Source organism: Ostrinia nubilalis, chromosome 2 (genome assembly GCF_963855985.1).
Source record: "Ostrinia nubilalis chromosome 2, ilOstNubi1.1, whole genome shotgun sequence".
NCBI classification, from domain to species: Eukaryota; Metazoa; Arthropoda; class Insecta; order Lepidoptera; family Crambidae; genus Ostrinia; species Ostrinia nubilalis.
The window spans coordinates 14247186-15255427 of record NC_087089.1 but is presented as its reverse complement, the minus strand read 5'-3'; the positions used below and the strand labels follow the sequence as shown (position 1 = coordinate 15255427).

Below are 1008242 nucleotides of genomic sequence, written 5' to 3'. Positions count from 1 at the left end.
AGAATACGTCCGCCTTAGCATTTGTTACTATGGCACCAAAGCTGTAGCACCACTATGCGTCGAGTATTTGAGATCTAAAATTCATCGACGATTCATACATTTTTTGTTCAAAATCAAAAGTGTCGGCCAATAAAAAAAAGTGCTGTCTTCTGACAGAATACGTCCGCCTTAGCATTTGTTACTATGACACCAAAGCTGTAGCACCACTGTGCGTCGAGTATTTGAGATCTAAAATTCATCGACGATTCATACATTTTTTGTTCAAAATCAAAAGTGTCGGCCAATAAAAAAAAAAGTGTGTATTCTGACAGAATAAGTCCGCCTTAGCATTTGTTACTATGACACCAAAGCTGTAGCACCACTGTGCGTCGTAGTATTTGAGATCAAAGTCAGTCGTTTCATATATTTTTAGAACTCAAATACTACGATGCACAGTGGTGCTACAGCTTTGGTGCCATAGTAATAAATGCTAAGGCGGACGTATTCTATCAGAATACAGCACTTTTATTTTTTGGCCGGCACTTTTGATTTTGGACCAAAATGGATGATGTCCTTTTGATTTGACAAATTTAAAAACGATAGTATAAATTTAGAATAAAAGAATTATGTGAAATTGACGATATTACTTACCTGAAATATTCATGAGAAATAATGTTAGTCTGTTTAGCTAGGTACGCACCTTCGTATAAAATTTTGATTTGTTAATTCTAACAATATGTGAAAATATTTATATAACCATCAGAAATGTGGAGCGGCCTTAACCCCTTCCCCCCCCCCCTCCCCTTCGTACCCATAAAATTTTGATTTTTAATTTCTAACGATATATGAAAATATTTATACAAGTCATTAGAAATGTGGGGGGGGGGGACTAACCCCCTTCCCCCTAATCCCCCCACCCCTGGAACTGCTTCAAGTGAGAGTAGCCCCCCCCCCCCCCTGAAAATAACCCCATATACGCGAATGAGTCATAATAATAAAAAGTAATTATTTAATTAATTACTTAGGTAGGTAAGTATTAAAAACTAAAAAATATGTCGATTTCTTTGATGTTATGTGTCATACAAGTACCTAACACTATACATTTATATATCACGAACTTGGGAAAAAGTAACAATAATACGGTTCCTTGTTTCGTGATACTGATTATTCTAAATTACCCAAGTAAAATTCATGGATTATTGTCAAATTGTGTCAATTAACTACTATCTATCCCATATAAAATACAAATAAACCAAGATAAATAAAACAAATCGAATTAAAACCAAAATTACGCTGGTAGTACTTATGCTAATTTATCTTAAAATTGGTCATTTATGTGAACTTCAAACTCGTGTCATATAAATTCTAGTGAACGAAACATATACCGAATTGAGATCATGAGAAACATAAATAAATGTATTATTTGTTTCATAACTTACATTTCAATTATCATAAATAATTATTTAAAAACCAAGCATCAAAATATTATCCATAATATCCTTGATTCGGTAGTATCACGAAACAGGGGACATCCGAAAAATAATATGTACGCTATTTCGTGAGTCAATTAATCGCAATTTTAAAGGAATTCTACGTTTTCATATAACTTTTTTCTAAGCCAAATCAATTGTCAAGGAACACATGAAACCACTATTACAAGTTTTATTCTAATGGGCGTTCCTTCGCCTTTCTATAAGCTTAAGAAGTTGGAGCGCTAACCTTACGGTGAGAGCAACATATGCACGCCGCACGGCTGTTTTTGGCTCTCTGAGAGTTTGAAGCTTCGTATTGCTCTCATTTTTGGCGCCACAATGTTGGTACTTGGTTTTTTAGATAGCTTAATTAATAGAGTTTTTGTAGTTATAAAGAATTTTTATAAATAATATTCCATTTGCTTATTATTTGAGCTAGAAAAAAAACTTACGAACTTACGTACTATCACGAACTAGTAGCCGTTTACCTTAAGTAGGGTAAGTGCGCTAGTTTTCGTCCAATTATCGGAGTTGCCAACTTTGTGATGCGAAATTAATATCTTAAAATACCCTTACTCATATGTATCATATGTCATTTTAGTCCTTATATAGTCTACTTTACGTTAATATTATATGACAATAAGTAAATACCACGGGTGTTTTTATAAAAAATATTTTATGCAAAAGAGGCGATTTCACTAGTTTTCGTCCAAAAAAATCAGTTTTCGTCCTAGTGTACGCTAGTTTTCGACCACTGTGTAGAAAAAAGGGTGCAGTTGAATTATTAACTTATAACCAATTCTACAATACAGTAACTATGGATTGTGGTATATCATTTGAAAGGTAATTTTGTTAGCTTTCAAATGATATCAAAAAGATTTAAATAAGTTTCTTACCTAAATTTAGGAAAATATTTCAATAGGTCGAAGGACAAATGGACGAAAACTAATCTACATGAATAGCTAATTTTGGTTTTCGTCCACCCCAGTGCTTGCTCATGACGTCATGGACGAAAACACAACAAAGTTTAAAGCTGTTTTTTGTTTTCGTCCACATCTTTTTAACGGTTTTTATGGGTTTATCACTGTTAAAAAGTGGACGTAAACTAAAATGTTTAATGTAATAGCAATAAAGATCATATTGGAAGAAAAAACATTGTATTTTGTAGGTCCATTGAAGTAAAATGATTATTAAAAATATTAACTAGGTGTCAGGGTTTCCGTCCACGTGGACGAAAACCAAAATCTTGCAAAATTGTTATGCTAGTATTAGTCCACTTAATTATCTAAGATTTCTATACAAAAACTTTAATAAACCCTTAAAATAGTGTTTATTATGCTAATAATTAGACATACGTGCCAAAAACATTACGTAAAGTAGCTAAAACAGTAATTAAACATACCATGAAAGTTCCCTACCGGCACGTCTTTTTTCTAACCTGACGACGTTTTCCATTCACCTGTGTGCAGCAGCAACTTCCGTAGATTTTTTTGGAGTTATTACTTGTCAAATTACATTTTCATGCAGGCAGAACTGTTACTTAGATATTATAGATTGTAACAAGTCCAAACTTGCACGGAAAGTTAGGTTTGTATTCTAATTTTCCGTATTTGTTTGTGGCAAGTCGGTCAAATGGACGAAAACAGGAGCTGGACGGAAAACCGGCGCAATTACCCTACTCGCTTTGTTTATAATCCCAAAAGGTAATACTTTTAATGGTAAACTGCCTCGAGGGCAAAATTAATACCGCTGTTTTATTTCCGCGCGATATTAATAAACTAATGGACGTTCCACCGCAAATTTTCCGGGAGGTGTTTGTTATCAATTATATCCGATTCCTTACAAGTGACGGTAATTCTAATTACTTTGCAACTGGTCAGTGTATACTTGTCTACCCAACTCTACCCAAGGAAGGAGCGACTTATGTCCAACTAAATGAAATTGTACTTATTTATTTTCTATTGTGAATGAAAACCAAAAAATGTTCTTTATTTTTACTTCTCTACATTTTTTTATTGGGCACGAAATAATACTTGCTTACTAAGTACCTACTTGTAAACTTTATGGTATTGTAGGAAAAGTAAAAACTAAGCAACTGCTATATCGACTTCTTCTGTTATTGTAATTTAATCACATTGGAATGGTTGAATGGATTTGGATTAAAGGGTCGCATTTAGCTAGATGCTTAATTACCTACTAGTGTCTATACTTTTTGTTTCTGCAAGGAAATACCTGAACAGGTCGACAAATGACAGGTAGGTAATATTAATTTGTTTGATATCCATAGTAGCACGTTTTTGAGAAAAACGATACGTAGAGTTACCTACATGCTACCTATTAATAACATCTCCTACCAGCCTACTTATACGGTGTACAAAAATCTAACGGCGACAATAAACTGCCAGCCGTAATTTATCCGGCCAAAAATAATCCGGTTATTTCTCCGAAAGTTTTCCGGCTCGTAAAAGTGACAAGTACCGGGCCAACTTGGGCTCTATAAATATTGGACGGCAGCCAAGTCCTAACAATAAGGTAAGTTATTAAATTGAATTAAGTAAGAGTAATACCAACCATCCTCCACTTCTAATTGAGTGAAAGAATGTGCTATCAGCTATTGATAATATTTCGCTTCAGTTAACCTCTTGAAATACAAACATCGTTTCTTCATTTTCTGCCTCTGAGCATTATGTAGGTACTCAATTTATATTGTGTGAAAATAATTGCCTAACGAGAAATGACGTTACAATCAAGTTACAATTACTAATGAAACGTTAATGATTTTTAAGTTAGCTTTGTATTAATATTATCTATGCTTTTATGCGTTAAATTGCATAAAGAATTGAAAAACTTCTGATGAATAAAATTGGCCGTTGGGTTTTCTCGAATTGCGACCACAGGCCGGAAGACGGAATAGGGAAGACGTAGCGTGGGCAGGCAGGGAGGTGGACCGACGATCTGGTGAAGGTTGCGGGAAGAACCAGGATGCGGGCAGCGCAAGATCGGTCGTTATGGAAATCCTTGGGGGAGGCCTTTGTCCAACAGTGGACGTCATGAACGAATAAAATTGTCTTTTTAATCAAACAATATTTTAATGGATCAAACATGTCAAGTTTCAATACATAAAACACCTCAGTACATAACTCAGTGACGGTTGAACGCTGACCGAGGGTGGGTGTTCACGCGCGTGTGCTAAACACGGATTAAAAACTTTTCGATTTCGCGCGGAGTTTTGTGAATACTTGAAGAAGCCAGGATTATCATTAGTCAGCGTGTGGGTGAGTGGTACTTTAATCTTTATATTGTCGGTCAGCATTTTTGCGGGTTGATTGTGGGATTAGCGCGCATTTTGTTTATCTTCCACGATATCCAATACGGTGTGTCGCAATACTTGTTAGTTCCTTCAAAGGTAATGACTTTTTAAGGAATACCTAGGTACTAGTAGAATTAGCTAGTAATTATGTAGTTTATATATAATTATATTTCGTAGGCAATATACAATAAATGGTAAACCGTGGAGTTTATTCAATTGTTTAACTAATCACTGTAAGTATATAACAGAAATGGTAAGTAACGGAAAGGTAACTGGTAATGGAAAGGTAACTGCCTTTTTCATCAAAACAATAGAATCATCTGGTTCTTAGGTAGGTACAATTACTTGATTATGGTGGCAGTGAATGTGTCATTAGTTGAAACTGTAAACATCTCCGATTGCAACTGCGAGGCGCCTTCGTTGTTTATTTTCCGAGACCACACCGTGACGGCCACAAAATCACGTTTTTGATGATAGCAGTTTTGGACATACAAAAATTGCGGATGTAGACAATAAAATTAAAGACGTAGCAGTTACTTTAACTAGGTACCTTTTTTACTACTTTTTTGCAATACATGTATAAATATTTGTTTACATGAATAGCATGGAGTTGCAAGCAAATGTAAGTAATGCTAGTTAAGGCAGTTCTCCGTGGGTCTTATCATCAATGCTTTGAAAAAATGTGGCCGCTTGCAGATGTGGTTGTTAGATGTAACTATTTTCTTGATAATGTCGTACGACTTTGTCTGATAGTTTACTTATTATACCCACACTGGGATGGGAGAGCTGGTGCATTTCTTGGCCAAAGCATTTTCAGCGTGATATTGCAGTCAGCATTTTGTACACCATATCGTATTTTTGACAGCGATTTAGGACATACTTTTATTGTAGTATAATTACTTAAATCTACATTATTAAGGCTATATTCAGTAAACTGTACATTTGCACATGCATTTCAGTGGTGAAAATTGTCTTTTGTGGTGTAACCTATGGGATATAGTACTAGTACCTGCCGCTTGTTTAAGCAAGTTTGCCATAGCATGCGTCGTGTGGGCGCGCTCTAAAGCCAACGGCTATCCCTGCATGATTGACAGGGCATAAGTAGTTTATGGTGTCCAGAAATAGAGACTCACGTAGGTGCAGACACTGTGCAAGGATATTCAGAAGGGCTGATCCGCTGTAGTCTTAAATTACTACTAAAAACTTCTTAAATTAAAGCTAGGACTCTTTCGGCGCTTGGTACCTAAAGTTCAATTTAAATTAGATTTGGGCGAGAAAGATACATTTCCTCTAATACTAGAACTTTCATATCGGGACAGTATTGACAGGATAATTATACAAGGATTTAGATTTTTTGCTAGCAGTGGTTTAAAAACCACCCCATAAGGTTACGAAATTGTCCAGAAAATACCTTCCAATTCTGACCCTTGAATAAGAAAAAATCATACCAACCGATTTAAGAACCTCCTCCTTTTGTTCAAGTCGGTTAAAAAGGAAAATTAAACACTTTTTTAGTTTACCAGGAAAAAAAGTTTCTACTATCTTCATTTATATTATGGTAATACGTGTTACGCGTATCAGAGCGAGCTTTCAAAACATAGTCGCATTATCTTGTGATAAAGCTCGCACTGATAAAAACATGTAGACTAAGAGCTAGTGAACGCCAGACCTACGCCATTTTATAAAAAATATTATACATAAAAATCAGATCTTATGGTATAACGTAAGTCTAACTTTTACGGTGGCTTTTTCTGTATATTCAATAGACTGTAATTCTACTAACGGTATACGTAGAAGTATTTTCCCCAACAGCCAGCCAGTTTTGACAGTTCCAACTCCTTGCCAGACAGTTTTTTTGGGTAGCTCCCAAAGCCACGATGACCCAAACTTCATAATTCACCAACACTTCTTTACATTTACACCATATTACACCATATTAAATATTTTTAACCCCTAATTGCTGTTGCTTTAGTCTCTAACGCATGATGTTTTCACCTATAATTAAGTTTGCATTTAACAAGTGTCAATTAACTTTTGTGAAGCCTCAATGTAACCTTGTTGGTGATCAAATAAATAAATAAATAAACATTAATTATATCCTATATTGGGAGCATACGCAGACAAACTTTCAGCTTTTATAAAATGACGTAAGTAGGTCTGGCGTTCACTAGCTCTTAGTCTAATGCATTATGTTGATACTTTTATTCATAGCTTCGAAGTTCGAATATCCGATGTTTTCACAAACACTGCGTTGTAGATTGTTTCCTTGTTAGGTACTCGTACCAATTGCGTTTCAGAATATCAACACTTTCAAACGAAAATATCTTCCAGAAACGGAGGATTTATAGTTTTTTCCCCGGAAAAATAACCGGTTCTAAAAGGTAATAAAAGTAATGGAATGTAGCCATAGGTTAAAGTCTGTGCTGTGATTACATAAAGCTTTCGTTTCACAAAACAATTAATTTAATTACTTAAGTGTAGACAATCGAATGAATTAAGGGCATTAATCAATTTAAACCCATAATACTTGCGTATCTTTAATTATCACAGATGAGTTTATCTCGGTATCCTTCCGTTTGGCCAAATTACTTTTCGCCAAATTTCACTTCGCAAACAACTTATCGCCAAAGTTTCATTTCCCAAATGAACTGTGGCGACACCGACGATACGCCACTACAAACTGTGTACCAACAGATGGCGCTGTCACTACTACACTATGGCATACTCCGTCGCTCATACAAACCTGCATCGCGGTGACGGAGTTTTATATCCTGCCAAGTATATATAGACAAACCAAGATGGTGTAAATTGGACCTTGGTCCCCGAGCATAACACCCGCTCGGAAGGAAGCACTTACATCTAGCATCCTTATTGTGGTTGAGCATCATATCCCACATTGGTGACCCCGACGTGATGTGAGACGCAACCTCCATCACCACCATCTTCGGCATCAGCCTCCGCCATCCTCACCATCTCCGCCACTCCGTCATCAGCTCCAGTCTTCAACAAGCCAGCATCCAGCCTTCAGGGACACCATCGCAGATCGCAACCGACCTTCCTGGTTCCTCGGCAGCAAGCAACCGTCACTTCACTGATCACGGGTACAGCTCTGGCCCAGCTCCACGCCCGACCATCGAAGACGCCTCCGCTCACTATCCCGACTCACCGTGGATAGAGCACCGCAACCTGCTCGTCTCGACTCACCGCAGACTTGAGCACACTGGCACTTGTAAGCTCATCACGCACAGACTGCTGAGCTCATCCTGACGTCATCCACCTCCGGTTCTTCCGGGGGGAGTGGTGTGGCGACACCGACGATACGCCACTACAAACTGTGTACCAACAGATGACGCTGTCACTACTACACTATGGCATACTCCGTCGCTCATACAAACCTGCATCGCGGTGACGGAGTTTTATATCCTGCCAAGTATATATAGACAAACCAAGATGGTGTAAATTGGACCTTGGTCCCCGAGCATAACACCCGCTCGGAAGGAAGCACTAACATCTAGCATCCTTATTGTGGTTGAGCATCATATCCCACAGAACTTTTAGCAACTGTACTTTTCGCAACTAATTCATTTGGTCAAATTATCATTTGGCCAAATTTTACTTGGCCAATGTTTATATAGCAAATGTTTTATTTTGCCAAATATTATATCCCAAATAATTTGTTTGGTCAAATTGACTCTTCACATACTTACCCACCGTTACCCACAAATCAAACCATAAGGCAGATGATCATGGTTTTCACAAGAATTTTATGTAAAACAAAGAGATTGCAGAAAATAGTATGGTTGCAGAAAGTAGGTATTGCATAAAATAGTAGGTTAGGTTAGGTTAGAACAGTGACCCTTAACGCGCGAAGGCGAGCGAAGCGTGCCGCGGCAGCGGCCGCCGAGCGCTAGAATCACCTCTATTGTTAATGAATCATTTGGAAATTTCGATAAAAACAATGAAATATGAAAATTAATTTAGAAAAAAATTTATATTAACTACCCACTAAACAAAATAATAACCACAAGTTAATTTGTATTCCATTCTATGCACCAATCAAATTATTTTTTAAATAATGTATCGTGAAATATTTTTGCCAAATGAAACGTTTGCCAAAACATACTTTGCCAAACAATAATTTGCTAAACAATAATATGCCAAAAACGGCATTTGCGAATTAAAAGTTTGCTATAAGTTGTTTTGCCAAATGAGAATTTGCTAAATGAAAATTTGCGAAACGTTGTTTGCGATGTGATAATTTGGGAAACGTTTTTTGGCCAAACATTAGTAATCCGTTTATCTCACTATGCTTTAAAAGCCTTTTGTGTCCAACACCTTACATAGCGATTTTATTACGTAACCTTAATAAATTCTTTTCATACGACACCGGCCATAAAAGCCGAAAGTTATTGTTGGGTCACTGTGGCTTAGGAGCGGGAATAATTGACATTGATGCACCAATAGAAGTACACCAAGTAACAACAATTAAGTACACAGACAGAATATTAGTAATTTGTTATGTCACCGTAATATTGTGAATTCCGTCAGATTATAATCTGACGTAGTTAGATTACAATCTAACCTAACCTAACCCACTGTTAGTTTACAATCTCACGCGTTATATTATAAACTGACGGAGTTCACAATTACAATACAATCACAAATAGTGGGCGCAGAGACGATGGCCGTTGGGGCAGAAAAGTTCTCGAGTGGCGACCACGAGCCGGAAGACGGAGCGTGGTCAGGCCTCCCACTAGGTGGACCGACGATCTGGTAAAGGTCGCGGGAAGAATCCGGATGCAGGCAGCGCAGGGCCCTTCATTATGGAAAGCCTTGGGAGAGGCCTTTGTCTAGCAGTGGACGTTATTTGGCTGAAACGAACGAATGATTGCACAAATACTACTCGTATAGTCCCGTTAGCTCCTCTTAATAAGTATAAAATATTCTTGTTACGAGTGGACTCACCACAATCGAACGGCAGCGAGGCTCGAATCAAACCCGCGTTCGTCGGATGAGTTGGCCAGTTGGACTCCTTCACCGATCGGCTATCGTGGCTTAGTTAAAAGTTACCAGCCTTAAAAGATATCTTACTATCAAAGTATAATATTTACTGGACAATAGTGTGAAGAAAACAATAATAGGTCAACTTAATACCATTGTTTACGAGATCAGACGACACTTCCACTGAAACTATTTTTAGCCATATTATTTATAAAAGAATATAGAAACTAGGTCATGTTATTAAGTAAGTAGCTCCATGGGTGACCTATATTAGAATAAATACTAGTACTAAGTACATATATGCCATAAATAAAACACTATTTGACTTTCTCTACATTTTGGGGATCTTTCTCTACGAGCAGTAGGTATATCTATGTGTAGGGATTTCGGTATTTCGCCACTATTTTCTATTTACCAGAGTAATTTGAAGCGACAGCAGGGAATAGATCAAAGTGAACAAATTGCCCTAGAAACAAGGGTGAAATATTCCACAAGATTTGAATTATTGGATCACAGAAAATCTAGGGCAAATTATCCCTTTTTTCCGAAAAATTTAGGTGCCTACCTCTATCATACTAACAATATTAACTGGCCTGTATTATCTAGTTTTCGATCTTTTCTTACATAAAACTGACACTTCTATTTTATTCGAGAACCTACTTAGTGCCTATGTAGCAATTAGAGGTGGCAGGCAGGTGAGGAAAATAATTAAGTATCGCCAGCCAAGCGTAATTTGGATCAAGAGCTTGAGATTACATGGGCTAAGTACACATTATTTTACTTGTCAAGTTATCAAAAACAAAGGTCTCAAACGCCTACATGGAATATGTTTATCAATTACTAATGTCATATTAGTAATTAATAAACAGATTCCTAAGTAGATGCAAGATTCAGGGTTCAGATTGCTCAGAAACTAGTATGAAAAAGTTCTACCATTAATTTATTGTAGGTATGTTTATGTTTATTTTATTTCGACTCTCGCTGGTTCATCCAGCAACTGTCGATAGTTCAATACCATGTCTTGAGGTCGTCAGTCAGTTCTTTGAGCAGGAAATATCCTACACTAGGTTACCTGAGTCAAGGACGTGCGAGGCTTTTATCTTACACTATTGTACAAAAACTGAGTATGAGTCGGTAGGTATCTAATCTGTTCTCTTGCTGTTTACCTATAGGAAGGATCGTAAAACTAAGCCGTTAAAAACAAACATGTAAAAGTTACCAAAACCTGAGTAAATAGATAAAAATGTGACCTTACTCTAGTTACCTACTCTACCTTTGTAGTTACTGTAGCTATTCAAGGATTACCGAGCTTCAAAGGAGCGACGGTGAAATAGGCAGGCTTACTAAATTAATCACCTCTAAATTAATTCAATTGTTTGTGGCCAGACTCCGAATGAATTTCAACGAAGTGAAATAGGTTTTCTGTATTGAAACGTCGGCCTCCATTCTGACGTTTCGCATTTCCGAAGTTTCAACTTTCAATGCGTTATTGACAAGACCTAGGTCATGTTTCCGCTGTTAATCTAAAGCCGATGCAGTAGGTATCAAAATAATTGGAAATTAAATTCTAATGGCATTGGCAAAACAAAAGAGTCGATATTTTAAAATATCGTAAAAGAAATTGCGTAAAATCTTACAATACAAATCACACGTTCGATCTCAATAAATACATACCTTCCGCCTTTTTACGATTTAGACGTTGACCCTTTAGGTATGCACATTCACTGTCATAAACATGGACCGTGGTTAAAGGTAACCCTTTGTATTTATTCATTTATTAACTCTTCTTCTTTGTGTTTAGATAGGTATAAACTTTGAGCAACCTTATAAAAACAGTAATCTCAAACGTTCATAAATCTCGTAGATTTCATTTGCAAGTTTCTTTTCGTCCTCGGAGAAAAAACATCTTGACATTTTCACAAGTATCCCCGCGTTGGAAACAATAAATGACTGGGGGCCTATTCTACACTCCGAGACGATTTCGATACGGTGTTTAGCTATAACTTTCTCTATCACTTATACTGAAATGTTGGTCAAAGTGAGAGAGATAGCTAGAGACAAAATACTATCTTTTTTCTGTAGAATAGAGCCGTTGAATCTCTTTCGAAATTGCGGCCGGTTTTAGACACAATACTAATTTCGTAAGATTTCATTCGAAGTCGAGGCTTTTTGCGTAAGAATGGTTTTCAAAAATTCATTACTTACTGCTTGGAAAATTGATTTTGCAGACTGGACTGATTGTAGGATTAAAAGTTTATTTGAAGTGTGATGGAAGAAAATTCTGCGTTCTTTCAAATTGTGTTTGAAATTATGACCATATTATTTGCTTCCATAATTTCATGCTTTTAGAATTCAATAAAATGTCCAGTCTCATAGTTTCGTCACAACTTTACACGTATTGGAAAGACATAAAGCGTCGGGGAAGAGAAATGTCGTGTAAAAATTAGAACTTGTTCCACAAGTTGCTGAAACTTGTCTGGCCTTGGGTCTGGGCGGACAAATTACTATTGATTACGGATGTTGTATAGATTTAGTATCTAATTCCAATGCGAATTCGGGTTGACTGAGCAATAAATACACGTGTAGGCACGTATGGGAAGCTCCTCTGCTTGATGGACCGATGACCTCGAAGAAACTGGCAGAGGCTGTATTAAAGGAAGGCTCTGGAAGGTTTACGTCCAGCAGTGAATTATTTAGCATTGGCGGATGTGGCTTTTACTATGAGTAGGTAAAACATCTAGACATCTAGAGGCACAGTGTAAAATGTCCAAGGATATTTATTATTTTTATTTTTATTTATGTTTGTAACTAGTACTAATTAACTTAATATGCCGTCATCTCCATAAAGGTAAGTGCATAAATGAGTGCACTGTAAAGTACAACAAAATTATGAATTGAAATATTCAAATTAGTTGCTAGACTTGTAAGTTTATACCTAAATTTCACAGCAGAATTCACAAAAAGGTTCAGCCACAGGGGAACATTAAGTTTGAAACTGAGTTTTCTCGTGTAAGAAAGTTTATTTAATTTATGTTCAGTCGTTCGCAACGCACTGTTTTTATGGTTTCAATGATTATTTCGCCCCTGAGGGCTGCTGTTACAAAGCAGTCTGAAAAGGTTACAATTATTTGTAAATGTTGTAGAGCTGACTGCATATCAGACTTTACTTACTACATTTACTTGTAACATCGGACTTATTAGTGTTTTACAACTCAGTTTACTTTTATTTCCTTGTAATATTTAGGTATATGCTATTTGTGTCTTTTTTTTCTGTATACCTTCTTTGTCCTTAACTAAGTGATGTTCATCGTAATAAATGTTTCTTTCTTTCTTTCTTTTATTTCGATGTGACTTAGGCTTATTATTAGGTGTTGAAAAAAGTGTATTTACTAATACTTTTTTATATTTGTAACGTAGCGGAAACCTATGCTCTATAAGAGTGCCTGTCTACCCTTGTTTCATAGTGTCAGTTTTCTGAACACGGCAGTCTTGGCTTTGATTTCTTTCAAAGCCAAAACTGCCGTGTTTAGAAAACTAATTTAATGGTTCAGACATACTTTACTTTGCACTGAATATGTAGAGTCTGTCAGTCTGTTATTATGTTATGAATTTACATACTATTTTTGTTTTACTAATCTTGCATGATTTTTAGAAAAAAAAAAGGTTTAAGTAGGAATGTAGTTTGTGCTTGCTTTGTTTAATACGATACCTGGAGTTCCGATCTTTCTTGTGAAGTTCCGGATACAATGTACCAAGTTAACTGCCAGAACTGCGTTCAGTATGAACGCTAATTGATGTAATTAATTGATTAAATCGATCCTAACGAATTTCCGAGAGAAACAATGGAAAAGTGGCGATGTCCTTTAACCGCCACGAAACTAATTAAGTACAGTGCAGAAACTCTCGTGGTTCAGTTACAAGAGCCTTAAGTATTTTAGGGCCACCCATTACGTCAGGGCCGGATTTAGAAGTCTGGAGGCTCTACTGAAAAAAAGAACATTATGTTTGGAAAATAATTTGGGGCCAGGGAGTCTTTGGGGCCCCAAATCATTTTCCAGTCGAGTATTCCAATAAATAAGAATAAGAATAAGGAGGAATAAGAATAAAGAAAGCGTAAAAATATCAAAGGAGTAGTTAACTAGTGTTTACTAATCTGAATTTGATTTGTTTTACCCCGGGGCTTTGTCCTCCCCTAAATCCAGCCCTGTTTACGTTGAAACTCGTAGACAGGCTCAAACAACCCTTAAGTTTAAGGTGTTTTAATTACGAGTGTTGATTGATACGAAAACTTTGTTTTGTACAAAAAAGGTTACAAGCTTTGCAAGGTTTTATGTTTAACCGATAAACATCTCTGTGAAAGAAACTTCATACAAAGCATTTTCATTTTTTCTTGTGCCAGCAAGAAAGTCTATAAAATAGTATGGTAGTTAATATCAAATTGACGAGCTTTCTTTACCCACCTCATACTTAGATGTGCATAGGTGCTTTTTCTTCACTGTCTAGCGATATACAAACAGCTATTAATATATTTTATATATGTAGTTTTCGTATCCACAAACGATGCTTGTTTAAGTGACGCAGCAAACGTACAGCGTTGAATAGAGCTCTGTGATTGGTTCGTGTGTCACCCTGTGCGTCCACGCGCACTGTGAGACCAGATAGAAACGTTTGTGAATACGGGCGTGAGTCGTGCTCTCTTTTGTAAAAACTCAAACATCTAGACGTTCAAAATTAGTAGGTAAGTAAGTGAAATGTAAACAATGCCGCAGCGAGTCGTAGAGTTCATCGCTCAATCAATTGAATTTCCCTCGGGGCTGTTTACTACAAAGCGGGGAACTATTTGGGTTATCCTAATTGTGTGGTCAGTTAGAAATACGACTTAATACGTTTGTTTCATTGTAGTTTTAAAACTTTATCACTTCCTAATTTTAGAGGAGAATTTTATTATACCTAAAGAAGAGTAATCCTTATTTATCTTTTGCTACAATTTGCTACGTATAAATCATAATACATTCATGATCATCGTCAGGTCATAGTGTCTCTATTTAATTCTGTCTAATTTACCAGCAAATGAAGGATTTGCAGCGTGGAACGTCCACCCACAAGGTGGACCGACGACATCATAAAGGTAACAGGAAGGCGGTGGACGCAGGCCGCTACCAAACGGGCAACATGGAAAGCATTGGGGGAGGCCTATGTTCAGCAGTGGACGTCCTATGGCTGAGATGATGATGATGATGATGAAGGATTTGGCACCATCATATCATAAATAGGTACCTACTATCAAACTTTGAAATGGGATCAATACGAATAAATATTCAAAAACATTTTTGCAAATCATGCATAAATAATATTCTGTAGTATTCGTAATACCTCAGTATTTTCCTCTCTTTGAGTCCCAGAAGTTGAGTTTTGCTTGACTTACAAAGTCAAGCAAAATTTCTCACCTTCGTTCGTTCCATTAATACATGTCAGCTTAGTAGGTATTTTGAAATACTCTACCTTTTAGTACGTGTTTTATGTAAATCGTTCGAAAAAACTACATAGTCACTGTAGCTTTAGGTTTGGCTTCGTAGCGATATTGACAAATGATAAGCTTTTTGCTGGGATCTTGAAAAATGTATCTACTTAATACATCAGAAAATACCTTTATCAATTTCGATTTTAGACTTTGCATAAAGTGTCCTTTCATACCACCAGGCGAGATACAGACCAAGAGCTTCCTCGTTTTGTACTTAGAAAAAAAAACCATCAAATATTCAATTTTGTTAGCATAAAGTTTGGTATACAAGTACTCGTAGTAGAGTAAAGGTAAACAGGTGAAATGTGAAACTGGTAGACACCTGTTTCCTTATTCTATGTGCAAATCGGATCAGCATACACATAGGTACATTCACAGTTTCGTGAGAAGGATAATCTTTATCAAAAATAAAAGAGTACTAAAGTTGCATATTACTTTTTAATTTTTTCACGAACGATAAATAAGTACCTGTTTACTGCATTCTCGTACATCGTTGGCAGGTCACACCACATACCACAAAGCTTTCAAACGAACTTCATTTTCATAAAATAAGTAAACCTCAAAAAGCCTGGCACCAACGCGCTAGAGCTCCGGAAAAGTAATTTGCTCCCTTATAACTCTTTTGAAACCAGTAAATAAACCTACACGACAGGTCAGCACTAATTGGTGTTGTCGTTATTGATCGCTGGTTGTCAAAGTTTTGGTACCAAGTTCACACAAAATAATAATCGAAAAAGAAAACGAAAGAGTCAAGAGTTTTCTCTTGATTCTTGAAAAAATGTTGGCTTGAAAAAATTTTGTTGTAAAGACAGGTTAGTATTCGGAAAACTATAATTTTATTTACCCAATGTTCTAGTTTTAATGTTTCGTTTGTATTAGTCTACTCGTGATTTATCGTTTTACCTACATAAATTAATGCTAATAAGAGAGTCTGTTGGCATACCTAATTAAATCATTGAAGATTGAATTACGTGAAATTGGCAGAAGACTTTTTATTAATTCTGAAATTCTCATTGGTCATTTATGGTGGACAAGATGACCTCATGAAGGTTGCAGGTAACAGTAATTATGGCACTGAGCTAGGTGCAGGCCGCTGCCAACCAACCAATCTGGAAATCATTCGGGGAGGATTATGATCAGCAGTGGATGTCCTGTGGCTGAAATGATGATGATGATCAAATAAAAAAACAGTAAATTGGACTTTTTGATAAGCGCCGACTAGAAGGGAGAAAATCCTACTAATATTATAAATGCGAAAGTTTGGTTGTCTGGATGGATGTTTGTTACTCTTTCACGCAAAAACTACTGAACGGATTTTGATGAAACTTCACAGTATTATTCTTTATAACCCAGAATAACATATAGGCTATAATTTATGACGATCTGTGACAAACTAAATTTCACGTGGGTGAAGCCGCGGGCAAAAGCTAGTTGTATTATATTTGCAGTTTGAGGACCAGTAATATAGATGCACCGCGGTCGGTCTCCATTAGGGAGTCCATTTGCCTTTAATTACTTGATGTGGACGTTGCAATGCCTCCGGTAGGGACGGGACTAAATGAATTCCAAGTTTGTCGCGAAGTCTGTTGTTTTTACTGGAATCATTGGAATGAGCTCAACTGCTGTTGGTCTCCAAGAGCTTGCTGTTAGAAACCTATTGAAATACTGGATTGGATTGGGAATTTATTTCATAGAACATTTACCCATATTTACTGAGGCTCTGCTCTAGTTACGTCCATTTGGCTGTCTGTATAACTATCAGAGGGTAAAAGGGTTGTATCTTTGAAGTTGTAATAGGTTGATGTATGACATAACGTGTTTGCCTGCCCCCCTAGACAAAACGCACTTTTTGATCGAATCGAAAATCGAATCCGTCAAAACTCCATGCAAAAAGGGGCTTTTCGACCACTTTTCGACTGGTTTGCGATTATAATTTGCACTTTGTCTAGACCCACTGCTAATATGAAATATTGTAACTCAAATATAATAAGTTATAACCCTCTCCGACTAACAGTCTTTTTTCCGATATCAGATTTTTTTTATAACAAAATGCTCAATATTCTCATCAATCATCATCAGAAGTTTCCATCTGATGAGATACAGCCCAATGGCTTATCCGTTGTGGTTTCCAAAAATAATGTATTAATAAATAGCCTTCCACAAAATTCTAAGTAAATTGATGTCGACTGTACCAAGATAAGACTACCTTAAACCCCTGCCGACTGACTTCGGCACACCTTAATGAACTCTGTAGTTCTTACGTCTATAGACTCAGGATTACGGCAGCCCTGCCAATACCCCTCAGGTAGATGCAATATCCCTGCCTGAACCGTAAATATCAACTAATTTAGTCGACACGAGCGTACATAAGTAATAGGCGACACCAGCGATACCCTCAATTATGGGATCAGAGGGCAGGGTGTGGTTTTAGAGGGTATGCCGCTTGGGTTATGGGACTTACTTGTAGAGGTCTGGCTGATGTTATTGTTACTGTTGTGTACTATATTTAGTACAGGATCTTAGAAAGCATCATAGAAGAGAAGTGAAATCTGTGAGATTTTTTTTATGTGACAGTAGGCAGACGAGCAGACGGATCACCTGATGATAAGTGATTACCGTCGTCCATAGACAACCGCAGTCCCAGGGGCGTTACAGGTGCGTTGCCGGCCTTTAAGGTGAAGATACGCTCTCTTCTTGAAATCTTGCAGGTCGTATCGGTCCGTAAACACTGTAAACGACAGTCCATTCCACAGTTTGGTTGTAAGTACGTGTTAGGAAGTTTCTAGAGAAACGTACTGTTGTGGACTGCCAACCATCTAGATGATGGGGATGGAAGTGCTGTCGGGTAGATCGATGGCGAAAAGTGGTGGCAGGAATAAGTCCGGCTTACTTGGCAGAAAGCTCTAATAACCCTTCATTTAGATCACACTTCAAGTCTATGCTCCACCAGTAACTGCAGTACACCGTATCCAAGATACCCAGGCCGAGTTTTAATAACTCGCTCTAAAGTCTGACCAGGATAATAAACTTAACGCTCTATAAAAAGAACAAACAAGTTCTGCCAAACTCCCTAAGTGTGGTTTTATATGACCATAACCGAGATGTCTAATCGCCGGGACATCGATTACGTCGTGTAAACAGCTTGTATCGCGTCTGCACAAACAGGACGGTCCATGCTCCCGTCTCGGGATGATGGGAGACTTAGCTAATTTGTTTTTACTGGGGATAGTAAACGGCGATGGTGTCAGTGTTGTGTGCATCGGTAGGTATTGGAAATAATTGTGGGAGGCCTTTGTCCAGCAGTGGACGTCATCTGGCTGAAAAGAACGAACTTTTTTAAGAAAAGTGACAGCTCATGTAATAGGCAACGTAATGCCAATTTGAGAGGACACTAAACGAAAGCGAGCTAGTTTTCTTCATCATCATCATCATTTCAGCGACAGGACGTCCATTAAATTGGGAAAATTGCCACCCAATGATTTCCTCCTGATTGACCGGTTGGTAGTGGCTTGCTTCCAGCGCCTTCCTGCTACCTTTATGAGGTCGTCTGCCCTCCTTGTAAGTGGACAGACAGCTTTTCAGGCATCATTCAAAATCCTCGTTTTTAAAGTTACTTCAAGGAATTATTTGTGAATAAAATCCGATATCCTCACGTGTGGTCCATCATAAAAGCGGTTACAGAGCAGTTACAGCTCCACGCTGCGGTAATTGTTAATATACTGCGGTTTACAGCCGGCGATGCGGCTTGACTTCAAACCGGCCGATTATTGCTCGTAATTTGCGTGTGGTGCGTTGAGGAATTGTGTAATCTAGGCACATTTGTGGCATAGTCACTTGATAGCGAATAGTTTAATTTGTTTGTGCCATCAATATTTAGGTATGGCATACCGTGTGGTTGTGTTATGGCCTACACAAAAAGTGCGAACTAGGTACTAACTAGGTACCTACTGGCCGCCAAAAGTTCATACCATACTTTAAATTGCATGCAATTATTTATAGAACTTGGAATTATTCGTTTGCCTCCTGTCACATAAAAAAAAATGAGAAAAAAAAAATCAATGATCACAATATGATATTCTGATGAAATAGCATTTCTGAGAACTTTATTTTGAAAATTGCAAAAGCGTGGAACTAAATTTTGAAGGCTAGTGTGTGACGCGCCCCGCGACGCATCGACAGCCCTAGCACCGAACACGGAGATTTTGACAACCCTACGGCTGCGCGGCCGCACGCCGCACGGACCGAGCTAATATATGAGACGGCGGCGACCGCGGGCGCCTAGCATTCGCTCGGGAGCCATTGTAACAGCCAGACGTTCGCGCGCGCGTCTATCATTCCCTCGGCTGCATTGCAAAGAGTCCCTAGCGAATACCTATCCACATTGTTCCCTACTAACCCTAACTGTTCGACTCTGGCTTGATCCGATACCTCGTCATTAATCCGCGGCTTGCCATAAAGCGTCGTGTCGAGACGTTCTATCGTTGATAGCCAACCGGTTCTTGTCCTTACCGAGTAGTGCATGAGATACTCATCCCGAACCTGCGGTAGCAATCCTGCTGCCACCCTTCCTGAACTTCGCACCCCCTCGCCCCGTAGGTCCAACGCCTTTCCCCAGTGGTCGCGCTCACTATTGAGGCTTCGGTCTCTGGCTCGAGCTAATCGGACCACATCCTACCCCCCTAGTTATAAGTATCCAGACTAACACTCGATAAACCTCGCACAGGGCGCCGCCCCTCTCGCGGATACGAAAGCTAGCTTTCAGGACGCGAACCGGGCGCGTCGTCATTCCTCTCGTTGTAATTAGTAAATTGTGATATAACTTGTAAAGTACTTGTAAACTTGCTCATTATTAAATAATAGTAATTTAGAGTCAGTGAAACTAGAATAAGTAAACTATTGTGGAACTTGAATTATAAGTGCCATTGTGTTATTGATTGTGCGTTTCCTTGGTCGAATATCCCTGTAGGCATCCTGGATAGGTACACATCCCTCATCGCAGAAGGCGAACTGGGACTTAGTACTAAACAGCGGGGTGTCAGACTGAGCTAGCTAAGACGCCCCGTTGCAATGGCGCCCAACTGAATAACCCACGGAACCTACAGGGATCACCAGATCGCTAGAGAAGCGAAAGACCAAAAGGAAAGCAAAACTTCGCACCAAATTGATAATCACACATGTCAGAACCAACATCTTGGATATACAAACTCAAGAAGACAGAACTTGAGAACGAGTGCAAAAGAAGAAACATAAAAACGGAGAACAGAACCGTACAAGAACTGAGACAGAACCTCACAGAAGTACTTAGAACCAAGCAGTCCCGTCAACCCGTCCAGTCCGCCAGTAAATCCTCCGAAGAACAGTCTAACAGTGAGTCAGAAACCGATTTTGAAGACACAGAGATGCAGCAAGATCCAAACATGTCGTACACCGTAGATCAGACTGAAAGCATAACGGCCAGATGGAACCTAAGTTTTGACACATACAACGACCCAGTGGAGTTCCTAGAGCAACTGGACGAACTCATGTCATCGGGCGAGGTCAAACCAGATAAAGTGCTCAAAGTGCTCCCCAGATTCCTGAAAGGAAAGGCCGTACTGTGGTATAGAAATAACAAAAACTCGTTCACTACATGGAACGAATTCATAGAACTCTTCACGTTGACATTTGTGAGCCGTGACAGTGACCTGTTAGCTAAAATAGTGAATTATAGGCAACATCACCGCCAAAAATTCACAGACTACCTCATTGAAATTCAAACACTCATGCGCAGATACGCAAAAATGTCAAAAGAGGAAGAAATAACTAGAATCTACGAAAACATGAACGCAAAATACAAGTACTATATCAAGAAATCAGAAGCAGACTCGGTAAGCAAATTAATACAACTGGCAAACGACTATGAAAATGTCACAACAGAACGTCAAACTAGCTTCACAGAACGAGAACCACGAAATAACTACCACGAAACAAGCACAAATCAAGGACAAAAGGAGACGGCATCATACATACACAATTACAACACAAATACTTGCTGCTGGAGCTGTGGAAAACACGGACACTCGATGAAAGATTGCAGAAGTAAGAAAATACTATTTTGTAACGGTTGTGGCAAGATCGGCAAAATGAGTAAACAGTGTTGTAAGAAAACAAGTGAGTACACACAGTCCATGACAATAAACACAAGTCCGCAACTCAAAGATAACCGTCCATTCGTAGATGTATCGATACTAGGCGAAAAATATCAAGCACTCGTAGACACCGGCGCCACAAGATCATACATAAACGACGAAGTGTACGATAAGTTCATAAACCAAAACTTAAAACCAAGAACAGTAAGCATAACAGCTAGCATGACAGATGGGCACACAACTCGAATTAAAGAAGCACTAGACTTGCAAATTAATATAAAAGGAAAAACAATTAACCACCAAGTGTTATATCATCCACAAATCACGAGCATACTGATTGGCATGGACATATTGAATAAAATAGGAGCCAAAATAAAATGGCCCAAAGATAGCACCAAGCAAGGGGAACAAGTGGGAACAACGTCAAGAAAAAACACAGAAGCCAACATCGTACCTACATACGAAATGGCCGAAACACCGACAAGTAAGAAAAAACACAAGATCAAACTCGCACACGAAAAACCAATCAAGAAAAAAGACTATTCACGGAACCCTAAAAATCAAGAAGTAATAAATAAACACGTAACACGCTTAACACAAGAAATAAAAAAAGACTGGATCCAAAAGAAAATTCATGAACTACAGAAAAACGGAAACAAAGATTATAAAATGTCAAACAGCAAATTATACAAGAAAATAATAAATCACGCATACGGACCGAGAGCAGAAACATCACCAGACTGGAAATTATGCATAAACAATAATGAAAAAGACCAGATCCTGAAAGAAAACCACGATACATCAACCGCAGGCCATCTAGGAACAGCAAAAACACTGAACAAAATATCACAGAGATATTATTGGCCCGGTATGTACAGAGATGTGTCAACGTACGTCAAGAACTGCAAAACCTGCCAAGTTAACAACGCACGCAAACCTTGGAGCGCAGCGTCTACAGACCCAAGTAGATCACTACCCAGATCATCAAACCGGTCCCCAGACTGGACCGAAATCCACGATGTCGACACCGTCGACTACCCACAAGACCTGGACTGGCGCGAGTCCGGCCCTGGAGAGGAGCCGACCCGAGCTGAGGACCAGACCAGGAGGCGGCCGGGGAGAAAGAAGAGGCGCGGCCAAATCCAGAACCAGCTGAACAAGGCCAGTAACGTTAATTACTCGTAGCTCAACTTTATACCTAAGTTAGGTTTCTAATAGATAGATACAAAGCATAGTACCTAATTGTCTAGTCAGTTCTCGTTCAAATAACTTTCTCAGTATTTAAAAACAAGTCAATAATGTAAAAATATTAATTAACATTACATAGCAACCCTGTATAATCTAGATCATTCAGTTCTTGAATTTAATCCCGTTAAATATCATATATCAATAACCTATAAGTATTAATTAACATTACATAGCAACCCTGTATAATCTAGATCATTCAGTTCTTGAATTTAATCTCGTGAAATATCACATATCAATAACCTATAAGTATTAATTATCATTAGATAGTAGCCCTGTATGATTTAAATCATTCAATTGTTCTATTTAATCTCGTTAAATAACTATTGACGCAAATCGCATTGTTATTTACTCGTAACTCGCAGCCTAAACTCACATAAATAACAAACCGGTTTGTTACGCGCCAATAGTACTACCAGCTTCTCGATACAAACATTGTAAGAACGATTCACCGAGCGAACTCATTTGCATATTATCAGTGAAACGCATTTTTTCTATACGCCACGGGCGATCAACAGCACTCGCTTACTAGATGACTCATAACTAGATTTTACCTGCCTAATGTTTGCGCGCCGCGCCAGGCTGCATTCCATTTACGTTAAGATATAATATTATTGTAATTAAAACTTAACCCCTTAACTACCATTGTCTTGTATAACTTTTAATAATTGTAGAAATTATTAACATTAATCAGATGCCTATTCTGAATATGCTAATTTAAATAATTAAACTAGTAAACTAGAAATAATAATAACAAGTGCAATGCATTCTATTATTGTATTAAATAAATATTTTAAGTAATAATTGAATACTCGTAATAACAAAGTAAACAATAGACTCGTTTAATTAGTTCATTGGTTAATTGTAAACAAAAGGTCAAAGGTATCTTAATAACATTGTTTCAAAACTAAGTTAACTAAAATTAGCGTTTGATTAGTTCATTGCAAACAAAAAAAAAAAAAATTACAGGTATCTTAATAACATTGTTTCAAAACTAAGTTAATTAAAATTAGCGTTTAATTAGTTCATTGTAAGCAAAATAAAATTAAAGGTATCTTAATAACATTGTTTCAAAACTAAGTTAGCTAAAATTAGCGTTTAATTAGTTCATTGTAAGCAAAAAAAAAAAATTAAGGGTATCTTAATAACATTGTTTCAAGACCAAGTTAGCTAATATTGTTATAAGTAAATAATTAATGTCCCGTCATGTTTTAAATAAAGAGTTATTATTGGGCTAGTGATCAAGCACAAGTTCAGTCATGTTTTATATTTTAATTTTTACTCGTTATGAAGTTACCCAAAAATAACTTATTATTAACATGAATTTTAGTTGTTCTCGAAGAACCTTTATGTACCAGACTTGTGATTTTTCCAGGTAAAAATCTCCAAAACAAGGGAGGATGTGACGCGCCCCGCGACGCATCGACAGCCCTAGCACCGAACACGGAGATTTTGACAACCCTACGGCTGCGCGGCCGCACGCCGCACGGACCGAGCTAATATATGAGACGGCGGCGACCGCGGGCGCCTAGCATTCGCTCGGGAGCCATTGTAACAGCCAGACGTTCGCGCGCGCGTCTATCATTCCCTCGGCTGCATTGCAAAGAGTCCCTAGCGAATAGCTATCCACATTGTTCCCTACTAACCCTAACTGTTCGACTCTGGCTTGATCCGATACCTCGTCATTAATCCGCGGCTTGCCATAAAGCGTCGTGTCGAGACGTTCTATCGTTGATAGCCAACCGGTTCTTGTCCTTACCGAGTAGTGCATGAGATACTCATCCCGAACCTGCGGTAGCAATCCTGCTGCCACCCTTCCTGAACTTCGCACCCCCTCGCCCCGTAGGTCCAACGCCTTTCCCCAGTGGTCGCGCTCACTATTGAGGCTTCGGTCTCTGGCTCGAGCTAATCGGACCACATCCTACCCCCCTAGTTATAAGTATCCAGACTAACACTCGATAAACCTCGCACAGGGCGCCGCCCCTCTCGCGGATACGAAAGCTAGCTTTCAGGACGCGAACCGGGCGCGTCGTCATTCCTCTCGTTGTAATTAGTAAATTGTGATATAACTTGTAAAGTACTTGTAAACTTGCTCATTATTAAATAATAGTAATTTAGAGTCAGTGAAACTAGAATAAGTAAACTATTGTGGAACTTGAATTATAAGTGCCATTGTGTTATTGATTGTGCGTTTCCTTGGTCGAATATCCCTGTAGGCATCCTGGATAGGTACACATCCCTCATCGCAGAAGGCGAACTGGGACTTAGTACTAAACAGCGGGGTGTCAGACTGAGCTAGCTAAGACGCCCCGTTGCAAGTGTACTAACAAACCAATATCAGAGATATTTGTTGAGCTGTAAACTTTTAGTGTAGCCAAGAGAGCACTGGAAGATCAGTAGTAGAACAGCACTCGAACTACCAATCAAGCGGTCAAAGTATTTGATACTATAATGACGCCAAAAAGGGAGGTGTCACACAATCAGAGCTTACATTGGTACTAGTAGCTCGTACCATCGCCATTCAAAGTCTAATCTACTCATTATTTGTAATGTGTCGACCGTTAACCCCTCGATCACATGTCCCGGGTTGGTATCGTAATCCTGAGCCAGCCGGTGGACAGGAAAATTGCTTCATATATGGTTCATAGGTTAACGGACGCGTTCGTCTTGATTAACCCCAAATAGGGCTGGCACGGCTATTGTTTAACACTGGATTAACAAGAATCTACCCTTTTAATTCTTCCTTTATATGATAGCTTCAGTAAGCATTTTAATTTTGATTGACGATTAGAGTTAAAGTTTATAGTAATAGTAAATCTACTAAACTACTGACGTACCTACTTTTTTATAAAAATATTGAAGCACTGCGTCGTAGTAAAGTCACTCCTTTTCCAAGGTAACTTAATGTACACACGACAGCACATCAGGCTACCCATTTTTGTTGCAAACTTGCCCCTATTACAACAGCACAAGAACCCGCAGTGGTGACCTTGACGTGCCGTCGTACAATTTTTTTCATGATTTCAAGGATATTAAAAACTTAACTACGAGTAATTCATTTTTAAGAAACATAATTAATTTATAGTATGTATATTTTTATTTTGAAAGAACTGGCGTGACAAAATTAAACCAAAAACATATCAAATATGAGAGAAACGCTACCTCTTTCATGAAAATAATTTAATTTATAAAGTAGATAAGCTAGGATTCAGTAGCAGCCCTACCGAGAGAGATATACAAGGACAATATTTCATGCGGCGGTCGACATGGGGTCGTGTGAACTCGGAAATATTTTAACTTGAGCTTTTTTGCAAGCTTTGATAATAAATCTATGACCAAATGTGTCAGTAGTTCTTGTATCATTTTATTTATATCCCTTTAGGTTACTGAAACTGACACTGTAGCTTACTGTTTTTTCTCGTATTACAGACGGTGTCATGCGTATGTAGAGGCATACAGCAGCATTCGTTGTTTGCATACAACTGAAAGTCGCATAAAATGATTGTACCAAACTAATTCGATGAACTGTGCTTACTTACATCTGGTATTTGGTATAGTGCGAACTACATAACCAGGTGTGACAGTGCTTGATCGGCTGAACATATAATACAGGGTGGAATTATGCAATGCCAAGTGAAGAGTAAGAGTGAAGGGAAAGTACTCATAATACTGTAGATAGAAAATTTTACTCAAAGAAAACATTCTTTTATTAATGAAAAGAAAAATCTCCATTCAAAGATTTCCGAACCAAAAATCAACCAACCAACTAAAATAAAATCTGATAAGTTATTACACCCTGTACCTACCGTTTCAGCTTGATTCAAACCGGTTAAATACTAAAATACAATGACCATTAATCAATATCTACTGCCTACACTTTACGCACATTATCTCCAGCGGTCTCCAGTGACAAGTTAGGACGATTTATTTGTATTACAGAGGACTAATTCAGAGGAAATAAATCTCTCGCGCTTGTCACGTCGAGGACATTGACTGTCACACGGTTTCGCCTGTTGTGAGTGAAATACAGTGCCGTAACTAGCCTTTTATGCGCCCAGTGCGAGCTTTCAAAACTGCGCCCTTGAAAAATGCTCACAATTTCACTGAAATATAATGCGTGGGCTTAAGAGTGTCAAGTATTTTTTAAATCTTCATATTTTATCTATGGACGTCTGCACTTTCCGGTACGTGGCATTCACTCTAGAACCTTGCTGTCCCAACCTCGTGAACCTTGCCCACCCACAAGGTGGACCGACGACCTCTTGTCTAGCAAGAATTCGCTGGATAATATGGAAATCATTGGCAGAGGCCTGTATACAGCAGTGATGAGCAGTGAACGACGTCATAATATGGCTGTAATGATGGTTCGTTCGTTTCAGCCGAAAGACGTCCATTGCTGGACAAAGGGCTCTTCCAAGGATTTCCACGAAGACCGATCCTGTAATGATGGTGATGATGATTAATATATATAACTAAAAAGCATTAAGTTGTATTCAATAATATCACCTCTGTCCTATAAGTAAAATTGTGAAAACAGACACCAACTCGGATTTATTGCAGTTAGTATAGTTCTAGTCAACTACATAGTATGTATCTATTACGGTTAATGTGATAAATTGAAAATTATGAATAATCGCCGGTTATTATGAATAATTACCGACAGGCAAGGTAAAAGTGATAAATTAATCACATTTATCAGTGATTACTTCATAATGTATCCTTAGTACTAACGAATATCATAAAAGAGAACACCGGCTCGTGTACAGCGCTCATGTACAGCCTCACACTTTAAACGTTTTGATATCATATATTAATATAATTTGAGAAAATGAGTTTGGACTGTTTCTCGCGTAACATTACCATAATGCCTATAACATATTGTTTTGATTTAAAGTGAAAAATAGGTTAAGGTGCGGCGGGGGTGGCCCTTGGGCCACCCCTAAGCCGCCTATTTAATTTTATACACACATAAATGATCTTATATTAATCACATTTACCAAATCATGTAGTAATTATTCATAATAACCGGCGATTATTCATAATTTTCACATTTATCACTTTCACCGTAACATATATCTACATGTATAGTTCAGGTTCAGACAATGCTTTTAGCTAGAATTTTTCAAATATCTAGACGGTATGCGATGTTGATGCTCTCTCGAACAATTGTAATAAGAATCGACTGTCAGTCTGGAAGTGTGCGTTCGTTTTCAGTTGAGTACAGACTGTTGAAATAATGAATAGTTACTGCTTTCTTCAAGATGCTTCTTGTTTGGCTTATTTATTTTGTTTTGCTTTTTTGTTCTATAAAAGTTTAATTCTCACTTTTTGAGCTCAATTAATGGGGTATTTTGCCTAATATTCACAATATTGCTTGTAATAATACGTAACACCAGTTTTGATTTTTATTTATAAATTAAGATGGTGCAACTCAGCCTTAGAACTATAAATAAAAAAAGTATTTTAAATCATGAATATTAGGCTAAATGCCCCGTTATTTGAAGTCTCCCTTCTGCCAAACGAATCTATGACAAAGACGGGCTGTCGATACCTAATCGATGATGTGTCGCGCTCTGCAAACTAATACACGTTAGTGGACTGTCCCTTCACCTTTTATATGATTAAAGGTCGTCTTTCTGCAAGGTTATCGCAAAAGTACTATCTATCTTAGTAGGTACGAAACAAAAATATTTCATAGGGTATGGTTTAAGTAAGTTGGTCTCTGTACCCATAGATAAATAAGGTTATCTATGCCATAGCTCAGTAGTTAGAACAGTCAGTCATCCAGGGATCAAGCCCAACCTAAGGGAGCGTGGAATTTGAGATAGAAAAAAATAATTTACAAATTCAAATTCTTTATTGAGTACATAATATGTTAAGGTAGCCTCTGGAAATTTATATAGAAAGAAAGAAATGCAAATTAGTATTTGTATGTAGTTAGGTCCTTTTGAGAATGAAAGAAAAATGTTTTACCTATTCAGTGACTCAAAATACAATAATAGTAACAAAACTAAAAGAACTAGGTAGTTTTATTTTAATTTTAGTAGGTACTACTACTCGCAAGTGTCTCAAGTCAAAAGTATTTGACCAGTGTGTGTTGCCAGTGATGGTGTATGGCTCTGAGACGTGGTCGCTTACTATGGGCCTCATAAGAAGGCTCAAGGTCACCCAAAGAGCGATGGAGCGTGCTATGCTCGGAGTTTCCCTGCGTGATCGAATCAGAAATGAGGAGATCCGTAGTAGAACCAGAGTGACTGACATAGCCCGCAGAATCGCTAAAATCAAGTGGCAGTGGGCGGGGCACATAGCTCGAAGAGCTGATGGCCGCTGGGGCAGGAAGGTTCTTGAGTGGCGACCACGAGCTGGAAGACGTAGCGTGGGCAGGCCTCCCACTAGGTGGACCGACGATCTGGTGAAGGTCGCGGGAAGTACCTGGATGCAAGCGGCGCAGGACCGGTCTTTGTGGAAATCCTTGGGGGAGGCCTTTGTCCAGCAGTGGACGTCTTTCGGCTGAAACAAACGAACGAACGAACTACTACTATAAGTGGCATCTGTCTCTACACATCTACAACTTTTATTTTTCAAACTAAATAATTCCATATTACATCCTGCATGCACTGGTGTCAGAATTTATGAGCTTCTAACATGACGCAGGGTTTTACGATGTCCGCTTCCTGACTTTCTTACATAAAATATGGTTGAAAGCGGTCCATTCAATTGCAAATGTGACGTCACGATAATATCTATCCCTTTCTTCGTCCACTCGATTTAACTTTATTGAATTTTCCAGGCAATAGAATGGCGGAAATTATTAAACTCTGGCTGTAAAAGCGCACTAGGTATTTCAGATTTAAAATCGACAAGAATATTATAGATATTGCATAATTAAATTCCTACAAAGATTAAAAATTTATATGCATAGTTAAAAACTAATTAGGTACAATTAGTCAAAGTCAAAGTCAAAATTTCTAAGTCAAAATTTCTTTATTTGTTTGGACTAATAAATAGTTCTTACAAATCGTCATTTTGCTCTTAAGGAGCCTCTACATGTCTCATAATCTTTTTACCCTACCAGCGCTTCGAGACCAACATTTGGCAAGTGCTGAGAAGAAGCGCCGCAACAAACTCAGTCACCACTGTCTGCCGGTTAATATAAATAAATAGAAATAGTAGTAGTAGGTACATTCGATTCAGGAGCAGTTCACTGAATTTACCATGCATTCTTGTATGGTGTATCTTATAAGAATGGGTATACAAGATTGCGTGGTATATTAAACAAGGTAGTGACGTGCTAATATCTAGACTTACATATTAAGATACTAGTAGAAATGACTCGCATACATAAATTTGAATAACTTGGATTGACCAGTCCCCGAAAGCAGCGCCTGTTCACAGACATGACGAGTGAACCAGCCATCGCTTCACTCGACCATATTAGAGGGAATGTAACGACCCGCCTCACTACGCCACCACCCCAGAGACATTTTAGTGAGAATGACAATTCCAAGTTATCTCTTTAAAATAAAAAACTAATAATAAAGCTAAGTAACAGTCCAGATTGAGAAGCATGACACTATAACATTTGAGAAATTATTATGAGTTTATACATTACTTTTCATTTTAATTCTTTTTAGTGCGAGCATGAGAGGACCATAATCCTACTCCCAGGATGACTTATCATTAAGAAAATCTCGAGTTGTATAATAGGCTTTTTTAAGCATGTGATCTTTAACTATATCTTTAAATTTATTATACGGTAGCTCTTTATATTTATCAGGGACTTTGTTATAAAAATGGATACCTTGTCCCATAAAAGAGGCAAACACTTTATTAAGTCTAAAAGCGGGTATAGCCAATTTATTTTTATTTCTAGTGTTAATTTGGTGAATATCACTTTTCTTTTTGAATTCAGTAATATTTTTTTGAATAAATAGAATACAGTTTAAGATGTATTGTGAAGCGGCCGTGAGAATGCCAATTTCTTTAAATAATTCTCTAAGGGATGCTCTTGCTTTCATTTTATACAAGTATCTTATCGCACGTTTTTGCAAAATAAATATTGTTTCAAAATCTGCAGCTTTGCCCCATAGCATGATTCCATATGACATTAGGCTATGAAAGTAGCTAAAGTAGACTAAGCGAGCTGTTGAAACATCGGTTAATGACCGTATCCTTTTTATTGCAAAAGCCGCTGAGCTGAGCTTTCCCGCCAGAGTTTCTATATGGGGGCCCCACTGGAGTTTTGAATCCAGGGTAATTCCCAGAAATACAGTAGAGTCTACCAGATCGATTGCATTATTATTAAGTTCTATTTGAGTACTAACTGTTTTTACGTTAGGCAAAGAGAATTTTATACATTTTGTTTTCTTTGCATTGAGTTGTAAATTATTTGTAGTGAACCAACTTAAAACTCTTGTTAGTGCATTATTTACATCGTCAAAGTTATTTTTACTTCTGTCGATATTAAAAATCAAAGATGTGTCATCAGCAAATAACACGATTTCGCAAGAGTCCTTAACAAAATATGGTAGATCATTAATGTATATAAGAAACAAGAATGGACCCAGAATGGACCCCTGCGGAACTCCCATTTTCACAGGTGACCCAGAAGACAAAACACCATTTATGTCAACTTTTTGAACTCTAAAGTTTAAATAGGATTGTATTAAATCCAAAGCCGAGTCCTTTACCCCATAATAGTGCAGTTTGCGAATTAGCGTTTGATGTTCTACGCAGTCAAAAGCTTTTGAGAGATCACAGAAGACCCCTAGTGCATTTTGAGAATTCTCCCAAGCCTCGAAGATATGTTTAAGTAGTGCAACCCCAGCATCGGTGGTGGAACGACCCTTGGTGAAACCATATTGTTCACTATGAAATAGTTTATTAGAGCCAAAGTGAATCATAAGTTGCTCCTGTATGATTTTTTCAAAAATCTTGCTCAGAGCGGGCAAGATAGAAATGGGTCTATAATTGCCAGGGTCGGTTTTGCTACCAGACTTAAATAATGGCATTAGTCTACTATGTTTCATGAGGTCGGGGAAGATTCCCTTCTCTATGCAATTATTGAATATTATCGCTAACTGTGGGGAAATTATATCAATAATGTGTTTGACTATCTTGACAGAGATGCCCCAGATATCAGTTGTACTCTTTACGTTTAAAAGATTAAAAGTTTTAGTGATATCTAATGGAGTAATATGTTTAAAAGAGAAGTGCGAGTCACAGGGTGTCACGTGGGTTTTCAATATTTCTTCGGCCTCGGAGGGAGATGACTTTAAGTTGGCAGTTGTTGCTGAAGCTATATTACCAAAAAATTTGTCAAAAGCTTCCGCTACATCTTTATCTGCAGAAATCAAATTATCGTGAACTTTGAGAGAAAAGTCATTATCTTTTGGTTTTAGTTTACCAGTCTCTCGGTTGATAACATTCCAAGTTTCTTTTATTTTATTACTGGCGTTCCCTATCTTGTCCCGAATATAAAAAGACTTGGCCATGAAGCAAACTTTCTTAAAAATTTTTGAATACTTTTTTACATGCTCAAGAAAAGATATACTATTATTATACTTTTTCATGCCATAAAGTTCATATAACGTATTTCGACTTTTGTATATTCCCTTGGTAGCCCAGTCACTAAACTTTGATTTGGTATTTGGTTTTAATGGCTTTACCGTAAAAACTTTGTCATGTTCGGTTTTAATACATTCGAAAAGGTTATTGTAAAGAGCATCTGGGTCTCCCTGCACATACGGGACTAAATGCAATTTATTTTCAAGATTATTTTTAAAACGTTCTAGACGACTAATGGTTACAGGTCTACATACGGCATTTTTTTTACTTTTATTATTCAAATTATTACAAATAAATTCTATTTTAATACCACAGTGATCTGACGTAAGATTGTGTATGACAGCTTTATTGTCAGGGACACAGCTAGAGAAAATATTATCTAGACAAGTAGCTGTGGTTTCCGTAATTCTAGTTGGTTCCTTAAATTGACTAAACAAGTTAAATGACTGAAAAAGGGAAAGTAGTCTTACAGAATATGATGATGAGCTATCTAGTAAATTGACGTTAAAATCTCCACAAACTAAGACCTTTTTGTTGCTGTTACAAGTTTTATTAAGAGCATCCTCAATAGCCGCTTCAAAAATACCAAAGTCCCCAGAAGGGGGTCTATACACACATACAATGATGTATCTCTCAAGCTCGACACAGGAAATTTCGACAACACGCTCAACTGATAGCCCTACTACATCTTTGCGTTCTTTATATTTAATATTATTATTCACAAATATTAAGGAGCCTCCGTGAATGGCAGACTTCCTGAAAAACGCGCTACTTAGCTGATAATTATCTATATGAAAAGAGCTTTCATATTTCTTTAGCCAGTGTTCGGTAATACACATTACATTAATATCAAAACTTTTTAAGAATAGCTCTATTTCTAAGACTTTGCTGGCCAAGCCTTGAATATTTTGATGAACAATCTTGAATGTTCCGGGCTTGGCCTTTGTCGAGTGCCTCAGTTTAAACAACTAGTAGTAGGTACAGTCATAATATTGTTACTATTTACATACTGAGATATCAAATTATTAGTACCCTGACTATGATCAGTTTTTTGAGTATAATTACATTTAATATTGTATGCAAACAATGAGGCTAATTTATTCTTAAATTTTGTAGAGAGATACATTGTATCTACAGTCAACTTAAAGCTAGAAATAAATTTATTTACGTCAAAAAGTAAAAGTGCGTCGCTATGACGATAAGTCAAGTTATACATAAGTATATTTAAATCAAATATGTTCTTGTTTATCTTATTTAGATTATACCCTGAATTTACATAGGGTAAAGTACACAAAATTATCTTAAATTTTAACCTATTTTGCAAATTTAATAGTTGGTCAATATTTTGAATTATACTCTTTTTATCTACAGAGTAACTATTACCATACATTATAATTACATTGGAGTTCTCATCTAATTCTTGGTTTTTACCAATTTCGTGAATTATCTCTGTCAGAAACCTGCCTGGATAGCAATAATTCAAGACCTGTGTATTCAAGTGCTCCCTGAGCATAGAACCTAACCCCTGACCAAGCTGATCAGAATAAATAAAGGTTTTGCCTCCATTACCGGTATCACTAATTTTTTTAAACAAGGCAGTTTCATTAGTTTGGGATTCAATGTCCTGCGCCAGCTCAGTTTGAATAGACTTTGGTATTATAGTGGGCTGAAGGCCATTAATACAGTTACAGGACTGTTTTTTTGATAAGGACTCAAAACGCTCAGTGTTGTAATTGCATAGGTCAACAAGTTTGGAAGTGGCCAGTACATGTTCATTGATTTGTTTCTGTGCAATTTCATATCGAGATTTGAACTGTTTAAGATAAAGTTCCAAGTCATCTATTTTCTCATGTAAGATTAAAGTATTATCATCGTACAACTTTTTGTTTTGTTCTATTTTTAAGTTGTATGATTTAAGCTTTTCTTTTAAAAGATTTTTTTCTTTCATTAGAATTGACTGTTTAGGTAAACTACGTTGAAATTTAATTAATTTTTTGCATTTTTTGATAAATTTCTTGATTTTAATATATTTTTTAAGTTTATTATTACTATTAAATTGATATTTATTTACTGCTGGACCGGAACAGGACACATCACAGGTCAAGTCTATTATGGGTATAGTTGGATTCTTCGATTCATGATCATTGTTCATCAATTCATTATACAGGCTAACGGTTGAGTTGAATTCTTGAGCCTGTTTTTCTTCCTCCATAGATTTTATGGTTTTATGTGACTCACATAGGCTCTTTTCGAGATCATGGATGCGATCCAAAGCCTGCTCATGAGTGTTGTTGCATTCACTGAAGGAATTCACCGTTTGTTGCAATTTCAAACATTGTTCCGCGAGGTCCAGATATTTGCCATGAAGCTCGGCAAGCTCATTCTTCAGTTGTGAGTTCCTGTTTACAACTTTTTGAATCTCCTGTTCACTGTCTTCACGTTCCCGGAGAAGCTGGTCGCTGACCTCTCGTGAAGCTTTGAGGTCCAGGAGAGCCTGCCTCAACTTAACTTCCATGTCCTTCATGGTGGCCTTACGGGTCAACATCCTTGAAGCTTGTTGCAGTGAAGTTTACCAATGGAAATAGGATTTTGTGTAGCGATCCCGATCGAAGAACCGAGAAAAAAAAAATACAAAAAAAAGGGTTTTAGTGATCTTAGCAATAACAGTAGGTGATAGACTATTAGGGATCTGTATTTGAATACTATCTTATTATCATTTAAAAGTCTTATTACAGAAAATAACCAATTTATAAAGTTAAGCTAAATTGTGTGGGTAGGATTTTTTGTCAAGGTTAAATAACTCTTCTACTTATATCCACTAAAATAAAATATATTTTACACGAATTGTGTTATTTTACAGATTAAAGTTTAAAACTGAGTAATTAAAAGGCAAAATATGAATATTTACATGAAAACATAACCTCAACGTTGGGAATTGTAATGTTTTATTTTTAGTGTATAATGCAAAATACATGTAATTTACCTATAGATATTAGTTAATTAATGAATAAAAACAATACTCCCCTGTTAATTTGTTCCGTAAATTTGAATTTATGAAGATTTTTCGTTGACAGCTGACGAAATTTTGTCTTCACTTTTTTGTCTTAAATATTAAATATTTTCGTCGGATAACACTCGTATACATTATTTATACGATAAACAATTGATTTCAGTATATTTTATCACAATATTACACGAAATTATAGTAAATTAACATTAAAAATTTGACCCCGTTAAAATTACGCGTCTGACAGCTAGGGATGCCAGCGCAAAAAATTATTATATTTTATTCTAATCCTATACGTACGTAGGTATATTTTGTTCGATAAAAGCTAATTCTGCTGCTGAAATTTGTATAGGTGATTATAAATAAGTAATTTCGCAATGGTCCCTGAGGGTTAATAACAGTGGTTGTGGTAAATTTATTGTCAACATAATTATTATTATTATGTTATCGCAAAGATTATTGAAAATGTTCGCTAATGTAAAACTTTTAGAAAAAGATAGTGAATCGATGACGAAGTCCAATCTAACTATTTGAAATGTTATTGTCTAGGTTTTCATTTTACTTCATGTAAATTATTTAGTTTTTGGTATTCTGCCTTTTACACAGTCCTACTCAAAGCAAGTACGTACAAGTGGTAGGTAAATGAAGCCTTTACAGATAAATTGGAAATGCAAAAGTGTGATGAATTTTCCGAGTCCGCGCTGGATTGATACTTTTGATACAGATTTAACTGAGAAAACATTAATAAACATAACAGAACAGAGGATTCCTGTACCGTTATTGTTCACTAAAATTCAGTTCGTACATTATTCATTTTCTTTCATTCAAAATTAAGATTGAATTAAGCAATTTTTATTAAGTTAGTAACATTAATGTTATGGATGTGAAGATAAGAATGATTGTTTATGTTTTGTTTAGGTGTAAACAGTTATTTATGAATAACGATTTAAGTTTCAAAGACTGTGAAACTTGTCTAACAATTTGTAAGTTCAAAGAGAAATAGTTAAACTTTCCCATTTTGTTAAAAGAAGCTTAAAAGTAATGTAGAGAAGATTTTTTTATCTTATGCCGTGGATGAGGCTCTGTAAAAATATTTTCTTAGTTTTATATTCTAAAGCTTTAATTATATTATAGATAGCGCGTCCTAGCTACGACCCTGTGAGAGCGTTCTACTCATTGTCGAAACCTGTATTACCATGTGACAAGCAAATCCTACTAATATTATAAATGCGAAAGTTTGTATGGATGTCTCGATATTTGTTCCTCTTTCACGCAAAACGTACTGAACGGGTTTTAATGAAGCTTTACAGTATTATTGTTTATAACCCAGAATAACATATAGGCTATAATTTATGACGATCTGTGGAAAACTGAATTTCACGCGGGTGAAGCCGCGGGCAACAGCTAGTAATTAAATAAATAAATAAGCTCCCGCCCAGGGCCCAAATGGCAAGTTTCAGATAATATGTGTGCACTGCAGACTCTTAAGTTGTGAAAACTTTTTTTTAGTTTAGGTATCTAATTGGGCCCCAGCGCGCCCGTAGCTCGCCTTAGCTCGCCTTAGCTACGGCCCTGGGAGAGCATTCAGCTCATTGTCGGAATATAGTTCCCGCACAGGGCCCAAAGCGCAAGTTTCAGATAATAATATGTGTGAACTGCAGTGTGTGAAAACTTTTTTTAAGTTTAGGTATCTCATCGGGCCCCAGCGCACCCGTAGCTCGCCCTAGTTTAGGCCCTGCGAGGGGCGTTCAGCTCATTGTCAGAATATAAATTCCCGTACAGGGCCCAAAGCGCAAGTTTCGGATAATTATGTGTGCACTGTGGACTCTTGAAAACTTTTATGAAATCTAATCGAGCATTCGAGCCCCATCGCGCCCGCAGCTCGCCCTAGCTACCGCCCTGTGCGAGCATTCAGCTCATTGTCGGAATATAAATTCCCGTCCAGGGCCCAAAGCGCAAGTTTCAGATAATTATGTGTGCACTGCGGACTCTTAATTGCCGTGCGTCCGTTAATATAAAAGTTAATTGCTTTCGTGTTGACATTTTTTGTTTGGATAGCTGTTTGTGGGAGATTATTTTTCTCACCTCTTGATCTGACCTGTCTGACCACGATATTGCAAGATAATAATTAAATAAATTAGGGGGATATGTATCGGGTAATTACGAGTATTACCTATATCAGTCTAGCAGGGTCTGTGATAGAGATTGATAGAGTTCTCGCACAAGCTAGCTAATGTTACTAAGGGCAACTAAAATAAGTCTCAAGAAATATTTTCTCGGGAAAATTATACTCAGAGGAAATGTTGAAATATCGCATGTTACTTTAGTTAGGTACTAACAACATTGCGTAATAAAAAAATTAGGTATAATATTTTTTTTATTCATGCTCTAATAATAAGCCTAGGCGAAGACCACCGAGTCGGCATGGTTTAGTCCGGCAGTTAATCAGTATGGGCATGCATGGAAGCCGATTGATCCTTCATACAAATTAGAATCGGGCCCAACTATCATCCGACTAAAAATCGGTGGTCTGCGCCTAGGCTTAGGTTTTCCGATTTTTATTGCGATTACGTTACTTCCACATCACCTCTCCGTTCAGCTTCGGTTCGATTGGTTATTCAAACATCTTCTTTCCGCTGGAAATCGGGCTTAAAGATCTCTTGCCAACAATGGAATGTTTTCAATTAGGGCACAGGTGAGGGCTCCAAAACTGGAACATAAATAGGCAGTTTGAAGCAATTTTATCTTCACTTGTTTCCAAGCCGTAAGACGAGCAGTACATATTACTACATCTTTATTGTTGGTGCGTTATAAATAAACTTTATGGGCGTGTTTGCTGTCTTCTACGTACTGCCGTTACATTCCATCATCGCGATTCTCGGCTTTCCACGAATAATAAAGGCGGCTACAGTTACGATCATTTATCTTATTCTTATTACTCATCATCATTTCAGCCATAGTATGTCCATTGCTGAACATAGGCATCCCCCAATGATTTCCATAATGGCCGATTGGTAGCGGCCTGCATCCAGCGCCTTCCTGCTACCTTTATGAGGTAGTCGGTCCACCTTTTGCGTGGGCGTCCTACGCTGCGCTTTCCGGTACGTGGCCTCCACTCCAGAACCTTGCTGCCCCATCGGCCGTCAGTTCTGCGTACTATGCGCCCTGCCCATTGCCACTTCATCTTGCTAATCTGTCGGGCTATTTACTCACTTACTAGTTATTTAAATCACAGTCTATTTATAAGATTGGGGCGTTTAACACATACAAATTTACCTGAACCTTAATTTATGTATGGACGACGGACTACGGCACTTAGAGCTAAATACGCTGACAAGTTTACTTATGGTAATAATAGGCATTCTAATTAAAACAAATATTGACTGCCGACTAAGGTATCAAAAAGGTAATTTAAGACTGAAACCATAAAGAAATGTGTGATAAAATACTTTGGAGCTCATAAGAATTGGATATTTTTGTACAGTCAACAGTAAGTACTTTAGACTACATTTATGTTACAAAATCGCATCTGAAAAACTACATGCGATATGAATTTAGCAGCCCGTGTAATCTTTATTACTTTTGAAAGAATGTATAGTACCTATGTTATGTACAAGTTTAATAAATGAAATCAGCATCCAGCTGTATCAATTGTTACTCTTTCAACGTTTCAACTTAGTAACTCGATTTAGGTGTTTAGGAAATTCATCTTATCTAGCATAATCTTCACATCGGAATTTCCTAGCACATCTTTACAGCGCTGTAGCGGTCGGGTGCGCGAGCGCTGGAAGTTTTGAATAGTTCTGTGTGCCTACCATGAGTTTACGTTAGGTGTGCTCGCTAGCGACTGCGTAAAAAAATGACATTTAAATGTATGACATATTGTGCAGCGCCCCTAGTGGCTACTTTCAAGAAATAAAATCTTCATAGAATTTTTTGACGTATTCGCTAGCGAGCTCACCTAACGTAAACTCATGGTAGGCACACTGATTTAATAACCGTCTGCTGCGTCGGAGCTACAATCGCGTTTTGGGGCTTTTACATTGCACGACTTATTTGCCTTGTAAAAAAAAGATGTTTTGTCAAAATTTTATAGTAAGTATTTATGTGTAGTGAAAAGAGAATAATTAATGAATATCATTAATCATTGAGCATAGATGTAAGGCACACTGTATCTAGATTTACTTCCAAGGATTTAATAGTATAGGTATTTACCGTCGCGTACGGAGAATTTATGTTAGATGGAACGAAACTGACTTTACATCCAAAAAATAAAGTCAAGTAAGTAAGTAGGATTCATTGAGAGACCGAATATGTCAATCAACACGTGCGGTTAGAAGTATTTGGGAGAAACGGGTGAATTCTCCCGCTATTGCCTGTCTTGACTTACTTGACTTATGATCCTATGTCCCCTAGATGGGGCAGAGGGCGTCCACAACAGTCCTCCATCGCGTTCGGTCTTGAGCTATGTGTTTGATCTCGCTCCAAGTCTTGCCGATCTTCTTCGCCTCGTCTGCCACAGTGCGCCGCCAAGTTTGCTTGGGGCGAATTAATATTTGCCTGTCTGGCAACATTAATTTTAACAAGATGCCTGAAAATGATACCACTGTTGGAAAATATATCCCCCAATAAATATGACCCGCAATCATTGCGTCTAAAATCCGCTTATTCGCTGCACATAACTCAAAGTTTATTACTCGGTTAGTAGTTCCGCGCCACGGTCGCATTTCGGGTTTTACTTACGCTGAATGGATTTTAGAAATACGCTACGAATAATTTCACGCATAAAACAACATACAGTATGACGTCATTGTTCTTTACGGCTTTTTAATCCTCACAGTTCCGTGAACGTTTGTTTTGTTGCCACAAAACTTTTTATTTCCTCACGGGTTGTATTTAAATGCGGTGTCTCTTTACTTTGCATTGTTTATTACCTACGATTTCGTTGTAAAGTAAAACCTAGAGTTAAAACAAATGACGAGGAAATGACTGGTGGATTTTTTTTGTGTTAGGTGGCAGACGAGCAGTGTACAGCCACAACATCAGTGGAGTCACAAGTGCGCTGCCAACCTTTCAGCTTCCATTCCCTCCGATTGGGTCTCCGGTACCCTCACTCACTCGGCGAAACACAGCGCTAGCGCTGGTTTACTCCAGATTTCTGTGATTTATGGGGATTTATTATGCATTCCCGCGGTAGGGGAAGACCGCCTAAACGGTGGATAGACGACATCCAGCAGCAGGCTGGAGTGAACTGGAAGCGTGTGGCCAGGGACAGAAGTCGGTGGAGGGTTGAAGAGGAGGCCTATGTTCGAAGGCGAACCCCCTAAAGGCTGTTATAGATAGATATATTATGCATTTAATATTCCGAACAAACATTAGGACCACAAATTAATAGCGTGGGCATGCAGGCCTCTTACTAGGTGTTCGCGGGAAGAATCTGGATGCGGGCAGCGCAGGACCGGTTGTTGTGGAAATCCTTGTGTGACCTTTGTCCAGCAGTGGACGTCATTTGGCTGAAAACTGGAACTAACACCCTCTTTTATCTTTTAGATTTTGCAATAAAAATCTTAATGTGAATCTGAAGTGCTATTAGAACAAATACCTACCTATTCCACAGTTACATTTACGATTTACAGACAACAATAAATTGAAAGCACACTGCTTGCTCACATTACTAGTAAGTGAGGATGCATCGTCAGGCGCCGAACGTACACGACCAGAGTATCAATTTACGTTGTTTATTTACGTCTAGCGATTGTTAGCTGAGACATGATTGTAGAGATCGTTCAGCATCCTCATAAGAGAGGAATAAGCAGTAGGCATTCATATAAGATCTTTGCTCTTATCGGTGAAGCAATTTGTACTCAACTCAGCATAATACTACAACTCTGTACGCTCTGATATTTACTTTTTCTTTAAATTGATGTACGACGTAGGTACGTCCTGATATTTACTTTTTCTGCCACTCGGCATGGGGCACACTGAAAACTAGCGTTGTGGTCTTCCCCACCATGGGCAACGAATGAGTGGTGTCCCATTGCGATGGGCATCGCTGTTGCGAAAGGGTAGCACTGCTCAGTTCACTTTTTATTTCCTTGTTTTATGTGGTATTTCTGTATTTTTTCCGTATACCTTCTTTGTCCTTAACTAAATGATGTTAATCGTAATAAATCTTTTTTCTTCCTAAATTATTTTTTTATCTATAATCATTGAGTTATAATGTACTTAATATTACTTCAATGTCTATAATATGGAAGTTCTTGGCCTGCATGTCACCTGATGGAAAGTGAAAGAAAGCTAATATCCTCATCCCAGAGATGCCATCGTATAGGAATTTGAAGGAAACCTTCTGTAACCGCCTGCATTGTTCTTTAGTGGTTTAACATTTGAAGGCCAATGACCCGGCAAGATTTCTTATGTATCTCTAATACCACTGTCTGATGGCATCATTTGTACTCACTACCTATTTATCTTGTGTTATGTTTGCCTGCCAACATTTATTTTATTTTTCCTATTTGGAAAACCAGAAACTGTTACAATAAGACATGATATATGATCAGAGTTTATCTAGAATAATATACAGGAACCTAGTTATGAAATTAACAACGTTCTAGATCTAGTCTTTAAGAACCTAGCAATTTTATGATTTTTCTTTGCGTGGCTTAAAACATAGTAGCATAATGGCCTCATGTATAATGTCGACACCACAGCCAGTTTCCTATAAAACTGGCCCCATTGGGCAAGCATGCTATCGAGCTCGCACTTCACGGTTAAACAACACGGTGCTTGGAACGTCAATATAATAAAAGCGATCTATAAGTGCTCACACGATCACTATGTCCATAGACCAAACATCTAAATCGGATCATCCGTTATTGATTCCTCATACAAACTTCGAACCCCCTTAACTGATTTCTGAGATAAAACTTAAATTATCTTACGACCTTTCCCGGGACTCAAACTATCTCTATACCAAATTTCTAAATCGGTTCAGCGGTTTAAGCGTGAAGAGGTAACAAACAGACACATTTCTGCATATAAAAGTATAAATTAGCATGCAAGTATATGCATTGGCCCCATTGCAACAAAAGGCAAGGCAAGCGGCTCGATAGCGCGGCCCGCTCTCGAACACGTCGCACTTCACGGGTAAACAACACGATGCTCGCCACGTCGGTAAAAGGAATTGATGTAGCTCTGACGACTACTATATCAATAGCAAATGTCATCTAAATCGGTTCAGCTGTTATTGATTTCCCATACAAACTTCCAACCCACCCCCTTTCACCCCCTTAAATGCTGATTTTTGGGATAAAAATTACCTTATATCCTCAAACTATCTCTATATCTTCATCATTTCATCATTTCAGCCATAGGACGTCCACTGCTGAACATAGGCCTCCCCCAATGCTTTCCATGTTGATCGATTGGTAGCGGCCTGCGTTCAGCGCTTCCCTGCTACCTTTACGATGTCGTCGGTCCACCTTGTAGGTGGACGTCCCACGCTGCGTTTTCCGGTACGCGGCCTCCATTCCAGAACCTTTCTGCCCCATCGGCCGTCAGTTCTGCGTACTATGTGCCCTGCCCATTGCCACTTCAGCTTGCTAATCCGTCGGGCTATGTCAGCGACTTTGGTTCGTTTACGGATCTCCTCATTTCTGATTCGATCTCGCAAAGAAACACCAAGCATAGCCCTCTCCATAGCACGCTGTGCAACTTTGAGCTTCTGTATAAGGCCTATAGTGAGAGGCCACGTTTCCGAGCCATAAGTTATCACTGGTAACACACATTGGTTATACACTCTAGTCTTCAGGCATTGAGGTAATTTGGACGAAAAGATGTTGCGTAGTTTCCCGAACGCTGCCCAGCCGAGTTGGATTCGACGACTGACCTCCTTCTCGAAATTGGACCTACCTAGCTGAATCGTTTGTCCGAGGTAGACATACTTGTCGACAATCTCGAGAATTGAGCTCCCAACTGAAACTGGGTAGGGCGTAACATGGACATTCGACATAAGCTTCGTTTTGTCCATGTTCATCCTCAGGCCTACCTGTTGGGAAACTCGATTAAGGTCTTCGAGCATTGTGCCAAGATCTTCTAACGATTCTGCCATGACCACAATATCGTCGGCAAACCGAAGGTGAGTGATGTACTCGCCATTAATGTTTATGCCGAATCCTTTCCATTCCAGGAGTTTGAAAGCGTCTTCCAATGCAGCGGTGAACAGTTTCGGAGATATAACATCTCCCTGCCTAACGCCTCGCTGCAGTGGAATCGCCCTCGTGCTCTGCTCCTGTACTCGGACCGACATGGTGGCGTTTTTGTACAAGCACTTCAGCACCTCGATATACCGATAGTCAATACGGCACCGCTGGAGAGATTGTAACACTGCCCAAGTCTCAATCGAATCGAAGGCCTTCTCATAGTCCACGAACGCCAAGCATAGTGGCAAGTTATACTCCTCAGTCTTCTGTATAACCTGCCGCAGCGTATGGATGTGGTCTATGGTACTATAACCTTTTCGGAATCCGGCTTGTTCGGGAGGCTGGAAGTCATCGAACCTACGCGCGAGACGGTTCGTGATGACTCTCGAAAACAGTTTGTAGACATGACTCAGAAGCGAGATGGGTCTGTAATTCTTCAGCAAGGTCTTATCACCTTTCTTGAAGAAGAGCACCACCACGCTTCTGTTCCATGCCTCTGGCGTAGTTCCCTGGAGTAGGACGGAGTTAAAGAGTCTCTGAAGGGCTTTCAGTATCGGTGTTCCACCCGCATTCAGAAGCTCCGATGTTATTCCGTCATCACCCGGTGCCTTGTTGTTCTTTAGCTGTTTGAGAGCCATCCTAATCTCGTATAGGCTGATGTCCGGGATATCTTCGGTATAGTGTCGAGTTAGCTTAGCTCTTGGATCTGAAGTTGAGCTATCAACGGGTTTGGTGACCGAGGTATATAGCTGTCCATAAAAGCTCTCGATCTCACCTAGAACCTCGGCTTTTGTTGACGTTACACTACCGTCCGCCGTCGTTAGCTTCGTCAGCTGGCTTTGCCCAATAGAGTTGTCTCTTGCGAACACTTTGGAGCCTTGGTTCCGCTCTATCGCCTCTTTAATACTGTTAGTATTAAAGTTGTGAATATCATGTCGCAAGGACTTCCTTATCTGTCTATTGAGCTGCCTATATGCCGTAGCGTCAACGGAGGACTGCAGCGTCATTGCACGTCGTTCTGCCATGAGGTTGATGGTGTGGTCGGTGAGCTTTTGCGGCTTGTCTTTACGACGAGGTCTAAAGAATTTAAGCCCAGCCGCCTGGACAGTTTCTACGAACCCGTTATTGATCTCATCCACTGACTCGCAGTTTTCCAGGCATGCAAAGCGATTTGTCAACTCGAGCTGAAAGCTCTCGGGGCAGTGGATATGGGAATTGTAGGGTCGGAGCGTAGACTTCATCAGACGGGACCTTTCTAGCTTGACGTTAATATTTAGTATGCCTCTGACCATTCGGTGATCACTACCGGTTTTCACCCTGTTGATCACGGAGACATCACTAAATATTCGTCGCTTTGTGGTCATGATGAAGTCAATCTCATTTTTCGTAGAACCATCGGGACTCATCCATGTCCACTTCCTATGAGGCGGCTTCTGGAAGAAGGAGTTCATCGCAAAGAGGTCTTCCTTCTCCAGAAATTCGGCCAGCCTCTGCCCCCTGGGGTTCCGTTGCCCACATCCAAATTGCCCCACTCTCAGCTCATCATCACTTCGCATGCCCAGCTTCGCGTTGAAGTCCCCCATAACAACATTGAAGTAAGTTTTAGTAGTATGTATGGCTCTACTTATGTCCTCATACATAGCCTCTACTTCCTCATCTGGGTGTGTAGAGGTCGGTGCGTATACCTGAATTACCTTCAGCAAGTATCTTTTGGATACTCTGAGTATCAGGTAAGCAACCCTGCTCGACACACTTCCGATGGTGATGATGTTGTTAATGAGGGACTTGTGGACGAGAAACCCGACACCACCTTGGGACAGTTGTTCGCCCTCCCGGTAGTAGAGTAGGTTGCCGGATTTTAGAGTGATCGTGTCCTCGCCCTCTCGTCGGACTTCCGATAGTCCCATTATACTCCATCGCAACCTACTCAGTTCGTCTTCCAACTCTGTGATCCTTTCGTCAGTCCTCAATGTGCGTATATTATGCGTTACCAGGGCCAGTCGTCGTTGGTGTGGGTAGCCAGTCCGCCTCCGGAGATTCTTAGCACCCCCCGCCCCGCTGCTATCCTGACCGCTACCGTAGCCAGGAACTGCGGGGCTACCGGAGACTGAGGGCCTGGTCGCTGTTGTGTTCATCATTGGGGGGATCATTGCCGATACTCGCCACGCTTGGCAGGCGGGTTGGCGAGCGCAGTTTTTTATAAATTTCGCACGCAGACGCTGCTGCCCATCTCGTGCTACAGGATTTATCTATATCTTATCTACCAAATTTTATCTAAATCAGTTCAGTGGTTTAAGCGTGAAGAGGTAACAGACAGACACATTTTCGCATATACAAGTATATTAGCATGTAAGTATGCATTGGCCCCATTGCAACAAAGGCAAGGCAAGCGGCTCGATAGCGCGGCCCGCTCTCGAACACGTCGCACTTCACGGATAAACAACACGATGCTTGCCACGTCGGTAAAAGGGATTGATGTAGCTCTGACGACTACTATATCAATAGCAAATGTCATCTAAATCGGTTCAGCCGTTATTGATTACTCATACAAACTTCCAACCCACCCCCTTTCACCCCCTTAAATGCTGATTTCTGCCTTAATAAATAAAATTTACCTTATATCCTTTTCCGGGACTCAAACTATCTCTATACCTTATCTACCAAATTTTATCTAAATCAGTTCAGTGGTTTAAGCGTGAAGAGGTAACAAACAGACACATTTCTGCATATAAAAGTATAAATTAGCATGCGACTATGCATTGGCCCCATTGCAACAAAGGCAAGGCAAGCGGCTCGATAGCGCGGCCCGCTCTCGAACACGTCGCACTTCACGAGTAAACAACACGATGCTTGCCACGTCGGTAAAAGGGATCGATGTAGCTCTGACGACAACTATATCCATAGCAAATGTCATCTAAATCGGTTCAGCCGTTATTGATTACTCATGCAAACTTGCACCCCGCTTTTTACCACCTTAAAGGCTGATTTCTGGGATAATTTCCACATATACAAGCATGCAAGTATGCATTGGCCCCATTGCAACAAAGGCAAGGCAAGCGGCTCGATAGCGCGGCCCGCTCTCGAACACGTCGCACTTCACGGGTAAACAACACGATGCTTGCCACGTCGGTAAAAGGGATCGATGTAGCTCTGACGACTACTATATCCATAGCAAATGTCATCTAAATCGGTTCAGCCGTTATTGATTACTCATGCAAACTTCCAACCCACCCCCTTTCACCCCCTTAAATGCTGATTTTTGGGATAAAAATTACCTTATATCCTTTTCCGGGACTCAAACTATCTCTATACCTTATCTACCAAATTTTATCTAAATCAGTTCAGTGGTTTAAGCGTGAAGAGGTAACAAACAGACACATTTCTGCATATAAAAGTATAAATTAGCATGCGACTATGCATTGGCCCCATTGCAACAAAGGCAAGCGGCTCGATAGCGCGGCCCGCTCTCGACACGTCGCACTTCACGGGTAAACAACACGATGCTTGCCACGTCGGTAAAAGGAATTGATGTAGCTCTGACGACTACTATATCCATAGCAAATGTCATCTAAATCGGTTCAGCCGTTATTGATTACTCATGCAAACTTTCACCCCGCTTTTCACCACCTTAAAGGCTGATTTCTGGGATAATTTCCACATATACAAGCATGCAAGTATGCATTGGCCCCATTGCAACAAAGGCAAGCGGCTCGATAGCGCGGCCCGCTCTCGAGCACGTCTCACTTCACGGGTAAACAACACGATGCTCGCCACGTCGTACGTCGGTAAAAGGGATCGTTGTTTGCTCACACGATCATATGGATTTGGTTGAATATAGGCAATGATTATCGAGTGATGTTGGGGTGGGGGACTTATTGCGCAGGTTTTGAGATAGCGATAAAATGGGAGAGCAGAAAGATTATTGCAACGATTAAGAACTCGATTCAATCTCAAGCATACATTATGAACCTTTGATATAGTTTTGAACTCAATAAGAGTTGTTCGGTAACCTAACTTTATTGGTTACTCGATCTATACCTCGTGAGTTTGGTTGAACCTAAACTTCCATAATAAACTCAAAAATCATACTAACTAATACGCCGAGCTAAGAAAGAATCAAATTATGTTCATTTTATCTTTTTGCAGCCGTTCTCGGCAATTAGAATTAAACTTTCATTTTAGCCTAAACGGAACAAAATTGCTGTTTCTCTCAAAAAGAAAAATACTTGATTGAGTGTAATTAAAAACCGGCAGACGGTCTCGACCTCAGATCATTATGATCTGAGGTCTCGACTGTGAAAAAGTTAAACCAGTTTCTTAGATGTAATTTGATGTACCTACTTTTTAGTACCATTTTCTTGACACTGTACGTACACCTAATACATTATCATCACGGGCCCCTTGGAGATATGTGTGTACTACGATATAAAAATAGCTTAAACAAATCGACCTCGAGGGTTTATGTTTCATAACTTTAATGTATTCAATAAAAGTAGCAGACTAAGCCCACAGGCAACATTCAATTTACGATTACTTTATACATTAACTCAATAATATTATGTCATCATTCTTCAGTATAAAGTCAACAAACAAACTGGAAAAAGAAGTGTAGTTATTGGAACTTAAAAGCTCTCTACGACGTTTCGTAGTCATGCTACGAAACAAAAACGTAGCATGTAACGATGATGTAGCATGATTGTAGTAAGTATGTAGCAAAGTGTAGTTTCCATCGATTTTAATTACGCGGTTAAGTTTTTTAATGCACTGAAACCACAACTGATACTGTGATACATTTTTCGTCATTTATGTACTACGAGTAGCTGTGCCCGCGACTTCGTGTAAATAGTTTGAATAATATTTCACGTTTTTGCAACATTTTTGTTTACTGCTCCGCCCTTATTGGCTGTAGGGTGATGTTATATTGACTCACTCATCACGAAATCTCAAAAACTAAAAGTGTTAAGAGTCTCAAATTTTGCATGGGGGTTTCTTTTAGAACGTAGGTGCTCACTAAGACGGGATTTTGCAAAACTCCACCTCTAAGGGGGTAAAGGGGGGGGGGGGGGGGGTCTTTGTGGACATCCTTGGGGGAGGCCTTTGTCCAGCAGTGGATATCTTTCGGCTGAAACGAACGAACGAAGGGGTTAAAGCGGGATCCACGCGTTCGAAGTCGCGGGCGGCCGCTAGTTGCATATAGTCTTCCTCAATAAATATGCTATCCAACACAAACATATTTTTTCAAATCGAAACAGTAGTTCCTGAGATTAGCGCGTTTAAGAAAACAAACAAACTCTTCAGCTTTATGATATTAGGTAGTAGATTACTCGGTAAAATCTAAATTGCTGGTTTCCATTCAAGGACTTAGCAAGCGGTAATCGAGTCTACTATGCTAAGCGACTATGCTCGTGCAGTATCCCAAGTTGTAGTCAAGTTATACAAGTTATATAGCTAAACTTGTAGCTAATAATATTAGCCATCGCCCTTGCCCTAAGTGGTTCACAGTCGATCCGTTAGCTCCTCCGTAGAGTGTAGGTACTTGTCGCGAGAAGCTTTAAGCTCGATTCATACATATCAGTGAAGTCACAGTTCAGGCTCAGTACCGGCACAGTGCGAAATATTCTTTCATACAGTTTCTATGAACGCATCCGCACTTGTCAGTGTCAGTGACGACACAGTGCTCTCAGTGTCAGTGCCGACACCGGCAATCACGGACGTATTCGTTGACGACGATATTTTTTGTCGGATCACGGACGCCGCCGCGGCATCAAAAACAAAATAACTTACTACATAGTTTCTGAACAAGAATATTGAAACGGCTCTCTGACATTTTAGAATATTCAAAATATTTCACTGACGCATCAGTGCTACACTGATAGAACTGAGCGGACACTGTGACGGAACTGATATGTGTGAATCGAGCTTTAGCCGTGACCGAAGGTTCCGAAGAAGGTTCAATTTGTAGTGTGTTATTATAAAGGAGTGAGAGATAATGCAATAGAATTAGGCTGGGTTGCACCATCTTACTATAACTTTGACAAACGTCAAAAATCTGTCAAACTCCATACAAAATGCACCGGTTATCGTCATAGTTACCGTTAAAGTTAGGTGGTGCAACTCAACCTATCAGTAACTTTAGTAAATTGTAATATTGAGTGACTACTAATTTCTGTTTTCAATACGATATCTTTGAGAGTCAAAGATCAAAGTCATTGCTACTTCTCGTAGTAAATACAGTTAATAGTAAATACTATCTACTATATTGTATTTTATTCATACGGATAATGGGTCATTGACATAATACAACAATATTGTGAAGTTCTGTCGATTTTGCTATCTAAGCTATAAATACAGTTATAAGTCATATTATTTACCAAATTCTATTGAGTCATAGCAACTAAAAAAACTAAATATAATATTATTACTTGGCATACATTCAAGAGACAGTAAACAATAGCAGGCCTGGCTCACTCCGCGCGGTACATCCGATAATTACCTACAGCGAAGCGCCCCGCCGGCGGGTATTATATCAGTCGAGTGTCACGCGCACGCCCGTCGGGACTTGATGTTTTGCCTTTAATAAATAATTTCTTTTGAATACAATTTATGATGTTTTAAGAATTTTATCGTTAAAATATTAACTATTACCTTTCCGTGTAGGTAAATGAAACGGAAGAGTAACATCGATACACCAAATTACGACAAGCTAGTTCTTTTACCATAATGCATAGGTACCCCAACAATATTCAGTAAAAAATAAATTGTTGCCAAAGTACAGCGAGTAACATTAGATAAAGTTTGTGCAAAGCCAAATACAAATATGATTTTCGGGTGATGCCTCTCGTTCTAGGATGTAGCCGTTTCGTGTTTGCGTAGTAAGTAGGTAGGTATGATGACGTCATTCTTTCTTCTGTGATAGTAGGTATGTTTAATTTATTTGTCTTATGTTAAAATAGGTATGAATGAAGACATTGTATTAAAATAAGTACTTTTTTATCCTAAGTAGGTATATTTAAAATGTTATTTTTACAAAGGTAAAATAACACTAATACTTACCTACATACGTACCTCATTACAAATACCTAAGTAGATTAATTCTATTTTTTCACTAGACAGCATAGCAACCCTAGCAGCGTAAGAAGAGTTCAGAGGCACGCGATAGAAAGAGACAAAACTTGTAGGTGAATAAAATTGTAGGTACGTAGTGCTGTGCGAGCTGAATTCCACTGTATCGCGTCGTAGCAAGACTCGCATTTATTTAAATCGTCTTGCGGAGTAATCCTTCTGTACCTGTACTATTACTTATTCTGTGACAATAGTTTCTAATGTAAATAAGGAATGTGCCAAGAGGGTCACCCTGCCAGTACATCGTGACAGTCGAAATTACATTTGCGCCCCGAAAATGCACACAATGTTTAGAGGTCGAGCCCCTATATCCATACTATACTAACGCCCGTATTCACAAACGATGCTTGCTTAAGTAAAGCAACAAATCGGACGCACAGCGTTCAATTGAGCTCTGTGATTGGTTCGTGTGTCACCCTGTGCGTCCACGCGCACTGTGAGACCTCATAGTAATTTTTGTGAATACGGGCGTAAGTACTTTATGTCTAACTCTTAACTCAGTCAATGCTTGAGGTATGGGAGCGGCACGGGAGGGGTAATATTGACATATTATGACGTGACAGATCATCAGGCAAATATGAAGAATGTCTGAAGTCTCGCTGACGTTTGACGTTTCAAAAACACCCTCCCGTGCCGCTTCCATGCCTCAGTGTGCTTACCAAGAGTTTACGTTAGGTGAGCTCGCTACTCGCTAGCGACTGCGTAAAAAAATGACATTGAATGTATGACATATTGTGCAGCGCCCCTAGCGGCTACTTTCAAGAAATAAAATCTTCATAGATTTTTTGACGTACTCGCTAGCGAGCACACCTAACGTAAACTCATGGTAAGCACACAGGCATATAGGTACTGACTGAGTTTTAGCGCGCGTGTTTACTAAATGTGAAAGAGGAACATCCCTCGTTGGTTCCTCCAGTCTCTAGCTTCTATCTTATAGATTTTATGTTTTTTTTATTTCTACGTACTCGTAGATGAATCTATAGTTTCATAAAAAAGTAAAATGCAAAAACATTTGGCCTTAGTTCTTCCCAACCCGTCTGACTAGCACAAGGAAGTTTAAGCTAAATCCTCCCATTTGTCTCTGGTAAATTAGAGAGAGAGAATAGTGCTCTCAATGGAGACTAACGCTGAGTACCTCCTAACTTTGACCGTAACTATAACGATAATCGGTGCTTTTTGTATGAAGTTTGACAGAATTTTAAGTTTGTCAAAGTTAATGTAAGATGGTGCAACCCAGCTAATGGTGGCAACTAATAAGTGATTTGATAATGACGATGATGAGGCCTTTGTAGTTCAATATAAAATGTTTTATAGTCAAGTAAAGCTAGTAAAATATCCACTTAGGTTCTCAGTTGACGTGTGCAGTGTACACACGACAGTACATCAGGCTACCCATTTTTGTTGCAAACTCGCCCGTATTACAACTGCACAAGGACCCACAGTGTTTATCTTGACGTGGCGTCGTCTGTACACTCGCAAGCCCCGAGCCCATTTCGGCTCTTCGGTGACCGTAAACTTGAACGTGGCGCTGAGCATACATCGGCTAGGGTTGCCACTTCCAAAAATATGTAAAACACAGTAAAATTAAAAATATATTTATTTGGAACTAAAACGCACAAAGCGAACTTAAGCAGTTCAGTCTGTAATCTGCAAGTCACCTTTTAGGAGGTATCCATTTCATTAGTACTAAGATAATTTTCACGCCCGTATTCACAAACGATACTTGCTTAAGTGAAGCTACAAATCAAATGCACAGGGTTGAATAGAGCTCTGTGATTGCTTCATGTCAACCTGTGCGTCCACGCGCACTGTGAGACCTTCTAGTAATGTTTGTGAATACGGCCTTAGTGTGTCTTCTTAACCTATGTTTAGTATGATAAGGTACAAATATCCAATATTCAGAGAAAACCTTTACAAAATAACTGGTAAATAATAACTAAGTTAACAAATAATATAAGATTAACAAGTCTAATAAACATTGACCTTTAAAACTTTTTAAATAGCGCTTTCTCCTGAACTATAAATTTGAGTAAACATTATTTAAAGCTTTACTCGTAAACTTTGTGGCAGCCCTACGCCAACTCTCGTGACCGTTACGTCGTTGTTGGTATAGCCAAGTGGCTGCTGCAGTCCAATACAACCTGCGACTACATTGCAGCTTCACACGAAAATTGTCTTTCGGGTGCAAACAACCCTTTGGGCAGACAATCGACATTTTAAAAAGGGTAGTATTTAAACGAGTGACTGTAAATTTATGTTGTAAGTGTCAAAAATAATTAATGTGGGCTAAAAAATTACTAAGTGAGCGACTGAGTGCGAGTGACGAAAAATCAAAAGAAAAGCAACTTACAAAAAAAAAATTGAGTTCCTTAAAATACAAAATGAGAAGCTTCATAATATTTGAGCGACCTAATATTTGATAGAATGTCAACGTTAGGTCCTGCATTTTTTTCAATATTTGGCAAGTGCTTTTTTTATACTGAGCGGTATTTTTAACTTTAATGAAGTGTTTCGAATGCAAAAACTATTTTGAAAAATACTATTATGAGCAGCGTATTATGAGCCCACATTTAAATAAAAAATGATCTTATGAAATAAAATATATTTGACGGAACACTATTCTAGTAGCGAAAAAATAAATCATTAAAATTTAAGGGTAGGTAATCAAATGAAACAATGTATTACGAAAAATGAAATAAATTTGTATTTTCTCAAATCGAATCAACAAAAAAAAAACAAAATATAATAAGTCGCTTCTGTCAACCCAAAAAAAAGTAATCTTATTAATAAGGTTCATTGATTGGTACCTATGAGGATTGAGGAGCTCTACCTACTCATCGTCACTGTATGATCAGTGCTGGCTTGGACTTAGCGGGCCGGCCTCGTTTTATTTTTTGTCCAATAGGTATCAGTTTTGCTTCCAGTGGCGGTGTTGTTAGTTTGAATTATAAAACAAAACGTGTTTGCATACATATTTTGTTAAAAATTCGGGACAGTCGCCCCGCCCCCATTCGAATTCGCGCGCTGTAACAATCTGTAGTAGAACAAAGCGTATCAAAATAAAAAACATGAGACCTCAAATATAATATCAGTAACCAATAATCATTAATAAAGCAGCTCACAAAACTTTGCTTAGAATTAACTTTTTTGTAGTTCGTTCAGTAAAACCTCAATTAGAAAAATCTAATGTATCTTCATATTAAAGTTGCCCTTTCTGTATTTCTAGTCGCTCACTTAGTAATTTAGTCGCCCGGATAGTATTTTTATGTCTGAAATGTAATAATCAAAACCCACATTTTGTAAGCTCGTTCTGGATTTTATTATTGATCAATATTCGTGGTTAGTTTGGTAAATTTTTCGCTTACTCAAATTCATACCGCTCAAGGTATTAAAACAGTATGCCATCATCAGTCGCAAAGTTTTTTTTTAGTCGCTCGTTTTATAATTCCCCTTTTAAAAAGCTAACATATACAGGGTGGAAACGATAAATGATCTCACTCGATTATTTCTAAACTACACAAGATATCGAAAAACCGGTTACTGATTCTAAAAGTGCTTCACGAGCTCTTTCAAACGGTACTAATAATAATAGATTACAGAATAAACTGGAACTATACGAAAATTCAATGTTTCCAGCGTTTGATAGATCTCATGAAGCACTTTCAGGATCAGTAACTAGTTTTTTTATATCTTGTATAGTTAGAAATAATCGAGTGAGATCACTTATCGTTTCCACCCTGTATTCCTCAAATCTATAAATCACCTATTTTATAATCACTTGACGAATCGCACACCCAATTAGAAAACCCAAATAATAAGTAGGTATTTGTTACGAAAGCAAATAGCCATTTCTAAATTACAAATTCCATTAAAAACACTTTTAACTACTTTTAAGCTTTTCATAAATATATTTTAGCTTACAAGTACCTACTTGTTTTTAACACATAGGTACAATTGCAATGACAAAATCAAATGCTAGTGAAAGAGCTAGAGTTAACAATGGGGATCTAGTTATACTCTACTCTCGTAGATTAGACCGGTTATTTATTGGTGGTGTAGTTAGACTAGTTTTTCAAAGATAATACTGATCCAACCAATATTTTTGTATACTAATCAATTGGATAAATACAATTGACAATCATAAACTAAGGCTGGGTTGCACTATCTTACTTTAACTTTGACAAACGTCAAAAATATGTCAAACTCCATACAATCTCCAAAAAATCACGAAAACACACAAAAGTTAAGGTTATAATAAGTTGGTGCAACTTAGCCTTAGACCTTATCAAACATATGTAGTTGTGAGGTACCAATGTCGACGAAATATGCAGTAAGGAATAAACTACACGTTTTAGTACTGGGATATGGAGTAATCTCCGGTGGACAGATGTTTTTATGTAGGCTATTTTGCCCATTTTACAGTAGTGGACCGTGGAGCGGATATTAAGTCGTATACTTTGAACAAAACGTTCGGACTCATAATAAATTCAGATCCGTGTCTGAATTTAAAGGTCTTAAAAATATTATTTATGTATTTTATTGTTTTTAATATCCCAAAGGCATTACGGAGTTTAGGAAAAAGAGTTTAGTAGAGTCATTTGCCTGTGGCAAATTAGAGAGAGTCATGATCCTGCTGTGTTTTTTAAAACTGCTTAATTATGTACAGCAATTAGTGATACTCTTAGGCTGGGTTGCACTATCTTAATTTAACTTTGACAAAAGTCAAAAATTTGTCAAACTGTACAAAAAACACCGGTTGTTGTTATATTGTTAGACCGACGATCCGGTGAAGGTCGCGGGAGGTGCCTGGATGCGAGCGGCGCAGGATCGGTCTTCGTGGAAATCCTTGGGGGAGGCCTTTGTCCAGCAGTGGACGTCTTTCGGCTGAAACGACGACGACGACGACGATTATTATATTTACGGTCAAAGTTAGGTAGTGCAACTCAGCTTTAGTGACCTTAGTTACAAAATATTTAAAGTTAATATCGTATGGTTTATGTGACGTCATCATGCTATAGATACTTCCAATAAGCCCTAACCACTTGCCCTTGTAATAAGCCCCAGACATAGACAATGAGTTCCAATAGTGGGTACTATTATACTATGTTGCGTGGGTACGCAACATAGTATAATATTTTATTTTATTTTAACAGACAACTTCGTCCATAGAAGCTTCGATTTTCTCCTGATGGGAACATGTAAGACAAAAATAAAATTTCCAATAATACAGACCTTCTAGAGCAGATGCATCGAAAACTATACAAGATATAGAAAAACTTGACTATCTTGCCTGTAGAAAATTTAATAAGCTTTTTTTGGTTTATATTAGTGATGTCACTAGGACGCATAGTTTCCGAGGATTAAGCGAAAAACCGAAAAATGGTACACTCAAACCCCCCTCTCCCCGCCGGCTCAAGGGCTAATTAGTCTAAATAAAGTCCCGAAGTCAAAAATTGTGTTCCACGGATTTCTATCTACATCGTCGTTAAAGCATTCATTGACTGGACTATGTATTAAGGTCCAAAAACAATGAACATTTTTACCAATTTCAGGGTTAAAATTATCAGGGAAAGATACCTTTTGGTCTAACTTGTCTGTATGAAATAAGAGCACTTAGCCCAATTAATAGGGAAAAGCAGCTCTACCCTCTGGTTAATAAATGATTAGGGACCTAACCCTAACGCTTCCATCCTTTCAGGAAACCTTGCCCGGTAAATAATGGCGCCGGAGACGAAACAGACGACCGACCTTAGTACGTACCTTATTGAATTAAACTTTAACGATTTCAATGTAATCAATCTATTTCTTCGAATTGAAACTAGGAATTATTTATTGCTTTACCACATTAGAGTATCCATTGGGTCTTTTAATAATACTGTTACACAGCGATTTACCTAAGAGCAATGGAAACCTATGATGTTGATGCCAACTATATTGATTTAACAAACAGGTGTCGATTTTAAAAATTATTAAGTTTGAAAATTGCCACGAAAGTCGCCAAAGAATGCCTTGTTCGAAGAAGCACCCATATAGTTATTTTTTATTTGCATTGTATTAAAATGTAGAGACAGAAACTTTATCAAACTGTGAAAAAATCGCCAACAATCCAAACAACCCGGAGCTAAAACAAAACCGGAATAGTTATTGTCAACTTTTCCTATCAGGAACAGGCCGTTTGCAGTCGAGCTCCCGCGGGATAAGCGATTTAATACCAACTTTGTTTAATGGACAAATAGGAAAGCTTTGCATTTCATTGTTCAACTGCCACTTTATGTTCACATAATTGTGATAATAGTTTAATAGATCTGTTCATCTGTTTGCATTCTAGTTGTTTACTTTTAACTTATTATTTCTGTGAGACATTGCTTCCCAATGAACCTACTTAAGACTCAAGATTCAAGACCTATAATAGACTGTACCGGTACAACGATCCCAAGACAGTTATGTAAACAGTCCATTGATATCCAATTTTATTTATAAATCGAATCCAATTTCTGATAATCATTAATTTCTGAAGATCATTTCTTTATTAGTATCTAAATTAACGAGTCTTCCGGTGACTTGACTCACTTTTAGCTTGGTCCACGGACCAAGTCGTTGGAATTTTTTAAATATTTTTTCATTCGGCTTCTAGTCCACCGTCACTGTGCATAAAACATCTATCCCACTTTAATTGTAATTTCTTGCGTACACTCACCACTGAGCGAGCAAGACGATATAGAAGCTGTTCACTAAACTGAATCAATAGCTCCAAATAGCTTGTTTTCTTCCTGTACTATGGGATGTTTACGGCTCTTATACAAAAGTGAAAAGTTCGAGGTTCTATTCATTGTTCGGAAGTTGACTGCTGTTCAATAGGGGCCACTAGTGTCATACTGGAGAGATGCAAAGAAGGCTCACTCGTCTGTGTTGTTTTATTAAAAATCTTGCAAATTAAATTTTTAAAGTCCTAAATAACAGCCTATAGGTGAAGACCACACGGGAAAAACAAAGAATGTCAAAAAACAACAATTAAGAGAAAAACAGTTTTAAAGGTAGTTTGAAAATCTATATTTCTTTCATTTTAGACTCTTTTATGTGAGATATTGAAACAACTTATACTGTGTTAACATATGCTTTGCCTGTACTTCTAAAACTCGATTTGTTTAAATAAGTTTTAAGTTATGGTCCATAATATAACCGTTTCTTGCCATGGACAAACAAACACAAATTGAACTATTACAGTTGACCACGACGATTTTACCCAATTCTGATTTTTGAAATAGAATGTTTCTCTAAAAAGCTAACAGATGGCATTAAAAAGTAAGTTTCACAAAAAACATGACATTCATTGTTTTTCCCGTGTGGTCTTCAGGTATTTACAGAAAATTAGAGAGCATGGATTCTACTTCTTTTCGTGTCGACTACAAACCTACACAGTGTCAGCCCAAAACTCCGCCACAAGAGTGGCGTTGGTGGCGCTGTCAGCGGGCAATCAGGGCACGACATCATGTGCTTCATCGACTGGGGAACAAAAACAGAACATGGATGGATGATTGTAACGTTTAAACAGTAGACTTATTCAACTACTGATATTTTGAAATGTAGAGATTTTGATTTGTTGAGATATCGGACGTTGCATTGGTGTTAGTATTTTATTTTTGATATGTTGAACAAGAATGCAGTTAAGCTTACTGAACTTACTTCTATTAAGCTAGATCCACGGCGTGCTAGTTCAATTGTCTGGTATCTAGAAATGGGGGCAATCTTTGGGGACGCTTCATATTTTCGTATTAGTCGTACTAGTGCAATGGGTATTGCTTCGATAGCTTTTACAATTCGACTCCATTTGGGACATCTGATAAGATTAATCCTTTTGTTTTCTCCTTTCTATGACTAAAGAAGTTAAGTGTAGACCGTATTATCTACAGTTACACATAAAAGTATGTAATACAATTTCACAGGATGCTACAATATTCAATTTGTTGTTCCATTGTAGTTCCATTATATCTATGTTGTCCTTACTCTGCTTTCTGAATGATTCCATCATCACTATCAACATTTCAGCCAAAGGACATCCACTGCTGAACATAGGCCTCTGTCAATGATTTTCAGATGGGCCGGTTACGCGGTTGGCAGCAGCCTGCATCTATCGCCTTCCTGCAACTTTTAAGAATGATTTCGTATGCATTACCTATATGATATTAATAGGTTCTGTAAACCGGTTGGTGTTAAAAACATTACATTGCAGAGATGCAGTTTGCTTATCTGTATAAATTGTACGAGTTCACGCAAAAAAGCAGCAAAGAGCTAGTAAGTATGTTAAACAAAGAAGCGGTTTGTCAATCGGCAATAAAAACAAAAGGAATTCTCCAGCCACCAACTCGTTCCAATCCCGGAGGAGCGTGAAAATCCCGGATTCCAGGAATCGTCGCCGAATTCAATTAGTAAAGGGTCCTGCGTGGGAAAAGGGTTTTTATAATATTCACTGTTTTAAACAAAAAGCCAGGATGTATCCAAAAAGATAGCCCATGTTTTAATCAATTTCGTTTGGTATCTTACGATGTTTCAATAAAATAATCGTTTTGTATTTAAATAAATAAAAATCTCCAATGAAACGTATATTCTAAGGTTCTAGTAAACTGAAATAAAGAAAATGTTTCTAGGTTTATTCACGTCTTTTAGTCTTTATATTTTTACAAGCTCTTAATTAACTAGTTGTTTTAACTTTTTCCATTTTCTACCATCGAGACTGAAATAACTTTTTAACAAGTAAGTATCTTCTTACTCTTTCTTCGTTTCAGCCGAATGCTGAAAATCGTATGTAGGCACATAACTGTCTTGCTATGCAATTATAACGCTGTAGTTTAGTAGTTTTAGCAGGGGGGTTTGGGGGTGGTCAGTTCGACTAACTTACGTGCGAAAATAAATATGATTTAATGCCGTTTTTGGGAGGGCACTCTATCCTAGTCCGTTTCAGCTGCCTTTGTAGGTTCATAAAGTCAGATGTCCATGGTCAGGTTCAGATCATTGTATGATGTAGTTATAATACAGCATAATATGTACAGTAAACGGTACCTTAAATATGGTTAGGTTTGAATAAAGTTTCGGACTGAAATTTTACCCTATTTATTTCGACTTGTTTCCAAAATAAAGTCATTTTCTGTTTATCAAAAGTTGTGCAATATATCATCTAACGCACAGTAAGCTACCAAGGCGTAATCGCTCTCAACACGAGCTCCTAAGTCAAAGGATCAAGAAGGTAAGTCGGACTATGTCTTAAGTTATTGTACTACGACACCCCGTCTTGCCAGCAGCCTCTCCAAAGTATAGTAAACCTTAGCAATATGCAATAGAATTGATAATACCTAGCTCGGAATTGTTTGTAAAAGTAGAATTGAGACAGCTGTCGTGGCAGGCTGTTATGAACTCTGCGGTGGTGGTAGTAAAGTGGAAAATTGCTTTGGATTGTTTGTGAAAGTGGGAGGAAGAAGGGCTATTGTAGAAGTAAGCCGGCTTATAAGGGGTTAGGCGTTTGCGCATCGTTTTGAAAAGCATTTTGTGTTCTTCACTTGAAGTAGTTATTCTAGAAAACCAATCTTAACTTTAGATTTTTATTTTACATAGCTTTAGGGGTGGTTTTCCAACTGCCAGCATCGTTGCGAACGTAATGTAAATATCCTCGCCCCATTTTGCTGGAGGGCACCGCTAACTGTTGCCAAAATACAGTCTGCTTGCAAAAGCCGTTTTCAGTGCATTTTTTGTGCCGAATAAAACGTTTTATTCTGCTGCAATATATCTACCTACCTAATTAAAATATTGAAGTTACCTTTACCTGTTTAAACTTATTTATACCTAAATGAATTTGAAGGAAACTTTAACAACAGTTTATGCCGTTTTGGGTTAATAAAATGTCGATTAGATTAAACAGTTGATTTAATAAACACAACTTAAATGTAAAATACTCTTGACAAAGATCCAATAAACTTTTGAGATATGCAGAAATTAATTTCACTGATCTTGAAATGGGAAAACCCGGCCTGATGTCGAATTTCACTTCAATCTTAACTTATTTGAATGTTTGGAATAACTTTAATCAATTTTGTAATAGGTTGCATGTTCGGTGAAAAGTTTGTTACAAACTTACAATATAAAACACTGTAACAACTTATCTTTTTTACCTACTGCATCTTTTTTTGTTTATAACAGCTTTATTTAATTAAATACTTTACTTATTTTTTTATTAATAGGCCATTCAACTTGAGCTTTTATTATTCTAATAAATAAATAATTTATAAAAGTAATTTTGGACTACAGACGTAAGTTTTTCCGTCAGAGGAAAACGCAAATAATGATTGTGTTTTACTTGATTATCATCTACTATTACACAAACAAACAAGTGATAAAAAAGCTTTTGTACTGATAAGGTGATAACGCGCACTTTATCTAACATATCCTAGGTACCTACATAAATGTAAATATAGGTACTTATCTTGCAAGTTTTATTTCCCTAAAACGAGTGAATTGTCTGTTTCATAACATTGTTATACTGTCTGTCCGGTTAAAATAAATAGAAGTAAATACCGGAAATCGCAGCTTATGATGTCCACCCACAAGGTAGACTGACGACCTTAAAATGGTAGCAGGAAGGCGCTGCATGCAGGCCGCTACCAACCAGTCATTAAGCATGGAGAATTGGAGATCATTGGGGGAGGCCTATGTTCAGCAGTGGACTTCCTATGCTGAAATTATGACGATGATGAACTTAGGTACGGCAGTACTGAGGCTACATTATTGATTCATGAGAAGGTCTGTAAGACAAAAAGATTTTTTTTGTGGATTGAAGTTGACTTGTATCTGGGAGCACAGGAGTGTCTCCGCCAAGAAGTGCCAGGCGACGCGCAAGAGCAAATATCCGTATCACATAATTTATTTAAAGTAGGTACATAGTGAGTGTAGAGTTATGCCCATTTTCACCATCTTAACCATAACAGGAATTTTGTGTTCATAGGGGTCACTTAAAAATTAGGTATTGATGGTGAAAACGGGCAATGACGCTTAACTGTGTACATAAGATCTGAAATCTTTTTCACAATGCGAGCCATTGTGTTCTCGTCTTGGCAACATTTACATGAAATACTCGTATTTTTGGTGGGATCTGTCATTCGGGTACTTTCGTCAACTCAACACTCGTATTTCTCTTCGAGGTCGAACATTCGCATACGTCACTGCGCTCGATTAGCATCGCACCGCCTTCGTTAGAAAATTGAAGGATTTCAATAAGAATTTCAAATGTGTTGCCTTGATCTGCTTCTATTGACGCAACGTTTCTGATGTTTGTTTATAAATGTTGATCAAAATTTCCATTTAGGTTGCAGATGAGTGATGGGTGATAAATAATATGAAGTGACTTACTTGGTGTGACCCGTTGCGGGCATCAGCCGTCATCATAATCAGAATAGATAATTGAGAGCCTTCAATAATTGTATATAACTTCATTACAGCAACACAGAATGTCACAGGCAAGCTTTATTCTATTCCAAAACGTTCACATCTTTATCAAACACCTAAAAAGTTTGTGGTAGTTTCGGATAAAGGCGGCGATAGTTTCGGTAATATGTATTTATTACATATCTGGTATTCCCTAGCACCATCTAATGTCTCTGCCTATTTTACCTTTATCATAGGTGTCGTCATAGTACATAAAGTGGCTATGTGGGTCGCGTAGCATCTTGCTATTTGAGTTTTGCATTTTTAAAATTCTAATATCCGTAACCGAATTTATCCGAAACTTTCGGATAATCCGAAATGATTTCATATCCGTAACCGTAACCGTAACCGAAACCATATTATATTATTTTAATATCCGTAACCGTATCCATAACCGAAACTTCATATCATTAACATACCTGCCCAACCCTGGACTTTTGGCCTCTGTAAATATTTTAAAGTTTTTTTAGCGCTTAATGAAAAAAGTTTGCTCACCCCTGCTGTAATAAGACTTGCACTTTTTTACGACTTCAAGTTTCTTTAGGCAGCTTGTGTAGCACCGTCATTGTGAGGCTCACAGACGGGTGATATAAAAGCTTTGCTTGATAACGATAAGGGCGAACACGCGAGATAGTGCTAAATGCCAATCAATACAAACCAACACTGTATGACTAACGTTTGTAGTTGTTTACTCATAGTAGTAATCTATACTTATAATAAATCTGTAGAGAGGTCAATTCTGTACATGAAATATATTTTCAAAATAACTATCAGGGGGTGATTAGTGATTGATACTGATGCCAAAAATGCAATCAGTAAAATTTTTGTCTGTCTGTCTGTCTGTCTGTCTGTCTGTCTGTCTGTCTGTCTGTCTGTCTGTCTGTCTGTCTGTCTGTCTGTATGTTCCTTATAGAAACAAAAACTACTCGACGGATTTTAACGAAACTTGGTACAATTATTCTTCATACTCCTGGGCAGGTTATAGGATACTTAGGAATTCCCGCGGGAACGGGCATTAGCGGGAAAATCCTTTTGTATGAAAAATCTAAACCGCTTAAGTTAGACGCTTAAAATTTGGCATGCAGGTACCTTAGTAAACTTAAAGCTTAGTTATAACAGGATATTGCAAAATTCCTACGAGAACGGGAATTAGCGAGAAAAAACATTTCTATGAAAAAATCTAAGCCACGGAAATTTGGCATGCAGGTACCTTAGTAAACTTAAAGCTTAGTTACAACAGGATATTGCAAAATTCCCACGGGAACTGGAATTAGCGGGAAATTCCTTTTGTATGACTGACTCACTGACATACCCACGCACAGCCTAAAAGGCTAAACGTAGGCACTTGAAATTTATAAGGGACGTAGCTTAGGTAACGTAGAGGTGCACTAAGAAAGGAATTCCCGAAATTCCCACAGGAACAAGAATTACCGGGAAAATCCTTTTGTATGAAAAATCTAAACCGCTTAAGTTAGACGCTTGAAATTTGTCATGCAGGTCTTTTAGTAAACTTAAAGCTTAGTTACAACAGGATATTGCGAAATTCCAACGGGAACGGGAGTTAGCGGGAAAAAACATTTGTATGAAAAAATCTAAACCGCGTAAGATAGATGAAGGGGGTAAAACGGGATCCACGCGTACGAAGTCGCGGGCGGCCGCTAGTTACTTGAATATTTATGAGCTATTGGTCTAGCTATAATAGGTAAAACTGTACGTGTTTGAACTGTTAACTGCAATTGTTAGTTTTGGGTTCTGGTCCCACCCGTTACGTACCATGAGATCTACTCTTAGGCTGAGTTGCACCATCTTAGTTTAACTTTAACAAACATCAAATTCCACACAAAAGGCACCGGCTATGGTTATAGTTACGGTTAAAGTTAGGTGGTGCAACTCAGCCTTAGTAGCGTTTTAGTCTTTTTATTTAGTTTAGGGTAAATAAATATTGTAATCTTAGAGGCATATTATGTTATAGAGTCGCACCCCAGGTTATACATAGGTATTTGTTGCTAATACGCATTTATTACCATACTATCTTTCCGCCCGCGGCTACGCCCACGTGGAATTTTTCGGTTTTTTAAATAACCTATGACACTCAGCAATAATGTGGCTTTCTATTGGTGAAAGAGTTTTAAAATCGCTTCCGTAGATCCCGAAATTACCCCTTACAATTTAACAAATATACAAACACACAAACTTTATAATATTAATCGAGCTTTATATAATATAGAAATATAGATGTACCTATAAGATTTTATAGTGTTCACCTTGATGCCGTAGTAGTACGTATTAGGACTTAATAGCGTCACTGGTCAAGGGAATCCCCGACCTGTTGTGCCTAAATTAACGAGTAAGAGTAATTTAACTTAAAAATGTTCTCTGTGAAACAAAATTATTATGTTTTCCTCTTTCATTCCGATAAGTCATTAAATTATTACACTTCCTACCTACTAGAAAAAAAGCATAAGCATATTTCACATAATAATTATACATTTATGTTGTACCTACCAATGTAATGCAAAAGTGCAACAGCCAACGACAAAATTGCTGGACATACCTAAGTAAATAGATCTATAAATAACCCGTGACATGTCAAATCTGTATATTCTTAGTTTTATTCGTTCATTATCCTCAATGGTTTAAGGAAATAATGACTAATAATAGTCAATACTATGTTATGCCACAAAACTGGTACAGTGAAGTCTGAGTAGGCTTGGTCCAAACTGATGATGACTATATTGACTTACCCGCGGGTTTTCTCGCAGGTCTGTACGGTTAGTACGAAAAACTTTCGAGTTTGAATCGTTTGCGTATTCGAATCGCCATCAAAAGATTTAGTACGAAAACTACAACAGCGCTCTTGAGAACGTGTCGTAAAGTGAACTTAGTATGAGATGTGGTTGCACGAAACTTATTTTGAGAATGAAAATAGTCACGTTATCGTTTAATTCGAAGATTGAGTATCGAATTTTATCGAATACGCAAACGATTCGAAGACGAAAGTTGTTCATGCTAGATGTACTGTACGGTTAGTACGAAAAACTTTCGAGTTTGAATCGTTTGCGTATTCGAATCGCCATCAAAAGATTTAGTACGAAAACTACAACAGCGCTCTTGAGAACGTGTCGTAAAGTGATCTTAGCATGAGAAATGGTTGCACGAAACTTTAATTGTCACGTTACCGTTTAATTCGAAGGTTGAGTATCGAATTTTGTCGAATACGCAAACGATTCGAAGACGATAGTTGTTCATGCTAGAGGTACTGTCACAGAAAGTCTTTAAATGTAGAGCATCTAGCTAGAGTCTAGACTCTAGCGTAAGCTTGTGTTTAAAAACACGGTTGTCTAAGTACTTCCTGGTACATAATTTCTTACTGAAATCATTATTAATTTTATCAATAACAATAACAATTGCAAATCGTTTCTAAAATAGCTCTTAAGAGTCCCAGTAGGTACACTTCAATCCCATTTTTACTGGGGGAGAATAAGGTAATGTGAAGAAGTAGCGCAAAAACCTTTATTGTCACAATTGTAGGGCTTTTTTCGAATGTTTCGAATTTATATTAATGCAAGTATAAAACATTAAGCTTACTGCTACTACACACGAGTGTACAATGTGTATAGAATAGGAAAACAGACTGGCATTACTGGCCGCGAACTTTAGTCAACTGTTATCGGCCGAGGCGGTCGCACGTACGACTCGCTCCGCCGAAGCTCCTTTGCAAAACTTTCCGTAGTTTGCATTAAAATCTTAAAAGCATTTTGAAGGTTAAACTCTGTGCTGAAGTTGGTGAATGAGTTCGTAATTGAATTGAGTTGAGTTTAGTTTGTGTGAGATCTGTGTTAGTGCGTTATTTTTGAGTTTATTGGACGCATTAATGACGAATTAATTGGTAAGTTATTTTTTATATTTAATTTAATTTTCTTATACAGTTAAGCGGAAATAGCACAAAGCTCGATGGTGAATACAATTTATACAATGCCTAAATAATTTGTACAATAATAATAAGATCTCAGTACAGAATTTTCTTTCATGTTAACTTAGCTTTTCAGTAAAGTATTAGGACATAATATTCTTTTGTCTGATTGATACTATTAGGTACTAGTTTAAAAATGTTATTATGCTCGTGCTTTGTCCTCGAGATTAGAAATAAGAACTATGTAGTATCACGTACGGTGATGCCAGTTTACGCACTGTTAGTTGAGGATTTTTTTTTTTTTTTTTTTTTGTGGGTATCTCAGTTTACATCCCATTTGACATTGGTATCCGTCGTCAGTCACGATTCAGTGCTCTGCCAGTTCGCACTTCTTCTACTTAAATACGTACCCAGTGTTAAAAATAGTGTTTTTGTGTCGTCAAAATGCCGAACGAAAAACGTCAAATGAGGATAAGGAACATTTGCTGAAGAAAATAAATAAATTGGAGCAGAAGATATTGGGTGCTGAACGTCGTTCAAGCGGTTCAACAGAAGATCATCGTTACACATTACCATAATGCGAACAACCATCCCGGGTTGTCTCTTTATGCCAGTTGTGTTTTTTGTCTGAGGGTTTGCGGTTTAACGTTTGAGTTCTACTCCTACCCCTAATTCAGACAATTGGAAAAATCGCAAGTTCATCGCCTTCAACCAAAAGAAGAAGAAGAAGAACATCATCATTACACATTACCATAATGCGAACAACCATCCCGGGTTGTCTCTTTATGCCAGTTGTGTTTTTTGTCTGAGGGTTTGCGGTTTAACGTTTGAGTTCTACTCCTACCCCTAATTCAGACAATTGGAAAAATCGCAAGTTCATCGCCTTCAACCAAAAGAAGAAGAAGAAGAACATCATCATTACACAATCATACTACCATAGTGCGGGCAACCATCCCGGGTTGTCTCCTTATGCCAGTTGTGTTTTTTGTCTGAGGGTTTGCGGTTTAACGTTTGAGTTCTACTCCTACCTCTAATTCAGACAATTAGAAAAAACGCAAGTTCATCGCCTTCAACCAAACGAAGAAGAAAACAGATGCAGTAAGTTCTATCCATTATTACACATACTACCATGGTGCGGGCAACCATACCGGGTTGTCTCCTTATGCTAGTTGTGTTTTTTGTCTGAGGGTTTGCGGTTTAACGTTCGAGTTCTACTCCTACCTCTAATTCAGACGAATACAGTAAATTCTATTTACTTAATACAATATTGTCATTACACATACTACCATATTGCGGGCAACCATACCAGGTTGTCACGTTATGCTAATTGTGGTTTTTGTCTGACGATTTGCGTTTTTAACGTTTTTACCTACCTCTAATTCAGACGAATACAGTAAATTCTATTTACTTAATACAATATTATCATTACACATACTACCATATTGCGGGCAACCATACCAGGTTGTCACGTTATGCTAGTTGTGGTTTTTTGTCTGACGATTTGCGTTAATTCAGACGAATACAGTAATTTCTATTTACTTAATACAATATTATCATTACACATACTACCATATTGCGGGCAACCGTACACGGGTTGTCACGTTATTTAATTTGTGTGGTTATTTTTGTCTGACAGTTTGCGATATTAATATATACTTGCCTCCAAATCAGACGTTCGTAATGTAATGATTTATCTATATCTAAGGGTTTGCGGCACTAAAAACTTTGCATTAATAACCTACTTCTAAATCAGATGTTCGAAGTTAATTATTTTTTAAAATAATAATTACCCATACTACCATACTGCGGAGCTGTGTGATTTTTATAATATGATGGTTTGCGGTATTATCAACAATACCTACCCTCTAAATCAGAAGCAGAATCCTAAAAATATTACGATACTTACGGTATTGCGGGCAACTACAACGGGTTTTAATTTTACTGTCTTACCTACTTACTTCTTCAAGTCAAGTAAGCTCAAGTCTAAGTTTTTCGGTGATAACAATTTGGCGATAATATTTAATTTTAAATTGATATAAACGTTAATATTACTAGGCATGCAGAAAATTCGTGTTAAGTTGTTACCTACCCGCTACATATTTTAGCAGGCAGTCAAAAGGGCTGTTCCATACTTGTAAAAGTACATTATCACATTAAAAAAAAAAAAAAAAAAAAAAAAAAATGCAATAATGCATACCTACTTGTTTAGAAATTGGGAGTTGTCTTAATAACACATGATTTGATGGGTTCATATCCACACTACGGGGCGGTGATATGATACACGCCAAATCGTTAGCAGGTGAAAAACCATTAGTAGCTATCGAAACATTGGACTCAGAACCCTTAGCCTCGAACCCTGCCGCCGCCGATGCTGCTGCTCTCGTTGCCATCTGCGCCGCTTCCGCTGCTGCTGAAACTAGAAATCAATTAGATTCGACACCTGCAACGCTGTTGGTCTGAAACAGCTGCGCCCCTTCATGATGAGATTGTAATATTGGTGATGATCCTGTGTAGGACAAGCCTCAACACAATTACCTTAATATGAATTTCTTATCGATGCCAATCGCATTTTTTCGACTGTCTACTAAGAATTCCTTATCAGAAAAAACGTAATTCTACTTAGACTCATTAAAGATAAGATCAATTATTACCTACTTTGGGGCCAGCTGGCGCTGTGTGAAATTGTTCAAAGAATTATCTATTCTCTAAAGACTTATCTATTTATTTATTTATTACAAACACCGAAGATTGACTCCATGTCTTTTGATAAAAACTTTCCAAAACACTAAAAACTGCCTAGCGAACTTCAAAGTTTGGGGCTGATCTGAAATTGAATCCCAAAATCAAATCAGCAGCCACCAAAAAAGTCCTTTCTTATACGAATTTAACCTTGAAGGGACTTCCCCGAAAGGCAGACAACCGATGAAAACAGAGGACTTGACCTCCTGACTTTCAAAACAGTCATCACGTGTCATGCTCGTGAGCGCACCAGCCGCATCCAGCTCAGAACCGCAACAGTTGAATCTCGTAAAATATGTCGGTTGGCTTTTAAATTTTTACCATCAGTGGTCACTAGTAATAAGTGACTCTGTTGTACTAGGATAGAGTTATGTGATTTCAATCTCACAACCAATAATAAATGTCAGTATAAATCACATAATACATGATTATATTCGGACATAGAAAAATTGCAATTATATCAGGCTATTCATAAACTTATATTAAGTGTCATGAAATATAGTACTCCGATGCCTCAACTACGGGATGGGGGGGCGGCGTGTTACGGGGAAACTTCTGGGGACCCATGGTCCAACATCTATTTTATTTTATTAATATTATCTAATATTAAAAACATAATATAAGAATTAATCTGCAAAGATTCCAAACATTGACCTTTCTTGGCCTTAAAGTATTTACTAAGGATCTTCAAAATTCTCAGTTTCTCAGAATGAAATTCAGTTTTGTACACCGCATAGGTGGCGTGCAGTTTCCCCCCACTTAACACAAATAAAAATAACTATGGCAATGATGCGAAACTAGAAAAATCATTATAATCATCAATACACAATGATGTGTCCTATCTAATGATCTATCTTATCTAGATAATAGCATGGTAGATACCGAATCTTGAAGAGTCCATTCAATATTAGTATGGACTCGACATTACCAAATTCACCATTTTATCATTTTTACATTTGGAGAACGTGGCATCGTTAATTTTGCTAAATTCGTTATCGTTATATACCCCAAATTAGATAGGTACCCCGATGCATACGCAATTAAAAATTTTAAGACAACAAGGTCAAGCTTATTTCTGCGGTTTCCTTCCTTTTTTGTATTACACATACATTGCGAAAAATCACATGTGATCAAGCGACGGGTATACTAGCAGTACCCTTATAACGTAGTCAAGCTTTGTTTCTTTAATTGAATAAAAATAAAAACGCTACACGTGTCTAAATGTCTCATATAAAACGAAGATTACATCTTCATCTATCTATGGATATTATATCTTCATCATTGTCTGATGATAAAGCAGTACAAAACAATTTCCTTAAACAATTTCAAGGAAATTGTTTTACTTTTGCCATAACTATCATTCATTGAGGTATTAGATTCCACTATTTTAATAAAAAATTGTGAATTTCGATAGCTGTAATAAGCTTGTCTTTTAATTTGGCTGTCATATTGGAAACATAATCAGATATTATGGTTTCCGAAAAATTTAAAATATTTAGAAATTAGCCTTTTTTTGCTGTCATTAGTTAGTGTAATTATTACACACATTGTTCAAACCTTCCTTAGAAGCATTCAAATATTATGCATACAAATATTCAATCTAATCACGACATCGCGCCCAAGTGCACAACAATCAATCTTGGTATTGTCTTGACAATTTATGTCATGTACAAGCATTTTGTGCAAAGTGTTGCTTACGAAATTTTTTACCGCTCTAACAAAGAGCACTTAGTTTAGTCACAAGTTTAGTTCAATTAACATTGCAGGCTTGTGATATTGACACCTTGATATTCACCACTTACAGCACGAGGCATGCTGCCTCGTCTAGAGCATATACATTAGGAATTAATCTTGATTATCAGAATTACCCCCGGTTGGAGCGTTATTTCAAATAGGTACTTTGGGCAAATTCTTTAACAGAATGCCTATTGCGTCCAGAAATAACAATCAACATTTAATTGACAGAAGAACCTAATACTGACAATTGATTTGGGAAACAATAATTAACTTTCCCACTTACATTATGGCTAATATAACAGCTAATTATAGTTGCCTTTAATTACTTACCCTTAATTATCAATTATACGAAAGTATTCACTCGGGTAACTATGACAGTTATGTCACTCCTAATAGTAATTATAAAACAAGCATTGTATTCTTACCAATGATTTATTATTTTTGCAAAGTAATAAACAGCTTTGTTTTTATTATCATTTCACATCAGTTCTCTCAAAATCTACATAGTTCTTATTTCTAATCTCGAGGACAAAGCACGAGCATAATTAATGATTAAACGAACTTAAAAAGTGAAGTTCTATCATAATTATGCGAGGGCTTTGTCCGAAGAGATTAGAAACCCTCCCACCCGTCTTTAACAATCATATATGTAGGTATATTATTAAAAACACAAACCCCCATATTAGTGAAATGATAAAAAATACAAATTACTACTCCAAACTAACTGACGACGGATACCAATGTCAAATGGGATGTAAACTGAGATACCCACAAAAAAAAAAAAAAAAAAAAAATCCTCAACTAACAGTGCGTAAACTGGCATCACCGTACGTGATACTACATAGTTCTTATTTCTAATCTCTTCGGACAAAGCCCTCGCATAATTATGATAGAACTTCACTTTTTAAGTTCGTTTAATCATTAATTATACTGTAATAACGGCTGAGCCAATTACTATAATTATTACCGAGTAGGTAGGTAATAATAAACCACTAACAAATAATATAGTGTACTCGTAGGTTATTAAAATACTATTAAATTATTGTAAAGTTGTTAGGAATATTCACAGATTAATTATAAAATATTACGATAAAACGTTATAATATTTTTTTAAATATAACTTAGTCAAAAATCAAAAAATCAAAAATCAAAAATGTTTTATTCGTTAACAAACCAACTTTTACAAAAATTGTGGTGACATACCTAGTAAGTAAAAGTATACCTGTATCAGGTAGTCACCGCCCATTCAGACAGTGCTAGTTTTGGGTAAGTTTAACAAACAAAAAAAAAACAAAATGGTTATTAATTAGATTACAAACTTGAAGTAGAAGGTAAAGAAAAAATATAAGGTGAATTAGAAAATATGGTGTTTGTAAGTGTGTGTGTGTGTGTGTGTATGCGTGTGTGTGTATGTGTGTGTGTGTGTGTTATGTTGTATTATGTTAAGTTATGATAGAGAGTGATTTTACGTTTTTATATGCCTTTTTTAACTTTCAGGTATTTTGATAAATTTTATATATTATTTTTTAAAAGTGTTTCGGTATCCAAATAGCTAAGCGATTTTAACCAGAGTGTAAGTTTCTCTTTACAAGAGTGAGATGTAAGCGGATAAATGCTCAGTATTTTGTTAATTTTATTATACAAGAAACCAGCTTGTCTAGTGAATTGCCTGCTAGCAAAGGCTGTTTTGGAAGGAATAGTAGGAGCAGCTTTGTCCTTTCTTCTTTTGTTATTAATTTTAGGGTCATAATAAATACTTTTATGTATTTTCAATATGGCAGCTAATATATATAGTTTTCTTATAGAAAGGAGATCTCCGTGTTTATAAAGTTCTTCAGTAGAGTGTCTGAAAGGCAGAGAGTACATTACTTTAAGTAACCGTCTTTGCGTTCTTTCTACCTCCAGAAGTTTCGTTTTAGTTGAGCCCCCCCAAACTGAGATTCCATAGCAAAAAACTGATTGAGCTAGAGCTATATAGATTTTATTTATGAGGTCCTTAGTTGTGACATGCCTAAGCTTTTTAAAAATCCATGTAAGTTTTCTTATTCGATTCATTAGCATGTCCAAATGTGAATGCCAAGATAGATGAGAATCTATAATAACGCCTAGATATCGAGTAGTTGAAACTCTCTCAATACAAAGACATGTACATGTGTTTTGTTGGGAACTGTCACAAATATGTAGTTTGATTTGAAAGTTTTCTTCCGGTTGTGTGCGTTTATTAGGTGTGAAGCAAATAAAATTACTTTTTTTAATGTTTAGTGTGAGTAGGTTTGAGTTTAACCATTTTTTTATAGTTGTAAGTCCTTCAACTACTGTCCCTTGCACATCGTCCCATGATTTTCCAGTAAAGATAATGGCTGTATCATCAGCATAAGAAATTATTTTTGCATTTGGGATTTTCATGTTACATAGTTCATTGATGTACAGTAAAAATAGGGTTGGCCCTAGGACGCTTCCCTGTGGGACACCAAAAGACGAGATTTCAACCAAGTCACTCACGTTATCTGCTATCTTAACTTGTTGTTTTCTGTCTTGAAGGTAACTAGTCAAAAGGGCCAAGGGGACACCTCTAATACCATATTTTTCAAGCCGGAGCACAAGGGTGGAGACCGAGATTGTGTCAAAGGCTTTTTTTAGATCTAAAAATACTCCAAGACATTTATTACCTTTGTCTACATGTTCGACTATTGATGACGTTAAAGTTAGAATAGCTTCTTCAGTTGATAGTTTCTGTCTAAATCCAAATTGCGAGGGGGACAATATGTTAAAATTATTTAAAAAATTTACTAGTCTACTATTAATAAGTTTTTCCAATATTTTTGAAATTGAAGTTAAGACCGAAATGGGGCGATAGTTGCTGACGCAGCCTTTGTCACCACCCTTGTGCACAGGTGTTACAATTGCTCGTTTAAGCGATGTAGGAAATATGCCAAGTCTAAAGCAAGTATTAGCTAAATGACAAATGATTGGGATTATTAAATTTTGAGATAGTTTCAAAAACTTTGTTGTAATGCCGTCCCACCCCGGAGCGCTATCGGATTTAAGATTCATAAGCACTCTATATATTTCTTCATTGTCAGTATCTATCAGTACAAAGGATGTGCTTTGGGTTTCTGAAAAATCGTTATTTAATCGGGGGGAAGTGTTCGTTACAGTATCTTTTACAGAAAGTGATCGCCGGTGACGACAGTCAACCTCCGCAAAAGACACTGCTGGGTGTTCTTTACTTAATTCATTTGCAAGGTTACTTCCAACCTCTGCAAAGTAGGAATTGACTTCATTTAGCGATTCCAGAATGGTAGGTTTTATGTTAAGTAAATCTGAGTTGCAGGTTTTTTTAGGTTTAAAGGTAGCAATATTGTTGATGGTGTTCCATAATTCTTTTGGATTATTTTTTGATTTGATTAGTTCCTCTCTCTCATAAGTACGCTTTAACTTTTTAATCAGATTATTTATATAGTTTCTGTATCTCCTGTAGCTTATTCTTAATATCTCATTTTCGGGATTCTCACGCAAAGTTTTTTGCATTCTGTTTCTGTTCTTTATACACCTTAGAATGCCATTTGTGATCCAAGGTTTGCAGATTCTCTTACTCCTACTTATCTTAATAGTGTTTGTGTTTGTGTCTATAGATTCTTTTATTACATTAATTAATTTATCGACTATGTTGTTAGGATCTGTGAGTAGCATTATCGATTGTATATCTTTTTCCTCTAATGTTTGTATAGCTCCACTATAATTTACTACTGTTTTAGTTTTTTTATAATTATTTATTATGTTTTTGATGTTTTTAAGATTCATAAGTATTAGATAGTGATCAGTAACGGTTGTTTCAAGAACAGAAATAAAAGCATCTTTTTTTTTAGCCTCAAGTTTCAGCATAAAGTGGTCTAAGCAGCTGGATTCCCGTGTGGGTAGGGAATGTCCAGTTGAGATACCATGAAAGGATAGCATATCAAGGTAATTGAGTCTATTTTTACGATCTTGAGATTTTTCCTGTGAATCTGGTGTAAGGTTTATGTTAATATCTCCAGTTATTATGATATTTTTGTGATTAGTCAACGTGTTTAGATATTCATTTAGCGAGTTAATAAAGATTTCTGCATTTGCATTAGATGGGGAACGATATATGCATATAACTGCTATGTCATTTAGTATAATCTGTAAACATGAAGCATGTTGGAGAATGATTTCTTTTGCTTGTACATTATGATGATTTTTTATGTACACAACAACTCCGTCGGCTTGGTTTATGTGGTTACTTGTAGTGAACGATTTATAGTTTGCGATATTCGGTACAGATTTGTTAGGATTTAGTCTACATTCCGTTAGAACTTGTATGTCGATATCAAAGTCAAGCTGTGTCAGTGATATTTGTAGGTCATCTAAGTTATTGTAAACACTTCTAATATTTTGTGTTATGATTGTTAGGTCAGAATTCTTTTTTGTCATATATTTAGATATATCGTTTATGTCACATTTGACAGTTTTTGCCGTTTCAATCTGGTCTATTTCATGCAAGTTTACGAGTGTACTATTCATTTAGGTTTAGAATGTTAAGATCAGTCGTATCGTATAAGGTATCTACTTAGGTAACTCTATTAGTTTATTTATATTTTATCAGTCTACTATCGACGATTTGTAATATCCTGTTAGCTGTTTAAAACGGGTTTGAAAAGAGGTAATTATTGAATAAGGTTATAAAAATAATATTTAATGAAACATTTAGGTATTTTCGGAGTACCTAAACATGCTAGTTGGTCTCGAAAGATTATTATACGACTCTCAAAAAAGCGCGTTTAAAAAGATCTAAACAATGAAGAATAGTTTTAGCTTGGTTTTATACATGTACCTACCTACGTTTGTTCGTTTAATTTCCGTGGGCTACAACTGTCGCAATCCTGTTGTAGTTATTTAATAAGTTAGTTTTTTTATACAGCAAAAGGCAGACATTTGTTCACAATCACACCAGTGTGCCTACCATGAGTTTACGTTAGGTGTGCTCGCTAGCGACTGCGTAAAAAAATTACATTTAAATGTATGACATATTGTGCAGCGCCCCTAGTGGCTACTTTCAAGAAATAAAATCTTCATAGAATTTTTTGACGTATTCGCTAGCGAGCTCACCTAACGTAAACTCATGGTAGGCACACTGATGTTAAGTGAGATGCAGTTTACCTACCCAACAAATGCCTTTCACACTTAATGTTCACTCTCGCCTTGAAGAGACCTGGATTATAGTGTTCGGAAACAGGACCAGACCGTGAGTTTAGGGGGCCTTGGGCTAATACTACTTAGAGGGGCCCACCTATTTACTTAAGGTACAGAAAAAATAAGACAGTAAAATATATTTTTTACTTGACTTAGCTAGGTCCCTTGAATCCACGAGGCCCTGGGCAGAAACCCAAAAAGCTATATGGTAGATCCGGCCCTGTTCGAGAAAGATATCAGGAGGCAGCGAATTCCTGTTCCTAGCTAGACCCAGACATTTGATAGTATTCAGCCCTTATTAGTCGCCCGTCTGTCCATCTTCCGCTTAGAACTAAAGGCGTTAATTTTAAGCTCTGAACTTTCTATTTACTCTTGATTAATTTCGTTGCGGGTCTTTGAGGCTGACAGGAAAATCTATCCCGGGATTACTCGTTGTGTACTTACTTTCAGAGTTCTGTTGTTGGCGAAGCGACAAGGTTCTGGATAAAGTAGAATGAGTTGCATTGTGGAACTCTTGTTATCTTAACTATCTTTACCCATCTACTTAATACCAGCTGCCGAACGTTAAGTAATCGTTCGTTCGTTCGTTTCAGCCGAATGACGTCCACTGCTGGATAAAGGCCTCCTCCAAGGTTTTCCACAATGAACGGTCCTGCGCTGCCCGCATCCAGGCTCTTCCCGCGATCTTCACCAGATCGTCGGTCCACCTAGTAGGAGACCTGCCCACGTTAAGTAATATGAAAAAGTAAATAATGTATCTGGCGCACTTTAATATCCTTTTCGTTCAGCCTTTTCTGAATAAAAAGGATACTGAAGGAAGAGATGGGTAACAGTTGACTTAATTTTTTTAAAAGTAAGACCTCATTTTCACTGTATAAAGTTTCATCAAAATCCGTTCAGTAGTTTTTGCGTGAAAGAATAACAAACATCCATCCAGACATCCAAACTTTCGCATTTATAATACTAGTAGGATTGTTTTAATAATGAGTACAATAACATATGCTGTATCAATTGTTTCTCCATTTAAATTTATAAACGTACATGTCAATATTGTCCCATCCAAATTAGATTATAACAAATTGGGCGGGTGACGGAGCCCTCATTTGGATGGGCCAGCACGAGTTCGGACAAAACTTATAATTTCGTTACGGTAACCTAATCTCCGTAACTTTACGCCAAAAAGGATAACTCAATACTTATTATCTACATACCCTGAAAAGAACAAGCTGATAAAAATAATTTGCTGCTTATTAAGCTTTTACTTCTAGTGCTTATTAAAAATATATTGCGAACTGGGTGTTCATTAAAGTCGTTTAGAATTAGATACCTCCTTTTAAATTCTTTACATGCTGTATATTATTTGATCGAACCGAATAGCTGACAGTTTTTTAAAGTAGTGTGCAAACTGCAAATCATAGAAGTAAACACTATGCGCAGTTGCGTCAGTTATCCAAGCGAAACTAAACTGAGGGCTGAGTGTGAGTTTACAACAAACGTCCTCACCAGTGAGCGCGTAAAAAATGACATTAAATGTAGGTATGATGGATTGTACAGCGCCTCTAGCGGAAACGTTTAAGAACCAAATTTTCATACATTTTATTAAAGCGTTCACTAGTGAGGACGTTTGATATAAACTCACACTCAACCCACTGACTAGCTAGGTCTGCAACCTGTATTAGTGGTAACTTCGTATAAATTATTAGTTTACTGAAACGTCTATTTTTCCACCGCCTTAGTTTCTCTACTTGACCTGTGAGAGAATGCCACCTGGCATTAAGTCCGCCACTGTACTACACTGTACTACTGTATTAGGTATGTGCAAAAAGTATAAATAAATAAATAAAAATATCAATGAGTCAATCTTCTTCTTTTCCCATTATTTAGGGTCGGCTTTCCTTGTTCTGAGGCGACAGGACAGTCTGTCCTGGGTTGTCAAGTGGGTTGAGTCAAACAAAAAAAGTATAATAATAGCTACTAGCTACTACTTACCATTGATGGGTAATCTTGCCAACACACACAAAGCAACAGCGAAACATCTGCTGGCGCCACATATTTTGATAGATTATGAGGCGTGAGAAACAAACACTGGCCTATTTTTATCTTAAAGGATGTAAGCCTACGTCCTGATTTCATAACCCATATCTTTTTGCTAATAATGTAGAGATGGCCGAGCACCATGACACGTGTAGAAAATAATTTTATTTTGTGGTAGAGACTTTAGGTAGAGGCGGATACAAAATTAGGATCTACGATAATGTCGCAAAATATTTAAACCCAACCTAAATAACAAAAATAAAAAATTATTAATAAAGGTCGAGTGTTACAAATCTTTTACTCGTCTTTATAAATTACCATAACACTACTAATGCTTTGGGACAACTCGTATGTTATGAGAACAAACTTTTAGAATGTTATGAAATTGATGGGAGCTGAGCAGTTATAACATTATATTTTTATCTCTAGATTTGACTTATTCACACAACTTCTTCACTCATTCTGTTGAAAGAATTATGACATAAAACATCACTTTACATACCTACTGCGTTAACAATATTGTTATACTCTATTACCTGCTCTACTTCCAAAGTTTTTTAGTAAACAACGTTATTAATAGCAGTATTTTGTTATAATGTACTGCGAGTAGGCATGTTTGTGATGTTTGTATAATAACGCGAACGTAAACACTTTTAAGTGTACACAATATGTATCAACCTGGATTTATGTTGTTAATACGAGAATTTTATTAGCATATCACATTATTCTTCTGGATAAAAAACAGAAAGATGCGTTGTTTTGTTTTTGACGAGTAAACACGTCGAGTCGTGTACGTGGATAAAATGCCCTAAGAAAGTTGTCCCGAACCCTTATTTGAGAAATTAATGACAATAAGATGGTATTTTTACTTCAATTCCTTGCTAGATGTATTCTAGATGATGAATCATTTTGTAGAAAACTTTTACTACTGATTTCTTTTCGAATAAATTAGTCAAATTGGTCAAGTAAGTATTATGGTAAATTAATAGATTCTGTAGCGTGGATTTACCTGTTACGTATTTTGTTTACAATACTTACTATTTTCATGAAATATTTTTACCATTAGGGCCTACCTTCCCAAAGTACTTCGTATAAACAGCTATCTGACATCAAGTCTGTCCTGCCGTTTCAAAGAGGTATATTTGCTGGACCAAACATTCATATCTTTTTCCTAAACAAATGGCCACCAACTTCTGTAGCACTTTTTATATGCCAGCTATAAAATCTTTCAGGAAAACATCTCGAACTGGTTCATGCAAAGCATACTAACAAACCATTACCCGCTTTTCCAAACTTGGCTATTCCCTCGTTTTATGTACCTACTCTTTCCTTTACCCTTATTGTGCTATCTAGGATTTTACTTTCAACTTACCCAAATGGGCCGTATCATTTTTATTTTCATAAACCTGGTGTGTACTTTAATAAGATCCCCGTTTTGGGAAAGGTTCCGTTTCATAGGACAATTGAATATAGATCGGAGGTTATCGAGAACACAATATGCCAATATGCATTCGGATGCTGGCCTGAGCTGTTTTTGATTGGGGTATCGATATCGATAGTAATCGAAGAATAGTAAAAATAATATGAAATTGGTGAAGTAAATTCAAGCCCACGATCAATATCCTAGACCTAACATTTTTTTTGTTTATTTTATTGCGCACACGCACACATGATTGACATGATTGCACATAGCTTAGGTTTATACATTATTTATTTTTCTTTTTTATTTTCTAAAAAATCGTAAAAGACATTCATAAGTTAGCTATTTTATTCGCTAAGTTGCTACAAAAAATTGTAATTCAAAAGATATGTCTCAAGTAAAATGTAAATTGGAATGTATTTTAATTCCAGCTCATTGGTATGTTTATTCTGTTTCGTAAAAAGATCGTAGAAAAAAGTACTACGAACCCACGAGAACCGTCAACTGTCGTAGCAGTGCTCACGAGTTCAACGGATAAGAAGTCAATGACCACTACAATTTTCTATAATTTTGCTACGAACATTTAAAAATAACTTCGTTTGCGTGAAATGCAAAAGCTTTCATTTTGTAATTTATTCATAAAATATTTGAAAACTTATTGTAAAGAAAACTTTTAACATGAAAATGTTGAACATACATACGAGTATATGTATAAACTGAAAAGGGCTTTTATGTACAGTAATGTATGTTCGATTTCTACGAAACGAAACAATTAGTACCGAGTGAGTGACGGATGTATACTTTCTGAAAGTGTTGATCGTGATGGATTAATGAGTGAATGAGACAAAATACTGTAAAAGTTAGGAAAATAAACTGACTCAATGTATCCTGCATTTCATTGCTTGAGGAAGCCTCAACCCCAGTTCTTTGGATAAGGTTCGTTCGTTTAGTCAAATGACGTCCACTGTTGGACAAAGGCCTGTTCCAGGGATTTCCATAACGACTGGCCCTGCGCTGCCCGCATCCAGGTTCTTCCAGCGACCTTCACCAGATCGTCGGTCCACCTAGTGAGGGGCCTGCCTATTCGTACTAGTGGTTCGTGGTTGTCACTCGAGAGAACTTTTCTGCTCCAACGGCCATCAGCTCTACGAGCTATGTGCCCCGCCCACTGCCACTTTATTTTAGCATTGGATAAGGTAAAAGTACCTGTTAATGTTCTTTGAATCCAATACGGTCGGCCTAATTTTTTAAATATTCCACACATAGAGGTAAAGTGACTGAATGTCCCTGAAAATGCAAACACACGATGAAACAAACGGTTGAAATCGAATCGGCTTAATGGATCGTCGCTTTAGATTCGATTTAGATTTTACCACGTCAATCTTCATTCTGTTGACAGAACAATTTCAAATGCGGCTTTGTATGCGGACTGACGCTATCAAATATTGTTCAGCTATGCAAAATACTCATGGACCAACTGTACTAGAGAGGAAAAATTGTATACTTACGCTCTACGAACGCCTTGATGGCACGATGCCACGCAAACATCTTTAAGGCTGAGTTGCACCACCTAACTTTGTCCGTAACTTTAACGACAACCGGCGTTTTTTGTATGGAGTTTGACAGATTGTTGACGTTTGTCAAAGTTAAAGCAAGATGGTGCACCCCAGCCTTAGTTAAAGATTTCGTGACATGTACACTCCAAACTCGCTCCATACCTCATAAATAAATAAATAAATAAATATCCTTGGACATTTTACACTGCGCCGCTAGCCCCAAACTAAGCAAAGCTTGTACTATGGGTACTAGACAACGGATATAAACATACTTAAATACTTTTTTTTTTTTTTTTGTAAATACATACATATTATACATAGAAAACACCCAGTCTAATACAAAGAAATATGTTCATGCACACAAATGTTTGTACTGTGCGGGAATCGAACCCGCAACCTCCGGAATAGTAGTCCGATTCGAACCACTACACCAAACGGCCGACAAAGAAAGAAAATATATCTTTAGGCTTCAGATTTCACCCCACAAACGCCCCACGATATAATGTTTAAGCTTCAGCTTTCCCTATGAACGCCCCAATGCTACGGGAAAGAAAATGTATTATGCTTCAGATTTCAGCGGGAGTTACCCTGTTATTAATGATCTTTATTCTCAAAGAGTTCTGTGGTTTTATTCAAAGATAAATTGAAGTCAACTGGCAAACTTCGGCGAATATTTTGCTCACGAATATTCAATAAAACTCAACTTCTGTATGGGTTTGTGAACTCAGTGTGGTGTGACCGAAACATTCTGTCCCCGGGCGAGTTGTTAACGAGTTTCTCGTAAACCGGAGTTTTCATTAATTTGTAGTCCTTAACTTATTTATAGAAACAATTTCATTTATTTAAACAATAATTATAACAATTTTAAGTTACTCTTCTTAAATTCGTCGAATTCTTTACGTATAATGTTTCTGATTAAATACTTTGTAAAAACATAATAAATTACGGATGCATCAGACAGTCAAATGTTCGTAAACAGTTACCGCTACAGTCTACATAAACATACCTACTAAATTAACTACTCGTGGCTTTTTGTCCCGTGTATTTACTTATTATGTGAATAACTATGTCGATCTACATAGAATAATATATATAGTGTATACCTACATCTCAAAGTTGTAAGGTTTAGTCTAAAAAGTTTAGATGGCAACAATGCCCTTGGTTTAGGTATTTGTTAAACAAAAAACATTCTTTCGCAATTTGAATAAGAATCTAAAGGCCGTGAAATTAGATTAGTTGTTGATAAATATTCATAAAAGTTAATCTAAGGGATAGATTATGCAAACAAGATTTTTTGTTCCAGATGTGGGAGTTAGCCATGACTTTGGAACTCCAAGGATTATTAACTTAAGGTGAGTTAAAACTACTAAGGATTGTAATCTGTCCAGGCCAAAATGTATCAACTTCATCATCATCATCATCTCAGCCTCATCATTCCATAGGACGTCCACTGCTGAACATAGGCCTCCCCCAATGCTTTCCATGTTACCCGGTTGGTAGCGGCCTGCGTCCAGCGCTTTCCTGCTACTTTTATGATGTATCAACTTACGGTTTAGAAAAGACTGTTAAATACTTATACGTTGAAAGATTTGTACGGTCCAAACCTCAAAAAGCATTGATGAATAAATAAAACTTTATTATTGCACAAAATTTGTGTACTAAAAGTGACATTTTAGCTTTTTACGAGTAGAATAATGACCACCACCACTCTACTCTGTTTTAAATTCTACTCGTGGATGTTGTGTAAGAGGCGATTCGTCGTTTCAGCCGAAAGACGTCCACTGCTGGACAAAGTCCTCCCCCAAGGATTTCCACAAAAAAAGGCGATTAATAGAGCATAAAAGTACCTCTTCAACCGCTGACCAGCGCGAGGGTATAGGTAAACTAAATCCACAATTTATCTGGTAAATTAGAGAGAGTCGTTCTACAGTAAAAAACTACTACGTCTAAATGACCTAATGATGATGTATGAAACTTGAAAACGTGTGAAAAATCGACTTTGAGGCAAACTCAACTACAGTTAATGAACAATCAATTGGCACATACACGTATGTCGGCCAGCAACACGCGCAGCCTTCGTTGTGGCGATAATTAAAACAAATAGAAGGCGTAGGCGGATCTCTAACGACGCTCAATTACGCGCGGCGGGCGGCACACAGAGCAGGGACAACAGACAGCCCAATTGGTATCTTTTATGTTGAAATATTTTTGGGGAAAAATGTTTTAATGAATGAATATGACTAAGTAATTAAGACATTATCGCAGATAATTTGAATTCAGAATTTGCTCTATCAATTATGGGCAAAAGCAGTGAGATTTAATTTGGGTTCAGATTGAGTCAGAAAAGTAGTAAAAGCCTTTCAAATCTAACATACAGGAAGATGAGTCCGAAACTTTAAACCATAGACTCATTCACTCACTCGAAGTGATTTGGTTGTAAAGTCAATCAGTCTAATAGAGAAGGTATTTAACTGTGGGCTGATTTTTTAATTGTCAGATATCTTTTATCTGAAGAATAAACTTGTCATTTTGACATATTTCCCATACTGAAACTGTCAATGTGTCTACTTATTCTTCAGTTAAAGTTATAGGACGATTGAAAAATTAGCCCTGTGTGATTTAAAAATTAATGATTAGGTAGCTATTTTAAAAATAAACACACGTGTCGTTGTACACCGTATTAATTACATTTACTGATGTATCTGAGCTGTGGTTGCATGTCCATCGAAAATTAGCGGGGCGTCTGTATGGTCCGTTGTGTTCTCTACGAAGTGCTATGTTTACAAACCGTAAGGGTTAAATTTATTAGCCTTGATTAATAATAATTAGGACTGATGATGACGGGGTGTTCCGCTCACAATTTATTTAAAGTGATTGTTGCTGAATTATTTGTTATTGTTCCTTGGAAAAATAATACAGAATTTTATTTAGGTTATACTCGCCCTAATTGAAGCGAACAGCCTGTATAAGTTACTAGCTCTTTTTTGCGAACAAAAGAATATTGCTTTTTTAGGGAATGATAGTTGTTTTTAAAACATTACTAATCTACTTTCTTGAGAAGGTTGTTTTTAATGGTTAAATGATATTTGTTTTTGTTTATTCTAATGATGATTTGCGCGTTCAAATATTAATGATAGGCCAAATTAACAGCCTTTACGTTGACGACATAATTAATAGAAAAGTCACATGACTTTGCGCTTAGCCGTCCTATTTGCCAACAATAGAGATTGATAAGAGCGATAAGCGAACAAAGCGAGTGTCGTTTGTCTTTGGGGTAGGTTTAACAGGCAGTTAATCTTCATTGGGTGGTCAGCGATCACTCACTGTCCCCATAATCGTCTGTTAGTGATCACGCGATTGCGACTTCTGCGTGTGTTTCTTCTTCTCACCTTAGTAAACTGTTAAGTATCACCCACACCAATGCGTGCAGATCGCCATCGACGGCGCGATTACGGCGCGATCATAGGCTAATGGCAATGACAGGTCGCGCGGACTGTCATGGGTCGCGCGACCTGTCATTGGCCTATGATCGCGCCGGCGATGGCGATCTGCACGCGTTGGTGTGGTTGAAGCTTTAGCACAAGGTTTAGACTAGCAATAAAGCTTGCAGAAGTCAGCAGCTTGCAGAGCTGTTTACCACTGTATAAATAGCTGTGGCAAGCCAACTTCTGCAGGATTTACACAGTGGTGACAGCTTGCGGATATCAACTCCTTTAAATTTTATTGCTGGTCTAAACCTCGCTTTAGCACTTAGCCCCTCGTAAAGCCGTGAACTGTCTTTAATGTACCTTGGAAGCGGCTTGCATCGAGCATTTTTGTTTTATTGAAGCGCACCATTGCAAATCTTGTAGGCGGACGTCCCACCCTTTGACATCTCTTTTTTAAAGATATATTTATACTTGTAAGTCATCTATCATTTGCTTTGTGGGAGTAAAATTAATATTAAGCCTCGAACTCCTCCTTTTTCTTCTGATTAATGTCGTTACAGGTCTCGTTTCAGCCAAATCACGTCCACTACTGGACAAAGGCCTCCCCCAAGGATTTCCATAATGACCGGTCCTACGCTAATCTAAGTTAATTGTATTTACTTGGTATATCGCGAAAATCGAGACCAAGTAACTGAAACTGCTAACTGTAGGCTTTACAGGTATTTCGTTTCTTGCGTTAAATTTAAATTTTCTAAGCAGATAAAAACATAATTCGCACGGCTCTGAACACGACAAGCTAAGTAAAGAATGCTGTAGGGTCCTGAAAATTTAATTACTTTCCGATTTCTTGCCTATAAAGTAGCTGCCACACTGTAAGTTTCCGACAGTCTGTGACATTATTCCTGAAGTTCTAAGTGATTAGTTTCCTAGATTCATTAAAAGCCAGGCCCTTTGACTTTTAATGAACTAGGCAAACCAAGGCAAACAATAAAGTAACTGTTTTGATTTCTGTTCCTATCGAATTGAATGATCAACCAAAGGAAACAATAAGGTAATTGTTTTGATTTCTGTTTCTATCGATATCGATCGTTGGAGTCACAATTAAAAGTCTTCTGTTAGTTAGAATTCTGTGGGCTAATTCAAATGCATTTGTCGAGAGTAGAAATCGTCTGTCAAATAATTTTCTAGTAATCAATTTTGAACTGATTGTCAAGGTAATACAGTTGAAAATTGAATATCAAAGCCAGACTACGCCTAATGTCAGATCAGCCGATGGTAGATGCCAAATTTCCAATATCGCGTACGAAGACGGAGAACTTTGTCAATATAGTGGTACATAAGGGTCATAATTAGTGGATGCCGACGATTTTCGCGCTGTCATCTCAACGACTGCCCACCCTTGTCGTTAGAGCAATCGACTGGATAGAAAATGGTGATTGATAAACTAGGTGCAAATAAACATATTTTATAAACACAGAATGCTTTTTGCTTAAATTTGAACATCATCATCAACAGCCCTTTACAGTCCACTGCTGGACTATGAGCCTCCTCCACTATAGTGGAGGGTTTTGCCATAATCTCCACGCTAGGCAGGCGGGTTGGAGATCGCAGTTTAAAAGATTGATGTTTTTTAGAGAGCGCTGCTGCCCATTCTCTGTTTGATGTGTAGTCCCTAAGTCGCCTCTTACGACACCCGCGGGAAGAGTAGGGGTTGGTGACAAATGTATTCTACTCTGCCGTCACCACACGGCAAATTTGAACATAAATTTACCATAATATAACTTATTACACTTATGTCTGGATTTGTAAGCAGAAATATGGATAGGTACCTACTGGATGGAGTGGATGACATAGTGGATGGAGTGTTTTGTAAAACTGCAAAAAAACTTTACCACTAGCTGCTACTAACTGTAACTTACACAAACTTCTGCCGTTCACCGCTAGGGGCGCTGTGCAATCTGCCATACATTTTGTACGCACTTGGTAAGGTTAAACTTATGGTAGAGCTACAGAACTTTCATATAATAAATTATCATGCGCAAAAATTAGTCTGTTTGGGCCCGCCATACACGGACAGTTCGAGCAATTAGCCAGTGGTCAACATAAAGGCACGGACCGCTTTTGCAGCCAGTCAACAGCTTGAATCTACCATTGATAGGTAACTGCTGGAGTAGTTGGTAGTGAAACTGCTCAACAGGTCACAATTTCATTTTCATTCAAATCAGTAGCAACATTGATTTTGAGGAAGAGGAACCACTGCTACTTTGTAATATTTGCTCGAGCAGTCAGTATAAAATATACCTGGCAACTGAAATTTCACCGTGCCGAAGTAGTCACAACTGCTCGAGCAGTACCGTGTATGTGTGTATGTAGAAATCAGTTGCAGCTAGAAGCTGTCGTAATTGTGTAAGAGTGCCTAAAATGATTTGTGTCTTAGTTTTACTGCTATAAATTTATACTACCCATACCAATATTATAAATGCAAAAGGAATCTGTCTGTCTTGCTTTCAACCGATTTTGATGAAATTTGGCATAGAGATAGTTTAACTCCCGGGAAAGGACATAGATAGTTTTTATCCCGGTTTTTGAAACAGGGACGCGCACGGTAATGTATTTCGGTGACAGACAAAATTCCACGCGGGCGAAGCCGCGGGCGGAAAGCTAGTATAAGTATTATAACCCATGCTTAGAAAGGCACGATAAATGTTGGTCTGGGCTAATATCTCTTTTCGTCATTTTCAAAGGCTTTACAACAGTTTTTAACTGTATTATCACATTGTAACACCTATATTACTATTATGGAAGCAATAAACGTATTGAGTATTGAGTATTTGATAAAATCTAACATTAAGATTGACCCCTACCCTCGCACACCCACATCTCTCCACCTAGATTAAATTATTGTCATTATTTACTGTGTTCATTTGATTTGGTGCATAATCTGAAAACCATTTAAAGATTTAACCATTTACAATGAAAATAATTAGCTCGAATTCGTATAGTTTTTTTTATTTGTCATTTTTGACAATTATTAGTGTAATGTTTTAAATAAGACCGAAAATGATACGATTTTCTTTATGGTTTTTGTATTAGTTTGTTTTTAAAATTCACTTTATAGTAAATTACAGATAAATCCAGATTTAATCACAGTGTTATTTATTAAACTAGCTGTGCCCGCGACTTCGTCCGCGTGGAATAATGACTTTGGGTAGGCACTTTTAATAATTTAGTCTAATTATTTTACAAATATCTTTTGCCCGCGACTTCGTCCGTGGAGAAGTCGAAAACGTTCTCATACGATTATTTTTAAATGTTTTAACGTTATTATCTAAATGTTTAAATACTTTTAAAATATAAAAATCAGGTTAAATAAACATGAAAATATTTTTTTCTTATATTTTATGAATATGCAGCTCGGCCTTTGATCCGGTGAAAGTTACTCGGTGGTATTATTTTTTTACAACGAAATCGAAAACTACACCTACCGCAGTATTATTGGTAAACTTTTTTTTTATATTTTCCTACGGGTGCTAGAATCACCAAGCTTCCAGCATGCCACTGGCCGTGGGAGAAGGAGCTTTTCCTCAAGACTACTCCCACTACCTCAAGGGCCTCCGCCAAAACTCTCGCGCGAAAATGAGTTTATGTATACAGCGCAAGCAGGTGCCCGCGGCATGACTTTCATGCATTACTATGCATTGTTGGGCGAGCGCACGCAGCGGGCACCCACTCCGAGGGTAAGTGGAGGCCCCTAGAGTATGGTAGTCGTTAACATGACGTCATGATTGTAAAAAAATGCACTAATGAGTAATTAATATCAACTTTGAAGCAAATCACCACTAAAATAACTTTCTACCCCTTTTTAACATAGTTAGGGGGTGCATTTCACTAAAATACGAAACACGTCTTCCATTAATTCTGTTATAGAATGCTTATGCAAAATTTTAAGTAGATTGGACGAAGGAATCTCGTTATTTCATACAAACTTTGCCCCTCCTTTTTACCTCCTTAGGGGTAGAATTTTGGAAAATCCTTTCTTATCAGATGCTTACGTCATACAAAGAACACACCGTCCAAGTTTCAGGTCTTTACGATCAGCGGTTTAGGCTGTGCATTGATCCATCAGTAGCGCGCGTAGTACCTACTTGATCATTATTTTGCTGCGATGTGATTTTAAAACTGGGATATCTCCTAAGATATTTATTGAAATCGAATGGTGTAAAGGGCAAGAATGTTTAAAATTAAATACTTGTGGTGAATAATTTATTTATTTGGATAAGGATTAATATCATGTTTATAAAAACACCTTCGCAAATAATGCATTATTTTAAAACAGATTTTTTTTGCATAAAAATGGTTACTATGAGCCAACCTTAAAAGATAGACATATGCTACCGCGGACTTTTTTAAAGAGCTTTTAAAGGGGAACAATCCTGTCATACATGATTTTTGCGAAACTTTAACCGTTTACGCAGCATCAGCTCTCAAAAGGTAAAAATTCATTGATTTGAAATATTCTTGATTGGTGCTCCGCTCCTATTGGTCTTAGCGTGATGATAAATAGCCTAAAGCCTTCAGGAACTAACGGGCTATCCAACACAAAAATAATTTTTCAAATCGGTCCAGTAGTTCCTGAGATTAGCGCGTTCAACCAAACAAACAAACAAACTCTTCAGCTTTATAATATTAGTATAGATATACCTATATTAGGGTGTCCCTTATATGGCCGAAAAAATTTTTTTTTTAGATATTGAAATGCATACCCCCTATTTCTTTTCGTACTACTCAGACATACTTAAATACAAAATTGCATCTTCCTACGTCAACATTAACCCGTGCCGACCGAGCTCTGAAGATTTTGAAAAATGCTGGTTTTACTCCTTTTATTAAGTAGCTAAATCAATTAAAATATTTAATTTTTATAAAATATTTATAAAAAGAAGATAACATTACAGATCAGACAATATATTTTACTTTTGAGGGACCCTTTTTTACATTCTGAATACAGATTTCCATGCTGAATATTGGCCTGATTTTTGCTACAACGTGCGTAGCAAAAAAAGCTTTTTGCAGTGATCAAACCATGAAAATCTTGCATAAGCTTTATAGCTCTTTCAGCTGTATCATTAACTACCCTAAAGAAAGCACTTTTTTGCCTTTAAATAGGCAACATCTTTTTCTCATATAGAAATGTGTCTCAGGGGGAAATTATTATCAATTTTCAATCGAGAAAGTAAATGTATACTCTTGACAGACACAAAACCACTCAATGGTTTTCCAGCAACAATAAATAAGGCAGTATTATTATCAATTCATTAAAAACAGGTTAAAAATTAGTACAAAGTCCTATTTACCATAGAAATAATCATACCTTCTTCAGATGGAATGTATCTCTTCCCAGAATCATACATACTCTCTCTTTGTACTTTTACTACAATATTGACGGTGTTTGTTCATTACCTTCATCATCAAAGAGTGATAAAACGGCAATTTCTTCTGATATGAAGTACCAAAGATGTTGACTGAACTTGCTCAGGGCTGCTTAGGAAATCAATTTGTCAACACTCTCATATACCTCTTGGAAAGTGGATGTCAAGAGTTCCTTAAGGCTTTCCTCAGAGCTGGTAAGCTGGTCGTGATGTCCTTGCATTTGTATAGAATCTTGCGTAGTAAGAGATGACAATAAACCTCCGAAACATATTTGCTCTATTTTTTATTGATTTATTTATTTAATTTTCTTTGTCTTGCACTTTATGCTTTCTTAACTAACTTTTTGTCTACACCTTAACACACTGGACGCCTTGGTTTTATTTGTTTTGGTTAAAATATTTTATTTGTTTGTAAATCTTCCTCACCGCGGCGCTTATAAATCTTGAATTTTTAAAATATTTTTTCTTGGAACTCCCTCCAAGCATGGTGAAGTTTTTACACAGTTAGGCTCTAGTAGGATTTATAGCTTTTCCCAAAATATAATACACTCCCGAATGATGAGATTAGAGCTTTCAATAACATTTAATTAACTTCGCAAAATATGTTAAAAAATACTGCAAAAACTTGACGATTAACGGTAACTTTGTGCCTATTATTTGATAAATTTATGTCCCCGACTAAGAAAATACTTTTTTTATTGCTTCTTAATTCCACAGCCATCTTCTAAATGTCAAAAAATAGGTGTTAATCACGAGATTAATTGAGAACAAATGACAAATACCGCGAATACGCACCGCTACTGCCGCGCAACATGTTCCGATGCAAGTCGGCTCGGGTTATCGTACTCCAAATAAAGTAAAAATTTATTTCCAAGTGTTTTAGAGGCAAACAAACAAAACTAAGACCTATGCGTTACAAATTTAAAACTTTGAAAAATAAGGGACACCCTAACCTATATATAAAAATATCTTCATTAAAGTAAATATATTATGTAATTTTAACAGAGGGACTTATACACCGTGTTACTTTGCATTCTTGCCATATTCACAGAGATAAAAGTAGGGAACAATACCTATTATTTAAGATAAACAAGAGACTCCCATAAAGAAAGTACACAAGTATACAAGAGTTTTTAGTAAATTTGGTTTTGCAGTACAAATTGGAATAAACCAATTTTGTCTTGCACGTTCTGCAGGCGCAAGTGGAATAAACCTAGTGGGCGTGGCCTAGTTCTTATTAATCTGTGATGTTTTATGGCTCTGGGTACAAGCCTTTTTATCTAGTCATAATAATTATTTTAAAATACTCTTCAGTTGATTTTAGATTTTCATTTCTACTTTACGGGCTTAGGACCGTCAAAAATACGTAATAATTATTAGGCTTTTAATTAATTTATAACATTGTTCCCTATTTTTACAAATTAATAAATTAAGTATGAAATGAAATCACCTTATTCACAATTAATTATTAATTTATAAGTTCCTACTTACAAAGTTTACGTACTGCGAGCGAAGCAAGTGTTCAAAGTGTCCTCCGTTCTGATGAAGGCAGACTGTGCCTTCCTGGCGAAGCGTAGGTATTTCGCTTTAGTTTCCGCAACACCATGGACCTATAAAAAAAGGCGGACGGAACTCGCGCTACAACAAAACTGTGACGCAAAATTTTGGCGTTTGTCTATTGTGTGAGTGAATTTAGGGATGCCATGTTAGCCAAAACATTTTACCCATTTATTTTAAGAAAAACATAGATCGGCAGATGTTACTTGGAAATGTAGACAGAATTATTCCGTGCCATTTTAAAAGGATGAAAGGTGAATGCGTTGAGGTAGGCGCGAAATTTTCAATGTTCAAATTTTCTTACATTGTTTGCAAGTCAGTGTGTCAGGGTATGTAGTTATGTACATAATGTTGATCAAAAATGATTCACGCAGTTACAAATTACGAATCTTGTGTACATTATAATCATAATCTTATGCATCATCAATATATTATTATTATCTCTGATAGATTTTTTTTAACATACAACCTGACACTGACTTGAAATCAATGTAAGAAAATTTGAATTTTGCAGTTCCACATTTTTGGGAAGGATCAAATTTGCCTATGAAAATATATCCCATTAAAACACAATTATTATGATAAATTATTTTATTTCCATAGTATGCGTAATAAATAACTAAAAAGTCCTAAAATTATTATTAATTTCCCATATTTCGGGTAATTTTCCCACGTAAATAACTGAGAACACTGGTCTTTGACGTATTATTTTTTCGAGTGAATGACGTTTGATTTCAATTAATTTCAATATTTTAATGTCGGGAAATAAGTGATTGGATTATTATTTTGCCTGTGAAATGTGATTCCTTAATTTTTGTTTGTTCGAACAGAACGGTTTTTACACAATTTCATCACACAAGACATGTCGTATTCGTGTTGTTTTTTCGCTGCTTAAATGTGTCAACTGTGTGAAGTTTGCACTCGAAGTGGTGTAACAGGGTGTGAATGTGTGCGTGCCGGCCTGTACGTACAGGCAAGCTGGTGTATCCTAATGTCACAGTATTTTGTTGATGAGAATCCGTCCGACTTTTTTTATAGGTCCATGCGCAACACATAAACGTTTTGTCTCACAGTTTCGCTGAAACAATACTTTCTCGTAACACGTTTACACTATTTATCTCTTCTGCGCCTTTCTGCGCATACCAAGTCACTCAAAAATAATAGTCCATGGGTGTTAGGTCCGAGGATCGTGGTGGCCAAGCTACTGGACCCCCTCGTCCAATCCACTGTTCACCAAACGTATTATTCGCGCACTTGACGTCCTTATTGTGGAGGAGCACCATCCTGCTGGTAGTAGAGCATTTGGTGTAACGCTAAGGGTACGTCATCAAGCATTTCGTCTAAGACGTCTTGCAGACACTCCAAGCACCATTTTGATGAAATTATTCATTGTTTGAATACACTTCAGTCATTTTTGTATTATTTATAACTGTTTATAACGTGATTTGTGATTGATGGATTTCTCAGTTTTTACAAGTGTCAAAAAGACATTTTAAAGACAATAGATTGCAATAGATATTTAAAAATACAATAAAAAGTAAAAAAAGTCACCATCGCCATCGCTAACAAGTGATGTGCATGCGTTACGATAATTAGTGATGTGTTTAACAGATTGTCGATAAAATAAAATACTCAAAATTAAAAATCAAAATTTTCGGGCATTATTTTTTAACGGATTTGTGTTCAGTATCAGTAATATAGTTACCTCTGTAAATATGGCAAGAATGCAAAGTAACACCCTGTATTAGGCTGTCTTTACATAACTATAGTCTTTTTCACGTAAGATGATCCGTATGACACTTCAAGGTTATCCATATTACGCATACTACATATGCAGAATATTTTTGAAAAAATATTTGTATTTTATCAGCAATAATAAAAAAAAAAATTAACTACTTGTCTTGAAATATATAGTAAAATCTGAGTCTATTGATTATATTTTAATTAAATACGATGTAAAAATTTTTTTTATTTAATGTACGCAATGTGTGAAACGGAATAGATTTAGTGCTGGGGTATTTCTTGTATAATAAAATCGATTATTTCCGTGGTTCATTAATCGATTGCAGTGAATACTTAGTTATTAAAAACATCACAAAAATCAACTATATTTTTCGATTATTGACTTTAATAAACGCATTGAAAATAAATTAATAGTTTTTAATTTAAAGAAACAGAACCAGTACTTTTTAGGAATCGTTTTTTTTTTAACACGAACCATGAAATTTGAATATTATCAATAAAAAATTGTTACAATAATATTTGTAATTAAAAAAAACAGGTTTTTTGTTAAATAACACCTATACAAAATATTTCTCTAAAAGTAGGTTTTACTAACTCTTCAAAAAAAATCGATAGATAAATCGCTATGGTTTAGTAATGTGACATCTCTAAATCTTTCAAACTCGAAACGTCATACGGATCATCTTAGGTGAAAAAGACTATAAATTATTATTTTATAGCTCTAATGTAAACTTTCATCAATCATTCCTCCCTCCAATCCAATGACATATAAAAACATCTTAAAGATGACCTAAACTCAATGCCTAAACTGAACTGTCCCACCAAACTCATTGATAAGGGGGCGCTACCGTCGTTCAACTATATAGTTTCCAACATGGCAAAAATCGGAACCAGCGATCCGGTATTGACGGTGGCGCCCCGCTGCCAATGTCAAGGTTTTATTTCTATCATATTTTTTTTACCACCAAAACTGTCAGATGCTATTTTTCAAATAGCCCTATCCTACTATTTGATACAAAATCTAACGAAATGAATACTTTACATTTCTTGTGGGCTGCCCACAGGGAAGAATTGCGGAGAAGGCGGAAAATGCGAGAATTAGCCAGAATATATGAAGAAAATTTTGAAGACATGCCAGAGCTTCTGTTCAGGCAACGTTACAGGCATAACAAAGGCCAATTTCAGGAGCTTTGTCATATATTGAAACAGGAAACCTCTTTGCGGGGAAATACAATAATTTCTCTGGAATCCAAGGTTTAATATCTTACATAATATTATTTAAATGCGAAAGTGTGTGTGAATGTATGTTTATGCGAGTATAAAGATAAAGATACATTTATTTGTTCAAACATGTGTAGGTACCTACATAAGGTGTTAAGTCAGCATTTAAAATGGTATCAACATGTCTTACCTTTGCGGTGTACAAATTAAAATTAAATTAAAAGAGTATTATGAATGTTACTCTTTCACGCAAAAACTACTGAAGGGATTTTGTTGAAACTTTATAGTATTATTGTATAAACGTCATAATAACATCCTACTAATATTATAAATGCGAAAGTTTGGATGTCTGGATGTCCGTATGGATGTTTGAGTTTGTTACTCTTTCACGCAAAAACTACTGAACGGATTTTAATGAAACCATACAGTATTATTTTTTATAACACAGAATAACATTATAGGCTATAGGGGTAAAACAGGATCCACGCATACAAAGTCGCGGGCGGCCGCTAGTGCCCAATATATTGTTTGGATAAATTATCTATCAAATTATTATCTTCTTAGTTTCTTCTCCCTTTTCTTTATTTTAAGAAATGCTGTCAAAATATCTGATTACTTAACTAAAACTTGTAATATTGTTTAAGATGAGCTGCCTGCAGGATCTGTTGCAACAGCCACTTTTCTGGAGCATTTTAACAATTTATTTGATTTACTTAATGCGCATGCATTCACCAGACTGGCAAGAAGGGAAGCAATCAGTGTGTATAATATTAATTAAAAGATTTTGTTTAATAGAGAACAGAAGGTTCTCCACTGAATCTGCCTAGTAAAGGCTGCCAAAAAAAAATAAAAATATTAAAAAAATCATACCTCCTTGTTTTATTGAAGCAGCTCTATAATGTACATTTGTTTAGTTTTGAGCAAGTTAGAGCAGTTAAGCCATAAAATTTGTTTCTTCATAACTTCTTGCTTTAAATTAAATGAATGAATGAATAAATAAAACTTGAATAATTGTGAAAGAACTGCGCTGCCCAGACAGTAGATTTATTAAATTAGTTATAGCTTTCGATGTTTAGGTTTCACAAATTGAATACCTTACTATGAAGTTTTCACAGTTATATCCTAAATCCTCTCAAAATTTGGTTGTGTTGGATGAGTTTTTTGAAAAGATCACTCTGTCCAGGGATATCCGTAACCGAAACTTTCGGTTATCCGAAACCGTAACCGATTTAAAAGTTTCGGATGTAGGCAGTTTTAATTGTTTTTGTATAGCATTATATGTAAAGGCAAAACAGTCTGATTTACCTTTATAATGCCATCTAGTATAAATTTATATTATTTATTCGATGTAAAGTGTGCGGCCATGAATGAACCGAAAAAAATATCCGTAACCGAAACCGGTATAATATTATTCCTATATCCGTAACCGTATCCATAACCGAAACTACATAATATCCATAACAGCCCTAAGTAACTCAGTCCACACGCACATGGCTCAAGGGTATAGGTATTTACAGCTTAATTACTATCCATTCGCTTTAAGTTTGCCGCTGGCGATATGACGTCACTCGAAGGGAAACGTCTATAACTATAACAAACTATATTTAGAATGTTTTTTATTTATTAATATTGATAAGAATTGTGTATTTGCATAAAATAAGACACATTAATTGCGTTTAATCACTAACCGATTGCCTTGAATCGCGGTTGGGGGAGGTGACGCGCGTTTAGTTATGGAGTAGTGTCGATGGGAATGAAGATGTATGGTCCTTATAAATAACCCATTACCCAGGACACTACTGGCTTGGTAGTGTAGAAGGGAAAAAATATTCCCCACGACACTACTGGTAGTGTGGTTTGTTGGTGCGGTCGGTCAGAAGGGCGGCAAACTTAGCGCGAACGGGTAGTATGTGAGCCATTCCACACGTGTACATAGGTACGAGTAGTACCTATGGCATGCTATGCTAATAATAATTATTATTGTCTTTGCAACACGTCTAGCATAAATATGTAGGGTATACCTACTAGGTAAAAATAGGTGATTGTATTGTAGGGCTTTTGTTCACACGGAAAAAATGACAAAGTTTTTAGTTAGGTACTTATCAAATAGGTAGTAGTAACATATATGTAGAAAACAGGAACTTAGATGCCAACGAAAGAAAATAGGCTATCAAATGTTGTTTTGGGGACTTACCTTTATAAAAATATCACATTTAAAAATTCATACCATTTGTTGTTATTTAAAAAACAATGTCAATTTTGACGATTAACTGAAAGTCTATTATCTATGAATATAGTAGCGATATATGGTATCCAGCGGCAATGGCAGTGCAAAATTTTGACAATGACTGTAGTTATCATACTTCGAGTTTGTCCATGGAGACGGCAAAAGTCCTTTAGTTGGCCATAAAGTAAACTTAACGAAAAATGTTACTTAATTGATACCGAGGCGCAACCTGGAAGCATTGCTAAGTGTGCTCCTCGTTACTGGTTCATCGTTCGTCATCGTCATTGTTCGTAAAAACCGGGTCGCGGCAGGCAAATAATAAAATTAGTCTTATGTCTTCTCCCTTATTAACTTCGATGGATAAATAGCTAAACCTCCTTGCGCGTAACTGACGTTTGTTGGAAAACCGATTTTTTCAGGCCATCGGATTTTAATTTCAAAAGTCATTGACCAATCCCAGTTCATATAATAACTATTATGACGTTTTCTATTGGCCAAAAGATTTAACTCTCTAAAAATCCGCGTGCAACCATATCCTGCTTAAATATTGTGCACTTTATTGAGCACAGATTAAACAAGCTAAATGACAAATAGAATAGATTGAAATGACAGATTGCACTTGAATTACCCTACTGATTAGTTGTAGTAGTGGTACCTTTATTTAAGAGCTTCAAGTGTCAGAAAAGAATACCCCTCTCGTGCTAGCATTATGAACTCCTCATTTCCACCTTGTAATTGAAATCAAACAATCAAGATTGTTTGCAAATCAACTTTCCTAAAACTTCCAATTCCCTGATGCCTAAATTATTAACGTCAACCCGATCAAACTTGTTTTGAAATTAATATTTATTTTGTATCGAAGTATTAGGTGCTGTCTTAGATATTTCACTTGAAAAGCTTCAGATAGAAAAAGAAGGTATCAATAAAGAGGTGATAGCAGCTCAATGGTTAAAGCAGTCATCTGGAAAGATTATAGGTTCATGTCCCAAAACTAGCAGTCGTTTTCTTAATAATAATCAAGATAGAAATCTTTTAATTAAAAGAAACCCCAATAGAAGCCCTGTTAAAAAGGTAAAAGCTACTGAATAAAACATTTTTGTATTTGTATTGTATTTTGTAGATAATTGATGTTTTTCTATACACGTTTAATTTTCAAAATCGTTGATTAGGTACTTCTAAGGCTGGGTTGCACCATGTTACTTTAACTTTGACAAACGTCAAAAATCTGTCAAACTCCATACAAAATACACCGGTTATCGTTATAGTTACGGTCAAAGTTAGGTGGTGCAACTGAGCCTAAGATTGCGTAAGCATTCCCAATCATTGTAAGACAGTTAATTTTAAAATAGTGCAAACGGAATTACCTACCTACAATCCTACATAGCAGTGTATTTGAACAGTTCTTGTTTGTTGTTCATTTCCAGAGTTTATTTTTCTAGAACAAATTGCATTAGCTCTAACGTTAGCCGATGGGCGGTCTTCGGAGTGTCGATTTCAACATCTTCTCTTGTATTGAAACTGCAGGACGTCTGCATCATAGTGCAGTAAGAACAGTCAATTCCATCCAATCCATTTGCTAAAGAGAACTATGCTTAAACTGCCAAAAATCTACTGAAAACTATTGAAAATCCCAGAACCAATCGAATTTCAGGACATTAAGGCTGAGTTGCACCATCTTATTTTAACTTTGACAAACGTCAAAAATCTGTCAAACTCCATACAAAAAACACCGGTTATCGTTATAGTTAATTCTAAGTTAGGTGGTGCAATTCAATATTTTATGAAGAAGAATAATAATATAGTCCTTTCTAATAAAAAATATATTCATAATACAAATTCTTGAATTTTTATTCATTATTTCGTTCGCTGCCAAAACTCACTGGCCAGGCAAAAAGGTAAGCATTGTATTCATCGACAATATCTAATCCCATCAAACGATTTGCCAGCTTTGAAATATTAGAATTCACGTAAATATCTCAAATCACAAATATCTTTTCAACTCCGGAGTGGTTGGACCTGAATGCTAACGTACCTATGCCTCCATTCAAAAGATTGCACCTGTATAAGATTTCTTACGCATGACTTGTTCAATACAAATATAAAACGGACCTTGTAAATGCTTCGCTGAATTTCATTGATCATTTTATTTGAAAAGAATTTCACTTTCATTTTTCAGTTGTTAACTGCTACAGGTGGGAGTTGAACCTACGACCTTTCGCTTGTTGAGCTTTGCTTTTCGAGCCTTGGCATCTAATAACATTAGCTATAATAAAAATATGAGACAGTATTCACAGTATCGACATTATACGCTTTCACCATTATACTACGCATAACTACGCATAATGCTTTACGATAGCATCTAACAAACCGTAAAAACTGAAAATATCATTAAAAGTAACGAGTTTGGTATAACACATATTTCAGAATATTATAATTCACTCTAACCTCTTGAGAGACTAAATTACATTACACAAGTATCTAAATTACTTTCAATTGATGTAGTTGACCGATCTCATTGAACTCGTACAGTGATTTAATTTAGAGATAAAAAAATAGGCGTTTAATACAATTAAGTTCAATTTATATAGCCTTCAGATTGAGGTGACCGCGATTGATTTTGTACAGCTGGGTAGAGATGTGTGATTTTGCTTTTAAATTAGGGCTTTAAAACTCTACTAAACATTAAACTTTATGCAGGGACTTCTGATACTCTACTATTTTCATTTTACTGTGGTCCTTGGTCATAGTTTATATTCATTGGGATGAAGAGTCAATCAGCTTTAATCTCCAATTTCTACAGTTGGCCAGTCTTAAATTCATTCCACATATTTTTTTGTATAGCGCGCACTATTAGTTTGGAAAATCTTGATAAGGGCTTAAGAAAAGTTTTAACAATTCAACAGAGAATGTGACAGCCTTAATTTTAGATTCTGACTAAGGCTAGGTGCAGACCACCGACTTTTAGTTGGCCGATATTTAGTTGGGTCGAGTTGTTAATCAATATGGAGATATTATGAAAGTGCGCACATGACCCCGATTAATTCTTTATACAAATTAGAATCGGGCCCAACTATCGGCCGACTAAAAGTCGGTGGTCTGCGCCCTAGCACGGTAATACTATCTATACAGTATTCCAACTCGGCCATATTTTTGAAATAAATGTCAACAGTCGCGCGGTACGTCACAGTATGACAACATGTGGTAGGGCTGCCCACCTACAGTACCCAGTTTAATTACATCTGCCTACTTAGAATTTCTATCTAGTTTTGTGATTGTATTTTTTTATTTAGTTAGACAAACAAAATACTTTATGAATGGAATAGGTTAAAAATGTGAGTCGTTTTGTGATTAGTAGATTTAATTTAGTAAAAGCTACTTAAGTAATTTCGAAACTTTAATAATCATAATGATCTGTTACTTTAATTTCGGGCGGGCGAAGTCGTGGGCAAAAGCTGGTTTGATACAATATAATTTTCATTTCAAATCAAACTGACTGAAAATGTAAATTTGACTAGTTTTTGACCAATTTGACCGTAAATGACGGTCAGTCAAATTCAATTAGTTTTGTCATTTTTAACACTTGGCCACCGACGTCCATTCGGCACATTCGCGACACCCCCGACTTTTGCATACCGAGCGCATACCGAGATTTGAATTTCGAAATAAAGTTCTCGTTTCGTCTGTTTATATGAAGTTACAATACTGTATGATATTATTACCGTGGCCCTAGGCTTAAGCTTCTAATTCATCAAAAAGATCGGCCTTGAAAGATCAATAACTAAACACAATATGATAACGATGCACATGAATTTATGCGACACCAATTTTCAGCTGTCCACTAGTGCATTCTGTTTGTTTGACCATCGCTTTAGTCCAGAATCCTTTCATGTGACGTCATAAACCATATCACTTGTCTAAAATCCTGTGACGTCATCTGGTCGGCGGGATCGTGAAACAGTTATGTGGCAGCGATGAGGTGTTGATTACACATAATTACTCAACGCCGGCGTCTAGACGGCTCAATTACAGTTGTATCTCATAGGCCATTATGAATACCAAAAACGAACACTAACCAAATTACACAGACATAAATAGCGTAATTCAGTAAATCTATACACATTGGTAGATAAGGATACTTACTACCTACCTTGGAAAACGAAATTATCTAGAAAGAGTAGGAGAAATCTAGTAGTCTTACTAATATTATAAATGCGAAAGTTTGTGTGGATGTCTGGATGTCTGATTGTTAGTTACTCTTTTACGCAAAAACTACTGAACAGATTTTGTTGAAACTTTACAGTATTATTGTTTATTATTACAATAAGGCTGGGTTGCATCATCTTACTTTAACTTTGACAAACGTCAAAAATCTGTCAAACTCCATACAAAACACACTGGTTATCGTCACTTTAACAGTAAAGTATCGTGGTGTAACTCAGCCTAAGTGTTTGTACCTAGTTAACTTCTGTTAACCCCGGGGTGTCTCGGGGTGAAGCCCGCGTTGATTTCGGTCTACAACAAAAAGAGTTAGTCCCACGATCATTTAAACACTTGTTTCTTATAAAAAGCATTAAATGATGATGAAATGGGTTTCCCATTAAATTTTAGCTACTAAAAGTCAAAATCAAAAGTCTGAATTGTCCTTCTCCTAGGTATAATTATTAGCTATATTAGTTGGTTGAGCTAGTACAGGGTTTTCCAATAAGAGGTGTTATTTTGATATTCAAAGAAAAATTCAATTTTGAAATATAAATGATCGGATGCTTATTTCATTATAAAGAGAAAGGTATTATACCGTTAATAGTGAAAAATAACATCAGGCACCACTTACTACCACTTACACTATAATCCAGGCGATTTCAAGGCGAGAGTGAATAGGCACTTACAGGGCAGATATGTACCTACCATCCTAGACTGCATCTCACTTAACACCAGGTGAGATTGTGGTCAAATAGCTGCCTTGTCTAGCATAAAAAAAAACACGTTTATACGAAATTTTTCCATAACCAAATCGTTAGCACCTAAGTGGGTGCTCCATCTTATAATTATCAAAATTAAATTCAAACGAACTCACAACACCTGCGTATTTGAAAATAGACAAATTATTTTACAATTACTAAATTTAGTTCGGGTGTAGGACACTCGTGAAGTCATTTGACAAAGCTTCAATTACCAACTCGAGACTGATTTGGCACGGCCCGGAATAATTTCATTTTAAATTGTTTCGCAAAAAAACTTTGCGACTCTACAATCTGATTATCTGGCATTGAATAAATATGAATATTTAAGTAATTTTATTTAATAATTGACAAGTATTTTATTACTAGTGGACGCCCGCGTTTTCGTTTGAAGGTCAAACCCCTAATGTAATTTTAATGTTTAGTAAAATTTGCATTTTTTTACTAAGCAAGTACTTAACCATCCAGCTAACCTCGGAAGCTTTTAGACTTATTTTCGTGGGATTCTGTATAAAGAGTTTAAAGAGTTTGTGATACGATATCTACGCGGGAGAAGCCGCAGGCAGAAATTAGTTTTATGCTAATAAAACATTTGGTGAATGAGATTCTTTCCCTATTACTTTTCAATACCTACTAGCCAATATGATATGTTTCCTGAAGTGGTGGTAGAGCCAAGCTATATTTTAGGACGTGTATTAATTACATTTGGACTATAAATAGGCACTCTGAAAGGACTAAGTTACGAACTTATAAAGAATTTGTAGTCAAATATAAAGACGCAATATTTTGAAAAAATCCATATTAATAGGTTTATTTGAACCAGTGCACGTGTGGAAGAGATGGCTTTATGATGATCCTCTCGATTATTAAATATGTATAATGTACTGCCAAACTTTTGGGTTCTAGGATCGAAGACGAAGTTATTAGTTTCAGCATTGTTATGTTAACTGCCATTTAAATAGCTAAATTGGCCTCATCAAACAATCAAAGTTGTTATTTATGGTGAATCGTGAGTAAGCGAACAGAATACATATTAAGTAGATAAAGCACTTCGAATAATACTTTTGAGATGCCTACATGAGAGTCTAGTAATTTACAAGCTTTTATTTAAGAAATGTATGTTTAATATTAAAGTATGTAGGTACCTGTTAGGGCAAAATCTTAATTATCATCGGATGAAAATTCAATTTAATAATGCCATGGAGCTGGTCTGATGATGGGGCCAGAAGGAGGCCGTGGGAAAAACGTTATTTTATTTTCCAGTTGAGTTTGCGAGTTCAAATCCCCTGAAAGACAAAAAGTGATATTATTATGAGCTTAATATCTATATGGACAAATAGAGTAAAATGTAGTTTATTTATGTGTCTATTTTACATCTAGTCATACATCATAGTTATCTCTGATTAATTTGGGGTCGGTAATTGGTGATTATGGGAGCGGAAAATATTTAATAATATAGTTACTCGTGTTAATTAACTAATAAGTTCCCTCATTAATTTTCTGTTTCTTACTTTTCAATGATCGAGTTAGAGCCAGTCGAGCTAAAACCATTATCGTGAGCGTTGACTGTCCATCGTATCGAGTTAAACTTCTTGCATTTTATCGATTACTAACTTACCTACATCAGCCGATAAACTTATTTGAAGTTAAATCCTTGGGAAAGCAAATAAATGAATTTTGATTTGATTTGATTTGATTTGATTTGAAGAGGTGCAATTTAACAGGCACAGAGCACAACGTGTCAATGGAGTCAATGGACGCAATTTACAAACACTCTTAGATAGACCATTGCTGCATACAATAACAATAATGTTTTCCGTTTTTGCCCCTATAAGCTGTAGGGTGATGTTATATAGAGCCTAAAGCCTTTATCGATAAATATAGGCTCCAATTTCTGCGATCTGTGGCTCCAACACAGGAAAAAAATTTCAAATCGGATTAGTAGTTCCTGAGATTAGCGCGTTCAAACATACAAATAAACTCTTCAGCTTTATTAGGCGTAGGTATTCCAATACGGGTCTTTTGCCGACGGGTACTACTTTAAATAAGCTACTGGAAACAAAGATCACGTTCGTCGAATTCAAAGAAGTTCCAAGATACAATCAATAATTCTCAAAACTCGAAATACGTTAAAGTTAAGTTATATGTGTAACAAAATATCCGTATTTCAAACGTTTTTTGTTTAATGGGTTTTCTTTATGTACTGTCGTTTATCTTGGCGCCATTTCAAAGTAGGAAGACAAGTCACTCGTTATGCCCCTACACTCATGCGACAATTATAATAACAACATTGGGGTGGGTGAATATCCCAAGCACGTTTTTTACGTGGCGGAGCTGAGAATCGATGGGAGAAATGTAACTAGAGCGATGATTTTTTTACTGTATATAGTTTAAACAGCGTTTTACACGATAGCAAAGTCTTCAGGTCAATAGGTAGTTATTTTATGTACTAAAAAAATTTTCAAAGACCCAAAATCTAATAGCGGTGGCGTGTCCTAACACTATTTCTACTCATAAATTGTGTTATTCCTTCTTTCTCGGGGATTCTAGTAATTTAAGAATAGTATAGCCATAAAATACATTAAATAAGACTTCCAAATGATATGAAAGAAATGTGATATTTCATAATTTAAGTGTTTTAAATAGCCTTTCAAAACTGTCCCACGAAAAAAAGCAATTACAGTGGCTCAATTTCGACACTCTCTTACATCTCCAAAGAAGCTTTGAGAGACGTAGAGTTCTTCTTCCCTGCATCACACAGCTGTGTCCTCCTGATCGAGCTATAAAGACTTGCGACTTGTGGTATTGTTTTTCCAGCAGACCCGTAAATATTTGTATCAGCGGCACAGGAATACAAAATTTTTCAATTTCGCTGACAAGTGTATGAGTGAAAGCTACTTACTTAGATGCTAAACGATTCTTTAACATGATTAAAGTTTGGTGTTTTGTTGTATCTGCATACAGAAATTATTGATCAGAATTATAGTTTTCTTTATAATTTGAATTTTGTTACAGTTTTTTAATTCCGGTGGCGCAATTTCGGTGGCTCCGGTGGCGAATCTATTGCCAGGATTGGTCTTATTGGCTCTGGAGCATTGTACCTAGGTCTACTAAGGTCTCAGTCATAACTACAATATCGTCAGTTAATCGAAATTGTGTGATGTACTCGCTATATCTTGATACTGAGCTCGGTCTAGCTCAGAAGCTTGAAAACCTCTAAGTGGGAGGTAGTGAAGACTTTAAGAGATTATGGTGTCTCCAACTCTGAACCCTCGCAGCAATCAGATAAGTTTCGAGTTCTGATCTTGGGGGAGGGCTGATATGATGAAGTTTTCATACAAATACTTCAGAAGTTGCATGTTCGTTCGTTCGTTTCAGCCAAATGACGTCCACTGCTGGACAAAGGCCTCCCCCAAGGTTTTCCATAATTAACGATCCTGCGCTGCCCGCATCCAGGCTCTTCCCGCGACCTTTACCAGATCGTCGGTCCACCTAGTAGGAGGCCTGCCCACGCTACGTCTTCCAGCCCATGGTCGCCACACGAGAATTTTCCTGCCCTAACGGCCATCGTCTCTACGAGCTATGTGCCCCGCCCACTGACACTTGATTTTAGCAATTCTGCGAGCTATGTCGGTTACTTTGGTTCTCCTCATTTTTGATTCGATCACGCAGGGAAACTCCAAGCATAGCCCGCTCCATCGCCCTTTGGGTGACCGTGAGCCTCCTTATGAGGCCCATAGTAAGCGACCACTGATTTCATAAGCTCAGTTGTGATTTCATTATCTCCTGGTTCATACCTTGTTGTTTTTAATAGGGCATTCTAATCTCGCTCAAGCTAAAGTCTAGGATATCTTCGCTAAAGTGTCGGGATAATCTCGATCTTCAGCCTAATTACTAGTAGTGCTTCTTAATCTCTCCTAGCAGCTTAGGCATTTACCAAAATGGTTCTGCTATCCTCGTTATTCATGTTGGTATATTCAATTTGGTCCTCGCAAATACATACTTTCGATTTATTACAAAAAATCATCTCTATAATACACTTTGTACATTGATACTAAGCAGAATTTTAAAAACAGATGAGAATAGTTCTGAAACAGCTAAAATTTCCCTAGTCTCGTAGGTAGCAATCTATTCTGCCACTCGAGCTGAAAATTCGTGGGATTTTGAAGCTGGATTGGCACTGGTCGTGGCTTAGACTTTATCAGTCGACATCTTTTGAGCATCTTTTATTCGGCATTCTTCTATTTCGGTGATCACTTCTTATTCCTCGGTCCCTCACTGATGAGGATCGCGACCGCAGATAGTGTTCCTCCATAGACTGCGGTCATAAGCTGTGTGGTGATCGGAGAATGCACATGTGATTAAATTGCCTGTTCGTCTAAAAATGATTACTACATTTTGATTTTTGCAGTACTATTAGGGTGCAGCTCAGTACGTTTTTACAGTTCAGGCATCTTTTGCTAGGCCTTCTCTCTCCATGAGGCTGGCTGGATTTAGTCCTCCGTTTCTTAATTGTACTACTTTCATTTAGCTCACAAATATGTAATGTGTTAGTTCAGTAGCTGGTATGGATCTAGAAATATCTTCATACTTAATCTCCAGTTCGCATGGTCTTTAGCGAATAATTAGTTGCGTAATTCTGAGTGTAGGATAAGTATGATACCATCATGAAAACTTGGCTAGCCTGGACCAACATTTTTACTTATGGAATATAAACCTAACACCAACCTGGGGCAGTTGGTCGCCCTCCCGGGACTAGAGTTGGTTTCTGGGTTTGAGGGTAATGTATGATGTCTTTGTGATGAGTCTAGAATAACGGGGCTGTTGGCGGCTAGAGCCAGAAAGTTTTGGCTTTGTTCTCTATGGAGGGAGTTTGCCGTTATCACCATGCTTAGCAGGCTGGTTGGTAGTTCCAGTATGGTGGTATAATACCTGGAAAGATGCTGCAGCCCACCCTCCAGTATTTTGATTGCTTAGTCGGCTCTTACGACTCACATGGGAAGATCTGATGCTTTTTTAGGGTCACAACACAGGCCTGAATATTGTTTTTAATTATAAACATCTTTACTGGATAATAACACTTAATTGATTTACAAATAAATAAGTAATTTGAGACAATCATCCATAAAATTCCGAATTCCGCTGTATAAATAAATTTCGGTGGATTGGTTCTTAATTCCAGTGGCTCAAATACAATTTCGGTGGCTCTTGATAATTTCAAATTAACATATCTCGAGAAGTATTAATAATATTTTGATCTCTACCATATCATTGAATAATACAAGTTATTTACTATTACTTCTGCCACAAAAAAGTTTTGGAAAGTGGAAATTAAAATTCGCCACCGGGATTAGGCAAAAAACGAGTTTGTTGATATTCACCCGGGTACGATAAAAGCAAACAGTCAACAAAAACTTTTCAATAACTATCATTCGTCTATTTTGTTTCAGTGAAGCACTCTCAACTTTTGTATTTCTCCAACACCATTAGGAATGAAAGCTCTTCGGGGTTCAGTGAGCCGTTATTGAAAAAAAAAACTAGTGTTTTATCTTAACAATAAGTTTTACTTGCAGTGACAGTAAGGATAAAGACTTGCTATTTCTTTTATCTGCCACCAGCGATTCAGATTCAGCGTCTTTTTTGCTAGCGATCAAATACTCTACAAAGTTACATAAAAAGCAGGTCGTTTTAAGGAAGCTTTCAATACAATCAGTCGTTGAATCGCAATAGAATTGATAAATTATGAGCTATTCAATCGATTTCCAAAACGCGATAGATATAGACTCAGATCATAGAAGGGAATAGATGTGAAACGGGGGCGTGGCGCGTGTCTCCGCGATATGCCCAGAAACGAACATCGCCCGCGACGCCAGGTTAGTCGCGATTCAGTCGTACTGAGGAAATGTTCTCCGATATTGTTGGATAATGCGTCGTAACGTGCAATAACATAAGTGAAACGAAGAACTACAGGATCAATGAAGTCATTTACCACATGTAAGTATTGCAAATCCATTGGTATTTTGCTTATAAATAAAAAAAACTAAACATTTTTACGAACGAATTCAGTGCCGTGACATTTACTGCGATATCGAAATTAGTGGTGATAAAAATTCAAACACGTTGTACATTGACGATTTAGTTAGCAACCACTTTATGTCATGCGTAACTACTGCGCAATGTATTTTATTTCTTCCGATATCCACTGACGCGTGAAAATACACAGTACGGCCGCATGTGCCGGTCGTAACATAGTGCAGGGCTCGTGTTCTAATACGGTTTCCTATTATCGATAAATAGAAGTAAATTATTATTTTCTATTTTCTAATTTTGAATGAAAAAATCATGAGTTGCTTGCGATTTTTAAGTTTTTACAAAAACAATAACAATAGTAGAAGGGATTAGTAACTGTCAACTATGTAATTACTATAAGAGCTAGTTGAAAGCCTAATATAGGCATTATTTTTGATAAACATAGGCGGTACGAATTTCGCCATAACTAAAAAGTTAATGCGCGATAGTAGTTAATAATAATTACAGTGATCCTGTTATTATTATTAAAGTAAATAATAACATATTACCAATATTGTAAATACTGGTAAAAATCGCAAGTACCTACTTAACCCATGACTTTTCATACAAACTTTGTCAGTCTATAACTTCTATACTCCATCGATAACGACATTGAGCTTTGGTTGGGGTAAATTAATATAAGGTAACTTCATTTAGTCCCAATAATTAATTCTGAGTTTTTCGTCCATACAAAATGGAACTGACTCCTTTATGCAAAAATCGTTAAAGAACATAATAATAACGTATAATAATAAAAAGGTTTTCATACAAGCATTTTTTAAACCAATTTCGAGCCTTGCCCCCAGGATTTAAAGTATCGATATCTTATCGACTCCATTTTATCTTTCTTCTCTCTAATTGCTTTTTTCAAAGTGTGCGTCACGTCACGCGGCCATTGATTGGCCATAAGGCACGCCTTCTGGCCAATCACAGCACTTTTAAGCCGGTTGCACATGTTGTCGTAGACTCTCAGTCGCTTTGTTTTTACACAGTTGAATGTGTGTGTGGGAGCTGTGGTGGGGGAAATGTGGGGACACTGGTTCTCGTTGTAGTTACGCGCGACTTCATATCTATTCTCTTTCTATGATCTGAGGATATAGATCATTACACTACAATAATGACGCTCGGATTGCTCAGATCAAACTCCCCGCATCCCGCGCTTCCCTCGACCAAAAAGTGGTGGGGCGCATCTTCGTGGATGACGATCTATAACAATGACGAGTCGTAATTTTAATCGCGGTAACTTAAAGTAACATCTACTATACCTGATCTGAAGCTATACCCTACTTACTATTAAAATAGACTTCAAATATCTACAAAGAAAATAAGGAACTGTACACACCACGCTTTTTTAAACGTGCCGTTACGCGTTTGCTATGCTGGTAAATTATATTGATTTGATGCTCAATGCATGTTATTTTGAAAGGGAAAACATCGCGCTTAAAAAAATCGCTGTGCATGAGCGCTAAGGTTAAATATAATTGAGACCGATATACTCGTATTTCTTCTCGTATTGTTTCGTAGTATCAGCTTAAATTGTGAATGTGTTTGTAAATATCTAAAGGTAAAAAATAATTGACACCTTTGTTTGCTTTCTTTGTAACAGTGATGTTTCCCATTACTTTTTATTTACATTTACAAAGAATTTTAACATCGAAGAGACTACATACGAAGATTGTAGATGACATAGGAAAAATATAACATTTACAGGAGATAGGTACTGCCGTGCTGGCGTTGTCAGAAGTAACTCCATTTTTTGACAAAACTATAATGAGTTCTATTTCAGTGCCTCTACCATGAGTTTACCTACCGAGTATCTCGCTATCGAGGGCGTAAAAAAATGTATGGCAAATTGTACAGCGCCTCTAGCGGTTAGTAGCTGAACCACAGCAAAACTAAAAACACTACCATGAGTTCATCTCAAATCGTTAGGTAAAAAACCTATCTAATTGAATACGATAGCGACTAAAGTTTTTATTAAGTTTCATACAAATTACTTACCATGAGTTGCAATTTTCAAAGATGTCATCGAAAAATACCTTAGCTGTCACAGTAACGTAACTCACTGGCTTATTGACATGTGAAAAGCAAAATAAAATTGTGGTTTTAGGTCATTTTAGGTGTTTTCTTTATTAAATTATGTCGGAAAGAAGTTTATTACGATGGAACATGTTATCAGCATGTGGGCAGACCTCCCACTAGGTGGACCGACGATCTGGTGAAGGTCGCGGGAAGAACCTGGATGCGGGCACATTGTGGAGATCCTTGGGGGAGGGAGAGGATGCTGTTTCCCAGAGATATGCGAGGGAATTGTGTCGTGCGAAGATGTCTAGCTGTGCTGTGAAAATGTGTGCGGGTTTCCACCAAAGCTGTGCGAGGAAAATGTATCGTACGAGGATGTGTAGCAGAGATTTGAAAATGCTCATTAGTGTTGTACAGCCTGAGCCTTTTCTACCAGAGATGTGCTGACCGAGGCGAGGTAAATGAAGCGATTCTATTGGTTCTTTACAAACACATCCTTCGCTACGCATCCTCGCACATCTCTGGTGAAAACGCAGCCTTACGAGATCATGATAGAAAGCTAATCCGACAATGAATATGTATTTTCATAAGTTGAAATTTACTTTTGTTTTTAATCAGTCTGTGTATTATGTATTAGGTTTTGTGAAATAAATAGTCAATAAAAACTAATCATTTTATTTTCAACTAGCTTTTGCCCGCGGCTTCGTCCGCGTGAAATTTAGTTTGTCACAGATCGTCATAATTATAGCCTATAATGTTAATCTGGGTTATAAACAATAATACTGTAGTTTCATCAAAATCCGTTCAGTACTTTTTGCGTGAAAGAGTAACAAACATCTAGACATAATGACATCCAAACTTTCGTATTTTTAATATTTAGTAGGATATTAGTAGGATATGTATTTACTTAATTATTATTACTGACGAGATTGCTACCATGTATGTTTAGTGACCATGAAAGATTAAAACAATATAATGTATTTAATTAATTATAATATCTTTTACAATAATAAGGTAGGTATATCCATCCAGTTACCCTAGGTCTTTATTATGGATTTAATTTACAAGTAGTTATTTACAAGCACTCTGCTCTAAATCCTTTGGCTTCAGGGAAGAACCTGGACCGCCACCAGTCCAGTGTTCCCTTGGCAGCTCTGTGTATGCGAGTTGCCTTCTTCTTGCTGTTTAAAGTCACTCCACACCTTAACAAATAAACATTACAAATAATAATGACGAAATAAGATAAAAGCAATCAAAATGAATAAAGTAGTAGGTATTTATACACACTTTTCTCAATTTCTCAGTAGTTTTCGTGTCGCCGGTGGCATCAGCATTTCACGTTCGCGTGTCCGTTAGTTCCACCCACCGTTGACTAGGTATTGTTGGCTCTTTCTTGGGGTCCTTCAGTGGGCATACTCAGATCGCCATATCTATAGAAAAACAACTTTATTGTATCTAGAAAATATAAATCTAGCACTCATATTACTGAATTTTAGCTAGGCACGTGGAAGTTATGCTGGAAAGGTTGTATTTCTCCAAAAAAACCAGCTCAAAATTATTCGTTTAATATCGAAATTCCTCCACCACTTAGTATGTTTATTTATACTTAACTTACCTTTCCATAAATTCTACAATCGGTTTAAACGGATAGGCGCAGGTTCTCATTTTCCTATCGTGGTTAAAATCCAATTTTTTGTGGAAAATTATTCATCAATAATCCTTCAACAAAACATGTTTTGTTATCTGTTGTCATGACAACAGCCGCGTCAAAGTCGTAATGACAAGAAATAAACAATACAAATTTAAAATCATCATGTTAATTCAGCTTTAAGCACTGTTCTAGGACACTTAAATTTTGCAGTGTTATTTTTGACATTTTTGTTATTTCCTACTCTATCTTTTTTATATAGTTAGAAAGGAGCGGCATTCGTTCTTTCATTCATACATTCATAGAGTGTGAAGTTGGATACGTTAACATGTTCACCAACATGACATCACAAAACCATCGAATTATCGCTGGCGAGTAAAGTATACGGTAATTGAACTCATGGTATGATTTTAATGCAAACTTCATCGATCCACGTTTAAACTCTATCGACTGTAGTATACGAATACAAGTTTTCGATGGCAACTCATGGTAGAGGCACAGATGAGTTGACAGGAGTTTTTTAACAGCAAAATATTGGAGTTGGAGATATCAGCAGTATAAAACCTTAACTTTTATAACAGAATCTTTTTATGCTTTCAATTTTGATGTCGGTAGAAAAACCGACCGAAATTCATATAAAAAACTCATTAGGCAAGGCAAAATCTTGTAAAAATTGAATTTTCTTCAAACAACAACTTCAAAAGTAAGCACCTGGGAAGATTTTTTCTTGTGGCCCGTATTACCTACCAGTAATTGTGTACTCTAAAAGCATTTGATAAAACTTGGGGCTATTTTCTGTATCGTAAACCCTGTTAATAAACTCTTTTTATACTCACTTATGAAAGCCTTGGTACATTAAATTAAAAATTCAGAGCAACAATTGCGAGGCTTCTACTGAGTTGTAAGAATATTGAACGGAGAACCGGATAGCTTGTTTTAATTGCATATTCTCTTAGTAAAACTTAATTGTACTATCCTTGAGTGCCTTTAGATTTTTTTTTTTTTTTTTTTGAAGGGACGCGCGCTGGTAGCTTGAAGAGCTTTTCCAACTTCACCGGGCAGAGTGGCGAGTACAGAAGGTACTCTAGCCGTTTGGCGATCGTCGGTGCGCGTGCCGACGAGGTCCGCGTCGGTCGCAGACCGACGTTCGCGATCGGGCCGTATCGAGCGCATAAGGCGCCCGATCAGTGGCGAACCCAACTAGAGGGTTGCCCACCGCGGTGTTGGACCAAAGTCCAGCCTACGGCGGGCTCACTCTAGTGGGCCCGATCGAGGGGGCCTTTAGATTCTGTTCCTTGTTCTCACTTATGGCTGAGAGCTGTGCTGAGAGCTAGAAACAAAAAGTGACACGAAAGTGATTTTTATTGTACCTATTCTCAAACGCCGCCGCGGCTTGGTCCGTATATGTAGAGTCTTGACTATGGCTCACGCTTTTACCTTTTTCCTAAATAAATAAATAAAGTCTGTGTGTATACTCTGTACCATAATGGCACCGACACCGGTCAGATTTTTGGATCTCTCTTTGGATGAAAAGTTCTTGTTACTATGAAGTTTGCATTTCCCAGGATGGGTTCGCATTTCAAAAGCAAATTCCATTTCTCTGGAACACGTAATTCATGACGTTAATATTCCTTGCACTGGTACAGCTCATTATTACTTCACTTTGCGACGAGGATCCTGCCGGAGCGTTTGTTGAACGAGTACATTTTGTTCTATGAATATTTCATACTGAATGAAACTATGAATAACTAGCTAGCTTAACAATCATATTTTTCAGTCAATATACACTCGCAAAAGTCTCGTATACATTCTAACTATATCTTTTAGTACCGATTGATGTCACGCAACTTTTGCTGCCGGGAAATTCGCCCTTTTCAGGTATTTGGAGATTTGAGAAACAAATATTTTTCCAATAACAATGGTCTACTCACACTTCTAGTCAGCAATTAACTTAGATCACAAGAACATTTGTGTAATGATACCTCCACAATACAGTTGAATACAGAAGGTTTGTATTTAAGCCGGTTCAGTCAGGCTCCTTGGATGACGGGAGTTAGGCATAGGCATTAGGTAGTAACTTAGTTGAAGATAGCGGATGCGACATTGCAGTTACTCATGATGATGCAGATGATTTCATAGAATGTGATATGAGTTACACGTGTATTTTTTATGCTCATGGAACAATGAAATATAAAGTCATAGCATTTTTTTAATCCATCGTTACCTGTCCGGTACAGGCTACAGAGTCTAGTTAAATAAAACTGGACTGAGTTTACTATGTTCCCATCACTTGTGGTACGTCCCAGGAAGACATACATACGTAAGTGCCGTTTATTTGCCTAATAAAGAACTTTATTGTTTCTGTAACTACGCAATTAGAGCTCGTAAAAATAATTACCAATACATTCCGTCCAATGTCGACGTGTGGATGTGGAGCGATACAATTTTGTATGCTAACACGAATGCTTAGTTGAATACTTTATCAGTTATTTTCTTATTTCAATAGTTGTGTGAATCTTTTTTGTCGGCACCGAACCGTTTTATTCGTGGAAATGTAGTTACCTATCTTTGTGAGAAGTTATAGTTCAAGTCCTTAGACAGATTCGGCATACACAATAATAATAAGTTACTTATGTACTGAAGTAGAAAGCAAAACTTTTATATTATTTCATGTTTGTGATGTTGTTCAACTTTGTTTTGTCGTTATTTGAGATATAAACAATTATGTTTGAGCGAGAACTAGTTTGTTATTCATAGCATATTAAGTATGTTCTCACATTTTTGTAAATTCTTTCTCTTTCAAAGATCTTTATTCTTGAACATTGTTAGACACAGCAAATACTGCGTAAAAAGATCTTTTATAGCAAATATTTAAAAATATGTACTTACAACTCTGAGATTAATAATCTCAAGTTCGTTTCTAATTATAAGAACTATACAACTTACCCTAATATAATAATTTAAATTAATTTATACATCGTAAAATCTAAATCAACCATAAAGTGCCCTATAAAATTATGTTTTCAAAAATTAAACAGTCAATAAGTGTGTTTCTTAGGACACCTTCATTTACATCCGCCAACATGCGAAATGTTAACGTGATTGAGGTTTTCCGCCATTCCTAATTTTCGTTTACAGGAGTCGCGAGCGGGGTTACGCCGCGAATTCGTAATAGCCCAATTTGGCGACTCGTCTCACATGTTAATTCGAATTCGAATATTCGACTTCCGCGGAAATGGTTTAAAAATATAATTCCAAAAAATATTCAATTTTCTTAAAATTGGAATAATAAGATATTTACTGGAATTCGTTTATTGTATTTCAAACAACATTTGAAATAATATACTTTACGAGTAATAACATTTGGATAACATAAGGTCCGGTTTCCACCAAGGCGGAGCGGAGCGGAGAAATGTTTTGAATAACCAATCAGATTTCATTCTGTCAGTAAAATTTCACACTTATTTTAATGACATCTGATTGGTTGTTCATAGCATTTCTCCGCTTGTCTCCATTTCGCTTCGCCTTGGTGGAAACTGGACCAAAATATATCGTAAATAGACCTAGATTTAACCCTTAACTGGTATCGTGGGGGCCGCGCGGCCCCCACGCATGACGTTTTCTTTGAGTTCTAAGAAGCTACGCATCGTGGGCAGCCAAAATTTTTGGTATTCTCATATCGGCGCTACTCGCGTCTGGTGCAGGCGTTTCAGCACTATATCATTCACCAGGACGAAGATATGCACGTGTTGGGGTCCGCGCGGCCCCCACAATACCAGTTACGTTAGTTTTTTTTTATGGCAATTTTTATTTGATTTTTGTTTTTTTGCAGTATTGATGGTTTATAAGTGATAAAACAATAGAAGATACCTAAAACGAAGTTTTTGATTCCAAATTAGTGATTAGTATTATGTCAGAAGAAGGATATAGTGATAATAAAATTATAGGCCACTGTGAAGACCCAATAACCAATATTCGGTCGATAATGAGTATATTGAATCTGATTTTCAAGTTTTTTCTTCGGAGAGTGAAAATGAAGATGTTGTAGGACCTAGTCAATCCAGCTACTATGAAAATATAAATACAAGTGGTCTGAAAATCCACCAGGCCTGCTAATGTTTGTCAACATAATATTTGTTTTTATTTTTATAAAATGCTTATTATTTTTATTAAACATTACATTAAAACGTTATTTATTATTAAGTTCACATTATTATGGATTAATTAAAATAACAATAATTTTGGTTATAACTTTCTAAACGATAGGTTTCATAGATATTTGTAACGTTAAAAAAATATTACGTAAAAAGTAGTTACTATTATGTAATGTCTTGAAGTATATAAGTAAGAAGATTTAATACAATAAAAACTAAATGATTACATAGAACAAGCCTGATATATATCATTTATGAGCATTTATTCAAGTATATAGGTAAAACATGCTTGCTAGAAGCAAACATAGTATGGGGGCCGCGCGGCCCCCACGATACCAGTTACGTATGTCCAATTTACGATACCAGTTAAGGGTTAAAGTTTTTTAAAGAAATGTTAATCAATTTCATATACATCCTACTAATATTAATTAAGACAACACTTAGTTCTAAGCACTTTTAGTTATAGTAATTCCATGTATGCGTGTTTGTCTTGTTGGTTTTCCTAATAAATAAAATAAAAATAAATAAAAATATTAAAAATGCGAAAGTTTGTGTGAATGTCTGGATGTTTGTTACTCTTTCACACAAAAACTGCTTAACGGGTTTTGTTGAAACTTTACAGTATTATTGTTTATAACCCAGACGATTAACGGTGCAGTCCTGTTGTCCCCCCTGCTTGGCCCCCCTAGGGGAGCCAACAGGATTTCGAAATCCTGTTGTCCCCCCTGGCTAGGGGAGACAACAGGACTAGATTTTTAATCAATGATTTGAGGACTGTAGTCCCCCCTGGCAAAAATTATTTCAGAGCTATAAAAGACAATGTCGGAAATTGGCGTCTTTTTTTTTTCGCGCGGCCATCGACCATACCTTCTTTTTTGATTACAAAATAGTGTAATAAACCAAACTTACTATGACACGTATACCTCTAAACTCAGTCTGAACTGAGTTACGAGCATTAGAAGTTTGATGATTTAACATACTAGATTTGCTTTTTGCGCGCAAGTTTTGTAAGAAATTGTATGGATGTTTGATACTCTTTCATGTAAAAACTACTAAACGGATTTTTACTTACACTTGATAAACTTGACAGTAGATAATATTTTTTATACATGAGAATAGCATAATAGAGGTATTTAGCTTTTGCCTACGGCTTTGCCCGCGTAAAATTTTGTCTGTCACAGAAAAAAATATAGAGCGCAACACTGTTTCGAAAACCGGGATAAAAACTGTCCAACGACTTTTCCCTGGACTCAAAACTATCTAAATATCAAAATCGGTTCAATTGTTTTAAGCGTGAATTCGTAACAAACAGACAGATAAAGTTACTTTCGCATTTATAATATTATTTAGTAGGGATAATTCATAACGATCTGTTAAAAGCAAGTAAAGCAGATTTTGAAATAGTCTGAAATAGTACCGGTACCAAGAACTTATATTTTTTTCGTTATCCAAATGTTAATTATTATTTAACATACGTTTAGGTATTCAGTTTGGCAATTTGGCATTAATTACGAGTAAATGTTATGAAAATTTTTAAATAATTTTTGCCTGGGGGGACAACAGTCCTCAAATCATTGATTAAAAATCTAGTCCTGTTGTCTCCCCTAGCCAGGGGGGACAACAGGATTTCGAAATCCTGTTGGCTCCCCTAGGGGGGCCAAGCAGGGGGGACAACAGGACTGCACCAAGATTAACATTTAATATGTATAGGCTATAATTTATGACAATCTGTGAAAAAAATAATTACACGCGGGTGAAGCCGCGGGCAAAAGCTAGTTATGAAATAAAATACGATTAGGTAAAGCTGGACATTCACGAGCAGTGGAACTGACGTAGACTATATCCAAAATCTGATCGTTAAGTTAAAATTAATTGTACTCTGACAGTTTTTTTGATGTGCGTCAGTTCAACTGATCATAATAACAATTCAATTAAAAGTATGTCCCGTGCATTAGCCACGTGTAAGTGGACGTTTCCAATAACATTCCAAGACATTGATGACGCCAACTAGTGACGTGATGCCTTACAATATCGATAAATTTTAGTCAGAAATATCTACAAGGGGTAAAAGCCAATGCGATGCTGCGTTACCAGAGGTAGTGCTACTCGTATAGAGATAATAAAATATAGATGAACGTAAATATAAATTAACGCTTATTACTTATGTAAACTTTTCTCTGGTGGATGAAACCGTTCTCTATTTAAATGTAGCTGATATTCGGCAGTCGAAGATAGAACCTCTTCCTTTTTTTGAAGCTTGTTAAAAATATTCCCAAAATTGTATTGATTTCAGCACAGATTATTTTCAGTTCTCTGAAAGTCACTGTAAATTACAATCACTATGAACTATTCCGTCATAACTTACAGCAGCTTAATTCTCGTCTAAATAACAAATCTATTTACTTACATCGATTCCGGATCTCTATCGTAATTCAATCGCACATCACTAAAAGCTCTACAAAGAGCTTTCACGATGTTCTAATTGAACTTGCTTGAAAGCTAAAAAGTGGGGGCGATAAGATAAAAGAACTAACGTGATATAATGTCTTCCTTTCACCTCGCCCTGGCATGTGGAGGAATGTTTATAAAAGCTATTAGGAATGAAGAGCCTTTTGTTGTCTTTGTGATAACGTACCTACGTACTAGACTAGCTTTATCTCTGAATTTATACTTTAACCGACTTCAAAAAAAGGAGAATTTTCTCAATTCCAGTGTATGTTTTTTTGTATGTATGTTACCGTAGAACTCTGTCAATTATGAACCGATTTCCGAATTTTTTTTTGTTCGTTACGGTATACTCCCGAGGTGGTCCATTGTCACCAAGTCATGGTAGCGTCTTTCCGTTCTATACATGGCCAGAACGCACCCATAGGAAACTGCTCGTGTATATTTTGGAGTGTCTCTTTGTAAGTCGGTCACTACAAACTATACACGAATTTTGCGTACTGATCGTGTATAGTTTGTATCGTGGATGGATTCCGTCTTCGCTCCAAACTATCCTACTACACCACTTACAGTTGACTAGAGTGTGTTTAGTTTATTTGATTTAATAAAATATGGAATTATATTTAAAATTATTACATTTATTAGATATTATGCTCGTGCTTTGTCCTCGAGATTAGAAATAAGAACTACCTATGTAGATCACGTACGGTGATGCCATTTTTAAATTCATTAATTATTACATAAAATATTATTATTTTACTGAATCTACATATTATTATAATAAATCTAGATTTATAACACTAATGTAAGTGGTTTCTGAAATTAAATTGATTAGGTAGATTTCAAATTAAATACCAATTATTTATTAGTGAGAGTGAATGAAGAAAGTTAAACGTGCATTATTAACTAAAATTGTCGACCGTTCAGTGTAGTGGTTCGAAACTGATAACTGTTCCGGAGGTAGCGGGTTCGATTCCCGCACAGTACAAACATTAATTTATGTGCATGAACATATTTTGATATTTGTTTGTATTGGACTGGGTGTCTTCTATGTATAATAAGTATGTATTATTAGAGGCCGGAAGATCTATTCTCATAAATAAAACACTGGATACTTAACTTTCACAGTATATTGCCTTATTTTAGATACAATTCATCACTTAGCACAAAAGCGCGCGGAGTCGTCTCCGCGCGCCCCTCTATTCTGACGTTTGATTCTTGCGTGACATTGACGTATTGTCAATGTCACTATGACAGCATCTCATTGGCCACAACGATACCGTTATTTTAACGTTTTAGATTTTTCATAATTAACAGTATTTACAAAAAAAGTATTTAAGTATGTTTATATCCGTTATCTAGTACCCATAGTACAAGCTTTGCTTAGTTTGGGACTAGAAGCGCAGTGTAAAATGTCCAGGGATATTTATTTTTATTTTTATTGTAATTTTATCTCAAGAACAAAAATCATTTTGACATACATAATTCTTAATTTAAGAGTTATTCAGCCCCAAAACAAATATCTTTTCTATGGCAGAATATGAAACACCAAAAAGCTCTTTATCAAAACAATGGCACGTGTCGAAATTGATTCAATGTTTAAAGTAGACACGCAGTTATGAATTAATATGTAATAGAAAGAGAGGTAAATAAGTCAAAATGACGAGCATGCAACTAAGTACTCGCGTATACATTGTAATCGCGAACTTATTACAATACATACATGATTAGTCCGTATGCGTACTGACGATGTATATTTTGGAGTAAGATAATTGACCTAAGTCACTACAAAGTATACGCGAGCAGTACGCAGCGTATGCGTACTGGTCGTGTATAGTTTGGAGGTGCTTAGTAAAAAAAGTCACATCCAAACTATACTCGATTAGTTTCACACCCTTGCGTTCTGGCTATGTATAGAATGGAAAGACGCGTCATGGTAACCTATAGACACGTATAATATGTTAAATTAAACACAACATAACTGTTAAATTAAATTCTGAATGATGGTGGTGGATGAATTAACGTCTGTCACACAGTTTAAATGTAACTAGTAAGTATAGACGTTAATGGTCACTATCTTAATACAGCTCCTTTTGTAAAATGTAACGAGCCATTCAGATTGACCATAAGCATTGTTTAAGACACAATAAAGTTATTTAAAGTTAAAGTTAATTTAAAGTATATCGTTTTTCATATTTTTTTAAGTACCTATTTGCCCCCGGAAATTATCTTCTCATGTTGATGAGCTGATGATAGAAGGTTAACTCCTTAATGCTTAGGAGTTGGAGGATAATTCTTTATTAAATATAAAATTATTTATAGATACGTATAGTTTCTAAAGTTATTCAAGTGTTTGCATCAGGTAGTCATCATCTCACCATGATGAACCGGCACGCTTAGTATTAAAATGTATTCACGTTGTAAAATTAGGTAACATTCAATATCAGCACAATTATTTTTAGATATCTTTAACGGAATAATCTACTTGTTTAATAATACACACGTCATAGTTTATAATTAAAATCCCTGAGGTTATTAAATATGAAGCCTTTTCAATTATTATCGGCAAACATTAAAATAATTTTACATTTAAGAATAACGCGTAAATATTAACTATTAATTGTCTCGAGCTCTGAATTTATTTTACATACATTTGGAGTTTAAGTGCCTAACTTTGTTCATCAAAACCGTAGGTAGATGAATTTTCTGTTTTACTAAAAGCGGACCAAATGATTTCCCTCGTGGTTACTTAGTACATAGTTAAGTAGAATAAATCTGAATAGTTTGTACACAATTGAGAGAGGTACAGTAGCATGTCTTTAATCCAGCACCTCAGAACACTCTTTTTGTGAATCTAATATTAAGTCTTGACATAGCAGTGCCAGTGGGAGCATAATATTTTAACCTTGAATAATGAATAATATGATTATAACCTTGAATAATGGATAATACTGGGCTATTGAATCGAATGAGCCAAATAAAAGTGGTTTTGAAGTTAAAAATAAAGAATCACAAAATAATTAAAACAAAAAAAAAAAGAAATTTAGAAGACCCTACATTTAAATTTCTAGATAAGGAAAGAAATGAAAAATTGGTAATTTATTTATTTAGTCAACATCCTTTTATGTTAGCGCTACTTATACAGTTTTAAATATTAAAATGGTGGAAGTCCAAACAAATGTAGTCATTTGCTATCATAAAAGAAGTTACGTTAAGTAGTAGCCAAGATATGTAAATACTTGTAAAGCTAATGCGTTTATGTTCTTTGTGGTTCAATGAAAAATTCTTTCTTTGTAGGTCTCTACTTATTCTACAGAAAAACGCTATATCTCGAAATATGGGAAATGGTTAAAACATGCTATGTGTGTTATAAGATTTTAAACTTTCGCGTTCCATTTCAACTAAAATAGTAAGTCTGCTTGTGACCACGGCTGCAGCATAGCAGCCGAAACGTCAAGCCGTGAGTACATAATGTAACTCATTAATAAACGTCGCGTTAAGACCCGTGTCTTACTATTTTAGTTGCTATGTGTGGTCGTGGGTTTTATATTTTAACGACAATTCAGGGAAACAGTTTTGAAAAATCATAAAACATATTAGGTACCTACTTATACATTCGGCTAAACGAACGAACGGACGAACGAACTTATACATTAATGGAACTTAGATTTTAGGTTCCCTTATCCATTCTCACTGAACAGTTGAGTTGGCATTACATTCATTTTGAAGATTAATATAGGACAGTAATATAAAGGTATCTCTTAAAATCTCTTTGTTATGAATACGTAAAAAATCTTTTAAAATGTCGTAGTTTTTCAAAATCACATTATCTTTTCAGGTCGAGGCATCGCCCGTGAGCATGCCGTCTCCGGACAACCGCAAACAAGGTAATTACAAAAGACTTTCAACTTTACGGTGATTAAATTAAAATTCGTTTTGTCAGTTAATAAGCCAGTTTCCTGCCTCCTGCCCTTCCCGCTTATTAATTCCGCTAATAACTGGAACGGGAGGGTCCCCGGCTTTAGCTGAGTAAATTGCCTCTTTATCCAGCTAAAAAAGGCTTAAAAATAAAAGTGTTGCGGAAAAATTACAAAAATTGTTTACTGACCTCAATTTTGATGATTATAACCTTGTAATTATATTTCAGTAAAAATATAAATACGAAAGTCTATTTATTATAATAGTATGTTCGTTCATCCGTTACTATTCCCCTTAGCCCAAACTATGCCTGGGGCAGAGGCCTTCTGATTTTTAATTCTGTTTGTTCTTTGTGTATTATTGTATTAACAGTAAATATTGTTCAAGAGTCGGGCTCTTGAAAAAATATGTATCTATTAGGTAGGTACATAGTCTTAAGAATTTGTCACAGTGGATGCGATCTACGCACGTCGCACGTGTATGATAACTTTGACCTGACCGCAGACCGCATTCAGTGTGGCATGTCCTTAATTGATTTCAAAATGTCCTTACCACAATTTATTTACAGATGTTCGTTAACAAAGTCCTAAGTGAACTGATTCCGCGTGGTTAGCTCTGAAAGTTAAAAAACAATATCCATAATCCACGAACCTCTGGGTAATGGCCGAAGTTGAAATTTATGCTGTCCAACAACTAAGAAACAATTTATATTTAAGTAACTGTGAACTGGCAGTCTGTGAACCTTCTCGTTATAAACGTTGTCCTACAAGAAACTTAGTACTTATTCACTTCTTCGTTGACATAGTTCTTGTATCGGTTGTCCAACAATTAAGTACTTATAGCCTTTCATCCCTAAATAATCTTTGTCACAGACTTTTTCTTGTGTTAAATATCCTTTTAATAACTTACCAAAATTAATGAAAGTGGCTCAATGGATTAGGCGTCAAAACATACAGAGAACTATTTACAGTGACATAGGTTTTATTGTTTACTAATGCTGAGTTGCACCACCCAATTTTAACCGTAACTATAACGATAACCGCTGCTTTTTGTATGGAGTTTGACAGATTTTTGACGTTTGTCAAAGTTAAAGTAAGATGGTGCAGCAACCCAGCCTTAGTATTTATATACTGGGTATTCTGAAGCGCAATAGTAAAATCCCTATTTGTTAAAAAACGGTATCCATTACTGTAATTAATTTTCAAATGTCCACGTTACGGATTTCCATAAAATTCAGAGAAACCCGTTCCGTGCGGTGAGTTAGGAGTTAAGCCGTTCGCGCTGTTATTTTAAAACAATCTCCATAATCCGCAAAGTGATGAACAAACTTTCAAATTATGCTGTCCAACAACCTGGCTGATGAAAGAAACAATTTACATTCACTTACGAACTAGCAGACTCTGAATTTACTCGGCGAAACTTGGCGGGAAAAGAAAAACTTACCTTTATCTTTGTTGGATCAGATTAAGACTATTATTATATTTAACTGAATAACTACTAATGACAGTAATTTTAATAGATAGGTAGCTTTCTTACTCTCTCGTAGTTCGGTATTAAGAAGAAGTAATTTCAATGTGTTACTTAGTCCGAGGAAAATTGACGAAGAGAAAAGTTGGATAAACCTGAAAGAATGTAAAATCCCATAGACCATTAAAATATAATTCGCTTACTTATTCCTACACACTACCTGACCCGGCGAATTTCGTACCGAGTGCATCAGGTAATGTAGGATTCTAATGGTGAAAGAATTTTTCAAATCTTCTTCTTTTTGTGTCGACAACAAACCTACACAGTGTCAGCCCAAAACTCCGCCACAAGAGTGGCGTTGTCAGTAGCACTCATCAAATCCTCCTGAGTGCAGTTGCTTGGGCACTCAGGGCATGACAAATTATTCAAATTATTCCAGTAGTTTAGCTTATTCAATACAATCAAATTGTAGTAACTACACTAATGAGGAATTATTTGATTGTAGTAGGCTACTACACTTTCGTAGATTTAGTTCGTTCGTTTCAGTCGAATGACGTCCACTGTTGGACATTGGATAATAATAGTATTTTTTAAATATTTTTACCTGCTTGTATCTCGTAGGCGTATACCAACATAAATGTTTGCAGGGGCAATCTCTGGAATTATAAAACGTGTCCGGTGCTAAGTAATATGTGACGTTAAGAAAGCCACATAATTCCCGCGAGGCACGACACAGCCTACTTTTATACCGGGAATTTATGTGCACGGAATTCCCGTAGGATGCAAGGAAGGTGTTGTATCAAAGGAAAATGTAATATAAAACTGTGCCAAGCCAAGGCCAAGTGCGAGTGGGACTCGCGCACTTTTGGTTCTGAATCTCACTTGTTTATTTGACCAAGCCCCGCAATTATGTTACCTACTGTTTGAAATACTATCCAACACAAATGTTTCAAGACTTGGATTAATGGATAGAGTAGTTGGTTGACAATACAATAATTTATTGAATCTGTTGACACAAATAACCGATTGCCTAAGATGGATATTGATCGCATGCCTGTTTTCACCATCAATCCCTAATTTTTAAGTGACCCCTATGGTAACACTCAGCTGCTAAAAGCGCGCCAAAACGTATAAGTCAAACCTGAAAAAGCATGCTACAGGATAACAGGAATTTTGTTTTCAAAGGGGTCACTTAAAAATTAGGGATTGATGGTGAAAACGGGCATTAGACACTCAAAGCACCTCAAAGGTTGCTTGCTCTCCTTTTTGTTTGTAGCTGGGTAAACATTTTCAACTTCACAAGACTGAGCAAATTCAATAGCAACTTCGATCTATCCTTTTCATAATCTCGATAAAAATCCCTAAAGTTATAAAGTTATCGAGAAGTCAACAACTCGATCCGGACCGTGGCCTTTACTTTAACTTTGCACTCGAATCGAGATCTTATTGTAGGACTGTCAAAACTTTATGAACTACCCTACGGCCACGGGTTTGCTGGTTCATTCTACTCCTTACAATAATGTAACGACACTCGCACCATTTTTAAGTGCCTAAGACAGATTAGTTATAAAAAATACAAGGCGTTTGACATACTGTTAAATTTTTCGTCTTGTAACGGTTCCTGTAAAAACCACAATCAAATCCAAAACATGAAGCATAATGTTTGCTAATGATTTATTTATGTGAAAAGTTCAACTAATTAAACACATAGTAATAATTTATGAGTGTTGTTTAATGTAGCATTATTTTTTGCATTCTCCTTGAATTTTTGACGCCTAGATAGTTAAAAGAGATAAAACTCTAAGCTCTATTACGTGCAGTTTCTCATAAATAAGTGCAGCAAAAACTGTGCAGTAATTTATGTTTGGCTTGGTACGGTCGAGTGGTTGCCGTTACTTAGATAATATTAACTTATTGAATTTATTTGTATTGGTACGGTAAACTTTTTTATCGGCTTCAACACCTGCCAGTGTTCATACCATTCTACTAATTGATAGTTAAGAATTACTAGTTAATTAATTACTATGACCGTAACGTTCTACGTGTTTAAATATATGACTCTTGGACTGTCAGAATCGGCAAATAAAACGATTTGTGTTGCTCTAAATGTTATCAAAGATTTATATTTTTAGTTCTAAGTTAGTCTCAAGTTAACAAATGCGCGCTGTTGCAAGCTCGCTGATACTTAAATAGGTTTTCAAAAATCGATGTCACAATTACTCTTCTCTGTACAACTCACTTCGGTCTCCTCTAGCGACGAAGAAGAAAAAAGAGATGTGGTTTAACTTAAATACTTAATAGAACAATAGGTGCTGTGAAGTCAAAAGTCTGCTCTATAATGATATCAATTAATCGAACGAAGCAAATGGACCATTCAGCGTGCGCACGGCGGCTTAACGAGGTTGTTCACTATCCGTAAACACGCAGTCATATAAAAAGAAAACATATTATTATTTTACGATTTAAGCCTGTTAGTTTTATAATAAAAGGTAAACATTAGAGAAAGTAAGAAGCGCTTGCTGTGTGGCGAGTCTCTTATATTGAACTTACTTATTCTAAAAACAAATACAATTGCAAGAAGTTTAGACATCTTATATCTAAAATTCTAAATGTGTTTTTGTGAGGCTAAAATTAGGACCTTTATGGACTCTTAGAGATAAGAGTTCTCTACAATTTTAAACTTTTCAGACCGTGAACGTGTTAGAATTTTTTTAGCATGGTCATCTCAGATCGTAAAGACTGAAAGTTTTAAGGTTAACCTTAACTAAGGGTTAACCCTTGAAATTTTATGAAAGTCTACACCGTAAAAGATTCTGTCCTTCACGATTGTTAGGTATAATACTATAAATAGTAAGTTATTTCCCTTTTGTTTATTGAAGAATTTTAATTTGTTACGAATTTACGAGTAACATTCCAAAGTTTTCACGTGTGACGTCACTCAATAATATATCAGGTAACGACGAGAGCGTTTCTTCGTGATTAACGAAATGAACGGAGCGAATAAACGTTTGAAGTGTGTGAATTATTTAATTGAATTAATGAACCTTTTGAGGCAGGCAGACCTTTGAAACGCGTTGCTAACCTACTTTTAATGGCTTAGTTTCTGTATATGGTGTATTTTGCTTGTTAGGGGCACAGAAAATCCTAGAAGCTTGCATTTTCTTCGTTTTTACTCGTATTTCACTGAAGAAAATATCTATACTTATTACATAGAATATTTTACTTGTGTTTTGTATTGTTAACCAAATAAGCTTTTTATTTCTCACATAAGAGATATAGACATCTTAAGTAGGTACTCGATGTAGCACGAAAGCATTCGTGATAGTTTTAATTTTCATTCCCAATGAAATAAAGCCAGTGAATGGTTTGTAAGCGGCTGAACAAGCGCCTTGATTGGTTACGATGAGACGAACTGACTAACGTTAGGCTGGCCCCACACTTTGGCCCCAACGTTGGTCCCGATGCCAGTGGTCTAATGCCAGCGCCACACACATTGACTATACATGTATTGGCTCCAAATGTGTAAATTAGTCTTTGGACATAAAAGCACACTTCTCAACCCGGAAAGGGATCAACACCGTACACGTATCGCCTTTCGTCGCGAAGCGAGGCGTTTACGTTAAATGTGTGGATAAGTGAATGTTTCAGTACGAAGTTTCATACAAAGAATACTGTCCGAAGTTACTTACGGTCCCTTTCCGAGTTGATAAGTGTGTTTCGTCCTTAAAACGTAGGGCCAAGACTCTACATTGGTGTATTGGATCCTAGACTATAATATACACAATGTGTGACGCCGGCATAACGTGTGGATCTTTCGTCGCCTATACTATTTTCTAAATCCACACGTTGAAAAAGTGGCGTTGGGGACTTGAGACCAACATTGGGGCCAATATGTGTAGCCAGCCTTAGCATGGTTATAGTATTGTATAGTAACCAGTAACCATGACAAATCGTTCGGATAGTAGATTCATTAACCGGGCTGATTGGATTTTCGTTTGGCAACAAATTATTCTGTTGAGTTATTTTAAAAGCTATTTGTCAGATCAGATACTGCACATCATACTACAACTTTTTTGGAAAATTACTAATTTATTTGGACAAATAACAAGACAAACGCGTACACAAGGAAACAACAAATTGTAATATTATTCTAATTGTAATATTTATCTGACATCTTAAGGTTAAATTAACGCCCGAGTTGGTAAAACGTAATTAAAAATTCGTATTTTTTCATAAAAGGCTCAATGGGGTGCGAAAGGAATTCAGGATTTGTTTCCAAGTTAAAATTTGGATGCCCTTTGAATTGATACAAAACGGACATATCCGTACCACAGATGGATTTAAAAGTATTTGGATATAAATCGCTCTGATATTGATCGCTCTGTCTATATTTAGCATTAATTATTTGTTTTACGTTACACAAAAAACAACCGGTGAAAACAGGATTAAGGAAAAAGTTGAAATTAGCTTTTTCCCTCATTTCAATTATTAGTTGAAACTTAGGTACCTATAACACTAGAATGTTCATATTTTACCAACAAACGGATGTAAAATCTGCTATTGTAGCAACCGAAAATCCATTATGAAACCATACATGATTTTACAGCTTTTACAACATTGTAAATCGAGTTGTCGGACATCAATCAACCTATAAAAGCGTAATGTTTCACGCGGTTTACGCGAAAACAGACAAACACCATAAATATCTGGTGGCCAATATTATTTTTTGTGCAGTCGAATCGGTTTATGGCGACTAAATCGTTGTATAACCGCGGTAATGCCGATGAATTGTTGCAAAATAAGTGTTTTTACAGCCATTCCTGTTTTTATGTTCGGTTTTATTAGTCTTTGGAAACAAACAACCAAGTTGTTTTAGGGTTTTGTAGATGTACACAGAAGAAGAGTCGCCGTGACACGCTGGGTTGCCGGAATATAGCATATACTACATATAATAATAGGTCTATTTAATAATTATTACCACTTAATGAGGTACTATCAGTAACGTAGAATAGAACATTGAATTTGAACATAATATACGAGTAAATTGTACAAATATGCTAAAAAGAATACTTGCATAAGGTGATAGATAGGGAGGTAGTACATATTTTAAGGTATAGTTCCTTAATGAGGGTTTTCGCAATTGAAAAATCCGCCAGATGGCGGGACGTGGATGTGGGGTCTGACTGCTGCGTGATTGGTGGATTTTGACATATCTGTCAATGTCATGTCAAAAATAACCAATCATGCAGCATTTGGACCTCGCGTCTACGTATTGCCATCTGGGGGATTTTTCAATCGCGAAAACCCTCATTAGTGGCTATGTCTTTTAATTAGTGAGTTCTCTGTTATCAGTTCCTAGTTTGTTGTTCCTTCCTTGTTTGTTACCTTTTCATAAGGAAAAAAATATTCTTTTTGTTACATAGAGACAGCTATCGACGGGAAAGTTCAGGCTGTAATCCTGTCCAATATTAACAACTGCTATAGGTATAGTTTGTTTAATAAAATATAATAACAAACAATATTGACGCATTTTGAATTGACGCAAAATAACGCATCGAGTATAACGTTTTCCTCATATCAAAGTATGCAAGTGCCTAATGCTTCAACCACACCAACGCGTGCAGATCGCCATCGCCGGCGCGATCATAGGGAAATGACAGGTCGCGTGAACTGTCATGGGTCGCGCGACCTGTCATTCGCCTTTGATCGCGCCGGCGGCGATGGCGATTTGCACGCATTGGTGTGGTTGAAGCTTAAGCCCTAATAAATAACAATTATTTTTTTAAGTACCATGAGCACAACAGTACCGCTCGAACACTCGTTGTCGGAACACGTACACCGGCTCAACAGTCACCCCAGTAGTTGTCAACCTTTTTTGTTAACTTTGTGCTCTCGTTTCACTCTAAAATCAACCATGAAGTGCGCGATGTGCAACTCGAGTTTCAATGATGGAGCGCAGTGTGGATCATGCAAGAGGCACCTGGATTTCACCTGTGCCAACATTTCGGAAACAGCCTATCGCAAATTGCGGTCTGACAGACGAGCGGCCTGGAAATGTCCCGCCTGCAGGAATCCCTCACCCAGCCCTTCACCGGCTCCCTCACCTGAATCGGCATCGCTGGAAGTCATTCTGAATGAGATCCGGGGCATAAGGTTGCAGCTCTCTTCGCTTCCTACTCTCCTCGAAGATGTCAAGACAATAAAAACCGAGATTGCAGATCTCAGAGCATCCTGTGAATTCAATAGCGCGAAACTGGATGATTTCTCTGCCCGACTGACCAGTGTGGAATCGAGGCTTCCTGAAGTAGTAAACATACGGGAAACTGTCACGACGACCCAAGAAGTCTTAAACCAGGTCAAGAATGATTCCTCAGCGCGAGAGCAGTGGGCCCGCCTCAATAACATCGAGATTAAAGGAGTTCCACAAAGGAAGGGAGAAAACCTGTTTTCTGTTGTGGAATCCATCAGCAAGGTCATCAATTACGCTGTCCCGAAGTCGCAAATAAATTATGTGTCACGGATCCCCATACATGACTCGAAAGATAGGTCAATAATTGTGTGTTTTATCAATCGATACATAAAGGAAGAATTCGTGGCTGCAGCACGAGCCCTGAAGACAATATCTGTGGAGGATCTAGGCTTCGCCGGCACTGGACGTGTTTTTATCAATGACCATCTAACCCCAGATTACAAAAAACTCCTGACTAAAACGAAGTCTGTACTCAAGGCTAAAGACTACCGTTATATCTGGGTCAAGTATGGAAAGATTCACGTAAGAAAGAACGACATGTCAAACGTTAAGATTATTAACACCGAAAATGATTTAAACAAACTTTCTTAATCTACTTCATACATAGTTTAACTTACTTAACTGTTTGGACTGTTGAATTAATTATCATTTTTACTGTACAATTTTTAATATTTAACGACACAATATTCTTTAGCTTGTCTCAAAATCTAATTAATTTAAAGTCAGACACAATTGTTAATAGGTTTGCAACCTCTGCTTTGCCCAGTGGCCGCAGTCGTACCCGAACACCTCTCTTTTGTTATCTAGTCTACACCAATTCAACTTTACGCAACGGGTTGTTTCTGCTTAGACTGCGTGTCGCCATGCCTATACTTCTCTCGCTCACGCCCACTGTCTATAGATCATGTTGTCGCTTTCCGTTCCGTCGCACTGTCACATTTTTTGCTACAACACTGCGCCTAATTTGCATATCGCTTCTACCTGCGTACGCCGTCGTTCTCATTACTACTCCGGATCGCTTGCGCTCGCGCGTCTGCCGGGTTAGAAATATTCGCTCGCCATTGAGCTGTGTTTTATTCATTGTGGTCTTAGATTATATTAATCTAATGTTGTGGTGCTATGTTTCTATATGGCTACTATGCAATTGCTATCAATCGGCATTCTGTAATGAATAACAGTGCTAATTTAAATAGGGAACGTCAACTATCACTTTACTATCAGAATGTGCGCGGACTAAGATCTAAAACTATATCTTTTTCTCGTAACCTACTTTTACAATCGTATGACGTAGTCGTTCTTACTGAGACCTGGTTAGTGCATAGTGTATCTGACACGGAGTTATTCGATAGTAGGTATGTGGTCTGGAGGCGGGACCGGGACTATGCCCTTACGGGACAGGGTCGCGGCGGTGGTGTGTTGGTGGCAACGCGTAAAGAGTTATCTGTTGTTACACAACAGCAATTCCAGTCCTCCGCTGAGGATTTGTGGATAACATTAACGGTTAAATGTAAAAATACCAAAAAAGTTAATAGAATTCACCTATGTGTATTATATTTGTGTAATCAAAACCGTGGCAACACCTTCTCTCTGCAACTATCTAATTTTTTAACTAAATTAAGTGACATTATTTTAGCTCACCCGTTCGACACTTTTCTTATTATTGGTGATTTTAATCTTAGTGGTATAGCTTGGCTCCCCGATGCCATGGGTTCTTTTTCCCCTAACAACTACCGTACTCCGGATGAACAACTATTAATCGACGAACTCAATACGTGTCACCTCCGACAATATAATGGTATTATTAATTCGTACGGAAGAATTCTAGACTTAGTATTGTCGAATGAAGAAGTAATAGTTAGTGAATGTGACGACCCCTTGGTACCTATAGATCCCCACCACAGCGCCTTGACGGTTTCTTTATGTTTTTCAGCCTATGACCCTCTTAAGACATCGCCATCAATACGCTACAGGTATGATAAAGCTGATTATGATTCCATGAATGAGGAGATATCTGGCATTGATTGGTCTGGTAAGTTTCTGGATGTGTCGCTTGAGAGTGCAGTTAGTTCTTTTTACTCGATTCTAAATGCCCTACGGGATAAATATATCCCTCACAAGTTGGTCTATAGCAACTCAAACCCTAAATGGTACTCCCCATCACTAATTAAAGCCATTAAAGAAAAGCGCAAGTATCAACATAAATACAAAATTTATAAAAACAGATGCGACCTTGAATCCTATAAAGTATTATGTAAAAGAGTAAAAACCATCGAATCGCTTTGTTATAATAATTACATTTCATCTGTAGAAGATTCTATTAGAACCAATCCCAAACATTTTTGGTCTTACATTAAGTCGCGCCGCAACTGTAACTCCATGCCCAGCAGCATGAAGTATGAGGATGCCATGGTCGACACAGGTGAAAATATCTGTAATGCATTCTCGGATTATTTCAAATCTACTTTTTTAGACCCCAACATTCCTTTGTCACCGCTAGACCAACATGTAATGTCCCCAAATGACCTATCTGGCGGTAGTGCGTGCGATGTCTCCTCAATAGAGATCGACCAAACCGTAGTTCGGAAGCTACTCTCAAAACTGGATCCCTCCAAATCGGCTGGCCCTGATCTTCTGTCCGCACCGATCTTAATTAACTGTGCCGAGGCATTATCTTTACCAATTTGTCTCCTCTTTCAAAAATCTCTCCTCGAGTGCTCAGTGCCTGGGATTTGGAAATCAGCTTTCATCACACCAGTTCATAAAAAGGGGTCCAAGGTTGACGTCTTAAATTACAGGCCGATCTCTAAACTCTGTATAATTTCAAAGGTATTTGAAAAAATAGTGTACGACCAAATCTATGCTTCACTTAAGACCGCATTTAGTGATTATCAACACGGCTTTCTGAGGGGACGATCGACAGTATCGAATTTGGTCGTTCTTAATGACTATATTACCGAGGCAATGGACAACGGGAAACAGATCGATGTCATATATACAGATTACAGCAAATGTTTTGATCGTATAAACCACGGTATCCTTTTATCGAAATTACAAAAAATCGGCATTAGAGGTGATTTACTCAGGTGGTTAACCTCATATATCTCAAATCGTACTCAGGCTGTGGTAGTCAGCAACTATATGTCCAGTTGGGTGCCCATACCCAGTGGTGTGCCCCAAGGATCGCTACTGGGCCCTTTATTATTTTTAATCTTCGTAAATGACATAAACTCGTGCCTCCACTCATCTCGTCTTCTTTGCTTCGCTGACGATATGAAAATTTTTACTACAATTTCGTCAAAAGAAGATGCTGATGCTCTCCAGGCCGATCTGTTGCGCTTGGAATATTACTGCTTTTGCAACCAACTTGATCTTAATCCCTCTAAATGTTTTGCGGTCACTTTTTCCCGTAAACAAGCCATTCATTTGTCCACATATACACTCAAAGGGACTTCACTTGAACGCAAAACCAGTATTAAAGATCTCGGTGTAACGCATGACATGAAGCTATTATTTGACTCTCATATCGATAATATCGCAACCAAAGCCTGTCAGGCCCTCGGATTTGTGATGCGTAGCTCTGTTGGCTTTACTAAGGCTAAAACACTGAAGATTTTGTACTGCACCTTTGTCCGTAGCCACTTAGAATATGCGTCACAGGTTTGGAACCCTAGATATCAGGTGTACATATCTCGACTGGAGAGTATTCAGAGGAAGTTTGTGAAATTTCTCTGCTTTCGCATGAAAGAATCTTATAATTCCTCAGAATACCTACCCCTCTGCAGAAAACACCACCTTCTTCCTTTGGAACTGAGGCGCGAGATAGCGGACGTCACATATTTGCAAAAGATTGCCACAGGTGTAATTGACTGCCCACACCTACTAGCCAAAATATCTCTGAGGGCGCCTCTAAGGCCCATGAGATTTAATCCACTTATTTTTCTTCCGAAGGCGACCACTAACTATAGACAGAATAGCTTTATATGGCGTGCTGGCGACAGATTTAACAGACTGAGTAAGGAACTAGATATTGATTTATTCTATACTAGCATACCAGCGCTTAGGCGGCTGCTGAGCGAGCGTTTTTTCAAGCCTATCATGTAAGTTTTTTTTTTATCATGTTGTTTATTATAAATATGAGGTAACGGGAACTCTAATATGGTAAAATTGCTATCTCTTTGTTACAACATTGGGTGTATCGTGTATCGTATAAATTTTATCTGTTTTTATAATTTCTTTAAATATCCACCACAATTCTATCTGTGGGGACCTATAAGTGGTTATCAATTGTTATTAACTGTAAAATAATCAATTATGTAAACCCTGGTCTTCCTAATATAAATAAATAAATAAAAATAAATAAACAACGTTTGTACCTATACCTGTATCTACTGTACCTACCTATATGTACCTAAATTCGATTGAGCTTTGTGCATTATTTTTTTTTTATTTATTTTATTTATTTTTCATTATTGAGCAATTACATATTTGATCCAAATAGCGTCCTAAATCCTCTTTAATTTAATTAAGGGTATAATTAGGTTACGGGCGCCATCTCGAATTCCGAGTATAAAGTAGCGCAGGATTCTAGGTTAAAAACTGAATCCTGAGTGCAGCGAGGGAATTATCTTAATGGAAAATACTCTACTTTTCACCACCCCTGCAAAACGTTAAAATAAATTTTAATGTTTGATAAATGTTGCTTTTAACAATTTCAAATAACAGTTTGCTGTTGGACATACAGGGTGTCCCAGAATGGGTGAATCAAACTGCTAGGGGAGGTAGCTCTACTAATGTACTATCACTAAAAAATATAAATATAAAGCCTAAAGCTTACTTAAGCACAACCGCAGTACACAAACAGAACAAACGGTGTTTAGCTGTGGTTATGGAGGCTACCTAAATAGTAACTATTAGGTAAACTGTGCCTAAATGTTAGTTCAGATGTGGTGAAGTTCACCGCAATGCCCTAATCGATTGTGACCGTACCAGTGAATGCCGGTGCGATTTCGGAAACCAATATTTATGTGCCACTTGCTACAGGGTGGCCCAGAAGAAAGTTCACTTTTGAAAATTCAAGGAAACGAAAACTGTACATTTTTATAGAACTTTTACTATTGCAATTTAAAGGAAATTTAATGCAATTTATTTTTAAATTTAACTTTATTTAATTACTTCGCCCAGGAGATAATTCCTTGACGCTTACAACATTCGATCAACATACATCAAAATCTTGAAATGCGTTCGTTAGAATAAAATTAAAATTCATAAAATTCATTTATTTTTGCAAATAGGCTTTAAAAAAGCGCTTTTACACGTCCCAATATTAACCCTACCACTGCTTCGGGACAATAAATGGGCCAGTGCTGAGAAGAAGCAGCGCAAGAAACTCAGTCACTATTGTCAGCCTCCTTTTCAAGGTTTTACAGTCTTTAAAATATACAAATTATAGTCATAAGTATTAATGCGAGCTAGGTAGTCAAACATTCCAAACATTTTTATCCTTTATATAATCATCAACTTTATAGTAGCCCTTTTTCATTAAGGTGCTTTTGATATGTGCTTTAAATTTATGAATGGGCAATTCTACAACAGTTTGTGGTAATTTATTGAAAAGTTTAATACATTTCCCCATAAATGAATTACCAATCTTGTGCAGTCTGAAATTTGGAACGGCAAGTTTATTTTTGTTTCTTGTATTGAACTTGTGTAAATCACTCTTTCTAGTAAATTGCTCTATATTTTTGCGAACATATAAAAGGTTTTCATAAATGAACTGTGAAGCTACTGTCAGTATATTAATCTCCTTAAAGAATTCTCTCAAGGAAAATCGGGGTCCAAGGTTATAAATGGCCCGCACTGCTCTCTTCTGCAGAACGAACACAGTTTCAATGTCCGCAGCTGAGCCCCACAACAATATGCCGTATGACATTATACTATGAAAATAGCTAAAATAAACTAGCCTTGCCGTTTCAATGTCAGTTAATTGCCTTATCTTTCTCACTGCAAAAGCAGCTGAACTGAGCCTTGCTGACAAGGTTTCAATATGAGGACCCCACTGAAGTTTAGAGTCTAAAGTGATTCCCAAGAATGTTGTGGAACTTATGCTATTTAATGGTTCATTCTTCACCATCAATTGTGTGGGAACCTGCCTCACATTAGGTAAGGTAAATTTAATGCACTTAGTTTTGTTTGCATTTAACAATAAGTTATTAACAGTAAACCAATGCAAAACCTGTGAGAGTGTGTCATTTATATCATCAAGGTTTACTTTACCTCTATCAACTTTGAAAATGAGAGATGTGTCATCAGCAAATAACACAATATCACATAGATCTTTTACAAAGTAGGGAAGGTCATTAATATAAATAAGAAATAGCAAAGGTCCCAATATCGATCCCTGCGGCACACCCATGGTAAGAGGTGCTCCAGAAGACTCAGTTCCATTAATACAAACTTTTTGCTTTCTGCCTGTGAGATACGAGTTCAACAGATCAAGTGCCTCATCCGAAACACCATAATGTCGCAATTTTTTTAGTAAGGTTTGGTGGTCTACACAATCAAACGCTTTTGAAAGGTCACAAAAAATACCAACAGCGTCTTTTTTACTCTCCCAAGCATCAAAGACGTGTTTCAGTAGTGCTACTCCAGCGTCAGTAGTACTTCTACCTTTGGTAAAACCAAATTGTTTATTGTGAAGTAATTTGTTGAAAATAAAATGAGAAAGAAGTTGATGAAATATAATTTTCTCAAAAATTTTGCTAAGTACTGGTAAAATAGAAATCGGCCGAAAATTAGAGGGGTCACATTTATCACCAGCCTTAAACAATGGGATTATTTTACTTAATTTCATTAAACTAGGAAAGCAACCTTGATCAATGCATGTGTTAAAAATGAATGCAAGGTGAGGAGCTATGGTGTCAATAATTGTCCCAATAATACTGACAGAGATTCCCCAAAGGTCCTCGGTTTTTTTCATATTCAATTCTCTGAAGGTTTTAATTACTGTATTACAATCTATATGCCTGAACTGGAGTAAAGACTGGCACTCGGTGACATTAGATTTTAAGAGAGACTCTGCAAGAATTGGCGATGAATTCAATGCTTTAGTTGTTTCGGACGCAATGTTTGAGAAGAATGTCTCAAATGTGGTTGCAACATCTGTATCTGAATTACCTCGAAACCTATTTTCAATATTTTTCCGAATGCTCAGCTTCAGTTGCTGCATGGTTGTTGGTTTATAAAAGTACACTCTATTCTTAATGTAACACCACAAAAAGAATTTTCTGGAATGAGATCAGGGCTTCCTGGGGGCCAGGAGATGTCACCCCTGCCTAAAATTATTTTTTTGTGGGAACATGTCTCTTACCATCTAAATGCTCTCATTTGAAGTGTGACACGTAGCCCCATCTTGATGAAACCAAGTGCTCCGGTCATAGCCTTGCGAATCTTGCAGCTTTGAAATCGAAAAGCCTTTCAGCCTACCAGTATAGCGCTCTCAAAAATTAATCATCCTTTCAATGCAACAAACCAATTAAGCAGGGGTGAAATCTCACTGCCTCTAAGAAGCGCTAATCTCATTCCAGCAGACTTCTTTTTGTGGGGTTACCTTATGAGCAGAGTATACTCTAATAATCCAAAAACTCTGCAGCATTCATCCATCCTGAATCCATTTCGAGGCAACTCTAACGAAAGTTTTCCAAAATTTTGATGTATGTTGACCGAATGTTGTAAACGTCAAGGGAATCACATGTACGATAAAATGTATGAAAGAAAGTAAATTTTAAAATAAATTGCACAAAATTTCCTTTAAATTGCAATAGTTAAAGTTCTACAAAAATGAACAGTTTTCGTTTCCTTGAATTTTCAAAAGTGAACTTTCTTCTGGGCCACCCTGTACAAAGAAATGTGATGTCGTAAAAATCAATATCGCGATCTTCGAGAGACATTACCATATGTGTGCACAGCATATGTTTTGATATAATTTGAAAGAAGCGGAATTTTCCCTTTGTCGGGGAAAACATATTTATGAAAAATCGTCAATGCATTGTATTTCTAGGCGATATCATATTGCCTTTTCGAATTAGGAAATTACGGTTAAATTTAACCGTATGTTTAAACATACTGTGGGGAAAACTGAAGTTTCGTCATCAAAATTGTCTGGATACATATTTTGAAAAGGCATAATAAATGCTGGACTGTAAAGACTAAAGTGAAAGTAATGCTGCTTTTCTCTACTAAACAAAATGAATTTTAAAACCTACTATCTGGGTACTACACACATTTCAGCTTTTAGTGTAAAGTTTGAGTGTAAACACGTGTTTGCATTCAAAGTTTCATCTACATTTCATCGTTGCGTCGCGTCGACTGCGTTTCAAAGAAGTACCAAGTTAATATTAAACCGAAAGTTGTAAAATTGTAGTTTAGCGTACAATGGAGGGTGTAGAAGTGTTTATCTTTACCATTGAAGCGGGTGATAAACCTAGTTAGACTATTTCATGTATTTCAGGCTACTCGAAAAATAACATGTCATAATTACTTTGTTGGAAATCCATCGCTAACATAAGAACGGCGCGATTTTACCCCAAGAATCCATCGTATCTAAACTCTACCAATAAAGCCTATTAATGCATCGAACATTTATGTAATATCATGGTTCCATGGATTGTAGACTAAGGCCCAGAACAGACGGTAAAACGCAACTGCAACGAAACTGCAACTTTGTGATGATTCTGATGAATGAAACTGAAACTGACAGTTTCAAACTGGTCGCGTCATGTGTGGTCTCTCAACGGACGCTATGGCAGAAACTTAGATGCAACTCAAAAGTAACTAGCAGTTGCAGTTTCGTTGCAGTTGCGTTTCACCGTCTTTTCTGGGCCTAAGGGCCACATCCTAATAAAAAAACATATCGCAAAATATATTGAATACTTTTTATTATAAGACGCGCGGTCTCTATATGTTATATGTTGCCAGCACATCAAATGATCCAATTGCCATAGTTGTCCTAGTTTTCGTAGCACGATATAATATAACACCATGTCACTCGTTACACCTCAACTTGAAAGCCCGATAAATCCACGCTGTTATTTCGTCCATTCTGACGTATCATTGTCCGCCAACATATTTCATATGGAATGCATTAACCGTAATGAATGGACAGGACACGCTGAAACTGACTCTGAGCGACAATGCCTTTTAGCCTGTCACGATTAATTCTGAGGATACGCTTTTTGGCACATGTTTCATTATGACTATGACTCTACATAGTACTCGTATAGGTATCACAGTTAAAACCCGTTTTAACTAGGTTTTCACTAAATACCTCTGGAACAACTAGTTTTAACAAGGGAAAACGCGTTGTTTCAAAATGATTCAGATAAAATTGTTTCAACTAACTGTGACATAGGTATCTTTAATTCCAAACTAGGTTTAACCCGCGTGAATAGAGGTAAAAACTAGCATATGTTTTTCCTGGGTCCCAAACTATGTTTGCAAAATCGATCAGAGGCTTCAGCGTGAAAAGGTATCAGCAGACAAACAGTGTTACTTTAGAATTTAGCCTAGTAGTAATAGTGACTGAGTTTCTTGTGCTGCTTCTTCTCAGCACTGGCCCATTTATTGTCCCGAAGCAGTGGTAGGGTTAATACTGGGACGTGTAAAAGTGCTTTTTAAAAGTCTACCTATTTGCAGAAACAAATGAGTTTTATGAGTTTTTTTATGTTTGAATAAATGAATAGTTAGTTTTTCATCTTTTAATTTTAAGTTTAGCTAAGCTGAAGAAGCTTGCTTTCCGTTTATGTTATCTGTTTATTGAAATAATACGAGTCGTATGGAAGTTTGTTCATTGCAGACCTTTTCTATCAAGCACCATTGTGTTACAACTCTCAAAGTAACTCACTGTTGTAATAGATCGACTCTACGAAAACTTTTCTCGGAAATCTCAAGGAATTTCCGCATCAAAGGGTAAAAGGGAAGTGCCACAGCAATAAGGAAATTGCGTGGCAAATAATTCTGAAAAGTAATTTGTGTGCACAATTCACTTAAGAGCACAAAGTATTTACAGGAAGTTCACTTTACTTTGGTAACTAGATTACATGCTGTCATTGGTGATGACTCATAAGGTATGATTTCGAAGCCGACTGCACGCAGCAGTAGTGAACGTGTCGTCGTAACACTAATGGTTTCTATGTATTTTATGAAGAGCATTGGTTGCTAGCGACACGTCATCTGAAAGTATTTCATGGAAAGTGACGTGTGGCGGCGACATGTCGTCTGCTGCTACTGCGTGCAGTTAGCTACGAAATCATACATCACATAATAATAATAATAATAAATCATTTATTTGCCAGAATACGGTTACAAATGGTTTTAAAAAGAGAAGTTTCCAACATATTCTATCGTACATACGATGTGCAAATATTACAAAAAATACGGTTATGTTTTTAATATTAAAAAGTAGTATCATTATTAATTGAATGTCATGCAAATGTCAGAAAATGATTATGAATTATTGAAATAGCACAAACATATTATTACATTAGATTCATACAATGTCAATGATACACAATGTCATATTTTAAGAAATTTTTAGATGTCAAGTACAAAATGTCAAAAAGATTTTTCTGTCAGGAATTCATTGACTGTGTAATACATCTTTTGTTTTAAGAATTCTAATAAATTATTTCTAAATTTAGTAAATGTCAATGTTTTAATATCTTCGGGTAATTTATTAAATATTTTTATTGCCATACAATACACATTCCTTGAGTAGAGGGTCAATCTTTGTGGAGGAATTCTCAAATTTTCAGTTTTCCTGCCTCTGTACCTATCAAAGTCTTTGTTTTTATCGAAGAGATGAATGTATCTTTTAACAAAAATCGAAATTTCCAATATATATAGGCAGGGAAGTGGCAAAATGTTTAGAGCCTTGAATAGAGGTTTACAACTATCCAAATAATGTACCCCACAGATTGATCGAATACATTTCTTTTGCACTTTAAAAGCTCTTGGCATATCCACAGAGTTTCCCCATAATATGAGACCATATCGTAGCACAGATCCCACATATCCATGATAAGCCATGACTGCTGCATCTTTAGATGCTACTTGTCTAACTCTGCGGAGGGCGTAAACAAATCTGTCAATTTTGCTAACTATATAGTCAATATGGTCTTTCCAATTACAAAATTGATCTATTTTTAATCCTAAAAACTTTGTCGAATTTATATGTTCTATTTTACGATTGTCACAATATATGTCAAGTAGTTTTATGTCATTGTTGAATTTTGCTTCAAATTTAATATATTTGGTTTTATTAACATTAAGATTCAAATTATTACATTCAAGCCATTTTATTATTTTACATAATTCAGTACTTGCAATACGATCTAACTCTTCTTTATTTTTACATTTAACGGTAAGAGTGGTATCGTCGGCAAAAAGTAAACATCGTTGGTTAGTGACATTTGGCAAGTCATTAATGTACAAAAGAAATAACAACGGTCCTAATACGCTACCCTGGGGAACACCGCATCTATTATAGCAGTATGAAGATGAGTATGTTTTCTTAACATTCTCAGATATTCTTGTGATTTCTACGCACTGTTGACGGTCCGTTAGATAGCTTTCTATCCAGGATAGAGCGTTTCCCCTTATACCATATCTATCCAGTTTGTTAAGTAGCAGCTTATGAGAGACAAAATCAAAAGCTTTGCTCATGTCTAAAAATATGGCTAATGTGTGCATTGCGTCATTTAGATTTTGTGTTACTTCCCTTATCAAATGAAAACAAGCAAGCGTCGTTGAGCTATTCTTACGGAACCCAAACTGTTCATCCTTTAATAGCTTTTCAGATGAAATGAATGTTGTTATCTTATTATGCATAACCTTTTCAAATATTTTAGACAATATAGGTATCAAGGTAATGGGTCGGTAATTACCTAGCTCATCATCAGCACCATTCTTGTAAAGGGGTTTCACAATGGATCGTTTTAGTTCTACCGGAAACCGACCCTGTTCGAGAGAAAGATTTACTAAATAGGCTAAGGGGATCGATACAAATTCAGCACATTTTTTTATGATTTCTGTGTTGATGTTGTCGTAACCTGCAGAATTAGTGTTTCTTAGACCTTTTATTATCTTAAATATATCATTTTCATTAACAGGAGTTAAAAATATGGTATTAGGGTGAAATGGTATATTGTTTAATGCTTGTTTGAGTTGCGTTTCCCTGTCATTTTTATTATTTTTCGTCAATTCTATATAATATTTATTAAATTCGTCACATATATCTTTAGGATTGTCAATTAATTTATTATTGTCAAGTTTTTTTTTTTTTTTTTTTTTTTTTTTTTTTATGCATAACAAGGCAGGTATTTGACCACAATCGCACCTGATGTTAAGTGGGATGATGGGATAATTTATATTTTGAATGTCTTTTCTAAAGTCTGTATTTTGTGTGTATTTTTTTAGGACATCCCATGATGTTTTGCAAACGTTTTTTGAATTAGCAATATAATGTGTATTTGTATTTTTTTGTGCTTGATGTATACATTTTTTTAGTATTCTAGTGTAGTTTAAGTATCTTTTTTTTGTTATATTTTTATTTCCTTTGGATAATCGATATTTGAGGTATAGCTGTCTTTTATGAATACAGCAACGCTTCAAACCTTTAGTAAGCCAATTATTTTTCAAAGGTTTATTTTTTACCTTTACTTTTATGATTGGAAAGCATAGATTAAAAAATAGGATGATGATATCATGGAAGTACTTAAATGCTTTGTTAATATCACTTTCCTGAATAACTTCCATAAATGATAGTGCAGATATACAGTCGATAAATTTTTTTACGTTCTCCTTGCACATATCACGCCTATATTCAAACCAAAACTTTATCTTTTTTTTATATTTAGGGTCTGTGTCAAGTTCAAAGGTTATACTTTGCCCCGTTTCATGATCCGACAAACATAAACAATGTATTTTTGAGGTCACGTTAACATTTAAATTACTTGTGATCAGGTCTAAGCAAGCGTTTTTACGGGTAGGAGAATTAATATGATTATTTATATTATAATTACTCAACAGACTTTTTAAATCTTTGCTGTGTTTATTATTTTGCAACATATCTACATTCCAATCTCCGCAAAGTATTATTTTCTTATTGCGTTTTTTTGATAACATGCTAAGAAGAGCCTGAAGCTGTTGGAAAAAGATATCTAATTTAGAATTTGGAGTTCTGTATATGCAGACAATTATAAGATTATATTGTATAATCTCTACTGCACAACATTCAAATGTGTATGGTAATGCCTGAGTTATGTCTAAGGTCTTGTACTCTAAATTATTTTTTACTAAAATACAAGTGCCACCACGTCGTTCCCCTCTGCAAAAAGAAGCGACCATTTTAAAGTTACTAATGTTGAGATTTTTCTCAGAGCCTTTTTTGATAAATGTCTCTGAAAGGCAAATAAAATCAACACCATTCAGTTCATTGTTTAGTTCATCCAATGTTACCATAAATAGGTCTTGTTTGCTAAGGATGCTGGCTATATTTTGGTGAAATAGTGTTAGTTTTGTCACCGGAACGAAAAAACTCAATGTCATTATTTTGGTTATTCTTTTTCACTATTTTAGGAAAATAATTTGTTATCAATGTTTGTGTCTTATTAATATTATCTCTCATAGTCATATCATTAGGAATATTTAATTTTGTGTGTGTAATGTTATTTTGGTATAGTCGATTTTTTACTTTCTGCGGTGCGAGATACTCATGTTTATAATGTAAATAGTCTATTTCAATATTTAATTTGAAGCATAATTCCTGTAAATACATCTTATTATTTTTAGTATCTATAAATTTACATTTTTCATAATTCCTTACTAATAATTTAATATTATAGTTCAATAAGCCTATGTTAAGATGTGTACTATTTAATACATTTACTATAAACACATTAAAGTTTCTTAGTTTATACAACGCTGCCCCTAATTCCGAGAGAAGGATGTAGGGATTTTTATCGTTTGAACCTATTGCTAAGATCACAACATCGTCTTTTCTAAGAGTTTCTTGAATGCTGTCACATGAATTCAGAACCTGGGTCGACGTTGCTCCTGTCTTCATCATGGTAGTGATTGTGTAAGGATCGTTTACTACATGATTGCGACTGCATATGCATAAATTAATCACATAAATTATGAACGTTTACTAAATTTACACTATATCGTTCGTTTCAGCCGAAAGACGTCCACTGCTGGGCTGGACAAAGGCCTCCCCCAAGGATTTCCACAGACCAGTCCTGCGCCGCTCGCACTGTATATGATGTGCATTATGTAAACGAGATGACGGCATTTAATGTAGATGATTTGTTTCAGGCCGCAACTGGCTGGAGACGATGGTGGAACTGCCGTCGGGAATCGGCGAAGAAGATGTCACCACTGAACACGTGAGTCTTTAACAACAGTCAAAAGTTATACAACTGTCACGTCATAAGCTATTGTAACCACGATTCTAAAATAAACTAAGATCTACCTAGGTATACGTAAAAAGTATAAAACTTTAAATCCTGATATAATCTACACGAAAATTTAGGCATGAAATGTAAAGCAAAATGTGGGTGGAATTGATTCCGTATTATATGCCTTAGGGTGGATTCGACCCAACAAGAGTAAATATTCATCTCAGAATAAATCGTCAGTTTTGACATATTTCCCATACTGAAACTTTCAATGTGCCAGTTATACCAGGAGTTATTCTCGGATAAAAATTTGGTTGAATCGGGCCTTAAAATGTCAGCTTTCTGCAATTGAAATAAAACGAAACAAGTTTACTCTCTTCTATAAGCTTTGCCTCAAGCTTTACGTGGACCTTCACTTTCCAATACAAATCAGGCTATCTGCGACATTCGTTAACACAATGGCGGATACACGTGTACTTACATTGTATAGTACATTGTCCACCCCGAGCGTAACTAAACAAACCAAACTTGTCCTCGCTTGGATGGGCCAACTCAAACATTGTAATACAACAGCCAGCCCACAGAATAACTCACCTGAATACCTGAATATTCGTAGAAACTGGCTTCAAAGACAAAAGCTCAATACTTAGGTAGGTACTCGTATTCTAAACTTTGCGCTTTACTATTGAGTAGGTAACTCTGTAATTCATGTTCAATATTTATCTTCATACCTAAGGTAAGTACAATAATAACATAGCGTTTATGAATCGCTCGAGTCATCTTTCACGTCTTTACGAAAAAAGACAAAAAACACACCCAAAAGTTATTTCGTAAGATACCTACTTATACGAATCGTCGTATCTTGCAACGATAATATTAAAATACTAGCTTTCCACCAGCGGCTTCGCCCGCGTGGAATTTTGTCTGTCACAGAAAAACAACTTTATCGCGCGCGTACCTGTTTCAAAAAACCGGGATAAAAACTATCCTATGTCCTTTCCCGGGACTCAAACTGTCTCTATGCCAAATTTCATCAAAATCGGTTCAGTGGTGGCGTGAAAGCGAGACAGACAGAGTTACTTTCGCATTTATAATATTAGTCCTATAGATTTTTTGTTTCCACAAACAGAAAATGATGATTTTATTTATTCTAAAACGAGTAAAACTTACTCATAAGTTAAGAATATTCAAGTATTTCAAGGAAGGATAAAGGTAATCGCAGTGAGCTATCAATAAGCAAACATCTACATTGTAGATTTGACTTCAGAAGTAAAACCTACATTTATACCTAGCCATGACGTGGTGGCTGGTGAAATGACTAGCATCGTTTCTCATGAAAATGAGTTAACTGTAGTTTTTGTCCTGGGTTATCAAAGAGGAAGGGAGGTTTGTAGGCGCGAGTTACAATTGACCTGCAATTGTTTGCTCGGTCGAAGGGTACGAGACGGTGAGTACCTATTGGGCCCCAGGATTTTACTCTTTTTACTTTTTCCTATTGACTTCGGGGAACTGACTTTTTCCCCTGATTGCACCGCCATGATATTTATTACTCTGGCCTTTGCAAACATGTTCTGCAAATCTTGCTCTTTGAACCGTACCCGAATATAATTGCTTTGGGGCTGTCCATCCCGTTCATTCAAAGGGAATTCTGGGATAAGTAACCACAACAAATTAGATCCGACTGAAATATGAAAATCGCGTTATGGAGTAGTCCCGCTATTAAAAACCATTTTTTTTTCGCGAATTTGCGTTTGGGGATATGTTTGTACAAAGCTATACTTAAATAAACATTGGCTTCTTTTTGTGTAGGTAGGTACTCTATCTTCTAGTGTGGTCGACAATATTAATTATGATTGCCACGAGGTTAACCTTAGATTGAATTTATGAATACAATAAGTAGGTATCTTAAAATTTTTCCTATCTCATCCCATAAACGTTAAGATACGAGTATATTCAACTTATGAAAAGTAATAAAAAACCTTTTACTTTAGTACCATTTTAGGGATTCCACTACGGCATTTACTTTGTTCAAACCTAAGTTGATTTATCCACATGGTCGATAAAATTATTATGCTCTTACAATAATGGTTCAATTTGCATTAGATATGGATTCAGAGAATAACAGTAATACCACAGAATAATAATAAGTACTACGTACAGAAGTTTTACTTCGCGAAGGTATTTAAAAAAATGTATGCTCAATGTCATTAACAATATGGTGTAATTTAGCCTGTCTCAAGAGTCAAGCACCATTTTGTTGACAAACGTCAGTAATCGGCACTGCGCCGAAGCTATAGGGCTGACTTCGGTAAAATGATGTGACGTGAGGTGCCAAACTGCGGAAAATGGCGGAGGAAATACATGATTTAGCATGAATTATCATGAATAATATTAACTACTTATTTATCTCTCAGTGTCTTGAGGCAACTTAAAAAAGTACATTCTGTGTTTTTATTATTATTTAGGCAGTTAAATATGCACAGTATTTATTACACCATTTTCTTTATTTTCTTCCATCGTACACAAGAATACGCGTGCGTGAGTCAATGTTCGCTCGTATGTGAGGCCTTGTCGAATAGTATCCTGTAGGTGGGCCATCGTGCGTGTTTTGTTTTCGATGTAAACTCGCGGAGATGAACAGGCCTGGTAATACCCACATTATTATTCTATGGTAAAACTAAAATAGATCATGTGTTGAACGTAAGCGCAATTTTATTGAAGTGGGGCCATAGTAGCTGGTTAGAGCGGTTTCTAAGTGGCTGTTATACAGCGCTAGTTGATAATGGTGTTCCCATATTAGCTTCTATCAACATTATGGCCGTAATGCATTAACAATATTGTGTCAATTCCTATTTATAGTTCAGTTCAGTTCAGTGTTTGCGCGTGTAATAAGTATAACTCCAGAACATTGTTTCAGTAGGTTTTTTTCATGGAATTTCATACTCGATAATGTATTGTGTAAATGTAAAAATTCGATAGAAAATTAATCTGAAATAAAAATATAGCTTTGTTATTGAGAAAAACATTAATATAGCCAGAAAATCTTCAGAAACCCTTTCCATATTAAAAAGAACGGACTGTCCCGGGTTTCGTTGCAAAATTAAAAGTTCATAGCCGCAAAAGTATGCAAAAAATGCCATTCATGTTTATAGGGCGAACTAGGTCGTAGTCAGCAAAAAGGGAACATCATAAAAAGGCACCGTTTATCACGATGTTTCACATCTGGGGTTTTATTCGCTTTGTCTTTGGTTACGGTCTTTCGGGTGACCAGCATAATAATATTAATTTAGAACGTTGGACACATAGGTACTTGTAATTTTCGAATAGAGTGGTCGACTATAAAATACTTCTTGACATTCTAATTCCTAGATATAAAAAAACAATAACAATCATAATACTCGTATAGTATAAACTGACCACTAATTGTCATTAAATGCCAGAATTAAGTGTAGGCTTTTAAAAATTAGCCATTATAGTAATGCTCTATTAATTAATGAAATGATAAGCAAATAATCTTACACTATTATATTTGCATCTTAGGCTGGGTTGCACCATCTTACTTTAACTTTGACAAACGTCAAAAATCTGTCAAACTTTATACAAAAAAAACACCGTTATCTTCAAAGTTAGGTGTTCCTCCTCAGCCTTAGACCATACAAATACCAACTTACGAGTAGTTACATACGATTTCTGAAATTCCCGATTTTCCGGGAAATATCAGAAATATGGTAACCCTGGCCCTGGGCCACTTGAGCATGATTTAGCTCAAGAGATAGCTAACGCCAGTCTATTGTTCTTCCGTGATGCCTACTTTAACATTTCAGCCCTTTTCTTACAGCCTTGCTTACTACTCATAAACCAGATAAGTAGTGGGCAGTTAAAAGTGTAGCTTTTTGATAAGCATGACTTTTGCGATAAAACTTTAGAAATGGATGACATTATCCACTTACTTACTGCGGAAAAGCGGTGTAGTATTTTTATTTATTTATTTTATTTGGTGCACAAAACAGGGATACAACCATAACATACAAAGCTTTTAAAGCAGGCTATACAGTAAAACTTGTTGCAGCTCCAATAAAAAGTGCACACAACATACAATACTATTCGAGTTAACAATAATTATAATTATACATAATACATAAATTATAAATAGAAAAATAATTATTTAATGTTAATTAATAATGGAAACAAGTTATTAATAAATATAATGAATTTTAAATCAATAATTCTCTAAGAAATAAAGATGAGAGAGGAATTATTTAAGTAACAATTCATTAACAGCTTTTTTGAATTTGTTTAGGGTAAGGCTGTAGATGTCAGGCACCTCCTCTATATCGGGTGTGAGCTTGTTAAAGTCTCGGCAGATTCTATGCATGGCGCTGTGAGAGGACGCGTTACTGGTACATAGTAGCACTTCGAATGTTCGGGGGACTCTAAGGGAACGTTTTGGTATCTTAATTTGGACTCGAGACAAGGTCGCTGTAGAAACCGACCCATTGAGGATCTTGAATAAGCAGAATATTCCATGAGCTTTGCGACGCGTCTCGAGGTTGACCAGTTTAAAATGATCCAGTCGATCGCTATAGGTAAGTAGTTTGCCCTTATATCCATGTCTGTACGTTAATACCCTGAGAAAACGCCTCTGTATTGCCTCTATCCTATCAATGTGCGTTTGGTATTGAGGTGACCAGATAATGGACGCATACTCAAGGCGACTCAGTAACAGAGAACGAAACAAGCAGACCGCGCTTTTGTGCGACTTGAATTCCCTAGACATGCGACATATGAAACCCAGTAGTTGATTGCACTTTCTGCATAACGCATCATAATGGTCCCTGAAGCTCAGTTCCGAGTCGAAGATAACGCCGAGGTCCCGGACCGATTGCTTCCGCTCTAGAGGGACGCCCTTGACACTATACTGGAAAATCAGAGGACTTTTAGTGCGCGTGAAGGTCAGCACCGAACACTTCCCGACATTCAGTGACATACCGTTTTGACCGCACCATTCCTGTAATATGTCCAGGTCCAGTTGTAAGATCTAGCAATCTTGTAAAGTGGATACCTGTGCATAAATCTTTAAGTCATCAGCGTAAAGCAACTTGAGATTTTTAAGTCTCGGAACCAAGTCATTGATGTACAAGATGAAAAATAAAGGACCCAAGTGTGATCCTTGTGGAACCCCAGACGTAATCGGGACCGGTTGCGAGTGGTAACCCTTTAAAGCAACAAGTTGGCTACGGTTTGATAAGTAGGACCTTAACCAGCGGAGAAGACAACCATGTATGCCCATGAATTCCAGCTTGTGAAATAGCACCCTGTGGCTGACTCTATCGAACGCCTTTTGAAAATCTGTGTATATTGCGTCCACCTGACCCCGGCCACTCAGAACGTTACATATAAAGTCATTGTATTCCAGGAGATTACTCATTGTTGACTTGCCTCTAACAAAGCCGTGCTGCTGCTGGTGAATGTGAGGACTGAGATGATGGTATAAGTGATCGTAAATTAATGATTCGAAAATTTTTGCAAAACATGAGAGGATGCTAATCGGTCTATAGTTAGCGCAGTCACTCAGGTCACCAGACTTGTGAATGGGAACGATGTGGGCCGTTTTCCATTTATCAGGGAAAATGCCGGAATTAAGCGATTTAGTATACAATATGTGAAGCGGCTCAGAGAGAGCACTGGCGCATGACCTTATAAAGCATGAGGGAATGCCGTCCGGGCCCGCTCCCTTATTGACATCGAGACCCAGAAGTTTTCTATGTACATCCTCCACCGAAACAGGAGCACTTGGGAGAGAGTAGGAAACCATGTGACCGTCAGGGCACCAAGAATCAACATCGTTGCTAGGCTGCAGCACAGACGAAAAGTATTGGGAGAAAAGCTCTGCCACCTCCACGCCACCGCGGGCGGTCACGTTATTAAAATGCATTTCATCAGGCATAGATGGATTACCTCTTTTGCTTTTAACAAATGAAAAAAATAATTTTGTGGAGTCAGCAAGAGACTTTATTTTATTTTATTTTATTTTGTTTGGAAAACATACAGTGAAACAATAATAGATTAACCACTGCTTAAGAAACTATACACCATTTACATGTTTTCGCATATGTGTAGCAATACAATTATACAACAAAAGCCAATTCGCTTACATGAGAGAGTTATTTTTAAATTAAGATCTATACCTACATTAAACAGCTGATGAACCGTCGAACCAAGATTTAGCCAATGTGTCCCTAAAGAGATTTGGTTTCGAGTTAAACAAATCGAGTTCAGGAATGGTAACCAATTTGTTTACTTCACATGCCGATCGCAAAAAGAATGAATTCTGTCTGTAGTTGGTACTGCAGCGGGGGATATTTAAATAAATAGGCAGCCTAACAGTTCTATTTGGAACTTTGAGACAGATTTTCGAGAGCAGTTCTGGAGAATCAATATAATTCTGTGCGATTTTTACTAAAAATATGATATCCGCAATTGCTCTTCTGTGTTTAAGGGGTAAAATATGGAATCTACGACATCTGGTCTCATAGTCAGAATCACGAATCCCACACTTGTACTGCAAGAACCTCATAAACCTACGTTGAACGGATTCCAGTCTGTCAGAGTGGACCTTATAACGAGGGTTCCAGACCTGAGAACAATACTCGAGGGTACTTCGCACCAAGGAACAGAATAGAATTTTGGGTACTTTGATATCATTGAATTGTGAACACGTTCTCATAATAAAACCCATTGCTCTCCTAGCTCTTTTAGCAATATTGTCCACGTGTTTCTCATACGTCAATTTAGTATCATGTATGATACCTAGGTCTCGTATCTCCACCACTTCCTTCAGTTCCTGTCCCCTAAGATAGTATGTGTTGCACAGTGGCTTCCTTTTACGTGTGAAACATATAAAATTACATTTTGCAACGTTTAAATCCAACCTATTCAAGGAGCAATATTGCTCAAACCTATCCAGATCCTCCTGAAGAAAACGAGAGTCATCATAAGAGCAAATATTTAAGAAGAAGCAAGTACACACATCGTTTATGAAGATATTAAAGAGCAAGGGTCCCAATAAGGAACCTTGAGGGACGCCTGAGGGAATATTGGTCCAGCAAGAAGAGAAGCCATTCACCACTACAGCCTGAGATCGATTTTCAATGTATGAGGTAAACCATCTAAACAGGTTACCATGAACTCCTGCAAGGAGAAGTTTTCGCAATAGCAACACATGATCAATCCGATCGAAAGCTTTACTGTAATCAGTGAAAATGGCGTCCACTTGTCCTCCAGAGTCCATGCAAGAAGTGGTAAAGTCCGTGAACAGTAACAGATTTGAGGCTGTTGACCTCTTTTTTAAGAATCCGTGTTGCTCTGGGATAAACTTCGATGACAGAGCCCCATAAACTTCAGCATACACTATTCTTTCAAAGATTTTTGCAAATATGCAAAGTTTTGATATAGGCCTATAATTCCCTATCTCACTCTTACAGCCACTTTTGTGCACGGGTGTGATGAATGCAGATTTCCAAATTACAGGCACGATTCCTTCCGAAATTGATCGCCTGAATAAAATAGTAAGTGGTAGGGTTAAGTATTTTGCACATTTAAGAATGAACAATGGCACGATTTTATCTGGCCCAGCACCTTTACTTAAGTCTACTGATTTAAGTAGTTTGAAAACTTTATCGGAATCAATCTCAATGTCACTAATAGTGTTTGAATCATTCCCATTTAGAACTCCGGAAAAAACATTACAAGTGTTACTTAAAGGTGAAGAGAGAAATGTAGAATGAAAGTAGGAGGCAAAAAGATTACAGATTTCTTCACCCGTATTTGCGGATTGGTCCTTGTAATGTAAAGTTGAAGGAATAATATTTGAACCACTTTTATTAGATCTAACAAACGACCAAAACATTTTAGGTTGCTCAATTATAGCATTTTCAGTACGCTTAATGTAATCATCATAGCATTTCTGTTCTACTCGCTTAGCCCTTTCACGCAGAATACAAAATGTGGTATAATCATGACTGTTGTTATATATTTTATATTTATTAAAGAATTTGTATTTTTCCTTAAGAATTTTCTTCAATGGAGCATTAAACCAGGGTGGGTATGAAGAGTAATTCGTAATTGACTTATATGGGATATATTTATCTATAATATCGTACAAATGCTGATAAAACACACTGGTTGCGTCTGCCAATGAATTATTATTTAAGCAAACTTCCCAGTTTATATCATTCAATGATGTCATTATTGGTTCGTAGTCTGCCTTTTCATAATAGTATTTAAGTCTAGGGTTAATTTTCAAAGGGGTAGTTTGGGCAAAATTTAAGGCAATGTTTACTGACTTATGATGGGCGTCCTCCGCTACTAGGGGGTCGTCACATGATATGACAGTCACTTTATTATTGCATAGCACGTAATCAAGTATTCGATTGTTTACATTTTTATTATAATTAAATTGATTTAAATTACACTCAGCAAGAGTATCAAAGAAGTGGGTTTGTGACTCACCTGTTATGCCTAACGGCTGCAGAAAATTAGGACCATCATGCTAATCGACATTGCTCAAGTTAAAATCCCCCATTAATAAGAATAAATCTTGCGGACAAGAATTAACAATCAGTGACAGATTATCTGCAAAGTTCTGTAATTGTGAGTTAAAGGAATTGCCCAAGTTCTCCCTGCAGAGGTACAAAGTGCAAACATGTAATTTCATCCTATCTAGGTTACGGTTCTTATTATTCAATGATATGGTCACCCATAAATCCTCAGCAGAGGAGCGCCATTCAGGTCGTTCAACAGCTGCTAGGTCACGCCGAACGGCTAAAAGTACCCCACCCCCGTATCTTTCTCCTGTTTTCGAGTAATTCCTGTCCCGTCGCCAGACTACGTACCTATCGTCGAATAACTCGCTAGTATTCAGTCCCTCTAAGAGCCAAGTTTCCGTTAGCGAAATAATATCATAACATGAAAGAAGTACACAGGCGTTGCAGGTAAACATTGTACGAATGTTTGAGAAACACTGGAATTAGTGTACGACCGAGTAAGCGTGCTCTCACGATTGCTGCCGAACGGCTACTGTATGATGATCTTGATGACTTTTCAACATTTTGTACAAAAGACATGTAACAGACTTTAATCAGCCTCTTAGACCTCTGCCTTAGGAGCCTAAACTCATCATAAGCCCTCGGATTGGATGTCTTTTTAAACTTCTTGTGAGCTTGTTTCTTTTCCTCAATGCAAGCTATGAGAGGTTTGGAGAACCAGCTTGGATATCTGGCAGAACCGATTCGTTTCAGTGGGGTGTTATTGTCAATTATATCATTTAAGTTTTTGTAGAAGTTATCAACATCCACATTAACGTCAGCACTATTCAATATATTAGCCCAGTTGACACTATTGAGTTGTTCTGTGCACGCGATTGTGTTCGATTTGCGAAAATTACGGATTTTAATGTTGCTACATGGTAAATTTTTTAATGAGGAAAATAATTCAGTACTGATCTCCACAGCAGGGTGATGACGGTCAGGGGTGGAAAGAGGAGAGCATTCAGACAGTTCCAAAGCGCACAAGTCAGTCATGCACAGGTCCAAAATTCTATAGTATGCATGTATGAACTAAATACAGCTTAACCATTCAACTTTTGTTCCTTATGGTAACCATATACCGTTGCGAGTACATGGTTACCATGCGGAACTACATACAATTTGATAGTACATACATAATAGTAACTAACGTCATTTCACAAGCGTATGTTTACAAACGCCCGTTCACTCGAGTAGGTAGGTACGTTCTAATGAAAAAGATCTGAAGTATATCTATATATATGAAAATGAAACCCGTTTTCCGTTGTCACGACATAACATGAAAACGGCTTGACCGATTTGGCTGATTTTTTTTTGTAGTTTTCTAATACTCTGTACAAGGTTTTTACGGAAAAAAATATAAAGAAAATCTCTACGCTAAGGCGGTACGAAGTTCGCCGGGTCAGCTAGTAATTTATAAAACCCAATAACAATCTATTGCACAATGTCTCTATTACTCTAGTAGTTTCTATTACTTCAATAAATACATATATTTGCCAGTCACGTGACACACACGCATAAACACACTCACTTACTCGTAACTTTGCCTTTCCAAGATCTTAACTCGATCAAAGACAATCCGCCGACTTATTGACCATTCTGCCCCTTGTGGTTGGAATCGCTGAAGCACGCAAATTCGAATGGGCCATACATAATAAACACAAATATAGTCAGTAGGATTACGACGATATTGTGCTAAGCCTAGGCGCAGACCACCGACTTTTAGTTGACCAATAGTTGGGTCGGGCTAGTAATCAGTATGGAGCTGTATGAAAGTGCGCACATTACAACGGGTTGCTATCGGCGGATTCTTTATACAAATTAGAATCGGGCCCAACTATCGGTCGACTAAAAGTAGAATAAAGGAAACTCTTCTAGAGGGAAGTATGACATAGGCTTCCGCTGTACGTGTATAAATAGAAAAAAATCTAGTTTTTATTGAAATAATATAATATGTAACTGAACAATAATGTTTTTTCTACGACTCCATTCTATCATAAATATGTAATTCAGTTGAATTAAAAGTAACTTATTAATATATGATTGTGATGACGCAACTGTCTTATATCTCCACTATTCTACACAGGTACGAATACTCGATTGTTCAAAACGAGTATCGATCTGTTATTATTTCTGTGATTTACTTGGAGAAGGATGTTTACGAAAACACCCACATGGACCGTCTGAGGGTTAAGGTCACGGTAAAAATAGAAACGTGCTCAGCCAACTACTTCAAATTGTTATTTTCTAAGGATTAAGGATGCTAATTAGAGGGAACGTTGTACTAAATCCTCTGTAATCCTTGTTTCTGAAAAATATTTCATGGAAGAATCATGAAAAATACAGGTAGTATTAAAGTGCTACCAATTAGGAAGATAAAAGAAAAAACATTAAGCTATCTAAAACAATAGAAAAACATCTTCATAGATTTTACATTCATTGTGGAAAACCTTGGGGGAGGCCTTTGTCCAGCAGTGGACGTCATTTGGCTGAAAAGAAGAAGAAGAAGAAGATTTTACATAATATTTTTTATAAACAGCACTTATTTATACAACAGCGCATATACCTATCTGAGATTTAAATTGTTACACCTACATTTTTGTGACATCTAAAATCAAGTAAGAATAAGTTTAATTACATAAATACATGTGTGTGCTGGCATCGCAGGAACGGTCGTGTGAAAATCCTTGGGGGATGCCTTTGTCCAGCAGTTGGTAAACGTCATTATTAAGATTTTAAACTTTCGCGTTCCATTTCAACTAAAATAGTAAGACACGGGTCTTAACGCAGCCGTGTCTGCTTGTGACCACGGCTGCAGCATCGCAGCCGAAACGTCAAGCCGTGAGTACATAATGTAACTCATTAATAAACGTCGCGTTAAGACCCGTGTCTTACTTTTTTAGTTATAACTATTATTTTTAATGCATTTATCTATGTCACATCACTGAATCTGACACTACTTCCGTATTTAAACTAGAGTAAACTAATACCATTTAAAATGCATTGTGTGCCCGCTTCCTAACGTACGAGTGTCAATAAATAATCCACACCTGTACCACTTCAGAAAGGTCTGCAAAATTGCCTTCGTGCGCATAAAACTGAAGAGCTCTTCAATCACCTCGCAGTTTGCAGCTGAATTATGTAGAAACATCAAGCTTAGCTTGTGTACCTTATGGAGTTGGATTAGGAGCTAATTGAGAACAGAAATGTATAGTTTGATGTGCTATAGAACTGAGAATAGGACACAGTTCCTGGCTCGGGTTACACATGTGGCTAATCAGAGGCGCGTGAAACTAGACGCTAGAGCCGTAATTATAGACCAGGCTTAGCTTTTTCATTAACGCTTTTTCTTTGTTATTGTGTTTCGTGATAATTATTATGTAGTCATTGTTTCTACTTCAGGCTTTAAAATGTAAACTAAATCATTTATTTTGAGTAGGTATTGCTCAAAATTTTAATTTTCATGACAGACGAAAATAGCGCTGTCTCTTGGTGATGAACTACGACGGCAGTTGGCAGCTTTTTTTCGGACGAACATTGCTGATAGCTTAAAGCAGTCATAATGATCAATTTCGGATTCCTTAGTAACTATAAAAATGGAAAATCAACTCTACTTACATACCGCCATATACACAGATAAATACAAAGCAAAAATCAAGCTTCGCTTAATGAGCTCATAATATACAAGAGTGTATCAAATTGGCTGTACGCATTTTCTGGAACTTTATTCAGGGTACGCTTGCTAAAAGGTTTTATAAACCTCTTACCCGGCTAGGAAAGTGGATTTATTTACCAGATATGAATGTAGAGAGGCACGCACGATAAGGGGCAAAACTGCGGAGGTTTGGGGCAGATGTAGGTAATGCCTCGATTTGTTGTAGGGGAATGTAGTTGACTATTTATCATACACACTGTTTACATTTAACATGTGTTTTTTATTATCTTCTGTGTCATGTAAACTCTTGCGAAGGTTTTATAATAGTAGTGAGTACCTACATCACAAAGTTTAACTTTTTCTTTTAATCTCAAACAAAACGTAAATTTCCTTACATGAGCTACGTAGGAAATACGAAACCGTCCCAAAATAAATTGGTTCATTTACTTCAGTGGGTATCCAATTCAGCAAACAGACGCAAATGAGATGTTAAGCTGAAGGTGCAAATTAACTTTGTATGAAAATTCACCAAAACTGCTTGTGTGTGAATTCGTGGTTACAAACGAAGTAAACAAAGTCAAACACATACATTATTCCAAACAAATCTATCTCACTGATCGTTTATAGATCAAATCTATCTAATATATTTAGTGAAATATTTATCTAAAGTGTTCATGTAGTTAAGTGTTTTTATCTATTGTTTGTGACATTTTATTCACCAAACAAGCCTAATTCACTTTCCCAATGTCTGTTTTTATGTAACTTTCCTATTAAGGATTGATTGTTTTTCCGTGGTTGTGACTGACAAACTTTTATTTGTTTGCTTTACGTGTCTTGTGTGAGAACTAAATCTTTTCGAAGTAGGTACATAAAATAGAAGCTGGCGCGGGAGGTCCGGATGCACACTGGATGCGAGCGGCGCAGGACCGGTCTTTGTGGAAATCCTTGGGGGAGGCTTTTGTCCAGCAGTAGACGTCTTTCGGCTGAAACAAACGAAAGGAGAAGCTAAGTAATAGCAGTCTTAAATAAGAAAACAGAGACATCAGAGTTTAAACAGGCATACATACTTTTGAACTTAGATTAATAAAACCTAGATGGATAGTCTTCATACAAACGCTTCGTCAAGAGTGAGGCAAAAATCTTATGTCATTAGTGTCAATTTTGTTGGGGAGTGTAGACAGTGAAGGCGATTTTCCCGAAAGTAGGGAAATTTTTAATACGTTTTTAATTATTTTATAATTAACAAAAACAAAACGCATCATGTACTTACTTATTTATTGAATTCAAAGTACCTACCTAATAACAATAAGATAAATCGACTTAAATGTCTCGATTTCATAAAAAAGGAAGTGTATTTGTACGGCGAACAATTGGGAAATAAATTTTCTTGTTACTGGTATCATTCCCGTATTTAATTTTTGAAAGCCAAATTCGAGCAAAATACGCGTCGAATTGTAGTACTTACTTATGAAATGTAACACTGGTTACTTTCTTTCGTTTTTCTGTTGTATTTTAGACACCCTTTCACATCACAAACCGTTTTAATTAATTCAAATTCGTCGGACGTGTTTACCAATTTTTCACTTTGACAGTTCATGTGACGTTTACGGGTAAGCCGTGCCGGCTCCCTAAAAACTGCCTCACCTTTCGTGCACTGACTATCTATCTAGGTTTTATTAATCTAAGCTTTTGAATAAGCTGACAAGTTACTGTTGGAAAATTCGAATGCCAGTAAACATAAAAATAAAGAAGCATAAAATAGCTTTTCGACACGGATAAATTAGATAAAACATAATTACAACATACAGTATGTTTTACCAACAATATTGGTGTTATTTGAAAGCCCAATAAATATCCTTAAAGAAAAACACATTTAATTTCTTAATAAACGATTAACATAAACGCGATCCATAAAACGAGTTTAAGAGTAAAAACTGTAACCCATCTACAGAAAAAAATCGTTTATTTCGACTTATTCGGCTGTTACCCTGGCCATAATTTATTTATTTATTTGAACAACAACAAGGTTACATTGAGGCTTCACAAAAGTAACTATAAAAAATGACACTTAATAACGAATTTTTGTCTAAAGTCCTAAATGGTAATATTAACTGTCCAGATCTTCTATCCAAATTTAAATTCAGAGTTCCCACAAGGTATCCCAGAAATCCCATCAATTTTCTATATCCTCCTTTCCGTAAGACGGTACTGGGCTTTAACTCACCAGTCCCGAGGCTCTGTAAGCTTAATAACAATATTAATGGGGATATAGATATTTTTTGCACCTCTTTGAACAGGCTTAAATACCAACTTCATCATCTAAATTAATGTTGATGAGCCTCACTTTTTTAATATTATATATATATTTATTATATACACCTTTAAAAGTGTACCGTGTCAATCTTTCATGCATGCAGTGTTTACCGTACTATTATTGTGCACTTAGTTCTAAGTTATTGTTATCTAATTTTTTGTAAGCATTGGTGTAACAATTATTGGTAAACCAAATAAATAAAATAAAAATAAAATAAAATAAATAAATAATAACGAATTGATTGATAGTAATACCTTATTACTTGAAATCGGATGAATATTTGGTCGCTATAGAGCAATATACGTAAATATAAAAACATACATAATAACATACTACTAAACTCATAACCTTTCCATTTGGCTTCGCCGTAGTCGGATAAAAAGAATATCAATTTTCCATTTGATTGTAACGGGACCTTTTTAGAACAATGTCTGCATACCGATGACCTATTTTGCGTACTTACTCATTTTTTGTGCCTAAACTCGGTCATTACTCATGGACGAGCGGACCGTATAGTTCCCTTTCAAGTCCGCCCATTTCCACTCTCTTGCCCACTATTTGCCCGGTGAGTTGGCAAATAAGTCACCCTGTATAAGCTTTACTTATTTACAATGACATCTACCAGCTATACGAAGAATTTGAAACGTCTTACATTCAGCCGTATTCACAAACGATGCTTGCTTAATTGAAGCAGCAAATCGAACGCACAGCGTTGAATAGAGCTCTGTTATTGGTTCATGCGTGACCCTGTGCGTCCACGAGCACTGTAAGACCTCATAGTAATGTTTGTGAATACGGGCGTTAGCATTTATAGTGTGCTCTACATTTGAGAACGTCTGAGAATTTTACATCGACATTCTTATCACTGTTTGATAAACTAAATTCGACATAGCAATACTTAGGCCTCTAATAGATTCTTTGTAAGGATCTTTGACAGCAAAGAAGTACCCTTGTCTTCAATTTCTAACTTCAAACTCAATAGACATAATATCGCTGGCTAATTTTAGAAATTCCTACGCTTAGACCTATTTTCTTTACATTGTTCACATCATCAAAGTGATCTCGACTGTTACCTACTTTCTTTAAACTTTTTTAAGTTAGTTTCAGTAGAATTACTACTACATTATAGTTACTACAAATACAATCAGTAATGCCAGGTAGACAATGCTTTTATACGTATGAATGCAAATATTGTAGTGTAATCAGAAAGTATGTTATAAAATACAAAGGGTAAGACTATGTTCAATCATAGTCTCTTCGAATACAGTCGACAGCACATCAAATTTTGGTTGCAAAATAGCATCTCTTACAGCCGAATAAGGTAATATGTTTACCTTGACATGCCCTTACGTATATCGGTTCTGGGCAAGATTAAGTCCCTGATAAGATTTATATCCGCCATTGTGGGTTCTGTCCTCTCGGCACCACGAAAATAGCCATGATTTTTCTCAAAGAGGAAAGATGATTTGGACGACTTATGAAATCTGACACCGAAGCTTCTTTTCATTGTGTGATCTGTAGCAACTGAGGTAAGTAGGCTCAATCGGACACTAACGACTTAAAGTGTGTATAAGTACTTACTACTGAATTATCTTTTAGTTTGGACAGTCAGGTGCAGTTTTAACCAAACTAAGAACACTTACAAATAATGTTTTTTCAATATGAAACAACTTAAGAATGGAAATGGGCCAAAGTCTTACAGCTTAAAAGAATCCCGCTCTTTAACCACTTTTTAAAATAGAAATTCTTATACTTTTTTCTCGAAGACTCATAAAATTTTCAATATAAACGGCGCTTGAAAAAAATCCCAGTAGTCAGAATATCTTTCTCCCAAAAATCACAGATCCAACATAATGATATTCCCAAACCCCGCAATATGTAAAACCAAAGGAAACGCGTCGATCAATTTGCATTGTCAAAGCTCTCGTTTAAGCTCCGGCCGCAATAACGAAGGGCCGGCCTCTCGAGGGAAAGCTTCGTCAAAGCGCTTGATAAACTTGCTGGAGTTTTCTAGACTCATTTGCGTGGATTTATTTACTGATATGTACCGACATCAAAGAGTCAAGTGAAAAAATATCTAGTAGCTCTAATACAAAAAAAAATGCTACATTTTTGTTTGATAGTGATGACAATATGTAGATCAGACATTTTAGTATTGGTTGGCAGGCATGTTCGTTTATTTTAACCAAATGCCGTCCTCTCCTAGACAAAGACCTCGCCCACGGGTTTCCACAATCGTGAATTTATTATTTTCCATGGTACAAACTGCTCGACATGGTTGTATTTCCACTGTCGTTCGCACCTACTTCTGTCCTGCGTAGTCAAGATCTACATCTTGACCGTCAATAAATTCTAGTAGTGCCCAGGTAAAGTTAGTCCCGGGAAAAGTTATGAGCTGTTATTGGATCCAACACAAAATCAGGAAGAAAATAAGAAGTGAAAGTTATGCATCGACTTTCCCTCTATGCCAAAAAAACGGCAATGGCAAAGATAGATAGATCTTTGAGAAACTTATGCACCACTGTCCAAAGATATTTTTACTGTCAGGATCTACCTGCCATCTACCAATTAGCATTAATAACAGAATCTGCATTAATTTAGCAATAGCTTTGGAGCGAAGTTGATTTAAAAAATGCAAGGAAGGAAGGTTTATGAGTCAGACTTGCATAAAAAAGACAGCCTGGTCAACATAACATGACCTAATGTATGCACATGTCCAAGGGTGAGTAATAGCATCTTTATAAAGCAAACCCATTTCTGCAGTATATGCGGCTAATTAGAGAGACCTCAAAGCACACAGACTTATTTCTATACAGACGCGCCCCGTCATCAATCAATGAATGTACACAACCCACTTTTTAATCGACTACCCCGATGGGGGGTTATTTCTGCGGTACAAATAGAGGTAGCTTTATCCGTATCTTTATAAGGGGCGCCATGCGACTCAAGCAATGTAAATAAAATATGGTAAATTTTTTCTCTTATTCATTCTATCTGCCTTTTCAATTTCATAGGCTCTTTTCTCAGGAACTGGCTTAAATAATTGATTTTCTATAGAAAAATATACTTTCCTGAACCGAAGAAAGAATACTCGTGCTTACACAGAACATATTAATATTTACCTACATTAGAATATAAGTATTATCAGGCCTGTTCATCTCCGCGAGTTTACATCGAAAACAAAACACGCACGATGGCCCACCTACAGGATACTATTCGACAAGGCCTCACATACGAGCGAACATTGACTCACGCACGCGTATTCTTATGTATGATGGAAGAAAATAAAGAAAATGGTGTACTAAATACTGTGCAGTATTTAACTGCCTAAATAATAATAAAAACACAGAATGTACTTTTATAAGTTGCCTCAAGACACTGAGAGGTAAATAAGTAGTTAATATTATTCATGATAACTCATGCTAAATCAGGCTAAATCATGTATTTCCTCCGCCATTTTCCGCAGTTTGGCACCTCACGTCACATCATTTTACCGAAGTCAGCCCTATAGCTTCGGCGCAGTGCCGATCACTGACGTTTGTCAACAAAATGGTGCTTGACTCTTTAGACAGGCTAAATTACACCATATTGTTAATGACATTGAGCATACATCTTTTTAAAGACCTTCGAGAAGTAAAACTTCTGTACGTAGTACTTATTATTATTCTGTGGTATTATCTTCATTCATGGGACAGTTTGGAAAAAAGTTTTTACACTTTCGTAATCGAGTAAATCTCATCCGTTCATAAAACCGTAGGTATAAATAGTATCCAAACCCTATTTCCTTTGTCACGAAAAGTAGTTATTTTTAAGCGAGTAAAGTCGTAAGATAAACCTCAATACATTTAAGCCTCTATTATTTACATAAGCTCCGCTCAGTTCGGAGCGAAAAATAAACCCGAAACAAGTATTGAATGGTTTGTTCCCGTCTTTATAAAAGCTCCCACAAAAGACAAAAACGGGAATCGAACAGATATTTGACGAGGGCTTTTGTTCTGGTATAACGGGAATTCCCCGAATACCCGCTTATTCTCAACCTGAGATCGGATTGTTCTATTAGAAGAAAGCCGAATGATTTGATTGGAATCCCTTAATAAAGGTCAATCTTTATTGGCGCTTATAGAGTTGCGGTTAGACAGAGATTCCAGTGCAATGAGTATTACTATTGTATTTTACAAGTAAAGTTGACTAAATACCTACTATCTACGGCAATAAAAACACACAATGGTAATAATAAAATATTTTATCTGCGTCCATGGACACTCGCAAAATCCGAACGAAAATGTCCATCCATACATTCGGTCATATAAATACTGCGGAAAGCCGGAAAATAACTTTATCTACGGCGCCAGTTCCCGCGCGATCCATAGTGTTTTCGGGAATAGTCAACATTATTTGTCATTACGGATAACCCACTAACTTGTTTGTTTTGTATAAATTACGTCAAACCACATCCATATTTTGATGATGAAGGGGAAAGTAATCGAGTTATTGACATGTGGCACACGTATCAACGTGAATCAGAGAACTGAATAATGATTACACTTTATACATAAAGTGTGAATCAGAGAATTAATGAATATTATTTACCTATCGGTAGAGTTCGCCGTGTAGTGTGATTTCTTGTCATCATTCTGATTTAAGTGTTTAAACTTTAAATGTTTAAGTTTAAGTCTAGTATTTCCAGTTTCTTATCACTAGTCTAAATATATATGTACAACAAAGGTGACTGACTGACTGACATAGTGATCTATCAACGCACAGTCCAAACCACTGGACGGATCGGGCTCAAACATGCAGGTAGATGTTATAATGTAGGCATCCGCTAAGAAAGGATTTTACGAAACTCCACCCCTAAGGGGATAAAACGGGACGCACGCGTACGAAGTCGCGATATGATAAAATAACGTTAAAATTTAAAGAATAACAGAACAAAAGCGAATGCTATTCCAAGATTCTGCGTTCCATTTAAGATTAACCTAGATTTCATGAATCTGCTCCAATTGGTATTGTAGCCTAGCTTCATTCTTTCCAAGCCTTCGGCCAGTTTGTGTTATTGACGTTTGTCATCTGCCCGTGACGTGAATGGCGGTTAATTGTGCTAGGCCGGGGAATTTAATGTTCTGTGATAATGTGCAATAACCGAAAAATTATGGCCTATACAATCAATCAGCTCGTTAATTATCTGTTTATTATTGTAGGTAATAAGTAGGTAATTATTACCTACATTAATATACATATAGATCTAGGATGGATACCTACCTAAGAAGTACTTAAATAGAGAGATAAGTAGGTACCTACTTTCATTACTAGCATTACCCTTTCCCTACGGGCTCTTGGAAACCAAAGTGCGCCTCTCATACGCTGTAAAAACTCCAACTCCACTTTGCTCCACTTTACATCAAGATATTTTAAAAAGTATGAGACTTATGGTGTTTTAGTATTGGCTTTGCCAAAACAACAATAGACGCCACCTGAATAATTAACCCTAGATAACTAAACTATTTGTTGATACATGTATAATAACTAAACTTAACTGTTACTTTGTAATGCGTTCTAAAAATTATAATTATAAATAATTAAGTTATGTTATACAGTACTTATTATTATTCTGTGGTTATACTTTGAAAATGTGTAAAACATTATTCGAATTTTGTAAGTACCTAATAAAATTAATTAACAATTAGCAAAATGTCCTGGCATTTTGCTAATTGTTCTTTTAGTCATTAAGCCAGTAACGTGTTTCTTAGGTATAGAAGACATCACATTAAGGTAAACACCTCCTTTAAAGGTTGCACCTTGTGTAGTGGCAATAGATGCGACTTTGCAACAAAAATGTAGTCTGATATGCTGTCGACTGTACCCACCTCGCGTAAAACGTAAACATACTATAATTTAAGTTACTAATCCAACTGCTTAATTGGCGTGATTAGGAGACGGCATGGTAGGGGGTAGGGCGTCCAAAATTTTGCAATATTTCAGGATGTACGTCAAAATGATATAAATTAATTCGGATCAGGGTTAATATTCATAGAACTTACTTAAATAATAATCAATAACATTATGTCTATGATATCTGCAAGACTTTCATAGACAATACATTGATGGTGCTTATTTTCATCTTCTTTTGCGAGATATTAAAGGAAGGTAGGACTTCGACCATTATTTTTTGTGATATTCTTGCTATTAGTTTAATGCTTTCAATCCAAAAGCTGCAAAAGATCCAAAATGCTAAATAAAGCTTTTGTTTTGAAAGCTCACTTGTTTTGTGGACACCCTGGTTGAATAGGATTCGTTTTCGAGATCACTGAGAGACGCCATAATCTTCGTGCCAAATCCTTCGTTTAGGCAGAATATACATGTATATAAATGTACAGCTGAATTCTGTGTAAAGGGTCTTATTACTTGCGATTACATTAGTGTTGTACAAAATTTTGTGCTGAAACGTATTAAATAAGTTTTTAAATACATTTTTCAAACCATTCAAAGTTAATCATAGACTCTTTCATATCAATCCCAAATTAAATAGTCTCTAAATGTTATATGACAATTTTTTTTAATCGAAAACCACCCCACTCAAAGGTTATACTCGTAGTAGGTAGATAGATACATTATGGTCCTTGTTACAAAATAGTGCTAAAAAAACATACACTCGAATTGAGAACCTTCTCCTTTTTTAAGGCGGTTAAAAACTCAATTCTATCTCAGTAATATTCTATCATAATCATAATCATTTATTCATTCATAAACATGGGTATTACAGGATGTCACATCTCATGATATGGGTTATAATTAATAACTAAAAGCCTCAATCTATACACAAGATTGAACCGAGTTTCGAGCTTCGTTCTGTAATACGGCCCTAAAAGGATTCCAATCCAATACGTTTATCACGTGCGTCATAACGTGTTTGGATATGCAACTATCCAAACAGTAGGCTGATAATGAACTTTATGTAAATCCCAGTAGGCCCCCGCGATGTTACGGTGTGTTCGCACTGAGAATATTTAACTATTCGCGAGTGTTGACACACGAACAATAGATCCCTAAATGGCACTGAGTCGATATCGTGAGCATTTTGTTTCCAAGATTTTATAAGACAGAATTATGCGACTGCATCGAATCGTGCGTGATATTCCACGTTTTTAGGAGCATCGCCCATCCCAGGATTCTTTTTGGATTCCACAAGGAATCAATCAGTAATGCTTCTTCTACTGTCAGTAAAAATAGTAGATGTATGCTTTATTAATGCCCAAAAAGTTACAGAGCTTTATAAAAGTTAAGTTACTGATAAGGAAGTGAATAAATATTACCAGTTCTTTATTTAAAATTTTACACAAACTCGAGTTCTGAATATTGTACATAAACATTGAAAGTGGGAGACAGTTCCACAACTTGCACGAAAAACTTTGTTGTAAAGATAAATGCCAAAAGCGATGAAGAGGCTTATTCAAGCGTGTGATTTAAACACTCCAAGTCTCGGGGTAGTGCGACACTTTGATATGGGATGGGTTCTCTATTTTCGATCGTTTGTCATGATTTAACGCGGTTGTAGAAAAAATATAAAAAGACAGCTCAAGCGAAAAAAGCCAAATTATGTACGAGTACATAAAGACGTCCATAGAAAACTCGGCAAACTTAAAAAGATCATGCCATTCCTTACAAATCAATAGAGCTTAAAATGCTCTAGAATAATGTCGGAGTGAACAAAGCCTAACAATGTTCAAGCTAAATTAGTTGCCGACCAGGTTTAGTTCAAGCCAATTTATATTAGTTCCATGCCTCTAATTAACTAAATTTTGTGAAAGTGCAATGTCATTTAAATTCAAATTCGTGCTCAATGGACGAGTCCCCAACGGGTTTACATGACTATGACCTAAAAACCGACAAATGTTTGTTTTTTATTAATTAAACTTATAGGAAAAAAACACAAGTCAACTACGTTTTAAACTTTTCTTCTACGAGAACTACGACTCGTAGCGAGCGTAGACTCGACTCGTAGTCTGTATCAAAGTCTCTTCGTAGTATGGAGCGATTCGTAGCCGTTACGAATAATTTAACCATTCCGTCTCTTCTTCGAGAAAACAAGATTATCATGTTTTATTATAATATTTTATTAATTAAAATGTTCATTAAAATTCTGTAATTATATTTTTTTATTCTTCTAAGTAATCCTATTTTTTTTTCGTACTGAAATTTTTAATCACAGCATATTATATCAATAATAATATCAAGTAATTCTATTTTTTTTTAATTCACTTTATTGCTTGGGAAGCACATTTAATACGAAACAATGTAAAAATTGTCATCATATATTTGAGTTTCGAATAAATACCCACAGTTTCAATAATGGAAAGTCTTGTCTTTTCCTCGACCCACACACCGAATCTTTTATTAAAGCTAAGGAGGCGGAAAATGCGAGGCTCCGCCGGCGGCGGTTCGGAGGATCGGCACTTCGGCAGGCTCCAACGACCACCTTTAGGGACCGTTTACGGAATCGGTTCTGTCGGTTAGGATGGGTTTACACCGAGTACTTATTGACGACTACGTGCCTAGATTAATAAAGTCTAGTCTAGACGGATAGTAAGCGCAACAAAGTGAGGCACTTCAAACTAGATCACTGGCTTCGCTTTTCCCACAAGTTTTCACAGTAAACAAAGTCAAACATTAGTGAACACGTACGTAGATGACTTTTAATGTAATGATTTTTGCCTCACTTTAGTTAAGACGAAGCGCTTATATGACGACTATTCGTCTAGTAGAGGTAAGACTACATAAAAGTAATAAAATAACTACTATGTATTTACTACTTGACGGGCTGTCCTAACTAAGACTTCGTTTAAGGAACTAAAAAGTAAGTTCATAAAACGTTGTAATAATTTACGTGCGTATTATGTTTAGGTCTTTTTAAATTATTTTAGGTAACCGACACCAATTGAATTCTTAACAGTTGGGCATTAAGTTAGAAGGCTTTGGGCAGTTGACACCAATCAATTGACGTGCAACAAAACGCATTTTGCTAATAAGGAGGCAAACAATTATAAAGGTTTAGGAATGTATAATATTTTTTCCGCCTCTACATAAAATCAAAAATCTCAGCCATAGGACGTCCACTGCTGAACCCTCCCCTCCCCCAATGCTTTCCATGTTGCCCGGTTGGTAGCGGCCTGCGTCCAGCGCCTTCCTGCTACCTTTATGTATGTTTGTAACTACGATATTAAGTAATAGGTACGTAGTCGTGCATTTGTTCATTATCGACTGAGTTGTGTAGTCACACCCTTATGTGTATCTCTGGTCAGTAAGGTTTGTTTGTTTAGCGAGATTCCTCCCGATGTCCTTTTTTGTCTGGCCGATAGCAAATAAAAGTTTTCGTGCCGTTTTCCTTAATTAAGCTTTATTGTAGCTTAACTTGTGCAGTAACTAAATGGCTTGCTCTGATACTTGGGGGACCTTTTGTTTTTGTACAGTGGACGGCACATCAAACTATTTTTGTTCTCTCTCTTATTACAACTTCATAAGATGGCAAAGTATTTAGCTATTATCTGAGTAATGCAGAGTAAAATAGGAATTACTATTTTTGGAAATAAATAATATGAACATAATTACCTATTTGTAAGTAAGTATCAAAGTTTTTGTCTTTTGTGTAGACTTGAATAGTATGTTATTAAAATACTAGAGACCCGCCCCTGTTTCGCACAGGTGCAATGTATTATACTTACTTAAATACCTTCCTCTTGAATCACTCTATCTATTTAAAAAAGCCGCATCAAAATCCGGTGCGTAGTTTTAAGGATTTAAGCATACTCGTACACAGGGACAGACAGCGGAAAGAAACTTTGTTATAAACTATGTAATGATGTAATTGGTTCTTTTATGCGACAGGAGGCAAACGAGCAGACGGATCACATTCATTCATAACATTTGCAATAAGGTTTACGGGTAATTTATACATCTAAATGCTCGGAAAGTGATAAAATATGTTACCTGTTTGATATACTCGTACTTTAACAAATACTTTCTCAAAAGCGTGATCTTTGGAACACATCAATCACGTCTCAGACAAGCATTACATGTCTCACCTCCATCTAGTACCTACGTACGGGCTTTCAGGTGTGACATGTATGTTTAGTAAGGTTCTTAGTTTTATTTTGAGCAAGAATCTCGACAAGAGTAAGTAGAGCTTGAAGCGAAATTCATCCAAAGTGGTTCGTTCGGTACAATCATATAAAAGACTGACATTAAAGTACTTGACCTTCACTGGTCGGGTTTTATTTGCTGTCAAGATGTAGATCCTCGCTACACAGGAGTTGCAGTGGTGGGAAGAGTCCCGTGACATTAAAGATACAAAATTACTTTTCCATTTACAATATTAGTAAAGAAATGCGGAATCATTGTAGTTAATTCAAACATAGATTATTCATGTTATCCTAACGTATTTAACTAGTAAAAGATAACCATAATTGACTGTGGTACATAATTTGTAGCGAGATGTCACCACTTGATGGTGCTCGTGATTTTCCGAGTAAATAAATGAGACACGGCAAAGGTTTATCAAGCTGGATCAGACAGAACATGTGGGCAGGACCGCAATCAGGTGTTATCTAATGGAGGGCTAATATTGAAATGCTAATTCGCAGTCGAGTAAGACTTACCTATATTTACACCCTATGGCTTGTTCTGCATACAGTTAATGGGTTAATATAATACGAGAACTTTGCGGTTGGCCATTTTGAAATTAAATATAGTTTTTATAAGCTTTTGACGCCAATCATATGAGGTGGTTCAGCTTCTTTTTTCATTTAAAACAATATAGGTACAGACTTTAAACAGTGTTGTATCTTATGTGTAAAGTTGGACAACACTTAGGCTGGGTTGCACCATCTTACTTTAACTTTGACAAACGTCAAAAATCTGTCAAAAACAAACACCCGTTATCGTTAAAGTTATGGTCAATTTTAGGTTGTGCAGCCCTCACTGCACTGCACTCAGCCTTAAGTGTTCAATATTACAGGCATTTGGTTATGCCTGTAATATTGAACACGTAACTATGAATACCGATTTTTGCCAGATGACGTTTCAAAATCGTTGCACTATAGCTGTCTGATCCACTAACGGATGTACCGATATTGGTTATTTATTATGATGCTATTAAATAAACCTGACAATGTACATGTGTTGCCAGTCCGTCCCTGTACTCAGATACGAGGCGATAACGCGGTGACATCGCTCTAATGCGTTTACACAGATAGCGATGCGATTATCAAACCCGTGGGCGTCGCCAGAGACCATCGTCTGAACAATACAGGGTATCCCAAAAAGTCGTGTCAAGCCGAAGCATCCATACTAGGGCTATCCAAATCACCCCCATGTATGTTCCACGATTTTTGATAATTTTCGAGTTATGATTGTTTTAAATTTCTGTGCTTAGGCACTTTTTTGGTCACTGTGGCGCGAATAGTCAAGTTACATGCCTGATTTTTTTATTATTATTAGATGAATACTAGGCCTAGCTGATTCAGATGTATTTATATCCATAACACTAATGTAAACTAAAATCCTGTATGTTGTAAATAAAAATCATAACTCGAAAATTACCAAAGTCACGGTGATTTGAGTAGCCCTAGTGATGCTCTACCTCTGGGCTTCGGTTTGACACTACTTTTTGGGACATCCTGTATATCAATTAACTATACCCTCTGTATTCCTGCACATAATACGATGTATGTGATTTATTACCAGGCCAACATAAAAAGGAAATAAAACTTATTATGACAGCTACGGGTACAGCTACGAGGGTCGTAGCCCACGCAATGTCTACGAAACTACGAGCTACGAGGGCTACAACTCAACGTCTACGAAACTACGAGAAAGCGTCGTAGCACACATGTAACTTAAATTAAAATTCACTTTCTTCTGTTTTAAATAATAAAAGTTACTTTTATTTCATTACAAAATCAGTAATTAGGTAATGAGGATCTTCCATAGGCATTTATGGGTGGAATTGGTACATATTTGGTGCATTATCCGTTATCCTAAACAGACTGGATTAAAAAAATAAGATTAAACACTATTGTTGTACTCTGACCGATTTAAATGTACACAATATCAGGGTATCATAGAGCTAATCTCATGATGAATGAAGTTTACTGGCCAGAAAAAAAAAGTTTGTTTTAAAAAACATATTTTGACGTCACTTGTTTGTCAACAGACGCGGGGGTGCGGCGAGGGCACGCGGGAGGGGGAGGGGGAGGAGGCGCGCCCCCCCGACGGAGAGCGGCTCCCTGGGGACGGAGCCAGCTGCTCAGCGCCCGACGACCAGGTAATCAGAGGGCCTAGTGCAGGGTGTGGAAACTTCCATACAACGGTCATCGAAGTGAAACTTGCTTCCAAACAGCGACATCGGTGAATAAATTCAAATACTTTTTAACTACCCTAAAACGCTCTAGATGTCGCTGCTCCTGTTTCCTTCATATTTTCATTTTTTTTCTTAATTAAAATATATTTGAGAATATTGTTAATTACAATGTGAAAACTTTTTTTAAATGAAATTAATTTGTTTTAATTTAAAACTGAACGGTGACATTTTTTGTTATAATTTACATAATAGAGTAGTAGAAATTACTATTTAACATATGGCAACTTTGTTTTTCCTCCAAAATGGCCGGTGTTGTTTTTGTTATGTTAAATGCATTATTGTTTTCTTAGGCATCATTTAAGTGTTCTGTGGCCCTATTAAAGTATTGAAGAGTCGTCGAGTTAAATTCAAGTTCATTCCTTCGTACCTGCTGCTGTTCTGGTTCATCGGAGTTTTGTTCGTTCCTTCGTGAATCGCGAAGAAACTTTCTGTTATGTTCACAAGTGATCTGAGTTTTCTCAATGTGCAAATGCTTTTTTAGTGTTGTTGAAAATTTTGCGAAAAGACGCTTTTGGTGTATAATATTATGTGTGTTCATAAATAAAGTAAAATTATTAAATTCAAAAGTTTTTGTTTACTTATTTGCATTTCCATGTGCAATGTAGAATTTTTCAAATCCATTGTTTTGAAAATTATACAATACGTACACCATAAAGATAAATATTTTTAAAATAATGGATTTGAAAAAATTCTACATTGTACATCATAAAAACAATAATTCTTTGAAGGTTATGAGGGCCTATGTGTGCGTGAACTGTGTGTATGTGTGCGTGGACTTTATGTATGTATGTGTGCGTGTACTATGTATGATGTGAGCGTTAAGTACAGGGCATTTAACACCAGGCTGTCAATTAGTAGGTTCAAAAATTTGACAGAGAGGGTTCTCTATTTCCTATGTATTACTTTTCTCTATGGCCTAGTGTGAGTTTTATCAAACGCGCTCACACTGAAAAAAATGTTTGGTTATACTGCTTACACAACAAAAGTGACCACCGAACTAAGTGTTAACTATAACCAAACTAAGTCTAGCTCACTACAGAATTATTTGTTTAATTTACACAACATTTTGTTCCTCATAACCAAAGTGTTCGGTGGTCACATTATTGTTGTGTAAGCAGTAACCAAACATTTTTTTCGGTGCACTAGTGAGCGCGTCAAAAAATGACATTAAATGTATGACGGTTTGTACAGCGCCCTTGGCAGGAAAGGTTCAAAAACTACAATTTTCATACATTTTTTAAACGCGCTCACTAGTTTGATATAAACTCACACTCAGCCCATAGATCCAAACTTAACTGTTATTTAACGGATTAGATGTGAATAAAAGTTGACGCGTCTCCAAACACAGGTGGTATAGGTATACTTGATAATGACGGTAGATAATAGTGGAGATCCGAGGACCACTGCTGGTTTAAATCCCGCCGCTGCTGGGCTATTGTAGGATGAGACGTCGCGTTTTTCCACATAGAGAAAATACACACGATTAATGTCACCTACGAGTGTAAATTAACATTCTTTTTATAAGTCCTGGCCAAATAATTCTTGAAGTAAAATCAAACAAAAATTACATATAGTAAGTAAAAGAAAATTGTCGCGAGTATCTCTACATTATGTACTTTTTATATTATTACAAAATATTTTCCACATTTTCTTCTGAACTTTGAATAAGAGTAAGTATTATATTCATAATGGATGTTCTTCTTTTCCAGCACCGCATTAGCGACGATGATTCGTCGAACGGGATACGCACATTTGGTACAGATAAAGATCCAGGTAATGTACATGCTTATTTCCCATCCTATTCCATCACTTACAGTACTAGAAATGCTAGCTCAAAACATGAGCAAGCAATCTCTTCTCAGAAATAAACATAGGAAATAAATAGGGCCGTAGTAGTAACAAATGACCAAAAGTATTTAAAGATAATTTATTCCTGGCAGCAATAATAAAAAAACATGCGAGAACTTTTTGTTGGTATGTAACTGGCCACATCACTTTGTTTTTTTTACACACAAATTATTACCGAGAGTCATTTGTTTCTCTAATCTGTGTAACAAACGAATCTCGCGGGAAATAAAAAAGACGTCATAAATTTTCTTTCGTTCTTAATTACTTTTTTTGCTAATTAATTTTCCAACAAAATAGCCGTACAGTGGTATAAAGTAATATTATGATTTAAAAAGCAAATTATAGAAAAGAAAAGATTAGAAACGAGTTGGGTTTTTAAAAAGGGAATTTTTTGCTATGATAATAACATTGTGATATTGTTTTTAGTATCAACAGAAGGCATCCTACGGACGGGGCGATACTACAAAGGAATATATTGGCCTTCTCTCACAAATAGTTTTAAGGTAAGAAATCTTTGCGTAAGGAAAAGATATCCAGATAATCGTATATTTTTTTAGCAAATATCCACTGGCGTAGGTAATTTATTCAGATTGTAGGTTTGCCGTCTACTCCTCCTTATACACAAAGCATCTGTAGAGAATTTGTACTATATTTTCGATCATACCTAATTGAGCAACTTAAGCAGCTCCTTTTTATGATGAGACTAGCTGTGCCCCGCGGTGTTACCCGCGGTAAAACGTAGCCGTTGTGTTAATCCAGGGTGTCAGCTAACTCCATACCAAATTTTATTAAAATCGCTCCAGCCATTTAGACGTGAAGAAGTAACAAACATACACACTCGCAAACTTTCATCTTTATAATATTAGTGTGATTATTACATTAAGTAAAAAAGTAATCAATTTTCAGGACGAAGCAGTGGAGTCATCATACCAAAGGTATTCCAGACGCCAAAGACAGAAGTCCCTCATCATGGTCAACGTGGTGGACCTAGCTCTCAAAGTATGTATGTATAAACATTAACCATAAAGTTATGTACGATTTGTGTACATTTAATTACGGGGGTGCTTTTGTTTCAGATATCTCTCTCTATAATTTACACGTTAAGCAATAGAGGAAACGGTAAGTTTAGTCAATGTCTGTTATTATTTCACCTTCATTTGTCTTTTGATAAAATAATATAGAAATAGGTTTTAGACGTTACTTAAGGAATATTGGTCCTTAACGAAGCTAAACATAATAAAATATTTCATACCTTTCATTTTCTCTAACTCTGAACAGCATTTGCGTCTCATGATTACATCAAATTAATTTTACTATTTCTTACTAACCTGAGAACACCTTCACATAATGTAAACTTAAGAGTTCCCGCAGACTTTTTGTCTCCAGATAGTTTGATCAGACCGACTTGGTATCGGCCGATTCCTCATACAAATTAGAAGCCGACCAAACTATAGGCCATTTTCACCATCAATCCCTAATTTTTAAGTGACCCCTATGGTAACATATAACAGGAATTTTGTTTTCATAGGGGTCACTTAACAATTAGGGGTTGATGGTGAAAACGGGCATAAAAATCTGTAATCTGCGGGGAGTCTTAGCAATAAAGAATATTCATATTAGAGTAATATTCCAGCAGCAGAATCTATAGTAGACGCATACCGGATAGCATGGACGGTGGCGTTCTCGTGGCTGAACGTGGGCGTCTGCCTGCTGGGCTGGTGGCGTTGTTTCGCCAACAACTACCTGCACTGGGCCGCCGCCGCCACCTGGATCCTCCTCATCGCACAAGGTGAGAGGGCCTGCAATGGTCGCTTGGTCCAATGAGAGTTTACTGGACTGTCACTGGACTGGTAAAGCTACTTTACAGCTACTTATTGATCTGAAAATTATAAATATTTTCCTAAAAATTGAATTCAATTTTCAATTGATAAGAACCAAAAACGGGGGCCGAAGAATTTTCTTCTGTGGAAACTGCAGTACTGTTAGGTACCTCTTTAATAGAAGAGAGGATATTACCTACCGGTCACCACCACCCATCGAAATTATAGCAGTTATACGTCATCTAGAATGTCATACATACTCACTCTTCCCCGATTTTCCAATGTTCCCTTGGTATTTCCAGGCCTGGGCGGGCAGGGCATCGGCTTTGACGCGCCCGAGAGTCAAGTATGGTACATGCTGTTCATCGTGTTCGTGCCGTACGCGATGCTGCCTCTGTCTCTTGGATGGTGCATCGTCATCGGGGTCCTGTCTTCAGTGGCTCACGTACTGGCCACCGCCGTGGAGATAAAGGAGATTATGGATAAAAATACTTTGGCGGTACGTTCCTGATGATAATATTAAATCTTACGTAAAAGACTCACAAACACACTCTTTAAGATGGATGACAGTTTGATTGACAGTCCTATAGTATTTTGGGGTTTTAGGTACCTTTTCCAGCTTTTTCTTCTATATACTCGTATATCTTAAAGTTTACTTAAATCTTTGTTTGTCACATTTCGAACTCCTCCTATATTCTTCTGATTAATTTCGTTTTTTTTTTTCGTATTATCCGTCAAGTAGATCTTAGCTACGTATGTAGCTTCTGTAAGTTGCAGAGCGGTGGGAACGAGAGGTATGATTAAACTCTTTTTCTAAAGTTTTATGGTTTTCTGATTTTTATCAGGCACATTCCTGCGGCATGAGACTGCTTGTCAGCAATGCACTGTTATACAGTGCTGTTAACTTTGCTGGCATGTACGCTAAGTACCTCGCCGATTGGGGCCAGAGGAAAGCATTTCTGGAAACCCACCGATCCATGGTCACCAGACAAAGAACGAAGAGGGAAAGTGACCGACAGTGGAAGCTATTCCAAAGTGGTAAGCAAAACTTCAATGAAAAACAAGTTCCAAAATAAGTAATTCCTCAATCATTAAAGTTTCTTATTCGCTTATGGAACTTTCCCATTTGCAGTGATACCAGACTTTCTGGCTCGGGAAATATACAATCACGTTTCTCGAGTGAGGGGTGAATTTCAAGAGCAGCAGTTCAACAATTTATACATACAGAGGCATCAGGACGTCTCCATTCTTTACGCCGATATCAAAGGATTTACTGGTAGGACTCTAAACAAGTCATTTTTAATCATAATTCACTATAATATACCCTATATTGTATCTAATTCAATGTTTTTGAAACTCCTTTATTGGTTTCAGAATTATCAAGCAAATGCAGTGCTCAAGAATTAGTGAAATTGTTAAACGAGCTTTTCGCTCGTTTTGATCGATTGGCGTCGGTAAGTATAACTTTTGAGCATGTTAATAATCTATAACTTGGTGTCTAATCATGAGAGAAGAATGAACTAAAACGCGTTTGATTGTATTTTTCACACCGTTTTGTAGGAAAACAACTGTCTGAGGATCAAATTGCTGGGCGACTGCTACTTCTGCGTAAGCGGTCTTCCGGAGACACGCGAGGACCATGCACACTGCTGCGTCAACATGGGTCTGCACATGATCCGCGCCATACGCGACGTGCGGTACAACGCACAGGTAAGAAAGACCCTCTTCCCCCTGGAAATGGTTTATCCATGAATACCAGGATATGATTTGCATCTCCCTCCCTAGCTTAGAAGGTGGCTACGCTTATAGTGGCGTATAAGTTGTTAGGCTACTACTGATTCTGAGTGAGCGGGTTCATTTATTGTTATGTGTACTTACTGCTACAGGTCTAGAGCATAACTGAGCTAGTGCCTGAGGTATGAGAGCGGCACGAAAGGGGTGCCATATGATGTAACAGAGCAAACAATCTGAAGCACATCTGAATTCTTGCTGCTTTTTTTATCCACAACGAGGAAGCTCTTGGCCTGTACCTCACCTGATGGTAAGTGACGATCAGACCGAAGGTGGAAGCGAGCTTCACCCGGAACCTCAACCACGGAGGAACTGGCTATCTTACCTCTAACTGCCGGAACACAATAATGCTGTTAACATTGTTGTTATGGCGACAGACTTAGGTAAGATGGTGGTAGCTAGCCAGGCGGCCTAAGCCCTACCACCAACCAAACCGAACAGAAAAATCTGCCCCCACTGGGAATCGAACCCGGGACATCTGCGTCTGAAGCAGGTGGTCTTACCACTAGACCACAGAGGCGGTTTTAGACGGAGCTTTAGACGTCACAAACACCCTCCGATGCCACTCCCATACCTCAGGCACTGACTAATGCGCTACACCTGTAGTGTACTTATAGCACGTGTAACCGCTGCACCTGCTATCTGTTTCAAGCTACAGCTGCCATTTTGCTGACTTCTTGCTACCTTAATATCTTCTTTGTAGGTGGACCTGGACATGCGGATAGGTATCCACAGCGGGACCGTGTTATGCGGCGTGCTGGGCCTGCTGAAGTGGCAGTTCGATCTATGGTCGCATGACGTCACCGTCGCTAACCACATGGAGAGTGGAGGACTGCCTGGGTATGTATTGTAACACTCCTTTAGCCTGTATTTCATAATTCAATATTTAAAATCCTAAATCCTTGTTAATGGTCAACTGACGAAGCAAATCATGACGTCATAGTTTCATGTTGATAAACTAGCGTCTTTCTAACGACGTCGTCTCACCCGCATCTCTGCAGCGTTGATGTGACGCACCAACTCTTCCTTTGGCAGCTTTTGGCAATCGCTCTGCATTGGCTTTGCGGCACGAAACGGTCGAAGCGGCGCGGGTTCTGGCAAGACGACAACGCTTGAAAGACGCTATACAGGGTGGAAACGATAAGTGATCTCACTCCATTATTTCTAAACTATGCAAGATATCAAAAAAACTAATTACTGATCCTGAAAGTGCTTCACGAGCTCTATCAAACGGTACCAATAATAGGTTACAAAATAAACTGGATCTATCCGAAAATTCAATGTTTCCAGCTTCCATACTAAATTTAAGCCAACCACCAAACACAGTATAAAGTGTATTTTTTTCGATATCTTGTATAAGTAGTTTAGAAATAATCGAGTGAGATCACTTAACGTTTCCACCCTGTGTATAGTGTCTCTAATGCGAAATTGCATTTTGACAGCTTATCACAATTCTGTTTATTGTAAGTTACGTATTCTTCTTTCACCCAGTCGAGTCCACATATCGTCGGCGACACTGGAATGCCTGAACGGAGCCTTCGAGGTGGAGCCAGGCGACGGCGGCTCGCGGGACCCCTACCTCAAAGAGCACGACTTCACCACCTACCTCATCAAGAGCTCGGAGCAGCCGCGACGGACCAGGAACAGGTCGAAAGCTGGGTGAGTCTATTCATAGTGCATAACCAGAACCTTCTTGAATATTCCAAAAAGATTGTCCTGTCCTTGTTAGTCAAAAAGGTTTTTTAATCTAGAAAATAAAGCACTAAACTACTTCCCTTCCTCCAGACAGCGTAGTCTGAGTGAGCTTACGACTTACACAACATCATACGCATAGAGAGTATTGGGAGGACTGCCGAATCGAAGTTAAATAAGTCAATTTCACTCTAGGCACCGCGCTAGATGCGTTAGTAAGCAATATGCGTAATCAGCTCGAAAATCCTTCGTATCTAATGGACAAAAAGAAATAAAATTTAATTTCATATCGTGTCCCAGGAGCCAACAAAGTCAGCAACTGTGTGAGCCCTCGCGGCGCCCTAGCAGCGGCATAGACGACGAGATGACCACCGACTGGACGCCAGAGATGCCTTTCCAAAACGTAAGCCATTTTTCATTTCCCCATATGGCTCTAGATTTCTTTTATTTATTTTAAAATCTGCATAACTTTCAATAGGCAAAAAATAATGCCGCGGTCAAGTCTAACATTGTTTCTGTTGGAAAACTTTAACTATACCATAATGCATTATTTATTTTGTAAACCCCAAAGTACTACACAACGACAGCCGCGGGGGTAGTCCGCTGTAGAAAGCGGCGCGATAGCGACGAGCTCAGCCAGGATAAAGACAACGGAGACGTGCCCTCTCTTTCTGATGCTGAGGTGAGTCTGCTCATCTTTTTGTTGTAGATCTTGTACCAAGTTCATCATTGGGCCGTTTAGCCTCCACTATAGCACTCTACACCTCCTTCCTAATTTGCCAGAAGCAGAAAACTTGGCCACACCGGATTCCCTTTTAATTTGTCATATTTCAACCAATTTACACCTTCCACCGGTAGTGATTCAAGAATCACTACTTATTTAGATAAGTAGTGCTAGTGTAGATGATGTTGCGTAGATCTGCGATCAATTCGTATATGCTGGAGGCGGTATTTTCTCCAGTTGATATCCATCCTTAATGTTCTCTTAACCGTCACTAAAGCCCGGTCTGTGAGCACATAGAATTTTGTCCAATGACCCCAAGCTACCCATCCTTATCGCTCGCGCGTAATTATATTGCTGTCGCGACTGTGCGACGGGCGCCCGCAGTGAGTGTGCGAGCGCGACAGCAACATAATTACGCGCGAGCGATAAGGATGGGTAGCTTGGGGTCATTGGACAAAATTCTACGTGCTCGCAGACCAGACTATAGCAATGTTTCTTGACATCTGTGTCCAGGAGGACGACATAATAAACCACTCGATCGAGGTGAGCAGCAACCGGCGCATGCGCGTGGCGAACATGCAGGCGTGGACATTACACTTCAGGCGCGCGGAGCTGGAGCAAAGGTTCGCGAGACTCGACGAGCGCACCTTCAAGTCCAACGTCATGTGCTGCCTCGTTCTGTGGCTGTTCATCGTCGCCGTGCAGTGCGTCATGCACTTCAAGTTAGTGCTGCTTACATTTGAAATCCTCGTTAAAATAGCTTTGTGATTAAAATAATTTTGTATGGAAATCTAAATTAAAAACACAAAAAATTTAATAAATTTGCTAAATGAAATCGTAGGGGTCTCAAAATGGTACTGGCGTGTCGGCAAAAATTTGGCGCTCAAAATGATGTACCTATAACCACAGAATAATAATAAGTACTACGTTACTATAACCACAGAATAATAATAAGTTGCTATAACCTAGGTGCGCTATTATTTTCTAGAAAATTGAGTTTGCAATATACATTAGGTGTCCACTTGTCCAGCTTTGTGAGCAAATCAGTTGTTGAATCGACGGTTTAAGTCAACCACTTATTGCATTTTTATAGAACAAACTTATCCTTATCCTAGAATCCATTAGGATTTGGGATTATAACAAGCTCACAGGTCACAAAAACTAATTCATAATAAAGTGGTTCTCCACAATCCATGAAATGGAACATAGTCACTTACTCTCATATCTCCCAATTAACTATCTAAAACTTTATCAAGATCTACAGGACTACTCTGAAACGCTTTTTACGTAGTTTCAGGGCTATCTATCACCGTCATTCATGCTGATATCTCACTTTGCTTGAGAGGGACGACAACATTTGAAACTTCTGATATCGTTTTTCGGAATAACCTTGCCAGTAAAACTAGCCCTAAAGGAGTGTTTTATCCGTCCAGCTGCATGGAGATCGTGATAATCCTGGCGGCGATGACGATTCCACTGAGCGCTGCGTTCGTATCAGTGATGGCAGAAGAGTTCCCAGGCGCCTGCCCACGCCTGGCGAGCGTATCGGCCGCACTCGGCGGCTCCCGCCTGCGCCGCGACATACACATCTGCCTGTTTGTCACCATCATGTCCATCTCCAGGTGATCAAAAATATAAAAAAAATCAAAATTATTTATTCAGTTTAGACCCTGAGTTTAGACCACAAGTGGCACTTATGAACGTCAAATATAAAAAAGAAAAGGTAGCCCTTATGGGGCACTTTACATGTCTCCTTGTCTTTTGGGCCCTACCAGCGCTTCGAGACAAACATATGGCAAGTGCTGAGAAGAAACGCCGGAACAAACTCATTCACCACTAATTACCAGGAATTATCTAACGGTAAGAATAACCAAAATGAGTCCTGTAGTCCTGGCGCGATGATGATACCACTGAGCGCTGCGTTCGTATCAGTAATGGCGGAAGAGTTCCCGGGCGCCTGCCCGCGCCTGGCGAGCGTTTCCTACGGCATATCGAATGACAAATGATCGAAAATCAAAATATCGAACATGTTTCATCGAACGATCAGAATATCGAACGATCAAAATATCGAAAGTCGATCTTATGCTGCATAGTATAATAGGAAGATGGAGGTAAGGGTTCCTTGTTGACTATGGTACCCTATAGTGGAGTATAAAAAATATGTGTATATTAATGATGTTTTATTTACAATAATCATGTGAAATTTAATTAAAACCTCTATATTGGTTTTCGATATTTTGATCGTTCGATCATTTATTTTGTAAATTCGATATTTTGAACGTTCGATATTTTGAACGTTCGATATTTTGATCATTCGTTCTATATTCTGAACGTTCGATGAAACGTGTTCGATATTTTGATTTTCGATCATTTGTCATTCGATATGGCGTAGGTAACCCGTCGGCCGCGCTCGGGGGCTCCCGCATGCGCCGCGACATACACATCTGCCTGTTCGCCACCATCATGTCCATCTCCAGGTGAGTCTAGTGCCCACACCAGGATATCTAGGTGAGTCCTACAGGACCACAGTCCTGGCGCCATGATGCGGCGATGATCAACAGCTGTACCCAAAGATGGCGACTTCTCTCTGTATTCAGCAACAACAATTTATCAATGGCGCATGCAAGATGGTGATTCTCTCTGTATCCAGCAACTAAGTATAACTGGTATGACCTACCATTTAGTTTCTCAATTAACTCAATAAATACATTTTTTGTCATCATCATCCACTATTGTTGACTGGGATAGAACTGATAGCAGAAATACAATTTCATTCAACACCTTAAGACTTCTTTGCCATTCTAAAGCCTGGTCCGTGAGCACTAGCTTGGGGTCATTGGACGGGATTCTACGTGCTCGCGGACCAGGCTTTAGTAAAACATGACAGTTGCTTTAAATACAACTTTCGACTTTATTTCCAGCACAGTAAAGCTCTACGTGTGCCCCTCATCGTTCCCGCAAAGCGTGAATTACACGAATGGAATCCTCAACGAGTCCAATGCGACGACTCCAACCCTCTTATCTGAATACCGCGAGGTGCCGGGTGAATGCTACAGACCCGAATACGTGGTGTTCACGTGGATTCTCTGCCTCGTGGCTCTGACGTCAATCCTCAAGCTTTACTACCTCATCAAGACCTGTCTGGCCATCGTCAACGTGGCCATGTACTCCGGCCTCCTGCTGTACTATTACGACGTGTATTACATCAGCAGCGAAAACACTGCCACGTAAGTCTTGACAAACAAATAGGGGATCAGGCAATATTAAATTCCTTTGATTTGAAATACAATCTTTCGCTCAGTTGACTTTGCAAAACGAAACCTGGGTCAGAAATAGTGTTTTTACTTTATCGCTCTCTGCTAAATTGCACAATCACCAATCGGTCATAAATGGTGCTACCGGAAGTCGGAACACAGAAAGTAAATTGCACCACACCCACCTTTTATATTTTTGTTCATCATTTGGTTGTATTGTTTTTAAGTCACTATTTTATCATTCTTTGTTTTTAAATCTTTGTTCTCCATTTTGTTCCTTGTTTTGTTTTGTGATTTGTGTCTGTCTAATAAATGTTTTTCTTTCTCTCTTTCTTTCCCATGTACTCTGTGGGCTCCGGCTGCATTACACCGACGTATTTATATCAGCGGAATAGTTTATATCAAAGCGTAAGTAATATACCTACTGCTGCAACAGTCACTTTTAGAAACAGCTGTTGAATCACCATCCATTAGCCATGAAAATTATTTCAGTCTGGTGATGGGCAATCATTATTGCATCACAAGTAGATTTTGTGAAAACAATCACTTCATGTGAAATAAGATGGTTGACACTGGTCGCATGAAAAGATTAGCAGGAGCCTACCATCATTATCCTTTATACTTCCTAGAACTCAGTTTATTATGATAGTATTGTAGCACGTACATAATTTTCACTAGCTTTAGAGTAAACGCAATACTAGGCACTAGTCCTTTTGGTAGAGGTTTCAGTCTTTGGAAGAAAAAGCTTTGATTTATGAACGCAACTTATTCCAGGCCGCTCAAATTCTACGTGCAAATGCTGATCCTAATGGTGATGTTCCTGGTGATGGTGGTGTACCACGCGCGGCTGATCGAGGTGACGTCACGGCTGGACTTCCTGTGGAAGCTGCAGGCCGAGACCGACCTGGACGAGATGGAGGACACGCAGAAGACCAACAAGCATCTGCTGAAGCATATCCTTCCAGATCACGTGGTCAACCACTTTCTGAGCAAGGAGTCTGCGCCAGATGTAAGTGGTTCCATCAATTTTGGTGACTATCCTTCTTAGTTTTGACGGTGTAGGGCAATTTTATTTCTATTTGGCCAGAAAAGATCTCAAACTTATGACTCTCGTGAGCTAAAGTTTTTTAAATCATTGTTAAACATGTTAGAAGCGATGCTAACTAATAAACTTGAACTTCAACCATTTTAATTGTAGATTCTCGTAAAAATAGTTTACGGTTCATTGCCATGTAGTTCCCGTGGATGCTGTAAACGGGGACAAATATCCAGGCGCCAACCCGTTTGGCCAGCGTGCGGCGTGAGGAGTGTAAAACAAATTTCCTATTTGTAGTGGAAACAGTAGTAATGCGAAGGCAAATATTTTTGCAGAAAGAGTCGTGTTCTTGCAGGAAGTGTAGTTTCGGTAAAAAGAGTCGTGTTCCTGCAATTTAGACTAAATAAATGATGATGAAACAGCCCATAATGTAGCCTCATTTCTTAGGAGCTGTATTCGCAGTGGCGCGACGAGGTGGGCGTGATGTTCGCGGGAATCCCGAACTTCCACGAGTTCTACTCCGAGCAGAAGGCCGTGGACTGCATGCGGCTGCTCAACGAGATCATTTGTAATGTACCAATCGCAACTCTTCTATTACTACACTCTTTACATTATTTTCGTCTTCTACAGCCAAATCAACGTAGGCTATACAGTTCAGCGGGGTTATTCCGAAAAATGTTGTCAGAAGTTTCGAATCTTGCCATCCCTTTCACGCAAAGCAAGGTGCAAACATGAGCGACCGTGACAGATAGACCCAAAACTACGTAAACAGCGTTTCGGAGTAGCCCTGCTCTTGCAAACTAGTACCTATTAGAAGTAGGTATGTAAGATGCCATTTTCATCTTGATATGCCGTCGTCTGAACTTTACTGTATTTCTCTTGAAATAGGTACAGTCGATGAGTCGACAGCACATCAACCTATACATTTTTTGTTGCAAAATAGCCTGTAATACAACGAGATAAGACACCGCTGGGTGTAGGTTGATGTGCTGTCGTCCGTACATTTGAAGGCATTCTTTTCCGGACATAAATTTTCCTTTGGATCATTAATTTGCATCATTTGTTTTGAAATAGTTCGCTCATTACTTATTCAGTAAATATTTTGTTCAGTTGATTTCGACAAGTTGCTAATGCAGCCGAGGTTCAAGAGCATAGAGAAGATCAAAACCATTGGAGCCACGTATATGGCAGCTTCAGGATTGAATCCTAATCATAAGGTAAATATCACAAAATCTTCATAATCCTATCCAAAAACGGTTAAGGCAGAAAATACGAAGCGCTCCACATCATTTTTTAAAATTCAGATACGGTTGAACAGATAAAATTACAATAAACTAAATAAAGAATATGTAAACCGTGACGTGCTCATAGGCACAACAAGCGTCTGCTTACTTCGCAAGGGGCGTTATAAGTTGGTCTTGGCTTTTACGCTTGTACTTTCTTGACTACTTAGTAGGCCTTAGGGCGTGGTGTAGTATGCCTGAGTCATCCCACAGTTGGGATGAACCCACAAAAACCCAACCAATGAAAGTCAAGTTTGTCCCGGGGGAAAGTTAAACTGTCATTGGACCCGCAACGAAATTAATCAGAAGAACATACGAGGAGTTCGAAATTAAGGTTCGACTTCCCTCCATTGCAAAGCGGATGACAGGTGACAAACAAAGGTTTGCTACAGTGGGACGTACACTTTCTTTGCTTCTAGAGCGGCGACGACGACAGCGAGCACCTGTGCGCGCTGGTGGACTACGCGTTCGCGATCCGCGAGGCGCTCGAGGACATCAACAAGCACAGCTTCAACAAGTTCCGGCTGCGAGTAGGTCAGTATCCAACTTGATTTTACAATAGTCGCATATAATTTTTCAAGTTTAGTATGTAAGCCTGCTCCAAAATTGTTTACGTCATATGACATCACAATAATGGCATACTGTACAATACAAATGTACTGATCAATAAATCAGAAGATTGTCGCACCTGTTTGTCGGAAAATTAAGGCAATCCTTCCTTTCCACTAGAAAGTGCGTCAAAAGACTTTTGCAGCCTAGCGGCGGTCGACATAAGTCGATAAGTAGGTACATCTATGTCTCACAAAGAGTAGATTCTCGCGCGTGTATAATCACTTGGTAAACCATTGGACTTTTCCTACTTGTTTCTGATGACATTCCGAATAGAGCCATTTGTTTATCATTACCACGCGACTGTATCGGGGTACTTCTCATTTACACTCAAATTTGATGGTCACACAATAAAAGTTCATAAACGGTATAAGTTAGAACAATAACTTTGAAATCAGATGATAAAATATCTATTTAGCTACATACAAAATTAATTTTATCGTAATAGAAGCAAAAATAATACGAAAAAATCACATGAAACGATAAAAAACGGGGTCATTTTTCGCATTCTCATCGTATCACACCTTCGGTTGCAATGAAACATTTGGTTACTGCATCCACAATTTTCATTCAATACTAGCTGACCCGGCGAACTTTGTTCCGCCTTAATGGCAATAAATAAGCAGACTTTTTTTTTTAATTTCGAACGGGATAAAAAGTATCCTATGTCCTTCTCCTGGCTCTAAACTACCTCCCTGACAATTTTCAGCTAAATCGGTTCAGCCGTTCTTGAGTTATAAGTGGAGTAACTAACACGACTTTCTTTTATATATATAGATGTGTGTAGCATATATAGCCCGACCAGGAACATAAAAACCCTCGCCATGTTGCGGAAAACTAATGGTACTAATTTCTTTTAATGGCAACAGTATAGATGAACTACACTGAACTGTCCTTTATTTGACACTGACAGGGGGGCCATTGTCAATAGCGGATCGCTAGTTCCGACTTTTGCCACGGTGGAAACCATAAAGTTGCACGAAGATGGTGGCGCCCTTCTGTCAATGTCGTCGGTGGGACATTTCAGTGTAGTTCATCTATAACTGAAAACTTCATTGACATGTCACCTTGCATGTCAGTCTATTGCTGTCAAAGTGTAAACAATCTTTATTTTAAATGTAAGTATATAACTGATTTTTTGAATTAAATTGCTAAAATCTTTTTATAGTCGTGAAAGAAAAGTGGTTCACAATGTGTTAAAATATTTGTCGAAGAGAAATACTAAGGGTTCGGACAATATTTTCATTGAATAATGTTTCCGACAAAGGATGTCAAATTGACTGACATGTATCGTATAGTACAGTCCACTATGAAAATTAGCTGTGGTTTGATTCAACTACCTATTTTAAAAAATTTTGTCACTTTCTTAATGTTGAATTTTATGGAATTGGGAAAGAAGTACCGAGTTTGAAGCGTTCATGAGCAGTTCTGAATTTGATTATTGATGAATATCTAATAAAATAAATCCTACTTGCTCGATTGGTGGTTTCATTTAATTTATTTAAACCAGGTTACCCATAATAATATGTTTTCGTTAATTTATGAAAATATCAAATTAACCCGTAATCCTGAATCCTGATACATAAAGTTAGCCTATTAATTTAACACAGGTACGACTGTACTCAGTGTTGCACTACTTATCAAATGCAATTGACGCGCCTCTATGCCAGGGTTTTTATGTTCCTGGTCAGGCTATACTAAAATCATCGTAATTAAATATACTTTCCACACAATAGTCAAAAAAATATCTTCTTATAATTATTTTGAATTGAGAAAGCGAAATACGTTGGTCACACGATTTTAGGTACCTAAAATTTTGAGTAATAATACAAGATTGCCGTTAAACCGAACACCAGAAACCAATCACAGTGTTCTATTCGGTTAACGTCAGTCGCGCTTCGACCATTGGGGAGGTGAGGTAGGTCGATCGTCGTTCCGCGAAAAAAATACGTAACTTTTTGTGTTTGGTCCAAAATCAAAAGTGCCGGCCAAAAAACAAAAGTGCTGTACCTATTCTGATAGAAAACGTCCGCCTTAGCATTTATTACTATGGTACCAAAGCTGTAGCACCACTGTGCATCGTAGTATTTGAGTTCTAAAAATATATGAAACGACTGACTTTCATCTCAAATACTACGACGCACAGTGGTGCTACAGCTTTGGTGTCATAGTAACAAATGCTAAGGCGGACGTATTCTGTCAGAATACAGCACTTTTATTTTTATTGGCCGACATTTTTGATTTTGAACAAAAAATGTATGAATCGTCGATGAATTTTAGATCTCAAATACTCGACGCACAGTGGTGCTACAGCTTTGGTGCCATAGTAACAAATGCTAAGGCGGACGTATTCTGTCAGAATACAGCACTTTATTTTTTATTGGCCGACACTTTTGATTTTGAACAAAAAATGTATGAATAGTCGATGACTTTTAGATCTCAAATACTCGACGCACAGTGGAGTTACGGCTTTGGTGCCATAGTAACAAATGCTAAGGCAGACGTATTCTGTCAGAATACAGCACTTTTTTTTGTTGGCCGGCACTTTTGATTTTGGACCAAAAATATATGAAACGTGGATGATGTCCTTTAAGGATAATTCATAAAAAACTAAAATTTTCGTCACCTTCGTGGCATCACCTTCGTGGTGTTTTATACACGAAGGTGCAAGAAATCACTTCTTGCTTTGGTTTATTTTAAAATATAGTGACTGGTGTTTATGTTTTTACAATATTTTAATAACTAATAAATTATACGTGGTAAGTAAAGATCAGTACATCAATAAATAAATAAGGGCCTCGTATTTTTGTTGTATGTCTGTATGTGACTGTGTATCTGTTTGTAAAATAAAGGACAGTGCCAATCCATGTATGGAAGTTGGACCAAGTGCTGCCCAGAATGAAACCATAGTGCATTTTGTTTCTCAGACCAATACTAATGTGTAAACCGACGCGCACTGAAATCTATCCCTGGAGTTAAGAGAAAAACAGAGTTTTGTTTTGAATTATTTACATACAAAATATCATCGATGTATACGTACTACGCATAAGATTTCGCGATTTTGGCATTAAATAACACTCGATATGTTGAACTTAACCATACTGCATACGTACACCTTACTTTAGTGCGACTTAGACATTCTTTATAAGTTTTAGCTTACAATAACTTCAATAATCGATTGTAATACACCAATAAATTGATTTTTCGCAAGGATAGAGAACTAAACTTCTTGCTTCATTTTGGAAATAATGATTTCTGTCAACTAACCAAACTACTGCAACAGCGCTAGATTGCTTATAAATAATGTCTAAGTCGCACTAAAGTAAAGTGTACGGATGCATTACGGTTAAGTTCAACATATCGAGTGTTATTTAATGCCAAAATCGCGAAATCTTATGCGTAGGACGTATACATCGATGATATTTTGTATTTAAATAATTCAAAACATAACTCTTTTTTTCTCTTAACTCCATGGATAGATTTCAGTGCACTTCGGTTTACACATTAGTATTGGCCTGAGGAACAAAATGCACTATGGATTGATTCTGGGCAGCACTTGGTCCAGACCCTGGCACCATCCTTTAATCTGAAGTTTGAGTTAAAAGTTGTAAAACAAAAATACGAGGCCTAAATAAAAAATATATTTTTGTTGAGGGACTGATAATCAGTTAGAGTTCTTTTTTATTGAGGTACTGATAATCCGTTTTTTGCTTCTTTAGCATTTCAGAATGCCACCAGTGTCACCCTTAAAACCAATTGCGTAGAATCTTGTAACTTCCCAAGTAGCATTTTACTCCATTTAAGAGTTCACTAGTAGAGATGAGACGTATTTACTAGAACAGATCCACACACTAGGTATTTTACAGTACTAAGTGGCACCTATTCCAATTTTTAAAATACTTGATCCACCTAGTATTTTTTAAATTACACGATTTCCGACCCTACCATCAAAGTAATAGAGGTTATTATTGCATAATCCGTAGTCGTCCACCTAGTATTTTTTAAATTACACGATTTCCGACCCTACCATCAAAGTAATAGAGGTTATTATTGCATAATCCGTAGTCGTGTATTACGCGCACCGCGTATTTCTCGCTAAGCTTATGTGCGAACGTAGAGATTCACTCCGTCTCTGTCTGACAAACAAATTTGAGCGCAGGCAGGTGTGAGATAGGAATAGCCTGTTGAAGTATGAAGGGAGGATATCAATAAATCAACAGCCAGCAAAAACATTATTATTCAATTTCAAATTGCATTATTAATACTACGGTTGTATCTTTTCAAAGAAAATTGTATTTTAAAGTCATAATACGTGGATTAGTCCGCACTAGTCGCGTCAAGTATGGTAAATTACTACGTACTAGGTGGAATAGGTATTTGGATCAAGTATTAATAAATACTTGGAATAGGTGCACCTAGTATCAAATTTACCTAGTATAACCCATCTCTATTCACTAGTCGTTCACATGTACTCCACAAGCTGTGTATGTCAGCTGTATACGAGCTGTATAGCTTGCTATAATGCTTTTATAGAACCAGTTTGGGCACAAATTAGACAGCCTTAAGTTCACTATGGCTGTACATTAGCAGTATAATAGCATTATAATAGCAGTTTAAGTAGTAACATCGGACTTAAGGCTGACTTACGGCACTATATGGGACGCAGTGTGAACCATACAACGTACGTGAGTGTAATAAAGAGTAACAAGTGGCTAAATGCACAGCTTTCAAAGTTATAAAGTCCGACAAAAGTACTCCAATGCTACCTAAAGTTCACGTGTGTCTTAAATTATTTCCACATTTTAATATTAGTTTGGTATTTGTACGTGAGTGCCAAGAGGGAAACAACTCGGGCGGATAATCATTTATGCAAATAATAACACGGGTTTTAAATATGTACTTAATAATGTTAATGCCATTGGGAATGCAACTTTATCGTGAAATGTATACATATTTACAGCTAAAATATTTACGCGCCTCTGTAAAAACGCGATATTCATTTTAAAATATTTAAAACTCGCTGAGAGTAAATCTACAATTTTCAGTTTTTGATATTGGATTGGCATTATAATTATATTACGGTAATTAATTATAACATGAAACCAAAACTCAATCGCTCTATCTGCGAATTTTGTGATAAATCTGCATTAATTTTGGAGATTTATTTGGTAAATATTTTAGGTTATGTAGAACAAAATGGTGGAAATGAAATACGGCTATGTGAACTGTTAAAACTCCAATTTAATGCGGTGAGCGTATATTAGGTTCACATGTGTTCTGTTAGAATGCTGTTATCTATATGAAGTTCCACATTTGTACCACTACAGCGCTAATGTCTATAAATTTATTCTAATGTGAACTTATGTACAGCTTTAAGATGTACCTAGTTCAGGTCAATTGTGTATCTTTAATTCTTTCAAATACTGAAATTTTAGAGATCCGCAATAAAAATTATTAATGTCCGTTAAATCGCCTAGCCCAGGTACTAATAGTCAAGTATGAATACCTAAAGCATCAGACGGTAGTGTTCCCGGTTTAAATTCGTTTATTATGCTTGACAATTTATTCAAAGCGGAATGAGGAATACGATTTTCAATAGCCCATGTTCTTATTTTTTTGCGAAAGGTTAAATAATTGTCCAAATCAAAATGGTATTCACTATCACTAGAACTGCAATCATCTCACTCTGATATCTGTATATTTTGAAGGGAAATTTCAGGTTCAGGCATAATATTTTCCTCTGCATCATGTACAGAACCACCATGAACAACTAAAAACAGGCTTGGGGAAATGTGTAATAGAATATCACATTCATGTTCAGCTTAAAGCAAATAAGAGTAGTACTTGTGGACAAATAAACTGCTATTGATGTTAATGGACAACACATAATATAGTCCTTTTAACAGCCTACAGTGTACATGCGAACCATTGAAACACTTTTGTACAGATAGTAAAAAAAGGTTATTTTAATTATCACAAACAAGTCCTACTACAGCTACTAGCTGTATAACAGTCTAAAACAAGTAAACATAACAGCCTTTGGCTTTATAAATGACCACGTGTGTTCTATTAAAATGCTAGCTCTATAACATCGTACAAGTAGGCCGTTAAACAGCGGTTGCCGTATCTCTACCCTCCTATAATGCTCTTAGTCAGATGGCTGACTAAAGGATAGTTGTTAGAGTATTATAACACCAACAATCGTATAAAAGTATAACTCTACACTAGTCTACACTCCTATAAGTCCCTTAGACAGGTATAGGTGTAATTAATTGCAATAATACAGCATAAACATCACGAGTGAACTGTACTAATGCTTTAAGTACACATTGGAACTAAATGTGAACTCTTAAATGGAGTAAAATGCTACTTGGGTTAGTAGGTGACGTAATCGGTAAAATTTTATCTTGTATGTAGGTACCTATTTATATTATGTTATTGCTATTTATCTACGAAAATAAGACAAAATATATGTTTTATAAACACTTAAGAGTCATTTACAGTTGTAAAGTTTGAAAAAATTATTACTGTGAAGTACAGAATCACTTTCGTGGCATCAAAAAATTCAAAACGTTAAAGCTTCCAAACGAGACTCACTATTTGGCTGATTTACTGAGAATACAATCTTCACATCAAGCGCTACAATTTTTGTTTACAAAAAGTTGAAATAAGTAAGAAATAAAATTCGCCACGAAGGTGACGATGAGAACCGTGGCGATGAGAAATACCCATCAACTCAAGGCAGGATTCACATTGACCGGCGCGAGTCAGCGCTCAGCGCAGCGTCCGTTCGGCCAAAAATGCGGTGGAATGCGTGCGTCTGCGCGCATATCCGCTGGATACGCTCGGAGACGACCGGCTTCTGACGCATGCTTGCGCATCCGTCCGGATTGAAATGTCAGTTAATCAGTTGTAAGCAATGAGGGCTATCGTTTTAGCGCTCACCAGTTAGCGCCACTGTAGAGTAAGGTCCTGTCACTTGCTAGTACCGAAGACAGTGGCACCAACTTGTGAGCGCTAAAGTGGTAGGAGGACTATCGCATTTGCACTCATCAAGATGGCGCCACTGTAGAGTAAGGTCCTGTCAATCGCCAGGGGTGCCAACTGTTAAGTATAAAAACGATAGCCCTCATTGGCGTATCTCGATCAGGCATAAGCTGCGGGCCGCTGGTGGGCGGCGTGATCGGCGCGCGCAAGCCGGTGTACGACATCTGGGGCAACACCGTCAACGAGGCCTCGCGCATGGAGAGCACCGGCCTCATGGACCGCATCCAGGTCACCAAGTACACCAAGCAGGTAACTGCACTTAATTACTTTAGTTATCATCCTTATCGATTTCCCGCCTTTTGTATTTATCTGTGCACTAATATTACTATTTATGTATTATCTAGACAATTTTATGCAGCTTACTATTTTATTTATTTTACCAATGGTCCGTGACCCTCACTCGGCATGGGGCACACTGAAAATCAGCGCCGTGGCCTTCGTCACCGTGGGCCACGGCATATTATTATGCTGAGTGGGGTCCCGTTGCAGTGGGCATCTTGTTGGTGAATGAGTGGCACTGCTCAGTTTACTCTTGTTTTTATTTTTTCTTCTTCCATTATTATGTGCCACTGTCATGTCTATGTAATTGCCTGTATTTGTGTGATGTCCATTGTAATAAATGTTCGTTCGTTCGTTTCAGCCAAATGACGTCCACTGGCACAAAGGCCTCCTCCAATAAATGTATCTTTCTTTAATTAATAGACCGCATTTTTGAACCCATCGCCCCACTGAAAACCAGGGTCTGCTACGATAGTGACCCTTTTGCCACACTTTTTCCTTTATGTCCTCATTTTTTATTCTTCTTTTTTGTTACCGTATCACTGACCTGTCAATTGTTAATGGAAGTGACGCCACCCAGGTAGCACTAGAAGTTGTAAGTAGGTGTATCACATGTTTCATCTCAATCATTGGGGAAGGTCTATATTTTGAGTACAGTGGAAGTCCCATGGCTGAAATGATGATGACGATGACACTATATGGTGGCGTCACTCTTAGCCGCCAGGGAGTGACCGCACCTTATTCGCCAGTGGTGCCAACTACGGTTATTATTAACCAGTGTTTTTATTCCAGCTGCTAGAAGTCCGCGGCTTCGAGCTAGAAAGCCGCGGCGGGGTAGAAGTGAAAGGCAAAGGCCGCATGCACACGTGGTGGGTAGTCCGAGGCCGCGCAGGCCGCCGCCCCGCCGCCGCGTCAGCCCCGCCGCGCTCGCTCGCCGCCATCGTGTATACTATGCTACAAGCGCGCAAGAGAATATACACACACCCGCTGGACGCAGCCGCTGCCACTACTACATGTAAGTAGACAACTACCTGTCCCTAGCGTCCCTAGGCCGCATGCACACGTGGTGGGTAGTGCGAGGCCGCGCGAGCCGCCGCCCCGCCGCCGCGTCAGCCCCGCCGCGCTCCCTCGCCGCCATCGTGTATACTATGCTACAAGCGCGCAAGAGAATATACACGCACCCGCTGGACGCTGCCGCTGCTACTACTACTTGTAAGTGGATCACGACATAGAACTGTCCATAGCGTCAACAAAGCGTCCATTCTGCAACTGGTGTACTGACGCGTAGGTAGGTAGTACGAGGCTGCCGCGTCAGCCCCGCCGCGCTCGCTCGCCGCCATCGTGTATACTATGCTGCAAGCGCGCAAGAGAATATACACGCACCCGCTGGACGCTGCCGCTGCAACTACTACTTGTGAGTGTCTACTAGGTGTCCAACTACAGACATAGAACCTTCCCTAGCGTTCATAAAGCTTCTTCTCATTCGACTCCTGCGTCTGGTGTGCTGACGTATAAGGGCCACCGCCGCGCTTGCTCGCCGCCATCATCTACAGTGTAGTGGTGTAGACTCTACACCATGCTGCAGGCGCGCAAGAGGATATACACGCACCCGCTGGACGCAGCCGCTGCTACTACTACTTGTAAGTGGATCATTGCTCAACTACAACAGATATAGCACTGTCTCTAGCGTCCCTAGGCCGCATGCACACGTGGTGGGTAGTACGGGGCCGCGTCAGCCTCCGCGCTCGCTCGCCGCCATCGTCTACACCATGCTGCAGGCGCGCAAGAGGATATGCACGCACCCGCTGGACGCTGCCGCTGCTACTACTACTTGTAAGTACCGCCGCGCTCTCTCCCTTTCATCGTCTATCTATATTATGCTACAGGCTCGCAAGAGGATATACACGCACCCGCTGGATGCAGTAGCTGCAACGACTATGTATTTGTAAGTGGACAGCCACAGACAACTTTCCCTAGCGTCGACAAAGTTTCTATTCCTCTCATTCGCCTACTGCATCTGGTATACTGACATAGATTGGAGAGTGGTACGAGAGCCACTGAGAGAGAGTGCTATGGAGAGGGCTATGCTTGGTGTTTCTTTGCGAGATCGAATCAGAAATGAGGAGATCCGTAAACGAACCAAAGTCGCTGACATAGCCCGACGTATTAGCAAGCTGAAGTGGCAATGGGCAGGGCACATAGTACGCAGAACTGACGGCCGATGGGGCAGAAAGGTTCTGGAATGGAGGCCGCGTACCGGAAAACGCAGCGTGGGACGTCCACCTACAAGGTGGACCGACGACATCGTAAAGGTAGCAGGGAAGCGCTGGACGCAGGCCGCTACCAATCGATCAACATGGAAAGCATTGGGGGAGGCCTATGTTCAGCAGTGGACGTCCTGTGGCTGAAATGATGATGATGATGATGACGAGAGCCACCGCCAACATCTACCTACAACATGCTACAGATGCGCAAGCGCATCACTCACCTTCCCATGCAGATAAATGTTCCTCTGTGTGTAACTATGTAGTTACCACATTATTCTAAACTTTATACCCTACTTTTGGGCTGAACCACCACCTGACTTTAACCGTAACTAAAACATGACCGGTGTCTTTTGTATGGAGTTTGACGTTTGTAGCATAAAATCATAAAGGAAGCAGGAAAGCGCTGGACGCAGGGTAACATGGAAAGCATTGGGGGAGGCCTATGTTCAGCAGTGGACGTCCTATGGCTGAGATGATGATGATGACTTACTTGACTTATGGTCCTATGTCCCCTAGATGGGGCAGAGGGCGTCCACAACAGTCCTCCATCTCGTTCGGTCTTGAGCTTCTCGCTTGATCTCGCTCCATGATGATGATGACGTTTGTTAAAGTTGAAGTAAGATGGTGCAAACCAGCCGGTCCAAAAAACATTGCAAATGAACGTGCCTGTATTCTCCCAGCAACGAGCCGCGCGGGCAGCGTGCGCGCCGCCGGCTCCACGCGCAGCGCGCCGCGACACCGCTCCGAGCTGCGCCGCGCGCGCACGAGGCACGGGCCGCACACTGGGTGAGTCTTGCTGGAGTCACTTGGTTTAATATTAATTCTTCTTAAGACAAAATACAAAAGTTAAATTCAAGAGGACAGACTTTAGAACTAGGTTATTGTCATTTTCTGTGCGATATCTAGTAACTTTTAAATCAACGAACGTAAAAAATTTCATTATGAATAATTATTAAGAAATGAAACGTAAATATCCACTCGAATGAAATATGAATTATTCTGGTGTTGAAAACCAACAATGCTTGTCCACGTCTCGAATATGTAAATAATATAACGTTTTACCCCATATATCGCTACATATCTTTTGGCCCTTCGAGCCGGATAACAAAATATTTTAATACATTTGTATTTTAACATCTATCTCATATCAGAGGTAACAAATTTGTGTTCTAAATTCGTTAAAACATCTTTGGGCATCATGAACAAATTAAGAAGATATGTGCTTACCATAAGTTTAACGTTAAGTAGATGTATTGTGCTCGTTAGCGAGTGCGTCAAAAAATCTATTAAGATTTTAGTTCTTGAAAGTAGCCGCTAGGGGTGCTGTTAATGTAATTTTTTTACGCAGTCGCTAGCGAGCACACCTAATTGAAACTCATGGTAAACACAGTCACTGATGTCTTCTTAATTTGTTCATAAAACTGACTTCCAAAGGAGTTGATTTAACGAATTTAGAACACAAATTCGTTGCCTCTGATAGCATGTACAACATAATGAATGTATAAAACATTGGATTATCAGGCTCGAATGACCAAACCTCGAGGAATGAATGAGACTAATGAATCTAGTGGTTACTTACCTTTCATCACCGTCCATAACGCCCCCTGTTGCGTGCCTTCTTGGCTGGTAGCCTCAATATGGTCTCGGTTAAGAGGGCGCGCAATCCGCAATCCTCATCGTACCTAAAATGGTTCCCGCTGAAAACCAGCTTCTCGGCATGGCTTGCTATGTCGCGAATGTAGCTGAGCGGACGCCACTTCAGCATACTTTATACACTCGGCATCAAATAAATCGTACCTCCCGCGACAAGCACTTATCAAACGTATGCATCCCCACTTCCCACCAACATTGGTGCCACTTGAAAGCCTAGTTCTAAACTTCATTTCATTAAAGGGAAGGTTTTACCCCAAAAATGTGTCTTTACAAGGATCCAGAGTCACTTCTTCAAAAAATAGGTAGTTACGCTATAGCCATTTTTTATGACTATAAAACTGTTAAGTTGGGATTAATCGCTATCCATCTGTTAAAGAGGACACGTGAGATCTTTTTTTGGTTTTATAACCATAAAAATTGGTCTAATTGATCCCAGAGGTGAGCTCAAAGTGAGGTCTATTTTCAAGTCACATTTATGGTATATGTTAATCATTTATTTAGAAATGAAATGTATTTTTCTTTAAGGATATTTATTGGGCTTTCAAATGACACCAATATTGTTGGGGTACCATGATTGTGTCAGAAAAAAATCTTTAAAGTTCGCGTCGCGGAAGGTGCGGTATATTTGATGTTGAGTGTAGTTTAATGTCATGTACTGTATTTATATTTTATTTTTTTCTATGCTGAATAAGGTGTTCTTATTCTTTCGTTCCCCCAGCGACATCGAGCTGGGCATCCGTCCTCACGCCAGCAGCATGGTGGTGCGGCGGCCGGACATGGCGCCGCCGCTCGTCAGCAGCATCTCGGCGCCGCACACGCCCACCGCGCCGCACGCGCCCGCCCTGCCCGGCCTGCCCGCCGCGCAGCCGCCCAAGCTGGGGCTAGGTAACGCATACTAGTTCTTCTAGATACACACTGGAACTGCAAGGAAGGAGCACTATCAGCTACAAGCGCCTGGCGCCCGAGCTGGGGCTAGGTAACGTAATAGTTCTTCTAGCTACACACTGGAACTGCAAGGAAGGAGCACTATCAGCTACAGCTACTTCATCTAGCTACACAGTTTTTCTAGCTACACAGAGTTGTTCTAGCTACACAGAGTTGTTCTAGCTACACAGAGTTGTTCTAGCTACACAGAGTTGTTCTAGCTACACAGAATTGTTCTAGCTACACAGAGTTGTTCTAGCTACACAGAGTTGTTCTAGCTACACAGAGTTGTTCTAGCTACACAGAGTTGTTCTAGCTACACAGAGTTGTTCTAGCTACACAAAGAGTAGTTCTAACTACACAAAGAGTAGTTGTTCTAGCTACACAAAGAGTAGTTCTAACTACACAAAGAGTAGTTCTACTAGCTACACACAGTGGAACTGAAAGAAAGGAGCATCGGCACATGGTGCCGCCTCTCGTCTACAAATACGCGCTAAAATCGCCTGACCTGATGACCTAAGTTGGGGCTAGGACCTACGCTATAACTTGCGCGGGTGACGATACAGACGGAGACATTTCCGAGACCCTAACACATACTTCTTATAGCCACTCACAGTGGAGCTATATTATGGAAAGAGCTTCATCACCATAAAGTGCCGCTCGTCAGCAGCATCTCGGCGCCGCACACGCCCACCGCGCCGCACGCGCCCGCCCTGCCCGGCCTGCCCGCCGCCCAGCCGCCCAAGCTGGGGCTAGGTAACGTATTGTAGTTCTTCTAGCTATACAGAGTTGTTTTAGCTACATAGAATTGTTCTAGCTACCCACAGAGTACTTCATCCTAGCTACACACAGAGTAGTTCTTCTAGCTGCATATAGATAAGACCTAGGCTAAGCTTGCATGTGCCCTTTTTAGAGCTATAAACACATACCTCTTCTATATTGTGGAAAGAGCTTCATCACCATACACTGCCCCTCATCTGCAAATACCCGCGCCGCTCGCGCCTGCCCTGCCCGCCCTGCCCGCCGCGCAGCCGCCCAAGCTCGGGCTAGGTAAGACCTAAGCTAAGCTTGCGCGTGCCTTTTTTAGAGCTATAAACACATACCTCTTCTATATTGTGGAAAGAGCTTCATCACCATACACTGCCCCTCATCTGCAAATACCCGCGCCGCTCGCGCCTGCCCTGCCCGCCCTGCCCGCCGCGCAGCCGCCCAAGCTGGGGCTAGGTAAGGACCTACGCTCATCAAAAGCATGCGCTGCTATCTATAGTTTCTGCAGATATACTTAGACACGCGTGCTCGAGTTTTAAGCGGAGGCCCTAACACATACTTCTCCTAGCTACTCACCGTGGAACTATATGGAAGAACCTTATCACCATACAGTGTCTCTCGTCTTCAAATACGCGCTATGCACCTGCCCTGCTACTCTGCACGCAACCGCCCACGTTGGGGCTAGGTAACACATAATACCTCTTCTAGCTACTAACCGTGGAATTATATGATCCATCGCCATAATAGTGCCTCTCGGCTTCAAATACGCGCTACATGCACCTGCCCTACTACTATGCGCGCAACCGTCCAAGCTGGGGCAAGAACCTCCGCTATAACTTGCGCGGATGACGGAGGCATACGCTGCTAATTTTTCGATGCACACGGAGAAATTTGCGAGACCCTAACACATACTCTTCTAGCTACTCACAGTGGAACTATATTATGGAAAGAGCTACATCGCCATACAGTGCCCCTCGTCTTCAAATATACGCGCCGCACGCGCCCTCCCTGCCCGGCCTGCCCGCCGCGCAGCCGCCCAAGCTGGGGCTAGGTAAGGCCTAGGCTAAGCTTGCTCGTGCACACGTGCGAGCTCAAAACACATACCTCTTCTAGCTACTCACAGTGGAGCTATATTATGGAAAGAGCTTCATCGCCATAAAGTGCCGCTCGTCAGCAGCATCTCGGCGCCGCACACGCCCACCGCGCCGCACGCGCCCGCGTTACCCGCCCTGCCCGGCCTGCCCGCCGCGCAGCCGCCCAAGCTGGGGCTAGGTAACGTACTGTAGTTCTTCTAGCTACACAGAGTTATTCTAGCTAAAGCCTGGTCCGCGAGCGACAAGGATGGGCAGCTTGGGGTCATTGGACGGGATTCTACGTGCTCACGGACCAGGCTTTACACTGAGTTGTTCTAGCTACACAGAGTTGTTCTAGCTACACAGAGTTGTTCTAGCTACACAGAGTTGTTCTAGATACACACAGAGTAGTTCTAACTACACAAAGAGTAGTTCTAACTACACAAAGAGTAGTTCTACTAGCTACACACAGTGGAACTGAAAGAAAGGAGAATCGGCACATGGTGCCGCCTCTCGTCTACAAATACGAGCTAAAAGCGCCTGACCTGATGACCTAAGTTGGGGCTAGGACCTACGCTATAACTTGCGAGGGTGACGATACAGACGGAGACATTTCCGAGACCCTAACACATACTTCTTATAGCCACTGACAGTGGAACTATATTGTGGAAAGAACTTCATCGCCATACAGTGCCCCTAGTCTGCAAATACACGCGCCGCACGCGCCCGCGCTGCCCGGCCTGCCCGCCGCGCAGCCGTCCAAGCTGGGGCTAGCTAACACCTACTTTTTTTTTTTTTTTTTTTTTCGTCGGGAAATGCTTTGCGCATACCCACTGGTCTATGGGGACAGCCAGTGGGTTATGTGGGACTCTCCCCACCTACCCACTAAAGGCGGGACCTACCCACTAAAACCCGACGGTTTCCACCAGAGCCCAAAGAAACGGAGCCGCGAGTTATTGTCCTGGTTGGACATTCGTCCGCAGCTCCGCCTCAGGCTAGAGGCTCGCTCGGGCTAGGTAAGACCTAGGCTAAGCATGCGCGTGCATTATTTCGAGCTATAAACACATGCCTCTTCTATATTATGGAAAGAGCTTCATCGCCATACAGTGCCCCTCGTCTTCAAATAGCCGCGCTGCCCGGCCTGCCCGCCGCGCAGCCGCCCAAGCTGGGGCTAGGTAACGCATTGTAGTTGTTCTAGCTACACAGAGTAGTTTTAGCTACATAGAAATTGTTCTAGTCTGGTTCGTGAGCACGTAGAATTTTGTCCAATGACCCCTAGCTACCCATCCTTATCCCTCGTACGTGCTCGCGGACCACACTATACTTAGCTACACACTGGAACTGCAAGGAAGGAGCACTATCAGCTACAAGCGCCTGGCGCCCAAGCTGGGGCTAGGTAACACAGTAGTTCTTCTACACAGAGTTGTTCTAGCTACACACAGAGTAGTTCTTTTAACTACACAAAGAGTAGTTGTTCTAGCTGCACATACAATAGTTCTTCTAGCTACACGTAGTGGAACTGCAAGAAAGGAGCATCGGCACATGGTGCCGCCTCTCGTCTACAAATACGCGCTAAAAGCGCCTGACCTGATGACCTAAGTTGGGGCTAGGACCTACGCTATAACTTGCGCGGGTGACGATACAGACGGAGACATTTCCGAGACCATAACACATACTTCTTATAGCCACTCACAGTGGAGCTATATTATGGAAAGAACTTCATCGCCATAAAGTGCCGCTCGTCAGCAGCATCTCAGCGCTGCCCACGCCCACCGCGCCGCACGCGCCCGCCCGGTCCGCTCGGGCTAGGTAACATGCCATTTTAAGCTAGCGGCTGCCCGCGACTTCGTACGCGTGGATCCCGTTTTACCCCCGTAGTTACGAGTTAAATTTTGCAAAATCCCGTCTTAGTGAACACCTACGTTCTAAAAGGAACGTCCATGCTAGAGACTCCTAGCACTTGTAGTTTCTGAGATTTCATAATGAGTGAGTCAGTCAATAGCGTGGCTCTATTGAGCGCCTATTGCGGCTTTTTTTTCGTCGTGAAATGCATGAAATTGCATACCATTAACAATGGTTCACTTTGACATTAACTTTATTACTTGAACAGAGCCTTAATAATTTCATTGTCTACAGGTGCTAGACTCAAAGCGGCCAGCTTTTCCTACCGCACGCGGCCGCGAGACAAGTCTCCGAAGATTCGCGAACAGTACTCCAAAGAGGGCTCCGTGAACTCCGTCGCTAACGGAGCGCCGGGCTCGTTCCGCTTCCGCTCCGTCACCACCGCGTCCTTCTTCCGCAGCCGGAACAAGGACAAGCGGAGCAAGGAACAGCTGGACGACGAACACAAGGAAAACGGGGACGCTGTCACCACGAGGATGTGAACTGTTTTAATTAAAGACGAAAATATCTTAACAGATATGACATAATTCTTCTATGTACACCGATTAATATTAATGTTGCAGAGTATGGAACGTTCCCAAAGATAAACCTTATATTTTTTATTTGAGAATATTTATATAAGATTTGTGTTTGCACAAAATAATTTTAGTTTTCGAAATGTATTTAGAATTAAGCACAAAATATGCATTTAATATATGTAGATAAAAGTACAATTGTATGTACCATGTTGTAAATAAATTGTAAAATCTATGTCGGTAATATAATTACGTACTCGATATTAAGTTGTATGTACTATTTTATTAAAGGGGATGCAAAGGAAAACGCTAACTAAACTCTTCTAAAAGAAGACGCTATTGTAAATATTTTAAGCATTTTTGGCTTTTGTCTATTTTTATAACATTTCGTCGACGTTATGTTCGACGCTGTTTATATTATATTGCTTTATGCTTATCTACTGTTAGAGCTTAATGTGTTACGGTCAGAACTTGTGAACCCTTAGATGTTGGGGACCAAAAAGAGATGATGAATTATGTTAGCGGCCTGTGGCCGACACTCGAGAGTATAAAGGTAAGATTTGGCCAGTTCTGATAGCTATAGATTTCAAATATGCAAACCATTCTTGTAGTAGCCAATCGCCAAGGATTGATGCAACTTATTACTATACACACGTCACAATGTAATGACGCATGGTGTATAACACAGATCCAAATCTATGATTGGTGTAACTTCAGACGTTGTCATGCTTCTTTTGACCGCCAATGTAGCAAAATATTTCCGTTGGGCGCCGCAACGCATCGTGTGCAATTACCTTATCTTTGTATAACACATAAATCGCACAAAGGTTCTACAGAAACTCGAATACACAAAGAACAATGTACAGAATGAATAAGAGCTGTGGATATGAGTATGAAAGATATAATTGTAAGTAGTATTTAGCCAAAATCAGTAAGCGATGCCAAAGATAAAATGATCTCAAGCATATTTTATCAGTGCGTGTATAATACGCTGTATTTACATTGCATATTGTACATAGTATTATTTTCAGATCTGGAAAGTTTATGTGAACATGTAATAGTTGTTTTAATTATATCATCCGTTGTAGCGATAAGTAAAATCTATACATTAATGTTACCAAAGCCAAATTATTTTATAGGTATTAAACTAAAGATTTCTTCAAACTGACGTTTATGAAATAAAACATGGAATTCGAACGCAGCATTTTATTCGTTTCATTCATCCAATCGTTTTATAAACACTGTTGGAATACAAATATGAAACTTACGGGTATAATTATAAATAATTCGTAATATAAAACTAATTAATATAGCTTTGGAAATACGTCACATCCTTGATTGATAAAATTAATAAATCGCTATCACTTGTTGAGATGAACAACATACACTAGTCTAATGTGGATCTAGCTGGAAACATATATCACATGATAATAATATTATTACAGTTGCAAATATTTGGCCCGCGAATCTAACCGCACCGAGACGGAGAATATAATTTATAAAAATATTACCACTCATCTACTAAGGTACATATGTATACTATTAAGCATCACATATTTTAATGTATTATTTTATAGAGATTGCTATTTCCCAAGCGCTACACAATTCCAAAGACGTTTTAGAAACAAATGCTACGATTAAAATCCCCAAATTGGCTCCAGTATTTAAATACATTTATTATTGCTTACTCTATCAATTCATCATAGTCTTTTAAATAAACTTAAAGTAGGTGTCGGGTAAAATATACCCACACTCATTCTTCCGTCATCAAAAATATCAAAAACATTGGCACGTGTCATGTGACCTTATTGCCGTTAAATATCACAAATTATGCTGCTAATATCATAAAATGAACTCAAAAATACTTCAAACGCACGATGTATATCGATGTAATGGATTTTTTCCAATAGTCCTTTTTATCTCAACAGTTCCGGAATATTAAAATGTATGAACAAGAATATGACATGACAGCATTGGGCATTGCTATACTCTCTCAACTCAATTTATTTTTATACCTTTTCGTCTGTGTTCATTACACACTTTTCTTAACACGAAATTGTACTGTTTTTATAATACCTTTACTACCCCTAAAATACTCATTTGTAGCACTGCCAAGTTCATTTGGTGGGCGATTTATGTACCAACTGACATATATTTTTTTTATTGCAATATAGTCAACAAGATAAAACCCGAATGAAAAAATATAAACTCCTACAGCTGCTACACGAAGACAAATTCCTTTAAATGGAACACATACACTTAGACCTAATGTGTGACATCACGTTTTAGTAAATTCATCTAAATAAGGTACTAGCTGGAATCAAACTAGTGCTCATATACGAACATAAATAAATATAAATACAACAAAGTAATATCTGGACTAAATAATGCTATAAAGGCACTTTCATGTGAATATATTAATTCAATACATCAAGATTTTATTCAAGAATTTCGTAAAATCTATAAAAGGGGGCAAGATTTATATGCATAATATTGATCTAATAAAATATTTTGATAGACATTTTAATATCGCTATGGCACCAATATTTTGTATTGTCTTTGTATATTAATAATTTATTGGCGAACATTAAAAATAATTAGAATGTGACAAAACATTTACATTGAATAATACTATTTTACGATATTAAAACTAATTGTGATCCGATTGCACCATCGATGTTTGCAAGACTTCCACCCATCTGCGGAAACAAATTGTAACTTTTGGTTTATTCGTATAAATAAATACCAAACACCATCAAGTAATAGTAAAATAATGTTAATAAGTGTAATGATTGTCTCCTAAACGCGATTTGATATTGAATTAGATATATAATTATTGAATTAGAGCTGAAAAGACGACCCCTAAGAAGTTTGTTACCTATTGTATGATAACGTTACGATGTAGAAGACAACTCACAAGCGACCGCCTTAGATTGACATCATCAAAGGGATATTTCTTAGCACTGTGACATAGTAATTGTATAAATTAATTACCTGTTGTACGTGAACATACTGTCAGCCCTGAAGAAATACACGTGGTTCTTGAACTGCAGCTTGAACACGAAGTCTTTGTCGATGCCGTCGCCTGCGCTCGGTGCGCTCACGCCGTAACTGCGTAAAAATATGCTTTATTAGTAAGTAGGAATATTACTGGAAGATCCTTCGGATAGATTAATATATAAGTAAGCATATTATAATGTTACATCAATAAATTACAGATACATTAAGCGAGATCGCGAGCGAGATTAGCGATTGCAGGAATTGTTTGGAGCTTTTATGTGCAATAGACCAAACAGCGTTAAAAATCTATTTCAGTGTAGTATGTACATAAGTCAACCTAAAAGTTGTTATGAGAAAACGCTACATAACCCATAACTCCAAAGACATCATTTCTTAAAAAAAGCGTAATTCTATTTTTGAACTCGAATTAGTTTTGACCGTTTAAGCGTTTTGACGACTCAAAAAACAATTTTTCTTTCTTTCTTTCAAAAAACACCGTTTTCCAGGTGAGCACTGCCTAATTTCTTATGTTCCGATATTTTTCAGACACTGTAATGCTTCAACCACACCAACGCGTGCAGATCGTCATCGCCGGCGCGATTATGGCCAATGAAAGGTGGCGCGATTATGGCCAATGAAAGGTCACGCGACAGTTATGTCATTAGGTCGCGCGAGACCAGACCAATGACAGACGCGACCTATCACATTGCACAACAAAATTGCAACTTTTGGCTGATGATTGACTTTCATTACATGATGTTTACTAATTTGACGTCGCTGATTCTTAATCTGCCGTCCATTTTTTCGTAGCAGCTCTTGTTTACGTGTTATAGCTTTCACTCAAAAATTGCTAAATTTCAGTCTTAATTCGCCGACAGTTAAAAAAATACTATGTTTTCTTTGTATAATTTAATATGGTAGCATTAAGAAGTGTTAGTGTGAATGATCTAAATCAATTTTGTTTCATTTGCGAAGAGGATATTATGTTGAAATAATCCGTTTAAATGTGACAAAGTTCGTAAAATTGGCTTAAAAAAATTAGTTTGGGGACCCAGTGGAAATGAAAGATAAGCCTTGAATTCCGCAAAAGGCGTGGAAAAGATGCGTTGAGTTTTTACGTTTGTGAACAAATAAGAATATGTACGAATCCGCTATGATCGAAAAGGAACCCTTGAACCATCGCGAGAAATGGTATTTACCAAAAAAAATAACTAAATGGTAATTCCTTGCATACGTTTGGCATGTAGACGTCTTTTCAACCCTAAGAAGTCACCTGAACATCATGCTGATACTTCACAGGAAGATTTTGAGGCGAAAGCTGGCAGTGTGGTAGAGACTTTGAATGTGACCCGAAAATTTCAAAACCATGTAGCCAAGATGGTTTAAACGATCGTTTCAGAGATCTAGGATCTTCAAGTCTTCAGAAAAAACATGGAATGAGTTATTTTGGCATATTAATTTTTTTTTTTTTGGAAAATCCGAAAAAATCTTACTATTCGTACACATCTAACAACGTATGAGTCTCTTACAAACATGTTTTTTTGGTTGGATGTAATATAAACATCAAATTACACTCTCTTCGCAATCACCTGAACAATTTTCTCACAACTCTTAAGGATCTAAGTGAAGAACGTGGCGAGCAAATCCACCAGGGCCTTCGTACAAAAGAGGGACGCTATCAGGGCCACTGGAATGCACACATGATGGCTGACTGCTGTTGAAGCATTCAGAAGAGCTGTCTGCTTTCAGCTAGGAAGTCAAACAAAAGAAAGTTTTTTCAACTTAACAACTTCATAAAATAGGATCATCTCTAAAAAAAGAGTGTTTTATTACAAAAAGGCCCAAGTGTCATATTTTTTTAACCAGAGCTGATACAGACATTTCAATCACAGATTTGAAATCGTCATTAAAATTTAGACTAATATCATGTAATATAACCCAATCATCAGAAATGCTGTTGTGCAGTGTCATAGGCCTTTGATTGTGCCGGCGATGGCGATCTGCACGCGTTGGTGTGGTTGTAGCTTTATAGGCAAATCAACCACTTACCCCAGCAGCGGCAGCGAGGCGAGCGGCGCGTCGTCGAGCCAGGCCTTGTAGAAGAACAGCGTGAACTGCGCGAACACCACCCACAGCTTCTGCCAGCCCGGGGACTTCTTGAACTTGCGCAGCAGGTAGCCCGACAGCTGCGTCTGCGCAGGGAGGGAATATAAGTATAGTTGTTGCAATTCACGAAGGCGAGTGAGCTTTACATGTGTGGTGGCACGCTACTGTTTGTTTTTCAACAGTTTTGACAGACATTACACTATCGTTATGTGCATTTACTATCGGCAAGTGTTAACTGCCCATTGCCGGTCATGTCGTCTTGTTCTATCGCAAATAATCACCATTTGATGAGAGCGAGAGCAAAAATGGAAATGGATAGTTAACACTGTGTCCGTGTGTACGTACACGTACGTACACACACAAGTAAAGCTCACTCGCCTTCGTGAGTTGCAAGAACTACATAATAGACAACAGTGCACTGAGCACGAACAATTAAAAATGTATGGTACGGTAATCGTTTATTTTGTAATACGATTACAAGTCATTCGTTCTCAGTGCACTTTACTTCGTCTGTATATTTATTTCTGTTAAAATCATGTCCTACGTCTAGTTTATTGCTGAACATAGACCTCACGCACAGAATGCCACCGGGTATTTAAATTTATGTGAACTCACCCGCATAGCAAGATGTAGTTGATCCCGCGCAAGCGACGTAGCGCGATGCCAGCAAACGTGCGCCAGGCCGCCGCCCGCGCCGCCTGCGCTCGACGATTCCTCCGCTGCAATGAACACGTAAATAATAGCAGAGTAAATACAAATGAGTAGGTCATCTTCATAGAAACGCCCGAGCGCGGTTTGTATGTGAGCGCGCCAATACGTATGCGGCGCGCACGCACACACTGACAAAATTTAGCGTTGATTAGCGGTGAGTTGCCCCGAATTTTGTCAGTGTGTGCGTGCGCGCCGCATACGTATTGGCGCGCTCACATACAAACCGCGCTCGGGCGTTTCTATGAAGATGACCTTCTCATTTGTATTTACTCTGATAATAGTATCAAAGAGGTAGTACAGTGGCCCACAGTTTCAGCTACCCATTTCCGTTTTTCTCTCGCTCTTACCAAATGGAAATTCTTTGCTTTAGAACGAGACGACCAAAAATGGGTAGATAGAACTGTGGCCTATAGTGCATTTTTAATAATAAATGATGTCGTTTGATCTATAAAAGCTATGAAGTTGATTGATGGTATCAAATTTCTAAGTCATTAATTTAGTGCATAGGATACCATAGACGTCCATAAAGCCATAAAGCTGCTCTAGGTCCTCAGCAATGTTTCTTAATTGCCAAAAACACGTTACCAGCTACTATCTTATTATTGTAACCAATTAACGATTATGTATCCAACTTTTTATTAGTAAATTATTAATATTGAATAACAACAATATCCTTGTCTACACTTACCCATATCGTGTTCATAAGGCGTCAATTCCGTGTCTATTTCTGTAGGATTCTCATGCGCATTTGTTATAGTTTCATCGAACGCCCGCGTCCACCCAGCGTACTCTTGGTCATTACTCGTACTAATCAATAGTTGAACATCTTCCCCTGAAAGTAACAAACCAACCACTAAATATATTTCAAAATAACCTACAGATTTCATATTTTAGTAAAGTTTCAGATACGTTTACGATACGATTACGATTTTTGGCTTGCGCGTGCTCATTCTCTACTTAAGCATTTAATATGAAAAGTTAATACCTAAGTATCAAATAAGCACGCTCAAGCAAGCTAAAATCAATTCAGAAACCGGGCCTTAAAGGCTAAATTACAAACATTAAATGTGCCCATACCTTCAAGCACGAAGGAATGCGGCAAGTCGGCGTGTTTGAGCACTAGCATATGAAGCGGAATGGCCGAGTGCGCTCGAAAATGGCCGCCGCCCGCCCGGGACGCCACTACTAAGATATCACTGAACTGAAACAAAACATTATCTTGCTAATCTGTTCTTTAATACCTTGAAAAATAAAGCTACTTTTGCTCGAGCAGCATCGAGCTTTAATACTGATGTAGTTCTTATTCATCATTAAACATTATCTTGCCAATGTGTTCTTTAATGACTTGAAAAATAAAGCTATTTTTGCTCGAGCAGCATCGAGCTTTAATACTGATGTAGTTCTAATCATCAGCCATAAAATCAATTGTATAGTTTGGGCCAACAAGAAACATAAAATACACTTCCATACGTGAGTAATAAACAATGTGAATAACTATGACTATGGTTAAGTAACTTACCAAAAATAACATTCTTTGCTGCAGTCCCCGTGTGGAATGTTTGTACACGCAGCCTAATCTGACGAATTCTCTATCAGCTACTAGCAGTTTATCGTAACCTGCAAAACAAAATCAAAAATCTATGTAAGTATTGATTATGAAAAATCAAAATCCAAGTGGACAGAATTATGTAATTATATTCCATGCACTTTGTTAGTATGCAGGATATTCAGAAAGTAAAATGGACGGGTGGGATGGAAGCGTGGGACGTCCACCCATAAGGTGGATAAAGGTAGCAGGAAGGCGCTGGACGCAGGCCACTACCAATCGGACAACATGGAAAGCATTGGGGGAGGCCTATGTTCAGCAGTGGACATCCTATGGCTGAGATGATGATGATAATGAGATGAAAATGGACGGTGGTATGATGAACTGCCACAATCGGCGTCAGTAGAGCAAGCTTATGCAGTACATGTCAACTGCTTTAGCACAAGTCTAATAATTACATATATCAATTGAGTGGCGATATCGATTGCAATATTTAGCGGTAAGTAGCGATAACGCGAGCTAAAGATACCAACTGCCGTTTTCAGTGGTCAGTTGCGAGTAATACAAGCCTAAGGAACATGTCCAAGAGTCAGTAGCGTCGAGCCGTACCTACTATGTCGCGCTGCAGCTGGCAGAGTGCGGCGTGGTTCTCGGCGTGACGTAGCTGCGAGCGCGCCGCCGCCCCCGCGCGTTTGGCTAAATCCAACGCCTGCGCCGCCGCCGCCGTTCCCACGGCTGCGTACAGTTCTGCAAACAAAAAGGCTCGTAATACGATTTACTGCTTAGATTAATAAAACTCACACAAACACAAGCCAATATTTGAAGCAACTGTCAACTGCTTCATTCGATTCATTCATTCGCTATTTCGCACTCAGTGATGGCCTCGACTGTAAACACTTGAATGAAGGGCAGAGGCGACTGAACTTTTATAAGCCGACTGCTTCCCCCTTGAGACGGTGAGACTGAGGGCTATCGCGTTTGCCCTAACCAGTTGGCGTCACTGTAGAGTAAGGTGATGCCACGTGACTTAAAAATTGGCGCCAACTGGTAAGATTTGAAGCGGTAGGAGGACTATCGCATTTACCATTTACTCTCACCAAACCGTCGCCACTATAGAGTAAGGTCCTGTCACTCGCCTGCGACTTATCACCCCGAAAACGGATCGTAACTGTATTAACTCGAGGCGGTCAGTGTTCTTTGTATGAAATTCCGTACTGTTGATTCCGTACCGTAATTCTGTACTACTTATCCGCACCCTGTTGGTAAAACAATCAATAAAATAGAGTAAACGCCTCGCCTCGGTTTACTGTGCGGCAAAAGGCAACGGTGTTGATCCCTTTCCGGGTTGATAAGTGTGCTATGACGGTGATACCGTGATATTAGTGTGATATTAAGACCACACGTACCCGCAGCGGGCCTGCCGGGCGGCGGCGTTCACTCGCCGCACGCTCTCCACGAGACCCACTAGTGTCCCGACGCGTTCCGTGTACTGCGTGTAGCTGTACGTAGTACTTATACAGGGTGGAATTTTGTAATGCCACCTGGAGGGAAAGTACTCTTAATATTGTAGATAGAAAAATTATCTCAAAGAAAAAATTCCTTTGTTTTTGACAAGAAATAGAACTGCATTCAAAGATTTCCAAAAATTTGCTTGCTACATCCGGGAATCGAACCAACTAAAATCTGTTAAAAATTACACCCTGTATTTTTATTGCATTGGTTGTTAGGGTTAAGTATAAGGATGAAATCTCTCTAACAAACTTGATAAATCAAATGAAAGGAAAACCATGAAATCTTAAATTATCTTAATTATTTACAGAAAATTGTATGGTATCGTAGTGAATTTTCGATTTTTTTTTGAAAATCTATGAATGCAGTTCTCTTTCTTTTCAAAAATAAAGGAATGTTTTCTTTCAGTAAAATTTTCTATCTATAGTATTAAAAGTACTTTCCCTCCAGGTGGCATTACAAAATTCCACCCTGTATATTCTGTGGTAAGAGTTAAGACCGCACGTACCGGCGGCGACGGTGTACAGACGCAGCGCGCGGTGCGGCGGCCGCAGCAGCAGGCAGGCGAGCGGCAGCGGCGACTGCGCCTCGAACGCCGCGCACTCCTGAAGGGCGGCGGCGTCCACTCGCCGCACGCTCGCCACGAGACCCACTAGTGTGCCGACTCGTTCCGTGTACTGCGTGTAGCTGTACGTAGTACTTACTAGCGGCCGCCCGCGACTTCGTACGCGTAGATCCCGTTTTACCCCCTTCATCTATCTTACGCGGTTTAGATTTTTTCATACAAATTTTTTTTCCCGCTAACTCCCGTTCCAGTGGGAATTTTGCAATATCCTGTTGTAACTAAGCTTTAAGTTTACTAAGGTACCTGCATGCCAAATTTCAAGCGTCTATCTTACGCGGTTTAGATTTTTTCATACAAATGTTTTTTCCCGCTAACTCCCGTTCCAGTGGGAATTTTACAATACCCTGTTGTAACTAAGCTTTAAGTTTACTAAGGTACCTGCATGCCAAATTTCAAGCGTCTAACTTAAGCGGTTTAGATTTTTTCATAGAAATGTTTTTTCCCGCTAACTCCCGTTCCAGTGGGAATTTCGGGAATTCCTTTCTTAGTGCACCTACGGTACGGTACCTAAGCTACGTCCCTTCCAAATTTCAAGTGCCTACGTTTAGCCGTTTAGGCTGTGCGTTGATATGTCAGTCAGTCAGTCAGTTTCCTTTTATATATTTAGAAAAAGATTAGATTATTATTCTGTGGTAAGAGTTAAGACCGCACGTACCGGCGGCGACGGTGTACAGACGCAGCGCGCGGTGCGGCGGCCGCAGCAGCAGGCAGGCGAGCGGCAGCGGCGACTGCGCCTCGAACGCCGCGCACTCCTGCCGGGCGGCGGCGTCCACTCGTCGCACGCTCTCCACCAGACCCACTAATGTGCCGACGCGTTCCGTGTACTGCGTATAGGCCTGGAAGGGAATGAGGGCTATCGTTTTAGCGCTCACCAGTTAGCGCCACTGTAGAGTAAGGTCCTGTCACTTGCTAGTAGCGAAGACAGTGGCACCAACTGGTGAGCGCTAAACTGGTAGGAGGACTATCGCATTTGCACTCATCAAGATGGCGCCACTGTAGAGTAAGGTATGTCAATCGCCAGGGGTGCCAACTGTTAAGTATAAAAACGATAGCCCTCATTAAAATGAATAAAGTCGCTGTACACGCTAAGAAATGTCGACGGGCCTACGCAAAAATTCGTGTCGTTTCTACACACGAACCGTGCACATTGCTCCGGCGCTGACCAAGAAATAATTCTTGTCTGCACGAGATACGGCACGTGGCGGACACTGCGTGACAAATTTTCGTAGCTAGGTCCCACAAAATTCCTGTCTTGTCTGCGGCAGACACGGTGAAATTTCTTAGCGTGTTTTTTTTTTTTTTTTTTATCCACAACGAGGAAGCTCTTGGCCTGTATCTCACCTGATGGCAAGTGATGATCAGGCCGAAGGTGGAAGCGAGTGTACAAGAAACCTAAAGGTCATTTACATCATAAAAAATCTTAGGGCCTCCGCTAAAACTTGCTCGGGCGGTCGCACGCAGTTCTGTGCCGATTTAGCATGAGCAGAACACGCAGCGGGCACCCGTTCCGTACACCCGTTAGTATTAGCGGAGGCATTTAATAATCCATCCTGTCACTACTCTATGAAATTATACTGTGACTGATTTTAAAAGGTATACTTACGTCATACGTATTCGAAAGGTATTCTAGTAGTAATTCATCAATTTTTCTGTATTCCGGTTCCTCGTTATCTGTGAACAAAATTGTTATTTCGTTTAAATCGATCACACACATCCGCGTTACTAATGTAGGGACGTAAATGCAGAGATGTGTATTGAAATAGTTTCAACGTCACGGTTTCGAAACACGAAAAAATAATGCTACTGCGATATACAAATGTACAGTCACCGTCAGATTGATCGAAGCGTCTAAGATAACCAAAATGATCTGATTTTCAATATTTCATATACATGTAACCAGTCAAAGTAAGCATATTGTTTGAGGCACCCAAAGTAGTCAATTTACGTTAGCAACACTGCTCTCAATTTTATATGAGCTGTCAGGATGTTCAAAAATATGTACAAGTACGAGAATTTTTCCTGTAAAAATCATGTTTGAAAAGGAGTTTTCTGCACTGTAGGAGTTATCTGTATGCCTAGGGTTTTGTTAAAAATAACTAAATAAACAGCATACCCAGATCATCGTGCGGCGGCGCGTGCGCGGCGGCGAGCGTGCGGTCCAGCCGCGCCAGCAGCGCGCCGCACGCCAGCGCGAGCGGCTCGAGTGCTAAAGCCCGGTCCGTGAGCACGTAGAATTTTGTCCAATGACCCCTAGCTACCCATCCTTATCGCTCGCGCGTAACTATGTTGCTATCGCGCTCGCACACTCACCGCGGGTGCCAGTCGCACAGTCGCGACAGCAATATAATTACGCGCGAGCGATAAGGATGGGTAGCTTGGGGTCATTGGACAAAATTCTACGTGCTCACGGACCAGACTATAGGCACGCGCGCGCTAAGGCGTACGAAGTCGCGGGCGGCCGCTAGTAACTAAATAAACAGCGTACCCAGGTCGTCGTGCGGCGGCGCGTGCGCGGCGGCGAGCGTGCGGTCCAGCCGCGCCAGCAGCGCGCCGCACGCCAGTGCTAGAGGCTCGAGCGCTAGGCACGCGCGTGCTAAGGCACCCGCCGCTTCCGCGCTCGCGCTCCCGCGGGCCGCTAAAGATGATACGCGACGCGACCACGACTGCAAGCAAAGGTAGAGGTATTAAGATATCAGTGGGCTGAGTGTGAGTTTACATCAAAATTAAAAAATGTATGAAAATTTTAGTTTTTGAACGTTTCCCGCTAGGGGCGCTGTACAATCCGTCATAAATTCAATGTCATTTTTTGAGTGAGCCACATTTGATGTAAACTCACACTAGGCCCTCAGTACACAATCCAATCCTTTGGCCGTTTTGGCAGGGAAACCAGATTATTGTTTGCATATTTTTCTTTTAGTCATCCTTTACGATAACCACGGAAGAAGTTGAGATGGCCCTACTCTACCGGAACTACACAACCTAACACAATGTTTGAATCACTGCGCTGCAATTGTGACGTCACCAGTCTGGAACTCACCACAGTGACAAGCTCCAGATCCCGCTTGTAGGTGCGCTCGGTCATGAGCAGCTCTTTAGCTATGAAGTACGTCAAATCGGCGCCCCGACGCTTCGCCGCGTCTATCGTCCCGTCACGCACCGCCGCCGTCAGGTTTGATGATATGCTGACAAATAGAAAAAAGTTATAGAAAAATTATTGAAATTATTAAATAGCAACCAATGCACTTGACATTTTAACATATTTTACACATAAAGTAGGGATGTTATGGATTTGTAGTTTAGATTATGAATACGGTTACGGATATAGGAATAATATTATACCAGTTTTGGTTACGGTTACGGACATTTTTTTATTTCGGATATCCGAAAGTTTCGGTTACGGTTACGGATATATGTGCTTTAAAATGCAATTTGCAATAGTTGTCGAACACGGTTCATTCATGGCCGCACACTTTACATCGAATAAAAAGTAATAAAAAAATAAAAATGTATACTAGATGGCATTATAATGATTGGTAAATCAGGCCTTTACATAATAATGCTATACAAAAAACAATTTAAACTGCCTACATCCGAAACTATCCGAAACTTTTGCGCGAAGGGATAAACGGTTACGGATATCCATAAGTCATAACATCCCTGATACAAAGTGTCAATCTTTTAAGAAATTCTTACCTATTGTTGTTGTTATTCCGCCTTTGTAATGTGTCACCGGCGTCGCTTTCACCTCCGCTTAAAACGTCCATGCTGTATGTTGATTCTGAGACTATGTTTACTGAAACAATTCAAAATAAACTTTTTTTCATGATGGCATCATAAGCAATTAACAACAGACGCGGAAGTTTTCTTAACAAAAGAAACATTCAGCGAACAACCGCGGTGCTGAATTGTCACAGTGTTTGAAATCGAATCGCTTGGGAGTTGTAGACCTCGTCAGGAGATAAGAAGAAGGCCACCCATTAAAATCCACCAATCTGTCTTCAAAACTCACCATTGACATTCCCGTTGATGACGTCCGAGCTGGCCTTGTCCACTGCATCATGGCCGTTGGTCAAGGCACCCGTTGTGTTGGACTTGGCCACCAGAGGCGTAGACGCGCACAGCGGCGCCTCGGTTCTCTCAGCCGGCGTCGGCGACATACACAGGCTCGCTGATGATATCGTGTTCTCTTCTGTTTCGTCCGGAGATATCTCGTCTGTGATAGAAAAATACACTTTAATATTGAGATCGATCAACAAAAAATATAGGAAATATAAATTGACATATACTACTGGGTGTGGTGATTTAGATACCTGCAATTAGTTGGTGGTTATGCACATAAAAAAACACTTTTACTATGGGAATAAAACTTTATATGCAATTTTTCTACGTGCCAAATTGGCGCTCTACCTCAACGGTAATGTAAAGGATTTAATTATTTTTACAAATTAGATACTGCATCTTTGATAAAGTTGCAGGTAGCTAAATCTCCAACCCATCTATGACTACAGAAATATAAGGATACAACGTGAAATAATTATCATCTATGAAAAAAGGGAATAAATAAGAAAAAACAATAAGAAAGGAAAGCGAGGCCTGAAAAGAAAACTAAAATAATTAAAAACCTGAAAAAAATCTTAAAATCATGCATAAAATATTATTGGTAACAACAAATCAGTGCATTAATAAAAAATACAGAAATCAGAATAAGCATGCATTGTGTTGTGTTGTGCTACATACAACTTACATATTATTCCTTGCAGCTTTATAATTTGAATAATTAATTGGGTCGAAATTAAAGAACAAAAATGTAAAATATTGCATTAAAACATCTCGATATCAGTTTACTTTTATTTATTCATTTAACTATTCCCGACCGCGGGGGCCGGCGTCGTGTATTGCAGGGATACCGTACACTTACACATATAAATTCAAAAAAGGAAGTAACATTTCAACACTTGAAACAATATCCAAATACGTGATATACAATACAAATTAAAACAATGAATGAAATCGTAACGTTACAGTCTATTCGGATTGTACAATCTCAATCGAAAAGTCGAAGTTCTTATACACTATGATTCTTTAAACCGATTGTTATTGCGCTAACTAGGGAGGTCGCGACCTCTTATAGCTAATAGTCTAAAATTGCTTCGTGCACACGCGTTCACATTTAGCTTATTTTCATTAATTGAACACTGCACTCAGTGGCAGACAGACACAACTAGTCGCCACCGACGTGCATAAGAAAACCGACTACTATTCGAGACAACAAAAAATATATCTGCAATTTTAGGAAAGGCTGCGTTTAGGATCACAATTTCGATGATTTGGCACAAATTGGTTTGGTATCGAACGCAGCCTTAAAACTTATAAAACAACATTGCAAGTTCAATCATGATGATTCGATGCTCATACGAATAAATGTCTTTGATTAAACGTCAGCTTGGTCACATTGTGAATATTATGAGCGAAATACAACTTTAGATCATCACGATTAAATTTCGAGTTTTTATACATGAGAAGATTTAAAATTACTAACGAATCCAACAAGAGTTAAAATCTGCAATAATAATTTAGAATACTGCCCTTAACGATAATTAATAGTAGCTTCACTTTTATAGATCAAAATCCGATAGTGAATTGATTGTAATTGTAACAGAAGGATGTTCCCTGTCTTACTATCAATCGTAAAGGCAGATTAAAAAGACAAGCTTAATAATACTTAACATTTGTACAATTGACATTTTAATAACAAAATTAAAATAAAATATATTTTATTTAGTGCACGTTCCAACTATCTAGGTATTTGACTAGACACATTTCTTATTAAACATTAAAATAATTCAACGGGAAGACGAGGTTGAAATCGAGCAGCATACGCTGACGTTAAGCACTCAAAGGGATAAATTCTTTCAATAAACTTCAAACACAGTTTTCAATAAAATAATTTTAAATTAGCTACTACATAATAATCAATATAAAACAACACTTTGTCGGTAATGGTGACTAACAAATTATAACATTTTTCATCTTTAATTTATAACTAACCCTGTATAAGATGAAAAGAATACTCCGTTTTTAAACTATACCGACACTGTATTCGTCTAAATTGTCTACAGCCAATTGAATAAATTGATCATTTACGATTCTAAATCAACTAGATATTACATTCACATATCTGATTTATGCTATTTTACTACAATACTCATGTTTAAGTCACGTCTATCAATTCAACACCCAATTCGAACTAGTACCGAAAATTGCTAGTATTTTATGTCGAAATTAATGCCTTGGTAATTGGAATAGAAATAAAACATTTGGATATTGAAATTGGCAAATTATTGTAGCAAAAATAATGACGGGTCACCTTATGGACCATCCTGTATACATTATTTTATGAGTTCGCTGAAATAAATGAAAATTGATGTCGCGACAAGCTTTTATCTGCGAAATAATAAATCAGGGGCGATTAACTAATATTTTATACATTTACATATTGCTGATTTATTGTGAATTAGGAGCAGCAAGTTTAGATTACTTATCGATATACTAACATTACCCATTGATTTACTTCTTAAGTCCGAACTAAGAGGTGGATTATATTATTAGGTATATGACTAACTAGAATATTTTAGGAAACAGTTTTAGAAACCGAATTACATAGCTACAATGGCAGTTTCATCGCAAGGTCTATCTAGGTTTGTATACTTAATGATTTAGGGTGAGGATAAGAAGCAATTGGAGAGGATCTCGGTCGTGTAGAGCTTTGGCACTATAACGCGTTGGGAACATTACTTATGTTTTTGAGAAGCAGCGGGGTTACTCCGAAAAACGTTATCAGAAGTTTCGAATGTTGCCATCCCTCTCACGCAAAGCGAGATGCCAGTGTGAGCGACGGTGTCAGATAGACCCGAAACTACATAAACAGCGTTTCGTAGTAGCCCTGCAGGCATCAACAATAGCATGCTTTGGTGGTTGCATTGCCATAACCATAATTTATTCAAAAAGTGGCCTGAAATAACTAGTAAATCAGAAGCCATGTAAAGTAAAACAGCATACATCAATAGTAATTTGACTAGTGTCACCCTTCTAAATAAAAACCGAAGTTTTGTAGTTACTTGTTTCCAAACTGATGTCACATCTATTTGCTTAAACAAATAAGCTTCTAAGCTAGAATTTCGTCTAATTTTTCGTTACTTTTAAGCCAAATTTAACCAATCGATGCTTCGCTCAAAGTACGCAACATTTTGCTTATCAATAAAACAAACTATTTGATAAATCCATCATCCGCACACTCGCTCAGTTTAACAAATCTAAAAAGGCAAGTAATATTGTGTAATTTATTCCATTATAAATAAAGAAGCTTAAATTAAGAGATCAAGAAACGGCAAACAATCCACACCCAATCGTTAATTTCGATGACTGGCAATTTACACTACGCACTCGCACAACATGAAATGTTCATAGTTCCGATTACCATTACCTTATTGTAAGACAAAAATCTGTTAAAAACCCTTTAAAAAATATCATAATAATAAAGGTGGAAAAAATTGAGCATATTTGGCACGATTGCAGATCCCATTATGTTTTCGTTAGTCTAATTGATGATTAAATTAATTTCCAAGCGGTATAATCGTAAGGGAATGTGTTATTGCAAGTCTAGCGACCTTTTCTAAAGTATTCCAATTTATACATAGTTGTTTTCATATTGTTTCATCTTTTCCTTAAATATTGTTACCCTCCGATGTTCTAACAAAAATATTTAAGAATTTTGTGCGTCTTAAAATAACTGACCTGCCATTACTAAAATCGGATTTCTGATTCGAGACAGTAATTTCTAACTAGAATCACAGATCAATTTTTGCATGTAGAGCAACAAGGGTGCTTTTGACACTGTCGATATGGTCGAAAAAATATTTATTTAACCTGTTTAGTAATAGTGGCATATTCCACTTTATGCGAATAAGTTTATTACTGACTCGAATTTAGAAAGTCGACTAAAGCAATAAATCAATAATACTCATTGATAAGACTTTGATCTAGGATCCCACCACACAAATTAACTCACAGCCGTATACATAATATATTTATGTTAATATAAATTCAACTAACATAATTTATTTTTTATAATAAATGCATAATTATTTTGCATACCTTTCAGCTTAGCCGCAAGGTAAAAAACGAAGATGAATAACATTTTAATAGAGACAATTCAAATCGTATTATAATATTATATTAATATGACCAGAAGTTCGTGAATAAGATGCTAATATTAAGATATTTCAATCAGTACACATAACTACACCTAAATACTTAATAAGCTAAAAGTAGGTAGGTATAAGTTCGCATTATACACGATTAGTCAAAGGGTTGCTCTATCGGGATTGGCACTAAATATTTTTTTTATTAATTTTCATCTAAATATTCAAAATGACAATGTAAATATTTAATGGGTACCCTAATAATATCAATGTAACAATTAAACGCGTTAGTTAGAATTCAAAATCGAAACGCATAAGTGGGACGCTTGCACACATACGATCATCCAAGACGAGGGTGACATCGACAAACTAATCGATCAAGCTAAGATTGCTTCAGTGCGTTTATTCGTGCTCGTCGTCGGAGCAGAGCGGCGGCGGCAGCGTTGACACGTCGAACTTCTGCTCCGGGCTATCGCTGGAAGCTTGCGAGTCTACGTAGTGGCTAGAGTAAAACCTCTCAACATTGTTCAAACTGAAACGTTGGTCCAGGTCTCGGGTGTAGTGCTCCTCGTCGCCCTCGCGGCGCTCCAGCTCGTGCTCGTACTGCGGGTAGCACTCCTGCGTCTGGAACATGTCCACCTCCTCGTAGTGCTCCGGGTACGGGCTGCCGCGGTACTCCTCGTACTCGTCTTTGTCGTGCGGCAACTCCGAGTCAGAATACGCTACAGACTCTCCACGCTCGAAGAGATAGCTGCCAGATTTAGACATTTTCGGAGCTCTTTTTATCGTATCGATCGGGTAAGCGTAATCGTCAGAATCGTCCCGGTCGCTTTGTTCATCGTAGTAAACACGGGGTTGATGCTGACCCGAAGGTTCGCCCAACTCTTCAGGTTGACGGTAGCCGGTAGACTTGGTCCTCTTCAGGGATGACTGACGGCTGCTTTTATTCGAATAAGAAACTCTGGGCGGGCTATCCTCCGGTACGTAAGGCGGTTCCTGGGAATCGAGGTAAGGATGACGCAGGCGACCCAATCTGTCAAATCGCGGGAAACCCATTTCATCCTCATCAGCCGAAGAACCGAAACCTTGGAACTGAACTGGCGTTATACTGATAGGAAACTGTTGAGCCTCATAGTTGGCACTTTTGTATTTTGCGTATTCGGCTTGGCCCTCATCTTCAGAATAACTAACACATTCTTGTACATCATAGTTCTTGGAATCTTTTGAAACTTCTGAGGAACCAGATTCCACTTCTGGCACATAGCTATCAGAACACTCGGAACTCTCCATACGCCGTAGCGTATCTTCGACAGCCAAATACTGTCCACCGTGGAATTTGTCACTTTCCGAAGAACATTGACTTTTAGTCGAATCTTCCTCCAACACATCTTGTATTTTCTCCTGTCTCTTCCTGGCACTCGTAACCTGCTTCTTGCGTCGGAACGTTCTCATTCTTTCTCTGGGATCTCTTATGACATCTAAAGAGCTATCAGTATCGTTGCCACTCGGAGGGCTTTTTAGGGAAATATTTCTGACCAAAAGCGATTTCTTGACTGGTGTTTTCAGAGGCTGTATTGGAGGTGACTCAGAGCTTAAGCTACTAGAATAATAAGGCGAACAGCGGGAAAGAGGTGTCTTTCCAGATCTTTCGCCAGACTTTTTCTCTTGTACTTCCCTGTGAATAGAAGGCAACTCTGGTACTGATATCATTGGCAACTCAGACGATGCTAGGTAATGTTCATGGAAAGACCAACTCTTCGGCTTACTGCGATATTGTGCCGAGGTCTTATATTCCTTTATTTGGTTTTTCGATAAAGTTTTATCGTCATAGCTAGCATGTTTGGCTAAGGGCTTATAGTCGGACCTCATGAAGTGATTGCCATCTTCTCGTATTATATTCGAAAATTCCTGACTTTGATACCGCTCACTGTGCTTTTCTTCCTGGCTGTAAAGTTGAGATGGCATGTCGATGTCGAGCTCAGGTTGAGGAGCTACTACGTAAGGTTTGAAACCACTATCCTCACTTTGACAACGTACTGTTGGTTTCATATATCTGTGGCCCTGTTCTTCGTAGCTCATACTTTTCGGTGGTGCTTTCTGATAACGATCTCCATTTTGGCCTGTTTGGAAACCCTTGAGCCTTTGGTCAAAGCGAAGCACACCGTTTGTATGTTTCTGTAAACTACTCAGTGAGCTTGAACTTGATTTATCAGACTTATCACTGTAACTAATTGAAGAAGATTTTTCAGTCTTACCAGTGTATGAAGCAGTAAGTCTAAGAACTGGTTCCTTCGTTTCAAACATTTCTTTCGTAGGCGATGGCTCTTTAATTACTGGGATTTCTTCGTCGACTGGTTCCTCAATATTTGGTACGACTTCAGATATAATAGTATGGTCAGATTTAGTGTTATCATTTTCATGCTGATCTTCACGAGCTGTCGCGACAAGTGTATGACTGGTGCTAGCTGACCAATCTGATATGGATTGAGCCAGTGTTAGAGTGCTGTCACTCTTGGTCCCTGAACTACTGTCTATCCCTTTTCTTGATATAGTTGTTTCCGAGCTACACAATTTATCATACTTTATGTTTTCAGAGCTTTTATCTAAACTGCTGCTTTTGGAACTCATTTCACCTTGAGAACTGATTTTCGGCTTTTGTTCAGATTTTTTGCTCGCACGAGAAGATGTGTACACTTTACCAGAAACATTTTCAGATTTCTCACTTTTAGGAACGGATACAGCTGAAATACTCTCTGAAGCTGAAAGATTCGCGTATTGGCGAACAGTGTTAGTTCCAGTGGACCACTCTGATATGCTTAGACATATAGAAGTATCTTCTGAATGGGAGCTATGAGTGCATTTCTTTGGAGGCAAACCTATTTTTACAGTCCCATCTAAATCAGTACCAAACGAACTGGTTTCTTCCTCCGAATGACTACTATGACTACATCTTTTACAGGTGCCAGCGCTACCAGTACTAAGTTTAGTCACGGCCCGTACTGTGTCGTCGGCATTCGTTTGCGATTGTGATAGCAAATCATCAATAGATGTATCAGAATTATTTGAGCCGTATGAGTACTTTTGAGTACCAAGTTGTGAGAAGCCTTTATCAAAATCGGGCGATAGCGACTTACTGTCGCCTCCGAAAACGTCATCAGCATATAAATGATCGTCTTCGAAAATAGGACTATGATTTGTGGGAGACTTTTGTGGTTGATTTATGATAACTTTATCTTCCAAGTTACTCTTTATGGCGAACGATTTATGCTCGGAACGCGTGCAACAAGCCCCCATATCTCCCATAAGACAAGTTGCTTTGCTGATGGTTCCACTCAAGCAAGACTTATCATAATTTGGCACTACCCCTTTATGACACGCCGATTCATCATGCTTGTCTAAAGGTTCCACCATGTAACTGGACTGGTCGTAAGGTATGACTTTAATATTTTTCGGTGAAGATAAATCACTGTGTTCGGTTGACTTTTCAGATTTTGATTCCGGAATATCTTTTTCTAAATCATCATCGTTATTCAAAGTATCACTATCATCATCAGATCCTATATGACCCTTGGAGCTTTCAGACTGTAATATGACCTTGGTAGCCTGCTCTGGTTCATTACTCATGTAATAAATATGTACTTTTTCAATAATAGGTGTATCCAATAAGTTCGGCGGCAGAGGTGGCCAATGCTCACTGCCGGAGTCACGCCTGCCATCACTACCGTGCTTGATAGCAACCTGTGGAGGCAACTCAGGGAGAGGCCAATCTTCTGAATCTTGACTCTCACTTGCAGATGACTGCTTAGTTGGCGGTTTATGAGAAGTTTTTGACTCTTTTTTGGGCTCCAAAGAGTCTTTATTTACGTCTTTCTTGGTTTCAGCGTACATCTCACTTATTTTCGTTTGATCTATTGGAATGTCAGGCATTTCTGCTGATGTTCTTCTATCAGTATCCGAGATATACGCAACATTAGCATTGCTTGGAGGATCAGAACTCAAACTAGCTTGATGGTCGCTAGAATTCAGCGATTCCTCGTTTATACTTTCAGACCGAGAGCAAGCTTTCGTCGAATCTTCATCCGCACTAGTTTTTTCAGACGCAGTACTACGCTCAGAAATTCTGGATAACGTGCGACCAAAGTTTTGGCCATACCCAATAACTACATCAGATGATGTAGAAGAAGTAGCAGGATACAAGAAATTCACTGGAAAATCATTAAGATCGTCAGTAAAATCAGCTTCTGTAGAATCTTTAGAAGTATTGGACGATAGAGGCGGATTTTTCGAAAATGTTTGGAAGTCATCAAGTAACCTCTGATCGAATACTTCTTTGTTTAGAGCCATGCTTTCATAACCTTCGTGGTCTTGCGGTATCCATGCTTCTTCTATACTTGTACTATTCTCACTTCCCGAAGCACCAAAGAATGGCCGCCATGTTGGTTTCAATTCTTCACCACGACGATAAGCCTCGCCCAGTGAACCAGATGTAGATTCTGTAGTTTCAAACGATCCTCGTGATTCCACGCTGAGAGAGCCCCTTGAATCCATACTAGATTTAGAAGAACTTTTTTGATCGTCAAGTCGTCTTCTTCTTGAAGACGAGTCATCAACGCTAAGCGATCCTTTCGATGGAGTTGTCGTTGTTGTCGTATCCATACTGGATTTGGATGAACTTTTTTGATCAGTATCTTTAAGGGATCTTTTCTTCATCAATTCGCGTTCAAATGACGAAGTTATGACATTGCCATCATCATCAAAGTCGATAGTCGTGTTTTGATCTTCTTGTGATATTGTGATGGCAATTTTAGTTTTCTTTACTGTCTTTTGCAACTCTTTTTTCAAGTCCGATGTTTTAGAAGCAGCCGACTGACTTGACTCAGATTCCTCAATTACACACTTTCCTATTTTATCCAATCCACTTTTTCTCGGTCGAGATAATCGTTCGACAGTTTTATCGATGCTCTCAGAACTAGAATCTGAATCAGTTGGTGCCTTTTGTGAATCAACCTGCCCTTGTTTTTCCAAGGTAGGAGTCGGCGACTTTCTTGCGCCATATTTAGATGGGCTTCGAGGACTTTCAATACGTGTAAGTTCTGGTATTGGTGATGGTGATTTTGAATTTGATTTGGAATGATCACTGGATAACGTATGTTGCGACAATAAGTGTTCTTCGCCGTATTCCATGGCTTGCTTCAATTCTTCCAAGCATTCCCTGTCTTTCTTATTTAATTTTTCTATATCTTGTGATATCCCCAACGGTCTAGCAATAGAACAGCTCACACTGGATTCATCATCAATGGAGCTTCCTTTAATATTGGCGCTGGAAGGACTCACGTCTTTCTCAATACTGGTCCAAGAAGTAGACTCCGAGCTTCTTGAGCGTTCAGCGCTTAGTTTTAATAACTCATTGCGCCTTAATTTAGCTGTAAGTAGAGCTTTCTGATCCGGTTTTTGCTCAGTGGGAGACTTATCGCTACCAGAACTACCAGTATGTTCACCAGATTCAGATTTATTAGTTGATTTTGAAGTGCTCGAATCTATAAACGGTATATTCTCAATAGTAGGGCTGTTTTCTTGCGGCGGAGTGACAATAATTTTATTTTTATTTTTCCATTTGAGAGTCAGGTCTGTAGTTTTTGACGGATCTCTGTATACTTTACCTTCACGGTCGGTTTCACTTTCAGAAAACACTTGTGACATCGATTCTTGTTTCAAGAACTCCACTAAGCTTGCGGAAGATTCATCAAACGTGCCTTGGGTATCAAGAGCTTTTCGGCCTTTGCCGGTTTTGTTACTAGTGTCAGACAAAGCCAAATCAGTTTCAGCAGTATACTCCTCATAATCTACCCAGGACCCAGTGTCGTCACTGCGGCCGCGCGATAACTTAGTTTTCTTATCCTTTTTCGATCCCTGATCTTGATCAGACGAACTATCAGCGTCGATATAAGGTAAAGATATACCTAACATATTGCTTTCGTCAGACATTTTGAGTTCGCTTACCTCAGTCAACGATTCCTCTTCACTGGTCAAACGAGCGACTTCTGGTTTTCTTTCTGACTTGACCAGTTCATGAACATCCTGATTACTTCTACTTTCCTGCAATTCTCTCTGCTTATTGTAAATATCCATTTTACGGCGTTCTATAATAACGGTCTGTGTATCATTTTCAATAACAGTATTTTGCGAATTAGTCATCCATTCCATAGACGAATCATCTTCTGTTCTTTCTTTGTAGCTATGAGACGGAGAAACATCTTTAGTTTCTTGCTCGATTGCCTTTTCTTTTTCAACTTCTTCTTGTACTACAGGATGAACATCAACTTTAACAGTTTCCTGTTTGAAATGCTTGTCTGAACCTTCTACCAAAGCCGATGTAGGCGTAACATAATTTCTATCCAAACTTTTCGACTTTGTTTTTGAATCGAGATGTATTTCAGCCTTTCTGTCTAAGCTCTTAGACTTGGCACTCGGGGACATTTTCTGATAAACAACTTTACCCTCAATTTGTTGCTTTATTTCTTGCTTTTTAGATAAAGTTTTCGGTGATTTTTGCAAGGCAGCTAGATCATCAAACTTATCTTCTAGAGATTGGCTTGTTTTATCATCCATACTCTTATTTATTTTGTTATTAGTTTTAGATGTCTTTTGATCTTCAAAGCTTCTGCTGATCTTGCCAGTTAATTTATTGTCGAGCTTTTTAGGTGATTTTGCAATAAAAACGTGGTCTTCAGCCTTGCTATTAATTTTTGTTTCAATTATTATTTTGTCCCCTTCGGTCTTGACCAGAATTTTGTCTTCTGGTGGTGGGAATGGCGGCATAGTATCTTTAACTGGACTTATAAGTGTTTTCGTCTGTTTTAAAGCCGCTTCAAAGAGCATTTGCTGCTTCTCCTTTCGTTTGGCAATTTCAGTGTCACTGTCTTCTTGAGATTTAGTTCTTTCTTTGCTACCTCCTCGTTTTATGTCCATTTTTTCTAACGACTTCGATTTCTCTCTGGAAACTTTCTTTGAGATTTGTTCCAGCTCTTGACTCTTGGCACGCGCAATATCAAGAGGAGGCACAGTCAAAAAGTCAGGTCGTTCTTTGAGTGATGAAGGCAAAGATTTTTGCGTTTGTAAAGCTTTAACTTTCGTGGCATTAGTATCTAGTGAACCTCCCTTATTTAATTTGCTTGTGCCTTTAGATTTCTCATCTGGTTTAGGCTTGAGAGTAAGTTTCTTCTTTTCTTTACGCTTAATTCTCTCAATATCGGGCACTATCTGATCTTCACTAAGGTCTGATAATTTCCTAATACTTCCTCTAGGTGAGTTCAAAGAAGACGTTGGAGATCTTGAAGGCGATTTAGATATCGGTGATCTCGATAAAGGCGATTTACTCATTGGCGATCGAGACGGTGACTTGGCTTGAGATGCCAATTTAGTGAGATCATATCTACGTTTGAAAGACCTCGGCCGTCGCTGAGCTACTAAATCTTCTAACAGTTGCAACTCTTCCTGATCTATAACAACAGATTTCATTTCTTCAGCTTGCTCTGCTTGCTGAGACTCTTCTTCAACTTCTTCAATCTTTTCAATTGTATCTTTTTTCACAGTTGGAATTTTGTTTTTGTCGTCGATCAGAGGTTTTTCTTCCAGTATTTCACCTTCTTCGTTTATATCTTCAACGGTATCATCTTTAGAAGAAAACGCGTTCATAGGCGGGAGCCTGTGTAATTGAATGACAGGCGTGTCCAAGCTTTTAGCTCTGCGACTAGCTGTTGGAGAATTCTGAGTTGCTTTTTGTCTTTGCAAAGAAAATACTGAGCCCTCTGATAAGTTCAACCGAGCATGTGCGAAAAGAATAGGTGTTCCGCCAGGTTTACGTAGCATCGGCGAAATCAATTCATCGCGTAAACTCTTTTTGATATCAAGCTTATCTTTCTTGTCATCTTTTGAAGCTTCGCTCTTCTCTTCCGATTGTGTACGTATCCCAGTAACTTTCTGAATTTCCATGTCAGCTAAATGTTCATCATCTGATTTGAGAAATTCAGTACTCTCTAATATTGGAGAGGGGATGTTATCGTTATACTCCCATGTAGAACTCTCTTTACTGACTTGTTTAATTTCTGGAACATTTTTAATTGCAACATCATCTTCGGAGCTCGGAATTGAAATTGAACGTTCAGATATACGTCGCAACTCGGTCGCATTCCCACTGACACTGTCAAGTATCTGAGGATTATATTTAGCTTCAAGTTCTACTAATTTACGACACTGAGGCGGTGACCCTTCTATCTCAGTCGAACTCATAGTTTGACCACGATGCCATGCTCCCGATGTAATTTTATCATACTCATGCTGAAGTATAGGTTCTAACTCTTTTCGAGATTGCGGGGGTGAAAACTCCAATTTTGGAGCAGCTTCAGTTGTACCGAAAACATCATCTGAATCCACACTCTCATCGTCAGATGAAAAAGACGTAATTCGAATCTTATTACTATTCTTCGTTTTTATTTTACCACCGGTCCCCTTTTTCCCAGTACCTCGACCTTTTGGACCTCTCTTTGGAGGCAGTTTTTCAGATTTTAATTTGATATCAGCGCGAAGTTTTTCCGCAGCTGTCATTGACTTTTGTTCTTTACCTATTGGCGGTTGTTGCACGTTACGACCGTTAATAGTGAACTTAATATCATGTGGATACTGAGGTTCCTGTCTGATGCTGTCAGTTTTGGAGCTCGTAGCCGAGTCGCTTTCTATCTGGCTGAGTTTAGAATTCAGAGTTTCAAGCAAAACCGGATCAAGATTTTTAGTGATATCCCGCTTAGGACTCGGCATGTGTTGCATCTGTCCACTCTTATCGACTTCTAATGTAATCGGATCCACCTTAGACAAGTCTATATTTTGCGTGAACAGGAAGTCACGACTCTCAACTTCCAAGAATTTGGAACTATGTTCAACTTGAATACTGTTTCTTGGTGATTTCGGCGATTTGGGCGACTTTGGCGATTTCGGGGATTTGGGCGACTTTGGTGATTTTGGAGATTTAGGCGACTTCGGTGACTTTGGAGACCGTGGTGACTTCGGATGATCGTGATACTTGCACCTAGGGTGCGCGCTGACAATGTGGCGGCCATTCTGAGGCGGAAGCATTATAATATCAGGTGGCTGTCTCTTGTCGTCGTTTGGAGACGGGGCCGTTCCATTCATAACGTGCCTTTTATGCAACACGTATGGTATGTCATAACCGTCATCGACAACCTTTTTGTTATCTTTGAATCCAGCTTTGAACGCGTCGAATTCTTTAAAGTAATTCTTTGGTAAATCGAAAGGTGGACGCACATGATCTGGGAGCCTTGAAGGCAACTCAAAGTGAGACCGTTTAGTTGCGATCGGTGGAGCGCTAGGAATCTGACGGAATATGTAGTCTTCGTCACTTGATTCTGCTGGAGTTAAATCGATTGACTTTTGATGCATCAAGACGTGTCTACGTGAATTGACACTACTGAAGCGCGGCCGATTGGCAAGACTATTCGGATCACTTTTAGTCCTTTCCACAGTAGGGTGGGTGTATGGAACAGCGGTGTCCGCCAAACGGCTACTGGAGCTAGTATCCAGAATAAGCTTCGGATTATATTCATCAAAGTGTGTTTTTGCCATCAATTCCTCTTTCAAGCTTTCTTTCCGCACCATGTGAGTGTGGACTTTCCCTCGCATATTTTTATCAAACTCTGACTGCAGTATCGGTGGAGTACCGGACTGTAAGGCGGCTTTATTTACTTTGTTTTTCGTGTACTCGATACTGTCCATGGCGGGTAGAACACGCACGTTCACGTCAGATTCATTAGAAGATTCCTTTACGAGGTGAGAATTTGGAGCATTCTCTTTGCTCGTCGAACGTGTGAGAGATTCTATCTTTTCTTTGTCGAAACTGAACACAGTGTCAGAAGAGCGACGTCTTTGATAGCTATGCATTTTTGCCGCTCTACTACTTTCGATTTCTGTATCGAGGCCAGCTATTTTCTCGGGCCATATGTGTGTAGTTTGTGGATGCATTTCCTCCTCCTCAGTAGATATTTCATCTACTTTCTTAGGAGGACTTATGTCTGAATAGTGAGCGTACGAGTCCAATTCCACATTTTGCAAACTAGCAGAATGCATCGGACTCGGTTCCTTGTGCTTGGTGTTGCTGGGAAACGTCGAGTACGGAGTAGGTATGTGATAGTAATTAGGCGAGTTAATGAGATTAGCTATCAAATCCTCGTGCGACTTATCAAATAAGGTCCTAACATTTTCACCGTACTCGGGTTTCTCCATGCCTATGAACGTAGACTGCGTGTCATAGAAATCTTTAGCAGAATCGGGACTAGAAGACGGCGATATCGGCTCGAACGGATCGATGTACGCGTTCTGGACACTCGTAATGCTACGCCGACGCAGCCCTATCTCGTCGGGTTCGTATAAATTCTTTTTACAATCGTAGTAATCCGATTTCGAGTCTTGACTCGACGTCCTCGAGCCGGAGCGGTCGGAGCTCTTACTTTTGAGCGTTTCGCGAGATTTCTTACTGTCCGTATGGTAAACGCTGTCGCGAGATTTCTTGCTGGATTCCGCGCTGCTCTTCGATAACTTCGAATCGTAAATTTCGCTCCTCGACTCCTGGCTGGACGTCCGCGAGCCGAGCGCTCGCTTGATCTCCTTGTAGAAGCTGCCGTCGGAGCGGACCGAGAGCTTCTCGCGCGGCAACACGCGCGGGTCGTCGATGAGGAACGGGTCGAGCGGCAGGTCGTCGTCGCTCCGGTACTTACCCACGCCGGCGTCCAGCTCGGGCTCGCGGTCGTCGCACTCGGACAGGTGCGACAGCGAGCGGTCGTCGTCGGACGGCAGGTCGTTGCCCGAGTCCAGCGAGCACGAGCGCGTGCGCAGCGCGTCGGAGCGCGGCCGCACGCGCGCGTAGCGGCGGTGCTCGGACTCGTCGTCGGAGCGCTCGATGACCTCGTAGCTGTCGTGCGAGACGTCGTCCTGCGAGCCGGCGCGCGGGAAGGCGGGCTGCTCGGGCCGCGGCTCGCCGCCGGCGCCGGGGAACGAGGACGAGTAGGCGCGGCCGATGAGCTCGCGCTGCGAGTCGAGCGAGCCGCGGCCGAAGGCGAAGGCGAGCAGGCGCGCGTCGTCGTAGCGCGTGACGGGCGAGTCGACGCGGCGCGTGGCGTGGTAGGAGTCGAGCGAGGCGAGCGCGCTGCGCGCGTGCGAGCGCTTGGCGCGGCCGGCGTCGTCGAAGCTGAAGTCGCGCAGGTTGCGGCAGGAGGCGCTGCGGCGGCGCGGCGGCGGGCCCGCGGAGCCGTCCTCGGCGGCGAGCGAGCCGCCGGAGCGCGAGGAGCGCGCGGAGGGGCAGGCGGAGTACATGTTGGTCTGCGAGAGCTCGTACTCGAGGCGCTCGGAGGACTCGCGGAAGCTGGAGCGCTGCTTGGGCAGCACGAAGTCGGGGTAGGCGCTAGAGGGCGCGGCGGGCGCGGCAGGGCGCGTGGCAGCGGGCGCGGCAGGGCGCGCGCGGCAGGGAGAGGCTGTGGGGCTCTGACCTGGGGGCGGGCGGGGGCGCGGGGCACGCGGCGGCGGAGTGGGCGCGCGCGCGCGGCCACTCGCGACCGAACTCCGCAGGTTCCATGTATTCTCCGGAGAACCCTGGAATCGTTGTGATTGCTATAGTAACGTTCTTTATTCTTCACAAAAATCGACCCTCCCGCGACAAGCACTTTCAAACGTATGCATCCCCACTTCCCACCAATATTGGCACCATTTAAAAGCCTACTTCTAAACTTCATTTCATTAAAGGAAATGTTTTTATCTCAAAAATGTGTCTGTAGAAGAATCCAGAGTCACTTCTTCAAAAAATAGGTAGTTACGCTTGAACCAACTTGTATGGCTATAAAACTGTTAAGTTGGGATTAATCGCTATTCAACTGTTAAAGAGGACATGTGAGATCATTATTTGGTTTTAGAACCATAAAAATTGGTCTAATTGATCCCAGAGATGGATGAGCCCAAAGTGAGGTCTTTTTTCAAGTCACATTTATTGTATATCGCGTTTATGTTAATCGTTTATTAAGAAATTAAATGTGTTTTTCTTAAAGGATATTTATTGGGCTTTCAAATAACACCAATATTGTTGGGGCACCATGATTGCGTCAGAAGAAACGAGTTTTCCTGTAAAACGTAGGTGGGCCGATTTTTGTGATGACCAGTATAGTTCATCAAAACTATCGCCCGATTGCGCATTATTCGAGATACCAGATTAATGAGGTGCACATTTGAGTAATGAGATAACAAAAGGTAAGCTCACCGATGGTGTCGTCATCTGATGAGGCGGAGGCGAATCCGCCGTAGGACGATGGTTGACCTCGACACGGGTCACCAGCTCGGGAGCACCCTGCGGAAGGTCACGCGTCTGTCACTGCGGCGGTTGCCATGGCAACACAGAGGGCGGTGCGCGTCACGTGCGGTGATGTGCTCGTACGACATTTATCAGAGGTGCTAATGACGATGTTCATTTGTTATTGCTTTATGTACACGACTAATGTAACAATGTACGATCGACTTTAGATTGTTATGAAAATCGAATCTTACATTACACTCGAACACACTTGATGAAGGAGCACCTTTACACCTAGCGTGAAACTACGAAAATAAGACTACCCAAAATAATGAGCGCTTAATTGGCACTAAATAATTATAACTATTTTAAATGCGCGGCAAAACCAACACCAACCAATAGGATAGAACTCTTGTCTCTATGTCTACGATATGAATCGTCATTGGCACCTCAATAGATAGAAAAAATAAGTAATGTATTAGAAAATTCAATGTGGCATTTTCATCACTTGTGGAATAAAATTTTAGAAAAGTGTTTCCATGGACGTGATCGTTAATGGCCCCATGAACCGTGTTTCACCCGAAAAATGTTGCACAATCAAATATTTTGAAGTAGTTACCAATACCTGTTGACAATATTTTGGTATCATCAGTAATCAAATATATTTTCTAAGCTCAGTGTGTCCTTACAAAAAATGAAAGAAAATATGCTACGCCAACGAGCAACTAATTTCTATCGGTCTCATGAATAGATTCTTTTTTTTTTTCATAATTAATCTTTTCAATCAATATTTGCTCGTCAGGTAGCGGAACCATCACCTTTAAATTGGTCTATGACAAACTTTCGACACTATTTTCTGTAAGGACATACGTTACACTTTTGATTGGGCAACATTAAATAAGGGAAAGATTGTTAGGACAGAAATGAGCACCGATGGAGTTTAGAGACGAGAGAAAAAAGACAATATATTCGGCGGCCTTACGATTTGGCTGCAGTACAGCTTTGACAGCTGAAAGAAACAAATAAAAACAGATGCTATTGTCAAGTGCTTGGAAATAAATTGCTAAGCTTTGGCTAGAGTGAAGCTATCATTATGTAGGTCTACATAGTGTAAGCTCTCTACATACAATTGATCAGACTAAAGATATATATAGGTATAGTCTGTTTCCGTATTTTTCTTGTATCAGAAGTTATTTTTAGGTGGTATTTAATATCATACTCATACAGACATAAAAATATGCTAATTTTGAGAATACATATTTTCACATTACTAACATTAAATAAGATGTAGCTAGATCAAACTAATATTACACAGTAAATAAGTTATCACAGACATCTTACTAATAGATTTTGCACTAGTCCGCTATCGACCGTTAGGTGATCGCGTTAAAAATAAGCATACACATACCTTGTCCCTCGTGGTGGCATAGGCGGTAGCTGCGAGAGGCGGGCGAGTCGCGCCCTCCGAGGTGCGTCGCTGGGCCGCCCTCTCCGCCGCCGCGCGCGCTTCCTCCGCGCTGTATCCCTTCATCATCAGAGAGGCCTCCAGGTAGTGAGGCTGCTTGTCCCACTCCAGGGAAATCGCTGGACAAACGATTTTAAGTTACCATTTTGAAGCGTAGGGTCGCCGCCAATCAGTTGACAGATTAGATTCGGACCGAATAGATTCTGAGTCTCTGCAGACTACAGTCTTTTAACTGCTGATAGTTTGGTCGGCTTCTAATTTGTATGTGGAGAACCGGCCAAAATCAGTGTTGATGTGCGTAACTCGCGTACATACTTTTACAAGACAAAAATCCTCCTAAGCTTTTGTTACAAAAATCAAGATTCAATTGGGATCTGATAAGCACGGCGGCGTGGCGCAATTCGTTCCATTCTTACTTTTCCGAGCAGATGCAAGTGGGGCCACTTACATTTGGTCCCATTTACAAATGTTTACAGACGGATAACACCTACAAAAGAGTTCGACTTTGCAGGTCGAAAATGTAACAACTAATGTATCCTAGTCTTTTTATGGGACGAACTGCGTCAAACCCCACAGCACAAGCTAGCCAGCGGTACGTACCGTCGGAGCCCGGCGGCAGCGGCAGCAGCGGGTGCGCCGACACGCTGGTGTTCAGCGGCGGCGGCGCCACGGACGCGCGCGAGCCGCCCGCCGAGCGCGACGCGCGGAACGACCCCGCCCTGCCGACATCGGGCAGAGGATGGTGACACCAGCTTTTGGTTAGCCTAACCGTGAGCAAGCCCGACTATACTAACTCCCGGACGGGTTTATGCGCAACGTTTTAGACGCCCGATCGGATTTCTAGCACAAGTCAAACTCATTCATTATGGTTAGACTTTATGAGTATGACCATTGGCCCTTTTATGCATGTTTGGCCGGGTCTGACGCAGAATATGCACTTCGCAAAATGCGCATTTTTCTATATTATTATAATACATACTCTACAGCCTCTAAATTATTAAGAAAAGTGCGCATTTAGCGATATGCACACACATGAGTTGGACTTTTGCTAGTAATCCGTCCGATCGCGTGAACCTTTCCTTTGCATCCCACTTGTGACGTCCACAAATCCAATCTAAAAACGATTCTTGTTTTAACTGTTATACACGAACTTCGGTACAGGCCAACTTACATTATGAATTCAATGGATGATAAATAAGTATGTAGGATGCATTGAAAAAGTCACAACAGTATAAAGTTGACGTCTATCTGTAAATGCCTCTCCCTGAGGCGCTATTCAAAACGCCGAGTGTAAATCCGTTTTACGTTATTGTTTTAAATATGACGAATTTATTTATTCACGTATTTATAAGAGCGAAAGGTTTCGCGATACCTTTATGATATTTAAATTGCGCATGAAATTAGAGTGCCTTCCGGTGAAAAGGAAATATACAATACAATATTAATTTACACTCAGCATTCAAAAGAGCGCTCTGACATTTGATACCCCAAGAAGAAAATGTTTCGGGCCTGCGCACTAACTTAAATAAGTTGTGATGTTTGACCAGACATTGCTCGGGCCTGCACTCCGTTCGATACTTTTTGAACTAATACAAAAAGACAAGATCCTGCGCTTCGACCAATTTCATTTTCTGCTATTGTAACGCGAAGCAGCGTTTTTACTGTCTAATGGATGTGCTTGTGCTATCCCTTAGAGATCAAAATAAAGTTTTACATACTTTGGTGGGTTATCAGAAAGAAAACCAACCGGGCCTGCGCTATTCAATTTCATTTCCCAATAATCATAAGGTCTTGGGCCATAGTGTTACATCATTTTTCATCGATATCTTTCAAATCATTCAAAAGTCTATGGTGTTCGTGGCCTATAAAAAACCACCAGCTATACCACGAGTAACTGGCGTAGTTATTGTCTGATAACATAATCAAACGAAGGTAACACGTCGACTGTGACATTGAGTCGTCGCAATAAAACCCAAAATAAAAAATAAATTACTACATTTCGAATAATAAACTTCGTCACGTTTACATAACGTTCACGTTACATACACGCAACTTTAACTTCTGAAATAAACAAAATCGAGCCCACATCGTGTGCACATTTTTACAAATTGAGGGTAGACAAAAATCTAATGGGGCATTCAGACAACTCGACACAATGTGCAGTGCAGGAAGGGTTACATTTATTTTACAAAAAAAACTTTTTTATTAAAATATCACCGGAGTCTATACACACATAGGTGGTTTCAAAAGTGCTTGTGAATCTATAAAAAAGTGACGGAGAGCTATGTGAAACTCGTTGCTTCGACAAGCGCGATGCAATCGCTAGATAGGTAGAAGTTAATGTCGGTAACGGATAACAGTGGAGCGCAGACCCAGAGTTAAAAAAATCCCTAAAATTGACCGAGCACACCATCCTCCGACCGATTGTCACAGCCGCCGCCACGACCGTGGTAACTTGGAAGAAGCGAAGTCTCAACGGATACAGCGCATGCTCGAGAATGCTAGTCACCATCGATATACAAACTATTCGAAGCCTCACTAACCAGTTGAGATTAGTCGTTTTTAGGGACTTTTTACGTTACATCATGCAAGAGTTGGCCGGCGTCGCGTAACGGTTACTCCCACACAAACGCCCACGAGACAAAACCAAAAGCTAGCGTCCCCAGCCCATGCTAACCACTCACCATACTTTTACAAATATCCTATGTTTCGCAAAATATAAATATCCCTTCACTGACTTAGGACTACGTGTGTTCACGATAACTTGCGGACAATAGATGTGTGGACAGATCAGGATATTTCTTGTCTGTTTAAATAAAATAATTTTCTAAAAAAACTGAATGTTTGTGTTAATATTCGAACAGATTTTTTTTCATGTCTAATAACTCAACGTTTTCGGAGCAAAATTTTGACAGGTATCATCATTGCAGTTTAGCGAAAAACTGCTAGGGTGCCTTTGACGGCTCCAATCGGTTAGACTGGGTAATTCTGTCTTTCTTAACAGCGTACTTATTACATACACATTTAAAGCATCAGACTTGATTACCCAGTGGTCTACATTCCTATATCACATTTATGTCACATTTCAGCTACACAGAGGTCTACAATACGTCTACAAGCGACTATCTACACTATGATAATGAGGGCTATATCGCTACGTAAGCTGTCGGTCATGCAACGTGGGGCTATGCGTGAGGCATGCGTGACGTACCTTTGGAATGTTTGTCGTTTCACGTAGTTGTCTCGCACGAACTCTACGATTTGTTTCTGCGTTTTGCCGCTATACCTGTACAATATACAAAGAGTTAAACAAATTACTAAAATGACAAAAGGTGGTTCATACTGTAAACTGGAATGTATTGGAAGCAAAAAATAACCGTTTTGCCAAAATAAGAATAAGTAAGAATTTTTGGGGATGGTATAAAGAAAAGGGAAAGACATAAGATCCCAATGAGTCGAGATGCACTACGCTTAGGCGATGCCCTTTAGTATAGGATAAGATTCAAAGGCCATAATGTAGAACAATTTTTTTCACTACGTCGTCTGACGCTGTCAAACAGTTCTCCAAATAAAAAATAAATAAATTTAGGTTGTTGTGCACTGCATACCTAAATGAGGATCCCCTAGATATGACCCTGGTTTTATGCCTCGGCAGGCGGGGCACGCTGGTACACCGGAAGAAGCCGTGGTTCTCGACGCATTTCTTCCAGAAGTTTTTGCATTCGTTGCGACCTTCGAAGAAGAATTCCACCACGTCTCTGTATGCTCCCTAGAAAATCAGATAAAAGAAGTGAATTTTCAAATCTACCTATTGGAGTTCTTTTCATATAAATAATTTTGGTCCAGGGTCGAAAGTTAAAATGAAATTCTAATCTCCGATGGATTAGAACAATACATTACCTACTCACTTCGAGGTAGCCTGCGAGAAAGTTAGCCGAAGTTCGAAGCGCATATCTATAAATCCCCAATACGTGTAAACTACACTATGGTTTCTAAAGTACGGCCAACGAGAAGCGATACTAAATGTAAACAAACCCAATGTCATTGTCATTTGGAACAGTAGGGGTGGGTTGCACCGCTTATCTTTAACGGTAACTATGACGATAACCGGTGCTTTTTGTATGGAATTTGACAGATTTTTGACGTTTGTCAAAGTTAAAGTTAGATGGTGCAACCCAGCCTAAGGGTTTGACTTTGACATATTTTGGCGGGAGAACGAGACATTACGACAAAATACACAAGATGGTAAGAGACAGAATAGATTGTCAATTCAAAAGTCGAATCGACCTTTTGTATCGCTTCTCGTTGGCCATACTTTACACGATCGTATTTGGTCAAGGTTGATCAACATAGCGAGTAGTGTATCTGAGCTAATGGTTCAAAATCTATTGCGAAAATTTGACGTTAATGTTTTCCAATTCCTATGAGAATGCGCATTAGTCATGTACATATTTCTACTCACATATCCCTCCGGATGCAGCTTGATGAGGAACTTTTTCCTCTTGAAGGATATCTTCCTGATCTTGGCCCAGCTGAAGGTGTTGATTTTCGTGAAGTTCTGGAACACCACGATGCCCATATGCGCGACCGCCAGGTTTAAGGGCACGTTGTCGTGGTCTTTGGCCGGGTGCATTTTGATGCCTGCATAAGTAAATATCAGAATGATATACAAACATTAAAAACAATAAAAATTAGTAGTGACTCGCTGGTAGCTCGCACTTATTGCATATATTGTAAATGGTATTTCCTGTATGAAATAAAAGACTGATAAAAGTGACCGAGTTTCTACTACACTTTTTCTGAGCAATAGCTGATATATTGTCCCGAAGTGATGTAGTAAGCTATTTTTGGGATATTCCCTAAAAAGGGTCACCAGTTCTCCAACGCGCAGAAACTCTTCCGCATTTAAACAGGTTGACAAATTAAAAGGTTTGGTACTACTGTATTTTGCTTATTTACGAGCATAATGCATATTGTTTACATACCATATAACTCGCATCTTCGTGCTGTCTCCAATAAATTCAAGTCCGCTTCCGCTGGACTTTGACCCCTGTACAGCAAATAAAAAACACATAAGTCAATGACTGAGAGTAGTAACTACAAAGTCGCTAAAACCAACTGCAACTACCCAGCAAAATTTAAAACTTTAATTACTGATTAAAAAAACGTGCCATGATAATAATTATTTTATTACTCACGTGTGTTTCTTGTGGTTCTCCATTATCCGGCGCTCGGACTCCGAGTCCTGCCCGGGGAAGAACTTGTACCCGCTCAGGTACGTGTGGTCCGGGTAGTCCTCAGGGACGAAGTCGCCGCACTCCGCTGCCGGATAATTGTTATTTTGAATCTTATTTTATCTCACTAAAGTTCAAAATATGGCGGCATCAATTTTGCCACACACTTTACCTGTCAATCTTTACAACTGGCGCTGACCACCGACTTTTAGTTGGCCGATAGTTGGGCCCGATTTTAATTTGTATGAAGAATCGGCCGATACCAAATCGGTGTAATGTGCGCACTTTTATACATCTCCATACTGCCCAACAGCCCGATCCAACTATCGGCCAAGTAAAAATCAGTGGTCAGCGGCCTAGGCTTCATAAAGATTGACAGGTAAAGTGGAAACTACGCGGCAAATAGTAGACACATTTTTTTTCTCTTTAAAATTGAATCAAAATCAAATCAAAATCAAAAATATTTATTCAGTTTAGACCACAAGTGGCACTTATGAACGTCAAAATATAGTAAACACTCAGAATACAGAACAAACCAGAAGGAGTGTTCGATAACATTTCTACGCGGCAACTTGTGTCCAAAATACTTCCCCTCCCGCGCCCCTCTACCCCCTTTAGTGTTACTAGCGCCGTGTGACACCCCCATTTTTGGGGTAAAATTATGTAATTTTTTAAAGAGATGTTAAACAAGTAAAAAATAAGTGAGTGAAATAAGTACACACGGCCACAGTGTTAACTATCCATTTCCGTTTTTGCTCTCGCTCTTATCAAATGGTGATTCTTTGCGATAGAACGAGACGACATGACTGGCCATAGGCATAGATAGTACCTACCTACCTATGAATTTAATTTTTACTCCGAAGTAACTAAGTGTAGATGATTATTTATTTCTATTAAATAGTGTAATATACTATATGTAGGTATAATATGTTATTTAAAAGTCAATTACAAAAGTCGAATATAAATTTTAGAATGCCAAGTAAAACAAAAAAGAAACTTAAGGTTCTTTATTATGTAAACATATCGACAACAAAACATTTGTTTACGGCGCAGTAGTGCTTTTAGTTTAACTTTTCTTGGAGTCAATAACAGAATCCAAATCAAAAACATCACCAATACTTGAATTTGATTGCGAGGCAACTCTGGCTGTGTATCCTGAAAGAAAATCAGAGTAAGTATGTAAGCAATAATTAATTACTTAAAATTATTATTAAATATACAAATATTGCTGCTGCTGATCTGTTGATACCAATGCCTTACTTTTGAATAAATGGGAAAGTATGAAATTCACGATAGTAATTTATTATCTCCTCATTATTAGGGAGTAATATTATAAATGAATTCAATATATTAAAATCAAATCAAAATCAAAAATATTTATTCAGTTTAGACCACAAGTGGCACTTATAATTTAATTAATCAGGTTGTCATGTCATGGATGAAATTACACTAAAAACTAATTAAAACAAAAAGGATGGGGAAAATATTCCATTATTCTGTGGTAACGCTAACAAAATTAACGCGTGAATTTTTTATAGACAAATGTAATTCAATATAAAAAAGTAGGGTAAAATATTCCGTTGACCTGTGGCAACACTTACAAAATACAACCGTGTTTTTTTTTGAAAATTATTATTTAATTATAATGAATTGGAAATGTGCTACTTACGGATAAAACATGATCCCATGCACTTTCTTCGTAATTCCAGTAGCATTCTTACATGTTGGAACGGCACAAGACGGCATAATTTAATTATAAAGTGTCAATCTGACGGATATGTAAACAATGCGCGCGCCGGCCATTGACTAATTGCTCTAAAGTCAAATTAGTGCGATTTGGAGTAATTTATATGAATACACATTTACGCCCGTTGACGGTTTCTGGTTTGTTCCGTATTCTGAGAGTAAACAATAAAAAAGAAAAGTAGCCCTTATGGGGCACTTTACATGTCTCCTAATCTTTTGGGCCCTACCAGCGCTTCGAGACAAGTGCTGAGAAGAAACGCCGGAACAAACTCAGTCACCACTAATTGCCAGGAATTGGAATAAATGTTTCATTGGTTTCGAACCTTAAGTTACCTCGCTAAACTTTAAAATAGGACACCACCAGGCAAGGTTTAGTGATAAAGATTGATGGGTAAAGTTTTGCTTCCTTCCAAAAGTTGCTGTGCCCTAAGTGGGTCCATTTTTATAACTGCCCGAATTGTAAGACCTAATGTGAATGCGTTAACTAGGTAAAGCAATTGAGTATTGAGTCATGTTAAAATCTTTTTTTTCTCCCTTTGTAACTACAACGGGGAAATGTTAGCCGGGGTCAACTTGTATCAGCTCAGGTAGGTGTGGTCCGGATAGTCCTCCGGGACGAAGTCACCGCACTCCGTTATTTCAATACGGATTACAAAGTGATAGGAGGTTGATGGGTAAAGTGGAAACAAATAAATAATAATAATAATAAATAGTATTTATTTTCTCATCACAAACATTACAATGACACAAGTTATTAAGCACATTACAATTCAAAAACAAAGTTGTTTGTGTGAGACTGATGCCTGTGATAGGTATTTGCATACCTGTAGATATTTTTAAAACTCCCAGTTGTTTCAAGGTGTTTGAATCTAATTCTACATGGCAATATTAATTTGAACTAAATATATTGTTAAACATATCCGAAACAAGTGTCTCAACAAATCGGATTTACTTCTTGTATAAAAGATTTTTCTTTCTAGTTAGCTATTTATTCCAAAGCGTGTATAAAGTAGCCTGTTTGAGATTCAAAATAAGATCATGTTTACTTTTTTAACTATGTGTCACCAAATAGTGACGCGGTGGTGCGTAGTGAAATCACTACATCTAATATCTTATAAGGGCAAACAACAGAAACAATATCCCAGCCTAACACCCCAAAACAATCGCTCACAAGCCAGTTATGCGAGCACTTACAGGGGAGTCCGCTGGGACCCCACTCCGTTATGAATGGTCCGTTAGATATTTACGAGCGCCTGCAGTGATCCAGTTAATAAAGTTTGCCTAGAAATGTCAAGGTGTGACGTGATGCAATATTGCTAGTTCTAGATCTTCAAAGGCTGGAATAGGCACTCAGGTAACATAAGACTACATCTATTCTTAACATTAGCTGGCTATAGTGGAATACAAAGGGTTTCATAAGAGTTTTAACGTGGACTTGACTCACTTCGAACTTCGAAAGATCAATACTTTAAACATACTTTATACGGTCATATGCTATGTAAAAATATGATCTGATGATTGGAGTCTCAAGGATAAAGCTATTTTGACGAATGCATTTACGAAAATAATAATAAAGTTTGGATTCTATATGGGAGAAATGACGTGACAAAAACTTTGTGAGGCATACATAATCTACTCAAACTATCTAAACATTTGTTTTATTACTTTTAGGACCAACAAATCCATTTTCTTTCTTCAAAAATACAAATTCAAAATCCTATTAATAACACAGACGTGTCGTTAAAACCCTTTGTTAGGTGTCACGTTTCGAAATTGCATGTCGTCTGAGCGTGGCTGTTTATTCAATTCGCTTGATACGCTGAATTACCGGCACATAATACATCTCCACGTATTAGGGTTGCTACACATATAAGCGGGCAGACATAGTTGGTTTGGTAGTATTTGTTGAACAATATAAAGTCGACCAGGATAAATTAATACACTTGTTCGGACACATTGGCTAGTGTATTTGTGAAGATTTCTGCTGTGAGTTTCACCCGGAAGCCATTTCCACAGAGGTATTGGCTATCTTGTTTGTAATTCCTAAAATAAATAAATAAACTGCCGAAACACAACAATGCTCTTAACATTGTTGCTATGGCGACAGATTTCAATAAGTTGGTGGTAAAGCCTGGTCCGTGAGCACGTAGAATTTTGTCCAATGACAAAATTCTACGTGCTCACGGACCAGGCTTTAGCTAACTAGGCGGACTAACAAAGCTCTACCAACAATCAGAGCAGAAAATTTTGCCTCCACTGGAAATCAAAAACAGGATCTGACATTAGACTACAGTGGTGATTGCGACACTTGTCCGGATACATTGGCTATTGTAAATGTGCGGCAAAGCCCGACTACATTATATTCAATTTTAACACCCAGCTGTGCCCATTAATGCCGGCCCGCTTATGTGTGTAGCAACCCTTACGACTTGGTAGCGTTGTCACGTGGACGTCATTTGTTTTCTTCAATGGGATAGCTTCATGTCTGCGGTTAGCAAGATTATTTATTTGTCTCGTTTTTTTGGCTACGCTTTTGCGAATATATTCAAGGCTAAAATAAATTTAACAATGACATTGAAGCAGAAAAAAATAAACGTTTCAGTAAAAAACAGTTTCATTACACATTGTCCAAAATAACACATTTCTTGACGATTATAGATGTTCCATAATAAAGGAAACAAACAATCTTAGCGTAAGCTGTATGACAAGTTAAACATTTACATTTCTTTCTTGTCATCTGAACGATAACAGGTTGATGACATGACATTGTTTGCAGTTAAAACATACGACCGCCGAGAACCTCCTCCATTTTTAAAGTCGGCTAAATATAAACTCACCCTGCACGATATAGCTGGCCATGAGCGCGGCGGTATTCTCGTTGCACTGGATGCAGCCTTGCGCGAGATCACGCTTCACCTGCGCGGGAAATAGAGTAAGATTATTGATTTATACACACATTTAGTTCAATTTGAGGGAATTTAATACGTATTTTGATGATTATTCACCCTTAGGCAAAACAACAGTTGAAATTAAAAAGAAGAAAAAATTTGTTAACCGGTGCAAGGCTCATAAATGGTCTAAGTTCACGGTCAAAATGTTAGGACGCTAAAGCTAAGCATATTTAGGGCGTGCAGGTCAACAAGCGCGGTCCACACAGCTTATGACCGCAGTCTGTGGAGGAACACTATTATGTGGTCGCGATCCTCATCAATGAGGGACCGAGGAAGAAGAAGGTAAGGCTACAAGTGCCCCTAAAGGACTTACTGCTTACTAATCATCATCGCGTCATGAAGTTTCCGCTGTAGGAACACGAATCTCCAGTTTATCAGAAGCTAATAGACGTTTTGATTTTTTACCTATACTCCTGTCTCCACGGTCTGGCTGGGTCGGTGGGCTGAATGTGAGTTTATATCAAACGCGCTCATTAGTGAGCGCGTTTAAAAAATGTATGAAAATTTTACTTTTTGAAAGTTTCCCGCTAGGGGCGCTGTACAATCCGTCATACATTTAATGTCATTTTTTGACGCGCTCACTAAAAAAAACTCGCACTAAGCCCTCGGGTGTGTAGAACTTGACGCAGAAGCGGAGCGTCGGCTCCAGCATCGTCAGCCCAGCTGAGGCACATGCTCCTCACTCCAGCCAGTACTGAACACAATATCAGAGAGTGACCGGCTCACCCGCAGGCAGAACAGGTAGCGCGTGAACTCCTCCAGGCTCCAGCATCGTCAGTCCAGCTGCGGCATATGGCTCCTCACCAGCTAGTACTGAACACAATGTCAGCGAGAGTGACTCATCTCACCTGCAGGCAGAACAGGTAGCGCGTGAACTCCTCCAGGCTCCAGCGTCGTCAGCCCAGCTGCGGCACATCGGCTCCTCACCAGCCAGTACAAAACACAATGATAGCGAGTGACTCGGCTCACCTGCAGGCAGAACAGGTAGCGCGTGAACTCCTCCAGGCTCCAGCACCGTCAGCCCTAGCTGCGGCACATTGGCTCCTCACTCCAGCTAGTACTGAACACGATGTCAGCGAGAGTGACTCATCTCACCTGCAGGCAGAACAGGTAGCGCGTGAACTCCTCCAGGCTCCAGCACCGTCAGCCCAGCTGCGGCACATCGGCTCCTCACCAGCCAGTACTGAACACAATGTCAGCGAGAGTGACCGGCTCACCTGCAGGCAGAACAGGTAGCGCGTGAACTCCTCCAGGCTCCAGCGTCGTCAGCCCAGCTGCGGCACATCGGCTCCTCACCAGCCAGTACAAAACACAATGATAGCGAGTGACTCGGCTCACCTGCAGGCAGAACAGGTAGCGCGTGAACTCCTCCAGGCTCCAGCACCGTCAGCCCTAGCTGCGGCACATTGGCTCCTCACTCCAGCTAGTACTGAACACGATGTCAGCGAGAGTGACTCATCTCACCTGCAGGCAGAACAGGTAGCGCGTGAACTCCTCCAGGCTCCAGAACCGTCAGCCCTAGCTGCGGCGCATCGGCTCCTCAACAACTAGTACTGAACACGATGTCAGCGAGAGTGACCGGCTCACCTGCAGGCAGAACAGGTAGCGCGTGAACTCCTCCAGGCTCCAGCGTCGTCAGTCCCAGCTGTGGCACATCTCTCCTCACTCCAGCCAGTACTGAACACAATGTCAGCGAGAGTGACTCATCTCACCTGCAGGCAGAACAGGTAGCGCGTGAACTCCTCCAGGCTCCAGCTTCGTCAGTCCAGCTGCGGCATATAGCTCCTCACGTGCAGCCAGTACTGAACACAATGTCAGCGAGAGAGACCGGCTCACCTGCAGGCAGAACAGGTAGCGCGTGAACTCCTCCAGGCTCCAACATCGTCAGTCCAGCTGCGGCACATGGCTCCTCCCGTCCAGCCAGTACTGAACACAATGTCAGCGAGAGTGACCGGCTCACCTGCAGGCAGAACAGGTAGCGCGTGAACTCCTCCAGGCTCCAGCATCGTCAGCCCTAGCTGCGGCGCATCGGCTCCTCAACAACTAGTACTGAACACTATGTCAGCGAGAGTGACTCATCTCACCTGCAGGCAGAACAGGTAGCGCGTGAACTCCTCTTCCAGGCGCGCAGGGTCGGGCGTGTAGAACTTGACGCAGAAGCGGAGCGTCGGCTCCAGCATCGTCAGCCCCAGCTGCCGGCACATCGGCTTCTCCACGTCTAGCCAGTACTGCGAATGTTTCACAATGAGAATAACTTGGCAAATAATCTCAATCAGAATGAGACTCCACAAAGAACGCTTTAACCCTTAAGTATAAGTAATAAAGAATTTTTTAAAATACATATTTAGTGACAACATGAAAGCTCACAGAGGTCTATGAGGCAAGCAATTAAGCATACGGAATCACATCGTTCACTGGGTAACTCTCACTCACCCTGGTGTTGTTGGTGTCCTGGTACTCCAGGCCGAAGTAGTCCGCCTCGAGCAGGTGCAACTGTCGACAGACCTGCTCGAACAGCACTCGCCCCAGCGCTTTCGACTGCAACAATGAAATAATGGCCCGTGAATCAATTGCCATACCTCACTGACATGACAATGGCAAGTGTCGAGTTACTGACACGACGGGATTACGGGTAAGGAAAATGATAGGATGGTGGGTATAAGAACTAAACAACAGCATGCACTCTAGCACCTTCGATTGCAACAATTGCACAATGGCACATGAGCGACAAGTGTCACGTCTTCCATCCGTTATAAAATATTGGGATTGGGACCGAAAAATCGTTATTTAATTTTAAGAAAGCCGTTAATGTACCGGCACACCTGCTCCAACAGCACGCGCCCCAGCGCCTTGGACTGCAATAATGCACGACAATAGCACGTGTGTCAAGTGCCATACCTCGCAACTGACATGACAACGGCATGTAAGCGACAAATTTCGAGCTACTGACACATCAATGGCCGCGCTAAGGGTGTAACAATGCGGGTTATAGCTTCTTGTTTTACAGTTGTTTGACTTAACGGGTAGAAAATGTTAGGATGATGGGTATGGAGACTCAAGAACAACTCGCGGCTAAGCACCTTCGACTGCAACAATGCATGACAATGGCACATGAACGACAAGTGGCCATTCGGCTGACATGACAATAGCCGCGTCGAGTGTGTAACGATACAGGTTAGAGCTCTCGATTTTGTTCTACGGCTTGTTAGACTTAACAGGTTAGGATGGGCATTGGGGCTGAAAAAGTTTAGTTACTACCTTAGTTAATGGTCATTTCCCATGTAAATGAATTCAATGATATTGCTGTGACATGTAAGACATAAAGACATTTGAGGAGTTGAACAACGAAATGTAGACAAAACAGTCATTTGTACTTTGAATTGGACTTCTTATGAAAGACTTCTTTGAGGAAAGATGATTGAATAGAAGGTGATATTGAAATTGAGGAAGTATATTATTGTTTATTCGTTTACATCACCATTGCAACCTACAAACAAGGTTACAAGATGAATCAACTGATTTATGAAGCTTGCAAAAGAATTTAGTCCCGATGGCCAATAAAAATATTAGATTGTTTGGAATTTCGAAGCATTAGTGGCCTTCAAATTCCAATATGTACTAGGTATGTGCAAGTGGCCCAATTAGACCGATAAAAGTATCTCATTTTCCGAGCCGAGCTCAACTGTAACATTGCATTAAACGAACATTATTTTAACCGGTCACGAAACATCGTTTATTTATCGTCGAAGTATCGAAAACCGTTTGTAATTAACAAGAAAGAGCGCTTCGAAACGGTACAACAAATTAGGCGAGCTCTGTAAAGATGAAATGGACTTACAGTGAGCCTGTAAGAGAAACATAGAATAATAATATTTCGATGTGCGTAGTTTCTATGACGTTTTTTAGACACAGAAGGACTGGGAGCTCTAAGGGAGGAAAAGGAGATAGACTCCTTCAGTGCTAGCCTTTACATCGTATACGGTTAAGTAATTTCTACCGACCATCTCAGTAAGTCATCATCATCACCACCGTTTTCATCATCATTTTTTAGCATAAACTTTTGAATGATGAAACTCTCCGCTAATGCAAACCAATCTTTTTACCAAACAACTCAAACTAATAGACATAATTTCTTATAGTAATATGGTAGAGCAGGCTGTCTCAAATTCCAAGTAATAACGATCGACAGCAATGTAGAACTATTGTATGTAGAAATAGGCCATTGTGTTTCTACTTGCTGCCAATTATGTGTTTATTAACGTACCTTGAAAAATGTAACACTTAAACGTAGAATTAAACTAATTTAATACCAATCAAGCTGTCTTGGTTAAATATACAACACATTAAAAATGTGTGCCAAGAACACATAAAAGGGAATGAAAGAAGAAAAAACTAGATGTAAAAATCTAGTGTTTTACAGAAAGTACATTTTCGCTGGAAAATGTATAACGTTTTGAGGATTCAACCATCACCTTCTAATGATTGTTTTACGAGTATGTTTTCCGTACGATTAAAAATTAAATGCGAAGAAAATATATAATATGAAGTAATAAAACAAGTTAACTAATACTTAGCAACGTTCGTACCAGTATGTAATTGCATGCCGTAATTTAAACTTCTCGTTGGATACTGTGAGAACATAAGGTGCCATTATATGTAACATTTTGTCCCTTCAGGGCTCGGGTTGATGGGGACTTTTAATTGCATAATTCACGGCTAGTTAACTAAACTCATTACTTTCGTCGGGTTAAAATAACATCACGGTGAACAAGCTAGAATTTATCGGTGTAAAGCAAACGTTGCTGTGGTTGGGAGTAGATGGGTGACCATCACGACTTTATAAGTCAGAAATATATGTCATCTTATGCTTCGGAAAACATGAAAGAAGTATATTGACATTAAAATGCATTTTTTATTTAGAAAGAGATAGTGTAGTTTTTTGTTATTCAGTTTCACGTAAGAATTACCGCATTTTGTCATTTTTTTTTATGTGACAGAAGGCAAACGAGAAGACGGATCACCTGATGGTAAGTGAATACCGTCGCCCATAGACACCCGCAGACACAGGGGCTCGTAACGAAATTAAAGTGATATGAAACATACAGAATGGCAGAAACAAATACAAAATGATCAACCCAATCACAACTAACGTTTCAATTTGCTTCCCTATTTAGCGTATCCATTTTTCCGCAACAAAACTCGGAATATTGCCCACTCTTTTGTTTTTACGTTGCGCTGAACGAATGCACCGCGATGAGCGAGCCGTTATAAATGGACCACAATACAATTTACTTGTTGAAAGCAATTACGTTTGCATGTGACTGTGAGGCGTCCGTAGCTCAGTGTAAACAAAAAACGAGAGTTCACAACACAAAGAGTTTCCATCGAAGGTCCGTGATGTCACTGCAATGTGATATTGACTTCTTTTAAATTAGTTTTGTGCTCTAAGCGCTCCTACACAACAATGTGATGTTTTGTATGTAAGTTGCAAGCTGGCGGTACATCAAGCGTATACTTTAGTGACGCGTGAACAGTAGCACTAACGCTAAAACGAAGGATCTATGAAAAACAAAGCTTTCTCACTGGAGATTGGACTGGATACATTCGAAAATCATTTGATAAAACTTGTCACCCAATTCAAGGTTAGAAAACTGGCTATCAAACACAGGGTTCACATCAAAAAGGTATTGAAAAAATTTGCCAAATCCAGTTTCGAACGATGCAATCATAGTTCATCCTCCACCAGACAGAAGAAGCGTCAGGGTCTCCTGCCTTTGTCACAGCAAGGTAAACGAAATAAAGCCTTAACTGTGATGTCATTAAAAATTAAAACACTTGGCAACACTGTCTATTATGTAAACGCACGCGCGAACCCGAGCCTGCATCAGGGCACTGACTCCGCAAATAGGTCAACCACGTAATATCCTTTAAATTGAGCCAAAAACTTTCAACCGCCAGAAACTGAGCTCATTTTATTGAGTTCGCTATTATTTTTATGAAAATGTGATTTATATTTTGCGGTATGAATATATTGGACTGCAAAATTGAAAATAGTTTAATGATAAATGGTTCAGTGTATTACCAAAGTTACTTCAAACTACCGGAAGATAAAAATATTAATGCATCCGGCCAGTAAAAATAATGGTTATAGTTATGTTTGTATTTTAGTTTAAATGTGTTTTCTTTTTTCATGAGGTTACAATGCTGAGTACAGTCGAAATCTCAGAAGCACGAATTCAGGTTTTTTTTTCGGACAATCCAATTGATTCTCAAGCCCAAGTTCTAATCAAACCGTGGAGAGAGAACTCAATTTACCTCTGTCTGTCACTGTCTTCGAACTCTATGATATCATCATAATATAAGTACATGTAAATAAATCGGTAAATCTAAAACCTGAATTAATAGAGAATAACTGCAGGTCTAACAATCCGCACGGAGGGGAGCTCGGTCCATTATGAGGATCACTTCAATCGTAACACGTCCGTAATCCCTGCTTCATGCATGTACCGAAGCACATCAAGCTACATTGTTGCATCTTATGTAGTTGTGCTACGGGCTATTTTGCAACAAAAATGTATAGCTTGATCTGCTGCCGTCCGTACATGTATCGGAATGATAGAATGTTGGAATCGTCGGAATACTCCACTGGCCCGGATAATTGGAACAGGCTTCATATGCAGCGAGCATTTTGATCCGGTCTGGTAATAAATGGAATCTGTGTAAGACCTAAGTTTACAGCCATATTCCTGTGTAAAGCGAATCAATGTTATGTAGTTTGATTTGGGCCCAATGAAGTCATTTTAGACTCAAACTTAATTCGGAACCAAACAAAAATGTAGGAAGCACAACAGCAGAATCTTGCTAAAACTTATTTGGATTGCATTGGATCAACAGGAAGGTTCCGATTATCATCCTTATTAATAGATAATCATAATGCATGCCCAAATCAGGTCATCAAGTGCAACCGATCGTGTGGCCATCATTAGTGTCCATGATTGGTCACTCGGCCCACAGATTTGAGAACGTGGGCTGAATTTATAGAGCGCGTTGATTACCGTAGACAACCGACCTATTTAGGAAGATTTAGGTGGGTCAGTACACAATACATATAAATGTATATTTATACTATATGACGCAAACTAAGAGAAGACCCCTCTTCCATTCGCTATTTATCTTTTTTATGTGTACGTCCTTATCAGATCAATGTGTGCTTTGTATAGATACGTCAAACTGTCGGCGGTCAGTGTGTGTGTAATGCTGCAAGGAAAAAATCTTTCACGTTTTTTCGCCTACTTATCTCGCTGTTATAAATCTATATATATAAAAGAAAGTCGTGTTAGTTACTTCGCTTATAACTCAAGAACGGCTGAACCGATTTAGCTGAAAATTGTAAGGGAGGTAGTTTAGAGCCAGGAGAAGGACATAGAATACTTTTTATCCCGTTCGAAATTAAAAAAAGTCTGCTTATTTATTGCCATTAGGCGGAACAAAGTTCGCCGGGTCAGCTAGTATTATGATAAAACTCTATTATATTTTTTCATATCGACGGTTTTCTGAGATCTTCTCAAAAACATTAGTTTAATCTAATCGTCAATAAAGACCATGGTTTTTCCCAAACCACAAGGATGTTATCTCAGGTCAAGTATGCAAAGTGGAAATGTTTTCTCAGAGATAAAGAAGTTTAACGTGATTAACCGTAAAAATAGGTTTTGTGGTTAAGTATTTGAGTTTGTGAAGTGTTTTCGGCGATGATGATTATTATGATCGGTAAACACCATCAACCACGGTTATCACATAAATAGTTTGCATTATAGTTTTCCAACACAGCAACACATCAAGGGACTTTTCTCCAATAAGTCAAGGCACTTTTCAAGGTTTTCAAATGACACATAGTTTTACTTGCTGGTATATTTTAAGGCTTGGTATTTCTGCTAAAGTAGGTATTTCGCGCTGTCAAAATCTGCGCGCGCAATACTTCGCCGAAGACAGCGCGCCAAAGAGCTCTCGCGGCTACACAGTATAGAAATACGCAGTTTAGAAATACGCAGTTGGTTAGGTTAGGTTGACTTCCTTCCGTTCAAGCGTCACACTCACAGCACTTTCTAATACAAATCATATCCAAGTGATACAAATTAAAACAACTCAAAATTTTTGGGAATATATTTTAGAATCGAATAAATATAGAATATAACTGCCACAGTAAACACGGTTCAAAGAGGCGTGGCGTCACCCGACCTTCCGGAAGTTCCGCGCCGGCTAAAAGAATTTCAAGATTACGTCACCCGACCTATCGGTAGATCCTCGGGAGCTTGAGCGATTGGAAAAACATTTTATGATCAGTTACTCGTAGTAGCGATTATTTAGAGCTTGGATAATAAATTATAGTTGTTGCAATTCACAAAGCTTTGCATGTGGTTAATTACATTAATCAGTACACGCATAAATTTTGTTCAGTCTTTTTGTTTATTAATAAATAAAAATATCATAGTAAAATTGCATACATATTTGTTTGTATTGGTCTGGGTGTTCTTTCCATAATTTATGTATAACGTATGTACGGGGCTCTGTATCGAAAATCACTATGAGCAATAAGCATCACACACGGTTACCTGGAGTGCATTACCGCAGCAAAAAGCTTGCCATCTTAAATGAACGGTATAATATCGAGGTTTCGTCAGTACAGTTGCGAACAAAGGTGTTTGTGTAGTGTAGTTGAGTTGAGAGGTCAGATTATTGAAGTAATAAAACGAACATTTTATTTTTTAAATACATTTTAAAAATAATTTACATTACAGGTAACAATGAGAGGATGACATTGCAAGGTGGTGCCAGTCAAGTCTTCAATCCGTTGATATATGCTGAATCTGCCATGTTTTTGGCTAGAAGATTCCTCTATCTTGCAGCTTAGACCTTTAGCTACAGACCTTAGACAGTATTTTTGTGAAAATTCTTACGCATGGTGGAGGAAGGGACGCTCTAGAGACTCAAGTCTACAAGGAGTCATATGAACTCCAGTTTTAAATCCGTTGACATCTGCTGCATCTGCCATCTTTTTGGTTAGAAGATTCTTCCATCTTGCAGCGTAGACCTTTAGCTACAGACCTTAGACAGTATTTTTGTCAAAATTCTTACGCATGATGGAGGAAGGGACGCTCTAGACACTCAAGTCTACAAGGAGTCACATGAACTCCAGTTTTAAATCCGTTGACATCTGCTGCATCTGCCATCTTTTTGGCTAGAAGATTCTTCTATCTTGCAGCTTAGACCTTTAGCTACAGACCTTAGACAGTATTTTTGTGAAAATTCTTACGCATGGTGGAGGAAGGGACGCTCTAGAGACTCAAGTCTACAAGGAGTCATATGAACTCCAGTTTTAAATCCGTTGACATCTGCTGCATCTGCCATCTTTTTGGCTAGAAGATTCTTCTATCTTACAGCTTAGACTTTTAGCTACAGACCTTAGACAGTATTTTTTATTATTTACCAGCTGACCCGGCGAACTTTGTTCCGCCTTAATGGCAATAAATAAGCAGACTTTTTTTATTTCGAACGGGATAAAAAGTATCCTATGTCCTTCTCCTGGCTCTAAACTACCTCTCTGACAATTTTCAGCTAAATCGGTTCAGCCGTTCTTGAGTTATAAGTGGAGTAACTAACACGACTTTCTTTTATATACAGGGTGTTAGGTAAATGGGTATATGAGCCGACACTAGCCCATGTTAACATGGTCATATAAATGGTATGGTGAAGTCAGAAAATTTATATCATCATTTTAATTATTTTAATTTTCATACAAATCTGAATTTATAAAATTTATTTTGTATGAAAATTAAAATAAAATAAAATGATGATATACAATTTCTGACTTCACCATACCATTTATATGACCATGTTAACATGGGCTAGTGTCGGCTCATATACCCATTTACCTAACACCCTGTATATAGATTTGTGTCAGTGTGCTCTTCTAAAGAGTGTAAGACGATTGTATGTTCGTTCGTTCGTTTTCAGCCAAATGACGTCCACTGCTGGACAAAGGACGATTGTATGTAGGTACTATTAAAATGTAATTTTAACTCATTGGTTTTGTCTCATATTTGAGGAATGTACTATGTATCATGAGTAGAGTCTTCGTTTAAAATGATGCGAACGATTTAAATTTCAATAGGTAGACAAAATTGATAATTTTTAATTTTTAAAAATTTAAGCTTTCTCCAGTAACACTGATATTATTATACTGTGACTCATCAAAGTCATCATTGTCAAAAATATTGACAAATCGCGAACTGTCACGTCCAAAAAACTGACACGCGTCCGTCCTCCGTAAGCGCCACCGCGCGACTGATTGAGATTGTCCAAGCCGTCATGGACGATTTTTCCACATTTTTTAACATAGTAACTAAATAAGACGCAATATAAAAATTTCATCCGTTAAAAGCCCTCAAGTTATTTCTGAACTTTAGTTTAGTAAAAGATTTAGAATCTCAAATCGCTTATTTTAAAAATAAAACCATAAATAGAAAACGAATAGAGGTAACTTTGGGAATTTATTCTATCGAGTCAACTTCATCAAATCGTGTTTCCATCCGTTAATAGCCCTAGAAAATATCCTCAACTATGCCCAATAAAAATCTTAGCCTTTAATTTTACTGTTTAGTACCTCAAAAATGAAAAATGAAAACCTCATTTTCGCCATTTTCTCTGCTACCCGGCCTTAAGGTGTGAGCCCCTTATGATTAATCAACTGTTAAAATTCCAATGAAGTCTGGAATTTGGGTCATAACTTTTTACTCTTTTTCGTACAAAAACATTATCACAAGTAAAATAAACACAATTTCATTATGGTCGCCGTCTCATCAAATTGATAGGAACACCGTGTAAAATTTCAATTTTATAATAATATCGGGTTTAGCGGACTTTCTACCCTTAAGTGGTCGTATAATAAACCACCTGACCTTGTATTGTTTTCCGATGTTATGCAAAGCTTTTCATTTTGTTTACCTCATCTGGCGAATCGATCTAACGCTGCGTACTCATTTTTGAATGGTTTGCAAACACTGACAGAGCTAATAAATAAAAACGATGATTACGTTGCGTAAATCAGCAGTTGAATTTGATGTTCGGGGCATATCTCTTTGCTCTATAATCAAGATTCATTCATATTAGTCATCGGGACATTTGACGACACTTGACGACACTATCAGCTGAAGCTTTCGAGGAGATCGCATCAGGCTCCCATTGATTTTACGTCAAAATTATCGGATTTCAATTTATCAAATCTATGTTCGTACTTACTGGCGAATTTGGAACATTTGGATCAACTTCCATAAAGCCGTATAGTGATTACGAAGAAGTCAAATGCTCATCATCACGAGATGGTTCATGATTATGCATAATACATTCCCCTAAGGTCCTTTATACACCTGTAGGGATACAGGTGTTTAATGCCACGCTGTTATAAAAACCTGTGTTCTTGAAGTAAGTAAACAATTAGGGCACGGTTTTATTTTAGCTTACAGCTATTTACGGTCGTTCTCAAGGTGACCTGCGACTGCGAGGTGGATATCGGAAAACTGAGTATAGATTTTATTAAGTGGAAGTTGCTGCTGGAGTATTTATGGCACACTGCAGGTCTGAATGCACTGCATTAGAGCCATTTCAGTTATTTCAAGAGTCTGCCCAATAAAACTTCAACTTTTAAGTTAAGTCTCCAATCTAAAAATCATAGGCATTGTCTTTTTAAAGAAAACCCCCTCGTGCTAAAGCTAAATATGCTTATATTACGAGTGGGTTCACCAATACTCCAGCGAAGGCGGGGATCGAACCCTCGATTCTGTGAGTCCAACACCGACACCATTAGAATATCGTCGCTTCAAACTGTTAACCAAATCAATACCCCCAATAGTAATACGAGTACACCCTATTTACCATGACTTTAATTCTCTATTGAAGACACAAGTTCGAGACATTCCTAGCTTATCTCACACGTAGCCCAAAAGAGAACACCCCCCATTTTATGACAAGGGCAATAAAGATAAACTTTTATTACGTACTAGATAACCTCATCGAATAGTACACCGAGTGTGTATCGCTAGGCCGACGAAGTTGCGGGCATAAATCAGGGAATTAACATTAGGAGCTCGACTCGCAATGGTATTAGGGATGCTAGTTCGGTCTGGGCGATATAATGGCATTGCTGGACGATCAGTAGTGATAATTTGTTGGTTATTCAGTACTGAATAGAACCGCAATTGCTTTTATAGCGGTTTATTTCTTGAAGGCTTCTTTTAGCTAAACTGGAGCGTATATTAAAATACGTTAGTAGTACTCAATTCCTAATTAGCCGACAATATTTCCTAGAATCTTATGAAGTTATGATGCACATTCCTCTAACATAAAAATAGTCGTACAATAGTGTAGTTCTACACAATCTTTTGTAAATCAGCAGATTCACAATATCAACATCTGTTGTAACGACTCACCCGCTTTTTGGATGTCTGAGCTGATGTGATACGTAATATTCTGTGATTCTATTTACCAAGAACTCTACTTAGCACGTCAATATTGGCAACCCTACGGTACTGTAGCGACAAATTGACCGGTGGGGGGACAGCAAAGAACAACAGCATCGTTGGGGCAATCAAAACTGACCGGCTAAGGCTTTTTACAAACCCTGGCGACGCGCCAGCGATAAGGCCGCCTGCACAAGTCGCTTATCTACACGATCAGGCGACAGATAAGACGAGGGTGAACTTAGAAGCCCCTCGGGATGTTTTGTCAGTGGGATTTTTAATCTGCGAGAATTTCTTGGGAGTAAAAGTATTTCTCACAAATTGAACAACATACCTAAGTGGAGTGGAATTATTGGATGAATGGAATTCAAAATGAAGGTAACTTGAAAAGTTGTTGTTAGTCAAAAATTAAACTTTTAACATCGATCTCGAGACTGAAATAATGGTAGAACATAGCTGCAAAGTAAATTCAAGTTATTGGTTAATTATGTGTTACAAGTGGATTCCCCACAATAGTCCAGCGGCACTGCGGGGAATATGCGCAAGTACATGTGAAGATGCGTCATAAAAATATGATGATAATAACTTAGCCATAGCGCTTCTTCGTTAGAAACGATCTTACTTGGTTGGTCTACATCCGGTTAGAAGAACCGAATAATGTCCCTTGACGTTTCGCATCTTAGAAACAATCAATAAGCACAACAACACAGTGAGGCACTGACCGGGCGAGGCTTCTGAGGTCTGGCGCGACGCCAGGCACGCTCGGTAAGGGCGAATGCATAACTCGGGTTATCTCTAAGAGACAGATCGCTGGGGTGTAGCGAAACAGCGGACATTAACGAAGAAAAATACCGACCACGTAATAAGATTCAGTCTAAAATAGTAAGGAGCGTTTGTAGCTAAAAGTCAAATTAAAGGATATTTTGCATTGCATATTACTAATTGTCCCGTTAGCCCCTCGTGTTAACTAAATACACTAGGTGTTACGTGTGATTTCACCCAGGCCCCTCTTTCCCACTGGGCACTTTTGGGCACGTGCCCAGGCCCCCCCCCCCCCCATCTGCTAATAAGACCTTTTTCCAGATGATGAGGGCCCCCCTTAATCCTTAAATGCCCAGGGCCCCTAGTAGATTAAAAACGGCCCTGAGTTCACCACAATAGTCCAGCCGGAGGGATTTAAATCAACGTACCTTGGATCTCAAGTGGGCCAGTCTGATACCTCCACCGTTGAGCTATCGATATAAAATCGCCTCAATAATGAACTGTATTCAATTGTGATGTAAACGGCTAATTTCCAAGCCGAATCCAATTAGATTGAACTCGCTATGGCTATACGTAATACAGTACTCCTCCGCATTCCAGAGACACCCCAGATTGTTTAAATTGTTCCAGTTTCCGGGTGCTCCTTATCTTCCTTTAATATGTTTTCTTGCGATCGCTGTTTGGCCAGCATACCGCATTTATTTGGACTACGATTGAATAAACTGGGCGTGGGCTGAGATTGGTATCTTTTATGGTGTTCGTTTAATGTATACCGGTAATCGCTAGCGTTAATAACTTGAGAAAACTTGGACTACGATAATGAAAAGATAATAGCAATACAATCACAACTAGAATATGTGGATCAGTGTTAATTTCACAAATAATTGTTACAGCAAACTTTTTCCGAGAACATTTACGAGGTGGACCGACGACATCGCAAAGGTAGCAGGAAGGCGCTGGACGCAGGCCGCTACCAACCGGGCAACATGGAATGGATTGGGGGAGGCCTATGTTCAGCATTGGACGTCCTATCGCTGAGATGATGAAACTTTTTCCCTTTTCCTTTTTTTTCCCCTATATAAAACGCCATAAGTAAGCAACTTATTACATAGGTATAAAAATCGCAAAAATGCGGTAATTTGGTTCATGTCGCCCTCAATGATCGAAGGCCGTGACGCAGCATGAGTTGCTAATCTGCTCAAGAAAACGTGTATTGCATGCTTCGTAAATATTTCAGAGATTTACACGTTACTCGCACAACATACGATACGAGCAACAGTAAATCGCGTGAAACAATCGTAAACAAGTATCGTAAAGATTATGCTAACTAAACTAGTTCTAAAACTATCTGCCTTTATTTATGTTGAGGCATTGAAAAGAGACACTGAATTTCAAATTCAATTCAACCTTTACCTTTTCAAGTTATTTCAATGAAAAGTATTTTCACAAAAGACTGTTAAAGAAAAAACACTTTTAGGTATAGGCTATTTATTTCAGCAATTATATTCAATTGAAAGTTTTGATTAATGAGACTAGATATTGCCATTTTCCACCAAGTATATTATTATTCTATGCTTACACTTGACTTTATAATGGCTACTAAATTGCATATTGATACAGTTGTTATTAATCTGGAACTTGCCCGGAAAATATGATAATCTTGCAGGTGCTGCCGTGTTTGCGTGCGACACAGGATAAATTACAAACTGACTCAAAGGCAAACATGGAGGACATGCTTCATGAATTCTTTGGTAGATTACATGTTAAAAGCTGCTTTAATAACAATCAACATCGCCGACATTTTATCGAAAGCGTAGAGAATTCAGCTGATGTTGGGCTAATCTAAAGCTTTGAGGCAGCGTGAGTTGCAAAGCTGAACCTAAAACGTTACAGGGCTAGTTAATTCATAATTAACTTTTTAAAAAAATAAAACCGACTTCAAATGCGTGAACACAAAAAGAAACTAAAAATTAAAAATATTGCGTATAAAAAAGTTCATCCCCAATTTTCCACCCTTGGGGGTGAAATATTTTCTTCAAATTCGCATGAAACCACCCTTTTGATAATACCTATTCAACAAAAAAATTATCGTTCAAATTGATTTATTATCGGCGGAGATATTGCGTATAAAAAAATTCATCCCCAATTTCCCACCCTTGGGGGTTGTTTTTTCTATTATTAAATTTAAATGGGACCACCCTTGAGGTATTACCTATACGCCGAAAAAAGATTTTTTCAAATCGGATCATAATTGGCGGAGTTATCGCGTAACAAACATAGAAAAAAAAAAAAAACATACGGGTCGAATTGAGAACCTCCTCCTTTTTTGAAGTCGGTTGAAAATTGAATTGTCCAGTTAGCTAAAATACTTTTTCAGACAGTTCATAACCTCGCTAATCGCAGGAGTTGCTAATGCAATGACTGACATTTTCAGAAAAAAGTTCTTAGTTTATTCTTGCATATTATTATCATTTTACTGCAAACCACTTTTTTTAAGGCGCGTTTGATAACAGATTAAAAAGTCATATTATTATGAAAAAAGACTTAAAATGTCTTCAAGCTAATCTGTTCCAACCTACACATGTAGGTACGGTATGGACGTAAATTATGCAACGATATTAAATGGTTCCAGTCGAAAGCCAAATTAATGATCCCTGGGATTTGGAAGGCCTTAGGCTACGTAACGACAGAATATCAGGCTATAAATACACTGAAGAATTCCAGAATCAGAACACAAGACTCAGAAACAACGAGGACTAAATTCTGTTTTCGTAGTAATGCCTTCTAAGGACAAAGTAAATTCTTTACATTGTGGCTAAACAAAACGTGAATAGCTGAATACATAAACCGACATTCAGACTTCGCTGAAAAGCGCAGGTCTTTTGGTCTTTAAGTTAAAGTTAACATAAACTTGATGCTAAGCTAACTATCTAGAGTAAACTAAGAAACTTAAGCTTATTTCAAAAAGACATTAGTCAACCTGTGACTCGGCTGTCCGTTTATCTTATCACAGAGTAAACTTTAACTTGCACGGTATTTTTTAGAAAAGTGAACAAAGGCGTACATTCCGTAATGCCTACGATAAGGCGCGTGGATTGGAAGTATTGTAACTAATGAACAGCCTATCCGAAAGCCCTCTAGTGCTCTAAAGCTCCGTAACGGATAGAGGAGTCTCTACATACTGGAACCTTTTTTCGGAGGAAATGATGATAGAATTTTGGGTACTCAGAAGTTCAACTCAATTTACCTCGTATGTGAAGGATGGATTAACACACTCTGGTACCCCTAAAACTACCTACCTAATAAGGCTAAAATAAAATATTATATTTTACAGAATGTGTTGTTTTGATCACACGGATGTGGAACCCATTCATGTCGTAATGAAGAGGACACAAAAAGATAGCTGAACAAAACTCGCAATATTCTGTGCAACTGTAACAAAGTATGCCATTTCGCAATTTGGTAGCCCTTTTTATCAGCTCAGCATTCAGCATTCACATCCGATCCGCAACTGAAACGGTATACGTAACTGAAACGCTGAAACGTGCACGGTAGAATGCACAGATTCTACAACTGTCCATAGCAGAATGCACTCGATTAGAATGCTCGTTGCAAGAATAGATTTTGTGTTGAGATTGAGGTTTGGTATGCTTTTAAAATTACAAGTTCTGAAACTATTTTAATAAAAAACGCTGCTCTATCTTTGATTCAGCTAGTTCAAGAACACTGAAGATGTAAGTTTTTTTTTTAGTCTACAAGTTCGACAAATTAAACTAGTCTTACTGGAGTTACAGAAAGCTTAATAGTCCAGTCAAATTAGACATGAACCCTGCAATAATTCGCATACAGCTGAAAATTGGTACGAATGTTCGGAGCACCATTATGAATTAACTGTGAAAAGTCCCCATCGATCCGACGTGTGCTAAAAAAAAAATTCAAGGTCAAACTTAAAAAATACGGGTTTTTGAGATTTTCAGCCAAACGGTAAGTTTTATCACAAAAATATGTATGACAAGGTTTAAGGCCATACAATTATCTATCAAAATTGTCTATACACTTTCTCCTAAGAGTCAGCGTTTCTGAGATTCGATGATCCGAAGAGTCAAAAAAGTGTTTTCTTCATAACGGTCTTACACATAAATCCAATGTGATATCGCCTCGTGCCACGACTCAGCATTGTATCATGATGTGTTGTCGACGTCGAATATAAAATAATTAACCTCAATGTCATTTGTCATCTTTAATTGTCGAAAAATGTTTGCAACTTAGACGAAGGACTGCACCGTGAGTTTCTAAGATACGAAGTTTTCGTGTCTATTATGTTTAAGAGCTCTTATATGCACACGTCACTACTCTACTTGTAACTCTATGGTCACTCTTTTAGCCCGGTCAAGTCAGAAAATCCAGGTTATAATAATTCGCATAGAGCTGAAAATTTGTGTGATTGTTGAGAACACCATCCTTAATGAAATGTCAAAAGTCCCCAGCGATCCGTCATTTGAAAAAAAAAATTACGAAGTCCAAGTTTTTTGCATTTTTCCGCCAAACAGTAAACTTATCATAAGAAATGATAAGAAATAGTAGTAGATCATAAAATTATCTATTAAAATTGTCTTTGCCCTTTTTTCCTAAGAGTCACCGTTTATGTGGTAACGATGCAAAAAGTTGGAGAATTCGCATTCTGTTAACTACTCCAAAAGTCCACAACTTCAACTCTATTAAAATAGTTTTGAATTGAACAGGATAACAAATACATCTTAAAAAAGGCCTACTGGGGAAACCTGGTAAAAAAAATTCGCCAAATAACCCTCATAGGTGTTGTGGAAACATGGGCATATAACGAGAACATCAAAACTAACTTTTTGAATCGTTCTACCTCATAATCGGTGACTCTTAGGAAAAAGGGGTCAAAACAATTTTAATAGATAATTTTATGATCTACCATTATTTCTTATCTATTTTTATGATAAATTTACTACTTGGCCAAAAAATGCAAAAAACTTGGGACTTCGAAAACTTTTTTTTTAAATGACGGATCGTCGGGGACTTTTGACATTTCATTTAGGATGGTGTTTTTAACATTCACACAAATTTTCAGCTCTATGTGAATTATTATAACCTGGACTGTCTAACTTGGTCGGGCTAAAAGAATGACCATAGAGTTACAAGTAGAGTAGTGACGTGTGCATATAAGAGCTCTTAAACATAATAGACACGAAAACTTCGTATCTTAGAAACTCACGGTGCAGTCCTTCGTCAAAGTTGCACCCATTTTTCGATAATTAAAGATGACAGACGACATTGAGGTTGATTATTTTATATTCGACGTCGACAACACATCATGATACAATGCTGAGTCGTGGCACGAGGCGATATCACATTGGATTTATGTGTAAGACCGTTATGAAGAAAACACTTTTTTGACTCTTCTGATCATCGAATCTCAGAAACGCTGACTCTTAGGAGAAAGTATATAGACAATTTTGATAGATAATTGTATGGTCTTAAACCTTGTCATACATATTTTTGTGATAAAACTTACCGTTTGGCTGAAAATCTCAAAAACCCGTATTTTTTAACTTTGACCTTGAATTTTTTTTTTAGCACACGTCGGATCGATGGGGACTTTTCACAGTTAATTCATAATGGTGCTCCGAACATTCGTACCAATTTTCAGCTGTATGCGAATTATTGCAGGGTTCATGTCTAATTTGACTGGACTATAAGTTCAGTCTTGAATTGACTTAATAACGCAGATCCTAGTATAACTTATTGACAAATGAGAAATGGCTGACATACTAAGTTGCAAGCAATGAACCAGTTACTATTCATATCTCATAATTTATTTATTTATGTATACAGACGAATTCAGCACTTACATATTTTATCATCTAGACGACATGCAAATACGTCCTCAAGGCTGCTAGCAGTTCATTTAGAATTAATATCGGGTCAGTATTTTACTGATATTTATGACTGAGCTTAGAATTCTCGCCAGAAAGAAATAATGATGTCATGTCATAAGCGCAATTAGTTAACAATATAATTAGATAATAGCAATCATGTTGGCCTGTTGCCACAACAAATGCACATCGTTGCAAAAATAACACGTGACAGTCATTCATAACGGTCTGAACTTTAGAATTAGATTACGAATCAAAATATCCCTGAAGAAAATCATTACATCTACCATTACCATCATCATGGAGTAATTTACTGGCGAAGGTCGCCGTAAGAGTTTGGATGCGGGCAGCGCAGGACCGTTCATAGTGGAAAACCTTGGAGGAGGCCTTTGTCCAGCAGTGGACGTCATTCGGCTGAAACGAACGAGCACAACCCTATCTAATTTACCAGAGCAAAACTAAAGATTAATTATTTAAAGAAAGAAAAGTTAAAGAAATAAACCGTCACCAATTACCCCTGAAATGGTAATGTGGAAAAAATTCAGAGTGCCACAATCACAGAACTATTTGGCACTGTCCAAAAGGATTCCGGTGTCTGTAACAGATTGCACGGAACTGCACCGTTCTTATGCAACTGTTCGGGCGGAATATATTGCACTTGCTACTGAAACTTTTTACTTGGGAAACTGAAAAACCGGCAAATGCAAGTTCCGAGTTAAATTTAAGTTTTCATAACTATTCATTTTACCCATTAACAGTGGAAACTAACGAGTAGAACACGAAATCAACTTATGATCGTCATTATTTATAGTTCCTCACTTATATGTATTTTCAATTAAAGTGCTATTTGCTGCCGAATCCTAGGTATTTGATAAGTTGCAAACAGTCGTTATTTACGTTTGAAATCGATTTCAATTTCTCTATTTATCTCTATCACTTAGTACTAAAATCGTGAGAGTAAAAGAGAGCGTTCTGAAAATTGAAATCGCATTTCCTTACTCTACAGAGCCACGATCACAATAATCACGACTCACTATACTCACGGCTATAGCGAGAGGTCTCATTCACTTTTGATGATTCAAGAGACGTTCAAGAACCCCTTAGTATTTGTGACTTGGTTGTCTTCTGTAGTGTTACGGTGCCGCGGTGTTTCATTTTATTTATTCTGTAGCGTTGTAGCTCATGCTACAATTAATCGACGACACTTCAGTGCATGGTATAGAGATATAATATAGACTTACGAGCTTTTTCTAGTGGCTTTGTCCGTTTGAAATACAGTTTGCCACAGAAAAACACTTATTTGACAGTTAAGGTGATAATTTGGCGAATAGTCAATAATCATCATCATCTCAGCCATAGGACGTCCACTGCTGAACATAGGCCTCCCCCAATGCTTTCCATGTTGCCCGGTTGGAATACTCAATATTATGGTTGTAAATAAATTACGTTATTCTAATGAAATCCTTTCAGTACGTTTTGCGTGAAAATGTAAAAAAATATTTATAATACGAGTTTTTACTCGAAGATTTTACTTTTGCGAATCACAAACAATGCTCCGATTTGTTCTAACTTCTAACGCCACCAAAGTTCCTGTAACCTTGTAATTATAGCTTCAAGTGGGAAGGCAGAGGTAAACGTGGGTGTATGATTTATCACGCGTCTCCCAAGGGACAAGGTCTAAGATGGATGCGGTGGGCGTGGACCAACTACATGGCAACAAAAACATTCGGGGAAATATGGCACCCGGACTATGAGAATAACGCCCGATGCTTGCTATGTGAAGCAGAAAATCGAACGCACAGCGTTGAATAGAGCTCTGTGATTGGTTCGTATGTCAGCCTGTGCTTCCACGCGCACTGTGAGACCTAATAGCAGGCCTGTTCATTTCCGCGAGTTTACATCGAAAACAAAACACGCACGATGGCCCACCTACAGGATACTATTCGACAAGGCCTCACATACCAGCGAACATTGACTCTCGCACGCGTATTTTTGTGTATGATGGAAGAAAATAAAGAAAATGGTGTACTAAATACTGTGCAGTAGGTATTTAATTTTTAAGTTGCCTCAAGACACTAAGAGGTAAATAAGTAGTTAATATTATTCATGATAATTCATGCTAAATCCTAAATCATGTATTTCCTCCGCCATTTTCCGCAGTTAGGCACCTCACGTCACATCACTTTACCGAAGTCAGCCCTATAGCTTCGGCGCAGTGCCGATCACTGACGTCTGTCAACAAAATGGTGCTTGACTCTTGAGACAGGCTAAATTACACCATATTAATAATGACATTGAGCATACATTTTTTTAAATACCTTCGCGAAGTAAAACTTCTGTACGTAGTACTTATTATTATTCTGTGCTAATAGTAATGTTTGTGAATACGGGTGTAAGGCCCAGGTATTTTACAACATTTCTTATTTCATTCTACGCGATTAGAGGACCAGATTATATGTAGATACTGTCTAGACTTTTATCAGTTCTCATTTACTGTACCACACTATCTCAGTGAATAAATAATCTTGGAATCTCTTTTTTTTTACAAGTGGTTTTCTAGATGCTGAGTGCAAGACAATACAATCAGTGAGCCAACGTGATGTCATTTGAAATCCATCGCTATAGGTCATCGCTAAAGGCTTTTAAAGGATCTTCCTTACTTTACGGGGACGTAAAATCTGAGTTATATTAGAATATCTAATTTTTGTATTTGTAAATTATTTATTTTAAGATCCTTCACTTGAATTTATGTAATTTACATAATAATATTTTTTTAAAGTTATCAGAGCCATATTCTTGCCGTACTAAGGTTGCGTGAAAAGACACGCTAATACATACAATACGCGTAAATAATCAGGTATTTCTGCACATAAAAATAACTCTTGTCATACTATGATTTAAATTAGGGCATGTAATATCGGAAGGTTTTCAATTCCGATATTAGATCTCAATATCGGAATTCCGATATTAATATCGGAATTGAGTTTATGTGTTATAAATTTTAAATATTTGGTTATATTCGTATAATTTCTCGATTGTATACAGTAAAATAATGATTTTAATCAAAATCTTTAATTTAGTACAAAATAACACTTCTTAAAATTATAATATTGAAGTATTTAAAACTATTTTGTATGTTATGGGTAACCATTGCATTTTGGTAACTGATAAAATGGGCCAATTATGGAAATGGACTAGCAAAAAATTTAAGTGTTTTTGTAAAACAGGTATCAAACAAACTTTTACTCCTTCAACCAATACTGGCGGAACTATTTGTAGAGTCATTCAAGTCACATGTTACAAAAATTTTAGACAGTGGTATAAAATTTGAATATGCTTGTAATTTGTTCCTTTTTGATTACCGATGTACAACTCACAAAACCACGCGGTGTCATCATCGTCATCATTTCAACCCTATGACGTCCACTGCTGAACATAGGCCTCCCCCAATAATTTCCACAATGGCTGGTTGGTGGCGGCCTGCATCCAGCGCTTTCCTGCTACCTTTATGAGGTCGTCGGTCCACCTTGTGGATGGCAGCCTTATGCTGCGCTTTCCGATACGTGGCCTCCACTCCAGAACCTTGTTGCCCCATCGGCCGTCAGTTTTGCGTACTAGGGCGGAATCGCTGGAAGAACTCGGCACAATGCTCGAAGACCTAATCGAGTTTCCCAACAGGTAGGCCTTGGACATGGACAAAACGAAGCTTATGACTATGTTCCGCCCTACCCATTTTCGGTTGGGAGCCTGATTTTCGAGATTGTTGACAAGTATGTCAACCTCGGATAAACGATTCAGCTAAGTAGATTCAATTTCGAGAAAGCGGTAAATCGTCAAATCCTACTCGGCTGGGCCGCGTTCGGGAAACTACACAACATCTTTTCGTCCAAAATACCTCAGTGCTTAAAGACGAAAGTCCTCAAACAATGTGTGTTACCAGTGATAATATACGGCTCGGAAACGTGGCCTCTCAAAGTTGCACAGCGTGCTATGAAGAGGGCTGTGCTTGGTGTTTCTTTACGAGTTCGAATCAGAAATGAGAAGCCCTGTTTACGAACTAAAGTCGCTGACATAGCCCGACGGACTAGCAAGCTGAAGTGGCAATGGGCAGGGCACATAGTACGCAGAACTGACGGGCCATAGTCCAATTTTATTAATGTTTGGAAGGGAGTTGAAATGTCGTTTTTCATTGCTAAGACCAAGTACGGCAAGTGCTAAAATTGTTTTAGAACATGTTATGGTTAATAATTATTTGCAGTGGGACAAAAAGTCATATTGAAAGACATGAGAAAATCATTGGTCTTTGCCAATCATGTACTTTGAGCTTTGTAGCAGGTTATGGCGCTTTTAAACGCTTTGTTTAAAGTCTCAATTAAAACCTTTATCTGATTCCGATATTACGATATTGGGTCGCTCAATATCGGAATTGTAATATCGGATCTCGTCTTCCGAGATTCCGATATTACGAGATTCCGAGATTCCGATATTCATGCCCTAATTTAAATCCTTAGAAATATTAATATTTAAAAGAGCATTTAAAAGAAGACACCATTTTTCATCATAATATTTTCCTGATTAAGTAGGTAATCTAAACATGACTAATATAGCGTACTCTACACTAAAACAAACATACCATAAGAAAGACATTTTTCCTTACATTTCACTCTACAAGCAACTCAAATAAAGGAACAAATTGCCTCTCACAAGTTTTAAAAACCATCAAGCCAGTCAATAGTCACCGACAAGTAAACTAATGGAACTTAAGTGGCGACTAATATCTTGGGCATGTCGCTCGTGCTAGAACAACTTGTAATTAGTTCGGCCAATTAGTGACTTGCGAGTTTCAGACAATCTCAAGACGATGACTGATAGTTACAATCTGAGTAAAATCAATATTCGTGGATTAATCAACACGTAAACAGATTGTATATCCGAGATTCTGGCAGAATATTAAGGCCCGATTCGACCAAACTTTAATCCGAGAATAACTCCTGGTATAACTGGCACATTGACTGTTTCAGATATGGGAAATATGTCAAAACTGACTATTTATTCTGAGATTAATATTTACACTTGTTGGGTCGAATCCACCCGAAATAATGGATTCTATATTATTCAGATGATAACTGTTTCAACTTTTTTAAGGATAGGCGAATACTTGAATAAATTAGTATTCGACTAAAAAGGTCTACCTATAATCAAAATCACCGTAATAATAATTTAGAGTTCCCAAGAGTTGGTTTAACTAGGTTTAGCAGTATTAGTACTACAGTATTAGTACTACAGTATTACTATTCTATTAAATCAGTGTAAATATCCAATGTTTACATGTGATATGTTTCAGTTTAACCAGGCCTGTTCATCTCCGCGAGTTTACATCAAAAACAAAACACGCACGATGGCCCACCTACAGGATACTATTCAACAAGGCCTCACATACGAGCGAACATTGACTCACGCACGCGTATTCTTGTGTATGATGGAAGAAAATAAAGAAAATGGTGTACTAAATACTGTGCAGTATTTAACTGCCTAAATAAAAACACAGAATGTACTTTTTTAAGTTGCCTCAAGACACTGAGAGGTAAATAAGTAGTTAATATTATTCATGATAATTCATGCTAAATCATGTATTTCCTCCGCCATTTTCCGCAGTTTGGCACCTCACGTCACATCATTTTACCGAAGTCAGCCCTAGAGCTTCGGCGCAGTGCCGATCACTGACGTTTGTCAACAAAATGGTGCTTGACTCTTGAGACAGGCTAAATTACACCATATTGTTAATGACATAGAGCATACATTTTTTTAAATACCTTCGCGAAGTAAAACTTCTGTACGTAGTACTTATTATTATTCTGTGGTTTAACCATAACTTAACCAAGATTTCAAACATAACAAATTAATTCACAGAGTTAAATCAACATTCAGATTGGTTGGCTATCCAACTTCGTTTGCTTGGTGATAAGATATCACAGTGGAGTTAAATATAGCAGGTTCTCACGGTATCCCTTAAAATACGGCAAATCGAAGGTCGAAGCTAAATATAGATGCTATTGAAAATACAGAACATATCCGAATAGAGCACTATTGACTGATAATTTATTTACCGCCTGACTTGGAAGCACAACTAAGCTCAGTTTCGAAGCGATGTTGGTTATTTACAGTACACTTAGAGGTTAGCCTAGTTGGTCACGTCAATAAGGAAATGCAGGCGTTTAGTTCGAGTCGTAAATACTTACTTTTATTGCAAAATCGCATATAAATAAGATACCAGTGTTTATAGCTTAACGCCTAGATGTCTGTGCTTTAAACTCTTTAAGTAACGCACCAAGACAGTCGATCGTTGGTGCCTGAAAGCCAGAGGTAAAGATGGTGGTAAACACTGTGGCATTTTATGCCGTAGTTATGAGTTTGTTTTCCCAACAAAAATAGTTGGATTTTTGTTGATTTTTTCACATTAGTGCGTGAGAGAGTGAATGATGGAATTTCGCATGTTCCTTGCACATGTCTCCAACTTAAGCTTACATTGAAACGCTTCATTAGTTTAATTAGTATATTCCAAATTTATGTCAGGGAAAACCCCTACCGATTTCACTTACATCATGCCGATAATGTAATTCCAAATTATCCATTACGTGCTAATGTATTGTTTTGTAAGTAAATAGTCAACTAATTCGACTGGTTAGCGAAGCTTTGAGCCGAGTGCGAATACTAATAGGGTGAAACTTTGCAAGAAACTAGGTACACAATAAAGTTAAAGGTAAATTAGCCAAGAAGTTCTAATTGAACTTGGCAGTAACTGTATAGTGCGTTATATCTAAACTAATATTAAAAAGAGGTTAGATTTATGATTGTTGTTTGTTTGTATTGAGTAAGCTCCGAAATAACTAGACCGATTTGAAAAAATCTTTCACCATTAGAATCCTAGGTGAGAGGTCACTTTATGGGCCGTAATATCCCAGACCTGGCCATAAACAAAATAAGAAAAAGAATCCTAATAGTTTGTTCATTAAAATCACTATACGTATAGTAGCATGTGAGAAAGCTGCGTGTATTTCTGTGGGTATATCCAGCCAGTTTCAATGTGTGCCCGAAATAACAAATTCATTAGACAAGGCAGTTCTTTACTTAGGCACTAAATTGTGTGTGACCGGAATTGTTATATTCCACACACGATAGTGAAAGAAAAAGTAAAAAACCTCACAAAAAATTGATTAGTTAAGGACTACCATGCTTCTTTGAGAGAAAAGGTAAAGAAAGATCTTTACTACCAACTAAAGGGGCAGGTCCCTCACTAGGTGGACTGACGATCTCGTGAAGGTCGCGGGAAGTACCTGGATGCGGGCAACGCAGGACAGGTCGTTATGGAAGGTTTACATCCAGCAGTGGACTTCATTTGGCTGAAACGAACACTACTTAACTAAAAACTCGTCCTTTTTAATCAGGGGTTAAACACCAAATTAAAACAAATAAGACAAGAGTTTAGCACTAAATAACGGTAAACTAAACAGTGCGATGGCATGTAACGTAGCCTTTAGCATTCGGCACTCGTCTGAAATGGACTCGAGCAGCTTAGCATTCCATCGGGCTGCCTGCACCGCATATTTCGGCACAACCAATGTTTTCGTGAAACTATTCGCGAATAAACATGTTTTACATGATAAATATGCAGGTATTATGTAATAGTCACAATATAGCACCTATTACAAGACATTATATGCCACAAGTTACCTTTATGTGCCATTGTCTTAATTCAATCAAGACATTCGTCGAGACTTTTATTTTGTATGCACGTCATTCAAGAAACTCACTCGGCGTTATTTATTTTGGATATTCAAAAACTTTAAAATTATTTAAAAGTAGAGTAAAGGTGGTACTTGTTTTGCTGAAGTAACGTAAATAAATCCTAATATTCTAAAATACTATTCTGTTATGTACACAAAGCAAAGTTTTGAGGATTTTAGAATAATAAGTGAGCAGTCTTACAGGCACGGAAAATTACAACTTTGAGGTTCAATAAATTTTACAGTTACGGGCCGGCTGAAATAGAAGGTACCTGAAAATTCTGAAATGGTTCCGAAACACCTGGCGCACCACTTTTGTGACCAAACTTGGCTTAACTCACTGCCATTCAATCTAGATTCGTCAACAGTCATAAACAGGCGATATACCTAGATGACGTAATGGCACCTAATAAAAGACCAAAACAATAAAATAAGGCACGTCACAGGACGTTCCAACATTATAGCGCTTACGTCATATGTATGTACATATGACGTGAATAATGTTATTCACCGTAGTATGAATCCCAAGCCCATAAAGGACAAATAACCAACAACAGGTGAGAGACATTGTCACCATCGCCGTTATACAGCTCTATTAACCTTTGTATCGCTCTCGGTTAGATTCTAAACTCGGAGGTGAGATCATGATGCTTATTGCTTAGATTTTGAGTACACTGAGAGCATTTTCAACATAGTAAACAAAACGATTCGCGAGATTGTAAACCGCTGTTTTAATATTGCTTGTGGTCTTCGTTACATTTTATAATTTAGAAACTTATCAGATAAGGTTCTGGAGAGCCTTAAACTTTTCTTAAATATGTAAAGTGTTAAATAACGCTGCTTAGCGAATCCCGGAATGTGACAAATACTCAAAATATGTAAAATTATAAAAATCGCGTTCACATGATGTATTGAAAAAAAGCCCACATCCAGTAGATAACCAATGCTCTACAACTCTACTATAACGCGGCGATAGGTACCCGTTCTATTTGGCGAAACCTTAAACTAAAGCGCACATACCTGTATCTGGAACATGGATATGGAGTCATCCAGCATTTGCACCCTGACGGCGAGCATCTTGCCGCCCTTTTTTGGCGTCGCCGGCGGCGTGCGTGACCCGCCGCCGGCGCCATCCACGCCGGCCGGCGTGCTGGCGGAATGATGCATCCGACCTGAAAATGAACCTAGTTATTCATCTGGTAATGGTTTTTTTAAAGAATAGTCCAGTAGGTCTAGGATGCGCGCCGCGATAAGCGTTTATCACGCCATTTTATCGATTTTACGCGATAAGATAATTTGTCGTCTAAAATCATCGATAAGATTTTATCACGGCGCGCATTTTAGCCCGGCTGGTAACCTCTTGTAGTAAGCTAAATATGCTTGTGTTACGATTGGGTTCATCACAATAGTCCAGCGGCGTAGCGGGGATCGAACCCGCTTTCCTCGGATCCGAGACACTGACACCATTGGGGTATTGTCGTTTTAAATATTGTCATTAATTATATCATGTCATAATGATACTTTTATAAACTAGTCTCCGAAACATCAACAGGCTATTAAGAGCTGTACAATAACAGGATGAAGAAGGCGATATCTCCAGCGTAGTTACTGATAGCAATATCAAATGAAGTCGACACAAAACCTACTGTTATTTAGGTGGTCAGATTTCGATGTAATGAAACAACTGATTATCTTATTATCACACAATTAACCTAGCAAGATTATGTAAATGTAAATGCATGTTGGATTCATTAGTGACCTGTATTTATGGTAATTTAAGTGGTAATGGTAACTGGGGTTCAGCAAAGTGCACTGTAGTGCGTTAATGTCACTGAGAACTCAATGATATCAGCAGATAACCAAGTGATTGGAATGATGTAATTAGGTATAGTCAACAGCAAAAGTTGATAGAGCTAGATTTTGGCAAACCAAATAATCTGACTTTTAAAAATGGGAAGTAGCTGCTATAAATGGCACTATCTACTTGAATAGCCAGCATTATTACATTTAGATACAAATTTATAAAATACAAAATCTGCTTCTGGTTTAGGCATGAGTATGCGCATTCAAATTGGTTGATTTCCATATTGAACCAATCACAGAAAATAACTTATAATTTAATTAATAAATCCATGGATACTTGTCATAATAAGGAATTGACACTACAGTTTTAAAGCTAAAAATTTAATATTTAATTTAAATGTATTTCCTCAACTGCAGATAATAAAGTAAAATAAAAATTAATTTTGATATCAAAGTAGGCAGGTGGGTCATTCCATCGTTTCGGGTGTTACGTTCGTACACACATATTCAACAATTTCATGTATTTTGAAATAGTATTTTAATAATGTTAGTGCCTTAATCTGTCCGTTTTTAGTTGTTTTATTTAAATAATAAAGTTTGTACAGCTTAGAATGTAGGATAACGAAAATATGAGTCGAAAAGTGTGCGTTTCGGGCGTTACGAGATTTTGCCTCTATGTTCCGACTGTTGCTGCATTTACTCGAGATTTAGCGAATTTTCTTAAGGAATCATACCTAAAACTTACAGGACTTCTAAAGTATGAAATTTAAAAACCATGTAACATACAATCACTGTTAAATAAAACGTTTTACTATTTTTTTATAAATTTTTTCTTTGTTTCGGGTGTTACAATGGTTTTGTTTCGGGTATTACGAGTACGAAAATTCAACGCGTTTTATCGATAAAATCGGTGTTTTATTAGTATCTAGGTACTACAAAATAAAAAGTACAACAAATAAACACAATTAGAGCGAATTCTGGTTTGAAATTACAAAGCAGCTTTTTTTAAAAAATATACAAAGTTCAAGTTTAATTTTTCCTCAGAATATAGCTTTTTCCATTGTTTTTGGCTTGAAATAGCATTACTTTAATTTCTAATTACGATATTTATTGGAAATGTCAAACATCGACACTTTTTAGCAATACCATAATTTTAGTGTAAAGTCGACATTTCAAAAAAGTCTTAAATTGAGAAATATGACTCTTTTTCCGATTCCAGCGCTAGTGGGAGGTCAAAGGACCCTCACAGTAATACTTTTTCACTTCTCCAAGCAATATACACACAATATCGACACATAAATAAAAATGTAATACCCGAAACGTTTCGGGTGTTACAGTTTTTAATAGAGATGAAACGGATATCCGGTAACTATCCGGTAGGCCGGATATCCGGCCTGAATTTACTATTCGGCCGGATACCGGATAGTAACTCACTATCCGGCCGGATACCGGATATTAAAAAACTACGACAATTTCCTATTAAGAAAATTAAATACATTAATCTTTGAGGTAAACATCAATAAAAGGCTTATAATATGAAAATGAAAAAACATTTATTTAGTATCTTTTAAGTTAACATATGGTTGCAAGTGGCTGGGGTCTCCTTTTAAGTATAATACCTGTGTTAGGAGGCCCCGCTCTTTCATAAAGTTACAAATATACATAACTAGCTTTCCGCCCGCGGCTTCGCCCGCGTGGAATTTTGTCTGTCACAGAAAAACTTTATCGCGCGCGTCCCTGTTTCAAAAACCGGGATAAAAACTATCCTATGTTCTTTCCCGGGACTCAAACTATCTCTATGCCAAATTTCATCAAAATCGGTTGCGAGGTTTAAGCGGGAAAGCGTAACAGACAGACAGACAGACAGACAGACAGACAGAGTTACTTTCGCATTTATAATATTAGTTGGGATTAAGTTAAACAAGCCACAAAAACTCACAAGTACGTATTAGGTACTAGTACTAGAATAACGCTAGATATCATTAAAGTTTTGGTTACATTCAATAGTTTTATAATGACGGCTTTTATTTAAAGTCCAAAAAGTTACAAAAAGCCATATTAAGGCCTTTAAAAAAACTAATTTCTTTTTCTGGGCTATTCACTCTAATGACGAATCTATAATAAAAGAAAGTCGTGTTAGTTACTCCACTTATAACTCAAGAACGGCTGAACCGATTTAGCTGAAAATTGTCAGGGAGGTAGTTTAGAGCCAGGAGAAGGACATAGGATACTCTTTATCCCGTTCGAAATTAAAAAAAAAGTCTGCTTATTTATTGCCATTAAGGCGGAACAAAGTTCGCCGGGTCAGCTAGTAGTAAATATCTGTTAAGTCGAAATATTGCCAATTAAAATAGGCGATCTTTTTTTCACTGATGGTCTGATGTCATGATGCAGTTCAGTCAGATTATGCAGCAAGTTAACTAATTTAATTTTCGCTATTCAATTACACACTCACGATGGCAACCGAAATCGCCTGAATTGATCTGCCCCCTAGACTTGTGGCAAAATCTGACATTCTATTCGGACTGATTCGATTTTCGAAAAGTGTGACTAGTCTAGTCTACTAATAGACCCACTGATCGCGTTAGAAGCACATGTGCGGCGCTAAACTCGTCACGACATGCAACGAGACAATGGGCCAACTATCCGGCCGCCGGATATCCGGCTATCCGGCCTAGCAGCTGGCCGGATATCCGGTATCCGGTATCCGGCCAAACAACTATCCGTTTCATCTCTAGTTTTTAATCATGAAAGAAACATACTAAATTAGTATCATGCTCAGATATTAGTTAGTATTTGAAATCATTACTACCATGACCTTACTTTTACCAAATATTGTTAACCTAATCCATGTGCAAGGTACAATAAATAATAAAACAAATACCTGTTTTTCTGTTTCGGGTGTTACATCGCCGAAGTAACAAGAAAATACACTTAAAACTTGATGATTATCAATTTTTTTGGGACTATGACGTTATCTACCAATACTATGATAAATACCCTCAAATCATATAGTGGCAAAACGTTTCACAGATTGATAGTTTTTTTTAAATCGTATTACTAATAATTAATTAGAGAGAAAATGATCAGTCAGACAATTGACTTAAGTATAGACTTTGAAGACTAATAACTTAAAAATCACTTGTTTCTTTCAGATTTTTTTTGTTGCACATTATAATTTGGAATGTATACTTTCAAAATTCATCAGATTTAATGCGAAAAGAACATATTTAGTTTTTCACCCTCGGTAACATTTGTCATGGAATGACCCAGGTCAAATGTGTAATATTTTGTAATTAAATTGTATTAAAAATTTCCTGAACACAATCAATTTCATTGTAATGAAGTGAGTCAAAATGTATGGACCATCATCCTTACATGAATCACCGATAATGTATGGAATAAAAAAACATGTTTCTTTTTCAAAAATTAAATTATAGCATGATTAAGTTACAAAAAACAATGTATTTTCTAGCTTATAGGTACAGCTACATAATGGTTTAGCTTGAGTATAGTGAGCATGTAGCTTGCTTTATTAGCTAAAATAGGTAATAGGCATAGTATAGAAAAAGTAGTTTTAACACACCTTGGTTTGTCATCTCAATATTAAGTGTATCAATGTTCAGTTTGAAGAGTTACTGTTATTGTGTGTTCCATCCTTGAAGAATAATAACAACATTACTTTTCCATTGATATTGTTATATTTGTTGTTATAATGTTAAAAGGAATAGCTGTGTAGCCTCTCTGTAGTTACAGAAAAAAAAACATAATAGAAAAAAATAAAGGCAAAATAAATAAAATAATTAGGTAGGTACTTAATAAATTAATTTTAATATTGTTTTAAAAAAATACCATGGTTAATTTTGTTATTGGAATAAAAAACAAACTTACCAGGCAGGGTGTGATAGCCAATAGTGGACAGATGTCCGGTGGAGTTACAGCTACCGGGCGGAAGGTCAGATTCCATCATACTGACGTTTTCTCGCACTGTTTTATTTGTAAACTCTTGACGGCACTTCTTGATTGCATTGTTCTAACTATGTTAGGCATTTATTGCTATTTTCTCTTCTAATTGTTAACAATTTATTGCCTGTGAGAGAATAATGTATTGTGTTATGTATAATTGTAGGATCTAATTTAAATGCTCTCATATTACTTTTAATCATAAAATATTTAAATAAAAAATCTATTTGAGCTCTATTTGTAGGAAATCATATTTTCAATCATGATAAATTAATTCATTCTGTTTTAAATGCATTGATAACTAAATGTAAGTAATATTAGCTCATCTATATATATAAAAGAAAGTCGTGTTAGTTACTCCACTTATAACTCAAGAACGGCTGAACCGATTAAGCTGAAAATTGTCAGGGAGGTAGTTTAGAGCCAGGAGAAGGACATAGGATACTTTTTATCCCGTTCGAAATAAAAAAAAAGTCTGCTTATTTATTGCCATTAAGGCGGAACAAAGTTCGCCAGGTCAGCTAGTATTCAATAATATTCATAGAATAAAAGCAGACAAAAATCCCTGAACTGCTCAAAACATAAATAAGGATTCTAAAATCCATATCAGAAGATGATCAGAAGATCTGATGGTCATAGACCTCCATAATACCTTTATCAGACATGAATAAAATCCACACACAACCACTTCCCCACCTCACCCAGCCACTGGCACTAAACAAACAAGTTCATTTCCAACTTATCACTCACAGCACAATTCAAATTTAATTTTCACCAAATTTCAAAATTTGCAACCAGAACCGGCGGCGCCCTACTTTACACCCTTAGACATAAATAGTTAGCTTCAATGCATTAACCAGAAAATAGGTCAACGGAGGTGTGCCCGGTCGCTATGACAGAGACAGACGCACTGCCTAGCGCCTTCGCCGGTCGCGGCGCATCAGAATCTAATAAGACCCTTGCAAATTTAATTACTACGGCTACACCTGGCAGCACAACTACACACACAACCATTAATTCTCAGCGTACATCCACAATAAACATTACAACATCGCTATAAGTCGCATCTTACTTTCTAACAAACTGATGGAGAGAAACGACGCATCGGAGTTTTATTCCTATCTCTCGTCAGTCACAACAGGCACATTCATTGATTTAAAAGCTCACGTGACACCAACTAGTTAACACTCATTTATATTTGTATAGATTACTGTTGTATTGTGTTAATTACCACTTAAAGTCCATTATTTATGTTATTCACGACTGAAACACAGTAAATACACTTTACACACCCAAAAATGTCTGTCCGCCATATTTATTTACCTATTTCAGTCTTGCCAATACTGAAAATTTAAACGTCACTTCAAAAAACCGGTATTGTTTGAAAAAAATACAAGCTAAAATTCAGCTAAAATAAATAAAAACCAGTTTCATACCACATAACTAAGCTTAAAAATGTAAGAAAATGTGACGAAATAATTTTTAAAATAAAAGCTCCCGTAATAAGGGTTTAAAAATTATTAAAAAAATACATTGTTTAATTGAGCTATCATATTAACACCGGTTTTTTACCACTAGTGCCATGACAGCTAGTGGTTTATAGCTCAAAAAATGTCTATGATACCTTCCCTCCCCCTCCCCTGCTTTGCTGTCAAACAGAGGAGAACTTTACGTTGCTTTGTGTTTTTTTCGTGTTTATAAACTTTTCCGTTTATTTTTATTGCATGAATTAATTATTTTAGAGATCTTCTATAGAATTGTATAATGCCTAAACATTGTGTGTTAGTGACCAAGTTTGCAGCGTAAAAATGGAAACTACCCCGCTTATCACAAGGCCTAAGAAGAAATCCTTATGGTCAAGGTACGGATGATCAATACGTATCAGATGAATGTTTTCCTTTGTTTAATTAATAATTGCTAAGATAAATATATTTTCTTTATAGGTTATTGTTCTCAAGATTCCGGACTAAAGAGTTGAGCTCTAGAATTATTTATTTAGGACAGATTCCTGAAGAAGAGTATCCTCCCAACTATGTCTGTAATCAAGTGAGTATTTATGACCTCAATTGAAACTGATTGCGATCTAATTTGATGTCAGATTTATGCTAATACACTCTTCATGCCATTCTTACAATAATCAGTTGTATATTTTAAGACTGACCTAATTATTGAGAATAAAAATTAACAGATTAAATTATATTGTTTTAGAAATACAACATCATCACATTTCTGCCTCTGGTGCTGTACGAACAGTTCAAATTCTTCCTCAACATGTATTTCCTGGTGATGGCAGTGAGCCAGTTTATTCCCAGCATCCGTATTGGGTATTTGTACACATATTGGGGTCCGCTGTGTTTTGTACTGGCTGTTACACTGTTTAGGGAGGCTGTTGATGACTTTAGAAGATTTAGGTAAGCATTAGTTTAGTTAATATTGATATGTAAAAGCCATGGAAGAAGTTGGAGGAGGCCTTTGCCAGAAGGTAGACTGAAATAAGAGACATTCTGTAAAAGTTTTTATGTGTGGTTTTTCTGTCAGTGTTATTACTTTATCTTTAGAAAGTGATAACTGTAAAATGTTTATATTTTCAGAAATAAAAAAGCTTTATCATTATTAATTTATTATCAAAAGTAACTTTTTGTAATGTAAAAAAATATGTATATTGAATTAAATTGCTACTTAGTCACTATGAGATAAGAAACAATAACGTTATAATATAGGTGCTAACTTATAAGCAATTTCAGGCATCCATCATGTGATGGATGATTCAATGTCCATTATAGTAATAATGTTGCTTTAAAATGAATGCTTATTTTTCTGTATTGTTAAGAAATTATAATAAGCTCTTTGCATGTTACAAAGATAATTTTTAAAATGCCATATTTTATTTAAGGAGGGACAGAGAAGTCAACAGACAACGTTATGAACGAATAGTACTAGACTCACCTGTAGACGGATACAGGCCATTCATCACAGAACAGGTGTCTGCATCGGCCCTCCGTGTTGGAGATATAGTAATGCTTCACAAGGGTCAACGTGTGCCAGCAGACATGATTCTATTACGAACCAATGAAACTATGGGCACAGTATTCATACGCACAGACCAACTTGATGGAGAAATTGATTGGAAATTGAGGTAGGTTGAAGCTAAAATATACAACAAAAACAGGTTTAGAAGCCAGCACACTAAAACAAAGCCTAAAAAAGAAAAGTATTTAGTGATACTTATTGCATATTAATGATAATAATGAATGTGAGGTTTTTCCTGTAAATAAAATCAGGGACGACGTCAGAATTGCAATATGTTTTTAATTAAAAGTTATATACTGTGTTTACATAGGAGATACTTGTAACAACAAAACTATAAGGAAACTAGTTGTTATCAGTTTGCTATTTTGTATCAACATTAGTCATACTACTAGCTCCAGTAATACAGTCAAATATAAACATATTGATATGAGGATTCATGTGAATGAATTTTATCTGGGAAAATAGCTGTAATTATATCTTAATTATATGTTGTTTATTATTAATTGTCCGTTTACTATTTGATTTGATAATAAATTGTCACGGTCACTGGCCTAGGTGATGACCTAAAATTACCTGCATCTTTAAAATGAAGTTTTGGTGTATTGCAGTCCACAAATTTTAAATTGACCTTTTAATAAATGTACCAACTTGTTTAATATGACTTTGACCTTCAATTCAAGTGCTTCTCATTAAAGTCAGCCAGTTGTTTTACCTGTCCCAAAAACTGTAAACTTTTTAATTAAATAACACACTTTTATATGTTTATGAATTAATAATAAATAAACATTTTACACATTTATACCATTTGTGTACTTCATTCAATATTACTTTTATAACAAATATAATTACATATATCAATTAAATTCCAGAATCCCCTTGCCTTCAACACAAAAGCTACCCACCGATGCTCACCTACTCGACATCAACGCTAAGATATTCGTCGAGAAGCCGGAGAAAGACATACATTCGTTTATCGGGACTTGCACAAGACTGGATGAGGAGGAAATGGACTCGCTAGATATTGAGAACACTCTGTGGAGTGGCAGTGTGGTGGCATCTGGACAGGCTACTGGACTGATCATATACACAGGTACATCGTTCGTTTCAGCCCAAAGACGTCCACTGCTAAAGCCTGGTCCGTGAGCACGTAGAATCCCGTCCAATGACCCCAAGCTACCCATCCTTATCGCTCGCGCGTAATTATATTGCTGTCGCGACTGTGCGACGCGCGCCCGCAGTGAGTGTGCGAGCGCGACAGCAACATAATTACGTGCGAGCGACAAGGATGGGCAGCTTGGGGTCATTGGATTGGACCAGGCTTTAGACAAAGGCCTCCCCAAGGATTTCCACAACGACCGGTCCTGCGCCGCCCGCATCCAGACACCTCCCGCGACCTCCACCAGATTGTCGGTCCACCTAGTGAAGGATCTGCCTACACTGTCTTCCGGCCCGTTGTACACAGGTACATATACACAACGAAAGGAATATTAACTGGTATGTGCACAAGGTTTTACAGTATTGACTGGTATGTGCACAACTGCACATTATGGAGCAAGAGCAAGTCACATATTCGAATTATGTTAATAGTATGAGAAGCACTTGAAACTTATTTTTCCTTTATGAGTATTTCGTGAATAGACAGACACTACCTGTAGGCCTAAGATGCGCGCCGCGATAAGCGGTTATCACGCCATTTTATCGATTTTGGCCATACATTTTGACGTTGATAAAAGTTATCACGGCGCGTTTCTTAGGCCTACTGGTAATAAAAAAAGACATACTGGTACAAGCACTGATTTTTTCCAAACACGAAAACTAGCCCACCTGAATTCTTATTCCGTATTTTGGTACTAACTGTAATTTAGCACAGTATTATTATATTTATTTATTTATTTATATAATTAATATGAGTATTTCGTGAGTAGAGAGATATTACAAGGTACAACGAAAACTAGCCCAGCTAAATTTAATAAATTATTTAGTACAATATTATTATTATTACCTCACAGGCAGCGAGACCCGCAGCGTGATGAACAACGCAGCGCCCAGATCTAAAGTGGGAAGACTGGACCTGCAAGTGAACAACTTGACCAAAGTGCTGTTTGTGGCCACAGTCATGATCTCAGTCCTCCTGATCGTGCTGAAAGGCTTCAACGGGCCCTGGTTTGGGTTCTTATTCCGATTCGTGCTACTGTTTTCGTATATCATTCCTATCAGGTAAGATGTTCTAAGCGCGAGTACTGCATCCGATCTGAATCTGAGAAGTGTCAGTTTGAAGTAGTAGTATTTGTTAAAGAGTTCACAAAGGACAATGACCAAAAATGTATGGAGTCTGGTCCAAATGTCCACCACTAACGAGACCTATGTAGTAAAATAGTCTACTAAATACTGATTCATTATAACCAAACCGGATTCAAAAATAAGCTGTCAGTAAAAAGTTATGACTGAATAAAAAGTCATGTTTTTTACCTTTTCATCTGAAATATGTTCTTGATATCATTCTATCCATCGCACATTTTGGATTAATCTATGCATGTTATGTCATATCGCTTAGTGCGCCATGTTAGATTCTCGCTAAAAGAAAAAAAATAAACTCAGAAGAAAGACAACAATATTAGGAATTATGGTCGGGTGGTCGCTGCTCCCCCATATTGGTTATAGGGTGATGTTATACAGGGTGTTACTTTGCATTCTTGCCATATTTACAGAGGTTACTATATTACTGATACTGAACACAAATCCGTAAAAAAATAATGCCCGAAATTTTTTTTTTTAATCTTGAGTATTTTATTTTATCGACAATCTGTTAAACACACCACTAATTATCGTAACGCATGCACATCACTTGTTGGCGATGGCGATGGAGACTTTTTTACTTTTTATTGTATTTTTAAATATCTATTGCAATCTATTGTCTTTAAAATGTCTTTTTGACACTTGTAAAAAACTGAGAAATCCATCAAACACAAATCACGTTATAAATAATACAAAAATGTCTGAAGTGTATTCAAACAACGAATAATTTAATCAAAATGGTGCTTGGAGTGTCTGCAAGACGTCTTAGACGAAATGCTTGATGACGTACCCTTAGTGTTACACCAAATGCTCTACTACCAGCAGGATGGTGCTCCCCCACAATAAGGACATCAAGTGCGCGAATAATACGTTTGGTGAACAGTGGATTGGACGAGGGGCTTTCCAGTAGCTTGGCCACCGCGATCCTCGGACCTGACACCAATGGATTTTTGGAGTGACTTGAAACGACTGGTATGCGCAGAAGAGATAAACAGTGTAAACGCGTTACATGAAAGGATTGTTTTAGTTAAACTGTGCTACAAAACGTTTATGTGTTGCGAAAACTAAAGCGAAAAACCTACGCTTCGCCGTGCTAGACTGTGCCTTCATCAGAACGGAGGACACTTTGAACACTTACTTCGCAGTACGTAAACTTTGTAAGTAGGAACTTATGAATAAATAATTAATTGTGAATAAGGTGATTTCATTTCATACTTAATTTATTAATTTGTAAAAATAGGATACAATGTTGTAAATTAATTGAAACCCTATTAATTATTACGTATTTTTGACGGTCCTAAGCCCGTAAAGTAGAAAGGAAAATCTGAAATCAACTAAAGAGTATTTTAAAATAGTTATTATGACTGGATAAAACGGCTGGTACCCAAAGCCATAAAATTAAGAACTAGGCCACGCCCACTAGGTTTATTCCACTTGCACCTGTAGAACGTGCGAGACAAAATTGGATTATTCCAATTTGTACTGAAAAACCAAATTTACTAAAATCTTAGTGTACTTCCTTTATGGGAGTCTCTTGTTTATCTTAAATAATAGGTATTGTTACCTACTTTTATCTCTGTGAATATGGCAAGAATGCAAAGTAACACGGTGTATAATCTAAAACCATCCTTGATAAATGGGCTACTCGTAACAAAAATAATTTTTCAAATCGGACCAGTAGTTCCTGAGATTAGCGCGTAAACTACTACAATTATTCATACAGTCATAACTTTTTACTGACAGCTTATTTTTTTTTCGTCCCATACTGAAAGTTAATCTCTATTTAATGGACTATAAGCCAATATAGGTCTCATTAGTGGTGGACATTTGGACCACTTTTGGTCATTGTCCTTTGGGTCAAATGCAGTAATCAGCCAAAATCTTTTATCTGATTTGCACACACAAATATTTTTCATCTCCCATCAGTATCATTCTAGATCTAGACAGTGAACAGTTCTAGGTTCGATATTTTGGCCATTTCAGTCATGAACTACCTATCGTATAACATCTTTTACTATTATCTTCTTTCTCAATATCTATATCGCAGTAAGATAGACAAAGCCGTAATATATGTAGTTATATCCCTAGGGATATCTATCTTACTGCGACATCTACATTATATACTCGTTCATAAACTCTGAATTATGACAGAGTAAAAAAAATCAAATCTCACTTTATTACAGCTTACGAGTAAACCTGGATATGGGCAAGGCGTTCTACTCGTGGACAATCCAGCGCGACAAGCAGATAGAAGGCACGGTCATGAGGTCCACCACCATACCTGAAGAACTCGGCAGGATACAGTACCTCCTAGCAGACAAGACTGGAACCCTCACGAAGAATGAGATGGTCTTCCAGAAACTACATTTAGGAAACGCGCTGTTTGATAAAAATAACTTTCATGAGGTAAGAATTAATTTCAAGTGGCAGTGGGCGGGGCACATAGCTCGCAGCTGATGACAGTTGGGCAGAAAAGTTCTCGAGTGGCGATCACGAGTCAGAAGACGTAGTGTGGGCAGGCCTCCCACTAGGTGGACCGACGATCTAGTGAAGGTCACGGGAGGTGCCTGGATGCGGGTGGAGCAGGACCGGTCTTTGTGGGCCTTTGTCCAGCTGTGGACATCATTCGGCTGAAACGAACGAAGAATTGATTGTTTGCAGATGTGAATTTGTGGAATTGTCGACTGTAATTTCTTTTTTTTAGCAACGAAAGAATGAACGAAATTTTTATGAACGAAAACACTTCATACCAGGAGTCCATGTAAACTGGTTTCAAAGTAGCGTTTTGTTAAAACTGTGTTGTGTCACTTCATTTATTCTGTTACTTAGAGGTAGGTTTACACTTTTGTACAATAATTATAGGTTTACTTCCTTTTTAGGTGGAAGCTCTCCTAACCCAATACATAACCAACGAAGAGCCCTCCTTACCAACGTCGCCCACAGGCGAAGGGGGCGAAGTCCTAGCGCCTACGCCGCGACAAGTGTGGCAGTGTGTGATCGCGTTAGCACTATGCCATAACGTTACACCTGTGTATGAGGTGGAAGAGAGACAAGTCGATGATTCGCAGTCGGGTGAGTGGATGTTATTAAAGGAGAGATTTTTATGGAGTTGAACTCTAATTGATTTATTTGAACAACTGAAATTATAAGCATATTTTTTTAATTCTCTGTATCTGTTATTTTTAGTGTTACTTTTGGGAATTCGTCTTTTTGATTAGCTCGTCTCATCATAAAATGCTTATTACACCAATATTTGCCTCTGTCGAGTTTCGTATCCCTAAGGCTGGTTTTAGAATCGTGCTGATGCACGCTGACCGTCGGCGCTGAGAGCCGAAATGTATTAAGGCTGGTTTTAGAATCACGCTGACCGTCAGCGCTGACAGCCAAAATGTATGAAGCGTCGGCGCCGAGCGATCAGCGTCACACAGCAACGTTCCCTTCAATTACATACATTTTGATTTGTCAGCGCCGACGATAAGCGAGCGGTCAGCGCGATTCTATAACCCGCCTTAGGAGCCCTGACGAACGCTGACCGTCGGCGCTGAGAGCCAAAATGTATTAAGTGTCAGCACCTATGATCAGCCAATCAGCGCGATTCTAAAACCCGCCTGTCTATTCTGTCAGACATGGCAAGCTCTGTGGTGTCGGAGAGCTGTGGCGGCGCGGTGCCGCAGCAGCAGCTGTGCGACTACCAGGCCGCCAGCCCCGACGAGGTGGCGCTCGTCAAGTGGACTGACATGGTGAGTGCTCGGCGTCGCCCTGTGCGCCCGGCCCTTGCACAGTGCCTGTGTCGCGGCAGCAGCTGTGCGACTACCAGGCCGCCAGCCCCGACGAGGTGGCGCTCGTCAAGTGGACTGACATGGTGAGTGCTCGGCGTCGCCCTGTGCGCCCGGCCCTTGCACAGTGCCTGTGTCGCGGCAGCAGCTGTGCGACTACCAGGCCGCCAGCCCCGACGAGGTGGCGCTCGTCAAGTGGACTGACATGGTGAGTGCTCGGCGTCGCCCTGTGCGCCCGGCCCTTGCACAGTGCCTGTGTCGCGGCAGCAGCTGTGCGACTACCAGGCCGCCAGCCCCGACGAGGTGGCGCTCGTCAAGTGGACTGACATGGTGAGTGCTCGGCGTCGCCCTGTGCGCCCGGCCCTTGCACAGTGCCTGTGTCGCGGCAACAGCTGTGCGACTACCAGGCCGCCAGCCCCGACGAGGTGGCGCTCGTCAAGTGGACTGACATGGTGAGTGCTCGGCGTCGCCCTGTGCGCCCGGCCCTTGCACAGTGCCTGTGTCGCGGCAGCAGCTGTGCGACTACCAGGCCGCCAGCCCCGACGAGGTGGCGCTCGTCAAGTGGACTGACATGGTGAGTGCTCGGCGTCGCCCTGTGCGCCCGGCCCTTGCACAGTGCCTGTGTCGCGGCAGCAGCTGTGCGACTACCAGGCCGCCAGCCCCGACGAGGTGGCGCTCGTCAAGTGGACTGACATGGTGAGTGCTCGGCGTCGCCCTGTGCGCCCGGCCCTTGCACAGTGCCTGTGTCGCGGCAGCAGCTGTGCGACTACCAGGCCGCCAGCCCCGACGAGGTGGCGCTCGTCAAGTGGACTGACATGGTGAGTGCTCGGCGTCGCCCTGTGCGCCCGGCCCTTGCACAGTGCCTGTGTCGCGGCAGCAGCTGTGCGACTACCAGGCCGCCAGCCCCGACGAGGTGGCGCTCGTCAAGTGGACTGACATGGTGAGTGCTCGGCGTCGCCCTGTGCGCCCGGCCCTTGCACAGTGCCTGTGTCGCGGCAGCAGCTGTGCGACTACCAGGCCGCCAGCCCCGACGAGGTGGCGCTCGTCAAGTGGACTGACATGGTGAGTGCTCGGCGTCGCCCTGTGCGCCCGGCCCTTGCACAGTGCCTGTGTCGCGGCAGCAGCTGTGCGACTACCAGGCCGCCAGCCCCGACGAGGTGGCGCTCGTCAAGTGGACTGACATGGTGAGTGCTCGGCGTCGCCCTGTGCGCCCGGCCCTTGCACAGTGCCTGTGTCGCGGCAGCAGCTGTGCGACTACCAGGCCGCCAGCCCCGACGAGGTGGCGCTCGTCAAGTGGACTGACATGGTGAGTGCTCTGCGTCGCCCTGTGCGCCCGGCCCTTGCACAGTGCCTGTGTCGCGGCAGCAGCTGTGCGACTACCAGGCCGCCAGCCCCGACGAGGTGGCGCTCGTCAAGTGGACTGACATGGTGAGTGCTCGGCGTCGCCCTGTGCGCCCGGCCCTTGCACAGTGCCTGTGTCGCGGCAGCAGCTGTGCGACTACCAGGCCGCCAGCCCCGACGAGGTGGCGCTCGTCAAGTGGACTGACATGGTGAGTGCTCGGCGTCGCCCTGTGCGCCCGGCCCTTGCACAGTGCCTGTGTCGCGGCAGCAGCTGTGCGACTACCAGGCCGCCAGCCCCGACGAGGTGGCGCTCGTCAAGTAGACTGACATGGTGAGTGCTCGGCGTCGCCCTGTGCGCCCGGCCCTTGCACAGTGCCTGTGTCGCGGCAGCAGCTGTGCGACTACCAGGCCGCCAGCCCCGACGAGGTGGCGCTCGTCAAGTGGACTGACATGGTGAGTGCTCGGCGTCGCCCTGTGCGCCCGGCCCTTGCACAGTGCCTGTGTCGCGGCAGCAGCTGTGCGACTACCAGGCCGCCAGCCCCGACGAGGTGGCGCTCGTCAAGTGGACTGACATGGTGAGTGCTCGGCGTCGCCCTGTGCGCCCGGCCCTTGCACAGTGCCTGTGTCGCGGCAGCAGCTGTGCGACTACCAGGCCGCCAGCCCCGACGAGGTGGCGCTCGTCAAGTGGACTGACATGGTGAGTGCTCGGCGTCGCCCTGTGCGCCCGGCCCTTGCACAGTGCCTGTGTCGCGGCAGCAGCTGTGCGACTACCAGGCCGCCAGCCCCGACGAGGTGGCGCTCGTCAAGTGGACTGACATGGTGAGTGCTCGGCGTCGCCCTGTGCGCCCGGCCCTTGCACAGTGCCTGTGTCGCGGCAGCAGCTGTGCGACTACCAGGCCGCCAGCCCCGACGAGGTGGCGCTCGTCAAGTGGACTGACATGGTGAGTGCTCGGCGTCGCCCTGTGCGCCCGGCCCTTGCACAGTGCCTGTGTCGCGGCAGCAGCTGTGCGACTACCAGGCCGCCAGCCCCGACGAGGTGGCGCTCGTCAAGTGGACTGACATGGTGAGTGCTCGGCGTCGCCCTGTGCGCCCGGCCCTTGCACAGTGCCTGTGTCGCGGCAGCAGCTGTGCGACTACCAGGCCGCCAGCCCCGACGAGGTGGCGCTCGTCAAGTGGACTGACATGGTGAGTGCTCGGCGTCGCCCTGTGCGCCCGGCCCTTGCACAGTGCCTGTGTCGCGGCAGCAGCTGTGCGACTACCAGGCCGCCAGCCCCGACGAGGTGGCGCTCGTCAAGTGGACTGACATGGTGAGTGCTCGGCGTCGCCCTGTGCGCCCGGCCCTTGCACAGTGCCTGTGTCGCGGCAGCAGCTGTGCGACTACCAGGCCGCCAGCCCCGACGAGGTGGCGCTCGTCAAGTGGACTGACATGGTGAGTGCTCGGCGTCGCCCTGTGCGCCCGGCCCTTGCACAGTGCCTGTGTCGCGGCAGCAGCTGTGCGACTACCAGGCCGCCAGCCCCGACGAGGTGGCGCTCGTCAAGTGGACTGACATGGTGAGTGCTCGGCGTCGCCCTGTGCGCCCGGCCCTTGCACAGTGCCTGTGTCGCGGCAGCAGCTGTGCGACTACCAGGCCGCCAGCCCCGACGAGGTGGCGCTCGTCAAGTGGACTGACATGGTGAGTGCTCGGCGTCGCCCTGTGCGCCCGGCCCTTGCACAGTGCCTGTGTCGCGGCAGCAGCTGTGCGACTACCAGGCCGCCAGCCCCGACGAGGTGGCGCTCGTCAAGTGGACTGACATGGTGAGTGCTCGGCGTCGCCCTGTGCGCCCGGCCCTTGCACAGTGCCTGTGTCGCGGCAGCAGCTGTGCGACTACCAGGCCGCCAGCCCCGACGAGGTGGCGCTCGTCAAGTGGACTGACATGGTGAGTGCTCTGCGTCGCCCTGTGCGCCCGGCCCTTGCACAGTGCCTGTGTCGCGGCAGCAGCTGTGCGACTACCAGGCCGCCAGCCACGACGAGATATTCCTCCTGCATTAGAAAGAAACTATATGACTTGATGATAAGTGCAATAATAAAAGTCCACTTTTGCATGTCGTGCCAGGCTGTGATTAAGGTAGCACCTAGTCCTAAGAAAAAATATGTATTTAAACCCCTCTACTTATACATGTGTCTGTCTTGTTGGTTGTCCTAAATAAATAAATAATATTTAGGGCCCCAAAATCAATACTATCCGTGTTACAGATGGGCGTGTCTCTATACCGGAGGGACCTCCACAACATTTCACTGAAACTCCGTGCGGCTAACGAGATCATGCAGTTCAGCATCCTGCAGATATTCCCCTTCACCAGTGAAAGCAAGATGATGGGCATTATCGTGCAAGTAAGTGGCTTGTTAAAAAGTTGTATAAAGCCTAGTCCGTGAGCACGTAGAATCCCGTCCAATGACCCCAAGCTGCCCATCCTTGTCGCTCGCACGTAATTATGTTGCTGTTGCGCTCGCACACTCACTGCGGGCGCGCGTCGCACAGTCGCGACAGCAATATAATTACGCGCGAACGACAAGGATGGGTAGCTTGGGGTCATTGGACGGGATTCTACGTGCTCACGGACCAGGCTTTAGTATTGTTCGTTTCAGCCAAATGACGTCCACAGCTGGACAAAGGCCTCCCCCAAGGATTTCCATAACGACCAGTCCTGCGCCGCCCGCATCCAGGCACCTCTCGGTCTACCTAGTGAGGGGCCTGCCCACACTACATCTTCTGGCCCGTGGTCGCCACTCGAGAACTTTTCTCCCCAGCGGTCATCAACTCTACGAGCTACGAATAACGGCTGGAAAGTCTATTAGTGAATCTTTTTGATGATTTAAACAAATAAACAACCTTTTTGCAGTCTATAAATTGTAATTTTATTGTACTAGGACGAGAACACGGACGTAATCACATACTACGTGAAGGGCGCGGACGTGGCGCTGGCGCGTCTACTGGCGCCGGCGTGGCTGGGCGCCGAGTGCCGGCGGCTGGCGGCCGAGGGGCTGCGCACGCTCGTGGTCGCCAAGAAGACGCTCACCAGGAACGAGTACCTGGAGTTTGAGGTGCGCTGCTTGTGACATGTCACGTGACACGTGGCAAGTGTAGGCCGGGCGTGGCGTGGCGCGTCTACTGGCGCCGGCGTGGCTGGGCGCCGAGTGCCGGCGGCTGGCGGCCGAGGGGCTGCGCACGCTCGTGGTCGCCAAGAAGACGCTCACCAGGAACGAGTACCTGGAGTTTGAGGTGCGCTGCTTGTGACATGTCACGTGACACGTGGCAAGTGTAGGCCGGGCGTGGCGTGGCGCGTCTACTGGCGCCGGCGTGGCTGGGCGCCGAGTGCCGGCGGCTGGCGGCCGAGGGGCTGCGCACGCTCGTGGTCGCCAAGAAGACGCTCACCAGGAACGAGTACCTGGAGTTTGAGGTGCGCTGCTTGTGACATGTCACGTGACACGTGGCAAGTGTAGGCCGGGCGTGGCGTGGCGCGTCTACTGGCGCCGGCGTGGCTGGGCGCCGAGTGCCGGCGGCTGGCGGCCGAGGGGCTGCGCACGCTCGTGGTCGCCAAGAAGACGCTCACCAGGAACGAGTACCTGGAGTTTGAGGTGCGCTGCTTGTGACATGTCACGTGACACGTGGCAAGTGTAGGCCGGGCGTGGCGTGGCGCGTCTACTGGCGCCGGCGTGGCTGGGCGCCGAGTGCCGGCGGCTGGCGGCCGAGGGGCTGCGCACGCTCGTGGTCGCCAAGAAGACGCTCACCAGGAACGAGTACCTGGAGTTTGAGGTGCGCTGCTTGTGACATGTCACGTGACACGTGGCAAGTGTAGGCCGGGCGTGGCGTGGCGCGTCTACTGGCGCTGGCGTGGCTGGGCGCCGAGTGCCGGCGGCTGGCGGCCGAGGGGCTGCGCACGCTCGTGGTCGCCAAGAAGACGCTCACCAGGAACGAGTACCTGGAGTTTGAGGTGCGCTGCTTGTGACATGTCACGTGACACGTGGCAAGTGTAGGCCGGGCGTGGCGTGGCGCGTCTACTGGCGCCGGCGTGGCTGGGCGCCGAGTGCCGGCGGCTGGCGGCCGAGGGGCTGCGCACGCTCGTGGTCGCCAAGAAGACGCTCACCAGGAACGAGTACCTGGAGTTTGAGGTGCGCTGCTTGTGACATGTCACGTGACACGTGGCAAGTGTAGGCCGGGCGTGGCGTGGCGCGTCTACTGGCGCCGGCGTGGCTGGGCGCCGAGTGCCGGCGGCTGGCGGCCGAGGGGCTGCGCACGCTCGTGGTCGCCAAGAAGACGCTCACCAGGAACGAGTACCTGGAGTTTGAGGTGCGCTGCTTGTGACATGTCACGTGACACGTGGCAAGTGTAGGCCGGGCGTGGCGTGGCGCGTCTACTGGCGCCGGCGTGGCTGGGCGCCGAGTGCCGGCGGCTGGCGGCCGAGGGGCTGCGCACGCTCGTGGTCGCCAAGAAGACGCTCACCAGGAACGAGTACCTGGAGTTCGAGGTGCGCTCCCTGTCACGTGACACGTGGCAAGTGTAGGCCGGGCGTGGCGTGGCGCGTCTACTGGCGCCGGCGTGGCTGGGCGCCGAGTGCCGGCGGCTGGCGGCCGAGGGGCTGCGCACGCTCGTGGTCGCCAAGAAGACGCTCACCAGGAACGAGTACCTGGAGTTTGAGGTGCGCTCCCTGTCAAGTGACACGTGGCAAGTGTAGGCCGGGCGTGGCGCCGAGTGCCGGCGGCAAGTTGATGCGGTCTTCTTACCGAGTCGACAACAAACCTACACAGTGTCAGCCCAAAACTCCGCTACAAGAGTGGCGTTGTTAGCAGCATTCATTAAATCCTCTTGCATGCACTCAGGGTACATTGATTCAGTAAAAGAAATTCATCACTACCAATAAATATTTATTTATTTATTAGGTACACTAACAAAGTCACGATACAAACAGTTCATACCTTAATTATCCTTATTTTATCGCAGAGCGAGTACAAAGAAGCCCGACTCAGCGTTCAGAACCGCAGCGAGCGCACCGCCGCAGCTCTTAGCAAGCTGCACTGTGGCCTGACGCTGCTGGGGCTGACCGGCGTGGAGGACCGGCTGGCCGACCACGTGCCGCGCTCGCTCGCCATGCTGCGGACCGCGGGCATCAAGGTATGACGTCACCGCAGCAGCAAGCTGACTGCGGCCTGACGCTGCTGGGGCTGACCGGCGTGGAGGACCGGCTGGCCGACCACGTGCCGCGCTCGCTCGCCATGCTGCGGACCGCGGGCATCAAGGTATGACGTCACCGCAGCAGCAAGCTGACCTGCGGCCTGACGCTGCTGGGGCTGACCGGCGTGGAGGACCGGCTGGCCGACCACGTGCCGCGCTCGCTCGCCATGCTGCGGACCGCGGGCATCAAGGTATGACGTCACCGCAGCAGCAAGCTGACCTGCGGCCTGACGCTGCTGGGGCTGACCGGCGTGGAGGACCGGCTGGCCGACCACGTGCCGCGCTCGCTCGCCATGCTGCGGACCGCGGGCATCAAGGTATGACGTCACCGCAGCAGCAAGCTGACTGCGGCCTGACGCTGCTGGGGCTGACCGGCGTGGAGGACCGGCTGGCCGACCACGTGCCGCGCTCGCTCGCCATGCTGCGGACCGCGGGCATCAAGGTATGACGTCACCGCAGCAGCAAGCTGACTGCGGCCTGACGCTGCTGGGGCTGACCGGCGTGGAGGACCGGCTGGCCGACCACGTGCCGCGCTCGCTCGCCATGCTGCGGACCGCGGGCATCAAGGTATGACGTCACCGCAGCAGCAAGCTGACTGCGGCCTGACGCTGCTGGGGCTGACCGGCGTGGAGGACCGGCTGGCCGACCACGTGCCGCGCTCGCTCGCCATGCTGCGGACCGCGGGCATCAAGGTATGACGTCACCGCAGCAGCAAGCTGACCTGCGGCCTGACGCTGCTGGGGCTGACCGGCGTGGAGGACCGGCTGGCCGACCACGTGCCGCGCTCGCTCGCCATGCTGCGGACCGCGGGCATCAAGGTATGACGTCATCGCAGGTTGCTGCGTCACAGCATAGCCAATCAAGAGACACTAAGGGACGATACCCAATGGCGCGCGTTTGAGCACACTTACACGGCCGTAAAGAAAATAGTATTTTATTAACAGTTCTTAGGGTGGGTTGCACCATCTAACTTTAACTGTGACAAACGTCAAAAATCTGTCAAACTCCATACAAAATACACCGGTTATCGTAATAGTTACCGTTAAACTTAGGTGGTGCAACTCAGCCTTAGAGTCGTAATTGCTTACAACTGATTAACTGACATTACAATCCGGGCGGATGCGCGAGCATGCGTCGGAAGCCGGTCGGCTCCGAGCGTATTCCAGCGGATACACGCGCAGACGCTCGCTTTCCACCGCAATTTTGGCCGAACGGACGCTACGGTGCGCGCGGACTCGCGCCGCACGGTGGGCTGATATTAGAGCTTTATAGACTTAGCGTCGCTCAAAAATCAAGTGCCGAATTTTGAAAAAATAAATATGCCAATGTGTTCCTTTACCAAAAAGGAATATTTTATGTTATGTAACGTTTCTTGATAAAGTTATTATTTAATAAGTTATTGACAATTTCCTTTTTTTTTGTATGGAGCTCAACATTTATTTTTATTTTATTCGTTATTCTTAAGCTTTCTTAAGAAATTGACTTTTGTATTATGTAATGCAACATATAAGCTATGTTATCACCAAGTGTCGCATTTCGGAAATCTTCGGAACATTGTCATTTTGGACTTTAAAATAAAAAAAATTAAATAACTGCCAAATTTTGTAAATATAACTACGCCAATGTGTTCCTTTGCCAAAAAGAAATATTTTATGTTATGTAACTTTTCTTGATAAAGTTATTATTTGATAAGTTATTGACAATCATTACTTTTTTTTGTATGGAGCTCAACATTTATTTTTATTTTATTCGTTATTCTTAAGCTTTCTTAAGAAATTGCTTTTTGTATTATGTAATGCATCATATAAGCTATATTATCACCAAGGGACGAATCCCGGAAACCCTCGGAACATTGTCATTTTCGACTTTAAAATAAAAAAAAAAAAAAAGAAAACTGCAATGTTATGTACTTTCTTCCGTACTACCCTAACGAGGTGAAGAACTAAGCACGTTTTTTTATAGTGGTGTTTCCAGGAGGCTTAATCCACTTGTAAGATTATTAAAATATGTTTTATGGAAATTAAGCCAGTGTGAAGTTAAGTTTATTGGTTATTCAGAGTCAGTTTCTGAACCGTGAAATAGGCTAATGTCTACAAAAGTAAAGCTTTCTTTCAGTATCAGTATCAGCCTCATCATCAAATCGATCATTTATTAATTAACTTTTTGCTGCTGTTGATAAAACTTTGTGTTTTCTATGAAGTTTATATTATTATCTATATCTGAGAATCAGATTTTAAAAATAAATTTTGTAAAATATCTTCATTATAGCCTGACCAGGAACATAAAAACCCTCGCCATGTTGCGGAAAACTAATGGTACTAATTTCTTTTAATGGCAACAGTAACTGAAAACTTCATTGTCATGTCACCTTGCATGTCAGTCTATTGCTGTCAAAGTGTAAACAAACTTTATTTTAAATGTGCGCAATTGATTTTGTGAATTAAATTGCTAAAATCTTTTCATAGTCGTGAAAGAAAAGTGGTTCACAATGTGTTAAAGTATTTGTCGAAGAGAAATACTAAGGGTTCGGACAATATTTTCATTGAATAATTTTTCCGACAAGGGTGTCAAATTGACTGACATGTTTATCGTATAGTACAGTCCACTATGAAAATTAGCTGTGGTTTGTTTCAACTACCTATTTTAAAGTTTTTTGTCACTTTCTAAGTGTTGAATTTTATAGAATTGGGAAAGAAGTACCGAGTTTGAAGCGTTCATGAGCAGACATTGCAGTTGAATATTCAAGTTCTGAATTTGATTATTGATGAATAATAAAATAAATCCTACTAGCTCGATTTATGTTTTCATTTAATTTATTTAAACCAGGTTACCTATAATAATATTTTTTGTTAATTCATGAAAATATCAAATTAGCCCGTAATCCTGAATCCTGATACATAAAGTCAGCCTATTAATTTAACACAGGTACGACTGTACTCAGTGTTGCACTATCAAATGCAATTGACGCGCCTCTATGCCAGGCCCTATTTTGTTAACAATGAAAAAAACTTAATGGAAGCGGAAATTGAAAATTTAATAGATCGTAATAAAATTCTGGAAGCAAAACAATCTCGTAATAATTGATTCTCACTTGATAGATAGAAAAATAATATCGTTGATAAATGGCAGCTCTGCACAAGCAGCGATGTGATATTTGTAAAGCCATATCAACAGAAATGAATAATTTAGACGTAATTGCCATCAAGAAAGGTTTTCAACACCACCAAAAAATCCACTATAAATGATCAGTTTCATGTCTAGGCTGATACTGAGAAAGAAAGCTTTACTTTTGTAGATTCAGAAAGTGGCTCTTGAGTCTAACCAATAAACTTAACTTCAAACTGGCTTAATTTCCATAAAACAAATATTATATTATAGTAACCTTAGTAATCATGTGGATTAGGCCTCCTGGGAACACCACTATAAAAAACGTGCTTAGTTCTTCACCTCGTTAGGGTAGTACGGATGAAAGTACATAACATTGCAGTTTTCTTATTCTTTTTTTTTTATTTTAAAGTCGAAAATGACAATGTTCCGAGGGTTTCTGGGATTCGTCCCTTGGTGATAATATAGCTTATATGATGCATTACATAATACAAAAAGCAATTTCTTAAGAAAGCTTAAGAATAACGAATAAAATAAAAATAAATGTTGAGCTCCATACAAAAAAAAAGTAATTATTGTCAATAACTTATTAAATAATAACTTTATCAAGAAAAGTTACATAACATAAAATATTTCTTTTTGGCAAAGGAACACATTGGCGTAGTTATATTTACAAAATTTGGCAGTTGTTTAATTTTTTTATTTTTTTTATTTTAAAGTCCAAAATGACAATGTTCCGAAGATTTCCGAAATGCGACACTTGGTGATAACATAGCTTATATGTTGCATTACATAATACAAAAGTCAATTTCTTAAGAAAGCTTAAGAATAACGAATAAAATAAAAATAAATGTTGAGCTCCATACAAAAAAAAAGGAAATTGTCAATAACTTATTAAATAATAACTTTATCAAGAAACGTTACATAACATAAAATATTCCTTTTTGGTAAAGGAACACATTGGCATATTTATTTTTTCAAAATTCGACACTTGATTTTTGAGCGACGCTAAGTCTATGAAGCTCTAATATCAGCCCACCGTGCGCCGGTCAATTTGAATCCTGTGTAACAGAGTATCTCAGGCTTTAACTGTTCTATACCCATCTCACATTCCTATCACTGTAACCACTTAAGCTGACCAAATCCCACCACCACCCATGGCCATACCAACCTCGCGGTTATTGTGGCCGAATCTTGAGAGATGCGCGCGGAATTGCGGCTGCCTACGGCAGATTTCACTCCACCGCGCGCAATTCTTGACTCTCTACAAGTTCTTTAATCTTTGTCCATTTGTCCCTTGCCACTCTCCCCCTTCTGGGGCATGGACTCTACTAGCACGTTGGCACCATCCGGTGCCTGGCCGCTAGGCGTCTGTCCGTTCCGCCTCCTGTGCCACGCGTGCGCGAAACATCGCAGCCGCGCGAAGTTCGCCTCCGAGCTGACAAGATCGGGGTACCACGCAGGACCGTAACCCTCCGAGAGCGCTATCCCACTCAGCATCTCCCACCGCAGGTCTTCATACAGAGGACAGTACCACAGAACGTGGTGTCTGTCCTCCTCACTCTCGCCGCACTCACACATACTCCCCTCTCGCAGCTTCATGTCGCTCAGCCTTTTATTGAAGCACCCGTGTCCAGTGAGTATCTGCGAGGTCACATAGTCCGGTTGGACCCAGCGCATGCTGAGCCTACCAGCCACCTCCGGGAAGAACTGATAGAGCTCACGACCTTTGGTCTCCTGCTCCCAACGCTGCTGCCAAAATACGATCACCGAATCCCGTATATCGCGTTTTCGACTGCTCATCTCGTCCAGGGTCGCGAGCTGGCGCGTCCTCAGTACAGCCGTCCGTCCAGCATACTCCACCTCGAAGTCGGCGGGCAACACTCCGGCCAAGACCGGGAGCGCGGCCGTGCTGACAGACCGGTAGGCCTTCGTCAGCAGCACGAGTGCCGGCCTCTGCCCCCTCAGGACAATCCCGCCCACCGACTGGACTTTGACCCGCTCAAACCAACACGCCGCAGCATACACAAGCGTGGCAACGAACGTTCCCTGGTAGAGAATGCGCAGACCGGGGTATCGAATGCCCCAGGAGGACGCAGACACACGCGAAACCTTCCCGAAGCATCGCGCTCTACAATGTCCTGTGCATGCTGCGTGAACAAAAGACCCGAATCGATCACCACGCCGAGCACTGTTCCTGAGCTCACTTGTCGGATCGAGGCGCCATCAAGTTTGATGATTGGGGGCCTCTGGAATTTCCCCCTGATTGTCATCATGGACGACTTGGCAGGAGAGAATCCCAGTCGGTTCCGGGCTCCCCAATCAGACGCGATGTTAAGGGCCTCTGTGGCCTTCGACTCGATGCTGGCTCTCGATTGCGCCTCAATCAAAATGGTGACGTCATCGGCGTACGCCACCATGCTCACCCCCTCCGGCATCGGCGATCTCAACAGGTCGTCCAACAGAACGTTCCACAACGTTGGTCCAAGCACAGAACCCTGCGGACACCCCATGGTGGAAACTTTCCACAACTCCCGGCTGCCGACGGTTAAGCCAACCCGGCGTCCGGAGAAGTATCCCGCCAACATCCGATAGACATTGGGCGGGCATCCCCCTCTTTTCGCCTTCAGCATCACCATCGGCCACCAGGCGTTGTCGAACGCACCCGAGATGTCAAGAAACACAGCTTGGACGTACTTCGCTGTGGACGCCCTGGCGTGAACTTAAGCTGACCAATAAAATCTAACCAGTGAAGTCTTAATTTATTCGTTCTTTCGTTTATACGATTATCCCCCAAGGATTTCCAACAACCGATCCTGCGCCGCCCGCATCTAAGTCTTAGTTAGTCCCAAAGAAAAAGGGACATACTAAATCCTACATTTCTGTTCCAGATATGGATGCTAACAGGCGACAAACTGGAGACAGCGCTATGCATCGCACGTTCACTCCACCTGGGCGGCGGGACCAACTGGTTTACAGCCAACACTTGCACCTCGCGGCGTGATGCGTATGCCTTACTGCAGGCTCTCACGCAGCATACCGACGATATGGATCTGATCATAGAGGGGGAGACGCTGGAGGTAAGAGGGAGACAGCGCTATATCGCGCTCGCTTTACCTTAGCTAGGGGTTCAACTAGTTCTTGCAGGCCCTCACGCGCACAGAAATGATGTAGACCTGATTATAGAGAGGGAGACGCTGGAGGTAAGAGGGAAAGAGACAGCGCTATATCGCGCGCTCTCTCCTCTTGGGCAGCGGGAGCAACTGGTTCACAGACGATATGGACCTCATCATAGAAGGGGATACGCTGGAGGTATGAGGGAGACAGCGCTATATCGCGCGCTCGCTCCACCTTAGCGAGGGGTTCCACTAGTTCTCTCAGGCGTTTACGCAGCACATAGATGATATGGACCTGATCATGGAAAGGAGACGCTGGAGGTAAGAGGGGGAGGAAGACAGCGCTATATCACGCGCTCGCTCCACCTTTGCAACGGAACAAACTGGCTCTCGGCCAACACCTGCAAAAAATATTGACGAGGCGAGCCGTTCCATTCGCGGTCAAGTGTGGGCGTACCACAAGCCTATAACAATCACTCTAATTTGTGTGATGCAAATCCCTTTTAATTCGTCAAAAAAGCTACAATAGACGGTGGCATAGTCGGGCACGAGCCAAGCGCGCGTTCGAGACTCGGTAAGTCGATTCACACTACACGAATTATGGCTCCGCTTGTTCTCGGCTCGTCTAATGTAGCGTCCTTTTAAAAATCTTTTTGAAAAAGTTACGATTTATATTTATTTTCTAACAGGAATGCCTCCGCTCATACGAAGAAGAGTTCGTAGAAGTGCTACAGCGATGCAGCGGCGTAGTCGTAGCGCGATGCTCGCCCACACAGAAGGCGCGCGTAGCACGGCTGCTACGAGCGCGGGGGCTGGTCGTAGCAGCAGTTGGAGACGGAGGAAATGACGTCGCTATGATACAGGAGGCCGATATGGGTGAGTACTGCGGCTGTTGGCTCTTATTATGACGCGTACTGAAGTGACAATCGTAGTAAGTAATATAGCAGTGCTACAACAGCGGCGTAGTCGTAGCACGGCTGCTACGAGCGCGGAGGCTGGTCGTAGCAGCAGTTGGAGACGGAGGAAATGACGTCGCTATGATACAGGAGGCCGATATGGGTGAGTACTGCGGCTGTTGGCTCTTATTAAGGGTAGCTTTGGGTCATTGGAAGAAATTCTATTTGCTCAGCGACCGGACTTTAGAAGTGGCAATCGGTAGTAATGTCGTAGCACTGCTACGAGCGCGGGGGCTGGTCGTAGCAGCAGTTGGAGACGGAGGAAATGACGTCGCTATGATACAGGAGGCCGATATGGGTGAGTACTGCAGCTTTTGGCTCTTATTATGACGCGTGCTGAAGTGACAATCGTAGTAAGTAATATAGCAGTGCTACAACAGCGGCGTAGTCGTAGCACGGCTGCTACGAGCGCGGGGGCTGGTCGTAGCGGCGGTGGGGGACGGGGGCAATGACGTCGCTATGATACAGGAGGCCGATATGGGTGAGTACTGCAGCTGTTGACTCTTATTAAGGGTAGCTTGGGGTCATTGGACGAAATTCTATTTGCTCAGCTACCGGACTTTAGAAGTGGAAATCGGTAGTAATGTCGTAGCACTGCTACAACGTTGTAAAAGCGTGCCGTAGTCGTAGCTCGTAGCACGGCTGCTACGAGTGCGGGGGCTGGTCGTAGCGGCGGTGGGGGACGGGGACAATGACGTCGCTATGATACAGGAGGCCGATATGGGTGAGTACTGCGGCTGTTGGCTCTTATTAAGGGTAGCTTGGGGTCATTGGACGAAATTCTATTTGCTCAGAGACCGGACTTTAGAAGTGGCAATCGGTAGTAATGTCGTAGAACTGCTACAACGTTGTAGAAGCGTGCCGTAGTCGTAGCGCGATGCTCGCCGACACAGAAGGCGCGCGTAGCACGGCTGCTACGAGCGCGGGGGCTGGTCGTAGCAGCAGTTGGAGACGGAGGAAATGACGTCGCTATGATACAGGAGGCTGATATGGGTGAGTACTGCAGCTGTTGGCTCTTATTATGACGCGTACTGAAGTGACAATCGTAGTAAGTAATATAGCAGTGCTACAACAGCGGCGTAGTCGTAGCACGGCTGCTACGAGCGCGGAGGCTGGTCGTAGCAGCGGTGGGGGACGGGGGCAATGACGTCGCTATGATACAGGAGGCCGATATGGGTGAGTACTGCAGCTGTTGGCTCTTGTTAAGGGTAGCTTGGGGTCATTGGACGAAATTATATTTGCTCAGCGACCGGACTTTAGAAGTGGCAATCGGTAGTAATGTGGTAGCACTGCTACAACGTTGTAGAAGCGTGCCGTAGTCGTAGCTCGTAGCACGGCTGCTACAAGCGCGGGGGGGCTAGTCGTAGCAGCAGTTGGAGACGGAGGAAATGACGTCGCTATGATACAGGAGGCCGATATGGGTGAGTACTGCAGCTGTTGGCTCTTATTATGACGCGTACTGAACTGTTGGCTCTTATTATGACGCGTACTGAAGTGACCATCGTAGTAATTAGCAGTGCTACAGCGTTGTTGCGGTGTAATCGTAACGTGGTGGTCCGACATAGAATGAAAGTCGTATTAATATCGTAGTAGTGCTACAGGGTGTAGCGGCGTGGTCGTAACGTGGGCGTGGTGCAGCGGAGATTGTCGTGTATATGCGTCATATGTGCCTGAACGTACAGTGCGTCCAAAACAAAAAGCGTCACCTACGTCGATGGACGGTTTTGCATCCAAGGATTCGGGAGAGCTACGTGCTTACGGCTTTTCATCTTAGGTTAAGAACTCATGGCGCGATTTTCACCCTCGTCCACGGCGGTTGCTGGCCCCCAGCTTCTGTAGAATGCAGATACCTATGTAAAAACTAATGCAACTCATGACGCGGTTTGCGCCCGCAGCGTGCGCGGTTGTATGCGGGTCCCGCGGCACCGGCGGGCGACTAGTAGAATTGCGCGAGCCGCGGTAACCGCAGCCTCGGCGGGCGACCATTTTGTACCAGTGACTTAGCGAGACGCGATTTTTACCCGCGCCCGCGGCAGTTGCGGGCCCGCAGCCGCCGCGGGCGCGGGTGAAAACGCGCCGTGAGTTCTTAGCCTTAGATTTATGAATGTTTAGTGTGTTGTACTAAGTAGTTGTAGGTAGATGTTAAGTAAAACTCGGATGCCGTAATAAGACTGAGATATTTATTTCCAAAACCAGGGTTCTTATATTAACCAAAATGTATGTCAATTAGTGGGTCGTCAAAATAAACCTGCGAACTGTTACAGATAGCCCTCGCACCCTATATTGCTTACTTGACATTCCGCCTTTTGCCGACTCATCCTTTTCCATCCATAGCCTGCGATACCTTGCATTTCCAAGTCAGTCTCATTCCACCATCCGAACTAGACGGCTGTCTTATCCTATTAATCTCGTGTTCTTTTTTAAAAACCCAAATCCTCTGAGGCTCATAACATTTGGTGGCAGCGCAAAGGGATTCAAAAAGAGTCCCCGGTCAACGTCTACAGTTCAGTTTCAAAACCAAGTTAAATCTATAAATCCAGTCTCGACGCGTGTGTGTGTGCCGTGTTGTGTGTAAGCGCCGACTCCACTGTGTGGACCTCCAATAATCCAATACCACACCGAGTTCCGGCCCGGCCCAAGTCTTCCAACGTTCCTGAGTTCCTGAGAGGCCCACTGCTGCGTGAATCATCCACAGCCGGTCTCCACCGAGAACAGCCGTTTGCCCACTGTTGCGCACAATTTCGTGCTGCGACCGGCAAACGAGCATCCAGTGACGCAACGGAGCGAGGCTTATCAACAAGCATACATTTCGCCGAGAGCAGCGCGACTTCCAGCTTCCAGTTCCGAGAATGATCGTCCTTATCGCGCTATCCGCATTCCAGTGAGTAACTTGGTCATTGCTCGTCCGATTTTAGCTATCGTAATTTTTAATCTTTTTGTGTGTTATTCTAAATCCAATTGTTGTTCTATTTTTGTTGTTGAATTAATTCATAATATTGTACCAAAATGGCAGAGAGATCCAATAGCCCAAAATTCGAGAGACCCGAAGTGGTTCTAACAGACGTAGATGACGAAGGCCAGGACCAGCATTTACCCCCTCCTGGACCTTCTACTAGATCCCAGAGTAAGAGAAAAACAGCAGTAGTAGTCAAATCAGAAATTGAATTATCCACCTTACTCAAATTCATTAAACCCTACGACGGTTGCCGCGAGCAACTAAATTCATTCCTTGTAAATTGCAATAACGCATACGAACTAGCATCAGAATCCCAAAGGGACATACTTTTTAAATATATTCTATGCCAGCTGCAGGGCAAGGCCGAAACGGCTTGCTCTATCAAAGAGTTCGCCAACTGGCATCAACTAAAAGATTTCCTCAAAACCCAGTTCAGTGAGAGGAAACACTACGCGCACCTCCTCACTGACCTGCAAGATTGCAAACAAAACCCGACTGAACCTGTTAGCCAGTACGCTCTAAAAATTGAGACCTGTTTGTCCCAATTATTAACAGAAATTTCGATCTCACACGGACACAAAAGCCGAGAGATGATTGGGAGAACCGCGGCAATGGAGGAACTTGCCCTCCACCATTTTCAAATGGGCCTATTGCCCCGGTTGTCCACATTCGTTAGGTGCAAATCGCCTCGATCCCTAAACGAAGCGATCAACATTGCTATATCCGAAGAAAGAATCCAACAGGCGCTATCCAGGCCAAATCCAAATCAATTTAACCGTAACCGCAACCAAAGCTTTTCTAACCAATCGAATCAAAGATCAAATTTCGGCCCCAGCCGGCCTAACAACAATTCTAATTCCAACAACAATTCCAATTCCAACAACAATTCCAATTCCAACAACAATTCCAATTCCAACAATTATTCCAATTCCAACAACAATTCTTCCCGTCCGTTCTGCAGATATTGTAAAAACGCAGGACACACCCTGGAGCAATGTCGAAAAAGGGAATTTAATAATAACCGTTTCCGTAACTTTGATCGAAACCAGCCCGGACCATCCCATCGAGTTCACTTCGTGTCCGATGAATCATCGGAACCCATCGATGACGAATATCCGTCCGAATCAACCGACGGGTATGATACCGTCGACAATCACTCAAAAAACGAGTAACCGTCTCGTCCCGGTGTCGTGCGGGACCTCACAATTGTGAAATCGACACCCAAAAATGTACTAAATCCTCTGTATCCGTGCAGCAACCTATCAAGGTTGACCTGCCAAAACCTGCTAAATCCTCTGTATCCGTGCAGCAGCCTATCAAGGTTGACCTGCCAAAACGTGCCAAATCCTCTGTATCCGTGCAGCAGCCTATCAAGGTTGACCTGCCAAAACGTGCTAAATCCTCTGTATCCGTGCAGCAGCCTATCAAGGTTGACCTGCCAAAACGTGCTAAATCCTCTGTATCCGTGCAGCAGCCTATCAAGGTTGACCTGCCAAAACGTGCTAAATCCTCTGTATCCGTGCAGCAGCCTAACAAGGTTGACCTGCCAAAATGTGCTAAATCCTCTGTATCCGTGCAGCAGCCTATCAAGGTTGACCTGCCAAATCCTGCTAAATCGAATATATTCGAAATCATCAACAATCCTGCAAAGACATTACTACCCCATGTCCTAGTAAAGTCCTCTGTATCCGACATCCCATTATCATTACTAGTCGACTCAGGATCCTCAGTAAGTCTGCTGAAACATTCATGTATCCAAAAACATCCTAAACTCACCAAAGAAACCATCCAATTGAAAGGAATTGACCCTGCTGAAGAAACAATCCACACCAGAGGTCACTTCCAATTGAAATTACAATTTCCCAAATTAAATGTATCACATTCATTCCATGTCATAGACGCAATACATTTACCCTACGATGGAATAATCGGTTCTGACATGCTCAATGCTCATAGTTGCAGCATCAATTATAACAAAAACCTCCTACACCTCAATAAAACGTCCATTAAATTACATTTCCATGATCCTGCCTACATTATACCTCCCAGAACCGAAACCATCATTGAATGTTCAGTATCGAATCCTGAAATAAAACAAGGATTAATCCTCGACCAAAAAGTTTCCAATAACCTATTAGTTGCAAATTGCCTAGTAGTTGTCAAAAATAATAACAGAATAAATCTATCCGTGATAAATACGTCAGAAAACCCTATTACCTTAAAATCCGATTTGAATCTCAAACTCAGTCCTTTAGATTGCGAATCCGAATTCACAAACCAACCTCCTGCCTTAATAAACCACGTAAATGTTGCGACAGATTGTCATAAACGTACCGAAGAAGTCCTCAAACAACTACGTGTTTCTCATCTCAACCATGAAGAAAGAGAGTCATTCTTTCAACTATGCTCCGAGTTTTCCGACATTTTCCACCTTCCCGGAGAAAATCTAACTTACACCAACGCCCTGAAACACGAAATCAAAACCACTACAGATATTCCTATACACGTCAAATCCTATCGATTTCCCGAAATCCACAAAGCCGAAGTACGTAAACAAATTGACAAAATGTTGGAACAAAACATCATAGAACCCTCTGATTCCCCATGGTCGTCACCCATTTGGGTCGTTCCCAAGAAGCTAGACGCTTCCAACACGCAAAAATGGCGCGTGGTAATTGACTACCGAAAGTTGAATGACATCACTATCGGAGACACTTACCCTATCCCTCAGATTACCGAGATATTGGATCAACTCGGTAGTAGTTCCTACTTCTCTACCTTGGACCTGGCATCTGGGTTCCATCAAATCCAGCTGAATGAAGCTGATAAACCCAAAACAGCCTTCACAGTCCCTGAAGGGCATTTCCAATTCACTCGCATGCCGTTTGGGCTCAAAAATGCTCCTTCAACGTTCCAGAGACTCATGAACTCTGCCTTGTCAGGCCTCCAGGGCATCCGATGCTTTGTCTACTTGGACGATGTCGTCTCATATGGACATGACCTGAATTCCTGTATCAGCAATTTAAGAACCATTTTCCAGAGAATCCGCGAGTTCAACTTAAAACTACAACCCGACAAATGTGAGTTCCTAAGACGTGAAGTTTGTTACTTAGGCCACATCATCACCGAACAAGGTGTCAAGCCAAACCCTGAAAAGGTCAAAGCTGTAACTGCATTTCCAACTCCTGAAACCCCAAAAGACATCAAATCGTTCCTCGGTCTTGTATCATACTACCGACGTTTTATCCCCGACTTTTCTAAAACTGCCAAGGCCCTTACTAGTCTGCTGAAAAAAGATACACCCTTCGTATGGGAGAATCAACAGCAACTAGCTTTCGATACCCTGAAACATAAACTAACAACTGCTCCACTCCTTGTATATCCAGATTTTTCAAAGCCATTCATACTTACCTGCGACGCGTCCAACCACGCTGTTGGTGCCGTCCTATCCCAGGGTCCTGTTGGCAAAGACCAACCAGTCGCTTTTGCATCACGAACCCTCAACAAAAGCGAATGTAATTACAGCACTACTGAAAAAGAGTTGCTATCCATAATATACGGTTGCAAAACGTTTCGTCCCTACCTCTATGGACGCAAATTCCTCATCATCACCGACCATCGACCCCTAAAATGGCTATTCAACCACAAAGATCCTAGCAGCAAACTCCAAAGATGGAGATTAAAACTGGAAGAGTATGACTATGAGATAACTTACCGTAAGGGCAAATTAAACTCCGCCGCTGACGCGCTCTCCAGATATCCTGTAAATCCTGTAATTCCTACTAATCCTGTGGACCAAACGAACAACCCTGACTCTCCTAATCCGTCGCCAGGACAAAATCCAGTAAATCCTCCTGCTGCAGACGATGAACTCCCTTTCAGCCCATTAACCCTCGAAGACCTAAGTGTTCAACTCCCCGCTCTTTCCGAAGAAGGCGACAGCATGCCCTGTATCGACCTCTTGGAAGGAGACAGTGAAATCGACCTCCAATATAGCCCTATCAACGACTTACCTGCGATGCAGCCTTCTGCTCCAAGCCCTGAAAATAAAAATCACTTACAAAATCCAGCGCAACCCCCCAGTCCTATTCCTGAAACGCAATCGAATTTACCAGTTCCAAACTTACCCGATCTAGAAGATCCTCCAACACCTGGAAACCTACCTTCTCCCAGTTCCCCTTGCCACGATGCTCCTTCTCCGTCAGCTGAAACCTTACCTGTGTCCGACGAAACCTATAGTAAATTCCTGAAGTCACCTGCGAAGTCACACGATACCCAAATCACCGAACATAATGAAACCCTCTTAAAGGGAACCCAAAAGTTGATCATTGTACCTACCTCAATAGACATGGATGACTCCATGCCCTATGTCCAAGAAATTATTGATAATTGTCCAGAACCCGAACGCAGTGAATTCCTGAAATTAGAAAGATCCTTAAACACATTCTTACCTCTTACAATCGAGAACAAAACTTACCTGTTCCTATTCACGAAAGTCCATCACTTTGATGATTACTCCTACTCCGATATTTTTAAATCCCTGCAATATGCACGTGACCAAATAATGATATCATACCCCACAATAAACGAAATAAGTACATCTGATTTTAAAAATCCGTTTGACAGGCATTCCTTTGTAAAAATATACAATATGTTCAGTTATTTATTCAATGGAACAAATATCCGAGTCCATATTTACCATGATTCCATTATATATCCATCGCTGAGTGAAATTCCCAAAATCCTTAAAGAAAACCACGACATTCCCATCGCCGGACATTTAGGTGCTATTAGAATGTTAAACCGAATAAAAGAAAGATTCTATTGGAAAAATATGCGTAGCGACATAGAAAACTACATTAAAAAGTGCACATCTTGCCAAACAAACAAAGCCCTACGAAAAACTAACAGAGCGCCCATGATAATAACATCCACTTCAACTTCCCCATTCGAGAGATTATCCATTGATATAGTAGGACCCCTACCAGAATCCGGCGCAGCCAAACTTAGATACATCCTGACTATGCAAGATGACCTTACCAAATTCTCAATAGCTTACCCAATTCGTAGTAATACTGCTGAGGAGTCATGTGAATGCCTCCTACATTTTATTTCATTATTTGGAATTCCAAAATATATACTTACCGATCAAGGCACCAACTTCACCGCCGAAGTATTCAAGAAAACTTGCGATTTCCTAAAAACAAAACAGCTGTGGTCCGCTCCCTATCATCCTCAAACGCAAGGTGCCTTAGAGAGATCGCATTCAACCTTAAAAGAATATCTAAAGTCGTATGTCAACGACAAACAAGATAATTGGCCCCGATATGTCTATACAGCAATGCTCGCATATAACACAGCCGTACATTCGACAACACATTATTCACCATTCGAATTATTGTTTGGATATAAATCTCGTATACCGGATTCAGTATACGATGACAGCTCTAACACCACGTATCCAGAATACGTTAAAATGCTTCAACATCGGTTAAAATACACCCGAGATAAAGCCATAGAGTTCATTAACAGATCAAAAAACATTTCGAAAACTTATTATGATTCCCGTACTCGCCCAGTACAATACAAAGTAGGCCAGTACGTCATGTTAAAAAATCATTTGAGAATGCGTAAGGCATTGTCCCCTGTATGGAAAGGCCCATACAAAGTTGTCAAGGTACATGGCAACCATACCTTATCGCTATCGATAAACAGACGCCACGTAAGACATCATTTCGACGAAGTCAAACCTGTCGAAAACCAAGACAACTAAATATTACTTAATTGTCTCTTTTTTTTATACTGATTTTAATTTACATTATTTTAAACCTAGGTTATTTTATTTTACAGGTAAGATTAGGTATACACTCTATACATTATATACACACCATACTTTATATACACACTATACATTATATACACGTTATACATTATATACATTAGTAGCAATAGAAGTTTAAATAAAAAATCAAACAGAATGTCTCTTTTTATTACAGCATATTGGCCCAAGGTCACCCGGAGTTCGTCCAAGAAATCGACTCCAGTTCTGGCATATACTTTGATCCAATTGGTGAACTCAAAATTCGCGTAAGCCATTTAGACGTAATAACGCCTATCGATATATCATATATCGAACCGCATATCAAAAACATTAACTCTATATTGGGTACACTTCGACTTATTTGTACTCAAGTTAAATTAGAAACCAATCATAGTTTAGAATGTCATAATATTTTATAGCCTGACCAGGAACATAAAAACCCTGGCATAGAGGCGCTTCAATTGCATTTGATAGTGCAACACTGAGTACAGTCGTACATGTGTTAAATTAATAGGCTAAATTTATGTATCAGGATTCAGGATTACGGGCTAATTTGATATTTTCATAAATGAACGAAAAATATTATTAAAGGTAACCTGGTTTAAACAAATTAAATGAAACCATCAATCGAGCTAGTAGGATTTATTTTATTATTCATCAATAAACAAATTCAAAATTTGAATATTCAACTGCAATGTCTGCTCATGAACGCTTCAAACTCGGTACTTCTTTCCCAATTCCATAAAATTCAAAACTTAGAAAGTGACAAAAAACTTTAAAATAGGTAGTTGAAACAGACTACAGCTAATTTTCATAGTGGACTGTACTATACGATAAACATGTCAGTCAATTTGACAACCTTTGTCGGAAACATTATTCAATGAAAATATTGTCCGAACCCTTAGTATTTCTCTTCGACAAATACATTAACACATCGTGAACCACTTTTCTTTCACGACTATAAAAATATTTTAGCAATTTAATTCACAAAATCAATTGCACACATTTAAAATAAAGTTTGTTTACACTTTGACAACAATAGACTGACATGCAAGGTGACATGTCAATGAAGTTTTCAGTTACTGTTGCCATTAAAAGAAATTAGTACCATTAGTTTTCCGCAACATGGCGAGGGTTTTTATGTTCCTGGTCAGGCTATAGAACCATTAACAGTTAGATATCACGATTTAGTTTCTGAATACTCTGCTATTTCTCACCTAGTGGAAAAAAGGTTTAAGAGAGGGGCATGGATAGGTGGTATTGGCTCTCTCGCCAAAATAGGCTAGTTGCCACTATTTTTATTATTTGATAAAACGGTTCATTACGATTATATTACACCATAAAAAAAATATGAATTTTTTTCGAAGTACCTATCCTAATATATTTTAAATTTTAAATTATATTTTATCTATACAGCCATAAACGCCGTCCGCCATGATGGTCTATTAATTATCTGTGCCGTGACGTCACTATTCTTGTAAACAATACGCGTGAATAACATAACCTTTTTATCGGAATTTAAAACCATGGCTTCGAAAGGATTACATGATAAATATAGTAATTACCACTATTGTATCGTGCGGGAATGTCAGAATACATCAATAAAGAACCTAGAGAAGTTGTGGATTAAAGTACCCAGTGATGAGAATATGCGGAACTCCTGGTTACAACTAGCTAAAAGAGATCCCGTAACTCTGTCCAGTTGAACTGCAGTGTATTTCTGTGAAGATCACTTTAATGTACGTACAATAAACTAACAGCAGATTATTTTTTCAATTTTCACTTTAAACGTTCAGGTGAGGTTATAAAATATACTAAGTCAGTCAATTTTAATTGCATGTTGATCATCATTTAAATGATTTATTCATGTAATTTGTTCGTTTCAGAATTGCCTAAGGATGCTGTACCATTCTTCTGTTGAGGATAAGATTTGTGACAAAATAATGCAAGCAGAACAATGTAATCCTCACTTCAGAGATAAGGCAGTGCAAGCTGAGCCAGAACATGCATCATGCCAAGTAGTTTCAAATTATGATCACAAGGTCACTCAAGTATCAATAATGAAACACTATAGAAGTAAGAAGGTGCAATTTAGTGCAACTCTGAAAGATGTCATATCTTCACCAATAAAGTCTACGTCCCACCAATCAACTACAACATCTCCCAAGAAATCTACATTTAGAAGTAAATTGTCAACAAGAAGATTAGTTTTTTCAAGTGAGGAAAAATATGACAGTGATTATCATACACACCTTCTTCAGGATAGCAAATTTACAAGACTCTCATTCAATAAATTAAATGATACATACATAAAGTATTTTATTTTTATATCAGTCTATTGTACAAAATAGCTTTGTTTTATGGGTTATACTCGTATATTCATAAATTATTAAAGGGGTAAGTATTCAAAAATTAGTCTCCCCACTACGTTGTAAGAGGAACTGCTGTGCAAAATTTCAAGTTTCTTACCCTTTTATACATAAGGCAAGAGGTTATATGTTTGATAGCATTGATATTATGTCAGTCAGTCAGGTAGCTTCTTCTTTTATACTACTGGTTTTCCCATGATTTAAGTTTATTCATCTCATACTCTCTGTTTATTCAGATACAAACATCTTTCTTTATAATAATTTACACTATTAGGTAAACATTAGATATGGAAACAGATTGATAGAAAAGAAAAAAAAATGTTAATATCTTACTATTCAGAGCTTAGGCAATGTGAATTAAATGTGTTTTTGAACAGAACAAGTTAATGAGTATCTTTGTATACTAGACTTACAAATGGGTAAAAATAATAAAGCTAATACTAAGAGTTAAATGATTTATTATTGAGTTACACTTTCAAATAGTTTAGGACAAATCGTCTTTTGGCCTAGTTTCATTGCAGCCGTCAACACAGACCTTGCACCAAAAATCTTTGCAACCAAAGAACCATCATGCGTTCTGCACCGACTAACTTTTTACCTCTTCATAATCTCCAACATGCTTGATAAACTGACATGATTTAATTTTTCGGTTTTTGCATTCAATTACAAATTCCTCCATAACACTGGTATCTGGTTCCGGAACCTGATGTTTTGTGCTGCCGACTTTTGAACGATTGGATTTTTTTCAGTAGCATTCTACTGATGTGCAAGATGTCTCTTCACTGCGACGATGCAACTACATTAAAAATGCAACAGCATGTTTGCAGCCCCCTGCTGCAGCTGGACAATCTTGACAAACAACATAATCTCTTCTTCTTCATCAATGACTGCTGAAACTGATACTGCTTAGAGTGCACCTTATGTTCAGGACACATTTTACATTTCACATTGTAGATTTTACTTTCCTTTTTAAGTTGAACATAACCAATTGCATCATCACCATAATATGATTCTCCTGCAGACCTGAAAAATAATATAATAGTTTAGCAATAAGTAGTTGGTCAGAGGTTAGAATACACTTATTAGTACTTATTTCCTTATTTTCAGTTAATGATGTGGTCTAAATTAAAAAAAAAGGTTGTAAATGAACTGTACTTACTTAGTTAACTTAACATTCCTTAGCTTAGCTGAGCAGAAATCAGGATTTAAAGCAAACAATTTTGCAACCATCAATGTGTCGATTTTGAGCAGATTTGTGCTTTCTGCTTTCACAAACTCAGGATCCATGATAATTTTCAATAAATGCGAACTGTACAATATTTTTATGTGAAAACAAGGCGTTTATATGAAAGACCACGAATAACCTGAAACTAGTGTTTGACGTTTTGTTGTTTACAATATTGGTGACGTAGAAACATGGCGGACGGTGTTTTCAGTCAAGAGAAAAAAAGTAAAAAATTAACGGGTTTCAGTTGAATTTTTACAGCAATCCCTTATTTATATTTATTGAAGTTTATATATTTCGGACCCTTGTACAGAATAATATTTGAATTAAAAGTTATTATGATAAATGGTGACATGAGGCAACTAGCCTATTGTATTCGGTACTTTGAGCGAAGATGACGGTATCAAGTACGATAGCGCCATCCAAAATGTACACAATAACGAGAAAAGATTGGCATCGTTAATTAAAGAAAATATCTTAGTCACCTCTTCAGTTTTATCTCAATTTAATAAAACATTACATTCAATAAAACAGAACGAGGCCAACCTTAACCAAGCTATTGACAATTTCTCTTTAAAACTGAAAAATATTACTTTAATTTCTAACGAATTAACTATCAAAGCAAATATTAATTCAATCTTAAATAGTCTAGAAGCTTCATTGTTAACGTTATCGTTTCGACTGGAAGACATAACAAACGCGATCATGATTAGTAATCAAAACATTCTGCACCCGGCCATATTACCTCCCGCGCAGCTTTATGATGAAATTGTCAGTAACTACCGATACTTACCTGTAGATTATAAATTACCTGTAGATTTAGCATTAAATAACATTCACCTATTATTGAATGTCTCTAGTATAGTATGTTATAGTTTAAGCAACAAGATTGTGTTTGTATTAAGAATACCATTAGTTTCTCCGAGAGAATTTAACTTGTACCATAGTATAGCATTGCCTACACCACACGATAAGTTAAAACATAATTCTTTTACTTATATAATACCTAGCAACAGATACGTAGCAATGACCAAGGACAGATCGGAATATTGTAACCTTGACTCACTGAAGGAATGCATAGCGATAAGCCCGAGCGACTACATCTGCGACGTCATGACTGTGTTCCCCGTTAGTGCGAATCCAAGTTGTGAAAGTGAATTAATGATCAGTGTAATAAAAACTATACCAGTGCAGTGTCAAACCGATTTCGTCCACGGAAACATAGATTTATGGACACCACTTTACAATAATAATTGGATATATGTACAATCCCAAATTACCAAATTATATATAGAATGCCCAAATCAGAAAATCCTAGAAATAAGTATCATTGGCACAGGAATACTTACAATACCAAACAATTGTATAGCCTACTGTAAAAGTACGAAATTAATACCTAAATTTAATAATGTAAAAATCAACACTACTGTAATTCAACCAGATTTTAATATTATAAATCAATCTTGTTGTACCCTAGATAAGTTTATAAATGTAATCAGTAATGATGAAGTCCCCTTGAAATTACAAAATATTGATTTAGATGTTTTTACTTTGGAAACGAAATCAAAATTAAGGTCGATATCTGACCAAACTGATAAAATTTTAAATCAACATCCCCTTATTAAATACGAAACTCATTACTCGATTACACTCATAATCGTTATATGTATAATTTTAATATTTTGCATTTTAAAAATGTTTTTATGCATTAAATCGCGCAGCCGTCTAACTTACCTTTTCCCGAGATCCTCTCGCGCCAATCCTGAAAACTTACCTGTAGAACCAGCTCCAGCTCCTCCAACTCCCGAACCAGCCATTCCCTTGAAGATCTTTAAACTTCATCCTGATGCAGAAGAAATCCCATCTCCTAGTATACGCAGAAATGTGTAAAACCTAAATTCTTACCTTTTCCGTTTTTTCCTAAACATCGCTCATTTCACCCCGATGTTTAGTCTACCCCCGGGAGGTGTTACAGATAGCCCTCGCACCCTATATTGCTTACTTGACATTCCGCCTTTTGCCGACTCATCCTTTTCCATCCATAGCCTGCGATACCTCGCATTTCCAAGTCAGTCTCATTCCACCATCCGAACTAGACGGCTGTCTTATCCTATTAATCTCGTGTTCTTTTTTAAAAACCCAAATCCTCTGAGGCTCATAACAGAACGCATCGCATAGCTCGCTAGTGTAGGTAGGCCGCTGCAGCTGAAATCTACGCCACATAAATACGGCGCGTGCCCGTTGTCTCCAGTGGGTAGACACTTCTCATTCAAAAACTAGTCTCTATATGTAGCAATTGATATACAACCTTATCCCTTAAGCAATAAAGTGCATTTTGGATTGATTTCACTACAGCAGGGGAACCCGCGGATCAATACCACCATACTAAAAATAATTGTTAGTGTCCTTATGTTGGTAGTATTGTTAGTTTGACAAATGAAAAAAAATGTCTGTCAATTGAGTTTGAGTTTTTAACCGGCGAATTGATTCGTGTGAAGTTATTTTCTCAGATTTGGTGCAATATTACTGTAAATAAACTTTTCTGTCGTTTACGTTGAGTTGATTAAGTTCCTCCGTATCGGGCGTGATAAAGTTTGCTGTTCAGTGTTATGTTTTTTGTGAGATAGAGACTCTTTTAAATAAGCTGTGTTTCAACTTCTACAGAAGTTTAAACTCTTATTTACTTTTCTGTTTAATGGGTATGTTATCTACTTACTTGAAATATTAGATCTATTACAAATCTATTATTCATTAAAAACAACCCTATGTGATGAAAATGTAAATGTACTTTCAAAACTGGTAAATGCATGAACCAGGGCATTGACACTGGTTGGAGAGAAATTATAGGCTTTGTTTAATTAATACCTATTTCATTTTAGGCTTCTACTGATAATGGAGAGTAGAAACAACAAGAAGTGCGTTATTTGTAATAAGAGGCGAAGTCGTGGTGGATCACCCTTACTTTTGAGTAGGTTTCCTCTGGATTCTGACCGGTAAGTTTCTAATAACACTCATTTATTACAAGATAATTTTACTGATTGTGTAAACTTAAAGGCTGGGATTAATATTTTTAATCATACAGTAAATAACCATAACCAATTTTTAATTTCAGTATTTTGTTTCGTACTCTGTAAATGAATTGCATAACAATACTAAAAGAAATTAGTTGATGAATAAATTTCAGTTTGTTATTCTTTTTCTTTTCTAATAGGTATTTCTTATTTCAGTTGTCGAATGTGGGTTAAAAATGCTGGCATAGAAGACTTAGCATATGTACCTATTGAAAAGTTACACCAACTGAAGTTTGTTTGTGGTGGGCACTTCACTCCTGAATCCTTCAATGCCAAAGGAACTCGGCTGAAGAACTCAGCTATTCCAACACTGGAATTGAGCAATCCCATCTTGCCAGATGAAGTTTTGACAGAGTTTCCTCTTCATGTAAAAGACTCCAATAAAGAAAACCTCAAGACAGGTATGATGATGACTTCAATTATTTTTTTTAAATTTAATTTACTATCAATTTTTCTGAATTATTTAGATGTCTTAATTAATTTTCTTTGGTTTCCAAAACAAACCAACCGAATGCAATTTAACAAGGTTCTTTCTTTGTAACCACAAACATGTGTTGTATGCTTATCAATAAATAATATATAATTTCAATTATTAATTATATCTATACTTTGTTACAGTTCTTTATGATCATTCATATTGCATTCCAAAGAAGTCAAATCCAGTTGAACGAGGTATGTTTATCTAAAATTATACTAATAATATAAAAAGGAAATATTTAATTGTTTGTTTGTATTTGATCGGCTCCGTAACTCGAAGCCAAGATAGCCTAAAGTGCGGGTTAGAACCCCACAGCTTGAATATTGTAGTAAACCCACTCGTAACACAATTTAGCTTAGAATGTGTGTTGAGTTAGAGGGACTTTAGTAATTTGTGTAATACAAATTCTTCAAAAAAAGTACCGGACCAATTTGAAAAATTTTAGGCAATCTACATTAATTAGCCAGGTCAGCTAGTTTAATAATATTTATAAGCTAGTAATTTTTAATGTGAGCAAGACATGTACTAGACTGATTGTACCCTAAAGTTGGGTAAGAACATGACATTTTATTACCCAATTCACATTTCATTATCTGCTTTCAGTTCCCCTTACAACTACAACCAAACAACTAAATTCAACATGTTTGGGAGCTGTGGATATACCAGATTCTGGTATTTCTGCGAAAACAACTTTTGAACCTCTTCCTTCTACTTCCAATGCACCAGAACACATGACCTATAAACCCATTACTCATGGTAAGTGTACAAACTAATTATTTACCTTCTAAAATATGCCTTCCCTCAAACTAAAGAATGCCACCCTGGATGCGTTCTGCAGTCTGCAGTCAGGTCAAAATGAACTTATATGTACAACATTCTAGGTTTCTGAACATTTTATATTAATGCTATTTGACCGTGCGGATACGAACAAAGAACGCAAAGCACACGTGACTGATTGCCTTATCACGACCACTTACAGATTGTCTTGACATACCCGCAGACCGCATCCAGAATGCAGAACATTAAAACCTCTAAATGCCTTTAATTTAATATTATGTCATTGTTATTGAAGGTGGGCCCACGCTTCATATTTTATGAGAAGAGCTATCATTATCCTGTCTTTGCATTTTTTTAAAACTTGATAATGATTGATTGATTTGGAAATAATATGTTTCATAAAACAACAAAATAAATTTTAAACTAATTTGCATATTTATAATATTTCAGATGATAAAAACATTTGCCATCAAGATGCACAGGCAGAAATATTAGTCCACAGTTATAAAAGACCTAAGAAAAACATTGAAATGAAAGGTAAGATAAAACATCCTAATTTAAAAAACTAAGTAAAATTGCTGATTAATTAACCAATATTCAATTCAATTTGCTTTAATGTTGTTTTTTTTACTAATGGAAATGTTTTTATTACAGACACTTCATCAACATTTACAATTAAAGAGAAGAGGCTTTGGCGACAGTTACAAAATGCAAAAAAAACAATAAGGAATATAGCGAAGTCAAGAGTGAATTTAGACAAGTTAGATTCGGAAGTGCTGACATCGTTAGTAAAGGATGTAGTGCAGAATAACAAAAAAAAGTCACAAGGAAAAAGGTGGACTTTAGCCAACAAAATATATGCTTTGGCTATATTTAAACGGTCCCCTAAAGCATACCGCTATATGCAAAAGCTGTTTACGCTACCAAGCACTAAAACGCTCCAAAGGATTTTAAAAAATATACCAATGGAGCCTGGTATAAATAAAAATATAATTGATATGTTAGAGGCAAAAGCATCAAGTATGCCAAAGGAAAATAAATATTGCTCGTTAATATTTGACGAGATGGCGTTAAAGAAACGGATAATTTATAACGAAATTGCTGATAAAGTGGATGGCTACGTGGATTATGGAGAGGGCGAGAACATGGGACGAGAAAAGAAAATTGCAGACCATGCGTTAGTGTTTATGATACAGGGTGCTAAACATAAATACAAACAATATATTGCGCACTATTTTGTGGAAGGCACAATATCAACAGCAAAACTGGCAAAAATTATATCGGACATCATCAAAAAATTAAAAGAAATCGGATTTATGGTTCTAACAACAGTTTGTGATCAGGGATCTACAAATATAGGAGCTCTTAACATGTTAAAAAGAAACTGTGGACAAGGCATAGATAGCAACTTTTTCTCTGTAAATAATGACAAAATTTTTATAATCTATGACATCCCTCACTTGTTCAAATCATTACGAAACAATTTCTTTAAAAGTGGAAATATGTCTTTCGATGGAAAAATTGCACAATGGAGGCATTTGGTAGTTGCAGAAGAACACAACAGAAATTTTTTAAATTTTAAAAAACTGAATAGTACCATTGTAAATCCAACATTCAAAACTAAGATGAGGGTGAAGTATGCTGCGCATGCTCTGAGTAATACCGTGGCAGCTATTTTAAAAATGATGGCATGGAAAGAAGTTTCTGATTGCAATGATACAGCATTTGTGATTGAACAGTTAGATAAACTATTTGATTGTACAAATGGTCCATCATCTTTAAATGACGTAAAGAAAGGGATCCGGGAAAATGTTTCCACATCAAGTAATCACATTGAGTCTTGGACCTTTTATACTGATAAGTTAAAAACCATAAAATTTATAACAGCAGAAAACACGATACTAAAAAATGTTAAATGCGTAAAGGGATATCAAATATCTATCAAATCCTTAAACGATATTTGGGAAAAGTTAAAGAATGAAGGGTTTAAATATATGAACCTTAGACAGTTTAACCAAGACTCTCTGGAAAACTTATTTGGAATCATTAGGCAACACAGTGTAACCAATAGAAATCCCACTATCACGCACTTTACTGCAGCGCTTAAAACAAGCATGGTTACTGGGCTGAAAGTGCCTCATAGCAGAAGTGCTAATTGTGAAGCAGACAACAATAAACATATGCTGGAATATAAAGACATTTTAAAAACTAATTTAAAAACAACAGAAATAAAAATTAATGTTCAAGATTCCACAGACACTGAATTTTATCCTGTGTTGTCTATCCCGGACCCTGAAAACTTAGAACAGCCCATTGAAAATTTGTGTAGCCTTGAAAACCAACCAGTAGTATATGTAAGCGGGTATTTAGCTGCCAAACTATTACAGAACAGTTCTTGTTTAATTTGTGAAGAGTGTTTGAGCGTGAAAACTCCTGTTGACAATGATTTGTATGCATATATATCTCTTCGCGAATGGTGGCATGATAAAAAAAGTCTCGTTTATCCAACAATTCAATTATGTACCACCGTAAATGAAGCTAAACAATTTTATCATGACCATATTGCCGACCAGATATATATGGAAAATGTTGGAAAATTCATTTTCTTAATGTTGAGTACAAATTGTAATTTTAGTTGGTTTAAATGTCAACAACATAATAAAGAAATTTATGATAAGATGTTTAAAATATTAAGTTACCTTTTTCTAAGAAAAAGTTGTAAAATCATTAATGACAGCTTCATAAAAAGTGAAAACAATTTTGCTGACAAAAGTAAAAAAGCACAGCAACAAAGCATTGAAAAGTAATCTTGAGGCTGAGGTTCGATCAGCTGATAAGAAAATTAAAGATGTTTATAAATAAAAATCCTATTTTTTCTTAGAAAAAGTTGTGAAAATAAAAGTTTACAAAATTATCATTTCTGTACTTTGTTATAATTTTCAATAATTCCTCATGCCTACAACTGCTATGTCATGTTCAATACTTATTGTAATATACCTATTTTATTTCGAAATAAATAATTTACGTTACAAAACTTCGTTTTACTTACACATAGTATAAAATAAAAATAGTAATCATTAAAATATTGAAGGTTCCTATACTAGATATCGATATGCAATTACAACCCTAGCAAAGTATCGATAATCGATAAGTTATTACGAACGTCACTAATACTGTCAGAAAATAAGGCATTATGTTGGTAGCTCCGCCTGTAGTTTGTGCGGTTGGTAAAGATTTGCGGGTCGTTCTCTAAAATGCATATGTGTGCGTGAGCTCAAAAAATATCTATGGAGTGCCGTCTCTTACTCTTTTATGCTCTTTGGTTGTCTCGCTCAGTGCACGGCGAGGACTCGTACGGGATGGTCACGCCGCTGCTCTTGCGCATGTGACGTCACCCATCGCCGGCGCACGTAAATACCGCGCGCAGCCGCCGTTCGCGCCAGTCAGTCTCAGGCGCGCGGCGCGTGCGGTCAAGCGGTGGAGCAATATTGATGATGCGATGACGTATGAGCTAGGTGGCTACAAATGTATGGCTCATTGCCGTATTGTTTTGTTTCCCCCAGGCGTGGGCATCGAAGGCGCAGAAGGTCGCGCGGCGTCGTTAGCAGGCGACGTGAGCGTGCGCGCGCTGTCGTGCCTGGCGCGCCTGCTGCTGGTGCACGGCCGGCGCGCCGCCATGCGCTCCGCCGCGCTGTGCCTGTTCATCGTGCACCGCGGGCTCATAGTGTCCACCATGCAGGTACCAGCCAGCTCGCTGTAGTGACGCACAGTGAGGTAGCGCGTGTCGTGGTGGTGGGTGACGTTATCTGGCCAGCCTGTGCCTGTTCATGCAACTATGACAAGGCTTTTGGGTCACTATTAAGACTCCCTGTCCATTAATCGGAACGACAGCAGAGCGAGTCGAGCGAGTAATTGTGTCCATTGAGGCAGCATTAGCTCACCACCGGAATAAGCATCTCGCCATAGTAAGGCTGCCTGTGTACAAGTAGCTAAGCAAACTAGCTTTAGAAACTTTAAAGGCCAATGTATAATTAATTTGTTTTAAGCTACATGATGTTTTATAAATAAAATTACATTACAAAATACCTCTGATTCTAATTTAGATTATTTTCTTCTGCAGGCTGTGTTCTCTGTAGTGTTCTACTTCTCGTCCGTGTCGCTGTATCCCGGCTTCCTCATGGTGGGCTACGGGACCGTCTATACTTTGTTACCAGTATTCTCGTTGGTAAGTTTAACACATTTGTTTTTTTTATTGTTAGTCTATTACATAAACTAAAACTACTCTAAAGAAGTTTGCCCAAAAAATAACATTTTGACCTCTTAACTAAGCACATTCCAAGCACGTAATTAACAAAAATAACATTTTTATGTCGAGATTGAGATTTTAACATGCCCTTTTATTTATTGGCAGTAACTATTAAGATTTTAGGGAAAAGTCAGATCAGTTCTAAGATGTCGATATTATTTCAGGTATTAGACAAGGACATACCAAGTTCCACAGCGCTACAGCACCCGCAACTGTACAAACAACTGACCAAAGGAAGGCAGCTATCGTACAAGACTTTTTACATATGGACTGGCATCTCTATTTATCAAGGTATGTTTGAATTTAAACAAAAACATCGTCTGTTCTTCTGTATCTTTGACTTTTTAACAGACTTCAAAAAAGCAAGACAGTTGGTTGTATGTTTTACTGCACCAGTGCTGAATTGAAACACATAATGAGGGCTATCGTATATGGCGCCACTGTAAAGTAAGGTCTTGTCACTCGCTAGTGGCAAGACTACCAGGATGGCGCCACTGTAGAATAAGATCCTGTCAGTCTGTCAGTCGCCAGTGGTGCCAACTGTTAAGTATAAAAACGGCAGAGTGGAAAATGTAGTATCGGCAGGCCTCACACTAGCTAGCTGGACAATCTGGTGAGGGTCGCGGGAAGCACTTGACGCAGGACCGGTTGTTGTTCTTTGGGGAAGGCCTTTGTCCATTTACATAAATCATTTGGCTGAAACGAAGCCCTCATTTCCATGTATTTGTTGTACAGGCGGAGTGATAATGTACGGCGCGCTGGTGTTGTTCGAGGACCAGCTGATCCACATCGTAGAGATCAGCTACACGGCGCTGATACTGACGGAGCTGATCATGGTGGCGCTGACCGTCAACACGTGGCACCGCCTCATGGTGGCGGCCGAGGCGGTCAGCTTGCTGATGTACACCGCCACTCTGCTCATATTCACTTCGTACTTCGGTGAGTACACTTCCATACTGATACTGACGGAGCTGATCATGGTGGCGCTGACCGTCAGCACGTGGCACCGCCTCATGGTGGCGGCCGAGGCGGTCAGCTTGCTGATGTATACCGCCACTCTGCTCATATTCACTTCGTACTTCGGTGAGTACACTTCCAAACTGATACAGCACACGGCGCTGATACTGACGGAGCTGATCATGGTGGCGCTGACCGTCAGCACGTGGCACCGCCTCATGGTGGCGGCCGAGGCGGTCAGCTTGCTGATGTATACCGCCACTCTGCTCATATTCACTTCGTACTTCGGTGAGTACACTTCCATACTGATACTGACGGAGCTGATCATGGTGGCGCTGACCGTCAGCACGTGGCACCGCCTCATGGTGGCGGCCGAGGCGGTCAGCTTGCTGATGTACACCGCCACTCTGCTCATATTCACTTCGTACTTCGGTGAGTACTTCCAAACTGATACAGCACACGGCGCTGATACTGACGGAGCTGATCATGGTGGCGCTGACCGTCAACACGTGGCACCGCCTCATGGTGGCGGCCGAGGCGGTCAGCTTGCTGATGTATACCGCCACTCTGCTCATATTCACTTCGTACTTCGGTGAGTCCACAAACAAACCCGGCCGAGTTAACTGGCCACCTGTAGCCTTATGCACGTAACAAAACTTCAACGACAACAAAACACTGATTTGCGATCCTATCGAGTAATCATTCTATCAAAAGGACCCTTGTTAATACGGATATAGAACTGTTTTTCAATGGGATGGCTTCTGAACGTCAGCGGATCTTGACTGTCAAAATACGTGAATTAGGCCACTGGCTGCCATGACGTCACATCGACGCTCTGGTACGAACGGGACAAACGCGGGAAGGTGTGCGGGTGAGAGGGAGGGAGAGGCGCATTCCAGGTTATACTTCCATACTGATACAGCGCGGGCTTCGATTTGTCACAGAAATTCATTTCACAATTCACATTAAAAAAACCCTATGTAGTCCGGTCGCCGAGCACGTAGAATTTCGTCCAATGACCCCAAGCTACCCATTCTTATCGCTTGCGCGTAATTATATTGCTGTTGCGCTCGCACACTCGCTGTAGCCGCCCGTCGTTGCGTTGCGACAGCAATATAATTACGCGCAAGCGATAAGGATGGGTAGCTTGGGGTCTTTGGACGAAATTCTACGTGCTCGGCGACCAGACTTTAGCAAAAACTATTCATGCCTCTAAGTCCCACCCCCACCACTACTCTCGCTTCCCCCACTCTCCACTACTTTCTAAAAAGGATTTTTTACCTGCATCCTTATAATAACGGCGATTATGAAAGCATGAGCCCCTGGTATGAAACATTGACCAAGAAACTTTTTTTGCAGACGCTGACTTCATAAGACACTGGGACTTCTGGTGGAAGGTGACCACTATAACCCTCGTCTCCTGCCTGCCGCTATACATCGTCAAGCACATGCACAGAAAGTGGAGCGCTCGCCAGTACAAGAACATACTGAAATGATCTTCAATATCAACGCATTTAGGTTCATTACACAATGTGGTACAAAAGGCCACTAACAAAAGTGAAACAAAAATGAACCATACAGACTGGTCCACTATATCCATTTTCCAATGTGATACATACGCTCCCAGCTAGCGACGGATATAAGGTAGGCAATTAAGTTTAGTCAATAAAATAGTAATGTGTATCTTGAATGCTGAAAATTAATTATAGCACACAAGTGGTCTTTAAATCAATGCAATAAAGCTTAAAATGTAGCTCAACATTTTCGAATAAAAGTGTGTCGTGTCACAATTGCTACGTCCATAGACAACGTTGATATGAAGTCCCTAACTGTCAAAGCCAAGATTCCAGTTTTAAATCCTCTTTATTCCTTTGAAACAAGGAAAATACGGATGTGTCGGAAAAATCCTGAATATCAACTCGATCGACACCTCTTATTGACGTCAATTGGTGGTGTATTTTTACCACTACAGTACACTACACACAGTGGGATAGTCTATCTATCTATTTACTATGTCTCCAGTTCATACATATGACTGCGATTATTTTATTGTATTGTTATGGCACGAATCCCACAACTTTAAAAGCACCACCAATTTAAAAAATATTATAAAATTATGTTTGACGGTCTACCAGTATGTAACTATTGATCTCGATGCGACCAAGATATAACATCGGTGATCATGAAGAATAATATGTACCTATTGATGTGTTCACTTTTTATGAATTGCGTGGCAGCAAAGACTATGAGTTTGACTAATTAAAAAGAACTCCAATTTAATTATAAAGCATAATTATGTACTAATATCTTAATCTTTTATAGTATTACAAAACTCTTCAATTTATTGCATGTTGCACTTTGGATAGAGCTACTATTAATAATAAACTTTACATTCCCCTAAATATCAACTACGTAATAATATATTTAAACATCTCTTCTTTATTATTTTTAAATTAATCAATAGCACAGATAACATAATGTTAATTTATTTTGCAAATAATTTATTTTTGTTAAAACAGACATCACGTACAAATTAATAATGTTATTAATATTATAACTACGTTAAATATTTATTTGGAGAGTTTTTTGTAATCATGTTAAGTGCACTTTACCTCGAAACGTATTTTGTATATTTAAAAGTATTTAGAGTATGTATACTTATCGTATTTAGGGTTTATTATGACATCACACAAAACGTCTATATTTGTGTATATTTTTGCTTTTTCAATCAAAGGTTAAGATATTTTAGTTAGCGTCATCTTTTTTTCCTTGTGACTAAGTTTTTGGACCATTAGATAGTTTTAACTGGAGAAGAAAGGTTTGTTTTCTGGTAACATGTCAAAAGTTAGTTGCACGGTAATATTTCTCTGGTAACCAAAATATGTTGGTCAAACAAAACTGAGCCAGAAAGTGTCCGTGAAGATGATCATAGTATTAATTTATATTTCAAGTACCTTTCTATTAGGTTGTTTTAGATGGCCGTCATAACGTTCAGTTCGGATCGTTAAGTATGAAGTTGAGGGTATACCCAGATTGCTACTGTAACTCATATTTGTATGAGTCCGAAGGATGGCATAAATATGCACCAGCCTTAGACTAAGGCACCAGCCATATCTTTCATTTCATCAAATTGAACTTCTATAAAGTCGGCTTTATTTTTTCTACTCATTTTTTTAGTTAATTCCTTTATGTCCCTATTCTGTATACTGATATATTACTGTGATTTTCAGATTGATTATTAGATATAGTAGATTATGTATATTTATAATTATACCGCACATAGGTTAATAAGTTTACTCGTTTAGTTTTACATTTAAATGATGTACAAAATGTGTTAAGTATGTGATATGTATTTATTGAAAGTATATTGTATTTAAAGGCGTTAAAATTTTCTGACGTAATGTCCAATGTAAAGTAACTAGAAATAAGGTATTATAGATAAATAAATGTTGATCCTATAATATTTTTTGTTTCTCTTTACGTAATGAAATGTTCCCTGATAATATAACTTCGAAGTTTTAATCTAACCAATAGAAAATCAATGAAACTTGAAAATAATCCATACATACAAGTATAATCCTTAAAAGTTTTAAACAGCTCTTAAATAACAATAATATCTTACATAACAAAACGCTAAACGAAATCCTTAGTAAAATTTAAGAAACCCTTACCTTCGCGATGGCGGTGTCGTGAACGAATTGAGATCGAATTCAGTCCCAGTTGTGGATCTTGTGTTACTGTGGACCATATGTTTCGACACCACTCGGCGCGCCCATGCGATGTCGCGAGACTCTCGTGTCTTCCTACTCTTCGTTTTAGAGCTATCAGAAGTTGCAGTGTGGTCCTCCGAAGAAGAACTACCAGATCCTGACCACGCGGACTCGCTCACTTGTTGCTCCTGGCAGTAAGTCACCTCCGAATGTGTAGCTGTACTCGTAGAGTACATCGGCACAGATCTCTTCCCAAGCTGTGGTTTCTCCAACCGCAACTGTGCGATAGGCGTGTGCAACTCCGGTGGACTCTTCGAACGCTTCGACTGCGCTAAATTGATCACATTGTCCGCCTCCTCGCTCTCCTCCTGCTTAGATAAATATGGCGACTCAGATTCTGTATCTTCATTGCCACTTATGATCACCTCCATTAGCTTCTCCGCGTTCTCGTTCAAGTCGTACACTCTCTGAGTCTTCATAGATGCAGACGATGACTTGGTCTTGGCACTGGATAGTTTGAGACGATTCTTATCACTAAACTTTGAAGTGTCATGAGCTGGGAGCATGGCTGGGAAGTTGGAGTCGACGTTTGCGTAAGCAACTTCTTTCGTAAAAAAGCTTTTAGATCGTCCTGTACAGTGACAGCCCTTTGCGTCTCCAAACATGTAGTTGTAACAGATTTGCAACAAGCAAATAGCTATAGCGGCTAGGACAACCATCCCCACGTATAGTTTTGGAGTCCAATCCGCGTTTATGTAGACGTACGATTGAGTGAGCGCTTGCCAGGGATGCCATTTTGAAACTCCTGCGTCTTGGTACTCGAAAAGATTACGACGCGACAATCCCTTCCCGTAGCTTTGAACTGCTGCTGCTATTCTGAGGATCCCACCGTAAGCACCGTAAAGCTTATCGTCTACAAGATGTGGAGCGACATCTCTCTTCATCCAATGCCAGAGTTCATTATTGAAATTGACAAAATCTGAATGCCGACAGTTCTCTGGAGAACTCCTTAGGATGCATCTTGAAGCGGTAGTATAATACTTGAGGAGAATATTTTCAGAATTCGCTGAAGCTAAACTAACTAGTCCACCCACTTTGAAGGGTAAGGCAACTGCTGAAGGTTCGTAAATGTCGTCCAGCTTAGGTGCTGGTAAATGTATACACGCACTGGAGTCTCGTTTTGTGACTAAACATGAACACGGGTCGAAAAGACGCCCTGAACCTATCAGTACCTTAACTACGGTGAGATTTGACCACTGCGGGACTTTATCGGGCTCTTTCCATCCTAGTCCTTTGGTGTTCAGAAACGTTTTTATATTTTCTAAGAAGTCATGCAGTTCTCGTGCACTTCGGTAAGGAACATAACCAGCGTAGTATGCAAATCTGACTGTGGGAAGCATTTGACTATTTAGATATCCTCCAATAGCATCGGCGAGAGCTTCTTTCAGTAGTACAGACGTGTGATGGTCGTGGATCATTTCTGTAGCTCGGAGTGCTCCCCGATAATACCTGAGTGTGTCTTTAATGTATCTAGCATTGATTTTATCTGGAGTCACTGGTGGCGGCATAACTTGCTGAAACATTTTCCGAGCCCGAAGTTTAGCCACATCATCTTCATGCCAACAATCAGCTCTCGTTCGTCTGTTGAAAAATAATGTGGTACCCACATTGGTACTTGTAGCGTATGGTTTTAGAAGTACTAGTAAAACTAAAATACATAACATCGAATTTCTATTCAATTGCCTTTAAAATTAAAGCGAAAATTTAATCTAAATCCACAATCTGATTGACAAACAAACAGTCAATATTTTTGACTTTTGCACTGAAACCTACATTTAAAATAAATTTTGCGTGTATTGAAACGTTGTGCGCTATATGTCATTGTCATTAATGTCAATTGCTGAGTGATGTGAAATTGAGAATCAGTCGATGAACAACTCTATATCCCAGCAATCGATTTAGTTTGATGCAGTTTAAAATTTTTAAAAAGTGATTTCAATATTCAATTGGATATCCAACTAGATATTTACGCCTTAAGTATCTTGCTTGGCCTTGTTTGATGAGTATTTCTAATATCGATGATGAAGTATCGACAGTACTTTTCATCTGACTGACTTACTATTATGCTTTGGCATATTATGGTGAACAAAGGAATTGTATGCTGCTTTTACACTATGCGTAAATTAGCCGAGTCAAGTCAAAAAAACAGAGGAGTGGGGATGAAATTCATTCATAATTCATCCCCACTCCACTGTTTTTTTGACTTGACTTGGCTAATTTCCGCGCAGTGTAAACGCAGCAGTAGGTTATGATTCAAGATCAAGTGTTACAACTTCATGTATGATGCAATTATGAGTAATGGTAGGTACAACCATAGAATAATAATAAGTACTACGTACAGAAGTTTTACTTCGCGAAGGTATTTAAAATAATGTATGCTCAATGTCATTAACAATATGGTGTAATTTAGCCTGTCTCAAGAGTCAAGCACCATTTTGTTGACAAACGTCAGTGATCGGCACTGCGCCGAAGCTATAGGGCTGACTTCGGTAAAATGATGTGACGTGAGGTGCCAAACTGCGGAAAATGGCGGAGGAAATATGATTTAGCATGAATTATCATGAATAATATTAACTACTTATTTACCTCTCAGTGTCTTGAGGCAACTTAAAAAAGTACATTCTGTGTTTTTATTATTATTTAGGCAGTTAAATACTGCACAGTATTTAGTACACCATTTTCTTTATTTTCTTCCATCATACACAAGAATACGCGTGCGTGAGTCAATGTTCGCTCGTATGTGAGGCCTTGTCGAATAGTATCCTGTAGGTGGGCCATCGTGCGTGTTTTGTTTTTGATGTAAACTCGCGGAGATGAACAGGCCTGGTACAACTTATGCAACATCACTGAACGAAGCTTTGCTTTGCTTCAATTTCCATAATATCGATATTGAATTACCAGCATCACTTCAACTGTCACTGTCAAATAAAAAATTGTGCGAATTTTCTTCTGCGTTTCTTGCTGTGATTTGGCGGTTAAGTTTTCTTGATTAATTTGGTGATAAAAGAGCATTGGTATTAAAGATATTGATTGTGATTATGTTGTTTTAACTGTATATTTACTAAATAAATAAAAATGTCTCGGGTAAGTGTTAGACGTGTACTCACAATAACAATCGTTTATCAACTGATTTTACTATGTTCGCGTTCATTTTATCAAAGGGTAGTAGACTATCTTGAAAGGTTTATCTTAATCTTATCAGAAGTATTAAAGACAACCACATTCAATTAATTACAAAAACATGGCATTTCAGTGTCTGCATTTCAATGCAATAGATAAAATGCATAGGTGGAAACAAAAGGCTTGTTTTGTGTTTATAGTTTTCATTCTAGAATTTATATCAAATACACAAGTCCTTTCATGATTTGTTAGTTATAATTTTGTTTTATAATTACAAGTTAATAATTTCAGGATATAAGATCATTTTTCCAACCAAAAAAGGCTCCAAAAGCAAAGGTAGAAGAGCTTGATGATGATGTTATTCCAGAATCTCCTGAGGTTCAAATTAAAAATAAGGTATGTTGTGTTTATTTTTTGTGGTGCTAAGTAATAGCTATCATGCTCTACCTGGTTTAATTTAGTCAAATATGAATAAAAACATTCAAGTATATAGCCGAGTTTTAGGCAAAACCTATTATTATTTCAAAGTGTCATCTAGTTGGCTTTACATCACCACTAGATAAAAAAAAATACTGAGTTACTAAGAAAAAATAAATAGTCAGTTTAGCCTCTACACCGGCAATATTGTGTATTTAATTGAGACTGATTAGAAAATATCTATTTTATAAATTAATTTAATTTGTGAATAGACAAAACCTCATTAATTGGGCACATCAATATTCAAAATATCATTTAATTTAACCATACATTGTTTAAATAGGCATTCTTAAATATTACAGAAAAAAGAATCACGTAAAAAGAGAGTCCTGAGTGATTCTGAAGAAGAAATATTTGATTCAAAGAAGAAGAAACCAATTAACGACCCTAAAAAGAAAAGTCCATCCAAAACTAAAACAAAAAGTCCAAAGAAACCAGTTTTAAAAGAAGTCAAAGCTGTGGATATCTTTGGTAGTGCACGCATTAAAAGAACAGAACCAATTGTCAAGAAATCTGAAAAGAAAGAGAAGAAGAATACAGAAACAGGTATACATTCAGATGACGACTTTGATAAGAGTCTTCTGGAACTAGATGAAATTGAAGAGTCAGCGTTCAAACTAGAAGAACCAACAACGAGCAAAGCACCTGATGAACACAAAAAACATGATCAAAAGATTGAAAAATCTCCACTTAAAATTAAGGAAAAACAACTTGATAAAACTGAAATCAAAAAAGAAAAATCTCCATTCAAAATCAAAGACAAACAATCTGAGAAAACTGAAGTCAAAAAGGAAAAATCGCCATTTAAAATTAATGATAACGATATCCAAAATAAAAATGGATCTAAAAAATTTAAAACTGAACCAAAATCTAATATATCAAAAATGAACGACAAGAAAAGAAAGTTTGCAGAATTCCTTGAAAATGAAATTGAAAATAATCATGATTCTGGAAAATCTGATGAGGATGCAGCAGTCAAGAAAAAGAAACTGAATGATAGCGTCACAGATGATAAGAGAAATGACAGAAAGGAGGGTAAAGCGAAAAAAGAAGACAGTAATGATTTACATGATAATGATGCCACTATCATTGAAGATGAAATTAATGAAAGCAGACATGAAAGTACTAAGAAGAAACAGTTTAATAAATCACTTAATGAATCAGGTAAGTAAAAATAAGTTTTATTTTGTTTAGAGTTAAGTTTGCCTTAGTTTAAAAAAAATCTGTTTATTGTAAATAAAGATCAGTGAAATAGATTTAAAAAAAAAAACAGGTTTTATTCAATTAAATATTTTGTAGAATAACATTCATAAATTTTATCTTTTACTATTTACATTGTCACAGTATCTTCTAATAAAAGTTACATTACATCTCAATAAAATTATTGCAACACATGTTTTTTTCAGTGCTAACTGATGAAGAAAGGCATGAAAGAAAAATTCACTCAGCACAATTATACCAAAAGTATTTGAACAGATCAGGGCCCAAGCATTTGGGAGCCAAGGAAATCCCAGAGGTAAATTAATAACCATGAAAAACACTTCTTTGGCCACTTTATCAAGCAAAAAGGGCTCCAATACCGTTGGCATAAGAACTTAGAACACATTATTTATTAAATAGTTATGGTGACTATAAAAATAGTGTTAAAACCAATATAACTCGCCTTTTTGTACGGAACATTGTTGTGTATGTGTCGCAGTCAGATTGTATAATCCGTCGTTTTACATTACAGCTAGGCATTTTGCATTACGGCTCTGTTTTGTAATACGGCGGCTTAACGTTTAGCCGGATTGAATACGGCTGAATGAAAATCCGCCGGAATGTATTCGGCGCTAAACGTTCTTCAATACGGCTAGCCGTAATGTAAAACAGCGTGTCATTACCCGCCGCTTTGACAGTTTTTAGTTCCTATTTTCAATACCGTGGCGCTGCCGGACAAAGTGGCTATGTATTCTGGTGTTCGGCGGAATCCTACACAATATTTTTAATGTAAAAATATGAAATCATGGCCTTGGCCGGTGAAGATAATTTTATCTTAAAGAAAAATAACCCAGAAAAATTGACTAAGACTTTATTGTTTTGAGTTACCTGTCCCCTGTGATCATTTTTAATGTCTAAAAAAGACTAAAGCCAAATATCTAATTAATTCTTAAAATGTTTAGAAAAGTTTAATTGTTATGAGTTACTTTTTTTTAGATGGCTATCCCTTGTGATTTATAAATAAGTAAAAAAAAATACTGAAGCCAAGTATATTATTAGGTATACAGTAACGAAGATAATAATTCTTAAAATCTGTCTTATTAAAATTTATTTTCATTAAAGATTGTTTTATTTTGTAAGTATGGTCACCCTACAATCTAAATAGTAGTACGATGCGGCTAAACGTGGGCCGCCGTATTGAAGAACGTATCGCAATGACAATCCGCCTAAACGTTGAACCGCCGTATTACAAAACAGAGCTGTAATGTAAAATGCCTAGTGGTAAAGTAAAACGGCGGATTTTACAATCCGACTGCGACATATGCAATAAAGTCTTTAAATAAATAAATAACTGTTAAATTGTGTGTTGTTCTTGTTGAAATGATTTCAGGGCGCTCCAGACTGTTTGAAAAATTGCGCGTTTTTGTTAACTGGAGTTCTGGACTCCTTTGAAAGGGAAGAAGTAACTGAGGCTATTGCCAAATACGGCGGATGCATCAAAAGCGGTATCAGCAAGAAGGTATGTTGTAAAAAGTTGCCATATTATTTATACAAAAAAAAATAATATTAAACTCAGTCTGGTGTATGAAGTTGTATGAACATTATGCTAATTATTGTTATACTCGGCGCAAACACTCGTGACAGGCGGTGTAATAATAAAACAGTGCATATCACGTTTTCTTTCGCACTTGTTAGGATATTTATATGTACATACCTGATTTATGTTAATATTCCATGGTAAATATGTATAATCGGTACACTATTTAACTTGTTAAACACTACACACACAAAACATTGCACAGCCGCCATATTAACTGACAGATTAAAATTCAGATTTATATAATTCGTAAATTAGAATTAATTGTAAGGTTTATGGTTTTTTAATAATTCAGAATTTAATTAAGATCACCGATTCTAAATATGAAAGATAATATTACCCTATTTTTAATATATTGTAAAATGAGAAACTCCAACTTCCGCTTCCGAATAAAAATAGTTATAAAATCCTGTGCTGTGATTGGTCGACTGTTCTGATTGGTCGTTTTAAGCCGACCAATCGGAGTTGAGTAAAAAGAGGGAGAATTTGGTTATAAATAGATGGAATTTCTCATTGAGAGGCAGTCTGGACGGATCTTTGAGGTGATGCTGACCAAAGTTAAGTATACATTGTTTATTGGTACTATTATTATGCTTGTTGTGTAGTTGTATTGTATTATTGTGATATTGTATTAACACCTGGCTATGTGGCTGCGCCAGGCCTATTATATTGACACCTGGCCAATTGATGGTGACATGCCACGGGGTCGGGTCGGTAGTTTGATGACCAGTATAAAGAAGGACAATGCTTATAGTTGCCGGTTGTGTTATGGTACAAAACCTAAGTCGTAACCTAACCTAAACCTAAGACTTAACGTAACCTAACTTAGAACTTGTGTTCTGTGTGTTTGATTATAAATACTGGTTATACAGAATACCGCCAAAATGTTAATAATAAATAAGACTTAATTACTGCTAGATTACTCATTTTTATATAAGTTATAAATTGTTGTAACTGGTTGGAAAAGAGGCTGACAAAGGTGACTGAGTTTCTTCCGCCACTTCTTCTCAGCACCAGCCCATGTTGTCCCGAAGTGGTGGTAGGGCAAGCTATATTTGGGACGTGTATAAGTGTCCTGGAAAAGGGCTTTATACTGAATAAACCATTTGAATTTATAATTGGATTTTTAATTTGGAACTTGCTTATTTATTAAACTACAGTATTATAGTCCTATATATTTCCACGGTATAATACGATATGATAGGAATATAACGTAAAGTATTTTATGCTAGATTTTGCTTATTATTATTCTTCTTTTTGTGGTAACTTTATTAATTAAAGAATCTGGTTTAATACATTAATATTTCCTAATTTACAAATGACTAATGCCCAAAAATCTAACATCAGAAGTGGGATTCGAGCACTTTTGCTAATACGTCCTTATCTAAGTTTCAGAATGGAACCTGCTCTCTGGCTCAGACCTGAAAACCGTATGGGATGCTGCTTTCTCGAACCGAAGACCTGATGAAGACGTGGTGCTGCCAGGCTTCGAGCCAGCGGCCGGCGGCAGCGGTGCAGAAGGGTGGTGCAAATACTTCGAAGAAAGATCGAAGGAGTTTTGATGGAGCAGCTTGGTGACGTCGCAAAGGCCGGTAAGGCCCTTAGGGGCTTTGCTTTAGTATTTATTAAGTTGTGAAATTGTAACACCCATCTGAACTGATATCGCTGTCTGTGCTCTAGTATAATATCAAATCTAAGAAACATCCCTCAGAGCAAAATTGTACTAGTAGTAAATAGTCCTAGTATGACAGTGTTATTTAACTTATGGTCGAAAATAGGGGGACTTTGTCAGATTGAAAAAAATAAAACAAAGCATGAAATTTATTCCAATAATCAAAATACATTGTGTAGGAAAATATCAAAAATAGTTTTCATATTAAAAAATCGCATAGTTAGATACCAAATACAACTAAAATTTATCAGATTTAAACTACAATATTATATTTGAAAATATGTCGGGTCAAATTGACGAGTAAAATAGAATCAATTTCAAAAACAATTTAAAAAAATCGTATATATTCACTAAGTTTTTTTTTCTTATCTTCTTTATCTCACCGCCCGGATGATTTAACACCGTGTCTAGTTATTTCCTTCTTTTGGATGTATTATATTCGATAAGTCTTCTTCTAGTCTCGTGGCATTTTTCTGTATTCTGCTGCTTTACCTCTTCATGCCATTCAGACTCGTATAATCCATTGTAGGCTATGGACATATCCTAATCTTGATTGATGGTTTTTCTAAATTTAGTTTACTTACACTATTAAAAACACTTGGTTCATAACATGATTACTACCGGTACATCCATCCAGTGAAATTTAATATTTATGCTGTCTCTGATATGCTCGACGCATAATAAATTGTAATTGAATGTCAGATTGGCCGAACGTATTATGAAAAATTTAACAATGAAGTTAATACACTACTATTCCAAGATTAACGGGTATTTTTTAAAAATCTCGTTTGCTAAAAATCAGTGGAGCAAATAAATCATGTAATAGTATACAATCACTGTTGAATGATGTAGCTACTTAATAATTATATACCTTGATTAATTAGAAACCGATAGCAATATAAACAAATAGATACTTTTACATACAATTACACCATAAACACTTGTGTTCTCCTAATATTACACATTATATTTTCACAAGTCCTCGACTCTAGCTTTAATTAAACAACATTTTCTTTAGACGAGAATAAATATTTATAATGTGCAAACGGTCAATACAATTTCTGAAAAAAAAAAGTGATAGATTTTTTATCTATTTTTCAAGGCGTTGGTTTAACAATGAAAGAAAGGTATGTTATTAATAATTATCTAGTTAAATTACCTCGGCGATCTATAGGTGCCTAGATATTACATTAATTTCATTTTACGAGATGATTCGTCACTATTACATTTCTATCTGGTGTTTACATGTTTTTAAAAAGGACAACTGACTAAAACAGAATCGATTAATCATACATAGTAAATTATTTTACACGATTAGAAAAAGCAGAACCCTTGTTACACTGTCAATAAATTACTTAAAACATTTTAAATATAACTACTTTGGTGTCGATTATCGACTAAATACAAAACAATTGTGTAAAAAAATATATATTTATTTGTCGGCGTTTCGTATTAAGTTAAAGTTTGTTCTTCTTCATTCATCTTTCTCTTGTTAGTAGTTAGAATAGAAATGAACAAACGTTATTATTAAAACAGGAAATAAAATATTCACATTAAAATCAGGCTACTTGGTATAACATTGTTTACATAACTTTATTGTTTAATAACATAACTAAACCTCACTTTTTCTAAACTTTGCTAAACTCCGTATAATTTTGAGTAAGGATCTAGTTACTTTAAGACATTATTCGATACCATTTTTGTCTCTTTAGAAAGGGGCCCAATATTATATGAAATGGTTTAAGTTTCTTTTACACGGCTTTCGAGACCTAATAATATTCTAACATTACAAGAAGGTGATTTAGTATATCTACGTGTCCCAAGACCATTGGTTAAAAAAGTTTTAGGTATCTTCAATTCAAAGGACCTTATTTCATTTGTAATTTGAGAAATAATATTGTATATTGTGGTCCCTGTTTACGGACAATTGTTTTGCTCTGAGAGGAATAAAAATTAGCATTGATTTATAGTTGCTTAAGAAAATTATCGGTATTGGCCCAAGGAAATGATTGATAGAGATAAGATGTCAGATCTGACCGAGAGATTGAGGTATTTTATGATTAACTACTTTGTAATCATTTTGTGTAACAAAACGAATGTACGATAGAAACTTAACCAATCGTTAGTTGGTCCTAAAATGTTTGTCATTTAGTAGTTTGTCGTTTCTTTTTCTTTAAAATGATACCCATTACACAAATCGTATAAATAAAACTATTTATATATCTGCTGGTTTATCGTGTATTGGTGCCAATAAGTGATCATGGGCAGCAGATGATTGCGAGGGTTGGTACTGATTCGCGATGGGGTAGGAGGTTTTGTTAAAAACCTGGACTTGAGGAGACTTGAACTGTGACTTTTGTGACAAAGACTTTCCTGAACAAAGGTTTGTAGCGATCCTACCTACCGGACTTCAGGAGCCTTCTGCCTCTGGACGGTTATTTTATCACTCCTCGTTGGAGTCGCTGGTCAGCTAGATCGTCGCGGCAGGGGCGTGCCGAGGTTGACGCGGTGGATAAATTAACCAAATGTTAGGTCAGACTTACGACTAGACTGTAATGTTTAAGACTGGTTGAGGCCAGGTAAGACTGGTTGAGGCCAGGTAAGACTGGTTGAGGCCAGGTAAGACTGGTTGAGGCCAGGTAAGACTGGTTGAGGCCAGGTAAGACTGGTTGAGGCCAGGTAAGACTGGTTGAGGCCAGGTAAGACTGGTTGAGGCCAGGTAAGACTGGTTGAGGCCAGGTAAGACTGGTTGAGGCCAGGTAAGACTGGTTGAGGCCAGGTAAGACTGGTTGAGGCCAGGTAAGACTGGTTGAGGCCAGGTAAGACTGGTTGAGGCCAGGTAAGACTGGTTGAGGCCAGGTAAGACTGGTTGAGGCCAGGTGAATTTATTATATTTATATTGTTGAAGGAGAGATTTATTTATTAATGAAATTTTGGCAAGGGAAAGATAACATTGAAGTTTGAAAACGACAAGCTGCTAGAATTTAATCTTTAGTACTTCGAGAGCGAAGTACTTGTCAGTATGGCCGTGTTAGGATATTTATATGTACATACCTGATTTATGTTAATATTCCATGGTAAATATGTATAATCGGTACACTATTTAACTTGTTAAACACTACACACACAAAACATTGCACAGCCGCCATATTAACTGACAGATTAAAATTCAGATTTATATAATTCGTAAATTAGAATTAATTGTAAGGTTTATGGTTTTTTAATAATTCAGAATTTAATTAAGATCACCGATTCTAAATATGAAAGATAATATTACCCTATTTTTAATATATTGTAAAATGAGAAACTCCAACTTCCGCTTCCGAATAAAAATAGTTATAAAATCCTGTGCTGTGATTGGTCGACTGTTCTGATTGGTCGTTTTAAGCCGACCAATCGGAGTTGAGTAAAAAGAGGGAGAATTTGGTTATAAATAGATGGAATTTCTCATTGAGAGGCAGTCTGGACGGATCTTTGAGGTGATGCTGACCAAAGTTAAGTATACATTGTTTATTGGTACTATTATTATGCTTGTTGTGTAGTTGTATTGTATTATTGTGATATTGTATTAACACCTGGCTATGTGGCTGCGCCAGGCCTATTATATTGACACCTGGCCAATTGATGGTGACATGCCACGGGGTCGGGTCGGTAGTTTGATGACCAGTATAAAGAAGGACAATGCTTATAGTTGCCGGTTGTGTTATGGTACAAAACCTAAGTCGTAACCTAACCTAAACCTAAGACTTAACGTAACCTAACTTAGAACTTGTGTTCTGTGTGTTTGATTATAAATACTGGTTATACAGAATACCGCCAAAATGTTAATAATAAATAAGACTTAATTACTGCTAGATTACTCATTTTTATATAAGTTATAAATTGTTGTAACTGGTTGGAAAAGAGGCTGACAAAGGTGACTGAGTTTCTTCCGCCACTTCTTCTCAGCACCAGCCCATGTTGTCCCGAAGTGGTGGTAGGGCAAGCTATATTTGGGACGTGTATAAGTGTCCTGGAAAAGGGCTTTATACTGAATAAACCATTTGAATTTATAATTGGATTTTTAATTTGGAACTTGCTTATTTATTAAACTACAGTATTATAGTCCTATATATTTCCACGGTATAATACGATATGATAGGAATATAACGTAAAGTATTTTATGCTAGATTTTGCTTATTATTATTCTTCTTTTTGTGGTAACTTTATTAATTAAAGAATCTGGTTTAATACATTAATATTTCCTAATTTACAAATGACTAATGCCCAAAAATCTAACACACTCACACTAGTTATAGGTGACGTCACACAGAGGCAGGACGTCACAAACGTAATAATTAATCAAATATTATTGAGTGTGCATCTCTGTTTCAAAAATTACTTATGGCATACCCGCATGCCACGAGTCTGGGCCGGGTATAGTATAGTTATCCATGCAATCAAAGTTAGGCGTAGACGCTCATCACAATGATGATAATAATATATTAAACTGTAAATAAAGTTTTTTTTTGTAGGTAACTCATGTGTTAGCTGGCGAAGAGGCAGGTCCCGCGAAAATGGCAAAAGCACAAGAATTAGGAATCAAAATAATCAACGAAGATGAATTTATACAAATGATCAAGGACTCTACAAACAAGCAATCAAAAGAAAAAGACACAAAAAAGGAAAAGAGCCCTAGTAGAAAATCAAGTAAGGATAAAAAAGAATCAAAAGAAATCAATGGTGTTAACAAGAAGATGAATGACACAAATAAAACTAAAATATCGCATCGAAAAGATGAAGACAAGTTGAAACATGAAAAAACAAATGGTTCGGAAAGCAAAGAAAATAAATCTAAAACTCCAAAGAAAGTTGAAACGGAAATAAAAAAAGAAATTGAAGTTAAAAAAGAGAAGAAAATAGAATTAGATAAACCTAAAACAACTGATTTAGCAAGTGGTCAGTTATTATCCCATCTCTAATCTTTCTTTAATTTATTTTATTTCATTTTCTTTTTCAATTATGTCTTACATGTTTCCAGCCGGAAAATCAGATTCTTCTAAGAGTGTGACAAGTTCAATTGACATGATGTGGGTAGACAAATACAAGCCACAAAACTTGAAGCAAATCATCGGACAACACGGGGATGCGAGCAACGTCAAGAAGTAAGTACTTACCCACACATAAGCACAAATCGCAGAATTGCTAAAATCAAGTAGCAGTGGGCGGGGCACATAGCTCGTAGAGACGATGGCCGTTGGGGCAGAAAAGTTCTCGAGTGGCGACCACGGGCTGGAAGACGTAGCGTGCAGGGCAGGCCTCCTACTAGGTGGACCGACGATCTGGTAAAGGTCGCGGGAAGAGCCTGGATGCGGGCAGCGCAGGACAGTGCATTGTGGAAAACCTTGGAGGAGGCCTTTGTCCAGCAATGGACGTCATTTGGCTGAAGCAACAAGCACAATAAAACATGCAACATAAGAGCTAAAATGAAAAGAAATATACACGTCATTATTTATATTTCTTGACGGATTCATTAAAATAATGAGACCTATCGTTTTCGGACTAACCAGTTGGCGCCACTGTAGAGTAAGTTCCTGACACTCGCTAGTGGCGCCAACTGGTGACCGCTGAAGCGGTAGGAGGACTATAGGATTTGCCAGGATGACGCGACTGTGGAGTAAGGTTCTGTTACTTGCCAATAGTGCCAACTATTGAGCACAAAACAATAACCATCATTCCTTAAAAATACAGCCTGTATTTAAATCATGGTAATTTTTTAGAGTTATCTAGCCAAATGGCAAAAAAACGGAACCCTTAAGCTAAGAACTCACGGCGCGATTTTCACCCGCCGCGCCCGCGGCGGTTGTGGAATTGCGGTTTTATTTCAAAACTCACTGGAGCGGTTATTTGCGCGGTTATTCTAAGAACTCGCGGCGCAATTTTAAATCGCGTTTTTAAACTATCTGTAATTTAATTATTTTTTTCTTCCTAGGTTAACAAATTGGCTGACGAAGTGGTATATGAATCGCAAAGCCAAGCTGCCTAAGCCTAGCCCGTGGGCCAAAAACGACGACGGAGGGTACTTCAAAGCAGCATTGCTGTCGGGACCTCCTGGTGTTGGTGAGAAGTTTCTTTGGCGTAATTTAAACGCAAGCTATATTCTGAACCTAATGTTAACTAAATTATAGTAAGATCCATGCATGATCGATTGGTTAAAGAATGATTCTAAATCGCCTATTCGATGGTCGTTAGTATTTAACTTATTACATACTTTCCATTGACCAAACTGAACGAGGACTAATGACCTTGCGACGACAGTGTGACATCTCGAACTATAGTATAATTCGAGATGAATGTATTGGCGGTAATGGATATGTAAACCTGTTGGCACCACTAGCGAGTGACAAGACTAATCGCCTGCAGCGCTAACTGACCGCGAATACATTAGATTGCGGCTGCGCCCTCATTGGTGCAATAATGTAAGCTTGGCATACTGTTATACATTATTTGTATTTTAGTCGGCCGTTTGGTGTAGTGGTTCAGAACGGACTACTATGCCGAGAGGTCCCGGGTTCGATTCCCGGCCGGGCAGAAATTGAAATGATGAATTTTAATTTCTGTGACGGGTCTGGGTGTTACTATATGTATAATATGTATGTATTTAAAAAAAAAAAAAAGTATACAAGTAGTATATCCGTTAAGCTAGCACCCATAACACAAGCATATTAATTGCTTACTTTGGGGCTAGATGGCGCTGTGTGAGATTGTCCAAAGATATTTATTTATTTATATTTGAAATGTTGTTTCCAGGCAAAACCACGACCGTGGCGCTAGTGTGCAAAGAGCTGGGATTCGATGTGGTGGAATTCAACGCATCAGATACAAGGAGCAAGACGCTCATCAAGGAACAGATCACTGAGCTTTTGAATACCACCTCACTGTCAGGATACAGCAAAGGTAAAACATGGTTACCTAGTTAGTAACAGAATTGATGTACTTTGAACCTTATTTATAGGTATTTAGATCGAAAATCAATTAACAAAATTAATAACATTATTAGTTACCATAGCCACCGCAGTTTGCACCCTACTGAAGTGTATTAAGCTATAGTCTAGTCTGTGAGCACGTAGAATTTTGTCCAATGACCCCAAGCTACCCATCCTTATCGCTCGCGCGTAATTATGTTGCTATCGCGCTCGCGCACTCACTGCGGGCGCTCGTCGCACAGTCGCGACAGCAATATAATTACGCACGAGCGATAAGGATGGGTAGCTTGGGGTCATTGGACAAAATTCTACGTGCTCACTCTCACAGACCGGGCTTTAGAAAACTAGTGAACATTTTGGTTTTTGTTTCTTACAGGTGATACTGGCAAGCAGGCGGTCACGAAAAAGCATGTCTTGGTAATGGACGAAGTTGATGGCATGGCGGGGAATGAGGATAGAGGTGAGTTTTGAAAGAAAGTCTGTTTATTACGTTTATACCTCTAGATTAGTAATTGTTAACGCAGAATCCGTTTTGATACATCAAGGTATAGCAACAGGTTTGATCTGAAAGAAGGTTTACACTGGGCCTACCCACTATGATAACACCCGACTGTGTCCTTTGGGGCTCTATAAAACGGACCCGCGAGTTAGGTATTGTCCTATTGAACATACGTTCGTGACTCACCTGTTTATTATCTTAGATTAACTTCCCTCAAGTCCCAAACTCATTCTGCAATGACAACTCGTTTTTCTCTTAACAGGAGGCCTCCAAGAGCTGATAGGCTTGATAAAAGCGACGTCGGTGCCTATAATATGCATGTGCAACGACCGCAACAGCCAGAAGATGCGCTCTCTGGTCAACTACTGCTACGACCTGCGCTTCACCAGGCCTCGGGTCGACCAGATAAAGGTAAACAAGAGGAGAAATTAGATTTCAGGATCATTTCATCTCTTATCTACTAAAGTCCGGTAGCCGAGCACATAGAATTTCGTACAATGAAAGCTACCCCAAGCTCGCACACTCACTGCGGCCGCCCGTCGCACAGTCGCGACAGCAATATAATTACGTGGGAACGATAAGGATGGGTAGATTGGGGTCATCGGACGAAATTCTACGTGCTCGGCGACCGAACTTTAAGAACAGGCAGGAAAGTTCTTGAGTGGCGACCACGAGCCGGAAGACGTAGCGTGGGCAGGCCTCCCAGGTGGACCGACGACCTGGTGAAGGTCGCGGGAGGTGCCTGGATGCGAGCGGCGCAGGACCGGTCTTTGTGGAAATACTTGGGGGAGGCCTTTGTCCAGCAGTGGACGTCTTTCGGCTGAATAAAGGGAAATGGACTGAGGATGTAATAGAGGGGTTAGTCCCAACGGCCCCGGTGGATCTGCCCCGTCAACGGGGCGGATGGGAAAAAGTGTTTCAACGACCCCGGTAGTCATAGTCTTAGCGTTCAACGGGGTGGATGGAACACATCAAGTGTCAACCACCCCGGTATATCGTTTAACGGGGCGGATGGATCAAATCAAGTTTCAACCACCCCGGTATTTCACTAAACGTGAAGGATGACACAGATCTAAAAGGTTCCACCTCGGTATTACATACCGAAAATAAAACCTGTTAATAAAATAAAACTAATGTAAATAATAATCAGTTTTATTTAACAGTCACCGTTTAAAAAATCTTCAGCATAAAAGTAAGTTTGATTGTCACAAAATATTATGGTCATAAACCTATAGATTACGTTTAGAATCACAGATGCGCAATTGCATTAATCAGTCAATATTAATAACACTCTAATAGTCTAATTTGATAAAAAGTAACTCTAAAACTCCTCACTAACAAAATATAATAACAAGGAAATCTAAAATTGTTACAAAATATTATTATTATTTAAGAATCACAGATACGTAGTTACATTAATCAGGTGTTGATTAACAATAGAACTTAAACTACTACTTAAATAAATCATTAATAAAGCTTAATAAAACTATTAAAAAAAGCAACCGAATATCATAGAGTTGTTAAACATACTGCTCAGCGACGCCTCCTATTATGAAGAGATTTCATAATAAGTAGAAAATCTGTCAGCATCTCAGCAGTGTGATCTTTACTTTGGGACGACTTTATTATAGAAAAAACAAAGGAATTTTTGAATGGCCAAATGGGGTGCCCTCTCAGACGCATAACATTTTTCATCATAATTTAGTTTGGCATAACAGTATTTGCATACAGTTTTTTCGCATAAACTTTGATATGCATAGTTTTCTAAATGCATAATTGTTTCTTAGGCATAATAATAACTTTCTCTAATTTTCAATACCATAATTTAAATAATCATAAATGTAAAAAACATAATTTTTATATTCCTAAAGTTTATTTTTAATAAAATACGATAAACATAATGTAATTATTTATAACATTTAAATTCATAAATATTGTCTATAAGAGCAACCAACATGTGATGTTGCGAACGATCTTCCTTCCACCTTTACACTCTTTCGGCTTTCGTAATTTGTAAAAACTAATTTCTCTGTGTTATTGTCATTTTTGTTCTTAATTTTTGACCTGTCTCTTAGAAAACTTAAGCTCGTGAAAATACATTCTGTTTGATCTCGAATCCCTCTTTATACAGTGTGAGTCACGTTAAAGTGTACATATGAAAATAGATGAAATCGTATTATAGTAGTAATAGTTTCATCTACATATTTTCATATGCGTCGCTGGGCAGTATGTTTAACAACTCTATGATATTCGGTTGCTTTTTTTAATAGTTTTATTAAGCTTTATTAATGATTTATTTAAGTAGTAGTTTAAGTTCTATTGTTAATCAACACCTGATTAATGTAACTACGTATCTGTGATTCTTAAATAATAATTATATTTTGTAACAATTTTAGATTTCCTTGTTATTATATTTTGTTAGTAAGGAGTTTTAGAGTTACTTTTTATCAAATTAGACTATTAGAGTGTTATTAATATTGACTGATTAATGCAATTGCGCATCTGTGATTCTAAACGTAATCTATAGGTTTATGACCATAATATTTTGTGACAATCAAACTTACTTTTATGCTGAAGATTTTTTAAACGGTGACTGTTAAATAAAACTGATTATTATTTACATTATTTATTTTATTTTATTAACAGGTTTTATTTTCGGTATGTAATACCGAGGTGGAACCTTTTAGATCTGTGTCATCCTTCACGTTTAGTGAAATACCGGGGTGGTTGAAACTTGATTTGATCCATCCGCCCCGTTAAACGATATACCGGGGTGGTTGACACTTGATGTGTTCCATCCACCCCGTTGAACGCTAAGACTATGACTACCGGGGTCGTTGAAACACTTTTTCCCATCCGCCCCGTTGACGGGGCAGATCCACCGGGGCCGTTGGGACTAACCCTAATAGAGTGGTATCCGAGGAACGAAAAGACAACGAGGAGATCAAATCAAAAGATGAAAGAGGGAGGACGATTTACCAAAAGAATGGAGAAGGTCATCCACAACTCGGAAGCTTTCTGATGAAAGGAAAGTGATGATCCGATCCAAAGTGGAAGTGAGCTTCATCACCCAGAATCCTCAACCAAGAGGAACTGGCTATTTTACCTGCAACTGCCGGAACAACAACACTGTTATAATTTTTATTTCTCTTTAAGGTTCTTTTTTCAAACAATGCATTCACTTTATCGTCTACTTTTCCAGTCAGCAATGATGTCGATCTGCTTCAAAGAGGGTCTCAAGATTCCTCCGGACGCGCTGTCCCAGCTCATAGTAGCCGCCAACCAGGATGTCCGGCAGACGCTGCACCTGCTGTCCATGTGGGCGGCCGACCCGGACGCCGACCCGGACAAGCTTAGGAAGGACGCCACTAGCGTCCGGAAAGATGTCAAGCTGGTGAGTTGCGTTATTATACTCTTTATTGTCTGATAGTGGCCGCCAACCAGGACGTCCGGCAGACGCTGCATCAGCTGTCCGGCTGACCCGGACAAGCTCAGGAACGACGCCACTAGTGTCCGGAAATATGTTAAGCTGGTGAGTTGCGTTGTTACACATTGCAGCATTTCTCTGATAGTAGCCGCCTACTAGGACGTCCGGCAGACGCTGCACCTGCTGTCCGGTCGACCCGGACAAGCTCAGGAAGGACGCCACTAGCGTCCGGAAAGATGTTAAGTTGGTGAGTTGCGTAGTTATACTTTATACTGCTGCTAGGTGATAGGTGGACTGAGGATTTGGTGAAGGTCACGGGAGGTGAGGTTGTGGAAATCCTTGGACCTTGGCCAGCTGTGGACGTCATTTGGCTGTAACCGGAACCAGTTAAATTGGTGAGCGTTTGTTTTCATCATTTAGTCTTCATTGCAGGTACACAACCCTCTAATTTATCAGTGGCAAAAGAGAAAATTTGGCGTAATTAATATCTATAATATTATACTTGAAACTTTTAGGGTCCCTGGGAGGCGATCCGCAAGGTGTTTTCGGCGGAAGACCACAAGACGATGAGCATCAACGACAAAAGCGACCTATTCTTCTACGACTACAGCCTTGCGCCGCTGTTTGTCTACGAGAACTATCTGCAGGTCGCGCCGCATTGTCCGAAGTAAGTACATACAATGACATGACGGAATATTATTTTTCATTCACATTTCAGGTGTACCAAAATATTATGATTGTCTCCAAATCTGTGTGAAGCAAAATCAGTGTACCTACTAGACTCCGCGCAAACTACAGACTTTATGTTGACCGATGGTTTTATTGAACTGTTAAGACTCTCCGTAATTTGACAAAACTGGCACAGGCTTCTTTAAGCTTAAAAGGAGGCATTGATCTCTATTAATTTTAAGGAAACCTTTGGTAATGAAATAAAGATTTTTTTTTCGGCCGACAGTTTTATCGGCTTTTAATGTGTATGAGGCCAAATCCTTGTAATGTATGTGCGTAACAGGCTATACGATCGGTTAACAAAAAAATAAAATCTGTACTCTGTGGGGAGTCTTACTCACGCCGCGGCTAACTGACGGAATGAGTAAGAAAGACAATTTGCAAGAAGAGTTACAAAACACAAGAATGGACTTCACCATACCATTGTGGCGAAGTCCATTCTTTTGTTTTCTTATTAATTGGATGAACTCCATAGGAATGAGGTATTAGACCGCGTAAGCAGAGCGGCGGACAGCATCAGTCTAGGCGACCTAGTAGACGCCAGGATACGGCGCAGCCAGGCCTGGGGACTTCTACCTATGCAAGTGAGTACAGTACACTTTTTGGGGAGCCCTACTCGAACAAAAATTTTCGCTTTAAAATGTAATATTTCGCAAACGGACCTAAAATAGTCTTAGAAACCCTTAAATAATTTGAAAGGACTTATTCAACGATACGCCACACGATGGGGAAGACGATGAAAAAAATTCATCCCCACTTTACGTGTATAATGGAGCTAAAAAAATATTTTTCCAAATATTGTTTGTCCACTTTGTTTACATACTTCCACAAAATTATATCTTTTGCTTTTTTGTTTTAATCTAAGTGATTCCTACTTCCGCAGGCAATGTACAGCTCAGTGATACCTGGTCACTGCCTGTCGGGCCACGTGGCCGGCCAGATACAGTTCCCGGGCTGGCTGGGCAAGAACTCGCGCGCGAACAAGATGCAGCGCCTCTGCCAGGAGATACACGCGCACACTAGGCTCAGGTATACGGTTCGTTCGTTCATTTCAGCCGAAAAACGTCCACTGCTGGACAAAGGCCTCCCCCAAGGATTTCCACAAAGACCGGTCCTGCGCCGCTCGCATCCAGGCGCCTCCCGCGACCTGACATAGCCCGCAGAATCGCTAAAATCAAGTGGCAGTGGGCAGGGCACATAGCGCGTAGAGCTGACGGCCGCTGGGGCAGGAAAGTTCTTGAGAGGCGACCAGGTATACGGTATGTCACACTATTTGATAGCCATTAGGTGTAGTTCCGGATAGTCCAGAGGTCGGTTGGATACTCGCACAATACTAACATTTGTATGCATAACCTGTCTTGTATTTGGTCTGGGTGTTTTTACACCACAATTTCAGCGGCGACGGGGTTCGAACCCACATTCGGGAAGTACGGAATATTCAGTTTTAATTGTTTATGTATACCGAAACTTTAATTACTCACTCATGTGATTGTGTGAGAGTTGAGATTACGTCATTTCCTGTTCATACGTTGATTAAATAATTCTGAATTACTTCTAAAGATGAGTCTAGCTATAGCATTTACTTGGTTACTCCGAAAAACGTTATCCTAACTTTCGAATGTTGATATCCCTCTTACGCAAAGCCAGATGCGAGCATGAGAGACGGTAACAGATATACCCGAAACTACGTAAACGGTGTTTCGGCCGTTCACGAACCGAACTTCGTACATTTTACCTATAAAATATGTGTAAAATGCTATCTACACTAATATAATATTATAAAGAGGAAAACTTTGTTTGTTTGTTTGGTTGTAATGAATAGGCTCAAAAACTACTGGACCGTTTTTAAAAATTCTTTCACCATTCGAAAGTTACATTGTCCACGAGTAACATAGGCTAAATTTTATTTTGGAAAAAAATAGGTTTCCGTATAATATGTAGATAATGTAGTCCACGCGCGCAAAGCCGCGGGCGGAAAGTTTATACTTAGGTTAATATTTTTCTCTCATTTCCACAGCACTTCTGGCTCGAAGTCCTCAATCTTCCTGGACTACAGCTCGCACTTACGCGACGCGATCGTGAGCCCGCTCATCAAGGACCGCTCGGAGGGCATCGGCGAAGCCCTGGGCGTTCTGGAGGCCTATCACCTGCTCCGGGACGACCTGGACTCCTTGACGGAACTGTCGCTGTGGCCGGGACAGAGGAACCCTATGGTGTTGGTTGATTCTAAGGTGAGAATCCGTCTACTTTGTAACATTATCATTTGAATTTTGTATTTCGTCGGGGATAGTGCAAATCCACGGAAATAGCATATCATCACAATAAATCTATGTATGGCTTTATGAGTGTACTAGACACTCATAAAGCCGATTTTTTTTATAGGGATGAGATAGATGCAGTCTCTTTAGCTTATTTAAAATCTGTTGAAATATAAAACAGGTCCATAAATGAAGTTTTAACCTTGTCCTGTAAAATTAGGTGTAGTGCAAATACGCGGTATTATCTAATACTAGTTTCGCGAAATGAGGGCTATCGTTTTTATACTTAACAGTTGGCACCCCTGGCGATTGACAGGACCTTACTCTACAGTGGCGCCATCTTGATGAGTGCAAATGCGATAGTCCTCCTACTACTTTAGCACTCACCAGTTGGTGCCACTGTCTTCGCTACTAGCAAGTGACAGGACCTTACTCTACAGTGGCGCAAACTGGTGAGCGCTAAAACGATAGCCCTCATTGCACTATCCCTGACGATTTCATTTATTTCTCATTGGAGTGGTTTGCAATAAAGATTATCTAGCGAGACAAAAATTGATGCTGTTCATGAAAAAAAAAATACTTTGACCTAAAGGGTTATGCCCACTTAGTATGGGACCTTTGGCCTGAGGTGGACAGACATTACAGCATGTAATTTGTTATTTATTAAATAGTCTATACCAGTAAGAAACAGAATATAAATATCATTTTGTATCCAAGTCCTTAAAAAAATTTTTTTTTGCTTAAGACTAGAAAGGTTAGAAGCAAAATAAAACACCATTTTTTTATTATTATTATTATTTTAATCTGACTCATGGGTCAATAAAATATTGTCTAGGAAGTAGGCAGGTGGAAATACATGTTCCTGATACCTTACCCAGCTCAAAAACCACAAAATTGTCATAACATGAGCACTATAAGGGCCAATATAAGGGTAAATGAATCCTCGTCCCATCATGTGTTTGTTGGGGCTCCACAGCATGTGTAGCAGCTCGATCAGCTCACTGCCATCAGGGATAACATATTTGGTCAGATCCCCGCAGCTGAAACAAAGAAATTAATTATGGTATCATTCAAAATTCATTCTTTAAGATATTGAGATGTGATGTCAATTTTTATCTATCAGTAAGAAGTATTTGTATAGAAAAAAATATACACTTTGTTCAAATATATCAAGCCAATGTCTTTAATAAAATATAATGAAAATAATTATAAAAAAACTTACTTGACGAGGTGAAATCTGTTCCATTATTACATTATTTTCGAATATGTGATTCTCTTTCCGTGTTAATATGCAGTCTATGGAACGTATTTGTAACAAAGATAATTCACGTTAACTGTGACCAGTGCTAGTGGTTGCTTCTTCATTTGAAATATTATTTGTCCTTGATTGGTGCAGAGCCACACCGTGGCCACGGTCCAACATTTTTTTTTTTTTTTTTTTTTGCGCTCATCTGCAATCAGTCCCAAACTATAAGCAGATTTGTTCCATGCAGTTTTAACATGTTGAAGGAGCTCCCCAGCAGGATACTCCTCATTCACCATCTGTCACCAAGTATATCGTGGCGCTTCAGTCGTTTAGTGTACCTGATGGTTGCCAACGCAGTAGCCAACTGATTTGGGTGATTTTCCAGTCGCGTTTTATATTTATTCCCTGTCAGCTTTAGCTCCTCCCTAACAGTTCTCATGCTCAGAGCTTCGTGGATTTCATTGTTGGTAATGAACCATGGTGCATTTGAGATGGTTCTTAGGATGCCATTCTGCAGTCTCTGTACTATGTTTATGTTAGAGTCACTAGCACTTCCCCACAGCTGTGCGCCGTACATCCATATTGGTTTCAGGGTCACTTTGTATATCAACAGTTTGTTGTCGATCGACAGTTTGGAGTTACGTGCCATTAGCCAGTAGATATTCCTAAACCGCATATTCAGCTCGTCTCTTTTTGTTTTGATGTGTTTTTTCCAGGTCAGCCTTTTGTCCAGATGCATACCGAGGTATCGAACAGATTCACTCTGTGGCAATACATTGCCTCCCATTTTCACTGGAGCGCAGCTTCCCCTCCTTAATGTCAACGTGACATGCACGGATTTAGTTGTGCTGGCTTTTATTCTCCATTTCTGGATCCATTCGTCGACTTTGTCAAGGCTATTTTGCAAGACGGCGGATGCTGCAATTGGATCCTTGCTGCTTGCTAGGATTGCAGTGTCATCAGCAAATGTAGCCGTTGTTACATCTTGTGTTTCTGGGAGGTCAGCAGTGTAGATAGTATATAATACGGGGCCAAGCACAGATCCTTGTGGAACTCCCGCCATTATATCTTTTATAACAGACAGTTCTCCGTCCTCTCTCACCTGGAAAATTCTGTTTGTGAGGTATGACTCCATCAATAGGTAAAAACTATGCGGTAGGTATGTTTTTATTTTGTAGAGGAGGCCTCTATGCCACACTTTATCAAAGGCTGCCTGGATATCCAAGAATACAGCGGAGCAGTATTCCTTTTTTTCGAAGGACTGTCTTATTCTATCACACACCCGATGCACCTGTTCTACCGTAGAGTGCTGCTGTCTAAAACCAAACTGGTGTTGAGGTATTGTTAGGTTTTCATTGAGTATGGGTGATATTCTGCTCAAGAGGATCCTCTCAAACACTTTAGACAGCACAGGCAAGAGGCTTATGGGTCTGTACGACGAGGGGTCCTCCGGGGGCTTTCCCGCTTTGTGTATCATTGTTACTATTGATACCTTCCATAATCTGGGAAAATATTGTACTCGAAGCATACCGTTAAAGAGAACGACCAGGAAAACCAGTGCCTTCCTGGGGAGTTGCATGATAATTTCTTTTGTAATGAGATCGAATCCAGGGGCCTTTCTGTTTTGTAATCTGTATACGGTTCTCTTCAGTTCCCCAACTGTGACCGGTCTTGGTGGAATGGACAGTTGCAGGTCCTGCTGCAGTGTACATTCGACCTCATTTTCAAACTCCACGTTGCTGCCTTCATTAGGTGTAAAAATGGTGGATAGGTGTTTTGCAAAAACGTTGGCTTTTTCTTTACTTGTCCTAGTCCAACCAACCTGTGCCCTTAGGGGGCATTTATATTGCTGTGGCCTATTCAACTCCTTTGTAAACTTCCAGAGAGAGTACTCTGTGGATTTTGTGGCAGTTAAATTTTCCAGTTTGTCCCTCAGTGTGGCTTCATTTATGATATCTATTGAGTTTTTCAACTCTCTAATGGCTTTGTTGACTGCAGTCTTGTCACTTTTATGCCCAGTTTGGTGCCATATCCTACGTAGTTTTCTCTTCTCTAGTATTTGGCGTTTGATCTCGAGAGGTAAGTTCCCACCCACTTTGCAATTTGATTCTTTTTTTAGGGGAGTGTTGATCCAGCAAGCCCTTTGTATTAGATTAGTAATATATTGGGTTGCGTCATCTATCTCGTCTGGTGTTTTCAGGGATACTTTTATCTCGATGCATTTGTCAATGTATTCTCTGAAGCCTTCCCAATCAGTGAGGTTGTTGCACAAGGTTTCAGATTTCTCATGGCTAATGATAGTCGTACTAATAGTAAGAAGAACAGGAGTGTGGTCGGAGCTACCGTCTAAGCTGGATTCCGCCTTCATGTAATTTGCCGAAAGTCCCTTTGTCACGAAGAAGTCCAACAAATCTGGTTTTTTATTTGGATCTGAGGGCCAATACGTTGGTTCTCCTGATGACATGCAGTTGAGGTTGTTTACGTCGAGGCTTAGTTTTAGTTGCCTGCCTCTAGTTGTTGTTAGCCTAGATCCCCAGTATGTATTTTTGGCGTTCCAGTCACCACCAGCCACATATCTTCCCCCCAATGTTGAGAAGTATTCCGTGAAGTTTGTTGCACTTATTGTATGTCTGGGCGGACAGTATACCGCCGACAGATTAAGCTGTCCACTGCCGCTTTCCACCGCAATAGTCGTAGCCTGAATGTGATTCGTTTTAAATTCTGGAAGCACTTGGTGCTTGATGGAATTTCTTATTACAATGGCTGTTCCTGCATGGCTCGTTCCATCAGGGTGGTAAGTAATGTAAATTTTGCATCCTTTGATGTTGATTTTGCTTTTATCTGTACAGTGTGCCTCAGAAATCAGGACAACATCAAGTTGGTTGTTGTATATGAGGAGTTCCAATTCGGACTTGTTTGGGGCAAGGCCATTGATGTTCCAGGTGCCCACTCTCAGGGCATTCACTTTGATAGCTTTTCGACAAGGGTGACTATGAGACTCATAAGAGTACTCATTTGTTGTAGGATCATATCGAATTTTTCCGACTGTTTGATGAGTAGTTCTTCTATTTTGTTGCTAGTGTTATGTGTAGTTGTCGATTCAATATTTTTTTTCAATATGTCTGAGTAGAGCTGTCGTTCTTGTGTTTCTGTGGGTTGTGGTGGAGTATTTGTCGGAGTAGTTTTACTTGGCACCTCTCGTGTCTTGCCCTTGAGCATTGGGTTTCTTGCCATTCTTCTCTCTAAGATTTCTTTGTAGACTTCGCAACCCTTATAATTGGCCGGGTGTGCTCCTTGACATAGTGCACATATTGCTGGTGTGTTACGGTCTTTCTTTGGGCAATCTGCGGTTTTGTGTCCTTGGGCACATTTTACACATCGGTACGGTCTCATGCAGTAGTTTTTAGAATGTCCGTACTGCTGGCACCTTTGACATTGTGGCAATGTTGTTTTCTTTTTTGGATCTTCGATTATTATCGACTGGTGATGAATATATTTAATATTTTTCACTGCTGCGTTGTTAGCTCCTGGTTCGATGTTAACAAAGAATGTAGAGGTTGGTTTTTTCTCTGGTCCAAATTTTGAGTTAATAATTTCTCCATATACTTTGTTCCCAGTGTTTTCAATTGCTTCTACGATTGCATCATGTGGACTAAATATCCTCAAAAAGACCGAGAGCAGATGCGTGGGAAACATCTGCCGCTACTTTCCCACTCTCTTTACATGAAGTTATGGAAAATAAAGATTACGATTTGTCATGCGATCCGGCCAACCCCCGGCGCCATGAGGTACCCGGGCCTCACGGTGTGAAATCTGTTACCGAAGACTGTGTAGGAGTGGGTAACCAGGCCCCTGCACCAGTGAATACTACTGGAAAACGATTTGTTCAGCAGGTATTCCATCCTAATCTGCTTACAAGGACTAGAAGCTCATCGCTAGGAAGTATTTCCCAGTCAGAAGCGGCTACTACAACACCACCGTCACAAAACTTGGACGCGCCAGCACCAAAACCACCAGACTGGCAAAGAGTCCCTGAAAGCAAAGGCTATAAGCGTAAACGGCAGAAACTCCAGTCCCCTTCGCCAGAAAAAATCACCACAAGCAATAGTTTTAGCGGATTACCTCTCGACCCCAAGGAAGCTGCCAAAAAGCCAACAGAAAAAAAACCTAGCAAGCCACCACCCATTATATTATACGGCATTGATGACGTTAATAAGCTTGTAGAACTGCTACAGTCCACAGCGGACAAGAATAGCTACACAATAAAAATTGTCAACAGAAACCAACTTAGAATAACCTGTACGGACACAGCAATATACAAAAATGTCATCACTTTAGTCCGAAACAAAGGCCTCATAGGACATACCTTTAACTTAAAAGACCAACGCTGCTACAGAATAGTCATAAAAAATCTCCACCATACGGTCCAACATGAGTGACAACATACACTGCTGTTATCAATCTAAAAAAAAGTTTTATTAGGATTATGGTAATCTACGGTAAAGGTAGTTGATCAAATACATTGTAAAAGGTATTCAACAAGTCCACACGCTCATTCAATAACTTACCAGCTGAGGAGTCATCCACTGACATTATAACCAACTGAACTTAATAAGCTCTAGGCTATGTCGCCTCCTCTGCATCATGTCAGCTATACAATTGATACATATCTTAGGTTCCTCATGAGATTGAGGAATTGCTGGTTGCATTATCCAAAATCGGGCTGGGGTTAACATTGGGGCTCGGGTCGGAGTCCATACGTAAGCCGTGGTCGGCGTTTAAGCAAGGTTCGATGTCCGAAAGTGAGCCATTGGTCATTGGTTGAGTGAGATTCGTAGTTCGAGAGTATGCCAGGGTCATTGGGAAGGGAAGCATCGAGGACCATGGTCAAAAAAATAAAGTCGTCAAAAGAGAAACTTATACAACACTCTTCTGCTTTTATTTTGGCAAAGACTTGGTTTTGAGAACAAAACAACACTCACGATAAAAAATACAAAACAAAGCGAATGACAGTTATCAGCTGTGACAATATTTTCAGTGTTGCCATGCTAATAATGTGGTGATGAATAAAAATAATCGATATAAAAATCGATTGTATTTTTTGATGACTCGAAATAAGGTGTATAATAAGGTGTGTGTTAAAAAGGTTTCATTTAGTTATTTAAATATTTTTGGTAGTGTTATTGGAATATTAAAAAGGTTTCATAAATGTCATTTTAACGAATACGTATTTAAAAAAATCCTAATTGTCATAGTCGAAAAACAATCGATATGAATCGATTCTTACCGATAAGATTCATTTTGGCAACACTGAATTGAGTGTTAAAGACAGGAAGTTGTAATTATCACATAAAGTACTATTTAAATTGGATTTTTATAAAGGCAAATTGATACAAAGTTACACTAAGTGAATACTTAAAAAATTAATTAAAAATTTTTGGAAAATTCATATTTTCATTAGCAGCTTGTCCACGCCAGGCCAGAAATGAACATTGTCCTTTGACACTATTATTCTGTATCAGTTTACAATAATACCAAAATATTTTTCCTTCAGGTAAAAGCAGCGATGACGCGAACCTACAACAAGTCAGCCACAGCGCTACCGTACGCGCCGGGAACCATCAAAAAGGGCCGCGGGCGAGACGATAACGACAACGAAGACGAAGTCGACGACGACGCCGCGCAGGACGAAGAGGAGGACAGCGATCCGGAGAATGATGCGCTTATCAAGGTTGGTTACTTTTCGGGATAGGTTCTATTGGTATAGTCTGGTCTGCGAGCACGTAGAATTTTGTCCAATGACCCCAAGCTACCCATCCTTATCGCTCGCGCGTAATTATATTGCTGTCGCGACTGTGCGACGGGCATCCGCAGTGAGTGTGCGAGCGCGACAGCAACATAATTACGCGCGAGCGATAAGGATGGGTAGCTTGGGGACATTGGACAAAATTCTACGTGCTAACAGACCACACTATAGTCAGACTTTGGATGCAAAATGAGTTGCAAGTGTGGGCAGGCCTGTTCATCTCCGCGAGTTTACATCGAAAACAAAACACGCACGATTGCCCCCTACAAGAGTACTATTCGACAAGGCCTCACAGACGAGCGAACATTGACTCACGCACGCGTATTCTTGTGTATGATGGAAAAAAATAAAGAAAATGGTGTACTAAATACTGTGCAGTATTTAACTGCCTAAATAATAATAAAAACACAATGTACTTTTTTAAGTTGCCTCAAGACACTGAGAGGTAAATAAGTAGTTAATATTATTCCCATTATCAGTCAGTCAATGATACTATTTGCTGGACACAAGTGACTAAGGCTGAGTTGCACCACCAAACTTTGACTGTAACTATAACAATAATCGGTGATTTTTGTATGGAGTTTGACAGATTTTTGAGGTTTATTACAGTCAAAGTAAGATGGTGCAACCCAGCCTAAGTTATGGTTATCTAACTTTGTCCTCTGATTGGTTTCCTTTTGGTATAGTCAAGTTTGTTTACGAGAGATTTTAACACTCATTAAATTAACGATTTGCATATTTTATGTAACATGGTTTTTGACAATATGAATGCGTTTTTTTTACAGAAAAAGAAGGCAAAAGAGGACAAACCTGCAAGTAAAGATAAACCGAGTTCAAGCAAAGAAAAACCAAGTACTAGCAAATCTAAAGCGAGTTCAAGTAAAGAGAAGAAAAAGAAATAACAATCCATTTTTGTTGAAATTATGTTGGAAGTTACTTTAAGTTTTTACAATAAAATTATTATTTTTTCCAAACCTGTGTTTGCTTTCTTCCTTTCCTCTTAAACCTATGATTATTTCATTCAGTACTAAAAACTAAGATCAGTGAAACTGGAATTTATCATGTAAAATAATGCTTAAGTGGTTGTTTCTTCGGCCAGGTGTTAGGTACATGGATTTTTAGTATCATTTTATCACGTGACACGAAGTTTAAGTTATATGGAGCTTGTATAGTTATTTAAAAGCTACAAACAGACTGTTTTTAGAACAATAAATATGGAAATTATTAATTATGAGCGTTTTAAGTATAAATAAAACTTCATAATCTGTAAGATGTGCAGTTTATTGACTTGATGGTTTCCCACTGACATGTAAAAAGACCTGGGTTAGGTAAATGTAAGGGTGAAATAAAAAACGCCTGTAATAACGACAACACCGAGCTGTATTACATAATTCACACTACCAGTAACTAGTTTGCCAAAATTGTTATTTTAGTCCTTTTTGATTAACTTCACTCTGGGGTCATCCGGCCTCATCACGACGTAGGTCATCTTGTACCTTCTGTTGTCCCCATCGCTCTTGATATAATTGTAGCAGCCTATTGTTGCCATACCGATCCCAACAAGAGCTAGACCAGTGCTGGCCAAGACTTCGGGGATTTCATTATATCCTTGCTTGAGAAGCTGGCCCAAGGTTTTTCTGGACGCTAATGCAGCCATTTATTATATGTAAATCTTCTCAGATGGCTAGAATTTTAATTTTCGCCTAAAAATTTAACAGCGCTTCGAGTGGGTCGATTTTTTGACAAATGACAGAAGTGTACGTCAAACGAAATAATGTCTTTTTATTTTTTCTAGGCAAGAACATACATTATTATACAGGTTGTAATTTAAAATCGAATAGTATTCGTTATTTTATCGTTATTGAAAGTTATAAATCTTAGGTTAACCCTAAAACTGAACTGCTAAAACTCAGGATGTTGCGCTAGCAAAATGTACAAAAAAATAATGTGTCTTATACCTAATCTTAAACTCGAAAATATAACATTTTTGCATGGTAACTTTTTCGAGGGACTTGTTAATTAATTTTTAATCATCAAATCGTCACTGTCATTGTCACAGCACAGAGCACGTGTCAGTGTTTGGGAGGTATTAAAAGTTTACGATTGTCATCATTTGAATTTGTTTATTTCTTGATATTTCCAATTATGGTGGCCGAACCTAAAGTTATTGGCCATCCACTGCCTTTCCCCAACACATGGGTTGGAACATTTAAGAAAGCTTGTTGGTGTATTCCGGAAATAATGGGTGCATCTGCTTTAGCTCTTGTTGGCATGGCCATGGCCACTGTGGGAGTTATGAATTACATAAAAGCTGATGGAGATAATAGAGAGTACAAGTGGACATACACAATAGTTCGTGCTGAAGATCCAAGAGCGTGTCGATTGAAAAATCCTGTTTACACGCAATACAAATGTTGAAATGCCAGTGATGACGTTGTTGAAATTATGTTTATTGTTATTGTTTTAGTAAAATTCTGAGACTATGATAAAACAATCATTTATTTTCAAAATACTCCCATAAGTATGCCGGATCTCGAGTGCGTTTTGCCCTACATGATCAACAAAAACACATTCAACGAAACTGCCTACAAAAAATGTTGAATGTTTACATGGTTTTGTTTATTGTGTAGGGCAAAACACTCGCTGGGTGTGCGAGGCACGCGGGGAGAAGGCAGAAGACAATAGCGGAGAACGGGGCTGCGCTCTCAGCCGCCCCTACAGAACAAAATTATGCCCTGCCGCCCCACCCAAGCTCACCAGACACGTCTCTTCTCCTCTCCGCTCAATCCATATTCAACCAAGCTGAGCGGAGAGGAGATGTGGAAATAACGAAATCTGATTGGTCGTTGAAAACACATTTCTCTTGTCTCCGATCCGATCCTCTCCACACTGATGGAAAAATGGGTCTTATCTTCTTCTATAATAGGCTAGTTGCCTCATGTCACCATTTATCATAATAACTTTTAATTCAAATATTATTCTGTACAAGGGTCCGAAATATATAAACTTCAATAAATATAAATAAGGGATTGCTGTAAAAATTCAACTGAAACCCGTTAATTTTTTACTTTTTTTTCTCTTGACTGAAAACACCGTCCGCCATGTTTCTACGTCACCAATATTGTAAACAACAAAACGTCAAACACTAGTTTCAGGTTATTCGTGGTCTTTCATATAAACGCCTTGTTTTCACATAAAAATATTGTACAGTTCGCATTTATTGAAAATTATCATGGATCCTGAGTTTGTGAAAGCAGAAAGCACAAATCTGCTCAAAATCGACACATTGATGGTTGCAAAATTGTTTGCTTTAAATCCTGATTTCTGCTCAGCTAAGCTAAGGAATGTTAAGTTAACTAAGTAAGTACAGTTCATTTACAACCTTTTTTTTTAATTTAGACCACATCATTAACTGAAAATAAGGAAATAAGTACTAATAAGTGTATTCTAACCTCTGACCAACTACTTATTGCTAAACTATTATATTATTTTTCAGGTCTGCAGGAGAATCATATTATGGTGATGATGCAATTGGTTATGTTCAACTTAAAAGGGAAAGTAAAATCTACAATGTGAAATGTAAAATGTGTCCTGAACATAAGGTGCACTCTAAGCAGTATCAGTTTCAGCAGTCATTGATGAAGAAGAAGAGATTATGTTGTTTGTCAAGATTGTCCAGCTGCAGCAGGGGGCTGCAAACATGCTGTTGCATTTTTAATGTAGTTGCATCGTCGCAGTGAAGAGACATCTTGCACATCAGTAGAATGCTACTGAAAAAAATCCAATCATTCAAAAGTCGGCAGCACAAAACATCAGGTTCCGGAACCAGATACCAGTGTTATGGAGGAATTTGTAATTGAATGCAAAAACCGAAAAATTAAATCATGTCAGTTTATCAAGCATGTTGGAGATTATGAAGAGGTAAAAAGTTAGTCGGTGCAGAACGCATGATGGTTCTTTGGTTGCAAAGATTTTTGGTGCAAGGTCTGTGTTGACGGCTGCAATGAAACTAGGCCAAAAGACGATTTGTCCTAAACTATTTGAAAGTGTAACTCAATAATAAATCATTTAACTCTTAGTATTAGCTTTATTATTTTTACCCATTTGTAAGTCTAGTATTAAGACAAAAATACTCATTAACTTGTTCTGTTCAAAAACACATTTAATTCACATTGCCTAAGCTCTGAATAGTAAGATATTAACATTTTTTTTTTCTTTTCTATCAATCTGTTTCCATATCTAATGTTTACCTAATAGTGTAAATTATTATAAAGAAAGATGTTTGTATCTGAATAAACAGAGAGTATGAGATGAATAAACTTAAATCATGGGAAAACCAGTAGTATAAAAGAAGAAGCTACCTGACTGACTGACATAATATCAATGCTATCAAACATATAACCTCTTGCCTTATGTATAAAAGGGTAAGAAACTTGAAATTTTGCACAGCAGTTCCTCTTACAACGTAGTGGGGAGACTAATTTTTGAATACTTACCCCTTTAATAATTTATGAATATACGAGTATAACCCATAAAACAAAGCTATTTTGTACAATAGACTGATATAAAAATAAAATACTTTATGTATGTATCATTTAATTTATTGAATGAGAGTCTTGTAAATTTGCTATCCTGAAGAAGGTGTGTATGATAATCACTGTCATATTTTTCCTCACTTGAAAAAACTAATCTTCTTGTTGACAATTTACTTCTAAATGTAGATTTCTTGGGAGATGTTGTAGTTGATTGGTGGGACGTAGACTTTATTGGTGAAGATATGACATCTTTCAGAGTTGCACTAAATTGCACCTTCTTACTTCTATAGTGTTTCATTATTGATACTTGAGTGACCTTGTGATCATAATTTGAAACTACTTGGCATGATGCATGTTCTGGCTCAGCTTGCACTGCCTTATCTCTGAAGTGAGGATTACATTGTTCTGCTTGCATTATTTTGTCACAAATCTTATCCTCAACAGAAGAATGGTACAGCATCCTCCTTAGGCAATTCTGAAACGAACAAATTACATGAATAAATCATTTAAATGATGATCAACATGCAATTAAAATTGACTGACTTAGTATATTTTATAACCTCACCTGAACGTTTAAAGTGAAAATTGAAAAAATAATCTGCTGTTAGTTTATTGTAAGTACATTAAAGTGATCTTCACAGAAATACACTGCAGTTCAACTGGACAGAGTTACGGGATCTCTTTTAGCTAGTTGTAACCAGGAGTTCCGCATATTCTCATCACTGGGTACTTTAATCCACAACTTCTCTAGGTTCTTTATTGATGTATTCTGACATTCCCGCACGATACAATAGTGGTAATTACTATATTTATCATGTAATCCTTTCGAAGCCATGGTTTTAAATTCCGATAAAAAGGTTATGTTATTCACGCGTATTGTTTACAAGAATAGTGACGTCACGGCACAGATAATTAATAGACCATCATGGCGGACGGCGTTTATGGCTGTATAGATAAAATATAATTTAAAATTTAAAATATATTAGGATAGGTACTTCGAAAAAAATTCATATTTTTTTTATGGTGTAATATAATCGTAATGAACCGTTTTATCAAATAATAAAAATAGTGGCAACTAGCCTATTGGTAGCTGCCTTGTTGTTGTACACAAACCTAAAGAGGATTTAGGACGCTATTTGGATCAAATATGTAATTGCTCAATAATGAATAATAAATAAATAAATAAATAAATAAAAATATATTCATTACTACTTTTGAATCTTCAATACACTTGGTGAGTATTTTTGTGGTTGGTATTTTTTCTAGGCGACTCCTAAACATTTGCGCAATAAAAAGGGCGTAAGAATTTTTGTACATGACTGTACTTTATGTCAACAGAGCTAAGCTGTCAATGTGACATCTGACATGTGACATTTTTGAAGTTTGTGACATTGAATAACACACGAAAGGTCAATGAAATAAACTCCGAGTTTTAGTAGAAATCATTAACATTTTACAGCGAAATTAACATAACTGATTGCATTTCGCAGTTGCGCTTTGTTCAGGGTAGTCGTGTGTTCAGTAAATTATAAAGATGGGTTCCCGTTTTCAAGTGGTTGAACAAGGCCCGCCGATTGAAGTTTTTCAGCTAAATAAACTTTTTGTAGAGGATACCTACCAGAATAAAGTTAATCTAGGTGTTGGGGGTAAGTTTCTGAAACTTTAAAATTTGTTTACTTTACGAGATATTATAAATATAGGTAATCATAACCTATAATTACATATTCCTGTTATGTAACTTGTTTACAGACAACAACAAATTTGAAGGGCATTACGTACGTTTTTAACTAAATAGTACAATATAATTACATTATAAAAATACTTACAGTTCTAGGTTATCAATAATAATAAAAATTTTCAGGAATGACGAAATATCAAAAATAATTAATATGCCACTCATTCATTACTTTTAAAAGTTACTTTTTGGGCTAGTTTACTTTTTGTCCATTTAATTTGGTGCAGGTAAAGCAGATACCAGAAAAACTAAGAAAATTAAGCATTATTTATTAGTATTTTTAGGGTTCATATTCAATTTAACAAAACTTTGCTATATTATTTACTTATTTTTTAACATTATTACAATATTTGTCACTTCAGTAGAACATTTCAATTAAGATGTAAACACAAAAAAGTGTTTCATGCTTATGTAACTTTGTTATTGTATTTAAATGTATGTAAATGAAGTCTGTCTCTTATTTATTTGTGTAATTTACTTGTACAAATAAAATATAATGAAAATTCGAAAAGTATGTTTGTAAGAATAAGCATACATTTAAAAAACCACAAATATCTTTTTTTTATGCTAATTTATGCTAAACAAGGCAGGTATTTGACTGCAATCGCATCTGTAAACTAATATCACAAACTTAGAAAAAGCATAGTTAATCTGGGTCCCTATCTCCAACCCACTCAATTGATTTAGATGATGATGCTAATCTTCTTTATATTTCCCAGCATACAGAGATGAAAATGGCAAGCCCTGGGTGCTTCCCGTTGTCCGGAAGATGGAGAAACAAATGGCTGCTGACGACACCCTCCTCCACGAGTACTTGCCAGTACTTGGTATGTACAAGTTTCGAATTGTTTTAATAATAATTAGGAAATAATGTAAATCTAAAATTTTTTGTTTTTTACTTTCATAGAATTGGGCAACAAAACATATTTTTCTGTACATGCTACACTGTTTTGAAAATAGACTCAATTTAAAATCATACTTTCCATCAGCATAGTAATACAGTGAAGCAGACATATTTAACTTATTTAACGGTCTACATATGTATCATAAACACTAGCATGCAAAGCCAGTGCTCTAGTTAATAAAATTTTATAAGAACAAGCAATAAAAATTGCCTTCTCTGTGGTACACCGTAACATCTAATAAGAATAACAATGGCCTTTCTATTTCAATGCACTTATTTTACATAGCTAATGCAGCTGCATCTGATAAATATTGTTTCAATTAACTTTTAACGAATGTAGTTAAATGCACGCGTTTTCGATTATATTCACAATTAGTCCAGTCATTTAAGCTTAAATTAGGTAAGAATCTCGGAATTAGAGATACCCAGCTGTAAGTCTGTAAATACTTGTATATTGACACCCTAAAAGTTGTCTCAAAACCTACATATGGTAGGGTGTAAGCAACTATTAAATTTTAAGGTCAAAGGTCACAAAAATCGGTTTTTTGCGCTTTTTTTGGAAATATCTCATTTCCTATGGGTTTTTTGCTATTTGTATTTATTATCAATATTGTAGAATACTAAATTCTCTACAAATTTTGTTTAAAAAATTTTTTTATACGGTGAACCGTTTTCGAGATAGAGGGCGGAGAGCGCGCGGTCACTGCATCACTTCAGGTCAACTTAAGCGGTTTAGATTTTTCATACAAAAGGATTTTCCCGCTAATTCCCGTGGGAATTTCGGTAATTACTTGTTGTAAATAAGCTTTAAGTTTACTAAGGTACCTACATGCCAAATTTCAAGCGTCTAACTTCCGTTAAGCGTTTAGATTTTTCATACAAAAGGATTTTCCCGCTAATTCCTGTTCCCGTGGGAATTCCTAAGTAAACTATAACCTGCCCAGGTGTATGAAGAATAATTGTACCAAGTTTCGTTAAAATCCGTCGAGTAGTTTTTGTTTCTATAAGGAACATACAGACGGACAGACAGACAGACAAAAATTTTACTGATTGCATTTTTGGCATCAGTATCGATCACTAATCACCCCCTGATAGTTATTTTGAAAATATATTTCATGTATAGAATTCTGTCCGTCTGTATGTTCCTTATAGAAACAAAAACTACTCGACAGATTTTAACGAAACTTGGTACAATTATTCTTCATACACCTGGGCAGGTTATAGTATACTTAGGAATTCCCACGGGAACAGGAATTAGCGGGAAAATCCTTTTGTATGAAAAATCTAAACGCTTAACGGAAGTTAGACGCTTGAAATTTGGCATGTAGGTACCTTAGTAAACTCAAAGCTTAGTTACAACAAGGAATTCCCGAAATTCCCACAGGAATTAGCGGGAAAATCCTTTTGTATGAAAAATCTAAACCGCTTAAGTAGACCTGAAGTGATGCAGTGACCGCGCGCTCTCCGCCCTCTATCTCGAAAACGGTTCACCGTATAAAAAAAGTTTTTAAACAAAATTTGTAGAGAATTTAGTATTCTACAATATTGATAATAAATACAAATAGCAAAAAACCCACAGGAAATGTGATATTTCTAAAAAAAGCGCAAAAAACCGATTTTTGTGACCGTTGACCTTGAAATTTAATAGTTGCTTACACCCTACCATATGTAGGTTTTGAGACAACTTTTAGGGTGTCAATATACACGTATTTACAGACTTACAGCTGGGTATCTCGAATTCCGAGGTGAACTTACTATAATGACTGGACTAAATGTTATTGTGATGGCCTTCACTAATAATTAAATAATTAAAACTATTTTATGACAACACGACCCTATTCAGTATTACTATCTACTCGTACTACCTTGTAATACTACCTTGCACGTTTGCAAATAAAAAAGATTTGATTTTTTGATGTCTAATTTGCGTCTTCGACAAAATCGGCGTACTAAAAGAGAGGCAATCGTGTTGCGATCGCCACTTATTTGAATCCGAAGTTGATTCTTATTGTTCGCGAATCCGTTAGGAACAGATAGGTATTTGGTGCGAATTACCTGCAAAATAACGAAACCGTCGCATGCGACACAATAGCGAGAGGAATATAACAGCGGAGTAAAATTAACACAGTTCCATCTCTACGAGTCTATGTTAATTGATGATTAGCTACTTTGTTTGTTACCTTACCTTGGCCGTAATAAAAAACATGTCTCTATGGTCCAATGGTTAAAGATTCAAGGGCTCGACAGTCTTAAATTGGGTTCTCAGTGCATCATTGTAATACGCCACACTTCGGTATCAATACAGCAGTGTGACAACATGCTAACAATGCTAAGTCCTAACCATAATTTTTTGGACACCCTGTATGTATGGTATGACACATTGTGCGTACACTACATTTAAAGTTTTTTGCGAGTCTTAATTACTCAAATACGTAACTAGCTAATTGCGCAAATAAATTAGGAAATGCCGTAGCCATTTTACTACAAAATGGCACTATGCCACATCCTACTTTGCGAATGCGAAATTTAAACTGCTTAATATGGTCCCGTAAATAATTAAAAAACCGATCCGTATGATATCAATCAGTGCTTCGAATATTTAAGTCGTCTGTAAAAGAATCTGATGTAAAAGATACTATATTACTAGCCAACTTGATCAAAAGAAAAAATGTCTGTCTGTTTTCCTCGATCTGAAAAAGGCCTTTGATACAGTGTCTATCCCCATCCTTGTACACAAGTTGGAATGCGTGGGAATAAGGGGAACTGCACTCGCCCTTTGTGAAAGTTACTTGTCAGATAGGAAACAAAAAGTAAAACTGCCTGGTTACACTAGTGGAGGTGCGGAGGTGACGTGTGGCGTGCCACAGGGCAGCGTTCTAGGACCAACTCTTTTTCTCATCTATATAAACGACCTATGTAGCATGAAATTAACTAATGCCAAAGTCCTGTCGTACGCTGATGACACTGCAGTAGTCTTTGCTGGTGAATCTTGGGAAGCAGTAAAAAACAGTGCTGAGGCTGGATTGGCTCGTGTGGCTCGGTGGCTGAAACAGAACCTCCTTACGCTAAACACATCTAAAACTAAATATATCTGTTATAGCATTTACAGCAATACCCAGCCTCAGCCTGATTTTAGCTTAAGAATCCATGAGTGTATTGTAGACCCTAATGGAAGCAAATGTAACTGTCCGTTTATTAACTGTCTGGTTTGTAAACAATACTACTGTGGAGTTTCAGTGGAATCCGTTCGGTGGTTTTTGCGTGGAGGAGTAAAGAACACCCAGACATCAAAACTTTCGCCTTTATAATATTAGTATGATATTGATTGGTATTTCCCCTAGTCGTTTTTTAAACATTTTTACTGATAGCGGATGGTGGGAGGGTTCATTTCGTTTTCGTGCGCTTCGCGGATTCCCTAGCAAGAGCTGAAAATCAGTGTTCTGCCCTTTTCAGGGCAGTGTTTACATTGAGCTCTTTGCTTTTTGCATCGCTGCGACACACATCATGCAGGAAGTATTCTTCCACTTGTTACTGCTTTTGTTTGTTTTATGCATGCTTATATAACTAGTATTCTACTGTATTCTATTCTTTTCTTATTATTGTTATGCTGCAACTTTACTCTTTATGTGTGTTAAGTGTATGCAAATAAATGATTTATCTATCTATCTATCTATCTATCTTATTGAAAAAGTGGCTGAAGCAAAATATTTGGGTGTAATTATGGACCAAAGACTATCATGGTACTCACATATAGAACACATCATCTCTAGAACTAGGAAACTAGTATGGATCTTTAAAACCCTCAGACATGTGATGCCAGGTAATAGTGAAAAGAACTCGCCTAATTTTCTTCTCAACCGAATATACACAGCTCTTGCACAGTCCGTTTTAACCTACTGCATTCCTGTATGGGGTGGTGCCGCAAAAACCCAATTTATTAACCTTGAGAGGGCGCAGCGTACTCTTATTAAAGTCATGTACTTTAGGAAGAGACGCTTCCCCACCGATATGTTATATAACACCAGTGGGTTGCTCTCGGTAAGGAAATTATATATAGTCTATATTACCCTCAAAACACACAAATCCATATATTACGACCCTCGTATACTAGAAAAAAGACGCACATGCAGGGTTGCCAAACCAGTCATCACTAAAACTACATTTGCCAGTAGACAAATTGAATCACGTTCCACCTACATCTACAATAGTATAAATAAAAACTTATCTATATATAGCAAAACTCATCATGAGTGTAAGAAACTTTTATATATTTGGAATTTTGGATACAAAATAAGTCATATGAAGAAATCGAACATTTGCTGGATCGAATCTCATGATTTGTAAAATAGTATTGTTTAGTGTTTTTTAATCAACGCAGATAAACACACACACACACACACACACACACACACACACACACACACACACACACACACACACACACACACATACACACACACACACATTCACATTCTCTTGCACAATAACACTTAATATTGAACAGAACTATGTAATTAATTATAAGGTTTAATAATTGTATACATCTATTGAAGAGCGGACCCTCCAAACACAGGCATTTTTTGCTTAAATGGAGGCTCCAATCTACTTATAAACTAAAGAAACCTTGTAAACGAAATAAAATTATTTTATTTTATTTTTTTATTTTTAAAGAGCATGACTGTCTTGTTCTGAATCTGATATTATAGCTAATCGTATCTTTAAAAAAAACATTTTCATGATCTACTGATAACTGATTTTAGGTGCTTGACTTTGTGATTACGTAGGTAGGTAACTAAACTTGTCTCAAGTTCAAATGGTTGAAAAAATATTATAAAGTATGAGTAAAAAGAATAAATATTTACAAAAAATGAACAAAGTACAAGGTTCACAAGGTTAGCAATTATCAAATATTAAACAGACTTTCATTGGTGATCAATACTTCTACAACATCAGACTACTAATTTAGGTTGCAAAATACAACAACGATATCTAAGATTCATGGGACTATTCCGACCTCTCTTTCCCACAGCTGCAACTCCTGTATAGCCAGGATCTACAGCTTGACCGCCAATAAAAACCCAACCAAAGAAGGTCAAGTTTGTCCCGAGGGCAACTTAAACTGTCATTGGACCCACAACGAAATTAATCAGAAGAACTTATGAGGAGTTCGAAGAATATAAGATCTGTCTGTACAAATTACATAATAATAAAAGTTTACGTCAACTGATCAACTCTACTAGTTAGTGCATTAATATATTATAGCAACAAAATGATAAGGCTTAAGCCTTGTTCAAAGATAATTATTGTTTGTCCGACGTAAACTATTTGATGATAGTGATAAGAATGATAACGCATACAGTATCTAATCGGCACATCAAGTTTACTGGCATGTTACTTGATTGTAATCGGTGCGATTTTTGAATAAAATTGAGTATGATGTGCTTGCGTATGTATGATTATATTGGTTATTAGATTGTACCATAGATTTTTTAAAGTCTATCCTTCAAAGCACCCGACACAACGCAAATATTATGATGACTGCGGCTTCTCTCTCATATTTTTATTGTTATGAGAATTGTACCGCATTATAAATGGATTTATAATGCTGTACAAATTATTCTACCTACATACATAATTATTTATGTCTTTACCTGCTGAGAACGAGACATAATAGGTATAGAACATTCTATTGTTTGGGAATCGCTAAAATAACTACATGAGATGCCACAGTGTTTAGATTTATCCATTGTCATCTTACTAAGGAATTAATACCACTGGTTCCCTTAGATCAGTGTTTTTCAACCTTTTTCATGACACGCCCCCCCTAGTATGTAAAAATATTTGGCGACCCCCCCGTCCACAACCCTGACCTTTTGCTTTTTTTCCATGCATTTTATAATGTTACAAAGATGTTGTAGGGACCGAATACTTCAATCCATACAACATTAACGCATTTGCATAAATTAGATTTCGGACAAATCTATCTTCAAACTTTATTGTTTATTTTATTGAGGTAGTTTTTCGACCTCTCGCGACCCCCCCATAGAGGTTTCACGAGCCCCCAGGGGGTCGCGACCCACAGGTTGAAAAACACTGCCTTATATGAAATATATCGTACACTTTGATGTGTATTTTCGAATTATTTCTAGTACTAGTTTTGTTAAACAATTTGTTTATTTGCAATGAAATAATTTATTTGATGTAAAAGTTATTTAAATTGATGATAACCCTCCTTTTGCTTTGCCGTAGTCGGGTAAAAATAAATTGATGTGCGATAAGTTATTGATGTGCATATCCCAAATTGTATAATGGTTTCTATACTTTTCTATTAAATTTTGAAACTTCGCCCAATTCTATTACACAGTAAGATAATGTTTTAGGCCCAATTTTAATTTATTGTTTTATCACTGTGGTTTCCTTACCACTGATAAAACAATAAATAATAATAATTAAACTTCGCAGGGAACAAGTGGTTTTGTTTATCTAATGTAAAAAAGTGACGTTGCCTTTACTTGCGTAAATATCTAGCCGCAAGTGATAACCTATTTTAATAAATTGTAATTACCTACGTAATGATTGAAGTAGACATAGCAATGAGAAAGAACACTAACAAAAACAGATGATAACACATGCTCATAACAAATTATAATTATGTATGACCACTGTAAGAGCAATATTTCGTAATCGTAATAGCTTAGCATCAGGGATACGTATCAATGAATCAAGAAAATCTGATACTACACCTGATGGAAAATCAACAAAATATTATAGCTTTTCAATGTTTTATAAAGAAGCTGTCGTTAGAAGTGTCTATTTTTTTTTAATAATAGAAACAAGGTCACGAAATTACGTCTTGCATTGGCAGCAGTGGTCTTGCATTGGCTGAAACGATCACTGTAATCGTAATAAAAACTTTATGAACTAAATCTGCCGCCCCTTAAAATTTGCCGCCCTAGTCTTCAGCCTACTCAGCCTGCTGGTAAATCCGCCACTATATTTGCGCTGACTGAACGACGAAAGGTCGAAATACTTATGTTAATGTTTTCTTTCGTTGTTACAGGATTGGAACAGTTCTCAGCGTCATCAGTGTCCATGCTGTTAGGAGAAGACAGCCCGGCCATCGCCGCTGGTCGCGTAAGTTCTTTATAACCTAAATAATATTCCATCAAAAATAATGTAAAACGATGCCAAGAAGACATCATAATGACTCGTATTGTAAACATTTATCAGACAGATCACATGTAGAGCCAAGCTTCTAATTCTACAAGTCAAAATTGTCATGACACAGACGTTTTACTTACCCTTTTCATTCCAAAAAAACTTTCCCATGTCCTTCTCTAAAGTGCACATTATTTTACTTTAATTGTACTATAATGTGGATTTTTTGTAGGCTTTCGGTGTTCAAACACTATCCGGCACGGGCAGTTTGCGCGTCGGCGCAGAACTATTGAACAAGCACCTCAAGTACACCACCTTCTATTACTCAAGTCCTACGTGGGGTATGTACAAAAATAATTCCAACTAAATAAAGATAAAGTTTCTGTTAGTTATCTGAGATACAAAACTATGTAATCGTGCGTCCCCATCAGCACACTATCTATACCTTATGAACTAGTAGACTTGGAAGTTTTAACGTCTTTCGTCTAGGAAATTCCAGCCAGGCGAGATGTCAATCCAAAAAGATGTTCCTATAGTGTCGTCTGAAGTTCCTTCTCTATCAGCAAGTGGTTATACAGACCCAACCTAAGTATGTTACGTACTTTTCTACTTCTAAAAGCCATTTTTCTCCCCAGAGAACCACCACCTCGTATTCATCAACTCCGGCTTCACGCAGCCTCGTACCTACCGTTACTGGGACGACAAGACCCGCTCGTTGGACTTCGACGGTCTCATCGAGGACCTGAAAAACGCGCCAGAGAACAGCGTCATTATACTACACGCGTGCGCGCATAATCCCACTGGCATGGACCCCACGCAGGAGCAGTGGGAGAAGATCGCTGACGTCATGGAGGTGAGTCAACTGTTACAGAGTACTGGTGACGTCACAACGTCATCATACTACACGCGTGCGCGCACAATCCCACTGGCATGGACCCCACGCAGGAGCAGTGGGAGAAGATCGCTGACGTCATGGAGGTGAGTCAACTGTTACAGAGTACTGGTGACGTCACAACGTCATCATACTACACGCGTGCGCGCACAATCCCACTGGAATGGACCCCACGCAGGAGCAGTGGGAGAAGATCGCTGACGTCATGGAGGTGAGTCAACTGTTACAGAGTACTGGTGACGTCACAACGTCATCATACTACACGCGTGCGCGCACAATCCCACTGGAATGGACCCCACGCAGGAGCAGTGGGAGAAGATCGCTGACGTCATGGAGGTGAGTCAACTGTTACAAAGTACTGGTGACGTCACAGCGTCATCATACTACACGCGTGCGCACACAATCCCACTGGAATGGACCCCACGCAGGAGCAGTGGGAGAAGATCGCTGACGTCATGGAAGTGAGTCAGCTTTTACAGAGTACTGGTGACGTCACAGCGTCATCATACTACACGCGTGCGCGCACAACCCGACCGGAATGGACCCCACGCAGGAGCAGTGGGAGAAGATCGCTGACGTCATGGAGGTGAGTCAACTGTCACCGAGTACTGGTGACGTCACAGCGTCATCATACTACCGGAATGGACCCCACGCAGGAGCAGTGGGAGAAGATCGCTGACGTCATGGAGGTGAGTAGACGTAGCCCTAATAAAAGGATCCTGCCCGGCCCGCCCGAGCAGGTTACGGTCTGCTAAGAGTACCGAGAGCGGCCCTCATTAGAATGGCCTACGCCCCGCCAGCCCCCCCCCCCCGTGAGGGTTTTAAAAAGGTGCCCCCTGCATCATGGCACAGACAAATGCCTCGACGGCCCCCGACCGGTTATGGTTGCCCGACAGGCCCGCCGAGTTGACGTCGAGTTTCTATTTGCGCTGATAAACCGGCACTCTTCATGACTAGCGTTCCCCTATCCTCAACCCGGAGACGCATCCGAGGCAGACCCAAAACTGCACACAGAATCATAATTTGACCGTTACCTTCTTATTCATTACCTCTGCAATCACTGAGTCATAGACCTCTTTGTCTCACACCACTGTTGTACACTGAGATAACTTGTTAACCTGTTTTGTTACAAATAAATACTTTCTATTTTATCCCCAGGAGCGCAAGTTGTTCCCGTTCTTCGACAGCGCGTACCAGGGCTTCGCGTCAGGCGACCTCGACAAGGACGCGTGGGCCGTGCGCTACTTCGTCAAGCGAGGCTTCGAGCTCATCTGCGCGCAGTCCTACGCGAAGAACTTTGGGCTCTACAGTGAGTGAATAGGGCCTATATCCCCTTGAACGTATGTCTCTAGGTGGGAGACCTCAAGGACGCGTGGGCCGTGCGCTACTTCGTCAAGCGAGGCTTCGAGCTCATCTGCGCGCAGTCCTACGCGAAGAACTTTGGGCTCTACAGTGAGTGAATAGGGCCTATATCCCCTTGAACGTATGTCTCTAGGTGGGAGACCTCAAGGACGCGTGGGCCGTGCGCTACTTCGTCAAGCGAGGCTTCGAGCTCATCTGCGCGCAGTCCTACGCGAAGAACTTTGGGCTCTACAGTGAGTGAATAGGGCCTATATCCCCTTAAACGTATGTCTCTAGGTGGGAGACCTCAAGGACGCGTGGGCCGTGCGCTACTTCGTCAAGCAAGGCTTCGAGCTCATCTGCGCGCAGTCCTACGCGAAGAACTTCGGGCTCTACAGTGAGTGAATAGGGCCTATATCCCCTTGAACGTATGTCTCTAGGTGGGAGACCTCAAGGACGCGTGGGCCGTGCGCTACTTCGTCAAGCGAGGCTTCGAGCTCATCTGCGCGCAGTCCTACGCGAAGAACTTTGGGCTCTACAGTGAGTGAATAGGGCCTATATCCCCTTGAACGTATGTCTCTAGGTGGGAGACCTCAAGGACGCGTGGGCCGTGCGCTACTTCGTCAAGCGAGGCTTCGAGCTCATCTGCGCGCAGTCCTACGCGAAGAACTTCGGGCTCTACAGTCAGTAGATAAAGGTCTATTTAATTTTAATGTGTGCTGGAGGCGAAATGAAGAATGCGTGACCCGATTGTGCGCTACTTTGTAACGCGATATTTCGAGCTCAAATAAGTCTATTTTCAACTTCGACTCAGTGTGTCAGAAGGCAATAGAGATAATTATGCTCTCTCTGTGCACTACGTGCCGGACCCAAGCACTAATATGCACAATATTGTAGAATTAAGTGAACCTGTTTTAAAATAACCAACCCAACTCTTCCCATGAATGTTGTAATAGGCGACTAACAGAGAAATATACGAATATCAGGCCTCGAACGTGCTAGGAGCATAGGAGCTCCCCTAGTTCATTCATTCAACTAGGTAGTGTGTTATTTCAGAGCTACCTGTCGTTGTTGATTAGCCCATAAGAGGCGTACGGGGAGCTTATACTTTTTATAGTTCTTTCTCTCAACCAACCTGAAGATCAGATTTACCGCCTCTATGGTCTAGTGGTAAGACCACCTGCTTCAGTCGCAGAGGTCCCGGGTTCGATTCCCAGTGGGGGCAGATTTTTCTGTTCGGTTTGGTTGGTTAGGGCTTGTTCTAAGTCCGCCTGGCTAGCTACCACCATCTTACCTAAGTCTGTCGCCATAACAACAATGTTAACAGCATTGTTGTGTTCCGACAGTAAGGCCTCAGCCTCGAACTTAGCGGGCAGCGGGGCGGGAGCGGCGGCGGCGCGGGAGCGGGGCGGGCAACGCAGACCCGTTCTCGAAACAAGCGGGCAGCTCGCGCGGCGCTTTAGCGGCGAAGTGTTGTGTTCGGGGTTGTGTTGTCGAGATATTTGTTTTTATTCGCAAACGAAATGTCTGAACAACGGCGACAATTTTATTTCGATTCAAATTTATTCCTAACGCTCGGGCAAAAGAAGGAGTGCGCTGCCCGCTCGTTGCCCGCTCCCTCGCCGCTGCCCGCCTGTTGCCCGCTCCGGCGCCGCTGCCGCGCCGCTGTTTTCGAGAACCGGTCTATTTGATTTTACGCATAAGATCCTGCCGCTCCCGCCCCGCCGCCGCTCCCGCGCCGCTGCCCGCTAAGTTCGAGGCTGAGGCCTTAGAGGTAAGATAGCCAGTTCCTCCGTGGTTGAGGATTCCGGGTGAAGCTCGCTTCCACCTTCGGCCTGATCGTCCCTTACCATCAGGTGAGATACAGGCCAAGAGCTTCTTCGTTGTGAATAAAAAAAAAGAAGACTGCGGGAATTCTCAACAAGCTATATTTCTTCGCAGACGAGCGAGTGGGCAACTTGACGCTGGTGGTGTCGGACGCGTCGCTGGTTCCCGCCATCAAGTCGCAGCTGACGTGGGTGGTGCGCGGCATGTACTCCAACCCGCCGGCGCACGGCGCTCGCGTCGTCGCCAACGTGCTGGCCAACAAGCAGCTGTTCGGCGAGTGGTTAGTTCATAGACTAGTGTTCTTCTTTCAAATTTGAATCTTAAATTCGTTTTATAGGTCTCAGGAATTAAAAAAGGCGCGTTCTAACCCGCCTGCGCACGCGCACGTTGCGAGCTTCGTGTCGAAAACGTGCTGGCCATCTAGCAACTTTCGACGTTCTTTTTTCAAACTTCAATTTGAATCGCCGGCTAATGTTCTCCAACCCGCACGGCGCGCGCGTCCTCGCCAACGTGCTGGCCAACAAGCAGCTGTTCGATGAATGGTCAGTTCTTGTTCTTTTTTCAAATTTGAATTTCGTTCTAGGTCTTGAGAATAAAAAAAAAGCGCGAGCTTCGTGTCGAAAACGTGCTGGCCATAAAGCAACTGTTCGAATTGTTAGTTCTTTTTTCAAATTTGAATTGCGTTCTAAACTGGAGGGCTACTCCGAAATGTTGTTTACGTAGTTTCGGGTCCATCTGTCACTATCGCTCACGCTGGCATCTCACTGCGTGACAAGGATGGTAATATTCGAAACTTGGGGTTACGTTTTTCGGAGTAACCCCGCTAATCTTAGGTGGCTCCACACGTTGGCTCCAACGTGGTCCCAAAGCTACTCGTCTAGAAAATAGTATTGGCACCAATGTTGGGATACCTTCACGTTGACAAGACTGGTTTAACAGCCAACTTGTGGACGCCTCAAGTAATTAACCGACTAACGTTGGTACGAGCTCGTCCCTTGTTCCCGCCATCAAGTCGCAGCTGACGTGGGTGGTGCGCGGCATGTACTCCAACCCGCCGGCGCACGGCGCGCGCGTCGTCGCCAACGTGCTGGCCAACAAGCAGCTGTTCGACGAGTGGTTAGTTCAGAGACTAGTGTTCTTCTTTCAAATTTGAATTTTAAATTCGGTTTATAGGTCACATGAATTAAAAAAGGCGCGTTCTAACCCGCCTGCGCACGCGCGTTGCAAGCTTCGTGTCGAAAACGTGATGGCCATCTAGCAACTTTCGACGTTCTTTTTTCAAACTTCAATTTGAATCGCCGGCTAATGTACTCCAACCCGTCGGCGCACGGCGCGCGCGTCGTCGCCAACGTGCTGGCCAACAAGCAGCTGTTCGATGAGTGGTCGATGCATGTTCTTTTTTCAAAATTCAATTTCGTTCTAGGTCTTAAGAATTAAAAAAAAGCGCGAGCTTCGTGTCAAAAACGTGCTGGCCATCAAGCAACTGTTCGACGAGTGGTTAGTTCTTTTTTCAAATTTGAATTGCGTTCTAAACTGGAGGGCTGAAAAAAGCGCGGGAAACGTCAAGCTAGGCGGTTGTCTCAATTTTTGCTTTTGCGATTTTTATAAATTATCTAGTAAATAGAGATCAGTTAAGTAGTGGAGTGTAGTATATTTATGTTTATCTTTCTATTTATTTATTAGTTAGTGATTTTGGCAGTGCTCTGGTAAGTTTTTACCTTTTTCTCTGGTTACATGAACGACCCAGACGAACCTGGGGGCTCCGTCCCCCAGGTTTCGTACAATGTCACTATAGCTAATAATTATTCAGCATTAGATACTGAAAGTTCATGCACGGATGGCTCCGAACATTCTCAAAATAGGTAAATCCAAACGTTTAAAACGGGCCTCTGCACCTAAGTATTGTAAACACTGTAATAAAAAGAGGAGACGTCATCATAAAAGCTCTACAGTTCCTTCGCTTGATGCATGTGAATGTCACTCGGAATCTCATTCCGACACGCTAATTCAGCCAAAACAACAACCAAACAATTTCAATGATACTACTGCTAAAAACTCTGTGCCAGTGTCAATCTCACCAAACTCACTTGATGTTGAGTTTGAGAACAATAATTTGAATTCTCAGCGTCTACCAATTGGTAGGAATCTTTACCAGGCATCTGATGTTTCTCCATATGTCATACACATACAAAAAGAACAGACAACTTCCAATCAAAATACTTCAATTCACCCGGTTTCTCTTGGTTTGTTTTTGAAAAAGCATGGTTTTAAAAACATAATAAATGGCAGTTTAAAACGTATAGGCAGAAATCGTGCAGCTATTTCCTTTTCTAATTATGAGGATGCCAATACATTCATAAGTAGCACTGTCCTGACCAATAATCACTACAAAGCGTTTATTCCAACATCCAATGTTACTCGCATGGGAGTAGTGAGGGGCATTCCAACCAGCTGGACTGATGAGGAAGTCATACAGAATATTACAGTACCTATAGGTTGTGGCAACATTCTTAAAGTAAGGAGATTGAAAAGGAAAACTATTGGAAAAGACACAGTTGAATACATACCTATAGAGACTGTAGTTCTCACATTTGATGGACAAGTACTTCCAAAGAGAGTATTTATGTGTTACAATTCTCTGCCCGTGGACTTATACATTTTCCCCACTATACAATGTTACAAATGCTGCAAATATGGTCACATTAAATCACAGTGTAGATCTCTTCCCAAATGTTTTAAATGTGGTCATGACCACTCGGGAGACAGCTGTTCAGTTGATGAAGAGTTTGTTAAATGTTGTCTGTGTACAGGGTCTCACTTTGCAACTAGTAAAAAATGTCCTGAGTTTTTCCGCCAAAAGCAAATTAAAGAGACAATGGCTAAGAATTGTATTTCTTATTCTGAGGCTTTAAAATTACACCCTCCTCTTGGCAAGTCTTATGCTGATGCTTTGACAACAGTAGCCCCAGTTAACACAAATAGACCAGTTTTGAAAAATTCATCTGATAGTATACCCGGCAGGAGTTCATATAAAAAAACAGTATTTCTTAAGCCTAGATCCCCACCAGTAATTAGTCCTGGATATGATAAGGCCTCTCATGATGCTCTTACTAAAGACTTCAACATAAACTTTCCTTCATCTGGCACTGCTTATAAAGATTCAAGTAAAGACTCTTTACTGTCTGATATTATGTCTGTTAAAGAACTTATTATTACACTTATTAATTCATTGTCTCATTATAATTCAAACTTCACACCGCCCAACGTTGCCTCATCCCAAAACCCTGTAAGTGACAAAAATAATTATTCATTTGATAGTAATTTTATAAATAATAATGAATTCGGTGGTAATTCAATGGAATTGCCGCAGTATTTACAGTAAGAAATCTGATTTGTTCCATTTGATAAATAAATATGACCCGTTAGCCATTTCTCTTCAAGAGACTTGGCTTAAATCTAGTAGTAGTTTTAAGGTGGCAGGCTATGCCTGCATTAGAGAGGACCGTCTAGATGGATATGGCGGTGTTGCACTGCTGGTCAAGCATTCTTGGCCTTTTATACACATTCCTATTCCTGTTCATAACGATGATTATTCCATTATAGCAATCTCTGTAAATGGTATTTGTTTTGTTTCCATTTATATTCCACATCCATCCTCTATCATTTATGATGAAATTTTACTTAATATTTTACCATCTCTTCCAAAACCAATTTTAATAATGGGAGATTTTAACGCCCAGCATGCTTCTTGGGGTAGTTCTTCCTCTAATTATTATGGTTCAAGAATCTTAGATTTCTTAGACATGAATAACTTATGCTTATTGAACTCTGGGGAACCTACACGTCGCACTGCTAGTTCTGAAGGATTCAGCGCTCCTGATCTATCCATATGTTCTCCTTCCTTAGCGTCATCTTTAACCTGGCACGCTCTTAGCTCTTCATATGGCAGTGATCATTATCCTTTATTTATTACTTTACCATTTTCTGACAAATCAATCCCAATCCGCCCCCCTCGATTGAAGTACCAATTGATTAATGCTGATTGGAAACTTTTTAAAGAAAAAGTGGAGGAAAGATTAGAGTCACTCCCTTCCTTGCAATTAGACAATCATAGCAATTGTGCTGATACTCTCACTCAAGTTTTAATTGACGTGGCGGACAATATTTTTCCCGTTAAAAAAAATCGTAGTAGATATATTCCTCCACCCCCATGGTGGGATGAAGAGTGCGCTGAAGCCATTAAAAAAAGAAAATTAGCTGAACGTGCGTACAGAGCATTTTCCTCTTCCGAAAACCTTGAAATTTTGTCCCAACTTATAAACAGCACCCGTAAGTTGTTTAAACAAAAAAAATGGGAAGGATGGAAATCATTCTGCACTTCGATATCACCAGACATTTCCCCATCTGAGGTATGGAAAAATATACGGAGATTTAGATCTTGTTTCCGAGAGAGTACTCCCTCGTTCATAGATAAATCAATTGCTGATAGCTTTCTAGATAAATTAGCGCCTCCTTCTGTGCCTCCTATAGATATAGTACATCATGATATAAACTATCCTATTTGTACTGAAAACCTGACAGATTTAAATGCTCCATTTACTTTTTCTGAATTAAAAGGCATTTTGTCGTACGTGAAAGACTCGGCTCCTGGTATTGATGGTATTCCTTATTCTTTTTTCATTAATTTAAGCGATTCTTGCCTTTCATATTTTCTATCAATAATTAATTCCATCATGATTAACGGGAATATACCTTCGTCATGGAAATCTCAAGAGGTAATACCAATCCTCAAACCGAACTCTCCTGTAGGTAACTCCTCTTCGTATCGGCCTATTGCTTTATCATCTGTTCTTCTCAAAATTGCAGAGCATTTAGTAAAAAATAGATTAGAATGGTATTTAGAAAGCAAAGGTGTATTAGCTTCCAGTCAATTTGGTTTTAGAAAAGGGAAGAGTACTATGGATAGTTTAGGAATTTTTACTACAGATATTCGCTTAGCCTTTACTAATAATCAATGTCTCCTCGCTGCCTTTCTTGATATCACAGCCGCTTACGATGGTGTTAATTTATCTATTCTTAAAAATAAACTTTTAAAGCTACAAGTACCGATTACCCTAATCAATTTCATTATTAGTATGTTATCAGAAAGATCTATTCACGTTACTACTCAAGATTCAACAGTCCTGACCCGAGTTCTTTGGAGAGGATTACCTCAGGGGTCTGTTTTAAGCCCATTGTTGTATAATGTATATACGTACGACCTTGAATCTGTTTTTATTAATAAAATTAATATTCTACAGTATGCTGATGACCTTCTTTTGTATGTTTCCGGTTATTCAGTAAGCGAATTATGTCATTGCTTAACGGCAGCTCTAAGTTCCCTTAAAATCTGGTTAGATAATAACTGTCTATCATTATCTGTCCCCAAAAGTTCTGTGGTTCTTTTTAGTAGAATGCGGATGCCACCTCCTGTTTTTGTCTACTATGATAATATCACTATCCAGGCTTGTAAGGAAGCAAAGTTTTTAGGAATAATTTTAGATGACAAACTATCAGGGGTTCCTCATTGTTATTATGTCACGGCCAAATGTGAGCGTTTATTGAATATTTTGCGCTGCCTCTCAGGGGTCTGGTGGGGTGCTCACCCTTCCTCGCTAAAACTTCTCTATAACGCTATAATACGTAGTGTTCTTGATTATGGAGCTTACTTCTTAGAACCTTGCAATCTAGTTGGTCTGAAAAAAATGGACAGCATCCAATCAAAGGCTCTCCGTATTATTTCTGGTACAATGAAATCTAGCCCCATTAATACTTTACAGGTTGAATGCACTGATCCCCCTCTTAGATTACGCCGTCAATTCTTATCGGACAAATTTTTATTTAGAGTTTTACAATATTCAAATCACCCTCTATTTTTAAAATTACAACTTTTATCTGATTCTATTGGAACATCTCCTTACTGGGCTCATAAAAATCTTCCCTGTTTAGTTTTAAGTTACCGTAAATTTATATCTTTTCAAGCTCCGACTCACAGAACTCCAAAATTTCCCATATTTTCTGCTAATTTTGAGTCTTTAGTTCTTTCCCCTGAAATAATATATGATTTAGATATCCCTAAAAATTCTCTTGACGCTAAATATAAATTTAACTTAATTATTGAAGATAATTGGGCCGATTGGCATCATATATATAGCGATGCATCCAAACACTCCAACGATGGTGTGGTCGGAGTAGGGCTTTTCCATCATCAGTATGGTATTCATGAAAAGGTCAGATTACCTCCTGAAACATCAGTTTTTACCGGGGAGTGCTGTGGAATTTATAAAGCCATAGAATATGTCCAAATTATGAAACTGAAAAAAACAGTAATTTTTGTAGATTCTAAAAGCGCTTTACAAGCCTTAGGAAAATTTCCCTTTAAATGCAATAGTCAATACCCAATTGTAATCCAATGCAGAGAGTTGCTTCATAGATGTTCTATTTTGGGGTACAAAATAATCTTCGCCTGGATTCCGAGTCATAGCCACATTTACGGTAATGAAAAGGCTGATAAATTTGCCAATGAAGCTGTTGTGAATGGTGATATGATTAGTTATAAAAATTACTGCCATGACCTTTTGTCCCTCCCTAAGTCCTACTTGCGTGAATCATGGGAATTGGATTGGGCGCACAGCAGTGCAACCAAAGGAAAATGGTACAAGCTCATTCAACCTACCATTCCCATAAAACCATGGTTTTTTAAAATGAAACTGGGAAAGATTTCTACCTCTAATATTATCCGTATGAGAATTGGCCATGCTTGTATACCTACGCATCTTTTTAGACTTAAAATTGTGAATTCTGATTTGTGTGAGTGTGGTACTGGCACAGGTGACTTAAATCATCTGTTTTTCACTTGTCCATTACATGACCGATCCTCTTTCATCGAATCCCTTAAATCTTTAAAAGTACCATTTCCTACTTCCATAGCCTGCCTCCTAAATATGCATGATAATATTGATATTTATAATACCCTTTCCGTATATATGAATAATAATAACATTAAAATTTAATTTTTATGTACAGTCACGGAATGAAAAGGTTCGTCAGTTTTCAAATTGATTCCTTCAACGAATCGCGAGCACATATTACCTTTTGAAACTATGTTACAGAATAACCTCGAGTTAGAGAAAATAATCTTTAACTGTTCGTCAGTAAAGTTCAAAATTATTCAGATCAAAGTTGTTTGACGATTTATCTTGTCAAGAAGATTATTATGATTGATAAACTAAAACCTTCTTGTTGGTTCAACCTGCCATTATTATTTCTTTTAAATAAAAAAAACTATTGTCAATTGGTCAATGTCATCATTGCATTGCACTGATGAGATAGAAAAATAAACAAGCAAAACCTTATTCGTTAGCAAACGTCATATTTATTTAAATGTTAGCAGCACTGTTTCTTGTACTGTTATGTTGGCAGGTTTGACTCTTACAGTACCTAGTGCAAGCGAAAACCGACACTAAGGTGACGAACCTTTTCATTCCGCGACTGTACATATCCTGATTATAATATTTTGTTCTCTCCTTTACTTTCCTGATCCTTTGCACCTTTTTTTTCCGTTTTCCTTTTTTTACTTTCCTATACGTTTCCCTACCTTTACCTTACCTCGTCGTGGCTGACGCACAAGCCGTGCATGCCATAATAGAAAAAAAAAAAAAAAAAAAAACTGGAGGGCTACTCCGAAATGTTGTTTACGTAGTTTCGAGTCCATCTGTCACTATCGCTCACGCTGGCATCTCGCTTTGCGTGACAGGGATGGTAATATTGGAAACTACGGATAACGTTTTCCGGAGTAACCCCGCTAATCTTAGGTGGCTCCACATGTTGGTCCCAAAGCCACTCGTCTAAAGCCTGGTCCGTGAGCACGTAGAATTTTGTCCAATGACTCCAAGTTACCCATCCTTATCGCTCGCGCGTAATTATGTTGCTGTCGCGCTCGCACACTCACTGCGGGTGCCAGTCGCACAGTCGCGACAGCAATATAATTACGCGCGAGCGATAAGGATGGGTAGCTTGGTGTCATTCGACAAAATTCTACGTGCTCACGGACCAGGCTTTAGAAAATAGTATTGGCACCAATGTTGGGATACCTTCACGTTGACAAGACTGGTTTAACAGCCAACTTGTGGACGCCTCAAGTAATTAACCGACTAACGTTGGTACGAGCTCGTCCCTTGTTCCCGCCATCAAGTCGCAGCTGACGTGGGTGGTGCGCGGCATGTACTCCAACCCGCCGGCGCACGGCGCGCGCGTCGTCGCCAACGTGCTGGCCAACAAGCAGCTGTTCGATGAGTGGTCAGTTCGTGTTCTTTTTTCAAATTTCAATTTCGTTCTAGGTCTTAAGAATAAAAAAGAACGTGCTGGCCATCAAGCAACTGTTCGACGAGTGGTTAGTTCTTTTTTCAAATTTGAATTGCGTTCTAAACTGGAGGGCTACTCTGATATGTTGTTTACGTAGTTTCGGGTCCATCTGTCACTATCGCTCACGCTGGCATCTCGCTTTGCGTGACAGGGATGGTAATATTCGAAACTTCGGGTAACGTTTTTCAAAGTAACCCCGCTAATGTTAAGTCGGCTCCACACGTTGGCCCCAACGTTGGTCCCAACGCCACTCGACTAGAAAATAGTATTGGCAGCAAAGTTGGGATACCTTCACGTTGACAAGACTGGTTTAATAGCCAACTTGTGGATGCCCTACGTAATTAACCGACTAACGTTGGTACGAGCTGGTGCGGACGCGTCCCTTGTTCCCGCCATCAAGTCGCAGCTGACGTGGGTGGTGCGCGGCATGTACTCCAACCCGCCGGCGCACGGCGCGCGCGTCGTCGCCAACGTGCTGGCCAACAAGCAGCTGTTCGATGAATGGTCAGTTCATAGACTAGTGTTCTTCTTTCAAATTTGAATTTTAAATTCGGTTTATAGGTCACATGAATTAAAAAAGGCGCGTTCTAACCCGCCTGCGCACGCGCACGTTGCGAGCTTCGTGTCGAAAACGTGCTGGCCATCTAGCAACTTTCGACGTTCTTTTTTCAAACTTCAATTTGAATCGCCGGCTAATGTACTCCAACCCGCCGGCGCACGGCGCGCGCGTCGTCGCCAACGTGCTGGCCAACAAGCAGCTGTTCGATGAATGGTTAGTTCTTATTCTTTTTTCAAATTTGAATTTCGTTCTAGGTCTTAAGAATTTAAAAAAAAGCGCGAGCTTCGTGTCAAAAACGTGCTGGCCATCAAGCAACTGTTCGACGAGTGGTTAGTTCTTTTTTCAAATGGCAATGCCAGATTTTGTATGGAAGGTGGCGTCTTTTTTTTTTCGCGCGGCCATCGACCAAACTTTGTTTTTTGATTACAAAATAGTGTAATAAACCAAACTTACTATGACATGTATACCTCTAAACTCAGTCTGAACTGAGTTAAGAGCATTAGAAGTTTGATGATTTACATACTAGATTCGCTTTTTGCGCGCAAGTTTTGTAAGAAATTGCAACAAAATATTGCGCTATTTTTTATTGCGCTGATTCTGCTCCACACTGATGTCTGGAGCCTTTAATGGATGGTATTGTTTGTTTACACATACAATGTCACTATTTTGTTGCAATTTCTTACAAAACTTGCTCGCAAAAAGCAAATCTAGTATGTAAATCATCAAACTTCTAACGCTCGTAACTCAGTTCAGACTGAGTTTAGAGGTATACATGTCATAGTAAGTTTGGTTTATTACACTATTTTGTAATCAAAAAACAAGGTTTGGTCGATGGCCGCGCGAAAAAAAAAAAGACGCCAATTTCCGGCATTGTCTTTTGAATTGCGTTCTAAACTGGAGGGCTACTCCGATATGTTGTTTACGTAGTTTCGGGTTTATCTGTCACTATCGCTCACGCTGGCATCTCGCTTTGCATGACAGGGATGGTAATATTGGAAACTACGGATAACGTTTTTCAGAGTAACCCCGCTGATCTTAGGTCAGCTCCACACGTTGACTCCGACGTTTTTCCAACGCCACTCGTCTAGAAAATAGTATTGGCACCAATGTTGGGATACCTTCACGTTGACAAGACTGGTTTAATAGCCAACTTGTGGATGCCCTCACGTAATGAACCGACTAACGTTGGTACGAGCTCGTTCGGACGCGTCCCTTGTTCCCGCCATCAAGTCGCAGCTGACGTGGGTGGTGCGCGGCATGTACTCCAACCCGCCGGCGCACGGCGCGCGCGTCGTCGCCAACGTGCTGGCCAACAAGCAGCTGTTCGATGAATGGTCAGTTCATGTTCTTTTTTCAAATTTCAATTTCGTTCTAGGTCTTAAGAATAAAAAAAAGCGCGAGCTTCGTGTCAAAAACGTGCTGGCCATCAAGCAGCTCGTCGGCGAGTGGTCAGTGCCATAGACTAGCTAGACTAATGCGTATTCTTTTTTCGAATTTGAATTTTGTTCTAGGTCTTAAGAATTTTAAAAAAAAGCGCGAGCTTCGTGTCAAAAACGTGCTGGCCATCAAGCAACTGTTCTACGAGTGGTTAGTTCTTTTTTCAAATTTGAATTGCGTTCTAAACTGGAGGGCTACTCCGAAATGTTGTTTACGTAGTTTCGGGTCCATTTGTCACTGTCGCTCACGCTGGCATCTCGCTTTGCGTGACAGGGATGGTAATATTCGAAACTTGGGGTAACGTTTTTCGGAGTAACCCCGCTATTCTTAGGTGGCTCCACACGTTGGCTCCAACGTTGTTCCATCGCCACTCGACTAGAAAATAGTGTTGGCACCAATGTTGGGATACCTTCACGTTGACAAGACTGGTTTAATAGCCAACTCGTGGACGCCTCACGTAGTTAACCGACTAACGTTGGTACGAGCTCGTGCGGACGCGTCGCTGGTTCCCGCCATCAAGTCGCAGCTGACGTGGGTGGTGCGCGGCATGTACTCCAACCCGCCGGCGCACGGCGCGCGCGTCGTCGCCAACGTGCTGGCCAACAAGCAGCTGTTTGACGAGTGGTTAGTTCTTTTTTCAAAATTAAGGTCGTAAGAATAAAAAAAGCGCGGGATTGGTGTCGAGAACGTGCTGGCCATCAAGCAGCTCGTCGACGAGTGGTCAGTGCCATAGACTAGCTAGACTAAAGCGTATTCTTTTTTCGAATTTTTTGATATTTATAAATAAATATTATGATTCTTATTATTGTCGTTATAAAAATCCTTCAAGTTCTTTTTCCAGCAGTGGACGTCATTTAGCTGAATCGAACGATATATGATAATACTTTTTTTATTTACAGGAGGGACCATATCAAGGTGATGTCTTCGAGAGTCATCCAGATGAGAGAAGCTTTGAGGGCCGAGCTGATCAAGTAAGTTTTCAAACAATCAATTCATGACTGTTTACTTTCAGACCTGATTTCAATTCTAAAAAATACTAAAATAGATTTATTAATTCATCTATTTTTATCGCTATTTTTATTCTTTCTCTAAATACACCCGTATATCCGACGGGTAAAGGATTATATTTGCATAACCATTCGTTTCACACTCAACTCCTTTCACAGACTAGGCACGCCCGGCAACTGGGACCACATAGTAAAGCAGATCGGCCTATTCTCCTACACCGGCCTGACCCCTCGTCAAGTCGAGCACCTAATCCAGGAGTACCACATCTACCTGCTCCGCTCAGGCCGCATCAACATCTGTGGCCTGAATCCGGGCAACGTGGTCTATATGGCCAAGGCGGTCCACGACGCCGTCACCAAGTTCCCGGCTGAACAGTAAAGTTATTTTTGGTTATGAACTCTGCCAGCAGAGTTGGTGGTGTGGCTTATCTGGTTCGGGTGATGGAATGATGGACCAATGATTCAATATTTAATGTCATTACAATTATAGGGCGCGCAGCAAGAGTTGAGACGATCAATAATAATTATCAACACAAGCAAAGATTAGTATGTGTATACGCTTGTCGCGATGACGTCTTGTGTATTCTGACTAATTATGTGTTCTGAATCCAAATACATATTACATCAGTGTATTCTTTGTGAGTACGTGTTCGCCTCAACTTTCGTTACGCAACCTATAAAATTTACGGTCATTTTACACCTTGTTATAAATGGCATGACATTATTTAAATTCCGTACAGTTAAGACAACGTAAATCTCTTGAGATTTTGTAGCTTTTACATGCCCCTGAGAGTAATGATTTATGAAAATAGACTTAAACTCGTTGGTCAGAGAATTGACTATCTCTGTAGCATTTACATTTGCTTATAAGTTTAGCCGTTACTCGGACCAGATAAGTGTGTTTCGTTACCAGATGTTGACATGGTGTGGAATGCGGGTTTGTCTGTATTGATTTGCAGACTTCGTACACATTTCGCCGCGTACCAATATTAATATCGTTTTAATTTTCTTATACGTTCAACGCTTTTCAATATCTTATGTATTTCGCGCTAGGATTTATACATTAATTTGTGATTATTTTATGAACAACTTCTTGAAACTACCCTTCTGGCATAGAAGCTTGCTCGATATGTTTTTTATTGTAGCAGACAATACTTTAATGGCATAGAAAACCCATGGAATAGAACACCAGCTTGCAAAGAGCTTAAATTTGTATAGTACGTAAATTATTGCGAGGTTATACAATAATATAGCTCAATTTACTCGTATCTATGATAAAAATCCATTGTTTTACGTAAATTACATTACGTAAGCACTCAGTTAATTATAATTGGTAGGACTCATGCACACGTGGAAAATATATGTCATTTTGAATAGCTATAAAGTAAAATTAAATAATCTTTACTAATATGTTGAATTGTTGAAGTATTGAATCAAAATTGAGATTATCATCATGTATTATTTTAAAAATATACTAATAATTACGTCAAAAATATACTCAAAATCGTACTAAAATTCATTAATCAAAATTATATTGTTATTGCTCATTAATAATAATAAAATCATGGTCTAGTGTTATAAATGTTTTTTAACACAATAATGAGAATCAGGTTTTTGTGTACATAGAATTATATTTTATACTTTATTTGATTTAGGCTATGAAGTTTGTTTTGAATATCACAAATATTTTGCAATATACTTTGTTTTAAATTGTTATCCGATCATATAGTTTATTTATTTTATAATACGCTCGTATAACGTGTCTAGCATTTGATAAGGGCTTACACTGGGTACCCACTTGTGTGTGGGAATATATTCCATTTTAACCGCACACTTTCCAAAGAATGTGGGTAAATAATCTTAACTCATTTATTATTGGTGGGTTCACATTTAACCATTGTTGCCCTGATAATTTTAATGTTTATAGCTACGTAGCAGTTTGCTTTTACTTCTCACATAGCCAGAACAAAACAGTATTAAACGCTTTTAGTGTCACTGCTCGTGGTCGGTTAATGTTAACTACAGCTTTGTTCATTTTGTTACATGTAGACATGTAAGTTATGTTTCAAATACATACAATCTCACTGTTACGAAGTTGTTTTATTGTAGAATTAGTTATCAAAAGAATAAGTAGACACTAAACTCATGTACTCAACTTTTATTTTAGGAAAAGGAAAAAATAAAAAGATAACAAAAGCTATAGTTTTAACTACAATACAATTTTATCTCTTTCTTTAAAGCGGAATTATAATTCGCCGGAAAGTGATAAAAACGTTCCTTTTTTATGTTTACAAGAATAAGGCTTGTTTCACACGTACCACATAGTGACATGACCGAACGTCTTCACGTTCGGTCATGTCACGAGTCATGTCATGTCATGTCACAGCGACACCTATTCACGCGTAACCACAGCTTGACCACTTTTTACAAAGACTTTTTATCACGACTGCACCGTCACACATGTTCGGTCATATCACACATGTGGTCTACAGTGACGGCAAAATGTGGTACGTGTGAAACAAGCCAAAATTTTTGGTGAAGGCTTGACTGTTGGTATTGAGGTGAAAGTTTAGAGTGCTCTCTGAAGCAGTTTATTGTTCTTTTTCAGCGACAGTCGAGCCAAATTATAGAGGACCAGCCATAGATAAGCTATTTCTAACCAGATTGGTCTTTGGATGGCCCAGGAATATCACAATTTTGGTACGATGTCGTATTTTCTTTGGTGATGGGATGCATGTCAAATAACAATGCAAGTACCTAATTAATATGGAAAATGTATAGTAAAATATCGAATTTGTTTCCTCAGAAAATGTGTTGAGTAAAAATCAAAACAAGTATTTTGTAAACAGGGTAATATATTTTATAAATACAAAATTATATTCTATGCTTCCATAGCGTTATCGTTTGATTCCACCGTTATAGATACCAGCGGCCGCGGCCCGAAGCGATTTGAAACTGTAAAAGAAAATTAATCATTACTTATCTAATTGAAATGTAATTATAATGATTTATATATTTAATTATCGTAAGACTTATTAATGAGGTCATTCTTGCATTTATCTATCAAGAGATCATATCACATTGAATGATTTGATTATTTATTTATAGATGTCTTTAATGATATGGTTCGTTTTGGTACGATTTTCAATCGCGCATGGCTAATCCGCCATATTGGATCGTACGTTTAAATGCCTTGCACGATGAGACCCCTTTTTCTCGCGGTCCCATAGATTATTGTGTTCCATTAATGGGACATCGAGGGAGACTTTCCTGATCCCAGATCGGACCACAGTAGATCGTCTGGTGTAAACCCAGTTATTAGTTATTCTGTGGTGTGTACCTGTGTCGCTGGCCAGCAGGTCGACGACCTCTATGAAGCACTCCTTATTGTCTCCGCCCACTGCCAGAGAGAAGGGCGCGTCAGCCTAGGGCACTTGTACGCACGCACCGTTGCGATATAGCGTCGATCCGCGACCGTGTAGTTATTCTGTGGTAGTGTGTACCGTCGAATCCAACTCGGCTGGGCAGCGTTCGGGAAACTACGCAACATCTTTTCGTCCAAAATACCCCAGTGCCTGAAGACGAAAGTCTACAACCAATGTGTGTTACCTGTGATGACTTATGGCTCGGAAACGTGGCCCCTCACTATAGGCCTTATACAGAAGCTCAAAGTTGCACAGCGTGCTATGGAGAGGGCTATGCTCGGTGTTTCTTTACGAGATCGAATCAGAAATGAGGAGATCCGTAAACGAACTAAAGTCGCTGACATAGCCCGACGGATCAGCAAGCTGAAGTGGTAGCGGGCTGGGCACATAGTACGCAGAACTGACGGCCGATGGGGCAGCAAGGTTCTGGAATGGAGGCCACGTACCGGAAAACGCAGCGTGGGACGTCCACCCACAAGGTGGACCGATGACCTGATAAAGGTAGCGGGAAGGCGCTGGATGCAGGCCGCTACCAACCGTGCGATGTGGAAGTCATTGGGGGAGGCCTATGTTCAGCAGTGGACGTCCTGTGGCTGAAATGATGATGATGATGATGAGTGTGTACCTGTCTCGTAGTGTCGATTTGCGCCTGATCATTAGTTACTCTATGGTAGTACCTGTTTCGTTGGCCAGCAGATCCTCCACCTCTATGAAACACTCCTTGTTGCCACCCTACGAGAGAGAAGGGCACGTCGGGACGCTTGCACGCAGGCGCCGTTGCGATATAGCGCCGATCTGCGCCTGGGCATTTGTTTCCCGTAAGTATAGTTACTGTGGTAGTGTATGTACCTGTGTCGCTGGCCAACAAGTCGACGACCTCTATGAAGCACTCCTTATTGTCCCCGCCCACTGCTAGAGAAGGGCGCGTCAACCAAGGCCACTTGTACGCACGCGCCGTTGCGATATAGGCTGGTTTTAGTGTCACGCGGACCGTCCGGTGCGGACCCGCTCCGCACGGCCAATCTGTATGAACTTCTAGGGAGCGTTTTAGAGTAATGCGGTCCGGAGAAACCGCTCCGCTCCCTAGCAGTTCATACAGACTGGCCGTGCGGAGCGTGTTTTGTCCGGTCCCGGACTGCTGATACTAATAAAGTCCCATTAGTACGGTCATGACGTCTAACCGAACTATTGAGACTTTATCTGTAGTTCTGTTAGTGGTGGAAGAAACCATAGAAATAATATTTTTCGCTAGGAGAAACAGCTTTTACTTTAGTTACAAATTCTTTTTTTCTTATTAAAAGAACAAATTTCGTTTCCTAATACTTTTTGTGTTATTTTTGTTTTTAACATCCTTAACCGAACTACTGATACTAATAAAGTCTCATTAGTTCGGTTAGACGTCATAATCGTAATAATTAAATTGAGACTTTATTAGTATCAGTAGTCCGGGACCGGACAAAACAACCGTACTACTGAGACTAGAGGTCTGCGCCTGGACATTTGTTTCCCGTAAGTGACGTAAGTATAGTTACTCTATGGTATGTACCTGTGTCGCTGGCCAGCAGGTCGACGACCTCTATGAAGCACTCCTTATTGTCTCCGCCCACTGCGAGAGAGAAGGGCGCGTCGGGGCACGCGGCCGCACAAAGCGCCTGCCCCACGCGGCCCGATCGCTCGCTCACTTGCACGCATGCGCCACTGCAATACAATACGAGAGCACATGTTGAAATAGTTGGTACTTGATTGGTTTTCGACCTTATAATCTCTACTTATTATAAAACAAAGTCCTGTCTGTCTGACGCTATGTATGCTTAGATCTTTAAAATTACGCAATTTTGATGCGGTTTTTTTAATAGATAGAGTGATTCAGGAGGAAGTTTTTTAAGTATAATACATTGTGCCTGTGCGAAGCAGGGGCGGGTCGCTAGTAAGTAAATAAGACACAAGTTATGGTGGCTACATATGATACAGATTTGTTTCTCTACTTTGGGACATGCACTAATGTCGTGCAAGCTAATTTAAAAAAAGATCACGCGATGTACTGCCTGGGCGGTGTAAATTCGTAGTGTGGAATGTGGATAAAGTAAATAAAAGCTTACCTTGTTATGTCCCATGATTTCATTTTTCCATCTGTACTGACAGTGACCATCAAGCCGGGAACTTTGTCGCTTAGTATTAGACCTAGAATTAAAAAAATACGGGAATGAAAATACTATTATTTGCGGTTCATTTTGAGTAATCAGAGGTTTGAGTCGATTCCTGGGTGGAACACATAATGTGAAAGAATTTAAGTAGGTGTTTGTGTCTTTGAGTAGGACAAAGACATGTTCGTATTACCTGTGGTATTACATCGATTTTGAATAAGGTCTAGTGTTATAAGATACGAACCTGTGATTTCTTTTTCGTGTGCGTCTATGGTCCATAGAGGCTCATCCTGTCTACAATCCACGTACGCTACTTTTCCTTGGTTGTTGCTCATCTGTAAGAAGAAAAAAAAAACGTTTAAATTGAGATAATACTATCCTATTAGAGCTCCCATGGAGCTTGTTTTTGACGTCACTCGCTTTAGCCTCTACATAAATGATTGATATTTAATTTTATCAACAGCTTTGTGAGGATTTAAATTTGGGGCCGGGTTGACGGGCAGAAGGGTTTTCATAATCATAATATTTTTTTCGTGTCCTAAGCTTAATCACGTGTTTAATATCCGTGAATATTGATAATAATAGTTTGATCGTGTAGAAAACAGTTAAGACTACAAGTATAGCGCTTAACTAGTCTGTACCTGAGGCATGGGGGCGGCACGGGAGGGGTGACATTGACATGACAGCATAAAAATCGGAAGGATTTGACGTTTTAAACGTCGAAAGTCTGTGACGACCAACGTCACGTTTGGCCTGACTGAGTTAAGCGCTAGACCTATAGTTTTCACGCTCACGGCGAAGCAGAAGGGGTGCTCGATCTCTGGCAGTCGGTGACGCGCGGTGTAATAGGGGGGCAAGTCAGTTTTTTTCACTTAGTTCCTTCAGCTGTCCCCATGAAAAGAACCAAACAAAAAACACTCAATCTGCACTCACGGCGAAGCAGAAGGGGTTCTGCGTGTCCCACACGGCGCGCTCGATCTCCGGCGGCAGCTGCCAGGCGCGGCGCGCGTCCGGCGTCCGGCAGTCGGTGACGCGCGCGCGCCCGTCGCACGCGCCCGTCAACAACGTCTGCGCTTCTAGAGCCTGGTCTGTGAGCACGTAGAATTTTGCGTCGCGACTGTGCGACGGGCGCTCGCAGTGAGTGTGCGAGCGCGACAGCAACATAATTACGCGAGAGCGATAAGGATGGGTAGCTTGGGGTCATTGGACAAAATTCTACGTGCTCACAGACCAGACTATAGAGGGTGGAACGACACCGATCGCACCTGTGTACTTATGTGACGCGCCGCGACCGCAGTTGTCAATATACTGTCGAACGTTGAACCCGAGTTTCGTTGATATACCTCAGTTTATGCCTTTGCCTTTTTCAAAAAGGAAAGAATCAAACAAAAAAAAACAGTCTGTACTTACGGCGAGGCAAAAGGTGTTCCGCGTGTCCCAGATCGCATTCATCTTCGAGGATAGTTGACAATAGGTCGATATTATATAGTAAGAGAAAAGCAAAGCTATAGGTCTAACGATTAAGGCCGCTTGTAAACGCTAAGAAAAGTCGCCGGGCCTGCGCAAGAATTCGTGTCGGTTCTAAACACGAACCGTGTATATTGCTCCGGAGCTGACCAAGAAATGATTATTGTCTGCGCTAGATACAACACGCGGCGGACGCGCACTGTATCAAAAATTTTTGCAGCTAGGTCCGACGAGATTCTTGTCTTGTCTACGGCAGACACGGTGAAATTTCTTAACGTGTACAAGCTACCTTAAGCGCAATAGTTTCTGTACTCACGGCGAAGCAGAAGGGGTTCTGCGTGTCTCACACAGCGCGCTCAATCTCTGGCAGTCGGTGACGCGCGGTGTAATAGGGGGGCAAGCCAGATTTTTTCACTTAGTTCCTTCAGCTGTCCCCATGGGAAGAACCAACCAAAAACACTCAATCTGCACTCACGGCGAAGCAGAATGGGTTCTGCGTGTCCCACACGGCGCGCTCGATCTCCGGCGGCAGCTGCCAGGCGCGGCGCGCGTCCGGCGTCCGGCAGTCGGTGACGCGCGCGCGCCCGTCGCACGCGCCCGTCAACAACGTCTGCGCTTCTAGAGGGTGGAACGACACCGATCGCACCTGTGTACTTATGTGACGCGCCGCGACCGTAGTTTTCAATATACTGTCGAACGTTGAACCGGTGTTTCGTTGATATACCTTAGTTTATGCCTTTGCCTTTTTCAAAAAGGAAAGAACCAAACAAAAAAAAAATCTGTACTCACGGCGAGGCAAACGGTGTTCTGCGTGTCACAGAGCGCGCGCATCACCAGTAGTTGACTATAGGTTGATATTATAAAGTCGGAGAAAAGTAAAGCTAGTTTCTATACTCACGGCGAAGCAGAATAGGTACTGTGTCCCAAACCATGCGCTTTATCTTCAATCGCTCATACGTGACCACCCCCCGTCTGACTACAATATACTCACGGCGAAGCAGAAGGGGTTCAGTATGGCGAAAGCCTTTGCCCTTTTCAAAAAGGAAAGAACCAAACAAAACAGTCTGTACTCACGGCGAAGCAGAAAGGGTTCTGCGTGTCCCACACGGCGCGCTCGATCTCCGGCGGCAGCTGCCAGGCGCGGCGCGCGTCCGGCGTCCGGCAGTCGGTGACGCGCGCGCGCCCGTCGCACGCGCCCGTCAACAACGTCTGCGCTTCTAGAGGGTGGTCTGTGAGCACGTAGAATTTTGCGTCGCGACTGTGCGACGGGCGCTCGCAGTGAGTGTGCGAGCGCGACAGCAACATAATTACGCGAGAGCGATAAGGATGGGTAGCTTGGGGTCATTGGACAAAATTCTACGTGCTCACAGACCAGACTATAGAGGGTGGAACGACACCGATTGCACCTGTGTACTTATGTGACGCGCCGCGACCGCAGTTGTCAATATACTGGCGTTGAACCCGAGTTTCGTTGATATACCTTAGTTTATGCTTCGTCTTTTTCAAAAAGGAAAGAACCAAACAAAAAAAAGCAATCTATACTCACGGTGAAGCAGAAAGGTTTATGTGTGTCCCAGACTGCGCGCATCTCCAGTAGTTGACTATTTTAAAGTCGGAGAAAAGCATAGCTATAGGTGTAGCGCTTAACTGGAGTCAATACCTGAGGTTATGGAAGCGACGGGAGAGGTGGCACATTATGATATGACAGAGCATAAAAATCTGAAGGATTTGACGCGCGCGGTGTAATAGGCGGGGCAAGTCAGATTTTTTCACTTACTTCCTTCAAAGCGAGATCCTTCAGCTGTCCCTATGGAAAGAACCAAACAAAATGTACTCACGGCGAAGCAGAAGGGGTTCTGCGTGTCCCACACGGCGCGCTCGATCTCCGGCGGCAGCTGCCAGGCGCGGCGCGCGTCCGGCGTCCGGCAGTCGGTGACGCGCGCGCGCCCGTCGCACGCGCCCGTCAACAACGTCTGCGCTTCTAGAGGGTGGAACGACACCGATCGCACCTGTGTACTTATGTGACGCGCCGCGACCGCCCAGTGGTCAATATACTGTCGAACGTTGAACCTGAATTTCGTTGATATACCTTAGTTTATGCCTTTGCCTTTTTCAAAAAGGAAAGAACCAAACAAAAAAAATACAGTCTGTACTCACGGCGAGGCAAAAGGTGTTCCGCGTGTCCCAGATCGCATTCATCTTCGAGGATAGTTGACAATAGGTCGATATTATATAGTAAGAGAAAAGCAAAGCTATCTATAGGTCTAACGATTAAGGCCGCTTGTAAACGCTAAAAACAGTCGCCGGGCCTACGCAAGAATTCGTGTCGGTTCTAAACACGAACCGTGTACATTGCTCCGGAGCTGACCATGAAATGATTATTGTCTGCGCTAGATACAACACGCGGTGGACGCGCACTGTGTCACAAATTTTTGTAGCTAGGTAGGTCCGACGAGATTCTTGTCTTGTCTACGGCAGACACGGTGAAATTTCTTAACGTGTACAAGCGACCTTAAGCGCTGGACCTATAGTATCTACACTCACGGCGAAGCAGAAGGGGTTCTGCGTGTCTCACACCGCGCGCTCGATCTCCGGCAGTCTGTGACGCGCGGTGTAATAGGGGGGCAAGTCAGTTTTTTTCACTTAGTTCCTTCAGCTGTCCCCATGGAAAGAACCAAACAAAAAACACTCAATCTATACTCACGGCGAAGCAGAATGGGTTCTGCGTGTCCCACACGGCGCGCTCGATCTCCGGCGGCAGCTGCCAGGCGCGGCGCGCGTCCGGCGTCCGGCAGTCGGTGACGCGCGCGCGCCCGTCGCACGCGCCCGTCAACAACGTCTGCGCTTCTAGAGGGTGGAACGACACCGATCGCACCTGTGTACTTATGTGGGTTTCTGGAGTGGAGGCCGCGTACCGGAAAACGCAACGTGGTACGTCCACCCACGAGGTGGACCGACGACATCATAAAAGTAGTAGGAAGGCCCTGGACGCAGGCCGCTACCAATCGGGCAACATGGAAAGTATTAGGGGAGGCCTATGTTCAGCAGTGGACGTCCTATGGCTGAGATGATGATGATGACTTATGTGCTGCGCGGGCGACAAGACGCGACCGCAGTTGTCAATATACTGTCGAACGTTGAACCGGTGTTTCGTTGATATACCTTAGTTTATGCTTTGTGTTTTTCAAAAAGGAAAGAACCAAACAAAAAAAAACAATCTGTACTCACGGTGAAGCAGAAAGTTTTATGTGTGTCCCAGACTGCGCGCATCTCCAGTAGTTGACTATTTTAAAGTCGGAGAAAAGCATAGCTATAGGTGTAGCGCTTAACTGGAGTCAATACCTGAGGTTATGGAAGCGACGGGAGAGGTGGCACATTATGATATGACAGAGCATAAAAATCTGAAGGATTTGACGCGCGGTGTAATAGGGGGGGCAAGTCAGATTTTTTCACTTACTTCCTTCAAAGCGAGATCCTTCAGCTGTCCCCATGGAAAGAACCAAACAAAATGTACTCACGGCGAAGCAGAAGGGGTTCTGCGTGTCCCACACGGCGCGCTCGATCTCCGGCGGCAGCTGCCAGGCGCGGCGCGCGTCCGGCGTCCGGCAGTCGGTGACGCGCGCGCGCCCGTCGCACGCGCCCGTCAACAACGTCTGCGCTTCTAGAGGGTGGAACGACACCGATCGCACCTGTGTACTTATGTGACGCGCCGCGACCGTAGTTTTCAATATACTGTCGAACGTTGAACCGGTGTTTCGTTGATATACCTTAGTTTATGCCTTTGCCTTTTTCAAAAAGGAAAGAACCAAACAAAACAGTCTGTACTCACGGCGAAGGCGTAGTTGATATTAAAATTAAAGCTAGTTTCTATACTCACGGCGAAGCAGAATAGGTTCTGTGTCCCAAACCATGCGCTTTATCTTCAATCGCTCATACGTGACCACCCCCCGTCTGACTACAATATACTCACGGCGAAGCAGAAGGGGTTCAGTATGGCGAATGCCTTTGCCCTTTTCAAAAAGGAAAGAACCAAACAAAAAACAGTCTATACTCACGGCAAAGCAGAAGAGGTTCTGCGTGTCTCACACGGTCACACCGCGCGCTCAATCTCTGGCAGTCGGTGACGCGCAGTGTAATAGGGGGACAGGTCAGATTTTTTCACTTAGTTCCTTCAGCTGTCCCCATGGAAAGAACAAAAAACACTCAATCTGCACTCACGGCGAAGCAGAAGGGGTTCTGCGTGTCCCACACGGCGCGCTCGATCTCCGGCGGCAGCTGCCAGGCGCGGCGCGCGTCCGGCGTCCGGCAGTCGGTGACGCGCGCGCGCCCGTCGCACGCGCCCGTCAACAACGTCTGCGCTTCTAGAGGGTGGAACGACACCGATCGCACCTGTGTACTTATGTGACGCGCCGCGACCGCCCAGTTGTCAATATACTGTCAAACGTTGAACCGGTGTTTCGTTGATATACCTTAGTTTACGCCTTTGCCTTTTTCAAAAAGGAAAGAACCAAACAAAAAAAAAGCAATCTGTACTCACGGTGAAGCAGAAAGGTTTATGTGTGTCCCAGACTGCGCGCATCTCCAGTAGTTGACTATTTTAAAGTCGGAGAAAAGCATAGCTATAGGTGTAGCGGTTAACTGGAGTCAATACCTGAGGTTATGGAAGCGACGGGAGAGGTGGCACATTATGATATGACAGAGCATAAAAATCTGAAGGATTTGACGCGCGCGTGTAATAGGGGGGGCAAGTCAGATTTTTTGACTTAGTTCCTTCAAAGCGATTTCCTTCAGCTGTCCCCATGGAAAGAACCAAACAAAATGTACTTACAGCGAAGCAGAAGGGGTTCTGCGTGTCCCACACGGCGCGCTCGATCTCCGGCGGCAGCTGCCAGGCGCGGCGCGCGTCCGGCGTCCGGCAGTCGGTGACGCGCGCGCGCCCGTCGCACGCGCCCGTCAACAACGTCTGCGCTTCTAGTGGGTGGAACGACACCGATTGCACCTGGACAAGCAAAAAAAAAATATCTTTAATATAAAAATGAATCGCAAAATGTGTTGGTAAACACATAACTCAACAACGCCTGGACCAAATGTGTTCGTTTAAATACAAGGATGGTTTTTACGGCGACAAAAATTCGAATAATTTACGGGAAAACCCCGGGTGAAGCCACGGGCGGAAAGCTAGTTTGAAATAAATATCTGTTCTCTTTTATCCAAAGAACGTCACATCACTATCATCATTTCAGCCAAAGGACGTCGACTGCTGAACATAGACCTCCTCCAATGATTTTCATTGACCGGTTGGTAGCGCCTTCCTGCTACCTTTATGAGGTCATCGTTCCACCTTGTGTGCTTTTCGGTAGGGCCTCTAATCCAGAGCCTTGCTGCAGGACGTCTACTGCTGGATAAAGGCCTCCTCTTAGGATTTGCACAGCTATAAATAAATACTGCACTCTTCGCATCTAGGTACTTTCTCTTCTTACTCCCACTTAATCTCATTGGGACGTGTACAGTCGATCAATAAGCGACGCTAATATTGTATGTAATGTTAAAAACACTTACCTTATCTTCGAAGTAGTTTAGTTTTGTGTGCGGCGACCCTTGGTCCAGGTCCCAGAGGAGCACTGTGTTGTCTGCAGACCCACTTGCCAGCACATGTCTAGATAAATAACGAGACATTTTGTTCCATTCATTATACAGTAGATTTAATATCACATTATTGACAACGACCTGCATAGTTTAGAGTTACTTGTTGAGGTTTTGTTTTGTCTTGTTGAGGAGTACAAACAACAACACATTAATTAACTACAGTGGAATCTTATGTCCCATTGTAGTAGCCAATAGGCCTATTTTGCATCAAAAATGTAGTCTGATACAAAAAAGAAAAAAATAATTTTGAACTTAATTTCTTTACAGTGTCATTTTACTTCAGATTGACGTACCACCAGGCCTGTTCATCTCCGCGAGTTTACATCGAAAACAAAACACGCACGATGGCCCACCTACAGGATACTATTCGACAAGGCCTCACATTCAGGCGAACATTGACTCACGCACGCGTGTTATTGTGTATGATGGAAGTAAATAAAGAAAATGGTGTACTATAACTGTATACTGAATACTGTGCAGTATTTAACTGCCTAAATAATAATAAAAATACAGAATGTACTTTTTTAAGTTGCCTCAAGACACTGAGAGGTAAATAAGTAGTTAATATTATTCATGCTAAATCATGTATTTCCTCCGCCATTTTCCGCAGTTTGGCACCTCACGTCACATCATTTTACCGAAGTCAGCCCTATAGCTTCGGCGCAGTGCCGATCACTGACGTTTGTCAACAAAATGGTGCTTGACTCTTGAGACAGGCTAAATTATACCATAATGTTAATGACATTGAGCATACATTTTTTTAAATACCTTCGCGAAGTAAAACTTCTGTACGTAGTACTTATTATTATTCTGTGGTACCACCGACAGTACACAACAATGTGACGTCATCTTCTTTAAAATATTTGATTGTCAACTGTAGTATATACCTAATAAATAAATAAATAAATGACTCACGAAAAATTCCTATTCCAAGACAGGTCAAGCACAGCGTCCTTGTGTCCCACGCGCTTCGTCTTCTTCTTCTTGTTGGGCTTCTTGCCGAGCTTGAAGGCCGGCTCCAAACAGTTCTCGATGTCGAGGTCCCACACCTGGATCACTGGGTCCATGCCCCCGAGGGCACAGAGGTTGCCTGCGACATAAAAACTATTTTGGTAAATCAAAAAAAAGATTGGAGTGATTACATAGGGGCCATTTATTACGTGAGACTATTTTCGCTACTTTTTAATCCCTCCCCTCTCCCCTATTATAAGAAAAAATAAGAATAGGCCAACAGGGTGTCGGGGGGAGGGTTAACCTAAATCGTCTTACGTATTTGAAAATTACGAGACGGCTTCGTAAAGGTAGCAGGGAAGCGATGGACGCAGGCCGCTACCAATCGATCGACGTGGAAAGTATTGGGGGAGGCCTATGTTCAGCAGTGGACGTCCTATGGCTGAAATGATGATGATGATGATTTGAAAATTATAAATAACTTGAAAAAACGTCTTACATAATAAATGAGTGGCCCCATGCCCATACTTCAATAGTGGCAAATGAATGTCCCTTTTAATGGCCACAGCACACATGCTACTTTTAGCATCGACGATTTTGCGACTGCATCGAATCAGTATCGCAATATCGCGACTTCATACGTTGACACGCAAAGCGATGGCGTTTTTAAATGTATGGTGTGGAATGTGTGGTCGCTGCATTCAGCTTCTAAAAGCGGCTAAATCGCCGATCGCCGATGCTAAAAGTAGCACGTGTGCTGTGGCTTTCAAAAGATAATTTAAAAAAAGTTATACAAGGTGTAACAGAAGCACATTCTTTTAAATGGTGCTCCTTATCATCATTTCAGACATAGGATGTCCACTGCTGAACATAGGCCTCCCTTAATGCTTTCCATGTTGCCCGGTTGGTAGCGGCCTGCGTCCAGCGCCTTCCTGCTACCTTTATAATGTCGTCGGTCCACCTTGTAGGTGGACGTCTCATGCTGCGTTTTCCGGTACGCGGCCTCTACATCCTTAGAGGGTGCTAGTTACGTTCAAATGCAACAACTTCGTCGTACTCACCTGGGTTAGGGTCTGAAGGGTCATGGCTCAGCCACTCGATGCACAGCGGGAACCAAGGAAGAATGATGTCGTGGTGGACATAAAACGAGTCTTCCTCTTTGTTGAAAACTGAAATAAAACATATTACATTATCAGATATTTCTAATGGATAAAAGTACAGAATAAGGCAGGATTCACATTGACCGGTGCGAGTCGGTGCGCAGCGCAGCGTCCGTTCAGCCAAAATTGCGGTGGAAAGCGAACGTCTGCGCGTGTATCCGCTGGAATACGCTCGGAGCCGACCGGCTTCCGACGCATGCTTGCGCATCCGTGCGGATTGAAATGTCAGTTAATCAGTTGTAAGCAGTTATGACTCTTAAGGCCCAGAACACACGGTGAAACTCAATTGCAACGAAACTGCAACTTCTAGTTACTTTTGAGTTGCATCTAAGTTTCTGCCATTGATTCCGTTGAGAGACCATACATGACGCGACCATTTCAAATCGGTTTCAAACGTTGCAATTGTGTTTCACCGTGTGTTCTGGGCCTAATAAATAAAATAAATAGTAATAGATACTTACTGTATACTTCCAGTACGCTGGCATCGCTTTCAACGTGACCAACTAGAAGCAGGTTATCGTCTGCTTTGATGATGTCATCCTCCTCATCACTGTCTGGTCCTTCCGTCTGTATGAAAAATGTAAACAATTTCACTACCGTCTTTTGTGATGAATAGTTTGTTGAGGTTTTAGGTAAGGAGTAATTTTTATAATATTGTTCTTTATAATAAACTAGCTTTTGCCTAGCCTATGTTATTCTGGGTTATAAAACATAAATCAGTAAAGTTTCATTAAAATCCATTCAGTAGTTTTTGCATGAAATAGTAACAAACATCCAGACATCCAAATTTTCGCATTTATAATATTAGTAGGAAGTAGGATAAAATTCACTGAGTTTAGTTATGACATAACAAATAACAATAATGTATGTATACAAACAAGATAATATTTTAAGAATGATAAAAAACTTACCCTAATTTGAACATTTTCACTTAAGTCACCTAAATTGGGTAATGTTGCCACTGAGCCAATACCAACTGGATTACCTAGAAAAATAAAATGTAATTTGGATTAGTACAAAAGATTCACACTAAATATCATGAATGTATAATTAAAATAGGTATGTAGTTTATTTTCTTTGTGCTATTCTGGCTAAAATTGCTAAGGCTATGTTGCACTATCTTACTTTAACTTTAACAAACATCAAGTCTGTCAAACTCCAAACACAAACCACCAGTTATAGTTACGGTTGAAGTTAGGTAGTGCAATTCGGCCTAAGTAATTTACTTGTGTCGTCTTGGTCATAGTGTTCAAAGTCAAATTCATCATTGGGATTAGCGGGCGGGTCTGGTGGGCCGCGAGAACTTTCGCCTTCTTCGTCGCTGACATCGTCTCCGGCTTCCGTTAATCTGAAAATATTAATTAAAACGTCAAATGATAGTAGAGTGCTTATAGAAAAGAATATATTAAAAGTCACCCTGTAGTGCTGGCTTTCTAAATATACAGGGTGTTTGGCGCATCGTGTGCCAAAATGATTTGGCGGATAGAATGGGTCATTTCCTATATTTTCAGCCCCCATAACACGTTCCATGTCAGGCGGCTACTTTTATATTAAGTTTTTTAGTAATTTCACCAAAATACCCAAATCGCATCATTTAATTTCGATTAAAAAAAAAATACTAAGCGTAGCCTCAAAGTAAATATTTTGTTTTGACGTGCATTGATATAGGGTTGCATCAAATCTAAAGTTACTGGCAAATATCATCTAGTTTTTTTTTAATTCAGCTTTGAACTTTTCCGAAAAGTTAAAAATGGACTGAACATTTAAGTTTACATGGCTATAAATTTTTTTTTAAAAGAGATAGCGATCTTCGGATTTTATCAAAACTTCTCTAGTCTATCCCCATTCAAACGGTATACTAATCTTGTTTAAATAATAACAACAACTTCACAAATTCCCTAAATTAGTGCATTGACTCTATTCGAACTAATTTGCGAAATTTGTGTTTATAGCCCCTTTTTGTGTGAATAACACGTTAAATACCTACAGGTAAAAAATATTTATCTTATGCAATGTAAAAAACCTTTTCTCTATCGTTTTTTAATGTGGATTTCTTGAAATTAAAGACGAAAATAATTATTTTGATCGTTTATTAATTATTACAAATTTTGTTCAAAATGTCCGCCTCGGCAACGTATACACTAAGTAACGACATCTTCTTCTAATTTAGACTGGCCCTATACAGTGGCCTGCACGTTCCCCAGACCTAACTCCGTTAGATTTTTACGTCTGGGGACGAGGTAATGAACTGGTGTACGTAACGGAAGTTCAAACATTAGAAGAACTACAACAACGAATAGAAAACGCCTTTATAGTAATAAAAAGAGAAATGAGGCTGCATACGACAACAGTCGAAGATGTCGTGAGTGTATACGTTGCTGAGGCGGACATTTTGAACAAAGTTTGTAATAATTAATAAACGATCAAAATAATTATTTTCGTCTTTAATTTCAAGAAATCCACGTTGAAAAACGATAGGGAAAAAGTTTTTACATTGCATAAGATAAATATTTTTACCTGTAGGTATTTAACGTGTTATTCACACAAAAAGGGGCTATAAACACAAATTTCGCAAATCAGTCCGAATAGAGTCAATGCACTAATTTAGGGAATTTGTGAAGTTGTTGTTATTATTTAAACAAGATTAGTATACCGTTTGAATGGGGATAGACTAGAGAAGTTTTGATAAAATCCGAAGATCGCTATCTCTTTTAAAACATTTTTTATAGCTATGTAAACTTAAATGTTCAGTCCATTTTTAACTTTTCGGAAAAGTTCAAAGCTGAATTAAAAAAAAACTAGATGATATTTGCCAGTAACTTTAGATTTGATGCAACCCTATATCAATGCACGTCAAAACAAAATATTTACTTTGAGGCTACGCTTAGTATTTTTTTTTTAAATCGAAATTAAATGATGCGATTTGGGTATTTTGGTGAAATTACTAAAAAACTTAATATAAAAGTAGCCGCCTGACATGGAACGTGTTATGGGGGCTGAAAATATAGGAAATGACCCATTCTATCCGCCAAATCATTTTGGCACACGATGCGCCAAACACCCTGTATATTAAGGGTATTATCTTCTAAAGTAAATTAGAAATTAACTTATGACTGATATGATATATGAAATTCAAGACTTCAAAGAATACATACTACGAGACAAGATGTTCTGAATTAAAATTGTATCTTGGCAATTCTTTAAGGTTGTTTATTCTACCTACTTCCCATCTTTGTTTTGTTTACAGGTTATACCAAATTTTATAACATAACTCTCATGCAAAGCGATCACAAATAATAGTACCTTAAATCATTTGCGGTCTGTTTGATTATTTTCTCTAATTCTTTTTCCGTTAGTTCAATCTGTAACAAACGATAAATACATGGCATTTTTATTCAATTTTTGTAAATGGTAAATCTTTTAGCTTTTAGTTAAAACTTGCCTTTTCGGGAACCGCTTTAGCCACACCTCGCCTAACAAAATGCATACATGATACTAAGCTAACTGTAGGTGTGTTTTCTTCCATTTTTATGTAATTCACTTATAAATAAAATCTAAAATACTAGCAAAAAAACATGCGATTCTGCTGAGAAACACGAGCACGAGATGACGAGCACAGATTAGAGAGTATGTCTAAAGATGACGAGACAGTGACAAATTTGACATTAGTGACACAAAGCGAACCACGTGCATATTTTGACACTGACTGAGCGAAAAAGAGATGTGGCGATATAAGTTTCTACGCGTGTAAAAGAGTAAGAACTTTCTAGAGAAAAGGCAAAGCGTTTGGCGGAAAATAGCGCTAGTAAGTAAAATGGCGTCCTATTTAGCGGTAAATGCAGTCACTGTTAAAAAATGTATGGGAAAACGTTACTTTTGAAGTTAAGCAAACGTGTCCTAGCCGAAAACATTCTAAAGTTTCGGTGGTTGCCATGGCGATCGCCATTTTGCTAGCAATTTCTAACAAGCTCTATTTTCCGCCAAACTCGCGGCCATTGGCAGCCATTATTATGCGCTAATAATTCATTTGCGCTTCATTTCCAGTTCCACTTCGATTTATTTTCATTCCGTTCCAGCAGCAGCAGCTTAAATACAAAATTGTGCATCAAATACCGTTTTGTTTTGAAGTTTTGTATCAATAGTGGTATTGGTATCAATCCTAACTTTGTGCGCTAAGTTTTTATGCATTGGTAAGTGAGTAAATTATTTTTTAAATCCACTGTTTTAAGAAGGTGAAACTCAGATCGTTTGATAAATTGAATTTTGTGTTTAGGATAATGGAAGAACGACGCAGGTGCACTACAGTGCGGCAGTTAGAAGTCATAATAGAATTTTTGGAAGGCAATCGAGACCTTGCTCTTGGCCGGGCGAGGTCCAAGGAAGCAAGGGAAGTTGCTGCCCGACTGTGGCAAGAGTGCGCCGAAGTGCTGAATTCTTTGGGGCCTGCGAGAACAGGAAAGGAGTGGTCAAGGGTGTGTATAGTAGGCCAAATTCTTAGATTAATAAAGCGCCAAATTATAATACATTTGTGTGTCTAGAATTGCATTATTTATACTGAAATGAAAATTGAAATATTTCAGGTATGGAATGACCAAACAACAAAAGTCAGAGCAAAACTTTTCAAAATTAATGCGAGTCAAACAGCCACTGGAGAGGGACCTAGCAGTGCACCCACACTGACCCCTCTAGAGGAAAAAGTAGCCAACATAATAGGCAGACCCTTGCCTAAGGTGGCTCAAAATCACTCCATCGTGAGTAATGTTGATACCTAATACTTCTAATATAATTATTTTACTTCTTTTAATCATTTCTTTTTAAGCTTTATTTATTGTACTTCCTACCTATTTCAGGATGATGACATTATAGAAAATGAGGAGGTGATAGAAATTGAATTTGGAGAAAATGAAAGTTCACCTTCGTCAATGTTAGTATCACAGATTCAGTTGGACATTAAATAAAATATATACTTTTATGCAAAACAAGGCACATATTTGACTGCGCCACACATGATGTTAAGTGAGATTGAAATACTGTGTTAATTCATTTACAGTGATCACTCATATTATCAAGATCCTTTAAAAGAGGCACCTGCGGCAGATGAAGATCTTAGCGAATATTCGCCTCAGGAAATACCAGACTCGCCTGTGTCAGGTATGCAGAAGGTATTTATTATACAGGGTGTGGTATTGAAAAACAACAGCCATCTCAGGGGTGGTAGTACATCATCATCATTTCAGCCATAGGACGTCCACTGCTGAACATAGGGCTCCCCTAATGCTTGCTTTCCACGTTGATCGATTGGTAGCGGCCTGCATCCAGCGCTTTCCTGCTACCTTTACGATGTCGTCGGTCCACCTTGTAGGTGAACGTCCCACGCTGCATTTTCCGGTACGCGGCCTCCATTCCAGAACCTTGCTGCCTCATCGGCCGTCAGTTCTGCGTACTATATGCCCTGCTCATTGCCACTTCAGCTTGCACACATGAAAGTAATCACAAGTATTACTTTATTAGTAAAAAAAATCCTTGTTTATACGTCTCCTAACGCATACCCCGCTACACCACCGAGCACATGCGGCCGGCCGCCGCCCCGAGACAGCGGGGGACTGACCAAGCTCGCCCACGTAATAATACCATTTTCCTGATTTCATGGATTTTTCCATGAATTATTTTTTATTTTTTGGCATCAGTGTCGTGTATACTACCTACCACCCCTGAGATGGGTTTTCGTTTACAAAACCACACCCTGTATTTAAAGATTGTTAAAAAATATTTTCCGATTTTCTGCTTTCGTATAAATTTCTTATCAGGTATGTACTAGTTATGATAAAAAGTATCTTTGAATTATTTTATGTCAAAACAGACAGGGCAAAAACGACGAGAGAGCGCCGGAAAGCAGCGCGGTCATCAATAGGCCCGTTCTTAGCTCGGGCATCCACCTCAGGCCAAACGCCAGCACGGGTATCAACCTCACGCCAAACTCCAGCACGTCATTGTAAGTTAAACATTTTATCCTATTAACATATATTTACTTTGTGCTTTAATTAGTATAGTCTAATTTTATTTGAATTATATAGATCATTCTAAAAATATTCATAGTATGCAATTAGAATAGGTAATTATGTATATCAAGAAATAAAACTAACTAGGTCAATTTGTTTTCGTTTCAGCTGCCAGAAATGCTCCAGATGAGTCGAGGCTCTCAGTATTGAAAATTGAGGAAATGAGAGCCCAGGCTCATCTGGAGATGGCGAGAGGCTTTTCGTCGATAGCTGAAAGCTTTAAGCTCATCGCCGAAAGCATGGCCAGGATGAGTCAGCAGGTAATTTTCTTTTTATGTGGCTACATTATGTTTGAAAACTAAATGGGTACCTTATTTCCCTGTTACTAGCATACAGTTTGCAGTTGTGTGATTGACAAGGGAATTTTCAGTTTAATACAGTGCGACATAAAAGAGTAGAAATTAATTATTTCGGTACTAATAGAGTTATTCCCTAGCAACACTGGTTGAGTCAAGTGATTGGTATAAAGCAAGTGAGTGTGTGGGGTCATTGGACGAAATTCTACGTGCTCGTACGTGTAGAGTGCGTAGTGTAGTTACACTGAACTGTCCCACCGAACTCATTGACAGAGAGGCGCCCACCATCATTCAACTTTGAAGTTTCCAATACGGCAAAAGTCGGAACTAGCGATTCGGTATTGACGGTGGCGCCCCCCTGTCAATGTCACTGATGGGACGGTTTGTTGTAGGTGGACAATAAACAATAAAAGATAACCTTATAATATACGAGAACCACCATGGATCATGATGATACTGTTTAACAACCCAGTGCCCCGATTGCGCTAATTTGTAATGTCTCCAATTTAATCGTGTTTCATCTCTAGTCCACACTCCATTTACGTTCTATTTTCATTCCAGCTCATTAGCTGCAATTCGCTATCGCGGTAAAGTTCATGCGCAAACAAAGACGAAAACAACGGATTTAGGCACTTGTTTTCCATTAAAAGTACAAACACCTTATTTTTTCACTAAAATACAGCAAATGTTCGTAAAGCGATTGACTTGCGTTTGAAAAAAAGTAGCTTTCTGCCAGCCTTTGGCAAACGAATGACTCATTTGCTTTCCGTTTACATTACAACTTCGTTTGAACTAGCTGATTTTCTTTCGTTGTCTGTGTAAAGAATTTTCTGCGTAAAGAAGATGATGCCATTCGTTGTTATGCATAGTAAAATTATGATTTAAAATGAAAAGTTCTGCGTAAAAAGGTAGAACCGTTAAAAATATTTAGCGCAACCGGGGCGCAGGAATAAAAAATTATCACGTAAAATAACAATTTAATTCAATGGTTATTTTGTGATGTTTAGCAGAACTTCAAGCTGGACGGATCTTTGAACTAATCTGGAGGATTGTCCAAAGTGCAGCAGATTTAACTGGTGAGTTAGTAATGGAAGATGTTATAACATACACAAAACATAGATAACAATACTTATGCGCAATCAGCTAATTTACAAGAAACAATAAATATATGTTTATGTTGCAGTCAAAACTCATAATCGGTCAAAACCACTTGACTGCAAAAATCAGTCAAAAGTGGTTTTGACTTACCGCGTTACTTAAAAAAACACTTTTGAGTGCTAACATTTTATTTAACCGACCGAACAAATTGATAATCTACTTATCTTTAACTGATGAATACCTAGACTTTTTAAAAGTAGTAACATAACACTTTGTATGAATTTTGATAGATTGGTAAAATTTTAAATCAGGCGAAACCAGTTTTGACTGATTTTTGCAGTCAAAAGTGGTTTTGACGGATTATGAGTTTTGACTGTAACATTTAATACAAATAAAAAATTTGGTTAATGTAGTGCGACTAAAAGATCATGATCGTTAAATTATTGTGACATTCTAAGTAAGTGTTAGGGAATTATAGTAAATTTTATTAAGCTTTTATCTTTATACTATCCGTTCGCGCTAAGTTTGCCGGTCCGTGGAATGCGCGTTCCCTCCCCCAACCGCGATTAAACGCAATTAGTTAGTGATTAAACGCAATTAGTTAGTGATTAAACGCAATTAATGTGTCTTATTTTACGCAAATACACAATTTTTATCAATAATAAAAAATAAAAAATATTTTAAATATAGTTTGATAAAGTTATAGACGCTTCCCTTCGAGTAACGTCATATCGCCAGCGGCAAACTTAAAGCGAACGGATAGTATAGTGAATTAAACTCAGGCTTACTTTTTAAGTTGTTAACAGAAAGTGGGCTTATTTTATTTACTCTAGTTAATTTTATTTTTGTTGTTCTAGGTGTGTCTAAAAGTACAGTGCGAAGAATAGCGAATCAAGGTTTCGAAAAATATTGAATGACACGAATGTGGGTCCTGGTTTGTTTATGTATTTTAATAAAGATTGTAATTATTGGCTTTTATAGAAGACCGTGTGGCGCTCAGAAAGTTATAAAGTTATGTTATGAGTACAAGTGCAGTTTTAATGCTAACCTACCTACGTACCTACTACAGAAATAAAATGTCATATAATAATTATTACTAAAATAAAACCAGTCGCGCTATCAGGGTTGCTATGTGAACGACAGTGGCGCCCTCATTTATTTTCTACTCTTTTATGTAGCACTGTACTTGAAAACTGAACTCGACCAACGTGTGAACCACTGGTGTGAACAGTTTTTTGGTCGGTAGTTACTAAAGCCGATATTCTGTACTAAATTACTCGACTAGTCACTAGTGCGAACAAGGTTTCGCCGAGTCTCGTTGAATCTTTTGGACTTCTTGGCGGAAATGTGAAGCGTCATGTTAGCAGTTTTGTTTTATAGTTCCAAAATACTGAACTAGAACAGTTGACAGTGGGGCGCCACCGTCAATACCGAAACGCTGGTTCCGATTTTTGCCATGTTGGAAACCATATAGTTGAACGATGGTAGCGCCCCCCTGTCATTGAGTTTGGTGGGACAGTTCAGCGTGGATCATCTATATTTTCGTATTTAGACGACTATAATAATCCGTATAGATGACCCACGCTGAACTGTCCCGCCAAACTCAATGACAGGGGGGCGCTACCATCGTTCAACTATATGGTTTCCAACATGGCAAAAATCGGAACCAGCGATCCGGTATTGACGGTGGCGCCCCACTGTCAATGTCATGCATAGGACCACAGATATGGATTAGAGTAGATACAGCAAGTTGATCGTCAAAGCGTGCCATTCCGATATGTCCAAATGGACATACATGGTCGAGTGATGTTCATATAATCCGATTACAACAATCGGTTACGATGATATTACGAGGACAGTAGTACGAACACGGTAGATAGAAAAAAATATTTACGGATTGAGAATTGTAAAAACAGCACAGCAAATAATAAAGAATAAAGTAGCAGTAGAAGAATTATAAAACAAGTTAGCTCAGTGATCGCGGAAGACAGAGTGCACTGTGTAACATCGAAATATACAAAGTATGGAATTAGGTATGAATTACTAGTAGTAGGAGGCCTGCCCACGCTACGTTTTCCAGCCCGTGGTCGCCACTCGAGAACTTTCCTGCCCCAACGGCCATCGTCTAGTATATTTAACACAATGGAATAACGATCTTTACTTTGATATACATTAAGCACAGTAAAAATATTATTTGCTAATTAATGAGAAAATTAATAATATAGAATAACGTTTACCGCTACAAAATTATTTTAATCCACAGTCAAAATATTTAATTAGGGTACTCTGGGTGGTAAATAAAAAAATATGAAAATCAATACACAATGAACTTTATGTAGAAATAAACATAGTTATACTGATTTTATGTCGTAAATATACATGATTTATTTATTATGTTAAAATTAAAAATTGATATTTTTAATCTGTATATCACGTGACTAAAAACACGAGCCGCCATGCTGTGACGTCATATTGGCAATAATCATTCGCTGTCATCTGTCAACAACTTTTTATTTTCTATTCGCATTCTATTCGTCAGTGCTCTTCGTGAAAATTATTCAGTTGATATTTATTTAAATCATACGAAATAAGTTAAATACTACTAAAAACACGAAATGGAAGCCGGTTTCGTAAAAGCAGATAGTACGAACTTACCAAAAATCGACACGATAATGGTTGCAAAGTTCTTTGCATGTAATCCAGATTTCTGTTCTGCCGAATTCCGGAATATAAAAACATCTTTGTAAGTATTACCTTTATTATGTTGTTTTTAATGAAATAACAGCTATATAGGTATACCTTATTTGTAGAAAAATATCGGAAAGTTATAGGTTATGTTTTGTTTTCCAATGTTAATTAAGACTTGGTTATCCACAGATCTGCAAGAGAATCGTATGGCGACGATGCTATCGGATACGTGCAACTACAAAGGACTCAAGCTTTATGTACTATAAAGTGTACAATTTGTCCGGAACATAAAGTTCGTTCCAAACCATATTCTGCAACTCTCATTGTAGATGAGCAAGAAGATGATGTGCTACAGGTGACATGCCATGATTGTCCTGCGTCTGCCGGTGGATGTAAACATGCTGTGGCGTTTTTAATGTGGTGTCATCGTAGAAGTGAAGAGCCATCATGCACTTCAGTCCAATGTTATTGGAAAAAATCGACACTATCAAAGGTCGGATCTTCAATAAAAATTATGACAACGAAAGAAATGACAAAAAAGAAGCTAAAAAGTGCTGAAACTAGTATAGGTGACAGTGTAGTTGAAGATTTTTTGATTGAATCTAAAAAAAGAAAAATTACTTCTTGTCAATATTTAAAGCATGAAAATGATTTTGTTTGCAAAAAAAGTAATACACTGTCACTACATTACCTGATGTGTAGTAACAACACCAATAAATGTGATGATTTCCTAAACCTAATAGGTAAAGTTTTCAATGATATAAATATCAGAAATGTTGAGAAACAAACTAGAAACCAACATAAGAGTGGATTATGGTATGAGTTACGTTATGGGAGAATCACGGCTTCAAAATGCTTTGAAGTCAGTAGGTGTAAAACCACTGATGGTTCTTTGGTTGCCACCATTCTTGGAGGAAGAACCATCGAAACTACTGCAATAAAGCGAGGCAGAAATTTGGAAGACAGTGTGCGAAAAACTGTGGAGAAAAAATTGGGGAAAAAAATAGAAAAATGTGGATTATTTATTTCCGAAGAGAATCCTATGATTGCAGGTTCGCCAGATGGCATTTGTGAAAAAAATACTACGATTGAAATTAAGTGCCCAAGTACCAAAAAAACTGAAAATAAATATATTAAAGACGGTGCTATCACTAAACAACACTATGCTCAAGTACAAGTACAAATGTATTGTGCAAAAGTGAATAAAAGTTATTTCTGTGTCGCAAGTAGTGGTTTCGAAAAGGACAATAAAGTGAATATTATAGAGATTGCATATGATCAAATATATGTGTCAGAACTGCTCCACAGTGTTATTTCATTTTGGAAAAGAAATATTTTTCCCATTTTATATGAAACTGTACAAACATAATAAAAAAAATAACTTTAAATAATAAGCAAGTCTTTTATTTTACTCTTAAAATACCTAAATGTTAGTTAAAATTACGACAAGTACTCATTAATTTACAAAGTATCAGTTGCTATCAGTGGTGTTCATTAACAGATATAATAATAGTTTACAATATACATAATGTAGGTATACAGGTGCTCCCACACTGTTGTTAAAAAAAATAGTAACATTAGCAAACATTGTCTTAACCAAAATTATGACTACAAGATTAAGAAAATACTAAAGGAAAATATTTGTAGATGAAAACTATAAACTAAACATAGGTAATTACAATTATTTAATTAGGGAATCTTGTATATTTATCAGAGCACAAGCTGTTACAATACACTCATCAAGAATAGGAATTAAATTAGAGTTAACAACTGAATGGGGTTTTAATATGGCAAACTCTCGAATTCTGCGTATCACTCTCTCTATGTGAATTCTAAGGCTAGCTATTTGTTTAGTTAGCCTCACTTCAGATTTTGTTAGTTTGGAACCACTACTGACACTTGGAGGCCTCACCAAAGAAAAGTTTCTTTGTTTTAAATAGAATTCAATGTGTTTGAACCCTCTATCTGCTAGAATACAAGTGCCAGGTTCCAAACTATCTAAAAATGTACAGTTCTCTACTAGCTGAACATCCGTTATCCTACCCCCATATCCAGAAGAAACAAATCTAACCAGTCCATCAGGTGTACATGCAACTAAATATTTAATTGTATTAGCTTTTTTATATTCTGACCATGTCAGTGCTTGACGTACTGCCATTGTTGGTTTCTGTATTTGAATTTCTAAACAATCAATGATACAGGTAACTTTGTGAAATCGATGTCGGAAAGCTATAGGTAAGTTCCGTTTTATTGAGACAGGACTGAAAGGTTTTATAAAAGGAGACAATGCTTTGCTTATTAATGGTAACTTAGTCAGAAAGATTTGACTTGTTTGTGACAATGACAACCCAAAATCATCGGACAGTTGCGAAAATGTTCTGTTGAGTCTAATTTTCATGAGGCACAACAAAATGTGTTGTTCTGTTATATGTGTATGTTTCTTTATTATATGTACCAAAAAATAAAGCCCATTAGGAATACCCAGATACAGCCTGCTGTTTTTCTTAATTTTAGATAAAGTGTTGTAGTAATATAGCTTTTGGTCTTCTAACTTTAATTCTTCTAGTAAGCTACTGTCAGACGTTGTCTTACATTTAGTTGGTGTAGGCCATTCACTTGAAAGTGATGGAGCAAGTGATATTTCACTGTCCGACTTTTCTTCAAATATAACTGATAGTTTGCGTTTAGCAGATGTTGTGACTCCTGATGTACTTGGTATATTTATTTGGCTTCCTTTGATATGAGGTGACGTTGCAATAGACACACTAGTCTTTATGGGTGACAAACATTGGTCTCTTATTTTGAATGTGCACTGGGTAGCTTTACTTCTGTAATGAGGCACTATATTTGCTTGTATTGATTTGCTTTCCTGTGATAATACTTGCACCTGGATTGACTTGTCAGTGGTCAGTGTTTGCACTTGGGTTTCTTTGTCCTCATTATTTTTTTCAGTAAGAAGTATTGGTACATCTGGAAGCATAAAAAAATCATATAATAGGTACTCATTAATGATACTTACTTTTTGGATTACAATGCTTTTAATATATATACTAACATATCGATGGAATACATATTACCGATGAGAATAAGATTACACTCTTTATTATACTCAGACTATAATAGGTACCTGACTTAGACGATGATGCTGTTGGTTCCATGTAGTCTTCAACCAACATGCTTTTTTCAGCTCCTTGTACAAAATCCACCTTTTGTATTTTTGTAACAGTTGGCTGACTCGGACTTGGTGACAGCTTCCGCTTTCTCTCACTATGATAACATAATCGGGACGGGGTGATATTGCCTTTCATTTTGACATGTTTCACGGATCCCATAATCTTGTACTCCATAAAATTTTCCATGTCTTGTTCCAACTGCAATGATATCATTATATGAATTTCTTGGTAGCTTGGTAGCGGTAGTAATTTTAGGTTATGTCATCTTACTTACAGAAAACAATAATTGAAATCTAGAAACGTATTAGATGTTAAAGTTTTACTTACATTGAAATGATCTTCGCACATATATAATCGGCTTTTAGTTGATAATGACATAGGATCACGTTTAGCGAATTCCAACCAAACATTTCTCATTTTAAGGTCGTTCGGCACTTGGATAAACAATTTTTCCGGGGTTTTTAAGCTAGTATTTTTACAACTAGACACTACACACCACCGATAACGAGTGTTATTCATTTTTTGTTTTTCAACTGAGTTTTTCAAAAACAAAATACGATGTCGAGAGTGTACCTACGTCAAGTTTTGTTTACATGCCGAAATGACGTCATAAACATGGCGGACAGCGCAGAAGCCTGTTTTCGCGGGAATAAATATATTCAAAATTTTGAAGTATTTTTATGGCATGAAAGCGGGTTTATTTCGCCGAAATATTTTTTTTGGTGGCTTTTAACGATGAAAAGAACATATTATAGTACTTTGCCAAACAGAGTGGAATTCACACGATATCTTTCGATGACTTTGCGAATGCAGTACGATGATACGATTATTTTTACGTTGCGGCAATCACTAAAATTCGCTAAAATGACACTAATGACGTTTAAAAAGTGGCACGCTCGTCTTCATACAAATTTTTTGACAAGCTGCATCTATCCATAAAATCCAAACACATCCAAACACATTTGACACATGCTGCATCCAAAGATGCAGCATGTGTCAAAAATTGTATGAAGCCGAGCGTGCCACTTTTTAAACGTCATTAGTGTCATTTTAGCGAATTTTAGTGATTGCCGCAACGTAAAAGTAATCGTATCATCGTACTGCATTCGCAGTCATCGAATGATATCGTGTGACTCGATTCAAAAATTAATTAATTCCGATAAAACTGATATTTTGTTTATAGCTAGTCTGACTGTGGATTAAAATAATTTTGTAGCGGTAGACGTTATTCTACAATTTATTCTACATTATTAATTTGCAAATAATATTTTTGTTGTGCCTAATGTTTATGAAAGACCGCGCACACCGGTGCGAGCGCCTGTTGTCGAGAGTCGTGTTGCGCGTGCGAGTAGAAAGTCATAGGTGCTCAACATGTTCACTGCAAGGTGTGCAGGGTGTTCCGAATCAGTTGGTCACGGTGCCGATTGTTCGGTTTGCAAGAAGACTTACCACTTTTCGGTCCCTTGTGGTGGCATTTCTGAACGGGGATATACAAGACTTGGAGCTGGGAGGGCCACCTGGATGTGTAAATCCTGTAGGGATGCATCACGAACAGGATTGGATGCTTCAAGAGCGGAGGATTCGGAACAATATAATTCACCGAGTAATCTCAAATTCTCATCGGGACTTCCGCTGGAGCAGATACTTCCCTCTTCATCTTCAACCTCAACTCCAAGGCAATCAAAAGTAGTGGATGACGACAAGATGGAGAAGTCGCATATGACATTATTGAGTGATATATCAGCTAAAATTTCACACTTGCAAGCCCAAATGTCTTCTATCTCCCTAATCCAGCAAGACCTACAAAAGGTCAAATCAGACATTGGTGACCTGAAGACTACGCTGAATACCCGCCTTGACAACCTGTCATCCCGAGTTGACGAGATGGAATCGAGAGTTTCAACCATAGAATGTCTTAAAAATGACGTGGATCAATTGAAATCTCAGGTCAAGTCCATCCTCGAGGAGAGCTGCAAAAATGAGCAGTGGGTTCGACGTTCTAACATTCAGATTAATGGTGTTCCTCAGAAAGTTGGAGAAAACCTCATAAAGATTGTAAAATCTATAGCGGACCGCAGCGGTTTTACTATTGATCCTGAGAGGGATATAGACTTTGTGACCAGAGTGGCTGTCAAGAACGATACTGAGAACATTAAATGTAAACCAATTATTTTAAAGATGCAGTCCAGATACAAAAAAGATGATTTTCTAGCTTCGGTTCGCAAATTGAAGGATTTGAAGTCATGCGACATTGGTTTTGTGGGAACGAGTCATCGAATTTATTTCAATGATCATCTTTCTTCGCGTAATAAGAATCTCCTCCACCTAGCAAAATTAAAAACAAAAGAGAAGAGCTACGCGTTTTGCTGGGTTCGTCACTGCACAATTATGGTTCGCAAAAATGAGAAATCTCCAGTCATCCATATCACATCAGAGGAATCTTTAAAAAAAATTATATAAGTGTAAACTTAATCTATAAAGTTTTTTTTCTTAATAATCATTATGTAAATGGACTTTTCATTGAGGTATGTCGATGTTTACTTTATTTATTTTGTTGTGCATTTGTTCCGTGCAAAAGGTTGGGAACCGGTGAGCCGCTGCTAATATTATTCGCAAACTGGTTATGCGACTGCTACTATTGCAATGTAGGAGCGCGATATACGTTTATGCGCGTCGTATCCATTGCTCAGTGTGATCCGCGCATCATTGTAGTGACGCAGCGCCGAGGAGCGTTGGATGGTATGCAATATTTATACAAACAAAGTTTTTATGTTGATGGATTTTTGGCTTATACTGTGCTCACTTTTAAATCATTGGCAGACTGTTTGGTGCCGTACTTTACTATAACTTTGAAGGTAGCGGCTAAATGTTCGCTTTTGCGAGTGCTCCGTCCAGAGTACGACTATTTATTGTTGGATATTATGGCGACTTTGTTTGTCGTAATAATCGATTATTTACTTGGACATAATTTACATTTATACATCTATATTACTTTTTATTCAAATAATAATAATATGTTGGGCGTTTTGCAGCTAGTTTTAGAATTTGTTTTGAATGATGATTTAAGAATAACACAATATTTTTATTTATTCCTTTTATGTTATCAGAGCTAGATAGAATCTTAAAATGTTTTTACCAAAATGTTCGGGGACTAAGGACTAAGACCAGGGTTTTTTATAGTAATTTAATTAATTCGGACTATGACATAATTTTCTTGAGCGAGACCTGGCTGTTGCCTGGTATTTTCGATGCCGAGCTTTTTGACTCTCGGTACAATGTTTATCGCACTGACAGGGATTATGAGCGACGGGGTATGACGATGGGTGGCGGCACTCTAATAGCGGTCAAGCGCGAACTAATGGTTAGTGTTGGCTGCTCGGGGTCACTTCCTGTATTTTCGGATGCCGATGTAACACATGTTGATATATTATTAGCGCGCGGAGCTAAGTCTAAACGACTACATATGTATTGTTGTTACTTCCCGGTTACTGCAGATCAAGCTTTATCACAACATTTATTATTCGAATCAATATCCGAGCTGAGTGTGGATAGATCTAATGATGAGTTCTTGGTTATTGGTGACTTTAACATGAGAAATGTGTCGTGGACTCCTGAAAATAGTGCTAGTAAAAAAAGTTTTATCTTATCGAATCCTACTGCTGACTTGATGACTGCTCAATTGTATTCTTTTATGTCATTTACTGGATGGTTTCAGTACAATGACATTCTTAATCATAACGAAAGATCATTGGATCTTGTTTTCTCTAGTTTTCATTGTCAAGTTAAACGAACTGAGCCTTTATCTGAACCGGAAGATAGTCATCATCCATCTTTGGCAATAGACGCGTTGGTCATTGATAATGATGCTTGGTTAAAGCAGGCGCCCCGCTCAATACTCAGATTTCACGCTGCTAATTATGACACAATAAAGGATGAGTTGGCTATGGTTCCATGGGAATTAGCTTTGTCTAGCACGGATATTGAGAGTGCATTGGCAAGCTTTTATTCAATTATTAATGCTATTATAGATAAGTATGTACCGGTAAAAAAGGCAAATAATTGTAATAATTATCCTGTGTGGTTTTCTTATAAATTAATTAAAATGATTAAAAAGAAAAAGAAACTACATAAAAAATGGAAAAATTACGGCAGATTATCGGACTACGAAAATTTCTCTATATTAAGAAAGGAGATAAAGGACTTGGAAGTATCTTGCTACAATTTGTATATAACCAGATCAGAAATAAATATTAACAGATGCTCCAAGCACTTTTGGACGTACATTAAATCTAGGAAAGTCACAAATAGCATTCCTGATACACTGTGCCTTGATAACGAGGTAGGGAATGACGGTCAGTCCATTGCTAATTTATTTAATAATTTTTTTCAGTCAGTATTTGTACAGGATGTGCCCTTAAACCAAAACATTTTAGAATCCAACTCTGCCGTGCTATGTAATATAGAAATTACGCAAGAAATTGTTGAAAAATATTTAAATAAAATTAACGTTTCCAAGGGATGTGGACCTGATGGCTTGCATCCCTTATTTTTAGTGAAATGTAGTAAGCAGCTGTCATACCCTGTCGCACATTTATTTAAGTTATCATTATCATGTGGTATTATGCCTCTTATTTGGAAGCGTTCTTTTGTAGTCCCTATTCATAAAAGCGGCGACAAACATAATATCCGTAACTATCGTGGTATCTCGAAACTCTCTGTTCTTCCAAAAACCTTTGAAAAAATTGTTTATGACACTCTTTACCCTGCTATTAGTCCTTTGTTAACAGTGCACCAGCATGGCTTTATTTCTAAGCGCTCGACTGAGACGAATTTATGTGAATTCCTGGATACTGTTCTTGAATCGATGGAAAACGGGTCGCAGGTGGACGCTGTTTACACCGATTTTTCCAAGGCGTTTGACAAAATTTCCCATTCGTTGTTAATTTTAAAGCTTAACGCCATTGGTGTTCATGGTGACCTCTTGCGATGGCTAACATCTTACCTTATGAATCGATCTCAAGCTGTCACAGTCAAAGGGTTTGTTTCGAGTTTTACTCCAGTTACCTCCGGCGTTCCCCAGGGATCTCACCTCGGACCATTGCTTTTTAACATTTTTATTAACGACATAATCAATTATTTTCAAAATTCAAGGTTATTACTTTATGCGGATGACACGAAAATATTTTCTACAATAAGATCTAGAAATGATTGTGAATTGCTTCAAAGTGATCTTAAACGGTTATGTGAGTATTGCTCTCGTAATGGACTTTATTTAAATGTAGACAAATGTCACACTATAACCTTTACTAGGAAGAAAAAAGTTCTACAATTTGACTACAAACTTTATGATACATCCTTAAAGAGGGTCACCGAGGTGAGAGATCTTGGGGTTCAACTGGATTGTGGCTTATACTTTGAACCTCATATTAATATAATTATAGCAAAAGCGTATAGATTACTTGGATTTATTTTGCGTCAAAGTACTGATTTTAAAAATGCTAACACGTTAATTTTACTTTATAACTCTTACGTTCGCTCTCAGTTAGAGTATGCATCGCCTGTTTGGAACCCGATGTATTCCAAGTATATTAACATGTTGGAGGGAATTCAGAATAAGTTTGTAAAACGTTTAAAATACAGGTTTAGGAACTTAGATTCCAATAAAATTGAATCCTTACTGGTTCGCCGAGAGCACAAAGATCAAATATTTTTATTTAAAATACTCAACGGATTAGTCGACTCTCCTTTCTTGTTAAGCAGTCTGGCTCTGAAATGTTCTAGACCTGGCGCGAGGCGTAAGTTCACGTTTTCAACCCCTGTTTGCAAGACTAATTACAGATGTAACAGTTTTCTTATTAGAGCTAGTAATAAGTATAATGATGCTTACAGTGATATCGACATATTTCATTTGAAGTTGGCGCAGTTTCGTCGCCTATTGAAGGGTTTATAGATTTCAAACTTCATTATTATAAAGATTTTTTTTTAATCCACTATTAAGAATGTAAGGTTTTGTTGTGCATTTTTTATATTTTGTGATTTTAAATTGCTCGCACTCTGCATAACTTTCGATTAACTTGTAAAGTTTATCTGTGGAAACTGATTAGGCTACTGTACTGTTTTTATTTTTTAAGTTCACATGTATAAACTCATGCTGTTTGTTTCCTTAATAAAGAAAAATAAAAAAAAAAAAAAAAAAATAAGAAAGTAATGATCGTTATTCCATTATGTTAAATAGTACTTCTAGTAATTCATACTTAATTCCATACTTTTAAATATCCTAGTAAGTAAATGACCTAGTTTCATAAAATAAAGACTATTTTACTCAAGCTTTTTATTTTTAATAAATGTAAAAATGCGTAGTTTTGCCAATACGTTTTCTTTCATAAAGCTAAGTCAGGTACCCAGTTTTGAAGATATTTCTAAACGACAAAATCTCGGGCGTCGTATACATAGACTAGTAATAGTGTATACTGCGATCACTGACCTAACTTCTTGATTTGTATATTTCGACGTTATACAGTGCACTCTGTCTTCCGTGATCACTGATCTAACTTGTTTTATAATTCTTCTACTGCTACTTTATTCTAATTAATTACATATTTGTTACTCGTTGCTGTTAATTACAATTCTCAATCCGTAAATAATTTCTTCTCTCTACCGTGTTCGTACTACTGTCCTCGTAAAATCATCGTATCCGATTGTTGTAATCGGATTACATGAACATCACTCGACCATGTATGTCCATTTGGACATATCGGAATGGCACGCTTTGACTAGCAACACAGATATGGATAGATGCAGCATGTGTCAAAAATTGTATGAAGCCGAGCGTGCCACTTTTTAAACGTCATTAGTGTCATTTTAGCGAATTTTAGTGATTGCCGCAACGTAAAAGTAATCGTATCATCGTACTGCATTTGCAAAGTCATCGAATGATATCGTGTGACTCGATTCGAAAATTAATTAATTCCGATAAAACTGATAATTTGTTAAATACAAAACCAAAAACATCTTTATTTACCTTTTTAAAATAAATTAATTCTTACAAATCGTCAAATCTCGTTATTTTTTTTACCCTACCAGCGTTTCAAGACATAAATTTGTCAAGTGCATGAATACATGCATCAGTGTGTGTCTTATTGTTATGAGTAAGTACGGTTCCTTGGGATCGGTATGAGTGCACCACATACAGGGACCATGGTTTTAACTCTTAAGAGTACATCGCAGGATATGTATTAAAAACAATGCTACTTTACACTTCTTCTACTGCTACTTTATTCTAATTAATTATTTGTTACTTGTGCTGTTAATTACAATTCTCAATCCGTAAATAATTTATTCTTTCTACCGTGTTCGTACTACTGTCCTCGTAAAATCATCGTAACCGATTGTTGTAATCGGATTACATGAACATCACTCGACCATGTATGTCCATTTGGACATATCGGAATGGCACGCTTTGACGATCAACTTGCTGTATCTACTCTAATCCATATCTGTGACTAGCAACTTGCTGTATCTACTCTAATCCATATCTGTGGGTCAAACAGTGCAATTTGAAAGAATTGGCCGTATGTATTTATATCCAAAGCCGTAAAACTTATATGAAAAAAAAAAAAACAAATCAACTGTATCTGCCGTAGATAGAGAATAGAGTATAGATAAGCTACTAATAAAAAAAAAAATTAGAGTGAGAAAGCTTAGATGTCAGATAAATATGGGAGAGCAGGACAAAACATTTTTTTTTGTCTCCGCTTGCGTATCGGATTTTTATGTTTGCCACCATTTGCTTTGGTGGCAGACAATTGCGGGGTGTTTTGATGTTTTTCATCAATTTATAGTGATTTCATGTCAAATAAAACAATCAGAACATTGTTCTACACAGTATTTTGTGTGATTTCGTTTGCAGTAATGGTGAATTGTTGTATAATTGGTTGTAAAAGCCGTAGTGAACGAAAAGAACCAAACATAACCTTTCATCGGTAAGTAGCATTTTTTCGCTATTATATGGTAACTGAAGGTAATAACATTAAGAAAACGATTGTTTGATGTTACCGAAATGTAAGTTTTCTCGTAATTATGTTAAAAATTTGATTATTCTAAACCTTTAAATTGGGTAATAACCGACTGAAGTGAAAGTCATCACGTGCCAGAAGATTCATTATGATAATACGTGTTATCTGTCATTAGTCGGGTTATAAGCCGCTGGGGATACCAGCAGGCCTAGTCAATTTTCCCTCATGTATTTTTGTTTTTAGATTCCCGAATGAACCAAGTTTAAGAAATAAATGGACGGAGTGTACGGGCCGAGTACATTGGCATCCAAGTCAACATTCTCGAATATGTTCCAGACATTTTGAATCCAGATGCTTTCAGGCTAAGAAAAAAGGCATATTTTTAAGGCAGTCTGCAAAACCTACACTTTTCATTCATGATGTAAGTAAAGTTGTTTGTAAATTATCATATAAATATATGTTACGGTCAAAGTGATAAATGTGAAAATTATGAATAATCGCCGGTTATTATTAATAATTACCGCATGATTTGGTAAATGTGATTAATACGAGGTCATTTATGTGTGTATAAAACTAAATAGGCGGCTTAGTGCCAAATTATATTAATATAATGATATCAAAACGTTAAAAAGTTTGGCTGTACACGAGCACGTACACAAGATGTTGTTCTCTTTTATGAAATTTGTTAGTACTACGGTTGAATTATTAAATAATCACTGTTAAATGTGATTAATTTATCACTTTTACCGCGACTGTCGGTAATTATTCATAATAACCGGTTATTATTAATAATTTTCAATTTATCACATTAACCGTAACAGCTATAGTATGTAATACTAAATATGTTAGCCTACAATTGAAAAAAGACAAAGGCGGACTGTGTTATCCTACAGTAGATGTCATAAAAATATGCGAAATTTGTGAAATTATATTTCGTAGGAATAAAGGATTTTATAAAAAAAAATCATTTAATAGAGCTAATGCAAGAAAGTCTTAAATACTGTTTAGGATATCCTTTTTTCTCCAAGACTTCACATTTTAAACAACAAACATTTCTTGACTGTCACTATTCGCTCTTAGTTAAAGCCATAAGTTTAAAGTATCTGAAAGTTCGAATACATTATGCAGCTAGGGTTGCCAGGCGTCCGGCTTTAGCCGGACATGTTTGGCTTTTTAGGGACTTGTCCGGCCAAATATTGCCTTGTCCGGCCTGTCCGGCTTTTGTTAGGCTTTTTATTTGGTTGCCGCGCCAGGCGAAAGTCGAGCCACAGAATCATATAAAGCGCACGCATCAGAATGTTGGATAGTAACCGATGATGATAGTACTCACTCATGAACTGACACTAATTGCACCCCCCCCCCCCGGTCACATGTCCGGCTTTTAGGGTAAAATGTCCGGCCAAATGAAGCACAAAGTCCGGCTTTTGTGATTTTAGACCTGGCAACCCTATATGCAGCTAAAAAGCTTTCAGAAAAGTCTGACATCGTCAGGAATTTTTATAACAAATTAATTTTGTTTAAGGGTCAGTGATACTGATTAAAGTATTATATTAAAGTGGTTTTTTATTTAAATCCTCAAAAACTCAGTTTAACCTCTAAAATATAGAAAAAAGCTTGCACGCACACGCCATCAATCAAGTCCATCCAGTTGTTTAAGCGTAAAAAGGTAAACATACATACATACACACAAACTTTCACTTCACCTTTATAGTAATACTTACTTACTAGATTTTGCGCCTCAGTTTCACCCGCAGCTTACCTAATGAGTTTTCCCATGGGAATTAGATACTTTGGCGGTATAAAGTAGCATCAGGGTGAGCGTAGCTTTCTAATTAATTAAAAAAATATTCCTCACCTATTTACCCCTAAAATCAGGGTAATTTTTAACGTAGCCAATTTATAGATGACCCACGCTGAACTGTCCCACCAAACTCAATGACAGGGGGGCGCTACCATCGTTCAACTATATGGTTTCCAACATGGCAAAAATCGGAACCAGCGATCCGGTATAGACGGTGGCGCCCCGCTGTCAATGTCATGGACAGGACAGTTCAGTATTTTGGAACTATATATACCTCTATTCTCTATCTACGGTATCTGCCATAGAGAAAAGTAATACATAGGAAATAGAGAGCCCTCTCTGTCAAATTTTTGAACCTACTAATTGACAGCCTGGTGTTAAATTCCCTGTACTTAACCTACGTACGTAACGCTCACATACATACATAAAGTCCACGCACACATACACACAGTTCACGCACACATAGGCCCTCATAACCTTCAAAGAATTATTGTTTTTATGATGTACAATGTAGAATTTTTTCAAATCCATTATTTTGATAATATTTATCTTTATGGTGTACGTATTGTATTATTTTCAAAACAATGGATTTGGAAAAATTATACATTGCACATGGAAATGCAAATAAACAAAAACTTTTGAATTTAATTATTTTACTTTATTTATGAACACACATAATATTATACACCAAAAGCGTCTTTTCGCAAAGTTTTCAACAACACTAAAAAGCATTTGCACATTGAGAAAACTCAGATCACTTGTGAACATAACAGAAAGTTTCTTCGCGATTCACGAAGGAACGAACAAAACTCCGATGATACGAACCAGAACAGCAGCAGGTACGAAGGAATGAACTTGAATTTGACTCGACTCTTCAATACTTTAATAGGGCCACAGAACACTTAAATGATGGCTAAAAAAACAAGAATGCATTTAACATAGCAAAAACAACACCGGCCATTTTGGAGGAAAAACAAAGTTGCCATATGTTAAATAGTAATTTCTACTACTCTATTATGTAAATTATAACAAAAAATGTCACCGTTCAGTTTTAAATTAAAACAAATTAATTTCATTTTAAAAAAGTTTTCACATTGTATAGCCCGACCAGGAACATAAAAACCCTCACCATGTTGCGGAAAACTAATGGTACTAATTTCTTTTAATGGCAACAGTAACTGAAAACTTCATTGACATGTCATCTTGCATGTCAGTCTATTGCTGTCAAAGTGTAAACAAACTTTATTTTAAATGTGCGCAATTGATTTTGTGAATTAAATTGCTAATATCTTTTTATAGTCGTGAAAGAAAAGTGGTTCACAATGTGTTAAAGTATTTGTCGAAGAGAAATATAGTTCCAAAATACTGGACTGTCCTGTCGATGACATTGACAGTGGGGCGCCACCGTCAATACCGGATCGCTGGTTCAGATTTTTGCCATGTTGGAAACCATATAGTTGAACGATGGTAGCGCCCCCCTGTCATTGAGTTTGGTGGGACAGTTCAGCGTGGGTCATCTATACTAAGGGTTTGGACAATATTTTCATTGAATAATGTTTCCGACAAAGGTTGTCAAATTGACTGACATGTTTATCGTATAGTACAGTCCACTATGAAAATTTGCTGTGGTTTGTTTCAACTACCTATTTTAAAATTTTTTGTCACTTTCGTGTTGAATTTTATGGAATTGGGAAAGAAGTACCGAGTTTGAAGCGTTCATGAGCAGACATTGCAGTTGACTATTCAAGTTCTGAATTTGATTATTGATGAATAATAAAATAAATCCTACCAGCTCGATTGATGGTTTTTTTAATTTATTTAAACCAGGTTACCTATAATAATTTTTTTTCGTTAACTTATGAAAATATCAAATTAGCCCGTAATCCTGAATCCTGATACATAAAGTTAGCCTATTAATTTAACACAGGTACGACTGTACTCAGTGTTGCACTATCAAATGCAATTGACGCGCCTCTATGTCAGGGTTTTTATGTTCCTGGTCAGGCTATAATTAACAATATTCTCAAATATATTTTAATTAAAAAAAAATGAAAATATGAAGGAAACAGTGGTGGGTCTAGACAAAGTGCGAATTATAATCGCAAACCAGTCGCAAAGTGGTCGAAAAGTCCCTTTTTTGTATGGAGTTTTGACGGATTCGATTTTCGATTCGATCAAAAAGTGCGTTTTGTCTAGGGGGGTGGGTCTAGTCAAAATGCCATCGCAAACCAATGTGAAGTTTTCACTAGTGTCAGTCGCCGCGTCACCAGTGATTTGATTCGATCGGAAAATGGCAGCCAAAATGCACATTGAACCACCAACGACGCGGCGATATAAAAGTTCATTCAAAATCGAATAAAAGTTAAAAAATGTCTATGACTTTGCGATTGTTTTTACTTTTTCTAGCTTTTTTTTTTAAATTAGTTTCTTCCTTCTTTCTGCTCTCTGTTTACGTCTATGCTTCGCTGTCAAACTAGCTGTCAAAACGACATCGCGATACGGATTTGTCAAAACAGCTTTAGGGTGGGTTGCACCATCTTAGTTTAACTTTGACAAACGTCTAAAATCTGTCAAACTCCATACAAAAAACACCGGTTAACGTCATAGTTACGTTTAAAGTTAGGTGGTGCAACTCACCCTATTGGTTTTCGATCGAATCCAAGCTTATCACCGGGGTTTTAGTAATCGCAATGAAAATGGCGGGTGTTGCGATTCGATTCGATTTTGATTGAGTCTTAAATGCATGTTGGCTAAGCCTTTGTATGGGAAATTTCAATCCAGTCTTTCGATTATCGATAGGTAGGGCTTTGCGATTCGATTTTTTGCCGTTTGACTAAGCCTTTTTTGTTATCGACCTCTTTTGCGATTTGTTTATTTGTTTGCGACTGGTTTGCGATGGGTTTGCGATTTTAAAGTGCGTTTTGACTAGACCCGCTGGTATAGTTCCAAAATACTGAACTGTCCTATCGATGACATTGACAGTGGGGCGCCACCGTCAATACCGGATCGCTGGTTCCGATTTTTGCCATGTTGGAAACCATATAGTTGAACGATGGTAGCGCCCCCCCGTCATTGAGTTTGGTGGGACAGTTCAGCGTGGGTCATCTATATCTGCCATCAAATTGACGTTTCTTCTTTGAGTGCACAGATGAGACAGGGTTTGAGTGTGCTTTGCATTTTTTACTGTTTTTTCGTTCCTGATGCTCTTCTCGTGCATTAATTAATTTTAAAGATAGTAATTGTGTAGTAATTAATATTTGTGACTTGGTATTTCGTTTTAATGCCACCAAGAATTCAATTCATGTGTGTAACTGGATTTAATATAACGATAAAATCACTATTTCCTGCATTAAAATGTAAGCATTTGCTTAGTTTATTGTTTAATTAAATCAAAAATAGCATCAAGTGTGAGATACGTACATACTTATATGAAATTTTATACAATACCTTATCCCTAAAACCATTTGGTTTTGGATCAATAAAAGACTTTTAGCTAATGGTTATTGCAAGTGTGCCAGGCTAAGATGTTTTTTTTTGGTATGTCGTTGGTGCCAGGCAGTATTTTGGGTTCTTCATGTTCTCCACTGTGTTGTGAAGTATTGCTGCCACTGTGTTGTGAACATGTACTGGTTAAGAGTGGGAAATCCGTAATAACTTTGTGATTTTATGGCCAATTACTTCACAATCACAATCAAAATTTATCTTTATTTTATTTACCTGGACAAAGAATATATTGGTACTTGCAAAGTTTCTACTTGTATTGTGTATATTACATATTTAAATGGGCAGTTTTTACTGCTATCTCACATAAACTTTAAAAAAGAGGCTTACAACATAGCCAGCAGCCAGCATTCTTCTCAGCACTGTCCCTTTGCTGTCCGAAACAGTAGGTTTGTCACGAAGCTGTCTACCAAAGAGCGTTTTATGAGCCTACTTGCAAAATAAATAAATTTTTGAACTTGAATTTTTAGTCATATTATAATGAAATCATATTAATTGTTTTAGAAGAAAATGAGTACTGCGGAATGCCGCGCTTGTCTACTGCAAGTGCAGACTGGTGAGCTGCACAATTTATTCCACGCCTGGAACTCGTCATGGGCAGGCATGAAGAGTACAATCGCCGAAGACTTGTCACTATTAACTGAAGTACAGGTAATCACAAAATTAATTGAATGAGGGTTTTTGCGAATGAAAGATCTGCTAGATGGCGGGACGTGGATGTGGGGTCTGACTGCTGCGTGATTGGTGGATTTTGTCATATCTGTCAATGTCATGTCAAAAATAACCAATCATGCAGCATTTGGACCTCGCGTCTACGTATTGCCATCTGGCGGATTTTTCATTGGCGAAAACCCTCATTTTTACAAAACATTATTGCTATGAAATTATGATCTTATTTTGGGAAATAATGTTCTTCACAATGCAAATTAAAACATTTCCCTTTTTCCCACTGTCATTTAATTTTTTTCTTAAAAGTTGCCCCTCCGATAAGAAATAAATGAATACCAGCAATACCATTAAACAGTAACATCATCCATCTTCATCTACTTACCATCTATTTACATGTACCACTTTCAAGTATTAAATGATTTGATTTGTTTTCATTAACAGTTTTTTTGTGCATTGTTGATAAGAACTTATGCTCAGTGGTAGATAAATGTATAGTAAATAATCGATATTATTTTTACAGCTTACAGAAACGGACAAACATTCCAAAGTCATATGTACATCGTGCTGTGAAAATTTGATGAAGGCTTGTAAATTTAAATTGCTGGTGCAAGAAAATGACAAAATGTTAAGACAAAGGTGTCCTGAAACGGAAAATCAATCAACGGATAAAGTATGGCCACAACCGATACAAGTAGACAAGAGCATCACCGGCGTATACAGTGAGCCTTTGCAAGTTGAAATAAAGCAAGAAGTGTTGACGGATGACGAGAATATGACAAATGGAGATGAAGGGTACAGCAATGTTGACTGCCTTGACATGATTAAGATAGAACCCGAGGAAATTGCAGCGCCAGTCACAAACGGTAAGTGTTTTCTTTTATATTATTATACCTCTACTTTTCCTATTATTCAGTGTTCTATTATTATTAGTTAATTTAACTTTAAAATTAGTTAATTACAATAATTTTACTCTGTCATTACAAAAAAAGACATTATAAAAAATATATTATTATTAACTACTCTCCTTTTTGGATTATTTTAAAATTGATTAATTACTATTTTGATGCGAAATTTTCTCATATTCAAATTTCTCATGTTACTTGTTACAGCACCATCATCGTTCCGTGTAACAGACATGAATGGACAAGAATGTCTGGAAGAAGAGGTAAGTTGCTAAAAATACTGTTGTTTCCTTACACATTTTTAGCTTGGAGGCAGCTGCAGCATTCTTTGTTATGATTTCACAGGTTTTTAATTTTTTTTATTGCTAAAAATAATATTATACTATTTCAAAGATGTTACAGGTAAAAAAACATTTATGAAAAACAAAAATCGCCAAAATACATATAAGTAAGGTCAAAACTGAAATTCAAATACTATTTATTTGCACAATTTTTTGAATAACCATTTAATTTTGATGAAAATTGTTCAAATAATTTATAAAATTTATTTACAAAAACAAACTGATTCGAGGTTATTTGAGCTTGTGTTTGAGTCATGGCTTCAAATTGTCACAACCATGAAATGTTTGCTACTATGGTCGTGACCATTAGCCACGGTTGTGACAGTATAAATGTTAATGGGGATTTTTAACAATAAAATGCTGAACTTGTTAAACAAAACTGACTTCAAGTTTTCGTCATAATAACTAATTATGTATGAATAGTTAAAGGTATTAATATTTGGGTACTTGCATTAAAATTTCTTAAGAATAACCAACTAACCATCCAGACCCTCCTCTAGGCAAAGTAAATGTAATGTATTTGATATTATTTTTATCAGATGCCTCATAAGAAGGCGGTTTCTAAGGAAGAAAAAAGAAAAAGAAAGAAAGAAGCCGAAAGATTACGACGAGAGCGCATCAAAGCGGATCCTGAGATGTACGAAGCTGCAAAATTGAAAGAAAAACAACGTCGGGAAAAGCGAAAAGCGGAGAACAGAATAAAAACCATTCATGATTTAACGCCTCAACAGAAACGTGCTCAACGAAAGGCGTGGCAAGAATGTACAAGGAGACATAGAATGAAAAAACAGTTAGTAAATGTGAATAGCGATAATACTCTTCCAAAGAAAGTCGAATCTACAAGGACAGATGATAAAATAGGCAGCAAATCAAAATGCATCACAAAAGACGCACGATAGTACAAGGAGAACGTCGAAATGACGACATAGACCAAAACGAATCATGATTGTTGTTGAAACAAGAAGTTTTAATGCAAGTGTATACTTAAGTTTTAATTCAAGTGCAATCTTTCAACTATAACTAACATAATTGTGTATATTTCTTTCTTTTTCTTTTCTCCTTTTGTGTATTCTGTCTAAAGTCTGGTCCGGGAGCACGTAGAATTTAGTCCAATGACCTCAAGCTATCCATCCTTATCGTTCGCGGGTAATTATGTTGCTGTCACGCTCGCACACTCACTGCGGCCGCCCGTCGCACAGTCGCGACAGCAATAATAATTACGCGCGAGTGATAAGGATAGGTAGTTTGGGGTCATTGGACAAAATTCTACGTGCTCCCGGACCAGACTATATCTATCTATACATGTATCTATTTATTAATAAGACGAAAACTTGAAGTTAGTTATTTTTGACGCGTAGCGTTGTATTGTTAAATTAGCATAGGCTTAATATAAAAGAACTAATATCAAAATAATAACATAATAGAAGATATTTCAGCTTTTTATTATTATACTAATATTTCCATAACCTAATTTTAAAAAAACTGTCGCAGTTCCGAATAAATCACTTAGGTGATTTTGACCACAGTTTCTGTATAAATAGTGCCAATAGAACTTTCAATAGAAACGATTTTCCTTTTATTTTGACATGCGTTCTCAGGCTCTTGAAAATCAGCGTACGCGCAGTAAGGCAAAATGATTTTCATCCCTGTTTTAGTATAATAATGTAGGGCAGTCATGCAGGGCTAAATACGAAACGCTGTTTACGTAGTTTCGGGTCTATCTGTCACCGTCGCATACTGGCATCTCGCTTTGCGTGAGAGAGATGGCAACAATCGAAACTTCGGATGACGTTTTTCGGAGTAACCCCGCTGAGAAGAATCATAATACGCGTACTGAGAAAGTTTAGAGTCGATGTTCAGCAGTAAATAATCCAGAATCCGTGCCCACCCCAGAAAATCTTTAAATTAGAAAAATAAATCTAAATACTTAGGACACTAACCATACTTATGGTGCAAACTTTTTTTTTGAAAATTGTAATTTGTCATGTGTTTTATAAAATAAAATAAATCTGGGCCTAATTCCTTCGTCAATTAGAACCAGACAGAATCCGCTCGGTTATCGCACATGTCTGCTGAACCAGGCCTTAGGCATTTGGTGCCAATGCGTTAAAAAAAAGAACGGGACCAGCGTGAACAACCTATTTAAGAGAGCTACCGTATTTGCGCTCACTAGTTGGCGCCACTAGCGAGTTACAGGATCTTGACAGTGGCGCCAACTCGTGAGAGAACTGTATTATCTTCTTCTTCTCTTCTCACACGCGTAGGCAGCAACGTAGTGTAAATCTGAGTAGAAAGTTGTTTTTATGTAATTGACGTTGCGCATTGTTGCAAAAAGAAATTGTACTGTGCATTTACCTGTTATTGAATTGTTACAGCTTTATCAATAACATGCATAATTGACATATACTTTTTCTTTTTGCACAATCAGGATGAACCTTCGGTGGACAAAACGGATCGGCCGGTCCAAGACAAAGTTTCAAGTGCTGATGCGTCTAAGAAAACTGACGGCGTTACGAAGGCAGCTGCGCCACTGACACACGCTGATGTGATGGTAGCAGTAGCAGAAGCACTGTCAAAACCTGTAGAGGTACGTAAAGAGGCACAAAGAGTAACGCCTGAAGTATATCCCTACGAGGTCGATCTGACAGTCTCTCCAAACTCTCCTGCGACTAACGATACACACTCTGAAAATGCCATCAGAAATACGGCTAACAATCCAGGCCCTATAGTTGGAACAGAACCAAATGCGACATCAGTTACCCATGTTCAGGAATCAACACAAAATATTGATGGGCAAAGTAACACAGAAAAACAAACATCCGTTGATCGTACGAGTGGAGATATATCGAACGATGCGGCATGCGAAAAAAGAAACGAAACGATATTAATTGAATTAGAGCCAGTATTAACTTGTTCCGATTCCGATGTTGAAGTTATACCCTCGACGGTGACATCTCATGCTGGACGGTTAACAGAAATCAATACGAATGACTCGTCAGTACCTACCCGTTCAAAAATAAACACAGAGGTACCATTATTAACTGATCAAAGAGGAGTTGAAACTCTAATACAGCGAGTGATAGATGAGAATGTTAAGGAACTAAAATCACATCTTAAGGACGAAGAATCACAATTACTTTCGCCAAAATCAGAGCCCTCAGATGCCAATGACAATTTTGAATTTGAAATGATTTCATCAAACAAAGAACCGTCATTCGAAAAACTTAAAGCAAAAGCTGTACCGAAACTGACATCAGAGTCCCAAAAAATATTTGCTGAGAACACAAACTATGGGTTATCCCAAAAATTAGATAGCTTATCGGAGACAGTAGCAACGGTGATAGAAAATCAAAAATCCTTATCGGATACACAAGAGAAAATACTAGCACACGTCATGGGGATGAGTTCACAATTCGAGCAGTTCATGAAACAGTCGCAAATGCAAACTTCGCACCTTAAAACCAGTACACGCTTGGATCCATTCATTAATCGTAGGACAAGTAATATTATACCGCTACAACCACTGCAAGTTTTTGAACAATTCAAGCCCATCAGTAATCAAGAGGAGATCGCGGCTTTCGAGGATTCCTTGAAAGATGAAGCGTTTGGCGCTGAACTTCGGAGTAAGTTGCTACCCTTATGTGCTTCGGGGAAAGGGAAGGCCATAAGCAACGCTTACGTGTACCTGGATGTGTTGTTCGAAAGAAAATTCCTCACTCGATGTTCATGGAGCGGTGGTTCACGCGATGACAACACAAAGCTGTGCTTCAAATTTTACAAGCGCACTATAATTTTCTTCTTCTCTCTGGTTTATACGACTGATCAAACGTTCACTTTCGCAGAGTGCGAGGAATTTATTAAGCGGGTTTTAAGGAATTCCAACAAACGGGAAGCTGCTAAAATGATGAGAGCTTCCACATCTAGACGCAGAGGCAAGAGGCGTAAGAAAATGGAGGAGTGTGACTCCGACGATATGTCGCAAGAGATAGATGAAACCCAGTTCCTGAATACGTTGATCACTGCTTCGGGCTACGAGGAGACTGTGCGGGAGGATGTGACTTAATTTAGTATTAAATCCGATTCTAAATTCCATGAAAATTGATGTTTAAGGCAATCATGTATGTTAAATTTCTATATTTTATAATATTAGAATACTCATAAGTCTTTAAATAAGCTCCATTTAAAAAAATATTATATTTATAAAAGTGATTTTATTATTTACTAGCTTTTGCCCGCGGCTTCACCCGCGTGAAATTTAGTTTGTCACATATCGTCATTAATTATAGCCTCTATGTTATTCTGGGTTACGATCAATAATACTGTAAAGTTTCTTCAAAATCCGTTCAGTAGTTTTTGCGTGAAAGAGTAACAAACATCCAGACATCCACAGAAACTTTCGCATTTATAATATTAGTAGGATAGTTTAAAAATTTTACTATACCTAGTATTAAAAATTTTAAGCGTGACTTTATTATTTTAATTTTTTTACGACTGTTTAGTAATAGTAAAAGTTTATGTTAAATTATTATATTATTAAGTTATAATCCCTAAAAAAAGGTGATATTTATAAATAGAATAGTAGACTCCAGTGAGTTTAGTAGTTTCTATGCAAACATCGATGTTAGTAGATAATCTTGCTACTTTATAATAATGATAATTGTGATTCAATACCTATTAAATAATGAAAAAATATCTTGTTGTTTGAGATTTACATTAGTCTTACAAAAATATTTGCCTGCCTGCACTACGTCTTCAAGCCCGTGGTCGCCATTCGAGAACTTTACACGCCCCAGCGGCCATCAGCTCTACGAGCTATGTGCCCCGCCCACTAAAAATCGAATTGCCTAAAGTTCGTGGGTTCGCCTGGTCTATTCCACTTTGATCACCTGGCTTTGATTACCCAGGTGATCAAAGTGGACTCCAAGCGATAATTTGGTGTCCTTTGATCACCCATGGATAAGATGACCTGGGTGATCAAAGTGGACTTCAATTGAATTAATATTTTAGTTTCCTTGGATCACCTATAAATAATTTACACCTCCTCTGAATAGTCACATGTAAAATTGTTGTACTCACATTTGATTAGTAACATTTCTGATATTTTATAAAAACCGCAACAAACAAATTGGACATGTATGTGACTATTTAGAGGTGTAATTTAATTATAGGTGATCAAAGGAAGGCCTTTGTCCAGCAGTGGACGTCTTTCGGCTGAAAGGAACGAACGAACGATCAAAGGAAACTAAAATATGAATTAAACTGGAGTCTACTCTGATCACCCAGGTCATCTTATCCATGGTTGATCAAAGGACACCAAATTGTCGATTGGAGTCCACTTTGATCACCTGGGTGATCAAAGCCAGGTGATAAAAGTGGAATAAGACCGAACTTTACACTGCCCCAGCGGCCATCAGCTCTACGAGCTATGTGCCCCGCCCACTAAAAATCGAATTGCCTAAAGTTCGTGGGTTCGATTCCCACCTTAGGCCCAGAACAGACGATGAAACGCAACTGCAACGAAACTGCAACTGCTAGTTACTTTTGAGTTGCATCTAAGTTTCTGCCATAGCGTCCGTTGAGAGACCACACATGACGCGACCAGTTTGAAACTTTCAGTTTCATTCATCAGAATCAGAAAGTTGCAGTATCGTTGCAGTTGCGTTTCACCGTCTGTTCTGGGCCTTAGACGATTCCTCAGTTGTTGGCAGAAGACTATTCTAACGTTGTGCCCGCCCTCAGTTCCTCCAAAGCGTGAAAGATGAGCCCCTGAGCGAGCCCGAAGACGCCGAGTCGGCTGCCGACCTGCCGATGGACTGCCTGCTCTGCGCCCGATCCTTCAACAGCGTCTCGGGACTTAAGGTGAATACTTGAGACAAAGACTAACGACGTAAAGCCGAGTCCAGACGGGTGTAATGTGTAATATAATCCACCGTGTAATGTAATACGAATTCTAGCATTACATGTAAAGTGCCGCCCATACTATTTCAATTACATTACACGATACATTCTATTACTCGTTACACCTGATGGACCCGGCTTTACCACTAAAAGTGAGCTGTGCATTGCTATGGCCCTTATTGAGTTCTAAAACTAATAGACAAGTTGTTCAGAATAAAAATTGTATCACAAAGCGTGGTCTTTAGCCAGTCACCTAGCTTCAAACTACATGTGAGCATAATGCACACGTAAATTAATTACGACGTTTCCTGGGTCATCGTAAGTGTTAGTTTGACAATTATAATGTATTATGGTACGATTGCCTCTTGCTGGTTTGCAATCGAGACTCTTTGATGGCAATGTCGTGTTTAAAATAATATTACATTTTTTAGGCTCACGTGATAGCGCAGCACTCATATCAAACTGTAGAGAGGCGAGCGGGAGACGCCTCGCCGCACCAGACACAGAACAACAGATACGTCTGCGTGACGTGTCGGAGAAGTGAGTGTAAAATAAGTTTCATTTACATATTAAGCAGTAGTTTAAACTACAGAGTTATGTCGTATCGCGGTGGCTTCTTCCCGCATTAAATGTATGAAACCAATCCCGTTCTTATGCGATAGGACCGCGCCCTGTCATTGGTCATTGGCCTATGCACGCGCAGTGATCGCCATCGCTGACGCGATCTACACGCGTTGCTTTGGTTGAAGCTTAAGACTCCTAAGGCTGGGTTGCACCATCTTACTTTGACTTTTACAAACGTCAAAAATCTGTCAAACTCCGTACAAAAAGCACCGGTTGTCGTTATAGCTACCGTTAAAGGGCTTATTCCACTATTCCCCGTTGATAAGTGAACTTTTTGTTCACTATTCCCCGTTAACGTTAAATTGGAACTTATAATGGGGAATAATGAACTAAAAAGTTCATTAATCCCCATTACGTTCAAAATAAAATCCTAATATAACGGGGATTAATGAACTTTTTAGTTCACTATTCCCCGTTGACGGGGATTGTCAACGGGGAATAGCGGAATAAGCCCGTTAAAGTTAGGCAGTGCAACTCAGCATAAGAGATTAGTGCGGTACTGACATTTATTTTATTTATTTAATTCATAAAAAGTATGTCAATTGACTGTGGTGCTGGTGAACCATATGAAATGATTTCTTTCTTCCTAGTATAAATTAATGCTCAATTGTTTTATTCCCAGCGTTCGTCACATCTACGGATCTAATGGTGCACGAGACGTGCCACAACAAGCACATTTGCTACGGCTGCAGCGAGCAGTTCGACTCCTTCGAGCAGCTGGCCAACCATCGCCGCCGCTGCAAAGCGCTGTCCGGCCAGGGCGTGACGCGGCTGAAAACGCTGGAGGACGTCAAAAGGTTCGTTCGTTTCAGCCAAATTACGTCCACTGCTGGACAAAGGATTTCCATAACAACCGGTCCTGCGTTGCCCGCATCTGAGCTCTTCCCGCGACCTTCACCAGATCGTCGGTACACCTAGTGGGGGGCCTGCCCACGCTACGTCTTTCGGCCCGTGGTTGCCTCGAGAATTTTTCTACCCCAACGGCCATAATTTCTACGAGATATATGTCCCGCCCACTGCCACTTGATATATTGGCCTCTTTGGTTTGCCTGCGTCAAAAGGTATCACCGTTATTTGACCAACGGTAGATGACTGCAAAATATTTAACCACTCATTTAAGAAAGCTCTTGGCAAGTCTATGAACAACTTGGCAGGACAATGAAGGTTTCTGATTATTGCCACCAGATGGCGCCACTTTCGTTGTCAAATCAAATCATTTATTTGCATTATTGATTTATGCAAGTGTCAGGACCTTAGCAGTTTTTTAAAACTATTCCCACAGTGTGAGTAGTGAATAGGCATCATCTGGGCAAGCCCGCTCCACTGTAGACCGCAGATGCACCCGTCCGATAAGATTTTTATCATAAGCAAGCCTATACTAAAGCCCGGTCCATGAGCACGTAGAATTTTGTCCAATGACCCCTAGCTACCCATCCTTATCGCTCGCGCGTAATTATATTGCTGTCGCGACTGTGCGACTGGCACCCGCAGTGAGTGTGCAAACGCGATAGCAACATAATTACGCGCGAGCGATAAGGATGGGAAGCTTGGGGTCATTGGTCAAAATTCTACGTGCTCACGGACCAGACTATACATTAAAATTATCTAAAATCTAAAGGGATTGCATTACAATATCAACTTTCTGTTTATTCTGAACAAAGTAATCTTGCGGTTATTTATTTAAATATGATTGTATTTTTTTCAGGCCACAAGAAAACACTCTAGTGACTGAACTAAAAATAGAAATCAATAGCGTAACCACGTTAGCAGAAAACGCAGAAACATTAACATGCCCACAATGCAACGAAGAGTTCAGCGACCCATACTACATGAAGATACACCAAGAGGTTCACCATGTGAAGCAAGAGGTCATGGAAATAAATAACGGCTCTGCCCCCATGGAAATAGAGGCGTTGGAAAGTATATTCAATGAGGAAACGTAGCGTTGGGCTGTATGATCCCTGTGTGGTTTATGTTTATGATTTTTGTGCTGATTATGTTCGGCCGAACCAACGCGTGTAGCCTGCTTGTGAGGCGATCAGACGTCGTGTATGAATTTGTAGCAATGAGTTCAAACGTGTCCTGTCTACACGCGACGTTCGGCGATCAGTGGGTCTAGACAAAGTGCACAATAAAATCGCAAACCAGTCGAAAAGGCCAGAGGCCTTGCTTTGTATGGAGTTTTGATGGATTCGATTTTCGATTCGATCAAAAAGAACAACTTTGGGTCTAGACAAAGTGCACATTTTAATCGCAAACCAGTCGAAAAGTGGTCGAAAAGCCTTTTTTTTTGTATGGAGTTTTGACGGATTCGATTTTCGATTCGATCAAAAAGTGCACTGTCTAAGAGGCCTTGCTTTGTATGGAGTTTTGATGGATTCGATCAAAAAGTACAACTTGTCTAACTTATTATTTTGACGTTTCTGATTTTAAAATGGCGGAAAATTTTCATGGGAAATGTCTGAAACGCGAACGCAGAAGTGTGAAATACTTTTGCACGCGCAGCGATCGCCATCGCGCACTCAGGCTGAACGCGTTGGTTTGGCCGAAGCTTTATTATGGAGTTAAGGTCTTTATGACCTTAGAAGCCAAAAATAGACTTTTAGAAAGTGAAAGTGGTAAATTTTTATGAATTTCATCGATAAGCAATTGAATACGTGGTTTATTAAAAATTATAAAAGTACTTATAAGTTAGGTAATCGAATAGAATGAATTTTTAAATGGCTTCGTGGTTACATGTAAGATTTTTAAGGTTGTATTTATTAGAAAAACATGATAGATGGGCGATTTGAAGAAATCCGGAAAAATTCATCACACAGTAGATTTTTTGTTTTTATGAAAAATTGCAATCCGATAATGTAAAATAGTAGTAAAATCGGTTTCTACAAGGAATACCTAGCCGATTTGTAAGAATAGCCACAATACAAAATGTATGAATTAACTATTCGTCCGGAACATAACTGGCAGGCAAGGGCGGCTCTTACAGTCTGAAACCAGGACCCCGATTGCGCTAATTTGTAATTTCTCCAATTCATTTGCGTTTCATCTCTAGTCCACACTCTAATAACGCTCCATTTTTATTCCAGCTGATGGTCAATTCGGTATTGCGGTGAAGTTCACGTGCAAACAAAGACGAAACAACGGATTTAAGCACTTTCCATTAAAAGTCCGAACACTTTTTCACTAAAACAGCGAATGTTCGTGAAGCGTTTGACTTGCGTATGATATAAAGTACATAGCTTTCTGTCAGCTTTTAAACTAAGACGCAGTATCGGTCCGTTTACGTTACAACTTCGTTTGAACTAGCTATTAAAGCGACACCGCGATATGAATTTGTGCAAACAGCTGATTTTCGTTCGTTGTCCAGTTGCATTGCAATTTAGCGCAATCGGGGCGCAGGACTGATACTAGATACAAACACAAACGCAATAGAAGAAATGGTGCTACGATGTTGTTGCCTGTAGATTTTACGGCTTATTCCCACTACTTGTACCATGAATTACCTACTAGTATTTATAGTGACAATTTTAGTAGAAATAAAAAGAAATTTTATTGGCGAATTCTATCATCATAACCAAATCTCATTCCAGAGTGACAAAATTGGATGATAAATTAAGAAAAGTCACAGCATACTTAGTAGGTAATAATATGGTATGATTAGTATTTATAAGCCGAGTTTTCAATAGAAGTTACGTACATGTATAATAATAGGCCCGTATTATAAGATGATGCTCAATATTCGACCAAACGAGCATCGTATCAAGCATGTGATTTCAATATCGATAACTTCAAGCTAGTCTCTTAAATTGAGTATTGAGCGTCATTTTAAAATACAAATCTTGGGATTGAGATTTTTGGCTTGAGCGTGCTTATTTTCTGATCGAGTACGAACTTTTCATATTAACCTTTTCAGCGCCACGGTCTTCTATAGAAGACAAACGTTTCCGTGCCATGTCTATATAAAAATAAGTCGGGTTTTCCTTCCTGACGCTATAACTCGAGAACGCACGAACCGATTTCCACGGTTTTGCATTCGTTGGAAAGGTCTCGGGCTCCGTGAGGTTTACTAAAAACCGAAAAATTCCACGGGGGCGAAGCCGCGGGCGGAAAGCTAGTCTTCTATAAAAGACATTTTTTTTTAAATTATTTTATGCGTATTTTTACGATTGCCTACAACCCTAAACTGACATTTATAATTAAAAATAGGGGTCTTTGTTTATTTTCAAAACAGTAAATAAAAACTTACTGTTCCAGGCGCCATAGCTTGGCGCTGGGGACACCGATTTTGATATGGGTTGCGAGGTTAAATTTTTCCTTGAGTAGAATGACCACGCTCAAGCTAAAAATGACATAGTTGTTATCCAATTCAATCATGTTATCACTGCTATTACAATATGACACCAATATTTATAAGTAGATATGTATTTTTTCATCCCAATGTAGTCGACAGCATAATCAGAATATACACCTATTTTTATAGCAAAATAGTACGGCTTACAACCACGTAAGTGCCAGTTTAGCTTGAATCCGTACTTTGACTAATTAGAAAATTGTACATCAAAATAAGGCTTGTGTTGAACAAATATGTTCGTTGTATATTGCAGACTTCCTTGTAAATATCTTAACTTTTTTAGGTAAATATTGAAACTATTGTGATCTATGTAAAAAGTCTAGTGCGAGATTATTAAACTGTTGCCTAATGCAAATGGTATTTGTTTTGTAACTTTCCCCGCAAAATGTATACTCGAGTATGAATTTACACGTAACATAATAACTATAGGAAAGGCGCTTACTGAGTCAGTGCCTGAGGTATGGAAGCGGCACGGGAGGAGTGACATACACAATCGAGAGCTACTCGTGTGTGTTTATTCTATAGACGCACATATAATGGTTTTAGAGATAAAGCATTCTGCAAAACGTTACCCTGGCAGGAAATGCAAAATCTCGAAAACCTGAAGACGCACAAATCACACTTTCAGCTCACACATTAGAACAAATATAAGCTATCTGCTCGTGCACAGTTTTTCTCTTTCCGATCATTAGTTTAGAATTTTCCTGCTAGAACAACGTTGCTCCAGCAGGAATCTTTTTTTCGTTTTGTACCAAAACGGCAGCACGCACAAATCTCTAATTCGGCGCACATTTACACCACGTTTGGAACTAATTATACGTTCTACTCATATCACTCTAGGAGCTACTTTCCAGCTGGAGTAACGTTCACATCTGAAGCATATTTGAAGTTTCGCTGACGTTTGACGTACCTCAGGCGCTAAGTCTATACATTAATATCAACTTTCGAGTTAGGTTTACAAACAGATTAATCAAACAGATTCAAATAAAATAAAGATTTTATTTATATTATCCAACAACACGTGGTTACAGTACACATTTATTTTTGTGCTAATATTTATGAGAAATACACTATTCTATTCAAGACGTGTGACACATTTAATTACCACGCTTATTATTTACGAAAGTATGTTTTGAAACATGTATATTAAACAAAATAATACTCATGAATACTTGGAGCGTTAACTCGTTGTCTATCTTACTTGGTATACTAAAAAGCTGCAATTTTATTATTTAAAGATATTAACCATTTGACAGTCCTAAATCCCCTTTGAGTGGGTTACAACGAGTTACAATTGTTTTGCTGTAGTCTCTTGTGATAAACAAATGAACATCAGCAAAACAAGTGAATATGGTGTCGCAAAACAAAAGGGGGGTAAAAAGGAATTTCCTTCGACCAAGCGAAATAGGCAACGGGTTAACACAATATATTTGTAAGGACCGTCATAAAATTCAACAAAAATAAACATTTCACAGCCGTCCCAGTCACATAAAATTACAATACATAATATTAACAATTTTAAATGCATTTTGCATACATTTTGTTGTTTTAGGGAAAAAATTAGGGCTTCTACTTATGTCGAGATCATGCTGAATCTGCATGGAACACGAATCGTGTTAATATGAAATTTTAAATAAATTCTTCACTAGATTTTATAGATATATGTAATTTTACTTGTATTTTATACCTCTTCAGGTGTGAATTTATACACATATTGTTTATAACATGCAGGTACAAACGGACTCTAAAACTGCAAGATGGAACTGCAGTTTATACACGAGATTGTGCAATTTTGTACCTTACTTCATTGAAATTAAAGTTATTTACAAAGTCGATTCAAAATTAATCTAATCGTCAGTACTTATATTTTGTGGGAGCGGCATACATAATACTATAACACTCATAGTGTGATCTATTAAACATATAGGACAGAACATTCACTAAGGCGTGCCGAATGCAAACATTGCCCATTTTGTGATTTGTGGCAGTCACTAGATATTGTATAATATGTATGTATTTACAACAAAAAAAAAAGTATCTAAGTATGTTTATATCCGTTGTCTAGTACCCATAGTACAAGCTTTGCTTAGTTTGGGACTAGAAGCGTAGTGTAAAAATGTCCAAGGATATTTATTTATTATCTCGTACTAGTTGGTAGATGCAAAAAAGGTCCCACTAAAATTTGAATCTTACAACCTTGTATTAAGGTCCTTACCCAATGAAAATTATTAACTGGCCATGCCTCTTAATAGTCAATTTAAAAACAAAATGGAATGGTGATACGATACTCCCAGACGGGGTCCTAAAAAGAAAAATGTCGACTGGTTTTTAACTTGCGACTGCCACAACAAGGGCATATCTCACACCCATTTAATTCCTATTTAATTCGTTCAGTATACGCAGAATATACAGGAACAGATTCAAGATATCCATGTACAAGTTGATGGTGGCTAAGATGTATTCTTCTGGGGAGAGTTGGGTCATCATCTGCTGTGTGTCGAAGATCAGGAAAAGACTGAACAGGACTGCTCCAGTTAAGGACAGAGCGATCTCGAAGAGGGAGCTTTGGATGAATATCTGCAGGATACCGCCCACGATTAGTACGCAGAGGCCGGCGACGAGTCTGAAATGTACATAATAAAAAATATGATAGGGGTAGTGTATTAATAATTCTAAGCTATAACTTCTCAAAAAGAATACAAATTATTTTGCTGGCGTATTCTCGTCAGTTTCATCGATTCCTAAAAAGTTTCAAGTAGTTATTATCTAAGAAAAATCATATAGCTGTTTAAAATATGTACTGCAATATCTTTTATCAATAAGTAATGTCATAAACGCAGACTACATAGATCACATTATCGGGACAGGGATATAAGTATGTTTTAGCGCTACGGCAATGCATTTCGTGGCTTGCTAAAATCATTAACATTGTCATTTCAATCATAGCGTTAAAACTATAACGTGCATTCTTATTTGTTAAAATCCCTTGCCGTGTCGTCGTGATAATGAGCGCAGTCCCTTGGAAGATTGGATATAAGTAAGTAGCTCACCCATATCCAATGAAGGAGAAGTCACGTTTGGTGTTGAGCGTGTACAACGTGAGAGCGAAGACAACAGTCAGGGTGATAGCAAGTGCTTGCAGCACCACCGCTGTGTCGCAGTAAGACACCACCACGCCGATGGAGTATGCCTGGACTATGGTCTGCGGAGAAAAATAAGCATTTACAATGTTAGCTCTTATGAAACATTCTTTGCTAGCTGGTGATTTTGCTGTTATTGGCTTATAGCTGGCATGGCTCTGATTAGTCCTCATTAATTATTTGGTGTATAATGTATAATTTCATTCATAGAAAGGTATAATAACCTTTCAGTTATCTCTATCCTGCTTTGCAACAGAGGGATACATTTTAGTTAAATTAGTTGTGGGCACTGGGCCTTTATTATTGTATGGGGCAATAAAATTATAAACAAATCAATTTTGAGAGAATTAATAAATAACAGTTACTTCGCAGAAAACCTGCATCTCAAGTAGGTACATAAATTGATATGGTTTAACATACATGTACGTGATTTACTCCTTCCTATTTATTACAATCACTATCATCATTCATCTGTAATCAATACTTACAAAGCCAGCCAGCAAGTAAAGGTTAGCGGGGGAGTCTCGGCGCTTGGCGATCAGGGCGAACAGCGTAATCATGCTCAGGATAAACGCGACGAACACCATCCAATTGCTGTGAACATTGTAGTTTTTTTAAATATTACTCATTTGTTTTTGCACAAATTACTAATAGTCCCGTAACCCGTTAGCCCCTCGTGCTAAGCTAAATATGCTTGTGTCACGAGTGAGCTCACCACAATAGTCGAGCGGCGGCTGGATTCGAACTTGCGTTCCCCGGATCACGAGTCGGATAGCCCAAAAGTGAAGGCGTCAAACTCGAGTTTCCAGGAAACAATGCTCAAACCTAGCTGCCACTGGTAAATTTAAAAAAATACCAAACATACATTTATCTATCTACTAGCGGCCACCTGCGACTTATCCCCTTAGGGGTGGAGTTTCGTAAAATCCGTTCTTAGCGAATGTCTGTCTGAACCCTTTAAGGAACCTACCTGCCAAATTTCAAGTTTGTAGGTGTTATAGTTTCCGACATTTCGTGATTAACCAGTAAGTGGTATTTCCCATTTATTTAAATATAAGAAGATAGTGGTGAGACCACTCGTCAGACTGAATACTTAAATAGAAAGACAGGGGTCTTAACGCGACACTTATTAATGAGTTAGATTATGTACGCACGGCTTGAGAAAGTTTAAAATCTTAGATTAAATACTCACTTCTCATGTATAAACCCCTGCACCGGTTTGACGAGCAGGAACACGCTGGCGATGGCGGTGGTCGCCAGTAACTGCACCGTGAGCAGCCCGTACACCTTCCGCACGAAGCCCAGCCGGATCTCCTTGTCCGCGTTCATCACGTTATTCCGGTAAGCGAAGTCATCCTGTTGACAAGCACAAAAACATTTATATGTATCCCAAAATTCAATGATAAGCCGGTGCCGTAAGGCAAAACGCCGATAGTGATGGCCCGCGTTCCGGACTCATATGGCTATCGAGGGCAACGTCAGGTTTTTAGTGGGTAGGCCCTGCCCTTCTGGCAGGGAGAACCCCACATAACCCACTAGCTGTCCCCGCGGCTGGTGGGTATACAAATTAATGTATTTTCCTGACGATGAAAAAAAAAAGACACAAGAACATAAACATTTATATGTGTACCAAAATTCAACGATAAGTCATAAGGTGGAGATAGTCATGACTACTTTAGGAAAAATAAGAACGAAAATATTGTGTAAAAAAATAATTTGATAAATTTTAGTAGAGGCAGACAAGCAAAAAGATGGGAGGATGATATCCGCGAATTAGCAGGTCCATTATGGCCACAAATGGCTAGAAACAGAGAAGCATGGAGATCATGGGAGGAGGCCTATGTCCAAGGACAAACTGGAGATAAGTGCAGCTAAATTGTAAAATGAAAATGAAATGTTGTAAAATACCTTGTAATCCAGTAATAAAGGCTTATATTATTATTATATTATTATAGTAGATGTTATTTTAATTTTTTATTTTACATTTCTTAGGATAACTTACAGCTAAATGTTACATTAATTACAAGTTTCCACCTATAGTTGGGTCATTCCATAAAAATCTGTACATTTTCGACGTCATTTTGTCCGTAACTTTTTTAAGATGCTTTTGAATACTTTATTAGTGTAAATTATAGTTTATTAATTAATTATGTTATGTCTAAAAGGGCCAGTCACTTTATGCTTTATTTTAGGAGAAATTATAATTTTCAATTTTTTCATACTACATTACTCCTATATGACTTCTAATAAAGTGTAAAACATATAACCTTAACATTTATAGATAAGTTAATATACATAATGTAGTTGTTTTGTTATTATCACTATATAAAAAACATCATTCCCTAACTAGTAATTTAGTCCCAAGTGCCGTTTAAAGCTAGGGCCTGACGCTCTAGGGACTGACGATTTGGAGTAAAACTTAACACAAATGCAGATTAACTTTATATTATAAGATGCTCAATACGATGTGCCGAAAATAGCCAAAAAACCACACGTAAATACTATTAAAATATATACAATTTCCTATTGTAATCAATAAAGCTACTCAACTAGGGACTGACGAAGTGACTGGATTAACACATGTTTCCGCAACAACTGGCACGTTTGCACTAATTCAAAAAACGGCTACCGCAAAGCCAGTATGGTCTGAGGATAACTTCGTATCGTACTTTAAACTCAACTAAATGTCATTTATAGCCTGACCAGGAACATAAAAACCCTGGCATAGAGGCGCGTCAATTGCATTTGATAGTGCAACACTGAGTACAGTCGTACCTGTGTTAAATTAATAGGCTAACTTTATGTATCAGGATTCAGAATTACAGGCTAATTTGATATTTTCATAAATTAACGAAAAAATATTATTATAGGTAACCTGGTTTAAATAAATTAAATGAAACCATCAATCGAGCTAGTAGGATTTATTTTATTATTCATCAATAATAAAATTCAGAACTTGAATATTCAACTGCAATGTCTGCTAAGAACGCTTCAAACTCGGTACTTCTTTCCCAATTCCATAAAATTCAACACTTAAAAAGTGACAAAAAACTTTAAAATAGGTAGTTGAAATAAACCACAGCTAATTTTCATAGTTGACTGTACTATACTATAAACATGTCAGTCAATTTGACAACCTTTGTCGGAAACATTATTCAATGAAAATATTGTCCGAACCCTTAGTATTTCTCTTCGACAAATACTTTAACACATTGTGAACCACTTTTCTTTCACGACTATAAAAAGATTTTAGCAATTTATTCACAAAATCAATTGCGCACATTTAAAATAAAGTTTGTTTACACTATGACAGCAATAAACTGACATGCAAGGTGACATTATAATGAAGTTTTCAGTTACTGTTGCCATTAAAAGAAATTAGTACCATTAGTTTTCCGCAACATGGCGAGGGTTTTTATGTTCCTGGTCAGGCTATACTCTAAATACATATTAAAGCGCAAAATTATAAAATCAGTGCGTGGCGAGGGAATGACGCTAAAAGCTGTAGACTCTTTTTCAACTAAAGAAAATCAAATTATTGTTTATTGAAACCGCAAAATATTAATAGAATTTGGTGTAATATACATTTAAATAGATTATTCGTTAATTAAAACAAAGGATAAAGTTGATGTTTTTATAAATGTGGGTCCCAAAACACAAACTTTTGGAGTACGGACATGCCTAGGGAATGACGTTTTGGGTCATTCAAAAGTAATTTAAAATAGTTTCAAAAAATATAAATGGGTGATGAATAAAGCACATTGCGAGCTGTTATTTAACAATTTTGGAATAAAATATTAACAAATATTTCATGTGAAATGTGGCGCGGACTAAGAGTTGACATATTTTTGTGGAATGACCCAGTTAGACAATTTTATCGCGTACAGAAAACAATGTTAATTGAAATTCATGCTACTATTTAACGAAGAAAAGATTATTAAATTTTGTTTAAACTGGTTGACAGGGGTATTGAATAAGTCCAGTTCCATGTATTACTATGATAATATCACCTAAAATGGATAATGTTCCACATTATTCAAAATTTTCATATAAACATAACTACAACAATTACAATGGTGTACTCAAATGTAGGTACTTATGACATCAGAAGTCTACTTACATACATACATACTTAGTATGTAGAAGAAACCAACAAGACCACAAAATATTTACTTAAGACAAGGTTTTCCTTCTCTGTTCTCTCCTTGAAGACATTTTTTCCTTAAACATACTTATGCAGGGAAAGTAAACAGTGGTAAAACCTGCACAGATTATTAATCTTGACCTAGAACTTAATTATTATTAGTTTATTATAGGAAAATAAGCTAATTTTATAGTCTAATGTGTGAAGTAGTTAAATAGAGATTAATTTGGTGAGTTTCAAACAGCTGTTTCAGTATAGCTAAGTATTAGGGATAATTACATCATAATTTATTCATATTCATGCTAGTCTGTTAGTTGCCTGTTACCATTTGGTTTGACAATCAGGACCTTTCAACATAACTATGTTGTGGATAGACACAGACAATGTCACATCTACTTTAACATTGTAGTATTCTTGCTATAATAGAAAAAAAATAGTTTTCCTATAGTAATGCCAAGTGTACCATCATTTCATAAAATTCATTTATTTTTGCAAATAGGCTTTTAAAAAGCACTTTTACAAAAGGTTTATGTAACTAAATAAACAGTTATACTGAAAATAGCATAGCATTATCAAAATAAATCATGTAATTAATTATATCATGGCATGATAATGTTTAATCTAAATTACAAGACTACTAGCTTTCAGTATTTGATTGTTTATAATTTCACTAACTATTCAATGCCATGATTATCTTTCAGGAATAAATATTGAATGGCTGATAAGAGCTATAAAACAAATTATAAGAATGAAGTTTTTATCTATTTGTTATTCAACGAGAAGGAACCTTGGCATTTTGCTTTCACATTAAACAGGTGCAAATAGTTAAAAAAAATGAGCGATACATATGACGTGTAAAATAAAATAATACGAAAGTAAACGATAAAGCGTGACAATCATCTAAATATATTCTTTTGTCGTGCTAATGCTGTAAAAATAATGTAAAAACGATCGTGCTACGTGACGAAATATTACCTCAATGTTTTCTTTCCCACCAAGTTCACAGTCCTCCTGAGCATACATTAGGGGAATAGAAGCCATGATTTATAATTTTTAGCACTTTTAATCACTAATTACTTGAATTCACAGCTGAATTATCAATTAAAAACGCGAAGGATTTCCCCGTTTACGTATTTTCCATTCAATGACACATGTCAAAGAATGATAATGACAGATTTGGTATTGCCATAATAAAAAAAACTTGTCTATGGCTAGTCTGCAACGTAATTTATGCTGTTTTTAAATAACGTTATTTGAATTCAGCTTAATTTCTTGATGTTCACGATCTTTCACGATGATGATGATGACGCTTCACTTTCCAACCAAGAAGTTCTTTAAACCTACTTACCTAATTTGCCTTCATAATTATTATTATTCATTTCTACCACTTCAGTTTTAGTATGTAAAAGTACTAAATTTTAGTTTTTCCCCGTTTTCGATACCATACCATCACCATGTAGGTAAGTAGGTACGTTTGCAAACATTTGAGCGATTTAATAACAACAAACAATTTGTCATCCGAGCACAGACTCGGAGCAAATAGTGAATTTCACGTTAAATTGCACCACGTACAAAATGCATGTAAAATGCATAGTCCAGTCAATAAAGCATTATAGATGGAAAACTGTAGAACACAATTTCTGACTTCAGGACTTTATTTAGACTAGTTAGTAGGTGAACATAGCAAAAGTCCCCGCCCTTAGCCCTTGAGCCGGCGGGGAGAGGGGGGTTTAAAGGTGCCACTTTTCGGTTTTTCGCTTAATCCTCGGAAACTATGCGCCCTAGTGACATGACTACTATGAACCAAAAAAAGCATATTAAATTTGCTACAGGTGAGATGGAAAAGTTTTTCTATAAATTGTATAGTTTTCGCGGCATCTGCTCTAGAAGGTCTGTAATATTGGAAATTTTATTTTTATCTTACATGTTCCCATCAGGAGAAAATCGACTAAATCAACATTGAGCAATCATTCTAGACATGCGGGAGCATGTTAAGCCTAGTTCCAGGGAGGGGACTGCACCGTGCGTATATTTAGACGAACTACTTTGAGCCATTTTTGACTCCGCATCACTCAAAAACTACTGTGCATTAACACTTGAAATTTGGTTCATGTGTTGAGACTTGCAAGATATACATCAGTTTCAAATTTCATAAATATGCCTCAAACGGTTCTTTAGGTATTGACGTCCAAAAATCTACATGTCTGACCTATAGACCAAATTCTAACCACTTCCAGATGACCTCGAAGGTTCAAATTTGGCATCCAGAAAGGTAGTTATGTAAATACAAAGGAACAAATAAAAAACCAGTAAATTTTAACATTTCACATGTGATAGATAGATTTTAGTGTTCTAAATGTCGATTTTTGAACGTCAATACCTAAATAACCGTTTGAGGTATATTTATGAAATTTGAAGCTAATGTATATCTTGCAAGTCTCAATACATGAGCCAAATTTGAAGTGTTAATGCACAGTAGTTTTTGAATGATGAGGAGTCAAAAGTGGCTCTAATTGGTTCGTCTAAATATAAGCACGGTGCAGTCCCCTCCCTGGAACTAGGCTTAACATGCTCCCGCGTGTCTATAGTGTTTGCTCAATGTTGATTTAGTCGATTTTCTCCTGAAAGGAACATGTAAGACAACAATAAAATTTCCAATTTTACAGACCTTCTAGAGCAGATGCCGTAAAAACTATACAAGATAAAGAAAAACATGACGGTCTCACCTGTAGCAAATTGAATAAGCTTTTTTTGGTTCATAGTAGTCATGTCACTAGGACGCATAGTTTCCGAGGATTAAGCGAAAAACCGAAAAGTTATACCTTTAAACCCCCCTCTCCCCGCCGGCTCAAGGGCTAAGGGCGGGGACTTTTGCTATGTTCACCACCTAACTAGGCTAAATAAAGTCCCGAGGTCAGAAATTGTGTTCCACGGATTTCTCTCTACACCGTCGTTAAGGCATTCATTGACTGGACTAGCAGGCGACATTTCGTAATAAGTTGCACTAGACAGAGATATGAAATAAAATTGAGTTAGCAGCCGACCGCGCCCGTGCTGAACCGAACAAATCAGGTTGCGAGAAGAAAATGTATTTATCCAGTAATAGAATCATGGTGGAATCCAGCTTGAAGCGGCTTTATTCTCTATTGAAGTTCTTTGTTATAGAACTGGGCATTTGTTTTAAAGTAGTGCGTCGGTAGGTATTGACTGTTAAACATATGAAAGACATTCGGAAAAACGTCTCAACTTCTGCTAACTAATGGTCATTATCGGTGGTAGCCACAGTAAACTAATTAAGTATGAATTAAGTTATCTAATCTATACTATCTATACTAATATTACAAATGCGAAAGTAACTGTGTCTGTCTGTCTGTTTGTCTTCCTTTCACGCCGAAACCACTGAATCTATTTTGATGAAATTTGGCATAGAGTTTGAGTCCCGGGAAAGGACATACGACAGTTTTTATCCCGGTTTTTGGAACAGGGACGCGAGCGATAAAGTTTCTCTGTGACAGACAAAATTCCACGCGGGCGAAGCCACGGGCGGAAAGCTAGTTAAATATAAAGATCAATAGGTACCTATCGCGTAAAAAGTTTCACTTCGTCCAACTCAATACCTACCTACTGTTTGTTTAGAAACCAACTAATGGCCACTCCGTGCTTATTTGCTTTTATAATGCTTACCTAATAACCGCTTTTATAGCCGAAGCCCGCAATAAATCCTTTTAATTGTCAGACGCGAATATCCAGGTTAAACATTGCCTGCGTTAGTTTGGTTCGACTATAATGGCACTGGAGTTGGCCGTTATTCTACGATTATGATCACAGGTAAGTAGGTATTGGGCAAGAGATTGCACATTGATAACAGAACAGTTGAAAATGGACAAGGATTAGATTTTAGTAGCCTAAGTTACGTAGAACACGGAATTAAGGATAGAAATTATTGTCCTTTAAGAAAAGTGAGAAACTTAATTGGCAAACTGGCAAAAGCTGTAAATTGCTTATAATTTCCCAGAAGGATACCCAAATCAAAAACACTAAATATCATGCGCTCATCAAGTGAGAGTGATGTTAAGCCGTTTTTATAATTAAATACTTACTATCCTAGCTTTTTGAAGACTCTGTAGTTATCTGCGTTGGATAACTGTCTGTGTGAGAAGGTACTACTACCTAGTTTGACCACTATTCTGGTTGAATTTTTGGAGTTATTTTAATGTAAGTTTGACATTATATTCGTCGAAATCCGTGGAATAAAATTGTAAATGAGTCATAGATTTTATCATTGCGTACATCTATGGCTAAATTGCAGAGCGAAGAGCGCTTTTCGTAATCCTCATTTAGCTGCAGACTAAATAGAGCGGCACAGCTCTTGTGGTCAAGCTATACATAAGGAGATTTACCACAGATATGCCCGTTTTCACCATTAATCCCTATTTTTTAAGTGACCCCCATGTAAGCAAAATTCCTGTTATTTGTTACCATAGTCACTTAAAAAATAGGGATTGATGGTGAAAACGGGCATTAGTCTCACATAGATAGTACTGCCGGCTCCATAAAGTAGAAGTGGCGTTACGTCGCTGTTCAAGGCTGCGGTATGCCTAGGGCGGCGTTATAGCAAGGGGCGCGGCTGTTTGCATTATACGTCGTTACGGCTTTGCGGCTTGCCTTTTTACTCGATCATGATAAATGAATAGTGTTGCCAGGTGAAAATTCTTGCTAATGGGTGCTAGCCCTTAACCTTGTTAAGACTTAGGTAGGATAGTAGGCGCTACATCATGAGTGGTGTTCTAAGATTATATTTTTTCCGATAAGTTTGTATTCGAATCTAAAAACTAATATCGGAATCTAAAAATCCAAATCCTTAGATAATCGGATTACAATGAATTTAACCAGAAAGTATGACGACTCGCTTTCGTCTCCGCTGTTTTTCTAATTATTAAAATGTAACTTGTAAGGCTCATCATCATTGGGAAGGCCTATGTTCAGCAGTGGACGTCATTCGGCTGAAACGAACGAACGAACCTTAGTATTAGTATTACCAGTTCAGTCCTTAAAAGGCTCTTACAGTATCTAGGTTTACCAGCCTTCGAGGTAATGCACTGGAAACCATTCCCCATCAACGAGTCATTACCTAGCTCTCGCACATAACTATAAACTTTTACTAGCAGTAATTAACGATGCCTCGTATGACGAATGTGCATCCAGCCTTTATTTCCCACCAGGGCGGCGCCACTGTGAAACAGGGAAAATTATCTGTCTACAGGCTACGCTATGCTAGTTTTTTAAAATCAAAAAAATCAAAATCAAAAATATTTATTCAGTTTAGACCACAAGTGGCACTTATGAACGTCAATAGAAAATAATAAAAAAAGAAAAGGTAGCCCTTATGGGGCAGTTTACATGTCTCCTTATCTTTTGGGCCCTACCCTACCCTAGCCCTACCCTTTAGGGTTCCGTAGCCAAATGGCAAAAAACGGAACCCTTGTAGATTCGTCATGTCTGTCTGTCCGTCCGTATGTCACAGCCATTTTTTTCCACAATGAACGGTCCTGCGCTGCCCGCATCCAGGCTCTTCCCGCGTCCTTCACCAGATTGTCGGTCCACCTAGTAGGAGGCAGCCGTTCCAGCCCGTGGTCGCCACTCGAGAACTTTTCGGCCCCAACGGCCATCGTCTCTACGAGCTATGTGGCCCGCCCACTACCACTTGATTTTAGCAATTCTGCGAGCTATGTCGGTCACTTTGGTTATCCTGCGGATCTCCTCATTTCTGATTCGATCACGCAGGGAAACTCCGAGCATAGTACTGATTAAGTGCTATTATTTTTAAATGCTTTCCAATCCTGATTTAAAAAATAGGATATTACCACCTATCTGCTCCTACATTTAAAAACTTCGGCATATAATATAAGTACTTTAGGTTTCAAGGAATTGAAATAGAAATGGAAAAACGTAACCCTCCTTTTGGCGCAGTCGGGTAAAAATATTAATTCAATATCACAAACACATACCTAACCTGCAACAGTTTTGCAATTGCAAATAAATGTAAGTACTTACCTAAGTACATGCTATAATGATACATTCTGAAAAATCCATGGAGGATTTTAGTAACGTCACGACACTGGTCTTCCGTGGACACCCAATTGGAGAATTAGAAATACTTAAATAGATTTAATTTCATATAAGAATCCTTTTGAAATGAGATGGCATTCTCATACGGTCAATAAGTATAGGAACTGCACAGTTTACTGAAGTTATTAAAGTTTATGCATAGTATTCCTACCGACCACTGTAGGCCGTAAATTTGCCACGCCAAATTGAGCGCAAGGCTCTGCTTTGATGGAGAGACTGACGACGTTTTTTGATTAAAATGTACTTATCTAAGTACTTCATGTTATCCTGAATCTAGTATTATCTGAAGCATACGAGTATAATCATCGCTATTGAAAACCATTTGACGGAGTTATTAAAAGAAAGTACATTTTTTATCGAAACTTAAAAAAACTTGTATAAGGATATATAAATATACATTTTCATATCCATAAACAAGTTCGTAAACAATCTTTCATCCTCTATTTTACTTGTTAACATACATAGTTGCTGTGGCAAAAAAAGGAAATCGTCTTTTCGAGCGATTCGTAGCAAATGCCAGTCGTGAAGCCCTGTGATGCTACGCCGTAGCATTTCCTATACTTCGTAGTATTTCGTAGTTCGTAGCAATTATTGTGTATCATATAGGTATACACAGTATGCATGTTGGATAATTATTATTATGTCCGATTTATTTTAGAAGTAATTCCTAACGTTTTCAGTGGGGATTCAGTATGTTAATTCGAATTAGTATACGAGTAGGTAGCTACTTATTAACCAATTTGAAAGGCACTAACAACTTAATTTTACAAAAAAAAAACGATTTAGTTTTAGACTAAAATTCCATTTTAAAATTTTTTGTAAAATCGGTGTCAATATGGTCAATAAAGACCAAAATTGTAATACTGTTTCTTGTGACTTGAGCCATGGATGTAGACAGCCGAGGGCCCATTGTCGCGTTGGCTTCTCGGAAAATTTAATTAGAATTCCCGCGAAAATTTCCCCCATAAAGATGTTCCAGATAAAAGAGTTCGAGAGAATAGGCGGGGGACTACCCTCAATGTTGTCTTGGGGCCATACTTGTGAGGCGCTTACTTAACATTTGTTGAGTTAGATTTGGAAACTCACAATATGCCTTCCCTTTTAGATATTATCAAGCCTTATAGATGTTAAATTGAGATATTTGTCAAGGAAATAATAACGATTTGACATTTGTGATAACCAAACACTCATCTAAGTATATCTATAAAAGTGAAAGGTTTCTTACTCATCATGAAATCTCAAAAACTACAAGCGCTAGGAGTCTCAAATTTTGCGTGGGGGTTCTTTTTAGAACGTAAGTGCTTACTAAGACGGAATTTTGCAAAATTCAACCCCTAAGGGGGTAAAACGGGATCCATGCGTACGAAAGTCGAGGGCGGCCATTAGTCACAAATCACATTGAAATAAAAACGACGTTTCTTAATTCCTTATTATTAAATCAAAGCATGAATTATTTACTCATGTTATATTATGTTTACACATTTGTCCATAGTCAGCCTTTTTCCAACTCTAAATAAATCGTGTTAACTGCCATATTATATTAACTACCATTAAGTTACTCGCGAAGTAAAAACGAGCAAAAGTATCAAACATTTATAAAACTAAACATATCAATATTTCCTACCAACTTTATCAGAATAATATCTCAAAAGCATGCATCGTATTTTGTAAGAATCTTCCGTGCAAGCGAAGTGTTATTAACGTATTCTCGATCGCATCTGTAGTAGGACCCCGCTGATATTTATCAATAATTGAAAACGTTTGGGGGTCTATTACCAACGCACCATCGAGACTGGTTTCGAAAAAATTGCTAAAAGATACGAATTCTTCTTAGCAATAGAGCTGAATTTTGCTTAAAACTGATAACGATTGGTTTCGCGAGGCGGAATGGCTTTACGTAGTACAGGGGCCATCACAAAAGCGAGAAAGCCAGATTTAATGTTGACGATTCTATAATGATACTTTTTGCTTAATGCTCTTTGCTTTATGGCTTTGCGGATGGGATGCGAGTGGTGGGAAAATTAAGAAAAAAATCAGGAATCATTTTGAATTTGAATGTATTAGTAAAATCCAGGTTTAAAGTTTTCTTTTTTTGATGGCTTACCTGTTTCTTGCCAGTGTTATATTGTAATGATGGCAGATGATGCAATTTTTCTGCAAAAATGACAACTCTAATTTCTTTGACGGGTTACTAGTAGTTTCGCACGATTTTCCTTCGCACGAATGTGCGAAACGTCCCCTTTCAATAACAATTTTTTTTTAGTAGGCGTTTCGCCCGGATGTATTAAAATTATTAAAATCACACGCGAATCGACTCTTTTTTGAGCTAGTAGTATGCGATTTCTAGTTCTCAAAGGGGTCGATTCGCACCCGTTTTTAATACTTTTGATAAATCCGGGCGAAACGCCTACTAAAAACAATTATTATTGAAAGGGGACGTTTCGCACATTCGTGCGAAGGAAAATTGTGTGAAACTACTACTAACCCAAAAATTAAAATTACATCTTATTTCTACAGTAAAAAAAAAAGATTGTGTACACTGTGTTTAGGTCTTTTCTGTTAAAAACAACTGAAAAGTTTCCAAACAAAATAGTTTACCCAAGTTTTAACCGTAAAACATTTTCATACGGCGCAAAATCACAGACAAAAAACGCTATGTGGGCCGCATAATTACCAACGTTGTATCGTTGCCGCAATGCGTCCGATTGCATTCGCACTGCGCAGATTATAACTGATTTCGATATGCTAATACCTTTATGGCGGGTACAGTCGCGACGAAAATGGAGATGGAAATACGCAAGTCCTGGTGTCACGTGACTTGAAACTATTTTGAACTGCGTCAAAATTGATAAGATTATAACATTATAATCAGGAGTTTGCATGTGAAAATGCTTAGATACTTAAATCAATAACCCGATTCGTCTTTTTTAAATCAAGATCGAAAATGTGTAGGTGCCTAACAAAATATCGAATTATCGATGACGAATGAACGTCAGATTTATTATGGCACAGTTTAAATTTTTTCAACACAAGTGTTGCAGTTTAAAAGCATAAAGTTATTAAACCTAGCCGAAGGAATATTAACTTTATGTTTCAGTTAAGTATCCTGTTGAAATATAGAGAACGTCAAAAACAACATTTGAACCTTTTTGTACTCGTCTGTACCTTCCTTTTCTCATTGCCGATTTGGGTCATCAGGGTAATATTAATTAATAAAGCAGACCGGTCATTAGCGACGATTGCGGAGAGATAAGGTTATCGAGCTGTCATGGAGGATTTATCATTAAAATCATTAAAACTAGGAAGAGACATGCATGGGAATACATACATTAAAATGCCTTGAAGGAATTCAAGATGCTAAGGTCATCCCAAATAGCACAACAGGGCTATATAGCGGCCGTCATACTTTTTACCTGGGTTCTGAAAGCTGTATAATAGAGTCTGTTAACAGAGCTTCTTCAGCGGTTATAACTCTTAAATGGGCACAAATCCTACCTTTGGTTGCCCTTTAAATGTTTTTGCCATAGAAAACAAGAAAAAACAAATTAGGGATAGAGAAAATCCGTCAGCACAGATAGCCGCAGGCAACGCAGCCTGTCCGGGATGATGACCACGTCAACCTGACCTACCTCGCCCCCCACCACACACTGACCAATAGAACCCTCCCCCGGATCTAATGAAAAAACAGGGGTCAACGGAAAATGGCCGCCCTCACGTGGAAAACACCGGCATATACCGGTCAGATTCAATTTAATTTCAGAATAGAGCCGTTGTTTCATTCGTTTGAATTTCGAATTGCATTGTCCATGGCCGGTGTTTAAATGCGTTGGACGAGCGAGAGGGTTGCCAGGTTGTCTCGCTCTTGTGACGTCAGCAAGGTGTTGACGCGGCCCATTTCCATTATTTAAATTAGGATATTCTGAATGCGGTTCGGCCTACGGACCAAGCAGGATGATGGATGTGAGGAGATTGTTGCAATGCATGAATGTGAACAAGCGTTGGAAATGTAGTTATACCTAGAAACCTATTTATTTTGTCACATACATAGCCAAAACCTGAAAAGGAGAATTGTTTATGAAAAAAAAACTTGAAAAAAGCATTTCTGATTCAGTTATCATCAGTTCTATAAAAGCTAATAATATGACTTAGTTGTTAGACAGTGTGTCCGACTTCAAAAAGCTATGGACTCGATTCTCGAATGAAGCATACTCGTATGTTGCGTAAAATCAGGTAGGATGAGCAGCCGATTCGATTTTCCTATTGTGATTCATTAAGCCTTACTTGCACACTATAGAAGAAGAAATGCATTGTACTCGTATACTGGACAAATAAAAAATGTTAAGGGATGCTAATTAAAAAAGCAGATGGAAAAAATCACAAAGTTGTTTAGTAGTAAACTCCATGAATATGTAACATTAAGCATTATAATACAACTTTTTCCAAATCATTAGAATACGAACTTTCACTCAAGTCCTGCATTGAAATCGATCTTATTTACAGTTTTGGACAGCTTCCAACTATAATTGCGGTACTAACGACCCCGCTATCAGTATATTGCGGTAACACGCCGCCCTCGTCAGCCTATAACTAGGTAAGTGAAATGCATAGAGGTGGGGCCTCACACGCAGCGAGTACCTATACTTTATACCTGAGACGCACAAACTTACTGGGACCAGGGGCCACTCGGGCAGATTATGAGCTAAAAGCGGGAAGCAGAAAAAGCAACTGAATAAAGTTCAGGTTATTATAACTTCGCTGTCCGGCCGCATGAACACACAGGCCGTGGGCCACGGTTTGTACATCCTTGTTTTATACTCTGGGTGGGACTTATTGTAGAGGTACCTACAAACGCGTACAGTATCGATACAGCATCGATATAGCCGTAAACTAACGGCCTTTTTTCTGGTGGTACGCGTACAGTACGCGTAGGCGTAACTATTATGGCAGAGGTCTTAGGTTCGCCGTTCGACTCCCACACTATGCAAACATTTGTGTGCATCAACATTTAAATATTTTTTTGTATTGGTCTGGATGTTTCATGCATTCTTTGCCTCAATCAGGCAAAGAGTTTTAGGCCAATTCCAGGTTTTAGGTTTCTCCTCCTCCGCTGTAAGAGAGGACTCGCCTCAACTGTAAAATGAAAAGTGCAATATTTTGAGCGCCGTGTTTACACCGGCAGTTAATTAACCTACCCCAATGAATACCGTGATTTATTTATTGCAACACATATAGGAAACTCGGGCGTAATAAATATGATGCGAATATGGAATGGACGGATGCGCCTGATGGATATTAATGGACACGATAAGCCATTAATAATAGCAAACTACAGTTTTTATACCATTTTCGTAGTTAATTTTGATATCGAAATTCTTATCGGAAATACTGACTTTCTCTTTATTGTTGTCAATTTATTATTGTTGTTATTTCATGACTAATTGACCCTAAACTATGTATTATCATTATAATTTCAGCCTATGGCAGTCCGTGGACGCAAATAGTGCCACATCTTCTTGAGGTCATTGGTCCATCGAGCAGGAATTCAATGAAATTTGATAATTATATTAAATCTGTTCAAGCAATAATATAAATGAACACTATACGTTAACATTCAATGTCTATGAATTTTTGTCCTCGCCAGGATTGCAACCCGCAAGTGCAACTGGCTTTGTAGTCCAGTACGCGAACCACCAGTCCAGGACCACCTGAAGATGACCATATTTTAGTCCTATTCTTATGAGAGGTACATAAAAAAAGACTTATGCTAGATACTCGTACCTAGGTAACTTTTATATTTCCTGAACTACTGCACTAGATCCCATTAAGGTCTAAACAAGTACAGTTATTGCCCTTCAAGGAATGTCTGCAGTAGGTATGTAGGTATGTAGGTAGGTACAAAGCTTCCATAACAAACTCATAAACCCAACTGGTCGGATGACCTCAACACACGGCTCGAAGCGATACCAAAGAGTGTCGAACGAGGCCGCACCATAGACTAAGTAGTGTACAGAGGAACTTCTTGAATTTATACGGGACTATCCCACCTTTCGTTCCTACCATTGCAAATGCTGTGTAACCAGGATCTAAAACTTGACCGCCCATTCCCATAAAAAGTAATACAAACCCAGCCAATGAAGGTCAAATTAAAATTAGTCCCGGGGAAAGATAAACTGTCATTAAACCCGCAACGGAATTAATTACAAAAACATAGAGTTGTAAATAGATTGAAAATATTTAATATTTTTTCTTTTAAAACAAATGGCGTTTACTGCTGGACAAACCCCTCCTGAAATGAATTCCACAATGACCGTCCTATGCTGCCCACATTTATTCTTATACTCGATCGAGGCAATTGGAATAGTCAAGGAACAAAAACAATTACTTAAGACATATTTTTTACTGTACACACGGCCACAGTGTTAACTATCCATTTCCGTTTTTGCTCTCGCTCTCATCAAATGGCGATTCTTTGCGATAGAACGAGATGACATGATCGGCAATGGGCGGTTAACACTGTTGCCGATAGTACAACGTGAAACAATGGACTTAAAACGGACCTATATGAAGTTGTTTCTCTGCATCTTTTGTATTGAATGTCGGGTCGTAAAAGTTATAGGTGTTGTCTATTGCACTGGAAACACTGGTATGAATATTTGTTTTATACTTCTGAGTGGTTATTCCCTTTAAAGCACGGTTGGAAAGCTTCATAGTCAGAGAACTAGCACAATAGTTTAGGCTAAGTTGCACCATCTAACTTTAACGGTAACTATACCATAACCGGTGCTCTTTGTATGGAGTTTGACATATTTTTATCGTTTAGTCAAAGTTAAAGTAAGATGGTGCAACTCGGCCTTAGAGTAATCTATATTAATAATTTCGTCAAGGGGTACGGTAGACTGGATCGAAACCTTATATGAATAACAAAGCATAAAAAAATAACGATTTTGAGTCGACAACATATATCCGCAAAATTCGGATAATGGAGAATTTCGTTAAATTCCGATGGCATTGACAAACAAACCGCTGTCGCCATCTTTAGTAGTTCACCATCCACTCACTATGCGATCAACGCCAAAAGCTGGGTTGTCATCGATCCATAAATAAATGGAAATCAGTGCGTTTCGCGATTTTTATGATAATATACTCTTTGTTATGTGTTTTTTCTTTAAACCTGGTATTGGCCGATTCAACCACAAAAAAAGAATATTAGCCATAACCTTATATAGTTCCAAAATACTGGACTGTCCTGTCGATGACATTGACAGTGGGGCGCCACCGTCAATACCGGATCGCTGGTTCAGATTTTTGCCATGTTGGAAACCTTATAGTTGAACGATGATAGCGCCCCCCTGTCATTGAGTTTGGCGGGACAGTTCAGCGTGGGTCATCATAAGTTGAAGTTCAAATGTCAATGTCATTTAGTTTCGCACAGTGATAAATTCCAGTGACATGCAATTTTTGTAATGGTAAAATACCTATTTGTAAGACACTGCAAACAAATGCAAATGTGCAGTCGATGTGTGGAATGCGACAACATTATACTCGGTAAGCGGCTTAATATTTTTTTTTATTTAACCCGAAAAATAATAATAAATGACCACATGCATAGCCTGTGTTGAGTTGTTATCAACATAAATACAGAAACAGACACGATTTTTGCACCGTTTTTTCTGATAACCGAATAGACTCCTTCATGCGCAAGTTCCACTTGAGCTCGGCTGGTTCTTATTATAAATAATTGTGTAATATATTTTTGCAGATAATTTCAATTATTGCGAGTGTTGTGGCTTAGAAACAATTAGGCAGTTAAGAATAAACAAGGCTCGGGCACTATCAAACCTTTTTCCTAAAAAGCAAAAAGCTGCTTCTGCTGCTTCACAAGATTTATTTGATGACTTTCAGGTAAGTTAATAGTGTAGGTCACTGAGTAAAGTAAAATAATAATAATAATAAATACACTTTATTTATCTTTCACAGAGGTATAAATAAATATAGAGGTGGGAGGATATACCTACACCTACATACATTCACAATACTTATTATTATTTGAATATTTGTCTAAAAATAAAATATATTTCTCTTATTAAACTCAGTTAGCTCAGATGGAGCGCGACAAGAAGTAGAGGATGTAGGTTCAATTCCTGCATGTGGTGTATTTTTTCAGCACATCTTATTAAATTTGTTTAATAAGAGTAACACAATATAGCATTAAAATTTTAAATTAAAGCTTTAAATTAGCTATTCATAAATATATTTCTCTTTTAAGGTTGATAACGAAGAGTTGACGCTAATCGAGGATTCATTGATGATGCTTCTTCGGACAACAAGAAAAAACAGCTACTGTCAGTCAGCAGTGATGATGCTTCTTCGGACAACAAGGAAAAACAGCTGCTGTCAGTCAGCAGTGATTTTATTTCTTTAGAAGAAGAAGAGAAAGAAAACATATCAAATGGCGGGCAGACCCCCGAAAAAACGTAAATATTCAAGCAGGTTTAGTACAGAATATCAGCCCCCCAGGACTAACTATTTATATTTAGCACTTTTTGAAATAACACCATTCAAGTATCAGTACATTCAGTTGGTTCTATGATTTATGAATGTGTTCAATGTCAAGCACTTCATTTTTTAGGTGAAAAAATTAAAAATCATTTTGAAAATTGTTGTCATAATGGGAAGGTATACATAGACCCAGACAGTCTTAAAGCCAATTCCAGAAATATTATTAGCATTTTTTGAACCAAACAGAACAGATGAAAGTGTTCGACAATATCTTTACACTGAAATTCCGACACATTTCAGATTTATCCATGGACAGTGGCAACCACGAATATCTCAGTCAGCGGCTGATAAAGTAATTGCAAGGATGTATAATTATTCCTTTTCTGATCGGGAACGATATTATCTCCGGCTATTACTTCTTCACGTCAAAGGGCCGACTTGCTTCAGAGATGTTAGAACTTATTAATATGAAAATATTATTTACACATCATTTCGAGAAGCTGCTCAAGCAAGGGGGCTACTTTTTGACGATCAAGAATGGGAAAGGTGTTTGGATGAAGCAATTGGTTTGAAACTTCCTCGGCAATTACGACAGCTGTTTGCGTTAATTTGCGTGTTTTGTGAAGTAACTGATCCTAATGCTCTTTGGGAAAAATTTGCATCACATTTTATCGAAAACTTTACAAGATCCCGCCCTGAAATATAAATAATCCAAACAGTTGGCTTTACAAGAAATTGATGAAACATTAAAACTCCACGGAAAGAGACTAACAGATTTCGGACTTCCGGAGCCAGATATTGATGAAAATAGTATTTTCTTATCTGATCCCGTTTCTGACTATTAATAAGAGTTATTTACATAACCTATATTAACGATTGAATTTGATTGTTTTGTTAATTTGTCTTAGTTTATTTTGAATGTTGATTTAAAATAAAAATAATTTGTGTAAAAACATTTGCAGTTTTTATTTACCATAATAATATTTATTAAACACAACTAACGAAGCTATATGAATCTATATTTAATATTCTTTGAGAACCGATGACTACAGAAACATCTATCTACATTTTGCACCTAGAATTGTGTATCATGAGTCAAATTGCACCCGAGCGAAGCCGGGTTTTCATCTAGTTAGTTACATAATTTCGGTTTATTATAATTTCTGATTAAGATAATTTTATTCTGGAAATCGGTATTCTAAAGTACAATGTTTTTGGACTTTGCAAGCTAAAGTTTAGTTCCAAAAATTTCTGAGCCAAAAGAAAGTTTATATCTTTGGGACAAAGACAAAACAGTACTACGTAGCGGTACGAAAAAAACGCATTGCTCGTAGAATGATCGAGTGGGCGGCGCCCGTAGCAGCCTAAGCGTATCATAGAGATGTAGAGAGATGCCAACTAATGAGCTGAGTTCGAAACTCAGTGATAAGATAAGATAAGATAAGATAATTTATTTATTTGCTTAAAACATGGTATACATAATTAAATATCGGTGTTACATGTTGAAATGTGCTCATGTTCTGCTTCATCAAAGAATGCATGCAAATATTTTATATACAGTAGTTGGAATCTAATTAATTAATACAATAAGTTCATAATAATGTCTCAGTTACAATAATGTCAGAATTCAATTTAAGTCAATTCATTTCAATTTACAATAATGTCAACAAAATATTAATAATCAGCTTAGCACGAATGTTATGTCGCAAAGAAATCCTTCATGTCATAGAAGCTATGTTGGTTTAGCCATTTATATAGTCTATTCTTAAACAAATTAATAGTGAGCAGTTTAAATTCATTTGGAATTTTATTATAGATTCGAACACACATACAAATACAGCTTTTCCCATACTTTGTTGATTTTGGTATATCACTTAATATCAGTCTATGGGGATATCTAAGATGAAAATTACCCGCTTTTTGAAAGAGCTCCGGATTTTTGTGTACGAAAATTGCTACTTCATAAATATACAGGCATGGGAATGGCAGTAGTCCGAGGCTTTTAAATAGTGGCCTGCAGGACTCGCGAGGAGAAATTCCACATATGGCTCTGATACACCTTTTTTGTGCTATAAATACCATATTTTTGTTTGTACTGTTACCCCATAGAATAACCCCGTATCGAAGGATGGATTCAATGTAGGCATGGTAGGACATAATGGCGGTTCTTCTAGAAGTAACGTTTTTCACTTGTCTAAGGGCATATACAAACCTATTGACTCGAACACAGACGCTAACTATATGCTTTTTCCAGTCTAGATTTCCGTCAATTGATACACCTAAGAATTTGAGGTCTGTTATTTCGTTTATCTTTTTTATGTTTATGTTTGGATCGAATCTCTTTTGTTTATGCTTGTTAAATTGTATGAATTTTGATTTATTAATATTAATTTTAAGATTATTTGCATGTAGCCATTTAGTTATATTGTCAATCGTATTATTAATGTCATTTTCATGATAATTTACTTTATTTTTGTCATCAGATGTCACTATTATCGAAATATCGTCAGCGAATAATGTACATTTGTGTCTTGTCACTTGCGTTATGTCATTTATGTACAGTAGAAACAAAATTGGTCCCAGCACGCTCCCTTGGGGAACGCCACAGATTTTATATTTGAAATCTGATGAGATTGTTTTTGGTTGGTTGGTGGTTGGTTGGTGCCGTGTGGGGACGGCCATAAAGAATACTCTTCCCCACCGCCAACAGGAGGCGTGTCGTAAGAGGCGACAAAATCCCTGCAGCACCGGACGGGCAGCAGCGTCTGCGTGCGAAACCTTATAAAAAACTGCGATCGCCAACCCGCCTGCCAAGCGTGGCGATTAAGGCAAATCCCCCCCATGGAGAGGAACAAAAAAACACGGCCCCTAGTCCCCGGCGGCCCCACTATCCCGGGCCACGGTAGCGGTCACGGTAACGGTGGGGCGAGGGGTGCTAAGAATCACCGGGTACCGACAGGCTACCAACCCCGACGACCTCTGGCCCTGGCAACATTTAACACTCGCACGCTGCGGACTGACGTGAGGCTCGCCGAACTCGAGGAAGAACTGAGCAGGTTGCGGTGGGATATCGTAGGATTATGCGAAGTCCGAAGAGAGGGGGAGGACACCATAATCCTGAAATCCGGAAACCTGCTCTACTTCCGGGAGGGCGACCAGCAGTCCCAGGGTGGTGTCGGGTTTATCGTCCACAAGTCCCTTGTCAACAACGTGGTCCAGATCGAGAGTGTTTCGGCGAGGGTAGCGTACCTTATACTCAGAATCACCAAACGGTATTCGCTGAAGGTCATACAGGTATACGCACCGACCACGGAACACCCCGACGACGAAGTGGAGACTATGTATGAGGATATTTCCAGAGCCATACATAGCTCCCGGTCCCATTTTACCGTTGTGATGGGGGACTTCAACGCGAAGCTGGGTAGACGAAGCGATAATGAGCTGAAAGTGGGGCAATTTGGGTATGGAGAGAGGAACGCACGTGGCCAACTGCTGGCTGGCTTTATGGAGAGGGAGGGCCTCTTTATGATGAACTCCTTCTTCAGGAAGCCAAAACAGCGAAAGTGGACATGGCTGCATCCCAATGGCGCTATAAAAAATGAGATCGACTTCATCTTGTCGACGAAGAAGCATATATTCAATGATGTCTCTGTGATCAACTCGGTCAAAACAGGAAGCGATCACCGAATGGTAAGAGGCACATTGAATATCAGACCCAAGCTCGAGAGGCGTCGACTGATGAAGTCTACGCTCCGCCCAGCGCCCATCCAACTCCAAAACCCCGAAAGCTTTCAGCTCGAGTTGCAAAATCGTTTCGAATGCCTAGGAGACTGCGAAAATGTGGACGAATACAATGACAGGTTCGTGGAAATTGTCCAAACGACTGGGTCTAAGTTCTTTAAAACCCGTCGTCCAAAAGGAACCAAAAAGATCTCTGACCTCACCAATAAACTTATGGAAGAGAGACGAAACTTGGTTCTGCAGTCCTCTGAAGATGCTGCTCAGTATCGGCGTCTTAACAGACAGATCTCCAAGTCTTTGACTCGCGATCTACGCCAATTTAATACAGATCGTATTAAAGAGGCGATTGAGCGTAACAAAGGCTCTAAAGTGTTCGCTAGGGATCTGTCTGTTGGCCAAAGTCAACTGACCAAGCTGAAGACCGAGGATGGCAGAGACATCTCGTCGGGGCCTGAGTTATTGGAAGAGGTTGAGAAGTTCTACGGACAATTATACACGAGTGTACGTACACCTGTCACAAATCTAGCCGAAGACCCAAGAGCTAGACTGACCCGACACTACACCGAAGATATCCCGGACGTCAGCCTGTACGAGATTAGAATGGCTCTCAAACAGCTGAAAAACAACAAGGCACCGGGTGATGATGGAATCACGGCTGAGCTTCTGAAAGCAGGCGGAACGCCGGTACTAAAGGCTCTTCAGAGGCTGTTCGATTCCGTCATACTTGAGGGAAAAACGCCTACGGCATGGCACAGAAGTGTGGTGATACTTTTTTTCAAAAAAGGCGACAAAACCTTGTTGAAAAATTATAGACCCATCTCACTTCTGAGCCATGTCTACAAGCTGTTTTCGAGAGTCATCACGAATCGTCTCGCACGCAGGCTCGACGACTTCCAGCCTCCCGAACAAGCCGGTTTCCGAAAAGGCTTTAGTACCATAGACCACATACATACGCTACGGCAGATTATACAGAAGACCGAGGAGTATAATCAGCCACTTTGTCTGGCGTTTGTGGACTATGAAAAAGCCTTCGACTCGATCGAGACCTGGGCAGTGCTACAGTCTCTCCAACGGTGCCAAATTGACTATAGATACATCGAAGCGCTGAAGGGCTTGTACGAAAACGCCACAATGTCGGTCCGCCTCCAGGATCAGAACTCGAAACCTATCCAGTTGCAGCGAGGGGTGAGACAGGGAGATGTCATATCTCCGAAACTGTTCACCACCGCCCTGGAAGATGTTTTCAAGCTTCTGGACTGGAGCGGATTCGGCATAAATATCAACGGCGAGTATATCACACACCTTCGTTTCGCGGACGATATCGTAGTCATGGCTGAGACCGTGGAGGACCTAAACACAATGCTCGATGGCCTCAGTAGAGCCTCTCAACAAGTGGGTCTTAAAATGAACATGGACAAGACAAAAATTATGTCAAATGCCCGTGTTGTACCCACTCCTCTGAAGGTTGGAGACACTACACTCGAACTTGTTGACAATTATGTATACCTGGGACAAACAGTCCAGTTAGGTAGGTCCAACTTCGAGAAAGAGGTTAATCGTCGAATCCAACTCGGCTGGGCAGCGTTCGGGAAGCTTCGCGAAATTCTCACGTCCGAAATACCGCAGTGTCTCAAGACAAAAGTATTTGACCAGTGTGTGTTGCCAGTGATGGTGTATGGCTCTGAGACGTGGTCGCTTACTATGGGCCTCATAAGAAGGCTCAAGGTCACCCAAAGAGCGATGGAGCGTGCTATGCTCGGAGTTTCCCTGCGTGATCGAATCAGAAATGAGGAGATCCGTAGGAGAACCAGAGTGACTGACATAGCCCGCAGAATCGCTAAAGTCAAGTGGCAGTGGGCGGGGCACATAGCTCGAAGAGCTGATGGCCGCTGGGGCAGGAAAGTTCTTGAGTGGCGACCACGAGCTGGAAGACGTAGCGTGGGCAGGCCTCCCACTAGGTGGACCGACGATCTGGTAAAGGTCGCGGGAAGTACCTGGATGCAAGCGGCGCAGGACCGGTCTTTGTGGAAATCCTTGGGGGAGGCCTTTGTCCAGCAGTGGACGTCTTTCGGCTGAAACGAACGAACGAACGAACGAGATTGTTTTTGTCTCCTTTCCTATTATTTTATCAATTGTGACACATTGTTGCCGACTATCCAAATAGGATGAGATCCAATGCAGTGTCTGGCCTCTGATTCCCATCTTTTCTAATTTTTGTAGCAGTAGTTTGTGATCAACGAAGTCAAACGCTTTTGACAAGTCAAAGAACAATCCAGTAGTCAAATGGTTGCTATTAAGGCTAGTCAGAACCGTGCTTACTAGATTGAACATAGCCAACGTTGTGGACTTGTCCTTCTGAAAACCAAATTGCTCTTTCTTTATGATTTTGTTTTTGGTACAGAAGTTGCTAAGTCTTTTAAGCATGCACTTCTCAAAAACCTTCGACAAAATAGGTATAAGAGTAATAGGTCGATAGTTGTGAGCATTATCGCGGTCACCTTTTTTGAACAGAGGCTTAACTATTGACATTTTTAATTTATTAGGGAATGTGCCTGATGAAAATGATAAATTGATCAGGTATGATAGAATACCAACTACTTCATTCACACAAACCTTTAGTATTTTAGTATTAATACCATCGTAGCCTTCTGAATTTGTGTTATTCAAAGTCATAATTTCTTTTTTCACTTCCTCGTCAGTCATAGGTATTAAAAACATTGAATTTGAGACCGTCATTATTTCAAAGTCATATTTAGAATTCAATGTCATATCGTCAGTCAAATCTATAAAATATTTGTTGAAAGTATTAGCTATTTCAGTAGGATCAGTTATTGTTATATTATTATTTTTTAATGATGTTATATTATTGTCTATTTTTAGCTTCGGTAAATTATTTTTTATTACGGACCAGGTAGCTTTGCATTTATTATTACTTTTATTAATGAATTTAATATTTGAGTTTATTTGTGCCGTGCGTATAGCTTTTTTTAATAGTTTAGAGTATGTTAGATATTTTGACTTACAACTTGTAGTTTTGTTTTTATAATAACAGTGTCTAAGAAATCTTTTTGTTTTGCAGCATATTTTTAGACCCTTAGTTATCCAGTTTTGTTTATTTGAGATCAAATTATTAATTTTAATTCTTATTATAGGGAAACATAAGTTGTAAAATAAGCATATAATTTCATGAAATATCTCAAAAGCAGAATTTAAATCACTTTCACCATATACATCCGACCACGACATATTGCTCAAGCATTCTTTAAACTTATTTGTGTTCTCGAGGCAGTAGTCTCTTCTGTATATGAAATGCGATTTTGGTATGGTGTTTATTTTGCCTACTGGAAAGCAAAGCATTTGAGCTGTGTCGTGGTCTGAAAGGAAGAGAGGTAGTACAGTGGCTGATGCATTTTTTATGTTGCTTAGAATGTGATCTATGCAGGACTCTTTACGAGTGGGAACGTCAATATGAATTTTAAGATTATAGGCATTGCATATATCTTTTAGGTATTCGGTAATTTTTCCTGCTTTAAGGGTGTTGATGTTAAGATCACCTGCTATAACTAAGTTTGTGTTTTTTTTATAGCGTTTAGATATTTCATGAAGAGTTTGATCGAGTTTGTTTAAAAAACAATTGGGGTCTGATGTAGGTGTTCTGTAGACACAAAGAACTAACAATTTATGGAACGGGATTTCTATACCACATGCTTCAAAGCTTTTTTCTGAAGTATACTTTTTTATACATGTCAGGTCTTTATAGATAATATCCCGTTTAGCAAGGATACAGGTTCCACCTCGTTGTTTCTCTCTACAGAATGCAGTTGCCAATTCATAACCACCAACTTTTACATATGCAGCATTGTCTGTTTGTAAAAACGTTTCGGAGAGACATATAAGGTCAGGGTTAGTACCAGATTCGCGTAGTTCTTCTAGTGTTAATTCCAAGATATCTTGTTTTGACCTAATACTAGCTATATTTTGGTGTAGAATGGTGAACGTCTGAGAGGAATCACGATTTTGGTTCACGAAAAAAATCATTGTTTTTCTTAACTATAGGAAAATAGTCCCTAATAGTTTTTTTGCTTTTTTCTAGCGGTAATTTAGCATCAGGAGTATCAGAGTTTACGCGAGGAGCTAGGGGAAAGTAGTAAGGGATTGTGCCCTTAGCGATACTTTTTGTTTTCTTAAAATTTCCCGATTTTTGATTTCCCACTATTAATTTCCTTAAGTTCCTGATATCTAAGTATTTTTTAGCATAATCAATACAGTCAACTATAAAATTTATTGATTTACACATTTCTGGCAAACCATTTAAACAGGTAACAAAATGGCATTTTTTGTGCCTTTGACAGAGTTTTTTAATATTATTATTAATGTCACTAGCATTCAAATATCTACTTTTAAAAACATTTAAAACAATGATGTCGCATCCGTTAAATTTAATAAGTAAATTGCGTAATTGTGATAATAGTATTTTCATGTCATAATCGTTTTCTCCTAAACACACAATCAGTTTGTCATTTGGCTGTAAATTAATATCAAAGCAGTCCCTAAGGATATCTGTAGCAGGTGCGTGAGGCTTTGTATTACTAGTGATTCGATATCTCACATAGTTTGTTTGTTCTCTCGATTTAATCAGGGCTGAAGCTAAACCAACGCACTGTTGGGATCCATAAATCAGTATGTTGTTTCTGCAGTAGTCCTTTTCCGTTTGCGTAGGTGAAGATGTAGGCAAAGGGATATTTGGTTGTTGGTAAAGCTCATTTTTTTCCTCAGACTTTACTAACAAGATACGGATTTGTTCTGTAAGATTATTTATTTCGGTCTCGGCAGCTAGTAATTGTTTTTCTAGTGATGTTATTTGTTGTCGCAGGATTAAGATGTTGTCGGAGTCCTTTTTGCGAGTGCTGGACTTGGCAGGAGTATTCCGTATAATACTATTTTCCTCTAATGGAGATAGACATAGCTTTTTAAGCGTATTATTTTCATTTGTCAACATTGTATTTCGAGAGCGCAAGTTGTTATTTTCTAGAATATAGCTTGTTATATATAGTGTTGCATTAGAAATTCACACACACAAAGTAATCAAAATATGTTCTCATTATCCACTGCGGTATCAGTACTCAACGTTTGAATAATCTTTAGTACTACCACAGAATAATAATAAGTACTACGTACAGAAGTTTTACTTCGCGAAGGTATTTAAAAAAATGTATGCTCAATGTCATTAACAATATGGTGTAATTTAGCCTGTCTCAAGAGTCAAGCACCATTTTGTTGACAAACGTCAGTGATCGGCACTGCGCCGAAGCTATAGGGCTGACTTCGGTAAAATGATGTGACGTGAGGTGCCAAACTGCGGAAAATGGCGGAGGAAATACATGATTTAGCATGAATTATCATGAATAACATTAACTACTTATTTACCTCTCAATGTATTGAGGCAACTTAAAAAAGTACATTCTGTGTTTTTATTATTATTTAGGCAGTTAAATACTGCACATTATTTAGTACACTATTTTCTTTATTTTCTTCCATCATACACAAGAATACGCGTGCGTGAGTCAATGTTCGCTCGTATGTGAGGCCTTGTCGAATAGTATCCTATAGGTGGGCCATCGTGCGTGTTTTGTTTTCGATGTAAACTCGCGGAGGTGAACAGGCCTGGTACTACGCAAGCAATGTAAACTGTTTATTATAATATGTATGATGTCGCTGCTGTCATCATTGCTTTCACGCAATGTGTTCTGTTTTTGGGCATATTGCTGCGACACTGGCCCCGCCCCCTTGTCACATCTCCCTTTAGTTTCTGTGATCTGTGGTAGCGCTCGTAGCTACGACGCAGAGCTACGCCGTAGCCCGTAGCACGCTACAGCAAAAAGCGCAGCGTAGTTTTGTTGGTCTTGTGGAGTCTGTATCGAGGATTTAAGTTTACTGGAAGAGGAACATATTAGTCAAGTGGGAGTCGGGCTTATGCATGATGGGTTTCGTACCGTCGTACAAGGTAGAACACAATTAACTTTTATTTTCATTCATCATTGTATACAAAACTTACTTTCATAAGTCGCACAGATATCAAATACACCAGAAAAAAATATTATTTGAATAGGTATGTTTTTTGTATGGCTTGTATCTTATTGGATGTACTAAGTTTTTTATGTTGTTATTAGTATTAATCTATTAGTAGTAACCAATACCAGTTACAACGTTTAAAAACTAACCCCTTTAATGTTACATTTTAATAAAAGACCATAAACTTAAAAAAAATACTCTTTGTAAATCTTTGTAACAGATGCTTTTTAAAATGGACATTCATTAGGTAGTATGTTCTAGCACACTATTCCAGGTATAAAAAGAACTCGTTTTATTTGATATCTTTCACGAAAAAAGTTAAAAGGCGCCATTGAATATACTCGTGTGTTCGTTTTTGAAATGACAAAGAATCCCATCAAATCCAAATTAAATTGCTGACCAGTCTCTTCTATATTTTCATTTATACATCTTCTGCATCTGTCGATAGTTTTGGTCGTTTTGCCAGCGGAGTGTAGGGGTTGGTCGGTGGTTTTAGCTTTTTAGCGGAGTAGTTTGTTCAGCTTATTTTATTGCTGCCTTTGAAAACATTTGCTTGACGACATTTTAATTAACACAGTTCTGTCGGGGACAACTTTACGGTTATACTCGTACCATTACCAAATGAAAAATATTGTTTTAAATTTTTATACATACTAAAAATCATACATGTTAAGGTCGGTCCTGACTGATATTTCATGAGGAGATAATGTAGTCCAACAACACGTCATAAAAAGTTGTCGGTCTGTCTGTTATTTTTATCACGCTTAAACCACTGAATTAATTTAGGTGATAGGTTCAGAGATAGTTTGACCCAGGAAAAAATATAGGATAATTTTTACCCCGATTTTTGGAAGGACACGCAAGCAATAAAGACATTCTGTGATAGTCCGAAATTCACGCGTGCGAAGCCGTGGGCAAAAACTAGTATCCTATTATAACCGTTTTCGACTTATACGCGGACGAAGTCGCGGGCAAAAGCTCTAATCTATACTAATATTATAAATGCGAAAGTAACTCTATCTGTCTTACTTTCACGCCTAAGCCACTTAACCGATTTTGATGAAATTTGGCATAGAGATAGTTTGAGTCCCGGGAAAGTACATAGGATAGTTTTTATCCCGGTTTTTGAAACAGGGACACGCGCGATAAAGATTTTTTGTGACAGACAAAATTCCACGCGGGCGAAACCGCGGGCGGAACTCTAGTTTAAACATAAAGGCGTATTTCCAAAGTCCTGTATTCCACTCCCACAAACAGCCGTGACGAGGAATCCAACAAGGTACTCGTACACTAGCGTGCTGAAATTATGATGAACGCGCAGATGTGCGGCGTTAACGTTTCATTGCACCGCACTGCAGCGGGACTCTTTATGCGGGCCTAAATTTAGCGCCGGGAAGTGTACAGCGTGTTTTGTCTGCGGCATAATTATCTTATGTCTACAGGTCATTTAATCTCCAATGCAGGTGCACGGTACCTTGTTAATTTAGATGTAAATGGAAGAATATGGCATAGCATACACTTTATACTGGCCAGACCGATTGAGAAGGCTTGGTATTCGCATATTTGTCACGCAAAATCAAATAAAATCAAATCAATTCAGAACCAGGTTAGGATTGGGTTCACAACAATCGACAAGATTCGAACTAACAATCCTAGAAACGCCCCTTGAATCCGATATCGACACGTCATATTGTCAGCTCTTCAGAAGAAGACAGCATACCTAATTCAGTCTTTAAAATCCACCGGCTCGAATTTATGCACCTCGATTGCATTCTGCAAGGCCTTAGTTGTCTACTTTTGTGTAGCCTATCACTTAATAAACCTTGCTCGTCTCAGTAAAATTTTGTCATTTTCAAATCACCTTTACTACCATGTAAGTACTATTCGTAATAGCACAAAATAATAATAAGTACTGTAATAGTTCCTTCTACCAAATTTTATCATGCTCATATACCCTGGTTGTGCTTGTGTGCGTGTGTAAGTTTATAATATTGTCACTTCAGCGAGTACATATTTTCAGAGAGTGTTATCAGGCGGGTCGCGTGCGCGCTATCACTTGGGTACGGCCATCGGGTCGCTCGGACTATGTTTCAGACACAGCAAAGGCAGAAGAGTTTATACAATTTAATAGGAATTACAGACTTTAATAGTAAAGCTAGGGTTGGAAAACACATTGTGTGTAGATTAAAGACGAATGCAAATAAATAACAGTGATTCGATTTAGGGCGTATTTAGAATGACTAACGAAAAATTGATTTATAACAAGCTTTTAAGATTCACCTAATAGAACAAGCATTGGGTGGATAATAAAGGTAAAGGTTGTAGGAAACTGGATGGACCATTGGAAATGGAAATCATCGTCGCTTGCCTCTCTAACTGATGTATCTGAAATTTTTTTCGTAACTGAGTTATCTAGACCATCTTAATCAATTTAGCAAGACGAATCGATCTGTCTAATCGCCTGAACATTTTGCTCAATGTAGTTACGTCAGTTAGAAGAGAGGCAAGCAACGTCATTTGGGAGGCATAATGTTCGGCTGTGGTCTTCCTGTTACTAAAATTATACTTCTTCTTCTTATCGTGTCGACAACAAACCTACACAGTGTCAGACTAAAACTCCGCTAGAAGAGTTATGTGATGAGTAAAATGATACTGATGATCGAGTTTTACCTGTAATATGTGTGTAATCTTGAAAAAATCGACATCCACTAACTTTAATATTTGTTTTTTTTAGATTATTAAGTTGTTTTATGGAATATTCGAGTAAGTTCTCGTTGAACTGGCTGATTACTCCGGACTGCACCTCACAAACTTAGTTCAATCGGGTACGTGAATCATGGAATAGCAAGAAACTTGAAGATTCTCGCTAATATCATTGTGCAGTTTTTAAAATGTTTGTAGGCCAATCTAAGTTTTAGCAGTTTTAGGCATTGCAGTTACTGTTGCTGAAATGCGGCAGACGTTGTGCGCCTATTACCCTGTCAGAGTTGCCAGCAGTTAAAATATACCTGACCTCGCGAACATCAACAATACTATGTAGGTTGGACTCTCGTACAGTCAACATTAAAAAGTAGTTTCACGATAGAAAAGTTGTAGGTATTTAACGAGTCAAATTCAAATAGTTTATTCAGTACATAGGCCCTTTGTAGGGCTCTTTGTATACATGTCTCAAATATAGCTTGCCCTACCACCACTTCGGGTCAACATATGGGATGGGCTGGTGCTGAGAAAAAGTATCTACTTAACTAGAAAAGAAAATAAGAATAATATAGGAAAAAATGTGATGTTTTTTATTTTTGTTATTTTTTGCACTACGTTAATTAGCAGGTTAAATAATTTAATATAATCAATCAGATATAACATAGTAATATTTGGTCTATTCCACTTTGATCACCTGGCTTTGATCACCCAGGTGATCAAAGTGGACTTCCAGCGATAATTTAGTGTCCTTTGATCACCCACGGATACGATGCTCTGGGTGATCAAAGTAGACTCCAGTTAAATTACTATTTTAGTGTCCTTTGATGACTTTTAGTTTAGATGCTATATTACTCTTGACACTGACTGTACTACGCGTCGATGACCTGTGAACCGTATGCCCATGGGATACAGTCCTTGTTTGCTCAGCTCATATTTGCCAGATACCAAATTGGTTAACGGGGTTGTATCACGGCATTTTTGCGGTTTCAATTGGCTCTTTTTTCGCATTAAAATAAAAATCTATATAGTCAAATGAGTTGAGGTAAGGAATGTGATTTGCCAACATACAACATACAACCGCCCGCAACTTCGTACGCGTGGATCCCGTTTTACCCCCTTAGGAGTGGAGTTTCGTAAAATTGCCTACGTCATAACATCTACCTGCATGCCAAACAGCCCGATCCGTCCAGTGGTTTGGGCTGTGCATTGATAGATCACTATGTCAGTCAGTCAGTCACCTTTGAGTTATAGGTACATAATGTTTAGACATAATACATTAGGAAGAGTAGTCGCCCGGCAAGCGAAAGGTCGTGGGTTCGATTCCTTAGGCAGTTTGATTTTTTCAAGTTGTTTATTTAAATTTTAGTTTGAGATGCGACTCTAATCTCTAAAAACAAATTAATAGTTTTTACGTCTCTTATATGAATGTCCGTTTTGTCGTTTAACTGAAAATCTGGTGTACACGTATTTGATTAGCAACGTAAATCTTCAGACGTAGCCTGAAATACTTATAAAATACTAGCTTTTGCCCTCGGCTTCACCCGCTTGAAATTTTGGTTGTCACGAATTGTCTCAAATTACAGCCTATGTATGTATTATATGTGGGGTCTCATCTAAATCCGTTCAGTGGATTTTGCGTGGAAGAGTAACAAACAATTATTATTTAACATCCAAACACCCTTACATACAAACTTTAGCACTTATAACCTTAGTAGGTCTAACTATGCATCACACACACATACACACGCACTCATACTCATACTCACGCACACACACACACACACACACACACACACACACGCGAGAGCGTGGTACTTATAATGCAAATAAATAAATGAACTGTTGCATCAAACGTAGCGCATGCAGCGCATGTTATTATACGGATTTACATTAACTTAGTTTACTAGTTAAGTGAATAATTGTGAAGAGGAGCGGTTCTTCCCAACACAGGCAATGTCTTGCCTAAAGGGAAGTTCCTACCATTATCTGTATATTATTAGACTAAGTTACGAAAATAACTAAGTTACGAGGTCTTAGTAGACTGGACTTTTGAGCAGATTGACCGACGAACTTGCGGCCACAGCAGCATTATCGCGTTCCCGAAACCAAGCGTCAAGTCCAAACTCCGGCACTAATTGGACGATTCCTTTAAGAATAACGCAGGCGTTTCCAAATTTCTTTGTTCCTACATAATGCGGTCAGGGCCGCTCATTTCCGAGGGCCGCTCCTGACTGAGTCCGGGGAATTATGCATGAGCGCCATTACCTGCCCGCTCCAATTGAAGGATAAATGCGAGCCCCGCGAATTGGCCCTGTCTCTTAAGGGGGCTTCACTATTGTATGTTTTTGGGCAAAAACGGTTCGCGACATATTTTACAGGGTTGGGTTTTGCTTATGTTCTGTCGGTGGGATTGCTTCTTATCGTGGAATACGCTTTGGGATATAGATACTCGAGTCTTGAGTCATTTGGGGTATAGGTTGGTGAAACCGAATGAAACATTTATAAGTTTTATATCTACAAGCAAGAAAAGTTCTTCATTATTATAAGGTAGATACTCTTAGATACTTTATCAGATATTATTGGGCCTAAGTTTACCTTTTAAAGTGTACTTCACGATTGTATACTTTGTTGGGAATGTTTGCATTGTGCAGGAATCAAACCCGCGACCTCTGTCATAGCAGTCCGGTATGCGAATCACTACACCAAACAGCCGTTATGTAATAAGAGACTTTAAAAATAAGCTTTCAAATTCTAATATAAGACCGTCCTCTAACTACTGACTAAAGAGATAATTAATCAAAGACTTTAAAGACATATTTTCCCCTATAAACATACGGGATCCTTACTACAAAAATATTCGCGCATTGAACACTAATTTAAAATGACATTTCATAAATGTCAATTTAAACAAGTATTTAACGCTCGTTTACTTTTTATAGAAAGGCAAGCGATGTTTGTCTAAAAAGAGATGTACCTAAGTTGAACTATATGATACTGTAACTTAAGCCAAGGTTAATCTAACCCTGCCAGGGGAATTATGCAAAGGAGCTATTACTTGACCACTCCAATTAATGGATGTGGAACCCGGAAAAGTGGTCCCAGTAGTGATGCTCCCTTAATGTCGCTTGCAAGGGACAACTTTACAATTTAATCTATAGGGATGTGAGTAATTGACGCTACAAATTGAGAAATATAGAGTTGGACATGTATGTAGAGTTGAAAACCGATCTTAGAAGTCTCTGTATTGTTTCTTTGGAAGTTTTGTCGTCTGTGATAGAACAATCAGTTGTTAGATTGTTTTTATCTTTGCATAAAATTGACTCTTAACTTTTCAACTATCTTATGCTAAAATTATGACATTAATAAACTAAGTAGGTACGGCCAACGAGAAGCGATACCAAATGTAAACAAAACCCAATGTCATGGTCATTAGGAATAGCAGGGGTTCATAAATTTTTAATAGTTAGATTACGTATTTTTGTAGACAAATTATAGTTTTAAAAATATCTTTCAGAACATAAAAACAGATGTTTTATTGAATTTTGTTTTTGTTATAATTTGAATTATTGTATAATGTAGATTTAAATTCAATAACGAGAATAATAATAACATTTCTGCCTCACAATGTGCCGTAATGTGGTGTATGGCAACAGGCCTACCCCTTTTTAAAGAGACTTAAATATATCGGAATAATAAAATAAGAACCGACAAGTAACAGATTCTCCCTTGTGAATTGGATGTCCGAATGTTGACGAACCCGTCTTGACTTTGACATTTTGGTAGGAGAACGAGACATTACGACAAATACACAAGATGGGAAGAGACAGAATACATTGTCAACTCGACAGTCGTATTGACCTTTCGTATCGCTGCTAGTTGGCTGTACTTTTTAAGGTATTGTCAAAGAAACTCATCAAACATTGATTGAACAATGAACATTTTGAATTGAACTAAAATCGTTTTTGAAACCAAATTATTACCTTTGAGTAATTTGGTTTCAAAATCGTTTTTAAAAAGAATACCTAGGATTCCTACTACCTTAACAAGACGAATATTTACCAATACCAATAATAACTATAAAAAAAAAAACAAAAAGTTTCAAAGTCTCCTGCATTAGTATACTCCACTTGTTAAAGTTTTTCCGTTCCTCTGCGCGCCTGGAATCCGTTTCCCTAACTTACGGAATTTACTTGCGAAAACCACTATCTTATCAAAACAGCCGAGCCAAATCTACGATATTACAGGTAAGTAGGCAAAAACGGGCCAAAGTACATTATCATTCCCCTGGATTTGTACCACCGTAAGACTTAAATCCAAAATCTATAACGCTAGACTACTATCTGGGCAGTGAATTTATTTGATATCCACTCCTTATTCGCTACCGTTTGTATCGCAATACAAGCTTTTGCGCAACCATTGCTGGCACAAAATAAATAACGTTCACAAGTGTTAAACCAAAACAAGCAATGGACGAGCGTGTTGTATCATACGTCGCGGTTGTGTGTGTGTGCGTTCAGGAGAGTAGGTCCACAGATCGGGCCCACTATGCACGTTGTTTATCCGCTAGGGCGAGGGGTGGGGAGGCGGCGCGGGGGGAACGGCTCCCGGCCGGGCTCAGTCAGCCATCGCCGCCCGCCGCAGCCGCGCGAGTGAACCCAGTGCTCTGCAGCCGACGACCGACCTTCAATCCGAGGGAACGAGAGATCTACACCAGGTAAGTGCTTAACTATCCCAAAAATTCAATTAAAAATAACAAACATTAAATTATCGACGCGCAGACTCCACGCTGCGGCTCGTAGCACTCGTAGACGCCGTAGTAGCTACGTGCGATTTTCGGGAGTTTTGACAACGCTTGTAGTCACTTCACGGTCAGGAGAAGGTCTCGGGGTGGGTGAAGACCGTCTTGGGTGGTCGGATGGCAGTCGTTTCGCCATAATCGTCCCCGACCTTGTTCCGTGAACGTCCACGTTCTTTGTTTCGGGGACGTTCCTTGCGCCTTGCGGGTTGGCGCACGATATCAGGAAATCAGATGTACTGGAATTAATCGTTTTGCCCGTTTTTGCTGCGTTGCTTTTCGCATTGTTTGCGGTCGATTTATTTCGATTTGAAGCTTTTAAACTAAGAAATCTGTTATTTTTACTGCATTTTTAAACTCTACTTATGAATAATTTGAGATTAATCGGTTTGAAAGTGCGAATTAGGATTTTGCGACAAATCTTTGCAATTTTCGATTTTTCTTTTCGAAGTTATTAACTTAAACCATTTAAACAAGGAAATAAAACGAAAAGCTGCCTAGTACTGTTTATTACAACGGTGTAAAGTGTTTTTTTGGAGAAAGCGTCAAATATTTATGACATTTCTAACGTAGAGAAGTAGAGACGCCCTAACGTAAATAAATAATGATGCTTTTCTTGCGAAAAAGTGTCCTTCCGAAGGAAAAATTAAAAATATATTCTGTCTCAAAATGTACAGGGTTAGTTTTAATATTTGATAATTCTTTTAGGGTGCGAAAATACGACAATATTTCTTTATGTATCCGGAAATATAAATTTTTGGAAATAAAACTGTCATGATTATTTTAGAGGTGCAAATATTTTGAATTAGATAGTAGGTACAATACACGGCGTAATAAGCTAAACAGTGTGGCATTTTATGTAGTTTCAATCTTTTGTATTTAAATAGATAGAGTCGAGAGATAATATGGAAAGTTATTGAGCTTATCTCCACAAAGAGATTTTTAAACCCATCATGGTGACAGCTTAGAAAATAAACCTACATTGTATAAATTGAAATTATTGTTGATCCAATGCAGCTTTAAGAATAAGTACTGAGATGCCCTCCTTTTTATTTTAAAGTAGGTACATCACAAGGCTTGTTTGTACAAATAGCGACATACTCCACTTAGTCATAACTAAATAATAGTTTCAAACGAACTCTAGTTATGTGAGCCCGTCAATTTGTTCATTGGATAATATCACTGGTGGTGGCACCCGGCGACAACAGGCCGCTTCGCTTCACACATTATTATTATGATCTGTGTATGATTCAGTTGTACTACTAGTGATGAGGCCAGATACTACGGGACTATTCCCACCTCTCGTTCCCACCGCTGCAACTTCTGTGTAGCCAGGATCTACAGCTTGACCGCCAATAACCCAACCAGTGATGGTCAAGTTTGTTCCGAGGGAAAGTTAACTGTCATTGGACCCGCAACGAAATTAATCAGAAGAACATAGGAGAAGTTCTAAGTTAAACCGATTCGTTGCGGATGGCACGTTTCAGTGTCATGACTTTTTTGCGTGTGGCGTTAGGCACGGATATGTGTCATTTTAAAATCGATGATAACTCCTTCAATTCAGGTTCAGGGAAATTTCACCCGGAACCAAATTACATATCTTAAATTTTCACATACCTATATTAAGTACGTAGCCTTCGTTTCTAGGTATTGTAAGATTAAAAATAAATAAATAATAGGGGTCACCAACCTTTTTTGAAAGTTGCGTTAATTAATATTAAGCCATCACGGTAACAATGAGTGTCCGACCGAATCTGGCGAATTACGAATACCTACTGAGACATTATACCTAAATATTTCTGGCGTCTTTAATCGATCCTCATTCTGCGTTATTTTAAAACACAAACAGGATTCAGAATTAATATAACTTATGGAAAAATACCATTCTTCTCTCTTTCTTTTTGCTAATATTTCTAGAAAAGTATTTGCAAAGATAGCGCACATAGTAGACTATAGTTCTGTTAATTAGAATCTTAACGGAGTATTTGAACAACTTTTCATACATTATAATACTTGTAAATAGGCTGAGTTGCACCACCCAACTTTGACCGTAATTATAACGATAACTGGTGTTTTTTGTATGGAGTTTGGCAGATTTTTGACGTTTGTCAAAGTTAAATGAAGATAGTGCAACCCAACCCTAGTTAAAATATTTACCAATGATTCTTTTTGAATTCATTTTGTGCATCTTCGCAAACATCTTGACACATTTCTGTGACCGGCATAATAAATACTGCATACCAAATTGAATTTCTTCGGTACGTCTGTTTTAATATTACGTTTTATATTTTCATTTTGATAAAATATGCGTCCAATTTAAATATAAATGTGGGAGAGTGACAGTAGGGAAAAGGCCCCCTTTGCAGTAAAATGACGCAGTCTAAACCACAGTTGGACGATTGCACATTAAGTTTAACAATGTGGCATCTATATACTTGAAATAGGTACTGTTTATCAACAAAAATGTGATGATGAGTGAGACTGTACATAAGTCATGCTAAAGGTTATTTTAACCTTTGAAGTTCAAACGTCATTGTCGGACGTTTCAATTGCATACGTAGGGACCGGGCGCTTTTATATAATGATTGTATGTAATTAATTGTATTGATTACGAGTATAATGAACGGACGACAGTATATTAAGTTAGTTAACTAGCTAAAGATTGCGCAGAACTTTTGAAATTATGGCGTAACTTAATTCAGTATAATCTAAAAAATAAATCTCATGCTCATTACATAGTAATGCTTCAACCACACCAACGCGTGAAGATGGCCATCGCCGCCGGCGCGATCTAAGCACAAAATTTTCACACTCACAGACGTGGGTTCAATAGTTTCAGTATTTCTTCATACAAACCAAAGGATGAACTAACTTTGCTTCTTATACCTTGTAATACGAGTAACTTGAAAATGACAGTCGTGCTTCTGCATTGGAGGCTAAATGACCTGGAAAGTAGGGTAAAAAGATTCTGAGTCATGTAGAGGCTCCTTAAGAGCAAAATATTTGACGATATGTCAAATGTTTTCTTAATAAACCGTATTCACAAACGATGCTTGCTTAAGTGAAGCAGCAAATCGAACACAGCGTTGAATAGAGCTCTGTGATTGGTTCGTGTGTCACTCTGTGCGTCCCCCCGCGCACTGTGAGACCTCATAGTAACGTTTGTGAATACGGGCGCAAAACTCTCAAAAAAGAACTATACCTACTTGTTCGTAAGTTCAAATAAAATGTTAGAGGGCTATCGTTTTTATACTTAACAGTTGGCACCCCTGGCGATTGACAGGACCTTACTCTACAGTGGCGCCATCTTGATGAGTGCAAATGCGATAGTCCTCCTACCACTTTTGCGATCACCAGTTGGTGCCCCTGTCTTCGCTACTAGCAAGTGACAGGACCTTACTCTACAGTGGCGCTAACTGGTGAGCGCTAAAACGATAGCCCTCATTGCACGGTGAATTGCAATGAAAAAGTGGATTGATCTTTATTTCGTCCTGTCGAGTCACCCTATTGACACTAAAAGTTATTAATTAAAAACCAAAATGTAATTTATTAATTTTTAATGTTATAAATATAATGTTAACAATATTTGCATGCCAGCTTCTGGTGGACTGTGCGGACATCTTAATATTGTAAGAACTTGTAGACCACTTTTCACGCAAATAAACTGATTTGATTTGATTTGATCTGTGCGTCCACGCGCACTGTGAGACCTCATAGTAATGTTTGTGAATACGTTAGCTTTTACCTTGAGAAAAGGAGGTTATTCAAGTACCGAGACGGTGATCAGCTGAGCCGTGGGCGGCGTCATAATAGGGCGGCAGCGTAGGGCGTAGGCGGCGGTTCAAGGCTTCCAGAATTACTATATTAAATCACTACAAGACTTTTAGGTCAATAACTTAAGGCCGCATTTTATTGCTAGGGTTGGCCTTATTAGGATGGGTTTATCCTTGAATAAATGTATAATAGGAAGTTGAGTTGTGAAACTTTTTTGTTAATTATTCGGATAAGTTTAGATTTTATGACGACCAATCAAAGAATTCATGTACTTGCAAGCACTGGAGAATACAATACAATGTCGCAAAATTACTCTTATTTCAACTATCTTCTTCTAAATTTATATAACCCAAAGGACTGACTAACTGACTGACATAGTGATCTATGAACGCACAGCCCAAACCACTGGACGGATCGGGCTGAAATTTGGCATGCAGGTAGATATTATGACGTAGGCATCCGCTAAGAAAGGATTTTACGAAACTACACCCCTAAGAGGGTAAAACGGGATCCACGCGTACGAAGTCGCGGCGGCCGCTAGTACCAGTATAAGATGCTACAATGACGGTACATTGTAGATGCACGCACTTATATTTTGTGCAGTTTTTGAGTCACATGATCGCATCAGAAATCATCTTAAAATCCAGCAACATAAATAAAAATCTAGAATCAGAACGTTCGTTGCCCCTCCAAGAACAATACAAACCAAAATGGCTAGTGAAGTATTTGCATAAAAAAGTGTTTATTGCGACGATTTTTTTTAATTCAACGTGGCATACTCCACGATGAAAGAGTTTATATAGCAGCTGCTTATCATAAAGGAATTTCAAAGCTTCCTACTCACTTATACGGTGTGTTTGGGATAGTGCTAGCGATAATTTAAGGCGATGTTGTGATATCAATTTTATCCACCAAAATGCCCCCATATGTTTTATTAATTTTTTATGTGACTCTACATAAAAAAATATTGTATTTTTTAAGTGCCCGTCTTACAGATAAATAAAAAATTGCATTTGCAAGCCAATAATATGTGTCATTAAAAAAACATAAATGAAAAATAATTTTAGTTTTTGTCAAAAAATTAAGATTGACGGGCACGTTTTTGGAGGCATTTTTGTCGATAAAATTGATATAATAACATCGCCTTAAATTATCGCTAGCCCTATCCCAAACACACTGTAGGTATACAGTAGATAGAAGCATACAATTTCTGTGTTATATTGCGATCAGCTGGTTCCAGTGTTAAGTTTGTGGAATGCAGCGTGGGCGTCCAGTTCAAGGCGCTGTCTGGGCGCCGCCCGCCTAACGATGTAGACACAGGTCTAGACAGACAAGAAGAGTGATAATGATTATAAATACTAGTAGCCGCCCGTGGATTTGTTCGCCTAATAGTCTGTGTCACCAATTTTTTGTACCCGCTTTGTATCTCCTGAATCTCGCTCTTCCTATTTTTAAAAGTGAAAATTATCACTTTAAATGCCGTGTAAGTTGTAACAAATACCTGCCTTGTCTAGCATAAAAAAAACACTTCATATTATTATGTTCAAAAATAATCATACCAGCTCTGATACTTTAGTTTACATGGTAATGGAAAAAGATCAATCTCCAGCCATTAAAATAAAAAGTAAGCTTTTTAATTGCAGTTCACCGTGCAATTGAGTTTTCTCACTTTTTCTTCCGTTCGCGTTCCAATAAAGTTATTCTAAGTAACATTTAATTTGAACTTACGAACAAGTAGTTAGTAAGAGTTTTCGAAACAGTGTTCTTAAAAATAAAGTATCAGTCGCGGAGTTTTACTTCGTCATCTTCAACAAGGGTTTTCGCGAATGAAAGATCCGCTAGATGGCGGGACGTGGATGTGGGGTCTGGCTGCTGCGTGATTGGTGGATTTTGACATATCTGTCAATGTCATGTCAAAAATAACCAATCATGCAGCATTTGGACCTCGCGTCTACGTATTGCCATCTGGCGGATTTTTCATTCGCGAACACCCTCATTGAATTGAGAAGCTCCTTTTTCGGAGTTGGTTAAAAAGAACATGTCTTTAAAAATAATTAAGGACACAATCAATGAAACGTGCTTTTACTGACTGACTGACATAGTGATATATCAACGCACAGCCTAAACCACTGGATGGATCGGGCTGAAATTTGGCATGCAGGTAGATGTCATAACGTAGGCATCCGCTAAGAGAGGATTTTACGAAACTCCACCCCTAAGGGGGTAAAACGGGATCCACGCGTACGAAGTCGCGGGCGGCCGCTAGTTTATAATATATCCGGCTATAGCTGGTAAGAGTCACGTGGCGATCAGCTGGCTAGGGCGGCGTGTAAGGGCGTGGGCGGATGGTTCAAGGCGCCGTCTAGGGCGCTTATGAACTTTACTGTATGTAATTTATCTTTCGGGACAAGGTGTGCATTTCTCGCGCTTTATTTACCTTCCTTGCGTCATTTCACGTTTTAAAAAGTTTGGTCTCGAAGCGCTGGTAGGGCAAAAAGATTATGAGACATGATTGTGAAGGCTAAAGTTTTTTTATTTTAATATTTGATTATGTAACAGCACTATTTTTAATAGTCCATGAAAATTAAGAAATTTTGACTTTGAAAAAACTAAAGAGAACGTTAATTCCGCCTTTTATAGCTCGTTCTTGTGTGCAGTAAAGGTTTAAATAATTAATAAGTAGTATGTTAATTACAATTCGCATAGATCTGACCTTTTGTATAGCTCTTCAGTCTTTTCTTCAGTCAGAATCCAAGTGGCGATGGATAAAGGTCGCAAGAAAAATGTAAAAAAAAGTCAAGTAGGAAAGATTGGAATGTAACTATCATTTTCTTTTTAGCCGATTCAAGTAAGAAATATGATAAGTTTGCTTCTCAGAAGAAATGAACCAGTTCCACGATCATGCTGTATGTTTAATAAATAAGGAGTAAAGTATCATTATATCAGCAACAGGCCGTCCACTGCTGAACATAGGCCTCCCCCAATGATTTCCAGATTGGCCGGTTGGTAGCGGCCTGCATCCACCGCCCGCCATGCTACCTTTTGAGGTCGTCTGTCCACCTTGCGACTGGACGTTCTGTAATTAACGATTTTTAATTCACAAATTATAAACCAGCTGTCATCTAATTACAACATCTATAGCTGCGATTATAATTGCGCCAAAAACTTTATTATGATGACTTACTGTTAATAAAAAACTGATAACTAAAATAGACTCTTTTTGCGAACTTCACCGAACTATTTCTTCGCAATCAGTCTTTAGCAGGCATATCGAACAAAACGCCCCCGCCTCGGGCGAGGAAGCGTGCCGCGCTTAATTTTCCGGGCTATTCCTAACGGCCTGACATGTCGCTTTAACGACCTCCCGATTTATGCCTATTAGTGCCTATTATTTCTCGATTTTTTTCTCGATATTTACTTTAGAATATGCTCTGAAATGCACATAGCTCGTAGAGCTGACTGCCGCTGGGGCAGGAAAGTTCTTGAGTGGCGACTACGAGCCGGAAGACGTAGCGTGGGCAGGCCTCCCACTAGGTGGACCGACGATCTGGTAAAGGTCGCGGGAGGCGCCTGGATGCGAGCGGCGCAGGACCGGTCTTTGTGGATATCCTTGGGGAGGCCTTTGTCCAGCAGTGGACGTCGTTCGTTCGTTTGTTTCGGCTGAAACGGACGAACGATGCTCTGAAATGTGTACAATGTGACAGTAGATTGGTTAAAACAGCCCAGGTTTTGGAATCTTCACTGATCTTGCACGTGTACATGGGCTTATCATAAGGTGATCCGCCACCTATAAAAAATATTGCTAGTAGGTAAATGATCTCAAGATTCTCAAGTTCTAACCCAGCAATAAATAATAATAATAAAGAGCTATTTAGATAATTTGAGATTAATAAAAAAATGGTTTTAAATGGTGTCATCATGATGATTCATTTTTATGCTGTTAACTTTTACAAGTAATATCCTTCTTACATTACAATGTACAAATTCCCACAATCCGAGCCATCGATTCGGACGATTCAACGTGAATTGTGATCGCAAGGTCGGTGAGAACCCAACACTTTCTTGAAAAGAACTTGACCTTTCTACTTTTCCTTTCGTGCGCAGCCACGATATATCATCACCGGCCACAGATAGCAGCCGATCTACCACAGACAATTTATTTTTATTTTTTCTTGATAATTCGAGGCCGCGATAAAGGCACAGACATAAATTAGCTGTGAACTTTTCAAATCTGATGGGGACGAGATGGTCGGTTTGATTAGGCTTGAACTGAAGGAATAAGGTCACTTTTTTGTTTGATTGGCGTGTTCCTTTTACCACTTAATTGACGTAATTCGTTGTTTTTTGTAGTTAAATAACAAGAATATTCATATTCATATTCATATTCATTTATTTATTGCATCACATATGTATGTATGTACAGTAAGGTCTTATAAAATATGTAAGGTAAACATATGGGCCCTGCAAGGGCATTGCAATTTTACTCGTATTTACAATAGCAATCAAATAAATTATAGATGTCTTTGATAGGAAGTACATAAAGCATTTGGAATATAATGTCTATTATTGTATAAAAATATATTTGAAAAATTACGCATACTGGGCCGACACTTTTTTTTTATAAAGTCTCTCCAGGGAATAGGAAAAAATAATTCTAATAATTATCATAATGAGTATAGTAGGTAACTGAATAACTGAATGTCATATAATGGGTGATACAATATGTAGATAATAGTTAAATGTATGTATTGCATAGTACTGTATATGTGGGCTTATCATTATAATATTCATTTAAATCATAGTAACACTTGCTTAGTAGAAATTTTTTTAGCAAATTAATAAATTTATTTGTATTTGGTTCAGATTTTATGTATGTAGGTAGTTTATTATAGACTTTTATCGTCATTGCGTATGGTCCTGTAGCAGCCATGCCTAGTTTGAATAGAGGTAATATTAAATCATTAGGGTATCGAGATCTTGCATTTACATTTCCCTTTTTTGTGTATAGATTTGGATATTTGCGCACAAACTTACATAATTCCAAGATATAAATACATTTTAGTGGTAGTATTTTATATTTCATAAAGTATGGCTTACAGCTTTCAGTATTCTTTATTTGTGCCAGGATACGTATACACTTTTTTTGGAGAATAAATATGTCATCTGAGTCCGTGCTGTTGCCCCATAGTATGATCCCGTAAGAGATCCAAGCGTAGCTGTAGGCATAATAAGCAGCGAGTGTAGTTTTTAGGTCGGAGTTTCTTTTTAGTTGCCTTAGGGCGTAAGTAAATTTAGATATTTTCTGTTTAATTTTAATAATATGCTGTTTCCAATTTAAATTACAATCTAAGTCAAGTCCGAGCAATGTAGCAAAATTTACGCATTCAATACTTTTACCATTGAATGAGTAGTTAATGTTTAGTGGAGTTTTTTGATAGGGCCTAAATTGTATTAATTTCGTTTTTGAGTAATTTATTTCCAAGTTGTGGTCGTCCATCCATGCTTGTATGTTATTAAGGTTTTCCGTCAATTTTTGGTTAAGATCAATATTAGATCGGCATGAGGTCACCGCCGATACGTCATCCGCGAACATAACACAGGGGATGTTAACGTATTTAGGAAGGTCATTAATATATAACAAAAATAGGACACATCCTAGGACGCTGCCTTGAGGTATTGAGCTGGTCGTGGTGATCTCGTCCGATCTTACCGACTCGATCATTCCCGTTTTATAATTTGAAAATTGTATGTCTACGACCTGTTTACGATTTGACAGATATGATTTAAACCAATCGTGAACCACTCCCCTGATCCCGATATCATAAAGTTTGTTTAATAGGATCCCGAATTGGACCTTATCGTATGCTTTAGTCATATCGAGTAATATTCCTACTGCGTATTGTTTGTTTTCCAAAATACTTAACAGTTTCGTTAATAAACAAAATACTTATAGTTTCGCGTAGCTTTTAGCTCCAGCCGATTTTGCCCCTCAGCCATTTTTGGGACGTGAACATGAACTAAACATTTTACGATATCTATTGCTAATTTAATGAACTTAGCAATAAAAATGACATACATTATTTCTGATGAACATAGGCGGTACGAAGTTCGCCGGGTCAGGTCAGCAATAAAAAAAAGCAAATGCATAAACCAAAGTTAGTTATTTTTTTATGGAATATAAAACCTCGGAGAGCCCAGTGAAACCATAAAATACCTCTAAACAGCCCAATGGAACTCTGAACTTACCCGCTGGCCACATCTCATTTACTTAAGCGCATTAAAACAAATGGCTTGCAACCGTCAGTGCAAGCGCCCGGACTCTATCAGCAATGAAATGAAAAACTTTTGCAGTTGAATCTTCTTTCCGTTATAAAGTGTTTGAAAGGAAATCTTATTCTTATGCAGGTACACTATTATCAGTACAGTATAGGTACCTTCATTATTCGTCAAACATGAGTTTGGTTTAAAGTAGCTACCCAACTACCCAGTCTATCCTGAATTCTACAGATTGTTTTTTTTTTGGAAAAAGAAAGGTCTCAGAACTTATAAGTAATACATTAACAGCCTCATGCAGTTAGCTCAGAAATTGACAAGACCACGTTATCGTCAATGACTGAAATAATCTAAAATACTTACTTATTCAAGAATTTGGTGGAAAGAAAATCTAGGTGCCTCTGTTAAATCAAACTAAATGCGACGGCTGTTATGATGACGGCAAAAATTAACGATCTCTTTTTGAAAAAATGCTGCAAACCGAAAACAACTGTAGGTAGCGAGCAACACTCGCAAAAAGCAAACCGGCCAGTATTTAAAACATTTTCTGACTGAAATAAAAAAAACATGGCCGGCAAAAGGGTCCATTCATAGCCGTAAACAAAAAAGCATCAGTTGCGGTCCATTTTCAAAAAGCGTTCACGGGTAGTAGGCCCGCATGACGCAGCTCGCCGCAGTGCGACACACGGATCGGCTCTGCCGCGGACACCCGTAGAGTTTAAACGTCATTTTTGGACAGGAAAATATAGATAATACCACAACTCGACAAATTATCCGGTGCCTGATATATTCAATTAGCACAGAATTGTGTAATAAATGCTTAAAAGATATTTCAAAAATACCTTAGCGATGATGTTGTAAAACAGCCGTTCGCGGTAATAAAATGGTTTCTGTTTGTTTGCTGTCTATTCTGTAAATGTGTGACATTGAGAGAAGCGCACTCGCCAAATTACTCTGTCATGAAGTTGCAGTTTTTAATTCAAGGCAATTTTAAATTTTGACAAATATCATTCTTGTTATTGCTTCAATATAATTTAAATTTAAATTTGAATTTTATCTTATAAGAAAGAAAGAAAGAAAGAAACATTTATTGCAATTATAAATCATAACTTCATTCCCCATCCATAATTTTAAAAATCTTTACGTAATAAAAATTAAATCTAACACGTCATATTCAAGACAATTTTACGTTAGTCGTTGTACAAACTATTTGCATCATCGATATCACGAAAAAAAAATGATATTTTTTCTTTATTGCCAGTGACATTGTCTTGTTTATGCCTTTGCCCCATCATTAAAAAGGTAAAGGCCACAAGGCCGCCCACTCGGGGTTGCCCGATTCTGAGAACAATAATTGAATGATTCAACCTTCTTGTTGACCCTGAACTAGTGCAGCTGCTGACCGCCACAGACTAATGATCGCCCATTATTCAGGCTTACTTCATTGTGAATTGCATTAAATTCGGATATTTTATAATAAGAAAGGAATTCCGGAGACAATGACAGTTTCTTGCACTACCTACTTCTTCTCAGTACTAGCATGTTTATTGTCCCCAAGCAGTAGTAGTAGTGATACTGGGATAGGTAAAAGCGTTTTTAAAAAGCCTATTTGCAGAAAATCAATAAGTTTTAGCGTTTGGCGAGAGTTTGCATATTGTGTAGTCCAGTTTTTTAACTTTCAAAGGAACTAAAATATTGAACAAAAAGTAGAGATGAAATGGGAAAGAGACGCTTAATTTTATAGTGAGCATTAAATATCAATCAAAATCAAATCAAAAATGTTTTATTCGTTAACAAACCAACTTTTACAAAAATTGTGGTGACATACCTAGTAAGTAAAAGTATACCTGTATCACCGCCCATTCAGACAGTGCTAGTTTTGGGTAAGTTTAACAAAAAAAAAAAAAAAAAAAAAAAAAAAAAAAAAAAAAAAAAAAAAAAAAAAAAATGGTTATTAATTAGATTACAAACTTGAAGTAGAAGGTAAAGAAAAAATATAAGGTGAATTAGAAAATATGGTGTTTGTAAGTGTGTGTGTGTGTGTGTGTATGCGTGTGTGTGTGTGTGTGTGTGTTATGTTGTATTATGTTAAGTTATGATAGAGAGTGATTTTACGTTTTTATATGCCTTTTTTAACTTTCAGGTATTTTGATAAATTTTATATATTATTTTTTAAAAGTGTTTCGGTATCCAAATAGCTAAGCGATTTTAACCAGAGTGTAAGTTTCTCTTTACAAGAGTGAGATGTAAGCGGATAAATGCTCAGTATTTTGTTAATTTTATTATACAAGAAACCAGCTTGTCTAGTGAATTGCCTGCTAGCAAAGGCTGTTTTGGAAGGAATAGTAGGAGCAGCTTTGTCCTTTCTTCTTTTGTTATTAATTTTAGGGTCATAGTATATACTTTTATGTATTTTCAATATGGCAGCTAATATATATAGTTTTCTTATAGAAAGGAGATCTCCGTGTTTATAAAGTTCTTCAGTAGAATGTCTGAAAGGCAGAGAGTACATTACTTTAAGTAACCGTCTTTGCGTTCTTTCTACCTCCAGAAGTTTCGTTTTAGTTGAGCCCCCCCAAACTGAGATTCCATAGCAAAAAACTGATTGAGCTAGAGCTGTATAGATTTTATTTATGAGGTCCTTAGTTGTGACATGCCTAAGCTTTTTAAAAATAGTTAGTACTCTTTATTTCATAAGTCTACAGTTCCTCTTTAGATACTTGCCCATAATATCAAAAAATATACCCGGTAAGAAAAAGCCTTTTTAAAAAGCCAAGATACTGAATAAATGAATTTCATAAATTTTATCAAACAATATTAAATAAAGCCGTTGTCTGAAGTTTGCGCACTCGGCAAACTTTAGCTACGTGCTTGCGGGTTGCATCGATAGCTTATTTAAAGCAAACGAGGAAAGGAAATGTGGTGGGAATATGAAACGTACATTTTTAAATTCTCACCACATTTCCTATGGCACGGTGTTAAGTCATCAAGATAGTCATAAAGTAATTATTTCGTATTTTGTACTGTTATTTGGCAAGTCATTTACTGTTATATTGGCGATCTTAATCACCTAAAAGGTATTCGTCTTATTCGTTACGCTCTTGGCAGAGCATTCGTGGTCACGTTCACTTCGGTTGTAGAGGCGGCTACAACTCTCCGCACGATCTCCCTCCATCTCTCTCTATTGGCAGACTGTCTGGTGCAGTCACATACGCCGTCTCCCACTGTTGATTTCACTTTGTCGGTCCAGCGCATTGGTGACCTGCCACGCGATCGGGTTCCTTCGACTTTTCCTTGGACGACCTGTCGTTCTATGGAGTTGTCATCCCGCCTCGAGACATGTCCGAAGTATTGCAGTATGCGCGACTGTACTACGGTTGATAAATGTTGAGTGACACCGAGCTTCTGGAGTATCGACACATTGGTACGGAATTCTGTCCAATTGTCCATGATATCCCGAGCATCATTCTCCAGCACCACATCTCTAGGGCATCTATCTTCCTCTTTTCCAAGTCGCGTACTGTCCATGTCTCAGCTGCGTAAAAGGTATACATTACATCATAATTATTTTTATTCTTTTAAAATTGTTTCCCGTTCCACGAATCCACATCAGCATAATTATTATTATCAGGTCATTTACTTAGTCTCCACTGCACGAGCAAGACCTTTTCTTCTTTACCAGTGACTAAATAATTAGGCCTACACTCCCCTCAAAGACTGTGGAGGACACCGTCAGGATTTAGTGAGAAGGCCCTGCCTTTCTGACGAAAAGAACTAAAAAGATAAAAACAAGCCTTAGTGTTCACAAATGCAGTCGGAGGCATCAATAACTAATTATTTTGATGGTGATATGTATTTGATGCCTCCGACTGCATTTTGTGAACACTAAGGCTTGTTTTTATCTTTTTAGTTCATTTTTGCGCAGTTGGGTTTTTTGTTTATTCAATAATATTTTTTTTTAGTTTTTTTAGTTTAATAACATACATATTTGTAAGCTACTTAAAAAACCCTTTATTTTGATACCCCACTCGATAGGTTTTGAAAGAAAAAAATTTTTTTTAAGACTTTATGGCGCCTAAAATCCGCCATTTAGATTCTTTTCAATTTTAACATAGCCAGGGTCACTCTCATGATTAAGACGAATCTAACGACACCTCTCACGCTAAAATCGGTCAAGCCGTTTAGGCCGTGCCAAAGAAATATACATACATACATATATACATACATACACTCGAAAAACATAATCCTCCTTCTGGCGCAGTCGGGTAAAAAAGGTCTACCTACACTCCCCACGCTGGCCGGCTGGGTTGGGATTCCTCGCTCAGGGCGGCGCTAGACCACGCGTGAACGTCGGCGCAATTAGGTTTATTTATTTATTTTATTTTGTTTGAAAAACATACAGTGAAATAATAACAGATTAATAACCACTGCTTAAGAAACTATACACCATTTGCATGTTTTCGCATATGTGTAGCAATACAATTAAACAACAAAACCAATTCGCTTACATGAGAGAGTTATTTTTAAATTAAGATTTACAGGGTGTTAGGTAAATGGATATGAGCCGACACTAGCCCCTGTTAACATGGTCATATAAATGGTATGGTGAAGTCAGAAAATTGATATCTTCGAACCAAGATTTAGCCAATGTGTCCCTAAAGAGATTTGGTTTCGACTTAAACATATCGAGTTCAGGAATGGTAACCAATTTGTTCACTTCATTATGCCGATTTCGCGAGGTTCGCGAGGCCCATTGGCGTATTCAAGGTCTTTTTCAGGAGGGCCGCCGCCCGCCACTGTCCTCGCTACTAAAACTACGGCAAGGTTACTAAAATATTTAAAAAAAAATTTGAATTAAGTAGGAACTGTAACTAAAATACAATTTATTTTTGGTATAGACAAGGCTCAGATCAATCTTCAATCATGTTTGCGCAACTAGTCTGTGGTTAGTTGGCTACGTGCTTGTGGGCCGCATGGATGGCTTATAAGCGAACTAGTAGAGAGGAAATATGCGGAGGAGAATTTAAGAAGGCTGCAATTTTTATATTACCTAACCCAAACAAACAATACAAAATTTTCTTCGGAATTACTTCACTAAACTCAATTTCAAATAAACATTTGCCACCATAAAACAGTAATAAAAGTAATTAAGTAAAAAATGAAATGGATTAATTTGCAATTCGATTGTACTCGTACTTATCTGAAATTCATGCTAGATATTTTAGTTTGGCATTAATTTAAGACACAATAAACAGTTCTTATTACTTACTTGATTTACATACTTTAAGACTTAAGATAAGGTTTAGGATACTTATGCCCGTTTTTACCATCAATCCCTAATTTTTAAGTGACCCCTATAGTAACACATAACAGGAATTTTGTTTTCATTAGGGCCACTTAAAAATTAGGGATTGATAGTGAAAATGGGCATTACAATCTTATTAAGTACTAGAGGCCGCCCGCGACTTCGTACGCGTGGATCCCGTTTTACCCCTTAGGGTTTGAATTTTTCAAAATCCCGTCTTACTGAGCACCTAGGTTCTAAAAGGAACCCCCATGCAAAAGGACATTGTCAGAAACCGCCTAAAAAACCGCCCAAAAACATTAACCCATCATAATTATTTTCTATTTTTTTTAATACATTAAGCACCCTTTCATTCTAATGGACACTTAAGCATTGAAAAATTAAATAAATAAGTCTTTTAACGTTTATTCTATAATACTATTACAACTTCCGGACGTTTTGGTGCGTGGCATGGTCTAAAACCTATCAAGTTCCATAATTTTTGCCGATAAAATCTGTACGAGGCATTACCGTACTTTATTGCTGGGAGTCCATGTATAGTGATGTTCCTGCGGCCATCATAGACAATAAAATATCGATTTTGAAAATAAAATAAATCGATTAAACTGCTTTGAAGACTAGATTTGCGTTAAAAGCTAAAAAGATATTGACAGTTTGACACTATTACAAGAAGATATCTAAAGTGTCCAACTGGTCGAAGGTCGTAAATAAAATAAAAATAATTAGGACCATAAACTGATATTCATGGTATCATAACTGTAAAAGTGTCAGAATCCGATGTTGAATCCAATGCCAGTTGAAGTGTGAGAAACATATATATTTTTTTTTATGTGACAGGAGGCAAATGAGCAGACGGATCACCTAATATCAACCTAGTATAGTTGCCAGTCTCTCATAATCTATGCCAATGAGGGTTTTCGCGATTGAAAAATCCGCCAGATGGCAATACGTAGACGTGAGGTCCAAATGCTGCATGATTGGTTATTTTTGACATGACATTGACAGATATCCACCAATCATGCAGCATTTGGACCTCGCGTCTACGTATTGCCATCTCGCGGATTTTTCAATCGCGAAAACCCTCATTCATAGCACATGTATAATAATAGACCAAATGAACTTTTATAGATTGTGAAAGAGAAGATAAAGATTTTATTATTTTATTAAAATCTTGCCACGAGGTAGTTTTTCAGTAGAAACCAGGATTGGATAATCGCTACAGGCAAGTATCAGAACATTTTATAAATATTTTTAATCGATTATATCCATGTGAATCGTTTTAATAAATTGTCATTTTACTTTTTCAATTAAAACTTTTTCAATCCCTAGTCTTGTCAAACTGTCATAATGTCAACAAATTATAAATGTCACGTCAGTTGACTCAATTTCAGTCTTCTGTGCGTTTATTGTATTTTTATTTCAATGAAATAGTGCTAAAGGGTTAGTACTAAAACTGAAAGCCTTTTTTCAGAAAGAAAACCAATGTGGTGCCCTTATTATTCATGCTGTTTGAAAGTTACAAGTCAGTGATACAGAGTTGCCGACATTATAACTCCGTAGTGATACCATACCAAAGAAGAAGTTTTCCTAAACACTTGTGTTGTTTTTATATGTGATCGAATAAAAAGGATTAATTCTACTGCTCAAATGGAATAACTTATCCCAAGAGACCGAATATAAAAAAAACCTCTCCATAGAAATTATCACCATCACGAGGATGTGAATTTTTTTGAGAATTTGATATTGGTCCTGTAAGAAAAGTAGTTGTATTTCAGTAGTAGAATCAACCCTTCTTGTTTCATCAGCAAGAGTAACTATAAAAACGCCCTGTAGGTAGGTATTATTAAGCTGAAGAGTTTGTTTAGTGTCAAAGACTGTCACACAGTGTAACTTAAATTGGCATATTATGATAATGAACATAAAAACTTAAATAAATATTTATGTTAATATTTTTTCTATTTATTTATTTTCCCAAAGCTTCACAGTGACAGCTGAAACAGCAATACTGTTAACAAAACAGTAAAACTAAACTTGGAACAAACTGTTACAAATATGAGGGGTTTAATATTTTACAAATTAAAATAAAACCGCATGTTGCTTTACTTTCTCGTATAGGTAATAAATGTAATTAATGGCTAGATTATTAATGTTACTTTGTTACCCTCAATAGTGAGGAAATCTTATAAAATGGTAACCCTGATTTTTATTGTCATTCAAGTGCTCTTTCTTCGCATAGGCTTCTGTGATTTGGCCAAGGGCCACACACATTGCGATAACATTATGCGACATTGATTTGACAGCAGCGGAGTGAAGTCTTGCGACTATGCAAAATGATACCCTGTAATCGTAGCGCATACAGACATAGACTGGGCGGGGCACATAGCTCGTAGAGCTGATGGCTGCTGGGGCAGGAAAGTTCTTGAGTGGCGACCACGAGCCGAAAGACGTAGCGTGGGCAGGCCTCCCACTAGGTGGACCGACGATCTGGTGAAGGTCGCGGGAGGTGCCTGTATGCGAGCGGTGCAGGATCGGTCTTCGTGGAAATCCTTGGGGGAGGCCTTTGTCCAGCAGTGGACGTCTTTTCGGCTGAAACGAACGAACGAACGATACGTATTACCACTATTTACCAGACATTACTATTTATTGCATACTCGCCGGATTACACGTAGGAGCACGCGCGTAACAGCTTCGGCCTTGCATTATTATAAGATCTTGTTCCGCCCTTTTACGAACTTCCTCCGTGAGGATATCCCCGCCGAATTCTATGATGAACCTATCAAAAGTCATATTCTGCAATGTCAACCCACCACAAGGTGGACCGACGACCTGATAAAGGTAGCGGGAAGGCGCTGGATGCAGGCCGCTACCAACCGTGCGATGTGGAAGTCATTGGGGGAGGCCTATGTTCAGTAGTGGACGTCCTGTGGCTGAAATGATGATGATGATGAAGAAATGAATGAAAATGACAAATCTTCGCACGTGTATAATACCGTGCCAAAGTAATCATATAATTTTGGCACCTTAATAACTATTGCCGTTTTTGTTGTAAAGATCATGCAGCGCTACTTGCGGATATTATTGGAAAGAAAACTATGTGGGCTCTAGATCTGAAGCCGCTTTAACGAACACGAAGTGCTCATACAATGCGGCGTATTTTCTTCCAGTCTTTAGTCAGGACTTTAGTCGAATTAAAACCCCGGTTGAACGTGATATAGCCGCACTAGAATACGATGCTTTTTTGCATAATCGCAAGACTTCGTTCCGGTGTCGACCGAATGTTATCATGATGTATGTGGCCCAGGGGTTACCGTAGCCGCTAAGGTTTGAAACTTCTTGCTTAAAATATTGTAGTCTTTGGCATAGACTACGATGGTAGTCATGGAGATAGGAGTTTGTTATCTCGTGTCAGATGTAAATGGTGAAAAGAAAACTCATGATTCGTGGTATTTTTATGTAATATGTAGGTATTTTATAAAAGTGGAACCCCGAGTGATCTCCAAAACCCATTCTATTATTATATACGATTCGGCTTCGATATCTATAATACAATAGGAGTTTATTTCATGTGTCAGATGACAAGGGTGGAAACAACCTACGATTCATGTTGTTTATTTACGTGCAATATGTGGGCATATTGTAAAAGTGGAATGCCGAGTTGTATTTCTAAAACTTGTTCTATTATTTTATACTATTTGGCTGCGACTCGGCGTGACGACAATACAAAACATTTTTCGCGAATCGGTGTTCATACATTCACACAATACATTAGACGCCATGTTGTCATAAACGACATATTATAAAATCGCTGTGATTTAATATTCTTAATCATTAATTTTATGGCAAGTGTCCATCAGGAATCATTGTTCTTACACACAGAATCGTATTATTTCGCTTTCGGGTAGTAATATGTCAAAATTGTTGGTTCTTTAGGCGAACAATGTATGGAGAACGAACATTGTCCTTTGAGACTCCTAGCACTTGTAGTTGACATTTTGTGATGAGTGAGTCAGTTAGTAACTTTTCGCTTTTTATTTTCTATCTATAAACAGATTTCGTAATATTGCAAAAAATGTTACCCTAACAGTACGTGCTCGTAGGCAACAAAGATAGCTTATTTGGGGCAAGCGTGTTTGGGGCAAGAGTGATGGATGCGCGCGGGGTGACAAATTAGCCCCGTCTGCAGGGGCCAAGTTTTTGGCCGGTTGTGTAACTGCTGAAATGCATTTGCTTAGAAAGGAAACGCTGTCTTTCTGTATCTGGGTTCATAGAGTGCTTACTGTAGTTCTAGAAAGCTGGGGTATCTAAGCAAGTATTCGTACACAAGCAAAAATCTTCCCCTAACCTTTAACCTAGAGGGCAGAAGTTTGTATGGGTTTTTCCATACAACATGCCACTTATAAAAAGAGATAATCTACCACCATAAACATTTTCATGTAAAATATTGCCAAGACAAGACCATAATAGCTCGCACTGTAAAATCATCAGATTTCATGTAGAGGCAAGCTTCTAACTGTACTCGCCTGATAGCACTGAGTAGACTGTAGTATGTCCTGTTAGTGTACCTTGCCTGGGAACTTTTGTTAAGGATCAAAAGATCATTCTGGGAAAATTACCGGGAATTTTCCGGGGGTCATCTCTGACAGAGTGTCAACATTACGTTTACAGTGGCCTAATCAAGTCGTCGTAATGTCACTCGTAGATGAGTCATCATCATCATCATCATTTCAGCCATAGGACGTCCACTGCTGAACATAGGCCTCCCCCAATGACTTCCACATCGCACGGTTGGTAGCGGCCTGCATCCAGCGCCTTCCCGCTACCTTTATCAGGTCGTCGGTCCACCTTGTGGGTGGACGTCCCACGCTGCGTAGATGAGTATCTGGCAAAAACCTATGGTACCTATTGAGTAAAGGTGTACCCTTTTTGGGCACCAACCACATCTTTACTCTTTAAATTTCCACTCTAAGGACTTTCCGGGATTATTTTCCCGTTTCCGGGATCGGCGCATCTCTAGCAGTGAGTCAACATTTGTATTAGTGCGTTCCCAGTGAGGCATGCTAATTAACTCGTACATAACGATGTCACTCGTAGACGAGTCTGACAAATCCGATTGCAGTGGGTTTGGCAACTTTTCCGGCAACTTTCCATTACATTTCCACTCTAAGGACTTTCCGGGGAAACTACCGGGATTATATCCCGTTTCCGGAATCGGCGCATCTCTAGCAGTGAGTCAACATATGTATTAGTGCGTTCCCAGTGAGGCATGCTAATCAACTCGTACATAACGATGTCACTCGTAGACGATTCTTTGACAGAGCCGATGGCAGTGAGTTTGGGAACTTTTCCGGCAACTTTTCTTTACATTTCCACTACCGGGATTATTTTCCCGTTTCCGGGATCGGCGCATCTCTAGCAGTGAGTCAACATCTGTATTAGTGTGTTCCCAGTGAGGCATGCTAATCAACTCGTACATAAAGATGTCACTCGTAGCGGATGGCGGCCGCGGGGAGCGCATTCCCGATACTATTTCACTGCCCTAGGGTTGGCGGTTTGTTTAATTTTGAAACTAGTTCAACTTGGCATAAGATCCATTTTATAATGACAGGGTGTGGATGAAACTGAAATTTCAAACAAGCCTTTGGGCTGTTGTGAAACAAAAAAGCTCCGAGCCGGGATAAAATAAAAAAAAAACAGATATCATTATTTCGAGCGTATTACCAAGTCACAAATAAAGTTGCAGAGCTAGATTTAACACCTAGAAATAGATATAAGTTGATATAAACTATAAATAAACCCAGTAAATGATTACGCATTTCATATTTTATAGTACCTCCCGATTGCTTGTATCTAAAATAACGTACGAAACAAGATTCCTAAAACGGAGAAGAAATCTTTCACTATTAATGTTAAAAGACGATACCCGGCGGTTCTTGACGTCATCTTTCTTATCTCTTCTCAACAATAACGTACAGTCTCAAAAAATATTCTTGTTTGATTACTTACTTATTTGAATCAAATACCTACACGAAAAAAAAACCGTAATTTTGGAACAGACAACAGACGAAAAGGCTTCTAACAGCGTTGATATTTAAAATTGGTTTGTTGATCCTTATCCCGGCTATATTTCGTCCTGCTCTCACAGGCAAGGCTCTGTAAATCGTGGAAAACAAACTTATTATGCTAATTAAACTAATTAACTCAACCCACAAACCTAAATTACTTTTTATGATGGCGGCTACAGCCCTAGCAAGTGAGCGGGGCGACACTCAATTGTTTTTATGACAAAAATTGCCGCTGGATTTGTCGCGAACGCGATCGGGATTCGGCCCACTGGTTGTAACTGGTTTGAAGCGGTTGTAACCGGTTTGATGCGGTTTCAATTGTTGCAGATAAGACCTAGATAGTTTTGCTTGGCAGTTAGTGAAGATGAAGCGAATTTGACATCTGTGTAAAGTGCAACACTAAACAATACGAAAACATACGGTTAGCAACTGTCAGTCCTCTAATCCGGGCAACTTTTTTGGTTGAATTAATTTACTCGCAACAGAAATACTTTTAATAAACAAACTACAATGTATTAACTAAAACGATAAATCTTAGGTGTGTGCTAACAGTTCTAAGTAAATATTTTGATGTCAATTTACAATACTTTATAATTATCATCAAAAACAATGATTTACCTATTTAAACAATTATCTTTACGTAAAGCATGGGTTTTTCCTATTTACTTACGAGTTACATGCGTCGAAAAATTACAATAAAAAATCACTTAGAAATTAAGCAAATATATTTTTTACAGTTGTTATTCACATTAATTCAGTTGCAAAAAACGTATTTATATCACGTGTTCGGGCATTTCTCGTTTTTCTTTGCGATTGCGTCATCGAGTGCTATCAGCTTGAAGATACGCCTTAATATATGCCCCGGTATACCGAAGGGCCGTCAGGGTTGTCTATAACAACAAAATTTAAAGTTACAAGTAAAAAAAACTCGAAAAGTCGCGGGGTTGTGTTTCTCGGTTGCTTTTTGTTTTTAAATTCGGTTTACACAAAGCTTGTGAAAACTACTTACAGTTAAGAAAAAGTTCAACCGTTTTACGCTACCAATTGGTCAATATGGACATCATTAGGGGAAGCCTATGTTTAGCAGTGGACGTCCTGTAACTATCCTAAATTTCTTCCACAGTGTACATTTTTACAACGTTGGATTGATTTTTTTTTATGTGACAGGAGGCAAATGAGCAGACGGATCACCTGAAATTATGACTCACTTTACTTTATTTATAGTTTCAGTAGGTGTCAACTATAGTCGATCTATTGAAAATCTGTTCGTTTCAGTGATAACGCCTCGATGGTGCTTGAAATAATTTCCCCAATAATTTGAGGGTAGTTTAACGAACACGAGGGTTAACTACTTTGCGACAACCCTTACACCAGCCATCGAAAACTTTTTATTGCGGATACGGGGAATACGCCCTTATCAAGCTAACTGTAGGGCACCAACCTGACCTTGACAAAGTGTAGTTTTTCTAAATACCACGATTTGTAAATGTTGCCTAGGTAGGTATAATCGACAGCACGAATAGACTATACAGGGTGACTGGAAATTAGTGACGGAGCCGTTAAGGGGAGGTAGTTTTAAGGTTGTTCTGACAGATGTCACTACGAGACGTACCTTCTCTTAAGCAAGCATCGTTTGTGAATACGGGCGTAAATATGCTTGTGTTACGAGTGGATTCACCACCGCGGCGGCGGAGTTCGAACTCGCGTTCCTCGGATCTTGACTTGCCAGTCCGACACCGACGACATTGCGCTGATTATCGCCTAATTCTATATAAAAAACCTATACAGGATGTTAGGTAAATGGGTATATGAGCCGATACTAACCCATGTTAACATTTGCATATAAATGGTATAGTGAAGTCAGAAATTTGATAACACCCTGTCTGTATACAATAAGATTAGTTAAAACATTTTAATCAGTTATCAGCATAATAATAATATGATGACTTTGAGGCCTGCCCACGCTACGTCTTCCGGATCGTGGTCGCCACTCAAAATGATGACTTTACTCTTAAATAATTCATCATCTCACCATACTCAACTTTTTCTCGCTTACATGCATGGCTAAATAAACACGTGGTGTTATTTTTGTCAATCAGTGACGTCTTGTTCGTTAATTGAATGCTTAATGATGACTTATTAGGTGGTTTTACACATAAATTAATCTGATACAATGGAGACCATTTAAGTAAGTTCTTTTCCCACTGAAAATACTTACAGCCCATAAGATAAGTACATGAAAATCTAGCAAGTGGTAGAGTGTGCTCTGTGAGAGCCTACTTACAGAAAATAAATGAGTTTTTTGTGTTAAATGCCAGAAATAAGTGAAAGTTACTTAGGCTGAGTTGCACCACCTAACTTTGGCCGTAACTTTAACGATAACCGGTGTTTTTTGTATGAAGTTTGACAGATTTTTGACGTTTGTCAAAGTTAAAGTAAGATGGTGCAACCCAGCCTTAGGCCCAGTTTTTTTTATTAATAGTTAAAATAACAAATTGTTAAATTTTACTACTAATGGTTAAATATTAACAAAATGTAAACCAATAGTTAAAAAATGTACTAAAATTCAAGCTAACCATTGTTCGAAAAACATTTTTTTCTGATATTTAACCACTTGTCATTTGACATCTGTCAAATTTGACCATTGGTTATTTTAACTACGAATCAAAAAACCGGGTGTCTATGACAGACAGCTTCACATCACTATCGTTCAATCTCATTCGGTCCGCGCGCGCGTTCACTCTTCCATTCACTGTATCCCTCTCTCGCCTATCAGCCACCGAACCGGCTTGACGTGCCGGCGGGCACGTTAACTCACAATTTATTTCAATGTAATATTGTCCAAAGTACAATAAATTCTCAAACTCAAGAATGCATTTTATTAAGTAGTTCTGCGTGAACACCGGGCCTAGTGTAACAAAAACGTTTCAAAAGGGCACATGAATACAGCTTGCTCTACCACCACTTCGGGACAACATATGACCTTTTGTAGGTTTCAGTCTTTTAATTTAGGCAATTCCTAAACATAATATTTATTTTTTCTTATTAATATATTACTTACTAGCTTTCCGCCCGCGGCTTCACCCGCGTGGAATTTTGTAAAAACCGGGATAAAAACTATCCTATGACCTTTCCCGGGACTCAAACACAGTGGTTTAGGCGTGAAAGCAAGACAGACAGACAGAGTTACTTTCGCATTTATAATATTAGTATAGACTACCTTAAATACAGTTTCAAAAACATAAACACGATTGCATTGTGCCTAATTTGAATCTGCCAGTTAGCCCAATCCTAAAACTAATTTGCGCAGTTTCCTATCAATATGCTAATAATCGGTTGTGAATATCAAACAGCATTCACAAATTAGGTGATTTTCACATTGCTATTGTTTACCGTTGTTTTGACGGTGGACTGAGTAAATAGCCATTTGTTATATATTTTTGTTAAAGTGCATGGTATTTATTACTTGGTTGTGTTGATAAAATATGTAAACATACGAGTATTAGTTACTTTTTTGATTTTAGGGTGATTCAATTCATCATCATCCTCATTATTAAACTGTGCCTTTTCCTTACAGACTTACAAAGTCATGATTTCTGATCCAAAATCTCTTTACTATTCTATTAAGAATCTTAATTCATAAATACATTTAAATGAATTTATCATCAACTACACATTCTTGAACCTTAATTGTACTTATATCGCAATAAAAATGGCTCCCTTCAACCTTATTAATAGCCCTATCCAAATTACTCCGTACTAACTACATTACGTGGCCAATTTCGGCCAGAACCAAATTTTTGTCCCGCGGGACCACCAAGATCGGATAAAGGAGCGAAATGTTATTTAATTAACACTGGATTAGATTAAGCCTGGTTCAGTGGGCTGGGAGAGAAGAAAAGACATAAGCATAAGAAAGAAACAGAGAAAAAATAGCCACCACTACAACAAACAATTATAAGCCTAGGCGCAAACCATCGACTTTTAGTTGGCCGATAGTTGGGCCGGGTTGTTAAGCAGTATGGAAATGCACATTACACCGATTTAGTATTGGCCGATTCTTCATACAAATTACAATCGGGCCCAACTATCGGCCAACTAAAAGTCGGTGGTCTCCACTCCGCGTAGGCTAAAAGACAAAATCACACATTGAAACAAACATAATTATAACAAGTTGTTGCCAAAAGGACGTATCGTAGATGTCTCTAGCGATATATCTGCCCTTCTTTCTAAAATTCCACTCTTGAAAACGGTCATGAAAGGTCACCACTTTCTGGGAGAAGTGCGATCTTCGGAAACACAAAGGAGATTGACAAATTTATTTAAATGGTATATTGCTACACCGATAAAAAGGCTGCTTTTAAAGATTTTGCTAAGAATTTTATTAGAAAATGAACAGCACACCGAGTGGCGACCACGGGTCGGAAGACGTAGTGTGGACAGGCCCCCCACTAGGTGTAGGCGGCGCAGGACCAGTCTTTGTGGAAATCCTTGGGTGAGGTCTTTGTCCAGCAGTGGACTACTTTTGGCTGAAACGAAAACAGAACAGCACTCGTATCTGGTATCGTGCCGTAAGTAGTGTCTTGGAAATTAGTGCAGAGTGGGAAGCCTTAAAATGGAGCGAGGACATACGCGTGCTGGTTAGTAATGATAGAAAGATAATAGTAGAAACCGAGCCTTAGCAGCCAACGTAATGAGGCCTGTCCATCTTAGGTGTTTGACCGTGAGAACGTTAACCTTCTACTTTTCCTTGTATCATTTATCGTTCCAAGCTTTCGTTGCGTGCAGCTGTTAAGTTGTCCCGAAGTAATGGTAGGGCAAGTTATCTTCGGGATATGTATGTAAGTGCCCTAAAAGGACCTAGGGGAGACCGAGGAGAGTTGTGAAATTGACGATTCTTAGCAACCTGTTAACTATCCGCGAGCTTGCAACAGCGTATATTTGTTAGATCCAGACTTGACAAAAAAAAGCGCATTACGAGCTTGCGATGTCACAACTCTCTTCTGTCACAATTTTCCTTGGAGACCCCTATACAGGGTGGAAACGATAAGTGATCTCATTCGATTATTTCTAAACTATACAAGATATCGAAAAACTGGTTATTGATCCTGAAAGTGCTTCACGAGCTCTATCCAACGGTACCAATAATAGGTTACAGAATTAACTGGATCTATGCAAAAATTAAATGTTTCCAGCCTCCATACTAAATGTATGCCAGCCAAACAATATTGAAAGTATAATTTTTTTTATAAATAATAAACACTTAAAATGAACTCGTAAATTGCATTCTTATTCAAAATTATTCTTTGAAAACATTGGTTTAAGGCTTTACTTGCTATAATATTATCAAGACATGAGTGCCATGACTGTGGCTGTACTAAATGTATGGAAGCTGGAAACATTGAATTTTCGGATAGATCCTATTTATTTTGTAACCTATTATTGGTACCGTTGGATAGAGCTCGTGAAGCACTTTCAGGATCAATAACCAGTTTTTGAATATCTTGTATAGTTTTTAATATTATGTGGTTTTACTAAATGTATGGAAGCTGAAAACATTGAATTTTCGGATAGATCCAGTTTATTCTGTAACCTATTATTGGTACCGTTTGAAAGAGCTTGTGAAGCACTTTCAGAATCAGTAATCAGTTTTTCGATATCTTGTGTAGTTTAGAAATAATCGAGTGAGATCACTTAACGTTTCCACCCTGTATACTTATCGATAGTTTGACTTTGAAAGGTATGTTAAAACATCTTATATCAGTCACAAACACAGCGTTATCTTACGCCCGTATTTACAAGCGACGCTTGCAGCAAATCGAACGCACAGCGTAGAATAGAGCTCTGTGATTGGTTCGTGTGTCACTCTGTGTGTCCACGCGCACTGTGAGACCTCATAGTAATGTTTGTGAATACGGGCGTTAAAGTAATTTACAAATAATCAAGACTCAAAACCGAGTCCCAACTTAAATAAACCGAAACAATGCTTACCGAATAATCAGCTCAGAAAGAACCTCCCTTATAATTGAACGCAGCGAGCTGGAAAGGGATCATCCCCTAATAAGATTAGCCATGATCCCCTAAATGTCAGAGGTTGACATTTCGAGTTCTGAGACAATGGGAATACCTCCGATTCGATATGCACAACTTTTTAATTATAATCCTAAGATTATGTGCGCGGTTTCGTTTTAATGTTAATTCTTATTCAATTTCTCGGACGGGATTTCTCGATTTGGTTAATCGAAAGGTTTTTACGTTGGGATAGTCATCAATAGCGTGGTTGTGTGTTAGCATGGCCTAGGCCTAGGCACTAATGCCTACCAAGCAAACAGTATTAAAAACGTAACAATTGTCTAAAGGCATACGTATACGATTTGTAACACATTTGTATTTTGCTTGTGATAAATTAGAGAGGGTTGTGCTCCTGCATTATAATGTACTCGTAGTATATGGTCTCATGATAATTATGGTGATGAGACTTGCCTCATTACGGGTCAGCAGCTAAAAGAAATAAAGAAAATTACATCTTATTAAATTTTGACTAAAATTTGGCTCTTACGTTATGAACTTTTTACAATCTCCTTATTTTTTGAGCCTTATCACTGCCTGACATTTTGAGAATACATTAGCAAGAAACGTAGGTACAAACTCATCCATGTAGCACCATAATGGATGTTTATAACCCAGTTATCTCAGGATCGGAACGCTTTAACCGCTTTAGCTGAAAACAAAGCGTAAAGCGCATCAATTCAAATCTCGTACAATACAGTGTTAAGAGATAACGCGATTTCAAATGCATACGGGGCCATTGCATATTCATCGGCCGAAGCAAAGGCCGCACCGCCAATTTCCGGATACGTCCGGACCGGATCGGTTACGGGGATAGGGTTGGCAAAGGAAAAAAAATTGAAATGAAATGAAAATACTTAGGAAAAGAGAATTAAATGCATACACTGGAGTTACAACTAAAGAAGGCTCAAAACACAAAATGAGAAGTAACCACAAATTGAGAACATCAGGCAGACGTCCATAGACAACAAATCAAAATGGCAAAATCCTATTTGACCAACTTTACGTAATAAACACACTAGACAGATGTCGCATAATTTAATGAACGTTAATTAATACTCAATAACTAATCAACATAGCAAGCTAAACCTATAAAATTAAAGACCAGTAGCTTAGTAAGCGATTTATTAGGTCCATGTTGCAAAACAAGTTCTAAGTACGATATTTTTTGTAAATTTTATTTATTTGAATATTAAAACAAATAAAGCTTGAAATTGATTGATTGCTAATAACCTGAATTGAATCGCGTCTGCTTTGGATTATAAATCGACACTCTAAGCTCGGTTTAAAACTCATCACAAGCTTCAATTTATTCTTTAGCCCTCAAGATCAGAATCTACAAATTCATACTTGTGTTTCTTACTCAGCAGAAATAAAATACAATGAAAAATATTTTTTTTTGTTTGAGTACTTGTGTCAGCCCTACAGAGTAATGCATTTGCGTATTAGTGCCATGCATAAGATTGTTTGCTGGCTTATTGCTAAAAGCGACCGATCTAATACCCGCGCGTTCAGTTCAATGAGACGAATGCCAAGTAAACAGAATAATCTTCCTTTAAGCCATGTGTTCATTAGGCAACATTTGTTGATAAACTGTTTATGACTAGTGTGAAACAAGTTTACCATAAACACAGGTTTCTGAAACTTGGCCGTCCACACTTGCTCTCCACTCATAACGGGGAGCACGTCAACATGTATCATAAACAATGTTTCATCACCTATGTTTATGGACTGTTTATAAACTGTTTACAGAGATGATGAAACATTATGAGACATTGTTTAAGAACAGTTGATAAACAGTGTTTATCAACAAATGTTGCCTAATGAATACATGACTTTAAGGTTGATAGTTTGTTTAAACCACGGTTCAAGGAGACTCATTACTATCATAGTAATTACTAGTATGTATTTTAAATTAACATATTAAACACATTTTGTCGTTTTGTAGGCATTTTTGTGAATATTTTTGAAACTACAATCAAGAATGTGACTATCGCCCGTATTCACAAACATTGAAAAATTTAATGTGAACGTTCCACTTTCTGTGGTTCCACTTAAAAATAATAATCAGACCGTAAGACTTCGAATCAACCAAGCGAATCAGTCGTCTCATTTGTTAGTTCTTTCGGCAATTTCCGGAATATACGGATCAGGTCTCTCACGATAGAATCTTTAGAACAGACTGAAGTGGAGATTCTTAGACTAAGACTCACTTTGGGTCGCTGCGCCATCCTAGTTAGTTATCTAATCATCATCATCATCATCTCAGCCATAGGACGTCCACTGCTGAACATACCTTTACGATGTCGTCGGTCCACCTTGTGGGTGGATGTTCCACGCTGCGTTTTCCGGTACCTATTTAATATTAAGACAAAATTATGTAGTCAACATGTACCTACCTACACTAAGGGGTCATAAGCGAACCGTTTATCACAGCTCTAACACCATAATTGAACTGACCAGCCCTTTCAGCCTTAAGCAGATCATATTAGCCTGCATGCCGTCCAATAGAGATGTGCCAATCGATACCCTGCAAAGGCACCTCGTAACTCCATTTGTGCCACGTTATTACCGTCGTTACCGTTTGAAAAACGTCGTAACTGAGAATGTTCAGTATCGCGATACGACGTATTTCCGAATGTGCTTTCGTTCGCAGCAACGCGAACGCTAGCGAGCATGGTTTTGAGAAATGCCTCCGATTCAATTAAGAAAGGATATTATGCTGTGATATACAATTGAAATTTGAAATGAATTGAAATGGAATCTAATAAAAAATAAACACCACTAAGGCCTTTATACCAATAAACCTTTATCTCATATTTTTTAATTGATATTTATTTGCTGAAGACACCAGGTTTTGGCAGGTGTGAGCATCTGTGTTATTTTGCATTCTCCCAAAACTTATAGCACGGAGCTGGCGTAACTGCAGTGCGACGTACGAGCAGCGAACCGTGACATTACGTTTCTAGTTGGGCCTTACCTGGCTTTACGGGACAATCCCCACTATTGTACTCCTGTATATTTCAGGATCTACAGTTTAACCACAAACGTCTTATCTGACAGTTTTTAGGGAAAAAACACCCTGTATTCTTACTTTTCGTTCTCACCACTGCAACTCTAACATCTACACCAAAAAAACTCAACTAATACATACAGAGTTTTATGTCCCAGCTTTGTCCGCACCGGTACATGCCGATTTTGTTCCGGCTGTGTGAGCCCCGGTACATGCCCAGTTTGTCCCAGCTTTACTCTCCCAATTACCTCCACTTTGCCCAGCCCGTTATCATATTACGCCTGTCCGATAGGGATGTAGCCACGATAAACGCGCAAGGCACCGTAACTCCATTTGTGCCACGTCGGTTCACGTTACAGCTTGAAGTTACGAACTGATCCGATCGGAAGGTATTTGTATGCACTACGGATTTTGAACGTGCCGCAGCCGTTTTGATTGATGTACTGGATTGGAACTTTGGATGAATGATTGGCGTGGAGATAATTGGAGTTGAATCCTTTACGTGTAGCAGACTTTTGGGAAGCGTGGCTGAATAATTTGTACAAGTTTAAGAAAAATATCGTATGTTTTGTAAGGTCTAATAATACTTCCTGTGATATTACTATAAACTAAAATAATGATGAAAGACGAATAAGGTTGTATTAAAATGTAAGGGCAGACTACGATTTCATGCTTGAAATCTTTTGAATTTTTGGCTAGCTACAAAATTCCTAAAAAGGCATTAGACCAAACCTGTTGAATAAACAACTGCCCCTATAATCTTTTCTCGTCTTTAAAGGTGGCAATAGTTTCTTTCGTCACATTACTTGCTAGTTCAAACGAACAATACGAGTATACCTAAACAAGTACTTAGTTGTTTCGTACAAGGCCCGTTTGACCGCAAGTAAACGTGGTAAATTAAGTTTACGACAAAACTTGAACAAAAGTTCTCATTTTAAGACTACCCAAAGGGGTTGTGGATGCCTACTATACTACAGTAGATTTTTGTTGATTTGCTGTTTAATTTACTAATAAAACATTGAAGGTTGGCAGTCACTGGAAGAAAAACTATTTTAAAATTCAAACCAGTGACTTGGCCCGCGGGCCAAGCTAAAAGTGGGCCAAGTCACTGGAAGACTTATGCCCCAATGATTGCAAAGTTGTTATTACTGTGAGTAACAAATATACCTACCTACAGACTGAGTTTGTTGCGGCGCTTCTTCTCAGCATTTGCCAAATGTTGGTCTTGAAGCGCTGGTAGGGTAAAAAGATTACGAGACATGTAGAGGCTCCTTAAGAGCAAAATATTTGACGATTTGTAAGTACTATGTATAATAGTCTAAACAAATAAAGAAAGGACATCATCCACGTTTCATATATTTTTGGTCCAAAATCAAAAGTGCCGGCCAACAAAAAAAAGTGCTGTATTCTGACAGAATACGTCTGCCTTAGCATTTGTTACTATGGCACCAAAGCCGTAGCTCCACTGTGCGTCGAGTATTTGAGATCTAAAAGTCATCGACAATTCATACATTTTTTGTTCAAAATCAAAAGTGTCGGCCAATAAAAAAAAAGTGCTGTATTCTGACAGAATACGTCCGCCTTAGCATTTGTTACTATGGCACCAAAGCTGTAGCACCACTGTGCGTCGAGTATTTGAGATCTAAAATTCATCGACGATTCATACATTTTTTGTTCAATATCAAAAATGTCGGCCAATAAAAAATAAAGTACTGTATTCTGACAGAATACGTCCGCCTTAGCATTTATTACTATGACACCAAAGCTGTAGCACCACTGTGCGTCGTAGTATTTGAGATCAAAGTCAGTCGTTTCATATATTTTTAGAACTCAAATACTACGATGCACAGTGGTGCTACAGCTTTGGTGCCATAGTAATAAATGCTAAGACGGACGTATTCTATCAGAATACAGCACTTTTATTTTTTGGCCGGCACTTTTGATTTTGGACCAAAATGGATGATGTCCTTTTGACTTTGAATTTGACTTTACAGCATTAGAATAAAAAAAATCTACATAATAGGCACGAAAATGTTACAACATTGCGTATATTTTTATTGATTGTGTTCACACATGAAAATGGGCCGACAGAAAGTTTGATTATAGCCTACTAACAAACTATTACGAGTTAATGGTTTTCACGGCTTCCATAATTGACGTGCCATCAATTATTTGGTAATTTGTGACAATAGAGCGCGATTAGGGCGTGGGTGGGGCTGGTGGAACGATGGATTTTTTATTTGATGAGATTTGATAGTCTAATGCCCGTTTTCACCATCAATCTCTAATTTAAGTGACCCCTATGGTAACACATAACAGGAAATTTGTTTTATTTTCTTTCTGTTTGCATTATAAATCTTCTAGGTTTTTTAACTCTTTGAATGTACCATCGGCAACAGTATTAACTATCCATTGCCTGTCATGTCGTCTCGTTCTATCGCAAAGAATCACCATATTTTAATGAGAACGAGAGCAAAAACGGAAATTGATAGTTAACAGTGTGGCCGTGTGTTCATGAAAACTTTTCACAAAATTAAGATTATAGTTATTATTCAAGGCAACAATATCCTGCAAACAAACATCAAATACCTGCATAATAAATTCAAAATCAGTTAATGTATAATTTTCCCACAAACGATTACCGCAACATTAAAGCTCAAGTAGACACTCGAGGGTAGTTAAAACTAAATAATTGTCAACGGACCGTGCTTGACGATTGTGAACTCTATTTTAATGGCACAAAGATGATGATTTATTTCAATCAACGATTTGATAAAGGTCACGCGAAGCCCGCAGGTGTGATTCGAGTCACGCTTGTCAAGTTGACTTGATGGTTTAGCTTTTAGGGCTTTGATATTGTCACGATAATTTGTACCTTACTCAGTAATCATAAGGTTGAACATAGGTAATTTTCTTTTTCAGTAGTTAATAGATGGAAATAAGATTATTTGGAAGAATTAAAAGTAACTATCGGCCGCCCGCGACATCGTGCGCGTGGACCCCGTTTTTGCGAAATCCTATCTTACTGAGCGTATATGTATAAAGAACCCCATGCAGAATTTGATACTCCTAGCCAATCCTAGCCAATCCTAGCACTGGTAGTTTCTGACATTTCGTGAAGAGTGAGTGAGTGAAATTTCGCTTTTTTAAAGATAGATGATGTGTTTTTGTGCCAAAAAGGTTTCCTGCTGAGTTATACTCGCCGTTAAACCAGGCCTAAAACATCTGACCTTTAGTACTATCTGCAGACAGGCGCATTTCACCTGCAATATAAAGTCCTTCCAAACTTTGGTCGTTTTGCCAGAACTTCTAACTGGGTTATTGTGAAAACGCTCGGAAGCATGCTCGAGGTGCACCTAGATATAATCTAGCGTGTTTTGAAGACATATTTTGAATAACTTGCATGTTAGAAGGTCACTGAGTCAAATAATTTGGTTATCATTCCAAAAACAGTTTTATTTGCATGTTTTAACTGACAACGAACGAGGTTGTTTATTATTTCAGCCACAGGACGTCCACTGCTGAACATAGGCCTCCCCGCAATGTTTTCCAGATTGACAGTTGATAGTGGCCTGCATCCAGCGCATTCCTGTTACCTTTATGAAGTATGAACTCGAAACTCGAAATATGAGGCTGTAATATTTGTTTTAAGAGCGTTGTCACATTTTTCATGCAGAAATCGACAATTTGGCAGATTTCGAAATGATTTTAGTCATATAATTTATTGTTATAGCTTCTTTTGACTTATATCATCGTAATTATCATACGTTTTTACGGAATGTCTATTGACAAAATCTCGTTCAAATTGGATTTTTGCCTACGAAAACAGCGAATTTCGAAAGCCCGATTTCCAGGTAACTCGCGAAGGCACAACTTTGAACTAATATTACAACAAATTTATTTCTAAGTAAGAAGATAGAATGTATTCATTAGAATAAGCATACCCTGAAGAAGAAAGTGTATTGAGAAAATTTTGATGTTTAATTCATTAAAATGAATTTTTATCATGTCTAAGATAGTCAAAATTCGAGAAAATTACTGCAAGAAAACAGGTCACATCTCATAATCTAAAAGTCCTTTGGCAACATAAACTACTTTATACTTAAGAAGAAAGATAGTACTATTAATGTGTGAAAAAGAAAAAATATCTATCTTCAATCTTCAAATGAAAAATTAATTTGAAAATACTATAAAATCGGGTGCATCAAATGGCATAAATCAGTCGTGCTTTGGCACTCGTAGACGCCGGGTCTATGTCAGTTTACTGCCCACTGACGTATATGCGTCACGCGTGATTTTTTCGTAAATTGTAGTATGATTGAGTACTTTTGATCCGCAAGTATTTTTAATTTATTTGTTTAGGTAAATCGGACTTGTAATTTCTTTCTTTTCAAACTTTTTATTATTTTGCTTACAGAATATGGGTAGAATAGATAAAAGATATTATTATGGTATCTGTTTGGTCAGGAAAAAATAAATGACTAATAATATTTTTACAGGGTGTTACATTACAAATATAACATTAGTCTATGCTATTGTGTTTCTACCAACATAAAATATACTCTTCCTTACTAATAAAAGTTGAATAGCGTCTGTATGGTCACACAACGCTTCGTCATGTTTTTCCGAAAGTTCAATTACTGACGACTGAATGAAAGAAATTGGTGCGTAACTATTCATCTGATATTAAACGTTTAGTAATAAAGGGGTAGGTCAGGTAAATGGCAAATCCACCAGCGGTCGCTCGATGACACTTAGACAAATAGTTTTATAAAACGTCAACTAAGTTGGTTTGGTATTTGTATTGTAGATACTTATATACAAATGAAGGGAGTTTATTTTTAAAAGTATAGGTACAGGGTGGAAACGATAAGTGATTTCACTTGATTTTTAATTATACAATTTTGTAATACCACCTGGAGGGAAAGTACTCTTAATACTGTAGATAGAAAATTTTACTGAAAGAAAACATTCCTTTATTTTTAAAAAGAAAGAGAACTGCATTCAAAGATTTTCGATTATTTTTCGAAAATTCACTACCATACCATACAATTTTCTGTACACAATTAAAATAATGTAAGATTTCATGCTTTTCCTTTCATCTGATTTATCAAGTTTCTTAGAGAGATTTCATCCTTATACTTAACCCTAACGATCGATGTAATAAAAATACAGGGTGTAATTTTTAACAGATTTTAGTTGGTTCGATTCCCGGGTGTGGCAAGCAAATTTTTCAAAATCTTTGAATGCAGTTCTATTTCTTTTCAAAAATAAGGGAATGTTTTCTTTGAGTAAAATTTTCTATCTACAATATTATGAGTACTTTCCCTCCAGGTGGCATTACAAAATTCCACCCTGTATAATAATCAAACAAGAAACTCGTAAATTGCATTCTTATTTAAATTATTTACGGAAAACATGATTTTAGGTTTAACTTGCTACAATATCATCAAGAGATACTAATTAATAAATACTAAATAAACAGATAAAGGGGATGGCATTAAGGCACTCAGAATTCTCAGAAACCATTGATTTCGTGTTTGTTTGTAACTGTATTAAATGTATGAAAGCTGGAAATATAGGTTTTTTGAATAGATTCAGTTTGTTCTTAAACATATTATTGATGCCATTTGCTAGGTCTCATGAAGCACTTTTTCAGTAAGTAACCATTTGTTCGACATCTTGTATACCTACTATAAGAAATATTCGAGTGAGATCACTTATCGATTATTATTTTCGTCATCCTTATTTGTATTAAATTTAATTAAAATACACTAAGGCTGAGATGCCCCACCTAACTTTGACCCTAACTGACAATAACCGGTGTTTTATGTTAGACAGATTTTTGACATCCAAAATTTTGATGTCAATGTTAAAGTAAGACGGTGCAACACGGCCTAACAAATGTATCGTAGACAGTACTTTTTATTTTCTTCATAAATCTTTCTTTTCTTTGTAAAGCTATCTACAAGCTTTTATTTTCTTTGACATCTGGAGTTGTAAAATCTTGCAACTTAAAATTTACTTACTTCCCGTTTTCCCATTGAGCTGAAATTTTGCATGTCTATACAGGCATGCAAAATTTCGTTTCATTTCGCACTAAATAATTTAATTTACACGTGTTTTCATGCGATGGCCAAGTCAATATTATTTATGTAAAACGTTAATGATTTCCTGGACTGGACTTGGTATTACATGGATCTCACAACTTTTTACCGTAGAACAACTGAGTAGTGAGACTTGGTTTTTTGACAAGTATTGTTTTTGATGGGTTTGTATTACAGAACGCATGTGTACCTAATGGGATAACTGTTTAAAAACACGATTAGATAAATTTTGCTCTATGGATAAAAATCTTAGTTACCTCTGATTTTTTAGCATTATACGTCCGTGGTTTATAATAATAAATTCTATAAAATCACAATGATATCAGTATTTACCTCTTTGATTTCCTGACTTGTTTAGATTTACAAAAACTAAATATTTATTATTAACTTTTAGATAATAATTTGAAAGGCGCTTACGATGTTTAGTTACGAGCTCTTTGATGGACACAGATATTATAGATAACGTTTAAAATATGGCACGCTCGTTTTCATACATTTCATTCTATTTATTTAACCTATCCATATTTTTGTGCGGAAACGTCACAAAATCAGAATAAATTTTAATTTTTCCATCCCGCATCATAAAAACTAAAAAGTTAAAAGTAAAATTTAAATAGTAAATATTTTTCATAAACAAGCTTTTGATGCTGTAAAAAGAATAAAATAAAACATAAATTCTTTCAAACCCATCAACTTATTACTTTACTCAATTTAAAGATTAGAAACTTGTCGCGGGATTTACTAGTGTAAAAAATACATTAATTACGTAACTTGATTTTGCTAAAAGTCTGATCTGAGAAAAAATCAAATAGGTAAATTATACATTATTTCTTTATTATTATGTATGATGTACTGTCTTAGGTACGATACAACTACGGATTAAGATCGTTTAGTCGACGCAGCGTTGAAATTGTACAGATAAATGCAGTTTGCGCACTCACTACGCGACGTCAAGCAATAAAAACCTAAAATTCGAACGCCAACTTTTTGCTACAACGCTCTGCAGTAACCATACTAGGGACATATCAGGTTTTCCCGACCCTTCTGGCCAGCGTGGGGAGGTCTAGGCAAAATCCTCTGTTTCCATCTTGTGAATTAAACTGGGTTGTGCAATGGAGAGTAATAACTTGATGATAATGATGATCATACTTTAAGGAGTGGAAGTCATAAAAATAGTACACCTAAAACTACTAATAATGTACTACTCTGTAACATGTAGGTAGATTGTCGACAAAGCTGTTGAGTTTCCAAATAAATAAAACCATGAAATAGTAGCCCTAAATTCTAAAGCAGCCATAAAATCCCCAAGACTGCAACTACCGCACCGTGCCAAGAACATTCTCCTCGCACGTGCTAGGAGCAATAATTTTAAATAACACTAAGTCGGACTTACACGAGAGACAACACTAACTTGTAGAGAACAAAATAAATGATACGGGCCCAAATTATGTCGCCAGTTCGCCACCCGCTAGGGATGTCGAAATAATAGTACCAAAACTATCGATATTGGATTTGGTACTACCGATATTACAAATGGTAATACTATTGATAACCTAATATTTATTGATACCAGAGGCGACTTTACCTATAGAGCAGTTACGCTACATGGGCTAGAGACCTAGAGATTGAGACAAGATAGACAAGTCTACGAAAATGTTAAATAATTAATTTTCATAATATGGAGAATTTCTAGGCGGTCGGTTTTTTTAAGCTTTACATTCGTTGAGTAATCAATACTAGGCACTTTCTTTAACTATAGATAGGTACTTATTTATTTTCCGGATCAATCCGAAACTACTACCTATAGATACTATTGATACTACTGCAGATAGTCTCGCAATACGCGTGCATAGGCCAGTGACAGGACGCGCGACCAATGATAGGACGCGCGACCAATGACAGGACGTGCGATAGACTTATCGATAACGGGACTATTCCCACCTCTCGTTCCCACCACTGCAACTCCTGTGTAGCCAGGATCTACAGCTTGACCGCCACAAAAACCCAATTAATGAAGGTCAAGTTTGTCCCGGGGGAAAGTTAAACTGCCATTGGACCCGCACCGAAATTAATCAGAACAACATAGGAGACTTATCGATAAGTGGAACGTCCATAGATTTATCGATAAGCCTACAAGCAGCATCTCTACCAGTTTCATACATCAGTGCACTTACGTCTTGAGACACGGCAAAAGTCGCAACAAGGCATTATAATGGCGCGTTGCCAAAACAAGAATTACTGACCCGTTTCCGAACTCGTTCTAGCGCAATAGAACAATTGTTGGCGTACTAACAAAGCACTGCATTGCCAACATTCCTTTTACAAGCCTCCAAAGTTTATATACTAGAGCACAAAAGATGGTATGTGGTATGAATTATGGCCAATAGACTGTTTGTCCAAAAAGATACCAGTTAAATCGAATCTATTGTTGGAGATGGAAGCTATTGTATCATTTTAAAGGCCTATGTTCAGCAGAGGACGTCCTATGGCTGAAATGACCATGATGATGATGACAGAGGATTTAAAACAGCTCTAATAGAGGTGAATTTTAACAATGAAATACATAGTAGCTTTGAACAGTCGGATATTTAGGCCCATATCTTGAAATAGCCATAAGACGTACACTGCTGAACAAAGACCTCGCCCAATAAAAGCTCTTGGCCGGCATCCCATTTAATAGTAAGTGAATGATAAAGCTGAAGGTGGAATCCTCAACCACAGAGAATTTGGCTATATTACCTCCAACTGCCGAAACACAACTGCTGTTCTTCTTCTTCTTGTCGTGTCGACAACAAACCTACACAGTGTCAGGCCAAAACTCCGCCACAAGAGTGGCATTATCAGTAGCCTTAATTAAATCTTCTTGCGTGCAGTTATTTGGGCACGCAGAGCACGACATCATGTGCTTGGTCGACTGGGAAACAAAACCACACTTGCACTCTAAGTTTGAACCATCCAAGAATCCCCAATTTAACAGATTGTCCTTAATACGGCCGACCTGCGTCCGAAGTCTATTTAAAGACTTCCAGGTAAGCCAGGGGAGCTCATGTCCAGGTGGAGGACTCTCAGACATAGGGACAAAAGGGCAGGGAAGAACAGCTCTCTCACGCCATAACCGGGGCACACTTTTTACGAAATTTACAACCGCTGTTTACATTGTTATGACGACAGACTTAGGTAAGATGGTGGTAGCAGGCCACTTAGCATCACTTTACCACATCACTTGGAGTCTTAAGTCATAAGAGTCGCAACAAGGCAATACCATGGCGTTCTGCCAACGAGTATTGCTGACCTGATTCCATTGTTTTAGGCACACTCGATGTGGAAAATCGCGGTATATAGACCGCTAAAAATAGCGTTCGTTCAGAAAATCGGAAAGCGCCCGCTTGGGACTCCCTATAACTACCTTCGTTGACAATAGTCGATATACTTTTTGCGCGGTATGCCCGAGAGACTTGGACAAGAGAACTCATAAAAACAAACAATAGTCATTTATTTTTGCAATTAGTCATTTTATGTATAGCGTTTTCACAGTATGTGGCACCTTTATTGTAATCAATAGTTTGTGTGGATTTTCTATTATGGGAACACAGATGTCTTATAATCACGAACACATATTGCTTATTAAATTATACAAGTACTTATCCTTAAAAGTGTGTCATTTGTGATACAGAACTGAACAGCAAGTTGCAAGCCATATTTGTCTTTAAATTAATTGTTTATACACCTTATTTGTGCGGCATACTTCTTTATTTTAATTTCAAGAGAAAAGCAAAGGCGTACGTGCTTCGCTCCGGCTCAAACGGCTTAGAGCCGTTGCCGGAATTAAAAATTTTGACGAGGTCATATGAAACTTCATTATTGCGAGCCAAGCTCGTACGGTTTTAGAGGCAATTCTTTGTTCTGGTTCAAGAATTAATAGGTCATATGAATGTAGTAATTTCGCAAATTGCTGTGTTTAACGCTATTTTTGAATGGCAGGAATGTTTGAATGCAGAGAAAGAAAATAGCTAGAATTTTTGAGTGGGCGTGCCGAGCTAAAGAGTTAAATTCTATGCCCTAGTTTTGTTGAATATGATTTTGGTTTTCTGTGTTTTTCAAACTGATAATGTTTGACACGTTATGACGTACGATTTATGCGCGTCACGGCACGGTAGAACTTTTTATTGAGGTATCTGATTAAGTATTTATTTGCTAGGTAGTTCTATCCGAAACAATAATCAGTTCTAACAATATTCGATAGAGCCTCTCAGAAATAAAATAATAGGTAATGCTGATTTAACTGCCAATAATAAACGATGCACAATGATTTAAGTTTATTGAAGTAGAGGCGCACTAAAAAAATTTTCATTTTTTAAAACGTCACCCTTTTCCTCGAAAAAGTGTTATAAGTTTAAAGAGCAATGCTAAAATTATTGCGTACTCTCTCTAATTCTCGAAAGTCTGAACATTATTGGAAGTAAGAATGAGATGCAAAATCCTCGTCACCTCAATAACCGACTTTCCCTTCCTTATACAAACGTCGGGAAAAATTAACACTTTTATTGGAGCGGAAATGGAAAGCCGCTTTACGGGAATGCCAGTAGTTTTCCCGGAAAATTGCGGGAAATTGTTATGCAAGTGCCGGGGATTTATAATAGGGAATTTACAAGGAAAGGAATTGATTGTTAGTTGGAAATTGTGTATAAATAAAAATAAAACGCAAACAAATAAAAGTTAGGTACATGTGAGTTGAACTGTGTTTTATAGTAACTGTTAGAATCGAAATCACTACTTACGAGTAATATAAAATAAAGTCGCTATCAGCTGTCTGTCCCTATGTATGCCCTGATCTTTAGAACTACGCAACGGATTTTGATGCGGTTTTTTTTAATATATAGAGGGACTCAAGAGAAAGGTTTAAAACATGCATATTATAGAAGAGAAAAGCCGGGAAATTCCATTGCAACCGTGCGAAGCCGGGGCGGGCCGCAATTAGGTATGATTGTAACAATAAAACTAGGCGGTCGGTAGGTAAGCGCACAACTCGATGGTCGCGAAAAACATTCGATGAAGTTAGTAGAAGGTCCTCTATGGTTATTCGGGATAAAGCTCGCTTCTTCCTTCAGATTTTCCATCAGGTGAGTGAGCATTGCTGAAAAAACATAGTTTAAATTTCAGTCAAAAAACTTCTCTGTATTGGCTCAAAATATCAACGTTTTCAGTAAAAAAGAAAACAAAATACAGACTGACTTTGAACTATAACGCATTCAACGCTATCGTATTACTGCATCAAAAGAACACGTCGCACTGCAAACTGAATTCAGCTGCACTCAACTCTGTCATATTGAGTTTCCCGTGAATTTTGCTGGAGTTTTCCAGCGGCTCCATATTTTAGATCCCCTGGAAATGAAGTCTGCATTTTCTTTTAGTTTGATATTGGAATACTTTGTGTGCGAGTGTTTTGAGTTAACGTGCTGAAGACGTGTTTGTGATGTTTTCCTGAATATATCAGACATGTTTGTTTTAATAATTTGTAGAATTCTTACTAAATTATTTACTCTTCGGAAATCATATTTTCTTATTTAGTGTGTGTGCAACTGAATTCTAAGATTGAGAGTTGTTTAGAAATATTTTCGGAAAAGTACCTATTTCAAGTTCATTTACCTAATATAGTACAATTATTTCAAGCTTTGCTTTTGGGACTAGATGGGCTTGTGAAATGTTCCTATTTAAAAAACTCACAACCTTTCTGATTCTATTCTACATCAATAGGTATACTAAAACATATGGAAAAGCCGCGTGATTCGTCCGAAATTACTTAACCCCTATTCAAAAGATTTCGTCTCATTCCGCCGACGAATCGGTATAAAACCTAACCCGCCGTGTGAGGACGAAAATTCGGCTGATGGCAGCTTTTACGGGAAAAAAGTACAGGTGGGGGGGATCAATACGCGTGATGCCCGCGTCAAATAATACGGATTGTGCTGTAGGGTTGCCATACTTCATCCTGGATTTCAGATATAAAAGTTTTTGAACAATACAATAATTATTTTAAACTTTTGCGTTCCATTTCAACTAAAATAGAGAAACACGAGTATATGTATATGAATTACATAATTATGTACTCACGGCTTGATGTTTCGGCTGCTATACTATAAAAATGTCGCGTTGAGACCCGTGTTTCTGTATTTTAGATACAATATTAACTGTACAAAAAACATTATTTTTACAAAACGTTGATTGTCGGTACTCAGGATGTCAGGGATGTTGGCTTGACTTAAGGATTATTAAAGTTAAGGTCACATCTGATTTATAGACGAACATTTTCGCTTTGAAACTACAAATCGCTGCTTCCAGCCGGCTTAACAGAAATCATTGGCAAAGGCCTGTGTTCAGTGAATGTGAAATACATAAAAATGTTTTTAGACGACTGACAACCCTAAACGAACCCTTTTTAAGCGCCTATTGGGTCATCGCTGGTATTATTTACATGTGCTCCTTCTCGATACTGTGTCACCGTGTCAACATGTAATTTTTAATCTTAATAAAGACCCCTGTAAACCCTACTGAGGGCTTAGTGTGAGTTTACATAAACGTCTTCACTAGTGACTGCGTAAAAAAGTGACATTAAGGCTGGGTTGCTTGCACCATCTTACTTTAACTTTGACAAACATGACAGCGCCCCAGCGGAAACTTTCAAGAACTGTAATTTTAGTAGTCGATGTCGAAAGCGTTTGATGTAAACTCACACTACGCCCACTGATCCAACTCTTCTACTACACTATTTCTTCTACGTATCAGATAATAATCTATACTAATATTATAAAGAGGAAAACTTTGTTTGTTTGTTTGGTTGTAATGAATAGGCTCAAAAACTACTGGACCGTTTTTAAAAATTCTTTCACCATGTGAAAACTACATTATCCACGAGTAACATAGGCTAAATTTTATTTTGGAAAAAAATAGGGTTAAGTGGTCCACGCGCGCGAAGCCGCGGGCGGAAAGCTAGTAATAAATAAAACGTTTATTACGATGCCGTAAAGGATAAATATTTCTCTATATTCCTAGCCTTATTTTCCCTGATAAGTCCAGGTCAGGGGTTCCCAACCACGTTGTGGTCTCCAGGAGCTAAAATATGGCCCACGAACGATTTAAAATTTCATCAGCGATAGAATTTCGCTTGTCATGAAAGGCTTTAAGTATTAATAACCAATTTTCTAAAATAAAGATATCTAAAACATCATGTTACAACCAATAGGGGCGGAGCAGTAAAGAAAAATGTTGCAAAATCGGAAAATAATTATCGCGGGAATAGCTAGTAAAGAAATAAAAGTGGTCCCTATAAAACAAAATAGTATGTAATGGGTTTTGAATAGGGGCTATCGTATTTGCCTCATTAGTTAGTGCTACTGTAGAGTAAGGTCTTGTCACTCGCCAGTGGCGTCACTTGTACTATACCCCTCATTAGGTGTTATTTGATGACACATCAAACATTTTTTCAGAAAAATGGCACATTGATACATAAAGGTTCGCCATCCCTGGCCTAGGTGATATCAGCGGCGAAATCAAGCCAAGCCAATGCCTAGACGGCGGCCTTGGAGAGGTCGAGGCCACTCTGAAGGACACGCCCCTACGCACCGTAATACTAGGTGATATAATGAAGTGAGGATAACATTGGAGAGATTTACTGATCGGAGGGAGCATTTGAAAGTCAATGGGACACAACCAAGAACGCAAGTGTAGTTATTAGGTATATCTTTTTAAATTTAAGGCAGATTGAATTTAAAAATTAACATTCCCGTCGAGGTTTTTTCAGTAAAATCTACAGGGTGCCCCAGAATGGGTGAATCAAACTGCTAGAGCCTCCTCTAGCAGTTTGATTCACCCATTCTGCTACCTCTAGCTCTATTAATGTACTATCCCTAAAAAATATGAAAAAAAAAAATTGATTTCGGTTTTTTTTGAATAAAGTGCTCTAAACTCGAAATCTAGTCATTATTTTGAAATGTTTGTTTACAGATAAACGAAGCGATTATGTACAATTAATATCTATACAGGATGTTAGGTAAATGGGTATATGAGCCGACACTAGCCCATGTTAACATGGCCATATAAATGGTATGGTGAAGTCAGAAATTTGATATCATCATTTTATTTTTTTAAATTTTCATACAAAATATATTTTATAAAATCCGATTTGTATGAAAATTAAAATAATTAAAATGAAGAAATCAATTTTCTGAGTTCACCATACCATTTATATGGCCATGTTAACATGGGCTAGTGTCGGCTCATATACCCATTTACCTAACACCCTGTATATATAAAAGAAAGTCGTGTTAGTTACACCACTTATAACTCAAGAACGGCTGAACCGATTTAGCTGAAAATTGTCAGGGAGGTAGTTTAGAGCCAAGAGAAGGACATAGGATACTTTTTATCCCGTTCGAAATTAAAAAAAAAGTCTGCTTATTTATTGCCATTAAGGCGGAACAAAGTTCGCCGGGTCAGCTAGTTAGTAATAAAAAAGTACAAATAAACTCCAAACGCAGCAATTATAGCCAGAGGCAAGGCTGAATTATTTTCACTTTAAAAAAAAAAAAAATTGTGTCTTTATGCGCTTTCTTCTTTTTCATATTTTTTAGTGATAGTACATTAGTAGAGCTACCTCCCCTAGAAGTTTGATTCACCCATTCTGGGATACCCTGTATACTTCTATACTAATATGTATTATAAATGAGAAAGTAACTAACTGTCTGTATGTATGTCTGTCTGTCTTGCTTTCACGTCTAAACCACTGAACCGATTTTGATGAAATTTGGCATAGATATAGTTTGAGTCCCGGGAAAGAACAAAGGATAGTTTTTAGCTCGGTTTTTGAAACAGGGACGCGCGCGATAATGTTTTTCCGTGACAGACAAAATTCCACGCGGGCGAAGCCGCGGGCGGAAAACTAGTATGTCAATAAACCTAAATTGTGTGTAGTCCTTGGACCAAGGACTTTTAGGCTTATTGACAATGACCTTGGTATTCCTAATTGTTCTGTTTATCAGAACATGTATGTATGTACACCTGTGCATATTTTTTCTAATTGAAAAACTTGAATTTAAACGCTGTTTAATAATTCAAATGAAAATTAGAAAAAAAAAACAGTGGACAGACACATGGCTAAAGCCTAGTTATAAACATTTTTTCTGTTTATTTGGGACCCAAAAAGTCCGGTTATTCGCTCGCAAAACTACAAGTTTAGTCTCCGTGGAGAGCCCTCGCGACGTCGCTTCGCGCTTGGACAAATTGCACACAAGGGGTTGGGTACTCACGGTCAGTTTTGTGGACGGGCACGCTAAAAGAAAGACAGCTGCATCGTTGGCGAATTGACCAAATAGTGTTATAGACGAACTGTGGTGTTCATACACTGGCCTGCAAAAGTACGCACTACACTTTGAAAAAAATTTTTATTTGTAAACTAGTGAAGTTAGAGATTTTAAATGAAAAGCTTTTTATGGCAAATCTTTTTTTTTATCTCGAAAGTAGGTATATCTTGTGTAATTGCAATTTTAAGTGTGATATTATTTTTTCAGGCTAGTATATCTACTCACTTTATGTGTGTTCAACACACTAAGCTGTATTGTATTCATGTAGTAGGTAGTAAGAAGTGCAATTTTACGAAAAAAAAAAATAGCCTGATGTAAATTTTTTGCCAGAAGTATTTTTCGTGTACTATCTCGATATTCAGCTTTTTAATATTGCGATCTGTACGATACATTATAAAACTGTATGACATGTTTAGGTATCAATATCTAATGTAATGTATACGTTAACAGCTCCTACAGCTAATATTTTTTTTGGGAGAGTGCTTTTTAAAAAGCGTTTTAGTCAATCTAACGCACGCAGCCCACCCGTTCACAATACGAGCCCGTGTGTTTTAATTCTGAGCCCCATTTTCCGCATTTCCTCGTCTAAATTTCAAATGCTATAGTGCCTCTAAGGGCTAAAGCGTTATATTTTGCTTTTCACGAATTCTCCCATGTTTCACGTCTTTGTTTATTAAGTTAGACAATTTTTGCATTTCTCAAATAAATAACAGGGTGAAATCTGTCTTATCTGTACTAATTACTATAAAGTGGTTATGAGTGTTAAGCTTGAGAATATAATCTTTGAACAAATAATACTTATTTGAAAGGCCTTTGTAAAAAGTTGGTAGTTCCCTCCTTTTATAACACCAATATCTTTGCCAGTGTTTTAAATCATCTGTACAATGATTTGATATCATTACAAAGTGAATTGATACAAATATAAATATAAATATACTATAATAGCTGTGTCCCGGGGTGTTACCCGTGGTTAAACGTAGCCTATGTGTTAATCCAGGGTGTCAGCTAACTCTATACAAAATTTTATTAAAATCTCTCCAGACGTTTAGACGTGAAGAAGTAACAAACATACACACTCACAAACTTTCGCCTTTAAAATATTAGGGTGATAAAATACAATATAATTCATCATTATCATCATCATCTCAGCCATAGGATGTCCACTGCTGAACATAGGCCTCCCCCAATGATTTCCATGTTACCCGGTTGGTAGCGGCCTGCGTCCAGCGCTTTCCTGCTACCTTTATGATGTCGTCGGTCCACCTTGTAATATAATTAGTGTGATGTAATACTCTAAGTAACGGTAACTGTGCTTAATGTGCCCGGTTTTCAGTCATTAATGCCTAATGACATATTTCTCATTGATTAATAGCGTGTAATTAGTCTATGATTGATTTATTGAACCTAATGACCACTGATGAAGTACCTACCTGATTAAGTATGTGTAGGTAATAACATTGGGTGTAGCTTGTGGTTATCCAGATTCCAGACTACACAATGCATGTATGTATAAATAGGTTAGATATTTATCTAGTACGCTCTATTTTTATATGATTTCGTTAAGTATGGGCAAATTATGTATTTACAAAACCTATGATATAGGTTTAGGAAGGCGCTGGATGCAAGGTGCTCCCAACCGGCCAATCTGGAAGTCATTGAGAGGCTTATATTCAACAGTTGACCACTGAAATGATGTCACGATACACGACATGTCGTACGACTCACGATGCGGAAACGATCCGTTTACGACACGTTCCTGCCTTCCGTGTGTATCACGGTTTAGCACAGAATAAATACTATGTTGTACTGGCTTCAGTGAAGTTCCGAGCTTCACTCGCCAGCCACTTAGCAGATTAGTTCGAAACAACGGAGCAGCTGGTTTAACATACATTGTATATTATATACCCGTATGTATTGTAAGGCAGAACATTATTAGCGATATTGCAAACTAACTTTGCCTACGGTTTTGCATGCATTGATTTTGTGTCCAACAAAAATCTGGAGTACCTATACCTCAAAAAAGTTGCATGGGACTAATAAGATAGTTAAATAAAAAATTGGATAATGACAATTATAACTAAGCACAAAAATAGATAGAGATATTTCATAGATAGAGTCAGGGACATACAAGTTTTCTTTGTGAACATTATAAAAGTGTAACAAAAGTTATTCTGTATAGTGATACTTAGTTAGCAAGAGAAGTGAGGTTCACGGCCTTACTTCTCTAGAATATGGAAATTCCAAAATGTAGAGCTAGAATTTTTTCTGTATACGTCTACCGAGACACTCGGACTACCTTGAAGATATCATCAAGAAAATGGATTATTTTCATGATCACTTTACAAAACACTGGCTAATTACCCAATTAGACCATATAAATGTCATCCCAAAACGGTGGGGTCCTAACAGGTCATCTCATCTGTCACAGCGGCAAAAACGCGAGCATTCGCGAGTGTATGGCCCTCGTGTCGAGTGGTGCTTGACTCGAACGATCACCGTGGAGTGCCGAATAGGCCCCTTTGTTTTGATTCTTATTGATAAATTGTTTCCAACTTTTCAATTAAGAATCTAAATCTGGCTTAAGAAATGATTAAAAGCAATCACGGGTACTGCAGTTGTTTTTTGAAGTAACTAATTGGTTTTTTCGTAGTCATGAACACAGCACAGGTACATGTTGTCTGTTTATGTAGAGTCTAGAGACAACATATTTTTGTTGCTAAGTTGCATTTGAATACAAGCACATAAATGAAGCTTCATTCTCATTAGAACCCGGTTGAGTTAACTGCGTACTTGGTGGCCGTGACGTAACATGACGCTCTGGGAGAGTCGCAATCCAGCGAGGTGAGCAGTTAGCTCGATCCGGGTCGTTAACGTAGAGTTGTGTATTGAAACGGTTTCACAGCTAAAGTGTACTGCACCGTGAAAGGTACCTTGTTGCTTTGTATTAAAATAGACTTTTATCTACAGGTGGACCCGTGTATGATGTGAAGAGGTGCGCGAGCGCACGACTCCGCCAGCACCGGCAATGGCGTTTCGGAGATAGTGCCAGGTAAGGAATAATTATTATAATAATTGTCATTATGCGTTTTTATATGCAGCGTAGGACGTCCACCTACAAGGTGGACCGACGACCTCATAAAGGTAGTGGGAAGGCGTTAGATGCAGGCCTATATTCAGCAGTGGACGTCCTATGGCTGAAATGATGATGATGATGCGTTTTTATTGGCCGCGTTGTAGAGTGTAGATGAGAGAGAAAGTTGTTATCCGAAGAATTGAGGCATGCTCAGCAAAAACCGTGACATGACACAAGTCATCATTGTCACGGGATTTATTGCAACAAAGACACTTTTATAACGGTAAACAGATATTTACCCTCCCGACGTTTCAACTCGGTCATGGTCGCGGACAGACTGAAGAGATAATTTTATAGTAAAAATGCAACATAATAGTTTAAAATATTGTATGACACGAGTCGCCAAGTCACGAAACTCGTTTTCAGCGGGTACCAACGCACGACGGGTATTGCGCGCCATTTGCCAGTGACGGTATATCGTTATTTCATGTCGGATTGTTCGTAGGCCTGGCAGAAAGGCGCCCAACAGAGGGCGTTGTGGTTAGTAAAAAATCTTCCCTCTCATGCAATGCAAGATGCCAGCATGAGTTGCTCTGTACGTTGGAAAGAGGTGTAAAAGTGTAGAACGGGAGACGTAGTGAAACACGACATCTGGGTAATGATTAGTTTATTGCAGAAACATTAGACAGTTGAATGTCTTAAGCTTCAACCACACCAACGCGTGCCAATGAGAGGTCGCGCGACTCATGACAGTCCGCGCGACCTGTCATTGGCCTATGATCGCACCGTGATCGCGCCGGCGATGGCGATCTGCACGCGTTGGTGTGGTTGATTGGATTGAAGAAAAAAAATGGTTTTACTATTTTGTAAAGAAAACTTGTAAAAGTCAAAGCCCCAAAACAACTACAAATGTAAGTATAATAGTTCGGCAATTTTTAGTGGACCGTCGTCGGTCGCTAAAATATAATATACTTATAGGACAGATAATTTCTCTATCAGTCCTCAATGCCGTCACCAATGCTAGTTTATCAGCAATCTTGATATCACTGCTAAAATATTTTAAAATGCAACGCACAAGAGAGATTGCGCGATTCGCTATCAAATATGCGAAATTAATAACAAAAACAACGCTTTGACGTCATTTATTATCTTTACACCTGCTATTAAGAAAACATGTAGGTTTTTCTTAGACGCAGAAAGATTTATGGATAAATACTAGGTATTTGAGTGAAGAAAATGCATTTGCGTGTTGTTGTAAAAGTAGCTTCTAGTAAAATTTCATAAGATACTTACCTCATTTTCCAGCGTGACAAACTACTTATCAGTTTCTTCGTGTTTATGCCTTGAGAATAAGGAACCGGTTCCTGATTCTCAATTTGCGCTATGTCACACAGAATTGCCTGGCCACACTTATGCCTGGAGACCCTGGGCATATGGATCATCTTCATTAGGTCTTTAGAGTCCACTTCGGAACCCTCTGGCGAGTGGAGGATTTGGTCTACACTTCCCATCTTGGTAAAATAAAAAAAATCAAAATCAAAAATATTTATTCAATTTTGACCACTAGTGGCACTTATGAACGTAAAGGTAGGTAGATTTGGGATCACGTGGTCCCTATTCCTTGAAAAAAGTATATGCCAGTAGACAAGCAAAACATCCAGTTGTTAGGTAGGTATAGTATTTTTTTACAATCACAATAATTGCAACTTGCCCAGAGAGCACAATGGGAAAAGGTGACACATTTTCCCTTCTGTACAACTCTTCTATTCGTATAACTACAGTAGACCAACCCACTTGGAAGTCTTCGGTCTACCACATGCTTCATCTTGCGTAATTATTTGAGCAAAAAAGTAATTTTCATCAAATTTTCGCGGATGTCGTATATCGCTGCAGAGGCGCTGCGCTGACGCCTAATGAAGTCGTTTGTATGTGCGGGCACGCGCCGACACTCAGCGGGTAGTGGTGGGACACGGTTAGGTATCGATATCGATAAAACTTGGGAAGATGAAGTTCTTGTAGCTTTTCCTAGTGTAGTGGTAGTACTCGTAGTAGCAGCAAAAATGTTACTTTCAAGTTCCTCAATGATTTTCATATTGGTTGGTAGCGGCATGTATCAGACGACGTCCGACGTAAGAGTGAAGGTTCAATGGCTGAAATGATGATGATGATATAATTTTAATTTAGATAATATAAAAAGTTTTTTGCCACCACCCAGTTTCCAGCCCTTAGGCTGTTATCAATTTGAAATGTTAAACGTGAAAATAAATTGATGAAATAAGGATTTTAGCAATATAATTTGCAGCTGATTTACTTGACCGGAAAATAATGTCATCATGGTTTTAATTATTGCAGTTTGATGACATATTTAAGAAGTGTCAAGAAGGTGGAGCGATGTAAGCCTTGACGAAAAACTTCTCTACAAACCTCGTCATTTCTTATCGTAAAGGCCCATCACTAAATATGACGTTGTGAAAATGGCGGCGTCGCGGCCAGCAATAAAGTCTGGCTTATGCTGCTAACTTATTAATACGGGGCTACATGCCAAAATCTCTGTAAGCATGTAATAATATTACATGGTGTACAACTAACTTATCTGACGCTTAAGAGTTTTGCTTTTCAGAAAATCATAGAGCAGTCACTAGACTCAATTAGTACTATTAATTTTATTTATTTATAGAACCTTAGATTAATAAAGCCTAGATAGATAGTCAGTGCACGAAAGGTGAGGCAGCTTTTAGTGAGCCGGAACGGCTCACTCGTAAACGTCACATGAACTGTCAAAGTGATTTTAATTAATTATGACGGTTTGTGCTGTGAAAGGGTGTCTAAATACATCAGAAAAACGAAAGAAAGTGACCAGTGATACATTTCATAAGTAAGTACTACGATTCGACGGGTATTTTGCTTGAATTTGGCTTTAAAAATTAAATACGGGAATGATACCAGTAACAAGAAAAATTATTTCCCAATTGTTAGCCATACAAATACACTTCCTTTTTTAAGAAATCGAGACTTTGAAGTCGATTTATCTTATTGTAATTAGGTAGGTACTTTGAATTCAACAAATAAGTAAGTACACGATGCGTTTTCTTTTTGTTAATTATAAAATAATTAAAAACGTAGTAAAAATTTCCCTACTTTCGGGGAAATCGCCTTCACTGTCCACACTCCCCAACAAAATTGACACTAATGACATAAGATTTTTGCCTCACTCTTGACGAAGCGTTTGTATGAAGACTATCCATCTAGGCTTTATTAATCTAAGTATACAACTATCAAGACAAAGTTCATCCAAGAAAATAAATCACTGTATCTCAAAAGGCTAGGATCTAAATGCACTTAATTTAAACACAGATTTAATACATAAAACATTAATTAAGGCCTAGCTGCATCACCTTAATTTAAGCTTAGCAACGACATTAACCGGTGCTTTTTGTATAGAGTTTGACAGTTTTTGGCGTTTGTCAAATTGAATGAAATGAATGAAATTCTTGGGGGAAGCCCTTGTCCAGTCCATTGTCGTTTAACATTGCTGTTATGGCATCAATTTAGGTAAGACTAGCTTTTGGGAATTTTGGTCAATTCCATACAAAATGGAACAATAATTTTGCTTACTGTAGCTTCTCTATCCTTTATAACTCATAGTAGTACAGTGATATAATTTTTTGCATCGCGAAGCCACTTTGCCCAGTGGAAGCTCACCCCAAACCGGCGTTGAAAACCGGCGTGCGAGCTAGTATTTATGGCGGTTCGGCGCGAAACTTTCGGCGGCATATTAAAATACCTCGCATCACCTGCCGATGGCTCGTAAAACGAACGAACCTTTTTAACGGCCTGTCGTATAGTATCTATTACGCACTCTTTGGAACGGTGGCTATGGATTCAGGTTTAGAAGGACTTTGGCAGTTTGAGGAAGTTTTTAACACATTCGTAGACATGTAGAAGTTTTACTATTAGGTCTACGAGTATAGAGCTTCATCTAATACAAGTATATAACTTTTTCACTTGAACTAAATCACCTACAAACTTGAAATTTGGCAGGTAGGTTCCTTATAAGGTTTTTACGATTTTACTATGAATTGACGGCTTACCACCTCCTTTCTGTGACAAACCAAATTCCAAGTGCGCAAAGCTGTGGCTAAAAGGTAGTAAAGATTGTACATACTACGTCTTTAGAGCTATAAAACAAGAGTTGTTATTTACAAGTTTTAAAATAAATGCGTAGTGGCGCACTTTGTGTGTCATACACTGATAACTTCGACTCTACGTTCGTAATGAGTATTTACCCACATCGCTGGGCAGATGTGTAATGAACTAATGGATAGATTACAATTTCGTAGCAATATAGCGTAACGTAACGGTGTACTTATTGATGCACCTTACTCGAGTACATATAATGCCTCAGAGCAGCAAAGAAGCTTGACAAGCAGTAGCACTTTTTTAAACTTCAAAATAAGAAAGAAAGAAAGAAAATAACTTTATTTTGGCAACAACAATTCAGGCAATAGACATACATAAAAAAAAATAACTAAGTTGCCAAAAAAGGTCACCCACTCAGTAATATTTTGACAGTGTGACTGCCAAGACACTGATTTTCAGTGGGTAAATATGATCCATACTCAAAACTCTTACTTGGTGACCCCACTGGGCAGGTTCTCGTTACAGCGCTCATAATAGCCCCCCCCGGGAACAGAATCGGCAATAAATCCCGTTTTAAAGCCGTCCGGTTGTTACGGGAACGTTATTCGACCAGCATTTGACGAGATAGTATAATTACACTGATAACTACTCATATACATTCTGCAAATAAATAATTTGAATTTGAATTTGAATATAAACATCAAACGTAAATGTCAGATAGACGACATAGTTAAAATATCAAAATTAATTTAAGTCATTGTAATTTTTATACCGCCTACTTTATTTTCAGTTTGGCCCTAAGGTTGATTGGAGGAATATGCCGAAAGGCATTAAGTCTGCCTTATGTACACTGTTTTATGTGCATAAAAGTTTAAAATAAATAAATAAGTATCAAGCATAGTAATAAAACAAAAACGTAGAGTCTGATGAGCTACAACTCTACTAGGACGACGTCTCAAGGGACTAACTAAATAATTACTCACTATTTAAAAAGACTATTGTTGCAAGCTTTGGAAGTATGTATGTGTACAGCTGTAGCTCATCAGAGTCCAACTTTTTTTAGATTACGTTCTAACGTTATTATTTTCACCGAAGAGGTTAGAAAAAGAAAGATAATAAGCCAATCCCCAGTCTGATAAAAATCAGTCAGATAGTTTCAAGTCGACGCTACGCTCGACTCTGGCCACAAGGAAAAAAAGTCTTAAGTCTTCCTTATTCAAATGTAACGTGCCAATTAAATTTCCACAATCAGTGGTGCCAACCAATTTAACTCAAGGTCAGGTAGCTGTCGCATTGCCATCACTCCTCTACGTTTGAATTGCAAATACACCGTGGTATCTGCATCGACCTTTGACCTTCGGGCACGCGACCCCGTGATATCGCGCGCTTCGCCGCAATTTGGAATTTAGAAGTGGAGTGTTTTTTTTTCAAGTCGTCTTTAGTGGCCAGTGTTATTGGAACGTTTTATTGCTGTTTCGCGGGAAGTAGGTCGTAAGGTGGTAACTTTTTAGTTTTTGTGTTTCGTTGCCAGTATGTTAAGTAGGTTTTAGGTTGAGGACACAATTTAGACGTTTTAGAAAATTCAGTAGAGAAATTTGATTTTTGTATATTATTTTTTCTTTAAAAAATATCTGCGAGTCTAATAGCTCAATGTAGAGCATCATCATCTACAAAATAAAATCACATTTTCGGCGTTCTATCAAGCAAATATTATTTTTATTCAAGAAAAATCCACAACTCTTATTTATGAAAACATCATTTCAAAAACAAATTCACGGCTAAAAACCGTGACAAATACTTAACGCTTGTTTAGCGGGCCAAGGCGGCCGCTGGGGCGCCTCGGTTGGATTTGCATAATTTAATTTGGGCCTCTTTGGCCGAGCGATTGCTGCTCACCACAGAGTAAGCTCAAAAAGATATATCGTTTAAATTAGATTTTTTATCTGTGGCGAAAATGTGAATCCCGACCAGAAACTAAGTCTTGGAATGGAAATGTTTGTCGTATTGCGGAAAATGTGAAATATGTGCATGTAGTAAAAAATTCTTGGGAAATAAATACACTGTAACATAATTAAAGTTTTGGTCGATAAACATCTATTAACAGTTTAGACAGACTCACTATAGCTGATTTATATTAATGTAAATTAATGCTGCATGACCAAACTAAAAGCTCTATATATTTGGCAGTCATGGATTTACCAAAACTGCCAATCTTTTAATACCTATATTTCTTAATGCTTAATTGCACAAAGACGCTACACTTGGCGGTCTTAATGCTATGCAGCATTATCTACCACTCAACCTACATTTTTGATAGAGAATTGAATCTGTATTTTATAGTTCTCAAGAGAATTGTCAACCGATCTCCAATAAAGGAGAGCTATGATTTTATTTGATGGCATGGCCAGTGTTTGTTCCTGGCAAATGAAATTGAGTGGATGTGGATTGTCCTGATTCCCGTACGAAGCGACTGTCAACAGTGCGCTGGTCGAAAGATTCAATTCAGTGGCCATGGCCAGTTATGGCTACCAGCTTTAGTATAGACTATAATAATAATATAGTCTTGTGAACAGTTTGTCTAATTTGCTTTCAATTTATCGCGCATGCTAGGTACATGATAAAATAATTACTACTAGGCCTTCCTAATTCGTCTGGCCAGTATGGGGAGTGAAAGCCAAATTCCCCATTTGCCCCTAGTAAATTAGAAGAGGGTTTTTCTCCTGCAGTGAAAACTAAATGACCAATGCGGAACGATTACCACTTCTCGTCCTGGCTGCAACTCCTGTGTAGCCAGTAAAACTTGACCGCCAATAAAAACCAAACCAACCAGTGAAAGTCAACTTTGTCTCGAGGAAATGTTAATCTACCATTGAGCCCATAACGAAATCAATTAGAAGAAAATAGAGGCTGGACGTTAACTGTTACAGATCGCTTTCCCTTCAGAGCAAAGAGAATGAGAATTAACAAACAAAGGTACCTATTTAGCATTTTTCTCAACGCCATGATTTTTTAAGCCGGTTTATTAAAGAGCATTATCCTCAACACTCGTACTAACTGCACTTCATAATATTCTGGCAACACCGTGAAATTGGCCAGCCAAATATCGTTGCACGTTCTTGCCAAGCGAGCCCTACGCCGCCAGAGCCATTTCATTTAGTCGGGTAATTTGCGCAGATTATATCTCCATCAAGGAGGATTGTATTATTTTATTGTAGTTCTTTTTTATATTGCCTCTTGCTTGTGGTTGGGCTGTGGAGTTTCAATCGTACAATCCAATTGTAGCTACCTAAGTCCAGGCTTGCCTAGTGTGGAGGCCAACGTTATTATGAGAAATGTAATTGTTATTTTGGTAATAAACGATTTTTTTATTTTACATTAACTGACCCTGCGAACTTCGTACCGCCTATGTTCAACAGAAATAATGTTGGATTCTAATGGTGAAAGAATTTTTCAAATCAGTCCAGTAATTTCGGAGCCCATTCAATACTAATACTAATATGACTGTTTACCATGACGTAATGTTACATGCTCTCTGACTATCCTTCTGTAAAAATAAATAAGAAAGTATTTTTTTTTATGTGACAGGAGGCAAACGAGCAGCTAAGTATAACATGGTGATCAATAAAAAACAAAACTAAGTACCTCTTATGTATCCAAAGAGGTTTATTTTCTTAATCAGTTTAATTAATTACTCTCCATAATAATATTAGTACTTTAATGCTGGCATATAAGAGAATGAAGAAAAAACATAAGTGGCGCGCCGTCATTTGTTTATAGAAGCAAAGAAACAAACAATTCTCATTCGGAAATGGAACGCTCGTGTTGTTTTGATGTAATATCGAATATCCGGCCGCTGAGCGACTGTTTGCGTTGGCGCGAAAACAATCGGACTCCGAACCAAATATTTGCGTGGAAAACGATGGCTGTTATGAGTTTTCCGTCCGGGTCATTATAATAGAGGACGCTGCAGTAGGGTTGGGACGACAAGAAATGGGAGACACACGATAAAATGTGTTTGAAGAATGTTCAATTTGCATTGAAGGGAATTTATGTTTGAAGTCCACTGCTGAGCGTAAGTTTTTCTCAAGGGGCACCCGGCTGTCTTGCTAACTTTTGGTTTTCTGCCTTAAGACTTCATTTAGGTATTTATTTATTTATTTTTCTTTATTTAGAATTGACGTTTGGTCAGTGGATTAACTACTAACTTTAAATACTGACATTTCCTTGTAGAGACATAAGAATTAACATAATAAATAATATGCAGATATTGTAAGCATGTTTGTTCATTATCTTTGCCGCTACAATAACTAGTATCCATTCCATATTACGTATCAAATCACAATTAGTCAGAGTTGAACGCGTGGGAACAATCGTCTTCCCCTTATTTGTTGAAGTTCTGCAGAGCGGAGTAATTGGAATTGTTGACTTACCCTTTTCGTAATAAAGATGGATTCAGTGTGACTGCTTTCATCGAGTAAGTTGAAGTGTTGACTGGTTATATTTTATGAACCATTCGTGGAGAGGGTTTCGCAGACATACCTAAGGATCTAATGCCCGTTTTCACCATCAATCCCTATTTTTTCAGTGACCTCTATGAAAACAAAATTCCTGTAATGTGTTACCTATGGTAACACATTACAGGAATTTTAAAAATTAGGGTCACTTAATAATTAGGGATTGATGGTGAAAACGGGTATAAGGCTATAATATTATATGAAACACTTTCATTTTAAAAGTGTTATGGCTTTTAACTTTAACCCAAGTAATGGAAAAAGCGCATAAAATTATGGTGTTTTTGTCTCTATGCACTAATGCGTATGCTAGAATTTATGAATTTATTCATCGCAATATTAAAGAGTTATTCCTTTGTGTATTATACCTAGTCTACCAGTCTACATCATATAAGATAATTTAACTACAGCAAGATAGAATTTAATTTTGGTAAAACTACATGAAGATAATGCAGTGTTTAATTTGATTTGTTCATGTCAGTACGGAAAACGCAGCGTGAGACGTCCACCCACAAGGTGGACCGACGACCTGGTAAAGGTAGCCGGAAGGCGCTGGATGTAGGCCGCTACCAACCGGCAATGTGGAAGTTTGCTCAGCAGTGGACGTCCTGTGTGGCTGAAATGATGATGATGATGATGTTCATATCAGTTACTTTTGTTTTATTGGGTATCCAATATTTCAGCGTTTATTGCGTACTTTCCGTTCATATCCGAAAGTCCTTTTCCTAATATAAACAACGCTACTCCAGACATAATAATAACTCAATACCATACAAATAACTTGCGTCCATACTCCGGATATATCAATATGTCCAATTATTCAAAGTTGTACGCGCCGGTACCGTCGCTTCCTCTTATTTGTTCCAGTTCTGCAAACCCTGTTATTGGAATTGTTGACTTAACATTCTTGTAATAAAGATGCATTTAGTATGATCTCTTTAGCTTCCCTGTTTTGCTGGTTTGAATGGATTTGATTGTTTCTTAAGTAATATGGTTTGGAGAGGTCGAAGCTGTTGAGAATTACCAGATGTTTCTCGCGAAATTAGACTGCATCATGATACGATACTCAAATCTGGATTTAAACTCAAGCATTCAAAATCGTTCTCAGGATTTCATCGACAATCATGATCATAGTTATTTTAGCCATAGGACGTCCACTGCTGAAAATAGATCTCCCGTTGATATCCAGATTGACCGGTTGGTAGCAGCCTGCATCTAGCGCCTTCTTGCTACTTTTATGAGGTAGTCTGTCCACCTTGTATGTGGACGTCCCATTCCAGAACCTTGCTGTCTTATTGGTAGGATTTGATATACGTTTGATTTTAAATAAGGTTTGATTACAGAGCCTTCCTAGTGGTTTGAAACAAGGAAAACCAACCAGTTTCTGCCACATGAAACATTTAATTACTGAAAAATATTCTGAAAAGAGTTTTTAGTCTGTTTTCGTGTTGGTAAACCCGTCGATAATTACCTATTAAGCTTCAACCACACCAACGCGTGCAGATCGCCATCGCTGGCGCGATCATAGGCCAATGACAGGTCGCGCGGACTGTCATGGGTCGCGCGACCTCGCGATCGCGCCGGCGATGGCGATTTGCACGCGTTAGGCCCTTTTCACACGTCCCGGTTGCCGGCTAACCGGCGCCGGGTATCCGGTGGTGAAGTGTATGGGCATGGTACGTAGCTTTCACATGTTCCGGCGTAATTAATCCGGCATGCCCATACACTTCACGACCGGGTACCCGGCGCCGGTTAGCCGGCAACCGGGACGTGTGAAAAGGCACTTAGTGTGGTTGAAGCTTTAGTAATGATGAGTTTTTGATTGATTTGATTGGTAAATATTGGGTTTGTAGGTTAATAATGCAGTATCATATTCCGTTATTAATCCGCTTACGGGAAACGTTATCAAATTGCAATTAATGCAGCGTAGTGATTAACAATTTGATCAGTTTCACAGTAATTAAATATTAATCCTGGATTAGCTTATATTTCAGCTACTATCATTAATTAATATCATATTTTATACTCGACTGAATCAACTGCAGTTATTTAAACACTTATCATCTCTTAGAGACTAATTTTAATCTTTATTCAATTGAGAGAGAATAAGAGGGTTCAAAATTCTGTTTCTTCATAGAAGGTTCTGTTTTTCAGTAATTGTTGTTTCTCAGTAAATCAACTAACCGGATGACTTTTGTTTTAAAAGAGAAATGTAACCGATATTTATTTTTATTTTTTTATTTTTACTTGGTTCTCTTTCTCGGAGGACCGATAATCTGGTGAAGGTTGTGTGAGGCAACGGGACTATTCCCACCTCTCTTTCCCACCACTGCAACTCCTGTCTAAGCAGGATTTACAGCTTGACCGCCAATAAAAACCCAACCAGTGCAGGTCAAGTTTGTCCCGGAGGAAAGTTAAACTGTCATTGGACCTGCATCGAAATTAATCAGAAGAACATAGGAGGAGTTCGAAGTGTCGCGTGAGGCAGCTGGATGCGGGCAAAAACAGTCGCTGTCAGTCGCAGAATCGGTCGTGGAAATCCGAGGTCTTTTCCATTCGTCATTCCAGCAGTGGACAGTACTTGGTTGAAATGATATAGCTCTAAGCATTATTTGTGGATAGTGTCCGTTCTTTTATAATTATTATCCCAGCCTGGCACGACTTAAAATAGCCCATCGATTTAATTGGAGCCATTAATAAACTCGTCTGCCACTGATATAGAGTTCATACAAATAGCTCGGTGGTGTTACTTCTCAGTTGTTTCTAGGAAGATGACAAAAGCTTTTGGAATTTAGAAACTTTTATGAAATCTAAAAATATGTATATAACTCAAAGGTGACTGACTGACTGACTGACTGACATAGTGATCTATCAACGCACAGCCCAAACCACTGGACGGATCGGGCTGAAATTTGGCATGCAGGCAGATGTTATGACGTAGGCATCCGATAAGAAAGGATTTTACGAAACTCCATCCCTAAGGGGTTAAAACGGGATCCACGCGTACGAAGTCGCGGGCGGCCGCTAGTAACACAAAATTTGGAAGCGATTGTGGACTTACGACTCAGACAATTGGATAAGTTTCAAATTTTGAAATTTTAATAAATGACATATGAATAAAGACATGTTTGAAATTTTAATAAATGTTCACAATATTAAAATCCAAAAATAATTGAACATATTTTTTCAAGGATTTATTAAAATTGAAGGTTTTAATTGCATTTTTAGGTTTCCAGACAGATTACGTAGTTAGTAAACTATAAAGACACCTGTGCCGGAAATGCCTTCGTGATAACGAATTTACTAGAACTGAAGATAAAGTCTTCACAGTATCAATGCTAAAATCACTCAGACACTCGTAAATACTAAAGATTAATTGAGATAACTAATGAGCACGATATGTTTCTCCATTTTGAAAATCCTTTTAATGCCACGTAAAGTACGTAAGGACTGTGTCAATAGATGTTTGGAGACGCACGTTAGTCGTCCGTGTCCAGGATGTTCAGACCAGATCAAAACGGCTTTAGTCATTTGACTGAAACAAACGAACGACCCATTCGTTTTTTCAGTCAAATGACATCCACTGCTGGACTGGACAGGCCTTCCCCAAGGATTATCCTTCCACAAGCGAGCAATAGTCATCCAAAACAAATCACATCATAATGAAAACTACGACCACGAAAGAGATAACTTTTCAATCAAAGATGCATATCTCCAGGAGACGAAGACAATTCGGTATCCATTTTGGTCGGCTTTTGTTTTTAATTTACATTGGCACAGACTATAAATAATTACTTGTTTATTTACCTAAACCTCTTTGTTAATTTTAATACGACAACAAAAACTCACAATAACAGAGTAGGTATAAAGTCTTCCATGACGTTTGTTTCAAAACAAAAAAGCTTTAATTATTTTATCACAAATCAAATTATATCTAATACATCGGCAATAGAATGTGATCCAAGATAATGTATGTTTATTGTATTTGCGATGAAGAGATAAAATAAAAAGGTATTGAGATAGTTTTCACTTTTGTTACTTATCTATTATGAAATTGAATGGAAATTTTTAAAGTGGTACCATTTAATTTCATACTATGACAAATCTTGTAGCATGTATTTCTAAGGCTGGGTTGCACCATCTTACTTTACCTTCGACAAACGTCAAAAATCTGACAAACTCCACATAAAAAACACCGGTTAACGTTATAGTTACGGTCAAAGTTAAGAGATGCAACTCAGCCTAATAGAATCATCGTAGTCATCATTTCCTCCCCTAATGATTTCCACATCGCCCGGTTGGTAGCGGTCTGTATCCAGTGCCTTTCTGCTACCCTTATGAGGTCGTCGGTCCACCTTGTGAGTGGACGTCCCACGCTGCGTTTTTTCAGAATAATAAAATTTTATTTAAAATGTAAATTATGACGCTGTTTTGTTTTTACATAGTTTTTTCATCATTCAGGCACTCAAAATATGGAAAGACGTAATTTTTCCCTTCTAATACATTATCGTTGAGTCCCTTCCATTGTGTGCTTTGATGAATTGCCTTGTTCTGGGACAGTCCATTGAGTTGCGTTGACGACTAATTTGTCATCGGCTGCGGACATCTCTAAAGATTTGATGCTTTTACAGGGCCACTGTTGGATATACTTTTTTGTTGTTTTTATTTTTCTTTTAAGGAATTCCATAAATTTTGATAGAATTAACCATCGGTTGAGTTTTTCACTGCTTGTTTACTCTAGGAATACCTATTGTCCAGTGTCACCTTCATGAGAAGAAAGCGTCATTAGTATCAAATATTTGTAGAAAAAGTAGTAGGTACTTAATTAATTTATGAATGAATTCATAACAAGTACCTATCAGAAACAATGATCGATGTCTTTTAATTATAAAATCAAAATCAAAAAAATCAATATCAAAAATATTTATTCAGTTTAGATCACAAGTGGCACTTATGAACGTCAAATATATATATAAAAAAAAAGGTAGCCCTTATGGGGCACTTTACATGTCTTCTTATCTTTTGGGCTTCGAGACAAACATATGGCAAGTGCTGAGAAGAAACGCCGGAACAAACTCAGTCACAGTATAAAAATGCTATATACAACTATCCTGTTAAGAGTAAGGTCTGTGCTGTGGCATTATGTGATACATCATAATCTACAGCTTCTGTAGTTATAATAGAGCTTTAGATTAAACCTGTTCTCTCTCACGTTCCAGGTGGTGACTGTGGGAAAGGTGCAGCGGCGGTATGCGCGTGGTGTTAGCCGCGCTGACGGCGCTCGCGGCGCGCGCATTCGCCGGGCCGCACGAACACCGCGCGCGGCACCACGCGCCCGACCACCCCCTCCGCTTCCCCGCGCCGGGGCCCGCCCCCGCGCCCGCGCAGCCCTACCGCGGACACGGCGAGGCCGTCCGGTACAACCCCGAGCTCGACACCATCCTACCCCGCATCGAGGACCACGAAACCTCATCCAAACGAGCCAAATTCGAAACAGAAACCTCCTCTAAGAGAGCCAAATATGACGAAAGATTCTATTCTAATCACGAACGGGCTGACGAGGGCTTCATGGGAGACGAGCCGCAGCTAGGGCCCGAAGATGAAGACCCGCTCGTTATACGCACGAGGAAAGGTAGAGTTAGGGGCATTACCCTCACTGCTGCCACTGGTAAAAAAGTCGACGCCTGGTTTGGCATCCCTTATGCTCAGAAACCTATTGGAGATCTCAGGTTCAGACACCCCAGACCGGTCGAGAGCTGGGGCGACGAAATACTCAACACGACGACACTGCCACACTCATGCGTCCAAATTGTAGATACGGTGTTCGGGGACTTCCCTGGTGCGATGATGTGGAACCCCAACACAGATATGCAGGAAGACTGTTTGTATATAAATATAGTGGCACCTAGACCCAGGCCTAAGAACGCAGCGGTCATGCTATGGGTATTCGGTGGTGGTTTTTACTCGGGGACTGCCACTCTTGATGTTTACGATCCGAAAATCTTAGTTTCGGAAGAGAAGATAATTTACGTTTCAATGCAATATCGTGTTGCATCACTTGGATTCCTTTTCTTTGACACCCCTGATGTCCCGGGTAATGCTGGTATGTTCGACCAACTGATGGCATTACAGTGGGTTAAAGATAACATTGAATACTTCGGCGGAAATCCTCAGAACATAACATTGTTTGGGGAATCAGCTGGTGCTGTTTCTGTATCTTTGCATTTGCTGTCTCCGCTCTCAAGAAACCTATTTTCACAAGCTATTATGCAATCTGGGACGGCAACAGCACCTTGGGCTATAATATCTAGAGAAGAAAGTATTTTGCGAGGAGTTCGTTTAGCTGAAGCAGTTCACTGCCCACATTCAACTACCGACGTTGGTCCTATGATCGAGTGTCTCAGGAAGAAGAGTGCTGACGAATTAGTCAACAACGAGTGGGGTACCTTAGGCATTTGTGAATTTCCATTCGTTCCCATTATAGATGGTTCGTTCTTAGACGAGATGCCAGTTCGATCTTTAGTTCACCAGAACTTTAAGAAGACGAATATTCTGATGGGTTCTAATACTGAAGAAGGGTACTACTTTATACTATATTATCTCACGGAGCTGTTTCCTAAAGAGGAGAATGTTGGAATTACTAGAGAGCAGTATCTTCAGGCGGTACGAGAGTTGAATCCGTATGTGTCTGATGTTGGGAGGCAGGCGATAGTGTTCGAGTACACAGACTGGTTGAACCCTGACGATCCTGTGAGGAACCGGAACGCGTTGGATAAGATGGTGGGCGATTACCATTTCACGTGCGGAGTGAATGAGTTTGCCCATCGGTACGCTGAGACTGGGAACAACGTCTATACTTATTACTACAAGCATCGCAGCAAGAATAACCCCTGGCCTTCCTGGACGGGGGTGATGCACGCTGACGAAATTAACTACGTGTTCGGGGAGCCTCTGAATCCTGGAAAGAATTATTCTCCAGAAGAAGTGGAGTTCAGCAAACGTCTAATGAGATATTGGGCTAACTTTGCTAGATCGGGGTATGTATTCATTCTTATTCATAGTTTCGTACTTCTTCTCTTCAATCAATGTACTAATTGCCTGATCATCCCATATCCCTGACAATGCCATCACGTCGTAGTTGTGTCTAATTCAAACTTTGTCGTTTGCGATTCAAGGAACCCATCCATGAACCCCAATGGCGAGATGACGAAGGTCCACTGGCCCGTACACACGGCCTTCGGGCGGGAGTACTTGTCACTCGCCGTCAACTCCAGCGCAGTTGGCCACGGGCTGAGGGTCAAGCAGTGCGCCTTCTGGCAGAAGTACCTGCCTCAGCTGATGGCTGCTACAAGTAAGTATACACCTGGAGGGAAAGTACCTACCTACTCTTAATACTGCAGATAGAAAAATTTACTGAAAGAAAAAAAACCTTTATTTTTTAAAAGAAAGAGAACTGCATTCATACATTTACGAAAATTTTTCGAAAATTCACTACTATTCCATACAATTTTCCCCTCTGGACACGTGGTCCGACTGCTTTGTCCGACTAATCGGACCACGTAAACTTTTTTTTCCTGTTGGTTCGATTAAGGAGTCGGACTATCAAGACTTTCTGTTCTTAAGGTTACATGGTCCGACATTTAACCGCGCAACCTATTTGAAAGAAAGATACATTTATTATTTCATTAACTCAACACTTTTTAGGTAATTGCATTTTCTTAATTGAAAAACTATAACAGACCTATTCCTTTTAGTTCAAATCAAAGTTTAACTGAGTTGAACTTTCAGGAAAAACATCCATAGTTTTCATAATTTTTCTAGAAATTTGAAATAAACGGAATATATTTTCCTAAAAATTCAACTATAATAAATCTATTGAATATTTTTGATTGATTTTTTTAGGCTAGTTTCCTAAAAAAATTTTTTTTGTCCGTCAATTTTAATATAAAAAAATATTGGACACTTAATATTTTTAATTGTCAATCAAACAAATAATTAATTACAAAGTTATAGTGCGTTGAAGTTCCGCGCGACGTCACAAAGTGCAGCACTTTTACGCACTCACTGACGTCACGGGCCTTTTCTTTAGAACTTTGGCACGCTTTATCTCTTAAAATTTTCATTAGTTTTAAAAAGTAAAAAATAGGTGTCGAGTATTTTTTGATAAGCTAACTGACGGACTAATTAAAACTCTTGCTTTTTACCCAGGAAACATCCCTATTGAAGATGTGGAAAACAAATGAATACCTACATAACCTATCTATAATAATACATATAAACATTTAGGAAATGTTTATAAAAAAAAATCCGTTTATTTCAACTTCCTTGAAAGATTACCTACTTAAGAAAGTTGACTTTTCGGTTTTTTTTCCTGAAAGTTCAATTCAGTTGAACTTTGAATTGAACTAAAAGGAGGTCGTTTTACATTGAATGAAACAATCTTTAATTAAAATTATTTATACCTTTACATATTTGTATTAATTTATTCAAATCAATATTAATTTAAATTTATTATTATAAATTTATTTAATAGTGAACCTTTCCATGCCAAGCGTTCACGAGGAAGCTCTTGTTATTATTATGACCAAAGAGCATCGCATTGGTAGTTAATATGAAATTGTCACGAGAAATAGTTTCCATGATCGATTTTGTTGCATACCACCCTTAATTTATTTCAAGTCCGATTAGTCGGACGAAGTGGAATTGCGATTCCTTGTAGTTCGATTAATCGAACCAATAGGAAAAAAAAGTTCACGTGGTCCGATTAGTCGGACAAAGCAGTCGGACCACGTGTCCAGAGGGCAATTTTCTGTACATAATTAAAATAATTTAAGATTTTATGGATTTCCGTTCATTTGATTTATTAAGTATGTTAAAGAGATTTCATCCTTATACTTGACCCTAACGATCGATGCAATAAAATACAGGGTGTAATTTTTAACAGATTTTAGTTGGTTCGATTGCCGGGTGTGGCAAGCAAATTTTTGGAAATCTTTGAATGCAGTTCTATTTCTTTTTAAAAATAAAGGAATGTTTTCTTTGAGAAAAAAATTCTATCTACAATATTAAGAGTACTTTCCCTCCAGGTGGCATTACAAAATTCCACCCTGTATAGTAACTACAAGTGACTGCTTCATTTGATGTTAAGAACGATGCAGTTTTGGTACATACCTGCCCTGTAAGTGTCTATTAAATCTGCTCGACTCAGATTACAGTGTTCGGAAAAGTCCGTAGCAGGCAGCGAATTCCAGACTTTAGCTGTTCACATGATAAAGTTAGCGAAACGCTCAGTGCGAGCTAGATATTATTAAAATTGCTCTATTGAGTCATCGTTCGTTCGCTCGTTCGTTCGTTTCAGCCAAATGACGTCCACTGCTGGACAAAGGCCTTCCCCAAGGTTTTCCACAATGAACGGTCCTGCGCTGCCCGCATCCAGGCTCTTCCAGCGACCTTTACCAGATCGTCGGTCCACCTAGTAGGAGGCATTGAGTCATCAATTTTCAAAAATAACACTGTTTTAGTGACTTGACTCTCAAATTAGGCACATACCGAATTAATGTATGTGGTGGTCTTATTAAAGGTCAGGATTCCTAGCTAAATCGCAGGGGGACTATGTTGTTGTTATAATTATGTTATTATCTACTTAACATACTTTACTTAGTATGATACGTTTAGTTTTGAAGTACACGAGTACTTAATTGCTATTGCTATCTTAGTTCGAGAATTTAAAACATATTCGTATATGTATTAAATTCTCTAACTAATACTATTGCGTTCTATTCTTTTATCTAAAATGACGTCAAGCCAATTTATTCTGCGGTCAAACAAAAAACTGTATTAAATGCATCAAAATACGAGTATAGTATAGTACTATTTGGTATAATCCGCAGGCTTATCTTACAAAACAGGTGTCGAAAACGATCAATCGGTATTTTTTCGATAAAAATATATCGATAATGATCTTAACAGGTGCAGATAAACATTAGTTACTAGTTTCTTGATAACGATATGACGTAGGTAATTTATATGGCGAGGGTATTTACGAAAATTCAAGGTTACTTGGGTAAGCAAGAGATTAGCATAGCGATGCAAGGGGGCGTAAATGACTGATTAAGTGTTCCTGACTGCCCTAATTTTAAACATTGAGTATCAATGAGTGGCAGGTCCCCAACTAGATGGACCGACGATCTGATGAAGGTCGCGGGAAGTATCTGGATGCGGGCAACGCAGGAATGCTTCGTTAGGGAAATCCTTGGGCCTTTGTCTATTCTAGCAGTGGACGTCATTTGGCTGAAACAAACTAACTAACGCCACAATGGATTGCGTTGCATTGTACCCCATTGAAAATCTAAATGGTTAGGCCAATAATGCTATGGAGGTGCAGTTGCATCTTCCAACAGACATAGACCGGCAGACAGTGGTGACTGAGTTTGTTGCGGCGCTTCTTCTCAGCACTTGCCAAATGTTGGTCTCGAAGCGCTGGTAGGGTTAAAAGATTATGAGACATGTAGAGGCTCCTTAAGAGCAAAATGACGATTTGTAAGAACTATTTATTAGTCTAAACAAATAAAGAAATTTTGACTTTGACTTTAGACTGATCATTGTTAATATTATCTCGTCTATAAGCAAAAGCTGACTTATTCTTAATTGAATTGCTTTGTGGTAGCACACACGTTTAAGACTTGTCAGGAAATTATCATAATAGCATGATTAAAGTAAGTAATTATAATTAGGCATTTACCAGGTTTGCATAATAGAAAAACGGCAGGAAATTAAGATAAAGGATAGACAGATATAGATAAAATAAGTTGTTGGCACGTGTATACGTGTGCAAGAGAGAGCACACTCTTCAAAACATTTGCTGGAATAGCATTCATGTAAAAAATGGTTTACTATCAAAAAGAATGAAAATGTAATTCTCTAGTTTTGTTAGCTATGGCCTGAATGTCTTAGTCCGCTACTCCTTATTGGCTGGCTGGGTTAATACTTAGCCGTTGAGGCTCAAATAAATCTTTAAGTGGAGACAACGCATGAAGGAACACGTAGTAAGGGCACACTTTCCACTCACTGATAACCTTGTGAAGGTCGCGAGAAGCGCTTGGATGCAAGCAGATCGTAAAAAGTTGGGAAAGGTATTTTGTTCAGCAGTGGACATCTTTAAGCTGATAATGAAATTACTCATCTAAATTACTTGCTTCTTTATTCCAGGTAAGCCAGATCCTCCGAAGAACTGCACAAACAGCGGTTTCTCGCTGCAGCCCTCGCACGAAGCAGTCAGCTTCGGCCTGCTCGCCTTTGGAGTGCAAGCAACTTTGTTCAAATTCATCATTTGAGCCAACTCTCAGTAGCCTTGCCGTTTTGATGTCAATAAGTTCCGCATTCGCTTGTTCGTATGACTGCGAGTATGAAGTTGCCATGCATTTGGTGTATTGTCGCTGCTAGATGGTTGAATTAGGCAGTTCTTGCACTTAATGATTGATCAATTTATTGTAAGGGTGTGTGCAGATGGCACGCCTTTCTAGTGTAATGATATGGTGCGTTGTAACAATGTTAGTTCAAGTTCAGCAATCACATACTAAATCCCTGGTCATCTGAACCCACCCTTATGTAATGTTGAAATAACCGAGAGATCGAATGCAATCCAAACTGGATATGGGACCGAAAGAATGTTGGTGGTATTGGCTAATTTAAGTATTTATCCGCGACATTTTGTATTGTACACTACTCCGCGTAGTTTCCAATACATTCTACGCTCATTGTAACGGCAATTCAACAAAACGTCTTTGTATTATAATAGTATATGTGTGTATATGTTGCCGTCTTATGAAGTTCTGGGATATTTTATTATCAACTTATTTTTATATGTAAAATTATAGAAAGTATATTTTAATTATAAGCCACCTCAAGTGTTATATTGCGCTTCGGGATCAGACGTATCAGTGTCGATACCTTGACGACATTCTGATTGCGTCGACACTGAAACATCGGTCTTAAGTCCATTAAGTATTCGTCTAGTAACTCGCTGTTAAGTTCTAATTAAATCGTTAGGGAAGTAAAACTATCGTTTATGAATTAATGTTATAATATATTTTAAAAGGAGTGATGCCTCCACCAACATATCACTTGTTAATAACAAATTATAGAATTATGTAGACGTAATTTGGTCATAGTATGTAAGTCTCTACATATCTCTTGTTGTAGGTCACGTATGTCGGGATTGAGTGACGATTTGAGTTGGTTATTGACCATGTCAGTGAATGTAAACTTCAGGGCAATCATTTTTGTCTAATACAAATTGCAATTTGAATGGAACGTCGACTGAAGCGACTTTGACACGTTTGCAAGCATTTGAAACAATAAAGTTACAATAGATTGCTATGGGTGGGAAAATTCACCTAAATGAAAATAACTGAATAGTTTTTGTTCACTGATTAGGTCCCAGGAGTGAGATTCTTCTAGAAATATGGATTGCAGGATGTCAGAATGGCGTAGCAGAGTAACGTGTTAGCTTCGATGCCTCTAATGCTATACATATCACGCAGGGCATAGTGAAGTTTAAGTTCTAGCCTTAGGATTTAAGTAAGATTATAAGCTAGATCATTTCACAACTCAGTAGCGGACCAATATTAGAAAGTTGTACGTGTAATACGGTTCGTGTGTAGCAAACGGTGGATGTTAAATGGAACAAAATTAATACATTCGGAAAAAATGTGCCTCGAAATTCAATAGAAAATCCGTTTTGACTCAGCAAGATGTACACTGTACATTTTGCAGTGTATGTACAGCGTGTGGGATGTACAGTTCTTAGTATACTGTGTTAGAACATACAAAATTAGTACCTAAAAGTTAGGGTCGATACATCTAGCTTAGAGATTGTAGTCCAGCAGTTCAGCTTTCGAATATTGGTATAAACGATTTAATAGAAGAATCTTTACAATTCGAGGTATAAGGTAAAAATACTAGTAAAATACGGTAATTTCGAGAATATTCTTGCGGAAGCCACAATATAGGTAATGAAATTTCGTTGTTGTAAATAATGTATGAGTGTTAGTATTTGTAGGAACTCGTCATTGCCCTATGTTCAAGTGTTGGGTTCAGGCATGACATACTGACTATAACCTGTTGTGAAGGACGATACCATATTAAGTATAAATAAGCGCTAATGTAACTTGGTAGAACCTTCGTGCTTTGGGTACATTCATTTTGTAACTAGGCATGTATACGGTAGTCAGAGACCGAGCAGACATCATTTATATAAACTTATATTCAGAATTGTTCACAGTTATACAATTCGTATTTAAAGTACAAATGAATGACAACTGAAAAGGACTAAGGAGAAAAATAACATTGAAGTACTTTTCATGGTCAAAGGATACTCTCGCTCGGTCTCTGACTACATTTATACACAAATTCGCGTATTTGTATAAACGATGTAACTTTATTCGCTGACGTTAGTGTAATATAGTATCATTCTCACATGTTCTAGTTCACGTTTGATCACCGACTACGCTTACTTGAACCTGCGTATGTAAACCTATAGAGTGCCTCTTGTTCACTTTTATATATATTGATAAAACACTATATTATAGGTGATACTAGTAGAGTAGTGATGCGTTACTTCTCAATAATGTATGTGCACTATTTCTTTTATTATATTATGTGATATTGAAAGGCCAACGAACGACGGGTAGTGCCAAACTAAGAAATGGAATTAAATACTAGAAAATTGAAATTATATTTTGTTCATTCCAAATGTCCCATAATAACTTCCAATATTAACTAGTTTTATAACGAAATAATTTGTTTAATTATAATTATACATACCTACAAGTAAAGAAGTAAATATAGGTTATTTATACATTGTTATGTTAATTTGTTCAAAAAATTATACAAGTTATATTGTCATAGTGATGCTTTTATTCACTTAAAGGATCGATTTTGAATTTGTTGTAGAGTTGGAATTGACTTTGTTTTAATTTTTAAGTAAAACATTATAGTCAATTGAAGTAATTCAATTAGTAAGATAAATTGCCAATAAAATTGTCTAGAATACATTAAGCAATTTTAGTGACATTTTGTTTTCTTTTGTTAATTTGAAAAAGTTTAACACAGTAGGTATCTTAAATAATTGTTTAAAACTTAAAGTTAAATCCCACAAAGGCGTCTCTAGCCCATAATAGCGGTATTGTACAATCACTAACCTAGCGCCCTCTAGTAATACTAGGGGTATTATTTGAGGGTGCGTATTGGAGGGTGTGAGCCCGTGTGCAACACACACCCTACCTACATTATAGGTAAATTTACAAATAAATATAATTGAATAATTTCAATTGACTATGCTCAGCAATTTTACCCACTCTTCCTTTTGAACACTGGAATTTCAAATAGGTATTAAAATTTAAATTCAAATTCAAATGTATTCCTTCACAGCAAACGCTACGCCAGACAATAAGAGTAATTCAGAAAATCGAAATAAATTAAAACTCTAAAGTTATCTTACGTAAAATAGCTTTTCCCTTAACACTGACGATTCTGTATATTTTCTATTCCTAATTATGTAAGTTTACACTCAAACTTTTATTATCTACCAAAAAAGAAATCGAAATCATCTTTTATAAGAAACTTAAACAATTTTACTGATCAACAACCTGTTTTTTGGAAGTTAGGAATAGTAAATATTCAATTGTTTTATACACACTGATACTTTGCCTTCGAGTCTGCTTGCCTATAATGTATAATAATACTTCAATGTGTCACAAATTGGCCTAAATAGCGAAAATAGCACGTCAGGCCTACAAGCATTGTCGTTATTATTTTAGTCGAGTTATCTTTTTAAATTCTAATAGTAAAATTTCAAGTAAGTTTAATATATTATTAGTGCTATGATTGCATTATTGAATGTTTGCAACATTTGTGTTTCATTATAAAAATAAATGCTTGTATATATAGACATGTCTTTTATTTTGTGTTCAAATCGCCTAATATGTTAAAACAATAAATAAGGTCACGCTGTGACAAGAAATCTTCATGATAGTTATCGTGATAATATCTTAATAGGACACCAAAAGTACTTTTTAAAGATACCACACAAAACATTTGGTATACATATTTATTATATAAATGTATAAATAATATATATTATTATTATATACGACGTAAATTATGCGCTTTTAAGTCGCCGCAGTTGCAATATTTGTTGATAATCAATCAGATGAAACAATTGATAAGATAATTAAAATTTGGAAGATGCAACGTAATTTTATCATGATTCACTTGAGTGAATCTTTGAAGATACACGTCTTTTAATTCACTTTTAGACTGTTTGTTTGTCCTATTAAAAGTACCCTGAGGTTCCAAGAAATTTAAACCGTAACAGTATGAATAGTAGGCATACAACGTCTTTGGTAGGGCATAGTTACGTAATAAATTAATGATGCAAGGCGAAACTTAATTATCAAATTTTCCTTTCATAAAAGCTCACACGGGCTCTACAGCGCATAATGACTTTCATAATGAAAAACTCCATGTCTTTACAGCCACATTCTTCAAACATTAGACATTAGATAATGTAACAAATCTCCTTCATTTGCCTCGTAAAATAGAGAGTCATCCTTCTGCAGTGGAGACTGGAGACTAACGATTTATGATGATAAAAGTAATATACGGGTAATTTTACATTTTGCAATCGCTTCACCGAGGTAAGTTACTACGTAATAAAAAGCCGGATGGAAGAAATTAAAACTGTAATTTTGTCTAGGCTTTCCTTCTCAATCTATCTATCCAGCGTGGGGAAGCTTCATCTTTACTTGGAGCACTAGACCCCTTCTATAACTATTTACCAGGGTAAAGACAGGATTTGACCTACACTCCCCACGTATTGGGGGGATTTCTTTTAGCCTGTAGTTAAATTTAGAGAGGATCGTACTCCTGTATGGCTAGCATGAAAAATTTTCGAGTTCGAATCGTTTGCGTATTCGAATCGCCATCAAAAGATTTAGTACGAAAACTACAACAGCGCCCTTGTGAACGTGTCGTAAAGTGAACTTAGTATGAGAAATGGATGCACGAAACTTATTTTGAGAATCAAAATTGTCACGTTATCGTTTAATTCGAAGGTTGAGTACCTATCGAATTTTGTCGAATACGCAAACGATTCGAAGACGAAAGTTGTTCATGCTAGCCGTAGTGTATGTAGTGACTATTTGCGTTTGTCACAGCAGTGGCGCTGCAACTGCTCTTCTAGAAATTGTATGAAGATGCGGTGCGACGCTTCCTCACGCCTCTAATTTGAAGGCGCCCTAAATGACCTGTAAGTAGGTCATCATCATCATTTCAGCCATAGGACGTCCATGCTGAATATAGGCCTCCCCAATGATTTCCACAATGGCCGGTTGGTGGCGGCCTATCCAGCGTTTTCCCGCTACCTTTATGAGGTCGTCGGTCTAGCTTGTGGGTGGACGTTCTACGCTGCACTTTCCGTAAGTATATAAGTAGGTATATGTTCCAAACTACCTATGCCCGTAGTTACGTACCTTCTGTTAATATCCAAAACTGTAGGCAATTATTCGTTTAAGTACTTATCAGTTTTGTAAAAATCAGCGCAGATAAACTGACAAGCCATATCGGATTATAATTAATTATACTTATCTCTTAATTAAAGTTAGTATATAAGCCGAAGTCAATTTTATTGATCAAACAATCATAATTGTAATCCAGGTGAGATATACAATTTAAGCAATAAAATAGTTAATTTAAACATCCAATTATATGAGTAAAATGTGATTCGGGATTAATCTGTGACCTTTTTTAAGTGTTTTATCTGAAAGTGCATATTTACTTTTTATGAGTGAAAGTTTTGTGAAGTACCTACGATGCGTTGCGTAGCGTCTTGACATAGTCCCTATAACCTGCCTTGTTGTTCATAAAAAAACCTTAACTTTCTTAAATTTTTAATTTCAAAGGTATTTTTGAATTAAATATTTTAAAGAAACCTCAAAACATGTCGAATAGATATTCGCAGATGGCACAGTTAAACTGTCTTCTCCAAGCATGTTGGTTCGATATCTGGCTAAGTCAATTACATTTTCTAGACTTATGCCAGTATTCACAAACATTACTATGAGGTCTCACAGTGCTCGTGGACGCATAGGGTCACACACGAACCAATCACAGAGCTCTATTCAACGCTGTGCGTTCGATTTGCTGCTTCACTTAGAGCGGCGTTAGAGCTACTGTGCTGAGTGACGCCTCTAATTAACCTCCTTATAAATTAATAACCAATTAAAGTACTAGTCAAGTCTAGTCTAGTGGATGTCTCAACCAGGATGATAACTGCTTGACAGGCCCGAAGGGTTTCCACAAGGACCGGTCCTGCGCTGCTCGCATCCCGATACAAATAAATAAATAAATTGATATCCTTGGACATTTTTACACTGCGCCTCTAGTACCAAACTAAGCAAAGCTTGTACTATGGGTACAACTTCTTCTTAGTCGGGCACTCTTGTCAGAGTGGTCGTGGTTGCGCTGACGAGGTTACATGATAGGGTAATTTAATCTCCGAGGGTAGCTCTCCTGGCGATGTGCTTCCATTTCTGACGGTTAGAAGCGTCAATGGGTAAAACTAGACAACTCAATACTTCAAATAATAATCGGGCAATTCAATACTTCCCGCGACTTTCACTAACTTGATCCACTTATTAATCAAGTAATTAATTTTCAGCTTCATAAATAAACCACCATGAAAATCTTCGCATTCGCCTTTGCCGTACTCTTGGCCGGTGTTGCCGCCGCGCCCGAGACCCAAGAGCTAAGTGGAAACGGTAAGATATTGGAAATAATGTTATAAAGGGTGTTGATTTAATTCCTCACCATATTGATTTATTTATGAGTTATAAACGCATTATCCACAAAAAAAAAACAAACGAAAGTGGAATTTTTAGCGAATATTTTCCGTGCGACATCAACTGTTCTGTGGCTCGCAATATTGCAATCAGTCTACACTGCGGCACCCTTCGAGCTACGCGGATCGATTGCTTATCATGTCGGATAGCCTACTGAAGGAAGCCACGTAAAGTAGGTAGTGTAAATAGGTATTTTTCTTTGACTAAAGTTAAAGTTCGTTTAAATTTTTTTTCGATGTCAATTTTTTGTATTGATTCGTGATCAGAATAAGCTAATTAATCAACTCCTTAAATATGGCGAGGATTAAAATCAACATCCTGTATATCAAATTCAAAAAACAGTCTGTTTCTGGCAGAGAATAGGATCACTAACACTCTTCCCGTGGATGTCGTAAGAGGCACTAACGGAGATATACATAATTATGTGAACATCACACCTTATTCTCCTGTAGTAGAGACTGAATGGGCTGATGACGATGATGATGTCTATTATTGTATTGATATTTTGATTGTCCCTTTTTTACTACTGAACTGGTATTCTTGATATAAAGTACCTACGTAATTGCAAATTAATTATAATGATAATAGAATGAACCCCCCAGAAAGACTGAAGAGAAAGTTAGGATAGTCATTAATGCACACCACACAAACCGGCAAATGGGCAAATGAAAGAAATTTCTCTAGAAGGTGATAAGACCTTTTTGGAAGCAGAAAAGTTTATTAATAACAATAATTGTTCTTATTTTTAGAGAGGTTTGTGGATGGCATCATCGCTGGTCTGATCGAGGACCTGAGCAATGACATCAAGGAGCTGGGTCTCGACCCCTACATTTTGGACAAGGAAGAATTCTCTTACAGGCTTCCCGTTACTGAGTGAGTAATCAAGTTCATAGTCAAAACTCCTTTATTTGTACTACTAGTGGCCGCCCGGATCCCGTTTTACCCCCTTATGGGTGAAGTTTCGTAAAATACGTTCTTAGTGAGCACCTACGTTCTAAAAGGAACCCCCATGCATAATTCGAGACTCCGATGAGCGAGTCAGTAACTTACAAATCATCAAATATTTTTCTCTAAAGGAGCTTCTACATGTCTCACAATCTTTTTATCCTACCTACAGTATCATCAAAGAGGAAAGATTTGTATGTTTGTTTATTGAATAGGCTCCAAAACTTCTTTCACCTTTAAATCCTACATTATTTCTGATGAACATAATGCAGTACGAAGTTCGTTGGGTCAGCTAGTTAATAATACCATTTGGCATTATCTTCCCGTTATGGGGGTTGCTGACCGAGACCTGATACAGTTTTCCATAGTTATGTGCAGACTGCAAACTATACTATAGTCTGATCTGCGAGCACGTTATTTTGTCCAATGACCCCAAGCTACCCATCCTTATCGCTCGCGCGTAAATATGTTGCTGTCGCGCTCGCACACTCACTGCAGGCGCCCGTCGCGCAGTCGCGACAGGAATATAGCAGATGGGTAGATTGGGGTCATTGGACAAAATTCTACGTGCTCACAGACGGGGCTTTAGCTTAACGTAGCTCTCGCAACGCTCGCAACTCAAATTAATTTACACGCACAAGTTAATATTTAAACTTTCTTACAGCCTCTTGGAGGTCGATGCTATTGCTGAGCACGTCTTGAGCACTGGTCTCAGCTACATCCGCATCAACCGCATCTCGTACGGCATCCTGACCTCCAGGCTCCAGTTGGACATTTCCCTGCCCCTCGTCACTGGTGCTGTTGGTAAGTTAAACCCATAGAGATATAGAGAGATGCCAACTAATGCGCTGACTTCGAAACTCAGTGTCGCATTAGAAATTCACACACACAAAGAAATCAAAATATGTTGCGGTATCAGCATTCAACGATCGAATAATCTTTAGTACTACGCAAACAATGTAAACATTATGACGTCGCTGCTGTCATCATTGCTATCACGAGCAATGTGTTCTGTTTTTGGGCATATTGCTGCAACACTGGCCCCGCCCCTTTGTTACATCTCCCTTTAGTTTATGTGATCTGTGGTTAAACCAAAGTATAACCAAGTATCAAGTAAAACCAAGCACCACTTAGGCCTGGTTTCCACCAAAGTGGAGAAAAGTTCCGAGCCGAAGCTGAGCAGAGAAGTGATGTGGGAATAACGAAATCTGATTGGTTATTCAGCCACATCTTCTTTCTTCTTCACTTTGGTGGAGACTGGACCTGAGTGTGCGGGGCTGACTCGCCCTCTTCTTCTCAATATCAAGTCGGTGTAATGTGCGCACTTCCATACATGTTCATACTATTGGCTGAGAGACAGTCTGTAATCTTACGGTTTATAGTACAGTTTCAGCCTGATGAAACAAAGGCAGTAAAAACATTATAGGGTCCCACATGGCACCCTCTGGGTTCGAATCCCTTACAAAAAAGATGCACTCGAGTCTCTAACACCTGCTGTAGATCCTGGCTACACAGGAGTTGCAGCGGTGGGAACGAGAGATGGAAATAGTCCCGTGTCCCTATCTATCTATCTATCTATGTCAGCCTTTGGGTTCGCCTTCGTACATAGGCCTCCTCTTCAACCCTCCACCGACTTCTGTCCCTGGCCACACGCATCCACTTCACTCCAGCCTGCTGCCGGATATCGTCTGTCCATCGTTTAGGCGGTCTTTCCCTGCCGCGGGTGTTGTTGCGGGGTCTCCACTCCAGGGTCTTTCTGGCTCAGTGATCCTGGTTCATCCGTGTAATGTGCCCTGCCCGTGTCCCTAACACTGTGAATTTTAAATACTGAAGAATTCCGTCTCTTCCAGGTTCAGCGCAAGCTCGTGTAAAGATCTTCGATGAAATCCTCACAGGACATGGTGGCGGAAGGTAAATTACCAAAACTGCTTAAATAAACAAAGAAAATATTTATTTATTTATTTATTTATTTAAAACTTATATGCACATAGAACGGTAAATATCTTAATTTGTGTTAAAACATTCATGATGGAACGTATAAAATTATAGAACGAGATTGGAAACCATGACAGACGTCCTTAGAGTACCCACTTTGTTGATAATTTAAGTTATGATGATATTAACAATCAAGTTTATAGTATTTTTTATGAGCTGAGATTTTGTAAAGTAGGTACCTAATACAAAATTTAAAATAAAATGGCTAAATTGATTTCAATCAAAGTAACCAATAATTTAATATTAAAATGAGATCGGTTTAGACTTTAATTATTGCTAACTACGTCCTCCATTTTCTTGGAAGTTAGACAGGGTCGTGGTCCTGTAGCGGAGACTAAATGAACTGATGATGACAAGATTTATGGTTATGTTTTGCACGGGTGGCCAACGGTTTCAAATATACCTACCGAATGCAGGGATTTTTTCAATAGAAAAAACTTTATTACATCCGAACACGGTTGTTTATTATTCGGTTACCGCGTGATCATACCTAAAAGCTTGCAAATTTCATTGTTAAATGAATTGCACAGCAGCCATTTAGGCATTGTGAAAATGAAATCTTTAGCGCGCACATACGTTTACTGGCCCAACATTGATAAAGATATCGAACATATGTGCGCAGCATGCGAGGTGTGTGCAAAAGAGAGAGATAATCCAGTCAAAAGTACATTAATGCCATGGTCGTGGCCCAATGAGCCATGGTATAGATTGCATTTGGACCATTTGGGTCCATTTATGAATTGTCAATACTTGATAGTTATCGATTCACATTCCAAATGGATCGAGGTTTGTAAAGTCAACTCCACTAACACAGACACTACAATAAAACATTTAAGAGATATATTTGCTCGTTTCGGATTACCGCATGAAATTGTCACAGATAATGGGTCAGCTTTTACTAGTGAAAAGTTTAAATCTTTTATTAGCAAAAATGGTATCAGCCACATATTAACCTCACCCAGGCATCCGCGAAGCAATGGTGCCGCAGAGAATGCTGTAGGATTGATAAAAAAATGCTTTAAAAAAGCCTTACGTGAAGGAATCGCCGTTGACATTGCTCTGAGTAGATTTTTGTTAAATTACCGCAACTCGATTCATAGCACAACTCAAAAATCGCCAAGTGAATTGTTATTGGGACGTAGGTTAAGATGTTGTTTAGATTTGCTGAAGCCATGTACTAAAAACATTGTTATCAATAATCAATCTAATCAAATTAATTCTTTTAAAGGAAAGTTAAGGGATATGTCAATCGGGGACGTAATCATGTTTAAAAAATGGTTTAGAAATAAGGAAATTTGGGAAAAGGGCACAATCGTAAATAAAATTGGCAATGTTATGTATGAAATCAGCTGTAATAATGAGACTTACAGACGACACATTGACCAAATATTTAAAATGCCAAAAATCAATCTAGATAATCACAGCCCTATTTTTGATGAAGGCTATCCAAATGTTAATAATGAGCTTAGTGTCACTCCTACACGTAAAAGTCGAACACCACTGTCATCACCCACTGGGAAGCCTACATCACCACACTCGCCGCCCTATGAGGAGGCTGAGAACGACATGAATTCGACTCAGGGGTCACCGCCCTCTAGCCCGTCTAACTTAATAGATAATGATCGAGATTGCGAGTATGATAACGTAAACACCCGTCGGGGAAATAGGATCAATGTGTCATACGATTTAGAGTAATAAGTTTATATAAGTTTATCAGCATAAAATATTTGCTTATTAGATATTGTAGTTAGTTTTTAAGTTTATTGCATGTTACCTAGGACTTGCTGATTGAAGTTTAAAATATGTTTATTTTGTATTTACTGCGTTATGTTGCACATACTAGATAACTTTAAGTGTGTAATTATATACTTAAGCATTGGTATCAATGTCATGTTTATGATTAGGAACTCAATATATCTATACTTTAAAATAAGTCTTGCTGCACTATCTGTACTTCATTTACTTATAAATACATTAAATATGTTCACCTTTACGGAGGGGGAATGATGTGATGTATTCATGCTATAGCTATACCTACGCATCTATATTGTATCGAGTGTCGACGCGCTGCGTTTCTTTTATAAATAAACCAGTCAGTCGCGGACCACCGTGTTATCAATTTGCTCCCGTAGTTAGTACCTATATCGATATACATACACTACAATGATGACATTCAACACCTTTTTTTTGTTTCCAGGGCCTCCATTGAGGAGATCCGCATCGTCGCTGACGTCCGCCTCAGCATCGGCATCATCAGTGGAATCTCTGTCCGCAGCATTGACATCGATTTCAGCGTTGGCCAGATCAAGGTACTGCTGAGTTATTTGTTGCCTTCATTCTTCCTTCCTTTTAAAAAAATTAGCTGCTGGACAATAATCTCTATGTATAGACAATAATCTACATATATGTAAGCATTTCTAGTACGAGCATTCCTGTACACAGGTAACTGTAACCATCATCAGGTCCTCAGTCCCCCAAATACATCATCATTGATTCAGCCATAGGACGTCCACTGCTGAACAAAGGCCTCCATTAATGATCTCCATAATGACCGATTGGTAGCGGGCTAGCACCATCCTTCAAATAAACATTAATTGATCAATATTTAGGACTAGTTTCATACATTTTAGATAAAATTTTAGATCTTCCTTCGTCTGAATTCTGAAATTTAGGTACTCGTATATCAATAAAATTGACGTTGCAGATTACTACCGACTACTTTTATCTATTATACTGTCTCTATTGAGACCAATGAGATTAAAAGTTATTGTATTCCTGAATAAGGTCTTTAGTAAGCTGTTGCATTCCATTTGTACCCCAGTAAAGGGAATCAGTATTTTAAAAGTTGTATTTTGAAAACTGCCTGTATTTACTTCAGCTTGCTAATCCGTCGGGCTATGTCAGTGACCTTAGTTCGTTTACGGATCTCCTCATTTCTGATTTGATCTCGTAAAGAAACACCGAGCATAGCCCTTTCCATAGCACGCTGTGCAACTTTGAGCTTCTTTATGAGGCCTATGAGAGAGGCCACGTTTCGGAGCCGTATGTCATCACTGGTAACACACACTGTTTGTCTCGAAGCGCTGGTAGGGCCCAAAAAATAAGGAGACATGAGTAAAGTGACTCATAAGGGCTACCTTTTCTTTTTTTATTATTTACTATATTTTGACGTTCTTAAAATAAATTATATTTGATTTGATTTGATTAAGTGTCACTTGTGGTCTAAACTGAATAAATATTTTTGATTTTGTATTTACTTGAACTTTAATTATTTCAGTCTGACTTGCACGTCGAGGTCTTCGGCTACGACTTGTCGGACGAGATCAACAACTTCTTGAACTACTACGTTCCCCTCACTTTGGCATCCAACAGGGTAAGTTTACACTATTATTTTTCTAGCCTTGTTTAGTTTGAGGCCATGTAGTTCTTTAATTTCAGTTGAAATCATCCAAATACCTAAATATTTACTCTATAACAAAGTGTGAGCAAAACTGGTACGATCTAGATTTTTAATCTGACTCATGTTTTTAAATTCTTCGTAGGTGTACGAATCATTTACATTTTGTGAATCGCACTGAATTTAAGTGCTTTTTAGCATATTTTTCAACAATTTGAAAAAAGTAGAATAGAAGTAATCTTTTGTGTGATAAAAAATAATTAAACAGTAAACTGATAAAATTAGATCACTGTAAAGGTCGCGCCTACAGATTTTGGCAATCTCCAAAAATACAAATAAAATGAAAGTTCCATCTCAATAATCTTTTAATTATCTTGCAATCTAAATACATCAATGCACCAAACCTTTAGGAAGGGTGTAGATAGATATGTTATTTGTATTGTAAATAAGACACTTCATTACACTATTAAGGTAAAATATCAAAATTTTAATTCTTGTTTATTTTTTCAGGCTGACATCAACCACCTGCTGGAACATGTCATCACCGACCTTATTGAAAACCAGCTGTAAAGGATTCACCCTTGAAAATAAACTATTCACCACTATTCCAGTGCTGTATTTAGGTTTTCGGGGGCCATTTTAACTGGGCTACCTTTACTACTCCATGAGTTTAGGACTTCCTAATGCCCATGGCATTTGCCCTAAGTACGGCACTGGTGGGACATATGAATTCTTGGGGTTCTACCACCGTCTTCTTTAGCTGCTTTTCAGTTGTGCTTGGTTTTGCTATAAAAAGTTTAATGAAAAACTATAGTCAGGCTGAGCCGACTGATTTTTATTCTTTATTATGTAACGTATTATTGCATTTATCCATGTTTCTGTATTTTTTTAGTCAACTTCTGTGATTATTAATTACGATTCTTAATAAATTATTATAATGCATGTTTTTATGTTTATTTGAACTAACCTAAGAAAATAAGCTACCTTCGTTTCTAAAAATATTTATTTATACTATTTTTTTTTAATTTTTTTTTTATAGAAAAGATTATTATTAATATATGACAGGAGTTAATATGACGAGCCCATTATTAACATTGACAAGTACTTAAAATCATCGTAAATGAACTTAATACATGTACAATCAAATTAATTAACATTAACTAACATAATTACAATTCATGAGGCAATTGGTTTCATGTGTTTGTTCTTAAATCGTATATTTTAACAATTAATTATACTCAATAGATAAACGTGTCAAATAAAACCTTTTGTTTTAAATAATTTTACTTTGTTATTTCTAACGTTCAGTTAAAATAAGTCATTTCTGAATTTTCTAAGGCCGGATATAAATGAAATTTTAAATCGGAATTTTAATTCTGTTACAATCAACTACCTACTTAAACTTCTATAGTGTATTAAGACGTGTTCTTAACATAGTTAAAATTAACTTATTTGATTTTATTTGTGAAAAATTAACACAAAAATAACAATGAAAGTGTTCGTTACATTGCTTGCTTTCTTCCTGACGATCCTGACTGGTGCAAACGCTCAAATAACTAGTAAGTGAAAGTCATACTCATAAAAGTCAATCTCCAATTTTGTAAAGAATGTCAAAGCATACAAATTAGATAATTTGTAAAGACAGGGATGTATTGTAGTCCGCTACTTCTTTAATCAATTCATTTTTTTTATAAGAATAAAATCATGGGTTCGATTCCTTAGTGGATTATTCTCCCGTTGGTTAAGATTGTTGCTTCTTCTTCTCCTTGTCGTATCGACAACGAAACCTACACCGAGTCGGCCCAAAACAAACAAAAAAAAAATTTTAACCACACTTGCACACCAAGAGGGTCATTAATTATACACATATTTTCTACTTTGCCGAACATTTGCACGAGAACGGCTTGTTCAAAACATATGAATTTGGTCTTATTTAATGCAGGATTAAATGCCCTTCAACCGTCAGGAGGACCACTTTTCGATAGGGTAAGTCCTTTACGCGGTATAACCGGAAAACCGGAAAAGCGCCCCTTTCGGGGGCCCCCACCACTTAAGCACAACTCCGTCGAAGTCGAAAACCTAGGAGAGTCTTTATGGGCAACTAATGAAGCCATTAAAGCACTAAAATCTTTAGTAGGAATAATTTCCGATTTAATTCATTTTTGTGTTTAATTCTACTGGCCTATACAGGGTGTTAGGTAAATGGGTATATGAGCCGACACTAGCCCATGTTAACATGGGCATATAAATGGTATGGTGAAGTCAGAAATTTGATATTATCATTTTAATTTTTTAATTTTCATACAAAATATTTTTTATAAAATCCGATTTGTATGAAAATTAAAATAATTAAAATGCAGATATCAATTTTCTGACTTCACCATACCATTTATATGACCATGTTAACATGGGCTAGTGTCGGCTCATATACCCATTTACCTAACACCCTGTATACATTTTAAAAGAAGTCTCTAAAGCGATGTTTATTTTTTTAGAGATCTTCGCTGAAAAAAAGATTAAAGAGATCAGCCAGAACCTAACAGACAGTGGATATGACCCTTTAGAAATTAAGGGCTTTTCTTACAACTATTCTTTACCCGTGACAGAGTAAGTATTTTTACTGAGAGTTTACTGAAATTTATTTATACTTTAATTCCACAAAGAACGTACATTTGGGCGGTCATGATGTCATACAGTCACCATATAGCATCTCATATTAGCCAAAAAATTATGGGCGTGAGCGTGTAGAGATGAGTCAAGGGGGAATTTTAGTTAAAAACATTTTATTATTCCTGTCATTTGTTTCTAAAAAACACTTACTAGCTTCTGCTCTCTATCCTCTATGGCCATTTTAAAGGCTGCGTTTCCACCAGAGATGTGCGTCGCTTCATCTACTGAAAAAGAAGTCAGTATTATTATTGTGCTTCTGGCTGTGTAAATAGAAAGGGACAACTCTACTGCGTGATGTCGTAAAAGGTAACCTAAGGACGTCGCACATTTATCAACACGGAAAGGGGTCGTTCGTAACCGTATCAACTCGAGGAGGTCAGTATTTTTTGTATGAAATTCCATACTGCAACACTTATCCGCACCGTAACGTAAACGCCTCGCCTTGCAATTCACAGCTCGCGAAAGGCGATACGGTGTTGATCCCTTTCCGAGTTGATAAGTCTGCTATGACCTTAAGAGTAGGCGCACACCGTTGATTTTTAGTTGGCCGACAGTTGTGCCCGATTTTAATTTTTGTAAGTATTTTTACTGAGAGTTTACTGAAATTTATTTATACTTTAATTCCACAAAGAACGTACATTTGGGCGGTCATGATGTCATACAGTCACCATATAGCATCTCATATTAGCCAAAAAATTATGGGCGTGAGCGTGTAGAGATGAGTCAAGGGGGAATTTTAGTTAAAAACATTTTATTATTCCTGTCATTTGTTTCTAAAAAACACTTACTAGCTTCTGCTCTCTATCCTCTATGGCCATTTTAAAGGCTGCGTTTCCACCAGAGATGTGCGTCGCTTCATCTACCGAGGCGAAATAAATGAAACTATTCTATTCGTTACAAACACATCCCTCGCTACGCATCCTCGCACATCTCTGGTGGAAACGCCTAACCTGTCTTATTTTAAAAATATGCCAACGATATTAATTTCATCCTGTAGACGACATATTGGCTGGTGCTAAGTATCAGAAGAAAAAGATGATGATGATGCTAATCAAGGTGGACCGACGACATCATAAAGGTAGCAGGAAGGCGCTGGACGCAGGCCGCTACCAACCGGGCAACATGGAAGGCATTGAGGGAGGCCTATGTTCAGCAGTGGTCGTCCTATGGCAAAGATGATGAAGTTAATTAATTGCATGTTGTGGAGAATTTTGTGCGAGCGAACTATTTCACTATTTATCATTTTCGTACCATTTATCCAGCAAATCAATGGTTTTTGATTTAATTTAAAGAATTTGATGATAGTTTGCTGTCAGATGTCGTGGACAATTATGTGCGAGCTATTTCACTATTTGTCATTCCAGTCATTTATCCAGCAAATAAATTGATTTTGATTTGCTTTAAAGAATTTAATAATGTTTTTGTCAGTTTGTTGGTAGTTAACGCGACAGTCGGCGACATCCGAGTGACGGGCATCAGCAACATCGAGTTGGACAAGTTCCGATACAACACGCTGCTGTCCAGGATCACCTACTCGGTCACCTTGCCCCTCATCACAGCCACTTTCAGTATGTATTGGACATTTCTTTTCATTTATTCTCACAGCACCACAAATAGATTCACAATCAGAATTTTTATAGGGTGTCCCAAAAAGTAGTATAAAGTAGGTAGTATAATTATTATTATGAATCCAACAGTGCTGGTCTTAGTCTCAGACATAAAGGTGTAAGTATAGACTAAGTAGAGCATTTACTTGTAACAGAACAACGAGCGTATAGTGTATCATCTGTCACAGAATAATAATAAGTAGGTACTACGCATCTGTCACAAACCAAACGTCACACATTTTATCTTTAATGTACTATTCGTAAGAACGTTTTATTACATACAAATGCTCTAGTCTAGCCTACCTACTCACCTTTCTTTCATAGATCTTCTAACCGGGAATTTAAATCATAAGAAACGAGAAGAAAACATGCGTCCTTTACATTATTAAAACCCTACCGTCGCTTATCTTCATAGTTCTAGACTTGAATAATGAATCTATTTTCTTGTTTTTTGTAGATAGAACCGACGTAAGATTCAAGTTGATGAACATGGACTTAACCGCAAAATATAACGGAAGGTAAAATAAATCTAATTTTTCTGTAAAACACTTTGCCAATTTTGGCACTAGATGGCGGTGCTTAAAATATTCAAGGACGTTATTATTTTATGAAAAATATCTTTTTCCAGTGTTGCTATATCAAACATCAATGTAGCGGGCATAGTTTCTGTCAAAATCGGGATATTGTCGGGCATCACAGTTCGCGATGTCGAAGCCACTCTTTCAATAGGTAAAATTACGGTAAGTTAATCATCATCATCATCATCATTTCAGCCACAGGACGTCAACTGTTGAACATAGGCCTCCCCCAATGATTTCCACAATGGCCGGTTGCTGGTGGCCTGTATCCAGCGCCTACCTGATAGCTTTATGAGGTCGTCGGCTCTCCTTATGGGTGGACGTCCTACGCTGCGCTTTCCGGTACGTGGCCTCCACTCCAGAACTTTGCTGCCCCATCGGCCGGTTTACGGTAAGTTATTCATTATCACATTAATATGGTATTAACCAAATCAAAGTAACAGATATAGCCTGCAGGTTTGCTAAACTTAAGTAGCAGTGAGTGGAGCCACCGCACGGGTACCACAGTGGACCTGCTAAGTGGACCAACGATCTGGTGAAGGTCGCTGGAAGAACCTGGATGCGGCCAGCGCAGGACCGCTCGTTATGGAAATCTTTGGGGGAGGCTTTTGTTCAGCAGCGGATGTCATTACTCATTTGAATATACTGAAACGAATAAAACGGATTGGGGAGGCCTGAATGTTCGCATATTTATCCCTTAGAGTAGGCGCACACCGTTGATTTTTCATCGGCCGATAGTTTAGTCGGGCAGTTGATCAACCCACCACCACCCATGGCCATACCAACCTTGCGGTTATACTGGCCGAATCGCGGGAGGTGTGCGCGGAATTGATCGGGCAGTTGATCAGTATGGGCATGTATGGGAGTGCGCACACTACGCCGATTCGATTTGGCCGATTCTTCATAAAAATTAAAATCGGGCACAACTATCGGCCAACTAAAAATCAACGGTGTGCGCCTACTCTTAAGGTCATAGCAGACTTATCAACTTGGAAAGGGATCAACACCGTATCGCCTTTTGCGAGCTGTCAATTGCAAGGCGAGGCGTTTACGTTACGGTGCGGATAAGTGTTGCAGTATGGAGTTTCGTACAAAAAATACTGACCTCCTCGAGTTGATACGGTTACGATCCCTTTCCGTGTTGATAAATGTGCGACGTCCTTTAGTTACCTTTTACGACATCACGCATAGTAGAGTTGTCCCTTTCTATTTACACTGCCAGAATCACAAAGTAGGTATTTAATTTTATTTAGGGTTAATAATATACAGGGTGTTAGGTAAATAAATAATTTTTATAAAATCCGATTTGTATGAAAATTAAAATAATTAAAATGAAGATATCAATTTTCTGACTTCACCATACCATTTATATGCCCATGTTAACATGGGCTTGTGTCGGCTCATATACCCATTTACCTAACACCCTGTATTTTTGTTTCAGTCTAACATGACGGTCATCTGGATGGGCCAGGATATCTCCAGCAAAGTGAACAAGTTCTTGAACACAACACTGCCCAGCACGATCAACGATTACAACGTAAGTACATACATAAATAGGTTACTCTATCTACTTATAGAGGGTGAAAACGATAAGTGATCTCACTCGATTATTTCTAAACTAAATATAGACGATATCGAAAAACTAGTTACTGATCCTGAAAGTGCTTCATGAGAACGGTATGAATAGGTTACAGAATAAACTGGATCTATCCGAAAATTCTATGTTTTCAGTTTCCATACATTTGGTACAGCCACATACTTATTAAAACTACATAAGATATCGTACCTAATCGCTCTATCAGATAGAGCTCGTGAAGCACTTTTAAGATCAGTTTTTCGATATCTTGTATATGTACTTAGTTTAGAAATAACCGAGTGAGATCACTTATCGTTTTCAGTCTGTATACAATATTCAATTTCGAACTCCTCCTACAGGGTGGAATTTTGTAATGCCACCTGGAGGGAAAGTACTCTTAATACTGCAGATAGAAAATTTTACTCAAAGAAAACATTCCTTTATTTTTGAAAAAAAATAAAACTGCATTCAAAGATTTTTGAAAAATTTTCGAAATTTTTCTATTATAGGTACCATACAATTTTCTGTAAATAACTAAAATAATTTAAGATTTCATGGTTTTCCTTTCATTTAATTTATCAAGTTCGTTGGAGAGAATTCATCCTTAAACTTGACCCTAACGATCTATGCAATAAAAATACAGGATGTAATTTTTAACATATTTTAGTTGGTTCGATTCCCGGGTGTGGCATTCAAATTTTTGGAAATCTTTGTATGTAGTTCTATTTTTTTTCAAAAATAAAGGAATGTGTTCTTTGAGTAAAATTTTCTATCAACAGTATTAAGAGTACTTTACCTCTAGGTGGCATTACAAAATTCCACCCTGTATTTTCGTAGTTGTCCAAGACAGTTCAATCCTTTTAGTGGTTGGGTTTCATTAAGCTGTAGATTTATATATATGTAAGATTTAGGGTTAATATTGGGACGTGTAAAAGCGCTTTTTTAAAGCCTATTTGCAAAAATAAATGAATTTTATGAATTTTATGAATTTTATTCTAGCTATACAGGCCTGTTGAGTTGGAAAGTGTCGTGGAGTAACGCCCGTATTCACAAACATTACTATGAGGCCTCACAGTACTCGTGAACGCACAGGGTGACATACGAACCAATCATAGAGCTCTATTTAACGCTGTGCGTTCGATTTGCTGCTTCACTTTAGCAAGCATCGTTTGTGAATACGGGCGTAAGTCTTGATTAACCTATATTTAAAAAAATGAGTGTGACCAACCAGTGTTGATCGTTGTCATGTTTTGTGTGCCTTATTATAACTACAAATTTTAATTTTCCAGGATGATATTAGTGAAGTTCTGGTGTACTACATCACGGAAGCTGTGAAAGATGCGTTATGAAAATACAAACGAAGATAGATCCAATAAAGATATTGCATTTCAAAGATAAAATATTATTTTAATCATAAGAATAAAAGTGTTTAGCGTTCAAATTATTTTATTTTAGTTATATCGTGGCTCGGAGGACATTGTTAAGTTGTCGATTCGATAGTATTATTTATTTACCTACTTTATACACCTAAAGCATTGAGTTTTTGTTATATTTCTGAAGAAATGAAAATTCGAGCAACATTATCAGCGCCATCTATAACAACACATGAAATTACATACATCATTTAGCACGTGCTATAAATAGCGCGTATCAGGCGACAGTAACAGTTCAACTCTGCCGATAGATGGCGCTAACAAAGTAAAGCCGTATTTAATTTTGTGGTAAGGTATTTTTCTAAAATCATAGCTGTGGTCACTACAACTATTATACTATTACTTAAGATCGGCGTAATTTAAGAATTCAATTTTCACTTGTCAATTTGGTCTAAATTCGTTTAGTAAGTTTTTGCACGAAAGAGTAAAAAACATCATTCCATCTATCCTCACAAACTCACATTTAATAATATTATTAGTAGGAAGTAAGGATAGGATAGAATAGGATTGCTGATCACAGATCAGGGTAACAAAATCACCTTTAGCAATCATGGCACTGTATCTATACCTACCTGAGTCACCAGAAATGTTTTTACTGGAAACAAATAACACGCAAATCGCTGGTAATACTTACCTACTTAGTCACGTACTATCGGCAACAGTTAACTACCCATTGCTGGTCATATCGTCTCGTTCTATCGCAAAGAATCCCCTTTGATGAGAGCGAGAGCAAAAACGCAAATGAATAGTTAACACTGTGGCCGATAGTACGAGTCACGTGTGGACCAGTATTTTGTAGCTGGCAAGACGCACAACAGGTATGTTAATAGTAGGGGATTTACCGTTTTGTTATCACAAAAGCACGAACAGCTGACAACAGATAACACGGAAATCGCTGGAAATACTCAGTCACGAGTCACGTGTGTAAGTACACAGTGTGTACTTCCAGTATTTCATAGCTGGTAACACAAAACAATATTAACATAGAAATCGCTGGAAATACCCAGTCACGGTGTCACGTGTGGATAGTATTTTTTATTTGGCAACACCAAACAATGATGGCAGGGGAATTACCGTTTTGTCACACTATCGAGACAAAGTACTAGTCAGCCTGTCCCTGTTGTAATCTGCTCTGAATGAGACAAAGACTTATTTTATTCTGTTAAAACTCGTTAATACGTGGAAGTGTTTCAACAGTAGTCTGTGTCAATAATTTATCAGATTTAACTAACAACGGAAGTGAACAATCTAAAAGTTTGTGAGTATTTATTCACCATTACGGAGATTAATTATTGCATAATTTAATGTATGTTCAGATTTTTATGTTGATTCAACGTGGCAAACAAAATTGTTGCTAAACATATAGTTTAGAAAAAATATCTGCATTTGTTAAAATCTAAATACAATATACTTAACTCAAAGGTGATTGACTGACTGACATAGTGATCGATCAACGCACAGCCCAAACCACTGGATGGATCGGGCTGAAATTTGGCAAGCAGGAAGATGTTATGACGTAGGCGTCCGCTAAGAAAGGATTTTACGAAACTCTACCCCTAAGGGGTAAAACGGGATCCACGCGTACGAAGTCGCGGGCGCTAATGCGTTATAAGTAATTGTCTGAGCCAATAAGTGCAATTGCACTCTCATTGTCATCTATCAATTTATTCCTAAATATTCGCCAAAAGATCTCTGTTTATACCTATTAGTTACCACGTTTAGTAATCTAATTACAATTAGTAGATACTACTTTGAGACACTATGTAAGAGCTTTTAACTACCTTACTACTCGTAAATGCTATTAATTGGAAATGAGTACGAGTACAAACGAGTGTCATCGTTATTTAGTTTATGAATGAGTCAGACTTACAAATGTCACGATAGTACTACAACTTTTTTTTATTGATTTCGGTGAAAACTCCAGAATTATATCTATTGAGTTATATAAAACAATGTTGTTGTATTGTGTTGGCGAGGTTACTGGTATTTTACAAATAACCCTGTATTTTTGTTTATATTTCAGTAACCATGTCTTCTCTGATGGATTCTATTATATCCAAAATGTTGGAGGGTGGAGTGGAATTAGCAAGGCACTTCCTGAAAGAGAATGGTTATGAAAACTTTACTATTGCGAAGTGGAAACAAGCACAACAGCACCCAGATTTGCCAGAGTAAGTCAAAGTAATCTAGTTTATGTAAAGAGAGACATTTTATTTGAAATCTTGAAAGGTCTACTCTCCAAAGATATTTAGGTATGAATTTGATGGCGCATTTACATTATGCGCGAAGTTGATGGAATCAGACAGTGTAGACACGCAGTTCAGTTCGATTCGTCGTGTCTCGCCCATACTTCCGAGCGTGTATTCGCGACCTAGGATTTTTGTTTGTTTTAAATAAAAATCGTACACTGCTGGACAAAGGCCCCACGGAATTCTACAACGACCCGTCCTGTGGTTCCCGCATCCAGGTTCCCGAGACCTGACCTTCACCAGATACATAGATTTTTACTTTTACCATGATTTTTACAGTGAAAATAATGATCATGTTTGTAATTTTCAGTATTTTCGGATACAGTGTACTATTGGAGAAGCTATTGTTCACGGGCGTCGGTGACTTTGTTGTACACCAACTGAATTATAGCTCCCTGGACTCTAAGTTATACTTCGATGTGTCTTTCCCACGGCTGGAGTTTTCAATCGGTAAGTTTATCAAACAAAATTGCATACTACTCAACTCACTCATGTCACTCGATGCGATAATAAATAATCTACTATAGGTACTAATAATAATATTATAAACTAGCTGACCCGGCGAACTTCGTACCGCCTTAGCGTAGAGATTTTCTTTATATTTTTTTCCGTAAAAACCTTGTACAGAGTATTAGAAAACTACAAAAAAAAATCAGCCAAATCTGTCAAGCCGTTTTCATGCTATGTCGTGACAACGGAAAACGGGTTTCATTTTTATATACACTTGCGAGCAAAACTATGGAATCACTTACATGAAGTTGTTTCCACGCGATCTTGTGTACTAACGAATTTGTTAGTAACAAAAAAAGTGGCACCATTTTAAAGATTAAACTTTTAACTTTAAATTGATACCAAATTTATTTAAATCACATCAGTATTTAAAAAGATATCCCGGTTAATGTGACGAAGTAAGGAAAAAGACATGTATCTACTCTTTGATACGTCGCGAGTTGCAGCCTATTTACCCCCTATAAAAGCACGTGTTTTCGGATTTTGCTTTTACACGTTGATCCTTACACATCTCCGCTTCTTTTGACACTTTACCTGGGATTCTACACCTTCAGAAGCAGCACAAATCGTTGCACTATTGCAAGAAGAGCTCAGCCAGCGGGCTGTCGCACGTCAGCTCCACATAAGCCAGTCTTGGGTTTCTAAAGTTTTAAAACGCTTTCAGGAGACTGGTGGCTTTATCCCGAGATCAAGTTCTGAACAGCGCCGGTGCACATCGCAGAGGGATGACCGTTTTTTCATGTCAAACTCTCTATGAAATCGTTATTTCAATGATATCGACGTCCAGCAAGAGCTCAGAAATGTTCGTAGGATAGCTGTTAGCAAGTGGACAGTTCGTCTAAGATATAAGCAATAGAATTTGACTCCAAAAAGGCCTGCCACGGGTTCGAAACTGACGGCAGGTCACCGATAAGCACGCTTTCAATTTGCTCGTACACATCTCGATGGGAAGTCGAGCAAGCCACCCCTATAAGCCACTGTTTCAGCGAATCAGCACTGCACAAATCTCTCCCCAGGCCGCCTATAGACCCGACCTCTTCGACTGCTGCACTGCAAACACAGTCTGCATTCATCGGAGAACAAAACTCACCTCCATTACTCGCCTTCCCATCAAAATAAGTGCGAGCTAATTGAAAACGTGCTAGTCGGTGACTTGCCGTCAGTTTCGAGCCTGTGGCAGACCTTTTTGGAGTCAAATTCTATTGCTCATATCTAAGACGAACTGTCCACTCGCTAACAGCTATCCTACAAACATTTCTGGGCTCTTGCTGGACGTCGATATCATTGAAATAACGATTTCATAGAGAGTTTGACATGAAAAAACGGTCATCCCTCTGCGATGTGCACCGGCGCTGTTCAGAACTTGATCTCGGGATAAAGCCACCAGTCTCCTGAAAGCGTTTTAAAACTTTAGAAACCCAAGACTGGCTTATGTGGAGCTGACGTGCGACAGCCCGCTGGCTGAGCCCTTCTTGCAATAATGCAACGATTTGTGCTGCTTCTGAAGGTGTAGAATCCCAGGTAAAGTGTCAAAAGAAGCGGAGATGTGTAAGGATCAACGTGTGAAAGCAAAAATCCGAAATCACGTGCTTTTTTAGGGGTTAAATAGACCGCAACTCGCGACGTATCAAACAGTTGATACATGTCTTTTTCCTTACTTCTTTATATCAGCCGGGATATCTTTTTAAATGCTGGTGTGATTTAAATGAATTTGGTATCAATTTAAAGTTAAAAGTTTAATCTTTAAAATGGTGCCACTTTTTTTGTTACTAACAAATTCGTTAGTTCACAAGATCGCGTGAAAACAACTTCATGTAAGTGATTCCATACTTTTGCTCGCAAGTGTATATAGATGCGAAAGAGTTACTTTTTTCCCTTTTTTCCCCTTTCCTTTTTTTCTCTGTCTGTCTGTCTGTGTCGCTTTTACGTCTAAACAACTGAACTGATTTTGGTGAAATTTGCCATAGAGATAGTTTGAGTCCTGGGAAAGGACATAAGATAGTTTTTATCCCGGTTTTTGAAACAGGTAAGCGATAAAGTTTTTCTGTCACAGACGAAATTTCACGAGGGCGGAAAGCTAGTCTGAATTCAAGCAAAAATGGTAATAAAAAACATCCCGAGATTCATAGTCACTATTTGTAGGTAAATCATATTGAACTTTCCCAAAAACGCTCCATACAAAAGGTCACATAATTATGACGCCATGCTTTTGTATTTTTTAAGACAAAATTGAAAAAGTGCAGTAGCAATCTATTTTAAATATCATATAGATAGCATCTATATTATATTGTTCTGAATCTGATTTCCGCCAGCACTTACAAAATTTTGTTTTCTTTTTCAGGTAAAGGTGAGGCTGAACTAAATTTTCTCGGAGCGAAATCAAGTGGAAAAGCAAAAGGGCAGTAAGTAGATTTTTTCTGTATAAAATGAAAAGGCCTGAAAGTGATTCTGAACACCCAACCTAAACCCTTAAACGCAGAAAACATTTTTGACACCTAGTTCTTAATAAAATACTTAGACGACGAATAAGAAAAGGTTTTTCGAAGTTCAACCATCAGGGGGGTGAAAATTGTTGAATGTATGTATAATAAGTTAAATTTTATAAAAAAAAATAAAACCGACTCCAAAAAACCTACACTAAAAAGTATAATAATAATTACTAATTACCTACTTATTTATTAGGACGAATTATTAATATTTATGTAGGTATACCATGATTGATACTTCTGGAGTCGGTGCCAAGATTATGAAACATGTAAAGTTTGCCTGCACCGACTCCAAAAGTATCAATCATGGTATACCTACATAAATATTAATAATTCGTCCTAATAAATAAGTAGGTAATTAGTAATTATTATTATACTTTTTAGTGTAGGTTTTTTGGAGTCGGTTTTATTTTTTTTTATAAAATTTAACTTATTTCTTGCTTTTTAGTTAACTAATTATTACCTTGATGTTACCACTGAAGGTAGGCAGTACATTGAGACCTTATTATTATTCTTAATGTATATTATAAAAAAGTTCATCCCCAATTTTCCACCCTTGGGGGTGAAATATTTTCTTCAAATTCGCATGAAACCACCCTTTTGATAATACCTATTCAACAAAAAAGTAATCGTTCTAATTGGTTTATAATCGGCGGAGATATTGCGTATAAAAAAGTTCATCCCCAATTTTCCACCCTTGGGGGTTGTTTTTTTTATTATTAAATTTAAATGGGACCACCCTTGAGGTATTACCTATACGCTGAAAAAAGATTTGTTCAAATCGGTTCATAATTGGCGGAGTTATCGCGTAACAAACATAGAAAAAAAAAAAAAAACATACGGGTCGAATTGAGAACCTCCTCCTTTTTTTGAAGTCGGTTGAAAATTAGTAATCTTTAAAGCTAAAAAAGCATGGAAAAATTAAGATAAAGAAGCCAGTTTTTAACATTTTTTAAATTCCACCACTGTAGAGGTTATAACAGGGTTATCAAAGTTTTTATGAGGTAGGTGCAACCTAATAAGCATATTTTCAAATAATTATTCATTTTATTATTAATGATGCAATAAAACATTTTGACTTATGACTTAATTATAAATTTTCAGATTCACCATCTTCGAGCTCCGTATACTTGGTGAAGCCATATTTGACATTTCTGACGACTTCGATTTTAAATTACGCAGCGTTTCCAATTTGCAGTTTAAAGTCAAAGCCATTAAGGTATGATTTTATTTAAATATTTTGCGATCCACTATTCCCTGGATGTCGAAAAAGTCGACTAACGGACAAATATACGATGAGACTCCTCCTCTTTGTCTGGCCAGGGCTGCAGGGAGGAGAGTGTTAGACAAGCCAAATCCTTTATTTGCCTCTGGTAGATTAGAAAGAGCTGTGCTCCTGCTGTAGAGATTGAACGACTTGATGATGAAAAAAACGTTATAGATTAGTTGGAATTGGAAATAAACAAACTGGGAATTAAGCGGAGCTTACACCTGGGTAAACACATCCTAAGCCCACAAGATGTAAAATATCGCCCCCCAAAAGATACTGCACGACTTACTGGATGCAGGACTCGGAGGCGAACTGTAAGGAAAATAGCGGCGATCACAATAGATCGGTACCGGTCATATGATACTGGGACTTCATAGAACTAGAATAGCCACTCAACGAAAAAAAAGGCTTGGCGCAAAAAAATAACAAAGTCCCCTTGCGATTAAATTGATAATGACGATGATGATATTATTATGTTTTTGTTACAGACCAAAAGGGTGAACGTGAAAATCAACAACATTGATTATTCGAAGACAGTCGAAACTTTTTTGATGAAAACCGTGCCGGAGTTTATTAAATCAAACGAGGTGAGGGATTTGGTTTCCATTTAGTTAAATTCTATTGGCTATCATAAAGCGTACGCGTGGATCCCGTTTTACCCCCTAAGGGGGTAGAGTTTCGTAAAATCCTTTCTTAGCGGATGCCTACGTCATAACATCTACCTGCATGCCAAATTTCAGCCCGATCCGTCCAGTGGTTTGGGCTGTGCGTTAATAGATCACTATGTCAGTCAGTCAGTCACCTTTGAGTAACATAGATTCGTTTGATGTTGATTTATTTTTGTTTTCAGACTGTAATAAACGAAAATCTTGCAAAGATACTATATCAGGCAGTTCACTCATGAGCTTCGATTGGTACTTCGACACTTGGCACGTGGAAAGTAATTGCCAAGTACCGGCCAAGTTGGATGGATGAAAAGGCAAAAGAAATGAATGAATGGATGAAAATTTAAAACGCGTACCTACCTACTAACAATTTCGATCATGTTGAGAAATCGTGGATCATAATTGCATGCTTAAGTAATAATCAATTTTTGTTTTATTTTGGTAATTAAAGGATTTTGATGATTTTATATTTTGCCTTTTTTCGTGTCTGAATTGATTTAAGATCACTCAAGATGAATTTTCAATTTTCTTAATTATTTGCTCTTAGCCCAGAATAATTTCGAAACTAAAATAGGCTTTAGTTTATACTAATGTACCTAGTACCTAAATGAGCATGGTCAAGTTAAGAATCTCGTGGTAGACAAACCGGGGGTACTATGTCTACGTCCAAACTTCGAACTCCACTTATCTTCTTCTGATTATATTTTTGTTGCATGTCCAATGATAGTTTAACTTTCCCTGGGACAAACTTGACCTTCACTGGTTGGGTTTTTATTGGCGGTCAAGCTGTAGATCCTGGCTACACAGGAGTTGCAGCGGTGGGAACGAGAGGTGGGAATAGTCCTTTCGTCCCTCACGATGATCCACTTAGCTGAAGAACACTATCACGAAGTTGTGGCTGAACAAATAATTTAATTCACCATTGATATGATAACAAGATAACTGTATTTCTGAAATTGTAATCGTTATCAACTAATCCGAGCCACTAATTAATAAGACAAGGAGTAGAGCGTTCGTTATTTGGCTTACCTGAGGTAAGCAGCATTTTTTACATTATTTCATTTATAATAAGTAGGCCTACATACATATTTTAGGTGAGATTAACAAAATAGTTAAATTACGGGTAAGTTATTCTCCAGAATTCCTATTCATTAACACCTAGAGAAGTTCTTTCTCATGTAGGTATACACGGCCACACTTTTAACTATCCATATCCGTTTTTGCTCTCGCTCTCATCCTCAGATCATAGAAAGAGAATAGATATGAAGTCGCGCGTAACTACAACGAGAACCAGTGTCCCCACATTTCCCCCACCACAGCTCCCACACACACATTCAACTGTGTAAAAACAAAGCGACTGAGAGTCTACGACAACATGTGCAACCGGCTTAAAAGTGCTGTGATTGGCCAGAAGGCGTGCCTTATGGCCAATCAATGGCCGCGTGACGTGACGCACACTTTGAAAAAAGCAATTAGAGAGAAGAAAGATAAAATGGAGTCGATAAGATATCGATACTTTAAATCCTGGGGGCAAGGCTCGAAATTGGTTTAAAAAATGCTTGTATGAAAACCTTTTAATTATTATACGTTATTATTATGTTCTTTAACGATTTTTGCATAAAGGAGTCAGTTCCATTTTGTATGGACGAAAAACTCAGAATCAATTATTGGGACTAAATGAAGTTACCTTATATTAATTTACCCCAACCAAAGCTCAATGTCGTTATCGATGGAGTATAGAAGTTATAGACTGACAAAGTTTGTATGAAAAGTCATGGGCTTAACCCATGACTTTTAGGTACTTGCGATTTTTACCAGTATTTACAATATTGGTAATATAATTATTATTTACTTTAATAATAATAACAGGATCACTGTAATTATTATTAACTACTATCGCGCATTAACTTTTTAATTATGGCGAAATTCGTACCGCCTATGTTTATCAAAAATAATGCCTATATTAGGCTTTCAACTAGCTCTTATAGTAATTACATAGTTGACAGTTACTAATCCCTTCTACTATTGTTATTGTTTTTGTAAAAACTTAAAAATCGCAAGCAACTCATGATTTTTTCATTCAAAATTAGAAAATAGAAAATAATAATTTACTTCTATTTATCGATAATAGGAAACCGTATTAGAACACGAGCCCTGCACTATGTTACGACCGGCACATGCGGCCGTACTGGTACTGGTACTATTGTTATTGTTTTTGTAAAAACTTAAAAATCGCAAGCAACTCATGATTTTTTCATTCAAAATTAGAAAATAGAAAATAATAATTTACTTCTATTTATCGATAATAGGAAACCGTATTAGAACACGAGCCCTGCACTATGTTACGACCGGCACATGCGGCCGTACTGTGTATTTTCACGCGTCAGTGGATATCGTAAGAAATAAAATACATTGCGCAGTAGTTACGCATGACATAAAGTGGTTGCTAACTAAATCGTCAATGTACAACGTGTTTGAATTTTTATCACCACTTATTTCGATATCGCAGTAAATGTCACGGCACTGAATTCGTTCGTAAAAATGTTTAGTTTTTTTATTTATAAGCAAAATACCAATGGATTTGCAATACTTACATGTGGTAAATGACTTCATTGTTCCTGTAGTTCTTCGTTTCACTTATGTTATTGCACGTTACGACGCATTATCCAACAATATCGGAGAACATTTCCTCAGTACGACTGAATCGCGACTAACCTGGCGTCGCGGGCGATGTTCGTTTCTGGGCATATCGCGGAGACACGCGCCACGCCCCCGTTTCACATCTATTCCCTTCTATGATCTGAGCTCTCATCAAATGGTGATTCTTTGCGATAGAACGAGAATACATGACAGGCAATGGATAGTTAACACTGTTGTTGATGGTACGTATAGGCACGGTAATACTATCTATACAGTATTCCAACTCTGCCATATTTTTTAAATAAATGTCAATAGCCGCGCGGTACGTCACCATATGACAACATGCGATAGGGCTGCCTACCTGCAGACAATATTTTCATTACATCTGCTACTTAGAATTTTTATCTAGTTTTGTGAATATATTTTGTGATTGTAATTTTTTATTTTATTTTGACAAACAAAATAACTCACTGAATGAAATAGGATAAAATGCGTGTTGTTTTGTGATTAGTAGATTTAATTAAAAATTATATTTGTGTTAAGATTTAGTAATAAATCTTATAAATTTGCGACCGTAAAATGTATGCGCCTCGACTGAGGCGTACAAAATTCTTGATTATTATACAGGGTGTTAGGTAAATGGGTTTATAAGCCGACACTAGCCCATGTTAACATGTGCATATAAATGTTATACTTAGTGAAGTCAGAAAATTGAAATCATCATTTTGATAATTTTAATTTGCATACAAATCTGATTTTATAAATTTTATTTTGTATGAAAATTAAACAAATTAAAATGATATCACTGACTTCACCATACCATTTATATGCATAATATGTTAACATGGGCTAGTGTTAGCTTATAAACCTATTTACCTAACACCCTGTATAAATAGGTAGTTGTAATTATTTTTATAAAAAAGAGCGCTTACTGTTTCAAAAACAGCACATCATTCGTTTATTACCGTGGCGCATTCGCGACACCCCCGACTTTTGCATGTCGAGCGCATACCGAGATTTGAATTTCGAAGGAAAGTTCGCGTTTCGTCCGTTTATATGAAGTTACAATACTGTATGATAGTATTACCGTGGTATAGGTGGTATAGTCGGCCGTTTGGTGTAGTGGTTCGAAACGGACTACTATTCCGGAGGTTGCGGGTTCGATTCCCGCACAGTACAAATATTTGTGTGCATGAACATATTTGTTTGTATTGGACTGGGTGTTATCTATGTATACAGGGTGTTAGGTAAATGGGTATATGAGCCGACACTAGCCCATGTTAACATAGGCATATAAATGGTATGGTGAAGTCAGAAAATTTATATCTTCATTTTAATTTTTTTAATTTTCATGCAAATCGGATTTTATAAAATTTATTTTGTATGAAAATAATAAAAAAAAAAATGATGATATCAAATTTCTGACTTCACCATACCATTTATATGCCCATGTTAACATGGGCTAGTGTCGGCTCATATACCCATTTACCTAAAACCCTGTAATATGTATGTATTTACAAAAAAAAAGAGTATTTAAGTATGTTCATATCCGTTGTCTAGTACCCATAGTACAAGCTTTGCTTAGTTTGGGACTAGAAGCGCAGTGTAAAATGTCCAAGGATATTTATTATTATTTATTTATTTATAGGCTTGGGTTTTTACATTTTTGATCGCCGATTGTTTAATAAATAATGGTCTATAAACTCTGATTTTTAATTCGACGGAATTTTGACATTTCAGAAGTGTTGCTAACATTGAAACATTCCCACTAAGAAAGGAGAGCATTTTCACAAATTAAAAAATAATCCTTTCGTGAATTTAAGGTTTCACTTGAAAAACTAAGGCTTAAAAATGTACTGATCATTTCAAAATGGTTATTTGATTTTTTATTATCATATTTTTGAAGTTACAAAAAAAATTGGGAAATTATTTTTCTATTACTGGACTCCCTGGCCAATAATCCATGGGTTACAAACCTTTTTTATGAAAATCCTTTTGTTAATAAAATCTTAGCTTCATAAAATAACCAATTTAACAAGATGCCAATTTTATAATCCAAGTTGATTATGATGACGATAATGATGGTTGATGATCAATACATATTTTCGTTTATGATAATATGTTGTTTTACTGTGTTAAAAACACGTTTTTTTCTATTTAATCTCTAAAATGTACATAATAATTAGTGTACATTGATTTCACAAAACAAACAATAGTTCATTCTTGTAAGTTGTACTTGATGAAATTTCATTTCATATTATTTATTAATAATTCAAAGCAAAAAAGGCTTATTACCTCTGAATTGTCAAAAAATGACAGCTGTCAGAATTCCGTCGAATTAAAAATCAGACTTTAGTTCTTAACTCAGTCAGTGCCTGAGGTATAGGAGCGGCGCGGGAGGGGTGATTTTGACATATTATGACGTGTTTGCTTAATATATATCCACTAACAAAAGTAGAATGCAAGAAACTTCTAACCGAATGGTTAATATCTAAAAATTACGAAGAAAGTGAGGCTTTTATTAAAACAATACTATATCTAACACATAACACACACACACACACACACACGCACACACGCACACACACACACACACACACACACACACACACACACACACACACACACACACACATACACACACACTTACACAAAAGATTAGAAAGAAAGATTGCTTTTAAAGTTAAAGTTAAATTTTGAAATAGTACTTCTTATCATTTATTTTGCCTATTTGTGTAAATGACATGTTATCATTCTATTTTTTATTTTATTTTTAGTTTGTTCCTAATATACTTACGTACTTACCTTAAATAGTTAACACAACCACGCAGTATCGATTAGCCGGTGGTGGAGGCCTGGTGTGCTGTAGTGTAGCACAGGGTATCCTAGTACGGACACCAGTCTCTACGAAATACTTATTTCTGTTACTTGTTGTTATAATTACCCGTTACAAATTGTGACTTTATGTATTTTGTAAAGAGAGAAATAAATAAAGTTATTATTATTATGTTCAAATCTGAAGTTTCGCTGACAAATGTCATCAAAATCATCAAAATTGATGAAACAAAAATCACCCAATAAATCAAACAGGCATTGACTGAGTTTTGCCGTTAGGATTGCTGTTAGAATGTCCGAAGACTACTTACTATTGATGGTACATATACGTACTTGAATATTTCTTTTTTCAGAGTTATCCATCATGAGATTGCTGTGGTGTCTGTTTGCGGTTATCGCCGTTGTGGCTTCGGTGCCCGCTGACATTAAAATTTCACCAACAAGCGAGTCCAAATTATTGCGAGCATTATCTCAAAGTAGTAAGTATTAATTTCCAATGTCAGCTTAACTTTCCTGTGGGACAAACTTGGCTTTAACTGGTACATCCGTCAAGATATGAAAATGCGGTACTATTGTTATCTACATATTTATACCTTGTTGATATTGATATGCAGTTTAGGTTAGTGTCCGTGACTTCCACTCGGCATGGGGTGAAAACCAGCGTCGTGGCTTTTCCCACCGTGGGCCACGGCATATGCTGAGTGGAGTCCCATTGCGATGGGCATCGCTGTTGCGACAGGATAGCACCGTATTCTTGTGTATGATGGAAGAAAATAAAGAAAATGGTGTACTAAATACTGTGCAGTATTTAACTGCCTAAATAATAATAAAAACACAGAATGTACTTTTTTAAGTTGCCTCAAGACACTGAGAGGTAAATAAGTAGTTAATATTATTCATGATAATTCATGCTAAATGTGCTAAATCATGTATTTCCTCCGCCATTTTCCGCAGTTTGGCACCTCACGTCACATCATTTTACCGAAGTCAGCCCTATAGCTTCGGCGCAGTGCCGATCACTGTCGTTTGTCAAAAAAATGGTGCTTGACTCTTGAGACAGGCTAAATTACACCATATTGTTAATGACATTGAGCATACATTTTTTTAAATACCTTCGCGAAGTAAAACTTCTGTACGTAGTAGGTACTTATTATTATTCTGTGGTAATACCTATATACCTATGTGCTATTTCTGTCTTTTTTTCTGTATACGTTCTCTGTCCTTAACTAAGTGATGTTCATCGTAATAAATGTTTCTAAAAGCTTTGTGGGTAATAAACCAAATAAATAACACTATCAACAAAAAAATTTCAACATTCAACAAAATTGTCTACAAAAATGTTGAATGTTGACATGATTTGTTGATTGTGTAGGGCAAAACACGCACTGGAGAAACCGGCTATATCTTTAGGTACATCCTTGTGCTGTTTAGCTGTTTGTTCATAGTAGTTCTTAGTAGTTCATAGGTGTGACATACTCGTACTACCCGTTCGCGCCAAGTTTGTCGGTCCGTACGTGGAATGCGCGATTAAACGCAATTACTTGGTGATTAAACGCAATTAATGTGTCTTATTTTATGCAAATACACAATTTTTATCAATAATAATAAATAAAAATAATTTTTATTTTGTTATAGTTGTAGACGTTTGCCTTCGAGTGACGTCATATCGCCAGTATGGTCAAATAGAGTTCACAATTCCTTACCTTTAAAATGTTATTTTCCAGGGGAGAACTCCCGAAACAGTCAGCTGGAGCAACTTATTTTGGACCTTCTAGAGACTGTGAGGGACATTATACTCAACGGCTCGGGTGTAATTCCTCCACTGGACCCTCTGAACATAAGCCAGATTGACCTGGACGATGAAATCATACCGTTTCCTGGGTAAGACTAACTTAGTAGACCAGCCAAGTGCGAATCAGACTCGTGCACGAATCGTTCCGTACGGCAAAAAAAACTTTTGTTGTATTTTAGCCGCTTATATTCATTCATTATTTACTTTCATCATATCATTTCAACCATAGGACCTCCACTGCTGAACATAGGCTTTGCAATGGAGGGAAGTCGAACCTTAATTTCGAACTCCTCCTATGTTCTTCTGATTAATTTCGTTGCGGGTCCAACGACAGTTTAACTTTTCCCCGGGACAAACTTGACCTTCATTGGTTGGGTTTTTGTGGCGGTCAAGCTGTAGATCCTGGAGTAGAGATGCAGTGGTGGGGACGAGAGGTGGGAATAGTCTCGTGCTGAACATAGGCCTCTCCCAATAATTTCCACATCGCTCGGTTGGTAGCGGCCTGCATCTAGTACCTTCGTGCTAACTTTATGAGGTTGTGAGTTGGTAAATAATTAAATTAAATTGAAATATTGATTTTAATTTTAATTATTTATTTTGAAATCAATATTTATAGAACTTAACCCATTATAGACTAGCGGTCCCATATGGTACCACTTTTTTGTGTGTTTTAATTTGGCTCTATACATTAACACGTGAAAAGATGCAGTGCTCTGATTGATGCAAGTCGTAGCCAATAGATATGGTCTATGCTTCTAGGAATAAAAATTTACAGTTATTCTTTTCAGTTGTGTGTAATTAATGATTGAAGTGAGCGCATCAAAATTTTTTCTTAAAAATTGACGCGCCATTCAAGTAAGTAAGTGATCATATTTTTTTTGTGTGATAGTGAAATACTGATTTTGTTACAATCTTATATTCTCCATAAGTGCTCTTATTGTGAAATGGTGTAAATTACGTCGATAGATAATAATAATGGGAAATATTGTATGTCAAAATTATTGGTACCGTACGGTACCGCTAGCCGCTTACCGTGTCTTTTTAATTATTTTATGATTTTCAGTTTTTACTGTATTTATTATGACATCGTAAAGGTAGCAGGGAAGCGCTGGACGCAGACCGCTGCCAATCGATCAACATGGAAAGCATTGGGGGAGGCCTATGTTCAGCAGTGGACGTCCTATGGCTGAAATGATGATGATGATGATGATGACTGTATTTATTGGGAAGTATGTGATATATTTAATGGTATATAAGGTATACAGGAAGATAAAGTAAAATAGTTTCCTATACTTTACAAAACCATGGGTTTTTATTTATTTTAGATGTAACTTACACGAAACATTGGCAGTTTTGGAGGACGATGAAGGTCCCAAAACGAAGCAGATATTTATAGAAAGAACTCGAGATAATTGCAACTCTCGAACAATATTAGAGTATAGGAAATGTTACATGGGGCTAAGTGCAGTGTGCAATGCCAAGCTCCATTCCAAATTTTTGAATATTCAAAGATAAAAATGAATATTCCTTACCCAATATACAGTTTTTTTTACATTTAATATCACTTCTGTTATTTGCTTGTATATTAATGCATATAATAATAATAATAAAATATATAATTAACCCTATTTTTATAAAGCCCATGATAAAGTTATGTTTTAACAGACTGACACGGTAAGAGGCTAGCGGTACCATATGGTACCAGCATTTTTTTTCTAGATTACAGGTCGGATCATTTTTTTAATGCTTGTATAGCATTATGTAGACCATAATTATGAACATATTTCAAAAAAACAAAAATCTGACACTTTAAGAAAACTCAGTCTATAATGGGTTAATATTCTGTGAATGTTTGAAGTTTTTACCCTTTGGGTGCGGTATGGAACTCTAGAAATAATTTCCTTTGCTGTAACAGTTTGATAAAAAATACACATCACAAGCTAATGAAGTGTTACAATTCCAGGGCTCGTGTGTCACTCACCGACACCGTAATGTCAAACCTTGGAACCTTTGTGGTGGATGACCTGAGCGTCACCATGACCTCACTCCTGCTCCAACGGTACAGAATCATACTTGTAGGAAGGATACCAGAACTTGAAGTGGAAGCAGGTAGTTAACATTTTCTAGAATATCTACTCATTTATACAGTTAGCGCTCCTGCACACGACGCTGCTACCGCGCCGCCGCGCCGTCGCCGCGCCTTTGCACTGTTTATACGCGCCGCGTGAACACCGCTGCCGCGCCGCCGCCGCGCCGCCGCATCGCCGCCGCCGCGCCGCGGGCGAAATTATGCTTTGATGGCGCGGCGGCGTATGAACAGTGCAAAGGCGCGGCGACGGCGCTCATATACGCCGCCGCGCCATCAAAGCATAATTTCGCCCGCGCCGCGTGAACACCGCTGCCGCGCCGCCGCCGCGCCGCCGCATCGCCGCCGCCGCGCCGCGGGCGAAATTATGCTTTGATGGCGCGGCGGCGTATATGAGCGCCGTCGCCGCGCCTTTGCACTGTTCATACGCCGCCGCGCCATCAAAGCATAATTTCGCCCGCGCCGCGTGAACACCGCTGCCGCGCCGCCGCCGCGCCGCCGCATCGCCGCCGCCGCGCCGCGGGCGAAATTATGCTTTGATGGCGCGGCGGCGTATGAACAGTGCAAAGGCGCGGCGTCGGTGCGGTAGCGGCGTCGTGTGCAGGAGCGCTTATAGGTGCTTATAGTTTGTTTGATTGAACGCGCTAATCTTAGGCTGGTTGCACCATCTTGCTTTAACTTTGACAAACGTCAAAAATTCTGTCAAACTCCATACAAAAAGCACCGTTATCGTTATAGTTACGGTCAAAGTTAGGTGGTGCAACTCAGCCTTAGGAACTACTACTGGTCAGATTTGAAAAAATCTTTTTGTGTTAGCATCATCGAAAAATATTGCGAAAACGGGAAAAAATATTCAAACTATTTTTACGCATACGAAGTCAGGAGCACAGCTAGTTCAGTTTATTTGTTAAATGGTGTATTGTTACGTTTGTTATCTACAAGGACTTGACCTGATTTAATACATCTATTTAAGTTCACTAATCATAAGTGCCACTGAAGCAGTCAGTGACCGATATTATGTAAGATCTCCTACATGATATGATAACAGTGGTCAATAAATAAGACTTGTTCAATTTTGGATAACTTATTCCCATGTAACTACCTATTTGTTTCGTTAAAAGTATGTTATTTGAACTTACTCGTAAGTAACATACTCACTAACTATATGTATAGTGGTGGTATAAATATACCTACACAAAATTAAAAAAAAAACCTGGACCACTGGAAAAATTCTTAAAGAAAATTCTTGACCGAGTTTGTTCCGGCGTTTCTTCTCAGCACTTGCCAATGTTTGTCTCGAAGCGCTGGTAGGACCCAAAAGATAAAGAGACATAAGTGCCCCAAGGGCTACCTTTTTTGTACTGTATTTTGACGTTCATAAGTGCCACTAGTGGTCTATATTTAATAACATATTTTTGGGTTTTTGATTTTGAAGAAAATAATTTGAAACTTTTCGGAATCATTTCTAATTTGTGATAATAATTATGCTTTTTTCTATGGCTCTATTGGTCCTCCTCACTTAATAACATAAATGCAAGGAAACTAATTTCTATGGTGTTTATTGAATTAATAATGACCTAATTTTTTTTCAGATAAATACGACCTTGATGTCTCAGCCATGGGAGTCAACGTTTTTGGAAATGGGAAATTAAAGTAAGTTGTAATTTTAGTTTCAAACGTATTTCTAAATATCTCAAAGGTGACTGACATAGTGATCTATCAACGCACAGCTCAAACCACTGGACGGATCGGGCTGAAATTTGGCATGCAGGTAGATGTTATGACGTAGGCATCCGCTAAGAAAGGATTTTACAAAACTCCACCCCTAGGGACCGGGATCCACGCGTACGAAGTCTCGGGCGGCTACTAGTCTTTGATAAATGTTAAGATCTATGGTCACAATGACTGGTGATAATAAGAGAGACTAACCTATAGGACTTTAGCTGGACACTATCCTCCTTAATAAAAAGTTACACTAGGGACGAACATGGATTAAAATGACATTTCCGTACTAAGGCCCAGTTTTTTTTTTCGTAGTTAAAATAACCAATAGTCAAATTTGGCAGATGTCAAATGACAAGTGGATAAATATCAGAAAAAAATGTTTTTCGAACAATGGTTAGCTGACTTTTAGTACATTTTTTAACTATTAGTTAACATTTTGCTTATATTTAACCATTAGTAGCAAAATTTAACAATTAGTTATTTTAACTATGAATAAAAAAACTGGGCCTAAGTAAATGACAATTTAAACCAGAGTTCAACTAGGGTGTAACTTTTAACAGCAGTATCAGTAATAATAACGAAGGCTGAGTGGCACCACCTTATTTTAACCGTAACTTTAACCATAAACGGTTTTTTTGTACAGAGTTTGACAGACTTGATGTTTGTTAAAGTTGAAGTAAGATGGAGCAACCCAGCCTAATGATTTTGATTGATTTTATCAGCAAATGGTGAAGTACCTAGGTCCTTAGTAACGGAGATTTTTGTCTTTCCAGACTCAAGATTATAGATCCAAAAGTAACTGCCGACCTTCTGGTCAACCTCAGCATTTTTGGGTCCAATGGCCTATCTTTGAACGTCAGAGAGTGTACAGTCAACTTCGGCTTGTCTGCAATTGAGGTAATTTTCTATTGCGATGCTAAGTTCTAAAGTCTTGTGAGTCAAAATTTCCCATTTTTCTGAAGAGCGAATGAACTAGAAATCTTTACCTTATTATTATAAGTATTATAATTACTAATTAGCCGTTACTTATTATTCCTCAATTTAAAATTATTTATATGTATCCCTCTCGGTGTTTCTTTACAAGATCGAATCAGAAATGAGGAGATCCATAAACGAATTAAAACGCTATTACTTACAATGATATCGTTTATTTCTTTCAGCCTGAAATCACAGGATTGTTAGGTCACGAAGGAGCTAGCGACTTTGTGAATCTTTTTCTAAAAGATTTGGTGCCAACTTTGGTAGAATTCTACGAGGTAATTATCTTATTATTAACAATAATCTAAACCAATTAGGTTCTATCTCCTCAATATATTAGTGTTTTTGTATGGAGTTTGACAGATTGTTGACGTTTGTTAAAGTTAAACTATGATGATGCAACCCAACTTCAGGGTAGTGTAAATAAAAATTTTCATGTTCAAAATCTTAATTTAAGCAGCGAGATTAAGATTTTGAATATGAAAATTTGGACACGCGAAACATAGCAGAATTTTGGATCGTTGTAAATTTTTGTGTTCTGGAGTTTTGACCTTATTACTTTTCATTTTCAGCCTGAAATCACCAGTTTCTTGAGTGAAACGGTGCACGAGATCGCAAATGACGTGCTGGCAGACCTGGATCTTGGTGATTTGATCAGACCATGATTCACACGTTTTAATTCTATAAGATTATTATTGAACAATTTCCATGAAATAAAAAGTATATTGCTATCTATGTATTTTTTCTACCTATTCAAGGTGGATTCGACCAAACTAGACTAAATATTAATCTCAGAATAAAACGTCAGTTTTGACATATTTCCCATACTGAAACTGTCAATGTGCCAGATAAACTAGGAGTTATTGTATTCTCGGATAAAAGTTTAGTCGAATCGGGCCTTAATCGTTTGTTTAATACTGGCTGCGTATTCCTATATTCCAAATTCTTTAAATAAAAACCATACAACCATTTTTTAAGACCATAAAGAATAATAAAGTTTTAAAAAAATTCAAAAGAAACAAAATAAATAAATTCGTTCGTTCGTTTCAGCCACATGACGTCCACTGCTGGACAAAGCCCGTATGGAAATTAAATTAAATTACAAAAAACTTAATTATCAAATTCTTTAGCCAACCAAAAATGAGTACGCTGTTACGCCGTGAGAGGGCGCTGTTCGCTTTTGAAACTACTACCCACGTCCAGTCAAGTACAATCACGCGCGCGTGCGAGTGAAAAACCGCAATAACGTGTAAAAAAAGACCCGATGTGTTAAAAAATATGCTGTGAATTGTGTGTTGTGAGTGCAGCAAGACCCTAAATATTGGATGTCAGCCCCGGCCGGGCAATCTCAAAACCCAGGACTGCGAGTGAGCATCGACTGGCAGCGTTGGCCAAGTAAGTTCCAAAACTTCCCTACTTTTTTTTGTCAGGAAATGCATGAAATTCCATACCCACTGGCCTGGGTGGAACCAGTGGGTTATGTGAGGTTCTCCATGGCAGATGGGCAGGGCCTAATGCTCACTAAAACCTGACGGTCCGAGCTAAACGGCCTACTTAGACATTCTTTCGCGGCTCGGCCTTAGACTGTGGCTCGCTCTGTTTGAGCAAGCGACGATGGGTTTCAGGGGAGTAGTACTTCCCCTGTTCTTCGCTCACGGCGAAAAAACCTGTAGCGGCTTCCCTACCTGTAGCGGGTCAGCCATCCTCGAAACTACCCCAGGTTCAATCTTTTTTCATCGTTTCGTATCATTTCTAAGGGGATTATGCCGAATAAACGTAAGACTTCTAAGAACAGTATTCTGATAGAATGTAAGTAATGAACAGAGTAAGTAACAACTCAGTTGCACCATCTTCCTTTAATCGTGACTATAACGATAACCGGTGATTTTTTTATGAAGTAAGTGTGACAGATTTTACGTTTGTTAAAGTTAAAATAATATGGTGCAACCCAGCCTAAGTATATGCAAAGATATATAATTTTAACTACGTATTTATTTTAATTTATTGCACATATAAAAAATCTACGTACGTAATGCTCCAACACACATAATAGACCTCTAAATCAATACAAACAATTTTTTACGACAAGTGTAAATCCAAAGCCCATAAAAGCTGCAGGTTATTAGGGAGAATATTAAACACGATACAGTGTTCAGAGCGTAAAATAACATACCAAATAATGTTCGTTTTGGCCGTTAAATTTTGATTAAGACACATCAAGTTGTAACAACGTGCACAGTGAAAAAAGGGAGGTACCAGTAATTTTAGTGAGACTGGCTTTTATGTTGACAATAGCCCAGCGTTACGGGACTATTCCCACCTCTCGTTACAACCGCTGGAACTCCTGTGTAGCCAGAATCTACAGCTTGACCACCAATAAAAGCCCAGCGTTAGTGTCGGACTATCGGTCAGGGTCGTTGCTTCTAAATCCGTCTCTGGACTATTGTGGTAAACCCACTCCTCATCATCATCATAATTCCAGCCACACACTTCCACTGTTGAACCCCAAAGATTTTCAGATTGGCCGGTTGGCAGCGGCCTGCATCCAGCGCCTTCCTGCAATCTTTAAAAAGTCATAAGTCTGCCGTTTCACGATGTGCTTGCCGGTACGTGGTCTCCATTCCAGAACCTTGCTGTCCTTTCAGCCGTCAATTATTCTGCGTAGCTTCACTTCAGTTTGGTTTGTGACAATAAATGAATATGTACCTTACAGTTAAGTCATACGGATCTTAAGGTTCGGACAAACCAACGCGATCACAGCGCGATCAACCGGCGTGCAGCGATGGCGATCAATGCATTTAGGTCTGGTCGCCATCGCTGCACGCCGGCTGATCGCGCTGTGATCGCGTTGGTTTGTCCGAACCCTTAGTCCATTCAAACTACTGTTACTGCGTTCACCATGTACTGTGTCCTACTCAAATGTACAAGAGCTTAATATTAGAACGAGTGTAAAGTAATATTATGTTGATATTATCGCTTATTATGCTACAACAACCAAACTAAATTACCTTTTTTGTGCAAAATGTGAAAATATTAATGTTTATTTTATTTTGAATGGTTTATTTTGTAAGAAAAGTGCATAATTTAATAATTGCATAAACTTGTGTTAGGATAATCTGACGTAATATTTCAGAATTGTGCGACATTGTATTACCTAGGTCTTTACAGATTTTTATAAATTCATAATCTATATCTATACTAATCTGTCTATACTAATATTATAAATTCAAAAGTAACTCTATCTGTCTGTCTGAAATGGCAATGCCAGATTTTGTATGGAAGGTGGCGTCGTTTTTTTTTCGCGCGGCCATCGACCAAGCTTTGTTTTTGGATTACAAAATAGTGTAATAAACCAAACTTACTATGGCATGCATACCTCTAAACTCAGTCTGAACTGAGTTACGAGCATTAGAAGTTTGATGATTTTACATAGGTACTAGATTTGCTTTTTGTGTGCAAGTTTTGTAAGAAATTGAAACAAAAAAAAAGACGCCAATTTCCGGCATTGTCTTTTTTCACAGAGATAGTTCGAGTCCCGGGAAAGGACATAGGATAGTTTTTATCCCGGTTTTTGAAACACGGACGCACGCGATAAAGTTTTTCTGTGACAGACAAAATTCTAAAAACAAAATAAAACTAATAAACAAAAAAAAAACTAGTAAATAATAATAAGTAAGTTGCTATTATTGAAGATATGTATGTATATTTAATTTGGTATGATGTATCGCTCCCACTGTCGCTATTTTCGACGATAATGTCTCTTAAAAATACACAGAAATGGAAAGAATTCCAGCCCAGATTTCACAAAACACCAGGTCCACGATATGCGGCGTTGTTTGGAATTTTCCACATTTGCACTGGGACAGAAAAATGTTTTTGTGCAGTTGTTTTGTTTTTGTTTTCCGCTTCAGTAGCAATGCTTTTGGTTTTTTCAAACGTTTTTAGACTATAACTGTTTGTCTTGGCGTGACTAGGTAATTTTGTGTTTTTGCTACTTACTCGTATCTATCTACTCACACATAGAAGGATAATTTTTACTATAAAACATTTACAGAAATACCTATTTTTGGTCGAAGGAAGCGCGGGGTGCGAGGAGTTTGATCCGAGCAATCCGAGCGTCGTTATTGTAGTATTCGTGTGCACTCATTGATGATATTTTATTATAGCGTGTATCGATAAAACTCAAACATTAGCGGAAGAATGTTGGGGAGCGTCTTCGTGGATGAAACGATCTTATAACTACGTTCTTTTTTTCTTATAATACCGTTAAATATTAGTGAAGGTACAACTTTGGTTCTTGAAGAGACTATTTTCATGCTTCCAGGTGCTTCCCGCGACCTTCACTAGATCGTCGGTAAACCGAGGCCTGTCCAAATTGCGTTTTACGGTCCGTTTAATACTATGAATTTTATCTCACAAAACAATTAGGTATTAAGCTTCCAGCCGTCTATTTGAATTACTTTTTAGATTCACGAAATTTCGAGTGAAATTTCTGGCCACACAAAATAGTATTAAAATTTTAATCTAAGAAACTCCGTTCTTCAGAAATCCGAAACGTTCTGCGGTAGAAAGTAGGAAAGTCGGTGAAAGATGGGCTATAACTATGCCCCTGGGAGGCATAAATTGAAACGTGAGCTTTAAAGTTTGGGTATTAACTCGTAATTACCTTATTATATTAAAATATTATGACATAAAATTTGGTCCAGTTGTTGTTGTCTCTTTAAAAAGTAGAGTGAAAATCGTATTCTACGCAATTTAGTCCGAAATAATGTCAAGCTTGTCATCATTCAAGTTAATATAAGACCATCATTTGCGTTAGATTTTGACGCAGTCAGATGTTTTTGATTCATCATCATCATCATTTCAGCCACAGGACGTCCACTGCTGAACATAGGCCTCCCCCAATGACTTCCACATCGCACGGTTGGTAGCGGCCTGCATCCAGCGCCTCCCTGTTACCTTTATCAGATCTTCAGTCCACCTTGTGGGTGGATGTCCCACACTGGTTTTCCGGTACGTGGCATCCACTCCAGAATCTTGCTACCCCATCGGCCGTCAGTTTTGCGTCTTATAGGTATAGTGTTTTAAATATAATATTTCCGCTGTATGGAAGAGATCGCTTTGTAGCGATAAGACCGCCTAAATTGTACTGTCCCTGTGTATCTCTCGCTTTCTTGTTTTGTCTGTTGTAAAAAATAAAGTGTCTTTTAATAATATTATTATTATTTCCCGCCACAACGACTAGCTGTACCCATATAACTACAGACAGACAACATTCACTAATCTAATGATTAGATGGTCGAGCCTGACCGCAGCTCAATTAGACGAGCCGCGGTATCCGACCACAATCCAAGCAGTACCGCAAACTAATTATAGTCTGCTGTTTAGATTCCGGTGTAATTAAGGTGAGGAGCTCAGGCGGCAGCGCTTTGGTGGCGATCACCAAAATTAATTAACCTACGCCCTGGAGTCTGGACGAGTCTCTTATCAACATCATCATTAGGAGGTCATTTGGTATAGATCGTTTCATCCGCGAAGACGCGCCCCACCATTCTTCCGCTAATGTTTCAGTGTTATCGGTACACGCTAAATTATCCATGAGTGCTCACGCACACTACAATAATGACGCTCGGATCAATCTCCCGCGCTTTCCTCGAACAAAATTGGTGGGGCGCGTCTTCGTGGATGAAACGATATACAATACTGCAGGAGGACGACCGTCTCTGATTTACCAAAGGCATAGGGAGGATTTGGTATACACTCCCCACGACGCACGGTGGTCCCGATTTAATAAAACATGGACATTGATGCTAGAAGCACGAATTTTTTTTTGACGGTTACTGCTATGATAACTAATAAAGCAAAAAAATATTACAATCCTACGACGTCTATTTCGTAGTAAAAAAAAATATATAGATATTTTTTGTATGGAAGAAATTACGTTTCTGTAAATTTTTCGAAATTCTTAAACGATGTCAAGATGCCGATCACACATGTTATAAAACAAGTGATTCTGAGTATTTCATGCGAAGATACTTGTCACTTATCTCTGCGTACTTTTGAGTTATCGAGGGTTGAAAAATCGTTTTTTTTATATTAATTATTTCCACGAAAAATTGCCAAAATTACAATATGGTGTATAAGGGACACCTTTGATGACACATAACAACGACTCGCACTCGCGCGCGCTCGTATGCATCAGCTTTTAATAAAATTAAATTAAAAATTAAGGGAAATACTTAATACAACGTTGTATGTATAGGTCCGCTGGCCGTCAAAAAGTAGCTTATACGAGAGGTTTCCCAATTTACAATATGTCCATCATTGATAACTCACACAAATATCGTCTCTCTCTGAAGGATAACAAGTTTTTTTTTGTTTCCAGAAGCTTTTGATAGGATGGAAGCTCATAAATACTCTCTGAAGTGAGAATGAATCTCAAATTGCGATATTGCCATTTTGACAAATTACATGATGTAACTAGCGCTAACGTTTATCTTCAGGTAGACACAGTTTTAAGTTAAAAGATTGTCTACTATTTCACACTGTTTTTCGTTTTGGAACAGTTCTTTGATTATAGGTAGTCGCTAATTTCGTTTTGTTAGACTCTTTCAGTTTAGCACATAAAGCGTAAACTAATTCCTCCTCAGAATGATCTAAAAGTGTTAGAGAGCGCCTCTTCTTCTTCAGAAGAAGAATTTTGCATAAATCTTCAAAAGGTTTTTTATTTATACCAGAAGGCGATGGTTGCACATCTACTTCCGCAGTTTGATCAACTGGAGCGTCTTCCTCGGTGTTAACGTTGTCTATGCGTTGTGTTAACTCGGTAAAAACATTTTTTAAATCTATATTTTTACATTTCGGCCAGACCATTTCAGACTAAAATGACGAACGTATTGGCATTGAATTGTCTTCCGAAGATTTGAGTAATTATCAAATCATTAAGTCGTAATTTTACAAGAAATATATCAAAGAAGATATGGTCTGCTTCCAGCAGAGCCCAAAAGACATTTTTGCACCAGAATTCGCATTGGCTAGACTCTGAAATTGTCTGGCCGAATTGTAATATAGATTTAAACAATGTTTTTTACCGAGTTAACACAACGCATAGATAACGTTAATACTGAGGAAGACGCTCCAGTTGATGAGACTGCGAAAGTAGATGTGCAACCATCGACTTTTAGTATAAATAAAAAACCTTTTGAAGATTTATGCAAAATTCTTCTTCTGCAGAAGAAGAGGCGCTCTCTGATCCCCTTACTAATAAAACTTACACGCTCGTTGAACAGTGTTTTAAAGTGACGTTTAGTATGGAAATGTCATTTTAAAACAGTGTTCAACAACTGTGTAACTTTTTATTAGTAAGGGGGTAACACTTTTAGATCATTCTGGGGAGGAATTAGTTTACGCTTTATGTGCTAAACTGAAAGAGTCTAACAAAACGAAATTAGCGACTACCTATAATCAAAGAACTGTTCCAAAACGAAAAACAGTGTGAAATAGTAGACAATCTTTTAACTTAAAACTGTGTCTACCTGAAGATAAACGTTAGCGCTAGTTACATCATGTAATTTGTCAAAATGGCAATATCGCAATTTGAGATTCATTCTCGCTTCAGAGAGTATTTATGGGCTTCCATCTTATCAAGAGCTTCTGGAAACAAAAAAAACTTGGTATCCTTCAGAGAGAGACGATATTTGTGTGAGTTATCAATGATGGACATATTGTAAATTGGGCAACCTCTCGTATAAGCTACTTTTTGACGGCCAGCGGACCTATACATACAACGTTGTATTAAGAATTTCCCTTAATTTTTTTTTATTTTAGTAAAAGTTGATGCATACGAGCGCGCGCGAGTGCGAGTCGTTGTTATGTGTCATCAAAAGTGTCCCTTATACACCATATTGTAATTCTGGCAATTTTTCGTGGAAATATTTAATATAAGGTGTTATTTTTTGTACTGATCATACTTTACCAACGCATCTAATAAAATCATACAAATACAACCCAAGTGTTTTTAAAAAAAAATTCAGGCTAGTTTTTGTTTTTACTTTTCCTAACAAAAAAAAGATATTATTTTTACAACCATCCTGTCTTCACTCACTGCCTCTCTCTCTTTCTTTACTCATTTCATTCATACGAGTACGAACAATGGCCGCGCGCATTCATTCAACGTTCACACACATAAAGGTTAGATTACACTAAACCTACGTTACCAAAAATTATCACTCGTGAGTATGTACGATGTTACGTCATGTTAATAGGTACTACGCGCTGGGAGAAACTAAATCTAGCTACATAAGTAGGTAAATAAGTGTATTTTCATTAGTGTAATAGCGGGGGACTTTTCCAACGAACCGAGGCGAATCATCCGCGTTAAACTAGAAATTTAAAAAAGGATAGAAATTGGAATTCAATATCTACGGTTTCGTAATGCCTACGCAATTTATTTAGAGACGTAATAAAAAATTGATAGGTACATACCTATTACTACTTCGCTTCGCTTCAGTGGAAATGCACCCTAATATTGAATATGAATAGATGTTGTAAATAAAACTCACTGATCAATTTTCCTGGTTTTAATTCCTAAATTATGATTTGCCATCACACTTTAGATTCATTGATTTTACTTATTCACACATTTACCTATTTTGAATGTTGTTATTTAAAGTTCCTAGGTTATTATTACACTAATCACAATACATTTTGAACGTCAAGCCTTTGTTGAATGTTCACGTAAACACTGTCTTGCACTGTCTAATCTAGCCACGATCGAATTGAGGTAATGCTTTCGGGCTGCACACTTGCTTGCTGTTCACTAGACACCACGTCGGATGTTGTATTCACAATTCGCGCACTAACTTTTTTACGGAAAAAGTCCCTTTCGCGTAAACAAGCACTCATCTGTCCAAATCACACTGTAGGTATGTACCTAGGTAGACTTCCGCAATAACCATCGATAGAACTAGGTCGCGGTCGTGGCCCTTTGGCAACAACTCCTTGATAAGGCATTCCTCGCATGGCATGGCTCGCATCTGGGTACCGCCAGCACTGTGCCGGTGATTGAAATTGAAATCCAGAACTTCGTCCTCGAAGCGCACGGAATCTCGTCAAGTCAGGATACGGCTGCGCTCCCTGAAGCGCTGCGCGGCTCCAAACAAGCAATGAAGGTTTTCGACTCGTCAATGTTTCTCGTCGGCCAGTTAAGTGTGCCCGAAACATAATTTCACCTGCGTTTTGTTATTGATCAAGCGCGGCATTGTAATAAATCACACATACACTGCAATACGTTTGGGCGCATTGGACGGACTGGGACGATTATTTATGTTGTTGCGCTCCCGCATGCCGATCGGCGGCTCGGCGCGGGCTGTGGGCGCGGAGCGACTGGCATGGCAGCGAGCGATATCAATATGGCCGACTCACGCGGCGCGGCACGTGGCAGGTCGTTGCCCTCGGCCGGCTACTACGATAGTGCGTACAAACGAATACTCACCGCGCTCAAAGGATGATTTATTTTTTATTTTTTTCGAAACATTCTTTGTCGTTTTACTCGAAAACTAGCCTGAATTTTTTTTTAAAAACACTTGGGTTGTATTTGTATGATTTTATTAGATGCGTTGGTAAAGTATGATCAGTACAAAAAATAACACCTTATATAAAAAAATCGATATTTCAACCCTCGATAACTCAAAAGTACGCAGAGATAAGTGACAAGTATCTTCGCATGAAATACTCAGAATCACTTGTTTTATAACATGTGTAATCGGCATCTTGACATCGTTAAAGAATTTCGAAAAATTGACAGAAACGTAATTTCTTCCATACAAAAAATATGTATATATTTTTTTTTACTACGAAATAGACGTCGTAGGATTGTAATATTTTTTTGCCTTATTAGTTATCATAGCAGTAACCATCAAAAAAATTTTCGTGCCTCTAGCATCAATGTCCATGTTTTATTAAATCGGGACCACTGTGCGACGGGTTGATGAGGCCTAATGTGTGCATATTTCTTTCTCCCATAATCTTGTCACTCCGCCGAAAATAATATGCAGCTCTCCCATTAATGATCTAATGCAATAAGAGATTATGATGTCACTATTTCTTCAACTCATTGAATTTGACTATTCTATTTATTGACTTTAAAGCAACCAAAAGTTAACATTTGAAATGTGTTACGAGAGTTGAGGCCATCACACAAGCAAAAAGATTTGTATACCCTAGGTATATGCTTGTCGCGCTAATGACGTCTTGTAATCTAAACTGTGATTCTAATTAATTTGTTTCAAATATTACATCAGATCACCTAAACTTTTATTGCGCGACCAATACGCTATCAAAATATCCAATTTTAAATAAAAAACAAATGAATTCACCATCGAACCGATAATGTGCCGATATTTAAGTCTCATAATATCTAATTTTAACTTTTGACGTTAGAAACTTTTTAGCGTAACTTCAGCGTAAGTTCGAGTCTTTACAAACAAATAAGCAAATCCGTAAGCAAAACGGTTTGTTTCGTACGAGTATGCTAATTGTTTTGTCAACTCGCTAACGAACGACAGTGCTTGTTACAGATAAGGCGCTCAGGTGACCTTACGCGAACAATGAAGGAATGGAGTAGACTCCTTAATTTCAATTCGTGGACTGAAAGGGCTCTTATTCAAAAGGTGTTTGACGTTAGACAGCCCATAACGCTATACATACATATGGCAAAGGTTAAAGCCATAATAGTTTCTATTAGTCAATGTTGCTTAGGTTTAGAGTTTTTGAATTGTACTGTACTGAAAAAAAAATAACTTTTCATCATTCGTTACGTCATCAACCGCGAAACGAAATAGGTACAGTTGTGACGCGCCCCGCGACGCATCGACAGCCCTAGCACCGAGCGCAGAGATCTTGACAACCCTATGGCTGCGCGGCCGCACGCCGCACGGACCGAGCTAATATATGAGACGGCGGCGACCGCGGGCGCCTAGCATTCGCTCGGGAGCCATTGCAACAGTCAGACGTTCGCGCGCGCGTCTATCGTTCCCTCGGCTGCATTGCACAGAGTCCCTAGCGAATAGCTATCCACATTGTTCCCACTAACCCTAACTGTTCGACTCTGGCTTGATTCGATACCTCGTTAACTCGGTCAGGTGATCTAATTGTCGATTCGAGACGTTCTATCGTTGATAGCCTATCGGTTCTCGTCCTTACCCAGTAGTGCATGTGATACTCATTCCCGACCTGCGGTAGCAATCCCGCTGCCACCCTTCCTGAACTTCATACCCCCTCGCCACGTAGGTCCGACGCCCTTTCCCAGTGGTATCATACTCATCAGAGGACTTTGGTCTCTGGCTCGAGCTATTGAACCACGTCCTACCCCCCTAGTTATAAGTATCCAAACTAACACTCGCTAAACCTCGCACAGGGCGCCGCCCCTCTCGCGGATACGTAAACTAGTCTCGGGACGCGAACCGGGCGCGTCGCTATCCCTCTTGTCGTAATAGATTTGCAATTGAGAATGTTACTAGGTATGCAAAATCACTTGAAACCTATGTTACAGTTAAGCTTTTACATTTACAAATACATTAGTTTTTATTTCATTCAAAAATACCCAGTAGTTATGATTTTATAGGCATTCAAAGTTCGCTTAAATATTGAGTCCCGCCGACGGTCACGTGACCCCGTGTGACGTACATTCACAGCGTCCGCTCACTAGAAAACGGATATAAACATACTTAAATTTTTTTTTTTTGTAAATACAAACTTATTATACATATTAGCACCCAGACCCATCACAGAAATTAAAATTGAACCAAACCCTAACTTGATGCGATTGTGTCGTTTTATTGCGAATTACCTTCCAGCTCCATCATTAGACCCCGATTACTATATAGAATTAAAATACTCATCAATACAAAACGAACGAGCCCAAACTCGATGCATTTAAGTCGTTTTATTATAGAGTTCCTATGGCCACCTTCCAGCTCCATCATCAGATCAGCTCCATGTCATCATAATATTGCATGGTCATCCAAATCACATGTGTTTGCGAAATTTCAGCTTAATCGGTTGCCTGGAAGTGGGTCTTAATTCAGCTTGCAAGATTCCACCCATACAAATATGAGCCAGTCACTGTAATATGACGTCACGCGCATAAAATGGCGGGCCGGCCGCCGCCCGCACTTTTAAAATTCAATATCTTGGAAACTAATTGACGTATCGAAATTATTCTTTCACGTGTATTTTTTATTTTTAACAGAGAATACAGAAAGCTAAAAAACAAAATTAGTGAACATTCTTCATTGTGGAATAACTTGTTCATTATTCAGATAATAGTAATTTAGAGTCAGTGAAACTAGAATAAGTAAACTATTGTGGAACCTGAATTATAAAGTGCCATTGTGTTATTGATTGTGCGTTTCTTTGGTCGAATATCCCTGTAGGCATCCTAGATAGGTACACATCCCTCATCGCAGAAAGCGAACTGGGACTTAGTACTAAACAGCGGGGTGTCAGACTGAGCTAGCTAAGACGCCCCGTTGCACAGTTAATTTATTTTTTCTCAGATGTTGTATTTGAAACGTTTATTCAAACAAATAGGTACGTCTCTTAATTATTATTGTATTGCCGGTATTTGTCTTTTGTTCTACTCCTACATTTCCAGGGCCAGTACATTCTGTAAGCAAACTACGGGTGTTTCATTTCACTGAAATAAATATTAGGTATAATAAAAAGTCCTCTCCATTGTCATCCAAGGGTATCTGTACAGGACAGTACTAATGAGTTCACAGAGAAGACGGTAAGTAGATTCCGCGACCGACGCGGCGGACAAAGGGACTCTCTTTCAACAAAAAGCTTGATTGCGACTGTACTTGAATTCATTTTACTAGGCATGTTTAGTGCTTGAAGGTGCTTGAGTAACGCGAAAAATGCGTCATTCAGTCATTTTATTGTGTGGGCAATAAAGGCTATAATTACAAGCTTCAGTGGCGACTTAGTAGTTTTTCGGAACTTGATTACCTATTCGATCATTCGTTCACTGCTGGACAAGGATTGAATTCAAAATTTCTTGGATTTGGATTTTTCCAAGGATTTCCAACGATGGGTCCTATAGTGATTTGGCGAACTTATTGCCATAAGACATTTGCTGCCAGTTAACCTTCGGGCTAAACGGAAAAGAATCACTTTTGAAACGATATCATATCCTACTAATTTTATAAATGCGAAAGTTTGGATGTTTGGACGGATGCTTGTTACTCTTTCATGCAAAAACTACTGAACGGATTTTGATGAAACTTTACAGTATTATTCTTTATAACCCAGAATAACATATAGGCTATAATTTGTGACGATCTGTGACATATTAAATTTCACGCGGGTGAAGCCGCGGGCAAAAGCTAGTCTATCAAAAGCGCGGATCCAATGCCAGTGTTCTGTTATAACATTGCATGCATATGTATGTATGCGTGCCAAGGAGGTTTATTACATCTCACTCGATTATACCAGGTTATTATGTTCCTCAAAAACTGTGAACTCGTAAAAATACCCCAAAGAACCATCAACCACACATCCACCTCACAATACCCATAAAGAGGTCCTATGAAAATTTTACGAGTTCTCCTTGTGATGCAAATAACGCATTGAATTCCAAATTTCTTTTGTATTTGGATTCTGAGAAGAGCAATATCTTGCCTTCCCCGTATAAGTGACCGTGGGCTGTATAAATAAAGAAAGAGAGTAAATAGAAACTTTTTACTGACAACAAAACTGTTAATCACAAGAAACACAACAACTTGGAATGGCGCAATTTAGGAGGTCGATACTGGGGATGTTATGGATATGTAGTTTCGGTTATGGATACGGTTACGGATATAGGAATAATATTATACCGGTTTCGGTTACGGTTACGGATATTTTTTTATTTCAGATATCCGAAAGTTTGCGATAGTTATCCAATACGGTTCATTCATGGCCGCACACTACATCGAATAAATAAAAAGTAATAAAAATTGATAAGTACCAGATGGCATTATAAAGGTAAATCAGGCTGTTAAGCCTTTACATACCTAATAATGCTATACAAAAAACAATTTAAACTGCCTACATCCGAAACTATCCGAAACTTTTGAATCGGTAACGGTTATGGTTTCGGATATTTTTTTATTTCGGATATCCGAAAGTTTCGGTTACGGTTACGGATATCCATAACATCCCTGGTCGATATGTGGCGATCTCTTCCAGGTAACTCGGGGAGGACATTTTGAAATAAGAGGCAATTGGAAGGTTGGACAAAGCAAACATAGGATTTAATTAGAATTCCCCGAATTTGATATTGCATTTTTAGTGGGTACAAAAACATTTTGCCGCAGTGCCGAAATATCGGAGACTCTAAATTAAGGTTAGTGACCATGAAAGTTTAAAACTTTACAGCTAATGATATTTTATTTATAGTTCTTCCAACTCACGAAGGCGAGTGAGCTTTACTTGTGTGTGTGTGCGTGACTGCGTGTACATGCACATAACGATAGTGTAATGTCTGTTAAAACTTTTGAAAAATGAACAGTAGCGAGCCACCACACATGTAAAGCTCACTCGCCTTCGTAAATTGCAACAAGTACCTATAACTTACCTAATGGTAAGTAAAAATAACTAAAAAGAAAAACATAGGTCTTAAAATTATCAAAACTCTCATTCTGAATTACAGTATCGATCGATAATAACGATATTAGGAGTTAGTGAAAGTCGTTTCGTTTACTTAATAATCTACACTAATATTATAAAGAGGAAAACTTTGTTTGTTTGGTTGTAATGAATAGGCTCAAAAACTACTGGACCGTTTTTAAAAATTCTTTCACCATTCGAAAGCTACATTATCCACGAGTAAGTTACTCGGAGTAACATAGGCTAAATTTTATTTTGGAAAAAAATAGGGTTCCGTAAAACATGTAGGTAATGTAGTCCACGCGCGCGAAGCCGCGGGCGGAAAGCTAGTCATAGCTAAATTGTATTTTGTTACTGAATTTATAAAAAAACAGGATATTAACTAACTTTTTGTAAGATTCTCGATAGGTAGGTATCAAAGTCTGTCCCTAATAATACCTAATTTTGTGAAGGATGATATTTCAAACTGATAAAAAAACAGTTAAAAAAGCTTGCGTAAAGTAAGTAAACATTGAGAAACTTTATTATTATTCTGTGATAATACTTCCTTTTGATGTTTAATATTTTTTTAAAGAAAATGTAATTGGAAGGACCTTGGGTATTCCCTCTAAACGTAGCAAGCTATTAACCGCGGTCCTAAATAAATACACAAATCCTACAAAGAATACACTTTTTTGGGTCGAATTGCAATCTAAGATCAATTGGTTTGATAGGTCGGAGAGCATCTGCCGGGCATCCATTTCTTTTCTTTGAGGCTTTGCTTGGATTACTGGGAGGGGAAATTTTAGAACGCGAATATACAAGTTATGACCAGAGTAAATACAAATGAGTAAGTAGGTCACTGACAAAATTCGGCGCAACACCCCGCTAATCCAGGCTAAACGCAGTGTGTGCGTGCGCGCCGCATACGTATTGGCGAGCTCACATACAAACCGCGCTCGGTGCGTTTCTATGAAGATGACCTACTCATTTGTATTTACTCTGTTATGACGTAGAATGCTACGGTGAGAAAGTTTCACGCCCGTATTCACAGACATTACTATGAGGTCTCACAGTGATCGTGAACGCACAGGGTGACACACAAACCAATCACAGAGCTCTATTCAACGCTGTGCGTTCCATTTGCTGCTTTACTTAAGCAAGCATCGTTTGTGAATACGGGCGGCAATGTACAGTCACGGAATGAAAAGGTTCGTCAGTTTTCAAATTGATTCCTTCAACGAATCGCGAGCACATATTACCTTTTGAAACTATGTTACAGAATAATCTCGAGTTAGAGAAAATAATCTTTAACTGTTCGTCAATAAAGTTCAAAATTATTCAGATCAAAGTTGTATGACGATTTTGCTTGGAAAAAACTTCATCACTCAGAGAAAGGACACAGAAAGGACTTCAGAAATCTTATTTCAGTCTTTAAAACAAGTTCTACGAGTAATATTTGGGTTCAAAAATATTCACGTTTTGAAACCTCCACTGCGAGGATTTTAGTGCTACAAAAACGGACTCAGACGTTTTTCATTCGGAATATTACAACTTTAGGGGCTGGTCACACTACAAAAAGAACTAAATGTTCGCTTACACCGGACATTAAATTGTCAATTTAAATTTTTATTATTATAGAGCCATAAAGGATACTAAAGAATTAATACAACCCTTTTATATGCAAATTATACATAAGTAGGTACGTGATTTATCTCAACAGAATAGTGTATTTTTCAGAAAGTAGAGCATGAACTTTTTAAAAAGAGCGCAAATAATAAAGTTCCAATTAAAAATCGCAGTCCCGATATTTATTGTTTGATTGTCTAGCGCTTTGTAGGCTTAGAGCCCACCGTACATAGACTTTCATCCATCTTTTAAATTAAAATAAAATGAAATACGTGAACAGACCACATGAGGATTTTGACTATTGGTAAGGCTCTATAGAAAAGCCAAGGTCCTACCAATAGAGCAGTAAAATAATACTGTTGAATAAAAAAGGCGAGATTTCAATTTTGTACCATAAAACAGATAAAGAGAAGGGAAGACGAAACTGAAATCTTTACTAAGTACTAAATAAAAGTTTTGACTTTGGCTGATATGATTATATCGAGATATACAGGGTGTTTGGTAAATGGGTATATGAGCCGACACTAGCCCATGTTAACATGGGCATATAAATGGTATGGTGAAGTCAGATTTTTGATATCATCATTTAATTTTTTTTAATTTTCGTACAAAATAAATTTTATAAAATCCGATTCATTATGAAAATTAAAATAATTAAAATGAAGATATCAATTTTCTGACTTCACCATACCATTTATATGCCCATGTTAACATAGGCTAGTGTCGGCTCATATACCCATTTACCTAACACCCTGTATATGATATCAATTTTTACTGAATTTTAAACAATCTAGTTTAGAGAAATAAATGTCTTAAACCGTTGTGTGATGTGAATGGGTGATGTTGATGTATGGCTCTTGTACTACAATTTCTGCCCGGGTAATTTGTGGAAAAGCTCAGCGGTTTTTACTGAGATTGTTTCTGAAAATGCGCTTGTTGTGGATATTTTATTAATTTATGCATATTAATTTTTGTTTCTTCGCTGCTCCGGGGACAAATTAAATAAAAAAGGCATGAACTTTGATAAAATCGATTTACAGTCTTTATTTATGAACGAATAAATGTAATTATTAGATCGATTCTGAAACAGTGTACGTATAGTACATTGACAGTGCAGTGCAGTACGTTCCTTATGATAATTTAGTAATACAACTCTTAGACTAGGCGCAGACTATCGATTTTTAGTTGGCCGATAGTTGTGCCCGCTTTTTAAATTGTATGAAGAATCGGCTAAATCAAATCGGTATAATGTGCGCACTTCCATACATGCCCATACTGATCAACTGCCCGACTAAGCTATCGGCCGACGAAAAATCGATGGTCTGCGCATAGGCTTATGAATGAAAATGAAAGAAGTTTAACTCCACGATATAAAAGTTTGTAAAAAGAAACGCGCTGTACACTAGTTCTTCTTCTTCTTTTTGATGGCGTTGCAATTGTGTTCAGTACTTAATGTCATTAGTGTTCAAAACTATTGTAAATTTTCTTACAAAGGTAAAGTCCAAACAATTTGTAGTCCATTCGTCACTCCAAACAATGTTACATCTAATAGGATACGTATGCAGGCACGTATTTCAATTTACTGCAAGATTACATAATTTCGGGTTCCGTACCCTGTAATGTCAGGATAATTAATCAAGTTACCCTTCACATAGCCGCCATCTATGCAGTAGCCTCACAAAAAATGTGTGGATTAATGGATTAATAAATGTAACGTTTTATAGAAAATACTCGTATCAGAAAACTAAGACAACAGGGTCACTAATTAATACTCATACCAGGAAACTAAAAAAATCGGGATTATTAAATAGGAGATGATTTTGAAACGGAGAATTAATGTAAAAACTTTCGCATGTTGACAATAACTGTTGTATAGATGTAGTTAAATTTCAACTCTCTATGGGACGGGAAAGTTGAAATTGACGTTATTTTTGGTCCCTAAAACGAGGTGATAATGACCGTTTTCACCATTAATTCCGAATTTTTAAGTGACCCCCATGATATAATAGACATTTTGTTTTCACAGGAGTCACTTTAAAATTAGGGATTGATGGTGAAAATGGGAATTAGTCTCAATAATACTATGTATAATTCGTCTACTTGAGGATTCAGCGACTAAAAAAGTCATTTTTTTATCCACAACGAAGAAGCTCTTGGCCTGTATCTCACCTGATGGTAAGTGACGATCAGGCCGAAGGTGGAAACGAGCTTCACCCGAAATCCTCAACCACGGAGGAACTGGAAATCTTACCTCTAGCAGCCAGGGTTCAAACCACTTCCAACCATCGACACCATTGGGATATTGTCGCTTAGCCTATTTTTAAGCTCAGTTCGAAGCTTATTGTGTGCACATGACCTACTGTCCATATCTCCACTGTACGGTAACAAATACCGGTCGACCCAGATTCAGGGTTTTTTGCCAAGTTCATTTCCGTAATTTTTACAATGTAAGAAAACTTGGATAACGTTCCCGTTACGGTGATTCGTCAGTTTGTTGTTTGCGAGCCAGTTTTTATTAGGTTTCTTAATTGCTTTTTGCAATTTGCGAAAAGTAGGCTTTAACTAATAAAAATATTAGGTTAAGAAATTCTTAACTGTATTCAATACAGTTATTTTAATAGGCTGTTAGTTACACGCATGTTGCCATTGAATTTTAATTTCCTTAAAACTCATTTATTTTTGTAAGTAGGCTTTTAAAAGCACTTTTACACGTCCCAGTATTAACCATACCACTGCTTCGGGACAATAAATGGGCCAGTGCTGAGGAGAAGCAGCGCAAGAAACTCAGTCACTATTGTCAGCTATATTTTATTGTGTTAATTTTGTAAAAAGCTGATAATGCACATAACACTGAGCATTTTTAATCCAATATTGAGCAATAACAAGTTTTTATAATTTGATAAAGAATAGATTGCAAAGTTTACAAGTACGAATAAAACATGTAGAATTAATTGCTTTTTCATCCAGTGTCTTATCATAATTTGTGTTATTTGACATTACAGAAGAGTTATTATCAGTGAAAAAATTATGTTCCTTGGTTGTATCATCTTACTTTGGTTACTTGAGAAACCCCAACGGAAATTGTAATAAAGAAGGTGCAACCATCTTTACCTTACCTGGTCCGCGGATCCCAGTCGAACAACCCAATTATTTTTAATTAAGTAATCGGAAAGTCGATCAGAGCGGTATTGTCCGTTATTCATCAGAATTTTTTGTCACTTTCATCTTCATTTCAGTCTTATTTTAATTTACTGAGAGTAGAGTCACGTAGGATTGCTAGAATTTGAACCCCATCGTACGCGTTGGACCCTTGGCATTATACGAGTAAGTCTGGGTTCCATATTGAAAGTTCAACTATTGAGTTACAAAATGTACAACGAACACATTTATGTGTTCACCTCAAATATACTTTGTGCTTTTCTTTATTAAGAACTAAGGTTTAATTAGTTTAATTTAATTAGGTTTAATTGTACTGCTTCGATGAAATCCTCATAATAATGAAAAATGTTTATCATAACAATGGTTATCATATCCGATATGCGAAAAATATTTTTACGAAAGATTTTTTATTTTAACTCTTCCAGCAAAAACAGAGTGCTAATTTATATGCGCAAGTTTATTTTCGATTTTATTGCCTTCATTAGTAATCGGTTCGGCGGTTTTCAGTGAAATTCATTATTATTGTAAGCTACTCGTAATATGTAATGTTTTATTCACAAAATTTAGTAAGTTACTACATAAATAAAAAAACAAGTGCGTGTCGTGTCACGCGCAGTGTAGGGTTCCGTAGTTGTCTTTTGTTACCACAATATATTTCAGAAGCAAGCAATTACTTCATCTAAAGTCACTTTTAATATTTTCTTCTAAGGAATTTTTATTAGGTAATGACATTTTATAATACATGAGTAAAACGACTATTACTCATAGATTTTACTTAAAACTCATCCCCACTTTACATGTAAGGGAGCTACCCTAAAAATTTTTTTTTCTATTATTCTACCATTTTGTCGGCGTGATTAATAACATATGTACCTCTACAAAATAACAGCTCTCTAGTGCCAATAGTTTCCAAGCAAAACATCGGACGGACAGACAGACAGACATAACGAAACTATAAGGGCTCCTTGTCAGGACTACGGAACCCTAAAAAAATAGTAATTTTAATAAATAAATAGGGGAAGGAAAACGGGGCGGCCGTCATCGCGTCATCATGGAGAGACTGATTAGTTTGGTAGTACCAGGTAGTACCTACTCCCTAAAGCAAACTCGTAAAATTATCACTCTGTTTACTCATACATTTTTGGTATAAAAAAAAAAATTCTAGTTACACGCGAGAACAAAAAGTAAGGTATACCTAAAATAAAAACGGTAAGTATTAGATACTTGGTGGGTGTCTGCATTGCCGTGGTTCTTGATTATGAAATATTTGAGTTTTGCGAAATTAAACTTTCTTCTAAAGTGAGATATTTTCCCGCGGTTTAGGTTATCTTTGTAGTTTTTTGTTTTATTTACAAAAAGCAGGGCTTAAAAGAATAAAAGTTTTAGCATAACAGAGAAATTGTTGGGGAACAGTGAGGTTTAAAATATTAACGGTGTTTAGAGTGAAAATATACTTACGTTAACCTTTTGCTTGGTGGTTTAAAGTTTACTAACATATTTTGAACCTTAGAAGGATGGAGTAAGATTCAAAACTAATTAAAAACCTGTTAAAGTCGATCAAAGTGATCCAATATTGTAAAGTAGTTAATAGGTACCTTTTTCTTCATACAAGAATAGGTATACATAAGTCTATGACAAAAATATATCTACCTCATAATAAATATTGTATGTGGGAATCGAACCAACAGTCTTTACCGAGAGAAATATTAAGTACCTACTTATAAGTATTAGCTAAAGACAAGTACTAGGTACCTACCTTTACCCTCGAATGACCTTTAAAAAAACCGAACAAAGGGTATCTATTAAAGAGATTTTAAAAAATCCCAAGAGACAGTTTGAAAAGGGTTTTCTCTTTGAGGAAATGGTTCGTAATGAACGAAAATCTTTTTATTTGTTCGTCACAGCCCATCTTGCTTTGTTAATTAGGTGGTCAGTTAAAACGAACGACTTCTACGAAGTTATACTAAAGTAGATATACCTTTTTAAAGAGTTAGTAATTGGTAGTGCTCAAATTACTAATGACGGCCAATGGGGCAGCAAGGTTCTGGAGTGGAGGTCACGTACCAGAAAGCGCAGCGTATGACGTCCACCCATAAGGTGGACCGACGACCTCATAAAGGTATCGACGAAGCTTATGATGTCGTGCCCTGCGTGTCCAACTACACGCAGAAAGATTTAATGAAGGCTACTGACAGCCATTCTTTTTGACTTCGATAAAAGTTATAACGGCGCGCATCTTAGGCCTACTGGCCACTGTTGTGAATAACGACTAGGTACTTTATATTTTCGTTTCTCGTTGTGTTTTTTTGTGGAGTGTATTCACCACAAGAGTCCGGCGGTCGAAGGGGATTCATTTGGGTTTCCCCATTTGACAAATTCAACTTTATTTTTTATACAAATAACTCTTTGAAGGTGTTTTCCGTGAACTTGTTCCATGTTTTGAAATCCTTGCTCCATATTTTGAAGAAAATCTCGACGTTACATAAAATAAGGATCTTGCTGATGTTATTTAAACTCTTTGCCTCACCACCCGGTACAGTCATGAACAAAATTAAGTCGACACTTGTAATAAACTTTTCAAAATAATCTAAACTTCAACGTCGTAGACATAAGGGTGATATTGTTGAGGGTTCAGATTTCAGAGTGCAAAAGATTTGAAACGCAACTTTCTGCGAAGGTCGTAAATTGTCCACGCGACAACATACGGTGACGTAAGTTTTTCTGTTTGTGTTTGACTTTATTTTCAGCCAGTAAGTTATTGTACGTGGATGTTCAGAATAAAAATATTAACTTGTAGGTACTTTATCGGAAGAATTTATAAAGAATTCTAAAGCTCCATGTTTTCTAAAACAAACGTGTTTATTCGTAAATTAACTAGATATTTTGGAGAACTCATACAAATAATTAAAGAAAAGTTAAGTAGTTTCTTTGTGGATTGTAATTTTTTACCACTAATATGGATTATGGTGGGCCAATATAAATAAATAATTATTTAATGGTTAAAGCGGTCACCTGGAATACAAAATGTCGTGGGTACGCATAAAACCTTTTTTTGGTATTCAAGTATTAATAGACTAACGCCCGTATTCACAAACGATGCTTGCTTAAGTGAAGCAGGAAATCAAACGCACAGCGTAGAATAGAGCTCTGTGATTGGTTTGTATGTTACCCTGCGCGCCCACGCGCACTGTGAGACCTCATAGTAATGTTTGTGAATATTGGCGTAAAACCTGAGCGATAAGAACCGCAGAAAAAAGCCTTAAATTTACATTCCTTTAACCAAAACCGCGGAATTCCTATTACTTCCCGGAACTCCTTAAGTCTCCTCAAATATTCTCGGTACATAATTAGATATCCCAAGCATCTTAGCCCTAATAAAATAGTTAAAATTCGAAATAAGAGCGCTCAAAAAGTTATACGGAATTACTTTCAGCTTCTGAAATAGTAGCTTTTGGTGCTGGGTATAGATAAAGTCTATCGATATCGATATAGCTTGATTCTTAATTAAAAATAAAGATCTAAATATTTATTGTTGGATCGCTTGATGATTAAGAGTAGGCGCACACCGTTGATTTTTCGTCGGCCGATAGTTTAGTCGGGCAGTTGATCAGTATGGGCATGTATGGGAGTGCGCACACTACGCCGATTCGATTTGGCCGATTCTTCATACAAATTAAAATCGGGCACAACTATCGGCCAACTAAAAATCAACGGTGTGCGCCTACTCTAAAACGAACGATAAATAAATTTCCATTGTTATCTAATGAGCTTGCCGTAATAATCTATACCATACTTCTCAACACGGTCTCTTATTACATAGTCAAAAGTGTCAAAAGCCTGTAGTTACTTGCTTGTAGCTCGTATCTCGTAGTATTTTACTTGTTTTTCGTAGTACTGTTCGTAGCCCGTAGATCGTATTTCGTAGCGTTTCGTAGTCAATAGCTCGTAGCATGTAGCTCGTATCTCACAAACCTGTGATTTGATTTTTTAAAGCAGTAGCTTTAGAGCTGTTATTTTATAGTCATAAAATTGTATCTCGTAGTCGATAGTTAATAATAATATAGCATCTTCAAATTAGTTTATTTAAAACAAAAAATAATCCCAACTCGATATCGATAAAGTACTATTTTCTCCTCCCTACGTACAAACTTTTCCCTTTATCCTATCTCGGTTATGGACCCAATAAAAGTTTCTCAGAATTCGGCCCAGCTATATCAATTTGTGAAGCTTGGCAGGTCGTATTTGTCCCCGCTCGTTTTGTTTTATTTCGCTTACTGCGAGCATTTGCATATTGTTCAGGGTACACGCATTTTATTTGCAAATCACCATTGCAAATGCAAAAGAGTTTATAGGAGATTTGATTGCCTTTTTCTGTCAATGAATTGATGACTACGTCCTATGTACGTGATTAGTACAATACATACGTCATTTAAATTCTCGATTATTCATATTCCGATTATTTCAATTTCCATTTCGATTATTATTTCAATTTCAATTATTTCAATTTCCAACGCTTTTAATAAGGGCCCGTTTCCACGGCATTCCAGTTTTGCGAGATTCAGTAATGCAGCATCTAATGCAGTTTGAAATTCTAATTTCGAGTTCGAACGTTTCGGTTTTTGCAGGACACTGCAATAGGGATATTCGTGTAAGGCCCAGAACACACGGTGAAACGCAATTGCAATGAAACTGCAACTTCTAGTTACATTTGAGTTGCATCTAAGTCTCTGCCATAGCGTCCGTTGAGAGACCACACATGACGCGACCAGTTTGAAACCGGCTTGAACTGGTCAAACTGGTCGCGTCATGTGTGGTCTCTCAAAGGAATCTATGGCAGAAACTTAGATGCAACTCAAAAGTTGCAGTTTCGTTGCAGTTGCGTTTCACCGTGTGTTATGGGCCTAAATGTTAACATTAAAACTTATACTAAACGGGATCCTGCAAAAAACGGGATAATACGGGGAACGAGCACCAAAAAGGTTTTCTCCTTTTCAAGCATTGTCACCTTTCCAACAGCAATACCGTCTCGGCAAACAAGAAAACTCGTGTAGAATCGATTAGGTGCGCTTCTCATTCGACTCGCGTCGGCCCGACTCGATTCTCACGCATAATTCATTACACTCAGGTGTTGATCTCGCCCCGTAATATTCGCTGCGAAGGGTTATCATTACTGGATGCCACTCACGTTCGGAGGTAGGGCTGGTACAATGGAGTTTTTCTTGAGTAATGAATTTTTTTTTGCTTCTGAATCTTTCTAAAGCTCGGTCTGTGAGCACGTAGAATTTTGTCCAATGACCCCAAGCTACCCATCCTTATCGCTCGCGCGTAATTATATTGCAATTACATTATTACGCGTTTGGACAAAATTCTACGTGCTCGCAGACCAGACTATAATTTGAAATGGGAACAGACTAGTTTGACAGCACAATTTGCATAGAAGCGGCCTATAAGTCTGAAGCTGATGGATAACGAGCCGAGGACGAATGTCCAATCTTAAGGAAAAAAATTTGCCGATCCGTTTCAATGGTCCCAAGGGACACTGTCGGGTTTTAGTGGGTAGACCCCATCTTTCTGCCGGGGACATTTCCACATAATCCACTGGCCGTCCATAGGGACGACGATGGCGACTAAAGGTTATGCGCAAAGCATTTCCCGAAAGAAAAAAAAAAGGCTGATGAATGACCAAGCATAGTCCATCATTCAATTTATTGCATACTCTGCTGTTTCAATGACGTGGCCCTATATAAAACTTTTTCTTTATTTTTCCTAAATAAGCCTAGATATTCTTATGTTTAAATTGTGTTAATGCGACATTATTTTAAACGCAGTTAACTCAACTAATAGTCGAATTTGGTAACAAATGGCTAATTAATGTCAACCAAGTCTTAACTTGACTAACTAATAGAGAATACAATCCCGAGCATGTTTTTCAATCCCGGGATTACGGGATTTTTGATGGGTAATCCCGGGATCCCGGGACTATCCCGGGATCAGCCTTGTGGGAATTGGGTTCGATAATTGCAAACGTTGTGATAGGGATAAAGACATGCGATTTTTTGGTTTTACGAAGGTAATACGATAGAGAATAATATAAAGTAATAAAAACTACCTGTTATAAGGGCATTTTATGGAGAAATTTATCAAATCAAAAAAACTGAAAAATCAAAAAAGTATCATTTTTTTATTATTTGTTTGGCATTTTCTGAGTATTTTATGTATTTTTTTAGTATCACCTGTTATTTAGCATTATTACTGTTTTTATTATATTAGGATACTAGCTGTGCCCGCGACTTTGTACGCGTGAAAACCCGTTTTCGCAATATTTTTCATTATTGCTCTACTCCTATTGATCGTAGCATGATGTTGTATAGCCTATAGCCTTCTTCGATAAATGGGCTATCTAACACTGGAATAATTTTTCAAATCGGACCAGTAGTTCCGGAGATTAGCGCGTTCAAGTAAACAAACAAACAAATCAACAAACTCTACAGCTTTATAATATTAGTATAGATACCTCTTAGTTTAAAAATTATTATGTCTTCTTTACAATAAGTAATTGGAAAAAAAAATCTATAACAAAATAAAAAAAAAACTCAGAAATTTTTTGACCTCTTTTTTGTCGATAAAAATAGGTTGTTTCACCTAATTTTATATGTGCACTTTATCGTCAACTCACACTGTATAATTTTATGCTAAGGTATAATCCAGGCAAAGTCATAGTCAAGGCGCAACGGATCGTAGAATGCAAAATAGACCTGTTTATATCAATCCCGAAAATACCGGGATTAGCCAAGTACAGTCCCGGGATTTTCGGGATCAGAAAATGGTCGGGATCCCGGGATCCCGGGAATCGGGATCCCGGGATTGTATTCTCTACTAACTAACCATCATTTTGAAAAACTTGCTGATATTTTACTAGATATTTTACAAAATTTTACGCGAAGGCGCTGGATGCAGGCCGCCACCAACCGGCCATTGTGGAAATCATTGAGGGAGGCCTATGTTCAGCAGTGGACGTCCTATGGCTGCAATGATGATGATTACCAACTTTGACTATTTGTGCTTGCTAATGTCAATAAATAGGCTTTTAGTAGAACAATGTAGCATTCGCGAGAGTGCCAGCACTGTTCTGCCATCCCTACGCACTCTCAAATGTGTTAAGAAGTGTAAGCACAAAGATAATGTAGCTGACGTCCTGTCATCCGACAGTCATTGGTTCTACTAACTGGATCACCGGTGTTGTAACCCACAAATAATCAACTTACTTGTGTTGGTTCGGCGGTTTTGTAACGAAAAAATGTTCTCACGTCTACATACGTCTCATCATAAGTCGTGAGAAATATTTTACGTGGATGGAATGAGTTTGTTTAGTAAGAAAAATATATCTTTGTTTTCTTTGTATTTATCTGACATCGGGCAACAATCACATCTATTGTTATAGGTAGTTTCATTCACGAAGACGCACCCCACCAATTTTTGGTCGAGGGAAGCGCGGGTGTGGGGAATTTGATCCGAGCAATCCGAGCGTCATTATTGTAGTGTGCGTGTGCACTCATGGATAATTTAGCGTGTACCGATACCACTCAAACATTAGCAGAAGAATGGTGGGGCGCGTCTTCGTGGATGACACGATATACAGGGTGTTAGGTAAATGGGTATATGAGCCGACACTAGCCCATGTTAACATGGTCATATAAATGGTATGGTGAAGTCAGAAAATTGATATTTCTATTTTAATTATTTTAATTTTCATACAAATCGGATTTTATAAAATTTATTTTGTATGAAAATTAAAAAAAATAAAATGATGATATCAAATTTCTGACTTCACCATACCATTTATATGACCATGTTAACATGGGCTAGTGTCGGCTCATATACCCATTTACCTAACACCCTGTATAGGTGAATGTGCAGTCTGGGGTGGTCCAATTCACCATCAACGATTTAGTTATTAATCAAATCTGTGCGAGTAAGTGAGTCTATCACCAATCAAGTATCTCTCGTTAAGTAAATCAGCTTGGAAATTAATTAGCTTAGTAAACTCGATTTAATCACTGAGCCATCTTTATTTAAAGAAGGGATTTTGTTACAATTTTACTAATTTCAGTTTTTGTTATTTCATCTACATTTATGCTCTAAAAATAAATAACAAAATCTCACTGTTGCGCCTTTCTTTCACGCGTCCATAAACAAAACTAATGTGTTTACTATTTATGTGCTTCTTCTTTCATTTCCATTAATTACCGTTAAGGATAATTAACTAGAATAAGTTACATTTGGGGAATCACTGGGAACGTGATTCTCATATAGATTGTAGATCTTACGCCCGTATTCACAAACATTACTATGAGGCCTCACAGTGCGCGTCGACGCACAGGGTGACACACGAACCAATCAGAGAACTCTATTCAACGCTGTGCGTTCGATTTGCTGCTTCACTTAAGCAAGCATCGTTTTTGAATACGGGCGTTAGTATTACGCCAAGGCTCAAAAATGTTTATACCTTTTTTTGACAAAAGATAAAGGCCGAAATAAATATAATAAACTATGTATGAACTCATAATTTCCTAAGTTATAAGAATGAATACTCTTAATATTTATTAAAGTTATTTGAGTTAGAACAAAACTTCATCATCATCATCATCATCATTTCAGCCACATGACGTCCACTGCTGAACATAGGCCTCCCTCAATGACTTTCACATCGCACGGTTGGTAGCGGCCTGCATCCAGCGCCTTCCTGCTACCTTTATCAGGTCGTCGGTCCACCTAAACAAAACTTGGTTCCTGTTTATTAAGTGCTAGACGTATATTCAAGTTTAATCGAAAGATGGTCTAAATATAGAAATTCATTCGGTCTGAGGCTACGTTTTAGTTTGAGTTGCCACACCTAACTTTGTCGGTAACTATAACATTAACAGATGTTTTTTGTATGGTTTCTAACAGATTTTTGACGTTTGTCAAAGTTAAAGTAAGATGGTGCAACCCAGCCTTAGTTTAGTTAATACCAGCTGCTTTATTTTGATTAGCTTCAAACTTGCAACTGTACAGCGTAATCCCTCCACCAATCTCGCAGATCCTAATCAAGTGTGTACCAAATGCCAGATCTTAAGGCACAAGTTAGAGGCATTACAGACTTGTGACTTTAAGCTAGCTGTTGGAATGTTTGGAAGTTCGATACAGAAAATGTAGTCACAGGCAATATTTGAAGTAGTAGAGTCGCTTACTACGGGACTATTTCCACCTCTCGTTTTTACCGCTGCAATTCCTGTGTAGCCAGGATCTACAGCTTGACCGCCAATAAAAACCAAACCAGTGAAGGTCAAGTCTGTCCTGAGGAAAACTTAAACTGTCATTGAACTCGCAACAAAATTAATGAAGAGTTTATGAGTTCGAAGTTAAGGTTCGCTTACCAGTAGAAAAACAACCGTAAGATATTTAGCAAGGTGTCCATGGGAAAATGAAAGCTATTTTACAGGCAATAGCATCATTTATTGAGATTCAGGCTATCTAATAGTTGAACCTGGTAGGTAAGCATGTACGTGGGACACTATTTAAGTTGTGAGCCTAACTATGAAAACAAAGTAGTTTATTATTAAAATGGTATTGATTGCGTTTATTGGTATTGTCTTTCATGATTTATGTACTTTTTAATGTGTCCGAAACACTTTTCATAGCATTTTTTCCACTCAGCTTGAGGCACCTCCAAAGCATGGTTTTTGACCGCACCGACAGTTGCTTCTGGCTACATAAATCGCTGTTCACGCATTTAATTTTAATATATGGGTACCAAAAGAAGTGCCTAGATTCCAATCAAGAATTTTGTAGCGTTGGACTTGTTTATTTCATATTTTGAGTGTTCAAATAGTCAGTTGTTTGACGAGACGTGTAAAAGCTCACATTTTCGTCACGAATGGCGATTCGACTATGCTGGTCAGTTTCCCTTATTAAACTGAAGACTTTTGGAAAAAAAAGTGGCTGTTTACTATTAAAAATTAACCATTCTAAATTTCTCTAGTAACGTTTCTGTCATATAATCGGATATTTCGGAAAAATAGGCGACGGTAAGTTTCAAAGTGTTCCGAGCGCATGGGACTTTTGTTGGAAATGGTTCATCTTAAAACACCTCCATAGTCGATAGCTGTTTATTTTCAGGATCATTATGCATAGATCCTTAATTCGTCAACTGTCACAATTTTAAAAACGGCTTTTAAAGCTTTTTAAACGTATTTATCAAACATTTTCAAGGACTAAACGACTCAAGCGTCCTATTGAGCGTTTGAACATTTTTGGGACATCCAGCGAGAAAAAAACGTATTAACCATAATATGGTCATACAATATTTTATTACTGCTAGTGGAATTAATGCCTAGGATTATCTCAATCCTACGATATATCACATGACGAGGTTTCTCTTCCATTTTTCTGACAACATCAATGTTTTCCGCCACTATTAGTCATTTTGGACGACTTTCGCAAAGTTCACTGGTGAGCCAATGACATACAATATTATACTTCTTAAACTAGCGTTTTACAATGGTAAAGGACAGATCTTTATTACCAAAAGAGAAATTTAGCTGACCGCTTCAGTTTTGTATTGATTAACCACGTCGAAAGTCATAATAAATCTTCGCGCGAAAATTTCCGCAAGTCAATTCCATGTTTTTGTAGTAAAGATAATTTTCAATTCAATGTTAATAATACAAAACGTGCTCAAATGATAAAAAGTTTTGAATAAGGTTGTAGTCAAAAATGTCAAACTTTTCATTAAAAGTATCAGATGTCGTCTAACAACACGTTATGTTGTCGAGGCTCACAACTTAAATAGTGCCCTAGGTATTTCCAAGAAGTATACATATAAAGCCCGGAAAAAATCAAATGTTAGCGCGTGCTAAAAGAGCACAGCGCCATCTCTTATCCCAAATAGAAAATAGGTTCCACTTACGTTTGTTCTTGGTGGACTTGCCTTTACACTCAAACTTAAAAACTAAGTTACAGTAGTGTGACGTAGCATCACAAGAAGTGCACATCGTTGCAATGCATCTCACGTAACGAAACAACAACGTTGTATGTAGGTACCTTGTTTAGAGTGAGATTAGGCTGTGCACACTCCGCTGCATTGAGTTGCCGCTACCTGGCGCAGTGCTTATTTTAGGCTTGTCTATCTAGTTAAAACCAAATACGTATGTGTATAGTGTACCTATATTAATATACAATAACATGGATAATATGAATGGTTTAGAAGTCCACAACTATGCTGTCAGTCTTACACAGTCATGAAACAAAAGGCTCTCTATATAGGGTTAAGTTCACCAGTACTTATCCTTAAATTTCTTTAGAATTCTCTTTACTACAACTGTTCAGTAAATGATCCACAATATCGATATCGCAACGTGTCCTGCCCTTGTAAACATTAATGAAGTCACGAAGCGGCCTCCCCACAAGCTACCATGTAACGATCCACTATTAATATAGCCGCAATATCCACTAATATAGTCGCAATATCCATGAATATAGCCACAATATTCGATGCGAAAAGTAGCATGTTTGCTTCGACCCTTAAGGTCATAGCAGACTTATCAACTCGGAAAGGGATCAACACCGTATCACCTTTCGCGAGCTGTCATCGCCTTTCGCGCGCTGTCAACCGCGAGGCGAGGCGTTTACGTTACGGTGCGAATAAGTGTGCGTTGCCGTATGGAGTTTCATACAAAGAATACTGACCGCCTCGAGTTGATACGCTTACGATCCCTTTAGGTTCAGTTAAACCAACGCGATCACACGCGATCAGCCGGCGTGCAGCGATGGTGATCAGACTTAGACAGCCATCACTGCACGCCGGCTGATCGCGTGTGATCGCGTTGGTTTGGCTGAACCTTTTCCGGATTGATAAGTGTGCTTCGTCCCTTAGTTATCAGCGAAATAACCCGATGGAGATGTCGCAACTTGGAAGATTATCATTGGGGGCACACGCGCTGAACTTAGCTGGAATAACAAAACTGGGGGACGGGAAATATTAAGCCTCTTTGTGGATAAGGCCGTGGTCGGACCAGAGCGATAAACGGTTACCGGTAAACGGAAAGTACCGGATAGTGGTACCTACAGGTGGGTCACTTTAACGGACGACTAAGCTCAAAACCTTTTATATTATGTTTATTTGAATTTGATTACATTGTCATTGCGTTTTTGACTTTCAATTTATACCGGAGTGATGTGAGCCTATTATAATTATATTAGTAAGTAAGTAAACATTTATTTGCTGCGAACGGTTGCATACATTTTTAACGAAATTACATTATTAAATATTTAGAATGCACATTCAATATAACAGTAAAAAATTAGAATCAGAAGTAATGCGAGCAGAGTTGCGGCAGCAAAAGGTCTCCGTCTCAGCATGTGTCTCAAGCTTATGCCTGGACGCTGATTTTCAGACGGCGGCCGACGAAAGTAGAGCACGGCGGTAATTGCCGCAGCAATTCGCAAGTGAACAAGTTAAAAATAATAAAAAACAAAAAGAAAAAGTGATAAAAATATTAATGAATTTAATGTCAATAAGCATCTTGGTATTGGTAAGATGAATCAATCGAATTGAAGGGAAAAATTATAGGCAGTGATCCCGCTCTGCTACGACCACGACCTTACAAAGATAAGGGATGACTCCGACCAAATTATCGGCCTATAGTTTTATTTTCTACAACATTTCGTTCCCGTACGCTCTCCGTAAGCAGCGCAGAATGGACTCGTTTTGTTTCATTCTCCTTATTTTTGTTTCGAGTGCTCAATTTTTGCTTTTCATTACCCGCTTTGGGTCTTTATGGGGCACGAATGGGGGCCATTTTGGGAACGCTTACATAATTTCATCGAAGCCCTCAATGTCACGGTTATGATGATTACTGCGTGAAGTTATATCGTGGGTCTTTCCAATTATTACTTTTGCTGTCCAATGGATATTAGAGGCTTGAATTTTCTCGCTTGTAGATGAAGAATTTCTAAATTCGATATCCAGTTGGGTAGGTATGACAAAAGAGTAAAGTTATTTTGGATAAAACAACACAAATAGAGCAACTTCTTCATTTAAGAACACTTCGTAGACAGCAAAGACTAATAAAATACCGAGTGACCCAGTAAACGTTGTTTTGTATCCAGGGGTATAAAAATAGTTTACGGCCTATTGTCAGACCTACTGACATCATAAGAATCGGCCAAGCCGTTTCGGAGGAGTTTTGTTACAAACACTGTGACACGAGAATTTTATAATTAGATATTTTTTAGAATGTAAATATCGAACCTTTTATCAAAATTATTGATTGTAGATTATCTTCAAACTGCAAGATGTGTATTAAACGATTTCCCAATAGATTTCAGCTTATTGGAATCCGCTTAACACCATAATGGATTCGGAGTCTCGAGTCGCAGGAGTTTGTATTTATAGCGAGATAAGGCTTAATTACAGGCTGAATTTGAAACCACGGTCTAGACATCTGTATCCACAGGCCAGATGTTCAAATACGTATTCCATTATGCAAATAACATGAAACTATAAATGGTTAACGCGCGGCCAAGCGCACAATTAAAAAACGGCTGGAATTTAGCCCAGCCGTTTTTTAATTGACACTAGATTTCGTCTAATGAAGATTACTATAAAGGGATAAATATCCTTTTTTCTTTTATTCTTACGAAATTCTTGCTTTGTCTAGAAAATTCTTTCCTAGTGATAGGATAATATATTTTATGTGTCATTTCAACTTGTTTTTTCTGTGTGGCATGTTAATAAAAAGTTCATTAAATGGCTAATAGAAATTTATTAATCTGGAAACAAATAAGACGCGGAATATATAGCGAAAAGTGTTCTTTGAAGGGTGATAGATTTAATGAAACGCAAGTAACAGCTTCAAAGGGGAAGCCTTTCAACTATTCTGCAATAGGTACACGAGTATTACGATATGATTGGCCTTACCAGGGGTCTACTCTGCAGACGAAAATTAAAATACTAGCTGTGCCCGCGACTTCATACGCGTGAAAAGAGTTTGAATAATATTTCCAGTTTTTGAAACATTTTTTTTACTGCTTCGCCCCTAGGGTAGCTTCCTCGATAAATGGGCTATCCAACACAGAAATCATTTTTCAAATCAGATCAGTTAGGTAGTTCCTGAGACTAGTGCGTTCAACCAAACAAATTCTTTAGATTTATAATATTTGTATTAGATACTCTTGTTTTACCTATTTTCTCTGTTATTCTAAAAGTTTTCGAGTGTTGCCAGTTACTGGAGATTTAGCAACACATTTAAGTACATACCTTCGCACTTCGTTCGTTTCAGCCGAAAGACGTCTACTGCTGGACAAAGACCTCCCCCAAGGATTTCCACAAAGACCGGCCCTGCGCCGCTCGCATCCAGGCAAACCTTCGCACTTTAAACATAATATTATTTTGAATGTAACCGTTTTACCCCCTTAGGGGTGAAGTTTCGTAAAATCCTTTCTTAGCGGATGCCTACGTCGCATACGTCATAACCTACCTGCATGCCAAATTTCAGCCCGATCCGTCCAGTGGTTTGGGCTGTGCGTTGATAGATCACTATGTCAGTCAGTCAGTCAGTTAGTCACCTTTGAGTTATACATATTTAGATTTGTTCACTATTAAGTGTAGGTAGGGTACATAAGGTCTAATAACTAAATACAGTGCATAAAACTTAGTAACCTAGTTGAGGTACCTAATGCAATTTTTTTTTGCCGCCACTAAATAAAGTTATACAGAAAGAAAGAAAGAAAGATACATTACATACAGGCAATTACATAGACATGACAGTGGCACATAATAATAAAAGAAGAAAAAATAAAAACAAGAGTAAACTGAGCAGTGCCACATTCACCAACAAGATGCCCACTGCAACGGGACCCCACTCAGCATATGCCGTGACCCACGGTGACGAAGGCCACACATTATTCAGTTAAATGCAAAAGTTATTCAAAGTTAAAATAGAGAAACATGGATTCAATGCGACATATAAAACAAACTCATAGATCTGTGTTTCTCTATTTCACTTGAATTTAAAAATTTTTATTGTTCAAAGTTGTAAAGAAGAATTTTGCAGTACGCCAAAAGATTAACAAAACGAATCCTAGTCATTGATTACCAAACAAATCTACCATTTAAGCCAGCTTTTTCTTTCCACCGACAAAAGGGGGAACTAGTCGCTAATCCAGTTTGCTCTCAATCGAACTCAACAAACGAAGTACAAATAGAATTTTAACTTCACTATTCGTTCCTTTATGTTCGAATTTATTCATTGAATCCGTTGTGTAGTCCTTTATCTGTTGCTAGAAAACTCCTTTAAAGGTACTTGAAGTTATTTATTTTGCATTGTATAACCAGAGTAACTACAAATGAGTAGGTCATCTTCATAGAAACGCACCGAGCGCGGTTTGTATGTGAGCGCGCCAATATACGTATGCGGCGCGCTCGCACTCACTGACAAAATTCGGCGCACCTCACCGCTAATCACCGCTAAATTTTGTCAGTGTGTGCGTGCGCGCCGCATACGTGTTGGCGCACTCACATACAAACCGCGCCCGTGCGTTCCTATGAAGATGACCTACTCATTTGTATTTACTCTGGTATAACGTTTATTCGCACAAGAGCAAATCCCACTTTTAGAAATATGTAGTCGAAAATATCGTGAAAGCGTTTACTAATTTTTTGTTACTGAGAATAACAGCCTGTTTCATCCGAAGCTATCGATATTTTCAACTGAATGTTCAGCAGTGGACGTTCTGTGGCTGAAATGATGATGATGATGATATTATTTTCTATTGTTTGTGTTATTATCGGCGGTTTACTGGCTTCCAAAATGTCCTTTATGTATTTTTTTAACACATTTATAATACCTATAGGTGGTCCGATGATCTGGTAAAGGTCGCGGGAGGTGCCTGGATGCGGGCGGCGCAGGACCGGTCGTCGTAGAATTCCACGGGGGAGGCCTTTGTCCAGAAGTGGACGTCATTCGGCTGAAGCGAGCGATAATACCTAGCATATATCCTAGCTAAGATATCATAAATTGTTTATTGTTAAACACCATTTGTTGTTCTATAGTCTCTCACAACAAACCTTGCTAGCATTCTCTCATCTGTTGTGTCAGGTGGCTAAATCACTTCATACGTCTGTTTCGTATTATAATTAATACATAATGTTGTGTGAATTCCGAGCATACAAGCGTGGAACCGACGTCACCAGCCCACACACCGCAGCACGCGTGGGTGGGGAATTGAAGCCGCGTGTAGGGTTACCACGTCCAAAAAAGCCGCATTCGGTGCTTAATTTTGCTTAAAAATAAGCCTATATGCCGGACATAACTTTTTTAAGCATGTCACAAGTAATAAATTAATAAATAATATCTTTGGACAATTTCACACATCGCTATCTAGCCCCAAAGTAAGCAATTAATATGCTTGTGTTACGGGTGCTAGCTTAACGGATATATTAATAATAATATTTATACATAGTAACACCCAGACCCGTCACATAAATTAAATTCATCACTTAAATTTCTGCCCGGCTGGGAATTGAACCCGGGACCTCTCGGCATAGTAGTCCGTTCTGAACCACTACACCCAACGGCCGACATAATATTAGTATCATAACACATGACTATCAACTATCATCGTCGTATCGGTAGCCCAAGATCCCATACCCACATGGGTATGCACACATGTGCTTGATATTATTCTGTGGGTCCACTTTGGACTGGCTCGGCAGCCACATAAATAGCCTATCAAAAGCGGGACAGGCCCGGACAAGTCCGTAAAAAGTTAAACATGTCCATGTGACACGCGAATATTTGGCCGGACAATTCCGTAAAAAGCCAAACATGTCCGGCTAAATCCGGACACCTGGCAACCCTAGCCGTGTGCCACGAAGCCGCAATAGTATGGTTTAGTGTTAAGCACTTACAATACGGATTGTTTATACCTATTAAACAAATGAGCGCAAATATAATGAAAATTAAACAAATTATTAAAGTGTTGAAATTGCTTCTCCAAAACAAATGACTGATGTGGTTAAACGAAAAAATACTGGTCATTGCACCTGGTGGTGGCGATAGCGACTAAGACTAAGTAACTGCCTAAATGTAGGTTTTAGTGAATTACTGAAGAACTGAACTAAATTAAAAAAATAAATATCTATAAGCTATCCAGAAAAAAATTATCGCGCGCGTCCCTGTTAAAAAACGGCATGTATTTAAATGATCTTTTTAAATTAGCTAAAACGGCAAATAAAAAAATCTAAATGGTCATCTATTTTAATGATTGATCCTCTTTCTTTGAGACATAAAATAAATGAAATCGATCGATATTTTAACCTCTTTTGAACTACGCAAAAAAATTTTGAGATGTAAAAATTATATCTGATAGTTACTTGTTGGTCCTCAAAAATAAGAGAAATGAGCACCAAATATTCAATATTGTGATACTTTTTTAAATAATTTGATTTGTATAAATTATTTTTTGTCTATATCAAATAATCTTCAAAATAATTATGTTATGGTACTTATTTTTATTAAATTGTCGTCAAAGGATGGAAACTATTTATAGGCACTTGATGTTAAAAGATTTATTTTTTATTAAAAAAGCATACATAACACGTTCACACTGCGTTATCGGGTCGAATTGACCTTATAGACTAAGAGCTAGTGAACGCCAGACCTACGTTATTTTATAAAGGCTGAAAGTTTGTCAGCGCATGCTCCCAACATAGCTAAGAACCATGGCCAAACATGAAGTTTGGGTCATGGTGGCTTTGGCAGACAGACGGTACTAAAGGTGTGTAAAATACCAACTTAATTACGTCAAAGTATAAAGGCTGATTTTTTGATATTTCCTTCAAAATGTTATTAGAAATGACGTCATTCATTGAGAGACACCTACCATGGTGGCAGACCTTAGTCAGACACCTTAAAGTTCATGAAAATGTAGTGCTACTTACGTCATACTATAAAAGCTGATATTTACATAAAATATTTGAACTATCATTTGATGAAGTTTCCTCATCAGCCAGACACTTCTGATGGTTCCTTCGCCTTGCCAGACAGCTTTTAGGGTGGCTGAAAGTGCGAACGCGAGGCACTATAAATATTGTTTTTTGTACTTTTTCTTAAGTTACTCAAGTATTTGAGTCTGTAAATCATCATCTCATGTTGATGAGCTGATGATGGAAGGTAAGTACAACTCCTTAAGGCTTAGGTAATCCCTAATTTTAAAGTGATTACCTCTGAAAGTTGCCTAGAGTAAAGTTCTTAGCAACATTAGCATTACCTATGTTAATGCTAATGTTGCTAAGAACTTTACTCTAGGCGATTAGCAACTATTTTGAAGAGAAAATTTGTGGCACAACATTTTCCGTGTATAATATAAATTCTAGTGAGGATTTGGGGGTCCTAATTCAATATAGAATTGTTATAAAATTATTTGATACTATAAATTTGATTATACTATGCACAGCTGAGATAGATATATCGTGATGGTTTCGCTGGAAGGATACTTTGCAGCGCAACCACTTTCAATAACAAAATACGGCGAAACCTGAGACACAGTTTTTTTTTAAATTAAGACTAGAATTTTATAAACATTTCAAAGATTTATTTTAGAAACTTACACTAGTTAAATCAAAAGTAGTTCCGCCGGGGAGCATGACGTGAATTATCCTACAACTCCTAAGCGTTAAGGAGTTGTACCTTCCATCAACATGTGATGATGACTAGCTGATGCAAACACCCTAATAATTTTAGAAACTATACTTATATATACTGGTTAAAGAATTGTCCTCCAACTCCTAAGCCTTAAGGAGTTGTACTTACCTTCCATCATCAGCTCATCAACATGAGATGATGATTTACAGACTCAAATACTTGAGTAACTTAAGAAAAAGTACAAAAAACAATATTTATAGTGCCTCGCGTTCGCACTTCCAGCCACCCTAAAAGCTGTCTGGCAAGGCGAAGGAACCATCAGAAATGTCTGGCTGATGAGGAAACTTCATCAAATGATAGTTCAAATATTTTATGTAAATATCAGCTTTTATAGTATGACGTAAGTAGCACTACATTTTCATGAACTTTAAGGTGTCTGGCTAAGGTCTGCCACCATGGTAGGTGTCTGTCAATGAATGACGTCATTTCTAATAACATTTTGAAGGAAATATCAAAAAATCAGCCTTTATACTTTGACGTAATTAAGTTGGTATTTTACACACCTTTAGTACCGTCTGTCTGCCAAAGCCACCATGACCCAAACTTCATGTTTGGCCATGGTTCTTAGCTATGTTGGGAGCATGCGCTGACAAACTTTCAGCCTTTATAAAATAACGTAGCTCTGGCGTTCACTAGCTCTTAGTCTATTAGGTGCTGCATGCGTTGATGCGGGATGGATATATTCGGTCTTTTCAGTAGTACGAAAGATAAATATTGTTTTGCAATTGTTTCGTCAAACACAGTAAATAGGTATTTGGAAAAAAACCTTAAATCAGGTCCTTACGACCCGATGTTGCACTAAAAGTAAAAAAATATCGTTTAATGTTTTTATCGGGTCTAATCGACCCGTTGAGAGATGACTCTATGGTCACTGATCACGGCCGTGATCAGTATACTAAGTGAAAATCAACCTTGCGATTTGAAAAAAAAAAAAAAAAATAAAGAGGTAAAAATTATGATGTCAGGTTCAGGGATGCCAGAAGTAAGAAATTATTTTACATAGCGCCTCTAGTCCCAAACTAAGCAAAGCTTGTAATTTAAACAAACATGGCAATGTACCATTCTCCTTGCTTATTGGCCGCTAAGCCCTTGGCCAACTCAGTAAACGACCAATGACGGACGATTGTCACTCAACCACAAAGTATCGAGTAAATTAAAAGATATTTTTTAATTAAAAATATTAACCAATAATATTTTTACTTAGATCAAATATATTTTAAAGTTAAGTTATACTTAGATCGAAATGTATTTATTAGGTGATCAATATAAAAGGCAAACTTGATATAAAAATCATCAAATTAACAAAATTAAAGATCAATAACTAAAAAAGAGGATCAAATATTATTTTTGTTTACTAAATATTAAAAGAGTATGTTAAACATAAATATTATGTTACATTTAATGAAGATCATTCATAATTTATCCGTAGATCAACTAATATAGACCCAATAATTAATATAAAGATAAAATATAATAAAACACATCATTTATTTTTAAAAGTGCACATATACAGTGTGTCCGGGCATGTAGTGATCAAACTTTAAGGGCGAAATCTAGGGACAATCTTATCGATAAAAATACTTCAAATTTGGGGCTTGACCCATTTATCGCAAAATTACAAGGATTTAAGTTTTTAATTTTTAGTTTTCACCTCTTCCTTCAAAAACAAGTGAAAGCGTGGGTAGCTTAACATTAATAAGCAAATATTTTATATCATGCGATAGCCAATAAAATTATCTTTTAGTAGAAGTAGAAAACAGACACAAGTTTCATGCATTTTATGGGAGTAAGAATGGATTTAATTAGAAAAATACATTACTTTTTTCACTTCTTTTTCAGTTATTTTCCAACACAAGAAAAACCAGGTCGTCAAGGTATGTTTTTTTTGCATTGTATTATTAGTATTTGAGCTATTCTACAAAACGAATGTAAATTTATTAGTCTACGTTTATTAGTTTCGACGCAATTGTTGAACAAAGATACCCCTTCCCAGCCGGTTCCATAGCGCTGCTAACATGCGAAAATGCACTGCCTGAAAGAATCACACAACCTATTCCGACGCGCTATGGAACCGGCTGGGAAGGGGTATCTTTGTTCAACAATTACGTCGAAACTAATAGACGTAGACTAATAAATTTACATTCGTTTTGTAGAATAGCTCAAATACTAATAATACAATGCAAAAAAAACATACTTTAACGACCTGGTTTTTCTTGTGTTGGAAAATAACTAAAAAAGAAGTGAAAAAAGTCATGTATTTTTCTAATTAAATCCAGTCTTACTCCCATAAAATGCATGAAACTTGTGTCTGTTTTCTACTTCTACTAAAAGATAATTTTATTGGCTATCGCATGATATAAAATATTTGCTTATTAATGTTAAGCTACCCACGCTTTCACTTGTTTTTGGAGGAAGAGGTGAAAACTAAAAATTAAAAACTTAAATCTTTGTAATTTTGCGATAAATGGGTCAAGCCCCAAATTTGAAGTATTTTTATCGATAAAATTGTCCCTAGATTTCGCCCTTAAAGTTTGATCACTACATGCCCGGACACACTGTATAAAAGATCAATTAGTTTTTAGAGGATCAAATAATATTATCCCTTAAAAAACTAGGATAAAAACTATCCTATCCTGAGACTATCTCTCTACATGCCAAATTTCAGCCCGATCCATTCAGTGGCTTGGGCTGTGCGTTAATAGATCACTATGTCAGTCAGTCAGTCAGTGACTCAATCAGTCAGTGAGTTATCAGCCAGTCTGTCAGTTAGTCAGTCACCTTTGAGTACTGAAAAATTCTCTACTTCGCTACGGCATTCTACGAATGTTTTTTCGAAAAGTCGTGAATGCTGAGCTAAACTCTATCACTCGATTCGTGCTCGTATGTAACAATTCGAACACTGCCCAATCAATACGCATTAAATTAATGACAAACCGTTCAAAGTTCCACTACGACACGCGCGTTAATGAATGGGCGGCATCCATTATTAAAATGGAGAGTTCGGCTCCCACTGACAATGTTCATGCAAACCTGTTTAAATAAACCTAATTTGTACACCGCTCATAATAACTGACACACTGCTTGGAAGAATGTTGAGCGTTTTATGTGAGAACGGTTGGACCAATCCCACAGTTCCTTCCCACTTTAGGCGAATGACGGAGCACCGGGGTCTTTTTAGTGGGTATGTCTTGTCGTTCTGACTTGGTGAGCTCCACATTACCTGCCCTGTCCCCGCAGGGTAAAAAAAAAGTTGGCAAGTTTGTCAATTATGTATTAGTTGAAGTCCGAGAAAAATTTTTATAAAGAGGAAAATTAGAATAATAAGTCTTCAGAAAAAGGAAAATCGAAGTACAAGTGGAAAGCCTCAGACAGAAGATATATTAAAATAAAGTTCGAGAAGTTTTTTTTTGTCAAAAGATGACGCCTGTGACTTTTTACGTATTCTGCCTTACATTTCATTGTGCTTCATCATCATCATCATTATTTCAGCCATAAGGCCTCAGCCTCGAACTTAGCGGGCAGCGGGGCGGCGGCGGCGGCGGCGCGGGAGCGGGGCGGGCAACGCAGACCCGTTCTCGAAACCAGCGGGCAGCTCGCGCGGCGCTTTAGCGGCGAAGTGTTGTGTTCGGGGTTGTGTTGTCGAGATATTTGTTTTTATTCGCGAACGAAATGTCGGAACAACAGCGACAATTTTATTTCGATTCAAATTTATTCCTTACGCTCGATTTATTGTGGGCAAAAAAAGGAGTGCGCTGCCCGCTCGTTGCCCGCTCCCTCGCCGCTGCCCGCTCGTTGCCCGCTCGTTGCCCGCTCCGGCGCCGCTGCCGCGCCGCTGTTTTCGAGAACCGGTCTATTTGATTTTACGCATAAGATCCTGCCGCTCCCGCGCCGCCGCCGCCCCGCTGCCCGCTAAGTTCAAGGCTGAGGCCTAAAACGTCCTCTGCTGATCATATGCCTCCGCCCAATGATTTTTGTACAATGACCGATTGGTAGCGTTGGCGCAACCAGCGCTTTTCTGTTACCTTTATAAGGTCCTCGGTCCACCTTGTGGAGGGCCATCCTGCGCTGCGTTTTCCAGTACGCGTTTCATTGTACTTAGTTTCCATTCTTCCTAAATATCTCTTACATAATTCCCATCGTCCACGCCGGTATGTCTCTCCCAGCGTGAGTCTCTAAATCCATTTTCAATTTCACCTGTACTCGAACAAAAATATTAAAAGGAATATTTTTTCAGGGGAGTTGCTTTCTCAACTCTGCGGGAGCTCTAGTGTTATCACAATCCACTCGATTACGTCGAATCGTTAAACTCTATTCGCCTGTGATAAAGCCCACTTTTGCTCGAAACCAAAATTAGATTATAACGAATTTATTGAACGAGAGAATTATGGCCGATGTTAACTAATATTACCCACGGGTGGTTATTATGAAGGGAAAAGATATTGGGTTTTCTTTTGACAATAAGCATTTGATTTTATTTGATTTGGATGAGGTGAAATGTAATATTGCTTCGATATCACCTTGGTTCTGAAGTAATACGAATACTAATACAGGGTGGATAGGTAACAAGCTGTGGCGAATAACCAAAATAGAGAGTACACGATTCTAAAATTATTTTTTTAAAAATTAACGAGTTTTAAAAAAATATTTTCACATTTTTTGTAATACTTATACAACTTCGTAAATTGATACTATTTATACAACAGAGCAATATCTATTTATTTAACCTTTACACGAGTAGAGAGAATACAATTTTATCGTTTGTATGGAATAAGTTACAATGTTTCAGACAAGATAAGATTTTCTACTAATAGTAGAGATGTTATGGATATGTAGTTTCGGTTATGGATACGGTTATGGATATATTTTTATTTCGGATATCCGAAAGTTTCGGTTACGGTTACGGATATCTGTGCTAAGTATAGAATGCAATAGTGTAGATTCCAATAGTTGTACAACACTGCTCATGCCTTAAGAATATAATAGGTACAGAAGAGATTTCTTTAATCTGTCACCTTCTTTTGGTTCCACAAAAAAGCTTTTATCATAAGGGAAAAAAGTCATGTACTTCAAAGTGAAATCATCAAATCAGCGTAGGCCTAGGGACTTGCTTGACTCTGCCTACATCCGAAACTATCCGAAACCTTTTAATCGGTTATGGTTACGGTTACGGATATTTTTTTTATTTCGGATATCCGAAAGTTTCGGTTACGATTACGGGTATCCATAACATCCCTGCTAATAAGTTGAGTTACATCCCACAATACGCCACCGTACCGGCCCTAAAAGCCCTAACGATTCCAGTCACGTGCCCATGAGAAATTGGATCTTACCAGAAGTCGTTTTTTACCCGGACGATTGCCCCGATAACAGCGTATTGATATTTTTCTATTATATTGACACACTTTCGTACTAGCCGGGTATATTTGTGTCTAAACGAATTTATTGTGTGATACCGATGTGACGAAGGCATTGGTAATAAAGTAGACATTGAAATTTGGCACGGAAGTCAGGAAAAAAAAGATAGCCCTTAAGGGAAAAGGTGGACCGACCTCATAAATGTAGCACGAAGGCGCTGGATGCAGGCCGCTATCAGGCGGTCAATATGGAAATCATTCATGTCATCATCTCAGCCATAGTACGTCCACTGCTGAACATAGGCCTCCCCCAATGCTTTCCATGTTGCCCGGTTGGTAGCGGCCTGCGTCCAAGAAATCGGAATGAAAATCATTGGGAGCGGCCTAAGTTCAGCAGTGAGTCCTGTGGTTGAAATGATGATGATAATGATGATATGGGCTCTAGCAGTGATTTGAAACAAACAAGCAAGTGTTGTGAAAAAAGCGCCGAACAAACTCAGTCACTACTATTGAATGCTTAATACAAACTCAGGCACGACTTACATCGATGTATTAAATTGAAAAAGCACTATCGATGGACGACCTCATAAAGGAAGGAAGGCGCTGGATGCTAGCCGCTACCAACCGGGCGATGTAGAAATCATGAATTGACTACAGGGTGTTAGGTAAATGGGTATATGAGCCGACACTAGCCCATGTTAACATGGACATTAAATGGTATGGTGAAGTCAGAAATTTGATATCTTCATTTTAATTATTTTAATTTTCATACAAATAGGATTTAATAAAATTTATTTTGTATGAAAATTAAAAAAAAAAAATGATGATATCAAATTTCTGACTTCACTTCTGACATACCATTTATATTCCAATGTTAACATGGGTTAGTGTCGGCTCATATACCCATTTACCTAACACCCTGTATATTGTATCATTTGCATCCATATCAAAGAGTCCTGTGGTATAAGCTAGGTCTTTTGAACAGATGAGGTGTCAAAACATTTTGGCAAAGATATATACTGATTTAAAGTGTATGGTGACGACAATGTTGACCTTTGGGCCAATTTGTTTTATTAATTTGTTTGGTTTTCAGGTCAGCGCCTGACCCTTTACTTGGTGACGAAATGCTGCCACATTAATGTAAACTTTACTGAGATTGAACAAGGTTTAATTTTGTTGTATATTTTTTCTTTATACTCAGTAATGTGTGGTGTGTCATCCATCCTCATAATCTTTCACATTTTTTAGTAGAACAATAGGTACTGTTACGATTGACGAATTATGGACTGTATTTCTGTGATAGGGCCTGGTGGTAGGTAATTTTATGCTAGATGCAAGAAAAGATCACTTGTAGAGCCAAGACAGTCATTATAAACAAAAGGCTTTAATAATATCTTACATCAATAATAGTATTCTTTAATGAATGAAGAATTTTTCAAATCAGGTCAGTAGTTTCGGAGTTAAATACAAATAAACAATATTATCTTGTTGTTTAAAATATTAGTGTAGATATTTCAAAAGTCTTAAAAAAGTATAAAAACATAAATAAGTACCTATCGAGAAGGATACTCGTATTCAGTCTTTCGAGATTCATGACGTAATACAGTTTGGTGTTCAATTCTCATTCCACACAGTTTCCTCATACTAAATCACTGAGTTACAGACTCATGGTCATGTCGAACCGGATTGTTTTTCATCTCTTTCTAGCAGTAGATATTGGCTACGTGTTCGGACTAAGAAGAATTTAATTTCCTACATTTTTCAGATTCATCTTTTCTGAAGACATCGTAATACGAAGTGGTCTTACTGTTACTTTATACAGCGTTATTTGTAAAATACTAGCATCCTCGAAGGACTACATAGTTGTTGATGCTCATGATGTGTCTGGTGTTTTTTTTTTATCAATAACCCTGTATAGAAGTGGGGTAAACAGAGTTGCGAGTTCGCTTATGGCAAGCAGTTATTCCGTCTATTAAAATTCGCAACTAGAAGAGTCGCTAATCTATTGCCTTACTCTTTTAAAGAGTCATGTTTGTTTATCGTTAGTTTATTAGTGCGTGGCTCTTCCTTATTTCACACTGGTATGTGGTACACACTGTAAGTCCACCCATAGTTCATTGTCAATCAATCATTAACGTGTACTGTGGCAAGTGTGCGATGGTGAAACTTAGAAGTCAGAAGCAAACTGAATGTGTTGTTCCATGCAACAGGTCAAAACATTTCATAATAAAAAAGGATACTTCTGGTCTTTTCTATGCAGAAACTGGGCCTTTCTAGACTCTTTAAGGTCATGCTGCACAAACAACCGAAACATTAAATATAAACTGCAGCTTTCGTTAGTGATTTCAAATGAATCTGCTTTGATATGGCAAGAACAATGATGGGAATAAACAATGGGCGACATGGCCCACCTTAGCTTTTGTGCTACAACAATGCGGCTCTCCGCGAAACGGCGGCTAATGAAGCGATAGGGCGACCGCACAAGAGCGATTTTAATGCGACTTAGATCCACTTCAAGGATCCAGCCATTTACTTATTTTTTTTTTCTTAGAATAACCAACAGCGTTTTTTAAATATAGATTATAGCTAATACTCGTACATTAAAAAAACTATAATGCAAGTGAGACGATGCGATTTATCTTTTGAGTTTATTCGCAAAAGTAAAGCAGCTGAGTGAAAACTTGTAATCGGTCGCTCCACAAGTTTATTTTACCTTGAGAAGAATTAACAGTTTTTAATTATATTGGTATATTGGTAGAGCATGGCGGTTAAATAAGTCTGACGAGCTTGTTATAAGCAATATGACTTAATTAAGTAGGTATATTGTTGGCTTTGCCTAAGAAACAACTTTTCTTTGCAATTAATTTAGTCATTAGCGTTATGCTGGAAAATAGCCCGTTATAAAAACAGTATTTGGATTTTCAGGTGTCACTTTTCAGCGCGCGTTAGCTCGCCCTAAACCCAGTGCGGCCGGCTGACACGGCCGCATAGGAACTCTCAGATTAAATTCCTTTTATGCCCGGACACTTTGCGCTGATGCGTGTTCGTTGTTTTTGCAGGAAATCCCGCTCGTTTACGGGCAGCCTATTATTTTGTTTTGTGCGGGATGTTGACGGCCTATTTTGTTTTGCGTTGTTAAAACATTAACGCTTTGTTTTAATTGATAATGTTGGAATGGGGAATTGTGTTAATGTACACTTTAAAATGTTTGCAGTGTTATGCAAATCGTGATTGTTGGCATTTTCGTGAATAAGGTATGTTAGTCGACAGCCCATCAATTTTTCATGAAACATCAGTTTTACTCATCAATCAATTTTTTTATTGTACCTACACTAGAAATTTTTATAACCGTTGTCTAGTATCCATAGTACAAGTTTTGCTTAGTTTAGGGACTAGAAAGGATATTTATTTATTTATGTAAATTTTGGAATTTATTGGGTAGATTCGTTATTTCTTTATGGTCTAAGTATTACATGTAAATGGTGTATAGTTTCTTAAGCAGTGGTTAATAATCTGTTATTGTTTCACTGTATGTTTTCCAAACAAAATAAAATAAAATAAAATGAATAAAATAATTACCTTCAAGCGATTTTTATACAAAAAATCTAACAAGCTAACAATTCGCACATGCTTTTTTTCAATTCAATTTTTGACAATTTACCAATGCCTGAGGTACAATAAAATTTACATTCGTTTTTAATAGTTTTCCAAACAAACAAAGGCTAAAAAATTCATAATACCCTTTTCAATTTGGCGAATGCACGTAAAACGGGCACAAAACTCGATTGCAATTAAACCAATTGATTGGGCGAATGTCCGATTGTCCGATATTGGTACAAACTACGGCATATATAGTTAAACACTGTGGTATTGTATAAGTTTCACACCCGTATTCACAAACGATGCTTGCCTAAGTCAAGCAGCAAATCGAACGCACAGCGTTTAATAGAGCTCTGTGATTAGTTCGTGTGTCACCCTGTGCGTCCACGCGCACTATGAGACCTCATAGTAATATTTGTGAATACGAGCGTTAGGTTTTCGGAAATAATTGTAAATATCAATAAGATAATCTTTAGGTTTAGAAATAAACTATGGACCATACTTCCAGCTACCCACTTCCGGTGATGTCGTCTCGTTCTATCGCAAAGAATTGTCGCTTAATGAGAGCGAGAGAAAACAAGGAAATAGGTAGCTGAAACTGTGGTACCTATACTTAATCAGAATAGCAAATGGGCTATAATTCAGTGGGCTACTTTTTATTGAAATCAAAGCAGACTAGTCGTGGGCAAAAGCTTAATAATAAAAACCGTATTTCGGAAAAAAAATGTATATCTGTGTATTGAGGGGTTAGTAGATACATTAAATTTTGTACGTAATAGCAAAAAGCTAAAAAAGGTTTTTAGTTTTATAAGATCATACAAAATATTATTATAATCAGTGTATCATTATTAGATTCTAAAAATAAGCTTTCATTTTATTACATATAAATGAATCAACACTACTTACTTTCTTCAAAGAGCGAAATAAATCAAATAACAAATAATGCGTGGGAGTTGGATCGATTTACAATGCTGTAAGAGGCAGTAGTATCGATTAAGATGAAGTTAAGAGGCACTTAATTATGTTGTTGAAAATATCTTTTTATTTTGTATAAATAAAATGAACAGACTGATGACCTCATAAAGGTAGCGGGAAGGCGCTGATGCAGGCCGCCACCGACCGGCCATTGTGAAAATCATTGGAGGCCTGTGTTCAGCAGTGAACATCCTATGGTTGAAAATGATGATGATGAAAATGAACAGAATGATTATATGCTTTTATGATATTGCAAAAGCATTACGGTTATTTGAATACTCTTTACTATAAGCCTACTTTATTTACCTTCATTAAGGTTTTGGATTAAGGGTCATATTGTAAGAGTGCGATCATATCAGCATTGTGTCAAAGGACTCACAACAAGTTTAGTTTTCTACTTTCCCTTATCTTTTTCTATCTAATAAGTGACTGACTTTTACACTCGACAACTTTTTTGTTCAGAAGATAATTATTATTACCATCACTGGTTTTTGGATGGACTTCAATAGAATACTTACTGCATTGTAACCACTATGTTTTGGGTTTAAACAAGATGAAAATAAGGTTTAAACTGTCGTCGTTTCAGCCGAAAGACGTCCACTGCTGGACAAAGTCCTCCCCCAAGGATTTCCACAAAGACCGGTCCTGCGCCGCTTGCATCCAGGTACTTCCCGCGACCTTCACCAGATCGTCGGTCCACCTAGTGGGAGGCCTGCCCACGCTACGTCTTCCAGCTCGTGGTCGCCACTCAAGAACTTTCCTGCCCCAGCGGCCATTAGCTCTTCGAGCTATGTGCCCCGCCCACTGCCACTTGATTTTAGCGATTCTGCGGGCTATGTCTGTCACTCTGGTTCTCAACTGTATTAAAATTATTTTAAAGAGTTGCTTCTATGATGAACAGAACAGCAGTGGTATTTATGTGAAAGCAAAATTCAAATATTTAGTCGCTGTTTCTTTACCTAAAAAAGTAAATGCCTCCTCAAATACGTTGTTTTATGAAACGTATTTCTGTTTTATACTTCTTCACGACTTCAAATACGCGAGTCATCATCATCATCATCATTTCAGCCACAGGACGTCCACTGCTGAACATAGGCCTCCCCCAATGACTTCCACATCGCACCCGCGATAAATACGCGAGTAAATAAACTTTATTTCATTAATTTGAGTACTTGATTATTGTTTACATATAAATAGAAAGATCGTTGATTCCTACAATACGATAAAAGCTGTTTCAACAAACCTTACAGTACACAGCAATAAAATATAATTTAAAGCGTGTCCTAACAGGGTCCTTAAAATTGGTGTAATTTTTTTTAATCGACTTCGAAAAAAGGTGGAAGTTCCATTAGGTACTTCCAAATAACATTGTGTAATAAATGTACTGAGCTACATCGTGAATTTATAATGAATTTATTGAGTAGGTATTGCTATAATAAAAAAAACCGGCCAAGTGCGAGTCGGACTCGCGCACCGAGGGTTCCGTACAAACCTGCAAGGTTTACAAAGTTCGTTCATTACGACAATCGAGTCATAACTATGTTTTTTTTTTCACGGGTTAAAGGCAATTAGATCTAAGTATTTGATATGAATTTCAACTTGATAGCTCTACGCGTTCATGAGGAAAAAAGTAATAAGTTTTTATTTATTAAAAAATATATATTTTGTAATGTAACTAAAAATTTAAGGTTTTCGGAATTTTTCCTTTATGTGTGCTATAAAACGTTGCTTCATGCCAAATTTCAAGATTCTAGGTCGACTGGAAGTACCCTTTAGGTTTTGATTCCCTTGCGAGTACTTGCGAGTTTCAAAATATGCAGCTTAAATTGCTGTTTCTTTTGATTGCGTTGACATAGAAGTTTGATTTTGTTACAGCTTAAAGGTATTATAGACCTGAGTATTTGGTATGAATTTCAATTTAATACCTCTACGCGTTTATGAGGAAATGGGTAGTAAGTTTAAAATTATTAAAAAAATATATATTATGTGATGTAACTAAAAATTTATGGTTTTCGTAATTTTTCCTTTATCTATGCTATAAGACGTTGCTTCGTACCAAATTTCAAGATTCTGAGTTCACGGGAAGCACCCTGTAGGTTTTGATTCCCTTGCAAGTGTCGAAAATTTGCGGCATAAACGGCTGTATCTTTTGATTGCGTTGGCTTAGAAGTTTGATTTTTTCACAGCTTCAAGGGACAGTAGACCTGAGTAATTGATATAAATTTCAGCTTCATACCTCCACGCGTTCCTGAGAAAAAGGGTCTTGACAGACGGACGGACGGACAACAAAGTGATCCTATAAGGGTTCCGTTTTTTCCTTTTGAGGTACGGAACCCTAAAAACTAGCTGCCCGCGACTTCGTACGCGTCAAAATAGTTTGAAAATATTTTCCGTTTTTGCAATTTCTTTACTGCTCTGTTCCTTTTGGCTAACAAAAGGAACAGAGTAGTATCTAAATAAATTTCGGAGGAGATGTTATATTAGCCTAAAGCCTTCATCGATAAATGGACGACAACGACTTTAAGCTACTTTATTCTGAGTATTTTTGGAATCACAAACTAAACCAGTTCTCCACCAAAAACAACTGTAATCGAATCACGGCATTTTCTCCAAATTTCCATTCTAAATGCGCAATATGAATAATTGATTTCATTATTGACTTTCGTTGAACTTAAGAAAAATGCGCGATCGGAATTTTAGATGTGGAATTGGGAAAAATAATTTTGTACAGTCAGTAATAGATACATCTGTAATGCTTTTGGGATAAGTTGCAAGAGTTTTGTGCGAATACTAGCTGTGCACGCGACTTCGTACGCGTAAAAACTGTTTAAAAAATATTTCCTGTTTTTGCAATTTTTTTTCTGTTTAGTATGGGTAAGTATTATTTCTCAGGGTTTTTACCATGCGACTATATTGTCTGATATAATTTCAGGATTCCTTTTAAAAATTACACTTTATTCCAAAGTTGATGGGCTTCACAAAAAAGGCAACAGAAAATAATTTAGAAAATAGTTTCAATCTACAGTGAACATATTTTTCCATACATTTTTCTCTTGTGAACTGTCCTAAAACAATGATTTGTATGCGACTCAGGTTTTTTTGTGATAGCAAAGCAAATTATTTGACATTTGAATTTAAATCACTTTTTCATGTTACGTAATAATTTGGAATTTTTATGGCCAATGGTTAAGAAATTATTGCATTAAAAAGATGCTATTTTAAGCTGTTAATTAATATTTAAAAGGAACCCATTTTGCCTCCATAATGGCTATTATGGTGTTCTAAAGACAGAACGTCATAATTTATCTCAATTATTTTCGTTGCAGAGTGACTTTGTTATTTTGACAGGATTTCGGTGTTAAGCAAACAATAAGTTCACTTTAATAAAGCCATTATAGTCTTTAATTATGTTTTATCTTTCTTCTTCAGTATTTTTGTCATTATGATATCTAAAAATATATTTTTTGTTATTTATTATTATTTTTTACCGGCAGTGAACATGTTAAGTTCAGATAATTTGATTGGACCCACAGTAAACATGCTCCATCCTTAGGCGTGATTTCCTCCTACGCTGACGTTGGTCGCGTACATCGGTCGATCGTACGAATAAACACAATGTTCTATGAAGCCTAAGTATGCCTTGTCCGCACCAATTGTACAAAGTATGCAATTTTATTAAAATCCAATGTTATTAAACATACCTTGTTGAACATATCAGAAACACTTTTTTGGATTACAATTTAGATTAAAACTGTATTTATTGTTGGTTGTAAATGTACCTTGTTGATTGTACTCTGTATGTGTTTTTTGTACAAATAAAATAAGCACCGCACTGCACTGCAACGCCGTCGTCAGCGGCAGATGATTACATAGAACTAGTGTGTAATCGTGCGCGCCGCTGACGTCGGTCACCGATGTCAGCCTAAAAGGAAATCAAGCCTAAGACTCTCACAACAATGTGATTTTATAGGACCAAATGTAGGTCTCGTCATGTCTGTGAACAGGCGCTGCTTTCGGGGACTGGTCAATCCAAGTTATTCAAATTTATGTATGCGAGTCATTTCTACTAGTATCTTAATATGTAAGTCTAGATATTAGCACGTCACTACCTTGTTTAATATACCACGCAATCTTGTATACCCCTTCTTATAAGATACAACATACAAGAATGCATGGTAAATTCAGTGAACTGCTCCTGAATCGAATGTACCTACTACTACTATTTCTATTTATTTATATTAACCGGCAGACAGTGGTGACTGAGTTTGTTGCGGCGTTTCTTCTCAGCACTTGCCAAATGTTGGTCTCGAAGCGCTGGTAGGGTAAAAAGATTATGAGACATGTAGAGGCTCCTTAAGAGCAAAATGACGATTTGTAAGAACTATTTATTAGTCCAAACAAATAAAGAAATTTTGACTTTGACTTTGACTTTGAGGTTATTTCTAGAGACACTATATTATTTCGGACGTTAATTCGATTATTCACCTTCGGTTCATTTGGTCGTACATGCTCTCGTATTAAAGATTTATTAGGGTACCGTTACAGGACAAGAGGGATTGACCCGAACCACAATCAAAATAGAAACAGTAAGTTGAAGTTGCAGTAAATCAACCTGGCTTGCAACTTTTTTGAAAATGCAAAAAGATAAAAAAAAAACATTGAAAAAATACTGAGTTTTTACTTTTTTATATGACAGATATTAAAAGCATAAAGTGCGCTCTTCTGCCTAAAACGAGTGAAAGGGACAGACGGCTGAGTGGGGGCGGTTGCACTCGTAGTCACGTCTGATTTTTTTGGTTAGTTGTAGGAGATTATATTTGTTAATTAATATAAAAAAGATCATTATTTAGTATGGGTTCATTATCAGATCATTTGGTTTCCACGCAGGAACAATACTCTATAATTTACCAGAGGCTAATTAAGGATTTGGCCTCCACTCGCCACGCTATGCAACTCGGTATTATGGGTTATTATCATTGACTCATGGAATCCTAAGTCGCATGAGACCGTGGTAACAATTGATTTCTATTGTGTCCCGTTTCATTTCTATTCGTTGGTACTTGAAGGGCTATATAAACTTACTGAACCTTTCTATATTATGACAACCCTTCGGATGATGGTCGGCATTTGAGTCTGATAGACTCCGAAACCCTACTATTAGTTACAGTTAGATCGATGGCCAGCTTTAGACAAATAAGTTAGAAAGGGAATTTGGGTGACGATCCGAAATCGTACAACCCTCACCCTGGTCGTTTAATTTTGACAAGTACCTATCAGACATCAAATGGTTATATTAGACGAATTAAAGCATTGGTATTATAATATAATACATAAAAATCAGATTTTATGGCATAACGTAAGTAGAATTACAGTCTATTGAATATGTCATAGTCAAAGGTCGATATGCAGTCTCTTCGCGGAATGACTGGTCTATCCTAGGTTTGACCAAGGCTTTCGGGCCAACCCCGAAATAAATTCCTATTTCGGCATTTGACTAAGTCAAACCTAGGAGTTCCTAACTGTTCAGTCAAACGTCGAAATGAAAATAATCTGTTTCGGGCTTTGCCTAGTCAATCCTAGAAGCGACTGATAGACTCGGTCAAAAGTAGACGCGGCGTTACAGAGGCCGGTAGCAATTATAGTAAACCCACCAAGTTCGAGTCGGATTCACGCACGAAGGGTTCCGTACTACTCTTTTATTGTTGTATAGGAGCCCCCCCCCCTAGTTAAACCTAGGAGCGCCTGAGCTTCGAGGTTTGACTATAACAAATATACAGAAAAAGTCACCGTAAAAGTTAGGCTTACGTTATACCGTAAAAAATTGGCCAAGTGAGTGTCATGCCATGCGCAGTGTAGGGTTCCGTAGTTGTCCTTCGTTACCACAATATATTTCAGAAGCAAGCAATTACTTCATCTAAAGTCACTTTTAATATTTTCTTCTAAGGAATTTTTATTAGGTATGAAATTTTATAATACATGAGTAAAACGACTATTACTCTTTAACTAACTGATCTATCTTAACCGCTATAGTTTTTCTTGAAAGTTAATAAAAAAGCACTAAGTAATATTATGAATTTTTCCAGATTTTTCAAGCCATCAGTTTAGTTTTTAGAGGGGGGGATGACGACGACGACGACGCCCTACTCAAACAAAAATTGGCAGGCGTGTTTGTTTGTTTAATTGACGTAGGTCTGGCGTTCACTAGCTCTTAGTCTAAAACTGTCGTGTGTCAAAGACCTTTCTAACAAAAGTAAGGCATTTCCAAGAAGAGTAGGTTTTTCAGCGAGGTTTTTTTTAGAAACCTCGGCAAGTGGCAGCCCTCACTGCATACATAACTCGATAAATCTTATTAATTGTTAACCGGTGGCAAAGGCCTGCGGCTTATCTTAAACAAATTAAATTAAGCAAATGCCACGACCTCTCCCTCAGACTTTCAATTTAGCGAAAGATAACTTTAAATGGCTTTTGAACTGAAACTACTTTGAAGAGGAATGGGGTTGGCATAGTAAAATAATACAACAGTAGGTTCAATCATAAAGTTAAAATATACCTAGCGGAATAGAGCAACAAAGAACTGAGCGAGCGAGATGTCACTTGCAACAATATTATGTGATAAAAAAAGGTGCATGATCCCGTCACCATCACGTCAAACAGAACCGTTTTTAGCAACTATTTGACAGTTGAGAGGCACTTAGTGGCACGCTGAAAATTTGAACTAACTAAGATATTTTCAGATTTTACGTGAGTGAAATCGTAGATGTTTATGAGAAATAGTGATTCGTTTTAGTAACCAAAGGTGAAATTGTGTAAAGCAATCGTAATCATTTGACAGTTCATAACGTACGATAAAGTCAGTTAAACAAAGCGTTTGACAGAATAATCGTAGGTACGTTATGAACTGTCAAATGATAACGATTAATTTACACAATTCCACCTCTGTTTTATGTATTAATTGACTTGTGATGAAGATGCCAATCGCACTTCTTCATCCATACTACAACCTTTCCATCCCTTTGACAGAACTGAATACTATAAAAAATCCTTTAGAGTGAACCTACTGCATGCACTTACAATTTGCAGTTGGCCCTTAACTTTTATGAGGTTATTTTTAAAGTTGTTTGGTTGAATGTAGCGTAGGATTTCAGTCGACAATCCAGTTTGATTTCCTCCGTGGATCATTTTGTTAAATGGACCAATAAGCGAGACTTTTTGCATTGGAATTCTAAGGAGAAAAATAACGAGAGCACTAAAGCTGACAAAAGTAGAATTTGTGTAAAGAAAATACTAACGTCGCTTGGGAGTGTGTTACTTAAATGAAAAAAAAAACTTCATGACATTATTTTACAGTGTACCTACCTGTATTTTAAAGTGAATTTAAGAATGAAAAGTTTTAGGTAGTAATGGTTTCAATAAGTAATTTATTATACTAAATGTTTTCATAAATTATTTATTAACGAGTACTTCAATACTGCAGTCTTTTTCAGCAGTGGACGTAATTTGGCTGAAACGAACTTCATTATTGCTACAGTTCAACTTTCGACGTGCCGTCATATTCTGCACAGAAGTTGGAATAATTTATTTTCTATTTTTCATTTGTGTCAATCTGGAATCTTCCTCACAATCTAAGGTTACTATTAGAGTTTGTATCAATCCATATCGTACATTTTCTTCGACGTGCAGTCGTCTGAATGAAATTTGGAATCATTTAGTATTGCTATTTTTTCTTCGTCAATCTGGAATCTTTCTTACTATGATGACTATTGATGATGACTATTAGAGGTTATGTCAATCCATCTCAGGCCCGGTTTCCACCAGGCGGAGCGAAGCGGAGAAGTGTTTTGAATAACCAATCAGATTTCATTGTTTCCACTTCTCTTCTCCGTTCCGCTTCACTCCATAGGTACCACGCCGCTGCCGCCGCTGTCAATTTCTATAGAAAAAATTGATGGCCTGACACATCTCCGCTTTGCTCCGTTCCGCTCCGCCTTGGTAGAAATCGAGCCTCATGCACTTTCTCAGTATCGGTCATATTTCATTATTTCCACTTTGTTTCTCCGCTCCGCTTCACTCCATAGGTACCACGCCGCTGCCGCCGCTGTCAATTTCTATAAAAAAAAATTAATGGCCTGACACTTCTCCGCTTTGCTCCGTTCCGCTCCGCCTTGGTGGAAATCGAGCCTCATGCACTTTCTCAGTATCGGTCATATTTCCACTTTGCTTCTCCGCTCCGCTACGCTCCGTTCCACGCCGCCGCCGCTGTCAAATTCTATAGAAAAATTTGACGGTCTGACATTTCTCCGCTCCGCTCCGCCTTGGTGGAAATCGGGCCTCATGCACTTTCTCAGTATCGGTCCCACTGGCTAGCAGACAGACAGCGCTTGAACGGAATAAATATAATAAGACCTCTCTCTAGTCTCTCGGTGCACTCTCGTTAGTGTAATGGGCGAAATGTTGCTGCTAGTGGTGTGTTTTTATCGATGTTTAAAAGATCGATAAGTTAGTCTTGTTTTTTGAGTTGGCGACTTTAATTTTTACTTTATGTTGGGTCGAGATTTCGTCTTAAAGAGTACAATAACAAAAATATAACCAGTACCTATGTCTGAAGTGTGGTCAATAGAATTTCTCTAGCTAGAGACTAGAAGAGTGTAGATGCGATACTTTAGTCGAAAGGAATGGCCTACTTACTCGGTTTGTCCTGTCCAAGAGGCCCAAGGCCCAAGAGGTGATTTTTAAAAAAATGTACAGACGACGGCACATTAAGCTAAATACTGAGGTGTCTTATGTCTGTAATAACAAGTGTTATTTTGCAACAAATTAATTAAAATCGGACTTAAAGATTGTCGTAAGTCCAATCTATTCCTATCTCAGGAGTATTTATGCGAATGCTAAACAATGTAACAGTAACTTTAAGATGGACCCACGAGGAAGTCAGCTATCGATAAAAACTTCACTATCACATCACTAAATGCCATTTATCCAGCCATTTGATAAGTCTGTCGGCGTGACATGTCGGGAACGACATTTTGCAATAGTTCACTTTGTGCTACCACTGCTGATAGTGTCTATTAGCCTTACAATTTATACGCGAGACGTAGTTTGATTCAAGGTCTACGTAATGTATCTTTAGTATGTCATATGAATAAATTATGGATAATTTTGGTTGGTGGTAGGGCTTGTTATAAGTTCACCAGTAGGCGCATCCTAGCGCACCGTGATTAGCTTTTATCGCGCCATTTTATTGATTTTACGCAATAAGGGTACGTTTGTCGTATAAAATCATCGATAAGATTTTATCACGGAGCACATCCTAACCCGGCTGGTAATCTGCTAACATTTTACCTAAATGTGTCACCATTACAAAAATTTCCTCTGTGGTTGAGAATACCAGGTGAAACTCGCTTGCACCTTCGGCCTGATCATCACTTTTTATCAGGTGAGATGCAGGTTAAGAGCATCTCCTTTGTAGGTAAAAAAACTCGGTAATTGGTGGAACCAATAAATTCCTCCAATCATTTAATTCTTTTACAGTGTATTTTACACAATAATTTTACTTTATTTACGCACCATCTTCATTAAATTTCATAAATTAAAAAAAAAAACGAAGACTGTATGAACTATAAGTACACTTGTAGTGCCTTGTAGCCTCACTTCAAACTTCTAAAGATTGCGGATAAAGGTTATAATGGTCGTTATTTTCTAAAAATGGCCTCTACATCATGTAGAAATTACCTACATGTAGCTCTTGGGAAATTACAATATTCGCCACTGAAAACAGTGAAAGCATAATATTAGTAACATCAGCCGGAATAAGACGATGTTAGACGATAAATGTATGGGCTTATCGTGCAAAATCGATAAAATGCTTCGATTAAAGTTTATCATGGTGCGTATCCTAGGCCTAACAGGTCTTCCTACCCGTCTGACCAGCGTGGAGAGTGTGGGCCAAATCCTCCGTTTGCCTCAAGTAAATGAGGGTTTTCGCGATTGAAAAATCCGCCAGATGGCAATACGTAGACGCGAGGTCCAAATGCTGCATGATTGGTTATTCTGGACATGACTTTGACAGATATGTCAAAATCCACCAATCACGCAGCATTTGGACCTCGCGTCTACGTATTGCCATCTGGCGGATTTTTCAATCGCGAAAACCCTCATTAGAGAGGGTCGTGCTTCTGTCATCATCATCCCAGCCATAGGACGTTCACTGCTGAACAAAGGCCTCCCCCAATGCTTTCCATGTTACCCGGTTGGTAGCGGCCTGCGTCAAGCGCCTTCCTGCAACCTTTACGATATCGTCGGTCCACCTTGTGGGTAGACGTCGCACGCTGCCTTTTCCGTGCTTCTGTAAATGACTAAATGACTTGATGATGACGTCATCCAATGTGATACTCGTCAATATTACATTTCTTGGTCTTTCTGCTAATTTTCTTAATTTATTTTTGCAACACAAAAAGTTGCTGAACTGGAATACAGTAATCTGAGTTCTCAGAAGCGTAATTTTCAAAGACAAACTCAACGAGCATGAAACTAGATTCCGCACATCAAATGTAGGTGTACGACTTTTAAAAGAAAATTACATTTGGCTTATTAAGAAAACAAAATTAAAATACAGATTTGAAACCGTGTTTTTTGATTTTATATTTACTGATCCGGAATTTTAAGTAATTTGTTTGGTTTTAAGCAAAAAAATTTTGAGACTAGCTATGCCCGTGAGGTCGTTCCTTATCACTTAGGCACATGAAAAATAGTTTGTACGTTCTATTCTCAGACCTACTGAAAATATAAGTAGCTACACACAAACATAAGAATTAGTTAAGCCATATCGGAGGAGTTTGGTTACAAACACTGTGAGAGGAGAATTTTATTTAGTGTTTTTTTTATTCCTTTGGCTATTTTAGCTTGGCTGGAAGGTCCTGGATGCGAGCAGCGTAATTTGAAAACTGCTAGGTACAGTGGGCTCCTTTCTGTTGAAAAGAAAGAGTAACCATTGTACTAAAAACAATTTTAATGAAACAATTAAAACGTATGTGTTTGCAGAAAAGAAAAAGTTGCAATTAAAGTTCAAAACTTTATTAAGGTAGTAACTATTAAAACACTTGTTTACGTTACAACATGCTTTGAAAATACAAGCTGAAGTAGCACAATGCAGCAATTACCATGCAAATCAGACCGCAGCCACACAATGTATGGCCAAATAAAGAGCTAACCTGGCGCTACAATCGCTACTGTGAAATATGCATGGACGCTTTTAGAAACCCTAGTAGAGGGCTGGGAGTTGCGTAACCGAGGTACGGAAGACGGCACATCAAGCTTGTGCAGTTTGAGTTCTTATTTGTGAAATGAAACACTCTTGTAGGTTGTTTAACTTGTATTTCAGCACCACTGATTTACACAATTCCGACATTATGACGTCGACCTAATGGTACCTCTCGCTTCGAACGCTCAAATCGAACTGACTGTCCAGCGGCATGCCAGCGATAAGGTAACTTCCCCTTCCATCAGTGAAAGTCGACCGGTTCAAAACGACTTATCGACGGCATGCCCCGGAACTTGTCAAATGCAATACTTATTTCATAATTAGCTGTTTTTTAATTTTTAAAATACTAAAATGTATACAATAAAAATCTAAAATAATTAAATTAAATAATAAATATGAAATAATTGGATGTAATCCCAACTATATCCCAACTAATATTATAAATGCGAAACTAACTCTGTCTGTCTGTCTGTCTGTCTGTCTGTCTGTCTGTCTGTTACGCTTTCCCGCTTAAACCTCGCAACCGATTTTGATGAAATTTGGCATAGAGATAGTTTGAGTCCCGGGAAAGAACATAGGATAGTTTTTATCCCGGTTTTTGAAACAGGGACGCGCGCGATAAAGTTTTTCTGTGACAGACAAAATTCCACGCGGGCGAAGCCGCGGGCGGAAAGCTAGTACAAAATAAATTTTATAATCATTCTAATGTCTGCAAAATGCCTAGGAAGTAATCAAATAAAGTATTTTAATTTAATAATGGGTTTTTGAGTTCTTCTAAAATACAATACAAATACTAAAATTGTTGCAATAACTATTTAAAAGTAACCAATAATCGTATAAAATACAATATAAATTCTAAAATCATTACATTTGGTTGTAATAGGGGCGATATAGCACCAAAAATTTATAGTATAAGGTGCTGTAGTCTGTATTTTTATGAGCGCTTAGCTAATCTAATGTGTGGTTCTGCTACTAACCGCTAGGGGCGCTGTATAATTTGCCATACATTTTTATACGCACTCGATAGCGAAATGCTCGGTAGGTAAACTCATGGTAGAGCTACAGAACTAATATTTTGAATGTGGAAGTAGCTTTTTCTGTCTCTATGTTAGCTGATATACTTAAATTTAAGATGAAATGAGATAGTTTGAGATCTAGGGAAAAACATGTGATGGTTTTATTCTTGTTTTTTTTAAACGGGATACGTCTTTCTTTGACAGACAGAGATGCAAGCAGGTGAAGCCGCGGTCAAAAGCTAGATACGTATGTATGAATTGCGAAGCTATCTTTCTGTACCTCTAGAATGAACAACTTTCGTCTTCGAATCGTTTGCGTATTCGATAAAATTCGATACTCAATCTTCGAATTAAACAATAACGTGACAATTTTGATTCTCAAAATAAGTTTCGTGCAACCACATCTCATACTAAGTTCACTTTACGATACGTTCGCTGTTGTAGTTTTCTTACTAAATCTTTTGATGGCGATTCGAGTACGCAAACATTTTGAACTCGAAAGTTTTTCGTGCTAGCCGTACTGTATGCTAAACTGTAAGTAGGTATGTTTGAGTATTTACGACAGAACAAAATCCACGCGAGTGTCGCCGCAGGCACAAGCTAGTTTATTTACACAAAAGTTACCTTTGATATGCAAATGAAAACTTTCCATTAAACCAGTTTTGCAAATGAATAATTCCATAAATATAATCGAGAAGTCACCAAGGTTAGGAATAAATATTTTCCACGTTATAATTCCAATCCCATCATACCGTCTTGGATGTTTGCGTCGAACACAGTATTAATATTTATTGCGCATTTTCTTCGTAGTCTGTACCGTAAATAACGAAAAAACATAAAAATGTGGCACCGTGAGAGGAATTTGATGTTTAAAGTAGAGGCATCAATGGCCTGGAGGTGTATTGATCTGCCGAGTCCAGGTACAGATTCGCTAGTTCATCCCATTGACCATTAAACTACTGTGTTGAACTCATTCCTAAATACAATTTTATTATTAGCTAGCCAAATAAAGAAATTTGATTTGATAACCAAAGCATTTATCGGGAATTTTAGGGATTTCTGCACTACTATTACGAAAGTAAGTATGTTCTTCTTCTTCTTGTCGTGTAGACAACAAACCTAAAACTCTGCTACAAGAGTGGCGTTGTCAGTAGCCTTCATTAAATCTTCCTACGTGCAGTTGTTTGGTCATGCAGGGCATGACATCATGTGCTTCATCGACTGGGTGCTATTTTCAAGCTAATTGGAACGACGATATTTAATGACATAATAAATTACGAATAGGATTTGCATACTTAAATAAGGGATAGTGAAAAATCATATTTTATTTGTACAAAGTTGTTGAACTTTGCTAAATGTCGTTTTACTCATCATATCTACTTTCGATTCAGTTGATGGTTTCAGCTCTCTCTTGTACATACTATCGTTCGTTCATTTCAGCCAAATGACGTCCACTGCTGGACAAAGGCCTCCCCGAAAGATTTCCCTTGCAGTGCCCGCATCCAGGTTCTTTTTGTATACATATAGGAAATACGTAATCCTTGTCTATGCACTCTTAACGACTACACCCTGTGTATGTGTTAGTTGCTGTGCGTTCATTAAACCTCGCTAATCCGCCGAGCAGGAAATTATAAAAGTTCTTTAAACTTTACTACATGTTTTGATTAGAGGATTAGAGTCAGTCGGTAGTTTCACCCTGAACTGAGTGTAGGTACTATAGCTAAAGTATGTAGATCAAAAACTTAGGTATACCTAATAAATATCTTATCTAGATTTAGAAAGCACAAGGATACTACTATACCTAGGTACTTATTTCATAAAATGTTGATTAAAAAACCCAGTGAGTCAGTGGCAAAAATGGTTACGATTTTAACTAGTCGAAAAGGGGTTGGATTGAACCTATGAAATTCATTTTTAGTTTGATCGTGAAAACGTTAATTGAGAAATAATTTGATACCTGCATTCATTAATTAAATCATACACACGTCTTGATGACGACATGATATGACACTGCAAACATTCTTGAAAAGATTCCTGAAATCAAAGATTTTCACAACTTTAATTGGAAAAGCCACGACAATCCTTTTCAAAATCCTTTACGTTTCATCAAATAACTTTTTCAATTAGAATCTGCAGTCTCAGTAAAACGAAAATCTTAGAAATAGAGCATCCAGAGGTAAATTACGGCGACATTTTTTTCAAACGAAAAGGTAATTTAATCCTCACCGAGTTGAAAATGGCGTTGCGCAGACGAAAACGCTGTTCAATTGTTTTTTTGTAAAGTCTAGCGCAAGAGCGTAAGTAAGATCCATAGAGATATAGAGAGATGCCAACTAATGCACTCACAAAGTAATCAAAATATTTGCTCATTAACCACTGCGGTATCAGTACTCAACGTTCGAATAATGTTTAGTACTACGCAAGCAATGAAACTGTTTATATTATGACGTCTGCAGCAATATGTTCTGTTTTGGGCATATTGCTGCGACACCGGCCCCGCCCCCTTGTCACATCTCCCTTTAGTTTCTGTGATCTGTGGTAAGATCGCTCGAACCAAAATTTAAAGGGTGGACTGTGAAGTTTAGCAAGTTGCACATGTCGGACTTACTTACTACTTATTTAATTAATTAATAATAAGAACAATGAACTATCTTTGGCATTGCATTTTTAAAGCTGTATGATCCTGAGGATCATTTGTCGCTTGGAAAAAATACTAGTTTTGGTAATACGTACAAATGGAACTCACGATCTTTTGCCGCCGAGTTTGTACCACTGACTGTACCCATACCATTTTTCACCTTCGTTATTTCGTAACAGATAGAACATACAGTTTTATTGTACACCATACAAGACAAGAAATATTTGGTAAAATTGGTACAAAATAAAGTCTTCGTTTGCGCAAGACCTTACGGAGCAATCTTCGTAGCAATTATCCCGAGCTGCCTCTAAAATGACAATTTCTACGTACTAAAAGCAAATAATATTTTGTCTTAGACTTATCTCCATTGCCTATACTTTTAAGTCCGTTTACCTAGTTTCTGTCTAAGATTAAGACAATGAGCAGATAGAATGTAACTATGTACCTACCTCTTCTTCGTCATTACACTCTTGCCAGACACACCCAATCCGATGGCAAGCCTCACAATCCGTCGCCATTCCTCCCACACTTCAGCCTTACTTGTGCACTCGTGGAGGAGACCATCGAGTGATTCAATGCCATCTTCACTATCTCTAGCTGATCCGCATAATGTTCATTAGGATGTAGAATATATTTTGTTGTCGAACCTTAATTTCGAACTCCTCCTATGTTCTTCTGATTAATTTCGTTGCAGGTCCAATGACAGTTTAACTTTCCCCCGGGACAAACTTGACCTTCATTGGTTGGGTTTTTGTGGCGGTCAAGCTGTAGATCCTGGCTACACAGGAGTTGCGTTGAGTGGAAACGAGAGGTGGGAATAGTCCCGTGTTGTTTTAAATTTTGATCTCTCTAAATTTAGTAAATAAATAGCGGTATTTAAACAGTTTCCAAATTGCACCACTTTCTGATGATGATGCTGTAATAACATCAGAATAGAATAGAATAGAATAGAATAGAATAGAATAGAATATATTTATTTGTAATAAATGTGGTACATACATAGGTGTTTTAAGTTTAATTGAGCATTTCACATTTAGCTAAATTTTAGCATACAAATATTCATTACAAAATTAATAAAATGTCACACTATTAAATTACATTACATTAGAGATTGATTATTTAGGAATTTGATATTTAAAACAACAGGAGAACAGACTATTTTTTTTGTTGCAAACTAGAGATTATTATAACCAATAATCTACAGTGTTTAAAAAAAAGATGTGCCATCGTCCCAGCTTGCGGATTCGATCTCTGAACAAGCAAACTTTTTTCATGTAATATGTCGCATGTCCTGACCAATTTATATGTATACCTAGACCTACGTTTTCTTTGGTAAGATTAAACGAGTAGTAGGTATAATATAATACTCGATGAGGCACTAATTGATACGTATGCAATGTGTAAAACTGAGGGCTAGAGAAAATTAAACGACTTGCGAAAAATCTTTAGGTTGATTAAAATTGAATTTTCTTCAGATCAAAGGCGGTAAAAGCATGCGAAGAGTGTCGAGCTTGTGATGAGCTATATTTATTGTGTTTAGGACAGCACTAATCAATCAATCAATCAAATATGCATAATAGACAGAAAAAGTAGCTACCAGAAAGCCTTAAATTCTTTTCTGTAGGCCATCAAATTACACCACAACATCGAACTTCTGTGCTGTTCAGCATTGGACGTCCTATGGCTGAAATGATGATGATGATGATGATAGAACTTCTCACTTATAAATAGACTACACCTAGACTTAAAACTCTGAAACAAGTCCTAAGAGACCGATTTTAAGACAAGGAGTGAAATCGGCAATCTCAAAAGTTTAAGGCTTCTTGTACACGCTAAGAAATTTCACCGTGTCTGCCGCAGACAAGACAAGAATTCGTCAGACCTAGCTACGAAAAGTTGTCACACAGTGCGCGTCCGCCGCGTGACGTATCTAGCGCAGACAAGAATTATTTCTTGGTCAGCGCCGGAACAATGTACATTGTACACAGTAGGGATGTTATGGACATGTAGTTTTGGTTATAGATACGGTTACGGATATAGGAATAATATTATACCGGTTTTGGTTACGGTTATGGATATTTTTTTATTTCGGATATCCGAAAGTTTCGGTTACGGTTACGGATATCTGTACTTTAGAATGCAATTTGCAATAGTTGGCCAACACGGTTCATTCGTGGCCGCACACTTTACATCGAATAAAAAGTAATAAAAAAATAAAAATTGATACTATAGGTGGCATTATAAAGGTAAATCTGGCTGTTTATGCTTTTACATATTATTATTATAATGCTATACAAAAAACAATTTAATCTGCCTACATCCGAAACTATCCGAAACTTTTGAATCGGTTACAGTTACGGTTTCGGATATTTTTTTATTTCGGATATCCGAAAGTTTCGGTTACGGTTACGGATATCCATAACACCCTTGGTACACGGTTCGTGTGTAGATACGACACGAATTCTTGCGTAGGCCCGGCGACTTTTCTTAGCGTGTACAAACGGGACTATTCCCACCTCTCGTTCCCACCACTGCAACTCCCGTGTAGCCAGGATCTACAGCTTGACCGCCACAAAAACCCAACCAATGAAGGTCAAGTTTGTCCTAGTGTGTCATTAGCGTGTACAAGTGGCCTTTTAAAGTGAAACTTGCAAGCGTGAACTGAAAGTCTCACTGTAACATTGATTGGGAAAACTTTAATTGTCTGTTACACAGTACACTCTACAATTTTCATTTAAGTTGAAACCTTTGTTATTTATAATTAAACTTGGAATCGACTGATATTGGTGAGCAATACATTTTAATTGAATGCACAGGAATTGATTTGAACTTTTCTACGCAGTTAACAAGTGAAAAAAAATAGGACTTGATTTTTATTTTATGACTCGGTCGATACTAAACATTTGTGTTATTTATTATTCTAGATACATATAAAAAGTATTGAAGTTCGATTGCGTGTCCAACATGAGATAAATTATGATTGATTCTCCATACAAAGTTTCATCCACAGGGAACTCTTTTCAACACAGACACTGACCAAAACTTTTACATTTACAATAAGTAAAGTCTTTACACATTATTTTGATATAAAGTAAAATTCTTGACTGATATTCAGTCCGTCGTAAAATTCGCCATCAACCCCCAAATAAAGGTCCATTATCATCAAAATCATCCCCACCCCAACGCCCTGTAATTGGGGGAAACTTTAGGCGGTAAATGGCCGATGGTAAGGGTCACACCACACTACGGTATCATGAAATGGTACTCAAGTAGGATTTTAATCTCAGAATTGACTAATGGCAGACTGGAGTCTGTGCTTCAGCCTGAATTTATGAGAATTTTGTTTCATTGGCAAAAAAACGTGGTTTCCAAAACCAAGTTATTGTCATAAAAACCCCTCACAAACCAAGCATAGACTCAAACTTGTGATTGATGTAAACTACTGAAATTACTAAAATCACAGGTATCTCGACATTGAATCCAACATAAGGATCCATCGTATTAGCATCGTATTAGTAAAAAAATATTAATGAATAAATATTTATTAACGGAACCTTACTTTACCTTGATGAGTATAATATTTAATGATAATAAATATTATTGAATTAGTTATACATATAAATACAGATTAAAAATAAATTTGATAATTAATAATCATAAAATAATTAATGCAATAAATCTAAAAATCTTCCTCTCTCCTAAAATGCAGTGCCCGACAGGGTCCATAATTGTATCTTACCTTACCAATATCACCTTTTGTAAACATTATGGAAGCAATAAACTATTGAGTATTGAGTAGGTTGAGCTCCTTGAAACTCTTCAAGATCAATCAATCTATTTGGTCATTAACCCATTAACGCCCGCCGTACAATAAATAGTACACAACTTTAAGTTACGATAAATCTAGTTTAGTGAGTATTTTTACCCTGGAAATAATTACAATCGGTAAACAAAGGTATATGAATTATATCCTGAGATAAAACAGACCATAATTATACAATCTTAAGGGGGTATTTTGCGATTTCGTTTCAGTGATTTTGTCATGTCTTCTAGTGGGTACTTGATATTTTTTTATGCAAGGTTTAAGTTACACAAAATACCAAATAAGTTGTTCGTGCATTAGCTAACAACATATCCTAATAAAAAATACATGAAAAAGTTTATTTCATGGAAAGTTTTTCATGCTATAACTCCCAAAGTGATGCTGTACAAACTTTAGTACAATGGGCGCTTGACACGTTACGTAAAATAGTACAATAACGACATTATTATTAGAGTGTTTACTTATTTCTTCATAATTTTTATATATAATCATTGTTTTCTTTTTCCAATAACATGGCTCTTTATTTATGAGGTTACAGACAACAAAAAGAAACATTTTGTTTTCCCAATTACGACCTATTTGTCGACCTAAAGAGACTTAGTTACATAGTTTTTGGAACCACACGTGAAAACAGAACCAAAAGGTATCCTTTGATTACTTATAAAGATTTCACAAAAAGCCTAGAGACAGATTCGACAAGGCAAACGTAATTTTATTAGCATTGATTGAAAGATAATAATGTGGGTACCATCAAAACAAATGTTGACGCTTTAGAACCATTGGGAAAGGTCATTATATGGGGTCTCTTGATAAAAAACAAGTAGAGTTAGGCACCACAGGATGTCCAGCTCAAGTATAATAAGAAGATCAGTGGGTTAGATTAGATGACTAGTCTATAGAACTTTACCAAATTGAGGAAAAAGGAAAAAAAGCGATGGATGGGTCTTGTTCGCTGATATGGTGGACATGACAATTTCAAATGCATGCAGACTGCACTGCATAGTAAACCCATATAGTCGCTTAGATCTGCTAGCATTCTGCAAATATATGTATAGTACTCACATATTTGACCTATAAAAGATAAATAAAAGTAGGTAGTCTTGCTCTAGTTGATGGAGAAGAAATATGAAATAATGGTTATAATCAAAATAAACCAGCAAACAAGCTGATTTGATAGCTTAAAATTACTGTGTGTTTCAATAGAGTCAAAACAGCTTATGGCAAGTGCCTGAAAACACTGTGCCAGGATGAAGAAGGCTTTGCTCAATATGACTCATAAGCGCCCATTGTACTAAACTTAGTACACCCCTGAAAACCTAACTTCTGATTTTGTTTTTGGTTTTCTTTGTGTTTAGTATTATTTCTGAAGTATTTTTATAAAGAAAATAAACATTGGCTATGGGAAATTGACCGTAGTTTTCATTTGGGCGTTAATGGGTTAATTTATTGCAAAACAACACGTCATATTGTAACTACTTATATAAAAGCCGTCCATTATTCAGTCCAGTCCATACAACTAAATTAGAAAGACACGTTTATTAATGAGTTACTTTATGTAGGGGAGAAGGAGGTAAGATGGGGTGGCGGGTAAGACGGGGTACCCAGCAAAAATCACAGTTTAAACTGACCAATCACGCTCGTTTATACATCGTTCGATGCTCCGCCATGACACCTATCAGTCGCCCGGCCATTAACATCACAAGTGCACGCGTGTAAAATATATCTTGAAAAAACTGTTTTGCTGCAAATTGCTTGTCATATTTTCTTCTGTTTTGGCACGTGACTATGGTTTGTTTAATAACGCTAGCTGATGATGTGTGGATGTGATTGATGCTTAAACAAACCTATAATAAAGTAGGCATTGTGTTTTCTAGAGATTGCCGTTTGTTTTTTTTTTCTTTGAATATTATTAGAAAATGGCTTAGCAGGCAAGATGGGGTAATGACTTCTCCAAAACATCTCCTTTCCCTTCCGGTTACCAAAAAAACCTTTCGTGTTTCTAAAAAACGTGGGAAAACACAAATTATCACGTCGTCTCCCTACAAACAAGAATTATAAGTCACCGCCCAAAAGAAAAAAGATGCTGAACAGAAGAAAATTGAGAAAGTAGAAACAAAGAAGAGAAAAGAGGAATTGAAAAAAACAGAAGAAAGCTACTACAAAAACTCCAGCAAAAACAGCAAAACGACGAAGAATTACAGAGACTTCATCTGAAAATTAAAGTGAAGAAGAGGATACACCATGTGTGATGCAGTGAAGTATATTCCGCTTCCATTGAGGGGTGGATATCATGCTCACATTGTAGAAGATGGTCACATAATAGCTGTGTGGGAATTGATGACGATGATGACGAAGCCAGCCATCATGTCTGTGAGTTCTGCCACTCCAAATAATTATCTTTTTGCCTGATAGTTCTCATTACCCCATCTTACCAGCACCATGGGGTAAGACGGGGTGAAACCCCTTTTTTTCTATTTTTATTTTTGTCCTAAAATGGATAGTTAAAAGTTCCTAATATTGCCAAATATTAAAAGAGTATTAACTAATTGTTAATTAAAAAATAAATATGATTGTCTAACTATGTATATTTTTCTTTTATTGATCTTCAAAGCTTAAGTACCCCATCTTGCCACCCTCTCCCCTACTGCCTTGAAGTTTCTTTCTATTTTAATTGAAATGGAACGCGAAAGTTTAAAGTCCATTATTTTGTTCAGCTATCTTGTCTAGAATTAAAAATCTGTAATGTAGTTTAACCCTATTTGTAAGTACCAATAAACGCGTGGCATCTTGTGGAGATCGCGCTGAAACTGCCTGAGTTACACTCTGGGAGGCTGTAAACTCGCTTGTTGCTCAAATACTTCCAAGTATGACGTCACACTTAGCCACGCTAATTGAAAGTTCACTTACAGCCACTAATCACTTGTGGCTTGGAAGTGGCCACTAGAACGAAAAAATATAAGATATGGATGTTTAGACTGTGTGTGATCAGTATTTGAAATGTTATCAGATATGAAAGGAAGAAAGAAAAAAAGAAAAATAACTGATTGGTTATTTGATGGAATAGAAATTGAATGAAAATGGCACCTACTCAGCGTGTGTCATGCTCTACAGAAATGACGCTGGTATTCTGTAGATACCACCTTGAAAAGAGCGTCACCAGTGAACCTTTTGCGTATTGCGATAGCTACAAGTTTCATCAACTTTAAATAAAAAACAGTTTAAAGAAAAACGATAAGTATTTCGTAATGAATATGCAATGAAAGCCTATTTAATTTGTTATTTTTTATTTATTGCTGGACATGTTAGATTGGATTATCTTGAAACTTTTCGTTATTTCGACTTTGCTATCATGAGAATGCCTAAAAACTTATTAAATTGTTTTTAACTAAGTAATATTCGCCTGTACCCACACAAAACTGATAATCACAGGAAACATTGTAAGTTGAATTGGCACAATTTAGGCGCTCTTATCATCAGGAAGCGATCTCTTCCAAACAACGCAGGGAGAGGAGGTTAATGTGACCGTAGCCTAACCATTTACGAAGTTGTAATTTACTTGTTGATGAGATGTTCTAGACAAACATTATTACGTAGGCTTTTAGGCTCTAAATAAAGGAGGAAAAATATAGTGCTATTTGTTATACTCCTATTTATCTATACCTAACTAGCTTTCCGCCCGCGGCTTTGCGCGCGTGGACTACATTATCTACATATTTTACGGAACACTATTTTATTTCCAAAATAAAATTTAGCCTATGTTACTCGTGCTTGCTTTCGAATGGTGAAAGAATTTTTAAAAACGGTCCAGTAGTTTTTGAGCCTATTCATTACAACCAAAAAAACAAACAAACAAAGTTTTCCTTTTTATAATATTAGTGTAGACAATCATGAATACGAATGTTTGCAAGATTAGAAACATACGAAAGAAGTCTCTAACGCCCGTATTCAGAAACATTACTATGAGGTCTCACAGTGCGACTGGACGCACAGGGCGACACGCGAACCAATCACGGAGCTCTAATCAACGCTGTGCGTTTGATTTGCTGCTTCACTTAAGCAAGCATCGTTTGTGAATACGGGTGTTAGTTTCGGACTAGATGGTGCAATGTAAAATGTGCAAAGATATTTATATATTTGTTATTCTTGCCACGTATAATGGACCTTAAGTGAGGTTCAACCATGTCTTTTAGAGTTACCTACCATTTCACTTATGTATAACCATTTTTGATCGGGTGCTTTTAGCAGGGCAAATGCGTTTGCATATTAGCCTAGTGTTCCAGTAGGAAAGAGACAGGGATTCTATTTTCCATGCACTTTTTTAATTTGTTTAATTTTCTTTCTTTCTGTTTTTAAATTTATTTTATAACGATACTTATAGTCCCGTAACCCGTTGTGGTAAACTCAATATAATATGCTTGTGTTAGGAGTTGGTTCACCACAATCAGAGTAAATACAAATGAGTAGGTCATCTTCATAGAAACGCACGGGCGCGGTTTGTATGTGAGCGCGCCAACACGTATGTGGTGCGCACGCACACACTGACAAAATTTAGCGCGGATTAGCGGCACATGAGTAAACGGGGAGCTAATCGTGGTTGCGCCGAATTTTGTCAGTGTGTGCGTGCGCGCCGCATACGTATATTGGCGCGCTCACATACAAACCGCGCCCGTGCGTTTCTATGAAGATGACCTACTCATTTGTATTTACTCTGCCACAATAGTCCAGCAGCAGGGTTCAAACCAGCGTTCCTCGGATCTTGAGTCCGCCAGTCCAACACCTTCACCGTTGAACTATTAACACCCACATCATCGCCATCTAGTCCTCAATTAAACAAAACCTGCATTATGCGGACTAAATAACGTATAAATTTAAAACACTGAACTACTTAAATGCTATTTTCTTTCAATTCAAAGCGCATTTCCAGACACTCGAGTAAACATCGCTTGTGTTCTTCTGCTAGTGGAAAACAGCATTTAACGTAAACGTGCTTTCTAGTCCTCTAAATGTTAATGCAGGACTATTGTCCGTTGACAGGTGAAAACTTGCCCTCCTTAAATCCTTTGTTAAAGTTTTAAAATGGGGCCATTAGGACGAGCAATATAAAAGGTTTTCTGTTAGTGTATGCGCACATTATATATACTGAATAAACTATTTGAATTTGAATTTCAATTAGGCCACACGCGACAGTAACAGACGCGGCGACTAGACGCAGCAGCTGATAATTTCTACAAAATAAAAAGCTTCGCACACTTGGCGTCAGAGTCGCGGAGTCGCGACGACAAGCTATAATACATATATACTCAACATCAAATAAACCGCACCTTCCGCGACGCGAACTTTAAAGATTTTCTTCTGACACAATCATGGTGCCCCAACAATATTGGTGTTATTTGAAAGCCCAATCAATATCCTTAAAGAAAAACACATTTAATTTCTTAATAAATGATTAACATATACCATAAAAGTGACTTGAAAAAAGACCTCACTTTGGGCTCACCTCTGGGATCAATTAGACCAAATTTTATGGTTATAAAACCAAATAATGATCACACGTGTCCTCTTTAACAGATGGGTAGCGATTCATCCCAACTTAACAGTTTTATAGCCATAAAAGTTGGCTCAAGCGTAACTACCTATTTTTTGAAGAAGTGACTCTGGATCCTTCTAAAGACACATTTTTGGGGTAAACCCTTTTCCTTTAATGAAATGAAGTTTAGAACTAGGCTTTAAAATGGTGCCAATATTGGTGGGAAGTGGGGATGCATACGTTTGAAAATGCTTGTCGCGGGAGGTGCGATTTATTTGACGTCGAGTGTATGAAATTGATAAGATTATGCATCTAGTCGCTAGCTGGGTTGCACCATCTTACTTTAACTTTAACAAACGTCAAAAATCTGTCAAACTTTAAACAAAAAACACTGGTTATCGTTACAGTTGTCGGTCAAAGGAACTTGGTGCTACTCAGCCTTAGCGCTCCTGCACACGACGCCGCCACCGCGCCGCCGCCGCGCCGCCCCCGCGCCTTTGCACTGTTTATAGGCGCCGCGTGAAGCCCGCTGCCGCGCCGCCGCCGCGCCGCTGGCGAAATTATGCTTTGATGGCGCGGCGGCGGGCTTTACTCGGTGCGTATGAACAGTGTAGGGGCGCGGCGACGGCGAGGCGGCGGCGCGGTGGCGGCGTCGTGTGCAGGAGCGCTTACTGTGTATGGCTTGCGCAATGAGAGTTAAGGCCATCAACACAAGTAAAGATTTGTATCTGTATGTACCTACACGCTTTCTATCTCGCTTCCAGACATTTAAAAAAGAGCGAGGTAGCAGAGTTTTCATTACAAGTTTTCAGTTGTTTTCTTTACAAAAAACTCTCTTTACTGGGGATATCTATGGGCGGCGGTAATCATTTACCATCAGATGATTCATCTGCTTGTTTCCCTCTTGTCCCATAAAAAACAAGACAAAAATTGGTTCACTTAAGTTCTTAGTCAAATAGAATTTGTATCTTCTATTTCACCCGTAAAAACCTAGCAAAGCACACATTTCAAAAAAGGATAAGACCCTCTACGTAAAATATGCCACCTTCAATAAAAAAAGGTTCATTCGAAGCGATTCAAGGAAAACAGCCTTTTTGTTTTGTGATGTATTGTTTTCACTATTGAGAGTAAACAACAGGATGAAAGGGAAATATTTTCAGTTGCGGGTAGTGTGGACAAACGGCAGGCATGTCAAGACAAATATTGTGAAATCATAATTTGTAAGGTGCTATTGCTTTGTCGAATGCCTGATGCTTTGTCGACTGTTGATTAAGAAATTTTATTTTTCCCGTACAAATTATTATGTTTCCTGTGTGAAAAGGGCAAGAGTTTGAATTAGTCCGTAACTTATCAAAAATACTTGACACGTATTTTTAACTTTTTCGAATTAATGAAAAAAAGAGAAAGCGCGCCAAAGTCAAAAGAAGAGGCCCGTGAAGTCAAGGAGTGCTTAAAAGTGTAGCACAGTGACATTACGCGGAACTTCAACGCACCTTAACTTCGCAATTAATTGTTCGTAATTATTTGTTGACGGACTAAAACTTTAAAGGAAACTAACTAGCCTAAATATTATGAAAAAGATATACCAGCGTCTTTAGCTTAGTTCTCATCTATTTTGATAGTAGTCCAATCAACGAGGAGATTCGTTGTATGGAGACATCCGAATAATTCGTCCGTCAATGAAACTTGGCACATGGTGAAAGTAGGTAATATAGATCATAGATATGCAAAAATCCAACAAAATTTTTTTTGGGAAGTTATGTTTTTTGACCTAAACATGAAAATCGTTAATAACTCTCTGTGTAAAAATTCTCAGCCTGAAATTCTTTCTGTATACGTACCTATGTACTACTTAGAATATGTATGTAAAAGAATCCAACACTTTTTCGATTTCAGAGATACCTGAAATTTAACTTTTAACATTTTGCACTATAACTTCTACTGAAAAATTGCTCTGCTGATTTTTATTTTTTAATACGCTTTTATATGTTCAAATACATAGCTTTTCACAGTAATCCAATAGATTTTCCTTTACTATGTTATAGTTCTTATTTTTACGTAATTACGTCGTGTGAATAATTGCTCCGTCCATTTTTATACATCTGTTGACCATTTGATAATATATTAAAACAGATTTATCAATAATCCAACAAATTTTCGAACGTTAACTATACTTTTAAGGATATACTGCACGCGGGCAATGTAGTTCGCGGGCTAAAGTCAGCGATACGCTCTTATTACTACTCCCGTAAGGTTGACATTTCAAGTAACAAACCCATCCTTATCACTCGCGCGTAATTGTATTGCTGTCGCACTCGCACACTCACTGCGGCCGCATCTAGTTGATAAAGATGGGTCATTTGGACGAAATTCTACGTACTCGGCGACCGGGCTTTAGTTGTTTGTAGTAGTTACTAATTGTTGCAGACAGGGAACATAATCTATGACATGCGCAAATGATAGCTCTTATGATGAAATAATTCTTTGACTGTACATTTATAAAATCGATTAAAAATAAATAACTTATTATTCTTAAAATACATAATTGTAATCCACACTAATTTACGCTTCTAAATAATAAATTAAAAACACTGTGACGTGATTAAAACCAAAATCACAAACTAAGCATGCATTGTCAAAAGTTAAATAAAAGCGAAAAAAAAAACTCTTCAAAACAAAACACACGTATTCAATGGTCAGGACAAAATTCATTTTATGATTGATATTTAATTAATTTAGTTGCGTATCGCTGAGTGGTGCAATTGCGTCTTTCCGTTCTATACATAGCCAGAACGCACCCATAGGAAACTGCTCGTGTATATTTTGTAGTGCCCGTTTGTAAATCTGTGACTCCAAACTATACACGAATTTTGCGTACTGATCGTGTATAGTTTGGAAGAGCTTAGTAAAAAAAGTCATATCCAAACTATACTCGATTAGTTTCTACTACACCACTTACACTTGACTAGAGTGTGTATTTAGTAAAATATGGAATTATATTTAAAATTACATTTATTCGATATTATTACATAAAATATTATTATTTTACTGAATCTATAATAAATCTAGATTTTTAACACTATTGTAAGTGGTTTTTGAAATTAAATTGATTAGGTAGATTTCAAATTAAATAACAATTATTAGTGTAATCATAAATTCATTTAAAATGAGAGAGAGAGTGAGAGAAGAAAGTTCAACGTGCATTATTAATACATTATGCGAGACTTTAAATGCTAGGTTTAGAGCAGTACGCAGCATATGCGTACTGATCGTGTATAGTTTGGAGGAGCTTAGTAAAAAAAGTCATCTCCAAACTATACTCGATTAGTTTCACACCCTTGCGTTCTGGCTATGTATAGAACGGAAAGACGCGGTGCAATTCGAGGGTTCACAGGCTATATTTGCATTAAGCGACATCTTGGGCGATATTGAGTTATATTCGGAATTGCGAGAATTTTCTGCGTTGTTTGAGCTCGGTTTGTAGCGATCTGAACACTTTATTGTCGCTTGAAACATCAGTTTTAGGTCTAGTCCGAATCTAGTTTGTCTAATACGACATAAATTGTAGAAAAATAGGACTTCATAAAATGATTATGAAATTGACATAAGTGATTTTGCTTGAAAACTACGCAACAAAAGGCATTTGAATCGTTATGCCTGAATCTGAAATTTATTATTGGTGTCGCTTTAAACATGCAGCCTGCACTTGAAATTCATACTTGATGTCGCTTAAAACATTTTAGCCTGCACTTGAAATACATACACTATTGTCACTTAAAACATTTATTCTGCATCTTATTTTAATACGATGCGCTTAAAATATTTTGATATTCAACGGAATTTTTTGTTACTTGGTGGATTGATAGACTTTTTTTCTCGAATTAATTTAACAACCATCTGTCGCACAGCATCAGACATAAATTATTAAAAATGTAAGTGGTGAAATTTAAAACCTTTTTCTTTTACCGAAATTAGGAAAGCTAGTTCGTTAAGATAGATGACTGGCATTAAGTCCGCCTTCTGTACAGTATTCTGTGCAAGTGAGTTCTAAATAATAATAGGCAATATTTTGTGTAAATTGTCGGATAAGATAATGCATTTTGGCCGCGCGTGCCCCTTGTGTCACTGAAGTCATCCGTTTTGGACAAAACAGATATGTACCGTTTCTCCCAAACCCGTCCTCAAGATACGGCTTGAGCCGAGGTTTCAAATTAATATTCAAAATTAAGAGCTGTAGCAAACCGTATGTATTCGGTACTGAGTAACGGGTCCTCCGCCTAGTACCAAATAAGATTGGTAATTCATTTATGGAATTAACTTTAAAAAAAAATAAAACCGACTACAAATGCGTGAACACAAAAAAAAATTAAAAATTAAAAATATTGCGTATAAAAAAGTTCATCCCCAATTTTCCACCCTTGGTGGTGAAATATTTTCTTCAAATTCGCATGAAACCACCCTTTTGATAATACCTATTCAACAAAAAAATTATAGTTCAAATTGATTTATAATCGGCGGAGATATTGCGTATAAAAAAGTTCATCCCCAATTTTCCACCCTTGGGGGTTGTTTTTTCTATTATTAAATTTAAATGGGACCACCCTTGAGGTATTACCTATACGCCGAAAAAAGATTTGTTCAAATCGGTTCATAATTGGCGGAGTTATCGCGTAACAAACATAGAAAAAAAAAAAAAAAAACATACGGGTCGAATTGAGAACCTCCTCCTTTTTTGAAGTCGGTTGAAAATGGTATTAAACTTTTTAATAAATTGCCATAAACTGTTGTAGAATTGCCCATTCATAAATTTAAAGTACATATTAAAAAAAAAAACTGTTTAGATTCTTTAAACTGCCTAGCTCGCATTAATGCTTATGTACGACTATAGTGACTGAGTTTCTTGCGCTGCTTCTTCTCAGCACTGGCCCATTTATTGTCCTGAAGCAGTGGTAGGGTTAATACTGGGACGTTTAGAAGCGCTTTTAAAAGCCTTTATTTACATTGCTAGCATCAAACGTAACAGATTCTGCTTCCACTGCAGAAGAGAGGGCCATAAGGCCGACACTTTTGCATTGGACCAGAATGTCCTTTCTTCTTCTTCGTTACAATAATGTAGAGCGCGTGGTCACGTTGAGGCGTTGACGTTGCTTGTGGAGGCGTAGTCAGATACGCAGTTTCCTACTGTTTTGGCGGATGGGAACGGTTACTGACCTACCAAGAAATACCCGACAGTGTTCTCAAATGGGACATTCGTCCTCGGCTCAAGCTCACTCTTGAGTGCTTCGAAGGGAAAGGTGGATCTCAAGTTGACCGCCAAAAGCGCACTAGACACTGGTTTAACAGAAGAAGAACATAGGACGATCGGTTTGGCCAATATCTCAATCCAAGCGGAAGTAAGACTAAAACTTTCAATAAAAATGGTTAATCTTCTAAGAGCTCCATTCAGGTCCCTATAAGTAATATAGAACTATAATTAAGTTAGCCTTTTTATAACTTGTAGACTTGACTTACCATCGCGTTCGGTCTTGAGCCGATCTTTTTCGCCTCGTCTGCCACAGTGCGCCGCCAAGTTTGCTTGGGGCGACCACGTTTGCGTTAACTTGTTTAACTTGTAGAGCAGGAAGTAAAAATAAACAAAAATTTCGCAGTTGCTTGGCACCTAAAACTTATGCATGCCTGGGAATGCGCACTGTATCACCTTATAGGACCAAATAATAATAAATACTGTAAAAAGCTATTTTGTGTCCTATTTGATTGTCCTGATATTATTCCGTCATAATATTTTAAAATACTATAAAATATTTTTATTTTAGCCACCATTCTGTAAAACTTTTATCTTCTTTGTGAGGTCTATAATAAATGGCCACGTTTTGGAGCCATATTATTATGTCATCACTGTTAACATACACTGAAGTAAGTCAAGTCTAAGACTTTCGTCTTTAGGCATTGAGGTATTTTGGACGAAAAGATGTTATGTAGCTTCCCGAACGCTGCCCAGCCGAGCCAACGTGGATTCGATGATTGACCTCTTTCTCCAAATTGGACCTACCTAGTTGAATCTTTGGTCCAATACATACATGTCAATAATCTCGAGAAACGAACTGACTAGCTTGAATCATTTTAATATAGCGATGGCTGTTAATACAATTAGCCTTACAGTAAATAACCCCCTGTGTGTCGCTTCAATCCTCTTTCCTGGACCTAATATTTTCAGTTTATGGCGCTTGAATCATTTAGCCTCTTTTTAAATAAAAGTGATTAGAACCATTTTGTATTAAGTAACATTTATTTCTGGAAAAAATAACTTTAAGAAAATGAATTCTAGACTAAATTAGGTACGTGGATTTATTTAAGGATATCGTTTGATATAAGGTACTTTTTTGGGAAAAAAATATATTTTTCTAATCTAATTACCGCGCAAAAGGTCGTGGGTTCGATGTCCACCTTAGGCAGTTCGATTTTTTCAAGCAATCGAACCCTCAAATTGCAATACTCAGCGATACGAAACAAAATTCATTGAATATCGGCCATAAAATGGTTTTTGAATACCTATGTGTGTTTTGTTAAGATAAGTTTTTATTTCATTGTATTTATGCATGCATAAAGTTTAGGTTTTTTATAACACCTACCTAGCTAAAGCCTGGTCCGTGAGCACGTAGAATTTTGTCCAATGACCCCAAGCTACCCATCCTTATCGCTCGCCCGTAATTCTGTTGCTGTCGCGCTCGCACACTCACTGCGTGCGCCCGTCGCACAGTCACGACAGCAATATAATTATGCGCGAGCGATAAGGATGGGTAGCTAGGGGTCATTGGACAAAATTCTACGTGCTCACGGACCAGGCTTTAGAATAGAGCCACAGAATACATAATAGTAGCAACAGAAATTGCACTCCTTTGTGTAGGATCAGATGCCGGCATTTTAACGGTAATAATAATAATGCAAAATATCCAACGCACATGGTGCATTCGAAATCGCACCTTACTACTACGCTCACAAGAGCGCTATTTTTTTGTGTTCAGAATTGATCTACCTCACAGCTCAAGCGTCAGGGTTGTATAAGCAAAGTAAAATAAATAAAAACTTAATTTTAAGAAGCATTTATTGTATTTACGATTGGTAAACTTTAATCTAGTGGTGTTTGTATAATCGTACCATCTCTAAAGTACCTATTAATAAACTTCAGTGTTACGATAATTCGAAATTGGACAAACAGTTTTAAAAGGTGTAGTGTCGGAAAATAGACACGGTAAAGTAAAAGTTAATGTTTTTATTAGGTAAAATATTTTTTTTGCTACAGTTTTTTGTCATAAGTATTTCAAAATTATTCAAAAAGTGTAGTTTTTTAAATTATTTAAATCACTACAGTTAATTATTATTTCTAAATATTACGATTTTCCATTAAAGAAGAATAACAGTGCTGTTGGAACAATAAACCTTGATTTCAACGATGATCGACCGAGCGTGTATAGAAATACGCGTGTGCTCACAGGCGCGTCACGGCGCGTGGCGGTCCTGACTGATTTGCAACTTGAAGTTGTCGCGCGCTGTAGGTAATTATCTCGGCCGGCATAGGCGAGTGACGGAGGCCTGATAGAGCTACAAATGACTGAGCGAGCGAGATGTCACTAGCAGCAACTTTGTGTAATAAAAAGAGATGCGTGATGCCGTCACCGTCACGTCAAACAGAACCGTTTTTTGCAAGGAAGGAATAATAACTTTATGTTTTTATGTAACTTTTGACAATGCATGTTTAGTTTGTAATTTTGATAAAATTTAATCACCCAGTGTTATTTTTAAGACAGGTAAATAAGTGTATCTAAATAGAATTTACGTATATAATTACGTGGAGTACTATGGATACGCGTCTACCTTCTGTTACTTGAAATGTCAACCTTACGGGAGTAGTAATAAGAGCGTATCGCTGACTTTAGCCCGCGAACTACATTGCCCGCGTGCAGTATATCCTTAAAAGTATAGTTAACGTTCAAAAATTTGTTGGATTATTGATAAATCTGTTTTAATATATTATCAAATGGTCAACAGATGTATAAAAATGGACGGAGCAATTATTCACACGACGTAATTACGTAAAAATAAGAACTATAACATAGTAAAGGAAAATCTATTGGATTACTGTGAAAAGCTATGTATTTGAACATATAAAAGCGTATTAAAAAATAAAAATCAGCAGAGCAATTTTTCAGTAGAAGTTATAGTGCAAAATGTTAAAAGTTAAATTTCAGGTATCTCTGAAATCGAAAAAGTGTTGGATTCTTTTACATACATATTCTAAGTAGTACATAGGTACGTATACAGAAAGAATTTCAGGCTGAGAATTTTTACACAGAGAGTTATTAACGATTTTCATATTTAGGTCAAAAAACATAACTTCCCAAAAAAAATTTTGTTGGATTTTTGCATATCTATGATCTATATTACCTACTTTCACCATGTGCCAAGTTTCATTGACAGACGAATTATTCGGGTTACAAACGCCTCGTTGATTGGACTATAGGTTGTGTATGGTTTATAAAGAAAGAAATTCTGTCATTCAACAGTATTTCCATACTTTTTCTTGACAAAAAATATCAGTTATTTTCAGGGTTCAAAAATAGCGTAAATACAACACACATTACGGATATTACCATAGAGCGTAAACACATTATTTTTCTTCCAGGGTAGTTGGGTGGCTCAAACACAACCCTTCCACTTTATTTTATTTGTTACCGACACTAACATGATACAGGGTGATTTTTTTCAGTATGCTAAATCTGGCATTTTCAAAAAGTTTAAAAAAATATTGCTGAAGAAGACTTGGAACTAATTTTGTTAAAAACTCTTTATGATTGTGATTTCTTCACTCTGCCTTTTTTCGTACGCAATTATTTTGCTACATAACGTGATCATTATTCTGTAACCTTGTCTAGGGGTTCGTATAATTAAGTTACAAGAAATTAAGGATGCCGTATTAGTTTAGTCAGGTAAACGTTGTCTCCGAAATTTTCATTAAGTTTTTTCATAAGGTCTGGCCAATAACACAACTACTACAAAAATTCACCCTGTATTCTTTATTTTACGAGACCTCTATAATGTACCTATTACAATTTGTTACCATCGTGGGACCATCTTAGGAGATTCGACCTATGTAAATTAGAAAAACGTATATTATACGCATATTCAAGGAAATACTAGTATGTAGGACTAGCGGCCGCCCGAGACATCGTACGCGTGGATGCCGATTTACCCCCTTAGGGGATGAATTTTGCAAAATCACGTCTTAGTGAGCACCTACGTTCTAAAACGAACCCCAATAAAATTTGAATTCAAAGTTAGGTGCAACTCAGCCTCAGTCTCTGTTCAACAATACTCATAACCTCGAGGTGGTTTTCTTTCTCCACTTTCATAAAAATTACGACACAGTGAAAAGTATGTCAAGCAATCCCTCAACCGCTAGTATAACACGACACCTTCACAGATATCTCTCGCACGTGGCCTGTTTTGAGTAAAACTGTGTTAGACAAATGCGCCACGCGGTATTAGCACAGTGAATTTGAAATCAGAGGGTTCACTTCGAGCTCAAAACTTAGACCAATGTCAGAACTGACTAGTCAAAAAATACAGGGTGATTTTGTTATCAATATCCAATTAAAAAATACTATAATCGGATATTTCGGAAAAATAGGCGACCGTAAGTTTCAAAGTGTTCCGAGCGCATGGGACTTTTGTTGGAATTGGTTCATCTTAAAACACCTCCATAGTCGATAGCTGTTTATTTTTAGGATCATTATGCATATATCCTTAATTCGTCAACTGTCACAATTTTAAAAACGGCTTTTAAAGCTTTTTAAACGTATTTATCAAACATTTCCAAGGACTAAACGACACAAGCGTCCTATTTAGCGTTTGAAAAATTTTGTGACATCCAGCGAGAAAAAAACGTATTAACCATAATATGGTCCTACAATATTTAATTACCGCTAGTGGAATTAATGCCTAGGATTATCTCAATCCTACGATATATCACATGACGAGGTTTCTCTTCCATTTCCTGACAACATCAATGTTTTCCGCCACTATTAGTCATTTTGGATGACTTTCGCAAAGTGTAGGGCAGCGAAGGTGTTGTAGGTGTTGATTGAAAGGCCGTGGTTTCACTAATTAAGTTTATTGCCAGGTCTGCACAGTTTAATACACACAATCACAAGTGTAATGGCCGGAGTACGAAACGCTACTGGGCGCGAAAGGCGCTCAAATACATACGTCACAAGATCGAACGAATGAAGGAATGAATGAGTTTTAGTGTTGGAACCCAACATGCTCCACCTCTACAAAAGGAGAGAACTCTTATTTATAAGCAAGTTACAATTACCAATAACAGCGAGCTATAATACATAAAAAAGGAACTGTGACGCATGTATGGACTTACATAAGATATTAATTTTCATATGAAAGGTGAATACATTTTTACTTATACAGAGCTTAGTTACTACTCAAATGAACAACGATGTCCAAAAAGGAAGAACAAAAAAAAGGAATACAGCGCTACAAGGCAACCTATCTGTCATAATGTTATTTATCTAGTTAATATTTAACATTAACTTATAATTAATTATTATCATCTATAGGTAGGATACAGATTTTACGAATAGAGCGCACATGGCTCTTTCTATTAGACCTTATTACTTCTACCGCTCTTACGCGGCCATCATGACCAGGAAAAACCTTAGTAACTCTAGCCATGGGCCAAGACATTACAGGTACATTATCCTCTTTCAAAATTACAATTGTGCCTACCTTTACATTGGGTAAAACATCTAGCCATTTAGGCCTATTTTGCAAACTATTAAGATATTGCTTGTACCACATTTTCCAAAATGATTGTTTAATTTGATTACATAGCTGCCAAAATTTAAGTCTGTTAGAAGGAATATTTGTTACATCATTTTCAGGGTACATTGTTAATGAATTTCCTATTAAAAAATGTCCCGGTGTCAAGTAACTAAAATCATTTACATCTGATGACAATGGAATAAGTGGTCTTGAATTCAATATACATTCAATCTCAATTAAAATTGTATTTATCTGTTCATAGGTTAACAATTGTGATTGTAACACTCTTTTTAAGTGGTATTTAGTGCTCTTCACTGCAGCCTCTGCAAGTCCCGCAAACGTAGGCGAGTAGGCCGGAACAAAATGAAAGTTTATGCCTTGATTGGCAGCAAATTGACATACTTTATTTTGGTGACTACCAGATGCCTGCAGTGAATAGAGCTCAGCTAATTGGTTCCGTGCGCCTTTAAAGGTGCTAGCATTGTCAGAGTAGATTTCCCTGGGCAACCCTCTTCTAGAGATAAGTCGTTTGAGGCACGCTAGATAGGTTTCTGTGGTAAGATCTGATGCGAGTTCAAGATGAACCGCTTTTGTAGCAAAGCATACAAATACGCAGATATAGCCTTTACCCACTAGGGATCGTCTCACGCGCGAAAGTTTTACATTTATAGGCCCAGCAAAATCCACTCCAACCTTTTCAAAGGGGCGACTCATAGCGGTCACTCTATCGGCTGGCAAGGAACCCATCAACTGCTTGGAGGCACTAGCCTTGTGTTTGAAACATAATACACAATCCTTAGTTAATTTCTTAACATACATTAAACCGTTTGTAATCCAAAATTTTTGATTTAAATTACACAATAATAGCTTCGGTCCCGCATGTAACAGTCTTTCATGCTCAGACTTTATAATACAATCAGTAATATGACATTTTTTGGGCAAAGTAACCTGATGCTTATGTGCATATGGAATATTAGAATGGTGTAGTCTGCCGCCAACACGCAAAATGCCTTTACAATCTAAAAATGGGCATAGACTTTGCAAGGGACCCTTAACAGGTTTATTATTTCTTAAACATGCAATTTCGTCCTTAAAATATAACTCTTGTTCATTCTTAATTATCAACAATAAAGCATTATTCAATTCAGAAGATGACAAATAATTGTAAGATATTTTGTCACCTTTTATGTTGTTTACAAAACGCAATACATAAGCCAACGTACGTACCATCTTGTGTATGCCAGAATAATTACGTAAATGATCAAAAATGTCACCCGTGTATGTGGAGAGTTGACTGGTAGAGAATGCTGACCCGGACTTGGTCTCAGGTAAGTTTGCAGGTAAATCTACTTCAGAGTCAAAATTGTATTTATTATCGAGCAAAATTTCAGGCCCATCCCACCACATGCGACAATCGTGAAGCCCACTGGGTGAAACGCCCCTACTTACATAGTCCGCAGGATTGTTTTCAGTGCTTACATAAAGCCAGCGACAAACAGATAGATTTTTGGTGATCGCTTTAACCCTGTTCGCGACGTATGCATTAAGTTTCATGGGTTCTGCGTGCAACCATGCGAGTACAATTTTTGAATCAGTAAAACAGTAAACATTGTTTATATTATGTATTAATTTTAGCGTGCAATAGACCTTTGACATAAGAATAGAGAGTAGCAGGGCTGCGTTAAGCTCTAAGCGCGGCACAGTCTTGTTTTTGTCCTGAAGCGGATTGATGCGCGATTTTGAACATAGCAAGTGCATTTTTACATTACCATTAATATCTGTAACTCGCATGTACACGCAGCATCCATATGCCGTAGAACTGGATGCATCTGAGAATCCTATCAATTCAATTTTGTCTGTATTATTAACATGTATATTTCTAGGAATATAAATTGGCTCCATCATAGCTAATGCAGCGGAAAACTCAAGCCACGCATGCCTAATGTCATCATCAGGCGTGGAATCCCAGGCGGTTTTAGAAACCCATAACCTTTGCATGATAGCCTTTGCTTGCACAATTATAGGACTAACAAATCCCATGGGATCATACATTTTCCCAATATATGAAAGAATGTCTCTTTTTGTGCAATTATTATTATTACATGGCTCTGGACAAGACATTTCGAACTTGTCATCTTTAACTATTAATTTCAAACCTAACGTCTTTAACAGGCAGTTGTCTTGCTGAAGCTCTATATCATCAAAGTGGCGTTCAGCTGAGGGAATGTCAGTCAGTACCCTATTATCATTGGATGACCATTTATGTGTGTGAAAACTACCTAAGCTTAGGAGCTTGCGAAGTTGTGATTTTGCCTCTAGGATAATATCTAAATTATTATTTGCATACAGGATATCATCAACATATGTGCAGTTCTCTATAATAAATGAAGCCAGAGGATAGGTATGCTTATGTTGCATTGCTAATTCTTTCAGACAGCGAGTTGCTAAATAATTTGAACTTTTTAACCCATAAGTAACCGTGTCTAATCTTATACACTTAATAGGTTCATCAGGGCTATCCCTCCATAGTATGTTTTGCAAACTAGCATGCTCCGGTATAATACGCACATTTCGAAACATTTGTTTTATGTCGGAAGTAAAGTTAAAATCGCCAAAACGAAAACAGTAATAAAATTTCAAACAAATCTCTTTGTACAGTCGGCCCATTTAAAAGCAAATCATTTAAAGACACCTTTTTGTTAGTCTTCATGGAACCGTCAAAAACTGTACGCAATTTAGTAGTTTTACTGTCAGGCTTTAAAACTGCATGATGAGGCAAGAAATAAACTGCATTTTTATTCAATTCATACAGTTCAATATCTACATATTGGCCATGTTGCAAGTTAATATAATCATGAATAAATTTTTGGTACTCAATAAAAAGATATGGATCATTAAGCAGCCTTTTCTCTAAGTTTAAAAACCTTTTTAAAGCAAAATTAAAGGAATCACCTAGCGCATCATTGATTTCATCAAGAGGTAATTTTAAAGGTAAAGAGACTTCAAAACAATTTTCTTTCATCTGAACAGTACTTTTAAAAATATACTCGCAGAGCTCTTGCTCTGATGACCTTTCATCATAGATCTGAGGAACGCTTTCTGTCTTCCAAAATTTACTTAAGGTTTCATTAATGTCAGACTCACAAGTAGTACACTTTAACGTTACCTTTTTGCAGACCTTAGATGAAATATGTGGTAGGGTACCTCCAATTATATATCCAAAATAAGTGTTGATAAGACGTGGTTGCGGAGTGCCGGCCTCTGTTGCAGACTGCTGGCGCTCAGGCATCACCGGCAGCACTGTAGGCAGCAGCACCTGAAAAAATACGTCCGCTCCCATTAATACATCAATCTCAGCTGGTATATTAAATTGATCATCAGCCAATTTAATATTTTTAGGTATCAATATGTCAGATGCACTGAATTTGTGTTGAGGTAAATTGCATGTGATTTGATCAACAACGTGACAAGTGGCTGAAATTTTATATGGACAAGTTATTGAGTAAATCTCTAAAGGTAAGCAATGCTTTAACTTTGTCTGTGTTGAAGTTATGCCCACTACTTTGACATTGCTATCGGTGAGGTCCAGATCAAGCAGCCTTACTGCCCTTTGTGAGATAAAGGACAGCTGGGACCCACTGTCTAGTAGGGCTCTTAAGTAAACTTCGGTACCATCTCGAGCAATAAGTTTGACTTTAGCTGTGGGTAAAAGTACATCATTATTGTTATTATTGCTTGCTGCTAGAGAAGCAGTGGATGATGATGCCGTTTGAGTTTTTTCTGAGTTATTACTCTTATGTGCGCTGCAATGCAGCAATGTGTTGTGGGCCTCTTTACATTCTGCACACCGAAAATGATATTTGCATTTTCCGGTGTGAGCCCCCAAACAAATATTACACAGGCCTTTATCCTTGGCAAATTTAATTCTGTCATTTGCATGCAGTAATTTAAAACTGTTACATAAATAAAGTTTGTGTTTCAACTTACAGTATAAGCATGTAGGCTCCTGCGCAGCTGTGTAGGCTACCATCCTACCAACGGCATTGCCTTGCTCCTTTTGCGGCTGGCGTTGCTGCCCGTGGAAGCCTGGATCAGCATTCTCAAGCGCCAGCGCTCTCTTATCCAAGTATTCAAGGAAGGTGTTGATAGTTGGCTCCTTCGTGGCATCTCTTTCCATATGAAATGCGCGTGACGTGTATGCATCTAATTTGCGGTACAAAATACATAATATTATAGCATCCCAAAATGATACGTTTGGCTCCAAATTACTTAAAGCAGATATTTGTTGTTTTACATTGGACACAAATTCTCTTAAATTAACTGCCGTGGATTTTGTGATTGGCTTAAGATCCAACAATAAACAAATATGCTCATTAACGAGTTTGTGTTTGTTGTTGTATCTGTCTTCAATAATTTTAATTGCTTGACTGTAACTTTCACTAGTCAAGGGTAAGTTTTTTACAAGATCTAATGGCTCATTTTTTAAATATGAGCGAAGGTAATACAGTTTTTGAACATTGTCAATGGAATCGTTTTGATCTATTAATGAGTGGAATAAGTTTTTAAATGGCACATAATCCGAGAACTTACCACTAAATATTGGTACATCAATTGGTGGTAAATGCAATTTGGACATTGGAGCTGAGTGATTCCTATTATCACGGCTGTTAAGTTCTTGGTCAATTACTGAAATGATGTTGTAATAGTTTTCCTCAAAAAGTTCGACATTTTCCTTGTCCTCTGGTTGGATAGTTAAAATCTTTATATTTAGCTTTTCGTATTGACTAAAGGAGTCGATCAATTTTTTCCTCTTAGCCATTAAGTTTTCTTTAGACAAGTTTTTAACTGACTGCGGTGTCGAAACAAGTGAAGTTAATCGTGTAATCGTACCTTTTACGTAGCCTCGCGCGGCTATTAGCTCGTTCAGCTCCATTGTCAAAACTTGTCAAATGCAAGAAAATACAAATGCTATAAATCACTACGTGGCTTAAAATTACACACTACGAGTATCACTGCACGAGTTATAAGTCTTTCGACTTAAAAACAATAGCACTGCACACTAAGCAAATGGCGTCGGCGGTAAACAGCGTTGACAGATGGCAGCGGAAACAGCCGAAGCAGCAGCGAAACAAGTGAACGATGACCGACGAGAGAACGAACGATGTTGTGCGTTGGCCAATCCTCGATGCGCGCGCGAACTTCAGGCAGCGCGAAGATGGATGTCACGCCCACTTCGTGAAGTAATTTGTTGCTGGCCTCGTGTTCCGGCGCCCCCCAACCCGCCGTCTTGCCGGGAATGCCGGGTTGCGTTTGATGACGTTTGACGATTGTTGCAAAACTGACTTGCTTGATATCTTGCAATTTGCTGGTTTTGCATACGATGAACGATTTTTCTTGCAGTATTGAGTGCGTGTTTCTTAATGCGCACTATGCAGATAAATGCAAATTCCACAAAAGTAGGTAATGCAGGAGTTATATTGCGCGATGATGCGGCTCCCGTTGTTGTATTATGTGTGAATTGCAGGAGTTCTGTTGCGCGATGATGCGGCTCCCGTTGTATTATGAGTGCGATTTCTTGATGCGCACTATATGAATGCAGTTTCCACTGTATGTAGGTACAATTGCAGGAGTTCTGTTGCGCGATGATGCGGCTCCCGTTGTATTATGAGTGCGATTTCTTGATGCGCACTATCGGCACTATGTGAATGCAGTTTCCACGTGTATGTAGAAGTAGGCACAATGCAGGAGTTCTGTTGCGCGATGATGCGGCTCCTGTCCCACTTTATACACAATGGTGCAGACCAGGCAATTCGAAGCTCGAAGGACCATGTAGGGCAGCGAAGTTGTTGTAGGTGTTGATTATTGAAAGGCCGTGTTTCACTAATTAAGTTTATTGCCAGGTCTGCACAGTTTAATACACACAATCACAAGTGTAATGGCCGGAGTACGAAACGCTACTGGGCGCGAAAGGCGCTCAAATACATACGTCACAAGATCGAACGAATGAAGGAATGAATGAGTTTTAGTGTTGGAACCCAACACAAAGTTCACAATGACATACAATATTATACTTCTTAAACTAGCGTTTTACAATGGTAAAGGACAGATCTTTATCACCAAAAGTGAAATTTAGCTGACCGCTTCAGTTTTGTATTGATTAACCACGTCGAAAGTCACAATAAATCTTCGCGCGAAAATTTCCGCAAGTCAATTCCATGCTTTTGTAGTCAAGATAATTTTCAATTCAATGTTAATAATACAAAACATGCTCAAATGATAAAAAGTTTTGAATAAGGTTGTAGTCAAAAATGTCAAACTTTTCATTAAAAGTATCAGTTGTCGTCTAACAACACGTTATGTTGTTGAGGCTCACAACTTATTTAGTGCCCTAGTATTCTTAATCGCGGTATTTTTCACGAAAAAAAAAATTGAAAATATAATTTGCGGGTGCCCATATTATCTTAATTTTTAAAGGTTAATTGAAGGCTTATTTTCGCGTACCATTATGTCTATTAAGCTTTGTAGTAAACTGTGTGTACTTATTTTTCTATGAACGAAGCAAATTATCCACGTGAGCCAATTTTGAAACTGCGCGCAGCGGATAAATATGATGAAATACGAAAAAAAAAAAAAAATTACGTAAATCGATTAAGTTAGTTATTACGTTTTCTTTACAATAAGTAATTGGAAGATAAAAAAATGTATAAAAAATTTAAAAAAACAAAACAAAAAATTTTAGACCTCTTTTTTGTCGATAAAAATAGGTCTAGTTTCACCTAATTTCATATGTGCACCTTATCGTGGCTTACACTGTATAAAATCCGCCTAGAGTAATTGTCTATTTTTATTGTTCCATTGTATTACGAGTTAAATATTTCGCCCACATACTTATGACAAAAAATATAACAAATAACTATCTGCTGAGTTTATTATATTGAATGTTCTTTTTATTATTATGTGAACCTACTGCGTATTTTGTTAGGGTGTCATTTGCACCATCTCGAGTTTCCGCCTCAATGATATATCACCTGTGCTCGTTAGAGAGCGATCAATTTATAAGAACAACGCAATTTTATATAAAAAGGTGTTTTTATTGGCGGTCAAGCTTACTTCATTAGCTTAGATTCTAGCTACACAGAAGCAGCAAAAACTTTATCAATTTAAAAATGAACATTAATCTACTATGAATGTTTTTCCTAAATCATCAGATTAGAATAATTGTTAAATTATGGCAACCCAGTAACATCAAATAAACTATATAATGTTGGTACTTCTGCTAATCCGCTAATGTTGGCTCTATGTGTTTTCATAAGTAATAAATCTCTTGCTCGTTGTCTGTTCAACCGAACGCTGTGTTTTATTAGGTTATGGGCCCAGGACGCCCGATTATTTAGAATTCGATCAGTATAACAGTACAGAATGCAGTTCTTAGATTATTCAGTTTAGAATTTGAAGAGTGCAGTGAGAAAATACTGAAAACGATAATTGTAGAAGAAAAGTAACCTCAAAATGGCTGCCGGTTCTTTTCTTATGAACGTCCCGAAGTTAAAGGGGCGTGAGAACTTCAGCGAGTGGGCATTTGCTGTGGAAAACATGCTTATTCTGGAGGGAATGTCGGAATGTATTAAGCAAGAACCTACAACAGCGACTGCAGATTTCATCGCGAACGACGCAAGAGCAAAGGCCAAGTTGGTTTTAACCATTGACCCATCACTATATGTTCACATTAAAAATGCTACGAGTTCAAGGGACCTGTGGAATAAATTGCAGACCATGTTTGATGATAATGGATTTTCAAGGCGAATATCATTGTTACGGAGTTTGATATCGATTCGCCTAGATAGTTGTGAATCCATGACAAGCTATGTCACGCAAATCATTGAGACGGCCCAGAAGTTAACAGGAACCGGTTTTGCTGTGAACGATGAGTGGATCGGCTGTTTATTATTGGCAGGACTGCCGGAAAAATACTTCCCAATGATAATGGCAATAGAGCATTCCGGGATTGCCATTACTGCTGATGTAATAAAAACCAAACTTATTGACTTGGCGGGAAATGATTGTGAAGCAGGAAGTGCATTTTGGAGTAGTAGAGGGCAGCACAACAGCAACAATTACTACAAAGTTGGCAGTTCTGACAAGCAACATGGCGGAGCCCGTCCTAATGTAAACAAAACTGACAGATCGAAAATTAAATGCTACAAATGCAAACAATTTGGACATTTTATGAATCAGTGCACGCAAAACGATCAACCATCGGATAAAATAAAGACGACAAACGCTTTTTCTGCTGTGTTTTTAAGCGGCAAGTTCAGTAAACAAGATTTCTACTTGGATAGCGGCGCGAGTGTTCACATGACTCCAGATGTAAATATGGTACAGAACGTATCGAGCACAAACATCAAAGAAATTGTAGCAGCTAATCAGAGCCACATGCCAGTATTGTGTTCAGGGGATGTTGAAATCTTGACTGTTACCCCAGATTGCATGTATGAAGTCACCCTGAAAGACGTTTTGTGTGTGCCTAACCTCGCCACGAACTTGATATCGATCAGTCAGCTTGTCAAGAATGGCAATAAAGTAGAGTTCCAAGAAAATAGTTGCTATGTTTACAATAAGGCGAACAGTCTGGTGGCTGTAGCAAATCTAACTGATGGTGTGTATAAAATGGTCTTGGAACAGAAAAAGTGTTTATTTTCATCGGGTTCATCAGCTAGCAGTGAAGTCTGGCACAGACGACTAGGCCACTTGAATGTTAACGACCAAAACAAAATGAGAGATGGTGCAGTCACTGGAATATCCTACCCTGGTAATGAAGTCATCAGCAGGAATACATGCACAGTGTGTTGTCAAGGGAAGCAATCGCGCTTACCATTTGGTCATGCAGGAACAAGAAGCAGCGAGCCCTTGGAAATAGTCCATGCTGATGTCTGCGGCCCAATGGAAGTTTCTTCAATAGGCGGAGCAAGGTACTTCCTAATTTTTGTAGATGACTTTACTCGTATGGTATTTGTTTATTTTCTCAAAGAAAAAGGTGAAACTTTTAAATATTTCAAAGAGTTTAAATCCATGGTAGAAAACCAACAGAGTAAAAGAATTAAAATATTCAGGACTGATAATGGTACAGAGTTTTGCAGTAATATATTTGAAAATTTCCTCAAAGATAGCGGCATCATTCATCAAAAAACTAATGCTTACACTCCTGAACAAAATGGCTTGAGTGAGCGTGCAAATAGAACCATTGTTGAGCGAGCTCGATGCTTATTATTTGATGCAGACTTAGACAAAAAGTTTTGGGCAGAGGCAACAAATACCGCGGTCTATCTTAAAAATCGATCGACAACATCTGGACTAAATAATAAGACACCATATGAGCTCTGGACAAGCAAAAAGCCTGATTTGAGTCATGTTCGCATATTTGGTAGTGATGTTATGGTCCATGTCCCAAAGGAGAAAAGACACAAATGGGACAGTAAGGCACAGAAACATATCCTAGTAGGCTTCTCAGAGAATGTCAAAGGCTATAGAGTCTATGATCCAATCAAAAAGTGTGTGACTACAAGTCGTGATGTCATCATTCATGAGAATACTGAAAGGAGCTGCTTTACTGATTCAAGTGTATCTATTTCAGTGGGGGAGTGTGACACAGCAGAGGAGCTGGACCGTGATGAACAGAAAAATGATGCGAGCAAGTTACAAACAAAGATTGACCATAATGCACTGGATGTTTCACTTGATTATGATGACTGCGCTCAGAGTGAGTTGGATAGTATACAAACAATAATGGAGGATGAACTTGAACAGCCCGAAGACCCAGAACCAGTTCCAGTAGTTCACAAACGTATCAGAAAGAAACCAGATCGTTACGGCTGGATGGCTAATTCTAGTTTGGCATCATGTTGTGAGTCTTTCAATGATCCATCCAGCATAAAAGAAGCTTTAGAAAGTCCTGATAAAGAAAAATGGATTGAAGCTATGCAGGAAGAACTTCAAGCCTTCAAAGAAAACAATGCCTGGAGTCCAGTGAGTGAGTTACCTTCAGACAAAACTCTAGTACAGTGTAAGTGGGTTTTCAAAAGAAAAGTTAACAGTGATGGCAGTGTGCGGTTTAGAGCACGTTTAGTAGCTAAAGGCTTCACTCAGAGGCCAGGAATTGATTATCAAGAAACATTTTCTCCTGTAGTTAGACATACAACTCTCAGAATGTTATTTGCATTGTCTGTACAGCTGGGGCTCGATATAACGCATTTGGATGTAAAAACAGCCTTTTTAAATGGTGATCTTAAAGAGGACATTTATATGTTACAACCTGATGTATGTGGTGATGCAAATAACAAGAAAAATATTGTAAAGTTAAATAAAGCAATTTATGGTCTAAAACAATCTTCGAGATCTTGGTATGAAAGAGTTGAGAAATGTTTAACTGAATTGCAATTTAAGAAAAGTCATTTGGAACCCTGTGTTTTCACTAAAATAAATAATAATGTTAAAATTATTATTGCACTTTATGTCGATGATTTTTTTGTTTATTCAAACTGTAAAACTGAAACTGAAAAATTGATTTCTGTATTGAGCTCTAACTTTAACATTAAAAATCTGGGACAGGTTCAAAATTGCTTGGGAATGAGAGTTAATATTGACAAAGATTTAAATGTAATTACCTTAGACCAGGAACAGTACATTGAACAATTGTTGGAAAGATTTAACATGTCTAATTGTAAAGGAAGTAGAACTCCAATGGAATGTAAACTAGATATTGAAAAAGGTGATGTTTGTGATTCAACTATACCATACCAAGAATTAATTGGTAGCCTTATGTATTTGTCTGTGCTCACAAGGCCTGATATATCATTCAGCGTTAGTTTTCTGAGTCAATTCAATAAATGTTATACAGAAGTTCACTGGGGCTATGCTAAAAGAATTCTTAGATATTTACAGAATACTAAAAGTAATTGTATTAAATATGTAAAGAGTAATCCAGGGCTTGTGGGGTATGTAGATGCCGACTGGGCTAGTAACTGCATTGATCGCAGATCATATACAGGTTATTGTTTTTTAATGTCAGGTTCACCCATCTCTTGGGAGAGTAGAAAACAACAAACAGTTGCCCTATCAAGTATGGAGGCAGAATATATGTCTATTACAGAAGCATGTAAAGAAGCTATATATTTGAGATCTCTATATCATGAAATAACTGGAAATTTGTATTCTGTTTTGTTATATAATGATAGCCAAAGTGCACAGAAGTTGGTGGCAAATCATGTGTGTCATAGAAGAAGCAAGCACATTGACGTAAAATATCATTTTGTCAAGGATGTTATTAATGACAAAATTGTAATTTTAAAATATTTGCCCACAACTGCTATGCCTGCTGATGTTATGACTAAATCTCTAAGTCCTATAAAGCATTATAAATGTATAGAAGGATTGGGTCTTGGAAAAATTTAAGGTTAAAAATTAAAACAAGTTTGTAAAGTTATTAGTTTATTTGCTGTAGTGGGGGTGTTAAATTATGGCAACCCAGTAACATCAAATAAACTATATAATGTTGGTACTTCTGCTAATCCGCTAATGTTGGCTCTATGTGTTTTCATAAGTAATAAATCTCTTGCTCGTTGTCTGTTCAACCGAACGCTGTGTTTTATTAATAATCCTGCTCCTACTAATAATTATAAATGTGAAAGTTTGTGTGGATGTATGGATGATATTTGTGATTTTTTCAAGCAAAATTTTGATGAAACTGTACAGTATTATTGTTTTTACATCAGAATAACATTTAGGCTGTAATTTATAATGATCTGTGACAAGCTAAATTTCACGTCGCAATTGGCGAATCCGTGGGCAAAATCTAGTATTAAAATAATGCAGTTCAAAGATTTAGCTATACAAGTTTTCACAAAGGTCCTTTTTCATCTAAAAAACCTCTGCATTGTAACTAAACCATTTTTAGAGCATCATCTCGCCTATTTGGCTATTACATCAAGATGTGTAAATTTTCACATCATATAAAACATTTCTGACTGACGTGGGTCCCGTCATAGCGAATATCATTAAGCTAATATAATTTGCACATTTGCTAATTAGTTTACGCCACGTTCCATGCATCAAATTACTATGGAAGTTTTCTTTTAGTATGTATACCTACTGCGAGTAGTTAGGACGGTGTGTGTTGGTGTATGTAGGGGAGAGGGTGGCAAGATGGGGTACTTAAGCTTTGAAGATCAATAAAAGAAAAATATACATAGTTAGACAATCATATTTATTTTTTAATTAACAATTAGTTAATACTCTTTTAATATTTGGCAATATTAGGAACTTTTAACTATCCATTTTAGGACAAAAATAAAAATAGAAAAAAAGGGGTTTCACCCCGTCTTACCCCATGGTGCTGGTAAGATGGGGTAATGAGAACTATCAGGCAAAAAGATAATTATTTGGAGTGGCAGAACTCACAGACATGATGGCTGGCTTCGTCATCATCGTCATCAATTCCCACACAGCTATTATGTGACCATCTTCTACAATGTGAGCATGATATCCACCCCTCAATGGAAGCGGAATATACTTCACTGCATCACACATGGTGTATCCTCTTCTTCACTTTAATTTTCAGATGAAGTCTCTGTAATTCTTCGTCGTTTTGCTGTTTTTGCTGGAGTTTTTGTAGTAGCTTTCTTCTGTTTTTTTCAATTCCTCTTTTCTCTTCTTTGTTTCTACTTTCTCAATTTTCTTCTGTTCAGCATCTTTTTTCTTTTGGGCGGTGACTTATAATTCTTGTTTGTAGGGAGACGACGTGATAATTTGTGTTTTCCCACGTTTTTTAGTAACACGAAAGGTTTTTTTGGTAACCGGAAGGGAAAGGAGATGTTTTGGAGAAGTCATTACCCCATCTTGCCTGCTAAGCCATTTTCTAATAATATTCAAAGAAAAAAAAAACAAACGGCAATCTCTAGAAAACACAATGCCTACTTTATTATAGGTTTGTTTAAGCATCAATCACATCCACACATCATCAGCTAGCGTTATTAAACAAACCATAGTCACGTGCCAAAACAGAAGAAAATATGACAAGCAATTTGCAGCAAAACAGTTTTTTCAAGATATATTTTACACGCGTGCACTTGTGATGTTAATGGCCGGGCGACTGATAGGTGTCATGGCGGAGCATCGAACGATGTATAAACGAGCGTGATTGGTCAGTTAAAACTGTGATTTTTGCTGGGTACCCCGTCTTACCCGCCACCCCATCTTACCTCCTTCTCCCCTACTTTTCACGAAGGAGAGTGAGCGTTACATGTGTGGTGGCTCGCTACTGTTTGTTTTTCAAAAGTTTTGACAGCATTACCACAGCATTACGCTATCGTTATGTGCATGTACACGTACACACACAATAAAGTTCACTAGTTTTCCTGAGTTGCAAGAACTTATATATGTATAAAATAATGTTGCTTCTTTGCGTCCACTGCCCTATTAACATCCATTCCTATTTGCGTACAAACAAAGGATTACTTTTTTAAAAACAGTCGAAAATACTTAGAAGTGTCACCTGTCATTCATTAAGCATTCAGAGAAGGCTTTCGGCTGTGAAACACAACAGTGAAAAATACTTTTTTTTTTAAATCCGTCGTTTGAACCCGAATAGGGCAGTGGACGTAAACAGCTGACATAACCTAGTTTTTTTTTGCATTTTGATAGCGCTGTATTGCTAGTTTTAAAATGAACTATCAAAGTCCTATCACTGTATGTATACCTACTTGGTACATAAATCGCTTCCAAGTCAGTCAACTTAAACCAATATCTCTCATGCGCTGATTTTGCAGTATAAAAAATGTCCGTCAGTGTTAGAAAAGATGATTTGAAAATGAGTGATGATACTTATGTTTTTTTTCTGAAGGTTTTATTTATATTTTTCCCTTGGATATACCAAACCAACTAACTTTATCCATTTGTTTACATAACGCATCGCTTCTAATCTTTGTCCACACTTCTCAAATCACCGCTTCCCCAAATTGCACTCTGCACAACCGTGTTTCGGTTAAAATTCCTCTAGCAAACAACTCGCCCATAACCGGTGATGGATGTTACTGCAAATGCTGGACTGTTGCAAACTAAATACATGCAATTTATCCTAAATTAGGACTTATTGCTGCTACACGCTGGAATAATTTCCTGTTGTATCGGCCGCACACCTAATGCAAAGATGCAAGACATTGCTGCAATCTTTGTAGATTTTCAAGCCCTGCGAATCAAGATACAGTAGGTAATCAATTATTTACCGCTTTGGGTTTGATGGGTAAACATTTTTTGCTAAGATAATAAATAGTTTAAACTACTTACCTGTGCCCCGCGTTGTTACCCGCGTAGCCTTTAACTCCATATCAAGTTGTGGCAAACCGAACCTCTTTGCCTTTTATACTTTTTTTATTTAATTTTTTTAAGAATAAACCTGTTTTTTTGATAGCTGTCTTTGTAAGCAACGTCTCGAAATTAAACGCGAATAATTTACTTGGATATTTTCGTATATCTTTCACTCCTTTACCTCTGATCCCTCACTGTCCTCAACACAAGTTTTATTAAAATCGCTCCAGCCGTTTAGACGTGAAGAAGTAACAAACATTCGCATTTATATTAGTGTGATACTACTGTTATTTTTTAAAGGGTACCTATACTCCTGCAGTCAAAGGTCTGTCAAATAAGTAGTTTCAAATGTAGGTACATAATTAGGTTTTGTGTCGATATTATTTTGGGCACAGCTATCCCATTTTAGTAAAACCATGCAGCTAAAAATATTACACTACTGTGTAACACGCCAAATTCTCTGCCAAAACATAAACAAGGCGTTACATTTGGATTGGTTTCGTGACAATTGTCAATTTTATTACTTGCATTATTCCAATGGGTTTTCTAGGATTGTGCTTGCAAATACTATAAAATAGACTTCAATTTGGCACGGTATATTGACTATGGTAACAGCCTTGTTCCTCGTTTCAGCCAAATGATGTCCACTGCTGGACAAAGGCCTCCCCCAAGGTTTTCCACAATACGGGCTGGAAGACGTAGCGTGGGCAGGCCTACTAGGCGGACCGACGATCTGGTAAAGGTCGCGGGCAGACCCTGGATGCGGGCAGCGCAGGACAGCCTGGTTATTCATATTTATTTCAGCCGGCAGACAGTGGTGACTGAGTTAGTTGCGGCGCTTCTTTTCAGCACTTGCCAAATGTTGGTCTCGAAGCGCTGGTAGGGCCAAAAGAAGTATGAGACATGTGAGCTCCATAAGAGCAAAGATCAGTTTTTTTGTTAGTATTTTTTTCTTTAAATATTTGTAAGCACTATTTATGTAGGACTTAATAGTCCATACAAATGAAGAAATGTTTTGACTTTGACTATGCAAAAAGTATAATGTGTACGTAGTCCTTTATGCATTAAGCCACACATAGCGTTAGGATGCATACGTACAATATACTCAATTTATTTGGCAATAACGCACATACTCCAGTGGCATTTATGGCCTAAGAATGTAAGAGTTTAAACAAAATGCTCTTAGTATATTTGCCAAATGCATTGCATGCATTGTGTTAATGGTAAGTAAATGCAGTAAAATTTTAGTAGTGTTGCCAAACTAAGTAAAGTTTGCCAATTCAAAGCTGCTTAGGTTCCAGTTGCAGTTTGGTATAATCAAAAATTGTTATTACCGAAATTTGCTTCAGTCGAGTTGAGAGATATGATATAGGAGGTTATTACAAATTCTAATTTTCTAATCATGAAATTTCAAAAACTATACAACTATAAACTTGAAATTTGCTAGGTAGGATCCATATAGGATGTAGACATCCACTAAGAACGAATTTTACAAATCTCCACTACTAAGGGGGTAAAACGGGATCCATGCGAACGAAGTAGGCAATAATATTCGATGCTTTTAATTATCACGGTTTGGTTCCTAGTATTGCTCCTTGCCTAGCAATAAACACAAAAATAGTCGCATCATCATCAACAGCCCTTTACAGTCCACTGCTGGACTGTGAGCTTCCTCCACTATTAGTGGAGGGTTATGCCATAATTCCCACGCTTGGCAGGCGGGTTGGAAATCGCAGTTTAAAATATTGATGTTTTTCAGTCGTTAATAGTCGCATATTATTTTGAAATTTAAAAAAATGTCTTAACATTTCAATAAATAATAAACTATTTAAGTCTGGAAGCTATGGCTAAAACGGAAGAATGCGAGAGAATTTTCAGTGAGAAGAAATTGTCTGAATGGACAAGTTCTTAACTCACTGATTAAGTTTTTGCCTACAGTCTTCGCGTTTAATTTTAACTTTATCTGATAAATAGACAATACCAACTTCAGGCGCAGAGCTGTTAATTTGCTGAAACAGAAATCTATTTTGAGCGAGCTTTCAAAGAATTAAGGTGAGTAGAGACTAGAGCATTTACTTGTAACAGAACATCGAGCCGCTCTATGATATGATATACTATATCACCATTTCAGGAACCAAATGTAGATTACGCTCATCGTTTTGGTACTTGTACAAACTAACAAGAGTATACACTACACGAAAATGCTTTGGAAATTAAGTTTTTACCTGTATTGTTTTCTACGTAAGAACGTTACATTACATAGAAATACTCTGGTCCAGAGTTTCCAAATATTTTTCATCTCGCGGCGCAGTTACTTTAGTATTTTGTCACGACGCCCTATCCTTTGAAAAAAGATACAGTCGAAAGAAATAGGCAACTACAATGATAGTTGATAGTAGCTAGGTTAGGTAAATAGAAACAAAAAATTAAACGTCTATTGGCAACAGATCTGGTAACACCGATGCTAGGCCATGGTCTATGGACTGCAGCCTAGCAACGGTGTTAGCCATCTTGTTTTTCGATATATCTTGTTTTTCGTTAGGTTTTTGGATATAATTCTGTTGATTTGCCTTTTGCGCTTTTTATGTGATCTGAATACAGTTTCGTATTTAAAACTAAGCATTTTCCATTTCTGTAGCTAATAACGTCTATCTACATTATGAAATTTTTGTGGCGCACACCTTGGGACCCCTTGCTCCAGACTATACTCACCTTTAGAAAACTATTTTAACCGTTCGTCGTTCTCGTTTTATCTTTTATTCCCATTCATCCACTAATCGGTGATTAGTTAAATCCACAGCGTTAAAATAACAATGGATTTACTTCAAAAGGAGAGTATTTGCGTAAGTATTTGAAATAGTTTATAATAGACATCGTGGAGGTGCAGACTAATCCTGCCTTAACAAAAAAGAGCGAATCGTTTCATCTAAAATTAAACGTTTGATAAATACTATTTTGGTTGTTTGAATACTAGATGTCTAGTATTCAAAAAAATCTATATTTTTACTAAGTACTTACTTGATTGTGTTTCAGAAGACTGACTGAATATACAACGCCCACAAAATGTAGAAAAAGTTTAGTTTCAATTCTGAAATGAGACGTATTTTGATTGGTCTTGTCCTTGAAATATTATAAATTTATTTATAGCGTATTGAAGACACACAGTACATAAATAGAAAACTCTAATCTAAGCCTAAATAAAAGTACATAAGAAGACTTTGTAAAATTTTATTTTTAATATCAATACTGAAACTGAATACAGTATAATTATGGTAAATATTGAAGCTGTAAATGGATACTTATCGAAATAATAGGTAGGTAGAGCTAAAAAACCAACATAGCCGACCTTTCGCAGTTGGTAATTTATTATGGAAACACACGACACATCAAGACGACTGTGTTTGTTCTAGCTCTCGAGCAGTACATACGTCAACTGGATTGCAAATAATGTACGTCGTCTCTTTTGTCTTTAGAGATCGAGTTTCTGATTTCATGGCTTTTAATCTTATTCTGGTACATTAAATTTGGTTGATTTGTCTGAAACTTTGGTACAGAATCTTAGCACAAGAGGCATATAATTCAGTCGTCGTATCATATAGGGGTGTGAGAAACAGATATTTATATCATTATCATCAGTTTAGTCTCTAATACAGGAACATGAACTTAATTATCATAGGCAAATGAAATTGAAATGAATTAAATTATTTGAGGTTGATATTAAAACCCTCTCTCTGATGTTTTGCTGTGCCCTTGCAAGGCGTCACATGTATGTAAACTTACATCTACATTTTGTGCAATAAACGTTTTGAATTTGAATTTATAGGACATGGCCTATACTTGATGGCGTTTGGTCTTCGTGGGAGGAGTATTTATAAGCTTGGGAAGCCATGATAGTCACATTTTTGTACCTTTTACGACATTATTTATATATTATTTATATATAGATAATTGGGAGTGGTCCCATCCTGACCTGCTATAACTACAAGGCACAAACATCCTTGAGAATATTATTGTACCCTTACGGCGGCTTTAGTTCAAAAGAATCATGTCGGTGACTTATACTTTCTGTTACTTTTGGCATCTTGTCGAAATAGAAAGACATGGGTCTTATCGCGATGTTTATACAGGGTGGAATTTTGTAATGCCACCTGGAGGGAAAATACTCTTACGCTTGTATTCACAAATATTACTATGAGGTCTCACAGTGCGCGTGGACGCACAGGGTGACATCTGAACCAATCACAATGCTCTATTCAACGCTGTGCGTTCGATTTTTGTAATTCGCTTAAGCAAGCATCGTTTGTGAATACGGGTGTTAATACTGCAGAATGTAGATAGAAAATTTTAAATAAAGAAATAATTCTTTTATTTTCGAAAAGAAATAGAACTGCATTCAAAGATTTCCAAAAATTTGCTTTTCGCACTCGGGAATCGAACCAACTAAAATCTGTTAAAAATTACACCCTGTATTTTTATTGCATCGACCGTAAGTATAAGGATGAAAATATCTCTCTAATAAACTTGATAAATAAAATGAAAGGAAAACCATGAAATCTTAAATTATTCACAGAAAATTGTATGGTATGGTGGTGAATTTTCGAAAATTTTTCGAAAATCTTTGAAACCAGTTCTCTTTCTTTTCAAAAATAAAGGAATGTTTTCTTTGAGTAAAATTTTCTATCTACAGTATTAAAAGTACTTCCACTCACATCCTGTATATGAGTTACATTTTGTACTCACGGCTTGACGTTTCGGCTGCTATGCTGCAGCCGTGGCCACAAGCAGACTGGCGGCTCTTTCTATTTTAGTAGAAATGGAACGCGAAAGTTTAAAATCTAACATGTCGAAAGCCGAGGTTTCATGTTTAGGGTTTGTTGTGTACACTGCATTAGATAACCTACACTGATTTAGACCTAGTCCTTTGTCAACACAAAACCATAATCTGGCACACAAATCACCGAATATTGGATCGTTGCGTCACCAAGATCAGTCCGAAGTTGTTCGGCCGTGAACACAACGACCGCAGTTCGGCAATGAGCCGAAACTTCGGCCGATTGTAGTGTTTAATTAAATACCTCGACCTAACCAGGGACTAACGAGAATCATCTGTCAGAATTCTCAGAAGCTTTTGTTGACTTAACGTTAACGATTTTGGCTCAAGTAGGTATAATTCGTTGAGATAAACTTAACCCGAAATGGAATGGAAACTCCACTTTAATCAGGCGTAAATCTGATTGTTAAAAGGTATTATAAATGGGTAAATTAAACCAAAAACTTGCAAATTAATCTAAAGTTAGTTAATTTGTTACAATTAAGTTGTAATAATATAATAAAACTTGCTGACACGGCGACCTCCGTGTCGCCTACGTTCTAAAAATAATGTAGGAATCAAATGGTGAAAAATTGTTTGAAATCCGTCTAGTAGCTTTGGAGTCTATTCAATACAAACAAACAATCTTTCCTCTTTATAATACGAGTAATATATGTAGATTAAATTAATCATCAACCTACACCTTTAATGTAACAAAACAACAACGGAACTAATATTTCTACGAGTTGCTAAATTTTCAATTTATTTAATTATGCCAACATTGCGTAGTCGTTTCCAAGTATTAACTACAATTACTGCATATAGGGTCAAACCACACCTATAGATTACTCATCGAATTAAGTGCACCGCATTAACCCGTCGAAGACAGCGGAAGCGGGGACGCGAGCGGCGTGACGTCACCGGAAATGAGTTGGCTCTGCCTTAATTGAAAATGCCGCTTTGACACCTTGCGCTTTTGCCGTGCAGCGGAGCCTGCCTTTTATGTATAGAAACAAAATGTTGTTTCAGCAGACACACTTAATATATACAGGGTTTCCCAAAAAGTAGAGTCAAGCCAAAGCCCTTTGGCTTTGACTTTTTTACAACATACGAGTACATACAGAATTTTAATTATTTTAGTTTACTTTACTTCTTTACCTACTTAAATTCTTCTGAATCAGCTAGGCCTAGTATTCATCTATAAATTAAAAAAAATCAGATATGTACCTTAACTATTCACGCCATAGTGACCAAAAAAGTACCTAAGCAGAGAAATTTAAAACAATCATAACTCGAAAACTATCAACAATCGCGTAACATATATGGGGGTGATTCGAGTAGCCCTAGTGATGCTTTAATACCTCTGGGCTTCGGCTTGACACTACTTTTTGGGATACATAAATAGGCTAGTTTTCACTCTTTTTCAAGTCCCTATAACACAGATTTCGTATTATATCTGGTAAAGTCACTAGCAAGTAGCAACTTTTATTTATTAGATAGCATTTAATTACATCAGCTAATTAATAAATTCTTAAACTTTACCGGGAACATGTAGGATTGGCCCTGTACATTCAGGGTAAAATAGTTTAAGACCCGAAGTAGCCAAAAAGTTCGCTACACGTATTTGTTACAATAGTGACTGAGTTTCTTGCGCTGCTTCTTCTCAGCACTGGCCCATTTATTGTCCCGAAGCAGTGGTAGGGTTAATACTGGGACGTGTAAAAGTGCTTTTTAAAAGCCTATTTGCAAAAATAAATGAGTTTTTATGAGTTTTATTGGAATAAGGTTGTGTTGTCATGTTTTTGACCACTTTTGGTGTCATAATCACGAACTATTTATCTCTGACTGTACACTCCTCACCAGAGCGTACGGCAGTTTACGGCAATCTTTGCACCCCTGGAAATAGCTTGTCACAAAAAACAAACAGCCTATTCACGTAAACATCTTGTTTATCTCAATGAAGGTATTCGCGAAAAGGTACCCATTAGGAGGCGTGTAGGATCTCGAACGCCTTTAGAAAGCGCGCACAATGCCTCACTTCCTACACAGATGTGCTGCGAAACGGCCGTGAATGATAATGAAGAAACGAGCACTTTTTCTAGGGTAAGGAACACTTTGGATTCACTTGTAATGACAGACATTACTATGAGGTTTCACAGTGCGCGTGCACGCATAATCACAGAGCTCGTAAAACGGGATCCACGCGTACGAAGTCGCGGGCGGCCGCTAGTATAACATAATTTTACTCCGAACGATTTTTCAAGTACTTACTTAAAAGGTTATTTTCTCCAGGTTATTTTGAATGCCTATCGTACTTGATTGATTACCTACCAGTTAAGTGACAAGTCGGTAACCGTTGACAGTGAGGTATTGAGACGTAATATATCTTGGGCGTGCACGTAATTACGTAGGATCACCTCAACAATGCGTACATTGATGCCTCAGTATGGGATCGGGATAAGCCATAGGTAATGGAACATGATTAATTGATGATATACGCCTAATTACTTTTTGATGACGTAAGGAACACTGTTAGTGCGTAGAGTCAAGGAAAGTTGAGAACTAGATGTTCTAAAGGTCATAAATCGTACAAAATATTATTAACGCGAAAGTTTATAAGGATTTATGTGTGTTTATTACTATTTTTTGCGAAAACTGCTGGACGGATTTTGATGTAACTTTACAGGAATGTTGTTTATACATCAGAATAAAATATAGGCTATAATTTACAACGATCTGTGACAAACTGAAACGCATGCAAAGCTGCGGGAACAAGATAACTCATGAGCACTATGTGGTCGCATGAGATCACGGTAACAATTTATTTCTATTGTGTCTCTGGTAATTGAAGAGTTAAATAAAATACTGGGAAATCGTAATTATTTGTGTTTTATGACACACAAAATAAATATTTACTCTATGGCAACTTAAAATGTTTGCTATCTTAGGAAGAATACAAAACAAGATCTAACCATTCGCCGTCTGTTGAACAATATTATAGTAAAGTGTACCCCAAAATTATTAAAGGATGTCCCAAAATCATTAATTGAAAAAATCCGGGAGAGAGGATCCGTTGGAAACGCCAAACACACTGCGTGAGTGTCGGTGACAAATGTCGTGTCGTGTCGCGTCGTGAACGAGGTCGTGTGATTTAACACCATTAGATTGTCAACAAGTCCACAATCACACGTGCATTAAAGTAGGAGATTCAACGTTGTTACAACACAATTCAGCCAATATACTGAATGGTTACAAATACAACAATCAAAAGACTAAAAACTGTGTTTTCTAGTTAATTCAAATCTTGCGTTAATTTTGGGACATCCTTTAGAAGGACACTGATCGTTGGGCCAATACCAATATTGTTTCAAACTTATGAAAATACGATCTTGTCCCTTCAAAACATTTCTTTGGAATGTATTAGCAAACAAGAGCGTTCCCAATAAAAGTTGTTGCTAAGCGCTTGGTCTCGTGTTAAATTGTATTATTTTATTTTAAGTTTATCAATAAACGAGCATAGCTCTTTCCATGGCACGCTAACAACTTTGAGCTTCTTTATAAAGCCTATAGTGTCTCTTTTCTTCGATAAGCTTGGGCTATGTTTTGTCAGAGAAGAATGAGTGAGTGAGAAAGGATCTGTACAAGATGGCGGAGACTGTACTGTACTGTACTGTACCTATATTATAAAGTAAACAATAAAATAGTGAAGTAGTAAACCCATAACTTATCAATATCCATCATCTGATCAAATTAGTCAAAATCAATGGGAATATCATTGCCAAAATCATGAAATCATATCACGGGCCATCTAACTATAAGTATGTAACTGACTCAGGAACGCCACAAGTTAACATGGTCCAGTGAGCACTGGGTAGGTTAATTTTTCCTCCCCATGGACCGTCGATTTTGAGGAAATGTAAGGATTATTCACTCATCAATGTAAGTCGTCTATGCCATTCAATTTTCTCCTAACCATTCCTCTGGAGCCTATTCTATTAAGGTAAACTATACGATACTGTTTCCAATCTTTTGGATACAAATATGAAAGTCTTTATATACCTACTTCTTGGAATAAGTACCTATTATAAATTAATTTTGCTTTTGCTATAAAGAATAACTGTGAATTTAATGTTCAGATTTCCAATCTATAGAGACCTAAAATATATCTAAAGATTTTTGCGGAAATCTTAGTAATTTGTGCAACACAAAATCTTTACACTTAAAAATAACCAATGTAAGTAGCTGAAAAGTTGCATCCAGGTCGCGTTATAGTCTGCCCATATTGTGTCAGAATCTTTTTTAACTTAATTAATATTTAAAAGTCACGTACAGCCTTTTCAGTCTGGCCGGTCGCTTTATGAACGATGCGTGCGCTTCTGTCGGTGTTTGCACGAATGCTCCAAAGAGAGCTAACACTCCTGTTTACATACACGTTTAATAGTACATAATTGAAAAACTGTTTAAAGAAAATATTACAGTACTAGGATCGGGACTTCCCAACTTGTCTGGACAGTGGCTAAATCCTCCATTTGCCTCTAGTACCTAAATTGGAGAGAGTCATGTTCCTTCCTTCAATGGACAGTGAATTACTTGATGAAGAAGATTATGTTATCTATAGAATAATAGTTAAATAATGGAGACATGAGGGGCCAAGTGGAACAGAAATGTTCATTCGTTTCTGCAAAATGAAGTCCACTGTTAAATAAAGGCCAAGGATTTCTAAAATAACCAGTCCTGTGCATCCCACGAACTGCACCAGTAGGCCTAAGATGCGCGCCGCGATAAGCGGTTATCACGCCATTTTATCGATTTTGTCCATACATTTTGACGTCGATAAAAGTTATCACGGCGCGCATCTTAGGCTTACTGATCGTCATGTCTATTACATGACAATGTAGCGTCTCTATGCAGTAAGTATAAGGTGTATATTTTATCAATTAACGTCTAAAATTAATGTACGTTCACCTTTACGTTTCTCGGTTCACAAACAGGGTGCGTGCGCGTCTGCCGAGCGAAGGAATTAACGCCTGCTTCAAAGATCCCGCATTGTTGTGAGGCTCTAATCTGTTTGTTTACCTGAAGGAGCATTGTTTCGATAAGAAAAAGACTGGATTGCATGTTATTTTGCTGTCTTAACGAGTTACTCGTACATTGACTTGTAAATGTATACGTATGTTAACCCATTTAGACCGATAATTATTTTTGTAAATAAAAATCGTTTTTTCAGCAAAAACTTACAAACGTAAAAAAAACGTGTAAACAATGAACGTACTTCTGAATGCCTGAAGAACAAAGACTGTTAAAACATTTACAATTGATATCTAATACAATACTCGAGCATAGAAAATTGCCAAAATATTGCTCTGACTGAAAGAAGACCGTAGAGCAGACCACTAGGTGGACTGACGATCTAGTGAAGATCGCCGGAGGTGCCTGGATGCAGGCTGTGTAGGACCTGTCGTTGACGAATTCCTTGGAGTAGGACTTTACCCACAGCAGACGTCATTTGGCTGCAACGAAAGAACGATGACGATTTAAATGTGAAGAACCTAGAAGAAAAGTAAGTAGTAACCAATAATTCGAGTTATCGTTCGTTCGTTCGTTTCAGCCGAAAGACGTCCACTGCTGGACAAAGGCAAATCTAATATAAACTAAATAATATCACAAGTCTCTATAGCACTCGTGAAGTGTGATCACCTTAAAACAGGTGTGGAGACCGACACAAACGAATAAGGACTTTTGACAAGTAAATCACCTGACTTTATTTTCATAACGTGTAGCCGCCCCGTATTTTTTAATAAAATCACGCGTGTTTATGAATATTCGTGTAACTCTTCCAAGAAGGCGGAAAGCCTATTCGTGAATGTCGCGTACAGTCTGCATGGAATATTAAAAAACTGACCAAGGGTGAGTTGGGCACGGACTCTGAGGATTCAGTACGAATATAACTACGTTTTTTTCTGTCTATTCTATACTTTTGTACGTTCGTTCGTTCGTTTGTTTCAGCCGTTTATACATCGAACGAAAATCAAGAACGTCATGAAAACGTATCGTGTATTTAATTTTATCCAGGCTCGTTGAATCTTTTTATCGTCTCATCATCATTTCAGCCATAGGACGTCCACTGCTGAACATAGGCCTCCCCCAATGACTTCCACATCGCACGGTTGGTAGCGGCCTGCATTTTATCGTCTACGAGTGTGTCATTATAAAAATCTAACAAAATACAAGACGCTTATGTATTTATGCTCCTTCTTGTAAGCCCTTGTTATTTAATTTAAAATCAAACCAAATATTTTATTTGCTTAATTGATGGTAATTCATAAGTTAAATTACAAAGATGTGCTCATGTTTTGCTTTATGTATACTGTTCATTTTCATTTTAATATTTGCCGTTACAGTGGCAATAGAAATACGCTTTGTCATAATTTCAACTGTCTATTACGATCTAAAGATACAGCCAGTTCACAAACAGACTGACTGACTGACACCGGAGGCTCAGATCCCTTGGCCACGGAACCCTAAAGAGCCCTTTGTTCATTTCGCGCGACAGTTGGTTAACACAGATACCTGTTGAAAAATTGGTTTCAAGACGTGCTTTTACACAGCTAGGGTGTAATGTGATTTATAATAATAATAACACATTGTACATAATTTTTGGGTTGTATAAACTTCATGTTTATTCACTGCTAGTGAAAAAAGTGACGAACTCATACATTCTCACGGAAAAGTTAGTCCTAGTTTTAGAACTAAAAAGTCGCGATTTTTTAGGAAAGTTAAGTTTATACATTTAATATACAAGTTCTGCTCTTACGAGAGGCATCCCGGATGCGTTTAAAAGGTGTCTACATAATAACATAAGTTTAGGTATTTTTAAATTTTTGTTTAATTCAACTCAATCTTCACTACTGTACGGGGTACTGTATCTTGTAATCTAGAAGGTGTTAAAACTGTTTTTCTGTTTTTACCAATTTCATTTTTTTTCTTTTTAATAAGTTACGTGCCCGGTACATGAGTTTGGGTTCACCATAAGAAGGCCAATAAAAACTTTTGTTTCTTTTTCTACATTTTTAATGTTTGGCACGCATAAATGACTATAAAAACTTTTTTGTTGGGCAATGAAATACTTTTTACTTTGAGTTACAAATTCTTGAAGAGTTTTTAGGTTGAGTTCCTGCTGTCATAAATAAACTTATAAACAAAAATGAAAATTGCCAGTTAGGTATTTTCGTCTTATGTAACTATTTCAGGTCTTTTTTTTATTGCCAGGATTTTTTATGCATAGCTAGGCAGGTATTTGACCACAATAGCACCTGGTGTTAAGTGAGATGCAGTCTAGGATGGTACATCTGCCCTGTAAGTGCCTATTCACTCTTGCCTTGAAAACGCCCGGATTATAGTGTTCGAGAAAGACAGCAGCAGGCAACGAATTCCAGGAATAAAAAATCCAGCGAAAATGCAGGAATTTGCTTGGGGGAGGCCTATGTGTACAGTGGACGTCCTTTGGCTGAAATGATGATGACGACGATGATTCTGACGTATAACGTTGTAAAATTTCCTTAAAACTAGTAATTTTTTTTGTGTAAATGTATGTTTACTAAAAAATAGTTGTGTACACCATCGCTCCACTAAAAGCAGGCAATTTCAGCTACGTTGTAAGCTCGGCGGCTGATTTATATGGAAATCGGGCAAAAATATGGGCTGCCACGGACTCGATAAGACCCCGTGACAGGGTATTGTGGTAGTTCCATTTTTTGTAAAGAACAATCTAATTATCGAGTTCAAAATAAAATCACTTAGCAGTAAAAAATATTAGGCTGAGTTGCATCATCTTATTTTAAGACTAGGCGCAGACCACCGATTTTTAGTTGGCCGATAGTTGTGCCCGATTTTAAATTGTATGAAGAATCGGCCAAATCTATCGGTGTAATGTGCGCACTTCCATACATGCCCATGCTAATCAAGTGCCCGACTAAACTATCGGCCGACGAAAAATCGATGGTCTGCGCCTAGGCTAACTGTACAATTTCAGCGTAAGGCTTAGTTGCACTACCAAGCTTTAACCGTAACTTTAACGAACCGGTGTTTTTTGACAGATTTTTGATGTTTTTTAAAGTTATTAAAGTTGGTGCAACCCAGCCTTAGTTGTCAAGCAATGTCAAATACGCACATAATTGGAAACGATCATCATAAACAAACAAAGTTTAACCTAATCCGTATCTTAAGAGAAAACTTACAATCATCATTAGGTCTTTAAATTCCCAGCCTTAGTTGTCAAGCAATGTCAAATACGCGCATAATTGGGAAACGATCACAAGTAAACTGCTGTAGGAACGTGACTCTCTTTAATTAACCACAGGCAAACGGAGAATTTAGCCTACACTACCCACACTGATCATACGTTGGGGATGTCACATGTTTGCATAATATGTAACACAACCTACTAGAGAATAACAGGTATCCAATTCACAGTACATTTTCAAGGTTCAACCAACTGAACTCATTTAAAAAAAAGATTATTAGTATTTGATTTACAAAAATTTTACTAATAGTCCCGTTAGCCCCTCGTACTAAGCTAAATATGCTTGTATCACGAGTGAGCTCACCACAATAGTCGAGCAGCGGCGGGAACCGAACCGAACCCGCGTTCTCCGGATCACGAGTCGGCCAGTCCGACCCCTTCACCGTTTGGCTATAGTGGCTTCGTTCATTAGTAGACTAATTAAAAGAATTGAGCTCTATTACTTCAAAAATTGAATTAACTCATTCTGTATTTCACTTAAAGTATTACAAGCGTACAATTTAATGGTAATTGAGTCAAATTAATATAACATTAACGTCATCGCATTAAAATTCCGCTCGTAGCCAATCGTAGCGACTACGACTGCTACGAGCTACGAGCCATGAATATTCGTAGCGAACTTGTTGCATAAATCGCGCGTCATTACATCAGTTATGCATAGTTCGCGCGTGAAATGTATGGAAGCCATTTTATTTCCATTTTAATTTGGGTTCAGTGTTTTTGCCAGCGTACATTTTAGTAATTTGCTGTAGTTAGAGCACGTAATTTGTTTTTCCATTTGGTGAATAGAACGTTTGGAAAAAAGAAATCTGACCCTTTACATCTGTTCAATTATTCAAAATGGCAGTTTTAAAACGACTTATGGATCAAAAGGCACACTTATAAAAATACTACATTATCAGGTAATCTCCTAATCACAATTTAAGACAAAGTAGCCAATCGTAGCGACTACGACTGCTACGAGCTACGAGCCATGAATATTCGTAGCGAACTTGTTGCATAAATCGCGCGTCATTACATCAGTTATGCATAGTTCGCGCGTGAAATGTATGGAAGCCATTTTATTTCCATTTTAATTTGGGCTCAGTGTTTTTGCCAGCGTACATTTTAGTAATTTGCTGTAGTTAGAGCACGTAATTTGTGTTTCTATGCTTTTCCATTTGGTGAATAGAACGTTTGGAAAAAAGAAATCTGACCCTTTATATCTGTTCAATTATTCAAAATGGCAGTTTTAAAACGACTTATGGATCAAAATGCACACTTATAAAAAAATACTACATATCAGGTAATCTCCTATTAATCACAATTTAAGACAAAGTAGCCAATTGTAGCGACTACGACTGCTACGAGCTACGAGCCATGAATATTCGTAGCGAACTTGTTGCATAAATCACGCGTCATTACATCAGTTATGTATAGTTCGCGCGTGAAATGTCTGGAAGCCATATTATTTCCATTTTAATTTGGGCTCAGTGTTTTTGCCGGCGTGTAGGTTTTTGTAATTTAATTTTGCTGTAGTTAGGACGCGTAATTAGTGTTTCTACGTATTTCCGTGTCTGGAAGCAGTGATCGGTTTTAACTCACAGAGATTTTAAATTGCTAAAGGGTATTTTGCTAAAGTATTTTATCAATCAAAATCCTATATAAACAATATCCCATCGCACTTTTACAAATACAACAAAAATAAACGTCAGAAAAGATTCATAAATCCATTTTTGTTCGCATCTAAATCCGCCTTCCCCGTTTTTAAATAAATAACGGATTATAATAGTTTTTGTGGCTATGGTTGCCTCAAATTTCTTCAGATCAACGTAGATTGTACTAACGCCCGCGTATTCACAAACATTACTATGAAGTCTCACAGTGCGCGTGGACGCACAGTGTCACAAATGAACCAATCACAGAGCTCTATTCAACGCTGTGCATTCGATTTGCTGCTTCACTTATGCAAGCATCGTTTGTGAGTACGGGCGTTAAATAACAAGATTTATTATACTTGACAATTATTTTAAAATTAGTTGACCAGCAAGTGACGAAACTTTACATAAACATTCGTCAAACTAAGGCTGGGTTGCACCATCTTACATTACATACGTCAAAAATCTGTCAAACTCCATACAAAACCACCGGTTATCGTCATAGTTACGGTCAAAGTTTAACGATAACTATGACGATAACCGGTGCTTTTTGTATGGAGTTTGACAGATTTTTGACGTTTGTCACAGTTAAAGTTAGATGGTGCAACCCACCCTTAGAAATCTATTTCAGCTGTCGCTGTAACTTTCACATTCGTTTTATCGATTCCTGATGACGTTTCAGACAGTTAAGTAAACGTAACCAGTAACTTTAACTGCCAGAAACTTGTTACACCAAAAGTAGGATGTTTTATCTAACAGAAGCTTTCTTGGCGTGATCTGAAACATCACACGATTGTAATCGGCTAATTAGCCAATTCTAATTAGGAACACAACGAATGGTAGAAATAACCCTGGCCTTTTCAAGGCGAGAGTAAATAGGCACTTGTAGGGCAGATATGTACCATCCTAGACTGAATCTAACACCAGCGGGGCCACTCCGAAACTCCGTTTACGTAGTTTCGGGTATATCTGTTACCGTCGTTCATGCTCGCATCTCGCTTTGCGTAAGAGGGATAGCAACATTCGAAAGTTCGAATAACGTAAACGTAAAGCCACAACCACGCAGAATGATTCGTTTTGCGGACGTCGAGACACACACAATCACAGTATACACAAACGCACTTTAATACATTACAATTTATTATTATTATTATGTACACACACATAGTTTTGTTTTTTAAATATTATCCTTTTATTTATAAATATCTTATCACATCTTTTCTACTTCGTCTATATCGTATATTATTATTTTCTACTACGTCTGTATTTACACTTAAAAATACGCGCACTATTATTATTATTATGTATGTATATTTTATGCAGTATAGGTTAGTGTCCGTGACTCTCACTCGGCATGGGGCACACTGAAAACCAGCGTCGTGGCCTCCCTCACCGGGAGCCACGGCATATGCTGAGTGGGGTCCCATTGCGATGGGCATCGCTGTGCGACAGGGTGGCACTGCTTAATTTACTTGCTCATTCATTGTATGTTTTATGTCACCTCTGTCTTATTTGCTTTTTTTTTATTTTACCTCTTTTGTCTTTTGTGATGTCCATGGCAATAAATGTTTCTTTCTTTCTTTCTAACGTTTTACGGAGTAACCCCGCAGGTGCGAATGCGGTCAGATACCTGCCTTGTCATGCACGAAAATGTATATGCCCACTGTTTCAGCATTATTTATGTCAAAACCGCGTTTTCAGAAACGTAGCCGTAAGCCGTCATCGACAATTAAGTGGGAACGTTTATTAATACGTCGCTTAAGCTATAGCCACACTTAAAACTGAATGAATAATAGTCTAATTAAATACGAGTACTTATATTACAACCGATATCGTGCCTTAGTTTATTTTTAGTCTCATATTGGTACCCATTAAATATTCATAACCACTCGCAAAGAAAACCCATAGAATACCGCTTAAATTAAAAATCTAATCTAATTAAGTTACTAGAATTTTTCTAGGATTTCGTATCAAATCATCTGATCATTCTTAATTTTCTAAATGTTGGTACATTTTCTTCTATTTGATATTTCAAACACAAAACCTATGAAGGTGCCTGAAACTTTTCAACCGACTTCAAAAAAAGGAGGAGGTTCTCAATTCGACCCGTATGTTTTTTTTTTTTTTTTTTTTCTATGTTTGTTACGCGATAACTCCGCCAATTATGAACCGATTTGAACAAATCTTTTTTCGGCGTATAGGTAATACCTCAAGGGTGGTCCCATTTAAATTTAATAATAAAAAAAACAACCCCCAAGGGTGGAAAATTGGGGATGAACTTTTTTATACGCAATATCTCCGCCGATTATAAACCAATTTGAACGATTATTTTTTTGTTGAATAGGTATTATCAAAAGGGTAGTTTCTTGCGAATTTGAAGAAAATATTTCACCCCCAAGGGTGGAAAATTGGGGATGAACTTTTTTATACGCAATATTTTTAATTTTTAGTTTTTTTTTGTGCTTACGCATTTGAAGTCGGTTTTATTTTTTTAAAAAGTTATCTTAGGGCTGATTTTTCAATCGTCGGATAACTTTTAACTGAGGAATAAAGGCACACTGACAGTTTCAGTATGGGAAATATATCAAAATGACAAGTTCTTCAGTTAAAATATTTCTGACGATTGAAAAATCAGCCCTTAGTCACTTTTCCAACGAACCACGACTCTCGGTTCGCGCTTTAGAACCTTAAGCTATAAGCTCGTAACACAACAGGTGCGGCGAGTCGGGCATTCGGCGGCAACCGCCGTGGCAGCCGGACGTCTCAGTGTTCGAAATTCGAAAGCCGAAACTCGTTCTCTGCGGCCAGTGTCGTTAAAAAGTTTTTAATGTTCCCTTTTTAAAAAGTTGTGTCAGTGGATTTGAGTGAAGTTGCACTTACGATTTTTGAACTGATTGGAACGTTTTGTGTTTGAATTTGCCGAGTTCTTCGATAAAGGTATGATTTGAATTTGTTTTAAATTAAGGTTTAATTTTTTTTCACTTGTTTTTTATGTAAGTAACAAAATGTAAATAATTTGTTCGTCTTTAAGATAACAAATTAATTTCAGTTACACCGATTAATCAGATAAAATCTTTATTCCTAATTTTTTAAAGTTAACCACTTTATAATGGGCAAAAATATTTTTAAGCGACTTATTTGAATTTGCATAGATGAAAATTAATCAAAAAAAGATAATGAAATATCACTTTTAAATATTTAAAAAGAAAAGCTACCATATGAATAGTTTAATTTCTGTGGTTTATTAATATCACCAGTCGCGCGATACCGAATAAAATATGCATACTCAGACCATTGAAGTAATATTACTACGTATAGAACAGACATCGCGAACAAAATATGTACAGTGCGGGGTGCGGGGCGGGAATTTGACGGACAGCTGTCAGTCAAATCCATGACTATCAAGTTTCATAATTTATGGCGATAAAATCTGCACCAGAAAATGACGTACTTCATTGATGGGATTGCACGAATAGTGACGTTCCTGCGGTCGCCTCATCATAGACATTGTGAATCGATTGTGAAAATAAACAAATCGGCTAAATTGTGTTAAATTTTCATGGTGCTCAATAGCAAAAAGGTTCAGCTACTTACATTATTTTCTTTTATTATATTGTGCGTTTCCCGTAATGTAATCTAAGCTCCCCTCCCTTAGACTAAAATTAGCCCTCCTAGACAAGTGACAAAACGTAGCAGTTGAAACATTCGAAATCACTTCGCTCTGCCGTTTTTTGGTGTTAGTTACTTCACTCTGTGATGCGATTTTAAAATTACAACTGGCGATTCCGAATTCACAACTGAGGGGACTGAGGCTAATCGTTCGGCGTGCAGCGATGGCGATCAATGCATTTAGGTCTGGTCGCCATCGCTGCACGCCGGCTGATCGCGCTGTGATCGCGTTGGTTTGGCCGAACCCTTACTTGTGCTACAAGTGCGTATGGGCTTCATACTGATGCTTAAGCCATTAATTATTTTTCTTCCCGATTAAAATCTAATGTAATCGATAATCACCTTGAGAATCGTTAACTGGTATTTTCTAATTCGATAAAAAAATTACCCATCTCTAGTTTAAAACTGTCATCCAACAGCGCACGAAATATTATGAGTTATAGATAATGATACCATATTACAGAGGCGACACTTCGTTTACGTTTAGTTTCTGCCTATTGAATTGGATACTGTAAGGAAACATCGTCATCATCATTTTAGCTACTGGACGTCCACTGCTGAACAAAGGCCTCCTCTAATGATTTCCACATCGCCCAGTTGATAGTGGCCTGCACCCAGCGTCTTCCTGCTATCTTCAGTCAGTCCATCTTGAGATTTTAGAAAAATTCCCACTCGTCACGGTAGGAACAAAGCTAGGGATGACCCACGCCTTCACTCCAGAACCAATAAAATAACTGAAAGTCAGAAACTTTCAGTTATTTTATTGTCTCTATTGTTAACTATCTCAGTGGTTGAGTACACGTATAATAGCTGTGAGGTAGAAGTTACGGGACTATTCCCACCTCTCCTTTTCACCGCTGCATCTCCTGTGTAGCTAGCACCTAGACTAGTTGATTTAAAGCCAAGGTATATCAGTTTTTAGAATGACTTAGTGCATCTAAAAATGTAAAATTTTCTAGTTTTTTGTAACATTGAAAAATCTAAAAAGAAGCATCATTTTTTTTACGTTCAAGTGTTTCTAAGAAATTTAAATGGAAGCTTTTGATGACAACGTATTGCTTACTTTTTCAGCTGTCGAACGAATCACTTTTATACTCATAGGTCCTGTACATCGGTAGATTTGGTAAATAAATGAATCCATCCGGACTCAGAAACTAAAAAAATTAAAATAGCTGTAATTTTTTAATACTGGATTTGTCGATTAAATTGATCATATTACTGCGCCCTAACGGGTCGGACACTGGTGACCAGACACACTGTACAATTATTATAATTTTAGCCTATCTCGCGAGCTAGGTGTCAATAATTAGGGTGATTTACTAACTAACCAGTCGCATACGAACAACAGCAGTGAGATTCAAACAAGTTTGATCCATGATGCCGCACGAGCACGACTATTGTGTGAGCCCACCCGTAACCCAAGCTTATTTAGCTTAACACAAGGGGCTAGACGGGACTATTAGTAATTTGTGCAATACAAAGTGCTTATAATCTTTAAAAAAATCTTTTTATTGCTGTATTTAACTTTCCTTTCGTATACTAAATTATGCGTCAGTGTCAAGTCTGCGATTTTTATTCTTTGAAATTTTCGTAAAATGGCTGCCGCCGCGGTGACGCCTTGTAATTAACAAATTAAAATTAAATTAGTGTTTTAAAGTGCATAAATGTACAACTTAATGGTAAAAAGTCATTCCTTGATTTTTACTTAATATGTATCTGGAGTTATTTGAACAGTATTTTCGTCTATAGGATGGCATATTTCAAAAAACAAAACTGCACTCAAGCGTGTTGTCACAGCAACCGCTGAGCACATACTAATTGAATTTCGGTCCATGGACCTATTTGCGTGCCAGAAACAGTCTAGTTGACATGTCTTCTCTAGTACGTAGTACATTATAACTCAATGACTCAGACACAGATGTGTAACCATTGCGTTCCATATTTAAATTTAAATTAATACATTTATTAATTGCACGTCTCCATTGATTTTAAGAAAAAACCAAAAGATTTTATTATGACGTGCCGGGAAAACTGAAGTATTGACCTTTTTTTACAAAAGGAAAGAATCGAACCAAAAATTAATTTGTGGCCAGTATTTACTTGCAGTTAACACGAAATTATAAAGAGGTACATTTTATTTGAACTATTTAGTAGGTTACTACAATAAAATATCGTTAATTGACTTTCGAGCAACGATGGAGGAATATAAGATTTTAGGAATTTTCTTCTATTCAAATATAAATAGTATAGCCTGACCAGGAACATAAAAACCCTCGCCATGTTGCGGAAAATTAATGGTACTAATTTCTTTTAATGGCAACAGTAACTGAAAACTTCATTGACATGTCACCTTGCATGTCAGTCTATTGCTGTCAAAGTGTAAACAAACTTTATTTTAAATGTGCGCAATTGATTTTGTGAATTAAATTGCTAAAATCTTTTTATAGTCGTGAAAGAAAAGTGGTTCACAATGTGTTAAAGTATTTGTCGAAGAGAAATACTAAGGGTTCGGACAATGTTTTCATTGAATAATGTTTCCGACAAAGGTTGTCAAATTGACTGACATGTTTATCGTATAGTACAGTCCACTATGAAAATTAGTTGTGGTTCGTTTCAAATACCTATTTTAAAGTTTTTTGTCACTTTCTAAGTGTTGAATTTTATGGAATTGGGAAAGAAGTACCGAGTTTGAAGCGTTCATGAGCAGACATTGCAGTTGAATATTCAAGTTCTGAATATGATTATTGATGAATAATAAAATAAATCCTACTAACTCGATTGATGGTTTCATTTAATTTATTTAAACCAGGTTACCTATAATAATATTTTTTCGTTAATTTATGAAAATATAAAATTAGCCCGTAATCCTTAATCCTGATACATAAAGTTAATAGCCTATTAATTTAACACAGGTACGACTGTACTCAGTGTTGCACTATCAAATGCAATTGACGCGCCTCTATGCCAGGGTTTTTATGTTCCTGGTCAGGCTATAATTCAAATACAATGCTCACTTCAATAGGAAATTACGTTCTTAGAACCACAACGAAAACCACAGGGGACCTTATTGTTTAAAAAAATATTTTTTTAATGTTCTTGCTGATGACGTCAACCAAAATCTTAAAATAGTAAGTTTCTTGCGAGCGATGACGTCAATTGAAATTGCAATCATTAGAGACCATCTTTAGAAATTCAGTTCTAAAAGATGCAACGTGCTTTCTGAACGTGGAATTAGAAACATAAACGAAATAAGTATAATAATGTTTGATATAAAATGTATCTAATATTATAAAAGGAGAAACTGACTGACTGACATATCAACGTACAGCCTAAACGGCTAAACGTAGACACTTGAAATTTGGAAGGAACGTAGCTTAGGTACCGTAGATGTGCATTAAGAATTCCCGAAATTCCCACGGGAACGGGAATTAGCGGGAAAATATTTTTGTATGAAAAATCTAAACCGCTTAAGTTAGACGTTTGAAATTTGGCATGCAGGTACCTTAGTAAACTTAAAGCTTAGTTACAACAGGATATTGCAAAATTCCCACGGGATCGGGAGTTAGCGGGAAAAAATATTTGTATGAAAAAATCTAAACCGCGTAAGGTAGATGAAAGGGGTAAAACAGGATCCACGCGTACGAAGTCGCGGGCGGCCGCTAGTAAAACATCTTGTTAAAAGAAAGGCTATAAACGGACGTGAGGGTGTTTTTCGTGCAAGAATGCTATCAACACATCTTTTACATACAAAAGATGAGCCATAAAAAGTTTCATGAGTTTGCCTACTTTTTTAGCCTTGGTAATATTTCTTGAAGTGTTATAAACATTGTTTGCTTTTTCAAGTCTGAAGTACACTAGATAGCAAAGATAAAGGGTTGGTTAGAAAATCTTAAATTTCTTCAAAAGCCTGACCGAGTTTTATGAAATAAATACTAAATTAATTTAAGCTTTTTATTTTTATTAAATGTAAAATAAATAAAAATGCGTAGTTTTTCCACTATGTTTTGTTTTGTAAAGCTAGGTCACCTTTGAAGATAATATGGAAGATTTTCTAAGCAATCCTTTTTGATTGCGGTCCAGTGTATATCTTGAACTAGCGGCCGCCCGCGACTTCGTATGCGTGGATCCCGTTTTACCCCCTTAGTAGGGGTGGAGTTTCGTAAAATCCTTTCTTAGCGAATGCCTACGTCAAAACATCTACTTGCATGCCACATTTCAGCCTGATCCGTCCAGTGGTTTGGTTTGTGTATTGATAGATCACTATGTCAGTTAGTCAGTACGTCACCTTTGAGTTATATGTATATTTAGATAGGCATTCCATATTAGATAGACAGGTACTCTTTATAATAGCCATACCACCCATACTAGTTATACACGAAAACTGTTACAAAACGATAAAACTTTAAGCACCTTCTTCGGGCTTATCGTTAACAGCGATCTCTTTCAAACAACCTTCAGGTAGAGGACAGATAGGAGGGTAGTTATGTTTATTGCGAAACGCTGTTGGTGGCAAGCCATTGCATAATCGGCTTGTTAACAAGTGGAGTAAGTATACACGGTAAACTGTATTACTTAATTATTGAAAATCTATAGGTATTATAAAAGCGAAAGGTCACTGACTGATTGACTGACTGACTCACTCATCACGAAATCTCAGAAACTACAAGTGCTAGGAGTCTCAAATTTTGCGTGGGGGTTCCTTTTAGAACGTAGGTGCTAACCCTTGTGATTTTGCAAAAAATAATTCTAAGGGGGTGAAACGAGATCCACGCATACGAAGTCGCGGGCGGCCGCTAGTTAGCATTAAAATTAAAATGAACGACCATGAATACATGAAATTGACTAAATGCGAAAGTATAGGTTTCATGAAAGATACTATTATTTATGTTTAAAACATCGTTTTACATGTTTTTGTGGTTTTCTTCATCGTTCTCTGGCTGTTCAGTAGTGTTCAGATTCAAATGTTATTCAGATACTTTGGGGCTAGCTGGCGCTGCGTGAAATTGTCCAAAGATTTATTAAAAAAATGTAATTTCAAATTGGCATTGTGAGCGCTCTAGATCGATCTGTAAGCTCACTTGATAAATTTAAAGTAAATTAAATTACTAAATTCAAATTCATTGTTGCAGCGCGGCAGCGGCGTTTTTATTATGTGAACGCATGCATCCGCTGTCACATAGTTTGATAATATATTTGGCAGCGCGTTTGTCGCGCTGCTAAATCGCCTGAATGTAAGCGCTCTAAAGGCCATGAAGTTTTACTATACAAAATTATAACGGTCTTTCGCATTTAAATTTAATATCTTACGTGGCTTCCTAAGACAATTTATCAGTCCCTAAGCTCAAATATTAAATATTTTCGACCACAAATTGTTTCACCGAACTGCGCAGTATCGTTTCTAGTTGAATAACTTAAGATCTTAATTAATTTCTCTAAGATTACAGTCTGCGAAGAATGCTTAATTTGCTAACATTATTATAGCCTCCGTAATTTTTATGAGAATAACTTTATTATGCTGAGAGGCTTTCAGGACAATTTGTGTAAGTCTTTCGTAATGTTCACGATAAACGTTTGGAGCGAGGAAGGAATTTTTTGTAGAATTTTTAAGTCGCCTACCTGACCCTACAAAATTTTTAGTCAATTTTTGTAAGGTCAGGTCGCCTGTTCGCGTCTACCTAAAGCCGAGTCCAGACGGGTGTAACGCGTAATGGAATGTATCGTGTAATGTAATGGAAATAGTATGGGCAGCACTTTACATGTAATTCACGTGCTGTCCACACGCAGAATTCGTGTTACATTATACGTAATCCTACATTACACATTACATCAGTCTGGACATGGCTTTGTGTGTCTCCAAACGATAATTATGGAGGCATCTTAAAACATTGGGAAAGCCTTTTTTTTCTATGAATTAACGAATGATAGAAGAGGAACGCGAATAGGGTGGTGATGTCACATGAACGTATCAATTAATAGAACTCATCACGAAATCTCGCAAACTACAAGTGCTAGGTGTCTCAAATTTTGCATGGGGGTTCCTTAAAGAATTTAAGTGCTTACTAACACGGGATTTTACGAAATTCCACCCCTAAGGAGATAAAACGCATGCCTACTTTCAAAGCTAGTAAATATATTATTTTAGCCAGTAGGTTAACTGACAGATAATTTCTTACTACATTAAGCTCGCCGTGTTTATTTTAAATAATATTAAAATATTGTATTTTTAAAGTTCAAAAGTTCTTGACTGACATGACGTTGTGACGTGACGTCAGTGCAGTTAGCTCTATTCCGTGCTAAGCAGTAAGTACTAAGAAAGGTCTAATATAGTTTTCTTAGAAGGCTGCAGCTAATTGGTTAGGCATATGCACTAGACGCCTTTATGAGAGTGACGATGTTAGGTTATAATACCTTAATAACTGCGGTTACTTAACTATTGGATTAGGTAATTGACGCCGATGCTTTCATTCGATTTTATATTAGATACTGTATCTCAATTAACTATTATTGATTAAAAAGCTAGGTAAATAAAATCGAATAACGCAGCTTATCGAATACTAACTCGATTTTCAGGGGTAGATTTTTACAAAACGTAACAGTCCCCAGTAGATTGAAACTATTGCTTAGTAGTGGTTTCTACTATTTATTTTATAACGTTATAAATGCCTATTAGGCGATTTTTACAACAATTTAGGTTTTCCTCAACGTACTTAGACAAGCTAAAATGTTTTCAAATATTTATTTTGTGTATTAGCCAAACACTAATCTCACTTAAGCTCGCAGCAAAAAAGTGGCAGACAGCTTAAAATCACATTGCGTAAAAACAAGTTAGGAAAAACTTAGGCTGAGTCGCACCACCAAACTTTGACCGTAACTATAACGATAACCGGTGATTTTTGTATGGAGTTTGACAGATTTTTGAGGTTTGTTACAGTCAAATTAAGATGGTGCAACCCAGCCTTAGTGTAACAAGATTTTAATTTGGCATTATAACATTATTTCGTTTGCCATTACTGTCTCTTTTATAATTTGTTAACAATATTTATGTCTACTTTATAAAAATAACTTTTATTGAAAAATATAAGGTTTTTTCAGGAACGAGTATTATAAAGATTCGTAATTGAAACAAAATTCGATGGAAAATTCCCGTATTTCCTTAGTGGCAATTTTTCAATAAATAAAATGAACGGATGAAAACATTCAGCCAATATAATGGATGTATTTCTGTAAAAAATACTGAATAATGTTTTTATATTCTTTCTCATCTAATTAATTAATTGATTACAAGATAAAACACGGTCGTCCCACGAGTGGCCATTCAAGTTTGCAAAGTTTGCTTAAAATTAATTAAAAATGCTCCAATAACTTACCTTGTCAAACAATTTTTCATTATGTTGGCGGATGACTAAGAATCCACATTTTTTTTAATATGAAGACGACTTAGAACTTCGAGTAGGTATGGATCATAGTTGAGTAGAGATGATTGAAAAATAGAGTAGTGAAAAAAGAACCAAATGTAATTACTCCTTAGTCATATAAATAAAAATCAAATTTTTCATCATCATCACCTTTGCCACAGTCAAAATCAAATTAATGTGTACCTGCAGGCCTAAGATGCGCGCCGCGATAAGCGGTTATCACGCCATTTTATCGATTTTGTCTATACATTTTAACGTCGATAAAAGTTATCACGGCATAATAAAAACTAAAACCTTATCCTAACAGTTTCATTTAGATAGAGTTAATTTAAAAGACAAAGGTTTTATAACTTTTATAGAAACCTGAAAAAGACTTATCGTCCTCTTTAAAATTCAAATAAATAATTTTCATTTTCATTTTCATTCTACAATACTAGGTTTTGCGGTCATTAACCGTTCTTAAATATGGTATTTGCTATATGGGAAATATGTTAATCCGAAAGAAAACCTTAGCATTCATAAAATATTTTGATAATTATTCACCAAGTTTCTTTTATACAAGAGCGCTAAATGTGAGGACGTCATTCCCAAGTTACAACACCATTGTACGGCGACGCTTTATTTTTACATGTTGGCCCAACGCTATAAGCCGGCACCACACGTTGGCCAATTTGGTCCCAATACCACTCGTCCAACGAGTGTCCAAAACAGTATTGGTACCAACATTGGCACAAACTATTTTCTCCACGCGTTGGACGAGTTCCGTTGGGACCAACATTGCGGCCAACATGTAGAGCCGGCAATTCCTTTTTCAACCGACTTCAAAAAAGGAGGAGGTTCTCAATTCGACCCGTATGTTTTTTTTTTTTTTTTTCTATGTTTGTTACGCGATAACTCCGCCAATTATGAACCGATTTGAACAAATCTTTTTTCGGCGTATAGGTAATACCTCAAGGGTGGTCCCATTTAAATTTATTAATAAAAAAAACAACCCCCAAGGGTGGAAAATTAAGGATGAACTTTTTTATACGCAATATCTCCGCCGATTATAAATCAATTTGAACGATTATTTTTTTGTTGAATAGGTATTATCAAAAGGGTGGTTTCATGCGAATTTGAAGAAAATATTTCACCCCCAAGGGTGGAAAATTGGGGATGAACTTTTTTATACGCAATATTTCCGCCGATTATGAACCAATTTTTTTTGGTCTCAGTGTACTGCCTACCTTCAGTGGTAACATCAAGGTAATAATTAGTTAACTAAAAAGCAAGAAATAAGTAAAATTTTATAAAAAAAAATAAAACCGACTCCAAAAAACCTACACTAAAACGTAGAAAAATAATTACTAATTACCTACTTATTTATTAGGACGAATTATTAATATTTATGTAGGTATACCATGATTGATACTTCTGGAGTCGGTGCCAAGATTATGAAACATTTGTAAAGTTTGCCTGCACCGACTCCAAAAGTATCAATCATGGTATACCTACATAAATATTAATAATTCGTCCTAATAAATAAGTAGGTAATTAGTAATTATTTTTCTACGTTTTAGTGTAGGTTTTTTGGAGTCGGTTTTATTTTTTTTTATAAAATTTTACTTATTTATTCTCTCATTAGGGTGTATCCAAAAAGTTCCTTGCGCAACAGGATTACTGTGAGGTTGGAAATAACACTGACGCTTTTCCCTTTGTGGCTGCCCGTTGACGTAACCCTCTGTGGTCATCAAGTCATGAAGCTTTGTTTTGCGGTGGAAATGAAAAACACGAATTTAAATCTATGGCATGGGATATTTGTAGAGTGAATTTTAGCGGTTTATAATGATTTATATTCTGATTTACATAATAATATTTATTGGTTGTATGTTTTGAGTGTAGTTAAACGTGAACTGCTTAATCCAAAAGCCAGTTAGCTGAAATCACTTTGGGAATGTGCTGAGAATATACGAGTGGAATATAATAGGGAGTGTTCACAAATTGCAAGTATTTTTTTGTGTATTTCATTTGGTTCTCCATAACTTTTAAATACAATTCTGTCACACACTTAAAGCAACTTGATATCTTATTCAGGAATGTATCGTGCAAAGTTCTCAACTCCTCGATAGTTTCCCACTAAAGCGCCATCTATCGGGTAAAGTGAAGTTTTTGCCGTCGGTTACCAGAAATTAATGCTCCTTGGGACTTTAGTAACGTACTAAAAGTTACTTAATATTCATTCCGGCAATATTAACTTCCAATAAATCTTTGTTCGAGCATGTTACAGCTTTTCACTTTCTCCCAGTGGTGTTTTCGAAAGATATGAAATAAAATCTTCATTTTTCGTAAGATTCTACATTACCTAATGCTTGCCTAATACAATAAAAACCTATCTGTTTTTTTAACGTGTAGACTATCCTATTGTATCATGAAAAAAAAAACACTTTTTGTGGAATTAAAAATTGATAGTTGGAGAAAAGTCTGTAAGAAGTCATGTTAACAGACAATGGTTGACACGTCACTGCTAATGGTGTTTAATTTAAGGTCTGGTTTCCACCGGAGAAGTGGAAATAATGAAATCTGATTGGTTATTCAAAACACTAACTCCGCTCCGCTCTGCTCCACCTTGGTGGAATCCGTGCCTAACTCTAAAAAACTTGTCTCCAAGTTCAAGTAAGTCTACTTGAATGAACGCCATTATTAAACCAAATATTGATTTCATGAAGACAGCTGTCCCATTCACCGCCATTATTACCAATGATGTCACAACTTATTTCAAGTCCCATTACTTTTGATACTATCAGGGGTGACTCGGCCGTCGGTCCTCGGGCAAATCAATACCTATTATCATCCACGTAGAGATAATTGATAGTTGACTAAAGCACTTTTAACTGGCGCGTTCAAGGCTTCATTAATTACAGTCATTTGTATTCTGTGTTATTTCGATTTCAGGAAAGAAAGTTATTTATAGGCCGGTTTTTTGGCCTTTTATTGCGTTGTGTAACGTCTGTATTCACAAACATCACTATGAGGTCTCACAGTGCGCGTGGGCGCATAGGGTCACACACGAACCAATCACAGAGCTCTATTCAACGCTGTGCGTTCGATTTGCTGCTTAACTTAAGCAAGCATCGTTTGTGAATACGGGTGTGAGTGTGGAAAAAATTTCCGCTCTCTTCAACATTTTGTGCTGTTGAGTTGTGGTAGAGAGTTTTGGGTGAAGTACCAGTCTATATTTGGCTGATCTTCTATGCTGTCTCGTCGTAGCAAAAAAATCCAATAATATATTTATTTTAAAGTACGTTACATAGGTACACCACGTATTTCAATGAATTATATTTTTGTATAGATAGTAAAATGCCAAAACGCAAGACTATCGTAACTCGTAATGCAACATTCGTGTAATTGCGCCAATAAAGTAGCTTTAAAAAAACTTTTTCAGGACACCAATTGATCATTAAAATGGCCGTAAAGTGACAATTAACATGATATTTTAAGCAAACTTACGAACTGTCGTTAGAACGGTTTTCGACACGCAATGTCGCGAATTTGCGTCATCAACTTTGCAAGCGATTTATATCAAGTTTTAAGTCACAAACGTTTTATTTATAGCTTTCAGTTAAATATCAATATAATCTACAAGTTAACTGTGTGAATAAAAGCAGCTGTAGTGTATTTTAGACACAAATACCTACCTACGTCAAAATTATCAATAAATTAGGTATTAATAAAAGCGTTTTGTTGGGATTGTGTTTGGTTGACTTTTATTATGAAGTAGTGTATGGATTTTTTGACAAGGTTTCACCAATCGTGGCCTTCCTCACCGTGGGCCACGGCAACGGCATATGCTGAGTGGGGTCCCATTGCGATGGGCATCGCTATGCTACAGGGTGGCACTGCTCAGTTTACTTATACTACATACTACTCTTCCATTGTATGTTTTATGTGCTTCCTATGTCTTGTTTGCTTTTTCTTTTATTTAACTGTTGTCCATTGCAATAAATGTTTCTTTCTTTTTTTCAATAGAAACAGGGAAATTACAGAATAAGTTTATGAAAATTTTACAAAAATAAATTAGTAGATTTGATGACTTTTGTGAATTTGGTAAAATAATAGGTTATCAGCTGATACTTAATTAATTTGTCTGACAATGCTTTTGCTAAAAATTTGGAAGTATGTGAGTTCAAGTAATTTTTAATCCTAACCATAAGTGCTGGAAATATTGATTCATGAATATGCAAGAGTCGGAATGTGATAGTAACTTTAAAAACCTAGTAAGAATCAGTTTCCCTGGTCAGACACTTAATTCATTATATTATTATGTCAAATAATCAATCATACCTATCCTTTAGCAAACGGCCTACTTAATTATTTCAAACGATATAATTATTTTATTCATAGCTAATATCACTGAAGAGAAATTAGAAAACAAAGAAAGTCAATTCACACAATATAAACAAAAGTCTTTGAAGACAATTCAGTATTCAAAACGTAGCGCCCGGGTTTCATTTTAACTTCAGCAAAAGTTTCTGTATAAAACGCCTAAAATTCTCATTGTCTCCGAGACAATAACGTCCACACAATCCTGCAATGTTGTCTGTATATTTGTCGTTTAAGTTTCCTTAGCTCTACACTTTTCATACCTAATATCTTTTTGGTTTCTTTCTTAAATACTTACAATTTTGTTTTTCTCGTCAACTGTTCCAGATTTTTTCTTTAAACCGGATTTTCTCGGTTTACACCGGGAGCTGGTTTTAGCCACAATTTAACATGCTTGTCTAAACCTATCTCTACTAGTATTTTACAGCTAAATACTATAATAAATTAAGCATATTTTATGCCTATCCTTAGTTTTTAAGTATTTAAGCGCGTTGAAACTTATTTAATTTCTAGTTTTTCAAAAAAATATGTCACAGTTCTGAAAAGTTTTTAATCTTTGCTTTCATTCGCCAACATTTACCTAGGGCGTGGTTTCACTAGTGACTAGTTTCAAAAGAAGCGAATCTCGTTCCGTTGCATTCGGGCGAGCGCGTTCCATTGATCTCTATTGTATGCGCGACCTTACTGGTTGGTACAGATGATAGCACATCAGAATGTACATTTTTGTCGCAATATAGCACTTATTTCAACTGAATAAGAGTGTTCAGTGTTCAACTTGACATGATGTCGACTGTGCTGCGACGCAATCTGCGATGAAATGGTTCAGACGGACTATTAGAATAAATGTTGTGGCATCTTTATGTAGTTGTAAAAGGTTCTATTTTGCAAATGTGCCGTTGACTATACAACTTACAGAAATATATAAAAATATTTGTGCAGATGATACAACTATGTTGTAATCTGAAGTGGCAATAGACAGGGCACATAGTACGCAGAACTGACTGCCGATGGGGCAGCAAGGTTCTGGAGTGGAGGTCGCGTACAGGAAAACGCAGCGTAGGACGTCCACCCATAAGGTGTTACATCATAAAGGTAGCAGTAAGGCGCTGGATGCAGGCCATTCAGTTACTCCGTGATGCAAGCAGTGCCGATATATTGGAAGGTCATAAATAAGGTACATGGTAGCAATCCCTAATATTATTCTAATGTTCATCATCATCATCATCATCTCAGCCATAGGACGTCCACTGCTGAACATAGGCCTCCCCCAATGCTTTCCATGCTGCCCGGTTGGTAGCGGCCTGCGTCCAGCGCCTTCCTGCTACCTTTATGATGTCGTCGGTACTGGTAGGGCAAAAAAAGTATGAGACATGTATAGGCTCCTTAAGACCATTTGACGATTTGTAAGTACTAATTTAAATAGTCTAAACAAATAAAGATAATTTTGATTTTTGATTTTGTCGGTCCTTTATGATTCTTATGTTAGTGACCATGAAAGTTTAAAACAATATATCAAATCATATTTAGCTTAGCACAATGCCTTAACTATTAATAATTCAAGTGTAAAATTAAATATTTTATCTCCGATGTAGTGTGATGATAGGATGAGTAACAAGTCTTTTGTCAATAAAAAAAGTACAAACAGCCTTATAAAAAGTACGTTTCACGTCTCAAAACATTGTTACAACTCAATGTTGTGACAATAGAATCTGTGTGAATTTCTTTTCGCGAGAGCTCTTTATTTTTCCATTCCACCTTTTCATTTTCTTTATAATTGAAGCGGTTCAAACCGGTTTCAAGTAGAACGTTTTTTTTTGTAGTATGTTATAAAAGAGAGACAAATAAAGAATCTGAAGACGTTGTTTCGTTAAGTTTGTGCGATTGAAAAGCTATTATTTTTATGTCAGTACATTCTAGTAAATTGTTTTCTATTGTAACATGAAGACATTTTATGTAGAGTTTTGATAAACTTTCCGTAATGTGATTCCTACTCGATGGACCGACGACCTTCAGGAAAATGGCTGACAGTGGCTGAAAGAAAGGAAAGATCGTTTCTTAGCGTCCAGAAGTGGACTGTCATAGGCTGAATGATAGAAATATTGCTGATTCCATGCTTTTGTTCGTTTCAGCCAAATGACGTTCACTGCTGGACAAAGGCCTCCCCCAAGGTTTTCCACAAAGAACGGTCCTGCGCTGCCCGCATCCAGGCTCTTCCCGCGACCTGCTCCATGATTCCATGCCTTACGAGTAGGAAAATTCTTCCAAACTCTATCTACTCTAAGGAGCAACAAATGAAGTCATTAAAACAATAACATTTTTTGTAGGAATGATTTCCAATTTGATAAATTTTTGTGTTTTATTCTACTGGCCTCATCATCATTATCATCATCTCAGCCATAGGACGTCCACTGCTGAACATAGGCCTCCCCCAATGCTTTCCATGTTGCCCGGTTGGTAGCGGCCTGCGTCCAGCGCCTTCCTGCTACCTTTGTGATGTCGTCGGTCCATCGTCGCGCGCTCTACTGGCATAGTATTCAAATTGATCAAAAACTTTAGTGGTGTACGTGTGAAAATGTAACAGAAAGATAGAGTCACTTTCGCATTTAATAGTATAGATGTTCAAAGTCATACTTCTTATATTTTAGATATTAAAAAAAAAGAATTAATTTTTTAGCTAACCTTTTCCCCATTCTACTGTCACATAACACAAGACGATTGCGGCTACAACCTTAACATTTACCGGTCCCCAAGAGCCGAAACCTTAAGCTAATGCAAAATCAATCCTAAACTCATTACCGTAAGGCGTACGTAGATTTAGTACATACAGGTGACTCACATTTGACTTTAGATACATTTCTTTTGCAAAACTAGTTGTACCGACAGACGTTGTCCCGTCTTAAGGAAAAATAATGTTATAGTTTTTTTTATTTTCCGCGCAAATTTCAAATTTTTTGTCTTTTCCTTGCAATAACAAGCAAGGTAAAAAAAAAGAATTATAGAAATCGGTCCAGGCGTTTAAGCGTGATGCCATGACCAAAGAAATTTGAGATTCATTTTTATTTAAAAGACGAAGAAGAAGAACCCATATTGTGCAAATAAAGACTTTGATTTGATGGTACTTATAACAACTGAATATACTTTAATTTTTAAGTTTCCACTAGGTGTCCTTGGTGTGATGTCTTCTATACCATTAAAAAGGGTTCTTCCTGTCGTTTCATCCAAAAAACGTCTGCTTCTGCAAAAAGACCTTCCCCAAGGAGTTCCACAATGACCGGTCCTGCGCTGCCCGCATCCAGGTGCTTCCCGCAAGCTTCACTAGATCGTCGGTCCGCCTACAACCCGACAACAACCCGCTCAAACAAACTGCGTACCTCACTGGAATGCAATTCTCCCTCGCACTTATCCGCACACCTCCCCTCGTTCGCCCTGCCCGTACTATCCGTTCGCTTTAAGTTTGCCGCTGGCGATGTGACGTCACTCGAAGGGAATAAATAATAAAATAAATAAATAAATCTTTGGACAATTTCACACAGCGCCAGCTAGCCCCAAAGTAAGCAACTTAATGCTTGTGTTATGGGTGCTAGCTTAACGGATATACTACTTATATACTTTTTTTTTTTAAATACATAAATATTATACATAGTCACACCCAGACCCGTCACAGAAATTAAAATTCATCATTTCAATTTCTGCCCGGCCGGGAATCGAACCCGGGACCTCTCGGCATAGTAGTCCGTTCTGAACCACTACACCAAACGGCCGAATAGTCTATAAACTATAACAAACTATATTTAAAATATTATTTATTTATTATTATTAATAAAAATTGTGTATTTGCGTAAAATAAGACACATTAATTGAGTGTAATCACTAACTGATTGCGTTTAATCGCGGTTGGGAGGGGACGCGCATTCCACGGACCGGCAAACTTAGCGCGAACGGGTAGTATCAGAGTGTCGAAAACGTCACGGCCGCCAGGTACGCAGTTGACCGGGTTGTAGTTTTAGAGATAATATTGTGCAACTGCGTCAACTCAGTCTACGTCACCTTAATAAATATATTGGAATAATACATAAACGGATACCTTTCATAATGAAAGGACGTCACAATTTTCCGCAGCACTTTGCATAGGTCGCGATTACGTAAATCTGCTACCCACAGGTGAAGGTTCGATTTCTTCGCTGCTACAATCAAAATGTAGTCAGTAGTATTTATTTTAAAATTTCCAGTTAACTTTGCGTTGAAGGTATCCAACAGTAGATCTGTAGCAAGAAAGCGCTGGTTGCAGACTGATAGCAGCTGCCAACCGACAATCTGGAAATCATTGGGATAGGCCTATTTTCAGCAATAAAACGTCCTGTGGCTAAAATGATTATGATGATGATGTAGTTCCCCACAAAATGCAGGTCTCAGTAGCTGAGTGACTTCACTTGACCTTCACTGGTTGGGTTTTTATTGGCGCTCAAGCTGTAGATCCTGGCTACACATGAGCAGCAAGAACACAGCATGCAGCGGTAGGAACGAGAGGTGGGAATAATCCGGTAGCTGAGTGGCTCGAGCGGTCGTCAGCCCAACTGAGTCAGACGGGTCCGTGGCCGAGTCCCCCAGTTTTCGACGCACCCGTGGTCGACGCCCCCGGTCAGTTAAATTCGATTTGAAGCAATTTTTAATCAAATGTACAGTCAGGCACAAAAATGTTTATAAACTGTGAGAAACGAAACGTTTTCAGCTTCGGTCTTCCCCTCCCCTCTCCTCTCTCGCTCTGCGGTGTACGCGTCGTTTGCATAGAGATAATGTGATTGATTGTAATGGTGTTAAAGGTAATAAAAAGCCGTACCATTAAATGTGGGTTTTATTGAAATACGTCAATGGCGACGAGGCCCAGAACCAGATCACAAAATCGAGAGAATAAAATCAAAGAAGTTAAAGAATCTTCCAAAATCACGGAGCACAAAATGGCGGTGTGCGGCGACATAAAATCATTCGCCGGTGAAAAATGGGACGTCTTCGCGGAACAACTGGACTGTTTCATGATAGTCAATGACATTCCAAACGAAAAGAAAGTGCCACTGTTAATAACAAAATTAGCACCGGAGGTATTTGAAATCCTGCAGTGTCTATGTAGCCCTGTCAAACCAAACAAACTATCCTATGAAGAACTATGTTCAAAGTTGAAAGAAAAGTATGAAAAACCACTATCTACGGCTGTTGAAAGGGCTGAGTTTAGGCGACGTAACCAGTTACCTAATGAAAAAATACAGGACTATGTACTGCATCTGAAAAGATTGGCTATAAAGTGCAACTTCAAAGACACAGATGATCAAATCAAGGAAAAATTCATGGATGGCGTTACATCAAAGGTTATTAAATACGAATTAATGAAAAATGCAGACAACAGGTCACTAGAAAGCTGTATCGAATGTGCTAGAAATATAGAAGCAGCCCTGATGCACAGTGACCCTTCACCTGAAACCTCAGAAGTATTTTACAATAAACAAAAGGATTACCAAAGGACAAAACAACAAACAACAACCAAGGGACAGAAAAGTTACAGACAAAGGAACCAGCAGTGTTATTGTTGTGGTAAAAATAACCACTTGAAAGCGGAGTGTTCTCTAAGAAATAAATATTGCTCGGAATGTGGTCAAGAAGGACACATATTCAGAATGTGTGAAAGAAAGCAACGAAAAACCAACATTTTGGAACTGGAGACTTCAAAGCCTATAGAAGAAAATGAGGAGGCAATAGATTCTATTAAAAATCTATATGAAGAATATGAGACATATACCTTTAATAGTGTAAGTAAAATACCACCACACTTTATAACCTTAAATGTGAATAGTCAAAATATACCATTCCAACTTGACACAGGTTCTGATGTTACTGTCATTCCATTATGTGATAAAAACAAATTCTTACCAGACTATGCATTACAAAGTTGTAAAATATTGTTTAAAAATTTTGATCAAAGTGTGTCACAACCATTAGGATTAATTTCAAATATACCTGTAATGTTTAATCAGGAATGTAACATTTGAATGTATTTGTTGTACAAAACAATTGTCCTCGAATCATAGGTCGTGATTGGTTGCAACTTTAAAATTGTGGCCTCCTAAAATAAACAATGACCTTTATTTTGGAATTAACAAGGTACAATCTGTTTCAGACGCACAACAAATCATAAAGAGCCAGTTCGCAGAAGTATTTAGCCCTGGTTGGGGAAATTTTAAGGGTAAAGAAATTAGCTTAAAACTAAAACCTGATTCAAAACCTATATGCCTGCCAGTTCGTCGAGTACCATTTGCTCTTCGGGAAAAAGTAAATAATGAAATTAAAAGGCTTTTGGACCACGATAGAATTGAACCAGTTGAACAAAGTGAATGGGGTACACCAGTGGTTCCTATCCTTAAATCAGACGGATCGGTAAGACTTTGTGGGGATTATAAACTTACAGTTAACAAATGTTTAGAAGTCGATCACTTTCCTTTACCTCATGTAGAAGATATATTGAATTCTTTAAAACACGGGGAATATTACTGCGAACTAGATCTCAAAGAAGCGTATTTACAGGCACGTCTTAGTCCTGAAAGCCAAAACTGCACAACTATTGTAACAGAGGTAGGAACATATAAATATAAATATTTACCATATGGTGTAAGCACAGGGCCAGGATCATTTCAACGACTGATGACAAATAAGTTGCTTAATATACCAAACACTATTGTATTCATTGATAATATCTAAATAAAAGGAAAAAAATTGCAACAAACATATGATACACTATGTGCAGTATTGACAAAATTACAAGAGTGTGAATTCAAACTTAAAATTGATAAATGTAAATTATTTACAAATAATATAGAAGTTTTTGGTTATAATGTAAACAAAAATAGAATCAGCATAATTAAGTCAAATGTTAAACCTTTGATTAATGCCAAACCACCAACTAGTTTAACCATGCTGAAATCATTTTTGGGAAAAATTAACTATTATAATCGTTTTTTAAAGGACATGGCTACTGTAATAGCACCTTTATATGATTGTACTAAGAAAAATAAATTTATTTGGAGTTCAGAATGTGAAAATGCATTTAATAACATAAAAAAAAGACTGGCTAATGCCAATAATTTACGACATTATGACCCACAGTTGCCCATAATATTAACTTGTGATGCGTCAGATATTGGTTTGGGTGCGGTGTTGTCAAGTAGAGACGTTGATGGTATTGTCAAACCCATTGCATTCGCTAGTAAAAAATTAAATGATGTAGAACAAAGATATTCTACCATTGATAAAGAGGCTATGGCTATCATTTTTGGTATAACAAAATTTTATAATTATATTTACGGTCGACATTTTGAACTTGAAACAGATAATGCTGCTCTAACGCGAATATTAGGACCTACCAAAGGAATACCAAAAATGGCAGCCAAGCGGTTGCAACATTACGCTATTTTTATGTCAGCATTTAACTATAAAGTACGTCACATTAAATCCACTGAGAACCCAGCTGATTATCTATCACGCACGGCAACCAAAACAGAAAATATAAAACATGTTAATTCATTATGTGTAGATGAAGTATTAAGTTATGAATGTTATGTAAATGATTCCAAAATCGGCACTATAAACTGGAAAATGATACAACAAGAAATTAACAAAGATTTAAGTCTAACTAAGTTGGTTAGGTATATGGCAGATGGGTGGCCAGTCAAGAAAATGATCCCAAAGGAGCTTTTACCATTTTACAATAGAAAGGAAGAACTTTCACTTGATAGAGGATGTGTATTTTGGGGCTACCGCATTATAATCCCATGCACACTTAGAGAACATGTCTTAAAATATTAACATAAAAGCCATTTTGGAATCATACGTATGAAAGAGATAGCCCGCTCATATTTCTGGTGGCCTAGTCTAGATGCAGAGATAGAAAATATTACTAAAAACTGCCTTGTTTGTCTGCAAAATAGTAAAACACCCTCAAAAATTCAGAAACCATGGCCTCTGCCCCCCTCCTCTTGGTATAGAATTCATGCCGACTTTCTGGGCCCATTTTATAATAAAATGTATTTGGTTGTGGTCGACAGTTACTCAAAATGGCCAGAAGCTTTTGAAATGGCAAATATTACATCAACGCGCACTATAGAGATATTCAAGTCGCTATTTTCAAGATTTGGGTTACCAGTACATTTAGTTACAGATAATGGAAGAACCTTTACTAGTAATAAGTTTCAGGAATTTTGTAAAGAGAATCAAATTAGGCACACATTTACACCACCTTACCATCCAGCCACAAATGGCGCAGCTGAAAGATTTGTTGACACCTTTAAATCAGCAGTAACTAAAATTAAAGAAAGTGGCTATAATTTATCATCAGCAGTCAATTTGTTTCTGTCGGATTATAGAAATTCACCCCAGCGCACTACGGGAGTGGCGCCAGCTAGAATTATGTTAGGGAGAGAAATCCGAAACCGATTTAGTCTATTGCGACCGCCCCCATTGGAAGAGGTAGTCAGGGAAAATGTTGACAAACGGCACCAAGGAAATCGGCAGATTCAATTTAAAGTAGGACAAAAAGTAATGGTTAAAGACTATAGGAGGGGAGCTAAGCCATGGACTCTAGGATTGGTGCTAGAGGAGTGTGTACCAGGTATGACCTATATCATAGATGTAGAAGGAGCTCAGTGGAAAAGGCATGTTAATCAAATGTTGCACTGCTCACAGGAATTAGAGTTACAGTGAGGCTAATTCCTGTGAACAGTGGCTCTAGTAAAACTACATAAGTGATTTTAATATATAAGTTTATTCATTAGAATAAGTGTGGGAGAGTGTGAGAAACGAAACGTTTTCAGCTTCGGTCTTCCCCTCCCCTCTCCTCTCTCGCTCTGCGGTGTACGCGTCGTTTGCATAGAGATAATGTGATTGATTGTAATGGTGTTAAAGGTAATAAAAAGCCGTACCATTAAATGTGGGTTTTATTGAAATACGTCATAAACGAATAAATATTTATTAGGCCAGTAGAATTAAACACAAAAATGAATCTAATGAAATGAAAATAATTCCTACAAAAGTTTTTTGTTTCTTACTGCTGCTGGTTTTGGGTTAAAATTTTGCTCCTAGATTGCATAAATAGCGTCAAACATGCATAGTTTAGTATTGTGAAACTTTTTTCGTTGACTGTACTTAGTGCAAAAGCCGAAAAAAATATGACATTAAATTTATTTAAATCGGGGGCGTCCACCACGGGTGCGTCGAACACTGGGGGACTCGGCCACGGACCCAGTCAGACTTTTAATAAAATAATAATGATAACAAAATATTTTAAATTTTTGATAAGTCAGTATTTTTTTGTAAAATTTACGCTGCCATGAATCCATATATACAGGGTGGAATTTTGTAATGCCACCTGGAGGGAAAGTACTCTTAATACTGTAGTAGAACATTTTACTGAAAGAAAACATTCCTTTATTTTTGAAAAGAAAGAGAACTGCATTCAAAGATTTTCGAAAAATTTTCGAAAATTCTCTACCATACCATACAATCTCCTGTACATAAATTAAAATAATTTAAGATTTCATGGTTTTCCTTTCATTTGATTTATCAAGTTTGTTAGAGAGATTTCATCCTTATGCTTAACCCTAGCGATCGATGCAATAAAATACAGGGTGTAATTTTTAACAGATTTTAGTTGGTTCGAATCCCGGGTGTAGCAAGCAAATTTTTGGAAATCTTTGAATGCAGTTCTATTTCTTTTCAAAAATAAAGGAATGTTTTCTTTGAGAAAATTTTTCTATCTACAATATTAAGAGTACTTTCCCTCCAGGTGGCATTACAAAATTCCACCCTGTATAAAAGAAAGTCGTGTTAGTTACACCACTTATAAGAACGGCTGAACCGATTTAGCTGAAAATTGTCAGGGAGGTAGTTTAGAGCCAGGAGAAGGACATAGGATACTTTTTATCCCGTTCGAAATAAAAAAAAAAGTCTGCTTATTTATTGCCATTAAGGCGGAACAAAGTTCGCCGGGTCAGCTAGTTTCTTTATAAAAAAAGTTTTAAATCTGAACTAATTCTTCTGCTTCTTTTTATACTGTGGCAACTCCGTTGTCTCGATTCTGTAGGATTGACGAGGGTAGGCTATAAAACGTAAAGCGAAGGTCGGCTCGGTAGTAACTTGTTACAAACACTTTGGTTTCCCCTTACACGAATATAGAAAGGTCTTTTTTAAGGCAAGGTGTCCATCGTGTTGATTTTAAATTAGGCTCTGTGAAATAGTATGCACCATGACGTAACAGCTACTTTTGTGAAATATCATTCAACACATTCGTACCTATTTGATAGACTCAGCTGTTAAACAAAGGTTGGGGTAAGCTGTTAAACGAATTTAATACCAATTGTCAAAATCGCTTATACTATGTTAAAGTTGTTGCAATTCATAAAGGCGAGTGAGCTTTACATGTGTGTTGGCTCGCTACTGTTCGTTTTTCAAAAGTTGTGATAGACATTACACTATCGTTGTGCATGTAAACGTACACACACAAGTAGAGATCACTCGCCTTCGTGAGTTGCAAGAGCTAAATTAATAAGTATTTATCAACTGTTAAAGTACATTAAGCTCGTATCTACATAGCTTAATGACAAATGGAAGTCTTATTAACATTAAAGTTACATTGTTCAGTTATAATAGTTGTGACAGTCTTCAAAAGTACACAGAGTACATTAATAAGTTTCCTGAAAACGCCGTAGATTAATAATTCCTGGAAAATAAATAAGTGGGAATGAAAAAAAAGAAATAATTCTCTACTTACGCGTGATCCATCTAACCGTTTTACAAGCGTTGCAGTAATAAATCTTACTGAAATGATTTGCTTGATATATTACACGTAATTTAATTCCTTGTTTCTCGTCACGCACGAATTTCTACTTAATCATAAAATAAGACATATTTATGACTGTATACGGATGTCCGTGGGTGGCGTGATGTGTTAGCAAGACCATGGCCACAGCGAGAATTGAACAGCCAGCACAAATTGGCCTAATTAAGCCATAAACATTTTTGTGTTACAGCTATGCCACTAATTTTGGCTTAGGTGTAGAATGTAGAGATTGTAAAATTAAGGCAAGTAGAGCTTGAAAGTTTGGCAGTTAGAAAGTTTTTCACAGTGCTAACCATAATGGTCGCATCTTGGTGACATTTTATGTGAAAATGTTTTTGCTGGGATGTCTTTATTGTTACATCCTTTGCTAACATAAATTTGCACACTAGTTGAACAGTAGTTTAAAATGTCATTTCCATACTAAAAGTCAATTTAAACTAGTGTTCAACGCACGTGTAACCTTTATTAGGACGGGGGTTATTGTGTGAGTAAACCGTTGGGAAGACAGATAATCATGTGACCTGATGGATTTTTCTCAAAGAGTCACATGGTTGGTGATTAGGTAACAATAATCTAAACAATAATCCGTAGGCTCACTTTTGTGCTTGAACTTGCTGTCTTCTTTGCGCTACATTTTGACGAAGAGAGTAAATATTTCAGAGTTACATTACGCGGAACTCGTTGTTTAGGGTTTACGTGGAAAGAATGACACGTAGCAGTGATTTTTGGCCTGAAATTGTGTGGAAAATCTTTCAATTTTATTTGACTCACGTTTTCATATGGCAAATTAGTCCTTCTTGTACTAGCTTTTCTTAGAGCTTCATTCTTGTAAGAGTTTAGATTCGGAAAACGTCATCAGCAAGTTGCAGGATAGAATCTCGCTGGAGGCAACGTCAGTGTGATATAGTGCGTACCTAGAGTCTTCGACATAGTATAATAAATTATGATGTTTATTCGTAATCTAGTCGCCACAGAACAATAATCATTGTTTGTTGTTATTAATCTTAAAAGTGTTTTATAAATAATTACAAACCTTAACTACACCGGTTTCTTAGTAAGCAGACCCTATTTGAGTTACCTGTTGATATTATTATATGTAATGCAATCTTCTTATTCGCTATTGTTTTGAAACGTCACAGGTCATTTTATATTTTACTTTATTTCTACCACTGTTTCATCATCATCATCGGTTGGTAGCAGCTAGATCCAGTAATAAAATAAAACACGACTGTTTTACCAACTGAAATGGTTGCCTTTCAGGAAGAATTTCCTCCAAATCACTTCGTTCAAACCTTTCTTTGTGCAATTTTTCAGTCTTATTATATCAGACTAAGGAGCGTCCGAAAGACCTTGTTAGAGTGAATCATTTGTCTCTGTCAGTTCACGGCTCGGTTCTGTTAACAATCCACTATTTGACTTTAGCGTCCGGTCAGACAAATTCGAGACGAAGACGGAGCGAGTTTGAGGGCCCTTTCGATTGTAGAGAGTAAAAAGTGCTAGAATTAGCAAGTGACAAATGTGGCATGGGATAATCTGAAAAATGTATTTTTCTATTCATATGTATTAGTTTCTTCCCAAGGCAATAAGAATTTCGGTCTGCCACAGATTTTTATATCGCATGTTCCGCGATGAATTCACAAAATATAGTTACATAGGTATCAATATAATTTAATTTAATTTCAAAACAAATTGGTTTTACTGTTTGGCCATGAAATGGTAATGATTGCCATAGGTATAGACAATAGACAGTTACTCTCACTTTTATTTATATTACGAGTACATACTTCCTAAATTAATTTTGGATTGTCAGTTCAAGCTGCTGTTTTGTTTTGGCCGGTATTGGAACGTCTAAATTTTAACTCATATACGTCATAAATGTAATTGCTACATTTTACTAAGCCAAGTTGTATGATAAAATCTTTACTGTTAACATATCACATACCATCATTTCTAAATAGCATACTAAAGGCAACCGATCGACCTTTAAAAAGGCAGGCGAGTCCATATAATCGGCTGTTCGCGATGGCCCTAGTAGAACGCAAAATATGACCTCTATTGAAAGGGCATTACTGGCTTACCCCAAGGATGGCGCTGAAAGGGTTAACAACAGAACGATTTATCACACCCCGACATCAACCCTTCGCACAAAACCTCAAATAAAGTTCTCTCTAAGGGCTACATCACACATACTACTTTGATTTTTGATTTGATCGGCAATTTAGTTTTTTAGAAGCCGAATGCAGCGACCACTCATTCCACACTGCACTCTAACGTCAAGCGCGGCGATTGAGTCGTTTTTCGGAAGCTCGACGCAGCTACAGTCTCTAAAACGCGCGATTTCGATTTCCGAACGCATGAAGTCGCGAAAACACGATACTTATAGAGCGCGTTTGAACGCATGAAGTCGCGAAATTACGATGCTGCATCGATAGAGTCCCTAAAACGCGCGATTTCGATACCGCGTCCGAACGATTGAAGTCGCGAAATCGTCATGCTGCATCCACAGTCGCAAAATCGCCGATCGCCCATGCTAAAAGTAGTAAGTCTGCTTTGGCCCTAAAATATGCCTCTTTTTGTTGTTGAATAAAATCCAGGCTAAAGGCTTTTAGATTCGAAGTCTATTTTTGATTGAAAGTGTTCGGGCTAAGTGACGTCTTTCAGTACGTTAAAATATTTTCTTTTTCCAATCTGTCTGAAGGTTATTCTCTGAAGTTTGAAATATCTTATTGTGATTAATGTTACCTTTTAGCCTATAAAGTTAAAAATATCGTGAATGAATAGTCAAAATCTATTGCAGCATACTAAAAGAAAAGGGTTAGGATGGAAGCGACAAAATAAGAGGCACACGTTACGACTTCGTAGTAAAGTCGTGTCAAGGTTTTAGTACCTACCTAAACATTTCCTACATGTCTCTCTCTTTTAACTATTGCTTCAATTCTTTGTAGCCAGGATATAAAACCTGTTCGTCAGTTAAAATCCAACCAATGAACGCCAAATTTTTAGGGGAAATGTAAAACTGTCTTTGGACCCACTACGAAAATCGGAGGTAATAGGTGCACTGCAGGTTTTAAGTTACTAGATCAACTTTTCTTAGTGTAAAGTTATGCCGGTTAGGAAACAAATTACTTACTCACCTTTCCTTTTACAGTACCTACAGTTAGGAGCACATCAGATTATACAATTTTGTTGAAAAATAGCTTCTATTACAATTACTTAAGACACCGTATTTGACGTGCCATCGTCTGTTCATAACAAAACCCCGCCTCGAAGCAATCTCAAGTTCATACCGCTAGGGATGTTATGGATATGAAGTTTCGGTTATGGATACGGTTACGGATATTAAAATAATATTATACCGGTTTCGGTTACGGTTACGGATATGAAATCATTTCGGATTATCCGAAAGTTTCGGATAATTTCGGTTACGGATATTAGAATTATAAAAATGTAAAATTCAAATAGCAAGATGCCGCGCAACCCAAAGCCACTTTATGTTCTATAACGATACCTATGATAAATGTAAAACAGGCGGGGCTATTATTTGGTGCCAGGGAATGCCAGACAAGTAACAATATAATATTAAACAGTATAAAGATTTCGACTCCGCCTTTATCCGAAAATATCCGAAACTAAATCGGTTTCGGTTACGATATATATAATTTTTTTATTTCGGATATCCGATAGTTTCGGTTACGGATATCCATAACATCCCTAAATACCGACTAGGGAAGCAACCGCATCCGGTGACAAATTGAATCACTGCAATGTAACCGCAACACATGTGGGGTGTGTTCTAACAGCTTAGGAAGAGGGGTCATAATTGACGAGCAAATTGCTGATGAAATTTGAACACACTCTTTGCTCGTCAGCGTGTTTAAGAATGTAACTTATTATTTTTCCAACTTATGCTCGATGCTGCATCAAACAAATTACAGTCATTTAGTTTTTGCAATTACGCGTTTAAAAGTCGCTTTTACATTGTACACGCATTTAATAGTTGAGATATTCTGATTAGAAGTTAAAATTATTTGGCGTTGCAGAACTTAAGACAATCTAGACTTATAGTAACTAACGCAATTCTTCGTAATATTATGTAATCATGGCCTAGTGGCTATAAAATATTTCATTTGACACTATACGCAGCACCATAAGCCTCAGCCTATGCAAAACTGACACTATAGCTACCAGTGTGTTTACCATGAGTTTAGGTTAGGTGTGCTCGCTAGCAAGTACATAAAAAAAACCGGCCAAGTGCTTGTCGGACTCACGCACAAAGGGTTCCGTACCATTGATTTATGATTTTTTTTTTAATTTAAGTTATTTGTATGAAAGATTACGCGGTAATAAGCGGTTTACGATTTACGAGGTACCTATTAAAAAAAAACTGATTACTAGATCTCGTTCAAAACAATATTCGTTGGTAGTTTTTATAGTAATGTACATCATGTTTTTTTTAGATTTTTCATTTTCTTATTTTAGAAATTAGAGGGGGGGGGGGGGGGCAACTTTTTTCCACTTTGGAAGCGTCTGTCACGCAAACTATTCGGTTTAGAAAAAAAAGATTTTAGAAACCTCGATATCATTTTTGAAGACCTATCCATAGATACCCCACACGTATGTATTTGACGAAAAAAAAATTTTGAGTTTCAGTTCTAAGTATGGGGAGCCCCCAATATTTATTATTATTTTTTTATTTTTGCATCAAAATCTTAATGCGGTTCACAGAATACATCTACTTACCAAGTTTCAACAGTATAGCTCTTACAGTTTCGGAAAAAAATGGCTGTGACATACGGACGGACAGACGGACGGACGGACGGACGGACGGACGGACGGACGGACGGACGGACGGACGGACGGACAGACAGACATGACGAATCTATAAGGGTTCCGTTTTTTGCCATTTGGCTACGGAACCCTAAAAATAATACTTATGGCAAGCACACAGATGTAATGTTTTTTTATGGTGTAGGGATCGAACCCACGGACATTGACGTAGTAGGCCGTCATTAGAGCCACCAAGCCCTAGGTGCCTGTCTAGACGTTTAGTCACATTTATAATTAACTTTGATTCAGAAATGAATATTTCTGACAGAATACCAAGTAACTCGAGTTACAACAGTTAACGGCACTGAGAGAATAAACGATTCAATCGAGAATTCTAATAGCATATCAAATAAATGACGTCTATTTACCGAATTCATCAGTACGAACATTCCATTAACTTCTATTTGATATTGGGCTCTAGATAAATAATAAACTATCTTTATCTATACTAATATTATAAATGCGAAAGCAACTCTGTCTGTCTGCCTGTCTGTCTGTCTTGCTTTCACGCCTAAACCACTGAACCGAGTTTGATGAAATTTGGCATAGGATAGTTTTTATCCCAGTTTTTGAAACAGGGACGCGCGTGATACAGGTTTTGTGTGACAGACAAAATTCCACGCGGGCGAAGCCGCGGGCGGAAAGCTAGTAGGTAATTTAGAAGAACACTTGAAGAAATATATTACACATTTAAGTATGTAAATATTAGTATTTAAGCCAATTTTCTCTTTTGTAATTGAAACTTATACCCGCCATTGATTTAACTTTTTTATAGTGGGCTGGTAGAGAATGCTAATTTCACACATCAATTGTGGAATAATAGCAATTATAGTCTCTTGAAATCTATTTTCTAAAATTGTTTACTTTTCTTTTACACTGAGTCAATTTTCTCTTAAAATATGCAAAATGTAAGTATAGTTTAAGTGTAATAATATTTCAAAGCTCTCAAACAAATTAATGTACGTAGTTACACTCCGTTTTCACCTTAAACAACAAAAGAAATGACAAAGAGGTTGTAATAAACAAAATGGCGGTCCTCTTTTGGTCTCACAATCCATATTTTAGGAAATTAAAAAAGCGAGAAGGAAACGCTGATGATAAACGTCGGCCGTAATAAAGTTTTCGCGGGCCAGAGGTTAAATGCGTTTTAAGATTTAAGAAAAATCTGAGCTTTTCATGGTTTACTTAACTTACACTGTATTTATGTAAAGACTGGCTTTTCGCCCGCGGCTTCTCCCGCGTGGAATTTTCTCTGTCACAGAAAAACTTTATCGCGCGCGTTCCTGTTTCAAAAACCGGGACAAAAACTATCCTATGTTCTTTCCCGGGACTCAAACTATCTCTATGCCAAATTTAATCAAAATCGGTTCAGTGGTTAAGGCGTGAAAGCCAGACAGACAGACAGAGGTACTTTCGCATTTATAATATTAGTATAGAGTATAGATCAGTGGTTCCCAAAGTTGTCTGGGCTACGACAAGTTCCCAAACTCGGGACTCACCTATAGGAAATTTCACCCGCTGCCCAGCGGTTGGCTCGGTAGGGTGGTGTGTCGTTCTACAGGCAGGGCCAACTCAACAGTTTCCGCTAGGGGCGCTGTACAATCCGTCATACATTTAATGTAATTTTTTTACGTAGACGATATCGAATGCGTTTGACGTAAACTCACACTACGCCCCCAGGGCAGATAGTTCGTAGAGCTGAATGGCCTTTGGAGTACAAAAGTTCTTGCCTACAAATCATTGGACAGATGATTGACAAATGACAATCGTTGGATGACTGACTGACTGACTGACTGACTGACTGACTGACTGACTGACTGACTGACTGACTGACTGACTGACTGACTGACTGACTGACTGACTGACTGACTGACTGACTGACTGACTGACTGACTGACTGACTGACTGACTGACTGACTGACTGACTGACTGACTGACTGACTGACTGACTGACTGACTGACTGACTGACTGACTGACTGACTGATTGACTGACTGACTGACTGACTGACATAGTGATCTATCAACGCACAGCCCAAACCACTGGACGGATCGGGCTAAAATTTGGCATGCAGGTAGATGTTATGACGTAGGCATCCGCTAATAAAGGATTTTACGAAACTCCACCCCTATGGGGGTAAAATGGGATCCACGCGTACGAAGTCGCGGGCGGCCGCTAGTATGTATATAAAAATGTATTTATTAAGTAAATGATCCATCCTACACTTGCTGTCAAATGTAGGTAACTAAAGTCAAACGAAGACTCACTTCTACAGCACATTAAATTAAACATTACGATCTTATGCAGCTGAAATAAGAATTATTTTGAAACAAGAATTCATAGTCTATACGACAACGTAGTTCAAAACAACGTTATTGCATTCTGCTTAAAATGCGGAAGGAATGGAAGTTATGCATCCGACGCGCAAGTAACTGTGTCACTTGAATTAGAAATAGAGTGCAAACTTCAGTCGGGCGCAGGATGGTAATAGGGTTTATTTGTTGTTGTTGGAACGCAAAATGTGTATTTTATGTCGCAGAAGGATCGTTGAAATTGTTATACATGTCATCGTTAAATTGTGAATTCGGTCAGAGTATATTCTGACGTAGGGTGATTGCTATAGTAATTAGCCTATACATAGTTATTGGCATTTTGGATCGTTAATAAGTAAGAGACAAAAATATTTACTACATTGGACTGCGTATTGCTCAGAAAAGATAATATTTGTCTCTTTTCCTCCCTTAATAACTTCCATTAGGCTTGTTTCTTTTCATTTTAGGCAAGTTGGCCAATAACTATGTATTGGCTAATTACTATAGCGATCACCCTAGTTAGATTTTTAACCTAACCGCTAATCTAATCCGCTGTTAGTTTATAATCTCACGCGTTATTTTACAAACTGACGGAGTTCAAAATTTCACGTTGACATACATTACATAAATAGTTATCAATTTCAGTACATATTTACCCTAGTTATTTGTATAAATTAAACATAATAATATTATTTTTTTCTTCCATACTAAGAAACTTAATTGCTCGTATATTAATAAAATTCTACGGTCAGAGTAGCTTTTCCAAGTAGTCGGAGACTGGAACTAAAACTAAGTTTACTAATAAGCTTGTTATTTCCAAGTCATTGTTTCTCATACGAAAGTAGTTCATAGAAATATCGATATGATAATATGAGCTCTATTAATTAAAATATCAACGGTATAATAATACTCAAAGGTCGAAGGTAATTTAAGCAAGTAGGTCTTAAATATTAAATAGTGTCGTTTGGATTTGGTATTTCTTTCATGTGTCTATTTTGGTTACAATAAAAATATTCTTTAGTCTACCTATCTGACCTTCTGAAATCAATTTAATTATGTTATTTGCGTCATTATTATGTGTTAACTAAAACATAACCCTCCTTCTGGCGCAGTCGTGTAAAAATTACCTCAAATCTCAATTTGAGTTAAATTTTATTCTTTGCAGGAAGCAAAGTTTCATAAATTGCCCAGAATATAATATTCCCTCGTAGTTATATCTTCCTAGTCTATACTAATATTATAAATGCGAAAGTAACTCTGTATGTCTGTCCGTCTGTCTGTCTGTCCGTCTGTCTGTCTGTCTGTCTGTCTTGCTTTCACGCCTAAACCACAGAACCGATTTTGTTGAAATTTGGCACGGAGATAGTTTGAGTCCCGGGAAAGGACATAGGATAGTTTTTATACCGGTTTTTGAAACAGGAACGCGCGCGATAATGTTTTTCTGTGACAGACAAAATTCCACGCGGGCGAAGCCGCAGGCGGAAAGCTAGTTGTATATATTTTCTCTAGCTTTCATGCAAAACTCCCACGTTCGGATGTCAACGCTTCAGTAATAGCAGGCCTGTTCATCTCCGCGAGTTTACATCGAAAACAAAACACGCACGATGGTCCACCTACAGGATACTATTCGACACGGCCTCACATACGAGCGAACATTGACTCACGCACGCGTATTCTTGTGTATGATGGAAGAAAATAAAGAAAATGGTGTACTAAATACTGTGCAGTATTTAACTGCCTAAATAATGATAAAAACACAGAATGTACTTTTTAAGTTGCCTCAAGACACTGAGAAGTAAATAAGCAGTTAATATTATTCATGATAATTCATGCTAAATCATGTATTTCCTCCGCCATTTTCCGCAGTTTGGCACCTCACGTCACATCATTTTACCGAAGTCAGCCCTATGGCTTCGGCGCAGTGCCGATCACTGACGTTTGTCAACAAAATGGTGCTTGACTCTTGAGACAGGCTAAATTACACCATATTGTTAATGACATTGAGCATACATTTTTTTAAATACCTTCGCGAAGTAAAACTTCTGTACGTAGTACTTATTATTATTCTGTGGTAATAGTCACTTCAGGAATCCAAATCTCGTTCTACCCACGTAGGAAATGATAAATCTGCGTCGCTGCATTTAAGTAGCACTCTTTGACATCATTTTTCCATTTCCGGGTAACTTTTATTTGAAGAATTTGCTCGATATTTTACAGTTCAAATAAAACAAGGCAATTTATTTGGACTAAAATAGCTACGTTAAAAATGTACCATTGGAATATTTGAATTTATTATGGATATGAATATGAATTAAATTATATTACGCGACTTAGTACGTGTGTGAAAATAATTTGAATATTTTCCAAGATTTTTCATTGATAAATCTGCTCCTATTGGTGGCCAACACAAAATGTTTTTTTCAAATTGGACCAGTAGTTTTAAAACCATAGCATACAAACAAGTAAACTGTTTAGCCTTATAATTTTCAGTATACGAGTAGAAGTTTTATAGATTTGTTCGAAATTACACTGTGTTTAATAAAAAAATGTTACTAAAATTACTGCGTTAAAAATATACGATTACTTACTTTTCGTTTCATTATGGTTTCAGTATCGAATTTCAATTTCTCCATCAATTTGAAATTTATTTATGAAGCAAAACCTACTATTGATTTAGCCTACTCAAATAATTATTTTCAGGGCATTGCTTCAGTCAATTTCGCCTATAATTAATGAAGTAATGACTAGTTGTAAGTCAACAACATAGCTCAATTATCCCATTAGTCAACGTTTTCGTTAAGTAACGCACACCAATCAAATCGTTTACAATGGTCAATTAGTCAACAACATAATTGGAACTACAAACTATTCTTATTGACTTTGACAAAGTGGTAACAACGCGCCTAGCGTTTGTGCACCATTTATTATCTTTGTAACCATAAATTATCAGGTAATCAAATTAGATCATGGTGAATGGATAAAACATAGAAGCGTAAAGGTCAGCCTCTTTAAAAAAATGACTGTAAATAGGCTATTAGACAATGACTTGCAAAAATGGTACTTATAACTTTTTTGTTAAATTAAAAATAGGTTACTAAACATACTTAAGAGGAAGACGAAGATAAGATAAGAAAAGATTTTTGTTTAGAGATCTACCTATTTGTAGTGAGCATTATTTTCTTCTTCGTCGCTACATTCTTGACAGACATTAGCATGTGAAGCTAAATGCGGAGATCTAATTTATTAATGAACTAGCGGCCACCCGCGACTTCGTACGCGTGGATACCTTAGGGGTGGAGTTTCGTAAAATCCTTTCTTAGCGGATGCCTACGTCATAACATCTACCTGCATGCCAAATTACAGCCCGATCCGCTCAGTGGTTTGGGCTGTGCGTTGATAGATCACTATGTCAGTCAGTCAGTCACCTTTGAGTTTTATATAGGTATTTAGATAGAGGCGATGTTGCAACACAAGTAGGTATAGATTGATGTACTGAAGTGATTGAGTTTTTTGCGCTGTTTCTTCTCAGCACTGGCTCATTTATTGCCCCGATGTAGTAGTAGGGTTAATAATGGGACGCTTTTTAAAAGCCTTTCTTCTTCTTCTTCCTCGGTCCCTCACTGATGAGGATCGCGACCACAGATAGTGTTCCTCCTCAGACTGCGGTCATAAGCTGTGTGGACCGCACTTAAAGGCCCACTTGCGAAAATAAAATTGGATTGAGTGCAATACAGTGCAGTGAGCGTGTACTGTAGGGTTTTCTTCAGTATTCTTCTATGCATCAGTTCGTTCACCTAACGATACGTTTGATAGTCTTCCAATTGGCAAGCACAAGCGATCATGGCGGGTGATTGACAGATCAAAGCAGGTACGCGCCTGTCTCTGATGGGCTATCGGTTTGCCCGCATTGTGGGCATTTGGGCTCGAATTGCTGGTTATTATAATAATTTTAAATGATATCTGTAGGTAATTTCGTCTGTTTGCGTCCAAATGAATCGCTGTTTAAAATACTGGAAAATAGATACATAAGAGTGACACTTTATTTACTTTCAGCCATTTATAGAAGGCTTACAGTAATGGATGCAATAAAATATTGAGTATCTAATCAATCACGAGTTGCTTGGGCGCGAAAAGGGCGATGGACGAAAACGGGTGACATGACCTAGAAATTAATATCCATCATTGAGTCACCAATCGTATCGCTCTCTACTTAGTTTATTTTTTAGTTAATAAATTGACTAAAGCAATTAATTTATTTATATATTAGACTGGATCTTTATTACCCTACTTTTCAAATCGCGTAAAATTTCGACAGCTATTAATATTATAGAAAAATGCTCAGTTACAAAACGTCACTATTTTCCTCTATCAAAGATGGCAGAACTGAACATTACTGAAGAATCAGTCAAAGAAGACAAAAAATAGCGCTGACCCGAAGATTTCGGGTTTAACTACTTCTCGGAATTTACCTCGTAGATATAGGTACCCTCAGGACTTTGTTTGCCCGTACCCTCTATTATAGATAGAGCATCAGGATTTCATAAACCTTTTTCGACTGCATCGCTTATGTATCGGCTATCCGCCTGACCACTAATCAAACCGGCCAATAAGGTTGGGCCTCGGGGGATAGTTGAAATTACCCGAGACTAGAGATGTAAATTGATTGAATCTGACCGGTCACGATGGTCAAATACCATAAATGACCGGTCAAAAACGGTCAAGTTCAGTCAATTTGACGCAATATTACTGTATTACCACCGAATAATCTTCTATATTCTATATAAATAAAAATGAATTGATGTTCGTTAGTCTGATTAAAACTAGAAAACGGCTGGGCCGATTGAGCTAATTTTGGTTTTAAAATGTTTGTCGTAGTCCAGGGTAGGTCTAAACGGTGAGCAAATACGCACGCGATATTGTTTTTCTGTGACAGACAAAATTCCACGCGGGCGAAGCCGCGGGCGGAAAGCTAGTTTGTAATAAATTAAGAGAGAATAAGACGTCATCAAAGTTGACGTGCGCAGCGATTGCCATTCACCTGTAATGCATGTGAGCGGAGTGCGGGGCAATTGCGCAGGAAAAGAAAGAGAGCACAATAAATCATTACAAAACACAGTTTACGACTTGTTTTTGACCAATTTGACCGTAAATGACGGTCAGTCAAATTCAGCCGCTTTAGTCATTTTCAACACTACCCGGGACCCATGGCGATATAAATCAGATGTAATTTCGAGGGATTTCGGTGCTCTATTGACGTCCTTTCAGTGCAAAGCTAAAGATAGTACAGTAAATATAGCGGCTGGAAACGTGGAATTATTACACGGAAATTATACTTATGATTTAGATAGATTGATGATAAAACCACAGAATAATGATAAGTACTGATAGAACACACTTCATTGTATGTACAACACACAAGACAAGAAAATAAAGAGAAAGAAATGTACAAAAGTTACGGCTCAGTTTAGACAGTTTTATCGCTAGGTATTATAGCGATCTATTCCAGACAACCTAGAATGTACAGTCACGGAATGAAAAGGTTCGTCAATTTTCAAATTGATTCCTTCAACGAATCGCGAGCACATATTACCTTTTGAAACTATGTTACAGAATAATCTCGAGTTAGAGAAAATAATCTTTAACTGTTCGTCAGTAAAGTTCAAAATTATTCAGATTAAAGTTGTTTGACGATTTATCTTGTCAAGAAGATTAGATTGATAAACTAAAACCTTCTTGTTGGTTCAACCTGCCATTATTATTTCTATTAAATAAAAGAAACTATTGTCGATTGGTCAATGTCATCATTGCATTGCACTAATGGGATAGAAAAAAAAACAAGCAAAACCTTATTCATTAGCAAACGTCATATTTATTTAAATGTTAGCAGCACTGTTTCTTGCACTGTTATGTTGGCAGGTTTGACTCTTACAGTACCTAGTGCAAGCGAAAACCGACACTAAGGTGACGAACCTTTTCATTCCGCGACTGTACCATCTAAGTTTTAGTCTATTTTGAAACAAATCTCAAAACTTGATTCAAATTAGAGCATAGATTCAGTTTTCTATGACTGGAGTTGAATAGTTTTTAACCCTTTACCTACGGGCCCTTGGAAACCAAAGTCGCCTCTCAGTACGGGGTATTTTAACCTATAAAATTGTTTGCTCCACTTCAAATCAAGATATTTTAAAAAGTATCGAGACTTAAGTTTTGAAATTTGGAATATTACATTCTGCAATTAATGTAGTTTCATAATTACAAGCGCATTTTACACTTAATTTGCAATTTTATTGTTTTTTGTCGTAAACCGTGATTTAGTATTAGCTTTGCGAAAACAACAATAGATGCCACCCGTATTGAGAAGGGACTTTTGACTTGGCAACAATAGGTGCCTCCCGTAGGTAAGAGGTTAAAGTTGTTTTTTACGAGTATATAATATGGACCTTAAAACAAATGACTGGCGAGATACGGTTCAAATACACAAAAAAAACAAGTTGTCGTGCTTTAGAGCGTGAATTTAATAAACTAGAATCCCTTATCTAAAGAAATAATGTATAAAACTGCACATTCTCCTTTCTACTGTAAACTACGCTGGAAAGTATACAATCTGGAGGTTTTAATAAAAATAAGTAAAATTTTATAAAAAAAAATAAAACCGACTCCAAAAAACCTACACTAAAACGTAGAAAAATAATTACTAATTACCTACTTATTTATTAGGACGAATTATTAATATTTATGTAGGTATACCATGATTGATACTTTTGGAGTCGGTGCAGGCAAACTTTACATGTTTCATAATCTTGGCACCGACTCCAGAAGTATCAATCATGGTATACCTACATAAATATTAATAATTCGTCCTAATAAATAAGTAGGTAATTAGTAATTATTTTTCTACGTTTTAGTGTAGGTTTTTTGGAGTCGGTTTTATTTTTTTTTTATAAAATTTTACTTATTTCTTGCTTTTTAGTTAACTAATTATTACCTTGATGTTACCACTGAAGGTAGGCAGTACACTGAGACCAAAAAAAATTGGTTCATAATCGGCGGAGATATTGCGTATAAAAAAGTTCATCCCCAATTTTCCACCCTTGGGGGTGAAATATTTTCTTCAAATTCGCATGAAACCACCCTTTTGATAATACCTATTCAACAAAAAAATAATCGTTCAAATTGGTTTATAATCGGCGGAGATATTGCGTATAAAAAAGTTCATCCCCAATTTTCCACCCTTGGGGGTTGTTTTTTTATTATTAAATTTAAATGGGACCACCCTTGAGGTATTACCTATACGCCGAAAAAAGATTTGTTCAAATCGGTTCATAATTGGCGGAGTTATCGCGTAACAAACATAGAAAAAAAAAAAAAAAAAAAAAAAAACATACGGGTCGAATTGAGAACCTCCTCCTTTTTTGAAGTCGGTTGATGAGTTAAATACTTGTCTCTTAACAGGTGCAAACGGCCAAGCCTTGACATTTATACGTCATTGGTTGTAAGGAGGTCTTTGTGGCTATATTTAACCGGCGGAAAAACGTCACAATGTTTTATTGATTGCAAGAAAGCTTTGAAATTTAAATCCAGTTTTCCTTATCAAAGGACAATGCAATTTGTAGTTCTATTAATGAAAACAAAAGACTATTTAAGTAGATCGAAGTTCTATAAATGAAAGTTCATTATAGCTATGTTTTTTTCGTGATTAGGTAAAAAAAATAATTGTCTTTTTTAGATAGACACCAGTAGGTATCTTGTTAATTAGTTATTGTAACAAATTATTTCACTTATGTTTTTAATTAAATTGAGAGTGATACCACAGAATAATAATAAATATTGTGATACGAGCATAACTGTTTAGTTTCTCTGCTTGACCTGTGGTTGACTGGTAGATAATGCCACCCGGCACTAAGCAGCACTGTACATCACTTTTATGTGCAAAAAGTTAGTAAAAAACTGTTCATGGCGAGAACTGTTACAGCTACATTAAATTAAATTTGTAAGGCGAAAAGTGTAGCCTATCCCAACTAATATTATAAATGCGAAAGTAACTCTGTCTGTCTGGCTGTCTGTCTGTCTGTCTGTCTGTCTGTTACGCTTTCCCGCTTAAACCTCGCAACCGATTTTGATGAAATTTGGCATAGAGATAGTTTGAGTCCCGGGAAAGAACATAGGATAGTTTTTATCCCGGTTTTTGAAACAGGGACGCGCGCGATAAAGTTTTTCTGTGACAGACAAAATTCCACGCGGGCGAAGCCGCGGGCGGAAAGCTAGTTTAAAATAAATCTTTTGCAGTCCATCGAGAAAGGAGGTGTACTAAAAATAAGACTTTCATGAGTCATCATCATCATCATTATTTTCAGCCATAGGACGTCCACTGCTGAACATAGGCCTCCCCCAATGATTTCCACAATGGCCGTTTGGTGGCGGCCTGCATCCAGCGCCTTCCCGCTTCAGCGACGACTTCCAGCGATTTTCATGAGTACTCAGAAGTTATTCTTACGTCAATAGGTCTTTACCAACACTAGTAACACAGTAATAATTAAACAAACGCGTATTACTTTTCAGTCCCAAATATAGCGACTAAAATAGCCTCTTTAAATTCTAAAATACCACCGAAATAGCTCCACTAAAATCCGTTTTACGTATACCAGTTATTTAGTGATCAATAAAGAACAAAGTATGACGTCAATTGGCCACAATTTGACTTATTAAATAACATCATGGACAAAGGGATCAACTTCTATGACAAACAAACGGTAATTATAGTGTGTGGTAACTACTTTTGACGTTGAAGTAGTGTGAGTAGCCTCGGTCAGTTGGTATTTTTATTTATAGTAACATGAGTTTGTGCCTTGTTTATTTCAAAACATACCTAACCTTAAATGTTTGTCTCCGCATGTTAGTTTTAGGTAAAGTGTTAAAAGTTTTACAGATTGTGTATTTCTATGCCTGCAATAAACTCATTAAAAATCTATAATTTTATTTTGACATAGTAACTTAAGCTCTTTTATTTTTTGTTTCTGTTTGATTAACAATTAACGATGGGTTACGCATGGTGATCAAACCTTAAAGGACCTCCACATTGGATGAAGCAGTGATCGAATTTTCGACCTCTGATATAGCATTCCGGTATGCCAACTACTAGGTCAGGTCAGGTGTCATTAAGAGCACTACAATCTTCCGATATTCAAGGAAACCACAGTATAAATGTTTAGTATACCTGAATTCTTCTGATAAAAGTACGACTTTCTCACTCCCAATAAAAAAACTCTCTTTAACATCTACGCACCCCATTTCACGACACAAGTTTCAATCACTCATGTTTTGTCTGAAAACATTTAAGCTCCAAAGTTAGGTTTGAAAAGGTACCCATTAGGGCTCCACTCGGTGATCTGACAAGCGTATGCTCTTAGTCATATGTCAGTCAGTCATTACCGTAAATAACTTTTGGTGACATCTTGGTATTCTGTTATTTACTTCGACATGTTTATCGAACTTACTACTCATCATTTCAGGTAAGTACAACACACACTGCTGCTGTGTTCAGAAGTGTGTCATCATCATCATCATCGTTTCAGTAACAGGACCACTGCTGAACATAGGCCTCCCCCAATGATTTCCATATACATCGCCCGGTTGCTTGGTAGCGGCCTGCATCCAGCGCCTTTATGAGAACGCTTGTGGGTGTGTGGTGGAGTTTTTTAATTACTGCTATTGATATGATACCAGCGTCGTGGCCTTTCCCACCGTGGGCCACGGCATATGCTGAGTGGAGTCCCATTGCGATGGGCATCGCGGTTGCGACAGAATAGCACTGCTCAGTTCACTTTTTATTTCCTTGTAAAATTTATGTGCTATTTCTGTCTTTTTTTCCGTATATGTTCTCTGTCCTTAACTAAGTGATGCACGTAATAAATGTTTATTTCTTTCTTTCATATGATTTTTCGCAGAAATAATAACTTTCTGCTAATTTCCTTTACAGAACTCCAGGCTATAGTGCAGCTGTTGTAATTAAAACCCACTGCTCAAAGCTTTCAATTCCAGAAGCTCGCCGCTAACCGCACTCAAACTTTAATAGAACCTGTTTTACAATACCTCTTTTGAATATAAATATCTTATTAATCTCTGAAGCTGTAGAAATTATTATTTTTTGGGCGATAACGTTTTTAAAACTATGTAGTCGTTACTTCAAGGGTCGCAATATTAATATCCTATCGTAGTAGTATTCAAAATTGTAATTGTATTTGATTATTGTCGATAATTATTTTACTAATTTTAAAACTAACTAACAAACTATCGGATTTTGATGAAATTTTCCCATAGAGATAGTTTATGAGACAACAAAAAACATATATTTTATCCCGGTTCATAAAGTTTTTCTGTAATGTGACAAGGCAAAATTCGTGTGGTGTGAAGCCGTGGAAAAAAGTTAGCAATAAGTATATTATGACAAATGATTCTCCCCTGAAAAAGGGCTGCATTACATTTATTTAAAACTAAAAGTCATCCTCACCTCAAAGACTGAGAACATTCTAGAATCGCTTGCCATTTAAGCCGCATAAAACTTTAATAGAGCGTTTTTAAGTTCACCACGCTCAACGCTTTAATGGCCGCTTTTTGGGTTCCGTACCAAAAGGATGAAAACGGGACCATATTACAAAGACTTTAGTGTCCGTCTGCCGAGCTAAGATACGCGCCGTGATAAAATCTTATCGGCGATTTTAGACGTCAAAATGTATGGGGCTATCGCGTAGAATCGATAAAATGGTGCGGAAAGGCATATCGCGGAGCGCATTTTAGATCTAAGTATGAGATACAATAACATTTTCGTAGTTGATGTATTGTTGCCGCTAAAAAAACAAATACTAAAACAGAATAAAATAAATCTTTATGTGGGGCTCCCATCCAACATACGTGTTTTTTATGCCATTTTTTGCCCCAAAGCCTTAAGTTACATAATAAATCTTCTATACTTATAATAAATCTGTAGAGAGGTCAATTCTGTACATGAAATATATTTTGAAAATAACTATCAGGGGGTGATTAGTGATCGATACTGATACCAAAAATGCAATCAGTAAAATTTTTGTCTGTCTGTCTGTCTGTCTGTCTGTATGTTCCTTATAGAAACAAAAACTACTCGACGGATTTTAACGAAACTTGGTACAATTATTCTTCATACTCATGGGCAGGTTATAGTATACTTAAGAATTCCCACGGGAACGGGAATTAGCGGGAAAATCCTTTTGTATGAAAAATCTAAACCGCTTAAGTTAGACGCTTGAAATTTGGCATGCAGGTACCTTAGTAAACTTAAAGCTTAGTTACAACAGGATATTGCAAAATTCCCACGGGAACGGGAGTTAGCGGGAAAAAACATTTGTATGAAAAAATCTAAACCGCGTAAGATAGATGAATAGGGTAAAACGGGATCCACGCGTACGAAGTCGCGGGCGGCCGCTAGTAAATAATAAATATCTCATAGTCTTTATCAGATAATAAACATATTTAAATATTTACATGTCTAAAGTTTGTACGGAACCCGCGGCGCGAGACCGACTCGCACTTGCCAGATTTATATACTTTGCAACGTGCACACAATGCGCATGTTGTTTTTAGTTTTGAAACGTGTTTTATTGAAACGTTCCGTTTTTGCTTTTCATTTGGTGTAATGAGAAAATGCCGTGTGTGTACTTGAATGTGTACTGAAGAATTTATTTTTGCTGAACCAAAATGAACCAATTTTTTTTATCTATACTTTATAATAGCAGTGAACGCACTAATATCAGAAACTACTATTCCTTCCTTCTTCTTCTGCCTTGCCTTATTACGCGGGTTCGGGGTTAAAATTACTAATAGTCCGATTTAAAAAAAAATTGGCTTATCGAGAAAGGCTTTAGGCTATAACATCACTCTACAGCCAATAGAGGCGGAGCAGTGAAGATAAATTTTGCAAAAACGGGAAATGCTATTTAAAATATTTTCAAGCATACGAAGTTAAGATTCTAATTAGCAATAAGTACCGCAAAAGCAAATTGCTACTTTAAATAAACTGTACATTTAATGAAACCAGTAAAAGTAAGAAACCATTTTTTTAAATTGAGGATTTAATGAATAATTTTTGTTCCTTACAAAAATGCCTTGTTCTGTAGCAATTGCACCAAATACCTACATTGAAGAAGTCCATATCAACTAAAAGCTAACCCTCCAGCACAAAATTAGTACAAAACTGTTTAACTTTACCCTTACAGTTATTAAACCCTGCCATTCCCGTGACAGCGACAACCCTACTTACTACAAAGAAAGCGATTCCCATTACTAATGGTAACCCTAATTAGGAAACTTAGCGCCCATAACCCTTACGGGTATGGAGGTGGTGAGGTGACCCTGAAGGTCGGGGACACACTGGAAATTATAACTTTTTTCTTAACTTGATAAGACTGAAAACAGCTTGAGAACTTCAAAAATTGCGTCGTAGTAGTCGTTGGTTTTAACGTCAGTTTATTAATTAAAATTGGTGAATACTTGATATTACAGCTGAATTGTATAGAGATATAGCTAAGTATTGACAATCTTTTTTTTTATGCATAACAAGGCAGGTATTTGACCACAATCGCACCTGATGTTAAGTGGGATGCAGTCTAGGATGGTACATATGTGCCCTGTAAGTGCCTATTCTCTCTCGCCTTGAAAAGGCCCGGATTATAGTCTTCGGGAAAGACAGCAGCAGGCAACGAATTCCAGTCCCTAGCTGTTCGCATTATAAAAGAGTCATCGAAACGCTTAGTGCGAGCTGGTTGCTAATCGCTGGCTGTCTAGCTAGTTTTTGTGTAGCTGTAGTAACCGATGACGTCACTTGTTGCGATCAAGTGAACTTTTTGATCCTTCCTGGCCCCAATGGCAGATGTATAATATAAGATTCTTATAGACTTCCAAAGCACAAAAAACGTTTCATCACACTTGTATAAAGTTAAAATTGTTTTCAAACACTCTAAGATTGTAAAAATACCCTTCCCTTCTCATATCCCAAATCCGTAACAAATAAAAATAGATTTCCGTTACCAACGTCCTCAAGCCCGTAATAGTTTTTCTTTGGGCAAAAACTTCTTGATCCCTTAATTTTCTTTACCGTGTGTTCTCGGCTTAAGTCCCAAAGCGACAGTATCACCTGTGTCCAAAAGGTCTAGTACAGGGGTTCCCAATCTTTTTCATCCCGCGGCGCACTTACTTTAGTATTTTGTCACGGCGTTCTCATCATCATTATCACTTCAGCCATAGGACGTCCACTGCTCAATATAGACCTCCCCCAATGATTTCCACAAAAGTGGGTTAGTAGCAGCCTGCATCCAGCGCCTTCCTGCTACCTTTATGAGGTCGTCGGTCTACCTTGTGAGTGGACGTCCCACGCGGCGCCCTACCATTTGTAAAAGATAAACTCGTAAGATGGGCGGGTAAAGACGTCGAAGGGGTAGGGTATCAATGGTTTTTGAGCGCCAACGCGACATATAGGATTGACCTACGGCGCCTCTCTTTACTTTCTACGGCGCACCAGGGCGCCGCGACGTAAACTTTGGGAACCCCTGGTCTTGTATATAGCCCGAATTAACCGCCTGATTTACTTTTATAGGCTCACAGATTGCTGACATCAGGGCCTTTGTTTAACAATAGTTTTCCGAAAGGTGGTTCGGTTCGACATTGACGTTTTTCTGCTGGTTTGTTCTGATTAATAAATCAATAGAAATGGAGACATTAAATAAAAAACTGGTAAAGTCCTCCTTACTACATTATCAAGGTTATTAATAACAAATTAGAATTAACAGACAAAATAACGTCAGTGTTATCGGTAATGTACTCGTAGTAAGGGGGATAGACTAAGAGCTAGTGAACGCCAGACCTACGTTATTTTATAAAGGCTGAAAGTTTGTCAGCGCATGCTCCCAACATAGCTAAGAACCATGACCAAACATGAAGTTTGGGTCATGGTGGCTTTGGCAGACAGACGGTACTAAAGGTGTGTAAAATACCAACTTAATTACGTCAAAGTATAAAGGCTGATTTTTTGATATTTCCTTCAAAATGTTATTAGAAATGACATCATTCATTGACAGACACCTACCATGGTGGAAACCCTTAGCCAGACACCTTTAAGTTCATGAAAATGTAGTCCTACTTACGTCATACTATAAAAGCTGATATTTGCATAAAATATTTGAACCATCATTTGATGAAGTTTCCTCATCAGCCAGACACTTCTGATGGTTCCTTCGCCTTACCAGACAGCTTTTAGGGTGGCTGAAAGTGCGAACGCGAGGCACTATAAATATTGTATTTTGTACTTTTTCTTAAGTTACTCAAGTATTTGAGTCTGTAAATCATCATATGTTGATGAGCTGATGATGGAAGGTAAGTACAACTCCTTAAGGCTTAGGTAGGTAATCCCTAATTTTAAAGTGATTACCTCTGAAAGTTGCCTAGAGTAAAGTTCTTAGCAACATTAGCATTACCTATGTTAATGCTAATGTTGCTAAGAACTTTACTCTAGGCGTTTAGCAACTATTTCGAAGAGAAAATTTGTGGCACCATATTTTCCGTGTATATAAATTCTAGTGAGGATTTGGGGGTCCTAATTCAATATAGAATTGTTATAGAATTATTTGATACTATAAATTTGATTATACTATGCATAGTAATAAATATATCGTGATGGTTTCGCTGGAAGAATACTCTGCAGCGCAACCACTTTCAATAACAAAATACGGCGAAACCTGAGACATAGCTTTTTTTAAAATAGGACTAGAATTTTATAGACATTTCATAGATTTATTTTAGAAACTTACACTAGTTAAATCAAAAGTAGTTCCGCCGGGGAGCATGACGTGAATTATCCTACAACTTCTAAGCGTTAAGGAGTTGTACCTTCCATCAACATGGGATGATGACTAGCTGATGCAAACACCCAAATAACTTTAGAAACTATACTTATATATACTGGTTAAAGAATTGTCCTCCAACTTTTAATCCTTAAGGAGTTGTACTTACCTTCCATCATCAGCTCATCAACATGAGATGATGATTTACAGACTCAAAATACTTGAGTAACTTAAGAAAAAGTACAAAAAACAATATTTATAGCGCCTCGCGTTCGCACTTTCAGCCACCGTAAAAGCTGTCTGGCAAGGCGAAGGAACCATCAGAAGTGTCTGGTTGATGAGGAAACTTCATCAAATGATAGTTCAAATATTTTATGTAAATATCAGCTTTTATAGTATGACGTAAGTAGGACTACATTTTCATGAACTTTAAGGTGTCTGGCTATGGGCTGCCACCATGGTAGGTGTCTGTCAATGAATGACGTCATTTCTAATAACATTTTGAAGGAAATATCAAAAAATCAGCCTTTATACTTTGACGTAATTAAGTTGGTATTTTACACACCTTTAGTACCGTCTGTCTGCCAAAGCAACCATTACCCAAACTTCATGTTTGGCCATGGTTCTTAGCTATGTTGGGAGCATGCGCTGACAAACTTTCAGCCTTTATAAAATAACGTAGGTCTGGCGTTCACTAGCTCTTAGTCTAGGACTTTCATACAAGTGTCTATATCACTAAGGAGTTATTAAAGAGAGCTATGCCCGTTTTCACCATCAATCCCTAATTTTTAAGTGACCCTTATGGTAACACAACAGGAATTTTATTTCATAGGGGTCACTTAAAAATTAGGGAATGATAGTGAAAACGGGCATAAGAATGCAGGTTGTCCACCCAAGTTTGAACATGAATAGCGTTCGTTCGCAGACGTTTACCGACGATTTACCGCTTTTTCTTTCCATTCGTCACGTGTAAGCTTATCGCTGTACCTACTTATTTTTGATCATGATTATTGTGAGGCCCTATCATCATTATTACTCTGTTTGGAGAATCTTCACCAACTCAAACTTTAAATAACTAACCCCAAGTACCCCAACTCATTATAATGCACGGGTTTACACAATGTAATGCTCAAGGGGGTTCGCGGGTATATTGATCCGAATCCGATAGAGCTTGTTTTCATGTTAAATTCATTGTTCTTAAGTGAAAGACTATTATTATAGAAATTTCACTACATTACAACAATCGTTTTTTTGTTCGTTTCAGCCAAATGACGTCCACTGCTGGACAAAGGACTCCCCCAAGGGTTCTGAATAGTTTTCTTACCAAAAAATATTTACCAATCTTAGAATCGAGGAAATACTAACTGTGAATTTGATGGATAGATTTTTGAGATGTCTTCAGCCATGTTTAAGCTTTTTTCTATCTGAACTATCGCCCGTATTCACAAACATTACTATGAGGTCTCACAGTGCGCGTGGACACACGAACCAATCACAGAACTCTATTCACCTTCGTTCGATTTGCTGCTTCACTTAAGCAAGTACCGTTTGTGAATACGGGCTTAAGGCACGGATATTTGAAAGGTATAGTTGCCAGTACATCTATCTACACTAGCACGTATCTATGAAAGGTACAGTACACTAGGCTGCATATTTTGGTAAAACAGCTCCTATTCCAACCACACAGAGTGCAGTGTTAGCTTGACTACAGTCGTTCTGACGCAGGGCAATTACGTTTATTGTCACCGCTTTGTCCCGGAGACAATTACAGGATTCTTTCACTCTATTAGCCTCTTTCTTTACGACATCACGATTTGTTCTTTTAAGTTCCATTGAGCGCTGGATTGGATTGCTTGTTCTTTTGAGTGCAGTTCTCTAACTGGACCAATGAATCGATAAGTTACTTATAGATAATATCAGATATTTGCACTTCTACGCAAGATACGAAGAAGAAGGCAAGCGAAAGGTCATGGGTTCGATTCCCGCCTTAGGCAGTTCGATTTTTTCAAGTTGTTTATTTAAAATCTACGCAAGATGATCATAATCATAATAACTTTATCGCATCATGTGGTACAAACAAGACATACAGTCTCAAAACAAGAGCGTTGTAAGGGCGTAAGAAAGATTCCCAAATAACCCCTGAAAATGTAATTTATTACAAAAGCAGCAGGTTTTAAATTAATTTAATGCGAACAGTGGGGACTGGCATTCGCTGCTTACTGATGTATTTCCCGAGCACCCTTCAGGTATGTAGGTAAAGTACCATCCTAGACTGCATCTCACTTAACATCAGGTGCCATTGCAGTCAAATACCTGCCTTGTTCTAAAAAATATTTAATTTGGTTTTAGAGAATCGACATTTCATTTAAATTCTGCCAAATATTAATTTAGATCACTATTAAGAAACACCTCTATTGTTCTTTGGGAGGTAATTTTCATTTTGTTTCACTTCAATGGAATGAGTCAGCCATAACTAGTGCAGTGAACACTTAACAATGCTTTATCTATCTTCTAAAATTAATGATACATTTCGAGCAGATAAAGAGCATGTTGTTCTCTCTTAGAATTAACTTTTACAACATTAAAATAAGTCTATATTATGTAAATGGTTGTCAGAATTTTTGTTTTTATTCGTATAAATTAAATACTATTTATGTCTCAAGCGCATAATTCTCTACTTAGTTTGATATTATGAAGAGAGCAAAATGAAAACCGTTTTCATTTGTTTGAAAGTGACACCTTTTTTTCTCTTTACTTTTAAATTCTGTCTTTGACAGAAACAGAAGTGCCAAAGTGTAAAATCAGACTTACGTGTGGTATAATTAATTATGTAAGTTTAAGCAATTAGTTTGTTCTTTATTGAAATGAAATTGTATAGTCGAAAATTGGTCTCTTGTCAATCATACTTGCAAAATTCATTCCAGACACAACTTTATCGTGATACATTAAAAGTTATCGATCATTTGCACATCACTAGGCTTTAACTACCCGATCCAACAACAACAGGTATAGCGCCTTCCTTTCTGAGCCGGGAAATGAATGTCCGCCTTTCCTTCAATTTTGTTTGAAGAATGGCTAATTATTTATCATCTTTGGACGGAATTGTTCCAGAGAAGATGCCGTAGAAGATAATTAGTGTTGTGCTTAGTTAAAGATTGCTTTAGGGTATTTTGGAGACGTTTTGGTGTTTTTGTTTGCGAATTACTTAAATGGAACTGGCTGGTTTTGGGTTACAGCTAATTGTTTCAATTACTGTGTATTTTGGTGACGCTTACGTAATGAAGAAGTCTTATACGGTTACGTTTTTGCAATTCTAGAAGGCGAGTGCGAGCTTTACATGTGTGGTGGCTTATTACTGTTCATTGTTCAAAAGTTTTGATAGACATTACACTACGTTATCGTGGTTATGTGCATGTACACGTATACGCACAAGTAGAGCTCACTCGCCTTCGTGAGTTGCAAGAACTATACTGTCAGGATAGATAAAAGTACAAAATACCTAATTGTTTTTGTCTTTAGTGTAAGGACCAAATCTTTTGAAGAATTTTTGGCAGGTTCATACGTTGGCGAAACTTATCTAATTGATGTAAGTCGCTTAATGGAAAACCCTGGGGTCTACTCAAATTCACAGCAGACTCTTTCTTAAATGGTATCGATTTTTCTGATTGACCTAAATAATAAAAAAGCTTGTTGGTAAGCCATTTTGATTATTACAGTTAATTTAATCTTGATTTCTTCTCCCTTTAAGATTAAACAGTCAGGAACGCTGCCGTAGTTTGTATTTCACCAAAAACATTATGCATAAGCTAACAAACAGTACCTTTATACTAAGGGAATGCGATTAAAAAGAGATTCCGTTCATTTACATGAAAGTAAATACCCCATAGCAATTAAAGCCACCTATATCCATATAGTCATTAAATCGCGAGTGTAATTATTGCTATAGGACCGCCTCGTTCCCTTAGATTAAGGCCTAGTACATACTCGAGTGTGTATACTAAGTACAATCTGGAAATCACTGAGAGAGACCTATGTTTTGTCCCTGAATTGACGGTGATGATGATATACTAGAGTTGTAAGTACTACCATTTTTAGGGCAGAAGTTCTCAAGTGGCAAACTGACTGGAAAACAGTACAAGCTGGCTCTCGATGGTCACACAATCTAGGTCGCAGGAACCACCTGGATACGGATAGCGCAGGACTGGTGGTGGAAAACCTTGGAGGAGGCCTTTGTTTAGCAGTGGACGGCGTCAGGTTGAAACAAACAAATATAGTAGGTAGAGTTTGCTGGGCGTGCACAAGCTTTTTCTTACGAGCATTATTATAGCTAGCTGCTGCTTCTTCTTTGATCATTTATCACAAAAAAATGATACGAACGAAATAGATATAGGACGAGTTCAAAGTTTACATTAGAATCAACCTTCCTCCATTGCGGGAGACAGATGACTGAAAATGTATTAAACCATTCTAAGATTAAACAACCTCACGCATATGATATAAAGGAGTCATATCAAGACAATCGCAAGTATACCCCCAGCTTTACATTTTCATCTAAACATAAAATATCCGTACACCCGCATATTAAACGGTTCCGCATAATTACACACATTCGTCGCAGTTGCCACATAACTCAAAAGGCAGTGGGAGAAATAGCTGAATGCAGGAACCGTCTCGTAATTCGCTAATTATGGTAATACCACGGTGTGCTCAAAAACCAGCGGCACGATGGAATATCCAGTCGTAGTATAGATAGAACAGCCAGCTCCTTAGAAGAATAGTAAAGAAAGAAAGGTAGCGAAAAAAAACAGAAAAGTTTAAAAAAAGAATGAGCTAAATACGTAATGAAAATGTGAAATAGTTTTTGAATTATGAAGGGGTCAAAAGTGATTCCAAATGGTTCGTGTAATTATATTATTATAATTACAGTCGAACCTGGGTAAGAGAGAATCCAAGGGACCCAAATGTTATTCTCGCTTATAGAGGTTTCTCACTAAAGCAGTTTGTCACTTACGAAGGTTTGGGAGTAGTTACTCTCATTTATAGAGGTTAATAAAAGTCAAGAAACATGGTGCTAGAGCGTTAAGATGATTGTTGTCAACTGGAGCCAAATGTTGAAGATATCAGGTAGGGACAAGCGCACATGTGCACTGCAGCCGTTTGTAATTCCATCGAAAACAATGACGCTTTGGCTTTCTTTGTTTACAAACAAGGATATGAGTTTTGAGATGTCTTTTGAAATATCACTGTAAATAGTCTCGCTTATAGAGGTCAAAAGTAAAAAACTGTCACTTACAGAGGTATACATATATGTGAAAAATTACTATCTCTAAAAGAGGTTTCCACACTGTCACTCATAGAGATATTCGGTATAAAAATGACGGGACCTGACCATTATTGTCGCTTAAAGAGTTTCCTCACTTATCCAGTTTTCACTTATCCTGGTTCGACTGTATAAATTACACACACACGGTGCTGCTCGCCGGTTCTGTTACTTGAACTTGGCATGACACGCTACCGTGTGTCTAGATAAGCTTACTCAACGTGTGATTTAACTATAGCAAAATACTATCGAGTAAGCTACTATCAGACTTTTTATGATAAACGCCTATGAGATTTGACAAAAAATCTAAAATATTTTATTCAATTTAGACCACGCACTGATGGCACTTATGTACGTCAAAATATAGTAAATAAAAAAAAAGATAGCCCTTATGACGCACTTTACATGTCTCCTTATCTTTTGGGCCCTACCAGCGCTTCGAGACAAACATATTATGGCAAGTGCTGAGAAGAAACGCCGGAACAAACTCGCCGGTGCTGAGAAAAAACGCCGGACAACCGAACTAAGTACTTTTTTTTCCACAAAAGTAGGTAGGTACCTATTTGAAAATTGTAACATGCTGGTTTAATTTCATTCTGAAATATTCTACTACCTGAGACTGGCTGTACTTATCATACTGTGTCTTTCAAAGCGGTATGATACTGGAGGGACACCAGCTTCATTTCAGATGTGGGTTAATTAAAGTCTCTTACTGATTGCTCTTGGCAGACTAATTGTACGGATGACGTTCTTATCTATATGTACCTACGAGTATGTGCTATATTCTAACAAAAATATCTAGCTCTACTATCAACTCCATTTACTATAAAAATTATGTACTTACACCTAGTTTTGTTCAACATTAATATGAAAACTCCGAGGAACCATTAAAAAATACGTAACATGAAGAACCCAATCTTATAATTTTTACGTCCAGCCGTAAAACACTGAAATTCACTAAGGAATTAAAATCAGTAATTATTATTATAAACCCATCAAAAACATTCTGTAAAAAACTAGCCAAGTCTCGATGGAGCTGCTTGTTTATCTCTAAAAAGTAATGAAATCTAGACAAAGTCGTGCCAAGTCTATGGTTCCTTACTGCGATTTCTTTATTATTATAATTAATGTTGTGTGACTTGGCCGTTGAAGGGTAATTCTAATCATTGATATAAGTTCGTCATTTTATGTTAGAACGGTGGTCGATTTGACGCTCCAAAAAGAAGAGAGCAGAAGTCTTCGCGCTCGATTTGGCTTGGCTTGGCTCGATTTTAGTATCCCTAGAAATAGTATTTTTGTGTAAGACCGAATCTACGATTGACCTCAATCACACCTGATAGTATGTGATAATTATTTTATTTAATGAGGTCTAAGGTGAAGAACGTTTACTCAGTGAATACTCGTATATCTCATTTAAATTATTACCAAGACAAGACCATAACCACAAGACCACTCGGTCTTACATAAGGCTCGCACTGTCTGTCATAAGTGCCACTAGTGGTCTAAATTGAATGAAATATTTCTGATGTTATTTGTCAAAAAAATATCAGATTTATTTATTTATTTATTTCCACACACATTTACACTATCTTTACAGATGTCATGTACAGTCGAGCTTATAACTACTAATTTGACAAAATCTACCCTAATCTTGACCGATACTTTCTATCACCTTAATTTATACCTATTGTAACTTAACACGATCTACTTTCAAATCCCGATTTAATCAACAGCTAACCCCAATCATTATCAAAGGCGTATCTCAATGTAAACGAGTTTTAATTATTAATTAATCAGAGCTAAGCTGAAACCCTTTCAATGCATTTGTAAGACGTTGAAACCGCAGCGGCAAATCCTTACGCATTAATTAAGAAATGGTACGAGAAACGTCGGGGAGAAACGATGTATTTTTAGAAATAAAATATTATGTAGAGCTACAGTCTGTATTACAGACTTGGTAATCTAATTTTATGAGTAGATTCGATTATCATAAGATACGAGTATTATAGGTTTTCTAAAATAAATATAAACCCATATTGTATTTTTGTAGAAAAGATAAGGAGACAATGTAAAGTGCCCCTCTTTTTTATTACTATTTTTGACGTTCTTAGGTGCCAAAATACTGGTTAAAACTGAATATTTTTGATTTCATTTGATTTGTGACAAAATGCATTAGCGTAGGAAAGCCTAGCCTAGAAAGGATATTTATCAATTTTTCGCGGTAAGCTCATAGATTTGTCGTCTAAAATAGTCGATAAGATTTTATGGTGCGGATCCTAGCCCTAGACCAGTTGGGCTAGCAAAAAAACAAAACATTGTCAAAGTCAAAGTCAAAATTTCTTTATTTGTTTAGACTAATAAATAGTTCTTACAAATCGTCATAAAATATGCTCTTAAGGAGCCTCTACATGTCTCATAATCTTTTTACCCTACCAGCGCTTCGAGACCAACATTTATTGTCGTATTTATATAATACCTATAGGTGTCGATTTTAAACACCATTTGATTTCGTCTCTTTCCAACGTATGAATAGCAAACAGGTTCTTAATTCTTGTAATTCGATATCCACAATACCATATTACATTACACGCTCATTACGATTCCCTGTCAAGTAAACCACTGCTTTAAAAAAGCAATTAACCACGTAATTGGGTCATTGTGGCCGGGTCACGGCTCAAACCCTTCCATTCAGTAATATGTGAACTGCTTCAGCCATTTTTGACTGGGGAAAATGGAGGAAAAATTTACCTGTTACGTAGTTGTTCATTTCATGAAATGAATAACGGTTTCTTAAGTTTGTTGTTACGAAAGATGGAGATCAACTGCCAATATTCACATTAGCGTCCGAGTATGATGTAACTAAAAAAAAACTCAGTAATCCATATAATCTAATAAGTCAAAGTCAAAATATTTTTCCTTTATTTGTATAGTAGACTATTTAAATAGTACTTACAAATCGTCAATATTTTGCTCTTAAGGACACATGTCTCATAATAATCTTTCACTAACTAATAGGTTCACTAACCAATGAAATGGACACTATATGCCAGGCCCCATCTCTACTTACTTGGAGCTGTCAACTTCATAATTTAATATTAATATTCGACAAACAAAATGATGTTTTTTTGGGACGCAACTATCCTACCTATCCTTCTAGGGTCTCAATTTTATTTAACAATTATTTAGTAGAGATTCAGACAAAGTAACTTTCATTCTCAAAGGATGGATTCGACCAAACAAGAGTAAATATTAATCTCAGAATAAATCGTCAGTTTTGACATATTTCCCATACTGAAACTATCAATGTGCCAGTTATACAAGGAGTTATTCTCGGACAAAAGTTTGGTCAAATCGGGCCTTTTAATTGTATGTATTAAAATATACATATGATAGTATAAATGAAACTTACCAGTGATTAACGATGTCACTAACCCTAATCTATTTTTGTAAACCAACCCCAACACAAGTATTTTGCTATGTTATTTGCGGCAATCTATTAATAACCAGCCGTCTGTGGCAAGTTAATTACGTTTCAAACGTCTATCTGATGCTTCGGTTGGTCGCATCTAACACAATCACGTTGTACGGTTTAATTAGAGCCTTTGATGACGTATTTATGAAGCTAAAGTTTTACTCTGAGTTACCGTGGACTTTACACACTAAGGCTGAGTTGCACCACCTAACTTTGACCGTAACTATAACGTTATCCGGTGTATTTTGTATGGAGTTTGACAGATTTTTGACGTTTTTCAAAGTTAAAGTTAGATGGTGGAACCGATTCCGTGGAGGGTAGTTGAACGGGAAGCATGGTCGATCTGTTTTAATGGTTTCAATTTATTATTTAATGGACTTTAGTGTACAAATTTGGTATTATTTTGTGTTCTAAAGTGCAGTGAAGTGATAAATTATAAAAAACATTGAAATGCTTTGAATTTGAGCGCGCATCGAGTGTCGAGTGGGTTGTCGTATGAACAACCCGCTTTGGACCCGGTGGCGTCGTGAAACCTGCATACTTAACTCCACGGAATCCATGAAAAATCAATAGAACTGAAACACCCACGTTCTATTGATAACTATGTCAATTTTCACTCGACATTGGCATTGGCAGAAATAAACCTCCCAGAGAGGTTTGGTTGCCATTATAAAAAATGGTGGAACCTAGCCTAAAATAATGAAAGTTACTTTGTCTGACTCACAGCTAAATAATTGGTACCGTCAAACCTAGGTGGTGCAACTCAGGCTTAAGGTACAGTTACACAGCTCATAAACTGTCATGCTAATTAGCATGCTTAAAACAAGCATGATTATTATTGCATCAATGTTTCAACACAGATAGTACACACACTCATTACTAACACCCTTAGATTAAATATGTACTCGTGTAATATTATTATAATACTCCACACTAAATCATCGTCAATTTTAATAGAAACATTTAGTTAAAATATAAATAATGCAATTAATAGGCCATCGAAAACATCATCTTAGCATATGTATAACGTTCAACACTTCTTGTATCTTAATTTATGGTTAATTTCACTTTACTGCCTTTAGTTGACGCCTTATTAAGCCATAAACCACTCGAAACTATTAACCTAATTGCCGATAATTTAATTTCGGAAACGTTCTAGACTAATGGCGCCGGATAATTTCAGAGAAGGAATAAGCAGGCTTCTGATTCAGCTGGCTCAAAGAGAACAGCTAGGTATTTCAATTTGTTAGAATTTTTTCACTCGAAATTATCTATCGCTCACAGCAAACACGGCTGTGTAAAAAGATAAAGGAATAGTGCCATTGGCCTGAGGAAAAAAATGCACTATGGATTGATACTGGGCAGCACTTGGTCCAAGCCCTGTCACTATCCTTTATCATGAAAATAATGTCGCCATTTTAGGCAATGACTTTTGATTGGTTGATGGACCACAATGGATGTTTTTTCCCAGCTACTGGTTTGCTATTTTCTGTCTTGAGCTTTTAAAAAACTACATTATTATAACTTAGCTTTCAATAATGTCATTGCAATAAGAATAATAATAGAGGGTTTTGTTGTTATTGCAGCATTAAATTTGTATAGAAAAATTGGTATGATATTTCTTTTTTTATTATTATTATCTTCATGAAAACTTCATATTGTGTTTACTGCTTCATATGGGCTATGATTCAATACCCCAATGTAGGTGTTACACCACATTATTATTATGCAGTGAACCTTTTTTAAAGTTGATTATGGAAATGAAATGTAACCGAAAGTAGATTACAGTGTTTTTTTACTTTGCTCGAGTTAAATTGAATTTGAACCATCTTACTTTTATTATGAGTGTTTTGGAATGGTATATCTTTTCGAGATGCAAAGTTAACTGCTTCAATTTACGATCAGTGAGAAATTTTGTTAATCGTATACTTTTTTGTACGAAGGAAGGGTCTAACCCTTTCCTTGAAGGTTATACAGCCTTGCTAGCATTATTGACATTGTCATTTTGCTTTAGGATGGACTTTTAGTCTTTTGTGTCAGAAAGAGCTCAAGTGTGAAACGACAATTGGAGAAAGTTAACCAGCCGTGAAGATGGAATGGAGGAGCAAATCTAAACATTTTAAGGGATTGGTATCGCGAAATAAATAGAAATCGTTCTATAAACTAAAAATAGAGTTAAATGGCCTAGTTAGATGATGTAAAATGCTTTTTCATGTAGCGCAAAACCGCGCCTAGATTTCGTCACTTCGTCACAGGTTAATTTATTTTAAGGTATGAAACGACGTCAAAAACTGGATTAAAAAGAAAAATACTAGCACAGTTAGCGTCAAATAGTTGTTGAAACTTGTGGCCAAAACGTTGACAATACAATCTTATTCCAAGTAAAAAAGACGTGTTGCGAACTTTTTGGCTACTTTTTGTGTCGCGAACTATTTGACGCGGATTGTAGTGACTGAGTTTCTTGCGCTGCTTCTTTTCAGCACTGGCCCATTTATTGTCCCGAAGCAGTGGTAGGGTTAATAGGTGACGTGTAAAAGTGTTTTTTAAAAGCCTACTAGCAAAAATAAAACTTGTTTTATGAGTTTTTAAAGTATTATAGTCTGCTGAACTGACCTTGGCTAGCTGCTTTGTTCTGACGCGAAGTATGAAATTATTACAAAGTCTGATATTAAGTCTTTACTGTATAAAGTTGCTAATTAATTTAAATTGCGCATAATTTGCGCTATTAGCATTTATAACCACTACGCGTGAGGAAAATGCATTATAATCACTTTCACAACATCAAAATTATTAAAATATGTAGAGGTATACTGATAATTTTACAGATACTTAAACTGCTAACATTTTCTTTTATTAGCTGAACTAGTAAGAATATGTGACACCTAATAGGCCTATTGTAGCATTTGGCGAGTTATTATGAAAATACTTTTAACACGGATACATCTTTTTAACTTGCGAAAATAGTAATAATGTAAAATGATTAGAAAATAGTCTAATGCCCGTTTGTACCATCAATCCCCAAATTTTAAGTGACCCTTTTGAAAACAAAATTCCTGTTAAGTGTTACCATAGGGGTCACTTAAAAATTAGGGATTGATGGTGAAAATGGGCATTAATCATGCTTCGAGTCCACCTACGAATAAAAATAAAATCGTATTTTCGTCGCAAATTAGGCAATTCTAAACTTAGTTCTAAGCAATTTTAGTTATAGTAATTCCATGTACCTATGCGTGTTTGTCTTGTTGGTTGTCCTAATAAATATAATAAAAATAAATAAACTAAAATAAATCAAACTTAAAATTAACAAAACATTAGAATCCAATTTTAGGCTAAAAAGCTAAATTGGCACTAGGTGGACCGACGATCTGGTGAAGGTTGCGGGAAGAGCCTGGATGCGGGCAGCGCAAGATCGGTCGTTATGGAAATCCTTGGGGAGGCCTTTGTCCAGCAGTGGACGTCATTTAGCTGAAACCAACGAAGGAACGAAAGCTAAATTGATCAAATAAATGAACAACTGGTGGTTGGAAATTGAATCAAATTGAATATAACGCCATTTTCATCCTGCGATTGCTAGTCAATCTTATTATAGGTTCACAGTTACTATTCTACTTAATATCCAATCTCTGTCACATTTAGAATTTAGCCTTATTTAATTATGATGATACACGTTGTTGCTCAAATGCTGAGCGTAGCACAAGTTGTAGCATAGATCTATCAGCTCGTAAAAGTGCGTACTTGTTAACTTGAGACTTGAACCACAACTTGAACAAAAAAAAACGCGCACTGTTACGAGCTCGCTTGTAGTTAATAAGTTCCAAGAAATCGGAAATATCATAACTCTCCTCTGTTACAACTCTCCTCGGTCTCCCCTAAGTAAGTAGGAAATCAAATGCTTGAATTAGAGACGAGTACCTATTACTGCGCTACCACCATATCAGTTTCGTAAACTGAGTGTGTTAAATAAAATATGTTGGCGCAGAACGCCAGAAAGCTAGGAGAATTCCAAAGCAAGGCATAAAAATTACCTACAATCAGGCTCTAGTATACAAGATTTCAGTTCCATTTCAAGAGTTAATTCACAGTGGTGTAGAAATTAAAGATAAATCTACTGTTACACAATGACGCAATTTTAATTAACATGAAGCCTAATTCATATAGAAAAGCTAAATGTTTAGACAACCTGTTGAAAATCGTTTAAGTTTGGCAAAATATTTCCAAATATTAGTGAACACGTATAAACTTTATAAATCCAATCCCACGCTTCGCATATTACACCCGCGGCCCGGATGCTTTTAATTGATTGTTTCCATAGACTACTAAATATACTAGACAGAATCAGAATAATTAATAATGTGTCAAAACGCCGCCGGCTACGTATACGTAACTTCGTTCGATCGTTCGTTTCACCCAAATGATGTCCACTGCTGGACAAAGGCCTCCCCCAAGGATTTTCATAACTACCGGTCCAGGTTCTCCCTGCGACATTCACCAGATCGTCGGTACACATAGTTGGGGGCCTGCCCACACTACGTCTTCCGGCCTGTAGCCACCATTCGAGAACTTTTCTGCCCCAGCGGCCATCAGCTCCACGAACTGTGTACCCCGCCCACTATTTCACTTGATTTTAGCAATTCTGCGGGCTGTATCGTTTTAAGTTCAATATTCATTTTTCTTTTAAAAAAGTTCGGTTTCTTTATAAATTCCAATATTTTAAAATTCTGCGTAGCCTGTCTAGTACTACATTTGTTTTTGATTTTACCCAACCAAATCGGGTTGGGCAGCCTTTTTTAACATATCAAAAGAGAATCTATATTCGTGGGGAGGAGAAATTCTTTGCATTCACAGTTCGAACAATTTGGATGGAACATAATCATAAATTCAACTTTATTACTAAAAAAATACTGTTGCACCCGAGAAATTGGTAAATTTAAAAAGTAGGACGAATTTGATTTCTTTAGTAAATTTAGTATAACGCCAAGGTGTTAAGGAAAAACTGTGATCAATTGTGCCTATATTCCTCATAAAAGATTGACTAAAACTCATACAAATTCTGAATTAAATTAATAAATAATTTATTACTATTTTATTACTTAAATGCCTTTGTCATAAAGTTAGATGAGTTCACCTATTTAAGATTTAAGAAATCTCATTATTTAGTAATCGCCTGAAAACTATCTATCTGAATTGAAATATTTTCATCCAGGTGGGAACTTGGTAATAACGTATTACCAAACATCATTCAAAGCACTGATGTATGCGAAGTAGCAACATATAATATCAAAATTCTGAAATGTCCACGAAGCCTTTGGGAAATCTCGAGCACGATGCAATATTAGAATTTCGAGCCAGACATTTTTCTAGCTTACACGAGAGTTGGAAACATGCTCTTAAGCGATATTTGAAAAGTTGTAAAACAATATTGACCGATGTGGGTGCAATATTACAAGAGTTAATGTTTTTTAAGGTTGTGTGACTGGACTATTCCGTCTAGATTAAGGCTGGCTTAAATATTTCAGATGAGTAAGATTTCTTAGGCTGTAGTGACGCTGGGCCACAGCTTTTTGAAAATCTAAATCTATACTAAACTCGCAGCCGCCCGCGACTTCGTACGCGTGGATCCCGTTTTACCCCTTAGGGGTGGAGTTTCGTAAAATCCTTTCTTAGCGGATGCCTACGTCATAACATCTACCTGCATGCCTTTCAACCCGATCCGTCCAGTGGTTTGGGTTGTGCGTTGATAGATCACTACCTATGTCAGTCAGCCAGCCAGTCAGTCAACTTTGAGTTTTATATAATTATATAGATATGTATAGATATACATAGATAGAATATATATATATATATATATATATATATAATATATATATAGATAGATTCATAAGGCATTTGATGAGAATTTCAGATTAAATCAAAGTAAAGAGCGTTTACGCCGGTTGGCGCAAAAACAGTACTTTTTCAACCCGTTACAATCATTAACCAGTTACATTACAAATATGTTATAGGCATAAATAATTAGGCAATTTCGTCGTCTAAATAGTTGAGAAAATATTTCGATTAGTATAGTATTTAAGAATTCTATCAAGATAAGTCCACACAGGTTTTCAAATTTCCACTTTAGCGTCAGTTTACAAGCTGAAATTTTTATAAAAATACTGTGAAAACGATATAACAAACATTTATATCCTATAGCATAGGTCCTTAGGCAAATAGTTAGTTGAGAAAATTCTTAGATTTAAGCATTCTACAATAAGAAATCACAAATTCAAAGAACGTGAAATACCCAAAAATCAAAGTGATTTTTACATCATTATTCTTCTTTAATTCAACATAAAAATAGCTTAATATTATAAAATAACATCTTCTTTAAATTATTTACTTTTAAAATATACATAATTCATTGTTATTGTTTTGCTATAAACATTTCAAAACTATTAAAAAACGCCGCGCGCGAATCATTTCCAATGATGCCCCTTGAAACGCCGCGCTTCGCGTAAACGCTCTAAATAACAACATTATTCCATTATAATATAGTTCAATCTTACACGAAGTTGACTTTATCAGCATTTGCAAATTAATCAATGCATAATACATCTCGCGGTGCCTTCTAGAGCGTACACTTTCAGGGTTAAGATAACCTCAACTGTACTAGTTTGCTTCACTGAAATAACAACCGTGATAGTAGTTACATTAAGTTGATAATAATAATAATCATCATCTTTAGTAGGATTCATCAAAACTAAAAGTCAACCAACTTATGGGTGAGTTCATTTTGTCTGTTACTTTTCTAACCTTCAAAAGTAGATAGTATTTTAAAAATAATTTTATCTTCGACCTAAAATTAAGTATGTATGTTCTTCATAAATTACTTTTTTCTTGAGCACGTTTTATATGCTTTCGATATCAATATAAATCGTGCCTATCCATAATTTCATTTTTTAAACAATACATATAAATTGCCAGTTTTCTTATAAATACTCAAATTAATTAGAATAAACAAAATATTACTTAGCAATTAACTAATAAACAAAATAAAAAAATAATGAATATTCTACTTACCTGCAAAAACATGGCCATAATATTTACACAAAAATGAAAAATAATAAAAGTTGCTTAAGACCGTATGGCAGTGATGAGTTACTTGCTGTAAATGGTCACATAATTTAGTTTTTTACTTCGAAATAAGCCTACATGTAAAAGGACAAACACGCGAAGCATGTTGAATATTTAGTTATGTGATTGTAAAAATAAATCCTTGAATAACAACCTTGAAAATATGAGAAAATGTGAGGTATTTTTCAGAATGAATTTATTGATAAAATTATTGAAGTCCCATTAATATTACAAATGCCATGGACACATATAAATAAGCCGAATGGCTCCAATGGACAAGGCGCACAATTTTTGTTGAAGATGCCAAAAAAAACTACAAAAATTTAGAATGAATACTGTATTTTTACTTTTTTGATATCTTTAAAAATGACTGAAATATTCAAGCTCAAAGTGCGCTCTTCCGCTAGGAGCGATTTTCCGCGCGGATTTAGAAAATGTGACGTAGTAACATGAAAAGCTGCATGTAAGATATTATCTGTGTGCAATGGTTAGAATGGTTAGTAGGGGAGCCGAAGCGGGGATTTCGGGACTTACTAAAGAGTGGCAGACTAACATACAAGGAAATACTTTGTACCTGGTTGATTACCTCTAAGTATGAATTTTTGATATAAAACGGCATTAGTTTTTTTAAATCTCAGGTCTTTTGAACGCACATCTGAACGATGTCTGGTTTTAATTTCTTCAGTTACTCCGTGACCATGGCGCTTGCAACAGTGCCGAAATATTGGAAACTCAAAACTAAGGTACATGGTAGCAATCCCGTCAGTAATATAATAGGAAAATGTCTTGAAAAATAAGTAAATCGTATATTACTTTATGTAACTAATTTTATTATGTATCATACTTATAACTAATCAATCACTTCATTCAGAACTAGAAAACGATTCCAAGGATTCCACTTTTCTTCAATAGATGATCAAGATAAAGAGTTATTTATTATAAATTGCTCTTCCAGCATTTCAATTATTCTATCTTACTTGATGAAATCTTTTTCAATTTTATTTACATGGTCATAACATTTTCACCATTCCTCTGCACCAATTTGTGAGGTACACCTGAAACCCCCTATAAAGCAGCTATTATAAGAATAATATTTAAAAAAACCCTCCTTCTGACGCAGTTAGGTAATAAACTAAATGTATCCAATTTCACTCCAACTTACTGTCAACTCAACGACGCGCTTTAAAATCAAAGATTGACTTTGAATTATGCCCTATTTTACAATACACATTGAAAACAATATGACTTGCTTGAGCTTTTTCGACTTTTTCACAAAAATAACAAATAGGCATGAAGAGATTACAAAATTTCTGCAGCGACTGACAGTTCACTTGATTTACGTTGACAGGTGACAATAAAGCCATAGACATTTGCCATATGAAAGACACACTTTTCCAATATTTTTGTTTGCCATGAGATTCTGGTACACCTATACCTATCATTTAATGAAAAGATAAACTAAATTTTTTCAGCACAACGAAAATCTGCTTTGGCGCGTAGCAATGCAACGTGACAACTACAGTTCGGACTTTATGCGTCCACTACACATAAAATAAAATTCGAACTATCGCACATTTTTTTCTTTTTAATTCTAATTCAGTAAAAAATGTTTTTGAAACCTTCATACAAAATTCAAAAGTTATTATCATATGACAGAACTTATGACCAGACTATGTACATTGAATAAAATATTTTTCTTTTTATCATCAAGCTTAGCAGTCTAATAAGTTACTATGACACTCGAGTTAATCCACATTCAGCACCATAGCCTCCCCTTCTACAAGGCCCTCTACAAATGTCAAAACGTCACTTAACCCTTTTAGCACCAGTTCTTTTGTTTTTGAGAAGATGTACCCAAATTTTTATATCAATTTAATTATAGTCCAGTCGTTTGGTACAAATTAACGTGGTTACCTGGAAAGTGTTCCGTGAGTTTTGAAAATTGGTGATTAATTAAATAGATTTCGCTATGCTCTCGCTGTTAGTCTGTTAGTTAAGTGTGATTGCCGCGCTCGTTGCGAAATTGGAAAGATGCTGCCTTAGAGAAGATTTTTGATAGTTACATTCTTTCCTATTTCGTGGTTCCAAATGACGTTCACTGCTGGACAAAGGCGAGAGGCCTTTGGGTTTTCCATAGGTTTTTCATAATGAACAGTCCTGCGCTGCCTGCATTCAGGTTCTTCCCGCAACCTTTACCAGATCATCGGTCCACCTAGTAGGAGGCCTGCCCACGCTACGTCTTCCGCCCGTGGTCGCCACTCAAGAAATTTTCTGCCCCAATGGCCATCGTCTCTACGAGCTATGTGTCCCGCCCACTGCCACTTGATTTTAGCAATTCTGCGTGCTATGTCGGTCACTTTGGTTCTCCTGCGGATCTCCTCATTTCTGATTCGATCACGCAGGGAAACCCCGAGCATAGCCCGCTCCATTACCCTTTGGGTGACCTTGAGCCTTCTTATGAGGCACATAGTAAGCGACCACGTTTCAGAACCTTAAACTTTCCTATTTATTTCACGACTAGCTTTTGCCTGCGGCTTCACCCGCGTGAAATTTAGTGTCACAGATCGACATAAATTATAGCCTATATGTTAATCTGGGTTACAAACAATAATATTGTACAGTTTCAACAAAATCCGTTGAGTACTTTTTGCGTGAAAGAGTAACAAACCTGAGACACAGGAATCTTCCTAGTTCAGGTATCAACCCACCAACATTCTTACTTTTTGTTTTTCCTGATTGTCTTTGTTATCATAATATTATCTGTTATGTTGGTGAGAAACAAACATTACTTTACTTTATTTTAAACTTCCAGACATCCAAACTTTCGCATTTATAATAATAGTAGGATACAATTATGTAATGTAGAAACAAACAAGACAAAAAAAAATGTATACTTCAGCAACGCGAATTTTTTTATACTTCAGCATATTTAGGACACCCGGCAGCGTGTCCTGCCATGATCAAAGAAAAAAGAACTCGCAATTTAGCAGGTACATTAATTTGACTGTTTCACAACTCTAAATCTATTTAACTTACATTACATGAAATTTATCACATTTATCTAAGCTTCTTAGCTTGTCTATGTCGCAAAAATTATAAAATGAAAAAAGTAGTTGTCAAAAACCTTTTTTAAGGCGGATTTTTTTCATTAAGGCGGGCGCGCGCGCGGCTATAAACGAGGTCACAAAATTCGGAAAGAACATAGCGAAATCTATTTATTCACCAATTTTCAAAAATTCCGGAAAACTTTCCAAGTAAAATTAACAAATAACTGGACTATTTACTCGTTATTGAGCACAGAGACACAAACTTGGTTATTTTTCCAGAAAATTTATATTTAAGTGCATAAATGTAAAAATGGCTTCATAGTGCACAAAATTGGCAATAGGTGGCATAATAATGGTTACTTTTATAGCGCCTAGTTTGAAATGTGATTGAACGATGACAACTAACAACAGTTGTCAGTTAGGTAAAATTTTATTTTAGTTGGAAAAAGACAAAAAGTGGTAAATGGGTTAACGTGCGGGGGCTGCAAAATCATGTTGTGACGTCACGGCGTCTTTCCATTCTATACATAGCCAGAACGCAAGGGTGTGAAACTAATCGAGTATAGTTTGGATATGACTTTTTCTACTAAGCTCCTCCAAACTATACACGACCAGTACGCATACGCTGCGTACTGCTCGCGTATACTTTGTAGTGACTTAGGTCAATTATCTTCCTCCAAAATATACATCGCCAGTACGCATACGGACTAATCATGTATGTATTGTAATAAGTGCGTGATTACAATTTATACGCGAATAGTTGCATGCTAGTCATTTTGACTTATTGACCTCTCTTTCTATTACATACTAGCTTTCCGCCCGCGGCTTCGCTCGCGTAGAATTTTGTCTGTTACAGAAAAACAATATCGCGCGCGTATTTGCTCACCGTTTAGACCTACCCTGGACTACGACAAACATTTTAAAACCAAAATCAGCTCAATCGGCCCAGCCGTTCTCGAGTTTTAATCAGACTAACGAACATCAATTCATTTTTATTTATATAGATAGATTAATTCATAGCTGCGTGTCTACTTTAAACATTGAATCATCTTACGACACGTGTCATTGTTTTGATAAAGGATTTTTTGGTGTTTCTTATTCTGCCATAGAAAAGATATTTGTTTTGTGGCTGATATTTCACCAATTGTAGGTATGGAAATATGTCAAAATGATTTTATTCTTGAAATAAAAGTTAATAAATAAAATAAATAATAAATAAATATCCTTAGACATTTTACACTGCGCTTCTAGTCCCAAACTAAGCAAAGCTTGTACTATGGGTACTAGACAATGGATATAAACATAATTAAATACTTTTTTTTGTAAATACATACTTATTATACATAGAAAACACCCAGTCCAATACAAACAAATATGTTCATGCACACAAATGTTTGTACTGTGCGGGAATCGAACCCGCTACCACTTCGAACCACTACACCAAACGGCCGACAATACAAACCTAGCATTTAAAGTCTCGCATAATATTGTATTTAATGCGCGTTGAACTTTCTTCTCTCACTCTCTCTCATATTAATTAAATTGTTATTTAATTTGAAATCTACCTAATCAATTTAATTTCAAAAACCACTTACAATAGTTTTAAAAATCTAGATTTATTATAGATTCAGTAAAATAATAATATTTTATGTAATAATATCAAATAAATGTAATTTTAAATATAGTTCCATATTTTACTGAATTTTACTAAATCAATATCAACTAAACACACTCTAGTCAAGTGTAAGTGGTGTAGTAGAAACTAATCGAGTATAGTTTGGAGATGACTTTTTTTACTAAGCTCCTCCAAACTATACACGATCAGTACGCAAAATTCGTGTATAGTTTGGAGTCACAGATTTACAAACAGGCACTCCGAAATATACACGAGCAGTTTCCTATGGGTGCGTTCTGGCCATGTATAGAACGGAAAGACGCGACGTCACGCGCGAATATTGGAAATTTTTGAAAATTTTAAAAAGTCCGTAAACTTCTCGTGGCTCTATCTTCGGTAATACTGGATGGATTGAGGTGAAATAAAAACTAGTGTAATGTGTGTGATCTAAACTTTAAATTAAGTCATAATTTAACTTAATATTACAACTTATGCGTGTTGTCCATTAGTTATATTCAACATTCAACTAAGTGTTGGTCATCATGTTGTCTTTAATATTATTGGCGTTTATCGGCTCAGCAGTTTCGGAGTTCGACCCCGAAATACATGAAAAATTCATGACGCTACCGAAACATGAGTTTGTGACTTATTTCAACTCTCTCAACCGTTCGTGGACTATCAAAGATTATGGTGAGGATAAAATTCAGATGCATTTTGGTGCTGAAATCAAACTTGATCATGGTCTTCCAACCATAACTCACGATAAGGTTAATTTGCCTATCAATTTTGATGCTAGAACGCAATGGCCGCACTGTGAAACTATTAGAGAGATAAATAACCAAGGCGGATGCGGTTCTTGTTATCTCTTCGGTGCAATCAACTCTGCCTCTGACAGGACTTGCATCCATACCGGCGTCCACGTACGTTTATCTGAGCAAGAAGGAGACTGCGTAAAACCAATGAATGCCTGTAACGGCGGATCTACGTCAGATGTACTGCAATTTTGGGTGCAAAACGGTATTGTAACAAAAGAATGTAAGCCTTACAATGAATTTGAGTTGGCCAGTTCGAATTGCAAACAACAGTGCGTAAATCCTAGCATTCAGTACAGTCAGGATAAACATTTTGGTGAAACTGTTTACCATGTTAATGGTGATCTGGATTCCATCAGTGCTGAGGTTGTTAAAAATGGCCCTGTGGTAATAGCATTTAAAGTTTATGGAGACATTCATAATTACCACGGGGGAGTGTATGAACACTCATATGGAGCGTTTGAGGTAAATCACGCTGTAAGGCTTATAGGATTTGGAGTTGACGAAAGAGGTGTTGACTATTGGATTTTAGCTAATTCCTGGGGACCCGGTTTTGGTGAAGGTGGATTTATCAGAGTTAAACGTGGGCAAGCTGCATTAGGTGTGGAAAGTATGGTGTTTGCAGGGCTACCGAGAAGATATTAATGTAATATTTAATATTTCTTATGACAATAATTTGAATATGTTTTTTGTTTTTGATTTTGTTTTTAATAATTGGTCATTACTTAATTAACCCTACGGTGGTCGCGCTCTAAAATATTACGTTAATGGTCGCGCGGATTACATGCGTAAGCCATTTTATGGAGTAAAAAAAGAAGACATCTCTTTATAAAAACATGTTTCTTAATTTTTATATTTATTGTTATGTATTAGTTAATTAAATAATCAAACAAAGAAACCAGCAGTTCTTCTCAGTTTTTATAAATGAACCAAAATATAAAAATCATAATTTTTCATCAAGAAAATGTCAACTTTGGCAGTTTAGAAATTATTCAGTACTAATTGCACTTATTTATTAATTATATTTTGAACAGGAGATACAGGCCATCATGGAATGATAAGGACAAATAAATTTGTTGCACGAATAACAAGTATTTCCAGTATTGATATCCGCAGTCAAAGTAGCGACCTGAAAAACTCCGCTGTGATGGTTCTGAGTTAGATGGCTAATCACTGGTCTGAGAAACTTGTTCTCTTGTCGAAGAATGTGCACTTCTTCATCAGAAACCGAAGAGTCGCCAGAAGATACGCTTTCATTGTCAATTACTTCTAGCCATTCTGCCATTTGTGCTTTTTGTCTATTGTTCATGTTTTTTATCTGAAATACAATGATTTTATTGAAAACACAAATGTAAATACATACCTATGCCGTAATTATTTATTATAAAGCATTAATTTACACTAATAATGCAAAAACAAACACATTAAATAAAAAAGGTAACTTAAAAAATACTTACATAATTGGTCGCGCGGATTACACGGGTAGACCATCGGCATTTACGGGGCTCCTGCGACACATCCACAAGCGACCTGGCGCTCACACGTCATTAAGTGTGATCTTCGACTATGCAACTTAAAGTACACGAAGTATCAAAACGATCGCGTTGACCGATTTCAAAATATTCGACAATTTGCACGAGTGGATTACGGGTGTAATCCGCGCGACCACTGTAGGGTTAATTTTGTATTGAATAAATTTTTGTATGGCAACCACGTTTTTTTGTTTCTTTTCTAAAACACTGAATTTGAGATGTGACTGAGATGTTATCATAATATGTATATCACAAACCTTTTCAACGATAAGATACTGTACACGTCATCATCATATATCACAGTAAAGTCGACAACACGTCAGTCGTGCTAAATTTTTTTCAAGTCCAAATTACAACTAACTGATGCCACTGATGTTTAGTTTGATGTGCCATTACCAGTCCGTGGGTATGCTACTAGAAGTAATAAGCTTAAAGAGCAAAATTTCTCATTTTTTCATCCAACTACATACATTCATAAAATCGTCTCTCCATTTGTAATTGGGAGTACATATTTGTACGTAGGATATAATACCCAAGGTCCGGGAGGGCTTTTAATTGTTATAGAGATTTACTTTGTAGAAATAAAACACAGCGGTTTTAGAGACGTCAAAAATATAATCCAAGGCAAAAGATACAAGATAAAAAAGAGTAAAATAATAGAAAAGCAAGATATTTTACTGTACTAACCAGAAAACAAACATGTTGTACCTAGTCACCAAATAGCTATTAAAGTCGTCAAAACACATCTCAGTCAGGGTAAAGTGAAACCAAAAACCTCAAGGGTATTTAGGAGTCCCACTTGTTATGTCATCGTTTTTCACAATATGCACCTTATTCAACAAGTGCGTAAGTAGAGTTTTGAATAGCATATCCTTCTTAGATTTGCATAAATAAGCCATTATCACTTTGTTTGGCTTATAAAAGTTGAGAGGTTTGTTAGAATTTTTGGAATTTTTCTTTCGGATTATGTTGACCTTTTCAACTTTATTTGTGAACGTTTTAAGGTAAGAACCTTCAGCATGAAATTCCAGTGAAAATGTCAAAAATATGTTGAAATGACTTTGAATAAAATGTATGTATTTGCTGCTCTTTGCCTTCGGACTTTCCTCTTCTGGCTTTGGCTAATTGAATTGTTTGGTGTCGTCCTTGAAACTTTTTGATGATTTATTGATTAAATCGTTAAATCCTACTTTACTTCAAATCTATCATCAATTAATTTAAATTTTTTATTTTAATACGTTGTCTTGGGTTTATAACACACAAAGAGAAATGTGAATCATAAAAAGGAGAATTTATTTACAAATTATGTTCTACATTAGGTGACTTACCTACCATATTTGTAAGTAGATAAATGATTGAAATCAGGTAAAGGCGATGTTTATAAAAAAACGATTTAAATCATGATGCAATCTTCAAACTAACTTATTTTAGGAAGTCCGCCATAAACGTGATCCTCCAATTTCAATGCTTCTTGACCGCGCTTTATTCTGACGTATCCTTCTTCACCCCAATGTTTACCCCAAGAGTTGGCTGCAAGCCAGTAATCATCACCATTTTCGTCAATGCCAAATCCAATCAGTCTGACAGCATGATAACCAATAAAGTCACCAAATTTATGTACATATACCCCATGTCTATATTTGCGGAAGTCTGCGAAAGCTGTAAACCCTACAACCAAAGGACCATTTTTGATCAGCTCAGCACTGATTGCTTCCACAGTTGGATGGACTTTGTAGGCATTTTCGGCGTAATGCTTGTCTTGACTGTACTCGATGCTGGAATTCCTGCATTCTTCTTTGCACCCATCGTTATAAAGTGCCAGAATATCATAAGGCTTACATTCCTGCGACACAAGTCCGTTTTTCACCCAGAAACTTACAACTTTGGCGGGATCTCCACCTTTACATGATTCTCTAGGGCGAATGCAGTCTCCTTCTTGTTCTGCCAAATGAACGTGCACACCAGCGTGGATGCAAGTCCTGTCTGAAGCAGAGTTGATGGCACCGAAGAGAAAACACGAACCGCACTGGGCTTGGTTATTAACTTCTTTGATTGTTTTACAGTGTGACCATTCCTCTCTAGCGTCGAAATATTCTGGTAGTTCTATCGCGTCATGAGTTATGGTTGGAAGACCATGATTGGAATCAAGCTGTGCACCATAAAAATGCTCGTCCTCACCATAATCTTCAACAGCCCAGGAATGGTTGAGCGAGTTGAAATAACTTATGAATTCATGTTTTGGTAGAGTTTTGAATTTTTCGTGGATTTCGTGGTCGAATTCCGATGCCGCTAAGGCTATGAATGCCAAAAACACTAAACCGAACATAATAACCGCTTATTTTATTCAACTGAAAGTATTTCGAATAATTTATTTTATTTATATGTTTGATTCTCATATTTGGTGCTTTTCAGGAATGTGAAATATTCTCAATAATAAAAAAATCATTTAATTTTATACTGACAATTTATGGTATTGGTCAGCACGTGCTACATAATGGGCACTTAACACAAATTCTTAAGTAATAGTTTTAGATAATAGCAGTCCATTTACGTAAACGTATGACCGTTAACGTAATGTCAACAGTTTTACGAGAATCATAGAATACCTACGTCATTTCATATTTTAGTTTCTACAGACTTACCTTGGTAGAGTTTTAGGAATTCAGATTAAAAACGTAATTATCCTTTGGCAGTCGCGTAAAAAGTAAACGATGTAATTTCTGTGGTTGTCACACTTTGTTTTATAAGAGATAAAAAAATGTGGTCGGAGTATTAGCGGAGTTAAAATATTAGAGACAAATTGTATGAGATATCTTAAAAATAATTATGTGAATATCAATAGTTTGGTGTACCTAAGTACCTATAATGTTTGTAGCAGGTAACTTATTTTTATAGTGTATTTAATTTTGATACTGCAATTAGCTCATGGTGTTATATGTAAATAAATAGGTCATAAATTTATTTTATTACAAGATCGCCTCCTTTAATTTAGCAATTTGTTTACCAAAAGCTTGCAAAAGATATTATATTACTTAAAATACTCAATTTTCACAGTAATTACCATGTTTATGAATCGTGTTCGTCTTAATTCGGTCCTTTATTACGTGACTGACCCAATTTCGATCATTTTCGTTCGTTTCAGCCACTTGAACGGTCCTGCGCTGCCCGCGTCCAGGCTCTTCCCGCGACCTTTACAGATCGTCGGTCCACCTAGTAGTCCACCTAGATCATTTTACATCGTGATAATTAAGGAAATATTGTTATAATCTTTGAACAAGAAAATAAATAACTAACAATAATTGTTTTATGTAGAAGTATAATATTATAAAAAAATTAATAAAATAATTGATTACACAATATCCTCTTTTTGTGAATTAGGATTTTATTGCTTGAGCATTTTCTACATAATTATGTGGGGCTCCCCTCATAAATGTTTCTTTCTTTCTTTAAATTACTAAAATAACCCCGATACTCCATCGATCACCTTAGTGGGAAGAACTATGGGAATCTGGACAAAGACTGAACCACCTCAGTTGGAAAATGAGCTTGCTCTTACTTAAAACTGGTTGATATCTACATTATTAAAGAAAGAAAGAAAGAAAAAATATTTATTTGACAACTAATAGTAAAGTACAAAAACAATGGAGATAAAAATAGAAAAAAAAACTACTATTACTTCTTCTTCTTAGTCGGGCACTCTATGTAGTGTTCGATGACATCTCCGAGGGTAGCTCTCCTGGCGACTCATTAGTTTTTTTTTTTAAAGATGTTATTACACAAATTACTAATAGTCCCGTTAGCCCCTCGTACTAAGCTAAATATGCTTGTATCACGAGTGAGCTCACCACAATAGTCGAGCGGCGGCGAGGACCGAACTCGCGTTCCCCGGATCACGAGTCGGCCAGTCCGACCACTTCACCGTTCGGCTATCGTGGCTTCGAAGTTGGTATCTACTTATGAGCTACTACTGTTACTTTTAATTACTACCCGCTGCTGTAAAGACCACACCTCACGATTCTTTGGAGGTATTTTTTCCTTGGAGGGATCACTGCGTCTGACAGCCACTCCAAGTTGTGAATCCGAGTGTAATGGCTGCGATAAATCTTCAAACCTTGTTACGTTAAAATGTGGCTTCCTTAACCATTTGTGGACTTTGACGGATGTTCGGATTGTTTTGAAAATATCTGCTTGAAGCAGAGAGTGGATGCTCAGGAGGGTGGTGTTTTGTGAAGGGGTCGATGTATGATGGATTCGGGTATTTTGACCGTATGTCAAGCTTGTTGACGCGACAATGGCACAACGGTTTCGGTATGGGAGTGTCGATTCGTATTAAGGCTATGCACGCACACTAATTTTGTTACCGCAACAGTACTTATAACTTTCTCTTTTACACTTTTCTAAAGAGAAAAGAGAGACAACTTAGTATTCATTCTTATCTATGGAGAATTGGAGATACGGTGACGAAAGTCATCCACGCGCGCGCGCCTTGATACAAGCATATAAGTAAGTAACTTATTAGTAATCTGTGATAATACTTACAATAAGCAATACTTTACGGGTCTGCAATAAAAATTGTGTGATGTGAAATGACATAACTGTCATAAAAAACTACCCACAGGAATATCAAGACATTTTGGTGAACGCCATGTAAAATTATTTGTTCCTAGCAATATACAAAAATGTAAAATAAATGAAATTAAAAACATTAAAAACGTGGACGTAATTGAAACTGAAGAATTATCCTTGAAATTAATTAAAGCAAAAAGGATACCGTAAAGTGGTATGAAATAAGAGACCAATTTCATTGTTCAATTAAGTTCTTTGCAACAAACAAATCGGACATTTTCGATTAAATTCGACGAATTAATGCATCGAGAACGAATATTTCGAATAATTTTCGTCTGCACGGAATAATTAACTCGAAAGGTTTTAATTTCGTGCTACAGATAGCATCGACACTGAAAAGATTCGGACAGTTTCATTGGAAAGTGTCAGAATTAAATTGGGATATTTTATAATTACCTTGACTGTATTCCCATAATGGATTAATCATGTACAATTTTAAAGGCGAGACGAGAATATCATTTCGAAATGGAATAATTGGTAATTTTAATTAAAATTAACAGAAATGGCATTTAGGTAAATACCTACATAGCTTTTCAGTTTTTTATACAACTGAGCATTTTTACTAAGTGTAATAAGAAAACAACGGTATTAATAAATAATTTTATAACATTAGAATTTTGAAATGTGGTACCTACTTAATATTATACATAATGTATACAATTGAGAAAAAAAAAGTTTCTTTCAAAATACATCGGTTTAATTAGTTCTAGACTAACTTTAATCGACCGTAGATTATAAATAATATTAAAAATCATGAGGCCTGACCTGCCGTAGGTAGTTTGAAACTCCAATATTATGCCATAACAAATTCATTCACCTTCGGACATTTCAGCGAACTTTCGACAAGCTCCAAAGTTGCCTAAAGTTGCCCAAAGTTGCCAAGTTTCTTTGTTCTTCATCTGTCATGCGTGTCTCAAAGTGTTCGCGCTTGAGTTGCTGAATTGTTTGAGAACTTTTAAGAATATTTGTGGGTTTTAGCGACTAAATTATAAATAATATTCTGCAATATTCTTTGTCGCTTGTGATATTCTATAAAAATAGCATGTAGTTTCTATGTTTTGATACGTGCGACAGAAGAACAAAGTTAAACTATTTGTAAGTTTTGTTCTTGTTCTTGTTGTAGGGCATAGTTTAAAAATGTAGCAAACCTAAATGGCAGTAGGCTAGAAATACCAATTTGTCTAAGATTCGACGAAATGTGGTTATCGAAATGTAGACTTCTTGGCAGACGTAAATAGACTCCCATCTGAGAGAGTCTTAGGTATGCTGTAGGCTGAGTAATTAAAAGAACTTAAATAACATTAAAACAATTCTAACAAAACTTCCAAAAGTTTTCCATACAGCACACAAAATGACCATTACGTTATGTATAAAGATTTATTAAATAAAATGCCCGTTCGCTATACAGGGTGGAATTTTGTAATGCCACCCGGAGGGAAAGTAGGTACTCTTAATACTGTAGATGGAAAATTTTACTCAAAGGAAACATTCCTTTATTTTTGAAAAGAAATAGAACTGCAATCAAAGATTTCTAAAAATTTGTTTGCCACACCTTATAATCGAACCACTATTTGTTAAAAATTACACCCTGTATTTTATTACATCGATCGTTAGGGTTAAGTATAAGGATGAAATCTCTCTAACAAACTTGATAAATCAAATGAAAGAAAACCATGAAATCTTAAGTTATTTTAATTATGCACAGAAAATTCTATGGTATAGGTGTGAATTTTCAAAAATCTTTGAATGCAGTTCTCTTTCTTTTCAAAAATGAAGGAATGTTTTCTTTCAGTAAAATTTTCTATATGTATACACTTATACAGGGTGTTAGGTAAATGGGTATATGAGCCGACACTAGCCCATGTTAACATGGTCATATAAATGGTATGGTGAAGTCAGATATTTGATATCATCATTTAATTTTTTTTAATTTTCATACAAAATAAATTTTATAAAATCCGATTTGTATGAAAATTAAAATAATTAAAATGAAGATATCGATTTTCTGACTTCACCATACCATTTATATGACCATGTTTACATGGGCTAGTGTCGGCTCATATACCCATTTACCTAACACCCTGTATAGAGTACTTTCCCTACAGGTGGCATTACAAAATTCCACCCTGTATACTTACAACCTGTTATATTCTGGTTACTGTAAAAACATTGTCATAATTAATTAATACTTGCGTACTCATTCACCATTATTAGCTCTATACTAGCATTTTATGTATTTGACTTAAACATTAAATCCCGTTTCAAAATTAAACTTCTGAAATAATTTTAGACATTACCTTTTTCATTATTAGTTTAAATCTGTGCTCATTTACGCACGAGTTCTCTCTTTGTATTAACTCTATGCTAGAATCTGTTTAACTTTTGCTTCGACGTTTTCAATTAGTTATTGTCATGCAAAAATGGACTTAAATGAGGACACTATTTGTATAATTTTCACTTTTTTTTCTTTGAAATGTTGCGATGTGTATGAAACTTGTATTATGACGTTTTCAAGAGTAGTTTCAGTATGCTCACCATGAGTTTATAGGTTTGTTCGCCAGCGACTGCATAAACAATGACAGATTATGCAGCGTCGCTAGCGGTTACTTTCAGGAACTAAAATTTTCATTGATTTTTTTTTATACACTCGCGTAGGTTTAGTGTAAAGTCATGGTAAAGCTACAGTTCGTAAGTTTACTATTATAGTATCGATTTGTTTAATTTTTATTATCTTTTTTATCGTGTACCTACTCGTGTACCGCCACATTATACAACCTTGATGTCATAATTTATAAGCTACCATATCTTATGGCTTAATCATATTGACCGTGCTGTATTGATTAGACCAGTATTTATGATGATTATTTTTAGTGGAAAATGTTTAAGAAAAGGCACTCTTGGTTTAAATGAACCGACTACACAGAGTCATCTTTCATATCTATCGTCATTTGAAGCTTCGCTCTAAATGTAAGAGATCATCATCGTCATCAACGTCAGGTCATCTAGATTCCACTGTAGGAGCCCGACCCTCTCCAATTTACCAGAGGCAAAATGTAGGCACACTCCTCACCCCCCACACTGACCAGACGGGTTGAGGAATCTTAAAGAACATAACCACTGTAATGCTGATGAGAAATTATGTACTCGATATCTCCAGCATTAAATTAAAATTATATTAATTGTTACAGATGCCCACCAGAAGACCACAGCTGTGAGTTCTCCCATCATGGAGCTCCCGCACACAATCTACCACATTTACGAAATAAGATGAATGAGCGGCTACCAAAAATGAACTGGGGAGCACCAGGTGACCACAATGCATGAGCTCGTATTCTTTCACCCAATCCCAAAACCTGAAAGCGACTTTGACATTTGGGATGGATTCGCCAACTTCACTTTGGAAACCCTCAACTTCAATCTTACTGGGAATATTACTGAGAAGAATGCCACGTTGAATGACAGTGGGGAGGTGAACAATTGGTGGGCGTTGGTCGCGTTGATCCTGGTTCTGTGTACGGCAGCAGGGAATGTGCTGGTGTGCCTTGCGATATATTTGGAGAGGAGACTGCAGAACGTGACGAATTACTTCTTGATGTCGCTGGCGATTACTGATCTACTGGTCGCGATTCTGGTGATGCCGCTTGGGATACTGACGCTGGTGCGAGGTGAGTCTCATTGCCAATTACTTCCATAATTTATACATTAGCCCTTCAAGCCTCGCGAATCGAGAGACAATAGAAATCAATTGTTACGCGGTCTTATGCGACCCCCCGGGGTTTGATGGGTTAATGCAGTTTCATTCAACTAAGAGGTTTTGGTTGACGTTTGCTTTGGGAACCATCTTGTTTATCAACATTAGGAACGGCCGCATTTGTATACAAATACGTTACGTACAAATAGCCCCAAGGATTTTTAATTATTTTAGTTTGTGAAGATGCACCTACAGAAATAATATTCTAAGGAACAAAGTTTTCCCAATCTGTATTTTGGAAAGATAATAGTTTTAATTAAATATTCTACAAGCCTAGGCTTGTGAAATCAAAAGTATTGTTTTCTTAGTTATATGAAGAACTTACTTAAAATAGCATTGAATAAGTTAGAGTAGAAGTTAATACAAAGAAAGCTAGTCTAGGTGGATAACATTGTATACTTGTTCTACCCAGTTTTATGTTTCGGCGCTACGTATAATAATAATCTCTAGGTATTTAACCAGGCAACAGAGCTTGCGTTATAGTCACAGATGCACATTTTCTTCATTGAGTGCTAATATGAACCAGACGCAGGTTAGCGTACCATCCCTATATTGTTGACATTCCACCAGCTCGCACTCAGCGTTTCGATGACTCTTTTATAATGCGAACAGATAGGGACTGGAATTCGTTGCCTGCTGCTGTCTTTCCCGAAGACTATAATCCGGGCGTTTTCAAGGCGAGAGTGAATAGGCACTTACAGGGCAGATATGTACCATCCTAGACTGCATACCACTTAACATCAGGTGCGATTGTGGTCAAATATCTGCCTTGTTACGCATAAAAAAAATATGATCCGAATAAATCACTACTCCTTGGGTAAAACCAGAACCTTCTACCTATATCTATAAAGCTTTGGAACAATAAACCTGTCGAGTGAAATCCCGACATGGCTACGGTTTAATTCGACGCCGAGTCGGAGTGAAAGGAATGTAACGCTGACAGATGATAGAGGCCTGTAGCGAACATAGCGCAACAAGATCAGCCCCTTCAATGTTATATAGACTTGAAAAATCTTACTTAATCCATTTACTTACGGTTACTTAAACATTTGTTTGTCACCTGTCCTGTAGACCAAGAGCGAAGTCGATCCTAATTTCGAACTAAAGACATTTTACACTGCGCCTCTACTTAGTTCCAAACTAAGCAAAGTTTGTCCTATGGGTACTACTTGGGTACTTAAATACTTTTTTAAATACATACCTACATATTAAATAGACAAAGAAAACACCCAGCCCAAAACAAACAAATATGTTCATGCAAACAAATGTTTGTACTGTGCTGGAATCGAACTCCCTTTATATTTTTTTTACTAATTTCATTGCGGGTCTAAATGGCGGTTAACCTTCTTCCGGGACAAACGTCTCTTTCATTGATTGAGTTTTTACAGCTTTTTCAGCGGTGGAAATGAGAGTTGGGAATAGTTTGATGTGAAAACACAACGAAAAAATCCGTTAGCTAGTCGCAATACTCGTAGTACATTGAGTTGAGCTTAGTTTCGTGTTACATGTAAAATCATTGAAAAGTGGATGGTACATCAAGTGGTACATTTTCCACTCAAATCACAAAAATTTACGCCCGTATTCACAATGCTTGCTTAAGTGAAGCAGCAAATCGATCGCACAGCGTTGAACAGAGCTCTGTGATTGGTTCGTGAGTCACCCTGTGCATCCACGCGCACTGTGAGACCTCATAGCTCATAGTAATGTTTGTGAATACGGGCGTTAAGTTGGCTTTTCTCCCTACGCTACGGGGAGCGTGGGCACGTGACGTCACGAGCAGTCTCCCAACAATACACCCCTAATGGACCGGCTTGCAACATTGTTGCTGACCCTACAGATTACTATGAAATACAATATCTAAGCCCCGTAAGCCCCGTATCACCCTCAGGTATGAAAACAATAGAGGGGGGAATCGCAAATTCGACGGGATACCGCCAAATTTTATTAAGTTAAACTGGTTAAACTAAGTTTAAGGTTTGTTGACAAGGCTTTCACCGATCGGTTGCCCTTTCCCAGGTTGGGAAATTGATTTCATGGTAATTTGGATTTTAAAAGGACGAGATTATTTAATATTTTGTAAGTAACACTGAGCTACTTAAAAAGTGCCAGAAAATCTGTTACTTTAATGTATTGTTAGGCGCTATTTAAATTTTCAATTTTCTTAGTTTCGTTAAAAGTTTGTTGTTCGTTGGAGTGATCGTAAACTGAATAGTGTATTTGATACTACTACAAGTACACATTATATTAATAGTAAAGTTTTCATAATATTCCACTGCAAATACACTTTGGAAATTCAGCAAACAAATAAACCCGTCTGATGTTAGCACTGAACTTTCTAGTAGTTTCTACTCGATTAAATCTATTTTCGGTTGCCAAATGAAATAACGTTGAGATCGGCAAAATCTAAAATATTTATTCTGTTTGACCAGCATTTTGGCACTTATGAACGTAAAACAAAAAATAGTACTTAGCCCAAGAGATAAGTACTTTACATGTCTCCATTTTGGATCCTACCAGAGCTTCGAGACTAACGCCCGTATTCGCAAACATTACTATGAGGTCTCACAGTGCGCGTAGACGCACAGGGAGACACGCGAACCAACACATAGCTCTATTCAACGCTGTGCGTTCGATTTGCTGTGTCACTTAAGCAAGCATCGTTTGTGAATACGGGCGTAATAATAATATGGCAAGTGCTGAGAAGAAACAATATAAGAAGCATAACATTGGAATCTCAAGGTTCAGTACATTTTAACTACTTCTTTACTTTAAAACAGGGTCCTATTTAGAAGAAATTACATCTTAAATTCAATAAACTCTATTCTAACTAAGGTCCCCATTTGGCTAGCAAATTAGTGTCGGTCACCGTAGCTTCATTGGTATGCACCTTGCATGGTCTAGCTCCTGGGTCTCTCAAAGCGTCAATTACCATATTTTAATCCATTTTACCAGCGCAATTCTGTCTTGGTACGCCTAAGAGCCAAAGCACACGATGCGTTGCGGCGCCGAATTGCAATGATTACACCGTCACGGCGCGGCGCCGCACCACTGATTCTATGTAAAGGTGGCGGATCACGCTGCAACAAAGACAAGTGACCGAGACAAAAGACTGAGAGAAAAGACCTAGACAAAAGACCAAGACAAAAGACGAGAGAAAACAAGATCAAGACGATAGACCATGACTGTTGCTTGACTTTAGGTAGCGCTATATTTATTTATTTAGGAAAACCAGGGTTTTACAGTGTATAATAATGACAAGTTTGGCAACAAGTACACCACTTATAGCGTCAGTTCACGACAGAGACACGAGACAGAAACCTAAGTAACGGTCGCAGTCTTCCATCTCATACTCTTGTCTCTGACGCGACGAGAATCGCCACCTTATTAAGGCTGGTTTTAGTGTCACGCGGACCGTCCGGTGCGGACCCCCTGCCAATCTGTATGAACTTCTAGGGAGCGTTTTAAAGTAATGCGGTCCGGAGGAACCGCTCCGCTCCCTAGCAGTTCATACAAATCGGCTGTGCGGAGCGATCCGCACTGACAGTCCGCGTCACACTAAAAGCAGCCTAAGACGTCGTAACGACATCGCTCCGGTGTCGCACCGGCGCCGCTGCAACGCATCGTGTGCTTTGGCTCTAACCTCGCCTTTAAAATCGAGCCATTACGATAGTGGTGTCGGTCAATCGATAAAGCATCGATACAAAGCGCTCAACGTATAATCGATGCCGCCAACGGTTTAATTTATTTGAAAGGTTTCGGGCGCTCCGGAATTGTTTTCAAATCGTGAATCAGTTTGCTGACGTGTTTTATTGAAAAGATTATTTAGATAGGCATCCAATTACTTCCATATCGAGCGAGGATCTGTAGTTGTGATAGTAGTTTGATGGTGCTCTTTGATAACGTTCGGTGCATACAATCAGATAGATAGAGTTGACAGCACATCTGCATCAGAATAAATGGTATTGCAAAATAGCCTGTATTACAACGAGATAAGATGCCACAGTGTCCAACTTGATGTGCTGTCATCTCTACCTAGGTTAGTGATTTTTTGCTGAAAATCAGAGGGTCACAATAAAATGAAAACCTACATCAAAGTAAAATAAACATAAAATAATCTTTAACTAGCTTAGGCCTGTTACGGTTTTATTTGTTTGTTTATTCCGGTGAATGATCAAAATGGCTGAACTGATTTTGACAAGACCGTCACTGGAAAAATGGCTGACGTTTTGAAAAATTTAATAAAGATTTTAGAAAAAAAAAATAGGGCTCCGTGCATACATATCTTTAGCCCCATGAAAGTGTAAAGAAAATCCATAACACTAAAATCTACGTGGATAAAACCGATGGCAGAAGCTGATGATGTATTTAATAGATTCAAACTATCGACACTTTGAAAGTCGATTTGCGTCATCATCGCCAAGTAATCGACTGTACTCACAGTCCAAGTTACAGCAAATTAAGTTACCCATACCTTAGAATTTTGATTGTGTTTCAGAGTTCAAAATGACGTTAAAACGTTATCTTGCTTGGAGGCAATCTATGGGAAATACATGAGTTGTAAACGAAGCGGAAAATAGAGGGATGGTCTAGGAAATGACAGTTAATTGTTTTAGAGTACACGTAACCCCGTTGAATTATGAGTTTGTAGCTCACGATATAACTTTGTTTTTGTTTAGGACGGCTTAAAATATTATTACCAACATACTCTATAGACTATGCTTCAGCTAAGTGCGCCATTTTATACATGTTCGTATCGATTAACAACCCGATCAAACTATCGGCTGACAAAAAATTGCGCAAAAAGTCTGTAGGCTAAGGGGTGTAATGCAGGCAATTTAGAGTAAAAAGTCACGATGTTTTGACAGTAACGCGTAACGCGCGTATTCACAAACGATAATTGCTTAAGTGAAGCAGCAAATCGAACGCACATCGTTCAATAGAGCTCTGTGATTGCTTCGTGTGTCACCCTGTGCGTCCACGCGCACTGTGAGACCTCATAGTAATGTTTGTGAATACGGGCGTTAAAGTATTTGTATGGCTACCAATAGGTAATAAACGAAATATTGTGTGTATCGAGTTAAAAATATTATAAGTGACCTTTACCATATCATTCAGTTACATTTACAAGGAACTTATCAGAAGCAGCCGTCGGTTGCTGATATTGTAGCAGAACGGAAAAATGGCAGTTTCAAAAGGACTTTTTGTGCTTCGGACCTGTCAACATGCCAGAGCCTGTTGTATTGTGTACAAGTTTAGCGCAAAAACTAGGCGCGCGCCAAAACGTTGGGTCAAATGTGGCACACATTATGTGTGCTTGTACCCGATTTGGAACGTACAGAAATGTAATGCAAAATCATATTATGGACATTCCCACAGGGAATTCTTGTTAAAATACGATTTTGATTTAACATGCAAGAAGATAGATTGATATAAAACTATACAATGTGTCAAACTAGTTTTGAAAGGTGGAAGCGTTTAAAACTTTGGGATTAGCTGATCGTGACGTCTCAATGACACGTGCCCAAACTTACTCCTACGGAACGGTGCATGTTGCACTATCGTGTAAGGTGACGTCACGTTATTTCATATTATCTGTATCTTTGGTATGTTTAGAGACTTTTAAAATAAATAATCACTGAATAATTTGATGCAGGGATAAAGAAAAATGAAAAAGAAAAACAAAAACATGCATGTTCTTCATTGCTGCTCATTCTCAAAATGACGGAATGCCGTACCCAACCAGTAAAATGCTTACTCAGTGGCATGACGTTAACGAGCATACTTTACGTCAACGTTATGTTAAGTATTCGCGAGCTATTCAACTCATCCTTTTGAGCAACATTGGACTCATTTTAGCGTGTGGAATTTCGATCTGCATTTTTTTATTTGCCAGTTTTGTTGTTTTTAACCAGTGTTTTTATTTGCCATTTTGATTTTCGAATGCTTTTTTTGTTTCGTTATTCAAAGGTATTACGAAAGATTACCACGTGTGAGTTGGTCTACTAGGGCCCAGTTTTTTGATTCATAGTTAAAATAACCAATAGCCAAATTTTACAGAATGTCAAATGACAAGTGGTTAAATATCAGAAAAAACTGGGCCTTAGACTGGTTTGCTCCATCTCAGTTTAACTATAAGTAACAAACGTCAAAAATCTGTCAAATACCATACAAAAACATCAGTTATAGATAAAGTTGCGGCTCGGAATATCAAATTCATATTTTAAAACTCACGTTAAACTTTCGACCCCCTTTAATTCCCTTGGGAGAAACATTTTGAAAAATTACATCTGAAAACTTAAGGTGTAGTTTTTGACGAAATAATTTGAATTATAAAGACACGGAACCCTCAGACCAGACCTCTTATGTGATCCGCAATAGGCATTTTTTTTAATTTAAACATTTATTATGATTGTTACATCTATTATGCATAAATGTCACGTAATTACGACCTAACGACATACATTTATTCATATTAAAGAAAATAAAAAGGTATGTAATCAGAAACACATAAATTATGCATTCAAGGTTATGGTAAACGTTGCTAAGTACGGTTGAGTTACAATTTTCTTTACATATTATATTATACTTAGTACGTGTACACATACAAATACACAACATTAAGGAATACTTTTGCAAGATTCTATTAGAGATTATGTTGAATTAATTTACCAATGATTTCCTTTTCATTCATCAACCGTGCGACGTGGAAGTCATTGGGGGCCTATGTACAGCAGTGGACGTCCTGTGGCTGAAATGATGATGATGATGATGATGATGATGATGATGATTTACTTTATCTAAAAATAGCTGACCCGGAGAAAATTCGTATCGCCTATGTTCATCAGAAATAATGAACATAGCGGCCTGCATCCACCGCCTTCCTGCTACCTTTATGAGGTCGTCGGTCCACTTTGTGAATGGTTGGTAGGTACACCAAGTTACTTGAACACAAAAGCTCGCAAAGTTACGAGTAAAGTATACTTAAATCTTATTTTCTCAATATTGCTTTAACCTGTTCAGAACAAACATTTTCATCTGCAGTCTGTTATTCCCCTAACTTTTATTTAATCCCGAACTTATGTAGTTGTTACTAAAGTTCTAAGTTGTAGCACTCTTCGCTAGTGTTATTGTGTTTACTTGGAACACTTAATGGCTTCTTGCAGGGATGTTATGGATATCCGTAACCGTAACGGAAACTTTCGGATATCCGAAATAAAAAAATATCCGAAACCGTAACCGTAACCGATTTAAAAGTTTCGGATAGTTTCGGATGTAGGCAGTTTAAATTGTTTTTTGTACAGCATTATATGTAAAGGCATAACAGCCTGATTTACCTTTATAGTGCCTAGTAGCCATTTTTATTTTTTTTACTTTTTATTCGATGGAAAGTGTGCGGCCATGAATTAACCGTGTTGGACAACTATTGCAAATTGCATTCTAAAGCACAGATATCCGTAACCGTAACCGAAACTTTCGGATATCCGAAATAAAAAAAATATCCGTAACCGTAAACGAAACCGGTATAATTTAATCCTATATCAGTAACCGTATCCATAACCGAAACTACATATGCATCACATCCCTAGTTTCTTGTAGGTAACACTCAAGATTTATCTCTAAATCTTCTAGGCAGAAGTATGCAGTAAAATAAGTAAATCATCATCATCAACTCGCTTGTCGGTTTCTGAATTGGATTTTTAGCTTGAACTTGTTCATCTTCTAATCAAGTATTTCATATTTTATACTTATTAAAAGGCAGAAAAATGAAAAAAAAATGAGCATGAGTTTCCACTAAATTAACAGAGGCACCTTGGGAACTTGGAAAACCTTGGGGGAGGCCTTTGTCCAGCAGTGGACGTCATTTGGCTGAAATGAACGAACGAACGAACGATCAGAGGCAAATGTAGGATTTGGTCTACATTCCCCACGGTACCACCATGCCTGTATGGATTGGTGAAACCTGGCGTTCATATGCTTGACATTTACGTAAGTCATCCACGGGAAGAATAGAAAGAGCCTATTCTATTTTTACTCTGTGAAACTATATTTTTGTACATAAATAAGACTTTTTGGGTCTCCGTCTCAAGTGATAATTACAGAGGTGAAATGTCCTAGCCTCGTAGCGCCCACGGATTTTTTGGATCCTCTTTAACTACGACCCGACCGTCCTTCTTATAGGACTTATAGTTATAGTCCTATCAGCCCAAGATTTTGAGTTGAAATTCGTATGTGTTAGAGTTACCGGTTTGAAGTGAAACTTTCAGGGTATAATTATGATTATATTAGCATGTGTTTTTAAATTCAATTATTTGTCTACCTTTTGTTCTTTACAAAGGCCATCGGGCCACAAATTCTAGATTAAAAGGAAGTATTAAGTGATGTAAAATTAAATAATACAAAAAATTAGTAGTGTAAAGAGTATTAAATTAATAATAATAATAAATATAATAAATATTTTTGAACAATTTCACACATAACGCTATCTAGCCCCATAGTAAGCAATTAATATGCTTGTGTTATGGGTGCTCGCTTAACGGATATACTACATTATAAACGTTTTAAATACATACATATTATACTAGTAACACCCAGACCCATCACAGAAATTAAAATTCATCATTTCAATTTCTGCCCGGCTGGGAATCGAACCCGGGACCTCTCGGCATAGTAGTCCCTTTTAGAACTACTACACCAAACGGCCGACAAATAATTAATTAATTAAATTAATTATTAGTGAAAGATAAGTTGCATTTTTATATTAGTAATATTCCATAAACCAATATAACACAAAGCCACAAACTAAAAATATTATGATATTTTTAGTACTAGCTTCGACCCAACCGCCTTCACAAAGTACATATTATTTCAAACCAAGATTTCGCAGAATTTCTGCCCTAAAAATGCAAAGTAATTATCTCTATTTAAGTAATACCTATTCGTTAGCAACTTTTTGCATAAAAACATACTCGACAACCACGGATTATCATAAAAAAATGCGATTTACTAACTACGTGTTAGTGAGCCGTCCATACCGCCGGCCATTTTTCAAAAAATCCCATCTGTCAATTGTGACAGCCAATGGTAGCATACCGGAAACTGTTCCCTAATATTTCGTTCAGAAATCGAATTAAATTATTGTTATTTTGGGTTATCAAAAGGCGCGTGGGCGCTACGAGGCTAGACTGTACCTAAAGAATTTAGGAGCTACCTATGTCCTGCAATTTGATACCCCGTGAGTAGCGGACTTGCACTAGGTGCTATTTTCGGCCCCAAAAATGTCTATTTATACTAATTTTAGTATACACGAATTTTTATAAATATTGTAACTAGCTTTTGCCTATGGCTACGCCCACGTGAAATTAGGTTTTGCTTTAATCAAATCGTATCGTATGTACGTTTCTATACAGTCAACAGCACTTCGAACTCTACATTCTTGTAGCAAATACATACTTATTACAAGAACATTTAAATACCTTATGTAACTTAATGTGCGTACGTTAAACTACAGCGTTACGCCAACTAATTAAAACAACTCAACAGTAATTACTCAAAGGTGCAAAGTTATTCGTTTTAAGAATTTGGAGGAAACTCCTAATAGACTAATGAATTGACTTAAGAATATTAGGTAAGGAAACAATCGTTGAAGAAAAAGTTTGAGGAAAAGGGACATTAACTTTTCAAATGATAGCGAAGTTTGTTACAACTGAGATGCTTTTGTGCTCGGAATTTTTGGTACAAAGAGAAATTAAGATACTGAACGCAAGTGAAAAGGATAGCTGTAGTATTTTGCTTTAAAAAAAACTAGAAAATATACACTGTTTTCTTCCTCTTATTCGTTTCGCTCATGGCAGAGCGGTCGGTGGTTACGTTGAGTCGTTGTACACATCGGTTGTAGGGACTATTCCCACCTCTCGTTCCCACCACAGCAATTCCTGTGTAGCCAGGATCTACAGCTTTACCGCCATAAAAACCCAACCAATGAAGGACAAGTTGGACTCGCAACGAAATTAATCAGAAGAACATAGGAGGAGTTCGAAATTAAGGTTCGACTTCTCTCCATTGCAAAGCGGATGACAGGTGACAAACGAAGGTTTAAAACCTTTGAGAAAAGATTATGCACCACGGACAATAAATTATCAATTAAGGGGGCCTATCTTATGAGCAATAGCAACTACCTGCCAATAATATTTTTCACAAAATCGCTTAAACACAACGGTTGTAGAGGCGAATTAAACTCTCTGCACGATCTTCCGCCATCTCTCTCTGTTGGCAGACTGTCTGCTGCAGTCACATACCCCGTCTCCCACTGCCAATTTCACTTGGTCGGTCCAGCGCATTTTATTTTATTTGTGTTGAGCGGCTATTCTAGTTCAATAAAGTCCTAGTATCACTGCGACCGTTATCGATCTATTGTGATCGCCGCTGTTTTCCTTACAGTTCGCCTCCGAGTCCTGCATCCATTAGGAAGTGCAGTATCTTTTGGGGGGCGATATGTTTTACATCTTGTGGGTTTAGGATGTGTTTGCCCAGGTGTAAGCTCCGCTTGCGCATCAGAGGTCCGCAGTCCGTGAGAATGTGTAGTGGCGTTTCATCTGCCTCTTGGCACATCCTGCACGTTCTTGTTTCGGACAGTCCCATAGTGGACAAGTGCTTGTTTAAGCTGCAGTGTCCAGTGAGGGCTCGAACTAAGTCCAGCGCATAGTGTTTTATACTAATTTACATTTTTTAATAATTTGTGTTATTTGTAGCCTAAGCCTAGCACTTGAATTAGGTAAATCATTATGTTGCCGGTTTTACTTTAGGTAAATCTTGCTTGCATTGTATTAATATTTTCAAAAATTGTAAATGCGTCATTAAAAACACTGTAAATATTCTCCCTTTATGACCTTCATCAAAACTATAAAGACAAGTGTAGAGCCTTTTTTCTCGAAAATAAACACAGAAAGTATGCTCTTACTCATTCACTAATGTGGTAATTTATCCACAGATGTCTCTTACGTTCCACATGTCAGAGTAATATATCGTCTAGAATTATATTTACTCGTAGTCTAGGCTCAAAGTATCTCTAGTGAAGTGTTTTGACAGAATCCCGTTCACTAAACACCAATGCCGAACCGATATACACACTGAAATGGCTTGGAGCGCCTGTCAGTTTAAGTTAGATATAGTTTCGAATGTTTGCATCATCCACAGCGCTTGTGAATTTAAAGTTTTATGACGTTATTTAAATTTTTTATCAACCTTAATAACGTTAAGGCGATTATCACACTGCGCCGCGCTCCGCCGCGGTCCGCGTGATGTCATATAAAAAATCCCGCGCGCAGACGCTTTGTCAGTGTTTTGTGCCGCGCGTGTTTTCTATACAAACTGAGGTACTTGCATACAATGATTAAATCTGTCGTCCCGCGTACCGCGGCGGAGCGCGGCGCAGTGTGATAATCGCCTAATAACAATAATTCACGATAAGATGTGTGAAAAATTTAAACCGTTTTACCCATTACGTTAAAGTTTTGAGAGACAAACGATCAGAGATCAAAGGCTTAGGGACATTATTTTTATTGCGGCCAGTGACAATAATCTTCTTCTTTTTCTGCTTCGCCTTATCCCGGTACGAACGGTCAGCTTTCCCAATCATGCGCCGCTATTTGATTCTTATTTTGAACGTCTTGTTCATGGAGTCCGAATAAAAGTGACAAGTGGCCAGTGACAATAATGACTCGGCTCATTTTAAAATAATGAATAAATATATTATTTGACATAGAACAACGACGGTGTTTTGTTTTTTGTTGTGTTTTTTGTCAGTTTCTTTTCTTTATCCCTCAATTACTCGCATGGGTACATGAAATTAGAAATATTTTAACGTCACTTTTGCTATTTTCGCCTCTATAAAATTCAATGCGTAGCTTCAGTTCGTATTCACCCTCAGAAAAAGCTTCCCGCCATCTTGACGTTAGCCAATATTGTATTGCCAACCTTCCCAGTGAATAAACTACTTGGCCCTTTTCAGGATTATATTACGTCGTATTTGCTGGAGATATTTTTATTGCGCCCAGTGGTAAGAATGACAGCTTATTTTGAAACGATTTAAATAAAAAAAATGTAACAGAACAACGATTGTGTTTTGTTTTTTGTCAGTTTGTACCTATACCACCTCGTAATTAGAGCATAACTAGCGGCCGCCCGCGACTTCGTACGCGTGGATCCCGTTTTACCCTCTTAGGGGTGGAGTTTCGTGAAATCCTTTCTTAGCGGATGCCCACGTCATAACATCTACCTGCTCCTGCATGCCAAATTTCGGCCCGATCCGTCCAGTGGTTTGGGCTGTGCGTTGATAGATCACTATGTCAGTTAGTCAGTCAGTCCTTTGAGTTACTTTAATTTAGATTAGCAATATTCTGACGTCACCGTTGATCTGTTATTGCCACTGAAATCTTTAGTTCGTATCCGTACCCATACAAAAAGCTTCTTGACGTTAGCCAATATTGTGTTGCCCACCTTCCCAGTCAATAAACTACTTGGCCCTTTTCAGGATTATATTACGTCGTATTTGCTCGTTCGGGCCAACAGCCGTAATGAGAGATGTAGGGCTTTGTTTACTGGAGGCGCGAATGATGTAGACTAAGAGCTAGTGAACGTCAGACCTACGTCATTTTATAAAAGCTGAAAGTTTGTCAGCGTATGCTCCCAATATAGGATATAATGTTGATGAATTATGAAGTTTGGGTCATCGTGGCTTTGGGAGCTACCCTAAAAAAGTGTCTGGCAAGGAGTTGGAACTGTCAAAATTGTCTGGCTGTTAGGGAAAATACTTCTAATTATTGTCCAAATATTGACCCAAAGTTCATAATTCACCAACGTTATTTCCTATATTGGGAGCATACGCTGACAAACTTTCAGCTTTTATAAAATGACGTAGGTCTGGCGTTCACTGGCTCTTAGTCTATTGGGTTGTTTTGCTTATTGGCATCCGCTGTCAGTAACTTTTCAGATTTGAGACGGATTTACGAGGGGAAAGTAAGTAATTATATTCGGTCAGCGGTCGAGAGGAGTTTTTTTTTTTCTACTTTTATTATAGAAGCTGAAAAGGTTATTTTCGGCTTTTTTATAAGACGAGGCTTATTAGGATTTGAAGAATAATTTATATTTAAATTGAAGATGCCAAACTTATCTAAAAGTTATTTTGAAACTTGAAACACCTAAGGCAATATGAAATTTTAATGTTTAGTATTTAATATTCTGGTGTTAGAATTTATAAACATTGCACTATCTTACTCTAAGGCAAAAGTCTGTCATACTCCAAACAAGAACACCGGTTAAAGTTATAGTTACGGTTAAAGTTACAAGTTGCAGCTACAGATAATTGCTACAACCTTTGCTTCATAGTTATTTTCATCTCAATATACCCATGGACCACTAAAACAAAAAATGGATTCAGTATTTGCACAGTAAATATTCGAAATGAATATGAAAGCGTCCAACTTTTTCATCAAACCGTTTAATTAACTTGTAGCGTTTAACAAATCAACTTTTAGATCTGACTATTATTTTAAATCGTTCCCAAGATATTTCATTCAATATTTTAACAAAAAATTGTACAGTGATTGCGTCGTTTTTCTGCTCTATCAATTTTAACTAACTTTGAAACAAAAAAAAAATTACTTTGGGGACATTTTTATTGCAGCCAGTGACAATAATGACTCGGTTTATTAGAAACGTTTAAAAAAATCTTTGACGTAGAAGAACGATAGTGTTTTGTTTTTTATCAGTTTTCTAGGTATCTTTAGCTATTTAACTTGTGTAGTTTTTAGAGATAACATTATGTTAGCTTATTCGTAATAGCGAGTAAACAGTGAATAATTTAAATACCTTTTAGAGTTCCTTTTTATGTTTGTTGCTTATTATTATGAGTAACAAGCCATCAAAATTATAAATTGTGAGTAAAAGGATCGCACAGCAAGAAAACAATCATCGCTGTTTGCTGCTAAAATCAAGTAAGATAAAGTAGGATATTACTAACTAAACAGTTAATTTATTTGACCTAGCATTCTTTAAAAATACAATATCTGGTATTTTACTAATTAATACTCAGATTTCATTATAAAAATTAAATATCCTAAATTATTCCGCATCTTTACACAAAATTCGCCTTATAACGTCCACCATATTAATATAGATGAACGGTAATCCTCAGAAATAAAAGAAATACGGATAACGCTGTAGTAAGCTCTGGTAAATTGCGAAGGCAATATATCTAAGATACCACTCATAGTGACGGAATATATTACTGGACACGGTGAGAGAAAGTAATAAAACTAGCTAGTTATTCCATGAGAAAGTCGTATTTCACTAGAATTTATGTCTCACGAGTCGTATTAGAACAAATGAGTAATTCTGTAATATGGAAAAGTAAGCGCCCTTTTTGATGAAAAATACCAACTATTTCAGACTATATTTTGGTGATTACGTGTGATATTGCCAGATCTCTATCCGAGACCTGAAACTTAAAAATGTAGTGTATCTGACAGATAAGTGCCCAATAGGCTATCGGGGACCTTGTCACACTTAGGGCTATATTTCACCGGGACACCATGGCGGCGCAACCAGTCGCCGCTACCAACAAAATGTATACAACTTTGCGCAACCAAACGGACACCAGGTGAGTAACTCTCTATAGAGCTGTATATATTTTGTTGGTAGCGGCGACTGGTTGCGCCGCCATGGTGTCCCGGTGAAATATAGCCCTTGGAAGCACTAATTCATTTGTACGAACTATGCATTAAAATGGTATTTAGTAAGTGAGAGCAATTTTGACTTATACCCTGTACCCATGACTTATAGGGTGAGCCAAAAATTTTCGCGAATAGCGACGCTTGATTTCTCGAAAGCAGTTCTTGAACCTGTGAAACTGTGCATAATTTCATGAAGCTTTACGCCCGTATTCACAAACATTACTATGAGGTCTCACAGTGCGCGTGGACGCACAGGGTGATGACATACGAGCCAATCACAGAGCTCTATTTTAACGTTGTGCGTTCGATTTGCTGCTTAACTGCAAGTATCGTTTGTGAATACGGGCGTTGGTCATTATGGAGCTCTTTACAGGACAATAGCGTGTTTTTGTAAGAAAAAAATACCTCGAAAGTTTTCGAGAATTCAAGAATTTTATTTTGGCCCACCCTATTATTTAGCATAAAAACTTCTAACATATTCGACTTTTACGCGGACGATGTCGTGGCAAAAGGTAGTATATACAGGGTGAAATTTTGTAATGCCACCTGGAGGGAAAGTACTCTTAATACTGAAGATAGAAAATTTTACTCAAAGGAAACATTCCTTAATTTAGGAAAAGAAATAGTAGTAAAATTTTACATCTACAGTATTAAGAGTACTTTTCCTCCAGGTGGCATTACAAAATTTCACCCTGTATAAGCTAGTATAGTAAAAGGTAGTCCATCGATCCAAGCCCTTGAAGCGTATATTTTTTTGCCAAAATAACAACTACAGTTACAATGTACTATTATAGGACGCCGCAGTGTTGAGTACCGTAGTCTATACACTCAAGGGCAGGTCAAGTGAAACATGTTGTGTGGGACAAGTGCGGTCACAAGATCGATATTACGCTTATTTATTGTCTACACCAGTTTGTTTTTACGTGAAGGATATTCTAGGGTCACAGTAGACATTCTTCTTTTAGTATCGACAATCGATGGAAAGAAGACTGAATTCTATATTTCCGGAACTTTTCGGAAACTCGGTGCAGCTACAGTAGCCGCTGGCACTAACCATAATAAAATGAGTGTTTGAAATATAATATTTGACACCATTTGAAATTTCCTATTTTTCATGAAAACGTCATAGAATTTAGGTAGGTACAGCGCTGTTTAAAAAAAAGCAAAACCATAAAAGAAGACTTCCTTTTCCGTCTGTCTGTATTGTTAGGGCAATTTCAGGGCCGACTCGTTCTTGACCGATGTATTCTTTATAATCAAAATAAAATTCAAATACAAAATGCAACCTACATTGTTATTATTGGCTTATAAATTCAAATGGGAAATGAATTCAGTACATTTTGATACGGCCGCGTCTGCTTGCATTAATTTGATATTATAATGAAGTAAATTCATCATTTTTATGTTGTTATAAATATTTATGAATTTAAATTTGCGTTTGTAAAAATGCCCCAGGTTAAGGTGGAAAAAGGAAGATAAAAATGCTTCTGAAAGATTTAACTTTTACGTAATCTTGTTAAGAATTTAACAAGATGCCAGATTGCTATCGATCATGATTTAATTATGATTAGAAAAATAATGTTGACGTCCTGAAATAAGTCCGTGAAAGTTTCATCAATAACTTGACTGAATTTTTGAAGTTCAGAATAGCCGTTTGTTTTATTAATTTAGTATTGTTATGAAAAATGACGTAAATACTTAGCGAGGTTTGGTTTAACAGTCCCAGAAGGTCAACAGTCAACGACTACAATTTTTGCAATGGATTTTAAACCTTACATTTTTATTGGAAGCATAATAATTTAATTTTTTTATTAGTGTAGTTGGCTTTGCTGATAACTGTAACAGACATTTACGGGTGACCGGACAGGGTGGACCGGTGACCTCATAAAGGTAACAGGAAGGCACTGGATGCAGGCCGCTACCAACCGGGCGATGTGCTCCTGCAGTGGTTACCTGCTAATGATGTGATGATGAAAAATTAACAGTTGCGTATCTTTGTTTCAGGTTACTTCCCTTTGCCTGCTGTGTACTGCCTCACCTGGATCTGCCTGGACGTGCTTCTGTGTACTGCTTCCATTATGCATCTATGCACCATCAGTGTTGACAGGTAATTTGGAAACTACCTTCTTATATGACTTGACTTGTCATTATAGGTGTTTTCAGGGCTTAGACTTTATTAATTTTCCCAAACTCAAATCCATTTGCCCCATCATGTTTAGTAAACAGCGTGAGACGTCCACCCACAAGGTGGACCGACGACATCATAAAGGTAGCAGGAAGGCGCTGGACGCAGGCCGCTACCAACCGGGCATCATGGAAAGCATTGGGAGAGGCCTATGTTCAGCAGTGGACGTCCTATGGCTGAGATCATGATGATGATGATATTTAGTAAATAGACCATTGGGCTGTCCATCCAAATGAGCGCACTTTCATACACACCCAACTGTTTAACTGCCCGGCGCAAAAAGTCTGCAGTCAGCGAGGAGGCTAAAAGGTTTAAAAAGTTGAGTTAGTTAACTGAAATAATACAAAATCCTGTGTGTACGTGAGACAACACAAATTAAAATTCAAATATTTATTTGCATAATTTTATACAGAAATTTATCTGCTGTCACAATATTTAGCATGGATTAATAGATCCCACAAAAGTCTTTTGCCGTGGGAACGAACCCTCACCCGAACGAATCATAGCCTTTAAAACTAAAAGCTCATGCTGTCAAATTTTACGAACTCCAATTTAAAGTTAAGTAAATAATACTAACACGTCACGTCACATCCATTTATAAATGTTGTGTTACGTCAGCCGCATTTATTATTAATTTATTTGCGTGTCACTGTTTCCACGCCCTCACGTCGCCCTATATGCTACAGCCATAACGAAGTAATGTGTAGCAGGGTTGATACGGACCGGAAAACTATGTTTAAAATAAAGTATGGGCCAAATTTTTTTGCAAATGGCAACTCTCGGTTTCTCGAAAACCGTTTGAGGAACCAGTGCGTGGTTTGAAGGAAACTATCGATCACGATGGAGCGCTCCACGAAACTTCATCGTGATTTTTGTGTAATTTTTATTCACTAAAGCTACGATTATTACGTGACTGTACGACGCCTGTTTAGAACTGGATTACGTAGTGTGATTGTACAACTGTCAATTTAATCAAAGCTTGGGTCGAAAAGTTTGAGCAAACGGGATCGACACCGAATATTAAACTAACATTTAAATACGATACGGCGTAACTCTAATAGTACGTACGTACAACCCGGTCGAGTTAACTGCGCACCTGGCAGCCGTGACGTCACATCGACGCTCTGGTACGGATGGGGTGAATGCGGGGAGGTGTGCAGAGTGTACGGAGAGAGTCGCATTCCAGCGAGGTGCGCAGTTGATTCTCTTCATAATTTGTTACGAAGAGAGCAAAAATAAAGAGCCGTATTGCGTTTGTTCGAAAGTCTGACATCCTTATTTTTGTTTTTTAATTTCTTTTTAATTCCTGTCCTTGAAAGCTGCCAATGATTGGGGCTTCAACCACCATTTATCTTGTGTCATATCAATCATTTATAAGCATGTTTGTTTGCAGATACCTCTCCCTGCGTTACCCCATGCGCTTCGGCAGAAACAAAACGAGGAAGCGAGTCACCATCAAGATCGTGTTTGTGTGGATATTGTCTACAGCCATGAGCCTCCCGTTGAGCTTAATGTACTCCAAGGTAAAGACTATTTTGATACGTTTATTGTACACAAGGTTCTGGAGTGGAGGTCACGTACAGGAAAGCGCAGCGTAGGACGTTCACCCACAAGGTGGACCTCATAAAGGTAGCAGGAAGGCGCTGGATGCAGGCCGCCACCAACCGGCCATTGTGGAAATCATTGGGGGAGGTATATGTTTAGCAATGGACGTCCTATGGCTGAAATGATGATGATGATGATTTTACATACAAAACTGGCAAATGAAAGGAACATAAAATTTTAACAAGGTTGTTTTTAAATATCTTACATCTATTTCTTTTTAATACTTATAGGTTTTAACAGTCATACAACAAACACAAATAATGTTTAATAAGCTTTTAATGGGCATAACAAGTTCTTTGTCATTGTTTTTGGACCTTAAGACATGAGAACAAAGTTCAAAATATCATGGAACTGTATTCCCACTGCTGTATAAAGAACGTTATAATGAGTGGTTCTCATACGACTCTATGATAGCTTAGTCGAAGGTTGGATCCCCGCAAAATGCAACAAACTTTTCTAAATGGGCGTTTGCTAAAAAGGTAAAATGCATTTACAAAAAAGTATTTTGTCGTCTGGTATTATAATTTTCACTTAGGTTGCAACTAGACTGTGCAGTGTAAATGTATACTGTATACCCACTTTTAAACAGTTTTACTTTCCTCGAAAGAATGTATTGATTAGAAAAGTTTTCTCAGGTCACAATTTGAACCCAAAACAAAAAATAACAAAACATTGTTTTAATTCTTTAAGTATTGCAAAACTTTTTTGATTTAGCGAGACCAAGCCTTTCACTCGACACACAGCTTAAAAAAATAGCTAGCATCTTATTTCATTTTTAACCTCCGACGCAAAAAGATGGGTTTTATAAGTTTGATATAATGATTCAGTTCACATAGGTACATTTTATTAGTAAAACTTAACAACTCTTGGGGTTGGGGTCCAGTTTTGCGGGATGTAAAAACTTTTCTAACTTTTTATGGTCAATCAATACTTAGTTTTCTATACGCTAAAACCGTGTGTCCCTAAGGATTTTGTTTGGGTGAGATCCAATCGCGATTGTGAATATTTGCAAGCAACTTTTGGGCGCTTAATGTTTCACGGATCTTTAATTAGGTACTTTCGTACCGGATTAATTCTGTCTTCATTGAAAAGTTGTGAAACAATTTCTTTGAAATTGTAACAAAAATCCTAAGCCTAATAGAGGCACAAAAGATTTTAGAAGTTCACCGAATTTCATCTCTTATTTTAATTTAGCAACGTCTCCAAATCACAAAAAGTATTTTTGCGCGCTATGGGTTCATAAACTCTTTATTTCCGATGTAAAAATATGAATCTCCATATCCCTTGACATGGGTAACGATGGGTGTATCCCCCCCCTTCAAGATTCTCTACAAAATAGGGGACAAAGTGTGTTCTTAAAGCATTACAAAACAAATGAATGCGCTAGTTACGTACATAAAAGTTTTATTATTTTCATTTGTTTTTTAATCGAATGTTTTGCAAATAAATCTATTCAATCATAGTCAAAATTACGTCAATCAATCGCGCTTCGCAAAAAACTTGAAATGTAAATATCTGAGTACCGTCAATTTTCTGCCAAAGGCAGACTAACGGTTAATGGAATCCTATTGGGCCCATAGACAGCCATTTGCCCAGTAAATGCGAGGCGCTCTCGAAAATTATAGACCTGAATTCAGGAATCAATGTAATTTTACGGATTTCAGACGCCAATTGAATTTCAATTGGGGTTATTGAGGTTTTAAAGTGAAAAACTGTATTGGTGTCAAGTTGACTATAGGTTAAAATACTGTTTTGCTATTAACCAATATAGAACAAATAGGTTTTCCGGGCCTTTTCAAGGCGAGAGTGAATAGGCACTTACAGGGCAGATATGTACTATCCTAGACTGCATCTCACTTAACGATTGCGATCAAATACCTGCCTTGTCATGCATAAAAAATCTTTCAAAGTAAGTTGTACCTACACTATGTGAAGGTGTATGAACTTTGAAACTTACCAAATCAATATTTAATTTATCAAGAATATTTCTAAATAACAAGTCTGAAAAGTCAGTTACCAAACGACAAACATACAGGCATTTTATCTCCACAAGCAATCTTGATATTGAACTATAAAAGCTACACAGAACATTTTGCCTCAGTGAGTCGGAAAATGATAAGTATGCTATTTGCCACAGTAAAAGTTTGAAGTAGGTTCGCTTTTTTAGCCGGTAGTAGAATAGGTTCCTCGTTTTAAATTAAGATAATCATATCAGAATAAATAAGTACATTCGTATCCCAATCCGCGCCTTCGCTCGAACCTATAACATCAGATAGGTATAAATAGTGAATATCTCATTAAAATTGGTCCAGCCGTTTCTGAGGTTAGACGGAGGAAACAATGAAATTATAAGTAACAGATATTATATTATGTGTCGAATAAGTTTTTTAACAAAACAGCCACTTAAAATAAATAATTAAAGTCAACACGAATAACTAAGTAATACCACGTAATACCTAGATACTTTTAGCATATCATTCGTGGGTTGCAGGGACTATAAATGAACGTACCTGTGTCACAGCATAGTCGGACCTCGATATTAATTAATTAATTGAAAATTAAGTATACGTTTAGGTACTAAATAATTCTCACTATACTTACCTGAATCTGTTAATATGCCTACACTCTGTTGTTACTAACCTAAATACTTAAATTAATATTAAATAAAAAATAAAATAAAATATTCAAAATGCAGTCAGTGCGATGGCACATCAGACTATACATTTTTGTTGCAGAATATCATTTAAATATTTGTTGGTATGATGGATGTGGTTGTCTGCATGCGATTTTTGCCGCAAAATGGCATTTAGACAGCCACAGAAGATGCCACAGTGTCTCCTTCGATGTGCTACCGCCTGTACCTACGTAATAAGTGTTTACTACGACCACTCTCAACACAAGTTTAATTAACTGTTTTATCTATGGTAAATGATGCTGGTGTTGAATTTAGATAATATTGGTATATTAGTATTATTTATTTGCTACTGTACTTCAATACTGTTTTTTTACCCAAATAAATAAATAAATAAATAAATTATAATATTGTTCGTTCATATAGGCAACATAAAGAAATTATACATTGAACGATAGAAGGTAAACAAATAATAAATAAATTACACTGCGCTTCTAGTCCCAAACTAAGCAAAGCTTGTACTATGGGTAGTAGACAACGGATATAAACATACCTACTTAAATACTTTAAAGGTACAAGCAATGTCAATAATGCACCAATTTGATATCACCAAGGGTACATTACAAACAAGAAGGCATATACACCTTGTGTATAACGAACCTTTCCCTTTAAATAATTAAATTACATTCAGATGTCGGATAGAAGCCTTTACATGTAACGATAATATGTGAGCGAGACGAAAACGATTCGATTATTTTATGCTACAGATTTTCAAAAGAAACGCTTTATTTTTGAATATTAGTATGATTTAACATTTACACCCGTATTCACAAACGATGCTTGCTTAAGTGGTGAAGCAGCAAATCGAACGCACAGCGTTGAATAGAGCTCTCTGATTGGTTCGTGTGTCACACTATGCGTCCACGCGCATTGTGAGACCTCATAGTAATGTTTGTGAATATGGACGTGAAATCACGATCTCTTCCAGTCGAAGAAGACAGTTGCCTGAAATAAAAAGCGGTTTTAACCAAATGATGTCACTTATTCATGGCTGTACCTACCTAATCGTATTACGTAAAAGAGCATACATGCCACAGTCGTATGGTATAAATCGTCCTTCTCAAGGGCCCGACTTATTCCAATATTAATATATTCGATGAATACTCTTAGATTAATTAAATTTTCGGTTATCAATCGTCTAATCTCGGACCCGCTTTGGACGTAACGACCGTCCTCATTTTCGTAATCCTGGATAAGATGCAATCTTTCTGACTTTTTCTTCGCTTCGGAATATCGAGGATTATTGAGGACTGAAATTTCAGACTTGTTCGGCACTCTATGTTTTTTCATTAAATCTGAATTGGTATTGTGAAGTGGAGACGGAGACATGTTTGGATGTTGGAAATAATCTAAATGGTTTAAATAATGGCACGTACATGGGTGGGCCATCAAAATAAATAAATAAATATCCCTGGATATTTTACACTACGCTTCTAGTCCCAAACTAAGCAAAGGTATTATAAACATACTTAAATACTTTTTTTTTGTAAATACATACATATTATACATAGTAATACCCGGCCCCATCACAGAAATTAAAATTCTTCATAATTTCAATTTCTGCCCGGCCGGGAATCGAACCCGGCCGGAACCTCTCGGAACGGTAGTCTGTTCTGAACCACTACTCCAAACGGCCGACAAAATGCATCGTTCATTTGAGCCAAATAACGTCTACTGCTGGACAAAGAACTCTCCCAAAGATTTACTTATTAACTGGCTATGCGCCTGCTTGCTAAAAACACTTCTTAAGCTGAGTTGCACCAGCTTACTATGACTGTAACTGTAACAATAACCGGTGTACTTTGTATGGAGTTAGAGAGATTTTTGTCGTTAGTTAAAGTCAAAGTAAGTTGGTGCAACCCAGCGTTAGTGTGTGTATTAAATGAATTTATTAATAAGTATTATTTACCGTTAAATCCTGCTTATAAGAAGCCATGGCTTTTTCTTCACCCAGCGTAATCTAAAACATGATTTTCTTTACCTGAACAAAATTGATTGTTTTTTTCGAGACTTCACTTTATGGGACTTTTAGAATTAGTACTCTTTCCATTAAAATTTGACGCCGATTCTAATTAAGTGCTATTCAGTACAGAAATAAGTGAGAAAAGAAACGATCAAGTGAAACCTTTGAGTTATGGCTATCGACAGGGATGTTATGGACATGAAGTTTCGGTTATTGATACGGTTACGGATATTATAATAATATTAAACCGGTTTCGGTTACGATTACGGATATCAAATCTTTTCGGATTATCCGGATTGGTCTCGAAGCGCTGGTAGGGTAAAAAGATTATGAGACATGTAGAGGCTCCTTAAGAGCATATGACGATTTGTAAGAACTATTTATTAGTCTAAACAAATAAAGAAATTTTGACTTTGACTTTGACTTTGAAAGGTTCGGATAATTTCAGTTACTTAGTGAAATTCAAATAGCACGGTGCCTCGCGAACCACATAGCCACTCTATGTACTATGACGACACCTATGATAAAGGTAAAACAGACGGGGATATTTGATGGTGCCAGGGAATGTCAGACAAATAACAAATATTAAAAAATATTAACATTTAGACTCTGCTTTTATCCGAAACTATCTGAAATTTTTGAATCGGTTACTGTTACGGATATTTTTTTATCTCGGATATCCGATAGTTTCGGTTACGGTTACGGATATCCATAACATCCCTGCTATCGATCAACTCGTACCTTGGATCCAATTTCATTAAGTGGCCTCATATTTCACGGAACGGAACATTTCTTGAAGATTTTTGTACACGTCCCAAAAAGTACTCGAATGTAGACCTTATTACTTTGTGATAAGACACGCGAGATGCTGATGGATGCTGAATGAGCCGTAGGTTCTTATTATTGGAGTCGTAAAGCATTCGTTAATCAGATCCTAGTTTGTAAAGGTATTGATAAATTTGTATTGGTAAAAAGGTTATTTTAGGACTTTTTCCCACGGAGACATCCTGTTTTTTGCAGGATCATATTGAGAAGTATACCTGTTATCATATCAACATTTAATTTTCACGCGAACCATCCCGTTTGCAGTGTCCCCCAAAAAAAAACGATCTGTTTGAATTTAGAATTCGATTTCAATCGAATCGAATTTCAAATACACACTCTTGTGTGTGTTTTTTTTTCATCTACAACCTGGAAGCTCTTGGCCTGCATCTCACCTGATGAAGGTGGAAGCGAGCTTCACCCGGAATCCTCAACCACAGAGGAACTGGCTATCTTACCTCTAACTGCCGGAACACAACAATGCTGTTAACATTGTTGTTATGGCGAAATACTTAGGTAAGATGGTGGTAGCTAGCCAGGCGGACTTGGAACAAGCCCTACCACCAACCAAACCGAACAGAAAATGCCCCCACTGGGAATCGAACCCGGGACCTCTGCGTCTGAAGCAGGTGGTCTAGCCACTAGACCACAGAGGCGGTTAAACATTACAACACATTAGTGTTCACACGAAAGTCCAGTTTTGCGGGATCCCGTAAAACTGGATTGTCGTGGGAAAGGCTAAACCGTCATTCATTCATTCCAATCACCACACAGTCTGTTATGTTGTCATTACTGATAATGACAAAGCTATTGAGTTTCCAATAAAAATGTCTGGTCCATTTTTCACTGCGCCATTTAATAAAATGTCCTCAAAATATAAATTTTGAATCAAAATGGTTGCAAATTCGTCAGTCTTCTTAAGACCGGCGAAAAGGTGTTGAGAACTTATAAGACTAATGGCTTAATCGGATCAGGGGTTTATTCAATAGTGTCCGAAGAACGGAATGATGTTTTTAGAGAGGTCTCAACTAATTCGGGAGCTACTATGTGAACTGGGGGCTTAGCGTAGGCGCACACCGTTGATTTTTCGTCGGCCGATAGATTAGTCGGGCAGTTGATCAGTATGGGCATGTATGGGAGTGCGCACACTACGCCGACTCGATTTGGCCGATTCTTCATACAAATTAAAATCGGGCACAACAATCTGCCAACTAAAAATCAACGGTGTGCGCCTACGCTTAGTGTGAGTTTTCATCAAACGTCTTCACTAGTGACTGCGTAAAAAAATGACGAACACTTTCAAGAACTAAAATCTTCATAGATTTTTTGACGCGCTCACTAATGACGACGTTTGATGTAAACTCACACTTACGTAAGCCCTCTGGTAATGCCAATATTCATATGAGAATGCTTTGGTAATACAAATAAATACACCTGACAGACACCTGGACAGGATAGAAAGATAACTTGGAAAAAAATCTTAGATGTTAAAGTCTGCCATTTGCCCTTAATAACAACTGCATAAGATCCTACTGTATTTATAAACACTATAGCTACAATAAAGGTAGCTCAACATGCATTCATCTTTTTACCAACCTTTAATTATCACCTGTGTGGTGACGGCAGAGTAGAATACATTTTGTCACTAACCCTTACTCTTCCCGCGGGTGTCGTAAGAGGCGACTTAGGGGCTACACATTAAACAGAGGACGGGCAGCAGCGCTCTTTGAAAAACATCAATCTTTTAAACTGCGATCTCCAACCCGCCTGCCAAGCGTGGGGATTATGGCAAAACCTTCCACTATAGTGGAGGAGGCTCATAGTCCAGCAGTGGACTGTAAAGGGCTGTTGATGATGATGACGATGACTTATCACCTTCTCCTTCCACAGAACGAAGAATCGGTGCTCATCGGCGGCGTGTGCCAAGTCCCCGACCCGCTGTACAAGGCGATCGGCTCCATCATCTCCTTCTACATACCTCTTGGGGTGATGCTGCTGACGTACGCGCTGACAGTCCAACTCCTGGCGCGACAGAGGAAGGGCCTGGGAGCGGGCTGGGCGGCCGGCTGGCTTGGTGCGCCTCCAATCGGTATTTATAAGTAGTGAATGGAAACAGTGATGGTTTTTTGTTCTGTAAAAAGGTTAAATACCCCTGTAGTCTTCCAGCTTGGCAGTGAGTGGAAAGAGTGACCCTCCTTTATCTCCGCCTATGGAATGAAGGGAAGTTGATGTTGTACTTCGAACTCCTATATTTTTCTGTTCGTTGCGGGTTCCATGACAGCTTTTCTTCAAGACTAGGTACTCAACCTTCACTGATTGAGCTTCTTGGTTGCCATACTGTAGATCCTGACCATTCAGGAGTAGTAATAGTGGAAGCTAAACAAGGCGATTAGCTCTATCATCTCCTTCTACATACCTCTTGGTGTGATGCTGCTGACGTACGCGCTGACAGTCCAACTCCTGGCGCGACAGAGGAAGGGCCTGGGAGCGGGCTGGGCGGCCGGCTGGCTTGGTGCGCCTCCAATCGGTATTTATAAGTAGTGAATGGAAACAGTGATGGTTTTTTGTTCTATAAAAAGGTTAAATACCCCTGTAGTCTCCCAGCTTGGCAGTGAGTGGCAAGAGTGACCCTCCTTTATTTCCGCCTTTGCAAAATAAATGAAGGAAGTTGATGTAGTACTTCGAAATCCTTCTATATTCTTCTGTTCGTTGCAGTTTCCATGACAGCTTTTCTTCAAGACTAGGTACTCAACCTTCACTGATTGGGCTTCTTGGTTGCTATATTGTTGATACTCCTGACCATTCAGGAGTAGTAATAGAGGAAACTGAACACAGCGATCGGTTCCATCATCAATGATGGTCTTTTGTTCTATAGAAAGTTCAATATATCCTTCAATTCTGGCTCCCGCCATGCAATGGAGAGAAGGCGCTATTTTTCTTGGAACTCCTTTAAGTTTGTGATTCGAATTCCACGAGAGCTTGCTCCGAGACTGCTCTGCCCTTACTGGTTTCTTGGCTGCCATTCTGTAGATCCTGACTGAATAGGACTTGTGTATGACAATAACAATAAAACTTGTATGTGACAATAGTGCAAAGAGGTGGAATTCTGTTTTTTGATTAGTCTGCTAAAGCCAAACTTTGAATAATGACCCAGCAGACTCTACAGGACCATTCTTGAATGTAGGTAGATATTGCAAAGGAACAAACTTTATGCATATTTTACCCATTCATGAGCAAGCAAAAGGATGTATCGAATTGCTTAAGGTACAGACAGCTAATTATCCAGCCACAATTTTGATCCAAACTTTTCTGGCTCACGTTCTCGATATTAACATTTTCTGTGATAAATGTCGCTGGATTTATGTTATCTGTTCACAAAGTAAACACCTCCCTTTACGGAACCGACACGATGGTTCTCTAGAGAGAAGAGTAAAATAACCTATTGTAAACTAGCCTCAGGTACATGTTTCTAATAACATCTGGAAATTAGTCTATTTGGAGAGCCTAAATTAATATTCCTTTGGGAAACACAGTTCGTAAAGATATTCGGGCAAAATGAAAACATATTTCCGAAACTTCCACGCCTATTAATTAAGGAAGCTTCTAATTAAATAATTAAAGTCTCTCAAGTATTCCTAACGACTCAATAAATCATTAAGCACAAACTGGTTGAGATAATCTTTGTACTTTGGAAATAATATCATAATTGAGACCTTCTGCGATTATAATAAGATTCACAATCTACCTGTAGTCGGTTAAAGCGCTAAATTGTTTTGTTCTACAACAAGAACATTTTATTTCATCATAATTGCAGAAGTGTATTTTTAGAGAAAACAAAGTATGTTTAAATCTCATCCTTATTTAATTTTCACAATCACATTTCAAATTGTCATATTTCTATTAGGACTTCTTCCTTTGCAAAGTCCACCAAACGAATTAGTCTTGGGGGTACACTCGTAATAAGATTACGTTTTGTCAGATTTTTGTCTCACTTATACATGGAAATATCTAAGGCTGTGTAAGGGAAACGAATAAAGCAATGTTTTTGAATTGTAGATAGGTACTGCAAAGTACGACTCCAATTTATACAGGTTGTTGACAATAAATTACCAGTGAATTTAGACCCTAGGCGGGAAAATATTAGAACGACATAATTTCGTAGATGAAAGAACAACGTGTATTAGTAATTTATTACTTTTACAAGATGTAAAAAGAAACTAAAACATGTGAAAATAATTGAGGGTGTTTTACTCTGAACGCAACTTGACCCTCAATGGTTGGGTTTTTATTGGCGGTCAAGCTATAAATCCTACACAGGAGTTGCAGGCGGTGGGAACGAGAGGTAGGAATAGTCCCGTTTTAACACTTGCCTGACTAAACTATCGGACGTCAAAAAGTATGTATTCTGTGGAGACTAATGCTGATTTGCACCATCTTACCTTAACTTTAACAAACGTCAAAAATCTGTCAAATTCCATACAAGAAACACCAGTTATTGTTAAGTTAGCCTAAACGTTCAGTCAAACAGTTTGTTTACACCCTATATAAATGAGTTAAATCTCTTGGAAGGGGCTTATATCATCATAAAAGATGCCTACTCTGTCAAGATATGCCAGCTCTGTCAAATCCTTTGAGATTATAAGTCCCTCGAGTGAGTGGACTTTATTTGAATCGACTTAAATTAATGATACCCTGGTTTTCGAATAAGGTTGGAATCCTTCGAGGAGATTTGTAATTTTGATTTATTAACATGAAATAGAATGTTTTTTTCGTTCTGTTGTTTGGCTTGTAAGAGATTTTCCTGTAATGATTGAATTAATTGATTTTCATTAAGATTTATTGCTCATTGGAAATCTCATTAAATAATTTACGGATCAATCCTACTAATTAATAAGTATTATAAATGCGAAAGTTTGTAAGGATATAATGGATGTGTTTGTTACTCTTTCACGCTTCAACTACTGAACGGATTTTGATGAAACTTTACAGTCTTTAGAAACTTTAACATCAGAATAACAAATATTTTATATCATGCGATAGCTAATAAAATTATCTTTTAGTAGAAGTATAAAACAGACACAAGTTTCATACATTTTATGGGAGTAAGAATGGATTTAATTAGAAAAATACATGATTTTTTTCACTTCTTTTTCAGTTATTTCCCAACAAAAGAAAAACCAGGTGTAAAAGTATGTTTTATTTGCATTGTATTATTAGTGTTTGAGCTATTCTAATTTTGCGATAAATGGGTCAAGCCCCAAATTTGAAGTATTTTTTATAGATAAAATTGTCCCTAGATTTCGCCCTTAAATTTTGATCACTACATGCCCGGACACACTGTATACGAGCTCGGAAGGTAAATATTGTAACATATGGGGGTAACTGCGAGTTTCCTTTTATAAATCAACCAACCAATAACAATAAAGTTCTTTGATATCGAAATAGAAACGTTAAGTCCCGGCTCTATAAGTACCAAGAAAATTCTAGACGATTCACATTTTATAAAACTTTGGCTCAGCAAATTAAGTATTTCCATACATTTAACAGTATCCGGCAAACATTGAAATGCATTAACTACTCCATTTGCATTACCATTATAGCTCTGACCCAGTTGATTTTATTCTGCCAATCCCCAATTTAACTTGGTGAAAAAATTCTTTCCATCGCTTAGGGCGGTTTCAATTTCAACGTGGGCAGCAATGTTGTTGGGGCAAATATTGGTTTGTGCGAATGTTTGCCGAGTGACGTTGGCCCAACGGGACAAGAGGCGTAATAATAATATGACGATCTATTATTATCGTTTAATAGTTGGCTTAATAGTTGCAGTGTTTTCAAATTTATATTTCTGGTAAAGTGCTAAAAGGTATTATACATTTTTCTTTCTTTAACACGTTCATTTTTCAACGATCAACAATGATGATTTAGTTATCTAGCTCTTGTTTGCAGATTCAGTTAATTCTGTATTACCATGTATTACTAATCACGAATTTGGCAACTTATATGTATAATTTTGAAAATGCACTCTCTGAAATAATTTAAAGGTTCAGTTGATGGAATTAAACAATATATTCATAAATATGTGGGGGTAGCGCAGAATTGACTGCGCTTCGGCGGTACAATATTTTGAAAACATTAGCACTGCCAATAATATTAATGAACTCGACTGTATATTTGTGTAGGTATCTACTTTAAAACTTTTGCGTCATGTTAAAACTAGGTCGATGTTACAATAGTTTGACCTTTCATTTGACTTATGACAAGCAACAGTAAACTTCTATACAGGTCTTATGAATTTTTAAGTGGGTCCATTAGACAGTTTAGGTATTCCCAAGACTATTTGAACGATTGGGGTATGGTAGAGACCGGTCGGTTTTTCCCAACTAACCTTAGGTAGGTAAGTATGTACTTACCTACCTACCTAATATTTTATTATTTAACTAGCTGCCCCTGTGAACGTCGTATCACCTATTTTTATCCTTCCTACTAATATTATAAATGCAAAAGTTTGGATGTCTGGATGTCATGATGTTTGTTACTCTTTCACGCAAAAAGTACTAAACGGATTTCGTTGATTTACAGTATTATTGTTTATAACCCAGATTAACAAATAGGCTATAATTTATGACGATGTGATAAATAAATATCAATAAATAAGTCGTGTCTAAAAAGCGCCATCTATCGTCATTGGTTAAAATCTACAGCGCTGGACAAACTACTGTTTTTGATCGTAAATATTCATGAGGGGGAAGCCGTAAAACGCCATCTATCAACATGATATCTAACAACTGAATTTACGAACTAAGGGGGTAAAACGAGGTCCACGCGTACGAAGTCGCGGGCGGGCCCCTAGTCAGAAATAATTTAAGATTTTCCAGTAGTTTCGGAGCCTAGGTATTCAATAAAAATAAACAAACTCTTTATAATATTACTCTCCTGTTTAATGAAGTCTGATTTTCGACGATCACCTTTATGCAGAACGTAAATTGCTTTATTGGAATCAAATGCCTGAATCTTTTATTACCAGTCATCATCATCACTACCCAGCCTATGGCAGTCCATTAAGTAATAGACCCTCATACAAACCAATTTACCCTATCTCGCCTCTTCCAGTGGCCTTTCAAGATATTCAATTAGATCCAAATGCCATTTCGAGTACTCAAGGATTCCCAAACAGTATTTAACTAAATGCGCAAATCTCCTCACAAAGACTGGTCCTTACTCAATCCAATGATCGCCACTAATGCCGGGCCTTTGAGGCTATTAAACTAAACACAATGTGAACTAGCACGTGAACACCAAGCCACAGTGGAGCTAGGTACAGTAGGTTAAATGTGCCAATTTATCTGCGGACGATGCCAAAACCAGTGTGCCTGCCTGTCCGTTATCTGACGAGTCCATTTTTTAACGATTATTTGTTATTGCACAAATTACTAATAGTCCCGTTAGCCCCTCGTACTAAGCTAAATATGCTTGTGTCACGAGTGAGCTCACCACAATAGTCGAGCGGCGGCGGGGACCGAACCCGCGTTCCCCGGATCACGAATCAGCCAGTCGGACCCCTTCACCGTTCGACTAACGTGGCTGCGTGGTATTGCAATGGGTATCGTTATTGAATTGCAAAGTACCTAGGACTGCTCCGTCCACTAACGTTGCTTCTTAATAATATTTCTTTCTTCCTATCGATATCTGCTCCCTAGACAAAGAGATTCGTGACAGATTTAACTCGTTTAGCGAGTGACGTGTTTTTTCGAAAGTATTTATTAGCACCTGTTCCTATACCTCTTTGGTCTCACAAAAAAGTATGTAGTAAATAATGAAATAACTCGTCCTTTCTAGCATCTAGTAGCATAGATGTAGTATTTTTCTTTCAAATATGACCTCAGTTGTACCTACTCACGAAATTATAAGGATTTATCACACAAAGACGAAAATTCCATTAGATACTTATTTCGTGCTCCTTCGTAGAACTGAGTCTGCGACCTCTAACTTCATTTGTGGCGAACACTAACTCGGTACTCAGACCGGCATCGCCAATCCGATTGCAACAACTTTGCGAGAAATCCTATAGAGATAGAGGCTGAAACTTCTAGAGTGCTTATTTAGAGTGTAGGTGTATAGCGACAGCTTAAATGGTTTGGTACCTAATGTATAGTCCAGTAGAATTAGCTTTTAAATCGGAAATAATTCCTACAAAAGATTTTATTGCTTTAATGGCTTCATTGGTTGCCCATTAAGACTCTCCTAAGTTTTCGACTTCGACGGAGTTGTGCTTAAGTGGTGGGGGCCCCCGAAAGGGGCGCTTTTTCGGTTTTCCAGTTATACCGCGTAAAGGACTTACCCTATCGAAAAGTGGTCTTCCTGATGGTTGAAGGGCATTTAATTCTGCATTAAATAAGACCAAATTCATATGTTTTGAACAAACCGTTCTCGTGCAAATGTTCGGCAAAGTAGAAAATATGTGTATAATTAATGACCCTCTCCACGTCCAATGGCTCGTTACCCGCAGGCTTCCAAGTCTTGAAAAGGAGCGCCTCAACCAGTGTAACCCTATCAAGGCATACGAGCTGGATTCGCCGATCCTTGTTCGTCCCAGCCGTTCCTTAACTGCGGTTGCTGCACCTCTTCCTGGCACTCACCTGAACGACTCTGTGTTACCTACTGTGGCTGCCCCTCTTCCTTGTATCCTCCTGCACGACTACGTTGCCTAGCCGTATGCCTGGTCTAAGGTTTGACGCCAAAAATCAACAACAACAAGTTCATATTAAAACGCTGAAGAGTTTTTTGATTGTTTGTTTGAACGCGCTAATCTCAAGAATTACTAGTTTGATTGAAATAATATTTTTTGTGTTGAATAGCTCATAAATTGAGGAAGGCTATAGGATATATACAATCACTCTACGACTAATAGAGCCGAAGCAGTAAAGAAAAATGTTGCAAGCACGGAAAATAGTATTTAAACTATTTTCACGCGTGCGAAGTTGATTTTGTGGCGTCGAACCTTGGACCAGGCATACGGCTAGGCAACGTAGTCGTGCAGGAGGCTGCAAGGAAGAGGGACTGCCACAGTAGGTAACACAGGGTCGTTCAGGAGAGTGCAAGGAAGAGGTGCACCAACCGCAGTTAAGGAACGGCTGGGACGCACAAGGATAGGCGCATCAAGCTCGTAAGCCTTGATAGGATTACACTGGTTGAGGTGGCCCTTTTCAAGACTTGGAAGCCTGTGGGTAACAAGCCATTGGACGTGGAGAGGGTCATTAATTATACGTATATTTTCTACTTTTCCGAACTTTAGCGCGGGAACGGTTTATCCAAAACATTTGAATTTGGTCTTATTCAATGCAGGATTAAGTGCCCTTCAACCGTCATGAAGACCACTTTTCGATAGGGTAAGTCCTTTACGCGGTATAACCGGAAAACCGAAAAAACGCCCCTTTCGGGGGCCCCCACCACTTAAGCACAACTCCGTCGAAGTCGAAAACTTAGGAGAGTCTTAATGGGCAACCAATGAAGCCATTAAAGCAAAAAAATCTTTTGTAGGAATTATTTCCGATTTAATCAATTTTTGTGTTTAATTCTACTGGCCTAGTAGTTGTGGTAGAAAACATTTTAAAATAAAAATTGTATCATGATGTAGTATCAACATTTAATTGAAGTAAAATATTATCATGAAAAGTGTTTTGGAAATTGATTCTACCATTATTACGTATCTTTATTGTGTTAGATTGATATAATGTTTTGAATACAATCGGCTACAAAATAGTTTCATGAAAAATATATTCCATCTTTTTTAAAAGCTAATTTTTTTCAGCCAATAACCACACATTAAAACACATATCTATAATAAAACCCTAGAAATATACTTATAATAAGTTTTATTTTAGATAGTGCGGTTATTTATATTATGTATAAGAGTTGTCAAAGTTTCGACTAACAGAACAACTAACTTAAACTAACGTAAATGCGCCTATTACCGCCAGTTTAAGCTGACTTCGGATAAACGTTAGAAAATTAGATATAAGACGTGGTGATAGAAAAGACACTTTAATTTATTTATAACAATGATGAAGGAATCTTTGAATTCAAGTAGTAACAATGAGTATACAATCACACAATAATTAATAAATAGCAATTTATTCGGAAAAAGCAGTTGTTTCTATTACCGACCTATAGACGAGGTGTGTTTCTATTAACGTTTTTTCTGTTTCTATTACCGACCGCTAAGAATATTGCTCTTCAATTGGGTATATTCCAAGAGGCACGGGTTCGATTCCCGCTCAGAGGCTCGGGAACCACTTGATTTTTTCAAGTTAAATTTGTTTTGCTTTTAGTTTAGTTAATTTGTTTTTTTTTTTCAAGTTATTTTTTTTATTATTAAAAGAGAAAAGGCACGCTTCTCGAAAATAAATAAATAATCAAGCAGAAATAGTAGAATAATAAATTCCTCTATTATACTTGATTACGCGGTACCCGGTGTTCTAGTGAGTAGTGGGGGTCATTATTTAAACTGTAATTGAGTTTTAATAAATTTAAATTTTCATTTAATTTTTTATTTTTATTTTTAATTTGACTATAATTTTTAATTAGTTTTTCATTGATTTTAATTGTGTGTAATTGTGTATTTTAATTTAAACTATGGACAATTGGACACTGTCTGTATAATTATTTTAAAATATTTTTTTATTATTCAAAAGATCTTAAAAAGTTACATAGTAGTTGTGATAACGCATGATTGGTTTGGTGTCATGTCATAAATGTTAGTTGTATACAAAATACAGGCTTATAAGTCTTCGCAGGTGGCGTTATAGTTATGAGGCGGTAATAGAATTAAGTATCAATATTACTTTATTCTATTAGCGACCGTAAAAAAAAACAGTAACCAGCTAAAATATCTACTTTAATGAAGACGTGATCAGTGAAGTATCAATTTTATTAGGTTTTATTTTATATCAAATAGGTACTAATTAAAATTTAACAGGTTTTTATAAAATGTATTGTCATACATTATAAGAGATATTCTTTAATGTTCATTGCAGTTTTATGCCAAACCTATGACAATTAACGTATGGCGTTAATTGATTTAATTATGTGAAATATTCTTATGAATCGATCAAGATAACAAAATGGAGGTTAAATGCGTAATTAAAGATATAAATACTAAAATAAAAAAGGTTATCAAAATTCTAACAACGCCATGGGTCGTTATTAGGAACCAAATTATTAAAAGTGTTTCTATTACCGCCCCTTATTTAAAATTGTATTTAAGCCACAAAAATACAGCGAGAGGGCTATATTGAGGGTTTATTAAGGAAACTAAAGTACGAATTAATATTGTTATGCAAAAACTTGTTGGTATACTCATTTTAAATGTGTTAAAATCGCTAATTAATAACAAGGTGCACCTTAAGTAGCTGGGAGCGCGTCAGTATGAAAAGTGCGTCCGTTGCGGGCGCGTCCCATTTAATGTCAAATAACTCCGTTTACTGGTTATTTACGAACACAAACTTTAATCGTTTAGATAGTCAATAAACATATCTAGATTTTTTTAGGTAACGTGTTTTCTGGAACCTGTTATTATGTCTTTTATGAAAGAAAGAAAAATAGGGCGGTAATAGAATACAAATTTTGGGGGGTCGTTAATAGGCGCACTTACGTTAACCCAGTAGCCTACTTTGAATGTTTTTGATAGACAAGCAGATATTCCAGTGCGAATAATACCGAAGATTATTATTTTATACTAGGGAACCAATATAGAAGTATAAATAGACTATTAAATAAAATATTGCGTTATTTAAAAATATAATAAGTTTCGCTTAAAATAATGTAGAAATTTTCGTAAAATATTTTAAACTAGCGGCCGCCCGCGACTTCGTACGCGTGGATCCCGTTTTACCCCCTTCATCTATCTAACGCGGTTTAGATTTTTTCATACAAATGTTTTTTCCCGCTTACTCCCGTTTCCGTGGGAATTTTGCAATATCCTGTTGTAACTAAGCTTTAAGTTTACTAAGGTACCTGCATGCCAAAAGACAATGCCGGAAATTGGCGTCTTTTTTTTTTCGCGCGGCCATCGACCAAACTTTGTTTTTTGATTACAAAATAGTGTAATAAACCAAACTTACTATGACATGTATACCTCTAAACTCAGTCTGAACTGAGTTACAAGCATTAGAAGTTTGATGATTTTCATACTAGATTTGCTTTTTGCGCGCAGTTTTGTAAGAAATTGCAACAAAATAGTGTGATTGTATGTGTAAACAAACAATACCATCCATTAAAGGCTCCAGACATCAATATGGAGCAGAATCAGCGCAATAATAAATAGCGCAATATTTTGTTGCAATTTCTTAAAAAACTTGCGCACAAAAAGCAAATCTAGTATGAAAATCATCAAACTTCTAATGCTCGTAACTCAGTTCAGACTGAGTTTAGAGGTATACATGCCATATTAAGTTTGGTTTATTACACTATTTTGTAATCAAAAAACAAAGTTTGGTCGATGGCCGCGCGAAAAAAAAAAGACGCCACTTTCCATACTAAATCTGGCATTGCCATTTCAAGCGTCTAACTTAAGCGGTTCAGATTTTTCATACAAAAGGATTTTCCCGCTAATTCCCGTTCCCGTGGGAATTCCTAAGTATCCTATAACCTGCCCAGGAGTTTGAAGAATAATTGTACCAAGTTTCGTTAAAATCCGTCGAGTAGTTTTTGTTTCTATAAGGAACATACAGACAGACAGACAGACAGACAGACAGACAGACAGACAGACAGACAGACAGACAGACAGACAGACAGGCATCAGTATCGATCACTAATCACCCCCTGATAGTTATTTTGAAAATATATTTCATGTACAGAATTGACCTCTCTACAGATTTATTATAAGTATAGATTAATAATTTTGTAAGTGCGCATTAATTAAATTTGGTTCTATAACCTAGTTGAAATAAATTTTTAACTACTCTTATTTTTTTATGAAGCAAATCAACTTTATTCTTTTCTTTTGTCTTCTTCTTCAAACTTCAGATGTAACAACTCAAAAACAAAAGAAAACTGAATCCTAATTATTTATTTCACTGATTGTCTTTAGTAAGTCTCGCTTCACAGATTCACAATCTAAGCCTAAGCTCCTAATATTCTAATAGGAACGGACACAGAAATAATTATTGTAGCTGGAATAAAACCTTAGCATTCCAGAAATCCCTTACGTTTCCATCCATTAAGTCTGGAACGAGTCAATCTCTTAGGATTAGGATGTCCATTTTTTGCTGAGAAACGGTCTTTTAATCTCTCATAATAGATATATCTTCGGGGCTAAATTACGATAAGTGTTTGAATGAGTTTTGAAATTTTAGAAATATTACTGGTATAGGATTTGAAGGTAATTTATGATGAATACAAGTAGGTACTTTTATTGAACGGTTCTTATAAATATAGTAGATTATTGATGATCTTCAATTATAATAATTATTATTTTGTATTTTCTTCTTAAAGATTCTCGGAACTGGTTGTCCCGGTATTGAAAGAAAACCTCATGGGTTGTTAAAGTAAATTAATGTACTGCTGATATTGAGAAGTATTATTTTTATTATTGTTCTAAGTTTTTTCATCTAAGTATATCTATAAAAGCGAAAGGTCACTAATTAACTGACTCACCCATCACGAAATCTCAGAAGCTACAAGTGCTAGAAGTCTCAAATTTTGTATGGGGGTTCCTTTTAGAACGTAGGTGCTCACTAAGACGGGATTTTGTAAAATTCAACCCTTAAGGGGATAAAACGGGATCCACGCGTACGAAGTCGCGGGCGGCCGCTAGTTAATAAAAAGTAAATGCATAAACAAACGTAAGTTGGTAATTTTATACGTACTCGTAAAGTTAGTAAATTATTTGTTTTTACAGATAACATAAATACATGTATGGAAATTTGTTCTACGCTGAAAAAACGTATTTTAGACTTAGGGCGCTTTTTTACTTGCCCCGGGTATATTATGTTTACACAATTTCGTATCCAAAAGGTTTTTGTAAGTGAAACTTACACGAGCAAAATCTCAGAAAAAGATAGTTCCGGCCTCTCTTCAAGTCTCCTCATTTTCTAAAGTCTTGTCCCATTTAGGCATTACTCAAAAACATGGCGATCGGGTTGAAATGGCCCAACCCTTTGGGCTTGGGGATGAATAGCCCCAAAATCGAACCTTCCGTGTACACGACAAACACGAATGCTTTTAAGTGATTAAATACATACCGATAATGTAACCGTTCGAAGTTTTGTAAACAAATTTATGTGCTGACAATAAACAACGGTGGTTGGCTCTTGGGTTGTATCAAATGATTAAAAATATAAAGGTGATGACTTAGAAATTACTGAATATTTATAATGACTATCAAAATGCTATTAAAGTCATCCAAAATTACCAGGACTCTATGTTGTTAGACAACTTAATGAATCATTCCCCAAATATCATTTTCGTCTATCTAGACTCTAGATCAGTGGTTCTTAACCTTTAAGTCACGAGGGACCACTTTTTTTTTTCAAAATCCTATGAAAGGGGAGGTCAATTTCTCGCCCACTGTACCCCGTTTGCGTTATGTTGACTCGACTCATCACGTCACATCACTTGTTTATTACGATGTCTTCGTGGACCACTTGTAATGCCTCCAGGGACCACCAGTGGTCCGCGGACCACCGGTTAAGAACCACTGCTGTAGATAAAGATTCTTATTAACACACTTAGCCTAGACGCAGACCATCGATTTTTCGTCGGCCGATAGTTTAGTCGGGCAGTTGATCAGTATGGAAGTGCGCACATTGATTTGGCAGATTTTTCATACAATTGAAAATCAGCGGGCACAACTATCGGCCAACTAAAAATCGGTGGTCTACGCCTAGTCTTAGGCTGAGTTTCACCACCAAACTTTGACCGTGACTGTAACGATAACCGGTGTTTTTTGTATGGAGTTTGACAGATTTTTGTTATCATAAAGTAAGATGGTGCAACCCAGCCTTAAAATTATATTGTAGACATATTGTTACGTGTACTTATTGCTCTTCTTGCAACCTAGTGTCGTCCGCTGCTGGACGAAGGCTTTCCCAGAGGATTTCCACTATGATCATGAGCTGCCCGCATCCAGGTGCTTCCCGCGACCTTCATAAGTTTTCTTATTGGTTAAAGAATTACGCAATTCAAGAATTACATTATACTTTCTGTTCTTACTAGCTTTACTTTTTAGTTAAAAAGCATTTATATAATCTAATTGTGATATAGACGGCACTTTCCATCTTAAGCTTTTCCATTGAATTACATCATTAAGTTCAAGAATAAGTATCAATTAAGCAGCAAAATGACAGGAATATTTAACGGCTCTTTGAAGACTTCAATTAATTAATAATTTGTGTAATTTATATTTGCACGTTTATTTTGAGATTCGTTAGTTTAATGATTTAATATTTTCCCAACAATATTCATATTGGCAGAATAAAACATTTTGCTCACATCGTATTATCAGTCTACTCAATTAGGACTAAGTTGACATTTTAATGACAATGTAGGTACTAGTTGTTACATTGTAAAGACGCGTATTTAATTAGGATTACAATTGCCATTTTCTCATTTTTTTAGAACTTTGTGTCACTATCATCATCATATCGTCTATCCAATAACTAAGATAGCAGGAGTCATAAAAAGGCCGAAAAGGCCTGTCCAACCCGTCAGGACACCGCTGGGAGAGTAGGTCCAATGCATTTTTTATTCTCTTTACTTAGGACAACAAACAGTTACATTGAGGGCTTACTAAATCATAATAACTTAAAAATTGAGTAACAATGTAAGTAAGCAGCACCATTGTCCACGGATAGGATCAATAGTAAACTCACATTAAGCGCAAAGAACGAAACATACTCGTAGACTACAAAATGCAAAATGAATTTCACCTCTTTAGCGAAGGCACTCCTGCAGATCATAAAGATATTGATGATAAATCTTTTAAGCGAACTTTGGCATAACTGATTACTCATTAGGTATTTAATTACAGAACGTCGGTGCACCTGGCGGAGGTTCCTCGGTCCAAGAGGCACTCCTCAGCACTCCGCTGCTTCCACTGAGACGGAGCTTCCTCCCCTGGACACCAGGGATCTGTGGATCCAGGATTCCAGGTACAAAATTTAGTGGATGTTTAAAAAAACATATGCTCGTCCTTTTTTTCATGTTGGTCATGGCAATGACATAATTAAGATGTATGTATAGATCTTTTAATCCACGAAGACGCGACATTCTTCCTCCAATGTTTGTGTGCTATCGGTTACACGCTAAGTAGTACCATGAGTACACACGCACACTACAATAATGAAGCTCGGATTGCTCGGATCAAACTCCCCGCACCCCGCGCTTCCCTCGACCAAAAATTGGTGGGGCGCGTCTTCGTGGATGAAACGGTCTTTAACAATGTTAAATGTTAGCCGCATTGCAAAATTTAAAGTTGCCTTAATCAGGAATAATAACTAATTTAATCTGTGGTTCTTGAATATGGTAACTTTGTTCGTGGGAAAATTAAAAGTTGAAAAAGGAACATAGATATTCCTTTTTCAATTTTTCTCTATACTGAATATGCTGAGTTTGTAAAAATTGTGGTTCTTTATTGGTTCTTTACTCGTAAATAGATGTATTCTCTTCCCGGATTGTCTGGACGAGATTGCTCTCTGAATATAAGACTGCCTGCATTATTGTTGTATTTCCTATGATCTTCCTACCTTCCTTCTTTCCTAAAGTAATCTGTATGCTTTTATTGTGTCTATAAAGCCTGGTCCGTGAGCACGACAAAATTCTACGTGCTTAAGGACCAGGCTATAAAACATCAAAATAAATGTTAAAATGTCCGTCTATCGTCATATTAGAACGCTTTTAGTAAATTAAAATATAGACTTATGTACTTGGTGTGCTTATAGTAGATTATGTAAAGTGTACGGCGGAGTATCAACACCTATTTTGAACTAAGCAACTTTCGATTTTAATCCGAATGAATAAAATTCGAATTTCTTTGTTACTTTGATGTCAGAAATGGGTATTGATTCTTACGCTCTGAAAAGAAATGACATATAATATTGAGTTTGAATCTAGTTTTTAGTGTCTTTTCTGAATAAGGTTCAATTGTTGACATAGAAATATAATCAATTTTCTTTAAATGATAACTTTCCTCAGTCGATTTTGAAACTTATGCAGTATACCTTTTTTTTTTAAAGATTATTAGCAATTTGTATTGCACAAATTACTAATAGTCCCGTTAGCTCCTCGTGTTAAGCTAAATAAGCTTGTTCGAATCGGCCACTCCGACCATTTCACCGTTCGGCTATCGTGGCTATAAAACACAGTTATGAAAATCGGAAGTTGCTTATGAAACAAAATTGTCCTAATGACTAATTCGCCACTATATGCTGCCGATTATACTGTAATACTTTGTTAACTTGATTATTAATATTCGTGTTCCATGTTAATGCATTTAAAGTAAATATGCATGTCTACCGCTTTTATGTAAAATTTATTTTCCAATTCACATAAATTGCCACGCTATCATCAATATGCAAAACTCGACCGTTAAATTACACACCGTATCAACTTTTGAACGTAAGTTATGGTCTAAAATGGCTACTACTATAGTAATAAATCAGAGTGTGCAGTGTAGTAATAAATTGAAGGATTTGCGCAAAAATTCATAGTAAACAAACTATAAGTAATGCCTACTTTCCCAAGTGGTCTATACTCTATACCTTTATAATATGTAAGTCTAGATATTAGCACGTCACTACCTTGTTTAATATACCACGCAATCTTGTACACCCATTCTTATAAGATACACCATACAAGAATGCATGGTAAATTCAGTGAACTGCTCCTGAATCGAATGTACCTACTACCTACTACTATTTATATTTATTTATATTAACCGGCAGACAGTGGTGACTGAGTTTGTTGCGGCGCTTCTTCTCAGCACTTGCCAAATGTTGGTCTCGAAGCGCTGGTAGGGTAAAAAGATTATGAGACATGTAGAGGCTCCTTAAGAGCAAAATGACGATTTGTAAGAACTATTTATTAGTCTAAACAAATAAAGAAATTTTGACTTTGACTTTGACTTTGACTATAGAACTTTATGAAAAAAAAAACAAAGAAAACAATAAAATTATGTTTAATTTTAAAATTTTTGAGTCATTTTACTTTATTCTTAGACTGGGTTGCACCATCTAACTTTAACTTTGACAAACGTCAAAAATCTGTCAAACTCCATACAAAAATCACAGGTTATCATGTACAATACGGTAAAAGTATAGGTAAATATAAATCTAGATGCAAAAGCGTGCTAAAGTGAGCTAACTAAAAAGGTAAATTAATTACATGCGTTCTAAAAATCTTATTTACTTAATTTTATGGCTCACCGACAATAAGGGTTAGTAGTAGTTTCGCACGAAATTCGTTCGCACGAATGTGCGAAACGTTCCCTATCCGTTCAATAATAATATTTTTTTAGTAGGCGTTTCGCCCGGATGTATTAAAAGTAAGTGTGCCTTGGCCTTTGATTAAGAGATGTCACCATTTGTGTCGATCTTGTGTAGGTAGTTATACGCTTCTTTCTTTGTACTTAGGTACGAAAATAGTCTTTATTCAAGCTGCAATTAATCTCATATTTCCAAACCCAATTAATTTCAAGTGAGACTTATCGCGTGTACTTCTAACCCTCAAGATTTCAGGGCCCTTTTATGGAGAGTGACGTTAATTTGTCAAGGAAAACTGGAATTAATCTAAGTTTTTTCATTTCGCGAGGGCTCGTTAGACCGTTCGATTTATCAGCTAAACTTTTCATGAAGTCACGGGTTAGGGTTCCGTTAGTTACGATAATTAATTATAGGGAACTGGCTAAGAGTTAATCTTATGTTTTAGCTCTCAGGGCCCTTTCTCACGGCAATCTAGAATTGCTGGACTCCGCAAAACTTGACTGTCGTGTGAATACACAAGTGTGTGATTAGAACGTCAAATTCGAACTGATCGGTTTTTTGCGGGACACTGCAAACAGGATTAATAAGTCTGTTAAAAAGGGTTAGCTCCATGGGAAACCTCAAACTGTACCTTAAACGGGATGGTTCTCGTTTAAAGTGCTGCAACTTTTGTGTAATGTGTACTCAAATGCCATGGACAGTTTATTATGATCTTATTAGAGTCTTATTAATCAGCTAGATTAAAGTATGCAAACTTCGCAAGTAGGTAAGTAGAAAAAAAATGCATTAATTTTAATCTTTCTTTCTTCTTCTTCTTAATCACACTGATTTTTAATTTATAATGTACTTTCTTTCTACCTATACAGGTAGATATCCCAAAATGTACATAATCAGATAATAATTTCATCTTATTTCTTTCACTTACATCACAACATGTTAATTCCAAGTGGCAGGATGACATTGATAGAGTGCTTAGCAGTTTGCGAGTAAGTTGCGAAACGGGGAGCATCTGCTGCCTGCATTTTAAACTAGAATGGTCTGCATACTCGTACACTGTTTCATGCACTTTATAATGTTACTAGTACAGAGTTGAGTGAAGCTAAAAATTAGAGGCATTAGCTATATTTGAAGCATTTTGGACTAGTTTCACTGGCTCTTGGTTCCAGGTAATTTACCTGACATTATGGCACTAACAAATAAATATTGCCAGTTCTTTTATACCTATGCCAGAAATCAGAGACAGAAGTATCAAGAAATCAAAAGGAAAGAAGTTTATCTGATAGATAAGTTGTAGGGACTTTGTCAGTAAGTGAAGAATCTGACGCGTGGACTTCAAAATATAATTCAAATTAAAGTTAAATACATGCTTCAAGCTATTCAAGCTATAATGAAGGTTCATATCTGGTTAGTATTAAGTATTACTATTATCTAGTATTCTAGGAATCAGTCAAAACTCTAAATTGTTAGTTATTACTCCCAATATAGACCATAAAACAAAAATCTCTACTTAATTCTCTTATGAAATAACGAACAAAAACTTTATTTTATCTTCTCATTTGTTACGGAACCCGACGTCACTAAGTTAAAACGTTTTTCTCGGTTTTTTCTTCCCGAGTTGGGTTGATAATTAATACGGGCAAGAGTTGGCCCATTATTTTTTAAATAAAGGCTCGTCTTTCGCACTGTTTGGTAAAATATTGCGTTACCGAATCTTTAAAGACTTAAACGAAAGAAAAACACGCCTGTAATGAGAGACGGCTGTAATATGATGAAGGAAGCCTAATTAATTCATTGCTCTAAAGAATTTATCGAGAAAATACAAAAATTATAAGTTTATAAGGTTAATAATTTACAAACGTTAAAGTCATGAAAGGACATCATCCATTTTGGTCCAAAATCAAAAGTGCCGGCCAAAAAATAAAAGTGCTGTATTCTGATAGAATACGTCCGCCTTAGCATTTTTTACTATGGCACCAAAGCTGTAGCACCACTGTGCATCGTAGTATTTGAGTTCTAAAAATATATGAAACGACTGACTTTGATCTCAAATACTACGACGCACAGTGGTGATACAGCTTCGGTGTCATAGTAACAAATGCTAAGGCGGACGTATCCTGTCAGAAAACAGCACTTTTTTTTTAATTGGCCGACATTTTTGATTTTGAACAAAAAATGTATGAATCGTCGATGAATTTTAGATCTCAAATACTCGACGCACAGTGGTGCTACAGCTTTGGTGCCATAGTAACAAATGCTAAGGCGGACGTATTCTGTCAGAAGACAGCACTTTTATTTTTTGGCCGGCACTTTTGATTTTGAACAAAAAATGTATGAATAGTCGATGACTTTTAGATCTCAAATACTCGACGCACAGTGGAGCTACGACTTTGGTGCCATAGTAACAAATGCTAAGGCAGACGTATTCTGTCAGAATACAGCACTTTTTTTTGTTGGCCGGCACTTTCGATTTTGGACCAAAAATATATGAAACGTGGATGATGTCCTTTCTATGAAATTAAGGCTCTAAAGGGCTATGTGTTCAAGGTATGGCACTGTGTGACTTCAAACATATTTCTAAAACAAAAGACAAAACAAAGATTCTATTAAAGATTTTTCAATTAGAGATTTTGAAAAGTATTGTGTTTCAACACAAAAGCACCAATTAAATTAAGCCCACTACACTACGCTATATCAACTAATTACACACGCATGTCATGACGTCACGTTAGTCGACGCGACTGTCATTTGTTTCGTCGACTCGACACTATGTCAGATGCTATGAAAAGAACACGTCGGCGTTTCGCGTGAAGGTCTAGATTTCTAATTAACCAGCTTTCAGTATGATCTGTTGTTTTTCCCTTCAGGTTTTTTTAAATGTAGCAAATAGGTTATGATAATGTATGTTGAGGACAACACAACGTTAATTTACATGAATAAAATGAAACCCGTGTCTCAAAAATGCATTCGAAATTTTCCTGCTCTCCTTTAGTTACTTTGATAAAATATGTAGGTATAGTTCTGCAGCTCACGAAGGCGAGTGAGCTTTACTTGTGTACGTGTATGCACATAACGATAGTGTAAAGTCTATCAAAACTTTTGAAAAACGAAGTGAACGTCAGAATGGCGGGTGTATGGTCACAGAATTGAATAATATAAATATAAATTTTTAATACCTGAGATGTACCTTGGTGTACCTTTAGTTATTAATTTTGTACCTCCCTAAAACGGGAACAATTACAATTACAAAATGAGCCGCCAACCTGATATCAGGCTGGCGGGTGTATGCTGAAATTGGACGAAACAGGTAAGTTATGGTTTTCTTATATTTATCATTATGTCCCGATTACTAGTTCCGATTGTTGGCACGTTGGACAACCTTATTTATGACATTTACAGGAGGGCGCTACTATCAATACTAAATCAAATCAAATCAAATCAAATCAAATAATCATTTATTGTGTTAGTTATAGGTAATACAATAACATAGATCTTAAATGTTTACATACAACCGCTATAACCTGCCGATTGGGCGTACAATATTATATTCATATGAATTCAGTTACGTAGTTGTAACATAATTATAACTACATAACAAACAATAAACACTTAACAAACTTCAGAACAAGTAACAATCTTACATTTTAAAATCTTGTAACTTAAGGTAGGCTAGTTAGACTAATTAAATAATATAACATCAGTAACTAATTTTATCTCGTAAATATTCATTTAAGGAGTAATAACATTTTTTGACTAAAATTTCACACAGTGCTGTCTTGAAGTTTTTATAATTTAACTCTTTTAGGCTGTCAGGTAAATGGTTAAAAATTTTAGGTGCTACAACGAAGAAACTATTTGAAAAATAACTAGTGCGCGATGTATGATGGGGTAGTATATCTATTTTATTGCGAGTTTTGCGATGTAGTCTGGTTATCCTGGATTTAAAATAATAATCATATTTTTTTACAAATAGACAAACTTCAAAAATATACAGTGAGGGAAGATTGAGTATCTGCACTTTAGGAAATAATTGCCTGCAACTAACCATTTGACTGACGCCGAAGATGGCTCTGATGCATCTTTTTTGAGCACGAAATACAGGTAATAAATTTACATTTGCCGTGTTTCCCCAATGGATTATTCCGTAGCGTAAGTTGGAAGCCACATATCCATAGTAGGCAATAAGAGCAGCTTTCTTAGACACAGATCTTGCAATTTTTTTTAAAGGAAAAACAAATTTACTAATTTTATTCGTTAATTGTAAAGTATGTGGTTTCCAACTCGCGCTACTATCAATTTTTACACCCAGAAAACGTATTTCATTAGCTTCTTCAATTAAATGATTATCATAACTCACCGTAATGTTTTTTTTGCGTCTTTTATTTAAATAGAATTGCATATATTGTGTTTTATCAAGGTTAACTACTAAATTATTTGCTTTCATCCAGTTAATTACATTTGCAAGAGCATCGTTTATGGACTGCTCGTATGAGTCATTATCATTACTTTTAATAATTATCGTAGAATCATCGGCAAATAAAAACATTGGGTGCGGAACATTTAGTGGAAGATCATTTATATAAATTATGAACAATAAAGGACCAAGTATACTTCCTTGTGGCACTCCGTATTTAACTACTTCTATATCGGATTTTACAGTTACAACATTTTTCCTACAATCTATTTTAGTTATTTCTGTATATTGTAAGCGTTCATTTAAGTATGAAGTTAATAATTCCAATATGGGTCCTCTGATTCCATAACTATACAACTTGCTTAGCAGTTTTTCATGGCATACAAAATCGAACGCTTTAGACATGTCCATAAATAGCGCTGTCACAGGAATACTGTCATTAAGGCATTCCGAAATGTTGCGCATAAGATGATATATAGCTAAGTTGGTAGATTTGTCTTTCCTAAACCCAAATTGCTTTTCGCTGAGAATGTTATATTTCTCGAAAAAACTTATTAAGCTCTCATATATTACTGTTTCGAAAATTTTAGCAAATATTGATATTAATGCAATAGGACGGTAGTTTTCGTATTCATCTCTATTACCTTTTTTAAATAACGGTTTAACTACTGATATTTTCAATTTACTAGGAAATATTCCTTTGCTTATAGATAAGTTGATTATGTGACACAATGGACCAGAGATTTCATCTTTACAGAATTTAATAACTTTAGTATTAAAGTCGTCATAACCCACGCTATTTTTATTTTTTAGATTTTTGATAATTCTTATAACATTCTCAGGATTTATTGGGTTGAGATATATAGAATTCCTGTTAGTTGTTATTTTAAAGTCATATGAAATATTTGTTTTAGAGCTGTTATTTTTTTGTTTCTTTTTATGAATGTCTACCATATTTACAAAATTTCTGTTAAAAATTTGCGCTATTTCTTTTGGTTTACTAATTATTTCGTTATTATATTTTAATTGAGTTATATTTTCTTTGGGTTGCTTAAACTTATTTGAGTTAATTATATTCCATGTAGCTTTTGTACTATTATCAGCGTTATATATGTATTTATAATTTTGTAAGCGTTGAGATTTAATTATAATTTTTTTAAGTAAGTTTGTGTAGATTTTAAATTTATTTTTATCAATTACAGTGACTTTATTTAAGTATAGCCTTCTCTTTGTATGGCACGATTTTTTTATTCCTTTCGTAATCCACGGAGGGCTAATTTTTGAAGAAATTTTAAAAAGATTAAATGGGAAACACAAATCATAAAAAAGTTTGAAAGTATCAAAGAAGAGATTGTAAGATTGATTAGGGTCATTACTTAGATATACTTCACTAAAACTCATTTGTTTTAAGCAGTATTTAAATTTTTCTAGGTTTTCTAGACTTAAATCACGTTTCTTTATGAACCAGTGTGGAAATCTTATTATTTTTTTAATTGGATATTTCAGAAGTTGTGCAGAGTGATCAGAAAGACCTAAATGTAATACCTTGCTTCTGCAGTTTCGGCTATTATGGGCTATATTATCAATACAGGTGCCACTTTCTAATCTAGTAATTTCGTTTATTTCTAATTTAAAATTGTAACTTAAAAATAGGTTAATGAAAACATTGCAAAGTGTATGTTTTTTCAATGTATCTATGTTAAAATCACCACATATAACAGTTTTTTTGCTTCTTAGACTACTGGTTTTATCTAAAAGCTCCTCAATTCTTTCTAGAAAACATGAAACATTGTTGGGATTCGGTGGACGGTATACACATATTACGACAATATTGTAAGGAACAATTTCAATAGCACAACATTCAAAAGTATTTTTCACAGACATCTTTTTGTATTCATTTAATTCCTTGTAATTGAGTCCTTTTCGGATTAGGATGCAGGTTCCACCTCTTTTTTCTGGTCTTGTAAAAGCTGTTGCACAATTGTAATTTTGCAATATGATATTTTTCTCATGGTTGTTCTGTATAAAGTGTTCACTTAGACATAAAACATCAATAGTATCTCCCTTTTTTGATAAGTCTTCCAGCGCAACTGTAATTTCTTCAGATTTATTAAGTAAACTGCGTATATTTTGATGCATTATATTTAAAAAGTTATTTTCATTAGACTCGAAAAAAACTTTTTGGATTATCTTCATGGATTATGGAGTGGTCTTGCGCGTTTTTCGTTTCGGTGCATGCTACGAAATTAGTTTCGGCAGCAATGTTGGTTATCATATCATAGATATCTTGAAATATTACTCTCATTCCATTACTATTCACAGTGCCATAATGGCGATCAAACATGGTATTATCATATTTCAGGTTTAGGTTTGAGTCCAAAAGATACATGTATTCGTGTGACAAATTGTCTAAATATAACAAATGGTTGAAATATTCTATCCTTTGGTTGAATAAAGTAGCATAATCTCTGCATTTAAAGGTAGGCAGACATACAATTATGTTTGTATTCGTGCATCTCTGAAGTGTTTCTCTCAGAAACAAGACAATATCCATGTAATTTTTGGCAGTAGTAAAGTCTTCTTGACCTAATAGAATTACACAATAATCATTTCTCGTGTAGTTTGTGAGCTTTGACTCGATTCCTTTTAAAAGATGACGTATTCCGACGTTTGGTATGAGATAATGGCATAGATTATAATGATTGCTCAAAGCTTCTTCAGTAAAATTCAATATGTTCAGTTTTTTATTCGTGCTAAGTAAACACATTTTATTTTTTTCATATTGATTGGTAGATGGAAAGCAGTGATCGAATGAGTTATTCATATCAAACTCTGTAATACTGTCATTTTGTTGGATCTCTTTTACTAAAGTATCTAGATCGTGCTTTGTTCTATTTAGCTGTTCTATGAGATTGCCAATCTTATTTTTGATAGCTTTAAGCGACTTTTTATATTTAGCAAATTAATGGCATTGGCAAATGCAAAAGTGTGCGTGCCATAAAAACAGACTTAAAAAATACTACGGTATGTATTATCTGTGTCAGTATCAACTTTCTAACTTGTTATAAGAAATGGTGGCCATCAAAAAAATGGTGGACATCAAATTTTTCGTATCGATTTTCTCGGTAATTATTCGTCGCATTTGGTTTATAATAATATATTTGTGAGGTACATCTGAGGTACTAAATAATGATAAATAATAAGAAAACCATAACTTACCTGTTTCGTCCAATTTCAGCATACACCCGCCAACCTGATATCAGGTTGGCGGCTCATTTTGTAATTGTAATTGTTCCCGTACAAAATTAATAATTAGGGAGGTACAAAATTAATAACTAAAGGTACACCAAGGTACATCTCAGGTATTAAAAATTTATATTTATATTATTCAATTCTGTGACCATACACCCGCCATTCTGACGTTCACAAAACGAACAGTAGCGAGCCACCAGTCCACCACACATGTAAAGCTCACTTGCCTTCGTGAATTGCAACATTTTGGTTCATTAAATAATATTCTGCTAAACAAACCAGCTTGTTATGACAAAAGTTTTGCATATTTTATATTGCACCCAAAATCTAGATTTATCACCGATCCTAGCGATTTTAATGAATTTGCATTTCGACGCACTATCATGTTGACGCACATGGTATTAGCTATTCTAGGCTCATTCTAGCGCTAATCAGTTTTGTCAACACAAACGCAGTAAAAGCGTATATTGTGTAGCAAATGCGCTTAAGTGTAATTTAGGCACAATATTTCGTAAAAAATAAAGAAAAAAATCATTTTAAGCATTTTTAAGTTGTAGTTCTTTCACCCTGAAAATGCGCTGCCTGCTGCTGTATTTCCTGAACACTATAATCCGGGCCTTTTCAAGGCGAGAGTGAATAGGCACTTACAGAGCAGATAATTATTATTATGTACCATCCTAGACTGCATCTCACTTAACACCAGGTGCGATTGCGGTCAAATACCTGCCTTGTCTTGCATAAAAAAACTACCAGCGAATCGAGACACAATAAAAATCAATGCTACCAACCATTTAGGGTTTCTCGAGTTAAAATATTTTTTTCGCAGTGAAGTTTTTTGGTGCTCCTGCAAAATTTGATCTATGGGAGTTACGAGGTTTGGAATTTAGCTAACGCATGATATTAGCGATGCAGCTCATTCCAGCACTAATCAGTTTTGTCAACACCGACGCAGTAAAAGCGTGTATCGCGTATCCGAGGAACGAGCAAATGCGGTTAGTGTGATGTAGGCTTAATAGTTTGTGAAAGCTTTGAAGACTAGCTGTAATGCGTTTTTAAGCGTTAAAAATATGTCTTATTTAAAATAGAGGGCGATTATATGTTCATTGAGAGGAATTATTAGTGTTTTTTTATCCATAAATATCACTAATTGGGATATTATGTAAGGTCACACAAATGGTACCTAGCAAAATGGGTATTACGTGGAGAAATAAAATTGATGAATTGAGTTTGAGTCACTAACGCCCGTATTCACAAACATTACTATGAGGTCTCACAGTGCGTGTGGACACACAAACCAATCAGTGAACCCTGTTCAACGCTGTGTGTTCGATTTGCTGCTTCACTTAAGCAAGCATTATTTGTGAATATGGGCGTAAAATTAGTAATTCTTTTACTTTATGCAATAAAAATATTACAGTGTTTTAGTGTAAAGTCATTAAATATTAAACACAATGAGGGACAAATAATAAGTTCTAAAGCATTTTCGTAGTCACAAATCTATAGGTATTTCATCTAGAGAAGACATTATCGTCCCTCGCATGACTGACTATCCTATCTCAGTCTTTTGGCGAATTGAGATAGGGCTACAATTTTTTTCCTGCTTCCATTGTCTACGATTTTCTCTAACTCACGGATCTGTATGTACCTATTTTCCCTCCCACGAGGTCCGTAAAGTATAAACAGAAACTAAATTTGAAATGACCTAACTGAAAACCCGTGGTTTTGAGAAAGTGGCAATACTGAGATAAGAGAGTTAGTCATGTAAGGGACATTATTAGGCAGGCTAAAGCCTGGTCCGTGAGCACGTAGAATCCCGTCCAATGACCTCAAGCTACCCATCCCTATCGCTCGCGCTTAATTATGTTGCTGTCGCGACTGTGCGACGGGCGCCCGCAGTGAGTGTGCGAGCGCGACAGCGCTCTCTAACATTAACTAACTACGAATTCTCACAAGCTAATTTATTAAACTACAAATGTACCGTCAGTGGAGTTTTTGCGAACAGTTTTTAATTGACACAGAATCACAAACAGTCACGCCATTAGAGCATTACGAATTCAGCGAATAGTGAATGTTAGTGTTTATTAATTCACGACTCTACTTGTACTTAGTGTGATTTGTGTAGAGTTCTCGCAGATTACAGGCGTTTATGATCACAGCTTCTTGATGATGATTCTTGACTTGACGACCTGTATTATGTTAAGGTTTGGCCAAACCAACGCGATCACACGCGATCAGCCGGCGCGTGCAGCGATGGCGATCAATGCATTTAAGTCTGGTCGCCATCGCTCCACGCAGGCTGATCTCGTGTGATCGCGTTGGTTTGGCCGAACCTTTACGATTTTCGCTGAGCGGGCGCCTTTCCAGCATGGCTCAATAATGTTAACCTCTGTACATGTATGCACATAAATGTTAAATGCTGAATAAAGATATTCTATTCTATATTATATTCTTTTGTCGGCCGATAGTTTAATTGGGTTATTGATAAAGTATGAAAGTACACACACTGCTTGGGTATCGGGTCAACCCAATTATCGGCCGATAAAAAAAAGTCTGCTGGGCTAGGATTCTTAAGCCATGTATTCATTAGGCAACATTTGTTGATAAACTGTTTATGACTAGTGTGAAACAATTTTACCATAAACACAGGTTTCTGAAACTTGGCCGTCCACACTTGCTCTCCAATCATAGCGGGGAGCACGGAAACATGTATCATAAACAATGCTTTATCACCTATGTTTATGGACTTTTTATAAACTGTTTACAGAGATGATGAAACATTGTTTATGAATAGTTTATAAACAGTGTTTATCAACAAATGTTGCCTAATGAATACATGGCTTTATCTTCTGAAAATGTAGCAATGCATGTTTATGTTACAAATTATTAGAACGTCACTACGTCTAATCTGAGAATGTTAGTTCGAAGAAGCTGTAGTATTGTTTTGTGTACGAGTTTTCGAGGTTTCGGAGTAAATAAATGTTTTGATTTAATTTTGGATCGTTAACTTAAGTGGAAAGAAAATTTTATTTACCGACGATTTACATGCCTCCTCGAATGCTGATTAACAGTCCATGTTATTGTGAACCTTAACTATCTGCTACTTTGTACAGTCGCGGAATGAAAAGGTTCGTCACCTTAGTGTCGGTTTTCGCTTGCACTAGGTACTGTGAGAGTCAAACCTGCCAACATAACAGTGCAAGAAACAGTGCTGCTAACATTTAAATAAATATGACGTTTGCTAACGAATAAGGTTTTGCTTGTTTATTTTTCTATCCCATCAGTGCAATGCAATGATGACATTGACTAATTGACAATAGTTTTTTTTTTATTTAAAAGAAATAATAATGGCAGTTTGAACCAACAAGAAGGTTTTAGTTTATCAATCATAATAATCTTCTTGACAAGATAAATCGTCAAACAACTTTGATCTGAATAATTTTGAACTTTACTGACGAACAGTTAAAGATTATTTTCTCTAACTTGAGATTATTCTGTAACATAGTTTCAAAAGGTAATATGTGCTCGCGATTCGTTGAAAGAATCAATTTGAAAACTGACGAACCTTTTCATTCCATGACTGTACATACAAACATTTCTCGAAGCAGGATCAGATGTAGAGCATGTAGTACACGAACTAAAGTAAAAAAACATAGTACTATACATGTATAAAGTAAAAAAAAACATAGGTACTATATACATGTATAATGTCATAGTATGTTTTTTTACTTTAGATAATCCTTTTTGTTGCATAGTAAAGTTAACGTTTAGCTGTTGAGATGTGGCCTGTAATACGTATTTTTGTTTTTTAGATATGACAAGTAAATGTTTAGTAAATAATTATAAATTAATCGTTAATTTTTAATTTGTTTCATCATATTATCTAATACATGTTTGTGCTTACGTATTTAATAATAATTGTGTAACCTAAATGTGTAAATGTTCTTGTAATGAGGGTTTTTGCGATTGAAAAATCCGCCAGATGGCAATACGTAGACGGGAGGTCCAAATGCTGCATGATTAGGGGATTTTGACATATCTGTTAATGTCATGTCAAAAATAACCAATCATGCAGCATTTGGACCTCGCGTCTACGTATTGCCATCTGGCGGATTTTTCAATCGCGAAAACCCACCCTCATTGTTTTAAAATGTTAAAACAATGAGTTTGTTTGTAATAAGACTTCGATGTGCCAAACTGTGTTGTTTCAAATGTCCATTGGCACGAGAGAGAACAATTTCTGTGTTTCTGAAACGTTCTAGACGAATGTGAAACGTAAATAGTCAATCACTTTAGTTATCACTTGCTTTTGAAGCATTTTAAATAAAGCATACTTGTTTATGAATTGGAATTCGAATTATTTTCCTTGAGGGTGGAAAGGATAACTAAATTAGCTGTAGTAAATGTATGGAAGCTGGGAACATTGAATTTTCAGATAGATCTAGATTATTCTGTAACCTGTTATTTACACCGTTTGATAGAGTTCATGAAGCGCTTTCAGGATCAGTACCTAACCAGTTTTTAGATATCTTTAGAAATAATCCAGTAAAATTACTTATCGTTTCCACCCTGTATTATTATGACTTGATATTTTATAACAATGAATATTCAAATTATCGGTAACAAAATGTTGATTTACATTAAAATAACATAATATTTTCATGTCAGATGCAGTCGACTATTAAAATAATTTGAAATGCAGATGACGTTTTACATCGTGTGTATTTAACTGCCAATGGACATTTCAATGTTGCTATTAAACGTAGCTTCATACTGATGTATGTAACAATGTTAAAAACACAATAGGCTCTGGATAATATGCAAGTGTGGGAGAAAATTTTGGGGTTAACGTTGAAGTCCGGGCTTTTTTAAGGCGAGAGTGAATAGGCACTTACAGGGCAGATATTATGTACCATCTCACTTAACATCAGGTGCGATTGCGGGCAAATATCTGCCTTGTTCTGAATTAAAAAAAAACATCGATAGCACCTCAAACTGTATTTGTTTCAAAATAGCTTTTATTAAAATTTGCTTAAGATACTGTTTTGTGCCGTTTCCTGTACTTTACTAAGTTATATTTGTATTGAACAGAGCCTTCTGTGCCTTTATGATCTATGTGCTGTTAATAGTCCGCGTCAATAGACACTGGCAAAAGACATTTTGTAAATTATTTTTCATCAAACTTGAGATTGTTTGTGTGTCGATCTATAAATGCTGGGTTAAAAAAATGTTGGGATTATCAGACAGTTATTTGTTAGAAATTAAACTGTCCCAGTATCTCGCAATTATTTCACTTCGGTTGCTAAATAGAGATTATAAGCTTACGCGTGCTCATTTTCTGCTTAACATAAGCCTTCTTTCGTTTCTTTATTGTCCTGAATTGATTTAAGATTATTCGAGCTGATTTCTCAAAATTGATTTATTTTCTAATCTACAATTCAGAAACGAAAAAAAGTTGAATTACATACTTATGTAGAAAATAATCGTGCTCAAGCTAAAAATTGAAAATGAGGACGCTCGAGCTAACTGAAGAAACTTGACAGCGTGTGGTCACTATTATTGGGAATAATTTACTTGACAAATTGCCAGTTTTTACTAGCGCGGACTTTAACCAAAGCCTTTGTGTCATGATCAATGTATGCTGTCTGTGTGCCTGCCTCATACCGTGTTGTGTTGCACAGCGAGCCGGCCCCGTCGGCAATGACCGCACTGCACCAGTTCGGGGCTGAGATGTTGCGCCTATCCCGCGGCCTTGAGGCTTCTGCTGCCACCAAACCGCAGTTTAAAGGGTATTCCAATTGGCATATGCTTCAAAATTCAACGCAAGATACGGCTGCTTTGGGCGGTGATGCAATCGCGCGATCGGGAGAGTCTACTTGTTCTTTTGTTTCAAACAGCTGTTCTTTTCCAGCCAGGATAAGATGTGCACCGTGATAAAATCTTATCGACGATGGGCTTATCACGTGAAGTCGATAAAATGGCAAGATAAAAGCTTATCACGGAGCATTTTCTAGCTAAGCCTAGGATTGATGGATTTGGTCGATGGATTGGATGTGGTCGCTTTCTGGCGATAACAAAATAACAACGACTATCTGATCATACCGTTCCAATTTCTATTCTGATTTTTGATTGACTGTATTTGCGTACATACGCATACATTAAAGAGGATCTACTTACGAGCTTATTATCCGTATGTTAATGTATGTATATTGCCTCCAGGTTCATATTTAAGTATTATCAAAATTATTTTCAACTGTCTTTTTACATGAATACTAAATGCTTGTTGAATCAATTAATTTATTAAATAGCGCCGCAGTAGCAAGCAATGAAAACTTGTTAAATAATTAAGCTGCGACACAATTTTGTCAAATAATTATTCGGTTTCACAACAATCGCCGCAGTCCAATACGTATCTACTTACTTATTTATTTATATTTCGCTTCGGGAGTTCAATACGCACTTACTATTTTATTTTATCGTTTCTGGAAAAAGGACGGCTGTTTACTTTGTATTGTTTGCGTTTCTGTAATCATGTTTGCTTTTACAGCGTTCCCAAAATTCCATCCGTCGCGATTGTTTCACTTTAAAAAGACGTCGTATTTTTAGGCCCGAAATTGATTGTTGCTCCTTTTTTGGTCCTATATTACTAACGTCAAACCCACGCTTAATAAGATCTATTGTTGACAGGACAAACATATCAGAAAGATGCGGCATGCTCACTCCAGGGTCACTGAGCGTGTCGTCTAGCTCACCATCCTCTATGCTTCAAGACAGAAGACGCCCGTCATCCACTTGTGATCCCAACACACCCTTACATAGGCCCAGGAGTGCGTCAGATGACGAAAGCAACGACGGCTTGCTAGCTCCAGCAACTTTAACAGCTAAGTCTAGAAGTTCTGAAGATGGCCTTTTACTTCCCCCTCCGTGTACGTGCCCTTACTTTGGATCAGAGTCTACTCCTCCTAGAAGAACGACAGAAGTTATTATAGTTCCTGGTGGTGACATCAACGGTTGTAATGGTTACCCTCGGAATGGTAATTTGAAAGACGAGCCTCAGTACTTTAGGAGATCTAGCCGAGGAGCGGCTTCTATGGTTACATGGGATGAAGCGAGGAGGTTCAGAAGAGGTTCTAGTTTTGGAGGAGCACGAACTACATTGTCGACTCCAGTGCGAAGCATCAGAGCTCAGAGGTCGATAAATGCTCGTCCACAGCAGCAGATATCTTCGAGTCCCCAACGCCAAACACCTAGAGCACACCATTCCAGAAATTCAAGTGTCATTTCGAGAAACTCTTCCCGCCACGGCAGGATTCTACGCCTGGAGCAAAAAGCCACGAAAGTTCTCGGAGTTGTGTTTTTTACTTTCGTCGTTCTCTGGGCGCCATTTTTCATCCTGAATATGGTTCCGGCAGTTTGTCCCGAATGCGAGAGGCGGATTTCGCCTTGGGTTTTCGACTTCGTGCTTTGGTTGGGCTACGCCAGTTCGATGGTGAATCCTATATTCTACACCATATTTAATAAGGTGTTTAGGCAAGCTTTTAAAAAGGTGTTGTTGTGTCAATATTGTAAGTCTAGGAGATAGCCCGCACCCTGGGAGCGTGTCCGTCCCTCCTCGGATCCAGGGTTGGGCGCGCTCTCAGTCAATCGTCAAGTAAGATCTCATTTTGTGTGAACCAGAGCTTTAAGAGTAAGAATGCTTATCTATTTCGCAGATATTAACCACAAGCAAACAGAGATAAAGCTTACTATTTCATTACCCACAGGTGTTATAATTTTCCGTCTCCTTTTGTAAGTGCAATATTCTGGCAGATCTATTGAAAATGTTTGAAAATAACTTTTGATTTCGTTTCGCTTTTTATACGCATAGAAATAAAGGAACCTTTATCTGTGTTTGCTGTGTACTCGTAAACTATGTAGGTACTCGTATTTCTTCACAAGATGTATATTTTTTTAATATCGTGCTACAACAACACATGTTACCGAGCAGCGCACAAATAGATATTATGCCTTCTGACCTCAACATTGTACCTGTATTTATAAATAAAGTTATCTGTATTAATCTGTATCGTTTGTCTCGTCTATCGTTTTTCAAATTTTATAGGAATACGCGGGTCTATCCGTCTTTTTCACACTCCTTGCATACCGCTAAAGAGTGACGAAGATAGCCAAACTTACAGAATAAGACGTTTGTGAATCTGAATGGGTAATCAGAATCCTGCTATTCCTTCAAAATGCTAAACGTTTAAACTCATTACCTCTATCCGTAACTGACGCTTCGCACTTAGAATTGTAAAGTTAAAAATTAATTTATAAAGACTGAATGTTTATTTAGCAGCATTTATTGGAGTAGGTACTTAGAGATAGAGATGTCGAACTATCAATGTCGCTAATAGATATTTGTTATTCTTGCCAGGGATAGTTGTGTTGTAAATAATATCTTTGCTACTAAATGGTGTCGATGCCTAACTATCGTTATTATAAATTATTCCATAATATCTTCTTGTCCATTATAGGTCGCGCAACGAAAATTGAGGCAAACAAGTACTTACACTGGATGTACTCGTAATATTCAATACAGTTCAAATATTAAATACACAGTAGCTAGCTCCCTCTTACCTATCTGTAAGGGCGACAGAAAAGTACTTGTCAGGCCGACTATGCAAGACATCAGCGCAGATAGCGTATACAAAAACAAATCTTTGCTATTATTTATGACCTCAACTTACGTTGCGCGACCTATAACTATGATATTGGTCATCACTAGTCGTCTATTTGGTAATGATGGGAATAGACCTGGATATAACAATTTTATTATCGCTGAGCCGTTAAATAAATATTAGCAGAGTAAATACAAATGAGTAGGTCATCTTCATAGAAACGCCCGAGCGCGGTTTGTATGTGAGCGCGCCAATACGTTTGCGGCGCGCACGCACACACTGACAAAATTTAGCGTGGATTAGCGGTGAGTTGCCCCGAATTTTGACAGTGTGTGCGTGCGCGCCGCATACGTATTGGCGCGCGCTCACGTACAAACCGCGCTCGGTGCGTTTCTATGAAGATGACCTACTCATTTGTATTTACTCTGGTATTAGTGCCTTTTTCTTATGCAGATTTGGTAAACATGCGGGCTAAGCGCATTTAATTATTTCATATGTTTTTTCTATTATATTCGCACGCCACAGATTGGAGAGACCAGATCCGCACGCATGCTGAAATCCGCATCCTAGGAAAAAGGCACTTGTGACATCTTTAGAAGTCTGTATTTGTCATTGTTATACAGGGTGTTAGGTAAATGGGTATATGAGCCGACACTAGCCCATGTTAACATGGGCATATAAATGGTATGGTGAAGTCAGAAATTTGATATCATCATTTTAATTTTTTTAATTTCCATACAAAATATCTTTTATAAAATCCGATTTGTATGAAAAATAAAATAATTAAAATGAAGATATCAATTTTCTGACTTCACCATACCATTTATATGCCCATGTTAACATGGGCTAGTGTCGGCTCATATACCCATATACCTAACACCCTGTATATGTAGATTAGTTATTATTGTTGCTTCTTCGGTAATTTATATTGAAAACTATAATGGTATTGGAAGCAATTAATCTAAAAAAAAACTTTGTAATTCTTTTATTTTTTTCTTGTTCGACGGAGAGCCTAATTTGAGAGATCAGTAGAAATCAAATTGATAAACTTTTTGAAGAGTGTAGAATTATGCTGTATATCGCGAATTTGTCAGTAAGTATGCATAGAAATATTTAAAAAAACTTTTTCACGGTAATTGTAGTTTTCCGGTAACGGCACCCACCTATGTTTCATCAGGTACATTTCGAAGAAAAAAAAATTGTTTATAAATATTATTCCTGGAAGCGCATTTTTTAGGCTTTGACAAAGTACTATAAGCCTACGTTCAGGGGGATTATTGTGAGTTTATATCAAACATATTCGATATCGAGTGCGTCAAAAAAGTCTATGAAGATTTTCCAGTAAAAAGGAAAAGTGACATAGCATGTTAATAAGTAAAGTAACTGGCGCGTATGTAAATATGCTTGTATGTCTCTATTTCCAAGTTTAAAAAAATGAAATGGCCTACAATAATTATGTTAGTTACTTACCCCAAAGTTTTTGGTAAAGTATTAACCCGTCAAATAAGCAAAGATTAAAAGAAACGATTAAAATATGGCTTCATAAATCCTGTCGAACAATTTTCACAGATCAGAATGAATAAATATTGAAGCCAAAATGTATAATCCCTTGTTCTAAATACTAAATCTTTATTCTAAAAAGACTTTAGCGTAGTTAAGACAGATTAGTATTCGTATAATTTCGCAATCTGTGTATTTATTCTAGTCATTACAAATTATGAGTCGCGAAGGATTATGAATACAGTATAACAGAAATGTTGTTTATTTAGGCTATGGCTGTGGCTATCCTATTAAACGCTATACGCGGCGTACGACGTCAGTGCCAAATGTTCATATCATAAAGTTAATATTCCTTCGGATTCATAGAGCAACAATCACGAGGTGTCAATCGAAACTGATTTTAGGATGTCACTGGATGTCATTTGTGTGTCAGTGTCAGAATTATTTTACTGTTTTGTTCAATAAATCAATCACTGAACCAGTCACCACGTTTCTGAAGCACTATTTCTCATAAAGTTCCACGGTTTCACTCAGGTGGAATCTGAACAAATCTCAGAGTTCGAATTTTCTGCGTGCCAATAAGTGCTAACGAACTGTCAAATGTTACGTCGTATCTCGCATCTCTTTTTATCACACAGTGTTGCTGCTAGTGACATCTCGCTCGCTCAGACCTTTGTTGCTCTATTCCGCTAGGTATTTTAACTATTTGAGGTTCATATCGACGTCCAAACGCCGACGTCGACGTCTGAAAGAGGCCACAACAGTAGGTACTTTTATTAGTACTTAAGTATAAGTATTGTGACGCGGCCTTAGGTATGACGTTATACGCTGCTTACGACGTTTATAGGACACCATAGCCTTACAATTAATGTAAATTGTCGTGTAAATGTTGCAGTATTAAATCATTGAATAAAAATAAATTATTCAAATCAATTCCTAGATCAATTGGAGGAATGCAAAATTTAAATTATACTTATTAGTAGACTTGCCGAGTCGAAAATGTTGTTCGCTATACATTATTTTATGATCAACCAATAATTTTGATTTACAGGATGTTAAAAATCTAACTTATCTTAAGGAAGAGTCTCAATATAAGATTAGAACACAGATCTGTTCTGCTACTGCTACCAGTTAAAAAAAGATTATAAAAGAAAAAAAATAATGTCAATTCTTAAGCAATCCCTGCTCCCGTAATTTTTAACATCCTATAAAAGATTTATCGGAACTTATTATTCAATTTATTAAACCAAAAATAATTAGTCAGATAACGCAAGACGTTTCACATTGATATTTATTAATTATATTAATTTAAATGTACCTACATGTTAAAAATATGGTAAACTAAAACTATGAAAATAAATTTATAACTTTTGTAAATAAATTAAATTATAAAATAAATTTTACGTAAGACATAGATATTTGTGTACATACAAGATGACGATGTTGGTGTGGAAATATAGCGTAAACATAAACTATGTTTTGAATAAAGCGATATGATCGTGAGTGTTGTTTTTTATTCTTCTTCTTTAACAAAATAAAAAAATGCATCTTCAAAATACTGTTACTCTTATGCTATCTTTTATTTTCAAATTATTTTTCTGCGTAATTATTATTTACGTGCCAATTTTACAAAAGTAGTGAAACTGAAAACCTTATTATTTTGCACTCATTTTACATTTTCGTAGTACTTAGATAGTAAAGTCATTTTCATATAAAAAACTATTTTTTATGAACACAAAACCTATATATTTATTTTTCGTTTCCGACCTTTCTGCATTTTTGTACTAAAACTCCAATATCCTGTCCCTTTTTGAGGAACGATTTCAGCCGATTTAATAATAGTGACGCCATCTTGAGATGACGTCACTGTGTAATATTCTACGGATTCTGTTTAGGGTTGGCCGTTTTGAATTTCTTTTGTACAATAAAGTTGGCCTTAAGAAAAATAAAGACTATGAAAATACAGATAATAAAAATCAATTCGCAAATATAAAAAATACGATATGACACTAAACACATACATACATATTTTATCGATCAAAAAACATAATCCATTAAAAAATAAAAATGGCGTCTTGCTTACGTGTGACAGCCCCCGTTGTTTAGCACAATGCGTTTAGAATTTTCTTTGAAAGCTACACTTTGGAGCAAGCTAAGAATTTTATATTTCGATCAACAGAGTCTAATTTGGGTCAAGGTTTCATCTGGTTAGTAGGTAAAAAGAGATTGAGGGCTTTGAATGAGACTTTAATCAGGAAACCTGTTTCTGAAATGCACTTACGAAGACAAAGCTTTGTAATAATGATGCTTAGTGAGAGACGAATAAAACTTCCAAGAGCTTTTTGTACAAAAGTAAAATTGGCCAAGTGTGAGTGCGACTCGCAAAATGGGGCTCCGTATACAAGATTGAACTGCTGAACACCATGTAAGTACTTTTCTTCTATTATCATCATCATCATAATTCCAGACACAGGACAGGCATTTCGTCCACTGCTGAACATAGGCCTCCCCCAATGATTTCCACGCGCGGTTGGTAGCGACCTGCATCTAGCGCCTTCCTGCCTAATATGAGGTCGTCGGTCCACCTTGTGGGTATCTTCTATACGTTTGTAAATAATTGAGCTTAATTTTGATGAATATCGGCTAAAAATACATACAATGGGACGCGTAAAATCGCGTTTTAATTGCTAAATTGCAAAAAAATAAAGGATTTTTACCAAGAAATCGGATTTATTTATTTAATTTGCAATATTTATCAAGCATACAGGGTGTCGCACTCCCGAGAAATATATTATTACACTGCCATCACTCAGCGCCGTTAATAAATGTGACACCGAAGTACGATTTCGATTTTGTTTCATTTCCCGGGGAAAATTGCCAGTTGGAAATGTAATAAGCAGGCTTGAATTGTTTTTATACATTTAATTCTCGTTTGGAGCCAATAAATAATGCATTCTGTATTTACGGTAAAATTTTCACTGATAAGAAAATCGTTACCATTCATAAAGCTTGTAAGTACAGATTATGAAGTGTATAAGTGCCTTGGAAAGGGCCTATGTACTGAATAAACTATTTCATTTCATTTCGAAGTTGTAGATAATTTTTCAACAATATTGTACCTACAGATGTGATATTGAGTGAATTATTATTCTTGTAGTTTAGATAGAGGAAATCACAAAATTTTTCTAGTCAAAAATTTTGACTACATATTTCAGCGTAGATTCGTACATAAAAATAGCTTCGTAATAATTAGCTACCTACCTAATAAATTACAGTTGAATCCGATTATAACGACACTAAAAGAACCGATGATATTAAGTAGAGCGCTAAGAGTAAGAGCGCTTTCACATTTAGGCGATTTAGCAGCGCTACAAACGCGCGACTGACGCGCTGCCAAAAATTTCATACTATGTGACAGCGGATGCATGCCTTCACATTATAAAAATGTCGTTGCCGCGCTGCAGTCGCGCTACTAACGCCCTAATTTGAAAGCGCTCTAAAGAAGTAATGATTACGTTATTTCTCAACAAATAAACCAACCAAATCAAAATTATGCGTCGCTAAAAGACGTCGTACTAAACGGATTCTACTGTAATTAATTAGGTAAAGAAGAAATAATAACAAATGTGACTCTATATTGGACGTAAATAGTAATATTTCACTAACAAACTTACACAAATTGCAAATATAAGTGATGGAAGTTTAAATTGAAACCGGCTAATCCCTGGAGATCAAAGTTTGGCGACAAACGAGAGTGTTAATTTAACCAACTGAAATGCCACAGCAATTAAACTAACTTTAACTTTAATTTGTGTTTGTATTTTTAGATGATAACCAGTTTTATTACAAGCAAATAAATATTATTCTTATCATTTTTGTATCAGTTAACTTATCAAAAAATACACGACACGTATTTTTCACTTTTTAAAACTAATGAAAACTGAAAGCGATAGAGCGCGCCAAAGGTCCAAAGAGGCCCGTAACGTCAAAGAGTGCTTAAATAGCACTTTGTGACGTCACCTATTTTCGATTTAACTAAAAGTATGATTTTTATAACATCGTTATTATGAGAGTTCTTCAATTTAACCTACTCGTGCAAAATTATCAATTCCTATCTCTAAAGAAATATTTTCAATGTCACCAATGCTTATAAAGTGGGCTTGAACAAACTCAATTTTAAGCTAAATTTAACTTAGAAAAGTTCTAAGTTCATTGATGTTTCAAGAAACCTAACAACAGTAGGTTACTTTGGGATATTAAAAACTTATTATTACAAATTTTATTCTTGAATGAATAATTGTGTTTCCAAATCGTTTGTCTATAAAGAAAGTGTAAATAAAATTAAGCCCAAGGCCAGATGGCTAGATGGCAGACTATAACAAAAACTAAAGCCAGCAAATTAAAAGCTATCTATAATAATATCTAATCTTCCTACTAATATTATAAATGCGAAAGTTTGGATGTCTGGATGGATGTTTGTTACTCTTTCACGCAAAAACTACTAAACGGATTTTGATGAAACTGTACAGTATTATTCTTTATAATCCAGAATAACATAATGGGCTATAATTTATAACGATCTGTGACAAACTAAATTTCACGCAGATGAAGCCGCGGGCAAAAGCTAGTATATCTATAAAAGCGAAAGGTAACTGACTGACTCACTCACATCACGAAATCTCGGAAACTACGTAGGCGCTCACTAAGACAAGATTTTGCAAAATTCAACTCCTAAGGGGGTAAAACGGGGTCCACGCGTACGAAGTCGCGGGCGGCCGCTAGTTTGAAACATATTATTTTCTACTAGCTTTTAAAGACGACTCCGCCCGCGTAAAATTTTGTGTCCTATAAAAACTTTATCATGCGCGTCCCTGTTTCAAAAACTGGGTTAAAAACTATATTTATGTTCTTTCCCCTATTTCTACAGAAAAATCAAAATCGTTTCAGTGGTTAGGGCGTGAAAGCGAAACAGAGTTATTTTCTTATTTATAAATAGGGATAGGGATCGAATTTGAATGAAAATAATCTTGCAAGTCAATGGAATCTTCTTGTCGTGTCGACAAGAAACCTACACACACACTACTACACAGTGTCAGCCCAAAACTCTGCTACAAGAATGGCGTTGTCAGTAGCATTCATTAAATCTTCCTGGGTGCAGTTGTTAATGGAATTAATGTTATACTAACAGTCACCATAGCCACCATTTTGGACTTCTCAACACTTTTAGAAACATGTTTGAGGTATCTCACTGAAATTTAACTAATTAAAGACCCACGCTACTAAAGGAGCGAACAAAGTATAAACACAAAGCTTTAGCTACCCCAAACGAAGAAAACATAAATATTTTATATACAATTTCATCAAGATATTCCACCCCTTAAATTATCTTTGGCTCTCGCTAAAATTGGCTTGGAAAGCCGTTGCACCGCCGAGACTGTAATTTATGGCGGCGTCTACGAGGCTCGTACTCTATAATATGCAGTTAATAATAATAATAATAATAATAATAATGTCTTTATTGTGAATCACAGGTTATATAGGTACATACAGGTCACATATCACAATTAGTTTCACTGTGTTCCGCCTTTTAGGCATACAATACAATAGTAAATTAAATTAAATTGAATTGAATAAAAGAATGATTACATTAGATTCATACGATAAATTATTCATTACTTATTTTACCATTGTCAGATAAATATTCCTGGACCGAATAGTAGCATTTTTTAACCAGAAATTCTTGGAATTTATTTTTAAATATAATGAGATCGTCAATATTGCGAATTTCATCGCGAATTTTGTTAAAAATACGAGCAGCGTTACAATAAATGCTCTGATTCATTAGCGTTGTCTTACAAGCTACGACACACAGTTTGTTTCTATGACGATCTCGAGTCTTAAATTGAAATAAATTATTATTAGTTTTGACAAAAATTGCAACCTCATAAATGTACAGACATGGAACAGTCAACAATTTCAATCCCACAAATAATGGCTTACATGAGTCTGTCTGTTTCATGTTATGCATTGCTCTGATGCACCGCTTTTGAGCTTTGAAAGCAAGATCTTTATCGACAGAATTTCCCCAGAATATTATGCCGTATCGTAGTGTGGACACGACATAACCATTATAGGCCGTTAGTAAAGCCGATTTGTTAGAAATTTTCCTGAGATTGTATAATGCGTATGAAAATTGACTTAGTTTCTTCCTAACGTGTGCAATGTGACTTTTCCATTTTAAGGTACTATCAATATACAAGCCCAAGAACTTTGTCGAATGTATTACGTCAAGTCGTTTACCACAATATGTTACATTGAGATTATCTGCATCGTTATCATGTTGTCTAAAATTCATAATCACAGTTTTATCTAAATTTATTCGAAGATTATTATTCCTCAGCCATTCAATAATAGATGTCAAGGTTTCATTTATGTCATTCTCTAAATATGTCCAATTATTATTACTCAAAAGAATAGTACTGTCATCTGCAAATAATGTCATGTTGTGTTTCGTTACGGAAGGTAAGTCGTTAATATATATTAAGAATAGTAAGGGGCCAAGCACACTACCTTGCGGCACACCGTGCTTTATATACCTAAGCTCTGACTGGTATACAACTTCAGTTTTGGTTTTCGTGTTAATTCTCTCGACCCTCGTTGCTTGTTGTCGATCACTTAAATAAGACTTTATTAAGCCATGCATATTACCCCTAATACCATAACAATATAGCTTATTCAACAATATTTTGTGATCGACATAATCAAATGCTTTGGTCATGTCCATAAATAAAGCAGCTGTAGGTGTGCGTTGGTCTACTCCTTGTGTAACATTAAACAAAAAACTAAATACAGCTTGATTTATACTTTTGTTCTTTCTGAAACCATATTGTTGGGGTGCAAAAATATTTTTAGTTTCTAGAAATGAATTAAGTTTTTTATATATAACTTTTTCAAATATCTTTGAAAAAACTGGAATTAAGGCTATTGGTCTATAAAAACGCATGTCAGTCCTATCTTCTTTTTTAAATAAAGGTTTAACAATTGATGTTTTAAGAGCCTTTGGATAAGTGCTATGCTCAAAGCACAAATTCAAAATGAAGCTCAATACTGGTGAAATAATGGCACATGTATCTTTAACTGTAGACGTAATGATATCATCATAGCCAGCACTATTAGTATTTTTTAAAGATAATATAATATTTTGAATGTCAATAGGTATTGTAGGATTTAAGAAAATTGTATTAAAATTATGATTAACCTGGATATTATTTACATTGTGAATATTAATATCAGTCTTAACTTCGTCAACAAAATAATCATTAAATTCGTTAGCGATTTCTTGAGGGTCAGTAATAAGTTTGTCTTTTAGATTGATTTTATCTATGCTTTGTTTGGGGTATTTCGCTTTTACTTTTTTTATTACTTCCCAGGTCGCTTTGCACTTATTTAAAGAATTCTTTACATAGTAGTCATTCTGAGACTTTTGAGTCAGTTTTACTACAGATTTGTATCGCTTTGCATAGGTTTGGAAGGCTGTTTTATTTTTGATGTTCGGAGCGCGTCTATATTGCCAAAGTAGATCCCTTTTCCGTTTACTACAAACGCGGATACCACGACTTAGCCATTTTGGTCTCGTAGTAGTTTGAATCTTAATTTTTACTATGGGGAAGCATAAATCGTAAATTAGTTTGAAATCCTCGAGAAAGCTGTTAAATGCCACGTCGGGATCACTAGTACTAAAAGCATCAGAAAAACTGAGTTTACTCAAATGTTTGATAAAGCCTTTTCTATTTTCAATAGAAAAGTCGCGTTTATACACATACCAATATTTTAGGGAACAACTTTTTTTGATCGGACACTTGAGCAACTGTGCAGAATGATCGGATAAAGCAAGTTCGATTATCTTGCCTGTAGATCCTCTTATATTATGAGCCACATTATCGATACAGGATTTACTAGCTACACGAGTAGGTTGCTTAAATTGAATTTTCAGATTATGACTCAAAATAAGATTCGAAAACTCATCAGTATACCTTGTCTGCTTTAAAATATCAATATTAAAATCTCCACATAATATAATTTTTTTGTTTTTTAATAGAAATTTTGATAACATTACATCTAATTGTTTGAAAAAGATATTATATGCGAGCTGAGTATTATGTGGTGGTCGGTATATACAGATAATACATATTTGATGATCTGTTAATTCAATTGCTGAGCATTCTATAAGATTTGCGATTGATAACTTAGCAATATCATCGAGTACTCTGTAAGCATGATTTTGTTTTACCAATATGCAGGACCCCCCATGCCTATTATTTCGATTAAAACATGAGGCCAGCTTGTAATTTATTAATGACATGTATTGGGTGTCTTCAATGGTCATATTATGTTCTGTAATACATAACACATCGATTAAGTTGTCCTCATTATTTACTAACTCATGCAATGATGCAGCTAACATATCTGATTTACTAATAAGTCCATTAATGTTTTGGTGCAATACAGATACATAATAATTACGAACGAAAAAACTGAAAGTCACTATCAGATTTTTCATGACTATCTTTTTCATTTACATTAACGTGAATCTTCTTTTTCGTAAAATAGTCTAAGATAGATTTTTGTATATACTTAGGTTCATTGTAGGTTGACAATATTTTTGATTTTGCAAGTGGAATGCTTGAGTTTTGTTTTTTTATAATCTGACATGAATTAACAAAACGTTTCAATTTGTCTAAGTTTAAAAATTCATTCTCATAATCTGTACAATCTATAAAATAATTTATACTATTTGATGTTATTTTGTGTTGAGATTTTGATTGCATAAAGTAACAATTTGGATACAAGTTGGACAATAGTCGTAATTCATTATTTAACATAAATTCATTCAAATACTTATTATGTAAAACACTTAAAATAATAATTCTATTTGATTTAAATTTCTTAAGAACTAAACTTAATTCTAATATCACCTTTTTAGGATTAGTGTCATTTTCACCTACACCTAATATTAATATGTCCGAGTCTTTCAACTGAAGTCCGCAAGATGAATTTATTATTTCTTCAGTTGTTGCGTTTGGTTTGGTAACGGCCGAGACGTTGTAACGAAGATATTGGGAGGATGCTCGTTGCTTCAGCAGCGTCGAAGCCAATCCTACACACTGCTGCGATCCAAACAACAAAATATTGTTCGAATGTTTACGGCCGTCGTTCTTTCTGTCCGTTCCTGAACTTGAGTTTTCAGTTTTTTCTAGCAAAGGATGATTTGTTTGAGTGTCAGTCGTTCCTAGAGCATTAATATAACTCTTAAGGCTCAGTATCTCATCTTCTGCGAGTTTGAGTTCTTTCTCTAAATCATTGATTCGCTGTTGAAGTGAATAGAGCGAACTGTTTGAATAAGGAGAGAAGATTTTTGTCTGGTGCGTCGGAGGCCTTTTACTTTTTCTAGAGCTGTGGCTTATCAAGCTTTCGTTTACTGGAGATCGGCACAAGGTTTTTAGCATGTCATTTTCTTTTATCAGTTTATCAACTTGCTGACGGAGCTTGTTATTTTCCAGTGAAGTATTGTCAAACTCATTTTGAAGGATGGCATATTCTGACCGCAGACGAGTGATAGATTCTTTCATTTCTTGAATTGGAATTGAATTTGAATCGGTCGCTGTGTAGTCCATGCTTTTCGATAGTTGCTGACTCAGCGTCAGCGAATCCAGCGGTTCTTCAGAGTCGCGGAAAGCGGTCAGTACCTGTGAGTCGTCATTCACATTAGAGATTGAGGAGTCGTTTAGTTGAGAAGTTAAGCTGGTGTGTGCTGCCTGTGATGGTTGCTGTTCTATCAATCTTTGTGTTGTGTTCGAGAAAGTATCCTGAGGATCCTCTATTTGACTGGACGTTTGTGTGTTGATATTAATTGTTGGGACCGTCTCTTTTCTGCGATGCGTTACATATGATGATGTTGAGTTAGGTGTAGATGTGCTTTTCGCTGTTCTGTCACATGATCTACACTTCCAATTTTTTCTCATATCAGCTGTTTTCAGGCGGTGCAGTTTTTCCGAATATCCTATGCAGTCGAATTCGAAGTTATTTCGGCATATTGAGCAGAGTACAGTGGCTTTTGAGTCAACCTTTTGCTTGCATTTACGACATGTGACTAGTTGTGCCCTCTTACGGTCGTTGTTTGTACCTTTGTGGTTAGGTTTCGACATTCTGTTGATCTTATTATTTGTTTTTGGATTTGTTTCCGTAGTTAATAGACAGATGGAGCTTCAAAGTACAGTTTCTTGTATGGCGTGTAGTGACATCTAGCGGTGAGTAGCAAGGCTTCACTTTAAATGCCCTTTTAGTCAATAACCAACAACTCGTTCGCATCAAACTCAGTAGATGGCGCCTATTCCATTTTTTGTTTATATGGAAAGTAGTGACATCTCGTGCCGAGTAGTAGTCGGGTTCAATCTTACTATACCGCTGTCAGATAGGTTCAGCTTGACACTAGAAGATGGCGCTATTTTAAAGTGCTCCAGATATTGGCTCTTCTGTCTAGCGCGATAACGATCAAATTCCTGATACACTGCTATAATTTCAAATAACATTAACCGTCCGATTTCTGTTTTTCTTGATTTTATGATTTTGTAGTAACAGTATATTCACTTTAGCACACTACGTTGTTGATTTATTGGCCTTTAATGATGTACAATTAGTCATTTCCGTACTGTTTTGTTTTTATTGTCACTTTCACTATCACTTAGTCACAAAATTTTATTGAGTCAATTTCTCCAAGCAGCTCAAAAGTTTTCAGGAGATAACACTTCTACGAGTTGTTGTTGTTGTTGCTAGTGTTGTTGCTAGTTTGTGCTAGTGTTGGGAAAGGTGCCTACAGTGTTGGTCGATATCGATAAAAATCGGGTAGGTACAGTTGGCTGAAATTCTCTAGGAAGCGTTGACACTTGCTAGCGTTACGTCTGCAGTTTCTTGTATTCTTAATACTACTATGCCTTTAGGACGCATTTTATTTCGTAAATAATAATTTACCTTCAGCCTCATAGGACATGAACCGGTGTGTGTAGGCAACCCTCCAATCTGTAAAACGCAGCTTGAGACATTCATTTACTAGGTGGAACGACGACCTCATAAAGGTAGCAGGAAGGCGCTGGATGCAGGCCGCTATCAACCGGGCGAAGTGGAAATCATTGGGGGAGGTCTAGTTCTGGAGTGAACGTCCTGTGGCTGAAATGATGATGATCATGACGTGTAAGACTTAATCTTAGTCGGTAGGGTCCTCCTCTTAGAAAGATACTCGGGTTTAAATCTAACAAAGGCCTTTATTTTATGTATTTAATAATACATACATATACAAGAAAATAGTCACATTAGTAAGAAAATAGTTTTACAAATATATATATTTTATCGATACGTTCACATCACTATTTTAAACGTAGTTTGCGTATAACATGTGCATAAAGGATCATCCAGTGAGGTATCGCAGCGTTCGTGGCTTGGACATGTTAGTATAAAACAGTTTGCTATACATTTGAAGTTATAATATTCCGATATTATGTATGATAATAACACAAGGCCCCATTGGAATTCGCACTTAGAAAAAATAGCCGGTGCTTTGTGTAGTAGGAAAGCCAATACAATTAAAGATAGATAGACAAAAGAACACAAGAACTTGGAAAGCGATTTGAGGGCGATTTTGAAACGTGTGTAAAACTACTTTGAAACAAATAAACATTTTTTTTCTTTCTTTCAAACATTTTGTTTACAGACTTAAAAAAGGAGGTTTTCAATTCGACTATTCCTATGTTTTGTAACTACTTATAAGTAGATCAATGCTTTTTCAAACGGCGCTTCATTTTGTTTATTTTTTCAAACTTCTGTTAACCGAAGAAAATTCTAACATTATCCTCAAGATCCATAACATCATTGTCATCAGGTCATCTAATTTACAGTGGAGAAGGAGAGATGCAAATTGAGGATTATCAAATGGAGGAAAAACATTATCATAACTAAAAATAGCATTTACGACTTCATGTTACTTCGGCCGTCAAAAATCAAAACAGTGATTACTGGGAAATATCCATATAATAATATCTCCAAACCACATTTTATGCGACGCCATATCCATTACGTCAAAGCCAAAGAATAAACGATTCGCAGAAACTAATCAGGGGCCATTTGGTGACGTCGTTGACAAAATTAACTTGTTACGGCTGCTAATGGCGAAACATTTTCACTGGCCATCGATCGCGCCCACTCGGTTCGTACGTGAAATCAGACCATTTCAATGCATCAAAGATGTGGAAGTTCTGGAAGGATAAAGTAGAAATGCTAAAAGGTAAGTAAACTAAAACTTATAACCATATTCTTGCAGAAATCAATGAAAAATATCTACAAAATAAAAACAATTAATATCGGTCAACATCAAGCACTCTGGAAACAGCCCTATCAATTCTTCCCTCCATATTTTTAAAGCAACCCATAATATTATGCGGAAATAAATTTCCAAGGCTGATATTCCGAAGTATGACGTGCCATCTATAAATCACATCTCGACATCGAGCTCCGAGCGAGACGAGTATCGAGTTTCGATGGCGTTTTCAATATATCGATTATATTCAAGCGATAACTCAACTGTCGAGGGCAAAATAAAAAATGGACTGCGCCTTAAATGGGACGTAGATTTGGAGTTGATTTGATATTGCCACCGTCTATCATGGTGGTGTGTATACTGGACTACAATGTCAATGAGGTTTGGGAACTCGAATCATAGTAATTTATTTAGAACCTCGTGTGTTTATGCAGAGTCACGTTTGCCTCTGGTATGCGAGTATATCTATCTATATACACAACCCAACGGAGGGGCCGATAGAGCAGCGAAAGTCTTAACGAACACAAGTGATATCCGGCTCGAAGGACCATATGGAGTATTTACAGTATAGTCTCACGTAACCACTCTGCTATCAACGTTTCGATGCCCATCTGTAGACGTACGTGAGTATGAATAATTTAAGTTAGTTTTTCTACCAACGCACAAGTTTTGTTTACTTGGGGGATATATTGTAAAATAAATATTGTCCCAAGATTCATTCAAGTCTAGTCTAGTAAAATCCTAAGATTACTATACTGAAAGAAAAGTTTACAAATAAAACGTGATAATTATGCTACGAGTTTGACTCAAATCAAATGATTCAAAACAAAATGTACCTACAGACGACAGCTGTATGCTTGCTTACCATGAGTACCTTAAGACTAAGTGTGCTTACTCATAAGTACATTAATCTCTCATACATTTTAATATCATTTTTATGCCAATTAATGTCATTGTAAACTCATGGTAAACACACACGTCAAGCTAAAACTGCGGCATTTTATGTAGTTTTAATTGCTATTTTGTAACAAAAATGAACAGTCTGATGTGCTATCGACTGTAGGTACTTTGAAGCGAAGTACGGATAGCTTTTTCCCTAACTTTCAATATAGTTCTCTTCTACAATCTCTATATCCCTTCCACCATTGAGTACGACGCCAATAAATCACAGTGCCCTACGTAACGTGAAATGAGAAGAGCAAGTGGTGCTCGGGCTTTATCACTCTTTCAGCGATTTACCTTTCAATTTCTTTTTCGAAGCATACTAAAACACCTGATGGCGGAAATATCTAATTTATGTAACGACACTCTGGTATGCATCTGCATTCTATAAATTGATTTTTTTTGTTTAGATATTGAAAATTAACAAGTCTTATCATTTGAGTTTTCTCGGTTGTATGTCATACTTTAGGTTCGTTCGTTTCAGCCATATGACGTCCACTGCTAGACAAAGGCCTCCCCCAAGGTTTTTCACAATACACGGTCCTGCATTGCCCGCATCCAGGTTCTTCCCGCGACCTTTACCAGATCGTCGGTCCACCTAGTAGGAGACGTCATGCCCACGCTACTTACTTTAGGTATTTTTTTTAAAACAGACTTAGAATTTACGAAACTCTGTTGCGATGGGAACTTCAAAAAGCTTTGCATGCCTTCAACAATGTCGAGTGACAATTTTGGACCATTTAACCAATAGAGATTTTTATTGATTCTGAAACTTATTATCAATCAAGAAGTTAAAAATGCCATAGAAACAATATTTTAGCTACTAATAAATAGTACCAATAACAAGTGCGATGTGGAGGTCATTGGGGGAGGCCTATGTTCAGCAGTGGACGTCCTGTGGCTGAAATGATAATGATGATGAAATAAACAAATTAGGCAAGGGAAATCTCTTTGTGCGATTTCGAATGAAGGCAAATCTAAAGTTTTATGAACTCAATGGTATTGGTTTCATACTTTGTTCACAACTTCATCAAATTCAAAACCTTCAATTTATAGAAATAATACGATCACAATTAACAATAGCAATCAAATCAGAACATCCGAGAGGTAAATACAGTTCAAGTAAATGATAATGTTTGATCCAAATCCTAAGTCTCAAATCTAATAGGAATCTTTGAAGGGTCTGGGGTAATTAAACCAAGGCTTACGCAGGTCAGACCCGGGGTACTGGATTTGGGAGTAGTGTAATTGGATACAGCATACTTGGACGGACAGATTGAAGTATTCTTGGAGGAACTTGGACGTTTCACACTATCACCAATTGTACCGAAAATAGAGTCGACTACACTTTTTTTTCAATAATAATAGAACTTGATGTACTGTTTATCCGTCGGCTGTTTGGTGTAATGGTTCTAAAACGGACTACTATGCCGAAAGGTCCCGGGTTCGATTGCCGGCCGGGTAGAAATTGACAATGTTCTGTGACGAGTCTGTTTGTTTCTATGTATATTATGTAGGTATGCATTTAAAAAGTATATAAATTATGTAGTATATCCGGTGCTAGCACCCATAACTCAAACCTATTAATTGCTTACTTTGGGGCTAGATAGCGCAGTGTGAAATTGTCCAAATATATTGTCCAAAGATGTTTATTATTAGTAATAATGTGTAATGTGAATATGTTATGAGTATACTTGGGAATGGTTAATTGAATAAATTCGATTTAAATGTTGCTTGGGATTTTAAAGAAGAAGGTCTTTAAAGATCGAAGAAATAAACAAATTGCAAGCTATATCGGCAGAATAAGAATAAGAAAAACTTTATTTGACACAAAAAGAAAATAAAAAAAGACCAAAGGGACTTAATAAAACTATAGACGCATAATTTAGTGCCAAAAAGGCGCCAGCAGCTCAGCTAATTAGTCACAAATATTAGTTACAAAATCGTCATTACCACTTTTATTAAAAAAGCCTACCTAGTCTATGTCTATTGCATCCTCCCTCGTGCTACCTCCTAAGATTAAGGTATATCTATTAATTATAGAAGAATATTGAGCTTGTTTGTGTTAAATGTTAAACTAATGTTTACGAATACCAATATTCGAACAAAATGTCGATTCTCAAACTCTAGGTAATATGGTTTAAAATATAATTTCACATAGCGTCACTTGACCCCTTTAGTACCTACCTATATTGCTTGTATGTATTTTGCATAAGCTAATGTAAATTTTTATTTCAGTTGAAAATGGTGATCTCTTCTCTACGTCCACACAGCCAATGATGTGCGATCGGAATCTATAACAAACTACACTGAAAACTGGCTTCAAGCATGGGCATAGAATCTCTAAGCCGACTGTGAATGGTTGATATGTTCTGAAGAACTTGACGCTGACTATACAACTAATAACAAATAATAATATTGTTTGCAAGCTATTAATAAGTATGCACCTATTGAAAAAAATATTTGTCTCCGTAAGCCTAGGCGCAGACCACTGACTTTTAGTTGGCCGATAGTTGGACCCGATTCTAATTTGTATAATGAATCGGCCGATAGGAAATCGGTGTAATGTGCGCACTTTCATACATCCATACTGATTAGCCCGACCCAACTATCGGCCAACTAAAAGTCGATGGTCTGCGTCTTGGCTAAAGCTACGTTATTCCGAGCAATCCAAACAAATGCCTTTAATGACAAAAAACCGAAACCATAATAATCTCTCATTTTTCATGCTAAAAGTAATAGCTCCGCACTTAAGTATTTCTAGGTGCTTCTCTCGATAAGGTGACAGTAAAAGATTATGTCTTAAACCTCTCTGAAGCACTCTGAAAGCTGAGGAGGTCTAGGTACTTAAACAAGTAGGTATAATAGTCGACATGTTTTTGTGACAGAGACTAATCTACACTGGGTCGCAAAACAGGAAAATGTTTGCGCTCCGGTAAAGTATAACGCGTTTGATGCTGGCATAAATCGTGACATCCACGAAGCCGCACCCCACCATTCTTCCGCTAATGTTTGAGTGTTATCGGTACACGCACACTATAATAATGACGCTCGGATTGCTCGGATCAAACTCCCCGCACCCCGCGCTTCCCTCGACTAAAAATTGGTCCCCACCAATTTATTAGCGTCTTCGAGGATGAAACGATCTTTATGTAACATTTTAAACGCAAAGCTTTGTAGATAAATGGATGGATGTTTGTTACTCCTTTACACTAGTTAGTTGCAAACGAAATTTGATGAAACTTGCCAATGTTTTGAATAACACATCGGAATTAATATTTGCCACTTTTTACCGAATTCTTCGCGGACAAAGCTACGGGCAAAAGCGCTACCTATAAACTTTACTATAACTAAAAACTGCAGCTATTGGCGGGTAAGAAGTAGTTCATAAAATGTGCTCGTAGGTTGACACAGATTCCGTGTTTTGTGGTTTTGGATTAATAGGCTACAATATTTAATTTATTCAGCTTCCAAAAGTAAAAAACGAAATTCCTCGAAGCGCACCTATTTTCCAGCGCATCTAATGAAGCGCCTAAACCATTTCCCGAAGCGCAACAAAAAGGCCCTGGCAACTTTTGTAAGCCTGCAATAAATAAAAAACCAAAAGCTATCCAATGCGCCTGCCTTAACGAGTCGCCGCGTAAACCCTCAACGGTTGCTGGTAACGTTTTTGCGCGGCCCGATTAATATAAACTTCCACTTCATTTATTTTACCTATCCCCGTGTTTTGTGTTGGGAATGAATTAAAAAGCTTTCGCGCTTACCCTCAACTATTGTTTTGTCGAACCGTTTTGAAAGCTATTCAAAAAGTTTTGAATTCATGATGATTTCGCGGTATTTGATTAATTAACTCATAATTCAAACAAACATTTCATTTTTCGATCGACATAGAGCCACAAATGGAACATGGATAAGGCCAGTAGGTACTTATTAAATTTTTAAATAATCTATCTGTAATAATCCCTCAATTTACACTATTATGATAAAAATACTTCCTGTATTTTTGTATGTTTGTAACGAATAAAAACTCAAAAAACTGAATGGATTTGGGAAATATATTATTCCACCATTAGAATCCTACCTTCTTAATGCTGATAAACATTGCCATATTTCTTTTAATTAATTTTTAAAATTTTGGTGCGTCCGAAGCCATTTCTAAATCCGCATCATCAATAAATAATTGTCCATCTTTGAAGTTTGCAAAACTCTACGAAATTTTCACGGAAACCAATCTTTAATGCAGAAAACTCACAAAACAAATGACCTGCACCCCTATTCTTCCATTCCATATCGATACAAAAACAATCGGACGTCGATTTTTAGATTAACCACTCGATTACGGCGTCATAAAAGGTCCTTAACCCAGATCCCGTACGGCCCATAGGTTTAGTACACACGACGGAACTAGACGGAGGCGAAATTTGATTACGTATTTAGGTCAAACGTGCCGTGAGCCCGGGTGTGTGTGCAGTGCATTATTATCATATCACCCTGTATTGGTATCGGTATGTTGGATTGTGTATCAATTCGGGTAGGAACAATTATTTGGGTATAGACATTATGGTAGCACAAAAGCAGCTTATTTTTCAGGGTATTGAATCTAGATTCTAGAGCATACGTGTGTCGAAGCCATTGTTTGCCAGCCTAGGTATTCTTCAAAAACTTTAGTCGAATATTTTACAATCATTTTGCAATAATTATTAATAATAGACACAGATTTTTCCCTGAACTAGGCTTAAGCCCGAGTTTTAGGCGAAACAAAGCTTGGAAGAACCACTTTAGCATTACAATGGAATATACATTTTAAATAAATGGACGTGGCTTGATTATATTATTATCAATAATAATGAAGAAATATTTGACAATATTCAATATTTCTTCATTATTTTCTCCTCATCCTCTTGCCATAAAGAAATACGTACGAGCATTTAAAGCAACCTCTTTACGAAAAATAAGTTTAGTGTTTATAATATCTATTAAAAGTTCTCGAGTGGCGACCACGGGCTGGAAGAAGTTGCGTGGGCAGGCCTCCTACTAGGTGGACCGTTCATTGTGGAAAACCTTGGAGGAGGCCTTTGTCCAGCAGTGGTCATTTGGCTGAAACGAACGAACGAATTATCCATGACGACTTAAAATAATTATTAAATTGAAATGTCTTTTGTAAGCATTTACAAAATATCCAAAAATGAAGTCTCTCTTGCAAATGAGCCTTTTCAGCCTACCCTTAATTAGCTTGTTTAATTAATTAGTTAAGAAATTATCATACATCTTTGGGGTGTGTTCGTTGGCGGATATTTTAGGTTAATTGCACCTAGGTATATCTTAGGAGCCTATCACCCGTATTCACAAACGATACTTGCTTAAGTGAAGCAGAAAATCGAAAGCTCAGCGTTGAATAGAGCTCTGTGATTGGTTCGTGTGTCACCCGGTGCGTCCACGCACACTGTGAGACCTCATAGTAATGTTTGTGAATACGGGCGTAAATAGATCTCTATAGGCTTTGTTCTAATTTTATGTAGGTAATCTATATTAATGTTATGAGTACAAATAGACTGAAGAAAATATACTGTCAATTTAGTAAATAATAGTTGTCTCTCTAACAGACAACTTATTTTATACAACCACAAGGTGGACCGACGACCTTATAAAGGTAGCTGGAAGGTGCTGGATGCAGGCCGCTACCAACAGGTCATTATGGTAAATCGGTAAATACGGTAATCGTAAATCATTGGCGGAGGCTTATGTTCAGCAGTGGACGTCCTATGGCTGAATTAATGATGATGACGACATCAACTGTCTAAAAATCCATGATTTTTCTGATATTTTGAAAATTATTCTACTATTGAAGAAATCTAACAAATCTAAGATCATTAAAATCAGTCCAGCCGTTCTTGAGTTATAATGTAAACTAAGGCTGACTTGCACCAACTAACTTCAACGGTAACTATGACAATAACCAGTGCTTTTCGTATGGAGTTTGACAGATTTTTGATGTTTGTTAAGCTAAAGTAAGGTGGTGCAACTCAGCCCAACACTTAAAAGATTAACATGCCATGAGAATGAAATAGCGTGGGTATTCAGGCAAACCTAGTTATTTCGGTACATCGGAGCTATCAATATTGGAACAATGTGAAATGGCACATAGCGTGGACACGTAGCTAGTATTTTTAAAGGACTAGCGTTTAATTGAGTCAATGCCTGAGGTATGGCAGCGGCACGGGAAGGCCGGGTAAAATTTTATATACAGTGTGAGTCACGTTAAAGTGTACATATGAAAATAGATGAAACTAGACCTATTTTTATCGACAAAAAAGAGGTCAAAAATTTTTTGAGATTTTTTTTAATTTTTAATAGAATTTTTTTTCTTCCAATTACGTATTGTAAAGAAAACGTAATAACTTTTAAACTAAGCGGTATATCCTGATAAAATAAAAACAGTAATAATGCTAAATAACAGGAAATACTAAAAAAATACATAAAATACACAAAAAAGGCCAACAAATAATAAAAAAATGATACTTTTTGAACAAAAACCTGCTTAAAAATTCGTGTTTTTTTGGTTATTTGATAAATTTCTACAAAAAATGCCCCTATAACCGGTGGTTTTTATTACTTTGTATTATTCTCTATCGTATTACCTTCGTAAAACCAAAAATCGCATGTCTCTATCCCTATCACAACGTTTGCAATGATCGTTTGAACTAAGCCTCTCCGGGCGCGTTATTCAACGCTTTGTTAACAACGAAACTGAAAATGGCTCTAGATTTGTAATTTTGATAAAGACAAGTTAGATTTCAAATTAAAAAATAAGCATTTTAGTTAAAATTAAAATTGTCTCTACCTGTAGCGGAGAATAATGTGGTGGCAGGCCTTTGTTCAAACGATCATAGCAAATATTTTGATAGGGATAGAGACATGCGATTTTCGGTTTTACAAAGATAATACGATAGAGAACAATACAAAGTAATAAAAACCACCTGTTATAGGGGCATTTTTTTGAGAAATTTATCAAATAACCAAAAAAATACGAATTTTTAAGCAGATTTTTTTCAAAAAGTATCATTTTTTATTATTTGTTGGCATTTTCTGGGTATTTTATGTATTTTTTCAGTATCGCCTGTTACTTCGCATTATTACTGTTTTTATTTTATCAGGATATACCGCTTAGTTTAAAAGTTATTATGTTTTCTTTACAATAAGTAATTGGAAGAAAAAAAATTCTGTAAAAAATTAAAAAAAAATCTAAAAAAAAATTTGACCTCTTTTTTGTCGATAAAAATAGGTCTAGTTTCATCTATTTTCATATGTGCACTTTAACGTGACTCATACTGTATTATGACGTGAGAGAGCATACAAATCTAGTCTCATTGACGTTTGACGTCTAAAGGCCTATTCAGACCTAAGCGGTATTCGCTACCGTCTGCGGCAGAGAAAACCCAGCGGGTATGCGGTAATAATACTGTTCAGACCTAAGCGGTATTCGCTACCGTCTGCGGCAGAGAAAACCCAGTGGGTATGCGGTAATAATACTGTTCAGACCTAAGCGGTATTCGCTACCGTCTGCGGCAGAGAAAACCCAGTGGGTATGCGGTAATAATACTGTTCAGACCTAAGCGGTATTCGCTACCGTCTGCGGCAGAGAAAACCCAGTGGGTATGCGGTAATAATACTGTTCAGACCTAAGCGGTATTCGCTACCGTCTGCGGCAGAGAAAACCCAGTGGGTATGCGGTAATAATACTGTTCAGACCTAAGCGGTATTCGCTACCGTCTGCGGCAGAGAAAACGCTCTAAAAACGATACTAAATACCTGAGCGAAACCCGTTAGTATGTACCTCTACCCACAGCGGCAGCGAATATCACTCAGTTCGCTCTAGCCGCGATACTTGATACTAAATACCTGAGCGAAACCCGCGCGGTATGTGCCTCTACCCACAGCGGCAGCGAATATCGCTCAGGTCGCTCTAGCCGCGGTACTTGATACTAAATACCTGAGCGAAACCCGCGCGGTATGTGCCTCTACCCACAGCGGCAGCGAATATCGCTCAGGTCGCTCTAGCCGCGGTACTTGATACTAAATACCTGAGCGAAACCCGCGCGGTATGTACCTCTACCCACAGCGGCAGCGAATATCGCTCAGGTCGCTCTAGCCGCGGTACTTGATACTAAATACCTGAGCGAAACCCGCGCGGTATGTACCTCTACCCACAGCGGCAGCGAATATCGCTCAGGTCGCTCTAGCCGCGGTACTTGATACTAAATACCTGAGCGAAACCCGCGCGGTATGTACCTCTACCCACAGCGGCAGCGAATATCGCTCAGGTTTGAATAGGCCTTTAATATTTAGGCCTATCATATTTATTATATTACTACACATTATATTCATTATAAGATGCTCCATAGCGCAAAATAGCACAAATAATGTTACCTACTTTTTCTCCTTTCTTTATTTTTATTATGTTGTGAATTGTACCATTCGCTGTGGGCCAAGTGCCCCTCTCTCATGGTGTCTGCAGAATACCAGTGGCCGTAACGTGCTCCCGAGTACGTTATGGCCTCATACTGAGCAGATACCAATTTGGTACAACAATTGTATTATTTTTACTTTGTAATGTCAATGTGTATCATTTAGTACGAAATAAATATTTTTTCTTTCCTTATTTCTTTCTTTCTTTATTTCTTTCTTAAAACACTCTCCCGTGCCGCTCCCATACCTTAGACACTGACTGGGTTAAACGCTACACCTGTAGTGAATACTGCGACGTAACTCGCTCGAGTCCCTGGCGTGTTGGAATCGAATGATTCCATTCTAATCGATCCTGAGGGAACGACTCAAAGGCAGTCGTGTTAGTCCATTTTGCATATGGGATCTCTAGTAAAGGTATTTTGTCTCTTTTCTTCCTTCAATAGAAAGATGTAACAACAAAAACAAAAGTTTTTGACGGACTTCGTTACCAGCCGTGGTTGTGGGTTTCTTCATTGGGGCAAATTAATAGTGAGTCCAGGCCGCTACCAACCGGGCAGAATGGAAAGCATTGGGTGGGGGAGGCCTATGTTCAGCAGTGGACGTCCTATGGCTGAGATGATGATGATGATGATGAATAGTGAGTCGTTTTCCAGCGAGGTGCGCAGTTAGCTCGATTGGGATGTAAGTGTCAGTATGTTTTCATAAAAATATTTTATATTTTTGAAAAAAAAAAAAAAAACCTTTCGGATAGTTATTGAACGACGTTTGATTGAGATTACAATCCATTCATTACAATCGTTCATTCTCACTCACTCAAGATCATTCGTTCGTTCACTTTATGACAATTCGAGTATCGATCAGTCAGTCTCTAACCAACCTCCGTCGTGAACAGACGTCTCGAGGTGAAGTTAGATAAAGTGTGTGTGTGTAAGTGAAGTGTTTTTTGCTGCTGAAGATGAAAAGACTGAACGAGATTGCAGGTTAGTGCTCATGTATTTTATTGTGATTTAATTAGAACAAATTCTTTCACTGACTGGTAGCCTCTTTTGTTCTAGCTTATAGTTGTTGCAATTCACAAAGGCGAGAGAGCTTTACGTATTATTATGTGGTGGCTCGCTGCTGTTCGTCTTTCAAAAGTTTAGGTAGACATTACACTATCGTTATGTGCATGTACACGTACACACACAAGTAAAGCTCACTCGCCTTCGTGAGTTACAAATAATAGGAATAACGCTGGACCTACTACTATTAACACAGTGTCCACTATTCATAAAGTCTTATGTGTCCATTTTTTAAGCTTTATTCGCCTCTCTTATCTACCAAAAAATAGGACATCCCTAGATATCTAGTTATTATCGATATTGCTACATCCACCAGACTTTATCCTGTTGCAAACTAGGATTAGAATGGCCCTGAAAAGGGTTTGCATTTTAATTTCACAATGTATCTCTGGTTTTATCAAACTTGCCAAGTAAGAGAACATTACGTACAGAGGATCCGTATTATATAACTAAGTCAAAAATATTGTCAAATCTCTAAAAATTATGTCACACTGTAGGTAGGTCAGTCTTGGTTTAAGCCAAAAATGACGTCCACTGCTGGACAAAAGCCTCCCCCAAGGATTTCCACAATGACTATTAGTTTCCCAACTTAATGCAACACAAAAATAATGTACTTTTTGGAACGGTTTACAAATCTGCCCTCTCGTCGAAAATATAAAGCACTAATACTAAGGTCTATCGAAGTTCCAGACATGCTTGCGAATATGTTTTTTTTCTATCAGACAGACAGTGGTGACTGAGTTTGTTGCGGCGCTTCTTCTCAGCACTTGCCAAATGTTGGTCTCGAAGCGCTAGTAGGGCAAAAAGATTATGAGACATGTGAAGGCTCCATAAGAGCAAAACTTTTAAAGTATTTTTTTTTTATTAGTCTTATTTTTTTACTAGCGGCCGCCCGCGACTTCGTACGCGTGGATCCCGTTTTACCCCCTTCATCTATCTTCCGCGGTTTAGACTTTTTCATACAAATGTTTTTTCCCGATAACTCCCGTTCCTATGGGAATTTTGCAATATCCTGTTGTAACTAAGCTGAAAATTTACCTGCGTGCCAAATGGCAATGCCAGATTTAGTATGGAAAGTGGCGTCTTTTTTTTTTCGCGCGGCCATCGACCAAACTTGGTTTTTTGATTACAAAATAGTGTAATAATCCAAACTTAATATGGCATGTATACCTCTAAACTCAGTCTGAACTGAGTTACGAGCATTAGAAGTTTGATGATTTTCATACTAGATTTGCTTTTTGTGCGCAAGTTTTGTAAGAAATTGCAACAAAATATTGCGCTATTTTTTTATTGCGCTGATTCTGCTCCACATTGATGTCTGGAGCCTTTAATGGATGGTATTGTTTGTTTACACATACAATCTCACTATTTTGTTGCAATTTCTTACAAAACTTTGCGCGCAAAAAGCAAATCTAGTATGAAAATCATCAAACTTCTAATGCTTGTAACTCAGTTCAGACTGAGTTTAGAGGTATACATGTCATAGTAAGTTTGGTTTATTACACTATTTTGTAATCAAAAAACAAAGTTTGGTCGATGGCCGCGCGAAAAAAAAAAGACGCCAATTTCCGGCATTGTCTTTTCAAGCGTCTAACTTAAGCGGTTTAGATTTTTCATACAAAAGGATTTTCCCGCTAATTCCCGTTCCCGTGGGAATTCTTAAGCACACTATAACCTGCCCAGCAGTATGAAGAATAATTGTACGAAGTTTCGTTAAAATCCGTCGAGTAGTTTTTGTTTCTATAAGGAACATACAGACAGACAGACAGACAAAAATTTTACTGATTGCATTTTTGGCATCAGTATCGATCACTAATCACCCCCTGATAGTTATTTTGACAATAAATTTCATGTACAGAATTGACCTCTCTACAGATTTATTATAAGTATAGATTACAGTATTTATTTTGACGATTTGTAAGCACTATTTTATGTCCATGCAAATAAAGGAATTTTGACTTTAACTTTGACTTATCGTCACAATAAGGATATAGTCAAACACGTGAACCCTGAAACGGAATGTCGTACAATGTTATCGCGAAGCAATCGTAGATTGATACTCGCAAATCCGGTGGAAAAGGCTTGTAAAAGGCTTGGCCATAGTAAAGTGAACGCAGTAGATCATCCCAAGCACTGATTCAAGAGGAGTTGAAGGACTGTGATAGTGTGATTTTTTTTTGTATGATAGTCATGCCTGTTTTTACCATCAATCCCTAATTTTAAAGTGACCCATAGGAAACCTAAATTTCTTTTGAAGTTATTGAGCTGTAGGACTCTCTACAGGGTGTTGGTAAATGGGTATATGAGCCGACACTAGCCCATGTTAACATGGTCATATAAATGGTATGGTGAAGTCAGAAAATTGATATCTTCATTTTAATTATTTTTATTTTCATACAAATCGGATTTTATAAAATGTATTTAGTATGAAAATTAAAAAAAAAAAAATGATGATTATCAAATTTCTGACTTCACCATACCATTTATATGCCCATGTTAACAGGGGCTAGTGTCGGCTCATATACCCATTTACCTAACACCTTGTATAATTACTCAGAAGTTGTAGTGCTAGAAGAAATACTGCTAAATCTATTCTGCTGTATTAACAGGAATACTTGTTGAAGCTCTTGAAAACAGCCTACTTTTAGATTTTTGTTGTAAAATATCACTTTTCCTATTAAAAAGGTTCCACATTCCTTGATATACCATCGTTTGTGCGTACACACTTACTTGGAAAATCATTACTTTAACGTGTAGCTACTTGACTCATAAGTTATTAATCTTATTAATTATCTTTTGCGAATCTCCTTGAATGGTCCTTACCTTGCCCATTGTGTCTCCGGCGCCAACTTAAAGGTAGCCTTTCGAACTAAGCGTCACAGACGCAGCGTCTTTAGCTTTGGTCTGACAGGTAGCCTTTCGAAGCGAGTTAGTGACGCGGCGTTGGTGGCTCAAGACCAAAGTTAAAGACGCTGCGTCTGTGACGCTTAGTTCGAAAGGCAACCTTTAGCAGGCGTCTGTCCCCTCCGAGCTTTTATAATACTGTTTTCTTATACTGTGGCACCGAGCTAGACCGACAGATAGATCGATTGTTTGACCTCAAGCTCTGGAACAGCTCGGTGGGACGTGGCCTCTCTATTCGCGGACACTCGCTATTCTTGGATTAAATCAGGTAACACGAGAGGATTTTATTCTTGGACTAATAAATCAGACTTATTTCGAAGGGATTAAACATTGAGTTAGACGGATTAGCAAGCTGAAGTGGCAATGGGCAGGGCACATAGTACGGTGAACTGACGGACGGCCCATGGGGCAGAAAGGTTCTGGAATGAAGGCCGCGTACTGGAAAACGCAGCGTGAGACGTCCACTTACAAGGTGGACCGACGACATCGTAAAGGTAGCAGGGAAGCGCTGGAGGCAGCCCGCTACCAATCGATCAACATGGAAAGCATTGGGGGAGGCCTATGTTCAGCAGTGGACGTCCTATGGATGAAACATTGAGTGACTGGCTTTTGAAATAAGCAGTTCGTGACTAAAAAAAATCCTTATTTGACCGCCATCGCACCTGATGTAAAGTGAGATGCAGTCTAGGATGGTACATATTGTCTGCCCTGTATACACAGGCAGGCACTAGGCACACACCTACTACATCCTACTAAGCTAGTGTAGATACTTTATCATCGTCATCATTTCAGACACAGGAAATCTACTGCTGATCATAGGCCTTCCCCGATGATTTCTACATTACCAGATAGCTGCTTATATCCAGCGTCTTCCTGCTGCCTTTGTGAGGTAGTCTATTCACCTTATGGTGGACACACGCTGCGTGGCCTCCATTCCAGAACCTGACTGCCCCATCTCGGCCGTCACTTCTACGTGATTGTATGTTCTCTACCCATTGCCACTTCAGCTTGCCAATCTGTCTGGCTACGTCAGCGACGTACACGCTCTCGCTCTCATCAAATGGTGATTCTTTGCGATAGAACGAGACGACATGACAGGCAATGGATAGTTAAAACTGTTGCCGATTGTACGTACCTACTTGTAAGTTATGTTACTACATACATACATATGACGTAAAAGCATGTGAAGTAATATCAGTCCACAAAAGAACCACCAATATTGAAGCTCCATACTCATGCAAATTACTTAGTCATTTGACCCAAAATCAATTTCAGGAGATCAGAAAAACTCGCAACAGATGTCGGGATTGTAGGAAATTCGTTGAAACTTTAGGGATTCCCAAATTATGTAAATGAAAACAATCGAGCATGTACCGGCTGCTTAAATTCTTGAGGGTATGTGTCTTCAATACCAAGTACATTGTATGTATGTATACAGTAAGCTTACGTCTACCCACCTTAGCGAGAACAGAAGCGAGCAAGCAAAATAGAACCGTATGCGATATGTACAAGGTACATTTTTCATTGTTAAGGAACCAGCGCACTTTGTCGAGTCGACATAAAATATGCACCTTATTTGCTATCGCATCAATCATCAACAGCTCTTTACAGTCCACTGCTGGACTATGAGCCTCCTCCACTATAGTGGAGGGTTTTGCCATAATCTCCACGCTAGGCAGGCGGGTTGGAGATCGCAGTTTAAAAGATTGATGTTTTTCAGAGAGCGCTGCTGCCCATTCTCTGTTTGATGTGTAGTCCCTAAGTCGCCTCTTACGACACCCGCGGGAAGAGTAGGGGTTGGTGACAAATGTATTCTACTCTGCCGTCACCACACGGCTTATTGCTATCGCATTCGATTGTAATTTGTTTAATGCTACTCGACTGCTCTGCTTTTGCTGTTTCACTTGTATCAGTTTATGCTACGTAGGTTTAGTTGAAATTATTCCTAAAAGTATGAACATAAGAACCAATTTCGTAGGCGTTAAATTATGAAAGACTGAAAAAAAAAGCCAGAAGACGTAACGTGACCAGGCCTCCCACTAGGTGGACTGACGATCTGGTGAAGGTCGCGGGAGGTGCCTGGATGCGAGCGGCGCAGGACCGGTCTTTGTGGAAATCGTTGTGGGAGGCCTTTGTCCAGCAGTTGACGTATTTCGGCTGAAACGAACGAAAAAAAAAACAATTTTAAAGCATAATTATTATTTTAGAAGATTACTACTTATTATTACCTTATTTCATACCACTACCTTAATCTTATAGAAGTAGTCTGTAAAAAAGAACCACGAATAGAATAAAGAATTTTTTAGTTCACCGACTTTCAATAGATCTTCAACCACTTTTCAAGTTAATAAGTTTTCAAAGGCTGAACAGTGAAGTAGGCTAAAACTTTTAATATTGAGACTTCTTTTTATAATTTTAATTAAAAGATCAATTAACCTTTCCAAGGTACCTCAATTAAGGTAAAAAAAATGTTCGATAGTGGTTTCCTAAAAGTTTTGTAAGCATCTATATAATTATGATGAAATAATTTTCCAAAGGTTATCAATAGGTTTATTAAATGCAGAACGAGTCACTCTATGAAATCTAGAGTTCACCCTTTCACGACCCAACCAAACGTCGTAGATTTTGTCTATATTATGTATGTCTTGTACCATTTTTATGAACGTTACATATTACATAGAAAGTTTGTAATGAAGAGAATAGATGAAAATTAATGAGCGATAGCTGCCAATTCAATTGATTTATATTAAGTCCGTCCGGGTAATGCAGTGACGTAGGAAAGAGAAAACCCATGCATAATAATACAAGCAACTACAAAATAATAATACCTGATAATAATAATTATTTCCACTTTAGTTACAGCAGTTTGACAAAACTAAAAATTAGGTACAAATGCGCATTTGTTATCTATATAAATAAAAATGAATTGATGTTCGTTAGTCTGATTAAAACTCGAGAACGGTTGGGCCGATTGAGCTGATTTTGGTTTTAAAATGTTTGTCGTAGTCCAGGGTAGGTCTAAACGGTGAGCAAATACGCGCGCGATATTGTTTTTCTGTGACAGACAAAATTCAACGCGGGCGAAGCCGCGGGCGGAAAGCTAGTAAAAAATAAGACCAATATGGAATACCTGCTTTTGTAGCTGTTTAAAAATATACTTGTTCAATATACTTGTTCAATTTTTTTTATTATTAGAAATAGACATTATTATTATAAATCGCTCACAATATGGCCGCGAACTAGACCGAGTATACAGCTCTGTAACGTGAGGGTTTAAAAGGCAATCTGAACAAAATTGCCTTAGAACGTTACGTTATGTGGCCACGTTGCTTGGGGCCTTTATTCTACGTTACTTCTTTATTAATATTATAGCGCTTACGTCCCTAGTCGTCATCATCATCATTTCAAACTATTGGTAGTTACTGCCAGACGTAATTCTGTCTAGGGCAGCAACAGGCGCGATTTTCTTTTTTCATCCACTTACAGCAATCCTCTTGAAGTCGTCGGTCTTTCGAGCAGGATCTTCCTACAACCCGATCGAGCTTAATTCAATACAACATAGGTACATACTATTTCCTATAATATACTGTTTCCCCAATTTATTACACCGAACTTGTCGCGACAAGGAAAAATTTCCGTCCTTTTAAGCGATTTTGTGAAAAATATTATTGGTAGGTAGCATTGCTCATAAGAAGATAGACCCCCTTAATTGATATTTTTTGGCCGTGGTGCATATCTTTTCTTAAAGGTTACTAAACCTTTGTTTGTCACCTGTCATCCGCTTTGCAACGGAGGGAAGTCGAACCAAAATTTCCTATGTTCTTCTGATTAATAGCAAAACTCACTGACTCTATAGGATGGAAACGATAAATGATCTCATTTCACTTGATTATTTCTAAACCATACAAGATAGGTATGAAAAACTAGTTACAGATCCTGAAAGTGAGTCATGAGCTCTATCAAACCGTATTATAATAGGTTACAGAATAAACTGAATCTATCCGAAAATTCAATGTTTCCAGAAGCACTTTCAGGATCAGTAACCAGTTTTTCGATATCTTGTATATGTTACGGCTAAAGATAGGTGTGAACATAAACTTAAGATTAGCCGGCTAAACTTAAGTTTATCTTCGACGAGGTGCTAATGTTAGTTTCTTCTATCTTTAGCCGGCTAAACTTAAGTGTAACCGCAGGCCCTTGGCTAAAAATGTAGAAGGAAATGGAAAAGGAAACAATGTAATAATGTTTACTATTTTGACACGAAAACTTTATTAACACGTTTCCGTCGCTGTACTCCAGTCCACTATGACACTAACAATCTTCACATAAATGTTTCATACACATATACCCGTACTGTTGTTCACAATATTTTGCAACAAGTCTGCTCTCTATGAAACTCTAATGTAAAATCGACGGTTGTTGCCGTAGTGATTTTTAGATCGATTTTCGTGAAAACGGCAAGACCCGTACTGCCATAATATGAATGAATTCCACCTTTACTGTATGTGCCGTTACCGCGGCGGAACGTGTTAAAAAATAATCACTTTCATTACACATACTTTTATGTACCTATGTAGGTATTCAAAATTACAATTATTACAATAACAAAATATTAATCACTTAAAACAATATCTACCTAATCATTAGAATAAAATAATAAGGAACCATTTGGTCATTACAATTGAATCTTCTGTAGGTATTTAAAATTACAAAATAAAACAAAATAAAACTGCGCGCGCGTTGTCTCCCCACCGCCCCCTCAAGCCCTCCGCCGGCCTGGCGCGCCCATCGAATACATTTTTAGCCGTTTCGTTTTGGCTAATGTGCACATTAGCCGGCTAAAGATGGAATATCACGACGCAAACTAACATGCTATCGAACTTTAGCTGCTTTTCGAAGATAAACTTAAGTTTAGCCGGCTAATCTTAAGTTTATGTTCACAACTATCTTTAGCCGTAACATATACATAGTTTAGAAATAATTGAGTGAGATCATTTATCGTTTCCACCCTGTATACAATGTTCCTGATTTCTATGAAGAGTGAAGTCCCACACATCAATGGAACCAAACCCACTGCGTGGACGTAAGCCCAGATAATTAAATAGTTTTCTGTGAACGCGTGGGTTTTAGCAAACATTAATAACATAGTCTCTGATGACAAGGCCGGAGAAGAACAGCTAGGACAATACGAAGGAAGACACGTGACGACAATATTCGTTCGTTCGTTTCAGCCAAATGACGTCCACTGCTGGACAAAGGCCTCCTCCAAGGTTTTCCACAATGCACGGTCCTGCGCTGCCCGCATCCAGGCTCTTCCCGCGACCTTTACCAGATCGTCGGTCCACCTAGTAGGAGGCCTGCCCACAAATATTTGAACCAGATTTTTTATTGTTTTTTTTTTTATTGTAGAGTATTGGTACAGGCGTACAGGAAAAGAACTGAGAAAATACCTATAGATACTGAATAAAATACCTACTTAGTAAAGGCGAAGTGTACTGGTACTGCATTTCGTAGTTTTTTGCCATTACCAAGTTTAAACGAAGAAAGGAATACCAAAAGTTGCGTTGTCCATCAGAACAGTCTACTTGGTCCACTTTTAGCAAGTCGCCGGAAGACTTAAGTTTGTCCCTGGGAAAGTTAAACCGATTTTTTGTAGAAGGTATTACTTTATTATTGAAAAGGAAAAAAAGCATTATTATGACTTGTTTTTTTCTATTTGGGCTATGCCATCGATCACGATCCTCATTCACGGTGAAAGCAGAAAAGACATATCTGAACCTCCACATGTACAGTCAGCGTCAGATTATACATTGCTGTTGCAAAATAGCACTTATCACAAAGTACTTAAGTACCTCAGTGTCTAGCTTGATGCGCCGTAAGAGTAGGCGCACACCGTTGATTTATTTTAGTTGGCCGATAGTTGTGCCCGATTTTAATTTGTATGAAGAATCGGCCAAATCGAATCGGCGTAGTGTGCGCACTCCCATACATGCCCATACTGATCAACTGCCCGACTAAACTATCGGCCGACGAAAAATCAACGGTGTGCGCCTACTCTAACTGTACGAGTAGGATTGAATTTAAATGTTCAGTTATTATTTGATCTGTTTGCAATGTGAGGACTTAGCGTAGGTTTTATTGAACATTGTTCGGCGAATATGAATTTTAAAAGCAATTTTTTTTTGACACTAGCTTTTACCCGCGGCTTCACTCGGGTAGAATTTGGTATATTTATTTATTTATTTAGCACACATACAAACAATGCACTGTGGCGGACTTAATGCCGGATGGTAGGTTTATCTTAGAAAAACTTCAGAACCGGAATCAAAAATTAAAATTCAAATAGTTTATTCAGTACACAGGCATTTTCCACGGCAGTTATACATGTCCCAAATAATAGCTTGCCCTACCACCACTTCGGAACAACAAATGGGCTGGTGCTGAGAAGAAGTGGCTGAAGAAACTCAGTCAACTTTGTCAAAAAACTATCCTGTCCTTTCCCGGGACTTAATTACTTAATTACCTCATCAAAATCGCATCAGTGGTTTAGTGGTTTACTAGTGCTAAAAGCATAAAGAATTCTTTTGCAAGAGTTTCTTTCCTTTTTCTGATAAACTTAAAGTCTTAAACGCAATAGTAAGCTTAATGAATTTTTTACCAATTTCTAGTGAATAATTAAGCTACCTAACCTTTTCGGATTTTTGTGATGGCTATGCATACCATTCTCACTACTTTTTTAACAAACCTAGTATTAAAATATCATGAGTTACTTGAGATTTTTCGTTCATACATTGTGGACCTTCTTCTCTTACGGCGGAAATTTTGTAATCAAGACAAGATTAGCAGCATTTCGCAATATCTCGGAATCCACAAATGATTTCCCGCGAGCATTCGCCGATTCGTGGTTCACACGTTACAAAGTTAACCTAATTTTGTTCTAACAATTTGGCGACATGTAATTATGTTATAATACTAGCTTTTGCCCTCGGTGAACGCGTGAAATTAGGCTTATTTTTATTAAGCTTTGCAGTTAACTGTGTGTTTATCCTACTAATATTATAAAGGCGAAAGTTTGGATGTCTGGATGTCATGATGTCTGGATGTTTGTTACTCTTTTACGCAAAAACTACTGAACGGATTTTGTTGAAACTTTACAGTATTATTGTTTATAACCCAGATTAACATATAGGCTAACTTATGACGATATGTGACAAATAAATTTCAATAAATAAATAAGACGTGTCTAATAAGCGCCATCTACCTATCGTCATTGGTTAAAATCTACATCGCTGGACAAACTACTGTATGACGTTCGTAAATATTCATTCGGAGGAAGCCGAACATCAACATGATATCTAACGGGGGTAAAACGAGGTCCACGCGAACGAAGTCGCGGGCGGCCGCTAGTTTTTGTATAAACGAATCATAAAGTTAATATACCTAGCGGAATAGAGCAACAAAGAACAGAGGGCTGAGTGTAAGTTTACATCAAAAGTGGTCACGACGTCACGAGTAAGCGCGTAAAAATGATATTAAATGTATGACGGATTGTACAGCGCCCCTAGTGGAAACTTTCAATAAGTAAAATTTTTCATACATAATTTTTAAGGCTTGGGCAGACCAAATATCAAGTTGTAATACAAGAAATTCTTTGAAGTGTATCACACCAAATTTGAACGCGGGCCCGCCCTCCAACCGCGCCGCACTGCAACTGCCGAACGACAATTAATGAGGCGCGGGTGCGAGTTTCTTATTATACTATTATAGGTAGACTTCGTATCCTTTTTCGATATAATGGATGACCTGAGATTTAATGACAAACTATGAATATTTACGCTTTTAGCGCTCCTGCATACGACGCCGCTACCGCGCCGCCGCCGCGCCTTTGCACTGTTCATACGCACCGAGTAAAACCGCCGCCGCAGACTTTTGCAAGTTCCAAACATTGAAAGTAAATTCGTCATAAACATAAAGCAATATTTAAAATAATTTGCTAGAAACTAATACAAGTGTGACGAATTTACAAAAGCTTTTTTCGTGACGTTGACTTTGTGGCAAATGCTTTTTATTTGACTTTGTGGTAAATCGACAATTCTTCTTCTTATTCGTTTCGCTCTTGGCAGAGCGGTCGTGGTCACGTTGAGGCGTTGTTCACATCGGTTGTAGAGGCGGATACAACTCTCCGCACGATCTCCCACCATCTCTCTCTATTGGCAGACTGTCTGGTGCAGTCACATAAGCCGTCTCCCACTGCTGCTTTTACTTGGTCGGTCCAGCGCATTGGTGACCTGCCACTCGACAATAACCGATTTCTTTTTCGTTTAAAATAAACAACGTAGGACAGCGACATTTTTATTATTTTAGCGGATAAATACATATATCATTTCACTAATAGTGAACAATGTTAAATTATTCTAATTGTAACCTATCAAATATTCAGATGTCACCCTTATTGATAATAAGGGTGAGTTGCACCATCTAACTTTGACCGTAACTTTAACGATAACCGGTGGTTTTTGTATGGAGTTTGACAGATTTTTGACGTTTGTCAAAGTTTGCCTTAGTATTAGAACTGAACTGTGCCCACGAGTTCATACGCGTGAAAGTCGTTTGAGGATTTTGCAAAGTTTTTTATGACGCTCTGTAGGAGTAGGAATAGCACCAATAGGAATTAGTTGTACCAGAATGGTAATTAGCCTATAGGCATCCGCAGTAAATGTGCATAGCGCAAAAGGTTATTAGCACCATCTACCAAACAAGCTCTTCAGCTTCGACGTGACCACCAACTAACGGGAGCACGGGAGATATTGTTCCTCCTTACACGTCTTGCTTCAGCACTTTCGTGAGTGTTCATATTTGCCCTTATCCAGTCTAAATAAGGACTGACCGGAGTGTGAATCTCATACAAAAAATTATTCAAGTCATCATTATTTAAAAATTTACCACCACTGACAACTGCGACAATTTTCTCATCGAGAAACACTGGCCCTCCAGAGTCCCCCATTGCTGGTCTATGATCCTTCAACGTGCATTTGGCCACCGCACATAGAGCCGGCCCTCGATCTATTTTTTCATCGGGGATATCAGATTGTGGACAAGAAATGACCATGCTTTCACCCAGATGAAGTGTCTTAAAGTGATCCATCAATATTTCTTGTATTTCCAACATCTTATTTTTCTTCCTTTTGCCAGTTCTTCCGTAACCAGCATACGTCACTTTCTGTCCACTTAAAGTCCTGTAATCTACAGACGATACCTTGCCAAGTATCGTCTGTATTTCTTCCACTAAAGCCAAACCGATGTCATTTGTAAATTTAAAGAATAATTTGTAGTTGGGATGAGGTATTTTCTTCAGTATTCTTCTAGAGAATTCGGTGGAATTCCTCGGGTTGGACATATTTCCATATCTGACAATCTCCAACTGTGGTAACAGACAATGCCCTGCTGTTAATACCCATTCTGGAGCTATAAGAGTGCCTGTACAAATTCGGTACAACTCCAGGTCAGGAACTTGACTTTGAAGACTTTCTAAGCTAACCACGTAAGGATATTTGTTGTCTTCATCATCAACTCCTTGAATTACGCGGAATTTGGGATGTGATGTAGTAATGGCAAACACCACAAATAAAATTGACATAATAATGAAAATCTTAGATTGCATTTCTTAAAGTTAAACTTAATAAAATTTGATAGTACAATACATTTTATTCAAATTCTAGATTCGTATTTCCTACAGGTAGATTTTATGAAAATGTAATCGATGTTTGGTTTTATTGGTATTGCAGTACCTATCCTTTTATATTAAACTGTAATTTTTATTATGTACCTACAAGGAAATTTGCTGTGTTAGTTACGGTAGAGTAGCATACCAACACTGCTTTTTCCGTGCAATCAGAAAATATTTTCTAAATTTACCTCCTATGGGGAAGCAAGATTCTGGAGTGGAGGCCGCGTACCGGAAAACACGGCGTGCCACGTCCACCCACAAGGTGGACCGACGAAATCATAAAGGTAGCAGGAAGGCGCTGGACGCAGGCCGCTACCAACCGGGCAACATGGAAAGCATTGGGGGAGGCCTATGTTCAGCTGTGGACGTCGTATGGCTGAGATGATGATGATGGGTAATGTAGGACTCCCCTAACCAGAAGAATAGGGCCTGGTCCCCACTTAAAAACCTGTATGTTTCCGGTGGAGAGCATATCGCTTGAAAGTCGATAGATTGCATTAATTTGGATTCTGTAGGCAATAATTTGACATGTCCTTTAAAATGAACGCAAACCATTAATTAACCACATAATTTTATAAGAACAAATGTTGCCCACAAAGGTATTAAAATAGTTTCTTAAGAGCCATTTTACATTTTCGTGCGAATTTCTAAGATTTTGGAAGCATGAATTACTATCTTAAGCAACACCCAGAGATTATTTAATAACTGCGAAAGATAGATCGATCCTTGGTGTTGACCATTAATGAAACGGATTTACTAAAACTCTTTTGCTTAATTCTCAGTGCCCCATCTCCCACAACCATTTTACGGAAAAATTGCCGCAGACTCTATTTCAAAGTCCTGTATCTATTATTTATGCTCATATAATAAGCTTAAAAATATAAAGTAATCATCAAACATATATTCTTGTAGTCCATTAATGAAATAGATTCTTGAATTTCATTACCATTATTGAGTAAAATCTAAAAATAATTTGGCAAATTTGAAGATTAACGTCACATTTTGATCGTGGTTTTTAGTTTAAAAACACAGCAATAACTGCAATAAAAGTATCCCAAAATGAAGAATATTCATTGTAGTATTGATTTCTACAGTTATTGTTTTAATATTAGTAACCACTTTGTCAAAATATTGATGTGAATATCAGTATAAATTACAATGCACAAGCCGACATCGATTAGTATGGCGCGAGCGCCCGTCAAGGCAGGACCTGTGTCACTTTTCCCGCCATGACGTTTACGTGCGTTCGTGTCGTGAAGCGGTGATTTATACGGCGACCAAATACATTTGATACTATGCCGAGTGGTCCCTGTTTCGAGTCGGCCGTTTGGTGTAGTGGTTTGAAACGGACTAATTTGTTTGTTTGGAGGCAATAGGCTCCGAAAAAAAATTATTTCACGATTAGAATTCAAAATGTTTTCGTATTTTATGTAGGCTATAAAATATTTTTAAAAAGTTTAGTCCAAAATCTTTAATAAATTGGACGTTTAATAAATAAATTTGATAACATATTATTTTTTTTGTTTCCAGTACGATTTTAGTACTAGTTTTTCAGAAATTCTATGATTTAACTAAAGTTTTTATATTTTATGCATATTTATTAACTTCTAAAATATATTATATTCTATTGATAGATGACGTGCTTCGTATTTTATTAAAATTATTACCTGACTCATTAAAAAAACTCATTAAAACTCATTTACTTCTGTAAATAGGCTTAAAAAAAGCACTTTTACATTTTACTAGGTTCTATAGGTGTAGAATGTTACTTTGGAGATAACTTGCTTCCATAGAGATATTTTATAGAGAGATGCTTAGTAATGCGCTGAGTTCGAAACTCAGTGTCGCATTAGGAATTCACACACACAAAGTCAAAATATGTGCTCATTATCCACTGCGGTATTAGTATTTAATGTTCGAATAATCTTTAGTACTATGCAAGCAATGTAAACTGTTTACATTATGTCGTCGCTGCTGTCATTATTGCTTTCACAAGCAATATGTTCTGTTTTTGGGCCTATTGTTGCGACACCGGCTCCGCCCCCTTGTCACATCTCCCTTTAGTTTCTGTAATATGTGCTTGCATCGAGGTTGATATCAATTTAAATTAAATATTCCTTAGTGCTTTTGATTTAAATTATTTTTTTATTTTGACACGTGTTTGAAAAATCAAGGTCAGATCGCAATAAAATAACAAGTGAAAACGTAACATTGATGAGGTAATTCCATTAGAAAGTAGGTATGTATTCATTCCTAGGATTCCCCTAACACCATCAAATTCAAGAGAATTCCAGGGAGTGCAGTTTCCCATCTCATGCTTAGGGGCCACGGTTTAAAATAGCGTGGTTGCATAGAGCAACTACGTGCGCTGCTCATACTAATTTTCAATACAAAAGCAAGTGTTGGCGCCCTCACGAGTTTTAGCGGAGTGCCATATGGTAGCGGGAGTAGACTTAAGGGAAATCTATGCTTCTCCGACAGCCAGTTGTATGTAGCATGCTCCAGAGTATGCGCACAATTCTGGTCGATGCTAGGGATGGATAAGCGTCGCTGTCGCTGGCGACAGGGTCTTCTGGTTCAGGGTTCATGGCGTAGGTCTCAGGCAAAATTAAATCCACTCGTAGAGAATAATAGGCTAGATGTCAAAATTTCAATTATTTGTCCGTCAGACAGTTATTTAGAAAATATTACTCATATTTTTTATTTTCTTTCATAATTAAATAATAACAGTGCTACATAGAGTTGAAATGGCGCGATACGTCACGTTTGAGTAGAATTTTTACTCAAAAGTGACGTCACGTGACATTTCAACTCAATACAATACTGTAAATACTCGTTTATGAAAAAAATTAAAAAATATGTCTCCAAAATTTTTTAATTATCTGTCTGACGGACTAAACAGAATTTCGATTTCATTACCCAGTCATCATCCCTATTACACACAGCACTAGAGTCGTATCGGAACTGAGTGAACCAACGGTTTTGCGATAGGAACGTCCGACCCGAGTGATAGTACTGCTGTACTGTAAAGTTTCATCAAAATCTGTTCAGTAGTTTTTGCGTGAAAGAGTAACAAACATCCAGACATCCACACAAACGTTCGTATTTATAATATTAGTAAGACTAGTAAGATTTAAGATAGTTAGATGAATTATTTTAGTTATTTGTTTAATAATAATAATATTTTTTTTTTTATTTCTTAGCTCTGTCTGATAATGGATCTGGAGGACACAATACAATAGAACCCTATGGAGTTTGGGCTTGTGTGATTCGCTTTGACGAATACTTCGTCCCTAAATGATATCCAGGGTCCGATGATGGAGCTGTAAGGGGGCAAATTTTTTAATTCACTATGTCACTGTCTTTATTTTTTACTTATAGCCCGACCAGGAACATAAAAACCCTGGCATAGAGGCGCGTTAATTGCATTTGATAGTGCAACACTGAGTACAGTCGTACCTGTGTTAAATTAATCGGCTAATTTTATGTATCAGGATTCAGGATTACGGGCTAATTTGATATTTTCATAAATTAACGAAAAAAGATTATATAGGTAACTAGGTCTAAATAAATTAAATGAAACCATCAATCGAGCTAGTAGGATTTATTTTATTATTCATCAATAATCAAATTCAGAACTTGAATATTGAACTGCAATGTCTGCTCATGAACGCTTCAAACTCGGTACTTCTTTCCCAATTCCATAAAAGTCAACACTTTCAAAGTGACAAGAATCTTTAAAATAGGTAGTTGAAACAAACCACAGCTAATTTTCATAGTGGACTATACTATACGATAAACATGTCAGTCAATTTGACAACCTTTGTCGGAAACATTATTCAATGAAAATATTGTCCGAACCCTTAGTACTTCTCTTAGACAAATAATTTAACACATTGTGAACCAGTTTTCTTTCACGACTATAAAAAGTTTTTAGCAATTTAATTCCCAAATCCATTGCACACATTTAAAATAAAGTTTGTTTACACTTTGAGAGCAATAGACAGTTTATTATTGACATGCAAGGTGACATGTCAATGAAGTTTTCAGTTACTGTTGCCATTAAAAGAAATTAGTACCATTAGTTTTCCGCAACATGGCGAGGCTTTTTATGTTCCTGGTCGGGCTATAATATATATTTTACATATTATACCTATACGTGTTTCATTTATTAATCGAAATATAAAAATCTTTGAAAGACTAAATACCTAAACTCTATTAAAATTTTAAATTAATTATTCATGTTTTAATACCTTATTCTACCTAAAAATTAATAACTTATATCAAGTCTTAATACGGTCACGGCTCAAGATTTTTTTGTCCATTTCGGCGTTCTTTTTACTCTTTTGTCTTTGCGTTGACAGTTTGTAGCTAAATTCGCGCGGAATATTTTTGTGAAATGGCTCTTAAGGCGCTACCTCGTAAAATTTGTTTTCAACAAGCTCCGCCCATTCCCTCCGCAGGCTCCGCACCCGCGAATGCGTCACTCGTCGCGACGAGTCGCTCGCTTCGTAAAATCAGAGTAAAATTTGGGTGCAGTCCTGTTGTCCCCCCTGCTTGGCCCCCCTGGGGGAGCCAACAGGATTTCGAAATCCTGTTGTCCCCCCTGGCTAGGGGAGACAACAGGACTGGATTTTCAATCAATGATTTGAGGACTGTTGTCCCCCCTGGCAAACATTGAGTATTTAGAAGCCATATATTTTTATAACTTTTAAGATGAACTGAAAATGGAGTACCTGACTGAATGTCATACTTATTGCCAAAATAAATACCTAAACGAATGTCAAATAATAATTAACATTTTGTTAACGAAAAAAATATAAGTTGTTGGTACCGGCGCAGTACCGGTATCCGAAAATCTTTATGAATTATCACTACTAAATAATATTAAGTAAATGCGAAAAACTTTATCTGTCTGTTACGAATTCACGCCTAAACCATTGAACCGATTTTGATATTTGGTAAAGAGATAGTTTTGAGTCCCGGGAAAGGACGTGGGATAGTTTTTATGCCAGTTTTTGAAACAGGAAGGCGCTCTTATATTTTTTTCTGTGACAGACAAAATTTTACGCAGACAAAGCCGTGGGCAAAAGCTAAGTTAAAGGTATGCTATTCTCATGTATAAAAAGTATTCTCTTCTGTAAAGTTTACTAAAAATCCGTTTAGTAGTTTTTAAATACGTGAAAGAGTATCAAACATCCATACTCTCAAACTTTGACATTTATAATATTAGTAGGTAGGACGCTAAAACTGCATAATTTTAAATTAATCATAATATTCAACACTTGCTCAGTGATTCAACAAGCGGCCGCCCGCGACTTCGTATGCGTGGAATCCGTTTTAAAATTTCGTAAAATTCTATTAAATATCCTTCATATTATTTCATATCCTTAAATAAATAGTTAAATAAAATCCGTTCTTGGCAGATGTCTACACTCTATAAGGAACCTACGTGCCAAAGGACAGTGCCAATCCATGTATGGAAGTTGGACCAAGTGCTGCCCAGAATGAAGCCATAGTGTATTTTGTTCCTCAGGCCAATACTAATTTGTAAACCGAAGCGCACTGAAATCTATCCCTGGAGTTAAGAGAAAAAAAGAGTTTTGTTTTGAATTATTTACATACAAAAAATCATCGATGTGTACGTAATACGCATAAGATTTCGCGATTGTGACATTAAATAACACTCGCTATGTTGAACTTAACCATACTGCATCCGTACACCTTACTTTAATACGACTTCGACATTCTTTATAAGCGATCAAGTGTTGTTGCAGTAGTTTGGTTACTTGACAAAAATTAATAATTTCCAAAATGGAGCAAGAAGTTTTAGCTTACAATAACTTCAATAATCGATTGTAATACACCAATAAATTGATTTTTTGCAAGTATAGAGAACTAAAACTTCTTGCTTCATTTTGGAAATAATGAATTTCTGTCAACTTACCAAACAATTAAAACAGCACTAGATCGTTTATAAAGAATGTCTAAATCGCACTAAAGTAACGTGTCCGGATGCATTATGGTTAAGTTCAACATATAGTGTTATTAACATAGTGTTATTTAATGCCACAATCACGAAATCTTATGCGTAGTACGTATACATCGATGATATTTTGTATGTAAATAATTCAAAACAAAACTTTTTTTTCTCTTAACTCCAGGGATAGATTTCAGTGCGCTTCGGTTTACACATTAGTATAGGCCTGAGGAACAAAATGCACTATGGGTTGATTCTGGGCAACACTTGGTCCAGACCCTGGCACTATCCTTTTAAGTTTGTAGGTGTCAGTATCGGCACCAACACCTTATTTTTTCGTTATCAAAATGGTAATTATTATTTAACAAACGGTTAGGTATTCAGTTTGGCAATTTGGCATTCAGTCAGGTACTTCAGTATTTAAAAAAATATTTTATACAAATAATATATGGCGTTTAAATCATGTTTGCCAGGGGGGACAACAGTTCTCAAATCATTGATTAAAAATCTAGTCCTGTTGTCTCCCCTAGCCAGGGGGGACAACAGGATTTCGAAATCCTGTTGGCTCCCCCAGGGGGGCCAACCAGGGAGGACAACAGGACTGCACCAAAATTTGAAATTGAATGAAAACGAACATGGAAACAATGGAGTCGCGTCACACATTTCTTTTTTTTGATTTAATTAGTTAATGTACATTATTATTGGTCCATATTATAGGTTTGCGTTAAATACATATTATGATGCAGTCAAAACTCATAATCGGTCAAATCAACTTTTGACTGCAAAAATCGGTAAAAATTGCTTTCACTTGATTTCAAATTTTACCATTTAGTCAAAATTCATACAAAGTAATAATAGGAAATCATCATAAAAGTATTATAAATAATTTTATTTATTCATTTTCCAGATACCATTTATGTTAGTAACAATCTTCAATGTTCATTACTATGTAATTTCTTTCATAGTACAGCTATGTCCATCGTCGTTTCAGCCGAAAGACGTCCACTGCTGGACAAAGGCCCAAGGATTTCCACAAAGACCGGTCCTACGCCGCTTGCATCCAGGTACTTCCCGCGACCTTCACCAGATCGTCGGTCCACCTAGTGGGAGGCCTGCCCACGCTACGTCTTCCAGCTCGTGGTCGCCACTCAAGAACTTTCCTGCCCCAGCGGCCATCAGCTCTTCGAGCTATGTGCCCCGCCCACTGCCACTTGATTTTAGCGATTCTGCGGGCTATGTCAGTCACTCTGGTTCTCCTACGGATCTCCTCATTTCTGATTCGATCACGCAGGGAAACTCCGAGCATAGCACGCTCCATCGCTCTTTGGGTGACCTTGAGCCTTCTTATGAGGCCCATAGTAAGCGACCACGTAATAAACGTATGTCCATCATTCTTTTTTTATTTGAAATTTGACTTGAAGGGCCTTTTTAAATTAAATTTCTTAATTTTTTTATAGCTTAATGTTGTTTTAATCTACCTACAAAACATGCTAACAAATGTAATGCTTATCTAAAGCTTACATAGCCAAATATTTATTGTTATAAATACATTTTTAATACAGTTTAAGATTCGTAAATATAGATAAAATGTATATTTATAAGTTTTTAACAAGCGAATTAGCTTAAAAACAGTTAAATGTAAATTTTTATAACAGCCTAGGATTAAAATGTACACTAGAACTGTTTTGATGTAACATTATTTTACAAAAAAATATATAAATTTTGATATTGAAAATTGAATCTACCTACAAAATTTTATAAAATTTTAATTTAGGGTTTTTTAAAAAATAGTATGGAAATATTAATTTTGGTGAAATTCTCCATATAAAATGCTAGGGCCAAATAATTTGGTCTCAAAGACTGAATTTTATAATTATCTCGATAACACCAAAATTAAGAAGGATATTTTTGGGCATGGCTTATGATAATTGACCAAGCCTTAGTTTATCATTCGCTAAATCTAGTCAAGCACATAAAATTATTGTGACTTAGGCCTCTCGTTCAAAGTGACGCGGGGCGTCAGGCGCCGCAATACAGACGGTGAAACGCAACTGTAACGAAACTGCAACTGCTAGTTACTTTTGAGTTGCATTTAAGTTTCTGTCACAGCGTCCGTTGAGAGACCACACATGACGCGACCAGTTTGAAACTTTCAATTTCAGTTTCATTAATACACAAAAATTTTATGTGCTTGACTAGATTTAGCGAATGATAAACTAAGGCTTGGTCAATTATCATAAGCCATGCCCATTGCCCGTGGACTAAAGGGAAGCGAGCTGCGCGGCGTCAATTTTCTCCGTTTAAGGAGAGGCGGCAAGCGTAGTTTCGTTTACAAAATAACAGGGGGCGCTATACACGCCACACAGGCCGCAGCGGCCCACACAACGTCACTTGCCGCGACACCTGTAGCGGTTAACGCAGCTTTCTTTCATCCTGTCAGTCTTGTTTGTTTAAAGTCCGGTCGCCGAGCAGATAGAATTTCGTCTAATGACCCCAAGCTCCCCATCCTTATCGCTCTCATGTAATATAATTACATGAGAGCGATAAGGAATATTATAAATGCGAAAGTAACTCTGTCTGTCTGTCTGTCTGTTACGCTTTCCCGCTTAAACCTCGCAACCGATTTTGATGAAATTTGGCATAGAGATAGTTTGAGTCCCGGGAAAGAACATAGGATAGTTTTTATCCCGGTTTTTGAAACAGGGACGCGCGCGATAAAGTTTTTCTGTGACAGACAAAATTCCACGCGGGCGAAGCCGCGGGCGGAAAGCTAGTGTAATTATATTGCTGCCGCAGTGAGTGTGCTAGCGCGACAGGTTACAGAATAAACCGGATTTATCCGAAAAATCTATGTTTCCATCTTCCATACATTTAGTACTACCACAGTCATGGCACTAGTCTCTTGATATAGCAAGTAAAGCCTATAAGTAATGTTTTACATGAATAATTTTTAATAAAACTGCAATTTTAGAGTTTATTATTTACTTCAAAAAATACAATTCGTATCTTAGACACATACATTTAGTATGGAAGTTTCAGCTTCGAATTTTTGGATAAATCCAGTTTATTCTGTAACCTACTAATGGTACCTACCGTTTGAAAATGCTTGTGTGAAGCACTTTCAGGATCAGTAACCAGTTTTTCGATACCTTGTATACCTAGTTTAGAAATGATCGAGTTATTGTTTTCACCCTGTATGTTTGTGTTCACAGCGGCCACGCGTCTCCTTAATTTAAAAAAAATTTGAAAATATGTTTTAATGTTGTCTTGGCTGCCTAAGGCAACATAAAATTTTATTTCAGCAAAGTCTTATGCGAAGAATTTTATTGCGCCTCATACGATTGCATGTATGTAATCATAAAGTACATAGAAACTGATAGCAAACAATGTTACATAATTCTTGTGTAATAATGTAGTTCACATTTATTCAATATTACATTTAATAAAAAAAGTTTTCTATATCGGATCAGAAGAAGCATGTTCAATGAAGCATCTTTAGCTAACGGACCACCAACTGACGGGAGCACGGGAGATATTGTTCTTCCTTGCACGTCTTGCTTCAGCACTTACGTGAGTGTTCATAGTTGCCCAAATCCAGTCTAAATAAGGACTGACCGGGGTGTGCAAGCTATACAAAAAAATACTAAAACTTAAATATTTATTACCACTGATTACTGCGACAACTTTGTCATTGAGGAACACTGGCCCTCCCGAGTCCCCTGCTCCTGGTGCATGGTCCTTCAACGTACATTTGGGTACCGCACAAAGAGTCGGCCCCCAATCCCTTATATCAAAAGGAATTCGGGGATCGGGGATGTTAGATTGTAGACAAGAACGGACCATGCTTTCACCAAGCTGAAGTGGCTTATACACATCCAAAGTTTCGCCAGTTCCTCCGTAACCAGCATACGTCACTTTCTCTCCATTTAAAGTTCTGTAATCTACAGCTGATAACTTGCCAAGTACCATCATCTGTATTTCTTCCACTAAAACCAAACCGATGTCGTTTTTTACTATAGCAATAGATTTAATAAATAAGGCACCTTTGTAGTTGGGATGGGGTATTCTCTTCAGAATTCTCCTAGTGGAATCGGTGGCATTCCTCGGGATGGACATATTTCCATATCTGACAATCTCCAACTGTGGTAACAGACAATGCCCTGCTGTTAATACCCATTCTGGAGCTATAAGAGTGCCTGTACACATGCGGTAGAACTCCAGGCCAGGAACTTTACTTTGAAGCCCTTCTAAGCTAACCACGTAAGGATATTTGTTGTCTTCATCATCTACTCCTTGAATAACGCGGAATTTTGGATGTGACGTAGCATTGACGATCACCACAAATAAAATCGCCATAATAAAGAAAATCTTTGACTGCATATTTAAAAAGGGAAGCTTATTTGATGTTGTAATGTATTTTATTGAAATACTAGTTTCGTGTTGTCCACAAGACGTGGATTTTATGAAAATGAAAAACAATAAAGAAAAATAATCGATTTTGGGTTTTATTGCCATTACAGTTCCTGTCCCATTACATTATAATGTAGGTAGCTTTTTATTGGGTACACAATATTTTGCTGCATAGAGTTGCATTTCATACGCTTTCTCCGCGGAAGGAAACCAAATCCTCCATTTGCTTCCTGTAAATTAGTCTTGCTCCAGCAGTGGAGACTAAATGAGCTGCAGAGCTCCTCCAAAATGCTGTTTACGTAGTGTCGGATTTCATGCTGGCATTTCGCTTTGTGTAAGGGCTATATTTCACCGGGACACCATGGCGGCGCAACCAGTCGCCGCTACCAACAATGTATACAGCTGCTTTGCGCAACCAAACGGACACCAGGTGAGTAACTCTCTATAGAGCTGTTTACATTTTGTTGGTAGCCGGCGACTGGTTGCGCCGCCATGGTGTCCCGGTGAAATATAGCCCTAAGAGTGATGGCAACATTCTAAGCTGTAGTATGTAGTTTTTTAATGTGCACACATTGCTACGTAACATACCACGGTATATCGATACAATTTTGGCAATATCGAAAGTTGATTCTGTAGGCAATAATTTGACATGCCTTTTAACCATTGAATTTTGCAAGAACAATGTTGCCTCCAAAAGCATTTAAATAGTTTTATGTAACATTCCTTTAGTATGACTTCGTATTCTCTGTCAAGGTAATCGATGACCTGAGATGAGACAATATGATGATTGTTGAGATTGTTGATGATTTTTTGTGTTATTGTCGATTTGTCACATCATAGACAATTCGTCATACTTGTAAGTTCCACAAGTTGAAAGTAAATTCGTCATAAAAGTGTATGACGAATTTTTTTTACAAGTACTTTTTTGTGACAATGTGTCAAATTGATAATAACCCGAATTTTCAGTAGGTTTTACGCAAACGCTGATCGTTGAAAGACCGATTTTTTATTTTTTATTATTCTGGCGTATTAATTATAAATTTCATTATGTACTGTATTACGAGTATTATACTTATTATAGTGAATGTTATATCTCGATAATACCCAAATTAAGAAATATTTTTTGGGCATGGCTTATGAGCAACCACTATTATTTTATTCTACCAAGCCTGTTTATCTTTCGCTAAAACTGGTCATTTACATTAAATTATCGCGACTTCTAATGTTATCTTGGCTACCTTAGGTAAGAAAAAAATTATTCCAGGATGCTATTGCGTATGTATTCACATAAAAAGTATATAGCAACTGATAGCAAACAACGTTACATTGTTCTAGTGTAGATTTTGTATTACCTTTTAAACACAACTAAACAAACAAACTGAGCTTCATAATATTCGCATAGATTCAAGATCACCAACTAACGGATCACGGGAGATATTGTCTCCTTACACGTCTTGTTTCAGCACTTTCGTGAGTGTTCACAGTTGTCCTGATCCAGTCTAAATAAGGACTAACTGGAGTGTAAAGCACATACAAAAGTTTCTCATGAATAATTAAAAATTTAACACCAGTGAGAACTGCGACAACTTTGTCATCGAGAAACAAAGGTCCACCCGAGTCCCTGTCTGATGGCCTATGACCCTTCGACGTACATTTGGGCACCGCACATAGAACCGACCAGAATTTTAGATATTGTGGACAAGAACGGATCATGCATTTACCCAGCTGAAGTGGCTTAAACTCATCCACCAACGATTCTTGTATTTCCAATGACTTATTTTTTTTCCTTTTGCCAGTTCTTCCATAACCAGCATACGTCACTTTCTGTCCACTTAAAGTCCTGTAATCTACAGACGATATCTTGCCAAGTACCGTCATCTGTATTTCTTCCACTAAAACCAAACCGATGTCGTTCTTACATAAATCAATGGATTCAATAAATAAGGCACCTTTGTAGTTGGGATGGGGTATTCTCTTCAGAATTCTCCTGGTGGAATCGGTAGCATTCCTCGGGATGGACATATTTCCATATCTGACAATATCCAACTGTAACTCTGGTACCAGACAATGCGCTGCTGTTAATACCCATTCTGGAGCTATAAGAGTGCCTGTACACATGCGGTAGAACTCCAGGCCAGGAACTTTACTTTGAAGCCCTTCTAAGCTAACCACGTAAGGATATTTGTTGTCTTCATCATCTACTCCTTGAATAACGCGGAATTTTGGATGTGACGTAGCATTAACGATCACCACAAATAAAATCGCCATAATAAAGAAAATCTTTGACTGCATATTTAAAAAGGGAAGCTTATTTGATGTTGTAATGTATTTTATTGAAATACTAGTTTCGTGTTGTCCACAAGACGTGGATTTTATGAAAATGAAAAACAATAAAGAAAAATAATCGATTTTGGGTTTTATTGGCATTACAGTTCCTGTCCCATTACATTATAATGTAGGTAGTTTTTTTATTGGGTACACAATATTTTGCTGCATAGCATAAGCATTTCACACGCTTTCTCCGCGGTAGGGAACCAAATCCTCCATTTGCTTCCTGTAAATTAGTCTTGCTTCAGCAGTGGAGACTAAATGAGCTGCAGAGCTCCTCCAAAATGCTGTTTACGTAGTGTCGGATCTCATGCTGGCATTTCGCTTTGTGTAAGGGCTATATTTCACCGGGACACCATGGCGGCGCAACCAGTCGCCGCTACCAACAAAATGTATGCAGCTTTGCGCAACCAAACGGACACCAGGTGAGTAACTCTCTATAGAGCTGCATACATTTTGTTGGTAGCCGGCGACTGGTTGCGCCGCCATGGTGTCCCGGTGAAATATAGCCCTAAGAGTGATGGCAACATTCTAAGCTGTAGTACCTATGTAGTTTTTTAATGTGCACACATTGCTGCGTAACATACCACAGTATTTCGATACAATTTTGGCAATATCGAAAGTTGATAGATCCCATTAATTTAGATTCTGTACCATTGAATTTTGCAAGAACAATGTTGCCTCCAAAGGCATTTAAATAGTTTCATGTAACATTCCTTTAGTATGACTTCGTATCCTCTGTCAAGGTAATCGATGAGCTGAGATGATACAATATGTTGTTTTGTGTTATTGTCGATTTGTCACATCATAGACAATTCGTCATACTTGTAAGTTCCACAAGTTGAAAGTAAATTCGTCATAAAAGTGTATGGAATAATATTCCAAAATAATTTGCTTCAAATTAATATACGAGTGTGATGATTTTTTTTTACACCTATAAGTACTTTTTTGTGACAATGTGTCAAATTGATAATAACCCGAAGGTTTACTTCTTTTCAGTAGGTTTTACGCAAACGCTGATCGTTGAAAGACCGATTTTTTATTTCTTATTATTCTGGCATATTAATTATAAATTCATTATGTACTGTATTACGAGTATTAGACTTATTATAGTGAATGTTATATCTCGATAATACCCAAATTAAGAAAGATTTTTTGGGCATGGCTTATGAGCAACCACTATTATTTATTCTACCAAGCCTGTTTATCTTTCGCTAAAACTGGTCATTTACATTAAATTATCGTGACTTCTAATGTTATCTTGGCTACCTTAGGTAAAAAAAAAAAATATTCCAGCATGATATTGCGTATGTATTCACATAAAAAGTATATAGCAACTGATAGCAAACAACGTTACATTATTCTAGTGTAGATTTGTATTACCTTTTAAACACAACTAAACAAACAAACTGAGCTTCATAATATTCGCATAGATTCAAGATCACCAACTAACGGATCACGTGAGATATTGTTTCCTTACACGTCTTGTTTCAGCACTTTTGTGAGTGTTCACAGTTGTCCTGATCCAGTCTAAATAAGGACTAACTGGAGTGTAAAGCACATACAAAAGTTTCTCATGAATAATTAAAAATTTTGGGTTTTATTGGCATTACAGTTCCTGTCCTATTACATTATAATGTAGTTTTTTAATAGGTACCTACACAACATGTTACTGCGTAGTTACGGTAGAATAGCATACCTACCACTCTGTTCTTTTCGCGGTAGGAGGAATACCAAATATTCCATTTGCTCTCGGTAAATTAGAAATCCTTGCTCCAGCAGTGGCGACTAAAGGTTGTAGCAGACCAATCAACCCGGAAAGGGTATCTCCTTTCGCACGCTATCAACTCCGAGGCGTTTATTACATAAGTGCCACTTGTGGTCTAAACTGAATAAATATTTTTGATTTTGATTTTGATTTTTGATTTTACGTTGACCGCCTCTAGTTGATACGGCTATGATCCCTTCGCGGGTGACCGCGCAGCGAATGGCGATACGTTGTAGATCCCTTTCCGAGTTGATGAGTGTGCTATGACCTTTAGACGACGCGCAACACAGATCTGGCATGGCGTCGAGACGCCATGCCAGATCGGTGACGCGACGGCGCGTCGCAACGCCCGCTGCAGCGCATCGTGTGTTTTGGGCCAAAACTTTTGGCTCTAACATACCAATGTAAACTCACTTTTAACATCGTTACCTACGTAAAGAAATTTCTACATGACTTCTAATTTAATAATCATTCGATCAATACACACAGCGAGGTAACATCACAATCCAAAGGCTTACCTTAAGGTGTTTAAAAGCCCTGTTTCTTATTACAAGTTACAACTTGTAAAAATATAGCATTAGAACAAGTTATTGAAAGCTGTAGTTTTTTGTAATGAAACGTAGGTAGGTAAGGCCCAGAACAGACAGTGAAACGCAACTGCAACGAAACTGCAACTTTGTGATGATTCTGATGAATAAAACTGAAACTCAAAGTTTCAAACTGGTCGCGTCATGTGTGATCTCTCAACGGACGCTATGGCAGAAACTTAGATGCAACTCAAAAGTAACTAGCAGTTGTAGTTTCGTTGCAGTTGCGTTTCACCGTCTTTTCTGGGCCTAAGTGTTCTATTTTTAACTGACTTAAAAAGGAGCAGGTCCCTCCCCCGTTTATAACTTGTTTATTTGGTTTATGAAATGTTCAACTAATCCTGCTAATATTATAAAGGCGAAAGTTTGTGCGGATGTTTGTTAATCTTTCACGCAAAAACTACTAAACGGATTTGGTTGAAACTTTACAGTATTATTATTTGTAACTCAGATTAACATTATAAGCTATAATTTATGCCAATCTTTGGCACTAAATTTCACGCGGGTGAAGCCGCGGGCAAAAAGCTAGTGATGTATATATGCAAAAGTTAATGTGAGTTTTAGAAACAATGCCATTAGTGCAGTATATTGTGACCTACATTTAGAGAAAAAAAAAATATTTCTTTGCCTTCGAATTTGGAAGAAAAAAATAAAATGATATTGGTTCTGAAGACTAGTAATGTGTGTTAAAAAATAAAGCACCAATAATACCTTCTAGCTGCACAAATCTGAAAGTTAAGCCAGCTCGTTCCAGGCGTTCCTCTTAAAACCCAAGAACTAAACATGCGAGGCATAGAAAGCAAAGTTAGTAATCTTTGCTATAAATTTTATTCCCACACGCCGACTCCATCTTTTCTTACACCATAAACATGTCTGAAGCAATATTACAAGAAATCACCTAACCCAAAAATAATGCTACTTAACCCAGAAAAGTGGGTAAAAGCCCGAAACTAAATTGGAAATAAGTGCAAAACCCTCTATTCGGTCATGACTTCACACTAGTGCTGTTATCGTTAATCGTATATTATCGAAGTATTGGATTGTAACTGATTTTTGGCTTTTTGTTGTAATAGTACCTACCACACTGCAAAATTGTACCGGCCACAGACATTTTCTACGTAAGACGACGCAGCGACACCGCTCCAGCGTCGCACCGTAAGTACAAGCTCAACAACGCATCGTCTACTTTGGCTCTTAGGCCCAGAACAGACGGTGAAACACAACTGCAACGAAACTGCAACTTAGTGATGATTCTGATGAATGAAACTGAAACTGAAAGTTTCAAACTGGTCGCGTCATGTGTGGTCTCTCAACCGACGCTATGGCAGAAACTTAGATATGCAACTCAAAAGTAACTAGCAGTTACAGTTTCGTTGCAGTTTCGTTTCACCGTCTGTTCTGGGCCTTACACTGAAATGGACCAACAAGACAATCATTTTTTTATGGGACATGAGGCTAACGAGCAGACGGATCACGGCTACGGCTACGAAAAACTTTCGAGTTTTAATCGTTTGCGTACTAGAATCGCCATCAAAAGATTTAGCACGAAAACTACAACAGCGCCCTTGTAAACGAGTCGTAAAGTAAACTTAGTATGAGACATGGTTGAACGAAACTTATTTTGAGAATCAGAATCGTCACGTTATCGTTTAATTCGAAGGTTGAGTATCGAATTTTGTCGAATACGCAAACGATTCGAAGACGAAAGTTGTTCATGCTAGAGGTACTGATGGTACCTAAGTGATTACCGTCGACAATAGTCCCGGGGGCGTTACAGGTCGTGTTATGCTATAACTTATCGCATTTTTTTTGTAGGTAAGTACTGCTGTATGTTTTCTAATGTATTGGAAATATTTAGAAAAAGGGATAGCATTATTATCCCTTTTTATATTTATTTTGATGTGAACTAAACAGTAATTCTACCCAATTTTTATTTAATATTTTATTGTAAAACCATTTTTTTCCTTCAATAATCTTGGACTTCTTTAAGTAGGTAAGTAAATTTGTATTGTTTGCAAAGGGGCATATTTGTTTGCAATATTATCATTATTGTGTGGCAGTGTCTTATTAATATGATGGTTCTTCTTACGGCTGGTCAGATATTGTCCTTATTTTTTCTCGCTTCTATGATCGCTTCCTATGACCGCCTAAATTCTACCATTTCAATTTTATATAATATCTTTTATGTCGGTGTTGTATGCTCTCTATGTCCTCCATTTACCTTTATCGTGCTCATTATTATTTTTTCTCACGATAATTAACCAAGAATGAGAGGCAAACACTCCAACTCGATATTCTACTGTAGGTATATCGATAATATTATTTTTCTTTCCTACTTAACACTGCCAACCACTAACGGCTTATTAACGTCACGTGGACAGACAAGGGTGCGAGCGCTTTCAACTTATTTTTTATTGATCAAGAAAATAAGACTTGATATCTATCGACAAGTGGTAAGGTTTGCTTAATAATACGGACATAATAAAAATTACTGACCTGCATAAAAAAGAAAATAAATAATTATTATGTAAATTCGTTGTTACATTAAGTTAAAGAATATTTGCGGTGATTAAGTTTATCTTTGTTAACAGTTTTATAGGGATAACAGTAACTAGAATAAATAACAACCAATCTTTTAAGTTTCAGCTATCAGCAGAGTAAATACAAATGAGTAGGCCATCTTCATAGAAACGCACCGAGCGCGGTTTGTATGTGAGCGCGCCAACACGTATGTATGCGGCGCGCACGCACACACTGTCAAAATTTGGCGCAACCACGACTGACTCCCCGCTAATCCACGATAAATTTTGTCCGTGTGTGCGTGTGCGCCGCATTCGTATTGGCGAACTCATATACAAACCGCGCTCGGTGCGTTTCTATGAAGATAACCTACTCATTTGTATTTACTCTGCTCTCAGCGGGCTCGCATATTTGTTAGCTCGAGATTAAGTCTCGAGCTAACAAATATGCGCTTTTGCGACCTTTTCGCGGTATAACCGGAAAACCGTAAGAACGGCCCTTTCGGGGGCCCCTACCACTTAAGCACAACTCCGTCGAAGTCGAAAACCTAGGAGAGTCTTTATGGGCAACCAATGAAGCCATTAAATTAAAGCAATAATTTTTTTTCCGTATATATTGTAGGAATTATTTCCGATTTAAAATTAATTCTACTGGCCCATTAATCATAGATAAAATGTTGACATTGTAAATATTGACATCGTAAACATTTGACCACTTTAAAAATAACGCACCCCCCCTGGAAGAAGTATGCAAGTCCACTTGTGCGATATTTTTTTTATTGCACTAAAAAATCGAGGAGGAGGTAATACATATTGTCAATTTTTTTCATAATTTTTCTCTTAAAAATGAAGAAATTATGTACAAATATGTAAAATATTGCAACATTAAAATATCTAAATTTCCATAGCAAAAACGAAGTAAATACATTTGCACTTAATTGTTTAATAAAGTTCCGTATGAATAATAGCATATTAATAGTTACGTACATCTTCCACGAAGACTTTAAAAAACATTTTCGCGTATCTATTGTTGCATACTTATTTTAGGATATTATTTGGTGGGTATCGTAGTGCAAGTTCAGTTGCGTAGTTTTTCCACGAAACTTTTGTGCACATTATGCTGGTAATTTTGTGCAAGTCTAGATGCCTAATTCTTCCACGAAGCTTTTATTCGCATTATAATATTTAACAATTGATACGTTATTTTCTACGTAGATATCTTTGTGCAAGTCTAGTTGCTAATATTTTGCGAAGCTTTTGGCGATGTTGTATTTTAAACCGATATTGATACATTTATTTAGATGTAATTAAGTCATTAACAAAGCACAAATTAACTTAGTTTCAGTCATTTAAGTATCCAATCCACTCCTTTTTGCACTAAATACCCCTGTACCTAAGACTGTGTGTTTATCAAAAATTCGTCCCAATGATTACTTACCACGTGGTAAAATTATCGGTCTTTATGAGTACAAGATCCATTTTAAATTCTGTCTCTCTCTTCAGTGAATCGTTATCGTAGTTATCGTGATAAATTTTCATCTTTCCAGAGCCGCATGTGTTCATTTATCAGCTTATGCGTGTATTGCCAGCGTGACAAGGTATGTATCTATACGTCTTTTGGAGCAGTAAGCAACAATCGGTGTGTCCCCAATTATAGAATGACACAAGTTTATATGTATTTTAAGGATTATTGTAATCAAAATGACATACTCGTAATGGTCAGACGTTTAAAAATGCAACAACCTGATACAAAACTGTTGCCATCTTTTCGTATGTAGGTACGATGAGCGAATACTGACTGTATTCTTTTCAGGTGGTACTTGATCGACCTTCCGCAGACCTCCACGGATTGTACTTGCCACTGGAATGTAGTGCCTATCCTAGTGTTGACGCTATTTGTCCAGTAAATTGCAGTTATTTCCAGGCCTTATGAAACTCCTGGCTCAGACAAAGTTCCTATCCTGGTTGCTTCACAGGTCCGGCCACTCTTCAACAAAGCGTATAAAAGCACCTATAAGTTTTGGACCAAATAAAAACTGTTCTTTTTTCTTTATAGGTTCAGCCAAACCAACGCAATCTCAAGCGATCAGCCGGCGTGCAGTGATAGCGATTAGACTTAAGATTCGGCCAAACCAACGCGATCAACCGGCGTGCAGCGATGGCGAACAATGCATTTAGGTCTGGTCGCCATCGCTGCACGCCGGTTGATCGAGTGTGAACCTTATAGGATTTGGAAGTGATGTCACCAACGAGTTCAATGTGGGTAGCTTTTGTAGTCATGCAGACAATAAATATCACTATATTATAGGCTTCTATAGTTTTGTTCCCTTGGACATCAAAATTTAAAAGGGTCCTTCAAAATCGTCTCCCTTGTTCATGAATTGTCTAGATTGAGATACTTGCTGTTCTGGTAAATCTACCATTATTTGTACTTTGGTAGTAGCATTCAATTTAGCACAATTGAAACATCTGTGCACGTATTTTCTCGCCAATGGTTTCGCCTTGATAATCCAAAATGTGGAGCTGTATCAGCTTTCTTATGAATTATAGTATTAATTATTATAAACGTTTTCGAATTTCTCCACGACGCGGTTTGCAACAATAGATTTCCACCTAATCGTCTCTCCAGACAGCTAGGCGATCACAATAGAAAAACCTGTTCACAGTGTTCGAACATCTGTGAGGTTGGTATTCTTCACATTACTTCTTCTCATTTGCTTCATCCAGTTTACTCAAAGCACCACATAGCTCAAGACGTGATAAAATAAATAGTTTTTTGAGAGCACTTGAGTTTTTTAGCAATTAATTTCGTTTTAAATCCTTCATCTAGTTGATAGTGAACGGCTGCAGTTTATTGCACTCACAGAGGCATCGCTAAATTCATTGTATTGTATTTTTACTCGGCCTGCATTCAACGCCTTCCCGCTACCTTTATCAGGTCGTCGGACCACCTTGTGGATGGATGTCCTAACGCTGCGTTTTCCGGTACGTGGTGTCCGCTCCATAACCTTGCCTGCCCTATCGGCTGTCAGTTCTGCGTAAGTACTATGTGCTTCCAACCGCGCGATGTGGAAGTCATTGGAGGAGGCCTATGTTCAGCAGTGGACGTCCTGTGGCTGAAATGATGATGATGTATTTTTTCTCTCTATCTATAGATAGTATACCAACCTATATCTGTATTTTGTCAATGTGAATCAAATCCTGCCGTATCTTAATCCAATCTTTTTCTAATGAGTTACTTATCTTTCCATCTATTACTAGTTTTTTATCAGCCAAAGTTTTTTTTTTTAAACAAATAAACACTTTCTATTCTATTTCCATTAGAACCTTAGCCATGACTGCACTTAACGCTAAGCTCCAGCCAAGGGGATCAAAAAGTTTGATCAGATGTATCAGATAATGTTACGTTTCATGGTTGGTTTTGCAATTTGTGGTATATTCACATTGTATTGAAATCTGTGCTCAAATTCCATTCAATACCCAATGCTTGGACTGTTCCATCAAGGTTCATAAAACTACTTTAGCACTAGCTTATATTTTGTTGTCTTCTATTGACTTCATAAACTCAACGCAGAACTAGGTAGCAAAAGGTATTTGACCGCAATTGCATGTGATGTTAAGTGAGATGCAGTATAAGATGATAGATATCTACCTGTAAGTGCCTATAAGGTCCGGTATAGTGCTCAGGAGAGACAGCAGCAGGCAGCGACCTGTTCGCATTATAAAAGAGTTTATCGAAACGCTTAGTGCAAGCTGGTGGCATGTCGACAATGTAGGAATGATACGTTAACCAGCGTCTGATGATGGAAGGGGGCTGGTGGAATTAGGTCGTGTTATTCCTTCGCACATTCTCTGAAGTGTAACCTGGTGGATGGTCACATCAGATGTATTATTATCTGCTCTGTAAGTTCTCATTAAATTATAGCATTATAGCTTCAATTGACCAGTCCACTCCTGATAAAAGGTCGTTGATATAAAAGTATTGTTTTATTATTTTATAAAAATCGGTACTCCGGTAATCCGAATCATTTTTTGTCACATAAATCTGAAGATCATCTTCATAATGTCATCTATGAAGCAAACACGTTTCATCTCATTATAATATTTCTCGGGTTTTCTTGCAGCTGGGAACCTACAAGCAGTTCATTATTCAGTGAAATATAAATCGAACCTTAACACAAAGCATCAAATATAATCGTGCGCGAGTTGTCTCCGTATTATTCCAGACGACCGCATGATGAGGTAAGTATACTGTCAGTCTTGTTTCTTTTGGTTTTTCAGGTAGGTATCTCTTTTAATAAAAAAAATCTGTGTGTTCGTTAATATTTTTTCAGGTCTAGTGATTTCTGTAGCTTCCTTTCTAATTGAACGGACCTGTGAGTGGTTATGTTTCTGGGTTTTTTAAGGGAAAGGAGGCAAACGAGCAGACGAATCACCTGATGGTAAGTGTTTACCCGCCGCCCATAGACACCCGCTCCTCGGTGAGTTACAGGTGCGTTGATTGTCTTTAAAGTATTAGAGTCTGCTCTTAAAGGTTTTAGGTCGTATTGGTCCGCAAATACTGCAAAAGGCAGTTCATTCCTCGGTTTGGTGTCTGCAAATGGTGATTGTGGATTTTCTGTTTTAAATGGTAACTTTACAAAATATCTATCTACCGCTTCCGTAAAAAAAAATGTCCTGAAGCAGTGGTTGGGTTAATACTGGGGAGTGTAAAACTATAAAAGTGCTTTATAAAAGCCTTCTTGCAAAAATAAATGAGTTTTATGCCCATTTTCACCATTAATCCCAAATTTTTAAGTGACCCCTATAAAAACAAAATTCCTGTTATGTATCACCATAGAGGTCACTTACAAATTAGGGATTGATGGTGTAAAAGGGGAATTAGTCCTTTTGATGGCACGTCTCTCCCTAAAAATGCAATTTCTGAAAATTATAATATAGTTATGCAAAATTATTGTAACTTTTTGATTTTGAATAAAGCTATAATTTTAAATACTACCATAAGTAATGTAATTTTTCACAAGGTAAAAGTACGTTATCCTTTTTACGAATTTATTTCAATACGAATAGTTCGAGGAAAAACTACGTAAACTACACTTACACGTTGAATGCACGACTAAATCTGAACGCCAATAAGTGGTTATCTGCAATAATACCAAACAGCATGTATTCCTTTACATGTCAACAATGCAATATTCATAATTACAACAACAAGGTGTTAAATATGTTTCGCGGAATAAGTACGCAACGCTCTTTTTTAAGTTTTTCTCAAAACATATTAAGTGTATTTTAAATATAAATACATAGGCCCCTCACAGACATTTTTAGCTATCTTTTGATGTATAACACATATTTTTAATAATGATAATAAATTTTTAGGACAGTTTTTTTACGCTCCTGAAAAGTTGGCATTTTTCACTTGCGTACTTATTCCAGGAAGGGTGCGATATGACATCAAGTACTTTCAGTTAAAATTAAGATTTTTCAATATTTCTGAAGTTCTTGACATTAATATTGATAAATAAATAAATTAATAAATAAAATATGTTTGTAAAACACAATGTTGCTGCTGCTGTGCCCAAACCGGGTCTATGTTTGAGACAATAGATTATTTAAGACCGTAAAATGTACAACATGGAACACAGGAAAGAAATTGATTATTGACTCTCCTCAATTAGAGCTAGTGAACGCCAGACCTTTAGAGAGACCTACGTCATTTTATAAAAGCTAAAATGACGTAGATCACTAGCTCTTAGTCTATTACAACTTACCTACCTCGGTCCCCCTACGCAGTTTTGACGTGCACTCCTCTGCCGTCCGACAATAAACTCGTTTTACGACAAAAACCCGTGTAAGGTGTAAAATTGGTAAGGCAAACAGTGTCTGGATGTAAAAACATTTCGTATCCGAAGATGGGAGGCCTGTCCGTCCGGATCTGTTGAACGGGCTCCGTACTCAAGGGACGTATTTCCCAAGAGTGTGGTGGAAGAAGTGAGATGTTCGCGATTGAGAATAGTATATCTATACTAATATTATAAAGCTGAAACTATTTATTTGTCTCAAAACAGGTAAATTTACAGTTATCACAGATACAATATTACAGTGGTAAGAGACAAAAAGGTAGGTATATGACTCAGTGATTGCAGGAGACCCACAAACTCTGTTATTTTGCCATAGCCAAGATATAAATAAATATTTTAATAATAATAGTTAAGAGCATTTGACGATTTGTAAGTACTAATTTAATTAGTCTAAACAAATAAAGATGATTTTTATTTTTGATTTTTGATTTTGATATTAATTGTACTTAAAGTTTGCTTGAACCCGCTAATCTCAGGAATTCCTGGTCCGATTTAAAATTTCTTTTGGTGTTGGATACATCATACAGCCAACAGAGATGGAGCAGTAATGAAAAATTTTGCAAAAACGGAAAATATAATATTATTCAAACTATGTGTTTTCACGCGTACGAAGTCGCGGGCACAGCTCTTTTCTTATACAGCCATTGAATTTAAGTCGTCTCCGAAATCCTCCACCTCAAATCAATACTAGAAAACTGTTGAAGTGAAGATTGATATTAATATTAGATTAATCCCGAAGCAGTGGATGCAACGCATTCACCCTCCCTGGCTCGTCTCGGTGGTGCTAGTGCGGCGCAGTGCATCGTGTCACTTGCCTCAAATATTTTCGTTGTAGACGAAGCAGCGATACCGCTCCGGAGTCGCAACACCGCCGCAACGCATCGTGTGCTTTGGCTCTAACAACGTTGAGGCGCCGCACCGCTCGAGTGCCCGCCGATAGGCCGAAATCTGTGCGATGCCAGAGTAAATACAAATGAGTAGGTCATGTTTATAGAAACGCCATCTTCATTGAGCGCGCGCCAATATGTATGCGGCGCGCACGCACACACTGACAAAATTCGGGGCAACTCACCGCGAATCCACGCTAAATTTTGTCAGTGTGTGCGTGTGCGCCGCATACGTATTGGCGCGCGCTCTCATACAAACCACGCTCGGTGCGTTTCTATGAAGATGACCTACCTACTCATTTGTATTTACTCTGGCGATGCGGCATTGCAACGCATCGTGTGCTTTGGCTCTTAGATACTGAACTACGCTACAACTTTTTAATGTTAGTACAATATTTTTTAATACAATTTTATTTATTTTACAATATCTTTCGCGTCAGATTTTAACTTAAACCTGTGTTATAGAAGTGGGTAAGGGACTGCGCTTGATTCTCTTCCTAAATTTACTTTTTATACATACCTTTTACAATTCGGCGGAATAAAAGACGTTTACTCGGGCAAAATAAAATGAGTTTGTATGCAATTTCATTTGCCAACGTGACTTCTGAGAGTTTAATAAGATTTACTTAGAGGTTAAATCGTTGAGACAATAATATACATTTGGGGGTTTGTGAAACTTATGTAGATTATTGTTTCTTTTAAATTTAGATATTTTGAACGAGAAATCTGTTACGTATTTACTGTTAGATACTTAATTAATTAGGGAAGTTGTCATAAAGTTAACTCGTCACAGAGACTACATTTTAAATGTGTACATGTTTTACACATTTTATTTTAATAGCTAAAAAGCTATTTAAAAGCAAATTATATAAGTACGATAGAGATATTAATCGAAAGAGGTCTTTCAACTTTACAATAAAAAAAATGTAGGCTTCTTTTTGCTGATTTGTTTTCCAGCCGCAACGCGGTTCTGTAAGTTCTGTTTTGGAAGCATAGAAATAAACACTACAAGTAAAATTATGTTAACTTTCCACAGAAAGTTATTATCCAATACATTGTCAGGAGGACGCTATTATAAATACTGGTTTATTAGTTCTGATTTCGCTACGTTGGACAGCCATATAATTATGACATTTACAGAAGGGCGCTACTATCAATACTTGGTTGTTTTGTTAGTTTTGCTTTTTGCCACTTGACGTTTCGAAATCGTTTGCCTATAAACGCTTTTGAAAACTTTATCTTCATTACAATCCCTCTAAAGTGGAATATCAGTCGTATTGACATTCACAAATCGGGATTCTACAAAGAGAATGCCCTGGAACTATGTGAATCCTTTTTAAAATAGCTCCAGCATTCTTTGATTTGTTGAACTGAATATGGAAGGCGGAACGCGAGTTCGTATTCAAGTCCCTCGCCCATTACTATTGGAACTCGAATGAAACCAATTGAAACTCATTCAAATGCGAGCCAACGGTTTTCATTTCAGTCTTTCGAGAGTGCAATCATCCGGCATAGTCCCTTGAGTTTTTACACTTTTTACGCTGCAAATCTTACAAACTTTGTATTATTAGACAACTTCTAACTGTGACGTGCAGTTCAAAGTTGTCTCTTACAAAATTGCATTGCAATTAGCAAAACTGGTGTAGCAATATTACTGGCGGTTGATGGAACATATTGATGTAACTGTCTGTAAATAGGCATGGTGATAAACGCCACCTACGCTGGCAAATGTAAGAGCCAAAGCACACAATGCGTTGCGTCATCCCAGTCTTGATTTTAATTGTGATGTTTAAAAATCATCAAAATAGGTTAGTACTTAGATTAGTAATAAGAGAAAGATCGTCACATAGCAACTGCTACTGCTTATTTTTTTTTTCTTTTTCTTTTTTCAGCCAAATGACGTCCACTGCTGGACAAAGGCCTCCCCCAAGGTTTTCCACAATGAACGGTCCTGCGCTGCCCGTATCCAGGCTCTTCCCGCGACCTGCTTATTTATTTATTTTTTATTATATCAATTCAATAAGAATTTCATAGTACGGCCCAATCAGATACAAACCACATTTCGATGTACAATGGAATACCTGCATACACAAGATGCAATTGAAAATGGAAGGGGCTTCCCAAAGTTGCTCTAGAGAGCATTGAGAGGGGTGCTCAAATGTTTTCTACGGCTTTCAAGTCCTGATTGTGGCTGTGCCTTTGTCTTTTAGAGGTATAGATAATAGTTATACAGTCAGTGAGTACAGTTGAGAGAACATAGAGAAATTTAGTACAACTGCATTAAGTTCAATAAAATATTTACCTAAGTGTCGTGTGCTTTGGCTTTTTACTAACTGTACGGTCATCTTTAAAGAAATATACCTATTACAAGGTTTCAAAAATATCATCTGCTCCAAAAGAAGTTAAGGTGATAACATTTTTACCACGAAACCTAAAAATTATAATCTTTCATATAATCATCGTCTGATCAGCTGTTACATTTTGGAAAATATGTTTTAAGCGCATAACTCAACAACGCCTGGACCAATTTGACAAATATTAAATAATACTTTTTTTAATGTTCTTTGAAGTCCAAGTTATTTCCCGGAAAACCCTAAAACAGCCTTTTTATTTTTCCCATACAAACTTTTCTAACTACAATGTAGAGTCAACGCGTACGAAGTCGCGGTTACAGCTAGTAGCTAATATAAAAAGTTACTGTATTCGAGCTACAGAGTAACCCTTTCAGATCTGACTGGGTTTTTTCATATAATTATTATGTTGCGTTACCAGCCCCTAAACTAATAATGGGTACCTATCCATCATCACGTATAGTAAACCCTTGATCGTCCTTATTCCAAAGACATAAGCAATTTGCTGCAATTCAGGAAGCAACATAAACTGCTTTTACAAGCAACTGCTCAATAAAACGTAGTCGTAAACAATATAGTAGCTGTACAATGTTAAGCAATGTAATGTACAATGTATCAGTGCTGATAAACTCAGGATTTGGGTGGTTTATGTTTAGACTTTTTAAGGACGAAGCGCAGTTATTAACTCGGAAACGGATCAACTCGAGGCGGTCAGTATTTTTTGTGTGAAACTCCGTACTGCAAGTACTGCAACGCACACTTATCCGCACCGTAACTTAGGCTGGGTTGCACGTCGTCACAAACGTCAAAAATCTGTCAAACTCCATACAAAAAGTACCAACTATGGTTAAAATTAGTTAAGCCTGGTCCGTGAGCACGTAGAATTTTGTCCAATGACCCCAAGCTACCCATCCTTATCGCTCGCGCGTGATTATGTTGCTGTCGCGCTCGCACACTCACTGCGGGCGCGCGTCGCATAGTCGCGACGCGACATCATAGATAGTGCTCACGGACCAGGCTTTAGTAGGCCCTAAACGCCTCGCCTCGCAGTTGACAGCGCGGCAAAAGGCGATACGGTGTTGATCCCTTTCCGGGTTGATTAGTGTGCGATTACCTTTACTCGTACTTACATTTAGGTAATATAGGCATAGGTAGGTACAAACATGAAGGGAATAGTGCCTTAGGAATCAAACCTAGAACCTGTGAGACTATTTTATTCTATAAAACACCAGCGGCCCTCATTTGCAGTATTAAATTAGCAATAAGTAAACCGTCTTTAAGTTATAATTAAAATTCACGTCTAATTTATAAGAATAAGAATAAGAAGAATAAGAATAAGAAGCGTTTATTTGCCAGAATACAGGTTATAAGGTTCTTACAAAAAATTTTTAGTACAAGTATTCAACCTGCATGCAGGTGTGCAAATACATTTTGTCAAGTGGTAAGTCAGTAGGATCACTCTTATTAACATTACATTCAATTATATCATTACATTACTTTAGTCAATTTATTATTTATCTACATTTACATTGTCATATTTTTATAATCCATAAATTCATTCACGCTGTAAAAACAGTACTCAAATAACCATTCATTCAATTTTATTTTAAATAGCTTACAGTCCAAAGTTTTTAAATTGTCTGGAAGGTTGTTAAACAATGTGATACACATATTGAATACATTTTTTCTATAAATGTAAGTGGAACATTGAGGCTGATATAACAGATTCACATACTGAGCCCTTAGTTTCCTTGTTTTTACTTCATTAAGTTTCTGAAATAAATTAGGGTGAGACACTACAAATGTGCAAACGTTCCTTATATACATGCAGGCTAAAGGCAGAATTTCTAATTTTTTAAATAGGGGTTTGCAGCTGTCTGTAAACCACGTACTTGTGATGGCTCGAATGCATCTCTTTTGGAGCTTAAAGACTCTTTCCACGTCTACGGAATTTCCCCATAAAATTAGGCCATAGTTGAGCACTGATGATACGTGTCCATGATAAGCAGTGATGGCTGCTTCAATGGAAACAGTGTTCTTTAGCGTTTTAAGGGCATATACGAACCGGTTCAATCTATTACATATTGCGTCAATATGAGTCTTCCAATTTAAGTTACTATCAATATGTAGTCCGAGGAACTTAACACTATCTACCTTTTCAATTGGATCACTATCGTGAATTAAGTTCAATTGCGGTGTCCTTGTCTTATAAGAATGGAATTGCATGAATTTCGTTTTGGTAACATTTACATTTAAGTCATTTTTATTCATCCATGTGATTATGTTTTTTAATGCACTATTAACGCTCTCTTCATATGCATTTTTATCATAACCTTTTATTAAAAGTGTCGTATCATCCGCGTATAGTATGCACTTATGTGTTGTTGATCGAGGCAGATCATTAATATAAACTAAGAACATTAGAGGTCCCAATACGCTGCCCTGTGGCACTCCCATGCGTGTGCATCGATACTGGGATCTATACTGTTGCTTAATGAGACGATTATTTACTCTAGTAAGTTGTGAGATTTCCGTACATTGTTTTCTGTTTCCTAAATAGCTTTTTATCCAATCCAACGCTTTGCCTCTGATCCCATAGAGCTCAAGCTTGGAAACTAGTTTAGAGTGATTCACAACATCAAACGTTTTACTCATATCGAGGAAAATCGACATAATGGGTATTTTTTTGTTAATAGCCTCTGTTACGTATTTAACAAAATCGAAACAAGCCAGCTCGGTTGAGTAGCCCTTTCGAAATCCATATTGTTCCGATAGGAGCAGAGCATGTTTCGTCAAAAAATCGTTTAACCGAGTGGCCATTGCCTTTTCAAAAACTTTTGAAATGATTGGTATCAGGGCTATAGGCCTGTAGTTACCAGGATCAGAGTAGTCATTTTTCTTATGTAACGGTTTTATTACAGTAATTTTTAACTCGTCAGGAAATACGCCGTCTTCAAAGGATAAATTTATTACATGAGAGAGAGGACGACTTATTAACGGTGCTATTAGTTTAAGAATACTTGTCGTCATATCGTCATAACCGCTACTAGAAGTATTCTTTAAAGACATTATTATTTTAAATATTTCTTCTTCTTTAACTGGTTTCAAGAATATTGTATGTAGGTTGCGCATTATGTTATTATTGATATTTGTGTTATTTGATGCGTTAGTCATGTTAATGTCAATGAAATAATTATTAAATATATTGGAAATGTCATATGGATCGTTGTATGTCAAATTATTAAATTTTATTGAATTGATGTCATTTTTATGTATATTATTCGATATAGTCTTTGAAATAATGTTCCATGTAGCTTTACATTTATTTTTGTTTGTTGAAATATATTTATTATTGTTAATTTTCCTGGATCTGTCTACACATTTTTTTAATATACTACTATACCTTGAGAATTCAATTTTATTTATGTTTTTATTTGACTTCATGTTTTTATATGTCATATATAATTTTCGTTTAGTCTTACAAGAGTTTTTTATGCCTTTAGTAAGCCATTTCGCCCTAGTCTGTCTATTACTAACTTTGACTTGAATTATGGGAAAGCACAAATTATAAAATAGGCATAGCAAGTCATATAAACTGCGAAATGCAATTTCAGCATTCTCTGCACTATCAGCTTCTGAGAATGACAGTGCTGAAACGCAGTCATAGAACTTACGAATATTATCTGAGCAGTAATCTCTTTTAAGTTCGAACCATGTCGTGTATGTTTTCTGCTTTTTTATATTTAGCAGCAGAGTTTGGGCTGTCTCGTGATCCGACAAGTAGAGGTAGTGAACGTGAGCTGCGGCTACCTTTGTATTACTTGCCATTTGATCTATGCATGCGTCTACTCTCGTGGGTGATTTTATGTGCATAGTAAAATTATGATAGAGTAGGGTACTGGTAAGAATTCTCGAAAAATTGGTGTCTTTCAAAATATCGATATTCCAATCACCGCACAAAACAATTTTTTTCTTTTTATACATCAAACTTAACTTTTGAAGTAGGTTGTCAATTTTATTGATAAAGACACCTACATGAGACGTAGTTTGCTGTGGAATCCTATAAATATTTATTATGATCAAATCTATCCCTACTATTTCGGTCCCGCAACATTCAAAGTAAAAGTCAGAGGCAAATTCTGAAGCTAATTTGATTGGTTTAACATCCAAACCCTTCCTGACAAGTATTGCACTACCACCTCTAGATTTACCACGACAGTATGTTGAAACTAATTTGAAATTTTGAAGTTTAATATTTTGTTCTGACCCCTTTTTTATAAAGGTCTCCGAGAGGCAAAGCACGTCAACCCGCTGATTATCCTCCTCAAGCTCTTGCAGTGAAAATTCTAAAGCATCCAACTTGCTCAACAACCCCCCTATATTTTGGTGAAGTATTCTAAATGTATCATCAACTCGATTTACAGAATTATTAATGTTTCCGCCATAGAACGATTTATTTGTAATCCCTGAAATATTACATTTTGTTAATGGTTTTACGAAAAAACGTCTCTGGTAGTATTTGATGTTTATTACAATAGTTCTGTTCTAAGTTATTGGATACAATTCTAGAGCGAATTCCTCTTTTCAAACATTCTTTCTCATATTTCAGATAATCAATTTCAATATTTAATTTAAAAGATAAATAGTCCAGGGAATTATTTTTAAAATAGCTATGATACATGTTCAAATTCGTTTCAATATATTTACAATTAGAATAATTTTTGGCTATCATTTTTAATTCTGAGTTCAAAAGTTTAGTATTCAAATAATTATTATCTTTAACACTCAATAAATAGACATTATTATGTTTCAGTTTAGACAAAATATTACACAGACTTGTAAAAACCTCATAAGGATTTTTGTCATTAGACCCTACTGCCAGAATAATAATGTTGTCGCGTTGTAAGGAAAACGTCTTCTCTTCTAAACCGCTTAGAATCTCAGAGCTAGTAGCATTCGGTTTTACTTCCCCATAAACATTGTATATATCATTCCATTTCCCAGCTCTTGTTGTTCGTATTTTGGATGCCAAGCCAGCAACCTGCTGATCTCCATAAATTAATATTGTTTTTTTCAGTGCACGTTCTTGTTTTTGACTTTGATTATTTAGAGAGCCATACTTAGTGATACTTTTGTCATTTTTTGGTGAGGGCACATCTCTTTTTTCTCCGCATAATAAAGAAAAACTATCATTTTTTTCTCGTTTTTTCGAGGACCTAGGAGTCTCATTAGAATTATTGATGCCTTCCTTTTTATTTGTCGATTTCTTGGAAACTGATTTACAGATTCTGTTCAAATTGTCTATTTTTTGCTCATGTTCACGAATCTGTTTTTTAAGTGTTCCATTTTCTTGTAGTAAATTATTAATCTCGCTATCAGCTGCCGCTAGCTTTGCCTGTAGATCTGACAATAACCTTCGCATATCATCTAGGTCTTCATGCTGTGTATGACCCAAGACGGGGCAGCTTCTATTTAAACTATTAGAGTATTTGCTTGTCTCATTCTCGTCATCAGTATCTAGTGACTGGAAAAAGTTTTCTGTCGAGATGTTTGCAGTGTATTTCTTGCGTTGTGTGATGTTATCGGTACATGAGTTACTTGTATTTGCCAAATTTGAAGCTTCTGGTTGAGCCGGTGAAGATGTGTGAAAATTCTGTACTTTTTTCATATTATGACAGGAATTGCAAGTCCATTTGCTTTTTCTATCTTTGTTGAAAGCAAAGAATGAATTGTACCTTTTTTCTGATACATCAGTGCATTGTACATGGTATATTTTGTTGCAGCAACAACAGGTAAGTGACTGTTTACTAGCATTAGCAACTTTGTTGCATTTTCCACACAATGTTGACACCTTTTGTTTCCCGGTCGACATATTAGACGATTTTTATTATTTTTGGTAAAATAAAAAAAATAAAAAATCAAAACAAAAATTATAAAAATTAAAAAACAAAAAAGTTCACTTCAAAAGTTTCTTTGTGGATTTGAACTCGGACCGTCACGCATGATAGGCACGAGTTAAGCCACTACACCACCAATGTTTACTCATAGCGTGCGAATTTAAGAGTCATATCAAACAAAGTCTAAAAAAGTTCGTTATTGTGATTCATGCTTAAAATATTTGCACGACTTGTCTTTCACCCACTTATTATTTTTGTTAACGTTTTATCACTTTTCACTTATTTTGGTTTCACTTTTGAATTATTTTCCTGCAGTCACTGTCGAAATGGTTTTTCACTAAATTTTGCACTGTATTATAACTGTTTTCTTGCACTTCTTGGTCACTCACAGTTTGGTTGTTTTTTCATTTAAAACTTAAGTTTTATGTTCTGCACTTAATGTCACAAATAGTTTGACTTATAATAACACTATTTACATATTTTTATTGGTAATTAAGGCACTTAGTATATTTTTAAAACAAATTTTTTGCAGACGATAGTGTTGACGTGACGGCAGCGCCATCTCTCCAATTACCTCTAAATCTGTTTTAAGATTTTCATTCAATTTGAAATATCGCTCGTAAATTCATTAGGAGTTACGAACTGTATCTTACTGAGGCGTATTATCGCCATATTTTTATTTAATAAAAGCTTTAATCTTTTTTTTATGCGGGCTTAAATCCTGTTTAATTCGTAGCTAATAAGCCTGGGTTGCACCATTTTACTTTAACTTTGACAAACGTCAAAAATCTGTCAAATTCCATACAAAAAACGCCGGTTATCTTTATGATTACGGTCAAGGTAGGTGGTGCACCTCAGCCATTGTGCTTTCAGCATTTTTTACGCAGTCATAGTTAACTATCATCTACTTATCAATTTATTTAAGGTAAGTTTTTCCATTACCTAGTCACTGTTTAGGATATATTCCTACTTATTTATAGAATATATTCTTTATGTAGTAGGGTAAACCAGAGAGTGATTGCCCACTGGTAGTGATTGCCCGCTTTAAGAATTATATTGTCAGGTGCTGACTTTGAATCACTCTAGTTAGATTTGAATTTACTAAGTAGATGGCTCCGAGATCAATGTACAGTAGATTTAAAATTTACAATAGGAAACACTAAAAAAAACAGTTATGGCGGATTTTGTCAAGACGGGTGAAAATGTTACTCAAACAGGTAAAGACTTTAACAATTTTACTAAGGAATTACTTGCTTAGAGGTTAAATTTTTTTTGCAAGTTATTTAATATTCAACTAATGGTGTATAGTCATGATGAAATTAGAAGTGTTTTCTCCATTATCAATGAAAATAACTGATAAAATTTGATTTCTAACGGTAATTTTAACGGTGGGTAATCACTGCACGTAAATCTGTATATTTTTAGTTATTGCCCACCATGATTTCAGTTATTGCCATAATGTTAATGTATAGTTATTGCCCAGGACAATTATTATTAGAGTGTTGCCACCATACAGTAGCAGTGTTTAAGTTGCTCATTGCTAGACTTGTTTTGCAATTTACAGGCATAAATATTGAAATGGCTTTTAATGTTTCATTTTCAGTAAGTATGCCAAAGACTCCAAAAGTTCAATATAGCATAGAACATTTGCAAAAAGCGATCGAAGCTGTACAAGATGTATCCAACAATTTATCTACAAGATAAATTGCTGAAAAATATGGTTTGGCTTGAAAAAAATTGATAAAAATTCAAACGCAAATACAAAAAATGAAAATCTTACGTTAAATCTACTAGTGAAACTGTTAATTGTAAGGAAATAGATACAACATTAGGGAAGAATAACCAAAAGCTAATTGAACATTCTGAGCAATCACTTGAACTGATATCAAAGAAGATAAAAAAATAAATACATATAAAATTTACATATAAAACTCAAATTTTTGCGTCATCTATGTTTTGAAGTACAGTAGAACCTTGATAACTTAAACCTCGATAACGTAATAACCTCTATAAATTCATAAAATGTTGTGTTCCCTTCCCCTCGGAGTCCAAAACCTCTTTTACTTAAAATATGAACCCTCTATAACTTAAACGAATAATTTGGGCTTCACACCTCAGTAACTCAAAGTTGTACTGACGACGACCTTTGTAACTTCAATCATCTGTCAATGAGACGAATGTGCAATCAAAGAAGGTTTCCTGTAGACCATTGTTATTGTCCATTGCTTACACGTGTTTACCAAATGGCTTCAAAATGTAAACAATAGACTAAAGTTTAAGTACAGTAACTTATTTGTTTGTTTGTGTCAGTATCTTTTAGCCTTCGTTTCGGCAGCATCTCTTTACACACTGTGAGTGAAAATGAATTCAAAACGAAAACTGAAAGCATTAACATATGCTGAGAATTTTATGCAGAATAAACTTCAATAAATATACCTACCTTTAAATGTAAAATAAAGTAAATTAACCTACCTCGTCTATCTTTAATAGTCTTAAACAAAGCCCTTAATCGAACCTCTGTAAGTAAAAATATAAACCGATAAAAACTCTTTAACTTAAACCCTTAGTAAGTAAAAACCTCTATAACTCAAATTATTTAACGTTTCCCTTGGTCTTTATCTTATCGAGGTTCTACTGTAGATGATTCTGTCTCTACCGATTCTGACTCATCAACATCAGCTCAAGAAATATTTGATAATATGTTAATAAGGCCAAACGCAATTTATTTTGAAATTATTTTGAAATTTTGAAGACTGCATTACTACTTAGAATTTAAGTTTATGTTTTGTTTTGTTTATTTAAAGCCTATTTTGTCATTTTAAACTTGATTATTTTGTTTTAAGATACTGGGCAATTACTGTGCTTTGATGTGGGCAATTAGTGTAAGTAATGGGCAATGACTGTACTTTTTGGAGGATTTTAAATTTATTTCAATATTTTCTAAGTTACGTAAGTTTTAACTAAAAACTGTTAATATTCTGTTTAACAGTTTATTGAGTTATAAGAAAAAAGTCATAAATGGTCGATAATTAAAATACTTTCTTACATTTTTCATCTCAATGTGTTTGAAATCTTTAAGTGGGCAATAGCTATACGGTTTACCCTAAGTAGGAAAACGCAGCAAACCTACAAGGTGGACCGACGACATCGTAAAGGTAGCAGGGAAGCGCTGGACGCAGGCCGCTACCAATCGATCAACATGGAAAGCATTGGGGGTGGCCTATGTTCAACAGTGGACGTCCTATGGCTGAAATGATGATGATGAAGTAGGAAAAGCTCTTCTAAATTAAGTATTAAGAAATAAGTATGACAAACAATTTATTTATACAACCGTTAAAAGTACATACTCAAAGGTATTATCCGGGAATACGTAAACAAACACAAAAGAGACTTCCCGATAATTTACAACACGAAAGAAACACGTAAATAATCCGATAAAGAATTACCGATTTCCCTTTTCGTTTCAGGTTCCCACAAACAGGGGCTTATAACTCGAATAACTCAAACCTTTCACGCAAATACACTCGGATTCAAATAAATCGCACCTCCCGCGACAAGCACTTTTCAAACGTATGCATCCCCACTTCCCACCAATATATTGGTACCATTTGAAAGCCTAGTTCTTTCAATTCATTAGGAATGGTTTTTGCCCCAAAAATGTGTCTTTATAAGGATCCAGAGTCTCTTCTTAAAGCGACAGGTAGTTACGCTTGAACCAACTTTTATGGCTATAAAACTGTTAAATTGGGATTAATCGCTATCCATCTGTTAAAGAGGACAAGAAATAAGATCATTATTTAGTTTTATAACCACAAAAATTGGTTTACTTGGTCTTAAAAGTGAGCCCCAAGTGAGCCCTTTTTTCAAGTCACATTAATGGTACTTGATATAATTTGTTTATAAAAAAATTCAATGTGTTTATTTATTGGGCTTTCAACTAACACCAATTTTTCGGGCACCATGATTGTGTCAGAAGAAAATCTTTAAAGTTCGCGTCGCGGAAGGTGCGATTTATTTGATGTTGAGTGTATGTTTCAATAGCAGGAAAAAAGGTAAGCGCAGAACATTTCGATTTCCATTCAATTTTGTTCTATTGACGGAGTTGGCGTTCAATGCATTTGCTAAAAGCATCGGTGGTAATACTTTAGTATTTCAGGACTGTAGTTGGCTCAGCCGTAAGCTATTTTAATGTAACTAGACAGGACGAAACGAATACGAATAGTGTTGCGCTACGGACGTAGATGCGAAGTATCCGACGAACGGTTTTTGGGCAGCAAGGTTCTGGAATGGAGGCCGCGTTCCGGAAAACGCAACATGGGACGTCCACCCACAAGGTAGACCGACGACCTGATAAAGGTAGCAGGAAGGCGCTGGATGCAGGCCGCTACCAACCGTGCGATGTGGAAGTCATTGGGGGAGGCCTATGTTCAGCAGTGGACGTCCTGTGGTTGAAATGATGATGAATGGTCCATTAAGTTTCATTATAAGTAGATATTTAAGCTATCGATAGATGGCGCTGTGTGTAGATCGAATCACAGTATGATATAAAATATTTGCTTATTAGTGTCAAGGTGCCTATGCTGTCGCCTGTTTTTTAATGAAGATATGAATACTTATACATAATTAAAAAATTTAATACTGTAATAAGATAGCTACACGTACTATATCGCATAAACTGTACCGATGGTTAAACTGTTCTCAGAATTACCTAGCCATAATAAATAAAATGTATGAAAAAAACAATTGCGTTGTTAAACCTGTTATAATAATATTAAGCCAAGATACGGAACTCAACTCTCACTTGACTCAGACTTGGCCTGTTTTTAAGATAATTTTGTAGTAGCATATCCGAATTTGCAAACGCTGAGCGCACTACCCGTTTCCCTTAACCGAATTGTAGCTGAGCACTTAAACCTCGAGCAAGAAGATTGCTTTGAAATTATGATGGACTGACGGCCGGGCTTACAGTGTGAACGTACATACATCAAACTAAACTTTTTTGGTTGCAAACTAGACTCTATTCCAACGAATTAAGATGCTACTGTGTGTGACTTCATGTGTTCGTCTGTATATATTTTCATATCCTAAAATATTAGTGTTTTGGAACGACGTGAGATAATGGTTTATTTTTTGCGTAAAAATAGGGTTATTGTAAGTATTTTGTGATAGAAAATAGTTGCTTTTGGAGAAAAGGGAAACGGTAATGTAAAGTAGGCATTACCGTGTTGAGTATCATCATGTTCCTGAGAATGATTTAGGTAAGTAAGTTGGATGCAGGCCACTAGCAACCGGGCAATATGGGAATCATTGGAATGGGATGAATTGGGATCAGTCAGGTCTATAATCAGCAGTGGACGTCCTGTGGCTTAAATGATGATGATTTTTAGAACTGGAATAAATCAAAATCAAAAATATTTATTCAGTTTAGACCACAAGTGGCACTTATGAACGTCAAAATATAGTAAATAATAAAAAAAGAAAAGGTAGCCCTTATAGGGCACTTTACATGTCTCCTTATCTTTTGGGCCCTACCTTATGTTTTACTCATTAAATATTTAATTCCATTAAAAAAATGTGCATAAAACAAACTTACTGCCGTTAGAGCCAAAGCACACAATGCGTTGCGGTGCAGTGCCACTCATGTGCCCGCCACGGATATTCTATGTGAAGGCTGATTTACACGTATGCAATTTAATCACTTCAAATTAAGTTAAAATTTAGCTCCGGCGTCGCACTGCCGTCGCGATGCATCGTGTGCTTTGGCTCTAGGGCATTCTAATTGTTTATTCTATCCATCTGGACTATTAGTGAAGCAATATATTGAGCTTAGTTGCAGGGGTAAATGATGTCTCTTTAAAAATATTCTAGCTACTTATGCACGCTTCTAAAAGTTGTACTGGCTGTGTTATTCACGGACTAATGGTGTTTTGTCGCCGAGACAATTGCGTTACTAACTTCGATGTAGGGTTAGCTAACGCGAGTGCAACGACAAAAACGTAAAGTGAAACTCTAACTCCATTGGAAAGTGTTGAAAGTATAAGCATTTAAAGAGGTTGAAGTGGAAATAAAAAGTTTTAAAATGGAAAACGCTTCTTAAAATGTTTTTTTTTTACTTTCTTCTGGGGTGGAATTGCGTAAAGCAATCGTAATCATTTGACAGTTCATTTGTTTCCACTGCAATCCAGTTTTGCGGGATCCAGTAATGCATGGCGTAGATGTTGCTATTATAATAAATATCTATTAAAAAAATATGTTTCGTATCATTTTCCAGCGAGGAAATGAAGTCTCATACTTTTTTAAGAAATAAAAACTTATTTTGTTTTATTAAATTTTTAGTTGAGTACTTTTTTGCAGTCATCTAATATTACATACTACTGATTTTGGGAATCTATAAACCTAACTAGAGGTAGGTCATTAAATATTAAGCTTGCCTAATTAGTAGATCTTAATTATCAGTTCAGACTGGCAGGTCACATGGGAATATGATATCTAGACACCTTTAGTTCATTAAGCAGGACCTGCTTAATGACTGGTATAGTATAAGGATAATTTTACACTTGATTCAGTCACACTTCATTATTTTTTTTAAAATTTTAGTAAATTGTATTGCACAAATTACCCTCGTGATAAGGTAATAATGTTTATGTTACGAGTGGCCTCACCGCAATACCTAGTCGAGCAGCGGCGGGTTTCGAACCCGCGTTTCTCGGATATCGAGTCAGTCAGTCATGGCCAGTCCGACCCCTTTACCGTTCAAATTCAAAATCAAATATTTTATTCAGTACATATGGCTCTTTCCAGGGCACTTATACACGGTTCGGCTATCGTGGACTCAAGACACCCACGTGCTAAGCCAAGTTCTATAAAGTATTCTGTGTCGAACCGAAATACACTCGGCGAGCCCAGTTTGAAATATTTAAAACCTAACATTAGTTAACCTTGCCCTAAATTGTGCCCTTTGCCTTACATCCTTAGGTGTATCGTCACAATAATGATTGATTGCAGACGTCATCATTAATGAAACTTGATTAATGATCATTACTATTCGAATGACGTTTGATTGGAGAGGCTAATGGCTCTAGTATTAAAATGAGGTCAACATGTTAAAGTTTTGTTGTTTTAAAGTCTGTTAGATCAAAACTCTACACCTTAGTCAAAATCTATATTATCTACTAGCTTTTTCCCGCGGCTTACCCGCGTGAAATTTATTTTGTCAATTATAGCCTATATGTTATCCCTTTATTCTGGGTTATAAACAATAATACTGTAAAGTTTAATCAAAATCCGTTCAGTAGTTTTTGCGAGAAAAAGTAACAAACATCCATCCAGACATCCAAACTTTCGTATTTATAATTTTAGTATACAGTGTGAGTCACGTTAAAGTGTACATATGAAAAAAGATGAAACTAGACCTATTTTTATCGACAAAAAAGAGGTCAAAATTTTTTTGAGATTTTTTTTAAATTTTTTATAGAATTTTTTTTCTTCCAATTACTTATTGTAAAGAAAACGTAATAACTTTTAAACTAAGCGGTATATCCTGATAAAATAAAAACAGTAATAATGCTAAATAACAGGCGATACTAAAAAAATACATAAAATACACAAAAAAGGCCAACAAATAATAAAAAATGATACTTTTTGAAAAAAATCTGCTTTTAAATTTGTGTTTTTTTGGTTATTTGATAAATTTCTCAAAAAAATGCCCCTATAATAGGTAGTTTTTATTACTTTGTATTATTCTCTATCGTATTATCTTTGTAAAACCAAAAATCGCATGTCTCTATCCCTATCACAACATTTGCATCGTTCTTTCACGCGTACGAAGTCGCGGCCACAGCTAGTGGATCAAATACATATTATAAACAGCTTAGGACAGAATACGTTCAGAAATTAATATTGCGATTTTTTAGACACTTTAAGACTACTTTTTATTGACGGTTCGAAGTTCACTGAGATATTAAAGATTTCGCTATGAGTCTTATGTTAATTTTCCTACTGTTAAAACAATATCAACAAGGGTGCAGGGATTCCGTCTAGAAGACAAGATAAATATTTGCTGGGCTCAATCCGTCCCGCTGGCGGGGCACTATTGTATGGGAGATGGAATTTTATATTGCTCCCTAGTAGGGCTCGCGACGGCGCCATCAAAAATGAATTGGGTGAGCGCATGTGAGTTTTTTGGCATAGGTATTCAAAACCATGGTTGAAAACTTATGGAAGATTGGACAAGTTACCGATTTAAACTCAAATTCATCACACTAATATTATAAAGGCGAAAGTTTGTGAATGTGTATGTTTGTTACTTTTTTACGTCTAAACGGCTGGAACGATTTTGATAAAATTTGGTATGGAGTTAGCCGACAACCTTAATTAACACATAGGCTACGTTTTACCGCGGGTAACACCGCGGGTCACAGCTAGTGTTCCATAAACTAATGAAGATTACACAAATGTAGGCCCTTTTGAGGGTACTTATAACCTTAATATTAGTATATCCGTAGTTTATCCGTTATCTGGTATAGTGGTGCAAAATGTTCAAGAATTATTATTATTACACAATGTCCTAAATAAAGACGTTCTTTTTCTTATTGCTAAACATATCAATGAAACTGGATATAATTGATAATGTTCCTTTCAAATAAAGTGTAATTTAGGTACTAAGGTAATGTAGAAAGTACCTATTGTGTGTCTAAAGATAGAACTTTGTTTAATATTGTCAATTATATTTTTTTAAAAATATAATTGACAATTATATAAATATATAAATATTGTCAATTATAAGTTTGTTATCCTAAATAAAATAAAATAAAATAAAATAAAATAAAATAAGTAGAATATTAGGCATAATATTAGGCAATAATATTAGGCAATAATATTAGGCAATAATATTAGGCAATAATAGGCAATAATGTTATTGGCTTTCTCTATGATTACATATTAATAAAAAAGATTCCCACACTTTTTTTCACTTAAATACGTACTTTAAGTGAAATACAACGGTATAAAATATCTCCGTATATTAAGTATCAACTAAATTAATTATTGCTTTCTAATACGTCTCTTGTAAGCCCCATTGTGTGGAAAATAGCAATTACTTCTTGAGAGCGTACAACGAATCGTCATCAATATGGATCAAATACTACTCGGACATGCCATAAAATGAATAATAAACTAGAAATCATCAAGCATCCAGAACTCATCTCATCCTCTTAGAAAAGATAATCTGTTTGACAAAGACGGAAAAGGCTATAAGATACAGAAGTTTTTTTAATTTATTTACTAAGGGTAAATATTTTATACATTTTATCCTACTAATATTATAAATGCGAAAGTTTGTGTGGATGTTTGTTACTCTTTCACGCAAAAACTACCAAACGGATTTTGATGAAACTTTACAGTATTATTGTTTATAACCCAGATTAAGGCTATAATTTATGACGATCTGTGACAAACTAAATTTCACGCGAGTGAAGCCGCGGGCAAAAGCTAGTATTATAATGATTGACAGCCCTGTATAAGCAGGATTTCGATTTTATCGAGTCCTTGAGGGAGATGGTGAATCTAAATACGTTATTTGCTGTAATAAAATATCTTTTTGGGATCTCGATGGTTTTGTTTTTGTGTCAGATGTGTTTTTGACTGGGAGAATCGGGTTTCGTTCCGGCCATTTCAAAATAAGGGGCCAAACATAAATGTATCATCATAAATACGTAAGTTTAAAATTGCGTTTGCTTACTTTGCACAATTATTAACACTTAACCACGGTAGTATTACCGTGACTTAACTCCACGTTTTTCAACTGAGTTTAGTTCTGAATTTCGGTCTGTTACAGACCTTCTCTTCATTGCACGAGGTTTTACCTACCAAAAATAGGAAAGTACTAATTTGTTACGTTTTCATTGGGTCTCGAACTATCTCTACACATTTCATCTTAATCGGTTTAGTGGTTGATTCATGAAAAAGTCACAAACATCCATCAACTAGCGGCCGCCCGCGACTTCGTACGCGTGGATCCCGTTTTACCCCATTAGGAGTTGAATTTTGCAAAATGCCGTCTTAGTGACGACCTACGTTCTAAAAGGAACCACCATGCAAAATTTGAGACTCCTAGCACTTGTAGTTTCTGAGATTTGGTGATGAATGAATGATATTAGTAGGCAGTGCCAAATCGTTCGTTATTAAAACGTTTCAAAAAATATTTTTCTTGTTTCCTATTTAGTGACTTTAGGGTTTACTCACCATTGCTAAAAGCAGCATATCCACTAAAGCCTTCAAGGATGAGAGACATCCTTGAAAGCGTCGCAGGATTACAAACATCGCTACGGATTAGTGTCCAATGTCAACACAATCTTAATGAAACTGTCGACATTAATACCTGCCCCGATACGTAGAGTGATCGAAGACTTAGGTACGTTTCTACTGCTGAACGTGTAGAATGAATAAAACATCGTTTTTACTGAAAAAATATAGGCTACGTAATCTTAATAACGAATCCGCAAACGAACTAAAGTCGCTGACATAGACCGACGGATTAGCAAGCTGATCAAGCTACCATTCACCAACTATCAAACCACAAGTAATGCAATGCAATAAATGATTTGATTTGATTTGAAGTGGCAATGGGCAGGGCACATAGTACGCAGAACTGAGGCAGCGTGGGACGTCCACCTACAAGGTGGAACGACGACATCGTAAAGGTAGCAGGGAAGCGCTGGACGCAGGCCGCTACCAATCGATCAACGTGGAAAGCATTAGGGGAGGCCTATGTTCAGTAGTGGACGTCCTATGGCTGAAATGATGATAATGATGATGATGATGAATCTTAATAACATATTGCTTGTCATGCCCAACTAATAATAGTTTACTGTTCCTTATTAGGCAACTTTATTTGCTAATGATTCATCCAAAATGTACTCAGGTATTTTCGGAACCGTAGATTTTTGTTAAGTATAGATAGAACCTCCTAAAAATTAAGAAACTGATTTAAAATTTACTAACACTGTAATACCTACGTGTTATTTTGCCAAACAAATCTAGTCTCATATATTCATATAGTCAACCTAAAAGAAACAGAAAATAAGAACTTTTCGCTAGCCATAATAATAATGACGAAACTAGATAGGTACTCCAAGTATTTCTTTAATAAACGATTCTTAGATTTTTTGCCATAAAACCAATAATTACGAGAACTTTTTGCCGTAGTCGTCTCATGAAAACAGCTATACCGATTCGGCGATAGCTCAGAAAGTAATATATGTCGGACAGAGGTATTAAATCGCCAAAAGTTTGAGCTCGTAAACATTTGCTGCTGGCTGATAAATGGAGCACTACATGTAGCCCAACAAAAACAAAATACACAAAAGAAATCGGTAGAATCTTTACGAGATCTAATCAGAAATGAGGAGATCCGTAAACGAACTAAAGTCGCTGAATTACCAAGCTGAAGTGCCCGAACATAGCCCGATGGATTAGCAAGCTGAAGTGGTAATGAGCAGGCACATAGTAGGTGGACCGACGATCTGGTGAAGGTCGCGGGAGGTGCCTGGATGCGAGCGGCGCAGGATCGGTCTTCGTGGAAATCCTTGGTGGAGGTCTTTGTCCAGCAGTGGACGTCTTTCGGCTGAAATGAACGAACAAACATAGAACGCAGAACTGACGGCCGAAGTGGCAGTAAAGGTCTGGAATGGAGGCCACTTACCGGCAAGCGCAGTGTAGGACGTCCACCCATAAGGGGGAAAACCTTATGAATAAAGGTAGCAAGAAGACGCTGGATGCAGGCCGCTATGAACCGGCCAATGTGGAAATTATTGGGTGAAGTCTACGTTTAGTGTTTGTTCGTTTCAGCCAATGACGTCCACAGCTGGACAAAGGCCTCCTTTAAGGATTTCCACAATGACCATGATGTAGTGTAGGTACTGTGCCTAAATTGATGACGGAGATGAATATTCTTTCAAAAAGAATATTTTAGGTAAATGCATGATATACTTTCAAAAACGAGTTGACTGCTTAGATAGATTATTTAAGTTTAGTTTAGCTATGTATGAAATTCGTGGACATAGTAATTTTGATTCGAAACAGTAGACTGTTTAATTTGAGCTGTGTCACTGCGCTTACAGTTTCAAACTTTTATACATAAAGTGTTATTTGAATTGTTATTATTTTCGACCGAGCGCGTTTTGTCGCTGTTTTGGCCAATTTGTAGGCTTGTTTTGCAAAATAATGTTATTTCGAACGAAAAAATATTACTTACGTTTAATGAATTCAATAAACGAAAAGATTTGGGTTTCTCTGCCTGCATCAAATCAGTTGTAATAGAAAAAGGCCGACTATCAGTGTCAGTGATTCTTGGGCCGTTGTTTGTCAACTTATCATGATCATCATTATTTCAGCCATAGGACGTCCACGCTGAACATAGGCCTGCCTACTAGTCGTCTTCTCGTCCACTGAAATGCTAAAATGGCAAAGACGGAAAAAATGCCCTTCAACTACTTCGTCCCAAAACGATCTGACTTTTAAAAGCAATATTATTAAAATGTAAAGAGAGTTCTTTCTTTATGCCAACTTTCTGAAAATAAGAATTTTGTTGAATTCATTTGGTTAAACATCGCTCTACAAAAACTATTTGTACTCTTTTGTACCACTAAAGTACTGAAAACTCAACGAATTGCCTTACAACATATAGTAAGCTTCCATTTATTAAAATGTATTTTCTGTTTACATGGGAGCAAAGACATACTTACTCGTATTTCAGGTAGTGGTTTGTGTGGGTATTTACAAAATACTAATTGTTGATATCAATCGAGCACGTACGGAACATCAAGCTTTATATTTTGTTGTAAAATGAGACTTATTACAATTAAGGTTCTACATTGTCTACTTGATGAGCTCTCGTCCGTACCTACGCATAATAAAGCAAACGTCTCTAATCTCTTTGTCCCGCCCCTTTTGTTTCAGACATCAGCCGGGTGGTATTTTAGTGTTGTTAATGTGTCGATTCATTATCCTTAGAAACCTTTTTTTGCATTAACTCCGTAAATCTTACAAACAAGGGGTCCATTCTTGCGCCTCAAAGCCGTAAGCCCGTATAAAACTGTATTCACTTGTAAATATAACTTTCATCTTTTTAGATTATACTAGCTGACCCGGCGAACTTTGTTCCGCCTTAATGGCAATAAATAAGCAGACTTTTTTTTTAATTTCGAACGGAATAAAAAGTATCCTATGTCCTTCTCCTGGCTCTAAACTACCTCCCTGACAATTTTCAGCTAAATCGGTTCAGCCGTTCTTGAGTTATAAGTGGAGTAACTAACACGACTTTCTTTTATATACAGTGTGAGTCACGTTAAAGTGTACATATGAAATTAGGTGAAACTAGACCTATTTTTATCGACAAAAAAGAGGTCAAAAAATTTTTGAGATTTTTTTTTAATTTTTTATCGAATTTTTTTTCTTCCAATTACTTATTGTAAAGAAAACGTAATAAATTTTAAACTAAGCGGTATATCCTGATAAAATAAAAACAGTAATAATGCTAAATAACAATCAATACTAAAAAAATACATAAAATACACAAAAAAGGCCAACATATCCCTTTCGGACCGCTCCAATACAATTGTGCGGGTTACAAAATCGAGATTATCTCATTAGTTTTACATCGGAAGTGGATGGGCTGAGTATCGTACGATTGTGCGGGATGCGTTCTTTCACCTCCCGTGCAAATTTTGTCCGAAGCGCAGGTGGTGAGCAGGTTACAACCTGTACAGTTCATGACTGATTGCGCTCCCCGACTTGGCGAAAGAAAGTACCTACTATGGTTTTATTTTGTAATTGTAGTAGTATACAAGTTATTGATTAAACAAATAGATAAAAATAGCATCTTTTTGTGATAACAGTGACTAATTGTAAGCAAAGACTTTGGCATAATGGCTTAACGAACTTTACTGACACAATTGTATCGACGTGGGCCCTACAATACCTTATGCGTATTTTAAGTTTCTCATTATTATTAATTTTTCATGGTTTCCGCACCATGTTTGCGATTTTAAACGACGCTACTATCGCAGAGATGCTCAATACATCTGGGGATGAGAGCGATGACAACGACAAAAGCTAGTTTCGGCTACTTCAGATGAACTACTCCTCTTCTTCTGATGAAGGCTCAGACATTCATGACGATACATACCTCTGAGTTTGCAAGCGGCATAGCAGACGAAGCCCTTCAATCGTCAACATCTTCCAGGAGATACTGTTCATGATCCAGGAGATATTAAAACTTCATAGGAATATTTCGAGCGCTATATTTACTGTTGAGCTCATGGAACAGATGGTTTTGCCCACAAATCAATATTAAATGGCAAATACTGGTATAAAAATGAAACCTCTTTATTCCTTACTGGTTATAAATACGTTTTTCGGAATTCATGCCATTGATAAAATTTCCAAAACCCTTACAATTTTGACCCTCACAATTGTACGTGGGAAGTGAAGGGCCCAGTTTGATACAATTGTTGGTATATGAATTTTCCAAGATGGCGGCGGAAAATCTGGAAAATTATAGCAGATTCATAATCTGCGGCCCCAAATTACCTAAAATTCATCTTCAAAATTACAAATTTATTACTAGTTTAAGCGCGGGTCCGAAAGGGATATAATAAAAAAATGATACTTTTGAAAAAAATCTGCTTAAAAATTCGTGTTTTTTTGGTTATTTGATAAATTTCTCCAAAAAATGCCCCTATAACTGGTGGTTTTTATTACTTTGTATTATTCTCTATCGTATTACCTTCGTAAAACCAAAAATCGCATGTCTTTATCCCTATCAAAACGTTTGCAATGATTGTTTGAACTAAGCCTCTCCGGGCGCGCCATTCAACGCTTCGTTAACAACGAAACTGAAAATGGCTCTAGATTTGTAATTTTGATAAAGACAAGTTAGATTGCAAATAAAAACAAAAGATTTCGAAGTAAAATAATCATTTTAGTTAAAATTAAAATTGTCTCTACCTGTAGCGGAGAATAATGTTGTGGCAGGCCTTTGTTCAAACGATCATAGCAAATGTTGTGATAGGGATAGAGACATGCGATTTTTGGTTTTACAAAGATAATACGATAGAGAATAATACAAAGTAATAAAAACCACATGTTATAGGGGCATTTTTTTGAGAAATTTATGAAATAACCAAAAAAATACCAATTTTTAAGCAGATTTTTTTCAAAAAGTCTCATTTTTTATTATTTGTTGGCATTTTCTGGGTATTTTATGTATTTTTTTAGAATCGCCTGTTATTTTTCATTATTACTGTTTTTATTTTATCAGGATATACCGCTTAGTTTAAAAGTTATTACGTTTTCTTTACAATAAGTAATTGGAAGAAAAAAAATTCTATAAAAAATTTAAAAAAAATCACAAAAAATTTTTGACCTCTTTTTTGTCTATAAAAATAGGTCTAGTTTTATCTATTTTCATATGTACACTTTAACGTGACTCACACTGTATACAGTGTGTCCGGGCATGTAGTGATCAAACTTTAAAGGCGTAATCTATGGACAATTTTATCGGTGAAAATACTTTAAATTTGGGGCTTGACCCATTTCTCGCATATTTACAAGGATTTAAGTTTTTAATTTTAAGTTTTCACCTCTTCCTTCAAAAACAAGTGATAGCGTGGGTAACTTAACATTAATAAGCAAATATTTTATATCATGCGATAGCCAATAAAATTATCTTTTAGTAGAAGTAGAAAACAGACACAAGTTTCATACATTTTAAGGGAGTAAGAATGGATTTAATTAGAAATAAACATGATTTTTTTCACATCTTTTTCAGTTATTTCCCAACACAAGAAAAACCAGGTCGTTAAGGTATGTTTTATTTGCATTGTATTATTAGTATTTGAGCCATTCTACAAAACGAATGTAAATTTATTAGTCTACGTCTATTAGTTTCGACGTAATTGTTGAACAGAGATACCCATTCCCAGCGGTTTCCATAGTAATCGGAATAGGTTGTGTGATTCTTTCAGGCAGTGCATTTTCGCATGTCGCGTGCGCTATGGAAACCGCTGGGAAGGGGTATCTTTGTTCAACAATTACGTCGAAATTAATAGACGTAGACTAATAAATTCACATTCGTTTTGTAGAATAGCTCATATACTAATAATAAAATGCAAATAAAACATACCTTAACGACCTGGTTTTTCTTGTGTTGGGAAATAACTGAAAAAGATGTGAAAAAAATCGTGTTTATTTCTAATTAAATCCATTCTTACACCCTTAAAATGTATGAAACTTGTATCTGTTTTCTACTTCTACTAATAGATAATTTTATTGGCTATCGCATGATATAAAATTTTTGCTTATTAATGTTAAACTACCCACGCTATCACTTGTTTTTGAAGGAAGAGGTGAAAACTTAAAATTAAAAACTTAAATCCTTGTAAATATGCGAGAAATGGGTCAAGCCCCAAATTTAAAGTATTTTCACCGATAAAATTGTCCATAGATTACGCCCTTAAAGTTTGATCACTACATGCCCGGACACACTGTATAGATTTTTCACACATTGAACCAAGAAGTGTGCAGGCACACTCGGGACAGTGAACTGATTTAACGCAATTACCTTACGCTAAAAAAAGCTGAAAAAACTATACAAAGGCTGTGTACCTACTACTTAATTAGTTTGCAAGTTTAGATAAGTAAGTCGTGAAAGACTCTGTTATTTCAGTTACTGTTCTGAAGACCTTGTTGGAAATTCAGTCTCTTGGCATTATAATATATACAGTGTGAGTCACGTTAAAGTGTACATATGAAAATAGATTAAAATAGACCTATTTTTATCGACAAAAAAGAGGTCAAATTTTTTTTGAGATTTTTTTTTAATTTTTTATAGAATTTTTTTTCTTCCAATTACTTATTGTAAAAAAAACGTAATAACTTTTAAACTAAGCGGTATATCCTGATAAAATAAAAACAGTAACAATGCTAAATAATAGACAATACTGAAAAAATACATAAAATACCCAGAAAATGCCAACAAGTAATAAAAAATGATACTTTTTGAAAAAAATCTGCTTAAAAATTCGTATTTTTTTGGTTATTTGATAAATTTCTCAAAAAAATGCCCCTATAACAGGTGGTTTTTATTACTTTGTATTATTTTCTATCGTATTATCTTTGTAAAACCAAAAATCACATGTCTCTATCCCTATCACAACATTTGCTATGATAGTTTAAACAAAGGCCTGCCACAACATTATTCTCCGCTACAGGTAGAGACAATTTTAATTGTAACTAAAATGCTTATTTTAATTCGAAATCTTTTGTTTTTATTTGAAATCTAACTTGTCTTTATCAAAATTACAAATCTAGAGCCATTTTCAGTTTCGTTGTTAACGAAGCGTTGAATGGCGCGCCCGGAGAGGCTTAGTTCAAACGATCATTGCAAACGTTGTGATAGGGATAGAGACATGCAATTTTTGGTTTTACGAAGGTAATACGTTAGAGAATAATACAAAGTAATAAAAACCCCCAGTTATAGGGGCATTTTTTGGAGAAATTTATCAAATAACCAAAAAAAAACACGAATTTTTAAGCAGATTTTTTTCAAAAAGTAGAATTTTTTATTATTTGTTGGCCTTTTTTGTGTATTTTATGTATTTTTTTAGTATTGCCTGCTATTTAGCATTATTACTGTTTTTATTTTATCAGGATATACCGCTTAGTTTAAAAGTTATTACGTTTTCTTTACAATAAGTAATTGGAAGAAAAAAAATTCTATAAAAAATTAAAAAAAAATCTAAAAAAATTTTTGACCTCTTTTTTGTCGATAAAAATAGGGCTAGTTTCATCTATTTTCATATGTACACTTTAACGTGACTCACACTGTATATTATAATTTATGTATGCAATAATTATCTTTAGCGAATACTTGTTATAAAGGTTAAAATGAGGTTAAAAGGCTCATAGAATAATAGGATGCGAGTCTCGATATCCACATTAATCGATTGCTAGCACATCACTATTTACGGGCACAAAGGAGCTCTCATGTTTCGCTAAAACGAGTCTAACGTGTAAACAGCTAATTTCAATTTTGCCCACGATTTTGCGTTTCCCTGTAGCGTTTTGCTATAAATATCTTTATTTTCAGAAGAAATAGATACTAGCTTTGTGTATTAAGTTACAATATTATTAGATCATAATTTTCATAAAGCTTATTAAAACTTTGTAACACTTTTGTTCAATCAAGTGGCAGTGGGTGGGGTACATAGCTCGCAGAGCTAATAATAACGCCTTTGTCCAGCAGTGGACGTCATTCGGCTGAAACGAACAAACCCTTTTGTTATTAAGTAAGGTTAGGTGGCGATGAAAAATCCCCAAATTAGTAAATTATTTCATATGGTACCTAGCCTACGTTCCAGTTGGTTCGAGTGAATGACGAGACAGGCAACTATTGTTGCTCTATAGCTCGTAACTTGGCTTATCTCACTTAAGAACAGAAGGGCATCAGGCTAAAAACTTACTGTGGCATTTTAGGCAAATATAATTCGACGGGTCCGTAGAACGAACACGTATGTTACTATAAGACGAATTATAGTTTTTTGATCAAATGTAATAAGTATCACAGTAGCTATATATATGTGTAATTATTTTTTAAATATCATTTTTACTTTATGAAATAACTAATTGAACATCACCTTATCTGAAATATATTCCGACGAACAATCTCGTAACATCAGACACGAGTTTGTACTCCGCAGTGACGGTCGATTTTGGAGGTTAAAACTATTTCTTTATTCTGAGTCATATTAATGATAAAAAGTGTAAATTCAGTGTCACAGTATATGTTTTACGATGTCTGCATCATCAAGAAAGAAAATAATTTTAGATTTACCGCTACAAATGGATAAAAATGATTGTTGTGATACTACTTCAAACGAAAATAACAATAAAGCAAATAATAATCTGGGTAAGTACTTGTATAATATTTTCAAGTCAGACGCTTTTTAAAGATAGGCTAGGTGTTTTTTACATTTTGTTTAATATTGCAAGAAAAATACGACACACATTAAAATTGCCGACGTATGTGACTAAAATATTTTGTTCTACGATAACTGAAAAAAATGTGTTTCTGTATTATTTGAAGTAGTAATTTAATTCTTAAGAAAATCCACAAAAGAACAACTCGTTTCGATAAAAAATAAATTTACCTTCTTATTTTCACTTAGGTTGTTGTTCAGCCAAAATTATCCTAAAACTTTTAAACGCATGTGCACATACGATGTTGTTCAACGTAAATTTAACAAAAAAATATAGTCGTATGTGATAATACGATTTTGTTCTTTGTAAAAACGTTTACATGAGACTTTGTTCTAAACAAAAAACAGCATTAAACACAATTAAAAGGTTTTTTTTACTGGTAATAGGATAGCGCTTAAAGTAAGGTACAATTTAGAACTTACGTTGGATAATATTTGACTATAATACAGAATCTACATACACACGAGACATCCATACTGGCTCCCCGTTACCGTCAGAAACCCACGCCCTCATAGAGCGCTCGTCTCACTTCCAAACAATTTATACTCCCGATGAATGGCGCCTGCTTGTACGATGGGCAAAAATAAATGGTGAACCATATTTAGTCAAAGATATGGTGCAGGAAAACTTCTTTAGCTTTAAAACTCATGTGAATGACAAAGTATGGAACAAAAAATTAATAAAACAAAAGATCATATTGTGAACTAAAATTAAAGAAGTTTTAGTTGATAAATCTGAACCAAATAAATTGTACTTTAAGTATGCTTTAAATGAAGAATCTTACGAATGCTTAGTTATACGGAACGATACAAGAAACTCATCTTTAATACCTGTCTTGGAACGTGCTTACTCTTCACCACTCAAATTAACAAAAGATAAATATAATGATCTAGATAGCATGTGCAAAACGGGTGTTATAAATGCTACTAATGCAGTATTTTTTAGATCTTTACCCTACAAATCTAGCAATGCAAATGATGACGACTTGAGTAGTGAAATTGATGAGTATATAATACACTAATTAACTTTTTTTATTATAAAAGAAACAGGTAAATAAATACGTAATTGTTGATTACCTAACAAATAAGTAGAGTAAAATAAATAAGCAGAGGTTAGTAAATTAGTGATTATAAGCAATGATTAAAATACAATTAAAAAAAAACTACTACTAGATAATAATTTCGTTGTTATAAGGTTTAGTGATGACGTTATAATGTGATTATGTTGAACTTCATTAAACTATTTATTTAGTTTCAGTTAGACATAAAAAATGAATGTTGTTACAAAGCCTGTACGAACATTCATTTTTAATATTTGATTGTAAATAAGTAAATAGTTTTATGAAGTTCATTAATTATTTTAGACTAACGCTATTTGTATGGAAAACAGGCCCAAAGACGGGGTTCTTAATGTTTAAACGTAAAAGAACAAATTTATTTTGATACTAGAAACTTTTTGTTTTGTTTAACATTTTATAAGGGATTTTTAGGGATGAAAAACATAATTTTATTTCTACCGAATGTTATTTGTCGATTACCACGGATAAGTCAACTTTTTTCCACTTTGGAAGCGTCTGTCACGCAAACTATTCGGTTTAGAAAAAAAATATTTTAGAAACCTCGATAACATTTTTGAAGACCTATCCATAGATACTACACATATACGTATGTGTTTGATAAAAAAAAATTTTGAGTTTCAGTTCTAAGTATGGGGACTATGGGGAGCCACCAATATTTATTATTATTTTTTTATTTTTACATCAAAATCTTAATGCGGTTCACAGAATACATCTACCTACCAAGTTTCAACAGTAAAGCTCTTATAGTTTCGGAAAAAAAAGGCTGTGACATACGGACGGACAGACGGACAGACAGACAGACATGACGAATCTATAAGGGTTCCGTTTTTTGCCATTTGGCTACGGAACCCTAAAAATGATTGTCTAAAATAGTTTTCCTTTTACCATCTACATTTAGATACGATAACGGTACCTAGATTTAACACATACGACTTTGGTATTGAGCCAATATCGATGTACATAGTCTCTTGTACACATACTACTTTTTGTGACTATAAAGATTCCATAAAACAAAGTCGCATATGTAGTTAAGTCTGAGTTTATAATATAATATTCCAGAAAACAAAGTCTTACTGTTACATAAGAATCAATTTTAAATAAAATACATATTTAAAACAAAACACTACACAGCAAAAACAAGTAAACAAAAGAAACAAATACTTTTTACTATAATTTACTTCAAATTATGATGTTCTGATACGTAATTCACATGCGTAACTTTAATGCTTCCTACTGCAACTAGACAACTTTGAAGATACGACTTTGTTCTTGGGACCCGTCGAATTGGTGTTATTCATAAGTTATTATACCTAATTGCACCAGCAATCGCAACGGGATTGAATTAGCGACCAACATACTTATCGGCAACCCAAATTATAATATTTATCATTAGGCTACTGTAGTCACCTCCCATTTGAAAACATAATCATCAGTAAAATTGAGTTTATAACTGCAAATAACGATAACCAGAAATAATTTTCGCTACAGCAATTATAATATTAAATGGACCATGGCTACAAATCTGCTTAAAACTCGTATCGCAATTATCCACGTGTATGCAAAACTATTGTTATGAAGCGTTAACACACGAACTACGACATACTAGAGCTGAGGGCAGTAGGTTCAATTTGATGGGTTTTTATCTTTACTTGCTTGACTTCATTGAGGATGGCACATTATTTGTTTAACAAGGTTCTGATTGCAGTTAATGAAACGTGTGGATTTCGGTCTGTAACCAACTGTGTTCACGATTTCAAAAGTTATCATACGACCTGTGATTGGTTAAATATTGTTTAACATTCTTCTTCTTTCGTTTAAGCTGATACGAGTCCATCTTACAGCATTATACTCTAAACAGTCCCAAATTAAAATTTTTCAGTCGAATATTTTACATTTTGATTACATTAGTGTGTTCTCTAAAGAAGGCCTTTCCTAAAAATCGCATCAATTGAAGAATCCTTGAAGACTTGGAGCGACATCAAACGCGAAGTTCAAGACCGAACGCAATAGAGGACTGTTGTGGACGACCTGTGCCCCATCTAGGGGACATAAGACCTTAAGTCAAGTCAAAGAATCCAATGTCAGCACTAAGAATGGGTTGAGATTCAAAATTGGATGATCGAGACTTTTAGGCTGCCTAGACTCTAAAACCAGCCTTATAGTCACGCTGACGCACGCTGACCGTCAGCGCTGACAGCCGAAATGTATGAAGAGTCGGCGCCGAGCGATCAGCGTCACTCAGGAACGTTCTCTTCAATTACATACATATTGATCTGTCAGCGTCGACGATCAGCGAGCGGTCAGCGCGATTCTAAAACCCGCCTAAAAATCACCACAATGTGACTTCTCAACCTTCTTATTTTATCCTGACTTTTCAAAACAAACGTAAATCCGGTCAGAAGTTCTGGCAGTTTTAAACTAGATTGACACGACCCCAGTGTTTTGGAAGGCATCTGCACGTACGGGATTTGGACTAGTTTGGCGCACAGTGTGTACACATTGTAGCTGGATTGAGTTAGTCTTTGTATTGTCTGTGGCTTTGACCATTTGCTTTCATGTGGAATTCGTAAAGTTTTTGTTAATAAATGCAGTTTTATGGCCATTTTGTCAATGTATGTGTCTAGACTCAACCTTCTTACTCTATTTAGGCAGGTCATCATCATCATCATTTCAGCCGCAGGACGTTTACTGCTGAACATAGGTAGGCCAATGATTTCCACATCGCCCGGTTGGTAGCATTTCTTAATTTAGATTTATTTAGCTAATTATCACTTTTGTCTACATCGATACAAAGTAGCAACTCTCATACAACTAAAACTGAATAATATTGAGACGGAAATAATAACTAGTTATTTGAGTTAACTATCTTTAAAAAAAAATCTTTGATTACAGAGTGAAGACTCAATAAAGATGAGTAGGTACCTACAGCAAGGGAGTTCAATTTCTATTTAGGTCGATATTTTACTTCAAATAATATGTAAAATCACGAATAACATTTGCTCGACGAAAATATTGAATGCTTTCAAACATTATTTTTGTAAAACTCCCAGCACAACTTTTTAATTGGCCAACTAGGACAACAATGGCATAAAAAGCAAACTCATCTGTTTACGTTGAGGCAAATCATCGCCGACAAACACCCACAGCCTCGTCGAACTTCAACCCCAACCACAGACAAGGTAAAACAGCCAAATAATGTGAAAAAAAAACTTGTATATCTTCGTGAAGCGTCAATGAGGGTTTTCGCGAATGAAAAATCCGCCAGATGGCAATACGTAGACGCGAGGTCCAAATGCTGCATGATTGGTTATTTTTGACATGACATTAACAGATATGTCAAAATCCACCAATCACGCAGCAGTCAGACCCCACATCCGCGTCCCGCCATCTAGCGGATCTTTCATTCGCGAAAACCCTCATTAACTAATAGTCTTGCTCGGCTCAACCAAATGACGTTCACTGCTGGATTTCCACAATGGTCCTGCGCTGAACGCATCCAAAGTTGGATTCCAAGTACTTCTCGCAACCTTCACCAGATCATCGGTCTATCTAGTGTAGTGGTTCTTAACCTTTAAGTCACGAGGGACAATTTTACCAAATTTCTGTCTTGTCAGGGACCACTTAGATTTTTTTTCAAAATCCTATGAAAAGGGGAGGTCGATTTCTCGCCCACTGTGCGCCGTTTGCGTTGTGTTGACTCGACTCATCACGTCACGTCATTGTTTACTACGATTTCTTCGTGGACCACTTGGAATGCCTCCAGGGACCACCAGTGGTCCGCGGACCACCGGTTAAGAACCACTGATCTAGTGGGAGGCCTGACCACACTACGTCTTCTGGCCCGTGGTCGCCACTCGAGAAAATGGTGAAAGCAGCGCGAAGTATTTGGAATTAGACAGTGGTGGTCATTTGGCTGAAACGATACGAAATAAACTCTATTTGACCGGAAAGGGTGCTTTTAGTGCTAAAATTTTAAAGAGCAAAGTGGCTGCTCTATCCTACATTATTTTTTAACCTTTTTTCCATGCCCAATCATACCTCTACTCTCAAATAATAAATTATGATTATGCCCTTGTTGCTAATAATTCTGGAAGATTTCTCTAATAAACCGATTCCCTTGCGTGCTTCAAAAACAAAACTAGTAGGTACTAGAAGAAAAACAAAAAAGATAAATCTGTCTTGAAAATATTTTCTCTCGTTTGTTTCACTAAACGTTTCTAAGTCCTGGCCAGATTTATTCGTTTTAATCTAATCATGGCTGAGCTCGTAAGCTTCATTTCCATAAAATAATACTTAACGGATTTGTTATATAATTTTAATCAAAATGTTAACAAATTACACAATGTTTTGGCTTTAGTTTTGGTAAATCTGGTCTGTAAAAGGTAGATTTATAGTTTGTCTGACGTGTTGTGTCGTGATGCATCAGAATGGAAAAAGATTAAGGTTGTGATGCACCACCTAACTTTAACCGTAACTGTAGCGATAACCGGTGCTTTATGGAGTTTGACAGAATTTTGACGTTTGTTAAAGTTAAAGTAAGATGGTGCAATCAGTCTAAATTATAAACCCAATATCATAGGATGCTACTTCCTACTAATAAATGTGAAAATCTATGAGGACGGAAAAAGGGATGGATGTTTATAAACCCTTTCACGCTTATACCAAGGGTACAAACATAGTTTATAAGGGACTCAGGGAAACACATAAGATATTTTTATCCTGGTTTTTCGAAGGACACACCCGTGCCCGATAAAGACTGTGACAGACAGAAATCGTATCGGCGAAGACGCGGGCAAAAGCTATAATAGGTAGGTTTTTTTTTTTGTTTGATAGTAGGCTGATCAAATCAGAAGTGAGGAGATCTGCAGGAGAACTAAAGTGACCGTCATATCCCGCAGAATCGCTAAATCAAGTGGCAGTGGGCGGGACACATAGCTCGCAGATCTGATGGCTGGGCAGAAAAGTTTTCAAGCGGCGACCTCGGGCTGGAAGACGAAGTGTAGGCAGACCTCCCACTAGATGGACCGATGATCTGGTGATGGTCGCGGGAAGTGCCTGGATGTGAGCAGTGCAGGACCGGTCGTTGTGGAAATCCTTGGAGGAGGCCTTTGTCCAGCAGTGGACGTCATTCGGCTGATACGGAAGAATGGGCTGGGCTAGCTGTTCTAAATGATGCCTTAGCCTCAACGCTGCCAATTTCACTAACGCATCATCAATCATTTCGTACGGGCCAGTGTAGGATATTGATCGATAAAGTTAGCTAGTAACGTCACCGAGTTAGACTTGACATTCCTAAGGGTCGAGGTTTTTGTGTCACTCGAAAAAATGTCGAGTGATGGGTTTTTGTGAACGCTATCGAATGCTTTGAGAGCATTTAATGTCAGATGAATAGGGTTGCTTTTTCTAAGTGATTTTCATGATAAATTGTAATGTCATTCCGCATAGCAGAATGTAAATGTAATCTTTTTAACGCAATAATTAAACGACTGTATATTTCACTAAATCCTGTTGATTTTTCTTGCTATATTTTTATATTTTTCAGTATTTTTAAGTATCAAAAAATCTTCAAACTTGTTCATTATGTCGCAGTCCATTGATGGACCTCTACATTGCAAAATCGTTTGTCGTCATTCTACCTTTCTGAAAAGCATTCTTCGGTACTTATCTTGATAGTCTTTGTTTATTCCACATGATTTTAATCTATAGATGCACTTTAGTTTAACCACAAACTTTTTTACTACAGAGTTTTATAGTTAGGTTATCAAACAAAATAGGTAATAGATATCATAATATTTTAAATTAAAACGAAAAGGCTATAAAATGAACGCATCTTTATCCAAAAGTCCTGAGTAAACAAAAAGGATTTCTTTGTTTCCAGAGAAGGGGCGAGCGTATGTTTTGGACACAGATTTATATGGCGGCTTGGGAAGTAATATAAAATAATAAGAAAACACTTAGTTTTCAAAGGACGATGCTCTTATTTGAATAAACTCGGGATATAAGTTTTTTTAACAATCCTCTCTAGAATTCTTGTACATTACGAAAATACTATTGAACGATTTTTTATGAAGAATGAAATGAAATGAAAATACTTTTATTAAATAAACACTTTACAATTACAAGATATGTGCCGCTCTCGTATAAGGTTAACCTGTGTAACGAGAGTCAGGCTCCTCCTCAAAAAAACATAAGACTAAAATTTAGTGTTTAGATTAAATTTTATCTTTGAATTTAAAAAATAATTTAAATAGAAAAACAAAACAAAAATGTGTGTGTGATAGTGTGAGTGTGATTTTGTGTGTAAGTGAATAAGTGTGCTAAGAGAAACTAGTAATTGTCTGGATTAACTTTTCTAAAGTGTCGTACGTATATTGTTCCATCCATTTTATAATAAGTTTTTTAAACGTTACCGAAACGAGTTGTGTGATGTCTTTACTTGTTGCAAGTATTTTGTTGTACAGTCTAGGGGCCATGTGTGAAAAATGCCGTTTCATGAGTCCTGAGTGTGTTATGGGAATAGTGAACCTAGGGACTCTCCTTTGAATGGGAATGTCAGAAAGGATAATAACAATTTTAACGGTATTACCGTGATATATCACAAACTGATTTTCTCTGCTCTCGTTACACCTTTCATGCAAGAAAAGCTTGATAATTTGAAGAATATTAGAAAATAAAATAGTTTCCAATTTTACTACGAAACAACATTGATATGATAACATTTCCAACATATTTTTTGTATAAGTTTTCCGAAAAGAAGTACTCGTTTTTCTTGTAAGTCTTACAAAACCTAATGTATCTAAATGAAATATTTTAAGAAGGATATTATGTACAATTGTACATACTTACCTACATAAATTCCTTACATAATGATTATTCTGAAGAACCTCCTGATAAGCCTCCAAAGTAAATTATATTAATTAGAAGGAAAAATTTACGGCTGAAAGCAGTAAAACGAGCGCAATAAAGATTCATATCGGATATCAACATTTTACTGCTACGAGGAGGCGTAGTAAAATTCGCTCACTCACTCAAGCATCATACTTAGAATATAATTGTAATATTATGTATATTTAGCTTCTTTCGGGTGTTATAGCAGCAATTGAGGCCCTTGTACTACGGTATCCAGTGTATTTTTCTTGTTATCAGGTGAGGCCAATAAGCTATACAAATGTAAATGAAAAAGAAAACTACGTTTATATTTAAGTAGGTAGTACGCTAGAAAGGATGGACATTGGATTATAATATAAAAATAATTTTGAAGTTCCATAAAAGGAAAAATATTTTTTTATCTCCTGTGCAGTTAAGTATCACTTTGAAGTAGTTTATTTGATAGCACTATCTGTAAATTAAGTACCTACAGTCCTACACTGTGCAATGTACTTCCAAAACCATTACATTTACAAATGACTAACATACGGAACGAGAGCCATTACCTATGTGATTATGTAGTTTGATATTTCCAAAGAAATCTGGCTGCCCTTTTAAATTGTTATTTGGTGTAAACTCAAAAAGATTGCAACCAATGTAAGCAAATCGAAAGTAAAGCTGCATGATATTCAAGCTTTTATGGACGTGAAGCAGTGGATGTTAATACCAGTACAGTATAGAGAACCAGTAAAACATATTCTTAAAGAGATAAAATTACCACTTAAATAAGTAAAGTTTAGTACTCGTATATAAGTAGGTAAGCAACTATGCCAACTACAAAGCTGATTCATAGATCCGAAACGTCTAAATACATCTTGGATATGTTTAGTTCCATAGTACCTTTAGAGCTACATGTCAATAAACTTGTTGGTAAATGAGAACGCAACCATTATGTTTCTTTAGGTTGGCTTTATTGTTAAGTTTAAACGTTTCATGTTGGCAGCACTTTTCTCTCTCTCTCGCCATATTTCTTCCTGTAATATGTGAAGTCCTGGAATATAATACGTTTGTTAATATTTCCGAGTTTCAATGGTTTTCCCCGAAATATCAACAATACTCGTTGGTACAAAGTTATCATCATCATAATTAGGTAATTTTGTGTTCACTGAGCGCGACACTCTAATTCACCAGAGGCAATTGAATAAGACAATTCTTTTTACGCTGGCCAGACAGGTTGAGGAGGCTTGTTGTGTAGAAGGTACATCAAGGAAATGTACAACTGAGTTGAAAATGTACACATTTCACACATAGTGGGGTACGTCCATCCACAAGGTGGACCGACGACCTTATAAAAGTAGAAGGAAGGCGCTGGATGCAGGCTGTTTCCAACCTGCCGATGTGGAAATGTTCAACAGTAGCCATCCTTTCGCTGAAATGAGTTACACATTACTTACTTTAATCTTTTACTATGATATCGGAGTACGAACTATGACCTTTGCCTCTTGCAAATATGAATGCAGCATTGAACTCGTCTAAAACTGAACGTCGGAATCTGGTTCAGAACTGAAATAACTGCATAGTTGGACTTAACTACCTGTTTTAACGATTGCATCAGCATTCCACGTGATTAATCAATCTTATTTTGAACCTAATTAAAGTTTAAAGTAGGCCTATTTAACTGACATTTTGAAAAAAAAACAAGGTTTTAACAAATTTTAAACAACAAATTTTTACTTAAAATACTCATTTGTAATCTCAAAACAAGTGTTCGGAATCATTTTCACCCAAAACCAACTCGCACTTCACTTGTTTTCAAATCCAATCACAGAATATTCTGTCAATTATGTAGCCCCTGGGTTTATATTGGATTATGTTGTCTTTTCATTCAACAGTTCTTGACAAATACTACACCATCTGTTTTTTTTTAATTTATTTTGTTGAGCGGCTATTCTAGTTCAATAAAGTCCTAGTATCACTGCGACCGGTACCGATCTATTGTGATCTCCGCTATTTTCCTTACAGTTCGCCTCCGAGTCCTGCATCCATTAGGAAGTGCAGTATCTTTTGGGGTGCGATATATTACTGTTATTACCTGATACAAGTACATATGTACAGAAACTAGCGGCCGCCCGCGACTTCGTGCGCGTGGATCCCGTTTTACCCCCTTAGGGGTGGAATTTCGTAAAATCCTTTCTTAGCGGATGCCTACGTCTTAACATCTACCTGCATGCCAAATTTCAGCCCGATCCATATGTCAGTCAGTCAGTCAGTCACCTTTGAGTTAAATATATTTAGATTAGACTTAAATGTACACCATCAAGCAAATTACAGTATTTTATGTACTCGCAAATAGAATAAATGCTATTTTGTCACAATATCACCCGTATTCACAAACATTACTATGAGGTCTCACAATACGTGTGGACGCGCAAGGTGACACGCGAACCAATCACAGAGCTCTATTCAACGCTGTGCGTTCGATTTGCTTCTTCACTTAAGCAAGCATCGTTTGTGAATACGGGCGTATGTGTCTGATATGCTATAGACTATATAGATGATACTGCATTTCCCCGTCGAATGTGCCACCTACTGACCCAGTTTTTTACGCGCGCCAGGTCGATTTGACTTCCTATAATCCCCATTATTTGGCCGACTGACAGGTGAGCTAATCGGGCAGATTGCCCGCTTATTGGAAACCATAGACCAGTTAGTTGGATAGACGCCACGTGTATTTTAATAAAAAATGTAATAATTTCTTTTAAATTTTCACAAGGAAGCAGCGAAGCCGCTGATGCGAAGGCATGATGATATATCATAAGAGAACAGCGTTTTAAGTAGCATGAGAATAGAAAAAATAGGAATGAGAGAATACATTTACCACTAAACTGACGGTCTAGCTAAATCGATAGTGATAATGACGAAAATCAGAGAATTTGTAATAAAAACACACACCTTGTGTCTCAAAATCGCAATAGGTACCTATTGGGTATCTATCGCATTAATACTATCTTCAAAACTTTGTTACAGCTGCTACTTCCTCTCAATAAAAATGTACAAAAAATTAAATGGACATTAAGCTTTTAAATCATAGGTAACCATTGGACATTCATAGACAGCACCAAATTCTTTAATGTAACCTTGTACTAGAGGATTGTTTTCTATTTACACCTTCTGCGTCTATATCACTAAGTTATCTGTATCAGAAGCGAATAAGGGAGCTGTTATTGCAGGTATAGTGATTGCTCATAGATAAGGCTGGGCTTTGGGGAGTTATGTGGAGTTATGTGGTCTAGAATGAGTCGATAATCTTGTTACTTGACATTCTGAGAGAGACGTTTCATAATAGCTGCTATTTTAAGCACTCTATCAGTAATGACTGATTCTGTAATGTTGACTCTGTTTGTTCTATGTATTTTCATGTGGCAGCAAAATAAACGTTTTCAAATCTATTTTATTCCATCTAATGCCACCTGACTTAGCTACAAATTTACTGATAGACTAGGTTTTGTCTGTTGCTTTGCCCGCGTGAAATTCAGTTGGTCACAGAAATACCGATTTACTTGACGAGTACCATATTATGTAAACCATATAACTGTAAGGTTTTATCAAAATCCGTTCAGCAGTATGCGGAAAAGAGTAAGAGTGTCAGTGTATAGTGTCTTAGCTAGCATGAATAAATATTATTGAAATCTCTTCATTTATATTAAAACACAAAAGAAAAATAGTCAAAATAAAGAAATAGACACAGTTTACTCACGACTATGCGGGCCTGAATCTAATAAATTTTCCATTATTCGAGATGTCCAAATTTTATCGCTTTCTCTATTACACCATACTAGTTTATTAGTTTAATAGATCCTAAAATCTGATAGTTAAATTGCCTGTCATTTAGTAATTTTACAGTCACAAAGGGAATACTTTATGTCTGTGCTAATGCTATTGTGGCGTTACAAACAAAATCAGTAATGAGTTAGGCATTGTCAGGAGCACTAGTGTTGTCATGTGTAACTAATTAACTATCGATACATGGATTAATATAAAAATTGTTTTGTCATGAAGCAGATTAGAGAGGTGACTGAGTTTCTTGCGCAACTCCTTCTTAGAAGTATTGGTAGAGCACGCTATATTGGAACGTTTATAATTGCTCTGAAAAAGGCCTACAGAGGATTGTCAACATTTTTGAATTGAATGTCGCTAGACTAAGGTCTTACCACTTTCGTTAAATTCAAAAGCAAAGGTAAAGAGTTTTTTGTTTGAAAAATGATGTCTTAACTAGGGCTCAAATGTACGACCTTCCGCAAACTAGGGCAGGTCAAAGAGAAAAAGTTAAAACTTTCAACATTATAGGGCTTCTGTGGCTCAATGGTTGGAGCAGTCGCCTGGAAAACGAAAGGGCTTAGAATCCTGTAAACTTCATTAAACAAGAATTTTCTTGCGAAGCTTTATTTTAAAATTAACGTTCATTTTGCAATTTAGTAAGATTTCTTTCTTGTAACTTGTATTAAAAATATTTTGCAATTAGAGAGCAAGAAAAATAAATATTGAAGTTTAGATTCATTTCGTTCGTTCGTTTTAGCCAAATGATGTCCACTGCTGGACAAATGCCTCCCCCAAGGTTTTCCACAATGAACGGTCCTGCGCTGCCCGCATCCAGACTCTTCCCGCGACCTTTACCAGATCGTCGGTCCACCTAGTAGGAGGCCTGTCCACGCTACGTCTTCCAGCCCAGATTCATTTACTGAGCGCTAATTAGGATAGATTCAAATAAACCAATCCGATATTGCCAGGATATAAGTAAAAAAGGTCATAATCCAATAAAATGGGAAGTTTTTATTGGTTTCATCTCTCCGATTGATACGATACAGTAAGAGCAAGTGGGTTAAGTTTTTAGATTAAGACTAATTTGATTAAAAGAATCATAAGTATTTTCTAATAAAACTTTTATAAGAGCTTTTACTCCCCTTAGGTAAATATACTCGTAATTTTACCATAATCACTGTTGTCTAGTAAAACCTTGATCTTGCAAACATTGCTTCCATCATGAACTTAAAAATTAAATCGGACGTTATTGCATCCTATGTATTTACATTAAAATGTATAAATCGATGTCGTATAAGTATATAATATATGTAATAAGTCGGCCGTTTGGTGTAGTGGTTCAGAACGGACTACTATGCCGAGAGGTCCCGGGTTCGATTCCCGGCCGGGCAGAAATTGAAATGATGAATTTTAATTTCTGTGACGGGTCTGGGTGTTACTATGTATAATATGTATGTATTAAAAAAAAGTTTATAAGTAGTATATCCGTTAAGCTAGCACCCATAACACAAGCATATTAATTGCTTACTTTGGGGCTAGATGGCGCTGTGTGAGATTGTCCAAAGATATTTATGTCCAAAGATATTTATAATATCAGTCATTATTGAAAGTTTCATACATAATTAAAATTAACAAACATCGATACTATTTCACATCACTAATTGGGACACTTGTTTCAGTCCGAGCGGCTAGTTAGCAGCCAACCGTGTAATGATACGGGCTGTCGGTAAATAGTAAGTTGCATGGCATTTGATGGGAAATTGGGTGTTATTGCAGGTATTTAGAGATGAAAATCCTTTGAAGTTATCAAAAATTTTGGATAAGTTTGTTTTGTTGTCAATTTTGTAGAAGACTAGCTGATCCGGCGAACTTTGTATCTATGTTTATCAGAAGTAATGTACGATTTTAACGGTGAAAAAACTTTTCGAAGCGGTCAGAGCCTATTCAAAACAAACATATTTAAGTACAATAACAAAAATAGAATATTATACATATATTTAATTTATTGAATATGTATTGATTTTTGTACTGTTAGATACTTACGTCGTACGTCACAAGTATATATTTGAAGTCCCGCTTAGGTTTTGACTTAACCATAACACTCAGTAATTTGATTTGATCATATACCTAACTTCCTCTAAAATATTTTTATTTATAGCTACGAGTAGATCACACAAATTTTAATGTGGTACCTACCTAAGTATAGCATCAAATATTTACCTAACCATACCATTTTATTGATAAAGATGAATGAAATTTACTCTTCAACAAACTTGATTTAACTCAAAGACACTGGAGCGGCAATATCAATTGTTTTCCATTGTACTTTCTGCTATTTCTGGTACCTGAAGGGTTAATAATTATTGTATTCAAAAACATTTCCAGCAATAAAATGTTATTGTCTATGAAAATGGAAACAAAGGACGTTGATATCAAACTGGAGATACTCCTAATTGTTCGATTCCCGAAACAATCTTGTACGGTCGTTTGAAATTGATTTCATAAATAACCACAAGCAATAATTCAATTTCATTGACTCTACAACGTTCGAATGATGTTACAGGCAAAAGAGAATAGTCAGACCATTTGGGAATAATAATACTAATAAAGTTAGTCGTTTATTAAGCGTCGCGGGTAAAAATGCTTAAAATATTTGTGAGGTGAATTTGCACTCAGCAGCTTATACAAGCATTCTACGTTGGTTCACTGTTAACAACTTATTGTTAAATGCAAATAAAACTAAGTGCATTAAATTTAGCTTACCTAATGTGAGGCAGGTTTCCACGCAATTAATGGTGAAGAATGAACCATTAAATAGCATAAATTCCACAATATTCTTGGGAATCACTTTAGATGCTAAACTTCAGTGGGGTCCTCATATTGAAACTTTGTCAAAAAGGCTCAGTTCGGCTGCTTTTGCAGTGAGAAAGATAAGGCAATTAACTGACATTGAAACGGCAAGGCTAGTATATTTTAGCTATTTTCACAGTATAATGTCATATGGCATATTGTTGTGGGGGCTAGCCGCGGACATTGAAACTGTGTTTGTTCTGCAGAAGAGAGCAGTGCGGGCCATTTATAACCTTGGACCCCGATTTTCCTTGAAAGAATTTTTTAAGGAAATTAACATACTGACAGTAGCTTCACAGTTCATTTATGAAAACCTTTTATATGTTCGCAAAAATATAGAGCAATTCACGAAAAAGAGAGATTTGCATAACTTTAATACAAGAAACAAAAATAAACTTGCCGTTCCAAATTTCAGACTGCATAAGATTGGGAATTCATTTATGGGGAAATGTATTAAATTATTTAATAAATTACCACAAACTGTTGTAGAACTACCTATTCATAAATTCAAAGCACATATTAAAAGTACCTTAATGAAAAAGGGCTACTATAAAGTCGATGATTATTTAAAAGATAAAAATGTTTGGGATGCGTAACTGCCTAGCTCGCATAAATATTTATAACTATGTATTTTAAAAACCTGTAAACCTTTGAAAAAGAGGCTGACAATAGTGTCTGAGTTTCTTGCGCTGCTTCTTCTCAGCACTGGCCCATTTATTGTCCTGAAGCAGTGGTAGGGTTAATACTGGGACGTGTAAAAGTGCTTTTTTAAAGCCTACTTACAGAAATAAATGAGTTTTACTGAGTTTTTTTACTGAGTTTTATTTCTGTTAAAAAAAGAAAAAACTAGACTAGACAGTTATGTTGTACAATAGTACCTACTTATCACGATTAGATTCAAAATAGTACAATAGGCGAACTTAGTTTCATATGGCAGTCTCTTCCAGCGAAATTTTGAAGCAAGCATCTTTTATCATCATTCAGCTAAATATAATTAGAGTCTTGACTTGATCACATCATCATTTTCAATTCTTCATTGACACTACATTCACATACTTTTTTCAGTCAACCAACCATGGTGTCGTTTGTTGTTCCCCCGGGCCAGTGGGTTCCCCCGGGCCAATGGGTATGCAATTTCATGCATTTCCTGACGGAAAAAAATGGTGTCGTTCGTTCGTTCGTTTCAGCTAAATGACGTCCACTGCTGGACAAAGGTCTCCCCAATGGTGTCGATCTTAAATAAAAAAAAACAAAAGTGGTTGTTTTCTCACAACCTATGACACAATGACACAATGTAAAATCCGTTTCAATAAATCGCTTCCTTTTTAATCCAATAATGGTTGTTAAAAATAGAATCGGTATTAAAGAGAATGGATATAAACTGAATTGGGTGAGATTCAAATAATAAAAGTACTGAAACGATTTGAAATAAAAGGGCTGAGTTAAAATTGCTACTGCCATTAATACAGCTGTGTATAACAGATCACTGCCCTCAGTAAATGTATACTACGACGTATACGTTACACAAGTCTTCATAAAAATAAGCATGACAACACAAAAAAAAATGATTCGTCGATCGTCACTTTACTGTAACCCTAACTATATAAAACACTAACGCCCGTATTCACAAAAAATACTATGAGGTTTTACAGTGCGCGTGGACGCACAGGGTGGCACATAAACCAATCACAGAGCTCTATTTAACGCTGTGCGATCGATTGCTGCTTCACTTAAGCAAAAGCATCGTTTGTGAATACGGACATAAGTGGAGAAATAGGGTGTATCTATGTAGCATGCTTCGTATACAGGGTGTTAGGTAAATGGGTATATGAGCCGATACTAGCCCATGTTAACATGGGCATATAAATGGTATGGTGAAGTCAGAAAATTGATATCTTCATTTTAATTATTTTTATTTTCATACAAATCGGATTTTATAAAATTTATTTTGTATGTAGTATAAAATTTATTTATTATAAAATAAAATGATGATATCAAATTTCTGACTTCACCATACCATTTATATGCCCATGTTAACATGGGCTAGTGTCGGCTCATATACCCATTTACCTAACACCCTGTATACTTTTGTTTCGTATATACTTCGTATAACAAGTTGGAATACATCGTTTTTTAAATATCCAAATCGTACTTTCGCGTTAACCTGTGTCAGAATTAATGTATTTCTTATGGTGAAAGAATTTTTCAAATCGGCCCAGTAGTTTCGGAGCCAATACAAACAAACAATCAAATTCTTCCTCTTTATAATATTACTAGAGAAACAATCATCAAACCCTATCCATTGTTTTCTCAAAAGCTATTAAAAGTAATATAATTGTTGGACTATAAATCAAATTGAGTGCCAAAACTATGAGGGTCTTTGACTTAGTTCAGACTTTGGGATAGCTTGAACAAACTTTGAAAAGGTCGTACAGTGAGTCGCAAAGGAATGTCCGATATTGGCTTCAAATACCTTTGTATTAAGAACTGATAAGTCTGGAATTTTGTAGATTGTAGGTAACCAATATCAGTGACAAGCGATGTTCAGTGAATAGTCAGAATGTTTACTAAGGACAATTTGTTATCTATACCTACATAAGAAAGGGCGAGTTGTTATTTGTGTGAGATACGTAGGTATTTTGTATAGTTGTTTTACAGAATAATTAATCTTACTGTTCGACATTAGAGTAGAGACGATGGCCGTTGGGGCAGAGAAGTTCTCGAGTGACAACCACGGGCCAGAAGACGTAGCGTGGACAGGCCTCCTACTAGGTGCACCGACGATGTGGTGAAGGTCGCGGGAAGAACCTGTATGCGGGCAGCGCAGGACCGTTTTTTATGGAAGGCCTTTATCCAACAGTGGACGTCATTTGACTGAAAGATGCTACATTATTGCATAAAAAAATAATTATGGTACTATTTCAAAATTTTTCAGATTCGGTTCCTTACTAGTCTATAGTTAATCAAGCACACCATAATAAATCATACCTACATAATGTGTAACGGAGTGTAGGTATACAATATTACTTAGCAAGAACTGAATGTGATCTAACTGCGTAAGTAACGCCCGTATCTACAAACATTACTATGAGGTCTCACAGTGCGCGTGGACGCACAAGGTGGCACACGGACCAATCACAGAGCTCTATTCAACGCTGTGCGTTCGGTTTGCTGCTTCACTTAAGCAAGCATCTTTTGTAAATACGGGCGTAACTCTTTTTCCAAGGTCTTCAGTTTGCTTTACAAGTGATTCAATGACATAAAGACTTTTTTTTTAAAATAAGTTGGCAAAATCGAAGTGCCTAAAGTGGGAACACGAACTTTGGCTTGCCGTTTGAAATGCGACTCTTAATGCTATAAAATTTTGATAACTATTATCAAGACTATTACTTTATTGACCAAATTAAAATGTACTTTAAACTATCTTTTCGTAGCAAAACAACGCCTAATACAATTACACAATATATCACATTATTCAGCTTAATGCTATCTTTACCATGGATATACGCCCGTATTCACAAACGATACTTGCTTATGTGAAGCAGCAAATCGAATGCACAGCGTTGAATAGAGTTCTGTGATTGGTTCGTATATGACCCTGTGCGTCCACGAGCACTGTGAGACCTCGTAGTAATGTTTGTGAATACGGGCGATAGTAACTCATTCGAGGATTCAAGTCTCACACCGGTCGATTTCCCCGTAAAAATCCCGTTCCACAAATTCTTTGTTTCCATGGGGTTGGCACTATCTATCGGGGTCGGCTATGCTGCGAGACTATAAATCATAGTGCAGGTAATTTCCGATCGTAACTGCCATCTAACGACCTGTATTGTGAGGAAGACTTACAATGAGTTCCAGTCTGTAGGAAATGAAGTTTGAATTATTCATTAATTATACAACGGCTGTTGAAAGTTTGTTTGATTTCTGTATTGTCTAGAAAGACGTTCATTAGGCACATCCTACTATAATATTGTAGATGCGAAAGTTTGTGTGGATGTCTGGATGTTTGTTACTCTTTCACGCAAAAACTACTGAACGGATTTTGATGAAACTTTGCAGTATTATTGATTATAACCCAGACTAACATATTATAGGCTATAATTTATAACGATTCGTGACAAACTAAATATCACGCGGGTGAAGCCGCGGGCAAAAGCTAGTTTTAAATATAATAAGAGCTATCGTAACTGTCCTTGACAGTTACCATCACCAGTTACCAACATCTATACTATAAAATCTATAAAGAATCAAACATCTTTATACATCCACTAAATTAAAAATAGTTATAATAAGTAGGTACAAGTAATTAAATCTCTAAAGGAACTTTGTAAAGTAGGTAAAAATTTTTTGTAAAAGTGGCATCATTGTCATCATTTTAGACATAAGATATCTACCTGATGAAAGTAGGATTTGTCCCCAAGGAATATTAGGTTTATAGGTTTAAAGAACATTTATTTCTCATTAAAAACATTACAGTCACTTACATGAGAAGTTAACAATATTTATGTAGGTAGATAATATTAGATTTCTACGTATGTGGGTACTAATATGTAAATGCACATTGCACACTATGAAAGTAAAATAAACATTCAGATGATTCCAATGGTTTCCTATCAATGTTATTCACAGAAAGTCTTCTAAATTAATGGAAAGATACCATGTCATGAGAGCCCTAACAATCAAACATACCTAATATAATACAATTTCAAAGCGCCAAAGATCTAAAAGACTCGTCTGTAAATGTTCCCGAGACTCCGGAGATAAATCTAATTAACTAATGAATGAAATATGCGGTTTTTTCATGCGAAAATGAGGGATTTTGTCGAGAATCTCTCCTACATTGATCAAGATTTTGCGACATAAATAATTCTTAAGTCCTTGAAATTAGGGACGAATTTCAATGAGGCGATTCTTTTTGTAAGTAGGTTGTAATAAAATCTTCAAAACCCAAACATTTTGATTCTGTTTGCATTACTTATACCCGACTCACGTCTAGTTAACTGAATTGTTCAAGAATCCTGTTTAGGATAAGTTAGGGTGTATAAAGAATACATTATGAAAAGTATGATTAGAATTTACTGAGGACTTCAATATTTTTTAATTTTGTATCTTAGAGCACACGATATCGAAGACATAATAAAGAGTGGATTTCTTTCAACGTAGGTTACTTATGCTCATTTTCACCATCAATCCCTAATTTTTAAGTGACTCCTATAGTAACACATAAAAGGAATTTTGTTTTCAAAGGGGGCACTTAAAAATTAGGGATTGATGGTGAAAACGGGCATTAAACACTTACAGCCTTACTTATAAACGTTTATTAAAATTAAGACACAGTTTAACGGTCTATTAAATAATATCTTAACTTAAAAACGATAATTAGTGTTAACCAACGTCTTAGTGACTGCTTAAATAACTATCAAGTTAAACAGCGTCGGACCCTTGTTTAAAGCCCTAATTACCAAAATGGCGGATCAAAAAGTTAACAGCTGATGCGTGACGTGCCATGCAACGCGCTGTGTTGCTGCGCTGCGCGAAGATACACACAAAAAATAGCATGAAACACATGGCAAAGGTTGACGCAAACATAATACAAAGTTAAAGTATAACAATAGATAGACATTACAACGGTTGGTGTTTCTTAATACCTACACAGTTAAAATAATTCAATGGACTAATAATACACCACATGTTACGTCGGCGAAACCCGAAACACTAAAAAGACTTGAGTTAAACATTCCGACAATAAAATCCTAAAGGCTTCCTAAGGGTGCATGTGCGTGAGAAACTAAAATTACCATGCCTTAAAATTGCGCTAAAAACTAACAAAGCATTTACATCTTAAGTTTGTACAAGAAGTATTACAATTATCTACAGTCCGATTTTTAATTCGACGGAATTCTGACAGCTGTCATTTTTTGACAATTCAGAGGTAATAAGCCTTTTTTGCTTTGAATTATTAATAAATAATATGAAATTAAATTTCATCAAGTACAACTTACAAGAATGAACTATTGTTTGTTTTGTGAAATCATTGTACACTAATTATTATGTACATTTTAGAGATTAAATAGAAAAAAACGTGTTTTTAACACGGTAAAACAACATATTATCATAAACGAAAATATGTATTGATCATCAACCATCATTATCGTCATCATAATCAACTTGGATTATAAAATTGGCATCTTGTTAAATTGGTTATTTTATGAAGCTAAGATTTTATTAACAAAAGGATTTTCATAAAAAAGGTTTGTAACCCATGGATTATTGGCCAGGGAGTCCAGTAATAGAAAAATAATTTCCCAATTTTTTTTGTGACTTCAAAAATATGATAATAAAAATTCAAATAACCATTTTGAAATGATCAGTACATTTTTAAGCCTTAGTTTTTCAAGTGAAACCTTAAATTCAAGAAATGATTATTTTTTAATTTGTGAAAATGCTCTCCATTCTTAGTGGGAATGTTTCAATGTTAGCAACACTTCTGAAATGTCAAAATTCCGTCGAATTAAAAATCAGAGTATAGTGTATATTATTATAATTGGTACATAATTTTAATATGGCGTATGTGGGACATAGTCGCTACAGTACTTTTGTTTGTTTGTTGTTGTAGACTTGACAGTTGACTGACAGACAGCGTTTCATTTGACATAACTTTGACGTTTATTATTCTTAATTTTAGCGTTGGCTTTCGGCATTTTGGCATTAGAACTGGTCTGAAGTTCGGTTCAGGTGGATTTAAAAAAGAAAAACTCTAATTAACAGTTGATTAGTTAAGTGACGCTTAAGCAGTGTTTATAAGTGAGAAATATTTAATTACTGATTAAGAAGTTAACGAGTCATTAGTTAATTAGTTGCTTAGACGTTGATTAGTTGATTTTTATAAGTAAGGCTGTTAAACTTAAAGAGAGGAATTCCCCAACAACTTGTAACAATCGTACTAGGTGTCCATTAAATATGTTTCTATTATTATTTTCTTTAATAGTCTAATAAGAGCTAGTGAACGCCAGATCTACGTTATTTTATAACAGCTGAAAGTTTTTCATGGTTTGTCATGGATTGGAACGGTCAAAACTCTCTGACTACTACTTATTGCCCAAATATTATACATCAGCTTTTATGGTAAAGTGAACTGTCATAGCTCGAGCGACCTGTCATTGGCCTTTGATCGCGCCGGCGATGGCGATCTGCACGCGTTGGTGTGGTTGAAGCTTAACTAAGGTTGATTCTACAATCGTACCAACAATCTTGCAAACATTCGTATTATGGCCCGCTGGCATTGACACGGGATGACGTCCCTGCATGACACATAGTGGACCAAAGTGGAACGGTCGGGTGTATATCCGACAGCGTATCAGACTAAACTTTAATACTAACTATAGCTTCGCATAAGACAGTAAGTGAAGTACGATAAACTTGGTTAAAAATGGAATTGTCCATTTTGTGACGGACCGTTTAAATATACAGTACCTATTTTTAACCGAATTAAAAAGTAGGTCCGACAGTATTTTTTGTCATCTATTATTCAAAACCGTTATATTGTCGTCCATTGTAATGGACATGGCGCACAATTTTTGTTGAAGATGCCAAAAAATACTACAAAAAATTAGAATGAATACTGTATTTTTACTTTTTTGATATCTTTAATAATGACTGAAATATTCAAGCTCAAAGTGCGCTCTTCCGCTAGGAGCGATTTTCCGCGCGGATTTTGAAAATGTGACGTAGTAACATGAAAAGCTGCATGTAAGATATTATCTGTGTACAATGGTTAGAATGGTTAGTAGGGGAGCCGAAGCGGGGATTTCGGGACTTACTAAAGAGTGGCAGACTAACATACAAGGAAATACTTTGTACCTGGTTGATTACCTTTAAGTATGAATTTTTGATATAAAACGGCATTAGTTCTTATGCCTCTCACCCAAAAAATACCTCAATTAAGCCCAAATTTGAGACCGCAGCCAAACTTTGAGTGACGATGGAAACTAGCCTAGATGGAGGACACATGAAATTGAACTTCTGCTTCTTCATTGATAAAGACTTATCATTTACCATACCTTATCATTTTGTATTCCATTTTCAAGTCACTTTTTTTTCGCTTACGCATACCGAAAACAAAACGTGGGATTTTTTTAAATCTCAGGTCTTTTGAACGCACATCTGAACGATGTCTGGTTTTAATTTCTTCAGTTACTCCGTGACCATGGCGCTTGCAACAGTGCCGAAATATTGGAAACTCAAAACTAAGGTACATGGTAGCAATCCCGTCAGTAATAATAATAGGAAAATGTCTTGAAAAATAAGTAAATCGTATATTACTTTATGTAACTAATTTTATTATGTATCATACTTATAACTAATCACTTCATTCAGAACTAGAAAACGATTCCAAGGATTCCACTTTTCTTCAATAGATGATCAAGATAAAGAGGTATTTATCATAAATTGCTCTTCCACCATTTCAATTATTCTATCTTACATCTTACTTGATGAAATCTTTTTCAATTTTATTTACATGGTCATAACATTTTCACCATTCCTCTGCACCAATTTGTGAGGTACACCTGAAACCCCCGATAAAGCAGCTATTATAAGAATAATATTAATAAAAACCCTCCTTCTGACGCAGTTAGGTAATAAACTAAATGTATCCAATTTCACTCCAACTTACTGTCAACTCAACGACGCGCTTTAAAATCAAAGATTGACTTTGAATTATGCCTTATTTTACAATACACATTAAAAACAATATGACTTGCTTGAGCTTTTTCGACTTTTTCACAAAAATAACAAATAGGCATGAAGAGATTACAAAATTTCTGCAGCGACTTACAGTTCACTTGATTTACTTTGACAGTTGACAATAAAGCCATAGACATTTGCCATATGAAAGACACACTTTTCCAATATTTTTGTTTGCCATGAGATTCTGGTACACCTATACCTATCATTTAATAAAAAGATAAACTAAACTTTTTCAGCACAACGAAAATCTGCTTTGGTGCGTAGCAATGCAACGTGACAACTGCAGTTCGGACTTCTTTATGCGTCCACTACACATACAATAAAATTCGAACTATCGCACATTTTTTCTTTTTAATTCTAATTCAGTAAAAAATGTTTTTGAAACCTTCATTCAAAATTCAAAAGTTATTATCATATGACAGAACTTATGACCAGACTATGTACATTGAATAAAATATTTTTCTTTTTATCATCAAGCTTAGCAGTCTAATAAGTTACTATGACACTCGAGTTAATCCACATTCAGCACCATAGCCTCCCCTTCTACAAGGCCCTCTACAAATGTCAAAACGTCACTTAACCCTTTTAGCACCAGTTCTTTTGTTTTTGAGAAGATGTACCCAAATTTTTATAAAATATCAATTTAATTATAGTCCAGTCGTTTGGTACAAATTAACGTGGTTACCTGGAAAGTGTTCCGGGAGTTTTGAAAATTGGTGATTAAAATAGATTTCGCTATGCTCTCTGTTAGTTAAGTGTGATGCCGCGCTCGTTGCGAAATTGGAAAAATGCTGCCTTAGAGAAGATTTTTGATAGTTACATTCTTTCCTATTTCGTCGTTACAGCCAAATGACGTTCACTGCTGGACAAAGGCGAGAGGCCTTTGGGTTTTCCATAGGTTTTTCATAATGAACAGTCCTGCGCTGCCCGCATTCAGGTTCTTCCCGCGACCTTTACCAGATCGTCGGTCCACCTAGTAGGAGGCCTGCCCACGCTACGTCTTCCAGCCCGTGGTCGCCACTCAAGAAATTTTCTGCCCCAACTCTGTCTGTCTCTACGAGCTATGTGTCCCGCCCACTGCCACTTGATTTTAGCAATTCTGCGTGCTATGTCGGTCACTTTGGTTCTCCTGCGGATCTCCTCATTTCTGATTCGATCACGCAGGGAAACCCCGAGCGTAGCCCGCTCCATCACCCTTTGGGTGACCTTGAGCCTTCTTATGAGGCCCATAGTAAGCGACCACGTTTCAGAACCTTAAACTTTCCTATTTATTTCACGACTAGCTTTTGCCTGCGGCTTCACCTGCGTGAAATTTAGTGTCACAGATCGGCATAAATTATAGCCTATATGTTAATCTGGGTTACAAACAAAACAATAATATTGTACAGTTTCAACAAAATCCGTTGAGTACTTTTTGCGTGAAAGAGTAACAAGCCTGAGACACAGGAATCTTCCTAGTTCAGGTATCAACCCACCAACATTCTTACTTTTTGTTTTTCCTGATTGTTTGTTATCATAATATTATCTGTTATGTTGGTGAGAAATAAACATTACTTTACTTTATTTTAAACTTCCAGACATCCAAACTTTCGCATTTATAATATTAGTAGGATACAATTATTATGTAATGTAGAAACAAACAAGACAAAAAAAATGTATACTTCAGCAACGTGATTTTTTTTATACTTCAGCATATTTAGGACACCCGGCAGCGTGTCCTGCCATGATCAAAGAAAAAATAACTCGCAATTCAGCAGGTACATTAATTTGACTGTTTCACAACTCTAAATCTATTTAACTTACATTACATGAAATTTATCACATTTATCAAAGCTTCTTAGCTTGTCTATGTCCCAAAAATTATAAAATGAAAAAAGTAGTTGTCAAAAACCTTTTTAAGGCGGATTTTTTTCAATAAGGCGGGCGCGCGCGCGGCTACAAACGAGGTCACAAAATTCGGAAAGAACATAGCGAAATCTATTTATTCACCAATTTTCAAAAATTCCGGAAAACTTTCCAAGTAAAATTAACAAATAACTGGACTATTTACTCGTTATTGAGCACAGAGACACAAACTTGGTTATTTTTCCAGAAAATTTATATTTAAGTGCATATTTATTATGTAAAAATGGCTTCATAGTGCACAAAATTGGCAATAGGTGGCATAATAATGGTTACTTTTTTAGCGCCTAGTTTGAAATGTGATTGAACGATGACAACTAACAACAGTTGTCAGTTAGGTAAAATTTTATTTTAGTTGGAAAAATACAAAAAGTGGTAAATGGGTTAACGTGCGGGGGCTGCAAAATCATGTTGTGACGTCACGCGCAAATATTGGAAATTTTTGAAAATTTTAAAATGTCCGTAAACTTCTCGAGGCTCTATCTTCGGTAATACTGGATGGATTGAGGTGAAATAAAAACTAGTGTAATGTATGTGATCTAAACTTTAAATGAAGTCATAATTTAACTTAATATTACAACTTATGCGTGTTGTCCATTATTGTAGCTGTTCCGACTGAAATAGCCACCAGATTGTGGCTGTAAATAAATCAGAGCAGCAATTTCCGACCTAAGGGCCCCGTAATGACCGTCTTGTGTTCCATCGATTAATTACCTCCATATTGATTCTGCGGGCAAACTGGCTTGTGTTAGGTCGTATAGATGAAACAGATTGACTTGTTGCATTTCTAGATCAAATATCTATCTTCAGCATATTCAGTTGCTATGATGAATGAGTCGTTCAGCATGTACTAAGCCAAGGGAAGTCGACTGGCAGAGTATAATAGAAATATTCCTACTTGTGGATGTCGCAAACTACAGGCTGAGTTGCACCACCTAACTTTGACCGTAACTTTAATGATAATATTGTGTGTTTTTTGTATGTAGTTTGACAGACTTTTGACGTTTGTCAAAGTTGAAGTAAGATGGTACACGAAAATCAGGCTTCCCTAAGTCACCTGGCCAGAGCGTGGAGAGTGTAAACAAGTTCCTCTATTTTGCCTACCACTTGATTTGGATCTAAACCGACAGACTGAGACTGAGTTTGTTGCGGCGCTTCTTCTCAGCACTTGCCAAATGTTTGTCTCGAAGCGCTGGTAGGGCAAAAAAGAATGACACATGTATAGGCTCCTTAAGAGAATTTGACGATTTGTAAGTACTAATTTAGTTAGTCTAATTTTGATTTTAAAAAATCCTTAGATTAAACCTTACAAATTAATTTCATAATTATTCTCTACATACTTACTACTTATACTTTCTATAACATAATAAAACTTCATTTGTGTTTTAAATTGATCGAGATTAAAACATAAACGTTAAAATTTATTGATCCATAAACTTTTCGATGCGAAAGCTTTCATTAGTTGGATCCGATGTAGGTATTACAAGCAGACAGATGGTTGCGATTCAAAAAGTTTTGTATTAAATAACTTTGGTACTTAGCTTGGTTTATTCATCCAAGCATGAAGCATTCATTAATATGTGTTTAATAAAGAGTTTTTAAGCGAGTAAGAAAATACATTCTGAAAAAGTTATCAGATCTCATACAGAACCCAGTTTCTAACACACCGTAATTCCTGCGACCAGTTTGAAACTTTCAGTTTCAGTCGCGTCATGTGTGGTCTCTCAACAGACGCTATGGCAGAAACTTAGATGCAACTCAAAAGTAACTAGCAGTTGCAGTTTCGTTGCAGTTGCGTTTCACCGTCTGTTCTGGTCCTTAGTCAAAAATAGCCACGCCACGAAGCCACGATAGCCGAACGGTGAAAGAGTCGGACTGGCCGACTAAAGATCCGAGGAACGTGGGTTTGAATCCCACCGAAGCTCGACTATTGTGGTGAGTATCACTCGTGAAACAAGCGTATTTAGCTTAGTAGGAGGAGCTAACGGGACTATTAGTCCCAGAACAGATGGTGAAACGCAACTGCAACGAAACTGCAACTTTCTGATGATTCTTATGAATGAAACTGAAACTGAAAGTTTCAAACTGGTCGCGTCATGTGTGGTCTCTCAACGGACGCTATGGCAGAAACTTAGATGCAACTCAGAAGTAACTAGCAGTTGCAGTTTCGTTGCAGTTGCGTTTCACCGTCTGTTCTGGGCCTTAGTAATCTGTGCAATAACAAATTACTAATATTCTTAAAAATATAACAACTATGAAAGTAGTTTATAGCGTAACCGTAACAAACATCCCTCCATCCATACGATTTCACAAACCATCATATTTGCTTACAATTTTCTCGGGATTCCTAGGCAAGGATTTTCTCACCAAAAATTGGTAATGTAAAAGTAAAGAGACTCTTTAGAAGTCAGCAAGAAAAATATGAATAAAACGAGCATCGGAAAATATCAATGCCATTTATACCAACGAGATTAGGGACCTAAATGTAATACGATTTTATCCATCAATAAAAAGTAAAAGTTTGGGGAAGTTTTATGAGTTGGAAGAGAAATAGCAAAGCGTAGAAGCATCTGCTGAGTACAGTCTTGTTATAACTTTGTCTCGTTGATGTACAACACACAGTCGAATACAACAACAACGTATATTTTACCGTATTTTAGTAAAACAGATGTTTTAACTTTAACACCATGTTTTAACTCGTGCTTAACAGGTGCAACTTATTTTTTTTTTGTTGATGCATCGCATTTGAAACCCATTGTTTTCACTACCAGTACCAAGTATCTAGCCTAGCTTTTGCACACGAAGCTATTCGAATCTCTGTGAAGTTAAAATGTTATCATAAGGCGACTATGTAAGACTATAGTGTAACATAACACGATATAAAAGTAAAACGTAGTGAAATGACATGTTATTAAGGAATTATGACAGCCGTACCAGCCAGCCATACTACTAATAAGACAGTTTGTAAAATGTTATATAGCAAAAGTTATTTAACATGTTACATAATTTGGACGCACCTTTACACGGTTTACTGTCTCAATTTTGGAATAAAAATCCGTATATTTGATTATTAACACAGACAGCACGATTCTAAAATGTCACTTCTATTTTTTTCGTTTGCCACTTTGAAATATGTATCCGCTCTGAGCGTGAACTAACATGGCTCTTGAAAAATCGTCGTGTTACGTTGCTAGCATAAAAAATGGTCACGTAAAACCTATCTATTGCAAAGTTTGTGCGTAAAAAAGCAATTTATAGGTTATGCAATTTTTGTACGAAAGCTGGCCTTTTTTTTTAGACATTTTTACATAATGCCTCTAGTTTCAAACTTAGCGGAGCAGACTGCTAATACCAGACCATATAACTTCCTTACATAAATATATCTGCAAGGCACACTTTATTGAAATCTTCCCAAACCCCTACAAATTAGTAATGTTCATGAATATAGAATTTAATATAAATTGCCTGAAAATAATAACAATAATTTTCTCCGCCGTGACTATAGGATTGATCAAGTCTTAGCCTTTTGTCACTATACAGCGCATCCACATAATTTCATTTCATTAACTCGTTTCAAAGGAGGACGTCCTTTGGCTACAAAAAGTTGAACAAAGGCCTTCCCAAAGATTTCTACAGTGACAGGAGCACTGTCCGCATCTAGCTGCTTCCCGTGACCTTCACTAGATCGTCGGTCCTCCTTGTGAGAAACTTAAATTAAAATTATCTTCCATAGCGTCCGTGTTCGCCGCAGAGCTGTCTGCTCCACATTGCATTAAAAGCCTGACACTGAACATTATGTTGTCTACACGTCTTCTTCTTATTAATTTCGCTCTTGGCAGAGCGGTCATGGTCACGTTGAGGCATTGTTCACATCGGTTGTAGAGGCGGATACAACTCTCCGCACGATGTCCCGCCATCTCTTTGTTGGCAGACTGTCTGGTGCAGTCACATACGCCGTCTCCAACTGCCGAAGTACATATAAAACTCATTTATTTTTGCAAATAGGCTTTTAAATAGCACTTTTACATAGTACAGTGAATCTACACGTACTCGTAGTAAGACGTATTAACAAGCCTCAATAATATATTATCAATAAATTCAAAAGACGTTTCTGCCAATATCCGAGCTATGCCGTGTATTTACCAATACCGCTCATTTCCATCGAATCATAACCAGTAATGGACATAAAATTCTGGCCTATCGAAAACGGTAGGAAGTGGGGCCGCTAAATAAGCGGAAAATCGTTCTTGGATGTTTTATTTTTATAATGTAACTTTTTGGTTGTTAACTTTTTGGGAGGCAGCATGGAAAGCATTGGGGGAGGCCTATGTTGAGCAGTGGACGTCCTATGGCTGAAATGATGATGATGATGATGATGAACTTTTTGGTTACAGCTTGATTTTAGATTCCTTAAGAGTCAGTTTCCTTTCATGTTATTAGCTTTAGGATATACAGAGCGGCTCTTTCTTAAGATTTTACACGATATAAAAAATTTTAGTGCCAAAAAAGGTTGTGTTTCTTTCTTTCCATAAAGATATTATTGTAGGTTGTTCAAAAAAGTCTTGAAAGAGAAATTACTTTATTTCATATTTCAAATTCAAATTCAAATTCAAATATATTTATTCATAAAACATAGGAAAGGAACAAACATATATTCAAGAACCTAATTCAAACTGTGCGACCCCAAATTCGCGGTCTTATTCCGGCAATGTAGCAATAGCAAGGACATTCCCATTGGCAATCCATTAGCTCATAGAGTATTTAAATTATGAAAGTAAATGTTCTTAGTCTAAAATTTTTTTACTGAAAAACGTAAAATAACAGCTAGACTCTTACAACAAGACTATTTTATATTGTACTCTTATTTGACCATGTTTCTGAATACGGTTTGTGAAGTTAGTATATTCGCTGTTTTCATGGCCTCAGTGAATAGTCGTGGATGGAAAGCAGAGATAATGGTGTACGAATCGATTCCAAGGGTCCTCGTGAACTCTGGCTCCCATAAAATATGTAGAAGCATTTCGTGAATTCACTTCGGATCTATAAATATACATGTCTCTAAGTAAAGGTCGAAATGGATTGGAGTATACAATGTTTTTATGTAATATCAAATAGTATGAAAGTTAATTACAGTTTTTGTCCTAACTTCTCTATCTTATTGGTTCTTGAGATAGTATTTTGTGAGTTGTGCTTCTGTAGCAGTGATATAGCCTGACCAGGAACATAAAAACCCTGGCATAGAGGCGCGTCAATTGCATTTGATAGTGCAACACTGAGTACAGTCGTACCTGTGTTAAATTAATAGGCTAACTTTATGTATCAGGATTCAGGATTACGGGCTAATTTGATATTTTCATAAATTAACGAAAAAATATTATTATAGGTAACCTGGTTTAAATAAATTAAATGAAACCATCAATCGAGCTAGTAAGATTTATTTTATTATTCATCAATAATCAAATTCAGAACTTAAATATTCAACTGCAATGTCTGCTCATGAACGCTTCAAACTCGGTACTTCTTTCCCAATTCCATAAAATTCAACACTTAGAAAGTGACAAAAAACTTTAAAATAGGTAGTTGAAACAAACCACACCTAATTTTCTTGTGGACTGTACTATACGATAAACATGTCAGTCAATTTGACAACCTTTGTTGGAAACATTATTCAATGAAAATATTGTCCGAACCCTTGGTATTTCTCTTCGACAAATATTTTAACACATTGAGAACCACTTTTCTATCACGACTATAAAAAGATTTTAGCAATTTCATTCACAAAATCAATTGCGCACATTTAAAATAAAGTTTGTTTACACTTTGACAGCAATAGACTGACATGCAAGGTGACATGTCAATGAAGTTTTCAGTTACTGTTGCCATTAAAAGAAATTAGTACCATTAGTTTTCCGCAACATGGCGAGGGTTTTTATGTTCCTGGTCAGGCTATACAACTAAAGTTATACTAGTACGTGTAAAAGCGCTTTTAACGCGGATATATAACCCATTCGCGGATATATAAGACCTTAAAGACTTTAAGGCTGGGTTGCACATCTTACATTAACTTTAACAAACGTCAAAAATCTGTCAAATTCTATACAAAAACACCGATTTATCGTTATAGTTACGATTAGATGGTGCAACTCAGCCTAAAAACATGTAATGCTGCTTCGATGTCACTCCTTAACAAAAAGAATTATCCGCTGTCTACAGGCACTGTATGTTGACTGATATGTTTTTCGTATGTAATGTAGCAACGAAACCTGAAATAGATGACTATGTTGCACGAAGACACTGGATGCAGGCCACTCAACCGACCAATCTGGAAATCATTGGGGTCCTACGTCCTGTGCCTGAAATGATGATGATTAAAACAGATCGATCCAGCTTTCCTTTCAACTACCCTCCACGGATCCCCAATTTATTTAAGGACGCCTCAAACGTGGCCATTCCATATAAGTGTTGCCATCAAATTTGTTAAATCGCACGCTCGCGAGTTACGCTTTCCAACGGTTATGTGTCACGGCAGGAGAGAGCGGGAAAAAATATTTTATCCACGTGAAAGAGAGGGACAGGAAGATAAATAAACGCTTTATCATCCAGGCAATCTACAATTCATCGTTTCAATTCTAGCGGAGCTGCTTTGCACTATCTGATGCTTTCGGGGTGTGGAAAAAGCAGAATTTTCTATTTTTATAACGTCAAAATAGCTTTTCAACGCGCGACGTTCGATTAGCTATGGCACATAACTTTGCATGTATGGGGTCCATCATCATCATCAAAGTTTCAGCCACAGGACGTCCACTGAATATAGGCCTCCCTAAACACTTCACTTTGTTGAAAGTTTTTTCTTTCCCTAAGAGGAATACTTTCAATAATGCTAAAACTTGTCTTATTTTGATGAGCGCATTAGTAAATACAAAGATGCTGGAATTAGATTCACATAATTTGTTCTAAGTTTTATCTCCCTACTAATTATCATCACAATTTTTTCAGATAAGTACTGCCAATTTAATATGCAACACCTGCCCTTGCTGTCAGATTAACGAGTGTCTAAGGTAAAGATATGATTTACAAGATATTTTAATCAGCTAACTTATAAGTAGTTCTATCGTAAACGTTGCTAAACGCCGTAAATTCTTTGCTATCTCCTCTCTCGGATCTGTAAACAGAGTCAGTACTTTTACATTGATAGGTCCAAGTCATAAGCTGATGCGATTCTAATTTTGTTTTGAGTGAAGAGATAGGTTGTAGAAGTATGAATCCCACCAAAAACATTTGCATGTAAAATGTTGCCAAGACGAGACCATAATATTAGGTAGGTATATGGTTCACACCGTGAAAAAGTTAACAGATCTTATGTAGAGCCAAACTTTTAACTCTACATGCCCTAACTTCAAAAACTCTATACCTTAGTCAAAATATGTAACATGGCCGTTTTGCTATCTTCACATGGATGAAACATTCAATCACTATTCATTCGTTCGTTCCTTTCAGTCAAATAACGTCCACTGCTAGACAAAGGCCTCCCCCAAGGTTTTCCACAATAAAACGGTTCTGCGCTGCCCGCATCCAGGCTCTTCCTGCGACCTTTACCAGATCTTCGGTCCACCTAGTAGGAGGCCTGCCCACGCTACGTCTTCCAGCCCGTGGTCGCCACTCGAGAGCTTTTCTGCCCCATGGTCTCTACGAGCTATGTGCCCCGCCTACTGCCACATGATTTTAGCTATGTGTGTAGTGAGAAAGTTGGAATTTTTTGATTCGAGCACGCAGGACTATTAATCATTTTCGTACCTTGAGTAACTAAAATTTTCCAAAATTGGGGCTGTGATCTGCTTTTTTTGCAAACCTGAAACCGATACATCTTAATACGTATAATATTCTGCAATCTTCATTCATATGCAATGACTAATTCTAAAAAACTTTTTTTTTATTATTTCATGCTTCATTGTTTTCGGAAACAACTAACTTTTATTTATCGCAGATAGAAGGCATAAGGCCTTGATCACACGTACCGAGCAAACGGGCAAGACAGTGCTCTCGGCCGAGTACTCGGTGTGTATGAACATTCCCCCTAGTGCTCGGCCGAGCGCTCGAGTATGTGACTCGCTCACCCAACTGTCTCGACCGAGTAAACATTTCACTGTCTCGCCCGTTTACTCGGTACGTGTGATCAAGGCTTATGACTTGGACCAACCAGCGTCGTTATCTCCGATTACAAAATATCCACCGTTATCACCGACTACGGCGCAGTCTCAAATTTTATAGTACTCAAGTAGCCATGTTCACAGTTTTTTTTTAATATAAAAATATAAGTTTACCTCAGTTTTTAAGTTTCAGGATAATGAAGATTCCGTGTGTGTTGCCAGGATGCCAGTATATTGTAAGTAATTTGATCTTAACTCTAAATATAAAGTAAAATTTCATAGCTTACCTCAAAGTGTATTGTGGATGCATTCTAGTATGATATCGCATCGCGTGCTAATTGTATTATTATGTTTCATCAATCTTGGACTAATGCGTACTCTATTGTAGGTTTGGAAACCCCTCCCTCCTCCGTCCTACCTCCCTAGTGATCCTACTAATATTATATATGCGAAAGTTTGGATGTCTGGATGGATGTTTGTTACTCTTTCACGCAAGAACTGTTAACTGCTGTATTTCCTGAACACTATAATCCAGGCCTTTTCAAGGCGAGAGTGACAGTGACAGCAGTGAGACTTACAGGGCAGATATGTACCATCCTAGACTGCATCTCACTTAACACCAGGTGCGATTGCGGTCAAATACCTGCCTTGTCTTGCATAAAAAAAAAGTACTGAACGGATTTTGATGAAACTTTACAGTATTATTCTTTATAACCCAAAATAACATATAGGCTATATAATTTATGATGATGTGCAACAGCTAGTACATGATATCTATGGGATTAGCAGTAAGCACCATGGTCTCATCTTTATGGGTTTCAGTAGAGAGAATCTGTCAAACATCAAAAACAGTCATCAAACTCTTAAACAATGTTTGGCCATTACATATTTATTTACTTACTTAATGCATAAATATAATATCTAAATTATCAGATACCTTCTTTGAGAAAATTAATGGCTTTCCATTTCAACTTTTGTTTGTACTCGTATGCAGATTTATCAATGCTTGAATTTTGAAAGTAGGTCAGCAGAGATAAAATCTGCAGAACAAGATAACACTCTACACATTATATTATGAATGTAAATAATCATAGATTTTGCGATTCACACCTTCAAAATGTCCTAATTTCCACACATTGTAATGAATGTATATTATAATAGATTTTGCGATTCAAACACGTTTAGAATGTCCTAATTTCTAGGCACATGTAATTTGTCCTAATAAATTACAGTTCTGCGGTTACAAAAATTCAAAATCTCCTTCTTTAAGCCGGTTAAGAAGATGTTGACAGACGGACAACAAAGTGATCCTATAAGGGACATTGTTGACCTTCACTGGTTGGGTTTTATTGGCGGTCAAGCTGTAGATCCTGGCTACACAGGAGTTGCAGAGGTGGGGACGAGAGGTGGAAATAGTTCCGCTTTGATCCTACAGGGTCCCGATTTTTCCTTTTGAAGTACGGATCCCTAAAAATAGACTTGCTATTTTAGGATAATAGTCATTTCTTGACGACAGAACTAATTGTTAGAAGGTTATTTTGAGCTTCAATCAACTTAAGTGGGGCTTCCTAAAGTGGGCTATTAAGAGCCATCTCTATTAACTCTATGTTAGTAGATCTTTGTTACTGCCGCGAGAGACGGAAATAGTTATCTTTTTAACTGCAGTAAAAAGTTAATAAAGTGCTAAAATTAGAGTCTGAAGGTCGCTTTTCCAGTGATAATATAAAGCTGGACACAGACGGTCAGTTAAAATGATGAGTGATCTTTTGTGGATGTATGTCAGTTCAATTGATCAGTATAACTGACGGTGAAAGAAATCTTTATTGGTTGGGTTTAATTGGAGGCCAAACTGTAGATCCTGGCTATACAGGAATTGCAGTGGCGGGAAAGTGTGGTGTAAAAGTCATGTTCATTCAAACGTCATTGATTCAATTAATGGAAAATAGGTAGTTACTTAACCTCCTAAGACCCCGCGTACAAAATTTTGCACAAAATAAAATACCTTTGTCAGTCACAGCTTTGTAATAATGTTGTAGTCCAACGGCCCACTGTGCAATTTTTTGTACAGATATCTATTGTTTTTTCAAATCTTGATAGGCAAGTAGTACTAGTAGTTCTGCTCATGCGTGTCTATTACTCAGGGATCGATCTCAGAGCTTATCATTTACTCTAGCTGCCCAGTGACCACCGTTCTTTGTAAATTTGTTTCTACTGCATTACGTTAGATGGCGTTACCATTGTTAAGAATTCTTCATGACGTATCGACGTATCAGCGTATCTAAATACTTTATCGGACCATTCATAAGAAATTGTTCACACAAAAGTAATGATAACTTAGATGAAGTCACTTATTACTTGAATTTCCTTTAATGATAAAGCTTTTTATTCTTAACTAGCTTTTGCCCGCGGTTTTGCCCGCATAAACTTTGCCCTACTGTTATGTTACTCAGGAATAATTAGCGTTGTAGGTACTTTAAAAAACAATTCTAAGTTTACCTGCGCTCGCAATTTTAGATAGGTACTATAAATTGTTTTAGACAGTCGATTTCATCAAGACCTCATAATTTCATAGGATTATGTCCAGTACATGAGTCAATGCAACATTTTCTTCGTACAAAATGTATTAATTTCTATCCAAAGAAGGTACGATTTAGATAATAATTTTTAAGATCACTCATTCACTCACAGATCACAATTTTTAAAGAAATTAGGTTGTTAAAACAATAAAAAACCGCTTTGAATTGCTTTTCACAAGCGAAACATTATGATCCAGGTTATTTTTTTTTTCGTATTCGCATAAAACGTTAATAATGCATTGAAATATCAAACACGGCTCTATCATGTAAATACAATATTAGCATGTTATTCGATTTTCAATAAGCAATATTTTTCGCAACGAAATTCGAGAATAGATTCGTATAAATCCCACTTCAATGGGAATACACGTTTTACTATTGTACATTCAAATTTGGTCTTTATTACGTGATTCATAGGTTTTATGACAATGTAATTTATTGGAGGAAGTCATTATCAAAATAACGTGCCCTATCAAGTGTAGTGATGGGTATTTTTTTTTGCCAATTGTTTTTGCGAACTCTTTGTCCGTATTTGCGGTTTGTAACTGTATTTTGAGAGTTCCTTTTCAAATAAATAAAACTGGCATTTGCACAAACTTTAACACATTTCATTCAGGAATTTAAAGGAGAACAATGATACGGAAATAAAATTTAATTTCTTAATAATTAACTTTAAAAAAAAATAAAACCGACTTCAAATGCGTGAACACAAAAAAAAACTAAAAATTGAAAATATTGCGTATAAAAAAGTTCATCCCCAATTTTCCACCCTTGGGGGTGAAATATTTTCTTCAAATTCGCATGAAACCACGCTTTTGATAATACCTATTCAACAAAAAAATAATCGTTCAAATTGATTTATAATCGGCGGAGATATTGCGTATAAAAAAGTTCATCCCCAATTTTCCACCCTTGGGGGTTGTTTTTTCTATTATTAAATTTAAATGGGACCACCCTTGAGGTATTACCTATACGCCGAAAAAAGATTTGTTCAAATCGGTTCATAATTGGCGGAGTTATCGCGTAACAAACATAGAAAAAAAAAAACATACGGGTCGAATTGAGAACCTCCTCCTTTTTTGAAGTCGGTTGAAAATAGAGCTGTTATGGCATTCGCCAGTAACTTTAGTTCATTATTGTGATTGGTTTTAAGTATTCATTTCTGAGCGTTTATGATTACCTACAATTTTTTTAAAGTAAAATCATTGCGCTAGTTACTTACCTATTTCTTATGGTTTTTTTTATATAAAAGAATCGTATTATAGTTATTAAGAACCGGTAAATTAAAATCTTTCATCCTTACATCAATGTATTTTACAAAAACGTAGACATAAGAAATAAGTTAAGGTTAACATGATACTGAACCCCGCATAAAAATATAATACGCTCTTGACAACTTTTTAACTGTCAGTTATTTACCAAATAGGGACACGGTCGGCTCATTCAGTTACAAGTGGTGAATCAATGTAGTGTACGATGTGAGTTTTAGATCATGTTGATAGTATTTTGATACGGTTTGAAATGTCAATTTTGAAAAATTTCAATGTGAGTACAAAGTTATTCATTTTTTAATTAAAAATATTTTTAATTGGGTTATTAAATTAGTATGAGGAAATAATTTTTAATAATGTATGTGTGAACCACTAATTTGATAACATTATGGGAAAAATATAATGTGTTATTTTTTCCTTTTACAATTTAATTAAAATTACCACATATCGCATGAACAGTAAAATTAAAATATAATATTTTCCTTTACTTATTTCGAAAACTTTCAGAATGTAATTTTATATTTTTTTGCAAAGGGCGGATTTGACTTATTTTCGGTAACATAGTATATTACTATGTTTACGTTCATAGTTTTATGTGGGTACAGTATCAATATTATAGGTTTTTCGTGAGTCTTTCGTTTTTTTTAAAGAAATATCTGTTTGTTATTGATACCAATCTCACCGGAGTGGTAGTTTTGAAGACCTATTTTCTTAAAAAAAATGTACTTAATATGGCTTCTATTTCAGCACCTAATAATGCAATTTACGAGTACAGTACCTAAAACACATTTTTCTTTCAATATAGCATCAATTTCAAGTACACACATAAGATTTTATTGCCAGCATGTTATATCGTTTAGCCTAGGTGCCTAGGCGCAGACCACCAATTTTTTGTCGGCCGATGGTTGGACCCGATTTTAATTTATGAAAATCAAATCGGTGTCATTTGCGCACTTCCATACATGCCCATACTGATTAACTGCCCGACTACAGAACATGATGGCAGTGAAACCTTATGTACTTGAAATTGGTGCCATATTGAAAGAAAAATGTGTTTCAGGTAGGTACTTATGACTAGTTGAAATCTCCAATATAAAATCACCCTTACTCCCTTATCGCTTCCTCGATATTATCGCAAAATCCGTCGCAACTCACCCAATTTTAACACTAACCTTATCTCGCTTCGACGTATGTCGATCGATAGAGACGGAGTCATATCGCGATAAACAGTTTATAGCGTGGAGGATAATCAGTCGCAATTGCCAGGACTCCAAGTGACATTACGTTGAAGGGACGTGTGTAATTTTTTCATTCATGTGCTTGACGGTTTGAGAACGCTCGCGCAGTAACATGGTAACTATTTTGAATATTGTGTTTCGAATTTTCGTTCAATAGGAGTAAGTGCATTTTTAGGTAACTATAATAGTCGTCATTTCAGAATCATTGGCTTAAATTTTCAAGTAGGTAAATAATAATGATTTGAAACAATAGAAACGTTGAGTAATCGTACCTTTTTTTATTAATACTCACTGAAATAAATTCAGTTTTCTTCTTCCCACGAGTGAAAGTATTTTTTTAACTACTTTCACTACTATTCAATTCACACACTTTAAAATTATCCTAAAATCATAGAACCTTTTAACCACCTAAGAGACATCAAAGTTGGAAAGTGCATATTTATAAAATTAAATAGATACTGATTATGACATAATAACTAAAAACAACATTGTGATGTGATAAATTATCTCGATAAGTCAGCATAAAAATATATTTTTCAAAATGCTGGTGAAATAATAATGACGATAGGTTAAATTTAATTACTTATTTATAATCTAAATCAAACAGTGGTTTGCATACTGGACTAAAACATCAGTTACTGTTGTTTTTAATCCCATTAAGAACAAAATATTTGCGTGATAGTTACGATACTAGTATTTACATAATATAGAGTCATGGAAGGATAAGGGTGGATTCGACCAAACAAGAGTAAATATTAATCTCAGAATAAATCGTCATTTATTCGACATTTTGGCATAATATTTCCCATACTAAAATGTCAATGTGCCACTTATACCAGGAGTTATTCTCGGATAAAAGTTTGGTCGAATCGGGCCTAAGTACAAAATTGCTTTCATAAACTAAAGACTTATGGTTCAAAGTCCATAGAATTCCTTCTTTGAGTACAATATGCCTAAACCTCACTTAACGTTATAACTTTCAATCATAATATCGACAATATGTACAATTAGGTCGTTCCTAGAGCAGTTTATACGCGATCCCTAGTGATTGTTCACGTCGTTTTAAATTAATATTGCGACAGTCGTCTTGACCCCAGATTACGAGCCAACTTATTGTGTTTCTGCTAGTTGAAGAACTACTATAACTATCTCAGAGATTATCAGAATTAGTGTTGATAATATGAATTTTTACATAGTTGTCCTAAATTTTACTCCATCGCCACTGCACAAAATGCAAAAATAGAGGTGCAGTTATGCGTATAAATACGTAATACTCGTAGGAATAATAATCAGTCCGAGACTATGAACCAGGCAGGTGATCCGTCACAGCCCAGTAACCAGTCCCTTCTTTCTTCATCCATAGCCCTAGTCCATTCTTCAATAACTGCAATAGCTCCTGTGCACAGGCTGGGGATGGTCTCTGACTACAACCCATGATATAGTCAGAGACTAGATCCAGCATCTGTGTGCCTACCATGAGTTTACGTTAGGTGTGCTCGCTAGCGACTGCGTAAAAAAATGACATTTAAATGTATGACATATTGTGCAGCGCCCCTAGTGGCTACTTTCAAGAAATAAAATCTTCATAGAATTTTTTGACGTATTCGCTAGCGAGCTCACCTAACGTAAACTCATCACGGTAAAAATATCATACAGTATTGTAACTTCATATAAACCGACAAAACGCGAACTTTCCTTCGAATTTCAAATCTCGGGACGTGGTCGAGATGAAAAAATAGGGGTGTCGCGAATGTGCCGAACGGACGTCGATGGCCTAATGTTGAAAATGACTAAGGTGATTGAATTTGACTGACCGTCATTTACGGTCAAATTTGTCAAAAACTAGTCATTAACTGTCAGAAATGGTCATTTTCAGTCAGTTTGATTTGCTTTTGCCAACTATTTCACCCGCCTAAAATTAAAGTAACGGGTCATTAAGTACTCATTATGATTATTAAATTCAAAATTATTTTAGTATATTTTTTTAAATTAAATCTACTAATCACAAAACAACACACATTTTTATCCTATTCCATTCACAAAGTATTTTGTTTGTCTAAATAAAAAAAATTAACAATCACAAAACTAGATAAAAATTCTGAGGATGTAATTAGAATGGGTACCTACTGTAGGTGAGCAGCCCTATCGCATGTTGTCATACCGTGACGTACCGCGGGGATGTTGACATTTATTTCAAAAATATGGCCGAGTTGGAATACTGTATAGATAGTATTACCGTGAACTCATGGTAGGCACACTGTACCACTTTCACTTTTGTGGATTATTTTGCGCTTAAAACGGCCATTACGTGTTGGATCTGTTGGGCTGCAAAGCGTACAAATATGGACCTACGTGAATAGTCACGTAGGTCCATATGTATAGACATACTCTCAACTTCAGAAGGCCACCGTTTTGAACACTTGTAGGATAGTTCGCAAATTCCTTCAGAGCGAACTAGCCCAATAAGCTACAATAAAATGTCGCTCACTTGGCTTCGGCCCGTGAACGACATTAAACCGGATTCCAATGGAAATCGTGCCTAAAAAATATAGCAGAAAAACATAATAATATCGTTTATTTCTCACCAATAGCCTCGTAAGCCCGGATGTGCCTCAGAAGGAACTGAAACTTTGTAGTCAGTAACGCCGAGACATTTTCGGAGGTGATTTCGAAGTATCGCCGGATGTGCCTTCAGAGGAACTAAAACTTTAGCGATAAATTTAAGTTCAAAAATTCGCGCCTATCGAAAAAAAAGAGTGATAGTCTATGGCTTAAAGTATTCAAAATCAGGTATCCGAACTTATTAATATAAAAAAAAAACAAAATGTCACTGTCAAATTATCATTTTTCTTTGACAAGGTGGTTCGTCCGAGAAGACATGATGTGCAATTATTTTTTTTTCTTCACGTAAACGTAGTTTAATTTCAAAACTGACCAGTATAATTTAATTTAAAATACTGCTAAACAAGCAAAAAAATTATTTTTCCCAATTTGAAGTAGTTTTGTAAGATTTTTTTTCGTTTGAAAATAATAGTTCTTTGCAAGGAACATTCGGTCTTGATGGTGAAAGTTTTATTTTTGTATATTTTTTCTATTGAGATGGGATTGAGTATTGGACTTTTAACATTATGATATAATTGAGAAAATTTACCATGAGAACGTTCTGATTTTTAGTTTAGTAAATATTATAATTAACATGAATATTCACTTTACTTCTTGTACATTATAACCTATCATTAGTGTATGTTATAAAACCGATAGTACTTTTAAAAGTACTAATTATGAAACATTAAATAAAATTAAAACCGTTGTTCCTTTTCAGTTACATTAATTAATATCATTATTGTATCTTTATGTAGTATTAATTTATTAAGAAGGTTACATTAATGTTTTACTTTAAAGTATAAAATTCAATTTATTTACTTTTCCTTTTTAAAGTCTGTAATACCGAATGTTCTTTTAAGAGAAAACATTTTTTTATTATTTTTCACCTAAAATAAGCTCTATGCACTATTATATAGGGCCCCTGAAAATATGAATACAAAAGAAAATCTCTAACATAGAAATTTTTTTACTCGAAGTGCTCGGCGTTTACTACTACAAATTATTCGTTCTTCTGAAAGCACATTCGGCGATACTTAGAAGTCGACAAAATTTACTCTTCGGTCTTACGAGGATAGAGGTAGAGTTTAAGAACTGTTCACCTGACTCTACTTTTTGCCAATTTGCTAGCCCTGTCCAAGTTAATAAGAACTTTATTCTACAAAAATGATAATTATAGTAAAATAGTAACAGAATACATTGTATTTACATAACATTGTCATAAGCATATTTACGCTCCCTGTGGAATTCGAACCCGCTACCGTATTGGCAGTTGCAATCCACGTACCTACCAGGCTCACAAGAACGCCAATTTCGTATTTGATACAGTATAATTAACAATTTAACTTTCAATCATAAATTGTTTTGTAATCATCAAAATGACTAACATTGTCGCATCTGAGTCATGACTGGCAATTACAACAATTAATCGTCATTAAGTGAAATTATAATTTAATTACTTGCTCATCAAACGAGATATTTCCAATAGTCTATACTTTCTTTTAAAATTAACTCAAAAATATTATACCTAATGACGTAATGACGTCGATTGTATTTTTTATAATATTATTCTTTACTTGACATTAGAAAAATAGGATAATCTCCTGATAAATTATTGTCTTACAGATAACAACGTAACATGCTTAAAATAATCACAAATTATACACGTTCCACAAACTAAGATAATGCTAATCCAAAAGTATTTTTACATAGAATTTACTAGCTATTTCACTATCTGAAGTTAGTCACTGATATCAATTTATCGTTATGATACGACGAATTAAAAATCCATACTTATCGGTACAAATATTTCAACACTGCATTGTCGTTTCCTACTACGATTATTAAGATTTCAACATACATTCAAGCATGAGAATAATTTATTTAACAAGAAAATAACAAATTAAAAATAATGAATGTTCCTAATGCTCTTAATAAAATAACCTATACAGTGGTCTGAGGAGACCAAAATGTAATGATACGACTCTGATGTTCGTTTCAGCCCAATGACGTCCACAGCTGGACAATGGCCTCCTTCCAAGGATTTTCACAGCGATCCTAGTGAACTTCGGTTATAATTGACCCCTATTACAACTATTATATAAAATCCCATGTTTAGCTTGCTGTGCTGTCATCTGTACTTTATCAACTTTTTAAAGGACTAGCATTCCGCCCGCGGCTTCGCCCTCGTGGAATTTTGTCTGTCACAGAAAAACCTTATCGCGCGCGTCCCTGTTTTAAAAACCGGGATTAAAACTATCCTATGTCCTGAAACCGGGACTCAAACTATCCCAATGCCAAATTTCATCAAAATCGCTTCAGTGGTTTAGACGTGAAAGCGTGACAGACAGACAGACAGACGGACAGACAGTTACTTTCGCATTTATAATATTAGTATAGATAAATATACGAGTACATAAATACAAATAACTGCCAAAATGAGTGGTCATAATAGCTAGTTTCTGGATTCTTAGAATGACGTTAAAATTTCGTTTCCGTTTTAGATTTTTTTAAGTCACCAGCCAATTTGTATAACATAATTAACTTCGAATAATTTACTTAAAAATACACTTTGTAGTCTTCATCATTTCACTCGTACTTCAGGCTCAGTTGATAACGAGATTATGAAAGCCCTTGAAAATATACTGAAGGTTACTATTACTAATAATGTCAATAAGGATGTTAGAAAGTACTTAGTATAATCTAGAACAAACAAAACTAAGATAAAGGTTTTAGTATAGTCAAATTATGACTATGTCCATGAATTATAATGAGTCATTCGAACATAAAATGCCTAAAAAATGCTATGATAGTAATATGCTATCAGCTCACCATCACACTTTTGGGGAAGTATTTGCAAGGGCTTTTAAAACTATTTATACACAGGATGATGCAAATTTTTCAGGCTTATCATAATACACTATGCATCCTGTCATTAATAATATGTAAGTTTGCTAAAAATGTAACGGAGTGATTCGTATTTTTATTGATAAGTTTATTATTTGCTGGCTAACTAGCTGCTGGCGGGCATGATAATCATAATATTATGTGCATAATGCTGCTGTTCGGTAGTGTGAAATCTACACCACAGTGTTGTATTACACAGTATTATATCCCGAGCTCGTTAAGTCATGGTTCAACAGTAGACGTAATATTGTAAGCATTATTGTAGTACCAAGGTACAGAAGAATTACTCCGCAAGACGATTTAAATAAATGCGAGTCTTGCTACGACGCGACACAGATGGAATTCAGCTCGCACGTAGTTAACAATTTTGATCTGCTATTGTACTTAGGAATCCGTACCCGTATGTTATGATTTTGTTGCATGTAGGGAAGCCCTTTGTGCCTAACTTCATTGTGACTGCGCTCAAAAATGAATAGCAAAAGAATGTAAACAATGCATCCACAATGCAACTAAACAGTATGTAGAGCGTGCAACACGCATTTAAATGAAGTCCGGAACAAACACTTTTTTTTGTGTTGAAATGTTTTAATGAAATCCGTATGATAACAGCACTAATACCATTATTTTTATCTATTCCAGAGTAAATTATTCTCCTCCAAGTCTACTGACTTCGAGAACGAAGCATTAGAAGTTCACAATGAGTACAGAAGAGATCACGGAGTTGCACCTTTAGTTCTTAGCAAAGATATATCCAAAATCAGCCAAAAATGGGCCGAAGAACTAGCCAAAAGAGACGCTATGGCGTACAGCCTCAATCAGAAGTATGGAGAAAGCGTGTACTGTGGATGGTCAGCTGACCCCAACACCAAAATCAAAGCAAGAGACTGCGTCGACAAATGGTACAGCGAAATCAACGAATTCTCCTTCGGTCGTGACCCAGATGTTTTGACCTGTGGACATTTCACACAAATCGTCTGGAAGGACACCAAAGAACTAGGCGTTGGCAGCGCTAAGAGCAAATCTGGGAAACTTTATGTAGTCTGTAATTATTACCCTCCTGGGAACTTCAGCGGACAGTTCAGCAAAAATGTCTTACCACCCGGTGCTATGCAGTTTAGGACAAATAGCTATACCAGAGAGGCAAACAACAACCTAGCACCACCAGCTTCACCTAACAGAAACAGCAAAAATTTCGCTTCAGACTTAGTCAGCAAATTCAAATCTACGTCAATTTCTGGTGACAAATTTGAAGACGAGTTTTTGAAGGCACACAACGAATACAGAAGAAAACACGGAGTACCGCCTTTAGAGTTAAGTAAGAAGCTTAGCAAGTATGCTGAAGAATGGGCAAAGACGATTGCGAAGAAAGGAAATATGGAGCATAGAGAGCAGAATGACTACGGAGAAAACATATTCTTCGCGTGGTCTTCAGATCCTAACTTTACTGTATCTGGTAAAGATCCTGTTGATAAGTGGTACAGTGAGATTAAAGACCACTCGTTTGGCAGGGAGCCAACCAGCCTCGGTTCTGGACATTTCACGCAAGTAATTTGGGAAGATACCAAGGAAGTTGGAGTAGGCATAGCTAAGTCAAAAGAAGGACAAGTTTATGTAGTAGCAAACTACTTCCCTCCTGGAAACGTAATGGGTAGTTTTGCCAAAAAAGTACGCCCACCAATCAATTGAAAACTAGTAAGATATTACTGCCAAAGACATTTACATTCCAAATATTTACTTTAAAGTAGTATTTCTTATCATTTATGTTATTTTATAAGGTTACTGCGTTATTATTTATATTACTTTTTGATACTTAACAGTTTGTTTTATTTATATTTTTCTTTGGGGTAGTAGTTCAAGTAAAATATTTATGTAGCAGTATTTTTATCAAAATAAAAAATTCTCTAGATACAATAACTCTTAAGACATTTTCTAAATAATAACATAACTAATAATTGGCAAATTCGTAAAACAAAAATAATAATGTATGTCCACTGTACGCTATACATAAACTGGGAATGGTTCAATTTTTTCATCCATAACATCAGACAACCAGTCCAAATAAGGACTTACGGGTGTATTGAAACTTTCAACGCCATAACCACCGCTCATAATCGCAATGACTTTTCCATTAAACAGCAATGGGCCACCGGAATCACCTGAGGCAGACGTTTGTTCTTTATTTTCGCATTTTGGACGTACACAAATAAGTGGTCGTATAATTCGTGTCTCAATAGAACAAGGAACTGTTAATCCTTCACCTATTTGCAAAGGTTTGCTTTCGTCTTTTTGTCTATGACTTAGGAAATCTTGGTCATGCCCAAATGTAAAACCAAAGCCAGCGTATCTCACTTTAACACCCATGAACGTTTTATAATCTATTGCAGACAACTTTGCGAATGTGCTCATGTTTTCTATTTTTTCTATCAATACAAGACCAATGTTGTTAATCATGTAATATAAATCTATCATCTCTTTGTAACTTGGATGAGGTACAACTTTTATAACTTTCTTCAGTGCCCGAGTGGTGTTGCGAGGTATCGTCATATCACCGTATCTCACCCGTCTGATGTTTGCACTGATACAGTGTGCGGTTGTCAAAACCCATCGGGGTTGTAGAAGGTTTCCTGAACAATGCCTGTAGATCTCAAATCCATAAAATTGACTTCGTGAGCTTTCCAAACTGACCACATAAGGGTGTTCATTGTATAAATCATCGACTCCATGGAGAACCCGAAAATTTGGTTCCTGGCTTTTTTGGTTTGCGGCGATTATTGATAGAAACATCAACTGTAAATATTGAGGTAGTAACGCTTTCATTACCGAAATACTTGTTTATTTTGTTCAATTTTTGCAATTTTTAGTTCCGAGAATCACTCGTAGTGTCCGTGTATCGTGAAGCAACGGAAAATAAATGGTTTTCAGAAAGCGATATTATATTTTTTATCGACTGTAAAATTGTTTACAAGAAATATTGGCTAGAAACCAATGGAAATCCATACTCCATACTTACTACTAGTTTAGGGTACAGTTTTGATTCCGATTGCATTTTCACATACTAAATTACTAACTTTTTAATGGGATTCTATATTATGTTTAAAATAAAATTGGATTTTTTGCAGGCTAAATTCCGACGTTTTCAGAGTTTTGGAAATCTTATTGTCGATGGAAGGAACAGTCCAGTACAACCATTTCAGCCAAAAATAATTTGGCTGAAATGTCATGGAGAAAATTCATTGCATCTATAGTAAAATTTCGTATTTTTGAACGTCTACTAAGAATATTTTGACTAACAATCATTTATCCAAGAACGTGTAGACCCGTATTAGCTAACTATAAGCCAGATATGAAATTCTATTTTTCATCAGATCTCAGACTACAAAACGGGTACATAAGGGCTCTCCATTATGGCCTTCAACCGGCCACGTCTAGAGGATCGAGATGTAGATACGGCACGGATGGTTGCACACAAGTGACCCTACGTGTACGGTCACCCTTAACTTTAACCACTTGATGATCGTCGACCTCAAGTCCCGATGATAAGGTTCATTTTGGAATAACCGGCTGATCATTTGATCAAAAGTTGCAAGGACAACTGTGAGTTAAGTAATAAGGAAGTTAAATTGGGTATTATGGGTCAGTCTGTTTACACTGCAGTGGTGGTGAAACTATACGGTGTAGCGTAGGTAATAATGCAACGAATTTTGCCTTTAGATTATAGTTCTTCCAAACTCTAGGACTAGCAGCGGGAATTTATTCTTTGGGAAATGTAAAACTACAAAAAAGGAACGATCAAAAGTGTCTGGCGAAGGGTTGCCACGATGGTAGGTGTCTGTCAATGAATGACGTCATTTCTAACAATAATTTGAAGAAAATAATCAAAAAATCAACCTTTATAATTTGACGTAGGTATTTGGGTTGGTATTTTACACACCTTTAGCACCGTCTGTCTGCCAAAGCCACGATGACCCAAACTTCATGCTTGGCCATGGTTCTTAGCTTTGTTGGGAGCATGCCCAGACAAACTTTCAGCCTTTATAAAATAACGTAGGTCTGGTGTTCACTAGCTCTTAGTCTAAAATGGGATGTTCGTGTGAATGATAATACTAAAACAGCTGGGTGGCACCACTTTAACTTTGACAAACGTAAAAAATCTGTCAGAATCCATACAAAAAACACCGGTTATCGTTAAAGTTACGGTCAAAGTTAGGTGGTGTAACTCAGGCTTAATCTATACACAACGAGGTCCTGCAAAAAACAGGATGTCTCCGTGGAAGCAAGCATTAAAGTACCAGTGAGTTATCATGCCATGCCATCTAAAGGAAAACATAATTTTCCACAAAAATCAAATCAGCAATCCAACAACAAACCAAATGGTTCAATGTAATTATAACATAAAATAATTTGATTTCATGGTATGCCTCCTTTGATGGGGGTAATAACATTTCGACGGCCTTTACCGTAAAGTCATGCGGTAACTCCATTATTTTTTATCGTGGTATAAATTCTGTGAAGAATGAATTGGGATATATTGTTGTTATTGACTTTTGGTGTAAGTATCTTTTTATAATTGTACTAAATTATACAGAAAATGTGTCAGAAAAATCTGCAGACTTTTAGCCCTGTGCTTCCAAGTTGCGGTTTTGAATCTCTGGTAGAGAATGTTACGGATAATCATGAACGAGCTATAATGATGATTTACAAAAAAATCAAGCTTCTAGAAAGTAGGTACTATCATAATATTTGTATGTTCATAAGTTACTTACACACCCAATATCTTCGACGGATTTCAAGCTAAATAAAGTGACATTTTATGTTGTTGTAATAGATATTTATTTGCCACAATTAAGTAAAAGGCAAAGCACATAACGCGTTGCGACGCCGCACCACAAAAATTTCGTCGTGCAGAATAAATATTTCTAAGTAAGAGGATGCAACGATACCCCTCCGGCGTCGCACCGCCGCTACAACGCATCGTGTGATTTGGCTCTTAGTTAGGCTGATGTGCTGTTACCAAGACAGTCTCTGCTTAACTTTGATCTAGGGAAGTGACATGATAGCGAAATCATTTTATTGGCACTCAGTGCCGTACTATTTCACTACTATTGTTAAAACGACATCTCATTGACACATTTGTTCGTTCATTAGATAATTCACACGTTAATTATTCACGCACCAAGCCCTTGTCATTGTGATGGTAAAACTATGTGTTTATTTACTAGAGCATGCATAGAGTGTGTTGAAAGCCGTGTGACAGCTTATACAGGGTGTAAAAGGTGGAGAAAAATTAAGCAGACAATACAAATCTGACGGAATATCCCGAACTCGATATTGCTAGTCTTTTTTTCCTGTAATTGGATTCTGATGATCCATTCTTTTTTTTTCACACCTTCCGCTACACATACAGTTTTTATGCAGAACAAGGCAGGTATTGGTCCGCAATCGCAACTGATGTTAAGTGAGATCAGGTGCGATTGCGAAATGACAGCTATTGTTCTTTTAAGAAAAGTTTAAAGACTCCGAATCAGAAGTAATTGTAAAATAATTAACCGATTCTTACACCCTGTATAAAAATAAGCTTTCTTCTATAGCATATTGTACATAAAACAACAACCTACCTAAAGTTAAAAATAACAATTAGCAAGGGAGACCCTCAAGACAGTTGCCGACGTAAAGAACAAAAAAGTATTGTTCTAAATTAAGAAATGTCATTATACTCTGTCCAATATAAAATGATCTCCCCTATCATAAGTTTAAGTCTGAATCGGAGTTAAATAACACTGGTTTAGTTGCCCCCAATCATTAAAATGTCGGTCATTGAAGATCAGATATCCATGTTCAAAGGAGTAAATGTTCACTGCATTAGTAAATTATACCATTCTGCAAATTATTTAATTGGATATGTATCCTATAATATAACGCCTTAATTGATTATAATACAGGGTGTTAGGTAAATGGTATATGAAGCCGACACTAGCCTCTGTTAACATACGCATATAGGTAGTATAGTGAAGTCTGAAAATATGTTATATCATCAGGCTAGTGTCGGCTTTATATACCATTTACCAAACACCCTGTATAACCAGAGAGTGCATCTGTGCTCTTAAGTGCTACCTAAATAGGTAAGTAGAGTTAAAACTCAACTGAAAGTTTTGAAGTCACTTAATGTATTTCAAAAGATGATAGTAGTTTGAATGCCCAAACAATGTGTTTATTGTTAGAGAGTGTAGTTAGTTTCTCGCTGTCGAATATTATGAACAAACTTTTAGACTTAGGCTGAGTTGCACAACCTAACTTTAACCGTGTATTTTGTATGGAGTTTGACAGATTTCTGATATTTGATAAAGTCAAAATAAGATAGTGCAACTCAGCCTAAGGGTAACTTTAACGATAACCGGTGTTTTTGTATAGATTTTGACAGATTTTTGATGTTTGTCAAAGTTAAAGTAAGATGGTGCAACCTTAATCTTCCTGCGTGCAGTTGTTTGGGCACGCAGGGCACGACATCATGACGTGCTTTATCGACTGGGGAACAAAACCACACTTGCACTCTAAGTTTGAGTCATCTAAGAATCCCCACCTGAACAGATTGACTTCTATGCAATATATTTCAAAAGTCGATGGCTCAATCATGTCAGCGGGTTTCTCAATACTCAATACTCAATACGTTTATTGCATAACCACATTAGCATTCACATTAGGTCTTACAATTTAGGCAGTTATACAATGTGGACCCAGTTAGGGCACAGCAACTTTAGGAAGGAGACAGAACGACGATCTTAATAGTTTCAAAAGAAATTAATGTACACATTGAGGTTTGGTATGTAAACAGCAAAATGGTTTTGGCATCTAACTGCCAATTCGTTCGGAGGCTGACAATAGTGACTGAGTTTCTTGCCCTGCTTCTTCTCAGCACCGGCTCATTTATAGTGCCGAAGCAGTGGTAGGGTGAATACTGGAATGTGTAAAAGTACTTTTTAAAAGCCTGTTTGCAAAAATAAATGAGTTTCATGAGTTTTTTTTAATTCAAAAGGTCGCTGTTTCAACCTGTTGAAATAGAAAAGATAAACAAACAGATTATTGCCCTAATAAAATGGCAATCTTCAAAATTAATCAAGCATCAACAATTTGCGAATGGCAGCACCGTTTAATAGGACGATATTGTAGCACTTCCGGCTCTTGAAGCTCCTTTGAAGGATATTTTAATTGCTATATCTTAGAATTACTTCCGCGGCATTTATTAAGACAGAGATCAATAAGTTCTGTCATTTTTGTTTCAGGTCTTCGTGCAAGCTGACCATGATTTGGTTGTAAATAAAGTTATACCTATTTTGAAGGTATTTTTTGTTTATTGTCTCATTAATTTTGTTATCACGTTATTATTACTTTAAATCCTTACTTACTCAAAGGGTAAAAAACGTAAACTTTACTAAGTTATCACACTTAGAATCCACTGTCCGTCTATGACCTGTGTGTCTGTCATCAGGTTGTATATCATTAACTGTAATAGCTTGACAGTTAAAACTTTCACCGACATTAATATATTACATCACATTAACAAAATACTTAAACTTTTTAAAATTTCTTTTAAGCCAGACGTAAGTATAACTTTTATTTATAAACTCAAATAACTTTTAAAGCATGCTGTAGAATCTACAGTGTAGATAGTCTATCACTATTATCAAATTTCATTATCACCCTGTATAAGGTAAGGTATGGCTAAGGCTGACCGTAAGAGGCAGGGTTGTTACCCGTAACGAGTGTAACATAAAATCGATAGTAACTCGACTACCTATGGCGTTAGCACAAAATGGAGATGCATAAAGTAAGCCCTTCTGTGTGCTTACCATGAGTTTACGTTAGGTGTGCTCCTAGCGAGCAACTGCGACTGCGTAAAAAAATGCGTAGGACAGATTATACAGCGCCCCTAGCGACTACTTTCAACTAAAATCTTCATAGATTTTTTTAACGCACTCGCTAGCGAGTAAAAACTAAAGACTAAAGTAAACTCATGATAAGCACACTGTAGTTCGTTCGTTTCAGCCAAATGACGTCTACTGCTGGACAAAGGTCCTCAAGGATTTCCACTGCGACCGTCCTGCACTACTTGCATCTATTCACTTCCCGTGAACTTCGTCAGATCGTGCCAGAGGGGGATCTGCCTACACTACGACTTCTGTAGTTATCATAGTGCTATAAAATGCGGTTCTCTAGGTTGTCTGGAACCGCCTCTGTGGTCTACTGGTAAGACCACCTGCTTCAGACGCAGAGGTCCCAGGTTCGATTCCCAGTGGGGGCAGATTTTTCTGTTCGGTTTGGTTGGTCTGGTGAGATACAGGCCAAGAGCTCGGAGCGGCTCGTTGTGGATAAAAAAAGATTGTTTTATAGCGATTAGACCGCCTAAATTGTGCCGTATTTTTTGTATTTTTTTTTTGTCTTGTGTGGTGTACAAATATTCTATCTATCATTAATTTAATCTTCTCAATTTACCTCCACTGTGACTCTAGTTGCCAATTACCTAGGATGTTGCTTGAAAATTATTAGCCTAAGGCGGTCATATAGGTGCTATACTACCATGTATTATGTGTCTCAGTAATATTAGAAGATGGTGAACACTTGAACCCTGAAGCATACATGATATTGTGTTTAGTGGAGCAATTAGGAAGTTTGATTATCAAAAGTACAATCCAATATTACTCGTAGTACGTGATAACTAATAATAACTAGAGTACCTATAGTAAAAAAATGTCCTGGGGCTTAGTGTGACTTTACATCAAAGGTCTTCGCTAGCGACTGCGTAAAAAAATGACTTTGAATGTATGACAGATTGTACAGCGTCCCTAGCGGATACTTTCAAGAACTAAAGTGGTCCTATAAGTGGTTATCAAGTGCTATTAATTGTAAAACAATTAATTATGTAAACCCTGGTCTTCCTAATATAAATAAATAAAACCTACATAGATTTTTTGACGCTCTCGCTAGCGACGACGTTTGATGTAAACTCACACTAGGCTCTCTGAAATGTATTATAGACTAGCTGACCCGGCGAACTTTGTTCCGCCTTAATGGCAATAAATAAGCAGACTTTTTTTTTTAATTTCGAACGGGATAAAAAGTATCCTATGTCCTTCTCCTGGCTCTAAACTACCTCCCTGACAATTTTCAGCTAAATCGGTTAAGCCGTTCTTGGGTTATAAGTGGAGTAACTAACACGACTTTCTTTTATATATGTTACGGTTAAAGATAGGTGTGAACATAAACTTAAGATTAGCCGGCTAAACTTAAGTTTATCTTCGAGAAGCAGCTAAAGTTCGATAACATGTTAGTTTGCGTCGTGATATTCCATCTTTAGCCGGCTAATGTGCACATTAGCCAAAACGAAACGGCTAAAAATGTATTCTATGGGCGCGCCAGGCCGGCGGAGGGCTTGAGGGGGCGGTGGGGAGACAACGCGCATTTTGTAATTTTAAATACCTAAGATCCTTTAATGACCAAATGGTTCCTTATTATTTTATTTTAATGATTAGGTAGATATTATTTTAAGTAATTAATATTTTGTTATTGTAATAATTGTAATTTTGAATACCTACATAGGTACATAAAAGTATGTGTAATGAAAGTGATTATTTTTTAATAAAGTTTTCGTGTCAAAATAGTAAACATTATTACGTTGTTTCCTTTTCCATTTCCTTCTACATTTTTAGCCAAGGGCCTGCGGTTACACTTAAGTTTAGCCGGCTAAAGATAGAAGAAACTACACCTCGTCGAAAATAAACTTAAGTTTAGCCGGCTAATCTTAAGTTTATGTTCACACCTATCTTTAGCCGTAACATATATATAGATTGTTCAGCGCCACTAGCGGCTACTTTCAAGAACTACAATCGTCTTAGATTTTTTGACGTACTCGCTAGCGATGAAGTTAGTAGTAAACTCAGTCAGTGCCTGAGGGAAGGAAGTGGCACGGGGGGGGGGGGGGGTATTTTTGAGACTTCACACGTAAGCGAGATTTCACGCTTCAAATTTGTTTGCTCTAACTTGGTTCCCAAGAGCATTGGGCTTCGGAAGGTAACTCTAATAAGTATCTAGAAACCTGAAGTCATTAATTATGTCTCAACCGGAGCTTTGAATGGGTTACAGAATTTACCCTAAAAGGCGTCGGACAAAATTACTGGCTGACTTAGTAATTAGTTTAACACGTGTTAAGTATAAAGAACTTTGTATCATCAGCAGTCTTAAAATTGGGTCTAGAAGATAATGCGAGTCTTTTCTTCTCATGTGAAATTCCATTGTTTTTTAATCTTTTATTAAATCGGTCTATAAAAGCGAAAGATCACTATTGACTCACTCATCACGAAATCTCAGAAACCACAAATGCCAGGAGTCTCAAGTTCCTTTTAGAACGTAGGTGCTTAGTAAGAACGGATTTTACGAAACTCCACCTATAAAGGGGCAAAACGGGATCCACGCGTACGAAGTCACGGGCGGCCGCTAGTATTTTCAATAGATTTTAGTACTTGTTACACGTTATGATAGATATTGAGTCATATTTTTATTAAATACCATCAAATTTGTCATATCATATTTTATCATCATAAAAGTAATCCTCATTCTATAAATGTAAACTGTACCTTCCAAAATGCCAGCACGTGTTGGGATATAAATCGAACTGATTTCAGTATATTATTACCCATTATTAATTCATTCCAAGCAAATAAGCCGCATCGATAATACTTAAGTAGAAGTTACTTAACGATAAATAAGCACTTGGCTTCAACTTCAAAGCAAACTATCATCGAGAAAGTCCTATATTATCAGAGCCTTTCTCACTAGGGTGCCAACATAAATATAATGTCGTCTTTATTAATTGAAATAAGTTTATCATCTATTTAAAGTAACTGACATCGTTTGTTACACTATTTCAGAATCTAATGAGGATCATTTCGATTTTTAGCTGTGAATGCAGATTTATAGGTCTAAGAAATCCTTAATATACAGTCCAAAAATTTTTGTTCTACGACAAAAATTGACGAAGTTATGGCCAAATTACTAAAAAAGTTCACTGACCGCCCGGCGCGGGACCGATGACGTCACTATATCCGATCCGAACGCTGCCGGCGTACTGCGTGGATAGAAAATATTTTTTTTAGCCAAACTATCAGTTTTAGAGAAAAACTTGTTATGACATTTATTCATCAGAATAAAGTGAGCTATCGATAGGTAATTTTATAAAATAGAAATTGTGAAAAATATCGCAAAAAATCCATACGCTCATACGATTCAATGGAACGCGGAGACGCGATTAGGGTCTCCGCGGTGGTATATTTGGCGATTTATTCAAATAAAGTGTTCATAAGTGTTGTTAGAGTCATATCTTCGTCCAAGTTAAATATAAAAATGTATAAGTATTAATTTATTTACTTCTAACAATAAAGTATAGCTGAGGCAGATACACTCTGCCTAGGCTACAAGACATTGCTATGAAGATCATTTCGATGTACACGCAATACCTACCTGTTATTTAGTTTTTCTGAGTTAAACCTACGTACCTACCTACCAATCTATTCGCCGTTCCCATGGGCGGGCCAGCTGCTGCAGGAAAGGACAGCTGCCCCTCCTGGAAATCTATTTAATCTTAGCCTAGAAGCTGGGTATGACTCCCCCGCCCCTCTCCTCTCCCCAGGTCATAAGCTGGGTATGACTCCCCTTCGGCCAGAAGCTGGGTATGACACCCCCCCATGCCAGAAACTGGGTAAGGCTTGCCCCTCCCCCCAGGCCATAAGCATAAGCTGGGTATGACTCCCCCTAGGCCAGAACCAGAAACTGGTTATGACTTGACCCCCACCCCCTCCCCCCAGGCCAGAAGCTGGGTAAGGCTAGCCCCCCCCCCCCCCAGTCCATAAGCATAAGCTAGGTATGACTTCCCCTCGGCCAGAAGCTGGGTATGACAACTCCCCCCCCTAGGCCAGAAACTGGATATGACTTGCCGCTCCCCCCCTCTTACCAAGGCCAGAAGCTGGGTAAGGCTTGACCCCCCCCCCCCCCCCTATGTCAGAAACTGGGTATTAGCACTCATATTATGTATTATTATGTTCAATACATCATAAAGTTACACTCGTCTCCGCATTACATCGAATCCTATAAAAATATGGTTTTTGGACATAGCGATACTTATTTTTCACAATTTTTATTTTTAAAAATTACTGGTCGATCGGTTACTTTATTTTGATGAATAAATGTTATTAAAAGTTTTTTTCTAAAACTGATAGTTTAGCTGGAAAAAAATATTTTCCATCCCAATAGTACGCCGCGCCGGCTGCGCTCGATTCGGATATAGTGACGTCATCATCATCAATAATAACAGTGCTACATCGAGTTGAAATGGCGCGATACGTCACGCTTGAGTAGAATTTTTACTCAAAAGCGACGTCATGCGACATTTCAACTCAATATAATACTGTAATTATTCGATTATGGAAAAAAATAAAAAATATGAATCTAACATTTTCTAATTATCTGTCTGACGGACTAAATAGAATTTCGATTTCATTACCCAGTCATCATCCCTATTGGTTGGCGTGTCCATGTCCACTTCCCTTTTGTATCACTAGTAATTGATTTCAAGGCCACGAAATTCTTATTTCACAGTTATAGATAATGAAAGTTAATTTTGTTTTCAGGGCTAAAACCCTGATGATGTGTTTTTCGTCGTTAATGGATTAATTACATTTGTTGATTTCTTGGCATCTCAGTGCGACAAGCCCCCAGTAACCACATTAATATTAGAAGCAATTTCATTTATGTCGTATCGAAAGTTTTGTCCCCGATATTTCATTTTGTTCCTGGAAACTGATAGGGTTGATATTTGATGTTGTTTGTATCAATACTGGTTCTCTAACAGTTAATAAATATTGATAAAGTAATTCTGGTAAGAAGCAATTTGTGAGTTTGTTCCGTTAACGTTAATAAGTTCATTCTCCTTTTCCAAAAAATGCGTAAGGAGAAGAAGAAGAATAATATGAATCAAACCAAAAAAGCATTAGTAATATTTTTTGCCTTTAAAATGTACAGCAAGCAGTTAACATCAATAGTTGGTGACACCCAAAATTGACAACAAAACTTTATTCCAATTTTATTGAAACAAAGACGTCTCACGAACTGTTTGGCTACTCTGGGTAACACGGACTATTTATTTGAGGCTGGCTGTACTGTGTTATAATGATAGTCAACATTATTTCAGTGTTTTTAGGGTTCCGTACCTCAAAAGGAAAAAACGGAACCCTTATAGGATCACTTTGTTGTCCGTCCGTCCGTCTGTCAAGACCCTTTTTCTCAGGAACGCGTGGAGGTATGAAGCTGAAATTTATATCAATTACTCAGGTCTACTGTCCCTTGAAGCTGTCAAAAAATCAAACTTCTAAGCCAACGCAATCAAAAGATACAGCCGTTTATGCCGCAAATTTTCGACACTTGCAAGGGAATCAAAACCTACAGGGTGCTTCCCGTGAACTCAGAATCTTGAAATTTGGTACGAAGCAACGTCTTATAGCATAGATAAAGGAAAAATTACGAAAACCATAAATTTTTAGTTACATTACATAATATATATTTTTTTAATAATTTTAAACTTACTACCCATTTCCTCATAAACGCGTAGAGGTATTAAATTGAAATTCATACCAAATACTCAGGTCTATAATACCTTTAAGCTGTAACAAAATCAAACTTCTATGTCAACGCAATCAAAAGAAACAGCAATTTAAGCTGCATATTTTGAAACTCGCAAGTACTCGCAAGGGAATCAAAACCTAAAGGGTACTTCCAGTCGACCTAGAATCTTGAAATTTGGCATGAAGCAACGTTTTATAGCACACATAAAGGAAAAATTCCGAAAACCTTAAATTTTTAGTTACATTACAAAATATATATTTTTTAATAAATATAAACTTATTACTTTTTTCCTCATGAACGCGTAGAGCTATCAAGTTGAAATTCATATCAAATACTATAAAATAAAGGATTACTTAAACGATAAAGAGATCTTTGTCTTAAATTTATGCTCCTCCATCTTTCCCCATTGTAATGTTATGTATTTCATTTTGCAATAAAAATACCATAGTTATGAATCGATTGTCGTAATGAACGAACTTTGTAAACCTTGCAGGTTTGTACGGAACCCTCGGTGCGCGAGTCCGACTCGCACTTGGCCGGTTTTTTTTTTTTATGAAAGGGTGTGCACAGGGTGTATGAGTAAGTTAGTTTTAAGAAAAAGACTAACGCCCGTAAATCGAACGCACAGCGTTGAATGGAGCTCTATGATTGGTTCGTGGTTCATCCTGTGCGTCCACGCGTACTGTGAGACCTCATAGCAATGTCTGTGAATACGGGCGAAAGATATTTACAGAGGTGGACTTCTTCGCAGTTTCGCAAAAATGTCACTAAGTCCACTTACAATGTATCAAAAAACAAAATTTCTCTATACGTAATTTACAGAAAGATTGTTACTCAGTAATTTATTCCAGCGGATTTTCATCCCTACCATCCGATTTCCCAATAAATCTGCTAATTCACATCCATGTGAGTCTTAATTGGAGGTGAAATTACAAATAATTTTCGGAAACCGCTGTTCGGCAATTAAAATGAGCCCTAATTTGCTGGCTATTTCAAACCGTATTAATTAGTGCTAAACAAGAACTATTCGAATTTTGGGTACTTGATTAGGCTACGTTCATATTAAAGGCTATACGCGGCTACGACGTCAACATCCAACGTTCTATTAAACACTATACGCGGCGTACGATGTCGGCGTCCAGCGATTCTGTCTATGTCTATAGTGCCAATACGCCAGTCTGAAGAAGACTCCCCTCGATCGAGCCCACTAGTGTGACCCCGCTGTAGGCTGGACTTTGGTCCAACACCGCGGTGGGCAACCCTCTAGTTGGGTTCGCCACTGATCGGGCGCCTTATGCGCTCAACACGGCCCGATCGCAAACGTCGGTCTGCGACCGACGCGGACGGCACCGGCACGCGCACAGACGATCGCCAAACGGCTAGAGTACCTGTTAAAAACGATGGAGTGGACTGTATTATAGAGCTAGGCCTGCCGGTGGTGATACTAATATGCAGGAAGCAAGGAAACTCCAAAAAGGGCCAAAACAGTAGGTATATTACTCAAAACATTAAGAACACGAGAGTGTACAAAAAGCAACTTCAAAATCAATAAATCTAAAACAATATTAAAAAAAAGTAAAAAACCATAAACAATTATCAAAAGAGGATTGCTGGCCAAACTGCCAGCAACAGTACCTTTTGTACTCGCCACCCTGCCCAGTGAAGCTGCAAAAGCTCTTCAAGATAACAGCGCGCGTCCCTTAAAAAAAAGTTGAAGAAGACCACAACATGCAACAGTAGGTACATTTCTATAAAAGTATTGTGACGCGGCCTACGGCGTTTATTGGAGACCTTGGGAAATCTGAATAAACGAATTCGTACAAACAAAAGCACATAAATGTACTCTATTAAAACAAATGTTTAATCTAATGTGCTGTCAAGTTTAGTGAGGTCGTATTGGAGGTATCTTTCGTTCAATAATCACTATTTTCCTATCCTATTTTCCCATACTGTAACTATGTACCTACATAGTGTTTAATGTCTATAAAAATATTTTTGTTATAAAACGTACGCGTACGTACCATAGAAAAAGAAAAAAAATCTCCACGTGCAATTATTTTTTCTCACAAAGCTCTAACGATATTTTTGAAATACCATAGCTTTTACATGCAACAGAAAGTTTAGCGATACAAATTCTTATCCCAATATGGATTAGGGTCAAAATCCAATAACATCGACCAATTTTCAGCACGTTCAAGGTGGTTACGTGAATATCGACTGCGCACGTCTAGTGTGGTTTTACAGTGCAAGGATAAAACGTAGAAGTAACTCGATCTATATCGAGTTTCTTAAAATAAGTTATAATCATGGAATTTCGTTTGTACAGTCAGCAGATTTATCTATCTATGTATAAATAAAAATGAATTGATGTTCGTTAGTCTGATTAAAACTCGAGAACGGCTGGGCCGATTGAGCTGATTTTGGTTTTAAAATGTTTGTCGAGCAAATACGCGCGCGATATTGTTTTTCTGTGACAGACAAAATTCCACGCGGGCGAAGCCGCGGGCGGAAAGCTAGTAAAAAATAATATTCTTATTTTTGTTTCAAAATCATTTATGTAATAAGGTTCAACACGTATACAGGGTGTTAGGTAAATGGGTATATGTGCCGACACTAGCCCATGTTAATATGGTCATATAAATGGTATGGTGAAGTCAGAAAATTGATTTCTTCATTTTGATTATTTAATTTTTCATACAAATCGGATTTTATAAAATTTATTTTGTATGAAAATTAAAAAAAAAAAATGATGATATCAAATTTCTGACTTCACCATACCATTTATATGCCCATGTTAACATGGGCTAGTGTCGGCTCATATACCCATTTACCAAACACCCTGTATATAGAGATTGCGTCAGCTAAATATGTTACTAAATATTAGCTAAATATTTTGTACTTACTTGGTGATTTTCTTAAGTCTTTTATGACTTTTTCCTGCAGCTTCTTCCACGTTTAATTCAGTTATAAACTACTTATATCCAAGTAGTAAGTAAAGTTTATGATTCTCTTCATAATTCGTTATAATACGAAGAGAGCAAAATGAAAAACCGTGTTGCGTTTGTTCTAGTCTGACATCTTTATTTTTTGTTTTATAATTTCTTTTTAAATCCTGTCCTTGACAGTTTCATCAAAATCCAGTAAGTAAGTGCTTTTTACGTGACAGAGTAACAAACATTATGGATGTTGTTACACTTCAAAAATTTCAAATTTATAGTAATAGTGTTGGATTTGCTTCTCAAATGTTTTCGTTCACCCACCATAGCTGGTTTCCGCTCTACGCCGCTCGTCTAGTGCTCTCCAGTAACTTCCCACATCGTCGTTTTAATAGAATTACCACCAAGATTCGATACGAGTTTTCAATTTAGTAAATTGCATCAATAACAGTAGCAGATCACCATTATAAGGCTTTCTATCGGTATTTAAGTCTTGGAGTAGATAGATCTGAGGCCACTGTTTAGGAGGAACTTATATGTATTAGGTTTAAAGAACATTCATTTCTCATTAAAAACCTTACAGGGAAAATTACAAATTTTATATAGATAATTCACAGGTTGTCCAAAATGTCCAATAGCCAGAACAAGCAGATTATGATTTATATTACTTCTGCGGGAACCGTCTTAACAAACTCATAGTACTTACGTAAACTTTGTTGTACATACGTATTAGGACGACTTTAACGTCCTTTACATTAAATTTTAACCGTGCCATGAATTTTTCGACACCGTATGCAGTCGGGGAAGGAATCTCTCCTGCCATTATTCTGCAAGGTGATCTATAAACTGACCGAAGTATTTTTTGGTAGTGTCCGCTGTAACGTGAACTTTTATTTCACCAATATTGTACCATACTTTTCATAAGTATAATTATGGTAAATACAACTTGATTCTATGCTTTAGTCCCAGTATTATTATTTCCCATAAGAAAGTAGCTTTGATGAAAGAGTTGTATCTATTAAATTGTGATTACTACTCGTATGTCTGCAGGCGCAATATTATCTTTTGGCTCAAAATCTTGCCCTAGTGTGAGCTGCACTTGGCCTCACATATCCTCAGTTAATAAAGATGTTAGTCTCCACCGTCTTATTACTCAAACTCACACCCTGTATAATAAACTAATTCTCACTGACCAAGTTTTATCTCTCACGAACTGAAAGAGGGCACTCATTCCGTTCATTTCATCGCACTCATACGAAGTTGTAAGAGTAAGTTTAATAATCCTCGTGGAGGAGACATCTTTGAGGACTTTGCTGGAGAACAGTCTGTGAAAGGTTTAACATGTTCTTCGCGGTTTTATTTTTAAAAGGAGTTTTTGTGGATAATTTTGATGAATAAGTTTTTCGGTTTGATGATTTTTCTTTTAGAGTAAGAGCCAGTGAACGCCAGACCTACGTCATTTTATAAAAAGTCAGCAAGGAGTTGGATCTGTCAAAATTGTCTGGCTGTTGCTTCATAATTCACCAATATCCTGACAAACTGACAAACTATCAAACTGACAAGCTTTGCTTAGTTTGGGACTAGAAGCGCAGTGTAAAATGTCCAAGGATATTTATATTATTTATTTATATTTATATCAGCTTTTATAAAATGACGTAGGTCTGGCGTTCACTAGCTCTTAGTCTATTTGACTAAACTGTCGTTATTTTAGATTTAATTTATAAATAGGTAAACATTACTTTGTACCAATAATGATGCCAATTACTCGTATGTTAGCCCCAAACATGCCATATTTCAGGATTTAATTTAGGCTTTCAAAACTGTTACTCAATATACCTAAAGTCATTTGATTAATAAGCTTTACATTATGTGACTCCAGACAAATGAGTTATTTCCTTGTACGAGTTTGTTTGGTTGCCTAAATAAATGCTTACTAAAATAATGCCACTTTGACTGCTCACTGTTGTTTAGAAAGATAACCAATGATCTAATGTTGTTTTCTAGCGAAGAGATATCAGCGAAGAACCAGTTCTATCTGAGCAATCTGAGCAAGAAAGCGCTGAAGATCTGCCAGACACAGAGCCAGAGGTCCCGGGGCATACCCTCATCCAGCCAGAGGAGGGGATGCTGCAGTCTTCGCAGAAATACCCTCAGGATAGTGTGGGGAGAAACGTCTATGGGAACTTGGGACAGCTAACCATCACGTGAGTGTTGAATCAACTACGAGTATGTACTTTAAATTATGATTAACTAGTTTCATCATTTCAGTCATAGGACGTCCACTGCTGAACATAGGGCTACCCCAATGATTTCCATAAGGGCTAGTTGCTGGCGGCCTGCATTCAGCGCCTTCCTGCTACCTTTATGAGGTCGTCGGTCCACCTCGTGGGTGGAATGTTATGTTTCTTTTCCTGTGAATAATTTATACTCTTTTCAACCATTTCGTAAATAAAATAATAATCATAATTATTATGTTACCTAATATACTTAATGTAGAGTAAGATAATGAAAAGGAAAGATGAAACCTCAGAGCTTACATTTGTGCCAATATCTACAGATAAGCTCTGGTTGTAAAACCTTAAAGCTAGGTCCGTATAAAAGGCTCTTTTTATATTCTTTTCACTACTTTGCACACAATGACTATCTATCTCACAATCTTTCCTTTTTGTAGGAATACTTACGCAATGTTACCAGTTTTATAGAAATAACCAGAGGATTCATCACAGCAATTCTTTTGGAAAGATTCTTGAACATTAGAAGATTTTTATACCTGGTTGTACATACATATATCAGGCTAGGAAGACCCCATATCTATGGAAGACCCATATATCTACGCCTTGAAATATGAGCTACATTTGCAGTACAGCTATTACACTTGATGTGACATTTTAGTACCTACCTATTCATGTAAAAATAGTCTTACAAAACAAATTATAATTGATAATTATAACTTTAATCATTTTAATGAAATTTTCACTCATTGTATAAGGCTGAGTTGCACCACCAACTTTAACCGTAACTATAACGATAACCGGTGCTTTTTGTATGGAGTTTTTAACTTTAATTTTGACAAAAGTCAAATATCTGTCAATCTCCATAATAAAAGCACCGGTTATCGTTATATCGGCTATTGTTATTGTTACGGTTAAAATAAGGTGGTGCAACTCAGCCTAAACATCATATTTCTTTCCAGGTATGGAAATACTCCCCAACGAATACTATACACGGGTTTCAGAAAGGCTAACAGTTTATTGGTGAGTAACATTATATTTTAACAGACTTCATTAAATTTAACATTTGATAAACTTTATATCGGGAATAGCCTGGATGCGGGTAGCGCAGGACCGTGCATTGTGGAAAACCTTGGAGGAGGCCTTTGTCTAGCAGTGGACGTCATTTGGCTGAAACGAACGAAACTTTATATACACATAATAAAATGTAGTATATTATTATATGATCAAACGAACTTACCAAGTGAAGTTCGATCTGAATTATCCTGTTTTCGCCGAAGAGATTTATTTTACCGTGTAGTACCCCTGTACGACAAGCCAATCCGCACACAATATTCAGCGTAGTAGTAGTAAAAAACAAAAGAGCGGGCAACCCCACCCCTACCACGCTGTGGGCTCGGTGTCCGAGCGGTCTCATTATATTTAGAGAAGAGATGACATTGACGTTTACCTCCAGGGAAGAAGATATAGAAATCTTCGGGTTGGGAGGGACCTTAAATCTCTTCGGCGAAAACAGGATAATTCAGATCGAACTTCACTTGGTAAGTTCGTTTGATCATATAATTATCCTGTTTTCGCCTCCGAGATTTATTTTACCGTGTAGATGTTTAGAGCATGGATCAACAATGTCCATGTTAAATGGTTAAGAGAGTAAATGTCAATGTACTAAATACATAATAAAGCAATATTTTTGTATTATAATCGTATTGCATCACTTATTCATAACAATAACAAGTATCACGGTCTCAACAAGATTTTGTTCATTATAGAGTATTATTATATACATTTATTTGTACTTCTATTAACTGTTAAGTACGACTACTGATTGTAAAAAGTTGCCAAGACAGTTGACAGAGCATCCTGTCTATCCAGCACACTGGCTAATTGTGTCAACGTTGACAGCGGCGCAAACCGCAGGCAATACTGCCGCGTGTCGCGTGCTGTGTGGGCCGAACACCCTCGTGTCGACACTCCTTTCCTATATTTATCCAATTTCATCTCAGAACTGAGCTTGACGACGGTAGTGGTTAACACCGAATCGATCACAGTGACTGCAAGGCTAACACTCTGATTGTTGTAAAACATAAGCTCACTTGCATTTTAATTAAATAAATAAATAATGTGGTTAATTAAAACTTATTAATTTATTTGGATACAGTTTGACCAGTATTCCAAAACAGTATTAATTTGGATTCCAAGTAACACTGTTGCGAGGAAAAAGTTTGGTTTCTATTTAATAGCACCTTTTAATAGCAATCTTTTGATTCTTGAAACCTGACCTATAAATTATAATATTTATTTAAATAATTATATATTTCAATAAATTATATGATTTCACTAACGATATTGCTAAGCGGTGGTTATTTAATGTTATTATAGGATGCACCCGACTTTAGAATATGCTAAAAAAATAGAGTAAGGTAGGTACAATGATGTAATTGAGCATTGTAAAAATATTTATTTGTCAGTCATTTGGTGTAGTGGTTTCAAAACGGACTACTATGCCGAGAGGTCCCGGGTTCGATCCCCGGCCGGGCAGAAATTGAATTGATAAATTTTAATTTCTGTGATGGGTCTAGGTGTTACTATGTATAATATGTACTTATGTATATAAAAACGGTATTTAAGTATGTTTATATCCGTTGTCTAGGACCCATAGCTTTGCTCAGTTTGGGACTAGGAGCGTAGTGGAAAATGTCGAAGGAAGGATATTTATTTATTATTTGCGGAGTGTATAGCGGAGTCTGGTACGTTTTGTTTGATCCACGACTGCCAAATACAAAACTCACTGCCAAGGAAAGGTAAGCTTAAATGGGCAATATGGTACTACTGATGTACCTGTTGCCCCAGCATTCTATTTTTTTTTTTTTTTTTTTTTAGTGAAAAAACGTATTAACGTCTAAAAAAAATGGTCGCCATTCCAAGGCGAATTAATTGGAATTAATTCATGTTAATCGTGTAGAAATCTCTACGCCAGACGATAAAATATGAATTATGACTAAATATCAAACAAAGTTCAAGAAACAAAAAATAGGTTTATGTCATGTACTGAAACCAAAGCGTCTAACATTTTCTGAGACAATATTAACCAAGCTCCTACTCCGTGTCTTTATTCAGACACCTTGATTCAGTCAGCTTCAGTATTATGACTGTGATGATTGAATTTTTATAATCATGCTAAGAAAAAATTACAAAATACTAATTCTCAATTTATACTTCATAGAAAGGGAAGAAAGACTCATTCATTATTATGAGTTTGTGGCAGCGTTATCGATTCGTAAAATAATATCGCATTATTTTTGGTATTATTAAAAAATGTCCTTAATCTAAACTAAAGGTTACAAGTAGTGGTAGTACTGGTAGTACCTACATAATACATAGTTTATTTTATGTAGTTGATTCGTTCTTTGACTGACCAAAGTCCACTAGTCCGGTTGTTATTACAAGCGGCCCGATTTCTTTTTTGATGCGTCAATAATTTTCTATTACATTGATTACAATGTAATTATTATTGTGTTATATTTATAAAAACATAGTTATTATCGCTTTAACGCATAATAAGATACTTTGCTTGTCTAAAAGATTTAGCAAGATAAGAAATGATTCAATGTATTTCATGATGTCGCATCTCTTCTTATGAGAATTCTAACGTTATACATAAATAATTTATACAAACCAATTGTAAAACAGTACTTTTTTTTTTTTTAGTAAATAAATAAAAATAATGATGATGAAGCCTTACTTTGTAAGACTATCAATAGTATTATTAGCATTAATCATACATTGATTAGTAGGTACAAACCTACATAATAATGTTTTTCCAATACAAGAAAAAAAATGACGTCATCTTATGTACTGATACCGATACAGTTTAAGGAAGCTCTTAGATTTTATCTATTATTTATAGATACAAGCTGGTGAGACGTCATGAATAAAAAAAATAAACTTTGTAAAAATATCAGGGCTAAAGAAAGGCCGCAAAGAGACAAACAAAAATGTTGCCTGTTTGTTCAGATACAAAACAAACATCCGTTAAAATAAGACCATAATTCTATTTGCTTTTCAGTGGCTATCGTGTTTATGTAATAAACATATATTAATAAGTTTCTTTAAACCATAAATGAATCTTTTGTTAAAAGTTTAATTGCGGTTAAAATATCATCCCTTTTGAAGTGCTTAAACCACATAAACTTTGTTTAGCATCTTATATAAACGCTATCTAAGTCCACCATCTAGGAACATTGTTTTTTTTTTTTTTTTTTTTTTTTTTTTAACAAGTGGGTAATCTCAGAATGTACTCGTGTCGACGGATGCGATTAAGAATATTCTTAATATCAACGTCTCTGCGCCGACGTGTATAATTATTTGTTATGTATAATTAATTATGTTTACTCGCATGGTTATGATGATTATGAAAAAATTCATCTGGGTTCGAATCGGGAATCGAATAGGTATCTCGGTACAATAAATTCTGTAACCGGATATTAGGTACATTGCATTTAAAATAAAAATATTTTAAGCGGCCAGCACATACCTGTACATAGATGGCGCGTCGTCTAGGGACGCGGGTTACCTTGGTGTTCTGGTCGGTCTTTAATGGCGCTTCCCGCGTTGCGCTGGCAGCGCTGGGCATGCGGCGGCGGCGGCGCGGCGCTGCGGCGTAAATAAAGGCGCCTGCGCTTGTGGAAGGCGGCGTGGTTGCGCCGCGGGCGGGTGATAGGTCTTAGCCCATCCATCATACCATACAGCAGGGCGTAGCTTGTCGGTACGGCCTCTGTATAAAGCCTCGATTCACACAGTTATGCGAACGGCTAAAGCTTAAATTATATATTCAGTGCAGCAGCCTGGATTAGTTGTCATATCAAATAAATACCTCTTTTCCCGTTTTAGAGGATTATAATGAGTTATAGTTGTCGACCGTCGATGTAATTGGTCGACCGACCGGAAATTTAGAAAGATCTTTGTAAGTTTCCAACAAAAAAATGTGAGACTGATAAGTACTCACAATCACAATGTCAGTTAATATGAGTCGTTGCATAGAAAAAACGACATTTGTCATACTTCATATAATAAAGTAGGCATTTATTTCCACTTCGACTCGGTTCGGTCAACAAACCGGCCTAAGGTTTATTTAGGATCTTTTATTCTGACCTTATAATAGTAAGTAATAAATCTACATAAATGCACTTTGAATTTTGATCTGATACTTATTTCTTTCTTACTAGCCTTTGTATTTAGACCAATATCGATTGGTGTAATGTATAAAAATACGAAACAACAAAATTATTCAGTTACCCTTTGTAGCATTGAACAATGTGTATGGCCACAGGGTCATCGGTCGTTATAAGGGCAGGCGGAGGCTCGACTGGGGCGAGTGCGTCCGCGGCGCCGGGTCATCATGCTCCAAGACGGTTGATGGTTCATAAGGTGTAAGGCCAAGAAGGCAAGCTCTTAATGTGGGTAGTTTCGTACAAACGCAACATTTTTCTGTATGAGCTCATTATGTTCTGTTTTTACGGCTTTTAAAAATGGCCGAAAAGAAGATACTTCTCGTAAAAGTGAATAATATTACAATACCTGGCTATCTCGGTAGTTAATATCTTGTTTTTACTCGCTAGAGCAAAAAACGGCTACTGGTTAAAAAATAACCGAACATAAAGTGGCTGCTGGTTAATATCTCGTATTAACGCTACTGGTTAAAAAATGACCCGCAAAAATGACCGAATATAAAGTGGTTGCTGGTTAATATCTCGTATTAACTCGCTAGAGCAGAAAATGGCTACTGGGTAACATCTCGCATTACCTCGGAGAAAAAAATGGCTACTGGGTAACATCTCGCATTACCTCGGAGCAAAAGAATGGCTACTGGGTAACATCTCGCATTACCTCGGAGCAAAAAATGGCTACTGGTTAACATCGCGCGTTAACTTGGAGCTAAAAATGGGTCAAAGTTACGCGTCGTGTCACAACGCTTATAATAAAAATGTACGAGCACTTGCACAAAATAGTTGTTACAACCAACCTTGTGTTGGGTCTAATTCTCGTCACTACACTGCACAACTTAAAATAATTACGTTTTTTGTCGGTAAAAACGTCCTGGTGACGTCACTTAAGCATTTTTCTTATACTGCGTGCGGTCGTTGCGCGTGCGCACAAAGGAATGAGACCGCTCGGACACCGAGCCCACAGCGTGGTAGGGGTGGGGTTGCCCGCTCTTTTGTTTTTTACTACTACTACGCTGAATATTGTGTGCGGATTGGCTTGTCGTACAGGGGTACTACACGGTAAAATAAATCTCGGAGGCGAAAACAGGATAATTTAAATCGTACAATTTATTAACGCCTCAACGTAACCACGACCGCTCTGCCAAGATCGAAATGAATAAGAAGAAGTACAATTTATTGACAGTGTTTTTTGTGTGTTATTTTGTTGGGGACAATAAAATCCTTTTTTACATTTTTTTTTTGTACATTTCAAGGAACTTCAGCAATTTGTTAGTGAAGTTATTTATATTAACTAGACTAAACTCTCTGTAAGAAGTAACCCATTCTTTTGACTTCACCGCAGTCAGATAAAAAGACAGCAAATACTTTTTATTGGGTGGTTTTCCTTTTTCAAGACAGAATAACAAATCCTCAAAAACGTCACCTCTCTGTCCGAGACAAGGAATACCCAAGTAGCCTGTCAGTACAACCTGTAATCCTAAGAGATCCCAAAGAATAATGGTGTAACACAAACGTTGACGCGTTACAAATACGAGCGAGAGATTAGGTCCCTCAAGAATTCACGGATTGTGAAGGTTGAAAGACATTATGTATTTTTATGTTATCACGGGGTTTTGCCTGGAAAATATAACTGTCGTAGTTTAACTTTAAAAAGTTGAAATGCAATTGTATAAATATTGCAATGTTAACATTTTTTGTAAGTAGATTATGTATGTATGATCAAATAATCTTGATAATGTTAGTTTTTTATGTTAACTGCTTACAAATAAATTATAATAAAATTCATGAAATAAGAATAAGAATACATTTATTTGCTTAAAACCTTTTTATTTATTTCAGGAATCCACTATTCTTCAAGCTATAGTAAACATTCAAAAACAAAACAGGTATTATTATTGAGTTTGAAACAAAAATTAATAATCATTTTCATTGGAAATTGTAATACGTAATTATAGGTGTACCAGAATCTCATGGCAAATGGGGAAAATAAACTTTGTTGAGTGCAATACTGGGGAAATTGGATTAAACGATCTTGATACTGTTTAATTTTTATTTATGACTTTAATATTAATGAACATGAACTGACATGAAGTACGAATGCCTACCTATATTTTAGGTAGGTATGTGTATGAAGAATGTTGTTATACATCGGGTTTTTAACATAGAAACATGTCTTGAAAAATAAGTAAACCGTATATTACTGTAAATAATTTTATTATGTATCATTCTTATAACTTATCACTTCATTCAGAACTAGAAAACGATTCTTAAGAACTCCACTTGCATTTCTTGTTCTTCAATAGATGATCAAGTTAAAGAGGTATTTATACAGGGTGGAATTTTGTAATGCCACTGGAGGGAAAGTACTCTTAATACTGTAGATAGAAAATTTTACTGAAAGAAAACATTCCTTTATTTTTGAAAAAAAAAAAGAACTGCATTCAAAGATTTTCGATTTTTTTTCGAAAATTCACTACTATACATCTTAAAAAATACAATTTTCTGTAACATTATTAAAATAATTTAAGATTTCATGGTTTTCCTTTCATTTGATTTATCAAGTTTGTTAGAGAGATTTCATCCTTATACTTAACCCTAACGATCGATGTAATAAGAATACAGGATGTAATTTTTAACAGATTTTAGTTGGTTAGATTCCTGGGTGTGGCAAGCAAATTTTTGAAAATCTTTGAATGCAGTTCTATTTCTTTTCAAAAATAAAGGAATGTTTTCTTTGAGAAAAAAATTCTATCTATACTTATAATAAATCTGTAGAGAGGTCAATTCTGTACATGAAATATATTTTCAAAATAACTATCAGAGGGTGATTAGTGATCGATACTGATGCCAAAAATGCAATCAGTAAAATTTTTGTCTGTCTGTCTGTCTGTCTGTCTGTCTGTCTGTCTGTCTGTATGTTCCTTATAGAAACAAAAACTACTCGACGGATTTTAACGAAACTTGGCACAATTATTCTTCGTACTCCTGGGCAGGTTATAGGATACTTAGGAATTCCAACGGGAACGGGAATTAGCGGGAAAATCCTTTTGTATGAAAAATCTAAACCGCTTAAGTTAGACGCTTGAAATTTGGCATGCAGATATCTTAGTAGATTTAAAGCTTAGTTACAACAGGATATTGCGAAATTCCCACGGGAACGGGAATTAGGGGGAAAATCCTTTTGTATGAAAAATCTAAACCGCTTAAGTTAGACGCTTGAAATTTGGCATGCAGGTATTTTGGCAACAGGATAAATTCCCACGGGAACGGGAGTTGTGGGAAAAAACATTTGTATGAAAAAATCAAAACCGCTTAAGTAGGTCGCTCAAAATTTGGCATGCGGTATCTTAGTAAATTTAAAGCTTAGTTACAACAGGATATTGCAAAATTCCCACGGGAGCGGGAGTTAGCAGGAAAAAACATTTGTATGAAAAAATCTGAACCGCTTAAGTTAGACGCTTGAAATTTGGCATGCAGGTATCTTAATAAACTTAAAGCTTAGTTACAACAGGATATTGCAAAATTCCCACGGGAACGGGAGTTAGCGGGAAAAAACATTTGTATGAAAAGATCTAAACCGCGAAATGAAGAAAATGAAGGGGGTAAAACGGGATCCACGCGTACGAAGTCGCGGGCGGCCGCTAGTCTACAATATTAAGAGTACTTTCCCTCCAGGTGGCATTGTGGTGGTGGCTCACAAAATTCCACCCTGTATAATAGTCCAGTCAAATTAGACATGAACCCTGCAATAATTCGCATACAGCTGAAAATTGGTACGAATGTTCGGAGCACCATTATGAATTAACTGTGAAAAGTCCCTATCGGTCCGACATGTGCTAAAAAAAAAATTCAAGGTCAAACTTAAAAAATACGGGTTTTTGACATTTTCAGCCAAACGGTAAGTTTTATCACAAAAATATGTACGACAAGGTTTAAGACCATATAATTATCTATCAAAATTGTCTAAACACTTTCTCCTAAGAGTCAGCGTTTCTGAGATTCGATGATCTGAAGAGTCAAAAAAGTGTTATCTTCATAACGGTCTAACACATAAATCCAATGTGATATCGCCTCGTGCCACGACTCAGCATTGTATCATGATATTGTGTTGTCGACGTCAAATATAAAATGATCAACTTCAATGTCGTCTGTCATCTTTAATTATCGAAAAAGGGGTGCAACTTTGACGAAGGACTGCACCGTGAGTTTCTACGATTCGTAGTTTTCGTGTCGATTATGTTTAAAAGCTCTTATATGCACACGTCACTATTCCACTTATAACTCTATGGTCACTATTTTAGCCCGACCAAGGTAGACAGTCCAGGTTATAATAATTCACATAGAGCTGAAAATTTGTGTGAATGTTGAGAACACCATCCTAAATGAAATGTCAAAAGTCCCCGACGATCCGTCACTTAAAAAAAAAGTTTTCGAAGTCCCAAGTTTTTTGCATTTTTTGGATAAGTAGTAAACTTATCATAAAAATAGATAAGAAATTATAGCAGATCATAAAATTATCTATTAAAATTGTCTTTACCCCTTTTTCCTAAGTCACCGATTATGAGGTAGAACGATTCAAAAAGTTAGTTAAGATGTTCTCGTTATATGCACATGTTTCCACAACACCTATGAGGGTTATTTGGCGCATTTTTTGTACCAGGTTTCCCCAGTAGACCTTTTTTAAGATGTATTTGTTATCCTGTTCAATTCAAAACTATTTTAATAGAGTTGAAGTTGTGGACTTGTAGAGTAGTTAACAGAATGCGAATTCTCCATCTTTTTGCATCGTTACCACATAAACGGTGACTCTTAGGAAAAACTGGCGAAGACAATTTGAATAGATAATTTTATGATCTACTACTATTTCTTATCATTTCTTATGATAAATTTACTGTTTGGTGGAAAAATGCAAAAAACTTGGACTTCGTAATTTTTTTTTTCAAATGACGGATCGTTGGGGACTTTTGACATTTCATTAAGGATGGTGTTCTCAACATTCACACAAATTTTCAGCTCTATGCGAATTATTATAACCTGGATTTTCTGACTGGACCGGGCTAAAATAGTGACCATAGAGTTACAAGTAGAGTACTGACGTGTGCATATAAGAGCTCTTAAACATAATAGACACGAAAACTTCGTATCTTAGAAACTAACGGTGCAGTCCTTCGTCTAAGTTGCAAACATTTTTCGACAATTAAAGATGACAAACGACATTGAGGTTGATCATTTTATATTCGACGTCGACAACACATCATGATACAATGCTGAGTCGTGGTACGAGGCGATATCACATTGGATTTATGTGTAAGATTGTTATGAAGAAAACACTTTTTTGACTCTTCGGATCATCGAATCTCAGAAACGCTGACTCTTAGGAGAAAGTGTATCGACAATTTTGATAGATAATTGTATGGTCTTAAACCTTGTCATACATATTTTTGTGATGAAACTTACCGTTTGGCTGAAAATCTCATAAACCCGTATTTTTTAAGATTGACCCTGAATTTTTTTTTTAGCACATGTCGGATCGATGGGGACTTTTCACAGTTAATTTATAATGGTGCTCCGAACATTCGTACCAATTTTCAGCTGTATGCGAATTATTGCAGGGTTCATGTCTATTTTGACTGGACTATAATATAAATCGCTCTTCCAGCATTTCAATTAAACTTGCTTGATGATATCTTTTTCAATTTTCTTTACATGGTCATAACTTTTTCACTATTCCTCTGAACCAATGTATGAAATACACCTGAAAACCCCGAAAAAGCAGCTATTAGGTAAGAATAATATAAAAATAAACATAACCCTCCTTCTGACGCAGTTAGGTCATAAACTAAATGTATCAAAACATTTCACTCTAACTTACTGTCAACTCAACGACGCGCTTTAAAATCAAAGATTGACTTTGAATTATGCCTTATTTTACAATACACATTGAGAACAATAATGATTTGCTTGAGCTTTTTCGAATTTTTCACAAAAATAACAAATAGGCATGAAGAGATTACAAAATTTCTGCAGCGGCTGACAGATCTCTTGATTTACTTTGACAGGTGACAATAAAGCCATAGACAATGGCCATATGAAAAACACACTTTTCCAATATTTTTGTTTGCCATGAGATTCTGGTACACCTATACCTACTACATTGATTTGGAAAATAACAACTCGTTAAATTAACTTTCAGGGACAAAGACGTGGTGAGTTATGTTAATAATTAATAAAATAATGGAAGTAATTATGAACGATACATTTCCGTGTTCTACTAATTAGAAAACGATTAATTACAAACAGAAATGTACATTATACGCACACAATTATTTGTATTTTATGGGAATCGAGCTCGTGATTCTTCTATTTTATTACCATCAGGTGAGCTAAAGGCCAAGAGCTTCCTCGTTATGGATAAAAAAATCGATCTGGTGAAGGTCGCGGGAAGAACCTGGATGCGGGCAGCACAGGACCGATCGTTGTGGAATTCCATGGGAGGCCTTTGTGCAGCAGTGGACGTCATTTGGCTGAAACGAACGAACGTGTGATACAAAAGTGTAACTGGCCATTTTCAGATTGTAATAGAGATCGGACCTCCGTATGAAAGACAGTAAGTACAAGGTATAAACGATTGAGTATTGAGTATAAATGTGGTTTTATTGCTCTTTTTTGTTTTCCCAATATTTTTTAATTTATTTCAACCATTTTTTTTTAATTTTCAAATTAATATTTTATTATTCAAAACGTAAAACTATTTTGAAAATTATTTCAGATTTGCGTCCACGTTACAAAAAGAAGCACAACACAAATCGGTATATTTTTAAGACATAACATTAATTATTTTATATTTTTGTGATGGTTTTCATAACGTAAATAAGTCGTGATTAAATTCCATTTATTTTTGTTTTGTTTCGTAGGTTTCGGACGAGGAAAACAATGCGAGTGAAATCTTAGACGAGTAAGTTTTTGTTTTACTATTTTTATAAATTAAAATTTCGTTAAATAAATGTACCTACTTTTCACTTTTTAGGTCTTCGTCGCTCGAGTCGGAGGTATTTATAAGACAAACTTCTTCATAAAAAACTAATTCCACTAGCACCGACTAAGCGTTTCGCTAACGTTTTATTAATGCGAACTTTAGGAACTGGAAGCGATTTACATTACCTGCAAATATTTTTTCCGAACACTATATTCGGGCCTCTCCAAGGCGAAACTGAATAGGCATTTACTGTACAGGTATTAGGGAACCACATACTGCATCTCACTTAACATCAGTGGTGGGCTGAGTGTGAGTTTAAATCAAACGCGCTCAGTATAAAAAATGTATGAAAATTTTAGTTTTGAAACGTTTCCCGCTAGGGGCGCTGAACATCTATACTTATAATAAATCTGTAGAGAGGTCAATTCTGTACATGAAATATATTTTCAAAATAACTATCAGGGGGTGATTAGTGATCGATACTGATGCCAAAAATGCAATCAGTAAAATTTTTGTCTGTCTGTCTGTCTGTCTGTCTGTCTGTCTGTCTGTCTGTATGTTCCTTATAGAAACAAAAACTACTCGACGGATTTTAACGAAACTTGGTACAATTATTCTTCATACTCCTGGGCAGGTTATAGGATACTTAGGAATTCCCACGGGAACGGGCATTAGCGGGAAAATCCTTTTGTATGAAAAATCTAAACCGCTTAAGTTAGACGCTTAAAATTTGGCAAACAGGTACCTTAGTAAACTAGATTAGTTATAACAGGATATTGCAAAATTCCTATGGGAGCGGGAATTAGCGAGAAAAAACATTTGTATGAAAAAATCTAAGCCACGTAAGATAGACGCTTGAAATTTGGCATGCATGCAGGTACCTTAGTAAATTTAAAGCTTAGTTATAACAGGATATTACAAAATTCTCACGGGAACGGGAGTTAGCGGGAAAAAACATTTGTATGAAAAAATCTAAACCGCGTAAGTTAGACGCTTAAAATTTGGCATGCAGGTACTTTAGTAAACTTAAAGCTTAGTTACAACAGGATATTGCAAAATTCCCACGGGAACTGGAATTAGCGGGAAATTCCTTTTGTATGACTGACTCACTGACATACCGACGCACAGCCTAAACGGCTAAACGTAGGCACTTGAAATTTATAAGGGACGTAGCTTAGGTAGAGGTGCACTAAGAAAGGAATTCCCGAAATTCCCACAGGAACAGGAATTACCGGGAAAATCCTTTTGTATGAAAAATCTAAACCGCTTAAGTTAGACGCTTGAAATTTGGCATGCAGGTCCCTTAGTAAACTCAAAGCTTAGTTACAACATGACATTGCGAAATTCCAACGGGAACGGGAGTTAGCGGGAAAAAACATTTGTATGAAAAAATCTAAACCGCGTAAGATAGATGAAGGGGGTAAAACGGGATCCACGCGTACGAAGTCGCGGGCGGCCGCTAGTTCCATCATATATTTAATGTCATTTTTTGACGCACTCACTAGTGAGCGAGTTTGATGAAAACTCACACTAGGCCCTCAGGTGTGATTGTGATTCTTTGCTCTATAAAAATAATATCACAATCATAGGACTGACTCAACACAATAGTTCAGCAGTTTATTTAAATTGGATCTTTGGCGTCTTGGGTAAAAATAACTCTCTTATTACCACAGGACAATGACCCCAGAAGAACAAACAACCGATACAAATACAGGGACCGTGACAAACTCCACGGGTCCACAAGCTCAGAAACCAGCAACGAAACTGAGTCAGAGTCGGACAGTTCTGACTACGATAAGAATCCGGGGAACCCCTACACTTTGCACAAGGAGAAATACAAGCAGAATTACTTGTGGAACCATTTCGTAAGTGTTTTTAAATGGAAAGGGCTCGTTCTCACGGTAATACAGTTTGGCAGGACCCAGGATTCCGGAATACTGGACTGTCGTGTCACACAGTGTGTGCTGGAAATTTGAAAAAAAAAAGCATCAGTAGAACAATGGATGACTAAGATCTAGTGAACGCCAGACCTATACCTGCTGAAAATTTGTCATGTCATGTTGGTCAAACGATCTTACCTACCTCTACAAGTTTTGTAACTATATTTGTATTTATTGTATTGCATATTATTTTAGATGGACGGCAATCATATGAACATTAACCCATCGGGCCCGATGTTCGGTATACCTGGCCCGAACGGTGTCGATTTGTTCTTTGGAAGAAAATGGTGGTATTTCAACCAGGTAATTAGAATTCTTGACATTAGAACCCCCGCAGACTACAGATTCTAGTCGGCTGATAATTTAATTGGGCTGTTAGAGCGAAAGCACACTTGCATGCGGCGGCGGTGCGATGCCGGAGCGGTGTCGCTGCGTTGTCTTACATAGAAATATCTCTGCCGGGCACACGAGAGTTGCGGCAGGGCGCGAAAATGATCCAAACGCGCCCTCGCTCCGGCGACGGCCGAGGGGTCAGAAGAGGCGACAATATGATCGCCTCTAGTTTCCTCTCCTTGGTGATGGCAAGCAGGCCGGGGGCGTGGGAGCGCCCTCGCCTGCCTTGCACAGGCCACCACCACCGTCGGACGGAACAGCTGTGTGCTCTTAGCTGCTCCCGTCGCCCCCCGTCCTGAGGGACCTGTAGGCCCCGCCGTGTAGCCGGGCAATCGCCGGGAGGGACTGTGGTAGTGAAGGGTTTGTCCGGAATCCCATCTTTCCACTTAAGGCGAATGACGGAGCACCGGGGTATTTTTAGTGGGTATGCCTTTGTCCTTCTGAGTTGGTGAGCCCCACATAACCTACCCTGTCCCCGCAGGGTAGGTATGCAATTTCAATGCACTTTTTCCGCGGAAAAAAAGGGCGTCGCGCGGTATGGCGCAATCTTTGCGATGCAGCGTCGCAACGCCGCCCCAAACGCATAGTGTGCTTATGAACACGCATATTAGGTACCTTCTACAATTTCTCATAAAGATTAGAAGTCAACCAAGCTAACGGTCAATAAGAAGTCTGTAGTCTGCGGAATGTTTTATTCTTATTCTTCGTACCTGTCTTTTATATGATAAACGTATAGGTAAAGTAGTAAAACTAAGCCTCTGACAATATCTTTCCTTTCCAGGATGACTACAAACCGTTAAGATAATAAAAGTGGTGATAAATAAAGAATATTCTCACGCCCCTGCGTTTCCCTTCACAAACACTTTCTGCCGAACACCCATAAACTAAACCTTCACAAATCATTCGAAAAGTCCAAAGACGAATACGTTTTAAGACTTTCTCATACAGGGTGTTCTATATGAATGGCATAGCAGGATTGATTCAATATTTATTTATTTAAAAACTTTATTGCACAGTGCACACACATAAAAACAGTACAAAATACGAACTTAATGCCATGTGGCATCATCTACCAGATAACCATAATAATTATAAAACTGAAGCTCAGAATCTTTTCAGAAAAAACGCGTTTATTTTAAGGGCAATATTTATTTTAATAGAAAACTTTACCATGAAGTAAAACACAAAATAACGTTTTTAGGCATATTTTACACGTACCACACCACACTGTTTTAGGCTTGTTTCTCACGTATCACAACCACACCACACTATTGCGACAAGAAGTGGTCAAGCTGTGGACACATGTAATTAATGTCGCTGCGACTTCTTACGGTTGCGTTGTGGTACCCTACAAAATGTGGATATGATTGCATTTTCGCTATGTTGTCATGTTCATAGCTTCGCTTATGGTTGCGACGTGACTGCGGTGTGGTTGGTATCACACATGCGGTCGATAGAGACAGCAAAACGTGGTCCGTGTGAATTGGACTATTAATTTTGATAGAAATTAGAGCCCGCCCAAGTATTGTGGTTGCGGTATGTAATTATGCTGTGGCGATGTGATAATGGTACGTGTGAAATAAGCCTATGTTTCGTTGTATCCTCTAGACGAAAGTAAAATTATAGTTTCAAGGCCAGATTTTCTAGCACACCCTGTATGGACATTCGTAACAAAGTTCAGTATTTTATGTTGTGTTCTAGACGTAATACTAGTTTTATGTTTGTTATAGAAGTTTAGCGTCTCTACAGAATACTAGAACCAACCGCAATGATATTATCTTGGGGAAAATTGGAGAAACTGTGTAAAACTTACTTAGAAGTCAAAAAATTACTAAGTCGGAGTCGGTTATCGTTGCAAAGTCGCTCTTCTAACAACTACTTATGATGGCACAGTTGACCTTAATGTAGTGTTGTTATTTCAAATTATACATATCTGACAGCAAAAGCTTAATAATTGTCAGGTAGGCACTGTGTAGGTAGCATGTAAATGGTATAATTGGAATTTTGAAAATTCTCATCTGCTCAAACTATCTAGCTGCTAGAATCCGAAGGCGAATAACAGATATTATTATAACCTTTAAGCTTTTCAAATTCCTAGAAGTCATGTTCTTCAAGTAAATCTAGTTCTAGCTAGAAGGAAAAGTCCAGCAAAATCTTTTCATAAAGGGTGGTTGCAACGAATTGACCTTTACTTCGAAAACAGACGATCATTGCACAGGATCGTACGGGAATATTTGCATAGTGGAAACGAAATAGGATTCTTAGAATAGATACACTTTCGAGAATTTCCAGAGTTCTATGCCTTCGAGAAACGTGTCTCTGAAGTCTGAGATACTTCGTTGAAATTCCAGAGTTTTATGAATGAAATATCTTACGGACTCTGCGTGGGAAGTATCGGCATACTTGACATTTTGCAGTGTTGGTTTACATTTCACTGTTGACCTAAGATATTTGAGAAAGTTTGAGGCAATCTTTGTTCTGTCTATACCCTGAAAGTCTTTAATAGTAAAAAAAACTATCATTTTCGTAAAACATTGACTGATATGACACTATTACTTAACTTGATTTTTAAAAATTAAAAAGTTCATTAATTAAAAAGACTGCTGCTATCAACTTTTGCCATTGGTTTGATTCACCAAGACTTTTACAGTCTAACTAATAGTACCTATAAATGATTTTTTAATTTTCTTTGAATATTAAGTACCTACTTATCTAAGTTCACCCACTCAATTTAAAAAGAAAATATGAATATTTTAAAACTCTCGTAGGAGTTGTTTGTAGTCTATGCTCAATTTAGAATACAAAGTTTCGGAATAAGTAAGTAAATATAAGTAGTTAAATAACTTGCTTTTTAAAACAATAACTTTCAGAGAAAATACTAATTAACATTTCTATAAATTCACAAATACTTTTGTAAAAGAAAATAGCTACAATATGCTAGTACCTAACTAAGTATACCTATGTGAGAGTGTTTTATCATCATCATTTCAGCCATACATATTTTATATCCATCCACTGCGGAACATAGGCTTCTCCCAAAGATTCGACCAATCTGGAATTAGTCGTTTGGCAGCGGCATACACAGCGTTAGTATTTCATACCCGACTGCGTCAGAAGGAGGGTTATGTTTTTTAATTTTCTTTTCTGGTTAGCCAATTATCCAGGTGGTGTTTAAAATTATTATATTGACATTTAATGTTGTTTGTTATAAAACTTTTTTCTTAATATTACAAAACACTATCAATTACCTAAAGTCTTTCCCATTAATAAGATACTTTGTCTTCAAAACTAATCCACATTAAATCTGTTTCTTATTACAATAAAATCCTCATATTATAGCAATAAAACATTTACCAGGCTGTTTCTTAGGTCGCTTTTAGCAATTTATTGCATTTGACAGTAATTGATACGAATAAAATGGATCTAGATGTCAAGGAGTGGGAAAGTATGATGAATTATTGGTTCTACAACACTCGTGTAAGTGTAATGGATTCGAGTTGCTATGTGCCTATACATAAGTACCTATGTATTTACTAATTTGTTATTTTTACTTAGTTGCGAAAAGTTTTTTCGTAGCCCAACAATGTTAAAAACATTTTTGTTGAGTTTGAGGTATGATTTCCAGTTCCTCTTTCCTCCTCGCTTCCACTAACGTCCTGCCGGGTTAGAATGCGTGCCGTGATACAATCTTATCGATGATTTTAAACGGCAAATGTATGGACTTATCGCGTAAAATCGATAAAATGGCGTGATAAACACTTATCGTGGCGTGTACCCTAGACCTACTGAACATCCATCAGGTGAAATGCTTCCCAGTTGTGGGTAAAAAGATGGAAACTAAAAATGTAGTAAGCTGAAGATTAAGTGGCAGTGCAGAGGATCAATCTTTAGGACGCACAGTCACGCTAACTAGTTCAGATGGTAAGAGCAGTCGCCCTGCAAGCGAAGAGGTTCGATTCCCGAAACAAAATTCCTGTTATGTGTTACCATAGGGCAGGGGTCACTTAAAAATTAGGGAAATATGGTAAAAACGGGCATAAGTCAACTAATTCTAGTGAGCGAAATACGAAACCTTTCCTTTAACAAAACTAGCTGAAACTTCTTACCTTACTTTCATAGATCGCTTCATGCATTTTTCCTTAAAATAAAGGTCAAATAGAATACCGTATGGAATGTAAGTGATGCACTTGCTTCCACTGAAATGGTGAAGAGTCCCTGAATCATTAAAAGCACTCTATACAAGTAGCTCGCGAGGTCCACCAAAATATTTAATAACAGAAAATGTTTAGTGCAACTTTGTGTTTTATATTTGTACCTAAGTGAAGTTCTTATAGAATGCCAATAATGGAGATCATTGGCAGCTTGTCAGGCATCGATCATCTACATCATCATCATTTCACCCACAGGACGTTCACTGCTGAACATTAAGCCTCTCCAATAATTTCTACATCACCGGTCGGTAGCGGCCTGCATCCAGCGGCTTCTTTATCGGGGTATTATAAGTACTACGTACAGAAGATTTTCTTCGCGAAGGTATTTAAAAAAATGTATGCTCAAGGCGTTAACAGTTTGGTGTAATTTAGCTTGTCTCAAGAGTCGAGCACCATTTTGTTGACAAACATCAGTGATCGGTACTGCGCGGAAGCCTAGGGCTGACTTCGGTAAAATGATGTGTGACGTGAAGTACCAAACTGCGGAAAATGCATGAATTAAATTTTGTGTTTCTTTCTTTCTATTATTATTCAGGCAGTTAAAAATACTGCAAATTACACTACCGTTTATACATTTTATATAGCTTATTGTCTTTACAATGCAAATGGGTGAAGAATACACGTGCGTGCGTCCATACTCGCTCGTGATTGTTTATCAGGAGGTGTATTCGCGCGTGTTTTGTTTTAGATGCAAACTCGCGGAGATGAACAGGCCTGGTATTATGCAGTCTGTACACTAAATCTGCGACTTTTGACATTTGTCAGAATAGAAAGTTGGAATAAAGCCGCGGCTGTCAGCGGGTTTGATGTATAGAGTCCTTTACAGACCAGTAAAACACATTTTATGTCGTTATAATAAATGCTATTTCGCAAAATACAGTGTTAAATGCTGACGACTTAAAATAAGAATCTCAACGGCCTGTAAAATAGCTCCAAATGCCATTTGGTCAGAAATAGCGAGGATTAGAATAGAGTGGCCGGCCATATTGATCTGGTGGTCAAAATAGAGTTACCTAACGCCAAGAAAGTTGATTTGTTAGAGTGCTTGTCTGTTATACCTGCTATGTATACTACATCAAAGTGGGACAGTGTTTGAAACTAGAAGAATGTTATTATTTGGATTACCTACTTCATGTCCACAAACAGAACTATTTTATTACCTATTTAAATTTTACATCTTTTTAAATAATTTCTATCAGACTAGTCTATAGGGTTTTAAGTAAAATGCATGATTGAGATGGATTCATGAACCTAGGAGTTTAGATGCGAATCGTAGGCATTGTATAATAAGGTTTGAGTTCCATGTTTGAGTTAATATAATTTAACCTTTAAATGATGACGTAATTTTTTGTGTGCGCGCACTCGGGACATGGGTGTAAGACGTAAGTAGAACATTATAATCTAGAAATTTCAAATACTGGAACTGTCTGTGAGATCGCATGTCGTCGGATAAAGGATAATCACATATGACATTTTGAGTCATTGTTTATTGGTACTATTTTTGGCCAACGTTTGCCAAACCTTCAGCGTGAAACATTGTTCAAAGTTTCTCAAGTAAGTACCCTTCAAAATAATCTATTTTAAAACCTAAACTTTTAATGGGTTCCGAGTACTTATAAGGTTTAATAGAAATGCGTTACTATCTCCATTTTCATGGCATTTTACTTTGTAATCATAGAGCTGGTTAATTTAATGGAAAAAGTTTGATTGCTTTCGACTTAACTGTGGGCTTAGAAATTATCGGGGCATGGACCGGAGTTAGTATGGATAAGACGGTGGGATACTACGTTTTATTATGTGTAAGTTTTTAATTTTTATTTGGTTGTTTATTTGTCTGAAAGTTGCATCCATGTTCATTATAATATCGTTATATTTGGTTGTAAAATTGCAACTATGAAATCTTCGTGAGTAAAGCCGGGACTCCAACGCGTGTTCCAAAATTGCCTACAAAATGTTGAACGTTGAGATGTTTTTGTTGATTGATTGTGTAGGGCAAAACACGCGCTAGAGACCCGTCTTAAGATTTCGTGACTTGTTTAAAGCTGAACTGAACAAATTCATAATAATACTGTTAATAAATGTCGTTATGGAGAAATCCTTGGGAGGGACCCTTTTCCAGTTGTGGACGTCATTTGGCTGAAATGAAGAAACGAACGAATTGTTAATAAATGATTTCTTTATTACATGGTTTCTACAAAAACAATGGCTGAAAATTAGTTATAACATAGGTAATTATGATAAACGTTAATAATAATTATAATTACTTTCAGAGTATTTTACACTGTAATGGAGTCATATTTAGAGAGAAAATGGAGGATGCATCAGTAAGTACT

General features: G+C 37.6%; 27 protein-coding genes and 11 long non-coding RNA genes across 48 annotated transcripts; 21 read left to right on the top strand and 17 right to left on the bottom strand.

The window, feature by feature from the left end:
- Window positions 1-65701: 65701 nt before the first annotated feature.
- Window positions 65702-193925, top strand: LOC135078968 (adenylyl cyclase 78C). The gene is made up of 33 exons (XM_063973576.1): window positions 65702-65911; window positions 81939-81987; window positions 121375-121423; window positions 143542-143612; window positions 170387-170497; window positions 172303-172366; window positions 172868-172944; window positions 173348-173440; window positions 173518-173560; window positions 174075-174230; window positions 174564-174760; window positions 175107-175299; window positions 175394-175537; window positions 175636-175715; window positions 175822-175971; window positions 176756-176892; window positions 177544-177711; window positions 178045-178147; window positions 178316-178426; window positions 178982-179190; window positions 179902-180090; window positions 180357-180454; window positions 180861-180945; window positions 181390-181695; window positions 182497-182731; window positions 183206-183326; window positions 183869-183975; window positions 184461-184575; window positions 191801-191946; window positions 192769-192991; window positions 193027-193188; window positions 193562-193616; window positions 193673-193925. The coding sequence occupies exons 3-33, from the start codon at window positions 121396-121398 to the stop codon at window positions 193923-193925; spliced, it is 4230 nt and encodes a 1409-aa protein (XP_063829646.1). The 5' UTR covers window positions 65702-65911; window positions 81939-81987; window positions 121375-121395.
- Window positions 110102-111181, bottom strand: LOC135086956 (uncharacterized). Its single transcript, XR_010260648.1, has 3 exons — window positions 110905-111181; window positions 110577-110719; window positions 110102-110491 (listed from the first exon to the last, which is right to left on the bottom strand). It is a non-coding gene; the product is annotated as an uncharacterized LOC135086956 (long non-coding RNA).
- A 9067-nt stretch (window positions 193926-202992) lies between the features above and the next one.
- On the bottom strand, window positions 202993-210705 carry LOC135078963 (FERM, ARHGEF and pleckstrin domain-containing protein 2-like). Its single transcript, XM_063973565.1, has 9 exons — window positions 210459-210705; window positions 209051-209188; window positions 208415-208512; window positions 207973-208096; window positions 207584-207727; window positions 206800-206903; window positions 206128-206270; window positions 204073-204189; window positions 202993-203777 (listed from the first exon to the last, which is right to left on the bottom strand). The coding sequence occupies exons 1-9, from the start codon at window positions 210703-210705 to the stop codon at window positions 203729-203731; spliced, it is 1164 nt and encodes a 387-aa protein (XP_063829635.1). The 3' UTR covers window positions 202993-203728.
- Window positions 210706-211237: 532 nt separating this feature from the next.
- On the bottom strand, window positions 211238-212776 carry LOC135085033 (uncharacterized). The gene is made up of 3 exons (XR_010259997.1): window positions 212689-212776; window positions 212179-212246; window positions 211238-211411 (listed from the first exon to the last, which is right to left on the bottom strand). It is a non-coding gene; the product is annotated as an uncharacterized LOC135085033 (long non-coding RNA).
- A 1840-nt stretch (window positions 212777-214616) lies between these two features.
- Window positions 214617-276556, bottom strand: LOC135084867 (FERM, ARHGEF and pleckstrin domain-containing protein 1-like). 2 transcript variants are annotated; one of them, XM_063979607.1, is made up of 16 exons: window positions 276315-276556; window positions 275171-275369; window positions 270497-270648; window positions 244949-245053; window positions 244600-244743; window positions 242402-242480; window positions 237783-237906; window positions 237570-237634; window positions 237047-237225; window positions 236193-236353; window positions 235796-235870; window positions 232528-232703; window positions 232102-232128; window positions 231090-231176; window positions 230329-230431; window positions 214617-214788 (listed from the first exon to the last, which is right to left on the bottom strand). In XM_063979607.1, exons 2-16 carry the CDS (start codon window positions 275247-275249, stop codon window positions 214713-214715), a joined length of 1632 nt encoding a protein of 543 aa, XP_063835677.1. In that variant the 5' UTR covers window positions 275250-275369; window positions 276315-276556; the 3' UTR covers window positions 214617-214712. The 2 variants fall into 2 exon arrangements, with proteins under 2 accessions (XP_063835677.1, XP_063835681.1); XM_063979611.1 differs by lacking the exon at window positions 232102-232128.
- On the bottom strand, window positions 218835-230155 carry LOC135077769 (uncharacterized). The gene is made up of 3 exons (XM_063972336.1): window positions 228614-230155; window positions 227927-228547; window positions 218835-227848 (listed from the first exon to the last, which is right to left on the bottom strand). The coding sequence occupies exons 1-3, from the start codon at window positions 230153-230155 to the stop codon at window positions 219179-219181; spliced, it is 10833 nt and encodes a 3610-aa protein (XP_063828406.1). The 3' UTR covers window positions 218835-219178.
- Window positions 238811-239717, bottom strand: LOC135086951 (uncharacterized). Its single transcript, XR_010260647.1, has 2 exons — window positions 239488-239717; window positions 238811-238973 (listed from the first exon to the last, which is right to left on the bottom strand). It is a non-coding gene; the product is annotated as an uncharacterized LOC135086951 (long non-coding RNA).
- Window positions 276557-276886: 330 nt separating the features above from the next.
- Window positions 276887-284633, top strand: LOC135084856 (probable phospholipid-transporting ATPase IIB). Its single transcript, XM_063979600.1, has 9 exons — window positions 276887-277103; window positions 277186-277288; window positions 277451-277653; window positions 278136-278378; window positions 279142-279362; window positions 280282-280489; window positions 282751-282973; window positions 283447-283639; window positions 284192-284633. The coding sequence occupies exons 1-9, from the start codon at window positions 277051-277053 to the stop codon at window positions 284431-284433; spliced, it is 1689 nt and encodes a 562-aa protein (XP_063835670.1). The 5' UTR covers window positions 276887-277050; the 3' UTR covers window positions 284434-284633.
- Window positions 284634-286092: 1459 nt separating this feature from the next.
- On the top strand, window positions 286093-289513 carry LOC135084972 (probable phospholipid-transporting ATPase IIB). Its single transcript, XM_063979736.1, has 3 exons — window positions 286093-287601; window positions 287919-288056; window positions 288594-289513. Exons 1-3 carry the CDS (start codon window positions 287599-287601, stop codon window positions 288780-288782), a joined length of 330 nt encoding a protein of 109 aa, XP_063835806.1. The 5' UTR covers window positions 286093-287598; the 3' UTR covers window positions 288783-289513.
- Window positions 289514-291464: 1951 nt separating this feature from the next.
- On the top strand, window positions 291465-298105 carry LOC135078953 (probable phospholipid-transporting ATPase IIB). Its single transcript, XM_063973558.1, has 4 exons — window positions 291465-291556; window positions 291605-291713; window positions 296892-297080; window positions 297806-298105. Exons 1-4 carry the CDS (start codon window positions 291465-291467, stop codon window positions 298022-298024), a joined length of 609 nt encoding a protein of 202 aa, XP_063829628.1. The 3' UTR covers window positions 298025-298105.
- A 1319-nt stretch (window positions 298106-299424) lies between these two features.
- On the top strand, window positions 299425-321590 carry LOC135084944 (probable phospholipid-transporting ATPase IIB). The gene is made up of 6 exons (XM_063979702.1): window positions 299425-299493; window positions 318333-318508; window positions 318890-318994; window positions 319240-319366; window positions 319811-320014; window positions 321392-321590. The coding sequence occupies exons 1-6, from the start codon at window positions 299472-299474 to the stop codon at window positions 321526-321528; spliced, it is 771 nt and encodes a 256-aa protein (XP_063835772.1). The 5' UTR covers window positions 299425-299471; the 3' UTR covers window positions 321529-321590.
- On the top strand, window positions 308135-309163 carry LOC135085010 (uncharacterized). The gene is made up of 2 exons (XR_010259988.1): window positions 308135-308645; window positions 308736-309163. It is a non-coding gene; the product is annotated as an uncharacterized LOC135085010 (long non-coding RNA).
- LOC135085026 (uncharacterized) lies at window positions 309660-310809 on the bottom strand. Its single transcript, XR_010259992.1, has 2 exons — window positions 310378-310809; window positions 309660-310241 (listed from the first exon to the last, which is right to left on the bottom strand). It is a non-coding gene; the product is annotated as an uncharacterized LOC135085026 (long non-coding RNA).
- Window positions 321591-326737: 5147 nt separating the features above from the next.
- On the top strand, window positions 326738-353772 carry LOC135084785 (replication factor C subunit 1). Its single transcript, XM_063979526.1, has 18 exons — window positions 326738-326886; window positions 327214-327318; window positions 327702-328563; window positions 328806-328915; window positions 329990-330118; window positions 336383-336806; window positions 336889-337012; window positions 337840-337967; window positions 338658-338804; window positions 339210-339293; window positions 339595-339743; window positions 342535-342726; window positions 343275-343426; window positions 343964-344072; window positions 344372-344517; window positions 345506-345719; window positions 352547-352723; window positions 353584-353772. The coding sequence occupies exons 1-18, from the start codon at window positions 326878-326880 to the stop codon at window positions 353698-353700; spliced, it is 3378 nt and encodes a 1125-aa protein (XP_063835596.1). The 5' UTR covers window positions 326738-326877; the 3' UTR covers window positions 353701-353772.
- Window positions 353773-354157: 385 nt separating this feature from the next.
- LOC135086937 (uncharacterized) lies at window positions 354158-354561 on the bottom strand. Its single transcript, XM_063981765.1, has one exon. The coding sequence runs from the start codon at window positions 354453-354455 to the stop codon at window positions 354228-354230; it is 228 nt and encodes a 75-aa protein (XP_063837835.1). The 5' UTR covers window positions 354456-354561; the 3' UTR covers window positions 354158-354227.
- A 1164-nt stretch (window positions 354562-355725) lies between these two features.
- Window positions 355726-356876, top strand: LOC135085014 (uncharacterized). Its single transcript, XR_010259990.1, has 2 exons — window positions 355726-356158; window positions 356295-356876. It is a non-coding gene; the product is annotated as an uncharacterized LOC135085014 (long non-coding RNA).
- Window positions 356877-357605: 729 nt separating this feature from the next.
- On the bottom strand, window positions 357606-358409 carry LOC135084998 (uncharacterized). Its single transcript, XR_010259986.1, has 2 exons — window positions 357956-358409; window positions 357606-357808 (listed from the first exon to the last, which is right to left on the bottom strand). It is a non-coding gene; the product is annotated as an uncharacterized LOC135084998 (long non-coding RNA).
- A 296-nt stretch (window positions 358410-358705) lies between these two features.
- On the top strand, window positions 358706-385491 carry LOC135084994 (aspartate aminotransferase, cytoplasmic). Its single transcript, XM_063979758.1, has 10 exons — window positions 358706-358979; window positions 359788-359895; window positions 367033-367106; window positions 367363-367471; window positions 367766-367983; window positions 369181-369331; window positions 371305-371470; window positions 382489-382560; window positions 382756-382971; window positions 385205-385491. Exons 1-10 carry the CDS (start codon window positions 358868-358870, stop codon window positions 385224-385226), a joined length of 1248 nt encoding a protein of 415 aa, XP_063835828.1. The 5' UTR covers window positions 358706-358867; the 3' UTR covers window positions 385227-385491.
- On the bottom strand, window positions 385432-386056 carry LOC135085003 (uncharacterized). The gene is made up of 2 exons (XR_010259987.1): window positions 385937-386056; window positions 385432-385551 (listed from the first exon to the last, which is right to left on the bottom strand). It is a non-coding gene; the product is annotated as an uncharacterized LOC135085003 (long non-coding RNA).
- A 625-nt stretch (window positions 386057-386681) lies between these two features.
- Window positions 386682-400997, bottom strand: LOC135078943 (periodic tryptophan protein 1 homolog). The gene is made up of 14 exons (XM_063973548.1): window positions 400832-400997; window positions 400693-400751; window positions 398616-398737; window positions 398301-398374; window positions 397851-397956; window positions 397291-397398; window positions 396194-396368; window positions 395192-395288; window positions 394461-394631; window positions 388410-388500; window positions 388121-388202; window positions 387568-387719; window positions 386854-386930; window positions 386682-386753 (listed from the first exon to the last, which is right to left on the bottom strand). Exons 1-14 carry the CDS (start codon window positions 400913-400915, stop codon window positions 386682-386684), a joined length of 1470 nt encoding a protein of 489 aa, XP_063829618.1. The 5' UTR covers window positions 400916-400997.
- Window positions 400998-401296: 299 nt separating this feature from the next.
- LOC135084794 (uncharacterized) lies at window positions 401297-437176 on the top strand. 6 transcript variants are annotated; one of them, XM_063979562.1, is made up of 14 exons: window positions 401297-401579; window positions 401663-401861; window positions 401970-402140; window positions 402240-402313; window positions 402440-402540; window positions 403250-403381; window positions 403557-403708; window positions 424525-424671; window positions 425210-425552; window positions 425799-425854; window positions 431672-431791; window positions 432262-432370; window positions 433077-433251; window positions 434160-437176. In XM_063979562.1, the coding sequence occupies exons 1-14, from the start codon at window positions 401572-401574 to the stop codon at window positions 434395-434397; spliced, it is 2025 nt and encodes a 674-aa protein (XP_063835632.1). In that variant the 5' UTR covers window positions 401297-401571; the 3' UTR covers window positions 434398-437176. The 6 variants fall into 6 exon arrangements, with proteins under 6 accessions (XP_063835632.1, XP_063835603.1, XP_063835611.1 ...); XM_063979533.1 differs by lacking the exons at window positions 431672-431791; window positions 432262-432370; window positions 433077-433251; window positions 434160-437176 and adding an exon at window positions 428361-430609; XM_063979541.1 differs by lacking the exons at window positions 431672-431791; window positions 432262-432370; window positions 433077-433251; window positions 434160-437176 and adding an exon at window positions 428361-430609 and having other exon boundaries at window positions 401297-401583.
- On the top strand, window positions 407128-408924 carry LOC135084778 (uncharacterized). Its single transcript, XR_010259938.1, has 2 exons — window positions 407128-407585; window positions 407720-408924. It is a non-coding gene; the product is annotated as an uncharacterized LOC135084778 (long non-coding RNA).
- LOC135084767 (uncharacterized) lies at window positions 409103-411475 on the bottom strand. The gene is made up of 3 exons (XM_063979509.1): window positions 411031-411475; window positions 410658-410901; window positions 409103-410500 (listed from the first exon to the last, which is right to left on the bottom strand). Exons 1-3 carry the CDS (start codon window positions 411220-411222, stop codon window positions 409212-409214), a joined length of 1725 nt encoding a protein of 574 aa, XP_063835579.1. The 5' UTR covers window positions 411223-411475; the 3' UTR covers window positions 409103-409211.
- A 608-nt stretch (window positions 437177-437784) lies between the features above and the next one.
- Window positions 437785-445243, bottom strand: LOC135084758 (protein lifeguard 4-like). The gene is made up of 5 exons (XM_063979498.1): window positions 445065-445243; window positions 441138-441301; window positions 440434-440539; window positions 439856-440007; window positions 437785-439428 (listed from the first exon to the last, which is right to left on the bottom strand). The coding sequence occupies exons 1-5, from the start codon at window positions 445128-445130 to the stop codon at window positions 439176-439178; spliced, it is 741 nt and encodes a 246-aa protein (XP_063835568.1). The 5' UTR covers window positions 445131-445243; the 3' UTR covers window positions 437785-439175.
- Window positions 445244-457706: 12463 nt separating this feature from the next.
- On the top strand, window positions 457707-459686 carry LOC135086932 (uncharacterized). The gene is made up of 4 exons (XR_010260645.1): window positions 457707-457763; window positions 457978-458120; window positions 458485-458692; window positions 459018-459686. It is a non-coding gene; the product is annotated as an uncharacterized LOC135086932 (long non-coding RNA).
- Window positions 459687-475855: 16169 nt separating this feature from the next.
- LOC135084835 (acetylcholinesterase-like) lies at window positions 475856-548656 on the top strand. 3 transcript variants are annotated; one of them, XM_063979577.1, is made up of 5 exons: window positions 475856-475944; window positions 524952-525033; window positions 538928-540745; window positions 540884-541059; window positions 544917-548656. In XM_063979577.1, the coding sequence occupies exons 3-5, from the start codon at window positions 538959-538961 to the stop codon at window positions 545039-545041; spliced, it is 2088 nt and encodes a 695-aa protein (XP_063835647.1). In that variant the 5' UTR covers window positions 475856-475944; window positions 524952-525033; window positions 538928-538958; the 3' UTR covers window positions 545042-548656. The 3 variants fall into 3 exon arrangements, with proteins under 3 accessions (XP_063835647.1, XP_063835654.1, XP_063835657.1); XM_063979584.1 differs by lacking the exons at window positions 475856-475944; window positions 524952-525033 and adding an exon at window positions 530372-530693; XM_063979587.1 differs by lacking the exons at window positions 475856-475944; window positions 524952-525033 and adding an exon at window positions 530381-530473.
- Window positions 489166-489600, bottom strand: LOC135078934 (uncharacterized). Its single transcript, XM_063973536.1, has one exon. The coding sequence runs from the start codon at window positions 489598-489600 to the stop codon at window positions 489166-489168; it is 435 nt and encodes a 144-aa protein (XP_063829606.1).
- A 1695-nt stretch (window positions 548657-550351) lies between the features above and the next one.
- Window positions 550352-558555, top strand: LOC135084740 (uncharacterized). Its single transcript, XM_063979482.1, has 8 exons — window positions 550352-550424; window positions 551428-551527; window positions 552358-552481; window positions 553218-553357; window positions 554404-554464; window positions 556746-556857; window positions 557826-557921; window positions 558456-558555. The coding sequence occupies exons 2-8, from the start codon at window positions 551446-551448 to the stop codon at window positions 558513-558515; spliced, it is 675 nt and encodes a 224-aa protein (XP_063835552.1). The 5' UTR covers window positions 550352-550424; window positions 551428-551445; the 3' UTR covers window positions 558516-558555.
- A 91-nt stretch (window positions 558556-558646) lies between these two features.
- Window positions 558647-565817, top strand: LOC135084751 (uncharacterized). The gene is made up of 7 exons (XM_063979493.1): window positions 558647-559504; window positions 560441-560552; window positions 562044-562183; window positions 562680-562740; window positions 562851-562962; window positions 564242-564337; window positions 565666-565817. The coding sequence occupies exons 1-7, from the start codon at window positions 559435-559437 to the stop codon at window positions 565723-565725; spliced, it is 651 nt and encodes a 216-aa protein (XP_063835563.1). The 5' UTR covers window positions 558647-559434; the 3' UTR covers window positions 565726-565817.
- Window positions 565818-566920: 1103 nt separating this feature from the next.
- Window positions 566921-573405, top strand: LOC135084954 (uncharacterized). The gene is made up of 7 exons (XM_063979713.1): window positions 566921-567067; window positions 567833-567980; window positions 568369-568508; window positions 570910-570970; window positions 572159-572273; window positions 572813-572911; window positions 573175-573405. The coding sequence occupies exons 2-7, from the start codon at window positions 567838-567840 to the stop codon at window positions 573226-573228; spliced, it is 612 nt and encodes a 203-aa protein (XP_063835783.1). The 5' UTR covers window positions 566921-567067; window positions 567833-567837; the 3' UTR covers window positions 573229-573405.
- Window positions 573406-573934: 529 nt separating this feature from the next.
- Window positions 573935-585776, top strand: LOC135084934 (uncharacterized). Its single transcript, XM_063979695.1, has 8 exons — window positions 573935-574023; window positions 578818-578943; window positions 580189-580345; window positions 582220-582365; window positions 583935-583995; window positions 584841-584964; window positions 585228-585323; window positions 585618-585776. The coding sequence occupies exons 2-8, from the start codon at window positions 578829-578831 to the stop codon at window positions 585708-585710; spliced, it is 792 nt and encodes a 263-aa protein (XP_063835765.1). The 5' UTR covers window positions 573935-574023; window positions 578818-578828; the 3' UTR covers window positions 585711-585776.
- Window positions 585777-671004: 85228 nt separating this feature from the next.
- LOC135084727 (uncharacterized) lies at window positions 671005-673331 on the bottom strand. Its single transcript, XM_063979473.1, has 3 exons — window positions 672824-673331; window positions 672221-672436; window positions 671005-671549 (listed from the first exon to the last, which is right to left on the bottom strand). Exons 1-3 carry the CDS (start codon window positions 673164-673166, stop codon window positions 671515-671517), a joined length of 594 nt encoding a protein of 197 aa, XP_063835543.1. The 5' UTR covers window positions 673167-673331; the 3' UTR covers window positions 671005-671514.
- A 26758-nt stretch (window positions 673332-700089) lies between these two features.
- LOC135084983 (5-hydroxytryptamine receptor 2A) lies at window positions 700090-835138 on the top strand. Its single transcript, XM_063979747.1, has 8 exons — window positions 700090-700277; window positions 776384-776860; window positions 793680-793782; window positions 795254-795383; window positions 802833-803031; window positions 816970-817090; window positions 832760-832867; window positions 833766-835138. The coding sequence occupies exons 2-8, from the start codon at window positions 776512-776514 to the stop codon at window positions 834658-834660; spliced, it is 1905 nt and encodes a 634-aa protein (XP_063835817.1). The 5' UTR covers window positions 700090-700277; window positions 776384-776511; the 3' UTR covers window positions 834661-835138.
- Window positions 766768-767682, top strand: LOC135086920 (cathepsin B-like). The gene has a single exon (XM_063981748.1). It carries the CDS (start codon window positions 766768-766770, stop codon window positions 767680-767682), a length of 915 nt encoding a protein of 304 aa, XP_063837818.1.
- On the bottom strand, window positions 769987-770895 carry LOC135077757 (cathepsin B-like). Its single transcript, XM_063972331.1, has one exon. The coding sequence runs from the start codon at window positions 770893-770895 to the stop codon at window positions 769987-769989; it is 909 nt and encodes a 302-aa protein (XP_063828401.1).
- A 49464-nt stretch (window positions 835139-884602) lies between the features above and the next one.
- On the bottom strand, window positions 884603-885360 carry LOC135078923 (serine protease 42-like). The gene is made up of 2 exons (XM_063973525.1): window positions 884846-885360; window positions 884603-884606 (listed from the first exon to the last, which is right to left on the bottom strand). Exons 1-2 carry the CDS (start codon window positions 885358-885360, stop codon window positions 884603-884605), a joined length of 519 nt encoding a protein of 172 aa, XP_063829595.1.
- A 72498-nt stretch (window positions 885361-957858) lies between these two features.
- Window positions 957859-970146, top strand: LOC135084685 (uncharacterized). Of its 3 annotated transcripts, none has more exons than XM_063979461.1 (2): window positions 957859-957975; window positions 968972-970146. In XM_063979461.1, exons 1-2 carry the CDS (start codon window positions 957937-957939, stop codon window positions 970016-970018), a joined length of 1086 nt encoding a protein of 361 aa, XP_063835531.1. In that variant the 5' UTR covers window positions 957859-957936; the 3' UTR covers window positions 970019-970146. The 3 variants fall into 3 exon arrangements, with proteins under 3 accessions (XP_063835531.1, XP_063835534.1, XP_063835537.1); XM_063979464.1 differs by lacking the exon at window positions 957859-957975 and adding an exon at window positions 961775-961860; XM_063979467.1 differs by lacking the exon at window positions 957859-957975 and adding an exon at window positions 962814-962939.
- Window positions 970147-975914: 5768 nt separating this feature from the next.
- Window positions 975915-994278, top strand: LOC135086914 (uncharacterized). Its single transcript, XR_010260643.1, has 4 exons — window positions 975915-975927; window positions 986938-987137; window positions 988127-988187; window positions 994229-994278. It is a non-coding gene; the product is annotated as an uncharacterized LOC135086914 (long non-coding RNA).
- The last annotated feature ends 13964 nt before the right edge of the window (window positions 994279-1008242 follow it).

Coding starts and splice junctions, on each gene's coding strand:
- LOC135078968 (XM_063973576.1), top strand. CDS start 121,396: ATGCCGTCTCCGGACAACCGCAAACAAG. Junction 143,613..170,386: donor AAGATGTCACCACTGAACAC/GTGAGTCTTTAA, acceptor GTTTGTCAACAG/ACGCGGGGGTGCGGCGAGGG. Junction 170,498..172,302: donor GCTCAGCGCCCGACGACCAG/GTAATCAGAGGG, acceptor CTTCTTTTCCAG/CACCGCATTAGCGACGATGA.
- LOC135078963 (XM_063973565.1), bottom strand. CDS start 210,705: ATGAAGGGGGTAAAACGGGATCTACGCGTACGAAGTCGCGGGCGGCCG. Junction 208,513..209,050: donor GCTGCAGCGCGACATAGTAG/GTACGGCTCGAC, acceptor TTTGTTTTGCAG/GTTACGATAAACTGCTAGTA. Junction 204,190..206,127: donor GCCTCGCTGCCGCTGCTGGG/GTAAGTGGTTGA, acceptor ATTTTTACGCAG/TTACGGCGTGAGCGCACCGA.
- LOC135077769 (XM_063972336.1), bottom strand. CDS start 230,155: ATGTACTCCGCCTGCCCCTCCGCGCGCTCCTCGCGCTCCGGCGGCTCG. Junction 228,548..228,613: donor ATGCTCCAAATTCTCACCTC/GTAAAGGAATCT, acceptor GACAGTATCGAG/TACACGAAAAACAAAGTAAA. Junction 227,849..227,926: donor CGTCTCCAAACGACGACAAG/AGACAGCCACCT, acceptor AGGTGCAAGTAT/CACGATCATCCGAAGTCACC.
- LOC135084867 (XM_063979607.1), bottom strand. CDS start 275,249: ATGATGGAATCTGACCTTCCGCCCGGTAGCTGTAACTCCACCGGACAT. Junction 236,354..237,046: donor AGCTGCATCCGGAGGGATAT/GTGAGTAGAAAT, acceptor CTGATTTTCTAG/GGAGCATACAGAGACGTGGT. Junction 235,871..236,192: donor TCTAGGGGATCCTCATTTAG/GTATGCAGTGCA, acceptor TATATTGTACAG/GTATAGCGGCAAAACGCAGA.
- LOC135084856 (XM_063979600.1), top strand. CDS start 277,051: ATGGAAACTACCCCGCTTATCACAAGGCCTAAGAAGAAATCCTTATGG. Junction 282,974..283,446: donor ATAAAAATAACTTTCATGAG/GTAAGAATTAAT, acceptor CTTCCTTTTTAG/GTGGAAGCTCTCCTAACCCA. Junction 283,640..284,191: donor AGTCGATGATTCGCAGTCGG/GTGAGTGGATGT, acceptor CTATTCTGTCAG/ACATGGCAAGCTCTGTGGTG.
- LOC135084972 (XM_063979736.1), top strand. Junction 288,057..288,593: donor TGATGGGCATTATCGTGCAA/GTAAGTGGCTTG, acceptor TTATTGTACTAG/GACGAGAACACGGACGTAAT.
- LOC135078953 (XM_063973558.1), top strand. CDS start 291,465: ATGACGTCACCGCAGCAGCAAGCTGACTGCGGCCTGACGCTGCTGGGG. Junction 291,557..291,604: donor GCCGACCACGTGCCGCGCTC/GCTCGCCATGCT, acceptor ACGTCACCGCAG/CAGCAAGCTGACCTGCGGCC. Junction 297,081..297,805: donor TAGAGGGGGAGACGCTGGAG/GTAAGAGGGAGA, acceptor ATTTTCTAACAG/GAATGCCTCCGCTCATACGA.
- LOC135084944 (XM_063979702.1), top strand. CDS start 299,472: ATGATACAGGAGGCCGATATGG. Junction 318,509..318,889: donor TCATAGTGTCCACCATGCAG/GTACCAGCCAGC, acceptor TTTCTTCTGCAG/GCTGTGTTCTCTGTAGTGTT. Junction 319,367..319,810: donor TGGCATCTCTATTTATCAAG/GTATGTTTGAAT, acceptor TTTGTTGTACAG/GCGGAGTGATAATGTACGGC.
- LOC135084785 (XM_063979526.1), top strand. Junction 330,119..336,382: donor AAAGCGGTATCAGCAAGAAG/GTATGTTGTAAA, acceptor TTTTTTTTGTAG/GTAACTCATGTGTTAGCTGG. Junction 344,518..345,505: donor CACGCGCACACTAGGCTCAG/GTATACGGTTCG, acceptor TCATTTCCACAG/CACTTCTGGCTCGAAGTCCT.
- LOC135086937 (XM_063981765.1), bottom strand. CDS start 354,455: ATGGCTGCATTAGCGTCCAGAAAAACCTTGGGCCAGCTTCTCAAGCAA.
- LOC135084994 (XM_063979758.1), top strand. CDS start 358,868: ATGGGTTCCCGTTTTCAAGTGGTTGAACAAGGCCCGCCGATTGAAGTT. Junction 371,471..382,488: donor AAGCAGCTGTTCGGCGAGTG/GTTAGTTCATAG, acceptor TTTTATTTACAG/GAGGGACCATATCAAGGTGA. Junction 382,972..385,204: donor ACCAAGTTCCCGGCTGAACA/GTAAAGTTATTT, acceptor GTTCTTTTTCAG/CGACAGTCGAGCCAAATTAT.
- LOC135078943 (XM_063973548.1), bottom strand. CDS start 400,915: ATGGAAGAAAACACACCTACAGTTAGCTTAGTATCATGTATGCATTTT. Junction 397,399..397,850: donor CAGCGTACTGGAAGTATACA/GTAAGTATCTAT, acceptor GTTTTATTTCAG/TTTTCAACAAAGAGGAAGAC. Junction 388,501..394,460: donor AGAACCCCTTCTGCTTCGCT/GTAAGTACATTT, acceptor TTCTTCTTACAG/ATGAGCAACAACCAAGGAAA.
- LOC135084794 (XM_063979533.1), top strand. Junction 401,862..401,969: donor CAGGAAAGGAGTGGTCAAGG/GTGTGTATAGTA, acceptor GAAATATTTCAG/GTATGGAATGACCAAACAAC. Junction 402,541..403,249: donor ACCAGACTCGCCTGTGTCAG/GTATGCAGAAGG, acceptor ATGTCAAAACAG/ACAGGGCAAAAACGACGAGA.
- LOC135084767 (XM_063979509.1), bottom strand. CDS start 411,222: ATGAATAACACTCGTTATCGGTGGTGTGTAGTGTCTAGTTGTAAAAAT. Junction 410,902..411,030: donor TGTGCGAAGATCATTTCAAT/GTAAGTAAAACT, acceptor ATATCATTGCAG/TTGGAACAAGACATGGAAAA. Junction 410,501..410,657: donor AGCATCATCGTCTAAGTCAG/GTACCTATTATA, acceptor TTATGCTTCCAG/ATGTACCAATACTTCTTACT.
- LOC135084758 (XM_063979498.1), bottom strand. CDS start 445,130: ATGGCTTCTATTCCCCTAATGTATGCTCAGGAGGACTGTGAACTTGGT. Junction 440,540..441,137: donor CAGGGGTTTATACATGAGAA/GTGAGTATTTAA, acceptor CAATGTTCACAG/CAATTGGATGGTGTTCGTCG. Junction 440,008..440,433: donor TTTACTTGCTGGCTGGCTTT/GTAAGTATTGAT, acceptor TTTTCTCCGCAG/ACCATAGTCCAGGCATACTC.
- LOC135078934 (XM_063973536.1), bottom strand. CDS start 489,600: ATGGACAGTACGCGACTTGGAAAAGAGGAAGATAGATGCCCTAGAGAT.
- LOC135084835 (XM_063979577.1), top strand. CDS start 538,959: ATGCGCGTGGTGTTAGCCGCGCTGACGGCGCTCGCGGCGCGCGCATTC. Junction 540,746..540,883: donor GCTAACTTTGCTAGATCGGG/GTATGTATTCAT, acceptor TTGCGATTCAAG/GAACCCATCCATGAACCCCA. Junction 541,060..544,916: donor TCAGCTGATGGCTGCTACAA/GTAAGTATACAC, acceptor TCTTTATTCCAG/GTAAGCCAGATCCTCCGAAG.
- LOC135084740 (XM_063979482.1), top strand. CDS start 551,446: ATGAAAATCTTCGCATTCGCCTTTGCCGTACTCTTGGCCGGTGTTGCC. Junction 552,482..553,217: donor TACAGGCTTCCCGTTACTGA/GTGAGTAATCAA, acceptor ACTTTCTTACAG/CCTCTTGGAGGTCGATGCTA. Junction 557,922..558,455: donor TCACTTTGGCATCCAACAGG/GTAAGTTTACAC, acceptor TTATTTTTTCAG/GCTGACATCAACCACCTGCT.
- LOC135084751 (XM_063979493.1), top strand. CDS start 559,435: ATGAAAGTGTTCGTTACATTGCTTGCTTTCTTCCTGACGATCCTGACT. Junction 562,184..562,679: donor CCTCATCACAGCCACTTTCA/GTATGTATTGGA, acceptor TGTTTTTTGTAG/ATAGAACCGACGTAAGATTC. Junction 562,741..562,850: donor ACCGCAAAATATAACGGAAG/GTAAAATAAATC, acceptor ATCTTTTTCCAG/TGTTGCTATATCAAACATCA.
- LOC135084954 (XM_063979713.1), top strand. CDS start 567,838: ATGTCTTCTCTGATGGATTCTATTATATCCAAAATGTTGGAGGGTGGA. Junction 567,981..568,368: donor CAGCACCCAGATTTGCCAGA/GTAAGTCAAAGT, acceptor TGTAATTTTCAG/TATTTTCGGATACAGTGTAC. Junction 572,274..572,812: donor TTAAAGTCAAAGCCATTAAG/GTATGATTTTAT, acceptor TTTTTGTTACAG/ACCAAAAGGGTGAACGTGAA.
- LOC135084934 (XM_063979695.1), top strand. CDS start 578,829: ATGAGATTGCTGTGGTGTCTGTTTGCGGTTATCGCCGTTGTGGCTTCG. Junction 580,346..582,219: donor GAAATCATACCGTTTCCTGG/GTAAGACTAACT, acceptor TTACAATTCCAG/GGCTCGTGTGTCACTCACCG. Junction 583,996..584,840: donor TTTGGAAATGGGAAATTAAA/GTAAGTTGTAAT, acceptor TTGTCTTTCCAG/ACTCAAGATTATAGATCCAA.
- LOC135084727 (XM_063979473.1), bottom strand. CDS start 673,166: ATGGAGCTGAACGAGCTAATAGCCGCGCGAGGCTACGTAAAAGGTACG. Junction 672,437..672,823: donor TGATGTACCAATATTTAGTG/GTAAGTTCTCGG, acceptor ACCGCAAATTAG/ATGCATACACGTCACGCGCA. Junction 671,550..672,220: donor GGAGCCTACATGCTTATACT/GTAAGTTGAAAC, acceptor GTATTTTTTCAG/GTGCTGCTGCCTACAGTGCT.
- LOC135086920 (XM_063981748.1), top strand. CDS start 766,768: ATGTTGTCTTTAATATTATTGGCGTTTATCGGCTCAGCAGTTTCGGAG.
- LOC135077757 (XM_063972331.1), bottom strand. CDS start 770,895: ATGTTCGGTTTAGTGTTTTTGGCATTCATAGCCTTAGCGGCATCGGAA.
- LOC135084983 (XM_063979747.1), top strand. CDS start 776,512: ATGCATGAGCTCGTATTCTTTCACCCAATCCCAAAACCTGAAAGCGAC. Junction 803,032..816,969: donor GCTTGGTGCGCCTCCAATCG/GTATTTATAAGT, acceptor ATTTAATTACAG/AACGTCGGTGCACCTGGCGG. Junction 832,868..833,765: donor ACCAAACCGCAGTTTAAAGG/GTATTCCAATTG, acceptor TATTGTTGACAG/GACAAACATATCAGAAAGAT.
- LOC135078923 (XM_063973525.1), bottom strand. CDS start 885,360: ATGGCGATTTTATTTGTGGTGATCGTTAATGCTACGTCACATCCAAAA.
- LOC135084685 (XM_063979461.1), top strand. CDS start 957,937: ATGAAGATTCCGTGTGTGTTGCCAGGATGCCAGTATATT. Junction 957,976..968,971: donor TGCCAGGATGCCAGTATATT/GTAAGTAATTTG, acceptor TATCTATTCCAG/AGTAAATTATTCTCCTCCAA.